A 1,153,433-nucleotide genomic window follows, 5' to 3' on the forward strand; every position below is an offset into this window, starting at 1 on the left:
GTGGTGGTGGTGGTGGTGGTGGTGGTTTGGGGTAGTGGAGCCAAAACACCCAGCGAGTTCAGAACAGGACGCTACCCCTGGTGCTGTATGCTACACACAACTTCCTATTGGACATCATGCACCAGATGGCTGGTGGCCCATGAACGAAGGAAAATTTCCAGCACACTGCCCCCAACTTCTAAGTGAAGACACAAGCATCTGAAAATAGCTGCGGAAACACCTAGTGTTGACCATCTACAAGATGGCCAGACCCGCTGAATGGCTAAGGTCATTGAGCAACAACAGTTTTGAGTAACTGATCAACAGACAGGAAAACCAAAAGAGAAGAGTAAATAAAACCACTACAGAATGACCAGAGGCAAAACATCTAGTTTCAACTCGGATGCACTCCCATGTAATGATCAGTATGGCAAAGACGATGAACACCATGCCATTGACTGTCGCTTGTTATCCAAATGCAGATTACTGAAAGTCTCAGAGGTAGCATTAAGCAACATTTGACTGAAACAGGGGAAGAGTCAATACCAAGAGCTCAGATGGTAAGTGAGTACCAAGCAACGGAGAGCCATCTGAACAGTGGAAGGAATATAAAGAGGGGTTCCACAAGCGATATAAACTTGAAGACAATATTATACACACAGCAAAAAAAGTTTTGCATCGCCTCGGTTCCGAGAGTTCACGAATGTGTACAGAAAATTGGAATAGAGATCATCATAAACATCATTTCCACCCTTTTCATTGCTCTTAAAATCCACAAGTTGCATGTTGTATCACCATACAGTGAGACCTTCAGGTGGTGGTCCAGACTGCTGTACAAACCGGTACCTCTAATACCCATTAGCAAGTCCTCTTGCATTGATGCATGCCTGTATTCGTCGTGGCGTACTATCCACAAGTTCATAAAGGTACTGTTGGTCCAGATTGTCCCACTCCTCAACGGCGATTCGGCGTATGTCCCTCAGGTTGGTTGGTGGGTCACGTCGTCCATAAACAGCCCTTTTCAGTCTATCCCAGGCACCTTCGATAGGGTTCATGTCTGGAGAACATGATGGCCACTCTAGTCGAGCTATGTCGTTATCCTGAAGGAAGTATTTCACAAGATGTACACGATGGGGGCGCGAATTGTCGTCCATGAAGACGAATGCGTCGCCAATATGCTGCCAATATAGCTGCACTATTGGTCAGAGATGGCATTCACGTATCGTACAGCCATTTACGACGCCTTCCATGACCACCAGCGGCGTACGTCGGCCCCACATAATGTCATCCCAAAACATCAGGGAACATCCACCTTGCTGCACTCGCTCGACAGTGTGTCTAAGGCTCCCAGCCTGACGGGGTTGCCTCCAAACACGTCTCCGACGATTGTCTGGTTGAAGGCATATACGTCGCTCATCGGTGAACAGAACGTGATGCCAATTCTTAGCGGTCCATTCGGCATGTAGTTGGGCCTATCTGTACCGCGCTGCATGGTGTTGTGGTTGCAAAGATGGAACTCGCCATGGACGTCGGGAGTGAGTTGTGCATCATGCAGCCTACTACGCACAGTTTGAGTCGTAACACACGTTCTGTGGCTGCACAAAAAGAATTATTCAACATGGTAGCGTTGCTGTCAGGATTCCTCCGAGCCATAATCCGTAGGTAGCGGTCATCCACTGCAGTAGTAACCCATGGGCGGCCTGAGCGAGGCATGTCATCGACAGTTCCTGTCTCTCTGTATCTCCTCCATGTCCGAACAACATCGCTTTGGTTCACTCCGAGACACCTGGGCACTTCCCTTGTTGGGAGCCCTTCCTGGCACAAAGTAACAATGTGGACGCGATCGAACCGCGGTATTGACCGTCTAGGCATGGTTGAACTACAGACAACACGAGCCATGTACCTCCTTCCTGGTGGACTGACTGGAACCGATCGGCTGTCGGACACTCTCCGTCTAATAGCCGCTGATCATGCATGGTTGTTTACATCTTTGGGCGGGTTTAGTGACATCTCTGAACAGTCAAAAGCGCTGTGTCTGTGATACACTGTCCACAGTCAACTTCTATCTTAAGAAATTCTGGGAACAGGGGTGATGCCAAACTTTTGCGAATTTCATGTGTGTAATCTAACGTTGTTTCTGTACGTTAGGTTTGAAAGACATATTGGTTATTATTCAGTAGACTGTTGTCATTTAAGTACTTAGTGATTTGTTTTCCATTCATTTCTCAAGTACTGTAGAGAATACTGACAGGAGTGAAAATGGTTGATGATTCCCAAATTTATTCCTATTACCACTCTTGACTTAAGATGTCCCTTTTGAGATTTCTAATCTGTGGGGAGAGGGGGGGGGGGCAAGGGTAGGGGACACTCAATGAATGATAGATTTAACAACGTGAGCCATGGGCTTTGCAAATTTGTGAAGCAGTATGGCACTGGTGCATCATCTAAACCTGCTGACATTTTGCATTTGAGGCCTTTAATCACTGTACTACTTCGTGTTCACTAGTTGCAGCTAACTTCATGCTGTATACCTAAGTTCATCCTGATTTGCGAAATTTAAGGTATGTGTTTGGTAACCATTTATAAAGTAATCATTTATGTAATTTGGCAGCACTTTCTCGCAAATATTGTTGTGCCCATCAATGTGTATCTTCAGGAGTTCTGGGAACAGGGGTGATGCAAAAAAATTTTATTTGTGTAGAAATGTAAGACCGGAGAAATGATACTACAAGATGAATTTGATAGGGCTCGGAAAGATATGTAGCAACAAGGCCACCGAAGTAGCTGACATTCCTTCAGAATTAGAGAGACCCTTAGGAGGATCAGCTGTGACAAAATTATTTCACCTGCTGTGCAAGAGATATGATACAACTGAAAACTCGCAGACTTCAAGAAGGATGTAATAATTCAAATTCCAAAGAAAGTAGATGCTGATATATGTGAATATTACTGAACAATAAGTTTAATAAGTCATAGTTGTAATATACTGACACGAATTATTTACAGACAAATGAAAAAACTGTTAGATGACGATTTCAGGGAAAGATCAGTTTGGGTCCCAGAGAAATGTAGGAACACGTGAGGCAATACTGACACTCCTAAAGCATATCAATGCAACTCCCAAAAATTCTCAAGAAATCGACCTTGAAGTTTTCTGACTGTGTTTCATTGTCTGAAATTTAACAATATCCTGATGGGCCGTATAATTATGTTGGAGAATCCTTTCCTGCCCTGTGGGTGGCTCATGTTCGATTCCTGGCTGGCAATAATTTTTAAACAGTGGTGCATGTTCTGTGAGCATTTCTGTGAAATACTGTGGTATTATAATTAAAGTTACTGCTTCAAAACTGTACAAAAAGAACCGCTGCTCAGAATGACCTCAAATTTGAATGGAATATTATCGAAGAAGGGGGAAAAGTTACGGAAACAAAAAAAATTGATTCAAATTCTAGCAATACGAGATACACAGCTGTTTCTCATTTGGCATCTGAGGCACTCAGCATGACTGTCTCATTGCAGGACCATGCACTGCTGATAAAATCTGTCGTGAGAATCGTGACTGTGCGCCTGTAGCTCTGCAGAAGTTGCAGACACTCAAGGGTCTGGAGAAAATGATTACGTAATTTCAAAAGACAGTTTTTTTCTAAGTGCAGTGTTTGCAGAGGGAGAGAAACAATTCATCTGACGTCAGTATGTGTCTCCAAAGCGCTGCTGGAAGGATGGGCTGTGGTGTGCAAACGTGTAGTACACAGCAAATTGCCCAAACTTTGGACACTGTGCAAGACGACCTGCATTGCTATCCATACAAAATTTATTCTACATGGAGACAATGGCATCTGCAAGTAAGAAGATCCAGGTGATCAACGAAAAAATCCAATATTGAGCATCTACGAGGGTTGCCCAGGAAGTAATGCACCGAATTTTTTTCTTAAAGAATTGAATAAATGAGAATTACACACACAAAAGAATGGTGTTTTATATAAACACCCTATTTTTTCACATAATCTCCATCCCATTCTATGGTCTTCCTCCAGCGCAAAACAAGGGTGTGTGTGCGCTGTCGATACCAATCAGTGTCCTGGTGGCGGAGCCAGTGCTTCACTGTGTGAATCATCTCCTCGTCGTTCTTAAAATGTTTTCCACGAATGGCATCCTTTCATGGCCCAAACAAGTGGAAGTCCTCAGCTCGCTGCAACATGTCAGGCGTGACAGCCGTAGATGGTCTCCCCGACCGCTGCAAATCGTGGAGCCCCGCAGAACAATCTCCTGATGACCTCATCCTCTGTGCCCAGCGCCTAACTGTACTTCTGCCGACAGCAGATGCTTCACAGACTTTATACAAGCGTTTGTGAATATTCCCCACAGTTTCTTTCTCTGTAGTGAGAAATTCAATGACGGCACGTTGCTTGTAACGTACATCACCCACAGACCCATTTTGAAACTGACCTGCAGCTACGCTATCTGTCGGAAGTCACGGGATACTGGCGCGCTCACTCAGGAGAGTTCAAATGATACATACGTAACGTTTTGCAACCGTAGTATTGTTTTCGGCTGAGAAAAACAATGCCTTGCATTACTTTCTGGGCAACCCTTGTACAATATGGCCACACCTCCTGAATGCTATGGTCATTCAGCAACAACAGATTTGAGTAACTGATCAACAGAGAAGAAAACCACAAAAGAAGAGTAAATACAACCACTACAAGATACGCAGAGGCAAAACCATCAGATCCGAACTCAGATGCATCCCCTTTTAATCATAAGTAGGATACGGCAACGAACTAGCGACGATATTGATCGCAAATAGGGAACGTGAGTGACTCTTACAAAGTGCAGATTGTTATGGGCACCTCACAGACTGTGTAGGTCCGAGGCTTTGCCATATTGTCAAGTAGTACAAGCAGCTATCATTGGCAGATCTGACTACTCAATACCACGCTAGTGTAGGCACAAGTATTTCAGAACACACTATTCAGCATATGTTGCTGAACATGGGCTCCACACTAGATGACCCTAATGTGTTCCTATGTTGACCCAATGACATCGTTAGTTATTATTTCAGTAGTTCTGGAATCATTAAAATTAGGCTACGGATCAATGAAAGTGTCGCCTGCCTGGATGAATAATGTTTCTTGTTTCTCTTGGTCGATGGTCATGTCCCGATACACCTACATCCAGGCGAATGGCTGCTCAAAACATGCACTGCACCATGGTCACAGATTGGTGTGGGTAGTCTATGGAAGACATTCTCCTAGGCTTCCGCAGGACCTGTGAGAGTAATCACTGGCACTATGACAGCTGTGAACTACGTGAACATCATTGTGGATCACCTGCATTCCTTCAGGTTTGATGTCTTCTCTGATGGCGACGGTATCTTCCAGCAGGATAAATGTCTGTGTCACATGACTAAGCTCGTGCTACAGAGGTTTGAGAAGCATGATGGTGAAAACACGTTGATATTTTGGCTACCAAATTTGCCTGATTTGAATCTGATGAAGCACAACTGGGACACTATCAAGCGCCATTTCCATACTCACAAACCATCGGCCCATAATTTAAGGGAATTTCGTGACCTTTGCGTAGACTTCTGTTGCCATGTACCTCTGGAAGCCTACCAAGGACTTTCTGAATCCATACCACACGGAATAATTGCTGTATCGTGCTCCAAAGGTGAGTCAACACGGTATTAAGCACTCTGTCTTCAGGCCACAAGTGGCCCATCGGGACCATCCGACCGCCGTGTCATCCTCAGTTGAGGATGCGGATAGGAGGGGCGTGTGGTCAGCACACCGCTCTCCCGGTCGTTATGATGGTATTCTTGACCGAAGCCACTACTATTCGGTCGAGTAGCTCCTCAATTGGCATCACGAAGCTGAGTGCACCCCGAAAAATGGCAACAGCGCATGGCACCCTGGATGGTCACCCATCCAAGTGCCGACCACGCCCGACAGCGCTGAACTTCGGTGATCGCACGGGAACCGGTGTATCCACTGCGGCAAGGCCGTTGCCCACGGTATTAAGCAGGTGATCATAATGTTTTGGCTCATGAATGTATAGGAGGTGGAGAGGGAATAATCCAAAACTAAGTAGAATTATTCCATTACACACTTTTTATTTCGCAGCAAATTTACAAAATTGCATCAGGCATCCAAAGTTTTGCTGCCTAGTGCCACAAGCCAATATTGTTTCTCCTTTTGGGTCCTTTTTCACTGTAAAGAGAAGGAAAGTACCACCAATCGTGTAAAACAACTAACGCCCATGAAACCGGTATTAGATCATCGTAGTAAAGTTTGTTCAGGCCAAATATCACAGCCACAATCGGTTTTCGAAATTCGATTTGCATCCTCGGCAATTTGTGTCGTATATAAACAAGGGGCCTGAACAAAGAATTCCTCCACAGTATTCTTAATGGTGTTAGTGAAGTAAGTATCAATTTCAAGAAAGCTGGAACTTGAAATGGACATTGACTAATAGCAAATGTACCGAAGAACCATTTATCATGGTATCTCAAAAAGACTTCACTGTACAACACAATTAAAGGGTCACTTTTTCGAAACTCCGTAATTGCCTCACACTGCAATGCAGAAGTTTAAATTTGGCTCGTAGGTGCCTCCAACCTTCCGCTGAAATGGTGCAAAAGCGTGGAATCCTGTGACATCACGGCTCGGCGATGCTTCTAACAGTATGGTGTCGACACATTCGAAAAAAAGGCCACAGTTCGTAAGTTCCAGGGAGATGTACGGTAAGGTGGGTTAATGCTGACACACTGATACCAAATTTCACCACAATTCTGGCTAACACCGCCGTGGACGCCACAATGGAAATGTCGTTATGCCCCCTCTTGCCCAAATTTCACAGTTTTTTTTTATGTGTCTGCGATGGGGATCAAAACAGCGATGCCCAGCGTTGAAATCACGCGGTTATCTGTCTGTAGCCGAGATAAACATTTCAAACACACCACCGTTCCGTATCGATACAAAAAGGCCTAAGGAGGTGCTATGAAAGGTATGAATCATAACACCCTTTCCCTTGGAGTGTTGATTTCCACACACCTTGCAGTGGAAAAAGACAGTTCACGATGCAGTGAGCAACCGGGCGATGTTCTCCACAATCTTTGACACGGCTGACACTCCTCTGGCTATTCAGCCCATGTCTAAGGACACTGTAGTGCTGGAAACCTACTGAGTGTGATCACAAGCCTGTCGAGCGCAGCGCGACCGCAGTTTTTGCTCTGGTATACTAGGTGAAATCACTAGGGGCCGTTTGAAACCACTTGACGAAATGTGAACGTGATCCGAAGCAGCAAAGGGTACTTATGCTTGTCCAGTCCTCCTGATTCGCACACTCCTGTGACGTGATTACAGCGGTGCGACATTGAAACATGAATATCATCAATCCTTTCAGACCCACTATCTAGAATTATGTACATTTCATTTTACTGCCTCTTCTTTGCAACAGAAATATTTTCCTCAGTGGAAACCTCATGTACACATTTGTGCATGCTCAGTCTTTTTATCACGTACTAGTGTTGCCAACTGTTGGGCTTCAGTGTAAAAATATCTACAAGTCAATGTGGCAGTATGCAGCAGCTTGTGACCTTCAGGATACACAGAAGTGTATGGTTACTTAGGTTCCACTGTATAAATGAATATTACTATTGTTACTTGGCATGGTAATTATTGAATGATCAGTTTATTTATTACAACAGTGAATATCTCAAAATCATTTATTTTAGTCCATAAAAAGAAGTCAAGTGCGCCAAGTATATTTTGAAAACGAGTACATATTTTTGTACAGATCTTGCACACAAATCACTAAAGAGCATTACAGCATAAAGAAAAATTTTCGTTTCTCCAGAAAAAATTCAAGTCTGAAATGGTTAAAATGACAAAGGCTCCCTCTAAGGCCTCTCACTTTAGCATCACCCTCGCAGCCACCCGTGCATCTTAGTTGAACACTTCAGGAAATGTACAAAAGACAGCCAGTCGCTGATTATTATAGTGGTCGTCACGTACTTAGACACCTCAAGGGCCGGCCAGTGTGGCCGAGCGGTTATAGCCGCTTCAGTCTGGAACCGCGCGACCGCTACGGTCGCAGGTTCGAATCCTGCCTCGGCCATGGATGTGTGTGACGTCCTTAGGTTACTCAGGTTTAAGTAGTTCTAAGTTCTAGGGGACTGATGACCTCAGATGTTACGTCCCATAGTGCTCAGAGCCATTTGAACCATTTGAACACCTCAAGGTCACACCCACTTCCTGCAGCCCACTGGCGCTAAGCGCTGTGATTGGCCTGCTTCGTAGCTTCGTTTCCACACACACACACACACACACACACACACCTTTAACAGCGCAGAGACACCGCAGCAGCAAGAACGAAGTAGTGTGTAAAATGCGCTTTCTGCATGCTGAGGACAATATTCTTATAGTATACTTCGATAACACTTCGGTTTCACAAAAGTGCACTTAGAATCTATTTTGCTCCACTTTAGCGGAAATATTGTCTTTAAAGTACCTACAGTTACTTTTGTATAGAGTATATCGGCATTTTGGTGCAGTCACGAAAGGTCAGTAACAGCTGCAAATAAAAATTTTCGGCGTGTAGGGAATATTCTCAGTCGTATTGAAACGAGCCGTCAGAAATAAAATCGTGACAGCGGCATGGAAGTACCGTACTTGCGCACTGTCGCACCCGGGAGTCTCTCGTAAATGTAATGCGTTCATAGGGGACGCGATAGAGTAAGGATGTTACCAAAATTAATTTCATAGTTTTAGTAACAATTGTGTCGCTGGAAGTTTCTACAACGTTCAACAGAACGGAAGCCCATTTTCTCGTTACACAGGCCGAACAGTTTCACACTTCTTACGGTATTTTATTTTTTTATCTCGGAATACTTTTATGTCGTCGCGATAAAATATGTATCAGAGGCATCTATATATTGTGAGAATGTGCATATATTATCTGAGTCGCCCGTTTCCAAAACCCGTTAAATCCTTTTTTATACAGTATTGACCTTTTTAAATGCCGAAAGGGCGCGCTTCGAGCTGCACAGTTTAGAACATAATACAAGTTCCAGAAGTTGCTATTTCCGTTTAAAAAGTTAACTACCGGTATGACGTTTGTCTGAAGTTCCATACTCCGTTATATCCTCGATGGCCGCACATCCATTAGTCGTTAAAGCCTGACAACAATACAGGACATGAAACCGATGTATTCAGAGCACATTTGATGCTCTGAAAAAGATATATCTCCAAAACCCATTATTTCATCACACTTTTCAGATTGTGTTTAGAATATATTTGAAACATTATATTAATTTCTCGTGTGACGTACATGCAACTTTATCTTGTTTAGTTTTCTGTATTTTACATTTTTCATATTGTTGTACCTGTGAAGTCTGGCAGAAATACACATTATTGAGTAACAGCTGGTCGGCCGGATTGTAAAGAAGCACATTCAAAAAACACTACCTTGAGCCCCAGTGATTAGTATGAATTTATCGGAAATTTTGGGACTGTCTTCGAACTTGGATCAGATGTACATGTTGCTTATTGGAAAACATCTTTTAAGGATGCCATTAAACTTCCCTCTGCATGGCACTTTCAGTTCAAGCCTTCAAAAAGGGTATTAATTTAAAAAAAAAGTCAGATCACTATTATTATTCAAGGCGAGCAAAGCTATAACACGTGCTAAAAGTGTCTGCAAGAAGGGAGTAAAACCAGGAGTGATATGTATAGATATTACGGAAAAATCAAAGACGTAACAGCCCTTTAACAGAAACACTATGGACCAGGCTGGATGGACATTATTGACCTTTTGCTCTACAATACTGTCTTCAAACAGCAGTCTGCAGCTGAACTGGATGATGAATCTCATTTCAGAAAGCTACCTGATGAGGCTGAAGAGCAGATCAGTAGTTGATATAAAAAGTACTGATGTCATAGTGAGGTACTATTTTAATATGAAGTTGACACCAATTGTTCAAAAAAAATTGGTAGCAGGTATGTGCTATGCTATTATTTCTTGTGGTCACTAATAATTTTGTAACAAGAATAAATATTTTGAAATCCCTATGTTATTTTTCATTTGTTCCCATCATTTTAAAACCAAACCATTTCCAGAAATGGTTATGTTGAAATTACAATTTCAAAATTAGTTATGTTCCGAGTAAAACATTTATTTTAAAAAAATATTGTGCTGTGATTTATGGGAAGTATAAAAATAAATATAAATGAAAATTGTAAAAAATATAAAATCGATAAAAACCAAGTAACAACTAAGGAACAATTTTTTGTCGCTTCTGAAAACATTTGTTACTTGGAGATAAAGACTTCGGAATCAGTCGACTCATTTTCAGTCCAAACACGCAGTGGTTCTATTTTTTCCAAGGGTTTAGGTAAAAAATTATTTTTCCTTAAGATATCATGTAATACAAGGGCTTTTCTTAAAAAAAAAAAAATAAGCAACTAGCAAGAATTTTCTTCTAGAAAGTATTCCATCATGTTCTATACCAAAAACAGAGATGTCTAATATTCTTTTCGGAGAATTTACTTACATTTGAAATTATCACTACCTGGCAATACTGCAGGACAGCGAGATGACCTTGAGGTGCCTATTCTCATGACAGCCGCTATAGGCACCTGCGTGACAGGCAGCAATTTCGACAATCCTGAGCTGAGTGGTGCTATGTTGCTGAATGAGAGGTATGAAAGGCATTTTACAACGGCAACTAGTAATAAGGGATTGGCTGTCTCTGTACGGGTACGTTTAAAGTGCTCAACAAAGGTGCCGCAAATGGTTTTGTCAAACTGTGTGTGTGTGTGGGGGGGGGGGGGGGGGAGAAGGTTTTAGAAGGAACCCTTGGTCATTTTATTCACACGTATGTCAATGCCACTTCCCCCTCCCTCCCCTTCCCCCACACCACCATGATCACATCACAGAACGGCGCAAAATAGGAGGGCTGACAAAGCATTAATACCGTTTGCTGCTTCGGATCATGTTACAGTTTCGTCCAATGGACTTGAAACAGTCCCTAGTAGTTCCACCCTACCAGAGCAAAAATCGCTGTCACACTACACTCCAAAGGTGTGCGATCACATTCATTGTGATTGCAGGCCCACAGTGTCCTTAGAAAAGGGTGGGGTGGGGGTGTCAGCACTGTCAAAGGTTGCGAAGAACGTCGTCCTGTTGGTCATTGCACTTTGCATTGCGAACTGTCGTTTTCGACTGCGAAATGTGTGGGAATCAAAGCCCCAAGGAAAGTGGTGTTGACATCTTCTGTGTCACCCTCTGAAGGGCTTTTTGTGGTGATTCTGAGTGGCGGCGTATCTGAAATGTTTTCCTTGCAACCTATAAGAAAACCACATGATTTGAATGCGGTTAAAGTGTTAACATCACGGTTCCGACCTCAATCACAGAAGTGTCAAAAGAAAGAGTGAAATGCGGATGAGAGGGGTGTGCGACATCCTTCCCATCGTTTGACACGTCCGCAGTGGGGCTAGGCAGACTTGCGGTGAAATCTGGTGTCAATGTGATATCATTAACGCACCTTAAAGTTCACATGATCTCTGTGTCGCTACCTTGCATTTTGAAACGTCGTCTAGCCCAAGGGTGATGTCGTAGGGTGCCATGTTTTTGCACCAGCACAGAGGAAGGTTTCAGGCGCTTTTAAGCCCAATTTAAGCTTCTAGCCGCAGTAGTACACAATTGCAGGGTTTAAAAGAAGTGATCCTTTCATTTGTGTTGCACAGTGTTTTCGTCCTTCATGGTCGTTCTCCTTGCATCTGATCCTAAATCTTCTAGTAGCGTTGTACCTTGAATTCGAGATCTTCTTTTCGTTTTAATAGTTTTCCAAAAAATATCAAAAACTTGAATATAGAAAGTATTCACATGTAACTGAACGTTATTTACCTAATAGTAAAATCACTCTATGTGATCAAAAGCATCCGGACACCTGGCTGAAAATGACTTACAAGTTCGTGGCACCTTCCAACGGTGATGCTGGAATGATGTTGACCCACTCTTAGCCTTGATGACAACTTCCACTCTAGTACGCATACGTCCAATCAGGTGGTGGAAGGTTACTTGGGAAATGGCAGCCCATTCTTCACGGATTGCTGCACTGGGGAGAGGTATCGATGTCGGTCGGTGAGGCCTGGCACGAACTCGGCGTTCAAAAACATCCTAAAGGTGTTGTATAGGATTCAGGTCAGGACTCTGTGCAGGCCAAACCATTACAGGGATGTTAGTGTCGTATAATCACTCCGCAACAGGCCGTGCATTATGAACAGGTGCTCGATCGTGTTGAAAGATGCAATCGCCATCCCCGAATTGCTCTTCAACAGTGGGAAGCAAGAAGTTGCTTAAAACGTCAATGTAGGCCTCTGCTGTGATAGTGCCACACAAAACAACAGGGGGTGCAAGCCCCCTCCATGAAAAACACGACCACACCACAGCATCCGAATTTTACTGTTGGCACTATACACGCTGGCAGATGATGTTCACCGAGCATTCTCCATACCCACATCCTGCTATCGGATCGCCAAATTGTGTACCGTTATTTGTTACACCACACAACGTTTTTCCACTGTTCAATCGTCGAATGTTTACGCTCCTTTTGCTCGACCATGAAATCCAAGTTTTCTCACCTCCTGCGTAACTGTCATAGTTCTTGCAGTGGATCCTGATGCAGTTTGGAATTTCAGTGTGATGGTCTGGATAGATGTATGCCTATAACACGTTACGACCCTTTTCAACTGTCGGCGGTCTCTGTCAGTCAACAGACGAGGTCGGCCTGTACGTTGACTGAGGTCGGCCTGTACGATTTTGCGCTGTACATGTCCCTTCACGTTTCGACTTCACTATTACATCGGAAACAGTGGACATAGGGATGTTTAGGAGTGTGGAAATCTCGCGTACAGACGTATGACACATATTATAAAGTGTTAATATTAGAAAGTTTGGTTGTTAATAAACACAGTTTTTCAAAAGTTTTGTATTTTTTGTAAGAAAACCTCGCTTTCTTTCCTTACATCCCCCCTCCTCCAACTTCATAAAACTAATATGAGCTGTCCGCATGCTTTTGATAATATGAGTGTCTGATGGCCCAAATGGCTCTGAGCACTATGGGACTTAAAATCGGAGGTCATCAGTCCCCTAGAACTTACAACTACTTAAACCTAACTAACTTAAGGTGTGTGTGTGTGTGCGCGCGCGCGCGCGCGCGCGCTCTATTACAAGCCACGAAACATGTATACCACTAAAAATCACCACATTGTCTATTAATCATGGCCGACTCTAGGTATTGTGGACTGTAGGCGAATGATAATGCGTATCATCCTCCCCCTTCATCTCTGTCTTACTCCATATCTCGCAAGGTAATTCTAAGTTGTAGTATTGTGGTGTTCACATGAATAATAAAACAGCTGTAATGTGTTATTTGCAGAAGAGTGGAATATTAGACCAGTGGAATATTAGAACAATAGGAAGTTATGAAACCACAGTGCTAACACTGATTACTCTTCAGGTGGCTTGTGGACGCACTGCAGTCACATTCCCGCCAATATTACTGCCACGTCTACACTGCCAGTAGAGTCCGCATAGGATACGGTGGCCGATACGCAGTGATCTGTTTTCATCCCAAAATCTGAGAGAGTTCGTTCGTTAGTTGGGAATGAGAGGCCGACACTGTGTGCCACCTTTTGGCTGGTTAGCAATGACAAAATCGAGGCCCACGCCCTGTAGTCTTTCTCAAACGATTTTACAGAAATTATTTGTTAAAAAATTTCATTTTTGCTTTATTTGTAGCTTTATATGTCAGGTTAATTAGTAAGTGCCCATCATTTCGTCAATAGGCATAGTTATTGTCATGTTTACGTGGAAGTAAGGCACTGCGCTAAATTCGAAAGAGTTTGCAATGAAACATAGGGGTCGCTATGGGTTTGCGTTTGGTGCGAATTACATAACATGTTGCAAAGTGTGAAATTTCGGTAACACCTTGATTTTTTCCTTAGGCTTGGCTGGAGGCCTCTGTCTTTCACCATTCTGGAGAAAACTGATCTGACGTAGCACTGTCACTTGCGATCGCGCTGCGCCAGCAGTAAAGCAAGAGTGAAATATCCGCAACATTTCTCATATTTCATCATGCAAATGATAACATGCAAAGAGGAGGATACTTTGCCGTATGGTTATTATGTGAAACTACATTATTCCACAAACTACAGACTTTTTAGATGAAATATTGTAATTTTTAAGGGCCATCGATAGCTGGTGAAGCGAGAAATGCTGTAAATATTGGAACAACGAAGTGAAGACATTACACATTTATTTCGTACCGAAGATGTACTTTATTGACCTTACTTTTCCTCAGTTTCTCACTTAACAAACCGCTGTTTCGGAATTCTCTCGCAATTGCGTCTGTACAACATATTAGTGAGGTGAGAGCGTGTAAACTGTGCTGTGTTTTGGCAAAAGAAGAAAATTTTAAGATGGCAACAAGAGAAATGTGTAGGTTTTACTCAGAATTCGCCTCTCGTGATACTTCTCTAAAAGGTACAAATAGTTATCAAGCCGGGCTGCATTTTCGGCGGAATTCTTTTTAGATTCTAACCGAAGCAGAGGTGATAGATATTTATCAATGGTCACAATGCAAGTGTGGGCGTGGAGGGGCCCCGCTTAATATTTACAAAAAGTGTGTGTTTAGGCTTCAGTTTATAGCGGCACTTCCTCTCCGGCACTCGGCATTTCGCCTACAGTGCCTGCCCGCGGCCCCCACCACTACAGCACCCCTCACGTGACCTGCCATCTGTGCAAACACACTAGCCACCGTGTTCTGTGCGGACTCTAACAATGTGAACACGAAATACGACGATTCGCTTTCTAGTGCGTACGGGCATATATTAAAAGCGCTCAAATGTCATCTCAAAAGATAAATTTTTATGGCATATGAATTACACTGAAGAGCGAAAGAACTGGTACACCTGCCTAATATCGTGTACGGCCCCACGAGCAAATGCAACAACACGATGTGGCATGAACCCGACTAATGTCTGAAATAGTGCTGGAGGGAGCTGACACCATGTATCCTGCAGGGCTGTCCATAAATCGGTAAGAGTACGAGGGGGTGGAGATCTCTTCTGAATACCACTTTAGAAGGTATCCAGGGTATGCTCAGTAATGTTCATGTCTGGGGAGTTTGGTGGCCAGTGGAAGTGTTTAAAATCAGAAGAATGTTCCTGGAGCCACTCTAGCAATTCTGGACGTGTGGAGTGTCGCATTGTGCTGCTGGAATAGCCCAAGTCCGTCGGAATGCACGATGGACATGAATGGATACAGGTGATCAGATAGAATGCGTACGTATGTGTCACCTGTCAGAGTCGTATCTAGACGTATCAGGGATCCCACATCACTCCAACTGCACACTCCCGACGCCGTTACAGAGCCTCCACCAGCTTTACCAGTCCCCTGTTGACATGCAGAATCCATGGATTCATGAGGTTGTCTCCATACCTGTACAAGTCCATTCACTCGATACAATTTGAAACGAGACTCGTCCGACCAGGCAACATGTTTCCCGTCATCAACAGTCCAATGTCAGTGTTGACGGGCCCAGACAAGGCTTAAAGCTTTGTTTCGTGCAGTCATAAAGGGTACACGAAAGGGCCCTTCGGCTCCGAAAGCCCATATCGATCGTTGAATGGTTCGCACGCTGACACTTGTTGATGGCTCAGTACTGAAATCTGCAGCAATTTGAGGAAGGGTTACACTTATATCACGTTGAATGATTGCCTTCAGTCCTCGTTGGTCCCGATCTTGCAGGATCTTTTTCCAGCCCCAGAGATGTCGGAAATTTGATGGTTAACCGCATTCCTGATATTCACGGTACACTCGTGAAATGGTCGTACGGGAAAATCCCCACTTCATCACTACCTCGTAAATGCTGTGTCCCATCGCTCGTGTGCCAATTATAACACCACGTTCAAACTTAATTAAATCTTGATAACCTGCCATTGTAGCAGCAGTAACCGATATAACAACTGCGCCAGATGCCTATTGTCTTCCACAGGCGTTGCCGACCGCAGCGCCGTATTCTGCCTGTTAACATATCTCTGTGTTTGAATATGGATGCCTATACCAGGTTCTTTGGCGCTTCAGTGTAGAATATGAAGGAAAAAACGAACAACTGATCCTTATAGATTTGTATCGGAAAACAACACGCTATCCGTTACACACTGATGCTGATAAGAAGACTAGTAACACTCGTATGATTTCTAATTAAGTTTACTGGAACTGATTTTCAATGAAACACATGTTGAGGTATAAATTAAAGTAAACACTTAGCGATAAGAAATGACTGATAGTACTTTTAATAATTATGTACATCACGTTTTTCCTCATTTTGTTGGAAACATTCTTCTAGCTAAATGTAATCTAGCCTGAGTATTAAAGCTGTGGCATTAAGTGCCATAGACAAGGTTTTTGCGCTTTTTCAATGTGACCTGCCCCCTTTCCTACCCCCTTTAAGCTCAGAAGTGTTTCTGCTGTATCTGCAATACTTGAGAACATTTCGCAAATACCTAAGCTCCACAATATTCGCTTTTATGTGGGAGAATGTTTAGTAGGGTTTATTCCGTATCACTCCATAGCCGACTTGAAATAATTATTGCAAAATTCGCCTTCGTGGTCAGTTTGTAGGTTACCAGGACAACAATTCATCCCAGTCTGCAAAAATTGTTCTAACACCTGCACAACTTCCCCACCAGTCTTTGCCTTCACAGGAAGGGCTCATTCAAATTTGGAATATGTATCTATGATCATTAAAATGTATTTGAAACATTTATTTGATCATGAATATACACGTTTGCACATGAATGTTTTGTGAGCAGGCCTATGGAGTTCATTTACCATTGTCTCCATTCAGTATGTGTCTTTTTCGAAGCTCCGAAATCATTTACATTATTTCATTTGTGTGTGAGCTGTAGTCCCTGGAATGGTTAATGCTGTCAGTAGTTGTTCTACGATTTCATTGGACTCACGATAATATGCATATACACCAGAGGTAATGTGTTCAGCTTCTTATGCTGAAAGTCAATACTTTTGTCTTCGCTATGCACAGTGCTTAATGCTAGTCTAACAGTTTTCATGTATTTTCTGCTGTTTTCACTTTTTAATCATCCTTAGGGAGTGTCGCCTCGCCTACGTGCGTTAATATGTAATATTTCAGCATATGATATCTTCTCTTTTGTCAAATACTGTTTGAGATTTGAAGTTTTTAGGAATATTACCTACACTAAAGTAGGTGTCTGCTGAAACTCCCTGTCTCCACCATGTATGGTATCCTTTGTTAATCGTAGATGTAGCTTTCTCAGGATATGGGGTGATCTCAATTGACCCCAAACGTCATAAACACTGTGACAGTTGGTGGAATAGGTAATAGTATCTCCTTCTTTTTCTTCCTCTTCTTCTCATTTTTTTCTGCTGCCATCTGGCGCTATTTGTGAGAGCTATTTAATAATTTCTGTTATGGGTCTGAATATTTCAGAGAGAGACTCTTCATGCTCCAGTTACCATAGTTTTAAGGGTCATAATTTCCGATGAATTGCTTTCTGCATTTCTATAACTTTGGATTTTGTCGACATACTGATTACACTTTAATACGCTCACAACCTATATAATATTATACACAGTTTTCTCAAGCTCATCAACTTATCCATTTGTCATATTGAATAACCTCAAAAGGGTTTCATTGCTTCGTCCCGAATTTTTCTTCTGAGATGTGTACAGGAGGAAATTTGTATCTCTCTTCTAATGATTTTTTGACCTTTAAAGTTACTGTAAGAACCTCGTTGATCTTTGAATTTGTCACCTTGATTTATGACTGTATTTTGTCATTCAATTACTGCACCTGAGATTCACCTTTTGTAGCTGCTGCTTTGTGAATGTTAACCAGTTCTGTTAACGTGGTGCCGACTGCTTGCTCCCTTTGCTGGGTTCTGTCATTCAGCTGAGATTCACCTTACGTAGCTGCTGCTTTGACACCAGTATCCAATTCTGTTAATCTTGCGTTGATGGTCTCGATTTTTCTGTTGATGTATAACTGTGTGTGTTTTGCTTGTGCTTCATCCTACCAGAATAAGCGCACTGCATATGTGCAAATTCATTCCTAGTCTACTTATGTATTTGGTACACGGCCTTTTACGCAGAATCTCCTCGAAGTTTCATCTACATCAGCCATCATTCAATTTCTTCGTTTCATCAATAACCAGAAAGCCAGTTTTTCCAGCAGTCCCTACATAGAGTAACAAATTCATTGAAAGGCATGTTGATTTCTACATGCACTTGGTAAATATGTTTAAATTGAGACTGTCCTTTTTGAAAGTGATAATAAGGTGTGCATTATCCCTGAGCAAGTGCTTCAGAATCCTTGAGTATGCCTGGAACAAATAAAATACATTGACTTTCATATGATAACCAAAGCAGAAATATTTTGGATCTCATCCTGGTTTTCCACTACGACATCATCGAATATGAATAGGCTCTTTGGCTTTACTTTTTCAGGTCGTGGAATATCAATGCTTTTGCTGAACACCTGGTATGTTACTGCATCAATACTGTGCAAAATCTCCTGCGATATGTGATGTTTTGACTGGAACAGGATTTTTGAAGACGTATATACATGCTCGAAGCAGATCTCTCAGGACGTGTTAACGGTGTTCGTACAAGATTACTCTTCCTGCAATCTGAAGGTCCAGCAAATAAAGCACAATGTTAAAGGGAAGGAATGATCCATTCTTTTCCTTCTTCTGGTTTCCAGTATCATTGCATAACCAGTCTATTACTACAGGACTCTTGTGAAAGGGATGTTTTATCCACTCAGTCATGACAATGACTATGCACGCACATTAGCAAGCAGGATATTTTATAGAGAACACACACAAACACATGTAGCTATTACACTGTATTTATAATCCTTTACATATTGTAGGGTACCGGTATATGAACAGATTCAAATATGTGCTGTATCTGGCACACTAGGCTCATACATTTCTGTTTCCATACAAGCACACCATAAATCAGATTGAGCGATGGTTTCTTCCAATGGGTGCAGAGTTTCGTTAGAAATTCCAACAGTTTACTCCACAATGTCACTTACAAACGACAGACATAGGTTTGCCACCTTGGTCAATACTTAACAGCGTACCTTATAGCATAAGTTGTGTACATTAGATTCTTAAACGTCTGTTCCTGTAGATGTGTTTAGTCTCTGCTATTACACAATTTAATTGTTCCAGAGAAATCTCCTACTCTGACAGTATCATTTCCCAGCATTATTGATGGAGAGTGAACATTCCTGTGCATTGGCATATCACATAGTCAAAGCCATTCATCTGCAGATAATATCCCATTACCATCAATAATTGTGCGTTTTCAAACACAACCACTGCATAGAACTCCAGGTTTGACATCATACGGACACTGACGGATATACAGCTGGTGTTGTGTAAACTATGGCCAACGTTAAGCAACATAATTACTGCATCATGTGGCTGCTTCATCTCACCTATGTGCCTCGATATCTTCACCCTTTGCTAGTTCTCTCACGGTTAGGTGAACTATTTATCGATCACTGTCAGTATACATTGTTTGCAGCAGTGCATGCAAATAGAAAAAAATACTATCACAGCTGCAGGGCTCTACTGCCAATTAATCATCAGAATGAACATCATGATGATCCTTTGTAGAGCGATGGTGCTTGCCCTCTACTTGTGTGAGGGCAGTGAGCGTATAATGCAAGTTACGTCCACTGATGCATCAGCCTTTTTTCCTATTTATGGTATGAGAAATTCGGTAATATTAATGAGGGTATTGTCTTAAATTCATGTCTTCTGTTTTGTAACATAGACTGTCATAATTAAAGTTGATGTTTGCTGAAAGCAGTACGTTTTGTTTATTAGTGTAAACTATAACCTAGGTCCAGCTTAGGAATGTTGTAAACCTCTTAAGACAACACTAAACTGGCCAGTAGAACCAGCTCTCGACTGCACAGAATTTAACGAAGACCGTAAGTTGTTATGTTGTTCACGTGTGCTAATCGGTTGCAGAATTGGTAGTTGTATTTCTTGGTAGTTGTATTTCAGCATGCAAAGTGGTGCTGCCACCCTGTTGATTTGGACTGATGCATTTGGGGTCATGGAAGAGTGCATCTGCTGTAAATCATTGCCATATTCTTCAGGGTCTTCTATGATCGATTTACCATGAAAAACAGAATGTACCACTCACCAAGCCACCATAGGTCTAGTCTGTGCAAGGGCAAATGGTGTACTGCTGTTGTAACTAACCTGTGCCGGGAGATAGGTGTTGTCGTTCTGAGAATTGGAGCCGGGTATACTACTGCTACGTTTATGTTGCGCCGTTGAGGTAAGAGAGGTGTGTTAAGGGAACTGGCAACTGACTCTGTGGACCAGGGTGTGAGATCGGTTCTTTTTTGCAGCTTGGTACGGGTGCATACAATGAAGCAACTCTTGGGACCCGGTTGGGGTACGATACTGCTATCTGCATCATTAAGACCTTGTAGAACGGCACCGAAAACCGCCGCCGACACGAAGGATATGGCATTTATGTACTGTGAACAGCATGGCAATCAGTCTAAACTAAATTATGTAGCGACTGATAAGGCCACAGTGCATCCGACAACGTTCGGTAAGATAACGCCACAGTAGGCCGAACTTGTAGATTTATTCCTAGCAATGCCAACCGATGGTGGGAGAGGGGAGGGGGTGATGAAAAGGGTGCTGTACTGCTTCATGTCCACCTTCTGAAAATATTTTAATCTAGTCATGTACTTAACATTTTAAAATTTGGAAAAAATAAATGTTGCTTTTAATTAATTCTTCTGTCAGATTCCATAATTGTTCAGTGAAACTTAACACAAAAGTTTGCTAGTGGATGTGACTTTTCAACACGAGTGTCATAATATTCAATATTTTCGAGTTCCGGAATCCTACTTATACATCACTGTCTCTTTAAAAGGTGTTTTGTTAATGAAAGCCAAGGACAATTAATGAAACTGACATTTTTTAAAAAATATATCAGTTTCATTAATTGTCCTGTGATGATCATAACGTTCCCTTTCTCCCCTTTCCCTTGTTAGCGCACATTGTTGGAAATGCGTTGGTATTGCTAAGGGTGTACTAAAAGATATTTTCGCATTCTTGACTCCATTTACACATCAATATCTCTAAAAAATCGGTTGTTAATAAAAGTCATCGAAAAGCAACGAAATTAGCTTTTTTTAAATTTTTTGTGAGTGTCATAAAGTCCCCGTCCCCCCTCCATCACCCTTTCCCCATGAGCAGTACACATTATTGAAAATACATTGGCAATGGTAGTGTTAGAGAACCAGAGACAATAATTTCTAGTGCTGGTACATACTGGCATTCGGAAATCTCGAGATTACGGAGCAGCCACTTTTCGACGTGTTGGATGTCCCCAATCGAGCTCAAAAAGTTATTCTTCGGTAGAAAAAGAGATGTTACTTGTAATTTACGCAGTTCAAAAAATCACTGGAGATTCCCAGAGGCCAAAGCTTCCGTGACATCTGTCATCGATGTCCCAGGTGGTTGAATTTATGTCTTATATTCTCTATTTGATAACGTCTTTCTCATTCTGTATCCTTGGCGGCAAAATATATGTGTACAATAAACGTTAATCCGCTATGAATTAATGTCCTTGCCACGGTGGGGTGGCTTGCATGCCTCAACGACCGTAAGTGCACCCACATCAGAAAAGAATATCTGTCGAGAGATCAGACGAACCTACGGTTGCTGAACAGGGGCAGCAGCCTTTTCAACAGTTGCAGGGCAACAGCCTGGATGACTGTCGGGTTTCACATTGTAACATCAGTCAACATAACCTCACTATGTTGGTACTTTGGATGGCTGAAAGCAAGCCATTGTATTTCCTGAAAGAATGCTGCTGTACTGTATGGCTTATTGATGACGGCGGCGTCATCTTGCACCAAATATTCCGGGGGGGGGGGGGGGGGTTACTCTCCCATTCAGATCTCTGTGTAGTGAATACTCAGGAGAATGTTGGTGCCAGAAAAACTGAACTGATGTTCTACGTATCGGAGGGTGGAATGTTAGATACCTTGATAGATTACGTAGCTTAGAGAATTTAAAAACTGAAACGATATGTTGAATTTAAGTATCGTGTGAATTCGTAAACTGTGGTGGCAGGAAGAATAGGACTTCCTGTCAAGTGGGAACAGGGTAATCAATACTAAATCAAATAAGTGTAATGCAGGGGTAAGTCTTACGGTGAACACAATAGGAATGCAAGTGAGTTGCTATAAGCAGCTTGGTGAACGCATAATTGTAGCGACGGACACCAAGCCAATACCCAACTCAGTGACACAAGTTTATAAGAGTACTAGCTCCACAGTTGATGAAGAGATTGAAAGAATGTACGATCTACATCTACATGACTACTCTGAAATTCACACTTAAATGCCTGACAGAGCGTCCAACAAACCACTTTCAATATATTTCTCTACCATTCCACTTTCGAACAGCACGCGGAAAAACAAACTTAAGCCTTTCAGACCGGGATTTTTTCTGGAGACGCGAAAAATTTTCTTTGTTTGGTAGTGTTCTTAGGTGATTTCTTAATGATTTTGGATGCAAGATTTACACAAAAATATGTATCTGTTTTCAAAATATGCTTTGTACACTTGGCTTCATTTTATGGACTAAAATAACTAATTATGAAATATTGTCTATTGTAATAAATAAAATGATCATTCAATAATTACCATGCAAAGTAACAATATTCAGTTATGCAGTGGAATGTAGTGGAGCAACTACAACCATGTATTCTGATGGTAACGAGCTACTGCGTAGTTCTACATTGACTTGCTGATATTTTGAAAGTGATACCCAACAGTTGGCAGCACTTGCACATGACGAAAGGGATGAACATTTACAAATGTGTACCTTAGGTTTCCACTGGGGAAAAATATTTCTGCTGCAGTTAAGACATAGTAAAAGGTAACGAACACAATTGTAGCCAGAGGTTCTGACAGGGTTAAATCTTTCGGTGTGGCTTTGGTTTCTCTTATTTTATTAAATATTTATTTACCCCTGTGTACGTGCATGTCAACGAAATATTTTCACATTTGGAAGAGAACGTTGGAGATTGATATTTCGTGAAAATATCTCGCTGGAACGAAAAACCCCTTTATTTTAATGGTGAGATAAAAGAAATTATTCAAACCGTTAAATGAATTATCAAGAGTTCAGTTGGCAAGCCAGTACTAAGAAAAGAAGGGAAGACTCAAAGATAGAAGGAATATAAAATAACTCCCCTTGAACAGGCCATGAAGGCCCAATGGTATCGACCGGCTGCCGTGTCATCCTCAGACCACCGGCGTCACTGGATGCGGATAGGGAGCGGCATGTGGTCGGCACATCGCTCTTCCTGCCGTTGTTAGTTTACAAGTCCGGAGCCGCTACTTCTCAATCAAATAGCTCCTCTGTTTGCCTCACAAGGGCTGAGTGCACCCCATTTGCCAGCAGCGCTCGGCATACCGGATGGTCACCAAAGTGCTAGCCCAGCCCTACAGCACTTAACTTTGATGATCTGACGGGAACCGGTGTTCCCACTGCGGCAAGGCCGTTGGCCATAAAAGGAATATACAGGAGGGAAGAAAGACAGTATTCCATATTTTGAGAGGTGATAGTGTGTACCAAAACAATACTAAAATGTCCAGTGAACGTGGCCGCTAAAATTATACCTCCAGAACTATTGAGTACTTGTTCATCTTCGCTTCCGTGGAACACAGATTTTCGATTGCAAGCTCTTTGCTATTACGAACGATTGAATGCACTAAACAAACGACGACACACACATCTGTTATTTCCATGGATACAGCATGCAGTAAACATCTGCTGTTGTTATTGTAAGCCGTATTCACAGTTCTGGGTAAGTGCAACGGATACATTAGTTCAATGGAACCAGTTTGTATTTTGATAAGTGTTTGAAACGCTTGTACATTTTAGTTTTAGCTTCGCACGTATCGGCAATAATAGGTGGTTATTTTTCCACACGGGAAATGGCAGACATGATCTTCTGTAGCCACACCATAACAGAAGATCATGTCTGACAATTACGATGTAATCCTTGGGTGTTCGAAAGAATTCATAACTTAGTGCAAAGACGAGTGCAGTATTTCCTCCAAATGTGAGGACTGTACGTGGGACGCCCCCTTAAACAGGCACAGGCATAAGTCACAATAATTTGTAACATGCAACGTGCTGTAGTACTATTGTATTTCGGGTCTAGTTTAGCAGGGGATACAACCCGTCGGCTTTGACCAATGACGTCAGTATTGGTCAGAGAGCATGTATTACAAAGATGAAAGAGCTGACAAGAATGTTCAGAAACGAAGGCATGCAAGAGTGAAAAACTGTACTTCACATATATGAGGGCCAGTAATATTTATACGTTCACGATATCGCATGTTTGTATCTTAGTATTTCACCTCAAAATACAATGGAAAGAAATGAATGAAATATATTACTAGCAAAGAATACATCACCTTACATGTATGTCAGTTGTATCTCGAAACTCTTTCGAACTGTATTGCTCAAGTGCAGTACGGGACACAAGTTCAGCGTACATCGATTTCTTAGTTTCAACTACCATTGCTGTCGCGTTGTTCACTGGAACTATATGTTCCCTGCTTCACTAAACCGTAAATGAAACACCGGATACAAATTAAAAGCCCATTCGAAGTATGTTGCTTAGTTACAGTACGGAATACGAGTTTGTCGTAAGTCGATTTCTTCGTTTTCACTAGCATCACTGTCCTGTTCTGCACTTGAACGATGTATCCTCCGCTTCAGTAAACCCTAAATGGAGTACGTGATACAAATTGTAGATGTTTATTTCATCTCCGCTATTAGTAACAGTCTTTTCTTACGTACATATCAGTACTACTGATGACAGAAGGACCTACGTATGTAATATATGTATACCAGACTTCCGTTGACCTCTATATAAGTACACTGGTAACGAAAAGGTGGAAATAGACGTACATTACATTTGCAACTTGTACCTCAGTTGAACCACACGGAGACAAGAAGACGACACATGTACAATTTGTATCCCGTACTTCACTATGGGGTACAGTTTTCTTGTTGCCTTGGACGCTAATAGTATCCCATTCGTTACTTGAGCTGTATAGCTGTACGCAACATTTGTATCTTGCTCGCCAATTGACATATATAGTGTCAGTGTAAAGGAGAAGTGAAGGAGGGGATACAAATTTTAGTCGTGTCGTCAGTGTAAAGGCGAAGTGAAGGACGGGATCAAATTGTAGTTGTATCGGGGGTTTCGCCTGTTATATAGCAAGTACACATTTGAAAATGTCGTACTGATATTAGTCCTGGGAAACGAAAGAAGATCGACAGCTGAGAAATTTCTATTACGTACTTCACAACACGAAAATACACATATTGTTGGAATAAAACAGTGAAATAACAAAATAGTGAAATACCGTGAAAGAAGCAAATGGAAAAGTGAACTTACCACACGGAAATATCGAGGAATAACCGAAGCTCACCTAGACAGACAGTAACAAAAATTACGTACCCATAAACAGACAAATCCATTCCTGTAAACGAAAATAAGACACTAAGAATTGTTCTACAATAACAAACTAATACTCCAAATTACTTCAATATCATTACGAATAATTATTTTAATGTACAATGACAGCGCTTATCCGGAACACAGAACAGTTTTATTATCTATGCCTGGAAGTGAAGACATTACTATCTGTGACTAATGTATGACGTCACTGGTCAAAGCCGACGGGTTGTATCCCCTGCTTCACTAGACCCTGTATTTCTTAACGAGATTGATTCTGGGTGAGAGCAATTACGTTGGGACTTAATCGATAAGCTTACATTTGAAATACATTTGTACTAATTAGGAGAATATTTCATGCTAAAGTCAGTGACGGTTCGTAGCCACTCATTCGTATTTATCTTATTAGCCATGTGCACTGGACGTTTTCGCTTCTAGGAGTATTATTGTGTACTTTCATTGGTGAGGTAAAAATTCTTTCAAACACCCACAAATCATCCTGTAAATGGCAGACACGATCTTCTGTTAGTGCGACAGCAGAAGATCGTGTCTTCCATTTCCCCTGTGGAATAATAATGTTTCTATTATGCTTATAAGTGCAGGGTTAAAACAAATATGTGAAATCATTTCATTAAATTGGAAGAAGTCTTGGGTATCGAAGTAGCAAGTGCAATACGAGTGACATATATCGAATACCTAACTGTCCAGGCAGCGAATTTGGATGTTGTTTCCCGCGTTGCGAAGGGAATGACATATAACGGTGTAAGTAATAATGACTGAATCTGTCTTGATATCTAGCAAAATAACACTTTAGCGGCGGGAATTAATTCCCCGAATATATATAATGGACAAGTGCTTAGCGTTTTGGTGGGAGTACGACTTGTTACCAAATGCTGAATAAAAAATTTGCGTCAAATGTCGTGGACAGACATGGCGTTAAACTTTACAAGAAAAAGCGTGCCGTCGATACCCCATTCGAGCTGATTTGCACAAAATGTAAGATAAGGACGTCAATTAGGAGGAATATTTGGTTTGACACGTCAAAAATGATAGTTGAAAACAGTGTTATCATCACTTCCTGCTTCTGTAAGTGTAGTGTGAAAATCTAGTATGTGTCTGATCATTACGTATTCTGTCGCGAAGTGTATTGTGCCATCGCCAAAAACAAAAATGTTCCTATGTTTGGTCCCAACAAAACCGCAGAAACTGACAAGTCGAACTTCGCGACCCGTAAATATGGCAAAGGGCATCTCCTGAAAAACAAAATCGAACACGTTTGGTTCTTTGGTGACCTGGAATGAGAGCTGAAGAAATGCTTTATCCTTCGTGTGTACTTAAAGGGTAAGGCAGCTTTATCCGACGATCCATTTGTCCACACGCAAGACAATGAGCGTTCATGGAAATCCTTAAAGTCGTCTATTAAGAGAGAACTATTAAGAGATGAACTATGTGTATTCCTGTACTTACATTTCCTTAAATTACGCCTGTCGGGGAAATGTCTTCCATCTAAAGCTCTCCCCATATTTCTCAGAGATATTGCCAGAGTTTACCCTGTTTACGGAAAACAAGTAGTGCTGCCAGCTGCCTATACCACACTGGCATTATTCACGGTGAGGACGTCGTTGACGAATGAAGTAAGTACAATTATTACTTTCCTTTACTAAATCGCATTAACTTAAACGAGTAATATTATGCTTCCACTGATCATCTCCTTCTGTTCACAATACGTTCGTCTTTTTGTCGACTATGTTAGCAACTGTTCGACAGTGTAGTATTCGATATAACATATCGCCCGTAGTGTACATGCGACTTCGATATCGAAGGCTTCTTCCAAATTAACGATTTCTAGTATCGTTCTCTTCGGATGCAAAAACGATGCAATTGGAATTCTTTTCCTCACTCACGTGATGGGGATTCTACTAAGCCAATGCGATGTAGGTATTTTCACTAACAGCTGTGGTTGAACGTGAGTTTTGTTATAGCGTTCTTGAGTCATCTGGAGCATTGATGCTTCTAGTAGTAGAAAATTGTCGCCACTACCTCATTAATTGTGGCATGATTTCAATCGTTGTATAAGGATGACTCTTGTCATTCAGCATTCTACTTCCTCTGGTTACCTGTTTTCACACACTTACATATGAGTGGAACGTCTCAAGTGAAGAATACTCTTTTTGTTACTCATTATCGATTGAACATTCCAGTGCGCTGTTTGTTAAGAAAGCCTGATACTGTGAAGATTCTTATTCGGCAGCAAATTAGCAGTGTATTCTTCTATATTATTATAATTCCAAGCCCATCCAGCGTGTGCTGCCCTTATGTCTTAACTACAGTAACTGCCACATTATAAACTGAATCGACTTAGCCATTCTTAAAAAAGTGGCGTTCTTGAAGGCCGTAGGTTTGCGGTGGATACAAATTATTTCACATTAGAGTTAAATGGTCTCTGTTAACAATGGAGCAGCATATACATATATATACTGGTACACAATATCCTTTTTCTTGTGCGTGTTGCCACCATTTCCTTCAGAGCCTTATCTGCCTTGTAATTACATCTTAATATATGAAGATATGGTTGAACTGGCTGTGTTTTAGAGTTTCTGGCCTTTTTAAAATATGAAGTGACTGAAGAAATGGCTGACTTGCGTTGCGTTATGTGATTTCATTGTGTGAGAATATAACTGAGGCCTAGTTATTCTCAGCCGAAATGTTACACACTCGTATGTCAAAGATTTATCAAAATCTCCTGTGATGATGATCGCATGTGCTAAAATGTTCTTTTGGGTAGCTGCCTGCTGACATATTAGACCGTCTAAGATAATCCGCTGCATAATTTTCCTGTGTCGTACATACTCCAAACATTTTCCATAATTAATTCCAGACATTTTCTGTCATTACCAGTATGAATGTATTAGAAGCAGAAGCATCACATAATACGAAACTCGGTAAATTATCACATGTACTATGTCTGGTGTTGTGTCAGGGAGATAAGTGTTCTCAATAGCTGTCACACCTCGTTATAGTGTAGCCGACGTCGAAGGTGCAGTCTTCGTGGTTGTACACTAATGAAATAGAACTGTATGTACAGGACAGTGGCGAGAAAACTTGCCGAGCTGCGTCACGTCTTTCTGCCAGCTCGAGTTTTGGCGAAGGTCGAACGTGCAAGCCAGGCCATTCGGTTTACTCTTGCGTCACGTACGTTGTTACTCAAGAATGCCAATGACGACGATAGCACAGCTCATGTCTTGGGAGGGATTCTCTTCGTGCTTATGCAAAAGTACATTAATTAGGCCCCATCCGTATCTGAGGCACTAGAAAAAGTAGTCGGTGCGATTCCTGGTAGGGGAGGAACATTTTTTCATCTGAATGTAGCGTTGAATGGGAGGACACATGGAGCTATAATGTTCCTATGTACAGGTGGGGCATCATTGAACTATTTTAAGGTCCAAAGCTCTCCACACGATTATCGTGTTAGGCCACAAGGCGGTTGATATGTGTAAGATCATCCACCAATCCCCATGCTGCTTTTCGAATGGTTTGGGATATTTGCTGGTCTATGGTATCTTCTTTGTCCGTCGATCCTCACTCGTATACCACGAACACATCACAGACCGAAGAAAATGAGGCACGAGCGGTTCTAGGCGCTTTAGTCCGGAACCACGCGGCTGCTACGGTCGCAGGTTCGAATCCTGCGACGGACATGGATGTGTGTGATGTCCTTAGGTTAGTTAGATTTAAGTAGTTCTAAGTCTAGGGGACTGATGACCTCAGATGTTAAGTCCCATAGTGTTTAGATCCATTTGAACCATTTGAAAATGACGCAGCGGTTAGCGGATTGTCCGTTATATTTCACAATGCTTATTAGCTTATTAGTATTACTCTAAATATTTAAACAATGCGACACCCTCTAGCTGTGCATTATAGATGTTATAACGCATGCATCCAGAGAGCTGACATTCATTACACCATGTGCGTAATTTTGTCCAAGTCTTCCTGCGTTTCCTTATGATCATTCAATGATGATAGTGTCTTATAGGCAACAGCGCCGTCAGCCAAAATTTTGATGGTGGCACTATCCCTACTTGAAAAACCGTTTATGCGTATTGAACATCAGAAGCCGTGTTACTCTTCATTGGGACGCGCTATTTTCGTTTCTGTTGAACATTCGTCGTCTAGTATAACGTACTTGCTTCTAGCAGCAAGGAGCCAATCGCATATCTGTGAAGAGATCCCGCGAAATCGTATTTTGGTTATTAGTGGTACAGTGTCGAACACCACACGAACTCGTAATGTTTGAAATTAAAATATGCTCCATAGGACCCTGCAACAGATGACATCTGGCCATCCAGACTTAGATTTCCCGCAGTTTCTCTAAATGTACTGAAGGTTCTTTTGAAAAGAATACAGCTGATTACCTTCACGGTCTTTGAACAAACCCGTCGTCGATGGTTCGTTAAACCCTAACATTCTTTTCTTCCTTTACATCTTCACAGTGAGCAAACATACATCATACTAGTCCACAGGACTTGACGAATCATCCACAAGATATAATCCCCTCCCTTAAGACATTATCGAGAACAGCAGTGCTCAATTTTCGCGTTATTACCATCGCTGATTCGGATGTGTCCTCGTTTTTGTAAAACGTGTTGTGTTTACACTATTGGCTACATCTCTCGCTCTATATGCGACCTTTGCCTCATGTGGTATAGAATATAATTTGTTGCTCTTAAAGTATGGTCCAGTCACATTAATGTGACCCCCGCCCACATTCGACGTCAATTTGCAATAACAACTCACAGATGGCATGTGGGAGCACTAGTAGTCGAGAGTATAATATAAATCGTATTGGGAGACGTAGAAAACAGAGCAGTCGTTGTAATGCGGAAACGCAGCGGTTTATCTGACGTGTGAAAGGGCATGATCATTGGCTTTCGGGCCAAGGATGGAAGCATTTGCGAAACGGCTAAGTTTGTAAACTGTCCGCGTGCTGCCGTGGTTGATGTATACTGTGCGTGGCAATAGGGGCTATCCAAAACCGACGGCGAGGCAACTGCGGTATACGGGTCACAAATGACAGGGGTGGACGGCCGTTGCAAAGATATGTACGGGAGAATAGACGTGCAAATGTTAAGCAACTGACCGGCTAGATGAAACAAGGGGCTATTAACAGTGTCTTCTCAACGACAGTTCAGCGAACGTTGCTGCGTATGGGCCTCGTCAGCAGCTGACTACTGTTCATTGACGACGAAGTGTGTGATTTGCACGTCGATAACGCAACTGGATATCCATCAAGTCTTATGCTCCATCGAACAGACTGCCGTTGGCATTTACGGCGTGAAAGGGCAAAGAAAGCAAACACCATGCAACAATCGTCAGAATAATCCAGGCCGGAGGAGGAAACGTAAAGGGCAGGGAAATGTTTTCGTAGTATTTCTTTGGCGATCTCGTCGTTCTGGAAGGAACAATGGATCAACACAGGTACTCATATATTCTCGGGGACCATATCCGCTCCTTCATGCAACTTGTTTTTCCTCTGCACGATAGCATCTATGAAATGATAATTAAATCGACACCCTATCTGCAAACAGCTGTTGATATACATCATTGGGGACATGTTGAAAATGTGTGCCCCCACCGGGACTCGAACCCGGGGTCTCCTGCTTACATGGCAGACGCTCTATCCATCTGAGCCAACGAGGGAACAGAGGATAGTTCGCCTGCAGGGACTTATCCCTTGCACGCTCCCCGTGAGACCCATATTCCCAACATGTCCACACCATTGCATTCGTAGTGCGCCTAATAGATGTTTGCCCATAGCATCTACCAGCAGGACAATGCAACTTGCTACACAGCACGCAGTGTAAATTCTGGTTCGAAGAGAACTAGGATGAGTTTACCGTACTCCCCTGCCTACCAAACTACCACCTCGATCGTGTTGTTCGCGTTACGGATCCTCAACCGAGAAAACTAGCGTAACTGGCCGCGGCATTGGGGTCGGCATCTCTGTCGGTAGCTTCTAGACCTCATTAACTGTCTTCCTGCATGTCTCGCAGCAGTCTGCTCTGCAAAAGGTGGTTATTCAAGCTTTTGACACGTGGTCACATTAATGTGACTGGACAGTTTATACCACTATAAATGTATGAAATTGTACTCTGTAAATAATGCGTTACCGACGGAGGTTAGTTAGCATCATTCCAGTCCCTGCAATTTCCTCACAAGGCGTGTTTTCATACGTGAGCTATTTACATTACAAGTAGTTTTACCTCCTAAAAATTAGCGATAAACATCATGTGACGTATAAGAAGTTTATCTTTTTGTACCTGCACTTTAAAGGCGACGCACTTTGTGAATACATTCAGTCTGCAAAGTAAAATAGGTTAGGCAGCTATCATGCTCAAGTTATAACACGACGGTCTACTATTTATACACCTTCCCTAGTAATTAGTATTGACTGTAGGTGATCTACACTGCCAACGTCGTGTCAACAACAAAAATCTCAATGACACGTAGCATGAGTAATGCAACTTCACGTGTGTAGGGCCTACTTATGAAATGATAAAGATCAAATGAAACCATATGACGTAAGCAAGGTTACCAGAGGTGTGGTCAATGATTCAGTATAAGACCTATCAGCACTTCATTTATGTAACAGATCGCATCGCCACAGGAAGCCATTCATACAGACACACACACACACACACACACACACACACACACACATATATATATACAATTTCTTATTAAGCATTGAAGATTTTGAAAACAACATAATGCCGATAATATTGCGCAGCTGAAACAATACTGTAAACTACTGCATTATCTTTTAAATACGAAATGCTTATTACAGAAAAGTACAATATAGCCTCTCAAAATGAATTTTGGTGCTAGATAGCATCAATGAAATTAAATGCCACTGCTCAAAATTAGCATTTCATTTCAGTACTGAAGTTAATTCTTTCAGTCACAATTATAATATTTCTCTACAGATGTAACTTTGTCTTTATAAGTAAAATAGTCATTAAAACTCTAAATTATTCTTTTCTCACTCACAAAAGTTTATTTTCAAATCATTCAAGTTGAAGCTACACGAGACCTGCACTATATAAATATTGCTGCACTTGTGTTGCTGGCATAGGCATTGTAATTTTAGTGGCGGAGTGGGATTTTCCTCTCTCTCGCAGTGCTTCCGGTGAAATTTTGTGGTTAAAACTCCATGGCATTAAACATTTTTGATGAGCACCCTAAATATAAACCACTGCTGTTAATAGACTTCATCATAAGAATAAACCTGATGTAAACATTGCACCACTGCTGTTAATAGACTTCATCATAAGAATAAACCTGATGTAAACATTGCACTAAGTATTCTTCCGCGTTTGCTGGAACCTCACTGAATTTCCGTTTCACATGGGACTACAGCCATACGAAAATTCCTGACTTAACCACAGGATAATTTTCCTGCATAAGCTGTGTGTAACGTAAGAGAGTATTGAAGGATTTCACCGTATAGTTAAATATTGAAGCCACTGAAGGTATTACTTACAGTAAGTCGTGAAGTAATCTCTTAGCTCCTTCCTTATCCGAATCCGAGAAATACATTTCAGTTCTGGAAGTGTCACCTGCTACTTTGATAACGACCATATCAACAATAGGTTCCACGAAGCCAACCAGGCGCAGCATTTCCTCATCTTCTTTTATGATGAGCTGCTCTATATCCTGCCAGCGTTCGGCAGTGACGTGTGGAAAAGCTGCGTCTGGCAGCTTAACAGTCTTGTTACTTCTCGGGCCAAATCCCGCAGCTTGGCTCCAAATCAGTTCTGTTGAGCTCATATTGTAATGGTACAGTAGCAAATGTAAAAATGCAGCATTTGTATGACGAGCTCGATGCTGTGAAAATGATTGTTTTTCATGTTTCTACGATACATATTTACCCCTGTGGTATAAAACGATGGACATAGTCCAAATAAAGGTGATTTGGTTTTTCATTTTTGCCTTAAAAATTAAATATTTATGTTTTCTTAATTTAAACAACTTTTATGAACAGTCTTTCATAAAACATCATTAATTAAGAATTTGTATTTGAAATGGAAACAGGAATTTTGCGTCCAATATGTAATTAGAAACAAGAAGACGTACATTATTCATAACAAATATGATGAGTTTTATAATTACGAGATGTACGTACCTCAAATTGAACGAGAAAAAAAATAATAATTTCGGGGAGATGAGAACCAACGCACGAATAACCATATTTCTTTCACAGGCCACCACGCTACCCATTGATACGTTTAAAATAGGTTTTTAAGCAAATGCATTGTATACAACAATGGGAAGACATCAAAGTCGATTATCTCCGTAAATTTATGAAAAACACGAAGAACAGCCTATTTCTCGACACTTTTTTAAATGTGTTCCTCACGCGCGTTACACTGCGTAACAGAAAGCAGCCTCAGCCATTTTCATACCGCGCATTAACAGCGCGACAGAGCACAACGCTGCAGAGGCTGTGACTGAGCACGATTTTTTAAATAAAAACTACGTAGCTAAAGTGTGATTAAGAAAACCGTTAATGGCTGTTAGTGCATTTGAACATCTTGAAGTTTCATTTAACGTAACTTAGTAATAAGATATCTAATACATAAGTTGGTCCTACTTACACGAGTTTAACATCAGTGTATGTGCACTACGGCTTCTGACCAATCATCGCGTCTGTGTTAGTTTACATCAGATTTATTCTTATGATGAATGGATTATAGTAACTATTCGTCTCAGTGCACAACAACAGAAAGTGTCTCTCAATCCATTTCCACCTGACTATAGTAACTATTCGTCTCAGTGCACAACAACAGAAAGTGTCTCTCAATGCATTGCCACCTGACTTACAATAAGCCACATCATTTCTGATGTGCACCCCCGTTATACACCACTGCTATTCATGGGGCTTGCCGGCTACCAGCCGACTATTCGTCCCATAGCTCAACAACAGAAAATATCTTTTCCTTACCTGATCCAGTTTTCTCTAAGATCATGAGAAGTAAATATGTATTGTCCTTCACACTATTCATTCAGGTATACAAATTTTAGAACTAGTGTGAAAATAATGCCACAGCCTAGTATTCTAAACGAAACTAAAAACACAAAATACGTATAACTACGAGTCAATATATTTTGAGAGAAGCAAGGCGACCTCTGCTAAATGAAAGTTTTAAATATAAGCTTTCAACACTCACACTCGGCACTGGTTGCTCTTATAACACATTGGCGCATATACTGACTGCGAGAAGTTTCAAAGTGAATTACGCAATAAATTTACAAAGGAGAGAATGAAAAACAAATTGTGTGTTAATGCCTCGAATTTTCTGTGTGGTAGCCGGCCGTTGTGGCCGAGCGGTTCTAAGCGCTTCAGTCTGGAACCGCGCAACCGCTACGGTCGCAGGTTCGAATCCTGCCTCGGGCATGGATGTGTGTGATGTCCTTAGGTTAGTTAGGTTTAAGTAGTTCTAAGTTCTAGGGGACTGATGACCTCAGATGTTAACTCCCATAATGCTCAGAGCCATTTGAACCATTTTTCTGTGTGGTAACTAAACGACGTATTCTTGATTCATCCAGCCTGTTGGATGATTTTGAGAAGGGTAGATAGTGGGTCTTTCGGAGTCTGGATGACACTTGATAACGAGCAATTTTCCGCATCTTTTGGACGTAATGAGTTCACTTCGCGATGGTGCTGGCAACGACAAACATCTTCTTCCCTGAACACCAAGTTGTGGACATCCAAATAGCACAAAACGCATGCTAAGACCGCTGCGTCGTGAAGACTTCAGCAGCATGCCACACAGATTTCGTTGCACAGATACGAGGAACTCGGCAGCTTAAGAGTCCACATCTTGTAGGAAATAGCCTCGCTAGGAACAAAGTATGGGAAAGTGTGTTCCACACTCAACGATATGCAGTCGCCACTGGTGTGATAACGTGAACTGTAGGAAGGCGTGACAGTCAGTAGTGCTCAGTGATCAGAGCAATTTCTTCCTGTGCGCTAGTGACTGTTGTCTGTGTGTATAGCTTAGACCAAGAGAGCGCTGTCCTTAGAGTTTATTATTCCACGGCACCTAGTCCAGCTCCTGTCATTTTTGCCTGGGACGCCGTCAGTTACATTTGCCATTCGCTTGTGGTGTTAGTGGAGATAGCGTATACAAGGACTGTATACGTTTCAAACGCTGTTCAGCTTGTTATGGTACCGTTCTTTCGTTAGGAATGCAATGTGCTGTTCTAGCAAGATAACGCTCACCCAATTGCCGTTCGTACTATCCGACAGGCTCTATGGAATGACCAAAGACTTTCCCAGCCGATAGAACCGCCGCAATTGTTCCGCATTGCATATGTCTACGTCTCCATCTACATGGATACTCTGCAAATCACATTTAAGTGCCTGGCAGAGGGTTCATCGAACCACCTTCACAATTCTCTATTATTCCGATCTCGTATAGCGCGCGGAAAGAATGAACACCTATATCTTTCCGTACGAGCTCTGATTTCCCTTATTTTATCTTTGTGATCGTTCCTCCCTATGTAGGTCGCTGTCAACAAAATATTTTCGCATTCGGAGGAGAAAGTTGGTGATTGGAATTTCGTGAGAAGATTCCGTCGCAACGAAAAACGCCTTTCTTTTAATGATGTCCAGCCCAAATCCTGTATCATTTCTGTGACACTCTCTCCCATATTTCGCGATAATACAAAACGTGCTGTCTTTCTTTGAACTTTTTCGATGTTCTCCATCAGTCCTCTCTGATAAGGATCCCACACCGCGCAGCAGTATTCTGATGACGGACACACGTAGTGTAGGCAGTCTCCTTAGTAGGTCTGTTACATTTTCTAAGTGTCCTGCCATAAAACGCAGTCTTTGGTTAGCCTTCCCCACAACATTTTCTATGTGTTCCTTCTAATTTAAGTTGTTCGTAATTGTAATAGATTAGACTGATTTATCGTGTAACCAAAGTTTTTGGCGTACCAAGGAGGATCAAATCTGTCGTTTGTTAATTTATTTGGTATAAATCTCTCAATTGCTGCCGATACTATTTCTTTGAATTTAAGCCACATCTGGTCTACACTTATATTATTAGTTTGGAATGAGTGGAGATTGTCTCTCAGGAAGGCGTCAAGTGAATTTTTATCTGCTTGAGACATGATGCAACAAAACCTGATTGGCTCAGCTGTTCAACCTATGACTCTGACATGTGGACAAACAATGTCAGATGGCGTGCTACATTGTATGCCAGCACAATGTACGCCGTCCGTATGACTGTATGCATGCGAGAGAGAGATCCTGTGTTAACGCGGAGGGCGTCACACAAGAAATTTAATATGCGGCCAGAGTGTCTTACTTTGCAACATGTTCACCCATAGTTTATAACAATTTCAAGTTCTCAATCTGTATTTTCGGTACATTTTGATCTTGAGTGAAATGGGTACCATATTGTACTTGATTAAAATAACTTTATGATTGTCGTTCCAGCGATTCAAATGAAATGGGCAAGCCACCAGTCGATCGTAGTTCTTTCTCAGGCGCCAGGTGCTCAATGTGTTGAGTATTTTGTAGGCACAGGCAGACCCTTGTGAAGTGTGGCTGGATGCATGCCACTGCACTCTGCAATTACGAACTTATTTTATACGAGATATAAATGTGTTGCAGTTTTGACCACCATGGCAGTGTGAATTATTACAAAATAAAAAATAATTTTTCATAAATTAAAGAAATACACTAGTGTTATCGTTTCCACTAGATCTATTTTTGATTGTCTGCTGCAATCTCGAAAGAACATATTTATTTAGCTAACTTGGAAACATGCATTGTATGAGCTGGCAGATAAGGGAAAAATGTGTGCTTTCACATCCAAACACCTTCAACGGCGTAAGAGAGCCCCTAGGCCTGATGATGATATTGTAATTCTGTCAGAGACGGCAAATCATTTTCAGGCAAGAGGAACCAAATGGAAAGTATCTTGAAAAGATGTTATAAGACAAGCATCAACAGATGTGAAACAAGAGTAATGGAATGTAGTCGAATTAAATTAGGCGATGCTGCTGGAGTTAGAATGGGAAACGGGATGCTAAAAGTAGTAGATCAATTTTGTTATTTGAAGAAAAATAAGAGACATTGGCCGAAGTAAAGAAGATGCGAAATTAGACTGACAATAGCTAGACAAAAGTTTCTGAAAAAGTCATATTTGTTAACAACGAATATAAATTTAAATGTTAGGAAGCCTGTTTTGAAGGTATCTGCCTTGTACAGAAGTGAAACGTGGACTATAAACAATTTTGACAAGAAGAGAATAGAAGCTTTTGAAACGTGTTGTTACAGGAGGATGCTGAAGATTAGGTAGGTACCTCGAATAACTAATGAAGAAGTAGTAGGAGATTTAGGGAGAAAAGAAATCTATGGGGCCACTTAACTAGAAGTAGTAATTGGTTGTGGGACACATGACACATCGTGAGGCATCAAGGAATCATCAGTTTGATAGTTGATATTGGAGGGAACGGGGTGGGAGGGGGGGATATTGGAGGGAACGGGGGGGGGGGCAGGGAGGGGGATTGTAGATGGAGATGGTTCAAATGGCTCTAAGCACTATGAGACTTAACATCTGAGGTCATCAGTCCACTAGACATAGAACTACTTAAACCTAACTAACTTAAGGACATCACACACATTCATGCCCGAGGCAGGATTCGAACCTGCGACCGTAGCAGCAGCGCGGTTCCGGACTGAAGCGCCTAGAACCGCTCGCCCACAAAGGTCGGCTGCAGAGGGAGAGCAAGGCTTGACTACCCGAAGCAGTTTCTAATCTGTGTAGTGTGTAGGTTGCAGTAGTTATGCAAAGATGAACGACTTTGCACGGGATAGACTAGCGTGAAGAGCTATATCAAACTAGTCTTCGGACTGAAGGCCACAATAACAATACAGAGGCAGTTGCTGTCAGTCTTTGTTTGTACACAACTTTGCGTAGCTTGAAATGACAGCAGAAGACACTACTTATGGCGAACCGTTCATCAGAAGGACTTCTTATACACGACCCCTTACGGACCTTTCGTTGTAGTACACCGTGTACCGACACCAGTTTGCAGTGTGTACCACGTCCCAATGCTTACTTATCCATAACAATACATTATCAGCCAATTTCGTTTCCCATTCTAAACCAGGGTGTCCTTATACTAGTCCATAAAGACCCATAGACCCTATTTGTAACCCCAATTTACATTCCTGCTTTACTCTAGGATCCAAAAGTAATTGGAAAAAGAAGAAAATGGAAAGTGAGAATGTGCGTAGTCAGCTTAAATTACCGCCACGATTTCCTCATAAACCGGAAGTATGCTATCTGTGTAGGGAGGGAGTATTCCTATATGGAACAGGCGTGTGATTAAGAGATAACGGAAAGCAGTGTGCAAAACGCACGATGACCCAGTCAGGATTGGAATTTATTTAGAGTTGTGTGTAAGTCGGAAAGTTTGCAATATAATGCCACAAATCCCACCTAATACGTGGTTTGCAAGCTGGAATATCTCCGACACCTCAGAGCAAAGCAGATACAAACTGCAGTTTATCTATTGAGAAGCCTTAGTAAAACTATATGACGATGTCAGTACGAAAATTGTGACAAACCAGTTCTACAAATGTGCGATTTAATTACTTTAAAAACACAAAATAAGCAAGCAACAAACATGCATTGTCAAACATATAAGACTCTCCGTTACGCTTGTCATGGTTTAACATTCGTAATTAATGGTGGAACTTAACACACCCTCAGTTCTTGTACTTAAATTACATCACGATGACCACATGTTCGCATTCTCAGTGTCAGTAAATGGTGTGACTGCTTACACTTTTTTCTGTCATCCTCCATTTCAAATATTCGAGACCTAGTGAATCGTGCATTATCATTAGCAGCTTCATAGACAGCTGTATTTGCATTTAGACACCTGAAGTAGTATGCTTTCCATATGGTTTCCAATGTGTTTCACATGTTTCATTAACAATTTTCCTCGTATATTAGCACAACTTATTTTACAAATTGTTTTCTTGCTATAACGTGTCAGTTATCTGTAATACTCGCTGACAAACCAGGCATGGCCCGGGTATTCATTTTGCCAATTTTCTATTAGGAAGGAACGGTTTCTGTACGCTGGGGGCAGCTGCTTCGTGTACAAACAACGCGATTTTGTAAACGTACCTGTGGCCACGCCGTTTCATATCTCTATTGACGGCTATCGTTTTCGCCCACAGTGTTTTGCACTTCGCAGTTGAAAGCTGTCCAAAGCGCTGGCAGGTGTCAGGGATTTCCTTAAGCTTACTCAACTGTAGGAGTGTCTTAGTAGTAAAGAATAAATGTATTAGAACTTCATGCATGTTGCAGCATTTTTCCACGCATCTCAGTGTTTATGACATCATATCTCATGTAGTATATGTAGTACTATGATAGAGTTGTGTAGGTACATTCGACGGCATATGTGGGCACTGACTGCAAAATATGTTGCGAATAAAGTTATTAGCAAATAAGTAATAAATTTATACGTCGTGCATGATGCGGCAGTTTTCCACGCATCGCTGTGTTTATGACGACTTGTCTCCTGATCTGAGTTTCATATAGTGAAATAATTTTGTTGGTACGATCATATATATATCGTACCATCTGCAAAACGTGTTGGGAATAGAGTTAGTAGCAGACAAGTAATTAATTTAAACATCATGCACAGTGTGGCAATTTTTCACGCATCTCAGAGTTTATGACGTCATACATCCTGAGCTACATGTGGTACACAAAATAGTTTTGTAGGTGCATTTAGCGGTATATGTGGACACTGTGTGCGAAATTTATTGCGAATAGAGTTAGTAGCTGTAGAGTTAGTAGCACAGAAGAAATAAATTTGTCAAACATGACGCGGCTGACGCACTGATTCCCAACCTGGAAGGTAAAATGAAATTTGCTGTTGGATACAAACAAAAAGGGTTCATTTATGGTTCAGTCACTAAATTAAACCAGCGGAGAACAAAAAATGCGAATATGTTCCTGTTTTTTTTTAAGTGGGGTACCGGTTGCCTCATTCTACCTTCCTCAGTATGTTCAAACATTTTCCCAAAAATTTTGTTATACGAACTAACTCGCGCTCTTTTCGTCATGAAATTCACCTAAGATTCTCACAACTTTGTTTAACTGCAGCTCACTCATACCCGTTAGTCCATCGCCGGTAAGTCGCTCACACTCATCCACTCCCACCCGCCCATTCTCACTCACATATTCAGCCCAACTCATTGTCATTATCTCTTTGTGTCTCGCTGACTGTCGCTGTCTCTTGTCTCATAACCATAGTCGCCTTCGTTCTGTCCTACTACTACTACTACTGTCTTCTCTCATCGTCACTGTCTCCCTCTTGCACTCTCATTCTGCTGCTATCTCATTCATTTTTTCCCACTGCTGCTGTCTCTTCTCACTGACACTATCTCTCTCCTCCTTGTTGTCATTGTCACAGACTATGCGTCTCATTATCACGGCTCTCAAGCACATCCACTTTCTCCTTCTCCTTATTCTTCTCCACTGCCACTGTCCTCTTCTCTCTCAGCACAAAAAAGCGCGAATATTTTTGCTTACTTAAGTTTTTGAAAATATTTTTAAAGTTACTGAGGAAGGTAGAATGAGGCAGCTAGTACCTCACTTTTCAGTCAGTCTTTTAAATAAGCCGCGCGTTGTAGCGGCGCGGTCTCAGGCGTCTTGTCACTGTCCGCGCGGCTCCCCCCGTCGGAGGTTCGAGTCCTCCCTCGGGCATGGGTGTGTGTGTTGTCCTTAGCGTAAGTTAATTTAAGTGACATTAAGTAGTGTGTAAGCTTAGGGACCGATGACCTCAGCAGTTTGGTCCCATAAGACCGTACCACAAATTACCAATTCTTTTAAATAAACAGGGACATAATCGCATTTTTTGTGCTCCGGTAGGAGGATTTTTCCTCTCATTCCCCTCTTTTCCTCTGCTACAGCAAGGCATTTCACTCATATAAAAACAAATGTATTGGTCTGTAAAATTTTGTTAGTTTACTTTTGTGAAACTGGAATAGCACATAACTCATTTTACGCCTTAGACCGGTTTTACACGCAAAAAAAAAAAAAAAAATGCATATGCTTCAGTACTACAACATTGCGTTTCCACATCCCTTATGATGATAACGGAAACTCTTTAGAGCATATTACTCCGTGTTACGTCACTTTACTACGTTTCCGACTCACACCAGATTTCACATGCTTATTTTACGTGTACAAGTGGTGTAACGTAGGGCCTCTGTATCTCGTAAACTGATAAAAATATCAAGAAAATTTTCAAAATTATTCGATATTGGGAACTTAGGAATATGCAGTGCATAGCCGTTTTGGAATTCGCGGTTCGGTTTTAGTACGGAAAAATGGCAAAAAAACGCTTGTTTCAGGTTTTCTAAGGAGCCGCCCATGAAACAATGGTTTGTCCATAAACCCTCCTGACGCCCACAGTGGACCACATCAAATGCAAAATCAACCGATTTGCTCTATTTACCTAAGCTGGAGGAAGTGTGTAGTATTTATACTTTGACCCTGTACTGTAGGATAGTGACACAAAGGGGATCCTTCTGTCGGCTATACAAATGGCCCCTAGTCCAAGCGTTACATAAAACAATTGACCCCACTATCACCAATAAACCGCACGATTTTTGCAACCTGCTTACTTTCATCAATTTTTGTAGAGTCGTATGTAAAATGCACTGCAGCTGATAATGTGCTTCACATACTTCGGACACCATGTTCGAAATACTCTAATGTATCCTTACTGTTACAATCATCTAGAATGTGTTTTAATATAGTTTTTTCAATATGTTCACCAGAGGTGGAAATTAGAACAACAGATATATAGTTCTGGAGAAGTTTATTATCTCTACATTTAAACAAAGTCTTAGTAGTCGTTAATTTCAAATTACTGGAGCATATACCTTTCTGAAAAACACTCTTCATTAAATGAACGAGTGGTGTAACTAATTCCTCCTTGCATTTTTAAATAGGAATGGAGAAGGTTCGTTCCACCTTCCTGATTTTTTTGTTTTATAGGCTATTTACCAGCTGAAGAACATACTTTATACGTTCCTCATGAATCACACACAACTATAGTCCATTCTGCAGTTGAGTCAGTAGTTCACTACTCTGTGCAAATGTCACTTTCTACACAACCTATAAAATAGTGATCAACAAGACTATTAACTATAATTGTTTTGCTCATATGTTTATAGGTAACAGTAACTTCTGTATTATTAATTGGATTTCTGAATAGTCTGTCTCTCAATCATTCACCATGGGCCAACAGAATTTCGCAACACAATCTGACATTTGTATCGCATGTTAATATTATAAGTTTTCAGTCTCGTAATCTCCGTACAAAACTGGTGGTTCTACTACCTATTTAACTTTTTTTGTATATTTAAATTCATCTGTGCATATAATCTACACGTGTGCTCCATTTTCCCTTTAAGAATTTTAGTTTTCTCATCTAATGTTACACGTTTCATGTAAGACGTTCTTTTAATGTTAGGGTACACTTTCCATAAAGGAACTGCACTATCTAAGCGCTCAGTTAGGGTAATTATTAAATCTTCCGATTTACTGTCTACTCCTTTAGCTTGATGCACTTTTTCCCATGCATCCCATCTTAAGCCATCGATATGTTTACTTAGTGTTAGTCTCAGAGAGTATTCTCTTGTATACAATATTATCTACTTTTTTGCAACGAGCATTGAAAACTATTACTAAATTTGGCCTAGATGGCCTGAGATATGACCAATTATGATATCTGCTAAGATAATATTTTTGCATTTAGAAATTATTTGATCTGCAGCTGTCTTACTTGCATGAACTATTCTGGTTGGGAGAAGTGCAATCAAGCCTTTGGGTGCATACAATAGAATGCGGTCTGCGATGAAGCTGCTGTTTAATTTAATTACAGCTGAAACTAAAGATTTTAAGAAGAAACGTAAACCAGACCGGCATATGCCTACGAGAAAGAATTCAGTCTGATGGAAAACAACCTTTGCTATTAGTATTTCAATGTTATTTTCCTCATAATATTCAATCACAGTTTTTCCATACAGCTGATATATTGTTTTTCCTTTATGTATGTACAGTATCTGCTCTACCACCTTTGCAATTCGAGTGACAATAAGTTGCAGCTACATTATAATATCGTAGTTTGTAATGTTCTGGACATTACTTATAGTTTTTCTATGTTCAGTAATCACTACTATACTTGGTGCTATATCAGAAACAAAGGGTTCAAAAACATCTGTCGTATCGGCTAAACCATCGACATTAAAAGTTAAGGATAGGTTTTTCTCTTTGCAGCATTTCTCTTCAAATAGTTCACTCGCGTGTGCGTTTTTTTTTCACAATGATGAATGGTTTATTTATAAAAAAAACCACCTAGGATTGCCTTAAGAAGCGTTAGTTGTGCTACATTACATAATATATTGTACGTTACATTTTAGCAGCTACATCTAAAATATGTTTAATCAGTATGTTTTCTGGTAGTCTGTTCATATGCATGCCGTTAGTAGAGTGAAATCTGCTGCCTGTTTCGCTTATATTTACGAAATTTATATTGTGAAAACGTTCGCACATGTTTTGCAGTGCCGCATTTGCTTTTTCGTCTTCAGCGTTCTCACAGGCCCTCGCTGGTTGGTCGTAGCGATGAGGAACACAATCATGTTTGAGTTCCTTATCGCCAGCAGACTCCTATATAAAGACACCAATAAGTCCCCTGCCTCGTTTCTCGCGACGTCATTCGGTCCCGAGAGGAATAGAAAAATCGCTTGAACACATCTTCGAAAATTTTTCATCGTTTCTTCTGCCACAGCTTTGAATTTTAATTTGGTTTCATTGCGCCAGTTATTTTGTGATTTCTATTTGTTTATAAATTGGTAGCGATATGTCCACCATGATTATCTACATAGAAATAAACGCTTCCTATTTCTCTCATGCATGAATTTCGTTTTTGGTGGGAATACTTTGGAACACTCTTTTTTGCTTTTTTTTCAGGTAAACATCGAAATTTGAAACTTTGACCCGTTTATTCGTGTATCTGTTGTTTGTTTACGTTTATGAACTACGTTTGTTCTAAAACAAGTACCCACCAGAATTTCATCTTAGAGACTGCTGATTGCGTTTTTTTGTAATCACAGGCTTTAAAGCGGCGTGTTGGAGCACTATATTTATTCGTCTGGTTTTTCTATTCCGTTGCACTTTGCACAAACAATTTTGAATTTTGTTGATTATCTGTACATAGTTCCATTAAAAAAGTTCGGTGTCATAATTGTGAAACTATAAACGTTAGAAATTACTTGCGTACTTCAGAAAATTCGCTACATTGCCCACTACAAATTAACGAAAATCGCACCTTGACGGATTTAATCGCTCTGAACGTATTTGGGGTGGCCTGTCTTAGCTTACTCATCTTGCAGAGACCAGTGCCAGATAAAGAAAATGATAAATTAAATGAAGTATACGATACAATGAACGTTTGTGACAAGTCGACGCTATGTGCGAGATACGGACGTGAACACGGACCCCCTCCTTTCCCTACCTATTGCGCTGGTCAAGCTTGCCTCACCGACCGACTCGGAGCTTCCACCTTGAGACTAGTTCCTCTCACTTCACAAGGCCTCGCTCATGATGCAGCGGGACTAGCAGTTTTGGAGTTATGAAAAAGAACTAACGACAAGTTGAAGCTTCCAGAAAGCTCTCGAGGCGTCTCCCAAGATTTCCGAAAAGCATTAAAAACTGTATCAATAAACAAGATACAGTATAATCCTACAGAGTGGCTTCACAAAATTTGTGAAAATCGCATATTTAATATGCGATTGGCTTTATAACTTTTTACTAATATAACCCTTTACGTTGTACCGGGCGGCGAATGTCCAACAGATACGGAAGTCACACGTACACTCCTGGAAATGGAAAAAAGAACACATTGACACCGGTGTGTCAGACCCACCATACTTGCTCCGGACACTGCGAGAGGGCTGTACAACCAATGATCACACGCACGGCACAGCGGACACGCCAGGAACCGCGGTGTTGGCCGTCGAATGGCGCTAGCTGCGCAGCATTTGTGCACCGCCGCCGTCAGTGTCAGCCAGTTTGCCGTGGCATACGGAGCTCCATCGCAGTCTTTAACACTGGTAGCATGCCGCGACAGCGTGGACGTGAACCGTATGTGCAGGAGACGGACTTCGAGCGAGGGCGTATAGTGGGCATGCGGGAGGCCGGGTGGACGTACCGCCGAATTGCTCAACACGTGGGGCGTGAGGTCTCCACAGTACATCGATGTTGTCGCCAGTGGTCGGCGGAAGGTGCACGTGCCCGTCGACCTGGGACCGGACCGCAGCGACGCACGGATGCACGCCAAGACCGTGGGATCCTACGCAGTGCTGTAGGGGACCGCACCGCCACTTCCCAGCAAATTAGGGACACTGTTGCTCCTGGGGTATCGGCGAGGACCATTCGCAACCGTCTCCATGAAGCTGGGCTACGGTCCCGCACACCGTTAGGCCGTCTTCCGCTCACGCCCCAACATCGTGCAGCCCGCCTCCAGTGGTGTCGCGACAGGCGTGAATGGAGGGACGAATGGAGACGTGTCGTCTTCAGCGATGAGAGTCGCTTCTGCCTTGGTGCCAATGATGGTCGTATGCGTGTTTGGCGCCGTGCAGGTGAGCGCCACAATCAGGACTGCATACGACCGAGGCACACAGGGCCAACACCCGGCATCATGGTGTGGGGAGCGATCTCCTACACTGGCCGTACACCACTGGTGATCGTCGAGGGGACACTGAATAGTGCACGGTACATCCAAACCGTCATCGAACCCATCGTTCTACCATTCCTAGACCGGCAAGGGAACTTGCTGTTCCAACAGGACAATGCACGTCCGCATGTATCCCGTGTCACCCAACGTGCTCTAGAAGGTGTAAGTCAACTACCCTGGCCAGCAAGATCTCCGGATCTGTCTCCCATTGAGCATGTTTGGGACTGGATGAAGCGTCGTCTCACGCGGTCTGCACGTCCAGCACGAACGCTGGTCCAACTGAGGCGCCAGGTGAAAATGGCATGGCAAGCCGTTCCACAGGACTACATTCAGCATCTCTACGATCGTCTCCATGGGAGAATAGCAGCCTGCATTGCTGCGAAAGGTGGATATACACTGTACTAGTGCCGACATTGTGCATGCTCTGTTGCCTGTGTCTATGTGCCTGTGGTTCTGTCAGTGTGATCATGTGATGTATCTGACCCCAGGAATGTGTCAATAAAGTTTCCCCTTCCTGGGACAATGAATTCACGGTGTTCTTATTTCAATTTCCAGGAGTGTATTTTTTCCTAAAAAAGCAGAGTAGTAGCAATAATTTTCTCAGTTTTCTTCTTGGATCGATATTTCAGGTGATAACCAGGCAGGCATCTTCAGATGAATCATCAGTGGTGTAATTAATAGAAGCTCTTTTTATTTAAATGCGGATAAATGCAAGCTTAAGTCCATAACAGTGTGAAATAATCCGACAGTGATTACAAGAATACCAATGAATCTCCAGTGCACGTCACGTCCTATAAAGACACTGCCTGTCAAAAAAAGTGACGCACCCAGAAGAGGAGGAGGAAACGAAATGAAACTTACTTACTGAGCGAGAACATAATGTTATTTTAGTGATCCAAAATAGAATCAAATTTACGAACTTGCAAATATGGGCGTTGCACCTTGTCTGGCCTGGATGAATGCATTGATTTGATTGGAAAATATGTCATAAAGCAGTTGTATCCTCTTTTTGGGCAAGCTGGCCCACAGCTCTTGTAACTGGTCCTGGTTTTACTGCTTACTGGCATTGGGACACTGTTGACGTCCGAGATGATCACAGGGACAGATGTGAAGACCTTGTTGGCCGTGGGAGTACCTAAATATCACGCAGATAGTTCATACAGAAGCGTGCCATATATGTTCGAGCATCGTCGTGTTGAAAAATGGCATCACGATACAGTCGCATGTGAGATAACAGTTACGGACGCAAGATGTCGTGACCTATCATTATGCCGTCACAATTTCCACAATCACTACCAACTGTCACCTGAAGTCATACCCGCTGACTTCCTACACCTTGACTTCAGGATCAAATCGCTGTGCCTCTCCACAACGTGGATGAATGGGACCTCTCCGCAGGTCGCCGCCATAGTTGCCAACGACGATCATCTGGGGAGGTGCAGAACCGCAATTTATCGCTGAACACAATGCGGGGCCATTCATCAGGACTCCATGCTTCCCAGTCACATCACTGCAAACGCAGCCGTTTGTGATGTGGTGTTAACGATAACATTCGCATGGGAGGGTAAATCCACACAGTGTTGCAGGGAGTCCATTACTTGTTCTCGTACAACAATTATTTCAATCAGCAATTACTGGAATCAGTAACACTGTCGTTCAGTTCAGTTCCTACTGTGAACTTTGCAACTTGGTTATGTAAATACTCTGAGATTGCTATTGATAATATCTTTGTGGACAAATCTAGGGGAAAAAGTCATATCACGAAACTAATAACAAATGGGCTGACAGATCATGACATACAGCATCTTATGTAAAATGTTGAAACTTGTCAGCATAAAAATCATATTAGATCTGAGTGCAGCACGGTAATAAATCATTCAAAAATTAAGAATTTTAGGAGAGTACTCAGAGGCATGAACTGGATAGATGTTTACAATACTTCCGACTCAAAAGGAAAATACTCTACTGGCCATTAAAATTGATACACCAAGAAGAAATGCAGATGATAAACGGCTATTCTTTGGACAAATATATTATACTAGAACTGACATGTGATTACATTTTCACGCAATTTGGGTTCTTAGATCCTGAGAAATCAGTACCCAGAACAACCACCTCTGGCCGTAATAACGGCCTTGATACGCCTGGGCATTGAGTCAAACAGAACTTGGATGGCATGTACAGGTGCAGCTGCCCATGCGGCTTCAACACGATACCACAGTTTATCAAGAGTAGTGACTGGCGTATTGTGACGAGCCAGTTGCTCGGCCACCATTGACCACACGTTTTCAGTTGGTGAAAGATCTGGAGAATGTGCTGGCCAGGACAGCAGTCGAACATTTTCTGTATCCAGAAAGGCCCGCACAGGACCTGCAACATGCGGTCGTTCATTATCCTGCTGAAATGTAGGGTTTCGTAGGGATCGAATGAAGAGTAGAGCCACGGGCCGTAACGCATCTGAAATGTAACGTCCACTGTTCAATGTGCCTACAATGCGAACAAGAGGTGACCGAGACGTGTAACCAATGGCACCCCATACCATCACGCCGGGTGATACGCCAGTATGGCGATGACGAATACGCGCTTCCAATGTGCTTTCACCGCGATGACGCCAAACACGGATGCGACCATCATGATGCTGTAAACAGAACCTGGATTCATCCGAAAAAATGACGTTTTACCATTCGTGCACCCAGGTTCGTCGTTGAGTACACCATCGCAGGCGCTCCTGTCTGTGATGCAGCGTCAAGGGTAACCGCAACCATGGTCTCCGAGCTGATAGTCCACGCTGCTGCAAACTTCGTCGAACTGTTCGTGCAGATGGTTGTTGTCCTGCAAACGTCCCCATCTGTTGACTCAGGGATCGAGACGTGGCTGCACGATCCGTTACAGCCATGCGGATAAGATGCCTGTCATCTCGACTGCTAGTGATACGAGGACGTCGGGATCCAGCACGGCGTTCCGTATTACCCTCCTGAACCCACTGATTCCATATTCTGCTAACAGTCATTGGATCTCGACCAGCGCGAGCAGCAATGTCGCGATACGATAAACCGCAATCGCGATAGGCTACAATTCGACCTTTATCAAAGTCGGAAACGTGATGGTACGCATTTTTCCTCCTTACACGAGGCACCACAACAACGTTTCACCAGGCAACACCGTTCAACTGCTGTTTGAGTATGAGAAATCGTTTGGAAACTTTCCTCGTGTCAGCACGTTGTAGGTGTCGCCAGCGGCGCCAACCTTGTGTGAATGCTCTGAAAAGCTAATCATTTGCATATAACAGCATCTTCTTCCTGTCGGTTAAATTTCGCGTCTGTAGCACGTCATCTTCGTGGTGTAGCAATTTTAATGGCCAGTAGTGTACATAATTCATTAATAACGTTACTTCGTCATTTGAAAATTGTTTTCCCCTAGAGGTAACTCAAATCCAACAGGAGTCTAAAAATAAACCACGGATTACACAATTCATAAAGATATCATGTGGGACAAAAACGAAACTGTAGCTACTATTTAGAAACAGCGCTGATGTTAGCATTGTAATCCATAACAAAGAATACTGCAAAATGTTGGAGCAAGTAGTCCAGAAATCTAAAGAGCTTTATTATGAGAAAAAGATAATTACATCAGACACAAAATAGAAACTATATAGGATATAGTGAAGTCGGAGACTGGTGGGACCGGAAAGGAAGAAGAACAAATAGTTCTAAAAATAAATGAGACTTTGGGAACAAGTGCATGTAGTGCTGCAAACGTCTTAAACAAGTACTTTGTTTCTGTTACTGACAGCTTGGGGTTATCAGGTTCAGTAAACAGTGCAATGGAATATCTGAGACCATCCTCTACAAATAAATTTAGTAAAATGGAAATGACACTCACTTCTCTCAAAGAAGTAGCTACCTTCATATAATCCTTAAAATCAAAGTATTATCCATGTGAGTTGAGTTCTATCTTAAGTTATTTGTGTAATCAAGCTCCTTATCAGCAGAACATTTCCAGACTGTCTAAAATATGCTGAAGTTACGTCTCTTGACAAGAAGGGGGATAAAGAGATGTCGTCAAACTATCGAGTAATTTCACTTTTGCCGACTTTTTCAAAAATATTTGAAAAGGTTGTGTTCAAATGTCTACTTAAGCATCTGACGGCAAATAATATATTGTCGAAATAACAGTTTCGGTTCCTTAAGGGTTCCGATATACAGAAGGCTATTTACATGTACAGTGGGATTGTATTTGATTTATTAGATAACAGGTTAGAGTCTACTAGCATTTTCTCTGAACTGTCAAAAGCCTTTGACTGTGTAAGTAAAACAGAATATTATTGTGTCAATGGTAGTGCTGCAAAACAGTTCAAGTCTTACCTAACTAACAGGAAACAAAGGGTGTGGTTGCAAAATAATTGTGCAGTAAGCAATCAATCTTCATCTTATTGGGAATTAATTACATATGGTGTTCCTCAGGGTTCCACCTTGGGTCACGTTGCTTTTTCTTGTGTACATAAATGATCTCGCGTCTGTTACATTGGCAGCTGGTAAGTTTGTTTTGTTTGTTGATGATACAGACATTGCAATAAATAGCAACTCAAGTACAGTTTTAGAAATGGCTGCTAGTCAGATTTTCACGTACATTAATCAATGGTTTAAAGTTAATTCACTGTCATTAAACTCTGAAAAGACCCTCTATACGCAGTTCAAAACCTGTAAGAGACTTCCTTCCAGCATGTGTATAATATATGAAGACATGCAGGTAGAAGAGGCTGAAAGCATTAAATTTCTGGGGTTACAACTCGATAGTAAATTCATCTGGGAAGGGCATACCACAGAATTCCTGAAGCAGCTAAACAAGTCTGTATTTGCAGTGCGAATGATGTCAGATGTAGGAGACATAAATATAAAAAAAGACTTGCATACTTTGCTGACTTTCATTCCATAATGTCGTATGGGAACAAATTTTGGGGTAACTCGCCAAAGAAACCAAAAGATTTTAGGCAGAAAAGCGTTTAATAAGTCTCATTTGTGATGTAATTTCAAGAACATCACGTAGAAACCTGTTCAAGGAACTGGGTTTTCTAACCTCTGCTTCTCAGTATATTTATTCCTTAATGAAATTTGTTGGAAATAATATGTGTCTATTTCCAACCAATAACTCAATACATAGTGTCTATACCAGGAATAAGAAGAATCTACATAAAGACCTGAAATAACTTACCTTGGTCCAGGAAGGGGTTCAGTATTCAGGAACACACATTTTCAATAAAAAAATTACCAGCAACCATTAAAAACTTGGTTTCAGATAAAGCAAAGTTTAAACAGAATTTAAAATACTTTTGGGCAGGTAATTTCTTTACGCTATAGATGAATATCTTAACAGGCACTGGGACCAGATTAAGCAAAAATATCGGGAAGATTTCGGTTCTGACACCGCTTAGTCACAACAGTCAGGTATTTGGTGTATGATAAATTTGTTAAAAGCGAATAACTATGTTTCATTCTGACAGTGTATTAATTCTGTACATGTTAACAATTCTAGTTTACTGTAATGTATTCCCATATTTTGACAATATCATGACAAATGATCATGGCTGTTAGTATTATATTCAAATGTGCTTTGTTTTTTATGTCACACTTTCTGACAACTTCCACACCCACGAGAACTATCTCATTTTTGGCCTATGGAACGAAAACTGAATCTAATCTAATGTAATCTCTGTTGGGGTCACGAGGCTGAGTGCACCGCGTTCCAGTCCTCCCACCAAGGGAAAAAACCCTGTCAGTGTGGGAATCGAACCCAGGTCCTCCACATAGTAGTCAGCTGTACTGACCCCTCAGTTATAGATCCAAAGTGGCTTTTTAAAATCCAAGCATCAAAACCGAAACTGGGCCCCATTTAATCTCGACCAGTCGCTCAGGGCCATCTCAGCGTTCTGGACTGGACTATAACGAAACTTTCTCGCCGGTGGTGAAATACAACTCTATGTACAAAACGCGTTTTTACGTTGATGGAACACCAAAGAACAACTAATGTAGAGAAATGAAACTGCGACGATACATTTGTCTAGGTAACATATTTAAATGATTAACATTGCAAGATCACAGGTTGATATAAGTCTGAGATAAGCCACTGTAAGCTCTCCTATTATGACTTCCTCACTGTGAGGAGGTTCGAGTGGAAGTTTGTGGCCTGTTGGCCTTTACTCCCCTGGGAATCTTGTAGAGTCTTCTTTCTGTACGTGTGGTTGTATCTGGACTGGCAAGGAGTGCCGATGACCTATTTCTTGGGCTTGTCGATATGACTATTTTTCTTCTTCTTCTTCTTCTTCTTCTTGCTTGTTGCTGAGGGCTCTCCCTCGTTTGGGATACTGTGCGTAATGTATCCTGCTTTATCATATTCTCCGTTGACCAGAGAGATGATGATACAGCGCATTTGCCACTCTGTGAAGATAGGGTGGGGTTCAATCAGATTGAAATCGTCCCTAGAAAGACCAATAAGGCCTTCTGGATACCCAAGTGGGTGATGTGGGAGTGGAGGTTTAGGATGGTTAGGTGGAACGAAAGGATAAGGGTTGTCGTAGTGGGGGTATGTACCATCGCAAAGCGAGTCAGCGATCTTCTTCGTTACAGCGCTTGCGCTGTACATGTCTGGAAGCGGGAGGAATGGGACTTCTTCCCACTCTTCTTCTTGCGCTGCTGCTTCGGTGTCCTCCTTGTGCTGTGTCGCCTCCCCTTCGGCAGGCTCGTCTGTCTGCGTGGCCACCGTCGCGAACTCCTTCTCACGTGGAGGAGTCGTCTGGGTGGCCATGTCTTCTGTTGTGGCGGAAACTTCTTTGGCTGAGCGAAGCTCCTGCGTCAGCACAGCAATCTGACGCCGAGCCTCGCCCAGTTCCGCCAGCATGGCCGCCCTCTCTTCCGCCATGGCGGATTTGAAGGCGGACATGGCTTCTTGTACGGCGTCGTTGAGGCGCCTGGTGGCGACGTCTTCCGTACAAGTGACCACCTCTTCGTGTGTGGTGGTCACTTGCTTCTGCGTCTTCTTCTCCGGCCCGCGCCAGTTTCTTCTGTAGGAGCAGGAACGGGCGTTGGCCGCATGTGCGCCGCCGCAGTTGGCGCAGGTACAGGGGGCGTCCTTCTGCTTTTTGCAGCCACGTGTGTCGTGTGCTTGCGCACACTTCTAGCACGCAACTGCTCCGCTGCAGTGCTTGGCGACGTGGCCAAGCTTTTGGCAGCGATAGCACTGCGCTGCAGTCTTCCTCTTCTTCTTGCCGGATGTTCCTGCTAGCGTGAGCAGGAACTCCGCCAACGCAGCAGCTTTACGTCCCCTTCCGCGTCCCGACATCTCGAGTAGCAACAGCGACAATCAGCTATGCGTAACTCACCGCAGCGTGAGCGGGAATGGAGCCACTGCAAATGTGAATGCTGGTACACTAACAACCAGTGTAACCACCAGACTGTTCAATGCAAGCATGCAAACGTACATGTATTGCGTTGTCAGTTTGTAGGATGGAATTCCATGCCTGTTGCACTCGATTGGTCAGTACAAGGATGGTTAATGTTGTTTGGGAATGATGCTGGAGTTGTCCGATTACGTCCCATATGTACTTGATTGGAGAGAGATCTGGTGACCGAGCAGGCCAAGGCAACATATCGACACTCTGTAGAGCACGGTGGTTTACAACAGCTGTATATGGACGAGCGTTAATCTGTTGACAAACACCCCTTGGAATTCTGTTCATGAATGGAAGCACAATATGTCGAATCACCAGATTGGCATACAAGTTTAAAGTCAGGGTGCGCGAGGTAACCACTAGAGTGTTCCTGCGATCGTACGAAATCGCACCCTAGACCATAATTCCAGGTGTAGATTCAGTGTGTTTAGCATGCAGACAGATCGGTTGCAGGCTCTCAACTGGCCTCCTCCTAACCAACACGCGGCTATCACCGGCATCGAGGCAGAATTAGTTTTCATCAGAAAACAAAACAGACCTCCACCCTGACCTCCAATGAGCTCTCGTTTGACACCACTCAAGTCGCAAACGACGGTAGTTTTAAGTTGGTGGGACGCTACAGGACATCTGTCATGGAGTTGTCCTTGAAGTAACCGATTTGTAGCAGTTCGTTGTGTGTCAGTGTTGTGCCAATGTTGCTGCTGCAGATGCATTACAATGCGCCAGAGCCATACGCCGAACACAATGGTCTTCCCTCTCGGTAGTGCCACGTGGCTGTCCGGAGAGTCCGGTCTTCTTGCAACCGTACATTCTCGTAACCAGCACTGTCACCCATCATGTACAGTGGCTACATTCCTGCCAAGTCTTTCTGCAGTATCGCGGAACGAACATTCAGCTTCTCGTAACCCTCATTCAAACACAGTGAGGTGCTGATAATGGCGTCTTTGTCGTATTACAGTCATTCTTGACTAACATCAATGCACCACGTCCACTATCAAAACTAACTAATGCTCACGACGTTACAGCGTGTATATACAGCAAACCTGATATACATCCTCATAGTGGCGCTACTATCGCTACTCTTATGCAACTGGCGAGAAATTTGAATAGACACCAACCATCCTTCAGATGTAGAAATACACCTACCAATTTTCCTGCCTGTATGTCGCACAACTCTTTCTTGGCGTCGCGATTAAAGCAGATTTCCCTTTGATGGACTTATCCGTTTTGAAAATTTTTGATGAAGAGCGATTTGAAAGCGAGCGAGGCAGATAAACATATTTTTGCTGGGAAAGTTGAAATTATTATTTTATTTTTTATTTTTTATATAGACGATGGGCTGTTGCTTGGAAAAATCGAAGAATCCCTCGAGGTCTTTGTAGAAGAAATGGCGAAAACGTTTACAATAACCGTTGGTTTTTTGAGAAAGGAAGTTGAGCGAAACGGTGAAGAAAAAACGTTTGTGCACCAAACAGCGTAAGCAACGCGAATGCTGAAACCTTTTGACTTGGAAAATCCCAATTTGAAATTTTACTCAGCGGATGAAAATGCGTCAGTTATAGCGGAATTCCCATTCAGGAAAGCTGTTGGTCCAGTTTTATATCTCGCGACTGTTATTCGACCAGACATGACTTTCGCAATGACTGCAGCGAACAGATACTTCAGCAGTTATGAGAGTCATTGTGAGGTCTTCATATGCAATTTCAGGTATGTGCAAGACAAGGAAAACTTTGGTGTATCTTACAGAAAGAGCAAAGACAAGATGATTCTGTTCGGATATAGCGACTTGGATTGCATGGGGGGTATAGGAAAAAGGCAGACGACTTCCGGTTTTGTTTTTCTGTTATCAAAGGGACCGATAACATGTACTCTCAGCGTCAAAGAATGGTGGCCTTGAGCACCACAGAAGCGAAAAATGTGCTATCCAGCGTGGCTGTAAAAGACGTAATACGGCTACGAAATCTGCTAAGGGATTTCGAAAGTCTATGCGATCAGGCAACAAGACTCTATATGGGAAACTAGAGCGCGATAACAGCCATAAAAAAATCTGGAATTTTATAAAAAATCGGAACACATTGATATCCTATAGCAGTTAATGAAAGAAAAGTATAAAGAGAGAATAGATAGGCTTGTGATGTTGCGCGCAAGCTTGAGCATTGTCACAAATAGATTTTATGATGCTCAAACAGTGGGAATGTTGAAACTGAAATGTGAGTTTCACTTTTAAAAACTTCCCGCCTATGATACTCATTTATTGTGATATTCCTTGGGCGTAACCCCCTTAACGTTTATTTGTTGTGTGTCCATCATTCAATACATTGTGCTTTGTATTGAGATGTAATAAAAGTTGTTCCTTTGTAGTCCTGTGTTTGAATTCGAATTCCATAAACCTTAATACACTAAGCAGATTCAAAAGGATGTAGGTTGCAGTAGGTACTGGGAGATGAAGAAGCTTGCACAGGATAGAGTAGCGTTGGAGAGCTGCATCAAACCAGTCTCAGGACTGAAGACCACAACAACAACAACAAACCTTAATATGAATATAAAACTGAAAGTCATGGCACTTTTATTTATACATAACATTTTCTATTAAACTGTAGAAAACTTTAAATATTACAGGTCTTGTGTTTTGTTGCAGGCTTCAAATGAGTGAAATTTATTTTCAACAAAATTAATTTTTTTCAGGCCGGCCAGCAACTTTTTCTGAAGAAACGAGAAAGGGGCGAACTGTTGGTGCAAAAGGCAAGAAAGCTCTTCTTTAATCTTCTGAGAGAGGTAAGTTAGCGAAGTCTTTGTACCGGACATAAATATGCTTTGAAAAACTTAACGTAAACCAGATGGGCTGTAGTGCTGTGAAGTAGCTTCAAAATTGTGTTTCAAAACCACTTTACTTATTTACATCAAATCCCCCGACTATGCAGAAAGTTGTGCTTGGATTACTTACGTACCATCTGTCCCATAATGATGTGACTGTCCGCGTAAGACTTTCGGTGTCGTTGTGGAGTTGACATCTCCTGTGGGTGTAGTATAGCCCGCGAAAGAAGCATACCTCCTTCACGTGTTTGTCTCAACCAATCGCATAATGCGGTTTTATGTGTGCCTCTAGGGCGACACCTCAGTGTTGTCGCAGCTCTATAGATGACCGTATTTTCTCTTGCAGTTTTATACGCTTCGCAGTTGATAGCTGACAAAAGCGCTGTCAGCTCCGTTATCCTCTTCCACCGACTCTACCACAGCTGTGAAACCCCAAACTATGTGACAGCATTTCAAGATTAACATCTAGGGGAAATTCCACATGTAGTTGCCCCAACGTTTGTCGTGAAAGTTATTTGGAGCTTCTTGAGGTTATGTCGGACAGTTATACACTCCTGGAAATGGAAAAAAGAACACATTGACACCGGTGTGTCAGACCCACCATACTTGCTCCGGACACTGCGAGAGGGCTGTACAAGCAATGATCACACGCACGGCACAGCGGACACACCAGGAACCGCGGTGTTGGCCGTCGAATGGCGCTAGCTGCGCAGCATTTGTGCACCGCCGCCGTCAGTGTCAGCCAGTTTGCCGTGGCATACGGAGCTCCATCGCAGTCTTTAACACTGGTAGCATGCCGCGACAGCGTGGACGTGAACCGTATGTGCAGTTGACGGACTTTGAGCGAGGGCGTATAGTGGGCATGCGGGAGGCCGGGTGGACGTACCGCCGAATTGCTCAACACGTGGGGCGTGAGGTCTCCACAGTACATCGATGTTGTCGCCAGTGGTCGGCGGAAGGTGCACGTGCCCGTCGACCTGGGACTGGACCGCAGCGACGCACGGATGAACGCCAAGACCGTAGGATCCTACGCAGTGCCTTAAGGGACCGCACCGCCACTTCCCAGCAAATTAGGGACACTGTTGCTCCTGGGGTATCGGCGAGGACCATTCGCAACCGTCTCCATGAAGCTGGGCTACGGTCCCGCACACCGTTAGGCCGTCTTCCGCTCACGCCCCAACATCGTGCAGCCCGCCTCCAGTGGTGTCGCGACAGGCGTGAATGGAGGGACAAATGGAGACGTGTCGTCTTCAGCGATGAGAGTCGCTTCTGCCTTGGTGCCAATGATGGTCGTATGCGTGTTTGGCGCCGTGCAGGCGAGCGCCACAATCAGGACTGCATATGACCGAGGCACACAGGGCCAACACCCGGCATCATGGTGTGGGGAGCGATCTCCTACACTGGCCGTACACCACTGGTGATGGTCGAGGGGACACTGAATAGTGCACGGTACATCCAAACCGTCATCGAACCCATCGTTCTACCATTCCTAGACCGGCAAGGGAACTTGCTGTTCCAACAGGACAATGCACTTCCGCATGTATCCCGTGCCACCCAACGTGCTCTAGAAGGTGTAAGTCAACTACCCTGGCCAGCAAGATCTCCGGATCTGTCCCCCATTGAGCATGTTTGGGACTGGATGAAGCGTCGTCTCACGCGGTCTGCACGTCCAGCACGAACGCTTGTCCAACTGAGGCGCCAGGTGGAAATGGCATGGCAAGCCGTTCCACAGGACTACATCCAGCATCTCTACGATCATCTCCATGGGAGAATAGCAGCCTGCATTGCTGCGAAAGGTGGATATACACTGTACTAGTGCCGACATTGTGCATGCTCTGTTGCCTATGTCTATGTGCCTGTGGTTCTGTCAGTGTGATCATGTGATGTATCTGACCCCAGGAATGTGTCAATAAAGTTTCCCCTTCCTGGGACAATGAATTCACGGTGTTCTTATTTCAATTTCCAGGAGTGTATTTACAGCATGACAGTTCTTTACATAAAAAAATGTAAATCGGAATGCGGGGAAAAATCATTACTTAGTGTGATACTCTGATGGATAACAGCACCTATCTGGATGTCAGAAGAGAACATAAGAGATGAACGTTCCTGAAACTTTGTACCCTTCAGCTACGGTTCTAATTGTAGCGAGGTATGCGTATGCCACTTACGGGAGGATGGAGCAGATGCGTCGGGTCCGAACACATATAGGTATATTGACAAAAAAACCACCAGACGTGTCCCTATTGGTAACAACTTCAGCTAGGGTTATTATACGTCTACATCTATCTGTACCTCTATATCTATACTCTGCAAATAACTGTGAAGTGCATCATAGAGAAACGTCCCGTTATACTGATTACGAGGGTAAGTCAATTATTGTCCGCAAAGTAGTTATAAAATTTTATTGTAATCAAATAGGAAACTTACAAGAACATCACTTTTCGACGTAGTCTCCTTGCGTTTCATTGCAATTGTTCCATCGTTGTATAAGCTTCCTGATGCCCTCATAAAAGAAGGTTCTCGGTTGAGCTGCGAGCCAGGAATGCACCGCTTCTTTCATTCCATCGTCCGAGGCAAATTGCCTGTCTGAGCGGACCAATCAAGTGATAGTCAGAAGGGGCTAGATCGGTACTACATGTAGGATGATCCAGTACTTCAAATTTGAGTTTCTGGAGCGTTTCAGCAGTGTGGGCAGCAGTATGGGGACGGGCATTGTCGTGCAGCGACACACATTTTGACAGCAGTCCTCGGCGTTTGCTTCGAATTGCAGGCTTTAGGCTGGTAAGCATCTCACTGTAACGTACACTGTTTATTGTTGTGTCCCTTTCCCCATAATATTCCAGTACTGGACCTTATGCGTCCCAAACAATCGTAAGCATAAGTTTTTCTGCGGACGGTTGGGTCTTGAAAATTTTTCTTGCACGGCGAATTTGGATGTTTCCATTGCATACTCTGCCGTTCACTCTCCGGCTCGTAATGATCCTGTCGAAGTAGTCCCCTTCGTTACCATAGCGATACAAATGGTTTTTACAGATGTCCAAGCGCGTTTGTTTATTCAACTGTGTGAGTTGTTTTGGGACCCATCTTGCACAAACTTTATGAAACCAAAGTCTGTTGTGGATGATTTCGTAGGCAGAACTGTGACTAATTTGCAGACGATGTGCCACTTCGTCAGTAGTTAATCGTATGTCTAAGAGAATCATTTCACGTAAAAGCTCAATGGTTTCTTCATTTGTGGCGGTAAACGGTCGTCCGGCTCCTTCATCGTGCGTAACACTTGTGCGACCATTTCGGGATTTTCAATCCATTCGTAGATACTCCGTTATGGAAAAACACTGTTCCCGTACTGTACCGAAAGTCTTCGATGAATTTCGGTCCCTAATACGCCTTCCGACCACAAAAGACGGGCCACTGAACGTTCTCTTCTTTGGTGTAAATAGACAGGGGAGCAGCCATGATTAACAACACGGCAGCGATAACGAAACTAACGTAGCAGCTTGAGAATTGCAAAGATATAACAACAAATAAACAAAGCATGCGTCATCAACGTAAAACGACAGTACATACTACCAAAATAAACAAAAATATAACTAAATTGCGGGTAATAATTGAATTACACTCGTATTAGGGTTTTTTCCGTTGCGTTCCATTCACGTATGGAACGCGGGAAGAATGATTGCTTAAATGACTCCGTGCATGCTGTTATTAATCTAATCCTTGTCCTATGGGAGTCTTAGTATATTGCTAGAGTTATCATTTAGAGCTGGTTCTTGAAACTTTGTAAGTAAACTTTCTCGGGATAGTTCCCGTCTGTCTTCGAGAGTGTACCAGTTCAGTTCTTTCAAAACCCCAGTGACATTCTCCTGCGGGTCAAACAAACCTGTGACCATTCGTGCTTTCCTTCTCTGTATACGTTTAATATCCCCTGCTAGTCCCGTCTGGTACGGGTCCAACACACGTGGGTAGTATTCTAGGATGGGTCGCACGAATAATTTTTGAGCAAATTCCTTTGTAGACTGATTGCATTTTTCCAATATTCTACCAATAATACGAAATCTACCACATGCTTAACCCAGAACTGAGCCTTTACCTTTCCTAGGTAATTGTATGATTTGATAGAATCCAGTTGTGACTCATTGATATTACGGTCATAGGATACAATGTGTTTGTTTGTTTGTTTGTTTCTCATTTTGTGAGATGCACACTTTTACATTTATGCACGTTTAATTCAAGTTGCCAATCTTTGCACCACACGGAAACATTACCAAGAGCTGACAGAATATTTGTGCAGCTTCATTCAGGCTTTTACTTCATTGCAGATAACCACATCATCTGCGAAAAGTCAGACGTCAATGTTAATATTCTCCACATGGTCATTAATATACAATATGAACGGCTTGGGCTCCAACACACCCGAAGTTACTTTTACATCTGTCGGTGACTCCCCAATCAAGGTAACTTGCTGCGTCCTCTGTAGCAAGAAATCCTCAGACCATGACATATTTCGCTTGATACCCCATTCGTTCGTATTTTTGATAATAAGTGAAGATGTAGTACTGAGTCAAATGCTTTCCGGAAATCAAGAAGTATTGCATCTGCCTGACTGCCTTGATCCGAAGCTTTCAATACGTCATGTGAGAAAAGGGCGAGTAGGGTTTCACATGCTCGTTGTTTCCGGAATCCTTGCTGGTTGCACCGGGAGTCGAATCGACTGAGCTTACTGTGGGCGCATGTCGGGTCACCCAGCGGTCTCCCTCCTGTTCCTCGTGTTGCCGTGCCTAACTGCTCGACGTGTCATAGAACAGCCGTGCAGTCGTCTTGATTCGGTCCCTTAACATCGGCATCGATAGCCTCATGCAAGTCCTGTGTAGGAAAATCGCGTGGTACTTGCAAAGCGAGGCTTGAGAACATGTTTTGCACACCATGGAGCTGACGAAGATGTGTGTGAGTTGCATTCCCCCACACTATGGCCGTGTATACTAGCACTCGTCGGATCACTGCCAAATACAGCGTGATTGCATGATGTGGTGGCGGGGTTGATTGTGTATTTGGCACTGGGTAAGTGCCGCGAAATATTTCGCAGTGCGGGACCATGGGATGGGGCTTCCCATGGTTCGCAACAGCTGAAGATCTGAAGTCACTCTGCGCCGCGTAATAATCACGCCGTGGCTCTTAGTGGCATTACAATGGCTTCTTTATTGAGGCGTATTTACAAACACTGGTTGATAGCTGGGTGAATATGGCGGCGTTTCTCCAGTGCAGGGGGCCTGCAGGTGACAGCTGCGCGCCTCTGCTACTATGGTCGCTGCTGTGCCATCGTGCTCACTACTGTTGCTGCCAGGAAGTCAGGCTGCGTCTCTCTCCAGGGCTCGGAGCGTAGTGGTCTACTGTTGGTACTCCGGCTGGGGCAGAGATTGCTGGGTCTTCACGTCGTACCCTCGGGACAGCGGCCATGTGCGGGGCTGACCCTAGCGGCAAGACGCTTAGGCAGCAGGCAGCGGTGCAGGTGGAAGCATCTGTGTCTGCGTCATCGGCGCTGCGTGGAGTAGCACCGGATCGACGTCACATTATTGCCAACCTGTTCGATGAAGACGAGTTGGTTCAGCCGCGTTTTGGTCATGCTTCTCCGAGCTGATGCCCCGGTCATTTCAGCGTTAGTGGGTAACGTCGAATGTTCTGGACCAGGTCCAACAACACAGTTGTAATTGGACTGCACTGCCTTCCTGCAGGCTCTCTCGGCATCGGCACATTTAGTCTGTCAACGTAGAGGCAGTCCACGGGGCAGCGCATGTCTTTGGCGTGGCCTGATTCTACGCTGGCACTGCACAGCTGGTCCTAAGTTTCGTTCCCAGCTGTACCAATTTACGTACCACTGCCTCTCCCACGTGAGCCGGAATGTCATAGGACTGGTGTTTCTACAGTTTCATTTCGTCCAAACTGGATCATACAGAACCGATTACTACCGAAAACATGTTTATCGCCTATGCGGTTTATGCGGCAAATGAGCGTTTTGATTCACACAACCAGGGTCGCTAGATTTTTCTGTTCCTCGGTAGCCAATTGTTGAACAAGAATAGACAAAAATCGCCATATTTTTATCAATAAAAATAGCCACAATATCGCCATTTTTAATAAGTTAACTTAGTTGTACTAATTCTAGACTAAATTGTCATATGACTCGACAGCGACAATCCTGAAATAAGCCCAGTGAGATGACTGATTATTCAGTAACCTGTAACACACATTCCAGCACACACTCATTCACGTACGCCAGGCTGTACATATTGAGGAACTTTCTTTTCAGAGAATTATTTCTCGAGTCCAGCTGGGAATTGAACCACGCTATCAACTGAGCTATGAAGCCAGTCAAAATAGTCATATTGTAAACGCAATAGTGAAAATCTGGGAGATACAGTAGTTACTAAATTCAAGTACAGTTAAATGTAATTATCATATTTATTAATTTGATAAATTATAATACTTATAACATGAAATGGCTCATAACTCATTATACCACACTTGCGCAAGACATTTTCTCACTCATAGCTTCGAGTGCCAAACAATCATTTCATCTCCTTCAATATTGCTATTTACAGCTGTGAGCTCTTGAATAAATTAATTTACGGGATCTTTCAAACATTTCTTTTGTACATGTAAAACAAGTACAACAATTAGAACTGAGATGGGCTTTAATTCGTGGCAGTTCCCTAAGCATTTCTCTTTTCATTCTATTTCTGACTTTCGTTTCTGTTACATTCATAATGCTGAACACTCTTTCCACTATAGCACTACAAACAGGCAGTGACATCAGCAATAATGAATATGCAGCTAACTCCTCGAAAATTAAAAAGCTTCCAATTTTTTTACAGTTTGAAACTTCTGGTCAAAATTTGTACGAACGTGTCAAAACGTGACGTCCATTAAACTCAGTCCATTTAACTAGATCCAAGGAGTATTGTTAATTCAGAATAGTATCTATATCATTTTTATGTAAATATCTACGAATGGGAATTCTTCGAAATTCAATTATAGTGCTTGTAACAGGTACATCTTAGGCCTTGAACACTGGAGTTTCTTAAAATGATTCAAGGTTGTGGCCAATCTTTTTAAGAACTGGCAAATTAATAGCCTAATATATTACTTAGCTGTGATTTGCAGTTGAAGCAACTTACTCTCTGCGAGGTTAATTTTTGACAACAGACGATAATTTTTTAATCTATGTATGTTAGATCATTATCAACAGAATTACTTATTTCTTGCAAGTCATTTTGCACAAAAACATATTTGAAAACCGTTGTAGTTAGTGACACGATCAACATTTCAACATAATCATAGGAATGCCCAGTTTCGACATTAGTATGCTGAAAAATCAGACTGACTTTATTTATCTAAAAAAGAGAATGGATTTCAGACCTGTTCAATATACAAAGTTGACATCATCTTGGTACATCTCATTTAGTGTCCTTGCCAGAAAACCCATTTTTTTTATCTACCACAGCACGAAAACGCAATTTTACTCTGGTGCCCAAAATTAAAGCAATAAACGGAAATTTTGCAAGATTGCTTTCATTTTGCCACAAAATAGTACAAACATGTGATAGTAAAGTAGAAAAATGTAAAGAATACAGAACATAGACAACCGCAACATGCATAACGGCAGACAAAATGTTCTTCGTTTTTTGCAACTAAACGGATTTTTACACACATTCTGACAACTGGTTCATGTGCTCAGTATGGGGTGTGACCACCTGTGCAGGCATGACAACGATAGGGCATGCCGTGAATGATGTTATCTACATCATGTTGAGGTTTTAACGCCCGTATCTCCAGCAATGCTTCTCGTAAGTTTTAGAGAGTAGTTGGTGACAGCTGACGTGATGCAACCCGTTCCCCTTGTGCATCCCAGGCACGTCCTATTGGATTCAAATCGGGAGAGCGAGCAGGCCACGCCATGTGTTCAAATATGATTCAAATGGCTCTGAGCACTATGGGACTTAACTTCTGAGGTCATCAGTCCCCTAGAACTAAGAACTACTTAAACCTAACTAACCTAAGGACATCGCACACACCCATGCCCGAGGCAGGATTCGAACCTGCGACCGTAGCGGTCGCGCGGCTCCAGACTGTAGCGCCTAGAACCGCTCGGCCACTCTGGCCGGCCCACGCCATGTGTGCAATATCTTCTGTTTCCAAGAAAAACATCAACCACCGGCGCTCTATGAGGTCGAGCATTATCATTCATCAATTCGAAGTCAGGGCCCACAGCACCTCGCAACAACCGCACATGAGGTCCCAAGATCTCCTCACGATACCTGACAGCAGTTAAAGTTGCCAATTCACCTGTTTAATTTCGTGAATAAGATAATTCCTGCCCACACCATCAGGTATCCTCCACATTATCGGCCTCTTTCCACAGTGTTTGGATCCCGAAATCGAGTTCCACGTTCCCTCCATATGCGAATCCGTCGAGAATCACACTCCAGACCAAATCGGAACAGTGGCCCACTTTTCGACCGTCCCGGTGGCATGTTGAGGACTCCACTCTGGACGTTCCCTTTTGTAAAGACGAGTCAGAGGTCCACGTATAGCAGGTCTCCGACAATAAAGGCCTCTCTGCTGAAGCCTTCTGTACACCGTTTGCCTCGATACAACACGTACAATGGATGCTGCGGGGTCAGATGCCAGTTGCCGTGCAGTACCAAGGCGGTGCCGTCGTACCCTTACAGCCAAATAACAGCCCTCTCTTTCGGATGTCACAAATGGTCGGCCCTGCCCTCGTCTTCGGGATACAGTTTCGGTCTCTTTAAACTGTCGCTACATCCAAGAATCAACAGAACAATTAACATTAAGCATTGGGCCACATCAGTTTGAGACTGACCTGCTTCCGTTCTTCCTATGGCCCTCCACTGCAGAGAGTCTGGTAGGCGTCTTCTCTGTGCCATACTGCACCGTCTCTGACTCTGTACACAGCGACTGTGGATGTTGGACCACTCAGCAAACACTACCCCATTTGATATGTGTCCTGACGTCAACGTAGACGTGGTTGCCCGTTGACCGGAAGGCCACCTTCCGTGCGTAACAAGATCGTACGGGCATCTGTTGACAGTTTGTATGATTACATCATGAATTAGACACAGAACGGGGAAGTAGCGATTTGCTGCTTTGATTTTGAATGGTTCAAATGGCTCTGAGCACTATGGGTCTTAACATCTGAGGTCATCAGCCCCCTAGAACTTAGAACTACTTAAACCTAACTAACCTAAGGACATCACACACATCCATGCCCGAGGCAGGATTCGAACCTGCGGCCGTAGCGGTCGCGCGGTTCCAGACTGATTTAATTTTGAACACCATTGTAGTTCTTCATGGTGTTCTGACAGAGTATTATGTGTATTACATTATATCTGCATAGACACCTCGTTGTGGTGAGCTGCACAAAACTGTGAAATCTTTTCTTGCTGTTATTCATACTTTTAAATAGCCTTTGGTACTCTAGCTTCCTGAATGGGGTGGAATGAAACCAGTTGTAATTTTCTTGCACAGGAAATCTAGTTTTGCAGCAACACTTCAGTAGCCTGTGATGAAGCATTTTCAGTTGAATTACAGTTGCACCGAATTAATTGAATTTCATCGTTATCTTTTTTGAACAGAGCACAAGCTGAATTCCAAACTCGCATAAATTGCTACCACCGTCCGTTTCCATCCCTACCATTTTATTTACATTCAGTGATACCTTTTGCAGATAAATTTCAAGTGCTTCATACAAAATCTCTGGTGTTGCTTTCTCAACCTCTAGTAACCGAAGAAAGTCTGCAGTTATCGTTCCTTTTACCTTGCTGTAATATCTCACACAAATACAAAGGTATATTATGTCCCCCACGTCGGTGCTCTCGTCAAAAATTAACGCGTAGGTTTCGTTGCCAGTGTCACGCAATAACGCATCAAGTAAGCATGGCGCAATAACATGTTTGATGTGAGCACAGCATTTGGTTGTATTCACTCTTAGTGTTTTCTTTAGTCATCTTATGTATTAAGATTCCTAGATGATCAACTTTTTTTTACTGATAAGAGCATTGCTACGTGAATAGCTACTAATAGCTCTCTGTCCTTCACAGCATCGTAAAGATTTCTAGAAAATTATTTATTCTGCGCTGTTCCTTTTGAGGGTACCGACGCTTCATTTTTGAGACGTGGGAATCAGCCGGTGGCACGCTTCTGCGGATCCGCCTTGTGAGCGCGTAGATATTTTCTACAAACTCTGCAATAGACTTCTCCGAAGCTTGTAGCATCTTTTGAACTGTTAGCGAGCCAGCCTACGATGGAACAGTGTATATAGTGGTCAAAATTAATGTTCATTAGTATAATCGTTTAGTTTAACTATGATTCTGTAAGCACCACAGCTATTGCAGAATTAATTAGATGTACAGGTACTACATACCTTCCACCCTGTCCTCTGTTTCCCATTCTTGGGGATGTTTTCTAAGGCTCATTGTGGCATGGATTCGAAATTGCACTAATAGAATCCGCACTCCAAAATTCCCTTTCTACTTGAGCGCGTACATGTGTTAACTCTACGATCAACTGAATTACAGTAGGTGACGACAGCGAGAACTGGGGTTGACTGTTACTGCACTATGAAAGAACGCAAGACCAGCGCAAGTTAGAAGGGAGTACTGCTGTTTCGCTCGTAGCGTGCCAGGTTTCGTTGCTTTATGCAACCTCAGCCATGACAACAAGACGGAAATTATCGCAAGTTATCCGGTATCATTAACAATGATATTCCAAGAGAGAATATTTTCATTCGTTTTATTTGCGTTCACATAGTCATACAATCGCAAACTAATTCTTTTACTAGCCAAACTTAGTGGCCAATCGATAGATAGTTACACTTTCTATTATTTTTAAAAAAAGAAGAAAGGGATAGCCAAGAACGCGAAATATCTCTATGCCTGGCAATCCTGCACACAACTGCCACCTTCACAGCTCGCTCACGTTCAAATGTTCAAATGTGTGTGAAATCTTATGGGACTTAACTGCTAAGGTCATCAGTCTCTAAGCTTACACATTACTTAACCTATATTATCCTAAGGACAAACACAAGAACCATGCCCGAGTGAGGACGGGAACCTCCGCCGGGACCAGCCGCGCAGTCTATGACTGCAGCGCCCGAGACCGCTCGGCTAATCCCACGCGGCGCTCACGTTCAAAACTTGAGTTCTTGCTGCTGCGTCGCTACGATATTGTAGGGCTTCAAAGTCGGCGAGCCTATACTGAAGTAAATATACTATTTGCCCAAAAGTTTCCGATTTTTACCGGTTTGTAGACAGAGCACTAGAGCGAGACGCGACGACGGAGGAAGGAAGCAAAAAAGGTTCAGTGGACCAGGGGACATATAATTTACTTTGTCCTCAACCTCCTAAGTTTCGGTTATTTCGATCTGCCATGAAGAAGAAAAGAGAATTCAAGAACAAGCTTCCTGTGAGTGATTAATGATATTACTAGAATTTGTTGAAAGAAGGAAATTTCCTGCACCGGCTGTTTTTTTATTTAAAATTTTGCCTGTGGATGGCTACAGAGCAGAGACGACGTAATGAGCAGAGTAAAATTAAAATGAAAATAAATAACAGCTGATGCAAGAAACTTACTTATTTCAAGAAGTTTATCACTGCTGTGGATCCTTTTGCAACAAAATTTGCAGGAGTTTTAATCACACCTATACTTTTTTTTTTATCTAAGTTGAATCTTCATGCAAACAAATGTATGTCCTGTCATTGATCATTGGCTGCATTACTCAAGAATTTGGTATCGCAAGAGGACTAGAACTAGGTCTTACTAATGTATTGAATATTTTGTTATTATTATAGGGCGAATGAAAGTCTGACATATTCTTGTAGTTCTACCAAATCTCACTCAGCAGTCGGTTGCCTGTCAGAAAGCTCATATGGACATGTTAATATGCTCTTATCCGAGCGAACCGTGGCGAGATGGGTAATGCTATTTTAGGTTAAATGCAGCTGTAATTCGTGCTTTTGTTTCATTATCGCCGGGCCGCGCTGCCGATGTGCCAGAGGCGAGGCTGCAGTATAAAGCTCCATAATCGTACGCGATGTTGAAAATACAGCTGCAGTGTGCAATATTTTTTGTCAGTGTAGTTCATTAAAGTAATATTTTGCAGTAATGTATGACTGATATTAAACCGACTTACAAAATTATAAAATTTGCTAAATATTCATGGAAAAAATTTTTACCTGGAAGGTGGGGAGAGCTGTGCAGCTTTAGCAATACTGCCAGGGACACGGGATAACCTCGGTATGGCTCTATTAATAAATTGACCAGTGTATTCACGTACGTACCAGCCATAAGAACACCATAAAGTTTTTCGTTTAAAAAGTCTGTAATTATGGAAATAATTCAAAGTCAGACGTGGAAGCCTTCTGGATGACACAGTGGTCTCTTGCTGCTCTAGTGGACTAACTACTACACAGAATTAACAGATTATTTCACTCAATGTTCAGTTCGAAGTATGGCACTAATATCAACAAACGAATGATCGCGCAGAGACCTCTCCAGTGGGCTTTAGTCCTCACATCTTTTAAACAGGCCACTTGCTAAGAGCATAGAAACTCATAGACGACATCATTTTTTGTAAACTTGGGTAATGAACGAAGTGGTGTTACCGTTCGTTAGGAAACACAGTTGTGTTAAGAAACGTGGTATTGCTTCCCCTAATTTCATTAGGTAAGAGATAAGTAGAAAGTCCAGTACGTGGCTCACTGTTTCTTCAGGCAGTAATGAAATGTACCCGTAAGCTTTCATAGGTTTTTACATTGAAGCGCCAAAGAAACTGGTATAGGCATGCATTTTCAAATACAGCGATATGTAAACAGGCAGAATACGAGGCTGTGGTCGGCTACGCCTATGTAAGACAATTAGTGCCTGGTGGAGTTGTCAGATCGGTTACTGCTGCTACAGTGGCAGGTTATCAAGATTTAAGTGAGTTTGAACGTGGTGTTATAGTCGACGCACGAGCGATGGGACATAGCATCTCCGAGGTAGAGATGATTTTCCCATACGACCATTTCACGAGTGTACCATGAATATCAGGAATCCGGTAAAACATCAAATCTCCAACATCCCTGCGGCCGGAAAAGGATCCTGCAAGAACGGAACCAACGACGATTAAAGAAGTGTAATCATTCCCCATATTGCTGCAGATTTCAATGTTGGACCATCAACAAGTGTCAGTGTGCGAACTATTCAACGAAACGTCATCGATGTGGACTTTCGGAGCCGAAGGCCAGGTCGTTTATCCAAGATGACTGTACGACACAAAGCTTTACGCCTAGCTTGGGCCCGACAACATCGACATATTTCTGTTGACGATTGGAATCATGTTGCCTGGTCGGACGAGTCTCGTCTCAAATTGTATCGAGCGAATGGACGTGTACGGGTATGGAGACAACCTCATGAATCCATGAACCCTGCATGTCAGCAGGAGCTGTTGAAGCTGGTGGAGGCTCTGTAATGGTGTGGGGCGTGTGGAGTTGGAGTGATATGGGATCCCTGATAAGTCTAGATACTACTCTGTCAGGTGACACGTACGTAAGCATTCTGTCTGATCACCTGTATCCATTCATGTCCATTGTGCATTCCGACAGATTTCGGCAATTCCAGCAGGACAATGCGACACCCCACACGTCTAGCATTGCTACAGAGTGGCTCCAGGAACTCTCTTTTGAGTTTAAGCACTTCCACTGGCCACCGAACTCCCCAGCCATGAACATTATGGAGCAGATATGAGATGCCTTGGAACGTACTGTTCAGAAGAGACATCCACCCCCTCGTATTCTTACGGACTTACGGGCAGCCTTGCACGATTCATGGTGTCAATTCCCTCCAGCACTACTTCAGACATTAGTCAAGTCCATGCCACGTCGCGGGGGTCCTACACGATAATAGGCAGGTGTACCAGTTTCTTTGGCTCTTCAGTGTAAAAAAAGAGGTTCAAATGGCGCTGAGCACTATGGGACTTAACTTCTGAGGTCACCAGTCCCCTAGAACTTAGAACGACTTAAACCTAACCAACCTAAGGACATCACAGACACCCATGCCCGAGGCAGGATTCGAACCTGCGACCGTAGCGGTCTCGCGGTTCCAGACTGTAGCGCTTAGAACCGCTCGGCCACTCTGGCCGGCGTAGTTTTACAAGAGGAATCTATGATCTCCAGTGTATCGTTATCGATGTTTTTGGTGCTAATGTAATGTAAAGGTATTTTAATGATTCGCTTTCATGTTAACCGTCTTAACACTGCAGATGTCTCACTGATACAGATGTATGAAGTCTTGGTTAATTGTTTAACCAGTCAAGTTGCGTATTCTTACACATAGACCCGAATAATAGTAACTATTTATAGTTCGTCTAAAAAACTACCAGGGCATACATTGTTGATGAGGGTTTCGTTTAAAATGTTGTAATAGCTGAGTTTATTAAATTTTAGTTCAGAATAATGGAGCAATAACGTCAACCAAACTATCCTATCACTGCAAGAATGATTCTGATTCAAAAAAACCATGTTACTAGCTGCTTTAGAATAATACTTAATCCACACACTGCTTAATGCAACTGAAATTTGGAATTCGCGTCCGGCAGCTGCTGCAACGCTGCTTCGCGCTCAGGTATGTTGTCGGGTGGGGGGAGCGGTGCGGCAGCTAGCAGCCTCGATTGACTTCGTGGACGGCAAACGCCCAAGCCGGCTGATCTGCAGTCTTTCTCAAACGATTTGTAAGAAACTACTCAGTTAAAAATTTATTTTTATTCTCCTGCATCTCATAGATTTTTCCGTTAGCTTTGTTATGAACTTCTAATCAGTAATCACAGTTATTCTGATACCTGTATTTCAAAATTAAGCAAGTTATTGCAAGAAAATCGAATAGTTTGCAATGAAAATTAGAGGTCGCTATAAATTTGCATTTAGTGCACGTCAGGTCATGTGTTTCTGCGTACCAAATGTATTTAACGTATTGAACTCTTCTTTAAACCTCGCATGGGCTCTTTAACTCACTCCATTCTCGAGAAAATGGATCGTAAATTAGCGCACTCCGTTCCGCTCGCGTGCCCAGACGATAAGGTGAGAATGAAATATTCGAAACACCCATGTATTTCACAAACAGGCTGAGATATCGAAACAAGATTTTGGCAATCGGTAGCATTTTGCCTTACGGCTACAGTGCATAACTTCCCTCTGTGGCGCGATATGTCAGTAATCGCAGATTTTTTTAAAATGGAATACTTTAATTTTTTAAGGATCAACGACAGCTAGTGAAACGAGTATTGTTACAGGTTTCTAGAAACCAGGAGAATGTTTCGACACATAGCTCTGATATTCACAATAGCATTCATAATCATTGTAAGAATTGTTTAGTGAATTACGAAAGTGATATGAATAGGCTCCAGGCACAACACATAAGTGCCTTCTGAAGATAATTTTTTAAATACTGTAAATGATTTGTACAACGCACAGAACTTTCCAGATGTAGTCGGTGATGTTGACAGAAAATACATTCGTCTACAATGTCCAGAAAATTCTGGTACAATATTTATAACTATTAAATATTTTCATTCAGGCATCCTACAAGCAGTTGTAGATCCTCACAGAATATGCATTACAATCGATGTTGGGTGATAAGGGAAGGAATGTACTTCGCTTGTAATGTACTTCGCTTGATGCAAGAAGGGGACCTTAATATACCTCCAGACTCTCCACTACCAAGGATATTATGTGTGTTGTCTTTTGTGTTCTTGAAACATGAGGCATTTCCACGGTGAGGCATGTTATGAACTCTTACAGCCAATGGGTTGTAGATCCAGGGGAAGAATATTTTGACAAACGCTTTTCCAGACCACGGTGATCAATTTAATGTGCTTTAGGCATAATGAGTGCTAAGTGGTGCCTATTCTGGAAGCCAATACAAATTTCGCCAGAATTTACTGACGATATTGTAAAATATACACGTTCTCCACAACACTGTCCTTGACTTCGAAGGATCCCTGAGTGTTGATGAGCGAAATACAGTAGAAATCGAGCATTCTATGCAAGGCACTTAATAGACAGGATCAACCTTAACAGAGCTTCAGATGGAGCTGTCCAAATGAGACGGTTTTGAAAACTTTTTCATGTAATAAAACATGTTTTTCATGTGTTTGTCAGCTATACCACTTCAACTTTATCACATATCGTTCTAAGACAGTTAAATAATAAGAGATTAAGGAAATGTATTCTGTACTTGTAACTTGTAATACTTCTACCACGTCATCAGATAAGTTGTCCAAAATGAATCAGTTGTGATGATATTTATTTTACTGGTTCCATAAAGGACGTCCAGTAAAAACAACTGCTATCAAGGCTTCTGCTGATGCCATTTCCTCAACAGTAAAATAAAAGAAATATAAGCTTCAAATCAAATGGCTCTAAGCACTACTGGATTTAACATCTGAGGTGTTCAGTCCCCTAGACTTCGAACTACTTAAACCTAACTAACCTAAGGACACCACACACATCCATGCCCGAGGCAGGATTCGAACCGTAGCAGCAGCGAAACTTTGAGGTAATAGATTGTTTCGTAGAAAGGAAAGCACCGCCGTTTAAAGCTGTAGCAAGATTAGAGACAAAAAACTGCTGGGGCCTAAGGATTGAAGAAATGTGTACTGTGTTGCTTATCTCTTATCACCGGTTTCATGTTTCCTATATTTAATTTCATGTCATGTAAAAGAGAAAGTTATTAGCTAATAGGCAGTAAAGACTGCAGATTTTCAGAAGACTTCTTATTCTCGCGGTTACAAATAATCCCACCCAGTATTAACTGCGCGATTTTTTTTTTTTTTTTTTTTTTTTTGAATGGAGGAGGTCGTCAAACCAGCGGACAGGGACCAGGAGAGGCCCCAGCGGATACCCCAACACCCACCGCCCCGAACGACAGGGACTAGGAGAGGCACCAGCGGACACCCCAACCCCCACCGCCCCGAACATAGGCGGACCAGGAGAGGCACCAGCGGATACCCCAACACCCACCGCCCCGAACGACAGGGACTAGGAGAGGCACCAGCGGACACCCCAACCCCCACCGCCCCGAACGACAGGGACTAGGAGAGGCACCAGCGGACACCCCAACCCCCACCGCCCCGAACATAGGCCCGATGGCCCCCACCACAAAGCATACACACTTGAATTGCACAGAGCGAAGTATAGTAACGTGCGATAGAAGAATGCGGCGTGAGGAAGCGCAGCATTACCCCGAATAATATGTCTTACATTTCCTCGAACATATATGTTTTACGTATCAACTGAAGAACATGTCTTACATTTCCTTGAACATATGTTTTCGTAGAACCAGGGCTCCCCTTTGGTACAATGCTTGTTCCCCAGGGGTGATGCTTACTTTCAGGACAACAAGGCCCCTGTTCACACAGCCTGCACGGTCCAGCACCGGTGTTGAGAGCACAAGAATGAACTGCCGCATCTCCCCTGACTACCGCTGTCACCAAATCACAATGCTATTGCGTCTTTGTGGTTCACTTTGGACAGAAGAGTGCGTGAACTTGCCACTTTTGCAGGAAGAATCGTATAAGATAACTGTTGAAAACCACACAGGACCCGTAATGGTCCATTACGACACGAGTGTAAGGTGTTTTGAATGCCAACAGTTTTCCTACAACGTATTACCCTTGATATCTTTGTGATGTTTCCATATGTTCGCCGATCCCCTCCAGAGTCTGGAAGATCTTCGATCGTGCGCACAGCAGTCTACTAACCGATACGTATTCAGTGACCAAAGATAATTCGCAACATTAGATACTATGTCCTATTCCTAAGCATGCTTCCATACTGTAAGGAAGGTTCGAGTGTGGATGAGGCTGTTAAACGTGTTACGAGATGACTGATGACAGGAGGTGGTGTTTATGTGTATCATTAAATATGGTAGTAGGTCAGTGCCACCTGCTTTCCAGCATTCGCTCTCTGAAATGAAACCCGTAATTCGTCGATAGTGAATCTATACTACTATACAAGTATAAGGACACGTTGTTATTAAAATTGTTACCAAAAATCTTGAAAAAGTACATCATTTACTACAAATTTTTACATGATGTTCTTATATACATTCATATGGACTTCGGCTACAGATTCAAAAATTTCGGAAATATATTGATTGATGTATTTCAAATTTTCATACATCACTCCAATAAGCATTCGGATGGACATAGGAAGGATATAAAGGAGGAACGTTATTAGCAAAAATCTCGAAAACGTTTTGACTCACTTACTTCAAATTTGATACAATGCACTAATAAACATTCAAATGAAATGGACTTTTTTAAAACAACAATGCATAGGTTTTCTGTGAAAACCGACAGCGAGGAAGAAAATGCTATTCTGTGCTGTGTTACGCTGTGCTGTCCTGCGAAAAATATGTATTTCCGTTTCCTTTCTCGCAGTCAATTTTAACTACGATAGCTAGGCAAACAAACTGATTCTCCCACGTATGGTCATTCTCCTTACGTATACACAACGATGTGCTGTTTTGATTTCTTCCTCGAAATAGTGTCATTGAAGCAATTATCTTCACAGATCCAGCATCTGGAGAGATCTTCCCCATACCCTGTGTACCAATGAGCCCAACTGATTTATCCTTCAGTTTAAGCGACGTCAATTGCCAATCAAGGTTTCGTTTGCAATAAAAAAGGCTTAAGATCAAAGAGAGGGAAGAAGAGAATATGGACAGAGAGGGGGGGATATTGAAACAGAGAGGGGGAAGGAGGAGATGGACAGAGAGAGGGAGAGGAGGAGATGGAGAGAGGGAGGAGGAGGAGGGTAAGGAGGAGTTGGACAAAGATAGGGGGGGGGGGCAAGATGCACAGATGGAGGCATGGGAAGAGTAGGAGATGAACAAAAAGAGGGAGGATGAGGAGATGGACAGAGAGGAGGGGGAATGCAGTTTAGGATGTATATCCAGTTCCCTTGTACATATTTAGCAATTACGAAGCACTGCCGGGTTTTCTATAGTAACATAAAACATCAGTAAGTATTTCGCAAGTAGTGATGATGAAACAAGTGAGTCATTTCGGACTTAACATTTACCAAGGAAAGACAAACGAAAACTACACGGAAATTACAAAAATCATGGGATAGTGACATGTACATTTACAGTTGGCGGTAGTATCGCGTACACAAGATGTGAAAGGGCAAAGTACTGGCGGAACTGTCATTTCTGCTCAGGTGATTCATGTGAAAAGGTTTCCCACATGATTATGGCCGCACAGTGGGAATTAACGGATGTCCAAAGCGGAAAGGTAGTTGCAGCTAGATGCGTAGAGTGCATTTCACTTCAGAAATCGTTGGGGAATTCAATAGTCCGAGATCCACAGTATCAAGAGAGTGCCGAAAATACCAGATTTCAGGCATTACCGCTCACCACAGACAACGCAGTGGCCGACGGCCTTCACTTAACGACCGAGAGCAGCGGCGTTAGCGTAGAGTTGTCAGAGCTAACAAAGAAGCAACACTGCTTGAAATAACCGCAGAAATGGGACGTGTACAAAGAATGTATCCTTTAGGACAGGGCGGCGAAAAGTGGCGTTAATGGGATGTGGCAGCAGACGACCGACGCGAGTGCTGTTGCTAACAGCACATCGTTTGCAGCGCCTCTCCTGGGCTCGTGAAAATATCAATTGGACCCTAAACAACGGAAAAACCGTGGCCTGGTCAGATGAGTTCCGATTTCAGTTGGTAACAGCTGATGGTTGGGCTCGAGTGTGGCACAGAGCCCACGAAGCTATGGACCCAAGTTGTCAACAAGGCACTGTGCAAGCTGGTAGTGGCTCCACAATCATGTCAACTGTGTTTACGTGGAACGGACTGGTCCTGTGGTCCAGCTAAACCGACCATTGACTGGAAATAATTGTGTTACATTACTTAGAGACCATTTGCAGCTTTTCATAGACTTCGTGTCCTCAACCAACGACTGAATTTTTATGGATGACAATGCGCCACGTCACCAGACCTGTTCTGGAAAATTCGAGGGAGTGATTTGACCACCCAGATCGTCCGACATGAACCTCATTGACCGCTTATGGGGCATAATCGACAAGTCAGTTAGTGCACAAAATCCTGCACCGGCTACACTTTCGCAGTTATGGACGGCTCTAGAGGCAGCATGACTCAATATTTCTGCAGGGGACTTCCAACGAGATGTTGAGCACACGCCACGTCGAGTTGTTGCAGTAAGGCTCGCTAGCCCATGACTTCTGCCACATCAGTGTACAGACAATGTTTTCTATCGGAAATTAAAATTCAGAGGAGTCTTCGTTAACTACTGTGGATAGTCGTCATGCAAATAGAGCTAGGCAATCCTGCCTGCCCATCCCAGTTGCCGTGCTCTTCAACAGACGCTTGTATCTCGCGATGTAGGAGGCTTAGAAGCGCCTGGAGGCTATACTCCTCATCGGCTGCTACTCGCAACATACACAGTCACATTTTAGACGTATGGCAAGAGTAGGCAAGATCATTCAGGGACTCACTGTCATGCCACGGCACTACTTCTTCGACTACTACCAAAACAGGATTGATGTTTTTTCCTGTTGGACACAACATAATGGTAGATGAACACACTTGTTACGTTAAGAAAATGCAATGTTCTAAATACTTGTCTACAGTGAGTCTGGCAGCCACTTTTCCCTTTTCTGTAGTTTGAAAGTTATGTCCATTATTTGTGCACCTGATCTGCAGAAAAGACTCCTATAGCTAAGAATTGAGTCTACACAGAAAAAATATGTCACTAAAAGCACTGGGTGGTACACTGTAATGACAGAATCAGAATGGTGCAACATGATGGTGACATCTACTTTGTCAGTGTCGTCGTGGTTTATTCCATGTCAACTGATAACCAATATTTATCGCTAAGTACGTTGTGTTTGTTACCCAACTTAAAGAAGGAAAATAACTTTGTCACATTAAATCTACGAAGGCATGATGAAAATTAAAGCCTCCAAGTTTCATGCTTTTTAAATAAAACAAACTTTATTAAGATTCTACATATTAATTCTTCACGTCTACATATTTGCAGCCCTATGCCACTAGAGGGCTCTGACGTGTAGCTTGGGACATGGTGGCGTGTAACGTAACTATGTCTGTGCGTGAGAAACAGCGTATTGTGATTGAATTACGAATTTTAAAAGTGAATCCACACAGGGAGCACCCCACCCTTCAGCATGACACTGCCAGATTACACACTACCGCTGCGATGTCTGCAATAATCCGAATCCTTAGGTTCATTGCCATCGATCACCATCCATACAGTTCCGACTTGGCCCCATCCAATTTTCATCTGCTTCCAAAACTTAACACCTTCGTGGACTTCACTACGATACTGATGAAGCGGCACATGCACAGGTCACGTTGTGGCTCCGTCAATAGAGTCAAACATTCTATAGTGACAGCAACAACAGACTGGTCTCTCGTTGGGAGAAATGTGTTTGTCGCCAGGGTGACTATGTTGAGAAATGAATGTAGACGTGAAGAATAAAGATGCAGAATGTTAATAACGTTTGTTTCATTTATAGAGTTTTCACATAAAAAATTTTATTTTCGTCACGCCCTCTTATATTTAATGGGGCATAGTTGTTTTCCTTCTTTCAGCTGAGTCCTTCTCCTCTCTTCTTTAAGCTGAAATTCATGCTGATCGTTCTCTTGTATTCAGTGTTAATATATTACATACTGCACAACTGTACACATCTTTGAGAGCCTCGTTTGTCTTTCTAAGAGTCCTTATATTTTACCAGTAACTATAATGTTGCTGTTATTAACAAAGCAGCGTCTGAAAGAAATGGAATACAGGAAACAAATTTAGAACAGCGTAACTTTCACACTGAAGATCAAGCTTCCTACAGATTATCAGGACGGAAATGGACCCAAACCCACAACGAAAATATCATGGATAATAAGTGTAAGAATGAAATAATACCGGAGAAGGATAATAACCGAAAAACAGGACCTAATCCAAATTAACATGAGGTACGTGTGACGTAACAGCCAACGGCGGCATGAACTCCGTGAATGGGTTGCAGTACCAAGGTTGGAGTTCTAACAATTGCGTGTCAAAGGGCGCCTTTCTTTCTCGAAGGAGGAGGGCGAGTGCTATGCCTAGGTTTTATGGAAAATCTTCGGGTGTCCGGGGCAGTATGTGAAAGAGGTGGGCATTGTATTAAGCGGGAATCAGATTATGTATGTACTATAAACGCTGCGAAAAATTGTAGCACGTATTTTCATTTTAATCAGCGAGAGATCCTGACATTTCACTATAGTCTGTGCGTTGAAATTTGGCTAACTGACGGAATATAGACTCAAATATGCCATTCTGTCTGTTAATGAAACTTTAATTTGTAGTACATCAATATAGCTATAAAGACGTACACTGCTTCAAACGACAGCTGCTCTTAAGAGCTACGGCTAACTCTTCAGGCGCTACAACACAAATTACAAGGGAACAAAGTGTAAATTTAGCCAGAATGCTGTAACTCAGACATGCATGCGTAGTAAGATAAGAGCACGAGGACAACATAACATTACCTACATTCCTATGTAAAAGCTGTTTAGATAAAATATTGATTTCTCGGTAAAATTAGCCTTGAAATGGCTGAAGATCGCCTATCTGACAGATTGCAGGGGCAACAAAAATTTCATTTTCAGTATTTCGTATAATTATTGATCAAATTAAAAAATTTTAAATGTAAGAATGGAATAATACCGGAGAAGGGTAATAACCGAAAAACAGGACCTAATCCAAATTAACATGAGGTACGTGTGACGTAACAGCCAACGGCGGCATGAACTCCGTGAATGGGTTGCAGTACCAAGGTTGGAGTTCTAACAATTGCGTGTCAAAGGGCGCCTTTCTTTCTCGAAGGAGGAGGGCGAGTGCTATGCCTAGGTTTTATGGAAAATCTTCGGGTGTCCGGGGCAGTATGTGAAAGCGGTGGGCATTGTATTAAGCGGGAATCAGATTATGTATGTACTATAAACGCTGCGAAAAATTGTAGCACGTATTTTGATTTTAATCAGTGAGAGATCCTGACATTTCACTGTAGTCTGTGCGTTGAAATTTGGCTAACTGACGGAATATAGACTCAAATATGCCATTCTGTCTGTTAATGAAACTTTAATTTGTAGTACATCTATATATCTATAAAGACGTACACTGCTTCAAACGACAGCTGCTCTTAAGAGCTACGGCTAACTCTTCAGGCGCTACAACACAAATTACAAGGGAACAAAGTGTAAATTTAGCCAGAATGCTGTAACTCAGACATGCATGCGTAGTAAGATAAGAGCACGAGGACATCATAACATTACCTACATTCCTATGTAAAAGCTGTTTAGATAAAATATTGATTTCTCGGTAAAATTAGCCTTGAAATGGCTGAAGATCGCCTATCTGACAGATTGCAGGGGCAACAAAAATTTCATTTTCAGTATTTCGTATAATTATTGATCAAATTAAAAAATTTTAAATGTAAGAATGAAATAATACCGGAGAAGGATAATAACCGAAAAAACAGGACCTAATCCAAATTAACATGAGGTACGTCTATGAATTACCAGGTGTAATCTTAACTTAAAGGTTTAACACAATAAGACAAGTATGAAAGATAGAAACTGTGTATATATCTTGAGGCGTATAACTCATGGCGCGCATATTACCCAAACTATATTAATCCAGTATTTGAGAATGGGAGCACTTTGCGACTGCCAACAAACTTTACGCAAATACTACATTTTTTCTGTTCTTGCAGTAAAACTTCAGCATGGGGTTTTGCGTCTTCAGCTGTTAATATTCTGCATGCTTAACGTCAGATATGTAATCAGACTTTTGAAGTTGTTGCATGCGTGTGAGTTCGGTTCTTTAACGAATCAGGGGTGAGTTTATTGGTCAACTATAATTCAAAAACGTGGGAGATATAAAAAATTTGATAGCACCATTTACAAGCGCATAAAAAACCCGCTTCATAATGGTATGCCCTATTAATCAGTAAAATAATAGTTACTAATTTCTTCTTTGTATAATGTAATTTTGATAGAATGATAGGTTTACCATAGTTTTAATTGAAAGAGAACCAGTGGGTGTAGAGCCGATGTACGGTCAGAAAAAAATGCCTGGCGTTGAAAGATGGAAAAGACTGTACTACACTTAACTACATTGAACACGCAGACATTTTCTAAATTTTACACTATTCAACAGAAGCATGTCATTGCAGTTTAGTAGCTTCGATAAAGCGGTAGTTTTTGAGATGAGACAAGCAGTAGAAGTCAATTTTTGGAGCAGATCACAGCTTAGCTGTACTTACTGAATTTACCAGGGTACCTAATGGACTTCCACAAATTCATATGATTTGAAGATCGCTACCCGGAAATCAATATACTAAAGTAATACGAGTCTTTAAAAAATTCGAAAAATCGTGTTTGAAGAATAAAAGATTTCCAAGCGTTGTTATGCACAAAATGCATGAAATCTTATCACATTCGGTGGAGCTGAACACTTAGTGTAAAAGTCTTGTAATTCTATAGCCTTTGGTTCTAATCTTACAAATAGCAATATTTTTTACTTTTATTCAAATTTCACAGTTAGTAACAAATAGAAATGGTTATTAACAAATATTGAATCATAATTTTTAGTAAAAATAGCATCTTTTTATTCTCAATTACTACTCGTTTGAAAATAAATTAAAAATTGATATGAACATGCGAAATACCTTGTATTATTATTATTACTATTATTATTATTATTTGAGTATGGTCCCCGTTGGATTACGCAGTGATCTTAGATTTGTTTTCCTGATCTTCCAAATGACTCAGTCTCTCTCTGTGGGCTATTTTTCTTCATTCAGTCCATCTAATTGCTGTTTTCTTAGGAACCACATTCTGTGGCTGTACTACCCAGTAGTTTACCTTTTAACTGAAACACATTCCAGTCTTCTAATTTCACTACTAGTATCTCGGCTTCCTCGAGGTGCTTTTTAATTTACGGATCCATAGTATGTTCTTTAATTTTCCTCCATACGTCATTATTTTGAGAAAGCCTCATTTTTGAGAGTCTTTGAACATTTCCATAAAATTTTAATTTGCGTATTCTAATGTCTGCTGCCAGGATTGGTAATTGTTCTGTTGCTTCACGGAATTTCAGTCCTTATCCGTCTTCCGTTTTTCCTGGACCATAAATATTCCTCATAATCCTTCGTTCTTCCTTCTGAGTGTCTTCTAGATCGTCTTTTCTGTTCATAATTAAAGTTTCGCTTGTATGTAGTGATTCAGGCTTGAACACCGTGTCGCAGTTTCTAACCTTAGTGTGTGCGGGCATTCAATTTTTGTTGTAGATGCCATGCGTTCTCCCACCATACGCTCTCTTGAGTTTCTGTAACCGAGCTCTCTGGGCTTCCTTTTCTAGCCCCGTTGGATCTTTCATCTCATCGAGAACTTGAGGTATCTGACCCTTTTGAGTTGCCCATACCTTGTGTTCAGCTCCTGTATGTTCGACATGCGGCAGGCGATCTCAGTTTTCTCAAAAGACATTTATAGGCCAACTTCTTCCGTGCATCTTTCAGGACTTTTATCTGTTTGGTTGCTGTATTTCACTTTCCGCTAGTATCGCTAAATCGTCTGCACAATATCAGCAAGAGATCTTGAAGTCATATTTTGTTCGTCCAAGCTGAGTCGCCTTCTAGAAATTTCGTTTTTTTTTAATTCTATTCGCTATTCCCTAATGAACTTATCTAGGATGAGACTGAAGAGGAGTGGCGACAGTCCATCTCCTTGACGAACGCTGGTTTCAATTTAAAAGGGTTCTGATATTTCCCCCATAAATTTTACTTTGAGCTTTTTTGTCCATGGGTGTTTGCTTCGCCGAGGCTTACTGACTTTGGGTGTAGTCCCTGCCCTTCTAGGATGTTAAAAAGACTTCAGTCATCCGAATTAAATGGCCTCTTGAAGTCGACCAAGGGCACAATATTGGGCTGTTCAGGACTGCCTTGTATTTTAGTATTGTTTTTAAGTTGAAGATCTGTTCTGCGCAAGAACTCGAAAGCTCTTTTGGTATTCTCCATTCTAATGTTCAATAATGTTCAAGCTGTGCTCGTGTTCTTTGAAGTAAACATGCTCGTAGTATCCTCTACGTGACTTGAAGGAGAGAGATCCCTCTATAATTCATTACCTCTGTCTTGCGTCCTTGCTTGTGGAGGGGGTCGATGAGAACGCACTTCCTATCTTCTGGCAGGCAGTTTTTCTGTTTGCTAAGTATCCATGCTCATTTGTGTAAGTTCTCGGATTATATTTCTCCCTACGTGCTTCAATAATTCAGCAGTGATACCATCTTCCCCAATTGTGCTGTTGTTTTTGACTCTAAGGATATATCTGACGGCTTCATGTTTGGTGGTGGTTGAGATTCGGTGTGTGTGTGTGTGTGTGTGTGTGTGTGTGTGTGTGTGTGTGTTTGTGTGTTTAGGTGTCTCCCTACTAAATCTTGCAGGTGGTTGTGGACAGTTTAGCAGCTCATAGAGCTATATCTCTAGCTCCCTACAGCTGTCGTGATTTCTCAAACCGAATTTACTACCCTGCTTTCTGAAGCATAGGTTCTGTGGTGTGTACTCATGGACTTTTCCTCTGAACGTCCTGTGCATGTTGTGTTCCCTAAAGTGTTTCTCAATAGAGTCTAGTTGTTCTTTCATGTTGTCTTCTCTTTGTCTGATTAATTTTGTGACCTGCTTTCAAATTTAGAAGAAGTGTCGTTTAATCTCAGTTGATTCTTTGCTACTATATTTCCAGAAGGCTTTCTTCTGTTTGTCCAAAGCATCTTCACATACTGAGTCGTCCCGTCTTTGATAAAATGCTGTCTTGGCTGTCCTATAGTTCTCAAAGAAAGACTATCTGCATGCGAAAGATTAGCTCTGCTTCCTTGCCCACACATCCTGGGCTGTGGTTCGTGCTACTCTTCTCCGTATTTACCAGGCTCTGGTCACACTGCAGCTGGACTGTGGCTGCCAGGTTTATGGCTCGCCGATGCCTTCGGCTTTAAAATTGTTAGACCCAGTCCGTCGTCGTGGAGTTCGTCTTACCACTGGCGCTTTCCGGACTAGTCCCGTAGACAGCTTCCTTGCCCTTTCAGTTCCGACGGTACCAACTCTTGGTTTCGTATGCAATTCCCAGATCATCCAACGTATCCCCCCTTTTTTTTTTTTTTTTTTTTTTTTTTTTTTTTTTTTTTTTTTGCGTAAGAGCGGCGTCGACCTCGATACTCGCTCTCGGGGCGGGATTACCGGTTGGAATGCGCCTCTCCCAGGATCTCCGCCTCTCCTCTCTGGAATGTGCTCCCCGTGTTTTCTCGTGCACTTCCCATCCTTGGTTGGTGCCCAAGCCGTGAATTAGTACTGATTTGTTTCATGACCCTAAAGTCACAGTCACCTCCATGGATTCCGCAAACAGATATATTGCGAAACTCAGCTATCTCTGTTCCTCCGTAGCGCTGTACACAACGGCACCCAGGTTGATACCATGTTCCTTGACTCTAGGAAGGCATTTGCACCGTTTCGCACTGAGTTTAGAGGAAAAAATATAAGCTCGCGGAGAATCCTATCAGCTTTACGACTGGATTCAAGACTTCCTTGCAAATAGAGCTCAACATTTCGCTCTTAATGGAACAAAATCGATGAATGTTTTGGCAAATTACGAATTACACCAAGGGAATGTGATACGATTCTTACTGTTTACAATATGTATCAGTGATATAGTAGAAAGCGTCGGGAGCTTTTTAAGACTGTTCACAGATGATATGTTGTCTACAAAAAAGTAGCAGCGCCAGACGGCAGTATCGATTTGCAGAACAACCTTCAGACGGTTGATGAATGATGGAGACTCTGGCAAGTGATTCTGAATTTCAATAAATGTAACATATTGCGCATCCATAGGGAAGAAAATCCACTACTGTACAATTAGACTGTTGCTGGCAAATTACTGGAACAGTATCTACTGTAAAATACCGGGTAGTTATAATTAAACTGACGGTGTTCTGAGTGCTGAAGTGCGGACTGAATACATTGCAGGACCCTGAAGCATCATAGGTATGTTCATTAATCGAAGCGCTAGTATAGTATATTGAAAAATATAATTGTTCAAGTTTCTGCCACCAGGTAACAATGTGGCGCTGAAAGTAGTCAGAATGTGGTATGGCTGTAGGAAAAGGGGGGAACGATCATACACATGATAACGGTGGTTCTGGCACGTTTATTAGGATATGGTCACAAGCTACAACGTGTGAACATGGTCTCCCGACCTACCGACATGTTACATCCATAACGTGGTGTGGTTAACAGTTGCTCGCAGCTCGCAGTCTTTCGGATTAGGAAGAGTCCGGATACGTTCCAAGATGCTACTCCAGGCGGGTGTAAAATGAATGTGCGCAACGGAAAATAATAAACGCTAAAATGATGATTTGGCCCTGTCTGACTACCCACTGAAGCAGATCTTAGGATCTTTTCATTCTCATATATATAATAAGAGATTTTAGATTATATATATAATATATATGTATTATATATATAATAAATTACAATCTAAACATAAATGTGTAATGAAGGCAACTAATACTACTAAATGATAAACGTTGTTGTTCAATATTTTTATTATGGATTAAAATCAACCCTTTAAGTACAGTTGTCTATATTTCCTAACTAAAATTATTAATCAATTGCCCAACTCTGCCTCTAATTATGACTGCGCGATCTAATATCAATAACGCGAAATCACTGACATCATCTACGTACCAAACACTGCAAGACATTACTTTCAAAGATGATCTACAGTGATGTGGAACCTCAGTGGAAATAAACTAACGTGATCACAGCTGTTTAGCTATATAGCTCTAATAAGCCGAAGAAATTTGCGATATCACCGTATGTACTGCGTCCGATGCATCGAAGTGATGGTTCTCGTAGTCGTCTGCGACGATGGAAGAACTCCAGCCACAAATAAACTCTTTCAAACACTAGGACGACAGAAGGCGGTCCTCCGACTAATATTCTCTAATAGTGTCTTCTCCTCTCTGTGTTCTACAGATGAGAAACGCGAACTCCCAGCCACAAGGACGGAGTTCAGATAATGTCTCAACGTAAGTATAGGCGGAAGAAGTGCTCTCAATTACTGAACACTGCGTACTCAACGACGACTTCCAACCCAGAGGTGAAGTCCAGTATCGTATACGTTCGCAACAGTACAGTGCCTAACTGTTCTAACTATTAACTCTCCTGAGAGCAAAGACAAGTCCGTTTGTACCAACAAAGCTGATACCGAGCGACCGTCACACACGGGCTCTCACAACTGAATACCCTCGTCTCTTCACCGCTGGCTTCCCATCAAGGCTCGGCTCCCCACCCTCGTAATTCCGAAAACGAATCATATTCCAGAAACCATGGAATATTCTCCCTCTCTACAGATTCTTCCGAACGCCGACCAACCATGTTTTAGTCTTTTGTCGTCCAGCGCAGAAAGTTTACGAGGAAAAACCTGTACTCGTACAATGGTACGCTTCTGAGTAAAAATAAACTCCGCACTATCAAGGAGACTACTTCCGCATGGCGCTCTTCCATCCATTCCTCTCGGAAGGAATCCACTGTCCTACGTCACTATCGCATTGGTCGTGCCAGGGTAAGCCATAGTTTTATTTTACGTAATGAGCCACTCTTACACTGTAATTGTGAAGCCTTACAGACAATATCTCATATCCTGATGGATGCCCCCTTCTTCTGGCCCTCCGTGTTAAACATGATCTTCCGAATTATTTGCCTCAAACACTGGTAGATGATTGAGAGACTGTTCAGCTGGTTGTACGTTTTCTCCTTTAAAGTGATTTTTATCTTCAGATAAGGTTTTACGCCACCTTCGGGGCTGGAGTGGGGTTTTTGGATTGGATTGGATTGTTTTGGGGAGGAGACCAGACAGCGAGGTCATCGGTTTCATCGGATTATGGAAGAACGGGGAAGGAAGTCAGCCGTGCCCTTTCAACGGAACCATCCCGGCATTTGCCTGGAGCGATTTAAGGAAATCACGGAAAACCTAAATCAGGATGGCCGGACGCGGGATTGAACCGTCGTCCTCCCGAATGCGAGTCCAATGTACTAGCCACTGCGCCACCTCGCTCGGGGTTTTTTTTTGGGTTGGGGTTTGGTCGTCTCCCACTGCATGCTGGGTCTGGGGGACCTCTGACTCCACCTCCTTGACCAGTTCAGTTTCATCCCTCTCTTACTCTGTTTTAATTGCTTTTAGGTGCGGTTTGTCTCCTTTTGTGCTGCACCATATATTCCCTTATATTCCGTTTTAGAGGTGCTGCAGTTTAACGCCTTGACTACACTGGAGAAGGCCGGCCGGTTCTAGGCGCTTCAGTGTGGAACCGCGTGACCGCTACGGTCGCAGGTTCGAATCCTGCCCCACGCATGGGTGTGTGTGATGTCCTTAGGTTAGTCAGGTTTAAGTAGTTCTAAGTTCTAGGGGACTGATGACCACAGATGTTAAGTCCAATAGTGCTCAGAGCCATTTGAACCATTTTTTTTACACTGGAGAAGGTATGAGACGCTGTGGGTGAACAACAGCCCTGTGGCGCCCATCTTCTACCTTACCTGTTTCCCCTGTTGAAACTTCCTGGCAGATTAAACCTATGTGCCGGACCGAGACTCGAACTGAGGACCTTCGCCTTTCACGGGCAAGTGCTATACCAGCTGAGCTACCGAAGCACGACTCACGAACCGTCCACACACTTCCTCCAGTACCTCATCTTCTACCTTCCAAACTTCACAGAAATTCTCCTGCGAAACTTGCAGTCGTGCAGTCACGCTGCAGAGTGAAAATCTCATTTCTGGAAACATCCCCCAGGCTGTGGGTATGCCATGTCTCCGCAATATCCTTCTTCCAATAGTGCTAGTCCTGCAGGTTTCGCAGGAGAACTTCCGTGAAGTTTGAAAGGTAGGAGGCTGGCGGAAGTAAAATTGTGAGGACGGGTCGTGAGTCGTGCTTGGGTGGCTCAGCTGGTAAAGCACTTGTCTGCGAAAGGCAAAGGACCCGAGTTCGAGCCTTGGTCCGGCACACAGTTTTAATCTGCCAGGAAGTTCCAAATCAGCGCACATTCCGCTGCAGAGTGAAAATCTCACTCTGGATATTTCTCCTCTTGTTTTTATTGTTGACTGTCCAACTGATGTCCATCAGATTTTGACCTTCTCACTTTTACTGTTCTGAATCTGCTGATTAGAAGTTCTTTGCCCTGTAACTGTCTTCGCCCTTCATCAGGCTGGCGGGTGTCGGACGTGAGAAGGGGCTTTTCCACCACCACCTAGAGACAAGGCCGCGGCGCGAAATTCATAGCAGGTCGTGACGTCACTCCAAGCGGGCCACCATGTTGTGTTTCGAAGCGTTTGATTATCTACACGTTTGTTGGATCGAGTGCTATATTCGTGCTTAAAACTAGCGATTACAGTGTTTACGTGTAGTGAAGCTACTGTGAACATGGTTTACAAGTGTTGTGTGCCAAGGTGTCGTGGGAATTACGGAACTCGACCGAAAGTAATGTTTTCCTTTCCGAAAGATGCGAATCTGCGTTGGAAATGTCTTTCAGCGATTCATCGGGCCAATTTCCAACCCACTGAGCACACGAAGGTATGTAAAAACTATATACCTAGTACAATTATTATTTTTTTCTGGTGGAATATCTTGCATTTTGGATACATTTGACTAAAATTGTGAGCAAAAGTTCGCAGTAAATAGGCCTAGTATTCGTTATCAAGTGGCTTTATTTTGATTTTAAAAACGAAATATAAATTTGTGGCTCGTGTTACTTTTTATTCGTGTTTAAATTTCTCTGCAGTTCGTATTTTGTTACGCATTACCGATACGTTTTATTCTCTGTTTGTGAGTGGGTGTTGTTTTTCACTCTCGCATTAGTTAGCATGAGTGCTAACAAATGTTGAAACTGCTGTTTTCATGTTTCAAAAGCGATCTCTCTGTATGAAGCATATCTGTGTTATTTTTCGATGTGTCAAACAATGGAACAAATTAATCTAGATAAAGGTTAAATTTATTATTGACGTTTTTAGCTTGACACATTGTCTCATTCCAACTGCTGCAAATGTCTGCTGAAGATTTGTAGATTTTCACTGTTGACTTATGCTCAAAATCTGCCATATTTTTACAGGAAAGAAAATTTACATTACAATAACAACGCATAATTGTTTTTGTGAGGTGAGTTAAAAGTGATTGTTTGCTTGGGGAATGTACTCAGCTTTCCTGAGGGAGCTCTATAAACAGTTACACAATATTTATTTAGGATACTGAAGGCAGAGGAATTTAATATTATACACTGTATTAGTGCAGAATTTTTCAAGTGAGTGTAAATAATAGTTGTCTGGTCCAGAAAGAATGTACTTTATCACAGTGCATTTTTCACAAATGTACCTGGTTTTACCATGTATATCGCAATATTATTTACATCCCGCACTCGTACGTTTTCACTGGCTATTGATAAGTCTTATGCAATTACATTACCGGTAGAAAAGAATTATAAACTATAGTTTCTGCTATATCGCGATTGATAAAGTTACTTATTTTAACCATTCGGCAAAGTACTCTCCTCTTATCTTGGTATCATTTGCCAAGATCTCGTTTCGTTATCTCCAGCGGTTTACGAGATATGACAGGCGTTATGAATATTTCATTCCCGCGCGTTGCGATCGGAAGTAAGTTGCTGCAGATGCTCAATTTTTTCGAGATTGGAAGCAGATATTGATCCAAAGTTTTACGAAAATTTCAAAATCTCATCTGTATTTCATACTCAGCAATAGAATGTGTAATATGCATCAAACACAAATTCATAGCGACCCCTATTTTTGATGGCAACGTTCTCAAATTTGATACTCATCTGTGAAATACCACAATAGTTATGACCATTATCGAAATGATTGGCACTTCATCATGAAGCTGTCATATAAAGCTAAAAGTATTTCAAAAATTAATTATTTTTTACGGAATAGGTTCTGTAAAACCGTTTGACAAAGATTTGCAGGCCGTGCGTCTCGATTCTTTAAGCGCAGCGCCAAGCCAACCCTGGCCCGCTTTGCGTGACGTCACAAGAGCGCGCCGCGGCCTTCTCTTTAGGTGGTGGTGGCTTTTCTCGCCATTGGGTGAGCCCTGGGAGACACCTTTCCTCGTCTGACCTAAGTATCGATCCGATCCATACATATCCGTAAGTTGTTTCTCAGCTCTGGCATCTTTATTGCCTTCAGTGCCTTGGTCTTACCGTTCGTATGTGCTTTCATCATCAGAAAACACTCTTCGTGGACGTTATTAATTCCGTATGAAAAACCCATGGATGAAGAGACTTTTTATTTGTTTGGTTGCTGTATTTCACTGTCTGCTATTATCGCTAAATATTAAGTTCCTTAGCTCCAATCAACCATCCAACCAAATTCACCACCTAGTTGGAGAAGATTGAATGAAGTCATAGATCCGCTATAAATAATTGCGTGTGGTTCAAGGTTCAAGTCTTCCATTTGGACTCCACTTCGAAGACTTGGGTGTCCCTAATCTACCTCCATTAGCCAACCGGGGAAATCTGACCTACAATTTAACGTGGAATCCGAGTGATGTACATTCTTGTCGACCCCTCACATTGTTGAGAGCTGCACGTTAGGTTAAAGGCAGACTGAAAATTTCTGTGGTGGATCCAGGAATCGACCCTGTGACCTCTCGGTTTCCCGGTACGCGCTTGACCACTAAACCACCTGGCTCGACAATATATCCAGTGCGACTGTATAATTTTTGAATGATATGCTTTATTCACCACTATTGGCCGGTTTCAAGCAAACGGTCCTTTCAAATGTACACATACATAGGATAATACCAGAATGAAAACAGCGCAAAAAAGACAAATATGTAGTGCGAAGAGTTAGGTATGTAAAAGAAGGGAACTAGCTTTTTTACTTATCTGCCAGCTGCAAGGAAATTTGAATCAATACGTCTTGAGATATTCGCACTTCTTTACTTGTTAGTATTAGTACCCATGTCTTATAAAGTGCATCATATCAAGTAAAGTAGCATGATACATGATATCATGCCGCCAGGAAAAAATTCGCTCCCAGAAATTTTATCCCTGGAGAAAAACTTTTTTAGCTATTACGTGTACGCTCTTGTGTCATAAACTATGTGATCAAAAGTATCCGAACATCTGGCTGAAAATGACTTACAAGTTCGTGGCGCCCTCCATCGCTAATATTGGAATTCAATATGGTGTTGACCCACACTTAGCCTTGATGACAGCTTCCACTCTCGTAGGCATACGTTCAGTCAGGTGGAGGAAAATTTCTTGGGAAATGGCAGCACATTTTTCACGGAGTGCTGCTCTGGGGAGATGTTCGATGTCGCTCGGTGAGGCCTGGCACGAAGTCGGCGTTCCAAAACATCCCAAAGGTGTTGTATAGGATTCAGGTCAGGACTCTGTGCAGGCCAACCCATTACAGGGAAGTTTTTGTCGTGTAACCACTCCGTCACAGGCCGTGCATTATGAACAGCTGCTCGATCGTGTTGCAAGATGCAGTCGCCATCCCCGAATTGCTCTTCAACAGTGAGAAGCAAGAAGGTGCTTAAAACATCAAAGTAGGCCTGAGCTGTGGTAGTGCCACGCAAAACAACAAGGGGTGCAAGCTCCCTCCATGAAAAACACGATAGAACTGTAACACCACCGCCTCCGAATTTTACTGTTGGTACTACTCTGGCAGATGAGATTCACCGGGCACGCCACATTGTGTACCGTGATTCGTCACTCCACACAACGATTTTCCACTGTTCAGTCGTCCAATGTTTACGCTCCTTACACCAAGCGAGGCGTCGTCTGGCATTTACCGGCGTGATGTGTGTGGCTTATGAGCAGCCGCTCGACCATGAAATCCACCTCCCGCTTAACTGTCATAGTACCTGCAGTGGGTCCTGATGCAGATTAAAATTCCTGTGTGATGGTCTGGATAGATGTCTGCCTTTTACACATTACGACCGTCTTCAACAGTTGGCGATCTCCGTCAGTCAACAGAAGAGGTCGGGCTGTACGCATTATGCTGTACGTGTCCCTTCACGTTTCCACTTCACTGTCACATTGGAAACAATACACACAGTGATGTTTAGGAGTGTGGAAATATCGCGTACATACGTATAACACTAGTGACACCCAGTCACCTGACGACGTTTTAAATCCGTGAGTTCCGCGGAGCGCCCCATTCTGTTCTCTCACGATGTCTAATGACTACTGAGGTCGCTGATATGGAGTACCTGGCAGTAGGTGGCAGCACAATGCACCTAATATGAGAAACGTATGTTTTTGGGCGTGTCCGGATACTTTTGATAACGTAGTGTAAGATATTGTATGCTGTTTACTATTGCTGGAGAATCTTCTGGATTTTGGGCGCATGATCTGGGACTTTGGCCTACAAATTGTAAATGCAGATGTGCCACTGTTCTATGATAGTAGCATTTTTCATTCTGGTCCCCAACTTTTACGGTACCGTAATTTTGACAATCGACTACCATACTGTAGCTTGGCAACCGATGTAGTTTTTGCTGACTTGGGCGACGATTGACCAGGTATAGGTTTTTTGTTTGTCTTTCGAACTATGTTGCGTGTATCGTAGCAGCGGATAAAGCTTTCCCAAAACAACATACGCGCGTAAAAAACTAACGAAAGAAGTATTTTTTGGACGTAAAACCCGAATGCAGTTAGATTTTCGAAAGAAAGTTTTCAATTATATCGTAAGAATGCGTTTTTAAAGTACTTGAATCACTTTAAACTGTTTCAGAGCACGTAAGAATGAATTTTAAGTCGTACATTTACCTCGACTTTAAACCATCATATTTCGACAACGTATAAAGTTTATTGGAAAAAAAATGAGTTTTGATTTTATCCATTTAGTGCTAAGTTTGACGATTCGTACAAGTCCAAAGTGTAGAAGTGACGCGCGTCAAAGACCTAGAAAAACGTGTTATTTGCACCTATTTGCGCGTAAAATCGGAACGGAACACATACAAATTGTGCCATTAGCTGAGCGTTGATTTCAACCCAATTAACATCTTTTTCAAAATGAATTAATCAATTCGCACAATTTGTCTACGCCCCAGCTCCGGTTTGTCCTTCAAATCATTCTCAGTATACTAAAAGTAAGACAGAGGTTCGAATGTCTATACAAATGGCCGCTGGTCTGGACTAGACCAAAAACGATTCACCCCATGTTACTAGTTCACATAGGGACTGAGCACCAAGATCACGCCCCCTACCCCAAACCGCGATTCTGCGCGGCTTTCTTAAACATGTTTGTTACAGCACGGAATTCGCTATCCAGATGAAAATAAATCACATTACGAAACATAACACCAAGTAACTGTTCTCACACGATATATTTGGAACAGAGCTCATGTTTTTCTCTTTATTTTTTACTTCACATATAATCTGCTAATACCATATATATGATAATATCTACAAGCTCTCTTGAAAAAGAACTTTAAGTTGAAAGGGACCGATAGTGATGAATAAAGCATGTTTTCCAAATAAAATATAGTATTACAGGAACGTGACTTCTTTAAATCGATGTATGATGGTTGTGTACCCAAGTGCACGGAAAACTGTTCTTAGAGAAGGTTTCCAGTTATTGAACGATACAGATTTTTTCACGGTAACGTATTTTTGGCTGTAATACTACTATAGACGCTGTCTCTTAATTTACGATTTATGCGTCACGCTCGCAACTCATGCAACTTGATGATGTGTGCGTATTTGCAGCTGAAATCGTGGACAGTACGTGGAGCTATTGTTCATTTTGCCAGAGGTACATACATACTAATTTATGTATTATTTTTATGTTCTTTGATCTCTTTTTAGGCTTCCGTGCCTTAGTCGGTAAAAACGGAAACCTTCTAGGTTCGTTTCGTTGTCAGCCTGTCTGTCTGTTAAAAACTCTTCTTCCCAGGAACGAGTAGACGCACCAAGATGAAATTTATGTCACATTCTGAAGTCTATGCTTCCTTGGCGGTGTAAAAAATTGATGCTTCTAAGTTAATGCAATCAAAAGATATGGCCATTTGTGTCACATATTTTGATACACACAAATTCACTCATCAAAATCTATGCAGTACGTCCTGTTTGCTTAGAATCATGAAATTTGACAAAAGGGAGGTGTCACAGTACAAGCAAAGGAAAAAAATGAGAGAACTGTAAATTTATAGTTATATCACACGAAATTTTTTTTCGTCATTTCTTATTTTACACTCTGTCAGTTCGTCTTCTTTTTCTCAGGAGCGAATCGACGTATCAAGTTGAAACGTATGTCACATACTGAGATGTATGGTCCTTCGGCGGTACAGCAAACGTTAACTTTTAAGTCAGTGCAGCCAAAGGTACGGCCATTTATGTGACATATTTTGATACTCGCAAACTCACACATCGAGACTTATAGGGTACTTCCCGTTGATCTACAATGATGAAATTTGACGCGAAGTAAGATTTCACAGTACGAGTAACGGGAAAAAATCCGAAAACTGTTAATTTGTAATTATATCGAACGAAGAAAAGTCTTTTATCATTTTTTATCCGGCGACAAGTTTAACACTAAAACGGTCAGTAGTTCTGCATTCAGGCTGACTGCGTCGCAATGGTAGAAGTCAAACTTGAGGCAAGGAATGACTCTATTGCTCATACGATGCGTTTCGGAAATTATCCACCATCAGATATCTACGAGCAATTACTGCACGTAGATATGGCGTTTCAAGTTGTATGTGAATCAAACTTTCGCAGACTACTCCGGAAGGTTTGTTTCACATACAACTTGGAGCGCCATATCTATGTGCAGTAATCGCTCCTGGATATCTGATGATGGATAAATTCTGAAACGCTTCATATGATCAATAAAGTTATTCCTTACCTGATGTATGACTTTTACCATTGCGACCCAGTCAGGCTGAATTGAGAACTACTGACTCTTATAGTAATGGTCGCTGCCTCTTGCATAACTTTATGTCACATTTATATTATTGAAATTAAAACATTCTCGAAAATCTCGGAATCCCTTGGACAGATGTCTTACCAGTACCAACGTCGATAACAGGCAAAAATGGTCGAGATTCTCGATTTCTGGGGTGGATGAACTGTCTATACATGTAATTAATTTTGTTCGCAACCCTCAGTGTGGGAATCCTACACGCACCTAGTCAATTTTTGTAATAAAATATCTGGATTAAGATTCTACTGCACAACAATGAGGCTCTAGTTCCACGCGTGACGGTCATATTGAGCCAACCGTAATTGCATCCAAATCCCCGTCTTCTGGTCATTCAGATTTAGGTTTTCTGTGATTTCCCTAATTAGCTAAGACAGACATCGGAATGGTTCGTTTCAAGAAGACACGTCCGATTTCCTTGAGCATATTTGTCTAGACGGAAATTTTGCTACACGCCTAATGGTCTTGTCGGCGTCAAATCTTCCTTCGCTATCCGAAGCCTCCCATTCTCCGAAGAGCATCTGCTCGCTCGGCTGGTATGGTGACCTCAGCCTTTCACAGCATGAAATTTCCAAGGACGGTACAAGTAATACTTTCTCCGCTTCGCTGCTTCGGCGTGCGCTCAGCATTTGAAGACGTTTCGTAATAGGTAACAGGTCTCGACAGGAATGTAAACGTTTGCGCCCACTTGTCGTTTTTCGTGAAACAGCTACCGTTTCCGGAGAGGAGTGGCCCTCTGCAGTAACTTCCTGCTTTTCATGTTGGGTGGCTTCAGCCTTCCCTAGAATGCTGCATAATAACTTGTGTCCGGATGTTGCTCATTAGGAGCCTATCCTGACTCGTGACAGTTTATGTACTATTGACAAATCACGGAGACTGGTCAAATCTTGGTTCAAGCTGCGCACATCCTACTCTGTGATGTCCCGGATGTGCTTAAGAGGGCAGATCAGGAGATATTGAGTGCCCCGTAAGGATCAGCATGTCCGTCAAGTACTCTTGAAACCATGTGATACAGTTCGATAGGAAGGAAGATGAGAATTTGTTGTCCTGCCGACGATGACATCGAGAGACGACAGAGCTCAAGTTTACATAGAGACCACGACGAATAAGGGAAGCGGATATGTCTTTTTTTTTCAACAGAACCGTCCCAGCATTTGCCTTAAGTAATTTAAGAAAACGTAAATCAGGATACAGCGTTTTGAACGCCGCCATTGCCGAACTAGATTAAAGTGTCTTAGCCAATATGCTGGCTCGCTCAGTACGCAGTTCAGGAACGATGTGATGATGGGTTATCCTGTTGAAACCACATGTCGTCTATGAAACAGTGTAGCGAACGTAGGGATGTACGCGGTTATATAGTGAATTCCTGAATCTTTCGCCAACGAGAAACGATGGTAGACGTATTAGTGGCCCCATTTCATAATGTTAACACCCTGACACGAAAGTACCTTCACTGCCAGATGGAATGGCAAGTTCACTCTTTGTTGTTACGTAGCACTGAATTGGCAAGAGCTCTGTGGTCCTCTGTACGGTGTTAAAATTTGTTGAAGTCGACGACAGTTGACTTGGAAAACGGCAGTTTTCCTCGAAAAGAGATAAATTTCACCCTTGACTCGGTGGCGCGTGAAATTCCCAGTATCTGTGCGACTTCGGAGGTGGAATGTAACATGCAGAGGGCACCCGTGATACGGCCGCTAACAAATGCGCTAATATCGCGCTACGCAGCACGCGATCTCAGTCCTCTTGAGCACATCTGGGTCACCGTCGAGTGACATGCTCGTCTTGAATCTGCAAGAATTAAACATAACAATGCAACAAAGTGAAAACAGAGAATAAGAGACAATTCTCAGTAAAAGAGACACAAGACTTTAATTAAAATAATTAAAAAAACAGTATACCATAACTGACGAAGAAAGGACAACCAGGTTGGAAAGAATGAAAAAAATGAGGCGCAGAAGAGGAAGCTGAGAAGCCATATATGTACTTGGGAGACTTACGTGCATATCGGCTGGTTCAAGAGCTTCTACGTTATCGTAAACTATATACAAATAAACACAAAAAATAAGTCAAACTTAGCTATGGGCGTACTTAGAGGTGTCCAACTAGACATATAACGTAGTTAAAGTATAAATTCATAACAACTTCCGGGATCGTGGGAGGTGGGCATGACGCGGATCGAATCCGCCTCGCAGGTTAGCGACGAATGCTGGTGAGCCAGCCAGTCTGGATGTGGTTTTTACGAGGTTTCTGACAGCTGGCTTTTTTCCTAGATAACAGAACGCAGAATGTCATTCTCAATGGAGAGAAGTCTTCCGAGGTAAGAGTGATTTCAGGTGTGCCGCAGGGAAGTGTCGTAGGACCGTTGCTATTCACAATATACATAAACGACCTTATGGATAACGTCGGAAGTTCACAGTGGCTTTTTGCGGATGATGCTGTGGTATATCGAGAGGTTGTAACAATGGAAAATTGTACTGAAATGCAGGAGGATCTGCAACGAATTGACGCATGGTGCAGGGCTCTGAGCACTATGGGACTTAACATCTATGGTCATCAGTCCCCTAGAACTTAGAACTACCTAAACCTAACTAACCTAAGGACATCACACAACACCCAGTCATCACGAGGCAGAGAAAATCTCTGACCCCGCCGGGAATCGAACCCGGGAACCCGGGCGTTGGAAGCGAGAACGCTACCGCACGAATGGTGCAGGGAATGGCAATTGAATCTCAATGTAGACAAGTGTAATGTGCTGCGAATACATAGAAAGAAAGATCCTTTATCATATAGCTACAATATAGCAGGTCAGCAACTGGAAGCAGTTAACTCCATAAATTATCTGGGAGCAGGCATTAGGAGTGATTTAAAATGGAATGATCATATAAAGTTGATCGTCGGTAAAGCAGATGCCAGACTGAGATTCATTGGAAGAATCCTAAGGAAATGCAATCCGAAAACAAAGGAAGTAGGTTACAGTACACTTGTTCGATCACTGCTTGAATATTGCTCACTCAGGATCCGTACCAGATAGGGTTGATGGAAGAGATAGAGAAGATATAACGGAGAGCAGCGCGCTTCGTTACAGGATCATTAAGTAATCGCGAAAGCGTTACGGAGATGATAAACTCCAGTGGAAGACTCTGCTGGAGAGACGCTCAGTAGCTCGGTACGGGCTTTTGTTGAAGTTTCGAGAACATACCTTCATCGGGGAGTCAAGCAGTATATTGCTCCCTCCTACGTATATCTCACGAAGAGACCATGAGGATAAAATCAGAGATTAGAGCCCACACATAGGCCTACCGACAATCTTTGTTTCCACGTTCAATACGAGACTGGAATAGAAGGGAGAACCGATAGAGGTACTCAAAGTACCCTCCGCCACACACCATCAGGTGGCTTGCGAAGTATAGATGTAGATGTAGAATATCGGGCTGGTATCCACGTCCCGCCTCAGATACACGCTACACAAACATTTATAAAAGTTCTTGCACTTGAACTTGAGGTTTAGTCCAGACGCAAGCAGATGGCGTATGCAGACTCCGTCCCTGATGGAGTGGTGGGTGGGGTTTAGAAAGGCATCTGACTACCAACTGTCACAAATATTCCCGAAACCCATGTAACGGTACCGACACTGTAGGGAAACAGGACAAAGCAAGGTAGAAGAAGAATCTGCGTTCTGTTTTTATAGTTTTTCATTCGTTTCAATGTTTATGACGTCATATCTCCTGAACTATGTGTCGTACAATGATATAATTGTGTAAGTACATTCAGTGGTATTATGGATACTGTCTGCAAAGTAAGTTAATAGTAAAGAAGAAATAAATTAAAATGCAAAGCTTGATGCTTTGATTTACTGCATAGACAGCAAAAATGAAGTAAGCGATAAACTTTTTTGAAGGAGGTGTTAGGGAGAAAAGTTACGTATAGGTTTGAAATTATGTGTCAAGTAGTTACTAACGAGTAGATTATGACAGCGTTTTAAATACTTAAATTCAGCAATGATTATAGAAAATCATATTGTTGGTTCCTCTGAATGCCGTCAGACAGGCAACCTGTGATAGGGACTGTGTGCTATGAATAATTTGGAAATATGAGTTGCTCATCTAGATGGCAGGACGGCGATTTGGACCTAGATAGATACTTCCGAATACAGGTCTAGTGTCTAACTCACTCTGCTGCCTGGCTTAGTCGAATATGATTGAAAACTGATGCAGTGTGCAATGTCCATCAGCTACTTCGGAAATGCCTGTGCCACTTCTCTGACCAGCTGCTAGTTTTGCTGTCTGCTTTCCGTTGATACATATGACCTAAAATTGAAAGCATCTAAAAAAGTTAAGAAATTCGTGAGAGTTGCTGGGAGTTATGACAACCAGTTCCTCCTTTCTAAGGATGAGGACGAAGACGATGAAACAACTTAAAATGCTATGGGGATGGACGTCACCGTCTTTTAATTTGGCGATGCTAAGGGTATCTTTGGTCCTGAGAATACATGACTTACGACAGGCAAAGTAAAAGGCACAACAACCGAATATTTGCATGGGAAAGTAAAGGCATCCCAAAGCAAGAACTTCTAGGGCAGTGAAGCTATGAAAATTTTTCCTACCTTTGTAATAAGAATTTGATCAGCTACGTTTTTAAGAATAGTAAACTGTGCTTTATAAAATTTCATAACTAAGTTAACCTACGTTGTTGCGCATAATATATAGAGACTGAGTTGAGTTGAAAGATTTTCTGCTTTTCCTGCCAAGCGCTGGAACTTACAGATCTTTTCATGTCCATTTTAAACATTCGTGGTTTGTGGAAGGAAGAAATATTGTGCATTAGAAAGTCATCAACAGTGATCCTGGTTTTACTTGAATTCTCATAGATGCTAAAAATCATTGCTGCAAACCCTTTACTGTGTGCAATGTGTAAAACATCTTAGAAGTTAAATGAAATTCCCTATTGAAAAGACAATTATTCAGAAACAAGAGATAGAATATTGTTGAACTGTTATTTCAAATGGTTCAAATGTTTCTGAGCACTATGAGACTTAACGTCTGAGGTCGTCAGTTCCCTAGAACTTAGAACTACTTTAACCTAACTAACCTAAGGACGAAATAAATCTCGGGTGAACAGCCCGAGATTTATTTCGTCACAAAATACGTCTGGAGAAATCGAAGAATCACGTAACCTAAGGACATCATACACATCCATGCCCGAGGCAGGATTCGAACCAGCGGCCGTAGCAGCAGCGCGGTTGCAGACTGAAGCGCCTAGAACCGCTCGGCCACACCAGCCGGCAACTGTTATTTCACTTCCAAAACAAATTAAACTTGCACATTTTAAAACTGTAATTGAGATATGATAGATCATATCCCTCTGCGGTTCTAGGCGCTACAGTCTGGAGCCGAGCGACCGCTACGGTCGCAGGTTCGAATCCTGCCTCGGGCATGGATGTGTGCTATGTCCTTAGGTTAGTTAGGTTTAATTAGTTCTAAGTTCTAGGCGACTGATGACCTCAGAAGTTAAGTCGCATAGTGCTCAGAGCCATATCCCTCCGTTTTTTCTCTGTCTTCGAGTCGATGCCTTTATGTCTAAATATTCTGAATCAGCTGGTTGTGACTTTATCCTGGGACTTTCGACATTTATCCGTCATGGAACTTTCAAGAACGCTCGCTGCCTGTAGAGACCTAAGGTAGATGTTGCACGTTTAATTGCTACTGCGTACCTTCTTGGTTGAATGTTCGGTGTTGCATTGCAGCGAACGGCTGGCTTGTAATTGCTCTCTACCTATTGACGCGACTTATTAACTCTTTTCCTTTGAAATAAGTCGCTTCTGGATCTCATCTTCTAGGTCGTTGCTAAAATTTTACCACGCTTTTGTGAGACTGTTGTTTAGCTGTAAATTGCAATTGGTTGTTCGAACGTGTAAAGTGAGCATTATGTGCTGGATAGCACGTTTGCTGGGTGCTCTGGAAAACAACAAAAAATCGAAGTCGGAATAATGTGACCCCAGCAGAGAAACACATTCTCGCACTGAATGCTGGGGGAGGTCACTTTGTTCCGAAAGGGCAGCCACTTCAGTTGGCTGTCGCCTGCCGATCTGCCCACTTTCAGTGTTCTCTGTCTCAGAAGTACATAGCATGGCACCACAGTATTCGAGTTCACTAAGTGCAGGGAAAGTTCTTTATAAATCAGACGAGTGTGATTATATACAGTGCCGCTAAATTTATATTAAAAAACGCAAACGAGGAAGGAAAAAGTCATTAAAATGTGCTTGAGAGGGTTGCAAGAAACACTAGCTATTCCAATCGCATAATTGGGAAATAAAGAAGTAGGAGGAAAAATAAGTACACGTACTTCAGGAAAGACATGGAAGAAGGAGTAGAAAATTCTGCATTTAGATAATTTTGATGAACAGTTGTCAGAATACTGACCCATAATTCCCATGTGGTACCAGTTCTTTATTTTACATTGTTAGGATCGAAGTAAACGAAGTTGTTTGCGACGCTACATTTTTACCCCTTTTTTGTTTTGTGAGATTTTCTTCTGGCAGCAAGAGTTCAGACTTGTTTTGCTTCGGTTGATCATGCGTTTCTACTTCTTTTTTGGTGCTCTAATGCAAAACTGTTGACTTTTAACATCTATATTTGCCAAATTATTGGTCGTACTGACATAACTTGTTAATACAATCATTTTTAGACCCGCTAATTGTAGCTTACAAGTTATTGGAGACATGCTTCAGCTTTCGAACTTCATTTCCCCTACAGCACAGTGGCTGTTCGCAGTGGTGGCCCACCAGTACAGTTGTTCCTTCTCTTACTGCGCTGTGTTGCGCAAATGTGGGTCAAGTTATTTTGTGCTCACTGTACCCCGTGTGGCGGCACAATTATTGAGGACATTCATGATACAGCTGCGAGGAGTGGGGCTTCTAAGCTTTCCAGCTACCAAGATTTAAATTTTCCTTGGTTGCCCTTACTCACGATGCCAGGATGGCTCCATCGAAAAGAACTGTACCATATTTTTCCCCTCCTTTCAACCCTCTCTACTTAAGTAAATGCTCCGTCTCTAACGACACTGCAGTCGGCGAGACGTCATGTTGTAATATTCTATCACTTCTTCAAATTATTGGTCATGGCTCATGAAATCGATCCACGTATTGCTCTGCTTCAATCGCAACAAAAAAATCCTGCTATAATTAATCGGATGTTTTAAACTGTGATTTCCTGATTATGAGTACAAATTACTTTTGAACGTTTGGTCAATGATACAAGGCTAATAAAGTATCAGAATCTTCTATTTCACGAGAGCTATTTCGGAACATCTGGTACAGATACAGTATCCTGTGCAGTGCGCACTGATTCAGTGCTACAGAATCATGGGATCGCAACTGAAAAAAATCTGCCATCCTGGTATTGCTGGGTGGTGTCCATGCATTTTAATTGTCTGCAATATGGGCAGTGGTTGGGAACAATTTTGTTTGAATCCACAGAGAAGTGACATGTCTACCAGCTTGAGGGGGCGGGGTTTTAGACGTAACTTGTCTGGATGTGGCCGAGCTGTTGCTCAGGTTCGTGGTATATGTTCCACTCATCAGTAACTTAAGGCATTTTTCCAGACAGAATAAAATATGCCGTTGTCAAATCACTCTTTAAGAAATGAGGCAAGAGAGATGTCTATAACTACCGAACTGTTTCACTACTGGCACGATTCATCAAATTTTTTGAGAAAGTGGTGTATTCTAGTATAATATTTCACTTTAGCAACAATAGTATCTTAGAAAATCATAGTTTGGTTTTCAGAAGGGTTGCTCTACTGATAATGCCATTTACAAGTCCACTCGCCAGATTTTACAAACATTAAATTATGAAATGGCGCCGGCTGGCCATCTCTAAGGATTTTGACTGTGTGAATCACAGTACTCTGCTAGATAAATTGACGTTTTCTGGGATTGGTGGTATAGCTAGTGATAGGGAGCTCGTGAATGAGTCGTTCAAATGAACGCTTCACTCCAGTGAAGTGTGAACTAACCACTCAATTTCAATGAACTGGTACTTCAAACTCTTCACAGATAACACACTCCACACTTTTTTCTAGTTCACTCACTCTCTTCCCCTCTCCCTCATCCCATTACATCGGCGCTACGTCACTCATTCTCCCTTCACTTCATTCCCCCCTCTACTGCCTGTCGACGAATCGCGCGGCGTTTGGGGGAAACGATAGGTTTGTGATTGGTTGGGGAGGTGAGGGGCGAGGGGAAGGCAGCGTCAGCTGTTTCCTGCAGTGCTGACATCATTACCCGTGACTATTTGTGCAGTTATACTTCGCGTCTGCCGGTAGCCTACCGTTGGCAGCGCTTGCGGACAAATGAATATTACAGATACAAACGAAGAGGCTGGCTGTGTGAGCACGCACAGCCAACATGAAAATAAAAGGTTTGTTAATAACACTGAAAGAGGGGATTTTACCTAAAATCGTACCAATGACTACAGGTGACAGTCTACGTTTTGAATCCGGAGGGTTATTATTCTCAACAAAAATAAAATCTACAGGAAAAATTCTGAATAATTACTTAACGTAGACATATAGACTTTGTGACATTGGTAAACATACTCATTCTATTTTGGATTAAATTTTAAAAGGAACATCAAATTGGACTGCATTTCGTTGGTAGCCCTAGTTTTCAGTCCATGAATACAACAAATAATGTTTCACTTGGCAGATAAAGACTTTTTTGGGCGCTTCATGAGAAAATGTCGAGCAAAATTAAATGTAATACCTTCTTTATAACGGACAGGCTTCTCTGTTATCTTTCCTTCGGCCCTTCGACCATGCTCTATTTAAGTTAGCTCAGACGCTGTAAGAGTGTAAAACGTTACGTGCACGTTACTGCATAGTTCGGCCATCTGTTGGTAAAATTATGAAGTATTACGAAGCTTTATTGTACAAGCGAGGTGAAGTGAGCGTAGCTGCGGCTGAGCGGCGAACTGGGCAACTTCGCCAGGCTTCCCTACTTCATGAATGAACTACTTCATTTGACCGCTTCACGGCCAAGAGTGAAATGAATGAAGTAGTTTACGGGAATGAACGAGTTCGACCCATCTCTAGGTATAGCCAACCAATGGATAATGTTATAGCAAAAGAAAGCAGAAACTTGTATTTTGTAATTCACGCAGTACAGCCCAGGGATATTACTGGGAATAAATCACGTATGGGACTCCCCGAGGTTCAATCTTAGGTCCGCTACTGTTCCTCATATATATGGCTGCGAGACATGGACACTGAACTCATTTACAAAAGGGAAACTTAGGACAGCACAGAGAGCCATGGAGAGATCAATGCTGGTATACAAGAAAGGATAGGAAAAGGGCAGATGACATCCGGTCTGTGACGTAGGTTAATGTTCCTTGAAATGGCAGTGGGCTGGCCAGGTCGTAAGAAGAAAAGACAACAGATGGACGAAGCTAGTACAGGAGTGGAGTCCAAGAGAGCACCGGAGGCCTAGAGGAAGACCACCAGACAGATGGGACAAAGACATCAAATGACACTAGTATTGTACTCAGTCCAAGCATATGTACAGAAACTGATGACATGGTAAACAAAGTTCTTCAAAGTATCACTGACTGATTTTCTGTGAATGGTCTCACCCTCAATTTTAAAAGGACACGACATATTGAGTTATGCACATCTAGAGGTACTACACCAACGACAAATATAACACATGGTGAGGAAATGATAAATATGGAGGTCGATATTAATGAGAATTTAAAATGGAATAAACACATTTTGGAACTCCTAAAACAACTTAGTTCAGCCACATTTGCGCTTAGAATCATTGCAAATCTTGGGGAGAGACAGTCAGTAAGTTGACATATTTTGGATATTTTAATTCAATAATGTCATTTGGACTAATGTTCTGGGGGTAACTCACCTTTAAGAAGAAAAGTCTTCATTGAGCTGTAAGAATAAATCTGGTGCTCACCCATGATCATATGGTAGTCATCTGCTTAAGGAGTTCGGCATTCTGAATACTGCTAAACAGTATATTTATTCCCTCGTGAAGTTTGTTGCAAGTAATTCACTATGGTTCAAAAGAAACAATGATGTACAGTACCAGAAGGAAAAATGAGAGTCATTATTCCACATTAAGGTTGCCTTTAGCACAAAAAGGGATGTACAATGCAGCAACAAAAATTTTTGATCGCTTACCCAGAGATATAAAATGCCTGACAGACAGCAAAGTAAAATTCGAAAACAAACTGAGGAAGTTCTAAAACAAACTGAGAAAGTTTCTACTTGACAATTTCTTCTATTCCGTGGAAAAATTTCTATGTCAGTAGTGTATAGAAGGTGGTGGGTAGGAATTAGTAACTCACATCTGTATATCTTTTTTTCTTTTTGTAATGAAAAAATAATTAAACTAATAAAAAATAAAGAAACGTTCATAGTGTAACCGTATGTACAAATTAATTTGCGATGTGGATGTAAAATGACTGGTTCCGCATAATTACGGTCTATCGCCCAAAATGATCCATGGAGTATGTAACTAACTAACTAATAAGCCCATTACTGAAAGGTTTTTCTTGACTACACAGGGGCAGCACACAGACAGCTTAGCTGCGCCAATACTGCAAGCAACATGGACAGACTCAGAGTTTCAGCCTTCGACTACCTCTCATCTGCAGAGCGAATGAGTTGAAGCTGTAGTTAAGGCACTGAGTAAGGTCTCTGTTTCTTATAGGATGTGTTGTGGTATCCAGGTTCGTGAAATGTGATGTGATGGGCGCCAGTTTAGCAACACAATTTAGTTTACGGTTGTTATCAAATTAAACATTTTTATAACCAGCGGTTATATAGGATTGTGAAAAAATGGCCCAGTAAACATTCGACATGTACAAAAGCTAGACGTGAATGTCAGACGGTAAACAACCGCTCATTATGTAGCGCTTATTCGTCAAACAATCCGTACTGTCGGTATTAAAAAGATACCGCCCATGGAAGTTAAATAATAACATATGATATTAGTGAAACGGAACCACAGTTACATATTTACAAGAATCTTATAACAAGTTACGTATTCTGGAAGCTCAAAGGGATTCATATTTGGGACAAGCGGGGCTATAATCCCATCCAGGTATTCTGATTAAGGTTTTCTTGTGATTTTCGCAAATTATTTTAGCAGACTGCTGGGACGATTATTTCAACAAGGTATGGTCCATTCCGTTTCCTATCTTCGTCCTGTCTGGGTTAAGGTTCCGTCTTTAATGGGCCAAACTGCGACGAAACGTTAACTAATGCACAGAAGTAACTGGTGTGTACTCCTGTCAGAGGATTGATACTAATGCAGAGAAGGAACTCGTTCGACTCTTATTGAAGGACTCATCGGTTTCGTAAAGGGCATATACTTGCATTTCTCTACATTAGCAACTAATTGCCAGTCTTTGCACCACGTTAATATTTTGTCCAAATTTGGTGGTATATTACTGCATTTTTTGATTGATTAACACTTGTTTGTAGGTAGCTCTGATATTGAAACAGTTAATATCCGCTCCCCCATGAATCACAGACCCAGCCGAGGAGGAGTGCCTTGCCTGCCTCAGTTATATGGACAGCGATACCATAAGCGCAACCATAGTGGAGGGGTATCTGTGGAGAGTCCAGACAAATATGAGGTTCCTGAAGAGGGGCAGCAGCCTTTTGAGTAGTTGCAGGGGCAAAAGTCTAGATGATTGACTGATCTGGCCGTGTAACATTAGCCACTGTGGCCTTACTGTGCTGGTACTGCGAACGGCTGAAAGCAAGGGAAACTACAGCTGTTACTTTTCTCGAGGGCATGTAGCTCTGCTGCATGGTTAAATGATGACGGCATCCTCTTGTGTAAATTATTCCGGAGGTAAAATAGTCTTTCATTCTGATCTCCAGGTGGGGAGTAGTCACGAGGATGTCGTCATCAGGAAAACCAAAACTGGCATTTCACAGATCGGAGCGTGGATGTTAGTACCAACAAAACTGGCAACATAGCGAGCACGTGGCGCTCCAGAAAAATTACGATTGGTTGGCGGTTGATTCCATCCACTCGACTCGCTGAAACATCAGTTTTAATCGGAGTATAGTGACCACTTTATATGTGAAAGTAGGCAGGAAGCACTGTGAAAATTATAGAGGCACTTCTTTACTCTACACGGGCTATAAAACATTTTCGAAGATAATAGCACAAAGAATTGTAGTAATTGTAGAATATTTCTTGTTGAAGTCCAAACTGGTTTCAAGAAGAGCAGGTCCTCTTCAGACAACACATTTGTTGTGAGACAAATAATTGGAAAGCATGTTGAATAATCAGACAAGAGGTAGGAATTGAAAGCATGAATGAATAGGCCATGTAATATATGAATAAAAGGAGGGAGAATGAAAATAGAATGCCTAAAACAATGAACTTTTAACCAGCAAGAAAGAGATCAGACGGAGAGATCAAATAGAAACTAACGACAGACAATAGATGCACTAAACAAGAGGACGTAACGCGCAAATTCATAAGACCTGAAGAAAGAAGAAGGAGACAAATTTATGTAGTGTGGCTAAAGTTAAATATTGTGCAAATTCTGTAGAGTAATGAAGTGCGGAAGGAGTCACAGTCGACAATTGCCCACTGTTTGGTCTCTGCCGTAGTTCTAGTACGGTTTTAAACTTCCGGTTTCTTTTTCCGAGACGCTGACGCAATGTTCATTGCTGCTCAGCTGGCTCCGCACTCCCGTTGCCAGTCGTCAAACGCCAGATGCTACACTTGACAATGAGGTATCTAGCGCGCAGCTGTCTTCTGTCCTCACGCGACAAGTGGAACACTACGCGTGTGGCTTCTAAGGCTTCTAAATTTACATCAATTTGGCCTCAAAGCCTGTTATTCACCTCATTGCTGATGTAACATTTAACATCCATCATGTACAATAACTTTATCTTAGAACTCTTCCATTTGGTCCGTGTTTGCATAGACAAATAACAGTAACAGAAATTGAGTCCGCCATGATGCAAAAACATGCCATACCATACAATAAATAAGGCACTTTGCAAGTATCCACAGAAAACTATATTTCAAAAAACGAACAGTAAAAATGTAATAATGTGTTACTGTGTTTGTATAACTATGCTATTTTCTGCATGTTTTAGATTTGAAAAAAAGCCCACTGATGATGGTGATATTTGTCACCGAAACTAGTTTTAGAAATAGATAAGTAAACAAATAACAAGGTGTTTTGCATCAAGGCTGACTCAGTTCAAATGGCTCTGAGCACTATGCGACTTAACTTCTGAGGTCATCAGTCGCCTAGAACTCAGAACTAATTAAACCTAACTAACCTAAGGACATCACACACATCCATGCCCGAGGCAGGATTCGAACCTGCGACCGTAGCGGTCGCTCGGCTCCAGACTGTAGCGCTTAGATCCGCACGGCCACTCCTGCCGGCCGGCTGACTCAGTTTCTGATATTGTTGATCCATCTTGTAGATTGGTAATGAAACTTGCAATACTCTCCCTATGACGTAGTCATATGTGTGTCTTCTTAGAAGACAGGAACTTGTATTTTCGTATCATTTTTATTATTCTTCACGTTTTTGATCCTTCTAGACCATGTACAACAAAGGGCTTTTTCAGGGTTTTATTTTAGCTTTTTATTGTGTCCATATTACTTAAATTCTCTCTGAATGGGCCTCTTTTCCGCTCGTCATACCAAATTGTTCCGGTCTTCTTGGGTTTTTCTGCCAGGGTAGCTGTCCGGTCGTGAATTCTGTGTCTGGCATATCAAGCTGTATTATCTCTGTTTCCTTCAGGTCTTCGTTTACGGCTCCAATCCATTTTATTGTTTCAGTTTTACTTAAATTGCGTTTTTTGTAGAATTCCACATCCTGTCTAGTTGATCTGATAGGTTACATTCTTTTAATATATCCATATAATTTTAGCCCCCGTTTTTTCATATCCCAGTAAACGTTGGTACATTTCTCAGCTTCTTTATTTGTCTTAGTCTATGTGTCCCTTCTTCATTATAATTAGTGGCCGAGCGGTTCTAGGCGCTTCAGTCTGGAACCGCGCGACAGCTACGGTCGCAGGTTCGAATCCTGCCTCGGGCATGGATGTGTGTGATGTCCTTAGGTTAGTTCGGGTTTAAGTAGTTCTAAGTTCTAGGGGACTGATGACCTCAGATGTTGAGTCCCATAGTGCCCACAGCCATTTTCATTATAATTTGGACCTAAAATCTTCATGAATACTTTTAATTCTTCCTGTTTAACTACTTCATGTTCTCTTTCTGTTTAAAAAGAGTATTTCAGCCCAATAAATACACTCTGGTCTGATGACTGTGTTGTGGCTCAATTTTTTTGTATTATGAGATGCATTTTTGTTACAAGTATTTTTTGTAGGTTCGAAGGCTGTTTCCATTTTGGACAACGAGTTTTGTAACCAGTCTATTACAGGCCAGTCACCAGAATGTTTTCGTCTAAATATTTGAACTGAAAGATTCTCTCGATTTTCTCGTATTTATTTTATCAGAATTTTGGGTGCCGTATTCCAGCAAGTCCTGTATTTTTTTCAAATGATATTTGCACACATATCCTTTCTGATGTTTCTTTAAGAATTTCTGCTTGTTCTTCTGTTGTTTAAATGTCTTGACAGAATCGTCAGATCGTCTGCAAAAGGTAAGCAGTTACCCTAATATTTGTTTTCGCAATTAGATTGGTTCGTCAACTTCAAGTTCCGATTTTAGTCTTCGTCTCTCTCGGATTAGTTTTTCTACAACACAGTTGAAAAGCAATTGGAAGAGTTGCATATTGTTATATTGCACATTTAGTCTTCGGGGAGTAAGTGATTAATCAGACTAAGATGACCAAGCAAGTTTTTTTACTATGCGAACAACGAAACAATAGTGATTTCTTAACATAAACTTCAGTGCCATGTTTAAACGCCACAGGATGTGGAAACTGAAAGTAACTGCAGATCCTCGAATTCATCTTCCATTCTTCACCTGAAAATAAGCTGTAATGCTCCTTCCTGACAGGTTAAGAATGAGTTCTGAACCGAGGTTCATAGAGGAACATTTAGTTTTAGCGGACATAATTCTTGCCAACTAAGCCATGCCAGCACTCCTCGAAGCGCGACTGAAATCTTAAATCTGTCAGTACTGCTCTCTTAGTCTTCTACACTTCACAGGAATCCTCCTGCATATCTTAATGCTCTAATAGTTTTGGTACAAAAGGTACTGCGAAAACAACTTAGCCATAACCGAAGAGTTGTTTTCAGAGTTTTCACTGCGTAGCAGTGTATGGTGTAGTGTAGCTTTCTGGCAGATTAAAACTGTGTTGCAAACTAAATTTCGAAGGCAGAACTTTGCCTCTTACGCGAATCGCTGAATTCAATTATTTGGTTCAGATCCAGCACAATGTAATTAATCCTTCTGAAAGGTGAACTTTTATTCATCTTCGCACTTCTCACAGGGGCGAAATCCCTTCCATTTCTAATTTCTGCTTCGGCGATAGTTCGGAGAATTCTGTCCTTCTTTCCTTAGGTCTACTTTGCTCTATAACTTCTCCATCTTTCCGACTAGACCTAACTTCTCAATTTATTAAAACCAATTAGACATTATTATTTTCCCCACTTCAGATTCCTCTTTGCTTCTAATCAGAGAACCTTATACACAGACTGAAGAAGCAGAACTGGATTGATCGCAAATAATAAATTAACGACAGTCAAACTCATTCTCTCGTTGTCGAGTTCTGAAAGAGCACGCGACTTTGATAAGAATGACTGTTGATTTGTTTGTATTTCACTACCTGGTAGACAACAGCTGAAGATGTCCGCCTCGGTAGCTGCGACGTCAGCACGGTGGCTTACTAAGCTAAGGGGCCCAGGTCCGATTCCCGATCAAGTCGGAGATTTTCTCCGCTCGGGGACCTTACTGTCGTATCTTCAAAACTGACATTACACTAGTGAGGTGGCTGAATGGGCACGGCCTGATACCAATAACCTGAAAAAACAACAGCTGAAGATAAGTCACACGATCGAAACCGTGCTCTTAATTAACGGGATTAACAGAATATCGGTCTGCCTGTGCGTGGTTCTGGGCGGTGTGACACAGCTGTCTAGCGAAATACCAAGCTGGAACTTTCTTCCCTCCTCAGATCACTTGACTAATATTAAGAAAGAAGAAGCTGATTGAAATCCGAGAATGGAAAAATCAGATCACCTTAAGTTATACTTTGTACGCTTTCAGTAGACGGCGAAGTGGCGTGGCGGTAGATTGAAGCGTGTCACGAACGAATCAATTTTTTTAGGGTTTCATACCTTAGTCGGTAAAAACAGAAACCTTATAGGATAATTCTTTTCTCCTTCTGTTGTCTGTCTTTGTCCGCATGTTAAAAACCATTTTTATCAGGAACGGGTAGACGTATTGAGTTGAAATTCATGTCACAAAATAATGTTTTAGTCCTTTAAAGGAGTAAAAAATTGAAACTTCGAAGTCAACGCAGTCAAAAGATACGACCATTTATGTTAAATATTTTGATTCGCACACCAAAATCTGTAGGGTACTTCTTGTTGAATGAGAATAAGGCAACGATAAAATCCAGAAATTGAATTTGTAATTGTATCACACGAAACAAATTTTTGTCGTTTGTTATTTTACTGTATAAAATATTCTCGGTATTCTTGCCGCGTCAGTTCTAGATAAAATCTCGAGCTTTCGACGATTACCTCCATCGTCATCGTCAGGAGCTGACTGTCTCTACTGCTGCTATGGTAGCCTCTATATAGCCCGAAGACGGCTTCTGATTGGTCGGCTTCTGATTGGTCGGCGATTACGTGCTGCTGTCTCAGACGGTGTCACTGTGTGCGCCGGTGGCGCCACCGCTTCCGTTTAAACGTAAACCTTGGAAGGAACGCCTCTGCTGCTTCTCTGCATCAAGCGCTCGTTTCCACGCACAGCTCAGATGGTATCCGCTATCGCGGTTAAAGTTCTTTTGGCTCATTCTGATTTCAACAGCCTCCTTAATAACCGAATCCCAGTATGTGGAGGCATGGGACAGAATTTTAGTTTCATCGAACAATATTTTGTGTTTGTTCGTGAGGCTGTGCTCCGCAATTGCCGATTTCTCAAGCTCTCTATTTTTAATGTGGCGTTGGTGTTCTGCGCAGCGTTCGGAAACGGTACGAATAGTCTGACCTATATAATTGCTTCCACACTCACAGGGTATATTATAAACACCGGGGACCCTGAGGTCGAGATTGTCCTTAACAGGGCGCATCATCTCCTTAATTCTCTTAGGAGGACGAAAAATCGGTCTAATACCACGTCTACGCAGGACTCTTCCTATTTTGCTGGAAATTGCGCCACAAAAAGGAAGAACCGCAATTGGTGTATCATCCTGTGAGGTTGCAGCATTATCACGTTTCCTTCTTTTGGAGAACGCTGCCTTTATATCGCGTGCACTATAGCCGTTCTTTCGGAACACGTTCTTTAGGTGATTAATCTCGAACCTTAAGTGGTCCTCGTCAGAAACAGTTTTGGCTCTATATACCAACGTGTTCAAAACGGCTCTCTCTTCTCTCTTCTTTATACCTGAACGCACAGAGTTTCCATCACCCTGCTCAGAAGAGAGCCGTTTTGAACACGTTGGTATATAGAGCCAAAACTGTTTCTGACGAGGACCACTTAAGGTTCGAGATTAATCACCTAAAGAACGTGTTCCGAAAGAACGGCTATAGTGCACGCGATATAAAGGCAGCGTTCTCCAAAAGAAGGAAACGTGATAATGCTGCAACCTCACAGGATGATACACCAATTGCGGTTCTTCCTTTTTGTGGCGCAATTTCCAGCAAAAATAGGAAGAGTCCTGCGTAGACGTGGTATTAGACCGATTTTTCGTCCTCCTAAGAGAATTAAGGAGATGATGCGCCCTGTTAAGGACAATCTCGACCTCAGGGTCCCCGGTGTTTATAATATACCCTGTGAGTGTGGAAGCAATTATATAGGTCAGACTATTCGTACCGTTTCCGAACGCTGCGCAGAACACCAACGCCACATTAAAAATAGAGAGCTTGAGAAATCGGCAATTGCGGAGCACAGCCTCACGAACAAACACAAAATATTGTTCGATGAAACTAAAATTCTGTCCCATGCCTCCACATACTGGGATTCGGTTATTAAGGAGGCTGTTGAAATCAGAATGAGCCAAAAGAACTTTAACCGCGATAGCGGATACCATCTGAGCTGTGCGTGGAAACGAGCGCTTGATGCAGAGAAGCAGCAGAGGCGTTCCTTCCAAGGTTTACGTTTAAACGGAAGCGGTGGCGCCACCGGCGCACACAGTGACACCGTCTGAGACAGCAGCACGTAATCGCCGACCAATCAGAAGCCGACCAATCAGAAGCCGTCTTCGGGCTATATAGAGGCTACCATAGCAGCAGTAGAGACAGTCAGCTCCTGACGATGACGATGGAGGTAATCGTCGAAAGCTCGAGATTTTATCTAGAACTGACGCGGCAAGAATACCGAGAATATTTTATACATAAGTGCCGCCGCGAAAAACTTCGTTCTCATGTTATTTTACTGACCGACTGTCCGTCCGTCTGTTAAGACCACTTTTTCTTTGGAACGGTTAAACGTGTCAAGCTGTAATTTATGCCACAAAATAATGTTTATAGTCTTCTTTGGAATGGGTAAACGTATCAAGCTGAAATTCATGCCACAAAATATTGTTTACAGTTCTTGGCGGTGAAAAAAATTGAGGTTTCTAAGTCAACGCAATCAAAAGATACGACAAGATACGATCGTTTGTCACATATTTGAGACTCTCCAACTCACTCATCAAAACCTGTAGCGTATTTTCTGTTGACCTAGATTTACGAAATTTGGCTAGAAGAAAGGTTTCACAGTACAAGTTAAGGAGAAAAAATTGGAAAATTATTAATCTGTAAATATACCACACGAAAAATATTTCTTTTGTCATTTCTTATCCGACTTCAAACTTGAAATTAACATATTCTCGAAAGCCTTCTAATCCTCAGGATCGATATGTTACCAGTAGCAATGTCGGTAACAGACAAAAATCGTAAAGATTCTCGATTACTGGAATGGATGAAATGTCTATATACATAATTAAGTTTGTGCGGAACCCTCTGAATGTGCATCTTGCTCGCACGTGACCATTTCGTTACGTCGTTTGAAATTTTCCGTGAATATAGCTGGAAGCAAGAAACTTACTACCTTTGGTGTTCTCTTGCGTCACGTTTCATTACACTGTGTTTCTCGTTGAATTAATGAATGAAGACAGGCAGGCAAGCAGGACAGAGGTTAACGACCGGTGAACGTCATGGACAGAGGAGACACAGTATCTGCACAAAGACTAGAAAGGAAAACTAGTGCTCCTATCCAAAAGAATCAACACCTTTCTTGTCAACTGATTAAAGTTTACTCCTAATTTATGAAGAACAATGCACCAAATCCGGAATAATCTTGCTAATGACCTTTGTTATCAACATGATATCCGAATTCGATCATGGACTGAAAGAAACGTTACCGTGAGCTATCTAACATACGGCCCTGTGGATGATTTCAAGAGTCCAGGTAGTTGTTACTAAGATGTAACCTTAGCAAAGACACATTCGTTGAGGGTCTTTACTCACATCCATTGGAAGCTAACTAACAAACATACAAAGTTTTTGAGTTGGGGCTGGCTTATACTACGAAACAGAAGCCGTACGTGTCGGCTATCGCTATGAGTTCAGTAGGTGGTAATCCTCTCGTTGTCCCATAGTCTTCTTAGTAAATACGTGACACTAACTGTTCGTTGATGTGAAACATGTGCGAGGTCTTACTGACGGCGGAGTTCGAGGGAGTCTCCAGGAAGTATCGTGCGATACATGAGAATTTGTCGTTGCGTCCTCGGACTCTTTCGGGATGGCTGGCCTGGATAACATCGCCTCAAATTTTCAAGTTGCAGCATTTCGAATAAAATTTTATTTAGAATGCTGGTACGTGAAAACCAAGAACATTTTATTCAGTTATTGACCTTACTTAGCACAATTACAGAGGCCTTCAACAAACTTAATCACTATAATTGTTAATATTCCATTCGTGGTCATAGATTTTAATTTCCGTGGCTCGGAGTGGACAAGAATGGGACGGAACCCTCCTGGTAATCTCCGTGAGTGACGTACGGAATCGACGGAAATCAGGATGCCCGTTCTGAAATTTGAGCCTCACTGCTCTCGAATGTGAGCCAAGTGCTTCAAACCATTGCGCCTTTCCGCTCGGCAACAGTATTCAGAGCTGTAAGCCTTTGTTGTAAAAGCTCCATCTAAACACGCGTCGCGCTTTTTTTCTTCTTACCAGTGGCAATTCCCTAAGCAGATGAATTCCAAAGTTTATTGTGGTACATAGACACGTTCATGCAGCCAAAGATAAGAGACAAAGAGACAATTTCTGTTCATATAATGTCAGTACATTATTAGTATAGGCCAACCATGTTTGCCTTTGCTTCTTATATATCCAATACATCAGATACATCAGATGAACCATGAACCATGGACCTTGCCGTTTGTGGGGAGGCTTGCGTGCCTCAGCGATACAGATGGTCGTACCGTAGGTGCAACCACAACGGAGGGGTATCTGTTGAGAGGCCAGACAAACATGTGGTTCCTGAAGAGGGGCAGCAGCCTTTTCAGTAGTTGCAGGGGCAACAGTCTGGATGATTGATCTGGCCTTGTAACATTAACCAAAACGGCCTTGCTGTGCTGGTACTGCGAACGGCTGAAAGCAAGGGGAAACTACAGCCGTAATTTTTCCCGAGGACATGCAGCTCTACTGTACGATTAAATGATGATGGCGTCCTCTTGGGTAAAATATTCCGGAGGTAAAATAGTCCCCCATTCGGATCTCCGGGCGGGGACTACTCAGGAGGACGTCGTTATCACGAGAAAGAAAACTGGCGTTCTACGGATCGGAGCGTGGAATGTCGGATCCCTTAATCGGGCAGGTAGGTTAGAAAATTTAAAAATGGAAATGGATAGGTTAAAGTTAGATATTGTGGGAATTAGTGAAGTTCGGTGGCAGGAGGAACAAGACTTTTGGTCAGGTGATTGCAGGGTTATAAATACAAAATCAAATAGGGGTAATGCAGGAGTAGGTTTAATAATGAATAAAAAAATAGGAGTGCGGGTTAGCTACTACAAACAGCATAGTGAACGCATTATTGTGGCCAAGATAGACACAAAGCCCATGCCTACTACAGTAGTACAAGTTTATATGCCAACTACCTCTGCAGATGATGAAGAAATAGATGAAATGTATGACGAGATAAAAGAAATTATTCAGGTAGTGAAGGGAGACGAAAATTTAATAGTCATGGGGGACTGGAATTCGTCAGTAGGAAAAGGGAGAGGAGGAAACATAGTGGGTGAATATGGATTGGGGGAAGGAATGAAAGAGGAAGCCGCCTTGTAGAATTTTGCACAGAGCATAACTTAATCATAGCCAACACTTGGTTCAAGAATCATAAAAGAAGGTTGTATACCTGGAAGAATCCTGGAGATACTAAAAGGTATCAGATAGATTATATAATGGTAAGACAGAGATTTAGGAACCAGGTTTTAAATTGTAAGACATTTCCTGGGGCAGATGTGGATTCTGACCACAATCTATTGGTTATGAACTTCAGATTGAAACTGAAGAAACTGCAAAAAGGTGGGAATTTAAGGAGATGGGACCTGGATAAACTGAAAGAACCAGAGGTTGTAGAGAGTTTCAGGGAGAGCATAAGGGAACAATTGACAGGAATGGGGGAAAGAAATACAGTAGAAGAAGAATGGGTAGCTCTGAGGGATGAAGTAGTGAAGGCAGCAGAGGATCAAGTAGGTAAAAAGACGAGGGCTAATAGAAATCCTTGGGTAACAGAAGAAATATTGAATTTAATTGATGAAAGGAGAAAATATAAAAATGCAGTAAATGAAGCAGGCAAAAAGGAATACAAACGTCTCAAGAATGATATCGTCAGGAAGTGCAAAATGGCTAAGCAGGAATGGCTAGAGGACAAATGTAAGGATGTAGAGGCTTGTCTCACTAGGGGTAAGATAGATACTGCATACAGGAAAATTAAAGAGACCTTTGGAGAGAAGAGAACCACTTGTATGAATATCAAGAGCTCAGATGGCAACCCAGTTCTAAGCAAAGAAGGGAAGGCAGAAAGGTGGAAGGAGTATATAGAGGGTTTATACAAGGGCGATGTACTTGAGGACAATATTATGGAAATGGAAGAGGATGTAGATGAAGACGAAATGGGAGATAAGATACTGCGTGACGAGTTTGACAGAGCACTGAAAGACCTGAGTCGAAACAAGGCCCCGGGAGTAGACAACATTCCATTTGAATTACTGATGGCCTCGGGAGAGCCAGTCATGACAAAACTCTACCATCTGGTGAGCACGATGTATGAGACAGGCGAAATACCCTCAGACTTCAAGAAGAATATAATAATTCCAATCCCAAAGAAAGCAGGTGTTGACAGATGTGAAAATTACCGAACTATCAGTTTAATAAGTCACAGCTGCAAAATACTAACGCGAATTCTTTACAGACGAATGGAAAAACTGGTAGAAGCCGACCTCGGGGAAGATCAGTTTGGATTCAGTAGAAATGTTGGAACACGTGAGGCAATACTGACCTTACGACTTATCTTAGAAGAAAGATTAAGAAAAGACAAACCTACGTTTCTAGCATTTGTAGACTTAGAGAAAGCTTTTGACAATGTTAACTGGAATACTCTCTTTCAAATTCTGAAGGTGGCAGGGGTAAAATACAGGGAGCGAAAGGCTATTCACAGTTTGTACAGAAACCAGATGGCAATTATAAGAGTCGAGGGGCATGAAAGGGAAGCAGTGGTTGGGAAAGGAGTAAGACAGGGTTGTAGCCTCTCCCCGATATTATTCAATCTGTATATTGAGCAAGCAGTAAAGGAAACAAAAGAAAAATTCGGAGTAGGTATTAAAATTCATGGAGAAGAAGTAAAAACTTTGAGGTTCGCCGATGACATTGTAATTCTGTCAGAGACAGCAAAGGACTTGGAAGAGCAGTTGAACGGAATGGACAGTGTCTTGAAAGGAGGATATAAGATGAACATCAACAAAAGCAAAACGAGGATAATGGAATGTAGTCAAATTAAGTCGGGTGATGCTGAGGGAATTAGATTAGGAAATGAGACACTTAAAGTAGTAAAGGAGTTTTGCTATTTAGGGAGTAAAATAACCGATGATGGTCGAAGTAGAGAGGATATAAAATGTAGACTGGCAATGGCAAGGAAAGCGTTTCTCAAGAAGAGGAATTTGTTAACATCGAGTATAGATTTAAGTGTCAGGAAGTCGTTTCTGAAAGTATTTGTATGGAGTGTAGCCATGTATGGAAGTGAAACATGGACGATAACTAGTTTGGACAAGAAGAGAATAGAAGCTTTCGAAATGTGGTGCTACAGAAGAATGCTGAAGATAAGGTGGGTAGATCACGTAACTAATGATGAGGTATTGAATAGGATTGGGGAGAAGAGAAGTTTGTGGCACAACTTGACTAGAAGAAGGGATCGGTTGGTAGGACATGTTTTGAGGCATCAAGGGATCACAAATTTAGCATTGGAGGGCAGTGTGGAGGGTAAAAATCGTAGAGGGAGACCAAGAGATGAATACACTAAGCAGGTTCAGAAGGATGTAAGTTGCAGTAGATACTGTGAGATGAAGAAGCTTGCACAGGATAGAGTAGCATGGAGAGCTGCATCAAACCAGTCTCAGGACTGAAGACCACAACAACAACAACATCAGATAAGGTACTATCATCTCGAGGGCTTCCATTACCGTAATCTTATCTGAATACCGAGCGAAGTGGCGCAGTGGTTAGCACACTAGACTCGTATTCCGGCCAATCAGATTTAGGTTTCACGTGATTTCCCTAAATCGCGCGATCAAATGCTGAGATGGTTCCTTTGTAAAGGACACAACCAATTTCCTTCCTCATTCTAGAAACAATCCGAGCTTTTACTTCGTATTTAATGACCTCGATGACTACGGAACGTAAAACTTTCCCCTTTTTTACGTGGTTATAACAATTTATGCTTTCAAGGTTCTTGTACATATTACTCGAAAATTACTCAGTGTTGTTACAGAAAATAAAGTAAACCAAATAAATATCATTTTCATGTATTTGAGTAGAGAGAAATGATAAATGGAACAAAAACTATAGCTCACAGGCAGATATTCACAAGTCTGCCTCATTGTGTAATATGTCAGCCCATCCAGTGAAAATTTACCGTATATAAGTAGTATAGTGGAGTTAGATCTCGAAAAACAGCTCAGCTATAAATTTTAAAGCCATCCTCGCACGTATTGGAGACTTTCCTTCGCGAGGTGAGGCTGAATGGGAACTACACAATGGAAAAAAAGTATAGATCGCACTTTATTTGATAAATCAATTGCAAATAATGCATTTCGGCATGCAAATAAAACGGAATTAACATAAACTATTTTAGATGCTCTTAAACAGAGGAACCACACTTCATCACAAATTATCAGAAAACGCAGAACCAACATGTTGTGAATTGGCTGGAGCCAATTCACGGGGTTTGGAGGAAGCCGAAAGGCACGCGTTTAAAGTCACGCAGGCTGGCGTGAGGTTTGGAACAGGTCAGAGAAATAAGACTAGCAAAACAGGAGGTAACTGGTAGAATACTTAACTTTAATCCACAATTGGTGAACATCTCTCTTGACTGTACATGCTTCACAAGATAAATATCAGTTGAATACGGCGCCTTGCTAGGTCGTAGCAAATGACGTAGCTGAAGGCTATGCTAACTATCGTCTCGGCAAATGAGAGCGTAATTTGTCAGTGAACTATTGCTCGCAACGTCGGCTGTACAACTGGGGCGAGTGCTAGGACGTCTCTCTAGACCTGCCGTGTGGCGGCGCTCGGTCTGCAATCACTGACAGTGGCGACACGCGGGTCCGTCGTATACTAGCGGACCGCGGCCGATTTAAAGGCTACCACCTAGCGGTGACACCACACAACATGTACCAAACAGAATAAAATTATCGATGGAGAGCACATCGTCATACAGCTTATACTGAATGGTGCCCTGTGTAAGTGCCAACTCGCGATTTCATCACACGGAATGAAGTGCGGACTAATCAAGCTCGCCACCAGGTAGAGTTCGTGCCAAATGGGATGCGTACTCTACTTTCAGAAAATGGCAAAATGAACTTACTTGTATAGCTTTTCCTAAACTTATATCCCGAGAATTAAAAATCCTTATTTCAGTTAAGAACTTCATACAAGTTTTGTCTGCTGGCTTCTGTCTCGAAACCTTTGATAGACGTTTCATGGCGATTTTCCTGACTTTTCGCCAGCACAAGTTGGTGACAATCTTAAAGGTTCACCCTCCATTGCTGGTGACGGACTGGAGTCGAGCCCGCGGCCAGAGATTAAATTATGTACCTGTCGCGCCAACTTCTGATGCTTTCTGTACCTGCCGATTACCAAAATGACGGGAAGCTAAGCCACAGCGGGTTTCGAATACCGACACACGCGGTCCAACAACTGCCCAAGCTGTCAAATAATAACCCGAGCCAGAAAAAGGAATGATTAATACGCTAGAAAAGAGCACAAGACGAATATGCAAGACGTAGCATCTCGGACGCAAAATTTAAAACCTGGAATGCGTCGTGAGGAACAATGGGTACTCTAACTGTTGCGTAAGAAGCGCAACCAAACCTGACACTCGGTCAAGTGACACGTCGGGAACAGAACTGTCAAGTACCGGCTTTCTGCCATACGTTGCCCGGGAGACGAATATAATGGACCGTATATTGCGCAAACAAGACGTAAAGATTATTTTCAAATCGTCCAAGATCAAAGATTGTCTCAGATCGGTAAAGGACAGAAGTCGGGAATATACCGATGGAATGACTGGACGATCCATCAGTACCAGTATCACCGAATACAAACAGCGGATTGGGACAGGTGGAGAAATCAGCTGTGGGGGAGAATACGCTGTGTGTGACAGACCACATAACTAAAATTCGCCGACGCCCATGTTCTCACCGTCAAGAAGAGCTACCAGGTCCTAGTTCAAAAATTGACGAACATGGCAATAGTTTCAACAAGAAGAAGAAAGCTTCACGGTAAACGGATCGTGGATTCCCGCGCTTCAGCGAACGACCTTTGCTAAGAAGCAAGGTCAGCACCATAGCGGTACTGGCAGGGGAAAGTCGTTACGAGGTGGGCGTGACGGGTAAATCCATACATATTATAAAAATGGATGTAGTATTTATGTATGTATATATGTGTGTATGTTCCACATCTCCTCTTAATCCAGTAGACCTACACTCCTGGAAATGGAAAAAAGAACACATTGACACCGGTGTGTCAGACCCACCATACTTGCTCCGGACACTGCGAGAGGGCTGTACAAGCAATGATCACACGCACGGCACAGTGGACACACCAGGAACCGCGGTGTTGGCCGTCGAATGGCGCTAGCTGCGCAGCATTTGTGCACCACCGCCGTCAGTGTCAGCCAGTTTGCCGTGGCATACGGAGCTCCATCGCAGTCTTTAACACTGGTAGCATGCCACGACAGCGTGGACGTGAACCGTATGTGCAGTTGACGGACTTTGAGCGAGGGCGTATAGTGGGCATGCGGGAGGCCGGGTGGACGTACCGCCGAATTGCACACGTGGGGCGTGAGGTCTCCACAGTACATCGATGTTGTCGCCAGTGGTCGGCGGAAGGTGCACGTGCCCGTCGACCTGGGACCGGACCGCAGCGACGCACGGATGCACGCCAAGACCGTAGGATCCTACGCAGTGCCGTAGGGGACCGCACCGCCACTTCCCAGCAAATTAGGGACACTGTTGCTCCTGGGGTATCGGCGAGGACCATTCGCAACCGTCTCCATGAAGCTGGGCTACGGTCCCGCACACCGTTAGGCCGTCTTCCGCTCACGCCCCAACATCGTGCAGCCCGCCTCCAGTGGTGTCGCGACAGGCGTGAATGGAGGGACGAATGGAGACGTGTCGTCTTCAGCGATGAGAGTCGCTTCTGCCTTGGTGCCAATGATGGTCGTATGCGTGTTTGGCGCCGTGCAGGTGAGCGCCACAATCAGGACTGCATACGACCGAGGCACACAGGGCCAACACCCGGCATCATGGTGTGGGGAGCGATCTCCTACACTGGCCGTACACCACTGGTGATCGTCGAGGGGACACTGAATAGTGCACGGTACATCCAAACCGTCATCGAACCCATCGTTCTACCATTCCTAGACCGGCAAGGGAACTTGCTGTTCCAACAGGACAATGCACGTCCGCATGTATCCCGTGCCACCCATCGTGCTCTAGAAGGTGTAAGTCAACTACCCTGGCCAGCAAGATCTCCGGATCTGTCCCCCATTGAGCATGTTTGGGACTGGATGAAGCGTCGTCTCACGCGGTCTGCACGTCCAGCACGAACGCTGGTCCAACTGAGGCGCCAGGTGGAAATGGCATGGCAAGCCGTTCCACAGGACTACATCCAGCATCTCTACGATCGTCTCCATGGGAGAGTAGCAGCCTGCATTGCTGCGAAAGGTGGATATACACTGTACTAGTGCCGACATTGTGCATGCTCTGTTGCCTGTGTCTATGTGCCTGTGGTTCTGTCAGTGTGATCATGTGATGTATCTGACCCCAGGAATGTGTCAATAAAGTTTCCCCTTCCTGGGACAATGAATTCACGGTGTTCTTATTTCAATTTCCAGGAGTGTATGTAAACCAAGTTTGCTACACATATCATTTACTAGTTGGAAAGAATCGATTTGGGGATACGAACCATCTTCCTAACAAGGGGATGGTGATGGCACTGAAAATTTAGTGTAGCTCAGGATGCTCGAAAATCCATACTTTACTCATCGAGTAATTGAAAATGAGAGCACTTAGTGACTTATAACGAACTTTACTTATAATTTCAAATCTTTACAAAACTTTTTCTCTCTGTTAGCCCCCACAAAATAAAAAAAGGAAAAAAAGATTATAGCTTACGAAAATTTCGATGTCCATGCAGTAAAACTCCCGCATGAAACTGACGTTATATTTCATTACCTATTTACTATTAACTGTGAGATCAGCATACAGGATTGACGGTGGACATCGAAAAAGGTTAAAAAGAATATCAGCTCGTTTTGTATCATCGCAAAATAGGGGAGAGATTGGCACGGACATGATACACGAATTTGAGTGGTAATGACTAAAACAAAGGCTTATTCCGCTGAGGTAGAATCTTCTCATGAAATTTCAATCACTAACCGCTATAGCAAGAACAAACACGATTTTGGAACATAGCGATTTAAAGAGCAACACGTAAGGTACAATGAAGTACAGGTTGTGCGTAGAAGACGTTGATCTGGACAACAGTGATACAGTGTACGGAATAGGCCGGGCACACGTCTGCTCTCGCTCAAATAATACTGTTTCTTTGGCGGCTCACCAGAGCGCGCCAGGGGGCCGACTCAGGTGGCCTCTACAGGCGGGCGTGTGAACTGTTCGGACGCGCGATCTCTGACATCGCTCGCGTCATGGGTGAAGGTCATCACGAACTTTCTTCTCAAAGTGTGAAAATATTTTGTTCCGTCCACCTACATGGGGAGAAATGATTATCATAATAAAAAAGGAGAAATCAGATTTAAGTGTTTGTCTTTCCCGCACGCTTTTCGGAATAGAACCGCAGAGAAACAGCTTGAAAGTCATACGATGAACTCTTTGCCAGGCCAATTGCGGAATAAACATGGAGATGCAGATGCAGGTGCAGATGTAGATGAACTGTTTTCACGGCACATTTTTCACGTACTTCACGAAGATGGGCCTCAATTCGCTCGCTTACTCACCTCAGCTCAGCAGACGAACTACGTTTCTACACCTGTTAACCCGTAACTGGGTGTTTACATACAAACGAGAATTGCATCTTCTACATGAATCCGCTATTATGGAGTCTTACTGATAACTAGTACTACAACGAAACATACAACTTTGCAGTATGCTGTAATTTACTACCAGTGCACGACTCAAATTGAATAATGGCCTGTTTATAGCATTAGTCTCTTGTGCTTTACAGTCCTCAATTCATATAATGTGTAGTGCCTCATGCAAGCGATAATCATTTTGGCATGATTTTAGTTTTATTGTACCTAGTACAGCTGTAAAAAATTGGTGGTGAGCTTACGGGCATCCTGTCGTTGTAGTACTAGTAACCCGTAGGACTCCACAGAAGCGTATTTAAGTAGAAGATGCAATTTTCGTTTGTACATAAATATCCAATTACGAGTCAACAGGAGTGGAATCGCAGTTCGTCTGCTGAGTTTACCTAATGAGCGAGCTCAAGCCCACCCTCCTGACGTACACGCCGCGGCCTGTCTTTCTCGTGGTCCTCGGTTCAGGAGATACAACGTCATAAACACTGAGATGCGTGAAAATCTGCCGCAAATGAATGTCGTTTACATCTGTTACTTCTTTGCTGCTAACTCTATTCGCAACACATTTCGCAGATAGTACCCACATTCGCCACTGAACGTACCTAGAACAGTGTATCATTCTATGACATACAGTTCAAGAGAAATCATGTCATAAACCCTGAGATGCGTGAAAACCTGCAGCATCACGTACGACGTCTTAATTTATTACTTCTTTTCTACTAACCCTTTTGAGAATACATTTCGCAGACAGTAATCACGGATACTTACAAAATTACGTAATTGTACAACACGTGGTTCAGGAGATACGACGTCATAAACATTAAGCTACGTGAAAATGAGACTGCAGAACGAAATTTTCTAGATATACAGGTGAAATATGTATACAAATAACATGTGAAATGTGTTAAATATACGTGAAATACGCCTGACACGTGATAACGTGTAGAGAGAAGCTGGACGATGACACAGATAGAGGAGGAGGAAGAGGAGATCAGTGTTTAACGTCCCATCGACAACGGGGTCATTGGAGACGGAGCACAAGCTCGGATTAGGGAAGGATAGGAAGGGAAATCGGTCGTGCTCTTTCAGAGGAACTAGCCCGGTGTTTGTCTGAAGCGATGTAGATGTACGTAGATGATATTTCATCAAGAAAGTACTCTTATACAGTAGCGAGCGGGGTACCGCAGTGGTTAGCACATTGGACGGTTCAAACAGGCGTCCGGCTATCCTAACTGAGGTTTTCGGAGCTTTCCCTAACCATTTAAGGCAAATACCGGAATAATTCCTTCGAAAGGGCACGGCCGCTTTCCTTCTTCATCCTTCCCTAATCAGAGCTTGTGTTCCGTCTGTAATGAGCTCATTGTCCACGGGACGTTAAACACTAATCACCACCTCCTCCTCCTTTTATACAGCAGATGTACAACCGGCTTTGCCGAAACTGTCCTTTAACGAGACGCTGCTGTCATTCACATGACATTAAACTGTTTCATTCATTCCAATATGACACGTTTCAGCCTGTTAAATTGTGCTGCATCACTAGTTTACACTCTCGTGTATGTGGAGTGATATTCAGGATACTTATGGCTACCAGAAAAAATGGTTCAAATGGTTCTGAGTACTAAGGCACTTAACATCTGAGGTCATCAGTCCCCTAGAACTTAGAACTACTTAAACCTAACTAACCTAAGGACGTCACACACATCCATGCCCGAGGCACAGCCTGCCAGGTGTGGTCAACGCCCCTCCCTACACAGTAACCTCACCAAAAGCTGTCGACTCTGTTCCGTCCACTTCCGCGAGCCATCAGCCGAGTCTGGGCAGTGAGCAACTGCCGAATGACAGCAGCTAGACCTCGATCATCGGCCTCTGTACCAGATGTTTCCAATCGAAACAGAAACACGATACCTTCCGCAGCGACAGCCCTGGACAGCGGTATTTAAACCATAAGGTTCACCATGTCATCATCAGTACAACTGAGCTATACCATGATATACAGCCCACGCCAGTCGTTACCATAATTATTGCACATCCTCTGCCACCATCTCCAAGCCCCGAACCAATGACTGCGTGTGACTGCCTGAGCCTGGGTAGACAGCATTCTGCTGGTGTCTCCTGGATTGAGCCATGCAATGAGTTCCAGCCAGCTCTATGAAGTGGGGGACCTCCGCAATCCGTCACTGCTCTCCTGCCTGTAGTTCCATATTCATCACCCAGGTTGCCCTATTGGGTATGCCCGTCTAGCCTTGGTGACCAGCTGTCTCGTTACTGCCCCGTTTTGCTGTCACACGCTACTGGCGCGTCTGTGCAAGCTTGCTCACGTCTAAGGGACATCATCCACTGCCTACTGTCTGCTCGGTGCAGACACACTGCTCTGCGTTCATGAATGATTCTTAATAAAGTGCTCTGAAAACGGACTGTCTGCCTACATTATCTGCATTTGCGCCCATCTCTGGCAGGGAGCCACTTATCGACACCTAGCCGCTGATGTCTGTTTTTACCAGTGCCAAATCACAGTCACAACTAGTTTTATTCTCTTTAAGGTATACAGTCCAGCCACATTAATGTGATCCCACCCGGATGTTCGATGTCAACGCGAAATAACCATGCACAGACGGCAGATGGTAGCGCTAGCAGTGGAAGGTATTATAGAGGGTGTCTAGGGGACGCGGAAAACGGTGCAGTAGTTGTCTTAATCTGGAGATGGAGTGCTTTATCTAAAGTTGAAATAGGCACAATCATTGGCTTTCAGGCCAAGGGGGGAAGCATTTCCGAAACGGATACGTTTGTAAACTATTCACATGACGTCGTGGTTAAATTATACCATGTATAGCAAAATGGAGTCATCTAAAACCGGCGCCGACTCAACCGTGTGCACCACTGGCCATAGGATACAGGGGCAAACAGAAGCTGCGAAGTGCACGTGCAACTGTTGAGCAACTGACTGTCCAGATGAACCAAGGGGCTACCAACAGTGTCTCTTGAACGGCAGGTCAGCGAAAGAAGCTGTGTATGGGCCTCAGCAGCAGGCACCTAGTTCATGCACCTATGCCGACTGCTGTTCATCAGCGACGAAGGCTGGAATTTGCACGCCAGTACAGCAACTGGACGTCTGCTAAGTGCCGACGTTTTATGCTCTACTGGACAGATGACCGTTGGGTGATGGCGTGATACGACTGAGACCAAAGACCCTGCAACAATCGTCGGAAGGGTTCAGGTCGGAGAAGAGAGGGCTATGATCTGGGGAATGTTTTCGTGGCATGTCCAGGGTGATCTTGGCATTCTGGAAAACACATAGGATCAACACAAATATGCATCTATCCTTGGGGAGCATATACACTCTTAAATGTAGCTTGTGTTTTCTAAGTACAATGGCATATGCTAGCAGGACAATGCTGCGTGTCACACAGTTCGCAATATACATGCGTGGTGTGAAGAGCACAGGATGGGTTTACTGCACTCCCCTGTCCAAAAAACTCCCCAGATTTAAACTCAGTCGCGAATCTGTGGGACCACCTTGATCAGGTATGCGCCACGGATCATCAACCATGAAACCTGGCGCAGCTGGCCACAGCACTGGAGTCAACATGGCTCCACATCCCTGTCAGTACCTTCCAGGACCTGACTCTTTCTGCACGTCTTGCAGCGGTCCATGCTGCTAAAGGTGGTTGTTCAGGTTTTTGGTTAGCAGTCACATTTATTTGAGCAGCAATATTCAAAGTGGCAACTTAGCCTACCACACATGGTAGTTGACAATTCCATAACCGGCCGATGTGGCCGAGCGGTTCTAGGCGCTTCAGTCTGGAACCGCACTGCTGCTACAGTCGCAGGTTCGAATCCTGCCTCGGGCGTGGATGTGTGTGGTGTCCTTAGGTTAAGTTAGATTTAAGCAGTTCTAAGTCTAGGGGACTGATGACCTCAGATGTTAAGTGCCATAGTGCTTAGCGCCATTTGAACCATTTTGAACAACTCCATATCGAACCTATAAACACATAAACACACAAGGAGGACAAATTGAACATTACAAATATCGTATTAAGGGTGACTGTTCATGCGGTAATCCATTGGTGTGAACTAGAACTTTCAGAGTGTAGGTATACTGTGACCCATAGGGGACATTTACAGGGTGTTTCAAAAATGACCGGTATATTTGAAACGGCAATAAAAACTAAACGAGCAGCGATAGAAATACACCGTTTGTTGCAATATGCTTGGGACAACAGTACATTTTCAGGCGGACAAACTTTCGAAATTTCAGTAGTTACAATTTTCAACAACAGATGGCGCTGCAAGTGATGTGAACGATATAGAAGACAACGCAGTCTGTGGGTGCGCCATTCTGTACGTCGTCTTTCTGCTGTAAGCGTGTGCTGTTCACAACGTGCAAGTGTGCTGTAGACAACATGGTTTATTCCTTAGAACAGGGGATTTTTCTGGTGTTGGAAGTCCACCGCCTAGAACACAGTGTTGTTGCAACACGACGAAGTTTTCAACGGAGGTTTAATGTAATCAAAGGACCGAAAAGCGATACAATAAAGGATCTGTTTGAAAAATTTCAACGGACTGGGAACGTGACGGATGAACGTGCTGGAAAGGTAGGGCTACCGCGTACGGCAACCACAGAGGGCAACGCGCAGCTAGTGCAGCAGGTGATCCGACAGTGGCCTCGGGTTTCCGTTCGTCGTGTTGCAGCTGCGGTCCAAATGACACCAACGTCCACGTATCGTCTCATGCGCCAGAGTTTACACCTGTATCCATACAAAATTCAAACACGGCAACCCCTCAGCGCCGCTACCATTGCTGCACGAGAGACATTCGCTAACGATATAGTGCACAGGATTGATGACGGCGATATGCATGTGGGCAGCATTTGGTTTACTGACGAAGCTTATTTTTACCTGGACGGCTTCGTCAATAAACAGAACTGGCGCATATGGGGAACCGAAAAGCCCCATGTTGCAGTCCCATCGTCCCTGCATCCTCAAAAAGTACTGGTCTGGGCCGCCATTTCTTCCAAAGGAATCATTGGCCCATTTTTCAGATCCGAAACGATTACTGCATCACGCTATCTGGACATTCTTCGTGAATTTGTGGCGGTACAAACTGCCTTAGACGGCACTGCGAACACCTCGTGGTTTATGCAAGATGGTGCCCGGCCACATCGCACGGCCGACGTCTTTAATTTCCTGAATGAACATTTCGATGATCGTGTGATTGCTTTGGGCTATCCGAAACATACAGGAGGCGGCGTGGATTGGCCGCCCTATTCGCCAGACATGAACCCCTGTGACTTCTTTCTGTGGGGACACTTGAAAGACCAGGTGTACCTCCAGAATCCAGAAACAATTGAACAGCTGAAGCAGTACATCTCATCTGCATGTGAAGCCATTCCGCCAGACACGTTGTCAAAGGTTTCGGGTAATTTCATTCTGAGACTACGCCATATTATTGCTACGCATGGTGGATATGTGGAAAATATCGTACTATAGAGTTTCCCAGACCGCAGCGCCATCTGTTGTTGAAAATTGTAACTACTGTAATTTCGAAAGTTTGTCTGCCGGGAAATGTACTGTTGTCCCAAGCATATTGCAACAAACGGTGTATTTCTATCGCTGCTCGTTTAGTTTTTATTGCCGTTTCAAATATACCGGTCATTTTTGAAACACCCTGTATTTGTGGATAAGGCTCTTGGGGGTGCAGATAGATCAGAGCAGCTATTTTCGAAGAATACTAGACGAAACTTTCACAGATTTTTTTGGGGTCAATTTTCCTGGGCGCAGCTTTCTTTCAGCCTTCTGGAAACTTCCTGCTAGCTACCATACCTCACTAAGCCCTAGCCTCTCCACTTGGATGCAGGAAACGTCCGTTCCTAGAGAACGACTGTGGTAGGGCGAACCAACATCAATGACGGAAATGGAAAGTGTGCACCTATGGACACCGTGACCAAATGCTACCAGACTGATACTCCAGTATTTCCACACTCGTGGGACGCACTGATTAAAATATTACGCGAGATAACAACGCGGACAAACTGGTATGGGACGGAATATTTCATTGTCAACCGTTGTTTCTGTGTTTATTATTGTCAAAAAGATCCCGAGCAAAACCCAAATTTACGTGGACAAGATATGAATGGATCTGATTACAGATTTCTGTACACTTAAATGTGGATGAGAGTTAGGAAAAAATACTTATATTAGTGAAACCACTTTTATATTTAAATTAAATATTTCGCATAAAGGCACACTTACCTATAAATATTCAGTAGTAACTAATTTACACATCTCGTCCCATACTAAGACCTGCTCCCCAAGATTGGCTCTTTATCAGAAGAGTATACATGTCCTAGGTTTTCTGCAGACATAATTCTGCTGCGGTAAAGATAACAGGTGCATCACAGTGTGGGAGTGAAACGGTGTGGGATCTAGAAATGCACTCCAAAGTTGAAGTACGTGGGACAGTACGATTCTTGTGGACAAAAGTCTAACTCGTACACATATTCACCTTGAAATTTTGGGGGTATATCAAGCAAATGCCATGTTGAGTCCAGCCGTAGTGAAAATGTGCCAACAATATGATCAAGGCCGCCCAGACCTGGGTGGTCAGGAAGGAAGACCGTCGATATCGCCCACAGACCACTGTGTCCAGGGAGTTGAGGAACTGATTCGCAGCCACTGCAGGTTTTCCGACGATGAGGACGTTTACACAGCTATTCCCCAATGGCTTGATGACCAAAGAGCGGACTTGTATCATCGAAGAACTGAACAATTGCCAGATAGTTCCGACATTGTTTATTGAGACAATCGAGGAAGTAATTAGCAGCAATTGCAGATTTTCCGACGATCGTTTACAGAGCTAATCTCCAATGGTTTGGTAACCAAAGAGCGGATTTGTATTGTCAAGGAACTGAACAATTGCCAGAACGTTCCGAAAGTGGTTTACTAGGACTTGGTGATTATGTCGAAACGTAGTGTCATTTGTCTGCCACTTTGAAGTGTAGTGCAGTATTGAATATAAGTTACTTTGTCTGCCTTAATAAAGTGTAAATTACTTTTTGAAATCCCTTTATACATCTATCTGTATCTTCCATAAGCTGCTATCACAGTGAGTAGCAGAGGGTACTTGGTACGAATATTAGCACCAATGGTACGAATATTAGCACCAATGGAAATGTGCCAGGTCAGTGTTACATTACATTACATTTATCGTTTTCCATGGGTCCCTTGGAGAGGAGTCTCTAGGATATGGAAAGGGTCAATTTTTTGTTTTACTCAAATACAAGGATACTGTACAATTCTAATGCTCATCGATGATGTAGAAGGAGTTGGCCAACAGGAAGTTCTTTAATTCACTCTGAAACCGATCTTTATCGCTTACAAGACCTTTGATATGCTCTGGCAAGTTATTGAATATATGAGTACCCATGTATTTTGACTCCTTTTTGCACTAATGTTAAGCTTTTGTAGTCCTTATACAGATTGTTTTTGGTTCTGGTATTATTATCCTGTTTTGCACTATTTTGTGTAAAAAGAGACATGTTGGAAATGACAAAGGGCATCAATGAGTATATTTACTGAGAAGTAATAGTTAGAATACCAGGTTTCTTAAAGAGGTCTCTGCATGATGATATAGGACTGACACCAGATGAAATTCTAATGACTCGTTTCTGAATTTTGAAAATGTTCTCTTTGTGAGAGGAGTTTCCCCAAAAGATGTTTCCATAACTCATTAGTGAATGGAAGTAGGCCGAATAAACTAACTTCTTCATTTTTAAATCACCTATTTCTGCTGTAATGCCTACTGCAAATGTAGCTGAACTTAGGCGTTTCATTAAGTCTATAGTGTGAGTTTTTTAATTTAGGTTGTGGTCAATTTGGAGCCCTATAATTTGACACTTCTACAGCTTTATTTTCATTGTTGGAATACATTATACTTATAGGGTCAGGTATTCTTTGTGAGGTACTAAACAGTATGTACTGTGTCTTGTCAATTCAGTGACAACGCATTTGCTGTGAACCACCAATTGATACTTACAAATATTTTATTAGCTGATTGCTCAGTGAGATCACAGGTCGTCTTTCTTCCGAAGATTCCCATTTAAGTCACTGAAACTTTACTAAAGGCTAAACCTTCCGTTACGATCCCAGCAGCACGTCTCTGAATTCTCTCGATGTCTGCTGTTAACGCCTTCTTTATGGACTCCAAATACTGGGGCAGTACTCTAGAATTTGTTGCATCAGCGTCTTGTGTGATATTTCCTTTATACGTACATTGCACATCCGAGAACCCTTCCAACAAATATAAATTTTCCATCCGTCTTCCCTGATACTGATGTTATGTTTCGTTGTATTTCATATTACGTATTAGTGTCACTCACCAGTATTTAAACTATTAGAAGGCTCCAGAAGTTTACAGCCGATCTTGTAATCTGTTACCATCGGGTTCATTCTTTTTCTTAAGAGCATTATGTATCGTAAGCTCACTTTTAAAGACAGCTGCCATTCATGTCATCAAGTGTAAATTTGGGCAAAGTGTTTCTGCATTTCCTTGAGATCTTCGAACAGTGATGCTTTCCTTCTGATAACAGCATCATTAACCAACAGTATGATACTGCTGCGGAATCCCTCTGATAAATCGTTTATGTTAATTAATAGCGCTAGTTTCCTTGTGTAGGGAAGCAGCCTACTCACGCCGTATAAAATTCACATCAGGCTTTCCATTGTGTGCCAGCCAGTCCACTGTAACTAGCTCTGACGTCATAAATGTTGCGCAATACTTTAAAAATCAAGTAAATAACCTGAAACGTTTCTAGCATGTCAGGAGTAATACTAAATCAATATGTGTTGGATATCAGTTCAACAACTTTAACCATTTTCGAAATTTGGACGTTTTTGTGTAAAAATCATTGGCGCAACAGAAAAGAGCTAGAAACTTAAAAATTTGTATTTAGATTCCTTTTGCATAATAATTTAGTAGAAACAGTATTCTGGATCTCACAAATTAAAATTTTAGTTGAAATTCATGATTTTTTGGTTTTTGTCTTAGAAATTAAGGAAGCAAGATAGATTAAGTAGGCGAATAAATAAGGCTAGGATGTTTAAATTTAAGTAGAAGGGAGATCCACTATAATCATAAAGATGTGAGAAGTTTCAACTGAATAACTATAAAACTATAGCGATAGCGTATCTCCAAAGGGCAAGTTCAGAGCTCGTCTACTGCGTGTAGTGTAATTAAATTAATTCTCTCGCCCAAAATATTTGACTTAGCCATGTCAGACTTTTATTATGATTACTTACCTGTGTGCTGATTGCACATTTAAATTGAGGGCTTCATCGGCCATCAGCAAAGGAAGCAATGATTTATTCAATAACTTAAAGTGGTGCATTACTAGCCCATCGGCTATTCGGGAGAGCGGATTTGATCAGGCGTTCTCTTAGCCGTCCGCACCGCGGCATTATATATAAGAACGCTGCGCGAGAAAAAAAGGCCCCAGTTCTCTCCAGACGCTGATTACCACACCACCTGTGCCGGGAGTCGCGTCGCGTCGGTATCATTGCTATTAACAGCCTCTGGTGCCGCAATAAGTTACAAGGGATACGCGTAACCATGAAATCGTGTTCGAGTGAAGTGTTAATTCTGGGATGACTTTAATGATCTATCTTCAGTTTGCGTATGTCGTATTTTCACGTGCTGTCGCAGGACAGACATTCTACCATTATTTAGCGTGCGTTTGATGAACATTATCATCAAATTATGGCGAGCTTTCACTTAAACATTTAATTTGAACAGTTATAGTTGCATCAGCGCATTAGACTCTGAACTGCTCTGGTAGTTGGATTGTGTGGATTCTTTTTGGTCTGTGACTTTCAGAATATAGTGAACATTTTTAGAGAGAATCGTGTTTGATTATGAATCCCACACAATCTCCTATTTCCTCAGAGCTATAAGCTGTAACTATAAATGTATTTCTCAGATGAAGTGGGCACTAGGAATTCTAATTACAGGCTTCACGTTTTGCTAATCACTTTCTGGTTGCCAATATTGTAGTTAGAGAGCCAGTGTTGAGAACGGCAAACAACAGCATTAAATAAATAATAGGAACATTCATTTATAACGATTAATTCCATCTGCCGCCCCACATACAGTGAAACGGCCGGGAAAAACAAAACATTTAATAACAATTATTTCCACCCGCCGCCCCACATATGTTGCTAATCGGCCGGGAAATGCATCTTTTCTACATTACATTCTCTACATTTAAATAACAACTAATTCCACCCGCCGCCCCACACTTGGGGCACACTCATTCTCACTATCTTTGAACAATCGTCGCCCATTATAATGTTCTGGGTTCTATTAGTCAAACGTTCTTTGACGTAATCGCTTATGTGAAAATACACATCGTATCGTATGATGGTATTCTGGTTATTAAGCGACAATGTGGTACAGTATCGAAAACCCTTCAGAAAGTCAGGAACACAGAACCTATCTTCTCGCCTAAAACTCGTATCTGTAAGGTATCATGTATGAAAAAGGGAGCTGTGCTCCTTTTAAATATGTTCTTTTCGAATCGTCCTTATTTTTTGAGAAAAGCTGCTTTTCACCCGGACTCGTCGTATTCGTCGAGCTTGTAATGTGTTTCGGATTCCGGAACAGGAAATCCGTTTGTGTATGCATTTTGTAAACTAAATTTATCTGCACTTTGTTGCAATCACACGGGACGTTTCTAGATAAATATGAATTACTAAAGATGGTACTACAACAGCGTATTCAATATATAAATGTCCCATATTTCACAGGAAAGAAAACGACAGTTAATGTGATAATGAAATTGCGCCACATGCTAGATAGAGCACCTCCAGCAACTTATACGCCCGCGTCAGACGTGCAGACTATACTCGCCAGAGTACAGCATGGTCGCATGAAGTGAGAGTGGTGATTCTATAGCAGCGTGCAGAAGAAGTAGTCTGGTTTGCAGATACAAAAGTAGTAGTCTGGTTTGCAGACTATACTCGCCAGAGTACAGCATGGTCGCATGAAGTGAGAATGGCGATTCTATAGCAGCGTGCACAAGAAGCAGTCTGGTTTGCAGATACTGTGCAAGGAAATTATCGTACGTTGAATGTACGTCATTCACGTGATGTGAAATCAATTAGGGGATGGTATCGTAAATTTATGCCAACTGAAAATGTTCTGAAAAATTCTGGCACCACACGTCGTAGTGTTTCTGAAGAGACAATGGAGGACATCGGAAGAAGCCAACGGAAATCAATTACCTAGGAATCTAGTCAATCTACTGTACCCTGAGGAACATACCACCGTGTAGTTCACTAACATCGTCCTTTGTATGCTTACAATGTGCAATTTCTGCGACATCTGATGCCGAAAGACAAATCAATCCAACAACAATTTTCTGCAGGTATACTGCAGTGTACTGATACGAAAGATATTTATTCTCAGGTGAGGCAACCTTTCATGTGTAAGGAGCGGTTAATCAGTATAATGCTCGGATTTGGGTCTCACAACATCCACTTGCTATCACTGAACATGTACGTGATATACCTAAATTGATCGCCTGCTGTGGGCTAATGCACAACAGCATTATTGGACCATTCTTCTGGGCAGTAAACACAATGAATTGGTCAGTGTATCTGTACATATTGGAGCAGTCTGTATACCCTCAGATTCTAGACTTATAACCCAACATCATCTTTCAACAAGATGGAGCTTCACTTCGTAAGTCACGGCTATTCACAAGTTCCTGGATAAAACATTTCCCAGTCAATCAGTCGGACGAGGAGAACCCGTTGCATGGCCACCACATTCCCCTGACAATACAACACTGGATTTCTTCTTGAGGGATTCGCGAAGGACCACTTATATGCTATCAAAGTGGATGACATTCCTGTGTTAAGACATCGTGTCACTGATATGACTGAAACAGTGACAGAGAACATGTTATGAAAAACATGTCAAGAAATTGAATATAGACTCGATATTCTTCGTGCTAGAAGAGGTTCACATGTAGAGCTGTACTGATGGTTATTAAATAAATTCCTTGAGATATTCTAGCATATGGTGCAATTCCATTATCAAACCTACTGTAGTTTTCTTTCTGGGCCTGTGCAATGCGGGAGGTGTGACAGGGACATGCTGTAATATGTAATATGATTCCTCTCAGGGCCTGGTACTTTGTTTGCTGTGAATAATCTCAATCATTTTTCAATACCAGGAATTCTTAAATCAGTATCGCTCATTTATAAGCCTTTGAATATGGTGGCTAAGTGGGATCTGAGACAGCATACACTGTTGCCAGATTTACCCCACCACCTCCATTTGTCCTATATGTCACTGTTGCCAGACATATCTCTGCCACCCTCCTGCAATCACAGGCCAATTGTCCTTTGTATAAAGTCGCAGAATTTCAAAAAGTGTCAGGAAATTCAAAATAGTCCAATTTTTCTAAGATAAAAATGGCAATAAATTCAAAAATCCAATATCGTGGACTGATCCCAATTGTTCTAAGTATGAAGTGCAAGATGGTTGACCTGAGTACATCCCTATGACATCACGATCCAAGTTGGCAGACCGGAGCGCAGCCTGTATAGCTGCCAGGTCATTTGTCCTACTGGGTTTTTCGCGGCCCTATGGTAGCAGAATTCAAGATGGCCGACCTGGACATATGATCACAGGCTACGAGGTTGCCAGATCACTTGTGCTTAGTATAGAATCCAAGATGGTCATTTGTAAAAATTCAAGATGGTGAACGGGCTTTCCATTGATGTCTCAGGTCACTTGTCAAATAGAATAGCATTTCAAAATGACAAGAAATTCAAATAGCCCAGTTTAAAATTGTATCTAAACAGTTCCCATTACCCCACATGTCAAAGATGAGATCCTAGTTGCTCTGTTTTGAAATGATGTGCTGTTTGAGTAACACATATGGTGTGTGTGTTTGTGTGTGTGTGTGTGTGTGTGTGTGTGTGTGTGTGTGTGGTAGGATAGGATGGAAAAAGCTGCGATTTATTTTAAAAAATGCTGCCTTGGAAGGTCCTCTTCCACGCCACCCCCACCGCCTCTGTACAGCTGGTCAGGAGGGTGTGTGAAGGACTCAGATTGCGGTGTTGTAATACTTATTGGGATGTTTTATTTCAATTACGCTAACGTCTACAGGCCAGTAAGAGGTGTGAAGTCTATGAACTGAAATGAGACACTGACCGGCATGGTTCACCAAGGATTCTTATAAACATCAACGGGAGACAGCACACGACAGGCTGCACACAACTGACTTCTGAGCCACAGGTGAAGTGGCTGCAGTAGCCTCACCCGAATGCTGCAGGCCCCCTGAAGTGGCATACATGACCCCTGTAGAGAGGCTGCGTCACTGATACTGCTACACTTCACACAATTTGGAATGTGGACAGACGCATATCACATCGTTTTCCCTTTTAATAGTTTCAGCCTCAGAGCTTTCACGAGCATACAACGATACCCTACTACAAGGAGCCTGCTCCACTGTGACCCTGCTAGCGGCTACTGCCACTACGCATAATGCAATAGTGTGGTCGCGTTTTTAAGATTACACACTTTCACACTTAACCTTCCTCCAATTTTAGGACTGGATAGCACTATATTATGCTGGAGGAATGCGATGTAACCCTTGTAGTGATGTGTAATGAACATGAAAATCCACTCTAATTTCCTTATGCTATTTATAAAAAACATTCCAACATGAGTAAGCGTTTACGATATTTTTAAGTAACTCTGCTTCTGACCTACTGTCTGGCATCAGACTGCAGAAACATTCAGCTTTCTAGCAAGATACTCACACGAGAAGTATTCAAGTTCTTTCAACAACTTCGAGGCGATACAGAGCACCAAGCCAAAACTAGGACATGCAAACGCAGGCCATCCATTCACATTCACAAATAAGCTAACCTGGTGTAACAATTCCATAGCAATATTCTACAGGATTTTCATGATCTTTGCTGCAGCCTGGTTAACAATTTTGTACGGGTAAAGCCATAGTCAGATTGAATGTATATTCACCGTTATAAATAGTATTATTTTTTAACTATCACATCTTTTCACAGCACATAGGCTTTAATGTCCATGGAGTTTGTCAGTAGTCGTTACACCCCATACAGCATCGATTCTGTGTTACATGGATTGGACAAGTCCAGAGATACATGGCATCAGCTGTTTACGAAATTCCCACCAAATTCTGGTGTGGCGGTTCCTATTTTTTCCATCATTCTGATAGAACGCGTGATAACCTTCAAGAGTTGGGGACTGACTGTAAGTGAAATGTGTTTCTTGGAGAGCAACACATATCGCAGAGGTGGTTTACACTCTGCAAACGACATATTACAGGATTGCTTTTATTAGTGTTTTAAGCGATTTTTCAGTTAAATTCCAATGAACGCATAGGTTTCAGTCAAAGATGCTTATATCTACGCTGATGCACTCAGCAGTATAATCATTCAGGATGTTATGCCTACAATAATTTGTCGCCTATGTCAAGTATGCCTCGTGTTACAAAATATACACTTTCTCTAGATACCATTGTGCAGTGCAACTGTCCTTTAGGAACTGCATTCACAGACAGTAAAAATACTGTACATCCATTTGTATGGGAAAATCCGACTCAGTGTATGTTCTGCCGCTATCCGTTTTCCACATGGTGGCACACGACTGTCAGCAGATCTAGCATGCTAGCAAAGTGGTACCACAGTGGATTCCTCCAGGTTTCCAGAGTTATGGGGCATCAAATGTTTACGAAGTCTAACGACATAACAACGTCATACAATGACTTCTAGGAGGGTTGAGATACGAGGAAGTGTGGAAGAACTAAATATTTAGGGGAGTAGCTGCAAAAAATACAATAATTTCATATGTTCAGTGGTACTGCATCGCACCTACTCTGCATTTACATATTTAAAAATGGGGAGTACACCAATGTGAATGTTTTCACGGGATTTCTAAATTATTTCCAATGAAAACTTGTGTACTTCTTTCAGCAAGATAACTTCTGATTTATATGCTCGTCAGTGTGAGCTATCGATTTGTGTCTAATGTTCTTGAACTACATCTTCATTTTTCAATTTTTAGTCGAGATCAGCGAGTTCTGTATCGAAATTATGGGATTTTGCATCAAAATAAGAATAATTTTGTGCCAAAATCAATTAATATAACACTGAAATCAATCAGTTTTATTCAAAATCAGTGAATTTAGTTTCATACCTGCAGTCATATAATTTATTCTGTTCATCAGAGAACCAAATGTAGTTATTCACTTAGTTTTAAACTCTGCAAACAAGACCCAACAGCAACTGCATCACAGGGCATTTTCATCTAAGGATTCCTTCATCACTATTTGTTTTATATTGTACATAGGACATCAGAAATTTCCGTAGCGTTTCTAAATCATTTTTTGCGAACGCACCTTAAATTGAAAGGCGTAATTGCCTTGGTCTGCTGGAGTCGCATCTGCAAGGTCAGTGTATACGTCGGATGTTTCTGATGAATGCCAGTGCAGGTCCTTCTACATCAAGGGTGTTTGTGCAAACGTGATTGCGGACTGTCATGATTGTGAGTGTTGAGAGATGAGCAGTGACTTAGTGGTGCATGCTGACAGAGAGAAGTTCTACAAGTGTGCTAGAGTGTGAGACATTGAAGTAGGTATGATTCTAGTTACACTTTGCAATATTTCTGACAGTTGTCTAACTTAAGAGTTATTATACGTCATGGGAACTTTTATTTATGAAGGCTACTTTGAAATATTTTGCAAGATGTTCGGACTTTGAAAATTTTGTGTGAAGTGGGAATATGGCTGAAAACTGAACATCCCCCTGTTATGTAACAAATTCCACATTGGTGCTATAGCAGTTTTAACGATGTATTTATTTTAATGGATCCATTTCAACTAGACAGCTATCTTCAGACTATCTGCAAAAGATGCTTAATATTTTTTTAATTATAATGTTAGTTAAGCATATTTTGAGATACACAAATTTGATACCGGTACTTATGTCCATATGTCATCAGAGGTCGCTGTCACTCTGTATTGCATTACAACGTGGTGTAGATTTAGGACTCTTACAGTATTAGCTGTTTTGTATATCCGAAAATATGAATAATAAGTATGAAGTTACGTTGAAAATATCAGTAGCTTGACTAAGACAAGTGTTTCTTTTTCTTTGACTTATTAATTGCCAAAATTACAGCAAAAGAAGCAATTTGCCGCTCAGCATATATGGGTGCCATGATTGTATGTTTGCTAAAGCTGTACACTGTTGATGGATGGGCGGATCAAGGAAAACTGACGAGAAAATGTGCTATGAGCTGATTAGCCGTGACAGGTTTTATGAAGTGTTGTCACACATTCAGCAGCCTATACGAGCCTTGTGCCACTTCCTTATCAGGATAACTTAAAATTTACGTAAGCGACTGTAAAACAATTTTATCCACAGATGAGAGAAGTTACCATAAATTTTGATCTGTTTCCTCAGATATGACCAGGACTTCCCAATCAAACGTGCGAAAGTGGCTTCAGAGTAAACCGTGCTTCCATCCAGTGGTTTTGGTTTACCCTGAAAATGTTAATGAAACAAAAAATATAGATAGCTGCATTGCAGAGCCAGCTTGTACACACGAAATCACACTGCAACTATTAAGCGATTGGCTCGAGCAGAGCTTCTTTAATGTCTGCTCTGAAAATACAGCACTGTGTTTCGAAGGAGCAATGACCTGGTGATCTTGCAGATTCAGTTTATGTTTAATGTAAGTAAGATGGTGGGTAGGAATGTGGGCTACATTTTTTCAGGACGTCAGCTCGTACTAAGGGGGAAATCAGAGAAAAAATTGGAGAACTTCCCTGTTATCCACATTCCTGCATTGAAATTTTGCCCTCTAATGTAATATGAAGCGGAGAGAAACTTTTCAAACATTAAAATTTTTGGAAGATAAAAAATTTGAAAAATAATTAATAATATATTGCAAGAGACACGACAAACAGTTATTATTGTTGATGTTAGAAGCAGCTGATAAAGTGTTTGAGTCTGTAAATATGTCTTATTTGCTATTGGTTCATTCCTTTTAAGTATGGATTAGTTTCAATACGTTTATTGCGTATTGTAGTATGTATTACTTGGATTGTGATGTATATATCTACAGTTTTTATTGCTTGCATGTTTTAGTTGCTTTTAGTGCATATGAATCCTACCTCTAGGAATGTTGACTGTATCTACGTATGTAGCTTAAAAGCTTTTATTCGTATAAGTTTCTATTGCAGGTGTAGTCGTAGGTAGGACGCAGCACGGTATATTGAATGGGGAGTTATCGACAAATGGAAAGTAACGTCAGGAAAGTGTGTTGCGATCTTTGCTGTTCATATTGCATATTAATGACCTGGCAGATATTATTAATATTAACGTCAGTTATCTATAACGAAATACTATCAGAAAAATGTTCCACAAATAGCCAATCAGATCTTTATGATATTTCTATATGACATGGCGTAAGGACTGAACTCTTCCGCCGGCCGGGGTGGCCAAGCGGTTCTAGGTGCTACAGCCTGGAACCGCGCGACCGCTACGGTCGCAGGTTCGAATCTACATCTACATCTACATCTACATTATTACTCTCAATTCACATTTAAGTGCTTGGCAGAGGGTTCATCGAACCACAATCATACTATCTCCCTACCATTCCACTCCCGAACAGCGCGTGGGAAAAACGAACACCTAAATCTTTCTGTTCGAGCTCTGATTTCTCTTATTTTATTTTGATGATCGTTCCTACCTATGTAGGTTGGGCTCAACAAAATAGTTTCGCATTCGGAAGAGAAAGTTGGTGACTGAAATTTCGTAAATATATCTCGCCGCGACGAAAAACGTCTTTGCTTTAATGACTACCATCTCAACTCGCGTATCATATCTGCCACACTCTCTCCCCTATTACGCGATAATACAAAACGAGCTGCCCTTTTTTGCACCCTTTCGATGTCCTCGGTCAATCCCACCTGGTAAGGATCCCACACCGCGCAGCAATATTCTAACAGAGGACGAACGAGTGTAGTGTAAGCCGTCTCTTTAGTGGACTTGTTGCATCTTCTAAGTGTCCTGCCAATGAAACGCAACCTTTGGCTCGCCTTCCCCACAATATTATCTATGTGGTCTTTCCAACTGAAGTTGTTCGTAATTTTTACACCCAGGTACTTAGTTGAATTGACAGCCTTGAGAATTGTACTATTTATCGAGTACTCGAATTCCAACGGATTTCTTTTGGAACTCATGTGGATCACCTCACACTTATCGTTATTTAGCGTCAACTGCCACCTGCCACACCATACAGCAATCTTTTCTAAATCGCTTTGCAACTGATACTGGTCTTCGGATGACCTTACTAGACGGTAAATTACAGCATCATCTGCGAACAACCTGCTCAGATTGTCACCCAGGTCATTTATATAGATCAGGAACAGCAGAGGTCCCAGGACGCTTCCCTGGGGAACACCTGTTATCACTTCAGTTTTACTCGATGATTTGCCGTCTATTAGTACGAACTGCGACCTTCCTGACAGGAAATCACGATTCCAGTCGCACAACTGAGGCGATACCCCATAGGCCCGCAGCTTGATTGGAAGTCGCTTATGAGGAACGGTGTCAAAAGCTTTCCGGAAATCTAGAGATACGGAATCAACTTGAGATCCCCTGTCGATAGCGGCCATTACTTCGTGCGAATAAAGAGCTAGCTGCGTTGCACAAGAACGATGTTTCCTGAAACCATGCTGATTACGTATCAATAGATCGTTCCCCTCGAGGTGATTCATTATGTTTGAATACAGTATATGCTCCAAAACCCTACTGCAAACCGACGTCAATGATATAGGTCTGTAGTTCGATGGATTACTCCTGCTACCCTTCTTAAACACTGCTGCGACCTGCGCAATTTTCCAATCTGTAGGTACAGATCTATCGGTGAGCGAGCGGTTGTATATGATTGCTAAGTAGGGAGCTATTGTATCAGCGTAATCTGAAAGGAACCTAATCGGTATACATTTTGGACCTGAAGACTTGCCCGTATCAAGCGATTTGAGTTGCTTCGCAACCCCTAAGGTATCTACTTCTAAGAAACTCATGCTAGCAGCTGTTCGTGTTTCGAATTCTGGAATATTCCATTCGTCTTCCTTGGTGAAGGAATTTCGGAAAACTGCGTTCAATAATTCCGCTTTAGCGGCACAATCGTCGGTAACAGTACCATCGGCACTGCGCAGCGAAGGTATTGACTGCGTCTTGCCGCTTGTGTACTTTACATACGACCAGAATTTCTTCGGATTTTCTACCAAATTTTGAGACAATGTTTCGTTGTGGAACCTATTAAAGGCATCTCGCATTGAAGTCCGTGCCAAATTTCGCGCGTCTGTAAATTTTAACCAATCTTCGGGATTTCGCGTTCTTCTGAACTTCGCATGCTTTTTCCGTTGCCTCTGCAACAGCGTTCGGACCTGTTTTGTGTACCACGGGGGATCAGTTCCATCTATTACCAATTTATGAGGTATAAATCTCTCAATTTCTGTTGCTACTATATCTTAGAATTTGAGCCACATCTCTTCTACATTTGCATAGTCAGTTCGGAAGGAATGGAGATTCTCTCTTAGGAAAGTTTCTAGTGACACTTTATCCGCTTTTTTAAATAAAATTATTTTGCGTTTGTTTCTGGTGGATTTGGAAGAAACGGTACTGAGCCTGGCTACAACGACCTTGTGATCACTAATCCCTGCATCAGTCATGATGCTCTCTATTAGCTCTGGATTGTTTGTGGCTAAGAGGTCAAGTGTGTTTTCGCAACCATTTACAATTCGCGTGGGTTCGTGGACTAACTGCTCGAAATAATTTTCGGAGAAAGCATTTAGGACAATCTTGGAAGATGTTTTCTGCCTACCACCGGTTTTGAACAAGTATTTTTGCCAACATATCGAGGGAAGATTGAAGTCCCCACCAACTATAACCGTATGAGTGGGGTATTTATTTGTTACGAAACTCAAATTTTCTCTGAACTGTTCAGCGACTATATCATCGGAGTCTGGGGGTCGGTAGAAGGAGCCAATTATTAACTTAGTTCGGCTGTTAAGTATAACCTCCACCCATACGAATTCGCACGGAGTATCTACTTCGACTTCACTACAAGATAAACCACTACTGACAGACACAAACACTCCACCACTAATACTGCCTAATCTGTCTTTCCTGAACACCGTCTGAGACTTCGTAAAAATTTCTGCAGAACTTATTGCAGGTTTTAACCAGCTTTCTGTACCTATAACGATTTCAGCTTTTGTGCTTTCTATTAGCGCTTGAAGCTCAAGGACTATCCCAGCACAACTACAACAATTTACAACTACAGTTCCGACTGTTCCTTGATCCAAGCACGTCCTGTATTTGCCATGCACCCTTTGAGATTGCAGCCCACCCCGTACTTTCCCGAGGCCTACTAACCTAAGAAACCGCCCAGTCCACGCCACACAGCCTCCGCTACCCGTATAGACGCCAGCTGAGTGTACTGAACTCCTGACCTATTCAGCGGAACCCGAAACCCCACCACCCTATGGCGCAAGTCAAGGAATCTGCAGCCAACACGGTCGCAAAACCGTCTGAGCCTCTGATTCAGACCCTCCACCCGGCTCTGCACCAAAGGTCTGCAGTCGGTTCTGTCAACGATGCTGCTCTGCCTTCATCTCGTAAGCAAGACCGGCAGCCTTCACCAAATCAGATAGCCGCTGGAATCCAGAGAGAATTTCCTCAGATCCAAAGCGACACACGTCATTAGTGCCGACATGTGCCACCACTTGCAGCTGGCTGCACTCTGTGCTCTTCATGGCATCCGGAAGGACCCTTTCCACATCAGGAATGACTCCACCCGGAATGCACACGGAGTGCACACTGGATTTCTTCCCCTCCTTAGCCGCCATATCCCTAAGGGGCCCCATTACGCGCCTAACATTGGAGCTCCCAACTACCAATAAGCCCACCCTCTGCGATTGCCCGGACCTTGAAGGCTGAGAATCATCCTCTGAAACAGGGCAGGCAGCTGCATCTGGCTCAGCCAGAGACAGTACCTGAAACCTGTTTGTCAGACGCACCGGGGAGGCTTTCTAATCAGTCTCCGGGGACGTCTTTCGCTGCCTGCCACGCCTTGGAACGACCTCCCAATCAACCACAGGCGAGGGCTCAGCCTCACTGCGGACAGCAACCGGGGCAGCCACAGCGGCAGACCGATCTGGGGACAGACTGGACGAGGTTGACATCCCCGTGATACCCAAGTCCAGCTCCCTACAGTGGTGCCCATTGGCAACAGCCTCAAGCTGCGCGACCGAAGTCAGCGCCGCCTGCAACTGTGAGCGAAGGGATGCCAACTCAGCCCTCATCCGAACACAGCAATCGCAGTCCCTGTCCATTCTAATCGATGTTGAACAACAGTTACTGAAACACGAGTCCGTGCCTAGATAACGCAAGGGAAACACGCAAAGAATGTATGAACTGACTGGTACAAATGCCTAACGACTGTGCTACAATCTGCCTGAATTTACGATTACAGTAACTAAAACTCGAAATTACACCTCCTATACGAAACTACGTAACAAATAAGTTAGCTGGGAGTATACGACTTGCTGCTGGCAGCTGCTATCGAACGGCGGCAGGGAGCACACTGGCTGTGACCAACCGACACTGGCCGTTCAAAACAAAAACAGAAGACAAGTGACTACGCGAATTTACACTATTCGGGTACTAAAGCGCGATGCTACAACTCTCAAATACTATAATGCGCCCGAAATTTATGAAGTAAACAATGCAAGTACCCAAAAACACGCAAAGAAATTAAGAATTAAACTATGTAACAAATAAGTGAGCTAGAAATATACGACTTGCTGCTGGCAGCTGCTTATCCAACGGCGACAGGGAGCACACTCTGCCTCGGGCATGGATGTGTGTGATGTCCTTGGGTTAGGTTTAAGTATTTCTAAGTTCTAGGGGACTGATGACCTCAGAAGTTAAGTCCCATAGTGCTCAGAGCCATTTGAACCATTTGAATTTTTGAACACTTCCTGTACATGTTAATAAATGCAAAATGTGCCCTTCACTGGAATCACTAAACACATACAAATACCTGTGTGTAATGATCCTAACCATGGAATGTAAATCTGAATGATGGAAGGCTTATATAGAGGATCTACACTATGAAGATGAACTTCAAAGCTAGATTATAGAAAGGGAAGGGAACGCAGATGAGGGTGAGAAGCGAGATATGACACTGTAAGAGGAATTTGACAGAGCACTGAAAGACCTACCCAAAACAAGGCTCCGGGAGTAGACGATATTCTGTCAGACCTACTGATAGCCCATTACAAAATTATTCCGTCTAGTATGCAAGATGTATGAGACGGGCGAAATACCCTAAGGAATGTAATCGTTGCAATTAAAGGGAGATCTACGTTTATAACATTTTTAAAATTAGGGAAAGCCTTTGACAATGGTGAATATTCTCTTTGAAATTCTGAAGGTAGCATGGGTAAAATACCGGGAGTGAAAGGCTATTTTCAAGTTGCACAGGAAACAGAAGGAACTTATAAGTGTGGAAGGGTGTGAAAAGAAGCAGTGATTGAGAAGGGAGTGAGTTAATAAATTTGTACACTGGACAAGCAATTTAAAAAAATAAAAATTTGGAATAGGAATTAAAGTTCAGGGAAAAGAAATAAAGCTTCGAGGTTTCCCGATGACATCGTCATTCAGTCAGAGACAGCAAAGGAATTGGAAGAGTAGATAAACGGAATGGACAGTGTCTTGGAAGGAGGATTGATGATAACACCAACAAAAGCGGGACAAGTATTATGGTGCAGTTGAAATAAATCAGGTAATGCTGAGGAAATTAGAGTATGAAATGAGACACTTAAAGTAGTAGATGGCTTTTGCTATTTGGGCAGCCATATAACGGATGAGGGCGTAAATAGAGAGGATATAAAATGTAGACCGGCAATGATAAGAAAAACATTTCTGAAGAAGAGATATTTGTTAACATCGAATATAGATTTAAGTGGTAGGAAGTCTCCGCTGAGCGTATTTGTCGAAGTTTAGCCATGTATGGAAGTGAAACGTGGACGATAAACAGTTTAGACGATAAGAAAATAGAAGATTTTGAAATGTGGTGCTACAGAAGAATGTAGAAGATAGGTTGGTAGATCACGTAACATGAGGAGATACTGATCTGAGTTGATGAGAAAAGAAGTTTGTGGCACAACCTGACTAGAAGAAGAAATCGATTGATAGGACACATTTTGAGACGTTAAGAGATCACGAAATTAGTATTGGAGGGAATTGAGGGGGATTAAAATCGTAGGGGGAGACCTTGAGATGAATACAATAAGCAGATTCAAAGGGATGTAGGTTGCACTAGTTATTTGGAGAGGAAGAGTCTTGCACAAGATACAAACCAATCTTCGGAGTGAAGACCACAACAACACAATGATTTGTAAGGATACGAAATGTAATGAACACAGAGGTCCAGTCGTGGGGAAAGCAGGTTGCAGAATTCGGTTCATTGTTACCTTTTTGAGAAAAGGTGGTAGCTTAAAAGAACGCCTATGCGACCCATACTAGAATATTGGTCAAATGCGAGACACTGCCAAATAGGACTCAAAGGGGATATGGAACGTATATTAGGAAAATTTGCGCGAATGCTCACAGGTGTGTTTGTTCGAGTGGAGAGTGGCACACGAATGTTGAAAACACTGAATTTACAGCTTTCAGGAAATACTATTTAGTGAAGAATGTAGGAATATAGTGCAGCGCCATTGTATCGCTCCCATGGTAAACGCGAAGACAAGTAGAGACTAATTACAGCGTGCACAAATATATTTAAGCAGTCTTCCTTCTCGCGCAGTCTGTCTTCTTCATGGAGAGATATTCTTTTCCGGGTAAACTGGGAAGTACCGTCTGCCTTACATTCACCATATACATGTAGATGTAAGATACTGCTTAAAAAAATACCCTGGAGGTGTAAAAACCTCTTGTTAACTGATGTCCCGAATTGATTCGAGTGTAATTCGCTGCGTTGTCTCGTACCCTATTTTTCTTCTACGCATTGGGTTGTATGAACAGCACTTTCGTTTAGATACTCGTAGCATCCAGACATTCAAGTACTTTCTTTGGTGAAACCGACTGTAAATGACTTTCGAACTGGTTCTAATAAGTCTTTCTTCATAAGGTAGTCATCTTTGGTTACGCCTTCTGCTGGTAGTCCTTCATCTGGTTGCTTTAGCATTTTATAGAGGTTCTTTTGTGAAGTTGGTGCCCGGCAGCTCGTAACACTGCAATTTCTTAAAAATCGTTTTGCAGTGCATAAAAAAAATACTATTTCCTACTGTTTGCTAGCGTGAGTGTATGTAATATGTAGTAGCAGTAATTTAGATAATGGGATGCTAACGTTAATTACGAACAGTAGTGAATGTATCTCCATGGGAATTATTATGTATTACTTACTTTTATTTTCAGTGACTTAGTTGACAAACGTCTTAGGTGAGTATGTGACATCTTATTTCGTTGCGTTTACTTGAGCCTGTATACCAATTAGCTGTATACTGACAGTTAAATATGAAATGCATTTTATATGTTCTCTTCCTTGGTGTACCTGACAATGGTATGAGGATTGAAACCGGTTGTAATGAAGAAGTATTTACAGTGAGCTTTTGGTGGTGAATTACGACGTTTTTTAGACATTTTATAGAGCGCTACAGTACCTGCACTTAGCAACGGTTCCTCATAACAATTGACGACATGTCTCATGTGAAAGAAAACTCTTTGATTGTCGTCTAGCCACCTAATGCAGACAAAACCTTCAGCCCTTAAGAAGTGAGTTGCTTGGATATGCCAAGGGAAACACTGCTTGGAAAAAGTGGTATACCTAAGTTTTGTGTACATTCCTCTACGTTTCACATTTATTCCTTCATGTTTTGTACTGAGAAGTACGGTACTGTTGGTGATTATTGGTTCAAATGGCTCTGAGCACTATGGGACTCAACTGCGGAGGTCATTAGTCCCCTAGAACTTAGAACTAGTTAAACCTAACTAACCTAAGGACATCACAAACATCCATGCCCGAGGCAGGATTCGAACCTGCGACCGTAGCGGTCTTGCGGTTCCAGACTGCAGCGCCTTTATTGGTGATTATTGCTTACAGATCTGTAAATAACACCAGTTATGTTAATAAACTGTTCGGCAGTTCTTTCTCTACGTATGCCGTCTATGTTGGAGTGGTTTCATCTTGAGGGTCAATTTGTCTCACCTGCGTGACCTTACGTCGCTTGTGTACTCTAGGAGCACCGTTTTCATTTGGTTACTATCCACTAGAATGGACTGGTCGTCACTATTTATTTACATTTTACAACGTCATGAATTTAGTAGGAATTTCAGTTTCTACTATGATGGTATCTCGAGCAATGAATTTTCCTTGTTCTCTTCTCTACTTTCACGGTAACATTCCGTTACCACTAGTTTGTAGGTAATATTATGTGGCTCAGTATGGTAATTCTAATACATTTCAGTATAAACTCATAGGATTCAAACAGATATCACGCACAACGTCAGACTTAGTGTGCTTAAACTAGAAGACGTAATGTGCAATACACATATCCGAATGGGTTCACAGTTTTCAGAATAACACTGACTTGTAGAAAGGTGTACTCTGTTGTGAAACCCCTGACAGAAAAAATATGCCAGACTAATGCCCCAACCTTAGTGCATACTTTTCGAAGGTAAAGTTCTCATCTATTGAGTTACACAGGAACTCTCACCCACATCTTCCATTCTCCCAAAACTTATCCCCCTAGTTTCCATAGGAGTGACTCAGCTTACCTTGCTGAACTAGCAAAAGTTTGGAAATGTATATCGCGGAGAATGACAGGTCCGTGCCTGAGATTTTAAAGGATTTGTTTATGGTGTCATAACACTTGACCATTCGCTCATATTCGGAGCTTGATATACGGAAGAAAGGAGACGACGACGACGAGGTTATTATCGCTACAACACAAGCACCGGGCTGGGGAAGAATGGAGAAGGAAAGCGGCACTGACCCTTTGAAAGGAATCATTCCGGTGTTTACCTTAATCAGTTTAGGGAAACACGTAAAACAGTAATCCGGATGGCCCGACGCGGAACGTAAACCCTTTTCTCCCCCCCCCCCCCCCCCCCCCCATACGGGACAGGGGGTTAGAATAGGCCCGAGGTATTCCTGCCTGTCGTAAGAGGCGACTAAAAGGAGTCTCACACCTTTCGGCCTTTATGTCATGGTCGCCTGTAGGGGTGGAGATCTATATTTCAAAATTATCCCGAAGAGCGAGCCAATTGCGGAAGGGCGGTTTACATGGTGCATCGTGTCCATCCTGCAGTAAGATCTTTAGCCCACTTTCTCTTCTTTTTATTTATTTATTTACTCGTCAAGTTCCGTAGGACCAAATTGAGGAGCAAATCTCCAAGATCATGGAACGTGTCAGTACATGCAATACAACATAAACATAATAACAGACCTTAAAAAAGTCAGTCCATAAGTTTAAGTAAACGCTGTCAGCAATACAATAAAAATCAGCTTAATTTTTCAAGGAGCTCCTCGACAGAATAGAAGGAGTGCTCCATGAGGAAACCCTTCAGTTTAGATTTGAAAACGCGTGGATTACTGCTAAGATTTTTGAATTCGAGTGGCAGCTTATTGAAAGTGGATGCAGCAGTATACTGCACACCTTTTTGCACAAGTGTTAAGGAAGTCTAATCCAAATGCTGGTTTGATATGTGCCGAGTATTAACCGAGTGAAAGTTGCTTATTCTTGGGAATAAACTAATGTTGGTAACAAGAAACGACAATAAAGAATATACGTATTGAGAGGCCAATGTCAAAAGATCCAGACTCGTGGACAGAGGTCGGCAAGAGGTTCGTGAACTAACACCACTTATTACCCGAACCGCTTGTTTCTGAGCCAACAATATCCTTTTAGAATGGGAAGATTACCCCAAAATATAATACCATACGACAATAGCGAATGAAAATAAGCAAAGTACACTAATTTTCGTGTCGAACGATCACTCACTTCTGATACCGTTAGAATAGCAAAAATGGCAGTATTAAGTCTTTGAACAAGATCCTGAACGTGAGCATTCCACGACAGCTTACTATCTATCTGAACACCTAGAAACTTGAACTGTTCAGTTTCACTAATCATATGCACGTTCTGTGAAATTAAAATGTCAGGTTTTGTTGAATTGTGTGTTAGAAATTGTAAAAACAGAGTCTTACTGTGATTTAGCGTTAGTTTATTTTCTACAAGCCATGAATTTATGTCATGTACTGCACTATTTGAAACCGAGTCAATGTTGCACACAACATCCTTTACTACCAAGCTAGTGTCATCAGCAAACAGAAATGTTTTAGAGTTACCCGTAATACTAGAGGGCATAAATAAGGAACAGGAGTGGCCCCAACACTGATCCCTGGGGGACCCCCCACTTGACAATACCCCACTCAGACCCCACATCACAGCCGTTATCAACATTGTGAATAATGACCTTTTGCTGCCTGTTGCTAAAGTAAGAGGTGAACCAATTGTGAGCTACTCCGAGTATTCCGTAATGGTCCAACTTCTGGAGCAATATTTTGTGATCAACACAATCAAATGCCTTAGTTAAATCAAAAAATATGCCAAGCGTACGAAACCTTTTGTTTAACTCATCCATTACCTCACAGAGAAAAGAGAATATAGCATTTTCAGTTGTTAAACGACTTCTGAAGCCGAACTGTACATTTGACAGCAAATCGTGTGATATAAAATGATCAATTATCCTTACATTCTTAGCCTTTTCAATAACTTTTGCAAACACTGATGGCATAGAAATAGGTCTAAAATTATATACATTATTCCTTTCTCCCTTTTTATAAAGCAGTTTTACTACTGAGAACTTTAATCGCTCAGGAAACTGACCATTCCTAAAGGAAAAATTACAAATATGGCTAAATACAGTGCTAACATGTGCAGCACAGTACTTTAATATTCTTCTAGACACTCCATCATAACCACGAGAGTCCTTAGTCTTCAGTGATTTAATTATTGACTCGATCTCCCTTTTGTCTGTATCACAGAGGAGTATTTCAGACATCAATCTCGGAAAGGCATTTGCCAAGAAAGTTATATAATTTCCTGCAGAAACTAAATTTTTATTTAATTCACCAGCAATGCTCAGAAAATGATTGTTAAATACTGTACATATATTTGATTTATCAGTAACAGAGATATTTTACTGCGAACTGACTTCATATCGTCGACCTTGTGCTGCTGACCAGACACTTCCTTCACAACAGACCATATGGTTTTAATTTTATCGTGTGAATTAGCTATTCTATTTGCATACCACATACTCTTTGCCTTCCTGATAACGTTTTTAAGCACCTGTTTGTAATGGGCTACTGTAGCTTGATTGTGACTACTTCTAACATTTTGATATAATTTCCGCTTTATTCTATGATATCCTTATCCCACAAGTCAGCCACCCAGGCTGCCCATTATTGCTAGTACCCCGTTTAGAATGTTCTAATGGAAAACAACTCTCAAAGAGCATTAAAAATGTATTAAGGAAAGCATTGTATTTATCATCGATGTTATCGGCACTGTAAACATCCTGCCACTCTTGCTCCTTGACAAGGTTTAAAAAGCTCTCTATTGCTGTTGGATTAACTTTCCTACATAGTTTGTAATTAAATATGACCTTGGTTTGAGTACAAAAGCCTTTTAGTGTTAAAATTTGTGCATCATGATCTGAAAGGCCATTCACGCTTTTACTAACAGAATGCCCACCCAGTAATGAAGAATGAATAAAAATATTGTCTGTGGCTGTGCTACTGTTCCTCTGCACCCTAGTTGAAAAAACCACAGTTTGCATCAGATCATATGAATTTAGGGACTTCCTTTAAACAGGTACACCTATGAACTGACTTCAATCTAAAAAAGGTGTACCTCTAACACCAACTACTACAGGAATTTTTCCATGAGTGACACCACCACCACCACCCACTACACTGTCACCTATAAGCTTAGACAGCATCCCCTTCCCATACCTACTGAGGTGCAGGCCATGCCTAGTGAAACCCGATCTACTGATAGATCCAACTGGCACCACTGAGATGTGACCCATGCTCTCTGCCATCAGCGCCCTCTCCAGCTCCACGTTAGCTCGCTTTACAGCCGCATTAAGGTGAGGTCGATCATGACGCTGAAACAGTTGCACGAAATGCATTAGTGCCACCAGTTTGAGTAGCTGTCTTTACCAGGTCGTCATCACGTACATAATATTCCCCATCCCTATCGAGACTGTTCACTGCTCCACCCACTATCACTACCTAATCCTCCTTTGTAAAATTCCTACATAACTCTCCTATGATGTCAGTCACCTGAGCCAACCCTGCACTAGGTTTCACAATGCTGGTGACCTGGCACTCACTCCCCAACACTTCCTGCAACTGCTGGTCCACACGTTAACCGTGCGAACTACCTAGCAGCAGAACCTTCTTCTTTCTGCTGGACTTTGTGACTAACCTAGGCCTCCTAACTGCTGAGGTCTGCTGCATGTTCCCTACATCTACAGCTACACGAGGCTCCTCTCCACTCAACTCTGACAGTTGGTCATATCTATTGCATGCACGCAAAGTAAAACTGTCTGAATACCTCCTCTTCCTAGCTGCCTTCTTGCCAACTACCAGTTCACATTCCCAACAACCCTTCACCCTCCTCAACCTGTCTAGTTCCTCCTTTGCGCATTGTAACTGACTGCACCTGAAGGGCACAGATCTTACGCTCCTGCTCCTCTGTCAACTTATTTCTACTACAGATTCTGCATTCCCAGGAGAGGATCTCATTAAAATGACCACTGGCTTCCCCACTGCATTCCCCCCAATGAAAATACTTTGAACAAATACCACATCGTAACCCATACTCACAAACGTACGAAAGAGCCCACACTTCTCACTCACGGTAAAATTTTACAGTTACTGAAAAAACTATACGTCGACATTACCAAAGTTCAGTTACACCAGTAGAACTGTTTAAGAACTAACAATAATGGTCTCGGCCGGCCGGAGGGCCGAGCGGTTCTAGACGCTACAGTCTGGAACCGCGCGACCGCTACGGTCGCAGGTTCGAATTCTGCCTCGGGCATGGATGTGTGTGATGTCCTTAGGTTAGTTAGGTTTAAGTAGTTCTAAGTTCTAGTGGACTGATGACCTCAGAAGTTGAGTCCCATAGTGATCAGTGCCATTTGAACCAATAATGGTCTCAAAATTCTCTGCCTATTAAGAAAGCAACTACTCGTATTAATACTAATACACCACAGCTAAAACCAATACCAACAAATTTTGACAAAATTATTTGCTAAAACCAAAAAATTCAAACGACCGCTGGAACACTAAGCGAAGTTAAAACACTGAATAAAAATTTTACTGAAATATTTCACTAGAAACAATAATAAACGTCAGTTGAAAACTAAAGCACGAAATTTACTAACCGACGTCGACGCACAAAAAAACTCTAAAGAAACACAGAGAGCGAACGATTACAGAAGTTTATTAAGTCGCTATTTCGCCACAAACGGCACGCAACACCGCTGAATACTATTAAATTTAATAACTGTATTACAGAGCACAAATAAGTTTGTCAGTACTTAGCTTTATAACCGCTACAGCTGCAGTGCACGCCGCAAAATGTAAACACACTACTGAGGCGCGGGGTTTAGACGAACGACGCAAGCACACTCAGGAATGATCTTCGAGGCATTGCAGTCCCGCTCATCCTCCATCTTTTGATCGAGGACACATTCCACGTGCATTTTCCTCCACCCACAATGGAGTGTTGTTTTCTGCTCCGACGATGACCATGGAATTCTTTGCACCTCACATCCAGCAAGGTAGCCAGTCCATTGTGGTAGGGCCGCCATTTACCCTGTTGATTGTAGCCCCTGACTACACAGGGATCACTCTGCTGATGCCTGCGCCGTTAACTCCCCACGTATGCCAAGGGGTAGATGCCCATCACCCTGGGTCATAGGGTCTCCCATCAATGGCCATCCTACCAGGTGGCCTTTGCTGCAGCTGGGTGGCGCCCTGGGGAGGGCCCCTGGTCGGAGTGGGTAGCATCAGGGCAAATGACGCACGATGAAGCGTACCACGTCATCACTTGCTGGTGATCAGATGCCAGCAATCTCTATGCATTCCAAGTCTCAGCACAATGCAAGGAAGTATGATCCTAATTCGTTCCCCGCCCTGGCCACACCAGGGGAGGAACGCCAGGCTAAGGATGGCAGAGAGCCTTATTTGCCCTGGTACCTCGTATAAATGAGAGCTGATGGGGACTCTTTTGTCTTGATGAAACCCCAGTTTTTGGTAGAGAATTTAGAGGACAAGTTTGGGGAGGAGGAGGGCTTGTCCAAAGTGCGGTCAGGGTGAGGGTCCTCTGCCGAGTCACGGGCATTACTCACTTGTGACAAGGAAGGTGATGTTTCCGTTACCATCACGTCTCATAAGAGCTTAGATATGGTCCAGGGTATTATATTCCCCAGGGAAATTCTTTTCCAGTCCGATGACAAGCTGCACGCCAACTTAGAGCGATGAGGAGTTCATTTCGTCTGGCACATTCATCAGGGTGTGAGGGATAATCAGGTTGCCACCAGTGCCTTCATCTTCGCCTTCAAGGGTGACTTATTTCCTGAGAAGGTCAAGGTGATGGTCTACCGCTGTGATATCAAGCCATATATCCCTCCCTAATGTGGTGCTTTAAGTGCTGGGAGTTCGGTCATATGTCTTCCTGCTGTACTTCCAGCATCACATATCGAGATTGTGGTGCCCTGCCTCCCATCTGTGTCAACTGTGGAGAGCATCATTCCCCATGCTCACCATACTGCAGGATTTTACAGCGAGAAAGGAAAATCATGAAATACAAGACCCTGGACCGACTTTTGTACTCTAAGGCTAAGAGGAAATTTGAGCACCTACATCCTGTGGCTATGACCTCCTCTTATTCGACCGCTATGAGAAATGTTGTAGCCCCTTCAGTTCCACAGGTTCCAGTCGGCTCTCAGAGCCCCGGAGGACTACACCTGCCCCCTTGATGGTGGGGCTCCTGCAACACCTACCTACCTACCTTGGGAGCACTGCCTCCCTAAGCATCAGGGACACCAGTCCCCACTTCTCAGCTAGAGAACTGTAAGTCGTCTTCAGCTCCTCACGCTAGAGAGGGGTCCCTTGGGTCACTCCCTTCCCAGATTTCTGATAGTGGGAAAGATGACACCCACCAGAGTCTGAAGTGGCCAAAGCAGCTGGTCATAGGGCTTCACGATCATCCTCCATCCTGGAGACGGGATCAGTGATGCCCTCCCACCCAGAGAAACCCAAGGATCGGTGAGAGAAATCCAGAAAGAAGGCCCCCAAATCGAAGGGAACTGCGGTGGAACCCCCACACTGCTGCATACAAGCTCTGCGTCTGAGGCTGAGGTGAAGATTCTCGCGTCTTCTGAGGACCTAGATCTCGCCAGACCATCACACACAATGGATAGAGCGTATTCAGGAAATAACTAGGTGGCAGCAGGTGACCCTGAGGTGTAGACTGCGTCATTGAGTGTTTCATGCCTTCCCAGTCTAACGATCACGTCATCCTCCAGTGGAACTGCGGCAGCTTTTTCCACCACCTGGCTAAGCTACGGCAACTCTTAAGCTTTACACCTGCTTTCTGCATTGCCCTTCGGGAACCTTGGGTCCCAGAAATGCGGCCCCTGCCCTTCGTGGCTACAGGGTATATTAGAAGAACTGTAGCGAGTATAATAGTGTGTCAGGTGGAGTTTGCTCTTATGTCCTGAACTCGGTATGTAGTGAACCTGTGCCCCTTCAAATTCCTCTTGAAGCTGTGGCTGTCAGGATATGGACGATGCAGGAAATAACTGTCTGCAACATATATCTTCCTTGAGATGGTACAGTACCCCTGAACGTATTGGCTGCACTGATTGATCAACTCCCTAAACCTTTCCTACTTTTGGGAGATTTTACCGCCCATAACACCCTTGTGGGGTAGCACCATGCTTACTGGCCTTGCCGAGATGTCGAAAATTTACTGTCCCAACTCGACCTCTGCCTCTTAAATATTGGGGCCGCCACACATTTCAGTATGGCTCATGATAGTTACTCGGCCATTGATTTATCAATTTGCATCCCAGGACTTCTCCCGCCTATCCACTGGAGAGCATATGGCGACCTGTGTGGTAGTGACCGCTTCTCAATCTTCCTGTCACTCCCTCGGCGTCATGCCCATGGACGCCTACCCAGATGGGCTTTAAACAAGGCAGACTGGGTAGCCTTCACCTCTGCTGTCATCGTTGAATCTCCCCCACACGGTGCCATCGATAGTGTGATTGAGCAGGTCACTACAACGAACGCTTCTGTGGCGGAAAACGCGATTCCTCGTTCTCTAGGGTGCGTCGGATGGAAAGGAAAGTCCTCTCGTTCACTACACGCCACAGTGAACCCTATAACGCCCCCTTTACAGAGTGGGAGCTCCTCATAACCCTTGCACATTGCCCCGACACAGCTCCTGGGCCGCACCGGTTCCACAGTCAGATGATTAAACATCTCTCGTCTGATTACAAGCGGTATCTCCTCGTCATCTTCAGCCGGATTTGATGCGATGGCGTCTTTCCATCGCAGTGGCGGGAGAGCATTCTCATTCTGGTGCTAATACCTGGTAAAAATCTGCTTGATGTGGATAGCTATCAGCCCATCAGCCTCGCCAACATTCTCTGTAAGCTGCTGGAATGTATGGTGTGTCGGCGGTTGGGTTGGGTTCTTTAGTCACGTGGCCTACTGGCTCCTCGTCAGGGCGGCTTTCGCCAGGGTCGCTCTACCACTGATAATCTTGTGTCACTCGAGTCTGCCACCCGAACAGCCTTTTCCAGACGCCAACACCTGATTGCCGTCTTTTTGACTTACCTACAGCATACGACACGACCTGGCGATATTATATCCTTGACACATTGTATGAGTGGGGTCTCCGGGGCCCGCTCTCGATTTTTATCCAAAACTTCCTGTCGCTCCATACTTACTGTGCGCAAGCTTGTGCGTCCCGTAGTTCCCTCCGTATTCAGGAGAACAGCGTTCCGCAGGGCTCCGTATTGAGTGTATTTCTATTTTTAGTGGCCATTAACGGCCTAGCAGCAGCTGTAGGTCCGTCGGTCTCCCCTTGTCTCCCCTTTTCTGTATGCTGATGACTTCTGCATTTCGTATTGCTCCTCCAGTACTGGTGTTGCCGAGCGGTGCCTACAGGGGGCCTTTCACAAGGCGCAGTCATGGGCTCTAGCTCACGGCTCCCAGTTTTCAGCCGCGAAGTCGTGTGTCATGCACTTCTGTCGGCATCGTACCGTTCATCTGGAACCAGAACTTTATCTTACTGACGATCCACTCACTGTAGTGGAGACATATCGATTCTTAGGACTGGTTTTCGACGCCCGAGTGACTAGGCTACCTCACCTTCGTCAGCTTAAGCGGAAGTGCTGGCCGCAGCTCAATGCCCTCCACTGCCTGAGCAACACCAACTGTGGTGCAGATCGCTCTACGTTGCTGCATCTCTACAGAGCCCTTGTTCAATCTCGCCTTGAATATGGGAGTCTGGCTTATGGTTCGACGGCGCGCTCAGCCTTGCGTTTACTCGTCCCAGTGCACCACAGTGGCATTCGCCTAGCGATGGGAGCTTTCAGAACGAGTCCGGTGATCAGTGTCCTGGTGGAGGCCGGAGTCCCTCCATTGCAGGTTAGGCGTGCACAACTGCTCGCCAGTTATGTTGCACACCTTCATAGTTCTCCTGAGCATATGAATTACCATCTTATTTTCCCATCCACGGCAGTTCACCTACGGTATCAGCGGCCCAGACCAGGACTCACGATAGCGATTCGCGTCCGATCCCTTCTCTCCTCTCTCTGAACTGGAGTCCTTCCCTTTACCACCTCTACTTGAGGTCCAATCATGTACACCTCCATGACGTACACCTCAACCGAAACTTCGTCTTGACCTTTTGCATGGCCCTAAGGACTCCGTTAACCCCACCACTCTCCGCTGTCACTTCCTCTCGATTCTTGACGTGTTCTGGGGCTTTGAAGTTGTTTACACCGACGGCTCGATGGCTGAAGGTCACGTAGGCTTTGCGTATGTTCACGGAGGACATATTCAACAGCACTCATTGCCAGGTGGCTGCAGTGTTTTCACTTCAGAGCTTGCGACCATATCTCGTGCTCTTGAGCACATCCGCTCCTGCCCTGGCGAGTCATTTCTCCTGTGTACTGCTTCCTTGAGCAGCCTACAAGCTGTCGACCAGTGCTACCCTCGCCATCCTTTGGTAGCGTCCATTCAGGAGCCCATCTATGTCCTGGAAAGGTCTCGTCGTTCAGTGGTGTTTGTGTGGACCCAGGACTGGCTGGCCAAACAGGCTACACAGAAACCGCTCCTGGAGATAGGCGTCTCTGAAACTGACGTGCGTTCTGTCTTATGCCGCAAGGTTTTTCGTTTTTGGGAGACGGAGTGGCATAACAGTATGCACAACAAACTGCATGTCATTAAGGAGACTGCGAATGTGTAGAAGTCTTCCCTACGAACTTCTTGCGGGGAATCAGTTGTCCTTTGTCGGCTCCGCATTGGCCATAGTGGCTCATACGTGGATACCTCCTCCGTAGCGGGGACCCACCTCAGTGTCGCTGTGGCTCCCAAATGAGTCGTCCACCTCTTGCTGGTCTGCCCACTTTTAGCCGCTTTGCAGCGAACTTTTAACTTTCCCAGCGCCCTACTTTCGGGACGGGTGACATTGCCTCAACAGCAGCTTTAGTTTTACGTTTTATTCGTGAGGATGGGTTTTATCATTTGATCTAAGTTTTAGCGCATGTCCTTTGTCCCTCTGTGTCCTCCACCCTTTTAGGGTGGAGGTTTTAATGATTCAGAGTGGCTGGCTTCTCCTTTTTTATTCTGATGGTCAGCCAGCCATGGTAATCTGCTTTCTTGTTTTTAATCTCGTTTCCCTGTTTCTGGCGTCTCTGTGGTTTTCTTGTCCTGTTTTGTCCATTGTAATGTTTGTTGTCCTTCTGTCGTTCTTCTGGTTCTTCCTTTCTCCTGTTATTATGCTGTATGTCTTCTTCGTTTTCTTCTTTCCCTTGGGTAATTGTCCTACTGGTAACAAGGGACCGATGACCTCGCAGTTTGGTCCCTTTCCCCCCTTTTAAACCACCAACCCTGCTCACGCTAACTACGTGTGTTCGCTTGATCACGACAATGCAACAAAAAATAGGAGGAGACCAAACAGCACCGTAGGAACAAAGCATTCTTACCACTAATTTCAGAGTCGTGATTACAGTTGTCTCAGCGACTAAGGCACAGCAGTTAAATTTATCGAAATTTTTTAAACTACTGGAAAACGAACTTTAGCTCAGGAATCCTGAAATCGTTAAGAAATAATGTGAATGGAATGAAGGTTCGAATAATATACGCCTATACTCATACGCTATAAACCACCGTGGCGTCTTATCTTCAGTCATAGGGCAATTTTTTTCTTTGTTTCCTTGACGATCTCTCCTGAACCAAACAGACCTGTCACCATTAGTGCAGCCCATCTATTTGTACGTTCAGTATCCCTTGTTACTCCTGTTTGGTAAGGGACCCACACACTTCGACAATATTCTAAGGTGGAATGCACGAGTTTTTTTTATAATGAAACTCCTCTGTAGACTGTCTGCATTTCCCTGTATCCTGCCAAAGAAGCCTGCCACCTTCTTCACCTAATACCGATACTATGTGATCATCTCATTTCATATCCCCACCAACTGTTACATTCACGTGTTTGTATGAAGTGTCTGATACCAGTGATATTGTAGTGTTACGATACTACTTTTCATGTTTTATGAAGTGCACGTTTTTACATTTCTCCACGTTCAAGGCAAGTTGCTAGTATTTGGACCACTTTGAAATTTTATCCAGATCTGACTGAATATTTATGCAGCTTCTTTCGGACAGTACTTCATTATTAGATAACCGCATTATCTGTAAAAAGTGTGAGGTTAGTGTTAATATAGTTTGCCAGGTCATTAATATACATCATGAACAGCGAGGATCTCAGCACAATTCCATGGAAAATGCCTAAAGTTGCTGTTTCTTCCTTTGATGGCTCTCCATCCAAAATTACATGCTGCGTCCTCTCTACGAAGAAATCTTCAGTCGAATCACAAATTTCGTTTGACACGCGTTATCACTGTGCTTGTGTTCATAAACATTGGTATGGTACTGAGGCAAATGATTTGTGGAAGTCAATATATTCTGCATCCATCTGATTGCCTTGATCGATAGCTTTTAGGATGTCATATTAGAGAAAGACAGTGGGTTTTACATGAGCAATGTGTTCAGAATCCATGCGGCGTTGACGCAGAGGACGTCATTTAGATCGAGATACCTCATAACGTTCGAGCTCAGAATATGTTCTGAAGTTGTACAACAGGTGATTGTTTCTGATATTGGATAATAGTTTTGTGTGTCACATATGAGACCTTTTCTTGTTGACGGATGTGAGGGAACGAGTGTTGAGGGATATACAGTATATTATGTTTCAAAGAGGGCTATCTCGCCTGAAAAATTTGTGTATGACCTGACTAGGATCCATTATCCCTCATTCACAACGCCATCGATATTAGTCATCTTTGAATTGGAGAGAAAACTACTTTAGTCAGTGGTGTATGTACTAAAGATATCGAAATACACGGTCCAGTCGCGAGCGGGGTAGCCGTGCGGTCTGGGGCGTCTTCTCATGGTTCGCGCGACTGCCCCCGTCGGAGGTTCGAGTCCTCCCTCGGGGATGGGTGTGTGTGTTGTTTGTAGCGTAAGTTAGCTTAAGTTAGATTAAGTAGTGCGTAAGTCTAGGGACCGATGACCTCAGCAGTTTGGTCCCATAGTCCTTACCAAAAATTTCCAATTTTTCCAGTCGCATGAATGGTGCGTGATGTCGGGGGTGGGAGGGGGGATTGGGGGGGGGGGGGGCAACGCGGAAAACAGTGCAGTAGTTGTCATAATACGCGAACGGAGCGACTTATCTGACGTTCAAAAGGGCATCATAATTAGCTTTCGGGTGAAGTATGGAAGCATTTCCGAAACGGCTAAGTTTTAAACTGTTTCCGTTCCACTGTGGTTAAAATATATCGTGCATGGTAAAATGGTCAAAACCGGCGTCTAGGCAAATGGGCCATATATGACACGGGTGAATGACGGGTGCGGAGATGTCACAGGCGAATAGACGCGCAACTGTTGAGCAACTGATCGCCAAGATGAACCAAGGGGCTACCAGCAGCGAACGTTGCTGCGTATGGGCCTGAGCAGGAGGCGCCTGGTTCTTGCACCCTTGCTGATTGATGTTCAGCAGCGACGAAAGCTGGAATTTTCAAGCCAATACCGCAACTTGACGTTCTCTGAGTGGTGTCAGGTGGCCTTTTCAGACGAATCACGTTTTGTGCTCCATTGGTCATATGGCCTTTGGCGTGTACGGCCCTGCAACAATCGTGGAAAGCGTCCATACAGAAGGAGAGAGCGTTGTAATCTGAGGAACGTTTTCGTGGCATTTCCTGGGTGATCTCGTCATTCTGGAAGGTACAATGGATCAGCTCATGTTTGCATCTATCCTCGGTGCCCTGTTTACCTCTACCTGCAGTTTGTTTTTCACTAGACACGACGGCATCGACCAACAGGACAATGCAACGTGTCACACAGCCCACAGTGTACATGGTTAGTTCAAAGAACACCTGTATGACTTTACCATACTCCCTTTGTCAGCAAACTCCATGAATTTCAACTCAGTCGCGAATCTGTGAGACTACTTCGATCTGGTGGCTGTACGCGTCGTGTACCCTCAACCGAGAAGCCTGTCGCAGCTTTCCACGGCACTGGAGTCAGCGTGGCTCCACATCCCTCTAGGCACCTTTCAGACTCACTGACCCTATTACTGTACGTCTGCACTGCAAAAGATGTTTCTTCAGGGTTTTGACAGATGATCACATCAGTGTGACTGGACCGTGAATGAGGTGCATTCCGCAAGGTAGCCTGCAGGAAAAGGTATCCAATGTCGATACAAGTAACGTAGACATTAAAACTAAAAGCGACAGTGATATTTCAAACAGACAGTAAGAGTGGCATCTTTATTGTAGCGTTACGGTTGCTGAATTAAACACAACAAAGTTCTTTTCGTAACCTGAAGTGTTTTGAAGATGTGACAGCGTTAGAAATCACTATAAATGGCTCAGGGTAACGTTACGCAAATTACAGTTAGGTGCTGCGAATTGGAAGGAGAGGCGCAGGAAGGGAAAAGCATAATGAGAGAGCACAGAAATAGATATCTAAAAGTAATTCAGAAGACGAAGCTAATCAACTGTGTTATCGTCTCAAGAGCACTCTACCTAGGTCAACGTCTTTCAATAGTATTAAGATTGTCAAAAAATTTAAAACAAGTGTGTTGCAGCTCGTGTGGCTAGGACAAATATTTCAAATGTGATCTAATACAGTGACAGTATAACAGAGGAGGAGGATGAAGCCTAATAGACATCTGACAGAAGAAAGAAAGTTTTTTCCACTTTCTTTTCGTTCAATAAATAAATGTAACTCTGAGTCTGGACAAATATGTGACTTAAGTAATAATATTGTTGGCTTAGCTGTTGACCTCAGGGATGGTTCAAATGGCTCTGAGCACTATGGGACTTAACATCTGAGGTCATCAGTGCCCTAGAACTTAGAAATACTTAAACCTAACTAACCTAAGGACATCACACACATCCATGCCCGAGGCAGGATTCGAACCTACGACCGTAGCAGTTGCGCGGTTCCGGACTGAGCGCCTAGAACCGCTCGGCCACCGAGGCCGGCCTCAGGGATGGGTCACACGCTACTATCGTTCAGGCCCTGCAGCAACACTTGCTGAAATTCATAAATATTTCATTGATCTTAAAGTCAAACATTGAAATAGAATTGCGAAATCGTATAAATAAAATCACTGTGGGAGAAAGAATAGCGAAAATGAAAGAGGTTTATCGAAGCAGGAGAAACTAAAATTTACAAGTTTTAAATGAAATCGGGTTTATTTAAACCAATTCTAAGACGTGCTGTGAATGGCGGCGTTGTACACTAAAGTATCATGAATGATGACAAAGTGCAGCCAAGTCTCACGAAATGTGCAGATCGTGCAAGCAGCTTCTCCAATTTTGATAGATAGTTACAAAACAATTATAAAATCTAAATAGCCAATAGCACTCGTTAAAGTTCAAGTCTCTGCCGCCCTCTACAAACAATCACTTTAAAGAGCTGGAAAAGTTTTATGTTCAAATCTCGCCTCATAAAAGTTAAAGTGTCTCGTCTGTCAGCCAAGTTCTATCACCGATCAAAAGTTTAGGTATTTTCATAGAAAAATCCGATATGCTACCGAGAATGGGTCCCTCGAACATTCACACCGCTCTCTGACACAGATTTCTGCCTAACTAAGGATCAAATAGGATCCACACATTCATATAATAATTACAGATATTAAGAGGAGCCCCTCTCTTTCCTGGTTCCATTGAGACCTCAGAAGACAATATATATTTTAACAGTAAATGAATAATTAATTAAATTACAAAACTAGTCCATATATGATCATTAATAATTATGCAGAAACATATTAACATAAATCTGATAAACTTGGACTGGTATATTTGTATTAATTTGAATCGACTTTCTGTACCCTTTATGGTGGTGTATGAGATTTTACAGAAGTACCCAATTCGAATGACAAGCGTCTTTATTAATCGTCAGCATAATTAATTACCTAAATTATCACCAAATCAAATATGAAACAACACATGCGACACATTTTTAAAAAAGATAAAAATTATGACTTTCATGTATTGTGTAACGAAGGCGGTCACGTACAGTTTACACGTCCAGTATTAATTACTCAGACTCCAACTCAAGTTACGAATAACTTAAGTTGGAACGACAACATAGATAATGTTGTGGAGAAAGCGGACTACAATTTAGTGGCAGAACACCGAGAAAATGCCACTAAAGAAGCTGCCTACACTACGCTTGCTACGCTTGTGTGTCCTCTTCTGGAGTATTACTGTGCGATGTGGGATCCGCATCGGACAGGATCGACGGAGGACATGGAAAAATTTCAAAGAAGGGAAGTTCGTTTTGTACTATCGCGAAATAGGGGATAGAGCGCCACGGATATGGCATGTGAACTAGGATGGCAGTCATTAAAACAAAGGTGTTTTCCGTTGCGGCAGGATCTTTTCAAGAAATTTAAGTCAATAACTTTCTCCTCAGAGTTCGAAAACATTTTGTTTGCGCCCACCTACCTAGGGAGGAATGATCATCATAATACGAGAAATCGGAGCTCTCACGGGAATATTTGAGTCTTCGTTTTTCTCTACCGCTATTCGAGAGTGGAACGGTAGAGAAATAGCTTGAACTTCGTTCGATGAACCCTCTGCCAGGCACTTAATTGTGAGTTGCAGTGTAATCATGTGGATGTATATGTAGATCTAGATTTTCAATGGCCCAAGGGCTGAGACGCTCAGCGACATTAGCTGACATACTTAACCATCGTCTGATATACTGTTTGTGTAGATGTCTGAAAGCATTAAATAATTATTAATTTTTAAGTGTTTTCTGGGATATTCATGTGCATGAACACCGCAACTTCTATAACAATAATACTTCATTGATAAGTTTCGCAGTAATGAATTGCTCTCATTGTTGTGATGATTTTGTTGTATCTAGTTACTGCGTATGACCTTTGTGAGGCATAGCTCTGAATCTTGGGAATATAATATTTCGGAGTCTTTCTTCGCATTCATCCAATACACCATTAAAAGCCATATTCACAAAGCAAGCGTGGTTCTCCAGTTTTCCCTCCTTGCCAAAGTCAGGGAAACAATAGTACTGGTCTATTCCTATCGACAGCGAGTTCCGTCCTGCCTGGGCACCCACGTGCTCTTCTTCTGACGGTGGTACAATGCTTGCCTTTCGGCCGGACTGGCCAGCACAAGTCAGGGGTCTCCAAAGCTTGCCCTTGCAGGTGACGTCCTCACACACGGCAGTAGGTGTGAACTTACAAGGCTACGGCTTTATTTGTTTAGAAGATTCGTCAAGCGTTCCTAAACTACCATTAAAGTATTGCGGAATTGTAAGCTATATCACTAAACGGCGAAAACGGTCGCCTAGTCCCAGTTGCGAGTTGCCAGCCTAACAGTTCCAAGGACATCAGAAACTCGATTTTCAGTATTCAGTACAATTACTGACCAAATTTAAAAATTTCAAATGCTGTCATAATCTATTCATTAAGAGATATCATCTTCCTGCAAAGGATTAACATAGTAATTAAAGTGAAAAACTGTGTATATGTCTTTAAGCAGCTTAACTCATGGCGCGCGAATTACCCAGACTATATTCACCAAGTATTTGAGAATGAGTGCAGTTAGCGACCTCCAACAAATTTTACACATAATTTCAAATAATTTAGAAACTTTTTCTCGCAGACAGCCCCCACAAAACTATGAAAGAAGAAAAGTTTATTGCCTACTACATTTTCGCTGTTCATACAGTAAAACTTCAGCATCAGGTTTGATATTTCAATTGATTTCTTCTTTGCTGCTAACTCTATTCACAATACGTTTTGCACCTAGTATCGACATATACCTCTGAATGTACTAGGAAAATATATCATTGTACGACACATAGTTTTGACTATTTCGTCAGTCTGTTCGTGAATAATCAAAAAGTAATAAAACCAACATACTTCGGATTTTGTGTCTTCAGCCACAAAGGTTTTACATACCTGACGTCAAATATTAGACACGTTAACTCATTTGTAAAGTGACCAAACGTCAGAATCTGTTTTATACACGGGAGTTCGAGTCTGTAAGGAACCCGGGTGGGATTGTTGGTTTAGACTAACGGTACTGAAGAGCGTAGACTGTTCACTAAATATACCTTCAATAAACTTCAGTTTGAAAAGTGTATGACTTATTTCGTTATAGTACAGAGTATAGACAGAATACGGAATTTTTTAAAAAATATATAACGAATTCGCCTGTCGTCCATGTGCAGAGTGCGATGCGAGAACTTCCTTATTTTTAAAAAAAATTATGAAACAGAAAGTACTGGAGTTACCAATTTAATTCTCTTTTCTTTACGTAGAGTGTATTTAAAGTTTTATTTCATTAGGTTTTGAAAATGGGATCTTGAAGGTGGCCTCCGTTATGCTCAATGCATTCGGGAAGTTTCAGTCCACTTTGTCCAGGATATTTCTGTCAATGTTGGCAATAGCGCACGAATATTTTTGGCGCAAGAGTGTCTATGACATTCGTGCGGTGTGAAGCAAGGCGCCGGCTTGTCGGAACCAAACATCCCGCAAATTAATTTTTTCAAGGTAGGAAAAAAGTCGTCAATCATCTAGGCATAACGCTGAGAAGTGACCTATCGTCCTCTTCGAGAAACCATGGGCCAATAATGCAATTTTGGATAATGCATACCAAAAAGTCTCACGTTGTACGTGCAGGAACGGCTCGTGAAGTTGTCGGGGCTTTCGTGACACTCCAGTATCGCATGTTTTGTTTATTCACGCATCTAGACAAACGAAAGTGTGCCTCGTCGCTGATGAAAACAGGGGTGTCATGAGACAGATTTTATATCAAGGCTTCACATGAATTTTTTCATGAAACAAAGTCGCGTGGCTTAAGTGTGTGCAACACTGACAGTTTCTGTGGATGAAATTTCAAGTTTCCATAAAGAATTCTTCTCATTGTGCGATCAGAAATTGCAGGAGCAGCTGAACATATGCGTTCAGATCGCTTGGGGGAATTCAAAATTGCCAGCCTCACTTTCTCGACGTTTTCTGGTTCAAAACTGGTTCAAATGGCTCTAAGCACTATGGGACTTAACATCTGAGGTCATCAGTCCCCTAGAACTTAGAACTACTTGAACCTAACTAACCTCAGGACATCACACACATCCATGCCCGAGGCAGGATTCGTACCTGCGACCGTAGCGGTCGCGCGGTTCCAGACTGAAGCGCCTAGAACCGCTCGGCTACATAGGCCGGCCGTTTTCTGGTGTCATGGTGATTCTTGAAGGTCCTGGTTTCTATTTCCGTACACAAGAGTATCCATAAACTTGTCCACTCACATAACAATCTATTTTCGATCGAGAACAGACTTGCAAGCGCAATATGAAACTCTCCCCTGAATGCACACTGGGTTGCGATGATCGAACCGTCATTGGAAAAAGTTAAGTCGCCACAGCAAACACGCGCTCCTCTATCGTTCACTCCATATCGCTACGAAACTAACCTTAAAAAAAATAAAAAAATAAAAAAGGAAATGTTGGGTCCCGCCCTTTCGAGAGCGCTAAAGCCACACAGCGCTGGCTGAAGGAGCTGTGTGGCGCGAAGTTCCTGCGCCGCATCCTTTCGTAGAGAGAGATAAAAAGGAGAACTGAATGGGAGCAAATATTGAGAAAGTATATGGAAAACTAGTTCGGAAGCACTAGCAAGTGATGTAAGATCTTTTTAGTTGTATGGTAATTAAGAATGCTGTAGTGAATTTGTAACAGGTGATCAGAAAGTTTCCGTTCGAAGACCTCACAGTCGATAATCAGTATGCCTATCAGACAAAATCGTCGTGAGCATCGAAGCTGAAGATTACCCGTTTTAACACCGGGTCCTGCTACGTGACGAGGTCCGTAACTGCTTGTTGCACGTCCTCGTCGGACGGGAGTCGTCAAGCCTTCAAAGTCTTTTTTAAAGGATCGAAGGCGTGATAATCGCATGAGGAGAGAACACGACTATAGGGCTTGTGCTAGAGTGTCTCCCACTTGTGTTGGCATAATGGATGAGGCCGGCCTCCCAGATCGACCGGCGTCTCGTGTTGAATCGCAAGCAGTACCGGCGTAAGGGTCGACAACGGTGGTTTTCGACAGACATGATGCCATATGCACTTTCTCCATTCTCCGAAGTATGACCACCGGTGTCTGTCCTTCGGCAGCCTTGAAAGAATAACCTAATGTTGATCATGTTTTAACGCATTTGGTAATAACGTTGCCAAAGTCCATGTTGCCACATTACGGGAAACCCGGCAGAAAGAGACGAATGGACCACTAATCTCTTGCCTCCATGTCTGTGGTTATACACCCACATCGGAGTCGCGCTGCGTTGCATATACGCTGCAGCGACGCCCTCAAACGGATACATATTGATAGCCCCCTATAATAATAATTAATGGTAGAGTGAAGTGTCTCAAACACGGATTCATGGATTAGTTAATAAATTAAACATGTTTTTAGTTGCAAAGGAAATAACGACGATGGGGCTCGAACAAGAAAAAAATATAATCCTCTACAAAAGAAAAGATGAGAGATACACCGCACATTATCTATTTACCAAAACAAAAGAATAAGTGTTATGTACCTGTATGGTACTTTCGTACATTCAGTTTTATAATTTACATTTTTACCCCGCAAATCGTTATAATTTTGTAGCGGAGGGTACTTACGCATCAGTTCTTCATAGAAGGGAACTGGACAGCATCGTAAATGTAAATCGTGCATTGAAGCAGGTTACTATAAATAACCGGTGAGAAATGAGCTCAGCAGTAATTTTGGTGATATGTAAACAAAAGGTATATTTCTATGGCTCAATCGAAGTGATAGATACAAATCTTTATAGGCCTTGGATTCGATCCCCGGTCAGTCTTAGGATTTTTTCTTTCACTTATCACTTCTTTCACTTCTGGCAATATTTGTTGATGTGAAAAATGCCGTGTTGCACTGTGTTCGGAATCCACGTAAACAGTAGGTGACCCAGTAACTGCTGCTTAACGTCGGAGGAAGGCGACGGCATAACACCTCCGAACGCAAGAAGGATCACGCCTTGCAAAGCACAATAGTGTTCAAAACGATCCTTTGAGCGATGGCACGTTAAAAAAATGGTACAAGACATATGTTTATTCGATGATGTCACTTGAGTGAGTTTAATCTCATTAGGCTGAGGGACTTCTGTTCATTGAGTATTCTTTTACTTTTGATATGTTATCTGGGTGAACTCTATAATTATATTGGCACTTTGCTACTTATCTGATATTAAGGCATATTTGACAGAGAATTATTACGGATTTCTGTGCCTCATTGTTTGCTTCGTATTTGAAGCTCTTTTGTGCAGTTGTCGCGAAAAGTAATCGGGTTGACCTGTTTCCGGTACGCAAAAAATGTGCTATATAGCAACGAAGTAAGAAAACCGTTGTGTAGAAGACACGAAAATGTACATGCGGAACGGTCTCGCTCAGCTAAAAAGATAAGCCAGCAATACGGGACTTGCTGATAACAGTACTCGTTAAATCTCTTATCTCTTGAACCAACGTATCTCCTAACTGTAATCGCGTGGTTTGGCCTGACCGCCCGAGCATTTATCCTAAAATGTATCTGCAGATTTTTTTTAAGTAGCCGATTTACTGAACATATGGCGCTTTATTTCTTACAGGAAGTATGTATTTTTCTTGCCTCGAAGGTATTATATGAAACTGGTTCATTAGAAACTAAGAACGGTGACTGTACTTTACCCTGCCATACGTACGAATTGAATTTGAATCACTGAAATTAAAATGAATGAGATCAGTGGGGGTGAAATTAATTAAATGGAGTGACATGAAATGATATCCGTAAAATCTGTTCATACACGATAACACTGCAATGTAAAGAGTGCATTTCATTGACTTCATCACCATTATTTCAGTGAATTTTATTCTATCATATTCATCTATACTGCTAGATAAGCCTTAGCCCTCGCTGCACCCATTACCCCAGTGGTGTTATTTTGACATACCTTGTCGAAGAATCTCTGTTTGAAACGTCGGAAGCTCTAGGAGAAAACGTTAGAGTCCATCAACACTTGAATAATGCCTAGAGTCTTTCTCAATTAGCCAACCGCCTCGCAAGAAATTCAAGAATCGAGTTTAAGTCTTGGTCTAGCACAAAATTCCATTTGTCACAGTGTATTCATTACATGTCAGGTTCAGCATTTCTGAAAGGTTTTCCCTGGTACCATTTAATTGGTTTTTATTCCAAATGATTCCAGTCATTTCATTCATAGGCTGAAGTTGGATGTAAACCGTTCAGTGAATGAAATCCAAAGACAACTAAGATTCCTGATCGTCCGATTATAAGACATTATCAACATTAGTGAACGGTAATAGCATGCGTTGGCATCGTTGTGACTGGGAATATCGGTAACGGAATGAATGACTATGAGCATTACAGAACTGAATTGTTATTCTCGACTTTGAAATAGAACCAACACTGTTTGCTATTTTACAGATTTAGGTACATGCAAACATCTCGAGCTGCTTATGGTGTTGCTGCTGCTGCTGCTGTTGCTGTTGTTGTTTTTGATGGTGATGATGATGATGATGATGATGATGATGATGATGATGATGATGTTCACGATGATATAGACAGCACACATGATGTAATCCAAGGTTTTGCTGAAGTATATGAGAGGATGAAGACATTACTGTCTTGTAGGATAGGATTGTTACATTCGAGAAGAGGAGAAAGAGCAGAATTTTTTGGAAAATGTGGATCAGACGAAAAACACGGAACGGGAAAAGGATAGAGTCCTGTGAGGATTTCGCGTGGTTAGAAGGAACATTATATTCCAAACTAACCAGAGAAGAAAACATACTTTAAAAAGGCAACTACAGATATCAAATGGATTACATTGTCATTATACAATGGTTTAAGCACCACATGAACGTCCTGAAAAGCATCACATATTTAGGTACAGTGTGGATCCAGTACGTAAACTAATAACGCTGAACAGTAAGCTAAAATTCAAAAGAATATAGGGAAACAGGAAGCATACTAACTAGAAAGAAATAAAACACAGTCATACGAAGTGGAATTTTTCTCGTGAGGAGATTGACGGGCCGCATAAAAGCATACTAGTGGTTCCCTTTTATTTCCCATCCTGGCCCCCGATTGCTCACTTTTGGCGGAATAACACCAATAAACAGTTGTTTCATGGACGATAACGGTGGAGTGAAACAAAAAAAAAATGCTTTTACTGAGTTACAGAGACATTAAGCGATAAACTGTTAAGTTGCCTTAACGGAATTTGAACTTGCTGCCCCCCCCCCCCCCCCCCCCCCGCCGCTCTTTTCCCATTTGTCAAGACTTGAATTTCACCATGGGTTCTGGCGAAGATAAATTGTGGCCACCTGATTTGACATGAGAAACGACAAATTGCCTTGAAGCAACACAAGATGGAAGTGAGACACCAGAAATGATTATTTCAGTACGTTATATTAGTTCCTTACTGATGTGACACATCACCAATTGCTCCATCTGCGAATGGAAGGAAAAGTGTTTCGTTTACTTTGTACCCACCGCCATACACGGTACGGTGACTTAGAAAGCACATATTTAAAATTGAAAAAGAAAAGGTTGAGGCAAAGCTGCGTAATATAAATAATTCCCACGTGAGTAAAACGTTAATCGGATAAACTGTGGGAAACGTCTCTTAAGCTCAGAAGAAAGAGCTCGTGAATGATGACAGTGCATAGAAATTTTCACGTTGATGAGTTGCCTAGCGCATCTGCCGAGATCATAGAATGATATAGGAAGTAGGATGCTATTTGAGTTCGTGTCAAAAATCAATCAAATAGAAAAACAATAGAGGGGTGTCAGATAATGTTCGGTTTGATGTCAGAAAAAGTAAAGATTCCAGACAAGCAGTTCTCACACAATGCTTAGTAATGGAACAAAAACATGTCCGGGCTAATGAGGAGGTAGGAGATACCTACTAAGAATTTAGAAAGTAATAAATGGCGTGAAATTCCACTAAGTAATGCTGATGGGGGACGTTAATGTAAAAATGAGTAAAAAAACCGATTCTTTAGCGGTAAACTTTGGGTGTTATATCAGAAATGACAGTGAACATATATTAGCAAAATTCAACGTGAGGAAATGCTTTTGCTTGAGACATGTGTCCAGCAGAAACGAGGAGGGAACGGGTGAGGCGAGAACCAAAAGAAAATTAGAATGAAATTTATATCATTAAACGATAAATAAATTTAAGAATATGTGACGATCGTAGACAACCTTAAAACATAAAATAATGATTGGATAGTAAGATGCAGATTAAAAACAGATACAAAACTAGAAGGAAAGTGACTCTCATGAAACTTCACGTTAGAAGTGTACGTTATGAAAATTTATTCAGCAAAGATGAGTCAGCAACAATTTAGGGCTTTGAAAATGAAGACGTAAGTGAAAAGGTACTTATTGAACAGAGGTACTTAGGCAAACTGCTAAAGATGTTACAGCAATGAAGAAAGCAAAGGAGCAAAGTAGCTATTCAAAAAATGTGCGAGCTCAAACCTAGCGACAACATATATAGAACATACTGAATTAAACAAAAATATCCGTAAACCCAGCTCAGAAACCACGAATATAACACATCCTCCTTTGTCTAACACTCTGCCTGAGATGTTAGAACCTAAAGTGTATGTCGTATGGAAACTAAACAACTTCTTTCTAGAGCAAGTGAGTAGCGATAAAATGAGGTCTTGAATTAAAACAGCTGAAAGTGGTACACGAGAAACACACCGGACCCTTTTATTCGACACTGTTATATATATATATTACTTCGTAGATTTAGAAAATACTGGCCGCTTGGCGGTGATTTGATGATAATAATGCTGACATTGGCAGGGGATGGAAGGGAGAAAGCTAATTTACATGACGTCGTACTTTAGCTGAGAGCTCATAAATGGCTGAAATTGTTAGTCTCTAGATCATATGTTTAGAGAAGTCTTACACCAGTTTTGAGCGCACAGTTTAGCTCACACTTTTCCAAGCACTGGATTGGTAAACGTAGTTTTTGCGCTTCTACGCATTACCTTACAGCCAAACTAAAGACACAATCAACCACAAATGACGTTATCGGAAACAATATTTTGATTCAAACACTTTTTCATGTCAGTTTCAGCTAGTGGATGGTTCACACCCATTACAGTATTATTAAAATCAGCTCCAATGTAACCTATTTAATTGATCGAGAGATAGCTTTGTGTTATTTTGTTAGTTTAGTTTCCCATGGATCATTTGTACGATGAATCGTAATGATGCGGAACGAGTCATTTGAAGTTTACATCGCAAATTATTTTGTTAATATGGCTATATGCGGATCATTTACAAGACTTTTTTATTTTTATTGTTTTTATTAAATATACAGAAGTGAGTTAGTAATTTATATCAACCACCATTTGCACGTTACAATATTAGAAATTCTTCTACGGAATAGAAGGAGTTGTCGAGGAGAAACCTTTTCAGTTTGTTTTCAAATTTTACTTAGCTGTCCATCAGACATATCACTGGGTAAATGATCAAATTTTTTTAGTTGCAGTGTTGTGCACGCCTTTTCGTGCTAAAGACAACTTTAATGTGGAGTAATGAATGTCATTTTCCGTCTGATATTGTAATTATGTACTCCGTTGTTCCTGTTGATCTATAGTGGATTATATACAACAAATTTCATGACAGAATAAATATTCTATGAAGCAATAGTCAAAATGCCTATCTCTTTATTGTAGAGTACAACTGTTTCTGTCGGCAAGACTGGAGCAGCTTCTTAGAGTCTCAACATGGAGGCTGTATGTTTGTCCTACACTCTTTGTGTGAGCACTAATGTTTACTGCACTGCGCTCAAGTTTACTGTTGCTGAAGACCAAGGTTTACTCTCGGCGTGTGTCATTCGCTGCGACTGAGAGGCCAGACACTTATCTCGACGTATGTATCACTCTGTAGTTTGCAAAAGAATACGCGAAGCCACCTGAAACCCAGTTATCTTGCAGTGCTCATGAATTAGTAAAAATACGCGAAGTCATAATTTGGTTTTGACGGATTCGTAAGTTAGATGGGTTCCTCATCGATTGATTACTGACAAGGTGAACGCGCTCACGATTTTTTTTAGTAGCTGCATCGACTGTTTCAATTAGAAACTAACAAATTCTGTGCGTTCATCTGTTGGTATGGCTCAGGTGTGGTCTACTGCTTCATGTCAGAAACAAAACAACGATCAAAGCAGTTGGTGAAATTCTGTGTCCTCCCGCCTTTGAAGGCGACCTCGCTTTCATCTACCAGCGTAATATAAGTGGAATTAGTTTTGTCCAGTATTGTATTAGTACACCCATCCTATAGTATTATGCCAACGGCCTTGCCGCAGTGGTAAGACCGATTCCGTCAGATCATCGAAGTTAGCGCTGTTGGGCTGGGTTAGCACTTGGATGGATAACTATCCGGTCTGCCGAGTGCTGTTGGCAAGCGGGGTGCACTCAGCCCTTGTGAGGCAAACTGAGGAGCTAATTGATTGAGAGGTGGTGGCTCCGGTCTCATAAACTGACACACGGCCGGGAGAGCGGTGTGCTGACCACATGCCCTTCCATATCCGCATCCAGTGACGCCTGTCGTTGAGGAAGACACGGCGGCCGGTTAGTACCTTTAGATCTCCACAACGGAGTTTAGTTTGGACTTTGTTTTTTATCCTATAGTATAATAGTGTACTTATACCGATAATAGCAAATTATTACCCTTAATTCACAGGCCAATTAGGTATAAAACTTTTAGTGTAAAATCTAAATACAAAGGCCCGATACAGATCCGAGCCTTTCTTCCGACCATTGAGGGTGGCGGAAAACCATCTTATCTATCTTTTCCTATCTTTCTTTTTACTAACGTTTTTACTTAACACCCTCCGTTTCCTTTAACTAAATTGTAGCTTATACTTTGCTTAGTTTTCTGGTGCCTCATTTATTATTATTTTGATTTTCTTTGCTGAAAACGAGTTTTGCTTGTAATTTGGAATAATTTATGTTGTTACGTGATGATAATTGTTAAAATACAACCTGTTTTAACGTATGAAGTAATGGGCCTTTAATTGTGCAATAAATGAATAAAAATAAATTTAAAGAAATCAGTATGATCCAAAGAGTAATACGATAACTATCGGCTATTAGACAAGTATTATGGATCGACAGGGCGGAAAAAACGAGAAAAGCTCTGGAATGAAAAAGAAAACAAAAATAGGCTATTATCAGGATTAAGCAAATGTCCACGAAGACTCTTTTGAAATACGAACTGTTGAAACAGCTACCCTATTCTAGAGTTTTGCCATATTCTGACTTGCACCTCCCCAACTGAAAAAATATATAGACCTAGCTGGAAAATGTTTTGAGGGTAAAAAAGATATAACAGCCACAGTTGGATACTTTATGACAATTCAGAGCTGCACTTCATGGATGGAAAACTTTGGATGGAATGCACTGAGTTGGAAAGGTACTAAACAGAAAAATAAGTGCATCGTTGATCCCTTGACCTAAAAAACACAGTGTTTCACTAATAAGCCGAGAACGTATCACCTTGCTTTTGTAGGTCGTGCTAGGATACATAGGTAATTTCTTTTTGTTTTCAATCTCCCATAAGAGTAATTGTGTACGTTGTCAGATGGTTTTTCAAAATATGTAAATGCTAAGCAGACTTTGCAACTAAACTGTTTTGTTATTTCAGTTGATTTTGCAATTTGATATTATTGTCTGGTCTTCTAATTGTACGAGGCAAGCTAATGAAGTTCAGATATCAAAATATATCGAGAACTATGCATAATAAAAAATAAATCAGTACAGACCGAAACCACGTTACCTTTGCACCAAGATACACAGAAAATGTCTTTGAAGAGCTTCCAAACTTTTGTTGATGAAGTTCGAATTCACTCTGTAGATGTAGAACATCAAATAGCCTTCTGTCTTGCCGATACGAAACGTCAGGGAGGCGTAGACCTACTCTTCCAACGAGGCAATGCATATAATTACTGAACTCACTCGCCTAGATATTCCGTGGTCTCCATAGCCAGCTACCTTCTGTAGTGGGGGTCACTTTGGAAGTAGCCGGTTCGAAATCTGGCGGTGGAAGGAATTTTCGCCACTAGTATTTGGCTGGCAAGGGGGAGAGGAAGAGGTGCTGTACAGTACCTGATCACCAGACTGTGCGTCAGTGCGTAAAGCTAAGTTCCAAACCTTCCTCCGTGTCTCACTCAGTGATGTAAGTGATACTGTTGACAGAGATCCACTATCGTATGGGGACGTTAAGCTCGGGGGCCCCCTTTGTGCTGTTCTAGAGGAATAGGGTATGTGTAAGCAGGAGGTTTCGCACTCTGTCCCCTTTCGTCATCATGCAACATAAACACGAAACTTCACTGCACATACACCCATTACGTCAGACGCGCGTAAAACATAACTTTCCTACTTCGAGAAGGAAAGGAGTCAGTCCACATGAAGAAACAAAAGTGTTTCCAATTTAGTGGTAGAACCCACAGCTCGGGATTTCCATCCACTCATTCCGTACCATTTGAATTTACTATCAACTCCACTGACCGGTGCTAACACTTGACCTGCCTCCTGTTGAGAAAAGAAGCTGGAACTTGCGGCGCAATTTCTGTGGTTAATCTCCTTGCTCAGTGATGTTCGTAGACTTCTAATTGTCCAGCTACGACATTAACTCTACAATGGCAGCAGCTATGGTTGTAAGTGATACCTGAAAAATACTGGAAAAAACAAGTGTCCCCCTACGATGTCTCTCACAGTCTCGTCACAGGAGCCCTGTAATACGTGATATTATTAGGAAGGGAAATCCTGTTGTCTACTAATAATCTCAATTCATTTTTTGTTACAACAAGGTTATGTTATCTAATTAATAATTTCATATTCACTATGTCGAAGTCTTCTGCAAATTCTAACTGATTTAAAAGTGGAATAATAGAAATTTTCATTTCTAAAAGTGAAAAATTGCCCAATGGTTGTAGTTGGTGAAGTTCAGTCATGAAAGTTGCTCGCCCCATTTGGAGATCGTCAGTCAACTGTTATAGTTAAATTCAGTCAATCACATACAAACACTCCACTTGCCATGCGGTATTTAACACTGGCATCATTACGGAAGACAGCTAATAAGAACGACACACTGGTTACTTCCTCTCTCTGATTTCAAAGTTCCGTACAAATGACTGAAAATTTATCGAAGTACAACACATCCGAGGTAAAGTTCGGAGACAGCGCTGGATAACACGGAAGACTCCTTATCCAACGGGTCGCTCACTTGACTGTCCACTCATATGCTCCTGGGTCAGCCGAAGTTCCAGCACGAAGCGCTTTGCAACGAATCGTTGCAGCTTCTTACCTTTTTTGCCTACTCTTTCTCGTTTTATGGGTTCTTCTCTTCTTCATTCGGCTTGCAGCTCCGTCGATGATCGTGCAATAGATTTCGTTCACCGGCGCGGCTGGCTGCTTAACATTATAGGGAAACCATTGTTGCGGGTCGATTTCGACTGTCTGCGCGCCTGTTTTATACGACGACTCAACGGTCAGAGTATAGGTGCAACCAGGTGCACCGGCTTCCGACTTGCTGCGCGGATGAAATCGTGTAGTAAGGGCGGTTACATACAAATGTTTCGATAGAACGATGAAACACCCAAAAGTGATGTTGAAATAACTGAAAACAAGAAAGGTGTAGACAAAGTGTTTAAACTGCAAATAACCAAGAAATGGAATTTTGTTATGTCAACGAGCTTTAGCAATCGTGCCCGTTCTGATCGTTCTAGTTGATACTTGCATTCGTATTTGGGATTTTTTCAGTGATGAGACTTTTTTTACTGAAAGAAGATTTCTGTTGAGTAAAGCTCAGTAAAAAGTACCATCCTGTCTTACAAGATAAAACAAACAGAATTTTTAAGTAAACAGGAGATCCCTTTTGATGTGGATTGTGGCTAAAATATTTAAGTCAAAATGGTCAAAAGCCATACCACATCGTTAATTTTTTGAGTCTACAACATACTAAAATTTCGGCATTGTCCATTTAAATGATAAGACTATAAATCTACACAGATTTTACTAAACTGTGTGTATCGGTATTTTTTACTGAACTTACCCATTTCAGATTGTATACAGAGAAGAATGAAACAGCTGAAATTTTTTTATGTATTATTACATGTTTTTATCGAGTTTGAACTCTTTATCTCAATTTCGTGCCAACCATAAAAAACATACTAAAACTTCAAGCGTCCTTACTTCACCTTCTTAGAATTCAGGAAACATTATTTCTCTTGATCTACGACAACTTAATGAAAGAAAGTTATAATAAAAAATAGTTGTTATTCATCTGCAAATATTATACAGGAATCGCGCCGACATGTAGTTGCGCTAGAGACACATGGCATTAGGGATCACCTCCTCTTGTAATCAAATGCCTTCGAAGTTATGAAGCACATATAGAACAAACACCATCCGAACAGACCCTGAAGGTCCACCGATGCCGATCGGTCGCTGTATCGTCCACAGTCCTTAGGCGTCATGGGTGGCCGCTCTCCCGGCCGTTGTCAGGTTTCGTGACCGGAGCCACTACTTCTCAGTCAAGAAGCTCCTCAATTGTTCTCACAAGGGTAGAATGCACCCCGCTTGCCAACAGCATTCGGCAGACCCGGATGGTGACCCATCCAAGTTCTAGACAAGCCCGACAGCGCTAAACTTCGGTGATCTAGGGGTAACCGGTGTTACCACTATGGCAAGGCCATTGGTAATCCACGTACAGAGCGCCATATAAATACCAAGTAAGGTAGGGAAGATATACTTGCTTCGCCACAAAAACTGTCTCCCCATATTTCATCCAACATCTTTGTGATCGTCGCCGCGCACGTTGCAGGTCTGCATTATAGTTACAATAAACTATACAAGCAGCTGACACTGTTGTCCAAGTCAGTCTCTCTGAACGTATGTGACTCTGCGACATACCTGCGCACATGTACAATACGCGAATAAAACGTAATTCGTATGTGTCATACACTGGTGTATTATTAAAAAGTATCTCCAGAAACAGAAATAGCAATTCATTCTAGTTATTCGCTAGCTTGCTGCGTTTCGGTAGACGACAATCGATGATGTGTGTGTGTAGGTAGGTATAAGGATTCCTGCAGATAAGTGTTCCGGCATTCGCTATTCGGCCGGCCATTGTGTCGGTGAACGTACAGTCATGCTTGGCTGCCTGCTACGGTTCTGCACGCCGTCGCATACGGCCGTACCCTGCTTCTGACAGATCAAAAGTGCGAGTCTTACTTTACAGTCTGCAGCAGCCAATAACTCTATTTATCGTAATGACCCATTGACGAGTATCATTCCAAATTCTCCTGTATTTCACATTCAGCACTCACATATATTAATTGCAAAGGAATTTCCTCAAAGATAAGTAACGTAGTACTTGTAACAACTAAATCGTTTTAAGTTGTTATTAGTAGATGGAAACAAATAATTTGTCTATTTAAGGGATTAGCATTGCAAGTTCACAGGTTAATGTAAGTGCGAGATAAGCTATTTTAATGTGAAACGCTGGTACATTAATAACCGATGTAATTGCCAGAATGTGGAATGCAAGCATGCAAACGTGCATGTATTATGTTGTACAGGTGCCGGACGTCAGTTCGTGGGTTGGAGTTCCACTCCCGTTGCACTTTGTCCGTCAATACAGGGACGGTTATTAATGCTGGTTGTGGATGACGCTGGAATTGACGTACGATGAAGTCCCACGTGTGCTCAACTGGAGACGGACGTAATGATTGAGCAGGCCAAAGCAACATGTCGACACTGTGTAGAGCATGTTGGGTTACAACAGCGGTATGTGGGCGAGCATTATCCAGTTGGAAAACATCCCCTGGAATGCTATTCATAAATGGCAGCACATAAAGTCTAATCACCAGACTGACGTTCAAATTTGCAGTCAGGATGCGTGAGACAACCAAGAGAGTGCTTTTGCTGGCATACAAAATCGCACCCCTGGCCATAACTCCATGTGCAGGTTCAAATGGCTCTGAGCACTATGGGATTTAACATCTGAGATCATCAGTCCCCTAGAACTTAGAACTACTTAAACCTAACTAACCTAAGGACCTCACACACATCCATGCCCGAGGCAATATTCGGACCTGCGACCGTAGCGGTCCATGTGCAGGTCCAATGTGTCTCGGCCACAGACAGGTTGGTTGCAGGCCCTCACCTGGCCTCCTACTAATCAACACACTGTCATCACTGACACGAGTCAGAAGCAGCTTCCATCAGAAAACACAACAGACCTCCAACCTGCCCTCCAATGAGCTCTCGCTTGACACCTATGGAATCGCAGTGGCGGTGGTTTGGGGTCAGTGGGGTGCACGCTACAGGGCGTCTGTCTCGAGGCTGTCCTTGATGTAACAGATTCGTAACAGTTCGTTGTGTCATTATGGTGCCAACTGCTGCTCAAATTGCTGCTGCAGGTACAGTACGATGGCCTAGAGCCCCAAGCCGAACACAATGGTCGTCCGTCTTGGTGGTTCTGTCTGGTCGTCCAGAGTCTGGTTTGATTGGAACCGTATAGTCTCGTCACCACCGCTGACAGCAATCATGTACAGTGGCTACATTCCTGCCAAGTCCGTCTGTAATAATGCAGAAGGGACATCCATTTTCTCGTAGCCCTATTACACGACCTCCTTCAAACTCAGTGAGATGGTGATACGGCGTCTTTGTCGTCTTAAGGCATTCCTGACGAACATCAACTCACCACGTTCAATCTCAAAGGTAACTAACGCTCGCTACCGTTACAGCGTGTATTTAAAACAAATCTGATTTGCATCCTCCACTCTTATGTAGTTGGACCCAAATTTAAATACGTCATGTTTCAGGTGTAGAAACACGCGTGCCAACTTTCGGTTATGTTGCACAACCCCTCTTGGTGTTGCGATTTTTTTTCCATCGGTGCCTAATGATGAACTGTACACCACGAGACTGAATACAATCTGGTGGCGTTGCAAACACATGACGCAATAAGAAAAGTATATAAACGTAGTACAAATGAATGGCGAATCGTTCGAGCGTAGGTAAGTGCCGAAAATGGGAAATCTACTGAAATAAGCGGCTGACAAGGCCAGATTGTTAGGGTCCGACACGTGCTAACGAGCAACTCGCAAACGACGAAGATATTCGGCTGCTCGCGCCCTGCTCTAGCTGTAAACATCTGTGGAAAGTGGTTAAAGAACTTTGAAACTATAAGTAGCTGACAAGGTGTTGGACGTCCACACTTCATTATACACCGTGGAGGTTGAAGGCTTCCCACAACGCAAAGCAGGGTAGGCGGTATTCTATGGTACGGGGCCGTGCTAAAGTGCAGTAATACCGAATTTTTTACGTGAAAGCTCTTAAAGCTTTTTTTTTTAAAAAAACTTTATTAATATTCTGCATGTTTATTGTTCATGTCATTTCTCAATGTAGTCACGCTCGTGATGAACACATTTTCCCCGATGAGAGACCAGTTTGTTGATACTGTCTCCGTAGAACGTTTGACTTCGTTGACGCAGCCCCAACCTCACCTCTGTTTGAACCACTTTATCACTATCAAAGTGAGTCCTCGAAGGTATCCTTTAAGTTTTGGAAACAGATGAAAGTCGGATGGGCCAAGTTGGGACTGTATGGAGGACAATCGAAGACAGTGAACCCATGGCGTCGGATTTTTGCAACGCTGTTGTCATGCTGAAGTAGAGGGTGCTCCATGTCTGGACGAACATTTCTGCGGTTGAAAACTCGGTTACAGCACGCAGTTTCTCACACACCGACATAGTTATATTACACACTGCCATGTTACATACTACAGTTCGGAGCCCTCTAGCGGTAGAGAATTGCAGCTTATGTCAGCGAAGCGGGAACGTCGACTGAGTAATACGCATGACGTGTACTACCTCAGCCAGCACTGAGCACGGAATAAAAAATTCGGAGGCAGTACTTTTCAGCACGCCCTCGTAGATCTGACGACAGAGTAGAATACTTGTGAAGACCCAAGTATGTTGAAGCACACGGTTCAGTTCACATTGTTGAACACAGGGCTCTGCAATAGACTACCACAACATTTTCCCACATTCGCCCAATGACATCTTCAGTTTCGATTCTAGTGGGTATCAGATCATCGGGACTGGACCGTGGATCTATGTAAACATGTTGCCTGCTCAAATGAATCACGCTCTTGTTACACCAAGGCGATGATCATGTCCGGATACGTCGTCATTCAGGGGAGTGGCTGCTCGAAGCGTGCATTGCGTCACAGATGCAGGGTTGTGGAGGGACGTTCATCTAGGCTTCCGAGGTACCTTTTGGAGTAATCGGTAGAAGTATGACATTTCTGGACTACGTGAACATTGTTGTGGACCTCCCTCCTGCATCGCTTCATGCTCAGTGTCTTCCCCAATGGCGATGGCATCTTTCAGCAGAATAACTGTCCATGTCATAAGGTCAGACTAGTTCTACAGGCGTTTGAGGAGCATGCTGGTGGAAATCACGTTGATATTTGGGCCACCAAATTCGTCTGATCTGAAGCCGATGGCACGAATCTGGGACGCATGTGGGTGCCACAATAGCACCCACAATCCGTCTCGTAATTAATGGGAATTGCATGATCTGAACGTAGATACGTGGTACCACATACCTTGGGAAACCTATCAAGGACTTGCCGAAACCATGCCATGCGGGATCACTGCTGTATTGCGATATAAAGGTCGACCAGTGCGCCATTAAGCAGGTACACATTAGTGTAAACTGATGCTGTTGTATTTTTTCCGTTATTACTAAGACGCTATGATGGATGTCATGTTAAACAGTGTTTGCGGAATACCCTTCTGGTACTTTAAACATAAAATTACCAGCTAATGCCTCTATAATTTACTGACGCATCATTCGGAGAGAAGGAATTCATGTGTCATTGGCCCATGACATACATATTTCATGCAAACGTATTACAGGGCTCCTGTGACGAGACTGTGAGAGACATCGTAGGGGGACACTTGTTTTTTCCAGTATTTTTCAGGTATCACTTACAACCATAGCTGCTGCCATTGTAGAGTTAATGTCGTAGCTGGACAATTAGAAGTCTACGAACATCACTGAGCAAGGAGATTAACCACAGAAATTGCGCCGCAAGTTCCAGCTTCTTTTCTCAACAGGAGGCAGGTCAAGAGTTAGCACCGGTCAGTGGAGTTGATAGTAAATTCAAATGGTACGGAATGAGTGGATGGAAATCCCGAGCTGTGGGTTCTACCACTAAATTGGAAACACTTTTGTTTCTTCATGTGGACTGACTCCTTTCCTTCTCGAAGTAGGAAAGTTATGTTTTACGCGCGTCTGACGTAATGGGTGTATGTTTACAGTATCTTCATTTATCACTTATCTTAGTGCAGCTAAGCATTGATTATGAGGCAGACGACAGGAATAATATATTTGTTTCGAAGTATTTGTTGAATACTATGGCGCAGGATACGAATTGTATGTTTACTACATTGACATGGTATGAGGTGATGTATTGCTCTTTCGCGCTCTAATATTCAAGCTCCTGTCCTCAGTGGGAGGGCAGTGTAATTGAGGAAGGGTCTTTCAATATTTGATGATCTGTAGGCCACTTTGCAAGGTTTAATTGTCGGTGCAATATGGTGATCTGTACAACATACTATCATATTGTTCTATTCATATACAAGACATCCTTTGTGCTGGGACATAGGATCGTTTACAAACTAATTTGAACAAGATGGAGGCAAGGTATGTACAGAAAGTTCCAAGAAAACAAGTGTTCAAAGAAAAGTTGAAGCAGCCCATCCATCTCTGGTGGGGATGCCGTCACTCATCCGCCACTGTGGCATTAGGACATCTCCAGACCTGTAGCTGTAGGATACTGAAAATTCCAGCCTTTTTTTCTCTTCTGTAAGACAGTGCTTCGAATTCTGTTTGTATAATTGTTCTTAGTCCTCCCCCCCCCCCCCCTCCCTGTCTGTGCTTAGAGAGTGCCTTCTTTCCAAACAACAAGAATGCTTTTATGATTAATGGTGCTTTCGTGAGCATGCATAGGCTTTTAACGATGAGAACGTTTAATGTTTTTAACGTTTCTGAGACATATATTGATAGAAGGATGAACATTTCACATGATGCATCACCCATGCTGGGTATGAATACACGGCTGGACACAGCTGACATGTTCCATTAGGATTGCTAGGAACAAAGCAGCATGTGCTATTCTGTGATGTCAGTATCTGCAGGTATCTTGTCAGCAATGGTAAACACATGTGCTGCCCAGAGGCGTCTCGCATATGGGGTGGGTGTGAGCGCGCCTTGGAGTTCTGTGATATCAGTGTAATACTCGAAGAACTGTAACTGTATACCCGAAAATAGGCCGAACTTTGACCTGCTCGCTGTAGGCAGCAGCAGCGTGAGAGTGATGGCTCACGCTGGCCTGTGTCTGGCGGTTGCTCACAGTGGAGTTGACGCATGCGCACCCTTGAAGCATCTGTGCTCTGCAAATAGGTCTTCGCTCCCGTCCGGTTGCGTCAGCAATGGTGCCTAGGTGATCACGTATTTTGAGAGGAATTTCTCAAGTGTAAAGTATGACAGGGAGGTCGCCACGTCATGCCTGAGAGACCTGAACGGGCAACTGTGTGTGGCTTCGCAGGTGATGGCAGCGTCATTTGCTGGGGCTGCGGGAGCTTCCTGACTTCTGGGAGCCTGTGCAGTAGCCTCTTGTGCAGTCCAGTGGACAGGGGATGGCTTGCGGTGCCTGCATACATTGTTTGCGTGACTGTTGCATTATTTTGTGAGCAAGTCTGCAGACAGTGCTATGCATTATGAGGACAATTTACAAGCTTATTTCGTATCTGCACATCAGAGTACTGCATTATTCACAGGGAGCAGCAGGCAGTGTCTGTGCACGTTGTTTGTGTGTCTTTTGCATTATTTTGTGAGCAGGTCTGTAGGCTGTGCTATGTATTATTTGGACAGTTGAAAAGTTGATTTCATGTCTATACATCAGTGTACTGCATTATTTAGGAGGAGTCTGTGTGGTGTGTACTGAAATTATTTTGGTAATTTAGCAGTTGTTTGTGTGTCAGTAATGCATTATTTAGGAGTAGTTTACAGGTCTGTAGGGTGTGTGGTGTGACCCCAAGAATATCAGAGCATGTGTTTTGTATCAGTGTGATAAATATAGTAACTCAAATCCATCCCTAAATAAATTGTCCCAAAATAAATAAAGTACACTCGTTCCTCTCTCCAGCAGCCCAGCGCAAGCTGAGTCATTTCCCCCTCCAGACAGCCATCTTGGGTTACGTCATGGAATGGACGACAGCACCGTCTGGTGGTGGTACTTTGTACTAGGTCAGTTGGACTCCGGACCCCATGGCGACACACATTTTCCCTCGATTTTCCCTCGCCATCATTGATTAAGTCACAGAACAGACAACAGTGCCCTCTGGTGGTAGTACTGTGTACTAGGTCAGTCGTATCACAGACCCCATGGCGACCACACTGTTTACCACAATTTCCCACCCCCCCACCCCAGACCACCATCTTGGATTACGTCACAGAACGGTCAACAGTGCCCTCCGGTGGCAGTATTATTTACTAGGTCAGTTGGACTCCAGACCCCATGGTGACTACACTTGATGGTGGTACTGCCTCTATTTGTTTAAATAAATAGTGCATGCAAAATAAAGACTTATGCCCAGCATAGGTCAAGTCCTCTTCCTGCCATTTCCTAGGATGAGGTGATGGTCAGATGACTTAAGTTAGTGGAGGTAGCCCAACTGCCCTTTCTTTCTTGCCATTTTCTTAGATTAGTAGAGATGTGTTGCATTGTCCTGATGGAATTTGAACTTCCCGCCATTTTCTGGGGGGAGGGGGGTTAGTTTAGTGGTGGTAGCCCAATTGACCTATCTTCCCGCCTAAGGCCGCCATCTTGGGTAACGTCATCAGTTGACGTCACGGCCGCTATCTTGGATGACGTCATCGCCACCATCTTGGATTTGAGGTGTAACCGCCTTACCTCACCACTCACGTGATTATCAGATGGTATTGATATCTCATGTGGACACACAAACATTCAGGAATGAAGTCTCCTTAACACTCTTAATTTGTAATTTCACCAACCATTAAATCAGTGGAATTATGTTGACAAACAAGTGGCATTACTAGACACCAGGTGTTCCAGCTACATTCTGCTACCAATTACCTGAAATAATCGTATGCTCTTGTAGAGGTAAGACACATTTTGTAAGAATGACTGAAATTTTTATCTACATGGTTTTTCTTTTGCAAGGCCTTTATCACATGAGGCAACAATTTGGTTGCTGCAGAAGCTTTATTTTCTTACTTTATTGCATATTCACTTCGCACAGTGTATTCAGCTTTCTCTTGATTTGATCAATATTGTCATGGGGTGATATATCTGGATCGAGGGGAACACCTTTTGGTAACACTGGAAATCAAACAGTTGTATAAAATAACAAAATCTATCAATGAGAACTTTGTGAAAGTGCTCTGAACATATTGCGCTGAATTTGACTGATGTGTTATATTTCGTCGTAATGCTTTGTTCACAAACTTTTTCTTGCGCTCTCCTTTGTAGGCATCATAAAAGTTTGAAGCCAGTGATGGTAAAAATCGGAACGGATTGTCCATATTTAACCAAAAGTATCATTTTAGTTAAAGCACTTACCTGTAGAAAGTAACAGCTGACTTTCTACATCTTTTTTAGTACCCGTAGGTAACACAAACAACCATATTTACACAAACATATTTCGATGAATGACGATGCAGTACACACATTAAACTCCAGTGTTTTGATTTTCCTACTATGGCAGAGCGCTTAAGGCGTTGGCGTCATGATTACTGCATTAGGGTACCTCTGTAGATTCGATGACTTTGGACCAATATTCACATGTTTTCGGTCGCTACTAACTTTAGCTTTCAGTAATGTGTGCAGACAGTATCTTCATTGAACATATAAACTAGTTTAAACCAATTCAGATTCAGTTACATGTAATATTTCTGTGATCTCTAACTCGGCCAAAGTAGAAGTAGACGCACTGAACACGTCAGCTGCTAACTATGGTTGACTACATTGGCTGTGCCGAAAAAGTTGTCAGCTGCTTCAAGGCCTCTGTACATGAACAAACAGTTCGTCAGATTTTACTTTGTTTGTCAAATATTTGACTGTCTATGGCTCTCCTTGCCGTGTTTGTCTAACATAGAGTATGATTGACAGAAATTTTGATTGATGAAAAATTTGACAGAATGGTGGACGTTGTATTGATGTATAGTAAAAAATGGTTTTATTACGATTTCTCTCCGTGTGTTGTGAGTTTGCACAACTATGGAAGCTATGATAAGGATAAAGACGAAATGGTAATGAGAGTTAACTAAAACGGTGGTGGTGTCATATCTTTCCCAGTCGTATAAAGTATTATGTAAAAGAGGTTAAAGAAGAAAGTCAGTATTCCACGCACAACATACAAGCCGAAGTGCACTAAAGTAATAAAATCTAAGTTCTCCGGATCTCCCACAGGCGATGTAGGCTATATATTCCCACGTTGTGTTATTTTATTGAACTGTCATTAGAGGACCAAATAGAAGAGAGTTAACTTTCACACACTTATGCCTTCTTTCTCAATGTGAGGGCTAAGTAACTATAAATAAAAAATGGCTCTGAGCACTATGGGACTTAACATCTATGGTCATCAGTCCCCTAGAACTTAGAACTACTTAAACCTAACTAACCTAAGGACAACACACAACACCCAGCCATCACGAGGCAGAGAAAATCCCTGACCCCGCCGAACTATAAATAAAGTAATATGAGTTTCACTCTCCATTCGCAGAAATTTTACATAATCATCATATTCCGAGTGTAACATTTCCTTTAACGGGTTTTCATATCGTTTTAAACTGTTTCTTGGACTAGACTCTTGATTTCTTCTTCTGCTTTAAACGATGCGCCAGAATCAATGTTAGTAATGCTTTACCTGCAATTGTAGCCATTCCCACAAGTGACAAAATACAGCATATAGAAAGAGCATTGTTTCAAAATTGATGTTAAATTGATAAAGCATGTTGGTATGTGTGTAGGCTTGTTTTACAAATCCGTGGCTCGATAAGAGCGTGTTTGACAAACAACTTTGATCGTTTACGTTGGCCTTCAGGCCTTTGAAACAAGTCATATACATGGCACACACCACTATCTCCTTCACGTTAAGGTTCGAAACCAACACATACTAGAACAGTCAACCCACCTTCTTCGAAATACCCGCTGTTGACGCGACCGTTAACCTCTTTACGTTTGAGAAGGTGAAATGGTAACAAACAGTCTGAAACCCTGTATTAACAGCTTTTTACTTTTACAAGTGACTGAATTATAGTTGTTTAGTGAATTCGTGTATTTTTTGCATTGCAAGTAATTTGGTCCATTGCGTTTGCAGGAGTAGGATGTCAACATGATATGAAGCATTTAGTTTTCTGACGAAATAACATCTGTTTCTGTCCATAATGTTCCGTTTGTGTATGAAAGAAGCGCGTAGTTTCATGATTTCTGCCGAATCCAGTGGAGATACAGAAATAGTATGAAAATAAGACATATTAGAAAAATTGTTTATAGAGAAAACTCTTGCAGTGAGTTAGATATTAAGTTTCTAATGAGTCAAAGTCTTCTTCATTTATCGAGTTTTTGATCTGATTAGGCCTCCCAAGGTATAAATGTAAGTAAACACTCTCAGGTAGAAGATCATTCGTATTTGCCTGTCAACGATGTCACTACTTAGCTTCAACCTGTAAATTCACTGACTTATTTTCGTGTTTTTTGTGCAACTAAACGGTGCTCAAGATTTCACCACCACAATAAAGAAACATTTGCTAACTGAACAGTATGCCGCAGAAGTCGCTTGCAACTGGTTACCACCACTAGTCAGGCGTTGGTTTCAACATAATATCGTCGTGTGCGATCTGTATCATCACAACCTATCAGCACCGACCGAGACCATTCGAAACAGCTACTCCCCTCAGCCACACCGCGGTACCATGACTCTTCGTACAGTCAACAATCATAAAACTACCTTCCCTGTTTTACAATAATGCTCTTTTGAGCCAGAGTCCGTTGTTGTTGTGGTCTTCTGTCCTGAGACTGGTTTGATGCAGCTCTCCATGCTACTCTATCCTGTGCAAGCTTCTTCATCTCCCAGTACTTACTGCAACCTACATCCTTCTGAATCTGCTTACTGTATTCATCTCTTGGTCTCCCTCTACTATTTTTACCCTCCACGCTACCCTCCAATGCTAAATTGGTGATCCCTCGATGCCTCAGAATATGTCCTACCAACCAATCCCTTCTGCTAGTCAAGTTGTGCCACAAACTCCTCTTCTCCCCAATCCTATTCAATACCTCTTCATTAGTTATGTGATCTACCCATCTAATCTTCAGCATTCTTCTGTAGCACCACATTTCGAAAGCTTCTATTCTCTTCTTGTTCAAACTATTTATCGTCCATGTTTCACTTCCATACATGGCTACACTCCATACAAATACTTTCAGAAACGACTTCCTGACACCTAAATCTATATTCGATGTTAACAAATTTCTCTTCTTGAGAAACGCTTTCCTTGCCATTGCCAGTCTACATTTTATATCCTCTCTACTTCGACCATCATCGGTTATTTTACTCCCTAAATAGCAAAACTCCTTTACTACTTTAAGTGTCTCATTTCCTAATCTAATTCCCTCAGCATCACCCGACTTAATTTGACTACATTCCATTATCCTCGTTTTGCTTTTGTTGATGTTCATCTTATATCCTCCTTTCAAGACACTGTCCATTCCGTTCAACTGCTCTTCCAAGTCCTTTGCTGTCTCTGACAGAATTACAATGTCATCGGCGAACCTCAAAGTTTTTACTTCTTCTCCATGAATTTTAATACCTACTCCGAATTTTTCTTTTGTTTGCTTTACTGCTTGCTCAATATACAGATTGAATAACATCGGGGAGAGGCTACAACCCTGTCTCACTCCTTTCCCAACCACTGCTTCCCTTTCATGCCCCTCGACTCTTATAACTGCCATCTGGTTTCTGTACAAATTGTAAATAGCCTTTCGCTCCCTGTATTTTACCCCTGCCACCTTCAGAATTTGAAAGAGAGTATTCCAGTCAACATTGTCAAAAGCTTTCTCTAAGTCTACAAATGCTAGAAACGTAGGTTTGCCTTTTCTTAATCTTTCTTCCAAGATAAGTCGTAAGGTCAGTATTGCCTCACGTGTTCCAACATTTCTACGGAATCCAAACTGATCTTCCCCGAGGTCAGCTTCTACCAGTTTTTCCATTCGTCTGTAAAGAATTCGCGTTAGTATTTTGCAGCTGTGACTTATTAAACTGATAGTTCGGTAACTTTCACATCTGTCAACACCTGCTTTCTTTGGGATTGGAATTATTATATTCTTCTTAAAGTCTGAGGGTATTTCACCTGTCTCATACATCGTGCTCACCAGATGGTAGAGTTTTGTCATGACTGGCTCTCCTGAGGCCATCAGTAGTTCTAATGGAATGTTGTCTACTCCCGGGGCCTTGTTTTGACTCAGGTCTTTCAGTGCTCTGTCAAACTCTTCACGCAGTATCTTATCTCCCATTTCATCTTCATCTACATCCTCTTCCATTTCCATAATATTGTCCTCAAGTACATCGCCCTTGTATAGACCCTCTATATACTCCTTCCACCTTTCTGCTTTCCCTCCTTTGCTTAGAACTGGGTTTCCATCTGAGCTCTTTTCTCCAAAGGTCTCCTTAATTTTCCTGTAGGCAGTATCTATCTTACCCCCTAGTGAGATAAGCCTCTACATCCTTACATTTGTCCTCTAGCCATCCCTGCTTAGCCATTTTGCACTTCCTGTCGATCTCATTTTTGAGACGTTTGTATTCCTTTTTGCCTGCTTCATTTACTGCGTTTTTATATTTTCTCCTTTCATCAAATAAATTCAATATTTCTTCTGTTACCCAAGGATTTCTACTAGCCCTCGTCTATTTACCTACTTGATCGTCTGCTGCCTTCACTACTTCATCCCTCAAAGCTACCTATTCTTCTTCTACTGTATTTCTTTCCCCCATTCCTGTCAATTGTTCCCTTATACTCTCCCTGAAACTCTGTACAACCTCTGGTTTAGTCGATTTATCCAGGTCCCATCTCCTTAAATTCCCACTTTTTGCAATTTCTTCAGTTTTGATCTACAGTTCATAACCAATAGAATGCACCTGGAAATGTCTTACAATTTAAAACCTGGTTCCTAAATCTCTGTCTTACCATTATATAATCTATCTGATACCTTCTAGTATCTCCAGGATTCTTCCACGTATACAACCTTCTTTTATGATTCTTGAACCTAGTGTTAGCTATGATTAAGTTATGCTCTGTGCAAAATTCTACCAGACGGCTTCCTCTTTCATTTCTTACCCCCAATCCATATTCACCTACCATGTTTCCTTCTCTCCCTTTTCCTACTCTCGAATTCCAGTCACCCATGACTATTAAATTTTTTCGTCTCCCTTCACTACCTGAATAACTTCTTTTATCTCATCATACATTTCATCAATTTCTTCATCATCTGCAGAGCTAGTTGGCGTATAAACTTGTACTACTGTAGTAGGCATGGGCTTCGTGTGTATCTTGGCCACAATAATGCGTTCACTGTGCTGTTTGTAGTAGCTCACCCGCACTCCTTTTACATTATTAAACCTACTCCTGCATTCCTCCTATTTGATTTTGTATTTATAACCCTGTATTCACCTGACCAAAAGTCTTGTTCCTCCTGCCAGCGAACTTCACTAATTCCCACTATATCTAACTTTAACCTATCCATTTCCTTTTTAAATTTTCTAACTTACCTGCCCGATTAAGGGATCTGACATTCCACGTTCCGATCCGTAGAACGCCAGTTTTCTTTCTCGTGATAACGACGTCCTCTTGAGCCAGAGCCCAGTGCCTGCGATTTTCTTTTGCAGAATTCAGGAGCTTATAGAATAGCATCCTTTCTGCTAGAGTGTTGCGTACATTTAAAATCCAATATATACATAATACTATCGCGTGTATTTTCTTACCACACATATTATTTGATGCAACATTCCAAAGTTTTAGTGTTGTGCTTAAAAAAAAAAAAAAAACATCCCTTTTCTCGGCCCGAGAACTCACTTAGTAAAGTGTGCGTTTTGGCTGCAGTTCAACTGAAATTCGAGCCAAAGTGCGACTCGGCAGCAGCCGCATTTACGAAGAATCATCAGAGATGAAATTCGCAATGAGTACTGAAGAAATTCTAGCACTGCAGATCGAAGACGAAACTCTTACTTTACTTATATCACAGAAATCTGAGCTGTCGCACTACGCACTAACTCGCGCAGTCAGTAAGTGATGAGTGCACGCCAGAAAAGAATCTATCACTGAGCGAGTGTTGTAATCATATCTGTATGAGACAACAAGAGAATCGCCGCTCGTGTAGCGGAAAGCTCAGAAAGATAGCTTGTATCATTTGCTTTCTTCCGCGCAGTGTGACGATGTCAGCGAGTTTTCGTTTAATCCGCTAGGTGGAACTAGCGCCCTCTGCGGAATGGGTGCGTTTCGGCGATGTGGTTCAGTTGCTGGCCACCGATTTTCCAGTGGCGCTGTCGACGCTGATCACTGAAAGGCAGGTGGACCGCGCGCAACAGTTGGTCACAGGAAGCCCGCTCGTCTGTTCGAAGCTGACGACTCCACCATGCTTTCGAAATACCTTCCGCATTCGCAGGTAAGTTGTTCAGGTATAAATTTCTTCCTACTGCAGAAGACAACAGGTAAATGCAGCTTCTAATGTCGCTACTTGTTACTTAAATATTTTGTGCGTGCGCCATTCTACAATAATTGTTGAATGTCCAAACCATTATTGCATTTCGAAAATGTCATGTATCACGGATACTGTATGAGTTAATCGTTGAACTATATTAGACAGTTGAATTATATTTTGTAATTGCCTTTGACGTTTTAGATTCGGCAGTGAAACAGTAAAGAACAGTAATTTCACTGAATGCAAGTTTCGTTGGCCGAAATAGGGATCATTCGAAGTTAGGTTTCTCCCATTTAGATACTAGTGCGTTGACAGCATTCACTTGGAATCTTAATATCTGATGGTATAGAAACAGAAATAGGATACGGTACATTTTACAGCTACTTTATTGGGGAACTTACTCTTAACCACCACAACTTCGAAAAAGTTCTAGCAGTTACCGTGGGAAGGTCAGTAACACTGTTTTTGCACTGTTGCTCTGATCACATGGGATTTAGAGTTATCTTAAAGCGTCAAAACTTTTTGTCGATGGTTCTAGCTCGTTAAAGTACAGTTTTTTATTCATTCTATGGCCGACAGTCCAGTATTTCTCATATTTCATCGTACCACAAATTGTTGAGAACCAATAGCAAATTATATCTATGGCACTCACCGGTAACGATTTTTTTCCTTCGGTGATGTGTGCCTTTCGTTATTAAACCATAATGGATTGAAGGCGTCGGCAAGAGAAAATGTTACCAGCAGATGATATTAGTTGTCTTTCCGAACGCGCGGAGTTCTCGCAACAAGTAGTTTTCGAGGTACAGCTAGAAAGAACAGTTACAGGAAGTATCCAAGGTAATAAAACAAAACTTTGCCAGGATTCAGTCACACCATATACATCTACTGATTGCCCATCAAGTTTCTAACTTTGTTAGGAATCAAGATATTAATTTTTTAATGAAAGTATTAAAATTTTATGTAATTTAAAACGAATTTATCATCAAATTTTGAGATCCACATAAACATAATACCGCTGTCAAATAGAGGTAATAATTTTGTATCTACATTTGCAATAGTTTCTGATAACATGGGAAACATTTGCAAAAACAAGTAGTTTTTAATAACTCGCACTTGAAACTTGGAGTAAAGGAAAGCTCACTATCGAATGAAGAGACAGTCTAAAACTGTAGAACCTTGTAATCATTATCTTCTTGATGATCAACCAGATGCAGTCTGTTTCTCCGTCTGTGAGATCTCGCAGCTTGTGTTGTATTTTGGACATAATTTCTGCCTTGGAGAGTCGCTGTCTACCGAGTTCTTGTAGGACTGCTTCTATGTTATGGCCAGACTTGATACCAAATTGCTTCAGGACTTTACTCTGCCTGCATTTTCATTATTGAAGGTGATCACAGTATAATTGACCCCAGTCTTCAGTGTTTTGAAGCCTACAAATATATCTTTCGGCACCCTCTGTTGTTGAAGGGCTCTTTACATTTTGAGTGTTTCCTGTGAGGCATTTCTTCAGAAGATCTGGATGTTCTATAACTCTCTGTACTGGCTTTATTACTGCTCCAACAGCTTCAGGGTTGGTGTTTCTATGGGTATTCCGGTTCCTGTTGCCTCAGCTTTGCGGTATTGACACCAGTCAGTTGAACACAAGTTGTATGATAGTGGCTTCCCGTCCCTTGACATCTTGTGGGAAAACGTTGCCCTGCTGCTTTTCTCACTTCTTCTAGGTTGTTTGTGTTCTTTCTATGGGTTTGGCTGCGGTATTTACTTAGCTGATTGATTGTTTTGTCAGTCAAACGCCCTCTAATACTCTTGACATCTTCAATGTTTTGCTAGAAAAATTCTGCCTGGTTTTACACAGTCGGGTCCTCATTCGTTTCTGCACATGGCAGACACTTAACTTTTGCGGTGTTAGGTCATCGTAGGGCCTACTGCCAATTACAGATTTGAATGAACTGGAATCACCATCACCAGTGAGTTTAGCATACCGAACCCCACGTTGTTCTTGTGAGTGCCGAAAGATCTTCACAGCTGAGGAAGAAGTTTTAGTGCCACCATTTGTGCCGTGATCCGTCAAACGCAATGCAAATGTCGTTGTTACCGCCGTTTTCTTCCACTTCTTCCACAGTTGCAGCTTCATTGGTTCGTCTGCCATTACTTTTACTGTTTCCCCTAAAACATCTCTGTAGTAGAGACCATGACAGATTCGTAGGAGCACACAGTTTTTCCAGTCTCAGGGCCTTTACTGATGCATATCAGCCCTTAGAAATACGATGTTCGGCTCAGAAAGGTTATTGTTTTTACATTTTTCATATGTCCAAAATTCTTTGTTACCCTCATGACTCAAACAGGAGACTTCCAAACTAATAACTAAACCATTTCATTTAGAATTACTGTCAGCAAGTATCTCCAGTCACAGAAATTATAGCATATAATTTGATTAAACATTGTTTTTAGCGTACTTAAACCTTTAATTAAACTGATATTATTGCAAATGGTTTCATCGTACACAAGCTTCATCAAGGAGGCACTTGATGGCGAAAAGATTGTTCAGTGCGGCTTGCCCTAACCTCATTCTGTGGATGTAAACTTCTAACAGGACATGTTCTGTAGAATATACATTCATGCTCATAAATTAAGGATAATTGCAGAATGTGGTGCCACACAACGTGGCACTACACAGAACTGGCACTAATCGCATAGCCACATAGGGAATGCACACGACACAGATCTGTAAGTCCACAGTATTGGTGATAAGTTGAGAAAACCGTCCCGAAACACATGTGCTACAAAACGTCACTGTTTCCTGCGCATGTACCCCGACATCAGTATAGGATATGATCACCATGCACACGTACACATGCCGCACAACGGGTTAGCATACTCTGGATCAGATGGTCGAGCAGCTGCTGGGGTATAGCCTCCCATTCTTGCACCAATGCATGTCGGAGCTCCTGAACTGTCGTAGGGGTTTGAAGACGTGCAGCGATATGTCGACTGAGAACATCCCAGAGGTGCTCGATGGGGTTAGGTTTGGAGAACAGGCAGGCTACTCCATTCGCCTGATATCTTCTGTTTCAAGGTGCTTCTCAACGATGGCAGCTCGGTGGGGCCGTGAGTTTTCATCCATCAGGAGGAAGGTGGGACCCACTGCACCCCTGAAAAGGCGGAAACACTGGTGCAAAATGATATCCTTATACACATGACCTGTTACAGTTCCTCTGTCAAAGACATGCAGGGGTGTAAGTGCACCAATCATAATTCCACCCCACACCATCAAACCACGACCTCCATACAGGTCCCTTTCAAGGACATTAAAGGGTTGGCATCTGGTTCCTGGTTCACGCCAGATGAAAACTCGGCGACAATCACTGTTCAGACTATACCTGGACTCGTCTGCAAACATAATCTGGGACCATTGTTCCAATGACCATGTACTGTGTTCTTGACACCAGGCTCTACTGGCTCTCCTGTGACCAGGGGTCTTTGGAATACACCTTGCAGATCTCCGGGAGAATAAACCATGTCTGTTCAGTCGTCTGTAGACTGTGTGTCTGGGGACAACTGTTCCAGTAGCTGCGGTAAGGTCCCGCAGTACTCTGTGGCCGTCTGCGGGCGCTTATGGTGAGATATCGGTCTTCTTATGGTGTTGTACACTGTGGACGTCCCGTACTATAGCTCCTGGACACGTTTCCTGTCTGCTGGAATCGTTGCCATAATCTTGAGATCACACTTTGAGGCACATGGAGGGCCCGTGCTACGACCTGCTGTGTTTGACCAGCCTCCAGTCGCCCTAGTATTCTACCTCACATAACGTCATCAGTATGTGTTGTTTGAGCCATTTTCAACACACAGTCACCATTAGCACGTCTGAAAACGTCTGCACACCTACTCGCTGCACCGTACTCTGACATGCACCAACACACCTCTACATATGTGGACTGCTGCCAGCGCCACCGTGCGACGACCGCAGGTCAAATGCACCGCATGGTCATACCCTGAGGTGATCTAAACCTGCAAACCGCCCACCAGAGCATTGTTTCACCAGGTATCAGCATTATCCTTAATTTATGAGCATGAGTGTATTTTCATTATTTCTTCTCTTCTTAGATATTCCCTTTGGAGGAGTCAGAGAAAAACACAACTCAATGAGAAAAAGTCCAAATATATGCAATGAAACATGTAATGCGCCTTACGAAACATAGATGATACCATGCATCATACCACAAACTGGAAATTATATTACAGCAACCAATATAGCCAACCTATGCAGCTGGATGTTTACTAAAAGTCAACATAAATCACCACCTTCTAGAGTTCCCGTGATATTTTATAACTGAACGAGGTCTCATGGAACCTGGGAAATTGTTTGTGCAGTAAATTATTTCAAAATAAATTAAAAGTACTTACAGTCATATAAAATCAACGAAATAATCAAAATAAAGAGAAAACACCAAAAAATAGATTTCCATAAAAAATACGAGGTGGCATTTTTTCTCTGCACCACTTTTTGTACTCCTTATAACCAAACATATAACATGCAGTAACACAATATATGATCTATTGAATTGGCGCTTTGTCCAGCATACCCCTTCAATTGTTATTTTATATAAAGATTTCGTCATATGCTTTTTCTCTTAAGGGAAAAAAAAAAACAGAATTTATCGTTCCTGAGAGCTTAAAGAAACACATTTCTAGACGAGGCTAGATTGGTTGCTCAGCCATTTTATCATGAACTCTACCATGTTGGAAACTTAGGCATCCAAATTGTCCACTATTGCAAACTCTTGAAGAGGTAGAAAACTGGGCTAATGAGCCACAGAACACTCCACCTTCAAGGATCTTAGTCATGTTGTTGACCGAAATTGATAGATCATCGGCATACCGTCCATTCATTTACAGCATTGCTGTTGTTGTTGTGGTCTTACATCCAAAGACTGGTTTGGGTCAGCTCTCTATGCTACTCTATTCTGTCTTCAATTGAATGTGTTTCAATTCACGTTACGTGGTCGTTTCTCTATGCTTTATTTTGTATCTGTTGTGTTGTGCAATAGGCACTGTTTCTTATTTAGCTTTCAGATATCATCTGTATTACAAAATGTGAGTCTGGTGTGTATATATTTGTATCCAACTTTATCGATTATTTGTTTCAACTCACGTCACAGTTTCTCTACATATTACCTGTCCGTACCTATTGAGTCTATCAAGTTTCCGTCTTCCAAATGAGATAATCTCCTTATTCATTTCATTTTACTGAACGTGTAGATGTTTCTTTTGGTTTTCTGGCCCCTTGTACCTTGGTGCCCTTTGTTGCTAGAGCTGCATCATGATCACTGAGCCCAGGGTAACACGTGAAACCTGCAACGACCACCATAGGAAGATAATGTCACAAGACCTGTTCCAAAACACTAAGAAATTTTGATGATACAATATCGATGCCCAGTGGACATAATAGGGACCAAAATAGAAAATAGCAAAATAAAAGCTGAAATATTGAATTCTGTCTTCAAATATTCCTTCACAAAGGAAAACAATCAAGTAATTTTGCCATCATTCAACTTCCATACCACTGCAAAATGGGTGACATAATAAGCAGTTCCGTTCAGGTGAAAAGTAACTTAAATTGCTAAAACTCAGTAACTCTCCAAGGCCAGATGCATTACTCATCAAGCTCTATTCAGAATTTGCAAGTGAATTAGAATCGCTGTTGATCATAATTTACCCCAGATCCATTTAGTAGAGATAATGTTTCTAGAGGCTGACAAAGAGGACAGGTCGCAGGCAGCTGTATAAACGAAATAAGACTGCTGCACATATTACCGCCCTACATCAATCCCATCTATTTGTAGCACTTGACGATCTACTTGTAGCAAAATAAATTCTCCATGGAAATCATTATGGTTTCAGAAACTCAAATCGAGCTCTTGATATGCACTGCGACATGAATAGACGAAACCAAAATGACTTCAGTCAAGCTATTGATTCAGCACCAGACCTACTTCTCCGAAGAAAATATATTCCTGTTGGGTTTCTAACAGGTTCGCGAATGGATCGAAAATTTGCTGATAAGCAGCACACGGTATGTTGTCCTAAATGGATGGTCAGCTACAGACACTGTAGTACGAGTAGCATCTAGCATACCCGAGGCTAGTGTCCTGTGACCCTTGCTGTTCGTGTTAAACAACGTAAAGTATTACTTCCAGCCTCACGTTCTTCGGAGATGCTGATTTTTGTGAGGAAATTGTATTATATAAAAATTGCAGTAACATCCTGTTCTAGCTGTAAGTGCGCAGAAATGTGTAGTAATTCACTGATCGAAACGTAAAAGTATTGTGTACTTCGACTATAGGGTTTATGAGTCACATGTTGTTGTGGTCTTCAGCCCTGAGACTGGTTTGATGCAGCTCTCCATGCTACTCTATCCTGTGCAAGCTTCTTCATCTCCCAGTACCTACTGCAGCCTACATCCTTCTGAATCTGGTTAGCGTATTCATCTCTTGGTCTCCCTCTACGATTTTTACCCTCCACGCTGCCCTCCAATACTAAATTGGTGATCCCTCGATGTCTCCGAACATGTCCTACCAACCAATCCCTTCTTCTAGTCAAGTTGTGCCACAAGCTCCTCTTCTCCCCAATTCTATTCAAAACCTTCTCATTAGTTACGTGATCTATCCATCTTATCTTCAGCATTCTTCTGTAGCGCCACATTTCGAAAGCTTATATTCTCTTCTTGTCTAAGCTATTTATCGTCTACGTTTCACTTCCATACATGGCTACACTCCATACCAATACTTTCAGAAACGACTTCCTGACATTTAAATCTATACTCGATGTTAACAAATTTTTCTTCTTCAGAACCGCTTTCCTTGCCATTGCCAGTCTACATTTTATATCCTCTCTACTTCGACCATCATCAGTTATTTTGCTCCCCAAATAGCAAAACTCGTTTACTACTGTAAGTATCTCATTTCCTAATCTAATTCCCTCAGCATCACCCGACTTGTAGTCATGTAATACAAATATGTTGGATTAACGGCTTGTAAAGATATAAAGTGAGCGATGACGTAAGATTAGTTGTATATAAAGCAAATTGGAGACTACGATTAATTGATAGGATATTGGGAAATTCAGTTTGTCTACAAAAGAGGTTGCATAAAAATACTTGTGCTGCCGTCAAATGATATTACTTTAGTGTGTGGAATGCATATCAAGTCAAACTGACAGCAATTTCCCTAAATCGCTCCACGCAAATGCCGAGATGACTCGTTTGAAAGGGCATGGCCGATTTTCTTCCCCATCTCTGACACAATCCGACCTTCAGCTCCATCTCTAATGACCTCAATGTCAATGGGACATTAAACCCAATCTTCCTTCCTTCGACCTGACAGAAGACATCAAGTGAACACAAAGAAGTGTGGGATGTGTGTTCGCAGGATTCTTTTCCGAAGAAGTGTGAATGAAATGTTGAAAAAAACCTGCTTCGAACCTTTGATGAACCCGCATTCAGAACATAAATTAAGAATATTTTTCAACCCTCGCAGTATCTACTCTGCAGAATCATACAGGTAAAATAAGGGGTCGTTTTTCCCACATTTCATATGTAAATGGAACGGAAAGAAAGCTTAGTATATGGTACAACAGATAGTACCACCTGCCACACACTTCACAGTGTTTATAGAACACACATTGTCAATCAAAAGTATGGAGACACCTGTATGTAATGCGGAATTGACCACTAGACGTCATGAAAGGTAGGCCGGATATTGTGCTGTCATATTTGACATTGACAGCATAAACTCCCACTTCGTTTTATACTGGAGAGCCTGCCTCTCAGGACATCTAATGATAAATGGATTCGAAGTGGCCACGCCACCAAGCACCAACTACTGAGGTTGGTGGACCAAGCAGTGTGCACTCTGGAGTACCTAGGGGTGTTACTACTCGACTCCAAGACCTTTGACTCTGTGTGGCACGATGGCCTCAGGTACACACTATTTATGCACGGGGTGCCGATTTCGCACGGAACTACTCCTGTCCTACCTCTTTGGGATGCTCTACGTAGAGCTGGTCAGATCATTGCTGGAGTATGCAGCCGTAGTGTGATAAAGCGCCGCAGCCAGCCGTTAGGAAACTTGCAGAGGGTGCAAAACCGGGCGCCAAAGCTCTCCTCGCGCCTTCCACGAGATTACTCAACACAGCTACTTTACGAAGACACAGACATCCTTCTGCTGCAGGGCAGATTCCAGCAGACTGCCTGATCGTTCTACACTAAGATGGAGCACTCCCATTATATGCTCATTGAGAATCTTGCCCATCCGGTACATCGCAAGCCGACAACAAGTTGGCCAGACCTGCTGAGGGAGTAGCATCTATTCAGTAGCCTAGGGAGGACAACTTCGCATACACCAGCGGCCAATTCTGCCAGCAAGGCCCTAACGTCTGCACTCCATAGAGCAACTTCAGGAACAGCATTCAAATGCTTTGCTTAACCTGCTCATCGCCAAGCCAGACAGAAGGCTTGCCAGTACCAACGATTGCATTTGTAGCAGAGTGCAGTATCAGTAGAATGGGTCGGTCAGGAGAGAACAGTAATTTCGTACATGGACTACTCGTTGGATGTCACCTGAGTGACAAATTCATTAGTGACATTTCACCCCTTCCAAAGCTGCCTAAATCGACTCTTGGTGATATGACTGTGATATGGAAATGCGAAGGAACAAATTCAGGTAGCACAATCACAAGGCTCGCACAGGATAGAGTAGCTGCATCAAACCAGTCTTCGGACTGAAGACCACAACAAGAAGCGAGCAGCGCCTCGTAAGGCACACATTCTTGTAGTCATTACTTGGTGGGGTGTAATGAGCGACGCCAAATGGAGAGGGGATAATGAGAAACGAGAGATCTGTAGCGATGAACCAAACAATACACTCTGGAAATCCGATGGAAGCATTTGTGTTGAGCGAATGTCTTAAGACGATACCTGCCATCACGTGTAGTGGCAACACTGGAATGTGTTGATGAACATCTTTGTGAGTTTTGAACAAAGGGCGCTTCTGCCATTGTTTGACTGTAGGTTGCACTGTGTAGTCAATGAATATGAATCTCATCACTTCCGAATGTGCCTAACCGTGAACATGTGTACATTCCCCTAATCCTTTAGGTTACGTCTATTGTATAAATTATGGTCTGTGAATTCAGGTTATGGGTACAGGTGTCAAATTTTGTGTAACAAATTGAAAGCAGTTACCGGGTCTACGAGAGAACTGCCTTGTGCCAAGCTCCCTACAGGTGCCTACTAAAATAACAATTAATTGTATTCCTGTTGGTTTATTGTATTAATAATGATTAATGACATAATAAATTTACACTATAGGTAGTTCAGTCGATGATCATTACCCTCAAGTTACTACCAAATCTAAGTCCTGTCATTTGTTATATTTAAATTAAATGATGGGAAAATTCATTTAATTCAGTTCTCTGATCTGAATTAGTAATGTTGGGACGCTTATGATTTCTTATTACCTGACCTTTCTGTTCTAGCGTTTTCCGCTGCACGATCGGTTTTCTGAAATCCGGGCCTGATTTTGTTGTACCATTGCCCTACATAAGACATCAGGCCTCATTTGTAAGAATAAAAAACAAATAGCAGCCCCCTTCAAATTCAATCACTTACCATACTGGTTTTCCATGACTGTGTTGTAATGAAGGTTATATTATTAATGCGGTACATACATTTAATCATTTCTTGTAGTAAATTCATGGACTGGATGCAACAAATTTATCTGCCTGTGAGACTAATTTCTGTTCACCGGAGGCCGACATGGATTCCCATACTGTCAGCTCCAAGCTTTGCCGTTTCGAACCCTATATCTTTTTATGGTACTCTGCGTGTGATGGTTTCCGTACCAAACTGTTGCTGTTATTATAAAAAACAGTAGCTTTACTCGATTGTATTAAACTTATTCCCAGAAGAATCATATTTGTACTCACATTTTCGTTGATAAACTCAGTGTTTTGGCCCATTTCGTCTGACATGTCTTTCATGGTACATTGTTTTTTGTACCCCCGCGTTTAAGTGTCTTCTGGACAAACCTGGACGACACAGGTAGCTTGTTGTAATCCAAAAGTTTCGTAGCAATTTTTTAAAAAAGCAATACCGGACACTTTTCTACAAAGCTTGCCGTATACCTCAGTATACGAGAATGACGCCATCATCACAATCCCAGAAGACTTGTCACCATGACTTTTCCGGCAGAGGGGGTTGTCTTGAATTTCTTCCTTTGTGGTGAAAGAGGATAATGGCACTCCATGGACTGCCTTTTTTTTTTTTTGTTCCCGTTGCAAAGTGGTGCACCCAGCTTTCGTCCCCCATAACGATCTGTCACAGAAAGGCCCCTCCGTCGGTCTCAAAACGCTCCAACAATTCAGATGAAATGGCCTCTCTTTGAACCTTGTGGTCCGCTGTGAGCATTGGTGGAGCCTATCGTGAGCACATCTTTGAATATCCGAGAGTCTCGATCATTGCAGACGCACATCCAATGCGCGCCGACAACTGTAGAGCCAATTGTCGAGTTGTGATGCGCCGGTCGACACAAATAATGGCACCCGCACGATTCATCATGCCAGAAGTAGTGGCTGAACATGGAGCTCTGTTCCTGCGTTTCCTGAAGCCACAACTTTCTTTACCCATCGCCCAATTGTACTCATATCAACTGCAGCTTCGCCATACACTGCACACAAACGTTTATGGATGTTGACCACGGTTTCTTTTTGTGCACACAAGAATTCAATAGCAACACGCTGCTTGTAACGTGAGTCGTACGTAGACGCCATTTTGATGCTGTACTACGGCTCTGCCACCTGCCAGAACCGTTCGAAACTCCACCGGCGCACAGAACAAACACCAAATGTGAAGCACCAACGAGGACGTTTGTCTATGTATATTAATGGCCTTCTAAATGGTGGGGCATTACTTATTGAACGACCCTCGTATATTGATCCTGCAGCTCGTGTTAGTAGAGTAATCGAACAAAGGCAAAATCACATGTAAAGCATTTGTAAATGTAGGAAAAGCTTTTGACATTGTGTGACTGGAATATTCTTAAAAATTGTGGTTTCATCAGGAATGAAAAACAGGGAACGAAACGTTATTTGAAACTTGTACAGAAACCATACTGCAGTGCTAAGAGACGAAGGACGTGAAAGCGGTCGAGATGGGAGACAGACAAGGTTGTATCTTACCTCCAATGTATTCAATCTGCACATTGAACAAGCAGCAAAGGAAACAAAGAAGACATTTTGAAAGGAAATTAAAGTTCAGGAGGAAGAAAAGAAAAGAAAAACATCAAGATCCACGGAGAACATTGTGACTATCCCAGAGATGGTAAAGAACTTCGAAGAACAGATGAGGGAAATGGATAACGTCTTGGAAAGATGGACTGAAATAAAACTAGAACAAGTTAGAACGTAATCGAATTGTCAATCGACGACGGAATCAGATTATCAAATCAAGGGCTGAAAGTAGTACACAAGGTTCTTCTGCTTTTCATCAAAATAACTGACGTCAGCAAGTTAAAGAGGATATGAAATGCTTTATGGCAATAACAAGAAAATAATTTCTGGGAAAAGAGAAGTGTGTTACAAATGATTACAAATATAAGAGATAAGAAGTATTTTCTGAACGTACAGAAGCGAAAAGTGGGTGATAAACAGTAGAGGCAGGAAGATAAAGTGAGCTTTCGAAATGAAATGCAGTAGTACAGAAGAACATACTGTGTGCCAGTGCATCTCTCCCCAGTCGTGTAATGGGGGAAAATTGCATGATAATGAGCATTTATGAAGATGGTCGTTTACACACTAGTAGCGACCAATTAATGCTGAGGTTCCGTGATAGGCAGAGATTACGCGGGCGAATGATGAAACGTGGTATTTACAATATCTATAATGCAGTGGAGTGCCGAGAAAAAGGAATAAGTTTTCGAAAACCAAAAAGACTGTATATCAACGAAACATTTATTTATTTATAGCTATTTTTGGTCGTGCGGTAGCGTTCTCGCTTCCCACGCCCGGGTTCCCGGGTTCGATTCCCGGCGGGGTCAGGGATTTTCTCTGCCTCGTGATGGCTGGGTGTTGTGTGCTGTCCTTAGGTTAGTTAGGTTTAATTAGTTCTAAGTTCTAGGCGACTGATGACCTCAGCAGTTGAGTCGCATAGTGCTCAGAGCCATTTGAACCATAGCTATTTTTAGACTTATTGCCTATGCTTGTATAATACAGTGGTCAAAATAAATGATGAATATTGCTTAATTGTTAATACTGTGCATAACAGGAAACAAAATTGATTATGTTCTGTCAGGTATAGTCATAAGAAAACAAAAGTAAAGAAGATAAACCTATTTCCACTTGATAATCGTAAACAAAAAACAGAAACAAAACCTTACAAAAGATTCCACTGCAAACATTGCAGTTTCTTCTCACTGACATTTTGCGTAACAGATTCGTTATGCACCAACTGGCCCTCCTCGTAACTGGATATGCTTTTGAATGGGGTTAGGCAAATACCTTACCAAACTGTCCAGAGAAGCCTATGTGATATTGTCCCTTTGCTCCACAGCGACCTCTAAATGCCTTGTAAGATCTCCGGTGTGACAGGATGATTGAAAACAGCTCGTTTTAGCATGGTCCACGCATTCTCAATGCACATCAGATATGGAATATTAGGGTCATTCCGTCCGACTGTTCATATGCTTAGTACGAAGGTGTTCATGAGATTGTGACGATGGTGGCGTGCGTTGTCGGCCGTCAGAGTGAATCCCGCTCCAATATGCGCACTAAATGGAGCCTAAGTGCATGCAAGGATGTCGTCCCGATACTCCACACCAGATACCCTACCATGTTTTGGTTCATTGCGTGTCCAACGGCCGTGTGTGATTCCACCCCAAAACGTGAATGAACTGCCTTGATACGGGTGACGGTCTACAATATAGTTAAGGTGTAAACGTTGTCCTCGTTGCCTCCGCATACGGATATCAGTTTTGTCAGGGTGGAGACTGATACGCGACTCATCAGGAAAGAGCGATGTGTTCCACTGCTGCCAAGTCCACAGAGAGTGATTTCGTGTCCATGCGAGATGAGCCCCTCTCCGAAGCCGATTTACAGGAGGAGATTTGAGAGGTATTCTGGCACGTAATCCCTGCTCATGGAGCATATTTCGTATCGCTTGTATTGACAACTGCTTTCCTGTAGCTGTTTGGAACTGTCGCCGTAGACACGAAGAGTTGTGTTGAGGGTTTCTGCTTGCTGTTCTACACAGTTGTAGGGCCAGCACACCTGTTGTTTTTCTTCCGCGGCCACTTCTGTGATGATCCTCAACTGATCCTAGATAGGATATCACTAGGATATAGGATATTAGTGATATCAATAAAAACTTTTTCCAGATTCTAGTGATAGAGACGTCACTTCGACTCAGCGACATTCGCTGCGACATCCACCTGTCTTATTCCCCGCTCCATTAGAGTGACTATACGGAGCCTCTGACCGTACGTTATTATTGTCCGAACCATTCTCAAGCAAAAAACTCTCGTAATCACACACAGCAGAAGTACTGTAAAGTTTACAGGTGACACGATTGCCATAGACTGCACATACTGCCCACTCACGCTAGAAACACACTGTTTCCGCTAGAATTGCACTACAAACAAACCAATGTATTGATATCATGACGTACTTCTGGATCACAACGTTCAGTACTTAAGTTTCGGCAATTTGCAACATTTATTGTGACTATTGTGTTCATTGTTGGAAACACATTCTTAGCACTTGTTTTATGATGTAACTGATAACGAAGTTACGTTTCATAATTTTTTTCTTTCTTTCTTCTTCTTTTTCTATTTTACAGTTCAACTCTAAGGTTGGTTTGCAGCAGTACGCCATTACACACTTCTGTCTGCCTTCCTCTTCATTTCCGCACACGTCACTCATAATTTGCTGCATGTGTGGCATCCTCTGTCGTCCTCGGCAATTCCCTCCCTCAATAGCTCCTTCTGCTGTTGTTCCAGGGATGTTATCGTATCTTGAAATGTGTCTCTGACTGTTTACTTGTGTGTAGAGGAATCTGGCTCCTTGTATTCTCATCGCCTGTTAATTGGTAACTATCTATTCAGCTGAACTTCAACCTCCTTCTGTAGCACCAGATCACCAGAGCGTCTAGCCGTTTTCCCTCTTGTTTTCCTACTGTTCAAGTTTCACACCCATTTAAGGTCACACTTGATGCAGACGCTCTCATGATCCGTTTTTTTTATTTCCAGTGTGATGTTATTGTTGGTTCTTTCTCAGATTAAATGCATTTTTGGTTTGTTGTATTCTGCTCAGAATTTCTGGCGTCTACGATTTCTTGTAATGCTGCTTCCCAAATAGGTAAATTCCTGTATCACTTCAAATTCCTCAACTCCAATTCTCATTCTTAGAGGTTCATATTCTTATTCAGTTTTACATAACTTCACTTTGGTGTTTCTCTTTTTTTTATTCTCGTACGATGGTCGTTACAGAAGATCCTTTACATTGTGCAGAGGACCTTCTCTAATGCTTGTTTTGTTTCCGTGACCACATCAGTGTCTTCTGTACACCGCAGCATGTGTATCTTCTGTCCATTAATTTTGATCCCCACTTCAGGTATTTCGCAAACGTGGTCTATCGACAGCATCCTGGATGTAAGCACTGAATTAAAGAGGAGGTAGATGCCTTCCTTGTCTCACGCCTTTCCCAGTTTTTGTTTCAAGTCCTTATGAAAAATACTACAGTCCGATTAAAATTGATATTTGACGTCTGTCACTTGTCGCTACGATCGGTTATACACGACAATAGAATTCGTCGTGTCACTTCACAAATGCTGTCAATTTGTCGCGCAGAGAGAGGTTGGAAGCGACGTGAGGCATGACGGAAATGGAAGATGCTCTGTCGACAGCTGGTCTTAAATGACCGGTGACCGAACTGCGGCAGACGACGCGTTTCGACTCATGTCCTAACATAATCACAACGTCGTGGCGTGCAGTGTATCTGAGAAAACGGCGGTCAACAATCTGCGACAGAACTAAAATGACGATCACATTGTTCACAGCGTTTGAGGCTAACCTCTAGGAGAAAACACAAGAGAGAAAAAATTTATAACGTGTTTCTCTGCATAGCCATCTTCCGCAGCAAAATTTCAGTTTTAGCGGGAAAAGCAAACTGTAATGTCTCACTGTCACTGGTTACATGTAACTATCCTCAAAATGGCTTGATCAGTAGATTCTTTTTTCTGTGATTGCTTTGCATTAAAAAGCATCAGTGCCAAAATTACGTCTCTTGTTTCTAGTTCACAACTGATGTTCACTAATAATGATAATAATAATAATAATAATAATAATAATAATAATAATAATAATAATAATAATAATAATAATAATGTTGAGGAAACAAGAAACTATCGAAACAGTTGCTGATTTTTATAATGTAGCACTTCATAAAGTCGGCTGGTTGCCGTATTTTAATGTTTTTAGGTATTCAGTTTTCAGATTTTTTTTAACTCTTTTTCTTAGGCATCCATTATTTCAATTCTGTGTCCTGATAGCCTCCGTGTAGAAGAGTGATGTGCGTCATCTGGCTATGAGTTCAAATGGTTCAAATGGCTTTAAGCACTATGGGACTTAACATCTGAGGTCATCAGTCCCCTAGACTTAGAAACTGCTTAAACCTAACCAACCTAAGGACATCACATCTATGCCCGAGGCAGGATTCGAACCTGCGACCGTAGCAGGCGCGCGGTTCAAGACTGAAGCGCCTTAGAACCGCTCAGCCACAGTGGCCGGCCGGCTATGAGTTGTGTGAACTTTACTCTGGCTGTATTTATCTTTTATTTGTTAGTGTATTTCATCTCGGATGCGGAATGGGGAACTTGAGATGAGTGTGTAAAACCCGCCTTAAAACTTTATTGATGAAGGCAGAAGTGCAAGACAAACAGTTGTTACTGCCGTGTGCGGAATTCATTTGGCTCTGGCTCACATCTGGTCTCGCAGGCTAGGATGCTGCACGTCAAAATGTAGGAGCAGTTGGTTGTTCATTGATTTTTGTAAATGATATGTCGGATGACAACTTTTACTATCGTATTCCACTTGTATACTATTTACTCTCTCTTTTGACCCTGTCAATAAGATTTCACATCGCAGACAATTTGAGGTGTGTTACAGAGGGAATTTTGGTTTCGTTTGGTCAAGCATGGGATAGGTCGTAACATTTTCAAATAAACAATCCTACGATTCGTCTTATGTAATGCTGGGAATCTAGAAAGAACATAACTAAGGAGAGCCAAATGGGATTTTGAACCACTCTCATCAAGAAAACGTGTTCATTATTTGCGCTGTTATCGCGTGGAGAAGCCTCATGGTCTCTGACAATTTCATTGTGAAATATGGTACTGTAGCAGTGTGCCAATCCCACTTACTTAGGAGTTACTTTAAATCTAGTTTCGACATTCCAGAAACATTGTTTGAACGCCGAACTGAATATCAGTGGTAGAAATAAAGTACATCGCGGAAATGAATCAGTACAGCTTAGGGACTCAGACCATTAGTTATAAGAACTACAACTTCAGTTTTAGCAATGCGCTTCTCGACTAGCGAATGTGCAAGCCTGGTGTAGTATAAATCACTAGATCGGAGAAAGTCGATTATGCTCCCGATTGTTAATTGGCTGCCTACGAGCACTTGCGACTGAGAAACAATTATTACCTGGCTGCTACAGTTCCTTCAGCGATTAGAATAGAGTTATAAGTCTGCAAGGAGAGTGCCAAACTATCTATTTCAACATGACCGAAGTCCACGTAAAGTTTTGTTAGATGTACTGCAGAGTTAAGGGGCATCTCGTTCCCGTCTGGAGAAGTAAATGAAATCGAAGGAACACCATTCGATTTCACAATTAGAAAAGCTGTCAACACTGGATACAAGGAGAGCTGGTCACTGGAAATCTCTAAACCAATTCCGGACTGGAGATGCTAGACGCAAAGGCACTTCCTAAGAGGAGCTTAGTGGTGTGGACGCGAACAGTTTCTGAGCTACGATTTTATAGTGCTTGAACTCTTGGTTATTAATTAATTAGGAAATACAGATTGCAAGGTATGTAATGCTACTACTACTACTACTACTACTACTAATTATAATAATAATAATAATTTATAGCAAAAAAAGCCTTTCACAGAACACTAAACTACATCACTATGAAATGGTTCTGAAGCCAGTACTGAAGTGTGCAACCGAAATCCTGTCCCTAAATGCAAGTAAAGGCATCCTCGAAGACCTGAAGAAAAAAGAGCGCAGAATCATTAGAACAATTATGGGTTCCAATTACAAGAATGACATCCACCAAAAAATATCCAACAAGGAAGTCTATGGCAAAGAGAGAAAATGCAGATACAGTCCGCCAAAAGACGTGTACGATTTTACGGTCACCTCAAACGAATGCATAGGAACAGATTGACAAAACAATCCTCCATTTTTTATTAAAACCCGAAAAACACAATGCCTTGGTTTAGAAATACCAAAAAAGACCATCCAACTCGTGCAGATCAAACCCGAAGTTGCCTATGGCAGGTAAGTATTCCGCAAGAACGGGTTGCAGCCAGAAGAGCAACCAAGACTTAACGTGGTCCTAGACGGCTCTAGCGAAATATAACAACTTGGAACAGGTACAGGTGATATTCCGTTATGCTGAACTTCTGCACTACAGGGCAGTTCTGTTGCCTGAAGTGCTATATGCCTCAGAAACGACATCTCTAGTAGAAGAGCCAACCAACACCGTGTAGCTAGAGGAGGCCGAAATGCACGCGTTTAAGCTCACGCAGACTGGCGTATGGTATGGATTGGGGGGAAGGAATGAAAGAGGAAGCCGCCTTGTAGAATTTTGCACAGAGCATAACTTAATCATAGCTAACACTTGGTTCAAGAATCATGAAAGGAGGCTGTATACATGGAAGAAGCCTGGAGATACTGACAGGTTTCAGATAGATTATATAATGGTAAGACAGAGATTTAGGAACCAGGTATTAAATTGTAAGACATTTCCTGGGGCAGATGTAGATTCTGACCACAATCTATTGGTTATGAACTGCAGATTGAAACTGAAGAAACTGCAAAAAGGTGGGAATTTAAGGAGATGGGACCTGGATAAACTGAAAGAACCAGAGGTTGTAGAGAGTTTCAGGGAGAGCATTAGGGAACAATTGACAGGAATGGGGGAAAGAAATACAGTAGAAGAAGAATGGGTAGCTCTGAGGGATGAAGTGGTGAAGGCAGCAGACGATCAAGTAGGTAAAAAGACGCGGGCTAATAGAAATCCTTGGGTAACAGAAGAAATATTGAATTTAATTGATGAAAGGAGAAAATATAAAAATGCAGTAAATGAAGCAGGCAAAAAGGAATATAAACGTCTCAAAAATGAAATCGACAGGAAGTGCAAAATGGCTAAGCAGGGATGGCTAGAGGACAAATGTAAGGATGTAGAGGCTTGTCTCACTAGGGGTAAGATAGATACTGCATACAGGAAAATTAAAGAGACCTTTGGAGAGAAGAGAACCACTTGTATGAATATCAAGAGCTCAGATGGCAACCCAGTTCTAAGCAAAGAAGGGAAAGCAGAAAGGTGGAAGGAGTATATAGAGGGTTTATACAAGGCCGATGTACTTGAGGACAATATTATGGAAATGGAAGAGGATGTAGATGAAGATGAAATGGGAGATAAGATACTGCGTGAAGAGTTTGACAGAGCACTGAAAGACCTGAGTCAAAACAAGGCCCCGGGAGTAGACAACATTCCATTAGAACTACTGATGGCCTCAGGAGAGCCAGTCATGACAAAACTCTACCATCTGGTGAGCACGATGTATGAGACAGGTGAAATACCCTCAGACTTTAAGAAGAATATAATAATTCCAATCCCAAAGAAAGCAGGTGTTGACAGATGTGAAAGTTACCGAACTATCAGTTTAATAAGTCACAGCTGCAAAATACTAACGCGAATTCTTTACAGACGAATAGAAAAACTGGTAGAAGCTGACCTCGGGGAAGATCAGTTTGGATTCCGTAGAAATGTTGGAACACGTGAGGCAATACTGACCTTACGACTTATCTTGGAAGAAAGATTAAGAAAAGGCAAACCTACGTTTCTAGCATTTGTAGACTTAGAGAAAGCTTTTGACAATGTTGACTGGAATACTCTCTTTCAAATTCTGAAGGTGGCAGGGGTAAAATACAGGGAGCGAAAGGCTATTTACAATTTGTACAGAAACCAGATGGCAGTTATAAGAGTCGAGGGGCATGAAAGGGAAGCAGTGGTTGGGAAAGGAGTGAGACAGGGTTGTAGCCTCTCCCCGATGTTATTCAATCTGTATATTGAGCAAGCAGTAAAGCAAACAAAAGAAAAATTCGGAGTAGGTATTAAAATTCATGGAGAAGAAGTAAAAACTTTGAGGTTCGCCGATGACATTGTAATTCTGTCAGAGACAGCAAAGGACTTGGAAGAGCAGTTGAACGGAATGGACAGTGTCTTGAAAGGAGGATATAAGATGAACATCAACAAAAGCAAAACGAGGATAATGGAATGTAGTCAAATTAAGTCGGGTGATGCTGAGGGAATTAGATTAGGAAATGAGACACTTAAAGTAGTAAAGGAGTTTTGCTATTTGGGGAGTAAAATAACCGATGATGGTCGAAGTAGAGAGGATATAAAATGTAGACTGGCAATGGCAAGGAAAGCGTTTCTCAAGAAGAGAAATTTGTTAACATCGAATATAGATTTAGGTGTCAGGAAGTCGTTTCTGAAAGTATTTGTATGGAGTGTAGCCATGTATGGAAGTGAGACATGGACGATAACTAGTTTGGACAAGAAGAGAATAGAAGCTTTCGAAATGTGGTGCTACAGAAGAATGCTGAAGATAAGGTGGGTAGATCACGTAACTAATGAGGAGGTATTGAATAGGATTGGGGAGAAGAGAAGTTTGTGGCACAACTTGACTAGAAGAAGGGATCGGTTGGTAGGACATGTTCTGAGGCATCGAGGGATCACAAATTTAGCATTGGAGGGCAGCGTGGAGGGTAAAAATCGTAGAGGGAGACCAAGAGATGAATACACTAAGCAGATTCAGAAGGATGTAGGTTGCAGTAGGTACTGGGAGATGAAGAAGCTTGCACAGGATAGAGTAGCATGGAGAGTTGCATCAAACCAGTCTCAGGACTGAAGACCACAACAACAACAACAAGCTCACGCAGACTGGCGTGAGGTCTGGAACAGTTATGGGAATTTATAATAGCAAATAAAGTACGTAGTTGATGTAATACTTAACTTTATTCCATAATTGGAGAACATCGGTCTTGATGATACATAAGTGCAATCTCAATATACTGGTAATGGCGCCTTGCTAGGTCGTAGCAATTGACGTAGCTGAAGGCTATGCTAACTATCGTCTCGGCAAATGAGAGCGTAATTTGTCAGTGTAGCTTCGCTAGCAAAGTCGCCTGTACAACTGGGGCGAGTGCTAGGAAGTGTGTCTAGACCTGCCGTGTGGCGGCGCTCGGTCTGCAATCACCGACAGTGGCGACACGCGGGTCCGACGTATACTAGCGGACCGCGGCCGGTTTAAAGGCTACCACCTAGCAAGTGTGGTGTCTGGCGGTGACACCACAAGAACATTCAAGACTTGATGAAACTGCAAAGGAAGAGCGCAAAATTCCAAGAGAAATTTATGGTCCAATTAATATAATTGCCATGTGGATTAAACGAAAAACTAAAGACCTCTCCACACCAATAGACAAGTTCACTGACAGCAGAAGACGCATGAAGTTCATTGGTAACATCTGCAGAACGGACAACACTAAATTAACAAATAAAAACTACTTAGTATAATAAAGTAAAAAATTAAAAATCACTTGTTTAAAGAATTTAAGCAGGACTAGCGAGAAATGAATGCCACAGATGATACCGTCAGAGAACACAAAGCCTTTGGAATCCTAATTACGTATTACGCTTTGGCAGAGAAAGCTAAGAAAAAACAAACTGGAAAACAGTGGAGAGAGGGATATAAGAGAAGACACAGCGAATTCATGAAGAGATTGTTAGCTTGGTCTGACAGCTTCTTTTTCTTCTTAAAAAAGCTGCCAAACCATGCTAACAGGTTTAAACGCGCTCTTTTTTTAACTGGGCATAACGAGAAAAGAAAGAGTAATAATAATTTAGTAGAAATCGAGTCCAGAGCCTCCACAAATTTTCTGAATGATTAGACTATAAAGCACTGCCTGTTATTGGCTGAATTCTAATATCATGTTAACTTTTTCTTTCGTCCCATCTTGGTAGTACAACTTCCTAATTACATATGAAAAGCGCAATATTTTGTACGTTATACAGTATTAATTCATTCTGTCGACCTGTTTTCAGCTTACAAGACCATCAACAGACTGATGACAGTCATGTAAGCCGAAAATAAATTAATACTGTAGGACATTATTGATATTGTGCGTTTCATTTGTAATTAAAATATCCCTTTGTTTGTCATTCACTCTTTCGTACTTTCGGCTATTGACGCATTTTCAAGTGACTGTGGATGTAGTTGGGTTACGGTCGGAGCATACACATCATACAGTGGCCGAACTCAAGGATTATGGACGTATTTCATGAACAGGAGTTTAGTAACTACTGCTTCACCTCGCTCTGTCTTCCAATAACAATATTTCAGTGACAAACATAGTTGAGAAACGGTTCAGCGAGCGATAACTAACACTGACTGATTAATCTTTAAAACATATTGGAGAATGTAATTGTCAGTCCGGTTAGAAGCTAGGAAATACATGTCCTATCTACCACAGTGGATAAGCCACATAAATTACATTTATTTTTGAGCACTTGAAGGTTCGTGTAGAGAGTGCTACCGAAACTGTACGATCAGTGTCTGTTTAGGGCCATTCCAGATCCGTTCCGTCACAAGAGCTGAGACTCGCCGCCTTGAGAAGAAGCCGCCTGTCGCACTTCTCAGATCCATTCCTTTTTCTAGCGCGGAGAGCCCCGCACAAGAGGGACGTGCTTGCCGGTTCAACGCTCCCCGGAAACAGGCTGCGCTGACGGCAGGTGCTCTTGCTAGCATAACGGCGCTCGTAGCACGCCTTATGACAACGGCCGCAGCCGGTCCTTCACGTGCCGACGTTCCGTCTCTCTCTCTCTCTCTCTCTCTCTCTCTCTCTCTCTCTGTTTCTCTCACTCCTAAATGTCCGCAGGGCCCGTCGGAGGAGCTGCTGGAGCGAATTACTCGTTTGATCGGAGATGACAGAGTTCTGTTTGATTTCATGTTTTGTTGGAATTCCTTTAATAGTTCACATCTGACATTCATCTCTGGACGCTCTTGACGTAAAAGATTGTCTCAAATTCCCGTTCTCTGAACGTTGGAGAAGCAAGTTTTGGAACGCCGCTGTCGTGAAAAATACCTTTCGCAAATTTCGCACTTTTTTTTTGCTTCTACCTGTCACGTTATTTATTTAATATATTAGTACAGGGGTGCTTCGCTCATTAGCAGGTATTTTTAATTGCACATTAAACAAAAAGCTATTGAAATAATAAAAATTTAATCCTTTTTAATTTATGAACATTGTCTTCATGCAGTCACTTTTTGTGGGCAAATTAGACTGGGGGAGAAACAATGACGCCCACTGTGGTGGCGCTAGTGGTTGTTTTATTGGGCTGATTTCGGAATTGCACGTTCTTCGTTCCAGGCTTCATTTCTCATGTAGTTTCGGATGGAACCATTATATAAACACTGATCACTAGGCAGCTTGGTACAGCATTTCCTGAAAATCAGTACAGGGCTGTGTTTGTAACGCACATCAGCATTAACAATATTACTCTAGAATGTTTATGTGCAATTGTTCCATACCGAGTTGTGACGTAATTATGCAGTAAAATGTGCTACTGTGGCTGGATGAGGAGGTACGTGACAAATAAAATTTGGAACTCGGAAATCGCAATTGCACAATATCTTATATGGCGCACAGCCCAACACCACCACCACCACCACCACAACCTCACAAGAACAACAGTTGATGTCACTTTCTGGCCCTCCTTCCCACACCAGTTTCAAACAAGAAGCGACTACCTCAAGATTACGTGAGACATGGTTTGTAAATTATCAGATAGTAAATATTGGATTATTTAAATAACTTTTCTCTTCGCATACATGCAGTGAATAAAATACGGCTGATGAAGAGCGTAACAAGTTCGAAACATGTAACAATGTATTACGTTAGTAAAAATGTGTCTTGCAGGGCTGCAAAATAAATAATTTATTAAAAACAGCCGCAATGGCCACAGTTAATAAAATTTCGTCGTTCTGGTCGACATAATACGTATCTTCGCTGTTAAGTATTTGTACATGAAGCTGATTGTCTACTCGTATGCATGAAATGTAAAAACAGTCATGTTACGAGTCAGCGTATAAGCAAAGAAGAAAAAAGATTTCCAAGGGAAATTTAATGAGTCGGTAACTTAGACCTGACGCTGTGTTTGCATCAACTGTTTCTTTTCATGTCTAACGTCGTATAGGCCTATTTGGACTTCGGTTTGAACTATTCGTTAGAATTTCGAAGAGAACGGTGAAGACAACGCGCCGTTTATTTTCTTAAATAGAGAAAAATGGGTTCTGTAAACACCACAGTTACGCGTAAAAAACATAATGAAGGAAGGTAATTCATTGCATTGTACAATCTACAAATAGGACATTCGCTTTCATGGTCATACGAGCCACGACGAAAAGCATCCGGCATGTCTAGGAGTTTTCATCGGAAGGCATATTGTATTGTGATCGACCAATACCAAAGACTGCAATGTCTCCTGTAGCGGCATAGCTAATACCGGCATAACTATTATCCCACAGAAACATACGCAAATGTAGGAGCCGTCGGCAATATGAGTGCAATGGGAACTGCTGTTCCCTGTCTTTATAGGGTTGTTTAATGAATCGTAGATATTGAGTGCTTTGCCGTGGAAAAGTACAAACTTCTAATGCCTCGTTCTACATCACTTATCCCTTTGATGTTCCTACCATACGATAGCACACATTTATGGGCTTGTCTCCTTTTGTTGCTACCAGCGCAGGCAACGATAGCCGGTGTATTCTTTTTTAGAGCGCAGATTGGAGTGGTACTACAGTTGTTTTGAAGAGGTGACAGGACCATCACCATTGAATCTTAGAAATACACCCATTGGATGAAATACAAAGAAGAGGAGCCGTACACTAGTTGGCATAGGAACGTGGAACGTTTGAGGACAGTGTGTAGAGAAAATCGGCATAGCTGAGTTGAGATAAGGAAGTGGGTAGACTTCGAGGAACAGGTAATGAATAACACAAATACTGCAAACAGGCCTTCTACACGATACTACAACACGCAGCAAGAATGTGCACCTGGTACCTTGTGGTGCAGGTAACAGACCGTAAACAGTGCGCTGGCTAAAGCTAAGGAAGAATGTGATGATGAATGTCGCAATGGAGACGTAATATGTCACTGTGGAGAGGTTTATCCCGTAAGACAGATATTTGTAGGCATAAATAATGGGCTCATTTATCGTGTACCATGAAACAAACACTTGCAGGGTTGCAGACTATTTACCATAACATAACTTGGCCTTTTCTTTTGATGGAAAAGAAACGATTATAGTGGCTTAGCTTAGATATTTTATACTGCAAACGAAGTATTGTCGTGCGCTGTACGTAAGTCTGAAATACTCTTAGATGCTTGTCATATACAAAAATAAAATATTATTTGCTATTGTACAAAATCGTTACATGTGTAATTATTCCTCCAAACTGGCGTGGGGGCTTCCAGCAACATGCTAATGCAAGGGACATATTTTAAAATGTCACCAGTAAGTAAGTAAATAAATAACTTAGTGATTTTTTGACGAACTTTCATTGTATTAATAAAAGAGATTATCGTAGAGGAACATAAACTCATTGCGTGATTCCAAAAATCTTAGAAATAGAGGAAACGTAAGTACCTTATGCTAGCGAACATTCTTTGTATTGGGACAGGAAACGATGTACTTGAATGAACAACAAAAGAAGGAGAATAATGTAATTTGCTTCAGTAAAAGAAGCATTTTCCCATTAGCCAGTGTAATTGATTAATAGTGGGAGTGAGCTTTAAGTATGCAGTTTTATCTACTTTTGTATATTTTGACATTACAACGGTCGTATTTTCTGAATCATGGTCTGCAACGATATCAGAATGTACTGAGACATTGTACTTCGTCAATGTTTAAAACTGTGGTCTGCAACGATATCAGAATGTACTGAGACATTGTACTTCGTCAATGTTTAAAACTGCGATATCAGAATGTACTGAATCTTTGTACTTCGTCAATGTTTAAAACTGTATTTAGGTGTGAACGTTTACTGCTGTTGACTAAAAATAAATTGTTAGCCGAGACTTCTCTCAAAGCTTTGTTGACGATATCTGTGGCACGTAATACTGACGGAAACATTTTCTCATGGATCTGGGCCAACCTTCGAGGAAATTATTGGGAATTTGTGGTAAGATCTTACGGGACCAAACTGCTGAGGTCATCGGTACCTAAGCCTACACACTACTTAATCTAAGTTGTTAATTTGTGGTAAGATCTTACGGGACCAAACTGCTGAGGTCATCGGTACCTAAGCCTACACACTACTTAATCTAACTTAAACTAACTTACGCTACGGATAACACAGACACCCATACCCGAGGAGGACTCGAACCTCCGTCGGGGGGAGCCGCGCATACCGTGACAAGACGCCTAAGACCACGCGGCTACCTCGCGAGGCAACCTTCGAGCCCCGAAACGGTAGTAGCGTTCAGTTCTAATCGTTAGCTAATAATAATAGCTTCAGTGCCTCCATAAGGAGCAGCTACAGCTACCTACGTGAATGAATGAACTTACTGCTATCCCGATCTCCGGCTGGAGTGGCCGAGCGGTTCTAGGCGCTACAGTCTGGAACCGCGCGACCGCTACGGTCGGAAAGTTCGAATCCTGCCTCGGGCATGAATGTGTGTGATGTCCTTACGTTAGTTAGGTTTAAGTAGGTCTAAGTTCTAGGGGACTGATGACCTCAGACGTTAAATCCCATAGTGCTCAGAGCCATTTGAACCATCTATCCCCATCCGCTGACATTAAAATTTTGTAAATCACTTCAACGGTTTGGATATGCCGGGTCTCAGACTGTCGGTTTGCATCTGGGTTCAATTATTTTTGTTTGCTGACTTCCTTACACAACAGCGTTGAGGGTTAAATGTGTATTAAAAGATGGACATTTCTGAATGTCAATCACATCAGATGTGAGCTCACTTCTTTCTGCGTTTTGATTCCCTTATTTATGTTTAACGCAGTTTGAATAATATCAAATTTAATCTCACTTCTTTCTGCGTCTAGCCGTGACACCCAACATTTGAGTCGCTTATTTATGTTTAAATCAGTTTGAATAAAGGAAATGTATCAGATTTCACATTTTGTAAAAAAGAACCTGAAAGCCGATTCTGATACGGTGTACCTACGTGTCATTCTATTCCATACAATCGTGTACACTGATCCCATGTAACATAGGTATATATAAATAGACGCTGTCTTTAACTTTTAGCCAGTAGCCAGTATTATGATGAGAGATATAAATAAATGTACCCGTGGGCGTCTGCAGCCACATCTGATATGATCCTCTCAGCTGGGCGACTTTCCCGCCAGAAAGGTCACAATTAGTAATGACTAACAGAAGTCATCGAATGAAACAGAAGTGATATAAATGATTTAGGAGACAATCTGAGCAACCATCTTAGATTTTTTTCAGATGATACTGTCATTTATCGTCCACCAAAGACATAAGAAGATCAAAACCAATTGCAAAACGATTTAGACAAGATTTCTGTATGGTGCGAAAAGTGACAGTTGACCCCAAATAATGGAAAATATGGGGTCGTCCACATGAGTATAGAAACGCATCCGTTAAAATTCGGTTAAAAGATAGGTCATATAAATCTAAAGGTTGTCACTTCAACTAAACACCTAGGAATTGTAATTATGAACAACTTAAATTGGAATGACCACATAGATAATGTTGTGGGGAAGGCAAGCCAAAGAATGAATTTTATTCGCAGAGCACTTAGAAGATGCAACAAGTCTGTTGAAGAGACCTACACTACGATTGCCCGTCCTTTGCTAGAGTACTGCTGTGCAGTATGGGGAACTGACGGAGGACATCGAAAAAGTTCAATGAAGATAAGCTCCTTTTCTATTATTGCGAAATATGGGAGATGTTGCCACATTTATTACACGTGGGTTTGCGTGGCAATTAATTAAAGTAATATTAGTTCCCTAGATCAGGAATACGACACTTCGTAATGATGTGAAACGTGTCAGTTTAACAAAAGGTTTCTATACATGACACAATTCAATTTCTTAATTACTAATTTATATCTAAAAATTCACTTATTTGAGTAGAGTGAGTTGTCATTCAGAAATTCTTTTAATTTGATTTTAAATTTTGGTTGGCTGCCTGTCAGACTTTTAATGCTATTTGGCAAGTGACCGAAGTCTTTTCTGGCAGCATAATTCACCCCTGTCTGTGCCAGAGTTATATTTAACCCAGAATAGTGAAGATCAGCCTTTCTCCTAATGTTGTAGCTATGCACATTGCTACTGCTTTTGAATTGGGTTGGGTTGTTAATAACAAGTTTCATAACTGAACTTTCGTATTGCGAAGCTACTGTGAATGCCCCTAGTTCCATAAATAAAGGTCTGCAGGACTATCTTGGGTGGGCTCCAGCTATTATTTTGATTACACGCTTTTGTGCAATGAATACGTTTTTCCTTAATGAGGAATTACCCCAAAATACGATGCCATACGAAAACAGTACATGAAAATAGGCGTAGTAGGCTAATTTACTGATATGTTTATTTCAAAAATCTGCAATAAATCTACTATATTAAGTAGCTGAATTCAAACTTGTCAACAGATTATCAATGTGTTTCTTCCAATTGAATCTCTCAACAGTGCACACACCCAAAAATTTGAAATTTTCTGCCGTAGCTGCAGACTTCTGTTGAAAGTCTATACACAAAAGCGACAAAAGTCATTGGATAGCGATATGCACGTATAGACACGGCGGTAGTATCGCGTACACAAGGTATGAAATGACAGTGCATTGGCGGAGCTGTCATTTATACTCAGATGATTCATGTGAAAAAGTTTCCATCGTAATTATGACCGCAAGAAGGCAACTAACAGACTTTGAACGCGGAGAGGTAGTTGGAGCTGGAGACATCGGACATTCCAGTTCGGAAATCGTTAGGGAATTCAATATTCGGAGATCCACATTGTCAAGAGTGTGCTGAGAATACCAGGTTTCAGGCATTACCTCTCACAATGAACATCGCAGCGGCCGACGGCCTTCACGTAATGACCGAGAGCAGTGGGATTTTCATGGAGTTGTCAGAGCTAACAGACAATCAACACTGCGTGAAATGAGGCAGAAATGAATGTGGGACGCACGACGGACGTTTGGACAGTGCGGCGAGATTTGGCATTAGTGGACTATGGCAGAAGACGACCGCCGCGAGTGCCTCTGCTAATAGCATGACATCGCCTGCAGCGTCCTCTCCTGAATTCGTGACCATACCGATTGGACCATAAGAGGACTGGAAAACCGTGAGCTGCTCTCATGAGTCCCAACTTCAGTTAGTGAGAGCTGATGGTAGGGTTGGAGTGTGGCGCAGATCCCACGAAGCCATGGAACCAAGTTGTGAACAAGCTCCAATTGAACCGATCATTCATTGTAAACGGTTACTTTCGGCTACTTGGAGACTATTTGCAGCCATTCATGGACTTACTGTTCGCCGGACATGAATTCCATCGAACATGTATGCGACATACTTCAAAGATCAGTTCGTGCACAAAATCCTGTACCGGCAAAAAATTTTGAAAATTTGTGGTAAGCTTCTATGGGAGCAAACTGCTGAGGTCATCGCTTCCTAGACTTACGCACTACTTAATCTAATTTAAACTGTCTTACGCCAAGGACAACACACATACGCATGCACGAGGGAGGACTCGAACCTCCGACGAGGGGAGCCGCGTGAACCGTGACAAGGCGCCTAGACAGCACGGCTACCACGCGCGGCTGTACCGGCAACACTTTCGAAATTTTAGATGGTTATAGAGGCAGATTGGCTCAATATTTCTGCTGGGTACTTCCAAGAACTTGTTGAGTCCATGACACGTCGAGATGCTGAACTAAGCCGGACAAACGGAGTTCCGTTACTATATTAGGATGTATCCCACGAGTTTTGTCGCCTCAGTGTTTTTATTAATGTTACTATGCCATTTACTGTACAGATCTATATATGCTATGTTTTATAAAAATTTAATGAGAGTCAGTTTGTAGAGAACCACTTAATATTTTTCTGAAAGACATTATTACAATTTCCTCGGCTAATTCTTGTTTGTTGGGTGTGATTACTATACTTGTATCACCAGTAAAAAGAACTATGGCTCTGAGCACTATGGGACTTAACATCTGAGGTCATCAGTCCCCTAGAACTTAGAACTACTTAAACCTAACTAACCTAAGGACATCACACACATCCACGCCCAAGACAGGATTCGAACCTGCGACCGTAGCGGTCGCGCTGTTCCAGACTGAAGCGCCTAGAACCGCTCGGTCACACAGGCCGGCCAGTAAAAAGAACTATCTTTGCATCTTAGTGAATGTAGAGTGACAAGTCATTAATATACACTGATCAGCCAGAACATTTATGACAACCTACCTGATAGCCGGTTTGTCCACCCGACACCCCCGGGATAACAAGGCCGTCCAACAGTGTTAGTGACGTCACACTAAGCGGCCCACAGCCGACGCAGCAGTCCACGGACACCTCCGTACAGCCGCGCCTGATGCTAACGATCTTCTGTCCGTCATACAGAAAGGAGCCAACTATTATTCCAACCAAAGACCAAATTATATATATTCTTGTAAACAGCATAAAGGTTCATAACGAAATATCAAATATATATACGGGCAGGAATAGGTTCTAGAACTCCTCTGAAAAGTGTTTATCTTCAGTACCAGAATGAACATCAAATTGTCAGGTTTTCTAAACAGAAAAGCACTTTGTTAGTAACAGGCAGCAATAATGAGACTTGCAGTTGGTGATTTCTACGTGGAAAAGGAAATAAGCTGTAGAGAGATTGAAAATGGTAAGTAAAGAGAGCCTCAGCCTTTTGCTCACATTCTTACATGTAATGCACTTGGTTGTTTTTCATTTCCTTACCTTTCATAACATTTTTAATATTGTTTGAAGAAGTGTATCTTCAATAGCAGAGTGAACTTCAAATTGTCAGGCTTTTCTTAAAGGAAAGAGCAGTCCCTTAGTATCACAGTGCAAGACAGAATCTTGTGTTCAGTGGTGTCTATGTTAGATGAGAATATTTGATATCTATCTTTTGTTTCCATTCTTTATTACTGGGGATACACTTGTAAAAATTCTTGAAAAGGGCTGTCACCGTGAACATGTGAGTAAATTCACAATAGTCATGTGTTTTATGAGATAAAGCGAACTCTTGTTACCTTATTGTAAACGAAAGTTGTGAGGGTTATGCTATGTATGACAGTGCTGAAGATAATTTACTTTCAGTGTAATAGCTTGAAAATGTTAAGTCCTGCTGTCAGTTGGCATTTGTCACCACCTGTATCCGAGTTTTAAAGCTAAATAGTGTTCTGACAATTATAAGATAGTGGCAAAGTTCCTCAATCGATTAAACTTATTCTTGCCCGTATATGTAATCGGTATTTCGTTATGAACCTTTATGCTGTTTACAAGAATATATATAATTTGGTCTTTGGTTCGAATTATAGTTGGCTCCTTTCTGTATGACGGACAGAAGATCGTTAGCATCAGGCGCGGCTGTACGGAGGTGTCCGTGGACTGCTGCGTCGGCTATGGGCCGCTTAGTGTGACGTCACTAACACTGTTGGACGGCCTTGTTATCCCGGGGGTGTCGGTCCACCTTTGGCACGGGTAACAGCGGCGACGCGTCATGGCCTGGAAGCAGTGAGGTCTTCGTAGGTCGCTGGAGGGAATTGGCACCACATCTGCGCACACAAGTCACAGATCTGGTGAGCGGGGCGGGGGAGGGGGGGGCAGCTCATCAGTTGGAACGCGCCACTCTGTTCCTCGAACCACTCCATCACACTCGTGGCCTTGTGACATGGCGCATTATTTAGCATCTGCCATCGGGAAACATGATCATCATGAAGGGCTGTACGTGGTATGCAAACAGTGTTTGGTATTCCTTGGCCGTCATGGTATCTTGCATGAGCTCCACTGGACCCATGGATGGCCACCCGAATGTCCCCCAGAGCATAATGGAGCGCCGTCAGCTTTTCTCAGTCCTGCAGTACAGGTGTAAAGCAGCTCTTCCCCTGGAAGACGACGGATTCGCGCCTTCGCATCAGCATGATGAAGAAGTTATTGGGATTCATCAAGGAAGCAATGCTCTGCCACTGCGCCGAGGTCCACTGTCGATGTCACATGCCTGTTTCAGCCGTAGTTGCCAATGTTGTGATGTTAACAGTGGCACATACAAGGATCGTCGACTGCGGAGGCCCATCGTTAGGAGTGTTCGATCCACTCTGTGTTCAGACACACTTATACTTTGCCCAGAATTAAGGTCTGATGTTAGTGCTGCCACAGTTGGCCGCCTGTCCTGTTTTACCACTCTGCCCTGTCTACGACGTCCGGCATCTGTAATGAGCGGTGGCCGCTTAGACCACAATATCTGGATGTGGTTTCAACTTGGTTTCGCCGCTTGTTGAAGACACTTACCAGAGCACTCCTCGAACACCCGACAAGTCGTACAGTTTACGAAATGCACCTGCCGAGCCTCCGTACCATCACAATCTGCCGTCGGTCAAACTCAGGTAGACGCGCGCCTTCCCTATTCCACGCACGGGCAGCACGCTCACTGATTCTACATGCGCCGTGCGTGAGTCTGACTAGCAGTCATTCCTCGCCAAGTGGCGCTGCTGTCACCTAGACAGGTTTATACCAATAGTAGGTCGGTGATCATAATGTTCTGGCTGATCGGTGTATATTAAGGGCAGTAAGAGACCCAAGATTTAATTCTGTGTGATCCCGTTCATGATGCCCACCAAATTTGAGGAATCTGCTGATTTTTGTATGTTACGTGAGCTGTTCATTTCAGTCTTCTGCAGTTAAGTATGAGTTAAACCACTTGACAACAAGACTTAAGGTTTTCCAGAAGAGTTCCATGATTTACACAGTCAAAAGCCTTTGAGAAATCACAAACAATCCCTGTGGGTGATGTTTGATTGTTCAGAGCATTTAATATTTTATTAGTGAAAACACATCTAGCATTTTCTGTTGAAATGCCTTTCAATACCACACTGACATTTTGTTGGTTCTTTACTATCCCCGTTTTTATGCAATGGTTTAACAATAGCATATATCTGTACATCACGAAAAATGCCGTGTTTCAGTGAGTTGTTACATACGTGGCTGAGAATCCTCTTTATCCGTTGGGAACTAGCTTTTACTGCTGTCTTGGACGCCATCAATTCATTGCGAGCTTTTACTGTTGACTAAGTTTATTATGCTCCTAATTTCAGAAGGAGAAATGGGTGGAATTTTAATTTTATGAATCTGCATAGGCATTGTCTCTTTCTTACACAGACTTGCTTTTTCTAATGAACATGTGGATCCTATTTTGTCGATAACATTAAAAAAATTTTTAATAATATATTTTTGACTTCTGACTTTTGATACCGAATTGTTTATTCATTTTGAAGCTAATATAGTACACTCCTGGAAATGGAAAAAAGAACACATTGACACCGGTGTGTCAGACCCACCATAATTGCTCCGGACACTGCGAGAGGGCTGTACAAGCAATGATCACACGCACGGCACAGCGGACACACCAGGAACCGCGGTGTTGGCCGTCGAATGGCGCTAGCTGCGCAGCATTTGTGCACCGCCGCCGTCAGTGTCAGCCAGTTTGCCGTGGCATACGGAGCTCCATCGCAGTCTTTAACACTGGTAGCATGCCGCGACAGCGTGGACGTGAACCGTATGTGCAGTTGACGGACTTTGAGCGAGGGCGTATAGTGGGCATGCGGGAGGCCGGGTGGACGTACCGCCGAATTGCTCAACACGTGGGGCGTGAGGTCTCCACAGTACATCGATGTTGTCGCCAGTGGTCGGCGGAAGGTGCACGTGCCCGTCGACCTGGGACAGGACCGCAGCGACGCACGGATGCACGCCAAGACCGTAGGATCCTACGCAGTGCCGTAGGGGACCGCACCGCCACTTCCCAGCAAATTAGGGACACTGTTGCTCCTGGGGTATCGGCGAGGACCATTCGCAACCGTCTCCATGAAGCTGGGCTACGGTCCCGCACACCATTAGGCCGTCTTCCGCTCACGCCCCAACATCGTGCAGACCGCCTCCAGTGGTGTCGCGACAGGCGTGAATGGAGGGACGAATGGAGACGTGTCGTCTTCAGCGATGAGAGTCGCTTCTGCCTTGGTGCCAATGATGGTCGTATGCGTGTATGGCGCCGTGCAGGTGAGCGCCACAATCAGGACTGCATACGACCGAGGCACACAGGGCCAACACCCGGCATCATGGTGTGGGGAGCGATCTCCTACACTGGCCTACACCACTGGTGATCGTCGAGGGGACACTGAATAGTGCACGGTACATCCAAATCGTCATCGAACCCATCGTTCTACCATTCCTAGACCGGCAAGGGAACTTGCTGTTCCAACAGGACAATGCACGTCCGCATGTATCCCGTGCCACCCAACGTGCTCTAGAAGGTGTAAGTCAACTACCCTGGCCAGCAAGATCTCCGGATCTGTCCCCCATTGAGCATGTTTAGGACTGGATGAAGCGTCGTCTCACGCGGTCTGCACGTCAAGCACGAACGCTAGTCCAACTGAGGCGCCAGGAGGAAATGGCATGGCAAGCCGTTCCACAGGACTACATCCAGCATCTCTACGATCGTCTCCATGGGAGAATAGCAGCCTGCATTGCTGCGAAAGGTGGATATACACTGTACTAGTGCCGACATTGTGCATGCTCTGTTGCCTGTGTCTATGTGCCTGTGGTTCTGTCAGTGTTATCATGTGATGTATCTGACCCCAGGAATGTGTCAATAAAGTTTCCCCTTCCTGGGACAATGAATTCACGGTGTTCTTATTTCAATTTCCAGGAGTGTATTTCTGTGCTGTTGGTTGTCCTGTGCCCTTTTCAACAACATTCCACATTGTTTCAATCTTATTGTTAGCGGTGCTAATCTCAGCCATTATACACATACTTCTAGCTGTTTTCAAATATGCTTACAAACTGTCGTGAAATAAGTTATACATAAATTAGAATTAGCTTCCCGGTACACTCCTTCCAGTCTGACTTCTGCAAGCTTTCTCTAAAATTTGCAGTTGTTAAGTCGGTAATTGAATTCATCATTTTGGAAGACTGTTTTGCATTACTCTAGGGAGCTATGTCATGTACTGAAACTGGGTGTGCATCGTGATCAGAAGGATCATTCTTAACAGGATAACTGTTTATTTGATTAAATTTACCTGAGTATATTAAAATATTATCTATCAGTGTGCTGCTTTTCTTTTCTATCCGAATGGGAAAATCAATAACTGATGTCAAATTGAAAGAACCCAGTAATATTTCAAGGTCATTCTTCCTATCAGACCCTTTCAGAAAACCGACATTGAAATCCCTCTATCTGAGTGACAGCACAACGAAGAATCGAAATGTTTCGAAATAGCTGAAAATTTCCCAATGGCCACCTGTATACAGTTACAATTATAAAAGTACCATTATTCAGTTTAAGCTCATAGGCATATTCTTCTACATGTTGCTCTACACAAAATTCACTAAAACAAAGGTGTTTTTGATTGCGATAAGATCTTTCCACGAAATTTAGATTTCAGCGTTCTCCTCCGAATGTGAAACTATGTTGTTGACGCCTACCTACGTAGGGATAAATGATCATTCTAATAAAATAAGAGAAATCAGATAATTTAAGTGTTTGTTTGTCCCGCACGAACCCTCTGCCAGGCACTTAAGTGCGAATTGCAGAGCAGTCTTGTAGATGTGGTTATAGATGTCACCCGCGAAGTATTTATTGTTACATGTACTCAATGATGGACCCAAACATAATGACCATTTGCTTAATAGTGTGTAGGTCAATCTCTAGAACGCAATAAGACAGCGATTCTGCATGGCATGGATTCGACAAGTCCTTGGTAGGTCTCCGAAGGGATGTGGCAAGAGATGTCTACGAAAAGGGGTCACAAATACCGTAAATTAGAGGCCGATGTTTTGTGGACGCAGAGCTGATATCTGATAGTGTGTCAGATGTCTTCCATCGGGCTTAGATCGGGTGAATTTGGTGGCCAAGATGTAAGCGTGAGTTCATTCTCAGGCTCTTCAAACCGCTGTAGCACGATTTTGGCCTTGTGACATGATCAGATATACTGCTGGAAGGTGCCATTGCACTCGAGGAAAACATGACGCATGAAGGTACATAGGTGATCCACAGGTGATCCACAGCTGTCACGACGCCTTCGATTACTAACACAAGTCGCATGGAAGGCCAGGGTTCATAATCACAAGTCGTTGTGCTCCTTGGCGAGCGTCGTTCCCCGATGAACCAAGCGTTCCTTTCCAGACGGTTACCAGCTTCTCATAAAGCTTGGTGAAGCGGCAGACAAGAAATCTTCTTGATGTTAACTATCCACCTGTTCGCTGATCTCCCTGTTGTTCTCGTACCCTGTATCTATCCTTCCATGATTATTTTCTTTAGATTTGCTCCACCTCTTCCCACAATACTATCAAAGAAATGAAGACTTTTTTGTTTGACCCGAGAAGAAACGTACCAGGAATTCAAATGGCTCTGAGCACTATGGGACTTTACATCTGAGGTCATCAGTACCCTAGCTTAGAACTACTTAAACCTAACTAACCTAAGGACATTACACACGTCCATGCCCAAGGCAGGATTCGAAACTGCGACCGTAGCAGCAGCGAGGTTTCAGACTGAAGCGCCTAGAACCGCTCGGTCACAACGGCCGGCTACCAGAAATTACGGAGCTGCTTAGTAATGGACACGTCAGTTCTTCTTTCGGTCCATTTTGTGCGCAGTACTCTGCTCCAGCACCAAAGCTCAAATGCATCAATGCGATGCTTGTCTCTGGCATTAAGGGTCCATGCTTCGCGTCCATAAAAGAGGACGGAAAACAGGAGTATTTCAGCAAGCCGGATTTTGTGCTGTTCGTTACCCTCGCTCTGTTTAACCAGATATTAGTGAGCTGCTTCATAGCCACTCGCCCTAGCGTCATCAGTCTTCTTAGCTCATCTTCACAGTTTCCCGTGTCGCAGATGTTTGATCCAAGATTGATGAAAGAATGCACGACTTCCAGTTCCTTTAATCGATCTGTGACCTGGACCTGCACCTCTCGAGCAGTTACATAAATTTGGACTTGCTCAGATTGATGTCTAATCCATATGGTATACTAATGTCCATTACTTTTGTCAGTAGCTCAGCAAGTTCATCTTTGTAGCTGGCTAAAAGCACGGTATCATTAGCAAAATGGGGGTTGTTAATAGTTCGTCCATATACTGAGATGCTTTTAGTCTAACCATGAGGAGCAGTCCTAATGACATATGAGGTGCATTCAAGTTCTAAGGCCTCCGATTTTTTTTCTCCGGACTGGAAACAGATAGAAACATACGCATTGTTTTAAAATGAGGCCGCGTTCATTGTCAATACGTCCCAGAGATGGCAGCACCGTATGGCAGATGGAATTTTACTGCCAGCGGCGAGAATGAGAACTGTTTTAAATACTTAAAATGGCGACATTTTCCTTACTTGAACAGCGTGCAATCATTCGTTTTCTTAATTTGCGTGGTGTGAAACCAATTGAAATTCATCGACAGTTGAAGGAGACATGTGGTGATGGAGTTATGGATGTGTCGAAAGTGCGTTCGTGGGTGCGACAAACCAAAACAACCTCGGGCTCGCACAAGCCGGTCTGACGACATGATCGAGAAAGTGGAGAGAATTGTTTTTGGGGATCGCCGAATGACTGTTGAACAGATCGCCTCCAGAGTTGGCATTTCTGTGGGTTCTGTGCACACAATCCTGCATGACGACCTGAAAATGCGAAAAGTGTCATCCAGGTGGGTGCCACGAATGCTGACGGACGACCACATGGCTGCCCGTGTGGCATGTTGCCAAGCAATGTTGACGCGCAATGACAGCATGAATGGGACTTTCTTTTCGTCGGTTGTGACAATGGATGAGACGTGGATGCCATTTTTCAATCCAGAAACAAAGCGCCAGTCAGCTCAATGGAAGCACACAGATTCACCGCCACCAAAAAAATTTCGGGTAACCGCCAGTGCTGAAAAAATGATGGTGTCCATGTTCTGGGACAGCGAGGGCGTAATCCTTACCCATTGCGTTCCAAAGGGCACTACGGTAACAGGTGCATCCTACGAAAATGTTTTGAAGAACAAATTCCTTCCTGCACTGCAACAAAAACGTCTGAGAAGGGCTGCGCGTGTGCTGTTTCACCAAGACAACGCACCCGCACATTGAGCTAACGTTAAGCAACAGTTCCTTCGTGATAACAACTTTGAAGTGATTCCTCATGCTCCCTACTCACCTGACCCGGCTGCTAGTGACTTTTGGCTTTTTCCAACAATGAAAGACACTCTCCGTGGCCGCACATTCACCAGCCGTGCTGCTATTGCCTCAGCGATTTTCCAGTGGTCAAAACAGACTCCTAAAGAAGCCTTCGCCGCTGCCATGGAATCATGGCGTCAGCGTTGTGAAAAATGTGTACGTCTGCAGGGCGATTACGTCGAGAAGTAACGCCAGTTTCATCGATTTCGAGTGAGTAGTTAATTAGAAAAAAAATCGGAGGCCTTAGAACTTGAATGCACCTCGTAATCCGCATAGATGTTGTACCAAAGGGAGGATATGACGCAGTACTGGCTGACACATTTTGATGCACTGAAGAAATCAGATGTGCCAGCACTTGTCTACACAGCTGCGAGGTGATTGTTGTAGAGGGGAATACTTGCAATAGTAGAAAGAGAAATACAAAATATTGTACCCAGTGACTTGCGTTCATGATTCGGTGCATTTTTCGAGCAGACATTCACCTGGATGTAGGGGTATGGAGACACGAGCATCAACGTGGTGTAAGCAGAAACGTAATATATCCGACCAGGCAACACTTCCCCAGTGATCCACAATCCAATCTAAATGCTCCCGTGGGCCGTGGGCATTGAAATCGTAATTGATGATGTTGTTGGGTCTACATGGGAATACGCAGGGGTCGTCTGATGTGGAGTTCCTTGCTCTATCTGCAATGTTCTCTGAAGAGTGTGCTCTGAAACACTTGTGACTGTACCAGCATTGTACTGCCTGTCCTGCTTTGCAGATCAGACAAGCCTCCGACTTATACGTTCTGAGATGAGGCGTGGACGTCCAACATTTTGTCATCTACTCGTGGTTTCACAGTCCTTCAATGATAGTAGCACAAGAGCAGCCGACCCACTTCGCCGTTTCTGAGAGACTCGTTCTCAAGCGCCAACCGGTAATAACCAGTCCTTTATCAGAGTCGCTTATGTTAGTGGCGTCTTTCATTTGCAGCCCGTCTCGTAGCTAAAATGATTCTCCACTCGGCTCTGGTCATCTCATGTACTTTCTTACCGCCTCACCTGCCCGAACGCAACAGGCAGCATTAAATTTTCTAGTAGATAGTGGTCATAAATATTGCTCGTCGGCACGTAACACCTCATGGCAAGTTGCCGTCGGGTCAGATGTTTTCGTCGTACAAGCACATTGTCAGTAGAAGTCGTCAGCATTTTCTTTGTGCACTTTCTTCACGATCGTGCCATGAACTATACGCCAGTAACATTCCACATTGAGCTAAGATGGAAAGTATCGCTTACTGCACATATTTATTTTCAAGGTACGTAGTGTAGTTCTGATATCCCCTTACAATGTCTTAGAACGTTTATAGTTACTGAGTAGGTAATGGTGCAATTAGGAGCCAGCATCTGGTGACGTGCCACATCCAAACTGCAGAAACAGCGTTTATTAGTACAGCAGGATGCGGATCAGCAATGAAAATAGAGAGACAGAGTACGTAATGTATACTTTGCGTCTTCTTTGTATCTTAGCGCTGAACATCGTTACTACAACGGTTTGTTGGTTAGTAATGACCAGTCACAGTCAATTATTATCGCGCTTTTAGTCAGTAGATGCAGGAGAGTGCAACAAATTACACACATGCTTGTTTATGTCTCACGGAAACGACGCGTCTCCGGACGTTTATCTATCCAGCACCTCTACACGTCCTAAGAGTTTATTAGAGGACTTTATACACACGCCAGACCTTGAAAATCAAAATATGCACGTACGAGGCTTCATCGTAGCTTAATGTGGAATGTTACTGGTTTGTCGTTCATGGTAGTATCGCGGAAAAATTGCTTGTACACATTCAAAAGTAGAATCAGATCCATCTGTTAATGGTTTCTGTATGGGCGGCAGAGAGGTGCATCAGGTTCATCATCGAGGACTGATTGGCGTAGTTTCGCAAATGATTTTTTCCTGATAGAATCGGATCCTCTTTCGAGAGTCTGTTTGGTCAGTTTCTTCAAAGTTTTAATAAATTCCACTGGCGATCGTAGCAAATTTACGTTCGCCCATACCGTTCCGTTGCTCGCTCAGTTAAGTGTGATGATGATTGAACGGGATGCGCATGCGACATAATGGAGAAGTGTTTTAGCGGAAGAGCTTGCACTGTAAGCATTCTCTTTCGTAGCACAGCCACGGCTCTCCATTGCGTTAGATGCCACTGTATTCTAAATCTGCGTATTTATACGCCTTTAGTTAAGTCGATATCGATTAAACGAGGAATTATGAATTTTTCTTCTTTACTCTGCGTATGAAATAAAGTATACCGTTTGCTTTTTTATCAAATTGCGCTTTGGCGTTGGTTCCATTTCAAATCCCTATGCATCGTTAACTCCTAAAGTTCTGAATCGTTAAGTTCGTACAGAAAACTGCTTCATTTTGCACTTGATGTAGGGCTCAAATATAGAAATTTTCTACATTTAGAGAGTGATGTTCGTTCGCACAGTGCGCCGATGCATCGTCAAGGTCAAGCCTGTTGAACAGGTCCAATGACCTCAACAAATGGAAAACAATGAGAAACTAGAACTTCCGGAGATTATATGCTGCGTTCTCACACGCATCGTAGCATTCATAATTTCCTCCGCGAGGTGTCTGGCATTCGGCGATAATTTTGTGTAGCGTGTTTGAGATGGGGAGAATTCCTAAGTGACTGCTTCCACGTGTCCGGCCCAGTTGTCTGGGCCTCCATCTTTCCGGTGGCTGGTCTCCGCGTAAATCTGTCCGGCTGACCACCGCTCTCCCACGGGAAACGCCAAGCTTCGCTTGCTCTCTGTAGTGACTTGTATTCCTCCGCAGCTAACGACACACTTCTGTAGCGTTAAATTACTGCTGGAAACGACAGGTTTCTATCTTCTCGGCAAGTGACTGATTTGCTGACGTATGAAAAACAAAACTTTTCTCTTACAGTGGGAGAAAATACCGTCTGGATCACTCACTGTATGGTCGGCCGGGGTGGCGGAGCGGTTCTAGACGCTACAGTCTGGAACCGCGCGACCGCTTCGGGCGCAGGTCCGAATCCTGCCTCGGGCATGGGTGTGTGTGATGTCCTTAGGTTAGTTAGGTTTAAGTAGTTGTAAGTTCTAGGGGACTGATGACCTCAGAAGTTAAGTCCCATAGTGCTCAGAGCCTTTTGAACCATTTTTGAACTCCCTGTATGAATATGATTAAATATAGCTCCTTCGAACTGAATGACATTAACACTCATCTGATCTGCATTTCATTCTTGTGATTTCTTTTAAGTAAGTACAAATTGAAACATATAGGATTCCAAGTTCAAAGTATTCTCTGCACTAGTACCGCAGCATAAGTGTCTGCTCGGGATATTATTCTTGGACGGTAATAAGTATATGAAAGTAGTACACAAGCGATGTAGGATGCACATGTCGTAGAGCATGTTAACAAGTTACGGGACGACCAGCTGTTGCACAGAAATCTGTCATCCAGCCAAATGGTAGCTGCCAGTAGCCACACAGTTGCACGGCACAGTCCTAGGCGTCTCTTCGCACTATAGATGTGCAACCAAAATAAAGGACAACTGACGGTAGAATTGCTACGCCTGCGGCAAATACAGTCATAACGAACACCGAAAATCTAAAAAGCTTTCTGTCATTTTGAAGTAATTGTGGAACGAACTTATTTGGGAAGAACATACCATAAACAACCACTATCCTCACAAATTTTCGAATTCGTCGAACAACACTCCGATCAAAAATACGCTGAATTACATCCAACGACGCTCAGTAATAACTAAGGAACATGATTGCCTGTCTTAACAGATTTGCATACTCACGAAATAAATTCATTAATAGTGGTGATGTAAGAAAGAACATCGTATTAACAAATTAGGCCTTGAAAGAAGGTAACGAAAGATTTATGAGATGGGGAAAGTAGACATTTTCATCGACTGCGTTAGGTGAGCTCTGATGTTAAACATCATTATGTAGTGTGGTCAGTAACGCTATGAATAGCTCTTAAGGATATTGCAAGGTAGCCTGAACTGAGAAATAACTATTAAAAAGAAAATTCGATTCGTTGAACCGTTTTCGAGTTAATTAGGTAATCAGGTCGTTGCGCGCGCAAATCAAGCGGCCTGCCAGAGGCGGTGTCACCTGACGTGATCTTCGTTTGGTTTCCTAAAACAGAAAAAGAGAGGGATGCAAAAATTGGACATGGATCTCATGTGCTATCATCTACGCTATGAGAACAACAGATACTAATTGTTCAAAAAAATGGCTCTGAGCACTATGGGACTTAACATCGGAGGTCATCAGTCCCCTAGAACTTACAACTACTTAAACCTAACTAACCTAAGGACATCACACACACCCATGCCCGAGGCAGGATTCGAACCTGCGACCGTAGCAGTCGCGCGGTTCCGGCCTGAAGCGCCTAGAACCGCTCGGCCACCAGCGGCCGGCGTACTAATTGTGTGTGACGGGCCGCTTGAATTGACGCGCAGTCCTGGTCGGCTAACTTCACTACTAATCACCTCGGAAACGACGCAACGTGTCGAATCTTTTTCTTAAAGATTATTTCTCGTCACAACGTACCGTCCAACACTCTTACACGCTTTTCACACTGTTTCTCACCACCCTGTATATGGCGTATATCGTTTGTAATTCAACGAGCTGATGAATGCAAATTGTTCTCTCTGGTGTCGTCTTCGACTCCGTAAAGAGGAAGATAACTGAACATCCTGAGGGTAAAAATTTGTCATTGCCTCAGTCCAGACCGTGGAGGACAATAATTTTAAGTATCGCAAAAATTTGAAACTTGTTGCTTTGGAGGCCTAAAAATGAAACTGAGATACCACAGTACTTAAGAAAAAAAATACAAATTATTATTATTATATCGAAACATATTTTGTATTTATTGCTCATAGACAACTGCGATGCGTTAAAGACGTGGATGACTGCAAGTAATATTTGCGTCAAGTGGATGGGATGGAGGAGGGAGTGGGGGGACAGTAACCCCTCTATCAGAACTGAATCCTGGGTCCGTACCTGCTAGACTAACATTGGAGGTCCGATTTCTCTGACATTTGTGCCGTCTGTTGTTAGGCAGGTGTTAGACTGATTCTCTGTTTCCACCATTGCGTTGTTATACTTTACTTACATGGTTAAAATAAGAAACCACACGAAAGAGAAATTGGTCTAAGGAACGAAGGCCGGGCTTAAATGTTACGTTTTCCCATTTCACTATGGGGTCGGCACGGTTACGTGGGTTGACGCAGTGTTAGAGACAGTGGGTGGCCGAGTGCTCCACTTGTTCTTGTCTCTTCCCATATCATGACACATTGTTCAACATAATCGTTTTGGTGGTCCAGGTGTTACGGCCTGGGAGCTGCACTCACCGGTAAATATTATTGTGTCTCAGTATTCCTTCCCTATATGCGTCTCTTTTTAGCGATGCATTCCGACCTCACTTCTTTTTTATGGATGACAGTGCGCGACCGCGTCGTACAGTGCATGTGGAGTAGTTCTTGAAACTAGAGGATATTCGGCGAATCGACTGGCTTGCCCGTTTCGCCGGTTTAAATGCCATAGAGCACGTGTGGGATGTGCTTGGAGATGTATTGCAGTACGTCCAAGTGCACCAACGACCATCCAGCACTAGTCAGCCGCGCTGCTGGAACTCCTCAACAAGCCGGCCGTTGTGGCCGAGCGGTTCTAGGCGCGTCAGTGCGGAACCGCGCTGCTGCTACGGTCGCAGGTTCGAATCCTGCCTCGGGCATGCATGTGTGTGCTGTCCTTAGGTTAGTTAGGTTTAAATAGTTCTAAGTCTAGGCGACTGATGACCTCAGAGTACGTCCCATAGTGCTCAGAGCCGTTTTAACCATTTGAACTCCTCAACAACCTTGGGGCCAGTATGAAAGCACGTTCCAAAGCGTTAATTGTTGTCCGTGGTGATCACACACGTCGCGCGTTTTGTAAGGCCCAGCAACACGTCATGAATCGTGGTAACTTCAGTGTAATTATTAGCCCTGAATAAAAGTGTCATTTCATTTCGTCTCACTGCGTAATTTTGCAGTATAGTGCAAAAGGTACCAGGGTGGCATTTGAAAGAGGGAAAGATGACAAAATATTTGAAAAAGGTCATTAAAAGACGATAAAATGGTTTAAAAAGTTGATTAAAAGGTGATGAATTATTTCAATAAACAGGTATGGCACAGCCTTCAGTACAGTACCTCTGCAACCAAAAAGATCGATTAAGGCCGTATAAAATTTTTCTAATACCATCCTGGGTGGGTTATGGCCGTTTCTTTCTTTCATACCAGTTTATTAATATATCCAGATGCATTGATAATTCGGTACTGGTAATTCGCTATCGGTAATCGTAATTCAAAAACAAAATCAGTATGACATTTGTACAACTAATGACATACTACACTTCAGTACTGGAAAAGATTCAACAAAATATTTTTGGATCACTGATTCTTAGGAATCTTAGCAAAAAAAGGAACGAATGGCACTAGATTTTCTTTTCTCAGGATTTTCCTGTTTGGTTTTCAACTCTCTTTCTTTCACTCTTTCTTCTACTTTCATGATTTGTGCACTCTCAACATACACTGGGCCAATTTTGTTGCCTTTAAATAATTTTTCTCGAGTGCTCTCTTAGGTTTAGCTTAAGACAGAGAGAGAAGTTCTTCCCCTGCCTCCTTAGATCGCAGCCGGCCGCTGTGGCCGAGCGGCTCTGGGCGCTTTAATCCGGAACCGCGCGACTGCTGCGGTCGCAGGTTCGAATCCTGCCTCGGGCATGGATGTGTGTGATGTCCTTAGGTTAGTTAAGTTTTCGTAGTTCTAAGTTCTAGAGGACTGATGAGTCCCATAGTGCTCAGAGCCATTTGAACCATTTGAACCTTACATCGTTGCTGTTCTTTTTTCTTTTCTTTCGTAGCATAGTCAAATGATTTTTTATTGTTCACCTTTTATAATGTCCTCTTCATGATGTCCTTGGTTTTTTTCTTCTTTCTGCTTTTCTTTTAATTTGAGTTTTCTTTTTCTTCCACATTCTTCCTTCTAAGCAGTGTAATTTGCTTGTTTTTGATGTCCGCATCTAATGAGCTTTGGATCAGTGGGCACAGCAAGAGACTGGGGGTGTTGTCGCATAGCATCCCTCGCAGCCAAAACACTGTTTAAAAATCTTTTCGTCATCGAAGCCTTGTCTCCGCCCAGTGTGTGCTTCGAAATGTCCGCATTTCCATGGGACAATGTACGAGAAGCTTTAACTGATGAGTCTCTTCTCGATATGTGCTGCTGCCAGAAATTTCCAATACCTTTATTATATAAGGCTGGGTCATTTTTTCAAACTATAGAACCTTCCATTCGTCTAACAAGTAATGCTGCCGGGCATCGACACGGCGTTATTTTTGCAACCTTCAACATGTCACTGCAGCTTCTGCAGCACTGCAGCTTTATTCTTTCCTTGGGGTCTAAGTACTTAAAACTTGCTAGTGGTGCACTTGGTAAGCTCATCTTTTCCATCACATTTTTGCGAGCTGAGATCTAATGTTTTTGTGCATTCTTTATAAGTCACAACTTCTTCCCATTTACTAAGCTCTTCGGTTACTTGCACGCTAACAGGTGGTTTTTCAAGAGCAACCAGATTATCCAATATAAAGTGTTTAATATGAAGAACTTAGGAAAATCAATTTTTCTCAAAGCAGAAATATTTAATACACAAGCAAAAAATGTTTTGAAGTGTGTTTTCCATTTCTGTAGGCAACTTGTGAATCAAAGCTGTTTAGCATTCAAAACGTTATGTGAACTTGCTGAATAGTTCTGAAGATGAAATTATGAAATGGAGTTTTGCTTTCATCGAAGGGATTTTTTTAAAAAAAGATTCACGATTGCATTGCAGGATTTGAACTGAACAATTGCAGAGTAATCTTTTCACTGGTATGTGCTTAAGGAAGTAATATTGAATAACATGCCACTGTTCCAAAATCTGTTAGCCGAAAGTCCTAAACTAAACCACCTTGTAGCTGTATGTCTCAAAAACTTTTGATGTGGAATGTTAGACTGAATTCTTTCAAATTCTTCCCATCGATCAGGCCAACTGTCAAAATAATGGTAGATATTGACGAGGACTTCGGATACTTCGTCACCTAAACACTCCAAAGCCTTTGCGTAGCCATTATGCTTTGTAAGAATGTTGCCAAGTTCTGATACTTGTAAAATATCTGTCACGGGATTCCTGGACTTCACTATCTAAAAGCCTAAACAGTTTTTTTTATTGGCAGTAAGTCTGTCCGATCCCAGCGTAATGCATTTATTTAGGAACAAATTGGCTTCAGAAAGTTCTTAAAATAATTTCTGACGTGACGTTTTACCTTCTGCTTTGGCGATAAAGTTGTTAGTTGATGCCTTGTAATACAATACTTTCTTTACGACAAAAATGTTATGGGTTTTTGAACTCTTTGTTTTTTATCTTTAAAACTGGTGATTTCATCGAAACTCGACGTGTAATATGGTGACGTTTCTTCTGATTTGATCTATTATAAATGCTTCTTCTATCACACGGTATATTCCCGTTAATATGGTTTCAATCCATCGTTATTAAGTATATCATTTTCTTAGACGAAAGTGAAAGACGTTCAGGGACACTGTCAGGGAACATCTCCCTAAAAACGTTACAAGTGTCATTTGACGAATGCGTAGAGTATTTGGATATCAATGATTTCAATGTCCAAACCAATTCAGCGTTGACGGAACTAACCATGGCACTTAATATCTGTATTGTGGCGCACGTAACGAACATGAAGGTTGTATCTGATCTGAAAGTTCTGAATATGACTGACATGGTTCACATTTAACTTCGAAATTACACTTACGTTTTGTTGAAATTGAGAGGTTAAAATCTGCCTGAAAACATTTCGTGTCCAAATTAATACAGCAAGAGCACACACTACAGAATAGTTCACTTTTACTAACTTTTTCCCCCATGAGGAGACTTTACTTTTCAACCAATCTGTCTTTTTAAGCCAGTCACTTCGGAATTTGCATGTTATCATCTCGAAAAGTTAATTTTCAAATTTCAATGGAGTATCATAGAAGCAGTTTTGTTACTATTGTAAAATTAAAATCTGGAACAAAAATAAAAGCATTTGTAAAAGAGGAATATCTGACACTAATAACAGTTTCGCAAAATATAAAAAAACGCTCAAAATATTAATGTTTCTTAAATTTCAGAAGTGAGGTTTTATCTGCTTTCGCCATTCCAAAAAACTAAATGAACTAACAGGAATAAAGAAACTTGGCAAGAAAATAAATATCTTATTTCCTCCCAAAAGCTGCCAAAAATGTTGAAAAATGTGACAAAAATTTAAAACGTTTACAAAAAGGTCAATGTAAAAAATAAAAGGTGACTAAAGGTGAAAAAGGTGACTGGCTCCTCACCCTGTATGTATGGCCGAAGTTTCGTCGAGCTCTGTTACTTGGCAGTCACAAATCACGCGAAAGTTACTTTCATCCTTAAATTTTGCACATCAGTGTATTTTGATATCATTAAATTTTGTGAGTAGGTGTGTAGTCCTCCAGATCCCTTCATTAGGGTTCCGTCGGTCAGAAAAGGTCAAGCCTTTCTTTGTCTATTTTATCTTTGAGGGGTATCTAAATACTGCCAATGCATGTTTCCAATATTAATTCTTGGTTTGTTGCTCTTTGAGAAGTTTACTGTTGTTGATGTGAGTCAGGTCTGTTTCTTAGCTACCTTTCACACAGTCTGCCAATGATGCTTTTCTTCTTCCACTACCTGCCTCACTTGCAAAAACCCTCTAGCGCCTGCTTTTCTCGGCAAGCACAGCCTACCGACGTATTTGCGAAGTACAAATGCACGGTGAAATTACATTAGTTTTCTTGTTGTCCCATCTAGTTTATCCAGCTCTACTTGTGTCCAGTGCACGATGCTTGTGGTGTGTATTATGACAGTTACGGCCCAGGTATTTAATTCCTTGATTATATTGCTATCATTCTGTTTCCTTTTCAAATACGTTTGATCCTTTGGATGTAGTTTTTGCTGGCCGCACTTTTATATGCCCATGCTTGATGTTGTCCAATTGCAAAATGTGTATCTATTTGTATGCTTTAGGCTGGTGGCCATTGCTGGCTTGTCCATTTAGCATTTCGATGCTTCTGAGATTTTGCCCTTCTTTAGTGCCATGTGGGCAACTTGTCTAAGCCAATTTTCAGGTTGATGTCATTGCTGAAGATTCGGAATGCGTTCGCCAGAGACGGGATTTCAGTTCAGATTTTCCGTAGAGCTTCATGTCATTCATGTATAGCATGCAGAATATTTTCTGATAATTTCTCGCTGAAACTTTCTGGCAGATTAAAACTGTGTGCCGGACCTAGACTCGAACTCGGGACCTTTATCTTTCGCGGGCAAGTGCTCTTCCACGTGAAAGGCAAAGGTCCCGAGTTCGAGTCTCGGTCCGGCACACAGTTTTAATCTGCCAAGAAGTTTCATATCAGCGCACACTCCACTGTAGAGTGAAAATTTCATTCTAGAATTTCTCGCTGTTTCATTGCCCAGATTTGTTTTACAAAGACAATTGACAGTGACGTCAAGGCGATGATGAACAACAGTGGCGGCACCGAATTCCTCAGTATACCGTGACGTTAAAATTAAAGAAACTCGGTCCATATTGAGAGATACCGAGAATCTTTCTTCGTGCGTGCCATCGGTTAGTGGAATAAGAGGCTCAGGGGTGGAGAGGGGGAGAGAAATTATACTGGTACACTACGTACCTACCACCACACCCACAGACTGCAGCACTTTATTTTTGCCAAAGCCGGGTGATTTCATTCATGATTGACTGACACCACACTGTTCCCCAATTCATTGACTAATAAAATCCTACTTTTCTACGTAATTTCCGTTCAGTGCTATGGAATTACACTTCTTTACCGTGAGAGACTGTAGCCGTCATTGTATCCCTCTACTGGTTTGCTTCTCAGCCAAGCATCAGTGATTTCCCGTCATTGTTGTAGTACTTCCCCTGGAGTACATCCCTCAGTGGACCAAAGAGATGATTTTTTGGTTTGTGGGGTGCTCAACAGCGTGGTTATCAGCGCCCGTACAATTACCCAATCTTTGCTCAGTCCAATTGCGCCACTTTCCTGGATGATGATGAAATGATGAGGACAACACAAACACCCAGTCATCTCGAGGCAGGTGAAAATCCCTGACCCCGCCGGGAATCGAACCCGGGACCCCGTGCTCGGGAAGCGAGAACGCTACCGCGAGACCACGAGCGGCGGACAGGACCAAAGAGATGGAAGTCAGAAGGCGCGAGGTACCTGCTGTAGGGCGGATGTGGAAGAACAGTCCACTGATGTTTTTGTGTCCTCTCTGGCGCACACTTGCGAGGTCTTGCGCTATCGCGAAGAAGAAGAAGAAGAAGAGGTTTCGAATTTTTATTACCTCGAATACGCCGTAATTTTCTTCAGTTTCGTAAGAGTCTCACAAAAGACTTCGGAGTTGATCGTTTGACCGTGAGGGAGAAAATCGAACAAAATAATCCCTTCAGCGCCCCAGAAGACTGTAGCCATGACTTTACCAGATGAGAATACTGTTTTGAGCTATTTCTGCGAAGGAGGCGCGTGGTTGCCCGTTCAGAGATTGCTATTTTGCCTCCAGCTGAAAGTGGTGAATCCGTGTTTCATCTCCCGTAACGATCCTCTGTATGCTCTTCAGTTAGGTTCCGAGGAACCGATCGGGAACAACCCGTTGAATACGTTAACTTACGGGCAAGTGTGTCATCACTTGATTGTTATTCTTCGATCCCGTCGAATAAGTGTGTCCCCACACTGCAACATTGCATGCGTCACAGCTGTGCGCGGCCGGACTGTGCGAGGCAAATCGTAACAGATTTTCTTGTTCTTGCTACCGAAACACTACTCACGACCAGCCCTCAGAGCTCTACTTCTCTTGGTCCCACACAAAGTTTTACTCCACCATGACGCACACTCCGCTACACAATGAAATTGTGAGAACAATGCCCTGGTTTGTGTCTATGCCTCTCTCCGCGATATCCAGGAATGGTTTATAGTCTTGCAATGTATGCAGGAGAACTTATGTGACGTTTAAAAATTAGGTGAGAGGGACTGGAAGAAGTAGGGCAGTGAGGTCGTGAGTCGTGTTCAGTAAGTAAGAGCACTGACCGCGAAAGACATGATTCCGGGTCCGAGTCCCAGTACTGCACTCAGTTTTAATCTGCCAAGAATTTTTTTAAAAACCAAATATTCATTTTCGACCTTTAGTTCCTTATTACTAGCACTCAGTTCAATTTTTTTTTTCTTTGTCGTCAATTATCTGACTGGCTTGATGCGACCCGCCACCAATTTCTCTCCTTGCCAACCTCTTCATCTCAGAGTAGAATTTGCAACCTACGTCCTCAATTATTTTCTGGGTGTATTTCAATCTTTGTCTTTCCCTATAGTTTTTACCCTCTACAGCTCTTTCAAGCACCATGGAAGTTATTCCTTGGTGTCTGTAACACGTATCCTGTCATGCTATACCTTCTTGCTGTCAATGTTTTTCCATCTATTCCGTTCTTCATTGATTCTGCGGACAACCTCCTTATTTTTTATCTTACCAGTCCATCTGATATTCAACATCCTTCTGTAGAAACACATATCAAAACTTAGATTCTCCTCTTTTCCACGTTTCAAACAGTCCATGATTTACTTCCATACAATGCTCTGCTCCAAACGTATTATTCTCAGAAACTTCTGCCTTAAGTTAATCTGCTTTTTATGTCGTCATTGTTACGTCCTTCATGGGTTACTTTGCTTTCAACATAATCAAATTCCTTCATTTCATCTACTTCGGCGTCCCCAATTTTGATGTTAAGTTTGTCGCTAATCTGATTTATACTACTCATAATCACTTCCGTGTTTCTTCGGTTTATTCCCTATCCACATTCTGTGCTCATTAGAATGTTCATAACATTCTACAGATCCAGTAATTCTTCCTCAATTTCACTGAGGATTGCAATGTCATCAGCGAATCGTATCAATGATATTCTTTCACCCTTAATTTTAATCCCACTCCGAGTTCTCTCTTTTACTTGCTTTATTGCTTCCTCAGTGTACACACTGAACAGTAATGGACAAAAGCTGCATTCCTAACTTGCACAATTTTTAATCTGAGCGCTTCGTTCTGGTCTTCTGATCTTATTGTTCCCTCTTGGTCGTTGTGCATGTGGTATGTTACTCATGTTGCCCTATAGCTTACTACTGTTTTACAGAGAATTACGAACATTTTGCACCTGTTTGTATTTTCTAGCTCGACAGATCCTGTCAAGGCGCCTTGATTTTTCTTAAGTCTTGGCTCAATTATCAAGCGCAACGTCATAAATGCCTCTCTGCTGTCTTTACCTTTCTTAAACACAAACTAATCGACATCCAACATTTGCTCAATGTTATTTTGCATTTTTCTGTATATTAGCCTTGTCGGAAACTGAGTGCATCACGATTTTCTACGATCTATGTACTTGTTAACGTTTGCATCGCACGCGTCAGGGTAATCGTAATACAGGATGTCGGAGCTAGAGATATACAAAAACGTCTGCTCATATTTCAGTACCTACTAGAGGGTATAACTTTATTTGTCCAACATTGCACAAAGGAGCTCAAACATTTTGAAACTTGCTGGTATAGTTAGACGTGGGCATCATTTGTGGCTCGACAGATATCGAAATGGTACTTAACTTCTGTTACGGCCTCTACTGCGGCGTAGACACGTTGCGTCAAATCTACCAGAACTCGAATCTTTGTTACGTAAAAATGCCCCTGATAAACCTCATGCGCTGAAATAGAGCGGTGGAAGGCATCTGTGGAAATGCGTAGTTCGCCAATATGTCGAGATAGGACTGCCTTGTCAGTGGCGCGCATGCACCTCGCGATTCAGCGCTGTTCATTGCATGGTGAGGATCACATCTTGGAGAGTGCCTCTATCCATTTCGCACTTGTCCAGCAAGATAAAATTCAGAGTTCTTTTCTTTTCAGAAGGATTTGTTTGTGTATACCTCCAGCCCGGACACGCTGCGGATTTGTGCAGGCAGCGCTTGCTGCTAGACAGCACGCACCGGCGGACAGCACGGGTTTCGGTTCCGCGTGGTTGACGGGGCCCGCTGGCAGTGGCAGGCCGTCATTTGGCGGCACGCGGGAGCAGCCTCGGGCCGGTGAACGGTGCGTCGACCCGCCGCGCCGGGCTTTACCCGGCTACGCTTCCGTGTCCCGCATCACTAGCCAGCGGGACAGCCGCACACTTCCGTCTGCATCTGGGGAACAGGGCCGGCTGGAGCTCCTAGCGACCGCCTTAGGAGCGCCGGAGAGCCCTTTTGTATAAAGAGCACCATTAATTGACAAAATATCATTCATTGCTCTATTATTGTGCGTATCCAAAATCTCATTGTAACCGAGCTAAAAAAAAGCAGCAGTCTTCACCGTTACTTTCGACTTTAATCCTGATTTAAGTTACACAGAAAATGGTCGTTCATCAGCCAGAGCCTGGTGCAGACATTATTATCGAAGAACATTTAATTGGATTTATTCCAGTTAAAGCACTACGAGATGGTGAGACAACAGAGTCATGTGGATTACACACGAGGCCAAAAATATGATAACGATTCGAATATGACAAGGGAAAAATAGTTCAAAATGAATTAAAAACTGTAATCTACGAGTATTATTTTATTCCATTTGGGGCTCATTCTTTACATCTTAGCGTGAAAGATGCAGCGGTGTCATGTCCTATGACTATCAACTTTTTCAGTACAGCACAAGGAGTTTTCTATTTCTTTTCTGCGTCTTTCTATCGGCGGGGAATTTGAGGAAACGTTTATCCAAACCTACTTTTAAACCTTTCAGGAGTAATCGTTCGGAAAGCCAGAGACCTTGTAGCCTCTTTACACATGTCAAAGTCAGTGTCACTAATATTGTAAGAAAGCTACAAGAATTCGAAATATTTTTGTCCAGTAGTCTGGTTTCAAATTATTTTTAGTATCAACCTGGTCATAAAAGCTCTCCAAGGAGCTACTGTAAAACTACCGAGTGCTGTGGATGTATTTGAAAACATTGGCAGTGTTTTTAAGAAGGTGAGATTAGAAGACGGCTGTAAACGAGACGCGTTTAATAAGTAATGTAACGTTCTTTTCTCCGTCAATTTCGGTTGAAAAAATGCAGAATTTTCTGTCGGGCATCGTGGAAAATCCCCGCTTCAGCTCCTATAGTTTCATGAAGTTCCGAGAGGTGTATGCAACAGAGATGCGTCCCAAGCAGAGAGCTGCCGAGCTGTCATTGAGTTTCTTTTGCCGGAAAACAAGAGCATCGCAAATGTTCATAAGGCTTGCAAAAGGTCTGTGGAGATTTGGCAATGAAAAGCAGCACGGTGTGTCATCATCGCAACAAGGTCGCGGAAACCAGTCCGATCTCAGGTGCGCCGGCCGGCCGCACACAGCTGTGACTCCTGCAACGTTGGAACGTGCGGACACTCTCATTCGAGGCGATCGACGGATCACAAAGACCTCGCTGCACTTCTGGATGTCACTGTTGGGAGTGCTGATACATTCATCCACCAGTTGGGGTACTCAAAGGTGTGTGCCCGCCGGGCTCCTCGCCGCCTAACAGAAGACCATAAAGAGAAACGAAGGACCATGTGTGCGGAACTGCTTGCTCGTTACGAGGCTGACTGTGACAATTTTTTGTCGAACGCCATCACAGGCGATGAAACATGGGTTCACCACTTCGAACTGGAAACAAAACGGCAACTGGTGCCACGCTAACTTTCCTCCGAAGAAAACGTTCAAAGCCGCACCGTGAGGCGGTGAAGTCATGGCGACGGTCTTCTGGGACTCTGAAGGGGTTATTCTGTTTTACCTCCTCGCTCATGGAGCAACAGTCAACTCGTAACTGTATTGTGCTTTACTGAGAGTTTTACCAACTCAGTCAGCTCACAGTCAGTATTATCGAACATGAACAATAATGGCCTTATCGGAGTTAAGAACTTCTCATTCTTGTCACAGACTTGCTCAGACTGCTCGTGCGAAATAAATTTTTTAATATGAGTCGGTGTGGTATTGTATCGAAAGCTTTTTGCAAGTCTAGAAACATCGAATCCATATTGTTGTTTCTATCCAGTGCTCTTAGTGTATCAAATGTCAAGAGTGCACGGGTGATTTTTATGATTTTTTCCTCGGAGATCACTTTGTTCATAGCAACAATTCTGTTATAAATTGTGATGAGTGGTTATAGGACAGTAGTTCTGTGCTTCAGTTCTACTACCTTATTTCAGATATTCTTTTCCACTCACTGGGAACAGCCCGCTATTCTAATGATCTGTGCTAAATTATTGAATTAATACTGGAGCTAATTCATTTACAAATACTACAGAGAACCCATTTAGGCTCTGCCAGACTCTGGCTCTCTTGAGTGTTACAGGATTCAGTTGCTTTCAACACTGTTAGTGTATCTAATCATTGCACTAGTACAGGGTTGATTGGGAACGGAGTTGAGCATTACGGCGTTGGTAACTTTCTGTTTCTGACAGTTTGCTAATATTTGTGCCTCTGACAGCATCTACATATGACAAAATTTCTGTGCGTTATGGAAGACGTCGTATTGTAATCTGTGTACAATCTGCGTATATTCTGTTATTTGTGCTTGCATACAACGAGATTGTTCTTAGTAGTTTTCGCAAATACCAGAATGGCGGAGGCTGTATACGTATGTAACGTTGCAGCAAAAATCGTTGGAAGCGAGAACCAGGCCTCAGGACATGGGCGGCCGAGGGCAGGTGACAGTAGAGAAGCGGAACGTGCGCTACACCTGCCGCCGTTCCTCCCGGCTGACTTGTAACCGCCACGGGCTGTGGGGAAGAAAACCAGCATTCTGAACTCATGATTAAATAACTGAAGAAATGCTGAAAACTATACTACAGTACAGCACCTTTACGCGACAGAGTAACGATAAATCGTAATATAGACGTAAAGTCTTTCTACGGAAAGTTACATGTAGGTAGTAGTATTTTGAAGATGATCACTTGAGCGCTCTTTATAGTTCTGAAGGCAGAAGGGATAAAATACAGTGAGCGAAAGACTAATTTAAAATTTGTACAGAAACCAGACTACAGTTGCAAGAGTCGAAGGAATGAAAGGGGAGAAGTGGTTGAGAAGGGAGTGAGACAGGGTCGTAGTCCATCCCCGCTGTTATTCAGTCTGTCGTCGTGTTATATATAAGGCGTATTCTTGTGCCGTCTTCACAAAGTTTATGCACATCGTTTCCTTAGTCGACGTTTCAGGTTGTAGTTCTCAGTACTCTTTCATCTTCCATTCGATTCTCGTGTTGTTCCCCCTCTTTCTGTATTCAGTAATTTCCTCATTAATAGCATGTACGCTCAACTGATATCGAACATCTTCATTCTTTATTAAATCTCTTAGTCGCCCTTTAGTCTCCCCAGAAGTCTCATTTCTGGTACTTGTATTTTTCTGTCATTTTTCTTTTCTTTATCCAACTCTCACTTCCACATAACAGTAACGGTATCTCCATAGTTTTATGAAATTAAATTTTTGTACCTTTTCAGGATTTTTGCTGAAGTGCTCTGTTTATTATCCCACACACTGCTTGAAATTTATGTAGCTTTTCAACGATACTTGTGACAGTACAAATATGTAAAATCTTACATTTCTTCAGCTGCTTTGTTATTAGCTACTATTTCGACCATATTGGGTACTTACCTTCGCTTTCCTCTTATACAATGAAATTTTTTGTATTGTACTGGGTATATTTTTGGTTTAGCCGTTGTAATGTGAATAAAGAAGAAATTTGGCGTTCAGGGGAAAGAAATAATAAGTCTGAGGTTTGCGATGACATTGTACACCGTAATAGAGTATCAACGAAAATTCGTGCTGTATGCTGTCGTCCAATAGAACATGCGTAAATGATAATTAAAAGTGACACCAGAACTACGGAGCACAGGAAAAGCGTATCTGTGAATAATTCTGTTGAAGATCTAGTGTGAGCGAGCTGATAGAGCGTGAGGTCGTTGTACGAAAGGTCCCGCGCTCAAACCAACATGTGCGACAGAACGCCACACCTACCTGTACAAATTTACTTTCAAATAACGAAGCGAAAGCGTACTGCCAAAAGAAGACAGCTACAAACTCCGAAATGTCTTTTTATATTTCAGCAAAATGTTTTCCTATATAACAGTTCAAGCGTAAACAGTTAACAAAAATTGTCATCAGTGGGGTTTGAGCGTGGAAGCTTTCGTACGATGACCTCACGCTCTGCGAACTCACCCACGCGAGATTTGTAAATCAACAACTCACAGATACCATTGTCCTGTGCTCCGCAGTTCAAGTGTTACTTTTAACTGCCGTTTACGCATGTTCTGCTGGACGCCAGCACATAGAACGACGGTATTTTCGTTGATTCTCTATCGACATACATCGTTTGGTACCGATCTGAGTATCTGACATATGGAATTTGGGTGTCAGAGACGGCAAATGGCTTGGAGGTTATAAGATGAACATAAACAAAAGCGAAAGAAGGGTAATGGAATGTAGTCAGATTAAGTCTTGCGATGCTAAGGATGCTAAAAGTAATGAATGATTTCTGCTATTTGCATTGCAAAGCAACTGATGTACACTACCTGATCAGGAGTATCCGGATACCACTTTGTAATGCGAAATTGACCACTAGATGTCACGATTGGCGGATCCGGCAGTACAGAAGGAACCAGGAAATGTTGTGTTGTCAGTCGAAAAGCAGTTACAGCAGTATGGGTCGGCCAGAAGAGCTCACTGACTTCGAACGCGGATTAAAAAAAAAAATGTTCAAATGTGTGTGAAATCTTATGGGACTTAACAGCTAAGGTCATCAGTCCCTAAGCTTACACTCTACTTAACCTAAATTATCGTAAGGACAAACACACATACCCATGCCCGAGGGAGGACTCAAACCTCCGCCGGGATCAGCCGCACAGTCCATGACTGCAGCGCCTAAGACCGCTCGGCTAATCCCGCGCGGCGAACGTGGATTAAGCATTGGTTGACATCTGAATTACAAATCCATCGGGGACATTTCAACCCTCCTGAAGCTGCTCAAGTCGACTGTTGGTCATTTGATTGAGAAGTGGAAACATGAAGGAACAACCACACCTAAGACAAGACCAGTCAGACTTCATACATTGTCGGACAGGGACCGAGCGAGTTGGCGCAGTGGACTCGCATTTGGGAGGACGACGGTTCAAAATCGCGTCCGGCTATGCTGATTTAGGTTTTCCGTGATTTCCATAAATCGCTTCAGGCGAATGCCAGGATGATTTCTTTGAAAGGACACGGCCGACTTCCTTCTTCATCCTTCCCTAATCCGATGGGGCCGATGACCTCGCTGTTTGGTTCCATCCCCCAAAATCAACCAACCAATCGGACAGTGACCGTAGAGCATTACAGAGAGTGGTTGTAAAGAATTGCATAAAATCAGCGGAAGGAATCACTCGTGAGTTTCAAAGTGCTACCAGTCATCTAGCTCAGTGACTTTGAGTAGAGAGCTAAAAAAAATGGTCCAACAGCTTCTCGTAAGCCAACACTTAAGGTGCTGTAAAGAACGAGGCGGCTGGACGTGAATCACACTGTGCACCCTGTGGCAACCCGATGGAAGGGTTTGTGTTTGTCGAATACCTGGAGAGCGTTACATGCTATCATATGTATTGGCAACAGTAAAGTATAGAGGAGGTAGTGTTACGGTATGGGGGTGTTTTTCGTGGTTAGTGTGTGGCCCCTTATTGCGTTTAAGGAAGCGCTAAATACGGAAGGATATGAACACATTTTACAACATTATCTGCTGAGTACAGTAGAGGAATAGTTCGTAGACAGTGATTAATTGTATCAGCATGAGAGATCACCCCGTCGTCATAAAGCAGCATCTGTAAGGGACTGGTTTGTGGACAGTAACATCTCTGAAATGGAATGGATTGCTTTGGGATCCCGAGGTGCTCCCAGTGGGACACATTTGGGATGAGTTAGAACGTCGACTTCGCTCCAGACCCCATTGCCCAACATCACTTCCTTCTCTCGTTTCGGCTCTTGGAGAAGAACAGATTGGAGTCCCTCCACAGACATTCCGACACCTTATTGAAAGTGCCCCCGGCAAACTTCAAGCTTTCGTGAAGGCGAAGAGTGGACGTTCCCCGTATTATGTTCACTTATATGTATCCGGATGTTTTTTATCAGGTAGTGTAGGATACAAACTGGCAATATGGAGAATGCATTTCTGAAAAACAGTATAAATTTAATTGCTCGGAAATCCTTTCTGGAAGTATCAGGTTGGTGTGTAACCTTATATGGAAGCGAAACGTGAAATTAAACAGTTCAGACAAGAAGAGAGTAGCAGATTTTGAAATGTGGTGGTACAGAAGAATACTGAGGATTATATGCGTAGATCAGATTACTGATGAGATACGGAACTGAACTGGGGGAGAGGAGATATATTTATGGCTCAGCCTGACCAGAAGAACGTATTGATTAATGAGACACTTTCTGAAGCATCAAAGAATAATTAACTCGGTAAGGGACGTTTAGTATGGAAAGTAAAAATGGTAGATGAGAAGCAGGGTTTGAGTGCAGTAAGCAGGTCCACGTAGATGTAGGTCGCAGTATTTGTACAGAAACGAGGAGACTCAAAAATTCAAATGTGTGTGAAATCTTATAGGACTTAACTGCTAAGGTCATCAATCCCGAAGCTTACACACTACTTAACCTAAATTATCCTAAGGACAAACATACTCGCCCATGCCCGAGGGAGGACTCGAACCTCTGCCGGGACCAGCCGCACAGTCCACGATTGTAGCGCCTTAGCCAGCCGCGGTGGCCAAGCGGTTCTAGGCGCTTCAGTCCGGAACCGCGCGACTGCTACGGTCGCAGTTTCGAATCCTGCCTCGGGCATGGATGTGGGTGATGTCCTTAGGTTAGTTAGGTTTAAGTAGTTCTAAGTTCTAGGGGACTGATGACCTCAGATGTTAAGCCCCATAGTGCTCAGAGCCATTTGAACCATTTTTTGTAGCGCCCCAGACCGCTCGGCTAATCCCGCGCGGCGAGAAGACTCTATATGAGAGTTTAGCACGGATATGTGCATCAAGCCAGTCTTCGGACTGGCAATTGCAACAACAACTGCAACAGATGCCGCTAAAACCTTCGGTGTGACCCTCAGTAGCTACAGTCTTTTGAAAGGTAATGACAGGCCTGATCATAAAACATCTTAGCAGCGGTGTGCTTCGCAGCTAGAAAACAGGGTGACATACACGTTGCAAGGGCAGCCGTTAGAAGCCCATTGTCGAATAGAATGTTGGAGCTGAATGGTACTCGGTGCAGGAGAAGAGCTGAAGATTGAATGCTAGCGGTTGTACGAGTCGTGGCACCAGGCAGTCCAGGTGGGCACTGTGCGGCGAGCGACACGGGTAAGGCACGGCGCGTTCCCCAAGGTGAGTCGGTCGCCCTGTCGCAAGAAACGCAGCGGCGCGGCGCGGCCGGCGACATTCCGCCTTCACTCGCACTGCGCCTTCCCCGCTACGCTGGGCACGTCCCTCGTCTGCAGCAGTAGCAAGCAGTACAAACTCTCCACCGGCTCTACGTTTACTACAATTACCTTCTTAAAGAAATGACGCGCCAACTTCTATCCCTATATAAATACTGCGCGTGGTACTGTGCAGTGCATTGCTGAGGGTAAACTGTACCAGTACAGTGAATAATTTCTCTCCCATTCGGGTATTGAAAGAGAGTAAAATGATTGTTTAAATGGCTCCGTAAGCGCCCTAATGTCTCCTACACTTTTCTCATTTCTGCTCGAGATGGTAACACATTATTCTTCCAATGCAGGACCTCTAAATCTACGCAACTGGGAATCACGAGGACAACGTTGTCTTTCTTCCAAGGAGTCCCGTTTTTGTTTGTAATGGAAAGCAAGCCCGGCCGGCTAGCTGCGCGGTTTAACGCGCTGCTTCCCGAGCGGTAAGACGTGCTGGTCCTCGGCACGGATCCGTCCGGCGAATTAGTGTCGAGGTCCAGTGTGCCGGCCAGCCTGTGGATGGTTTTTAAGGCGGTTTTCCATCTGCCTCGACGAATGCGGGCTGGTTCCCCTTATTCCGCCTCAGTTAAGCTGGGTTTACACTGGCAAGCCGCTTGCAGAAGTTATTGCTGCAAGTTTGCAAGCTGCTTGCAGCTTTGTTTCTACAGCAGCGCAAGAATTAAGCAAGATTCTTCCGCAAGTTCTTTGGCAAGAAACTTGCATCAACACCTTGCTGATACGGTTTACATATGCTTTCAGTACTACTACGAGTGTGAGCCGAAGTATAAAATGACAAGTAGGTGGGTGGGATATGCTACAGCTCTTGTAATTGTAATGAAAAACATGAAAAAGAAAAACAGAAGCATTTGGATTAGAGAGCGGATAATGAGAAGATCGCAGAATGGTGCCCATAATAACCTTTTGCAAGAATTTAGTATCGAGGGCATGGATACTTTTGAAAACTTCTGCAGAATGTTCTCAAATCATCTGGAGTGTTTGTTGACGTTAATAGCGCCTGTCATATAAAAATGAGACACAAACTTCCGTACTGCTATTTCACCAAAGGAACGTTTGCTAGTCACTCTACGATCTAGAGCTACATGTGAGCTACGAATAAAATACGCCTTTTCATTTATTTATGTGAAACATACAACCAAAAAAAAGTTTGAATTCTGAAATCTTTTCTTTGTAGGAGACTCATACAAGTCCCTAATGTACTTGTTTCATATTGCTGTCAGCACGATTTATCTGATCGTACCCGATGTATGTAGACGTCTTGAAAAGGGAAAATTATTTGAAGGTATGTGAAAACACAATAATGAAATTAAATTTTTATTGAAATAAATTGCATTTTACAGAATGATATGCTTATAAAAATGTTTTTTTTTTCTGATGCTCATAAAATGGAAAGTGACAAGCTAATTAAACAGAACATGTAATGATTACACATCGTCTTTTTATAGACTCCTAAAACTACAAGCGAGTGGATGCAGGTGGCAAAGGGGTTGTGTCTTCGAGTTATACTACTTTTTCTGTGTACTTCTTTCACAGATGTGTCGAATATCGACGAGATTTCATTTATGCGCTCATCTCCTTCACTCCATCCTTTACGTCTCGGTTATGCACGTCCCATATTTCGAGGAAGCTCTCCACAGCTTCAATAAAATGTTCTGTATCCTGCTTCATCCATTCCCATTTCTCCTCCATTTCTGAAATTTGTTTGCATATAATACGTAAGAAGGTTGTATAAAATTAAGTCACCACATTAAGTAAAATGTTAAACAAGAATGTTATGCAGACGACATACTTACTATAACTTGCGCTTCCTACTTGCAAGAAATAGAAATAAATCCTAAAAGCTGCAAGTTACTTGCAGATACTTCTTGCGTGGTGTTCACACTGGAAGCGGAAAACGTGCAGCAGGTCACTTTCGCAATAAATTGCTACGGTCGCAAGTCGACTTGGCGATATGTTTACACTCGCAAATCGCGCGGCAAGTTCCTCCGCGCAAGTAAATCGCTGCAATAACTTGCTAGTGTAAACCGAGCATTACACTATGTCGGCGATTGCTGCGCAAACACAGTCTCCACGTAAGCGTACACCATAATTACTCTACTACACAAACATTTGGGGTTACACTCGTCTGATATGAAACGTTCCCGGGCAGGTCCACTGGGGGCCGAACCGCACAGTAACCCTGGGTTCTGTTGGGGGTTCTGTTGGGGCCGGCAGTGGAGTCTGTGGGCTGCTGTGGCTTGTTGTAGGGTTGTGAACTACTGAGGGCTATGGAGGGACTAAGCATCTCCATCGTTTCTAGGTCCGCAGTTTAACACACAGTAGACAGCAAATTGACGCTGGCCTGCCGCTGTGGCCGAGCGGTTTTAGGCGCTTCATTCCAGAACCGCGCTTCTGCTACGGTCGCAGGTTAGAAACCTGCCTCGGACATGGATGTGTGTGATGTCCTTAGGTTAGTTAGGTTTAAGTAGTTCTAAGTCTAGGGGACTGATGACCTCAGATGTTAAGTTCCATAGTGCTCAGAGCCATTTGAACCAAACCGACGCTTTCTGTTGTCACTGGGCATCGCATGAAAGACGTGACGAGTATCAATTGTTTGGGCTCACTCCAGCTACCCAATGCAAATACGAAATTGCAAATATGTGCTGAAACAGCACAGAAAATGTGCCTGACGACTCTTAGCAGAGACACCATGTGTAGTGTAAACATTAGAGGAGCAATTACGCTTCCTTGTTAAATCTGTTTCTATGGAACATTCAACGTCCAGTTTAATGTACTTGTTTCTATTAACCAAATATTCCTCCAGCGTTTATTTTTACAGATCCTCTATACTATTGCATCTAGACGGAAGAAATCTTCATGTTCACCTGCATCTATTGTTGCAAGATGTCATGTTTGAACCAAGTAAGCTGTGTTCTGGGGACCGTTTTTTTCTGAATCCTTTCCGATTCTATGAGATAAGCATGTTTTCTCCCAGGAACGTTATAATGTTTGATCTTAGAATATGCTGTAGGGTCCTGCAACAGACGGACTTGAGTGGCAACGCACTTTCGTACTATGCAGCCGATGCGTTATCCTTTATGTAAATTTGTAAACAAGATTTACTGTACTCCTGGTTGGCAGCACACGATGCACTGGCTTTGTAACCGAGATTTCAGATGTTTATTCGGGTTAGAAAGACACTTATTCATTAAAACTGGTTGAATTCAGTACACTCATCTGGCAGACTTCAGACTATTATCATTTTCGTAGGAATTTAATGCTGTTGGCCGAAAGGTAGTTTGCAATCTCCTACCACTGGAACAGCTTTCTTACTCTACGATTTAAAGAAAAGATGCCCCATCGATATCCAGATCACTCAACGCATAGCGCTGGATTATTTAGACGTGGATGGAGATGGGCATCGGCCTGTCCATATTGAGGAAAGTGAGTTAAAGTAATCAGGGAAAATTAGATTACTATTCGAACCGCGCACCTTAGAAGTGGAGATCATCATATAGTATTGAGCTGCGAATAATATAAAGTCTAAATAAATAAGAAAACAATTGATAATAAAAATAAACAAACTATGCCCTTAAAATATCGGATCCATTGCGCAACTCTGGATTGATGTCATTAAGGCAACGGGGGATTTTTTTTCCTTTTTCTGGAGCCACAGTGATGTAAAATTTTAGAGAAGATATTTCCGCTATTTGACTGCATGTAATGTGTTTATTTCATTATTCAGATTTCGGCCTTAGGCCTTTTTTAACTGTTACAACGTCAAATCCACCGACACAAATCGGACAATTTTTGACATTGTAACACTTGGATATGGCCTAAGGCCGCAATCTAGATAGTGAAATAAACGCATTATGTACAGTCAAATGGCGGAAATATCTTTTCAAAAATTTAAGGCATTTGCTATAGATTTGCTGTTGTTATGAAGAGAAAAAGAAGACTGCACAGGATAGACTAGTGTGGAGAGCTGCATCAAACCAGTCTTTGGACTGAAGCTCACAAAGGATCTCAGTATTTCTGAGGGAATGTCATATGCTCCAGAGCCTTATTTTGATTCCTTTGGATACTGGTTTCACTGGGGAAATGTTTATAGGTTAGAATGAGAATTCAAGCAACCTGTTGTGAAATAAGTTAAAATACATTAAGAGCCCCACAAAATGCATAAGAATGCACAGAAAAGTAAGATTAGCTTATTTCATCAGTATATTAGCAATTGAGTAATAACTAGAAGAGCTTCGTATCTGTTTAGAAAATTTAGAGAACTTGAAAAAGATGGACATCTGGTGCCTATCTGAACATTACATAACCACTGGAGTTGAAAACTTAAATATTTAAGATTACACTCTAGCATATTACTCAAGTAGAACTGATATGTGAAAAGGAGAAGTTTTTACATATATTAAGATAGAACACAAATTCAAAAACTTCGAGACAAGTAGATTTTTTAGTGATCAGCACATAATAATGTGTGCTTGTGAATTAATAATGAAAAATACTTTTAATTGTAACTGTGTAGATCCCCACTGGGAAATTATCAACTGTTTAATAGAGATATGGGATTCTTACTACACTATTAAGCTATCTGTCAGACAGGAGCAAGCAGTTAATAGTATGTGGTGATTTCAGTGTAGTTTTTCTAAAGGACTGTTATAGAAAAAATGATCTGGAAACCTTATTTTGATCCTGAAATTTGATCTCAGTAACTTACTTTTCAACATATGTGTATAAAGACAGTAGGACCCTAATTGATAATCTTTTCTTTGATGAAGCTCAAAGCAAGGAAAAAACAACTGTATTCCTAGTAACAAAAGCTTTCTCTCTGTGATCATGATGCTTAGTTAGGATAAGTAAGATAGTGGTTAGAACCTGTCCTTAGTGGAAACCAATAGAATAATTAATGACTTCAGAACAGGTGTTTTTAAGAGTACATAAAATTTAATCTATTCTATGATAAATTCACATCATCATTTGAAAATAGCTGCCTGCATAAGCTAATCAGAAAGGACATCAAACTGCCATGTAAAAAACCATGTTTCACTTGATGGATTAAAGTATGTGAAAAGAAAAGGGGAAAACAAGTAGAGATCCTGCAGTAATTGCACATTACAAAAACTGCTCAAATAGTAGGAAAAATTATTGTAAAAAAAATCAAACAACATGCATATTATATCAGAAATCAATAACAACAACAGACTTAAGGCTATGTGGAATGAACTGAAAGACAGGACAACAGGCCTCAGACAAGATAACATCACTATTGACTCAAATGGAATGGATGTAAATGATCAGTCCCTACATTTAGTAGAAAATATACAGATAAACAGTTCAAGAGAAAGTCACAGCAGTATGTTGAAAAAGCAACTCTCATAAAATTTAATCATATGAATGTATCACCAATATCTACTTCCAAAATTAAGATAATTGTATATTCTCTCAACACTGAAAGCTCATTTGAATTTGATGGTGTTGTTACCATGCAATAAGGCCTGTTTTGTGTGAAATACGATAAAAAAAGGCCATGCACCACAAAGGAATTATTCAAACGGAATGGAAATTGGTAGATTTGATGTACATTTATTGACAAACAAATGATTACAATTTCAGAAAGGTTGGATGATTTATATTAAGAGGATGAGCTTCACAAATGAAACAAGTCAGTAATACTTTGGTCTACCCCTGCCCCTTCTGCAAGCAGGTATTTGGCTTGGCATTGACTGATAGAGTTTTTGGATTTCCTTCTGAGGGATATCAAACCAAATTCTGTCCAGTTGGTATAATTCTGAGCTGGTTGGCCCTGCCCATAATGCTCCAAACATTCTCAATTCTGGAGAGATCCGGCTACCTTGCTGGCCAAGGCAGGATTTGGCAAGCATAAAGATGAGCTGTAGAAATTGTTTCCATGTGCAGTCATGCATTATCTTGCTGATATGTAAGCCCAGGATAACTTACCGTGAAGGGCAACAAGACAAGGAGTGGAATATTATCAATTTACCACTGTGCTTTAAGGGTGTTACAGATGGCAACCAATGGGGTCCTGCTATGAAATGAAATGGCATCCCCGACCATCACTCCTAGTTGTCAGGCTGTATTGAGGCCAACAGTCAGATTGGTATCCGACTGCTCTCTGTGGCATCTCCAGACATGTCTTTGGCCAGGAATCTCATTGACTGAAGTAAAAATACCTTCAATGATGAGGCCTGCTTCAAACTGAGCTCCAGTGAACAGCAAAGGTATGTGTTTGGCAATGCCTCAGACAGCAGTGGGGTACAAACCTGACTGTCGTCCATCATATGGCCTGACAACCAGGACTGATGGTCTGGGCTGCAATTCCATTTCATGGCAGGAACACTTTGGTTGTCCCCCATGGTATTTTTACAGCATAGCAGTACATTAACAATATTCTGTCATGGCAAGCCATCCTAGGCTTGATTTCAGCAAGATAATGTCCATCTGCACACAGTAAGAGTTTCTACTACTTGTCTTCATGTTTGCCAAATGCTACCTTGATCAGCAAGGTCACAGGAACTCTCCCTGATTGTGATCATTTGGAGTATAATGGGGATGGCCCTCAAATCAGCTTGGTATTTTGACGGTATAACATGCCATTTGGACATAATTCAGCACAATACCCCTTTGGGAGGGCATCCAAGAACTCTATCAATCATTGTCAAACTGTATAACTGTAATCAATTATTTGTCTGTAAATGTACCTCACATCTAACGATTTCCATCCTATCTGAATAATTGTTTTGTGGTTTATCATGGGTATTTTTTTAAGAGTGTATATGATGCATCACCAATAACGCATTTTTTCAGAGAGATTGAAATATGCGATTGTTAAACCCCTCTGTAAGAAAGGTGATAGGAGATATGCCAATAACTATTGACCTGTTACACAACAATTTAAGGAGGTAATGCATTATAGAATAGTATCACACATGAACAACAATAATATCCTCAGTTAAACACAGTTTGGATGTCAGAAGAATTGCTCAACTAAGAATGCCATTTGTGTGTTCTGTCACCAAATTTTACAAGCACTAAATAATAAAATACCACCAGCTGGATTTTCTGCAACCTGTCTAAGGTAATTGACTGTGAATCACAGTATTCTCCTAGATAAACTGAGCTTTTATGCAATTGATGTAGCCAACCAATGGACAGTGTCCTATCTAACCAGAAGAATGTAGGCTGTTTTACCTAGTGATTCAACCGTTGTTGAAATCTTCTATGGGTTCCTCAAGACTCAGTGTTAGAGCTACTATTGTTCCTCATGTATGTGTACCATCTACCAAATAATATACAACAGGAGAAATTAGTTCTCATTGTGGATGACACTAGTATTGTAATCAATCCAAGCACTCATACAGCAACAGAAGAAGTGGTGAACAATATTTTTATAAGTATCATTGACTGGTTTTCTGTGAGTGGTCTCACTGTCAGTTTGAAAAAGACAGAACATATGCAGCTCTGCATATCTAGGGGTACTAAACCAGTGGTAATTGTAACACTTGGTGAGAAAATAAAAAATAGGGAAGAAGCCTAAAAATTTTTAAGTATCCATATTGATGAGAATTTAAACTGGAAATAAACACATTTTGGAACTCATAAAACAGCTTAGTTCAGCCACATTTGCACTTAGAATCATTGCAAATCTTGGGGAAAGATAAATTAGTTATTTTACAGATACTGGGTATTTTCATTCAACAATTTCATGTAAAATAATGTTCTGAGAGATAACTCATCTTTAAGAAAGAAAGTCTTTATTCTTCATTGCTCAGAAGTGTACTCTAATTACAATCTGTGGTACTCACCCATGGTCATCCTGTAGACATAAGGAGTCCGTGGAAAATGAAATTAACTAACTAGCTAACTTAGGACTTGTATTGTATTGTATTGAACCGGGGACCTAGAAATGACAGAGAGGCTTTGTCCAGCTGTAGACCTCAGTGGTTCACAATCCCACAACAGGCCACAGCAGTCCACCCGCCCCACCACAAACCTAGGTTATTTTGCGGTTCGGCCCCCAGTGGACACCCCTCCTCTCCCCCTCCCCGGGGAACATCTCATACCAGACAAGTGTAATCCCAAATGTTTGCATAGTAGAGTAATTATGTTGCACGCATTGTGGAGACAGTGTTTGCACAGCAACTGTCGACATAGTGTAACTGAGGCGGACTAAGGGGAATCAGCCTACATTCACCGAGGCAGATGGGAAACCATCCACAAGCTTGCCGGCACACTGGAGCTTGACACTAATCCACCAGGTGGATTCATGCTGGCGACCGGCACGCCTTCCCACTTGGGAAGCAGCGCGTTAGAATGCGTGACTAGCCGGGCAGGCTAACTTAGGTCTTAGTGTAGACCTTTTTACGTTGCACATTTTTGGCCTTTCTGTTAGAATATTTTACTGCATGACAGCATCTGGGGTGTTTATTTTCCTCTGAAATAACCTTTGAAATGATTTTGCAGTACTAGCTCCATAAAAACACCACTCTCATTGTAGTTAAACAAATGCTGTTCATCAGGTAGAGTACAGCTGTGTTCTCTATGATGGTATCATTTTATGTAGTGTTTGTCACCCAACTCATGGCAGTACCAGCTAATCTACAGCTAGTTTAGTTTGTTGGGCAGTTGTGTTTTCCATGGAATCACTTTAGGCAGTTATTCACTCTTAGATATGATGCTGCAAGCAAATCAAGTGTAACTATTCGAAGAAACTGAGTGGAATTAACTGTGATTTAATCAAGTCCCGTAACAGTGCATACTGTGTTTTTATTGTTACATTTTATGAAATATCTGTATGATAAAGAGTGCACTCAGCCATCTCTGTGAAAGTAAATTTAGCATTTGTAGGCTTGTGAAGTAAGGGAGGAGCAAAGCAGAGAATCATGTATGTATATTTGTGTATATGTATTTATTTTCCATGAATTACCCTCTTGAATATATATTGTTGCTGCACTTACATTAAGTGACTTTGTGCTGATAATGTTCATTACTGCATCTCTCTCTCTCTCTCTCTCTCTCTCTCTCTCTCTCTCTCTCTCTCTCTCTCTCTCATCCACACAGAACTTTGTGTTTAGTAGAGAAGGAGATGAGTAGTTGAAGAACTGAGATGCTTGAAAGGTCCACAGAATGAAGTATGAAAACAATTTTATTCTATGATGGACTCTTAGATACTTGGAAGCATCAAAGAACAACATTAATAATTGTAATACTAAATAGAACTGTAACTCTTTTCACAGCAGACAAAAAATACTTATTTTATGCTTTTCATTGCAGTGAACATGGAGATGACACCAGAAATGGTGAACCTGTCAAATTCAACCAAGACTTTGTTTTGTGTCCAGTTGAGAGCTACGGAAATCTGGTTGGTAAAAGATTATGTGAAATAAATGTTACTGAATTTTTATTTCAAATTAGTTAAGAGCCATGGCTTGTAGAATTAATTTCAGTTTTTTACTGGTATTGCTAATTTCTGGGGTGCAGAATAAATATGTGAATGTTGTTCTTGGAATAACAGAACTACATGAACTGCTTTTGAACTGCTTTGATCAGTTGTCATGCACTGCAAGGTTTAATTATATAATTCACCATCCAAGAACAAATGTGTACTAAATTATTTGCTCAGAATTTGAACTCAGATGCTTAAAAATGTGTAAGCCAGCTAACTGGATGTGTCAGGAGATATATTCCCCTCCCCAGTGTTTGTTAAGCCGTGGTTGAAAAGAACACATAGTACTAATTGGAGAATTATCATCTGGAATCGATGTATTTGTTAAATAACAGCATCTGTATCTTTGTAACACATTAATTTTTTACAATCATTGCTGGTCCTTGTTGCATGGTCTTGGTATCACTTACGTTCCATCCTATTTATACATTCTTCATGGTAACAGTGACTTGAAGACAGTCACCCGATGGCAGTTTTTCAGTTTTTGCAGCTTGTATCAGACAGTGATTGTAGATACTAATTGGTGATATTTTTATTGAGTTCTGATGTGAATTAAGATACATAAGTGCACTGTAGCTTTTTGTGATGATTCCTATTCAGTGTGTGCAATCCAGATTGAAAAGGTTAAGTTTTTATTTACTATTACTGTTCACTGATGTCTTCCCTTTTCTCATGTACACAGCCACCACCTTTGTGAATGTTGTTTTTAGTGTATCTAATACACTGATAGACTTCTTACAGTTAACCATATGCCAACAAGCTGCCCTTATTGGGCAAGGAGAGGCCCTCATTTTTCCCATGTATTCTAACTAATTGCACAAACAAGAGCAGTCAGATTAAGTTTCTTTACTACAGTAAATAATGATAATCAAAATACAGAGATGATCTTGTCATTATTTTTATAATCAACTCTGTACAATGTTGAAGTTTTACCAATAACTAGACCAACGTAGATGAACTACCATATCTATTTTTCTAGAAATTGGTGTTAACTTCTGGGACGAATAAAGTCCTGCAACTGTAACTGAACAGTGTTCTGTCAAATTCATGAAGAGACAGACTGGCTGTGTTGCTATACCATTAGTGTCAGAGATGGAAACTTGTTCCCCAACATACGCTCTGATTGCCCCACACTTCCCCCAGTGGGTTCACTAGAATTTTTGATACATTTTATTTTTATGTTGTTTGTTTATTAGTTCATTGTTAGCATTTGTAGCTGCCTATCTTTTTTATCTTTATTCCATCCATTTATTATACTTTATGTGTGTTAATTTTCCTCTTGAATTGTCTCCCTTTTCTATATCCACCTTGTTTCTCTTGGTATCTCTCACTTCCATCAAAGGCACAATGGTTGCTTCTGTACTACAACCTCCTCCTCTATCTAAAGTGTTTTACTTCATATTTGGCCTCAAATGGTGGGTGGCCCTTAATTTGGGGTTGGAGTGAACTGCAACCCTCCCCTTGTCCATCCTCCACTAACCTTTCGTTCTGTAGCTGAGAATGATATTATATATTGTGATGTGTTCATGTTGGCTGTACAAGGAATTGAGTTTCCTCTTTGTGAATTTAACAAAGTATTTAATGGAATGTTCCTTTTTATGTAGTTGAAATATGTCCAGCAGTAGTACTCCAAGTGACATTAATGAATACTGAAATGGAAGTACACTGACAGAAAAAAATCACAACACCAAAAAGGAGTAGTGTGACAAACAAAAGCTGGAAGATGATGTCTATTCCAGTTTCAGCTAGTTACATAAGAATGGCACTAGTAGCACCACTATGAGGATGCAAACCAGGTTTGCTTTAAATACATGCATTAGTGGTCATTAGCATTAGTTATCTTTGGGATTGGACATCTATGAGTTGATATTAGTCAAGAATGCTTTGTTTTTAAGGTGAAAAAGACACCATTACCAACACCTCATTGAGTTTGAATGAGATCATGTAGTAGGGCTGTGAGAAGATGGATGTTACTTCTGCAATATTGCAGAAAAACTTGGCGGGAGTGGAGCCACTGTACTTCATTGCTGGCAGTGGTGCTCATGAGAACATACAGTAATAAGAAGACGGGGATCTGGACAGTGACATGGCACTATGGAGAGGGAAGACCATCATGTTCGCCGTATGGCTCCAGTGCATCATATTGCAGCTGCAGCAGCAATTTGAGCAGCAGTTGGCACCACAGTGACCCAACTAACTGTTACAGATTGGTTACTTCAAGAACAGCTTGGAGCCAGACACCCTGTAGCGTGCACTCCACTGACTGCAAACCACTGCCATTTGTGGCTTCAGTGGTGTCAAGCGAGAGCTGTTGGAGGGCGGGGTGATGGTCTGCTGTGTTTTCTGATGAAAGCTGGTTCTGCCTCTGTGCCAGTGATAGACGTGTTTGTTAGCAGGAGGCCAGTTGAGGGTCTGCAACCGACCTGTCTGCAGTCGAGACACACTGGACCTACACATTGTGGAGTTATGGTCTGGGTGCAATTTTGTATGACAGCAAGAACACTTTCGCGGCTATCCCATGCAGCCTTACTGCAAATTTATTCGCTGATCTGGTGATTTGACTTGTTGTATTGCCATTTATGAATAGCACTCCCTGAGATGTTTCTCAACTGGATAACACTTTCCCACAGCCCGCTGTTGTAACCCACATGCTCTACACAGTGTCAGCATGTTGCCTTGGCCTGCTTGTTGCCTTGGCCTGCTTGATCACCAGATCTGACTCCAGTCGAGTGTGTTTGGGAAATCATTGGACAACTCCAGTGTCATCCACAACTAGCATTAACCATCTCTGTATTGACCGACTAAGTGCAACAGCCATGGAACTCCATCTCACAGACTGACATCTGGCACCTGTACAACACAATGCATGGACATTTACATGCTTGCAGTTACAATAGTTATTAATGTATCAGCATTTCAGATTTGCTGTGGCTTCCCTCGCATTTACATTAACCTGTGCTCTTGCAATGTTAATCACATAAATATGTTACCTAGACAAATGTATTCCCAAAATTCCTTTACCCCACATTAATTATTTTTTGGTGGTGCAATTTTTTCTGTCATTGTATTTGATGGCAACTAAAGCTTTTTTCATTTATGAGTTACCATATGCCATCTCCGTAATGAAGGATGCAGTCCACAAAACCTTCAGTATTCACTAGGACCTACTGCAACAACTGAACTGTCAGTCATTAAAAATGTTTGCAGAATTTATTTAACAAGACCGGTCTAGAAGGACAATTTCCTTATTCGCTTCCGAAACTAGAGAAGGAGCACAAATCTTAAAAAAGTTTCACAGCTTTGGTCTTACTCACCAGCTGTATGTGAAAGAATATCTAGTGTATGATTAAAAACTTGTATGTTTGGATTCTGGAAACAAGGAATCTTCTGAGTATTACTGGATTGTCCAGTCACTGCTTGGTAGACCAATTTCATATTAATTAAAGATACAATATTTTCAAAATTTTGTACATGGCTGCACGTTCAGAGACTGCGAATAGTTACAATTGGAAAAAAAAGGGTCACTATTTTTAATGAATTAACCAGGTTTCAACACTGCTAGGAGTGTCTTCTTCAGAATTTAAATCAAAGAATGGTCTATAACATGGTCACAGAATTATGACTAGTCCATTTGCAACCTGTAACCGTGTAAGTAATGAGCAGCACTTAGTGGCTCTCCATCACATTTTTTTATCTTAAATATCTTTGTGACTAATGCCCTTTTGGCATATTTATTATTTTATAAATGACATATAAGTACTGCCAGTCTTTCACGATGATTCGGTACTTATACTCTGTATCATATGTTTTTAGTCATAATTCTGTGACTATATTATAGATCATTCTTTGATTTAAAATCTGAGGAAGACACTCCAAGCAGTGCTGAAATCCAGTTAATTCATTAAAAATAGTGACCGAGGGCTATTTTCTTTCAATCAATACAATATTTTATTTGTTTTTTGTTCTTGGCTTAATGCCCAGGGACAACGAGTGTGTGAGTTGTACAACTTGGATTCTAATAGTCCTCTTTCAGTTTGCCTACCACCTCCTCCGCATGCTGAGCAGCAGTCGATCCTATTTCATATTGTTGATTTTTTGTAACATTAATTTAACAAATAAATGTTTGATGGTATATCTTTTATTTAAAGAGAGGAATTCTTGGCATTTCTGGGGATGTGTTCACAATTTAAAAGCTGAAGAGATAGGTGTTGTGCTTTTCAAGTGCTATGTGCTTCTTGTACCAGAAGTGAAGTGTTGTGTCAAGAAACTGGTTAATTGGCGAGTGATTTATTTCAGTTTGCCCGTGTTTTATCAATCAGCAAATAATTGTTAGTCAACAAAAACTTGGGTGACAGGTGCTGTAAGTTATCCATTGCACTGTAGTCCACTGTTTGTTTAGAAATATACTTGTTGTTAGTTTCCACATGTGCTTACATGCCTGTTCATGTGCATTTGTAAGTTCATCATTGAAGTGATATGACTCTTTTGGGTACACTTTCAGGTGGCTTTCACTGATTTGTTTTCATGTTAGCATGTACTCAACTTAATTGCCAAGGTCACTTTTGCTTGCTTGTGTGGTGGCATTACACTTGTAGGTAACCAGTCCAAATACTGATGGCAAAAAGATTTTTATCACAAGCATTTGGGAGATAAGGGGAGAATAAATGGCACCATAAAATTCCTGTGTAGCAGCCATTGTGCAAATGTCCTGGGTATAGTCCCAAACATCTTTGCAGTATCTCATGGACTGAAGGCATGTAACATGGTTTATGGCGGTGCACTTGTTGGATGAGTCGCCCTTGGATGGTAATGGAGACATTTTGGGTATGACCTGCCAGATTCACTTCTCTCTTCTCTTTCCTCCTCCTCCTCCTGCTCCTCGTCATCATCATCATCATCATCATCATCATTAACAACAACAACAACAACAATAACCACACAAACATGACACTACATTGTATACAGACTCATTACACCAACTACATGAAAGAGTTACAGCTAACACACCAATATAGCTAGCTGCCAAAATGAAGTAAAGAGGGGGCAATGTATGTGAAATGTCAGGGGATCCCCCAGGATGAGGAAATAACTAAATGGACATGCGTAAGCTGCCGGCCATTTGTCACAGGTCATTTCTTACTTCACAAAACAACAATCTTTTATTGCACAGGTACCAAAAACACTAATAAAACACAAATGATTCAGGTAATTATTCCAAAATCCCTTCAGTTGAACCAATAGATGATTAATCAGTTAATTTAAATGAATAAAATGTACCCTTTTAGGAAGGACTAACAAGCACATAGTATAATCAAGTTCATCTCAAACATGCACTTAGAGCTGGGCAAACAATGACAATTTGAACATTTGGTTGGCCAAACAAGTGCTTAACATTAATGAACATACTTACAAAAAGTGTAGTAGCATAAATTCTTCAAGTCTGGTATCAACACAGATACCCAATATTTGATCAATCAAAGAAGCCCCTTGGGCATATTCAAGATACAGCTGTGGAAAAATAATAAACTACGATTTAACAATCTGAGAATTACACCAATATTGAAACTATTATGTTAAAAGCCAAACTTCAGACAGGGAAAACATGGAGGGGATAGATATGTCAGGCCAGGTCAGAGTAAGATGGTTTAGAATAACAAGCACTGCTGATTAAATTAACACCCGATTGCTACAAGATAGAAACTCAACTTATGAGGGATGCCATAGCAAATCAGGAGCCCATAATGTCTCGGAGGCTACAGTGAGACAGAAAGCGACACACCACCCACCCGCATGTACACAGCCGGTGCAGACAGGCTATACCTGATGAACTGGTGGGTAGCAGCTGACACTACAGGGCAGCACCCCCAAATGCTATGCACAACTTGGAAGGCCAAAAACAAACAAGCGAACATAAAATTCATGTGTAATAATAATAGAACATATGAAAATGCTCAGACCAGGACAAGAAGCTCAATGTGAGCATGGCCCCAAGCCCCAACCAAACCTTACGTATAACGACAAGAATTTTATATTAGAAATTACTAAAAGGATTAGCCAGTTAATCTTACAATGAAATATAATAATTTAATTTAATAACCAGTAAATCACATGGTACATAGATACAATAACTTAAATGGCTTGAAAGGTAACAGGCAAATCTTGGGGGCTACAATAGTAATTGTATTTTAAACAATAAATATTAATTTTCATGAAAGTGGCAAAACCTCATGATAGTTATGGAACTTAATTACCCAAGTGAGCCAAGATTCACTGGACCACTATCGTGTGCTTACCACAGCAATAGAATATTAATCAGTGTAACACCACACTCTGCCAAAAAGGTGTATATCATGCAGGAACAAAACTTTACAACACATTACCAAGGCATATAAAATCTCTTCCTGAACTGCAAAGCTTTAAAAAGTTTGTGACAGCCTACCTCCTGAAAAACCGCTACTCTTCAATCTCACAGTTTCTTATGCAAAAAAAAATGTAATTTGTATCTTTAATTGTAGAAATAAGTTATAAATATAAAGTATTTTAAAAATTTGTAATTATTAACTGTATAGATCCTATTTGTCATAAAAATTTAAATAACGTATGTTTGACATTTGCAAAACCAATAGCTAAAAAGGTTTTCTGTCCAATATCCTGTGTGCAATATATGTACTGAAAAAGAGATTTATATGGACAAATAAGTAAATAACAATTTTATTGTCACTACATCAGTCAGGGAAGCAGTAGCTTCCAACATAAATAAGACTCTAATTCGACCTCAGCAGACACTCACACATGTGGTGGCCTATGGCAGTTGATGTCATGTGGAACTGGCAAGATAAGCAGACATTGAACGAGTTGTAATTAAAAGAAATTTTAAAACACACAAATACGGCATCCAGATAATTTCAGATGAAGACCAAAGGGTGAATTTTATGCTTGAGGCAGTGTGATGGAGAACCAGAGCCAATCCAGGGTAGTGGGACCAACTTCAACAAGGGAGCATGCATGTCAATCAAGTAACAAGTACCTTACCTCCAAAGGGCAGAACAGACAATGCCAGAAAATGAACAGCACTCCAACACCCACACAGCAACTACACCTGGTTAATCCAGGGTAAACCGGCTTTATCGGCATTGGGCCCAAGTAGTGCTGACTAACACCACTCTATCAACCATCGGCTGCTTAGACAATCGTGTGCCCATAAGCTCCGTGAACAGCTCACTGTATGTCACATGTGCCTCTTCTCTCTCTCTCTCTCCCTCACTGTGACTGACTAACTGCTGATGTGGTCAACAACCTGCTCCAAGGAATTACAACCAAAGACTCAACTAACAGGTGACCGAAACACCATTTGGTGACTGGACAGAGATGGCAAAGATGTAAAAACAGAGAATGAGCTGACATGGCTCAGTATGCATAGATACATTTGTCTAAAAATTGCGTGAGGTTACATCTTAGTGCAAATGAATAAATAAAATTTTGTTTTGCGGGGTGCATTGTTTTGGTGTAATTTATCGACACCTTCAGGGGCCTGAAATACATTCACATTTTTAATCTTAAGTTGTGCTTATAAGCTACAAAAAGTTCTGCTCAGTATGAAAGTTTATTGTATGCAATGTGTGTGACTGGTATTCTACTTTTCTGTTTATACTCCATTAATGTACCCATTAATATACTGGGGAATGACAGATAAAGCTAATAATCTATACTTATTTGTTTCTGGGTATTTGAAATGGCACTAAAAAAAAGGTATGGAACTTGCAGCCTCTTTTTGTGGAGTCACGTATCCCCCAGATAAATATCGGAGTTGGGGCATCTGGCTTTGCTGCTATCATGCTGTCCTGTTACAACAACACTTGTTGTCGATGGCGAGCCCTGTATTGGGATTCCAGTAAACGCCCAGAGAGTGAAGGATCACCAGTTCCAGTAAGTAATCACCATGCTATAAAAATGCACAAAGACAGTAAAATGTAAGATGAGTACCTTTTTAAAATAGAGTCCTTTCCCGTAGTTCAGAAGTCAACTAAAAGAAAAATCTGTTTATTAGAGCCCTATTATCTAATAGTCTTTAGCAGCACTATTTTTTGTATTATTTAAACATCTTCATTTTTTAATTATTTTGTTTTTTATTTCCAGCCTCACAGTAAAATACTCATCAATCACTCAGCATCCAATAGAAATCTGGCAGTTGAACCCGGTATCTGGTTTCCAACATTTTTTGGAATGGTATGATTCACTCCTGTATGTCCCTCCATCACAAAAAAAACAGAGATTTAGTGAAATAACGTCATATTCAGTTGGCAATAAACACATTTTTGTTGTTTTTAGAAGTGGAATATTAATATTTCAGTAGCGTTTGACTGAAATATTCAAGTGTATTTCATACTGTAAATATGACTCTAAACCACTTCTTTTGTTTTCCTTTTCACTAGATGCTTTATCATTCTTTTTGTTGTGGGACAACAATTTCTACAATAGTAGTATGATTGCAACAGCCTGTTTCATTGAGAGTTTTACATGTAAAAGTCCTCCACTTTTGTTACTAGCACAACATTTTCTTAAATACATCTACATCTACGTGATTACTCTGCAATTCACAATAAAGTGCCTGGCAGAGGGTTCAATGATCCACCTCCAAGCTGTCTCTCTACCGTTCCACTCTTGAATGGTATGCGGGAAAAATGAGCACTTAAATTTTTCTGTGTGAGCCCTGATTTCTCTTATTTTGAAATTGGAGGAGAAAACTGATGATTGAAATTTCATGAGAAGATCCTGTCGCAACGAAAAATTCAATGATTGCCACTCCAATTCATGTATCATGCCTGTGGCACTATCTCCCCTATTTCACGATAATACAAAACAAGCTGTCCTTCTGTGTACTTTGTTGATGTCATCCATCAGTCCCACCTGCTGCAGATCCCAAACCGCACAGCAATACTCCAGAATAGGGCGGACAAGCGTGGTAAGCAGTCTCTTTAGTAGACCTGTTGCACCTTCTAAGTGTTCTGCCAAGGAATCTCAGTCTTTGGTTTGCTCTACCAATAACATTATGTATGTGATCGTTCTAATTTAGGTTATTTGTAATTGTAATCTCTAAGTATTTATTTGAATTTATAGCCTTCAGATTTGTGTGACTTATCGCATAATCGAAATTTAGCGGATATCTTGTAGTACTCATGTAAATTCAGGGTCAATTGCCACTTTTCGCATCATACAGATATCTTATCTAAATCATTGTCAATTAATTTTGGTCATCTGATGACTTTACAAGATGGTAAATGACAGCATCAACTGCAAAAAATCTAAGAGGGCTACTTAGATTGTCTCCTATGTCGTTAATATAGATTAGGAACAATAGAGGGCCTATAACACTTCCTTGGGGAATGCCAGATGTTACATCTGTTTTACTCGATGACTTTCTGTCTATTACTACTAACTGTGACCTTTCTGACAGGAAATCATGAATCCAGTCACACAACTGAGGCTATATTCCATTGGCACGCATGTTTGGTTTGAAGACACTTGTGAGGAATGGTGTCAAAAGCCTTCTGGAAATCTTAAAAATATGGAATCAATTTGACACGAGTACAAAGAGCTAGTTGTGTTTTGCAAGAAAGATATTTTCTGAATCCATGCTGACTATGTGTCAATCATTTTCTTTGAGGTACTTAATAAATTTCGAATACAGTATATGTTCCAAAACCCTACTGCAAATCGACGTTAGTGATATGGGCCTGTAATTCAGCAGATTACTCCTACTTCCCTTTATCGGTATTGGTGTGACTTAAGAAATTTTACAGTCTTTAGGCACGGATCTTTCTGTGAGCGAGCAGTTGTCTATGATTGCTAAATATGGAGCTATTATGTCAGCATACGCTGAGAGGAACCTGACCGGTATACGATCTGGACCGGAGGCCGTGGATTTATTAAGTGATTTAAGTTGCTTTGTTACACCGAGGATATCTACTTCTATGTTTCTCATCTTGGCAGTTGTTCTTGCTTGGAATTGAGGAATATTTCTTCATCTGTTTTGATGAAGGAGTTTCAGAAAACTGTGTTTAATAATTCTGCTTTAGTAGCACTGTTATCAGTGACTTCACCATTGTTATCATGCAGTGAAGGTATTAATTGCGTCTTGCCACTGGTGTGCTTTATGTATGATCAGAATCTCTTTGGGTTTTCTACCAGATTTTGAGACAGAATTTCATTGTGGAAATTATTAAAAGCATCTCACATTGAAGTACGTGCTGTATTTCGAACGTCTCGGGGATTTTGTGTTTTTTTAAATTTGGCATGCTTTTTTCACTGGTTCTGCAACAATGATCTTACCCATTTTGTGTACCATGGGGGATCAGTACCATCACTTATTAATTTACATAGTACATATCTCTGAATTTGCCGTCAATATTATCTCTTTGAAATCATTCCACAAGTTTTCTGTGCTTACATGATCAGATAGGAAGGAGTGAAGACTGTCTCTTAAAAAGGTGTTAAGAGCATTTTTATCAGTTTTTTTAAATAGATACACTTTGCGTTTCTTTTTTATGGTTGTATTCAGCCTAGCAGCAACTGCCTTTTGGTCACTAATCCCTTTATTCGTCATGATACTCACTATTTGTCCAGGATTATTTGTTGCTAAGAGGTCAAGTATGCTTTCTCAACCATTTATGCTTCGAGTGGTTTCATGAACTAACAGTTCAAAATAATTTTCTGAGAAAGCATTCAGTACAATTTCTGATGATGTTTTATGCCTGCCGCCGGCTTTAAACATATAATTTTACCAGCAAATTGAGGGTAGATTGAAGTCACAACCAACTATTATTGTATGAGTGGGGTACCTATTTGAAATGAGACTCAAGTTTTCTTTGAATTGTTCAGCAACTACATCTTGTGAGTCAAGGGTTCGGTAAAATGATCCAGTTAATTTAGTCTGATTGTCTGGTATAATCTCTATCCATACTATTTCACAGGAACTATCTAATTCAATTTCACTACAAGTCAAACTACTTCTGACAGCAATAAATACTCCACCACCAACTGTATTTAATCTATCCTTTCTGAACACTGTTAGATTGTTTGAAAAAATTTCGGCTAAACTTATTTCCAGCTTTAGCCAGCTTTCCGTACTTATAACTATTTGAGCTTCAGCCCTTTCTGTTAAGGCTTGGAGCTTTTGTTCTTTTCCAACATAGCTATGACAATTTACAACTACAATACCAATTGTTTCTACAAGTACTTTACTGTGTTTTACCTGCCTCCTTTTAGACAGATGCCCTTTCTGTGGTTCCCTGAGACCCTCTAACCTAAAAAACTGCCCAGTCCCTTTCATACAGCCCCCGCTATCCATGTAGCAACCTCCTGTGTGTTGTGGACTCCTGACCTATTAAGCGGAACCTAGAAACCCACCACCTGATACTGCAAGTCAAGAAATCTGCAGCCTACGCAGTCACAGAACTGCCTGAGACTGTGATTCAGACCCTCCATTCAGCTGTGCACCAAAGGACCACAGTCAGTTCTATCGATGATGATGCAGATGGTGAGCTCCACCTTAATCTTGGAAGCAAGGCTGGCAGACTTTACCATTTCTGCTAGCTGAGAGCATTTTCTATATTGGTTTGGAATTTCATACCTTTGTAAGTAACTCTTCATTGGAAAAAAATGTACGGAAACAGGAAGAGAGTGAAAGTTGCTGAGAGCTGTGGAATACATAACCTGGGGAAAAAAATTCAGACTGCAGGGGTAAGAAATACATTTTAGAAAGGTGGAGAAGGAAGTTAAATAGTAGAAAGCAACCTTATCTGTCACTATTGATTTATTGACGTTTTATTTTCATTCTCTCTCACACTTCTGGAAGTGCTTGTGTCAACTCAGTTCACATCTATAAATAATATGACCTGACTGATTCAAACATCTGATTAGAAATGTGTTGAATTTTGATACTAAGTGTGTAATTCCGTTGTGGTTTAAGACTAAAAACTATGTTTGTTTCAGTAGTTACAGATTATTCACCCACAGACTAATGAAAAAAGTCAAAACCAAAACTGGTAAACCAAAGAAGGAAAAATCCCTTTATATATTTTTGTATTTTGTGGGAGAGGGCAGGAAGAAAGTTTCAAAAAGATTTAAAATTTTGTGTAAAGTTGTTTAGAAATCGTGAAGTCCTCTCATTCTCAGATCACTGGGGAATATGTGTATTTATTTGTTGCTTATTTAGCCTGGCCAGATTAGGGCCTTAAGTCCCCCTCTTATATCTGACCGGAAACAACACATACAAAAAAATAGTATATGACAGTGACCAGAAAATAATTTTCATTATCAATAAAAATAGTAATTTTCATTATTGGTATAAAGAATAACTGTCAGTAATACAAACACTGTCCAAACAGGCCATGACGATCCAATAGTACCTACTGGCTGTCGTATTATCCTCAGTCCTTAGGCATCACTGGATGTGGGTATGGAGAGGTGTGTGGTCAATATACTGTTCTCCCATCTGTTGTCAGTTTTCGTAACTGGCAATAATAACAATAATAATAATAACAATAACAGTAAAATTAATAATGATGAAAAAATAATGGAGGAATTAAGAAAGTTATTGATTAATTATTATGTAAAAACTCAGTAATAATAATTTGCATTATTAATAAATAATAATAATTGTCAATAGACTAAGAATAATAGTAGTAAAACTAATAATGATAAAATAATGGATCCATTAAGAATCTCATTATCTACTTTAGCACCTGTGTAGCATGTTTTGTATTAGAAGAACTGGAATAGATGATGAAAGAGGGGAAGATTGAAATGAAAGTAACAATGGCTGCTAGGAAAGAAGATGATCTCAATAGAGAACTCTGTCGACAAGAGAAGGGAAAAGTGGTGGGAGAGGAAGGGTTGATGAGATTAAGCTGCAGAAGAGATAGCTATTGTGATAGAACGTGTTTCATTAGCTGTCTTTTGCAATTCAAACAGATTTTAATTTTTGTAATATTTTGGGGAAGATTGTTCAAAAGTCAGGTTACTGATACAGAAAATGATCTGAAGAACATGGCAGTATTTTGTAGTGGTTCAGAGAGGATTTTACTTGTTTGAGAACAGGTGTTTCTGCTGTTTTTTTTTTTTTCCTTCAGATATTAGTGTAATGGTTGAAGATAAATAAGAAGGAGTACAGTGATCAAGATGATGATATTTTGTTCATAGGCAGGAGTGATACGCACACATCACAAATGTATTACACACAAGAATTCATTGCCAATTACAGCCGATGTGAGCTCTCATATAAAATTCATATGAAAATAGCATCACCATAATGAAGGATAGGGAGTATTAGTGGCTCTGTGAGTTTCTTTTTAAGCTTGAGAGGAAATACTTTTTTTATACACTGTTGGCCCTCCAAGATGCAACACCCTGAAGGAAGCATCCAAATCAGGTGAAATTCACAGCATGCCTTTGCAGCGATGAGAGATACATATTTCAGCATAGGCACGTATCATGGCACCATTAGTGCCACCTGCAAGCACTGTATAGAGGGGCAACAGGCAGCCGTGTGGACATACTGGACTTGTTCTTTCGTTCAGTTGTTTTGTGTAAGCAGCTTCAGTATACCTTGCAGAAGACATTGAGCATCTTTTGAGCAAATTTCATAGTTTGACTGAGAAAGAATAGTTGCTTACTGGGATATTGTTGCTTATAGGGATTGCATATTATCCTTCAGAGAAATTGGTGATCATGTCAGACAGAACCAAGCAACTGTGATGCGGATTTGTAATCAATTAATGCAGGAAGGAATGATGGACCAACAGGACCAATTGCATGCACCTCATTGCGTTCCTGCATGTGGCAACAGGCATATTGTGTATGTGGCAGTAATGGATTACTCTGCCACATCATGAACTATAGCACAACAATTTTGTCTGTTACACAACAATCAGTGTCCGCATTTACCACTCGATGTTGTTAGCAGCAGAGTGGACTGTTCACAAGGCATCCATTCCTGTGGTTACCAATGAGTCAATGTCAAAGGCGTTTGCACTGGCCATGATGTAATGAATGACCGACATGGATAACCAGATGAAATGACATTGTGTTTACTAATGAATCCCTATTCTGCCTGCATCACCACAGTGGTCGGCTTAGAGCCTGGAGACACCATTCTGACAAGGGAACCTCCCCATCGCACCCCCCTCAGATTTAGCTATAAGTTGGCACAGTGGATAGGCCTTGAAAAACTGTACACAGATCAATCGAGAAAACAGGAAGAAGTTATGTGGAACTATGAAAAAAATAAATAAAATATACTAACTGAGTAATCCATGAGCAAGATAAGCAACATCAAGGGTAATATGACCTCAGGAACGCCGTGGTCCCGTGGTTAGCGTGAGCACCTGCGGAACAACAGGTCCTTGGTTCAAATCTTCCCTCGAGTGAAAATTTTAATTTTTTATTTTCAGACAATTATCAAAGTTCAGGCACTCACACATAATCAATTTTGCTCTCCAAAATTCCAGGACATGTTCAGATTTGCTTGGACATATGCAGGATTTGACTGTCTACACACGGAAAAATTTGAAAACGTTAAAAACATATGCTTTGATAGAGCACAGGAAAAACTGTGCGACTGTGAAACTGTTCCATTCATTTGTTGCAGTTTATGTGACAAATTCTTATGTTTTCATCACTTTTTTGAGAGTGATTATAACTTCCACAAGAAAACCTAAATCGGGCAAGGTAGAAGAATCTTTTTACCCATTCGCCAAGTGTACAAGTTAGGTGGGTCGACAACATATTCCTGTCATGTGATGCACATGCTGTCACCAGTGTTGTATAGAATATATCAGATGTGTTTTCCTGTGGAGGAATCGGTTGACCTGTGACCTTGCGATCAAATGTTTTCCGTTCCCATGGGAGAGGCACGTCGTTTTGTCTACTAGTCGCACAGTTTTGCGGTGTGGTCGCAAAACACAGACACTAAACTTATTACAGTGAACAGAGACATCAATGAACGAATGGAGAGATCACAACTTTGCGAAAATAAAGAGAGTAAACTTTTTACTTGACGGAAGACTTGAACCAAGGACCTCTTGTTCCGCAGCTGCTCACGCTAACCACGGTACCGTGGCACTCCTGAGCTGACGCTGTCCTTGATGTTGCCTGTCTTGCGCATGGACTACTCAGTTTGTATATTTTGCTTATTTTTTTCATAGTTCCACACAACTTCTTCCTATTTTCTCGATTGATCTGTGTTCAGTTTTTCGAGGCCTATCCACTGTGCCAACTTATAGCTAAATCTGAGGGGGGGTGCGGTAGGGAGGTACCCTTGTGAGAGATTGTTGGACTGTTGTCTTATTCATCGCCATACTGGCTCTGTATCCAATATCATGGTTTGGGGTGCTATTGGATTCCATTCCCATACCCCCATAGAACACACTGCAGATACACCAACCAGTCAGTGTCACATCTCTGAAATGTTGGAGCCTGTTGTCGCCCCATACCTTCAGAGCTTGCCAATGGCCACATTGCAATCAGATAATGCGCGATCACATGTGGCACACAATGTTCAAGACATCTTCATCGTCCATTGTATTGCATTTTTGCCTTGGCCTCCTTGTTCTTTCAATCTGTCACCTATCAAAAATTTCTAGTTGATGATTGTGGAATGACTGGCCTGGGATACACCATCTGCTACTACACCAGATCAACTTTGGCAATATGTGGAAGTGGCATGGGCTGCTATACTCCAACAACATTTCCAGAGCCTCTTTGATTCAATGTCAAGGTGTGTAGCAGCAGCTATAGCCAACAGTGATGATGACACTCAGTTTTGATTTCATTGTATTCCTCACTTCACATGGGACTGTATTTTCAATCCTGTGATCTTTGTACAACACGTCATCTCCTAAATCAATTTAATACTTGTCTTACTGTGTTAAACACTTAATGTAAGAGTATACCACTTAATGTGTAAATTATGGAAGCATTTTACATTTTTAAATTCGGTCAGTAATTAAATGAAACACTGAAAATCAAATTTTTGCTGCCCCTTGAAGCCATTAGATACACAACCTGCAACTGTAACTGGGTGACCATTGTAGCTGTTTAGTAACATAGATCACTGTCCTGACAGAATAAATATTTTTCAACAAGAAACTTTAGAAGATAACTGTGATCGAAACAAGACAGAAAAACCATCTACTTATAGAAATTGGTATACTCTTGCAGAAGCTGCCAGAATAAATTGTTCTTTTAGTCAAGGTTCCTTTGCCAAATAGAAGAAAAGGAAGTGTTGTAGACAGTGCTATTGCACAAGGATTTATTGGAAGTCTTAAGTATTAGATGAAAACTGGAGTGCTAAGTATGGCAGTAACAACTTGAAGTTAAAGGGGTTCAGATGGCTCTGAGCACTACGGGACTTAACATCTGAGGTCATCAGTCCCCCAGAACTTAGAACTACTTAAACCTAACTAACCTAAGGACATCACATACACCCATGCCCGAGGCAAGATTCGAACCTGCGACCGTAGCGGTCGCGCGGCTCCAGACTGAAGTGCCTAGAACCGCTCAGCCACACTGGCCGGCTAGTTAAAGGGGAGAGAGACTGGCAGCAGAAGCAAGTTTTTTTATGGGAATGTCTGTGCCAAACTAGGAAATCGTAATTTGCTCCACCAATAGATATGGTGCACCTCAATAGGCTGAGCAATCAGCATGTCTGAGAGTCACAGAGATGAGTTGGTTTCAATTCCCAGTACTTTCAGGTGTTTTTCTTGCTGGAAAGGCTGGAACAGGGTGCACTCAACATCTGGGAGAGCAGATTGTGAGAAAATGCCTCTCCATACCACATTCCAGTGATGTGTTGTTAGAGAATGATATGATCTTTAGAGACTGATTGCAGAGTCAGTTATTCATTGTGATGACTCTCAACCTTGTTGATGCCTGGCCTGTAATTTCTGTATAAATAACCAATGGAGGCCTGTAGCCTTTTGACTTACAGGGATAGTAAATCATTACTAAATTGGATATATTCATTTTACTTACATAAACTGAACTATTTAAATTTGATGAATGTCTGGAAAGTAAGTAATGTTTCTCAAACCAAAATTTATTTTTACAAGAAAGAATCTTTCTTAAACTATTAAACTATTTTTCTACATAGTTGCCACCATTGTTCAGGCATTTGTCACTGTGGGAAACCAACATCTCTGTGCCCTCTTCATAGGAAGATGCCTCCAGTGAAGACAGCCACTGCTGAACACAGGATGTTTCTTGCACCATTTTATGGTTATTGAGTTTCTTCCCGGAGGTGAAACCATCATTATGGTATGACAGTGTGAACCATAGAAAAAAGTTCAGTACACAATTCGAAACAAAAGGCATGGAAAGCTCAGCTGAGGCATTGTGCTGTTTCATGACAATGCACGTCCCCTTTCTGCTGGTGTTACTCAAACATCATTCACAAATTCAGTTAGGAGCAGTTTAATCACTCACCATATGGACCTGATCTCCCTCCTTCTCACTACCACTTGTTCTTGAACTTGAAGGGTAATTTTGGAGGAAGGCACTTTGGCAGTGTTCAGCAGTAACTGCGTTCACTGATAGTATCTTTCTATGAAGAGGGCAGAGAAAAGTTGCTTTCCTGCTATGACAGATATCTGAAGAATGGTGGCAACTATGTAGAAAAGGAGCTTAAGAAATGTTCTTCCTTGGAAAAATAGATTTCAGTTTGAAAAAATGTTTTCATAATTTTTTACCAAAACAGTACTTGCTTTCCAAATATTCCATGTATCTTAAATTTTCTGATTAATAATTTAACATTATGAAGAATAAAATAAAATGAAAGAGCGAAAATCATAGAACTACTGGGAATTGAATCCCATCTTGTGAACTTTAGTTTACACTCTTAACCATTTTGCTACCACACTGTTTCAAGATCTGATGCTCAAAATTTACTCATACTCTTGGCATAAAATTTTAGAGAGCATTTTACCTCATCCTATGGCCCACTCAGGTGACATATTCTAGGAACTTTAAGGGTCATCTACCTGCTTCTATTCACATAGTTTGAGCCAAATCAGTGAGCCTCAACTCACATCACCCTGTTATTAGATTTATGAGAGATCTACCTAACTCTTTAGATCTCATATTCTCATCCTAAGATCTACTGGAAAGGGGTCTATTTAGCAGACCATCTACAGAAAACACTTTCATAGTAAAAGGAGGTGGCATTTTTCCCTTTTGCTGTATTAATTTCATTTGTTCGTAACTAGTTTCAGCCTTCTAGGCAATTTCTCAAGTGATTTTGTGGTTCTGTAATGGAAAAATATGCCTCACCCTTGCATATTGAAATGACAGAATCTTTAAATTTGTGTTTTCTATTCATTTTTGTCCACAAATGCTCTCAAACTAACAGGACAGCCAACGTTTCAGTGTGTAAGGCATAGCTTTCTAATGGCCAGAAGGCTGAAACTAGTCACGAACAAATACAATTTATACAGCAGAAGTGGAAAATGCCACCTTCTTTTAAGAAACTCATTGCTGTGGTACCCACTATAAAGAGGGAAGAAAACTGTCATGCTAAATTTACTCACATACTTACCTTTTTTACGACCATCTATAGTCTTTTGACTTACAAGCAGAGTAATTGTAACTAAATTGAATGTATAAATTTTCACATGCATAGATTGAACTGTTTGAATATATTTAAACTTCATGATCAATTTTTTAAGGCTGCAAGGAGCAAAATGAAATAAAAAGAATCATGTTGGTGGCAGCATGAACCTAACATGGGCCAATGTATTGCCAGTCAGCATTCAATGTAGCTAACCACTCTCTCATGGAGTCGTTACTGAAATCACGCCTCAAAAACCCCTCAGATTCTACTCTTGCACAACACGTTACATGGAATTTCAAAGAAAAATACTGACCTAGTGCTGTGAGGTAGCATTCACAGTGTTGGAAGGGATGATGTCATATCAGAGCCTGTGCAGTCAAAATTGGACAACTGCATCTCATTCTCTGAATTGATCCAGAGCATGGTGGACCATTTCAGCGCTCAACACTGGTTTCTTGTTATCATGGAGTGAGCACTACAAAACATGTTTTTGTCCATTTTATTTTGATACCAGCAAACATTCAAATATAAACAGTGTAATTTCCATGTGATTTTACCTCCCAGTCAAAGAGAAATTTTATGTGATTTCGGGCTTACATTTACAGAGAAATCACACAATTTTAGTGTGATGTTTACAGTGTGGTGTAGCACATTAGCATATGATAACCAGCCCCCAATGTAAAGTAGATTTCCCGGTTTTCCTCTAGGTAGCCCAAGCGGTTCTGCCAGAGATTGCGGGTTGTAGAAACCTGCCCATTTCTGCAATATACATGACCAAAAATAGATCACAAGATATCCTGCCACCAGACAATATTTAGGCTGCCACATGGCCATCCGTCAGCAGTTCACTCTAAGCCAGGACTTCAGTTTGGACATCAATCCCGTGCTGACACTACCACGACTGCTTCTGCCGACAATCAGTCACCATTGATACGGACAATGCCCTGTATCACAACAGTGCCATTGATGGATCTGTCTTCATGATTGTGGATGCCATAAAACTTCACTTGAATTGATCTTGTAGTACATTGGCTGTAGACTGTTCCAAGGGAACTTTAAGTCTGTACCTAGGTGGAAGAACTTGAACCTTTTGTGAAACTTGAACTCTGTGCATTGATGGAGGAACTGAACATTAGTTGAATTTTGCTTTAGTTTGAATTTTGCTAGCATTTTCATTTGCATGACCAACCTGTTTGTTTACAAACAATGGTATTCAGCCAGTGATTTTCGGCTTCCCAATCACAGATTATTATTTATCGGAGTAGATGAGCAGTGGTTTTTGGCTTTCATAATAAACTTTTTGAAGAATCTTTGACATTGTCGTGTCACCTGTGGTGGGTTCTTCAGTGGGAGTATTCTTTTGGGTGTCTGTGTGAATGTTTGTGTGACTGTATGTACTGTTGCTGGAAAAAAGAGCTAGTCTCAAAAGTTGATTTGAATGCTATTTTCTGTTACATATTTCTCTCCTGTTTATATGTAATATTTTGTGCTGATGTTGGATGGAAACTTGTTGTTGCATGGAAACTTGCTTACAGTTGTTTTTAAGTTTAATGACAGTGTATTAGCTCGAAAACTTCTATTTTCATGCAAATTCTAAAACTGCAGTTCACTTGCAGTTTATTGCAGATTTCTGTAATTTGTGAACAAAACAAAGTTAGCACCTGGTAGTGTTTCTGTTCATACAATACAGATCATAAATCACTGCTATAGTGTTTGTATGATGGCTCATCTTCCACTCTGCCTGCGGCTACGTGGCGTTGTGCTTATATTCTCTCCATGTAGAGGCTGCTCCTGTCTTGATGTCATTCTAAAGAGGGGTTCGTCAGCATACTATTGGCTGACATCGTCTCACAGCCCTCCGTGCTCTTCCGTTCTTGATCATCATGCCGGCACTTGTCGTTACACTGGAACATTCCTCTCCCCAAAGCAACAGCCCATTGTCATGTAGGGAGAGCAACAACAGCAGGGGAGGCAGGAGTATGGATGCTTCAATGGACAGGAAGCTGTGACTGCAGGGGATGTCAAACTTCCAGCCATACCCTGCCACCCGACCTTCACTCTGTTGGAAATGTCCCCTGGAAAATGACCAGAAGGGTATGTGTTTACCTCCTCAGTCTAATAACCTGATGTAGAAGGCATCGGTGTTATGGTGTGTGTGGGTGGAGCTCCATCAGTAGGATGAGAGGAAGCAGAGGACACCCTCTGGTGGCTCCTGTGGCCACAGTGTCCTCGGGATACTTGAATCAGGGGGAAAGAGATACAGAAGGATCACTGTGCACATGACAGTGGTAAGTTGATTGTGATGTCGATGGTGCAATCCGTATGGACCTGAAATGAGATACATGCAAGCACCAAGTTGTCAGACTATCTCACCCCGCACCCACCATCTGCTGCCACTAAAAACCCTATAAAACACAATATCATGCAGCGCAAAGCGATACCTGTGATCTTCCTTGGCCACCGGATGCTGAGGAGAGTGGAGCATGCGGAGTAGTGCTCAATGGCGACAAGACATGAGGCAATTCCGCCAGCAATGGTCCATCTCATGTGTGCAAATGGTAGGAGGAGAGAAACAGTTGCAATGCTTGATTCCTGGTGTGTGTGGAGCGAAGTTTGGCCAACTGCTGCTTGAAGGTTCTGACAAAACATTCCAATTCACTGTTTGACTGTGGATGGAATGGTGAACTAGTTAGATGCTGTATGCCATTGCGTTCACAGAATGTTTCACATTCATTTGACGTGAACTGGAACTGAGGGCTGTTGTCTGACACTATGATTTCAGGTAAACCTTCAAGGCAAAAAATAGAGGATAACACTTGAATTGTGCTATGTGACATTGTCACATTCATTGGCACAGCAAAAGGAAACTTGCGATATGAGTCAACCACAATCAACCAATGAGTGTTCCAAAAAGGTCCCGCAAAGTCTATGTGCACACGTTGCCATTGTGATTGTGACTTAGGTCAAGCAGAGAATTTTTGTGGTGGAGCGGACTGATTTTCCACACATGCATGACACTGTGACATCATCTGTTCTATTTGGGTGTCCATACCCTGTCAAGTACAGTGTCGACGCACTAACTGTTTCGCATGAACAGTCCCCCAGTGTCCTTGGTGAAATAACTGCAACGCTTCTGTTTGCAAAGCTGTAGGATCAACACACATGACTGTCCTCTGCCATTTTGTACAAGAATCAGACCTTTCTGTATAGTGAGGCTATGTCAACATACAAACTATCAGCACACTAACAGAATTCTTTATGTTATGCAAGTAACGAGGCCAAGATGTGTGAATGTATGTAAGCAAAATGCTCAAATCTGAATCAGCTTCCATGTCCTGTGCAATTTTCCTGTAGTTCAGTGGAAAAGATTGAAGCAATTCAGAATCCTGGGCATCGATGTGACAACAAGGTGCAGCAGAAGTTTCAAAGTCTGAATCAGGGCCAATCAGAAGACGTGAAAGTGTGTTAGCATTACCATGTTGCACTGTCAGACAATACACAATCTTGTACTGGTATTGAGATAACAACAAAGCCCATCTTTGCAATTTTTGGGCAGTTCGTACAGGAACTGGTTTTGTCGGATGAAACAAGGCTTGTGATCCGTTACTAAGTAGAATTTTCTGCCATACAAAAGTGGTGGAATTTGGTGACACCTTACCCAATAGCCAAAGCCTCTTTCTCAATTTGTGAATAGTTACACTGCGCTTTGGACGACACTTCTGATGTGAAAATGATAGGCCTGTCTGTATCACCAATTCTGTGTGAAAGCACTGCACCGATTCCGTAAGATCAAGCATCAACTTGCAGTGCAACTGATTTGTCAGGATCAAAGTGAACTAAGCATTGATCACTGAGCAATGCATCTTTAAGTTTTTGAAAAGCTTGTTGACGCTTGTCTGCCCAAACAAAGGGAACATTCTTGTGACACAAGAGTTGCAATGGAGCTGTGATTTGTGCAGCATTCGGTATGAACCGAATATAATAGTTCATTTTCCCTAAGACTGACTGCAATTCTGGGACATTGCAAGGAACTGGCAAATCTTGTATGGCTAAAAAATGTAACTGAAGGGGCTGTACACCTTAATTGTTTATGACATGACCAGGATACTTCAGCTCACGTTTAAAAAAGTCACACTTGTCCAGTCTACACTTTAGTCCTGCATCAGATAACACACAAAACAAAGCACAGAAATTTATAATATGATCTTCAGGTGTATGACCTGCTACAACAATATTGTCAAATAGTTTGAGCAGTTTGGCACTTGAGCAGTCAGCTGTTCCAAATACCGTTCGAAAATGGCAGGTGTGTAAGCACTGCCAAAAGGCAAACACAAATATTTAAACAAGCCCAAATGAGTATTCACTACACACACTTTTTGAGATTCTTCATCAAGCATTATTTGAAGATATGTGTCGTACAAATCAGTTTTTGAGAAGTAGCAACCAGTGCCTAATCTGTCCATGATATCCTCTGGGCGTGGCAAGGGGTAAGTATCAATCACAGCTTGTGGGTTGACCATAGACTTACAGTCAACAGAGAGGTGAATGTGACCTGAAGGGTTGGGGAGCAAAACCAGTGGACTTGCCCATTGGCTAGCTTGTATGGGCGCAACATCTCTGCTATCTTGCAATTCTTTAAGTTCAGCAGTGATGTTCTCCTGAAATGCAATGGGAACAGGTCTGGCATGGCAATATTTTGGCTGAGCATTGTATTTAGAGTAATATGTGCAACAAAATTGTTAGCCTTACCTAAACCTTAGAAAAAGAGTTCTGGGAATTCTTTCAGCAAGCTAGCTACACTGTCTTTTGCGTGGAATGCAGACACTGGCAACACATTGTTCTGAATGTGAAAGCCAAACAAATCAAAGAAATCAAGACCAAATATGTTCTCACAATTGCGTAATTGTAGCACTGTACAAGTTACTGTTTGTGTATGCGAGTGAGACTTGGCAGGCAAAGTACATTTTCTGGAAAAGGTACTGTCTTGTCCATTACAAGCTGTCAGCTGCATACTAGTTTTAGACAGACGTGGGGTGCTTAACATTTCATATGTTGATGATTCAGCAATGTAACAGAGGCACCTTTGTCCAGCTGAACTTTCCCACATTTCCCACAAAGAAGCAAATAAACATAAAGTTTGTTGGACTGGCTTAGCAGTGAAGAAACTGCTCGCTTACTAGTTTTGCTAATGCCTGTTGCATATTTTGATTATACTGCATTAATGATGTGGGGCTTGTGACTAGATTTTTGTGAGTGGGCCAAATTCTTATGTTTGTTCTGTTGCACACATATGGATTGCACATGCCCTTTCTTGCCACAGGCGTAACACTGTGCTTGTCGGGAGGGGCAGTGTTGGGATTTGTGCAATGAATAACACCGAGGGCATGACTTAATTCTGTTCACTTGTGTAGCCACCTGATTAGCAAGCTGCTTATGTGGCGTGGAGAGTTGTTTATGCGGCATGGTGAGTGCAAGTTGCTGCTGCCAAATGGGCCAGTCGCAAACGAGGGACTCAACCTGACAAATTGCTGGCTGCTCAAATTTATCGGCTGGCAGGATACCTGAATTGTACAGATCTAGTATTTGCACTACTTGCTGAAATGATGGATCAGAATGTATCAAAAACTGTTCTCTGAGTTTGACATCAGTTACATTGTACATGATCGCAACTTAACATCTGAATATAAAGCACCACAAGCACATTTGAATTTGCATTTCCTCATCATACTCTGCAAATCTGTTACTCACGTGCAATAAGTTTGTTCTGACTGTTTTTTACAATTAAAGAATCGATACCTAGCTGCTACCACATTCGCTTGTTGGTCATAATAGTTAGCAAATCTACAACCTTATCGTATGAAAGTTCACTCAGAGTGGCACCAGGAAATAACTTCTGAGTGAGTCTCCATTGCACTTCCTACTGTGGACAATAAATATCGGAGCTTCACAGTACCTGGTACTTTGTGAGCAATTTTGTGGGCTTCAAACTGTTGCAACCACTCACTTGAGCCATTCCTCTTCTTGGGGGGGGGGATGTTTAAGGGGGACTAAACAGCATTCCTCTTCTTGTTCATGAAAGTGCCGAAAAGGCATTATAGCACTTGGAGCTGCTGTAGGTGTTGCTTGTGCTGCATTAGTAGTTTGGTTCACCAAGAGCTACTGTACCATGTTTAGCAGTGAGGATATTTGCTGGCTCTGCTGAAACATCTGTATTAGCTGCATTGCATCTAATGCTGGCAGCTGTGGCACCTGAGCAGGTGGTGGGGTATGTGGGGTGGGCATGTTGGAAGAGACAAATGCAATAAACAGAGAAGGCAAGCAAGTAATATGAGTACAAAAGCAAAGAAAATTTCTGCAACACCCACCTGAAAACACTGATTAGCAAAAATGTGATAAGAGACTGTTAAAGCAAGTAAACACCCTTGCAAAGGAAAGACAAAGAGAATTAAGGCACCAGCAAAACACAAAAGAAAATTCAGTGGCCGTGAGGCACGTGGTGTTTGAATCCTCGTCGTCAGTATTATGTTCTGCCCACTCATCCAGTATAGGGTGCCTAGAAAGCTGTTTTCTCAGATCGATAGACAACAATTCAGGCAAATCGTATTAATGGAGTTTATTACAGTAAGTTAAATTGACAAAACTTAACTTTGTGTATTCACAAAGGTGTGTCACAAGCAATTGGCGACATGCATATAATCAATGTCCTTTAGTATATACAATTTCAATGCAAGCAAAACAGTTCAATTCATAAGTCATTTGTATGATGGCTTGTCTTCCACTCCAGCTAGGTGGCGAGACACTTACGCTCTCTTCGTGTAGAGGCCGCTCCTGTCTTGGTGTCAACCTAGAGAGGGGTCGTCAGCATACTACTGGCTGACGTCATCTCACAGCCCTCTGCTCTTCCATTTGATCGTGATGCCAGCACCTATTGTTATGCCGGAAAAGGATCATGTCATGAAATGCTGATACAGCATCTTGGAATGAATCATGTTGCTGCTGAGTTCATCCCACAGATCATGACTCAAGACCAGAAAGACCTTCACCTTGCAATCTGTGAAGAGCTTTTGGATTGCACAAATGAGAACATGTTCCTTTAGCGAATCATAACTGATGATGAGACAGTCTATGGTTATGATGTTGAGGCCAAGGTTCAGTCTTCACAATGGGTCAGGAAAGGTTCACCAAGACCCAAAAAAGCTCATCATGTCAGGTCAAATGTCAAAGCCTTGCTAATAGTTTTCTTTGAGTTTGAAGGATCATCATGAATTCATGCCACAGGTACATGTTGTGATGTCAATGAGAAAAGGTGGGAAGGAAATGAGAAAATGTGAGAAGGAAACAGCCTGAAATGTGGCAAGACAATTCACAGCTCCTGCATCATGAAAATGCACCCTTACATTCATCCCTGTTGGTGCACAACTCTTGCACAAAAAACGAAATAACTGTGCTGCCTCATCCACTGTACTCCCCTGTGGACTTTTTTTATTTCCAAAGCTGAAAACTTCATTGAAAGGATGATGATTTGCAGTGATGGACGAGATAAAAGAGGTGTACCAAGACTGCTTCCAGAAGTGGAAATAGTGTTGGGAGCGGTGTATCAAATGTGGAGGAGAATATTTTGTAGGAAACTATCCACAATAAGTAAAAGGTTACTGTAGAAAAATTTTGTGGACAAAGTTCTAGAATTTTTTGAACAGACTTCATGTATCTAGCCCTCCACAAATTGCAAAGAAGTAATGAATATCATTCGGTCTTTGAAATCCTCCAGTCTTACGAAGCATGATGACTGCAGTATTAATGCATTAAAATGTGTAGACAAAATGATAATGTAAAAGAATCAGGCACCTTCCCAGCGAGACTAAAAATAGCTCAGGTAACACCAACCTTGAAAAAAAAAGGTGTTGTTGTAGTGGTCTCCAGTCCTAAGACTGTGAAAGCTTCTTCATCTCCAAGTACCTACTGCAACCTACATCCTTCTGAACCTGTTTAGTGTATTCATGACTTGGTCATCCTCTACCATTTTTACCCTCCATGCTGCCCTCCAGTACTAAATTGGTGATCCCTTGAATCCTCAGAATATGCCCTACCAACTGATCCCTTCTTCTATTTAAGTTGTGCGACAAGTTTCTCTTCTCCCCAATTCTATTCAGGACCACCGCATTAGTTACGTGATCTACCCATCTAATCTTCTGCATTCTTCTGTAGCACCACATTTTGAAAGCTTCTATTCTCTTCTTGTCTTAACTATTTATTGTCCATGTTTCACTTGCATACATGGCTACCTTTCATACAAATACTTTCAGAAAAGATTTCCTGACACTTAAACCTATACTCATTGTTAACAAACTTCTCTTCTTCAGAAACACTTTCCTTGCCATTGCCAGTCTACATTTTATATCCTCTCTACTTTGACCATTATCAATTATTTTGCTCCCCAAATAGCAAAACTCATTTACTACTTTAAGCGTCTCATTTCCTAATCTGATTCCCTCAGCATCATCCGACTTAATTCAACTACATTCCATTATCCTCGTTATGCTTTAGTTGATGTTCATCTTATACCCTCCTTTCAACCACTATCCATTCCGTTCAACTGCTCTTCTAGGTCCTTTGCTGTCTCTGACAGAATTACAATGTCATCAGCGAACCTCAAAGTTTTTACTTCTTCTCCATGGATTTTAATACTTACTCCGAACTTTTGTTTCTTTTACTGCTTGCTCAATATATAGATTGAATAGCATCGGGGAGAGGCTACAACCCTGTCTCACTCCCTTCCCAACCACTGCTTCCCTTTCATGTCCCTCAACTCTTATAACTGCCATCTGGTTTCTGTACAAATTGTAAATAGCCTTTCGCCCCCTGTATTTTACCCCTGCCACCTTCAGAATTTGAAAGAGAGTATTCCAGTCAACATTGTCTAAAGCTTTCCATAAGTGTACAAATGCTAGAAACATAGGTTTTCCTTTCCTTAATCTTTCTTTTAACTTAAGTTGTAGGGCCAGTATTGCCTCACATGTTCCAACATTTCTACGGAATCCAAACTGATCTTCCTCAAGGTTGGCTTCTGCCAGTTTTTCCATTCATCTATAAAGAATTCATGTTAGTATTTTGCAGCTGTGACTTATTAAACTGATAGTTCGATAATTTTCACATCTGTCAACACCTGCTTTCTTTGGGTTTGGAATTATTATATTATTCTTGAAGTCTGAGGGAATTTCGCCTGTGTCATACATCTTGCTCACCACATGGTAGAGTTTTGTCAGGACTGGCTCTCCCAAGGCTGTCAGTAGTTCTAATGGAATATTGTCTACTCCCGGGGCCTTGTTTTGTCATAGATCTTTGAGTGCTCTGTCAAACTCTTCATTCAGTATTATATCTCCCATTTCATCCTCACCTACATCCTCTTTCGACTCCACTGAGCTCTTTATATTCGTACAAGTGGTTCTCTTTCCTCTGAAGGTCTCTTTAATTTTCCTGTAGGCAGTATCTATCTTACCCCTTGTGATATATGCCTCTACATCCTTACATTTATCCTCTAGCTGTCCCTCCATAGCCATTTTGCACTTCCTGTTGATCTTGCTTTTGAGACGTTTGTATTCCTTTTTGCCTGCTTCATTTACTGCATTTTTATTTTTTCTCCTTTTGTCAATTAAATTCAGTATCTCTTCTGTTGCCCAAGGATTTCTACTAGCCCTCTTCTTTTTACCTACTTGATCCTCTGCTGCCTTCACTATTTCATCTCTCAAAGCTACCCATTCTTCTTCTAATGTATTTATTTCCCCTGTTCTTGTCAGTCGTTCCCTAATGTTCTCTCTGAAACTCTCTACAATCCCTGCTTCTTTCAGTTTATCCAGGTCCCATCTCCTTAAATTCCTACCTTTCTGCAGTTACTTCAGTTTTAGTCTGCAGTTTAGTCTGGTACCTTCAACCCCCACAAACCAACCAACCACTCTACAGTCCACAACCAATAAATTGTGGTCAAGAGTCCACATCTGCCCAAGTAAATGTCTTACAATTTAAAACCTGGAACCTAAATCTATGTCTTACCATTATATAATCTATTTGAAACCTTCCAATGTCTCCAGGCCTCTTCCATGTATACAACCTTCTTTCATGATCCTTAAACCAAGTTTTAGCTGTGATTAAGTTATGCTCTGTGCAAAATTCTACCAGGCAGCTTCCTCTTTCATTCCTTACCCCCATGCCATATTCACCTACTACTTTTTCTTCTCTTCCTTTTCCTACTATCAAATTCCAGTCCCCCATGACTATTAATTTTTTGTCTCCCTTCACTATCTGAATAATTTCTTTTATCTCATCATACATTTCTTCAATCTCTTCATCATCTGTGGAGGTAGTTGGCATATATACTTGTACTACTGTGGTAGGCGTGGGCTTCGTGTCGATCTTGGCTACAATAATGCGTTCACTATGCTGTTTGCAGTAGCTTACCGGCGCTCCTATTTTTTTTTTTTATTTTTTTGTATTGATTACTAAACCTACTCGTGCATTACACCTATTTGATTTTGTATTTATAACTCTGTATTCACCTGACCAGAAGTCTTGTACCTCCTGCCATCGAACTTCACTAATTCCCTCTATATCTAACTTTAATCTGTCCATCTGAATGGGGGACTATTTTACCTCCAGAATGTTTTACCCAAGAGGACACCATCATCATTTAGCCATACAGTAAAGCTGCATGCCCTTGGGAAACATTACAGCTGTGGGTGACAAATACAAAATTGAAAATGACAGTCCAAACTTAACACTCACTGTTTTCTCAAAATTATTTTAAAAGTCATGTGTAACAGTATTAAGTTTTCACAGCAAACCCAACCTAATGTTTGAAAATCAATATATATCAACACCCGTCAGCAGCTGAAAGTAATAAATTAATTCTAATTTCATCTCCATGAAAAGGATCTATAATATGCAGGATTAAACTTGTCTTTTAAACTCTGAAAAAGTAACACATCTGTGTAGGTAAAGATTGGTGCTGGCTTGAGAAGTTACAGGTTCTTGTTCCTTTTTTTCAAAGTAAGTGCACTGCACAGTGCACTATTTAAAAAACTTTTAGGTTTTAAAAATCACACATAATCCTTTTTCAAAATGAATTAATATTTTTAAATGATAAAACAAAACAATAAAAAAAGATGTCATTAGATAAACGTTTGTCATTACAGGAGTGTGAAGTATCAGTTCATACATGCAAAGATGCTCAAAGAAGAGAGACTGCAGAAAATCATTGGATGTTTGGAATTCAGAAGCCAGATGACATGAAAGTGGCATGTTCAGAAGCTCCATCAACAACTGTTGATCAGCCAAAGGGTGAAAGTCAGCAGCCAGATCCTGAAGAATGACAGAGTCTAATATTTTCATTACTTCTGTGAAACATTTGGTTGTTTTGTATTCTTCATATTTGTATTCTGTAGAGAGAAATTTTTAAATATTGTTTATAAAAGGGCTAAGTTGTACAGGCAGTAGTTGTGTTGCTTACATATGTGCCTTAAATGATTTTGCAGCACAGTTTAAATACTTTAGGTCAAAAGAGACCGCTCATGGTAAAGCAGAGCTGTTGAGTTGGTAGGCGTACACAAAGAAAGAAAGGTTGCTAGTTTTCAGTGTTATCCTTTGATGAACTAGAGTGAAATACACAAACACACTCACACAAACGCACACACATGCCTATGCTCCTACATGGTACTTGCTAGACTAACAGTGCCAATGCTGTTCTGCAGCAAGTGGTAGAGGCAGTGTCATGTGCGGTGGGTAGAGGGAGAGGCAGGCAGGAGGCCAGGGGAGAGACTGTGCTTGAGTGGGTAGCAGCACAGAAGGAGGCTCCTGTTTGCCTGATGGGAATGCAGGAGGGAGAGGTGGCAAGTGTATGGGCTTGCACAATTGTAGTGGCCAGTTGGAAGTGGCACATGGTGCGGGCGACCTGGGGATGTGAATTTGGAGGGAATGACCAGATGGAGGAAGGGGAAACTGTTGGGTGGAGGGTTTTGGGACAGTGGGTTACCTGAGATTGAGACCACAATGATTATAGGGTGGAGGTTGTGTTGTAAGGATAACTCCCACCTGCTTAGCCCAGAAAAGCTGGTGGCAGGGGGAAGGATCCAGAAGGCTTGGTTTGTGAAGGAGCCTTTGAAGTTGAGCATGTTGTGCTCAGCTGCATAATGTGCCACTGGTTGGTCAACTTTGTTCTTGACAACAGTCTGGCAGTGGCCTTTCATCCCCATGGACATCTGGGTGATAGTCACACCAGTGTAAAATGCTGTGCAGTGTTTGCAGCAGAGTTGGTAAATAACATGGCTGCTTTCACAGGGTACCCAACCTCTGATAGGGTTGCCTTGATCTTCCATGGGGTATGATTCCTACGTCAAGTCAAGAGGCTGGGAGTGGGATTGCCATAGGAATGCACTAGAATGTTGTGTAGGTTGAGTGGGTAACGGACCACCACTTTAGGAGGTTGGGATGGGTCTGGAGTAGGATGTTCCTCATATCGGGGAATGGCAAAAGGTAATGAAAGCCCTGACCCCTTGGCTGTTCCAGTCCAAGGGGGTAATGGGTGATAAGGGGGGCACTCCTTTGTAGCTGATTCTTGGGGTTAGTGGGAGGATATGGCACAGGAAATCTGTTTGTGGAGTAGGTTTTGGGGAGCTGTCGCCTGTTTGTGAGGTCTTCAGCATATTGGGCAAGGGAGTTCTCATTTCTGCAGAAACATTGTCCATTGGTGGCTGGGGGGGGGGGGGGGGGGTTGATGTAGAAGGGATGGCAGCTGGCAGCTGTACTATAACTGAAATGGACATCCCAAGATCCTCCACACCCCTCCTAAAGTAATGTTCTGTCACCTGTCCAATCTACATGACATTTGTAGTCCATGCCTAAACCAGCCCCACTCCCAATGCCTTGACACAGAAATCACATCTCTGTGGCAGACCAAGGTGCAAGATCTGCTCGGACACCAGCCCGCCACTTCCTACTCCAGTCCTGTTGCAGGCTAGCCAACTCCGTTGTAAACACTGCACAGCCATACCAAATGTTGGTATAACTAACAAATGTTGGTATGACCATCAAACTGTTGTCAAGAACAAAGTTGACCACCTGAGGCACAACATGGAGCTGAGCACAAGAGACTCAACTTCAATGGCTGCTTCACAACCCAAGCCATCTATATAGTTCCCTCAACCAACAGCTTCTCTGAACTACACAGCTGGGAATGGTTCTTAAAAATTATCCTCTGCTTCTGTAATAATCCTGGTCTCAATCTCAGGGAACTTACTGTCCTCACACCCTCCACCCAGCAGTTTCCCCTCCTTCATCCTGTAATTCCCTCCCAATTCATGTCTCCAGATCGCCTTCAGTGTGTGCCTCTTTTCATCGGCCACTATAATCATGCCAGTCCATATACAAGCCATCCTTCCCTCCTGCACTCCTAGCAGCCAAACCAGGCACCACCCTCCAAACCCCTAGCCACCTACCCCCAATTCCTCCTTCTTGCCTCCTACCTCCCTCTCCCTCTACCCACCCCACCTAACGCTATCCTAACCACAACCACTCCATCTGCTGAAAAATAGCATTGTGGCAATGTCAGTATAACAATGTAGGCATGTGTGTGTGAGTGTGTGTGTGTGTGTGTGTGTGTGTGTGTGTGTGTGTGTGTGTGTGTGTGAAAGGATAACTCCAAAAGCTGTCAAGTTTTCTTTCTTTGTGTATGCCTATCGACAACTCATTGCTTCTGCTTTTCAGTGAGTGATCTCCTTTAATCCTAAAGTATTCACAATCCACAAGAACTTTATTACTACATTTGCAGAAAAATTACTTTTCATGCATAATGCATATTTAAAGAGGTAATGTGTCGTTATAAAGGTTAGTAACTGGAACTATTGTTTTCATTATGGTGCAAGCCACATCCCAGTTCAGATTAATACATGATCTGGGCTTCAAAACATTTTATGCTGTATTTTACATATTAACTGGCTGCTTTGCAGGTGTTTCAGTAGGCCATAAGTGATCATCACTGTTTTTTATACTTTTAATGGACGCTAAGAATGATTTAAGCAAACTGTTGACTTACAGGCAAACAACCAATAAGCATTTGAAAATGAGACAGTGGCTGGCAAAAATTTTGCAATTATGTCTTCAAAATTGGAAGTAGAGTGATGCTTGCTATCAAGGAAAATAAGACTCTGGAATAACACAAATGGTTGGCTAAACAGTGCAAAACCCAGTTGTCCTTAAGTGCAATGAAAACTAACAGAAGAACGGACAAAAATGTCATTGGGTTTCTTGGTGAACACCTTCATTTCCAAAGTGGTACAATGAAAAATATAACGAGTCACTTTAAAACAGAAAAAGTAACAAAAGGGTTTTTTGGTACTTTGCACAAAAGACTTAATCAGCAAGACCAAATGGTTGGCATAATAAAAAGGTTGAAAAATAGAAATATTTGAATGGGATGTAAAAAACAATGCTTGTCTACAAATGTTTCAGAGTTGTCAAAAAAAATGAAAAGTAACAATTGTAAAATTGTTTTCTTACAGAATTGAAAGCGAAGAGAAGTCCTGAAGCAATAATTTATACATTGCCTCCTCATTGTTAACATTTTAATGACACATAAAAGTAAAAACTAAAGTGTTAATTATTGTTGTTGTTGTGGTCTTCAGTCCTGAGACTGGTTTGATGCAGCTCTCCATGCTACTCTACCCTGTGCGAGCTTCTTCATCTCCCAGTACCTCCTGCAGCCTACATCCTTCTGAATCTGGTTAGTGTATTCATCTCTTGGTCTCCGCTATGATTTTTACCCTCCACGCTGCCCTCCAATACTAAATTGGTGATCCCTCGATGTCTCAGAACATGTCCTACCAACCAATCCCTTCTTCTAGTCAAGTTGTGCCACAAGCTCCTCTTCTCTCCAATTCTGTTCAATACCTTCTCATTAGTTACGTGATCTACCCATCTAATCTTCAGCATTCTTCTGTAGCACCACATTTCGAAAGCTTCTATTCTCTTCTTGTCTTAACTATTTATTGTCCATGTTTCACTTCCATACATGGCTACACTCCATACCAATACTTTCAGAAACGACTTCCTGACATTTAAATTTATACTCGATGTTAACAAATTTTTCTTCTTCAGAAACGCTTTCCTTGCCATTGCCAGTCTACATTTTATATCCTCTCTACTTTGACCATTATCAATTATTTTGCTCCCCAAATAGCAAAACTCATTTACTACTTTAAGCGTCTCATTTCCTAATCTGATTCCCTCAGCATCACTCGACTTAATTCGACTACATTCCATTATCCTCGTTATGCTTTTGTTGATGTTCATCTTATACCCTCCTTTCAACCACTGTCCATTCCGTTCAGCTGCTCTTCTAGGTCCTTTGCTGTCTCTGACAGAGTTACAATTTTTATTTCTTCTCCATGGATTTTAATACCTACTCCAAACTTTTCTTTTCTTTCCTTTACTGCTTGCTCAATATACAGATTGAATAGCATCAGGGAGATGCTACAACCCTGTCTCACTCCCTTCCCAACCACTGCTTCCCTTTCATGTCCCTCAACTCTTATAACTGCCATCTGCTTTCTGTACAAATTGTAAATAGCCTTTCGCTCCCTGTATTTTACCCCAGCCACCTTCAGAATTTGACAGAGAGTATTCCAGTCAACATTGTCAAAAGCTTTCCATAATTCTACAAATGCTAGAAACATAGGTTTTCCTTTCCTTAATCTTTCTTTTAACATAAGTTGTAGGGTCAGTATTGCCCCACATGTTCCAACATTTCTACGGAATCCAAACTGATCTTCCGCGTGGTCGGCTTCTACCAGTTTTTCCATTCGTCTGTAAAGAATTCGTGTTAGTATTTTGCAGCTGTGACTTATTAAACTCATAGTTGAGTAATTTTAACATCTGTCAACACCTGCTTTCTTTGGGATTGGAATTATTATATTCTTCTTGAAGTCTGATGGAATTTCGCACTATCTCATACATCTTGCTCACCTGATGGCTATTATTATTATTATTTCTTTCCTTTCTCAGACGTTATGTCTGGTTAAAAATGGAAAATGACACGGACCTTGATCAAGCGTGATTTCCTTTTAACTGTACAGTATATGTTACATTGCATTCAGGAACTTTCGGGCAGTTGAACATGTATCAGTAATTACAGATTTCTGAAGTTGTATATATACGTTTGGATGTAGCTGTATTGCGTTGATGTACTGGTGGATATTGTGTGGTATGACTCCTGTAGTTGATAGTATAATTGGTATAATGTCAACTTTATCCTGATACCACATGCCCTTGACTTCCTCAGCCAGTTGGATGTATTTTTCAATTTTTTCTCCATTTTCTTCTGTATATTTGTTGTATTGGAAATGAATATTTTGATTAATTGTGTTAATTTCTTCTTTTCATTGGTGAGTATGATGTCAGGTTTGTTATGTGGTGGTGTTTTATCTGTTATAATGATTCTGTTCTAGTATAATTTGTATTCATCATTATCCAGTACATTTTGTGGTGCATACTTATATGTGAGAACGTGTTGTTTTATTAGTTTATGTTGTATGGCAAGTTGTTGATGTATTGTTTTTGCTACATTGTCATTTCTTCTGGTGCATTCTGTATTTGCTAGTATTGAACATCTGCTTGTGATGTGATCTACTGTTTGTATTTGTTGTTTGCAAAGTCTGTATTTATCTGTTGTGGTATTGGGATCTTTTATAATACACTTGCTGTAATATCTGGTGTTTATTGTTTGATCCTGTATTGCAATCATGAATCCTTCTGTCTCACTGTATATATTGCCTTTTTTTAGCCATGTGTTGGATGTGTCTTGATCGATGTGAGGCTGTGGCAGATGATACGGGTGCTTGCCATGTAGTGTTTTCTGTTTCCAGTGTACTTTCTTCATATCTGTTGATGTTATGTGATTTAAAGGGTTGTAGAAGTGGTTATGAAATTGCAATGGTGTAGCCAATGTATTTATATGAGTGATTGCTTTGTGTATTTTGCTAGTTTCTGCTCATTCTATAAAGAATTTTCTTAAATTTTCTACCTGTCCATAATGTAGGTTTTTTATGTCAATAAATCCGCTCTCTCCTTCCTTTGTGCTTAATGTGAATCTTTCTGTTGCTGAATGTATGTGATGTACTCTATATTTGTGGCATTGTGATCGTTTAAGTATATTGAGTGCTTCTAGGTCTGTGTTATTCCAGTTCACTACTCCAAATGAGCAGGTCAATATTGGTATAGAGTAAGTATTTATAGCTTTTGTCTTGTTTCTTGCTGTCAATTCTGTTTTCAGTATTTTTGTTAGTCTTTGTCTATATTTTTCTTTTAGTTCTTCTTTAATACTTGTGTTATCTATTCCTATTTTTTGTCTGTATCCTAGATATTTATAGGCATTTGTTTTTTCCATCGCTTATATGCAGTCGCTGTGGTTATCCAATATGTAATCTTCTGGTTTAGTGTGTTTTCGCTTGAGTATGCTATTTTTCTTATATTTGTCTGTTCCAAAAGCCATATTTATATCATTGCTGAATACTTCTGTTATCTTTAGTAATTGGATGAGCTGTTGATTTGTTGCTGCCAGTAGTTTTAGATCATCCATGTATAGCAAATGTGTGATTTTGTGTTGGTATGTTCCAGTAATATTATATCCATAATTTTGTTATTTAGCATGTTGGATAGTGGGTTCAGATCATGGCAGAACCAGAAAGGACTTAATGAGTCTCCTTGGTATATTCCACACTTAATCTGTATTGGCTGTGATGTGAAATTATCTGAATTTGATTGGATATTAAGTGTGGTTTTCGAATTTTTCATTACTATGTTTAGGAACTGTATCAGTTTAGGATCTACTATGTATATTTCCAATATTTGTAGTAACCATGAGTGGGGTACATTATCAAAAGCTTTTTGGTGATCAATGTATGTGTAGTGTAGTGGCCTTTGTTTAGTTTTAGCTTGATATGTCACCTCTGCATCTATTATCAGTTGTTCTTTACATCCTCTTGCTCCTTTGCAGCAGCCTTTTTATTATTATTGTTATTTCTTTCCTTTCTCAGATGTTATGTCTGGTTGAAAATTGAAAGTGACACGGACCTTGATCAAGCGTGACTTCCTTTTAACTGTATGGTATATGTTACATTGCCTTTAGGAACTTCCGTGTAATTGAACATGTATCAATAATTACAGATTTCTGTAGTTTTATATATACGTTTGGATGTAGCTGTATTGCGTTGATGTACTGGTGGATATTGTGTGGTATGACTCCTGTAGTTGATAGTATAATTGGTATAATGTCAACTTTATCCTGATGCCACATGCCCTTGACGTCCTCCGCCAGTTGGATGTATTTTTCAATTTTTTCTCCATTTTTGTTGTATTGGGAATGGCTATTTTGATTAATTGTGTTAATTTCTTCTATTTATTGGTGAGTATGATGTCAGGTTTGTTATGTGGTGTTGTTTTATCTGTTATAATGGTTATGTTCTAGTATAATTTGTATTCATCATTCTCCAGTACATTTTGTGGTGCATACTTGTATGTGGGAACATGTTGTTTTATTAGTTTATGTTGTATGGCAAGTTGTTGATGTATTATTTTTGCTACATTGTCATGTCTTTCTGGTGCATTCTGTATTTGCTAGTATTGTACATCTGCTTGTGATGTGATCTACTGTTTGTATTTGTTGTTTGCAAAGTCTGTAGTTATCTGTTGTGGTATTGGGATCTTTAATAACACGCTTGCTGTAATATCTGGTGTTTATTGTTTGATCCTGTATTGCAATCATGAACCCTTCCGTCTCACTGTATATATTGCCTTTTCTTAGCCATGTGTTGGATGCGTCTTGATCGATGTGAGACTGTGGTAGATGATACGGGTGCTTGCCCTGTAGTATTTTCTGTTTCCAGTTTAGTTTCTTCATATCTGTTGATGTTATGTGATCTAGAGGGTTGTAGAAATCTTTCTGTTGTTGAATGTATGTGATGTATTCTATATTTGTGGCATTGTGATCATGTAAGTTTATTGAGTGCTTCTAGGTCTGTATTACTCCAGTTCACTACTCCAAATGAGTAGGTCAATATTGGTATAGAGTAAGTATTTATAGCTTTTGTCTTGTTTCTTGCTGTCAGTTCTGTTTTCAGTATTTTTGTTAGTCTTTGTCTTTATTTTTCTTTTAGTTCTTCTTTAATATTTGTGTTACCTATTCCTATTTTTTGTCCGTATCCTAGATATTTATAGGCATCTGTTTTTTCCATCGCTTCTATGCAGTCACTGTGGTTATCCAATATGTAATCTTCTGGTCTAGTGTGTTTTTCTTTGACTATGCTATTTTTCTTACATTTGTCTGTTCCAAACGCCATATTTATATCATTGCTGAATACTTCTGTTATCCTTAGTAATTGGTTGACTTGTTGATTTGTTGCTGCCAGTAGTTTTAGATCATCCATGTATAGCAAATGTGTGATTTTGTGTTGGTATATTCCAGTAATATTATGTCCATAATTTGTATTATTTAGCATGTTGGATAGTGGGTTCAGATCAAGGCAGAACCAGAAAGGACTTAATGCGTCTCCTTGGTATATTCCACACTTAATCTGCATTGGTTGTGATGTGATATTATTTGAATTTGATTGGATATTAAGTGTGTTTTTTGAATTTTTCATTTCTATGTTTAGGAACTGTATCAATTTAGGATCTACTTTGTATATTTCCAATATTTGTAGTAGCCATGAGTGGGGTACACTATCAAAAGCTTTTTGGTAATCAATGTATGCGTAGTGTAGCGACCTTTGTTTAGTTTTAGCTTGATATGTCACCTCTGCATCTATTATCAGTTGTTCTTTACATCCTCTTGCTCCTTTGCAGCAGCCTTTTTATTATTATTGTTATTTCTTTCCTTTCTCAGACGTTAAGTCTGGTTAAAAATGGAAAGTGACACAGACCTGGATCAAGCATGACTTCCTTTTAACTCTACGGTCTATGTTACATTCCATTTAGGAACTTTCGGGTAATTAAATATGTATCAATAATTACAGATTTCTGTAGTTATATATACGTTTGGATGTAGCCGTATTGCGTTGATGTACTGGTGGATATTGTGTGGTATAACTCCTGTAGTTGATAGTATAATTGGTACAATGTCAACTTTATCCTGATACCACATGCCCTTGACTTCCTCAGCCAGTTGGATGTATTTTTCAATTCTTTCTCCTGTTTTCTACTGTATATTTGTTGTATTGGGTATGGATATTTCGATTAATTGTGTTAATTTCTTCTTTTTATTAGTGTTTGTTATGTGGTGTTGTTTTATCTGTTATAATGGTTATGTTCTAGTATAATTTGTATTCATCATTATCCAGTACATTTTGTGGTGCATACTTGTATGTGGGAACATGTTGTTGTATTAGTTTATTTGTATGGCAAGTTGTTGATGTATTATTTTTGCTACATTGTCATGTCTTCTGGTGTATTCTGTATTTGCTAGTATTGTACATCTGCTTGTGATGTGATCTACTGTTTGTACTTGTTGTTTGCAAAGTCTGTATTTATCTGTTGTGGTATTGGGATCTTTTATAATACACTTGCTGTAATATCTGGTGTTTATTGTTTGATCCTGTATTGCAAACATGAATCCTTCTGTCTCACTGTATATATTACCTTTTCTTAGCCATGTGTTGGATGTGTCTTGATCGATGTGAGGCTGTGGTAGATGATACGGGTGCTTGTCCTGTAGTGTTTTCTGTTTCCAGTTTACTTTCTTCATATCTGTTGATGTTATGTGATCTAAAGTGTTGTAGAAGTGGTTATGAAATTGCAATGGTGTAACCAATGTATTTATATGAGTGATTGTTTTGTGTATTTTGCTAGTTTCTGCTCATTCTATAGAGAATTTTCTTAAATTTTCTACCTGTCCATAATGTAGGTTTTTTATGTCAATAAATCTGCTTCCTCCTTCCTTTGTGCTTAATGTGAATCTTTCTGTTGCTGAATGTATGTGATGTATTCTATATTTGTGGCATTGTGATCATGTAAGTTTATTGAGTGCTTCTAGGTCTGTGTTACTCCAGTTCACTACTCCAAATGAGTAGGTCAATATTGGTATAGAGTAAGTATTTATAGCTTTTGTCTTGTTTCTTGCTGTCAATTCTGTTTTCAGTATTTTTGTTAGTCTTTGTCTATGTTTTTCTTTTAGTTCTTCTTTAATACTTGTGTTATCTATTCCTATTTTTTGTCTGTATCCTAGATATTTATAGGCATTTGTTTTTTCCATCGCTTCTATGCAGTCGCTGTGGTTATCCAGTATGTAATCTTCTGGTTTAGGTGTTTTCGCTTAACTATGCTATTTTTCTTACATTTGTCTGTTCCAAACGCCATATTTATATCATTGCTGAATACTTCTGTTATATTCAGTAATTGGATGAGCTGTTGATTTGTTGCTGCCAGTAGTTTTAGATCATCCATGTATAGCAAATGTGTGATTTTGTGTTGGTATGTTCCAGTAATATTATATCCATAATTTTGTTATTTAGCATGTTGGATAGTGGGTTCAGAGCAAGGCAGAACCAGAAAGGACTTATTCTCCTTGGTATATTCCACGCTTAATCTGTATTGGCTGTGATGTGATATTATTTGAATTTGTTTGAATTTTAAGTGTGGTTTTCGAATTTTTCATTACTATGTTTAGGAACTGTATCAATTTTAGGATCTACTTTGTATATTTCCAATATTTGTAGTAACCATGAGTGGGGTACACTATCAAAAACCTTTTGGTAATCAATGTATGCGTAATGTAGCGACCTTTATTTAGTTTTAGCTTGATATGTCACCTCTGCATCTATTATCAGTTGCTCTCTACATCCTCATGCTCCTTTGTAGCAGCCGTTTTGTTCCCCATAATTTTGTTCTGTATTGTATTAGTCATCAATTTCTGTGTAATGACTGAAGTTAATATTTTGTACATTGTTGCTACGCATGTTATGGGACGATATTTTTCTAGGTTTACTGTGTCTGCTTGATCTTTAGGTTTCAGATGAGTTATGCCTTGTCTAAGTGTATCAGGGACTGTGTATGGGTCTGCAATGTAACTGTTAAATACTTTATATCTAAAAACAAAGATGATGTGACTTACCAAACGAAAGTGCTGGCAGGTTGATAGACACACAGACAAACACAAACATACACACAAAATTCAAGCTTTCGCAACCAACGGTTACTTCATCAGGAAAGAGGGAAGGAGAGGGAAAGATGAAAGGATGTGGGTTTTAAGGGAGAGGGTAAGGAGACATTCCAATCCCGGGAGCGGAAAGACTTACAGACACAAGCCGCTTGTGTCTGTGTATGTGCGGATGGATATGTATGTGTATGCGAGTGTATACCTGTCCTTTTTTCCCCGTAAGGTAAGTCTTTCCGCTCCTGGGATTGGAATGACTCCTTACCCTCTCCCTTAAAATCCACATCCTTTCGTCTTTCCCTCTCCTTCCCTCTTTCCTGATGAAGCAACCGTTGGTTGCGAAAGCTTGAATTTTGTGTGTATGTTTGTGTTTGTTTGTGTGTCTATCAACCTGCCAGTGCTTTCGTTTGGTAATTCACATCGTGTTTGTTTTTAGATATATTTTTCCTACGTGGAATCTTTCCCTCTATTATATGTTAAATAATTTAGTTAGAATTGAATGTGTTGAGGTGAACTTCTTTAGCCAGAAATTTGCTGTTTTATCTTTTCCAGGGGCTTTCCATTTGTGCGTAGAATTAATTGCTCGGGGGACTTTATGTTGAATTATTATCACTTCAGGCATTTGTGGTATCATCTTGTATGTGTCTGTTTCTCCTTGTATCCACCGTACATGTCTGTTATGTTGTACTGGGTTTGACCATATGTTGCTCCAGAAGTGTTCCATGTCTGTTATGTTTGGTGGATTGTCTATTTTAATGTGTGTGTTATCTATTTATTGTCTGGTAAAATTTCTTTTGGTTTGTGTTAAATGTTTGGTTTTGTTTCCTTCTATTTTCACTTTTTTTGTATCTTCTAAGTCGTTTGGCCAATGCTTGTAATTTCTGCTTCTTTTCATCTAATTGCTCTATCGCTTCTTGTTGTGAGATTTTACCTAACCTTTTTCGTTTTTTGTCTGATATTTCATTTCTTATAAATTGTGTTAGCTGTCCGATGTCTTTTCTCAGTTTTTATATACTGATCCGCACCGTGTGCTGCCATGCTGGTTGTGTGGGTTTCTTCTGTGTGTTGGTTGGTTCTGATCTCTACCTAGTGTGTACATTTAATGTAGTGAGCGCTCCTATATAAACCAGTAGTTGTAACTCTTCCATAGTTGTATTTTCATTTATTTTGTTGTGTATGATTGTGTTGATAGTTGTTATTGGTTTTTTGACTTGTGGGTTATTTGGTGGTCTATGCAAGAATGGTGTAATGTCTGTATTTGTGTCTTTGTATTCTATATATGTCAGCTGAAATTTTTCTTCTATATCTAACATGTGTGGCACTTCGTGTTCTATTTGTGCTTGTTCTGGTGGCTGTCTTAAGATTTTGTTTTCCTCTGTTTGTTTAATTGATGCGTGTTGTTCTTTGTTTGTTTGCTCTGGGATGTTTGAGTCCATTACTGCATTTTCTTCTTCTTCTGATTACACATTATTTTGTTCCAGTATTTGTTGTACTTGTTGTTTGATGTTTTCTAATTCTGACTGGGGTATCCTGTTATTTTTGATTATTACACAGATGGTTTAACTGAAAATTTGGCTGAAATCATGTCACTGTTATTGCGATCTTAAGTCAGAAGACTGATTTCATGTAGCTCTTAATGCTAGTCTATCCTGTGCAAGCCTCTTCACTTCTGTATAAGTACCACAACCGGCATCCATTTGAACCTGCTTACTGGAATGAAGTCCTGGTCTCTCTCTATAATTTTTATCATGCACACTTCAACCATTACCAGAGTAACAATTTCTTGTTTTTTCAGGGTGTATCCTATCAGCTGATTCTGTCTTTTAGTCAAGTAATGCCTCAAATTTGTTTTCTTCCCAAATTCAGTTCACTACCTCCTCTTTTGTTATTCTATCTACCCATTTAATTTTCAGCATTCTGCTGTAGCACTCCATTCAAAAGCTTCCATTCACTCCCTGTTTGAACTGCTTATTGTTCACATTTCACTTCTATATAAGGCTACACTCCAGACAAATAGATTTAGTAAGGTCGTCCTAATACTGAAATTGATATTAGATGTTAACAAATTCCTCTTTTTCATAAATACTTTTTGTACTGTTGCCAGTCTGAATTTTATATCCTCTCTACTGTGGCCTTCATCAGTTATTTTAATCCCCAAATAGTAGAAATGTATCTACTTCTTTTAATATCTCATTTCGTAATCTATTCCCTCAGCATCACTTGTTTTAATTCAGCTACATGGAGATAAAACATCGTCAACAGTGATCCCAGTATCAGCACCAGGCAGGTAGCCTGCCAACACAGGGTAAGCCAGAAAACTGTGTGGACCATTATCCACGACAACTGCCACTGTCCATATCACTAACAGTGTGAAGTTGCATCCATTATGACAGTTTTATTGCTGGTTTGTCACACAGGCCACCGTGGTGCTGGATTTCTGTCATCCACATTATTCACAGATGAGGCTACTTTTACAAGGGGCTGTATCATCAACCATCACAACACCATTCAAAACATCCACCTGTGGACTACAGAGAATCTCCGTGGTGTGGTGGCAGTGAACCATTAGTACTGACTCAGCCTTTATGTGAGGGCTGTGATCATTAGTGACTGCCTCATGGGACCAGTCATCTATCCACAACCCTTCACAGGTGAAAAATATATACACTTCCTCTGGCTGATCCTGCATCCTTGCTGGCAGATGTGCCTTTGGTGATGGTCACTACCTGATGGTGTTCCAGCTCACTGCTCTCTTCAGTGTGGAGCTAAAATACTAGTACAGACGGAACATGCCCACTTGTCTAATGTGTTCTTATGTGTGCTTTCAGTCATTGAAAACTGCACTGTCAATGATCTTTCATCTCCATCCCCATCAAGTGGGTGTACCTCCCTGGGAACACATTTTTGGCCATATATTCATATGATCTTTCTTGCTCCTTATCCTCTCAGGGATCATTTCCTGCAATTTGTCTCCGTTTAGCAAAATCACCCTGTATATTCCTTCCAACTTTCAGCCTTTGTATCGTTGCTTAGCATTGCCTTACAATCTGAGTTCTTGATATTCATGCAGTTGCTTCCCTTTTCTCTATGATCTCTTTAGTTTCCTGTTGCCATGCATTCTCTTACAGATTTGCATTTGCCCTCTTGTCATTCCTGCTTAGCCATTTTGCACTTTGTCAGTCTCATTTTTTAGACATAGGTATTCCATTTCACCTGCTTCATTTGCTGCAGTTTTATATTTTCTGTTTTTATCTATTAAAGTTGGTGTCCCATGTGTTATCCAGGAATTTCTAAATTTCTACTAGGCCCTGTCTCACCCCCCCCCCCCCCCTCCCATTGTGTAATGTTCCCTCTGAAACTCTCAAAAATTTCTTCTCCCTTGAATTTATCCAGGCCCCATCTCCTTAATGATTGCAGTTTATTTAATTTTAATGTGCATTTCATTATTATTTTCCCAGTTTTACAATGTATTTACATTTTCTGGTGACCCAAGATTATGTATCAGATTTGGTTTTCATTCTCCATTTGTGCCTATCTCTCAATAATTTTTCCTCGCTATTTCTTCTTCCAATGATGTCTGAATTCTTTCTATCCATTTGGCCTTTGGTCTCCCTCTTTTCTTCCGCCCTCGTGGTTTCCATTCCATGATCTGTAGTGGCAATCTCTCCTCTGACATCCTTTTCAAATGGCCATACCATATAAGTTGTTTTCCGTTCAAAAAATTAACAGTCAAACTTGTGACACTCATTTCCTTCCTGATGACTTCATTTCTGACCCTTCTGTGTCTGGATATACCTCTGCACCATCTCTGTATGTCCATCTCAGTTACCATGAATCTTTTCGTTAATTAGTTCAAATGATTCAAATGGCTCTGAGCACTGTGGTGTTAATTGTTATTTAACTGTCTATACATCTAATCCATTTATCACAATGCTTCTAATAATTGTTTTTCAGATTTTACTTTTGATTATTTTCTAATTTTTGATCCTGTAAAACATCATTTAATGTTCCAATAGTGAACTTTCCAGCATTTATTCTTGAATTAATTTCCTTATATTGTGTGATTTTTACTCCTAGATATTTGTACTCTTCAGAGTGTAATTATTTCCAACCCATCACTCAGTGCCAAATATGGATTTGTTTCTCCTATTACCATGTATTTAATTTTTCATGTTGACTTGAAGGTCCCATTTTTTATACCCCTCTGTTAATTTCCTGGTGATATATCGGTACCTTCTTTATCTTGTGCTAAAACTACCTGGTCTTCAGCAAAGTTAGTGACTATGTAGTGACATCATTTATTGGGATTCTCAAGTTGTTACATTTCTCCTTATAATTTTCCAATACATTTTTTATAAAGTGTTGGTGATAGTCTATATCCCTGACATAATCCATTCTTAAATTTAAATGCAAGTGAGAGACTTTTTTAATTTTATTTTGTTGTGGAGTTTTCATGTGGGTTCTGAATTGCTTTAATTACGATAAGATTAACATTAGATAATTTTAAAGATTTCCACAAATCGTTTAAAGGTATATTATCTGTGCCTGCAAATACTAAGTAAGGAGGCTGATTTTGAATATTTTTCTTTGTAAGTATTTGTTCCAAACAAAGTTTATGGTCTATAATTGATCTTGCTGCTCTGAAGCCAGCTTGTTCTTCAGCTGCAATTTCCTTATATTGTTTCAAATAAAAGTTCAGTAATCTTTCCATAAAGTCTGCAAAATATATTAGTCACAGTTATTCCTCTAAAAATCTTGCACTCATCTTTTTTCCCCTTTCATACAAATTGATAATATAAATCGTACTTTCCAATCTTTTGGTTTGGTCTTGCCACATAAATATTTTTCAAAAAGATATTTCAAAATTTCATGTAATTTCATGTAATTTTGATCCTGCAGCCACTATGAATCAAGACCCAAAGGAATTAATGACATTAGCTGCAAGTGGGCCTTGATTAAATCAACGAGGAAAGTTAAAAATTTGTACTGGTTCAGGATTCGAACTGAGGTTTCCTGATTACTAGGCAGATGCACTGACCATTGCACCATCCAGATGGCAAAGTGGTCAGTGCATCTGCCCAGTAAGCAGGAGACCTGGGTTCGAGTCCCAATTCTGCATAAATTTTCAACTTTCCCCATTGATTTAGTCAATGCACATTTGTAGCTTATGTCATTAATTACTTTGTGCCTTGAGTCATCGTGACTGTAGAATCAAAACGGTGTCTGTTCTTTTGGACACGTCTAGTAAACAGCAGACAGTTTTGAATCCTGGTCCATCACAAATTTTCAACTTTGCCCACTGATTTAATCCATGCCCACTGATAGTTAATGTCATTAATCCCTCTGTGCCTTTTTTTTAATTTCCTGCAGCTCTTACATTCTTTAAAGTTTTGACTGAATCTTTTAGTATCTCTATGACCAAAGAAATGCCTTCATTATTATGTTATCTCTGTGTCATCGTTAATTGTGTCCAAAAAAATTATCCTATTTTCTGTCAACAGTTCTTTAAAATATTTTTACCAAGACTGAATACGAATACATTTAATTTATTGTATTTCTTATGAATTTTTTCCCTAATATTTTCAATATCCTCTATGCTTCTGAGCTGCTTTTACCGTTAAAAAGATTATCAATTTCATTACAAGTTTTTTCCCAAGTTTAAACTTTCATTTCCATCAGTATTTTTCTAATTTTTGCTTGTTGCACTCTTAATTCTATCTTGTCCCAAATATGTTGAGTATTTAACAGTTTTAAACTTTCAGTACTTGAGAGGACACTCATGAAAAATTGAGTGAGCATAGGACAACAAAACTATGTGAAACATTTGTAAGGATAAGTGGAAGAGAAATAACGAATAAACCAGTGAAATAAACACATTTTAATTTCCACATGAGCAGGGAACATTTGTTAACTGTGTACCATGTTTATGTTCCAGGTTACAAACATTGCTAGATGTGACAATCATCTGCATCACAACAGCCTGGAACTGCACTAGAGACTGCTCTACTGCTGTTGAAACATCTCAGATGGGATGTTGGCTACCTCTCTTGCTATGCTCATCTTCAACCTCTCGTCTTCAATCTCCAACACGTGTTAGTGTCCTGTTGATGAGCCTTGTCCTTCTGGTAACCCTACAGTCAGAAATCATACAGGTTTGAATCTGGTGATCTCGGTGGCCATGCAGTTTGGAATGGTCAGCCAATGATTTGGTCTTCTCCAAACTTGTTATTTAGTAAGTGGGTGACCTCATGAGCACTGTGAGTTGGAGCTCCATTGTGCATCAAAAAAGTGAGTCCATACCACCTCTCTCCTCACATGTTAGCAAAGCAAACCACACTAATGTGTGTCATTCACACTGCATGTCCTTGATCCTTGGGGACCAAGTTCTTCCCTATGTTGCTATAACTGTACTGGTTCTTAATGACAAGTCATAATGCGCCAAATGGCAAGTCATGAGACTAACACTACTGACAATGCAGTCTGAACATCATTCTTATGAAGTTGGGTACCTGTACAGTAAATATTTTTCCATCTACACTGGCTCGAGTGGTGGAAGTTTAATTATAAGCTCTCTGTATTTGTCTTTCTTTATTTGTACCTCTTTCTCTATACCTGTAAAAATAATATACTGATTTTGTCCCCTTGCAATTAACTGCTTCACCTAGAGCTTCTTTGGCAGCTTCATGTAAAGTATTAACAATACAATTAGTTGGGCCAATGATTTGTAATGAAGTACTTCCATCATTTTCCCTTTGTTCTGTCTCGTGAGAGGCAGTGTCATCTCCAAAAGGAAGGTAAAGTTACTTAGAACTATTTAGTAACGTTTTTTATTTCTTGGAGACTCATTGTATGTAATCATCAAAAAATTACAGGATGAATGTGAAAAGGCAGGCTTCACTGTTCTGAAGAGGATGAATGACATTTTATTGCTCAGCTTTGCTTTAATGCATAATGGCCTGTTTCATCAACCTCAGGGTGAGGCCTTGAATTTCTAATCCCATGTGCTGCTTTGTGTGTCAGCACAATTGGCTTACCAGTATTACCACTGTCAGTTCCTAAGAAAGAAAAATGCAATGGAAAGTTGCAGAACATTGGCAAGAGTGCAGCCTTCCAGCAGCACAAATGACAGGATATGATTACAGAGAGAAAGAAAAGATTGCGCCAAGAATTCTTGAGCTCCAAAATCGCTCCACCAAATCTGAGTTATATGGAAGGCCATCAGGAGAGTTCCAGTTGAGAGTACAATGTGCCATCTCAATGCTGAAAACAAGAATTATATACTCCAGACCAGCAGAGAAGACATTGACCAGATAGTAGTGTAACATTTTGTTTGAATGATTGTCATTGCCACACAGGGATCTAGCTTTCTGTCACTATTGAACAATCACTGAGAGGAGTGATTTGATTTTACTGTTATTTGAAGTGATCTACAAAACTACCATCAAGTAGCATTGACATCTATCTTTATAGAGTCTTAGAATATATTATGAGATCAAATGAAGGGAAGTATATCTAACAGAATGATTCTGTAAAAATTAATCTTGCAGACACCAACTAACATTTTCTCCCATGACATTCTGAAAGCCATGGATCAAGGGAAACAGGTGGATGCAGTTACAGTTATTCTTGATTTCTGAAAAACATTGTACTGAATTCCAGACAAAGCTTATTAACATAAATGTGACCATTTGTGACTGGACTGAGGATTTCAGATACAGCATTGGATATAGAGCTGTCCAGAGTTGTAGAAGTTAACTTCAGGCACTCCTTAGGGATCTGTGTTGGGACTTTGCTGTTCATGTTGCATGTTGATAACCTGACAGCAATTGTAACTTAGGAAATTTTCAAATGATGAAGTTATCTTTAGTAAAGCACTATTTGAAATTGCTGCACAAATATCCATTCAGATAATGTTAAGATTTCCAATTTTTGCAAAGATTTGACTTTATGCTTAGTCCTAGGTAAAGCAGACGGCTGACTGTGGTTCATTCGTAGGATACTGGAGAGTATACTCAGTCTACAAATAAGAACCATTGTAGAATATTGCTGAAGTGTGAGATCCATACCAAATAGGGCTAACAGGGGTACTGAAAAATGTACAAAGAAGAGCAGCATGAATGGTTACAGATTTGTTTCACCAGTGGGATAGCATTACATAAATGCTGGAGAAGAATTGGCAGATGCTTGATGGATGTCATCTAACCCATGAAACCCTACTTACTTAGTATTAAGTGAGGAATCTAGGAATATAATACATCTTCCAGTGTATCATTCTCATAGGGGCTTTGAAGACAAGATTAGATAAATTACACCATGTACTAGCCTTGCTCCATAAGTGAATGGAACAGGAGGAGAGACTGTTTCTGCTAAGATTATTGCAGCTTTTTGTGTCTCATTGTTATACCCAGGATAAACAACGTCAGTGACAGACTGTTGGCTTATCTCAATCTCAGATGGCTCTCAAATTTAACTTGAAAAGTGTTTCCCATAATAACTGATTTAAAGTGGGTCTTTTCGATCCATTCCAAATTCATCCAAACTTAAGAGGAATGTATGTCTGTAAAAAGAGCCACATGCTTTAAAGTTGGTCTCTTCAGTCTGTTCCAGATCCTTTCAAACATTTGATGAATGTATGTTGTAAAGAGAGCCACACACTGCTTCTTCGTTTTTTTTTTTTTTTTAAAAGCTTTGTGTAAGAGTCTTTTAATTGTGCCTGTCTGTAACTTAATGTATCATCTTTACAGTAAGTAGTAATCTATCTTTTCCTACATTGCTGATATTCCTACCTGGAATTTCCATTGTTTGATCAAATAAAAAGATGGGGCCTCCCAGCCAATAATGCCATATGATCACTTCATTTGAGACAAAAGATTTGTTCCACACAGGATTTCACTCTCCTGAAACTGTCTTGATATTCATCCTACTGGTAGTCAACCTCTTTTTTCTCTATATTTAATAAGACACTGGAAAATAATTTGTAGGAAACAGGTAAGCAGCAAAATTCCTCATGGTTGTCTGAGTCAGATATGTAGTGAGTGTTTGAGGTCACTGTTCAGTTTTCAGAGATTTTTTTTTTCTTTTTCTCAAATATTGCACTTGATGTAGTTTCTCTGCTAGCGTGCCCATCCACTTTTCCACATTTTTGTGAGTAATCTATCTTTCCCTGCACGTTTTATTGTTAAGTGGTTTTTAACTTGTGTGAAATTGTAGTGATTCCTGGAATTTAAGTCTCTTCTGTGGTTCTTCCCAGTTTAAAGACATCAAAATAGCTGTCAAACATTGGCAATTTTCCTCCCTGTTTGGTACTAGAATGTTGATCTTCCTTTTAAAATACAGAGATTAAGGCTAATATTGTTATAATCCTTCCATTAAAATGTTATAAAACTTTCTGGTGTTGTTTTTTGTCTTCTTTCAGACTTTCAACACAGATTTTATCAAGAATGCTTTTTTTTCTGCTCTAATTATCCTTGTTGAATAAAGTCATTCCATTTTTCCATGGTTTGGTTGGAATACCATCTCTTCTGGACTGTATGCCTTTTACTGAGAGCATCTCCACCACTTTCTTATCTTTTTATTTATTTATTTACATTTTCTTTGCAAGGAGCCTTCATAATGATGGCTTTGGCAAACATCAGACTTAATAGGTTAGGTTAGGTTAGTGTTTTTTAAGGTCCCGTCGACAACGAGGTCATTAGAGACGGAGCACAAGCTCGGGTTAGGGAAGGATGGGGAAGGAAATCGGCTGTGCCCTTTCAAAGGAATCATCCCAGTATTTGCCTGAAACAATTTAGGGAAATCACAGAAAACCTAAATCAGGATGGCTGGAGACGGGATTGAACTGTTGTCCTCCCGAATGCGAGTCCAGTGTGCCAACCACTGCACCACCTCGCTCCGTCCAGACTTAATACTATGGTTATATTTACACTTATAAAATACACTATATTCTGTAGCTGTTGCTTCTTATGTCTATTTTTTACATTTGTCACATTACAACTGATATGCTAATGCCTCATGTTACAATCACTAGCTTAAAATTCGTTGAAAGAATATAAACAATATTCTATTAGAAAAGATTTTAATTTTGTTTTAAAAACATTTCACGTGTATGTTCATAGAGCATTTGGTAGCTTCTTATACCAAATCAAACCACTGATATATGGACTCCTATCAGTCATTTTTAACGTTGTTCTGTTACAGAAATAGTTAAACTTTGTTCTAGTGTTGTGACCATGTACATCACTGCCCTTGATAGCTTCTGTTGGTTGACTTCTAAAAAAATACAACTATTTTGAAGATGTACAGAGAATATATTGTCAGATATTTGTGCTGCACAAACACTTCACGACATGAATCACTATGTCCCATACCATGTATATGTCTTATTGCTCTTTTCTGTAGTAGTAGTATTCTTTTTAAATGTACATCAGCTGCACAGCCCCATAGTTCAATTCCATAATTGAGAAAGGGGTAAAGTGTTCCATAATATACTAATTTCAGTGTTTGGCTAGGAACTATCTTTGCGAGCTGGCTGAGGAGATATATGGCACTACCGACTTTTCCGCATACGAAATTAATGTGGTATGTCCACCGCAAATTTTCATCAACATAAACACCCAGGCATTTACAGTTACCATTTTCTGTTGCAGAGATATTACACACACTATTCATATTGTTGTGGTGAGACTTGCCTGTTTTAAATGTCAGTAGTTAAGATTTGGTGACATTCACCTTGAGACCCTGATCATTGAAGTATTTTCTTACTTCTGTTAGACCACTAGTAGCAAGAGATTGTAGCTCATTAGATTCACTCCCATAGAATAAGATTGATGTGTCATCTGCATAGCTTACAATATGGGAGTTAATGGGTTGTGCAATGTCGTTAATATATATAAGGAAGAGAAAGGGTCCAAGGATTGAGCCCTGTCGTACACCTTGTAATACAGTTCACTAGTGGACTGGGAGTTCAGTGCTTTGCTTACAATTCAGCAGGTATTTGGTTAAGATTCATGGCTTGATCCCCAATACTATAAGATTTTAGCTTTTAAGAATTACCCTAGGTTTACCGTATCAATTGTCAGTTCCAAAAATATACCTGCAGTCTGCATCTTCTGATCCAACAGACAGTTAACTTCTTGGATGAACTATGTAACTGCTGTGGTTGTACTTCGCTCTTTTCTGAAGCCATGCTGCGAATCTACAAGCAGTTTATGTTTTGTGAAAAAGCACTTAGCTGGGGTAATGCTTGCAAATATCTTACTAAAAGTGGGAATTAATGATATTGGTCTATAGTTGGAGACATCTTCCTTACTTAACTTCTTATACACTGGTTTCACTACACTCATTTTTAGAAACGTTGGATACATGTTTTCTCTAATGCTGCAATTAATCAGGTGAGTAAGAGGTTTAGAGATTTCTTTTAAGCATGCTTTAGTAATAGCACTGGATACGCCATCCCATCCAGATGAAAATTTTTTCTTTAGCATGTATATTGCCCTGTGAACCTCCTGCTCATTCACTTCCACAAATTCAAATTCAGTACACTGGGTGAGATGGCATCAGGTCTCTACCTGTGAATCTATAATATGGGTTGATTGTTTGTCAGAAGTGTAGTAGTTATTAAAAATATTACATATAGTGTCTGGGTTTCTTATAATGTTACCATCATGTCTTATGTTAAGTGATTCCATGTTCATCTTGTTGGGACCTTTTCGGTATTTGTCAATCAGCTTCCAAGATGCTTTTCTTATGTTGTCAGACTGTTCTGTTGTTTTGCTGTTAATTTGATTCCTTAGGTTAACAGTTTCAGTTTTAAAAGTTTGCTTGGCCCTATTGTATTTTTTCTTGAAATCCTGCATAGTAGTAGCTTTATAAAGCTGGTTTAGATCATGTTCTTGCTGCCTGAGTCTAATCAGATTTGGTGGGAGTTTTAGTCTATGATTACTTCCATTTTGACAGTGTTTAACTACCTTCTGGATTTCTTTGACTGGACAACTATATTCATAATGATGCAGTAGGGTTGAGTAGAATTCATACCATTTCTCATCCAACCCTTTTACCTGGTACACAGAATCCCATTTCTCATTTGCTAGTTTGTCTTTAAGAGCATTAATATTTGAGGTATTCAGCATTTGTTCCTGTAGCACAATTTTTGTTAATTTAGGCACAACTGAATTTATGTATTCTATCACCTGACAGAAGTGGTCAGAATAAAAAAATCTAAGTTACTGTAATTTATCTTATCTATAACATCTTTGTTAATTATAGCATAATCTACTCTAGTGGAACATGTGTCCGTCACTCTGGTGTCAGATTTTCTATATTTACGAGATTGTATGAGGTCAATACATCACTGAGTTTCAAGTTTACTGTACTATTTGAGCTTACATCTATATTAAAGTCACCTCATATAGTAAGGTCATTAGAACCAGCCTGACCAACAACACTACAAAGTTTATCCATAAATAGCATTACATCAGCATTTGGTGGCCTACATACTCCATCACTTTATGCTTTGGTAACTTAAGATCATTACTGTGGAGTACCTTACCTGTCATTTCAATTGATCCTTCTTTGGTGTGGTATTCAAGAAAGGATTTTTTTTTAGCTTCTATATCCTTATTAACATAAACTGCCACACCACCACCTTTATGGTTTTGCCTACAATAACTATTTGCTAGTATGTAACCTTCTAATCTATAATTATTATTTCACTGCATTTTATCCCATGTTCCATTATTACTAGTACATGTGGCAAGTGTTCCTCTGTGAATATTTGTAGTATATCTAGTTTGTTTCTGATATATTGCACATTTAAGTGCATTAACTTTAAGGGCGTTATCCCTTCTTTTTTATTTACCATCTTGCATGAATCAAAATTGTTTGAGTTACACTTTTTATGACATTTTGCATACACTGTTTTTTTAGAACTGTCCTGCAATGACTGATCACTTATTTCACAGCCTGGCTTTTCTTTGCATGAACGGGACTCAGTCATATCTGAAATACATCCCTGAAAACTATTATTATGGTCCTCTATTCTAAAAAAGTCTCGTGGTTGTAGCCCAGAGCAATTGGAGCTTTCTCCACACTGTCTTTCTCACACAGTTTGCTTATGTGGGAAACTAGCTTCGCCTTCCCTTTCCTGTTTAGGTGGAATCTGTGTTTTATGTGTTCATCACGACTCAGTTTCTTTAGCTTGGAATTGTAGTGTCGAATCTCTTTGTTTACACACGACCACAGTGGTAAATCATGTCTCACTAGCATATTTGTGATGACAATGTTCGTTTGAAATAGTTTTGGTAATATGTTACGGAAACATCGCATGGTTGTCTTGCTTTCGTTCTTGTATTCGTCGTTGCCGCCACTAATAATCACAATGTGAGCGTCTTTGTTCAATTGACTTGTTTCTGTTGTAATATTCTCTACCACTGCATTCAACATTGCGCCAGGCTTGATTTAAGTGAAAACTGAATGCTTTGAATGCATACTTTCACGAAAATGTTTGGATAGATCTTTTCCATGACTGTTGGCATAAAGAAGGAGCCCTTTGGTGCATCTTAAGGTTGGCAAGTTCTTTTCTGGTTCTTTAATGGCAGTTTTGTGATTACTTTCATGTTTGTTTATGTCTGTTGTGTTACCACAATCCACTACTAGTGCTTAGAATTTGTTTGATAATGGTATCACTGGGGCTGTACTTACTTGTTTGTTATTTTCAACACAAGTCTTATTTTCTGCACGGAATGACCATTAACAATGGTGTTGTCTTGAGTTAGGCGATAATTCCGATCCACTGCTTTATATTTAATTTCCAGCTCTTGATATTTCCTCAGAAGTTCTTGATATTTTGTATTGATTGACACTAGATCATCAGTTAACATGCTTATTATTTTTTCTTTTGTCTTTAGCTTGTTCGTTATTTCATTTTCTGCGGCACTTATGAAGCACTGTTGGCATGTCCAGTCATGTTCATCTTTTATATATTTCAAATTGATTTTGACACATTTATCGTTGGTACCAGTACTTGCAGTCGACACACAGGATACCTCTTTTGACCTTCTTCAAGCAAATTTTACAAACCTCACTATCACTTTTTAAAGAACATGAGACATCACTACATGAAAAATGTGCACTCGACGCCATCTTGCCAAAGGATTTTGAGCTGCTTTCGTGAAAGATTTGTTTATGTCTCCCTAAGTGTCCATTCCCATTTTTGATAAGTTTTTTTTGGTAACCATTTTTGTATGGTTTGAGCAATTATATGTAAATCTTTGTCTTATTCTTTTGAAATCTTTACTTTGGCAATCGTGACATTGGCATTTATGGAGTATCTTTTATTGTTGGTTATTGTTGCAATATAATCAATCTTAAATTTACGTAATAAAGATTAAGGTAGAGGCAGGTGTTTGGAAGGGCTCTAAAATAAATAGACATAAGGACCAATATTTTCTATTTCTGTTAGTTCTTGTATGCATTGGGTATCTTACAATTCTTTTAGATTCATTTTCGTCTTACCTGGGCATTGAAGTAACCAGCTAAAATTTTCACATTTAAATAGGGGAATTATAAGATCTTATTTCCAAGTGCCTCCCAAAAGAATTCTATTGTCACTTTTGTAGATATGAATTATGAAGGCATGGCTCAAGCATTGATGATTGTATAAGATGCTTTTTGTATCTTAATGTTATTAGCAATGCTGGCAATAATTTATCAGATGGTAAATTCAGCTGAGAAAATAGTTAAAATTACAGAGACAGGAAGTCTAACCATTATATAGCTTCAGGAGGATCAATTTCTGGGGAGGAAAGAGAGAGTGATTGGAGAAGATTGCAAAGATGTGAAAGATTACTCAAAAAGAGGTTTGAGAACAAGAGCAGGAAAATATAAGAATAAACTGCCCTCCCCCCCCCCCTTTTTCTTCCCTCCACCCAATTAATCTCTCTCTCCTCCCTGAAGAAGGAACCCATAGTTCTGAAAGCTAAGTTCAGCATTTCCCACTGTAAGTATTTATGTACTAATACTAGGAACTTTGCCTCCTGAAGGTAAGTAATGGCTAGCCTGTTTATTCACAATTTTCAAAAATAATTTTATAAGAGGGTATTTCAGGCACTTCTTGTAGAGGCCTGAACATCTTGGTTTCAAGAGGTTTCTGCATATCTAACAGACATAGGAAAAGGGAAGAACTTTTCAATTTCTAGTACATTTATTAAAAACACAAATTTTTGGATGGAAATATATATGACAAAAAATAAAATGTGCCCATCTTTTCATTACTTGCACATTTGTATAAAATTGTAGATCACACACAAAGAGCACAATGAAAGGTAATACAAAATATTTGATTACCACAATACCATCAGTCATGTTTTGAGTTACGGACATTTTGCAGAAACATTTGATGGACAAATTTCACCATACCTACTTCAATTTTAGTGAAGTGTAAAAACAAGTATATGACAACCCCTTCTTTTTAACCCAACTGACATGTAAAGAAGCATCATCCACATCAGTTTAATTTGGATAATTTTCCACTGCAATCTTTTTATGAATCATGGGATATTTTGAAATGGTATGGACATTAAGGACTGTTTACTAACACAGCCATTTCATTTATCATTACAGTTAATTATAGAATACAAAATCTGATAAAGCTTAAATCTGTAACAGTAATAATATTTAAGATGTATATTTCAAAATTTCAGAATAATTCATAAATTAGTGCATGTTTCTGAGATAAAAATAATCAAATATTGTATAAGCATTCTTGCTGCATGTTGGAATGTTTAATGATGTGATGAATTGAGGCAGCTAAACATTCATTCTGACTGGCAGGATGTTTACGAATACATTGTATGTTCTGTATTTTTTAAAAACACTTTTGATATAAAGATGTCTGTTACAATCTATCTGAATACCTATTGAAATTACATTTGGAGCAACAAATATGACAAGGTTTTTACATATATCAGTGACTTATTTACTTCTGAACAACCTCGGACATTTTGTTGCATTGACAGTTATGGCAAGTACAATGGGGAAACATGCATACATTCTCATGCCCTTCTGAGCTATTCTTATATAGTTAACATTAGCTCACTGTACTTCAAAGAATAATTATTGCTATTATCAATGCTGAAAATCAGCTCAAAAATAGTTTTGAAGCAATATCTGTCAAAAAGAGAGAGAGAGAAAAGGAAAATCAGCATTATATGAGCAAGTAAAGGGATTTTTGTTACTCAGTACAGCATCTGATAATAAGTACAACTTCTATTTCATTTAGGGCAATGGTGCTCACAATTCGATTTACTCCCCATTACAGTGGCTGGTAACTACTTGTAATATGAGCCTTCATGGTATTATTATAAGAAAGTATACAGTCAGTCAGTACACTGTTTAGTATCACAGCACATCTATTGCAGGACTCTGAATATTAACTGCAGTAGAAATTGCCAACTTCACACAGTTCTCCTTATTTAAAAATAACAACAACACATTAAAACTCATGGTTGCACCACAGTTAACTTTATAGGAATAAAATGAAATAATATGGCAAGAGGAACAAAATATATGAGATTCAACATAATGCTCATGTGATTAATGGGACTACTACTATATAAACCATTCTTACATGCTTTGGCTGGTAAACTGAAGAAAATCTGATATGGTTTTCTTTACAGGGATACTTTCTCTTGGTAGTTCAGTCTGTTATTTGTTTCAAATATTATTTACAGTCCATGCATATTTACAGTGGAATGTGAATATGCTATATACAAAACTAAGTAATGCCACTGAGCATACATACAATAACCACAGATACAACAGACACATATATTGCAAATTAAATACATTTTCACATAAATAAGACACACACAATATGACATTAGCACAAACATGAGGGGACAAAAAGCAATACCATGGCACATCAGTAAACACTTCTCTAGTGGAAGTAGAAAGCTCATGGATTAATGAAAGAGAATGGACCTTTCTTTTACTTCATCTTGTTGCAGGCACATCATTACTAATATTAGAGATACATTGCTTTTGCCTGCAGTACTAATTGGAATTTTACAAAATTTGATTGCAAGTCATTCTTTCAAATATTTGGTATTTGAAAATGTCTTCTATTTCAGACTAACACATTCTCTCCAGATTGTCCTCATCCTTTGGTTTGTTCTTCCTTGTCTATTATTAAAACACAGTATTAAAAATTTTATATAAATCCTTTTCAACTACAGAACACTGTATCCTGACAATATGATGGGTACAAAATTCAACTGGTAAAACACTTAGTTCACATTATCACACACATGACTTATGTCTTTATATGAAATTTCTTTTTGTTCAGTAATTTGGCCAGTGCAAATTTTATTATAGCTCTGTGCTCATTTCATGTGCAACTTCATGTCCGTTGGCCATATCAGATTTACTGCTGGATGAATCCCCGTTGTTGGGCTTGTACATTGTTTGAGTTTCTAGAGGTTCTTCATCTTCACATATAGTCTCTGTGTCATTGCTCCAAACAGAGCTCATCGTGCTTGTCTGAAAGCAAAGCAAATGAAATACATTTCAACAATTATGTTAGTGCAGTATTAATTGGTACTGTGTTAGTTACAAAGGTTATGACTGTAATTAAAATATTTTACTTAGTGACACTACAGGTGATTGTACTGTGTAGTTTCACAATTCAGGACGCAGAAATAATTCTCATATAGCCTTTGCTTCCTTGTTTGCTTTCAGACTGGAGTACATATTACAGTGGGAAGATATTCAACAAGCTCCTATCTAACATGAAGCAAGAAATGGGGGCTCCCTGCTGTTTCAAAAGGAAGTTAAAAATGTGTCTGATTAGCCACTCTTTCCACTAATTATCTGAACATCTAGATTCAACAATAGAGAATTTCTGTTAGTTACATGCCAAATAGATGTTTCAAAAGCAAGTTAAAAATGTGTCTGATTAGCCACTCTTTCCACTAATTATCTGAACATCTAGATTCAACAATAGAGAATTTCTGTTAGTTACATGCCAAATAGAGTATCCTTTGTCGAGTCGCATGAAAATTAGTGGTGTACTGCAAATAGGAGTAATTTTCTCTGAAAAATACCACTTTAATCAAGTAATGTTAAGCTGCCAACAGCAGGTTAAACAGCAGTTGTATAATATAGCTGAGGGGGTAGGTTTTTCAATGTAGCAGCTTTATTTTTAATTTAGTCAGTTACATTTAGCTGTAAATAGCATGAATAGCACTAAGCAAAGCAATAATTTGTTGTCAGTACAGAATACAGATTTTCTTGTCGCTTGTTAATGTATTGATGGGATCTACAGAACACAATGAATGAATGAGTTAATGGGCAGAAGGAACCACAATATGAAAATGATAGCGAAGAAAGACAGCAGTTATAATTTCTTCAGTGTAACGATATATTTTTTGTAATTGGGTCAGGGTCTAAGCCAATCTTCTTGCAACTGGCATTTATCATTAGTAAATAATACTAATCTAAAGATATATGGAATGTTTATTGCAGAGAGACCTTATGTTTTAGAAATTTGTATTAAAATAACTATGGACAGTGAATTAATGTATGAGGAATCAGACCCTCAAACAATTTTGTCCATTCATAAAAAATAAGCATTAGTGACCATCAGAGACAACTGCAATCATATAAAGGAAAGTAACTACTCAGCAGCATTGAGCACCACTTGGTTTCTTATATGCAGAAATAAAACTCAATATTTCAGTGCAAAGAAAGTATGCACGTACATTGGACTCATCAGATGTGAAAACAGTTCAGTGGTATGTGTTATATTATTTCCAGAGAGAAGGTGGATAAAATTCCATATATTAAGTATCAAGAAAACTTTGTATTGGAAACTTCATTACATGGTACAGCATGTAAAAAGGCTCAGTTTATATGCTGATAAACTTCACATTCATTAAGACTATAGCATTATGATAAGCTGCAGTCATGGGAGTTTGTAATGAATAAGAAGTTTTATATGGATGGCAATATTGACTTTTTTGGAAACAATGTTTTCAAATGAAGTTACTTTTTATTTCTCTGTGGCACTGATTTAATTTTTGAATTTAGGCTTCCATGTATTGTCACTGAATTTGTTCAGTGTAAGTTGAAAAGTAGGTTGATCTGTCCATTTTTTGTTATTGTCATGTATTTTGACACATAGGAGCACTCTGAATGTTATAACCATAGAGAATTGGCAACCCTATATTCTGTTTTTGGGGGATGCTGCTGTGCCCCCTCCCTCCTCCCTCTCTCCTCCCCATACCTATTGGACTATAGCTGTCCGCAAGTTTCTATATGATAAATATCCCAACTGCGACTGCGAGTAGTGGACCTATTCTCTGACTGTCATCGTCTTCTGGTTTTTTCCTCTAAAACAGACATACATAAAAGAATGTATTGTTTAAGAGTTGGCATTACATTAAAGGACTTCATATATTTGCCTAAACTGGATGACATCTCCATACTGAGAACTTGTATTAGACATTCAGTTTCTACAGTCACAATGAACATATCGAAGGTGCATGTTTGGCGAGGATAAACTTGACTGTGTTAAGCTTTGTTCACATGTGACACTTTACTAAAGAACTCAGAGTAAATTGAATTGTTTAAGTAGTTTTGTTTTCATGTTTTTTTTATTATGTTTTCTGTGAGCATGTAATAAGTAGAAGGTTTGCAAAGGTTCACCCTGATATGTCATCATCTGAAGTTGAGTTTGAATCTGAAATTAATTCTGGAGGAATAAATTACACTGAAGAAAATGTAGCTCAATATGTTCATATAATTATGTTATGGAATGTTCTGGCAGAATGTAAATAATTTTAGAGTGAAGGTAAAAACTCGAGCAGTTTTCATTCTTTTTTGTGCCTGTCAGTGACTTAATGCTTCCACTATTTGTCAAGTTGTTACCTTCGGTCCTAAATTATTAATTTGTTCTTTTCTTATAATTTCTCTGCCAAGAAAGTTGAGATTCTTAACTCATCATGGACTTATCAATCAATATAATTGCAGGTCCTGGCACTTCTATTGCTGCCGTTCATATGTGAAAGGTGCCTGGGCAAGACTCAAAGATAGAGCAGCTTGTTTGTGAGCGGAGTGGAGGAGGAGCTGCTGGGCATGGATGGCAGACACAGCAGAAGGGCAAGATGGGGGGGGGGGGGGGGGGGGGGAATATAAAAGTGTCGTGCTGACATCTACGCAGTCAACTCCTCAGAGATACCTGATGATGGCAATGTTGTCACTTACCAAAATGTTATGCCTGTTTCACTCTGACATCCAGCTGTTCACCCTTTAACTACTTCATCAGTACAGACTATGATGCAAAACTGACAGATCAAAATTTATAGGAATTTTGAAGGAGGAGGATGATAAGGTGGAAAGTGGTCGGCTGGGGGGGGGGGATGAATGAATGAATGAATGAATGATGTCTTCATTTTATTATTTTGTAATACCCTGAGTTATATATTCATTTCTCTCTTGATATTGGGTACTGGATAATTTAATGCTCTTCATGACATCTGTGTACCCCTCATAAAATACCAACAATTGAGTCTGAAGATTTGAGCTGGTGTTAGTTTTAGAATGTATGCATTGTTGTTATCATAATAATTACTGTTACTGGATACCGTGTTACATATGAAAGTAGTTCATGGCCAGAAGACCTTGTCAAGACAGTGATGGTTCCAGACCCGAAAAAGATTTGGGTGATCTGGATCCTCCTCTCCACCACCAGCTTTTCTGAAGCTTTTCTGAACTGCGCAGGTAAGAATTACCCACACAACAAATTTTCCGCTCTCAAAATCATCCTGGCCTCAACCTACAGTAACATACTGCCCCACATTCTCCATACATCCAATTGTTCCTGCTCCCCCCTGCTGTCCCCTTCTCACAATTCGCCTCCCATCACCCTCATTGTGCACTGACCTCTGCCAGTGCACACCCCTGACTTTTGAATGTGTATGCATCTATCTTTTCTGAAGAATAGATGGGCCAAAAGATTACACGTAACAGTCTTTTCATTGTACCTGTCTGCAACTCAGCATGTCATCTTTACAGTGCGTAACAACCTATTTTTTTCATAACATTGTGATATGCATAATGTCAGAGAAGGAAGGGGAAGAGCAATTTGGTTTCGAAAAGGGGGAGGTTTAAGAGGAGCTGTAGGACTCATTAGAATAATTGGTGAAAGATGTATAGAAAGAGGAAAATGAATGAGTTTGTTCATACACCTGGGAAAGATCTTTGACCAAATGAAATGGGACAAGATGATGGAAATTCTAAAATTGAAGAAGGTGAACTGGGAGTACAGAAGACTAATTAAGGGATTGTACAAAGGCAGAAAGCAACCATGAAATAGTATGACAGACAGGTTTGAAATTAGAAGAGGATTAAGACGGGGTTGTTGTCTTTCACCAATGCTGCTTGTTACGTGTACTGAAGATGTGATAATGAAGATGCTAGAACTAGAGAAAGACTAAGCATAGGAGGACAGAAGATCAAATGCAACAGATGTCCTGATGAAATAGTGTTTCCTGGACATAAAACAATATCTCTCAATGGAACACTCTCCTGAGATGAATAATTATAAGATTATGGAATAAAAATCAACACAAAGAAACCTAAGGTCATGAGAGTATATGACACAGAATATAAGAAAGTGAAAACAAAAGAAGTTGAAAGGCTGCACAATGCAGACATTTAGAGAGTATGATAACTGATAAATGAATGAGTGAAGTAGAAACAAGATCCAGAATTACAATGCCAAAGCAAGTTTTTCAGAAAAAGAAATGCTTATTATGCAGCAGATTTCGGTTGGGGTTAAGGAAAAATGAGTGAAATGCTTTGTGTGGAGGTGTTTCTGTGCAGTTATGGAACTGGATATACAAGAAGAGAAAAGAGAGAAAATTGTAGCTTTTGAAATGTGAGTTTGAAAGAGAATGGAGAAAATAAAATGGATAGATAAAGTGAAGAACAGTGAAGTACTGGAAAGGGTAAAGGAGCAAAGAACCCTCATACAGCTGATCAAGGAAAGGAAAGCAGACTGAGTGAGACATATACGGCAAGTAAAAGGATTCTAACAACAGCTACTGAAATACAGATGAAAATAGGGAGGATAAGAACAAAAAAGCCAGATTGAAGTGAAAAGAGGGAGATACCAGACTATGAATCAGATAATGTGGAAAAGGATCAGAGAGAGATAGCAATGGTGTCAGGAACCTGCCAATAAGCAGAACATCTCACGACAGTGATGAATTTGGATTTCCTAGTTTTGATGAGAAGTCACCTTAAGCATTAGGCAGTTCAAGAATACCTCCAAAGTACTGAACCAAACGTTTGATGATCCATCTAAGTTTCTGAACTCTTATGTACAGAGATTCTACCATTGTGGAAATAGCATCACTGCAAGGACAATGGTGGAGGTCCTATATGTTAGCACAGGACGAGAGATGGTTATGTTACGAAATGAACCTTAGCCAACTTATGGTTAATCCTAAAGCTCATTAGAAGCAGGAAATCCAGGTTCAAACTTTGATCCTGACTTAAATTTTCATATGTTACTTTATATGACTTGTTTGTGAGTGTTATTTCTGTTTAATTACTCTGCTTGTATGTATTTTGGATTTTGCATTTATTAATCATGTCATGCATACAGTTTGTGGTCATTAAGTACCCCATCACACTGTTATGTATCAGAATTTTTGATTTACCAAGCAGTTAGCTGGTATAGTTCTTGATGTCATCTGACAACATCTGTAACAATATGCTGTAATTATTTAGTCTTTTCTGCCTGTAGTCATGTGATAGGCATGTGGTGAGTGCCAGAAAAAAGAATAAAAAATACACAACAAATTTGATTGAGATGTTAGAACCCTAAGCTTCCTTGCTTCAAAAAGGTGATGTGTCTACACTTTAATAATGTTTTATATTTGTATTTGATGCAAGCATTTTCCAAAGGACCTGGCAATCATTTCAAATGATATAATTTTTGAAATTATGATGTATGTGAAATGGATACAGATGTGTGTAAAAAAAAGTGTAAGTTCTTCTGTAGGGTCACATAACGGATGTGCAGAACTATAGACTACCTTGTAGAAATGTGTAACATATATTGCACTCATGTACTTCTTTTTTGGAGGCCCAATGACATCTATGTAGGAATCAACATTTTCTAAGAGCTACCTGTGTGAAACTGAGCTTCATCTGATCGGCCTTTAGATCTAGGTGGTAGTAGATAGCATAGCTCACATTGATACATTTTTCTTATCTTCCATTCCCACACTGTCACTTGCTAAACACAGTGTGTGCTTACAAATATGTGAACATGTATAAAATATAAAATTGGATAGAAGAATTCCTGGCACACAAAACCCTGTAATTTGTTCTTAATGGGAGACATCATCAGAAGTGAAGGCAGCATCTGGCGTACCTCAAGTTAGGGAAGAAACTATCTGAGGCAAAGATTAGCAGCTGACCGTACAAACAAACATAATGTAATTTTCATTAACAGAGAAAAAATCTGATATTGTCTAGCTACAGAATGTGTGATCAGTCTCAGAATCAATCACATCTTTCACGTATCTAGGAATATCCCTCTGGAGAAAACTGAAGTGCAACAATCACACTAATGTAGCCGTGGGAAGATGGGTTTCAGTCTCAAATTTGTTTCTAACAAGGGAACCTCCCCATTGCACCCCCCTCAGATTTAGTTATAAGTTGGCACAGTGGATAGGCCTTGAAAAACTGAACACAGATCAATCGAGAAAACAGGAAGAAGTTGTGTGGAACTATGAAAAAAATTAAGCAAATTTACAAACTGAGTAGTCCATGCGCATCATAGGCCACATCAAGGACTATCTGAGCTCAGGTGTGCTGTGTTCCCGTGGTTAGCATGATCAGCCGCGGAACGAGAGGCCCTTGATTCAAGTCTCCCCTCGAGCGAAAATTTTAATTTTTTTATTTTGACACAATTATCAAAGTTCAGGCACTCACACATAATCAACTTCGCTCTCCAAAATTCTAGGACATGTTCAGATTTGCTTGGACATGTGCAGGATTTGACGGTCTACACACGGAAAAATTTGATAACGTTAAAAACATATGTTTCGACAGAGCACAGGGAAAACTGTGAGAGTGTGAAACTGTTGCATTCATTTGTTGCAGTTTATGTGACAAACTCTTATGTTTTCATCCCTTATTTGGGAGTGATTATCACATCCACAAGAACACCTAAATGGGCCAAGGTAGAGGAATCTTTTCACCCATTCGCCAAGTGTACAAGTTAGGTGGATCGACAACATATTCCTGTCATGTGACGCACATGCCGTCATCAGTGTCATATAGAATATATCAGACGTGTTTTCCTGTGGAGGAATCGGTTGACATATGACCTTGCGGTCAAATGTTCTCGGTTCCCATTGGAGCGGCACGTCCTTTCGTCTACTAATTGCACGATTTTGCGGTGAGGTCGCAAAACACAGACACTAAACTCATTACAGTGAACAGAGACATCAATGAACGAACAGACAGATAATAACTTTGCGAAAATAACGAAAGTAAACTTTTCACTCGAGGGAAGACTTGAACCATGGACCTCTCATTCCGCAGCTGCTCACGCTAACCACGAGACCATGGTGCTCCTTAGCTCAAATACTCCTTAATGTTACCTAACTCGCGCGTGGACTACTCAGTTTGTATATTTTGCTTATTTTTTTTATAGTTCCACACAACTTCTTCCTGTTTTCTCGATTGATCTGTGTTCAGTTTTTCAAGGCCTATCCACTGTGCCAACTTATAACTAAATCTGAGGGGGGTGTGATGGGGAGGTTCCATTGTAAGAATCATGAAGCACTGTAAATCATGGACAAAGAGGTCATCAACGAAACTCTTGTTCAATCACTTCTTTAGCACTGTTTGTCCATCTGATAGCTTTACCAAGTTTTAATATAATACAGAGAAAAGATCCAAAGAAGAGCTGCATATTATATGCAGGTCTCTGTAGTGAATGCAAGATTGTTACATGAGAGACTATGTATATTCTGGAAAGCCTTACTCACAAAATTCTGAGTAATCTTCCAAACAGTGTCAAGAACATATCACTTTCTTCTACATACATCTTATGTAATGCCCCTGGCACTAAAATTTGCGCATGGATACCAACATGTTTTCCTCTCCCATACCATTTGTGTAATGAATAGAAGGGATGAGTGGGTGGGGTAGGTGGTGGAGGTAATATTTCTGGTACATCGTGAAACCTATGTCAGTCATTGTATGATGGCTTGCAGATGAAGAAGTAAAAGACAATTTATCAAGGAAGACACTGCCATACACTTGACACTGAACTACGTACAACCTACAGTACTCTTCAGTAAAACAATCGTTAGAAATATAGTTTGGGCCATAAAATCCATTTGTAGGCATCATTCTGTTTAAAATTCTAGTCCCTCACTATTTTCTGGCAGTGAACTGGCTTACACAAATAGTGCTTTCCAGCATTACTGAAAGTCCTTATTTGAATAGGAGTTTAAACCTGTACAATATTCCACTTCTCAAAATTAGTTCATATGGCTTTTCATTTACTAAAATTTAAAATGCAGTGCAAGATTGCCATTTCCCTACAGCAGTGATGTAACATCAGACAGAGATTCTACTCAAGTTTCATTACTGGTATATAGTTTTGAAAGTGTTTCCATGAATCTTTAAATATTCTGGAATGTTTCAAAAAATACTGTTTTTTATTGGGTTGGCTGTTTATCAGGTATCATCCCAAATTAGAGTTACGAGTACATTCAAATTTAAAAGATATAAAGAAGTCCTACATGCCATAACATTACATTATTTCAATTTTTTGTGAGTTTCAATATCTATAAAACTCTCATATTTTATCTACAGTTTTTTATGAGTCTATGTATGCAAAGTAACTAGATACATAAATGTATTCACACCAATTTGCGTATTGTTGTAAGATTTTTTTCCAGTCTCTGAGCAAATTAGCATTATTTGATTTGAAAGGAACATGTAAATGTATACCTTCAAAATCTGATTGATTTTAATCGTTGCTACAAACCAACGTTTCTCCTTTATCATAAAAGTATTTCTTATCCATTGTTTGCTTCCAGTTTTGGAATTATGGTTAAGGTTCAACATACATGGTGTCCCAGGAAGAATGACCAATATTCAGGGATATGAGAGGAACAATCATTTGAAGCAAAAAACATCATATGAATACATGTCCTGTTTCCAATTGTTCTTGTAAAATGACTGGATGTATCAACAATGTACATTAAAGGTGTTCTGTCTTGGAAGCATTCAGAAAAGGGCATATGTCCATATGGAGTTTTTTTTGCTTCAAATGAGCATTCCTGTCATACCCCTTAGCAGCAAAATTCGTACTGGGACACCCTGTACAGTGAACAACAGGGTCGTTAGAGACAGACAGAGGCAGACAGAAGAAATGTCACCATCTCAGTGGCAGTGACTAGGGGAAACCATGAGAAGCATGAATCAGGTTGGGTACGTGGCAATTTGAGTTCCCTTCTTCAAAATAAGAGCACTTAACATCTGCATTCCTTACCTGATTTTTTAAATTTTTGTATCACAAAGAAGAACTGCATGACTTAATTTGTGGAAAACTAAAATTTTCTTCCCCCCGCCCCTCCCTGTATCATGCACAAACATGCCACAATATAAAATAATAAATATCAGGTGATGTTTATGTTTGTTTCCTTACACAACTTCTGGTTTTCCAAGTTCCAGTTTGCATAACATATTATATTAATAAGTGTGTTACTCTAGAATTCCACTGTTAAAAAAAAAAAAATATGTTCTGTGTAGGACAAAGCACAGGCATGTCAATTTTATAATTTGACAATACTATGAAAATGATAGATTGCTATTCACCATATGACAGAGATGAGTTGAAGACAGGAACAACAAAGACTACTAAACATGTAAGCTTTTTCTGGTTACCTTCCATTTGGAAAGTGGGTGCGCTCAGTGACTGTTATGTGACTTATAAATTATAGAGTGCAGCAATCAGTCGTCCATTTTTACATTTTATTACGCAAATCCAGATTTTGGCTAGTAGCGAGCCATTCTCAATGCACTATTTTCTATTCTCAATGTATGCAAGTCCCTGTTGTTTGGGAGTCAGTGACAGTTCTTTGAAATTTCAAAGAACTGTGACTGACGCCCAAACAAAAGGGATTTGCATGCATTGAGAGTAGAATATAGTGCATTGAGAATGGCTAGCTACTAGCCGAAATCTGGATTTGCATAATAAAATGGAAAAATGGATGACTGATTGCTGCACCCTATAATTCATATGTAAGCTTTTGGCAAAAAGGTCTTCTTCTGAAATAGACAACATACACAAACATATTCATGCAAACACAGCTCACACATGCACATAACCACTGTCTCTGGCTGCCAAGGCCACACTGTCAGCAACTGTGCATGATGGGAGAAGCAGTCTGGTTGGTCAGGGTGAGGAGGAGGCTGGGGCAGGGAGAGGGAGGAGAGCAGGATACGAGTATGAGACAGTAAACTGGTGTTTATGGGAGCACACAGGGATGAGGTGGAGAGAAGGTAGGGCAACTAGGTGCAGTCAGAAGGTTATATGGAGGGCAGGACAGAGAAGGGGGCAGGGAAGGGGGCAGAAAAGGAGAGAAGTAAAAAGACTTTTGGTGTGCTTGTTGAATAGAAGGCTGTGGAATGGAAACAGAGAAGGAGATGGTGAGTGAAGGACATTTACTAATGAAGGTTGAGGTCAGGAGGCTTACAGGAATGAGGGAGCCAGCCACAAAGGAGCATTCCTCTCATTATGCAGTACCACCCAGAACTGGAGCAACCGAATCATATTCTCTGCTAGGGTTTTGATTACCTCTCACCATGCCGTAAAGTGAGGAATGCCCCACCCACTATCCTTCCCACCCTTCCTACAGTGGTATTCCATTACCCACTGAACCTACACAACATCCTTGTCTATCTCTAGATAATCCCTGCTCCCAACCCCTTGCCTCATGGCTCATATCCCTGTAATAGATCTAGATGCAAGACCTGCCCCATACATCCTCCCACCACCATCTACTACAGTCCAGTCACAAGCATCATCTATCCCATCAAAGGGGGGTCTACCTGTGAAGCCAGTGATGTGATCTACAAGCTAAGTTGCAATAAATGTGTTTTGTTCTAAGTAAGCATGACAACCAGCAAGTTGTCTGTCCGCATGAAAGGCTACCGACAAACTGTGGCAAAGACAGCTAGACCACCCAGTTACTTAACATGTTTTTCATTTCAATTACTGCTTCACCTGTGGCATCTGGATCCTTCCTACCAGCACCAGCTTTTCTGAAAGTCACTGTTCTTCACCCACCATCCCCTTCCCTGTTCCTACTCCCCCCTACCCTCCTCTAACCTCCCGACTGCACTTAGATGCCCTACCCTCTCTCCAACTTTTCCTTGTACGCTCCCACAAACAACACTTTACTGTTCCCCAGCCACGCCCCATTCTCCCTCCTTCTCCCCACCTCAGCCTCCTCCTTATCCCTACCACCCAGATTGCTTCTCCCATCATGCACAGTTGCTCGCAGTATGACTCCACCAGCCAGAGACAATGGCCAAGTTTGTGCGAGTTGTGTTTGCATGAATATGTGTTTGTGTGTGTATTGTCTATTTCAGAAGTCCTTTGGCTAAAAGCTTACATTTTTTTGTAATCTTTTTGGTGTGCCTGTCTGCGGCTCAATATCTCCCATATATGGCTAATAGTTATCTATCCTTTTCATAACATTATCATTATTCCATCCTGGAGTTTTTCATTGTTTGATTTTATAATTTAATTTATTGCTGGTGCACACATGAGACTATTTTTACTCTTAATTTCTTCATGTATTTTATTACTACAGAATTTCTTTCACTGTTTCCATTGCAATTCCTTGTGCTAAATAATTTAGACTGTATATAGTAGCCTCCTGCTTGCCGTAATAAAACTGCTGTCTGGAATAGATCATCAGAATCTTCTCTTTCATCTGGTAGATAGATCTGTTATGAGGGCTGTGAATCCTATTCAAATTTGGTGGCATATGTGACACGAGGTATGTGAAGTAAGGAAAATTCTCTATCATGTGCTCAGTTCAGTGCTATTTTCTACCAGTCCTCTTCATTTTATCATTTTCCTTGTGCCTGTTTAAAATAACAAGCTGTGATCAGCAGCTGTGCTTTCCCATCTCACCTACATAATATGCATACAATATTATCTTAAACTTTTCATGTTTGATGTCAAATTAGGATAGCTTTTTCAATTTTGTATGATGAAGAGCATGCAAATTCATTTTCAGTACCGTTGTCGTCATGTCAGATTTTGTATCAGTCTCAAGAAGTAAAATAATAACAAGGCCCAATGGGAAAGGAATGTTTCTTTGTCCAGCATTTTGTTTCTGTATTTAGCAGTATTATGACTCCAAATAGAGAACTATCATAACAGATGATGCAATACATCTTACTACCAAAATACCAAGGTCGTTTTTTAGCATGTACAGGCATGTCACCTGTCTTCTGGTCTTTTGTAATGGTGAGTAGCCTTCAGCTTGGGAGATTACCTCTTGCTAAGTAGCACCTTTCTTATAATTCCTGGATTCCACTTACATTTCTTTCACTTTTGTGTGATTGCCATTTTTCATTCTACATTTTTAAACCTTTTTTCTGGAAGTTTCAACAACATCTGCAAATGTCTTAAGGCACTGGCACTTGTAGTAATATCAAATCTGTCAAGAATGGTAATGTCAGATCTTTCATGAATGCCGACAACAATTTGGTGAGTTCTTCTGTCCTGAGGCACTCCATGTATCGTCAACTTATATGAAGTCATTTATCTGCTTCTTCACCAGTTAACACCCATTTGTTTTCCACATTTCTTTCATTTAGTTCATTTCTCTTTCTCAGATAAAACAGAAATATAATTATATTTTGCAAATGGGGATTGATCCCAATCTACAGGACGCATCTATATAACTATAGTCAATATACTGCACAATGTTAAATAAATATAATTTCAATGTCATACTGGGAAGTTCTATCAGTTGTTTCTAGTGCCTTGTAAAAGCTAGTGCACCATTAATGCAGAAATAGAATAAGCCATATCTATTAAAAAGCATATTGTCTGAAAAATACAAGAATAAAAGCAGTCCATGTAGTACGTGAGACTAGCTAAAAATTATTCTATGCTACTTGCATATAATTTTCTACTTGTTGCTCTAAAGCTACTGCAACTCCAAGGCATGCAATGATTTTCAACCTCTATTAGCTATTAACTTCTATGCTTGGTATGGAGACAAAGAACATGCACAAGCAAAATTTCATACTAATAAAGATAAACCAAGATTTTTTTGCCAGCAGCAGATCAATTTTTACTTAATACACATGGCACTTTTTTATGCTCTCTTATCAGAGATCATGAATCTCATGATTTCATTTTTATTCTCATCTTTTTGATTATGTGCTAGTGATTACAGTAAATAGCACGCAGAGAATCTGGATTACCGTCAGCAGAGGTTGAAAACCACTGCACCCGTTGTGCAGAAGGTGCAGGCAAGCTGATACTCACTGTATGTGCTTTGGATGAGAGGTGAGAGTATAAGCTCTAAGCTGGCTGAGCGAGACCTCTGGTGGAGCAAGTTGGCTGTTAGTCCCGGTTCGTCCTGGCCTCGACAACGTCTTGCGTCCAAATCTCCTGTCTGCACAACAATACACCATTTCACCCTGCTCCGTTCTAGACGTTTCCTCAATCACTGTCCATATTTCTTCCTTCTCCTTATGATGAACACACATCATATGTTTTTCTTCACTATTAGTCATTTCAGTATGCCATTCTGTGGCTCAGTGTCTGTACTTTTTTTGTGTGTAATTTCAGTCTCAAGTAATGTCACTGTCATTTTGTCACTCAAGTCACTTCAGTATCTGCAATCTTTAGTGCTAAGAAACAACTGTCACAACTCTACAAATTTTCTGATAAAAAGCTAAGCAGAAAAGACTCAACACCTGATAATAACCATCAAACTATAAGCAAATGCAAAGCCAAAAGTAAGAAAAATAAAGAAGTATAAAGCAGCAAGCAACTCTAAGAGATAAAGTTGTTTGAGTAGAAATGGGTAGTAAAAATCCAGCCTACAAAAGTGATTCAGAGAAAATCATAAAAAACCACAAATATTTTGGAAGAGATTGGCAGAGGGGAAAAAAGAGATGAGGTGCTACGCCGTTTCTTCTCCCCCACCCCTCCCCCCTCTCCATTCCACCTCCTCTCCCTTACCCCCTCCAGGTGCAAAAGATTTACCAAGTGACTGTACATACTAAAATTTGGAGAGCTGTCAGACAAGAGGCACATATGATAAATGATAGGATATAGTGATGGAGAGGTTATGTTGAAAGGCAGTGTGAACATTGAAAATACCTCAGTCAAGATAAAGTTCTGAGTTAGAGATGAATGTGAACAAGGGAATGCTCTGCCATCTCTATATAATATTTCTTTTCTCTGTCACTAAAAATTTGTTTATTACTGAAGGCAAATAACCTCATTTTAAAAAATCTGGATTCAGTGGTTCATGGTGTTTTTTTTCCAAATCACAATTCTCCAAACATCTATAGTGTGTGGCATTTCATTTATTTACTGCTCATGGGTGCAACTAAATTTTTAATTTTAAAAAACTACCCATTTCCCTCATCTTTGAAATGTTATTCAGTAAAACAGTTTTAAATGAAAAATACTATCAGGAGTACAGCTACATCTAACTTTTCCTGTTAAATAGTTGCTACTGAAATGGCGGGAGCTTGTAGACTGCAAGCAGCTTCAAGCCAGCAGAACGGGACATGCATGGTATGGTGTCACACTATAATCTCAAACTCTATACTCACATTGAACTTGTTTGAGTCCCTGAGGATTCCTGATGATTGCTGGTAGTAGAGAGGCCCACGTCTGCGGCCTCCACTACCCCCGTGCTGCTGGCTCCAGTTATTATTTACATTAGAAGCTGAGGAGCGATATAACCCTGAAGAACCATCTTCCCATTGCCTTTGTGAAGAGTGGGAGGTAGGTTGGTGAAAAGGCCGAGTGTTAGCTTGTTGTTGGTGTTGTTGTTGTTGTTGACTGTAATCCCGGCCACCACCTTTACTCACTAAGGAAGGCAGAGGAGGCTGCACAGATGCAGTTGACAGCTTTGTTGTTTGTGCGTACTTTGGCCCATCATTTGATCTGTGGAAATTGGATCTGTCATAATAACAGGAATAGCAAACAAACATATAAAAGTAGTGAAACCAAGACAGTGTTCATACGACAAAATAATTCATATATAACTATAGTGTCAAACCTGAAAGTGATTAAATATTCAGGATTGTTTATAGACTGATATAGTATACACTTCTAATGGCTTTAACAATTTTGAATACTGAATTCATGAATAGTGGAGCTCTAGTTGTACACAAATCAAACAGCTTATTCATGAATTATACAGGGTGATTCAAAAAGAATACCACAACTCTAGGAATTTAAAACTCTGCAACGACAAAAGGCAGAGCTAAGCACTATCTGTCGGCAAATTAAGGGAGCTATAAAGTTTCATTTAGTTGTACATTTGTTCGCTTGAGGCGCTGTTGACTAGGCGTCAGCGTCAGTTGATGCTAAGATGGCAACCGCTCAACAGAAAGCTTTTTGTGTTACTGAGTATGGCAGAAGTCAATCGACGACAGTTGTTCAGCGTGCATTTCGAACGAAGTATGGTGTTAAACCTCCTGATAGGTGGTGTATTAAACGTTGGTATAAACAGTTTACAGAGAATGGGTGTTTGTGCAAAGGGAAAAGTTCTGGACGGCCGAGAACGAGTGATGAAAATGTAGCACGCATCCAGCAAGCATTTGTTCGCAGCCCATGAAAATCGACTCGCAGAGCAAGCAGAGAGCTGCAAATTCCACAATCAACTGTATGGAGAGTCCTACAAAAAGGGTTAGTTATGAAACCTGAACGTCAACTACCCGAGGCGATGGATCGGCCGCCAGGCAGCCCGTGACAGAGCACTTCATCACTGGCCTCCAAGAAGCCCTGATCTTACCCCCTGCAATTTTTTCTTATGGGGGTATGTTAAGGATATGGTGTTTCGGCCACCTCTCCCAGCCACCATTGATGATTTGAAACGAGAAATAACAGCAGCTATCCAAACTGTTACGGCTGAAATGCTACAGAGAGTGTGGAACGAGTTGGAGTATCGGGTTGATATTGCTCGAGTGTCTGGAGGGGGCCATATTGAACATCTCTGAACTTGTTTTTGAGTGAAAAAAAACCTTTTTAAATACTCTTTGTAATGATGTATAACAGAAGGTTATATTATTTTTCTTTCATTAAATACACATTTTGAAGTTGTGGTATTCTTTTTGAATCACCCTGTATATATTTTTTAACAAAAATTGAATTATTAATTAAGTTGACTATTAGGTGAGGTTTATAGGCTTTTTGTTTTTAAAGCATTTATTTCTACAACAACCATAAGAATAAAGCTTCAAACATAATGCTTATTGCTTATAGTGATATTGTAATTTTAAAAAAAATATCAATTAGGGTATTTGAATTTTCTGCAATTGAAGACTAATTTTCACATTTGCAATTTTTATTATAACAAAAAATGTACACTGTGGTAAAACTATTTATAGAATATTTATGGCTACAATTTGTAGAAATAGGATGCACTTGGTTCCATATTATTGCGAGAGTGATAAGCTTAGTTGTGGTATTTAATGAACATGCACACTTCTTGTATATGCATAAACAGAGTAACACAACTGACATGATATATAACAAGTCTAATGGGTTCACTTGGATCACATTTGGCCATAACCGATGCAAACTGTGCTTCAAATACATCAAGATGGAACAACTTGGTGAACCTAGAAGTCTCACATCTTTTGACTGGTGACCGAGCTGAACACAGAAGTGTTAAGACAGAACATTCATCATAAAACTTCAGGAAAGAAAAGAAAAAACATTAACTTTTAACCCCTTCATACTCCCTGGCTGGAATTGTGTATGTTAACTTTTAGTATGTCTTCGCTATAAAAAAAGTATTTTTTCCCAATGGAAACCTCAGGTACACATTTGTGAATGTTCTGCCTTTTCATCATGCTTGAGTGCTGCCAAATGTGCAGTACTACCCTGCAGCTCGTGACCACCTGAAGACACAGATGTGGTTGGTTTGCTGTATTCTAGTATGTAATTCAATACTGTTGTTGTTATTTTGCATGATAATTATTGAGTAATCATTGTTACTGTTCATTACATTAGAGGATTTTTTGTAATTAATTATTTTATTCCATAAAATGAAGCCAAGTGTACAAAGTATGTTGTGAAAACGGGTACATATTTTTGTGTAAACCTTGGGCTTAAAATCATTAAAAAATCACCGAAGAGCTTTACCACACAAAGGAAAATTTTCTTTCCTCCAGAAAAAATTCAAGTCTGAAAGGGTTAAGGTACTGGGTCTCGTGTGGTTTTCAAAGGAAATGGCTGCAATTTACAGAAAAAGGATGCAGCTGATTCCATTTCATTGGGAGACTGCTATGCTTAGTTATAGCATTTAATGAACATACATACTTCTTGTATATGTATGATAGTTTTATTACCAGTGATAAATGGCAACCACATATGCTGAAAGAATAGTTTTGAAAATTCATTCACAAAATTCATTCACTGTGTCATTCTCCATGTTATACACTATTGTGAAATGAGTTCAGAAGGGAGTCTTGTACTGATTATGGTCCAGCATATTCTGCTGTTTTCTATTATCATAGAAAAGTGAAAATTCATTGTCCATCCACAACGTGTGTATGGCCTGTGGGTATCAACACACAAAAGTGCTTCTACAAACAACGTGTAGAACAGGTGCCATACATTGTTAGCGTGGAAACTATTGTTGCTGTTTATGTTATTGTGATAAGCAGTTAAATATGTTTCTCACTTGTTTTGTATGAGTTGGTTGGTGACATATTCCTACATAATTTTCATTGTAGGAAAGGTATGCTCAAAATTGATCTGACTCACTTCTAGGGCATAAATTCCTCAAGACATGTTGCAGCAGATCAAAGAAGGTATTGAATTACACAGTCACAAAGCCATGTCTGCAAATCATATTAAGCTCGACACTGATCTATCAGTTCTACTTACATAAAACTGCAGTGTGCAATTGAGACAAAGCAGTGAAAGGATGGCTGTAAGATGTAGATGTAGAACAGTCTTTGTAGGGGATGGATAATAAATACTGAAATATTTATACAACGTAAGTTGTGTCTGATTATATAAATAAATGAATGAGAGAGAAAATAAAGATAGTTGCACACTCTTGCAATATCTGATGTGCAATATCTGATATTATTACATCAGTGATACTGGATATTAATCACATGAAAATTATCCAGCAGCTGGTGAACTTCACCATGAGCATCTGCGAGGCTTGCCTACACCGATGAGCCTAAACATTATGACCACCTGTTTAATAGTAAGTTAATCCACTTTTCAAACACAGTACAACAGTGATTCTGCTTGGCGTGGATTCCATAAGTTTTTTATAGGTTTCCTTAACTACGTGGCACCAGATGTCTTCTCATAGGTCGCTAAATTCCTGCAAATTATGGGACAGTGGTCTGTGGGCACACAACTGGCACCAAATATGTGTTCCAGTGGGTACAGCTCAGGAGCATTTGCTGGCTAAAACACCAATGTGAGAGTGCTCCTCAAACCACTGCAGTGGAATTCTGGCCTTGCATCATGGAGAGCTACCCTTTTGTCATGGTGTCTTCAAGTACTACCATAGGTCCCATAGGCGACCAATTCAATGCACCCCATAGCATCATTCTGCTCTCACTGGCCAGCATCTGTGATGCCGTGATGGTTTGAAGCAACCATTCATCTGGATGACAGTATGTAAGGACCCAGCCACTGACCTGGTATAAAAAGAAATGTGATTCATTCGACAGGTGAACATTTCTATTGACTCACTGTGAAACGTCAGTGATACTGTGCCCTCTGCAGTTGTAACTGACGATGTCGTTGGGTCAACACAGGAAAATGTAGGGTCGTATGATGTGGAGCCCGATGTGCAACAATAGCCTTTGAATGTTATGTTCTGAAACACTTGTGCCTGCACTAGCATTATAATCTGACTTCAGATCCACCAAAGACTGCTGCCTATCCTGGATTACACAGGGGGGGGGGGGGGGGGGGGATCCTCTGACTCCTACATTTTGTGAAGAGACGTGGATGTCCAGTACTGTATGGCCTACACATTATTCCACCATCCTTCAACTGCTTTCCTAAGGTGCCCACGACAGCAGTAACCAAATAGTCGAGCAGCTTCACAGTTTCAGACATTTTTGTTTCCAACAGTAGGACCACAACAATGTGCCCTTTGTAAAAACCACTTATATCAGAGGATTTCTGTATTTGCAGCCCTTATCTTCACTATAATGACTACCCACTCATCTCTCTTCCACTTGCATTCTTTCCTTACAGTGTCATGTGCAACATCACAAGGAGGCATTTAACGTAGCAGTAGGCAGTAGTCATAATGTTTTGGCCCATCAGTGCATCATTTGAGTAGCGAGTCCAAAATATGAGTTCTATGGTAAATAAAAATCAGGGCAAGTAATTGAAATTAGATGTGTGATTACATTGAAATGAAGGTCAGTGCAATGACTTAGGAGACAAATTTGTAGACTTAGAAAAAGGCTCTCAATTTTCTTTGCTTATAAGTGATTTACCTCATTTAATACAATTTATATTATACATTTGTATCTGTTGAATACATTTCTCACCTTGCTGTGCTATATAAACTATAATCCTGGGATTCTGCACTGAGTCCCGAATCAGAATGCTCGTGACTAACGGACGCACTTGCTTTTATGTTGTTGATATTTTGTGGCAGGTGCCCATTGGTCTTGCCTCCAAGGAGAGTTGTAGGATTGTCATATAATGCAGAACTGAATGCCCTTGGATGGCCAGCACGTGAAGTACTGCTGCCACTTACATTACTGCCACGATATTCCAACACGTTTAGTGCTGTTGACAGTCTACAACAAATTTATTTAATTTTATTGCATTTAATAACAACAAGTAAAATTTTGAGCAGTAGGCTTTCAGTTTCCTTCTGCTCGTAATTGATTTATCACATTTGATACGATTTATATTGCACATTTGAGACAATTCGGTACAAGAAATTTAATTGATTAATTTCCTGAGGAAATAATCCACAGCATGTACATATTGTTTCAATGATATGTTCACATTATGACCTTTGCTTTTTTTTTAACATGTTCTGTTACAACTGAAATATTTATCTCATTTGCAAACACAATCAGTTTGTACCACTGCACACTATAAATTGATGTAAATGATATGAAGTCACTGACAGTACAGAAGATTCCAATTATAATATGAGTTAATACCAGTGGAATGAACTGATTATGCTTGTGTATGATATAAATTTTGAAACTGCAACAGTACTTAATAAAGAAAGAAGCAAATTTTGAAATTGCAACAGTACTTAATAAAGAAAGAAACCGTAACAGGAACGTGATATCCTTCCAATTTTAATTGAAATTTTGTGTTTATTAAGATGCATATGAGCCCAATAAATTCTTTCAAGTTATTTATCATTGATAATGCCCACAAAACCCTGTATGTGGACTTATCGAATTTGTTTTTACTCAGGAACATTAAGTGTGATTGAGCATTAAAAATATTAAGAATTCAGTGATTTTTGTCACAGCATATGTAACATTTTGAATATCTGGACAGATAATCCCCATGTCAGTACTATCAGCCACATATGTTTTTACAAATATAATGCTGAACAACAGGAATAATGGACTGTATATGTTTCTGTCACAGACTTTACTTTGCAGCTAATATCACTGTTTTTGCTGTTCCAGTTATCATTATTTGAAATTTAATAGTAAATATTTCACTCACCCCATATCTGGCATTGATTTCTGTGCCTATGTGCCTAAGTGCTGTCTCTGAAAATATGGCATCACTTTAACTTCCGTTAAAGAGGACATTTGTACATGTCCAGTCTCTGAATTATTTGACTGGTGCTCTGTTTGTGTTGTATTGCAGTTGTTTGTATATTATATTTACCAGAAAGATATACAGAACTACTATCACATGAGTTACTCAAATATTTTTGTAAATCTGTCAAGAAACCATGCACATTATAATGTATTATTGATCATCAAATTAAAGTATGAATCTGATCCAGGTATGACCCATTTTCCTGTCTCAGACAGAAAGCTATATGTACTCAGTACAAATTGTGCATATTGGATTACGATGTAAATTTTTATAAGGTGCACACTGGAAGATACAAAATATAGCTGAAAAAGACAGGCTTTGCTGGAAATTGGCAAGTAACCAACTTCATAGTATATTAAGCACATACAGAGTAAGGGGTGGAGGGACTCTGCCAATATACATGTTTGGATATCAAATAATGATTTGTTAAGCACCAGAAATGATTAAAAAAATTTCAAAAGGAATTTGCAGCAGTATTTCAAAACAAAATATTTTGCTTAACTAATGAACAGTAGGACTGGAACACAGGCAAAATAGTTCAACCATTACTCAGTTGCAAAAGGTGTTATGGTAGTGTGTGCAAGATGGCCCACTTTTATGCAAAGATCTGTATTTCTTCAAATTTGTGTGACAACTGATGCAGAGGAAAAAATTTTGAAGTCTGAATATGTCACCGAGAAAAATATAACATTACACAAAAAAGTGGATATTGTTTCATACTCTTATATTTCCATTAGTATTGTTTCATTTAGAGACTTATGTTGTGTTATCGAAAATATAATCAAGAAGTTTATATGTAAAGCTCTGATACATCTCTTTTAATGCAAAATCCTACACTGACACTTTTTTAACAGTTACGTCATCCACCCTATATTTTTAATTTACATATCATATTCCCATACACGTAGTAAGAGGGACAGTACTTTTATCTGGTCTACGTGGTTGCAGAAATGATATTGTGTTTTGGAAGGAAAGTATTTATCCAGCCTTCTTATTGTTACATGAAGAAAAAGTGATGTTCAGAATGACAAATATTTTATTGTGTTGAATAATATTTCACAGATAATTCACAATATATATGTATAACAAGTATCAGTGAAAACATCTTGAGATCAGTAAAATGCTTGTATTACAGTGTTATTTTAATAACTATGACTATTTTACATTTATATGAGTTTACTATATAAGTTGACATCCTTTATTACACCTGACAGCACTGCAGCATCTACAGCTGATACAGAAGTAAGCCACACTACAATGAAATTTCATTACAATTTTTAAATAGACTGTAAGCTGTCTTTCACTAAAGAAAATGAAAACTTAACAGAGAGGGTGAAGAATTTCTCCCCGTCTTCATCCCAGAAAGGTGGTAACTTCATTCCTTTCATGCATTTTGTAAATTGTAATAGTTCATGCTACAACAGTGACTTCTACAACATTAAACAAAACAATGGAGCAGTGGTGAAACAGAACATAAATATGGTTTGATTGTTCAGTGATATCATGCAGATAGCTAACATGCAAAAACAAAGACGATCAAGTTTCTTCTACTGGTGAGACTGGGCTTTTGACTGTGTTGTATGTTTAAAAATGAAATATGTAATATAATTAACATTTTTAGTGACTTATTACTCATAAATTAAGTTTTCCTCTTTTCAGATTTTGGAATTCAATGTGAATGTAATGGCAGCTTTATTATTTATAAGAGACACATTGAGGTACAAATCTCATCAGTAGAAGAAACTTGTATACATGTGACCTTGAGACTTAATGTAATTTCATGCTAGGTAGAAACATCCAAAGAAGGTAAACTAATTACAGGGATTTTACGAGATAAGAACTTACAAAAGCAGAAGGTACAAACTTTGCTAAGTTCAGTAGCTACAACAGGTTATTAATATTTGATTTACAATGGTGTGTCATACCCATAACCTAAATTCCCAAGAACTTTTCCGGCAAATTATTTCTTTTGCTGCAGAAAAGTGCTTTGCTTTCCTTTGAAACCCACAAAAGTGAAGCAATGCTTTACAACTAAACAGATAATGAGGGCAACTGAAGAAATTGTACCCAAATTCTGCTAAGTTTCCTCACTGAATTTAAATATTCATGCAGTTAAGTACAGTGAAACCTTTTTGTTTGTCTGTGATGTGGAATTGTTCTTGTGGTAAACACATAAAGTTAAGAAAGAGAAGTGAGCTGAATTAGTAGTAATAAGATGTATGAAATAGTTAACAATGATGAGTGCTCTTGGCTGAGAGTAGTTCTTTCTTGCACTGTAGTGTCATTGTCATTGGCTAACATTATACATGTGGAGAAGCAAAGGGTTTTAATATATATAATCATTAAATATAAGCAAAAATTTTGGAGCTAGGTGTAGAAACCACATTCCATTCATATATCATAGTGATAATGAATTTGTATCTTTGATCTGTAGGTATGGGAATGTGATCAGTGTGTATTTTAAAGAGATCAGATGATACACCCACTGAAGAAGTGAAGCTATTCTTTTTTTGGTTGCCAGAGGACATTTGAAATTACCAATTATTCAGATTGTAATATTTATTTAATATTGACATAATAGGATATTATATAAAATTGCTATACAATTTTAATCTTTTTTACTTAAAGTTGATTAGTTCAGGAGACACCAGGATTTGAAGATATAATTTCATTACCATGCAAAAAAATCTGTGTGTCAAAATTGCAACCTCAGAACCAGCAACTGGTCAGTTCTGTAGACTGACTGTCCCTGATCCTGAGAAAGTGATTTGTTGCATGTAAATTTCTGTAACTCAAAAGATATTAATTCTTTAAGATAGGCTTTCAAGATACTACTCATTTTTACACTTGTAATATTTCAAAATTCTGTCCTGATGTACTAAGTGAAGCCCAAAATTTTCTGAACTGGTGATGTCCTTAGATTTCACATATTTTGATTTTTAAAGGGAATATTCAAAGTTTAAGCTATTCTTAGATAAATTGTTGGTGGTGACTCTCTTAAAATCCAGGGCTTGTTATCTTTATATTTTCTCTTTTTTTTCTGTTCTCAATCTAGCATTCTTTTGCAATTGACTAAAAACTATGAAGTGACACACTGCTGTCAGAGGTTGAGACTATAAATTGAATTTAACTGTATAAATAGCTGTGAGAAGGTCTGTGAATTCTTGAGACCATGAACTATAGTAACAGTATTAGTTAAAGCCTATGTGAACATTATGAAGTGTACTACACAGGAATAATGTCAGAATTGTTGAAATCTATCTTAATGTAACCTAGCAGTGAGTGATTATAATGGTGTGTGCAGTTTGAGGCTGTGTTAGTGATTAGTATCTGACTCATCGAGATTATACATGTTTTAGGAATAAACCACCCATAAATTACAGTGCTGTGTGTCCAATTTTATTTAGTTGCACTTTAACAACTTCAAATCCAAATGCACTTCCACGACTGGGATTTTAGGTTTGCAGCTCACAGCAACAAATGGAAGGTGGAGAAATACCCCATGGTAACAAAAGAAAACATTTCAGACTGTGGTGCCCTGCTTACTGGGGAACACTACTTTTGCGTCATTGAACTATATTGTTCTGTCATGAAATGTTATATTAGATCGTGAAATCTGTCTTTGAAGAATTTCCTTGCAAGTGAATGACAGTGAGTGTTAGGTGCACTGTACAGAAACCTTCTGTGTTAGACTATATAAAAATTGAACTTGTCATTCATAGATGTGTCACATGAAGAGAAAAAGAGGAGATGATTAATGATGGACTTCAGTACGCTGTGAGAGGGCTGTTCAAAAAAGTATTTGACCATATTTTCATGACAATAGTAATGAGGCACACATGCTCTATGTTTTTAGGCATACACACTGTGCATGCCTGATTTTTTCCATGACTGCAGAAACAACCAGGCACTGGGTAACTGTCAACAAGTGAACACATGTAAGTGGTAGTTGTTGGATTTTGTGTTGTGGTAAAAATGAAGGAAAAGAGGAACTATGTAACTGTATCACTTTTTTTTTAAGCTTGGCAGTTCTCAAGTTGAAATTAGCCACAAGATTCGGCAAGTATTTGGGGCTGAAGCAATGGGTACTACACAGATAAAGGAGAAGTACAACTGCTTCAAAGATGGCTACTCATCGCTGAAGTATGAAGCACATTCAGGTAGGCCCTAAACATTCACAAATTATGTGGTTATTGATCACTTAAGGACCCTAGTGATGCAGGATACACGAATCATGAACAGAGAACTTGCAGACAAGGTTAAAATTAGTACTGATTCGATTCATTCCATTTTAATGGAAGATATGGACCTCACAAGGATCTCTGCAAAATTTGTGTTAAGTTGCTAACAACTGAGCAGAAGCAATTACATTCGGAGGTCACACAGGATATTCTGTATACTATGAACAGTAATCCCAGCTTTCGTAACACAGTGATCACTAGTGATGCAACCTGGATTTAATATCATGAACCAGAAACAAAGTTCCAGTCACCACAATAGAAGCAGCCATCATCACTGAGACCCAAAAATGTGAGGCAGGTCTGTGGAAGTTGAGCTGACCGTCATTTTTCGCTCCATCACAAGTATGCCCCAGAAGGTACTAATGTCAATAAGGAGTACTAACAAGAAGTTCTGAATCACCTTCATGAAGCAGTGAGATGCAACTGGCCAGACTTGATGGCAGTTTTTTTTTTTTTTTTTTTTTTTTTGGCAAAACACAACATGGCTGTGATTTGACAATCTACCTATTCCCCTGACATAGTACTGAGTTACTTCTGAATTTTTCCCTAAACTAAAAGAGACTCTGAAAGGATCCAGACTTCAGAAGATATGTAGAGTTCGATGAAGCACTGCACACCATACCAAACAAGGCTTTCCAGCAATGCTTCCAGCAGTAGCAGCAGCATCATGGGTGGTGTGTAGAAGGTGGAGGGGGCCACTCTGAAGGTGATTAGTGTCATACAATTGTGTCTGATTAAGACTGATTTAATAAATAATAGTCAATTATTTTTTGAATAGACTTCATATAATGAAAATTAATAATATTTAGTAATTATCCTCAACAAGTATTCCACAAACTATTTCATATTAGTTTAGAGCAGTTCTGGGAAGATGGTTGAAGGCACCAAGATTGAAGAAAAATGGTATGATCTGAAAGCCTTTGACATGTATAATTGAGCTGTTGAACATTGTTGAACATTTTCAACATTGTAGAAATGTATGTGATCCCATGTTTTAATTAAAGGAACCATACAAGAAGAGTTACTCTCCAAAACAGTATCCTGATTCTGGTACCTAAAAAGTCCAGAATTCTAATTTATAGAAATGTTAGTGTCATTTCATGTCTTAACCCTTTGACTATTAATGGAGCATATGTGTCCCATGATATGTTATCGGAGAATCGATTGCAACATGTTTGTTACTGCTGTGTATCAGTGTTGTACTGGTAGAGGGAAGCCCACAAATAGTTTGTAGAATACTTACTGATTGCACTTGTAAGCTGTGCTATCCTCAGGTGTTGTTGTTCACCCTCATCATTATACCGTCACATAAAATTAGTTCGCAACTTGCATCCAATTGCCAGATTCACAAACTGGGCTGCCATTGCATTGTAGTGTGAGTTATAATCTTGGAGAGATGCTCTTGCAGATTTCCTCCCCCCCCCCCCCCCCCCCCCCCCCCCCCTCCCCTCAACTCAACCCCTTCGAAAATGAAATATTGTTTTCATGTTGTTACATAATGTTTACAATTTGCGATCATTGGGAAAACATACTAAATCCGTGCTTATTAAAAGGGAGGATTTTCAGACAGTGCTGAAGAATCCAAAAGTTACAACAAATCTCTTGCAGACATATGGAAGAAATGAGTGTACCTACAATTTGAACAAATGTTTATTCATCTTCCTCCTCCTTCACACTACAGTTCTACAACATATGATCATATTAGCATTTATCAAGCTGAAAGGTTGTATAGTTGAGCACAATTCTGACCATATTTAAGTACATTGGTGTAGAAAAGGCAGAAATGGCTAGACTATGTGTGGTGAACCAAATAAATGTAGTTTCTCCATGTTTATAGGTGAAGCATTAATAGCTGCACTACTATTTAAATAATATTGTTAATTTGAATGCAGTCATTTGTAGGCAATTTCCATAGATAAGTTGTTGTCAGTCCTAATGATGTGTGAGTAATAAACACTGTGCTAGGCAGAACAATGATGTCCAGGTTTGATCTTGATGTGGAACCTGATTCTTGCTCTAGTTCTGAGTAGTTATCTTTTCGGTCAACTTCAGTGATCAGCAAATTATTTTTCTCCTTTATACACAACTATTATTGTAGATAAGGTTTCACTGATAAAATCAAGCAATGGGTTATTTTTAAATTCATGAGGAAACCATATTTCATGTAACTGCACAATGTGATGGAAGCTTATATGTCACAAAACAACGTTTCTTTTTTCATATATTGAAGAAAATTCAAAATTTAAAGCACTTCCTACGTAACAAAGATTACAAACACTTACAAATAACAGGTAACTTCATTCGTATTTTCTTCTGTGATGTAGTGAACAACACAATGACACATAAAACTCATTACATAATCTAATATCATATAAAGAAACCTGGTGGCATTCCAGGAGGGGGTGGAGGAATATCCTCATACCTTGGTAAATGGTTGTTGTTGCTGCTGTTATTGTTATTGCTATTGCTGTTGTTACTACTGTTGTTATTAATGCCATTGACATCAGTGTTAGTATTGCGTATACGCAGAGATCCTGCAGGGCTGGCGGAACTGGATCCGGAGTTCTTGTTCAGGAAGTCCGTCAGTCCGGAGCCTGCACCACCCTGAGTGCCAGAGTTGCCTCCCCCACCTGGGGGTAAAGGGCCAGGCTTGGGTGGTCCGCTACCATCTGGAGGAGAGTAGGGAGGTGGTGGGCTGTCTCCACTGCTGGGAGGCTGACATTTCTCTTCCGGCGTGGAACAGCTGTGCAACGATATGTACAGTCAAATAAAATATTTTCATATGTAGCTGCAATGTATGACCAAGATCACAACTGGGAACTATACAGTTTTATTTGTTTCATCTAAACAATACCAGAATTGAGACAATTTCTTGACTAAGAAGTTCAATTGAAATTATTGTTAGCTTCATAAAATTATTGTTGCTTCCCCAATAAATAAAATTGAAACTTTACCTTTTTGTCCTTCGTGGGGAACGTTGTCTTCTCTTGCTGGTTGGTGACAGTTTGACTCTTAAGGCTTTACTATTTGTTTCAACCACTTTATAAGGAATTTCTCTTAGCTGTGCTTCTGACATTCCCTCTGTATCAATCAAATCAAATTCCAAATGTTTCTTTAACTCATCTGGGAGCCTTGGCTTTGTTTCAGATGGAGATCGAGATCTAGACCTGTAAGAAAGATACTAACTAAATAAATAGTTCAGTTAAATCTTTTGGCATAGTTGTATAGAATATAATTATATTGTATCATATGTATATAGTTCACCAATTTGTAGGACAAATTTTGAGTAATAACATTTTACACTTTAATTCAAAATGGTTATGAAGTAGCAGTCTAATTTGCTGAAAACAGATGAAAAAAGAGACATGGAGTGCTATTCATGTCAAGAATACACATCTGAACTAATATAAAAGTTCGCCTCAAATGATGGTAAATGTGACGCCTGTCATACGATGAAATCTACGCTGCTCTCAGAAATGTACAGCAAAATGTTCAGTCATGCTGGGAAATACACTGCTGAACTATACTTTCAGTTGTTCTCTTAAGTGTTGGAGAAGAAATTCCAAACTGATTACAGTAAATTGTCTTGTGAGAGAGTATGTAAGACTTTTTACTTTTTTTTTTCATTATGGTAAATACAATATTGGGCTTCATTCAATGGAAAGAACCTCTATGAGGAGCTTAGGAGACTTCATATCCCTGGTGGAGGTAATTAAGACCAACTAGCTGCTGGTATACCCAAATGATGTGTAAATTCAGAGCAGTGTGCAGGGAGCATGCCTCACACAGACCGCTGCAGGGTGAGGAGGGTTGTAGGAGGAGGAGGACCCCCTTCACTTCCCTCACACAATCTAACAACTATACACTAATGAATTCATAATATATCAACTAAAAGGCTATGATTTCTTAAAATTATGCCCTGAAATGAGGTCCATTCTGTCGGACACTTTGCCCACCACTCCTAGAATAGTTTTTCATCACACTCCCACTCTGCACAGTATCCTGGTCAGAACATGTGCTCCTTCTGCACTTATTTCTCTACCTCATGGCTTCTGTCACTGTGACTGTCCCCACTGTTAAGACTTGCTCTATGCATCCTCCTACCACAACCTATACCAGCCCAGTAACTGACAAAACATATACCATCAAAGGGATAGCTGTCTGTGAAACTACACTTGTGTACCAGCTGTTCAGCCTTCCACATTGGTACGACTATCATCAATTTCCCAGTTAAGATGAATGGACATAGGCAGAGGGTAAATACTGGCAACACACAAATCCTATTGCAGCACATGCTTTACAACATGATTGTCATGAAATCTGTGCCTGGGCTCTTCCCTCGCACACCAGTTTCCCAGAACTACTCAAATGGGAACTGGTGTTACATGATGTCCTCGTTTCTCGCCACTCACCTGGCCCTAATTTACATTAATTTCTTTGGTCTCAACACTTTCTTCCAGTAACTATTCCTTTCTTTATTCTCTTTTACTTTTCTGTATATTTTATCTTCCCCCCTCCCCCTCAGCATGTCACATGTCGCCACATGTAATGCAATTAGCTTCCTGTTCTCACTAACTCTTGTACGATGTAATCTTTGTCTTGCTTATTACCCTATTTTCACCTTTAATCTTTCAGGTTTCCAAATCTTGATTAGTGCTGTCCCTGACAATCAGTCTTTGCTTCTCATCCTTCCCAGTAAGCCCCTGATCTGGGGTTCTGGACAACTTTTCCATAACTCTCCCCTTTCCTGAATCTCATCAGGCCTTTTCCTTTATTGTTCATTCCCCTTCAACCCTTCCACTAGAAAAAGAATCCACTGGCTCTGAAAACTTGCACATTTCCATAACTTTTATATGGGTTTCCTCCTGCCACCACTTGGTGGATAAAATTTTTTTATCTATTCAATTATATTACGCTTTGGAGGTAGTGTGTTCGGACAGACAAGACAGTTTTAGGCAAAATTTTAAATCACGATATCTTTTTTGTTTTCATGATCTAATCTTGATGAAATAAAGCCTATACATTGCCCCAAGCTATGCTCAAGTTACCTTTGAGAACTCCATGAAAATTTGTTAAGTAGGTTTGAGGAATCATGTGCTCAAACAGGCAAACATGACAGTTTTACGGTTTTATTATTACTATAGATATTGTAACTGAAGATCGTTTTGTTTAATGAATTTCTATACCGCTAAACATCTCTTTGCTGTTATAATTACATAAATCTGTATTACCTGTGCTTCTTCTGTTTGCGTTTTTGGTGATAGGACAGCTCTGATTCAGTCTCCATACCACTGTTCATATAGCCTGATCTTCGACTTGGAATGACATTAGCCTTATGTATGCCAGTACCTCCTTCAGCTTGCTTTCTTTGCACTTCCTTCCATTGTGCTTCTGAGTCCACCAGCTCATAATGGCTGCTGTGCCTGTGTGATGAACTCAATTATTTCAAATTTAGGAAGGTAGTTCTTATCAAATAGTGACAATTGCCACTTTTAGTTATCTTAGTCTAATATTCCAAAAAATACATGATCAAAGATGAATCTAGTTTATTTCATTGAGAGAGACTCATTTGTAGACAAAGAAGTTTGGACACAGATTAAAAAAAAAAACATATTTTATGTATACAAACTATTCACTTTGAATTACTTGTAAAATTAATATTCCGTATCATAGAAAATGAAGGTAGAAATTAAGTTGTCAGCTTTACAGGCAGCAGTCTGCCAAAGGAGGGATACAAAGAAATGAAAGATCCACTGGTTTCTGGAGCCTGAGAAAAGGGAATGTTGTACAGAAATAGTCAGCAAAGTTATCCAGGAGCCTAGGTTAAGGAACCTTCAATACAATCTTAGATTGGACAAGGATAGGGCAAGAAATAGCCATGGCATCTTCAGACGAACATACTCATTCATTTCGTTTGATTTGTAGAAACCAGGAAAAACTAAAATCTGGTTGAGCATTTGGAAATTTATAGCTGAATGTAATTGTAATTCCAGTACTCTCATTTGGTCAATATGTTAATATTGTGCTTCAGGTGAGAAGTTATTAGGACTGCAGAGGGCACTGATGCCTAGTTAAGTAGACTGCTCCCCCACCCACCAAGATATCAGTAGTTCTGCTACCAGATATCTCATTTTGAAGCATATTGATGTGTACCTGTGCTTGCTGGAGCTCTTGTGTCTGTGGCGGTGGTGAGAGTCCTGTTCACTGCTGGACTCGCGCCGGTGAGTACCGTGGGATCGATGTCGGTGTCGTCGATGGCCATGGCTGTGAGATTTGCCAGACCCAGAGCCTTTTGACAATTCACTCTCATTATCTGAACTTCGGCGACTGCGATGGTGACGATGTCTGCAATGAGTGTCAATACCGTATTACTGGTAGCAGTTACAGGAATTCTGCTAGAAAATAATAAGCTGCTGGACAGCAAAAAATTGCTGGGAAAATATAACATGCATCTAATTTAATTTTGTGCCACAGAAAAATGACCTATCATAGCAGAATTATGTGAGAGCATGAAAAGTTATCACAATCTGGCTCTCAGTAATAGGAAAGAAATTGTAGGATTGGTTTTCAAGGCCATGTTATAGGATGACCTACAGGTGAGAACCATGCTTCTAAAACAAAACCAGGCAGAGAAACAGACATTTAAATAAGCCTGTGAGGCTGTGTTACCAACATGACGGCAAATTTCTAAGTGGCCACCCTGGATGCAGCTCATAATTATGAATGGAAGGAGTGCCATGTGATGCATCAAAAAGTGAGAGAATTACACATGCCAAACAATGGTGCCTTACATTTGATAACTTTATTCACTCTTGAGTTGTGACCGATGTTTCTTCCTTCAGGTGGTGTGGAAGCTGATAGTTTTAACACAAGCTTAAAGCATTGAGATCATCCTGATATCAGGAGAGAGGAGCACCCATGTTATTTGTAGAGGACTTTAACCAGTGTCATGAAGACAGATCACTGATTAACCACAGGGTGTGGGTGAAACTTCTAGCAAAATTCCATGTAATTGGCTTTGTTGCAAACAAACTGAAAGCTGGGTGACTGAAAATGGTTACAACTCATTAAAATCAACCACTGATCTGGCACTGTCCACTAAGAGTCAACAGTACAGACACATGGCATCTCACAAGAATCTGACCACACACAAATGACACCCTTACAAAATGCAAATGTTACATCTCTGGACACTGTTAATGGGTGAGGCTAATTTCATATGAGAATAGAGAGGCAAATAAACAGCAAAACACTGTTTCAGATAGTTTGTCAATAATTTGAAGATGAAAAGCACTGACTGTCGTTCCTTTATTTTCATAAATACCTTAGCACATTTTGAACAGTGTTTCACAGGAAAGAATCTCAAACCTTCGAAGTGTACCACCCTGTCCAACTTTAAGCATGTGGAGCTCTCAGTTTTGGCTTAAGGAATATTACGATTTTGTGTATGACATGTAGTGCTGTGTATTCCCAGTGAATGTAATGTCAGAAACATTTTTCCAGGGATTATGCTCAACCCTTAAAATAGATTACAAGTGAACTCTATACAGTTGATGAGCTACCATTTAGTTCCTTATGTCCTTATATAAAATGGCAAAAGCATGATCACATGTCAGTGCCTTACCTGGAAACAATATATTTAAATTTGAAACAATTTTATTACTGCTGCTTGACTGGAAAGAGGAGGCTTTGCAGAGTCGTGATATTTTATAAATAAAACCTTTTAATGTTAAGTACCAAGTGAACTACAGATGATTACAGTCCACAACTTTCAGGGATTAAAAAAAATAGTACATATGTCATAAACAGACCCCTACATGCAACAGTCTGATGCTGTTAAAGTACTATGTCAGAGCTGTGCACACACCTCTTGCAGGAGCGTGAGTCATTCGAACTCTGACTCTCGACACTGGAGGAGCGGCGTGTGAGACGGCTGAGCAGCTGACTGTTGTGATGTCCTGCAGAGCGTACAGAACGTGGGCTGGAACTGGAGTAGAGACCACGCATGTGTGGCTGGTGAACCGGCTGTGTCCACGGTGCCGACCGTGTCGAGCGAGGAGAATCTGCCCGCTGTTGTGTTGATGGCAGTGCTGCTGGGATGCTACATGTAGATCGGTACAAACTGCTTACCCTGTGAACAAGAATCCATATATTTTTTAACACACAATGTAGCAATCAGTTCTCCAATCACCATTTTGGCATGACTCTGCTATCAGACAACAGTCATATATGACCAAGCTGAATTATAGGGAATCTGAATCAATATGATTTTGATATGCAATGGATTTGTGTAGTGAGTGACAACTGATTAGTTTTCTAAGATGCTAATTGTTATACTTACAATGAATAAGTAAAAATCTTTAATAATTTGCATTATACAAACACTGTAGAGTAACAGTGGTATTAGTACACTGTTTCAAAATAGTTGAACATTACTGGCAAGAAACTGAGGAAAATCCAAGTTACTTCAGCAAAACTTATGAAGCATCAATATTTAGTGAGGAGTTGAGATACATTCTGCTCAATGTAGAGAATTAGCAATTATAGTTTGTTTATAGAATGCACAATCTCTATCACTGTTTGAGTGGAACAATGTATGTATACATTGCTGTTATGAATATACATTGCTGTTATGAAAACAGGTAGCATCTGGCATCCAATTGAAAATAATTTTTAGAATCCAGAAGTAGACCTTGAATGACAAGAAATATAAAATGTGAACAAGTCATCTATTTATCTAGTTTACTGCTTGTCCTGTTCTTTGGCAACAGAATGAATAAACACAGAGGAGACACATTTAGATATAACATATAGTAACTGGCCTTTTCTCATTGGTATACAAATCACATAACCTCCTAGCTTCAACAGGAGCAGATGTACAGTGCAAAAAGTGTTTTTTCCAGCCCCTGGATGACAGGCATGTTGTATGGGAACAGTGTCCTGCCAAGTCAACCTGCTTTGTACAGTAGCCTACTTGTCAGGCGCAAGAAACGGTTTCCTGGATCCCGACACACAGGCTGTCCTGTGTGACGTGTGTTGTGTTATAATATTATCAGCCTGCTTTAAAGACCTGCTTTGCACGGGAGCCTGTACATCAGGTGCAAATAAATGATTTTCAACCCCTGATGTTCAGCCTGCTCTGCATGACAGGTGTGTTGTGGGAGTAGTTATTTTATTGCACTGTATTGTAGGGGATACATGTACTCATAGCATGGCTGGGGACAGGTTGAGATAGATAGAGGAATGGATTGATAGAGTAAGGGGGAGGAGGAATTAGACAAGGACAGGGGAAGAGTGGGAGGTGCATGAGCAAGTGAAAGGTGAAGAGGGGTGGTGGGCAGGTGGAAAAGGAAGAGGGGGAGGCAGAGATGGAGAAAAAGAGAGGAAGCAGGATATAGTCAGTACTGTGGGGCTTATAACCTCTTAGCTCCAAGAAAAGAGGAGATATGGGCAATCACGTGGGGTTTTTTTTTTCAGCCCCTGCAATACAGGCTGTGTGCATGACAGGTGCCTTGTGGCAGTAGTATTGGCCTGCTTTCTCGATCTGTTTTGCAGAGGCTGTATGTTTAGATGGGTATGGCTGGGGAAAGTTTGAGATGAATAGACGAGAGGATGGGCAGAGTGGGAGCCAGGAGGAGATGGATAGGGAGAGAGGAGGGGATGGGCAGAGAGACGGGGGGAGAGAGGAATGGAGAGACAGTGAAAGGTTAGAAGGAGGGGGGACAGAGAAACGAGGTGATGAATAGGGAGAGCAGAGGAGGAGAATGATGAGGAGACGAGGGCAGGAGGAAATGAATAGGGTGACAAAGGGAGGAGAAGGTGTAGGGAGAGGGGGCAGGAGGAGATGGCTATAGAGAGGGCAGGAGGAGATGGATAGGGAGAGGTCGCAGGTGAGATAGAGAGACTGGGGCAGGAGGAGACAGCATAGAGAGAGGGGAGGAGGAGATCAAAATGGAGAAGGGGGAGGACGAGATGGACCGAGAGTGGAGGGAGGAGAAGTGTGCAATACATATGTTGAGCGCGTCCGTGGATGAAGCTGCAGGGAAAAAGCTATGATGGATACTGGATGGCGTGACGTCAGGAGCTGCAGCTCCAGAGATATCACGGTTCAACACCGAGTATCCTGTGACCCTGCCACTACTTCTAGTTAGACTTCTGAACATATTCCTTTTCATGTCATGAAGATCCTCTTCGCTTCTTGTCATACCAGACCAATTAATTTTCAGCATCCCTGCTTAACGCCATATTTCTGATGTTGTAGTTATTTTCCTTTCTGAGTGATATAACATTGAAAACAGATGCAATGCAGCATGAATGAAGTGCTGTGCTTATAGGTAGATGTAGGACCTGCACCATCTGCAAACTGTTTACTCTGCAGTACGGATATGCTGTCATTTTATAAGTTGTAGACAGTAAATATAAGCTATTTTCATTCTGCTACTTACGAAGGTATTGGCTGAGGGACTGTCGAAATTGGTTTCAGCTCTTGAACTGGCGGTGGTGGTGGCGGCGCGTTTTCCTTGTTGAGAGTCTCCTCTACTTTAGGCGCTGCAGGCACAAACACAGTTTTAGTAACATAATCTCTCAAATTCTCATTCTCATTCTCTCTCTCTCTCTCTCTCTCTCTCTCTCTCTCTCTCTGTGTGTGTGTGTGTGTGTGTGTGTGTGTGTGTGTATGTGTGTGTGTGGGGGGGGGGGGGGGGATATCTGAAAATTAACCTCCATTTTCATGTAGCACTGGGAGTAATGTGGGGAACGGATCAGTCACTTTGCTGATTCACGTACATAGCAGTTCTTGTACTTACAGTTGCAATAACAAGAAATTCGCATAGTTTCTCTTGGTCTACAGTATCCGTTCATAATGATTGTTGCAATCCTACAAAATTTGGTATCTGTTCTGTGATATGCTTTTTAGTGGCAAAAAAAAAAATTCGAAGGCACTGTCATGCAGCGCAAAATTTGTGATGAACACTGATCGAATGTGATGAGTGAAGATCAATGGTGTCGTCTGTTTACGAGTGGGAGGACGAATGTTCATGATGATGACGCAACTTGCCGTCTGTCTATAGTCAGCAACGAACTGCTATACAAAATTTACGAGGTTCATTAAAACCAACGTTTCAAGGTATCTCCACTGTCAGATAAATTTCAACAATTTTGGAGTTTTTTGTATACATCGTGACTAAACAAATAGTGTACCACAGGTTCGTGCTCGGACTTCCATTTTCACGTAGTACTGGGAATAATGTGTTTGAGACGTCGTTGTGTTGTGGTACCCACGACACTCAGCAAATGGTTCTCCTTTTTCGTTAGGATTCGTAATGAGAAGACCAACTGACAGAATAATGATCGGTAATATGAGTTTCATACCTCCTCGCCCAACGCATAAAAAAAGTACGCCAACTCAGTTGGAAACGTTGTGTTTTAATAGCTAGCTACTTTTCTTGGGGTGGGGGAAACGTTAAAGTAATCTTGTTTGTAATGTGGATTTATGAAACATAGGAAGTTCAAAGTGACCTCCAACAGGAGCCAGACAACGTCGATGCCGCTGAACTGTTGATAGAACTACAGCTGCCAGTGTTGCTGGTGTGATAGTCGCAGGGGACGCCTGGATGCTTTGTCGTAGCATGTTCAGTGTAGCTGGCTTCCGTTGATAAACTTCATTTTTCAGGGTCTCCAGTACGTACCGGTAGAAGTCATGAGGTGTTAGGTCTGGAGACTGTGGTGGGTACTCAACAGCTTCTCTTCGACCTACCCATCATCCAGGTAGATTTTCATTCAAGTATGCCCTGACATATCTGTTGTTGTGAGACGGAGCGACATCATGTTGTACGTAAAGTCTTTCATTTTTCAAGAATCCCTTGGATGGCAAGTAAAATCGATGTTTGCAGCATATGAAGATACTCCTCACCTGTTACGATAACTTCAAAGAAGAATGGGCCAATCGTACAGCGCAACGACAGACAACACCACACGTTAACACCTGGTAGATTAACATATTTGTCTATGTGAACGTGAGGATTTTCAGGGACGCGCTACACGCAGTTGTGGCTGTTTACAGTACCGCTCAGTTTGAATTCCGCATCCTCAGACCTGATAATCATCCCTGCAAACCGTTCGTCCTCGCGAAGCATGCCTTCAAACTGCTCACATTACTCCATCCTCCTATCCGAGTCGTCCTCGTCCATAGCGTGCAGCGATCTTGGAATGTACACTTTCCACTTTGTAGCCTTCATGCGCACCCTACTTTACAGATTTTTGAGATGACCAAGTAAAATGTTGCAACACAGGAGCCTTTGATAGGCTAGACCTTTCCTTCTGCTCATTCTGAACAGTACGGTCTGTTGGTTGGTTAGTTGGTTGATTTGTGGGAGGGGACCAAACAGGGAGCTCATCGGTCCCATTGGATTAGGGAAGGATATGGACGGAAGTCGTCCGCGCCCTTACAAAGGATCCATCCCGGCCTTTGCCTGAAGCGATTTAGGGAAATCACGGAAAACCTAAATCAGGATGGCTGGACGCGGGTTTTAACCATCGTCTTGCCGATTGCGATTTCAATGTGCTAACCAGTGCCCCACCTCGCTCGGTAGTAGTGTCGGCTTCACAATTATCCCGAGTACGATAAATTGTTGTACGTGTTGGTGGCTGAGTTGTGAATACATTACGCCATTGCCATTTTACTTCCATCAACTTTTCGTACTTCACGTACCACTTTAATACGGCCTTGCGCTGCTCAAACGATAATGTTACTTCATTCATTGCTGCACTGTTATCTGCCGGAAAATGTGCGCCAAGATCTCGAGGAGGCAACGTAATACGCTACCGCGCGAAACTGCAAAGATACGTCATTTTGTTCCAAAAAGTGTCGACATTTTTCTGGACCCCTTTGTAAATAAGCGGAGCAGAGACGAGTGGAGAATTATTCTAGCGACGATACTGGGCGCAAAATGGGAAATCCTCTGATTTAAAAGAACGAACCTCTCGAAAACAGCGAAGCTGGTTTTCTGTTGGCGTGGTGTTGTCATGAGAATCTATGGAAAGTGCTTGAAGGACGGTGAAATCACGAGTAGGGACGTCCACGTTTCACTACAGAACCTGGAGGTCGGTGGCTCACGTGCTCCGTAAAGATCTGTGGCACATCTGACGATCAAGTACAGTGGTGGTGCAGCCTCAAGTTTCTTTCAGCAAACCGTTCAGTTGAACACTGGGCTCTGTAGCCGACAACCACTACGTGTTCCCAAGTTGAATCGGTTATTATGACTGCAATGTGCACGTGATCATCGAGACTGAACCACGGATCAGTGGAAACTTGTCGCCTGATCAGGTAAATCACGTTTCTTGTTTAACCAGATCGATGGCCGTGTCTGGATACGCCGTCATCTAGGCGAACAGCTACTCTAGGTGCTACAGACGCAAGCTGGCAGGGGCAGCATTACGCTATGGAGAACATTTGCCTGGTCTTCTGTGACACTTTGGTAGTAAAGTAAGGTACCGTGGCAAATGCGAACTTTATTGCGGATCACCTGCATTTCTTCATGACTTCTTTCAGCAGGACAACTGTCCACGTACAAGGCCAGAATAGTGCTGAAGTGGTTTGAGGAGCATGAGAGCGAATTCATGTCGTCGTCTTGGCCACTAAATTTGCCTGATCTAAAACAGATGGAACACATCGCTATCGGGCGCACATAAACCATTTGTCTGTATATACCGAATTGTGTGACCTTTGCGTAGACACCTCGTACCACAGACGTCAGGAAACCTACCAGGGACTTGTTGAATCCATGACACGTATAATCGCTGGAATATTGCGTTACAAAGATGGATCAAAACGCTAGTAAGGAGCTAGCCATATTGTTTTGACTCAACAGTGGATCCAGTGGTCACACTATAAGAAGGAGTACGTGATACTATTGTAAATGATCATCTATCACCAGCATTTCTTCCCGCAGGAGAATGCATGTATCAAGATGATCATGCTGAAGCACGGCTGTAAACGTCTGATAAGTCTTTTTTTATGATCACAAGGATGTGGCCTCTGCAATATCCGAATCGAATATTACTGCGGCGTGGCAGCTGGTATATGAAAAACGTTTATTGGCTCATTATTAAGACAGTTCCTTCACGAGGAATGACTAAAATCTCACTGGCCACTGGTCAGGATTTATATGTACCGATTCCTAAGCAGAGGGGTGATTTGTCTGGGAAATCGAAAATTCTTAAGGAATTCCGATAGACTGGCGGAAGAGGGGGCGCGGGGTGTTCGTTGACGGAAATAAATGTTCTGAGTCATTTTGTAACGTGTCAATCTGAGATTCTGTTTCGGAAATATTCGGTTGGGGAGACGCGTGAGGAGAAGTTAGGAGTCAACCTCGAGAATATTCGTTGTCCGTCGGTTTTCGGGCTCCAGGCCCGTTTGCCATTGCATGAGTGTGAGTTTGATGAAATGTAACCTGTGAGAATAATTTGACACGTAGCTTTCAATTCGTCATTCGCACAATAAAAAAGCTGGTTTTTCAGTTTTATAAATTATAAACACATATCCATGTTTAAACAGGCATGTTATACAGGTCAACATAGAATATTCATGTTTCGGTTCGTTATTACTAATTTCAATACGAAACAGTATTTCACAGTGTTTCTCGCAGCGTCATGCTGCATGTTAACAATGCCCACAATGTGACGAGCGTTCGGTTTGCTATTAATGCGTCATTGTTTATCAGAGTCTATTGATATTAGATTATAGTGAAAAAAAGTTCTAAAAGCATTCCTGCAAGGATTTCTCGACTACTTAAGCTGCTGTACGCTGACACTGAATGGTGACAGACGACGGCAACGAAGTACTTTCCAGGGGCGGTATGACCTTGTGATTTACGGAATTGTCCATAAAACTACAAATTCTAGATGAACTTTAATTAATCACTAATGAATGACGTGGAAACTAAAAAAAACATTTGCAGCCTTAAAAGCTAATGAACATACAACAGGAAAATTTGGACTTTAACCTAAAAATCTCAGGGCACTCTCCTGATGAAATAAAGTCGGCACAGTGCCAGGGGTATACATATTATTGTGGGTGTCAAAGGTAGCTTGTTAGGTGTGCGTTGTTATTTTTTTTTTTTTTGAAACTATTGAATCTAATAAACTTCAGGATATGGAAGGCTGTTTAGTAAAAAAAAAGTATAAAAAACTTGCTGAGAAGCCCGAAGTTGCGCGGGTCAGAATATAAGGCATGGGACGAGGCATGAGTACCATTGATACGAGCGGCATAAAGAAGTACGTCTCATTAAGGTTACATTGAATGCAGTTCTCCTGTCAGTATGGTCCCGGTGTGTGGCAGTGGGTGAATGTTGTTGGCAAAATTCTGCGAAATATGGTAGAATAAATACTCTTAGGTAAGGGTAAATGATGTATGACTTAAGGAATTTATTGTATACGTGAAAATGTTTTAAGCGTTTCATTCACGATGCAATATAATGGTGGTAGAGTTGTCAACGTGTTTCATCCGTGCGGTGGTGGGTGGAAGTGGGTAATTGTGATTGGCAGTTATCTCAATACAATGTGCGATGTGGAACACTTAGTTCTCTTAGAAAACGCCATATGCTTTACGACTTTTGGACTTTACCGTATTAGTGACTAAACTCGCTTATACAATCCTCACTCTGTTCCTTCCCTACTTGCGGTAACATTACGTTACCCAAACATATTTAACTGCGAGTAACACCACGGGGCAGATTGTTACTTTAATAATATTGTCTTAAAGTAATAGTATTTAAATGAAGGTGGAAGGAAATTGAAGTTACTTTATTTTGTTAGGTATTAGTGAAGTCATTGACGAAGTCGCGCTAAATTATGAGGAAGAAAAAGCGAAATGCTTATCCGAAATCACTGTACTGTACTGCGAAATTATTTAGGTGTGAGTTACGATTATTTTTATCTTTGGCTCTATCTGGATTTTTTTCTTTGTGTCTTAGTTGATCGTCGGTAAGGTGTGACTGACGAAAACGCTCTGAGAGATTAAAAGCTGGTCTATTTGATATTGTACGTCGTTATTAAAGTCTGAATGACGAAACCGCGCAAGCATCGTATTATGTCGGTCGAATGAAACAATTAATGCGTTTTCACATGTACAGTAAAATTCGTGTCACAGAAAATGTAGCTTTTTCCTAAGAGTATTTATAGCTCCATATTTCGTGGACTTTTGCTCGCCACACACACTCACTGCTACGCACCGCGACCAAACTCCCTTACTATACTCTGCTCATCATAAGAATAAACCTGAGGTATACAAACACGAACGCAATGATTGATCAGAAGCCATAGCACACCTACGCTGGTATAGTTACACTCTAGGAAGTAGGTCAACTTATGTATAACTAAGTTACGTTAAATGAAACTTTAAGATGTTTTTCTTAATCACGCTTTAGCAGTGTAGTTTTTACTTTAAAAATCGTGTACAGTCACAGCGTCTGCCTATTGTGTTCTGACTGTCGCGCTGTTAAATGGGTGGTATGAAAATGGCTGAGGCTGCTTCCTGCTCCGTAGCGAAACATGCTTGTGGAACAGTGTTAAAAAGTGCCGAGAAATAGGTTGTTCTTAGTGTTTTTCATAAATTTACAGGAACAATCGGGTTTGAAGTTTTCCGAGGGACTGTATTTGATACACTTGAGATACAAATACACAACGGATGTATGGCGGAATTGGTTCAAGTCTCGCCTTGGTCATCCTTTATTTCTCGTTCAATTTGAAATACCTTCACCTCTTACTTGTAAAATTCATCAATTTTTTTTTACAAATAATGCATGTCTTTTTGTTTGTAATTGCATACTGCACGCAAAATTCCTGTTTTCGTTTCAAATATAAATTCTTAATTATAGATATTTTATGAAAGATTGCTTAAATAAAGGAAACATAACAATTCAATTTTTAGGACAAAAATGCAAAACCAAATACTCTTTATTTGGACTATAACACAGGTGTAGTCTCACACGAACCATAGTGACAAGTGTCGTAGAAACATGAAAAACAATCATTTTCACACCATACAAATACTGCGTCTTTACATTTGCCACTGAAGCATTACAATATGAACGCAACAGAACTGATCTGGAGCAAAGTTAAATTTGTCGCGAGAAATAATAAGACTGTGAAACTGCCAGACGCTCTGCAACTAAAGCACGCAGTTTTTTCACAGGTCACTGCCGAACGCTGGCGGAATATAGAACGGCACGTCATAAAAGAAGAGGAGAAAATGTGGCGCCTAGGTGGCTTCGTAGATTCTGTTGTTGGTCGACTCGATATAAACGTAGCAGATGACAATTCCACAACTGAAATGTATTTCTCCCGCGCCCGGGTTCCCAGGTTCGATTCCCGGCGGGGTCAGGGATTTTCTCTGCCTCGTGATGACTGGGTGTTGTGTGATGTCCTTAAGTTAGTTAAAGTTCTAAGTTCTATGGGACTGATGACCATAGATGTTAAGTCCCGTAGTGCTCAGAGCCATTTGAACCATTTTTGAAATGTATTTCTCGGATTCGGATAAGGAAGCTACTAAGAGATTACTAGACAATTGACTCTAATTAATACTTTCAGTGGTGTCTGTATGCAACAACACGGTGAAATCCCTGCTGTATGCTTTCGCATCACACGCAGCTCGCTCAGAGAAATTACCCTGTGTTTAAATTAGGAATTTTGATCACTCTTGTTTGTAATTAGAACACTATGTTAGATGTTGTTGTTGTTGTGGTCTTCAGTCCTGAGACTGGTTTGATGCAGCTCTCCATGCTACTCTATGCTGTGCAAGCCTCTTCATCTCCCAGTACTTACTGCAACCTACATCCTTCTGAATCTGCTTAGTGTACGATTTTTACCCTCCACGCTGACCTCCAATGCTAAATTTGTGCTCCCTTGATGCCTCAGAACATGTCCTACCAACCGGTCCCTTCTTCTTGTCAAGTTGTGCCACAAACTCCTCTTCTCCCCAATTCTATTCAATACCTCCTCATTAGTTATGTCATCTACCCATCTAATCTTCAGCATTCTTCTGTAGCACCACATTTCGAAAGCTTCTATTCTCTTCTTGTCCAAACTATTTATCGTTCATGTTTCACTTCCATATATGGCTACACTTCATACAAATACTTTCAGAAACGACTTCCTGACACTTAAATCTATACTCGATGTTAACAAATTTCTCTTCTTCAGAAACGCTTTCCTTGCCATTGCCAGTCTACATTTTATATCCTCTCTACCAAAATAGCAAAATTCCTTTACTACTTTAAGTGTCTCATTTCCTAACCTAATACCCTCAGCATGACACGACTTAATTCGACTACATTCCATTATCCTCGTTTTGCTTTTGTTGATGTTCATCTTATATGCTCCTTTCAAGACACTGTTCATTCCGTTCAACTGCTCTTCCAAGTCCTTTGCTGCCTCTGACAGAATTACAGTGTCATCCGCGAACCTCAAAGTTTTTATTTTTCTCCAGAATGAGAGAATTTTATGCTTGCCGTCTGGCCACCTAAGAAGCGTGCGATAGTGCTTGAGATTCGCCGAATATTATTTCATTCTCTTTAAAAATTAAATGACATTTGAAGCTATATTGTTTCTCTGCTCGTAGCTATTTACGTCTGAACTGCAACCTCGGACATCAGTGCAGGATAGGTGGGCCAGCTGGCTGGCCATGCGCCGGTAAAGGTTTTGTCCCGCATTATCGCACACTCTACGTGCTTCTAACACAGCGTAATACGTACCTTTATGATTGTACTTGACTGGACACAGATTAGCTTCCGCTCCACGTGAAACGAAATTCAATGAGATTCAAGAAAACGCGGAAGAATACTTGGTGTAACGCTTACATCAGGTTTATTCTTATGATGAACGCCGTATAACAGCATGAAACCAAGGCCCGTCTACTACCACAGCCACGAGGGGGTGGCAGTGAGTGGTCATGGAAAAAAGTGTCACTACACACACACACACACACACACACACACACACACATACATCAACCTTTTATGTGTAGATTAATGTGTAGATTATAAATCGAGTACATTGGAGAGAATAGTTAGATGTTGTCAGGTACTCACCGTCCTGCGCGCCCTCGACGATGCGGCGCTGGTAGCGCCGGCTGGGCGTGCGCGTGAACTGCGGCGGACTGCGCAGGCGCAGCTGTGCGTCGCGCTGGGCCTGCTTCTCCGTGCGGCCGCTGCACACACAGCCACACACAACACTCACAGTACAGCTCCAATTACTCACTGGTCCACTCGAGAGGGGTTTGTACAGCCTTTCTCCGTTACGTTAAATTCATCATCTTTTAGGCCCTTAGCTTAACTTTTATGCGATATATCTTCATGCATATTTCGACATTTAGTAGTAACTTAACCAAACCTATAATTTTAAGATTTTTTCATTGTGTTCAGTTTTATTACGAGTTTCACCAGTCATCCAATACTGCGAGGGGTAATAATAAACTTTATCACCTCGAAAAAGAAAAAGAAGTTTTATATTATTTGTTTGTTTGAAGTCATGGTACACATTGGAATACCCCGCACCACAATACCGTGGGACGCCAAAACAAAACGGCCTAGCCCATTGACAAAATGGAATTCCGTGCGGTAATTCGTTTTCGCTAACAGGGAAAGCGTTGGAGCTGTGTCAGGGCAGCCCAGCTGACTTCTTCCATGTCGGTATTGGCTCCTCTAACGGCGTACAACATTTATGTGTACGGGGATTACAAGGCGCACGATGACTGCAGACATGTACTTGCAAATAAACAAAAAATTAATTGTGTAACTTTATTTTTCAAAATGATAAATAGACAGTTGTGACTATCCCTCGTACAATTCATAATTTTATACAAAGAACTTAAAAGATTACTAAGTATATGTACATAGGGGGTAAACATTTCACTGATTTGTGTTTACTAGCCTTTGAGGAAAGGGGACTTTTAATATTACAAACCTTATTGTTGAAGTAGCTAAGAATGAGAGCATACCATGGACACTGGAAAAATGCATAGTGAGCTTTCTCATGTTTATGTTAAAAATGTTTACTGTAATCCTTTCCCCCACTTTTTCTTTTTTTGTATTTTGACCTTATTGGCTGCTTTATTGACCTATCTATTTCGTGAGTAATTTGTAAGAATTGGGTTGATGTCTAACTGCTACCTCATGCAATGTTAAATGCTCCCTAGGCACATGCGCAGAGGGTATCACATAAAAATGTTGATGTAGGTACAATTACAACGTTGAAAGACGTGACTGAGTTGTGTGCCCTGCCTCTTAAAGCACTTTCTCGAATCTAGGCCACCTGATTTACTGGCTTGAAAAAATTTATAATGGCACTGGGAAGGCTATGTTTATGGGCATAATGTCATTCAACTACAATTGCTCCGCATTCTGCATACTTCTGGGAGAGCTCATGATGTAATTCCCGATCGATCGACATTTTATGAATAAGGTGCCTCAAATGTCCATCTTCATGGAATTTCAGTGCCCTGGACTGGGTTGGCTGTAAAAAGGAATGGCACGGCTCGCTCTGCCCTCTACCTCTCTTGGGTCCACTGACGCGTCACGTCAACCCAACCAGGGCGATCAGTGAAATGAGATCGCATTCAATTAGGGAAATTAAAGTAAACTACCTGCCTACATTTGGTAAGGAATGAATTTGCCATGCAGAAGTAATATTTTGGGAAATTAGTGTCCCCACTCACATACACCATGCAATCTCAGATTTTGACGGCCCAGGGACACACTTTTCCTTATCCTATTATGTCCAAATTTTTTCATGAAATGGAACCAAACTGGGGGCAGCGAAAAAAACATCATCATAAACTTTAAAAGTGTCGTATCAAGCTACCCTAATATCCATTGCCTACGAAAACAGGATATCGTATATATTTATCAGCTCGGCACAGAATAAAAGCGACTTCACATTAGTGAAGAACGATTTGTCGTCGCATACTAGTGTGCGACCTGTTTTCGACACAACAGTGTTCTTTGCACTGTGACAAGTTTCATCAAGGGCAGTCAACCGAATGGATGCACGTGATGTAGGATTTGTATTCTGAACAGAACTGCGGCAAGAGGTGAGAACTGGATGCTCCATTACGAAACAGAGAGTAACACAATTGATGGGGAAAAAAACCATCATACAGGGTGAATATAAGATTCAAGGCACGGACATCCACTGCGAAAACGTTCCTGGCAACCTTTTGGGACGCCAAGAATCTTTTGTAGATGCATTTCCAAGAGAGTGGCTAAGCTGTTGGTAGCGCTCGCTTCAGCGGCAAGTTGGAAGACAGCTGAAGCCCAGTGAGGAGTACTGCTGTTACACGACAACCCACACTATTTACGTCTGCGCAGAGCAAGGGTACAGGTACAATTCGCGAGTTTATAGAGAGGCGCGCAGGGTCTATTGCAAAGCAGAATTATTTTGTTGAAAAAACAAACCAACGACCATTTCCTGTAGCAGATTTATAAAAGAAATTTGTAGTAAAACTCACACTATTTAATGGGTAACCCTAGTAATGATGCTCCTGCTGTTGGTAACTCTCAGTGTCTCGTCACAGCGAGGGAATCGGATCGGATCGCAGAGCGGACAAGGACTCGCGGTGACTGTTGAAAATATCACGTCGTGGGTTAGGGAGAGTCGGTTCCTCGAAGTACGAGACTAGGTTCTCCGAAGTCGCGTCCCCCCGAGCAAGCGTTTGAAGCCTTCACCATTAACGTCTCGCTTGTGCACGGGTCGTACCACGCGGATTTCAGGAAGCGCTGCAGAAATGGCAGCTCCGCCCTTGCGCGGCCAGTGGTGTTATGTGCTGCGGGTGTAAGGGAGGCGAGGGGAAGGGGAAGGGGAAGGTGGTAGTGAAGCCGGTAAAGAGCCAATTAGTTAATGAGGGCGTCGCCCGAAGCTTGTACCTACACCTGACGCCACAAAAAACTCGCTGCGATGGCTCTTGTCCACTGAAGCTGGCTCAACGGATGTCACGAATAAACACAAGGAGCGTCAAGGCTTAAAAAAATAGCTTCCTGAATGTGTGGTTTTGTGAAGTTTACATTAATACCGGAAACCATTTAGTTTTTCGCTGTTTACGAAAAACTCTTGTCAGTGCACTTCACTAATGTCGCCGTTTAAAAAATTAGTTGCAGTGTTAGCTTTATCTATAGTTTTTAATGTATTTAACAGGAATGAAAATTTTGCTCCTTTGACACGAACCTAATTTAATCCGAAAAATCAGAAAATTGCAACAGCACGTAGCAATAATCGTGAGAGAATGAATCCGTTGCGACATAGCTCTTTTCCAGTTACTTATATGATAGATAAAAGAGATATATTGTGACAGGTGAAATACCCTCAAACTTCTAGACGAATCTGATAATTCAGATTCCTAAGAGTTGTCGCGAATGGCCTTGCCGCATTGGTAACAGTGGATTCCGTCAGATAACCAAAGTTAAGCGCTGTCGGGCTTGGTTAGCACTTGGATAGTTAACTGTTCGGGTCTGCCTAGAGCTGTTGGCAAGCGATGTGAGGCTACTGAGAAGTAGCGGCCCCGATCGCGAAAACTGACACCGACCGGCAGAACATTGTGCTGACCTCAGTTCCCTCCATATCTGCATCCAGTGACGCCTGTCGGCTGCAGAAGACACGGCAGTCGGTCGGTACCGTTGAGCCTTACGAGGCCTTTTCGGACGGGGAGAGAGAGAGATTAAGATTTGTCAGGTGCTGGCAGGTGTGAATATTAGTTTAATTAATCACGGTTGCAAAATAAAAAATAAAAAACACCTCCGCGTACTGGCTCTGAGAGGCAATCGGTACCGATCGGCGATGTGTCATCCCTACCAGTGGCGGCATGGAGGGGCAGGGTGTCAATGCAGAGTTCTCCCGGCGGTTTTCAGTTTACCAGACCTTGGAGCCGCTATTCCTCACTCAAGTAGCCATCACGAGACTGAGTGTATATAGTTCCAGTCCCAACATCAAGGAAAAATGCTTGGAAGTATTGAGAATCTTCCGTATAGCAGTCAAACATGCTGACCACTTGGCTGCGGAGGTGGTAATATACTAACCCGAGCTACTTATAGAAGAATGGAAAACTGTTAGAAGCCGTCGTCGGGCAAGACCAGGATGGCAATGCTGACCCTACAACTTATCTTACAAAACAGACGGAAAAAAGCAAAACCAATGCTTATAGCATCTGTATATGAGTGACAGATTTTGTCATTGTTGACTGGAACTGTTCCATTTGTGATTGTGCTGGTGGAAAGAACTTTCAGCATAATTGTAATGCATCCATTACGGCAAAGCAGGTTCAAAGGAATATGCAGGTGTATCGTAACCGTGGGGGAGATAAGAAGCGGAAGAAACAGGAGGCACTTGCGTCCTCCTAGAATCTTGAGTACAGACGATTAATTCAACGCAGAACTCTCGCGCATTTCTAGAAATGGTGAAATTTTGAGACCCTTAGCTGATTAACAATATGTAAAAATAGATGTAATTTTGCAAACACTAATGGGTCGCTTACATTTTAGACTTGAAAATAGCCAACTTTTATAAATACATTTTGAGTCGATAACTCTCAAACTTTTTCGTGAACCTCAAGCCAAATTTTGTTCATAGAACACGATACGTTTTCAAATTCTTCGCGTCGGTTAAATGAAAAGGGAGAATTTTAGATCTGGTCCCCTCTCGGATAAATTTCTGCGGACGCCCATGTTCATAAAGAAATATTATATTTCTTTAGATGTGCGTTAAGCTCCTTCAGTATATTTTCTAAAGAAAAGAATAAATAGGACTTTACTGGCAGTAGGTTGTCTACGATCCGCAAGGTAATTGTCAGACCCCGTGAATTGGCGCACTGGCGAGAGGACAGCGATTCAAATCACCTTACGGTCATCCAGACTTTGGTTTTCAGTGCTTTCCCTGACTGCTTGTTTAAGGGAAATGCTGAGATGGTTCACGTGACAACCTTCCCACCTTGTGCTCCGCCTCTTATGCAATCGGCGGTGTGTCGGGTAGAGGGGCGAGGCGCTGGTGGCCTGGTCTCACCTGTACCTGAATCGCGATCCCAGCGAGAAGATGTCGGGCGTGGTGGGCGAGACCTGCACCAGGCGGAAGAAGGCGTGGTGTTCCACGCAGCACTTCCACAGGTGCTTGCACGCCGACTTGGACGGCGTCTCGAATCCGTACGTGTTCTCGTCGTTCTGCAACACACATTGAAGCTCGATATAGGGCTGTGAAATCTGAAACGTTGTACGAGTCCACTGTTGCTTCAGTTAAAACTTCAGGTCTGAGAGGCTGCGGTCGATGTATGGATCTATTTACTGATGATGAATCCCAACTTGAGGAAAACATCTCCAGAGACAAAACTGTCAACTGCTCAGAAGACGTGTCCCGCGGATGGCGACGAAACATTAGCAAATAGTTTCATACATTCAGCTGTGGCGTCTGAGTCTGGAAGTTTTAACTGCTGCAAATACCGGACGAGAAAGCCTTCATGGCATTAATGAACAATGTTTTTTAGAAAACAGTAATCTTGTCTTATGAAAAACATATGTTAAACACTGCACTCGGAAAAAGAAACCATACTCATATACCATACCATACCATACCATATCTAGTTCAGGTAAAATATTGGTTCCCAACCTTCCTGAAATATTAGCTAGTACCCCCAACCTCAATCCTCACAATCATCAACACCAGCGCCTAATTAAAGAATTTTCTTCGAACACTTTTATTTTAAAAATAACGAAAGGTAAATGGTAATTAGTATTTGCAGGTGTTTTATTAAATGACGTCCTAACGAGTCACCGAGACAATTGGTACTGCATATTCCTAATAAACTTTTTTCATAGAATGATGAAGTAATTTCCAGTACATCTATCTACAACTCCCCCTCAAAAAAGAAAGCTAACTATGCTCTTGTTACAAAATATGCTTCCTCTGCACCAGCCTTGTATCTCGAGACACTTGCATCACCCGTATCCTGCAGCCCCATTTAAAATCTACCACGTTGAAATATCTACTCTTTACTTTTGGAAAATCACTTGTTCGCTGGATTCCATTGGTTTGTGTCTCACTACTGATGTTGAAATCTCTACACTACGCTTGCTTTTGGAAAATCACTTGATCGTTGGATTCGTTTGCTTTGTGTCTCCTTTTGATGATGATGACATAACAATAATAGTAATAATAATAAAAGTAGTAGTAGAACTAATAATAATAATACTGAGTCGGGCCAACAAAGTTACTATGGGTTGTGCTGTCAGTAAATTTATCTGTTGCGAAGTGAATAACAAAGCAATTTCTGGCACATTGTGGGGACTAGCTGCAACTCGGAGAAGGCATTTTCAAGAGATGTGTAAGCATATGTGATATATACATCTCAATTTCACTGTCACAAATGCATGGTACAAAGTGCAAGGTACGTGCAGTGGGAGAAGGACTAATGAGGAAGATGTTGCTCATATATTCATTCCACAAGCTATGACTCCCACCAAATTGTGTCAGACGTTACAGCTAAAATTAAAAAAAAATTAGTGATAAATTATGTAATAGTTTACTATCTTACAAAATAATGATACTAGTAATGATGTATTTTTTTTTAAATTGGTTTCGTGACCGAAACACAATTCACTGCTTTTGTTGTCAGCGCTCAGAAAATTTCATTTCGCCCCTTACGGCGTAATTACCCCCAGGCTGGAAACCACTGGTATAAAAGAACAAAAACAAACACCGTCCGAACAGGCCTTGAAGCCCCAACGGTACCGACCGACCGCCCTGTCATCCTCAGCCCTTAGGCGTCACCGGATGCGAATACGGAGGGCCATGTGGTTGGCACACCGCTCTCCCTGCCGTTGTCAGTTCTCGTGACCGGTGCTACTTCTCAGTCAAGTAGCTCCTCAGTTTGCCTCACAAGGGCTGAGTGCACCCCGCTTGCCAACAGCACTGGGCAGGCCTGGACGGTGACCCACGCAAGAACTAACCGAGCCCGACAGCACGTAACTTCGGTGAGCTGACGGGGACCGATAGTACCACTGCGGCAAAGCCGTTGGCTCCTACAAAAGAAAGAAAGATAAAAAAAAGACATTAACTGCAAAATGTGTTGAACTTAACGATAAAGTGTTGACTTTAGAAAAGTATATTTGGAGTGTATATTTTATTGTTTGATTCTGAAGTTCGTTTACGCCTCATATTATTCGGAAAGCTTTTCTAGCACTGTTCTATCCTTGAAAACTATGTTCCACTGCCACTGTGTCGTTCTCTTCCTCTCACTTCGCTCTCTCTCTATAGCACAAACATTTTCTATCTATCTTCCAGTATTTATTACTTTTCACTCTCTTTGACACCGCCACTATCTTCTTCTCTCTCAGCATAAGAAAGCTCGAATATGTTCGCATGCCGAAAGTTTTGGGAAAAATTTTAAAGGTGCTGAGGAAGGTAGAATGAGACAGCTGGTATCTCACTTTTTAGTCGAAGTCTTTTAAATAAACAGGGACATACTCGCATTTTTTGTGCTCCGATAGCAGCATTTTTCCTACGGTTCCCTTCTTTGCCCCGCTGGAGCAGGACATGTAGGTAGTTTGCTAGTGTGAAACTGAAGCAACGCAAAACTAACTTTACGTTTCAGACTGGATTTTACACGCACAAAAATTTTGCATGTGCTTCAGTACTACACCGTGAATTTCCCAGACGTTAACGGGGACACTTTGCAGCACATGTCTCGGTACTACGTCATTTTATAAAATACATTTTCGCCTCACGCCGGATTTTACCTGGGTATTTTGCGTGTACAAGTAGGGTAAATTTGAATCTCAGTTGTTGTTGTTGTTGTTGTTGTTGTGGTCTTCAGTCCTGAGACTGGTTTGATGCAGCTCTCCATGCTACTCTATCCTGTGCAAGCTTCTTCATCTCCCAGTACTTACTGCAGCCTACATCCTTCAGAATCTGCTTAGTGTATTCATCTCTTGGTCTCCCTCTACGATTTTTATCCTCCACGCTGTTCTCCAATGCTAAATTTGTGATCCCATGATGCCTCAGAACATATCCTACCAACTGGTCCCTTCCTCTTGTCAAGTTGTGCCACAAACTCCTCTTCTCCCCAATTCTATTCAATACCTCCTCATTAGTTATGTCATCTACCCATCTAATCTTCAGCATTCTTCTGTAGCACCACATTTCGAAAGCTTCTATTCTCTTCTTGTCCAAACTATTTATCGTCCATGTTTCACTTCCATATATGGCTACACTTCATACAAATACTTTCAGAAACGACTTCCTGACACTTAAATCTATACTCGATGTTAACAAATTTCTCCTCTTCAGAAACGCTTTCCTTGCCATTGCCAGTCTACATTTTATATCCTGTCTACTTCGACCATCATCAGTTATTTTGTTCCACAAATAGCAAAACTCCTTTACTACTTTACATGTCTCATTTCCTAATGTAATTCCCTCAGCATCACCCGACTTAATTCGACTACATTCCATTATCCTCGTTTTGCTTTTGTTGATGTTCATCTTATATCCTCTTTTCAAGACACTGTCCATTCCGTTCAACTGTTCTTCCAAGTCCTTTGCTGTCTCAGACAGAATTACAATGTCATCGGCGAACCTCAAAGTTTTTATTTCTTCTCCGTGGATTTTGATCTCAGTATCTGGGATAAAAATACGAAGAAAAATTTTAAGAGTGTTCGAGATCGGGATCTTAGAACTATGTCGTAAAAATGTCTGCAATTTTCTCGGCATAGCCGTTTTGGAATCCGCGACTGGGTTTGGGTCGCTGGTGACGGCGAAAATATAGTTAAAAATACTTTTGTGGCGTTTACTGGGGAACCGCCCATGGACTAATGGTGCTTCTGGAAGTCCCATCAATCCCAAAGTAGGCCACATGAAGTGCGATTTGTCTAAGCTGGAGAAAGTGTATAATATTCATAGTTTGACCCTATATTGCATGATAGTAACACTAAGACGATCCTTTTGTTGGGTATACAAATGGAACCTAGCGCAAGGGCTATCCAAAGCACTTGACCCTACTTTTTTATCACCGTAGAACCCGTGGTATGTGCACCGAAAAATTTTGTTTTTATGCGCGGCGTTTTGGAACGTAAATATTGGTAAGCCTGCCAGTTAAATTTTCTGCAGCACCGTGTATGACTGTGTTGTACTGCATCGCTGAAAGAAATCGATTCCTTGTTATAGACATTTCTGTGTGATTGGTTTGGCTTTTCCATCTTTCTTCTCTTTCTCATAGAAATTCCTAGAAGTTCTGTTGCAATATTCGCAAGCCTTGCTCCGGCTGTTTCAATTATTAAGCGAACTTGTTACCTGTATTGCAACTCCTGTGCAGGTTTCACACAATTAGAGGTAAACTGGGGAACACCTAAATAAGCTCTGAACGCGACAGCTGATTCTGACGCTGCAAAGTTCGAGAATCATAGCGGGAGAGTAATCGGTTTTAGCAACGTTGCGGGTCAGGCACCCAACTCGGCCGTCGGCTGTGTTGACGGGAGCGGGCAGGGTAGGGCAGAGCTTGCCGGCCGCAGGCGCGGGCCCCGGGCGAGCAATTGGCGGTAGGCCGCGCTGTTAGCGCACGCTCCACGCTGGCGAATTAAAACGCAAACAAGTGCGCCGGGCCGCTTAATTACAGCGCCGGACCTAATCCCCAAGTTTCGACAGTTCAATTTGGCCGGCCGCGGGCGGTCCTGCGCCCGCAGGGTTACAGCCCGGCCGTCCACTGTCTCAACTTCGAGCAACGGCCGCCTCGGCCATTCCGCCGCGCGCAGTTACCGGTCGCTCCCGGCAGACTGTACTTGTGATAAAGCTAGTAGTACCGCCTCGGGCTGGAGCCGTCACTGCTCCACCATTTGCACCAATGCCTGTTACTCTGTCCGAGGCACGTTATTGTGTGGTGATACAATATATGACGTATGTTTCAGGAGGCCGCCGCCCACAAGAAATGCAGAAACCCCCCCCCCCCCCCCCAACTAACTTGTACCATCACACTAGTCGCCTTGGCCGCCGTACATTGCGAACTTTCGGCTCCGTGCAGGGCCCACGGAAATCAATATGTCAATGAAAAGGTCTTAAATCTGTCGTGTGTTATCGCGAGATTGTGCATGTGTTTAAATACGCAATTCAGAATTATGAAACTCGAAAAAGTTACTCGGTCCTCACCAGACTGGCACTCGTAAGACCTGTGTATCGTGTGGGTGTGACGAACGCCATAGGGCCCATTTATTCCGTTGGACACGCACGAAACATGCAAATACGTACACACTCAACTACACGTCGTTCTCCTAGATCTGCACACGACTATGTCAGTGCCGTGTTATGTACCGTGTCCCATCGAGTCATAAAATCTAAATCGGCAAAGATAAATGACTACGTAGTTTTCGGTCGGCCGCTGTGGCCGAGCGGTTCTAGGCGCTTCAGTCCGGAACCGCGCTGCTGCTACGGTCCCAGGTTCGAATGCTGCCTCGGGCGTGGATGTGTGTGATGTCCTTAGGTTAGTTAGCTTTTAAGTAGCTCTAAGTCTAGGGGACTCATGACCTCACAAGGTAAGTCCCATAGTGCTTAGATCCATTTGAATCATTTTGAACGTAGTTTTCACCACTCTACGCGAATTTTCGCATGCGCTCCTTTAATCATCGGCGTCTGGGCAGCAGTGCAACTTAAAAACCGAGTCCTCTTGCCTCTCTATTACTGACGTGTATACCAGAACTGCAATGGAAATTGTCTTGAATAGTTGACGAAAATGTCCGTCGGTTTGTTGTTGGGCGGGCCACTGGCACTTTACGTTTTAGCCGTATCGGAATGTTTTACTGTTTAATGTTTCACTGACGATTCCGTTTGGTAGTGATTTCGACGTCAGTCAATAAATGCGCAAGCACCACATGTTACCTTCCCCCGTTGGAGGTTCGAGTCCTCCCTCGGGCATGGGTGAGTGTGCGTTGTCCTTAGCGTAAGTTAGTTTAAGTTAGAGTAAGTAATGTGTAAGCCTAGGTAGGAACCGATGTCCTCAGCAGTTTGGCCCCATAGGAACTTACCACCGCCACCAGTCGGTTGTTTTCAATTCACTCCCTGGACACAATTGAACATGAAATACTTGTGTCATGTTCAGACATTGTCCTTGCGGTTGTACACGTTAGAACACTTAGCATAGTAGTTGTATCTATTACGAAACCTCGAAAAGACAGCATGGCATCAATCACACAGCGTGCATTCAATTGGGTGGCCTCATAGAGTATGCATATAATGGGACTTTATCTCCGTCAACTCGCATTACACTTGCAGCCAATACGGGTAAAAAAGGCTACTTGCCTGAGATGGAAAGGAGATTGGCGCAACCGAAGAGACACCGCCGTCATCCCACACGAAAGAAGACGCGGCACAACCAACGACAATTTGGTATGAAGCCTCACAGCTTGGAGATGGAATGAAAATGGTTAAGCAATGAAAACTGCTGCCAATGAGCCACTTGCCGCCATAATAGATGCAGCGGTCACTGCACCATATGCAGACTGCCCCAAACTGATAGCCCTTGGGGGCTGCCCGCCCCTCCCTTCCCCAAGGCGAATGCCAGAGCCGCCTCCCCCCACCATCCTCCACCGAACACCACCCTCCCCTCCACCCCCAGTCAAAACAGAATACCAATAAGTTTAAGCTAATACTAACGGCTGAAAAGGGCCATACTCTTCTGTAGCCCACCAGCGGCCTCCGCCAAAATGCAATAAAAAAAATAAAAAAATCCCTCCCTAATATTCCCAATTGGGATACCCTCTGTCTCACTCCCAGCCAACTGGAATAAGAAATTCTGCAGAATGAAGAACGTAAAAACATACTAAAAATCAAAAGTACCTTAAAAGTGGGAATATTTATCATTTCTGGGGAGTACGACCTCATCACGGGCCTCGTTGGTGCAAGCGTATCGTAAGTGAACTAATGACACCATTTTGAATAACAATCAAGGAAAGTGTGCGTCCTCATAAAATGGTTCAAATGGCTCTGAGCACTATGCGACTTAACTTCTGAGGTCATCAGTCGCCTAGAACTTAGAACTAATTAAACCTAACAAACCTAAGGACATCACACACATCCATGCGCGAGGCAGGACTCGAACCTGCGACCGTAGCGATCTCTCGGTTCCACACTGTAGCGCCTAGAACCGCACGGCCACTCCGGCCGGCTGTGCGTCTTCAACTGTAAATGATGACAGAGGTGAACATCAACGAAGAGGGTGTTTTAGTTTCGGACGCGTTGTAGTGGAGCTGTTCACCATCCAAAACTTTTAGGAGGCAATCAGAGCAATCAGACTAGTGTTACAATAGCAGTTAAGCGGACGTAACTCAGGTGCGTGCAAAACGATGGAATATTACGCAGTACCTTTCATTCTCACTACTGGTTTTTTGTAGTGTGGTGTAGCTTATTATTTTCTTTATTATGGTTACTACAAAAGTATCGGTTCAGTTACCTTCTGTAGAGTCAGTAGTAGCTACAAATTCTCGGTGCGCTACATTACACTTTCTTTCGTTCGAGGCGTGTACTAGAAACACTTTCACCACGTGTTAGACGGTACCACCACTGTCTGCATTTGATAAGCGCTGCTTATTCAGTTTGGTGTGTGTTTATATTTCTCACTTTTCCCGTCTAAAGACCACCCTCCAGAGCTTTCACGCCTCACAGGCGCCGAAGAAAGGGTATGCAAGAGAAGGTGAAATGAAGCTTGTTTGCGTTTTGAATTACGTCTCACGGAATGAGTCCAATTCAAACCAGAAAGTGTCGAATTATTTTATTTAAGGTACAGGAGCGCAGACTTAAGGGTGGAGAGATCTGCTAGGAGTCGGCCTCTCAGCGACGGCGCCCTTACAAAAATTACAAGCGAGTATCTGTGTGAAAGCGCGGCGAGGGTGGCCCGTGAATGCCTAGTGAAGGGTTGTCGCCACAATGCCCAGGCAACCACCCTCACTCGGCAGTCGTCCGGGCAGAGGGGGAGGCCGGGGTTGAGGGGGGGAGAGGGTGGAGTTCATTTAAAACTGCGTCGCAATTGTGCGCCCCTGGATTAGCTTAGAGGCTGGCGAGCTGTTCCGGCCTTATCGCGTTTCTTTGGCGAATTCGCTGTGCAGCAACGGCGGTAGAACTCGCACGTCTGCCGCTGCGCACCCGACAGCGCGTCTCTGCGCGGCGGAGGGATGCTGAGTCCTAGCCGGGGAATGGAGACTGTGCCCGCACAATACGCTGATCCTTAGAGCCCGTTGTTCACCTGATAACTACTATTTATTTCGTTATTGCTAAAAAAGTCCGACAAGTTGCTTTATGACACAAGCCTACATCCATATCTACAGCTACACGACTAGTCTGCAATTCAGAGTTTTGTGTCGTTGAGAATTCATAGGACCACTTTTAGACTTTCTTTCTACCGTTCCCCTTTTGAACAGCACATGGGAAAAATGAACATCTAAATATTTCCCTAAGAACTCAGATTTCTCTCATTTCATTAAGATAGTAATTTTTTCCTACGTATGTGGAAGCCAGCAAAATATTATCGCATTCGGAGGAGAAAATTGCTGATTGAATTTCGTGAAAAGAACTCACCGCAGCGAAAATCGCCTTTCTTTTCTTGATAACCACCTCAGATCGTTTATCATATCCGAGACGCGCTCCCTGTTCCCCTATAATACAAACCAAGCTGCCCTTCTTTGAACTTTTTCAATGTTCTCTGTCAATCCTATATGATAAGGATCCCATATCGCACTGCAGTACTCCAGAAGATGAACAAGCGTAGTGTAGGCAGCCTCTCCAGCAATTATTTTGTATCTTCCAAGTATCATGCCAACAAAAAGCAGTATTTGCTTCGCCTTCCCCACAACATTATCTGTGTGATTGTTCCAGTTTTAAGTTGTTCGTAATTGTAATCCCTAGCTATTTAATTTAATCAATAACCTTCAGTGAGGTTTATTGTGTAATTGAATGTTAACGGTTATTTTGGTACCCATGTGGAGGACCACACACTTTTTATTATTTAGGGTTAACATACAGATGTCGTGTTAAAATAATTTTCCAATTCGCTTCGATTTTATGATGACTTTACTAGACGGTGAAATATAGCATCATCTGCCAACAATTCAAGAGAGCTGATCAGACTGTCTCCTAAATCTTTTAATCACATTACGAACAGCAAAGGACCTATAACACTTCCTTGGAGATTGCCAGCTGTTTTACTAGATGACCTCTCATCAATTACTTTCTTCGAGGTATTTCATATATATTTTTGTCTACTGCAAATCGATGCCAATGATATGAGTTTATAATTCAACAGACTACTTGTATTTCGTTTCTTGTGTGTTGTGACCTGCGTAACTTTCCAGTATTTAAAAGAGAATCTTTCGTCAAGCGAGCGGTTGTTTATGATAGCTAAAAATGGAGCTATTTCATCAGCATTACCTTAAATAAATCTAATTTTTATACAGTGTAGAGTGGAAGACTTGTCTTTATCAAGTGGCTTGAGCTGTTTCGCTACACTGAGGCTATCTAGGTACAGTTAGAAGTTATTCTTGATACGAATTCAGGAATAATTATTGCTTCTGTTTTCGTGAACGAATTTCTAAAAACCGTGTTTTTTATTGCTATCGCGCAACGGTAAATGCCCAACCTAGAACTTGAAAATTTTCAAAGTGAAATAAAACTATATGGTTATCCAGTAAGATTAGCCGAGAGGATAATGTTTTTGTTTATCCAAGCATTTATTTTAACAGGCAAGATTAGGGGTTTCAGGTCTTCTCTTAGAGTACTAGAGCAGTACGCATATAATAATAATAATAATAATAATAATATAGTACTGAATGTAGGTATTGCAGAAATCGTAATCTTATTAACATTCTGAGAGGAAGAGGAGGAGGAGGGGGCGAGATATAATAGGTGAGAGTTGGCAGATGAAATGTAAGAAAATAAAAACAGAATTATTTGGGGGATGAAGAAAACTCGGATGGCGTTGAGTATGTGAGAGAAATACAGTTTCCCAGTTGGACAGAAGGAAGACAGTAGGTACAGGGGATGGACAAAAATATTGAAACAACAATTAAAAAAAAACACAACACTTGCCCAATACGGTGCAGGAAAACCGTTGGCATTCAAAACAGCTTTCGTCCCGAAATGGATAAATAAAGGTTTCTATGGATTTCAGGAAATCTTATACAAATCTTCTTGCACAATAGTTGTAGTTTCAGGTAGTGATGATGGAGGTGGATAGCGATCACACACCCCTCTCTCCAACATACACAACAAAGGCTCAGTCATATCGAGATCTGGTGGCTGGAGGTCAGGGGAGATGCGACAGTTCAACCTCGTGTTCACAAAAAGAGTCCTGGATGATGCGAGCTGTGTGAGCAGCAGCACTATCGTCTTTGAAAATAACGTCCCATTGGGGAACAAACATTGTAGGGGTGGACTCGATCAGCCAAAATGGTCACATAATTCTTGGCAGTAATTCGACCTTGCAGAGCAAAACTGGAGGCCGTGGAATACCGCGATATGCCGCCCAAATCATCACCGGGATGTTTCATTCTCGGCAACAGGCAGTCTGCATCGTAGTCTTGGGACGCATACGCCACAAATTGAAAACAGTGTGAATTGACTATACCATTGCTCGATACACCAGGTTTTATGGTTTCGGCACCACGTTTTTCTGTTACAGACATTTGCATCACTGATGTGTGGTTTTGGAATTCCAACTCACCCTCAGTTCTCAGCTTATGGAGCTCCCTTCGTGTTGCTTTGATCGTGGCTGGGTTCGCAAGTGCGACAGTCAGCTATGCAATCACTTTTGCAGTCATATGAATGCGTAGTGTCTGCGGAATGCGCAGCTGTGAAGCAGATGATTTAAACTGAAGCAGGAAGAGAGAGAAGAGAATGGAAAGGGAAGTGGTTATTGATATCAGTTACATGAGGACTTTGTGCGGCATCAGCGGCGACGAGCGAAAATGTGTGCGGTACTGAGATCCGAACCTGAGCTGTCCTGCTTCCTAAGCAGTTGCTTTTACCACTGCGCCACCCGGACATAGTGTTTATCGCAGCTGTGCGGACTGTCTTGCCACGCCTCAAGCCCGACCCACATTCCCACGGAGCGCCGCCTACACGCAGCCCCTGTCCATTTCCTCCATGATCGCTACTCTGAAATTCCCTCACGACGTCGGATGTATTTATGCATCCGCACTGAAGAAGGTGGATCCGTTGCCTATCTGGGCGAATCAGTTATATGAATGCATGGTGTCTGTTCTTTTGGACATGTCCTCCTCCCCCGTCACAGTCCATCTGTCTTTTCTCATATCCCTCTGTCCATCTCCTCTCGCTCTCTCTGTCCACCTCCTACCTACCCCCTCCCCTCTTTCTTCTGTACCTGCCCTTTACACCTCTCTGTCTTCCACCTGTCTCCTACATCTGCCCATTAAATGCCATCTCTCTGTCCATCTCTTTCTCCCCTCTTTCTGATCATGTACTTCGTTCCTCCCTTTGCACTTCTCTTCCTCCCCCCCTCCTCTCCTGCCTCCTCACTCTGTCCATCCCCCCCCTCCTCTGTCACTATGTCCATCTGCCGAATATCTGTGATCTATATCTAGTCACAATGTATATAATACATATATTTTCCAGAATGAGATTTTCACTCTGCAGCGGAGTCAGCGCTGATATGAAACTTCCTGGCAGATTAAAACTGTGTGCCGGATCGAGACTCGAACTCGGGACCTTTGCCTTTCGTGGGCAAGGGCTCTACCAACTGAGCTACCCAAGCACGAGTCACGCCCCGTCCTCACAGCTTTACTTCTGCCAGTACCTCGTCTCCTACCTTCCATACTTTACAGAAGCTCCCCTGCGAACCTTGCAGAACTAGCACTCCTCAAAGAAAGGATATTGCGGAGACATGGCTTAGCCACAGCCTGGGGGATGTTTCCAGAATGAGATTTTCACTCTGCAGCGGAATGTGCGCTGATGTGAAACTTCATGGCAGATTAAAACTGTGTGCCGGACCGAGACTCAAACTCAGGACCTTTGCCTTTCGTGGGCAAGGGCTCTACCAACTGGTTCGCAGGAGAGCTTCTGTAAAGTTTGGAAGGTAGGAGACGAGGTACTGGCAGAAGTAAAGCTGTGAGGACGGGGCGTGAGTCCTGCTTGGGTAGCTCAGTTGGCAGAGCACTTGCCCGCGAAAGGTAAAGGTCCCGAGTTCGAGTCTCGGTCCGGCACACAGTTTTAATCTGCCAGGAAGTTTCATATATATTTTAAATATAAGAGTGTGATCGTGTTTGTATTGTATTGTAATACAGATACTTTTTTATTGGTGATGTTGTGCCTGATTCTCTAAAATGCGATTGATGGTAATAATAATAGTAACAATAGTACATCCTTTAGCTTTTTTTCATTCCCATTTAGGAGTCTGGCATATTATCATGTTTGAGGAAGATAACGGTAAACTACAGGTACGAAGATCAAAAAAACGAAACGGATATAAGTAAAAGAGTGAACATGGGATATTCACCGGCTTCAATTTTGCGGTCAGAAACCACACCTCACAGTCTCTTCTATAACATGAAATACCAATATGTCCGCCCAACAGCTGAATGGTCAGCGAGCCGGACTGCCGTCCTCAGGGGCCCGGGTTCGATTCACGGCTGGATCGGGGATTTTCTCCGCTTAGGGAGTGGGTGTTGTTTTCATCATCATTTCATCCCCATCCGGCGCGCAGGTCGCCCAATGTGGCGTTGAATGTAATAAGACTTGCACTAAGGCGGCCGGACCTGCCCCGGAAGGGGCCTCCCGGCCAATGACGCCAAACGCTCACTTCCATTTCCAATACCAATATAATGCCAAGTACCAGGCATGAAAGACTACTACCACTAGTTTTGAATGGACTAGCTACCATGGAGCATAAAAAACTATGAGTCATCTACTTCACCTACAGGGCCGGGTCAACTGAAGTGGACCCACAGCTTAATGGTTACAACTGCGAGCTACGTTTCTGACACTGAGCTTCACAAAGGTATAACAATATCCAGTTTTTCCCAACTTTGAGCAGAGTTCAGAGCAAAATAATCCTTTCAGTTCTTTAACTTGATAAGCCGGAACGTTTGGCTGTCGGACGGAAGCGAACGATCGATGGTGGGGTATGGGAGGCGTGAGGAAGTGGCGGGGAGCGATTAATAACGGCCGCCTTATTAGTGTTGACGCCGGAGTCTAAATTCCTGGCGGACTGCGTTCTGACGCTAATCGTCCGTTGTCATAACTGAGCGAATTAATCACCAGCCCAGGGTGGAAAAGGGGAGGACAACGGGACCGGCGAGCGGGCAATTTAGAACCAACGACCGAGGGCTCCAGCGGCCAAGGAAGAGCGCGCAGCAAAATTAGCTGTCAGGGCGCGTTTTCTGAACCGCCGGCGCCGACATTCCTGATGGTTCCTCGGCTGCACTGTATTATCGTGTCCTACCAGTTATTCACGTCTCGGATAATTAAATACAGCATGCCGTCTCCTATGCAGAGTGTGGAAACAGTTGCTTGCAATCTCACTTGACAGCGGTTGCTCTAATAGAACGACCTCCTTCACCTTGTATAATTCACAACATTCATTTTTCTAGGACAGAAAGAAGTCGGTGATACAGCTGCAGGGCGAATGAAAATTTTTGGGAGAAACATCAGTCATACATTATAAACTGTACATCTTTGGCTCTTACATTTAAGGTATCGCGTATTCCAAAACATATATCTATGGGAAAGTAACAGCGTAATTATTCTCATTTTCTTTCTTAAGGGCGTGAAACTGATCAATCACGTTGGTTAAGATGAGGAAAGACAACTGTCTGCTACGTTTTAATTGTCATAGATGATGCAGTTGTCTACCCACATACTGACATCGACGGAAAATTCAGTGAATATTAATTTGATTAAGCCCGATCTCAGCGATGCCTAGGCATTGGCAACAGACACTAAATATATTACGCCTGATCAGCAAAGACTTAAACTGATTTTTTCCACACGTGTTTAGTACTCCATTTCAGGGTTTACATTAAGTTTTTCAAAGTACCTCACTCCTACTTCAATGCTCGTTTTTTAGCGACTCTGCCATTCCTCGAACACAAGGTGCAGGTCATTCATTGTCGTCGTTGAGATCGCCTCACTTTTCTTGAGGACTGCTTCAGAGCTCTCAAATCGAAGGCTCCAAAGCTTTGCCTTTAACACTCTCTGTACCAGGCCTATTTTATGCACCCGTCCCTAGAAACCGGGCAATTTTACCAATATTAAAAAAATTACTGCATCAAATCTACTGTTTGGATTGTGGCAAATTTGGTACCATCTTGAAGCTGCACATTTCTACTTTAATTCTGAGTGAAAGAAACTACTTTACAATGCACAGCTTTAAGGTACAGTTATAGAAATCACTTAGATGTTTTAAGAATTTAGAAAAAGTCATACGAATAAGGGAATACAATTGTGATTTATTTTTAACCAAAATTGTGGCACTACATTACATGTTTCTGATAGTATACAGTATTACATATAAATTTCACACAGAATCATATTGTTTTTTAGTGTGGAAAATTTTAAAGCAAGGTTCCAGGCAGAGTGCAACGCCACACTGTTCACATTCGTATCGTGTCTCTTTGCGAGAAGCCTTGCCACTCTGTTTCTTGCTCCTGGAACTGCACACGTGACACACACGAGCAGCATACTTCTTAGTAGTTGCAGGTATGTGCTGCAAAAAATGTCTCTTTGTTAGCCGACCTACAGTTCCTTCATTTCTTGGAATGAATTCAAGTGTGTCGTCTTCAACAAGCTGAACTGCAAGCACTGTTATAAAGTCTGTTATTGTAATTTTCTTCCTGTGCACTGCATTGTACAGCCAAAATGCATTTGATACTCCCATAAGCAGCAAATGGAAATATAATTTTCGCCACCATTTCACAGTTCTGTGCTGGAACGGATTGTACTGCAGGCGTTGGTCTCCAATATCCACTCCAATTTTATTGAGGTTGTAATCAAGTACCTGAAGTGGTTTCAATACTACAGACCCATTTCTCTTAGTATGCGTACCAAATGTTGCTTGATGCCTTGTAGACAATGTATACACATCTCTCTTATCTTTCCACTTCATTGCCAATACATTATCTTTACGCCGAAAAGACATTTCGCCCTTTTTCAGCTTAGCAGATACTAAATCTTTAGGCAATCCTTTCCTGGATTTGTTCACAGTACCAACAGCTCCAGTGCCTTTCTCTGCCAGTTGCTGAAATAGCTCTGGACTGGAATAAAATCGATCTAAATACACAGTGTGGCCTTTGTTCAGCAAGCTGCTGTCAGACAACAATCGCAAAATAACCGCAGACGAAGAATTGTCAACAATATGCTTACCAGCATAAACTTCAAAATTTACAACATAGCCACTACTGGCTTAAGCAACAGCATATACTTTCAGTCCATACTTATGAGGCTTATTTTGCATGTAAACACGGAAACTCACACGACCTCGAAATGGGCAAATTCCTTCATCAATTGTCACTTTTTCTGAGGGACGATATGCCTGGATACATCGCTCCTTCAAATTATTATAATATGGCAAAACTTTGTAAAGTGGATGAAATCCATCTTCGCCTGGTTTTTTCTGATTTGAATTGTCAACAAGATGCAAGCATGACAGTATCTGAGTGAAACGCAAACGGCTCATGACATGGGGACAAAAGTTACAACTAAGAACAGGATTAGTGCTCCAATGGTCCGCAATTTTGGGCTTTTTCGAAACACACATGTGGAAAATAATACCCAAGAAACGCCTCATCTCACTTATAGTCACTGGCTTCCACGAACTCAAAACTGAATGGGGCTTCAGATTATTTCCTCTTCTTTTCTTCTGTATTGTCTGTGATGCATACAAATTTGTCTGTCTCTTGAGTTCATTTACGTCACTGTCAGTAAGGAACACTTTACTGCAATCCAGTACAGAACTCGACTCATCAATATCCACTAGTATCTGCCTGGGTGTCGTGTTGACAGGCAGAGGTCGGTAGGTGTCAACTGCAGTCCACTCACTGTCTTTCGGATACGGCACAGCTGCTGGATTTGAAGCAACACCTTCAACATCATTCTCGTCTTCATCTGAAGACAAACTGTCATCAATCTCGTCTTCTAAAAAGAATATCACATTATGTGTAACTACATACATCGTTTACACATGTTCAACAGATATGTGCGTACTGCACAATTACGTGGAAAATTCGGAAATACGTACCTTCAAACACACCATTGCATTCAGAATCGTCTGAATCACTCTCTACATTATCCAGAGTGTCGCTATGATTGATCAAATCCGCAATTTCTGCGTCTGATAAACCGCGCCGAAACATGATGACAAACAACTGAATGATATACAGACTGAGAACGCAAAGATAAGTTTTAACATGAATTACAGCGCTGCCGTGACATCTATGGACGCATTTTGTTAATAAACATCTGAAAAACGTATAGCGCTGGCCAAACCCGTAGAAATAACGTTGCAGTGTTTTGAATGAAATTAAATGTAGCGGCCCGTAAATTTTACGGGCTTGGTGATTTTCGCGCGATCCCAGGCCCGTAAATTTTACGGGCTTGGCGCTTAGAGTGTTAATGATGGGAAATCCGAGAAAGTTCTGGTCGTCTCTTTGCAATGTGCTTCCTCAGTTTAGCCAGTACAGACGTGCACTACCTTGCTGTAACAGTAGTGCGAGGGGCAACTGCTTGCTGGTAAATCATTCCATGACAGTCAAAAAATATGATCACCATCATTTTCCCTGGAGATGGAGCAACTTTCGCCATTTTTGATGTTGGAGAACCTGTCAATTTCCAAACAGTACTGGCTCTTTTTCCTTCAGAATCTTAATGATTCATCCATGACTCAAAACAGGTGAAAATCGATTCCAGAAAAGCATCCCCTCCATCATCAAATAGACGCAGCACCTCACGGCTTGTCTCCATTCGAATAGGTTTTTGCTCGGGAATCAACAGACGTGGCACGGAAACGGACACAAATACGGGTCATATGGAGAAGCTCATCCATAATCGTGAAGACACTGCCGTATGAAATTCTCAACACTTCTCTGAGTTTACGAAATGTTGCCCGCCGATCCTCACCGACAATCACAGCAGCTGTGTTGATGTTGATCTGAGCCACAGCAGAAGCCGAAACACCAGGCCTACCTTGCTTAAAACAGACAAGTCGATCTTCTTTGAAGTCCCTGAACCAGCTAAACACTCTTGCACGAAACGGTGCATTTTCACCGTACGCTTCCTGCAGCTTTTTATCAAGTTTCAATGCTGTATGGTTTAAACGAACACAGAATTTTATTGCGCAGTACGTCACCTCCATTGGTTGGTATGCGAAATGCAAAGAGGGTTTACAAAATGGAGCATTACTACCAACCTACCACGAGAGTGAGTTGCCAACGGACATTATACATAAAAAATCGTTCTCTTCAAGTGTTCATGGTATATATAGGAAACTATCACGGAAGCTACAGGTAAAAATCAGTCTCAGTCTTCGCTGATCACCCCCCTTGAAGGATGTGTCGTAATTAATAGCGAAGACCGACACAGTTGGAAGTATACGACAACAGGAGCAAAAAAGTTGCAGTAGGTATGGGTAAGCAAACGAGCCGTCTGCAAGATAACTGTGGCTCTGTGGTTACGAGCTGTCACTGTTTTCAGTCTGAAATATTGTCCTAGTTAACAGAAATGTATCTGAAACGTAAAATTTTCCATTACATCGCTATCTAATTTGGCCTTAAGTTTCACCCATGGTCCATGACTGAGGCATTTTGTACATGACTGATAGGGCACCGGAACATTTTGCTGCTGATGTAGGATGATATCCAAGACTCCAATACGTTCAAGGAGGCCGGGTCGAGCAGGGTTTGTACCTTAGCCTCCAAGATCACCTGACCTTAGACCTCTGTGAAATGTACAACATTACTGTTGATACGGCTGAAGAACTGGAGAAGCCAGTTGTACAGTCTTCTCAAGATTTTGAAATCATCAGCGCGTATTTGAAAGAATTCGCAACTTACTGCAATGACGAGTGTAGTGTTCCATCGAAATACGAAGACGACGAGTAAAACACATCATTTAACAGGAACGTGTGTATAGTAAATTGCAACATGTAATGTGATGAAGAAATTTTGTATTTCTTGTTGAGGTACGCCATGGATGGCATTTGAGCCGAATCAGATGGGGCTTAATCTAAAAGTCAACATTTCGAATATATTTGTACCAACTATGACAATATTTGGTAATGAAGCCAGTGGCGGCTGGTAACCACTCACTCAAAATTATCACGCACTGGGCTCTGAAACTTCACTACGGTTTTTTGCCAGTCTTGAAATGTGTAACTCGTCTTGTGTGAATAATAGTATTTGGTCAAACTGAGAATAACACGTTCCTACCCAGCGAGGAAATCGCATAATGTTTGAGGATAAATGTATCTCACATCCATGTAGTCTTTTTATAATGCTAATCAATTTTTTGTTTCCCTTAGTAAAAATGATTTCTGTCTTTTTTTACTTTACGTGTCCCTACTTTGCTTGTAATTTTGCGACTAAATGGGTATGTAAGTGTTCTTAAATGCAAAGGAACGTTTTAGCACACATGTATTGTATCTCTTTATTTCAGTACCACAATATGCTAACGACATGTTGATTGCTTATTATTTTTTAGTAGCTCATCTAGTAAATCAGACGGTGACTTTTGTAAGAAGAATTAGCTGGCTTGGTCGCGATTTGCACAGCCGTCTTTGTGGCAGTTTCGTTGAGGCAATTACCATTTATATTTATTACACAGAAGCTGCCTGTTTCATTTTAACGAAGTCCGATCTATCAACGCGTAGGGACATTAAAATTTTGAAAATTCGCGATCTCAAAATTTTCAACCAAAACAGTTAAATCTAAAGGAATGTTGTGTGTTCATATTTTTAATGATGTTGGGAGAGGGAGGGAGGGAGGGAGGGGGAGAGAGAGAGAGAGAGAGAGAGAGAGAGAGAGAGAGAGAGAGAGGAGATTCAAGAATGGTAGTATTATTGTGGAAAGCTTTCTACAGTTTTCTATCTCACCGACATAATGTCCATTTGTATGTGATCTGAAACCACGATTCGCTATTGTTTCAGTCCAACATTGTACATAGTTTAAACTAAAAGACTGTTCATAATTCATCTTTACTCAAATCGCATACAAGTGACGTTACAGCTCGTTGGCGGATCCATGTTTACGGGACCATTTTTGCCTCTATTGCCATATACTCTGCCCCTTGTCAGTTCTCGCTATTAATTATGACACAGCCTACAGAAAAATGCGATGTCGCGCTATTCTCGCGCTTCTCTAGAACAAAGCAGGTGATAGTTGTCCCCTACAAGATTAATTAGTTACAAGTCAAACTATCGCATGGGTTCAGTCGAGAAGAAAGCAAGCAGCAACCTTCGGTTCTTGGTGGATACTCAGACACTGCGGCTCGTCTTCTATAAGGATTGCCAGTGAACGATTCTCACGACCTGCCCTACTAAGCTATACAGGATCTTTTTATCTGAACTGCGTAGAAGTAGATTTGAACATGGACAGAGCAGGATGAAAACAGGTGGTCGTATGATTGTTCTGATATCAGAATAGTGACTGAGATATATGGTAGTCGTCAATATAGTCTTAGTTCACTAAGAATTTTCATAGTCACGGAAGTGATAATTATTCTTAAGCTCCAGTTCTAAATTAATGGAGGAAAACACTTAGTAATATTGGATACGGATATACAAAGTCTGCTATACTATTAAATTGGTATCTTCAAAATTGGTTCAAATGGTTCTGAGCACTATGGGACTTAACTGCTGTGGTCATCAGCCCCCTAGAACTTAGAACTACTTAAACCTAACTAACCTAAGGACATCACACACATCCATGCCCGAGGCAGGATTCGAACCTGCGACCGTAGCAGCAGCGCGGCTCCGGACTGGAGCGCCTAGAACCGCTCGGCCACCGCGGCCGCCAAATTGGTATCTTCTCTATTTGATGTGGTAAACAGCTTCGTGGCCACTGCCTGCTCCACTGATCTGTTTCTCACATGCTATCGGTTAATATACCATACTGAGAACATTTCCTCAATTGTAGAATGTTAAAAGCAATGTCTGTTCACGGGAATCATATGCATCGCACTTAATGTCCAGTTTCGAGGGAACTACAGACGAAGTACAAGATTATGTTTTGAACTAAGAGGGATTCACTGGTGGGGATTTCACTGAACGAATGCCCGCCCCAGGTAGCTGCGTGGTCAGCGCGACAGTGTGTCAATCCTAAGGGCTTTGGTTCGATTCCCGGCTGGGTCGGAGATTTTCTCCACTCAGGGACTGGGTGTTGTGTTGTCCTAATCATCATCATTTCATCTCCATCGACGCGCAAGTCGCCGAAGTGGCGTCAACTCGAAAGACAAGCACCCGGCGAACGGTCTACCCGATGGGAGGCTCTAGTCACACGACATTTTTACTGAACGAATCATACAGGTATACACTACATGTCATCTCGCCATTCGTTTCAGACTGTAGAAAGCCACATAAATTGAAATAAATTTCGAAGCGTTGCCAGTTGTAATACGTAAAAAACTTATGTGTTAAATACGTAAAGTCGTTCTCAACCTGAAGATTGTTCATAACACAGTTGAGGTTTGCTAGGCATGGCCTATTGGTGGCGGTATGCTTTTGCCTTCCTCCGAAAACTGAACATGACTTATCCAGCCATTTATGGGTTCCAGTACTGTACTGAAGGGGATGGAGTATACTTCCACTTCGATGTCGCGCAGACGCTGCCGAGGACAAGAGAGCCATTTTCTCAGGGAAAACAAGTGCCCAACATGAAAGGTGCGTTAGAAACTTATCGGTAGTAAAGAAAAAATGAGGTCGTCGGATTGTAATCCCATGATCTTTCTAATCATTATTCCTGTCGTTCGTGATATATGACAACATGCGTCACTGATTCAGTGTTGTGTTGGCCGCTAGGGTGCCAAATGTTTGTTCGACTATTATCAGCACCAAGAATGAAGCGCAATCAGACAGACGACACGTCGCACGTGACGTTTTGTTCACCAGTCACAAAGTGCTGCAGGGTGTTGGTGGACTTCCTGTAGTAGGTGGAGTTCCTGTAGTATCTAGCGCTTCTTGAGAGCGGTCAAGAACTGAAGCCCACTTCGTGCCGTTGTATTACTCTCGAGCACTATTCTGCTACCGAGCGAGGTGGCGCAGTGGTAAGACACTGGACTCGCATTCGGAAGGACGACGGTTCAATCCCGCGTCCGGCCATCCTGATTTAGGTTTTCCGTGATTTCCCTAAATCACTCCAGGCAAATGCCGGGATGGTTCCTATGAAAGGGCACGGCCGGCTTCCTTCCCCATCCTTCCCTAATCCGATGAGACCGATGACCACGCTGTCTGGTCTCCTTCCCCAAACCAACCAACCACTATTCTGCTGTACCGTAATGTTGCCTGTAGTGCCGACCCCACCTCAATCTGCGATGTCACCGATTAAACGCATTTAGTATAAGCAACAGCGTGCGCCGTCTCTTCCAGCATACTAGACACAGGAACATACAAATCGTCCACGGGATGTCAAACAATAATGTTTCTCTTGTAATAAACACGTATTTGACTGCCGAATTGATGATACAATCGAAATGTCTCGTCTCACTCAATGGGGAGTTGCACAGTGAAGAACAGAAGATATAATTTTTCATCAGTGTATTTCTTCGTGAGAGGTGTTGCAACTATTGCTGTTGCTTTTACTTCATCTTTTAATAAAGCTTTTTACGTTAAATCGTTGACCAGAGGCCGTGTACTCGGCTCAAAGGTATCCTGTCAAGGGCCTTAGAAACTACAGATATTCATCAGAAGTATAGGCATTGTCTATTTCTTGAACGCAAACTGCTGATACTGCTACTATGCGGTGGAAATTTGCAAATGCATGGTTGTTATTCTGACCTACTCAACTCTCGGACGTTAAAATAGCATATAAATACTTACGTTCTTGTCGCACACCCGAAGCATGAAGTATCTGCCTTTGAAGTAAATCTTGGTAATTCTGGGCCTGAGACAGAAATAAGAATACTTGAATGTCGTACACACAGATATAGCAAAAAATAAATAAATAAATAAATTCCGTAAAGCACACAACAGTATACGTGCGCAAAGTAACATTTACGTGGTAGATGGAATTTTTTCCTAAATTATACCTTTAAAAAATGAATATAAGAGAAACGTACAGCAATATCTTACCAATAATAGTTTCCGACTTTGTTCTTGTTTCTTAGGACAATGATGCCACTGGGAGTGAGGCCCAAGAAGTACTCCACATTGTCCTCTCCCTGAAACAGGAGGACACTATGAACAGCTACTATAAGTGATTAGCCTCTTATTGGAGACACATTTGAAAGCTGACGATGCCTTTTTTAACGTGCACGAGGTCTTCATAAGCAAATGTAAACTTATGTCTTTAATATAGAATAGGGTTTTCAGTGACGCTTCCGAACAATTAATATGATTTTCCGTATCTCTCACATATTGGTACCATTTCTTGCCAAATATGATTGTGTGTACAATCACAGCGTTTCATTCTAGAAGATCGCCCGACAGAAATACAAGATAATTTCATATTAAAAAGACGGAAAATTCTTTGTTCTCATTCATGACAAATACAGAGAAGTTGTCAAGTTAGAAAATTTCAGGTTGAATAGAGAAGACATTGCTTTTCTTAACTGTAAATTTTTGTTATTATGTCTATATTTACTAAAAGGTCAAACTGGCATGATATATATATACTACATGCTTGGATATGCATTTGAGTAGCATTTCAGGGCAATCGCACGAAGTGTGTAGGAGTAATGTCGTCTGCATTCTGTATACGAGGTGTGTCTACAAAAAGGGAGTATTGTTGTAGAACTTATTTCAAAACATATTTAGTTATTGTCACCCATAATATACTCTCCTCTTCTATCCCTACAACGCACCATGCGAATTTTCCGTTGATGGAAAGAGTGCTGGAAGTCGTGCGCCTTGATGACGGGTGCCGCTTTTTTTTCCTCCACTGCTTCAACGGAGTGACAACTTGTTGCTTTTAATGCAGTTTTTGCCTTGGGAAATAGGTAAAAGTTACATGGTGCTAGGTCAGACGAATAAGGAGGGTGGTCTAACACTGGGATCTAGAAACCTCTTAACAGACAATGCGTTATGAGCCGGTGCTTTGTCTTGATGCAGAACCCGTGACTTGTTGTTCAACAATTCGGGCCTTTTTTTTTGTATTTTCTCACGGTGCTGACCAAGAACCTGAACGCAGTAATGCTGATTAATAGTCTGACCTTCAAAAACCCAGTGAAGATGCACAATTCCATTAATGTCGAAAAAAAAAACAGTCATCATAGCTTTGAATCTTGATTTGCTCATTCGAGCTTTTTTCCCTTTCAGTGAAGTTGAGCCCTGCCAGCGCACGGATTGGCGCTTAGTTTTCGGGTCATAAATGAGAAGCAAGGACTCGTCACGTATTATTTGCAAGAAATTAGTATCATTTTCAATGGTATGCAAAGTATCAGTAAAGACTTTTTCACCAGCTTCTTTTTGTTCGACCGTGGGAATTTTCGGCGTCAGTTTCGTACACACGTTTCTCGTATCGAATAGGTTACGAAAAATTTACCTTATGCGTTCTTAGTTAATGGTCAATGGCCGATGGTCGGTTGGAGCCGGATTACCTACTTTTTCGATATTTTCATCCGTTTTTGATGTCGAAGGGCGTCCCGTCCCGAGCGTGACTCATCTTCAATGTCTTGTCGGCCTTCGTGGAAACGCCTGAAACACTCACAAACTCGTGTACGTCATAAACAGTCTTCGCTATAGACTTCTTTTAGTAAAAGATAGGTTTCAGCAGCAATTTTTCCAAGTTTCATGTGAAACTTCATTCAATTCGTTGTTCTATTCTTACACTTCTCATTCCCCCCCCCCCCCTCCCCCCCAAAAAAATAAATAACAGCTATTATACAAACGAAGGCCACGACCACACTGATTTGCCTACAGACACCAGAAATGCAGCATTGGACTAGAAGGCTGCATGCTTATCAGCTATTAGTCGTTCATCTTTGGAGCATGCGTGCTTACTCTGTGACATTATCAGCCCCGTTATTTTACAGCCACACCTCGTATAAGGAAAGATCACGCACTGGTTTTCTCATTCAGAAGTTGCATCTGTATTTTAGTTGTTTGTGAGAAGATCGTGTTGTACCTGACGCAAGAAGGATATATGACTATCAGCAAATATCGGTATTAGACAGCGGCAGGATCGTGGCCTATCGAGAATGCGGTTTCTCGTTCTGTTCGCATCGTTCGGAAGCCACGACTGTCATGTGAAAATGGAACTCGATGAGGTCAGGAGGGCAACACTCGACGACATGTGGGATCTCACTAGCCTCGTGCGACTAGCGCCCGAGAGGACACTCATATTGTTGTGAATGTCAATAAAATTACCAGCCGAGAGAACCCACATATTAATGTCAATGTCAATAAAATTACTAGCCGATGTCCCCTGGCCATGATGGCCAGATCACATATTGTTGGTTCGGCTGAGCAGGATCGTAAAGGCTCGTCATGTACTGCTTGCAGCGAGGCGAGTATCCACAAGGACGGTGCGATGACATTTGGAGCACCAAATACTGGCAGCACGCCGACTACTGTTGCGATATCCCTTGACACAACAGCAGAGCAGAGAGAGAGAGAGAGAGAGAGAGAGAGAGAGAGAGAGAGAGACGAGCCGCCCATCGACAGCATTGGATACAGGACTGCCACCGTGTCAGCTTTCCAGACGCGGACAGCAGACGTTACTTTTCTGACATTTTAAGGCCACCGGCTGTGTCGTTCTTTTGAGGTCTCCGATATGTTATGTTTCAATAAGATAATGCAAGAGCCATGTCCGTGCTGTCCTGACCTACTTGGATGCAGTGTATGTTCGCCTATTGCCATGGCCAGCACACTGAAAACATCTGGTGATGGGTTTCCGAGAGACTGACACGCCCCCACTCGTCCGCCACTACAGTTAGTGATCTCTGAATAGAAACAGCATGGAATGCCGTCCCAAATCTGTTATCCAAACTGACTAGACTCGGTGCCTAGCTGTTTTGGAGCCATTGTTAGTGCCAGAGATGGCAGCACTGTGTACTAAATTTCGCATGCTTTTCCTCCAAAAACACCTCCAAATTTAACCAAATGTTGTTCCTACTGTATTCTGTACACAAAATGAGAACAATCTCATTATTTTGACGTACTTCATGGTGTTGGAATTTTAATAGTTGGCAGAGTTTACGGCAACACATGCTCCACGCTACTTCCGATTCTGACAACAGGAGAGAGAGTCTGCAGGAGGAAACTGTAACAGCGACAGCACTGAGCAGAAACTACTCAAGAAAATAGCTCCTTAACACTTATGACGATTTGCTCTGGGTGACAGGAAAACAACGACGTGGAGTTAGAGGCTTTTACATACATTGCAAAGCTTCACATAACAGACGTCTGCAGCTCTTTGATGACGATGCTGTAGTGTAGGGAGAAACGTTATTGTTGTGTGACTGGAGGAGGATATAGGGTGAGTTGGACAGATTTTCCATTTGATGTAATGAATGGCAGCTTGTTCGAAATGTGGAAACAAATGCATGTTAATGGAGATGAGTAGGAAATAATGTTCGAGTACGGTATTAATTGTGTGCTGCTTGACACACTCATGTCGATTAAATAGCTAGGCGTAACTTTGCAAAGTGGTGTGAACTGCAGCGAGCACGCTAAGTTCGGTTGTAGGGAAGGTGAATGGTCGACTACGGAGTATTGGGAGAATTCTACGAAAGTTTAGCTATCTAGAGAGAAGACAGCGCAAAGAACACTTGCGCGGCCCGTTCCTGAGCATTGCTAGGTTGCTTGAGATCCACATCAGGTAGGATTAAACAAAGACATCGAAGCGATTCAGAGGCGTGCTCCAAGATTTGTTCCTGGTAAGTTCGACCAAGACGTGAGATTTACAGGAATGTCCCGTGAACTCAAATCAGAATCCCTGGAAGTAAAACGACGTTCTTTTTTACGAAACGCTATTGAGAATGTTTTGAGAACCGACATTCGCGGCAGACTGCAGGGCGGTTATGCTGGCAACAACGTAAATCTCGCGTAAGGACCGTGAAGACAAGGTAAGAAGAACCAAGGCTGGTACGGGAGCGTATGGAATTTTCTTTTCCCCTCGCTATATTTGCGAGGAGAAGAGGAATGGGAGTGACCAATAGTGGTACAATGTGCCCTCCGCTGTGCACCTCATAGTGGCTAGCGGAGTATCTATCTCGGCAGTCCAAAGTTGATTAATTAAAAACAAAGAAAAGTTAAGACGGTGATTTTAACGTTTAGGTCGTCCAAACTCAGAGCTGTACATGCCCATTATTTGAAGTTAATAACTGAGTAACTTAAAACAGCAGAATTCGCCATGTTCAAATAGTGTCCAGAAGTTTTCCAGGAGGATGTTTCAAGGATGTAAGCGTAATTGGTTGGGTGCGACACGTCTTTCTTCTCATGAAGTGCATCATTGTAATTCTAGTGCACTGTATTAAATTGGCGGGACCGATGACCGTAGCAGTCTGGTCCCTTTAATCCCACAAACCAACCTATTAAATTGGCCCATATCCCATCAGTCCAAAACGTTTCGAGACTGGATTAATAAAAAAACAGAGAAACATTAAGATTATGATTTTAATCGTTCCGATGTTCTACATAGTGTACCTCCTCTTGAGCAGAGCGCACAGAACGTTCATACAATCATGTGAGGCTGTCAGAAAAGTCATACCTTGGTGCGTCGTTCAACTCCCGCTTCACGTTGAGCTGAATGTCGGTTATGTAGTCAAGGCACTGACCCTTCGTTCAAATTTCTGCACTCTGTCGTAACTTCGTATTCATGACACCAAGTCTCGTCTCCCGTGACGATTCTTTCCAGAATAGAAACGTCCATGTTTTGCATTTCAATTAAGTCGCGGCAGGCGCCCATGCGTCGTTGTCTTTGTTCGGAAGTCAAGGCGTAATAAACAGACTTTGCAGACACTTTTCTCTGCTTCAAAACATTGTGGAGAATGCGCCTTTTATATATGATTTAGAAATGTTGCATCACTGCTGTTTGTGACACAGTACGGCCGCAAGTCCATGTCCCGCTCACAGCTGACTGGTCGAACGCACATCTGTTGTTTACAGTTGTTAGCTTCAGCTACCACCGTAGTTACTGCGCTGACGTCGTAGGCATCCGGAAGCGACCAGAAACTCGTATTATATTTAATTAAACGCGAAATTTGTGATGTTGTTCTTCCCGACATTGTGCCTTAAATCTTGTAGTTGGGACATGCCTAGATATTCTGGTCGTGGTTGACTAGGGACCAAGCTCGGCCGCCAGACCCAGGACACCAACATTCCTCCAGACCAATTACGATAGTAACATATTCTCCTGAAACACATGAATCGCTAATTTGTGTCTTATCAATGGGTAAAATCCCAATGCAGACTATTCCAAGTTTTCAGCGCAGTGAATACACAGAATCAGTCCATAAACTATGGAGGATTCGCGGGCAAAGCTGCGAAAACAAGTGTAGGGCCCCCCCGCCTAGGGCTGCGAGCGCCTTATTGGCTGTACGCTGAGGATGAAATTTACTTTGCAGATGAGGCGGGGTGCGCTCCCTTTGCCGACAGCTGTCTTCGAGAAAGAAGGAGCGAGGAGCGGAGAGCGCCGATCTGTGGGATTTCCGGCGCGGGAAGCCGCTCGGCTGGCTAATTTGGCTTTCGCGAACAGGAAATGGAGCCAGTTAGCGGGCTGGGCCGCATCAGGCCGCGCCGCGGGGACTCTGCCCGGTGTCTGCTGCCTGCCGAAGCTGCGGGGGCAGCACTCTATTTCCTTCAGCCGCCTATTGCGAATTTTGTGTCGCCGCTCTGAAAACTGGCAGCACAGCACTCGCTGCCATTGCGTGTTTGTTGTTCTATGCAATGCCAACATAAATAAATTGCGACACCAATTATACGTGTGACTGAAATGAACTTTACATAACAGATAAGTTTAGGTGGTGTTTACACGACAATAGGTGGTGTTTCCACCACAATAGCTGCATCCGGTAGCCTTGCCTTTCAATTTTAGCGTATTTCTCCAATAGTTTTGCGATCAGTTTGGGTTTCGGAGAAATGCAGGAGCGCGCGAAGTACTTATCCTCCGACTTATCTTAGAAGATAGACGGAGGAAGGACGAACCATTTACGGCATCTGTTGAATTTGAAAAAGCTTTTAAAAATATTGACTGAAATGCATTGTTTAAAATTCTGAAAGTAGCAGGGATAAAACACAGGGAGACAAAATGATCTAAAGCATCTACGGAAATCAGAGTGCAACTATAATAATCGAAGGATTTGATACTGGAGTAGGAGCTGAGAAGGGAGTGAGATAGGGTTGTAGCCTAGCCCTGATAATATTTTATAATTACACAGTAAGCAGTAAAGGTAACCGGGGAGAAATTTGGAAAGAGAATTAAAGTTCAGGGAGAAGAAATTAAGACTTTTGAGGCTTACTGATGAACTGTAATTCTTTCAGGGACGGTAAATGGATAGTGTCATGAGAAGAAAATCGGTATATCAGGTGAAGACGAGGTTATTAGGCAGGAAAGTGAGGCTACAGTTAGTAGATGAGTCTTATTATTTCGGTAGAAAAGTAACTGATGAGGGCAGAAGCAGAGAGGATATGAAACAAGAGTCCACCATCTCTGAAAAATAGAAACTTGATAGCATCTAATATAAATTTAAGAACGAACTCACAAACTGCAATACGGTCCCGCAACAGCTGGACAATATTTCAGAACAAATGAAAATTTGTGCTGGACTCGGACTCGAATGCGGACTTGCCACTTGTCACGAGTGGTCGCCTTAACAACTTCGGCTATCCGAGCAAGTCTCCAGGACCGGCCCAAATCTCTGTTTGTCCTGGTGTCTACACTCCTCTGTGCTCGCACTATGCTACCGCGATTCCCGCACGGGTTGGGACACCGTTTTCTTCGTCATTGGCTTGCTGTCGCTGTTGATCGTCAACGCATTGTCACAGACAATGCACTGAAGAAGTATAAATATAAGTGTTAGGAACTCTTTTGTGAAATAGTGTGGCCTTATACAGAAATGATAGGTGAACGACAAGCAATTCAGACAAGAAGAGAAGCTTTTTAAATGATCCTGAGGCATCAAGAAATCGTTTGGTAAAGCACAGAAACGCGTAAAACTGTTGAGCTAGACGAAGACGCCTGCCTGTACAGTACGCAGGTTGCGGTAGTTCTGTTTACAGCATCGTGGTGGTCGCATCCGTGTTTTGCGACATCGCGGTGAACGCACACTGGAAGCGTGTATTCGTCATCGCCATACTGGCGTAACACCCGACGTGATGGTATGGGGTGCCATTGGTTACGCATCTCGGTCACCTCTTGTTCGCATTGACGGCACTTATGAATAGTGGACGTTACATTTCAGATGTGTTACGACCCGTGGCTCTACCTTTCATTCGATCCCTGCGAAACCCTACATTTCAGCAGGATAATGCACTACCGCATGTTGCAGGTCCTGTAAGGGTCTTTCTGGATACAGAAAATGTTCGACTGCTGCCCTGGCCAGCACATTCTCCAGATCTCTCAGCAATTGAAAACGTCTGGTCAATGGTGGCCGAGCAACTAGCTCGTCACAATACGCCAGTCACTACTGTTGATGAACTGTGGTATCGTGTTGAAGCTGCATGGGCAGCTGTACCTTTACACGCGATCCAAGTTCTGTTTGACTCAATGCCCAGGCGTATGAAGGCCGTTATCACGGCCAGAGGTGGTTGTTCTGGGTATTGATTTCTCAGGATCTGTGCACCCAAATTGCTTGAAAATGTAATCACATGTTAGTTCTAGTATATTATATCTGTGCAATGAATACCCGTTTACCATCTGCATTTCTTCTTGGTGTAGCAGTTTTAGTGCCAGTAGTGTATATCACCTAATATATATGATCATACATTGATCTGGTGGTGTGCTGGTACCGTATTGAGCGCCACGGTTTAATTCCGGGCGGTGTCCCGCCATACAGCCGTGGAAACCTGTCACGAGTCTAGACAGCTGTAGCACCTAACATTCCCAATACACATAACGGGAGCAGAGAGTGGCCGGCGACGGCGGCCGTAATTCCCCGATGATAGATGCTCGCCGGCTCTCCGCGCCGTCGCCCCGCCACAGCCGGCGCGTCCGGCGTTTTTAATTTGTGATATCCATCAGCTGCGCCGGCGGACACGCACGCGGCGCATCCCCAGATTACAATCTCTTGCCGCCCCTCCACACCGCGCCGCACGCCCTTCCTCTTCGTAATTCAATGAGAGCACTTACGGTAACAATCCTTAATTGTGTTCAATGATCGGGCTGCATACAACAAATAATCGCAATTAATCAGCCTACAATTGCCGGTACGAGACAGGAGGGTTTTCACAATGGAGGGGAAAGAAGTCTGGCAGCAGGAAATAAAAAGCTTTTAAACAGAAGCGAACGAAAGCGATTTATTAATTTAGACGGCCGCCTTGCTGCGGCACCGACTGGATGGGAGTGGCACGCTGGTCGGAAATGGCAGGGAACGCTGTTCGTGTCACTGTCAAGATCGTTAGATGAAAATGAAAGCCAGCGAGTTTCAGATTCCTGTTTATCACGAGCAGTCAAATAAAAACCGAACACCCGCCACAATGGGACCACGGCATGGTTCCAACAAAAGCTATCACCACACTCCTTAAGATGCTTCTCCCACTGCGAGACGAGACGATCAATCCCTGTGTCGTACAACGCGGGAGGCCGCTGACGGATACGCAACCGCACCCACTCTTGCACTTCCTCGTCCGACTGAAAACGACTTCTTCAGGTGGGCAAAGGCGTGTAAATGACACGGTGGAAGGTCCGGGCTGTACGGAGAACGCTGCACTGTTTCGCAACCACTGTGCGAACGGACGCTATCGTGCAACATGCATTCCGGTAGACCGAGGGCAAACGGCAAAGACAGCCGCGGAAACATTCCACATCCGCTCCTCCCCAAAGAAATCCAAGGCTGTTCACACGAGTTCTGCCCTTATTCTTCGACTGCAGGGGCCCTCTGGTCGTTGAGCTCCTCGAGGGTGGACCCACAATCAATGTGCAGCGCTATGTAGACACTTTGCAGACGGCACCCTGTTGCACGATAGCGGCTGCCCCCACAATGCAAATCGGACGAAAGTTTCGCTTCAGCGATTTGGTTGGGAAACATTGCAACATCCTCTGTACAAAAAAAATGGCTCTGAGCACTATGGGACTTAACATCTATGGTCATCAGTCCCCTAGAACTTAGAATTACTTAAACCTAACTAACCTAAGGACATCACACAACACCCAGTCATCCTCCGTACAGCCCGTATAATTTTCAAGTCTTTCGCGACCTGAAGAACGACACGCGTCGAAGTCGGCTACAGTCGGTCGAGGAAGTGTAAGAGCGGGTGCGGCTGCGAATCTGTCAGCAGCCGACCGTTTTCTACGAAACGGCAACTGATCGTCTCGTCTCCCAGTGGAATAAATGTCTTAGCGTATGTGGTGACTGCTTTTGAATGGAACCATTCCATCTTCCTTTTAGCGGCCTTTCAGTTTCCATTTAACTGTCCCTTGCATTATCGGGGGTTAATGTGGTAGAAAATTGGGCGTACATTAGAACCTTTATAATCAGGTAGAAATTTACACAAATTTAAGTGGCGTCGAGTCAACTAAACATCAAGCATGTGGAATTACGAACAACTTAAATGGGAACCATCACATAGAAAATTTTTTTTTTTTGGGGGGGGGGGGGGGCGAACAACAATGATAGCGTTTTATTGCTAGAACACTTAGACAGGGCTACAGATCTACCAAAGAGACAGCCTACACTCCGATTATCAGTCCTTTCAGTATTTTAGCGTTGTATGGGATCCTCACCAGATAAGATTGATGGAGGACATCGATAAAGTTAAAAAAGTGCTCGGTTTCTGTTATCGTGAAATAGATGAGAGAATATCATGGATGATACATGAGTTGGGGTGGAAAACAATAAAACAAAGGTATTTTTCGTAGCGGCGAGTTCTTTTCATGACATTTTTTCTCCTCATCAAGCAGAAACATTTTTTTGACACCCCCTACACACGATGAAATCATCATCGTAATAAAGTAAGAGAAATCAGAGTTCGCACGGTAATATTTAGTTGTTCATTTTTCCACGTGCTATTCGTGAGGAGAACGTTCGAGAAATATGCTGAAAGTGGTCTTCTGAACCGTCTGTTAAACACTTAAACGTGAATTTCAGAGCAGTCATGTAGGTGTACCATTCATCCGTAGTGTTAAATGAATCATTACAAAGTAGAAAAGAAACGAGAACACTTAACTAGGAAATGGAGTCTGCGTACTCGTAGGTTACGTTTCGGACGAAAAATATTGCACTTAATCATACTGTGAATTAAAGAAGTTGCTGGTGGGTGGTAATACAACTGTAGCCGTATTTGAACTCCGCAAACTATTGCGCGTCATGTGTCATACACTATGTGACCAAAAGTATCCGGACACCTGGCTGAAAATGACAAGTTCGTGGCGCCCTCCATCGGTAATGCTGGACTTGAATATGGTGTTGGTCCACGCTTAGCCTTGATGACAGCTTCCACTCTCGCAGGCGTACGTTTAAGCAGGTGCTAGAAGGTTTCTTGCAGTATGGCAGCCCGTTCTTCACGGAGTGCTGCACTGAGAAGAGGTATCGGTGTCGGTCGGTGAGGCTTGGCATGAAGTCGGCGTTCCGAAACATTCCAAAAGTGTTCTATAGGATTCAGGTCAGGACTCTGTGCAGGCCAGTCCATTACAGGGATGTTTCCGTGCATTATGAACAGGTGCTCGATCGTGTTGAAAGATGCAATCGCCATCCCGGAATCGCTCTTCAACAGTGAAGCACGAATGTGCTTAAAACATCAATGTAGGCCTGTGCTGTGAAAGTGCCACGCAAAACAACAATGAGTGCAAGCCCCCTCCATGAAAAACACGACCACAACAACATAACATTACCGCCTCCGTATTTTACTGTTGACACCATACACGCTGGTAGATGACATTCACCGGGCATTTGCCATACCCACACCCTGCCATCGCATCGCCACATTGTGTACCGTGATTCGTCACTCCACACAACATTTTTCCACTGTTCAATCGTCCAATGTTTAAGTTCCTTAGACCAAGCGAGGCGTCGTTTGGCATTTACCGGTGTGATGTATGGCTTATGAGCAGCCGCTCGATCCTGAAATCCAAGTTTTCTCACCTCCCGCCTCACTGTCATAGTACTTGCAGTGGATCCTGATCCAGTTTAGAATTCCTGTGTGATGGTCTGGATAGATGTCTGCCTATTACACATTACGATCCTCTTCAACTGTCGGCGGTCTATGTCAGTCAATAGACGAGGACGGCCTGTACGCTTTTGTACTGTATGTGTCCCTTCACGTTTCCACTTCACTGTCACATCGGAAACAGTGGACCTAGGGATGTTTAGGAGTGTGGAAATCTTGGGTACAGACGTATGACACAAGTGACACCCAATCACCTGACCACGTTCGAAGTGCATGAGTTCCCAGAGCTCCCCATTCTGGTCTCTCACGATGTCTAATGACTACTGAGGTCGCTGATGTGGAGTACCTGGCAGTAGCTGGCAGCACAATGCACTTAATATGAAAAACGTATGTTTTTAGGGGTGTCCGGATTCTTTTGATCACTTAGTGTACGTACGGTCCGCATCCGCGTGTACTTCATCCACGTCTCCAAGTCTTTTATCCGCATCCGCAAATATTATAATTCTTATAATCCTAAGCCGGCCGTTGTGGCCGAGCGGTTCTAGGCGCTTCAGTGTGGAACCGCGCGATCGCTACGTTCACAGGTTCGAATCGTGCCTCGGGCATGGATGTGTGTGATGTCCTTAGGTTAGTTAGGTTTAAGTAGTTCTAAGGTCTAGGGGACTGATGACCTCAGATGTTAACTCTCATAGTGCTCAGAGCCATTTGAATCATCTTATAATACATTTTAAACCGTTCGGTACCCTCAGCTCTGACGGTTGGGTTGCGCCTGGCATATTTTTTGTCTGCTGAAGTCAGACCTCGTAATGTAATTTACATTCCTTTGACTTAAGAACGGAGAGGATGATCACGACCACCTTTGTATAAACATAGCTTGTCAGTTTCTTGATACTACCGTAGATTCCAATTTTCTGCTGATATTAATAAAACAGGCCTTGAAAAGTTTTCTGCGGAAGAATTCCACAGCTTTTGGAAGCCAACTGGAATCGTGATACAAGATGCCGTGACATGTTGCATGCTTTATAGGTAGAAATATATGCTGCTTTTCTACGACGGTCGTCGTCTTCGGCTTCTTAGTTTCTAGTTTTCTCTATGTCCAACCTTCTTCCTGAAGCTCCACTTAATTCAATGCATCTTTAACACCCTGCATCCATCTTCTAGGTGGTCCTTGACGTTTTCTTCGTTTAGCTGGTGTCCATTGATAGATTCTTTTCGGCAATCGGTTGTCGTCCATTCGATGGAGGTGCCCCGTACCAAGTTAAAATTTTGTTATTTGTGGCACTGAGAATAGCGTCTTCTTCTCTTTTAATTTACTATATTCTGTCATAGTCTGGAGATATTTCCTTCGCCAAAAAGTCCACCTCAAGGGATATAAATTTATTTTTCTGCTGTTTGGTTAGCTCTCTTACTTTAGTGCCATATGTGGGAATACTCTCCTCGATTGACTTGTACAGCAAGATCTTTGTTCACTTTATAATTTTGTCATTCCATAGCAAAGAGTTTAAGTTGGCCATCTACTCGTTTTCTTTGTCCATTTAAATGTACAGACATTTTAAATTTTACAAAACCCTATATCTAAATCTTCTGTCGTATCACCCACCACCACTTACCTGCCCTTCTCTGTTTATCGTCAGGCTCCAATGTGGATATTCTTCATGCAGTTGCGTGGACATGCAACTGGATTCGTCTTTGTCGCCCCCTATCAAGACCTCGTCATTGGCGAAAAGTCAAATATACGGTATTTCTTGTCCTACAGTGGTTCCGATTCCACGACGCTTCGTCTTCAAATTTTGCAAAACTATTCCTAAATATTTTTTTACGAAGTGTTCTTGGTGATTGGAAAAAAGCACATGTCATTCCCGTTTTCAGGAAGCGTCGTCGAACAGGTCGTTAAATTGTACAATTTTGGAACAAGTTCGACGCTCGCATATTATGAGATTTTTGGAGATCGAAAGTATTCTCTGTAGGAATCAACAAGGGTTCCGAAAACAACTGTCCTATGAAACCTAGCTGGCTTTGTTTGTCCACGAGACCTAGAATGTGGTAGATACTGGCGCCCGAGGTAGGTGCCGTATTCCTTGACTTTCGGAAGGCATTGGATACGGTTTCGTATTGCCACCCACGAGCGTGCGGAATATCAGACCAGCTGTGTGACTGGATTGAAGAGTTTATAGAAAACAAAAGACAACATGTTATTCTCAGTGCAGCAGACGCGGAATGCAAACACCTACACCCACCATCTACATTCCACAAGCCACCGCGCTGGGTGTGGCGGAGAATATTTGAATTACCTGTGTCACTTCAACTCTTTCCTGTTTCAGTCGCGAGTGGTCCGCGGCAGGAACGACTGTCGGTAAACTGCTATGAGAGCTCGAATCTCTCCAATTTTATGTTCGTGGTCTTTTAACTACAAACATGTGGGAGGAAGCAATATATTGCTTGACTTTCCTGGGAAAGGGGAATTTTACAGTAATCCACATCACGGTGTAGAATCCCTCTTTTGCAGAGTCTTCCACTGGAGTTAGATCAGCGTATCCATGACGCTTTGACGCATGCTAAATGAAAGCGTAACGAAACGCGCTGCTCTTCTTTGTATCTTCACTATTTCCTCTATCAGTCCCACCTGGTACGGATCTCAGATTGACGAGCAATATTTGTAGGCTCCTTCCACTGGATGTGTGGCATCTGTCTTACCTCCGATTTGTCTTATGAGGTCGTTCCACTTTAAATCACTCGGTACGCATACCCGTAGATGTTTGATGGACGTGACTGCTTCCAGTGACTGTTCTGCAATCGTTTTATCATACAATAATTAGTCTTTCCGCCTGTTTATGTACAATACATTGCCTTTGTTTATGTTGAGGGTCAGCTGCCAATCCCTGCATCGAGCGTCGATCCGTACAATTCATCCACGAACACCCAATGGAACTTCCGACATTAACCATTAAGTAATTTACATATGGTGTGAAAAGTAAAGGTCTTATAACACACTATTGAGGTACGCCAGAGGTTACTTATACGTCTGAAGATTTCTCTCCGTTAAGGATAACATTCTATGTTTGTTTGCAACGAACTTTTTAGTGTAATCACACAACTGGCTCGGTGTTCCGTGCGATCGTATTTTGTTTACTAGGGGGTAGTGTTGAACTGTATCAAACGCATCCTGGAAGCCAAGAAACACGGCGACAACATTGTCGCTTGTATGTGCTGCTCTCTGCGTCACCTGGACGTACAGAGAATACTGGTTTTCACACGATCTTTGTTTGAAGAATATATGTTGATTCCTACAGTGCAGATTTTCGATCTCTAGAAACGTCATAATCCGCGAGTAGTTTGGATTCCCAATCGGAATTCCTCTGCCCGACTATCAGCTCGCCTGAACATTCTTTGACCTCTGACTCGACAGGAGTCATTACTCGAACAGCTTGCTCTATCTACAGAAAGAAAATTACACGAGGCAATCAGTTAACAATTGACAATGGCCGAGGAGCACTCAATCGTATGTATGAACACTGGAGGCGGCGGAAAGAACGTAGATTATTACGAGAGCATTGATGAGGGTTGGGTTGGGTTGTTTGTGGGAAGAGATCAAACAGCGAGGTCATCGGTCTCGTCGGATCAGGAAAGAACGGGGAAGGAAGTCGGCCGTGCCCTTTCAGAGGAACCATCCAGGCATTTGCCTGGAGAGATTTAGGGAAATCACGGAAAACCTAACTCAGGATGGCCGGACGCGGGATTCAACCGTCGTCCTCCCGAATGCGAGTCCAGTGTGCTAACCACTGCGCCACCTCGCTCGGTCATTGATGATGTATATTGTTTACCAAAGAAAGCAACGAGGCCCGCGTAACGCTTTGGCGCTAAGCATCGTCACTGGAGGACCGGTAGTAGCAATGGCGGTGTCAGTGTCAGTGTCAGTGTCCGAGTCGGAGTCGGAGTCGGCGGCAGCGGTGAGCAGGGGTCACAGGGGGGCCGCCTGCCCGCCAGCTCGTGCTGGGCTGGGGCGGCGCGGCCGGCCGCGGCAGCAGCGGCGGCGGCGGCTGTTGACATCGCGGCGCCGGGCTCCGTCACGCTCGCGCGCCCCGCTCACGACTCTGCCGCTCGCCACGCGTCCTGCTTCTCCCGCTGGGTTCAACGCCCCCTCTCGTCTGCCAGCCGCTGACGGTCCATCGACTTTGAGGGCAGTGGATGTGGATTACGGCCATTTCTACCGGCTTTGTTCTGTCTCACAGTGCGTGAGTATTTGTGGCAATCTGTGCGAAAGTTGTAATGATGTATACAGGGTGTCCCAAAGCTTTGGGTCAAACTGAAACAGGTGATACTGGGTTCAAAACCAGTTATATTGAATAGGGAACCATTGGTAGAAAATTCATACTTATTGTGTTGTAGACATACACACCACATAATAACAATGTAGCTCACAGTAATGGTTCAAAGTGACGACAGCCAGTCTCAGTGTATGCCTGGCAACGGGGCATGAAGTTCTGCCGCACTCTCTGAAAGAGTCCTGGTATCTTTTGTACCAGGAGTCAGGCCCGGCAAGCGGGTCTTCATCCGTTTTTACGGTTGTTTCGTACACCAACGCCTTGAAGTAACCTCAGAGGAAAAGGTCCAGAGGTATTCGATCTGACGATCGCGCTCCCTCCCAATCCAACGATGCGGGTACATGTTGCTACTTTAACATCGAAGTGGGCTGACGCACTGTCGTGTTGAAACCACATCCTTTCTCGGACAACAAGGAATACAGTCTCCAAGAACTGAGACAGCCCATTTCGCAGGGACAGCAGGAAACGAGGAACAACTAAACGGGGAGGTAGCAAATAACGTCGTATTAGGTAATCTTGGACAAAGCCCGCCCATACATTGATAGAGAATCGTTGCTGGCGGCCACCGACGTGGATGGAGAGGGTATTGTCCTCCTCCAACCATGGTTGTTGCAGCTGCTGGAAACACCATACCCGTGACGAACGCAAACTGTACGACTTCGGCACTACAGCACTGCGCTGCATAATCCGTCGACAGAAGTGAACACGGAGCCCAAAATCGTTCATCCCCGAGTACACGTTCTTTACGATAGGGGTGTAATTCGTGTTCCACCAGTACTCTACACACCGTATCTTTTGAAGTATGCACTTTACGGGCAAGTTGATGGTTGCTTACAGTTGGGTTGTCGGCCAGACGATCTAACACATCTTCTCAAAGTCTGGTGTCCGGACATGTTCTCAGCGGGAACCATGGCCGGCCCTCCGTGGCGTGAACGACCCCGTCTCTCATAAAGTGATATGCACGGAGAGAAACTTCTTCCAGTTATGATGACGCCTGTTCGGAACGCGTTCTCAGTACATTCGTGTTGCTTTACAGGCACTAGATACCGCTGCACTGTACTTTAAGTGCACGTCTACCAACTATCGTGAAGAGTAGCGTTTCATCTTTCACCACGCGGCATACATCTCCTCTGGCACAAATCGCAAGCTTCTGAAGCAATGGACAGCTGACAAACACCGAGCGAGGTGGCGCAGTGGTTAGCACACTCGACTAGCACTCGGGAGGACGGCGGTTCAATCCCGCGTCCAGCCGTTCTGATTTAGGTTTTGCGTGAATTCCCTAAATCGCTCCAGGCAAATGCCGGGATGGTACCTTTGAAAGGGCACAGCCGACTTCCTTCCCCGTCCTTCCCTAATCCGATGAGACCTATGACCTCGCTGTCTGGCCTCCTCTCCCCAAACAACCCAGCCCCAACCCCAACAACTGACACAAGGGACAGTGGCGTGCACAGGTTAATGCGCCGGTGCGTTATATGCGATTGGCACATGAGACACTTGCTATGAGCGCCGGCCGGTGTGGCCGAGCCGTTCTAGGCGCTACAGTCTGGAACCGCGCGACCGCTACGGTCGCAGGTTCGAATCCTGCCTCGGGCATGGATGTGTGTGATGTCCTTAGGTTAGTTAGGTTTAAGTAGTTCTAAGTTCTAGGGGACTGATGACCTGAGAAGTTAAGTCCCATAGTACTCAGAGCCATTTGAACCATTTGAACTTGCTATGAGCTAAGTTGTGTACTGTATGTCTGGCAGTCGGGCGTGTACGCTGTTATCACCCAGTGCCTGTTCCAGTGTACAACAGACACCTGGGATCTTTGCGACAGCGGGGCAGAACTGCAAGCGCCGTTAAAATACATGCATACAGACTGGTGATCGTTGCTTTGACCAATTACTATGATGTACGTTGTTGTTATGCGGTGTACGCCGTGTATGTCGATGACACAGTAAATATGCATTGCTACCGTATCTCAATATAATTGGTTGTAGACCAATATCACCAGCTTCGATTTATATGGTTGATGCGCAACTTGCTGGCCAGCACAGGATACAGCAAAGAGAAGTCTGGAAAGTATCTCAAAAAAACGACATTGACACGAACTCCGCCGGAAAAAAAAAAATTCACCTTTCGGAATAATTCACTCAGAAGCCTTGACTATTGCTCCTATTTGGTAGAATTCGCAATTTTTTTAAATTTCGTCTGAATTTTACTCTTATTAGCTGTATGTGAGCGCCATTGTTTCTGCTTCTGCACATACGCAGAGCACAGCGCCTGCTCACCCTGAGCGTTATATAGCGTTCTCGTCTCTCTCTCTCTCTCTCTCTCTCTCTCTCTCTCTCTCTCTCTCGCGCGCGCGCGCGTGTGTATGTTTTTTGGTTACTATTGCGTAAACAGCTTTAAAGCATTGTGTAAGCAAAAGTTCATCAACAATAACATAGAAATGACATAATTTTGTCATCTGGTAAATATCACTGAGAGTAAGATAATGATGCGGTATTCGTGAGAAGCAGAACGCAAATGCAAATCCCTATCCAGCCTGTAACTCTTCCTATAGGTTCTTCGACCCTATTCATAAAAAAAAACGAAAGTAGCCTTAAGTGAGTAAGTGATTGTGGCTAATGGACTAGGGCGATCGCCTCGGAAAGGGAAATGTTGCAGCGGTAGTCCAGGGCAACTTGGTAACAATGGCTTTAATTGAGGTTCCAATGAAGTTCATATCGTCGTTGAACTCTAACACAGACAAATGTACTCTCTTTATGAAACATAATGTTCACTCACATAATATAAACACAACTCTCCTTTTATAGCCACTCATTATATGCCTTCTCGCTAATCATTGCAATTACGGCTATTTTTGAGAGCCTGCCCGCAAAGAAGGCGACGCTCTCAACCGCTCTCTTTCAACAATCCTGGAAGAACAAACATAACATCACTGAAAAGCTCTCTCGGCGTGTCGACCTCGACAATCGATATCTGAACAAACACGTGACCTGTAGGAATGAACAAGCAGCTTCAATGAGTAGGGAATTGCGGATCCTTTACATATCTACACGATTTAAGTTTTCGTTAATTTTCCTAATGTGATGCCAGGTAGTTGCTGGCAGGATTCGTTCAATAGGACCACTGACAACTCTTTCCCCTTCCTTTTCCCTTACACTCTCTCTAACTACGACGGTGTCGATGACATATTAACTTAAACCATCCGTAAATCCTCCGAAGAAATATTTTGGAAAACTGCAGTAGAAAATGATGCACGATTTCAAGTATAAAATTCAAACGAAGGCTCTTTCTAATAACAACTCAGCATACCAGGAAAGTTCTATTCTACCACTCGTCAACAAACTGCTCGCGGGTAATTCAACTGGGGGACCAGCTCAGTGGGAAGCCGAATACTCGTACAGTACTGGCCAAATGATATTCAACGACTAGCTCCCTTCCTCCAACGCTGCGGCCCCTTCAGTTGACGCATCAGGGAAAATCGATTCCGGGTGTGCGCGCCGTTTGCGTGTTTTTCATTAGCAGAGCCATCAGTTTAATAGAGAATAGCGACGGTAACGGCAGAGCCGCCCCGCTCTGCAGCCGTTCTGGCTCGCGCTCTAATAACACAGCCCTGTCGCCGGCCGCCAATCTCGCCTCGTAATTTACTAACGCCAAACCGCCCAGAACGCCATAACTGAGATTGCTTTTCACCGGAACAAACGTTATTCACCAACGTATTTATTCTCGTTAATCTGAAACAGTTTCTTACTCGCTGAAAATTATTAGCAACAGCAGGCGTCGCCGTTACCTCTCTATCCTGCGAACATCTCTAAACTACATAATGCGAGAATCATTGTCCAGGTACACTGAGACCAAATAAGAAGTGGAAACGTCCTTGCATGTTGCCAGCTGCACTACGGATTTGCTTTCACTGTACTGTTTACCTATAACTACAATTTTAGTTGTATAAAAAGTTCTCAGTTTACTTGCAGCGTGAAATTCGGATAAAATTTCAAGCTTTCACTGATTCCCCCCATCATCATTGTCAGCCGCTAAAACCGACTGCCGTGCAAGTGGCTAGGTTCCCAGTTTTATACACAGAGAACGACATCTCATTGGCTGTCTTAGGTTATGGCGTCAACACGAATATGGCGCGTACTGAGGTGGCGCCCTCTACGACCATAAATCTTGTTTGTGCTTTCTATCGAGATTTGCTTGCAGCGCTATCGCTCGTAGTCTTCCTCTGTACTTTTTCTTTATCAAGTGGACACTTCCATGCATTGTTATGTGCATAGCCCGTGTCTCGCAGTTGAAATTAGTATTTGTGGAAACAGCTTCAATAGACACACGGGCTATGTGCTTAGCGATGCATGGAAGCGTGCACTTTATAAAGAAAAAGCACAGAGGAAGAATTCTCGCAGTAAACCGCTTCATGCGAGCAACGCTGGATAGAGAGCGCAAACCAGAGTCATAACGCGTTCTCCGCTCACCGCCACCGCCTACCATCGTGCTACGAGGTCCGAATAGATGAATAGTTGATGTCGGTTCATTGATAATACATCGGAAAATTGCAAATCTGCAAAACGAATTGCTTATAAAGAGGTTGTAACATACTTATTGAAATACAGAACTTGTTCTTACATGCGTGCCAAGAGCCATGAAGTCTGTACAAATGGACGCTGTGTAAGTGATCACAGATCTGTTTGATTCGTTGGTAAGTGTCAAAGAAATATTGAAAACTCTTAATTATGTACTGTCTAAACGAGGGAAATGTAAAACAACCTCCTCATTGCAGCGCTGTAGACGTGTTGTCTCCCCAGACGTGAAGGAGACAATGCGGCTTGTGGAATTGTCTTGTTTTAGTTCACAGTAAAGTATTTTTCCTTCTTTTTGTTACTTTCATAAGGATTATTGCTTCATTCCCTGCTCACTTCAATCTATATCCAGACATGCAGATATCCAGATGGAGAAAAACAAATTTTCAGTTCTTTATTTCATTTCTGGTCGTGTTTATGTAACATAAACACATAAACAATCGCTATGTAATACTATCTGAATTTCATCAAAAAACCAGAGGTACGAGACATAAGTCACACGCTGAGTGGTTGCACTTACAGTTCAGCGTCATTCACTGTGCTGTAGCTAGCGCAGCTTGTAGAGATCTCAATTATGAAATATTACTCTGTTTCTTGAGTCGGTCCACATTTTTTGGGCGAGTTAGGACATATTATGAACAACCGATGGATTTGGAGCGCGATAGACTGCTTCTGGTGAACCATGCTGTGCAACTCAAAGTCTTGCTCAATTTCAGCACCAAACAACAACTTGAAATTACAACAGTGCAACAGTTGCTGACACGGATAGCGCGAGCGACAGCTGCAGTGTCCTCATGGAGGTGAGGATTTTTTGTTAAAGGCGTCTTTTGTGTTGCTGCCTGTCTCCAATGCAAATGAAGTTGGCCCAATCCCTGTCTGTTGTCACGAGCAGTTCTGCTTGCGATTGGAATCGAAGCTTCGTAGCAAATAAAAACTCTATACAACGTTCTCTGTGTGGAGACATCAGAAGTGAAAGTGGCGTCGAGTTGCCGGAGCGTTACTATTCACGATATATGTAAATGACGAGGAAGATAACGTCTGCGGTTCTCTGAGTTTCTCTAAAGGCCGTACAGTTGTGTACACCGATGTCGCGTCGTTTGAAAATTATTCCCAAATGCAAAGGATATGCATACGATCAACGCTTGGTGCAAAACTTTGTAGCCGATGTTCAACGTAAGCAAATGTAGTGCGCATAAATAGGCAAAATCACATGATAGTGCTTGATCACATTATCGCCAATTTATGACTTGTGTCAGCCACAACGTCAAAGGTGTATCGTTCTACAGCTATTTAAACTGTAAAGCTCGCGTAAATATAGATGCGAGAAAGGAAAGCGTCTAGGTTGACTTCCGCTGGAAGAATCCCAAGGAAGTTTAACCCGTCCGCATAGTAAGTTGCTCGCAAAACCCTTATCCAACCGATTCGTGAGTATCGATAGTTACTCAAGAATTCTTAGCATGTCTAGCCTGATCGAGAGCATCACAGAAATACTCTACGATGTCTTTTCGGGCGTTACATGTCATGGGAAAACTTAATCTTAAAATTTCGAGAGCTCACGTTCAAAGACTATATAAGGAAAATTTCTATCTCTTCCGTATACCTTCCGCGCTATTACCCTGACGGTAAAGTTTGACAAATTCGGGCCTATGCAGAGGTAGACCGCTCGCCGTTCCTATTTGCAAATGGAATAGGTAGGACTGAGAACTGCACTATTACACTACGCTATGAGCCGTTCACGTCACACAACATATTGCAGTTGTGCAAAAAGGTGTAAATTACATAGCGCGGGCAGACATTTTACGTTACATCAGGCATCTGAACAGAGTATCTGCACCCAAAACAGTTAAGAGATTTCATCAGAGCAGCACCACTTCTAATCACGATAATCTCGCACTTTTTGAAAGGATCCAAAATGCACTGCACTTGGGAGCAGGATCATTCATATCGTCATACAAGCCCAGCAACTAGGAATATGATTCATTCTCCTAATTGGCATGACACTCGACGTACCTGGGTTCTTCGCGTTGCTTCGTTTAGCTCAGTTTCATTATTTGTTGTTACACGGCTCGTAATTGCAATACCTTGCTATGATGCAGAAGAAATAAGTGTTATTATTGTTGGATACTTTCTCAATAAAAAATCAACACATGTGATTTTAGTTTGTGTGTGAAGTTAGATGATGATGATGATGTTTGGTTTGTGGGGCGCTCAACGGCGTGGTTATCAGCGCCCGTACAATTACCCAATCATTGCTCAGTCCAATTTCGCCACTTTCCTGGATGATGATGAAATGATGAGGACAACACAAACACCCAGTCATCTCGAGGCAGGTGAAAATCCCTGACCCCGCCGGGAATCGAACCCGGGACCCCGTGCTCGGGAAGCGAGAACGCTACCGCGAGACCACGAGCGGCGGACTGTGTGAAGTTAATTTTACTATCTATTAAATTCTTTACATATATAGGTATGCGGTCAAGGATTTTTAGAACTGAAACTTCCTGGCACATTAAAACTGTGCGCTGAAATGGGGGACTTGAAGCTGGGACCTTTGCCTTTCGCGGTAAGTGCTCTTCCGACTGAGCTACCCGAGCAGGACTCAGGACCTGCCATCACAGCTCCACTTCCACCACACCTCATCTTCTACCTTGCAAATTTCACAGACGTTCTCCTGCGTTGCGGGCCCAATATTCCTGGAAGAAAGGATATTCATCAGAAATGGCTTGGCCACAGCCTATGGTAGAGCACTTGACCGCAAAAGGCAAAGGTCCTGGTATCGAGTCCCGGTTCAGTACACAGTAAGTTTCAAATCAATGCAAATTCCGCTGCAGTGGAAGTTCTTCCTGAAAAGAGTCTTATGGCCGGCCGGAGTGGCCGAGCGGTTCTAGGCGCTACAGTCTGGGACCGCGCGACCTCTACGGTCGCAGGTTCGAATCCTGCCTCGGTAATGGATGTGTGTGACGTCCTTAGGTTAGTTAGGTTTAAGTAGTTCTAAGTTCTAGGGGACTGATGACCCTAGAAGTTAAGTCCCATAGTGCTCAGAACCATTTGAACCAAAGAGTCTCACTCCTTTGTGAGCCATACTAAGGCATCTGCAGTTAACGACAGCCACTGGTCCCAAGCAAAATCTAGCGGTCCTAAACCGAGTGTGCACTAGCTGCGGTTATGCACCGTAGCCCTGCAGGAAGGTCTCCTCGGATGCCACGTCTACTCTGGAGCACAGGACGCGGGCCCCCCACTGCCGCACTGCTTCTTAAGAGAGTCACGCTGAGGACAATGGCCCTAGTCAGCCGTGGCATTGCAAGCACTGGACACGTATTCGTGAGCTCCGTGCTGCCAGAGTTATGATATGGACTCGCATTCATCCCCGAGTCCAGAACGTATCTCGATTTTGTGCACGCTCTTCAACCTAACGGCCCATCAGAAAGGACCATCTTCTGCTGCAACCGCGACGTAACTAGCATGCTTGTCTGTAGCTATTTATGCGTGATATACTGCCGTACTGAGTTTATCGTGATAGAGGTCACAGACGGTAAGATTTTTTTTCCGTACATTTGGAGTACATTTGTAACTAAATAATTTGACGCACTACAGTGAATATACCAGAAAACCCGGTTAAAAGCCACGTAGCGCCACAAAAGATGTGCTGAAATAGGCATCGCGACGTAAATCGAGCGTCTGGTCGAACGTGTCTGCATCTCGTCAGTACATAGAAGGGACCCATGCAGTGTTCTTTTTTCAATGATTCATTAATAATTCTGCACACCGAAACAAGGTAATCAGAAATACGTTAATTTTATTAATGACTGTGGTGCTTTCTTTACATGATGTTTCAAGAGTAATAGTAAATATTTTAGGGGGTGGAAGAACCGACAAATTCGAATAAAACATTCCATACAACCTGTGTCCACATTTTATTGATTACAGAGGTACAGCCAGTTACAGAGTAGTTTAGATTTCGTGTGTCGGTACTCTAACTGCTATGAGTTTTTAATATTTCTCGGTTCTTCAGCTGGGTGGCGTCGTCTAACAGGCGCGATATTTCGGCAAGCCGACTTCTTGCCATCTTCAGGCTTCCTTTAGTCTAATTGATCTCTGAAGGATCTATGATGCTGCGGGTTTGTTTATAGATTGTCATTTTTGTTTTGAAGTTGGAAGACTGAACTTTTACCTGAGTTTATATAACTTTTAAATGGTGACTGCGATTTGCTGGTTAATTCTACTGTATCGTTGAAGCATGCTACACGTATTTGTAAAAGAAGTGTTGAGAATGCCGACATGGTATTCCTATATGTAATTTAAAAACAAAGTTAGATTGCGTTTATTTACATATGTATCAGATTCTATATAAAGGCACTAAAGACGTTGTTGTGCGTCCACACCACCATATATGAAGGAGTAATGTTACAAGGTATTAAAAATCGGGGCAATGGTCCCTTACGAAGTCGCAGGTAAACGTATAAAATAGTATAAGGCTTTCAGATTTCAGTATCGATGTTGAAACATTAATGTTTCAATTCACAGCATCGATATTTTCTAAATATCGCTGATCATCGCCCATCCTTAATATCAACCGCTCTGCTCGGCTTTCCACGCAAATTCAAGAATTGTTTTTGGCAAGGTACGTGAATGTAGCAGGAGGTAATAAAAAATTCAGAAATTAAAATTTTGTGCCCAAATAGTTTCGAGTAAACCGAAATACCGCTAGGTGTCTCCTAATACTTCCTTCTTGAATCAGTGTGGCAAGTGACTGCGACATGAGTGATCTGCTTATTTGTTCCATGAATTTGAGGTTTTGTGAAGAGTGACATGGAATAGCACCATGTCATATAAAGTTTTATTTTAAACTTGGGAAAACATGTGCAGAAACACGCCAAATGTTGAAGCAAGCTTTCGGAGGCAACGCCTTAGGTCGAACAGACTTACGACTGGTGTAATGGTTTAAAACACGGGCGAACATCGACTGATGGTAATCGTTCCGATCGGCCGTCAGGTAGCATCGCACCAGAAGTAGTTCAGAAAGTGGGGAAGCTGATTCTGCAAGATCGTAGACTGACCATGGAAGGCCTCTGCAACACTTTGGGAACAGGGTATGCTACAAGAGAACGAAATCTGTGCGAAGACTGGAAGATGAAAAGGATCACGGTCAGCTTGCGTCACGAGTGCTTCAAGTTGATCAAAAGCGACCTGCTTTAAGCCGCTCCAAACTTTCTTTGAAAGGTTGTCACTGGGGACGAAAGTTGGGTGACCCTGAAAATAAGCAGCTATAGTCGCACTGGAAGGCCATACGGTCAATAAAGTGTTCTGCCGTGATCTTCGAAGACGTATAAGGGATGACCCGAAGAGAACGTGTCCACAGAAGTAGCTTTAAGAACCACAGAATGCACGACCGGATAGGGCCTACGTTATTCGCGATTTTTTTAAATACAGGCAAGAGAACAGTTGTTCTCTACCCATCGTACTAAGGAGACGCCATGTGACTTCTTCGTCTTCCCCAAGATTAAAATCAAGTTGAAACGAAGAAGATTGGACACAGTGGAAAAGATTCGAGCGGAAATACAGATGCTACAAAAGATTCTACAAAGACTGACTTCTAGGATGTACACTCCTGGAAATGGAAAAAAGAACACATTGACACCGGTGTGTCAGACCCACCATACTTGCTCCGGACACTGCGAGAGGGCTGTACAAGCAATGATCACACGCACGGCACAGCGGACACACCAGGAACCGCGGTGTTGGCCGTCGAATGGCGCTAGCTGCGCAGCATTTGTGCACCGCCGCCGTCAGTGTCAGCCAGTTTGCCGTGGCATACGGAGCTCCATCGCAGTCTTTAACACTGGTAGCATGCCGCGACAGCGCGGACGTGAACCGTATGTGCAGTTGACGGACTTTGAGCGAGGGCGTATAGTGGGCATGCGGGAGGCCGGGTGGACGTACCGCCGAATTGCTCAACACGTGGGGCGTGAGGTCTCCACAGTACATCGATGTTGTCGCCAGTGGTCGGCGGAAGGTGCACGTGCCCGTCGACCTGGGACCGGACCGCAGCGACGCACGGATGCACGCCAAGACCGTAGGATCCTACGCAGTGCCGTAGGGGACCGCACCGCCACTTCCCAGCAAATTAGGGACACTGTTGCTCCTGGGGTATCGGCGAGGACCATTCGCAACCGTCTCCATGAAGCTGGGCTACGGTCCCGCACACCGTTAGGCCGTCTTCCGCTCACGCCCCAACATCGTGCAGCCCGCCTCCAGTGGTGTCGCGACAGGCGTGAATGGAGGGACGAATGGAGACGTGTCGTCTTCAGCGATGAGAGTCGCTTCTGCCTTGGTGCCAATGATGGTCGTATGCGTGTTTGGCGCCGTGCAGGTGAGCGCCACAATCAGGACTGCATACGACCGAGGCACACAGGGCCAACACCCGGCATCATGGTGTGGGGAGCGATCTCCTACACTGGCCGTACACCACTGGTGATCGTCGAGGGGACACTGAATAGTGCACGGTACATCCAAACCATCATCGAACCCATCGTTCTACCATTTCTAGACCGGCAAGGGAACTTGCTGTTCCAACAGGACAATGCACGTCCGCATGTATCCCGTGCTACCCAACGTGCTCTAGAAGGTGTAAGTCAACTACCCTGGCCAGCAAGATCTCCGGATCTGTCCCCCATTGAGCATGTTTAGGACTGGATGAAGCGTCGTCTCACGCGGTCTGCACGTCCAGCACGAACGCTGGTCCAAATGAGGCGCCAGGAGGAAATGGCATGGCAAGCCGTTCCACAGGACTACATCCAGCATCTCTACGATCGTCTCCATGGGAGAATAGCAGCCTGCATTGCTGCGAAAGGTGGATATACACTGTACTAGTGCCGACACTGTGCATGCTCTGTTGCCTGTGTCTATGTGCCTGTGGTTCTGTCAGTGTGATCATGTGATGTATCTGACCCCAGGAATGTGTCAATAAAGTTTCCCCTTCCTGGGACAATGAATTCACGGTGTTCTTATTTCAATTTCCAGGAGTGTATTTACAAGGTGACAGAAACGCTGAGATCGGCATAGTTTCAACAACGGGAACTACTTCGAAGGTGATGGTGCAGAATGCGATCTAGGTATGGCGTAATCCACTTTCCAGACACATTAAATCCAAAAGCCTGAATAACCACCTTTTGCAGAGTGGGACGCTGCAAGACGTGCAGGAAGAGTGTCATTGAGTTCTGGAAGGTACCGACAGGGATGTGGACCCACGCCGACGTCAGCGCCGTATGTTGGTTGAGGATGCATAGGGCGAACACAGTGATCGAAGTGATCCGACAGATTCTCGATTGGGTTTAAATATGAGGAGTTTGGTGGCCGGGAGAATACCTAAACTCATACTAGTGCTCTTCGAACCAAGCGCGTGCAGTGTGAGCTGTGTGGGATGTTACACTGTCCTGCTGGCAGATGCCATTGTGCCGAGGAAAAAGAATGCGTGCAGGGGTGGACATACATACATACTCGTGTTGATGGATGGTGGCTTCCAGAATGACGAGACCACCCTAGGAATGACACGAAAACATTTCCCAAACCATAACGCTCCCTCTCTGACCTGGACGCTTCCGACGATTGTTCAGGATGTTTGCCGTCTGTCCTATGGAGCATAAAACGCGATTCATCTGGATGGACCACCTGTCGCCACTCCAATAATTGCGTGCAAATTCCAGCCTTTGTCGCCGATGAATAGCATTCAGCATGCGTGCATGTACCAGTCGCCTGCTGCGGAGACTCATACGCATGTTCGGTGCACGGCCGTTGAGGAGACACTGTTGGTAGTTCGTTGGTTCATTTAGGCGGTCAGTTGTTCAACAGTTGCACCTCTATTTGCCCGCACACGTCTCCGCAGCCGCCGTTCACCTCTGTAACCTATGGGCCGAGGTGCACCACAGTTGCCGCCGGTTTTGGTTAGCGCCATTTTTCCATGCACAATATACTTTAATCACGGCGGGAAGCGAACAGTTTACAAACTGAGCCGTTTCGGAAATGCTTCCACCTTTGACCCGAAAGCCAATCATCATGCCCTTTCGGACCTCAGATAAATCGCTGCGTTTCCGCATTACTACAACAACTGCTGTGTTTTCTACGTCTCCCGGCACACTTTATACAGGGTGTTACAAAAAGGTACGGACAAACTTTCAGGAAACATTCCTCACACACAAATAAAGAAAATATGTTATGTGGACATGCGTCCGGAAACGCTTAATTTCCATGTTAGAGCTCATTTTAGTTTCGTCAGTATGTACTGTACTTCCTCGATTCACCGCCAGTTGGCCCAATTGAAGGAAGGTAATGTTGACTTCGGTGCTTGTGTTGATATGCGACTCATTGCTCTACAGTACTAGCATCAAGCACATGAGTACGTAGCATCAACAGGTTAGTGTTCATCACGAACGTCGTTTTGCAGTCAGTGCAATGTTTACAAATGCGGAGTTCGCAGATGCCCATTTGATGTATGGATTAGCACGAGGCAATAGCCGTGGCGCCGTACGTTTGTATCGAGACAGATTTCCAGAACGAAGGTGTCCCGACAGGAAGACGTTCGAAGCAATTGATCGGCGTCTTAGGGAGCACGGAACATTCCAGCCTATGACTCGCGACTGGAGAAGACCTAGAACGACGAGGACACCTGCAATGGACGAGGCAATTCTTCGTGCAGTTGACGATAACCCTAATGTCAGCGTCAGAGAAGTTGCTGCTGTACAAGGTAACGCTGACCACGTCACTGTATGGAGAGTGCTACGGGAGAACCAGTTGTTTCCGTACCATGTACAGCGTGTGCAAGCACTATCAGCAGCTGATTGGCCTCCACGGGTACACTTCTGCGAATGGTTCATCCAACAATGTGTCAATCCTCATTTCAGTGCAAATGTTCTCTTTACGGATGAGGCTTCATTCCAACGTGATCAAATTGTAAATTTTCACAATCAACCTGTGTGGGCTGACGAGAATCCGCACGCAATTGTGCAATCACGTCATCAACACAGATTTTCTGTGAACGTTTGGGCAGGCATCGTTGGTGATGTCTAGATTGGGCCCCATGTTCTTCCACCTACGCTCAATGGAGCACGTTATCATGATTTCATACGGGATACTCTACCTGTGCTGCTAGAACATGTGCCTTTACAAGTACGACACAACATGTGGTTCATGCACGATGGAGCTCCTGCACATTTCAGTCGAAGTGTTCGTACGCTTCTCAACAACAGATTCGGTGACCGATGGATTGGTAGAGGCGGACCAATTCCATGGCCTCCACGCTCTCCTGACCTCAACCCTCTTGACTTTCATTTATGGGGGCATTTGAAAGCTCTGGTCTACGCAACCCCGGTACCAAATGTAGAGACTCTTCGTGCTCGTATTGTGGACGGCTGTGATAAAATAAGCCATTCTCCAGGGCTGCATCAGCGCATCACATTTTGAACATTTCCTGTAACAAAGTATTTGAAGTCACGATGGTACGTTCTGTCGCTGTGTGTTTCCATTCCATGATTAATGTGATTTGAAAAGAAGTAATAAAATGAGCTCTAACACGGAAAGTAAGCGTTTCCAGACACATGTCCACATAACATATTTTCTTTCTTTGTGTGTGAGGAATGTTTCCTGAAAGTATGGCCGTACCTTTTTGTAACACCCTGTATATCCTCCACTGCTAGTGCTGCCAGCTACTGTTTGTGAGCGGTTACTGCAGGTTGACGTCGAACATAGATGATGGTCACATTAATGTGATTGGTCAATGTAGTTTTAATTAAAATATTTCGAGAATTGATGATATTGTGGTCCTCATAACCAAAAATACGTATAACCATTTTCTCTGCACTTCACATTTCAGTAAGTTATATAGTCCGGTCAAAAATTTCTGACACTGATTTTGTTCCTGTCGCTTAAGTGATGTCAGCGCAATAGCTACGGTGGCAACTTGAACCAATAACTGTAACTTAAAACAACAGATGTGCTTGGACCAGTCAGTTGTGAGGAGACAACGTTAAGCGGTGGACATGCGGACTTAGTGCGTCAACGTTTCTGTACAAATTGCAGTGGAATAATATCACTGAATCAAGTGTACAAAATATTCCTCAAAATGTTTCGAATAGAATGGAAGTGTGTGAAAGTCTGTCCTGCGCATCTTCACTCCCGAACGAAAACAACAGCCTATGCATACCTCCCGCATTTTGATTGAAATGTTAAATGAGGAAAACTCTTTCTTGGAAAAACCATTACGTGTAACGAGAGTTAGTTTCATCGATACGAACCTACCACAAAACGACGAAATGCAGAATGGATATCGAAACCGAAGAAGGAGCGAATGTATTGCGCAAGTTGGACAGCATCTCAGAGAAGAAGTTTTATGACCGTTTCACATGGTTGTATGGACGTCCTGTGGGATTGTAGTCAAGTGGAGGGAGACCATGCAGAACTCTTGAACCATTAAAACCATCATAATTTTTTTTTAAAACTTTATTAATCTCATCCTGGAAACATCCCCCAGGCTGTGGCTAAGCCATATCTCCGCAGTATCCTTTCTTTCAGGAGTGCTAGTTCTGCAAGGTTCGCAGGAGAGCTTCTGTCAAGTTTGGAAGGTAGGAGACGAGGTACTGGCAGAAGTAAAGCTGTGAGGCCGGGGCGTGAGTCGTGATTGGGTAGCTCAGATGGTAGAGCACTTGCCCGCGAAAGGCAAAGGTCCCGAGTTCGAGTCTCGATCGGGCACACAGTTTTAATCTGCCAGGAAGTTTGATATCAGCGCACACTCCGCTGCAGAGTGAAAATCTCGTTCTGGAAACATCCCCCAGGCTGTGGCTAAGCCATGTCTCCGCAATATCCTTTCTTTGAGGAGTGCTAGTTCTGCAAGGTTCGCAGGAGAGCTTCTGTCAAGTTTGGAAGGTAGGAGACGAGGTACTGGCAGAAGTAAAGCTGTGAGGCCGGGGCGTGAGTCGTGATTGGGTAGCTCAGATGGTAGAGCACTTGCCCGCGAAAGGCAAAGGTCCCGAGTTCGAGTCTCGGACCGGCACACAGTTTTAATCTGCCAGGAAGTTTCATATCAGCGCACACTCCGCTACAGAGTGAAAATCTCATTCTGAAGTGCAGCTACTCACAGAGGTCCAGTGTGAGCTGCAATTATCGTATAGAAGCGAAACGTGGCAGAGATTCTAAAGCGTTAATGGGGAACCGGTTTACGGTGGAAAATAATTTCAGTTTTGAAGAGCAGGAGCGAATGTGGGACTGTGAATGCATGAAAGACGTATGAATGTTTCCATATGTAATGGATTAGAAACGGGCAGAAAAGGTCAAAGAGGGCAGAAGGCATAATGCTGAATTTATTATTAACCGCTGCTTACAAAATTTGTTCAATATGAGCATCGGAGACTTCGACGAGATGCTTTAAAGCGCCAAATTTGCAACTGGTGGTCCAAAATTGGAACTAATGTTATGCCAGCGTAAATCAGTTAAGCATTAACACATTAGTATACCTACCAAGTTTCGTTGCCGTACGATACTTACCTCCTTGAGTATCTGCAATTTAATTATAACCACCCGATGTAAGGTGAATGGTACCATTGCTACTGCATCTCCTTTTGGTGTGCATCTTTGAAAGAGAAATATGCGTGATTCTGCAAAAGGGGGTGGGAGGTATTTGGCAGCGTGCCTGAGACGCGCGCTCGGCGACGGCATTGTGCGCGCAGAGAGGCTGGTGAGAAGTGGATTTATCTGCGGCACAGCACAGGTGCGGGGTGTGGCCGAGCAAAAAGCCCGGCGTCGGGCGGATTAATGGCGCGCCGGCAGCCGGCAGGCGGCAGCTTCTTGCAGCGGCGATACGCATCGGCCGAGTCGCGCCCCGGTCGCCGCTCCGAGCTCGCGCCCAGCACCGCCGGTCCCTCCTCGGCCGCCTCGCCGGCGCGCCCCCCGCCCCACGTCACGAGCATAAATCGCGCCGCGGCGGTAGCAGGGCGGCCTCAATTTGTCAGGCGCGGTCAGCGGCGTGCATTATTCAAGAACACGCCGAGCCGGCCGCGGCCGCAGCCCCGGCCAGCGTCTGTCTCTCCTCCGCGCACAACCGCGGCTATCGCGTCCGGGCTAGGTACCTGCTAGCCTCGTTGCCTCTTTTCCATATCCATCGGCTCGGTCGCGATACTGACAAGCAGAGGCCATAAGCTGCGGCCAAATCGATGTCATCCGACTTCAGCATACACTATCTGACAAAAGTATCTGGACACCCCTACGTAATGCGGAACTTACCACTAGATGTCACGAGAGGTTCAAAAATGACTGTGAGCACTATGGGACTTAACTTCTAAGGTCATCAGTCCCCTAGGACTTTACTTAACCCTAACTAACCTAAGGACATCACACACATCCATGCACGAGGCAGAATTCGAACCTGCGACCGTAGCGGTCGCGCGGTTCCGGACTGTAGCGCCTAGAACCGCTCGGTCACTTAGGCCGGCCTGTCGCGAGAGGTCGGGCCCGCTAGTATAAAAGGAGGCGGAGGGTACTGTGCTGTCATTAGAGAAGCAACAGTAGCAGAATGTCTCGCTTAGTGACCTCGTGACTCAGTGACTTCGAACGTGGACTCTCACTCTATATCTACATCTACATAAAAACTCCACAAGCCAAAGTACGATATGTGGCGGAGGCTACCCTGTGCCACTACTGGTCATTTCCTTTCCTGAAACTTCCTGGCAGATTAAAACTGTGTGCCCAGCCGAGACTCGAACTCGGGACCTTTGCCTTTCGCGGGCAAGTGCTGTACCGACTGGGCTACCCAAGCACGACTCACGCCCCGTCCTCACAGCTTTACTTCCACCAGTACCTCGTCTCCTACCTTCCAAACTTCACAGAAGCTCTCCTGCGAACCTACAGAACTAGCACTCCTGGAAGAAAGGATATTGCGGAGACATGGCTCAGCCACAGCCTGGGGGATGTTTCTAGAATGAAATGTTCACTCTACAGCGGAGTGTGCGCTGATATGAAAGTTCCTGGCAGATTAAAATTGTGTGACGGGCCGAGACTCGAACTCGGGACCTTTGCCTTTCGCGGGCAGCTGTGAGGAAGGGGCGTGAGTCGTGCTTGGGTAGCTCTGTCTGTAGACGACTTGCCCGCGAAAGGCAAAGGTCCCGAGTTCGAGTCTGGGCCCGGCACACAGTTTTAATCTGCCAGGAAGTTTCCTATCAGCGCACACTCCGCTGTAGAGTGAAAATTTCATTCTATTTCCTTCCCTGTTCGACTCGCAAACAGATCGAGGGATAAACGACTGTCGATATACCTTCGTATAAACCCTAAGTTCTCGTATCTTATCTTTGTAGTCCTTGCGCGAAACGTGTATTTGTGGCTGTAGAACTCTTCTGCAGTCGGTTTCAAATGCCGACCCTAAATTTCCTCAGTAGTGTTCCTCGAAAACAACTTCGCCTTCCTCTCAGGGATTCCCATTTCAGTTCCCGAAGTATCTCCCTAACACTTGCGTGTTTTCGAACCAGTGCGCCTCTTAATTACTTCGACGTCTTCCTTTATCCAATCTGGTGCGGATCCCAAATACTCGCGCATAGGCCTACTCAAGGTCGCACTACCGTTCTATATGCGGCCTTGTTTACAGATGAACGACACTTCCCCAAAATTCTGCAATAAACCGCAGTCGCCGGCCGGAGTGGCCGAGCGGTTAAAGGCGCTACAGTCTGGAACCGCACGACCGCTACGGTCGCAGGTTCGAATCCTGCCTCGGGAATGGATGTGTGTGATGTCCTTAGGTTAGTTAGGTTTAAGTGGTTCTAAGTTCTAGGGGACTTATGACCACAGCAGTTGAGTCCCATAGTGCTCAGAGCCATTTGAACCATTTTTTTAAACCGCAGTCCACCATTCGCCTTCCCTACCACAATCCTTACATGCTAGTTACATTTCATATCGCTTTGCAACATTACGCCCAGAGATTTAAATGACGTGACTGTGTCAAGCAGCACACTAAAAATGCTATAGTATCACGGGTTTATTTTTCCTACTCATCCGCATTAACTTACGTTTTTCTACATTTAAAGCTAGCTGCCTTTCATCACACCAACTAGAAAATATATCTAAACCATCCTATATCCTTCTACAGTCACCCAACCTCGACATCTTACCGTACACCACAGCATCATCAGCAAACAACCATCGATTGCAGTCCACCCTGTCCGCCAGATCATTTATCTACATAGAAAATAATAGTGCTCCTGTCACACTCTCCTGGCAGATTCCTCAAGATTTCCTTGTCTCTGACGAACGCTCGCCGTCGTGGACAACATACCGGGTTTTACTATTTAAGAAGTCTTCGAGCCACTCACATATCTGGGGACCTAGTCCATATGCTCGTACCTTCGTTAACAGTTTGCAATGGGGCACCGCGTGAAGTTGGATTCATTGGAAGTCAACGAGTAACGAATTCATCACGAACATTTCAAACCTTCTAAACTAGCACAAGTCGACTTTTCGTGATGTGACTGTGAAGTGGAAGCACAAAGGAACGACCACAGCTAAACCAAGACCAGCCATACCTCACGTACTGACGGGCAGGGATCGCTGAGCGTTGCCAACGGTGATTGTAAAAAATGGTGTAAAACCAGTGGTAGGAAACTCTTACGAATTCCAAAGTAACAGTCGAACTAGCGCAGCGACTGCCCGTAGGGAGTTAAAAAGAATGGGGTACTTTTCATGAGACTCAAATGTCTATAGTCAGTGCTAAACAACGCTTGAGTTGGTCCAAAGAACGACGCTACTGGACATTGGATGACTAGAAACGAGTGATTTGGAGCGATGAATCACGCCCCTGTAAATATCCTACGGTAAGGTTTAGATTTGGCGAATGCCTGGAGAATGTTAATGGCCATTGCGTGTAGTGCCAGCAATGAACTACGGAGGAGGTGGTGTTACGGTAAGTGGGAGTTCTTCTTGGTTAGGGTGTGGTTAAGAAAATGCTAAATGCAGAAGCATACGAACATATTGTACACCATTCTGTACTGCTTATAGAGGAGTTTGGAGACGATGGTAGTCTGTATCATCATGACAATGCACCCTGTCATACAGTAGCACGTGTGAGGTAGTGGTTTGTGGACAATGACACTCCTGAAATGAGCCTGCACAACGTCCATACCTGTGCCCAATGGAACGCCTTTGGGATGAGTCGAAACATCGACTTCACTCCAGACCCTATCGTCCAAAATCATCTCTGGTTCCGGATCGTAAGGAGGGTCGGGCTGCCATTCCTCCAAAGGCAAAGGTGGATAAACCCGCTATTAATGTATAGTGATACGTGTCGAGAGGCTTTTGATCAGACAATGTGTTAGTCGGCAGCTACTCGAGTGTAGTTCCTCTGAAAGGTATAAGGTCGCCACGTTCCGTGATTGAAAACCTGACGGTGAAACGTCACGGCGCAGGATCCGTTTTGTATCAGGTGACAGGGTGTCACAAGGGGAGCATGCACCTCACAGGTCACATACGTTACCCATCTGTCACACGATACATGTAGTGAAAGGTGTGTGTATATAATTTTAATGGTAATTTTCTTGTTTTTGGATGACTTAGGACGTGCATGTAATATTTGTATTGTTTTGTTATGTCGTGCAGCCTCGTCACACACACTACGAAGATAAGCAGGTGTTACGTGCTGATCGTGAGAAGAGGACAAGGGAGTTTTAGTGGGATGTCCTGGCAATGAGAGTGAACAGGAAGGACGCAGAACATTGACCTCTTACGAATTATTTTATTGATCTGATGGAAGATACTGTAAGTAAGCTGTTTAGGTTTTTATGTTGGTAACGCCACGTAGCGCTCTGTATTAATATCGCTGACTGCGCTGTGTGCAGTCTGTGGCTGAGTGGACTCGTTGTTGGAAGTTAGTCGTGTAGTGTTGGGCAGCTGGATGTGAACAGCCAGTAGTGTTGGGCTGTTGGAGGTGAGCCGCCAGCAGTGGTGGATGTGGGGGGAGAGATGCAAGAGTTGTGAGAGGTTACTACGAGCGATCGATCTGGACGTGTGTCCGTCAGAAAAAAGGAAATTTGTAAAACCGGATGAACACTATTAAGGTAACTACATTGTTTGTTCTCTATCAAATGGTTCAAATGGCTCTATGGTTGTGAGCACTATGGGACTTAACATTTGAGGTCATCAGTCACCTAGACTTAGAATTACTTAAACCAAACTAACCAAAGGACATCACACACATCCATGCCTGAGGCAGGATTCGAACCTGCGACCGTAGCAGCAGCACGGTTCCGGACTGAAGAGCCTAGAACCGCTCGGCCACGGCGGCCGGCTGTTCTCTATCATAATCTTTCATTTGCTAACTATGCCTATCAGTAGTTAGTGCCTTCAGTAGTTAGAATCTTTTATTTAGTTGGCAGTATCGGAGCTCGCTGTATTGCAGTAGTTCGAGTAACGAAGATTTTTGTGAGATAAGTGATTCATGAAGGGTATAGGTTATTGTTAGTCAGGGCCATTATTTTGTAGGGATTACTGAAAGTCAGATTGCGTTGCGCTAAAATATCGTGTGTCAGTTTAGACATGATCAGAATAAGTAAAGATAAGACACTCTCAGTAGCTACGTTTAGTTTTGCCCACCTGTTTGAAAATCAAATGACATAAGAGTTTTTCCAGCACTGTCGCTCTTAATTTTCTATGTGGACGTTTCAATATTATTATTACAAATGGAATATTATCATTATGCTTTGAATGAGACAGATTTACTAAGATAGGTACCGTTTTGAGGAGATTGAGATAAATAAATGAACATATTTTACTTCGTTGTGGCAGCATTTAGTTATGAATTCTTGGTTCAACACAGACATCCAAATTAGGAATTTCTTGCTTTTCACAGTCAGTGTTCATGGATTTGAAAAGACAAAAAGAATTTAATCATTAGAATGCTCTGTCGCAAGTGTCTTGGGGCGTCCTGTAGCGACTCGCTGCGGCTATGAACTGTCTCAGACCCCACAGCAGACTGGCCGCACGCAGCCGCTGGGATTCCGCGGTCCTTTGCGTGGCACCTCCGATGTTCTTTGCCAGTCGAGTCGGTTTACGTGGCCCAGCTCCCGCTGCCCCTCGTGCTCCTTGGCTTCCCCTGCCCTCCCTTCCCCGCCGCCGGCACTTGGCGGCTCCATTTGATCTGCAGGAGGACTGCTCGGAACTAACCCCGCAAAGGCCAGGGGGGCTAAGAGGCAGGTCAGCTCCTTTGAGCGCGGGGCGCTGGACGGCTGATGCCTGATGAGGAAGCCTGCCGTGTGCGGGCCGTAAGGAACGCCCACGCCACACCGACCACGGCACTCGTTCTCACCGGCACGGGCCCAGAGGTTCGGAGGGAGGAAAAAATATAATCTATATACATTCGGATATGGACACTTTGGGTCGCGGGTCCTATTAAATCTTCGAGGGGTTTACAAATACACACTGGTTTCCACAATATAGCGAAGCTACAAAATCAGAGGGTAACGTAATTTGGATTTATTACTACAGTCTTGTTTTAAGGAAGTGTCACACGCAAACTAGTGGCTTTACAGTATCTATACAAGGTGAGTCTAAGAAGTTTCTGCAATTCATTTATTTTTTCGTCTACATGAATGCTACTCCCTTCAAAATAATCCTTATTATGTATTATACACTTATGCCAGAGCTTTTTCAAATCTCCGAAACAGGTCTGGAATATTACCTTTGCAAAAGCTGCTAGCTTTCTCAGCAATGCTTTTTTAATCTCACCTCTGACTGTCAGATGACGCCTATGTAAGGTTTACTTTACTTTTGGGAACACAAAAAGTCGAATTGGACCGTATCTGCCGAATATGGAGGTTGAGGCGTCATTACAGTATTGTTTTTCAGCAAAGATTCACGAACAAGCAACAACTTACAAAGCGGTGCAAAAACCATGAAGCGTTTCACTATAAATCCGGTATTTTTTTTTCGAATTCCTCGACGCAGACAGCATTGAAATTTTAAGTGCTACTTCTTATTGACCTTTCGACCTTGTGGGAAGAACTCATGGTGCATTACACGGACAAAATCGAATGACACAGTGAGCGTAACTTTCACATTCGAGTGGCCTTGTTGAGTTTCTTCCAGCCTTGGCGATGCTGAATGCTTTCACTGACACGACTGAACCTTAATCTACACGTCATATCCATAAACCTGTATCTCATCATCTGTTATGACACGTTTCAGTAGTTCTGCTTCGTTCTTGACTTCATCTAGCGCCTCTTGAGCACTCGCTACTGGTGTTGCTAGAAATTCAACAATTTTCGAACAAGTTTTGCCGCTCACACGTTTCATATCCAAAAAATTTCATGTGCCAACTGATACGCCAGCATCATCATCATCGACTTCTCTGAAGGGGATTCAAGGCTCTTTCATAATAATATCTTCCACTTTTTCATTGGTTGATGATGTGCTAGGGCACTCGTCATCCTTAACGTTTTCACCTCCTTCTTCGAAGCAGATTGATTTACTCATAACAGACACCCGAAAGCACTATTTAACATTTCTAAAACTTTCCTGCACTTCATTCTATTCTTACAACAACATTTCATGCAAATTCTATGATCCATTTTTATACAAAATAAAGAATCGCTTATGCTGCAATAACACATGTACCCTTTTTGACAGCTGTCAGCAGAATAAATATGCGATATGACTAGTACTATAAAACAGTTTTAAGACATGGTTACCAACAGAACAACTAAAAAATCACGCTAATTGGACTGTAATGACATGCTAAATTACAAAAATACCTTAACTTCTTACACAGATATCGTACATTCGATGGAAATATGCGTTTAAGCTGGTACTTTACAGCCGGCAGCCAGCTAGATCTAATGGTATCTGTCTAGGGATCTTCTTTTTGGGGGGTAGGGAGGTGGGAAAGAAGAGGGGAAAGGGAGGTGTAGATTAGCACAATGAAGGCAAGACAAAGTAAAAGATGGTAGATATATAAATATTAATGTCTGTCATCTTTAATTCTGCTATCACTTTCTAAACACAAGTTCGTCGTGTAAAAGGCAGCCCACACAGAATGATCAAGCGCTACACTGCAGTCCGATGACCGGTATTTTGAGTTACTTTTTCAAGGGTTTCTGTGTGTTAGTGAAAACTCTAGCCAGGAGACGCATGGAAAGAGAACTGCTTCACCAGACAATACTGTCCTAAGCAGACATACCCTGCCTAACAGTAATACTCTGGACGTCTTGCGATAGGATGTTATAAGTCAAATGGACTCAATCCAAGGTTTCTTGTTGCCCTACAGAGACGATAGTACTACAACGCCCATGTCAAAGGCAGGCGACAAACTGATGACTCGAAGGAACATGGAATTTTGTGTGTGTGTTCTTATTGTGGGGAGAGAGGGTGAGAGGGCACAGTAAGACAAGTTGCTAATAAATAATTCTGTTGGTGAGACAAGGAATTCAAGCTTGTCATTCACATGTACGTGCCCCCCCTACAGAACGGTTTGACCACGAACACATTGCTAGAGCTCCATGATATAGACTGCTGCCAGGTCTTCTCTGACCATTCCATCCATATACGTACAACTAGCTTAACTGACCAAGAGAGGCAACTTATCACCGGAGAGTTGACTATTTCTCAGTCACTGAATAACGTTCAAAAGGTTATATGTCGTTTGGTTTTGTGTTTACAGTGTATACTGCTCTTATAGTACACATTTTGTAACACTGCAAGGTATACACAATGTGATCAAAAGTATCCGGACTCGCCCAAAAACATGCGTTTTTCATATTAGGCGCATTGTGCTGCCACCTACTGCCAGGTACTCCATATCAGCGACCTCAGTGGTCATTAGACATCGTCAGATAGCAGAATGGGGCGCTTCGCAAAACTCACGGACTTCGAACGTGGTCAGGTGATGGGGTATCACTTGACTGACAAAGACCGCCGACAGTTGAAGAGGGTTGTAATGTGTAATAGGCAGACATCTATCCAGACCATCACACAAGAGTTCCAAACTGCATCAGTACTATAAGTACTGCAAGTACTATAAGAGTTAGGCGGGAGATGAGAAAACTTGGATTTCATTGTCGAACGGCTGTTCATAAGCCACGTATCACGCCGGTAAATGCCAAACGACGCCTCACTTGGTGTAAGGAGCGTAAACATTGGACGATTGATCAGTGGAAAAACGTTTTGTGGACGCGACGAATCACGGTACACAATGTGGCCACCCGATGTCAGGGTGTGGGTTTGGCGAATGTCCAGTAAACGTCACCTGCCAGCGTGGGTAGTGCCAACAGTAAAATTAGGAGATGATGGTGTTATGGTGTGGTCGTGTTTTTCATGGAGGGGGCTTGCACCCCTTGTTGTTTTGCGTGGCACTATCACAGCACAGGCATACATTGATGTTTTAAGCACCTTTTCGCTTCCCACTGTCGAAGAGCAATTCGGGGGTGGCGATTACATCTTTCAACACGATCGAGCATCTGTTCATAATGCTCGGCCTGTGGCGGAGTGGTTACAGAACAATAACATCCGTGTAATGGACTGGCCTGCACAGAGTCCTGACCTGAATCATACAGACCATCTTTGGGACGTTTCGGAACGCCGACTTTGTGCCAGGCCTCACCGACCGATATCGATACCTCTCCTCAATGCAGCACTCCGTGAAGAATGGGCTACCATTTCCCAAGAAACGTCTGTGTGAGTGTGTGTGAGTGAGTAGGTGGGTGGGTTTTATATGGGGAAAGATGGTGTTCGGGAACAGCAAGGCAGGCTTCTAAGAAATAATTCTGTCAGTGAGATATTAGAGAAAGCAGCTGTTTGCTGTAGACTGGAAGGCTGTATTCGAATGCTGTAAGAAGGCTGCCCATTTTGTTTGCCTGAGAACGGTGTTTATTATAGGGAAAAGTTACTTACCAGCACAGGATGCAAGTCTACGCCGTACATCTCCAGCCACTTCACTTTGTCCAGGTAGTTCAGCTCCGCCACTGCTGGTAGCTGACCTCTGCAAGCGGACACAAACAGATTACCGTCGGAACTACCGGTAATGTGGCTATGTTTTGTGAAGAGTATTGAAAATAGTTTAGACAATGCAGGAACATGTTTTGTAAAGGAAATTATCTGTCTTCAAAAACATTGCGTCTCTGAATTAGCTTATAGGTATATAATGAGGGATCTCATTTAATTAAAGCCCACAAAAACATAGTTAGAAATGTAACTTGCTTTCATCTGTGTGAATTTCGGTAAAAGATTAGATTTATCATATAATGGAAATTAATTTTTGTAGAGCCTTTGCGGCACACCAACACTAAACCACTTGTGACTTTTCAGTAACTATCTCTTGTAACATGTTATTGCTTACTATCTCACGTTGTCACAGAAGTCTTATTTTTATGATTTTTCATATTTTGTTGCAGATAACATCAGTGCACTTAATAGAATTACGAAGACATCTCTGTAGAACTTGAATAAACAACAAAATTATATATCCTATGAATAATCAGAAACACAAGAAGTAAGTTTCATTATAAAATGGAGCTCTTTGCAGTGACAAGAAATGTAAATCTCATGAAGATTGCAAATACGCCACACAGCAAATAAGTTTTAGTTTAGCAACTTAGAACTCCAGAAAACAAAAATTGTAGTACAAAATACATATTAAAATGATTATAATCATCAAAATAGCACAGGTAGCAAATTATCTACCGAAGGTTATATCAACCAAGAACTGTAATAAGCTGGTTAGTTTCAAACATATATTTTCGTTTAATTATTTAGGGTGCAATCTTGTAGCGTATCTTGGATGTCAGTCTTAATCTGGGGACCTAATTAGAATAGCGTTTATTTTGAGTTGTGTCACTGCAGATTGCAAAGAAGTACTTTCAAACTGGCTCAAAGCAAAAAACATATTTTGGGGCACAAACTATAGCGACAACTTCATTTTGTTTGAAAATTTTAATCATTAATCTGTAGTACGTTGGTTCATCTTTGTAGGGCGATTAACGTAAAACATTCGTTTAATTGAGACGATTGGATTGTATCAGTGTCAGTATCATGGTCTCACGGTTACCAGTGGCATACTTCAGGTCATTAAATACATTGATTAGTGCAGCATTGGTACGACTAACGTGGCCAGCCTCATACAAATCTACCCACGAAACATGCTTGGCAAGGCGCTAAAGGATACGTGTAGACTCATTATTGGTTGTTTGAAACCTACGCCACTTGCACTACTGTACCAGCAGGCATAGCGCAACCAGATATTCCTCATGAAGTATCCACCAGTGCGGAGAGAACACATCAGGCTCATCAGGAAAACCATCTACTATATGGGCACTTTCCAGCAGCCCCAAGGTTGAGATCCAGAAGTTCGCCCTGTACCACTTCAGTCTTGCAAACAACAGCGGTTACGGCTAGAAAACAAATGTGGATTTCTTGATTCGGAAATAACTGTACTCGGCCTCTCCTTTCGATAACCCTCTCATCTGATGACAGAGCTGAATCGTGCGGTCATTCAGGCGTCGTCGTCTGGATTTGGAACATCGAGGGGTAATCTTCAGCCTCAACTATGCACTGCATCTTGCATAGAAGAAGAGCTTCTGCTTGTGACTTCTAGTACAATTGAAGTTACTTAAGGTTGGTCAATAGTAGCTAACTTGATAATTCTTTCTTTTATTTCTTTTAATGGTAATTACTATGTAGTTTATTTGTTTCTGTCTAGAGTAAGTAAAAAAACTGGTATCAGACATTTAATTACTATGTACTTTATTTGTTTCTGTCTAGAATAAGTAAAAAAAAACTGGTATCTGACATTTATATGAAGCTGAGGGAGAAGTTTTTAAAGTGTACCTCCGGAGCACGGCATTGGATGGAAAGAAAGGTGAACCATCGCAAAACCGGAAAAGAAGAAGCTGGAAATATTTGGTGTCACTACATTTAAATTTTAAAATTTAAATGGACAGATAAAGTATGAAATGAAAAAGTAATAAAGAGAAAAGAGGAGGGAGAAAGTCAACAGTGAAGAACTTTATCAGAAATAGGGACAGGTATGTACCATATACGCACAATATCATCCAGAGTTTGTTGGTTTTGCAATGAATAGTAGAGGGAAAAATGGAAAGGAAAGAAAAGAACGTGCAAAACATTTCATGCTGATTGTATTAATTACCTAGGGGTGGATAGATCAGTACAAGGAAGGAACAGATGGACACCACCGAGCCTTTAGGAAGATAGATATTTCTACAGACAAGAGACCGCCGGTAGTCTAACATAAAACTTATATAATTTATTATTATTTTTAAAATCAGAACACTCACGTTTAAGAACAAAAAAATCACTTAATAAAAGCAATGAGTCAGCAAAAGAAACGCATGTGATGAAACCTATTCAGTGCAGTGAGGCACAACTGGGGGCTTATTCAAAACAGCGGCGCCACCATTGCTGACACGGCTCATGGTCGTATGTTATTATAAACGCTCAGTGAATACATCACTCAGCCGTAGCGAACACGAGTTTTAGTAGGCCGTTAGGAGAAATGTTGATTCTGGTCGCAGCGGTGTTGGCTCAGAAAATACCACGTCTGAACAAACAAGAAAGATCCCCTGTTGCCCGCGCCTCTTACTCTCGCAACCCGCGCAGCAAAGCTGCCAGCGTGGCGGCCTACGCAGACTGCTTCTAAAGTACGTATCGTGAATCTGAGTCCGCTTGTTGAGGAGAAGAAGCGGCAATATCGAAATGCGGCAGCACATGCTGTGTATACTAGAAAATTTCTGGTGCATCAATAACTCTAATTCTTGATGTTTAACAGAAGTCTGCGCGTTTGCAAACGACTGTATAACAAAAAGCATTCTGTTACTGCGTTTGGCTGGTAATAGAGAAATCCTTGTGTCGCTATCTTGTTAAATAACCTATAGAGGTACTTCTGGCAGATCCACCTCCGTCACTTTTTTGTCGTATTCAGATGTAGTGCTGCAGTGCGGACAAATGTAGCGATAGCAAGCTTAGTACCGACACTGCCAGATTCTTTGCAGAAGCTACAACGTTGAAAGGCAAATGAAGACAGCAAAATATTGCTACCTTATCTAAACACAGTTCTGTTGCGCCAACGACCTTTGCTGTGGAGAAATGCAGTGAGTAAACGAACATCGAAGGTTAGTTGTTTTTAAGTGCGTGGAGTGGTTCTGAGCACTATGGGACTTAACATCTGAGGTCATCAGTTCCCTAGAACTTAGAACTACTTAAACCTAACGAACCTAAGGATATCACACACATCAATGCCCCAGGCAGGATTCGAACCTGCGACCGTAGCGGTCGTGCGGTTCCAGACTGAAGCACCTAGAACCCCTCGACACAGCGTCCGGCATTTTAAGTGCCTGTATGGCGTGTGAGGTTAAGATGGAAGGTCAGTTGCAGTGGTTGTATAGCATCGTAGGACTTATGCTGAAAGAATAAAATATAGCAAATGGGAATTTTATTTCAAAGGGAAAGCTTGTTATTGCAGATGCTAAGGAAGAGAAGCAGAAGCTACACATGTACTTTGGGGGAACTTCTCTTAATAAATATCCGATAGTTAGTTGTATTTTTCACATGCATACGAGCAACAACGGGGAATTCACAGTTTCAAGTGAAACATACAAGAGCCATTTCATGTATCCAATTTTCATAATTAATAAATGACTAAATTTTGTGTCGAAACTGTGAGGAGCACCAGATGGTTTTCTTGTGCAGTTATTGACTCAAAGGCAATACAATAATATTGAACAGTAAACACAAATTTTCGAAAAACATACCAAATAAATGCTCTCTTTGGAGTTGTGGATGTAGTATTTTTGTATGGAGTTCTAAGCGAATGGCACTGTTGGTAATACGATCGTTCAATTCGCACCTTGTGATTGCTGTTAATTTGCAGTATCTTCATTTATTGGCTTCCAGATACTCTACTCGGACTGAGTAAAATAAGGACGGAGAGGCATAGCACAGCATTCAACAGTCGATGACCGATGTCACCTCCAGTGCCTTCTATGACATTCACCACTCTGCGTATAGGACCGCATTTGTGAGATTTATCACGTTACGAATAAAATGTGCATGGAGTGACTTTTTCTGAAAGAGCGTGCCCATTTCTGCAGTGAAACAAAACTCCTTCAGTAAGAGCAAAGAAAATGGTACAACCTGCCCAATATCAAGTAGGGGCCCAGCGAGCAAGCAGAAGTGCCGCAAGACGACGTGGCATGGTCTCGACTAACGTCTGAAGTAGTGCTGCAGGGAACTGAAACCATGAATCCTGCAGGGCTATCCATAAATCCGTAGGAGTACGAGGGGATGGAGATCTCTTCTGAACAGCATGTTGCAAGGCATTCCAGGTATTCTCAATAATGTTCATGTCTGGGGAGTTTTGTGGCCAGCGGAAGTGTTTAAACTCAGAAGTGTGTTCCTGGAGCCACTCTGTAGCAATTCTAGACGTGTGGAGTGTCGCATTGCCCTGCTTGAATTGCCCAAATCCTTCGGAATGTACAATGGACATGAGTGGATGCAGATGATCAGACAGGATCCTTACGTCTGACTTGTCAGAGGCGTATGTAGGTGTATCATGGGTCCCATATCATCCCAACTGCACACGCCCCAAACCACTACAGAGCCTTCACCAGCTTGAACAGTCCCCTGCTGACATGCATGGTCCATGGATTCGTGAGGTTGTCTCCATGCCCGTAGACGTCTTTCGACTTGAGGCTATTTGAAACGAGACTCGTCCGACCAGGCAACATGTTTCCAGTCATCAACAGTCCAATGCCGATGTTGACGGCTCCAGGCCAGGCGTAAAGATTTGTGTCGTGCAGTCCTCAAGGGTACAGGAGTGGGCCTTCGGCTCTGAAAGCCCGTATCGATGATGTTTCGTTGAATGGTTTGCACGCTGACACTTGTTGATGGCCCAGCATTGAAATCTGCAACAATTTGAGGAAGGGTTGGATTTCTGTCAAGTTTAACGATTCTCTTCAGTCGTCGTTGGTCCCGTTCTTGCAGGATCTTTTTTCGGCCGCAGCGAAGTCGGGGTTTTGATGTTTTATCAGACTCCTGATATTCACGGTACACTTGTGAAACGGCCGTACGGGAAAATCCCCACTTCATCGCTTCCTCGTAGATGCTGTGTACCATCGCTGGTGCGCTGACTATAACACCGCGTTCAAACTCACATAAATCTTGATAATCTGCCATTGTAGCAGCAGTAAACGATGTAAAAAATTGCGCCAGACACTTGTTGTCTTATGTAAGTGTTGCCGACCTCAGCGCCATATACTGCATGTTTACGTACCTCTGTATTTGAATAAGCATGCCTATGACAGTTTCCTTGGCGCTTCAGTGTATAATCTTAAAAAGTAATGGAAACTTTTAATTTTTTTCATTTGGCGACATTTCTGCATGGCAAACCCGATGTACGTGGTCAGGATGGGAAAAGGAGAGGTCCTGTTGCAGCGCCGGTTGGGGAGAGCTTTGGCAAGTGGACACTATAAAGGCGCAGCTTTCCCTCTCCCTCTTGCTGGTGTGAGGGCGCAGCGTCCAGCGGCTTTGCTTCCCATGGGACGGCCGCGCCAGTAGGAGCTCTACGACCCCCTCCCTCCCTCTACTTCTGTTAGCAGAGTCCCATCATCCGACAGCGTTCGGTCGGCCGGCGTTCTCCCGCCTCTGCCGCAAAACGCGCTGGTCCCACCGACAGCAGCTGCTGTTTCAGAACAGGAAGAAACAGACGCTTATGCGAGTAACATCGCCATGTTTATTCAGCTTGCCCTTTTCTCACGTGATATACTGCGAACTATAGATGAAGGGCAACAGCAAGATACCATATTCCTAGATTTTCGAAAAGCAACTGACACTGTGCTCTACTGCAGACTGCTAACGAATTGCAGATATGTGAGCGGCTCGAGGACTTCTCAAGTAATAGAACCTAGTATGTTGTCCCCGACGGCGAGTGTTCATCAGAGACATGGGTATTGTCAAGAGCGCCCCAGGGAAGTAAGAACTGCAATTATTTACTATGCACATAAATGATCTGGCAGACAGGATGGAGAGCCATCTGCGGTTCTTTGCTGATGATGCAGTAGTGCACCGGAAGGTGTCGAAGGTGAGTGTCTGTACGATGACATAGATGACATAGACAAAATTTCTAATTGGTGTGATGGAAGGCAGGTGGATCTAAATGTAGAAAAATGTATGTTAATTCGGATGGGTAGGAGAAACAAAGCCGTAACGTTCGGACACGGTGTTAGTAATGTCCTGCTTTGCAGTCACGTCGTTTAGATATCTGGGCGTAAAGTTGCAAAGCGATATCAAGTGGAAGGATCATGTAAGGATTCTGGTAGGAAAGGTGAATGATCAACTTAAGTTCATTGGGAGAATTTTAGGAATGTGTGGTTCATTTGTGCAGGAGACGCATATAGGGTGCTAGTGCGACCTGTTCTTGAGTAGTGCTCGAGTGTTGGAATATGCACCAAGTCGGATTAAAGGAAGACATTGAAGTAATGCTGAGCTGCCTGCTAGATTTGTTACGGTGGGTTCGAAAAACACACATGTGTTACGAAGATGCGTCGGAAACACAGATGGGAATCCCTGTAAGGAAGATGACGTTCTTTTCGAGGAACACTATTGAGAAAATTTAGAGAACCGGCATTTGAAGTGACTGCAGAACAATTCTGTTGCTGGTAACATCCATTTCGCGTAATGACCACGAAGATACGATACGTGAAATTAGGGCCCTTATGGAGGCATCTAGATAGTCGTTCTTCTCTCGATCTATTTGGCAATGGAACAGGAAAGCAAGCAACTAGTAGTGGTACAGGGTACCCTTCGCTACGCACCATATGGTGGATTGTGGAATATTTAAGTAGATTTAGACTTAGATGAAGGGAGCGATGAAGATATGAGTTATACGTCCCCGACGATGAATAGGTGATTGCAGATTGAGCAGGAGCACGGATTGGACGATGGCGGATATCGGCCGAGGGATTTGCAAAGGATCCAACCTGTCATTCACCTTAAAAGTATCAGGGAAACCAAAGAACATCAAAGTCCGTTAGAGCAGATGAGATGCGAATCCCGCACCTCCATAATGATTGTGCTACCTTAGTTTGAACAAATACATGGAGACAAGTATTGAACTATGTGAAACTAAATTCTCATAACTTCTGAACGGTTTGTGTTGATACGTTCAGAATGCACGGTTGGCCTCGGCGCATGATGGGAATGAGTATGCGAATGCAAGGTTTGGTTTAACGACGAAGCCCACTTTCATTTGGATGGGTTCGTCTACAAGCAAAAACTTTCAACAGGTGACTGTGTGGCATGCAGTGCCCAGTCACGGAATAATCGATGCAATATTCCTTGATGGCAAGGTGACTACCGAACGGTACGTGAAGGTTTTGGGATATGATTTCATCCCCATTTTCCAAAGTGTCCCTGATTTTGACAAGATGCGGTTCATGCAAGACGGAGATCGACCCCATCGAAGCACGAGAGTGTTTGATGTCCTGGAGGAGCTATCTGGGGACCGCATTCTGGCTCTGGGGCACCCAGAGGCCACTTGGTTGGGCCTCGATTGGCCGCCATATTCTCCGGATCTGAACACATGCGACTTTTTTGTGGGGCTATATTAAAGGCAAGGTGTACAACAATAACGCCAAAACCATTGTTGAGGTGAAAACACCCATTCAGGATGTCATCGACAGCATCGATGTTCCGGCACTACAATGGGTCATGCGGAATTTTGCTATTCTTATGCGCCACATCATCGCCAGCGATGTCAAGTATATCGAACATGTCATAATCTAAATCCGAATATCTATAGTGACGTTTACATGTTGAATAAAGTGTGTGCACGCCGTAGTTTGTAACTGATTTACGTTTTTTTTCATATAGTTCAATAATTGTCACCCTGTATATTCAGGGGAATACGTAGGCACATAAAACTACGTAATCAGAGGAGGATGGGGGGATTTGACGCAGCTGGTAACATAGCAAGCATCTTGCCACTTTCTAAGCTAGTATCCAGTTCATAATGATTGACCCTTTACTTTGAGCTCATATTCTGATCACATCGATACGTTATATCTTTCCGGAATCGTGGAAATGTCTAGTTTTATTTAGTGTAGGACTATTACATAGTAGTTAAAATGGGGTTGACATGCGTGATAATATTTAAGAGAAACCGTGTTTTTTCTAGCTTTTTTCGGTGAACGTCAACTTTAAGGATGCATAACAATCAGACCGTAATTAGGAGAAAAATTTCCTTTGCACGCTTTAAATATACAACCTTGTTCTGTTTACAGCCGGATTTTACTTATTTTCTGATCCCTCGTTTCATCACTATAATGTCAAACGTACAACGCTGCGATTATCTTACCATTGCAGCTGTTGCGACGGACAAGGCATTGGTGTTAAGCTTGAACATTTGTTGGTTACATCGTCTGTCTTTACTAATGAATACTTCTCGTGTTTGTCAGTTACGAATTTGTAAAGCCGCTGTGTTAGCAGCTGCAAAATATGCGAGGCTGCCGTGGAGCGTCGTTGTCACACCAGCGCACCGCCACTGTCGTAAAGCGCCATAAACGGCTGTTTATAAGCGAAGAACGGCAACTTCTAGTCGCATTCCAGTACAGCATTACCGACTTCAGTTTCTGTTGCGAGCAGAGGGAAATAATATTGAAAATTTCAAATAAATGTTCGATATGGAAGCAGCTCACAATAAACGAACATTTGTATAGCACATATCAACAGTAAACGGAAAAGTCGGTTAGTTGGGATAAATTTTGCAATAAAGAATGATGACTGAAATAAAACCTACCGTAATCACTTTGGCTGCTGGCTGGGGTCTCGCTGCTGCTACTGCAGTCGTCTACGTGGATCAGCAACGGTTGTATTGCTATGTCAAGACAGTGGGCACTTTGTGCATAACTATTTTCAAGTTTGTGTACGTGACTCACAGAATTCCTCTAGACACTTTGGAGAACACTTTGGAGAGCGGAGCGACCCAACTGTGAAGTATCATTTATTTTAAAATTCTTGTCCTCCTTTGCTATCTTGTCCTTGAAAGATGCCCAAATAATTTCAATGGCGATCAATTCGTAGCGCGCTACAGGCAACCACAGAAGTTTAATTTCCTTGTCCACTGATCGCAATATGCTTTTCAAAAGGTATGCCAGCGCCCTGAAATGCGGTCGCGCGTGTTCCAGTAAGGCCAGCCTCAGTAAATTCCTCATATGATGTGGCATTAGATGGAGGCTCTACATTATTGCTTTCCATCCATTCAACAATAGAATCATTCCTCCATTTCTTAGATTGATTTCGTGATACTGGATTTATCATTGTGAGATATGGAGCCTGATCCTAAACAATCGCAGATCTGTTTGGTAATTTTTAGAGAACGCTTCGTAGTGTCTAGCATTCACTTCAGAATGATAATCTGCACTTCCTTTTTGTCAATTAAACGTAAGTTAGCATTTTGCACGAACTCATCTTTGTTCCCAGTGTAGCACTTTATAATCCTTTTTCCAGAACCGGACGGTGCTTGAATTCCTCTTTTCCAGCCATTGCACTCTTGAACACTTCCCCGTATAATAGTATACGTTTTATAATGCGTAAGGAATTTTTTGTTCCTGTCAGACAAATTTCCTGGAATGATTTGCACCACACCAACTCAAATCAGTGTAATAAATAGTCCATCCAGTGTTGCTCAGGTGTCTTATTTACCGCAAAACTCGTCTCTTTTTCTCATTTTCCAGCAGCACGCGTCTTTTGTTGAACTTTTTGTATCCGAAGTCCAATTTTAAAATAGCACGCCAAAGGGGTTTTTCGCTCATATTAGGAAAATCTTCCACTTCAGTCTTCAACTTTTGCAACACGGCTGACACTGTTGGAAACTGCTTTTCCACATAGAACTCGTGAATTTTCTTCTGTGCAAACTCGTCCACTAAAAACTTATGTCATCTTCCAGAACTCTTATTTTTAGAGATACAAGGCATTAAGTTTGTATATATTCTTACGAACTTCCCTTCACTGTACTTTCAGTAATACCAAGACATTCGTACGTTCTCTTTACTGGCTGTGATACGGAACTGCTCGGGCCCTGTTTTCTTTCGGTCTCGAGTTAAGCACGCACACTGATCACCATAGACTTAACAACTCTTTAACTGATTCATGATTTCACACAGGTACAAGGTAAGTAATTATGTTACGAGCACTGTCTCACACGAATAAACAACGAGTGGGAGCACGATTGTTCCCCAATCTGACGGTTAACCGCGATGTAAACACAGCAAAAATGAACAGTGAAGTGGAAATAAGGTTCAGAGGTCCGACGCGATCACGCAGCGCATAGAAACGCATAAGCAAAATGTCGTATTAGCCCTTCATGTAGATTTACGTGCATAAAAATATAACAGCTGTAAAAGGCAACAACGGAGCTTGGATTTACGCTTTTTCTCTCGTTAATTTGTATCACTATTAGGCGAATTGCAGCAATCCAGACCCACCGTTACTAGGACAAAACGACTAATTGGAAAGGTACGACAATTAGTCTAGAAGTTGAGCAGCTTGTATCTTTAAAATGTGCAAAGGAAATTTTTCTTCTAATTGCGGGCTGACTAGTATAGCTCCTCATATTTGACACTTGCCAAAAATGGTCGAAAAAGCACTCTTTCTCTTAAATATTACGTCGTATGCCGTCCGCTTTTCAATTAAAATGCAATATTCATCCGTCAAATAAAAGTAGACATTCCCACGATACCAGCGACATATAACACATCAATGTTCGTCACGCATTGTGACCAGAATATGAGCTGAAAGCCAGGGGTCGATCACTATGAAGTGGATAATTGTAAGCTCCTGAAGGCTACTCTACTGGTGTTGACTGAATTAATTCGGCAGGATTCCACTGGGTTACTGGGTGGAAATGTTACATCTTTTGCCACCGTTTGTTGCAATTTTTCTGGTATGAATTTCAGGAGGTAATTATTAAAAATGAATTTATAACAGGATAAACTTAACACGTTTCCACATCCCGAGAATCAGCATTTAATAGATTGCACTTGATACTTAATTTTACTAACGTATTTAGTTAACTAAAAATGGCTCTGAGCACTATGCGACTTAACTTCTGAGGTCATCAGTCGCCTAGAACTTAGAACTAATTAAACCTAACTAACCTAAGGACTGATGACCACAGTAGTTAAGTCCCATAGTGCTCAGAGCCATTTGAACCATTTGAACAAACTGCTATTTTCGAGACCTGTACTTCACGGTATGATTATACGAACTCTTGACAAATGTCCGTACGTTCGTGCTCTGCACGGAAGATGGCATTCCGGTGAACGGACAACCGCGCCAACGGTGACGTCAGAACACCTGTCAAACGGGGAAGTGTTTTCTGGGTGGTCCAACATCCACAGTCGCTGTGTAAAGAGTCAGAGACGGTGCAGTATAACACAGAGAAGACGGCTACCAGACTCTCTGCAGTGGAGGGCCATAGGAAGAATGGGAGCAGGAAAGTCGCAGACTGATGTGGCCCGGTGGCTTAATATGAATCGTTCTGTTGTTTCTCGGATGTGGCGACAGCTTAGAGAGATCGACACTGTATCCAGGAAACCAGGGCAGGGACAACCACGTGTGACATCAGAAATAGAGGGCCATTATTTGGCTGTAACTGGCATCTGATCTCGCAGCAACCATTGGACGTATTGTATCACACAAACGGTGTATAGGAGATTTCGCAGAGTGCTGACGCGTCTTCACAGAAGGGAACGTCTAGAGTGGAATCATCACCATACTATCTGGACCGCAGAAGAGTGGGCCAATGTTCTATCCACAGATCAGTCCCGATTTGATCTGGAGAGTGATTCTCGACGGATTCGCAACAGTAGGGAATGTGGAAAACAATGTCGGGATGCAAAGAGACCGATGAGGCTCCTTAATGGTGTCGACAAGGAATATGTTGGCCATCGAACACCTCTTCAAGAAATTGTATTGGTAAATCGGCGAAGTTAAACTGCTGTCAGGTATCGTGATGTAATCTCTGGGCCTCATGTGAGGTCGTTGCGAGTTGTTGTGGGCCACGACTTCTTCGTACTGACGGACAATAAAGCTCGACCTCATAGAGCACAGATGGTTAATGTTTTCTTGGAAACGGAAGACATCGCACGCATGGCGCGACCTGCTCGCTCTCCCGATATGAATCTCATAGAGCGTGTCTGGGATGCTATAGGGAGACGAAATGGATCACGTCGTCAGCATGCACCAACTACTCTCCGAGACTTGAGAGCAGCTCTGCAGGAATAATGGGCTTATTGCCTCAATATGAGACTGATGACATCATTCACAGCATGCCCCGTTGCTGCCAGAGGTGGTGGCACCCCTTATTGAGTACATTAATCAGTTGTCGGAAAGTGTGTGAGCAAATCTGTTAAGTTGGAAAAAACGAAGATAATTTTTGTGTACCGTTATGCATGTTGCAGTTATTTACGTTCTGTGTTCTTTACATTATTGATACTTTATTATCACCTGCTTATACTGTTTTTGTCAAAATAAACGCAATCTTGCAAAATTTGTTGCTCTAATTTTGTACACCAGTGTACATAAACATAAGACTGCCTTTGAAAGTGACGTAAAGTCGAAACGCGTAAGGTTGTTGGAAAAATAAAAGTGTGGTCAAGACATAAAAAAGTTATCAAAAGAGAATTATTCACACAGGCCGTCATCGTAACTGGACGGGACAGGATGGAAGTCGAGGTCAAAGAAAGTGTTGACGTTAGGAGAGGGGGAGGGGGGAGGTTCAGAGGCGAGCCTCAGTTCATACAGTGGCCATGACAGAGCCTCGCAGGCAGTATAAAGCAGAATTCGCGACTACAGTGTCGTTTCCAAAACAGATCACGGTGCTCTGGTACGGAGTAGAGATGGGGGATCCGCTCTTGAACTGATTCATAGAGTTGAATCTTTCAAAGGAGTGAACAATCAGTGATTCAGAAAAAAAGAACGGTAGCTCCAAACGTTTCCCACGGCAGAGAGAGAGAAAGAGAGAGAGAGAGAGAGAGAGAGAGAGAGAGAGAGAGACACGGAGAGTATCAGCAGCGCCTCTGCTGGTCACAGCACAGTGCACGCCACACAACACAGCCAGCGCCGGCCTCTGCCCTGCTTCTACCTTGGCTGCCTGCATTGTGCAGTGCCCCATTGGATTTTGTGTTTAACATATGCTGTGCCGTCTCTGTGCGTCGTCTGCTGCGTGCAGTGTCTGGCGCAGCTTAACTTCGCATCGCACTCTGTCGGTGATCGTTTCAGTCGCACGTCCTGCCCTCTGGGCAGTTGATGCGAGCAACAGGACAGAGAGCCACCTAGCAGATAACATAGGAACTACTTGCAACAACCTGCTCGCAAGGGAACGGACGATTTGTCTCGGAGCGGGTGAGTGGTGGCCGTTCACCGCTCCCCCCACCCTCGGAACTCGCCCGCTCAACGCTCACCCCACCGTTCTCGACTCTAGCCAGAACGTTGAGCAAAGCAACTCAGGTGTCACTCTGGTCTCTGCGGTCTTAGCTCACGCAGTAATACAGCTCGCGGCTCGACCTGCTCGACTCAGTGCTTCTGCATCGGAGTTCGTCTCTACTGGATATTATTCTTCGTAGTAATACCGCTATGTATATTACATTATTATGTTATGTATACATCATTTGTTTTTATTTTATTTTTATTTGTTTAACCTGATCAGATTAGGTTCCTGACGACTCCTCTTACTATAGGATTTTTATTATGGACACTCGAATTTACGCTTTAATTACGAGCGAACCGATAAACGTATCGCAAAATGTGATACACCAGTATTTTCCTTGTTTTATTCTGCGTAAGGCTATATGCAGCACTTTCGTTTTACAGTCAAATTTATATTTTTTTTTCTTATTCTGGTACGGATTTTGCGATTTTAGGCGTCTTCGGAAGGAAACGTTCACTTAAAAAATATATGGCTTGCGATGTATTTGTATGAGGTTAATGAAATTTTAATACATTATAGCCAAATATATTGTTAATGTAAATCTCAAGTTACAACATTTTCCGATCACCCAAAAAACCACGATAGTGCAAAATAAATCAATAATCAAAAACTTTGTCATATTGTGGAAATTTCAATAAACAATACAAAATTCTTACTCATTATCTGTGTTACTTCAAAATAGGATCAAATAAGATCAGAATACAGGTATAGTACTGGAATAAACCAAGTTTAAAGGTCAATGTGCCTTCCATTTATTTTCTATTGTAAATGAGTGGTGAGTCATGAAAAAGAGCTAATTCATTTCAGGGAGTGAACAGTTCTGATCCGATCTCTGAAAAGAACAGTTTTTCCCATCTCTAGTACGGAGTCGAGTGGAGCTCGTAGCATGCACATACGAAGAGGCTGGTAGAATCTGGCGCATTTGAGGGAGTTTTCTTATTAATCATAAGACTGTATTCTTAAAATCATAGAATTGGTCCCTAAACTTTCATCCATATGTTCATAACGCAATGACAGTTTAATATTACTTTTGATAACTAATTTTCATATGGCATCCCACCCATACTAACTTTTTCATTGTACCGTGTTACCTGAACAGGGTAGGGTAAACGATGCATCAACTGGAGTGCAATAACGTACTGTAGGATGTTTAAATTTCCGCTCAACGTAGTTCTGTTCACAATTTACTTTTGTTTCAGTGCGCTACACGGTTCATATTAAGTTTAACCTGAAGGTGGAACATATCAGTACAAATCATAAAAATAAAGCATTAAGTCCATTATTGAATAAGTTCGATCAATCATGAATGACTACCGTAAAAAAGACAAGATACTTCAAAAACAAGTAACTGGGCTGACTAGATTAGTATTCCAGCGGATACTTGTCAATTCAGGACATCATCACAGCCGTTCGACTGCGCACTCCGATCGGATCCTGTAGACAGGTCGCTAGTCTCTCTCGGAAAGCTCGAAATTTAAACTCATCTCAGCTTGACTTGTGATCGTTCAAAGGTTTATGCGCGACCAGAATCTATGCTAATGTTACTCGATATGGCAAGGTAAATCTCCTAGGACTTGCACCCCTCTTATTTCGTAAACGGCTCAAAATATCGAAACGAGTCTTTCAGCTTGAGAGACAGTCTTAAGAGAAATATTTAAGTAAGTATGTTCTTTTTAATGGAAGTACGTTCTTTTTAGTCGAACGCTACACTTTTTAACAGCATTTGTAAGCTCTTGACAGGACAAGTACGGTGCTATAACGTTCGTAATGTTAGCGTTGGAACTTTTCGCAAAAGGATCCAAGGAAGTTGCCTAAGCGGACTAGTACGTGATTGTTGTGGTCTTCAGTCCAAAGGCTGATCTGATGCAACTCTCCAAGCCACTCTATCCTGTGCAAGCATCTTAATCTAAGAATAACCACTGCAGCCTCCATCCTTCTGAATCTGCTTACTCTATACATCTATTGGTCTCCATCTACGATTTTTACCCCCTCCAGCCCACCCCCAACCCCACACTTCCCTCCAGTACAAAATTGGTGATCCCTTGATGTCTCAGAATGTGTCTCAGAATGTGTCAGAATGTTAGGTTGTGCTACAAATTTCTTTTCTCCTCAATGCTAGTCAGTTCCTCCTCGTTAGTTGCGTGATCCACACATCTAATCTTCATCATTCTTCTGTAGCACATCATTTCGAAAGCTTCTATTCTGTTCTTGCCTAAACTGTTTATCGTCAACGTTTCACTTCGATACCTGGCTACAGTCCAGACAAAATAGTTTCAGATAAGACTTCCTAACACTTAATCTCTACTCGATGTTAACAAATTTGTCTTCTTCAGAAATGATTTTCTTGCCGTTGCCAGTCTACATTTTATATCCTCTCTACTTCGACTATCATCAGTTATTTTGCTGCCAAAATAGCAAAACTCATCTACTACTCAATCCCTAATCTAATTCCCTCAGCCATCACCTGATTTCACCACTGCTTCCTTTTAATTCCCCTCGACTCTTATAACTGCCATCTGTTTTCTGTAAAATTAGCCTTTCGCTCCCTGTATTTTACCCGTGCCACCTATATAATTTGAAAGAGATTATTGCAGTCAATATTGTCTAAAGCTTTGTCTAAATCTACAAATGCTATAAACGTAGGTTTGACTTTCCTTAACCTGTCTTATAAGACAAGCCATAGAGTCAGTATTGCGTCGCTTGTTCCTACATTTCTCCGGAATCCAGGTCCCATCTCCTTAAATTCCAGCTTTTGTGCAGTTTCTTGTTTTAACCGACAGTTCATAACTAATAAATTGTGGTCGGAGTCCACATCTGCTCTGGAAATGTTTACAATTTATAACCTGATTCCTAAATCTCTGTCTTACCATTATAAATCTATCTGAAAGCTTCCGTTGTCTTTAGGTCTCTTCTTTCTTGATTCTTAAACCACGTGATAGCTATGATTAAATTATGGTCTGTGCAAAATTCTACCAGTTGGCTTCCTCTGTAATTCCTTTCCCCCAGTCCATATTCACCTATTATTTTTCCTTCTGTATGTTTTCTTACTATCGAATTCCAGTCCCTCATAACTATTAAGTTTTTGTCTCCCTTAACTATCCGAATAATTTCTCTTATGTCATCATCTTCATCGTCTGCGAAGCTAGCTGGCATATAAACTTGTACTACTGGGGTGGTTGTAGGCTCCTTGTCTTTGGCTCCAAGAATGCGTTCACTATGCTGTTATAAGTTATATACAAATTTAGTATCTCAGTCCCCTGTTTTATAAGTCATTCAATTTTTGTCCTGTACTTTTAAGCAGAGTCTCGTAGCTGCGTCATCTGATGCGTCTTATTAGCATTAAGCGACAGTGACGTGTAACAAAATGGACTTTCACGTAAGACAGCAAAAAAGATAAAACTGAAGTTCTACGTATCGTAATTTCTCTGAAAGTACTAATCAGATTTTGAAGAATGTAGCGACGCTGAATTCGTCTCATTCAGAACTGTGATACTGGCAGCAGAAATTACCGAAGCTCTATTTGAAAAAGCAAAGTCGATACCCAAACCGCTGTAATTGTCGTTTAGTAACGACTTTCTTGCAATTTATCTGCGTGAAAACGGAATTACGATATCTTAAACGGTTCCGCAAATACTTGAGATGAACAGCTTGTATGAGTCACCCTTTATACATCACCACGTTGCAAGCATCCTCCAGTTCAAATCCGAGAGCAGGAGAGTCAGTGAAGTACAGATTTAGCAGTGTGAGAGCGTTTATTACGAACGACATCGTACAGTCAGAAGACAACAGCACTCCTAGACGGAGAATGCTTCTGTTAATACAAACATCGAATATTCTACAATATACAAACATCATAAACACAAGAAATTTTGTGTAAGTTCCAGAAATGAGGAATACTAAATAACAAATAATTGCTGGTGGTCGGGGTATAAGCGGTGACTCGCATTACTCCAGCTAGCGATACTAACCGCCACGCCACACAGCATGTAGCACAGCTTTCTACGAGTACATACACGGCGAAAAAACTGAACTCCGCCCGAATAGGCCATGAAGGCCCAACAGCAGAAAACACAATGTAGGAGGTTATTAACGGATCTATATTACTAAGAGACTATCACGGAACACGGTACTCGGTACAAGTTGCAGGTGCCTACCTAACGTATTCCAGGGGCACCAAGCGATTTCATTTTCAATATTTCGCGTACTTATTGATCGAATTTGAATTTTTTAAATGCTGTCATAATCTACTGATTAAGAGGTATCGTGGAATGTTAAACGTTTAACGCTGTAAAACAAGTATTACAGTTAGAAACTGTGTGTGTGTGTGTGTGTGTGTGTGTGTGTGTGTGTGTGTGTGTGTGCGTGTGTGTGTTTGTCTTCAAGCAGCGTAACTCACTTTATTCATCCAGTATTTGAGAATTAGAGCACTTACGTTAATTACTTCCAACAAACAATACACATGACATCCAACAAACTTTACACATTATTTCAAGCGCTTAAGAAATTCTTTCTAGCTGACACCCTCCACAAAATGATGAAAGGAAAAAAGTTTATAGCTTACTAAATTTTTGCAGTTCGTGCAACAAAAATTCTGCATCACATATGATGTTTTAATTTATTACCTCTTTACAACTAACTCTGTTCGTGAAACACTCTGCTGACACAGTCTACACGTATCACTGTATATACCTGAACAATTATGTCACTGCAGAGCACGTAGCTCAGCTGACATGATGTCATAAACGTTGAAGATGCGTGACAACTTGCTTCTGCTTAAAATGCAGCGCAAATTGCCCATAGTATACTCAGTCAGTGTTTCAAGGTGGTAGCAACTGACGACTTCCAAGAAACTTCAATCATAATTTCAAACCTTTTCTAACCGTTTTCTCGTTTGAATGTTTTACGTCAGAAGTTTAACAAATTAACTCATTTGTAAAGAAATCAGACGTTTGAAGCTTTCTGACAGAAGGGAGTTCGCTTCTTCAATAGGGGTTTTACTGGTATCTTCTAAGTAGTCGGCAGAATGGAGGTTGGGTTGGGCTGTTTGGGGGAGGAGACGAGACTGCGAGGTCATCGGTCTCATCGGATTAGGGAAGGAAGTCGGCCGTGCCCTTTCCAAGGAACCATCCCGACATTTGCCTGGAGCGATTTAGGGAAATCACGGATGGGCAGACGCGGGACTGAACCGTCGCCCTCCCGAATGCGAGTCCAGAGTGCTAACCACTGCGTCACCTCGCTATCTTTCCTTTTTATAATGATTGTATGTGAGTGTTCTTTTCACTTGCTGTAAGAGTATTTCCACATAAACAAAGGTAACCGGGATAATAAACGGATTAAATCACAATTACAGAATTATCCTGTTACGAGCCACCGGAGAATACGTGTCCCTTACACAAGATACTCAGGAAATATCCTTGAAGAACCTGTGAAAAAGAGACCATGTGATATGCGCGCGCGCGCTCGCGTGTGTATGTACGCAAGTGAGACAGACAGAGAGAGAGAGAGACATAGAGGGAGACCTTACTATCTTAATCGCATATGATGAAAAGAATGAAGCAGACATCTTTCAAGCGGTGTGTTTCTAAAACAGAGCTATGCGGCGTTGGATGACGCGAGAGAAATTTCCAGACTGTTGTAAGTACAGAACAACGCTCTTTGCTGTGCAGCAGTCTGTGAGTAACACCGTCACTGGTAAACTAACAACTGTGGAACACGTGACACCCTCTACTGGCCTACACGCGGGAGGGACGAGGCACGGGTAGCGCCATGTGCGGACGTGCCGCGTGTCGGCAGCGAGCAGCGGGCAGCGGGCAGCGCGTGTCGGCAGAGCGCGGCCGGGCTGGCCACGTGTTGCTGGGCTCGGCAAACAGCGCCAACAGGTGTCCCGGCGTGGCCCGGCCGCGCCGCATCGATCTCTCTCTTCCGGAGGTCAGGTCGCGCCCACGCGCCGCCTCCACCGAAGGGGCGAGGACGCGGTGAAACGGCTACGGGCTGAGCAGTAAACGGCAAGTGTTTCTTCATTCTTCCCAACCGTCGAGGCACCCTGTTTCCTGCCCCATTCGCGAATGTTGCCTGGGAAGAATGGGTCTCGGTAAACCTCTGTATTAACTCTAACCAGTAAACCGGAGATTCTTTACAGAATCGGACTCCCACGTATAAAACAGCTTAAAAATCCTGATTACTTTACAAATGTAGAGTCTTGTACCGCAAGGAAGCAAGGGAGAGGATGTTGTTATTGCTGGCCAGTATTCTCTTTCTATAACACAGATGCACACGTGGATTAATACGGTTCTTTATTTACTTGAACTGGAAACATCTACTTAACTGGAATGTTGTGGTACAAGATCTTCCATAATAGTCCTTTTGCAGATTTTCGGTAATCTTGCTATTACAAACTTTAGTCTCGCTGTAATCACTAATCTGGTCGCTATGTGCTGTCGTAGCCTGTGACGTGAACTGAGCCCGCTCTGAGAGATAATGACACACGACAAACTCGATGAGCGAGGCAGTGAGGCCCTCCGGTCAGCAGCGGCGGCCTAAATACTTGCTGTCGAGAAGGCGTTGTCGGCCTGTTTCTTGTCGGTATGTCTCTGGCCTCTCTCATGATAGTCGCACTTGATCCAGCGCCTACTATCGATCTTCACGCTCTACATCTTTGACGATCGATGTGCTGGCGACAGCTTAGGCCAACACAACAAATCAGTTAATGTGTTAAATATTTGACATTAAGCATGTAAGCGAGAAAAATATTTGAAATTATGCTTAAAGTGGTTTGGAAGTAGCTATGTACTCTCATTATCGAATACTGAATGAGTATATTACCGGCAACTTGCCCTCCGTTTTAAGCAAACGCAGGTTTTTTGCGCATCTCAATGTTTACGACGTCATATCTCAGAAAGCATGTGTCGACAATGATATTGAAACATCCCCTTAGAAAAATTTATGAATTACTGTGCTTGGATACCCCTTACGTTATTTGATTTTCAAACAGCTGAGCAGAACTGAACGTACTCAGACATTTCGCTCTTTACTTATCCTGATCAACACTAAACTGACACACAATATTTTTAGCGCAACGCAATCTGACTTTCAAAAATCCCTACAAAAGAATGGCCCTGACTAATAATAACCTATACCTTTCATGAATCACTTACCTCACAAAAATCTTCGTTACTCGAACTACTGCAATACAGAGAGCGCCAATACTGCCAGCTAAATAAAAGATTCTAACTACTGAAGGCACCAACTACTGATAAGCATACGTAGCAAATAAAAGATTTTGATAGAGAACAAACAATGTATTTACCTTAATAGTGCTCAAAAGTCATTGTATATATATATCTGTTCATGACATCCAGTCTTACAAATTTACTGTCTCTGATGGACACACGTCCAGATCATCCGCTGTCAAAACTCCGCAATCTCTCTCCCCACATCCATCACTGCTGGCGGCTCACCTTCAACTGCGCAACGCTACGCCCTGTTCACATCCAACTGCCCAACACTTCAATAGCGAATATTCCAACAATGCCAACCAGCCGCCGACTGCACGCAGCACAGCCAGTGATTTTCATACAGAGCGCTACGTGGCGTTACCAACATATAAACCTAAACAGCCTACTTACAATATAATTTAGCAGATACATTCTGTGTTGTACGGGGTGTCCCTGGAGGAATGGGCAATATTCACAGATATGTCAGGAACGATCATTTGAAGCAAAAAGTCTACTGAACATGGGATTAAGGATTCATACTGTAAGAGCTCTGAGCAACGGTTCATCTTCCATACTGTGAAATAAATCCCTTCTAATGAAAGCTCTTTGCTTTTCATATTTTCGGAGAAGGTAGTATGGAACACAACAACAAAAAAACCTTTTGTAAACATGGGTTCTAAAGTCCACACTTTATGAGCTATGAACACTTTTTTCAGTAGAAGAGGTGTGTTTCATAGAAGCGAAGATGGACAAATGCTCATATCTCTGAAGATATCGTTCCTGTTGAATCCCCGAGTACTGACCATTTCTCCTCGGATACCCTGCATGTGGACTCTGCAGAATATGTTGCGAATACAAATATCAGTACAGAAGAAATAAAGCGTCATGCCTGATACGACTGTTTTAGTGCCTCAATAGCGAAAATGTAGTAAGTCTTGAGCTTCGTTCCTTTCATCATTTTGTGGGTGGCGTCAGGGGCTGTTGCATACTACTCTGAAAATATGGAAAGCAAAGAGCTTTCAGTAAAAGTGATTTATTTCACAATAACGAAGATGAACCAGTGCTCAAAGCTCTTACGGTATGAATCTTAGATAAAATGTTCATTAGACTTTTCAAATGATCGTTGCTGAGAAACCCTAAAGGTTTGAAATTGCGTGTAAAGTTTGTTGCGAGTCACTGTGTGACTGTATTCTCAAATACTGGATGAATGTAGTCTGGGTATATGCTTACGGTGAGTTACGTTGCATACACAGTTCATGACTACAATTCTTGTCTTCCTCCTGCAACCTTTCATGTAAGAATATATTTCTTAATGAATAAAGTATGTTAGTAGTTTAAGTATTTAAATTTGGCCATTATTTTTATGTAATATTGAATATCAAATTTTTGTTACCCCTGGAATCCATTCGATAGGCAACCTCCAACTGATCCCGGTTCCTGGATGGATTTCTGGGGTTTTCTCACTGTGATCATTTCGCAAGATATAAATGAGAGAAATTAATATGTTGCCCGACTCTTCCTGAAATGTACTTCCTCAGAATTTCAACAGTAAACCTACCCGTGATCCTACACACTGCTCTTCCACTAGAAATGTTGATTATCTCTGTAATACTGTCGCGCGGACTAAACGATCTCGTGGCGAAACACGTCCCTCATCGTTAGATCTTTTCTATCTCTTGTATCAATCCCACTTGCTGAGGGTCACATATTGATGAGCAGTATTCAAGAATAGGTCGAACAAGTGTTTTGTAAGCAACTTCTTTCTTGGATGAATTGTATTTCCTTAACATTCTTCTGAAGAATGTCCTCCTAGCATCTGATTTTCATACATTTTGTTTAATGTGATCTTTCCACTTAAGGTCGATGCGGATGGTTTCGCCTAGATATTTTATGGTAGACACTTTTTCCAGCAGTTGGTCATGATAATTTAGTTGTGCAGCATTGGATATCTTCGCCTGTTTACGTGCAATGCGTTACAGTTATCTGCGTCCATGGTCAACTGCCAGTCCCTAATCATCGATCGCCGCGCAGTGTAGCCGCGCGGTCTTACACGCCTTGTCCCGCGCGGCTGCCCCCGTCGGAGGTTCGAGTCCTCCCTCAGGAGGCATGGGTGTGTGTGTTGTGCTTACGGTAAGTTAGTTTAAGTTAGATTAAGTAATGTGTAAGCCTAGGGATCGACGACCTCAGCAGTTTGGTCCCACAGAAACTTACCACAAATTTCCAATTTCTAAACGTCGATACTCTATAGGTCTTTCTGTTATTCGCCGCAGTCTTCTGGCGTTGCTACTTTCTTACAGGCAACCGCATAATCTGCGAACAGCCTAATGGAGTTTCCGACGTTAGCCACTATATCATTTATATACAGGGTGTTCAAAATTATACCGTCAGACTTCGAGGGGAAATAGAAGGCGTCTTGAGGAACAAATGAGGATGGTAAGCTCATCCAACGACGCTACAGCGCGTCAAAGTTACAGGCACTGGCGCCTACACATGTATGCAACTGGGTCCAAACTGACAGGAAAGATGGCGGAGACAAAAAGAGCAGTATGTTTTGTACAGCTACCATGTGTCGGAAGCGCATATTTTCGGAGTGCTCAGTATGCTGGAGGCTATTGGGTGTGATTGAGAATAAAACGGTGTGACATGTTTTTCATTGCTTTATTGTTCTGATCTCTATCACATTACAATAAATGTTCAAAGTCAGCACCATTAATCTCAGCGCAGAGCTGGTATCGACGTTGCAGAAAGTCCTGTGTACTGGAAAATGCATGGTATTTGTGTGGCTGCTGCTAGAATTCTTGCAATCAATTCCGTCTCCGATCAACAGGGGGAGACTACACCTCGGCTTTCACGTAGCCCCAGAGACAGAAGTCTAAAGGTGTGAGGTCTGGGAATCTTGCAGGCCACTCTACAGGTCCTTCCCGGCCGATCCATCCTCCCCGGCCGATTCACCAATTGCCGAAAGCAATGGTTGTTACAGCTCTGATTGGTTGTGGAAAGCGCACTGGGACCCCACCATGCTGAAACCACATCGTCCTTCTGCCTTCTGCCGCACCGTAAACAAAGTGGATGTCCCGCAATTTTCCCTGCGGCAGTGATCCATGTTGACACTGCAACTGTTAAGCACGCCCTTGCGGTGCCCGCTGTTTACTGACTCAGTGGCGAAGAGCATGACATCACAACATATTACATACCTCAGACTTGGCGTAACAAAGTTAGACACGCTCAATGCTCACGGAATATGGGTTTTCGATACATTGTTGTTACATTTGTTTTGTCTCCTGTATCACATTTGTTTGTTTGGGCACAGAACTTTTGTACACCCTACATACTTGGCGATTCCATGATGATGTTACAGACTTCCAGGGATGACGGAGAAGGATAAATTTATCAATTTGAGGCAAGAGAATTTGTCCAGGAAACGAAAAAGTCGGAAGCTATAAGCGAAAATCGTTCTGATACGTCTGACAGTGGAGTACGTGTATCGGTAGTGTTGTTGCTGAGAGTGTAGGGTAGGAAACTTTCAGAGGTGGTAGTATGGACAAAAAGAAGAAGAAACGTCAAGTCAACATGCTCTAAAATGCATGCCTTAAGAGCTACGAGCACTCGGTCAATAAGGGATGTGTGGTTCACACTAGCGAAGACGATCAAATGACCATACCTCTTAAGGTATGCATTTTAAAGCCAGTATCTAGTGGACTTCTTTTGTTTTGGTCTAAAACTTGCCTACCCTACAGCAGTAGCAACAACAGTACCAGTACGTGTATTCCACTATCAGCAGTATCAGAACGATTTTCCGCTTATAACTTTCGACTCCGTCTTTCCCGGACTAGTGTCCCTTTTCTAAAATTGATAATTTATCCTTCTCCATCATCTCCGAAAGTTTGTAATATCACTATGGTATCACCTTGTACATACGAGTACATAGATATACAGAGGTCGTTGCCTGTAACGTCGACGCTCCAGCGTCATTGGATGACGTTTCCGGAAGCTGGTTCCTACACTTATTTTGTTCCTCAAGACGTCTTCTACTTCTCGAAGTTTTTTGATGTGATTTTGAAACTCTCTGTATAATGTAAACAGTGATAGCTCTATCATATTTCCTTGGGGTATTACTGAAATGGCCTTTACGTTTGTGTTATGTCTGCAAGGATGTTCTGAATTCGTCCACAAAACTGGTCCGATACTCTGTGAGCTCTTTCTTGGTTGACAAATGTCAAGCAACACGGCATCAACCTGGGAGCCACACCGATATCTACGGCGCTCTGGATCTTTTAGAGGAAAAGAATGAGTTTTCTGTTCTCTGACTGGGAACGTTGATTTGTATACAGGAGACGTTCTTCTCCGAAACATTAATAATATATGAGCATAAGGGATGTTCCGTAATTGTAAAATAGACTGACGTCAGGGAAATAGACCTATAATTATGTGCGTTTGTAGTTAGACATTTGTCGAAAACGGGAATAATCTGTGATTTTTTTCAGTCGGTAGGTAGGTGATCTTCGTTGCTCCAGTGACTAGCGATAAACTACTGCTAGAAGTTCATTCACATAATATCTGTAGAAACATGCAGCTTTGTTGATCTCTGACGCCGTGTGCAGATGACGCAGTTGTGTACAGCGCAGTATGCGCGACGTTGTCAGCTGGCACAGCGGACATTGCGCTTGTGTTTGTGCTTCATACAAGTGTTACTACCGTGTGTGTGTGGGGGGGGGGGAGGGGGGGGGGGAGATTTCCAAGAGACCAAACTCTTAAGGTCATCGGTCCCTAGGCTTACACACTACTTAAACTAACTTAACTTACGCTAAGAACAACACACACACACACGCCCGACGGGGAACTCGAACCTCCGGCGGGAGGGACCGCGCAATCCGTGACACGGCTCTCCTAACCGCACGGCATACCATGTGTATGAATGCGGAAAGTAGGAACAACAACAAGCGTAACAGAAAGGCTGCCGCAGCATCCAAATTACAGTCAACATTTTTAACGGAAGATACGTTACTGATTACTGTAGTTCTTAAAGCATTTGCTACTGTATGACTGGTAATGTCCGAAATTCGAAGACTATGTTGCAACGAACTTTGTCAAAAGCTCTTTAATTCTATCTATGTAAGATTCACATGCTTCAAATCTGCCTTCTAAGATAGACCATAGTGTCAGTATTGCCTTGTGAATTCCTATATTTCTCCGGAACCTAATCTGACCTCCCATCAGTTGACTTTTACCGGTAGTTCTATTTTTTCTGTACATCCTGCGTATTATCGTTGTGCAAGCGTTTACGATTAAACTTATTTAGCGGTAAATTTCGTTCCGAGGTCGTCTCTAGTACAGTGAGGTCTAACAGCTCTATGCAGATACGGAAAATGTCACGAGAGTGAGCTAGAGAGGCAGGTTAGAATTACTAGTTATTTCAGGTTACGACGCAACACCTGAGGGTTACTTTTGGGTGTTGTACGTTTGAATCGCAGCAGTACAGTAGTGGACACTGCAGCTTGTACGAGGCACGGTGAGCTACGGCTGCCAGCCGGCTACCAATACAGGCGTAGGCAGAGAGGGACCGCAGAGTGGGCGCATTCATCACGCTCGCAGCTACAAGCCATTACCCGCGTTAACTGTTATCGCCGCAGCAAGCGGCTCTAGTTCGCTCCCGCGCACGCGCCCCGCCTGTAGCTACGGCTATATCCGCATCGCCTAACTGCGGCCACTCCCCGCCAGCAGGTGGCGGATCATAACGGCGTCGTTTTACTGCGCCGCTCGGCCGCTGGTTCGATTACCTGCCGTTAAGGCCGCGCTTGCTGTGATTGTTCGCTGCCCGCTCCTTCACCACACCGGTCTTGACTAGTATCACATTTATCAACGAGTCTTAACCACGAGAGTCATTCTCCTACCACCATCTCTCTGTCGATAACCACCTCCCCCTCTCTATAGACTCTGAATGTTCAGTAGAGTATTGTGTAAGATCTTTTCGGGATTTGTGATTTTGTGATAACTACGCTTCCCATATATATATATATATATATATACCATACCATACCATACCATACACATGTCCACATAACATATTTGCGTACTTTGTGTGTGAGGAATGTATCCTGAAAGTTTGGCCACACCTTTTTGTAACTTTCAGGATACATTCCTCACACACAAAGTACGCAAATATGTTATGTGGACATGTGTCCGGAAACGCTTACTTTCCATGTTAGAGCTCATTTTATTACTTCTCTTCAAATCACATTAATCATGGAATGGAAACACAGCAGCAGAACAACAGAACGTACCAGCATGACTTCAAACACTTTGTTACAGGAAATGTTCAAAATGTCCTTCGTTAGCGAGGATACATGCATCCATCCTTCGTCGCATGGAATCCCTGATGCGCTGATGCAGCCCTGTAGAATGGCGTATTGTAACACAGCCGTCCACAATACGAGCACGAAGAGTCTCTACATTTGGTACCGGGGTTCCGTAGACAAGAGCTTTCAAATGCCCCCATAAATGAAAGTCAAGAGGGTTGAGATCAGGAGAGCGTGGAGGCCATGGAATTGGTCCGTCTCTACCAATCCATCGGTCACCGAATCTGTTGTTGAGAAGCGTACGAACATTTCGACTGAAATGTGCAGGAGCTGCATCGTGCATGAACCACATGTTGTGTCGTACTTGTAAAGGCACATGTTCTAGCAGCACAGGTAGATTATCCCGTATGAAATCATGGCGGTGAATCGAGGAAGTACAGTACATACTGACGAAACTAAAATGAACTCTAACATTAAAATTAAGCGTTTCCGGACACATGTCCACATAACATCTTTTCTTTACTTGTGTGTGAGGAATGTTTCCTGAAAGTTTGGCCGTACCTTTTTGTAACACACTGTATATTACAGATGTATTGACAAATTATATATAACTGTCAAACTGATTTTCTATTATGAAAACATGTGACAGCAGAACTGTCAGACAGGACGCATTTTTTAAAATTTTATTTTTCATACTAAAAGTACCGTTATCATCTACAATTACGATCACAAAAAAGAAAAGTCTGCCAAGTTCTCAAGTGATGATCTTTCGCAACTGATTTTAATTTCCAGCTTCTCCGATGGATTTTCCAAAAATTTTCGTTCATGCCAACCTTGTCCTGACAATAAAGAACAACCAAATCGGCCAAGCCGTTACATGTGATGAACTCTCATACATGCGGCGACTGATATTTACTTATAAACATACCGACAGAAACCTGATTTTACAACATGTGGATAACGTAACTATTTTTTTTAAGAAGTCGTCATTCAAACTTAAAGAGTGTGAATGTAAAGCTTTTGTCAACTCTCAAATTTGTTAGGAGAATAAAAAAGAATGTAACTCTGTTTCTATATAACTTATTTGTATAAAAAAACTGAGAAGATATTGTGATGCCATATAATTAATTGCTCATCTCATCATCGCAAAAAACTGAGAGAAATTAGAAAATACTTAATCTAGTAACAATTTTCTAAGTACCGTACCACTAAACTGAGTGATTCTGCCAATGTCCGTGTCCGTAACGACAGACCCTCATGCAAAGTGCAAAGGGTACGGGTACAGTTCCCAGTAGTGCCACGAATTTTTTCCTTGGTGGAAGGTCTGGACCGGTGTGCATTCAGCCTTGTGATGCCAACTAAGGAGCTACTGCTCTCCCAGGTCCTTTGCTGTCTCTCTCTGACTGAATTACAGTGTCATCGGCGAACGACAAAGTTTTTATTTCTTCACCCTGGACTTCCATTCCTAATCCAAATTTTTCTTTCTTCTCCCCATACTCTTTGCTCAGTGTACAGACTGAATAACATCCGGGATAAGCTACAACCCTGGCTCACTATCTTCTCAACCATTGCTTCCTTTTGATGACATTCAACTCTTATAACTGTTGTCTGGTTACAATGAGATTATTTGCTGCAAAATGAAGAAGGTGATAAAACTGCTAAAAATAGCACACACACACAGAGTAAGGACAATAATCTTTTCTGCAAAAATTTGCAAATGGCGTTGGAAGTTGGCGACTGGCTGAAGTATGTCCGCTTCCTACACGGTTCATAGGTCCAAGCAACAGGAGAATTATTGAAATTATCTTATTTATCGCAGCACAGTATTCCGATGGAGTCAACAGTACGAAACACGATGTTGTTACTATACCCGAAAAGACTATATGACGCGTGGCTAGAGTGTACAGATAGGCTAAATATGGAAAGAGCTAAATCTGAGGATTATACAAGCTGTAAATTCGGTTAATTTATTTTCAAACTACCATTGGTGGGCTGTAACACGAGTAGAATTAATATCTACTGTAGATTATGCCATTTGAAATTTTGACGTTGTTCTTTACATTTGGTTTACAGGTATAGACACTATTTTTATATCTTCTCTGGGTTTTGAAGGTCATATTTACTGATTTTTAAAATTTTACTAATTTCATTTCACATTTTCGCGATCACTGATTGTAGCTGCAGTCATCTACTACATACCCTTAAGGGTGATTCGAAGTTCAATGCATCGTAACGTTTGTGGGTAATATTTAATAGTTCTTTGTTAAAACTCGGTACTTGCACGAACGAATATCACAACTGAATATAGCGACCGAGGGATTACCAGAGAAAATATAATATTATGTATACGACAAATGTTACGAGGCTGTACTCTCGACTGAATGTGTATGTTGAAAGATATGACCACTGTATAGCAAAAGACAGTTTTCAAGATTTTAAACATGGCTGCAACAGCAACTGTTGAAATTCTTCACGATAAAGGATGTATTAATTATTGACGACGCCTTTGGCACAACTGATTTATTTATCTCCATTGCATGATGTAATTTTAGATTTTGTACTTCTGATTAAGGTATATTTATATGTACCGAAACCTTGGTCAAGAATTTTAATAAATTTTTATCCTGCAACTGTTTTGGCTGTCATCCTTTATCGTGAAAAGATAGTTTCTGGAGAAAATGTATTACCAACTTAGAAGTGCGCATGGAGATAATCGCTGTGCCGCATTATACTGCAAATGGGTGTCCACGGAAAGGAAAAATGCAGCTAAAGCGGGGTGTAGGTACTCTTCTCAATCACGGCTGGCCAAGGCGTGCCAGACTTCACCTGTGCAGCGTGATCTGGCCATGGGGGTGCCGAGGCCCGGCCTGTCACTCGGGTTTGCTCGGTCCTTCTCGGAAGTACCTGCAACGGCGAGACTTTTCATTTAGCATTGCAGTGCGGCATTTTTCGGTTGGCACAACTTTCTTAGTTCGGCGGAATCGTGGTGTCAGCGCTGTACCTTTCGCTGTTTCTTCGTAGTTCCAGTGGCTGTTTGGGTAAAAAGAGGCAGCTGGCGATCTATCGTCACAATCCTTTAAAATGAATGAGAATGACAGAAGAGAGTGATGAGAATTCTCAGTTCACATAAGCGATAGGTACCGCTTATTTCCTATGAAACGACACTGCAACACCATGCAGCGAGAATTCAAACATTTAGATGACCACGAAAGAGCAAAAAAATTACGATTGTTCTGTACATCAAGAAGTATTTCGTGCCAAATTTGCATTCGTGGAGCACTTGAAGAAACTGTGCCATTAATAGTGAAGTTCCTGAAAATTGCGACCATTATTCCGTTGTCAGTTGCAACAGTTTTCAATGGTAATGAACAAGCAGTGTGGAGACTTCACATATATTACTGCAAAGTACGTTGTTTAAGTCAATGGGCATGCCTGGAAAGATTTTTCGATTTAAAACTCTCTATTGCTGAATTTATGCAGGACAAAGGAGTGCAGGAAGAAAATTACAACATCCAGAATAGATTGCAGACTTCGAATTTTAAGTGGACTTGACTACACACTGCGAACAGTAGGACACTGCAAGGTGAGAAACAACTTATTTATGGTATGATGGCGAAGCATTTAGAAAGAAAATCGCCTTGTAGAAGGGAAACATTCTGACAAAGACAGTCCAGTTCCCTAGGTTCACTGTCGTTAAAGAAAGCGAGAGGTCTGAAGAATTCTTGTGCCCTTGCAAGAGTTCGAAGGATAGTTTTATAAAAGTTTTGAGGATACTGTCCGTCTTACATCTATTTTACAACTGCTTTTGGAGACAGTTTACCGTTTCAGTTGAAAGCGCCCTGTGCATGTACCGATGTAATTGATTGACCTGTAAAGTAACTCCAATTTCAATGACAAATCTTTTTACATTAAAACTGTCCAGGACGTTTACATTGCTTTCCTCAGGTAGATTTTCCAAATCTCCATAATGAGCTTGCAAAAATGCGACAATATTTCGATCGACATATTTGTGTGAAAGATCTTTTTTCGATTATGAGACTAAATAATTCACCTTACGTACCAATTTGAATGCGAAACTCTATGAAATTGTCTGCGTCGGTCGATATGCCGGCTGTTTGTACCCGATAAAGATTATATTAAGTCTTCAGCGCGCCAAAAATAATTAATTAATAATGAAATGTTTTTTTGTTTATGATTTACGTTGTTGAAAATTGTGAAATATAAAACCAAGTCACATGCAGTACAGCTTTACTGCCATTTAAATGCGGCGCGTTCGCTGTTTTTCCCTCTTTCCCGTCCTCGCGCTCAGACAGCGCAGCCTGGCGGTGGATGAAATGTGAAGTGAGGCTAAACGCTTTGGCACTCCGGCCCCGGCATGGTCCGCGAGTCGAAATCTTGGCCACCCCTGTCCTAAATGATGATAATGGTCATGTCAGTACCAATACAATTTGTTTCAAAATCCACAGTTGTCGATCCAGGCGCACGCTTTACTTTGTCGGCTTGTAAGCAGTTCTTGTTGATTATCACATTAGACTGAAAAGGTCCAACTGGCTGGTAAGGTTTTCACGTTCAAACAATCGTGAAAAAATCACAGAGTTCATGATTAAGAAGGATTGAGTTGCTCATTGTACAACGAATTATTGCAATCGGCAGTCGAATCTCAATTTCAACCATAAATTTGGACACTAAACTACGAAAGTTCGTTTTTGCGAACGACATCGGATTCGAACGGAGCTATGTGTAATCACGTAGATAGAACTGGAAAATCAATGAACGTATTTCATGAATGGTGGTTTAGCATCGTTCCATTTCAGGAAAAAGTAATCAAAGTTGTTCAGTGGGTTAGGAGAGGGAAACCACAGCTGCAGTTCTGCTTCGTGGCGTTACTGCAACAGGCGGAATAGAACGCTCTCCTCCTGCGGTCAGAGGAGCGCGCTGTGCGGGTGGCGTGACAAGCAGCTGCAGGGGCCGCGGCCGAGGCTACTCACACGAGGCCCTTGTGCAGTTCGGCGATGCGGGACTCCAGTTCGACGGTCTGGTTGGACAGAAATCGGAACTCGGAGACGTAGCCGGGAGAGTGGCGCCGGGGGTCGTAGTCGCCCAGCTCCGCTGAAACAGAAAAAAATACTCGATATTGAAATCCGGCCTACAGAATTTAGCCGCGTGCTTCGCTTCCTTTAATTGCCATTGAAAGGGAATATTTACCATTATTAGGATGGGATTTAACCGCGGCAGTTCCCCACCTAATCAAAATGCACAGTATTCATTTGCCAGATTCCTCCAAGTGTGACTGCGCCAGTATTTCGGCCGGGGATATTAACCACGTAATTTTCCCTCGAAAGAAGTACAGCGCACATAAAGAAGAGTTCCTACATAAACTGAAGAAGACCGACATCCCTCAACCGGCTTCCAACATTTCTCTGCTAAGTGCTAACAATGCATAGATAAGAAGGTGGCCTTTGGGATATTTTTTTACAGCAAACGTTTAGTTCTAACTATACAATGTCAATTTTTTTCATTGTTTTTATTTCATACCGCTCGCCCCATATGAGCGGGAAGTGGGCTGCTAGTAGTGTAATATCTCGCACTTCGGCGTACAGCGTTTACAGAAAATAAATGAAGACTTTAATAATGATATTCATGGATGCAAAATTTAAAGAAAGTTTTAAAAGATAAGGTAGAGATGATTACAATTACACAATGTTGTTTTCTTCGTTTAAAGTTTAAACAGGAAATGAAAAATCTGGCAGGTAAACATGAAAAGACAAAATAGACTTAAATTTTTTTAAAAAAATAACGGCGACTTTCGTTAGAAAGGTGCACTGCATTTTCACTAAAAAGCTGGGTGAAGAATTGTTGGGAGATTAAATGTTAGGGTCGTTGTGGGGGCAAATTTATAAGCTTTTGGGTGGTATCAGTAGAAAGAAGGTAGATGGTAAGGTGGAAATTGACAAAGCTCGGAAAGGAAGGATGAGTTTGATGGGTGGGCTGCAGAGGAAGGTGAAATGGAGTGGAGTGAGAGACGGGCGGGGGAAGCGCTGATGTGGAATGCGACAGATGAGGAAAGCAATAACTGGTAAGATGGATAAATATTTTAGCGGATTTCAACTGGTTCAACTGGCTCTGAGCACTGTGGGACTTAACATCTCAGGTCATCAGTCCCCTAGAACGTAAAACTACTTAAACCTAACTAACCTAAGGACATCACATACATCCATGCCCGAGGCAGGATTCGAACCTGCGACCGTAGCGGTCGCGCGGTTACAGACTGAAGCGCCTAGAACCGCTCGGCCACCAACGGCCGGCAAAGCGGATTTCATTGTCTGGAAGACGCAGTCAGTTGATGTTGCGTTGGAATAGAATATGAAGTGTGTTTAGGTGTAGGGATGGTGGGATGTGTGTATAAAGGAGCGGCAACATACCAGTGTTGGTGATCAGAGGAAAACAATTGGATTATTAGATTATAGTTTGCGAATGGTATAGGAGATCCGGATGTTCTCGATTTGGGTGAAGAGATGTGGGAATTTGATGAAATGGTAGATCCACGAGGTTGAACGTAGACGGATGCGGAAAGCGAGACGAAGTTCATGGTGTTCGAGGATTGCGACGGACTTATAGAGGTTTGGTCCGGCAGATCTCCATGCAACATTTGCATAGAAGATCGGTCGGATCAAGGTTTTGTAGCTGTGGGGGATAGTGGAGGGATATAGTCCTCAAGCAGTTTGAATCTATTGTAGTATTTCTGTTGATGGTTAGTCAAAGATATTTTAGTGTACTAGATAAGTGGGTAGGATGGTCATATGCGGTAATGTAAAAGCCATGGAGACGGAAAGTGCGAGTGGTTTTTTCTATAATTATTGTCTGGTTTTTGGAGACGCTGATCTTGAGGGGTCATTGGCTACACCAGGAAGTAAGCTGACTGAGGTGGATTTGGAGCGATCGTTGTCATTTCTGGAATTTAGGGCTGCATAACGTTAATATGTTTTACTTTCATTTTTATTTGTGATGAACTAAGAATATTAAAATGTAACTACTCGTATGTCATATTAATGTGTGCAATTCGATGTTTTTTTAGTGCTATTTCTGCTCACCTTTATGTTAAGTCTTATTTACATCGTTTGTGGCTTAATAGTTTCTTGGCCAAGGCCAAATAAAATAATAATAATAATAAAAAAACAACCAACCACTCGCAATCTAGCAGATATACATAAAATCAGAGGTAGCCACACTCTGTCCATGTCCTTCAAGCAAGAACGTTATCTAATAGTTGCTTTTTAGCAATACTATTGTGGGTAAAATAACCCAGTAATCTGCGTCTTATTCCAACGCACCCTAGCGATTGAAGGTTTATCTGTTGACACTGGATAGCTTCCTTACTATCCAACACGGAACCAGAACCTTTGTCACATTATGAATTATCTTTGCTTTTGTCGTCCCTTTTGTTTTTATTTTCTTCCTCCCATCTCATCTGATAATCTTGCCATATTATATCTTGCTCTCCACTATAATTTTTCTCCATATTTATTCATTCTGTACTGTCGTCACAAATTTCTGTTAGATTTTAATAGTTACATTCGACACGAACGTAATAAGGAACTGAACTAGCTTAATGTTAATAAGACAGACATAGTTAAACTCTACATAATCTTTGCAATACATATTATCATTTAAAGTTTAAGCAGGAAATGAAAAATCTGGCAGGTAAACATGAAAAGACAAAATAGACTTTAAAAAACTTTAAAAAGAACGGCGACTTGTTATTATTATTATTATTATTATTATTATTATTATTACATTGGTAAAGTACTACCAGACTGTAACGTTGATTCACTAAGGATGTCTGGATAAATGTAAGACAAGAAGGTCTAATCTTGCTAGTGAAAGGAATGCAAAATCAGTTAAGTGGTTTCTTCGGAAAGAACACGACCGAATTCTCTCTCATCCTCACTCAAACAGGGTTTGTACTCCGAATCTACTGCCCTCATCGTCTGTCGGCAGTGAAACATTTATCTTCCTTTTCTTCTTCCTGCAATATTCCAGCCACTAGGACTAAACTGTATTTTTGGGACCCGTTGACAAAAATCTACAATGCCTCACAGAAAAACTATCGTACCCAGAAGCCCCAGTTCGTCAGAGATTTTGTTGCAAGTATCACTGAATTTTGTCTCAGAAGTTCTAAATTAGGCGGGCTCTGAAGATGGTAGTGGGCAAAACATATCGATTATTTATTTAAAAAACTGAGCTATACAGACGGCACTATTCGCAAAACTGTGAATGGGAATATAGCATTGCACCATTATACAACATGGATACTGGGTGGCCGGCCGCGGTGGTCTCGCGGTTCTAGCCGCTCAGTCCGGAACCGTGCGACTGCTACGGTCGCAGGTTCGAATCCTGACTCGGGCATGGATGTGTGTGATGTCCTTAGGTTAGTTAGGTTTAAGTAGTTCTAAGTTCTAGGGGACTGATGACCACAGATGTTAAGTCCCATAGTGCTCAGAGCCATTTGAACCATTTGATACTGGGTGACACCAATGAGAAAATCTTAGATGTATTTGCCTTATTTTCATGCGTCTCCGGACAACCCTGTGCTTGATCTCGCGATTCTCAGATGACATAGCTCTGGCCATTATCATTCGATGCAACAATGTAGGTGATACCTCTTCGCGGAATGTTAAAAGTAGCTACATATTGCAAAGCTATTTCGTAACAGAAGTGTTACCAGTTAAACGTGCTATTCTTCCACTTACTAGTCATTACGACACATCACATGAGTAGAAAGCAGACAATTCTTAGCAGAAATTTTAGCAAAATAAGAGAAAAAAAGATTAAAATTTAGGCGTTAAAAGTAACAAGTGCACTAGCAGAACAAATATGGCCGAGACACGAGGAGTAACTCGGGACCACAACGGTCGCTTAGGTATTCATAAGAAATGGGATTTGTCTTTGAAACTCTCTCTCTCTCTCTCTCTCTCTCTCTCACACACACACACACACACACACACACACACACACAAACACACACACACACGCACACACACACATAAAAACACGAAGAGAAGCGCAGAACGAGAAAAACAGATGCTGTTACTCGATTAACTCGCTTGCAGCACGCAAGCAATAGGGGTCGCAGTTACGGCGTCGATACGATCAGCACTCGGACGAACACATACACACAGAAGCGCCTGTATTTACGACCTTTGCACTACATCACGCGGTGCTGCTTGTGGGCTCTCGAGCGCTTCGTTCCTCGCGACAGCCGCTCTTTTCCTTTTTCTCCGAAGTGGCGCGGGCTAGCCGTCCTTCTCACTCGCGGGGAAAGATGTTTGCCCCGTTCGGAGAAGCGGAGACACTTTTCCTTTTTGTCAGTGCGAACCCCTCGTCTTCCGATTTGAGGAGATTGTCTGGTCCGAGGCGGAAAGCGGGAGGAAAGAATCTGAGAAAGAAAGCACGTGCTATAATAGAGAGGAGAGAGAGAGAGAGAGAGAGAGAGAGAGAGAGAGAGAGAGAGAGAGAGTGAGAGAGAGGGGGGGGGTGGGGGGGAGAGCGAATTAAACGGCGAGTGTTACAGGGGGAGACGGCGCGGTGGAGGAGAGAGAGACATCGTAATTAAACGCTGCTGCGGCTGGGCTGGAGAAGCGGCGGGCTATCTCAGTGACGTATCAATTACGGCGACGGCGGACGCGTGCCGCTGGGCGTGGCTGCCGCAGATAGCATCTGGACAGGCGGCGGGCGGCTTGCTTTATTGTTACTGCGGCCAGGGGCATCGCCGCCACCCCGCGGCCCGCTCCTCATGCATCGGACAGCTACACCGACCCAGCAACAGGCGCTGCCTCGAGTATCTTGCAACTGTGGTCGATACTCCAGCCAGCGCTGTAGGGGGCAGCCCGGAGGAAGATTCGCTAGGTGTTGCGCTTCACTATTCTCTAGCGGGAAATGGGGACGGTTAGCTCGCGTATCGAAGCTGTCACACGGTCTAGCTATTACAGACCAGAAACAGAGCGAGTACGAGAATGAGATTTTCACTCTGCAGCGGAGTGTGCGCTGATATGAAACTTCCTGGCAGATTAAAACTGTGTGCCGGACCGAGAATCGAACTCGGGACCTTTGCCTTTCGCGGGCAAGTGCTCTGCGAAATGAGCTACCCAAGCACGACTCACGCCCCGTCCTCACAGCTTTACTTCTGTCAGTACCTCGTCTCCTACCTTCCAAACTTTACAGAATCTCTCCTGCGAACCTTGCAGAACTAGCACTCCTGAAAGAAAGAATATTGCGGAGACATGGCTTAGCCACAGCCTGGGTTATGCTACCAGAATGAGATTTTCACTCTGCAGTGTACCAAATGAGCTACCCAAGCACGACTCACGCCCCGTCCTCACAGCTCATTTGGTAGAGCACTTGCCCGCGAAAGGCAAAGGTCCCGAGTTCGAGTCTCGGTCCGGCACACAGTTTTAACCTGCCGGGAACTTTCATATCAGTGCACACTCCGCTGCAGAGTGAAAATCTCATTCTGGAAATATCCCCCAGGCTGTGGCTAAGACATGTCTCCGCAATATCATTTCTTTCAGGAGAACTAGTTCTGCAAGGTTCGCAGGAGAGCTTCTGTAAAGTTTGGAAGGTACGAGACGAGGTACTGGCAGAGGTAAAGCTGTGAGGACGGGGCGTGAGTCGTGCTTGGGTAGCTCATTTTGCAGAGCACTTGCCCGCGAAAGGCAAAGGTCCCGAGTTCGAGTATCGGTCCGGCACACATTTTTAATCTGCCAGGAAGTTTCAGAGCGAGTACGAGTCCACAGTTACGGGTTACATACTTCAGAAATCAAGGCGCCGCTGTTCCATCTGTAGTTACGGGCTTCCTTCGTTCCCGCTGTAGTTCCGAGAGTATGACGAGTCTGAGAATTGTGGCGTTGCGGTCGCTTCGTATCCGTCGACTCGTGCTCTCTTACCGAAGCATGCAGCACTCTAAGGTTACTCGTGACTTACGGTTAGCACAGAAGATGATCACACGATTTTGCTGCTGTAAAACAGGACTACAGAGTCGAAATTACCAACTGCCCAATCAGATGGCCTTTAACGAAGCTGTGTTTTGCGAGGTTGTCGAGCACGTAAGACGGAAATTAACTCATGCAGAGTACACAACTGCAAATGTGTTCCATTAGAAAATTGGAAATTTGTGATAAGGTCTTATGGGACCAAACTGCTAAGGTTATTGGTCCCTATGCTAACACACTACTTAATGTAACTTAAACTAACTTACGCTAAGGACGACACACACACCCACGCCCGAGGGAGGACTCGAACCTCCGACGGGAGGTTCCATTAGAGGAGGAGTGGTATCTGGACTTAGTTCCACGCTACAGTCCATGCTTCAGACGAAGAACATACAAATTTCGTCCAATAAAAATAAAATGATTGTATTCATGTCTACTCCGCCTCCGCCATGAGAAAACATATGGGCTGAGTCAAAGGAAAACTGGGCACAAACCAACTTTTCTGTTACATCCCTGCGACAATAACTGTACTATTTTTGTACTCATTTTGTCACGTTAACTTGCGTTTATGGGTTAACAGTCAGCTGTTTAGCTTATCCTCGTATCCGTAATTTATTTCAAGAATTGCACTTCATCCTCATCTCATATTTTCTGGAACTGTCGCTACAGACTCGGTAACACTTCGAAAATGTGTGTATGTCAACATAATTGTTAGGCGTTCTCTGAACAGATATTTAATATTACAATCAATTTACAGCAGTCTTCGAAAAAGTTTCAACTATACCAATGTACGTATAAGTAAAACAATATTCACTGCTAACCGATCAATCATGTTGATACATAAATTCCATCTGTCATTTAGGCACGTCGGACATTTTGTGACATTTCACCTTGCACTTGAGAACGTCTATAAAGTCGAAATTATTACTGTGTGGCCGGCCGGAGTGGCCGAGCGGTTCTAAGCGCTACAGTCTGGAACCGCGCGACCGCTACGGTCGCAGGTTCGAATCCTGCCTCGGGCATGGATGTGTGTGATGTCCTTAGGTTAGTTAGGTTTAAGTAGTTCTAATTTCTAGGGGACTGATGACCTCAGTAGTTAAGTCCCATAGTGCTCAGAGCCATTTGAACCATTACTGTGTGAAGTAAATGAATAGTAATTTACAATTTAATGGCGCTGATTTCTTTCAAGGCGGTTGCGTATATAGCGGGAATGCCACGTGCCCGCGGTTATCGGTTATACTCTTGAACCTGTGTCTTCACTCTCCTTTCTGAGGGAGTCAGGTCCACTTACACTACACAACAGAGTCCGGTGACGAGTGCGCAGCGGCAGAGACTCAGAGTCTAGAGCTCACGGAGACGGCGAGTTCGGAGATGACGTCACAGAACTCGCTGGCGGGTTTCAAGCGAGCATTTCTGATATCTGGCGGCTACAGTTCCTTTAACAAGATGACTTGTCAATCGCCTACTCATGGCAATTGAGTGTACGGCAGTGCCTCTGGCGCCTGAGGCGACCTAGAGAGAGCACGTTTCGCTTTAGGTTCATACAGTAGCTCCACTTCAGTGAGATCTGGACAGTCAGTGTCCGGGCTGGTTGTTTCTCGTCCTTGTAGTGGCAAGCATTCAAATTTCCTTTCGGCATCGCGCACCATTATACTCGGAGCATCATGGCTCACGCCATGAAGTCGAAAATGCCTACAGTTCACTTTGCGGATGAATACCTGTAAGGTACCGCAAAGCTTCTCACGCCTTACTGAATCGCGGCATATCGTGCGCCGACACTGCTCAGAGAACACAAGTGTGGCGTTCAGCATCACGTTCTGTGTTCGGACAACCAAGAATAACACGGTCAGGTGTTGGTCTGCTACATCGACCAACCCCAGTACGGTTTTTAGGTGGTTTACCGTGCTAAGCTAAACAAACGCCATACTACTTGCCCTACTACACTTCCAACACCTAACACAACAACAGGTGAAAGACAAAACGCACACAACATAATTAACACAATGGTGTCCATAGAATTCCCTCCAGTATTATGATGACGAACATGTTTACTGGTTTTTACGCCTCTCGTGTGAGGCGGGCAGGATCCATTAAGCAAGGAAATGCCATATAATAATAATATAAAAAAGATAAAAATTTTCTGTCAAAAACGTATATAACTGAGCACAGAATATATATATATTTTCTGTCAAAAATGTTTATAACTGAGCACAGAAAATATATATATATATATATATATTCTGTGCTCAGTTATATACGTTTTTGACAGAAAATTTTTACCTTTTTTGTAGTATTACTGTATGGCATTTCCTTGCTTATATATAGCTTAAATTGAATATATATATATATATATATATATTCTGTGCTCAGTTATATACGTTTTTGACAGAAAGATTTTATCTTTTTTGTAGTATTACTGTATGGCATTTCCTTGCTTATATATAGCTTATATTGAATTTCTAACTTAGTTCTAATATACTAGTATACTTTAACATATTTCAATAACAAACGCGAACGTTGTTTAATGATACATTAATAGAATATGGCTGAATAGTTACTTATTTTCTGGAGCATAATACATGTGCAATCAGTTAAAAATCATAATAATAGATGGAACACAGAGTACCTAGGCAGCAGGCCATATTTCCAATTCTACCAAATACATAAACAAATGAAAGTTCCATACTTCACTCGATATGGAAGGTTGTGGTAATCTTTATACATGCTACTTACATCTACATTTGTACCTGTACACCGCAAGCCGTCTTACTCCGTGTGGTGGAGAGTACCTCTTACTACTCCCTCCGTCCCTACTCCGCCCCATATGCGATTTGCAAACTGCACATCGGAAGACTGATCACGGCAAACCTCCGTATTATCCATAATTTTCTCGTTGTGGTCATTTCACGAGACTTACAGAGAGGAAGTACTTGGTACGTGGAAGTGTTGGCAGCGCTTCAATCTGACAAAGCAACTTGTCCAAGTCGCGATATAAGGCACGCTGCGTCGGTGATCCCACTACCTGCGGTGCGCCCGCAACCAGCGCAGCTTTTGTGGTCACCGTCACTCAGCCGCAAACAAGCCGACTGCTGCTGCAGCTCTCTTGAGGGGAGGAGTCGGCAGAGTTTCGTAAACCGCAGAGCCGAACATCACGCCTGCGGTTTCTGGCCATCCCCTGCATGCATTACCGCCGCGTGATCGGCTCGCTGGAACGGGATGGGCCTGGACGAGGTGTTTCGCTACTTGCAGCCATCCGCAGAGCTCGCAGGCAGCTCTCTCACTTCTGTTCGAGCCGATGTGAGGGGAGCAGGGATCACTGATCACGCACCTACGTCCACAGTCGATCATCACTCCATACACCTTAACGCGAGGCCTCTGGCCTTCATCTATCCGCCTTTAAATTGGATTCTAGGTCCTGCGGGGAGATAGGAGTACCGATCAGTATGTTCACCCTATACATCTTTACTCTTCGGAAGCACAAACGCAGATAAAACTAATTTGACTCCTACAGAACAAACTGACACTGAAAGTAAAAAATAAATCGTCTTCAGATAAGTGAATAAATCATGTCTCTAACGAAGAAACTGTCGTTGGCCAATAAGAGCAAACAACGGAATACTCAAGTCGCAGTTACTCAACAGCCTAGTCACACAGGCAAACGAATAACGTATTTAGCTTCCTCGCAGTTGAAAGAGCTGTCCTTCACCCACAAATTAATGCACTGACAGCGAGATGGTAACAAAAGGCATTGATAGTCCTAATGATTCGCCCGAACACCACATATATTCACTAATGGACTGCAGAAGTGTTCGCTAAAATGTATCCAATTATTTGCCTTCAAGGTCTCTACTAACAGAACTATCCGAGCTTTGGTATATGCTTCCTTCAAAAGCTGTTAGACCCACATTATATTAGTACTTCGGTCTAGTGCAGTGGTTAAAACACCGGACCAGCATTCAGAGAGTGCGACAATGGTATCACTGTCTGAGAGCGTGATCAAGAAGCGCTCTGTCTTTAATGGCTTCTACACCTGCTATGTGTTGAACAGACACTATATTTCTTATTTAGACGGTGAAGAATACACAACTAGTGAAGGCACTTGCAGACAAATGAGTTTATTAGCCATTCTGCGAGGCATGCCTTATTAGCTCAATTACTACTGAAGTCCAGAATGAATTCTTTGCTCTGCAGCTGATTGGCTGCTGATTTTAAAAAACTTTATAATAGTTCTAACCTTCCAGAAACTTTTAAACTAGTGCACATTCCACTGCAGAGTGAAAATTCATCCTGGAAACAATCACCTATGCTGTAAACAAACCGTTTTACGCAATATCATTTCTTCCAGGAAGGATAGCTTGCATGGTATACAGGAGAACTTCTGTGAAGTTTAGGAAGTAGCTAAGGTATTTGAGGAAGTTAATCTGTGAGGGCGGTTGTGCTTGGATAGCTTAGTCGGCAGAACAACTGCCCGCGATAGGCAAAGGTCCCAGATTAGAGTCTCGATCCGACACACAGTTTTAATTTGCCAGGAAGTTTCATATTGGTACTGAACTCCCTGCACAAGAATAGTTCCGGTTTAGAGGTCAGGTTCGTCACACTTTTACTGACTCCGATTATTCATAATGCTTTAGTTACAAAGACTGATTAGATATTGTAAGGGACGATTTTACTTTTCATCGAAATGATTTCAGTGTCATGTCTATGTGAATGTTCCAGTTGTCAGCTAATGTTAATTGGAAATTTGTGGTAAGATACTTGGGACCAAACTGCTGAGGTCGTCGGTCCCTAGGGACTTACACACTACTTAATTCAGCTTACCCCGCGCGGCAGCCAGTGTTAATAATCTCGTTTCTACGACGGGGTGGGATCCGGTCTCTCAAGTATTTGGTACAATGGAACACTTATCGATTGGAGGGAAGCTCCATTTAGTACAAAACTGGAAAAAGTTTTCGCTTAGGCTTGCTATACAGACAGATCCTGGTGAAGCGCTCATTGTCATGAGATAATGACTGAGTGATAGTGTAATTGTGGCATGTGCACAGATTGTGACTTTATAAAAAGTTAACACCAGAGGAAGCTGGAATCTTTACTTTGCAAACACAGCAAAAATACAAGTTCCCAAAGCAGCTAGAGACAGATTCGTGAAGAGACTTTACCTCAAAAATAATATTGCAGTATTCGCCAATTTTGTTTTTTCGTAAACGATATTCTCATTTAGCTACATACAATTCAGGAGTTTAACTGACTTTCCAAAGAGATCTGTCTGTCGGCTGGTCCCGGCGGAGGTTCGAGTCCTCCCTCGGGCATGGGTGTGTGTGTGTTTGTCCTTAGGATAATTTAGGTTAAGTAGTGTGTAAGCTTAGGGACTGATGACCTCAGCAGTTAAGTCCCATAAGATTTCACACACATTTTTTTTGAGCAGATCGGTCTGTCAAGCATATTTTTGCATCTTGTCGTTTACAGTATATAGCAGCTCAGTTACTTTCAACAGCAGTACAGATAATGACTTATTATTACTCATGTATTAAAATACGGCCCGGGGAAGAGCTGTTCAAAAGAAGCTGTGTCGCAAAATCAATGATACATCTTTGCCAGAGTAATTAATTTTTGTAGATATTTCCAGTGTAAGACGAATTAATGGGATTTTAGTTCCTAAGAGGAAGACCAAGATGTAAGTGTTCGAATTAGGAAGTGTATAAGTCAAGCCCGCCGTCTTGCACCCCAACTGTTCTGTCTGTACATCGAGGAAGCAGTGACTGAAATAAAAGATAGGTTCAGAAGTGGGGTTAAAAGTCAGGATGAAAGAATATCAACGATAAGATTTGCTGATGATATTACTATCATCTAATTAGTACTGAATATGGAATGAGAGTAAACCGAAGAAATACGAAAGTAATGAGGAATAGCAGAAATGAAATTTTTGATAAAGTTAACGTCAGCATTGAGGACCACGAATTACATGAAATTAAGGGGTTTATGCTACCTTGGTTGAAAAATAACGAAGGTCGAAGGAAAAGTAGACTAGTGCAGACAAACAGGGCACTCCTGGCCAAAAGAAGTCAACTACTATGAAATATTGAACTTAATTTGAGGAAGAAAGTTTTCAGAATGGTCGTTTGGAGTACAGTGCTGTATGGAAGTGAATTATTGATCACGTGGGAACCGGAAAAGAAGATAATCGAGACGCTTGAGTTGTGCTACTATAGAACGATGTTGTAAACTAGGTATGTTGGTATCAAAAGAAATGAAGTAGTTCTCTGCAGAGTCATCAAGGAAAGAAATATGCGGAGAAAACACTGATAAGGAGGACATATGTTAAGCCATGAAGGAATAGCTTCCATGATGCTAGAGGGAGCTGTAGAGGCTGAGAACTGTAAAGGAAGACAGAGATTGGAATATGCTCAACAAATAATCGAAGATATTGTTGGGTCTGAGATGAAGAGGTTGTCACAAGAGCGGAAGTCGTGACGGGTTGTATGAACCCAGTCAGAGGGCTGATGGAAAAAAGAGGGAAGCGAATTGTGGCTCAACACACGCATTTATACAGCACAACTACCAATGCTTTTAACTCTTCCTGAATCTTTACACCTGTTCCCTCATGTTTCTGTCTCCTGTGCAGATTCGGTTATATTACCTTTACTTTCGTTACACAATATCAAAAAAGAGAAAGGCACAGAGACAGGGGAAAGAGAAAAAGCGACAGCTTTCGCAAAAACTCCGACGCCGGAGGAGGTTGGAGAGGTGACGTTTTGTCAACGCCTTCCGCACGACGCAAATCCCCGCTATTTTGCATGCACAGTGTTTTTCTCTTTTTGCTTGCGAGCAAGCGAGTCAATGCCGGGGCGGATGGCAGGAGTTGTTAATCTCCCTCGGGACTCGGGTCGAAGGGGAGCTTGCTGTTGCTGCTGCTGCCGCGCCCCAGAAAGATGGGTGCCGTCTGTCTGACTGACTGCGTGCGTGTCTGCTCCCAAAGACAGTCTACCGGCGACACTTATTCACACAGTCGTTCATCACGCACTTCAGCCTAATTGTTTTTAGTGCGTTCCACCATGCACGACAGTCAGCTGATTGGATCCCGTGTTCATTTCACAACAACCTCAGTATTAGAAATTCAAAACCAAGTTCTATGTAATTTACACAGTTCCGTTTAATCAATACATTACTCTTAGAAACAAACCTTTGCTCACGAAACTACTAATTCGCAGATTCAGTTTGTCCCCTTTCTTCAGATAAGACCGGATGTACATGTTTTGTTAGACAGTGAATTTTAGTGGTACACTGAACAGCAAAGAAATAAATTTGTCATCTTGTTGAACGATGAATTCGTCTTCAGAAACGACAAAGGGACCGGGACAACGAATGAACGTTGGGTAATACAAACGTGGGAAGAAAACCAGAAACAAGACAGCTTGCCTTCGGAGAAACTTCATACACCTGAGACAGACTTTTGTCGAGTCGAGTAAAATGATGAGTACACGACTAGAGCTACATACATACTCTATATGGTGCGTGGCGGAGGGTACAGTCTACCACTACTAGTAATTTCCTTTCCGTTTCCACTCGCAAACAGAGTGAGGGGAAAAACGACTGTCTATATGCTTCCGTATGAGCACAAATTTCTCGTATCTTATCTTCGTGGTGATCAGGCAAAATGTATGTTGGCGGTAGCTTAATTATTCTGCACCTCGGCTTCAAATGCCGGTTCTCTAAATTTTCTCAATAATGTTCCTCGACAAGAACGTCGCCTTCCCTCCAGGGATTCCCATCTGAGTTCGCGAAGCATAGCCGTAACACTTGCGTGTTGTTCAAACCTGCCGGTAACAAATCTAGCAGCCCACCTTTGAATTGTTTCGATGTCTTGCTTTAATCCAACCTGGTACGGATCCCAAACATTTGAGCAGTATTTAAGAATAGGTCGCACTAGCGTCCTATATGCGTTTTCCTTTACAGAAGAACCATACTTTCCCAAAATTCTCACAATAAACCAATGTTTCCTGCCACAATACTGACAAGTTTGTTCCATTTCATTTCGCTTTGCGACGTTACGCTCAGATGTTTAAACGACTTGATTGTTTTTCCTAATCATCGGCATTAACTTACAATTTTCTACACACGGACTATAAATTTTATCTAATTTCTCTTGTAAGCACCGACAATCACTCATCTTCGACACTTTCGTGTACACCTCAGTATCACCTGCAAACAACAGCAGAGTATTGTCCACCCTGTCCGCCAGATTGTTTATGTATGTAGAAAGTAACAGCGTTCGTATCACACCTCCCTGGAGCACCGCTGACGATGTCCCTGTATCTCATCACAGTGAAGTCATATACTGAGGAGAACCGATATCGAAGTGCAGATACCGTAGAGCGATTTTAAAACACCTACGAAAACTAAACGTGATGATGTAAACAGAAACTGAAGAAAGACAAGCTCTTGGTAAATGGGTTGTAATGGGAGTTGTAATTTATAAGCGGTGTTGAAGAGAAATGCTGCAGCAGAAATGGAAATATCTCACTCCATTCTAGACTGATGCTGGAACCTGCTGGTTTCTTGTGGCGAAGAGAAGTTTGTTACAAGAACGTAAATGCAGCGGAACGTATCAATGTTAAGCTTCGTCAATGATATGCCGCTCCTATATGGAAGCGATGACAGTTTAAATCAAATATTAAACTGTAGGGACAGGCTGATTAGAAGGAATACATGCTATAAAAATTAAGATAAAAGTAGTGACGGCTAGCAAAAAAGAGTATTACAACCATCTAAACACCAAACCTAGATGTAGTAGAAAAACTAGAAGTATTCTGTTGTTAGGAAAAAGGTTACACAATACGGGTAAAACAAGGAAGACATAATGACTAGAGCGCTACAGAGCGAAAGACAGCTCCTATTGCCACAAGAAACCTGAAGGTGTCAGCATCAGTCTACATCTGAGTGAGGTATTTTCAATTTTAGATTCACTTTTGAGAACAGTTTCCGTAGAAAGACAATAAATTCAGTAACAAAAAGTCATTAAAGAAACTTTGGATCAAAACTGGTGTCAGAAACTTTTCACGACAAAAACTAGACACGTACAAAATAGCTAGAACAAGTAACTATCCAGAAATACTTTCATTTTATCAACATTACTGTAACATACTAAGAAAACTTGCGCAAAAAAAGGGAATTCAGAAGTGTGCACATCCCTTCTGAATTTGACAGATCAGACAGTACAATCTACCAATACGGAATATTCTTAAAAGAGCGACTGGAAAAGAAGCCACTGAATATAGCATTACTTCAGTTAAAGAGAATTGGAACACTGTACAGATGTAAATAACTATCACCTGTTATCACTTCTTACATAATGGTCTAAAATTTTTGGAAAAATAATATTCTACAGGGTTTTCACCCACCTTTGCAGTGCTTAGCTAAACACAGTTTGAATTTAAAAAGTGATACTCTTCTGATACAGCTATTTATACTCGTACATTGAGTGCATAATTCCGTTTTTAATTAATAAAATATCACCATTTGGGATATTCCGTGACTTATTCAAGGCATTCAATTGTGTCAATCATAATATTCTATTATAGAAGCTAAGTAGTTATGGAATACGTGCCTGCTTTAGTTATCTTAAGAAACAGAATACAGGAAGTTATCCTAGGCCCTTTCAGTAACACAAAGAGGGAGGCGACGTCATCTGCATGGGAAGAAATTACAGTGGTCGTGTTGAGGGGTTCGAACATTGACTCACTATTGTTCACGCTTTATGTAAATGACTTACCATTTCATTTGAATCAGGAGGCAGAATTAGTCCTGTTTGAGGATGATACAAGCATTGTTATGCAGCGGAGCAAAGAAGCATGAACAGACAAAATAGTAAATGGTTTTATGAAGGCCAGTGACTGATTTTCCACAAGAGGGCTAGCTATATACTTTGAGAAAAACATTATCAAAAATACCCTAGCTTCTATTAAGCTAGTATACCAACAAGAAACAATAAACAAGTGTCTTAGGTTGCATATTGATGAAAATTTATGCCGGAAAAATCATAGACCTACTAAAGCGATAGGTTTCGGCTACTTTTTTTGCGCTACGAATAGTTCCCAACCTTAAGGTTACATAATCAGTAAGTTAAAATATTCTGAATATTTTCGTTTTATTTTATTTTGCGAAGTATTATGCTGGGGAACTTCTTATAGGCAAGAAGTATCCATTGCAAAAAAGAAGATGATTGATGTGGCTTTCATACACATACGTTGCGCAGTCATCTCTTTAAGCAACTGAAATTGTTAACCACAGCCTCCCAGTACAAACTCCTCCTGTACCATAGACGAATTTTTGAAAAATAGTCATTTATACAGAAAAAATCTGTAAATGTCCATCATGTAGTAATATAAATATTTTTTAATTTTTTGAAAAATATGTGTTCTATGTTCGACGATTAAGAGGATCGGCAGCCAAACGTGTCTCAAGAATATGATTTATGGAAGACCTAACAAACAAACTAACTAAGTTTTCCCGTCTGAATCAAGCAGCTGTTGCAGGTGACCAAAATGATCAGTTGTTGACTGGACACAGCTCCTAAAAATATCACGTGTTCATAATGCTTGCTCTGACGTGAATAACATAGGCGTGACGTCAGTTTCGTGGTTAATTCTGGAAGAGGTAAATGCTGCACGTTACGATCAGTTCAACACTCCAGTGTTTCTTCAGCGACGATTCGTGACACCGCTGTAGACCAAGTGTTGCAACTACAACCCCAGACCTTTTCATTGGGATAGGTCTATTTACCTCTTGGTGCATACAGAGTTTTGTGCGTGAGTGCACATGTCTGTGCTCACTCACGCGTGTGTGTGCTTGCGTGAGACATTTAACCTGCCATTTATGTTTCTCATTTCACACTTCACACAAATAAACTGTTTTGTTAGTACATTGCAGGAAGCTAGATGATAATGCACTGCTGTAGAAAAAACAATTGAAAACGGACATGCACCCGACCTGAAGACAATATGACATGGAAGTAGTCTCCGTTAGGGTACCTCTTTGTGCCATTAAACGCACTGGGTTTATTTCAAGCTCGGAGTATGAAGAGAACCACAGAAATTGTATGTACAGTTTATTAGGGATTTGTGGCAGTAAGTACTTAAGAATTTCGTCGGTAGAGTGCTGTGCTTTTATTACAAAAGAAATCTCACAGGCCTGCAAGAAACAACTTTTTTCTGTTCCCAACATTAGACAGCTTCTTTAAATACGAACAACAGCGAAACACAGTTTTCGTTGCCGCGTTTTGCGTAGATTCAGCGATCTCTAAAATGAACTTTATGTGATTGTTCTGTTGTTCTTGTTCTTCTCATACAGAGATCCATTTGTTTTTAGTTCTGTCCTTGTCTGCTTGTTTTGAAATAAAGGCAAGGTATACATATGAGGGAAAGAAAGAGATATCAGAGGGGTGAATAAATTACACTCATTAAAAAAAACGCTCAGTAGAACACGTGAAAAATTAAGACACAGGATGCACGAACAGAAATGTATTCCTATTGTATAACGGCGTATGGATAACTGCAGGGCAGCATGACCCTTTTTTACCACTAAAAGACAAAAGCTGTTTGGGAGGTAATGTAGTGGCAGTCTTTTTACAGTAAAGATTTTCTTTCTAACAATACGATCATAAAAATTACTGTTGGTAAGTCAGCTTGAGAAGGGGAGATGCATCGTTGCATTTCGTGCCCCTCAAAATGCGTTATGAAAACACTTTCTCATTTGTACCTGTTGAGAAAGAGTTCCTGTACACAAAATAATAATTGTGGACTTTTTAATACGGAAAGATTATACACATGTCTTGTTGTACACTTCCTGAACATGTGGGCAGTTGTGTTTAAACTGTATGTTATACTTAACGCCACCATAGTGTAGCCTGTGTGCCTTGATGAGCAGTTGAGTGCAGGAACAAATCGTGGTTTTGCATACAATCTATAACTCTTAGTGCCTAAAATGCATTTAGCTATAAGAATGAGCAATATTTTCTCGGGGAAAGCATCGCAAACTATATATATCAAGAAATGTTTACATCTATAGTCTCTGGGTGCAAAACCCAGCACTTACGTCTTTTTTTATTTTTCACATGGATAATAAAAAAGTATTTAATAAAACAATATTACACAGGACAGTGTAATAAAATTGGTAAGAATAATACCATACGCAGTTACCTTAGATAACCATAACGCATATCGTTTCGTGTTGTCATTCAGGAAGTTTCTTATCATTAAATAATTATGCACAGACGCGGTTTCATGAGTATAATCCAAGTTTCTTTTCCGGTGAGTATTAGGCAAAAGGAATGTGCGTGCACCAAACTGTCTTTTATTCAGTAAGAATAATATAGAACATCTGTATGTTTTGAATGCGTTTGTCGGATTTGTCACCCAACTCACTGTCAAGACGAAGTTCAAGTAGAGTAATACCAAATGACATGCGTTACGATTATCTCCTGACAGCTGATGACCTGATCACTTTTACGAGAGTTACTTTAGAGCGGTCCGAAATCATTGTGTTACAGCGCGTAGAAAATGATGTGTCGTCGAGTGTGAGGTTCCCTTGTCAGAATTCGGTAGTATAATCGCAAGAGAATCTCAATGTCCGTGCTGCTGCTGTTGTATGGACTGAATAATCAGCTTTCCATAATCTTCGGCCTTCTGGAAGAATGTGGTGGTACTAATTTGTTATTGTTATTGCTGGGAAAGGCAGAGCCATTCCATAGTGGTCGTCTAACGGCAAATGTTGGTGCTAGTTTGATCACACCTGCAGTCACAAGTGATCCTATTTGATTTGCAGCCTGAAAAGCGTCATCGATACTGTGGAAAATCAAGTACAAATTATTGAAATACAGTGACGTTTTCGATAAAGTACGTATATTATGGCACGGGGGGAAAAGATTTTTGCAGCTTAAAATAGAATCTAGCCTCTGCCCCTTTACATGGACGATCAGCAAAAATTTCCTTGTTAAGGGTCTATTTAGGGAATCTATAGTTAATAACAGCGTATTTTCTTCAAAGTAGTCACCAGCATTGTGTAGAACCCGTTGCCAGCGGTATGAAAGGAGTAGTAAACCGTTAACAGAGCCTGTTCTGTTGATGGTGCGAATCGAGCGGTCTACTACCTGTCGAATCTCTGGAACAGTTCTGAAGCGAATGCCACGGACTAGTTCCTTCATCTTCGGAATCAAATCAATGCCACAAGGACTTAAGTCGTATTACTGTTCGTTTTTGGAACATCACCTGTGACCAGCTTTGCGAAAGAAGCAGCGACACTTTTCGCGCAACCGACCAACCATTTTACACGACAATGCGCGGGCGCATACAGCGCAAGCTGTGGCTGCTCTGTTCGGTCGATCGGAGTGGGGAGTACTTGACCATCCACCATACTCCCCGGACTTAAATCCTTGTGACTTTGATTTGATTCCGAAGATGAAGGAACCAGTTTGTGGCATTCGCTTCAGAACTGTTCCAGAGATTCGACAGGCATTAGACCGCTCCATTCGCACCATCAACAGAACAGGGTCTGCTAACGGTATACTACGCCCTCCACATCGCTGGCAACGGGTTCTACACAATGCTGGTGACTACTTTGAAGGACAGTAACAGGTGCAAACATGTAACTCTTTTGTATCGGTTGTGAATAAATGCTGCCACTATTTAAGTTGCAACCCTCTTGTGGTACCTACAGAACAGACGAAATTGCCTTGAAATCTATTGTATGTGGCTTTGGTACTGCAATGAATTATATGAAATGGTGCTCGTGCTTTTCAATAGCCTTTCAAAGGGGACTTGGGGCGGAGTTTCCCACTTTAGTGCCAGGTGAAATTATAGAACAGAAGTAAGACACGTCCGCGTAAAAACCTGCGTAGCTATGCTCTGGTTCCCTGCTCTACAGACATCTATTAAAGACAAAATATACTATCTTGTCAAAAGTACGTGGGCACCCTTATGTAATGTGTAACTGACCACTGCAAGTCACGAGAAGCGGACCCGCCGCTATACGATGCGGGGGAGTATTGTACTGTCGCTCGAGAAGCAGTAACAGCAAAATGGGTCGGTCAGGAGAAGTGAGGGCTTCCAGCGTGGACTAGTCACTGGACGTCACCTGGCTAACATATCTATCAGGGGCATTTCAGCCTTCTACAGCTGTGAAATGAAAACGCGGAAAACAGCTACAGCTAAACCAAGACCAGCAAGACCTCATCTCCTCACGGGCAGGGACCGAAAAGAACTGTGGAGTGTAGTTGTAAGAAATCGCATGAAATCAGCGGAAAGAATCAATCGTGAGCTCCAAACTGGTACCAGCACTCACCTAGCGCAAGTACTGTGTGTAGGGTGTTAAAAAGAATGGGGTACAACGATCGAGCAGCTCCTCCTAAGGCACACATTCTGTAGCGAACGCTACGCGGCGCTTGCTGTGGTGTAAAGAGCGACGCAGCTGGACAGTGTACGATTGGAAACGAGTGATTCGGAGTGATCAATCACGCTACAGACTGCCACAGTCCGATGTAAGGGTATGCTTTGGGTGAATATCTGGAGAACGCTACTGTCATCATGTGTAGTTCCAACAGTGAAGTACCGAGGAGAAGGTGTTATTGTTATGAGTGTGTTTGGCGTGTCGTTTGCTTATTGCGCTTAAAAAAACGATATTTTTGAAAAGGTATGAACATATTCTACAGCACTGTCTGCTGCATACAGTTGAGGAACATTTCGGAGACTATGACTGATTGTATCAGCATGACAATGCAGCCTGACGTTAAGCACCGTCAGTGCGGCAGGGGTTTGTGGACGGTAACATTCTTCAAGTGGACTGAGCTGCGAACAGTCTCGATCTGAACCCAATGTAACGCCTTTGCGATGAGAGTCAACGTCGACTTCGCTCCAGTCCTGTGGTATCACGTATCGATACCATCCTACAGTCGTTAACCTGCCGTCGGAATTGCAAGTTTCTGTTCAACGCCTACAGCGGTAGTGCAGGATCTGGCGGACCCAATGGAGCACGCTCGCTGAGCCACATCTCCGGTGGCTCTGTACTATGAGTGCACACTGTCGCCACGACACAGAATAGCCGGCAGGAGCGACCCAGCCACACTTGGAGTCACTATGCTACGACACCGTTCTTCGTCCTTAGGACAGCAAGACTCATCTTAGTTGCTATTCTATGAGCTGGACTCTAGTTGTTGCTGTTTCTTTGTAATGAGCCTTCGTTTGCTTGGAGAAATACAAGTAAATCTTTTGTTTGTCGAGTTCACTTGTTCTATAATCAGGTTTTTGTATGTGCATCCTTTTGGAAGGAGGTCTTTTGGACGACGGACGTTTACTACTGTAAGAAAATAAAACGGCTAAAGTTGTACTTATGATTTCATTTGTTTTGTTACAACCAGCTCTGAAGCGTCGAAACTGGTTGCAATAAAATAAATAAAATCATAAGGACGGCTGTAGGCGTTTTATTTTCTCACAAACGTTCTATAATCATTTCTGCTGCTCTCCAGCTTTCCTACGACGACAGTTGCTGCACCGCTCTGTAGCCCAGCTCTCCTTACTGTTGTGTACGAAGTCGTACATAACAGTCCCCAGCGTCTTACGTCACTACCTTCTCCGGTTTTGGCTCCTTAGGAAGAATGGGTTCCCATTCGTCTAACTCGGACACGCCAATGAAAGTGTCCCCACGAGAGTTCAGACTGTCATAATAACAATAACTAATTAACTATCATGATAATAATAAACATACTAATAACGACTTATAAGTGGAAATGAAATGAGCGTTTGGCCTGGAGGCCCCTTCCGGGGCAGGTCCGGCCGCCTTGGTGCAGGTCTTATTACATTCGACGCCACATTTGGCGACCCGCCGGCCGGATGGGAATGAAATGATGACGAAGACGACACACCACCCAGTCCCAACCCACCCGGGAATCGAACCCGGTCCGTAGGACGGCAATCCGTCACGCTGACCACTAAAGCTATCGGGGCGGTCATCGAGTAATACGTGTCCGGATGGTTTTATTCAGATAGTGTAACTTCACAGAATATTGTATCCCCATAATTTACGCCGTCGATGTAGCACGTCTTGCTGTGCTCCCCTTTTTCTATTTGCCGCGCTACACTCTATCGCCTTTAAAAGGGTTCCAACCTCGGGTGAGCCGACGAGACAGGCCGGCCGGTCTGTGGTGGCCCAGTTGTCGCGGTGGGGGCGTCGTGCTCGGTGCTCTCGTTTGCCTGCGCGGCCGTGACGGCTAATTGGACATTCATGCGGACGTGTGGCCGGCCGGCTGTACCGCCGCCACCGCGTGGGCGGCCAGATCGATGTTTATGCATGAGCTGTGGCAGGCCGCGGCCCCGACGCGTCGCCAAACGCCGGACCTCCAGCTGCACCCATGCTCCCGTGTCGCGGCGCACGTTCCTTCCCCTATCTTTCTTCAGTTCTTCACCACGACTGCGTTCTGATGTGTAGATCGTTCGTTCAGTATAGCTACGCACGCCTAGCTTCCCACCGTGGAAGCAGCTCAGCGGTCCCGCGCCGCCTCTCTGGCTTGCGCGGCCGTGTCAGTTCCGCTGCTAATGGTCCTTTCTCCTACGGCCTCGCTTGTCTGGGTGGTCCCTGTTACATATTCCCACCCCGTAACGGGTTCTGGGGCGAGCGTATGAGCGCTTGTGATTGAGAAACTGGCTGTGGTGCGGATGAGGCAAGCAGTTCTACAGCCTTCCTCGGATGCGTTTGGTGCAACGTCAGCAGACGTCTTGAGGTCCTGCCTTTGGCCCTGCGTATAAGATAAAACGCTGGCATATACTGGATGGAGAAATGCTTGACTCATAAAGATAATCACGTCTCAGACACAGAGCATATGAAATATATGTGGCAGGACAGCTTGCAAGAACCTCCTACTTGTACTAACTGTCCAGAAATGTCTCAGTTTTGCCAGTGAGTATATGGAGGACCAATATCCTTGCCATCGGTTTGTTGCAGGATTCACGAACATATTCTCAGTTCGAATATAATGAATTTCCTTGAGGCAGAGAAGTTGCTGTCCATGCATTAGCACGGCTTTAGAAAGCATGGCTCCTGCGAAACGCAACTCGCCCTTTTTTTACATGATATCTTGCGAACCATGGATGAAGGGTATCAGACGGATGCCATATTCCTTGACTTCCGGAAAGCGTTTGACTCGGTGCCCCACTGCAGACTCCTAACTAAGGTACGAGCATATGAGATTGGTTCCCAAGTATGTGAGTGGCTCGAAGACTTCTTAAGTAATAGAACCCAGTACGTTGTCCTCGATGGTGAGTGTTCATCGGAGGTGAGGGTATCATCTGGAGTGCCCCAGGGAAGTGTGGTAGGTCCGCTGTTGTTTTCTATCTACATAAATGATCTTTTGGATAGGGTGGATAGCAATGTGCGGCTGTTTGCTGATGATGCTGTGGTGTACGGGAAGGTGTCGTCGTTGAGTGACTGTAGGAGGATACAAGATGACTTCGACAGGATTTGTGATTGGTGTAAAGAATGGCAGCTAACTCTAAATATAGATAAATGTAAATTAATGCAGCTGAATAGGAAAAATAATCCTGTAATGTTTGAATACTCCATTAGTAGTGTAGCGCTTGACACAGTCACGTCGATTAAATGTTTGGGCGTAACATTGCAGAGCGATATGAAGTGGCACAAGCATGTAATGGCAGTTGTAGGGAAGGCGGATAGTCGTCTTCGGTTCGTTGGTAGAGTTTTGGGAACATGTGGTTCATCTGTGAAGGAGACCGCTTATAAAACACTAATACGACCTATTCTTGAGTACTGCTCGAGGGTTTGGGATCCCTATCAGGTCGGATTGAGGGAGTACATAAAAGCAATTCAGGGGTGGGCTGCTAGATTTGTTACTGGTAGGTTTGATCATCACGCGAGTGTTACGGAAATGCTTCAGGAACTCGGGTGGGAGTCTCTAGACGAAAGGAGGCGTTCTTTTCGTGAATCGCTACTGAGGAAATTAAAAGAACCAGCATTTGAGGCTGACTGCAGTACAATTTTACTGCCGCCAACTTACATTTCGCGGAAAAACCACAAAGATAAGATAAGAGAGATTAGGGCTCGTACAGAGGCATATAGGCAGTCGTTTTTCCCTCGTTCTGTTTGGGAGTGGAACAGGGAGAGAAGATGCTAGTTGTGGTACGAGGTACCCTCCGCCACGCACCGTATGGTGGATTGCGGAGTATGTATGTAGATGTAGATATGTGTAGCGTACAGTATGATTGGTCATGCTTCTCCAGCCTAGTTTTGCGGAGATTAATACAATACGTCCTCGTATTACCTTAGTCAGTCGTCGTGTAGAATTCTTTCTACTCCTTTTGCCAAGAAGCTCTCAAAGTTTATATCCTTTGCAGAAGCAGTATCAATGCCATCGCGTTCTCTGTAATGTGCAATTCTACTTCCTGTGATTCTACAATATGAAACGGGAAGCTATATTATTCCGAATAACTCTGAAAAAGGTTGCTATTAAGATACATTTATTTACTAAATACCATAAACTGATAATATCGACACAATAATTATTAACTGAAAACTAACAATTTCCTGAGAGCGTGGTCTTACGGCAAGTCTAGTTCCGAAGGATCGCTGACTGGCGACTATGCAGAATGTACCTCGAACTTAGACGCATTATATTTTGCAACTGTTTGTACGTTTTCGTTAGTTTAAACATTATTCATTTATTTATTAAGATGACCGATTTCTGGCGTTGTAATGTTATTCTGAAAGTACTTGTGACTTGTAGCTTCTCCTAGTACTGGAAAAAGCGACTTTCATTAGCAAATATTCATTAAGCAAATTTACTTACTTCGTGCCGGAATAACTATGCTTCCTCTACGTACCTCGCTGCTGACATAACGGCCTTTCTCACGTCTAGCCACAGCGCCTCACACCACTATCCACTGGCAAAGCCATATGGTCCACCGGCTCTTCCTTAATATAGAGAGAAGTTTGAATTTCGGTAGTTTTTACCAACGGAAAGCTAAACGTCAGGCTGGAATCGGTTGGAATAATTCTAAGAATCTGATGATCAGTAGATACACTGCATTTGCCCGGGCAAGATCCGGGTAATGAAGAATACTGCAGTAAGAGCTGTGACTATAATCTGGAAGTATAGATTTGGATGTGAAACTCGTACATATTCAGCAGAAACAAGGCTGCAGTCTGTGACTCATCACACGTGCCTGATTACACAGAACTTTTCATGCGCTTATGGTGTGCGAAGACCGTAGTGCCGCGTTGTGTAGTTAAGAGACAGCAACGGAACGCTCCAATTGTTTATATAGGCAGGCGACCTTCAACGGAGCGGCCGCCCTTTCAGAACAAGAGGAGGGAATCGCCCAGCACTCGTGAAGGAAATGCGTTTCTACACCGCATATGCAATGCCATAAAATGTTTTGTCCCAACAGACAAACGAGGAAGCAAAGATCTCATTAAAACTGTGTTAGATTTGCAGAAACCGCAAATAATTTACATGTCACATGTGTACAAGAGCTCCAAGTTTAATAGTGGCAACTATTTATTTACGCCTTATACAAAATAAATATATGTTTCAAAGTTTTATTGTCTTTCAGGATGGTCAGCAGCATTGTGTGTGACAGGATGCCAGTGATGTGGAAGTCGTAGGCTATCCTTAGAAGCGCCGAATGGAGCGGAATATTTCCCAATGCATCTCTGTAGCAATACTGATGCAAAGGCCATGAAGTGCTTTCTTCAATTTCGGAATGAAGTTGAAGTGACAAGGGCTTAAGTTCGGGGACAATGGTGGGTGGTACAGCACTGCCCTGCCCCATCGATCGCACAAGTCAGCCCCACTTGCGCCATGTGCACCCAGGCATTGTCCCGCAAAATGATGGGCGGGTCCTGCGGAAAGTTCGCCCTTTCTTTCTCTAAGCTGGTCGCAGACTGTGTTCCACAAAAGAACAGCTTAAAGAAAGAAGCGGCGAACATTTTTTGCGCGACCTGCCCACCATTCTGCAGGAGAATGCCCACGCGCACACTGCACAAGTTGTGACTGACTTGTTCGATCGGTGGGGCTGGAAAGTGCTTTTACCACCCGCCACATTCCTCAGACTTAAGACCCTGTGACTCAGCTTGATTCCTAAACTGAAGGATGCACTTCATGACATTCGCTTCAGACTTGTTAACAGAGATTCGTCCGGCAATAGACTGCTCCATTGAAAGTATCAATACAAGTGACGCTGCTACTGGTATGCTATGACTTCCACATCGCTGGCAACCGCTTATGCACAATTTTTGTCACAACTCTGAAGTAAAACTTTAAAACATATATCTACACTACTGGCCTTTAAAATTGCTACACCACGAAGAGGACGTGCTACAGACGCGAAATTTAACCGACAGGGAGAAGATGCTGTGCTATGGAAATGATTAGCTTTTCAGAGCATTCACACAAGGTTGACGCCGGTGGCGACACCTACAACGTGCTGACATGAGGAAAGTTTCCAACCGATTTCTCATACACAAACAGCAGTTGACCGGCGTTGCCTGGTGAAACGTTGTTGTGAAGCCTCGTGTAATGAGAAGATATGGGTACCATCACGTTTCCGACTTTGATAAAGGTCGGATTGTAGCCCATCGCGGTTGCGGTTTATCGTATCGCGACATTGCTGCTCGAGTTGGTCGAGATCCAATGACTGTTAGCAGAATATGGAATCGGTGGGTTCAGGAGGATAATACGGAACGCCGTGCTGGATCCCAACGGCCTCGTATCCCTAGCAGTCGAGATGACAGGCATCTTATCCGCATGGCTGTGACGGATCGTGCAGCCACGTCTCGATCCCTGAGCCAACAGATGGGGACGTTTGCAAGACAACAACCATTTGCACGAACAGTTCGACGACGTTTGCAGCAGCATGGACTATCAGCTCGGAGACCATGGCTGCGGTTACTCTTTTACGCTTGACGCTGCATCAGAGACAGGAGCGCCTGCGATGGTGTACTCAAAGACAAACCTGGGTGCACGAATGGAAAAACGTCATTTTTTCGGATGAATCCAGGTTCTGTTTACAGCATCATGATGATCGCATCCGTGTTTGGCGACATCGTGGTGAATGCACATTGGAAGCGTTTATTCGTCATCGCTATACTGGCGTATCACCCGGCGTGATGGTATGGGGGGCCATTGGTTACACGTCTCGGTCACCTCTTGTTCGCATTGACGGCACTTTGAACAGTGGACGTTACATTTAAGATGTGTTACGACCCATGGCTCTACCCTTCATTCGATCCCTGCGAAACCCTACATCTCAGCAAGATAATGCACGGCCGCATGTTGTAGGTTCCGTGTGGGCCTTTCCGGATACAGAAAATGTTCGACTGCTGCCCTGGCCAGCACATTCTCCAGATCTCTCACCAATTGAAAACGTCTGGTCAATGGTGGCCGAGCAACTGGCTTGTCACAATACGCCAGTCACTACTGTTGATGAACTGTGGTATCGTGTTGAAGATGCATGGGCAGCTGTACCTGTATACGCCATCCAAGCTCTGTTTGACTCAATGCCCAGGCGTATCAAGGCCGTTATTACGGCCAGAGGTGGTTGTTCTGGGTACTGATTTCTCATTATTTATGCACCCAAATTGCGTGAAAATGTAATCACATGTCAGTTCTAGTATAATATATTTGTCCAATGAATACCCGTTTATCATCTGCATTTTTTCTTGGTGTAGCAATTTTAATGGCCAGTAGTGTATTTTGGGTAACTGTAAATAAATATTTGCCACTACTCAAGTTCCAAACCTCGTATTTTGTTTTACAATGCCTATATTTGTCGAATTATCGGTCGTTCTGATATAATCTATTAATAAGACCATTGTCTGTAGAATCGATAGCAGTAGCTTACGAATTATGCAAGATATACGGCTGCTAATCGACTTCAGCGATAGAACTGCACCCTTCCAGCACCCCAACCTCGTCCCTTTCCACGCGATTGTCCTTCGCAACGGAACATCCAACACTATAGTTGACCCTCTCCAATGACGCCGTCAGCTCAGGTACGGACTAAAATATTTTGTATGCAGTATACAGAGTTTCATTAGCTATTACCCGTGCGAAAAGCTGCGCCAACAGATGTCGATGCGCTTATTATTTCAAGACCATCGACATGTGGCACGATCACATCATTTCGAGGGTGAATGTGATATTTTGCGAGCGCGTGAGTAACTGCGGGTGGGATTTGCATGCGCGGGGAATAAATCCGGCGTGATATGCGGGCTAACGAGCCGCGGTTGACCGCCGCCTGCTGCCCTCGCCCTCTCCCTCGACTACCGCCGGACCGCTGGCCGGTCGCCATAATGGCGCAGGCCGCGGACGCACCGTTTGTTCCACGCACGTGCTCTTTTTTTATTTTCCATTAAGTTTGTTCTCTGTATTTCACGGAGCGCAGATTTGTACCGCGCGTTCCGTACGGAAATGTGCGTAGGAAGCCAGGGGGTCCTTGTTACACCGACTTTTGGAAGAACTGCTTTTCGGCGTGTCCAAAGTGACAGCGGCCTGGCTTTGCCCCAAGTCGCGTGTGCATTTAAGGCGGCAGCGATATTTAAGGCCTAGGTCGGACGCACAACACAATCGGTCGCAGCCAAGGTGGTGTACGAGCGTGTTTCCACGCTGGAGGACGCACAAACTGCTTGACATGATGCATTGCTACATCAGCTTAAAATCGTGTCAGTTCATTTTAGAGCGTTTTCTGCTTGTGTCATGAGTGAATATGCAGAGACAGTTGTGTGTACAGCAGCAACGAATTCACTTTACATGTTTTGCTGGAAATGTGTGTGGGAGTGCAAGTAAGTAAATAAATTTAGGGTCTAATGCCTCAATGACGACGTGATCATTATGTACCAAACATATGCTCAGAATGATGAGAATAGCAGAGCAAATCGGCCTTGCCCTTTCTTCGAAGGATCTACCACGGGATTCTCCTCAGGTGCACGATATCTTGAAACGTTAGATACAGGTGAACAGAGAGATCAAGGATGAATCATGTTCTCAATATAATTATATCAACGATTTATTGCACAGGTCAGCAGGACTAAGAAATTGTTTGCTGACGATGCTCTTGTGTACAGTAAAGTATCATTGTTGGACGATCGCAAATCTTGGAAGAAACTTACAGCTGGTGTAACAAAAAAAAAGGTGCATTCGAATAGTATATCGTCTGGGAGTCCGCCAAGAGGGATGTTTTGTCGCCTATTTGGAAGTTCTTTCAATCGGACGACACTCCTGCGATTCGTGCGCCCTTAACCTTTCTAAGCAGTTCTATTGGGGAACAGGGACCTACGGTTTAATGTGGAATCCGAACCAGTGCAGTTCCTGGAATATCTTCACATCACTGGGAGGTAAAGGATAGCGTAAAGGCAGACTGAGAAATTCCGCGGTCTGACAGAGATTCGATCTCCTGACCTTATGGTCTCCATGCGACATTACGGTCTCCGTGTTCGCACGTTACCACTAAACTAACAAACCAGACACTTGCTGTGATGAATGGCAGATCTCTCTGAATATGGATAAATGCCTATTTAAATCCAATTTCTTTTCTAGGTACAAAACGTAGCTACTTTTGAGCACAGTGGCTTAGATGTTAGCAAGTGGGCAGCATGCCACAGGAAATAATTATTCTATTTCTTTTTTTAGCAACAAGTCAACTGCTGGCCCTATGGGTGGCAAGGGTGATATTGCTTACGATCGTTAGCGAATACTTACCAATGAACGGAACACACTCCACACCAAAACAGCCGCTGAAGCCGTTTCGCAGATGCGGAAGCGTATCGAACGCTTGTCGGAAGTCAAGGAACACAACATAAAATAGGTCGCCCGTATATACTTGCTGATGGGTCTCGTGAACGATCAGACCGAAGCAAGTTTTGTGACGGCGTAAAGTCAAGCTCCGGCACGCCCGGCGGGAGCGAGAGAGCAGAGAGGGCTGTGAGAAGACGTCAGCCAATAGCACGCTGACCGACCCCTCTCCAGGATGACAACGAGACAGCAGCGGCCCTATGCGAAGATGACATAAGCGCCGCGCCCGACTGGTAGAGGCCCAAATCTATAGCCACTTCAAGACTAGCAAGACGGATGGAAACGTCAACTCCAATCACTTGCTTGAACTGTAACATGGACTTGGAAATTGTTATACTGAAGGGATTTATTTTGTTTGTCGCCCTTTGCTTGCGACACATCTGTGTTACACAAGGGATTTATTTTGTTTGTCGCCCTTTGCTTGCGACACATCTGTGTTACACAAAGTTAAGTATTGTATTTTTTCATTTTATAATAAAACTCATTAATACGATTTGTTTGAATGTTGTCTAACGATCTGTGAAAGCAGACACACCATATTTGACGACTAGGCTGTATTTAACAAGTTTCACAAGATCGTTGTCTGCAGAATATAAAACGTTGTCCAGAATTCTACAACACTGCCACAGGCCCATAACTGCGTGCACTGTTTCTAGTCCTAAGAATGGCTTTTTATCTTTCACGAGCGGCGTGAAAGAGAAGCAGTGGTTGAGAAGGGAGTGAGACAGGGTTGTAGCCTATCCCCGATGTTATTCAATCTGCACATTAAGCAAGCAGCAACGGAAACCAAAGAAGTATTTGGAGCAGGAATTAAAGCCGATGGGGAAGAAACAAAAACTGTGAGGTCTGCCGATGACATTGTAATTCTGTCAGAGACAACAAAGGACTCAGAAGTGCATTTGAACGGAATGGATAGTGTCCTGAAATGATGATATAAGATGAACATCAACAAAAGAAAAACAAGGATGAAGGAATGTAGTCTAATTAAATCAGGTGACGCTGAGGGAGTTAGATCAGGAAACGAGATACTAAAAGTAGCAGATGAGTTTCGCTATTTGGTCAGCGAAACAATTAATGACGGCCGAAATAGAGAGGATATAAAATGAAGACTGGCAACGGTGAGAAAAGAGTTTCTGAAGAAGAGAAATTTGTTAACATCGAATATAGATTTAAGATTCAGGAAGTCTTTTCTGAAGATATTTGTATTGAATGTAACCGGCCGGTGTGGCCGAGCGGTTCTAGGCGCCTGAGTCTGGAACCGCGCGATCGCTACAGTCTCAGGTTCGAATCCTGCCTCGGGCATGGGTGTGTGTGATGTCCTTAGATTAGTTGGGTTTAAGTAGCTCTAAGCTCTAGGGGGCTGATGACCATAGTGCTCAGAGCCATTTGTATTGAATGTAGCCATGTATGTAAGTGAAAGATGGACGATAAACAGTTTAGACAAAAAAAGAATATAAGCTTTGAAATGTGGTCTTACAGAAGAATGCTGAAGATTAGATATGCAGATCACGTAACTAATGAGATGGTACTGAATATAACTGAGGAGAAAAGATATTTGTGGCACAACCTGACTAGAAGAAGGAATTGGTTGATAGTACACACTTTGAGGCATGAAGGGATCATCAGTTTAGTACTGGAGGGAAGTGTGGATGGTAAAAATCGTGGAGGGAGACCAGGACATGTATACACTAAGCAAACTCAGAAGGATGTAGGTTGTAGTAGTAATTAGGAGATTAAGAGTCTTGCACAGGTTCGAGTAGCATGAAGAGTTGCATAAAACAATTATACGGACTGCATACCACAACAAAAAGAACATCTTTCACGATAATTTGGACGTTTGAGTTATACGAGTAAACGTTGTGATCGATTTTCACCTTATCATTTGCGGCTTTAATTTTGCCAAACAATCGACTTGATCTATGATTAGTAGAACGGTACTAAAATAATTTCGGGATGACTTTTCCGGCCTTGCAAGTACTTCCGTTTCCGCGTTTCTGTTGGCAGTTTGCGACGACAGGTGGCAGGGTGACGACGGTTTGGCGCTGGTCACGAGAGCGCAGGCGTCGCTAATTGGACGGGGAATCCCCGTGGCCGGTGATGAGGCGGCCGTCACAAAGCGGCGAGGAGGGAGGGAGGAGGGGGAGGCGGGGAGTCGCCTGGCTACAGCCCTCCCCCGCCTTCCCCTAATTAGAATTAGCAGCCCATCTTTATACGGGTTCCTCTCCCTGCTCCCTGCCCCGCTCACCAGCCGCTGGCTCGCTCGCTACACCGGGTATCTCGATCACCGCCTCCTTTGAAGTGTCACGTGCGTACATTGTTCCCCATGTGCAGCTCAAGTAACTGCACAACTGCTGACCACGGGCTCCTAAAATATGGAAATCGCATGGGGAGAGATCGGAACTTTACGGAGGATGTGTAAGAGCCTTCCAGAGAAAGTTATGCAGCGTATTCGAAACAACCTTGGAAATATGTGGGCGCGCCCACTCGGGGATCCATCTGACAAACTGCTTGTCCGCTTTTGTAAACGTCTGATATTTCATGTTAACTGTCACAGATTGCTGACTGAGTAATGCTACAATACAGTGTCGATAGACTTAAAGTACCGCATTCAAACATCAATTTGGAACTCCCTTAATGGCTTACACTCACAGCGACAACCACAGAACAATAGATTTCCTTGCTGAGGTTCGAATAAGATAGTTAACTCCAGCGCCAAGAACATGAAACATTGTCTTACGGAAGGCAACATATCACTAACATTTACTCCAGCTTCTGTGAAAGTTGTCCGCTTGTCACTGTAAAACGGCATGTCGAGAAAAGTCCCAGCGAAGGTACGCAGTGCAGAGCCCATAAAGAGCAGCGAATAAGGACAGCAGTATCTCAACAGTGCCGGCAATCGTGAAAGAGCATGTCAGGTCTTATCTGCAGTCGCCTGGTCACTGTCCGTGTCGACAGAGCAGAGGGCGCACTTTCGACCTTGCACCATTGTGCAACTCTCAGAAAATGTGTGTTTCATTTTATCAGCAGACGCAAGTTATGGGCTCTGAGCACTATGGGACTTAACATTTATGGTCATCAGTCCCCTAGAACTTAGAACTACATAAACCTAACTAACCTAAGGACATCACACAACACCCAGTCAGACGCAAGTTATGTCTGAAACCTGTAAGCTACCTGTGGTCTACGTGTCTCCCGTTTGCTAACAAACACTTCACCTTTTGGTAACGGATCAGCTACGTTAACTCACAGGGCAGCTGCAGGAAATGTTGCATAGTTTAATTCGGATGTATGAAATTTAGATGTGGAAGTGAGACACGAAAAGGTATAACTTGGTTGAAGAAGTCAGCCAGCGTTCTACACAGATGTGACACCCGGAACGAGATCAGATCGGAGTCTTCCACTTAGGAATCATGTTAAGCACGTCTGACTCTGCTCTTGTAGGAAAAATATTGATATACAGAGGTTGAACTTACGACTGAAGGTTCAAAATTAAAATAGAGCAGGAATAGTGAGAGTCACTAAAACACCAATATGATTCTGCACTGAACAGCAATGTCTATTTTAGTGATCCCTTAAAACATAGCGGAAGAAAAACTGTCGCTAGAAATTACGCATTCTTAAACAAAAGGAAGAGTAGGATAGCCTAGAATTTATTTACAATCCCACAGTGCTTTGTTAGAAAGGGAGATAAATGCCTAAAGTTACTTGCTCTTGTGCAAAAAAGAAAAGGAAAATCTAGTTTCAACCTAAACATTTGTTTTGAAACTTCCTGGCAGATTAAAACTGTGTGCCCGACCGAGACTCGAACTCGGGACCTTTGCCTTTCGCGGGCAAGTGCTCTACCATCTGAGCTACCGAAGCACGACTCACGCCCGGTACTCACAGCTTTACTTCTGCCAGTACCTCGTCTCCTACCTTCCAAACTTTGTTTTGAAGTTCAGTATTTTGAGTCATCTGACACTACCTGAGACGCTAGTCCCATCAATGTTCCATGTTTTCTTCACCAGGTAAACCGAGCACCTCTTGGGAGACCTGGCGTAAAATAGAAACCATCCAAAGGCGAGACCTCTATTATCGACTTGGAAGAATGAAAGTCTTCAGTATGCTTGTGAACGGTATTAGGTAATTATAGATATATGTTAATGTCTATCTTGTTTTAGAGGCGTATTGCATCACAGTAGAGTTGTATTGCACTGAAATGCCAACCCTTCTAGCGAGATACGTAATTCAAAACAAATAGTAAAATAATGCAGTACGGATTTCGTGCCATCAGAAACGAAATGTGGCGTGCTAAAGAAATAGTTAATTGCTAAAGTTAGCGTCTTTCTTGGTTCAGAGGTAAGTAGAGAAGGGAAGAGCTTCCCGGTCGACAATGACAACTTTAAAATGACTATTGTCCTTATCTGATGTTACATTAAAGACCGTATATATGCACAAAATACTGGGAAATAGAAACATTTTCTGTACTGAGACGGCCTCAGGCACTTAGGGGAAGCGAATACGGCGCCGCCTGCACGCGTGACGTGTATCGCTTTCTATTAATCACGCACAATGCGGGAAGGGGGAGGGGCACAAATCCAGGCAAACGCCGGGCGAGTGCGTAATTTATGGTGCTTTTAGGGCAACGCTGCCATGAGCCCCCACCAGATTGCCACTCAGAAGCACGTACGCCGTCTTATGACCGAACGGGGAAAGCCGCTAAGAGGAAAACGCCCGAGGCGAGGTGGAACGTCGCTAACTATCAACGCCACCTTACCTCGCAAGCTGAGTACACTGTAATGAAAAACATCAATACAATCAGGCAGCCAAACACGTGATTACAGTTTTAGAAAAATTGGATAGGTTAGTCAAGGGAGAGAATTTCACAAATTGAGGAAGTGATAACGCGTCGCTCCAGCTCTGTCCCTTATTCAAGCAGTTATTCGGCTTGAGATTGATTGGTAGAGTTGTTGAATGTCCTCCTGAGGTGTATCGTGCCAAATTCTGTCCGATTCGAGCACCAGATCGTCAAAATCCCGTCACCTATGGACGACCTTGCCCATAATGCTCCAAACGTTCTCAATTGGGGAGATATCCGGCGACCTTGCTGGCCAAGGTAAGGTTTGACAAGAAGTAATCTCGCCATGTGCCTGCGGGAATTATCTTGCTGAAATGTAATCCCAGAATGGATTGCCGTGAAGGGCAACAACTTGAGGCATAAAAATCTCGAGGTAACGTCGTGCCGTAAGGGTGTCGCGGATGACAAATTAGGGGGTCCTGTTATGAAAAGAAACTGCACCCTAGACCATCACTTCTGGTTGTCGGAAGCATGGTGGGCGACAGTCAGGTTGGCAACCCACCACTGTCCGGGCCATCTCCAGACACGTCTTCGGTTTGGAATCTTCATGGCTGGAACAGAATTGTCTCGAGTGGTGAGTCTCGCATCGAAATGAGCCCTGATGACCGGCGAATACTTCAGTTGTCATCTGCGGCACACTTACAGCACGACGATACTCCGGCGGTGTTGTACGCTCCACTTTTGTTGCCCTTCATGCAAACATTCCTGGGATTTCAATTCAGCAAGATAATGCCTACCAGTAGATGGCACTGTTTGTCTTCGTGCTTTCCAAATTCCACCTTGGCTCACAAGGTCGCTGGATCTCTCCCCAATTGGGAATACAACCATAAGCGCTGCTCGTTTTTCAGTTTACAGACAACCTATACCTCCCCCACATTTCTTGTCCAGTTCTCTTATGTGAGTAGACAAAATAACTTCACTGAGCTGGTGTTTATATTGGGTGTTTCAGAAGTGATGGTCAGTATTCAAGGATATGACAGGAATAATCATTCGAAACAAAAAAGTCCAGTAAACATGCGCCCCAAAACGTATAACTTAAGAGCTATGAGCACTTGTTCATCTTCGCTATTTTGAGACACAACTCTTCTAATGAAAAAATGGTTCAAATGGCTCTGAGCACTCTGGGACTTAACATCTGAGGTCATCAGTCCGCTAGAACTTAGAACTACTTAAACCTAAATAACCTAAAGACAGCACACACATCCATGCCCGAGGCAGGATTCGAACCTGCGACCGTGGCGGTTTCGCGGTTCCAGACTGAAGCGCCTAGAACCGCTCGGCCACACCGGCCGGCAATGAACAAATGCTCATAAGTTTTAAGGTATACATTTTCGAGCACATGTTTAAAAAACTTTAAAAAAGTGATCTTCAAAGGAATCCCCATCCCCGCACTCCACACTCACTCCCCACTGACCAGGATTTTTGATGTGTTGTTCATGGTACTTCTCCCTACCACAGTACAAAAATTTGCAATTATACAAATGTCTTCCCCCCTTCACCCGGTTGACCTTTTCTGGTCTTCGTTGACTGTGAGGATGGGGCGTGAGTCGTGCTTGGGTAGCTCAGTTGGTAGAGCACTTGCCCGCGAAAGGCAAAGGTCCCGAGTTGGAGTCTCGGTCCGGCACACAGTTTTAATCTGCCAGGAAGTTTCATATCAGCGCACAATCCGCTGCAGTGTGAAAATCTCATTCTGGAAACATCCCCCAGGCTGTGGCTAAGCCATGCCTCTCGCAGTATCCTTTCTTTCAACAGTGCTAGTTCTGCAAGGTTTGCAGGATAGCTTCTGTGAAGGTTGGAAGGTAGGACACGAGGTATGGCAGAAGTAAAGCTGTGAGGATGGGGTCTGAGTCGTGCTTGGGTAGCTCAGTTCGTAGAGCACTTGCCCGCGAAACGCAAAGGTCCCGAGTTCGAGTCTCGGTCCGGCACACAGTTTTAATCTGCCAGGAAGTTTGATATCAACGCACACTCCGCTGCAGAGTGAAAATCTCATTCTGTTATGCATTCGTCTATTCGACGTAATGTTCGTCTTAGGAAGTAGATAATTTCGCCTCGTACGCGGTATTTTCACGTGAAGGTGCATCCACATCCATGACGTGGGCTTGGTGGTTACGAGCGGCTAGCGGTCGGCGCGACCAGTGGCTATTCCTGCCGCGAGCCAGCTCACATGCTGCAGCACTTCGCGACGAGTAAGACGGCAAGTGTCTGCTACCGCCGCACCTCCGGTTAACCACTGAGTTGAGGAAATGAGTTTCCCGTCTTCTTTTTCTTCGCTCTAATGATTTTAAGTGACATCTGCGTTGTAATGTGGACCTGGAATTCTTCGTAGTTTATACCAGTTTCAAGTCCACAAGCAAACTAAGCGCTATTGTCTTGACAATGTTTGCTAAATATTCTCATATCTATTTTTCTTTACTATCTCTTACCTTTTGCATTAGCTTTTATCCTAATACCAGGAAACTGTCTCTCCTTCTGAAAAAGTGTTCCGCACACTTCTTTCCTTGTCTATTCTAATACCTTTTAGTTCATGCTTAATTTCTTCACTTCATTTTGAGAGTGCAATTATAGTTCCACTGATTCATTTTCTATTTCTTTGCTTTTTCGCTGCCCGTGTTTCAGATCTTACGTTGCTGTGATGTGTTGATTGTTGGCTTTCGCCTTCAGCTGGACCAGCAACAGAGGGTGAATCTTTCACAATGTCAGCCATTCGTGCTGACGGAACGTCAGTGAAATCATTAAACAAACATTGGCCGAAGATGTAGAGGCGAAAGCCAATAATCACTACGTGAAGTGGCCGCGAAAGTCTCAACAATTTTATTCATTGATCTCATAATTAAATTTTATTCATTATTATGTTGCTACTATAATATTTGATACAAGTAATACTTTGTAAAAAAAAAGCGTTCTTCACCTATGAGACCTTGATTTTACTTTACTGTTGGCTTTTCTTCGAAAATATATTTTAGTAAATGAAACATGAATAACATATTTTTCTATGAAACTGTATCTATATGAAACGAAACGTGGTGCTACTGAAGAATGTTAAAAATCAATTCCACAGATAAAGAATGGAATGAAGAAAATACTGAAAAGAATAGATAAGGAAAGACCTCTGTGGAAAAGATTTACCAGATGGAAGGATAAGTGGTGCAGCCTACAAGAGTAGTTAACCTGGCGCTGGAAGGGGCAGTGGGAGGAAAGAAATAGTCGTAAAGCAATAGGGAAACCAGAGAAAACAGTACACAGAACAGATTGTAGAGGCTGTTAGGTTATACGGTAGAGTTAGGTAAAGATGAAAATATCAGCTCAAGAAAAGAAAAGACGGAGGGCAGCATCAAACCAATAATAAGGCTAATGACTATAAGATACTTTCTGACGTGCTCTACTTCAGATCTGTGTGATGGGGACTGATATGTGTGTGAGACATGGAAGCTACTATCAAAGAACCAAAGAGAGAGAGAGAGAGAGAGAGAGAGAGAGAGAGAGAGAGAATGAGTGTTGGGGAGGGGGGGGAGGGGAGGGGACACGCGTTCGTCTGTTTGCGACAGTGTATGTTAGTAACTTTTGTGCAAGGCCCTAGAATAGAAGCTATGGAATAATATGTATTTACATATGAAGAGAAGACCATTCAGGGGGAAGCGGTGCGGAGAGAGGGGAGGAAAGGGGTAACTACGTTTGCATTGCTGCCTATCTACTGTGTTCCACTTGCAGTAGTAGAATCGGTGGTAGTAGTAGTAGTAGTAGTAGTAGTGGCGGTAGTTTAATAATGATACTAGTCCTAACAGCAGATAATATTCCAGATTCCTTAACGTTTGCAACAATTCTACATTAGAAGCCACATTCGCGTTTCTTCGTTATAAAAACCTACGCCATTACTTGAGTCGTGAAGTGATTTAGATAAAGATTACCCAAAAATTTCCCCTTTTTACCTCATCTGCTTCTGTAGCGAATGATATGCTGCAGTCTCTGTGGTTAACGTCCATGGCGGTTACAATTAAACTTTCGCTAATTCAGAGGGCCCCTATGAGGAACTTGTGATGTTAGGACAATCATACTTTGTGGACACATTAATAAGAACATGGGGAAGAGAAATAACGAATAAACCATTGAAAGAAACACATTTTAATTTCCACATGAGAGGGCAACATCTGTTAATTGCGTACCACGTTTACGTTCAGGTTACAAACGTTGCTCAGTGTGACTACCAAGTGCATCCACGGCAGCCTGCAACCCGCGCTAATGATTGCTGTCGTGCTGCACTTTTGAACGATGGACCATGGGATGTTCAGCTGGTTTGAAGATCACACACTGCGCCCAGTATTGTCAGCTATGGAAACAGTAACTTCTTCAACAATTTGTCGCGTAATTCCCAAATCGCCAGGTAATTCAAAATTCCGCTCATTTTCTTCTGTTCCGGGGCAGAAAGAGCACCTGTCCGCAATCCTTTAACGTGCCGGTACTCACGGAGTGCAGCGGTACTATTGCTGTTGTTTTGAAAAACAGCTTTACGAGTAAAGCCCTGCCCACCTCGTCCAGACCCATGTTGAATGTCTGCAGCTGTAATGCTCACTGATGCTTCTATTCCAACCCTATGTGCCGTATCAGTACCAGTGCATAAAACAAAGTCACTAGACTAACACTGTTAATAACGCAAATCCTGACGCGCACAGTCTGCGTATCATTCCTTAAAGAGTAGCAATATGGTAAGTAGTTTTCCGTATACACTGCTCAAACAGCGAAAGTTTAATTATAACCAGCCTGGATATGAACTGCAAGAGTGAACTGTATTTACTCCATGGACAACGACACTTCAGAAATAGCAATAAAAGTGAATAAATTGTAGCTTCACTTGTGCAACACAACAGGGTTCGGCTGCTAGATCATTCTCAGGAGGTTAGGAGTTACTTAACGAAACAGGAGTCTTGTGGTGAGTCCATGAATATTCGAGTCCCGATCACTTGAGAATGGCCTGGGGGCTAAAACCGGTTGTGATACAAGATGCGTGTTGGAAAACTGGAGTTGTCGCTTGTTCAAGTTAGTTATAAGAGTTGCGGATACTTTGTGTCCAAGATGAAGAACATACTGGACAAAGCAATTGCAATAAATGATTCGATATTTGGGTTTAGTTTAGTGAAACGCTTCTGGCCTCTTCCTTTACTATTTGCTCTTAAGTATCATGCATTACTTACATGAGTCTTTCAGCCCACAGTGGATACAAGAGAAATGCCTCCGTTCAGTTACTCCACGTCACAATGCCGGAGGCACTTGCCTGGTATTAACTTACGCAGATCTGACTTCTGATTTCTATTTGCTGCTGTCCTCCCGCAGTTATTAGCAATGTTCTCTCTGGCACCTGACAAGGTGAACCTCTGGTTTTTTGGCGCAGCGCTCGATTTACATTAAGCTTGCGAAGAAGGTGGTGGGCGTGTGACAGTCCAGATTGAGATCTACACGTGTAATCTTCTAATAAACACGACTGCATTATGTCAAGTTGCAGCCGTCAAGGAAATCCAAGTAACTTGTCGACGAGCTGCTAAGCTCCTCTACACCACTCCTCCAATAAAAATAAAATATTAGCTTTACAGCAGAATAATTTATAAAACGTATACCCGTCTTCGTTGCGAGATACAAGCTTATCTTACGAACTGATGCATCTAAAATTATTTTTCTCAAGTTTTCAGCTGTTCATTTACTCAAAATTGTTTATCACATAAGTGAAGGGGACACCTGGTTCGAGTTGTGTGTTATGTCATTCGCCGTTTTACTGACGTCCGAAACTCAATATCATTTTCCTGAAGGAATGCTTTTAAGAATTTCGTATAAAGACTGTTTCATTTGGTTCACAGGATTAGAGACTTGGCCATGTTGGTTACACAGACTTATTATTTTCCGTTAAAACTCAAGACGCTCCCCCAAGGCATGACAACAGAGCACATCTCAACGGCTGCCATCAATATGTGGGAAGAGTGCCTTCATCTATTCAATCTGGGGAGAAAGCTCGAGGAAAATTCTCAATGTGTCTACTTATCGGATCAGAGCGAATTGTGTGGGAGGCAATCCATCAGAGAGGTGATGTGAGGGCCATGTGAGTCCGGCTTGAATGCCAAAACACTTTATTTACCCAAATATATTTCAACAGAGTTTTACCATCATCCACTGGTTAATATTTTATAAGAAATGTTGACATGCGGAATGAATTTATGTCCGTTTATATTCTTGGTCTTTTAATCTGCAATTTTTCTAAGATGATAACTTTTCTTTTGCATTACAGCTTTCTTACAACATGTCATGATAATCAGAGGTTTTATTTCTAAACTGAAATCTACACAGAGATTTAATAATCATTTGGAGTTTTAGTAGTGTGCTGCCTGAACAATCATATCGTTTATATATATGGGCGTCACGTTGTAAAGCTATATGAAGTTGAATGAGCATTCAAGGATTGCGGTAAGGAAGCTGAAAGGTAGATTTCGATTTATTGGGAGAATTTTAAGTGAGTGTGGTTCATCTGTATACGAGGCCGCATATAGGACACTAATGTGACGTATTCTTGAGTACTGCTCTAGTGTTTGGGATTCTTACCAGGTCGGGACAAAGGCAGACATCGTAGCAATTCAGAGGCAGGCTGCTAGATTCGTTACTGGCAGGTTCGAACTTCATGCAAGTATTACGGAGATGCTTCGGGAACTCAAACGGGAGGTGTCGTTCTTTTCTAGAAATAGTTTTGAGAAAATTTATGAAACGGCATTTGAAACTGAATGGAGAACGATTCTACCGTCGGCAGCATACATTTCCAGTACGGATTGTGAAGAACAGAAAAGAGAAATTAGAGCTCATACGGAGGCATACAGGCAGTCTTTTTTCCCTCGCTCTATTTGAAAGTGGAACAGGGAAGGAAACGACAAGTAGTTGTACAGGTTACTCTCCGCCACGCACCGCACGTGGGTTGCAGAGTATGTAGATGTAGATGCAAGCCGTTAATTTCATCTAAGCTTTTTGGTAAGTATTTTTTTCACTCTACACAGATTTTTACCTGTAGAGCAACTTACAAAGGTACGGAGGATTATTTTATTCCTGGCGATGTCAGCGCATAACTACGGTGGTAGTTCGAAACTACCAACTGCAAACGACAGATACGCTTTCTATCATTCAGTAGTGAGCCGGCAATGTTAATTAGTGGACGAGAGATATTAGTGTGTCAACGCTGTTGTGTCATAGTTCGCAACTGAGCTACATCTCTAATGCAGTTGTTCAAGAAATTCTCCAGAATCTTTTGAGAAGGAGAAAAGTGTGTGCAAAGTTTGTCACACACTCCTTTACTCCCGAACAAAAACGACACTTGAACGCCTGCAAAGAATGGACAATTCTTTTCTGAAAAAAATCATCATGGGTGAAGACGTTTGGTGTTATCAGTAAGAACCTTACACTGAACGACAAAGCAGAAATTTGCTAGAGGGTCAATTCCTTGACGATTTAACCGACGCTCACGCCATTGTAACGTGCGACTTGAACATCCCAAAGAACCTATCTTCTGTTTTCCATTTGCAGTAGTAGAATCGGAGGTGGTGGTGGTAGAAGCAGCAGTAGTAGTAGTAATAGTAGTAGTAGTGGTAGTAGTAGTGGTAGTGTAATAATAATACTAGTGCTAACAGCAGATAATGTTCCAGATTCCTTAACGTATCACGTGGCTGCATGAATGTTCAGTGCGTTGTACTGAAGTGCAGGGGGATTGTGTAGAACATCGAAAGCGTTAAAACCACCACCTTAACTTTTTTGTTTTTTAAATTAATCCCTTCTCAAAATTCATTGGACTGACGGGGTAAGCTCCAAAACAGTACGGTGCGCTGGAAATCCATATGATCCTCTCTAGGAGAAAAAAGCACGTGTCATTTTGCTACTCACAGGCCTTTCTGCTTCATAAACTCTTGGGTCAAAACTGGACATGCGATAAAGGGCCCCGAAGTATTTTGAGCTTAGTTTAGAGACGACGCGCAACGCGAGTGGTGTTGAACCTTATCTCTTGTCACCCCGTTTGAAAAGACCAGAGCTCCTGAGGTTCCGTCACGATTGTACGTCTGACAGTCTGCGAGAGAATGCACTGTAACAAGGTACTGCGTTCCCCATCATCCTGATATTTCTACAAATTGTTAGACTAGTAGACGCATCCTAGTAGCTGGGTAGTGATGTGTTGGCAGAAGAGCCAACACCGTATAGCTAGAGGAGGCCGAAATGCACGCGTTAAAGCTCACGCAGGCTGGCGTGAGGTCTGGAAAATGACAAGGAATTGTAGTAGCCAAAAATAGTACATAGCTTCTGGAATACTTAACTTTAATCCATAATTGTTTTACATCGCTCTTGATGATACATAAGTGCAATCTCAATATACACTGGTAATGGCGCCTTGGTAGGTCGTAGCAAATGACGTAGCTGAAGGCTACTACTGCTAACTATCGTCTCGGCAAATGAGAGCGTATTTGTCAGTGTAGCTTCGCTAGCAAAGTCGGCTGTACAACTGAGGGCGAGTGCTAGGATCTGTCTCTAGACCTGCCGTGTGGCGGCGCTCGGTCTGCAATCACTGACAGTGGCGACACGCGGGTCCGACGTATACTTACGGACCGCGGCCGATTTAAAGGCTACCACCTAGCAAGTGTGGTGTCTGGCGGTGACACCACAGGTAGCTGTTGCAATTAATGGGTCTTATTCAGGTACACTTTTTCAGGGATGATAGGGTTTGCAAAAAAAGAGAAGGTGGTGGTCGATGTGGTTGTGGGGGGGGGGGGGGGGGAAGAGAGGAGAAAGAGGGGGCAGGAGAAAGTATTGGAGAAAGTAAACGTGCGTTAAGGTTAAACGTCAGCTGCTGCCGTAACAGCACATGTGTGCACTATTTTTCACTGCTTTGGTACCTTCCGCTTTTTATTTAAAGAGTTGTATTCAACCTAAAAACATACCTACTCAATGAAAGTGCAGGACTGCTTTTGTAACGAGAAACCTCCACAGGAAACAGGAAAACAAAAATGTGTGTCTGCATGTGTGTGCGCGTGAGCTACTCCAGGAGACCAGATTCTTACTCAAGAGTTATCTCACCACCACGTATTTTATACTTTGAGAATGGCTTTGTATTTTTATTACCTGCAGCTCAAAATCTGTCTTACTAACTGTATCATAAAACAGTTACCGTTCTCAGAACGTTACTCTCGAGTGCACTATTACTTTAACTGGAATACAGCGTGAGAAATCAGATAATGGCCCGTTTATGAACCAAGAAGCAACTGTACGAGCCCTTTTCAGCGACTGAAGTTCGTTGATGTATAATGGAATTCATAGTTATCTTATAAATTAGGGGGACGTTCAGTGTGGCTTTTGAACGCAGAATGAAACTGTGGATGATTTAGTCACAAATGTCTAGTAAGCGACAGTAATTGCAATACCGTCCGAATACTAGACATATCAGTAAGTTTTAACACGAAGAAAAAACGTAAAGATTACAGACAACATGCATTGAAGAAAATATACCAACTTTCTTAAGCTGCTTAGTTTTTTTGTTCTTGAGCAGTTACCAGATCAAAACTGAGCTGCGAGCTTTGGTCACAGTCGAATGGAGATTGCTCGACTGTCATTCGTGGTCTCCAACAAACGTGCGATTTAAGGAGGGATCGTTAGTGTGGAGGCCTTGTGTGTAATTGATTTGGCGAGGCAAACATCTTACGTTGCAACTACCAGTAAAGTTAATGGGATTAGTTATAATGGCACGTTTTCAGTGTCCCATAGCATTCAAACTCATAGGATGAGTTACACAACGAAACAGGCGTTTCTGATAGTTAACTCTTACTGTTTAGTTCGATGTGAAATCTCAAGTACCTACTGTAATTGTCCTGACTAACTGTAGGCTTTATTGTGTTGTTGGTAATGGCGTTGTGCGCCTGTACGGAACTTCTAGTTTAGGTGCGCAAGTGTGGACGTTTTCGTAGTCACTGTCCAACTCCCTTACTGAAATATATCCTAATAATAAAATTCTTTAACTATTTTTCATACTATAATGAGCAACGACCTATGAATACAGCGCCCTAGTATATGGAACGTGTGCCATCAACAGGAGACGATGAAATGTTTCCCACTCAATCATTAACGCCAACTCTGTGTTATTGCTTGGTTCAACAAGTTATTTATGGCTCGGTATGACACACTGTTTTGCACTCTGTCAATCTGCTTTCATATGGAATATGATCTATTTGCAAAGCAAAATACAGGTTAAAGAAAAATTTGCGCACTCGTTGTGTTGGGAGGGATTGGGGTGGGGGAGGATAGGAAAGACATCCGCCGACCCTCTATCACTAAAATGATCAAATACAAAATAAGACTCTGACATCGGGAAGACATAAGACTGGAAAAAGAAGAAAAAAAGTAGACAGACTTCATCTGCACCTGACAGAGAAGCTATACCCAAAAACAGATAAGATAACAGACAAAAAGTAAAAATCTGGTATCTTAGAACGAAGAAAACTATTGCTTTGCACTGCTCTAATGTTATACGAGATGTTTAAACTATTGTATGTCGTTTCCTCCATTTCTCCGTAAGCTCAGTATTCAGTGTTTCAGGTATTTTACTCAGGAACTAGAAATTTATTTGCTGTCATACACAGAAACTTACTTTAGAAACAACTTAACGGTCTCGTTAACTATTCGAAAAAGTGGGGAAAAATTATAACATGGTTTTTCATCCATCTCTTTATATGATGTATTTTGATTTCATTTGGCGTTATAGGCACAAATAATTACTAACTATTGTGTATATGTTATTGGTAATTGTGTTTTTATTACTATGTAAGTTCCTCTGTGTCGTGTACCGAAACTGCCAACTGGAACAGCAAAAATTAAAAATTTAAGTCGAAGTTAAAGGTGTATTAGCTTAAGGAGAATTTCAGCTACACCATATGTGATGCCTATCCTGTCTATGGCTTTTAATTGAGCTGCACAGAAATAATGAAAACTTGTTTTTTGTATACTTCTCAAAATGAGCCTAGCCACTTACCTTAGCATGGAAGTACCAACAACAAATCACACTGATATTAAACTGCTTCGAATGAATGTAAGGATGTCAACAATCTTGCATTTGAATGAAACGGCAATGTGTAGTACATACTGTAGCAGCAAGGAGATATCGTCTGTTGTCTCACTCTACGGCAGCTACGGGACACTGCAGTTTGTATGAAAATGCTATGACACGAAGCGGCCATTTAAATGCACATTAATAATTATGCTACTAATAATAAAATATTAAAAGTAATAAGGTGACCCATTGCTGTTTTATTCGTGGATGGTCTCTTAGAACAATCTGACGGCAACAAGGAATTATTTCTGCTTGCCAGTGAAATGCTGTGCTTAGATGTAAAGAATAGACCCGTTAATTTGATTTAAGTGCCTTTCATAACAACGCATTTTGCCTACTGTTTTTCCTGTAATTTCAATTCATAACTGAACTGCGACTCAGCAAGATTTTCCAGATAATGATCAGTGGTTGTCATAAACTTGTCATTGGATTCGAAACATTTTTCAGCCAGAATGCACCAAATCTCGTGAATTAGACAAATGCAACAACAATGCTCACATAAAGTTTCTGCTGGAAAAGCACGTGTGAGGAAAATGTTCTTTTCTTGTTTTTTACTATCAGGGCCTTTGCGCAGACGTGCTTAGGACCACCCGTTACTCTTTTGCGTTATTTCACCCTTTACATAGTAATCGATGTGAAGAATCCCTTTCTGCATTCTGCACTATCCAATTAAATTGAAGTGACTACCACCCAAAAGCGTGAATAACCATCTTCTGCAGCTCTAACCGCTTCGATACGTCCAGGAAGAGAATCAATGGTGTTCTGGAAGGTACCGACAGGGCTATGGAGTCATGCCGACTCCGTCGGGCTGGCCTACTGCGCTAGGTTTCTCGGCTGAGGATTCTTGGCGCGAAAAGCTCGTTCGAGCGGTCTCACAGACTCCCGACTGAGTTTAAACCATGGGATTTTGGTGGACAAGAGATTTCGATAAACTCATACTGGTGATCTTCAAACCACACACGTACACTGCGAGCTGTGTGACACGTTGCATTGTCCTGCTAGTAGAGCAAATACAAAGTTCATGTAGGACTGGACATGGTCCCCAAAGATACATGGATACTTATGTTGATCCCTTGTGACTTCCAGAATGAAGACATCACTCAGGGAATTCCACAAAAACATTCCACAGACATAACTGTTGGAGGGTATTTGCTTTCAGACGTTTCGAGCACTACACGCCAAGTCCCATCTGTATGATGGAGCATAAAAAGTCATTAATCTGAAAAGTCACCTCTCTCCAGTCAGTGGACGTCCAACTGCGGATTGGCGTGCAGATTGCAGATGAGCAGCAGTCAGTATGGGTGCATGAACCAGGCGCCTGCTGCGGAGGTCCATCCGCAGCAACGCTCGCTGAGAGATCGTTGAGGAGACACTGTCGCCTCTTCTGGACGGTCAGTTGCTCAACAGTTGGACATCAATTCACCCCTACAAATCTTTGCAGCTGTCGTTCACCACTCTCATCTGTAAGGTACTGCAGTGCCTGTGCAATTCCGAATTACGATGGAGTGTTCCTTCGAACATTCAAGCATTGCAGTACCTGTGCAGTTCCGAATTACGATGCTTGAATGTCCGAAGGAACCCTCCATCGTAATTCGGAATAGGACAGGCACTGCAATATCGTATTTGTCCTTCGACACGGGGCAAGTAATTTTCAAGTAAAATTTCTCCCCTGTACGAGAGCATATACGAGTATAATTGATGTACGAGTACAGGTTGTATACACATCGCTGACGACGTATGGGGTCCGGCACACATTTTCGTTGTTGTCATTCCATTATACAGCCGGTGGTAGTCCATATTCGCGACTGCGAATACATTCCATGTATTCCTGTCATCCCAGGCAAGTGCTGCGCCATAGTCGTCTCGGTGCCGGTTTTGGGTAGAGCCATTTGGTCATGCACTGTGTACTTTAACAACGGTGGTATGCGAACAGTTCACAAACTTGGCCGTTTCGGGAATGCTTTACTGTTGATCCGAAAGCCACTTATCACGCCCTTTCGGACGTCAGATAAACCACTCCGTTTCCGCATTACGACAACGACTGCACTTTTTTCCGCGACTCCCCGGCATGCCTTATATGCCTTATACAGGGTGTTACAAAAAGGTACGGCCAAACTTTCAGGAAACATTCCTCACACACAAAGAAAGAAAATATGTTATGTGGACATGTGTCCGGAAACGCTTACTTTCCATGTTATAGCTCATTTTATTACTTCTCTTCAAATCACATTAATCATGGAATGGAAACAAACAGCAACAGAACGTACCAGCGTGACTTCAAACACTTTGTTACAAGAAATGTTCAAAATGTCCTCCGTTAGCGAGGATACATGCAGCCACCCTCCGTCGCATGGAATCCCTGATGCGCTGATGCAGCCCTGGAGAATGGCGTATTGTATCACAGCCGTCCACAATACGAGCACGAAGAGTCTCTAAATTTGGTACCAGGGTTGCGTAGACAAGAGCTTTCAAATGCCCCCATAAATGAAAGTCAAGAGGGTTGAGGTCAGGAGAGCGTGGAGGCCATGGAATTGGTCCGCCTCTACCAACCCATCGGTCACCAAATCTGTTGTTGAGAAGCGTACGAACACTTCGACTGGAATGTGCAGGAGCTCTATCGTGCATGAACCACATGTTGTGTCGTACTTGTAAAGGCACATGTTCCAGCAGCACAGGTAGAGTATCCCGTATGAAATCATGATAACGTGCTCCATTGAGCGTAGGTGGAAGAACATGGGGCCCAATCAAGACATCACCTACAATGCCTGCCCAAACTTTCACAGGAAATCTGTGTTGATGACGTGTTTGCACAATTGCGTGCGGATTCTCGTCAGCCCACACATGTTGATTGTGAAAATTTATAATTTGATCACGTTGGAATGAAGCCTCGTCCGTAAAGAGAACATTTAAATTTATAATTTGATCACGTTGGAATGAAGCCTCGTCCGTAAAGAGAACATTTGCACTGAAATGAGGATTGACACATTGTTGGATGAACCATTCGCAGAAGTGTACCCGTGGTGGCCAATCAGCTGCTGATAGTGCCTGCACACGCTGTACATGGTACGGAAACAACTGGTTCTCCCGTAGCACTCTCCATACACTGACGTAGTCAACGTTACCTTGTACAGCAGCAACTTCTCTGACGCTGACATTAGGGTTATCGTCAACTGCACGAAGAATTGCCTCGTCCATTGCAGGTGTCCTCGTCGTTCTAGATCTTCCCCAGTCGCGAGTCATAGGCTGGAATGTTCCGTGCTCCCTAAGACGCCGATCAATTGCTTCGAACGTCTTCCTGTCGGGACACCTTCGTTCTGGAAATCTGTCTCGATACAAACGTACCGCGCCACGGCTATTGCCCTGTGCTAATCCATACATCAAATGGGCATCTGCCAAATCCGCATTTGTAAACATTGCACTGGCTGCAAAACCACGTTCGTGATGAACACTAACCTCTTGACGCTACGTACTGATGTGCTTGATGCTAGTACTGTAGAGCAATGAGTCGCATGTCAACACAAGCACCGAAGTCAACATTACCTTCCTTCAATTGGGCCAACTGGCGGTGAATCGAGGAAGTACAGTATATACTGACGAAACTAAAATGAGCTCTAACATGGAAATTAAGCGTTTCCGGACACATGTCCACATAACATCTTTTCTTTATTTGTGTGTGAGGAATGTTTCCTGAAAGTTTATCCGTACCTTTTTGGAGCACCCTGTATACCCTTCAATGCCAGTGTTCCAACCGGCCGTTTGCGAGTGGTTACTACACGTTGAAGTCGAACGTAGGCGATGGTCACATTAACGTGACTGCACTGCGTAGTCAAAAATGGGCATAGCCTTTCCGGCTGACGAAAACGACTGCCTCTATTTTGATAAACTCCCGACCCTCCCCCATATACTAACAGAGAAAAAACAGTATTTGATACTAGTAAACATAGTCATGGATTTTTACCAAGGAAAACAAATAAGAGATGAAGAACGTCTCAAGAAAGTAACAGTACGTAACTATTCTCGGAAATTTGTAATTGTTGCGTTTCAACACTGTTAGATTACAATCTGATTCCACGTCAGCGCTTCCTAACGTCCCTGTACAGCACGTTCTTCAGCTTCTTGGGGAAGGGTAAAAGTATGTGGAAAGACCCAGGAGTGTGGAGTGTTGAGTGTTGGGCTGGTGCTCGACGTTCGCAAACAGAATGGCGGCAGGGAGCGCACGGCCGGATTGGCTGTCAGGGGGCGAGGCGTGGGGCGCACCTGCGTCTGACGCACAACAAATGGCCTATGGAGCCCCGCTGAGGCGCCGGGCCCGGGTTCGACCCTCGCCAGCGGGAGGTCCCAGTAACGCAGGCACAGCCAGCAGCAGGAGCAACAGCAGGAAGCGCACGCAGCCCGCTCACGAAGAAGCGTAACGTATTCTTACTAAGGGTGGGCGGTACACCATACGTGTCGTTATTGCAGGCAAACCAGTCTGCACTATGGAGATCTATTTACGGTGAATCGTATTGATCACTGCAAATCTTTTTCCGCTGCTGGTCAGGAGGTCGTACTATTTGGATATTACTTGTAGAATGATGTTCCAAGAAACACACTGCTACCGGAAGCTACTGATAATCCGACAGTTTATTTCCCTCAACATTTATTTGTCGGCGTAAGAGCTCTCGCGGCTGCATCGTCACCCGTAATGGCGGAATTTGCGGGTACGAGTTCCCGGTCTGGCATTAGTGTTGAATGAAATGTGTCGTTACTATGTGTGGGCTGGCACGATTCGTTCGTATATGGCAGGAGCGTAACTTCAATAACGTAGAAAATACTGTGTAACAATAACGTCTATGCGTAACGTCTGCTGAATGATATTTTCACTCTGCAGCGGAAAGTGCGCTTATATGAAACTACCTAAAAGATTAAAACTGTGTACTGTGAAGAGAACCGAACTAAGTACCTTCGGCCTTTCGCGGGCGAGTGCTCTACCATCTGAGCTATCCAAGCGTCACTCACGACTCGTCCTCACAGCCAGTACCTCGTCTCCTACCTTCCAAACTACCCAGAAGCTCTCCTGCAGATCTTGCAGAACTAGCACTCCTGGACGAAAGGATATTGCAGAGCCACGGCTTAGCCACAGTCTGGGTGATGTTTTCAGAACGATATTTTCAATCTGCAGCGGAGTGTGCGCTAATATGAAACTTCTTGACAGATTAAAACTGCGTGCTGGACCAAGACTCGAACTCGGGACCTTTTAATGTCTGCTATTCAAAACTGAAGCGACTGCCACAAAAGCAGCGAACTAATTCCACGCCTAAGTTGATGAAAGACTTTCTAAGGACAAAGTGAAAAAATTAACTACATGCAAAAGAATTGCTTCTAATTTCAAAATGTATATATATGCAGTGACTGTTTTCTGTTGATGATACAACTATCGTTTGGATCACAGAAGAATAACTTACTTTCACTGTCGAATGTTCCAGACCTAACATTCAAACATTTTTAATTAGAAATGTACATCGCAAATTTTTCGAATGGTAGTCGTTTCAGATTAACTTTATCGAAGAACTGAATTAAAAAAAAAAAAAAAAAAAACTGAAATTTCTGGATGAAAAGCTTTCGATATGTTGGGATGCTCTGATCGTATCAATAAAACGATTTTTCTGCGCAGTGTTTACGAAATGAAAAGTCTTACTCAGGCCATCTTACCTGTTCCTGTACTAATCTCGAAGCAAGAAAAAATTGTTTTTGTCACAGTCCATGCGTAGCACTTACATCTTTCTCTTTTGATATTAAACATATTTACACTTACCGAAAGATATTTTTGTTTCGAAATTATTAAAAAAACCGTTTTGGCCACTATGCGCCTAATTCATTGTTCCGTGGTGGCCGATCGAATTTCAAATAAATTTTTCTGTAGTTTCTGTAATTAGGGATGATGACTAGATTAAAAAAACTGATTCATATGAAACACATGCTGGTCGCTTCCAGCCCCAGAGATACTTCAGAGTGCGCAAAAAGATGGGCCTCGGATCCCTTTGGATCAAGACGTAAAGTATGGCGAAAATTTATACGGAAAACAACAAAATCGCGAACCCTTTCTTTTGCAATAATTTCAAGAAAGGAGACTATTTCCAATATTAAAGTCATGAACGCTTTACTTCTAAAATGAGACAACAACACTCTTAATTCCAGTAATGTACAAGATGATAAAGAAAAAATCCTGCCTTAGTGGTGAACCGATGCCTTTGACGTGGAAACGTCTATTCGCCCGTCGGTCGAACTTTCTTGTGCGACACAATACCGTCTGAATCGCTAATAAGGATGAGACTGTCCGCAGCTCGTGGTCGTACGGTAGCGTTCTCGCTTCCCACGCCCGGGTTCCCGGGTTCGATTCCCGGCGGGGTCAGGGATTTTCTCTGCCTCGTGATGACTGGGTGTTGTGTGATGTCCTTAGGTTAGTTAGGTTTAAGTAGTTCTAAGTTCTAGGGGACTGATGACCATAGATGTTAAGTCCCATAGTGCTCAGAGCCAATAAGGATGAGACTAATAATGCGTAAACACTTGTTGAGCCCACAACGGATAAATCATACCTGTACGTGTTTGTCACACAGTAATTAATTTATTTGTTTCTGACGCCATCGAGCCAATGTAGGTGCATACGCCTGAGTGTTACTAATTAGCTTCGTGTAAAGTTATAAACTGGTGTAGCACGGAAACGCGTTTCGTTAGGATATTAATTCGCCTATCATATTGAGGAGCGTGTGGAGGACTACTATAACATAAGTGAGACAACAAAAATATTCGCTGGAATGTCAGTGAAAATGGGGATTAAATTGAAAATTTGAAAATAATGAAACATGTCGTATCCTATGACTTGTAAACATGTTCGGAAATATAGAAAATGTAAGTGAGAAGAAATCTCTCGTCGAAAGGAATGCAAAAAGCCTAAAAAGTCCAGTGTAGTGTGAATGCGAGAGTTGCGGAAGCGTCGAAAAGGAAATGAAAAAACGGCGCAAGACGATTACGTAGCTAGCCTATCGGGCATGCAGGGGTCAGCGACATTCCAAACTTGTGATTCATCTATTCTGTAATTAATACACTATTCCGTGTAACAATTGTATTAAAGAGATTGGTAATTAAATTACATACTAGTATGAAAGGATTCAACAGCTTTAAGAGATAATGAAAATCTTTGTTCATGCATATTTTTTGACATGAGGAAACGGAAACAAGTAATGAAGCTAAAATGGCTCGGAGCACTATGGGACTTAACATCTGAGGTCATCAGTCCCCTAGAACGTAGAACTACTTAAACCTAACTAACATAAGGACATCACACACATCCATGCCCGAGGCAGGATTCGAACCTGCGACCGTAGCAGTCGCGCGGTTCCGGACTGTAGCGCCTAGAACCGCTCGGCCACCGCTGTCGGCAGTAATGAAGCGATAAATCTGGTAGCTATGGGCAGTGTTTTTCTCCGTCAAATAATCTATTGTTTGACATGCTCTGGGAGAACAGGCAGGTTCATGGTGAAGAATGATGCGACGTTTTCAGTTTACGCTGATCTCATCAACGACATGTGGTAAACGAACTGTTATTTGAAGAAATACAGCAACCGGCTGGTTGCTGAATTTCTCAAGTACTTCAGAAACGATGCTCAATCATTATTAGCATGCATTAGTTAATATAATATTATCATTGTATATCATTCGGCATTAATTAGTCTTCTATCCTTTGTGGCAGTGGTGGATACATGTTCGGTTCAGTCAAAGAACAACGCTATGATTTTCTCGGAAGTGCCTTGCTTGTGCTTCTGTTGGTTTCGGGTCGTATCGGTAAAGACACGCACACGCACATTCTTCATGGAAATAATGTTACTGTAATTTACTCCATCCTCTGATGAGCTTGCAGTTGTTTCTAAGCTGGCCGCAGAAGTTAAGTTTCTCACATCGTGATTGGAGCAGCAGAAAAATGCTGTTGGACAATGAGACGAGTCGTAGGACAGTGGGTGGCGGCGCGCGATACCGCGAGCGTCCGGCGTCAGGCAGCGCGGGTTTCCATCGCTCACGCGGCGACACCTGTCCGTCCTCGTAAGTCAGCTGCGCTCGCGAGCGCTCTAAATCGATTCCGACGCTAACAGGCGACACAAGCGGACAAGCTGCGCTATCTGACTGCTCACTCGTTATGTCCGAAGGCACAGCACTGTCAGTCGCTGAAGGCACGCGTTGACCACAGAGTGACGACTAGTATTTCACTGTTCTTTTCTACGACAATAACGTCGTAATGTTATCCTGGGCCGGCCGTTGTAGCTGAGCGGTTCTAGGCGCTTCAGTCCGGAACCGCGCAGCTGCTACGGTCGCAGGTTCGAATCCTGCCTCGTGCATGGGTGTGTGTGCTGTCCTTAGGTTCTACATCTACATCTACATCTACATGATTACTCTGCAATTCACATTTAAGTGCTTGGCAGAGGGTTCATCGAACCACAATCATACTATCTCTCTACCATTCCACTCCCGAACAGCGCGCGGGAAAAACGAACACCTAAAACTTTCTGTTCGAGCTCTGATTCCTCTTATTTTATTTTGATGATCATTCCTACCTATGTAGGTTGGGCTCAACAAAATATTTTCGCACTCGGAAGAGAAAGTTGGTGACTGAAATTACGTAAATAGATCTCGCCGCGACGAAAAACGTCTTTGCTTTAATGACTTCCATCCCAACTCGCGTATCATATCTGCCACACTCTCTCCCCTATTACGTGATAATACAAAACGAGGTGCCCTTTTTTGCATCCTTTCGATGTCCTCCGTCAGTCCCACCTGGTAAGGATCCCACACCGCGCAGAAATATTCTAACACAGGACGAACGAGTGTAGTGTAAGCTGTCTATTTAGTGGACTTGTTGCATCTTCTAAGTGTCCTGCCAATGAAGTAGTCCTAAGTCTAGGGGACAGATGACCTCTGATGTTAACAGAACAGAACTTCCGTTACTGAGCACATGAAAATCCATGTGGGTTTTACAAGTTTCCGTCCCATAGCGCCAAGGTTACAGTATGGTGTGCTATATCATGTCACTGGTCCTTACTTTTTTGAACGTGAGGATGGCCCTGCAACAAAAGTAACATCCGCTCGGTAAATTGGTATGCTTGGAAAATTCTTTACACCGGGACTGCGCGATCTTAACATCGAACAAATGTAGTCTCGTCACATGCCGCTCGACAGTCTGTAGACGACTTTCGCCAATTGTTTGGAGGGCACAATATTTCACGTAATGGAATTCCGTGGCCTGCGAGGTCTGATTTCAGTGTGTGCGATGTCTTCCAGTGGAACGTCTTGAAAGCAATGTGCACATCACATATCCAGCATCTATCCACGAACTGATACAAAAGACTGAAGACGAAACCACTGCCATTCTTCGAGACATGCTACATCGAGCATTCCAAATTTTTCATAATGAGCTATTGCAATGTGAACACCAAATTGGAGCACATCTTTCCGATGTCATCTGTATGAAGTAAAGAGAGAGTCTGTGGCATTTTGTAAAGAAAACATAAATAGCATACTGTATACATGCAGTTTAGTGAATATAAATTTTTTTCTGAGTTTATTCGTGTAAATTATGTTGTTTCAGAATTTCCAGTTTCCCTATGCCACTACGACGGGGATCAGGGAAGTTCGGATCGCAAATGGTTCTCTTATGCTGTTTTGGGGAACTCAGGCTACCGTCAACATTCACAGTGACCAAGAATTTTTCTTTCTGTACATCTTCATGATCAGTATGCAGCGGACACTCCCATCTTCCAATATGACAACAACCGTATTCACAGTGTCGCACGCGTTCATTTCCGGCTTGACGAATACTGATGCACCCTATCGCCTCTCGAATGGCTTGCTAAAAATCATCGCGCTTAAGCCGCTACAAAATTTCTGTGGCACTTTGGAATAGCGGTTAAGACGTAGCAGCGGCAGTTTGGTAGATCTACAGGAGGCGTGGCTTCCCGTGGATGTGGAGTACCTGAAGAAACCTGTAGACACTCTTTATGTCTGCATATAGATGATTATAGTTCAAAATTAAGTGCCTAGCAGAGGAATCAACGAACCTCCTTTAAGCTATTTCTTAACCGTCCATTCTCGAACGGCGTGCGGGAAAAGCAAGCACTTAAGTCTTTTTGTGTGAGCTCTGATCTCTCTTACTTTATCATGATGATCATGTCTCCCTAGTGGGTGAGTGCCATCAGAATATTTTCGCAATCGGCGAAGAATGTCGATGATTGAAATTTCGAAATCAGATCTTGTTCCAACGAAATATGCCTAAATATCCCTTTGTTTTACTGACTGCCACCCCAGTTCATGTCCGTAGTACTCTCTCCCCCTCCTTCGACTTTTTCGATGTCCTTCGTCAGTCCCCTCTGATTCGGACCCCACACTACACAGAAATACTACAGAAAAACGTGGACAGTCTTAGAGTAAGTAGTTTCTTTCGTGGATCTGTTGCACCTTATAAGAGCTTTATCAATAAATTGCTGTCTTTAGTTGCTTTCTCCACAACATTTTGTTGCTGATCCAATTTAACTTCTTCGTAATTGTAATTCCTATATATTTAGTTAAATTTATAGCCTTTAGATTTGTGTGATTTATCATGTTACCTAAATTCAGCGGATTTCTTTTAGTATTCTTGTGGATGACTTCACACTTTTCATTATTTAGTGTCCTCTGCACTTTTCGCACCATACAGATATCTTGTCTAAATAATTTTGCAATTGGCTTTGATTATCTGATGACTTTACAAGACGGTATATGACAGCATCATATGGAAAAAAAATCTAAGAGGGTCTTTCAGATTGTCTCCTATGTTGTTTATGTAGATCAGGAATAGCAGAGGGCCTATAATATTCCCTTGGGGAACGCCAAATAATACTTCTGTTTGACTTTCCGTCAATTACTACGAACTGTGAACCTTCTGACAGGAACTCACGAATCCAGTCGGACAACTGAGGTGATGCTCCACGGACACGCAATCTGATTAGAAGTTGCTTGTGAGGAATGACGTCAAAAGTCTTACGGAAATGGCCGAAATTGAGGCCATTATCAGTGCCAGAGGCGTAATTTACGCAAGACTTTTTTGTTATAAAAAAATTCCACATGCTATCGTGTAATATAATTTCTCTACTTTTATGACTGGTCACAAAGAAAACGAACGTGTCACTTCATCGAAACACAGAGTTTGTAAAATGCTCAAAAAATAATTGAGGCTCTCTTACAAGGAAACATCACCAACTCTACCTCGTATTTTAACAAGAAGAAAGGAAGAAAGTACAGTTGCAAGGTATCAGCCCTTGCAATCGATTTTGAAAAAAAAAAAATCGCGAAATTTTCAACGGCGGAGTGACAACCAAATTACTTCTATTGGCTGGATGTTAAAGGCGAGGGAATAGGCGGGGAGTGATGCACACGTCTGCCAAACGTGCTACGAAATCTTCTTCGAGAACACATGTTATTCTAGGCGAAAAATAGGTAAGTAATGTGAGTACAGTACATAATAGGTCAACCTCACGAGCCGGCCTGTGTGGCCGAGCGGTTCTAGGCGCCTCCGTCTGGAATCGCGCGACCGCTACGGTCGCAGGTTCGAATCCTGCTTCTGGCATGGATGTTTGTGATGTCCTTAGGTTAGTTAGGTTTAAGTAGTTCTACGTTCTAGGGGACTGATGACCTAGATGTTAAGTCCCGTAGTGCTCAGAGCCATTTTTTTTTCAAGCTCACGATAACATACCTTCAGTATTATTTAACGGTATTCTCATATTGATATTCTGCAGGTGTCTATATGCATCAAAAGAAAAATGAGTAAAAATAAGCAACTGAAGAATTATTATGAAATGAAGTTAATTTTTTTTCGATTTACGATTTAATGATGCCAGTGACGTTGAAGACCAGCGCATCTTCTGCGTCTGTACCTGCACTTCACTTTAACATTTTCAGGTTTAAAATCCAAAATAAATGGCCCACAACAGCGGCGTTAATTATGAAGCAGCGCTCCTTTGCTTCTCTAATGACACACTCATTCGTTTCATTGATTTACACTGCATTTATGACTCGCGCCACAGAACAGTTCAGAGCAAAGAGATCTCTGGCACAAGCTACAGGTTAGAAATCTCGCACTTTGATACGAGTATAATGAACATAACGTGTTACCAGTGTCACAGCATTATCTCACAAACCTGTTATTCACTCCATCGTTCAGTAGATGGTGCTCTGTCATTAGGCGGCTGCAGTGGGGTGGGGCGAGTGACAAACAACCGGTACGCGCGTAACGTAAACGCTCTACATTCGGTAGGTCGGCCCGATTTTTCGCGCGGGGTCGACTGCTGAGGCCGAAATATTGCAGGTGTAGTTTTTCCCCTTAAAATGTCGAGTTGGTGATGTTTGCTTGTTAGTTCTAGAAGAAAAGTTTCGATGGACTCCCTTGCGTAGCGGCGCTGCCAGTTCTCGTGCTGACTGTTCCTGCACTGCAACAAAACGGCGGCCGTAGAACTAGCCTGCAGCGCGCCTTGCATGCCGCGCATTTGAGACAACGGAGGCGCACTGCATCCGGGGACGAAATTACACAGGCGGCGCGCGGTCTCGGCTACGGTGCGACTCTGAATGATCGTTACCTGGAATCGTGCGAGGTGCGCCGACACAAAGGCTCGCGGTGAGGCTGTGGTGCCTGCATGCTGAAACACGAGAAGCAGCTTATTTATGCGTTCTGACGGCTCTGCATAGTCCCGTGCGGCCACGGAGAAACGGTGGGAAAGGTGCTGTCTCTTGCCGTAAGCAGTTGCAGCACAACAGCTATCTCAGTTTCGCGAACACCTACCGACACTGTTACAGCTTACTTGCTGTGTTGAAGGCTGAGACCTGGCCTCTACATATATTGTAAGCCCGTGATCAGACTCGGGGGTGACAAATTCAAAGGGATAGGAAATTGCTAGTTACTGGAGAGAGAGAGAGAGAGAGAGAGAGAGAGAGAGAGAGAGAGAGAGAGAAACACTGTGGCAGAAATCGGACGTGAGCGTTTGTCAGAAAACGAGTAAATGCCCTTTTATGTCCATAATTTTCCGGTCGGGTAATTTGTACAATTGACTAACACCAACTTTATCACGCGATAAGCGTTTCTACATTACTTTTTGAAAGGTAGCATCACTGGCCACATATATATATATATATATATATATATATATATATATATATATATATGTGTGTGTGTGTGTGTGTGTGTGTGCATACTATTTGAATGACATACCAGCCAGTGTACTTTCAGCTTAGAAACAATTCTGCACCTTTCAGACTTTATAGAAAATAATAATGTTCCAAATTTTTACTTACGCGGATCGTAGATGCTGATGTACGTATGTACTTGATTGGCTGTTTCTTTGCTCTTTTTAAAGCTGTTCTTCTACTTCCAGTCTTTCTCATTTTCACTAAAACAGCATTGAGAATAAGAACTGTGGTGTCACCGCCAGACACCACACTTGCTAGGTGGTAGCTTTAAATCGGCCGCGGTCCATTAGTACATGTCGGACCCGCGTGTCGCCACTGTCAGTGATCGCAGACCGAGCGCCACCACACGGCAGGTCTTAAGAGACTGACTAGCACTCAGCCCCAGTTGTACGGACGACTTTGCTAGCGACTACACTGACGAAGCCTTTCTCTCAATTGCCGAGAGATAGTTAGAATAGCCTTCAGCTAAGTCCATGGCTACAACCTAGCAAGGCGCCATTAACCATTTATAGAGAGAGTCTCACTTGTATCATCAAGAATGCTGTATACAAAGGATGGATTAAAGTTAAGTATTCCAGCAGCTACGTACTTTTCTTTATAGCATTCATTACGTATCCTGTTTCAGACCTAACGCAAGCCTGCGTGAGTTGACGCGTGCATTTCGGCCTCCTCTCTAAATTAGTGTGCGTTGTGTTGGCTAATCTGCCGACACAACAAGAACACACATTTTATTCGTATTCTATTTTGAATATTGTTGCCAACTATTGGATGATGTTGTCAACTGTCGAATATGTGTTTGTGATATCCCAAACACACATTACACAGTTGGCAGGGGAGTATTCGATAGACTGAAAGCAGAAAAACAGCTTTAAAACCACTGAGCAGCACCTACCAACTTTCTAATTAAAAAATTTGGACCATTATTAGGTTACAGAACGTCAGAAACTGTCAAAACTGTTTCTATCGTGGGAGTACTTTGGCTAGTATATAAAATACAATAGTATACACATAAATCCGTATACATTTCAGGCCACTGGTACAACCCATCAAAAAACAAAGGCGGAACTCTTATGGCATCATAAAACTGGCTTTACTAAATTGCAAACAGATGGATCTAACCAGAAAATGTCAAGATAAATTGCACGCAACGGAGGACGACAGGGGAACAAGAACGAAAATTAACGATCAGTAAATGAAAACTCCGTGTGTTTTCTTGCAGCGCTATGGATGGTGCTAGTGATGTTAAGGACAGTGCGAACACGTCTGATTTATCCAGTCCATGAGGTACACTTCAAAGAGAATCCGTTATTGGCGAGTACGTCTCGTGTCCCATTGCTTTGCTGTTGGTCGTTGATTCTCCGCTGCTGTAATGCATGGACGTTCTCAATTGTGGCTCGGTAGCCAAGTAGGTAAGTTAGGCCTCAAACTTAAAAAATTCGATGTTAAATCCACAGTGGGTACTAAATTTTTTTCCTGTCGCTTCTTTCACGCCCAATTACACTTTGCACACGCGAAAAATGCAAACTGCGCCGTGGTTCGGAGTCCACGTTAAACCATAACAGCCCTGTATGTTGTTTGGTAAATACTCTCAATGGTCGCCGGAAGGCTAGGGAACACCAATTCCAACAGAACCATGCCAAGTAAAGGACTATGGTGTTCAGCTTTCGGGTTAAAGACAGCATTAGTTACTCCGTGTAGTCTAGCTTAAGTGCGTTCACCGATACATAATAAGCTCACCGGACAAGAAATTACACGCCCATAGAGAAATCATTAAAACCATCATTTAATACGCTGTACTTGTGTCGCTGGACTTGATAACTGCCTAGATTCGTTGAACAGCCTGCCACGAGACGCCAACAAATCCAATAACTCCATACACCGTATGGCCCCTTTTTGTCACTCGGTCACGTCCTTACATTTACCCATGTTTGACTGCAATGTCTGCTTGAAGCCTTTAATGTCTCACTGATCGCTATTGCCTTACAGTGACGCAGATGCAGTGCGCGCGTGGTTGAGTACGTGACTCGACCGCTGTGCCATCTGTAAAGCTTAACTATTCACTTGTCCAGCCACACTGTGGTGGCTAACTTTTTGTCCGGTGATCTTATTTTGGTAACCTGGTTAAGTTTTTTTCAACGTTGTTTATTTTGGATCGTCAAATAGGACCCCAGGTAGAAATTACGTCACGCTGCTTCAGGAAATCAGCGACCTACAGTAGCAAACCCGAAGAAACGTGATATGTGTCTAGAATATAAAACAGAACACTTGATTATCTGAATCACTAAAGTAAGATTTCCTTTGAGCTGTGGTTATTCAAATTAGGATGGCAGTGCGTGTTGTGGCGCTTGCTGCCGGGACACGGAGATCCGCGCCGGCCCCTGATCGATTGACTATGAGCGCCCGTGTGTCGGCCTGCCTGGATGTGCCTTTTAAGCGGTACCTCACATCAGACTACATGAATACCCGGCTCGTAATGACGTCTCGTTCCAGTTACACGACTCACAAACATTTAGAAAACGTTCTCACATTCGCATTTGCTGTAACTCTAGACTTAGGCACCTGTGGTACACAAAATTCCGTCCCAGTGTGAAGTGGTGACTGTCACTAACAATGCTAATCCGGAACACGGGTTAAGGCCATGAAGAAGAAGATGATGAACCGGGACAGATTAACAAGCCTGCCTGTGAAGAACTTTGCGTCTCTTTCCGTATGGACAAAGATTCGTCTGAGAGAACTTTTATAATAGGTACAGCATTTCTGCTCGTCTCGAAAGTTATTCCGAGTCACATGATAGCTCGCAACAGCCAGAAAGCGCAGTAAGACAGAGTAGTTGAGGACCAAAGCTCTAGTGCATACTGTTGAGGAGAGCGACTGCGGCACATATTGCAGGCTATTTCCAGAATAAATCTCTCCCCTTGGAACGGAGTGTGCGCTGAATTAAAACTAAACAATAATCCGTATCACAATTTATCCCACGGATGCTAGTGTTGCGGGATATACAGAATGACTTCTCGGAATTTGGAAACGCAGCTTGAAGCTTTGTGTACAGATGTGACGAACAACTATATTATTCTTTCGAATGTTGGGATTAACTTTGTGGAAAGAGGTCTCACACTGGAAGTTTGTTTCCCCCCGCTGACATGCTAAGGCACTGTGGTAAAATTCAGCTGTAACAAATTAATCATAATCTTGGTATAAATTATGGGCCAACGGTTCACAATTTAAATAACTACAGCACTGAGGCACATAAGATAAATGGAACACATTTACGCATGATTAGACAGTAATCATTCAGAGCTATTTTGTGAATGCAAGGAAATACGTTGAAGTTCGTCCTTCGGTAGTGCCGCACGAAACTATCTTTACTGAAAAAGAGTAATTTCAGTTTAAAAAAAAATTAAGTGACTAGGCAATAATGTTGTAATATTGGGTCATACATTGCGGTAGTCGGTACCTCATTCCGAAGAGAGTGGGAAAAAAGACTTGCGTCAAGCAAAGACTACTCAGTATGCGGTGTAATTAGGGCGTTTGGAAAGCGAACGACGCACGACCACAAATTTCTGGTGTTTAAGAAACGCGCGTCCTTCATCAGCAACTGCAATTTCCTGGGAATGAAACAGTGGTTTCTCCAAAACCACAGGCACAGTGTGGTAAAAGTCGACGATTCCCGTGCTGCTTTGCCGATGTTAAAAGCTCTGACTAGCCTTCATTTGCCACTACATCCCGCCTCGTGCACACCCTCCAGTGTTTGAGCCCCGCACAAGACGGCACTCGAGGAGAAGGTGCTGGACTTCCGGAGTCCTGCCGCTAGACTAGACTGGCCTTTTCTGCCAATAAGACAGTGCGCAGAGAAACTAACGATCTTATAAGGGAAACGTTGGTAGCAAGACGATAGTTGTTACTCGAAACGCTATTGTGCAAGTTTAAAAAATCAATAAGTGAGGAAGAATGTTAAAAGTTTCTCTATTGTTCTCTACGTGAATTACGAGAGGAGCAAGATGAATAAGATCATGTTGCGGAAGGATTCATAAAACTATACATCTGTACTGCGCTCCATTCACGAAAGTAAAGAATAAATAACGTTGAGTACTACCTTTCGCAATGCCCTATACAATGAGTTGCTGATATACAGAACATGTTAAAAATTCCTAGAAAAAAACAGTAGCGAGCCTATCAAGCGGAAACAAAAAAGAGCCATGCAAGCATATATCGCGAAATGCTAGTTTTTTGAGATGTTACGGAAAGAAAACTGTACAACAGTACAGTGCTTATTTGCAGTTACCAACTTAGAGAAATAATTCACGGTGTTAATAATAAAAAGAAAATGTTCAAATGGCCTTGCCCTGGTTTCTAACAGTCCTCCTCATTGTGTGGGCTCAGCTTATCATGGACTGTTACAACTTTTCAGTCACCTAGAAACAATATCGAACACCGTGTCAAACCATTACTCATTGGTAAAGACTTTTCTATGTGGAATATCTATGCAAGAATTAATTGTTTTGTTCCAATATTTGGCATCACTGCCAGTCGCAGGCGTATCAAACGGTGAGTTATTCGAGGTCGGGAGTCGTAGTGATCCGTAGCTTCACCATAAGCACTTTTGTACCTTGTGTACGAGATACTACCCCTAAGTGTATACGTGAATATAGCGGTCTTATGACTTAGTGTATATAAATATTCTTGGTAAACACACAATGTGTAGAAGCAGTATGTGCCCGATGAAGCTAAAAATACTGACCGCTACCGTAGCCAAACGGTTAGAGTCGCTACTCTCAGTGCGGAAGGGCCCAGTTTGACTCTCAATACCTCCTCAGCTTCTTCTTGGGGTAGGAAGCTGTCAACCACGACGTTGGATGCCGCCTGGTAATGTTGCGGCCACGTGACGCAGTAACGAAAGTATTTAAGCGGAGCAGACATGGACAGGGGATCACCCTGGGGAAATCCATTGAGATAAGCGACTTTGACCAAGGGCAGATTATTATTATTATTATTATTATTATTATTATTTCTTTCCTGTCTCAGACTTTAAGTCTGGTTAAAAATGGAAAGTGACGCGGACCTTGATCAAGCGTCACTTCCTTTTAACTGTACAGTATATGTTATATTGCATTTAGGAACTTTTGGGTAATTGAACATGTATCAATAATTACGGATTTCTGTAGTTGTATATATAAGTTTGGATGTAGTTGTATTGCATTGATGTACTGGTGGATATTGTGTGGTATGGCTCCTGCAGTTGATAGTATAATTGGTATAATGTCAACTTTATCCTGATGCCACATGTCCTTGACTTCCTCAGCCAGTTGGATGTATTTTTCAATTTTTTCTCCTGTTTTCTTTTGTATATTTGTTGTATTGGGTATGGATATTTCGATTAGTTGTGTTAATTTCTTCTTTTTATTGGTGAGTATGATATCAGGTTTGTTATGTGGTGTTGTTTTATCTGTTATAATGGTTCTGTTCCAGTATAATTTGTATTCATCATTCTCCAGTACATTTTGTGGTGCATACTTGTATGTGGGAACGTGTTGTTTTATTAGTTTATATTGTATGGCAAGTTGTTGGTGAATTATTTTTGCTACATTGTCATGTCTTCTGGGGTATTCTGTATTTGCTAATATTGTACATCCGCTTGTGATGTGATCTACTGTTTCTGTTTGTTGTTTGCAAAGTCTGCATTTATCTGTTGTGGTATTGGGATCTTTAATAATATGCTTGCTGTAATATCTGGTGTTTATTGTTTGATCCTGTATTGCAATCATGAAACCTTCCGTCTCACTGTATATATTGCCTTTTCTTAGCCATGTGTTGGATGCGTCTTGATCGATGTGTTGCTGTGTTAGATGATACGGGTGCTTGCCATGTAGTGTTTTCTTTTTCCAATTTACTTTCTTCGTATCTGTTGATGTTATGTGATCTAAAGGGTTATAGAAGTGGTTATGAAGTTGCAGTGGTGTAGCCGATGTATTTATATGAGTGATTGCTTTGTGTATTTTGTTAGTTTCTGCTCGTTCTAGAAAGAATTTTCTTAAATTGTCTACCTGTCCATAATGTAGGGTCGATGAATCCCCTTTCTCCTTCCTTTCTGCTTAATGTGAATCTTTCTGTTGCTGAATGTATGTGATGTATTCTATATTTGTGGCATTGTGATCGTGTAAGTGTATTGAGTGCTTCTAGGTCTGTGTTACTCCATTTCACTACTCCAAATAAGTAGGTCAATATTGGTACAGCATAAGTATTTATAGCTTTTGTCTTGTTTCTTGCTGTCAATTCTGTTTTCAGTATTTTTGTTAGTCTTTGTCTATATTTTTCTTTTAGTTCTTCTTTAATATTTGTATTATCTATTCCTATTTTTTGTCTGTATCCTAGATATTTATAGGCATCTGTTTTTTCCATCGCTTCTATGCTGTCGCTGTGGTTATCCAATATGTAATCTTCTTGTTTAGTGTGTTTTCCCTTGACTATGCTATTTTTCTTACATTTGTCTGTTCCAAAAGCCATATTGATATCATTGCTGAATACTTCTGTTATCTTTAGTAATTGGTTGAATTGTTGATTTGTTGCTGTCAGTAGTTTTAGATCATCCATGTATAGCAAATGTGTGATTTTGTGTGGGTATGTTCCAGTAATATTGTATCCATAATTTGTATTATTTAGCATTTTGGATACTGGGTTCAGTGCAAGACAGAACCAGAAAGGACTTAATGAGTCTCCTTGGTATATTCCACGCTTAATCTGTATTGGCTGTGATGTGATATTATTTGAATTTGTTTGAATTTTAAGTGTGGTTTTCCAATTTTTCATTACTATGTTTAGGAACTGTATCAATTTAGGATCTACTTTGTACATCTCCGATATTTGTAGTAACCATGAGTGGGGTACACTATCAAAAGCTTTTTGGTAATCAATGTATGCGTAGTGTAGCGACCTTTGTTTAGTTTTAGCTTGATATGTCATCTCTGCATCTATTATCAGTTGCTCTTTACATCCTCGTGCTCCTTTGCAACAGCCTTTTTGTTCTTCATTTATAATTTTGTTCTGTGTTGTATGTGTCATTAATTTCTGTGTAATGACTGAAGTTAATATTTTGTATATTGTTGGTAGGCAGGTTATGGGGCGATATTTAGCTGGGTTTGCTGTGTCTGCTTGATCTTTAGGTTTCAGATAAGTTATTCCATGTGTAAGTGTATCAGGGAATGTGTATGGGTCTACAATGTAACTGTTAAATAATTTAGTTAGATGTGAATGTGTTGAGGTGAACTTCTTTAGCCAGAAATTTGCTATTTTATCTTTTCCAGGGGCATTCCAATTGTGATTAGAATTAATTGCTTGGGTGACTTCATGCTGCAAAATTATCACTTCAGGCATTTGTGGTATCATCTTGTATGTGTGTTTCTGCTTGTATCCACCGTGCATGCCTGTTATGTTGTACCGGGTTTGACCATATGTTGCTCCAGAAGTGTTCCATGTCTGTTATGTTTGGTGGATTGTCTATTTTAATGTGTGTGTTATCTATTGTCTGGTAAAATCTCTTTTGGTTTGTGTTGAATGTTTAGTTTTGTGTCCTTCTATTTTCACTTTTTTGTATCTTCTAAGTCGTTTGGCCAATGCTTGTAATTTCTGCTTCTTTTCATCTAATTGCTCTATCGCTTCTTGTTGTGAGATTTTACGTGACCTTTTTCTTTTTTTTTCTGACATTTCATTTCTTATAAATCGTGTTAGCTGTCCGATGTCTTATTATTATTATTATTATTATTATTATTATTATTATTATTATTATTCAGAGCCTATGAAAGGGTATCTCGGAAACGGCGAAGCTGGTCGAATGTTCACATGCTACTGTCGTGAGCATTTACGGAAGGCGCTAAATGGTTGGACGTCCATCACTCTTCACAGAACGTAGAGTTCGGAAGTTGATTCATTGGTTGATTTGGGAGAGGGAACAAAACAGCGAGGTCATTGGTCCCATCGGATAAGGGAGAGATGGGGAAGGATATCGACCGTGTCATTTCAAAGGGACAATCCCGTCATTTCTCTGCAGTGATTTAGGGAAAACCCGGAAAACCTAAAACAGCATGGCCGGACGCAGTTTTGAACCGTCGTCCTCCCGGATGCCAGTGCAGTGTGCTAACCACTGCTCCACTTCGCTCAGTGGGTTCGGAGGCTTGTCTACTCTGTGAAGTATGATAGATGGCGATCTGTGGCATCTCTGCCGTAAGGGCACAATGCTGGTGCACGCACAAGTGTTCGGAGCACACGCTTATCGTACATTGTTGAACTTGGAGCTCCGTAGCATGCCACCCCTAAGTGTTCACATGCTGAACATGGGAACATGTCAGCTCTTCGGCTGATTCACATTTTTGCCACAGTTGGTCTATGGTCGTCTCCACAAATGCCGTCATCGTGGTGAACAGTGGCTCGAAACGTGCAGCGCGCACGGGCGCAGGGTGCTGGGAGCAGTATTATGCTATGGGAGACTTTCTCTTGGGCTTGCATAGGACCTGTGGTAGTAAAAACGAACACTGACAGCTGTGAACCACCTGCATCCCTTCATTCTTGATGTCTTCCCCATCGACGATGTCACCTTTCAGCAGTATAACTGTCCGTATCTCGGAGCCAGAGCCGTGCTACAGTGGTTTGAGGAGCATTCTAGCAAACTCATGGTGATGTTTTGGCGACCAAATTCGCCCGATGTAAATCCTATGGAAGCCATCTGGCTCGCTATCGGGTGCCATCACTGCGTACACAAAACAGCGGCTCATTATTCACGCGAATTACACGACCTTTACGTAAACATCTAATGGCACATACCTCCTCAAACCTTCTGACAAACTGTCAGGTCCCTGATAGGCAGAATCAGTGATGTATTTCGTTCCAAAGTCGGGGAGACAAGCTATTAAGAAGGAGGTCATAATGTTTTGGATCATCAGTGTAAATCGCTGAATGTACCACCCTGCAGGCAGCAGTCGGCGAGTCCGAGCAGACCTAATGCCCAATCCCTCAGTGATATTTACGTTTTTTTGACAGAAGTGGCCCGAATGGCGGCGCGGTGTGTTTACCATTTGTGGCCCAGCATGTATCACGCGTACGAAAGAGCAGTTGCAGAGACCTCGCGCCCCGTGGGCACTGCAGGCAGCGCCGAGCTGGGGAGCAACGGGGACTCCCCGCTTAATGGCGGCGCCCATCTCGCGCTACGACTCACAACTCTCGCGGCCTCGGCGTTTCGAGTGCGTGTAATTATCTGTAATTACAATTACGCCCCCATTTTAAGAGGGAAGGCTCAGCAGGCAGCGCCGGAGGCGGGTAGCAGGAAACGTATAATTAAGAGAAGCATTACGCTGTCATTACTGAAATAATGGAATAACGCTAACGTGGCTGCGAGCAGGTACGTGTGCGGAGGAACTCGGCCGTCTGGCCACACAGCGTAGCCTGCCAACTACACGCTGACTTCAGCACTGGCCACCGCTAATCCGCTAAGGACAAGGAGGCATAGGGCAATGTTATATGTTTGTAAGACATCAGGGAATAACTTCCTTGGAGTTAGAGTACAGGTTCCCAATCTGGGAGTAATTATTTCCACTTCTCTCTCCTCCCCCCCCCCCAACCAACGTTCAATATGAAATTTATTAAGGGGGAAAACAAAAACGGTTCGTCCTTGGCGATCATCAGAGGCTATGGCGTCTCACGGAGAAAATAAACTCTCAGATTTTCTTAAGTATCTAAGACAAGACGAACACCGCCTGACCTGAACGCCTCTAATAAATCTTTTAAAGCTGACAGCTTCTTCCATTATTTAGGTGTCCTATAAACAGCGATAACAACATGAGACAATGTATTAGAGAAAGGATACAAATAGGAAATAGTGCCTGTTAGGCAAACTTAAAGGTATTAAAGAAATATCTAATTACATGATCAACCAAGATAGAGTATACTATTCCCTTGTGTAACCAGTTGTTACATTGTTGTTGTTGTTGTTGTTGTTGTTGTTGTCTTCAGTCCTGAGACTGGTTTGATGCAGCTCTCCATGCTACTCTATCCTGTGCAAGCTTCTTCATCTCCCAGTACTTACTGCAACCTGCATCCTTCTGAATCTGCTTAGTGTATTCATCTCTTGGTCTCCCTCTACGATTTTTACCCTCCACGCTGCCCTCCAATGCTAAATTTGTGATCCCTTGATGCCTCAGAACATGTCCTACCAACCAGTCCCTTCTTCTTGTCAAGTTGTGCCACAAACTCCTCTTCTCCCCAATTCTGTTCAGTACCTCCTCATTAGTTATGTGGTCTACCCAATTAATCTTCAGATTATGGGACAGAAATGTGGGCGAAGACAGAAGCAGATATGAACAACATAACGACATTTGAAAGGAAAATCCTGCGAAAAACTTATGGGCCCGGGTGAGAGGCAGATGGTTGGAGCACAAGGTACAACCATGAAATACAAGAACTTACACAAAAGAAAGATGTAGTAAAATTTATTCAATCTCAAAGAAAACTGACATATAGAGAGGATGATAGATGAGAGGATTCCCAAACGAATAATGAAAGTCAGAATGTATTCCATGAGAAGGAAGAGCCGATCAAGAGAGGGGCTCTGAGCACTATGGGACATAACATATATGGTCATCAGTCCCCTAGAACTTAGAACTACTTAAACCTAACTAACCTAAGGACATCACACACATCCATGCCCGAGGCAGGATTCGAACCTGCGACCGTAGCAGTCGTGCGGCTCCGGACTGAGCGCCTAGAACCGCTAGACCACCCCGGCCGGCCCGATCAAGAGAGATGGCTGGACAATTTGTTGGCTGACCTTACCAAGATGGAGATCCGCCGATGGAAGAGAAAAGCAGAGTACAGATACGTATGCGGCAAGATTGTTGAAGAGGTCATGGTCCATCAAGGAGACGGAGAAGATTAATTTTAATATAATGTTCACTATAGAAATGATAAATAATTTAAAATTTAATTTTTGGATGATTCAGTTTCTATTAATTAACATTTTCACAGTATATATAGAATGCTAGAGGAAGTAAATAAAATGTTGCATCTACCGACAATCGAATCAGCATACTGGCTACGTAGCTACTGATAGCTGATAGCTGGCATACGTAGCTACTGATGACCCTTACGAAAGAAAAAAAAAGTTGGGCTAGTACAAGTAGGACTCGCATACTGAGGGTTCAGTACAAACTTACTTGTCTATAAAGACAATTCATCCATTCCGGGAATCCAGAATCTCGATCATTTCTGCCTGTTATTGACATTAATTCTGGCAAGATGTCGATCCCAGGGATTCCAAGATTTTCTAGAATGTTTTAATTTCAATAATACAAATGTGACATTAAGTCATGTAGGAGGCAGGTGACCATTATTATAATAATCAGTAGTTCTCCATTCAGGCTGACTGGATCGAAATGGAAAAACTCAAACATCAGGCGAGGAATGACTTCGTTGTTGATTTGACGCGTTTCGGAACGTATCGATCATCAGGTATCCAGGAGCGATTATTGCACCTAGATATGGCGTGCAATAATGACTTCTGGGTTTCTGATGATGGACACATTCCGAAACGCTTCATGTGAGCAATAAAATCATTCTTTGACTGATGTCTGTCTTGTATCATTGCGAAACAGTCAACCTGAATGCAGAACTACTGATTGTTTTAATTTCAAGTTTGACGTCCGGTAAGAAATGAAAAAATAAATATTTTTTCGTGTGATATATTTAACAATTAACAATTATCGTTTTCTCCCTTTACTTTGACTATACTGTGAAATCTTGTTTCATGCTAAATTTCATGAATCTGGCTCAACGGGAAGTACCATAAAGATTTTGATGAATGAGTTTTCGTGCCTCAAGATATGTGACGTAAATGACCATATCTTTTGATTTAATTGAGTTAAAAGCTTAAATTTTCTATCTTGCCAAGGGAGCATCGAACATAATATGTGATATAAATTTGTACTTCATACGTCTACCCGTTCCTGATGAAAAGGGCCCTTAACAGTCGGACCTACAGACGGACTACGAAGCGATCCTATCAGAGTTCTGTTTTTCCAAATTGAGGCACTGAATCCTAAAAATGGAATTTTCGCTTCTTTATAGCATTTGGTAAACAGCACAGTCGAGTTGTTCGAGTATTTTTGAGAAATGAATCGTACTACTGCAGACTCTATACTTTGAAGAAAATCGGAAAAAGTGAGTCCGTAAGGTCTCCTTGTTATCTGTTTATCATCAACTCCCTCCCTCAAGAAAACAGGTACGCCATCTACATGAGGTTCAAATGGCTCTGAGCACTATTGGACTTAACTTCTGAGATCATCAGTCCCCTAGAACTTAGAACTACTTAAACCTAACTAACCTAAGGACAGCACACACATCAATGCCCGAGGCAGGATTCGAACCTGCGAGTGATTTCCCTAAATCACTCCAGGCAAATGCCGGGATGGTTCCTCTGAAAGGGCACGGCCGACTTCCTTCTCCATCCTTCTCTAATCCGATGACACCGATGACCACGCTGTCTGGTCTCCTTCCCCAAAACAACCCAACCCGAACCTGCGACCGTAGCAGTCGCGCGGTTCCAGGCCGTAGCGCCTAGAACCGCTCGGCCACTTCGGCCGGCTCTACGTGAGGAAGGGAAGCGAAACACACTCAGGAGAAAGGTGACAAGACCTGGGAAACTGCCGTCCCTGGAGAAGAAAGAAGGGGAAAGCATTCGTGCATTTCCGCAGCAGCACCTCCCGCTGATATTACGCAGCCGGGAACATTTCACGGTGCGTCGACCGACACGTCCGTTCGTACGCACGCCTCGCCGCGCTGTGCCCGCGGTTGACGAACTGGCGCGCCGCAAGTCGGTGCATTTTTTATTTTTATTTCCTGCCTGCTACGCTGACGAGAACTGCCGACAGTGCAGAAAAAAGGGAAAAAAATCGCGCTTAGAAGGGTGACAGGAGGGGGACTGTAATTTTGTGTAGAGGCTGGCTGGCTGGCTGGCTGGCTCTTTTGCCGGGAGCGGTCCGTCAGCCGGTTTAATATCCCGGGCTGGGGCGCTGCACTAACTGCAAGCTTTGTCGCGAGCCGAGCTCCGGGCGGATTGGATTAGACAGGGCCCACGCCGCCGGCTGCGCTCTTGCCGAGATGTACAGTACGACGCGCGCGGCCTTCCCCGTCAACAGCCAATAATGAGATACGGCCGTACCTGCGTTTCCGGCGCGCACTGTGACTGTGTGTCGCTCCCCTCCCACCGGCAAACCTCGTTCACGCACGGTCGCTGTTATTACGTGTCGCCCGGCGGTGTTTGCTTCTACATCGTTCCGGCACGGACCGGTCCTTTTGAATCAGTTTAAGGTCGCGGGACGAGACGCCGCTTTTCTTCCGAGTGAGCTGTTCAGCAGTTGCACGCAGTTTTCGAAAGGGTATTCTGTCAGCGTGCGCAGTCTCGCGAGGAATTTATGCGACAACGAGCATGGCGCGAGGTTCGCTAACCTTTATTTAACAGAGCGAAAACAATCCCGGTGAATATGCGTTTCAATAAATCACCTGCCATGCGGGACACCGACCTACCTGATACGACGGGATGTGTTTGTTTTAATTGGTATTTGTTGTAAGGTTAAAAATGGTTCAAAGGGCTCTGAGCACTATGGGACGCAACTGCTGTGGTCATAAGTCCCCTAGAACTTAGAACTACTTAAACCTAACCAACCTAAGGACAGCACACAACACCCAGCCATCACGAGGCAGAAAAAATCCCTGACCCCGCCGGGAATCGAACCCGGAAACCCGAGCGTGGGAAGCGAGAACGCTACCGCACGAGTTTTAAGGTTAGTTTAACCAATTTTCGGGTGAATGAGTCATGTTTTTCTACTTTATCACTAATCAATTTTATCACTTTTGTAGTGATTGCTGCCGTACGACACACACAAAAGGTTGGTCACGCAGATTCTAATTGTCATAATTTCTGAGGATGTTGCTGGTCAGTGTCGGCCATTACACCTCGTCAATCGTAAAATGCAGTAGCTACATGTAACAGAAATGCAAGCAAGTCCAATAAATACCAATATACATCAGTATTACACGCTGAATCAAGTGCATCACACAGCTCGACAGCATTACGAATTCTTTGCACTGCCGAACAATGGAGAGGTGGAGTTCTGCAGCGGTACTAATACCCGTATACTCGTATAGAGAGCGTTACGATCTTGCAGGTTCTAGGAGGTGCATTCAAGTTCTAAGGCCTCCGATTTTTTTTCTAATTAACTACTCACCCGAAATCGATGAAACTGGCGTTACTTCTCGACGTAATCGCCCTGCAGACGTACACATTTTTCACAACGCTGACGCCATGATTCCATGGCAGCGGCGAAGGCTTCTTTAGGGGTCTGTTTTGACCACTGGAAAATCGCTGAGGCAATAGCAGCACGGCTGGTGAATGTGCGGCCACGGAGAGTGTCTTTCATTGTTGGAAAAAGCCAAAAGTTACTAGGAGCCAGGTCAGGTGAGTAGGGAGCATAAGGAATCACTTCAAAGTTGTTATCACGAAGAAACTGTTGCGTAACGTTAGCTCGATGTGCGGGTGCGTTGTCTTGGTGAAACAGCACACGCGCAGCCCTTCCCGGACGTTTTTGTTGCAGTGCAGGAAGGAATTTGTTCTTCAAAACATTTTCGTAGTATGCACCTGTTACCGTAGTGCCCTTTGGGACGCAATGGGTAAGGATTACGCCCTCGCTGTCCCAGAACATGGACACCATCATTTTTTCAGCACTGGCGGTTACCCGAAATTTTTTTGGTGATGGTGAATCTGTATGCTTCCATTGAGCTGACTGGCGCTTTGTTTCTGGATTGAAAAATGGCGTCCACGTCTCATCCATTGTCACAACCGACGAAAAGAAAGTCCCATTCATGTTGTCATTGCGCATCAACAATGCTTGGCAACATGCCACACGGGCAGTCATGTGGTCGTCCGTCAGCATTCATGGCACCCACCTGGATGACACTTTTCGCATTTTCAGGTCGTCATGCAGGATTGTGTGCACAGCACCCACAGAAATGCCAACTCTGGAGGCAATCTGTTCAACAGTCATTTGGCGATCCCCCAAAACAATTCTCTCCACTTTCTCGATCATGTCATCAGACCGGCTTGTGCGAGCCCGAGGTTGTTTTGGTTTGTTGTCACACGATGTTCTGCCTTCATTAAACTGTCGCACCCACAAACGCACTTTCGACACATCCATAACTCCATCACCACATGTCTCCTTCAACTGTCGATGAATTTCGATTGGTTTCACACCATACAAATTCAGAAAACAATTGATTGCATGCTGTTCAAGTAAGAAAAACGTCGCCATTTTAAGTATTTAAAACAGTTCTCATTCTCGCCACTGGCGGTAAAATTCCATCTGCCGTACGGTGCTGCCTTCTCTGGGACGTATTGACAATGAACGCGGCCTCATTTTAAAACAATGCGCATGTTTCTATCTCTTTCCAGTCTGGAGAAAAAAAATCGGAGGCCTTAGAACTTGAATGCACCTCGTATTATTCCGGCCATTGGCACCAGTCACAGCACTAACTCTTTTTAAAACTGCCTCGCGTTTCAGACAAGTGTAGTTACTGCGCAGTTTTCTGGTTCTACCAAAACAGAAAGGAGTCGTAATACTGCCGTTATTTAGCTGAAAATAGGAGAGTGAATATCTGCAGTGTAAACGCAACAGGCTATGCAGCTTTATACAAAAATTATTTTCGTCCTCCAGGGAACAATAACATATGGGAGTATGAGATGAGCTACAAAAGGCTAAAATGCGACGGGTAAAGACTATTTTCCTCAGAATATTTTGGTAGGCTCCAATAGTGAAGGATTGCAGAGTTCGCATGCAATCCAGATAGACTTTCTCTTGCATAACACTCACAACCCTACTCATAGTTCTCAAGAAAAACGGAATATTTTTGTCTACACTTATTCCGTCTAGATATTTGTTAAAAAATGCGTTCCTTCTTATGTTTTTCAAATGTCTGCTCTTTACTGTTTGGCTCTTAAAGGCTAGACGAGAAAGAGGAACTGCTCATCCAATGTAAAGTATTATAAATTGCGTTGCATGGGAAGAATATATCCAAAGGTTCTCCTGTACGTTGTATGTCCTGCGCTTATTTTATATTAATTCTTTTACGGAATGACTGTAGTTTGTGATGAAATCTGGACGTGCTTTAGAAGAAGAGTTTACAGAAAAGCTATACTATTCGTAGCACTGTAGTGCCTTCACTACAGTTAAACTAAAATTATTGACTCATTTGCTTAACTTATATTAAAAGCAATAGAAGCACCCTAAAATACGTACCCACCTCAAAATAACTCCACGCTTATTTCTTTATGTGTGGGTCCACAGTCTCGACATAATTTTTGAATGATGAAACCATTACAGAAAACCACTGTGGGCTGTCAAATTCTGTGCAAGACGAGCTTTATTGCACCCTGTATATGCTTGACACTACTGTCCAGTTTCGGCATGTGCCCATTTTTAAATATATCTGCGACAGTGATGTTTGTGTCATCACCGATTCAAATACATAAAGCTCATCTTGCATAATACAATTTGATAGACTACGGTGGTTTCTTAAAATGATTTCATCATTCTGAAACTCCACGCTAATCACTAAATGAGCTTCCCATAAAATCTGTTTCTTAGTGTCAGAAACTCAGAACCAGACAGCTGCGAAGACTTCGGAAACTATTCGGTCTTCAGATTTACTCATCACTCATCACTCTTTCTATTAACTTCTAACAATGGGTTTATTTATTTTTGATTTGTATTTGATACGTCGTATGCAGAACTTCTTCAGAAACCTGATTGTAGTTCTAACAGTTGAAGAAATATCCGATGGTTTGCTCTATATATTGGGCATGCAGTACAGGAAACTGAAATTTGGTTACAAAGTCATTTAAGTTGAGGGGTAAGAAATAAATACTTTGAGGTTTGTGATGACATTGCAATTCTGTCAGAGGCAGCAAAGCACTTGGCAGAACTGTTGAACAGAATGTATTCAAAAGATTTTATAAATTGAACATCAACAAAATAACTATATTGGAATGTAGCACAGTTACATGAGATGATAGTTTGTAAACTATATTAAGAAATGAAACGCTAAAAGTAGTAGACGAGTTATGATAACTGGACATCGAAGTAAACGATGACAACAGAGATGCAAGGGATGTATGAAACGCAGACAGACAGTACCAAAAAATGATTTTCTGAAAAACAAAAACCTGGTTTCGTCCGAAGAACGAGGTCTCACACAAAATTTGGTACTTCACTATGGCACCACAAGTATACACGGTCGCGCCCGCCCGGTTTGCCGCGCGGTCTAACGCACGGATTTCCGGGCGGGAAGGAGCGCCGGTCCCCGGCACGAATCCGCCCGGCGGATTTGTGTCGAGGTCCGGTGAGCCGGCCAGTCTGTGGATGGTTTTTAGGCGGTTTTCCATCTGCCTCGGCGAATGCGGGCTGGTTCCCCTTATTCCGCCTCAGCTACACTATGTCGGCGATTGCTGCGCAAACAAGTTCTCCACGTACGCGTACACCACCATTACTCTACCACGCAAACATAGGGGTTACACTCGTCTGGTGTGAGACTTTCCCTGGGGGGTCCACCGGGGTCCGAACCGCACAATAACCCTGGGTTCGGTGTGGGGCGGCGGAGGGGTGAAGTGGACTGCAGTAGTCGTCGGGGTGTTGTGGACCACTGCGGCTGCGGCGGGGACGGAGCCTCTTTGTCGTTTCTAGGTCCCCGGTTAACATAACATAACATTACATAACATACACAGTCGCTGGCAAACACAGCAACGAATCGTATACGACAGCGTAGACACTCCTCCAAGTGTTTCCGTACGACGCTGTATCCACTCTCTAAGTAATCAGTTCAGTCGCTATGTAATTATCGACAATTACGACAATATCGTCTTAGCACAAATCTGGCTGCATACTAGTAGAAAAGTTATTCAGAACTTTATACCAAATTAAAGAATTGTATTAAAGAATTCTAGCCGGCCGGGGTGGCCGAGAGGTTCTAGGCGCTACAGTCTGGAACCGCGCGACCGCTGCGGTCGCGGGTTCGAATCCTGCCTCGGGCATGGATGTGTGTGATGTCCTTAGGTTAGTTAGGTTTAATTAGTCCTAAGTTATAGGGGACTGATGACCTCAGATGTTATGTCCCATAGTGCTTTGAGCCATTTGTACCATTTTTAAAAGAATTCTACTCCGCTGTGAAAATATCATTCTGCAATGAAAGAAGCGCGAAAGAATAAGTGTCAGAGACAGTATCAAAGTCTTGTCACCTGTATGGACAATAATTGTTTACAGAGTGTTAACCATGTTCAAGTATTAATAAATTACCAATAATTTGTTTGTGTGTTGTAGTATCTGCTCGACCTCCTCCTGAACTACTCATATCACAAAAAATACATCAGTACGCCAAGGTGACCGGGAGGTAGCATTACACGACATGACGTCAGATCATCACAGCACCCGAAAAACTACGCTCTATGGCGGCTCGCCACATTTACAGAGAGATTATGTCGCAAGGGCACAGACAAGTCTCTGCCCGTGCGTTATGATGCAGTCAGAAAACAGTTTTCGGGATTGAGGTGTATGTAGGAGGGTGTCCGTATTGTGATGGCCATCCCTTGCACCATAGGGATAGGGGTTAGAGCCGAGTTGTCAGACGGGTGGTTGTCGCTGCTGCCGCTGACGTTGACGGGGAGGCCCCCCACGGAGTAGCTTCCACGCCCCCGCACCTCGCAGGCACCGCCCTGGCCGCCTGCCGCCTCCAATAAAGACAGCTGCGACGGCGCAATTACATTTGAATTGGTAATGCGGCGCAGCGAGAGGAAACGACGCAAATTCACCCATTAGCGCATTACGTCGCGGTGCTTGTTACAAACGGACTGCTTGCTTCGGAAAACGCAAACAGCCGATAGGCGACATGCTTGCGCGCGTGCGTATGTTTCCCCACGCACTCTCCTCCCCCCCCCCCCCCCCCACTCTTTGATATGTGGATTCTCAGCTCAGTGGTTACTCTTAAATCACCGTGCAAGACTGCTGGCATCAATCTCCGATAAATCCACGGCCTGCTACTTACCACAGCAGTGCATAAATCATTTCTAACGATCACTCTGTCAGGCGCCTCGTAATGACAGCGTTAACACTGGAAGGTCACCTCTGAAGTCTGTAATATATTACGGTTCAGGCTGTGGATGCAGTGTTGCGACGTTCCTCAGAATACACTTTACTTCTGCTGAGTCTAAGACCGTGGTTGCGTAGCTAAATAAATGAACACGAATAAGGCCATACTTGTGCCTGAGGATCGACGCTTGGCGCAGGGTTTGGCACTGAACCTCAACTTAAACGAATGTAACGTATTGCGAATAAATAGGCAGAGAGGACCCTTATTATATTATTACACCATTGCAGAACGGTCAGTGGCAGCAGTTGGTGTACGGAACGATTTAAAGGGGAACCACCACATAAAACTAATCGCAGGTGAAGCAAATGACAGAAAGAGACTCACTGGAAGGATCCTCAGGAACCGTAGCCCACCCACGAAGGAGGCAGCTTGCAAAACACTCGTTCGACTAATACTTGAATATTATTTGTCAGTCTGGGATCCGTACCAAATAGGATCTATAGAGGAAAGAGATACAATCCGAACACGATCAGTGTGCTTCGTTTAATGAGTAAATTGGCTGTTACTAAGTCGGCCGCTGTGGCCGAGTGGTTCTAGGCGCTTCAGTCTGGAACCGCGCGACTGCTACGGTCGCAGGTTCTAATCCTGCCTCGGGCATGGATGTGTGTGATGTCCTTAGGTTAGTTAGGTTTAAGTAGTTCTAAGTTCTAGGTGACTGATGATCTCAGATGTTAAGTCACGTAGTGCTCAGAGCCATTTGAACCAGTTGACTATTAGTAAAGGGACTTGACGGACTGTCAAACTTAGATTTTCCTCATAATTTTAGGATTTGAAACACAAATCCCAGAAACCAATTTCCAAACACAATGCGATGCAATTATTCAAAACATCGCGCTTCGAAATTAGAAGATTTCCAAGCGTTGTAAAGTACGAAATAGCATGGTTACAGAATCGCTTGTAGCCGACTCTGAAAGGTCTTACAATTTCCAGGTCGGGGCGCTTTTCGGATAGAGCGATTTTTTTGCTTTCATTTAAATTCTTTGTTACTATTTAACAGAAATGTTAATCAACAAATACTGAGTCATAGTTTATCAATAAAGTGACATCTACATCTACACCTGCACCTACATCTACATCTACACTTTACTAACCACTGTGATGTGCATAGCAAAGAGTGTTTGTTAGGGCTTCCCATTCATATCATGTACGCTGAGGCACCTCAGTACGTAGAGGGTTGTAGTATATTTCTTGGTTCAACACTTCTTAAAGTTCGTTCTAGAAACTTCCCAAGTAGTGTTCCACGGGATAGTTTGCGTCAGCCTTAGTGAGTTTGCCTTAAGAGTCTCTGGGAGACTGTCCCCTTGGGTCAAACAAACCCGCGACCATTCGTGCTGCCCTTCTTTGTATCCGTTCAATATCCTCTGCCAGTCCTATGTGGTACAAATCTCACACACTTGAGCAATATTCTTGGATGGGCCGCACTAGAGTTTCGTTACCAGTCTCTTTTGTAGACTGATTGTATTTACCTGCTACTCTACCAATGAATCGACCGCATTTTGCCACCTATGACTGTGTCGCTGTGATCGCTCCATTCCATGTCCCAGCCACCTATTACAGCCACGTATTTGTATGATTTGATCGATTCCAATTTTGACTCATTTATATTACAGTCACAAAATACTCCTTTTTGTTTTCGATTCGTGACGTACACAGTTTTACAGTTCTGAACATTTAAAGCAAGTCTGCACCATTTTGATATTTTATCAAGATCTGACTGAATATTTGAGCAGCTCCTTTCGGACAACACTGCTTTACAGACAACTGCACCATCTGCGAAAAAATCTGACTTTACTATTAATTAAGCAAGGTCATTAATACAGAAAATGAACAGAAAGGGTCCCAACACACTTCTCTGGGACACTCCAGAAGCTACTTCTATGTCTCTTGATGTTTCTCCACCCAAGATAACATGCAGTGTCCTCCATACAAAGGAATCCTGTGTCCAATCACAAGTTTGATACTACGTGTAGTTGTAGTATTGAGTCAAATGCTTTTCGAAAATCGCCGGCCCGTGTGGCCGAGCGGTTCTAGGCGCTTCAGTCTGGAACCGCGCGACCGCTACGGTCGCAGGTTCGAATCCTGCCTCGGGCATGGATGTGTGTGATGTCCTTAGGTTAGTTAGGTTTAAGTAGTTCTAACTTCTAGGGGACTGATGACCTCAGATGTTAAGTCCCATAGTGCTCAGAGCCTTTTCGAAAATCGAGAAATACTGCACATGTCTGAATGCACTGATCGAAGGTTTCCAGAATGTCACGTGAGAAAAGTGTGAGTTGAGTTTCATATGATGGATGTTTTCGGAATCCATGCTAGTTGGCGTAGAAGAGATCATTCGTTCAACGTGTCTCAATACGTTTGAGCTCAGAATATCTTCTAAAATGGATTTCAAGGATATTGGACGGTAGTTTTGTGAAACACTTCTGCTGCCATTCTTGTAGGTGAGTGTAATCTGTGATTTCTTCCAACCACTGAACAGAGGGTTTTGTTGGGGATCTTCGATACATTATGTTTAAAAGAGGGCTAATTCAGCCTCAAATTCGGTGTAGATCCTGACAAGGATTGCATCAGGCCCTGGAGCTTTGTCCAATTTTATCGGTTTTATCTGTTTATGGGCTCAATGACACTGATTCCTATTTCACTCATCTTTTTAGTCGGACGAGAATTAAATTGTAATACTCCTGAGTTTACTTTTGTAAAGGAAAATTTGAAAACGGAGTTAAGAATTTCTGCTTTGGCTTTGTCACCCTCAATGTCAGTTCCTATCTCTTCCATGAGTGTCTGGACACTAACTTGGATGCTCTTAACACCCTTTACTTACAGCCAAAATTTCTTCGGATTTTAGGAGAGTTATTTCGGTAAAATACCGCTATGGTAGTCGCTGGAAGCTTCATGCATTGACCTCTGGACAGTAAAACTCGTCTCATTCAGTATCTCTCTACCTAGAGCCCTATGCTTTATTTTATGCCTATTATACAATAATCTCAGTTTCTTTGCAGTGACTGTATACCATGGAGTGACCGTCCCATCATGAACTGTTCTGTTCGGTACATCTATCTAGTGCATGGTCAACGATTCTTTCAACATGACCCACACTTGTTCTACATACTCCTGTCCTGACCTAAAAGTTTGAAGTTCTTCATTGAGATATGACAATGAATATAAAAATCTTGCTACTGGTCTTACTAGCACTTTGTACTTTGGTAATCATTGTTACTAGTATTGTCTCATGGTCACTGATACCAGTCTATGTGTGGACTTGGTCAAGGGGCGCAGGTCTATTTGTTGCCATCCCATCCAATATATTTCCATCATGAGAGGGGTCCCTAGCTATCCATAAAATGTATTCATTTTTTTTAATTTTAGTTATCAAACGCATAAAAATAAATTGAAATTTGAAACAGACTTGCTAAATGTAACATTGTTTAGTGAATAAACTGTATACGTCAATAATCCTGTTCTGTCTCCAGAAATAAAAAAGTATATTATGTTCTACTTGATGTTACGCATTTTTGTACCAAATTTTAATTTATTGAGTATACTCGAATTTATTTGCGATTAGTAACTGAAAATATGTAATTTTTATTTAAGTATTATGATTTAGTAGTTGTTAATCAACTTCTCCGATTTATAATAAATACGAAATTTAAGTAAAAGCGACCCAGCGACTTTGCAATTCTAAGATTTTTTTTTTTAATTTTGCGTAAGGTCACCTTGTAAGTCTGGACAGGCAGCGAAAGATATAAACTGACGGATAAAAATTGCCTGGCGTTCTTTTGGTAAACAGGGTAGTTTTTGGGAGAAAGTTTCCAATTTGTCTCAGTCTACAGTCAGTGTGGATTTGCCTTATGATAGACACGAAATTTAACCATTAAACTGAAAGCTGCTCAGTGAGCAAAGGAAAGACGCGTGACGGTGCTTACAAGGAAAAGAAATAAACGGGTCATCGAGCACAATAGAATGAAAGGTTTAATTACGAGTGTAATTAAAACAAAATGGAGGTGAGTGAAACGTAAGGCCAGGCCTACAGATGGAAAATGGACCAAGGAACTCTTTTCTGGGTTCCAGGAGATAACAATAGACCGACACAACGACCCAATAAAAAGGTTATGGATCTCAGTATAAAACTTGAAAGATCTCCACGTACGCGTATTGCTGAAGAAAGTAAGGCATAGGAAAGATACTTTTATCCAGCAGTGGATGTCAAACCACTGATGATTATGACACAACAATAAAAATAATTTCGGATATACTCCAAGGAAATAATGTTGTAGGGACATTACCTTGCACTATATATAGTGAAAAAGACCAATAAAAAGGTGTTAGCATGTGGACGTAATGTGCTGTTCCAGTCTCTCCTGTACCTAAGGTCCATCACCGTTCCCTTTGGATCCCTACGTAATTCGGTGCTCTCCGATAAACACGATCGAACAGCGGAGGAGTGGTACTCAAGCGTCAACTTTAGGTTACAATATCTCCGGATGTAATTAACATTTTACAATGCAACAAACGGCACTGATTACGTATTTGTTTATATGTTCAGATGTGCTAACAAAACTAACGGGGTTCCATTTAAAAAACGTAGGTTTGTGTTAAAAAACATACTTCCGTGCATTTTTTATGGTTTGTATTAACCAATTACACTAGCTCCTCTCCTGACGTTCGGTCTGTGGAATCGATTCGTCAGTATTTGACGTGGTTTACGAAATATATCCAGCGGTAATGTTAGGTGACTCACCCTGTATTGCTCCCTGCTATGTATATTTGGTGAGAACACTACAAGGGTGAAATTAGAGGACTTCTAGCTCACACGGATGCATATCAATACTTGTTTTTCCAGAGGACGGTTCGTGACAGGAACAGGAAAGGGGGAAGCGAAGCGGTGCACTAAGTACGCTCCACCACTTACCGTAAGGTGACTTGCGGATTATAGATGTCAATGTCGACGTAAATCTATTAAATAGTAGTCTAATAAATGACAATGAGGATTTTATAAGGAAATCATAATCAAACCCTTCTTTCTTTTTATCCCCTGAGGTTGATGGTCACTAGTCCAGGTCGACGATGATAATGGAGTACGTGGAGAAGCGGAGGCACCATAGCAGTGCAGAGCAGAGAGAACGGCACATGTAGATCGGCTGCCCTCTCACCCAGCGCTCCGGCAATAATCTCCTGACAGCACAATGATACACGTATAAATCTCTGGCTGGCACTACACGCGGCCGGCCGTGTTAGCCAATTGACGGCTCAGATAAATAGCGGCGGTCGCACCGCCGAGCGCCGAGCGGGTCTGCCTAACCGCCTGGCGCCTCTCTGACGCATAGTAGCTGAACGCAAAGTGGACACTTGGCAAGCGAACTCGCGTTGAATGGTCGCCTTTTCTATGTACACTACATAGCGCAGTTTTGCTTACGATCAGTGAAAAATTTTATGTAATATCTGGAGGTCACAACCTTCTTTCTTACATTGGGAAAATCCTGTAGATGCCATCTGTTGCTGCCCTAAAAATATTATTGTGGAGGAATAACCAGGTGGTATCCAAACGTTACCAAAATATATTAACTGAAATTTTTGCTTCTTACCTAAAGCTTATTCCGTACTATCACCTCCAAAGTGATCGCCCTGGGACCGAATACAATGATCCCACTTTTCGGTCACCTTTGAAATGCATCATGGAAGTTAGCGAGTTTAGCATCCTCTGTGAGTCGGCTTGAATATCGTACAGTGTACCAAATCTTCAAGCCTTCTACTTGATCATCTTGATGGAGAAGAATAAGTAGAAGATAAAGAAATCCCACGGAGCTATGTCTGGCGAGTACGGCCGATGGGGAACAATTGTCGGCCTGGTTTTAGTCAGAACTTCCTGAATAATGTATACTGTTATACTCCTAACTTAGAGAGATTTTTGTGCCCGAGGTGAACAATTCCACTACGACGATTGCAGGACAATAGCCACAAATCTCATTTTCGTGTTGAAAAAGTTGTTTTACAATTTCATTTTCCATCTTGACTGTATTATGATCACAATCATTTACTTCACACCATCAGATGATTTCAAGGATGTGCTATTTTCAGGTGCTTACTCGTAGAATGTACGTCTGTTATTTAAATATGTAAATGCACTATTAGACTCAAACGAGAAACACCTTCCATACCTGTCAAGGATTTAAAGAAGGATGCCGCCGTAATGCAGTACTGCATGGGTGTAGGACGTTGTTCTCGTTCGAATCTACTACAGTCAGGTGCAGTTATATTTAAAACAGACATATTTTTTAAGTATTTTAAAATGTTACATCGCCAAAATCGGCTGACGGTGTGAAATAAATGACTGTGATCGTAATAAAGCGAAGGTGAAAAATTTAAATGTCGCGTACTAAATTTGTGGGTTTGGCACTTGTTACGAAAAAATTTACAATTGTTTAAGTTCACAGTAGACTTCCATGCGATATCGCTTCCGATCAAGTAGTCGTGACGCTACCTTCATCGCAATTTTTCTCATATTCAATATTTATGACACAGTACTTATTCCCAAGGTGTTGCAGAAGTCTCGGATGGTGTGTCGACAATCTTGCGGAACCAAATTCCTCACTTTCTGGAGAATTTCTGCCGGCCTTTGTGGCCGAGCGGTTCTAGGCACTTCAATCTGGAACCGCGTGACCGCTACGGTCGGAGGTTCGAATCCTGCCTCGGGCATGGATGTGTGTGATGTCCTTAGGTTAGTTACGTTTAAGTAGTTCTAAGCTCTAGGGGACTGATGACCTCAGATGTTCAGTCCCATAGTCCTCAGAGCCATATCAACAATTTGGAGATTTTCTAGTGTGTTGACTGTTGAGGACCAACTGTAACGGTCGTCATCAATGGTCGATTTTCACTCGTTTTCGGTAGTCTTAATGAAAAAGTCTCACTAAGTTGAGCGTTGTTTCCAGAATCCTGCTTCAACATTTGAAGTGTTTCTGCAGCAGGTTCTTTCATCTCAGTCATTGCAAAACTGAAAACTCGTGTAAGTGAAAATATTCTGAGGATTAACGATCGTGAGGAAAGTTTCTAAACACATTCCTATCCGATACTGTTGTTCATTAGCTCTGGAAACGAACAACGGTCGACTGTCATCACCAGGTTCCCCGGCTGCAGCTGCAGAGTTACTTGTTCTCACGCAGAATTCCACATTACATACTATTTCTCTCCCACTGCACAGCTTTTTCAGATACGTCTTAATTTCAGTTTATGAGCTTATAGGATGTACCAACACGCTGGTGTTATGAAATGGAATGGTGAGCCGTAGTTAAAGTAAGTTGTAGATTTCGGTTCATTGCTGGGATACCGGAAAAATACAGCCATCCTACAGAGCAACTGCTTAAAAATACTCGTGCTACTCATGATAGAATATTGATCAGGTGTGTAGGACATACCAAATAGGTCTAACAGGGAATACTGAACGTATGCAAAGAAGGTCAACACGAATGGTCACAGGTTTTTGACTCGTGGCTGAGCATTAAGGAGATGCTGACAAACATGGACTGGCAGACGCTTCAATATAGATGCTATCAGCGAGAATCTACTTGCAAAGTTTCACGAAATGATATTAATTGGAAATTTAGGAATATACTAGAGCTCCCTACGTATCGCCGCCGCAGGCACTACGAAGAAAAGATTAGACTAATTACAACGAGTGTAGTGGCGTTTCAACAATCATTTTTCCCGGGATCCCCACACGAATGGAACGGGAACAAACTCTAATAAATACTACAATGGAACGTACCCTCTGATACGCACTTCACTGTGACTTGCAGAGTGTCTATGTAGTTACACGTAGAGGGTTATGGACTAGCTCCCCACGGGCGAAGGAACGCCCAATTGCGAGCGACTGTAGATTAAGCAGCAAAGCACCTGTTGACTGCGCTTACACGTGCCTGTCCGCACTGGCGGCGGATATTAAAACCGCAGTATACACCACAGACCGAGCGAGGAACCCGCCCAACAACGCGTCCCTTGGCAGGCATCGCTCTCCTCTAGTTCTGCAGAGCAGTTTGCTCTTCAAAGCAACAGATGACTTACTTCCCGTAATTTCGATACCAGCAAGGATTGTAATTCTTACGTTACTAAAGAAAAGCAATATTCCCTTTTTTATTACGAGGTGTGGTCAGATTTTCGTTTTGGTCTGTCTTCAGTCTTTGGTCTGGTCGCATGTGGCCTGCCACGAATTCCGCATATCTGCCAACCTCTTCAGCTCGGAGTAGCATTTACATCAAACGCAATCGATTAGTTTTTGGGTACATTCGAATTTCTGTCTTCCTCTACAGCTTTTACCATCTATAGCTTCCACTAGTACCAAGAGAGTACCTTTATGTCCTAATGCATGTTCTAGCATCCTGTTTCTTCTTCTTGACAGTGCTTTCCACACGTCTCTCTCCTCAACGATTCTGTGGAGAACCTCTCAGTCAACTGGCGGTGAGTTTTAATTGGTATCATACCCACAAGTAGTGTAAACGACTAATTACCCGCTGTTCTTGTAACGAAAACGTTGCCATTTATACTATCAAACTCACTCCTCACTCTACCTGTAGCGGTTTGTTCCGTGAGGTGTTCAGTGCTGCCATCTGTGTCGCACTTACACGACAGTGGAAACGTTATAGAATCAAATTGGTACTTACGTATCATTGTCTTATTAATGCGTACTACAATTGTGCTCAGAAAAAAGAACCACTGTGTTCAACGATAGCATTCAATTTGAAACAAGTGTAGCCATCTGAAGATGGGCATGATAGCCGTAAAATAGTCATGGAAAAAAAGGAATATCTTTAAAAATACTTATGGCTGGTTGCGTTTTCCATCAGCAGTCCTTAATTTCTTAAGTATTATCCATGATGATAATGGCGAGGCGCCGATGATAATAGTTAAAGACTGATTTGAAAAAGCTAGTGCAAATAAATTTATATCCGTTTTTTTCTGAACACGCCAACTTCATCAGGTTACTGTAAATAGGCGGAGACGAAAAATTTCATTGTGTTAAAGAATTCTTGCTTATGAATCCGTGCACACTAACCTGACTTGCTCAGCCAAAAATGCACGAAACTGGTACCCCTCAAATGGCTCAAATGGCTCTGAGCACTATGGGACTTAACTGCTGTGGTCATCAGTCCCCTAGAACTTAGAACTACTTAAACCTAACTAAACTGAGGACATCACATACATCCATGCCCGAGGCAGGATTCGAGCCTGCGACCGTAGCGGTCGTGCGGTTCCGGACTGCAGCGTCTAGAACCGCTCGGCCACCTCGGCCGGCCCTGGTACCCCTATTCGGCTCATCACTAATTATGTAAATAGTCCTGCTTAAAAATAAAAAATAAATAAAATTGGATACATTGCTTAAAAAATATGGTAAAAATTCTCTAGAGCCAACCGACAGAATTAGACATCTGTTTCAAGTAATGATACGTTTGTATTATTCGACAAGTTTAACTTATTTACTAGTTTATGTTCCAAGTTTAATTTTGATTCTTTTAATGCAAGCAACGAGTATAATTCTAAAATAAATCGTGAGTTGAGCTGATGGGTAACGTTTACTCGTGCGCAAGAATACGGTCCGAGGGTGTGCTGAAGAGTATCGGCTCCGAATTTTTTATGGGACAATTGTTAAAGCTTTCTAAATAAAACAAACGTTATTAATATTCTACATCTTTTTGTCTTGTGTCTTTATATTTATTTGTCAACATAGTCATCCTGGCGACGAACAAATTTATTCCGACGAGAGACCATCATCTTGATACCGCCACTGTAGAATATTTGTTGACGGAGCCACATCACCACCTCTGCCTGCATCTCCTCATCACTATCAATGTGAAGTCCTCGAAGTTATCCTTTATGTTTTGGAAACAGATGACAATCGTATGGGACAAGTCGGGACTCTATGGAAGATCATCGATGCCAGTGAACTCAAGGCGTCGGATTGTTGCAGTTGCTGCAGCGCTCGTGTGTGGTGTGGCATTGTCATCCTGAATGAGAGGGTGCTTCACGTGTGGAGGAAGTCTTCGAAATTGAAACCCGATTACAACACGCTGTTTCTCACGCACCGACGTAGTTACGTCACCCACTGCCATGTTACACGCCACTGTTCAAAGCCCTGTAACGACAGAGGGCCACAAGTATGTAGACGTGAATAAGAATGTAGGATGTTAGAAACGTTCGTTTTATTTAAAAAGCTTTAAGAGTTTCACATACAAAATTCAGACGCATTACTTTTTAGCACGCCGTCGTGTTTTTTACTTTTGCCTCATAATTTGTGATCGTATCGCCTAAGTATCGATTGGATGGCAACACGACCATAAAACAATGCGTTGACCTGCTTGTGAGTTCTGATTACTGGATACCTACAGGGTCAAAGGCTGACGTGTAAGACAAAACAGCCATTTATTTGCCTGAGAAACTCCCCCTCTAACTAAAAACACATTGTCAGATAGTAACGACAAAAAAATGGACTACAAAGAAAGAAAAGTGCCTCAGCTATAGGCGAAGGTTTTCTGTGGGATACAGGCAGACATACAGACCGACATAACGGAGAGTAATTGGTAAATTGCGGCTAATGAGGGCGCCCACGACGCGGCGCCTGCCCGCATTGTTCGCGGTCAGGACTATCGCGACTTACATCTGCGCATGCGCCGCCCGGCTACCAGGGCGGATAATAACTGTAATTGTCTGTCAGCAGGAGTCCGCGTTCGGCGGCCCTTTGGCCCACGTAAGAGAAATTCTCCTCGCCTATTACAATACTGTTATTACCGTTCCGTATCGAGTGCTGACATCGAGAATAGAATTTCGGCCTTGCTAGACAGATCGCTGGCTTTGGGCGGATGTTGGTACAGTCCGGGAACCATTTCTGTGTAGGTACTGCTCCAGTTGAAAGTCGAAGAGCAACGTACACCGGATCTGCACCTTTACTGTTAGGCAAACGCGACGTTTCCGGAAAGGCAACTTTGTCTGAAGCAAATCCAGAACTGAAGATCGCGGCCGATTAACATATGAATTGACTTCTGAAGAGCAACACAAATCGCCATTACCACACTGCTTGTCTCAAAATGTCTCTATGCTGTTCATTTTTGGAACGCAACCTACGACTAGCTTAGATACAGAAGTGATGACACTTTCTGCAGGACCTGACCGTCATTTTACAGGACAATGCTCAAGCACGTACAGTGCAAGCTGTTACTGATTTGTTTGACAGATGGGGCTGCTAAGTGCTATACCACCTACTGCACTCCCCTGACTTACGCCCGTGAGTTCAATTCGATTTTTAAACTGAAGGAAACACTTCACAGCATTCGCTTCAGAACTGCCACATATTTGTCGGGCAATAGACCGCAACCGGCAGTTGTGGTCGAGCAGTTCTAGGCGCTTCAGTTTGGAACCACGTGGCTACTACTGTCACAGGTTTCGAATCCTGCCTCGAGCATGGATGTGTGTGATGTCCTTACGTTAGTTACGTTTAAGTGGTTCTAAGTCTAGGGGACTGATGATCTCAGATGTTAAGTCCCATAGTGCTTAGAGCCATTTTGAATATTCCGCGCCACTCGAACTGTCAACACAACTGGCAGTGCTATGAGTGTCCTACGACTTCCACGTCTCTGGCAACGGGTTATACACAATGCTGGTGACTACTCTGAAGGTCAGTAAAACTTCGAAACACGCACCTATTTTGTACGAGCTGTAAACAAATAGTTGCCACTATTAAAGTTCCAATCTTCGTATTTCTGTAGTTAATGTTATCACACGTTTAAGGTGATGTAAAGTGCGACTCCATTAGACAGTGGACGACTGGGAATGAGTAATTTGGAGCCATGTACTCTATGGCAATCCGGTGGAAGGGTATGGGTTTGGCGAATGCCTGGTGAAAGTTGCCTTCCATCACGTCTAGTGCCAACAGTGAAGTACAAAGAACATGGTGTTACGGTGAGGGACTGTTTTTTCGTTATCAGTGTGAGACCCCTTCATTGGTTTTAAGAAAACGCTTAATGCATTTAATGTACAAATTTTACTGCATTGTGTACTGCATACAGCAAAGGAACAGTTCGGAGACGATGGTTGTTTATATCCTCATCACAATGCACCCTATCGTGAAGCAGCATCTGTGAGGTAATGGTTCGTGGATAATGACATTCCTGAAATGAACTAGCCTGGTCCGAGTAGCGACCTGAGCACAATGGAATGAGTTAGAAGTCGACTTCGTTCCAGACCCCAGCGTACAACATTACTGCCTTCTAGAGTTTCCGTCCTTGATGAAGAAAGAGCTACCATTCCTCCACAGTCATTCAGACACCTCTAAAAGTGTCCCCAACAGAATTCAAGCCGTTATGAAGGCGAAGGCTGTTCACAACCCATTATTAGTGTCCACTATAGGTGTCAGGGTTCTTTTGAGCAGATGGTGTATGGTGTTGCACCCATCCAGAATGTGAATGGATGAGAAATTCGCTGACAGGTGCTGACCCCGAGCACTGGAAACATTGGGATCATCCAGGTAGATTTCAATGTTTATTTGCGATGAAAATTTATTTCAGAGTACACTGCTGTGTAGGACAAAACTAGAGTCAGGAACCTCCTAGCCCTTAACTGTGGACGTCGGTATCGCTGTAGGTTGCTAATGACAAGAGTCCACTTGTTAAGAGCTTTTATAACCCGCTTCGGGCACGATCCATCATAATATTAGAGAAACAGCAGTAGTATCATAAGTCTGAGTACCAGTGTTACGGCAGATACTACTTGACACATCACTCTGTTTAGGCTTACTCTGACACTGTAATTTCGAGCCATGCTGGAAATGTTTTTATGACAAGTGGAATCTTGTTATTATTAACGTGATAAGGACGTGTGGGGCTACATAATGGTCATAGGGCTTTAAGTCACAAATTAAACTGCTCTAAGCTTAGCCCCGAAGTTCACAGACAGGAGAGCTGCTATGGAAACATGCAAAATTGTGTACTATCGGTCAAGTGAATGTGTGGAACTGAAATGTTTTTACTTAAGGCATTTTCAGAAGGATTTTCCATTAATAAACAACTTATTTCGTGCATGGGAATTTCTCCAGAGACCTGTGACACGCTTGTAATACTATGTAGCCATACGGAGCTGGCTTCTTCCTTAGAAACTTCCACGATCGAAAACAGCCACTGACTAATTCAAAAGCTCTCTGCAACGGGCAAATAATTAAAATACCATAATCATAGGATAGATAAGAGTAACTCGGTCACAGCGTGTGAGGCATGTTCTATTTGTACTGTAATTTTGTAACAGGGAGTGTATAGGGAAACAATGCTGTTATTTGACATGAAACTGTGTGTCTTTAAAAGTGGTCTGTGTCATGCTGAAGAAATATTTGTGAGAGCTCGCCGTGTTCACTAATTCATACATTACTTGTTACAATGGTCTAGGTCGGTCGATAGAAAAGCATTCATCGCTATGAAGTCGACACCTGCGTGTTTGTGTATCGAGTATGTCAAGGGAAAAACGGACAAGAGCTCTACGTAAATAAGGGAAACAATTTCTAGGATGGTCAACAGCTAAGTATTCATTTTGCTACAGTGATAAGAATCGGCGAGAAAAAACAGTTCTGCAAAATTAGGAAGAAAACCTAAGCTAAGACAGCACGTTAATTTTCTATTTCGGTAAGCGCATGGTGGATTTGAAGGCTCCGTAAAAAGAACCAAAGCGACTGCAAAATCGAAACGCTAACATTTGCATTTAAAAATATTGTGTATAATCCCACATCTGGACATGTCTTTCTAGTTTGTATCCTGCAGGTGTGCGTAGTCGTTCGACCAGACGTGGTCCTAATTTCACTAATTACCCCGCATTTAATGAACGACATAGCGGCTGCCTCACTCCGGTCCCTTTTAATTACATTTCCGATTGCTTTGTGCGCTTGGCCTTTAACAAGTTGGTCCTCGCAGAATCAAGTTCTTACTTAAATGGTGAAGTTTCTCTGAATGGAAGCGAAAATATTCCTCTCGGAAAGCGAGTTCATGCCTGCAGAGTCGCTTTTCAGGGACACTGATTCCGTTTTAGACAGGCTTAACTGGTTTAGACGTCTGAAAAAGTGTAGAACTCCATTGAAATATGAGTTTCTTGGTAGTAACAAGCTGCCTCCACATAACAACTGTACATTTAGACGGAAGTTATTGCAACGTAAATTTGATGATGGACAACAGACGGTACATTTATATTAACGAGATTCTATCAGCCTAGGAACGATCTGGAATGGTGTAGATCCTGAAGAAACTTCCACACGACAAGATCGCTATCGAAGCATTTATTAGATTTAGATAACCGGCTTCGGTAAGAATGTTGTCATCTCTAAATATAATGCTATATAACATTAAATCATCTTTTTGCGCAGTAATGATGATAATGAGTTCAGTCTGGGAACACTCGTAGTCGGCGCATTAGTATCATTACTGTGCAAAAAGAAAATGGTTCAAATGGCTCTGAGAACTATGGGACTCAACTTCTGAGGTCATCAGTCCCCTAGAACTTAGAACTTCTTAAACCTAACTAACCTAAGGACACCACACATATCCATGCCCGAGCCAGGATTCGAACCTGCGACCGTAGCGGTCTAGGGTTCCAGACTGTAGCGCCTAGAACCGCACGGCCACTCAAGCCGGCGTGTGCAAAAAGACGATTTAATGTTGTAAAGCATTAGATCCGAAGATGACAACATAGCATTGCCGGAAACGGTTATCTATGTCTAATAAATGGTATACTAGCGATCTTGGCTTTTGGAAGTTTCTTAAGAGTCCAGACAGATAGTACACCGATGCAGAAAATCCCCCTCAGTTAGGAGGAATTCTCATGACGTCATCATCACTGATTAATGACAGCAAACCACTGGCACAAAAGCCACACACATCCTATATACAATATTGCTCAACATTGCTCAACATTGCTCAACATTGCCGAGGTAGTGATGTTCCTCCAAAGGCCTCCCTCACATATTTGCTTAGGATATGAGTAGACGAGTGGTCTCTTGTGTCCCGTATATACACCTGGATCTCGCAGAGAGTTTTCCGCGTGAAGGAACAGGACAAACGTAACAATTGTAGGAGCCAGATTTTATGAGTTAGTGCAGTTACTTATTTACTCAACCCATGTTCCCACTCACTTTTCCTCCCCCTCAGCGCCTCGAATCTCCGTTTACAAATGTGTATATTTCGATGAATAATAAAGAGCAACCGAAGATTTTTCAGAGTAGTTTTTCAAATATTTAGAAGTGCCACTTGAAAAGTCATCACGTTACGTCTTTTCACATTCAACAGAAGTTAATTATAATGTAGAAACATTTTTGTACTTTAATAGCACACTGCTTAGTACAGTTCATGACAGGGCATTTGTGAGATAGCTCAAAGCTCATAGCCACATGATATTAAAACACAGTCAAAGTTATTTCGACTCTTAGAACATTATCATCATTTAAATGTGTTTTCAAGAAAAATGTCGGATGAATGAGAAAATGATACAGAGCCTAATTTTGTAACTGGTTCCAATAAGAAATGAGTTGCTTTCTGAATACAATACACCTTCGGTTGACGTGCAGTAAAGTATTGTTCCCTATTTCTACATCTGTAAAAGAAAAAGATTATGACTTCAAATTCAGTGCTTCTCCATCTGAACGGAGGAAAAGTTCTACCATACCGCGTGCGACTACAAACACTTTCACAACGAAACAATAGAGGCCGTATAGCTGTCACAATAAAAGAAGAAAAGAAGCAAACCAGGAGTCTTTGTTTTCCTCCCGAGATCTCGGCTTGTTGTGGGATCCTTGTCCGAGAGGAGACGTGCGCCGCTTTCCATAGTATTATCACCATAACTCTGTCCCGTGCCGCGATACGAACAGCCTTATGCAGGCGGCTGCACATACATCGCCATACTTGTCACAGAAATAAATCGTCACCAAAGATGCGAGCAGGAATTTCCCCTTTTCTTTCTTCGCTACGTCCGCGCTAGCTAAAGATCGCAGCAAAATGTGTGGTGTAGCTTTTGTGACCATATTATATCCTTAATCTACGATTAGTGTAGGCTTAGCATTCAGCTCAGACACATTTTAGGGTATTTCTGGTGATTTCGAACTTTTTTCCATTTTCATGAGATGTTTGCTACATCTTCCATTTGCAGTGGTATTAACAGAAGTACACTTCTCACTTTCCTTTTAAATCCACTTCCCGAGTTCGAGTCTCGGCCGGGCACACAGTTTTAATCTGCCAGGAAGTTTCATCATCTGTTGTTGATGTTCTTGTTGTTGTAAAGAATAACTGAACAGTGAATTTACTCTTTGGAATGTTTGTTAATAGGGCTCACACAGAATAATGTGTCACTGGCACAGATACGCATTCTCATCAAGAGGGCTGGATGATTCCATCCCCATGTTCCAAAAGGGCAGCCACAGCAGACCACTGTTACCTCCCGACTTGCTAACTTAGAGCGTTCTCATTGCTATCTCTTTACTACATACTGTGGCACCATAATCTTCGTGCACCATAGGTGCGTAGAAAATTCTTCACGATTAGGCATGTGTCATTCTATGCAATACTACCAAATTTTTGTCATAAGAGGCAAAGAAAGAAGCAAAAATCTTACTGAAAATTGTGCTTGAGAAGGTTGCAGGAAACGCTAGCTATTTTTAACGCTCAATAAAGAGAATTAAAAGGGGGAAAGCATACCTACAAGTAAATTCAAAGGCTCCACTACTTTGGCAAACTGCAGAAGATGGAGAAGAAGAAAATTTTATTTTTAGTTGGAAATGTGGCAGTGTGCTGAGACAAGACTACACACACACAGATTGATAACTAAACGAATTAAGCAATGAAGCACAAAAGTAGTTAGCTGCACAACATGTTAAGTAAAGCAGAATTTTATTACACTAAGAATGGTGAAAACAGCATAAAGATCAGAGTATGTACAGTGGCGCAATTTAATTTAGTGAGCCTATCAGAATTTATTCAGCAGTAGCTGCAGGACGAGGTCGTCTGATAGCAATTTCGGGAACTAGCACGGCTGGCGGCTCTCAAATATTGCGTCAGCATGGCGGGCTAAGCCAGCGGGGTAGCAAAGTGGAGCAGCAGGCGCAGGGATACTGGAAAAGAACCCAAAGTAAAAGTTTAGACGTAGGTTCCGGGAGACGCACTCCCCTTCACTTAGTGGCCTGTGGAGGAGTCCACAGCGGACCCTGCCCAAGGGAAAATTAGTCAACTGTAAATTTTATTATGATGGACAGCAGGGAACTCGCGGTATTCATACATATTATGAAAAAGGATGTACACATGTATGTATGTGTGTATGTATGTGTGTATGTAAGTAAGTATTACGTTCCACATCTCCTTCTAAACCACAGGACCGGTTTCAACTTAACTTGGTACACAGATTACTAGCTTTCTCCCAAGAATCGCTGTGGTGGCTCCCACCCACCTGTCAAAGGGCTGGGGATGAAAAAGTAGCGTAGTTGACGACACGCATATAGCCAGACTATACTCATCCAGTATATGAGAATGAGAACACTCAGTGACCAACTTTACAAATAACTTCGAACTTTTATGAAACTTTTTCTCTTTGACAACTCACACAAAATGATGAAAGGAAAAAAGTTTATCGTTTACCAAATTTTTCGCTGTTAATGCACTAAAATTGCCACGTCAGGCACGTCGTTTTAAATTATTACTTATTTAATACTGAACACCACATTTCACAGACAACATATATCACTGAATGTACCAGCAAAATTATAAGATTGTAGGACACATAGTTGATGAGATATGACGTTATAAACACTGACATGCGTGAAGAGCAGCTGCATAATGCGCAAGGTTTAAATTTATTACTTCTTTGCTAGAAACTCTATGCGGAACACAGTTTGGAGTCAGTACCCACATATACTCAAGAATGCACTTACAAAAATGTATTGTTGTACGAACATGGTTTAGGAGATATGACGTCAAATACCGACATGCGCGAAAAACTGCTTCATCATTCAGTACGTTTTAATTTACTTCTTCTTTACGATTAAAAATGGTTCAAATGGCTCTGAGCACTATGAGACTTAACTTCTGAGGTCATCATTCCCCTAGAACTTAGAACTACTTAAACCTAACTAACCTAAGGACATCACACACATCCACGCCCGAGGCAGGATTCGAAAATGCGACCGTAGCGGTCGCGCGGTTCCAAACTGTAGCGCCTAGAACCGCTCGGCCACACCGGCCGGCCTTTACGATTAACTCTATTCGCAGTATACAGGAAGAGTCAGGAGGAAAGGTACGTGTTTTTACGGGTGGTAGCATTAGTGATTCTGAACAAAAAACTTGATGTGGACATAAGCCCTTATTCCGAATGGTTCACGAGACAGAGCACTTTTAATGTGCATTTCTATTTATTTTCTGTATTATTCATTGTAATTGTTTACAACGTACCACAATAGTATAGAGGAAACTTAGACGAACTTTTTGATACGGCATGCTTGCGGTCTGTAAAGTCGGAAAACTACCTCAGACTGGCCTACAAAAAACACCTACCCTATAGCGCACGCGCGTTGCGCGAGATTTTCAATATTCTCGCGATCTCTTCGCGCAAAGTGTTAGTCCTAAACAAAAAGTAAATAGGACCTTTCTTTGTAACAAACTTAATTTAGTTTTCGTACTGAGACACGTTTTCGTTGGAGTGTGCGAATTTCGAGTTATTAAAGAAAAACTTACAGGATATTAAACGTGTTCTATCTCAGAAACCATTTGCAACAGGTCCGTATGAAGTTTTTTTCAGAATCACTAATACTATCACGTCTCAAAGCATGTACCTTTCCTCCTGAGTCACCCTGTATTTCGCACACAGTAGCCACATATTCCGCTCAATGTATCTACCAATAGTATATCACAGTCCAAGAGATGTGAGGTCATAAACGCTGAAATGCGAAAAAACTGCCACCTCTTGCATGACGTTTTAATTTATTACTTCTTTGCTACTAACTCTATTTACAACACACTTCACAGACAGTAATCGTATATACCACTGGATGTACCTGTGAATTTATATCATTGTATGACACAAAATGTGGGAGATATGACGTCAAAAACTTTGATTTGAATGAAAACGAAACAGCAGGGGGGGGAATTTAGATACAGATGCAGGTGAAATATGTGTCGAAATATGTGTGAAATATGTCGACTGTATGTGACATGTGCGTACGCGGGAAAGGCGACGGCTAAAAAGCTGCTCCTAAATCCGTGGATAGATTTCAACCAACAAACAATACTTACCTTCTGGAAAGAAATACTGTGGACATCAGGACCAGCAACTTCCTATTGAGGTTGGGGTGATAACTTGTAAAGAGAAGGAAACTTTTTGCTTACGAGTGACTTTTATTCCTGGCCGGCGTAGCTCCGTCTACGTTTGTCTTAATGTTTTTAGTTTTGACAGACATAATCTTATGACTACGCGTCTTTATTGTGTTTTAATTTTATTCTGTGACATGGCCAACGTTTGGCCCTTAAAATAATGTAATTTTTGTTCTGAAGAAGATACCAAAATTGGCATCGAAACCTAGGTAAACTAATAAAATTTTACCTTGCGTAGGCCGTGCGGCCGTGTGGCCTTGCGGTTCTAGGCGCTTCAGTCTGGAACCGCGTGACCCCTACGGTCGCAGGTTCGAATCCTGCCTCGGGCATGGATGTGTGTGATGTCCTTAGGTTAGTTAGGTTTAAGTAGTTCTAAGTGCTAGGGGACTGATGACCACAGATGTTAAGTCCCAAAGTGCTCAGAACCATTTGAACCATTTTACCTTGCAACTGAAGGCTGAATTTCTTAATTTCTGAACAATTCACGGTTCCTGAAGCGCTGCACTATGTTAAAGATTTGTAAATTACTATGTTGAGCCGTATCACTCTTCGTAAGTATAAGGTTCAGAAAACAGCCGCAAAACACGGACGGGCCTTGCTGAACAACTTAAGGTCCAACTTTATCACTGGTAGTAACTTCGATACTATCAATGGCCTTATAGAACATCTGGCGAGAGCGCCTACATCTCCTCCCGTAGCGTGCCATCTCAGTTCGCCGTCCAGTGTTGTTGCTCGCGCAGCTGCATGACGACTGAAGCCGTATTTCCAGATTCATTACTTGTATAGCATCGTGCCGGCCTTCAGCCTTATCAGCTTCCAACCGGAACGGACGCAGACTCTGAGTGAAACTCGAGAGTCCTGCCCGACTGTATTTGTAATAAAAAAAAAATAAAAAATAAAAAAAAATCTGCTGCGCTTGTACTCAGTGTGAATTGCAGTGTCGACACTGCAGAATGTTACCTACGTGTGCCGTGCAAGGTGCCATTACCTGCTGTTTTTGGATAAAAAGTGAGAACGTTGAACTCTGAAAACCGTACGGCAGTTTAAACTGAAGAGGAAGTTCTCGAGAACACAACAGGAGGTCTGTTATGAATTCACACACTTATTTCGCCAGTAAAGAAAGTAAAATCACATGTGTGCCCTGTACTTATTTTCATGAGCGTTCAGTTTCTGCGAACGAGTGTAAGGCGGGGGGACATAAAAAGGGAAGCTGGCCGCTGCAGCGCACTTGGGCGACAAAGACGGCAGCTGGGAGCCCTCCACGCGAGTGAATATTGTGGGGCGACGAAGCGACGGACGGGCGTCAAAGCGGCGCTTGTTAATATTCACGGTCGCACCTGCCAGGTATTACTTCCTTCCCGTTTGCGAGTTAGCCCGGTACGCGATATTGTTAAAAAATATTTCCCGGTTTTCTCCGGTGGTAAAGGTAAAAGAGGGAGGCGGTGGGGGAGGAGGAGGGGGGGGGGGAGCGCGCTGGCGGAGGAACAAATACCCTGCGCTCGAGGCTGCACGACCGCGGGAGGGGGGGGGGGGAGGGGGGACGTAGCAGACGCAGAAAGAAGCGTGGTGCCGCGGGCGACGCCACGGCAGCCGAATGCTAATATGGGGCGGAGCGGGCCAGCGCCGATGAATATTTCGCCCTCATCTGGCGCGGGCGCGGCAAGTGTGGCTGGCTGGTCGTTAGGGGCGCCGCTCGCCTCACGGTGATTGCCTTCGTTAGAGCCGACCCGGCAACGGACACCGGGACGAGACGGCCCTCCAGGTCCGCCGACGAGGGGAATGCTTTTACGTCGAGGACCCGGCCGGCGAGGGCGTCTCCGGCTTCAGTTAACCTGAGGGCGGAAACGCGCCCAAAGCGCAGGTGCTCACGCCCAGGCCTGCGCCGGGACAGACGACGTCAGTCCACTTGCGCCAGTGTGTGGAGCACAGAGGTAATACGACTGCGTGCCACGCTACAAATACAATTTCTGAAAGCAGGTTCGTTGTACTCAGTGCCTCAATACACAATATTATTCCCCATTCTTTTCGCCACAAAATATTTTTTAACATTAACTCAGTTTCACGCGACAGCCTTATGCCACCTTACTAGGAATGCCCGTATGCCCACTTGGTACCACTCTGCACGCCGGAGTAAACATGTTGCTGCATCAATAACCTCCCCATCATCCACGTTCTGCCTCCCGCGGAGTGCATCCTTTATTGGGCCATACAGATGGAAGTCGGAAGCTGCGGAATCCTGGATGTAGGGTGAATGAGGAATAAAAGTCCAATGAAGTTTAGTGAGCTCCTTTCGGGCGTGCAGACTTCTTCCGTTGTAATGGAGAATGTGTATGTCTTGTGTTTGCAGGTACAGTTGTGTCTGTTACGGAACCTTTTAGTGGCGCTCGTAACTCCGCAAAATTCTGTGTCTGCTGTTGGGGCATATTTAGAATGTGTACGATAGGTTCGACGTATTCTAAATGTTCCCTCTCTTCCTCACTGTCTACTTCTCTTTGAACGTTAGCTAACTGCCGCTTCATTGACTGTATTGACGCGTATTCTGTCCCTGAATATGCGGCAAACAAACGCGTTTCCTTTGCTCGTTTCGGCTTTAATCTTTGCCATTTCCTACGTGGGCTGTCTATTTCTGTGCCCTACCTGGAATTTCATATTCTGGAAATTCGATGTTCTCATCCCTTCGATTCCCATCTGTCTGATCTGTCTAAATTTTATCCCAGTCTAACTGAACCTGCTGATTCTGCAGCTCCCCGGCTGTCCTGTTCTCTGATTCACCGTCTGTTCTATTGTCAGGTTCACCTTCTGTCCTATTTTCAATAAGCTCGTTTACTTGCTGTCTATCTGGTTGATTCTCCCCCATCTTGTCTACTTGCTGTCTCTCACGTAACCTTTTGCCTTGTGCTCTCGTCAACATGGAAATTCTTTCAACACACCACAACCCTATCTACAAAACTGTACGACCACTTACCAGTTGGTTGAACCAACAACGACAACAACGTCGTGACTTCTGGGATAATGTTCTGTCGGCTCTGCTACAGTTTCCAATCTCTACCTGTGCGCTTGCAAAGGGAGAAAAATATTATTTCTTAATTCTAACTTGTATGATGCTGCGTCACACTGCGTCTCTGTGTCACTCTGCGTCTGTGCGTATCACCTGAAAATCCTATCCCCTAACAGCTACACAAAAATAGTAAAAAAATGCAAAATTTTCCAACACAATAACACACGCCCTTTTCTCTACAATTCTGCTTTCTTCACTACCTTTATCTATTCTGATCCCAATCTTTGCAAATAGCTATTTAATACATGAAAGTAATTTCTTCAAAGTGCTACTGCTGCGACCTGCCGTACCTATCCTGACACTTCCCTATCCTGGTAGCTTACCTATTTTTGGGCGACGAACACGCTGAAGTCGTTTCCTCAATTTCCTGAGGGTAGCGTAATACACTTCAAAATCGATCTTTGCGCCACGAGGGAGGACATCAAACAGAATAACCCCTTCAGAGTCCCAGAATATCGTCTCCATGACAAAAAAATATAACAAATTGATAAGTTTATTTACAATTTTGCCCTTACTTACAGAGATGTACATATCTTTGAAATGTTATACGTCGTTCTGTGGTGCTGAGTTATAGATAAAGAGATTAATATTCTTGACAGAAACAAATAGTCTTGAATGCTGATACAATTAGATAAGTCACTGGTAACTAATAATGCTTAGTAGCGCCATGCTATGTTGATGTATTTTTCATCATTGAAATCTTCTGTACTTAGGCTGATATGAGTCTGTAGAGCCACTGAGTCTAGAGTGAGGCTCTGAGTGTGGCTGCTTAAAAAGACGCGCCAGTCAATCAGAGTCACAGGACGTGAGGTCATGTGAATACAGCGTCCTCTGATGGCGCGTGTGCGTGGCCCCCTCCTCCCCCCTCCCTCCCCCGCCCCCATCGGAGACAACGAGCGGTAGAACAGCGAGCTCACTGGTGGCACGCTGGTCTGATGATGTTTGATGCAGCTCTCTCCATACTAGTCCATCCTATGCAAGACTCTTCATTTCTGCTTTCCTACTGAGACCTATATCCATTTAAGTCTGCTTACTAACATGCCTTGGTCTCCCTCTACAACTTTTGCTTCACAATTTCCTTACATTATCGAAATGACTATTCCCTGACATCTCCGGACGTGTCCCATCAACCGATTCCTCCAACCGGAGTGCAGCTACTCATATAGGTCTAGTGTGGGCCGCAATTATCGCGTGGCTGCGAGACTTGGTAGATATTCTAATGCGTTGATAAGGAACCGATTTACGCTCGGAAAAACTTAGTTCCAATTGTGGCCACCGGGTGCAAATCTGTCGCTGCACAGCACCTCGTCGATGTCTCCGCTGCTCATACTGAACAAATTGTGTAAGTGGCGGTTATAATAACATCAGCATTATGCTTTTCTCACTTGGTTGACCCGTTCCGCCCACATCCTATTCCTAATCCGTTGCATATGTCAACATTTCTATACGTCTTTCTTGCATTCACAGAGAAAGATTTGCACCCGGCGGCCGAAATTGGAACTAATTTGTTTCCTAGCTTAAAACGGTTCCGCATTAACGCATCTCAAGTTTCCCTGCCGTACGATAATTACAGCCCACACTGGACGTCTGTGAGAAGCTGCACTTCAATTATAGCCACAAGCTATATTCTGCAAGCCACTATACAGTGCATGGCGGGTGCTACCTTAGAAGTTGTGCAGTATGTTCTTTTAAGAGTGGTGCGGCGATCTGCTACAGACGTTAGGGGTAGTTAACGGCATCTCTAATTGATTCGTGTCTAATTGACACAGCTCTGTACGCTACGCAAGAAATAATTATAATAGTACCACTACGATTAGCACTTCGAGCCTCGACTACAAACAGAACGCACAGCAAACAAAAGTGTAGAAATAATTATAAAGACACTACTGATTTCCTCCTTTTCTTGGTAACATGTGATAAGTAGATGGTGGCTAGTGTTTACTTGTGGAGATGTTGGATTGGAAACAGTACACTGAAGCAGAAATTTCCTTCTGCTCGAGAGCAGACCAAGCTACTCGTAGCAGCCCAACAGTGCAGACATGACGTCGCTATTCCTATATTAACCAGTAAGGTTGACAACATGTTTCATTTCAGCCCTCCTTTTTTCTGTCACAGATTTTTTTTTTAGCATCTATATCCTCTCTATACATCGCTGTACAAAAGTCATTGGACCTTTCTAAAAGTTTAACATCGTACACTCGAATTTGGTCGTCACTTGGCGACAACCGTAAATTATATTCGTGATATTGTGATGCTTAAAGGATGAAGAATCGGCTTCATTCTTTCCATCCTTAAGAATGGTATGTAAATATCGAAGCTGTTATGTTGCCGGTTAGAGTATCATCATATAAAGTAACTGTATCCTCACCCAAAGTTTTTTTTAAAGACCACAGACATGTTGGCATGGTCTACGTCTTCATCCACGCTCCACAAGCCACCTTATGGTTTGTGGCGGAGTGTAATTTGTGTAGCATTGTTACTGCCCCCCCCCCCTCCCTCACTCTGTCGTTTTCCAGTTCCAAATGGTCCACAGGTAAGACGGTTGTTGGTAATCCCTTGTGTGAACTCGAGTCTCTCCAGTTTTACATTCAGGATCTTTTCGCGAGATATTTGTAGGGGGAAGCAATATATTGGTTGACTAATCTAGGCACGTATGCTTTCAGTATTTTATCAGTAATCCGCATCGTGAGGCACAACGTCTGTGTTGCAGCGTCTGCCATTGGAGTTGGCTGATTATTTCCGCGACATTTCTCCTATACACGAAGTTCTGACGGCGACGGAAGAAGCGACGAATGAGGGAAAGAAATCGTGGGGCCGCCAAGGGGTTGAATCCCAACATCTGGGCTTGGTAGTCTGACACTTTCCCGCTTAGACCATAAACCATGTATGAAATATTACATGTGAATTGCGTGTTCAGGTTGACTGGTATCACCATCGGATGCTCTACAGAACACACATGCTGAGAGGCGTGCGCTGTCGGAGGATCCGGTGCAGGCTGTGGGTCGTGTCCTGGTGTTGAGCACAGTCCTGGGCGGGTGTCGGCTTGCGGACGCACAAAGGCCGTAGCCCCCCTCCCTGTATAGGCCTGCCAGGAAGACCGGCCGGGTACTGTGCCGTGTGCTCTGCTCCACGAGGCAGGACGCGCCACGAGGGGTGCCTACAGCGTGGGCTGCAGGCGCTGCTGCTTACTCAAGTAGCGCCGTTTGCAATCCAGCTGCGTCATCTCGCTTTTGTGGCGTTCTCCGATTGTAAGCTCCAGTACAATGGATTACGTTCGTTCTTCTGTTCCGACTCGACAGCTCAATCACACAGAGATTGCACTAGAGATTAACATGTATTGAAAAACTTAGAAATAAATTTAAACAACAAAGCCTTATCTTAAATTAGGCTGAACGCCCCAAACAATCTAACACTTGACAAGGAAGGAACTTTAATTTTAAAGCAGCTGAAGGCCCATGACTTAAAAGACCACTAAAAACCAACTTTAATTCAAAACCATCGGCTCTCAGCCATACAAATACATACAACAGTGAATAAAAAAAAGGCAGTGCAGCTAACAGCGCTCAGAAGTTTCGTGGGGTCGGCGAGCACTAAACGTTGACTTAGGTGGGAGAGGCAGTCGGCCCAACCATTCTCGATCCGACGACAACCCAACCAACAGACAGTCAACGGACCCACCAAAAAGGTAACTTGCGCTCCACTCGACCAGCACACAACCGGGAGTTCAGTGCAAACGTAAAGGCATGGACGCCCACAACCAAGCATCCATCAAGCTGTCGAACTACATACCGTGCTGGACAGTGACAACACGGTGAGGAAAGGACACTGCCTAAATTTATGTCAACAGCCAGGGCAGGTAACCGGAACGTTAACGGCCACAAGGCAGAAAATTCCGCTGGTGCACTTCAATTAAAAATAACCAAATAGAGTTAAGACTCCACCAGACGGTGGCTAAATCTTCGCCAACTCGAAGAAACACGTTGTTGCTCGCGGGAATGTTCCAACAGCCAACAACGAGAACCAAACAGCACAATGTGAATAGTCTTGCCAGCCTGTGTGGCCGAGCGGTTCTAGGCGCTTCAGTTCGGAACCGCGCGACCGAGACGGTCGCAGGTTCGAATCCTGCCTCGGGCATGGATGTGTGTGATGTCCTTAGGTTAGTTAGGTTTAAGTAGTTCTAAGTTCTAGGGGACTGATGGCCTCAGAAGTTAAGTCCCATAGTGCTCAGAGCCCTTTTTGTACAGTCTTGACTTGCTGGTAAATTAAATCCAAACTCAACTTTCGTGTCCACGGTCGGTGAGCCACGGACCTCGTAGCAATGGAAACAGCCCCACACACTCAGACACTGCATAGAGACCCCCAGTGGGCCCAGCCAAACCACGCCCCACGGAGATTTCCTCGCTGCCCCACGCCAACCGACCGACTCAGGCAGCGACTGTGCAATAACAAGGACGTATCACGAGTCGGCACACGCAGGCAAACCATAAGCGATCGCCGGCTAACTTACACGTCGTCCGACAAGACGACCGACCGATGACCAACCAAGGTGGTCCGCACTCAAGTGATATATATCGGCAACCATAGGGCGACTCATGGCTGTCTGGACCTCACTGCAGCCGCGCCCCAACTGAACTTCTGCCGAGTCCCAAGTCAAATACTGCCAGGTCCGAACTGCACTCCTAGCGCCTCCCAACTCACTGGCAGATCCCAACTCACCCGAACACACGACAACTGGGAAGTAATAGCAGTCAGCAAAGATAATACGCCAGCGCTTCTATCGATAAGCGCCACTGCTGCCGCTCACGGGCAGGCAAGGCGGCAACTCGGTGACACCAGTAATTGAAATTAATATAATGAGGTGGTAGTACAATAAAAACAGGATGTCAAATGAGATCTGGCATGAACACGAGCCACGCACGGCTCACCACCAATTTCTTCACCTGCTCCATGTATGCAAATTTAGCACAAAGTGCTGCTCGCTGCAAATAACAATGAAACCCACCTGTCGATTGCTGGAATTTTTTTCTCATTCATTCACAGATTAAACCTTTAAACTCTCTCTGCATGGTATTGTAATGTAGTTTCAGAGCAAATTTGAAGTATCCGTCGCTTCTACGCCTGCATCATATACACTGAAGAGACAAAGAAACTAGTACACCTGCCTAATATCGTGTAGGGCCCCCGCGAGCGCGCAGCATTGGCGCAACATGGCGGGACATAGATTCGAATAACGTCTGAAGTAGTGCTGGAGGGAACTGCCTAAACTTATGTCAACGGCCAGGGCAGGTAACCGGAACGTTAACGGCCACAAGGCAGAAAATTCCGCTGGTGCACTTCAATTGCAAATAACCAAATAGAGTTAAGACTCCACCAGACGGTGGATTACGAGCGAGTGGACATCTCTTCTGAACAGCACGTTGCAAGGCATTCCAGATATGCTCCATAATGTTCATTTCTGTGGAGTTTGGTGGCCAGCGGAAGTGTTTAAACTCAGAAGAGTGTTTCTGGAGCCACTCTGTAGCAATTCTGGACGTGTGGGATGTCGCATTGTCCTACTGGAATTGCTCAAGTCTGTCGGATTGCACAAAGGACATGAATGGATGCAGGTGATCAGACGGAATGCTTACAGACCTGTCACCTGTCAGAGTCGTATGAAGACCTATCGGGATTCGCATATCACTGCGACTGCACACGCCCCACATCATTACAGAGCCTTCACCAGCTTCAACAGTCCCCTGCTGACATGCAGGGTCTATGGATTCATGACCCGTACACGTCCATCCGCTCGATACAATTTGAAGCGATACTCGTCCGACCAGGCAACATGTTTCCGGTCATCAACAGTCCAATGTCGGTGTTGACGAGCCCAGGCGGGGCGTAAAGCTTTGCGTCGTGCAGTCATCTTGGGTACAGGAGTGGGCCCTCGGCTCCGAAAGCTCATATCGATTTTTTTGTTGAATGGTTGGTGCGCTCTTGTTGATGGCCCAGCATTGGTATCGGCAGCAGTTTGCGGGAAGGGTTGCAGTTCAGTCACGTCGAACGATTCTCTCCAGTCGTCGTTGGTCCCGTTCTTGCAGCATCTTTTCCCGGCCGCAGCGATGTCGGAGATATATGTTTTACCGGATTCCTGATATTCATGGTACACTCGTGAAATGGTCGTAAGGGAAAATGCCCAATTCATTGCTACCTCGAAGATGCTGTGTCCCATCGCTAGTGCGCCGACTATGGCACCACATTTAAACTCACTTAAATCTTGATAACCTGCCGTTGTAGCAGCAGTAAACCAATCTAATAACTGTGTTAGACTTTTGTTGTCTCATGTAGGCGTTGCCGACCGCAGCGCCGTATTCTGCCTGTTATACCGGGTGATCAAAAAGTCAGTATAAATTTGAAATCTGAATAAATCACGGAATAATGTAGATAGAGAGGTACAAATTGTCACACATGCTTTGAATGACATGGGGTTTTATTAGAACCAAAAAAATAAAAAAAACGTTCAAAAAATGTCCGACAGATGGCGCTTCAGCTGATCAGAATAGCAATAATTAGCATAACAAAGTAAGACAAAGCAAAGATGATGTTCTTTACAGGAAATGCTCAATATGTCCACCATCATTCCTCAGCAATAGCTGAGGAATAATGTTGTGAACAGCACTGTAAAGCATGTCCGGAGTTATGGTGAGGCATTGGCGTCATATGTTGTCTTTCAGCATCCCTAGAGATGTCGGTCGATCACGATACACTTGCGACTTCAGGTAACCCTAAAGTCAATAATCGCACGGACTGAGGTCTGCGGACCTGGGAGGCCAAACATGACGAAAGTGGTGGCTGAGCACACGATCATCACCAAACGACGCGCGAAAGAGATCTTTCACGCGTCTATCAATACTTTGTTTTTTTGTTCTTTTTTTGTTCTAATAAAACCCCATGTCATTCCAAGCATGTGTGTCAATTTTTACCTCTCTATCTACATTATTCCGTGGTTTATTAAGTTTTCAAATTTATACTGACTTTTTGATCACCCGGTATATCTCGGTACTTGAATACGCATGGTTATACCAGTTTCTGTGACCCTTCAGTGTATATGAGAATTCTCATCTCTCTCTTTTGTCTTTCTCGGTCATTTTTAAAAGCGTGAGACGACAGATCGCTAGAGTGCCTCTTTTTGTGGGAATATACACTGGATATGTGAACGTCCTTTGTTTAACAAATGGCGGACGGTAAATAATGCTGACACCAGGATTCTGACGAAATGAAAAGGGTTGCGTCGACTGAAGAATGCCACACCGCAATACTAAATGAAACGTCGCACTGTACCGGGTACTTCTGGGAAGGAACGAGCAAAGCGGAGACGGGCCGCACACACTGTACGCGTCAAATTTGGCACGTCGTGGCCGGCCCTGCGCTACAATAACTCAACGACGACACTTTCCGGTAGGCAATAGCGGCATCAGCAGGAAGTCTCTCGTTGCTGCCTGCGCTACCCGGCAGGTCGCTGGTGCCGCAGTGTATGCTGAACTGCCCTGGTCGGGACGCGGCACCGCTATCGACAGGGTGAGTGAGCTAGAGAGCCGGGCGCTAGAGTCGCCTGCGGGCGGGCAAGGCCGTTTCCGGCGCGCGGTCGTCGGCCAGGCGGCGCAGAAGGCCGGGCCTCGTGACGCCGCAGGAAGCGCCGGCTGGTCCAGGAGCCAACGACCGGCCGCCGCCGACTTAGCGTAATGCCGCCGTTATGCGCGGCGCAACTTCCGGCCCAGTGTCCGAGCGCCGCGGTCAAGGCCGGCGGTCGCTCCCGGCGCACCTCCTCCCATTCATTCTCATTTCCCGTCCACTGACTGCAAACAGCTACCGTACGTAGATCTCGCACCCAGCTGGAGTACTGCAACGCGTTTTCCTCACGGTTTCGTATTAGGACCAGTTCTCTTCCCGATATACATCAATTACTTATCCTTAAATACGAAGTGTGGCTATAAAATAACGGGAGTATTGCTGCAAAATATTTCAAAAACATGTAGTTATTGTTACCATCTATCCGTACAACGCTACGTGCGAATTTTTCATTGTTGGAAGCAGTGCTGCAAGTCTTCCTCTGTGAGTTTCTTGATGACGTGTGACGCTTTTTCTTTCGCTGCTCAACGGACTGAAATCTTGTTCCTTTCAACGCAGATTTGACCTTGAAGAACAGATAAAAGTCACACGGTGCAGAGTCAGGCGAGTAAGGTCTAACACTGGGTTGCTATATATCGCTAGAAACTTCTTAACAGCCAATGCGGTATGAGACGGTGCGTCGTATTGCTGCAGAATCCGTGTCTTCTTCTTCCTCAGTTAAGGCAATTTTCTTCTGTATTCTCTCAAGGATACGTGCCAATGTATAAACATGATACAATAAGGAATCATGATGAAATGAGCTATTTTTAGATATATTCGTGCTTGTATTGCAGTGAAAATATGACGTATGATAACCGATTTGAATAAAAATACGAACATGAAGCCATGAATAGTTGAATCTTCATTTTATCACGATATATTATTATAATTATATTGTATATGCGCCAACCGCAGTGAGGTCATGCTGTGCTATACCTGCTTTGAATAACGCACACGATACGCACACGAATATATCGACAAATAAATATTTATTTCATCACGATTCTCGATTATATCTTACCAAGAATGTCCGACAACAACAACAACAATAATAATAATAATAATGTTGTTGTTGTTGCTGTTATTGTTCCTCTCATAAGAAACACGATTCGTTGTAGTGATAGAACTGCTTCCTGAAAATTAGAGGGGAAAAAAGAAAATTAGGTGACTCGAATGTACTACGTGCAGTTTTCTCTTCCATCGCCTTAGCTGTCTCAGGTAACGTAGGTGCTCGGTGGCGGTCTCCCTCATACGATATTTAAGAGGCTCGAAAAGTTTGAACTGCGATTTCTCGAAATCCCCTGAGAAGCGCAACGTACTGCAACAGTATTCGTTACATTTAGCTATAATCGTGCGAAAGATGGTTACACTCAGTTACGCGTAGGGTGTACATTTCCCTTGCGAGTTGTGGGTGGTGCCTGAGCATCCATGAGGATAATTTCGACAAATACTTTCGGTGGGGAGTCCACGCTGCGACGATTGCCAGTTCTCGTGTTACGTGGAGCAATGTTCTAGGCATCGGGTGTGAAGCTGCTTTTGGCGAAAGCTCTGACAGTCAGCCAGCTGTTCTCGTCATTGACAGCGCGCCTCCTTAACTATTGCGAAAAACCATTCTGTGCTAAGAATCACGCGGCACAGTGGACGTCCGGAAACGCACGGACTAGACCAGAGTATATTGTTGTTTACGGGGCATACCTCGACCGGCCCGACTGCCCGTGAAGGTGCCAACCGCTATTATGCCCGTGACTTACGTGCTGCATACGGTTTATAGCCACTTGCTAGGCAAATTCAAATTACCTCCCGCGACAATGCTCATACAAATGCGCAGAAACGCCGAGCTTCAATTACTTCGTAGTGTAATTACTGTCAGACATTCCACCAACGCAGCTCGGCATTCATTACTACGGCCTTTGAACGGTACCTTCCACTCCACTGTGGAGGAAAGGGCGAGGTCTTTCACGTAATTCAGTAAATCAAAGAAACAAACCCACCCAGAAAATGCGAGGCTGAGAAGACCTTCACTTAGTAGCGAACTGTATGGTAATGTCAATCTTCTGGGAAAGGGGAGTGCATTTCTAAAGGGAATCGCGAACTAGAAGCTAGTGCGGCAAATTCTAGAGTATTGTTCAGCGGTTGCAATCTTTATCAAGTAACAAAAGACATCAAACGAATTCAGATACGCTACGATAGTAACAGGTCATTACAGCCCACATGAAATTCTCATAGAGGTGCTTGGGGTTTCACAATTAAAGTGTCGATTTGGTTTTCGCCAAATCTGTATTCGAGGAGAACCATGCTACCAGTCAATGATCCTGTCGTATATAGAATAAGATAAGATTAGGCGAGTACAGAGGCACACAGGTAGTCATTCATCAATCTTCCAGCAGGCGAAACGAACAAAAGAGAACCAGCAAAGTCGCCAACCCTGATTCTTTAAGAAATTAAACTCCCATGCATAAATCAGCTTCAAGATTTTGAGTACAAATGAGTTAATGTGTTAAATACTTGACAGTAAACATGTAAGAGACAAAATTTTTAGAAAAGATTTTAAAATACAGGTAATATTTATTGCAAGTTTGCTAAGCGTAATCATTCTCAAATACCGGATGAATAGACTCTGAATAATTAGCGCAACGTGAATTGGGCTGCTTCTAATGTTACACGTAAGATTGCATCTCTTCGAGAGTAGATCATGACAACATTTAAAATTTTTACATTCGGCCAATAACTGAATTAATTATTGAAAAACAAATTTTTGTTGCCATTGGAAGCCGTTAGATAACCTCGAACTCTGTTAGCCGTTTACTAAACCACATATTGGTGATACTATTGTGAAGTAGCCATACCTGCACAGTGAATGGTGGAGTATTCGGGGTGAAACAGAACTCCACCGACAAAATTTCTAAGGTTTTTTTGGGGAAGTTTTCTGCGTTTTCAGGAACGCGTGCACTCAGATTGCTCACTACAGAGTAATAATGTTCTTATTATTTATTCGGTTTGTTACCCCACTTACCTTTTGTGAGGGTACAAGGGCATTTTATGAAATAAAATGCCCTTGGCATTAGTACCATCAACGGCTTTCATAACTGTTCAAGCGTGATCAGTTCAATTTAGGATTTACCGAGAATGCAGTTAGTGTTTATTAGTTGAAATTGTGATTCGATTGTGGTTTCAGTTGGTTGTATTCTTATGCTTGAGGTTCTCCTGCGGGCGACGTACGGCGGCACGAGGTCTCTAACCGACGTACTTCCGACGTCACTAATACTTCCTCGGTGTCTGCAACGCTGTGCACCATGCGGTGAGCCAGTCCCAGTGAAATTCCGTGGTTTGGGATTATAAACAACAACACGTACTTAATGTGTATGCCAGGAAATGACACAGTCAGCATAGAGCGTCTGTCATGAGCTAACATATTGTACAATCCAGTGTAATACTGTTAACGAGTTTTTCTGGGCATAATAAACCCAGACAATGTTCGCCATTTGGGCTTTCACCTCGTAGTCAGAGTTTTACTCTACGAAGATTTTCTGGCATTCTTTGATGTCTTGCCCGACTCGCGCAAGGGTCAACGTTCAAGATATTTTAAGCAAGACGGGACCCCTCGTACTTTGTTTCAGTACAATAACCCTCAGATGCAGACGAACTGTAATGTGATTACCCTCGCTGCAGGAACAGTTTATCATTCAGTCTCTGTTCACCCACTGTGAACGCGGGACAGCAGCTGATCAAATATTTACCAAGGAAGGTCACCAAATAGCCGTACGTTTTGATAAGTCATTTAATTTTATTTTGACAACAAGTCGCGGTACTACAATATGCCATCTTCAGGCCCTATGGGCACTTAATGTATAGACATTAAGATGTGTCGATATTGGCATACTGCCGCAATCAGTATCCGGATAGCGGGAATTCGTTATTCGAGTGCTTCCTTCAAAGACTTCATAACAAGCATTCGGTGGTTGTTCAGCTCTTCATTGCATTCAATGAATCCATACTCGAAGTGCATTCCTACTAACTCTTCATCAGTGAAGCCATACATATTGCTATGTATCACTTCTAACGTGCAACTAATACTGCTGCAAAAACAAATCACAACAGAATGGAGCAATACCGACTGGTCTACGATTAAAATGAGCACTGCTGTTGCCAGCAGAAGATACCGTGAGTGAATGCAACAAGTATTTATTCAGACTCTCTGAATGCATACACATAGGTGATTCAGCTGCCCCTACCGATGTCGTGTTATGCAATCCACAATTCTGTATCTGGCCTCAAAACCGACGCGCGGGATTTTCATATTCTCTCGCTCACTGCGCGCAAACTGTTAGTCGTTTAGAAAAAATGAACACGACTATTTTGTAGGAGATTTAAAGTAATTAAATTTTGCACTGGGATACTTTTTCGCTGGAGGTCACGGTTTTCGAGTTTTCAAGAAAAACGTAAAAAGGAGACCTCCAAACACAGTTCCATTCCGAGAATTATCCCTCACCAGTCAGGATTTCTAGTACGTTGTTAGTGGCTTTCCCTCCCAACATTGTACAAAAATTTCCTACTACACGATATTCGACCTTTTATGGTCTCTTTCATTGCGCTATTACGCCACCAGAATAGCCGGCTATTTCGTTGGCATTATTAATTTAATTGTGCCCATGACGTACGCTAAATTAACTTCGTTGATATTAGATCCAAACTTAACCCTTACAGTGGTTTCATTGTCAGGAGGATACAATCACGTAATTGTTTATTTCATGCTGTTAAAATTAAGAAAACTGTTAAGTATAATTCGCACAAATGTCAGTTTTACAATTTGTAAGTCTTCGACTAAGCCGGTGGCGTAATAAGGCCAATCAATGAAGAACATCACTTTTGTACTTTTTTCTAGAATAACTCTGGAATTACTGCCTCTAGCGAAAATGTATCCCAGTGCATAACTGAACTACATTAAATTTCAGGTAAAATGGTCCTTATCATCTTTTCTGTAAGACTAATTGTGGTAGCATCCAAAGACCGCTGAGTCACACCAAATTCAGCAACAGTCATCGATACACAGACGTTGCGGTGTCTCGCTGCAATCCGCTGTCTCTCAGCAGCACAGCGCCCTCCGACGAGGTCGATACAGAGCCGAGCATGGAAGCGCCCTGCCCCGCTCGTGACCTCTGCTGAAGCAGTCAGCATGATCGAGTAAGGCTACAGAATTATTCAAGTTGCAGACGAAAACGTACTTTCGTAAATGTTGAACATTGTACTTCAAGAGAAGAGTTGTATGAATCAGGTGATGCTCTAAAAGTCAATGAAATCTGTAAGTATTCAACACTACTATGGCATATAACTACATAAAATTAAGTAAATCTTTTGAAGCTACCTTCCATTCGGAAAGCGTTTGCACTCTGCGAGTTTTATATGTACTTGTAAATTATAGATTGCAGCAATCAGACGTCATTCTTAAATTTTATTATGCAATAAAATTTAAAAAGGACGACTGATTGCTGCAATCGATAATTTACAAGTAAATATTTTTATTCATTCGTATAATAAAGTCAACTAATACTTCACATGTTGTATTCCAATGAGCAGTCTCCCAGAGAAATTGATGAACCCACAGTTATGGCCGAACGATTGTAGTTTCGTCTCGTCATAACACAAATAGTTTGCACGTAGCGAACGAGGGAATATGAAAATCTCGCGTGAGGGCTGCTGAATCATTCTGTACGCTCGTTCGGGTTAATCCTGTATATGTTGATGTAGATGCGTGCTAGGAATCAAATAGGATTAACAATCGACTCGACTGCTGGGAACAGATAGGTTCGTTGGGTGCGTGGTAACGTGTGGCTTTCCATTTGAGAGCGACCTTATGAGGAAGGGCTGCGTGTCTCATTTTCTGTAAGTGGCCTGTACGGGCCGGGTTTACAGCCGCCTGCAGCTATAAACACAGCTGAGCTTCCAAAGGGAACAAGTCCGAGGGCGCGCGGTGTTTCTGTAGCAGTGTTTGATTAATAGCCACGGGCGCTGCCGGCCACACCCACGTCATTAACGGGCCGGCCCAAGCCAAGATCCGTACCTGGCCGCCGGCGTGCGGGGGCGGTGGGGGCTGTGGCGCCAGCCTCCTTCTGCGCCTGCAGCTGCAGCTGGGCCAGGCCGAGGAGCCGAACTGAGGTCTCGCCCAGGGGCGCGGGCCGCGCGTCGTCTGCTTGCGCGGACGGAGCAGGTTGTCTCGGCTGGACAGCCATAGACAGGCGTAGAAGTAGCCACGAGTGTCCGACGAAAGTGTATTACGACCCTTGCTGTTCACAGTGTACACTCTAAGACAATAAAAAAAGAAAAAGACCCACCACGAAGGAATTATCCGAATGCGGCAGAAATCGGTAGATGTGATGTAGATGTACAGACAAACTGATGATCACAGTTTCAGAAAAACTGGAAGATCTAAACAAAGATCTTCACAATTTGTGCAAGTCAATAGCGAGATGGCCCTCCTCTGGCCCTTAGCCAATCAGCTATTCGGCTTCACACTGATTTATGCAGTTGTTGGATGATCTTCTGAGCGATACAGTGCCAAATTCCGTCCAACTGACACTTGAGATCGACAAATTCCAGTATTGATCAACTGGGGAGAGATCCGGCGACCTTTCTCACCAAGATAGGGTTTAGGAAGCACGAAGACAAGTAGTAGAAACTCTCGCCGTGTGCGGGCGGGCGTTATCTTACTGAAACGTAAGCCCAGGATGGCTTTCCATGGAGGGTTACAAAACGGGGCGTAGAATATTGTCGACGTACTGCTGTGCTGCAAATGTGCCTCCGATGACAAAGAAAGGGATCATGCCATGAAAGGAAATGGCAGCCCAGACTATGTCTCCTGGTTGTCGGGTGGTATGGTGGCCAAAGTGAAGTTGGAATCACACCACTGTCTAGAGCGACTCCACTCTCGTCTTCGGCCTGGAATCTCATTGACTGGAGTAGAATTGTCTTCAGTGATGAGCCCTGCTACGAACTGTGTCCCGATGACCAGTGAAGACTTGTCTGGAGACGCCCCAGACAATGATGGACACCATACTGACCGTCGCCCTCCATACGGGCCGACAATCAGGAGTGATGGTCTAGAGAGCCATTCATTTCATAGTAGGGCCCTTTGGTTGCCATCCGTGTGATCCTTACAGCGCAGGGCCCCGTTTTGTTGCCCTTCATGGCAAGCCATCCTGGGCTAACATTGCGGAAAGATAATGCCCAATCGCACACGGCAAGTTTCTACTGCTTGTCTTCGTCCTCGCCAAACTCTACCTTTAGCAGCATGATCGCCGGATCTCTCTCTCCATTTGAGAACTTTCGGAGCGTTATGGGCAGGGCCCTCCAACCAGCTCTAGGTTTTTACGATCTAATGCTCCATTTGGACAGAATTTGGTACGATATCCTTCAGGAGTACATCCAACAACTGTGTCAGTCAATGCCAAGCCAAATAAATGCTTGCATATGTGCTAGAGGTGGACGAATTCGTTATTGGTTCAAATGGTTCAAATGGCTCTGAGCACTATGGGACTTCACTTCTGAGGTCATCAGTCGACTAGAACTTAGAACTAATTAAACCTAACTAACCTAAGGACATCACACACATCCATGCCCGAGGCAGGATTCGAACCTGCGACCGTAGCGGTCGCGCGGCTCCAGATTGTAGCGCCTAGAACCTCTCGGCCACCCCGACCGGCCAATGCGTTATTGACTTGCCCAATTTGTGAAGTTATTTCTCTTGAATAAATCTTCCAAATTTTTCTGAAACTGTAATCCTTTGTTTGTCTCTACATGTACGTCATATCTACCGATATTAATTTTGCATTGCAATATTTATATTTCTCTGCTTGTATATTACAACCTACTATCTGTTTAAAGAACGTTGCAATCGACATTCAGTGCTGATTGTCAAATACAAGTTTTAATTGTTACTGTTATTCACTCAGCTTGTGAGATGCAACAGGCTACAACACGGAAAAGGAAATCTGGAAGCGGACAGCGCAGAACGGTGGCTCATAGGGACTGTGGATCAAATCTCAGAAACACCTGGTGCGAAGGCTCGACAACGGTAGCAGGACACAAGCCACTGGAGGAATTCATAAGAGTCTGCTCGGAGGCGAATGTATTTGTTAACAGCCGGTCGGTGGAGCTGTGCAGCTTCCATTAATGAAGCCAGTGTCCGACGCGCCGGCGTACCTGCAGCAGGCCGCGTTATCAGGGCTGCCGCTACAGCGGGCGCCAAAGCCACTGCCGCGCTACTCAAAGGCCGCCGAGATAAAAGCTGCGGCGCACGTGAGGCCGGCGGGGCAGATTGCACGCTTGTCGATCAATGCAGGCGACTGTTTCAGTTCTGCTGACTGATGAATCTCTTTCATATCTCGCAAACGGATTTTGTAACTGTGTAGATAGTAATGAACCTGCCGTTGCTTATCGCTCTCTTTGGTGAAAACGTTTTCTGGAAAATCGGAGCTTTCCACGTTACACGGACACTGGTTTGCCCGCGTATGCGATTCGCTAGGTAACTGATAATTCGTCGTAAAGCGCAAATGGCGTCACAATGCCAGTTGTCCTTGACATTGTGATTCATGTGAAATGAGACACAGTTACAGAAATGCATGTATGTTTTAAATAATCTACGTAAATCTTATAATTTTAAAATATCAGTCAATGAAACGAAAATAACTATACTAATCGTTGAAAGAATGTGCTAGAAAACAGTATTTTAGAACAAGTAACGATTTTTAAATACCTTGGCTGTGACAGAAGTTTTTGTAATGACAAGAGTATTGACCAACAAGTTAGCAAATTTCAAGCTGTGAGTAGGACTATTCAAAGGACTTTTAAAAATAAAGTTATGGAAGAAAAGAAACTAACTTTAATAAAGTAATGACTTTACGTAGATTGCTTAATGGCTGCAAAGCCTGGGTGCCGACACAAAAGCAAATAAAACGCAATTAGGAGAAATGAGATTTTTAAGCAATGTTAAAGGATGTATAAAGATGACTAGGATACGAAATGGAGATATTAGGTTCAAATGGCTCTGAGCACTATGCGACTTAACTTCTGAGGTCATCAGTCGCCTAGAACTTAGAACTAATTAAACCTAACTAACCTAAGGACATCACACACATCCATGCCCGAGGCAGGATTCGAACCTGCGACCGTAGCGGTCGGAGATATTAGGAAAAAATTTATATATACAGTCAGCACATAATAACATATTAAATAAAAAAATGGATCAATCATTTAAAAAGAAAGGAAAATAGCAGACTTCACAAGGCAGCGTTGGATTACACGCCGAGAAGCAGAAGAGGTCGAGGCAGACGCTTCACACGCTGGAGGCAGCTATGAAGTCGGAACGGAAAAGAATGCCTAAACCATCAAGTGCAGAAACGATTTAGCAACGTAGTTGTAACTCGCAATATTTTTCTGCCGAATGTAGTAAATCTTCGTAATCAAAAGTTATATAAATTTCTAAATACGACCACGATATGAGTCACTATTTTTTACGTCAATTGACGCATATATTACTACCTCACTGGTCAAATTCGATTGCTAGTATTGCAGTTAACTTTATCCAAAAACTGAAGGAGGAGCCAGCGCTGGAGTACAGCAAGCATATTCAGATGGATGCAGGTTGCGATTTATTTGCAGAGAAGAAATTTGTACAGGATAGACCAGCGTCGAAAGACACACTATCCGATCAGAAGTATCCGGACACATATTAGCGGATATTAACATGTGGAGAGTGCTCATCTTTCATTTTTATGACGGCTTGACCTCAGCTGGGGACGCATTGAATGAGGTGTCCGGAAGTCCGTGGACGAGTGGCAGCTCTTTCCTCCTCAAGAGCCAAAACCAGAGAAGGTAGTAATGATAGACGGTGGGGTATGCGGACATGTCGGCGTTCTGATTCACTCCAAAGATGTTCAACTCAGTTCTGGTCGGGATGGTGATCAGAATAGTCCATTTCAGGTATGTTATAGTCCACAAACCATCATCTCAGTGCTTTATGACCTTGCGGTTACGATCATTCATCGTCTCCGACATGTTTCTCTACTATAAGCAGGACACAATGCTGTAAAATATGTTCATATCCCTCCGCTCTTACGGTTTTCTTAACCGCATTGGCGCGCGGAGTGGCTGCGCAGTTTGAGGCGCCGTATCACGGATTGCGAGGCCCTTCCCGCCGGAGGTTCGCGTCCTCCCTCAGGCATGAATGTGTGTGTTGTTCTTAGCATAAGTTAAAGTTAGTTTAAGTAGAGTGTAAGTGGAGGGACCGATGATCTCAGCAGTTTGATCCCTTAGGAATCCACACACATTTGAACACCCACATCCTCATCACCACTGGCACTACACACGAGGGCAGATGACCCTTCTATCGGCTTTCCACGCGGTATAGCGTTGATTCACCACTCCACATCACTCTTTACCAGTCACCGGCTGTCCAGTAGAGTCAGTCATCACATCAGCTTAAGCGTCGCTTAGCACTGCCGACATGAATGTGTGGCTGAGAAAACTGTACTCCTCGCACGGCCGCACCTCGTGTCATGTATTGCCCGTATACTTTTGGTCAGATAGTGTAAATTAAAGCAGTCTCTGGATTGAAGGCCACAAGAAAAGGGAATTAAAGTAATAAGCAACTAGCAGGTGGTACATTTTTACGTGATTATGATGTGTTACTTGTGTAACAGTACCAACAACGAAATCTGATAATAGTCATAAACTGTCAAACTGGTATTAAAATTAAATAATTTGTAAGTTTTATTTAAACGAAATTATCTTTAAGCCCGCTATATCCGGTGGAGGAGGGCGTGGGAGGAGGGTAGTTCATGTCCACCTTTTGAGAATATTATTACCTAGTCATACACGTTATATTTTAAAATTTTGGACAAATTGTTATTGCTTTCAATGATACCTTCTACCAGACTGCGTAATTGTTTGTGCCTTTTCACAAAAAATGTCATATTTGTATTTTCAGGTTCAGGATCCTTCTTACATATCAGCATATATCTGAAAAGTATGTTGTGAATAAATGTCATCGACAGCTATCGAAATTTGTATTTTTCTTTTTTTTATGGTGGTCATGAAGCATCGCTCCTTGGTCATGCCATTGCTAAGTTTATGTAGAAGGCTCTGGACCCACCTTACATATCAGTAGATGTTTAAAATGTGTGTTGCTAGCACGCATGACGTAACCCCCTCCCCCTTTGGAAGTACACATTATGGAAAATATGTTAATATTGCTAGGGTTAATACTAGTTTCAACTGCTTCTGACAATCAGCAGATCTTGCTGTTCGTATTGTTGCTTGTGCAGCTGGTCACAATGACGTAGAAGTGAGCCTTCAGCCAGTCGCATGGTGAGCGCTGTAAGCGACCGAGGCTGTCCAGTGGGTGTGGTGGGGAGTGAAGTTGGGACGCCGCCTGGGAGCGGGTTAGGCCGGCCGTTACCAGGCGCCTCGCATTCCCGCCGGAGATGCCCGCCGACTCGAAACGCGAGTTGGCAAAATTCGGCCCGATAAGAATGTCGGACAGTGCGCGCATTTTACTGCCGCCGGAGATGTGAGTGACGTACGCGTCCACCTGTCTGAATCCCAAGTCGTGCGAGATGTGTCGCGGAAGGAGAACGCCTGCAGCTTGGTAATTCCTACTGAGTCGCCAAATCCCGCGGGTTCAGCTGTGCGGCGCTCACAGCTTAGAAGAAGGCGCCTGCCACGTTGTAGTGTCATCCACTACTGTCTTTTTCGTAGGCCTGTCGTGAATTCCTTTATTCTTAGACACATACTACACGTTTTACATTTAAACTAAAAATACTTTGTCGTATGGTGTGCGCAAATAGAAAATACGGTGTGCTTCAAAGTCTGTGGATAACAGATCACGTCATGGGGAACGACTTTTGTCTGAGACAAAATTTTCGCTGGAGACACCAGTCATCGTTTTATTAAAAACGCTGGCCCTGCGACTATGAGACTTCATCGAACTAGCATGGTCTACTAACCAGGTGTGTTACAGAATTAGATTTTCACTCTGCAGCGGAGTGTGCGCTGATATGAAACTTCCTGGCAGATTAAAACTGTGTGCCGGACCGAGACTCGGTGGAGCACTTGCCCGCGAAAGGTCCCGAGTTCGAGTCTCGGACCGGCACACAGTTTTAATCTGCCAGGAAGTTTCATATCAGGGCACACTCCACTGCAGAGTGAAAATCTCATTCTGGAAACATCACCCAGGCTGTGGCTAATCCATGCTTCCGCAATATCCTTTCTTTCAGGAGTGCTAGTCTGCAAGGTTCGCAGGAGAGCTTCTGTAAAATTTGGAATATAGGAGACGAGGTACTGGCAGTAGTAAAGCTGTGAGGACGGAGCGTGAGTCTTGCCTGGGTGGCTCAGTTGGTGGAGCACTTGCCCGCGAAAGGTCCCGAGTTCGAGTCTCGGTCCGGCACACAGTTTTAATCTGCCAGGAAATTCCAGGTGTGTTACATTTGCACACTATGTACATCAGTAAATTTATTGTGAGTTTCAACATAAAATCTTAAGAATGAGTGTCTACGCGGAAAAAATTATTTTAGAAGCTCAGTCTAGCGCCTTTCACGTGGGGCAGATGACTGGCTTATAGGCAACACACATCGCATACGAACACTACAGCGCGACTATGCCCTGATGCATCTCAGGGCCATTATCAGTTACTGCATTAAAAACTCTTAACATCGCCGAAAATCGTCAGCAAATATTTTGTCTCTAATAAAATTTGTTCCCCATGACGTAATCTACCATCTGTATAAGTTTGTCGCAAAGATTTTTAAATATCGTGTATGTTGGGTTTTGGTTGAGTCGTTCTCTCTTGTAGAAAGATAAAAGCCCCGCAATTAAGTGATCAGCATATCTGAGACATACCTGGTGCAACTTAGGAGGGTGGGAAGACCAGGGGCCGAGTCGAATCACGTGACAAGAAAAGCCTACATGAAATAGAACCACCTCCACTTTTTTCCAAAGCTGACAATATCAGAACTCAGTAGCAGAGGTCGCAAACGCGAGCTATGGCGGTGACTCACGATCATAGGGTATCTACCTGCGAGCCTGGTGGTGGAAAATTTTTTATCATTAGTACTCCCATAATGAGGGGAGTGGCGTGAATATCTTGATCACGAGACATTCTGTGCACTGGCTTAAAATGCGAAGCACTTTTCAGTGTCTTCCGTAGACAAGTTTGGCAAGCCTCTATTTGGAATTCGACAGGAGCAGGCCACCCGCCAGTACAGAATATCACCATCTCTCTCATTCTCATCGAAAAAAAAAGAAAAACGACATTCCACTTCACGTTCTCTCCAATGTCAGATACATACAAACAGTAACTCTTAGAGCATTACACTAATATTTCACGAAGGAAAGATGCCAATATGCGCGAAGAAAGAGAACGGAATTCGGTGTCCCAACCCGACTTACGACATTATTTTCTAACTGCCAACGGGGTAGTGTATTGACCTAACATCCAAAGAAGCCTTAGACAGACGATTAAGCCGCAGTTCGTCGACAGACCGGCATGGTTGTTCGCAGGTAATTGTGCTACGGAGTACATGTAATTTCATGTAATCCAAACGCGTTTGAGAAAAAACTTTTTATAGTTTGAAACTACAACAAAGGAACTGAGTCAGTCGTCAACCAGATGTTTTATCTGAAAGCCACAGTTCCTTACTGGACGTGGCTCTATTGGAAGAGAAAGGCTCCTCTCTGCGTCTGCTATGAGGACGGCTCATTTAGCCAGTTTAAGGGAGAAACCAAAAAAATTAAAGGCGCAACCTCGAGTTTTTCACACTTGCAAAAAACTGTCAGAAATGAAAATCACTTTATTTGTTAGTATACCAACTGGTGCTGGCGACCGGAACGTTTACATTGCTGTCCCACAACTTTTCAGCGGAGCCATTAAGTAATGCGGGGGTTCTAGCCCACATCTTAAGCTAAGTTAGTACAGATGTCACTGTGTCGTGATTGGCTATCCGAGCACGACCTGATGCAAGACGCTCATAACGCAGTGCGGTATCCTTGCAGGTGACATGAGTGCTATCCATGGTCAATTACACAAACTGCAGGAATATTTGTGTAAAATTTACATTATTTCGAGGAATTGTTGAGGCTCGAATCGCCAGTGAGCACAGTGAACTGTACCGCACCTAGGCGTATCCATAAGATACGAATGACAGCCGACAGCCGTTAAAAGCGACAGGTCTGCGTGGGCAGCCGCTGATGAAGACGTGCAAACAGCTGAGTGGTGGACATTAACGACTACTGAGCGCGGGGTCGTACTGCTACGTTCCGGGACGGTCACGCTGTTAGCTGCGCACCATCCCTGATGGGCGTACGGAACATCGTAAGCAGTGATCGCCAACATAGCCTCTCCTCCAGCAATTGGAAGCCGCTGCAATCATCTGAGCAAGCAAATGACACCCTTCGTCTCGCATATAATTTCGTCACACTGCACAACTGCTTCAGCCAGCAAAAACTATTTGCCGTTTTACAGCGAGTCACATTCTGTATGATGGGCCGTGGCTGTTTCTTCAGATCTTGAATTTCAAGCTTAAATTAGCATCACTTTTGCTCTGCTCTTTTATAAAGTTATAGCCATTTCCTCGAATGATATTTGAAAGCTGGTAGATACGAAGGCTGTCAGCTTTCCGAGCTGCATGCCACGAATCTTTTCTTCCTTCTCTCTGTAAATGACGTAACATCGCTTTTCTAGTCCTCAATCGTTGTCACTGGTCAATACATTTGTTCGTCTTAATCGTTATTTTTATATTTTTTAACTATACAACTTGACGCGTTTTGGCCACAGCCACGATATTTGTACAAATAGCACAATACACACATACGATAAAGCGAAAATAAAACCGCGATACTATATGTGTTATCAGTTTTCATGTACATTTGTATCACATACTAATGCTATTTAGTGAGGTGGTCTACCTTAAACCACAACCTGTGGCTCGCTAGGTGGCGTTAAATGCAGTTTACTTGCTACGTTAAAATTCAAATTTATCTCTACAAATTTTTTCTTAGCACGAACATGCAGTGTTTGGACTTAAATAATCTATAAAAATAATAAAATGAACATGTTACGATGAAAACAATTTAAAATATGGCCCAAAATCATACCGCGTGGAGCTGACATGACTTATCCGCCTACTTTAAAGTATGTGAAAGCTATAATGCACCCCTTTTTTCAATTACCTGAACAGCAGCATTAGAAGATCTCTCCAAAACAAAGTAAGAACAGAGGCTTGTCTTAAATATAATAAATTTATACCGGTACCAACATTGCTGTTTGGGAGTGAATATTTTATAAAGAAAAAAAGATAAAATAAGATTACAGGCCAACTAAATGTAATTCCTCGGAAAAATGGCACTGTACTTAATATCAGATTATAAAAGAAACTTAGATATTACGAAGGAATTGAAGATATTTAATACAAACGAAAAGGCTGAAGAAAACAGGCAAAATGGATATTCTACCTGTTGCGAACGAAGTAGTAAGTATTACCCCCACACCATTTGGTAATATATTCCCAAAGCAGTAGGTGAATTGCAAAAACAGTACACACCTGCATACCAAACCGTTGCTCAGCTTCCTCTGGCACGGCTATTTCATGACCGACAACGAGCGACGCGGCAATATGGGATTCGCGCACAGGATTGCTTCTCTGCGATGGATATGGCTGGTCTTCATGTTTTCCGTCGCGGTTGGAGCAGTTTCCACCTTGACTCCTCCGGAAAACCAGACTTATTTTAGATTTGACTAATTTTAAGAAAGATAGTACACCAGATTTTACATTCCAATCTCTGTTTTTTATCATTTTAAATGTGCATCACGGTTTTACCGTCGTGGAGAATTTCATTGGCTGTTCTGTAGTGTTCCCTGATCGTGTTACCCGGATTCGCCTCCCTGATAAATATACGGTTTTCGCAGCGGAGCTCCACGCGACCCTGAAGGCACTGGAGCAGATGAATCGTCTTCGGGGCAATCGATTTCTCCTCTGCTCCGATTCTCTTAGTGCCTTACAATCACTGCAGAATCTGTACCCAACTGAGGAGATGGTCCAGCTGATATATGACCAACTGTACTTGCTCCAACGGCGGGGTAAATAGGTATCCTGGTGCCTGGTCATGTAGGAATATGGGGCAATGAACAGGCCGATCGGGCTGCCAAGGAGGCCTGCAGAGAGCAGGATATGGTCCAGTGTCTTATTCCCTTGCAGTCTGTCATTTCTGCTCTCCACAAGAAGTGCATGGAGTTCTGGGAGGATGAATGGCTGGCGGTGACGGCCAATAAACTGCGATTGGTAACGTCAACAACTCGGCCATGGCGTTCCTCCTGCCGGTTGCTCAGGCGGGAGGAAGTGACCCTCACGCGTCTTCGGATTGGGCACTGTCCTCTCACACATAGCTTTCTATTACGGAGCGAGGAATCTCCGTTTTGTGAGGCTTCTGGTGTGCACATCTCTGTCCGGCACATTTTAACAGAAAGCATTTTATACCGCGATGCAAGGGCAGAAGCACAAGTTGATGGGGATTTGCCCTGTGTTTTAGCTAATGCTGAGACGTGAGTGTCTAGGGTTTTAAAGTTTTGTGGTGTGTCGTGACTCTGGCCTAAACTTTTAGGCTTTAGGTTTTACTGTATTGCAAAGTGGCTGGCTCCTCCCTTTTTTCCTTGCGGTCAGCCAGCCACTTCCATCTGCTATATTGTCTTAGTTCCCTCTACCGCTTTCTTCCAGTGTTGTCCATATTTTACTGCTGACGGTATGCTTCGTCCCACGCTTCGGTGTGGGTAGGCACATATTTTTCCAAGCTTGTTACCTGTGTTTTACGTTCTGTTTTATCTTACGGTTCTGAGTCTTTTCTTGACACCCGTCTCAATCTGTTACTGAGCGGGCGCTGAAGACCTTGGCGTCGTGCGTCCATACAACCCTCTCCGTCCATCCATCCATCAGTAGACAGATGGAAGAACCATATGTAGCTACAGCAGTCCGAGGAAGGCCTAACACACGAAAGGAGGAGGAGGAGATGGAGAAGAAGAAGAAAAAGAAGAAGACGATTGTCTGTCATTAGCACATAACATGAGGTTTGTCTGGTCACAGAACAGGCGTCGATGCAGCGAGACTGCTGCGTAGGCGGAAGAAGTGATTCGGGCAGGCATTATAATGTGGACAGGACAGGGGACTGGTCTGATGCCGTAGATGTAGATACGGAGCGGCCCCGCAAGAGGGACTGGGCAGCAATCAGCGCATGGGAGGAAGCAGTGGTGAGGGGAGGCGGGGGGGGGGGGGGGACGGCGGCTATCAGCTCCGCTTCTGATCTCGAGTGGGGCTGAGCGCGCCGCGGCCGCTGTTAATGACGCCGCCACAAAATTCCCTCTCGCTCCTACTCCTACTCGTACTCCTACTCCTGCCCCTGCCCCCGGGGTCATCCCCTTTGAGTGGTGGTCTCGGCGGTGCCAGAACCACCGTCTCTCATCGTGGTCTTCCTTTTTTCTTATTCCTTTAATCCGAGGCAACACGTATGACGGCCTGTGCACATTACTGTGGGTCTGAAGTCGTAGTCTGAGAGCAAACGCTGTGCAAACTTCCGTCATCCTTCGCCTTATCTCCTTCATTCCTAGTTTTCCTTAAGTGCAGATATCTTTGGTTGCAGTTAATCTTCGCGTGACAATTCTTCCGTAGCTGTAGTCAATGACGGACTCTTCACCTCTAATTTCGTGTACAGATTAAGGCGCAAGACTTTTTCGCCTCAAAACCTCAAATAACTTTTAACTTGTTCAATATATTTGTTAGTTAGTTACATCCATATTCCGTGGATCATAAATGCATCCTCTCTCAGTGAAAAATACAGCAACATGCAGTCCATTGACATGATTTTTATTTTCTCCATGCATGCCCTGATTTATACTGAATTATGTTCAGTCTCTCTCTGTCTCAGTCTTCCTCTCTCTCTCTCTCTCTCTCTCTCTCTCTCTCTCTCTCTCTCTCTCTCTCTCTCTGTCTCACACACACACACACACACACACACACACACACACACACACACACACACAAAACAACAACAACACTATTATACATTTAGATGTTCTTCTATGGAGTAGGAGCAATTGTCAAGCAGATATGATTTCATTTCGCGCTTGAAACTAATTTTATTTTCTCCTAAGTTCTTTATATCATTGGGTAGGTGGTCAGCGATTTTTATTGTTGGATACATCGCTCTTTTCTGTGCCACACTACGGCTGGATAGCGTAAATCACTTCTTCTAGTATTACGTTTGTGAACGTTACTGTTGTTTTCAAACAGCGACTGACTCTCGACGACAGACTTCATAAGGAAATAAACAAACTGTCAGGTTGTTCTCAGTAGACACAACTGTTTAAACAGCTGTCTACAGGAGGCCCTAGAATCGACAGCACTCATTGTCATTATTACACGCATCTGTGAAACAACCACTTTTTCCTCACTGATGAATTACCTCACAATATTCAATCTTCTTTGATCCGCCATGGACTCGGCTGATCAAAAATTACGTAGAGAAAATAACAAAAGCAGCCGTATCTCAATCAGTTGTTATTCATTTTTCTTTAAGCTACAAGTTTCGGCACTTTACTGGCTCCATCCTCAGCCCCAATGTACACTGTGAATGGAAGTACCACGAAGCTTGGTGCAATGCAATAGGTGCCATCTAATAATTCTTGATTCCATCAATATTTTTCTGAAGTGAGTACCGCACTGGTTAGATAACAGACACTGTGCATAGGGACTTGAGGATGGCATCAGTGAATTACCGAAACCGATAGCTCAAATAGAAGTAAATAAAAGCTGATTACAATACGGCTATTGTTTGGTATTTGCTCTACATTCCCCAGAACATGATGCCATAAGACATTAGTGAATGAAAATAACAAGTAACTTAACTCTTTTACACTCTCATTTCCACAATATTATTACCCGTAATGCGAAAGTTGCAGAGCTGAGACGTTCACGAGAGTCTGTAACAAGTGACTTCCAGTAGGGGTTCTTATCAATATAAACACCTAAGAATACTAATTCTGCGTAATGTCCCGATGCACCTGACATTAGCAAGCCTTTTCATTTCTCCCCTCCTCTACCTTAAGTTTTCAAATTGGTTACTGCCCGAGAGATCACTTGTTGGTTGCTAATGCTGTCACAAGAATTTCGTGCTGAAGAGCTTCAAGGCCTTGTAGGACTACGAGATAAGTGTTTAAATATGCAGCGGGAGACTGTTGAAAAGTAATGATGATGATGATGATGATGATTGGTTTGTGGGGCGCTCAACAGCGCGGTTATCAGCGCCCGTACAATTTCCCAACGTTTTCTCAGTCCAATTTCGGCACTTTCCTGGATGATGATGAAATGATGAGGACAACACAAACACCCAGTCATCTCGAGGCAGGTGAAAATCCCTGACCCCGCCGGGAATCGAACCCGGGACCCCGTGCTCGGGAAGCGAGAACGCTACCGCGAGACCACGAGCGGCGGACGGTTGTTGAAAAGTAAAATAAATCTCAGGCTGGTACATGCGGCACTGATGTCACTACCACAGTCTGCCACTTATTTATTGAGAATTTATTTACATTGCAGTAGTTGTAAGAATCAGTTAGTGTTTTCAACAAATCAATGACAAGAAATCAAACTGTTGTGAATACGAAAAAGTGCTAGAAGTCCCAATGCTTATAAAAACCCAATATAACCAAATGGGTTGATTTAAAAAAAAATCCGGGCTTTTCTCAACGCTTCTAGAAACTTTGGTCACTGATCACTGAAACAAGCAATGCCAACGGAAGCGAAACTTGACATTTACGCCACTCTTGACGGAAAGTGCAGTGAAGTTCGCCGCGGAGCAATATTCAAAGGACTGCAACAGCAGCAAAATATCCTCATAATCGATGTAATTTTTCTCCAGATTTTCTTGTCAGAACTAGAAATGTATCACTGAAATTGGCTCTGTAGATACCCGAGTAAAAAACGAGGTGAAAAATTTTGAAAATCCCTTTTTGCCCTTTTAAAAATAAATATGACTTATCTCTATAGTTGCTTCATCAACCAACTGTCAGTCTTGTACAGTGCCCCCTACTACACCACAACAAAATGAACTGGTAAAACTGACAGAATGAGACAAATAATTTGCAATGTGACATACTCTGACACACACAACAGTATACGATTTACTCCTCCAGTTACTGTTAAACAGGCGGACACGTGGTGTAAACAAATCATCACTAAAATTAGTTGCTAGAAGTCTGTTAAAAACACAACAAAATGCTCTTCACTCTTATTCCCTTATTATTTTAGTGTAGGTTTCACACCTCGCATTTCATTATGAAGCAGGAATTAAGCGGTTCCCAGAGGTAGAGGTGAATGAACCAGTGACGTTTGGAGCGATTTATGAAATCACGAACCCAAACCACAAAATCTGGATTGGGATTGGAACTTCTCCCGAACGAGTCCTGGGTTTTATCTGCTATGCTACCCCGTTTCAGGGCTCCACATGGAGTGGAACAACGGGCCTAAAACGTAATATATTCGCGTTGCCTCTTCCAGCTATAGCAGGATACTGGGAAATAATGTGCGATTATTAAATAGAAATACAGTGCCCGTCCGGTCTGGCGGTCCCTGATACGACGACCAGGATTTTGGGACTCTCGCAGGTGAGCAGAAGAGCAATCCAATTTAAGTGCACGGGCACAGGAATATGGCGCAGCGTCAGTGTGCGACCGATAGCGGAGATAAGCAGGGGCCGGGGGGACGGCTCCCCGGAGTGCAGTGGCGGCGGCGGCGGCGGCGACAGCGGCAGTGTCGGGGACGTGGCAGCTGTTAAATTATTAACGACGCGCTGCGACGTTAATGCGAGGCGCCGGCGCTTCCGATTATTACATTTGGCGCTCTCTCCTGGCCGCCGCGCCGCCGATATGAAATTAAATCTCGTAATTAAAAAACTTGAGTGCATTATTCGCGTCCGCTACCCCACCGTCTCTGCCACCGCCACCGCCGTGCTGGAGAGCCTTTTGCAATCCCGGCACCTTACTCTCCCCAGCCAAACCCTTTACACTTTTTTATTTCTTCCTGTCCTCTAGCGACGCGATCCTGTCTACCCGGCCAGATACCCAGCGTGAGGATGCGAAAATCTACAGTCGGGAAGCAAATTTTTACTAGAAGAGTGCAAATCCAACCGACAAACAGCAGGACACAGTATTTGAGATCAACGTGAAACGAATGCCACTTTGCGACGTAATTGTTTCTGCCCCTTCTCTCTCCCTCTACATCCTGTAATCATAGCGAAGCCCAAGTCTTCACACGGGACAGCCCGAACAGTTTGTTGAAAATTTAGAATGAGACTTCTTACTAGTTAACAGGAATAATTTAGCAGAGGGGCGGAGCCGAACGTTGGCTTCCAGAAAGTCCAAAACGTGGAACCGGTGGGTTGGCTAGAGAGGGACCTTGATAGCAGAGTGGGGATGCCTTTTTACACTTGAGTCCTTCTATAGATTAACATTGTAAATGCGGAAATTGTTGATTTATTTACGGCCGTGTCATTGGGTAGAGTTTTGTAAAATCTTCTGATTGTCGCGCCGAAAGGCGCTCAGACAAAAGAGGGAAGAGTTTGTCTGGTAGTCTGGAGAGCGAACGGAACTCACTTCTCCTCTGGGCGCCAAATAGATCACTTCACCGATGAAAGCGGAGGAGAACGCAGCTGACGGGGGGCTGGTTTCCTCTGTGCCAGCAACATTTCTCAACGGAACATGACTTCTGTTACGCCACGTGCAGATTACGGTTTGGTGACATGTGCTTAGGTAGAGTGACGAGACTCAGAAGTTGTTAAGAACGAGCAATAGTTTTGAATATTGTTCTCTCATAGTGAGTTTGGGGGAGTTTTCATCCATCTTATTTGTTGCTATAGTATGCATGCGTTAGATAACTAACCTTTAGGCGTAATCATGCAACTGCTGAGCAGATGCCACGAGTTCGAAATTACACGGATGATTTATGAGACTATAACATCAAGCATCCCCTTTTTATTCCACTCTTTGCCAAGACTTTAGTATCGTTCACGTTGAACGATCATTTAGGTTGTGTACTTGTGCTTCTGATCATCAATAAGATAGCCGGCCGGAGTGGTCGAGAGGTTCTAGGCGCTACAGTCTGGAACCGCGAGGCCGCTACGGTCGCAGGTCCGAATCCTGCCTCGGGCATGGATGTGTGTGATGTCCTTAGGTTAGTTAGGTTTAAGTAGTTCTAAGTTCTAGGGGACTGATGACCTCAGCAGTTAAGTCCTATAGTGCTCAGAGCCATTTGAACCATTTGAACCAATAAATAAGATAGTATCACTCAATTCATACCGGTGTTTTCTATCTGCATTTTGTAATAAATTAATTTGGTTTGGAATCCTTTTTCATTCGGTGATTAAATGTCTTCCTTGACACTAATTAAATACATTACTAGATGGCTAATACAAGTATCATGTTTAATTAGGGCCGCTTTCTTAAACACATTTTGCCTGTTGCACACAATTCCTCTAATTTACACCGGCCTATGGAAGTTTAGACTCGTCACAGCCGACCGATAACTAGTACCATGGCCAGGATCTTGTTCAGAAACTGAATGCGGCTACATTTACCATTGCAATAGTATTTGTATTAAGTAGTAGTCCAACACCAAATTTAGTCTACTTCGTTTGTTTTCCTTATGACACACACAAAGTTTTCCATTCACAAAGGGCATTTTTGGCTCAGAAACGGGCAGTTCGGGTAACATGTTGTGTAATTTCGCGAACTTCTCCTCGATTCCGATATTTTCTTTGTTGTTAACAGCATGAGTTTATTTCCAAGAGTTAGCAGCATTCACTCCTTTAATAATAGGCAGAAAACCAATCTGCATTTGGACTCTTGTGTAGAAATGCGTGCAGTATTTTGCTGCTTCCACTTTCAATATGCCACCACAAGAATTAATAGATCTCAACAGTAATCCTCACACTTCCAACTCACTGATGAATTTCCCCACGGTTGATTCTCTCTGCTCCGTCTGGGAGTTCCTGGGAATAAAATTAAGCAAGTTATTGTGCTTTTCTTTGTTTAAGTTTATATATAATCAGCAGCTTCTTGTCTACATAAGATTAGAGTGCATTTATTTTACCTACTATTAACTTTTCTAATGTAAATCTGTTTTACTGACTCTTCCGGTACAGCGGCCGTCAGTTGCTCGGTGGCTGTTCTCCTCTCTGTGGTTCCGAGTGTTCTTCCCCTGGGCCGCGTCGCCAGGACTGAATGCGTCGGCAAGCAGTTAGAGGTGACGGATGACCTCCCACCGAGCAGCAGCAGTGGAAAGCGTGGGCGATCCGTGGCCAATACACACAGAGTTAATAGCTGGCGCTGCGCCCGCGGACCACCGGCTGCGAACCGTGGCCAGCCGGCCGTTGTGACCGAGAGGTTCTAGACGCTTCAGTCAGGAACCGTGGCCCGGCCGCTCCTGTGGGGGCGCCACACACAGGCGCACAAACGCAGCGAACACTGACCAACACGGACGCCACTCCAGCCCACAGCTGCTTTATTATCCTTCACGCCAAGCCCTCCATGTCAGATAAGACGTGTCAAAATACACAGTACACCAGGGATACGAGCAAATATTTCTGTTGGTGACGGGACAGTGCAATGAACAACATTATGTTAGTATTTATGTCACTTGCAGACTAAAAATTGTAGCTGTTACTAGTCGTATGTTTTTAGGGTGGGTACTTGTAGCAAGAGCAAGCCATTAATGTTTGTGTTCCCCCTGGTCAGCAGATTAGGTGTTAATGTGTGGATGCTTGGTCGGAAAACTGTTAATCTATACCGACATGGGTAGTCCACTTAGGGTTACAATTACGACCGTGCAGAAAATATCAGGTAGTAAATTATTTGGAGTGTTTGCAGGAAGACTGTTGGACGCAGAGAATAAACAACCAACACAGGTATATATGTACATATTAATCTACCACATATAAAAATATCTGCACTTATACCGGTTGTACCCAGTATATAAAGGAACCTCGATCATTCCGTCATCGTTAATCCGAATCTCCAGTTCTTTCAGATCGCTTTTTTTTGTTTTTTGTTTTTTGGTTTTTTTAAGGGTAACGACTCTCAAATGGCTCAAATGGCTCTGAGCCCTATGGGACTTAACATCTACGGTCATCAGTCCCCTAGAACTTAGAACTACTTAAACCTAACTAACCTAAGGACATCACACAACACCCAGTCATCACGAGGCAGAGAAAATCCCTGACCCCGCCGGGAAGGGTAACTACTGTATATCATACTCGACAAGCAGTAGCAGGAACAATACACGACGATAGTCATTAAATTTAAAGTCAGCCAACCACAACTGTGCCTAGATGATAGTATCCGTAGGAACACGTGACCTTTTCGGTCAGTACTTCAGTCTAGTGACTGATTTTAGAATAACGTGAAGGAATGCGCACTGGAGACCCCCCATAAGCAGCTTCTGAATTTTGTACTATGTTTGTTGTTCTGAGGCAGCAGATTGTGTTTTGTGCAGCTTTTTAAAAATATTTTGAATTCTACTAATTTAAGCTGCTACAAGAGGATGCCCTCTCATCTGCGAAGTTCGATGTCATGTGTGAGAAAGGAATACGGGAATGTAGGCAACAGGAGTCGGCTGGAGTACTGATGTATAGTAATTTCATTTGTGTCGCATACGGCCGGAGTGGCCGAGCGGTTCTAGGCGCTACAGTCTGGAACCGTGCGACCGCTACGGTCGCCAGAGCCATTTGAACCATTTTTGTCGCATATGTTGATGATATAATACTAGTAAAGGAATGAAACTATGAGCTGAAAGAAACGTACCAGAAAACGGACAACTACACCCAGAACGTTGGCCTTAAGGTGAATCAAGAAAAAGTTGAGATCATACAATTAGGAAGAAGACAAAAGCAGAAAGAGCTTCTTGAGATAGATGGCTTGAGAGTTCACCAGTTCGAATCCTTAGGATCTTGGCTCAGCAATGAAACAGCATAGAAATGGACATCAAGGAAAGAATAACAGTGGGAATGAAATGCATGTGTTCCCTCAGGGAGTCACTCAGCTCAAAATCAGTATCAGAAAATTCTAAGATGAGAATATGTGACACACTGACACGCCCCGCAGTCATTTACGGTTTAGAAAGATCGAGAATGACTAAACGAGAAAAGGAAAAACTACTGATATCTGAAAGAAGAGCAATGAGAAAGATTTGAGAACCGATCTCAGATAAAGGAAAATGAGGAAAGGGAAGGACGAGGAAATTTATATCTTGATACAACAACCACCAATCCTGTAGAAGCTGAAGAGCGAAAGAATGCAGTGGGTGGACCATGTAGTCTATATGCCAAAGGAAAAACAGGTGAAGAAGGCATTTGATGGAAAACTAAAAGCCACAGCATGACGAAGGCAACGCTGGATGGACTACCTGGCGAAGGACTGGCTGCCCTGGGGACTGGAGACACGTGGACAAACCGAGCGCAAAACAGAAAGGAATCAAGGCAGTTTGCAAAAGCAGCGCGTGGTCCGCAGGGCCTGTGATCGAAGGACACGTACGTATACCTATAAGTGCTGTATAATACATTAAAGCTATTTGGAATATATTGTTAATAATTCAGTTACAGAATTATATTATGATTAAAATTCTCTACATCTTGAAAACTAGTTACATAAAGCGTGTACGGTCAAGCCACACTTCATCGGTCGAGCGCCGTCTTGTATCTCGAAACAGGTCTTTTACCAAGGAACATTCGATACGTGAACTGAGACTCTTTTATATGTTTTACCTGTTTTTAAAACCGAAATTTGTGTTGACATCCAACAGCATTTGTTTCAAAATGTATTTAACTTGTAACTTATGCTTAATTTGATTTCCTTCACTGATTATTGGTGTTTAGTGGAGTAATAATGAAAGAGAAAGACGATTAAATAAAATGTTGACAAGATTTTCTCGATTGCACTGCTTTTAAATTTAAATAAAATATTAGTTCCTAGGTAGAAGACCGTGTAGTGTCTTAGAAAATGTTTTTTCCCACTGGGAAAAAAAGATCTTAAGTTTTCGGAGTAGTTTTAGCAATTTCATGAAAAGACTACTGCAACAAAAAATGAATGACGTAATTTAAAAATGGATAAGAAAATATTTTTAACTTCTATTACAGGGCTGGCTAGAAGCTAAAATATGAAACATGTACCAAGACACAACACTCCCCCAACACCGAATCTGGCCAGAAAGTCGTTAACATTAGGTTGTAGAGTAGTGCTTTGCCCTTGGACAAAAAGGTAGATACAATGCATAAAATGAATAAGGAAGAATTATTGAATACTACTGAAGTTGAATTTGCTGTTGGAACTTGAACGATATCATAGTGGCAAAATAAGCGGGAACATACAGAAGACATAGAAACAGAAGATAGAAGATGAAGTAAGATGAAGTAGTTGAAGATGACATGGGAGATAAGATACTGCGAGAAGAGTTTGACGGAACACTGAAAGAAAAAAAATGGCTCTGAGCACTATGGGACTCAACTGCTGAGGTCATTAGTCCCCTAGAACTTAGAACTAAGGACATCACAAACATCCATGCCCGAGGCAGGATTCGAACCTGCGACTGTAGCGGTCTTGCGGTTCCAGACTGCAGCGCCTTTAACCGCACGGCCACTTCGGCCGGCGAACACTGAAAGACCTAAGAAAAAAATTTCTACACTCTTGTCCAGTAGAGTGAATTCGGAAAGAGGTCACTGAATTAACTTACATTTTAATTATTTGATTAAGTGTACTCTCGCGTCTTTGATGTGCCCTGTGCATACGAAGCATCAGCACAAATTCTTCCCATGTGCGGTCCTAGGGCAGTGGCCCTCTCGACTTTGACTCGGAGGCGCAGACGACGAGGCAGTAACGAGCGGCGGCGCGGCGTCCTGGGTTCGACCCCCGCTGGCTCATTAACGGCGCTGGCAGGGCTATCAGCGTACCGACCAGGCCGACGCCCGCATCTGATCGGCCGGCAGCGGCTGCGGAGGGAATTCCCCTGCCCGACGCGACGCCTTGTACGGCCGCCTCAGATAATCTCACACTTTATTGTTTGCTGAAAGCTGCGACGTTTAGATGCAGCGTCCGCGATAGGCGGAGCTAACATTAACTGAGAAAATCAAGACGTGGCCTCGTAACATGCCTAGATAGCCGAGACTAAAACCGTATAGCTAGCAACGCTTTATGATGCAGCGCCTTCAACTAGTAGTACTAGCTTTGCAGACTTAACAAAGAGGCGTGCAGGCTGAGACAAAGGAATGCCATTTTGCATAGAAATGCAATCAAATTTGAGACGAAATGAGCAGACGAGGCTTTCTGCCTCGGCTTGGCACGTGTATCACAAAGTATCAATGCTGTTCGTTAAAAATTTACTGTGGAAAATGTTTTTTAAGTTAGAGCTTTTAATTACATAAATACGTATGTGTGTATTTTCTCCACACAATTGTAGAAAACAATGTAAACATATGTTTTATATGTCAAATAGAGTATCAATTCTCGAGAAAAAATAAAACAAAAACAAAAAATAATCTACGGTTGGACAACTTGTTTATAATAAATACGTAGTAATACACACAAACCTTCCTCGTGAATCAGTGTGAGAGTAAAACCTTGTAAGTATTCCTACAGCAGTTCCTGAGATTAGCCACAACATACACGCGGAAAAACTCGGTGGCATGTTCTAACTTAGAAGTACAGATTTTGCTCTCTGTGTGAGACTTAGTGTTTGATGCTGCCTGGCCGGCCGCGGTGGTCTAGCGGTTCTGGCGCTGCAGTCCGGAACCGCGAGACTTCTACGATCGCAGGTTTGAATCCTGCCTCGGGCATGGGTGTGTGTGATGTCCTTAGGTTAGTTATGTTTAAGTAGTTCTAAGTTCTAGGGGACTTATGACCTAAGATGTTGAGTCCCATAGTGCTCAGAGCCATTGATGCTGCGACGGGTCCCGCAGAAACTGCACTACCAAAGATGTAATCTCCAAAAAGTACGCGATCTTTTTATAAGTCTAAACTTTTGATTTTCCTCCGAAGGCATGAGCTTTATCCACTCGTAATTGTTCTCTTGACTGTGAAATAGAGGGGAGTAAGCAAGGGCAAAGTATCTGGTCCTGCCGTTGGACAAGGACGAAACAAAGGAAGTGGCCACGGTCTTTTTAAAAGAAGCATCTCAAAACTGTCTTGAAGTAATTTAGGTAAACCACGCATCAGGATCGCCGAATAGTGATACGAATTCCGCTTGTCTTGACAGTACAAGCCGCCTAGCCAGTCCAATTGTGACTTCATAAATTTTATTTAACAACTGATTGTGGGTCAGGTGCCCGTCTCGAGAACTACTCACAAAGAAGCAGCTCCCTGCACACTCTATGTTTATATCCAATGGGGTAGTCGTAAGAACAATCACGTGCTGGCTGCTTGCAGTCTCTCTTGTAGAGCTACCAGCACCTGATCAGTTAAGATGTGCTCCCTTGCTTTCTACTACGTGAATCTACGACACCCTTGATGGTCTTGTAAGGTTATGCGTATGTTTCTCTTTAGTTCTTGCCTATCGTGTGGGTTGAGTATTTTAAATGGAATCTTTAATATATTAATTTGGCCCTGTAATATTTGACAAATAAATAATAAAGGAATTAATCTCACAATGAAATTAAACAATTATCTCAGTGATTCAGTTTATTACACACAAGTAATTCAATTCAAATTGAATGATCATTGAAATGAATTAACTAGTTTCTTGGCAACTTGGATAGGAGATGTCGAAAATGATTCAAGTGAACGCGTACCTGGACAAAATATTTACATTTGCAGGAGGTATACCGTGGCCGCCGATGGCTGGAACACGGAGACAGAAAATACTACAGAAGGGCATGTGTGTGCATCTATTGTTGGAGTTGAAAACATGATGAACCTCTTACTGCATCCAAGTCTTGGAATGAATATGGAAATTACTGAAAGTCGTTACAAATGATACGTCTTTCCATATAGTTCGCTTTGCTGTTGCAGTTGGATCTCACCCTGCTCACAATACGCATCCAGACGAGACTGGATGTGGAGAAGTCATATAGAAGTGAAATATGACTGTGGAGAAGCCTGCCTGTCAGGTAACTACCTGCAGAGCGCTTCCGCCTATGAAACACTGTGCCGTGTGGGTTGGTTGAATGCTAATTCTTGTGAGTGCTGAGAAGCAAGACGTTGCCTTACAAAAGACGTCTCCTTTCCTCACTCGGTTTTCATGTTGTCAACCAGTCGAAAAACATGTTAGTCTTGGCACTCCAAAAAGTGTCCAACTTACTCCCTGTCTCTGCTCACTTCTATGTGCTGGCCAATATGGTGGGATATCCTTACTACCACTTAAAGATTATTTACGTGAACCAATGGCAACCCTTATTAAATTACCTTTAACATTCGACTTGGTAGCACCTGGGCACATCGTTCAATCTCCGAACAGGTCCCAAACTTTCTATTCCAGTTCAGCTTTCTAAGATGTTATCTTAACAGCCCTAGTTTTTCGCCGAGGTTTGACTGCCCACTGTTTCACTTTACAATGGCAGTTCTTCCGGGACCCTGCCGTTCAGTGGCACACGTCGCATGGCCACTCAGGTCGTGAAAAACTCTGATGTCCAACACATCCTAGAAATGTAATCTTCATTGTCTGACTTCAGGCATTCGGTTCTGGGATGAGGGACTATCTTTCTCTTTCCACATAACACAGCCCAGCCCGAGATTATATCTGCATTTTCTGTCGCACAGGGATCGAGCTGCGATTCTGCACATAGGGCTGGCGGATAACTTCCTGAAGTTTTATGACCCTCCAGAGCTTCCCTTGCTCTTCATCGAGTCAGACCTGCTTTCACAGTGTCTTCTTGTTTAGTTACATCTGCAAATTTAGCATAGAAAGTAGTAATATAGGTAATTAAGTACTGACGGTCACTGGTACTAGTTCCATTTCATTAACCAGTGTAGATTAAATTTTACCGATTTGAAGTAAGTCATAGGACAATTTCGAGAAAAAAAAACCGGTCATGTAACAATCTTTAATAGTACCCCTTAGTATTCCCACCCCCACTGTTTATCATCATATCAATGACTGCTCCATAATAAATTTTTCATGTTTGAGTACTGGGTCGCACTATTTTAGGAAAGTAAACTGCCTCAAAAATAATGCGGTGATAATAATAGTAATAATAATAATAAAATAAAGCATCTTCAAGTCAATGTCCGATGTCAATGAACCTTCGTACAAGTGCACACCACGGGTGGATACGTAGACGATTAGAGGTGCAATTCCAAGTTACAGATATAATGCCCATCAGAGTGCATTAGTGTTCTTTGTGTTTAGTGTTGTTACCAGGCCTGGTACAGTACATAAGGGGCGTGAACCTCACCAAATATTCAGTGATTAGTGCGAAGGACACCGAGATGCACATACTCGCATGAAACAGCATTATCAGCACATGACTTTGTTTGAAAAGGGCCTCATTTGTTGATCTCCATCCGGCCGGCTAGTGGAATCCTGAAATCTCTGGATTTATGGGGCATTTGGATGTGACAGTGGCGATATGTTGGACTGATGGGAATGTGTGTTGGCAAATTTATCGCCAAGGTTCTGGTCCACCACAAGAGAGTATCGCTGCTTGTGGATCAAGCACACTGCATCCGCTTCACATCTGCACTTGCCATCCCAGAACACATAATGGAGTCTCTACAACATTCACTGTCGACCCGCATCACTGACCAGAGACTAGGAGCAGCCGGACTAGGGAATTACCGTCGCATGGGTAGGCTGCCGTTAACACCACAACACAAACCGCTACGTTTGGTGTGATGCCATGACTGGAAAGCAAGGACTACTGATGAATGGTGTAGAATTGTGTTCAGCAATGAATCGCTGCTCTGCGCTATCCCGGTTGCACATTGTTGCGAATGTGGGGAGTCGCCGGGTATGACTGCAGGTCACTGCTACTTGAGGAAACTCCGAGGGCACAATACTACGTCATAGACATCCTGAGTCCTTAAGCAACAGTCCTGTAGAGCCATTTCTCAATAGGAAAATGCTAGTTCACACGAGGCACATGTATCTATGAACTGTCTGAGGTTAACGAACTCCCCTGGTCTGCAAAGATACCACATGTGTGGGGCACGCTCGTGTGTCACCTCTGTCAAAAGCCACTATCCGGGATATCGAGGAACAGTTAGAACAGCTGTGGGCCAGCTTGCCTCAGGAACATATACAACTCTTTAGTGACACCTTTCCCCAACCGAATCGGTGAATGCGTCCACACATGACGAGGTGCAACATCATACTAATAAGTTGCGTCATACTACCAAGTTCTTTGTAAAGTTGACTCGATTTTGTAATCACTGAAATGACGTTACATATCCCGTCTCAACACGAGACGTTTCATTTCGTTTCCTCCGCCCATTCTGGGAGTTTCACTTTTTTTGTTAGGCAGTGTATGAGGAAAATCGAAGGGCGCCAGTCCGCCCCCTTGTGAGCGTAAAGTGAGGTGAAAAAAAATCATGGGATAGCGATATGCACATATATAGATGGCTGTGGTATCGCGTACACGAGATATAAAAGGGCAGTGCACTGCCGGAGCTGTCATTTGAACTCAGGTGATTCAAGTGAAATGGTGTCTGATGTGATTATGGCCACTCTACGGGAGTTAACAGACTTGGAACGCAAGTGATACGGCTAGATGCACGGGACATTCCATTACGGAAAAGTTTGGGAATTCATTATTCCGAAATTCACAGTGTCAAGAGTGTGCCGAGAACACTACATTTCAGACATTACCTCTCACCACGGACAACGCAGTGCCCGACAGCCTCCACTTGACAACCAACTGCAGCGGCATTTGCGAAGAGTTGTAAGTACTAAAAGACAAGCAACTCCGCATGAAATAAACGCAGAAGTCTATGTGGGACGTAGGACTAATGTACCCGTACCGCCACTGCGGCAAAATTTGGCGTTAATGGGATATGGCAGCAGACGACCGAAGCAAGTGCTTTGCTAACAGCACGACATCGGCTAAAGCATCTCTCCTGGGCTCGCAACCATATCGGTTGGACATCAGAGACGACTGGAACACCGTGGCCCGGTTGAGGCCAGATTTCAGTTGGTGAGAGCTGATGGTAGGGTTCGAGTGTGGCGCAAACCCCACGGAACAATGGACCCAAGTTATCAACTAGGACTGTGCAAGCTGGTGATGGTTCACAATGGTGTTGGCTAAGTTTACGTGGACTGGACTGTGTCCTCTGATCGAACTGAACCGATCACTGAATGGAAATGGTTATGTTCAGCTACTTGGAGACCATTTGCAGCCAACGATGGACTTTATTTGGACGACGATGCGCCACGTTACCGAGCCACAACTGTTGGCAATTGGTTTGAACAACGTTCTGGACAGTACGAGCGAATGATTTGGCCACCCAGATCGCCCGACACGAATTCCATACGACATTTATGGGACATAATAACGAGGCCAGATCGGCCTCAAAAACCTGCACCGGCAACACCTTCGCTGTTATGGACGGCATGGATTAGTATTTCTGCAGGAGACTCCTAGTGACTTGTTGAGTCGATGCCTCATCGAGTTGCTGCACTACCCCGGACAAAAAGGAGGTCCGACACGATATTAGGACTTCCGTCACCTCAGTGTTAGTGCAGGCCGAGCAACATACACTGACCCCGCACGCAGTAGGCCGGTGCTGACGTCACAGCTGCGGAGCGGCGCGCCCTGCTCCTTGTAGGGCGGCTGTCGGCTGTCGGCGTGACCCAGCCACGGACGGCTGTCGCCGGGCCAGGCAGAGCGGCGCGATTTATGACGCGGCCGCCGCAAGACAGATGGCCCGCGGTTCGGAGCCCGCCCGGCTGCGCCCCCGCGAGTCGCCAGTTCACTGCGCGCCGCGCTTCCTGCGCCTGTGTTTGTTCTTCCAGTGGCCGCGTGTGCCACCCACGCTATCTCACCTTGGCGCTCCCGAGCGGACCATCTCTCTGCGTCACAACGTGAATAACGACATGCGCACCGAAGAACTTATATGTACCATGGCGGCGTGCAATTTATCCTCGGCTTCTGCACTATTTGCGAAAGACAACTGCGAAACGCCAGCCAGCGCGTGATTCGAACTTTACGTCGCGTCCTTTGACAAGGAGTAGAGTTTTTTTTTTTTTCTGGCATCTCTTTTCCAAAAACAAGCGCGAGTGCGAGTTGTCTTCGCAGGATGCAAGTTTGCGTTACGCTACTTTGCGGTGCATTTCTCAGTGTGCTTTGTCTTCGAGATGTTCATTTACGTACGTGACAAAGAGCAGAAGGAGCAACAAAACCGAAGAATTCAAGGTGCCTTATAGAGTGGATACAGTGGAACTTTGTTAGAGAGAGAGAGAGAGAGAGAGAGAGAGAGAGAGACAGACTGAGAAATAAAAACATGAAGTTTTACTGAAATCTTCAGAGACAATGTTTACGAGTTCTCGTCGTACTACTGTCATCCGCGTAAGTTTCTGAAGCAAGTAATTAATTTACAAAAAGTGCTTTCTTCAGTTGTGAGCATGGTGCAAATAGATGTTGAAAACCACTCCGGCTCACTGTAGCAAGTGTGTGCCCGGCGTCTCTGCAGGTAAATCTGAATAGATACACCTGACGTGAAACAGAAATGTGTTGTGTACTACTTCGTACACAGCGGTAAGGGAGGGTGGGCTACAGTGTCGTGCGGCAGCTGACGTCGTAGGAAAGCTGGACAGGAGCAGAAATGATTAGCCAACGAGTTAAGACAACAAACGGGATATTTCCTTAACTTATATTTTTCCAAGTGGACCAAGACTCTTTGTAAATAAGCGGCAAGAAGTAAGTCCAGTTTTCAGTGTCAGCAAGGATGAGGCTCTCTAACTACAGTACAAACGATGTGATCGAAGCCACGAACAGACCTGCCGGCGGAGCCACTGGGGGCGTGGTACATTGGGTCCGCCGAATTCTGCACGACTGCTATCGGCTCTGACGAAACTTCCAGTTCCGGTGCCAACTTCGTGACGCCCGTGGGATGGTATCGCGTAAGCATTCTTTCGCCTTCTGTGCCAAACCACAGCCAGAAATTGAGAGTTTAGGAGGAACTCTAAATACACATAATCTCAACTATTGGAAAAGATATGCAGAGAAAGACTAGTGTTGAGAGTCCTATTACCTCACACCGAGCAGGTGATGCAATGGTGAGACCCTGGAGTCGCGCTCTGGACCACGGCTATGCCTATCTCCGCACGGACAACCAGATTTGGTTAGAAACTTCGTGGCAGATTAAACCTGTGTGTTGGACCCGGGCCTTTGCCTTTCGACGGCTAGTGCTCTACCAACTGAGCTACCCAAGTACGTCTCAGGACCCGTCCTCACAGCTTCACGTCCGCCAGTACCTCGTCTCTTACCTTTCAGACTACACAGAAGTTCTCTTGCTAATCTTGCGGGTCTATCTTTTCTGGAAGGAAGGATATTGCTGATACGTGGCTTAGTCACAGCTTGGGGAATGTTTCCAGAATCAGTTGTTAGAGCATTTGCCCACGAAAGGCAAAGGTCCGGCACACACCTTTAATCTGCTAGAATATATCGTATCATTGCACACTCCGCTGCAGAGTGAAAATTGATTACAAATTTGGGTTTTCTGTGATTTCCTTCCCAAATCAGAACTTGCACTCCGTCTGTAATGATCTCCTAGCGAAGACGTTCAGTCCTAATCTTCCTTCTTTCCTGTATCGAGAGGAGCGCGGTTCAAGCCTCGTCCAGCTTTCCAGATTTAGGTTTTCCATGATTTCCGTATATCAACTAAGGCAGATGTGGGGATGGTTCCTTTGAAATTGTCGTTTCTCTAAATTATTTCAAGCTAAAACCGCACTGGTTCAATGTGTCACTCTTGACTCCCCTGCCCATCCTTTCTCCACTGGGATTGTGTACCGCTTCCAGTAATCTCGATATCGGCCGAAACTGAAGCTGTAATTTTCTTTCCTTAACAGAAAACGCTGGAATAAATCTTTAATTAAATGTAGGAGTCAGTCGGAACTTGTTAGATGATCTTCACCAAAGGGTCGGTATTAGGTCCTATTCTTATACTCTTTCCATTGTTACGTCAATAACGTGTCATCAGTCACGTCGTATGACCTTGATTTTAAGTGCAAAATCAATACACCTAAAGGCAGTTATCGAGATTTTCAGTACTGATCTGTGTGCAATATCGACATGGACACAGACTATGGGGTTAAAGCTCACTCTAACCAAAAGCCAAGAGGTCCTGGTAGGTCGTACTAGGCTCATTAGCCAGAAATATCGCGAATATCTACCACATTTAATGTTAAACGGTGCAAATACAATCTCCCTCAGCAAATAGTCTATGAGTAATAATAGATGAAAAGCTAAATTGTGCCCAACACACAGTGGTAATGTGTAAGAAGGCATGAGCATCTTATCAAGCCCTACAAAAACATAAAAAGCTATCGCCTTTCAACTTGAAAAGGAAACGTACCGACACTTATACTTCCCGTTGTTGATTACAAAGATGCTACCCTGCAAGGTCTTTCTCAGGAAACCTCACGGCGTCTTGAACTCGTTATGAATGACAGTATTCGATATATCTGTGATGTTCTACTCTTTAATCATATTTCACTATCATATGCATAGATGTCCTAGCTGTGTGCAGACAAGCGCAGAGGCTTCCATACCCTCCGTCTTCTATACTGTCTCATCAACATATCTCTCCTCGACCTTAATGCTCTCGTCTGAACAACAAAGCAGAAATATCCCGCAAGAACAAAAATCCTTTCTCTGCCACTCACGTCACTCAGGCGCTTTCTCGAAGTCCTTTTCGGTAGCAGGAACCGGACACTAAGATGACCTCCCTCATTATATTACAGAACTGAATAACATATCCAGCTACATAAGACAATTAATGACGTACGAGTATTTAGTGATCCAGCAATAATGTCTACCTCAGTCCTCGCACAAACTCTTTACCTCGTCACATGTGGCCGTCCAAACAGATCTACCTCATTTTCCAACGCTCTTCGTGGGCATTGCACGTGCATTATTTTCACTCAGAACTCGCTATGTCATATCTAAGTTACTTATGCGTATAAGTGGATTTTGTATCTCCAATTACCATTATTATTATTATCATTAATAGTAGTAGTAGTACTCTTATTATATCGACAGTAGCAGAAGCAATAGTTGTAGTACTGTTCGTATTAACTTAATTACTTCTTAGGCAGTGATATTTATTCACATTCCTTCTAGGTACGATCAAGTCATTTTTAATTACACGAGTTCCATATTAAAATTATCGTTATTTCTTAGCTAACTATGACGTAAAAAACAGTACTGTATGCGTTAAACTCCCGTTCGATGTGGGAGGAGCCCTGAAGACCCTGATTTCAAATAAATTAATGAAATAAATAAAAATAAATACACGGAATTAGTTAATAGGAAATGAAGCTTTCAAGAGACTCCTGTGACGATGTGAACCAGTTTCGTGGCGTGTGCTAATCGTAGAATCTTTGAAATGCTTACAGATACATCGAAAAAGTCTCTTGTTTTCATCGCAAACGGCAGTCACATTGCCATCACCTGCATAAATAAAGATTCGAGATTTTGCACATTACCAGGATAATACGAATGACACGACGCCTGTCGGAAGGTCGTATTTACTGCTGAGGAGGACGGTGTATCTGAATAGAGGACACACTATAGCGAGTAATGCCGAGAATTTTTCCATTTCATTAAAAATTCCGTACTGAGGGTTGGACTGAAACACGCTTTCAGATGAAAGAACTGGAGGACAAACATGACATTATAACACGATAACCGTAACTACACGCTCCAGGAAGACCTATACCACAGCTTTGTATGATGAAAACGAAGGCTTTCTCGCTATTGCGTAATCATATCGGAGTTGCGGCGAAGCTCGGGTCTTAGTTGTTTTACGTGCTTAGAAAAATAGTCTGTATTAACCTCGGTGGAGCGCTAAATCAACTGGACGAGCAAACGGACAAATGTTCGCAGGTAAGTTTAATGAATAATGAAACAGTTTCTGCTATTGGTAACTCCAATGCATTTCCTATGAGAGACGACGTAAAATATAGAAATACCACATAGAACGAGTTGTGAACAAGTAGATGGGAGATTATCGTGATCACAATGGGGAGATAAGAGAAATTTGAATTGCAACACAAGAGCTTAAACAGCTTAATTTATTTGCGCTCGGCCATGGGCAGCTAAGGCATATGCAAATAGCGCTTCCCGCGTAATCTGTCAGAATCTCTGTGTGTAGACACAGCATAAATGCGCACAGTTCACTTGTCGTGACTAGAAGCCGTAACCTGCACGCGGTAAGAGATACTCTACTTAATATCGTATAATAGCAGCCGTTCTACCTGAGGCAGTTCACGGAGAACGAGCTGGATTTGTATAAGCCAGGGTCGTGTTGATTTCAGATTCGCGTCTTTTCTCGAAACCTATATCAGTTCACGAAGCACTGCGCACTTTTTAAAAGGTCACTACTGCAGTCCTATGAGCTCCATTAATGAGAGAGATAAATCTGCTCTTTGATTGTTCTGTCAAGAAATTTTCATTTGGTGCTAATGTTATCCATTAGCAGCTGAGCAAACAGCTTTGTAGCGTACAGAGTCGCAATCTGCTTGGCAACATTCTGAATGTCGGTGTTGGTGATGTGAATGAACAGCACAACACTTCTTCCAATCTCTTCAGGTTCTCCTATTGCAAGTTTAAATAGATCGAGCACTCTATAAAACTAAAATTTATTGTGCCAGAGGAATAGCTTTCAAGAAATGTATTCCATGGTGATGTGACCGCGGTTAGAAGGTATGGGGCAGTCGCTAAACTTAAGACTTATAAACGAATCGGCCTTGTCCTAGTTGATAGAATAGCCCCAGCACTCATTAGAAGGCCATATCTATCTCTGCTTCCTCCACCCTCAACAGCTAATCTTAGCCTGTTATTCCACACTCTTCCTGTGATCAGTCAGTTTCTTCTCCACAGTGGAATCCTTCCGTACTCCTGCCACACACTTCTGTTAGATGTCATTACTTACATTCGACAAGAACGCAATTAGAACATTGCTTAACGGAATTTTAATAAGAACGATATTTCTGAAAGCCAGTATGTCCAATATTACTATTACAATTATTATCATTATTATTATTATTATATTGTTATTATTGCTATACTTACTTCCTCTTCATGGATAGGCCTGTAACCTGTTCCTATCTCAGATTTCAGACCATCTTTTCACAAGATGACTACAGTCTCTTCTTTTAGTAGGATAATATTCGCGGGTAAGTTTCGGGAATCTCTTGTTGTCCATCCACAATATGTGTTTTCAACTTTACTCTGAGATATTTTCTCATCCGACGAAAATATTTTTATTGTTCTTTAATTTCTTCGTTCCTTTTTCTGTCCCTTATGGAGTAACCTTCCATTTTTCTTAAAAATCTCACTTCAAATGTCTACATTTTATTTCATTTACCCACTTCTCACTTCCCATACGGCCATGGTTTTATATAACGTATTGTGAGTGTGGTGTCGTATCTTGCCTTTCAGTGTTCGTCAAAATGTTACGCACGTATACTGAAATATGTGGAGTTTCTTTTTCACCTTGTTATCGTCACTAAAAGGTAGTTCATGTCCTAGGTAAGTAAATTTGGAGACTTTTCTATAGTTTGATAACTACATAACTGCAGATTTTAAATTCGACTAATGAAACGTAATCTGTACAATGGTCTTTGAAGTTTATCTTAATCTTCCTGTAGAATAAATTTCAGCGCTCGAAATATTTTCTTTCCACCTTTTGACTACTTCTTACGTATACTGTACTAAATGTGTCAGATGTTTCGGAGATCCATTCTTTTGCGTTATGCTCCACAGCTACTCCCTAATGACTTTAATAAGCCTTTTCATCGCCAAGAAAGGCGATGTACGCTTTATTCTTTTTTTCAATATATGTTTACACCTAAGTACGTTATCTGTACAGGATCCAGCTTTTTAAAAATCTGAATTGTGCTTCCGATAAAGGTGCATGTTGAGATCATTATTTATTATTTTCAGATGTATTTCATATGCAGAGTTTAATAAACTTATTCTTCGATAATTATTACATGAACCTCTATGTTTCTTCTTGGATAGTGGGATTAATTTTGCTTTCGATAATCTTGATATGAGCCAATTTTCAACACAGGTTAATTACTAAATGTAAGTTATTATTATTATTGTTGTTGTTATTATTACGTATTGATATTATTTACTGTTTATGTAGTAAGCATACTGTAGCGTTGAGTCGCTATGAATGTCGCGTAATATGTAAGAGGCGGCTCTGAATGAATGCTTCAGTCTTGCTAGGTAAAATAAATGCTGAAATAAATATGTATATAAACGTGACACGATAGAATACTGAACCTGTGCTTCGTCGCTTTGACTAATGTACTTTCACGTTGATTAGTTACATCGTCACCGCAATGTGGCTGATGAGTCACATACTTAGGCTACTTTAATTACAGTTAAGAGATAGAAGATTACTTATTGGACATAAAAATGAAGAAAAAGCAGAGCCCGCATTATGTTAACCTTATACAGTTTCAGTGAGCTAGGTAAAACACGTATCAAATGTTCTGCGACTATAAAGCAAGTGATCATGGTAAGCGTTCAAAGGCATTTCATAGAAAAAGCTTCAAATGGAATACATTATTATCAGCCAACGAACGTCGTAAAGGCAGCTGTTATTGTCATAAACGGAAATTAACAACGGTTAGCTATGATTCAACGTACTTTAGAAAGCTTGACCTCGCCGCTCGAAAAAGGTCAGATCTAACGCAGAAGTTATAGCCAGTCACGCGTTGTTTAATTAAGCCCTGCTGCTCTAACGGGTATGTCGTCACCTCATCTGGCGCTGCAGTTGCCTTGACATAAAGATCTCGGTGGACCTTCGCCGTGAGGGGAGCAATCTGTGACAACGTTACACAACAGATCGGGGGGGGGGGGGGGGGGTCAAATGACGTCGTGACACAAAATCCTTAACTTTTGAAGGCAACAGAAAATGGTGGCGCCATATTAGGCACAAATCATCCTACACAACCGAAGATCGTCCATTTCTTTCGTGCTCGGGATATGGGACTAATGCACCGGACGGAAAGGCCTTTAAGTTGCCTAACTCTGAGCCGGAGGGGGAGGAGATTAGCGTATAACATCCCGTCGACAACGAGGGCATTAGAAACGGAGCACAAACTCGGATTAGGAAAGGATGGAGAAGGAAAACAGCCAAGCCATTTCAAAGGAGCCATCCCGATATTTGCCTGAAGCGATTTAGGGAAATCACGGAAAAACCTAAATCAGGATGGTCGGACACGGATTTGAGCCGTCGTCCTTCAGAATGCGAATCCAGTGCGGTAACCACTGCCCAAACCCACTCGGTCTCTGAGCCAGTGAAGAATCCTGACAGTTATTGTACTCGCACAGGTCCCTCTAGTAAGAGTGGAGCCTGTGACGAGAATAAATCATTCAGCAAAAACTATTTGCGTTCAGCTACTTTAATAGTCCCTGATGCAATTCAAATACGCGTTTCAAATGACAGTTATCTCAACATTAATTGTTGACACTCAGTTTGTAGAGCCCATTGAATAAAATGACATAAAATAAGAGTCATACTGCACTATAGGTCCTCAACACTACATATTATGAATAAATTTTCCCTCCATGTGTTACTGTCCGCATTTGAAGGCTAATCTCAGGAACGGATTTTGATATGATTTTCGCTAATATAGAGGCTGATTCACGAAAGGTTTGTTCATATAATTGATTACCGTTACGAAGGACACGTAGTGCCTGTGAGAAATACCAGCAGATTGCTGGTCGTAGGTAACAAATTGCAGGCCTAATATTTGTTCTCTATCCTCGCATTTTATTCTTCCTATACACAAGCGTGCTTACCGAAATATTAACACAGTGCACTATAAACACATTTTGCGTGTCTTTACACGTTGACAGCATAATAACATGCCTCTGTTAGGATCCTGATGCCACATCTCGTAAAAATCTCCAACTTTATCCGGTGTTATACATAATGACGCAACAAAAAGATGCATCTTATCGATAAAGTATGAGGAAATCGGTAATGTAAAAAAAAAATCTATAGAACATGGTTCCTATTAGATACATAACATTGTGTTCTAACCTCACATGTAAAAGGGAGGCAAACTCTGTTTACTGAGCACTGTGTCAATATTTCGAAAGCGTTGCTTGTGAAAATTTATATCATAAAGCGAATGTTAAAAAATTAAATCTGCAATCTGCCAGAGATGGCAAAAGACATGGAAGAACAGCGTTTTTAAAAGTGGTTAAAATATGAACATCAACAAACGCTAAACAAGTATAATGGAAAGGAGATATTGAGAGAATAAGACCGTTAAATGAAACAGTGGAAGAAGTAGATGATTGTTGTTGTCTGGGGGGAAAAATTACTGATGATAGACGAAGAAGATAGGGTAAAAAACCCGGCTAGTAATAGTAAGAAAAGTGTATATGGGAAACATAAATTTGTTAACTCCAATTTACATTTAAGTGTTAGGAAGTACTTCTGAAGATATTTGTCTGGATTGTAATATCTTGTGAAATATGCAAGGTGTAATGGGTCTAAGTGCAGATATTTGTGCTGGTGACTGAGGACTGTGCCCTGATCAACATTACACCAGTATTATCTGCAGGCTAATAATCATAGCTATTATGAGTAGTATGTTTTTATGTTGGCTAGTACTCGTGGCACAAACAAACCATTAAAGCTTATTATCCACTGGGAAGCAGATCGGTACTGTAGTGTGATTGGGTGGAGGCGAAAGGATAGTCTATACAGACCGGTGTAGTTCACTTCATGGCCAAGGTACAGCCACGAACAAAAAAGTCATGTCGTAAAACTTGTGGTGTGTTTATGGGAAGATTGTTCGACGCAGAGAAAAAACAACTCACACGCTGATGTGTGGACATATTAAGGTACCACATATAATAATATTGGAACTTATACCCGTTACATCCTGTATATTTCCGTATTTGAAACGTGGACGGTAAAGAGTTCAGACAAGAAGAGAACAGTAGCTGCAGAAGAATATTCAAGATTAGATGGATAGAATGCGTAACAAATGAGGAAGTACCAAACTGAATCAGGTAGGGAAGAAATTTATTGTGCAATTAGATTAAAGAAGTGATCGGTTGCTAGGGTACATCCTGAGGCATCAAATTAGTGTCAGTTTGGTAATGGAGAAAACTGTGGAGGATAAGAATTGTTAGGCAGTCCTAGGAGTGAATGTACGAGGGTTATTCGAAAGTAACGCCCGATCAGGAGCGAAATGGAAACCACAGTGTAAATTCGATGATGCTTTGCAGATATGTGTCGAGCAATATCTCTAGTATGCTCATCAATCGCGTCACGTCGCTCTTTTCAGTTCTGAGCGCACATTGAGCACGTAAAAATGCCTAGAAAACAGTGTCTCCCGCCAAGTACTAGGGCCTGCTGAGAGATTTCGCCTGATGTCACGCAGTCCACATACCATAACTGTCATGAGTTTCCTTCTTCATGATAACTGTCGGCCACATTCTGCAGGGACAATGAAGACACTTCTGACACTTTTTCAATGGGAAGTGTTTCATCACCCAGAATACAGTCCGTAATTGGCTCCCCCTGAATTTCATCTCTGCTCACATGAACCACATGGCTACGGAGAAAATATTTCGGAGCAAACAACGAGCTGTAGACCAGCGTACAGAATTGGCGGAAAGCACAGGCGGTTGCCTTCCATGACGAGGGTATTAGAAAGTTGGTACAACGCTAGGACAGATGTCTAATTCGGAATGGCGACTATGTAGAGAAGTAGTGGGAACGTGTAGCTAGCTGTTGCAAATAAAACACAAATAAAATATTTCTGATTTTCGCAGTGGTTGCCATTTCGTGACAGAGTAGTGGCACAGCTACCAGACCGCTATCTGTGTCTACCCTTTAATGGAGAGCGCTCACAGCCAGAAGGCTCAGTGTGGCGCAGACGTGTGAAGCAAGCAGGCAACCATGCCACGGAGACACACTTGTGCTTCCTACAGCCAGCTGAGCGAGTTCCAAATTGTGGCCTTCCGTGTGGCGGGATGGTCCTTTCGGAGAATTGGTACATAAGTTGGACGTGTTACATCAGTTGTGCAACGATGCTGGTACACTCGTCATGTAGCCAGTCTCAAACCCGTAGACGAGGTTCTAGACGTCCACGCAGCACAGACGACCGCCGAGGTCATCGTACTGCAAGAACAACAGTGGAAAATCTTGTACCTATCGAAGCATAAATAAGATGTTTTGTAAGCCAAGTCTTATCAACACGAACTGTTGCGAACCAGTTATTAGCAGTGGGACTAAGGGCACGCACATCTCCAGTCCGCCGGCCGATGTGGCCGAGCGGTTCTAGGCGCTTCAGTCTGGAACCGCGTGACTGCTACGGTCGCAGGTTCGAATCCTGCCTCGGGCATGGATGTGTGTGATGTCCTTAGGTTGGTTAGGTTTAAGTAGTTATAAGTTCTAGGAGACTGATGACCTTACATGTTAAGTCCCATAGTTGCTCAGAGCCATTTGAACCATTTGAACATCTCCAGTCCGTCTTCCACTCAAGCCACAGAATCGACGTGCATGACTCGACTGGTCGATCAGAAGGTCAGAAGATGGACTGGTGCGCCATGGTCTTCAGCAATGGAAGCAGATTCTGCTTGCATGCAAATGATGGTCGTTTGCCCGTGTGACGTAGAGCTGGTGAGCATTGTCTCTTAGAGTGTATCCGTCCAAGACACACTGCCCCGCTCTGCCCCCCCCCCCCCCCCCCATGCCTTGGGGACACAAACCAGCGCTCCGTACGTGCAGAATGTATTGTTAGAACCGTTCTTTCACCATTCTTGAAACAGGAAGGTGATGTGTTGTTCCAATAGGATAATGCTCGACAACACATTGCTCGTGAAACTCAACATGCTCTACAAGAGTGCGGCAACTTCCCTAGCCAGCACGATCGCCAGACTGGTATCCAATCGGACACTTGTTTGACATGATTGGACGAAAAGTGGCTCGTGCGGCTCGTCAACCAACAACTCTTACAGAAGGACGTGAACAGGTCGAGTAAGCGTGGCATAACGTTTCTCCAGGACAGTATTCGTCACCTGTACAATAGACTGGAGGCCAGAGTCAACGCATGCATTGCTGCCCGTAGAGGCTACACCAGGTACTAATATGGGTGTTTCTGCATGGATCAATATCTGGTACCTCAGAACCAGTGGTGTTAATGATCTGTAAATGTAATGATTTACCGTATATAGGCCCCTACTCCTTATGCACTGTTGAACAATAAACCTTGAGTGAAATGGAAATCTCTAAAAGTGTGTATTCATTTTTTTTTCTGACAGCGTAGTCTCATCAGCCGTAGTCGACAGAGTCAGGGTGTTCCTTAATCCATTACGAAAAAAAAGTATCGAAAGATGGCAGCGCGCTAGGTCAAGCCGGAAAACGAACTCGAGCAATGAGGTGATTCTGTTGGTGAGCCGCTCCAGAGATTTTAGTATGACTTATAGTCGAGAGAGACGCAGCGGGGGCCGGCGCCGCCTCTGGTGGCGTGACGGCGCCGTCCGCTCATCAGACACGGCCGGACGGCGCCCACGTCCGCGTAATTACGCACAGCGACGGCCGCCTGAGGTCCGGCGACTCTGCGCCCGTGCGTGGCATTCAGGCCAGGTCACGGTCTGACAGCCGCCGCGCCGCGCCGCGCCGCAGCCCGCGCATCCCGATTCCTGCGGAGCTGTCACTGGCCGAATCAGCGCTTTAAGAACAGACGGCAGTCAGTATAGAAGAGACAGGGGTTCCAGTATTGGAATCGGAATCTAAAAGGTCTTTGGATCACTTAAGATCGAATAAGGCAGAAGGGATAGATGACATTCCGTCAGAATTTCTAAAATAATTGGGGAAAGTGGCAACAAAACGACTTCGCAGAAGTTTGGAAGGTAGGAGACGAGGTACTCGCAGAACTGAAGCTGTGAGAAAGGGTCGAGAGTCGTGCTTGGGCAGCTCAGTTGGTAGAGCACGTGCCCGCGAAAGGCAAAGACCCCGAGTTCGAGTCTCGGTCCGGCACACAGTTTTAATCTGCCAGGAAGTTCATATCAGCGCACACTCCGCTGCAGAGTGAAAATATCATTCTGAAAACGACTATTACAATGTATGAGACTGGCGGAAAAAATTCATCCACACAATTGCGAAGATTGCAAGAGCCGATAAGTGCGAGAATTGTCGCACAATCAGGTTAACAGCTCCCGCATCCAAGTCACTGACAAGAATAACATACAAGATAATGGAAAAGAAAATTGAGGATGCGTTAGAATGATGATCAATTAGTCTTTAGGAATGGTAGATAGTGGAAACAAGACTAAAAAAAATCAAGACACGTTCATAGGATTTGTCTACCTCGAAAAAGCGTTCTACAATGTAAAATGGTCCAGGAAGTTTGAAATTCCGAGAAAGATAGTGATAAGCTTTAGAGAAATATACAATATGGCATTATTCCAGAAATAAATGAAAACAGTTCCAATCCCCCAGTGCGACCAAGGGTTTCGGGAGATTTTTCTTGGTTGTCACCTAAATACTGGAGCTCCTCTGCTTCCACTACCAGTTCACCTAGTCTTTGCTGAAAAGAACCGTATAATGAACCGGGTCAAAAACAGTCAACTTTAATCCATGGGGCAGAGAACGAAAAGTGAAGGAAAGGCAACAAAGAAAGAAGTTTTCAAGCACTTTTGACTCGGACAAAATGCTCGACGTGGATCCTTGGGCGTCGATGGAAGCTATCTGCTAGGTGAAATGGTATCCTTCAAGAAAGGGAGAGGTTTTCTTAATTCAAGAGGACCTAAAAGGCTGACATAAGTAGGCTGTGCTGTCCTTTTAGGATGCCGTGAACAAAGCTGTCGGTGCGAGATGAACATTCACTGTGTATTAACTCTCTTAGATAGTAGTTACTGATAACTGCAGCCACATTCAGGAGAGGAATTCAGATCCTTGTCTGGCCACTGAGTTGAAGATTTTATGGGGTTTCCGTAGGCCAGTTAAGGCAAATATCTCCTTTAGGAAGTACACGGCATTTATCATTCTTCATCCTTGTTCGTTGAGAGCGGTTGCTCCGTCCCTAATGACATCATCATTGACGGGAGGTTAAATCCTAGTTTTCGTTCCTTCCTTATTCAATAGATGGCAATCAGCTGCAAGCTCCGGCTTGGATGTTGGCAAACTCCAATGGTAGATAAATTCTTGTCCAAGTGCTCTGCTTATGCGGGAAGCTACAGGTATTTGGTATGTATATACGTGACTCTGTAATACGTAATGTTTGATATATATAAATTAGACATATTCGAGCGTTGTTTACAAGTCCCTCTTAAGGAATGGATGGTGACGGGAATAAGATTAGCTAGATTTCATTGCTGGATCACTTACTTGGTCTTTATTTATTATTAAAAAGTTTAAAAAATCACCGTTTGTACTGAAAGCAATGGCAGGCCGGTGGTAAATCATGACAGACAAATCTCTACTCTTTGTTAGACTGACAATCGGTTTGACAACTTTTTCAAATTTTGTCTGAAATTTTTTAAGCAAAAGAGGGAAGAAGCACATATTTAATTCGGTCAGAAAGCTTAAACACTTCGCAGTACGTGCGTTGCAGTGGATTGAAAATCAAAATTTGTGATACCTATATAGAAATTATGAGATACTAAATTCCGCCACTTTAAGAAACTATCACAATATGGATTTTAACTGCCACCCCAAACAATGTTCCGTGGTTATTTTTGGTTTATTTACAAGTCTAAGTCTACAGCTCTCGCAGATGCTGAAATACCCGCTTCAAAATATCGCAGTGTGACGCTAGAGGAGCCAAAATAAAATGATGCAACCCATCTCCACTGCATCAATTCTAGTAACATCCGTTTTCTTTCAAGGTGATAATAAAAACGTCGAATGAACAGGGAATAAATAAATGCTTTTAAAAAAATACTCGCGTTTAATGGCGGCTTCTGATTTCGATTTTCCGTTTTGCATTTGTTTACCTTTGTCACCCGCGCTTAGGACACACTCTCTCGTTGAGGGCGGGCTCATCGATCGACCGCTGCTCGCCGCCTCGGACCGGACCAGGCTGGGCGACGAACGTCGCTCTCATTTGACGGCATCCATCGACAAACAAAAGAAGCGCCGTGTCGGGGGAGTCGGCAGTGAGTGAGGGTAGCGGGGCGTGCGAAATCGAGGGACGTCGGATTCAAAGGGACGCCGGGGACAGCGGAAGCATTCTAATTCTATCAAGTGGGCGCAGCGGGGACCGCACGCGAAAACTCTTTCAGCGACGTCGGCGGGGTCTCGTCGATACTGAACGCGCACAGATCGCGAAGAGCTGTGACGCCATCTTAGGCAGCGGAAGAGGCGAGTGACGGAATTACAGCGCCTCCGGCCGCGAGACAAAAGACGGCGCGCCGGTTGCGCGTAATGCCGGACACTTCGCGCACCGAAAAAAAGTCGGAAAAAACGCTCCGTGGTGCGTCGCGCCGCGTCGGAATGCTCGCTTCCTCACAATGGGCAGCGGGAACAATGGAGGCGCTAAGACGTGCCGAGCCGTCCTGAATGGCTGATCGCCGCTGCGACGGCTTTGCGCGGCCAGCGTCCGGCCGGCCGGCGCTCTGGCTCCGAACTCTTCCTGTAGGGTAGGCGGCACCACCTGTATTACCGAACGGATAACACGCTACGCGGTTTTGCTTTCAGGTTGCCTATGTCAAGACTTCTAGGGGCAATAAAAAGTTGGTCCTTAGTATTTCATACAATTATTGGCCAAAATTAAAGATTTAAAATGGTGCCAATCTGCCCATTAAGAGACATAATGTTATGTTAAGGACTTCACACAGCACGACACATATTGCAGTTACAGACTGTGTATAAGGGTGTCCAGAAAAGGGCTCCCTGATTTCAAAATTAAATATCTCGAAAACAAAGATCGATAGAGGAATGCAGTAAACGGTATGTTTATTGTGAAAGCTGTAAGAAGTTTATACAGCAGTTTGAAATAATAGTTACAAAAGCTGCTAACAGATGGCGCTGTAATCGCTATACGTAATGCTTAGTATAAATAGTGATCCGAAGCCCAAAGCGATCAGTTCCACTATTGAAACGTGAAAGGAGGTTAGCGTACCGAATTAAGAGATTAAAACCATGTACTCCACTGAACAACGCGTTTTTCTGGTGCTAGAGTACCACAGGTTAGAAGAGAGTCCTACTGCAACAAGGCTAAGTTTTCAAGCACGATTTAATGTTCCAAAAGGACCCGATGCGAAAACCATTCGTACGCTCTTCGCAAAATTTCAACAAACAGTAGCGTAACTGACGATCTAGTGGGGCATGTTGGCCGCAAGCAAACCACAGTTACGCCTGAAAATATCGCCACAGTTTCTGGAATTATTCAGCGAAATCCAATGTCATCCGTTCGTAGAATTGCATCTGAGACTGGTTTGAACCGTTCCAGCACGCAGAAAATACTGAGGGTTGCCTTTGCTAATCAGATGCTCACAATGATTGATAGTGAAGGATTTGCAGTTGGCTGCATCTGGTTTACAGATGAAGCACACTTCCACCTGAATGGATACGTGAATAAGCAGAACTGGCGATTTTGGGGTTCCGAAAAGCCATATTGGTGTGAAGCGAAACCCCTATATTCTCCTAAAGTTACTGTGTGGGCTGCAGTATGCAGCAGAGGCATTATTGTCCCTTTTTTCATTCGAGAAACGGTCACTGGTGCATGTTACGTTGCAATTTTGGAACAATTTGTCGCCACACAGCAAGCGTTAGAGGATCGACCAGGTACTGAATGGTTTATGCAAGATGGAGCCCGACCACATCGGACCGAACAAGTGTTTCGCTTTCTTGAGGAATACTTCGTGAATCGAGTCATTGCTTTGGAATATCCCAAATTTACTGGTGCAGGTATGGATTGGCCTCCATATTCGCCGGATTTGACTCCCTGTGACTTTTTTTGGGGGCACAGTGAAAGACATGGTCTACCCGAAGCATCTCGCCACGCTGGACGAGCTTGAATCGGCGATCTCTGTGGCATGTGAATCCATTTCGGTTGAGACACTACGAAATGTGATGGCGAATTTCAAAAAAATGTTTCAAATGGCTCTGAGCACTATGGGACTTAACATCTGTGGTCATCAGTCCCCTAGAACTTAGAACTACTTAAACCTAACTAACCTAAGGACATCACACACATCCATGCCCGAGGCAGGATTCGAACCTGCGACCGTAGCAGTCGCGCGGTTCCGGACTGAGCGCCTAGAACCACGAGACCACCGCGGCCGCCAATGACGAATTTCATTCTTCATTTGCGCCACCTCTGTAGTGCCAATGGTGAACATTTTGAGAATATTGTGATGTGATTGTTTGCAAAGATTGTTTTCATACGATTATTTCACTTATGTATGCTGATATGAGCTGTACAGCGTACAACAGCTGTTAGCAGCTTTTGTAACTATTTTTTCCCACCTGCTGTATAAACTTCTTACAGCTTTCAAAATAAACATACCGTTTACTGCGTTCCCCTATCGATATTTGTTTTCGAGATATTTAATTTTGAAATCAGGGAGCCCTTTTCTGGACACCCTGTATTTTGAGGCACGGTAACTCACAGCACGCAAATTACCCAGATGCATACAGTATTTGAGAATGAGAGAACTTAAGCGATTTCCAACAAACCTGATACATAACTAGCGGAGAAACCCTACGTAGTCCAGACATTTCTTTATAGCGGTGCGACCACGCCCGTACCGCGCAGCATCTCGCCTTGTACTTAATGTTTCTGACGTCGTCTCTCCTGAACAATGTGTCGTACAATGATATAATATTGTAGGTACACTCAGCAGCATGTGCGGTTACTGTCTGCAATATGTTTTGAGAATGGAGTTTAAACGTTACGCACGATGTGGTAGTTTTTCACGCATCTCATTGTTTAAGATGTCATATCTCCTGAAATGCGTGTCGTACAATGATATAATTTTCACTGACACTGAGTGGCCTATATGCATGCTGTCTGCAAAATGCGTTGCGAATACAATCAGTAGTAAAGATGAAATAAATTATAACTTCATGCCACAGGTGGTGCTTTTACTGCTTGAACAGCGGAAAAATAGTAAGCGATAAACATTTTTGCTTTCACCATTTTGTAGGGGTTGTCAGGGAGGAAAAATTCTGTAAAGGTTTGAAATTATGTGTAAAGTTTGTTGCAAGTCACCAGAAATCGGTCAACAGTTCACACACACACACACACACACACACACACACACACACATACACACATACGCACACACACACACACACACACACATCCATTTTTATAATATGTACGGATTTAAAACCTCTACGAGACTTTTTCTCGCTGACGATCTCGACGAAATGATGCAATGAAGAAAAGTTTATCGCTTCGTATATTTTCGCTGTTCACGCAATCAGACTTCAGCATCCGGCACGACGTTTCACTACTTCTTTACTATTAACTGCGTGCGCAATATATTTTGCAGACAGCATCCACACGCACCACGGACTTTACCCGCAAAATTATATCACTGTGCGACGCAGTTCAGGAGCTAAAACTACATAAACAATGACATGCGTGAACGTAACACATATTATTCAGTGATAATGAGAGCAATTGGAAAATTACAACACACTTTAAACATAATTTTAGATTTCTTCTATACGCTTTCTTGCTTACATGCTTAATGTCAGATACTTAACACGTTAACTCATTTGGAAAGCAATCAGACGCTTGAAGCTGTTAATCAGAGGGCAGTTCGATTCTCTAAAGAATCAGAGGTGGCAGTTATATTGGTACGACACTACCACCATAAACGTGCGCCTCCCAGACTTGTTTCATTACTTGGGAGAGACTGGGTGCTATTTAATCTCAGATTGTTTCTTACTCCTTTTATCGTATTTTCTGCGTTTAACCACATTCGCTTCGACTATTTTTTCCGCATGGACGCTGGTAACCTCGTCTTCGAACGCCCTTAATCCACAAACAGCAACACACACACACACACACATACACACACACACACACACACACACACACACACACACACACACACACACTTCTTTGATTACATCGTTTACTACTCGCTAAGAAGTGCAATGCAGTCGGTAGTATTCCTGCTACTGCTCCGCGTCACATCAACGATTTGTAACGATTGGGATAATGAAGGTTCTAGTAAGCTCTCTGACCAGAACATTAGTCACAGCCTTAAAGAGCACACTGGTCGTTTTTGAGCCCTGTAGAACTGGTTCGACGCGGAGGTGTGACCCTCCACCAAGCACGTAAGTGATGACAGTGAACTATTTGCCAGTAGATAGTACGGAAAATGTCCAGTAAGATGACAGAAAGGCAGAAAGGATTTACCTTGTGGACGTGCCCACAACCACTGTTTCTCTAATTTGTTGGTATATCGCCGTATCTACAAGGAATGGCGTACCAATCGTAGCCATGAAACAGAGCTGAGGCCTAATCAGTAGAGGCCAGAGAGAAGTGTCACGCTTTGTCACTAGCAGTCGGTTTCAACCGCGAGAGGAATCAAATTATGCAATAAATTGCAGAGAATTGTCCAAGTCCAGTATTAATTTTCTTTAGCAGTTGCTGACTAGTTTCGAGCCTCAGCTCTTTATCAAATCATTGTAAGAAACTGAAAACAAATAGTAAATACATCGCATATTACAAAACAGTGCCACAGTACGAAGATAATTGTTGGCAACTGGTACGTACCACTAAGCTGTGCAATAACATCCATTGCGACAACCACATGCCCTTTCATTCCAGTTAAACACATCTCGTAAATTAGTGCAGGACTGGACTTTATTCACCTAACTGAGACATGGCAATGTGTAAGATATCACGAAGGCTGGGATAGTGGGCACTGCACCGTTTATATCACTTTCATTTTAGTTACTTAGCTTCATAAAAACTGAATTTCACCAGTAGCGAGAGGAACTGCTGTCGTCAGTGACTGCTGGTGTATCTCAAGCTCTTTCTGAGTTAACACTGTGAAGGGCACTGCGTGCAACGGACAATAGCAGACGTAACTCGGGAAAGGCCATAGCTCATAGCGGCACTGAGGCGTGTAGTGTGGTGCGAAGAGTCGCGATTTTGCCTCTGTTTAAATGACACTTGGCGTCGAGTGCACCTATCCCAAGTGAGGTATTTAAGTGAAGGATATTGAAGGTGTATTTCAGGATGAATATGGTTCTGTGATGTTTCTCTGGCGTTTTTCGTACCATCAGTTGGCCAACTCTTTCAGGTTACTGTGTGCATAGATCAAGTTGAATATTTCGACATTTCGGTAACCATGTGTTGCCGTTTCTTCTACGTCTTCAAGATGAGTATGATGTGAACTTTCCCTTCTATAGCGAAGGACATGGAAGTGCAGTTCAACGGAATGGATAGTGTCTTGAAAGGGGGATGTAAGATGAACATTAACAAAGGCACTGCAAGGGCAAGGAATGTAGAATTAAAGAGGTGGTTCTGAGGGAATTAGACTAGGAAATGAGAGACCAAAAGTAGTAAATGAATTTCGCTATTCAGGCAATGAAATGACTTATGATGGCCGAATTAGAGACGATATAAAAATGCAAACTGGCAGTGATATGGAAAGTGATTCTGAAGAACAGAAATTTGTTCACATTGAATATAAATTTATATATATATGCAGTTTGAAGCAAAGAATGAAAATTTGTACCAAGGCCAGGATCCGAACCCGACCGTTTGCTCACTAGACAAATGGGCTGACCACTATGCCGCCTTGGCACAGTGGCTTTGTTCAACTATAGAGACTATCCTAGACCCCTTCCTCCAAATTCCCATTGACGACTCAGTCCATTTGATATTTCCCCTAAAAACGAACAACATTGCACAGGCTCTCCAGTTGTATTGGAATAGCACTTCAGCATCGAACGAAACGGGGGATCACGCCCGAAACCCAGACGTAGGAGCTTTAGTCACATCGAACTTTATGGTTTCAGAGACATTTGGAGAGTCTCTGAAGCGCCAAATGGGCCAAGGCGTGAATGGGAATCTGTATTGAGGAGGGAGGCGTTCTAGGATAGTCCGTGCAGTTGTGCAAAGCCACTGTGCCAGGGTGACGTAGTGGTTAGTGTACCTACCTAGTGAGCAGCAGACATGGGTTCAAATCCTGGCCTTGGTACTTGCTCCAGTCTCCACACATACATCATATATATTTGACACTAGTAAAGATCTCTCGAACCATATAGTTTCATTTGATAAATTTAAAAGTTAGGAAGCTGTTCCTGAAACTATTTCTGTGGAGAGTAGCCTAGTATGGAAGTGAAGTGTGGACGAAAGACGATAAAGTGTTCAGACGAGAAGCTTTTGAAATGTGGTGCTACAAAATGATGCTAAAAACTAGATGGGTAGATCACCTAATACATGAGGAGATACTTAGTAGAATTAGGAATGAAGAGATCTGAGCGAAAGCTGACTAAAAGAAGGGATCAACTGATAGAACACATTCTGAGGACAACAGGGAATCGTCAGTTTAGTACTACTGGGATGTTTGAGGTGGGGGGGGGAGGGGTAAAAATTGCAAAGGGAGGCCAAGAGACGAGTTCAGCAACCTGGTTAAAATGGACAGTTGTTATTCGGTGGTGAAGAGGCGTGCTCAGGATAGAGTATCGCGGAGAGCTGCATCAAAACAGTTTTAAAACTGAAGACCAGAACAAAAACATGCCCTTCGTCCACAACAGCCGTGCTCACAAAGCTGTACGCGTAACCTTCTTGGTTTCACGGACACTCAGAACCCCTAAAGCACGTCGGCTGATGTGCTAAATAACCTGATCTCAATTGTGTGGGTAATGTCTGTGACAACAAAGAACAGCTAGCAATGAAAATCTCCGCTATGTGCCAGCTCTACGGAATCTGATCAACAAGAACTGGCTTCAACTGGATGTGGCATGCCTGAAGAAATACGTGAATTCTCTTTCTCAGGCCTTTATGAATGCCAGAGGCAATCTTTCGCGGTATTAGCGTGATGTGTTCCGACGGTGACTAATTCTTTGTCCCGTGTGCTTATGTCAGTTTCTGATGATGACTCGAGCCAAAAACGAACCAGGAGCATTGTAGCTGGATTGAAGCCCCGGTTAAAGTGACGTTAAGAGGTGTTAATGAGATCAGTGTTAAACAGAAATACAGGGCACCGACAGTTTTCCGCGTTAAATGACCCAAGATTCGCCGGCCCTGTGAAGGCCCTTGCTCGCATTTCCCGTTTTTACACTGACCCGGAGACGTGTGGCGTTAGAATGTTAAATTACCCCGTTTGCCATATTTTATCGGCGTGATCTGCGAGCGGTTTGTCAGAGCGGCCGACGCGGCCTCGGCCGGTGACGAATGTCCGCCGCCAGATATGCGTGTGAGATACGCCCGCACGGCTTCGCGCGAGAGCTTTCACGCTGGTGACCTACGTTCTCAAATCTTTCTCGTCCAATTAGCGCGCCCATTCCGGGAAATGCTAGACAGAGGTGAAGGCTAAAAACACGATAATCTAACGTGGAAGGTGCAGAATTTAAAACTAGAACGTGAAACCGACAGGTTACCATGGCTCAACATTCTAAACATTTCGAAGTCTCTCTTAGGGAGATTAAATATCTTTAATGTAGGCACTAATGTTTCTGCGTCACGGTAGGTAATTTCTATCTTGCTATCTCCACGGCGGTACCCATTACTCACTTGGTAGTGGTGAACATTCTTTTAAAGTTGCAAAAGGCGATCAAAAAGTTTCCGTTTGAGAGCGTTGCTGCAGTGTATATGCAACGTAGCGCGACTCCGATGCTGGAAAATAACCATGAACTTGTCGGCAAAGGACTAGACTGACATTTGTATCTTTCCGGTGTGCAAGCGATAAATGCGGAAGTGTGAACTATAGCGACGTTATTACTGAAAGCGTCCAAAGAGGAGCAACGTGCTGTTATTTCTTTTTGCCTGTCGAAGGACAAGCACTGGTAGACAATAATCGGAGAATGAAGAATGTATATGGAACGGAATGTGTGTCGGAAACCAGCGGCGACAATGGGTGCTGCTTGCTCATGATAACACATGTCCCCATACAGCAAAAAGTGTAACGCGGAAGTGACGCCAACTCAAGCAGGAGACACCCGAGCACCCGCTCTATTCTCTTGGTCTCTCCCCATGCGATTATCACGCCTGTGGTGCCTTAAAAAAGGCCTTGAAAGGCCTGCGATTCTTATCGGACGAGGACGTTCAGCAGGCAGTTACGGACTTCTTCACGCTGTAGGGCAAGGTGTTTTACGAAAAGGGTATCTTCAACCTGGTGCGTTGGTGGCATGATTGCCTCACTGTTCACGCCGATTTTGCCTGATTGGCATACCGATTCTGGACCGTACGGCCTTCGAAATGAACCTTTTTGATCACCTATTACAGAAAAAAAAGCTCTCGACTCCCTCAACATTTGAGGCGGCAAACCGGTAAGCATGTCACACGCTGCGACATTGTTGTTGTTGTGGTCTTCAGTCCTGAGACTGGTTTGATGCAGCTCTTCATGCTACTCAACCCTGTGCAAGCTTCTTCATCTCCCAGTACTTACTGCAGCCTACATCCTTCAGAATCTGCTTACTCTATTCATCTCTTGGTCTCCCTCTACGATTTTTACCCTCCACGCTGCCCTCCAATGCTAAATTTGTGATCCCCTGATGCCTCAGAACATGTCCTACCAACATGCCCCTTCTTCTTGTCAAGTTGTGCCACAAACTCCTCTTCTCCCCAATTCTATTCAATACCTCCTCATTAGTTGTGTGCCGGCCGCGGTGGTCTAGCGGTTCTAGGCGCTCAGTCCGGAACCGCGCGACTGCTACGGTCGCAGGTTCGAATCCTGCCTCGGGCATGGATGTGTGTGATGTCCTTAGGTTAGTTAGGTTTAAGTAGTTCTAAGTTCTGGGGGACTGATGACCACAGATAGTGCTCAGAGCCATTAGTTATGTGATCTACCCATCTAATCTTCAGCATTCTTCTGTAGCACCACAATTCGAAAGCTTCTATTCTCTTCTTGTCCAAACTATTTATCGTCCATGTTTCACTTCCATGCATGGCTACATTCCATACAAATACTTTCAGAAACGACTTCCTTAGAGTTATATCTATACTAGATGTTAGCAAATTTCTCTTCTTCAGAAATGCTTTCCTCACCATTGCCAGTCTACATTTTATATCCTCTCTACTTCGACCATCATCAGTTATTTTGCTCCCCAAATAGCAAAACTCATTTACTACTTTAAGTGTCTCATTCCCTAATCTAATTCCCTCAGCATCACCCGACTTAATTCGACTACATTCCATTATCCTCGTTTTGCTTTTAATGATGTTCATCTTATATCCTCCTTACAAGACACTGTCCATTCCGTTCAACTGCTCTTCCTAGTCCTTTGTTGTCTCTGACAGAATTACAATGTCATCGGCGAACCTCAAAGTTTTTATTTCTTCTCCATGGATTTTAATACCTACTCCGAATTTTTCTTTTGTTTCCTTTACTGCTTGCTCAATATACAGATTGAATAACATCGGGGAGCGGCTACACTCCCTTCCCAACCACTGCTTCCCTTTCATGCCCCTCGACTCTTATAACTGCCATCTGGTTTCTGTACAAATTGTAAATAGCCTTTCGCTCCCTGTATTTTACCCCTGCCACCTTCAGAATTTGAACGAGAGTATTCCAGTCAACATTGTCGAAAGATTTCTCTAAGTCTACAAATGCTAGAAACGTAGGTTTGCCTTTCCTTAATCTTTCTTCTAAGATAAGTCGTAAGATCAGTATTGCCTCACGTGTTCCAACATTTCTACGGAATCCAAACTGATCTTCCCCGAGGTCGGCTTCTACCAGTTTTTCCATTCGTCTGTAAAGAATTCGTGTTAGTATTTTGCAGCTGTGACTTATTAAACTGATAGTTCGGTAATTTTCACATCTGTCAACACCTGCTTTCTTTGGGATTGGAATTATTATATTCTTCTTGAAGTCTGAGGGTATTTCGCCTGTTTCATACATCTTGCTCACCGGATGGTATAGTTTAGTCAGGACTGGCTCTCCGAAGGCTGTCAGTAGTTCTAATGGAATGTTGTCTACTCCCGGGGCCTTGTTTCGACTTAGGTCTTTCAGTGCTCTGTCAAACTCTTCACGCAGTATCGTATCTCCCACTTCATCTTCATCTACATCCTCTTCCATTTCCATAATATTGTCCTCAAGTACATCGCCCTTGAATAGACCCTCTATATACTCCTTCCACCTTTCTGCTTTCCCTTCTTTGCTTAGAACTGGGTTTCCATCTGAGCTCTTGATATTCATACAAGTAGTTCTCTTTTCTCCCAAGGTCTCTTTAATTTTCCTGTAGGCAGTATCTATCTTGCCTCTAGTGAGATAAGCCTCTACATCCTTACATGTGTCCTCTAGCCATCCCTGCTTAGCAGTTTTGCACTTCTGTCGATCTCATTTTTGAGACGTTTGTATTCCTTTTTGCCTGCTTCACTTACTGCATTTTTATATTTTCTCCTTTCATCAATTAAATTCAACACCTGCGACATGGTCGCGAATAAAACAGTGACCTGAATCCTCACATGCAAGATGTTTTGGATTTGAAAGCGTGTACCAAATCTTCCAGTCATCTTAATTTTTTACAATAACATGTCATCGAATATTCATGAACACGGTAAGCTTTATGACAACCAGAATCAGAATAATTTGTCTGATGACTCATTTCTTCCAGTGCACGTTTATTTATTAATGAAGTCCCGACGTAATGTCCCATCCCTCCTCTCCCCCCCCCCCCCCCCCCAAAAAAAGTCTCTTACTCGACTGGTTATCGACATACTAAGAGAAATTTAGAAACGCTGCAGCTGGGAATGATGTCTGGGCGTTGGCCAGTAGCTCTGCCTGATAATCACCACACCCTGCAGCGGACAGTGGCGCTGTGACAGATTAGCCACGGCGTTTGGCAGACAACGGGTCCAGAATTGCCGTGAAGTCTTGAAGCAAACCGCGCTACCTCCACATCTGAATCCAGCAGGTTGTTGCTGCTCCATTCCCCTGAGTTGATATCCAAACAATGTATTCACTCGAAATTAAAATCTCCTACCTCATCCGGGACTTAAGAGTTAATTTCGTTTGCGAGAATATAAATGGGCCGCACGCAGAAGTTCACAAACGGTTCCGGTGATAAAAGCCACTAAATTATTTAGGGCGGTCAGAAAGCCGGAAAGCAAACCGGCAAACAGATTGGGTGAGGGTTGGTTTAAAGCCGCCAACGACTGTTCCCCGTGTAACGCAATTCCCTGCAGGGTCAAGAGCTGAAATACACAGTACAGTCACTGTCCATTACGGAACAATTTATCACGACATTAGGGGCCTGTTTTGTGCAAGAAAGCTCTTCTCATGCTCTTTTATTGCTGTTTTGTAATGACGAAAATGGTTAGGTAATTAACGTCCACTTCTTGGTAACAGGAGTGTTAAGTACTGGTAATAGCAGTTTTCTCTTCTCCTACAGAGTACCGCGCACCGCATCGCGCTAGTTTGAGCGACCGGAAGGTGAGCCTCATCCGGATCGGATCCGCGTGGCTAACTAACGACCGTGCCTGTCGCACAGGCCTGCTTGTAATTTTTAGGCGGTTACTCACCCTCTTTTGCGCAAATGATGGGCTGCTTCCCACATCCCGCCTCAGAACATGGGATACCCGGACAGTTAAAACACGATCAGACACAGAACAAAGTTTACACAATTTCCAGACATGTGGTGCATACGAAATCCCTCCCTCAGGTAACAGGAAGCTGTAGCGGTAGGAAGGGGAAACAGTGCAAAATTAAATTAAATAAAAACATGAGTACACCAAAGCTCGCCCTAGAGAGGACAAAACTTACGAAAAGAAGAAGAACCAACGTTTTATACTTTTCTCTCAATCATATGAAAAGTCACTGTCAGCGAGACAGATCTGGCTAGTTACAGAAACGCTTTTGATGTATATGGCGCTGTAGTTTAGATATCTGACTCTTCAGCTTCAACGGAATATTAAACAAAGTACTATTCATCAAATTAATTCGTGCGTCGGCGTCCTCCTATCCCCTACCAAAGCGCCTCTACAAATTCATTTTTATTATTGCGACGGGCGCTTTGTCAGTGGAGGCGTATTCAAATATTCTCTCACAGAAATACGTGTTACGAGTAATTACGTTTCGGATTAAAATCTATAGCGCTCACAGAAACTTAAAAAATTCAAAAATGAAAAGTTGAGCAGAATTTCACGGAAATGAAACTTACACCTACGGCGGTAGAAGGCCGTATGGAAATATCTTTGTCGCCATGACTGCGGGACCATAATTGTATGCAACGAAGAATTAAGCTGCGAACGCAGAGATCTGAGATACCGTGAGCAAAGTCTCGTTTTTCCTTTCTGGTTATAGTTTATCACAAATTTAAAATGGATCTGTCTAGATTAGTTTTACATTGGTGGCAAAATGGCTATGTATTGCAATCTACTTAATTCAAAGTCAGCGAGCACAGCAAGCTTTAGGAACAGACCAGAAACACCACGCTGATGTCCTGGGCAGGATACTACTGCAGGTGCTTGTTGTTACTTTCCTCCGAACTGTTACGAAATGTCAAGTGTAGTCGTGTGTAGTGTGCACGGTGCCCATCGGTTTTAATGTCGTGATTGCTTTGTAAATGATAATTAAGAAAGTAAATTAACGGAGAGGACCTCTCCACACAATTTTATGGCGCATCACCAATAGTAGCGCACTAATCACGTAATACACTATGGAGATATCAATTACGCAATAGATTTATCTTGTTACCATCCGGACTCGATAACAGACTTGCATGTCTTCATTGCCCATTTATCCCAAAGTTTTAAACTTAAACCATAACGAAATCAGTGATCGGAGTAGACGATGGTTTGTGTACACTTATAATAGAGGTTGTTCAGGCAAACGTACCGCGGAAACATGTGTGTTAACTCAGCTTACTAATAGTTTTAGATTAACGTACGTCCCAATATATTTCAGCAAAATTATTTGGCTGCTGGAAGTATTTAAGAAGCGATTTCAGATGCAAGGACCTGTCGGCCAAAAGGAAACTTACTACTGTATGTGAATCCATCGGATAATATACCATGAGTAATCAATGCCCGACAGGGCAGCAAGATCAAAATGGTAGGTTTACAGTTTAGGAAAGAAAGTCGAAAATTTATTTTTGCTGTAGAGCTGAAACTCACAAACTTTTTCAAGCAACTGGGCAACATCACATTCTTCCTTTAACCAGGGCAGTGAAACGCTTCCTCACAGCATTGTTCTTCTTCAGCTGCTCGTTTGCACGGAGTATGGATAAACTGCAGTGTCTAATTGTCTGTCATTTTCAACGTTTTTCTAAGCAAGATTCCACCTTCACAGTCAAGCATGCCTGCAAATCTTTTCATCGCACCACTTTTCTTTTTAATGCACGATTTCGAAACCATATTCCAGAGAACTATTTTTTATATATTTGAAACACGAAATAAAGAACGCTTACGTTTATTCACCAGTGAGAACGACACAAGATCACGGTCTGTCACAAACGAAAGTTCTGTTGGATCGTGGCACAGTCACAGCGACGGTTGGCAGGAGGGGCAAACCGCAGAATTGGACGGCTCAGGGCCAGCGGAACTTCTACACAGCAGGTGCGCAAATTTGATTTTGGTGACTGGAACGTTTACGGTTAACTGTCAACCAACGATCCGTTTGATCGGTAGTTGGATCAATTGTATTAATAAAAATTCAAGAATAACTGTATCTTACATTCATCTGAGACACATCACGTAGAAAATTACTGCTTCGGATCGAGAGAGTGAGGTGTGTTGTAACAATCGCCGTTAATACGACACGGATTATTATTTGACTGTATTATATCTGTTAGTTATTTGTAGTCGATTATTTTTCTGTTCACAGCTTTGATTTACGATTAATGTGTGGTCTAATAATCGACCATGATATAGAGCAGCAATGGGTAGAATTTGCACAACAGTTCGTAAAGTAGTTAGTGCCGGACGAGGAGGTGTACAAGAAGTTGTGTATCCACTGAGCGCTGTCAGAGCTCCATACTGAATTCCCAAAGGAAAGGACAAGATTATCTGGTGCTGCCCTCTTGAAGTCATTCTTACTTCATTACTGTTTCTGTTCAGCAGCGGAATTTTTAGGACATGTGAAATACAAGACTTGAAACAATAAATTTCGAAATATCCTGCTGCAACTAGTGCATGCTCTCAAGTTGATAGAAAAAAATTATTTGCTGCAATATAACTGTGACCTAAACTGTACTTCATGTGTGTGTGTGTGTGTGTGTGTGTGTGTGTGTGTGTGTGTGTGTCCGCTAGCGCATCGGGCACGTAGAAAACAATCTTGCAGTTTTTTGGTCCATGTTTCTTGTTATTTACACAACAAAGAGTGTACTTGTATTTACATCCCATCGAATGTTAGGGGAACAAAGTACTATTAAATTAATAAGAAAGTCGCAGAGCCTTTTAGATACGCGAAGATGAATAAATTTATTTTTAATATACCGACACATGAGCGAGCTACACATTTGTCTGTAACTCCGCAAATCTATCCAGTGCACTACACCGAATGTCTGCAACATAACAACTGTTTCTTTTATGTTATGATCTCGTGAAGGCTGTGTGTTATTAACTGAGGTTTAATTATAACAAAAATCGTACCAATAACATTATTGGATGAATCTTCAATGAGCTCTTGTCTTGAAACGGCATACGTTCGTAACATGCATGCTATGATACGAAAAAGACCAAACACGAAAATATTTATCTTGAAGAATGACGTTTCCCATCATTTTATTACAACAAATCGTACTAATAACGACGCGTTCTCGAGAAATCTTCAGTTTGTTGATGCTTTGAAACGGCTTATATTCATACGGTGCAAGCTATAAAACCTTCAAGATATGATTTTCAATTGAAAACGACGAAATCCAATATGGCGACTCCAAGTTCTGCTTGAGACGCAGGGAGCTTTCTTGCGTTTCTGTGATTAAATATCCCGTTGCAGTTTGTCGAAATATTCCAGAATTAATTTCGTGTTTCGAGCTTCCTCAATGTGAAAGTACGGGCCCTGACGTCACAAAACTCGTACAGCTCCACATCAGCATCGATGTCCCGTGTGAGGATGGCTCGAGGTCGGGAAGTCACACGTTCCAAGGTAAGGATTCGGCCGGTCGGCTCGAGATTACATCCGCGGGTGGGAGCAGCGCCGGAGAGGGCGTGGTGGGCCGCACGTGGCGCCCCCGGCTGTGCAAACAGTGCCGGGTTTCCTAATCACGTGGCCGGCCAGCGTCCTGGGGGAAATAGCCCGCCCGGGTCCAGCTCAGCAGAGCGCGCGGCTGCCTCCGGATCCGGTAACGGCGGCCGGCTCCCGACACCTGCTGCCCAATTTACAAGGCCGGCGAGCGGCGAGCGCGCGCTGCCCTCGTCTCCCTGCGGAGCCTCCTCCCGTAAGCCGTCCGGCATCTCACATCCCGCGAGAATCCTGCCATTTACGTGGCTTTCAAACCCAGACGTGTTTCAACATCCCGTCCCAACTAGAAGTTCTCAACGTTTCCCACTTGTTTACCTTATCGACCTGTCATTGCAGTGACCAGTAATTAAATATTTTATGATTAATTTTTTTGGCTAATCTGATGACCTCACCTACTTTCGTAGCCGCTGGAAATCCATTAGCAACACATTATTTTCGCCAAGTTCTCAAACGGAGAAGTCATTATGCTTTGTGGGAATGCCGAGATATATTTCTTTGAAGTAGAACATCTACATCTTCATCTGACGTAAACTGACTATTGAGGGGTGGGAAAAAAAGGAAAGGGAAGGAACTGATGAAGCCAGCTGCATCGGGACTTTATGCTGACTCAGCGGTGACGAGTGTAGATGTAAGCCAGACCGGGACTCGAAGCTGAGACCTCCTCATTACTAGGCAGCTGTGTTAACCCCTGCGCCACCCGAACACTCCCCAGCCGACTCACACTCTCGCCTAGCGCCACCATTCATCCACAGTCCATGTCCTCTGTGCTCGCTAATTTTAGATTCCGTGTTCTAATGAGGGAGAAAGCGTCGCATGATACCTAGCACAAATTATTTTGAAATGGAGAGGAGGAGTTGTTGGATTCGTAGGAAATGATTAATAATACAAACACTTAGAGATTCAATTTAAGAAAAATTTATTTCCCAAGAGTTCAGCATTATCCGGAGAGGTGCGTTACAGTGGCTTCATACATTTTCAAACCAAAGAGTACACTCTGCCACATTATATGTTAGTCCTTTTCAGCTATTCTCAGTTCTTGAATTCCACCTTTCACTATCAGAGATGAGCGCTCTGTTTGCCACTCGTTCCGACAATACACTATCAAGTACTTTAACCACAACAGGAGACAGGTGCGAGAAAGTACTTTCTCCTCTTTATATTGCGACACACAGGAGATATCGACAATTACTCGCCGGTACTACTAGTGCTAAACTCTACAGAGCTTGTTGTTTATTAACAGACAGAAAATGCAAGATAATAAATGTTATTGCGTATTTTTTCGGAAACTTAGTTTTCCTCCCTCGAATGTGTACAGTCTTCTCGTAGTTTTTACTGTAGCAGCATCGAAGTATCACTCTGTAGGGACTCCGAGGCTCGGCTGTAATACTGCTTCTTCTGCATCCTGACAATGATTGTCATGGCCCCCTGCACTAGCTGTTTGCATACTATTTTGTCAGGGACTTCCGTGCGAGTTACTCCTGTGGAGATGTTTTCCTTGACTCTTCCGAAGGTCTTCCAAAAGATTCTTGCAGAAACCTTTCAGAAGGTTCTGGAACATTCTGGATGTATGCCAGCGCCTGTTAGTCGCCTTGGCGCTCGAGGGCGTTGTCCTCGCCTAGCCGCTACAGCACTGCCGCTTCCTCAGCAGGCTGTCGACAAGTCTGACTTCGTATGGAGCACTGGCCCACTTTGTGACACCGCGCTTTGTGTACAGCCTTAATATTAGTCTTAATAAAGTTTCTCTCCTTTCCTCGCAACCACGCAACTCCTTACAGTAATAAAATTCGACAGCCATGACATTCTTCTAATCTACAACCTGCGCTTGCTAGGTGACAGTACGAATTTCCCCCTATCGATTTGATTCACGTTGACAGGGGGATTACAGAAGAATGCTGAAGATTAGATGGGTAGATCACATAACTAATGAGGAGGTGTTGAATAGGAGTGGGGAGAAGAGACGTTTGTGGCACAACTTGACTAGAAGAAGGGATCGGTTGGTAGGACATGTTCTGAGGCATCAAGGGATCACCAATTTAGTATTGGAGGGCAGCGTGGAGGGTAAAAATCGTAGAGGGACACCAAGAGATGAATACACCAAGCAGATTCAGAAGGATGTAGGTTGCAGTAGGTACTGGGAGATGAAGAAGCTTGCACAGGATAGAGTAGTTTGGAGAGCTGGATCAAACCAGTCTCAGGAATGAAGACCATAACAACAACAACAACAACAACAACAACAACAGGGGGTATACGATACAACTAGAACTTCAATATATGTAAACAGAAAGACGCAACTTCCAAGCGTTTTTGAGAAAATCAAGTTTGAAGATTATAGGCGTGTGAATGCTGTAAGCTTTGTAGGGGCACTAATGTTCATACACTCTGCAAACGAGCGAGTAAGGTCTCAGTTTCCTATACGCCAGGTCTCTGGTTCGAATCTCAATACTGGTAATTATTTTTCATTCCAACGTAATTCTATCAACGGATTTATTATTACCTTAAAAATATCAATATCTAATGATTCATTTATTATTTCTCTGAACACTATGGGACTTACCATCTGAGGTCATCAGTCCCCTAGAACTTAGAACTACTTACACCTAAATAACCTAAGGACATCACACACATCCATGCCCGAGGCAGGATTCGAACCTGCGATCGTAGCGTTCGCGCGGTTCCAGACTGAAGCGCCTAGAACCACTCGGCCACACCGACCGGCAAACGAAAAAAGGATACGGGAGAAAATCCAGTGAAATCGGCATAGTCATTTCATTTACAGTATTGTATCTGTATTTGTGACAAGTATAATGTATAACCTATGCAGAACTGCACCAATCAGACTGATACTCATCGTAGAAATTCAGAAAACAATAACTATAGCGACATACAACAGGCGTAAGGAACGCTGATTTTTTGCGTGTCGATGGTTTCTTTCAATATGTCTATTGCAAAACACAGGTTATAATCCTGCCTGGAGCATTGATGTGTGTGATGTCGATAGGTTAGTTAGGTTTAAGTAGTTCTAAGTCTAGTGGATTGATGACTTTAGATGTTAAGTCCTATAGTGCTCAGAGCCATTTGAACCATTTGAATCACAAAACAAACTTGGTTTACATTCATAAAAAGTTCGCATTTCTCAAGCAGTTTCACGGCGTACCACGTACATCGAAGCGTAACACCAAATATTTGTGCAGGTAACTCATAAAAAAGTACCGGTAGTGAGATTCGATACAGAGACCTCGATCTTATGAAACTAAGCACTTGTGTTTGTAAACACGCCTAAAATATTCAAACTCTATTTTCTCTGTAATGGTTGAGAGTTGTGACTTCCTATTCACACATATTCAAGTCCTAGTCGTGTCCTACACACACTATCGATACAAATCAAATCGGTGAGAGGGAGTTCGTACGGCCCCCTTGTTAGTAGACTGTCCATTCCTTTTAGTATGTATGACCCGTGATTCTTTCTCGCTTTCACCGGGGTGGAAATGTCATCACCGAATCGTATCATCGATATCCTTTAGTTCTGACTTTTTATCTTACTCTTGAACCTTTCCTTTTTTCCTCATTGCTTCTTCGACGCACAGATTGAATAGTAGGGGAGAAAGACTACATCACTGCCTTACACCTTTTTAATCTCGGTCTTCCGTACAGCCTTACGATTAGGTACAATAATTTGAAATCACAATGTATAGGACGAAGTTTGTGAGGAGCCAGCCACTCGTGTGGCGCCCTGCTGGCCGGCAAGAGGCGGCCGCGTTATCAGGGCAGGATCAGCGCGAGCTACTGCGGCGCGGCGAGGGGTGCTGTCGGACGGGCGAGCCGACGCCGGCGTCGGCTGCGGCGAGTCTGCACGCCGCAAGCTGCGGGCTACGGCGGCGGCGTTTATTGGCCGGTCCCGAACGGCGGCCGCCGTGAAACATGACGCGCCAGATAGCCGGCCGACAGCCCATTTGTATCCCGCGGTACTTCACATCGCCCCGGCCCTATCTGTTCAATTACGCTTACACGCGCGCACCTTCGGCACGGACCGAGACCCCCGCCGAGTGGCGGCTAACGGCTCCTATAGCTCCACAGTCCGGGCTGTACTTGCGTTGACCACAACAGAGTCGTAAGAAGTACACCGTTTGTTGCGGATAGAAGAATCGTAACGATGAGGAGACTCACAAAGTAGTAGATACCGACGCCCAGGTTGATGCTGCTTTTCCTGACTTCCGGAAGGTATTCGATACAATTTCCCACTGCCGCCGGATGGACAAAATACGAGACTACGGAATATCAAACCAACAGTGTGGTTGGACTGAAGAGTTTCCAACAAACAGAACACAGCACGTCACACTCAATGGGGAGAGACCCTGAGACGCTGAGCTAGCTTCGGGCGTACGCCAACAGAGAGTTCCAGGCACATCAATTTTCACAATATACAGGTTGGCCGCGCGGGATTAGACGAGCGGACGCCGGCACGGTAGCTCAGCGTGTTCGGTCAGAGGGTTAGCTGCCCTCTATAATAAAAAAAACTGAGTTAATCGTTCAACAACGAACTTAAATGGATGTCTTACGACGTCCGCCCCAAGCAGATGCAACGAACGAAACCGAACAAAATGAGATTAAAAAAAAAAAAAAAAAAAAAAAGCGGTCCGAGGCGCTGCAGTCATGGACTGTGCGGCTGGTCCCGGCGGAGGTTCGAGTCCTCCCTCGGGCACGGGTGTGTGTGTTAGTCATTAGGCTAATTTAAGTTAAGTAGTGTGTAAGCTTAGGGACTGATGACCTCAGCAGTTAAATCCCATACGATTTCACACACATTTGAACAATATACAGGTTGTTTCACAATTACACCGAAAAACTTTGACAGGATGTAGAAAGTGTGTTGAGGAACAAAACGAGGATACCATTCCGTGTCCGGAAACATCATCCAACGACGCTACTATCCTCATTTTGTTCCTCAAGACACTTTCTATGTTCCCTAGAAGTTCTCCGGTGTAGTTTTGAAACACTCGGTATATGCATGGCCTGGAGGATAACGTCGGAAGATCCACGAGGCATTTCGTTCATGATGCTATAGTACGCAGATTTTTCGAAATTATAGCGAAGCACAGGAGCATTGTATTGACAGTACATGCAAGGACCGGCAGTTAACCCCTAAAATAGACAAATATGGAGTACTGCGCATATATACAGAGAAAGACGCATTACTGAATCATTACTCAATTGCTTTGCAATCACTGGAAGCAGTTACATCCATTAAATATGTAGAAATATGCATACGGAGAGAACAGAACGACCGCATAACACTAAATTCAGGTAAGGGTCATGCCAGATTGAGGTGGGTCGGAAGTATCCTCAGGAGTGTAACCATCCATACAAGATAAAGATTACAATACTCTCCGTCAACAAACACAGGAAAAATGGGAACGATGCACAAAGTATCCCCTGTCACGCCCTGTTACGTGGCTCTCGGACTATAGATTTAGGTGTAGAGATAAAAACCTGTATCGGCGACTACTCCTCGAAAGGAATACTTGTATGGATTAAGCCATCTTACACATTTCCGTTGCTTACGTAGCAGTACTCCCATTTCTTTATACAATGAACTTAGCGAAGAATGTAATACAAAGAAAAATAGATAAACTGATGAACATGTACCAGCTGCGTCTTTTTCAGCTACCAAACCGTAGCTTTTTTGTCTCCCTAGGTAGAGAGGGCTGTAAGGGTCCATGGTAGAGCTAAGGGATTTTCAGTCGAACTAGTAGCGAGGCAGACGGAGTGTCAATGGGAATATTTGGAAGACGACTGGGGATTTCTGGTTTCGGGATTTGTCTTAGAACCAAGGGAAACATCCCAAAAATGTTTATCAGATCCGGAGGAAGGAAACTATTTTAATTAAATTCTGGGATGATATGAACCTTACAAAAAATTAAAGGTCAGTGTACGGAAAATAATATTTGTTAATGTGTACATAGAGTAAAACCGATGACTTTGGCGACACGTGCAATGTACCTACCTCAATGTTGCTGTCAGTCGTACTTTTTTCGGAGATAAAATCATGCAACTTCAGAAGAAAATTTGTACTTTACGAGCATATATTTCAACTATGCGCACTATAAAGAAGGGAAACGAATGATGTGAGGTTAGTGAAGGATGCCGAGAAGTATGTGAACTGTTAAGGTAAGGAATGTAGAGGTTTGTTATCCGCTGAACTGTCGAAGAATGGAAACACTGGCTAGGACAAGGGAACACGTGTTACAACACCAGGGAGTAGCTCCCATCGCATTATAGGGATAAACCTTGTAGTGGAGGATACAGATTGGATTATACGGAACAAATAATTGAGGAAGTGTGGTGGAAAAGCTAATCTGAGATGATGAGATCAGCACAGAAGTGGGAATGGTAATGTGATAGGGGACCGCATCGAACCAGTCAGGAAGCCAGCAATCTCTCCTCTTACATTCATTCAAGTAACATTCGACTCAGTATGAGAATCGATTTCTTCAGTAGTTGACGCAGAAGGTGCAAAGTTTCACTTATTTTGACTTGATGTTTATTTATCTTGTAAGCGTGACACTGTATTGTAACGAGTCTGGACCGTTGTTGTTGTTGCTTCACCGACAAAAGAAGTCATATATTATCGTTTACATCTATATACATACTCCGTAAGCCACAGTACTCTGCGTCGCGGAGCGTACCTTGTACCACCACTTTTCTTTTCCTGTTCCCCTCGCAAAGACAGACAGGGAGAAACGATTGTCCACGTTCTTCCATGCGAGCCCTAATTTATCTTATATGGGCGGTCCTTACGCGAAATGTACGTTGACGGTAGTAGAATCGTTCTGCTATCAGCTTCAAATACCAGTTCTTTGAATTTTATCGATAGTGTTCCTCGAAAAGAACGTCCCCTTTCCTCCAGCGGTTCCCATATGAGGTCCCGAAGCCTCTTCGTAACACTTGCGTGTTTTTCGAACCTGCCGGTAACAAATCTAGCAGCCCACCTCTAAATTGCTTCGGTGTTTGCAGTAAATAATGCGTCGCACTAGTGTTCTCTATCGGTTCCCTTTACAGATGAACTCTGGAACCGCGCGACCGCTACGGTCTCAGGTTCGAATCCTGCCTCGGGCATGGATGTGTGTGATGTCCTTAGGCTAGTTAGGTTTAAGTAGTTCTAAGTTCTAGGGGACTGATGACCTCAGATGTTAAGTCCCATAGTGCTCAGAGCCATTTGAACCATACAGATGAACTACACATCCCCAAAATTCTCTCAATAAACCAAAGTTGACCACTTCCCTTCCCTTCTACAACACGTCAGCAGAAAGCGCTCTAAGCGTGAAACTAAAATTGCTTAATGAACAGTTTCACGTTTCAATCCAATTTTCTTCCGGACTCCACAAACACCAGCATGTTCATTACTCGCCACACGAGTTGAGACCAAAAAACTTTTTTAAAATATAAAAGCAACGTAAACGAGAAGCTGACTAAAATACGCGACCTGCTGCTATTTCATAATGACCATAAATAGTTAACAACAAATTCATCGAGAGGGCGAACAGCTCTGTCAGTTTTTTCCTATGTAAATAGCATCGCAGACTTGACCGTAAATTAAGCTACAAATTAGTTCTGTTACCCAAGCTACTACTGCCATCACGCAACCAGAACGCCGTGCGGAAAGTAATTTGGTGGCAATAAAAAGAAGAACTTGGAGCGAGTTTGCGGCATTAATGGCGGTCAGGTTGCAGTCGTTCCCAGAGCAGTCACTTCCGGCTGGTCCAGAGGTACGATGACCGGTCACCGTGGCGGGAGACCAGGTACTCAGCGAGAAACACAGCGAGCGGCGGTTGTTAGTCTATCAAGGGCAGCGGTGTTGTGAATGTGTTGCTGTGTCTTACAAGCACGCCTTTCACCTTCAGAATAAGATCCTAATGTGTTCAGCACCGACTTGCGTAACGCAGGATGTCCTCGGAAAGAGAGCACACTAAAGAACTACCCGACTGCATCATCCTGTCACTGTCAAACACTTACGAGTATAGGCAGCGGAACAATCACTATAATCCTTCGTTTGTCAGTTTATAGTTCGTTTTTACTTTCCATTACCCTTAATATGCTGCTTAGCCTCCTTCAACCTTTTGTATACTGAACATTTTGTTTCTTTCCGTGACTTCCGAGTGGTCATTTATTATCTTTAAGTTCTGCAGTAGGCTTTCTTCTGTCTTTGTTGATCTTCCTTCCGCTTTCTAAGCTACAGATTTGTTTCTTATCTTCAATTTTAGTATTACTGAGCTGTTTCTATTTTGAACATTTCTTTTTTGTACTCTCGTCGCAGTTTCAGACTGCAGCACGTGGCTTTTAATAAAGCGTTTGCCAGTTTAGTTCAAGTTGTTTCGTTTAAATTACAAACTAAATTAATTAATGAGAACAACTAAGATCCGGGATGCATATCTGTGAGGTGATGTCAGCGATTATTGAGAAACTGCAGGAGTTGCTCGTTATTTTAATGCAGGAAGATTGTCTTAACTACTTTCCATAATTATGTGCCCCATAAATGTATGTTGCACCGACGTTCACTGTGCCATTTGAAGCATCACTTGTTGGTGCAAATGTATGATACTGTGTTGAGCGTATCAAAAGCAACAACGACCCTGAAGAGTCATATGAGCCTTCATTCAAAACGTTTTAATAGAGATGCCTCCTGAAATATTATCTTCCCCGTTAAACACACTGTATGCACAAGTAGAGATCCAGTTTAGATTTTTGAGCACTGAAACGGCCTTATGCGACATACTGAATTGTCAGCGTGTTGATACACAGTCCGTTTTGCATCTTTTTGTCTTGCACGTGCCTGGATACGAAGTAATGAATTGTCACCGCGTTGATACACAGTTCATTTTGAATTAGTTTGTATTTGCACGGGTTTCCTTTGATATAAAAGCATCTCCAGCTGAATTTTCCGGCAGTTATGTGCGATTCCATGGTGTGTATTTAGAAAGGTTGTCACGAAAGATCAGAACGAAACACTGACATTTCTGCAACCGTCGCCGTATCAGCTGACTTTTCCGCACAATGCAGCGTGAGCCTGTTGCGGACGTGCTCTGTTGGTTTCTGGGCGTGTCGCTTATTCCTATCGACATCGCGCTAACGGTTTGCTTTCTCCAGCAGCCAGAGAGTTATGGCTCGAGTCGTCTGCTCACGCTTTCCCACACTAGACAATAAACGACAATAGCGAAAGCGCCTGCCGCAGACGTCAGCTCAAGGTGTTGACTGTGGCGACCATTCCTAGTGTCTCCAGGATTAACTATCGGTCACCGTGATTGCATTACATCCAGCGAAAGAGTTGTAAGGATCTGTCAGTGCCTCTTGAAGCGTATTAATAATAATGTGTAGATTCTACTGAAAGTGCTAATTCAATCTATGAAGGAAATAATTATAATGGTAGTAATTTTATGGGCGAGTAGGCGCTGTGAGACTTTTTTAGAAGGATATTTTACAATCAGTAAACCTGTAGATGAGGTATGAAATATTAAAACGCGTCTTTTACTGGGTTATATTTGTTTAGATTTTTGTGTTAACCTAGAGAATGTGTGCAATACTATTTTGGACGCTCGGTGATTATTGGCGTGTGAGGTAGTCAACCCCCTATGCCTATCAGCTCTGTACAATTTTCACGACGAATTTACTACTAGGAAGCTTTGTGCAAAAAGGGCGCCACATTTGTTGAAAACTAATCGTCGGTAAAGCAGATGCCAGACTGAGATACATTGGAAGAATCCTAAGGAAATGCAGTCCGAAAACAAAGGTAGTAGGTTACAGTACACTTGTTCGCCCACTGCTTGAATACTGCTCACCGGTGTGAGATCCGTACCAGACAGGGTGGATAGAAGAGATAGAGAAGATCCAACGGAGAGCAGCGAGCTTCGTTACAGGATCATTTAATAATCGCGAAAGCGTTACGGAGATGATAGATAACCTCCAGTGGAAGACTCTGCGAGAAAGACGCTCAGTAGCTCGGTACGAGCTTTTGTTGAAGTTTTGAGAACATACCTTCACCGAGGAGTCAAGCAGTATATTGCTTCCTCCTACGTACATCTTACGAAGAGACCATGAGGATAAAATCAGAGAGATTAGAGCACACACAGAGGCATACCGACAATCTTTCTTTCCACGAACAATGCGAGACTGGAATAGAAGGGAGAACCAATAGAGGTACTCAAGGTACCCTCCGCCACACACCGTCAGGTGGCTTGCGGAGTATGGATGTAAATGCAGATGACGTAAAAGCAAATGTGAAAACGAATTGATCAGCAATGTTCGGTGCGTTTTAAATAGGATGCGACTGTTTCCGTTTGTGTCGATATCCTGCTGTAGATGAGATGCGGGTTCGTCACTTCATGAGAGGAACGTAACAGTTATCAAAGCAGTGGGCGGAAGGCGGATGTCCGGCTCCAAAATAAGGCGAAATCGATCTCATCTGCCGCAGAAGTATGGTAAAGGTTTCATGCGATGCACAGTGGATTCTTCTACAATAGCTGGTGGAAACTATACTAACCTTCTGAATGAACGTAGATAATGAACACGTGGCAAGACGGACGGACTGCAGAACGAAAAGGTCATATCTTTGTTCACGACAGTACACCCGTCCACACAGGTGTCTTGACTTCGCGGATCTTTAGAGATCTGAAGTAGGAGTTTTATTATTACTCATCTTATTGAGCCAAGGTAGTGTTTAAGTTAATCCTTATATTTATCTACAATGCAACACAACTATACGTTTTGAGAGCTGTCCATGCTTAAATCAACACTCACATACATCTGAGCATGCATAGAAGTAGTTACAAAATGCCATCATCTGAACAAGAAATCCTCGTCTTACCTTAAATCGCCACCTGGATGCCATTTGTCTCTCCCCATGACAGTAGCGTCCGTACAACAGAGTGTCTTCTCTTCTTCTGTATTGTCCACGAAACCTTTAAGAATCCCATCTGGGCTTTATTAAATCTATCCTTGTAAACTGCTGTTTCGAGTCCTTCAAATACGCTTCACGGCCCTATTATGTACAAGCAGATCACGCATAAACAGGGAACAGCCGTCCACATAGTGTTCACTGGACGAGCCGTTGTATTGGTAGTCAGCTGGTGTGGCAACAAGCGGATGCGGTCGGAAACACTGCAGAAGATGAGGCACTCTGTTGTACTAGCGGTAGTGTGCTGGGACAGATGAGAGGGACACGAGAGAGCGATTTAAAGTAAGCCGAGAATTTTTGTACAAACTGCGTCATTTCATAACTGCTACTTTGAAATTTCAAGTACTTTCGATTGATGACTTAAAGGCAGATAGCCATCTGATAGGAGCGTGGCTCGCGAAACGCTTAGTTGTGTGCTAACACAGCTTTATTATGTGTTGCACAAATACATACAACGACAATAATAAATTGCTTCAAAATGCACCATATTCTTCATTTTTGTTACCCTCCAAACATGCTGTGAACTCTCATGTAAAAATAAAAAAAAGTGCCTGGGAAACGTCTCCAGACCGATTAACAGTTTCAGACACAGATTATCGACGACGCTTAAAGGATGGAAGATTCTCTATTGAAAAATGTTGAACAGAGCACACTGATCTGTAAAGAGTTTATGTCAAGTGGTAAGTGTACTTCCGACTTTCTCGACTGACAAACTAAGAAAGCTTCACCTTGCTCTCGAACATAATATACTTGAGTAGTGCAAACGTCATATTTGATCACTGGCGTAAGACGACACCCATGTACGCTGCAAAAAAGAAATCAACACCCTTAGGACCAAGTCTGTTTTATTGACAAGTGATGTGATAGGTAGTTACCAATGTAGGAGTATCCATACGAAATTGAACTCATATGTTACAGTAAAGGTTTTCCAAATAGTCACGTCAGTACACAGCATATCCCCTTTGGCGGCGACACAGTCGATCGTAATGGTGCCCAATTCCTTCTAGCGATAGATTGTCCCGAGCACCTTGCACTTTTTGTTGCAATTCGGCAGTGGGTCATAGAGGATTTGGAAAACGAATAAGTTCCCGCTTCACTATGTCCCACATGTGCTCGGTTGGTGGGACATCTGGTGATCGTGCTGATCAGGGCAGTTGCATACCATGAAGAACACGTTGCGTCGCAGTAGCCGTATATGGATGTGCATTGTCCTGTTGAAAAAGCGCACTACCTTCCTGTCGAAGAAACTGCAATTCCACGGGAATAACAACACGTGCCAACATGTGCAATGTAGCGGGCACTGGTGCCTTTACACTGAAGAATCAGTGGCCATGAGTTGCAACTTATGCCACCCTCCACCCATCCCCCTCCCCCCTCAAACATCTTGAAATCTGGGGTGGGACTTGTGAATCGTGGGCGAATACACTTCGGAAAAGGTCGCTCAACAGGTCTACGCCATACACTCGCATACGAACAGAACCTACTGCTATCACTGGAGACAATAGAGAGCCTTTCCATTCTTCAGTCGACTCTTTCGCTACACCAGAGTAGCCGTGCTGGCGGTGCCGTGGTGTCAGTGGCAACCTAGCCAGAGGCAAACGTGACTTCACAAGTCCTGCTGCAAGCAGACGGCTCCCAGTGGTGCTTGGCACACATCAGGTGCAACGTGTGCCCACATTTCTTCCAAGGATTATGTTCGGTCGGCCATTTCTACTCTTACAATGTGTCGATCTTGATGTGCGTCTGTAATAGGTGGACGTCCAGATCGTCGTCTATCGGTGTGAGAATGTTCCACAGACTATTGCTGAAAATAGTACCATACCACAGATACATTACGATCTGCATGTACAGAAACTCGTCCATACGTCGTTCCATTTTCCCACAGGCCCATAATGTGGCCCCGTTCAAATGGATGAAATTGTTCAGCAGGAGCACATACTCGAGGGTGGGGCGTGGTTGTATCCTTGAATGAATGATGCAAACACTGTTTACCTCTAAACTCCGTACAGTTACTGCTTGCAGAGTCCAAACAGAGGGCGCACAAACAGGCTTCCAAAGTGCCACCTGGCTGAGGATGACCGTGACGAATGAGTCACTAACATGACAGCCACTTAGTAAGCAACCCTGGTGCCACGGAATAGAATAATTGAGGATGCTGGATTTTTTTTCGGCAGCATATCTCGTCACAACGCTGCCTGCCAAAATCATTTTACATTTGTACACTGTAGCTCCACAGCCTGGAACCGCGCGACCGCTACGGTCGCAGGTTCAAATCCTGACTCGGGCATGGAGGTGTGTGATGTCCTGAGGTTAGTTCGGTTTAAGTAGTTCTAAGTTCTAGTCTACTGGTGACCACAGAAGTTGAGTCCCATAGTGCTCAGAGCCATTTGAACCAATTTTTTGTACAATATAAATGCAATTCCAGATGTAAAACGACGAAATCCGCGTGATGGTGACTACGATGAAGATGAGGCAAAAAACTGCTGCTGTGGTTGCACTAGGCTGGACTAGGAATGGAGCAGGGTTTAGCGAGTTTTCACTGTGTAGCGGAGAGTGGTGCCGCCGCCCTCACTTGGCGTGACGTACGAGGCTCTGCGCTGCTCTGCGTGGGCCGGCCGCCGTGTCCTGGCGACGGCCGCGTAAATCTGCGCACACTCTCCGGAAGTGAGTCACGCCGACGCCGACGCCGACGCCGACGCCTCCGCCCTCCTCGATACGATCGACACCCAGTCGTTCACACTTGCCGCCCAGCAAACGTCACTTACACGCGTCTCTCGCTGGTACCCGAGACGACCGAAACGAACTATTTCTCATTCTATTCCTTGCCTCGGCGGCTCCGCAACCTCGCTCGGTCACTACAGAGACGAATAAGATATTAAATCTTCGAGATGTTAGACCGACGATGTGTCATCAATACCTTGATCTGCGCACTCCGAGAGCTGCAGCTCTGCATCCTGTGGACCCCTATCGATGTTGCGTGGAACAGAGCACTGTGTAGGTGCAACAGCCTAATTGGCGCCGAAGTAGAAGCCCTGCCTGAAGAGCACGCAAAGCCCCTGGTCTCGATATAAACTACAATCGTTTTCGGGAGAGCGGTTAAAATTCCGTCCGACTTCCTAGATTTCACTGGTTTTCGGAAGGACGGCGGTTTAAATCCCATCCGATTTCCCAGATTTAATGAAGGGCCTCTTGAAGTTCGCCACGAGGTGCACTTCAAAAGTACGGGGTGAGCATAAAGTTTGAATACATATTTATGATATTATAGCTAAATCGATTTATGTTGCAGATGATCCGACACATTACTCACATCAGGAGGAGGAACCGCTTTTGTTTGAGCCGTTTTCGTGGGATGACATTTCAACAGGTGTGGGAATATTTCATCCGCAAATTTAGAAAACCAGGTCCCATAAGATTGGCAATCAAGAATATAGTTTAAAAAATTCAAATTTATGGGTACTGTTAATCACGAGGGACGTTCTGGGAAGCGTGCAACAACACGGAAGCCCTACACACTTATCATGGCATTGTAGATTTTGGAATACCTAGCCCGCTACTCAGTTTAGAAAACCCTACTACGCAGCAACGTTGATGCCACTTCCAGATTATGCACGAGCTAGAAAGTGAGGACTGTGCTGCTCGACGGGATGTGTGTTATGACCTGTCATAGGGTGTGGAAAATGAGAATCTCATGGAAGTTGTTTCGTTCAGTAATGAAGCAATATTTCACCTGTGGGCATGCGAATAGACACAGTTGTAGAATCTGGGCAGACGAACAACTGTACGCACAGCAGGAGCGGCAACGAAACACACCCATTGTGTGGTCAGGGATGACACGGATTACTGTCTATGTTTGCAGAGGAAAGTATTACGGGAGGCACAGAACTTAATAATGGTTCAAATGGCTCTCAGCACTATGGGACGTAACATCTGAGGTCATCAGTCCCCTAGACTTAGAACTACTTAAACCTAACTAACCTTAGGACATCACACACATCCATGCCCCAGGCAAGATTCCAACCTCTGACCGTAGCAGCCGCAGGGCGCCGGTCTGAAGCGCCTAAAACCGCTCGACCACAGCGGCCGGCCATAACTTAATATCTTGACAATTTTTTCTGGAGCCTCAGTAAAAGAAGGCATTACGGACAGTTACTTTCAGAAGGATGGGGGACCAATCCATTTTGCCTTAGCACCTAGATGGAGCTGTTTTACTGCAGGTGGATTGGGTGCGGTTCTGAAAGGCTTTGAGTCTCTCGCTCTCCAATTTTGATCTCTACAGATTTTTTGCGTGGGAGTTTCTCGTGGCTAACGTGTACTAGCTGAAGATTAAGAGCATGGCGCAAACGAAACAACGAATTAGAGACGTAGCTGATCAGGTCTCTCCAGCTATGTTGAACAGAGTGCTTCGGTCTGTGGAAGAGCATTGGCAGCTGTGCCTAGACTTGGAGGGCAATCTGGCGGGTAGATACTAATTTGTCATTCTGTAGTGATGTACGTTGCTTTGTGTGTTTCAGTTATTTAATAATCACGCATTTTCACTTAAATGTATACAGACTTTTGATGATCCTCTATTTAATTCCCAGACCGGTACTTGGACATTTAGCTAAGTGGTCAGCGCATCTCACCAGCATGTGGAGAATCCGGATTCAATGCCCGGTACTGACAGGGATTTTTCCTTGATGGGCGGACTTGAACGGCGTGCCCTCTGCCTCATCATGCCAACTGAGGAGCTTCTTGTTCCAGTAGCAGAGGTTGGCATATCGACGCCATATCCCTCCGTACCGCATCCAAATGATGCCACACTCCATTGTCATGTCAGACGCAACTACGCCCGTATACTCTGCATATCTGGTCCCCTGTCGGAACATCACTGCCTATACACGGATGAGTCTTCGAAGAAAACAGTTAGCTCAAGAGAAAGGACGAAAAATATCTTTATAAGACTATAATATTCATGTAACTAATATCTACAAGAGTTTCTCAACGGTCTTAGAAGACTATGGACGCAGGAACGACATTTTTTAATGTCGTCGTTACTGTTGAGTTTATTGAAGTTACGTTAGAGTCCTCTTGCTATGTTTTTAAGGAAGGAAGGAATACTACCACTTAACATATCCCTGTCAACGATGTTCTTAGTGGTGGAGCAAAAGCTTATCCCAAAATACTGTTCTACAATTAGCTTGAAGCGATTCAGAGTAGTTACTGAGAATCTAGTGTGAACATTTGGTGTTTGAACTCAGGTCCTCCTAAATACGAACCTAGAATCTTAAACTACCGTAGAAATTGTTTGGTGTGGCTTTGTTTTAGTGCTGGCCACTTCGGAGATCTATTTCGAAGAACATAACTCTCCCTCATAAATCTGATTCTTTTCCGTGGTTTCGTCAACATATCCAAATAAATTACGGGTAAATTACGTGAACCAGTATTTATTGTTATATCGATTCATTTGCCATTAATATATGATAGGCATCGTTTATTGAGTGAATTTGTGGGTTGCAGTCGTTAATATTTTAACTGGATATTTATTGTATTTAATTCTTCGTCACTAGATAAAACTAAATTTCTACAATTAATTTGGAAGAAATAGTCATGATCATTCTTTAAAATATTACTATTTAAAGTTCTACCGAAAAAGCGTAAAATGTGAGATGAATTCATTTAATTACTACCCCCGTCGTTAAGCAACTACCGTGAGAGGTGTGTGAACTGTGCGTCTGGAGGTAAGAGTCATAAACTTGCAGTGGAAAGGCGGTCTACTGCACTATTCTGAAACCGTACTCTATAAATCTCTATGGAGGACTACGACTTACGCCCGCGATATATCAGAAGGGAGTGTGAACTATGGGAACCGCCTTTAACGTTCGCTCGTGGAAAGCATGCAGATGCGATCTTGGTCGCTTGGACGCAGTGTGCGGTTCCGAGAAATAGAGTCTTGCAAAATGTTGCGTAGGGCTGAGTGTGTCATGGTCGTCACGCAGCTACAATAATTTCACTGTTTTTCAGTTCCCTACGTTTCCACGGTAATTATCTTGTATTGCGGCTGCGAACTTTCCTGCTTAAGGTTAAAAATAGGTTAATTATCTTAATAATTTCGTAGCCTGTTCTCAAATACCCTCGATTAAGCAGTTAACTGAAGACAATAACTAAACTAACAGAATGAGGCGTCGATTTGTGTTTCTCACTGCTAGTAGAAAAATGTTGCACATCGCTTCATTTCCACTCAAGTGTGTTTGCTGCAGATCTCTTTGCGTGAACTTCAACACACACCATTTTAGCACTGTCAATAATCTACTGTATATAATCACGGATGTATATTGCCTTTTTCATATGCTTACTGGACAAATCGAAATGTGAACTGCGGACGTATATAAGCGAAGTCTGTTTCAAATATGACGTTATCCATCAGCAACATGCCAGTTGTTGCTCATTTGCCTAAAGGTCCATGTTACAAGCCTAATAATCTAGCAGTAATGAAATAAAAAGTAATGCTTCTATGACAGTGTTAAACAGGAAAGTTACAAAAGTATTCTGTTGTGGGCTTCGTAGAAAATTTTAATATGTTACAACTAATTTGTATACCGTGTGAAACTAAAAGTGAGAAAGGAACTAAGAAGCGATACTCAGGAGAAAATTGGTCAGTAACATAAGTACCAGAGGGCAGTACGTAGCTGGAGTGCTGTCTGGTTAAGAAGTGAGAGACGCTGTGTGATGTTCGTCAACGTAAAGCCCCTACACTGCACGTGTCCTGAGAACGCAGGAAAATCAATGTTCACAGCCTCGTATTTGTAGCACTAGCCACCAACGAACGACCTCGCTTGGAACTTCATGCTGCACTGCTAGAGCTACACAAGCAGCATTATTAGCAAGAATAGCTGCCCGGAATAAAAACTGTGTTACATTTCTAGTTTCACACAGAAACACCCTGACCACATCAGGTTCAACATACCGATATCTGTATACAACAACCTATTAACGCCACTTAAGTAAGCGGGCTGTGGCTTTGCAATGTGGTACAGGAGATGGTTGGCGAATTTTTGTACTGTGTCTGTTTTTAATTTGAAACCATTAAGAAATGGATAGCTGAATTCAAACACGCCATTCCGTACTTCAAATTGTTTACGATACGAACATCTCAAGCTGCAACAACAGACGAAAGAACTGAAGAAAGTAATCGCCGGCCCCAACCCCCTACCGTAAAAATGTGTATGTAAGGGCTGATACTACAGGCATCTCGGAAAAAAACAGTGTGATAAGGTATACACAAGGAAATAACTGCGATAAATCATCGTCCTGCGTGGGTACCCCATTTCTTGAGTACTGACTATTATTTCCAAGTAATTTTTAGACTGTTTTACTGTTTTCCACATTTTTTTTCATTGCAGAAGAGACTTGTGTCGTTCACTGACTTCAGAAACTGAACAGCAATGATAACGGTGGGTGGAAACGGGAGATGGTGCAACAAAGAGAAAGATTATGTCGATTTTATCTGGCAAAATGTTATGACCAAAGTTTTCTGCAATGAAAAAAGAGTTGTTCTTATTAATTCAATTAATTGAATTAATTCAGAAACTGAACAGCAATGATAACGGTGGGTGGAAACGGGAGATGGTGCAACAAAGAGAAAGATTATGTCGATTTTATCTGGCAAAATGTTATGACCAAAGTTTTCTGCAATGAAAAAAGAGTTGTTCTTATTAATTGTCGTGCAAAGTAGCAACTGGCATTACTACTTACGACCGATTGGCTAAATAACATTTCCGGATTTCACGAGAACAGCTTTCTTCTAAGTGCCAGTGGGACACACTTTGTGGTTTGTAAAGCTACATTTGCGCTGTCGTCGAATATGGAAAGTGGCGAAAAAGTATCGACCACCGCAGAGAGGGGCGTCAATGAGATGCTAGGAAGAAGCCGTGCTTCCCTTACTTCCGAGGCACCACAGCCGCGCCTCCGCCGTAGCGTTGCCAGAGGCCAGGAGGGCCGTTCTGTTCGAGGTCGGGCCCTGCCCCCTTCCAGAAGGTTACTGTCGGAGTAACGTCGTTGTGGTGCTTAATCGCCGTGACACAGCCCGTGTCAACCGCCGGGGAATGAAGAGACTTCCATCTTCTGTGAACTATGCCTACGCGCCAACGCTATCAGAACGGTGTCAACAAGTGTCTATGAGCTTGTGCTTTCTAGTCACTGTATTGAAGCCACATTTCGGCCTTTCTGAACGTTTGCCACACAGTAATCGTGACTTATGTAGTGTGATCTCAACCGCAAGTCCACGTGTGCAGTTCCATAGCTACAACTGAGCTCGGCGAACAAAGATAAATTTTGTTGTAATTAATAAAGTATTACTTTTTTAGGGTGTTCTGATTTTTACTAGCCACGTCACTAACCAAAAAGTCGGGCACAATAACATGTACATCTGTACTCCAGAAGACACCTTACGGTGAGTGGCTCAGTAATAGGTTGGCCGACTCTTCCTGAAATGTACGCTCTCGCCGGCCAGGATGGCCGAGCGGTTCTAGGCTCTACAGTCTGGAACCGCGCGACCGCTACGGTCGCAGGTTCGAATCCTGCCTCGGGAATGGATGTGTGTGGTGTCCTTAGGTTAGTTAGGTTTAAGTAGTTCTAAATTCTAGGGGACTGATGACCTTAGAAGTTAAGTCTCATAGTGCTCAGAGCCATTTTTTTTAATTTTTTTTTTTTTTTTTTTTTTTTTTTTTTGTAAGCTCTCGGAATTTCCAACAGTAAAGTTCTTTGTAATATACAGCGCCTTTCTTGTAGCGACAGGTTGAGTCTGTTGAGCATATCCGTAACGCTCTCGCTCTTACTATGTATGCGCCCCCGTGACGAAACTTGTCGCACTTTGTCGAATCTTATCTATCTCTTCCGTTAATACTATCGAATAAGTATTTTGGGAACCACTTCATTCATGGACATTTTACGTTTCCTTAAGATGCTTCCAGTGGCTCCCATCCTGGAATTAGGTTTTCCTACAATATTTATTAGTGGGCATAGCGCTCGTTTCGGAATTTTACGATTTTTCCAGTTTCCAGTGAATTTTCACCAACAATGTAGTCTAACAGTAATGGATCTCTTCGCCTATTTACGCACAATATGTGACATAGTTCGGTTCAGGGTAAACTACCAGTACATACACCTATCCCCTGAAGCCCTGATGTATTTCGGTACTTATGGCGTTACTGAGATTAGATTAGATTAATTATTCATTCCATAGACCCATAAAAGAGGGAATCCTCCTGGGTGTGGAACATGTCAGATAAACACATTACAAAAATGTAATTCGAAAAACTTGAGTTTCATTAATTTTAATGATCCTCAGTCAATAAACAGTAAAATTATGTACATGAATTAAATTTAAACTTCTAATATTTACAGGTTTAATACTTATATCTGCTTTCATTAAATTTATCATTCAGACATTTGCTAGTTTCTTGGCTATTACAACCAAGTATTATCAGAAATTAATGTAAATTATTCATTTCAGTGATCCTCAGTTAAGAACAGTCAGATTATGTACAAGATTTAAAATTAAACTTCCACTATTTACATTACAGACTTAAGACTTACATCTGGTTTCCATACATCCATCATTCACACAGCAGGTAGTTACTTGGCTATTACAACCAAGTACTGTCAAAAATTAAAGTATAATAAATTTTCATTAAAATGGTCTACGGCACTTGTTGGGAAACTCATGGATGGAATAGAAGGAGTTTGCCACCAAAATTTCTATTAAATTATGTTTAAATTGTGCCTTGTCTGAAACTGAACTCTTAATGGTTGCTGGTGACTTATTGAAAATATGCGTTGCTGAATACTGGACCCCTTTCTGGGCAAGAGTAAGTGATTTTAAATCTTTATGTATATTGTTCTTATTACTAGTATTGATACTGTGTACTAATCAGTTAGTTGGAAAAAGAGATGTATTATTTACAACAAACTTCATTAAGGAGTAAATATACTGAGAAGCTGTGGTTAATATGCCCATTTCTTTGAATAGGTTTCGACATGATGTTCTTGGATTTACACTACTCATTACTCTTATTATACGCTTCTGTACTCTAAAAAATTTTTCTCTGTTTGCTGAGTTACCCCAAAATATGATACCATATGACATAATGGAGGGAAAATAAGCAAAATATGCCATTTTTTTTTATATCTATATCTCCTATGTCTGACATCATTCGCATTGCAAACACAGACTTGTTTAGGTGCTTTAGCAGTTCGTTAGTATGTTGCTCCCAACTGAATTTATTATCAAGTTCTAATCCCAAGGATTTTACACTCTCAACTTCTCCTATTTCCATGTCATAATATTTTATATACACACCAGAAGGAACTCTCTTGGAAGTTCTGAACTGCATATAGTGTGTCTTTTCAAAGTTAGTGAATTGGCTATGAACCACTTATTAATGTCAGTAAAAATTTGATAAGCTGCCCTTTCTAAATTTATATTTGATCTACTGTTTATTGCAATGTTTGTATCATCTGCAAATAAGACAAACTTGGCACCTGGTAATGTAACAGATGACAGGTCATTAATGTACACAAGAAACAGCAGTGTAGCTAGTATGGAACCTTGTGGAACATCAAATGTAATTTCTTCCCAGTCAGATGATGTCTGATTGCCTACTGCTGAAGTGTTACATATTGACACACATTGTTTTCTATTGCAGCACTACCAGTGACGCCAAAATATTTTAATTTATTTAATAGAATGCTGTGATTCACACAGTCAAACGCCTTGGATAGGTCACAGAATATGCCAGTTGCCTCTAGTTTGTTGTCCAATGAATGAAGGACATTTTCGCTGTAAGTGTAAATAGCTTTCTCAACATCAGAACCCTTAAGAAATCCAAACTGTAGACCACAGTATCATCTGCAAAAAGCTCCAAAGAGCTTCCAGTCTTATATTGCAAACCATAATAGCCCTACAATATTCCATTGTGGTACTACAAAAATTGTCTTCATATTTGTCGATTTCGACCCGTTAAGAATAAGTTCTGATTAGGACTGAATCCTTAACCCAGTCACAAATATTATTCACTAAACGACAGCGCAGTTTTACTGATAGGGGCACGGTTAGGTGCATGCAGCTGGCCAGACATGTGGCAGTGAGAAACAGCCGTGGCGACACGGGGGAGAGTGTGGCGTCACGCCGCGTACCGCTCGGTAATCACCGCGCTTAATTCTCTGGCAAGGCGACACGAGCCGGGATTAAGGCTTTTCCCTGCCTGCTGACTCAGCTTGCTCCTGCTGCAGGACTTGCATCTGGACTTTCCACGTCGCCGTGGGTGGACCTACTCGAAACTGCACCCATTTCAAAACGAACAGGTAAAAGTTGTGTGAAGCGATAACTGAGAGAGCTGACAGCACGTGTATCCTACTACACACAGAATGACATTTGTTAACTGCGGGCGTGGCCGCTGCCATTGAAGGTAAAATTTTTTAGGTGACTAAAGTGCGCGTTATTTATGACGGCGGCCGAGTGTAGGTTCGTTCTGCGCATCTGACGACACAAAACACAGTCAGCCAATGAACAGAGAACGACGTTGCCAGAGCTCGACTGCAGTACAAAGCATGGACGAGTGTCTTCAGTTTTAGAAACGTTCAGTCATAAATAAAGTAACTGAACGAAAGCAATATCTTGATAGCAGAATTTCTTTTATAGAAAGTTTGGAAAAAGCATTCTTTATACCATTTGCTTCATATTCTATTAATTAATTAAACCAAACAAGCAATAAGCCTCCTAATTCAGGCGATAGCAAGGGAAGGTGTTTGCATCATTCTCACCAACCGCTTTTTCGCAAGAAAGAACAGCGGTAATTGTTTATTTCCTATTGTACTTCGACGAAACGCGAGTAATTCATAGTCATACCAACAGTGTTTGTCGGTATTTTGCGTCCTCGTTTAAAATCCTCCAGGAACTATATTGAATGATGAGCTGCGTTAGCATAATGGTTAAAGTGTTTGGCTGCTAAGCGAAAGGTTCCGAGTTCAAACCATGTTCTGTGCTTAATATTTTCTTTATTTAAAAACAATATCGAAGTGTCTTACATCATGAATTTTATTCGTTTGAATGTAATTTTTTGAAATTTCTAGTGGCAACTGAAATCAACCATACAGAAAGTATACGCTATGGACTTTTACCTCTGTAAACTCTTAAAAATTTCGTGCAGTGGTTTACTACATTTAATGCTACACAATAACTGCGTTGAGCATCGAAACAAAATTAAGTCATTTATGGGGAGGGGGGGGGGATGGGGGGTGGGGGAAGGTATCAGTCAAGAAGATGTGTAAAAATCAAATTTTTGCGCCAAATAGTTTTTATGAAATCGAATGATAAGTGTGTCAAAGCAGTCGGAACACCATGTGTCTGCAACAGGCGAGTAGTGCAGTGATGACAAAATCGCGCACAGCGCGGAATGCGGGGAGCACGTCTCTGTAGCAGCGAAAGTGTTAATGCGGCCGTGGTGGCTTTCTTTCATAAACTGCGCCCGCGCCCCCCCCCCCCCCCCCCCCCCCAACGTAAGTTTGCTTGGCGCGTGCAACTGGCAACGCAGCAATCTCCCGCGTCTGGGCGGGGATGCGCGAACCGCCAAGATAAAAGAACTATAGTAGGCGAAAAGCTCCTCTTCAAATTACTACTTTAATATTCGACATTTCTGCCCTTTTCCGCAGGGATCGTCTTAAGGAGTCTTCTAGTGTCCACAATTGGTAGAACACTTTCGGAAACAAGTGTCGCGTTACTTAGGTAAATGTAATTTTCTGCGCTTGCTCCAAAGAAGTGGAGTGCTTGAGTTAACAACCTCAAGCTGGGCACCGGTCTTTGATGTTCACCGGTCACTTAATGGTGAGCTAAGTCGAGCGTTTTACTGCTCGTATTGATTACTGGTGGAGGTAAAAGCTGCGACCAATCATAGGTGAAGTTGCTAGTGTAGTAGAAGACTTTAGCAGCAGATGGTATTCCTCGACTGACTGGCATCCTGCCATCCAAAGCTACTGGCGCGAGCAACCTGGTTATGGAGAACCGTTGCCATAAATATGAAAAACATTTGTTCAACGTTCATATCTCGTTGCTAAGCGGAATTTTACTTTTAGCCTGAGTATGACCCCGCAAAAATTATAACGCAAGTAACAAAATTTTCTTTCTCGAGAGTTTCGCATTGTATGGTAGTGAAAGAGACTGCAAAAAAATTCAAGTTAGACGAAACTCTCATCAATGGGGTCGAGGTGAGGGACGGTGCGGCTACTCAGGTATGCTACCAAGGCCAGTGCCTCTATCACAGTAGGTCTCTACTAGTTTCAAAGCTCCGTACAAAATCTCCTGTAATTCTTCATGGACAAGTTACCGTCGTGAGCACTTCTATTCTAGAATGAATTTGCAGTATGGTGTACGCGGCAACGCAACGTTCTGATGAGCTTTGAAATGGATAGTTTGAGACGGGTCCGGAACGCTCCGTCGATAACGACAGGGATACGGTTTAGACCCAAGTCATGGCAAACAGTTATAATGTGTCGAAAACTTTCGGCATAGCTATTGAGTAAATTCATTCTGGAATTCGAATCTACTTTTTGTAAAATGAGAAAAGCTTACATCCGACATTATAGTTTGACAAAATGACAACAGCCATACGTGTCAGAACGATTTCAAATTCGGAGGTGTGCCGAACAGGGTGTCACTTATAAGGGAGACTGCAGAGAGAAGGCGTACGAGGAAGCCCTAAATGGTCCTTTTTTGCGTGGCTGGGAATATCGGTGTTGTGTTAAGTGTAACCAAATGACGGTGTGGAAACAGGTACGCAACTACCACTGTGCCTTGTCAGTGGGCAAAAGATCAGAAATGTGAGTGAATTAGAATGGGGCAGAACAATCAGAAATTGGTTTGTGACATTCCGATCAGTAATGAATATGCTTGTTGGTTAGAAAGTGACGCTTCTGAGAACCTGGTGGATAGAAGACAGCAGTAGCTAGACAGGACCTGTTACTGCTTCACGTTACTAGTCATCCTGACTACCGATATCAGTATGGCATTAGAGGCGGCAAAGCTCCTTCGTCTGCAGTCTTTGCCTCTCTACGTCGACGATGCGAAGCTATTTGCTGCGGGGTGGACTGATAGCAAACATACCATTGTGTTGGGTTCCAACGTGCGGAAGCCACGAAGGTCTCAGACAGCGATGGGTTAGTAAACGCTGTCGTTGTGGAGCTGGACGAATCCCTTTAAACATGTCCTCTATGGTCACTCTATGGTATATGAAAATGTCGAAATTCTGACTTCTGTTTCATCTTTCTGGGACTCCGAAGTAAAAGAGGCCATTGAAATCCGCTTGACGAAGAATTTAATTAATAGAGACAGAGGTTTCACATTAGATAAATCATGGAATCCGGCACTTTAAATACTGAACTTACAAAGACGTCGCTACAGTTCAGCTCCCAATAATACATCGACCTCCCAGCATGGATCGAATGCGCAGCCACAGACGTAACTCATGCATATTGTACGTCTTTGCCGCCGATCAACATCACTGGCGCCTTGTTTATCTGTGGCCGCATGCGCAGTGGCGCGGTCCGCGAGTTTAAAAGGATGGAGCGAGCGCTGGAGCGTCAGTCGTACGGCTCTCTCTGAAGATGGCTGAAAGGTATACAGCCGAAATATTAGAAGAAGAAGCAGAATTCATGCGGCTGCATTCCCGAAACTTAATGGAGCATGTCCTTCAGCGACTGCCGCTACCGTGGCCTGGCAGCGTGAGTCTATGGATATCGTAGCGGACAAACATCTTGGGAGGAGGCACTGGATACAAGATGCGTCTGAACTCCTAAGTACTGAGCACAATGTGAGCAGTAGCCGCTGCACTGCAGTGGTTTCACAGCCGGAGATGCTCACCACTGTAGCTTTTCCGGCTGCAGAATTACAATCGGACAGGACCCGATGATATGTGGCAGTGGAATGTAGAATCGTTCTTCAAAGAACAGTGAGTGCCACTGTTTTCCCTAGTCTGCACGTTAGCTCGACACGTAGCTCATTGGATATAACTGGTATACGTTAGGTCGGCAAATTGTTCGTCACGCTGCTTCAGCAACCACTATTGGTGTCTCGTGGGTACGTTTACGAACCGTTATGAAGGAAAATTCCCTAGTGGCAAATTCTGGCCCACTCTGATTCCATACAAGGCGCAGAACATCTAGCTGCGGCACATGGAGGTTCCAGATCATATACTGAATTCTCAGAGATTGCATATGGTCAACATAATTAGAACGTGGAATTTTCCTTTAAATGGACATGATATACTTAGTAGTTAAAGCATCAAATTTAATCTTGCTTTGATCGTTTTAATCTGGGAACTGCTTCATAACAGTAGTAATACGCCGTTGATAAGTATATCTACATCTACAGTTAAACTCCGTAAGCCAACTTACTTTCTGCACGATGGTCACTCCCCCCTATCCTGTTCCAATTGCGAATGGTCCGTGGAAAGAACAGCTGTTGGTAAGTCTCCGAGTGAGATCCAGACTCTCTAATTTTATCTTCGTGGTCTTTTCTCTAGGAAGAAATGTGTTGGTTGAGCCTTCTAGGAAAGTACGAGCTCCTGATTTAAAAATAATCTGCACTGTGATGCAGGACGCTTCTCTTGTAGCGCTACTGTTCTTTGGTTCTATATTTCCTCTGTCAATTTTATATACCAATGTATGGACCGCAGACTGACGGTTAATATTCCAACACTGTGACGGCCTATGACCTTTTCTGTTTAATACACGCTCGAGTCACATTAATGTGACCACTACCTACGTTCGACGTCAACGTGCAATAATCAGTCACAAACAGTCGATTGCATCACTAGAAGTGGAAGGTATTTAAAGCCGTGTCGGAGGGAGGGGGTGGGGGAGGAGGGGTACGCGGGAAACAGTGCAGTCGTTGTCGTAATGCGGAAAAAAAGGCATGATCATTGGCTTTTGGCACAAGGGTGGAAGCATTGCCGAAACGGCTAAATCTGTAAACTGTTCGTTTGTCACCGTGGTTGAAGTATAAGGTGCACGTCAAAATGGTACTATCCAAAAGCAGCGCAGAGGGAGCTGTGGTGGACTGCGGTCTATTAATGACGCGGGTTGACAATGGCTATGGCGATGTATACGGGTGAGTAGACGTGCAACTGTCGAGCAACTGACCGCTCAGGTGAGACTAGGAGCTTTCAACAGTGTCTCCTCAGCGACCGTACAGCGACGTTGCTGTGTACGGGCCTCCGCAGCAACTACCTGGTTCAAGCAGCCAGGCTGACTGCTGTACATCGGCAACAAAGCCTGGAATTTGCACGCCAGTACAGCAACTGGACGTCCACTGGCCTTTTCCCATGACTCAAGTTTTATGTTCCATCGGACAGATGACCATTGCCGTGCAGGACGTAAAACCTTTGAAAGCAGACACCCTGCAACTAGCAACGTGCATCATGGTCTGGAGAATATTTTCATGGGATTCCCTGGGTGATCTCGTCATTCTGGAAGGCACAACAGATCAACACATGCATGCGTCTATCCTTGGGGGTCATGTCCACCCCCACATGCAGTTTGTTTTTCTCGGTAGGATGTCATCTACCAGCAGGATAACGCAATGTGTCTCACAGCTTGCAGTACACGTGCGAGCACCAGGATGAGTTTACCGAACTCTCCTTGCTACCAAACCGCCAGGATTTAAACCTTATCGGGAATTTGTGGTATAATCTCGATTGGGCTTTTCGCATCATAGATCAACCGTGAAATCTAGCGCAGCTGGCCACGGCCCTGGAGTCGGTACGGCTCGACATCCTCGTTGGTACCTCCCAGAACCTCACTGACACTCCTCCTGCACGTCCGTGCTGCAAAAGATGGCTATTAGGCTTTTTTCAGGTGCTCACATTAATGTGACTGGACAGTGGAGAATCAGTGGTACAGGATTCGGGGTGTAGTTCGGTTGTAGAAGGTACTCAGGCTCTTCCGTGTACCAGATCCGAAGGGAATCAAGGGTGTAGTTACACAGGAGGCTGAAGAGCACACCTTTAACACTCATGGCGGGTCGTGCAAACCATTCCAAAATATTACCGGGGTATGGACTAGCCAGCAAGTCACGCTGAAGAGCATTAGCGCACCAGGCGGCGGGATTACCCGGCAGTTTGGCCTTTCGCAGCAGCGGAGAACCGGTGCCTATTCCTGTAAATCTTCATTACGGTCTTCAGATGGGACGACGCCCCTGCTCGCTGCGGAGACAATCTGCTGATTTATTCAGTGAGGCCCGCGTAGGGTCAGCGGATAGTACGTGAGCGAAGCGACTAGTAGTAGTAGCGGCGTGGTGGCCGAACGACGTGGCGCCCTGTCCCGGCAGCTCTCGGCTTGCGCACAAGCCGAGAAATAAAAAATAAAGGGAGCGCAGGGCGTACAACCGAAGCCCATTCTCTATTACTACAGGTGATTTTGCATTTTACAGAAGCCGAGGCCGTTATGCGATGCTAGTGCAACTGAAAGTGGTAGCGGTATGGCATTAACTTCTCAGTAGCGGACAAAATTGCGACACGAAATTTTTCCCTCCACTCTCAGCAGCACACCGTCTGTCGAATATACTAGAGAGCGAGGATCGAAGCAGTGCATTCGAGACACTGCGCAAAGTAAATTCCTTCTCTCTCCAATGGGAAACCTAATAATAATTACTTCCAGAACGAATTTTCACTCTGCATCGGAGTGTGCTTTGATCTGGAACTTTCTGATGGATCAAAACTGTGTGCTAATGTAACTCATTTCTCCGCTGTATCCTTTCTTCCAGGAATCCTTGCCGTGCAAGGTTTGCCGAACTGTGAAGTCTGGAAGGCAGGAGAGACGCGCTGGTGGAAGCGATGCTGTGTGGGCGGATCGCGAGCCTCGCTTGCATAGCTCAGTCGAAAGACGATTTATCCGTGACAGGTTCGAGTCCCGGTTCGGCACACAGTTTTAATCTACCAGGAAATACTCATCGAGTTGTCTTGCATAACTGAAAAAGATATTGTTGCATAATGAAACACACATAAACAGTAAAAAATTCGCAATCGCTAAAGCAGTTAATTGCTAATACTAATTGTATAAAATAAAACATTTACAGAGTGAAAGTCTTGGCATCAAACGCACGGCTGCGATAGATCACGTTGCGGTGAAAAACTTTTGTTAGAGACAAACAGTTTGCTGGTGCTTTCCGGTGACGCTAGGCATCCTTTCGTGTTCGCGGGCGACATGAAATTTCACAGAAATTGCAGCATCTGTTAACCAGGTGTACTGCATACTACCAATCCCAATCAACCGACAGTGACTTTCAACAAGAAAACCTTAAATATGATGCTTCTAGGCGCAGAGAGATATTTTAGAAGCGAATCGGAATCTTTGATTTTGCTGTCTCCGCTTTTCATACGTAGCAGCTGACTGGATTATAGGCAGCACACAAGGCATATTCGCACAGACGCTGCAGAGCACCTACGCCCTGTCACTTCTTGGGTGTACAACCAATACAGAAGGACACCTGACCGTCGTCATCGGCAAGCGCCGGCGAACGTTTCGTCTCCGACAAAAGTTGTTATCCTTGACTTTGATACACCCTGTACAATGACAGAACGCTAAAATAAATGAATAAATAATTTTAATAAATTAATAATGTCGCCGTCATCATCTTTAGGCATTAAAACACTGACACACAGAATTTGTACCCCAGCACTGCTGAACAGTTTTCTGTGACTGACGGAATACCAGTAAGCTCAAATTTTGTGCTTTACCTCAATAACACAGGCGAAAAAATATTGTCTGCATACCGCTATCGTGGCCGTGCATTGCATGGAAAAAAAGTACAGCCGCAGAAGCCCTGTGCATTTAAAGTCATCGGCTAGACGTGTAAAAACAGCAACAGAATTTGGAGAAATGTACAAAAATTTGTTACAGTCATCATACAGTATATTCGGAAATTCCCGTTCCAGACTTCAAGGACTTGTAGAGAGGAGTTAGTACATAACATTTTGAATAACCCATGTCCGGAAACATCATCCAGCGACGTTGCAGAGTGCCAAAACTATAGCCGCTAGCGCCTGTAAATGTACGTAAATAAAGCGAGATACCGTGATGAGATTACAAACTTTCAAGGATCACGGAGAAAAATAAATGCATTAATGTGAGGTAAGGGTCCCTGTACTGGAAACGAACGGGTCTAAAGTTATAAGCGAAAACCGTTCTGATACATCTGACAGTGGAATAGATGCACCGGCACTGTTGTTGTTATGTCTGTAGGGCAGGCATCTTCCATAAGTGGTAGTATGAACGAAAACAAGGAAACATATCTAGTAAATGTGGGCTATAAAACGTATACCTGAAGAGCCATGAACACTTGTTCAATAGAGTCACGTATGCATTTCAGAGCCTGTGGTGACCAGACATTTTTTCTTTTATTGGTCCACACTACTACGCCTGAAAGTTACACACTTTACATTCTTAGCAATAACAATACTGGCACATTTTTTCCACTATCAGAGGTATCAGAACGGTTTTCGCTTATAACTTTCGACGCGTTCGTTTCCGGTACAGGGACCCTTACCCCAAAGTGATACGTTTATCCGTATTCGTGATCTTTTCAGTTTTTAACATCATAACGGAATCACCCTGTATGTACAGTACCTACATTCACAGTCGCCGACCCCTGTAACTTCGACAACCTGTGACGTCGTTGGATAACGATTCAGGACGTGGGTTCCTATACATAATATTATGTACTCACTGCCCTCTACATATCCTAGAATTTTGTGACGGGAATTTCCGAACACACTGTATAAGCAGGAAATAAGTGGGCAAATTTCTCATAATAAACGGTTACGTCGGTAAAGCTAGAACGAACAGCGTTTATTAGATGGGGAATGAAAGAAAGTTGTGTATACACCTACTCACGAAGCTCGTATGTATTGTGATGTCAAGATTAATTAATTAATGCAGGTGTGGATGCTTGAAGCCAGACACTCTTCCCACGTTCCATTAGTGAACGGAGGAGGAAAACGATTAAAAACGTCGTAACAATAAGAAGCACCATCCGCTATTCACTTGACAGTGATTTGTGGCTCCAGGGTGACGTCCAGATAAATCAGCTGTGAACGCAATTGTGCATCTCTCGGGGGATGCATCTCGTCGTGGACAGAGTATTGCCGTAGATCAAGTCGACCGTTGCGAAAATCTGATCGCACCGAACTCAAAATATTTTGAGCAGCGGAGCGTGCTCGAGACGAGTATGCAAAGCAGGTGTTACTCAACGCACCGCCGGCCATTTAAATTGAATATACGGCCGACCCCGTATATGGCAGGCCGACGAGTTCAAATCGATTCGCGCTTCTCTGTATGCACTGCCTGCACCCGTGTCGGAGATCCGAATCAGCGCGAGGCAAATTGTGCCCTGTCGTCGCTGGTCGTTTTGGGATCGCTATCCTTGAGCTATACTGGAAGTCCGATAGCGCGCCGCGGCAAACGTTTACGTTATAATCGAGGCGACAGGGAAACTTGTTCTAATTGCTCGCGGCGTTATGAGAATAACGTGGGCTGCTCCTGCCGTCAAAACATGGGGGGTCATTACTTGTGTTGCCAAGGCAAACACGATCGTTGTCTACGTATGTTATCACAGATTCGTTCAGAAGAACAGTGATTTCATGTTGCAAAACTGAGAAATACTCTGATCCGAATACTTTTCCTATTTCCGTAGGTTGTGTTTCAAGAATCGGTTGTTTCTTTTCTGTGTGGGCGTTAGAGTAATGTGAAACCGTGTCGATGGAAACCATTGTGAGTACGTTCTACATACGATCTTTGTAAACATTTCTCTCGAGAAGGGTAATCCTTTGTTTTCCAGTGATTCGAATGTCGGAAATATACCTCCTATCGTCAAATATTTGTTAGTTACGATTCAAGGATGGATCATACTTATGAGACAGTGAAATTATTGCACTCAGGTACTTAACGATCATAAAACACGTAGTTGGGATAAAGAAAGGTTTATAACGATAAGGAAAAAATGAAATACTTCAATTAGCCACAATTTTGTCCAGTGTCTGATTAATTTAGCTAGTTTCACGTTTAAGCTCATTCTGAAACGACTGCTTACATTTTTCTAGTTAATTAATTTCGTTTCTCGAAAAACGCAAACAACAAACATATTTGATAGAATGAGTAGGCCTAAGTTACGTTTTTTTATTATCTAATCGTAGCCATACTCATTCTCGACAAGATTTTATTATTTCACGCATCGATGATCAACTTTATCATTTTTCTAGTTTTTGTTCTCTCTGAAAAAAATGTCATTAATGAACTGTATGGGAAATGATTATAACAGCCTGGGCATTATCTCATAGCACATATTTCTTAACCATGTATTTAATTTTTCTTTATTTGGTCTACGATACATTACTTTTTTTAAATGCATTGTAAATATCACGCAACAACAGAAAATGACGTTTTAACATGCTAATGTATATTTCGCACCATGTAATGAATGATGTAATGTACAGGTGCTAACAAGTGCTAATTGCTTCGTTGCACTCAGCGTTCATTTCTAGACCTGTACAGTCATGAGATTTTTTTGTTTCTGTCATCAGAAAATTTGTCTTCTTACTTAATATTCACCATGTATACGTTCAATATTTCCAACAGAAAGTATTACATTATTTGAAGTTTAACTCGTCAGACAAAAGCACGTGGTGTTGTGATATACATAGCGGCTGCCAGAACTTGCGTCCAAGACTTCGACTTGAATTAGAAGCTGTGATTTTGGCAGTGATCCATCACAGGAGATCCTAGCAAATGAAATATATCACACAAGATGAATTTCAGTGCTTGAGCAGCAAGAAGAACCGAGGTGCGAGAGAGCCTGTGAACCGTATCATGTAGCTCGGTGTGGTCGGGTAGAATACTTCCGAAAGCCACAGATACGTTACGACCCGACGCACGTTTGTAACGAGTCAAAGGGCGCTTGAATGTTCTTCCCTTCTGTCAATAAACATTGCACAGCCTCTGCGGAACATGGAACACGTCACGCAGACTCTCAAACGCTCTCCCGACACTGAAGCCTTTACACGCAATTTTTCATTTACAGACTGCACCCTGCCACCACGTAAATCGGTGCCTCCTGCGGGACCAGTTCCTGCATCGCAGCGTCGGCGACTGTTTCTCTGCACATTCTTTTTTGCTCTCCGCTCTTTCGGTTCGCACGAGACGACGTTATCGCGTGAGGTGAGTCAGAATTTCTGTGCGCTGCCGTACCTTTTTCGTACGACCGGTTCTTTGGAGTTTCACGGAATGTCCGCGTTTACACTCCACGCCATAGTTCGCAGTCCTGCTCACGATAAATAATGTACTCGTTTTTCATCGTCAGGAATTCTCCGTGGGACGTAGACGTCAGTTTTCTGGGTGGCGAGAGGCGTGTGGGGGTATTTTCTTCATACATATACAAACTATTCTACATGTAAAATTAACTAGCACGCACATTAGCAACGCGATCCGGAATCACACTCGGTTACGAAGATTAGTCGATCAAGAGAGTGCAAGCGGAAACTTTGGAGAGTAAAAGCTGAGCGTGAAAGCTTGTGCGCGTTACATCTGCAGCTCGTGTCTGTTTGACCTTATCAGTATTTCATACGCTGAGTTAGGACGACTGCGTCCATTTAGGATGACCACCATACGCTTCGACACTTTGCCAACTTCATCGGGTCCTCACTGTGTACGCTTTCCAATACCCAACACGGGTAAAGTACCTATCACTTCATAATGACTATAACGCAAGTTCTCGCTTATCTAGTATCCCGCTTGTGTCCTCACGTTAAATAAAAACGTTCGCAAACACCTTCTTCATTGCTCTCCTCCCCCCCCCCCCCCCCCCCCCCCCTCTGGAACAAGCTATCATCTACCGCATGCCAAATTAAATACCATATTCATTTCAGAAAAAAACTCAACCACTTTCCTTCGTCAGTCTCATAACTACCCCCTACAATATTAACATCTGCGGCTCTTTCTTTACGTCAAAGAGCGAAGCAAAGCCTTACATCTCCCAGTTACAATTATTTCTCTTTTCATTCATCGTTGGTCACGCAAATTTCTTTCGTTCTGTGTTCATTATTGCATTCTACCATGTTCCTATCTCTCTCTCTCTCTCTCTCTCTCTCTCTCTCTCTTTCTCCCCGATTCTTTTCTATCACAATCATTTTTACCAGTGCTTGCAATGTAAATCTGCCTGTCTTGTAATTTATCTCTACTCTTCTGCTTTTCACAAACGAAAACTATTCCCACTATTTATATCTTAACTCTTTGTAAGTGTTAACTAATTCCACCGTCGCTGCTTGGTAGAACTACGTATTTATAAATAAATAGCGCACAAAATATGGATGTTCTACAGTGCTACAGGACATCCATATTTTTGTTCCTGTTCAACACGACATATAATAAGACAGACGTACAATGGAACACCAGCCCTCTTGTGTGCCATTCTTCGAGGTCATCTCAACAATATCTTCCCCAGGAGATGAATAAGACGAGGAGGCCCTGTGCGTGGCCACCTCCATTAACAGACTTAACCCCTCCCGATTTTTACACGTGGGGGAATCTGAAAAGTGTTGCTTACGCTGAACCACTTGATGAGATACAGACTGTTGATGCATTTCTTCTAAAATCTACCATACCCTAGAACATCCACTTTTGGTGCTTTTTATTATAAACACGATAATTTTCTACCAAACATCGATGGAAGAATCAGTTAGTTATTCGTAACACAATGAAATTTTCTATCACAGCCCAGTTATCTGTCTTTTAAAACAGATTAAACAAACGAAAAGCAAAGTTAAGGCATCATATTCGTTTCAACAAACAGCGGTTATTGGATTTGAAGTGAGATGTATGACCACTTACGTGTGTCTTAGTGAATGTATTGTGAAATATGAAGATTGCCTAGGATGTAAGAGAAGACCTAATAGCCCTAATGTTGCCAGCGTAAATAAAAAGTGGCGCATATAAGCAGAAAAGCTTTACGTGTACTATAACACGACAGTGCAACTCCGCTACACGCGGAGCGTGGCAAGCACCAGATCAGAAGCGGAGGAGTGGTAATGAAACATACGAAGCAGTTCTGTGGACAGCTGAGTGTAGCGGCACTTTTTGTATCCTCGGAGATATTGCTTTCCTGTACAGGATCGCAGACCGAGATTAGCTTCAAAAAGAAGGAACGGAACAGCACTCGTTAATAGAGTTGTCGCCGGCTACTGCTAGTCGACACAGCTTCACCGTTCGGCTCGAGTCGTCGTCGCGGTATTGCCCACACCCTTTAGCAGAAGTTGTCCCATTAGTTACTATTCAACGGGCTACTCCCACTTGTTTCCACAGAGAATTAATCTGGGTGTGATTTGTTGGGGCCAACAACTGAATCGGAAGTGCAGCGCATTATGCGCGAAGGCCGCGAGCGAGCCCCGCCATCTGGCATATTACGTGCCGGCGTGGGAACCGCCGCAGGCGTCGGCGAACCCACGCCGCACGCCTCTCCGCGAGTGTCTCACTCCGCACCAAATCCACTCGGAAACTGACGCCACCGGCACACGGACCGTGCATCCGAACGTTGAGCGTACTGAGTTTCTAACGTCATAGCCTGGAACAGCACGTTGGGGAGTCTTTCCGAACGTGCAGAGCAATATCTAGCACGCCAGATATTCTGAACTTGGGTTTTAATGTCGATCAATGAGATGGCAGAACGCCACCTACGTCACATGAACGCCATCTCCCTTCGGCGCAGAGTTGTGAGGCGCCATATTGGCTCCCAGGTGAAGCCCGTATGTATACAGGGTGAGGCGAAATTCGCACACTGGGGCTTCGCAGTGCGACTCCTCACAGGTCAACGGTAAAAAAATATCAGTCACAAAATTTCGTCCAGCGAGTACATACGGTATAAAAAGGATGTTAAGGAGTAGCAATCTGGCAACAGTGTTACCACATGTATGGTAACTAACTCTGTAAGCCCAAATCAGTCGTGCTGTGCAGTTGATGCAGTAGATACAGTTTTGGATTAGCATGCAAGATGTAGATGGTTCGATCCTGGGTTGAGGAACATATTTTTTATTTGGTAAATGTAGTCCACGTGGTATGGTATCTGGCATCTTAATCGTGAACAGCGATTGCAGCGGGTCCTCTAGAAAACATTTGCACTTACATACAACAATCGTAGAAATGGAATATTGGTCATCTTTGAAAGAAGTCTTTTACACGTCCTGGGTGTGGATTTATTTGCACCACTTCATATACTAGATGCGAAACCTGCTTTCTTTGTACCCTCCTCCAATAGTCCCATATATTAGTACCAACTATTATTCTTGGCCCATTCAGGTCCATTATATTCCGATAGGGCTTCCGTTGCCAGTAGGACTGGCAATGTGCTTTGCGAATAATGTCCAAATTCGCCTACTATTTGTATGGGTTATCACCATGGTCCCACTAATTATACATTTCAACATTGAGTCTGGTAACTGCATGCTGTTTAGTACGTATCTGAACGCATTATTATTATTACTTTATCGATGGGATTGTGAAAACATCACTTCTACTACCGTTAGGGAAACAGTGTAATTCGAAACCGAATATTTCACCATTAGCGGTGTCGGGATGAATCATATCGAACAATATCTGTCAGAGGGGTAACGGGCGTTAGGTGGAACAGCGGCCAGGACTGACGCCGTGATTGTACTGTATGCGTTGCTGTCCACCAGACAGAAACTAGTTGCCAGTGGAGTAACGTGCACGTGGCAGACTCCAATGTACATTTGTACACGTATCGAATTTTCTCGTTGTAAACCTCTAAACCAGTGTGGCAGATGTATGGTATACACAAACAATGAATTTGTGGTGCTTCAGATAGTCGGGCTGGTGTTGCCGCTCATGAGCATGCTGCTAGGTATTCTCGTCGATGCCATCCAGATAAAAATGTGTTTCGTCATCTGGAGCTGCGCCTTCGGGAGTCAGGTTCCCTCCTTCCACCATCACGTGACAGAGGTCGTCCACGGACTCGCCGTACTCCAGCTACTGAGTAAGCTATTCTGGAGGTCATACACCAAGAACCTCAGCGAAGTAGCGTAGCAAGGTAGCTACGTGTCTCGCAACGCACGGTCGTTAATGTGCTGCACGAGAATGGGGTGCACCCCTATCATTATGCTTTCACGCAACACCAACATCCTGCAGGTCGCCCGAGCGGTTCTAGGCGCTTCAGTCTGGAACCGTGCGACCGCTACGATCGCAGGTTCGAATCCTGCCTCTGGCATGGATGTGTGTGATGTCCGTAGGTTATTTAGGTTTAAGTAGTTTTAAGTTCTAGGGGACTGATGACCTCAGATGTTAAGTCCCATAGTGCTCAGAGCCATCAGCGGCTACAATTCTGTGAACGGTTCCAACAACAACAGGAAGCCAACGATGGCTTTGTGAACACCGTAATTTGGTCGGATGAAGCAGCATTCACTCGTGAGGGTGTCTTCAATATGCACAATGCCCATAATTGGTTTGAGGTTAACTCGCACGGATATCAAGTCCGCTTTGGTATCAACGTCTGGACCGGAATATTGGGCGACAGGTGTTTGGAACCCTACATGTTGCCTGATCGGTTGATTGCACCAAAGTATCATGCACTCCTCTCAAACTATCTGCCTTATGCACTGTAAGATATTCCACTACATGTTCGGCAGAGGATATGGTTCAGACATGACGGTACAACTCCACACTCTGGAGTAAATAAGCGACAGTTTTTGGACAGAACATTTCCAGGGAAATGGCTCTTACGTGAAGGTCCCGTCGTATGGCCACCGCGTTCACCTGACCTCAATCCCCTGGATTTCTTCCTGTGGGGACACCTGAAGGAGCATGTGTACTCTACTCCGCTGACGTAGTGGAAGAACTGGTAGCTCGTGTTCATGCTGCTCTTGTTACTGTAGACGCAGCTTTACTGCGAAGAGTCCAGAACTGTATGATCCGGCGGATTGCGCAATTTTTGGACGTTCAGGGAGATCGGTTTGAGCATATGTTGTTTTGACAACAACATATTCTGTTGTGAATGTTATGCGATCATTAATATGAACATCATTATTGTTACTGGTTGCTAATGTGCGATATCTGAGCGCTCATATTACTTGTAGTATACATGACAAGTAGATGTTGTGTTATTGTACTGCGCTATCATCTTTAGCATCCCGAAACTGAAATTGATTTTGCAGTTATTATGTACTATGACAGGTCATTTGTTTCAACTGTCTATTTCTTACTTGTCTAACCACGTATCTGTTATGTACAGCGTTACAAAATGTTGCAAATTTAGGACACATGTGACCTAAGAAACGGTGTATATTACAGTATGAAATGTCAGAATCAAATTAGCTAATAAGAAAATGCACCCCAACCCAGTATCGAACCCTCTATATCCTGCTTGCTAACCAAAAACTCTATCAACTCACCAGCTCTACAGCACAACTAATTAGTTCTGACAGAGGTAGTTACCATACGTGTGGTAACAGTGTTGCCAGATGGCCACTCTTTAACGTCCTTTTTCTGCCGGATGTACTCGCCAGACGAAATTTTTTGACAGACATTTTTTTATCGCTAGCACGTGAGGAGTCGCGCTGCGAATTTCGCTTCACCCTGTATATACTGTTTCTGAGCACCATCAAACAGGGGAGCTCTCGAGAACCCTCAGCTAACTGTACGAGTCGTTGTGATAAAATGACAAGAAACGTTGTTTTCGCGGTAAAAGAATTATTGTAACTAGCGTATTATGAGAGTATGCCATTTGAAATCAACAGCACGTTGAGGATCTATTAAAAACGAATTGTTCTTCATACAATTTGTCATAATTAAATTTCAGTTGTTAATATAGCTACAACTGAAGCTTTCAGGACACGGTAAGAAACTAGGTATGGTCTCTCAACAGTGGCGGTCGCGGTAGCGCAATAAGCAACATCACAAAAGCGTCGTGAATTTTTGAAGTGTTGGTGATTCGCGTCTTACTACATCCAATCAGTTTTTCCTAACCTTCGCGTTTTTACTAGTTCTGATACTTTCTTATTATTTTAATACAAGTATATAGTATGGTATTCGATGTTATGTAAATACAAGTGGGCTCTTTTTGAGGGGTGAGTTTGTTCGATTGACTTAATCTACAGGACACCTTGCTCTACTTGCAGTTGGAACAGTCATCAAGTAAGAATGACCTTAGGGTTTTTACTGAAAAGTGAGAATGATGAGATAATTTTCATCTTATGTGGAGAACTAGTATAAATTTGTATCGCACTATTTGTAATCGAATTTTTACAAGCCGATGTCCTTGCTGACTGGACATGGTACTTTCATTTTTGCGCCTCATAATATTCTCACGGAGACTGAAGTTTTAATTAATGTATGCTACAGACAGAACAACCTGACTAACGTATAGGCAAGGGAGAAAAGTACGTTTTAATATAGCTAATATGGGAATTTTACGCCCGTCCTCCTGGTAAACAGTGTGGTTTGCGAGCCAGATACAGCCTACAACTGCCGATAGAGCGCGCTGCGATCTTGTATACCACGCTGGGGCCCATGTATCGTATGCACAAGTCGCATCGTTTCTGAGTGTTCAGCAGCACAGTGAAGTCGGCACGCTCAACGTTGGCGTTCGACGCCACGGTCCGTGTGCCGACGGCTTAGCGCTGGCGCCTTACTGCTTCACGTTGACTCCGGAGATGGACGTTAACTGACCAGAGAGCCACTCAGGGGGTGGGGCGTGTTCTTGCTTCTGCGGGACGCAGGTGACTGCGTTAACTGCAGCATCACCACTAGCTTCGCCAGCTAAATCCCATTCCAATAGCGTGATTTATACCGCAATATGTGTCCCATGGACAAGCCTCATACTTCGTATACGATTCGTGGACTGATAAGGTAAGGAGTAAGGAGATCCTTCATGGCTAGGAGAAGAATATGCTGAAACAGTAACAACAAGACGTGACAGAATGAGATCGTGTGCTAATGCATGATACTTCATAGAGCGTAAAAAATGTAAATGAAGGCAGAAACTGAGCTTTGTACGACAAATAACCGAGAGCGTTGTGTAAGTGCTGCTGTGAAGACGCTGGGCGTATCAAACCAGTCAGAAGCGCGCTACTCGGTTTTTGGGTTGCCAGGTACGACTTTAGCCACACATGTCCAACGTTTTACGGCCGTGTCCGGCCTTATGTATTATAGTCCGGCTTGTTAGGCTTTTTAGCGATGAAGTAAGGAACGCACAACTAAAGCCCGTTGCAGATTAATGTCGTAGGAGCGTGGAATTAGAACAAGGGCGAAAAAGGACATAAACCATAAGGACATATAGCTGTAGCAACCGACGCTATTCTTGTGTTTGTGTCCTATGTTTTTCTTCGTAGGCTGAACAGACCTAAGACACAGTGTCACTACCACGGTACGTGCAAAGCGACAGAAACAAAGAACAATGTAGTTGACCAAAGAAATGTCTGATTTTTGCTACACTGGGATACCGAAATAACTCAATGCTGACGCATGAGAAACAATGGCGGACCGACTATCCGAGCACGTCCACCCTCCGACCCAAATCGCCACATGCAGCAGACTTCATAGTAGTTTCCCCTGTCCACAACTCTTGTTCGCTCGCAGCCCTACCGTGCTTCCATGAGAGGTCGGACATTATTGTGCATCTGCACTGGAAGATCGATATGCCGTCAGGGGCATGTATTATGAAGGTGACCGTTCTCTGGGATATGTATGTCTAAAAGAACAGGCACCGTACCTATATAATATACGGCCAAAATACCAAACACAAAATGGTTCTGAGAACTATGCGACTTAACTTCTGAGGTCTTCAGTCGCCTAGAACCTAGAACTAATTAAACGTAACTAACCTAAGGACATGACACATATCCATGCCCGAGGCAGGATTCAAAAAAATGGTTCAAATGGCTCTGAGCACTATGGGACTTAATATCTGAGGTCATCGGTGCCCTAGAACTTAGAACTACTTAAACCTAACTAACCTAAGGACATCAGACACATCCATGCCCGAGGCAGGATTCGAACCTGCGACCGTAGCGGTCGCTCGGCTCCAGACAGCAGCGCCTAGAACCTCACGGCTACTCCGGCCGGCAAAGACCAAACACAGTTGTATGTTGTATGTTCACCGGGGACCAAGAAACGGCGGAAAGTCACCGTCCCCGCCGCAGCCACAGTGGTCCATAACACGACGACGACTACCGCAGTCCACCTCACCCCTCCAACCGCCCCACACCGAACCCAGGGTTGTTATGCGGTTCGGCCCCTGGCGGGTCCCCCCAGGGAACGTCTCACACCAGACGAGTGTAACCCCTATGTTTTCGTGGTAGAGTAAGGGTGCTGTACGCGTACGTGGAGAACTTGTTTGCGCAGCAAATGCCGACATAGTGTAGCTGAGGCGGAATAAGGGGACCCGGCCCACATTCGCCGAGGCAGATGGAAAACCGCCTAAAAACCATCCACGGACTGGCCGGCTCATCGGCCCTCGATGCAAGTCCACCGGGCGGATTCGTGCCGGGGACGAGGCGCTCCTTCCCACTCCGGAAAACCGTTAGACCGCTCAGCTAATCGGGCGGACCACGAGACACAGTACTTATATTCGAGGGCTATTCGGAAAGTAAGATCCGATCGACTGCTAAATGGAAACCATAGTGAAAAGCCGACGAAGCTTTACATATATGTGTTGGACTGTGTCTTTGGTATGCCCGTCGATCGCGTCACATGGCTCGTTTCGGTTCTGCACTACAGTGAGAGGTCTTCCACTAAGTTTGAGTCCCTGTGAGAGATTTCGCCTTATTTCATGCAGCCCACATAATTATCATGCATTTCCTTCTTTACGACAATATTCGGCAGCACATTGCAGAGGCATTGAGGACACTCCTGCAGCGTTTTCCATGGGAAGTGTTTGATTGGCCACTATACAGCCCGGGCTTGGCTCCCTCTTGCATGAACTCCTGGCTACGGAGACAACATTGTGGCTCAGGCAACATGCTGCAGATTAGCGTATAGAATTGGCGGAAAGCACACGCTGCTGCCTTCTATGACGAGGGTACTGGAAAGTTGCTGCAATGCTGCGACAAACGTATACGTCGGAGCGGCGACTATGTAGAAAAGTAGTTATTGCAAATAAAAGTATTTTGATTTTCACTGTAGTTTCCATTTCACGACCGATAGTACCTTACACAAAGAACAGCCCTCGTAACATACCGCCTAACGCCATATCGATCTTTCATTGCAGATGCCCAATAATGTCCGACCTCCCGCGGGCGTATAGTAAGGCTGCGAGCGAAGAGAAATTGAGCGAAGATGAATAAAGGACAGGAAACACTACTCTGAAGTGTACAGCACATGTAGATTAGGGTCGGAGGGTGGACGTGTTCGGCCAGCCGAAGTTACGCAGTCGATTTCTAGAGGTTCTGAAACAAAATTCCCTTAATGTCAAATGGCTCTGAGCACTATGGGAATTAACATCTGAGGTTATCAGTCCCCTAGACCTTAGAACTACTTAAACCTAACTAACCTAAGGACATCACACACATCCATGCCCGAGGCAAGATTCGAACCGGCGACCGTAGCGGTCGCGCGGTTCCAGACTGAAGCGCCTAGAACCGCTCGGCCACACCGGCCGGCCCCACAATGTCCACATGCGATGCTGTTCAGAGTAGCTCTGGTACTTCTCTCTCGCTCCTTGCTTGTCTCCTTATTGCCACAGTGCTAGAGGACGTGTGGAGGCGCGACAGCAAGGAGGACGAGGCGACCGATTTTCAAAAGACGTAGTCACACTGAAATAAATACAGGTTTACTACGCTGCCTAATATCTGAACGCTATAGAAAGCACCGAGTCTTTCAAACTCGCTGCGTTCTGAATATGTACAGTTTTCTGAGTGATAGTGGTTTTAGAACTCCATGGAACACGCTGCACTACTGCATTCGAACCACTGGCATATGAAAGCAAGGAAACAATTCTCCTCGCAATACGTTAAGATGGAGGGACTTGCCGTTCTCCGTCCCCCTGAACTTTACGAGCGACCCACTCTTGCTAGTCGTTAGTGGCGAGCTAAAAGTCGCGCGTGCAAATAACAAACGCCCCGCACTGTCGCGTTTATTGCCGCGGTGGCTGATGCACAGTCTGCGTCAGAGGCAGGAGGCGGTGGGGGCAGAGAGCTGCAGGAATATCAACGGCGCGCCTGTTCTCAGAGTTACACCGCTCCTCCACGTAAATATCTGTAACACTCATATCGAATCACAAAGCCGCGTACAATCTGAAGTATTGAGCGCTTGTAGTGAGAGAGTAATGACTGTCGTACTTGGGAAGCATTAGCGTCAGCTATCGCCCGGTTGAGCGTGTTCTGCCGTAAATGGCTAGTCGTCGCAACGCGGCTTCGCGTAATGCAGAGCACGTTCTTATTAACTAGCAGCGTACGCGGACCGAATCAGTGACGGTGAAATAGGGAGTTGTACCGTTGAGTGCAGCTAGAGGGGTCAATCCCGCGCGAGAAAGCATTGGCGTGGACAGGTTTCGAAACGGGAGGCCTGGCTGCGGAAACTGAATACAAGAACTGACGAACCTCCGGGTATACGCACTCTACGAACATGTATCCATCCAGACGTTTTCACATCAGGTCGCAGGATCTTGAAGACGTACACTGCACACTTCGTTTACTCAGAATCGGAAATTGGAGAGATGGGAAACTGGCAATGCAGCCACTTGCTTATCCTGTGTCCGATTTGCGCGGCGGCCCTGAAACTGCAGAAACTTTTCTTGCCAGCAACGTACGTTTCCGTTTTGTTTCTCTTAGTCTTGTAATAAGTTGAGTATCCAAACAGTGATGAATATCTTAAGAACTAAAAATGTGGAAATGGCCTCGCTTCATTACTTGTACAGCCAAAAATAAAGGAGAAGAAAGAGAACTGGCAGAGTGCCAATGATGCTTCAGTGAAGTTATTTTCTTGATTCCACATCGGCTGCTAGTGAATTAACCAGTGTTTACTATATTACATTTCTAAGAACGCGTGGACGTATTCGAAAGGACAGACACCACGCATTCATATAACTGATTCGCCTCGATGGGCAACGAATCCACCACGTTCAGTGTAGATGCACGATTATGTTCGACCTCAAAAAAATGGTTCAAATGGCTCTGAGCACTATGGGACTTAACATCTGTGGTCATCAGTCCCCTAGAACTTAGAACTACTTAAACCTAACTAACCCAAGGACATCATACACACCCATGCCCGAGGCAGGACTCGAACCCGCGACCGTAGCAGTCGCGCGGTTCCCGACTGAGCGCCTAGAACCGCTAGACCATCGCGGCCGGCCGTTCGACCTCCTGCAGGACTCTCAGAGTAGCGGTCCTGGAGGACATGGACGGGGATTCCGGACAGGTGGCACCAGGTGAGAATGTAGCTCGGCTGGGAGGCGTGCCGAAATAGCCCATGAAACTGCGATAAACACTGTGTCCGGATGGCGCAGTGGCTAACGCCTCTGCCTAGCAAGCAGGAAATCACGAGCTTGAATCCCGGTCTAGCACACATTTTTCACTCATCGTCGCTGATTCCGCATGAAGACCCGACGCAGCTGCCTCCCTCCCTCCTCCCGCTCCACCTTCAATTTACACAATATACTACGTATCGTACAATCGGCCAGTTTCAGCATTATTCGCAATGCTCAAGAGCTACAGTCAGAGATATTATATGTTACTGATAATGAAAATGGCCTAGAAGGCCGAAAGTGGCCAATCATGCGAAACTTAGTGAAGAAAATACTGGTTAATTAAGTAACAGCCAAGGTGGAACCATGACACTGTCTTTAAGAAATTCACGGCTGTGGTACACAACAAAAAGAAATTGCTCTTCGATGAAGCGCAGGTATCCACACAACGAAAGCTTGTATACTTCATGGGTCATGTACGGTATTTGCATTTTAGGTCGTGGCTAGATGTATAAGTCCCTGATTAACGTTTGTCTCCCACTTCCTGAGACAGTATAAGAATGTACGGATATATGTTTAAATTCTCAGTTGGTAATCACTTCGAGAAACCAGTAATTCGAATACTTTAATAGAAGCGATGGCTTAAACAGCTGAAATTGTTTTAGTATCGCTCCCTGTAAAATCTTCAATTTACGTTTATTTTTATGGTATTTGGTATCTTATTTCATAGGTGTACGTACAGAGTAGATCGCAACTGATCAAAGATCATCATGGAAAGAGGTAACGTGTACAATTATTTTTAATTATGGAAATTAAAAGTAGCTACACAATTATACAAATTCGCTCCGAAGTGAAGTCGTTACACAGTCTGCTCGTTATACCATGGCGAAAAAGGTAAAGATTAAAAACTCATACATGCATCGCCTGAGCAATCTTCGAATGATACAGTAACTCTCCAAGTGAATATAAACTCAGTTATATCTGCAAGCTATTATCTTTTACTAAGTGCATGAGACTAATGTTTCACTTCGCTTACTGTCTTGCACATAGTTACTTAACTGGTTACAGGGAAAGAGTAGGTACGCGAAGAAACTGAGCCGAATCAGGAGGGTGTTGTGGCACCTATTCTCTGGTGCTAACTGAACCACTTTCTTATCATGGGCGTCAGGTGTCGTCTGTCGCATAGCCAATATGGTAAACACGATCATCTGACGAACAGATGTGGATACTGATATTGATGGCATCTGTAGTATCATATTTCTATCTACTCTTCTTTCAACGCGTTATACGTGCTCTTTTCAAGTTTGTGTTCGAAGTATTACTTTTTCGAAGCAGCGGAGATGAAATGTTGGGCAGAACGCCTAAGGCCACGACCTACACTTTCAAAACGATATATATTATGTAGTCGCTCTTGTCTACATGAATACAGCATGCAGGGACAGGGAATCATTAGCCAGGGTTACAGTTCGAGGAAGTGTGAATAATATTTGAAAGACTGGCGTCGACTACGTTGTGCCTTCTGAAGGACCGTCGCTGATGGTGAATAAGGTCTGAGAAGCGGAACACTTTATGCTTGTAGCTCGATTAACACGTTTAGCCGGACGAGACGCTTATCTAGCTGCAGCACTAAAGATTTTGTATTTCAAAATGTTCATCAAGAGGTCTCATCAGTGAAGCTGATGACAATTTGTGAGTTAAAAAAATTATTTTTTAGTAGGGCCTTCACGAGTAGGACTGAAAAATATGTTCATTGTTGTAGCTAATCATGTATACACATACTTTAAACTGAGTCATTCCACACCATTTCGAAAAAATCATTTCGATGATCTAGGAGTTAACATTCACTGCATCAAGACGTACACCAACAATAAAATCGTATGCAGTGGCGTAAATAGGGAGTCGCAGATGGGGTGCGTGCCCTGGGCACCCTTTCTGCCAGGACGCAGTTTTGTGAGGAAAAAAAATTCAGAAGAAAATGAGAAAAGGAAGGACGAAGTGGGAGGGGGGAAGAAGAAGGGATGTTGGAGTATGCTGAAACGATAAGAAGGAGGAGATGTATGAAAGGAAATCATGAGGAGGTTCGTATTGGACTGTGCTGAGCAACAGTTACATAAAAGCTAACTCTCCACGGTACAGAGACGCCCTTGATTTTTATCAGCTACTAGACGGAGCCCTCTCGTTACACAAGAACCAACGCAACGAAAAGTCAGTTGTTTTGCTTATCATGGCTTTTTAATGATCGGCAATGCAGTATGGAAGACGGAACCGCGGTACTGCTGCAAGCAGTGGTTCTTTGGACTGTGTGTTTTATATATTTTGAATTTGTATCATAAAAAAAGAAGAAGAAACATAAAAGAATGTTAGGCAGCGGTGATGATTAAACAAAACAAAAGATAGATAGGAGAGAGGGCGTTGGGGCAGAGTGCAAGAATACCCTGGTTACCCCAGTCACACCCCTGGATGTTAAGTGCAGACGGAGACGTGGCGAGGCGAGAGCGAGCAGCTGGCAGCAAGTGGTGGCGGCGGTACTCACATTGCACGACGTAGGCGCCCAGTTCGGCCGCCAGGTCGAACGTGACAGGCAGCCGGCCCTGCAGGATGTCCTGCTTCACCTGCAGGAAGAACTGGTACCTGCAACACGCACAAACAGCCAGCTCGTCAACGCCTGTCCGGACAAACAGTAGTTTGTTCTTCTCACTCTCAGTCAAATAAAATAATTTCTTACTAAGAAAATGGATTCGACACTGTAACACTGGACAGAGTAATTCATTATTTTTTTACAGTAAAATAGTTTATAGCCACAGTGAAGTAGTTGTACTTTGTTTTTCTTGAAGTATAGCATGTAATGCCAAAGCATCAAATGCTCCAGCAATACCAGGCCATAATCTCTATCTATAAAAGTCAATGTCTTGACTCACTGACTCATCATCGCCCAGCCCAAAACCGATAAGGCCGGAAACTTGAAGTTTGTGGAGGGTGTGGCTCTCATACTGTAGGCATCGTTTATGAAGGGATTGTCCGAAATTCCACTCCTAAGGGCCCGAAATAAGTGATGAAAGGCCTTTTCAAAATATGTCGCTATTAAGGGATTTTTGAAGTTAGAACTACGGAAACTGTTATTTAGTTTCTCAGTCAGAAAATGAAAAAGAATACGTGTTTCAGAATTTTTGGAAATTCAGCCACTAAGGGGGTAAAATAAAGGGTCGAAGTTTTTTGAAAATAAATAATTACTAAAGAGCTACTAAAGGTTTTTAAGGCTACATCTATGATAACTGGTACTTGATTTCTTGTGCAGAATTAAAAAAAAAATACGCTTTGCAGTGTTTCTGGAAATTCAACCCCTACGGGAGTGCAGTAGGTGATGAAAATTTTTAAGCAACACTTCTCGGTTAGATATAAAGCAATGTTTGTTAGGGGATGAAAGCGGCTATAGAATTATTTCCACAAGAACGCAAAAAGAATGATAAAAAAACTTTGATCTCCAGATACCAGAATCGCTTTTTGATCAGAAGTAAATTCGAAAAAGACCATGCTTATAAGGCCTTAATTAAGTGAGAAACTTAGAAGGTGTTGCAGTTTGTGAACAACATAAAAATTCGATTAAATAAAAACAAAAAAAATATCTGCAAGCCATAGAGCCTAGGCAAGCGCAACAGCGAGCAGTAAACTAACTCGTATAAGATGGTGCATTTAGTTAAATCTTAAAATAGATTATTTTAGCTGTATCAAATTTATTCAATACCAAATTTATGTGAATGCATATTTTAATACTTGTACAGTTACAATTTGTAATATATAATCTGCGTTAGATATAAGAAAGTGCAGGTTTAATTTGTCAGCAACAAGAAATAAATAAGTATTCAAATTATTCTACAGGAATTAAGGTTGCATAGATTGTAAATGACATGTACCAAGAGACAGGTAGATGTGGTATTTTTTCACTTCTGAAAAGCACTTAACAGGAAAGCAAAAACTATTAGCCGAAGTACCATCGTATACCACATCAAACGGAATTTGTGGCTGGACCAAGTAGTTCTTGGTTGGGAGCACGCAGCATATTATCTGAGATGGAAACTCATCGACAGGAAACGTGTTGTGATCCTTGCCGGTTATATTGCATATCAATGACTTGGCAGACGGTATCAACAGTAACATCAGACCCTTTGCACATGAACAACAATGTACTATGAAGTACTGAAAAAAAGATGTAAAAATATTCAATCAGATCTTGATATGATTTCAAAGTGGTGCTACTTCCTGCTAAGCGACCGCTACGGTCGCAGGTTCGAATCCTGCCTCGGGCAAGGATGTGTGTGATGTCCTAGGTTAGCTAGGTTTAATTAGTTCTAAGTTCTAGGCGACTGATGACCGCATAGTGCTCAGAGCTATTTGAACCAACCTGCTAAGCTTAGTTGGTGGACTACAGGCTAGAAGCCGAGTCTATCACTCCAATGACGTGGGTAGTTTACCCCAAATACTTCGAGACTGTTTGAAATATCTGCTATACACCTGAAATTTGAGCAGCATCCCAAAAGTCCGCTGAGGAGCATGAGTTTGCAAAACGTTGCTGAGACTTCGTTATATCCACATGCACAGGACCACAACTTGAATGTGTACTTTCGACCTGGTCCCTAAGTACTGCTTTATCTAAAATCTGTACTAAAACAGTATAGGATAAATCGTATAAATATCATCAAACTCGTAATCCTCACAAGTAGATGTGAACTATAGCTGACCTGATGGGAGCAGTATTATGCTATGGGTGACATTTTCGTGCGCTTGCATGGGACCTGTGGTAGTAATCGAAGATACGCTGACAGCTGCATGATTTCATGTTTGATGTCTTCCCCGACGGCAATGTCATCTTTGAGCAGTACAATTGCCCGTGTCTCCGAGCCAGAACCCTGGTACAGTCGTTTGAGGAGCAGTATAGCGAACTCACGTTGATGTCTCGGCGACCAAATTCGCCAGACGTAAATCCTATCTTGCGCCATCACTGCGTACGAAAGTGATCGGCCCGTTATTTATGCTAATTACATGACCTGTGCGTAGACATCTAATGTCATATGCCTCTACAAACCTACCAACAAACTGTCAGACCACTGATCACAGAGTCCATGATGTGGGCATATTTCCTTCCAAAGACGAGCAAAGAAGATATTAAGCAGGTGGTCATAATATTTTGCCTTAAAAGTGTATTACCCGCAGACAGCTATAAAACGGCAGTGTTGCCGAAATAGGCCTATAGCAAACAAATAAAGCACTGAATACTCTAAACATAGCAGCGATTTGGATTTCTCTACTTACAATATTTTCTGAAAGTTTTTCCTACTCTATTTATAAACGAAGGTTGTCATGCTCGTGCTGTTCGATGTAATACCTACTCCACACCGAGTGATAGTTTCATGAAATGGAGAAATGAACAAAGAAACGAAAAAATAAATGAGTAGTAGGAGCTTGATTATAGAACAATCATTGGTTATTCAACAATTTTTTGCCGGTTGCGTGATACTGACAGCAAAATATGTGTTGGCCTGCAATTTTAACGAATAGAGGAAGAATGGATCGTAATAGAATTTAAGGACGATAACTGAGCCACGGGAACCATTCCTGCATATTTTGCGGTGAATATTACGTGATAATATAAATTTTCAGCGCGGTGATTACGAAATAAAAATTGTAATTCCTTTCATCGAATACGGGTTTAGATTGATATTTTGAAATTCCGTGCGTACCTGGACGGTGGGGCTTTGTGGGCTCGTACAATATCTTACACAGAGGTGTGTAAGCGGAGGCAAATTGCGGTATTCACGCCGTGGCGAGGTTTTATTCAGCGGCCGCTATTATACGGCTGTCCGGGGCACAGAGCGGGCGCTGGCGTTAGCAGGCTCGTGGGCGAGCGCCGCGGCGCGCCGGCCTTGTCAGCAGACACCACACAAGCCGGCCGTTGCGTGGCGTGGCGTGGCGTAGCGTGCGCCCTCTATCTGTGCCCTCCGACCCACCGATTCCAGGAGTTAGAGGGACGGGACGGGCCGTGGGCAGCGCGCAGCGCGCGTGGGGACTGGCCGCGACACGCACTCCACGGCCTGGACGGGCATCGCCGATGTTAGCGGCGTGTCCATAAACACCAGGCTGGAACGCGGAGCAGCGCCGCTGACGCAGCGCTGTCGACAGATCCTCGAGATATTCGCCAGTGACGGCGTGCACTCAGGAGCAGCTTCGCGAGGTGTTATTTTTTGTCGAGATATATAAAACAACAAAAATATCGAGTCGCGCAAGCTACGATTAGGATTTGTTCCCAAATAAAAGCAAATCTGAGCAGTTTGTGTGACAGAATGAGATTTCATAATCAGTACAAAGGACAACTCAATTGTTTTACGACGGAAGTACACGCCCAGCGGGTCACCGAATCTGCTCATCCTTCGCACGACTGCAGTACATATTTACATATAACGAATGCTGCTCTAGAAGGATGCGCTTCTCAGGCCTTTCTGAGAAGTTCAGAAGGTTCGATGTATTATGAGTAGAGTTTTAAAACTAACGTAGGCTACCGGAGACTGTTATAAGTAAGCATTGGTCAGTTAAAAATGTCGTAAACGCGTTATCTGTACGTTTGGTCTGTTGTATAGCCATCGAGCGTTACTTCATTTCGAGCGCTTTGTTTGTGTATGCAATCAAGGTCCTGTTAGATTACCCTAGAAACCGGAATCGGTGAACTGTCTAAAAACAGAGTGAGGATTATAATTAGCCGCATGATCTACGGAATATTTTTGTTCTGTATAGTTGTTCTCCTGTCTGTAAAGTAGAGCCGCGCGGGATTAGCCGAACGGTCTGAGGCGCTGCAGTCAGGAAATGTGCGGCTGGTCCCGGCGGAGGTTCGAGTCCTCCCTCGGGCATAGGTGTGTGTGTTTGTCCTAGAATAATTTAGGTTAGGTAATGTGTAAGCTTACGTTCAAAATGGCTCAGGGCACTATCGGACTTAACATCTGAGGTCATCAGTCCCCTAGAACTTAGAACTACTTAAACCTAACTAACCTAAGGATATTACACACATCCATGCCCGAGGCAGCATTCGAACCTGCGACCGTAGCGGTCGCGCGCTGCCAGACTGAAGCGCCTAGAACCGCTCGGCCACTCCGGCCGGCTGTAATCTTAGGGACTGATGACCTTAGAAGTTGAGTCCCATAAGATTTCACACACATTTGAACATTTTTGTAAAGTAAAAAAAAGCCTTCCCGAGTGGCTGTGCGGTCTAACGCACTGCTTTCCGGGCAGGAAGGCGTGCCGGTCCTCCGCTCGAATACGCCCGGCGGATTAGTGTCGAGGTCCGGTGTGCCGGCCAGTCTGTGGATGGTTTTTAAGGCGGTTTTCCATCTGCGTTGGCAAATGCGAACTGATTCTCCTTATTTCGCCTAGGTTGCACTATGTGGGCGATTGCTGCGCAGTCTCCACGTATGCCACGTACACCATAATTACTCTACCACGCAAGCAATGGGATTACACTCGTCTGGTGTGAGACGTTCCCGGAGGGCGAGGGGGGTGGGTGCACACTGGGATCCGAACCCCACAATAACCCTTGGTTCGGTCTGGGGCGGCGGAGGGTTGAGGGGTTGTGTACCACTGAGACTACGGTGGGGACGAATCCTCTCTGTCATTTCTAGGCCCCCACTTCAGTACAATACAATACAAAGTAAAAATAAAGCGTATCAAGTGATTTGTAACGTGAAACAGAGGGAAGTTACGGTAAAAACAGAAAACAATAAATCTATAGCGCTCGAAAAAGGAATTCCGCCAAAAGAAAAAAAAAGATAACATAAAAATAACGCAGAACAAAAACGTACCAGATATTGCTTCTATATTTTGCCGAGCTTATATAACATACGTTTCGGTTATTCATAAACAACTTTCCCACTCGTAGATCATAATAAGAAACTCCTGCCCCTGATCATGACGAAGAACATTCTACCGAGTACGAAATAACATCAGTAATTACGTAAATTTTTATGTTTGAGCATATAAACCGTGTTTGCGTCACAATTAATTGTATTGGTTACACAAAAGCGCTGATGTTACGCGATCAACTGACTTTCTTCTAAAATGTAAATTATATTTTGAAAAGATATAAAATAACAATGGACTAACACTAACGATATACCGTTCTAGTTATGTGCAAAACAAGAAAACAACAAACAGAAGTCGTTAGCTACCAGGTTCTCTCTCACAAACTAATTTATGTGATTTTTTCTACCAGTGCTACCAATACTAACACTACTCCTACCATTTACTGCATAACTTATGTACTGTAACAAAACTACCGAACCCGCATTTTCGCAGAGCGAAACTGTAATTTCTAGCAAAAGAGAGCGCCAGCTATCGAGAAGCGGCGTTGGCGCAACTTACTAAGACGCCGGACTAGATGTCCGTTGTTCGCATCAAATTTCTTCACCCGTTTTCCTAATTTTCCACTTGTATTGCCACAACGAGTTATGTTCCTTTAGTAACGAAAACAATAACAATAACGACACATTCGTGGCAATGTGTAACCGGGGTGTAATAAGTAATGATGATAAGAAGAACGTTTATTAATCTATACATTCATCTGTATATGGCAAATAGAGTCACTCAAAGCAGGTAGGACTTCACTGCCACACACGCATGAATTCATCGATAAATAAAAGTTTTTTTCACCGCGATTTCGTATTATACTTCGATAATAATGTGGTTGGACAAAAATATGTAAACACCTCGAGAAATACATGGCTGAACGTAAATGCAGATGATACCCAAGCCTGTATGTTGCGTTGTTGTATTTGATGACGAAAGGTACCTGTGTTCCTCAGTACGTTGCAAGTGTCAGTCGCAGTGAGAGCAGCGTTATGTGTACTTGTGAGAGTGTTATCTCGGAGCTCAGTGCATTCGAACACTGGCGGATTGTTGGTGCTCGTATTGTGCGCGCTTCCGTAACTAACGTAGCCGAAGTGTTTGGTGTTTCAAGAGAGCACACTATCGAAGTTTTATACCTTATGCAGGGAAATCTGAAAACAATCATTCGTTAAGTCACAACGCAAACAAACGTGTGTGTTGAGTGAGTACGGTCATTGCACAGCATTTAATGAAAAATGACAGAACGACAGAGGCAAAATTCACTCCAGAACTAAATGTCGCACTCGCGTGCTCTGTCAGCACCAAATCAACACGAATGGATCTCCATAAGCAGAGAATGACAGGGCGGACTGGAAATCAGAAACCGCTCATCAGTGATACATATGCCCGTAACAGGAGAACGTGCTACTGAAGCCATAAAACCTGAACTATGGAGCTGTGGAAGGATGACATTTCGTCAGGTTAGTGTTGTTTTCCACTTTTTCCAACTTCTGGACAACTTTACATCCCAAAAATGAAACACAGCAAGTGTTCGGGTGATGATCTGGTAAGCCATACTGTGATATTTCACGGATCCCACGTTTAATCCGCAAGGTCGCATAACTGCCAAGGATTATTTATCCATTTTGGTTTAGAAGGTCCATCCTGTTGTACAGTGTTTCTTCCTCAACGGTGATGCTGTGTTCCAAGAAGGCAGGGGCCCCGTTCACACAGCTCGCATCTTCCAGTACTGCTTTTGTGAGAGCAAAGATGAGTTATCGCACCTCTCCTGGCCGCCATGGTTACCACATTTCAATTTTTTGTGCCTTTGTTGTCTTCTTTGGAGAGAAGGCTACGTGATCGCTATCCACTTCCATCATCGTTACCAGAACTGGCAACTATCTTGCAGGAAGAATGGTATGAAACCATATAAGACTTGCCGCGCGGATGGCCGCGCTGTTTGAGGCGGCATGTCACTGACTACGCGGCCCCTCCCGCTGGAGGTTCGAGTCCTCCCTGGGGCATGGGTGTGTTTGTTGTTCTTAGCATAAGTTAGTTTAAGTAGTGTGTAAGTCTAGGGACCGCTGGCCTCAGCAGTTTGGTCCCTTAGAAATTCACACAAACACATACGGGACTTGTATTATTTATCCATTCGGGGATCACTGGAATCTGTTTTGAATCCCAACGGGTTCCCTACATCGTATTAGGCATGCTAATGCATTGTGTTTTTGCTGTTTCCATATTTTTGTCCAACCCTTGCATCTCACCACGAATACAACTCAGTCCTCTTCTTTTCGCTAGGATTTATCCCATTCAATACGGGGTCCGTTTACGCAGGATTTGGTAAATTTTATTTTATTATTCAGTTGTAAGGGGTTCCCATCTGCCGCCTGATAATCAGGTGTAGTGTGCTCGGGGAAGAACCGCTGTTATCCAAAGCCTAAGACGCTGACTCCTTAACTGGTGTACTGATCGAGGGGGCGCAGTGGATAGCAAAATGGTTTCGCAGTTGGGAGGAAGACCGGTTCAAAAACGCATCCGACTATCCAGATTTAGGTTTCCCGTGATTTCCATGAATCGCTTCCGGCAAATGCCTTGATGCTTTCTTTCAAAAGGCACGGTCGATTTCATTCCCCATCTTCGAAACAATCCGAGCTGAGCTCCGTCTGTAATGTCCCCGGTGTCAAGCAGGCGTGAACATAAAACGACGTTTTTACAGCAATTTGTTACATTTATCTTCTAACATTCATTAAACAGTTAGTTCAAAAATTAAAAAAATATTTCTCTGTATCGAACCTCAAACGACACGCGGCACATTAGCAACCTCTACGATATGTCTTCACTGTCTTCGACAGTTAGCCGCGCGGGGTAGCCGAGTGGTCTTGGCGCCTTGCCTCGGTTCGCGCGGCTTCCTCCGTCGGAGGTTCGAATCCTCCCTTGGGCATCGGTGTGTGTGTGTGTGTTATCCTTAGCGTAAGTTAGTTTAAGTTAGAGTAAGCGATGACCTCGGCAGCTTGGTCCCATAGGAACTTACCAGCAATTTCCAATTTTTTCAACAGTTATTCGTAGTCGAACCGTTTTTCCTCACAGCACATATAGATACTGTATGTACCGGAACGCAAACGCAAGAAAGCAATATACGAGTATGTAGCCCTTTGAAGTCGTAATTGCATGTATAACATGTTTTCTCAAACAGGTTCTCATAACAGATGATTACAACAATATTTATTACTCAGAAGGGTTATCAGCTTCGGCACAGTGAACAGAATTAATTACTTTGCGAACTTTATACGAAAACGAAACGAGTACGAAGACGTTACTGCAGTGTTGTTTGTAGGCCTCCTAGACTGGCAGGAGCTAATGATTTCCCTTCTTCGGAATGCAGGCCTGTGGGATGTGCTGCCGCTGGGGAGCGGGCGGTATAATTTACGGGGGCGTGTGGTGTGGGCGGGGGCGGAGGTAGGCTGAGGAATGCCCGTGGAGCACTGTGCCACGTATAATTGGCCAGCGGCAGTCTGTGCCGGCGAGGCGCGGAGAGGTGGTTCCCACGAATCAGGGACACGGCCGAGAACACTCGCGCTGCCAGCAGCTGCTCCGACAGCTGTCTGCGGACACATTCCGCACTAGCGGGACAAGTACCTGCCACAGCTTCATGAGGCTGTGCATCTCAACATGCATCAACGGGTAAGCTTTGCGCTCTCCAAACTCAGACAGCTGTACAGTAACCAAAACGAGAATTGCTGGTACCACAGTACGAAAAAGGCGAATGTGTCCTGGGAGAGTTGGCGATTTAAAGGAACGGAACCTGCTTTTCGACTTATCTGGTACCTTCAGAGACATTTGAATCAAAACATCTTGACATATTCGTACTTTTTTTACTTGTTAGTTTTAGTACCCATATCACATAATATAAAGCATCCAGCCCCCCCCCCCCCCAATAACTATTACTTTAATTCTTTTCGCCAGATGATATTTTGCAGGCTGAGTCAAATAGGACTTTACAACTTTGGAACGATATAGATATTTATTGAGATAACTTACAGCAGAATCACGTGTCGTTTTGTAGCAAACAACCTTAAGCAGCGTAGTGCACAATTAAAATGGTTGCTTTCACTGGTGCGCAGCATGCTCGCTGTGTGTTTTGATTTCATGAAACGAACTCTACAGCAACTGCTAGGCATTAATTTAATACCGAATACGCTAAAGTGCCTCCAAACAGGCCCACAATTTACTCTTGGAACAAGAACTTTGTTGAGACGGGTTGTTTACTACGACAAGAGAAATCACAAGGTCGTCTGCTGTTGATGATTCTGTTACTTTGTTTGGATATACTTGAAAACTTTTTAATTTCACAGATCGACGAAAATGATCGAGATGGTATAGTTTATTAAAGCAAGACGGTACACTACCTCATTTCCTGACGGAAGTTCGAAGTTTCCTCAATAATCCCTTCCGAGGTCGGTGGATTGGCCGAGAAAGGCCACTCGCACGGCCACCTCGCTTCCCTGACTTGACACCACTGGATTCCTTCCTCTGAGGTTTCATTGAAGACCGTGTGTATGTTCCTCCCCTACCAAACAATTTCGCTGACCTGAAGAATCGAATCTACGCTGCTGTTGCACAAGTTACGCTGCAACGAGTGTGGGAAGACTATAGTGAGGATGCTCGAGTGTCTCCCACTTGAGTCAGCGTAGACATTTGAGATACAGGGACTTGCAATGTTTGCCGCATCGCTGATGGTGGTCACATCGAACGAAAATGATACTTGCCACTTTTACTTGAAACTTGAAATTTTTTGCTACACAATGACTCTTCTACAGATTCTGTAAGTTATCTCAACAAATTTTTACGTCATTCCAAAACTGTGTATACTTTCTGACTCAGCCTGCGTGGTTTTTGCTGTGGCTAGCGAGGACTTTAGCCTGTAAATTGCAAGACGCACTACCAACACCTTTCGGGTAGGAGAGCTACTGCGCTGGGGAAATAGGGTTAAATCGTAAGAAAGCGCGAATTTATCAAGATATTTTGATTTAAACATCTTTGAAGCTACCAGACAAGTCGGAAAACTTGTTACCTTCTTTTACATCTCTAATTCTGCCCAGGATATATTCGCCCTTTTTGTGCTATGATGAGAGCATTTTTCACTCTGGTTCCCAAATTTTACTCTACCGTAATTTTGACATTAGACACCAACAGCTTGGCAACTGCTGTAGATTTTTACTAATTCGGGCGACGGCAGATCTGGCATAGAGTTGTTTTATTGCCTGTCGAACTGTGTCGCTTATATCGTGGAAACGGACAAAGCTTTCATAAAACAACATACTGCCCATTAATTACATGCATTTGTCTACCTTCTTACAAAATTTGAATCGGTTCGCACGACTGTGAAATATAGAGTTGTCGGACCAAAAAAGACTTACAAAAATGTGGTTTTGCACGTAAAATGCAAATGAACCCAGATTTTTGAAAGTAAATTTTCAATTTTATTCTAAAATGGATTTCTTTATTTACTTGATTCACTTTAAATCGTTTATGCGCATTCCAATCAGTAAGGACTAATTTGACGTTCTGTATTTAGCTCGACTTTAAAACATCGTATCTCGACAATAGACGAAGATTATTAGATAAAAAATTCATTTAGGCTTTATCCATTTACCCACCTTCGTACAAAATTTGAACCGATTTGTGTAAGTTTAAAGCATGTCCGCAGTTTCCTTCAAAAAAAGCTCACAAAAAACGTAGTTATTCACGTAAAATCCAAACGAAGTAAGATTTTTTTCAAACGGTTAGAACAGCCTGAGGATTATAAATGCACCCAAGTATATCGTAAATTTACATGTCTTGTGAGAAGTGTATTATTACCTTTGAAATTAAAACATGTTTCAGACTTTTTTTACTCTTTCCGCATCCATGAGAAACATTTCACTTGGCTGACCCTTTTGGAGCTGTGGAAGACACATTATCATATCTATCACCATTTTCGCCTTCAATTTCTTGTTCCTGGTTATAATAATTTCACATGTTCGTCCTGCTTTATAGAAAAAGGGTGACTGGAGGAGTTGTCACCACAGAGTTTCCGCAATACGATAAGGAGCGATCAAAAGTTTCCGTTCGAAGGCCAATACAGACCAGAATCAGCATGAGCACTGATGCGATCATTCCATCGATGCACCAGCTTGAAGATATCCGTTTTGTAAGACACTGTGTCCTGCTGCGTAGAGATCCGTAGCTGCCTGATGCCCTTCCTCGTCCGACAGCAATCACCGACTCTTCAAAGTTTTTTTTTAAGGAACCCAAGGCGTGATAATCCCATGGGCAGAGATCAAGACTATAGGGTGGATGATCGATTGTCTCCCACTTGAGTCAGTGTAGACATTTGAGATCCAGGGACTTGCGTTATCATGAAGCAGCAACACTCAGAACTTCGTGCGTCATTCCGCAATATGGTTTTACATAGACATCCTGCCCCACACAAATTCTCCTTTCTACCAGGATCTGTCCTCCAGCAGCCAAGAATACAATAACAGCACGTTGGTCGTGTTTGCACGCATTTGGTAATAACGTCGCCATAGTTCACGTTTCCGCATATAACGCACGAGCGTCGGAAGGACATGAATGTCAACTAATCTCCTTCCTATATGTTGGTACTTATACAGGGTGTTACAAAAAGGTACGGCCAAACTTTCAGGAAACATTCCTCACACAAAGAAAGAAAATATGTTATGTGGACATGTGTCCGCAAACGCTTACTTTCCATGTTAGAGCTCATTTTATGACTTCTCTTCAAAGCACATTAATGATGGAATGGAAACACACAGCAACAGAACGTACCAGCGTGACTTCACCGTTACAGGAAATGTTCAAAATGTCCTCCGTTAGCGAGGATACATGCATGCACCCTCCGTCGCATGGAATCCCTGATGCGCTGATGCAGCCCTGGAGAATGGCGTATTGTATCACAGCCGTCCACAATACGAGCACGAAGAGTCTCTACATTTGGTACCGGGGTTGCGTAGACAAGAGCTTTCAAATGCCCCCGTAAATGAAAGTCAAGAGGGTTGAGGTCAGGAGAGCGTGGAGGCCATGGAATTGGTCCGCCTCTACCAATCCATCGGTCACCGAATCTGTTGTTGAGAAGCGCACGAACACTTCGACTGAAATGTGCAGGAGCTCCATCGTGCATGAACCACATGTTGTGTCTTACTTGTAAAGGCACATGTTCTAGCAGCCAGGTAGAGTATCCCGTATGAAATCATGGCGGTGAATCGAGGAAGTACAGTACATACTGACGAAACTAAAATGAGCTCTAACATGGAAATTATGCGTTTCCGGACACATGTCCACATAACATCTTTTCTTTATTTGTGTGTGAGGAATGTTTCCTGAAAGTTTGGCCGTACCTTTTTGTAACACCCTGTATAGCCAATTCGGAGTCGTGCTACGTTGCTTATACGCTGCACCAACATCCTCAGACGGAAAACCTTTTGATCGTCTCTTACAATTACTTTAAGGCTACGTATAATTATATGCTTCCTAAACACGTGGATCGTATAGTTACTAGCAGGGGAGGAGGGAGTGATATTTGTTTTGCTCATCCCGAAATCGTAGTTGAACACCTGCGATCCCCAGCACAGGGGCCAAGCCCCTACTTGAGTGCGATGAATGGCGGTCGCGGCATGCAGTCAATCACTGTCAGCCCGCCCGCCACAATAGGAGCGAAATAATGAACCCCCGAAAATTAATTTCCAACTATTTACTGTACAATACGGTCGTCAGGAAGAATGCCGGCACTGTAATGAATATTACCCCGGGCTCGAGTTAATGACGGCGTCCTCGTCTGGAACGAGCCTTCCACGAAAGTTCGCTCCTTCGGCAACCTCCGTAGATGCTTTGCGAGGTCGCAGAGGAGCATCGTCGGCGATGGCGAATTTCCGAAGCCGGGCACGCACACTGCAGCGCCCTTGTCTACTGTCTGAAGGAGATAAATCTAGCTCGGTAACAAAAGGACAGTCGTTAGCGCAGGGGTACCGCGCGAGTTACGATCCGCGGGGGACTTCGTTTCGCGGCGTTACGTGCGGTTCCAGGAAACGAGCCCTGATCGCTGCCACACGCGCGAGTCTTAATTATTGGCTCGGAAGGTCGAATGCTTTATGCGCCACGGTTATTAAAAAGAGTGGCGTCATGCCTATTCCGAGTAACCAGCGGGGGTCGGCTTTTGGCCGCTTTCCCGAAACCAACAGCACCGCAGCTCCAGTAGCGGCATTCATTGCAGCACTCGAAAAAGCCTTCTGTCCACAGAGGTCCAGTACAGCAGCAATTGAGTGCCATTATCTCTCTTTCTGTCTACCCACCACTTTCTTTTATTTCTCCTCTGTCTGTCTCTCTCTCACTCGCTCTCTCTCTCCCTCTCTTTTCTCTCTCTATACCTTTTTTGAGTTTTTTAAAGCTAGCTTTTGACTTGTTTGATCCTGTCCATCTTTTCTTATGTTGTACTAATCATTTCATCTATATACAACTACCAAACCCAGCATCCTCTCTAATACGTTTCATATATTCCGCTAGTGCGTTTCCCCCTCTCTATTACTTCCAGCGCAAAACTGTATTTCTCTACGCCGTACCAGATGTCCGCTTTTTAGGAAACGTCTTTCATAAACTCCTTTTCTCACCTAATCTTTACTTCGCTGTCCTCTTTAATTTTTAATATTTTTCGACAGCACCACATTTCATTAAGGTAATAAAACTTCCTTTCATTACCAAACCGAGAACATTTTACCTTGCCTTCGCGCTTCTATTCTTGGTTCAAATGGCTCTGAGCACTATGGGACTTAACTTCTGCGGTCATCAGTCCCCTAGAACTTAGAACTACTTAAACCTAACTAAGCTAATGACATCACACACATCCATGCCCGAGGCAGGATTCGAATCTGCGACCGTAGCGGTCGCGCGGTTCCAGACTGTAGCGCCTAGAACCGCTCGGCCATCCCGGCCGGCTTCTATTCTTGTAAGAAATCTATAAAACCGTCACGTCTGTCTGTCTTTACACATGTTCAGCGGTAATTTGAGCATAGTTTAGGGCTTTAGCTCATCAAAATCGAATCACAGTAAAAGAGATCGTGATTCAAAGTTCTATAAATAACTTTCTTGTCTATCTGCACACGCTAATCTCCAAAACTAATAGACGGATTCGACGTTTTCACTGGCAACTTTAGCTTAGTACCTAGGGGCACCGTATAGGCTATATTTCATTGAAAGCTGATCATGAAAAAGAAACGATATTCGTACATAGTATAAAAACGCGTGTATGTTTGCATGCTTCTATGTATGTTCCACGTCTCCTCCGAAACCCTAGGATCAATTTCAAGCAAACTTGGCACACACATCAGTTACTGTCTGAAAACAATCGCAGTCGGGGTAAGAACCACTTGCCTATTAAAGCGGTGGGTATGACTGTGAAAAAGCAGCGTAGCCCACGACGAACGGGTGCTTATGTTTCATTCATTCAGTATTTGAGAGCGAGGACACTGAGTGGGTTGCAATCAAATTTACACACAGCCTGAAACCTTAACACAACTTTTTCTTGCTAACAACCCCGCCCCCCTCCCATACAAAATAATAAAAGGAAAAAACTTTATCGTTTACTATATTTTCACTGTTCATGCAGTAAAACTGTTGCATTAGGCATGATGTTATGACGTTTACATTTGTTGCTTCTTTGCTGCTAACTCTATTTACAACACATTTTGCTGACAGCATCCACACATGCTGATGAATGTGTCTACACAGTCATATCCTTATATGACACAAAAGTCAGGAGATATAAGGGAAGGAGGAGACGGGCAGAGAGAGCGGTAGGAGGAGATGAACTAATAGTACTGAAATAAATACATCCAGGGAAATCTCGGGCACTCAGATAGTATTAAATAAAATATAAATACCGTTCTTGAACTGGTCCACAGATACATACATAGATAATGCTCCAAGGGAATACGGGAGAAAATTTTAGTTGCCCTCCGGTGCCATTATCTTTTGGTGTAATGATGATGTATTGACGATGTTAGACGTTAGAGAGAAGTGAATTACTACTGGAAAACCATTAATTTTTCTGTCACCAAAACAAGCCTAACAAGTAATATTCTTTCTCATTAAGCAAACATACGTGTTAAAGATTAAATATTAGCAAAGTTAATGAGATAAATGCCTACATGCTAGAAACTATCAATAAATGTAACAATAAACTACTTTAAACGATGCAGTGCCTTAGATAACAAATATTTTTTTCCTGAAATGCAGCTTACAACAGCCTCTATTCAATGTATGCAATTCATGTGGCCCATTGCTCTCTTCCCATTTATGCATAATTGAACGCATTTGTTGATACTACTTATTTGCCCTAGTGAAACGTCAATATTTGCCATAATGAAACACCAACAACACAGTTGAAGATCCATTTAATTTAATAAGAAACTGGTAGTGCAATAGCATTTACACATGCGTTTGTCTCTGAGCAGTTTGAAAAGACACAGCTGACTTCCTTCCCCATCTTTGAAAGAATCCGAGCTTGTGCTCCGTCTCTAATGATATCGTTGTCAATGGGACGTTAAAGTCTAACCTTCCTTCCGTCTTCTGAGCAGTTAATTGGAATTTAGATGCACTTTTAGAATGGTCTATGACTGCTGTAACACTAAAGTGAAATGGATGTAACAACATATGGAAAACTATGAAAATAATTTACTGGCGCCTAATGATGAAAGAGTGTATACGCATCTCATAGTGCCGTTTATAGAAGCAGAAGCGAAACAACGGTCTATGACCCAGCTCAAGGTCAGGTTGTACTGTATAAACCTGCGTCCCAGCTGTGGACAACATTAAGAATGAGTTTACTTATTTTTATAATTCGACTGATGTCTACAGCCAACTTTCACTTTTTCATTGCTCACAAATCTAATTTAATCTACATCCTATAGAAACCCCAGAAGATCATAAGTTTAGTAATCATCACTATCATCATCGTCAAGGTTCTGCCAATAGGCAGGTTTTCACACAGTAACTCTCCATGCTTTCTTGTTCCCTGCCATCCTCCTCAAGTCCGCGTAATTTCCTGTTCCCTTGGCGTCTATCTTGTATCTCCTCTTTCCTCTCAATCTGCTCCACAAACTAGACGTTGCGAAGCGTCTGTCAGCAAACACTCCCTCCTAAATATCCCATCCACTACTTCTTCCTTTTTCTAATAACCTACAGCAGTCTTTTCCTCTTATCAATCCTTTCCAACACTCTTTCGTTACTCACTATTTCCCTGCACCTCATCCTCTCCATTCTCCTCCATACCCACATCACAAATATTTCTAGCTTTTTCTTTATCCTCTCGTCTCAGTGTCCATGTTTCTGCCACATAGAGTGCCACACTCGAGACAAAACTCTTGCCAAGTGTTTTCGTCAGACCTTTATCTAGTTTCCCACATTGTAATCTCCTCTTTCTATTGAATGCCTCCTTCGCTATAGCAGTGCAATGTTTCATATCCTGATAACATGTCAACTCTTCAGTGATCGTACTTTCAAGATATTTAAATGCTCTTACTTGACTTTAGTTTGTACTATCTTGATGTATCAGTCTCCTTGCTATGCCGATCACAATACGCTTTGTTTTTGCTACACTGAGTGACATCCCACAATCCACACAAGCTTAATTCAGATATGTTAGATATTTACACTTCGTTCACTTTCTGCCACTAACACCATATCATCAGCAAAATATTCTGTTCTCTTTCCACATGCTCCTCTTTTCTCCATATAAGCCTTTCGCAATAATAATAATGATCATTATTATTATATAGGGGAAAGAAAACCTTCTTGTCTGACACCCCTTCCGATGCTGCTTCCTTCCGCTATTTCATTTCCAATCTTTATTCTTACTTTCTGTTCGAAACACATTCTGTACCAGTCGTCTTTCCTTATAACCCACTTCTTTCCTCTTCAAAATATCCATTGGCTTGTTCCACTGAACTTTGCTTAAAGCTTTAACGTTCAGAATAATTCCGCCTTACAATAGCAAACAGAAGGATATAAAGGGAGGCTTTATAAGAGGCTATATAGGAAACCGACCGTGGCGCTTTCAAGCGATTAGGTAAACCGCTTGAATGAAGAAAGGGGATGGGCGAAGAGCTAAATTGAGTCCTGATCGTCCTTAACCCGAGTTCAGTGTTTTAACCAATGAGGCGTTTCGCTCGTAAGAGGGCTCTGAGCACTATGGGACTTGACATCTGTGGTCATCAGTCCCCTAGAACTTAGAACTACTTAAACCTAACTAACCTAAGGACCTCACACACATCCATGCCCGAGGCAGGATTCGAACCTGCGACCGTAGCAGTCGCGCGGTTCCGGACTGAGCGCCTAGAACCGCTAGACCACCGCGGCCGGCGCTCGTAAGAGAAACGACTGTCGTATTTCGCACTACTATATATGGGTATCCATCACTCAAGTTACGAATTATTTGGAGGGTACTGATGCGAACTTACTGTGACAGTCTGACATGGTGGCGCAGCGCTTAAGACACCTAGACCGCGATCGGTAGGACGGCGTCACAAATCCCCGTTCGGTCACCCACATTTAGTTGTTTCGTGATTTGCCATAAAGCGCTTAAAGCTAATGACGGGACAGTAACATTGGAAGGAACGCTACAGATTTATTTCTCCACCCGTGGCCAATCCGAGTTTGTGTTCTGTATCAAATGACCACGTTGTCGACCTTCCTTTATTTTATAAGCTAACAGTACAGCGCTTTCATTTTTATTTCTTCTATGACAGCCCCGGCATGTGTCATTATCTGCTACTTTAACGAGATGCCCCTAACCATTTTTCTCAGCCATCGACACAAGTGGCACGTGGTAATTTAGTGTCATCTGAAACAAAGAACTTAGGAGCAGTTCACCGATCAAGTCCAATACACGCCATCCGATATTTCACTTACACTGACATTAGATTCAAACAATTATGACATTGCAGGTAATCCACATCAGCGATTATTATTAATTGAACTGCGCGTAACAGTAATTAAACACGATCCTGATTGATACTGCATTGTGACACGCACTTCATCAAGCACCTCTCGTATAGTCGCACGTATTGCCGTTTCACACTTCCGCCATTAATATTACGAGACTGAATCACTATCTTGGCTACTCCTACGGACGATTAGCATAGTTGAGAGATGCTCGCCCACCATCTCACCTCAGGGCAGTACGTGAGCCTCAGCTCTGTGACGAAGAATAAAAGCAGTACCACTGAAGATAATTCCTGCTTCAAACTAATTCTGTTTTTACACTGGTTTCTTTCCGCCCCTTTCGACGATTTATTACAATAATTTCCACCAATTATTGCATTATTCAGTGCTGTACGTCATGCTAAACAGAGCGTAGAAGTGCTAGAGAGGTATATGCAAAATATTTAATTCTATAACACGGAGAATAGCTCTTCGGAGACAAAAAATCACAGCCTGATATTACTCAACGTTCCCAACGACAGTGTCGTAACACGAAGAAACCGGGATCAAGCCACTTTTCCTCTATCCGACAGCGAAGGCAGTATTTCAATATTTGCTCATAGTTCTTCTCTCAACAGTTACATACCGTTAAGAGAGAAGCTACTGTGACGTTCGACTTTTCAGTAGTTGAAAATCCGGCTCTGGAAGCAGTCTAGAAAAACATCACTTAAGTATTGCTCGTGGAATAGCGTGCCAAACAGCACAATAATATTTTTTTATTATTGTTAACAGGTGTACATTATTGGTTTAATTGTTCATAAACGACAGGACACATTTGGAATTAAAGCGTTCGTAACAGAAACAACAACATAATTACTTTTACTGTGTTTGGGCAGATCTTCCCTGCAAACTTGATTGGTTATATGCACAATGAATTGCTTCTCCTTTTCACAATGTGGTCTAAAGACAAGCTTGCAGAGAGCGCCTTGCCGGACCTACGACGTAGCGTGAGCAGAGTGTCTCCTGTCGTTTGCGCTCCCTTGCGAGAACCAGCTGAGACGGACGGATCGCGATGCGCAGCCGGAACGAAACTACTTTCCTGGGTCGCCCCTGAGGACTACCACACCGAACACAGAGGCGGAACACAGATAGCTGTCTCGCAGGAGTTTCGTGCCCGCAAGGTACGTCGAACCTAAGGGGGAGGGGGGATGAATGTTTATCTTTTGGGGTGCCAAGTGAGTCCTCTTGAAATGTAGAACCTGTGTCACGCACTAGAATATATGTGAAAGACCATGTATTTCTGCAAAATACCCTGGTGCTCAGAGCCAGAATTTACAATCTGTTGTAGACACATTTTGTTAATATGATATTCCAGGGCGTGTGTTATTCAGAATTGCGATGCAATTTTCCTTCGAACATGCATACGTGTCCGAAAGAACAGCTAATGCTGCTACTACAGGCGTTAAAAAATACATAACATGTATTCGCAGTTGCGAATGTGGACAGCCATCAGCTGTATAATGGAATGACAACAATGAACATTTGTACTGGACTGGGACTCGAACCCGCTCGCGACATGCGGTAAATCTGGGTTCGAGTCCCGGTGCAGCACAAATGTTCATTGTTGTCATTCCATTATACAGCTGATGGATGTCCACATTCGCAACTGCGAATACATGTTATGCGTTTTGTTGGTATCTTTTACTCTTCTTCCTTTCGGTAGGAAACCGATACATAAGCTATTGTGTAAACATTTACAAAAACGTTCAAACGTGTGTGATATCTTATGGGACTTAACTGCTAAGGTCATCAGTCCCTAAGCTTAGACACTACTTAACCTAAATTATCCTAAGGACAAACACACACACCCATTCCCGAGGGAGGACTCGAACCTCCGCCGGGACCAGCCGCGCAGTCCATAACTGCAGCGCCCTAGACCGTAAACATTTACAATTAAGGCAGTTACTGACCTATCCCTTCACAACGACTACCCAAATATAGCTATTACTAAAACAACAATAAACCAAATAAGGGAAAAAAGGAAAAAAGTGCAAATGAGATCTACAGGGTGTTACATAAAGGTACGGCCCAACTATCAGGAAACATTCCTCACAACACAAAGAAAGAAGCCGGCCGCGATGGTCTAGCGGTTCTAGGCGCGCAGTCGGGAACCGCGCGACTGCTACGGTCGCAGGTTCGAATCCTGACTCTCGCATGGATGTGTGAGATGTCCTTAGGTTAGTTCGGTTTAAGTAGTTCTAGGGGACTGATGACCACAGATGTTAAGTCACATAGTGCTCATAGCCATTTGAACCATTTGAACAAAGAAAGAAAATATGTTATGTGGACATGTGTCCAGAAACGCTTACTTTCCATGTTAGAGCTCATTTTATTACTTCTCTTCAAATCACATTAATCATGGAATGGAAACACACAGCAACAGAACGTACCAGCGTGACTTCAAACACTTTGTTACAGGAAATGTTCAAAATGTCCTCCGTCAGCGAGGATACATGCATCCACCCACCGTCACATGGAATCCCTAATGCGCTGATGCAGCTCTGGAGAATGGCGTATTGTATCACAGCCGTCCACAATACAAGCACGAAGAGTCTCCACATTTGGTACCGGGGTTGCGTAGACAAGAGCTTTCAAATGCCCCCATAAATGAAAGTCAAGAGGATTGAGGTCAGGAAAGCGTGGAGGCCATGGAACTGGTCCGCCTCTACCAATCCATCGGTCACCGAATCTGTTGTTGAGAAGCGTACGAACACTTCGACTGAAATGTGCAGGAGCTCCATCGCGCATGAACCACATGTTGTGTCGTACTTGTAAAGGTACATGTTCTACCAGCACAGGTAGAGTATCCCTATGAAATCATGATAACGTGCTCCATTGAGCGTAGGTGGAAGAACATGGGGCCCAATCGAGACATCACCAGCAATGCCTGCCCAAACGTTCACAGAAAATCTGCGTTGATAACGTGATTGCACAATTGCGTGCGGATTCTCGTCAGCCCACACATGTTGATTGTGAAAATTTACAATTTGATCACGTTGGAATGAAGCCTCATCCGTAAAGAGAACATTTGCACTGAAATGAGGATTGACACATTGTTGGATGAACCATTCAGAGAAGTGTACCCGTGGAGGCCAATCAGCTGCTGTAGTGCCTGGACACGCTGTACATGGTACGGAACCAACTGGTTCTCCCGTAGCACTCTCCATACAGTGACGTGGTCAACGTCATAGGATGGAATGTTCCGTGCTCCCTAAGACGCCGATCAATTCCTTCGAACGTCTTCCTGTCGGGACACCTTCGTTCTGGAAATCTGTCTCGATACAAACGTACCGCGCCACGGCTATTGCCCCGTGAAAATCCATACATCAAATGGGCTTCTGCCAACTCCGCATTTGTAAACATTGCACTGACTGCAAAACCACGTTCGTGATAAACACTAACCTCTTGATGCTACGTACTGATGTGCTTGATGCTAGTACTGTAGAGCAATGAGTCGCATGTCAACACAAGCACCAAAGTCAACATTGCCTTCCTTCAATTGGGCCAACTGGTGGTGAATCGAGGAAGTACAGTACATACTGACGAAACTAAAATGAGCTCTAACATGGAAATTAAGCGTTTCCGGACACATGTCCACGTAACATCTTTTCTTTATTTGTGTGTGAGGAATGTTTCCTGAAAGTTTGTCCGTACCTTTTTGTAACACCTTGTATATTTGGTGTCTGAAAAGTGAATCCGGGAAATTATAAGGAAACATTTAGCCGCGAATCAGAAAGCGATACCCAATGCCGATCATTTTCTCCGAGAGCAAACCTCCCAAAATTCGACAAAAAATGAACTTTTGCATCAGTTTAAGTACATAGATAGCCATTTCCGTCATGGATTCACAAAAAGTGGATAGGCGTATACAGTAACAATATATTTAAAACCGACATATTCGCACCCACTTAATTCTGCATGCGACGCATTATTTGTTTCCAAAAATAGGTGTTGGCCGATATGTGGTTCTCGGTTGTGAATCTTTGTCTCTTCTCGATGAGCTGATAAAGAATTCGGCTTAGCCTTACGTTTTGACAGGAAGTTGTTTGGGTAGCAGTATACACCATAGCCGGCCGTAGTGGCCGTGCGGTTCTAGGCGCTACAGTCTGGAGCCGAGCGACCGCTACGGTCAAAGTTTCGAATCCTGCCTCGGGCATGGATGTGTGTGATATCCTTAAGTTAGTTAGATTTAAGTAGTTCTAAGTTCTAGGCGACTGATGACCTCAGAAGTTAAGTCGCATAGTGCACAGAGCCATTTTTATACATCATAGCACCCAGTCGACGTGGATCAATCACCACTGCTAATAAAGAATGGGAGACTGGCATATAATATCTTGTAGACAACCTCAAACTGGATGAGGATGGAGAATTTAATAACTTACTGTCCGATACGATTACACTAATTTGAAATTAAATGAGTGACATCGATCATCATCAGATCGACAAATAAGCTTAAAAGTTAAAAGTAGAATAAAATGATGTTATGCCAAAAAGTACATGCTGTGGTTCAACCCCACCACTTCGAAAACCACATTGTGAATGAATATACGTGAGGAGAATCCTACTCTCCTGGTGTGTTACTAGCTAACTATTTCTTTTTTCTGCTGACAGTTCAATAAAGAGTTTTGATTAATAATTTCGTAAGGACACGCATATGTACTGTAGACAGTAAATCGTATAAAACTGCAGTCACAAAGTCTGCAATTAGTGTATTTCACAAAACAGATGTAAAGCATCTGTAACAAGCAGGTACGTTTTGTAAAATAGCATGCTAGTACTTTAATGTGTTAACACCATTTAAATGTTTTTAAACATCTTTTAAAATTTTATGTTGATGTGTGTCTTGAGTCTCATACATAAGCTTTATTGTTAAAAGGAAACATTGAACATGTTGAGAGACTTTTACGGTGCAGATGATTACACAGAAGTGTGGCTTGCTGCTGGCCGCGGGCGTGCTCATTTGTTTGTCGACAGCAGTCTGCTCACGGGCAGGCAGCGGGCAAACTCGACTCGTCATTCAAACACGGCGTTTAGCGGAGCTTCAGATCACAACTGGAATGATATGTGTTTATAAAATGTCGCCACAAGTATCAAAACATGTGTGGTTATTTAACAATTTATCCGACTCTTTTCGATAAGCAGTACAAGTGTCTAATTCCTAGTCTAATTTTGAGTAGGATTTTTAAATTTGGCTTCAGTACTAAGGCGGAGCTGCGATGCTCATTTGTTCCTTTCTGTATCATTAAACACTGCGCAAACTTACATTTTACTGAACGTGGTTTCTGAAGTGGTGGTATAGGTGACTTTAATTTTACTTCATTTTAATTATAACGTAATCTGGATGACTTCTGTTACAATTTTTACATTTATTTTTCGATCTGGGCAACATTGATGGCAACCGAAACGGATCATTTCTCTTGAAATTCGTGTAGTAACAATTTTCTTATGAAATTCTGACACAAAACGGGTTGCTGACCCAGCAACATAGATACGAAGTTGATCCACAGAGACAGAAACATGTTAAGAAATTAAAAAGTGCAACTGAGACCGAGGAATAAATGAGACTGGTTTTAAATTTCGTGCGGTTCAATGGCTCAGTGCAAGTCTTTCAACTGGACGACACTTCAGCGACTTGACTATCCCTGAGCTACCTCGTAACCTGAGAAAGGGGACCTGCAGTTTAACATCGAATGCGAACGACGTATCGTTCTGGCTCCTCTTCACTTCATTAACAGCTGAAAGCTAGATCGAAAGCAGACTGAAAGTTTGCGTAATTTGATCGGGATTCGATCCGTGATCTCTCGGTCTCTAAGCATGTGATTTACAACTTTTTTCATTTTTTTGTGTGTGTTATCACTTTTTCATGTGTTTTAGATTATTACTGAATGCATAATTGAGCTGTAACTTGAATTTTCCCACAAAGCTTTCCTAAGGGAATCTAAGTCTACCAGAAGCGCACAAAGTCAGGGTTAGGCAGTCAGTGAGTACAAGAAGTGCGTAGGTTCGAGACTTAATCTGGTGACTGCTACGACTATGTACTGCCGCTCACAGACGATATTAGGCTAAACGGAGCCTTAATAAGGTGCTGGCCTGGTGTTAAGAACCTTATATATTTCCACATTAATAAGCGACCTGGTCATTACAAATGTGCTTGAGATACAATAAATTTATACAAAGTAAAGTTTAAACTCTGCAATGCTGTTAAGTTACTTGATAACTACTGAAAGCATTTATTTGGTAATCAGCGAGGCTAGAAAACAATCTGGAGGACTTACAATGTACCGAAATAAATAAATGGTAATCAATTTTTGTCTTATGTGACTGAATATTTAAGTCATTCCTTTATGACACTTCTAAATTAATTATTTAAAAGATATTGTTTATTAATGTGGTATCACGTATCGTATGAGCATCATAGCAACGGTATTGCAGGATACTGTGAGACACTGACAGCATTCATGGGGGATCTGGTGCGGCCAATGGAGCACGCCCGCTGAGCCACGCCCCTAGCGGCTCGATGCGTCGAGCGCCCTCTGCCGCCGTGATAAGAGGGCTGGCAGCAGCGGGTCAGCCCAGTCGTGCTTGGGGTCACTTCTCTATGGGACGCCAAACAGACGCTGCCTAATCACTGCTGCGACTCCATCGCTGTTGCTATTGTATTAGTTGGACTCTGTTTTTCGTGCATCAGTGGTAATGAGTATCCGCACGTCGGAGAAATACAAGTTAAGTAAATCTTTTGTTTGTTGTGTTACTTGTTCACTGCCCCCCGGGGTGGCCGAGGGGTTCTATGCGCTACAGACTGGAACCGCGCGACCGCTACGGTCGCAGGTTCGAATCCTGCCTCGGGCATGGATGTGTGTGATGTCCTTAGGTTAGTTAGGTTTAAGTAGTTCTAAGTTCTAGGGGACTGATGACCTCAGAAGTTAAGTCCCATAGTGCTCAGAGCCATTTGAAGCAACTTGTTCACTAATCATTTCTTCTCCATTCCAGCTTTCCTACTATGTCAGCTGCTGCATCGCCCTGTAGTCCAACTCTCCTTACCATTGTGAAGTTGTACACGATAATTAACATTTAGAGTGACTGAATGACGCTGTATCATTTAACAGCTACGCTATACTTAACTGGACCGTTATTTTGTACGCCTTGATACGTAATCCTTCAGTTTATATAAAAGGAAGTAAAAACACTGGCTGGCCAAATGAAGAGAACCTCTGTACATACAAGGGTTGCACAGAAAGTTATGCACCACTTTTTCTTTCTCAGTCAAAAACATCACTACGAATTGGAAACGTTACGTATGTATATTATTTGAAGTCTCTCGGGTGAGAGCGCCAAGTTTCCGTTACTTCCGACAGATAGCGTAGCTGCAGGACAGTTTCAAAATGGCGTCTGTAGGTGATGTACGTTACAAGCAACGCGCTGTCATCGAATTTCTCACTGCAGAGAAAGAAACTGTGGGGAATATTCACAAACGCTTGTGCGAAGTCTATGGAGCATCTGCTGTCGACAGAAGTACAGTTAGTCGCTGGGCACGGAGGGTGAGGTCATCAGAAGGCGGTTCGGCGGAGCTCCACGATTTGCAGCGGTCGGGAAGACTATCCACGGTTGTCATACCTGACATTTTACAGCGAGCTAATGTTTTCATTCGCGAGGACAGCCGTATCACGTCTCGGAAACTGGCGCTGCATCTGTCAATCAACAGAGGCAGTGTGGATGCAATTATCCTCACTCTTGGATATTCAATAGAGGGGTCCCAATGTGTCGAACGATGGATTACAAATCGCACAGAAAAAACATTTACCTTGATTTGTTGCAACGTGTTGAAGCTGAGAAAGAGGTCGTCTCGTCCCGGATTGTGACAGGTGATAAAACCTGGGTTCACTATTTTGAGCCCGAAACAAAACGACTGTCGATGGAATTGGCGCCATTCCCGCTCCCCGCAGAAGAAAAAATTCAAAGGACTTGCTCTCGCCGGTAAGGTCACAAACACCCTGTTTTGGGATTGTGAGGGAGTGATTCTCATTGATATGATGCCAAGAGGCGGCACCATAAATTCAGAAGCATATGTCAACACATTAACAAAGCTCAAGACGCGCTTCCAGCGACTTCGGCGCCACAGCAACCCAGGAGACGTGTTGATGCAATACGATAACGCTCGGCCCGGCACAAGTCTGAGGACTGCTGAACACATAGCAAAACAGGGTTGGAGAGCACTACTCCGTCCACCGTACAGCCCTGACCTAGCCCCCTCGGACTTCCACTTGTTTGGGCCAATAAGGGATGTCTTGTGTGGAAGACATTTTGAGGACGATGAAGAGGTGATTCTCACAGTGATGCACTGGCTCCGCCACCAGGACAAGGAATGGTACTGACAGGGCATAAACGATCTTGTTTCGTGCTGGAGGAAGGGCATACAACGGGATGGAGATTACGTGGAAAAATAGGGGATGTAGATAAAACACCATTCTTTTATGTGTTCTCGGAGTCTTTCGTGACGGCATACATGAATAAAAATTTCTCGGTTTTCAAGCCGCGTCAATTCGAATAAAATCCTCGATCTTGCGATGACCATCTCCGCCATCGTCGTCAGGAGTTCACTGACTACCGAGGCTGCTATGGCTTCTCGCTTGTATAGGCCTGATGATATCATTAGCAGCCACTCAGATCGACCCAATGGGGCGCGCGTGTAAGTCGACCCGGACAGCTAGCGGAGCACCGGTGACGTGAAGTGGCGCGTGGGGCAGGCGCCACATTTGAAACTGCCGCTCCCGCGTCGCGCATCTGTCTCTGCTTTCTTTGGATGTCCAACGCCCGCCCCCACGCCTGCTGAGTGTGTACCCCTGGTCTGTGTTGAAATTGTTGTTGTTTAAACGAATCTCGGCCGCTTCCTTTATAACGCAGTCCTAATATGTAGACGCATGAGCCAACACTTTTGTATTTTCGAACAGTATTTTATGTCCGTTTTCTAGGCAATGCCCCGCTACGGCCGACTTATCAAGCTCCCTTTGTTTTATACGGCGCTTGTGCGCAATACAGAGCTCCGCAAACGTGCGAATTGTTTGTCCGATATACACTCCTGGAAATGGAAAAAAGAACACATTGACACCGGTGTGTCAGACCCACCATACTTGCTCCGGACACTGCGAGAGGGCTGTACAAGCAATGATCACACGCACGGCACAGCGGACACACCAGGAACCGCGGTGTTGGCCGTCGAATGGCGCTAGCTGCGCAGCATTTGTGCACCGCCGCCGTCAGTGTCAGCCAGTTTGCCGTGGCATACGGAGCTCCATCGCAGTCTTTAACACTGGTAGCATGCCGCGACAGCATGGACGTGAACCGTATGTGCAGTTGACGGACTTTGAGCGAGCGCGTATAGTGGGCATGCGGGAGGCCGTGTGGACGTACCGCCGAATTGCTCAACACGTGGGGCGTGAGGTCTCCACAGTACATCGATATTGTCGCCAGTGGTCGGCGGAAGGTGCACGTGCCCGTCGACCTGGGACCGGACCGCAGCGACGCACGGATGCACGCCAAGACCGTAGGATCCTACGCAGTGCCGTAGGGGACCGCACCGCCACTTCCCAGCAAATTAGGGACACTGTTGCTTCTGGGGTATCGGCGAGGACCATTCGCAACCGTCTCCATGAAGCTGGGCTACGGTCCCGCACACCGTTAGGCCGTCTTCCGCTCACGCCCCAACATCGTGCAGCCCGCCTCCAGTGGTGTCGCGACAGGCGTGAATGGAGGGACGAATGGAGACGTGTCGTCTTCAGCGATGAGAGTCGCTTCTGCCTTGGTGCCAATGATGGTCGTATGCGTGTTTGGCGCCGTGCAGGTGAGCGCCATAATCAGGACTGCATACGACCGAGGCACACAGGGCCAACACCCGGCATCATGGTGTGGGGAGCGATCTCCTACACTGGCCGTACACCACTGGTGATCGTCGAGGGGACACTGAATAGTGCACGGTACATCCAAACCGTCATCGAACCCATCGTTCTACCATTCCTAGACCGGCAAGGGAACTTGCTGTTCCAACAGGACAATGCACGTCCGCATGTATCCCGTGCCACCCAACGTGCTCTAGAAGGTGTAAGTCAACTAGCCTGGCCAGCAAGATCTCCGGATCTGTCCCCCATTGAGCATGTTTGGGACTGGATGAAGCGTCGTCTCACGCGGTCTGCACGTCCAGCACGAACGCTGGTCCAACTGAGGCGCCAGGTGGAAATGGCATGGCAAGCCGTTCCACAGGACTACATCCAGCATCTCTACGATCGTCACCATGGGAGAATAGCAGCCTGCATTGCTGCGAAAGGTGGATATACACTGTACTAGTGCCGACATTGTGCGTGCTCTGTTGTCTGTGACTATGTGCCTGTGGTTCTGTCAGTGTGATCATGTGATGTATCTGACCCCAGGAATGTGTCAATAAAGTTTCCCCTTCCTGGGACAATGAATTCACGGTGTTCTTATTTCAATTTCCAGGAGTGTACATGCTGCCACATTCACAAGGTACACCATACACACCGGACACTCGAAGAGCAATGTCGTCTTTAAGAGGGCGCAACATATCTCGTATCTTGGGGGCGGGCCGGAACACTGGTCTTAGCCCATGTTTCTGCAGCAGACGTCCTAACTTACTGCTAGTTGCTCCACAGTATGGCAGGAATACAGTCCCTTCGGCCTCTTCTACTGATTCAGCAGGTGTCTTTCACACAATTTATGAGCGGTATTAAATTTGGAGCTCCGGAACAAAACTGCAACATCGTCTTGTAAAAAGCAAGGAAAGCGAGGCGCCTGAAACTATCACCCTCTTTATGATAGGGTCCTCACATAAGAAAACGAAGTAGGTTACTATAGCGTCGATAGTCTTGCCACCAGACACAGACGAACTGCTCAACTGGAGAAGGATGGACTAGTAAACAGGCGTTGCACTCTTGAAAGTAACTACTCGGGTATTATTCTGCTGAAGTGATTTGGGGGAAACTACGCGAACTACGGAAGTCTGGATATCACCACGGGGATCTGAACTCAGCTCTGCCATTTTCGATTCCAGTGTCTTAACCACTGTGGGCCACTAGAACACCAGGCCCGACAAATAAAATATTTTCAATTTAAATGAAGTATTTTCAATTTCACTTTTGTTGCAAGTAGGCTACACTGAGTTGCAACTTCAGTGGTCAACAGCGCAGTTTTGTAGAGAGTTGTATGGAATGCGTTCTGTTGTGTACATAGTTCCGCGTAGTCAGCGCGTACACAACTTTCCCACTAGAGCGCGCCCCGCTACGCACAACAGCGCAGACGCAGCGCTCGTCCGTCTCCGCACTTTGAGATGGCGCTGTCTTAAAGACGGACCAAATTCTGCTTCCGCCGATCCACGTATTAATATGTTACGCAGCCAATGAGACTGCTGCTAACGTAGAACCTTTTCTCCTCGCGGATTACACTCGCGCAGTGACACCTGAACGCGCGAGGTTTTATAACGAGTGTACAGACCTCCGATCAGTCAGTCTGCATTAGTCTGTAGCCAAGTTTCAGTCTGCGCCTAATAAGATCACCATATTCCTGTACATAGCCATGAAGATAAATGTATAGACACTTTGTCAAGTATCAGAGATATGTGAGAATAAGATTAACGTACCAAGACCAAAGGAACTTCAGACTGTCAATTGTGAATAGCAAAAATAGCTCTGAGCACTATGCGACTTAACTTCTGAGGTCATCAGTCGCCTAGAACTTAGAACTAATTAAACCTAACTAACCTAAGGACATCACATACATCCATGCCCGAGGCAGGATTCGAACCTGCGACCGTAGCGGTCACCCGGCTCCAGACTACAGCGCCTAGAACCGCACGGCCACTCCGGCCGGCTGTAAATAGCATCCAGAATCAAGTTAAGTAGGTTTATGATTGTTATTATTTTAATAAATATGTGTGAAAATTAATCAAGTTCTGTTTAAAGTTGGTCACCGTCAACTGCTACTCTAAGCGTGCAAGTGGCATGTGTATCGTCTGACCTAACGGCAGAAGATAAACACGCCACGATAAGACCACGAGACATATTGCTGACACTCGCCTACTTCGTTAGAGCGACAAGTCAAATAATCTGATGGTGTGTGTACCGAAGGTCTTACAGTACGCACGCCACACGTTCATTCCGAATGAAATGAGTAATAGCGGAAACGTGTGACGAATTATGAGCCAGTGGCGGTAGCTATCGGCTGTCAGCGCGGGCGGCGCGGTGCGACCGCTGCGTAGCCGCGGCCGCTAACACGTCACGTCACGTCACGTCACGCCGCGGCACGGCACGGCAGTGGTGTCTTTGCTTCCCTCTCTTTCTTTTTTTCCTTCTGCTTGCTCCCGCGACCGTGGCCCCGCCCGGCCCGCGCAGCGCTGCGGTCATTGCCCGCTCGGCGCGCCGGTCGCGGCGCCGTGTCCGGCCCGGGTCGCCAGCCTGCCGCGGCCGCTGCAGCTACCGCCGCTGCCCTGCCCTGTCCTGCCCGTCTTCCCGGACGCGATCTGCTAATTGCCGACTTCCTCGTGCCCCGGGCCGTCCACGCCGCACAGACCTGCTCCGCCGGTTGCCGCCGTCGCCACCGCTACTACTACATTACGCCGCCGCTGATGCTTCCCGCAAATCGGCCGCTCGTCGCCACCGTCGTTTTTCACGTCTAACCTCCTCGGGGTCGCCATCGGAACTTCCTAGGCATTAGCGCTCGTTAAACACTATTCCCGTCTGATCTGTTGAATGGCCGCTTCTGGTAACGTCAGGTAGGTTGGATCTTGTCTCCTTGGGAATGTTTAGTACACTCTAAGATTTAAAAAAAAAAAAAAAAAAAAAAAAATACGGCACACCACGGAGGAATTGTAATGTAAATGTACAGACAAACGAATAGTTACAATTTCAGAAAAAAATGGATGATTTATTCTCAACGAAGAGCTTCACAAATTGCACAAGTCAATAACGTATTGGTCAACCTGTGGCCCCCAGACAAGCAGTGATTTCCATTGACAGAGAGAGCTTTTGGATGTCCTCCTGAGAGATATCGTGCCAAATTCTGTCCAACTGGTGCGGTAGATCGTCAAAATCCCGAGCTGATTGGAAGGCCCTGCCCACAATCATCCAAATGTTGTCAGTTGAGGAGAGATTCGGTGACCTTGCTATGCGAGGTAGAGTTTACTAAGTGCCAACACAAGCAACAGAAAACTCTCGCTGTGCATGGGCGGGAATTATGTTGCTGAAATGTAAGCCCTGGATGACAGGTTATCGGGCCTTAATTCAAAGCGGGACTCATCATTGAAGATAATTCTACTTCAGTGAATGAGATTCCAGGTCGAAGACGTGTCTAGAGACGTAGCAGACAGCGGTGGGATAATAGCGGTGGGCTACCAAACTGACTGTCGCCGGCCTTGACGCCCGACAACCAGGAATAGTGCTCCATTTATTTGCGGATAGGGTGGATTTTGAATTTATTGTTCTTCTTACATTATTTGACTTTTGATTTTAGATTTTCCTTTTTAGAGGGTACGGTATAATTTCGGCATTCGCCTTACAAGTGAGTAAAAGCCCTCTAAAATCTAAAATAGGATTATGTTTTGGAGATTGTTTAGGTTCGATGATTATTCTGCGAGCTTATCTTTCTTAGCTTTCATATAGGACAGGGCTGATGTTGCTAGCTAGTTCTGTTTCGATGTATCCTTCCTCTGTTTTCTGTGCACATTGGCCGGCCGGTGTGGCCGCGCGGTTCTAGGCGCTCCAGTCTGGAACCGCGTGCCCACTACAGTCGCAGGTTCAAATCCTGCCTCAGGCATGGATGTGTGTGATGTCCTTAGGTTAGTTAGGTTTAAGTAGTTCTAAGTTCTAGGGCACCGATGACCTCAGATATTAAGTCCCATAGTGCTCAGAGCCATTTGAACCATTTTGTGCACATTGAGCTACTGTATGAGGCGTGCAACTGTTTTGAAATCTCAGAACGCTTAAAATAATACTCTTCAAATTAATCTTAAGAGAAATATGCTATGGGACCGATTTAAGAATTTCTGCAAGAAAAAACAACTACTTAAAAAATATTAAATATGCATCGAAATATCTGGAGGCAGGTACTGGGTAAATAAAGGAGGCTAAAAAATTTAAATATCAAGGGGAGATAATCCAAGAAAATGGTTTGAAAAGAACAGCTTCAGGAGAAAGGGTAAATTAAACAGGAATTGGCTGTGAGCACTATGGGACTTAACATCTATGGCAGGCTGTTCCAACCGAGCTCCAGGGAGCCGGAGCGCTCCGGAGCGCTCACTGTGGCAGCTCGGAGCCCGCGTGGAAGGGGAAAGCGAACTCACTGCCCCCTGGCCGCATGCATCCGCAACTGACGCAATAATCCGTGTTCAATGACAGCGATGATTAGCCGCGGGAGCCCTGTATCTCTATTGGAGGAAACCTTTCTATTCATTGAGAGGGATGGTCGTCCGCAGTGTCTTGTATGTCATAAAGTATTTAATTCTGCGAAGAGGTACAATATACAACGACATTATACACGTCTTCACGCAGCGCACTCTACGATCAGGTAGAAAGCGTTGCACGCAGAGAACTGATAGCCAGGCTTAGAAACTACATACCAGGGGACGTAAGTTTAAAAACGGTTTCGTAATACGGAGGGTATCAAAACATGTAACATAGTTCGTATTCTATAATGCGTTTATAATTTTCAGGTGAATGAGAGCGGAGAAAACACTACCGAATCTGCAATTCGAGCAAGCTGCAGGGTCGTTCACATCATTGCGGCGAGTGGCAAGCCGTTTTCGGTGGGACCACTCGTAAAATCGTGCAAGGGAGGTGCAGGCAATTCAAGGGGTTTGCCTGTCGAAGCAAACAATATCTCGTCGAATCCTGGACATGGCAGCGGATTTAGAGACACAACTCAGGAAAAAGGCGGAGAGATTTGTTGCATTTTCGCTGGCGCTTGACTAAAGCACCGACATATCTGACTGTTCTCACCTTGCAGTCTTCGTGTGTGGTGTCGACATGGAGCTGCAGGTAACTGAGGAACTCTTGGATGTGGTACCACTCGATTACACCGCACCAATACGTGACATTTTTGAAGCTGTTTGTGAATCAGTGGACAATTTGAATTTGCCGTGGGATAAGCTCCATTCTGTAGCGACAGACGGTGCACCACAAATGATCGGGTGTCACCAAGGTTATGCTTCTCGTTTGAAAAATAAACTCAGGGACGAATTCGGGAAAGACATTTTGACTCTTCATTGTTTTATTCACCAAGAGGCACTGTGCGCTGAAACAGTAGAGCTAGGTGGCGTAATGAAAGATGTCGTGAAGTGTGTGAATTTTGTGCCGGTGTGAATCATCGCCAATTCAAAGGATTCCTGAAAGATATGGAAGCGGAGTATGGGGATATACCTTACCACAGTACAGTTCGTTGGCTGAGTCGGGGAAAAGTTCTTGATGTTTTCTTTGCCATTCGTGAGGAAATAACCCTTTTTCTCGAAATGAAAGGGGAAGAAATGCGTTGTCTGAAAGATATAAAATGGATATCAGAGCTGGCGTTCCTAGCTGACATAACTATGCATCTGAATAATTTAAATCTGTCATTGCGGGGCAAAGGGCAGCTAATCGTTGACATGCACGACCAGATCAAAGCGTTCATGCAAAAGTTACGTTTATTTGAGAGGCATATGACTAATGGACATTTAACGTTCTTCAATCATCTTGCTTCTTTATAACTACCTGAAGGTACTACTTTCGGCGATTACCAAGCGAAGTTAAAGCAGCTCATCACGTCGTTTGAAACACGATTCCGAGATCTCACTAGTTTGGAAATGGAACTTAAGGTGTTCAGCACTCCTTTTTCAGTTTCCCCCGATGACTTGTCATCGTCACTTCAATTGGAGATTATTGATTAGCAAAATTCAACTTTGTTGACAGACAGGTGCTTCAACACGTTTGATTTGTCATGATGGTATCATTCATTACAGCAAAAAACATTTCCCAAGCTTCACAACAATGCCGCTCAGATCATGTGCTTGTTTGGATCTACGTATTGTTGTGAGCAGCTTTTCTCAGCAATGAAAAGAGTAAAAAGTAAGGAACGATCGTTTCTTCAGGATGCAACAATGAAGGCCATCCTCCGCATTACCGCTGTGAACACTTTGACGCCTGATATTTTCGATCTTGTAATGAAAAGAAAAGTCAAGCTACAGAGGCCCAATAAATTTAGTATGCAATTTCTTATAAAACAGTTGTTTCTTATTTATTTCCTGAACATCGTATTTCCTGGTGTAGCATGTCACCACAGGAGCTAAAAGTATGAGGTTGTCGATCTTGTAAGACGCAACTGGCACATCAAAACGCTTGCCTTGCCGCCTGCCTCAGCCTGCCGTGCCACCTGCCGGCGTGCGGGCCCACTTGAATAGCCACAGCGCGCGACACGGCTCCCTGGAGCAGGGAGCGCTCCGCGGCTCACAACGGAGCCGACGAGCTGGAACAGCCTGATCTATGGTCATCAGTCCCCTAGAACTTAGAACTACTTAAACCTAACTAACCTAAGGACATCACACAACACCCAGTCATCACGAGGCAGAGAAAATCCCTGACCCCGCCGGGAATCGAACCCGGGCGCGGGAAGCGAGAACGCTACCACACGACCACGAGCTGCGGACAAACAGGAATTGAATATGATGTAACTAAAGACCTTTAGAATGAAAAAAATGCCTGTCTACAAACGGAAAATTAAGGAATTACAACAGAATACCCATATGCGAGCAACTGTACAACACTAAACTATAATACAGGTAACTGAGAAATATTACAAACGCGAATCATTAGTGAAGTATTAAGCCCACGAAATACTATTGAAGGTTGGAAGTTTCGAAATAATTGGAAATTACGAAATAACAATGAAATGTATCGAAGCGTACAAATCATATCAGAAGCAAAGAGGTAAAGAAGACTGGTATTTTTGGACATTTTTGTCGGGTGTTCACATTAAGTTTTTTACTCCTTGTCCTCTAAGCTAGAGGTTTCCAACGCGGATGCGGGACAAACCAAGTTTCAATGCAGCTCAAGCAGTGAGCATCTGTCACACGATCAGTGAAAATCATAACATTCTTTTATGATAAACTGAATATTTTGAATTTGAAGTTCACACCAAACGCGTTCTTTTGTTTTCCCTCTCTGCATTTAGAGTTAAGTGTATTATTTGCGGCCCAGAGATACTCATTTTCTTCCAGTGTGTCCCAGGTAATCTAAGAGGTGGGACACCCCTGCTCTAAGGGACCGTTTTCTGCAGTTTGTCCCCATTTACAAAAATAGCCTTGTGAATTGCGTCCAGTCAAGACAAGAAACCATGTGCTACTAAGCTATGTACTCGTAAATATACACCGATCAACCAGTACATTATGACCACCGACCTGCTACCGATATGAACCCGTCCAGGCGACAACAGTGTCACCTGGCGAGGAATAGCTTCTAGTCAGACACACGCACGGTGCATGTATTATCAGTGAGCGTGCTTTCAGTGTGTAGAACGGGGAAGGCGGGCTATGTATCTGAGTTTGACCGAAGGAAGATTGTGAAGGCTGGGAGGCTCGGTACGAGCATTTTGGAAACTGCACGACTTGTCGCGTGTTCAAGGAGTGGTGTGGTGAGTGCATTCAACACGTGGTGAAACTAAGGTGAATCTTCGTCCAGACGTCGTGCCACACCTCATTATAGATGTCGGACGTCGTGGATTGGGCAGACTAGTAAAACAAGACAGGCGACGAACTGTGGCTCAACTAACATCAGACTTTAACGCTGGGCAGAATACAAGTGTGTCTGAGCACACAGTGGATCGAACACTCCTAACGATGGCCCTCCGCAGCCGACTAACCATACATGCGCCAACAATTTTAACACCATGACATCGCAACTACAACTGAAATGGGCACGTCACCGTCGGCACTATACGTTGGCGGAGTGGCAGAACGTTGCATGGTTTGATGCATCGCGATATCTTCTTCATCATGCCGATGGGAGTGCGCGAATCCGCCGTTTTCCAGGGGGTCTGCTCCTTGACACATGTACTGCGGGACGGAGCCAAGCTACCGGCGGTTACGTTACGCTCTGAGGAACATTCACGTGAGCGTCCAAGGGTCCAGTGGAGCTCTACAAGTCACCATGACGGCCGCGAAGCATCGTACAGCCCTTCATGACCATCGCGTTTGCCGACGGCAGTGGCAGTTTTCAGCAGGATAATGCGCCTTATCACAAGGCCAGGAGTGTGATGGAGTGGTTCGAGGAACTCAATGGCGAGTTCCAACTGATGTGCTGGCCCACCAGTTCACCAGATCGGAACCATCTGCAATGTGATTGAACGTGCCGTTGTGGCCTAGCGGTTCTAGGCGCTTCAGTCTGGAACCGCGCGACCGCTACGGTGGCAGGGTGGAATCCTGCCTCGGGCACGGATGTGTGTGATGTCCTTAGGTTAGTTGGGTTTAAGTAGTTCTGAGTTCTAGGGGACTGATGACCTCAGATGTTAAGTCCCATAGTGCTCAGAGCCATTTGAACCACTTTTTGAACGTGCCGTCAGAGCTCATTGCCCGCATCCCCGGAATTAACGGGAATTAGGTGGCTTGTGTGTGCGGATGTGGTGCCAGCTCCCTCCAGCGTCCTACCTAGGCCTCGTTGCTTCCGTGCCACGACGCGTCGCTGCTGTTATCCGTGCCAAAAGTGAACATATTGGCTATTACGTAGGTGGTCATAACGTTCTGTTTAGCAAACCATTCGGAATATAACATCATTCCATTCATTACACCCAGTGTGAATTGTTAACTGCAATGTGACTTATACTGGCAGTCACGTAAGGATAGTACGCAACCAGTCGCTTTTTAAATCTGATACCATTTATTGTACTATTAAGTAGCCACAGCCGCCTCTTCACAGGACTGAGGTGTTACCGGAACATTACATTCCAGACCAATTCTAGCCTCCAGGTATCAGTAACAAATTCCTTTCAGTAGTGTATATTTTGCCACGTTACACATACACACACACACACACACACACACACACACACACACACACACACACACACAATAAACAAAGAAAGGAAATAAACGTCCAGTCGAAGAACCTAAGCATATCATTAAGGGGGATAGGACGTCAAACGTCCTGGAGCGGGAGAGACACCACAGGACTTTTTAATTCCCACTGTCTATACTTTTACGAATAAATTCATAAAACTTTGTCAGCATGACCAGGAACGATTCAGGATTTACACTCAGTGGAAGTTCAAAAAATAACAAAATTAATTTTGTTTCACATGTGGAAGTTCATCATTTTTTCACTTACTATTGGCTGCGTTTGTTGCTCTAGGTACACGTTTCTTCATAAGTAAGAGAGATCCTTCGATGAATTTTGCACAGCATACAAACCATACTTGCAGGTGTATGAAACTCTAGAAATTATTCAATTTATGAAAAAATGAACGTGATGTTACATTCTAAACTTCATGTTTAGAAAAAACTCAAATTTTATCGTTAATTATCTCAATTTTTACCACAGTTTTCAATAGATTTGGAAAATTCTAGAGTTTCATACACCTGTAATTATGGTTTGTATGCTGTGCAAAATTCATCGAAGAATCTTCCTCACTTATGAAGAAAAGTGCACCTATAGCAACAAATGCAGCCAATGGTAAGTGAAAAAAGTTCAAATTTCAAATGTAAAAAAAAACACTTATTTTCTTATACTTTTGAACTTCCACTGCTATGAGTGTAAATCCTGAATCCTTTCTGGCCGTTTTGACAAAGTTTTATGAATTTATGTAGAAAAGTATAGACAGTGGAAATTAAAATGTCCTCTGGTGCCTCTCCTGCTCCAAGTCGTCCCGTTTGACGTCCCCCCCCCCCCCCCCCCAAAGGCAGCATTAGCTGCATAAGTAACTTGCGGCGTTACTGAAGATTCACATCGTTTATTTTTCTGGACTGTGTCCACTATTTTGAAAGAACAAGTCAGGGATGGATCTGCAGTCTTCCCCTTTCTGCCGTTTGTGCAACAGTTTGTAGAAACTCTGAGGTCTGTTCGGAGAGTTTGCTCTACTTCGCGGCAGACGGGAATTGTCGGGTGTGTGTCGCAATTCCTGGTGAGAGTGATTTCGTGCGGGTAATGGGCGAGGTTGCGGGGGAGGACGGGCGGCGGCAGCTTAATCCGCGCCTGTCTGCCGGCTCTCGCCCACGACGGGGAGGCCAGAGGCGCGGCTGGACGCACGCGATGGCCCACTTCCGGCCCGTCGACCCGCTGGCCGGTACGGGACGCCGCAGGAAACGGGACCAGGTCGCCGAGCTGTGTAACTGCCACAAAAACACCGGCGCCTCTCTTATGGCTTTACTGCTTGATGGCTGGCATAAAACTGGCGCTGTACAGGCTCCCGTGCATCTCGCGGCGCCGGAAGAGCAGTGTTTCGGCTGCGGTAACAAGAGCTGACAAGAGTCGAATTATTTGCTGAGAAGGAAGTGAGTAACGCCCAAACATCATGAACGGACAAAAGGGGTAATTCCCAGTGTTCTCTGTACCAAAGACTTTTTTGTTGTGGCGAAAGCCTGGGTGTTTTATTATATACAAACACGGAATGAAAGTACCTTTGCTGTACTGTTATATAGTCTACGTCTATCATTGCGAATAGGTGGGGTCCAACCCACACTGCGGATGATGATCTGATGTCCGGACCGAGTTGCATTCTTTGCTGTAGCTGCACGTATCAGAAGAGAGGCAGGTTACTCACTCCACTATGACAGATAGTCAAGACAACTGGACCCGGAGTGTGCGAGACTTTCTTCTTGTGAGGGACTTCTTCCTTGAGCTACGGAAGACTATAGAATCTCCTGTACAAAACTGGCTGCAAGATGCATAACTTTAGGTAATAGCAATACTCAATTCATCAATAAACCAAACTGACCAGACTAAAAACTTTATTCTTACTGGAGTTTCAAATTTACAACACTATTTATTAAAAATGAGTCAGATTAACGAAACGAATGTCGGAGGATGTGACCGGTCTATGACGCGAATACGCCCTGCGCCCGCAAGCGAGAAACTGCCGAGCGTGATCATCAAGCCGTCTTGTTCTGTGCTCGCTGATGGGAGCACGTAACTCGCTATCGAACGAACCAGTTATAGTTTCGCAGTTCAAAGTAATATTGTTAAGAGTTTTTCGGGCAACGTTCGATTTGGTATAAATAACTATCAAGGGAAACAGTGATATTAGGTACAATAGTTGGGGAGCTCGATATTATGATTAAACTGCGGTCGCAGTATTGACGAAGGGGTTTTAGTGCATCTCACGCGGCATTTATTTTACCATATTTACAGATATGAGTGTTCCTGATTTTTCTTGGAGAAATAAATGAGGTGGCATCCGTTTTTCTTGAATAAAAGTTTTTCAACCTTGTTCTAGTGACAGGAAGATTGCGAAATTCGACCACCAGACTGGAATACGTACACCGCTAACAGTTGATGAACCGCCTTGAGTAGGCTACGAACGAGTTTTGCCTATTATCTCCACAACACCAATGCAGGAATACAGCTCAGGTTGTCAAAAGGTCAAAACCCTCACTAAAACTCCGCACAAATTTCCACGAGAAGAAATGGAATTTATTTGCTTCTGTTGCATCTTGCCAAGACCGCTTCGTTCTGCGTATACTAGGCTCCACGCTCTGATACAAGACTCCTCGGTGGAAAAGGACTAAACAGAATTCCACGCCCGCTCAAGGTAAAAACGCTTCCGATTGTTGTAGTCTTTCCGTACATGAAAAGTAGCTCTGTTGATAATAAAGGCTAACACCAGACTTGGGTTAGATATTTCAAAACACCAATTCCATAGTGCGCACGACTTACAGCCTCAACCTCGAGAGAGATGTCGGGCGACTCACAGGTTTCGCGAGCTCTGAACTACTCCACGAGATTATTTAATATTTAACCGTTCCAACCAGTCAGTCTCAGGGATAGATTCAGCTGTTTCCGTTGTTTACTTAGCGCCTCCGCTAAGAAAATGTCTCTAGAAGGTGCTGCTTCCTGCCACGATCTTAAGTTCGCCTGGCCTCACGATATGTCACAACCTCCTTGGGCCAACCATGTGGGTTCAGGCCATGAACCATTTAGCGACGACTCATTGCCTCTAGCCTGGAGAAAACCACCTTGTTTAGGATACTGGAAACCGTCTTTAGCATACACAATGGAGACAGGACGATTAGTCAGGAATGGACTGCGAATGATATGTTAGACCATCAACGCGCATCGGTTTTCATTCGAAACAACCACAACATTTTCCACTGGGCACAGGAAATACTATGTACTTCCAACTTCACATTTTACCACAAGTATTAGTCCACATCTGAATCGCACATGCCTCCGTCTGTGGCCTGTGGCGTCAGTAGCAATCAAAATCTCCTGACGTATCAAAGATTTTTGGTTTTTGGGTTGCACGAAGACATTTGTACGTAGAACTGGTATATACAGCAAATGAGCTGTTAAATATGCATCATATTCTACACAGATGCTGGCCTCTTTGAGAAACGAGAGATGCAGCGAGACAAGTAACATGTTATTCTGAGAGTAGAAAAGTGCACTGGACCCTAAGGTGGACCTCTTGCAAATTACTGAGAAATGATTTCGAAATGTTATAAATTTCACTGGACTGTTGCCAGTGTACTGAGAAGTATTGTAAATTTATTGTGAACTGTTGGGAGTGTATCTTAGATTACTGTAGGTTTGTAAACCGTAAATAAGTAACAAAGAAAAAGGCGGAGATATTCGCTAGCAGTTTATGCCCGGAGAAGAATTCACGTAGGTGGTACAAAGAGAGTAGAATCTACATTCATGCAGAGAGTCAAGCACCTCTGAAACCTTTCTCGGTCTCTGCAAATAAATAAAGGTGTTTGCAAAATGTCACGAAAGCCTTGTAAGACAAGGGGAAAGCAACATGACAAACCTGTGGCCGGTGCCTGATCACTCAGGAAGGAAGGAACAACCTGATAGGATAGCCTGGGCAGCGACGATAATTCAGTTTATTACTAATGCGGTGGTAAAATCTGGACTACGTATCTGTATCAGAAGGCAGCATGTAGCAGAAAAACATGGCAAGCTCACAATGCCGAAATCATGTTTTAAGAGAAGTTCTGTAATGCTGGGCTTGCACAGGAGGTAGTTTAACGCCGTTGTAGATCTAATGACTGGCCATGGGAATTTCAGAGCACATCTGCACACGACAGATTTGTAGAAAGAAGCCCTAAGAGTGGACTACGTGGTACTGGTGAAGAAACATCATCACATTTAATCTTCTAATGCCGAAGCAATGAAGGCTAAAAGACACAAAATATTTGGGTCATTAATTGATGAAGGAACTATGGCTAACAGAGTTCTAGAAAAGGAGCTCCTATTACTCTTTAAGGGTACTGGTTGGTTTCTCGAGAAGGACAGGGAGAGGTACCGCACTGATTTTCAGTGTGGGCGACAGGGGGGGCTAGGATGACAGTTGTTTTTTCTCCCTGGTTAAATCAAGTTAACACAGGAAAATAAACACCAGATTGATCCGTTCCGAAAACCATTCCAAAATGAGAAATTTTAAAAGTGAACCATTCTAAACAGAACATGTGTTTGTACACGTATACTTGTTTGGTTGGCTGTTTACAAAACGAATAAAATGTAGCCAGTCATTCAATTTATTTAATTTTTCATTTACGATGCATTTCGGAAGTTTTGTACAACATCAGGTGCCAGATCCGGTGTTTAGTTAAGGTGCACTGATCCTGGGAACCAAACAAGTCAAAATACCTGTAGTCCTCTGCATCTTCGTTGTGTACTTTGCTCTGAGAGCACTGCATTTAAACTTAAGATATTCATTGTTTACAAACTTCAGCATCTCTTGTTTCTAATTCTTAGGCGAAACTGTGTTTGCCCTTTGTGCGTCCCAATACAAGCTAAATCACCGCTTCGTGATTGCGGTGCGAAGTTTCGGAAACGCATTTCATGTATGATGGAAGATAACGTTCGAGCCTCTACGGTCAAAAATGGATTCCGCGGCGCACTGTAAAGAAGGCGCAGACAGTAACTGCGGCCGTTTAATTGCCGTTCCTGCTCTTCCTGGGCGCGGAGGCGGCGCACATACCTGCGAGACCTCGCCCCGGGCGCGCCGGAGCGCTACACAATTAAGGGCGGCCCGTCAACACAAAAATTACCCCATTAATTATTGCGAGCCTGACCCCCGGCAGCAACACCGCCCTCGCGGGCCTCCCCCGTCTTTAGAGCCACTATAATCTCGCAGTTATTTTCGTATCTTCCGAGAGAGGAGGGTAAGGAGGGGGGGGGGGCAGCGTGGCCAGCACACTGCTCTTACGGCGGGATAGAATTCTGAAAATCCTTCGTGATATCCTCATTTAAGGGTGCCTTAGTTACCTAAAATGGCATACTTTGGTTGGCTGTTTGATTCGGGGGAGGGAACCAAACAGCGGGGTCATCGATCCCATCGGATTAGGGAAGGACGTCAGCCGCGCCCTTTCAAAGGAACCGTCCTGGCATTTGCCTGAAACAATTTAGGGAAATCACGGAAAAACCTAAATCAGGATGGCCGGACACGGCTTTGAACCGTCGTTCTGCCGAATGCGAGTCCAATGTGCTAAGCACTTGCGCCACCTCGCTCGGTGGCATACTTTAGGAGTGCTTCTTTTAACAATACCGTGGATGATTTTCTTAACCAATTATGTTCTGCAGAGCCAGTGCTCCAACGTCAGGGGCGTAATGGGGCCCCTTAGGGATATGGCAGCAAGAGAGGGGAAGAAAACAAATGTGCACTCCGTGTGCATACCGGGGGGAGTCATTCCAGATGTGGAAAGGGTCCTTCCGGATGCCATGAAGGGTACGGGGTGCACCCATCTGCAGGTGGTCGCTCATGTCGGCACCAATGATGTGTGTCGCTATGGATCGGAGGAAATCCTCTCTGGCTTCCGGCGGCTATCTAATTTGGTGAACACTGCCAGTCTCGCTAGCGGGATGAAAGAGCTCACCATCTGCAGCATCGTCGACAGGACTGACTGCGGACCTTTGGTACAGAGCCGAGTGGAGGGTCTGAATCAGAGGCTGAGACGGTTCTGCGACCGTGTGGGCTGCAGATTCTTCGACTTGCACCATAGGGTGGTGGGGTTTCGGGTTCCGCTGGATAGGTCAGGAGTCCACTACACGCAGCAAGCGCCTACACGGGTAGCAGGGGTTGTGTGGCGTGGACTGGGCGGTTTTTTAGGTTAAATGGCCTCGGGCAAGTACAGAAAGGGCAGCAGTCTCAAAGGGTGCGGGGCAAAGTCAGGACATGCGGGGGCGAAGCAGCAATCGGTATTGTAATTGTAAACTGTCGAAGCTACGTTGGTAAAGTACCGGAACTTCAAGCGCTGATAGAAATCACCGAAGCTGAAATCGTTATAGGTACAGAAAGCTGGCTGAAGCCAGAGATAAATTCTGCCGAAATTTTTACAAAGGCACAGACGGTGTTTAGAAATGATACATTGCACGCAACCGGTGGTGGCGTGTTTGTCGCTGTTAATAGTCGTTTATTCTGTAGTGAAGTAGAAGTGGATAGTTCCTGTGAATTATTATGGATGGAGGTTACACTCAACAACCGAGCTAGGTTAATAGTTGGCTCCTTTTACCGACCTCCCTACTCAGCAGCAATAGTGGCAGAACAACTGAGAGAAAATTTGGAATACATTTCACATAAATTTTCTCAGCATGTTATAGTCTTAGGTGGAGATTTCAGTTTACTGGATATAGACTGGGACACTCAGATGTTTAGAACGGGTGGTAGGGACAGAGCATCGAGTGACATTATACTGAGTGCACTATCCGAAAATTACCTCGAGCAATTAAACAGAGAACCGACTCGTGGAGATAACATCTTGGACCTACTGATAACAAACAGACCCGAACTTTTGGACTCTGTAAGTGCAGAACAGGGAATCACTTATCATAAGGCCGTTGCAGAATCCCTGAATATGGAAGTTAATAGGAATATAAAAAAAGGGAGGAAGGTTTATCTGTTTAGCAAGAGTAATAGAAGGCAGATTTCAGACTACCTAACAGATCAAAACGAAAATGTTGAGTGTTTATGGAAAAAGTTCAAGGCAATCGTAAAATGCATTTTAGACAGGTACGTGCCGAGTAAAACTGTGAGGGACGGGAAAAACCCACCGTGGTTCAACAACAAAGTTAGGAAACTACTGCGAAAGGAAAGAGAGCTTCACTCCAAGTGTAAACGCAGCCAAAACCTCTCAGACAAACAGAAGCTAAACGATGTCAAAGTTAGCGTAAGGAGGGCTATGCGTGAAGCGTTCAGTGTATTCGAAAGTAAAATTCTATGTACCGACTTGACAGAAAATCCTAGGAAGTTCTGGTCTTACGTTAAATCAGTAAGTGACTCGAAACAGCATATCCAGACACTCCGGGATGATGATGGCATTGAAACAGAGGATGACACGCGTAAAGCTGAAATACTAAACACCTTTTTCCAAAGCTGTTTCACAGAGGAAGACCGCAATGCAGTTCCTTCTCTAAATCCTCGCACAAACGAAAAAATGGCTGACATCGAAATAAGAGTCCAAGGAATAGAAAACCAACTGGAATCACTCAACAGAGGAAAGTCCACTGGACCTGACGGGATACCAATTCGATTCTACACAGAGTACGCGAAAGAACTTACCCCCTTCTAACAGCCGTGTACCGCAAGTCTCTAGAGGAACGGAAGGTTCCAAATGACTGGAAAAGAGCACAGGTAGTCCCAGTCTTCAAGAAGGGTCGTCGAGCAGATGCGCAAAACTATAGACCTATATCTCTGACGTCGATCTGTTGTAGAATTTTAGAACATGTTTTTTGCTCGCGTATCATGTCGTTTTTGGAAACCCAGAATCTACTCTGTAGGAATCAACATGGATTCCGGAAACAGCGATCGTGTGAGACCCAACTCGCTTTATTTGTTCATGAGACCCAGAAAATATTAGATACAGGCTCCCAGGTAGATGCTATTTTCCTTGACTTCCGGAAGGCGTTCGATACAGTTCCGCACTGTCGCCTGATAAACGAAGTAAGAGCCTACGGAATATCAGACCAGCTGTGTGGCTGGATTGAAGAGTTTTTAGCAAACAGAACACAGCATGTTGTTATCAATGGAGAGACGTCTACAGACGTTAAAGTAACCTCTGGTGTGCCACAGGGGAGTGTTATGGGACCATTGCTTTTCACAATATATATATATATAAATGACCTAGTAGATAGTGTCGGAAGTTCCATGCGGCTTTTCGCGGATGATGCTGTAGTATACAGAGAAGTTGCAGCATTAGAAAATTGTAGCGAAATGCATGAAGATCTACAGCGGATAGGCACTTGGTGCAGGGAGTGGCAACTGACCCTTAACATAGACAAATGTAATGTATTGCGAATTCATAGAAAGAAGGATCCTTTATTGTATGATTATACACTCCTGGAAATGGAAAAAAGAACACATTGACACCGGTGTGTCAGACCCACCATACTTGCTCCGGACACTGCGAGAGGGCTGTACAAGCAATGATCACACGCACGGCACAGCGGACACACCAGGAACCGCGGTGTTGGCCGTCGAATGGCGCTAGCTGCGCAGCATTTGTGCACCGCCGCCGTCAGTGTCAGCCAGTTTGCCGTGGCATACGGAGCTCCATCGCAGTCTTTAACACTGGTAGCATGCCGCGACAGCGTGGGCGTGAACCGTATGTGCAGTTGACGGACTTTGAGCGAGAACGTATAGTGGGCATGCGGGAGGCCGGGTGGACGTACCGCCGAATTGCTCAACACGTGGGGCGTGAGGTCTCCACAGTACATCGATGTTGTCGCCAGTGGTCGGCGGAAGGTGCACGTGCCCGTCGACCTGGGACCGGACCGCAGCGACGCACGGATGCACGCCAAGACCGTAGGATCCTACGCAGTGCCGTAGGGGACCGCACCGCCACTTCCCAGCAAATTAGGGACACTGTTGCTCCTGGGGTATCGGCGAGGACCATTCGCAACCGTCTCCATGAAGCTGGGCTACGGTCCCGCACACCGTTAGGCCGTCTTCCGCTCACGCCCCAACATCGTGCAGCCCGCTTCCAGTGGTGTAGCGACAGGCGTGAATGGAGGGACGAATGGAGACGTGTCGTCTTCAGCGATGAGAGTCGCTTCTGCCTTGGTGCCAATGATGGTCGTATGCGTGTTTGGCGCCGTGCAGGTGAGCGCCTTAATCAGGACTGCATACGACCGAGGCACACAGGGCCAACACCCGGCATCATGGTGTGGGGACCGATCTCCTACACTGGCCGTACACCACTGGTGATCGTCGAGGGGACACTGAATAGTGCACGGTACATCCAAACCGTCATCGAACCCATCGTTCTACCATTCCTAGACCGGCAAGGGAACTTGCTGTTCCAACAGGACAATGCACGTCCGCATGTATCCCGTGCCACCCAACGTGCTCTAGAAGGTGTAAGTCAACTACCCTGGCCACCAAGATCTCCGGATCTGTCCCCCATTGAGCATGTTTGGGACTGGATGAAGCGTCGTCTCACGCGGTCTGCACGTCCAGCACGAACGCTGGTCCAACTGAGGCGCCAGGTGGAAATGGCATGGCAAGCCGTTCCACAGGACTACATCCAGCATCTCTACGATCGTCTCCATGGGAGAATAGCAGCCTGCATTGCTGCGAAAGGTGGATATACACTGTACTAGTGCCGACATTGTGCATGATCTGTTGCCTGTGCCTATGTGCCTGTGGTTCTGTCAGTGTGATCATGTGATGTATCTGACCCCAGGAATGTGTCAATAAAGTTTCCCCTTCCTGGGACAATGAATTCACGGTGTTCTTATTTCAATTTCCAGGAGTGTATGATAGCGGAACAAACACTGGTAGCAGTTACTTCTGTAAAATATCTGGGAGTGTGCGTGCGGAACGATTTGAAGTGGAATGATCATATAAAATTAATTATTGGTAAGGCGGGTACCAGGTTGAGATTCATTGGGAGAGTCCTCAGAAAATGTAGTCCATCAACAAAGGAGGTGGCTTACAAAACACTCGTTCGACCTATACTTGAGTATTGCTCATCAGTGTGGGATCCGTACAAGATCGGGTTGACGGAGGAGATAGAGAAGATCCAAAGAAGAGCGGCGCGTTTCGTCACAGGGTTATTTGGTAACCGTGATAGCGTTACGGAGATGTTTAGCAAACTCAAGTGGCAGACTCTGCAAGAGAGGCGCTCTGCATCGCGGTGTAGCTTGCTCGCCAGGTTTCGAGAGGGTGCGTTTCTGGATGAGGTATCGAATATATTGCTTCCCCCTACTTATACCTTCCGAGGAGATCACGAATGCAAAAATTAGAGAGATTAGAGCGCGCACGTAGGCTTTCAGACAGTCGTTCTTCCCGCGAACCATACGCGACTTGAACAGAAAAGGGAGGTAATGACAGTGGCACGTAAAGGGCCTTCGCCACACACCTTTGGGTGGCTTGCGGAGTGTAAATGTAGATGTAGATGTAGCTGTAGACCACAACATGGAGGAGACGCCACAACTAGTCGTCCTTCCTTCTTTTCGTCAGCACTCCGGCCATAAAATTATTCATCTCCATGAGACATCTTGATGATACCACGTAAATCAGCCTGTAGCCTTGATAATATCATCCATTTGCGGAAGAAAAAAGTCCACAAGTTTCTTTATGTATTATGTATCTAACAAGCATACCACACGGCCATCGGATTTTTGTAATTTTCTACAGTCAGTCATCCAAAACAGTTCAGTGTAACACTTAAAAATTCTCATGAAAATCAGCTTTTGACGTTTTCCCTGCGTCTTTAATTTGCTTATGCTACGAATATTTTTCGATGGGCCATGCGTTTCTGTCGTAGAACTCTCGCCCTTCAAGTTGGCAACCAAAACATTGGCCTTACTTCAGTAAATTAAAGATGCTCGAAAACCTTGAAAGTCGATTTTCTTGAGAATTTTAAGAGTTGTATCGACTGCTTTGGCAGATTAAAACCTGAGCTGTGAGCTTCAAGGATCATATGTACAAAAATATTTTAACGAAAGGTCCATTTACTAAGAGAACTTCCATGCAATGTAAAACATGTAAAGATAAAAGAAAAATTGGTGGGGGGCACGACTGGTAATAGTTGCTTGGAGTCTTGTTCTGGTCATTATCTTTTCGTTGTTTTCCTATCAGTTCGAACACCTACGACATTTAGATATGAAATTCATCGAATGTACCCTAATTAAATCACATGTAATGCAAGTTTTATTATTTATAATTACATACTGCACATGGAATTCCACTTTTCATTGCAAATAGAAATTCTTACTTACCGGCATTGAACTTTTATAAATGATAGTTAACAAAGATTGTAAAATTGAAAAAAAAAATATTACAAAATTATTTTTCCGTCTTTTGTATTTTATATTTCACGCTAATGCTCGTAGAACGTGCACATTTATTTAAAAATTTACATTGACTGTGAATCCAACAGTTTTTTTGTTAACAAATAACGCCAGTTCCCCACATGGCAAGCGAGCAGTGTATCACAGAACTACGAGGTCAACCAAAACATTGGCCTTACTTCAGAAAATTAAAGATGCTCGGAAAACATCAAAGTCGATTTTCTTGAGAATTTTAAGAGTTGTACGACTGTTTTGGCAGATTAACATCTGAGTTGTGAGCTTCAAGGATCATATGTATAAAAAATTACCAAAGTAAGTCACTTATTGTCGATTACATCCCACACTCTACGAGAGTGTCTACTGCTACGTTTCAGCCGCTTTTTGAAATAATCCCAGGCATTTCCTGTTGGGTTAAGGTCTCGTTAAGTGGCAGACCAGTGTAATCGCCGAGGTAGGCCGAGTGATCAAGGCTGTTTCATCTCGGAACACGGGAATGTCCTCTGCACACTAATCATGTCGACGAAGAACAAGGACCTCCCTTGTTCACCGACAGTTACTTACTTCCCCGGTAGAGGGTCACACGGCAGCCTAGTTCGAGTTCTGCCCATCTATATCGCTCCAAAGCGACCTGTGTGCCTATATAAGGGAATGACTACTATTTTATCTGGTAGACTTACATTCCGTTAGACTGTAGGGTAAACGTGCTGAGTTGTCGAGATGTAATAGAAGAGAGCTTCCTTTTCTTCCAGTAAAAACTTTATGTAAGGTGTTTTTTTATGTATCCTTTCTGTTACCTTTATATTGTTATCCTGTTTTATTTATGAAGGGGGATTACCGAGGAGAGCTGTTAGATAACAGGGTAGTTTGCTGTGGTTTTCTGGTCTGGATCTCAGAGTCCTCTGAAAGTAGTTGGAAATCTGGTGGGTGTTTGTGACATATGGGAGTGGTAACATTTTTAACCATGTCTCCCGTTTCAAAGCGTGACTCATGACTCTTATTTACACTGCTTTAATACTGTAGCAGTAAAAGGTATTAACCAAGGTCTGTCAACAAAGTTTTCGATCAAATTACACAGAGGTGACAAATGTCATGATGGGAAGGTAGCGCTAGTATAGCGTTCACGAAGTATAAAAGGGCAGTGCATTGGCGAAGCTGTCATTAGTACTCAGTTGATTCATGTGAAAAGATTCCCGACGTTATTATGGCCATACGACGGCAATTAACAGACTTTGAACGTGGAATGGTAGTTGGTGCTAGACGCATGGCACAGTCCGTTTCAGAAATCGTTTGGAAATTCAACATTCCGATATCCACTGTGTCAACCGTGTGCCGAGAATACAAAATTTCAGGCATTACCTCTCACCACGGACAGCACAGTGGCTGAACGCCTTCACTTAACGACCGAGAGCAGCAGCGTTTGCGTAATGTTCCCAATGCTAACAGACGAGCAAAACCACGTGAAATGACTGCAGAAATCAGTGTGGCGTGTACGACAAACGTATCCATTACAATAGTGCGGTGAAATTTGGCGTTAATGGGCTATGGCAGCACACGACAGCAGCGTGTGCGTTTTGCTAACAGTACGACGTTGCCTGCTGCTCCTCTCCTGGGCTCATGATAATATCGGTTGGGTCCTAGGCGACTGGAAAACCGGGCCTGATCAGATGAGTCCCAATTAGTAAGAGCTGATGGTAGGGTTCGAGTTTGGCGCAGATCCCACGAAGCTATAGACCCAAGTTGCTAACAAAGCACTGTGCAACGTGGTGGTGGATTCATAATTGAGTGAGTTGTGTTTACATGGATTGGACTGGTCCATCTGAACCGATCATCTGCAGCCATTCGTAGACTTCCTGCTCCCAAACAACGATGTCATGTCACTAGGTAATTAGTTTGAAGAACATTCTGGACAATTCCAGCGAATGATTTGGCCACCCAGATCGCACGACATGGTTTCGATCGAACACTTACGGGACATAATCGAGACGCGAGTTCGTGCACAAAATCTTGCATTGCCAACTCCTTCCCAATTGTGGATGACTATTGAGGCAGCATGGCTCAATATTTTTGCAGAGGACTTCCAACGACATGTTGAGTCCATGCGTCGAATTGTTACACTAAGCCTGGAATGAAGTAGTTTCGACACAATATTAGGAGGTACCCTATGACCTTTTTCATCACAGTGTACATGAGCGGTATATCCCATAATTTGTCTCATCGCTAATTGTATATCAACCGCTTAATGCAGAAAGGCAAAATGTTCACATTTCATACTTGCATAGTAAAGACAAAAAACTGACTATAAAATCAGGTTTAAGCATTTCGTCACGTGACATGTATTTCTGGTTTCTTGATGTATGTATTCTAAATTATTATATGCACGTAAAAGTTGGACATGTTCCCTTTCTGCAATACGCAGTGTTTGAGATTAATTTTAATGTTAAGGTACTTGCTTTGCTATGGAATTGTACATATAGAAGTCTTTTATTACAATAAACATTGTTTGTTAAGTATTTCTGAATAATATTTGACGTTTTGCACGGTTGTATTACTCACTTATCTTCATCTACACCACGAGATACAGATGTCGATGATCGGACTGAAGTCCAAAACTGCATCTTGTCTTGAGGGATACTGTCTTTGGAAAGAGTTCCAAAGGTTGCACAGCTTTTCTCAGCCTCAAAATATCCATCGTCAAGCCAGAATTATTCATGTTGCTCTTAACACTATGAGGATTTTCAGCTGAAAAGTCAACTCTCGATGTTTTGAAACAGTGAGAACCCTTTTCAGGTGTCTAGGAATGACTTTACCATACGAATCAACTACGAGGCGGGTTCTTTTACAGAAAGTAGGCCATCAGGAGCTGTATTCGATAAAACAACCCACTTTTATTTGAACACAGCAAAACATACTGTTTTTTGACCAATTTATTGTAATTATATGAGAAAGAATAATTACAAATCGAACAATTATTTCCAGAGCTACAATGTCATCCGCTGTATAGTAGCTTTCCTCCATTCACCAACATGTCCCTGTGTAGCTCCTCATCATCAGATAACGGAAAATTGACGACGTTGCCGGACTCATGTCATCGCGCAAACAGGTTTCCGTTTCGCGGTAGACAACTTAGAACAATAATTGTCAAAAAATGGAAAGTTATGAATTATGGACCAGTTGCCTTTCTGCGGAAAACGATTCATATGATTTCGGGCTGTGAGACTTCAAGCAAACGCAACGGAAGCTCCGGAGACGGGTCAGAGGAACGTGTCACATTTTGTCACGCTGTCGAGGCACATTTTAGTGCACGCATTATCGATCTGCTTCACGCCGTTTCGTGATCTCGATCACTTACGAACCTTAATGTATCAGGAGGTCGGCAAGGTCTAAGCTACATTTATCAGGAAAGGCGTACGAAATTTCACATTACGTCTTTGTTACTTTAATATATTTAAACCCTCATTTGAAGCTATTCTCGAGAAGCTTAAAGAGCGACTCGAGAGTGGCCGGTTTAGGACCGGTAGTAAGGAACACGTGTTAGTCCGTGTAACGGAAAGCAGAGAAGGCGGCCAGGTCGCAGACTGGAAGACCCGTGACGACTCTGGCTGCCCTGTCGCGGAGACGCCCGTGTCTTGCTTTCTCTCCGCCGTTGTGACTGGCAGATTATGCGATAAGCCGAGAGAAATTCGAATTTCTTCGCACGTCTTGTCAGGGATCAGAGCGCAAAGGTCGCGACCAGTTCGTAGCGCAAGACCCGAGCTTTCGCACGCTGTGACGGCCACTCTGAGCTTGTACGTTTGCGTGACTCAGCGTCCCTTTTGTCATCAACAGTCCAAACGGTTATGCGTACATTCCTGTCGTTCACAATCCTCGGCCAAGTAGTGGTGAAGTGCATTTAGGTTGAAATGCGAGCATAATGCCTGCCGTACACAAGCACTGCTGAACAACCCACGTAAAGAAGATATGTATGGCGATGTTGAAACTAACATATATTCGCATCCAAATGGGACTGCGGGGTTGTACTGGCATGCGTGGATAAAAACGCTTGCTGCGTATATACTCCGCAATTCCCTTTGGATTCTATTGACTTCCATCCTCCACCCATGAAGAAAGTTTCGCTTTGAAACTGCAGAGGCTTCCATGAAGCAAGTTTCAGCTGGAAACTGCAGATATTTGGCCCAAAGATACGGGTGTCAAAAGCGGGAATCTTATTAGAAGTTGCAAACTCCCCTCGCGGTCCCCATATAAGTTTCTCAGTTCAGCCGCGATTGTATGAAAAGTGTTGTACGTGAGGTACAGTATACTGGTCGAGCCTTCAACCTGGAGACTGCGCAAGTGAAGATGACGTGCTTAGAATTTCCTCCTAATTGATCTCTATAAAACTCCTGTTGCTGTCGTCCATCACAACAGCTCTTGTAGCGCACTGGATTCACCAGAAGATGCAAGCAGGCGTTCTCTGATTCCAAGTGGTAACGTGGGTAGCTAATTTATATTAAGTAAATCCCAGGTCGCCGAAGGCATAATAATGCGTTTATTTGCATGCAGCGTAAAATAGTAACAGTTTAGTACCATGAAACGATTCTTCTCAAAACTTTAATAAACTCCGAGAGCTTGGCAAAGCGGACTGTCACAAGCGAACATGCTCCAAGTACATCCTGTCACCGACTGGCGGGGTTGGCGCACAGCCGAAAAATCTTGCTCACATCATAAAATTCATAGCCCTTCATACAGCTCCAGTAAATTAGCAATATTCAGTTGTTTACTGAATTTATGTCGTTTACTGCGTAGCGTTATTATGCTGTTGAAGCTATGATGACCCTTATGATTCTTCTAGTACCAGTTATGGTAAGAAGGACTTCAACCTTGAACATTTAATAAAGTAAAATCGGACTTTCGCGCCAGGACACCAGTGGTTCTCCTACGTACTTCCTGCCGAATAACCCGTGTTCAGGGCTCGCGTTCCCCTCCCCACTCTCGTGATTTACCAGCATGCCATTTGGTCCGGTCGCTGCCTCTGCTTTCGTGGGAACTGGCTTCCTACTTACTGCCTACTTAGTCTGCAGCACTGATTAATGCAACGAATTGACTTTGGCTCCTTGCTGAGTATCAGTAGACGCAAAATTTGGAAAAATAAATACCCTTCAAAACAGGGGAACCTCGCAAAGTCGGTGGATCAGCTGGGATTCGAGTGACGACCCTAGCCGGCATGTTCAAGGTTCGAGAATGTTATAGAAAATTCCACAAAGTTTGAAAATTTTATAAAATGTTCTAGCAGGTTCGAGAATGTTCCAGAATGTTCTAGAATTTTCTAGAATTCTACCAGAATCTTCCAGGATGTTCGACAATTGTCTCGAATGTTCCATTACCCTGTTGTGATGAGGATGCGTTCCAGTTCAAGAGGTGCGATTGCGACACTTATGTGGCAGTATACTTTGGAAATCGATTAGAGTGGGTCAATGAAAAGTCAAAGTGACGGAAAGTGAAAAAAATTTAAATGAAAATGAAATACTTAAGATAGTTAATTGTGTGTTAAGTGGAATTTTTGTGTATTAAAGAAAATTAACACATAACGGGATGCTGAAACGTAAAGATCTTGACAGTGATCAACTGAAAAGAAACAGCAAGAACAGGGAAGAAATGAAACAAATAAGAAGCGAGAACAACGGAAGAGAATTAACACATTGAGGAAAAACTTAACAGATGAACAGCGAGATGAAATTACAGAAGAGGATCGAAAGAGACAGCAAGCAGACAGAGACAAGCAGCTGAAGAAACAAAATAAACTTACAATGGAGTGAAGGTCTTGTTAAGACAACAATCGCAAGTACATGAACTTCACATTATCGTATGAGAAGTGCAAAGCAGAAGAAGCAGCGATTACAGTTTGGAAGGTGAAGCATTCCATTATGACCTCACTAAACAGTACAACAAACACACCGACAAAATGAAATAAGTGTGACAATTCTGCAGTGCCAAGCTATTCAGTAGAGAAACAAAACGAATGTGCTGCATGAGTGGAAAAACTGAGTGTTCTTTTTCACACCTTAATAACTTCTTCAGTCTAACTAGCTAATGGTTATACGCTCTCTTCGCAGCATTTCTTAGCGAGTCGGTATGCAAATGGCAAAAGTCGCCTTGAAAACCAGCAAATGACTAATCTCGTTCACATGTCCATGTACGGGAACGCAGACACAAAAATTTTATAAGTTTTCAATAATTCTTAATTTTTTTCTTAGTTCATTTATTAAACAGGTAAATTCCTATTTAATACTTGATTTCCAAAAATAGGGAATCCGTATATTAAGATTGCTGGGCAAAACTCCGCTTGTTGTCAGGGCGCTGTTTCCTGGCATGTGACGACGAGTTACTATTGGCTCGCCCGCCCGGTTAGCCGAGCGGTCTAAAGCACGGCTTTCCGGAGGGGGAAGGAGCGCGTAGTCCCCGTCACGAATCCGCCCGGAGGACTTGTGTCGAGGTCCGGTGAACCGGCCAGTCTGTGGATGGTTTTTAGGCGGTTTTCCATCTGCCTCGGAAAATGCGGGCTGGTTCCCCTTATTCTGCCTCAGCTACACACTGTCGGCGATTGCTGCGCAAACAAGTTCTCCACGTACGGGCACACCACAATTACTCTACCACGCTAACATATGAATTACACTCGTCTGGTGTGAGATGTTCCTTGGGAGGGGGGGGGGGGGCACCGTGGGCCGAACCGCACTATAACCCTAGGTTAGGTTCGGTGTGGGGCGGCGGAGGGGTGAAGTGGACTGCGGTAGTCGTCGTGGCGTTGTGGACCACTACGGCTGCGGAGGGGACGGAGCCTCTCCGTCGTTTCTAGGTCCTCGGTTAACATACCACTTACAACATACTACTGGCTCGTTCTCGTTGCGATTTACAATTAGCCGAAAGTATGACAGTGGTGTAGCATGCAATAGTTATCGAATCTGCGATATTCAGTTCAGCTCGTTGTTTCAAACTATTTCCGGTAAAGGCGGGTAGCAAGTTTGTACGCGTAAATAAAAACTTCCAAAATTTCTGAAGATATCAGTCACATCAACTACTATTCAGGAAAATGTGTTTTGTACTATCATTTTCATAACATTACTAGGGGCGTGTCATAGACGACTCCAGTACAGACGAGAATAATTCTCTTCGACGACCCCAGGTAGGTTTTCATGTGAGACACATTTATTTTCGCTCTAATCAAAGCTGTCATTTTTTACGACACGGCTCCGCTACCCAAACGCCCCCCCCCCCCCCCCCTTGCGTCTTCTACCACAATCTTACTGCGACGAATCGTTTATATGGTATGTGCTGCATATGCGCTCAATTTACTACCCCAAATAGACTGCATTATTTCTACGATATCATACCGTATTTATCCGCCGATACGAGGCTAGCGACTTTCGATAAAATGTCTCCCATGTACTTTAATTACAGAAAGTGTACGAGTACTGTTCATGATACATGCGCAACGACATATGGAAGTTTGGGTGTGGCCGTGAATCGTGCACGGACAGCCGAAATTGTTAAGGCGACCGCTCGCGGCATGGGAGATATCCGGGTTCGAGTCCCGGTCTGGCACAAATTTTCTATTTAGTCATTCCATTCTAGAGTTGGAGGTTGCCAGTATTCGCCATTGCGAAAGTATTTCCTGTATGCTTTATTTATATTAGCCAGGTAAAATTCTAAGTATTAACCGAAACAGACTGCAGTTTGTCGTCTAGCGACTATTTAATGCTTATGATAATACACTCCTGGAAATTGAAATAAGAACACCGTGAATTCATTGTCCCAGGAAGGGGAAACTTTATTGACACATTCCTGGGGTCAGATACATCACATGATCACACTGACAGAACCACAGGCACATAGACACAGGCAACAGAGCATGCACAATGTCGGCACTAGTACAGTGTATATCCACCTTTCGCAGCAATGCAGGCTGCTATTCTCCCATGGAGACGATCGTAGAGATGCTGGATGTAGTCCTGTGGAACGGCTTGCCATGCCATTTCCACCTGGCGCCTCAGTTGGACCAGCGTTCGTGCTGGACGTGCAGACCGCGTGAGACGACGCTTCATCCAGTCCCAAACATGCTCAATGGGGGACAGATCCGGAGATCTTGCTGGCCAGGGTAGTTGACTTACACCTTCTAGAGCACGTTGGGTGGCACGGGATACATGCGGACGTGCATTGTCCTGTTGGAACAGCAAGTTCCCTTGCCGGTCTAGGAATGGTAGAACGATGGGTTCGATGACGGTTTGGATGTACCGTGCACTATTCAGTGTCCCCTCGACGATCACCAGTGGTGTACGGCCAGTGTAGGAGATCGCTCCCCACACCATGATGGCGGGTGTTGGCCCTGTGTGCCTCGGTCGTATGCAGTCCTGATTGTGGCGCTCACCTGCACGGCGCCAAACACGCATACGACCATCATTGGCACCAAGGCAGAAGCGACTCTCATCGCTGAAGACTACACGTCTCCATTCGTCCCTCCATTCACGCCTGTCGCGACACCACTGGAGGCGGGCTGCACGATGTTGGGGCGTGAGCGGAAGACGGCCTAACGGTGTGCGGGACCGTAGCCCAGTTTCATGGAGACGGTTGCGAATGGTCCTCGCCGATACCCCAGGAGCAACAGTGTCCCTAATTTGCTGGGAAGTGGCGATGCGGTCGCCTACGGCACTGCGTAGGATCCTACGGTCTTGGCGTGCATCCGTTCGTCGCTGCGGTCCGGTCCCAGGTCGACGGGCACGTGCACCTTCCGCCGACCACTGGCGACAACATCGATGTACTGTGGAGACCTCACGCCCCACGTGTTGAGCAATTCGGCGGTACGTCCACCCGGCCTCCCGCATGCCCACTATACGCCCTCGCTCAAAGTCCGTCAACTGCACATACGGTTCACGTCCACGCTGTCGCGGCATGCTACCAGTGTTAAAGACTGCGATGGAGCTCCGTATGCCACGGCAAACTGGCTGACACTGACGGCGGCGGTGCACAAATGCTGCGCAGCTAGCGCCATTCGACGGCCAACACCGCGGTTCCTGGTGTGTCCGCTGTGCCGTGCGTGTGATCATTGCTTATACAGCCCTCTCGCAGTGTCCGGAGCAAGTATGGTGGGTCTGACACACCGGTGTCAATGTGTTCTTTTTTCCATTTCCAGGAGTGTAAGTGATAATAGGCTGTACGGTTTGAAATTATTATAAGTACTAGAGATAGCCGTGGTGGTCTAGCGAGTAGAGCGGTAGGCTTTAGCCCTGGAGATTCCGGATTCAACCCCGGGTAGGAGGAGGAATATTTCTCGTTCCAGTCCCCCGAGGACGGCCCCAAGTCCACTCGGCCTCCTCTTAGATTGAGCACTCGCTATCTTTCCTAAGGGTCTAAAAGACGGCTGGAAGGCCGTCCGCCGGTTGAACGCTACAGACTTTACGTTTACTATAAATAGTAAAAGGAAGCAACAGCGGTTGTTCGTCAGTTTCAAGTTGAACACACATAAACGCTTACAGAATTCATCAAGGACTCAGTAGGATTATACGCTTAGTGATACAGTTCTATAGTTTGCGCTGTTGTGAGCTGGGCAAGAACTTTTCAGTACAGACTACAAACAACTGCTAAACACAACGAAGGGCACTTGCATACTCGAAGACATCATCACCTGGATTTTAAATATTGCTCTATTTTTAACAGAAAGAAGCTCCCAACTCCTGTATTTCAAAACCAGATACTATGTATGCACGACAACGGTATAATAAAACCATACTTACCTGATTTGCCATCGTGAATCTTTGGGATTAAGATTTTCTTCTGGAAGCGAAAGAGGCAAATAGAGAGTGATACAAAATGAATAGGACAAAAAGAAAGAATACCTGTGACTTCTGCAGTGATTTGATTTCAGAGATACACGTATAGTATGAAGTGTTATGGCCCACAGTTTAGGTTATCAACAATGAAACAATGGAAAGTCGCAACTGTTGTTCATCGCTCGCGTTAATATTGAAAGTGGTGGCATCCGTGATAGAAAAGGCACATTGTGTCATAGAATACGCAGAATCATTATCAACAATCGTTGTTCAAAGGGATTTTCGGACCAAATTTGGTAAAGTGGTACCATATAGTCATAACATTGCTAGATGAACAAAGTAGTGCGCAAAAAGAAAACAACAGTACGCTCATCTGTCGAGAATGAAGAGGTGGAAAACATTCGTAACGATCGACGAAAGCAGCCCCAGAAAATGCATGCAGCGTGCCTGCAGAGAAGAGAATGTGTCACAATAAGGAACGTGGCGTGCGTTGCACCAACGTCTTCAGTTAAAGGCTTACAGAATTCAAATGTTGCAGGCGTAAAACCAGCCGATAAACGGCGATGGACACAATGCGCTGACTTTCAACTACGGTCGGAGGTGTTTTCTGACGAAGTCACATTTCACCTGGGTAGCAAAGTAAACAAGTAGCATTTGAGAATGTAAGGCACACAAAAACCGCCTCTGTGGAACATGAACATGATTCTCCGAAACTTCATGTTTTCCGCCACATAGCCAAACATAGAGGGTTTAGTCCTTTCTTTTTCACAGAAGCTACCGTTACAGGTATAACTTATCTCGATATGCTTTCTCTCTGACAGAAGAGATACCCGACCTCGATTTGCAGCACGACGGAGGCCCCCGTGCGTGGACACCTCGATGAACATCGTCAATAGCATTGGATTGGCCGTGCTGAGTCGAATGATGTGTGTGTAGTTCATATTGTGGCCCCACAGGTCGCATACATCAACGAATTTTTTCTTTCGTGTATGTGTGAAGGACGTGGTTTCCGTATCCTCATTCCCCCTGCACTTGCAGCAGTTAAGGCACACTCCATTCACGTCGAACATCTGTGAATGCCCATAAGAATTGTGAGAGTTAACCTTTCAATCGATGTATGTATTTTTGAAGTAAGCTCGTTACTGTGGCCACAGGAATACTTTCTTTTGTCCCATTCACATTGAATCACCCCGTATTTACACGATATTCCCAGCTTAGTTTGTACGCAGCTCGTGGTCGCGCGGTAGCGTTCTCGCTTCCCGCGCCCGGGTTCCCGGGTTCGATTCCCGGCGGGGTCAGGGATTTTCTCTGCCTCGTGATGACTGGGTGTTGTGTGATGTCCTTAGCTTAGTTAGATTTAAGTAGTTATAAGTTCTAGGGGACTGATGATCATAGATGTTAAGTCCCATAGTGCTCAGAGACATTTGAACCATTTTTGAACCCAGCTTAGTAACTGTTTTGTGATAAGGAAAATTATGCTTTGTAATAACACAGACCTTCGACTGTTGTAAAAAACCATGTTAGCATCACAGAATTACACTCAGATATTGTAATAATTTCAAAATTAGCTACATTTTCAGTTCAAGAAAAAGATCATCAGAAATTGTCAGCAGTGACACAGAAATAAGATTAAGAGCCACATACGATCTTTTATACTAGAATTAAGTACTCACGTTCTTCTTGGGATAGGACCGAACCTATTCCACATTTTCTGACTCCGTACATGTTGCGCTCAAGATCCAGGTGTAATAAACGTGGACAGTTTTCATTCCTGGACGTAAAGTACTATATTATGTCAGCTGGCAGTTAATTGTTTGTAATTTATCTGTGATATTCATCGCAATCCAGTAGGCTACGGGAATTACCAGTATTCAAGGACCTGAAAATATACTAAGCTGCAATCAGAAAGACTGAAGGCTCAGTAATGGTACTGGTATATTTTCGACTGTCGCTCCATGTATCGAATTTCTGGGTTGGTTGAAAGCAGCTGAGCCGTTCTGCTGTATACGGAATAACGTTATGGGATCTTCGAGTACTAGACCGCAAGCGTGCACACAAAAAGAGCACCGCCAATTATTCTCGTAAATCCGTTTTTCTCCAACACAATAACGGAATTATATGGATTAAGCGATTTTCAGTCGGACTGCGCTTAAGAGTAAAAGCAACACAGCAACGCAATTAATCTTCATAACTGTCCTCCGCATTCGTTTTTCGGATGAAAAAAGGGGAATTCAGCTGTTTTAACGAATGGTCATTCACGGCGCACAAATCGCAACGCTAATAAAACAGACCGTTTTTACATTGTTTTGCGGAGTCGGTGATTCGACGTTATTGAATCGTTCGAGGACGCTTCAGTAAAAAAAAATGACATTGATGTGCTTCAAACAATAATGTATCGCCTGGCCATACCTGCGAGCTGTCAATACTTCTGTAGCTCAAGCTCTGCGCATTCGTTTGTAGTGTAAAATGAAAATATCATTAAAATTCGCTCCGTACTTCATCATCATCATCATCATCATCATTTAAGACTGATTATGCCTTTCAGCGTTCAGTCTGGAGCATAGCCCCCCTTATACAGTTCCTCCATGATCCCCTATTCAGTGCTAACATTGGTGCCTCTTCTGGTGTTAAACCTATTACTTCAAAATCATTCTTAACCGAATCCAGGTACCTTCTCCTCGGTCTGCCCCGACTCCTCCTACCCTCTACTGCTGAATCCATGAGTCTCTTGGGTAACCTTGCTTCTCCCATGCGTGTAACATGACCCCACCATCTAAGCCTGTTCGTCCTGACTGCTACATCTATAGAGTTCATTCCCAGTTTTTCTTTGATTTCCTCATTGTTGACACCCTCCTGCCATTGTTCCCATCTACTAGTACCTGCAATCATCCTAGCTACTTTCATATCCGTAACCTCAACCTTGTTGATAAGGTAACCTGAATCCACCCAGCTTTCGCTCCCATACAACAAAGTTGGTCGAAAGATTGACCGGTGCACAGATAACTTAGTCTTGGTACTGACTTCCTTCTTGCAGAAGAGAGTAGATCGTAGCTGAGCGCTCACTGCATTAGCTTTGCTACACCTCGCTTCCAGTTCTTTCACTATGTTGCCATCCTGTGAGAATATGCATCCTAAGTACTTGAAACCGTCCACCTGTTCTAACTTTGTTCCTCCTATTTGGCACTCTATCCGTTTATATTTCTTTCCCACTGACATTACTTTCCTTTTGGAGATGCTAATCTTCATACCATAGTCCTTACATTTCTGATCTAGCTCTGAAATATTACTTTGCAAACTTTCAATCGAATCTGCCATCACAACTAAGTCATCCGCATATGCAAGACTGCTTATTTTGTGTTCACATATCTTAATCTCACCCAGCCAGTCTATTGTTTTCAACATATGATCCATAAATAATATGAACAACAGTGGAGACAGGTTTCAGCCTTGTCTTACCCCTGAAACTACTCTGAACCATGAATTCAATTTACCGTCAACTCTAACTGCTGCCTGACTATCCATGTAAAGACCTTTAATTGCTTGCAAAAGTTTGCCTCCTATTTCATAATCTTGTAGAACAGACAATAACTTCCTCCTAGGAACCCGGTCATATGCCTTTTCTAGATCTATAAAGCATAGATACAATTCCCTGTTCCACTCATAACACTTCTCCATTATTTGCCGTAAGCTAAAGATCTGGTCCTGACAACCTCTAAGAGGCCTAAACCCACACTGATTTTCATCCAATTGGTCCTCAACTAATACTCGCACTTTCCTTTCAACAATACCTGAGAAGATTTTACCCACATCGCTGATTGAAGAGATACCTCTGTAGTTGTTACAATCTTTTCTGTTTCCATGTTTAAAGATTGGTGTGATTACTGCTTTTGTCCAGTCTGATGGAACCTGTCCCGACTCCCAGGCCATTTCAATTATCCTGTGTAGCCATTTAAGACCTGACATTCCACTGTATTTGATGAGTTCCGACTTAATTTCATCCACCCCAGCCGCTTTATTGCACTGCAATCTATTGACCATTTTTTCCACTTCCTCAAAGTGATCCTATTTCCATCATCATTCCTATCCCATTCTACCTCGAAATCTGAAACATTACTAATCGCATTTTCACCTACATTGAGCAACTCTTCAAAATATTCCCTCCATCTGCCCAAGGCATCCACAGGATTCACCAGCAGTTTTCCTGACCTGTCCAAAATACTTGTCATTTCCTTCTTACCTCCCTTTCGAAGACTGCTAATTACACTCCAGAATGGTTTTCCAGCAGCTTGCCCCATAGTCTCCAACCTGTTTCCAAAGTCTTCCCACGATTTCTTCTTGGATGCTGCAATTATCTGTTTGGCTTTGTTTCTTTCTTCAACATAACTTTCTCTGTCTACCTGGGTTCTGGTATGTAGCCATTTTTGATACGCCTTCTTTTTCCTTTTACAGGCTGCCTTGACTGTATCATTCCACCAAGCTGTTTGCTTCATCCTACATTTACACACTACTGTTCCAAGACATTCTTTAGCCACTTCTAGTACAGTGTCCCTGTACCTTGTCCATTCCTTTTCCAATGACTGTAATTGACTACATTCAACTAAATGGTACCTTTCTGAGATCGCTGTTATGTACTTGTGCCTGATTTCCTTATCCTGAAGTTTCTCCACCCTTATCCTCCTACATATGGACCTGACCTCCTGCACTTTCGGCCTCACAATCCCAATTTCACTGCAGATTAAATAATGATCAGTGTCATCAAAGAATCCCCTGAATATACGTGTGTCCCTCACAGCCTTCCTGAATTCGTGGTCTGTTATTATATAGTCAATGACAGATCTGGTTCCCCTGCCTTCCCATGTATACCGGTGAATGTTCTTATGTTTAAAAAAGGAGTTTGTGATTACTAAGCCCATACTGGCACAGAAATCCAAGAGTTGTTTCCCGTTCCTGTTGGCCTCCATATCCTCTCCAAATTTACCCATAACCTTTTCATGCCCTTCTATTCGATTTCCAATCCTGGCGTTAAAATCACCCATGAGCAGAACACTGTCCTTGTCCTTTACTCTAACAACTACATCACTGAGTGCCTCATAAAAACTATCCATCTTATCCTGATCTGTCCCTTCACAATACGTATATACTGACACAATCCTAATTTTCTTGCTAGACGCTGTCAAGTCTATCCACATCAGTCGTTCGTTTACATACCTTATTGCAACTACGCTGGGTTCCATTTCTTTCCTGATGTAAAGCCCGACACCCCATTGTGCTATTCCTGCTTTGACTCCTGACAGGTAGACCTTGTATTTCCCACTTCCTCTTCTTTCTCACCCCTTACCCGAATGTCACTAACAGCTAAAACGTCCAGCCCCATCTTACTTGCAGCCTCTGCCAGCTCTACCTTCTTCCCAGAGTAGCCCCCATTGATATTAATAGCTCCCCATCTCATTACCATTTGTTTGCCAAGTCGTATCTTAGGAGTCCCTGGTTTGTCAGTTAGAGGTGGGACTCCGTCACCTCCAAAGGTCCGAGGCATATTGCTCTGATTGTTGCCAGCATCATATTTAAAGTACCAGGAAAGCAGGTTGCTAGCCTTACTTGCCCCGAGTCCCATTGGGTTTTACCCCTAACGGCTGAGGGACTAACCGATGGATTTGGTAGTCTTTGCCGTATGAGCACAAAGGTGACCACGACTCAGAATATGTCCGAGACGCCCAGACTTATTCCAAAGTAACTGGTATCCCGACTGTCGGGACCACTTACTTGACCACTCATACGTTGCCCGTGGTTCATGAACTAGGACATGACTACAGGAACCCACACCGTACTTCTTATCGTATAAATCAAATTGTTGACCGATGTTCAAATTGGCAGCTACTTCTTCTTTATTAGTACGACAGAGTGAATTTTTTCTGAATTATACACAGTAGGAGGCGTATTCAACATGTTCTGCAAGAATTCTTCATCAACAGTGCTTGTAGCAGTATGTTGCTTGTAACAAGCTGTTATTGAAATCCAGTCTTCATCTGCATATCTCCCACGACACGTTGTCCACTAAACATTGGTTTAGAAGCATTTTGCCACACAGACAGACGTCTGGGTTAGGTGTGAAATGTATTTTAAGAAAAATCCAGCTATCTCTGGAGGTGTCCGAATGTCTATAAAGACAATTTAGACCGTTGGAGAACCAGAAACAGAGGCGAGAAGGGGTCTCGGATGAGATTATATAGACGGAAGTTGAAGATATTAGATGGTCGATAAGAGGGAATTCTTAGCAGGTGCACAGCCCCTATTAACTCAGGGTGGACGGGAGCGGAGAATTCCACTGATCCAGATGGCAAATTGTAGAAAATATAATTTTAAAACAAGTGAAAATTTCTTTATACGTGAGATCTACCTCTACTACTGAAAGTTTATTTCTTTCATAACTGAGGAAGGGACTAACCTCCGTGTGGAAATGTTTAGTTATTTACAGGAGTGGGAAATGACTTTTTTTTCATCTCAGTGTACACTGTCCAAAGTGCGAGTTGAAATTACCAGTGAATTCTGGCCTAAGGGCTGAACTTGTCTCTGTATTCTCGATTGACTGTAAAATTAGTAACGATATGATTCACTATTGTTAAAAAGTCTCTGTTGAAGAATGTAGCAAACGTATCCCGCTAACACATGCGTCTTGCCATGGCGGAAACGGCAAAAGGTCATTAAACTAATACATTAAGGTGACAAAGTCATGAACCGCCTCCTAGTATCGAATCGGACCGGTTTTTGCCCGGCGTATGGCATGGACTCAACAAATCGTGGGAAGCCCCCTGCAGAAACACTGAGCCATGCTGCCTCTGTAGCTCTCCATAATTGCGAAAGTGTTGCCGGTGAACTATGTTGTGCATGAATTGATCTCTCGATTGCCGACCGGGGTGGCCGAGCGGTTCTAGGCGCTACAGTCTGGGACTGATGACCTCCGAAGTTAAGTCCCATAGTGCTCAGAGCCATTTGAACCATCTTTTTGATCTCTCGATTATGTCCCATAAATGTTTCATGGGATCCATGCCGGGCGGTCTGGGTCGTCAAATCATTGGCTCGAATTGTTAAGAATGTTCTGACATGGCGGACTGCCTTCCATAAAAATTCCGTCTTTGTTAGGGGAACATGATGTCCATGAATGCATGAAAATGGTCCACAGCTAGCAGAACATAACCATGATCGGTTCGGCTGGACCAGAGGAGCCAGTCCGTTCCATGTAAACGCAGCCCACACCATTATGGAGCAATCACGACGTTGCACAGTGCCTTGTTGATAACTTGGGTCCATTGCTTCGTAGGGTCTGCGTCAAGCTCGAACCCTACCATCAGCTCTTACCAAACGAAACTTGGGGCTTATCTGACTAGGCCACGGTTTTCCATTCTTCTGGGGTCCAACCGATATGGTCGGGAGCTCAGGAGAGGCGCTGCAGACGACGTCGTGCTGCTGGCAAAGGTACTCCCGTCTTCGTCTGCTGCCATAGCCCTTTAACGCCACATCTAACCACACTGTCGTAACGGATACATTCGTCGTACGTCCCACATTGATATCTGCAGCTATTTCACGCAGTGCTGTTTGTTAGCACTGAAAAAGCTGCGCAAACGTCGCTGCTTTCTGTCGTTCAGTGCTAGCTGTCGGCCACTGCGTTGTCCGTGATGAGAAGGAATGCCTAAAATTTGATACTTTGGGGCACTCTTGACACTGTGGATCTCGTAATATTGAATTCCCTAGCGATTTCTGAAATGGAATGTCCCATGCGTCTAGCTTCAACTACCATTCCGCGTTCAAAGTCTGTTAATTTCCGTCGTGCGACCGCAATTACGACGGAAACCTTTCACACGAGTCACTTAAGTACAAATGACAGGTCCGCCAACGCACTGCCCTTTTATACCTTGCGCGTGCGATACTACCACCAGCTTTATGTGTGCATATCACTGTTCCATGACTTTTTCTCATCGCAGTGCACACTGTTCAAAATTACCTGATATTATAATTTCGAATAACTTTAAGAAACAAGCTTGTCGAAGAAAATGGGGTAGATCCAACATTGGTTTTTCTTTCTTGATAAAGAGACGACGTTTCGTAGAGAATACGTGGCATAGGTATTGCATTCAGGGAATGGATATTCACACAACTGTTGCTATTGCCCCAAACCGCTGGACTACCACACAGCCTGATTAACTCGGTTGCATGGAGACATCCTCACTTTTAAGTAGTGTGCGGTGTTTACGGATTAATATGCAATTGCTTGCAATAGTAAAAACGTGACTACAACTAAATGGAATGAAGCGAAATTATTCATAAACTTTCGAGTATCTCGAAAAAATATAGTTTTGAAATTATTTTTTGTTTATTTGGAGTCCTACATACAGAAACGCCAGCGACGCACTCTTCTAGGAGCCATCACAAAATAGCGCAGCTAGTTTGTACTTTATCAACGGGACGCACTATTATTATTTACTTTAGCGTTGTTTTACGGTACAATGGCGCGGGAGATCAATGTAACCATGACTGTAGATGTACACCAGCAAACAAACAAAAACTTTTTTGTAACCTTATTTTAATTGAAACTTATGACTGGACCTCATACCTTACTCCTGCAGGAATGGGAGTTCAGGACCTCAATAACAGGGTCACCTCGCTCGGTTGCAAATACGGAAATATAGAAAGAAATGAAGAATCCGTTGCGAGCCTAAACAGTTACAGGATGTGGACAAAAATATGGAGCAAGTGTCAGTCATAGGTAGAACAGTGTTCAGTGCAGCTGTGAGTGCGGTATGTCGGAACTAAGTGGCTTCGAACGTGGGAAAATTGTCAGTGCTCGTAGGGTGGGTCCTTCCGTAACCAAGACGTGTTTGTGGTGTTTCAAGAAGCACCCTATCGAAGCTTTATACAGGGAAAACAGAGAAATATCATCTGCTAAATCACAGCGTGGACGAAAGTGCGTGTCGATTGATTTTGACAGACAGTCATGGAAGAGAAGTGCGGCGAAAAATAGAGAGGACGACAGCTGTAAAGGTCACTGCGGAACTGAATAATTGCAATCACGAACCATCTCAGCAACAAAACAACACCAAGGGAGCTCCAAAAGCAGGGAACTGCACGACCAGCTCTAGTTTCAAAACCACTCATAAGTGATGCAGCAGTTGTGCCGAAGCCATGAAACTTGGACTATGGAGCAATGGAAGAACATCATTCGCTCGGATAATCCTTGTTTCACACGGTTTCCATGTTATGATAGAGTTTCTGTCCCAAGAGTGAAATGTGGCGGGGCTTCGGTGATAACTTGGGAGACATGTTCCAGGTGGTCGCGTTATTGTCAAGTATTACGTAACCATTTTGGCTGATCAGGTCCATGCCACGATACAGGTTTGTTCCTCAACAGTGATGCTGTGTTCCAAGGCGACAGGACACCTGTTCTCACAGTTCGCATCCTCTAGGACCAATTTTGTGAGCACGAAGATGGATTGTAGCATCTCCCTTGGCTACCAGATTCACCAGATCTCAGTATTATTGAGTCTTCGTGGTCTGCTTTAGATGGGAGGGTCGTGACCGTCATCCATGTCCATTATCGTCACCTGAAATCGCTCCTGTTTTGTAGGAATAATAGAAAAAGATTGAAAATCTTACTAGATCTGTATTTATCTATTCTGAGACTACTTGAAGCTATTTTAAAAACCAACGGTTCTGTTGCATCGTATTAGGTACGGTAATGTGTTGTGTTTCCGATGTTTTCCAAATCTGTGCCAACTCCTGTACTAAGGGCCGACGTAGTGCTGGCTGCCTACAGAACCAACTGCAACATCTCGAAATTGGATTGAGTAAAAATAGTTATACAAATATGTTTCTTCAAATACTGCCACAATAATGAAGAAGGCTACCAGTCAGGGCGCCAGCTCTTCTGAAACCTTGGGACCGATGACCTCGCTGTTTGGTCCCCTCCCCCAAACTAACAACTAATCTTCTGGAACCTCTAAAAGATTATACACTTCCAAGAAAGTCTGGTATTTACTTCCTCGTCAGTGTGGTAAATGTTACACAAGGCAAACAACACGTACTGGACAAGAAAGATGTATAGAACACCAGGGAAACGAATCCACAGTGGCACTTCATTCCACTGGGCACTCCTTGGAGTATGGGTAAGTCAAGGTACTGGCTACAACGGATACTGTCTACATCCTCAGTCATCAAAGAAGCTGTGCAGTCCAAATTGGTAGACAATGTGCTGAATTGTGACGAGGGTTTCCAGCTCGACAAGTCATGGAAACCACTCACTTCACATCTACGCTTGGAGGGGCATCACTGTTCTGAGTCTTCGCTACATGGCATTCAAACACATGCTGTACATTTTAAAAATTAGCCACGTAATTAATAAGCACTGTGGATATATTGACTCGGCACTATCTATGTTTTGTTATTAGACGACAGAAGTTTTATCCAGGACGCTCTGGATGGTTGGTTGATTCGTGGGAGAAAACCAATCATCGAGGTCATCGGTCCCATCGGATTAGGGAAGGATGGGGAAGGAAGTTGGCCATGTCAAAGGAAACCTCCCGGCATTTGCCTGAAGCGATTAAGGGAAATCAAGGAAAACCTAAATCAGGATGGCCGGACGCGGGTTTGAACCGCCGTCCTCCCGAATGCGAGTCCAGTGTGCTAACCACTACGCCACCTCGCTCGGTAGGACGCTCTTCAGCCGACGTTCCTGTCTCTGATGGACACGCACTTTCTCCACGGTATATCTTTGTATCAAGTGCATTTAATTCGGTCTTAGACTCACGTTGAAGATAGTCGAAATATGGGAAATATGCTGTCCAGAATGCACGTCCGAAAAATGATGGAGTAGATCAGTATTTGTTCGCTGGTAAAATGTGTGTTAACTGGATGTCATGTAATGAGCACTGGCCAATCATTTCTTGAATCGTGTCAAAATATAACAAGATATCATTAGTTGCAGTTGCACAAACTAAGAGCACGTGCAGGTAATATGTTGGATATGAAACAGCAAAAAATTGTTCCTTACCTCAGTTACGACACCAAAATTGATATTTTCCCTCCCCAATGCGGAATAGAGGCAAACTTTCAAAATATTACAAAATAATGAGCGGAAGAAGTCGACAGAAACTGACTGCAACATAGACCTCTTTCTCCTAATCGCAACGGAGAGCACGCGTGATGGAATACGTGCCGGAGTTCCAGCCTTTAAAAGATTTCGAAAGCCGTAAATTTATCGCCGGGTGCGAAATATTAAATCCACCGGAAGGGAACGAGGGAAAGAGAGCCAGAGAGGAGCTTTTAGTGGGGACGAGAATCGATGGGTGTCGACGCACACCTTTTGCCGGGCGCCGTACACGCACGCGACGCCTTTTTAATCAGCGGCCGGGTACTCCAGGCGGCGCCCAAGCCCAATATGCGTAATGAATCCGCTCGGCGAAAGTCACGCTCCACCTGCCAGAATGGGTGCGGTTCACACGAGGGCACCGAACCACTCGGGCCGCCGTGTCGCTAACGAGGCAATAAGGGCGCAGCTAAGTGGGGGAAGCGAGCCTCGTGCCCTGTGCCGTGTAAGGCGCTGCAAGGGCGCTGACGCGAGGCCAACTGAGGACTTCATTCCGAAGAACTGCCGACAGTGCGTGCCGCTAACTGAACGACAGCAGCTGCTTCCCTTCGTTGAAAAATGTGTGTTACATTTCCTTGTTTGCTCACAAACTTATAGCACGCAATGTTACGGAAGAGTTACAACTCGGTCCTCTTTCCTTTTTTAATTTAATGTATGTCTCATTCCTATTTTCACCCTTTTTTACAAAGCGTTTTCTCTCATTTGAAATTCTAATGCACTGAAAACGTTACTTACTGGGGCAATTCGTCCATTGGAGCGTGCTCAAAAGGCGTTTCAGATAAACCCATTCATCCATAAGTAATTGATTTTGAATCGAAATACTTCATCCTAAGGGCCAAACTACTCTTGGACACCAGTCATTTAAAGTTTTAGTAATAGCATCCAATCAAGCAACTATAATATCGATACGCTGTCGTCGCCTTAACATGTTTATCTTCTTTTTGTTATGGTTTATCTTTGAACAGCAGTCAGGTGATCAGACACAGATCACTAGCTCATCTGGACCAGACTGGATACAGAATCTGTAGGAGTCAGTAAAAGTATCAAAATAGTACCTGCATTTGAATACAACTGATTCAGTTTAGGTCCTCTTCGTGGATTGAGATTACAGGTATTTCTTAACAACTTTTTTCGAGTTTATTGAATTATGGTCTGAGAAAGCAAGAAAATGAGTAATGACGTGAATGTGTTAAATTTCCATAAGTGCGAGAGATTTTTTTCAACCTGTGACAACATGAGAGGAAAACCAGAAATCGTCAGCACAAGCAAGACAATCAGTATATTTGTAAAAAATTAGGATGGAAATGTTTTAAACCTTTAATCAACGTATAGAAAAGAACTGTACACTATTCCAGAAATCTACTGAGGATGAAATTAAATGCCATTATTACAGACGAAAAAGGCCTTTTGTATGTAAACGACACATTTTTTTTTCATTTTAACGTAAATTGACGATCACAGCCTTCAGAAATACCTTATGTGTAAAGATGCTGGAGAGTCTGGAAGTAACTGTGTTTTTATTACTGTACACAATACGAAACCTCTGTATGTGGCAATGCAACCATTGGAGTACTTGTACATTTTCTAATCTATTAAGCGGCTCCGGAAAAGTTCAAAATCATTACATGTTCAATTTTTACTTTTTTGTATTTTAAAAATCTACAGACTTTCCACTTTCAATTTATGTACAATTTATTCAGTTCAGAAAATTATAACTATTTTTAAAATATTTTTGAATTATATTCTGCATGGGCATGACCCATTGTGGCGCTGGTAAACTGCTGTCAAATGTTGTACTTATGAATCTACATGCTCATAATGTACATTGTTACAAAATAAGCGTTGAGGCTAACCGGTGATAGTTCGAAATGTATCACTCGCTCGATTATCGTGTGTTTCATGTTTATTTAATCTCTTGTAAGCTTGAAAATATTCGTAGTGAATTCTGTTCACTGAAGTCTCTGTTTTACTGAAGGATAATAATGGGTAAACGTAAAGTGACTAGAAATCATCTGAAGGCTTTTCAGAAAAGGAGAAAGGTTGGAAAGGCGAAGATAGGCGTTATTACCGTAAACAATAAAGGCGATAACCAAGTGTGTGAACCTAACCTTGCTGGTACACTTGCCCACTGCAATGAAACTGAGAAAGGAAGTACTTTGTAGAGGAAGCTTGGTTCAGTTAGTGGAAAGTATGGATGTCTTATAAGCGAATCGAATGTGAACGAAATATTTGATATGTCAGTTCTCATCGGAATTTTTACGAACTTTCTAAGATGTATTCAGTGCAGTGAAGTCGGTCTGGAACTCTCTATAAAAAATCACGTAGTACTTGCCAGTGAAATGGAACTGAAGTGCGGTAAGTCTTCATACATGACCACCTTCTGGAACAGTATTGCTGTAACTCCAAATGAAGAAAATGGTAGCAAAGTCTATGAACACAACATTAAATTTGTTTATGCCTTGCGTACAATTGGTATGGGTGCTAATGCAGGTACAGTTTTCTGTGACGTGATGAGTCTTCCAAATCCCCCAACCAAGTTTACGAACTGTAATTGATTTATAGGGTCTAAAGTAGAAAAGTCTTTATAGAATCTATGAAGAAGGGTGTGGAAGAGGCAGTACTGGAAAACGGTGGTAATAGAGACTTGACTACAGCATCCGATGGTACCTGGCATGAACGGGCCCACACATCTCTTCAGGTGTAGTATCTGCAACTAGTATGTATACAGGAAGTTTCAGATGTAGCAGTAATATGTAAGTATTGTAGGTGTCCACATAAAAATAAAGGTCCACATCAAAATAATTGCACAACTAAATATAGTGGCACTAGTGGAGGAATGGAAGTAGCTGGTGTTGCTGGTACATTTCAGAGTTCTGTTGCGTATGATAAAGTGCGATATGTAAATTACCTTGGTGGCGGCGGTGATTCCCAAAGTTTCAAACATATTCAAGAACTGAAGCCCTACGGTAATGATGTTGTAGTGAAGAAATTTGAGTGTGTAGGACACGTACAGAAACGAATGGGATCAAGATTTCGACGACTGAAAGCTCCGTACAAAAAACAAAAACTCAATGATGGTGAAGGGTTGGTTGAGAAGGGAAGGCTAACTGACAGTGTAATTGACAAAATACAGAACTGTTATGGAATGATCGTCAGGTCACCTTCCATTAGAAGGTGGATGCAGTCTGCGACCGTGATCTGATTTATAAATGATGGAGCACAGCCATCAGTCGTCCTTTTTTCTTTTTTCTTTTTTTTTTTGTAGGTTTTACTTGGTAATTCCAGATTTCGGCTAGTGCATAGCCATTATCAATGTATATTTTCTAGTCTCAATACATGTCAGTTCTCTGTTGTTCGGGTGCCAGTCACAGAACTGTGAGAGGGCCGCGCGGGATTAGCTGAGCGGTCTCGGGAGCGCTGCAGTCATGGACTGTGCGGCTGGTCCCGGCGGAGGTTAGAGTCCTCCCTCGGGCATGGGTGTTTGTGTTTGTCCTTAGGATAATTTAGGTTAAGTAGTGTGTGAGCTTAGGGACTGATAACCTTAGCAGTTAGGTCCCATAAGATTTCACACACATTTGAACGTCCCTCGTAATAAAAAGAAAACAGCTTTTAGTAGTGAGAGTACAAGTACATGAAAGGAAAGCAGTAGTTGAAGAGAAAGTGTGACAGGGCTACAGAGTGTCTCTCAAATTATTCAATCCGAACCTAAAACAAACAATAACGGAAACTAAGGAGAAATTCTGAAAATGAATTAGAGTTCAGGGAGAAGAGAAAAATAATTCCACTAACATTGTACTTGTTTCAGAAATGACAAAGAAATTGTGAGATCAGTTACCTCGAATACGCAATGTCATGGAAGGAGGTAACAAGATGAATACCTAGTAAATAAAGGGTAATGAAATTAAGTCAAGTGGTGCTGAGGGAACTGGATTAGGAAATGAGACAATAAAAGTAGTAGACGAGATTTAGTACATCGGCTGCAAATAACAGACGACAGAAGAGGATATAAAATTCAAACTTACAATATATTGCAAGGACGTCTGGAAGTATCTGTTTCGAGTGTAACCTTACAAGCAAGTGAAAATGGACGATACAGACAGGAAGACAAATGAATCTTTGAAAAATAATGCTACAGATGATTAGAATGGATAACTAATGATGAAGTATTTACTGTACTCGTGGAGAGAAGCGATTTATGGCGCAACTGAAATGAGGATAAAACTTAATGATGTACGGACAGTACCTCTACAGAATCCGTAGTTTATCTTCGATGAAACAGATCGACGAGTGTTATGTTTGAAAAATATTATCACCTGTATTCTTCTAGGGTGCCCCATTGTCACAGTATTTATGTCGCTCTCCGACGTCCAACTCGTTACTGAGTAAGACTCAGCGAAACAAAGAGAATGTGTGACGACATCCAACTCTGGGCGAAATGCAGGAAAAAATGTTTCATGGAACTCGACCCTCAACCAGTAAGATTTAACAGCACCGAAGATAACCAAACGTGGATGGCTTCATTCGATTATTATAATGAGATATCACAGTAATACCTTGCATCATACTGATAAAGCCAGAGAGGCCAAATAGGTGAAATACAGTACATTCCATCTCGGAAACAGTTTGATGGTTGGTGTTGTTGTTGTTGTTGTGGTCTTCAGTGCAGAGACTGGTTTGATGCAGCTCTCCATCATACTCTATCCTGTGCATTCCTCTTCATCTCAGATTCACTACCGCAACCTACATCCTTCTGAATCTGTTTAGTGTATTCATCTCTTGGTCTCCCTCTACCATTTTTACCCTCCACGCTTCCCTCCAATAATAAATTAGTGATCCCTTGGTGCCTCAGAACGTTGCGTACCAACCGATCACTTCTTCTGGTCACGTTGTGCCACAAATTCCTCTTCTCCTCAATTCTATTCAGTACCTCCTCATTAGTCTGAGGGTACTTCGCCTGTCCCATACATCTTCCTCACCAGATGGTAGAGTTTTGTCAGGACTTGCTCTCCCACGGCCGTCAGTAGTTCTAATGGAATGTTGTCTACTCCCGGGGCCTTGTTTCGGCTCAGGTCTTTCAGTGCTCTGTCAAACTTTTCACGCCGTATCGTATCTCCCATTTCGTCTTCATCTACATTCTCTTCCATTTCCATAATATTGTCCTCAAGTACATCACCCTTGTACAGACCTTCTATATACTCCTTCCACCTTTCTGCTTTCCCTTCTTTGCTTAAAACTGGGTTTGCATCAAAGCTCTTGATGTTCATGCAAGTGGTTCTCCTTTCTCCAAAAGTCTCTTTAATTTTCCTGTAGGCAGTATTTATCTTACCCCTAGTGAGATAAGCCTCTACATCCTTACATTTGCCCTCTAGCCATTCCTGCTTAGCCATTTTGCACTTCCTGTTAGTTACGTGATCTACCCACTTAATCTTCAACATCTTTCTGTAGCACCACGTTTCGAAAGCTTCTATTCTCTTCTTGTGTAGAGGACGACGGTTCAAACCCGTCTCCGGCCATCCTGATTTAGGTTTTCCGTGCTTTCCCTAAATCGTTTAAGGCAACTGCCGAGATGGTTCCTTTAAAAGGGCACGGCCGATTTCCTTCCCAATCCTTCGCTAATCCGAGCTTGTGCTCTGTCTCTCATGATCTCGTTGTCGACGGGACGTTTAAACACTAATCTCCTCCTCCTCCTCCTCCTCTTCTTGTCTAAACTATTTATCGCCCACGTTTCACTTCCATACAAATACTTTCAGAAAGGACTTCCTGACAAATCTATACTCAATATTAACAAATCTCTCTTCTTCAGAAACGCTGTTCTTGCCATACCTAGTCTACATTTTATATCCTCTCTCCTTCATCCATAATCAGCTATTTTCCTCCCCAGATAGCACAAATCATCTACTACTTTAAGTGTCTGAGTTTCTAATCTAAGTCAATCGGCATCACCTGATTTAATTCGACTACATTCCGTTATCCTCGTTTTGCTTTTGTTGTTCATCCTCCTTTCAAGACACAGTCCATTCCGTTCGACTGCTCTTAAAGGTCCTTTGCTCTCTTTGACAAAATAACAATGTCGTCGGCAAACCTCACAGTTTTTATTTCTTCTCCATGGATTTTAATTCCTACTCCAGATTTTTATTTTGTAAAGGTAAAGGAAGGAAAACAATCTGGTGTAGAAAGTATAGCGGTAAAATTATTTTTGGGGAAAGTACGATCCCTGTCGTCTCGGAATACCAACAACAGCCCGCGAGAGACGTCTGTATACGTGTATATAGATGTAGCAACAGGCATCTCCTTGTCCCGCGGAAACAATCACGTTAGAGACGCGCGTCAAGTCCAGGTCGCCGTGCGGACGGAGGATCCCCTCGCGTGTAGCCAATCCCGCAGAACAAACAGCCGCTCCACCCCGGGCTGTTTGCGCGTGAATGCCGCGCCTGGCCCTGACACAAAACTGCGTGTATTATTGCAGCGCTGGCGGCGGGGGCGGCTAAGAACGCACGCGAGAGGGGGCCGGCGGCGGCGGCGCACGCAAATAGGCGCGCCCCCTGACCGCTGCGCGGCGTCCGTTTTCTAATTAACCACCCCCAATGGCGGCCGCCCGACCGCGTGCCGTGAGTGGCAGCGCGGTCTGCTGTCAGAGAGGCGGAAATACACGCAGCAGAAGCCGCGCCGGCCAGCTCGGGGGGCTGCGTTTATCCCATCGATCTGCAGCCGGCCGGGCTGAGCCGAGCTCGCCCACACATTACTGATGCTGAACCCTGCTGCTGCTGCTGCTGCTGCCGCCGGCAGATCCCACTTGTTACTATCTCTGTTTGCTTTGTACGCGTGTGGAAACGCCACTGGCCAAATTTAATTAACCGTTGAAGCGAGCCCTTCTTTATTTTCCGACACTGCTGGTTTAGATATATTGGGGAAAAAGTCATCTGCGCTCTTTATGTCATATACTTAAATTTCATCTTTCGTGAGGTAGAAACAAGTGCTGTTTACCATACATGTGATAACAAACGAGAGCCCTAAAATAAGAATTGCAACACATTTTTTTCTGAAAGGAGGTTGGTATTATTCATGATTCCTATATACCATATTATTCTCCACCATTTTGACTACAAAACCTTATTTTTCAACGTGCGTTCAATGCTACGGCCTTACGCGACCTTACTGGGAGGACATATATGCCCGCACGGTACCACTCTACAGATCGGTGTTGGAGCCGTCTTCCTGCATCAATGACCTCCCCGTCACCCACGTACTGCTTCCCACGGACCAAACAGATGGAAGTCGTGAAGTGCGAGGCTGTAGGTTCGGATAAGGAAGAAAGTCCGATAAAGGTTTGTAAGCGGCTCTCGCTTGCGCAGACTTGTACGATGCCATGGATTGCCATGGAGAAGGAGAAGTACGTTTGAACTTTTGTGGTGATGTTCACGCTGAAGTCGTTTCTTCAGTTTCCTGAGGGTAGCACAATACACTTCAGAGTTGATCGTTACACCATGAGGGAGAACATCAAACAGAGTAACCCCTTCAGACTCACAGAAGACCGACGCCACGATTTTACCGTCTATCGGGGTTGGCTGTGAATCTTTTCTTCGGAGGAGAGGTTGTGTGGCACAGCCCCATTAACTGTCTCTTTGTTTCCGGTTCGAAGTGAAGAACCCCTGTTTCATCACTTGTGATGACAGCCGCCTGGGATTAGCCGAGCGGTGTTAGGCGCTGCAGTCATGGACTGTGCGGCTTGTCCCGGCGGAGGTTCGAGTCCTCCCTCGGGCATGGGTGTGTGTGTTTGTCCTTAGGATAATTTAGATTAAGTAGTGTGTAAGCTTAGGGACTGATGACCTTAGCAGTTTAGTCCCATAAGATTTCACACACATTTGAACATTTGAACGTGTGATGATATTCGACAAAAAATTTTCACGATCAGCATCGTAACGCGCAACCAATTCCGCACGGATAGTCCTCCGTTTCTCTTTATAGGCGTCGAGGAACCCAGCAGGCAGACACCTTTGGCTAGCGCAACTGGTGGACGAATGCGTCAGCTCTAACGACAGAGATGTTCGGTTGAGCAGCGAGGTGTTTGTCTGTGATCCGTCGATTACCTCGAATGGAAGTGTCTGCACGTTCAACACTGCAGAAGTCACAGTTACGTGCGGCTGGAGGTCACATGGGAGATCGGATAGGTTTGCGCGACCTTGTCGCGATGATGACAGACGCCGTTCTCAACGACTTGCCTTTTTATCCTACCAGGTTTCTGTATTTTGTTCACTGCCAGGTCTCCGTAGACATTCTGCACTCGCCTACGAATATCTGCGATGCTCTGGTTCCCCGCCAAGAAACAAAATTAATGACAGCTCTCTGCTTGGAACGCATCTTCATTACAGTTGTTGATAATTCTTCCGAGTTATATGGCCGTGCTCCATGGAATACTTCTATTCATAACGTTTCGTCCAATAATACGTTGGACATCCTCAGAGGTGTGGCTGGTCCTGTTAAGTCCTGCCGACTGACGAGTTGGGCGTCGGAGAGCGGCCTAAATACCGAGGAAAGTGGGCGTGGTCTAGTTTGCACATAGTAGCAGAGAGAAAACTAGTCAAAGATAAATGTAACTATCGATAATAGTCCGTCATAGATAAAAATCACTTATCGATTCTGTAACGCCACTGTCCATATCTCGCTTAATTTCAAGGCCTCTTCTTTTCTATTAAAATTATCTTCATGCTTATAAATTTCAATAGCCTCCCTATACAGTCGTGGATAATAGTTCGTGGTAGTACTTAAGTTTCAGAAAACTTAACTACATGGTCACCGGACATGTTCCGCAACGGCTGATTTATCTATTTTACCCAGTCGGCAAAGATTTTATGCTCCTTTACCCTCGTATTCACACTTCTTTTCGTAGTACCAATATAGACCTTGCCACAGGTACACAGGTACACCGCTAGATGATGATGGTGGTCTTCTATCTTTAACAGAGCGAAGTACTTGTCCTATTTTTCTGGTAGGTTTGAATACCGGTTTCACTTTATGTTTCAGCAAACTTTTGCCGATTCGATCTGTAACCTTACTAATGAAAGGTAAAGACACCGTGTTCTTCCATTGTTGTGTACCATCCTTGTCCTTTGGCCTGCTGTAATTACGTCTTAAAACTCTATCTGCATAGAGAAGTGTTTTAATGAAGATTTTATTCTGTTTTTCCTCATTCCAAAACAAAAAAGACTCTTGCCAAAAAAACAGTTAATAAGCAGATTAGAAATGAAAGACGAACGGGAAAACTGAAACACGCTCATCAGAGGCGTACGTAGAAGGCACAAGTAGCAAGAGAGGGAATCAGCAAAACTGAATAGCCTCAAGAGACTTCTTCTCATATAGTGCCTGTTTACAATGCTTTCTACGTGAAGCCAACATCAGAGGACGGAGCTATGAAGAACACGAGAGATACCTTTCAGAAGATGAAATAGAGTAAACCACTAGCACCTTTGCTGGTACAAGAGGTAAAGCTACAGTTTCTTAAATTTTTGGGTGTGGTCACCACAGGAACTTTCTCTTTTCTTCAAAAAATCTTGCATTGGAAATGAAATACTTGTATCTGATCCAATTTCCTCAAAACTCTAGCTGCTCTACAATAAGAATCAGAAACGTTTTCTGCAAGGCAGCAACAGGAAGACAAATTAGGCAGCAACAGGAAGACAAATTTCATCGTAAATATAATTTTCTGTTGCTAACTATCCTAAAAAATAACAAAACGATGTTTTCACTAAGTTATTTGGATTATTTTCGATAAACAAAGGAAAGTACATATGTGTGCTTTTCTAGATTGACAGAATATGGAAATGTCAAGTTCCTTTTTTACTCAAGCGTGCATTTGTACAAGTTGGACTATATCTTGTTATCCCTGCCACAATCCCTCCCTCTGCTTCAGTTCGCCATCTTGGTACTACTTCACAAAAGTAAACTTCTGCACACTCTACTTACTGTGTTATTTGTGAAAATTTCGTGGCTTTGCAATTCTATTACGGATAAGATAAGATAACTTTTCCTTAACACTCACGTGTTGGGCCTTTCAACTAATATATTTCTTATTTCATTGATGTACTTGTCAACATAAAATAATCGTTTACCTTACAGTCTCCTATTGCTATTTAATATGAACAATGTAGTATCAGAATATTTCTTGGTACTCTATGGTGATAGGACACTGCTATGAACTCAATCCAAGGTCATTCATGCCAAGCACGTTTTTCACGTGTGAACTGTTGCAGTACAAAGAATGCCGCAGAAAGAGTTCATCCTTTGGGACTTCGTAGTTGGCCGGCAGATTTCGCTTGTCAAGTGATGCGAGAATAACCATGAAACGCCTTCGATTTAAATTGTGCGTATATCTCATTTATCACAGTAACACAAAAGGGACGCCATCTACTCTACAGTTTATCTTAAACTACACGTGTAAGCATCGCAACTTAGTTCTTTTCAATAAAACTACACCTTGCATGGGAATTTCTGTCGTGTTTAACTGGAATTTTGTTATGTTAGTCTCCCAGAAGAATTCGTCCAGCGTGTTAAAATTAGAGGAAGATGTTCCATTTGTTAAATTACAAGTATTGAGTGGGAACACTTTAAATTTAAAGGCAGTTTACACGTTAAGAAAGATTTACATCTAATACTAGTTTGTTGCAGACTAGAGCATTTGTTACACGACATGATGATAAGAGAAAATAAGTCCGAGGAAGTGCAGGTTTTTGCACCGCCAAATAGCACCAGTAATTAAAAAAGTTAGGGTTACTCACAACAATATGGGTTGCATGTGTTTTAGTATAGAAAAAAAAATGTCGAAAGTGTTCATTACACGAGTTCTTATAATTTCCAAGATTTTTAACAAAAGAGTAGTCCAGATCGCAATAAATTATTTATATTTCATTGTCGCAACCGGTTTAGGTCTACACGACAATCTCCAGAAAAGAGGCTCCAGATGACATGAGGAGCTCGTTCCCGGAGCTGCTTGAGTACCAACTGATACCTGTCACCAACTGTAGACCGAAACCAGTTACCAGAATTAAAAATAAATAATTTATTGCGTCTAGAATGCTTTTTTGTTAAAATATAAAGTAAAATAGGTGTAGTTCCTGAATGACGTCAAAAATTATTTTCCTAGGTATCTCTCCAGACAAAAATGATTTATGACTGAGATCATGGGCGACACTGTCAATGCCGTCGTATCTCCAGATGCATACTCGATTTCAGATTCCCTCCAAACCAAAATAAATGCTGTACACTTGCACGGTTGTGAGGCCTGTAGAAAGTAAAATATGATTTGCATTTCAGATCTTGTAGTGTTTTCGACTTTTCGGGAAAGTACTTATCCGTAATGATCTGGCACGCTCTTCGCATGCGCTGATGTTTGGGGTTGTTTTCGTACGACACTCGGAGCCAAAGCCCTTTCGGCTGATATCCTGGGAAGCACAATTCAGCAATGACTGCCACGCCGATAAAGCGCAGCCCGTTGGAGCAAATAAGAGCTAGCATTCGCGGGAAGAAAAGCGCAGTGCTATAACACTTGGCGCTCACTCGGTCGTCACATGTGAGAACAAACCGCGCGGAAGGTAAGGCTCTCCGGAACGAGCGCCGCTGCTCCCCGCTGCGCCCCAGCCACCACGCGCTGGACCGCCCGTTTGGAGTGACGCAGGCGGAGCGATACGGAACATCACCGGGGACAACCTCCCACAATTCACGCAAAGTGGGCAGCCGAGGAGCGTTTATGACGCACACACGTTCGCTCCACCGATTCTGCTTCTGCGTCTTGCTTTTGTGAGTTATACGTCTTCGCAATTTGTTTTCTCATGCTCGGCATACTTTTTATTTATGCTGTGAGTTACGATTTGTCGCCGTTTATGTATGTCCAATCCAAAAGAAAGCAGGCGTTCACAGATGTGAAAATTACCGAACTACCAGTTTAATAAGTCACGGCTGCAAAATACTAACGCGCATTCTTTACAGACGAATGGAAAAACTGGTAGAAGCCGACCTTGGGGAAGATCAGTTTGGATTCCGTAGAAATATGGGAACACGTGAGGCAATACTGACCCTACGACTTATTTTAGAAGCTAGATTAAGAAAAGGCAAACCTACGTTTCTAGCATTATATACTTAGAGAAAGCTTTTGACAATGTTGACTGGAATACTCTCTTTCAAATTCTGAAGGTGGCAGGGGTAAAATACAGGGAGCGAAAGGCTATTTACAATTTGTACAGAAACCAGATGACAGTTATAAGACTAGATGGACACAAATTGGAAGCAGTGGTTGGGAAGGGAATGAGACAGGGTTGTAGCCTCTCCCCAATGTTATTCAATCTGTATACTGAGCAAGCAGTGAAGGAAACAAAAGAAAATTTCGGAGTAGGTATTAAAATCCATAGAGATGAAATAAAAACTTTGAGGTTCGCCGATGACATTGTAATTCTGTCAGAGACAGCAAAGGACTTGGAAGAGCAGTTGAACGGAATGGACACTGTCTTGAAAGGAGGATATAAGATGAACATCAACAAAAGCAAAACGAGGATAATGGAATGTAGTGAATGAAGTCGGGTGATGCTGAGGGAATTAGATTAGGAAATGAGACACTTAAAGCAGTAAAGGAGTTTTGCTATTTGGGTAGCAAAATAACTGATGATGGTCGAAGTAGAGAGGATATAAAATGTAGACTGGCAATGGCAAGGAAAGCGTTTCTGAAGAAGAGAAATTTGTTAACATTGAGTATAGAGTTAAGTGTCAGGAAGTCGTTTCTGAAAGTATATGTATGGAGTGTAGCTATGCCTGCATCTCGTGGTCGTGCGGTAGCGTTCTCGCTTCCCACGCCCGGGTTCCCGGGTTCGATTCGGGGCGGGGTCAGGGATTTTCTCTGCCTCGTAATGGCTGGGTGTTGTGTGCTGTCCTTAGGTTAGTTAGGTTTAAGTAGTTCTAAGTTATAGGGGACTGATGACCATAGATGTTAAGTCCCATCGTGCTCAGAGCCATTTGAACCCTTTAGTGTAGCCATGTATGGAAGTGAAACATGGACGATAAATAGTTTGGACAAGAAGAGAATAGAAGCTTTCGAAATGTGGTGCTACAGAAGAATGCTGAAGATTAGATGGGTAGATCACATAACTAATGAGGAGGTACTGAATAGGATTGGGGAGAAGAGGAGTTTGTGGCACAACTTGAGTAGAAGAAGGGATCGGTTGGTAGGACATGTTCTGAGGCATCAAGGGATCACCAATTTAGTATTGGAGGGCAGCGTGGAGGGTAAAAATTTTAGAGGGAGACAAAGGGATGCGTACACTAAACAGATTCAGAAGGATGTAGGTTGCAGTAGGTGCTGGGAGATAAAGGAGCTTGCACAGGATAGAGTAGCATGGAGAGCTGCATCAAACCAGTCTCAGGACTGAAGACCACAACAACAACAACAACAACATGTATTACTGTACCGTGTAAATTAAGGCGCAGCATGATACCTTGCTAGAAAGAGTAGTGAGACAGTTCCATACCGAATCGTCGTGATGTATTTACAGTCGTTGGTCTGGAATAACGGCGAGAGTGAGTATGATTTTTAGCCATTTTTTCCAATGTTCGTCTACGCAAATGCTCGACTGGTGCCCGATTTCCGCATCACAGAATACGAAACCTAAACAGTTAAAATACATACACACACAGAAAAGCCGGCCTTGTGACCGAGCGGTTCTAGGCGCTTCAGTCTGGAACCGCACTGCAGCTACGGTCGCAAGTTCGAATCCTGCCTCGGGCATGGATGTGTGTGATGTCCTTAGGTTAGTTAGGTTTAAGTAGTTCTAAGTCAAGGGGACCTACAACGTCAGATGTTAAGTCCCATAGTGCTTAGAGCCATTTGAACAAATTGAATACACAGAGAAAAATTTACATGATAAATGGACAGATGGCGCACACAACTTCGCTACCTCCGTTTAACTGACGTTTGTACAGATAGAAAAGGCACCTGTCGTGTCCACCCCCCACACCACACATACTTACTGTGACTATGTTATCATAAACCTCCATGACATATAGCAATCTGTGTATTCTTCACAGAGCAATAAACAACAATAATACATGAAATGCATTCTCATCTGTGAATGTGGACAACCATCAGCTGTATAATGGAATGACGACAGTGGAATCTTGTCCCGGACCTGGACTCGAACCCGCATTTCCCACTTATCGCGAGCGGTCGCCTTACTACTAGGGTTCAAACTTTAATAGTGACAGCCGGCCAGGGTAGCCGAGCGGTTCTAGGTGCTCCAGTCTGGAATCGCGCGACCGCTAGGTCGCAGGTTCGACTTCTGCTTCGGGCATGGATGTGTGTGATGTCCTTAGGTTAGTTAGGTTTAATTAGTTCTACCTTCCAGGGGACTGATGACATCAGAAGTTAAGTCCCATAATGCTGAGAGCCATTTGAACCATTTAATAGTGACAACTATTTATTTACAGCTCGTACAAAATAGATACGTGTTTCAAAGTTTTACTGACCCTCAAAGTAGTCACCAGAACTTTGTATAACCCACTGCCAGCGATGTGGAAATCGTAGGATACTCTTAGCAGTGCCAATTGTGTTGACAGTTCGAGCGGCGCGGTCTATTGCCAGACGAATTTGTAGCAGTTCTGAAGCGAACGCCGTGAAGTGTTTCCTTCAGTTTAGAAATCGAGTTGAACTCACGAGGGCTTAAACCAGGGGAGTGCAGTAGGGGGTATGGCACTTAGCAGCCCCATCAGTCAAACAAATCAGTAAGAGCTTGCACTGCACGTGCTTGAGCATTGTCCTGCAAAATGATGGTCAGGTCTTGCAGAAAGTGTCATCACTTCTCTCTCAAAGCTGGTCGTAGGTTGTGTTCCAAAAGTAAACAGCATAGAGACAGAAGTGATGACACTTTTTTGTGCGAGCTGTAAATAAATAGTTGTCACTATTAAAGTTCCAACCCTCGTATTTGGCTATCCGAGCTCGATCCACAGTGAGACCCAAACTTCCGTATGTCGTCAGCCATGTGTCCACAACCTGTACTCGTACATCCGTTATGTATATTCCCGTAGAGGGAAGACATTTTACTTGTATGTCGCTTGCCCGGTGTCGGCGGATAAATACGATTTTGTAGTATCTGTGTTTTTTCACAAGTACGGTGCAATGTTCCTTCGGACATGTGTCCACTACAAAATCGTATTCATAACAATTCTGTGCCCCTGTGTAAGTTGTATTAGCAACTAGAATCCACGCAATGTTTCGTCTGAAATGCGTGATTCATACGGTGGTCTCTCTTTACACTGTAATTTATCCACAAATAAGCTCATCGCTTTAATGGTGCTTGGGAGCGCTATAGATGGTACAGAACCGGTGCCAAACGTTCGCAAGAACAGAAAGGAGCTTTCGTGTTTAGACGTGTGAATGAACACACAGTGGACGAAGATACGCTATTCATTGGCGTATCAACGCAGACTTCCCAACGTATCTACACGGAACAGTGTACTACTCGCGTCAATATACCGTAGACGAGTGTTAAGCATTGTCAACGACAGTCTGTTTAAAACCCGAAAGACGTTCCTGCTCTCATTGAAAGCAGGCACATTTCAGACAATTTTCAGAACAGATATTTAAGATAATTCTCATTTTTTGACCCGTCTCAGTTACACATACCTTTTAAATTCGATTACATGTTTCGATCACTCCGGATCATCTTCAGATCTAGGACAAAGTAAAACTATATGTGTACCATCTAATATTTTACAATAACAGAAAAGAAAAGAACTGTACTTACAAGTAGAATTTACCTAAGCAATTGCGTGAGCAACCAGACTTGCCAACTCTAACGTATCAGCGTATTGTATTTTGCAACTGCGGCCAATGTTTTAAATAGGTATATGTTGGAGGTAGGGTTTGAGAGGGGGAGGGGGAGGGGGAGGAAGATGCAACAAAAAAGAAAATACTTCATATTGCTTTATGAATCTTTATGAAAGCTACACATCCAACTTCTTGAACAGAATCAGTCTCTGTAATTCCAGTTCGACTGAAGAAAACAAGCTTAAAATCATTAGCTTTTCTGTTGTCGTATCAGTCATTTAAGAAACGATGCCTCAGATGCAGTTATTAGTGACGGAGCCAATACGGTAAGCATTCAGTACTTTCTTATAACCTGAGAATCGTCGTTCTGCTATGAAGTTAATTTCTTAGCTTGCCTACGTTACTTCTCATTTCTTCATGTTAAACGCATTCTAAACGCTATTGAAAATTCAGTTCCATGTCTGCAGGCATATATACTTCCAGGTAGACCTGACATTGATAACGGAGAGAGACAACACAGTTGTGTTGTTTACAATTTTAATGGGATTTGGTTTTTTTCGAATTACCGCAATGAACTATCCCAAAATGTCTAGAATTCTCTAAAGATTCTATATAGTAACTTCTGTGCTAGATTCTTCAATCTGGCACGTGCTATTGTCATACCAATTGAATGAGAGATATGCATAAAGACTGCAGAAAACGTATAACAACATTTCAAATAAAACCTACATAATATGCGTACTGCACAAATTTCTCAATGTTTTTAGTGCTGGTGGAACGTGACGCTGACTAAATAAAGAAAACCGTATGATTATCTTACAGCTAAGTTCCATCTATGAAGCACAAATTGGTCAATAAATATTTATACTCACTTGTTGCATCAGTGGTCGGGTACGTTTTTTAAAATTTTTACAGTGTTCTGTTTTAATCATCTGTGTATTGAGAATCTTTGTTCCTTTATTGAGTCTCTGTCGGGGCTTAAACTACTTTTGTTTGAGATTTATTTTTCTTTTAACATTTAATTTTCGTTTTTTATAGTACATTACCATTTGACATACATCATAATTCAATAACGCAATAAGAGTTATGCTTCCTCTATGTCAAATAAACCGAACTCAGTGTTTCCACAAAAAAAGAGAAAATTCCACAGTTCATAATTACTTTCGTGTCGCTCACATCTTATCTCGCAGGGAGAAAAATAATTACTCTGTAATCTTTAACATTCTCCCTGGAGGCTAAGTAATTGATACCGTTTGCAGCCGTCGCGGGAGAATTCTAGAAAGGCTGCTCAGTGCTCTGGGTAGCGGTAGAGGGGGCGTGGCGCGGCCTGCCGATCTCTGACTTACCTCGTGATCTCCTCCAGCAGTTTGCACGGGTCAGCCGCGTAGAACTTCACGCCGAAGTACAGCGTGAAAGGATCCGTCCCTGCAACAGAAGGTTAAACCGTTGACCTATTGAGGCAACTTCAGTGGGCGTGATACTAAAAGTAAAATAGATACTACTTTTTTCTTAATATATTAATCGTGTTTTGAAGTCCGACACCAAAAGTGGTTTACATCTGTAATTTCCTGATTGGGATTCAAGAGGGGCGCTTATTATAGGTTTCGTTTCTGAGTCTAGTGGCGACGCAGGTGGTCCCTAATTCACTCCCAAAGGTATCCAGTTGCTTTATCATCTCTGAAATAGGAGTCTAGCGATAGCTTTCCATGAATGGTATATCAATCCTGGTGTTTATCTGATTTCCATTTAGTCCGTGGATTGGAACCAATGATTCATTCATTTTATAAGCGATTACTTGGAATTAGGACTGTTGATAGTTTTTAAATATATCGGGGATCCGATTTTCGACATTTAAAGAAATATCATTATCGGCCGTTGATATGCCGAAGAAAAGTATCGGTGTATCGATCATCGCAGAAAAAATGTCGACGTATTGGCTTATAAAGATAATGAGCTGCACTTTGTGAATATACTGTTGGTTTTAGAGCTGTATAGTTAAGTAATTGATTTATTATTATTCTGTACGTCAACAAGCTAGCAGGCTATGCTGTAAGACGATGTATGCCTAATAATGTCTGTTGACTCCGAAAGATGCACGCTTCAGTTTGTAGATGATTATAGACAAAGAAAAAAAATCGTGTGTAAAGCCGCTTCTGAAGATTATTTAAATAAAAATTCGAGATGTGTTGCCCCGAGAGTCACGTGTTAGATAAAAAGTCTCCGATCATATTTATGTTAACAATGAAATACCGTAAGTTTCGAAGTAGGAAAACTGAGAAGAGTAACCAAAAAATTTATGAGAAATGTATATGAAAATTGTGGACGAATATTCATTCTATGGCAACTTAAAAGCACAATAACTGAGGAGCTTGATATCTGAACGACAGAAGTGATGGGATAGTGGAGCTCCTCAAAAAATCACTAAAAACAGAAATGAAGCACACTGATGATGCAAACAATACGAAATTGAAAAACACAACCTCCGCTCTGGTGGATTCAAGTGTCATTCCCAAATTTGCCGAGTCCGAGGATGCCAATCTACATACCATATTTCATTATTAAATGCAATTGACTCTTTGAAAGTAAATTAACTTTCACATAACGACTAAGAACTACCATTAAGTATTTCTTAGTAGCAGGAATAATCATTTTAATTTTTATTTACTAATTCGTATTCTGTTGTCTCGTTATGCAAGGGATCACCATGGATATGGAACAACTCATAATTATACATGATAACAGTCTTTATAGATGCTAATAGATACAAACTGCAATATTGTATAGGAACAAAGTATCCTAATAATTACAAACTTGGGCATTTCCCACTGTGAAAAGAGGTATGCAACACTCAAGTAATAAATTACAATTATTCCACATTACAAACTAGAAATTGAATAGAACTGAAATGCATTGTTTTGAAATGAGGAACAAATAACTGAAACGAATCTATAAGTCGCCAGTTACTAGGTAACAAAAATTTATTGCCAGCCTTACCACTGCAGTTCCCCAAGCAGAAAATCTAAAATCTCGTCGTGACCTCTTTCTGAAATTAGCAGACAAAACATTGTCATCACTTTGTATTTCTCGTACCTCTGTTGCTTATATAATTCTTTACCTAAGTCGCTTTTGCGTTTTCTTGTTCTGTCACCTTTTCATCACGAAAAACGCAACGCAAGATCCTAAGCAAAGAAGGAGATTCACAGCAGACTGCTTGTGCAATGAGGCAACGTGTGGAAACGAAAACACCCATGCGTACACGTGTTCTTTCCACAAATTTTAGTGCATGCATTTTATTCCCATGCATCTGCGATTTCGCACGACGAAATAGGCATCGTGTGGACATACTTTTACAGTAAGGATTGAAAGGAAAACGATGCACGTTCACGCTTGGCGATACGCACTTTGCTAACAATAGTAATTGTATGCAAGTTGCACAATACTAGGTGTCCGATGGATCCGTCGTTCGGTTTCGTCACACATTGGGTTTGTCTGGAACACTTCACGGCAACTTCCCTGTTTTTTCATTTCTGCAAACGCCAGCGACTTAGCAGTTGTAAACTGCGTGGTGAAGTTGACCGATGCAGTTTCTGTTGGTAGCGCGCGCCGAGCGCCGATTAAGTCAGCATTTCCGCTCACACGTATCCGCCCACCACAAAGATCATCTTGGCATTTATATTTTTGTTTATCATTTTAGCAACTGTTTATGAAGAATGCTAATGAGAAGGAATAGTACACTACTTGCGTTAAAAATTGTTTTTTAAGGCAACCGGCGTGCTAACTTCACATCGGAAATCATCTTGTTCCATTCATACCCCACTACTCAGTGCAGTCGGACTTCTTCTTTGTACCGCCTGTACTTGCTTCATACAGACAAAGAGAAAGACTGGAACTGACGAAAGCTCAAAAGCTAGTAAGACTCCTTCAGACAGTGAAAGCAAAATTATAGTAAGGAACAATTTCAAAAGAACAGTTCCAAATATTCGGCGAAAATTGCGAAGAAAATATAATATAAAATAAAAATATCGCCCGTCGATATTGCCATTTCGATATCGATTTATCGCTGAAGATAATACCGCCGGTATACATATTGATATTTTTTGGAACATGTATCGATATTTTATCAACAGACATACTTCGAATGTCTCTGAAATCACAATGAAGAGCCTCTAAATTTAAGACATTTCTGCCAAAATTCTAAAGAGTGATCTCTGGCAAGAGGGTCGTTTCATTGCCTACATTGTTGCATCGGTCCACGTAAAATGCTGTATCGGCAGTAGAGGTTTAACGCGCTTAGGTTATTCTACTGCCACACTGACCTATAACTTGGCAAACATTGTCTCTGACTATAATTACTTCTTATGGGCCAATGATTCATGAGTAACAAATCTATTATAACAGTCAACTACTCGTATTAACTATTGTTAAGTTTTGGACAGAGACGTAAAGTTCGGTTAACGGTTGTCAAACCTTGCTTTTGCCCTCACAATGTGTTGCTGAAATAGTAGCTAATGCAGGTCAAGGAGAACTCTGTAGTGTTATCGTTGCAACTGTATGTTATCTGTTATAGTCAGAGGATCAAAAATATGAGCATCGAGCAAGCACAGTACTAACTTCGCAATTCTCTGTGGGGTTGTGCAGAGGTCGGCGTGCGATGAGAATCCTACAGAACCGGGGCTTCCATTCTGGGCTTCTTTATAGAAGAGGTTCATATGATCAGCTGTCTACACTAATACGAGAGCGAGCTGAAAAGTAATGCCTCCGAATTTTTTATGCGAAAACTCATAAACCTCGTTAAATAAACAAATGTTATTAACATTCCACGTCTTTATTCACCATGTCTACGTATCTATTTATCAACATGGTCACCCTGGCGAGAAACACATTTCTCCGAAAGAGAGACCAGTTTATTGATATCGTCCCTGGATAACGTTTGATTTTGTTGATAGAATCACAACCTCACCTCTGTTTGCGCCGCTTCATCACTGCCGAAGTGAAGTCGTCGAAGGTGTTCCTTAAGTTTAGGAAGCATTGAAAATTGGATGCGGCCAATTCGGGATTGTGCGGAGGATGATCGATAACAGGGAACCGAAAGCGTCGGATTGTTGCAGACGTCGCAGCGGTCGATTGGGTTCTAGGACTGGCATGCTGAAGAAGAGGGTGCTCTATGTGTGGGCGAACTCTTCGAATTCGAAACGCGCTATTCCTCACTCAACGACATAGTTACATCACACGCCACCATGTTCCACGCTGCAATTCGTAGACATGAAAAATAAAGATGTGAATATTAATAACGTTTGTTTTATTTAAAAACAGTTTAAGAGTTTTCACATACGAAATTCGGAGGTAACACTTTTCTGCACGCCCTCGTATCTGTCTATGGTTGTCAGTACGGTATTGGTCAGCTGAATACGTATTTTTTTCTCTGCTTCTTCTGTTTATGGTTGTCGCTTGACAGCCTTCCCGTCGTCTGGTTTAAGACGTTCCTATTCGGCACAATTAGTTACGTTATCCCACTCCTTGACTTCATCTTAGTCCTATGTAGGTCTTCCTTTGAGCTTCCAAACATGGGTCACTTTTCTGTCGTTGATGCTTAGTATACGGCCAGTGAAGATGTGTCATCGTTCCCTGATAAAGTCTCTAGCCATTCTTGTGTGTGTCTGTGTGTGTGTGTGTGTGTGTGTGTGTGAGCGTCTGAGTGTCCACGTGCGACGGAGAGAGGGAGGGAGAGAGAAGAGAGAGAGAGAGAGAGAGAGAGAGAGACAGAAAGGGGAGGGGCGAAGGGTGGCTGGTTTGGGGGGGGGGGGGGGGGGAAGAGATCACACAGATGCATTGATATCTAGAGTTCCGGTTCAGCGGCCTTCAATTGCCTATCTGTAAACGATTAGCTTGTTGCCATTTATACACTTTCATCATCTGTGTATAACTTCAGCCAAAATGATGATACATCATAGCTATTTCTGTCAACGTGATCGACGAAACGTGCCAATGCGCCTCAATTAAAGAATTAATGAGTCACTAACAGACCGGATCATGTTATGCACATACCACTGGCTACAAACCAGGAGACATGTGAAACTGAACATTTCGTTTACGTTCTTTCGTTTACGACCACCGGGAAAAGTTGTATGAAACAAATTGCTTACCAAAATTATATGCTATTTCAATTTTTATAGTGTGGGAGCTATTGTAAAAATACAATGGAAAGACAGTAACGTATTCAGAAAGCCAGAGTAAGTTAACACTGCACTATCCCCCTCGAGTAGCAATTAGACTGATTGAAGGGGAAAATATGGACACTGTTCAGAGAAGTATGATATGCCTTACGAAGTGAAAACAGTTCGAAACACATTTATAAGGAATGTCCTTTGGCTCAACCCAGTATTTATTGTTAACTATCACGGAAAGATGATCAAGAATGAGTGGTTCACAAGAACCATTCTGGCATTAGGGTAACCATGGAAAGTCTAAATCTGGATATCCACGCGGGCTTTTAACGGCATTCATTCCGAAAGCGTGTGTAAGTTCCTAAGAACTGCACAGCGACTGAAGCACAGAAGTGTTTCCTCGGCTCTTAACATCGACAGCTGTCGTAGCAGTGACGCACTGGTAGCGGATGGTACACCTGTGCCTATGATCTTACAAGGCACAGTTGCAGGATGCGGTTCTGGGAGCGAAGCAGGAGTAGGGGGTAGCAGTTTGATAATGCCTCTACCCATCCCCCCTCCCCCATGAAATATAAATTGCAATCTGCCACATTTAGTGCACCACAGATGCCTACGACTTTGATGACAGCAACGATAAAATATTTAATATATAATAATAAATAGTTTGATTACACAAAATGGCTTGATATAACAATAATAATAATTTGTTTACATCAGTGTTGTGTACATAGCTGTAGCGTAACTGACAATATAGAGAAATATACAATTTGAGGGGCATTGGCCAGAAAATCGGAGTACACGTGTCGTGGAACTAATTTAAGAACGATAGTAGAAACAAACTCTCGCAACACTGACGACAACAAAATTTACATGATATAAAGTCGGAGTACGCATTCATCATTCTTAGTACGAGGGGGGTTTTATATTTAATGCAACACTTTCTTTCTCGGCCAATTTCGGTTGAAAAATGCAGAATTTGTTGTGGGGCACTATACAGTATTAACGTTTCAGTCCCTACCGTTTCATGAAATACTGATAGATGGTGGCGTTATACGTAGTATTGAAAATGGCATATGTTCCGGATGTGCGTTCCGAGCAGAGAGCTGTCATTGCGTTTCTCTTGGCGGAGTCCCAGTCCGGCACAAATTTTCATTACTGTCATTCCATTATCCAGCTCATGGTTGTCCATATTCGCATCTGCGAATACATTTCAAAATGTCTTCTGTAAACAGAGTTGCACAGTTTCACACATTTAAAGAACCATGGAGCTATCAAAATCTGCTGTAATTTGGATTTATTTACGTTATAGGAGCATTTTGTGGTTCCATGACGCCGTTCTTTACCCTCTTAGTGCGTGAATTAATTTCTACTGGAAGAAAAATAAAAAATCTTGTTTTTTGATCAGTATTGGGATGTTAGACCATTAATAATGTAAAATGTAATAAATGTTATACATATTTGGTATAATTAGGTATGTGTCAATTTGCGACAACAGGCGTTTGAGAAGTAAAAGACTTACCTTCGATACAGCAACCAACGATTCGCTACTACAAGAACCACCAAGTGAAAAAGAAACATGTGATAATGTTTTCTTTATTTCATGAAAATCCTGTAACATAAAATTAGAACATCAAGCAAATTCATCTTTCCCATGAATTTGTTGAAGATTGTAACAATGCTAGTGCATGATACCTGAGTGTGTGCTTCTTGTGTTATGTCCAATATTCGTACTGCGCTAACTGGATAAGCAGATGCAAATGTACTGGCAAGAATCACGCCTCTGTTGTCAAACCATTTTACTACTCTGACGTGTACCCCATCAAGAGTAACCTCCTTTCCTTTGAAAGACTTCCTTCTTCGCTTCTTCAGGCTCCTATCAGTTGAAGACGTACAACCTGGAAGACGGTTTGAGTGGAATACTTCCGATGAATAAATCCTCCTTTTAATCAATGCAACAAGCAGATTACTAGATGAAAACCAGCTGTCAAAAAAGACATTATTCTGGCCGTCTTCAATAGTTTGTGCATGGTGTAACACAGTATTTCCCCTTGCACCTCTGTCCAAACAACCCGCCACTGAAATAATTTTGCCCGTATAAATCTCAAAATTGTGCACCATTCCTTTTTTGTCACATAAAATAAATATTTTATAACCCCACTTAATGGGTTTCTTGGGCAAATATTGCTTTAATGCAGACTGCCTTTGAATGGAACCATCTGCTTATCAATACTCATCTGATTTTGACATACAGTTGACATTTGGGAAGCAATGAGTCAATTACTGGTCGTATTTAGAACAGCCTATCCATGTTTGGATCATCAGTGATCGGAATTTTTTCACTATCATCGAAATAAATATTTCTCTTGAGATGTCTTTACACAAATCACGTGACAAAGTCAGCAACATGGGTCAGTTGACTTGCCATCGCCCAGTACATACAGGCGCAAGGGAGATGATACATTGAAATATGTAAAACTGTGCCAAGAAACTGCTCAAGTTCTTTTGTGAGTTGTAGTGGCCTATTTGTCTTATTCTGAACAGAAAATGTATTACTCTGTTCAACTATATGGTTTGTAAGTGAGTCGTCACAAAGATGCGAAAATAATCTATGGGAGCTTTCACATCATCTGCTTCTGGCAAGGAATTATTCCAAGTAGGTATAACTCTTTCGCTACTAGTAGCTGGTACTGTGTTCCACAGCTGCGGTCTCTTCACTGTGCTGTTCGTACTTGCCGTCCAGGGAACTGCTCTCTGAACTTGAAAAATGTTTTCGGCCTCATTCTCAGCACCAGCATATGAAACAACAAGACAGTAAGAAATATAGCGGACACTAACATAAAGAAGAAACATGTTCCAAAATTTACAGCATACATGAAACGTCTGAATTCTCATTTGACGATAACGTGGTTTCTAAACTGGTTGGATGATATTCATGGCCTCTTTCACCATTGTCTCTTGGGCGACTGTCATCACTTTTGTGCGCACGTGTTTTCAAATGGCCATTTCCTTTCCTTTTAGCGTGAAAGGATTTTGGACGCATTGTTAAAAGCTGTGGGGTGGCAACAATTCACTTCCACAGCACTCCAGTAGTGACGTATAATCAAACAAAACCGCATTTAAATATATTGGTTACATAAATCAATTGATCATTGTTGTAAATAAATGTGCTAAAACGTAGACACTTTTCTCGGCAAGTTTTCGTTGAAAGAATGCGGACTTTATTGTGGAACATCGTGGTACATTCCCGTTTCATTTCCTGTAGTTTAATGAAGTTGCGATATGTGGCGGGGCCAAACATAGCCTTCAAAATGGCGTCTCTAACGGAGATGCATTGCAAGCAGACAGCTCTCATTGAGTTGCTGCTGGTGGAAAATCAGAGCATCGCAGAGTGTCTGTGGAGACCTGGCTGTGAATAAAAGCACGGCGAGTCGTTGGGCGAGGAGTCTCCAATCATAGCAAAGAGGTCGCGCAAACATGTCCGATCTCCTGCGTGAAGGCTGACCGCACACAGCTGAGACTCATGCAATGTTGAAACGTGCGGACACTCTCTTTCGAGGTGATCGACGGATCCAAATCAAACACCTCACTGCTCCACGGGAAGTCACAATTCTGCGCACCCGAGAGGAGCTCACAAAACTTCGTTGGACATTTCTTCCTTATCCACCTTTCAGCTCAGATCTCGCACCTTCCTTCTTCCTTCTGTTTAGCTCAATGAAGGATGCACTTCGCGAAGCAGTAGGTGAATGATGCAGCAAGACGTTGGCTCCGACGTCGGCCAGTAGAATGGGTATACAGGCATTCCCAGTAAGGTGCCGTAAGGCCGTCGCACTGAACGCAGATTATGTTGAAAAACAGGGATTTGTAGGCAAAAGAGTTGGGATTAATATCGTGTCTTGAAATCCCGAATGACACCAACCCCTGCTTTCAGAACAAAAAAAAAGTGTTGCATTTTTAACTGAAGGCCCCTTCAATTTATATTCCATGCACGCCAGTTTAATTAGCAATACATAATAATTTTATTCACAATCGGTCAATCTATGCAGGACACGACTTTCCCTAAAGTCTTGGTGCTTAAGACAACGTTGATGCAGTGGGAAAGGTATGCCCATACACAAATGTAATATACACTACTAGCCATTAAAATTGCTACACCGCGAAGATGATGTGCTACAGACGCAAAAGTTAACCGACAGGAAGAAGATTCTGTGATATGCAAATGATTAGCTTTTCAGAGTATTCACACAAGGCGGCGACACCTACAACGTGCCGACATGAGGAAAGTTTCCAACCGATTTCGCATACACAAACAGCAGTTGACCGGCGTTGCCTGGTGAAACGTTGTTGTGATGCCTCGTGTAAGGAGGAGAAATGCGTACCATCACGTTTCCGACTTTGATAAAGGTCGGATTGTAGCTTATCGCGATTGCGGTTTATCGTATCACGACATTGCTGCTCCCGTTGGTCGAGATGCAATGACTGGTAGCAAAATATGGAATCGGTGGGTTCAGGAGGGTAATACTAACGCAATGCTGGATCCCAACGGCCTCGTATCACTAGCAGTCGAGATGACTGGCATCTTATCCGCATGGCTATAACGGATCGTGCAGCCACGTCTCGATCCCTGAGTCAACAGATGGGGACGTTTGCAAGACAACAACCATCTGCACGAACAGTTCGACGACGTTTGCAGCAGCATGGACTATCAGCTCGGAGACCATGGCTGCGGTTACCCTTGACGCTGCATCACAGACAGGAGCGCCTGCGGTGGTGTACTCAACGACGAACCTGGGTGCACGAATGGCAACACGTCATTTTTTTTCGGATGAATCCAGGTTCTGTTTACAGCATCATGATGGTCGCATTCGTGTTTGGCGACATCGCGGTGAACGCACATTGGAAGCGAGCGTGTATTCGTCATCGCCATACTGGCGTATCATCCGGCGTGATGGTATGGGAGTGCCACTGGTTACAAGTCTCGGTCAACTCTTGTTCGCATTGACGGCACTTTGAACAGTGGACGTTACATTTCAGCTGTGTTACGACCCGTGGCTCTACCCTTCATTCGATCCCTGCGAAACCCTACATTTCAGCAGGATAATGCACGACCGCATGTCGCAGGTCCTGCACGGGCCTTTCTGGACACAGAAAATGTTCGACTGCTGCCCTGGCCAGCACATTCTCCAGATCCCTCTCCAACTGTAAACGTCTGGTCAATGGTGGCCGACCAACTGGCTCGTCACAATACGTCAGTCACGACTCTTGATGAACTGTGGTATCGTGTTGAAGCTGGATGGGCAACTGTACATCTACACGCCATCCAAGCTCTGTTTGACTCTATTCCCAGGCGTATCAAGGCCGTTATTACGGCCAGAGGTGGTTGTTCTGGTTACTGATTCCTCAGGATCTATACACCCAAATTGCGTGAAAATGTTATCACATGTCAGTTCTAGTATAATATATTTGTCCAATGAATACCCGTTTAGCATCTGCATTTCTTCTTGGTGTAGCAACTGTAATGGCCAGTAGTGTAGTTACACATAGGATAGGCACCCCGCTCGACAAAGCGAACAACGCTAAGGAAAGAGCGGTGCGAGGTGCGGTGACAGAGATTGGGCCGTGGGCTGGGAGGGCGGTAGGGCACGCAGAGGCGGAGGCGAGCAGAGAGGCCGGCTCGCCCCGGGCGCTGGGAACGCTTCTTATTAGAGCGAGACATTCATCAGGCGGCCGTAATTGCCAGGTAGCGTATCACCGGGCCTGGCCGCTGCGCCCGGCCGCGGGCCCAAATAACACGGCCGGCGCCCGCGCCCGCGGCCGGCGCTGCGCAGGTAGCGACCGATGCGTTTTTGTTAGCCTCCGCCGCGCTCGGAAAATCGGCGCCATTTACATAACACGGTGAAACTCAATTCGAATGAAACAATTTCTTTCACGAAAAAAATAAAAAATCCGAACCGTTGGGGGGCGAACAGAATGAATAACTGGCGGGAGAGCACGGATTCAATGAAAGCTGTTCACCATTTCTTGCTGAGCCAGCGGAACTGGAAATGGTTTCTGGGTATCCGTAATAAAAATACGAAAATTCAGTCAACAGAAATGTTATCTCGTTTTTTTGTTCCAGTCGTCTGTGGAGTATGCTTCAGCGTTGCCTCGCACGCTGCAAAGTATGAAATAATTAGGAGAAAATATTAGTAAAAGGGCTGCCTCTTTTAACTGAACTTCCAGTTCAAGTTACCCTCTAATACAAGGAACAGATTTTTAACTCACAGTAATCTGCTAAGCGTAAGATGTACCGTATGTATTTTTCTGCGACAATATGCATATTCAACGAAATAAAGAATAGTTATTTTAAAGTATGTTCCACATGTTGTATGAAAATATTTATTGGGCCTGTCAAATGGTGAAGTCATATAGTTCATTAAAAAGGACGTTAGCCCATATTCATTGTCACAGCCTGTCTTCCGGTACATGACCTATACGTACACAACACAATGTTAATCTGCGACGAGTATCTTCATTCTCTCTCACGTAAAACAGTTCATAGTACACTGAACAAAATCAAAAAATTGTGAGGAAGCGTAGTAGTGGGAAAAGTATTACCGTCTGCAGTTGAATACAAAAATTATTTCTTTAATTTTTTAAAGTGGAATGTGATGATAGAAAAGTTATAAAAATGAGACAACTTACTCTGATCTCAATATAATCTGAAAGGTGCTAGGTATTGTATATATTCTTTTGTTACGTATCAAATGCTTCTCATTAACCACCGTTCGTGTGCAGGACCTAGTTTAAGTACTATGCCGTTGAAGACGATCACATGCCAAAAAAACACACACCTTCAATTCCTTTGTACGGAAGATGACACAGTTAAAAAGAGTTTCGTATGGGAAACGAGATCTGAAGGCCATATGTACTTCCAGAAACCTAGAAACCGATTTTGAAACAATTATTTGGAAGTATCAGTAGTAGGCGGGAAAAAGAGAAAATCTGAAGAGTGGGGAAATAGGAAATGAGCGTACAGAGTTTGCTCTAATATCCTAATGGAGACAAAGCCTAGAGGTAGGTGAGCAGCCCAAGGATGGGCGGCACAACAGGATTATTGAGAGCGAAGCTGCTCTCCATTGGGGTTAGGATTGGGTACTGGACATGAGTTGAATGATTTAATGAGCTGAGAACGACCATTGTAGAGGAACTGTGCAGGGATTCTAATTTTTATTATTGACTCTGGATACCGTGCCTGATATTAGAATTTCATATCAACCAAAGTAGACAGAATATCTTTTTATTGCCGCTGATCAGTGTGGTGACCAGGATGTGACACTGTACACATGGCTGAATCTAACAAACTTGAATTATGTTGAAATTTCCTGACAGGTCGAAAGTGTGTGCTGGATCGGGATGCGAAACCGGAACCTTGCCTTTCGCGGGCGATGCCCTTACCGACTGAGTTAGTACGCACGTCTAACGACACGCCTTCACAGCTTCTGTTCTGCCAGTTCCTCTCTCCTACCTCCCAAACCCGAGGTTCTAGATTCGCGTCCCTGTTCAGCACCAAGTTTTAATATATCAAGAATTTCCCTAACATTCGGCTGTAGGGAGGAATATTCGTTCTCCGAAATTGGGCTAAACGCATCCTCTGAAAATTATTTCGAGCAGTTAGTTCGTGAGCCCACTCGAATAGTAAACGGTTGTGAAAATACACTTCACCTGTTAGCAACAAATAATCCTGAGCTAATAAACAGCATCAAAACGGATACAGGAATTACTGATCACAGGGATGCCGTAGCGAGACTGAAAATTGTAACCCCCAAATCCTCCAAAAATAAACGGAAAATATACCTGTTCAAAACATTAGATAAAAATTCGCTTGGCGCATTCCTGAGAGACAGTCTCCATTCCTCCCAAATTAACATTATACCAATAAGTGAAGACCAGATGTCACATGAATTCAAAGAACGAGTATCCACAGCAATTGAGAGATTTATAACAAATAAATTAAAAAAAAACGACGGTACTGACCCCCTTTGGTGCACAAAACTTGTCAGCATACTGTTGCAGAAACAACGAAACAAGCATGTCATATTTAAATGAACTCAAAATATCCAAGACTGACGATCTTTTACAGAAGCTCGAAATTTAGCGCGGACTTCAATTCGAGATGTTTATAATATTTTCCACAACGAAACTTTGTCTCGAAACCTGGCAAAAAAATCCAAAGAGACTCTGGTAGAATGTAAAGTGTGCTTGCGGCAAGACACAATCAATGGCTTATCTGCGCGATAGCAATGGAAATACTATCGACGACAGTGATGCCAAAGCAGAGTTACTAAACACAGCCTCTTGAAATTCCTTCACCAAAGAAGACGAAGTAAATATTCTCTAATTTGTATCAAAAACAGCTGCCAGAATGAGTAAGCAGATCTCCTCGAGTAGTGAAGCGACTTAAATCACATAATAAAAGTAAGTTTTCCAGTTCAGAATGTATACTAGTTAGGTTCCTTTCAGCGTATGCTGATGCAATAGTTCCGTACTTTCTCGACGAAAGATCCATACCCAGAGACTGGAAGTTACACAAATATTCAAGAAAGTCAGTAGGAGTAATGCGATAAATTACATGCCCGTATCATTAACGACGATATGCAGCAAGATTTTGGAACATATACTGTGCTCGAAAATCATGAATTATCTAGAAGAGAATGGTCTACTGACACACAGTCAACACGGATTTAGAAAATATCGTTATTGTGAAACTCAACTAGGTCTTGACACACACGAAGGGTTGAGTGCTACTGACAAGGGATTTCAAATTGGTTCCGTACCTCTAGATTTCCAGAAGGTTTTTTACACTGTACCCCACAAGCGGCGTGTTGTCAAATTTCAGTTATGTGAGTGGATTCGTGATTTCCTGTCAGAGAGCTCACAGTTGGTAGTAATTGACGGAAAGTCGTCGAGTAAACCAGAAGTGATTTCTGACGTTCCTAGAGGTAGTCTTATAGGCTCTCTGTGTTCCTTATCTATATAAACGGTTTAGGACACAATCTGACAAACCGTCTTAGGTTGTTTGCAAATGATTCTGTCGTTTTCCGTCTAGTAAAGTCATCAGAAGATCAAAATAAATTGCACAACAATTTAGAAAAGAAATCTGAATGGTGCGAAAATCGGTAATTGACCATAAATAATGAAAAGTGTGGGGTCACACACATGAGTGCTAAAAGGAATCTGTTAAACTCCGGTTACACGACAAATCAATCAAATCTGAAGGCCGTAAATTCAATTAGATACCTAGAATTACAATTACGAACAACTTAAACTGGAAACAACACATTGAAAATGTTGTTGTGAAGGCGAATCAAAGATTGCGTTTTATTGGCAGAACACTTAGAAGATGCAGCAGATCTACTAAAGAAACTGTCTGCACTACGCTTGTCTGCCCTCTTTTGGAGTACTGCTGCGTGGTCTGTGATGATTCACTGAGTACATCGAGAAAGTTCAAAGAAGAGCAGCACGTTTTTTAGTATCACAAAATGGGGAAGAGAGTGTCCCTAACATGATACAGGAGTTGGGGCGGGCCTCGTTTTTCGTTGCGGCAGAATCTTCTCCCGAAATTTCAATCGTCATCTTTCTGCTCCGAGTGCGAAAATATTTTGTTGACGCCGACCTACTAAGGAAGAAACGATCGTCATACTAAAATAAGGGAAATCAGAGCTCGCAGGAAACTGATGATGCTCACGTCTCACCAGCGAAAGAGGTGCTAGTAAATATAATTGTGCGCAGCCTGTGACATTTTTTTTAAATATCTAAACACTAGTTACGAAGTCGTTCTTAATTAGATACTTTTAACTCTTACTAGTTTCATAAATTGTGACTTTTTTGGCAGTGAGTAATCATACTGGTTTGTAGTTTTATAAGTTGACTAATTTCTCTGTTATACCGTATTTTTTACTGATTGCAATTTGTAGTTATCACTCCTTTATAGGTTCAACACTTTTTTGTTCAAAAACGGTTGGGCTGAAGTATATTTTGCACCAGTGTTATTCACATTATTTCATGTAATGCTTCTCATGTTTGCTTTATGCTGTTCATAATAGACACTACTTTGGCTGTGTACACTCACTAATATGAACACCAACGCTGTATGTTCTAAATTCATCCTGAAGTGCAGAAAGAAGCGGCAGAATCACGTGGTACACTGGAGCTTTACACTGCGCATTGCCCTACCACCCGTCTCCAAACGTCAGTGCTATACTGGCTTCGTTCCTTCCTGCAACAGTTCAACGAGTACGAGGAGTCAGAAATTTGGTACTTTGGTTGGTTCATACTCGTAGACACTTTCTCTCTTACTGAAGCGTGCTGGAGTGAGGTTACTCGTGACTTAGTATGGAAGTTGAGTGCACGATCTTGTTGTTGTAAAGTAGCAATGACAGGGCGAAAATGACCGGTTGTCGTGATTTCTAACAAATCTGCGTTTTACGAACCTGTGAAACGTGTAAGACGAAAATTACGTGATGTAGTGTATGCAATTGCAAATGTGCTCCATAAGAGGACTATGATATCCGGTGATAGTTCGATGCTGTAGCCCACGCTTCAGACGAAAAACACATAAAATTCTTGGAACGCAGCTGGCCGAGGTGGCCGAGCGGTCCTAGACGCTACAGTCTGGAACCGCGCGACCGCCACGGTCGCAGGTTCGAATCCTGCCTCGGGCAAGGATGTGTGTGATGTCCTTAGGTTGGTTAGGTTTAAGTAGTTCTAAGGGAGTGATGACGTTAGAAGTTAAGTCCCATCGTGCTCAGAGCCATTTTTCGTGGAATGCAAATAAAATGATTGTTTACTCCATCTTCACCATGGGAAAACGTATGTGCTTTGTCAAACGAAAATAGGGCACAGAGCGATGTCACTTATGCCGATGCGACCAAAAAGAGCGCTAGTGAACTATTCATTTTCTCATGGCATTTATGGGGCAACAGTGAGTGACTATACCGATCGTTTTTGAGCAACCCGCAACGCCCTTAAATGCCACGCATGAGATTCTTATATTCTCTTGCTCGCTATGCGCAAACTATTAGTCTTACAGAAATATTGAACGGGACCTTTTGATAGGAAATTTAATGTAGCTAAGTTTTGTATTGGGATACGTTTTCGCTGGAGGCCACGGCTTTGGAGTTATTCGAGAAAAACGCGTTTGAAGGTCACTTTTGTGCGTTTCTCATGACTAATTCGAAAACTACGGCCTCTAGCGAAATCGTATCCCAGTAAATAATTTAACTAAAAGAATTATCTACAATAAGATCCGGTTAAGTATTTTTTGTAGGACTAACAGAGTGGGTGAAGCGAGTGAGAGAATATTAACATCTCGCTTGTGGTACCTGATGAAATTGCAGATTGCATAAAACCCCGGTAACCCCGGTGTAGGGTCAGCTGAATCACGCTGTATACATATAAATATATGCACACACACACACACACACATACACACACACACACACACACACACACATACACACACACGTTTATTCGTCTAAATAAATTTATGTGTAAAGAGAACAACGTTCACTGCTAAGTCATCAGTCATTGTGTTGGTATAAATAATATTCACGCCCAGTTTTTGCGTATATAGCGACAGTCCCGTGGGATCGTGGATATACTTGCGAACTCGAGTACTCGCTCACCCTTCTACGAGGCTAGTTTCCACTTGTACCTAACAACAGTGTCAAGTGAGGAGTTTTCAGGTAAGTGGGCAGTGAAAGAGACTGGATAGTCTGGTCCCCGAGCGTACGAAGATGGCGAGTTCGAAAATGACGTCAGAGGAACCGCTGGTGAGGTTTAAACCTAGTATACAGAGCTCACTTCTAATCTCTACTGCACAAAACTATAGCGGTGTTCAGTTCAACCTTCGGGTTAGTGACAACGTTATCTGAAACAGGTGACTATAAACAGGAAGGATCTTTTGCGAAAAGAAACACTAAATTTTTCCGTCCAAAAAAGTGCCAAATAAGGATTAAAAATGAATGCGAGAATGAGAACTTGGGCCCGGGGCGGCTGCAGAAGTCGCACCTCGAGCGCCTTATCGGGGTGCTGCGATCGGCGATCGTTAGCAGTCGAGTGGCGGCAGGCGCCATCTTAATCTCACTCATAACGCAGGATTACCCAGGGCCCGGGAGGCGCCGCCTCGCGGAACGATTCAAGTTTCCAGTCGGCTCGTCGCGATGGGCGGCCGGGACTCCGCCGGCGAGGAAGGATTACGTCTCGGGTACAGCAATTAAGGAGTTAGGTCGAGGGCGCGGGTACCCCCCACAATACCCTCTTCATCACGGCTTCTAATTGTAACGACGGCTGCGGAGGCCAAGTTTTTGCCCGTGGGGTTGGCGGGAGGCCGCTGGGCGGGTAATTTAACACTCGGCCTGGGGTGATGAATGAACAAACAATGAGATGCGCTTCCGCCCGGGCTGCCGGAAATGCGGCTGCAGAAAATGTCCCCTTCGGCTGCGAGGCACTGCCTGTCCCCTTCTAGGGCACAAGTTCCGAGCTATAGACTTGCTCAGATACTGGAAAACTACGTAGGCGCATTGGAGCGATGACCTCCCTGGTTGACTGTCAAAAAGTAACAATCCAATATTTGACAAATTAAATGTTTACAGCAGGTTACATGATCATATCGTACAGATGGTTTCCGAACGTCTAACTGCCTCTTAACCAGATATGTGAGAACAGTACCTAGTTAAATTTGAATCCATGCAAAAAACTGAAACTAGCGGCCAATATTCAGATAAATTACCCCATTCACGGTTTTCCGTTTCCACCGGAAATTCTCCATATGCTCACAGTGGGGTGCTGTGCCGCCCTGTTCGAACCGCATCGATGCCGCCATCGAAGTCACCAGCAACATAAACATCCTGCTGGCGGACGTTCTGTGATTTCCGCACTTCCATAAGCATATGGCAATGGTTCTATTTGTTTTAACTTTGAAATTCTGCTTTTGCTTCTTTTATGACTAATATTCTTTCCTAATACAGCATGTTAAGCATTGCCATCTTAATTTTTTTTCTTTTCTTTACGTAAATTATCTTGTGCTGTTAAAGTATATCTTACTTAATATAAAAGTTTGTAAGATCATATATCTTCTGGTTGGAAAGAATGACAATCGTATACAGGATTATAACTATGCAGACATGGTTTTCATTTGTTGTAATCAGATATAAAGGACGGGCATATGTAGCTCTTAAGAGTAGGGGGACAAACTGCATAAAGTTTACGTCACCTATTTACGTGTATCATCCGGGTCTTAGAGTTAGTATGAGACTGCATCTTATGTATGCGAGTTTAGTCATATTTTATTTTATATTTATTTTAGAGTAAAGCTTTGCCAAGTGAAAGAGAGTCGAATTATAAAACAGATGTTTGTAATTTGGTTTTTATGTTTCCCAATCTAATTTGTGAAGATCCGACTTTACAATTCTTGTTCGAGGATCTCCACTACTCTTCATCAACATTTATTATAATGTGAAACACCAAGCAAGAGGCTTTGATAGGATATCCTCTTAACATGTCGGAGAAGAGTTACCGGTTATGTACGGGTAGGTTAAAACATAAAGTCAATCCCATATTCAGAACATGCACGACGAAGTCAGATATGAGAATCCCTACTGCAGTTGCCTTCCTCCGACTAGTTTTGAAATCTCGTATGGATCAGTATGACGAGTCTGCCTAGTGCTGTATCTGTGCTGTCCACGGTGGAGGAATGGGAGGAGAGGAAACCCGATATCGGCCCGCATCCTGCCCTTCTGGAAGAGATCCGAGGGGGCCGCCAAGCTGAATGTCCCATGCCGACAAAAGGATACCCTTCAAAAATATCACAAGCCTTCATTCCATGTGACACTTCGAAGAGGTTATTGATATAATCTTTATTACCGAGGGACAAAGTCAGTTTTTCAATAAGTTTACGTCATAACCCCTCCTTCTCCTTTTGGCCATTTTTTCCTATCAATTGGAATATAGTCAGTTACCGCACAGGCAGGAGTCAGGGTACGAAGAGTTACACCGAAGTGGAGTGCCGTAACATGAATTCATGTCATCCGTGAAACTAATTCAGGGAACTATAGCGGCATAGGCGTTCTCTGCCTTCACCCTTCAACTCTTACCAGACAATATGCTAGTGCCATGATTCAACAGGATAACGCTCGTCTACAGCTGCAATTGCGTGCATGATGGTGTGAGGTACACTCTCGGCCAGAAAGAGCCCCCAATCTGTCCCCGACAAAATGTGTGCTGGACCAGGTCAACTCTGTCTCATTGCCAATTTTCAGTTATGGGCCAGTTTACGTCCCAGACAAGCCAGTGCATGGATCAATGACCAAGGAGGCTTCCTCTTCTTTTTCCCCGATGCTTAACTCCTTTTAGCCAGCCAATTTATTTCCTAACTTCCTTTATAACACTGCGACACTCGCTAACAGGAGATTTCATTGTTTTTATACCCTGCGAGTTTTCTGAGACTAAGGGAAGAGCGCTGTATGTCTGAACTGTGCCTCTTCTCAGGTCCATGCCAACGCAACGCGAAGCCCGGAGACTTGGTGTTTGCCTTGTCCTCAACACTCCGTCATCATTAGGAAGATGGCGAGAATGGACCTTGAAAAGACTGGTAATTTGTACGGGCGCTGATAACCACGCAATTGAGCGCCCCACAAACAAAAAAATCATCATCATCAGCAGCAGCAGCAGCAAGCAACGCGAAACGGGCGTTGTCGTAGAAAAACAGGTTCGAGACCAAAGCACACGTCTGCAGTAGCCGACCGGGAAGCAGGACAATGGAGGCAATAATTCAGTAACAGGTGCACTTTTGCGAGAGTCATTTTTTCGGGTGGGGAGTTTCATTTCCGTACATCTGTCGGTTCCCAAGCATCCCACTTCTGATTAATTAATCGAATTCGCTTCGAAAAAGCTGCAAACCAATTTTGCCTTTCAAATCGGGTTCGCAGTGTGGCGAGCAGTACATCGACGAAAGTCAATTCTTTCGAGTACTAAAAAAACATTGCATTGTAAACAACTATAATATACTGACATGTAGATTTTCCTCAGTACATTACAGAGTTTAAAGGAAAAGATGTTCATCTGGGTGTAATTATTTATAACGAGAGCAAGAATTTTGTATAGTTTACAATCTCACGCAAAGGTATGGCTAAATATCCAATGGCTGATGTTATGGAAAGAAATATTTATCCAATTTCAGAACTACAGCTATTCGCAACGATATCGAGGGCCAACATTTAGGCCTAGTACGTAGATTAAAAGTTTGACGATTCTTTTCCATAAAGAATACACATCACAAATTTCTCCTTCGTATTGTCACGTGAGCATGTTTTTCCAGGAAAATCATGCAGTTCACCACATAGCAAATATTTCTAAAGAAGTTACGTCACGTTTGTCATTTTCGTTTGGGTTATAGGTTTTCTGACTGGTTACATGCGGCACGCCGCGAATCCCTCTCTTGTCCTGTGCAAACATTTTCAGCTCTGAATATCACTTGCACTCAGATTGTTGGATGTAGTGCAGTCTCTGTCTTATTTTACAGTTTTTACCCTCTAAAGCTCTCCCATGCATCATGGTACGCATTCCTTCATATTTTAAACATGTCCTATAAAAATCATGTCCTACGACCGTCACTTCTTATTGTCAATGGTTCCCGCCTGTGCCTCTTCTCGTTGATTTTTCGGATAACCTTTTCATTTCTTATCAGTCCCCATAATTTTCAATATCCTTTCTCAGCACCATAACGCAGAGGCATCAGTTCTCTTCTATTCTCGGTTTCCCGCTGTACATGATACACTTCCACACAATACGAACTTTCCCTCAGGAATCTTTTTCTCATATTAAGGTAAATATTTTAACTACCAGACTTATTTGGCCATGAATGCCCTGTTTGCCTGTGCTGTTTATGATTTTCTTCCTTCAACCGTCTTGTGTATTTTGCTTCCAAGATAGCAGAATTCCTGAACTTCAGCGACTTAGTGGTCCTAAATTTTTTGTTGATCGATAATCTCATTTCTGCTCCTCCCCATACTTTCTTCTTTCTTTGGTTTACTCTCAATCTACACATTTGCCATTACGGAGAAGTAACGTATGGTGTTACATCAGTAAACAGTCTGACCATCGGAGCGCTGAGACGCTGGAGGAGAATGAACTGGTAAAGTTTTGAAAGTCATCAGCAGGGTGGAGAGAACTACTTCCCTGAGCCGTTGTTTACAGCGAGCGGTTAGCCTTCTGCTCCGCGGAGCACTGGCTAATGTGTTTAAAATTTCGGGCGGTGCTGGTCCAGGGGTCAGGGATCAACAGCCCCGCCCACTTGCCAGACTGCCGGTTAACGAGGCTATGATGGCCGGCCCGCTCTCTGTCTTGTGTGCCGGTGGCAGCCACACCACTGGACGCGATAACTACATGCCTTTTTTTCGACGGAATGGACTGGCCTACATATGCAGACGCGTAATTGGCACATGCCTCGAGGCAACGTAGCAACCAAACGATTATTCAAGTAGATTTGCAGCATCTATGAGTCTCGAGACATATCAACGAAGTTTTGGAAAAACACCATTCACACAATCCCCAAGGTAGCGAGGGCACGTCAGTGAGAGAACTATACCGCAACATCCAAGATGATGACAAGCAAAATGTATAGAAAAATGGAAGAGAAAATTGACAATTCGTTAGATGACGATCAGGTTCGCTTTAGAAAAGGTAAAGGGACCAGGAGACAGATCTAATGTTGCACTGGATAATGGGAGCAAAAAAATCAAGACACATTGGTAGGATTTGTCGACCTAAAAGAGTATTCCACAATGTAACTTGGTACAAGAACCTCGAAATTCTCAGGAAAATATATACACTGTATAGGGAAAGGAGGGTAATATACAATACTTACAAGACTCGTAGGAAAAATATGAATGAAATGCTCGGATTAGAAAGGGTATAAGACAAGAACGAAGTCACCCACCACTACTATTCAGTCTACAGACTAAAGAAGCAACGTCAGAAATAAAACTTTCAAGAGTGGGATTAAAATTCAGGGTGAAAGGATATCCGTGACAAGATTCGACGATGACATTGCTGTCCTCAGTGAAAGTGAGGTAGAATTGCGGGCTCTGCTGAATGGAAGTAACAGTCTAATGAGTACAGAAAGTGAATTGAGAGTAAATCGAAGAAGGGAAGTAGTGAGTAGTAGCAGAAATAAGATTAGCAATAAAATTAATTTAAAAATGGGCTACCACGGACTGGACGAAGTGAAGGGATTCTCCTACCTTGGAAACAAAATAACATATGACGGACGAATAAGAGAGACATAAAAAGTAAACTAGCACAGGCAAATAGCATATTCCTGGCAAAAGGAAGTATCCTAGTATCAAATATCGGCCTTAATTCGAGTAAAAATTTGGAGCAAAGCATTGTATGGTAGTGAATCATGGTCTATGGAAAACAGGAACAAAAGAGAATTGAATGTGTCTGAGTGCTATAGAAGGATGTTGAAAATTAGGTGGAGTGATACGAACTGAGGATGTTCTCTGTACAGTTGGCATGGGGAAAACATTAAAAAAAATGGTTCAAATGGCTCTGAGCACTATGGGACTCAACATCTTAGGTCACAAGTCCCCTAGAACTTAGAACTACTTAAACCTAACTAACCTAAGGACATCACACACACCCATGCCCGAGGCAGGATTCGAACCTGCGATCGTAGCAGTCCCGCGGTTCCGGACTGCAGCGCCAGAACCGCTAGTCCACCGCGGCCGGCGGGGAAAACATAAGAAGGGGCGGGATGGTAATAGGTCATGTGTTAAGACACAAAGAAGTTAGCAAAGGAGAGAAATTTGTGGGAGTCGTAACAAATCGAAAACTGACGTTCCCCCCCCCCCCCCCCAAAAAAAAAAACATCTCAAAGCGTTAATGATTCGCAGCACATATGTTAAGTAGAAAGTTACAATAAGAACGCCTACAGAAATATTATGAACGCATGGAGGCGCACGAGAACGCTGTCAGAATGGTGGGAGACCTTCAGCAATGACTGAAATTTTGTGGGGAATGTGGCTCTGTCGTAAAGTGGCCTTACGTATTTTCCTGTTCTGCTTTTGACGTGAGCTCGAGCTTTAAATGTACCGTTACCGTGGCTGCGTCTGCATACCTAACAATGTCAGTCAGAAAATACATGGGATTCGAACTTTCTACACTAAGTTACGACCAGAGGTCCTCAAACCGGGGATAGACATATATTTTCTGTCAGCTTATTTTATTAAGGACGTTTACTTTATTAACATTTATGTTATTGGACGATTTTAACTGTCACTGAGCTTATATACACTGTACAAAAGAATTAAGGGGCCACTTCGTTTGAAACCGGGGTTTGAAATTTGGCTCAAAGGTGCCTGCAAGCTTCCTCAGTGATGGTGCAAAAGCGTGGAACTCTGTAGCTCAACCTTGGGGTCGGTGACGCTCCAAACAACAAAATGTCGACACTTGCGAAAAAGGGCCAACACTCGGAAGTTCATATGAGGTGTAAGGTGAGTTAATGACGCCACATTGGCGCCACATTTCACCACAACGCTGTCTCACTCCATTGTGGACATGTCACACTATAGGAAGGTTGCCACCCCTCCCCTTGCCGCCATCTCACCACTTCCCTTGAGGCCTCTGTGGTGGAGGTCAGAGACGCAACGCCCAGCGCTGAAATCACGTAGTTTTCTTCTGAGTGGCTGAGGAAACATTTCAGACAAACCGTATCTCAGAATCGACACAAAAAGGTCAAAGAAGGTGGCATAAAGAGCTTCAATGACACCACCCATTCCTTTGGGTCTTTCATTTAAATACATTCTGCGGCGGAAAATGACAGTAAGCAGTGTGATGTCTAACAAAACTACGTTCTTGACAAGCTTTGACACTGATGACATACATTCTCCCCAGACGATTCCACCCTTCTCTAAAGACATCGTGGGGCTGCAATAGCGCTGAGACTGATCTAACTCGTTTGGAATGTAGCGCGACCACAATTTTTCCTCTGGTATACCTGGCAGAATCGCTAGGGACCGTTCAAATCCATTAGACAAAATATAAACGCGATCCGAAGTAGCAAAGGATGATAAACACTTTGTCACATGAATTAAATACCATGAACACCTGATTCATAGCGTTTGGAACACGTCACGCGGATTAGACAAGTCCTTCATATTCTAATACACACATGAAAATAAGTTTTGCATCACCCAGCTTCCCAGAACTCCTGAAGAAAGACGTTGACTGTGGATATTGTATCACAGGCACAGTCCCTTCGACTGTTCAGAGATGTCACTAAACCCGTCCAAAGATGTAAATAACCATGCATGAGCAGCGTCTATTAGACGGAGGGTCCGACAACCGATCAGTTCCAGTCATTCCAGCAGAAAGGAGGTACACAGCTCGTGTTATCTGTAGTTCAACCATGCCTAGACGGTCAATACCACGGTTTGATCGCGCCCCCATTGTTACTTTGCGCCAGGAAGGGCTCTCAACAAGGGAAGTGTCCAGGCGTCTCGAAGTGAACCAAAGCGATGCTTTTCGGACATGGAGGAGATACAGAGAAACAGGAACTGTCGATAACATGCCTCACTCAGGCCGCCCAAATATTGGATGACCGCTACCTTCGCATTGTGGCTCGGAGGAACACTGACAGCAACGCCACCATGTCGAATAATGTTTTTCGTGCAGCCACAGGAATTCGTGATACGATTCAAGCTGTGCGCAATCGGCTGCATGATGCGCAACTTCACTCCAGACATCCATGGCGAGTTCCATCTTTGCAACCACAACACCATGCAGCGTGGTACAGATGGGTCCAACAACATGCCGAATGGACCGCTCAGGATCAGCGTCACGTTCTCTTCACCGATGAGCGTCGCATATGCCTTCAACCAAACAATCGTCGGAGACGTGTTTGGAGGCAACCCGGTCAGGTTGAACGCCATAGACACAATGTCCAGCGAGTGCAGCAAGGGTTGGGTTGGGTTGTTTGGGGAAGGAGACCAGACAGCGAAGTCATCGGTCTCATCGGATTAAGGAAGGATGGGGAAGGAAGTCGGCCGTGCCCTTTCAGAGGAACCATCCAGGCATTTACCTCGAGTGATTTAGGGAAATCACGGAAAACCTAAATCAGGATGCCCGGACGCGGGATTGAACCGTCGTCCTCCCGAATGCGAGTCAAGTGTCTAACCACTGCGCCACCTCGCTCGGTAGTGCAGCAAGGTGAAGGTTCCCTGGTGTTTTGGGGTGGCATTATGTGGGGCAGACGTACGCCGCTGGTTGTCATGGAAGGCGCCGTAACGTCTGTATGATACGTGAATGACATCCTCCGACCGATAGTGCAACCATATCGGCAGCATATTGGCCAGGCATTCGTCTTCATGGACGACAATTCGCGCCGCCATCGTGCACATCTCGTAAATGACTTTCTTCAGGATAACGACATCACTCGACTAGAGTGGCCAGCATGTTCTCCAGACGTGAGCCGTATCTAACATGCCTGGGATGGATTGAAAAGGCTGTTTATGGACGACGTGACCCACCAACGACTCTGAGGGTTCTACGCCGAATCGTCGTTGAGGAGTGGGACAAACTGGACCAACAGTGCCTTGATGAATTTGTGGATAGTATGCCACGCCGAATAAGGCAAGCATTAATGCAAGAGGACTTGCTACTGGGTATTAGAGGTATCGGTGTGTACAGTAATCTGGACCATCACTTCTGAAAGTCTCGCTGTATGGTGGTACAACATGCAATGTGTGGTTTTCATGAGCAATAAATTGGGCGGAAATGATGCTTATATTGACCTCTATTCGAATTTTTTGTACAGGTCCCGGAACTCTCGGATCCAAGATGATGCGAAACTTTTTTTTTGTGTATTATTCATCTCAGCAACTTTCTGCAGTGCGTTATATGTGAGTGGATCTCTCTTCATGGCACCTGCAATACCTATGGAATACTACTGAATGGTTGATGGCTCAGTGCAGTCAGTTGGAGCCATATTCTTCGTTATAGAGCTAACCAGTGCACGGAAAGGCAGCAAGTGTGACTGGGTGCAGATGTGGCCTGTGTTACCACTTCAGGAAAACAGCACTATGGGGAATTGGCGATAGTGTGCAGAAGCGAAACAGAGAATCAGGTGACGCCGATAAATGCATGGACTTCGTGTCCAAATAGTTTTATTTTGTTTTTATCATATAATTATTTCGCTATTATGCTGGCCAACAGCATTGCCGCATTGGTAACGCCGGTTCCCGTCAGATCACCGAAGTTAAGCGCTGTCGGGCTGGGCTAGCACTTGGATAGATGACCATCCGGTCTGCCGAGGGCTGTTGGCAAACGCGGTGCGCTCAGCCCTTGTGAGACAAACTGAGGAGCTACTTGACTGAGCAGTAGCGGCTACGGTCTCATAAACTGACATACGGCCGGGAGAGCTGTGTGCTGATCACATGGTCCTCCACATCTGCATCGAGTGACGCCTGTGTGCGAGGATGACATGGCGGCCGGTCAGTAACGTTGGGCCTTCCAGGGCCTGTTCGGACGGGAGTTTTTTTATTATGCTGGTCGTACTGTCATATGAAGATAGGTGGTTACACACAATGCATGAAATGATGATGATTAGGACAACACAACACCCAGTCCCTGAGAAAATGTCCGACCCAGCCTGGAATCGAACCCGGCGACATTCTGTCGCGCTGACCACTCAGCCACCGGGGGCGGACACCCAGAGACACTGTCGAAAGTGAGCGTCTCGATGTTTTATGGTGTGCAGAGTTATGAAGTTGATCTCGAAATCTTTGAACACAGTACACTCACCAGTTACTGGACTTTTCTCCACGTGCGTCTTTTCAGTGATGTACTGGACATTGACATCATTTTTATGGATGATATTGCGGAGGTGGAGGAGCACTTGGAACGAGCGGATATTCGGCAAATGGACTCGCGTGCCCGTTGCCCCGTCCTGAATGCCATCGAGCACGTTTGGAAAGCGTTGGGGAGACTTATTGGAGCACGTCCACATGCAACAGCGATCATCAGTTGTCTAACGCACTGGTGGAGGAAGGGAAAACCCTACCACAGAACTCCTCACCGACCTTGTGGGCTGCATGGAACTTCGTTGCAGAGCATGCACTGCCCTCCGTGGTGATCACGCGCCCTATTAAGAACCATGTACCGCCTTTTTTAACGTCCAGTGAACCACCATGAATCGGAGTGACTGCAGAGTAATTACTGTCTTTGATTAACAGTGCCATTTCTGTTCGACATACCATGTATTTCTTTCAGTTACCGTCTGTACTATATTGTAGCTGTTCTTTCTATTTAAGGGCCATGTTCACTGAGTTATGTTACTTGGAAACCACTAGTTGAAAAATATAAACACACACTTAGAGAAATAGAAGACGCTTGTACTACCACAGATAACGAAACAATTGACCATCACATCTCGAAGCATCACTGACGCGTCAATTGGACAGAATTTGGCACGATGTCCGTCAGGAAAACATCCAACAACTTTATCAAGCAATACCAAGTCAAATAAGTGCTTACATAAGGGCCAGAGATGGACCAACACATTACTGAGTGGCTCAATTTGTGAAGCTCTTTCTCTTGAATCAATCATTTGTTTGTCAGTAAATGTACATCGATTTACCGATTTCCGTCCCATTCGGATAATCCCTTCGTGGTGTGAGTATATTTACGATTTACGATCCTACAAACAGATTTGAAAGAAAAACCAAATTGATGTAGTGACCCCTGAAGATGCTTTGAAATAAAACGAAACGCGTTTCGTCTTAATAATATTTTTATTGCAGTATGGAAACGCGGAATATAACCCATACTACTAGTGGTCATAATGTTGTGGCTCATCAATGTATATCCTTTCATCAGACCCTCCTCTCTGGAGCTGCTACGTTTTATCGGGTACTGGCAATATAGAGCCGTAGCTACTGGCAATAACTTTGCACGTGTTTAATTCTTTTCGCTCTATGGTCCTTCATCTACATCTACATACATACTCCGCAATCGACCATACGGCGCGTGGCGGAGGGTACCTCGTACCACAACTAGCATCTTCTCTCCCTGTTCCACTTCCAAGCAGAACGAGGGAAAAATGACTGCCTATATGCCTCTGTACGAGCCCTAATCTCTCTTATCTTTGTGGTCTTTCCGCGAAATGTAAGTTGGCGGCAGTAAAATTGTACTGCAGGCAGCCTCAAAGGCTGGTTCTCTAAATTTCCTCAGTAGCGATTCACGAAAAGAACGCCTCCTTTCCTCTAGAGACTCCCGCCCGAGTTCATGAAGCATTTCCGTAACACTCGCGTGATGATCAAACCTACCAGTAACAAATCTGGCAGCCCGCCTCTGAATTGCTTCTATGGCCTCCATCAATCCGACCTGATAGGGATCCCAAACGCTCGAGCAGTACTCAAGAATAGGTCGTATTAGTGTTTTATAAGCGGTCTCCTTTACGGATGAACGACATCTTCCCAAAATTCTACCAATGAACCAAAGACGACTACCCGCCTTCCTCACAACTGCCATTTCCTGCTTGTCCCACTTCATATCGCTCTGCAATGTTACGCCCAAATATTTAATCGACGTGACTGTGTAAAGCGCTACACTACTAATGGAGTATTCAAACATTACAGAATTCTTTTTCCTATTCATCTGCACTAATTTACATTTATCTATATTTAGAGTTAGCTGGCATTCTTTACACCAATCACAAATCCTGTCGAAGTCATCTTGTATCCTCCTACAGTCACTCAACGACGGCACCTTCCCGTACACCACAGCATCATCAGCAAACAGCCGCACATTGCTATCCACCCTATCCAAAAGATAATTTATGTAGATAGAAAACAACAGCGGACCTACCACACTTCCCCGGGGCACTCCAGATGATACCCTCACCTCCGATGAAGACTCACCATCGAGGACAAGGTACTGGGTACTGGGTACTATTACGCCTTCAGCGTCAATCAGACGCAAATTAATACAGCGCTGTCACTAGCTTTGGCGCTGTCTAAGCCATAATTTGTGTGATTTTGTGTGTGTGTGTGTGTGTGTGTGTGTGTGTCGTGGCGTGAAATAAATGCAGGATACAGCAAAATATGTTGCAACTCACTACCAAATGCGCAATTCACATTCCATAGCATCTTATTAACCACGAGGATTGCCCCATATCGTAAAACAAGCTGCAGCCCGTGGCTGCTATAGTTAAGAGGGAAAGTAAACGTTTGTGGGGAGGAGATTGCGATCTGTTATGCCGCTCAGCCGGCGCCCATTGAGGGTTTACTCTCGCTTTATTGGCTGTTCGCCTGGCCTCAGGATTGCCGCCAGCGCCGACCGTAAATCACTTTGGGGCGCTGGAAGTTGGTTCGCCGAGTGCATTCCTTCCGAATCGCCGGAGCGGCTAACACCGCGTGCCTCGCTCCGCCTCGCCCGGCCGCGCTGCCACAGCCGGGGCCCGCGTCACGCGCGCTGCGGGCTGCGCACACCCAGGCGGCGCCACGAGCCCAGCCGAAGGGATCGGGGGAGGAAAGTGCTAGGCCTCAATTATTAGTTGGTCACTTTATCTTAAATAAATTCACACACAGAAATAAATACCACTGTAAATAATACAGAGGGGTCCAAAAAAATGTATACACTGTTTAAAAGTCCATAACTGGCAAACTAATTGACGGAGTTGTCTCATCTTTGGTAGGGTAATAGTATGTAGTTCCGGAAATCGCCACACAAGCGTTGTATTGCGTTGTTTTGTTTTATCAGATGACAGTCGCCAGATAGTGTTTTGTTCTTAGTCGCACTGAGTAAACATGGCTGGCGCAAGGCTTAAATTCGATGAGAGGAAGCCACCGACACGTTTAATGATTCGTCACATTCCAGACAAATTTGAAGCCGAAGGCTGTGTTAAAGATGTACAAAAACAACGATCTGGACGACCTTTAACAGTAACAAGTCCAGCTAACTCCCGTCGTGTGTTACAACTCGGTCACCACAGATGCCTGTGAGACAGTGTGCCCGTGAAACTAGAGTGAGTCGCTCAAGTGTTCGGCGAATTTTGAAGTCAGCAAAGTGAAAGTGCTACATCCCACGATTGCTACACGCAATGAACGAGGACGACCCAGATCGTAGGATGGAGTACTCCGAGTGGTTTACTAACATGGTGCGCAACGATGAAGAGTTTGCAGAGATGGTCTGATGAGGCACTGTTAAAAAATCAGTGGTACAGTAAATCGCCACAATTGCATCTACTGGACCGCCGAAAATCCGAACGTCCATGTAGACAAAGCCGTGAATTTGCCAGAAGTAAATGAGTGGTGGGGGTTGTCTTACCGGGGCTTGATTGGGCCATTCTTCTTTGACGGCACAATTACCGGTGAGGTGTACCTTCAGAAGCTTCAGACATCCATTTTACCTGCTACCTGAGGCTTGTATGGAGACGGAAGAGTTTATTTTCAACAAGATGGTGCTCCAGCCCACTACCAAAATCGTGTTACGGCGTATCTCGACGAAAATCTACCAGGAAGATGCATAGGCCGTAGAGGGTCTGTGGAGTATCCACCACGTTCCGCAGACCTAACTCCTCTGGACTTTTACCTGTGGGGAACACTAAAGGACGTCGTTTACTGACAAATGCCACGCACATCGGATGAACTTCGAGAATCAATCGTATATTCATGTGCAAATATCCAACTGAACACGTTGCAGTCAGTAGTTCGTGCTGTAGTTCGTCGGCATCGTTTATGTGTGGATATTAATGGTGACCATTTCGAACACCTACAGTGATATCTTTAAGTTGGAATTTAAGCTACGCTTTCACCAAAAATGAGACAATTCCATCAATTAGTCTCCAAGTTATGGACTTTTAAACAGTGGATACATTTTTTTGGACCGCTCTGTATATAAGCAACTAACGATTCAGAGTAGACAACAAAAGTAGCCTATGTACGGGTAAACACAAAGAGTGTTCAATAAATTTTCGTTTGAAAATATTCGGAATTCGTTGTGGGACGTCGTGGAATATTCCTGTTTCAGCTCCTACAGTTTCATGAAATTTCTATCTGGAGGCGCTATATGTAGTCGTCAAAATGACGTCTTGTAACGGAGGTGCGTTTAAAGCAGAGAGCTGTCGTTGAGTCTCGTTCGGCAGAAAGCTAGAGCATATTCACAGGCGCCTGCAGAATGTCTACGGAGACCTAGCAGTGAAAAAAAGCACGGTGAGTCGTTGGGTGAGGCGCCTGTCACCATCGCAAAAGGTCGCTCAGATCCGTCCTATCTCCCGCGCGCCTATCGGCCACACACAGCTTTGACTCCTGCAGTTTTGGAACGTGCAAAACTCTCATTCGAGGTGATCGACGTTGCACAAAGATCTCACTGCGCAAATGGACGTCTCTGCCGGTAGTCCTGACAAACTCGTTTACCAGTCGGGGTAGTCCAAGGTGTGTGCCAGTTGGCATCCACCCTACAACCCGGATCTCGATACCCTCCGACTTCCGTCTGTTTGGTCTAATGAAGGACGCACTCCGCGGGAATCAAGTACGTGGATGATGGGGAGGTTATTGATACAGCGAGACGTTGGCTCCGACGTCGAATGGTAGAATGGTACCATGCGGACATACAAGTCCTCTGAGTAAGGTGGCATAAGGCTGTCGCATTGAACGGAGATTAAGTTCAAAAATAAGATTTCGTAGCAAAAAAGTGGGGAATAATACGATATATTGGAATCCTGAATAAACTGAACCTACTTTCAGAGAAAAATGTGTTCCATTACTTATTAAGCGCCGCTTGTAGTATATCATATTCTATGGATGGTCTACAACATTATTTCTGACGGCTGTATATAAGAATATTACTGTTTTCTTTCTGTATGTTGGTTATTTTCAAGGTGCACTGTGCATCGTAAATTGTGTGAGTTTCTCCGAAAGTGGGCCACACGAAAACAAACTCTCAAAAGTATTTTGTAAATTCGCCATACATTCTATATAAATGACTGATAATTAACAATGAAATTGTATGTGTTTTTATATATTACAGTAAAGACCACAGAACAGTATAGAACCTCACACATCAAAAACAGCTCCTATAAATGGCTTGATGTACGTAAAAAGCCTCTTGAAAATGGAAATAATTCCTCGAAACCCATCGCGCACGAAATAAACACAAAAGAAAATCGTTACTGGTAGCAGAAAACCTATTATTATTACAGTCGAAAACTTAATTTAACCATTTATAATGGACGAAACAAAAATAAAATTATGGAAACTTAACAGTGATTCCTGCCATCTTCCAATATTTCGGCTGGAAACTTGTCAGCCATTTTCGGAGTGAACCGTAAAGCCTGGCGCCAAAGCGCTCCCGTCCATCTTATACACGGTAGAGCCAGCCAGCTGCATATGCATACATGGATAATGGCGGGGGAAGAAACAGCACACGGGCGGTGCCGCACAGATACATACTACCGTGACGGTCTTCCGACGGATGTTTTATCAAAAATTCTGGTTGACAGGAAAAGAGTATCGTTGTCTTGGAGAGTTAACTATTACCAACGCCAGATTCCACTTCGAGGTTTATTACATCATCACGTTGTATTAAATCCACCACCAGTTTTTAGGATTCCCTCCGAAGAATGTTGAACGGTTTACCGAAATACTCACAGGAAAAAAAGTTTGGTTACAGTTGAATTCTTGTCATTTTATGGACCAAGAAACACACCGTGAAAAACAAAGATTAAATTATCTAATGCGTTTCCGTATCCATCACATTGGTAACAAGTAGTTATTCAAAAATGGTTCAAATGGCTCTGAGCACTATGGGACTTAACATCTGAGATCATCAGTCCCCTAGAACTTAGAACTTCTTAAACCTAACTAACCTAAGGACATCAGACACATCCATGCCCGAGGCAGGATTCGAACCTGCGACCGTAGCGGTCGCGCGGTTTCAGACTGAAGCGCCTAGAATGGCTCGTCCACAACGGCCGGCCCAAGTAGTTTTACAAGTACCGTTAGAAAATGCTGTCTACAATTAAACTGCTTTGTTTTGTTGCATTCTTGTTCATGGCTTTCAATATAACGAAACAAGTAACTTGCAATAACGGTAAATACGCTTTTGCGACTTAGCATTTTCTTGCACCGAACTCTTCAATTCTTCCTAGACTGTTCCATGAAAATATGCAATGACATTGTTCAATATATAACCTCGTTCGAAATGTTAAAAGCCTAAGATGATGTTGTTGTTGTAATTTCTTTTATTTGTTGCAGACAGTACAAAAAAAAGGAAGTAGATAAAAAATTGGTTTGAGGAGTGTTAGCCACTCAATCCCGAAAACCTAGAGAGAGTTTCCGTTGAACAAGATAAATGAGTATAGATCTCGCAAACACTGAACTGCGAAAAGTTTTTATGATATTGTTTGTTGTTCATGTTTCTATTAGCACTTGGCAATGTGATCATCGAATGGGTATTGCAGTACAAACTGTAACATCTTATGACTTAATTTCGAGCTAGCTGTGTCTATCTTCCCAGAGATATTACGACATTACAGTCAGTCCTATCGTTGCTGTAACTGTTACTGTTGCGCGCATAAGGTCACTTCCTGACTGACATACGGCAATGCAACTCAGTTTGAGATACTCTTTGTGTCTGTATGCGCCAATGCATAAACGTTGTCGTAGTGTTGTGGTAGTATGTTGCTACTACAAGTGTCTGGTGAAAAAGTCTTTGTTGGTTGTTCCATTATTCAGGTTTATTCATATTTGTCATGTTATTGCTTTCGTGATCTCATTAATTTTGACTAGAAAGTTTATATCAGCGAATGCTAAGAGAATTGTTATTTATTAGCTGTCATGGTTTCTAATTTTCCGTAATTGTAGGTAACCATAATGATTCTTGGCCAATGACAGCGTTAGAGGAGGGAAATCCTAGGCTTCTACTAGCTTTAATTGAAACATACGCTGTTTGATCACAATCATCCGGACGCGTAACTGACCACTACATGCTCCGAGAGGCCGGTATAAAAGCAGGCTGGGCATACTTTTGATGATTTCTGGTTTGTGGGGCATACATTTGCGCGGTCATCAGCGCCCGTATAAAGTCCATTTTTACACAGTCCAAGCTAGCCACTATCACGAATGATGATGATGATGATGAAATGATGAGGACAACACGGACCCAGTCCTGGGGCAGAGAAAATCCCCAACCCGGCGGGGAATCGAACCCGGGATCCCGTGATCCAGAGGCAGCAACGCTAGCCACTAGACCACAAGCTGCGGACTGGTCATACTGTGTTGCCAATAGACGAGCAGTAAAAGCAGAATGGGTCGGACAAGAGAGCTCAGTTACATCGAGCGAGGACTAGTCACTGGATGTTATCGTAATAACAAGTCCATAAGGACATTTCAATACTCCTAAAATTGCCGAAGTCCATTTTTGAGCATGTGAAATGCCAAAAACAACCACAGCTAAACGAAGACCATACAAATCTTATTTGCTGACAGACAGGGGCCACCGAGGATTGCGGATGGTGGTTGTAAAAAATCTTATGAAATCAGCGGAAGCGATCACTTGTTAATTCTACAGCAGTCCATCTAGCACAATGACTTCGTTTGTGGAAAAGAATGGGATACAATGGTTCTCGTAAGCCACACGTTTCTATAAATTGCAAGCGACAGTGAGTGACTGGAAACGCCTTATTTGGTGTGATGAATTGCGCTATAGCCTGTGGCAATCCGATGGGAAGATTTGGATTTTGTGAATACCTGAAGATCGTTACCTGGCATCAAATGTGGTGCCAACAGTGAAGCTTGGAGGAAATGGTCTTACGGTAGAGGGGTATTTTTCGTGGTTAGGTTGCGGTCCCCATATTGCACTTAAGAAAACGGTTTATATGAAAGGATATGAACTCATTTTACCGCATTATGCACTGCACACAGTAAAGGAACAGTTCGGAGATCATGATTGTTCGTATCACTTTGACAATGCACTCTGTCACAAAGCAGCATCTGTGAGGCAATGGTTTGTGAACACGAGATTCCTTAAATGGACTGATCAACCCAATGAAACACCTTTGGGATAAGTTAGAACGTCGACTTCGCCCAGACCTCAGCGTCCAGCATCACTACCTTCGACAGTGTCGGTTCTTGAGGAAGATTTGGATGCTATTCCTCCACAGACATTCAGACACCGCACTGAAAGTGTCTCCAGCAAAGCTGTCGTGAAGGCGGAGGCTGGACATTACACGATGCTAACGTCCACTAACAGGTGTCAGGATACTTTTGATCAGTGTATGTCGTTAAGCTACCGAAAACAGCTGGATGTATTCGAACCCTACTCCTCCCACATACGACACCTAGCAAAACATACAATTAAGGGAAAAAGCAGTAGGTTTTCGTTCTGCAATAGTTGGTTGTGCCAATGTCCCTTACCGTCACAGCGAATCAAGAGAGACCGTGACGTCTGTTCGAGATAACAATGTAGAAAACATTTTCTTACTGTGCTTACAAATCAATTTTAAGACAGTTTGTAAAACGTATTACATACTTCATATCAGCGTAAGGCGAGAAAGAAATAACATGAAATAATGGTTTTATAAATGTCAATCAGTCTTTGCCATTAGAAAACAGATAACGTTGTGAAACACTAAATGGAATAGACAGATCGTGGTAATGGAAGCTAATGCAACGCAGTTCGCTTGTTATATGTGTTTATGCCGTATGGCTTAGTGACTTAATCACATAGAAAGGTATAGTCAAAATAATGTCATCGGGGCAGTGAAACTGAATTGTATCCCAGTCTGCTGTAACAGGAATACGACTCACTGATATCTAAATATTTAAATACAGCATAAACAATCTTGGTTGCACAAGAAAGTTTTATTTAAACTTCACATGTGACACGTTTCGCTTGTTGAGGGCATTATGAGACAATCGACAAAAACTCCTGAAACTCGCGACGAGGCGTCGAACGAAATTAAAAGTCCGGCAGAGCCGGGAAGTAAAAGCCAGATAGCCACAGTCGATGCTTCATTACATCACCAATAAAATTATTCCTACTCGTAACCCAGGCGTCAAACGTGATTAAGAGTCCCAAAGAACTGGGAGGAGACAGCCAGATGGCCACTTTCAGTCTAGCTACCGGCATGACAGCGCGTGCTCAGAGTATTGTAAACAGGCCGTGTTTGTGTTCATGGGGCGGTTTCTTTATGGCTGATTAAAGAAGCATTGACAGTGGCTATCTGGCTGTTTCCTCCCAGTTCGCCGGCCGCGGTGGTCTAGTGGTTGTAGGCGCGCAGTCCGGAACCGCGGGACTGCTACGGTCGCAGGTTCGAATCCTGCCTCGGGCATGGATGTGTGTGATGTCCTTAGGTTAGTTAGGTTTAAGTAGTTCTAAGTTCTAGGGGACTGATGATCACAGAAGTTAAGTCCCATAGTGCTCAGAGCCATTTGAACCTCCCAGTTCTTTGGGACTCTTAATCACGTTTGACGCCTCGTATATGAGTAGGTAGAATTTTATCAGTGATGTAACAATGCATCGACTGTGGCTACCTGGCTGTTACCTCCCAGTTCAATGGGACTTTTAATTACGTTCGACGCCTCGGTCACGATTAGAAAGAGTTTTTATCGATTGTCTGATGATGATTAGAACAGGCGAAAGGCGTCACACATAAAGATTAAATAAACCAATCTTGTGCAAGCTGAACTGTTTTATCGGTATCTAAAGATTTTTCGGTTGCTGTACCAGTGCCACCGCGGTAGTCATGGAGTGGAGTGATTTTGGTATATAAGTATTTACTCTCGAAATTTCTTTGGACCGCTGACATAAGGTGTAACTATTCGGAAACAGCCTCAAAAATGATGACAAGTTTGCGTATCCATTGCGTTCGCCTTTTCTCTATCCGCAGGGTCTACCAATACTTTCATTATTGTTATTCATATTAATGATTATATCTATTACGATTGGACGTGCTAGATGGCAAAATTTATTGTAGCCACTTTAGCGTGTTATAACCTTGGATTTTTCTAAGTGAATGATATTTTTCTGTGTCCATTGTCCCCATTTGAATAAGCGGCAACGCTACTAAAGATCTTACTACTGTTGCAAAGAAATGTTTTAGAGACTAGAGAACGTCTTGTACGAGATGTAATTGTGTTCTCCATCCGGTAAGTTGTAGCAGATGGACTGATTGAATTCAAGACTATCGCCATTTCTTTTCCAGGATGGTTACAAAGTATACTGGAATATGTTGTACTGCGCACAGTGTTATCTTTAAATATCGGTACAGAGGAAGTCCAGTTTAAGAAACTGGTTTTTGTTAGAGCAAATACCCTACCACCTGAGGAGAAGCTTAGTTGTTTCATTTACAAAACACTAAAGTAATCATCACATCGTCTAAAAAAATGGTTCAAATGGCTCTGAGCACTATGGGACTTAACATCTATGGTCATCAGTCCCCTAGAACTTAGAACTCCTTAAACCTAACTAACCTAAGGACATCACACACATCGTCTCATAAGCTACTTTAAATAGCACTGTGCATTTAAGCACGGTTAATGGATGTTGCATAACTAGGCCTGGAGAGTTTTGAAAAATTATCTTTATGCAAAGACTAAATTAAGTTATAGGAAGAGCTTAAAATGTTTTAGCTCAAATGGATCCCACACCGTCAGCCAGTGGGAAGGCACAACATTGTAAACGTGGAAAACCGACTTGTTTCAGCGATGATGAATTGCTGAGGATTTTGGAAGGATCAGATTCTGATTTCGGTGATTCAGCATTACCGGAGTTTTCTGACGAAGAATATGCATTTGTGGACACAGCTAACATCGATAACAGTGGCGATAAAAACGATTGTGCTGGTACCGGAGATGGCGGTAGAATGGAAGAAAGCAACAGCAAGAACAGGTGTAAGAAGCCCCAACTGCGACCAAGGCTAAACTGTTAAGATGGAATTTACATGCCACGTTTATCAACATTACGTTTCATCAAAAAGTCGCATGCGAATGTGACTGTATTAAAAATACGCCATTCAAAGATATAGTGTATTAAACAGAGCGGGCACACAGTGTCATGCGTGAAGCTCCGCTTTGTCACCAGAAGCTTCGTGGCAATCAACCTGTTAAAGCACTAACGTGTTGTCACCAGGGCGTCTGATGAGCGAAACAGGACAAGTAAATAAAATGCGACCTACGATGGTTTATCTGTACAATAACTCATTTTACAGTTTTCCGTAGATCGTTAAGATATTTTCAGTGATGGTGGAGTCTGTGATGGAGAGAGGGGAGAATACGGACGCAGAATTTTCCTGCCATCAGCGAAAAAAATATCTGAGTACTTACTTTCACTGAAGTCCCAACATAGGTATGCATATTTTTGAAGTATCAACTGTCGCTGCGCTCCTACCAGGGTTCGTCCAGTTTTAGTCCATAGCAGGGGATGTTTACGCCGACGGCTGCTCAGGATGTGGCGGCCTCCCCAGAAAATAGTGTTTCCTTCGAGGGTCCGCCAGCCACCGGCAGCAGAGGACGCGCCCAAGGTTCCTGGCGTCGAAGAGGAAAAATCCCCGCGGCCGCAGGCAGGCAGGATAAACCTCTTACGCTAACCCGATTCCGCCGGCGGTCCGCGCTGCGCGCCGCGGAGGGCCCCGCCCACTTGCGGCTTCCCTTTGAAGTGGCGTCCCGCTTGCCGGCGCGCCCACCGCGGCCGCGTCGCTACTTTTTTCCCTTCCTCGATGCAACTTGCGGACGCAATGGTCCCACTGTCGCTTCTCGTTGCATTCGACTGTGGAAGGGACGCTCTACTCAAATGAAGCCCAACCATAAGACACATATATTTCACGCCGGTAACCGATTACGTCATGTGACTTCAGAGAGGATGTTAAATGTGTCTAAGCTATCTAGCGGTATGAGATGTTGAAGAAATTCTTGGCATGCTGGTGTACCACTCGAGACTTGATTGACGCACTGAACAACACATATGAGACGGAGTGCGCTTCATAGTTTCAAATTATTTCAAGTCAACTAATTACGGGAAATAAACAGCAACTAGTTGTTTTTCCATGTTTCTCATTGTCACCCCCATCTCTGGCTGTAGTTGGGGCATCTCAGTACCACAGAATGTTTATACAAATAATGAGTAAAGTTATTCCAGATTTGATTGAAACTGCTGCATATATTCCTGAGTTATGCTTTTATGACAGTCTTTTTAAACACCAGCTTCACCCATAGGGGTATCTCACTGTCAAAGTAATGTTTTCAGACGGCAAGTGGCAAGTGTGCCAAGCTTGGTAGAAGTGCTGATATGTCACTGCCTTTGTCCTCCCCACCCTCTCCAATCATCTCCCAACCCTACGAGAGAAACATCATCAGGATTGTTACAAATGAGCTTACCAACCCCAAAACTATGGATTCGATACTACTGTGAATGTAGGTTGTTACCACTTTTTTGTGACATCTTCTCATCCCACCACTGTGAGTGGTAGATATGTATTACCCTCACAGTATTTTTGCACAAATAATTATACAAATAATACAAATGTAGATTCAAGTATGGTTGAAATGGCTCCAGATATTCCCAAGCTCTATGGCACTCAGTATTCGCCCTCCAGCTTCCATCTTTCACGAAAGAAAATGATATTTGTACCAAGTTTGGTTGCTATCGATTTAGTGGTGTAGCAGGAGACGTGGAACACACACAACAACACACACACACATTACATACACTATGTGATCAAAAGTATCCGGACACCTGGCTAAAATGACTTACAAGTTCGAGGCTCCCTCCATAGGTAATGCTGCAATTCAATATGGTGTTGCCCACCCTTAGCCTTGATCAAGGCTTCCACTCTAGCAGGCATACGTTCAATCAGGTGCTGGAAGATTTCTTGGGGAATGGCAGCCCATTCTTCATAGAGCGCAGCACTGAGGAGAGTCGGTGAGGCCTGGCTCGAAGTAGGCGTTCCACAACATCACAAAGGTGTTCTGTAGGATTCAGGTCGGGACTCTGTGCAGGCCAGTCCATTACAGAGATGTTATTGTCGTGTAACGACTCTTCCACAGGCCGCGCATTATAAACAGGAGCTCGATCGTGTAGAAAGATGCAATCCCCATTTCCGAATTGCTCTTCTGTAGTGGGAAGCAAGAAGGTGCTTAAAACATCAATGTAGGCCTGTGCTGTGACAGAGCCACGCGAAACAACAAGAGGTGCAAGCGCCCTCCATGAAAAACACGACCGCACCATAAAATTACCACCTCCGAATTTTACTATTGGCACTACACACGTTGGCAGATGACGTTCACCGGACATTCGCCATATCCACACCCTGTCATCGGATCACCGCATTGTACACCGTGATTCTTCACTCTACACAACGTTTTTCCACTGTTAAATCGTCCAATGCTTATGCTACTTACACCAATCGAGGCGTCGTTTGGCATTTATCGGCGTGATGTGTGGTCTATGAGCAGCCGTTCGCCCGTTAAATTCACGTTTTCACAATTCCTCCCTAATTGTCATAGTACTTGCAGTGGTTCCTGATGCAGTTTGGAATCTGTGTGATTTTCTGGATAGACGTCTTCCTATTACACATTACGACCCTCTTCAACTGTCGGCAGTCTCCGTCCGTCTACCGAGCGCGGTGGCGCAGTGGTTAGCACAGTGGACTCGCATTCGGGAGGACGACGGTTCAATCCCGTCTCCGGCCATCCTGATTTAGGTTTTCCGTGATTTCCCTAAATCGTTTCAAGCAAATGCCGGGATGGTTCCTTTGAAAGGGCACGGCCGATTTCCTTCCCAATCCTTCCCTAACCCGAGCTTGCGCTCCGTCTCTAATGACCTCGTTGTCGACGGGACGTTAAACACTAACCACCACCACCACCATCCGTCCGTCAACAGACGAGGTCGGCATGTACGCTATTGTGCTGTACGTGTCCCTTCACGTTTTCACTTCACTATCACATCGGAAACCTAGGGATGTCTAGGAGTGTGAAAATCTCGCGTACTATGACACAAGTGACACCCAATCACCTGACCACGTTTGAAGTGCATGAGCTCCGCAGAGCGCCCCATTCTGCTCTATCACGATGTATAATGATTACGGAGGTTGCTTATATGGAGTACCTGGATGTAGGTGGCAGCAAAATGCACCTAATATCAAAAACGTATGTTTTTGGGGTGTCCGGATACTTTTGATCACATAGTGTATGTACTAGCCTTTTAGCCACAGCTTCACCTGTGTATGCATATGCCACACATATTATTGCACAAATCTCCTCCTCTCTACTACTTTCTCTCTCTCTCTCTCTCTCTCTCTCTCTCTCTCTCTCTCTCTCTCTCTCTCTCTCTGTAAAGCCCCTCCTCCTACCCACCCTCTCTGTCTTACACTCCAGCCTCTCTATTTGTCCATTGTCTCCCTCCTGTCCCTGTTGGAGCTAAGTGGTTCTCACCACCACAACACTTCCTTCTAGATAATAAGTAGTATGGTTACCAAATTTTACTGAAATTGATCCGGCAGTTTGCAGGAAGTGCAATTGTCTTCAACAATTGACGAACAGTTGCCAACCTGTTGTTGCATCACAGAAAAGTAAATTGTCTCACTGTAAATATGAAAGCACTATTATCAACTTGAACAGAGCTGCTGCAGTTATCTCTAATGTTCCTTGAATAGTGTAGCTATTAAACCAATGGAAACGTACCACAGTATGAAAACACAGAATGGTGATTCGTGTGTGTCCATGCAGCACGTTTACTAGGGGTGAAGAAAGTTTAAAAGAGGTGTAACTTCTGTGGTAGACGCTCTGAGTCTAGGTCTGGCACAAAACATAGCCACGAACGGAAAGAATGCCGCAGTGGCAGAGTTTCTGATTGAGAACAAACGTATTGTGTACAAGAAAGAGGCACAATTTGCATATCAATGTTATCTCAGGGCACAGCATTGTCCATGATGTGCTGCTATTCAATAAAGACTCTGAAAGTTGGATGTCACGCCAGTTGATCGCTGAATTGAGAAACTGTCGCGTCGACGCCTTTTAGGAACTTTTGCATTGTTTCCAGGTCGAAGGTGATGAACTTTGCTAGGAGATGAAAACTGAGTGCACTGTAACCAGCCCGAAACTACTAAAACATCAAGCAGGTAATGGAACCATAGCTCTTTGCAAAATCCGCGCTCAATAATCGGCAGTAAAGTTATGCTCACTCTCTTTTGGAATGCAAAAGGGGTAATTTTGGGGCATTACACGGAAAAGGGATTAACAGTGACCAGTAATCCCGTTACTCGCCAGACCTCGCTCTGAGTGACCTTCATCTACATCTACATCGATACTCTGCAAATCACACTTAAGTGTTTGGCAGAGGGTTCATCGAACCACCTTTACAATAATCCTTATTATTCCACTCTCGAACAGGGCACGGGAAGTACATGTCTGCGAGCTCTGATTTCCCTTATTTTGATGATCGTCTCTCCCTATGTAGGTTGGCGTCAACAATATATTTTCGCATTCGAAGGAGACATTTCGTGATTGAAATTTCGTGAGAAGATACCGCTGCAACTAGAAACGCCGTGTCACTCTCTCCCCTAATTCTCGATAATACAAAACGTGCTGATCTTATTTGTACTTTTTCGATGTACTCCGTTAATCCTATCTGGTAAGGATCCACACGGCGCAGCGGTGGCGGGCAAGCGTAGTGTTGGCAGTCTCTTTATTAGATCTGTTGCATCTGTTCTGACAATTAAACGCAGTCTTTGGTTCGCCTTCCCAACAACATTTTCTATGTGCTCTTTCCTATTTCAGTTGTTTGTAATTGTATTCCTAGGAATTTAGTTGAATGTTTCGGCCTTTAAATTTGATAGGTTTATCGTGTAACCGAAGTTTTACGGATTCCTTTTAGCACTCATGTGGATGACCTCACACATTTCACTATTTAGGGTCAACTGTCAATTTCTGCACCATGCAGATATCATTTCTAAATCTTTCGTAATTTGTTTTTATCTATTGATGACTTTTCTAGAAGATAAACGACAGCATTATCTGCAACCAGCCTATGACGGCTGCTCAGATTCTTAGCCAAACCGTTTATATAGACAAGAAACAGCAAAGGGCCTATAACACTACCTTTTCTAATGTCAGAACTCACTTTTGTTTTACTCGATGACTTTCCGTCAGTTACTACGATCTGTGACCTCTCTTACAGAAGTCATGAATCTCTGACGAAATTTCATAAGCAGGAAATTTGGTTACAAGCCGCTTGTGAGGTACAATGTAAAAAGCCTTATGGAAATCTAGAAATACGGAACAGATTTGAAGTCCCTTGTCGATAGCACTCAACACTTAGTGTGAGTAAACAGTTAGTTGTAATTCACAAGAGCGATGTTTCCTAAATCCGTGTTGACTGTGTGTGTCAATAAACCGTTCTCTTCTAGGTCATTCATAATGTTCGAAAACAATATAAGTTTCAGAATACTGCTGTATAATGACGTTAATGATATGGGCCTGCAATTTCGCGTATCATTCCTATTACGTTTCTTGAATATTGATGTGACCTGTGCAACTTTCCAGTCTTTGGGTACGGATCTTTCGTCGAGGTAGCGGTTGTATATGATTGTTAACTGTGGAGCTATACTCTGAAAGGAACCTAATTGGTGTACAATCTGGACTGGAAGACTTACTTTTATCAAGTAATTTTTATTGCTTCATTACTCCGATGATATCTACTTCTAAGTTGCTCATGTTGGTAGCTGTTCATGACTCGAATTATGGAATATTTACTTCGTCTTCATTGGTGAAGGAATTTCGGAAGGCTGTGTTTAGTAACTCTGCTTTAGCAGAACTGTCATTGATCATATTTCCATTGCTGTCGCGGAGAGAACGCATTGATTGTGTCTTGTCGCTAGCATACTTTGCATAAGGCCAGAATCTCTTTGGATTTTCTGCCAGGTTTCGAGACAAAGTCTCGTTGTGGAAACTATTATAAGCATCGCTCTGATGGCTCGAACATGTGCTTGGAACCAAATATTTCTGAAGCGATAAACAGGTAAAAACAATGGTGTATGAGTGAATGCATTCTCAAAAACAAAGTAGCTCTTCTCATGAGGTATACATGCACTTTTGAAGTGGTGGAATGTATGTGTTACACGTCATGGGGACTATGTCGAAAAATGGTGTATCTGTAATTTTTCTGTTACTTCATTTTAATAATTATGATTTTCATTTGAATCACCCTCCTTGAAGTTCTTACGCCTAAAAGTTCAACATGGTATTCCTACAGTATAACTACCTCCTAATGGACCATGGCTCAAATCCCCCAAGTCTAGGACATCAGTAGACTACAAATGTCAGTAACTGAAGAGAAATCGGCACCACAGACCACAACGTTTACAAGTGCGGTAATACGGAAGAATTACAAAACTAGAAAGAAGTTTGCCGATAAAAGGGTGAAACAGACACCCATGGACGTGATTTCGGAGGTTGTACAGTGATGTTTCCTCAATATTGGTGTATGGGACGCCTGATTTCCGGTGTCTCAGTGCAGAGTAATAATGTAAGTATGACTTACTAGGTTTGTTACTCCATTTACCTTTGTTTCTGTGAAAATAACACGCAACGGTGAAAAGCCAGTGATAAGTAATCACCAGATCGCACAACACAAAACCCACAGCAATGAAACAACCCTCAGATGCAAAAGTACCATGATGTGGTCGCAGTTGCCGCTGGTACAGCTCAGTGTACGATCGTTGTGCTGCTCTTCCACTGTACTCAGTGAACCCATACACGAGGTGCACATCGGCCGACTCTTCATTAGTTCATATGGTTCAAATGGCTCTGAGCACTATGGGACTTAACGTCTGAGGTCATCTGTCCCCTGTAACTTAGAACTACTTAAACCTAACTAACCTAAGGACATCACACACATCCATGCCCGAGGCAGGGTTCGAACCTGCGACCGTAGTGATCGCGCGGTTCCAGACTGTAGCGCCACTCCGGCCGGCCATTAGTAAAACTATTCGTATTCATTATGTCACTGTTGACGTACAACTAACACCGTCGGAAACACAAAACCGAAACAGAACCGAGCAACACTTGGTGCGAAGAGTTAAATGGTTGAGTGAATGGAAGAAGTCTGTTTTCAAACGAGACAGATAGCGCTCACCGTCAGCATTTCCTCCATTCTGCAGACAGTTTCATTACACTATAAATACAAAGATAAATGAGGGAAATAAATCAGAAGGAATGCTACTACCCTGTAAAGAGCCACTGGAGAACACTGATCATTTTAACTAAAACACACAGAAATTATCTCTGTACAACCTCTGAGACTTTGTCGCTGGAGTTAGGACGCATCCTGTATTAATTACTGTACATGCAGTGGACAGCACAGTTCAGTATCTGAGAAACTTACTATACTGTATTCTAAAATTTAAAATAAATTATTATGCCCTTGAGCTCCAAACCAGAGAGTGCTGTATAGAACTGTAGTCTCAAAATTTTCGTGGTAAATGCAGTTTCACAACTATCTGATCTAATTTTCCCATATAATAATATAACATAGTTCGAAAATACTGTTTGCCCGCATCTCGTGGTCGTGCGGTAGCGTTCTCGCTTCCCACGCCCGGGTTCCCGGGCGTGGGAAGCTCAGAGCCATTTGAACCATTTTTTGAAAATACTGTTTGACTTTTTTTGTGAAAGCCTGCAAAAGCCACTGACATTTATAGTTATCGGATATCATTATTCTGCGTTGTCGAAAACTTGAGATCAGTATGTGGCGTGATGGCTGTTTTCACAGCCGAGAGGCGGTACGCCAGACCATATGCTACTGCCTCGAGTCAAACCCGGAGCCGTTCTACGCCAACAAACTACTACCATTAGCTTGAGTGGGGATTTGCTAATTATTTGCTATCAAAAATTTATTACTTTTGGTAATTTTTGTTCTTTAACGGGTAACAGCACTGAGGACGACTGAAGTGAAATATGCATATATTAGCAAACATTTTATTTCTTCATCACGACTGAGTTAATATTTGAAAACCTTTGACCAATTGTTTAAATTTAAGACTGAACAGAGGCGAAGTTTCACCATCTTTGACATGGTCATATAGACACAGAAAGTTTGTCAGTGAGCTAATCCATCTGTGACACACAAATTTTTCTTATTTTTCGAAGTACACAAATCTTTGGTAAACTTTGTTTAAAATTTGAATACGTATAATTTTCAGTGGGTGACACAGTCGCCGCAAGAATTTTTCAGCTGCTCTTGCTACTTTCTTCTTCCCATGAAGAAATTTGCCCCTGTCAACTATTTTCCAGCAATATATTACGAAACTTCGAGCAAAAGAAGATAGGGGAGAGACAGCATCAGAGGGGGAGGGGGAGAGAGAGAGAGAGAGAGAGAGAGAGAGAGAGAGAGAGAGCGGGGGGGGGGGAGGCGTGAGAGGGGGAGGGATGCTGGGAGACAACACTAACAACACTAAGTGATTTAGCGCTCGTCGTCCGTACTAGCTACCTTTCAATAATGGCTCATCATGGGGCAATTTGTCTTTCTTCAACGACCTGGCAGAAAAGCAACATAACTCTGAAAGAGCAACAAAGAAGTTTATACATTAGCGGAAAAGGATATTTCATTCTTTCGGAGTCCGGAAGAAGTATAAAACTTTTCCCGGTGTTTTCCTCTCCTTCGCTCTTGTTCCTTCGCCTCGAGGCCCGCCTGACACCCTTACGACAGAGAAAGCGGATAATGTTGCAGGAGACGGACGAGCAGCGGACGGCGACAATTAGGAGTGGATTTATGTCCGGCACGTGGGTGGCGGCCTGCGAGGGGGTCGCGAGCGGGCGGAACTTGTCCGTGCTGACAGGTACGAGCACTTGCTGGGAGGCAGGTTGGCGACCCTGATGAGTTCTCACTTCTCCAGTGCTTTAGAACGCCTGACACATTACCAAGCTACAACACATCGCCTCATCGTCTAATATTTCACCCTTGTAACAGTTCGTAAAACGCTCGAGGGTAATAACACTATCGTGTCATGTGCTGCATATACTTCGTGTTCGTATGCACCGTAGCTCTTAAACTGCTATATTTTTAAGTGTTATAGATCTGATACACTGTTTTCGTCATATCCGTAGCTTTTTTACGTTGCAGAAACAACGTTTCGGCGCTTTGAGCGTCCCGGCGGAGGTTCGAGTCCTCCCTCGGGCATGGGTGTGTGTGTTTGTCCTTAGGATAGTTTAGGTGAAGTAGTGCGTAAGCTTAGGGACTGATGACACTAGCAGTTAAGTCCCATAAGATTTCACACACATTTCAACATTTTTTGGGCTTTCAGGTACGGTACCCAACAGGTTCAGAAGGCAGTAACAATTGCCAGGAAAACAACGTAAAAACAATAATGGTACCTCCTGGCAGATTAAAACTGTGTACCGGGCCGAGACTCGAACTCGGCACCTATGCCTTTCGCGGGCAAGTGCTCTACCAACTGAGCTACCCAAGCACGACTCACGCCCCGTCCTCACAGCTTTAATTCCGCCAGTACCTCGTCTCCTACCTTCAAAACTTCATAGAAGCTCTCCTGCAGAACTTGAAGAACTAGCACTCCTGGAGGAAAGGATATTGCAGAGGCATGGCTTAGCCACAGCTTGGGAGATGATTCCAGAATGAGTTCGAGTCACCTAGAACCTCTCAGCCACAGCGGCCGGCCGCTCAGTGGACGTCCAGTTGCGGTACTAGTGTACAAATTCAAGTCTTCGTCGCATTTGAGTAGCAGTCAGCATGGGAGCATGAACCCAGTGCCTGCTGTGGAGGACCACACACAGCAACGTTCTCTCAAAGGTCGCTGAGGAGGCACTGTTTTTAGCCCCTTGGTTCATCTGGTCAGCCAGTTGCTCATCAGGTGCACCGTACAGTGTGTAAACTATTAGATGGCAGACCTCTCCCTAGTCCTGAATCGGTAGAAGTCGGTAAACGTCGGGAGGCTTCGGTAGGCACGCAGTTTCGACTGCTGCCAACATTACGTAGCTGACTGTGTTGTACAAGGTAGTCATTGTCGTCTGCTTCGTTATTGTTTTGCGCTGTACTGTTCTGCGTGTTTTTATTGTGCAGTTGTGCTAAACATTATCAAAATGAGTGAAGAGGCAGTTGCTGGCCCATCTCGGGAGTCGCCAACAACCCCTACCCCTACCGGTAGGCCTACGGTTAGCCAGAATTACGTAGCGATGTTCGCAAAATTATACTGCGTATGATTAAATGCTGCGAAAGGGAAAGGGAACAGAAAAAACTGCTTCAGCCCATTTACAAATCTTCAGTGAGAGCTGCTACATACACAGGACAAAGCATGCGTAGCATTGGAAGATTCAAACAGTTTTCCAAGAGTCATCCTGGCGTATCACCACAAACGCCTGTCAAGAAAAGGTGAGTTTCCATTTCAGATATTTTGTTCGCGATCACTTTGAAGGAGCCCCCTAGTTCGTCCGAATTACCTTATATTTTATTTTTCCTTTCTACCGTATTGCTTTGTATGGAAACAGCACTGGTTACTGTATTATTTCGAAACACATTCATATTACAGTACATTTCCAAATTTAAAAAAAAAAAATACATGCAGTGCAGAAGGCATTTTCTTATAAATCTTTCTCTCCTTTTAACTTAGGAAAAGAAGTGCAGAAATCGAAGTAATGATCGATGATTTCAACCAGCGTGTCATTCGTAACACGATAGCGGAATTTTATTCAGTGCGGAAGATTGTGCCGAGCCTGCGAACACTGCTTCCAGTTTTGCACGACAAAATAGGCTGGAAGTGGAGTATTGTCTCTCCTAGAAAAGTACTTTTGTCTATGGGATTCATATGGTGTAAGGTGGAAAACAAGAGGAATGTGTTATTAGAACGTCCAGACATTGTGCACTGTCGATCTCGTTTCACTGTTGACATGAAGAACTTCAGGGAAGCAGGCAGAGAAATATTTTATCTCTATGAATCGTGGATCGATAATAACTTAACGTTTAATAAACGTTGGCAGAGGAAGGGTGACTTACGTGAAGAGAGTGTCGTTGGTGTCACTGCGTGGGGGAGCTCATCGAGAAGACTGATAGTTGCAAGTGTCGGATCCAAGAATGAAATAAAATGGAAAAAAAAAAATTGCGAGCAGTGGGAATTGCGCCCGGGTCGGCTGCATGACAAGCCTTTACCTAATCAATTGCGCTACGCATGCTACATTGACCTGACTGTTGAAACATTGTCTATTACTCTTTTCGGGCGTTCGGAGAACAACTCACCAAAGTTTCATTGCAATCGGATGAATGGTTTGTGAGCGCATAGTAGACAAACACACACACACACACACACACACACACACACACACACACACACACACACATATATATATATATATTTTAATGTACATAACGATTTCAGTTTCGTTTACGAACAACATTTAAAGCGAGTTTTACTTCCAAGGTTTTCGTCTGCTTTCGTGTAAGTATGACGCGCAATTTGTAGTGCCAGCACTGCAACTGGTAGGCGTGCCTTGTCCCCCCCCCCCAAACGCTCCTCTCCTCTCCCGCCGCCAGCCCTCCTCTCCCCGCACTCGCCTCACAACTCGGCCGTCTTACAGTTGACACACTGTACACACCTTCGCTCCCGTCGTTCAACCCTCTCTCCGAAGGCCCGTGGTGCAGCACAGTTGCCTCGGCGTCGGTTTTGGATAGCGGCATGTTGGCATGCACGGTATACAGCAGTTCACGAACAGTTTACGAAGCCGTTTCGGAAATGGTCCCATCCTTGGCCCGAAAACCAATGATCTCGCCCATTTGGACGTCAGATAAATCGCCTCGTTTCCGCAATACAATAATAACTGTACGTCGAACACAGGCGGTGGTCCCAATGAGGACCGTGTATAAGAGCGCTCACCTCTCCCTGCCCCCCTTTCTCACTGTCAAGAGTGAGTTTGCTCGATATTCTGAACATACCCGGAAATACATACCAACGAAATGAAGATAGCTCTCAACATCGCTGCCTGACTCATTGAAATTCAGTATTTGTTTAAAAAGTTTTGCAGACTGTTGGCTACATAACTGCTCTATAAATACATATTATGTCTGATTGCCTCCACAAGCACAGGTTTTGTCCTTACTGACTGGACATAAAACTTTCCTTTCGGACTTGAATCACGTTCAAGGAACTGAAGTTCTTATTTGCGTATACTACAGATAGAACAACATGGCTAGTGTACTGGTAAGGGAGGAAGTGTGCAACAGAGCGAACGTAGAAATTTTATGTGCGTGCAAACTGTGTGAGTTGCGAGCCAGATATAGTCGACAGCTAACGCTGGAGAGCGTTGAGGTCGCAAATAGAGATGAGCAGCACGTTACGTGTGATGCGTCAGTTCGTTGTTAAGCGTACACCAATCGCAATGGAAACCACGTCTTGGGTGCTTCACGCTGGGAAACACGTTCCGTCTGAGTCCGGCTTAATACTACTACTTCATATCACTACCGATATTAGGTACCCCGTAAAGGTATTCTTACATGCGCTACATGTATACTTGAGCGAAAGTGCTTAGTTTGTTCAGTCTCTTCGTGTAATGCTTTGCCGACCGGAATGGCCGAGCGGTTCTAGGCGCTACAGTTTGGACGGTCGCAGGTTCGAATCCTGCCTCGGGCATGAATGTGTGTGATGTCCTTAGGTTAGTTAGGTTTAAGTAGTTCTAAGTTCTAGGGGACTGATGACCTCAGAAGTTAAGTCCCATAGTGCTCAGAGCCATTTGTGATGCTTTATTTGGCTGAAATACCAGGGCTATTCGGAAGGTAAGGTCTGATTCGTCGCGAAATACCAGCCACATTGAAAATCAAAATTGTTTTATTTGCAGCAGTTATCTACAACTTCCACCTACTTCTTTACATTATCGCCGCCCCGACTGAGACATTTGTGGTAGCATTGTACCAACTTCCAGTGCCCTCTGATTTCTGCCAATTCCTTAACCTGATCTGTAGCTTGTTGTCTGTGCCAAAATGTTATATTCAAAGCAGCGGTTCATGCGAGTAGAGATCAAAATCAGAGGGAGCCAACCCCGGGCTGTTGGTGAGTGATGTAACACGTCCCACCGAGAACGCTGCAGGAACGACCTCACTGCTCTTTTAGTGTGCGGCCGAGAATTGTCACGAAGAAGGAAATGCATGACAGTTACATTGTGTGGGCTGCACGAAATCAGGCGAAATCTCTCCCCAGCCCCTCATACTCAGCGGCAGACTCTTCTTTCTATGCTTCACGTGATCACTATGCGCTCAGGACTGAAAAGACGCTGTCGACGGACATACTAGATACATTGTCCAACACATCTGTGCACATCTATGCGAAGCTTTATTGGATATTCATTGTGGTTTCTACTTCGCTAACGATCGAACATTACTTCCCGAACAGCCCTCTTATCCTTCGGTAAGGTTTTGAATAATCTGAAAATTATGTGTACGCGGTGGTGGGAGGCTGTGTAGATTGTTGGCGAGGCGTCGGGGTGGGGCGGTGCTTGCGCCCTCGCTGACCGTGACAAAGGCCATGTCGGATCCGTCAGCGCTGACAAATCATGTTTACGGGCGGCTCACGGAAAACAGCCCCGGTACTCAATTATTCAGGCCCTGTCTGGAAGCCGAAGCACCTCCCTAATGGACACCGAAAGGCGAGGCGAGGAAACGAGGGGCAAAAAGTAGGGAAAAGAAAAATAAGGGAAGCACCTGCGATAGCCTCGCGCAGCGACGAGCAAACAGGCGAACGACGGCAGGCGAGAGTGTGCGCCGCAGGTTTTCCTTCTTAAAAATATTGCAGCCGCGCGGCGCGGCGAGCCGTTCGTGGCGGACAGCGGCGTTTTCATCTCCGGAAGTCTTTTGCACAGTGCACACGCCCACACAGCTCAGGGCGAAGCGCTCCTCGTCCGCTGAAAGGAGAGTACACCACTGGCGCTCCCAGACACGGCCCGCCTTCTTACTACGCCCTCGCTACACTGACGCCCAAAAGTCGCAGCCTTTGATGTGAAATAAAAGTAAAGCGAAGCTAAAGATGCCTTATTACTCTCACCGGCGTAACCGAGGACCACTTCGCTCACAGACGGCGACGGCTTTGTTCTTCCTCTTCCATTAATTTCGTCTTATCCAATGCTAATTTTTAATACAGCTGGTTAACTCTTTTCCATTTGTTTATTGCTGTAAATACACTGGGTGCCAGGTAACTGAGGAACAAATACAGATTTCATCTTACGAGAGGTACTTAAGAGTAAGGTTCTACAGAAGAAAACTGAAGATCAGGTGGATAAATCAGACAACTATTGAAGAGATTGTGAATGGAATTGAATAGAAAAAAAAAATTATGGCACAACTTCACTAAAAGGATACATTTTTTGATAAAATACATCCTGAGGCGTCAAGGAATAATCAGTTATATAAATGAAAGAAGTATGGGGATTGGGTGAGGGGGGAATGACGCAAAATTGTAGAGGAAAACCAAGGCTTGAGTACATTCAGAATGTGCAAATGGATGTAGGCTGCACTAGCTATGCCGAGATAAAGAGGGTTGCTCAGAGTAGACTAGCGTGGAGAGCTGCATCAAACCACTCCACAGACTAAAGACCGAAACGTCAACACGCCATATAATGCTAGACGATGAAGTGAAATAATGCGCTTTTCAGAGCAAACGTATTTTACGCACTCCCGAAGAGGTAAAACAGATTTTTGTTAAAGCCCTTGATACAACAGTGAGAAGCTGTACAGGGATCGTACGGCATCATCGATAGCAGAGGAAGCTTCAAAGACCTTAAACAAAATGAAATAAACTCTACGCCAAAAATATATTTTTGCCGAGAAGCGCCAAAACAAAATTATGTTAGAATCCATTGACATGAGTGTACAACAAAGGTCTTCAGTATAACCCATTTGATTTAGACAATGACAACGGGAGTTTAGAATGGGAAAGCACGGCACGGAATTCGGTATTGTGAGTGGCTTGAGTAGTAAAGCTCATGTTCACAGAAGACGATAAATAATTTGAAGCTCTGATGTTGCAGTAATGTGAGTTGTACTTGAATATAGTAAGTAATGTACAAGTCTAAATCTAAACTGAATCCATAGCCTTATCTTCCTTAGTTGTTGTGTGCTACCACGTTTCGAGGTAATTTGTATTGAACTCAGTGTAGAAAGTATGGAAAATAGAGTACATTGTATACTAATCAGAAACCTACAATTACAAGCAAAAGAAGGAAATGATACTGAATTATCGTAAGCCTATGGCAGTGCTAGAAATCATGTATGGTGTCAAATAGTCGTTACTAGCAAGGAGAAAGGCGTACACCAGGCTTCGAAAATGCAGATAATTTTATCAGTTGTAGGTTTTACAAGAGGAAGTCAGAAACGTAACTAAAGAAGGGTCAACAATAAATGTAATCGGTGGTTCAGAACAGTTAGAAAGGCATAATGCAGTGCAATAGGTTATGATAATGACTTAGCAGACCAATCCGTAAAGTCATTTTTAAAAAATAACAAAATATTTTAACACTATGACAGAAAATATAGTTTTTGGCACTGCCTTTTTATTTCTACATTCAAGAAGTTACGCAGTGTTATAGTAAAGATAAAATCGTACCTATGCACTCCGATTTAAAGTACTTCATAAGTGAGGTGAGATGGACGTGTGAGTGTCTGATTAATCTACCGTCATGTCACGAATCCATGTTTCACGGCCTTCACCATGCAGCATCGGGAGTGGATTTGGGGTAGCTTACGTGCCGAGGACCCAAGAACTACGTCCGGCTATTCCCAGTATCCTCATGTCCTTGCGGCCTTTCGTTAGAATGCACGGCTCTAAAAGTCGCCAAGTTTTGCCTTTATCAACCATTTCTGGAACTCAACGCAAAGACACAGTCTAGATGTAGCTATCCTCTTCCTGAAGGTTTACTGCTCACCTGCCCAGATGGAAACAGGTCGAGTATCATAATCCAGTGAATATTAAGGTATTTCCAGTTCAGAGGAAATATCATTTGGACGGATTGTACTGTGAAACATTTATTGGGTATGAGTTTCTTGTTAGAAAGTGCTTTGAGTCTTTAGAAACTATAGCGGTACTATTCGGGAAAAGAACAGTGTTCAAAAAATGGTTCAAATGGCTCCGAGCACTATGGGACTCAACTGCTGTGGTCATAAGTCCCCTAGAACTCAGAACTACTTAAACCTAACTAACCTATGGACATCACACACATCCATGCCCGAGGCAGAATTCGAACCTGCGACCGTAGCGGTCGTGCGGTTCCAGACTGTACCGCCTTTAACCGCTCGGCCACTCCGGCCGGCAAAGAACAGTGTGTGGAGATCAGATTTCGCAGAACTATAAAATACGATCACTTCCATCTCCTGCTGCACAATGCAGCATATTAAACTGACGTAAAAACAAATCGCAACACCAAAAAATAATCAGTGTAGAGTAAAGAAATTTCGTGAATACAATTACCTAGGTAATATACTTAATTGATTAACATTGCGAGGTCAGAGACTAATGTAACCACGAGATAAGCCATTGCAAATGTGAAATCCTGGTACATTTATATCTGTTGTAACCCCCAGAATATTGAATGCAAACGGGCAGACGCGCTTGAATTGTGTTACCCAAGTGCTGGAAGTCAGTTCGTGGGAGGGAGTTCCATGCTTGTTGCACCTGTTCGTGACCGATAGTTAATGCTGATTGTGGATGACACTAGAGTTGTCGCCCGATGATGTCCCATTTTTGCTCAACTGGAGACAGAGCTGGTGACCGAGCAGACCACGGCAACGTGTCGAAGCACCATACGAGCAAAGCATGCCGGTCTATAACAACGGAATGTGGACGAGCGTTATCCTCTTGGGAAACACCCCTGAATGCTGTTCACGAATGGCAGCGCAACAGGACGAGTCACCAGACTGACGTACAATGGTGCGGTCAGCGTGGGTGGGATAACCGCTGCATTGCTCCTGGCGTCATACGAAATCCCAGATCAGAATTCCAGGTGTAGTCCAATATATGTAGCACGCAGACTGGTTAACTGCAGGTCCTCAACTGGCCTCCTCCTAACCAACATACTACCATCACTGGCACCGAGGCAGAACCAGCTTTCATCAGAAAACAAAACAGACCTCCACCCTCCCCTCCAATAAGCTGTTGCTTGACACCACTGAAGTCGCAGACGGCGGCGGTTTAGGGTCAGTGGAATGCACTCTACAGGGCATCGATCTCGGAGCTGTCCTTAAGTCTGCATATGCAGTACGATGAGCCACAGCCATACACCAAACACCTAGGTCTTCCTTCTCGGTAGCGTCTCGTGACCGTCCTGAGTCCGGCGCATTCTCGTGTCCACCGCTGCCAGCAATCATTTACAGTGACTACATTCCTACCAAGTCTTTCTGCAATATCGCAGAAGGAACATGCAGCTTCCCCTAGACCTTTTACACGATCTCGATCAAACTCAGTGAGATGCTGATAATGGATCCTTGTCGCCTTGAAGGTATTCTTAACTAACATCAACCCACCACGTCTAATCTCACAGGTAACTAATGCTCACGACCGTTACAGCGTGTATTTAAAGCAAACCTGATTTGAGAGCTTGTAGTGGCTCTCCTAGCGCCATTCTTATATGACTAGCATGAAATTTGAATAGACATCATTTCTCATATGCAGATACACGTCTACCAATTTCCGTTTATGTCCCCAACTACTCGTTGGTGTTGTGATTTTTCTTCCGCCACTGCAGTTACAGACATTTCCTAAAGGGATTAAGATCGGGTGATTAGTGGGTTAGTCGAGGCGCGGTAGGGTACCTTAGTGTTCGTCAAACTACAACTGGTGCTCTCCAGAGATGATAATTTGTGAAATTCTCAAAGGCGCGACCGCACTGTAATGGCGCAGATGGTGCCACACATCGTTCCGGACTGCCCCTTGCGTAATTCCTCGGGACCCCTGGAGGAAACGCATGAAGCGGCGGGAAAACCAGGCCATTGATCTTTCACGTTTCGATTTTGTATACTGAACTGTTTTTTTTTTAAATAATTTATTTGTTTATAATTGCTCCAAATAGTCCAACAGTCAAGGTGCCTGAGTGCCCGAGTGTTCGGCAAATTAGGCACGAGTGAGTACAGCCCTGTGAATAAGAATGTTGTCTTGGAACAGAGGACGATCCACAGCACGCTCGTCACCAATATGTAGAAGAAAGGGCAGCACTTGGTCAGTGAGGATGTTGAAATAAACATCCTGTTTCATACTCGAAGTAACGTGAATGAGTGTGCCCAAGTCACGGCAAGGAAAAACATACCAGAACCTACTCCGATACGAAGCAAACCCTCTTCACGCATTGCGGGTTAAACGTTTCATGTAACGACGCCTTGCATCATATGAAAAGAGACAGAATAACTGCTCGTCGGACCATGTAGTACGGTACAAGATGACTACCGTCAAGTTTTCGCCTAATTTGGCCCATTCAAGACAGGCGGTAACGGTCTTTGCGATGTACTCGACTCCAAACGTCAATTACACGCAGTTCCTATATCTCAATGTTCGGTCTACAAATGGTTGATATCGACCTACATTCACCGACAACAGCAGTTCTTCTTATTGACAAAGCGTGATACTTGTCTCCAGTCTCTGTCATGTGTGATATACTTAGAATTATTGTTCTGCAACCATACTGCGTTTCTGCGATTGGTCACCATTCCTTGTACACACACTGGATATTTTACGTTCATACACGAACCCTTGACAGTAAGAACGATTTTTATTACTTAACAGGAAATACTTATTTGACAGAGAAGGTGAAAAAAAGATTGCTTTTTTGGCAAAGAGAAACAATAATATAATGTAAAGGTATATGATCCCACTTCTGGTCACCAACTGTAAATGTATACGGGGTTTGGGAAAGGGGGGAGGCGGTTGTTGCATATGTCTCGTGGCGGCAGAGTGCAGCAGGTCGAGCGGTCAGGATTTGAGAGTGGGTATCCAGGGTTGCCGTTAAATAACAAAACTGGAAATTAGGTACAATAAAGAGGGTGTATGTCAATGTACGGTGTACAAGGGGCGCGCCTAGAGTCAGAAGTTACCAGGTTTACGCCAGTCTAGGAGGTCGAACAATTAATTGAAATGGGCAACGGAAGGGGAAGCGGTTCATGTTAACTTACGTTGGTGGCCGGTAGTGAAAAGCAGAGCCTTCCAAGAAGACATCTGTTCTGCTCGATGTCTGGATTACAAGAGATAGAAGCAACTGTGATGTGCACCGCAGAACACTCCTGCGTACACACACGTGATCGGCATCCCACGCACGCTATTGGCTAAAACCAATGGCGTGATTTCGCTAGCAGTTTCAGCAGAGGGCTCTAGACGTCTCTTGTCAGCAGCTTTAACTGGACAGAACTGCCTCGGTTTTGAAACACAAGCGACTTTTTTCACGTAGGCACGGCGTAAGTTACTCGGGGAGAACACTTGTAAAGATTTGACTGGGCCTTTGAAATAAATTTTTAAACCAATTCCCTAAAATATTCCTTGACTGGCTGCCACCATGTACAATAAGTACAATGATCAAACTGAACAGTGATTCACTAGACATACCAATCAAGTAATGATTTCAGCATGTACAGGGTGTTTCAAAAATGACCGGTATATTTGAAACGGCAATAAAAACTAAACGAGCAGCGATAGAAATACACCTTTTGTTGCAATATGCTTGGGACAACAGAACATTTTCAGGCAGACAAACTTTCGAAATTACAGTAGTTACAATTGTCAACAACAGATGGCGCTGCGGTCTGGGAAACTCTATAGTACGATATTTTCCACATATCCACCATGCGTAGCAATAATATGGCGTAGTCTCTGAATGAAATTACCCGAAACCTTTGACAACGTGTCTGGCGGAATGGCTTCACATGCAGATGAGATGTACTGCTTCAACTGTTCAATTGTTTCTGGATTCTGGCGGTACACCTGGTCTTTCAAGTGTCCCCACAGAAAGAAGTCACAGGGGTTCATGTCTGGCGAATAGAGAGGCCAATCCACGCCGCCTCCTGTATGTTTCGGATAGGCCAAAGCAATCACACGATCATCGAAATATTCATTCAGGAAATTAAAGACGTCGGGCGTGCGATGTGGCCGGGCACCATCTTGCATAAACCACGAGGTGTTCGCAGTGTCGTCTAAGGCAGTTTGTACCGCCACAAATTCACGAAGAATGTCCAGATAGCGTGATGCAGTAATCGTTTCGGATCTGAAAAATGGGCCAATGATTCCTTTGGAAGAAATGGCGGCCCAGACCAGTACTTTTTGAGGATGCAGGGACGATGGGACTGCAACATGGGGCTTTTCGGTTCCCCATATGTGCCAGTCCTGTTTATTGACGAAGCCGTCCACGTAAAAATAAGCTTCGTCAGTAAACCAAATGCTGCCCACATGCATATCGCCGTCATCAATCCTGTGCACTATATCGTTAGCGAATGTCTCTCGTGCAGCAATGGTAGCGGCGCTGAGGGGTTGCCGCGTTTGAATTTTGTATGGATAGAGGTGTAAACTCTGGCGCATGAGACGATACGTGGACGTTGGCGTCATTTGGACCGCAGCTGCAACACGGCGAACGGAAACCCGAGGCCGCTGTTGGATCACCTGCTGCACTAGCTGCGCGTTGCCCTCTGTGGTTGCCGTACGCGGTCGCCCTACCTTTCCAGCACGTTCATCCGTCACGTTCCCAGTCCGTTGAAATTTTTCAAAGAGATCCTTTATTGTATCGCTTTTCGGTCCTTTGGTTACATTAAACCTCCGTTGAAAACTTTGTCTTGTTGCAACAACACTGTGTTCTAGGCGGTGGAATTCCAACACCAGAAAAATCCTCTGTTCTAAGGAATAAACCATGTTGTCTACAGCACACTTGCACGTTGTGAACAGCACACGCTTACAGCAGAAAGACGACGTACAGAATGGCGCACCCACAGACTGCGTTGTCTTCTATATCTTTCACATCACTTGCAGCGCCATCTGTTGTTGAAAATTGTAACTACTGTAATTTCGAAACTTTGTCCGCCTGAAAATGTACTGTTGTCCCAAGCATATTGCAACAAACGGTGTATTTCTACCGCTGCTCGTTTAGTTTTTATTGCCGTTTCAAATATACCGGTCATTTTTGAAACACCCTGTATTACCTCCTTGAATACTCGTATAATGGAACTCTACAAAAATACATGAATTATGTAAAGAAAAATTTAATGTCAGGGATTAGCTTCGAATTCACAAATATTTTGAGTTAGTTAATCTACTCACACTTCACACACATTTTTCTGGGACTATCCATGCGTACAGGTGTATTCCAGGTCACAGAGTTATATGCAGTGAACGTGTTGTTCTGCTCAAGACAAAGACTGCACTTCCTCTTTTATTTCATACTGATCAGTAGATTTGTAGTTACTCTGATGATTTATTTCAATCCTGCGTCTGTACTGTTCCAGTTTAGCGTTTGTCCATTACACAGTTAGTTCTAAGAGTTCATAATCAAACGTCGAAGATCAAATATTGCCATCTTAGGATTATCACCTATATTTTTAACAGCCATTGTTATATCCGATATTTTCCGGTTTATGTTATCTCGAGATATTTGCCTAGCAATAGTTGTTTCTTTTGATTCCCAATAATATCCATTTTCAATTGGCAAATAAAAGAAAATGGAATATCGTTATTTAGTTGGTCATCCGTGTAGGAAAAGTCAACCCCTGCAACAGAGTCTTGTTCATCGGTGAAAGACCTAGAGGTTGCTTTTACAGGAGAATACGAAGGATCACAATCGGAGCAGTCAGAAAATAAAACCTCTACATCCATTTCCTCTCCATCTACTTCTTCCTGCATCCTATCAAGTTTCTCATCACAATTCTCTTCGAAGTTTGGATGATCCCCTCTCAATACCTCTGTTGGTCTTCTTTATCGTGACGTACATGCAATCCGCTCCATTTTTGCCACCTGTATAATACACTCGTATTAAGAACTTCCTAGATCTTGCAGCTGAAAAGAATATCTAAAAGAAAGGCCAGTTAGCTGCAAGTAGTTCTACTCACCAGAAATAAAAGTATCGCTTTTGGAAATACGTGTCTAATAGACACACAAAAAAACATGCGTTACTGGAGATATATTTTTGACCATGATTTTAAGACCACAGCTATTATTTCACGTGTAACCATCACCATCAACTATGACTCACACAACGAGACTGGCAAAGATACAGAGGTATTCCTACCAATAGCACCAACAGTATTGTCTGTCCAACAAACTAAAAATGCATGCGTGGCCCCCGGACACATATTTCCTCCTACGAGTTAACAAGTCGGGCAGTTTCCTTTACGGTGTGGCACGTTCAATTAAGATAGCTCGTTTCTGACATTGTATCACGTCACGTCCTACGTCAACAAATCTTTCCCCGCTGATTCCACACAACTGGCTGCCACAGAAGCCACAGCACCGTCGTATCTTCCGTCAGCGTCAGAGGGCCGCATGATTGCCGGCTACCAGTTCTACACACACCATCTACAGCACTCCAAACTAACTACATTTTTTTTTGTTTTTTGTGGTGGGGCTGCTTATATTTTGTCCGATGCTCTTATTTAGCGTGTGTGGACGATAACTTTAGAGGAATGGAAAAGAGAGCAGTTAACTGTCCCTATCGCTAACGAGGGACGACTCGGTAATAAATGTTTTGTTAATTTGCGTAGCTGTGCGGTGCCGATGACCACAATTAGGGAGTCTGGAGGAGCGGTCGTGGGCTGGAGGATTTAGGAAGCACTTAGCCAAATGGATGGCGGCGGGCGGAGGCGCCTCGACCCGAGAGCAGCAATTACGTGCCCTTCGTACAGCGAGGGGCACCTCGGAACTGCAGCGTCCAGGGGCGTAGCCAGCGCCGCGCCACGTGTCCGCTTGTGGACGGTACTCTGCGCTGCGGTCGGTCTCGTAACAGAAGCACCCCAGACGGCCATCGACAAATATCTTGAAGTCGACAGATATAGTCTAACAATGTTCGTTTAAGCGAATCACTGCGAAATGATAAAGGGTACTTTCCATTGTACGACTTACTTAGGTTTCTTGTCGTTCCATGCAAGTATGGAGCGCGAGAAGAAAAACTGCTTAAATCCCTCTGGCGGCATGTAACAGCACATTCAGTAAGTAACAAGGAAACATATATAATGAAAGCGACATCACATGCAGGGAATTTAAACCTTTTTAAAAGCTGATTGGCGTGGCCGGCACTTGGATGGGGGACCATCTGGGCGACCATGCGCTGTTGCCACTTTTCGGGATGCACTCAGCCTCGTGATGCCACTTGAGGAGCTACTCGACCGAATAGTAGCGGCTCCGGTCAAAGACCATCATCACGACCGGGAGAGCGGTGTGCTGACCACAAGCCCCTCCTATCCGCATTCTCAGCTGAGGATGACACGGCGGTCGGATGGTCCCGATGGGCCACTTGTGGCCTGAAGACAGAGTCCTGCTTTAAATGCCAATTGCTCACATTGTGACGAGTGTAACTCATTTGTTCGATTACTGTTCAATCCTTCTACTATCAAGATCTTTTTGTCTCAGCAGATCCCAACTAATTTACACCGGATATACTGCCAGAACTAACATAGAAAGATAGGTTACGGTTGTTCAGCGGAATAACAATGATTCTATTTTCATGACTATTACGTTCAAGAAACAAAAAGAAATTTGGGCTGGCGTCATATTGAACCCAGTGGTGCACAGTGCACAAAAAATTACAACTTGTAATTTGTCATAGAAATGTAACTGAACATAAAAATGCTTGGATAAATTGATTCAGAGAGAGGAAGTCAGCTACTTTGAAAAAAAATTGTAGCTTTGACAACAAGTATGATATGATATTCCACTGTCCTCATCGTCTCATACTGACCCCGAAGGTACTAGGAAGGGACAACAACAGATGATGCAAGAAACCCTAACAGTGGCTGCAAAAGTAAGTGGGAAATAATATTTCTGTTGGTCCATGTGATGTGCTTATAGTGTAATAGTGATCCCTGTGTTACCGGGTGACTTAAATGGCTCTGAGCACTATGGGACTTAACATCTATGGTCATCAATCCCCTAGCACTTAGAACTACTTAAATGTAACTAACCTAAGGACAGCACACATCACCCAGTCATCACGAGGCAGGGAAAATCCCTGACCCCGCCGGGAATCGAACCGAGTGACTTAAACACAAAGTCCAAGTGATTAGCTGCAAAGGCGTGTCCGCTCGATGACTTCTTTGGTACAAGTTCCAATAGGTTCACTTCACCGACCAAAAGAAGTCTACTAGCGTCAAACATTGAACTTAATTACAACATGAAATCTCTGAGAAGTTACATAAGGAGCATAGCATTGTACGCAAGCGAATTATGGATTGCGGTTAAGTCGGAAAAGGAGAGAAGCAAAGAGTTTGACACGTGCTGCTACGGAAGCAGGAAATGAGAAAGTTCCCCGCAGAATTTGGGGGAATTAAATATGTTTAAAACACTAGCGAGAAATAAAAGAGACAGAATGTTAAGACATATTGACACCAGGGCTAATTCCATGGTACAAGAGGGGGCTATAGAGCGTAAAAAAGTATAGGGAAGATAGAGATTGGAACGCATCCAACAAATGGCTGAGGACTTCGGGTGTAGGCGAAGAGGTTAGTGCACGAGAGGAAGATACTGAAGCGATATAAGTAAAACGGAGGAGGTTATGGGGGAAGTGTATAAAACAAAATAAAAATGTTGAAAAAAAAAATAGTTTCATGTTATGTACAAGATAAAACCAGTCACAATTAACGAAGGTAAGGAGATATTGGACCATCAGGACTCATTCACGTGTTTACGAAGTAAGATCACAATGGATGGACGGGACAAAAGAGAAGTGAGAAGTGGAATTATTCAAAAACTGCTTTCAGAAAGAAGAAGACCCTCATAAAGCACGAGCCTTGAAATCAGAAAAATATTTCTCATAACCTGTCTTTGGAGTGACATGGAAGATCTATGAAGAAATGAAGAGGAAATCGAAGACACGTTAAAAGTGGAGATCTGCCACCAACGTAATTGCTGGCTATCAATCCTCGGATTAATCACTACGGAGTAAGAAGATTATGAATTACTTCTGTGACCCAAATTTTCTTGAGCATAGGGACTTATTATTCTAATACTTGTATAAAGCTATGGCAGTATTGAGGATGTGATTTTTTAAATTCTTTCTCCAATTAACACGTAAACTACCAGCTCCGCTTTCTGAATATGTGAGTAACACTTCTGTGAAAGTGAAATTAATCATTATCAAGCATATCCATTGTTTTCTTTTTTGTTCTTCCGAGCGATGCTGTGATCATCAACTGGGAAGCGTCAGACGTCTGGGAATTGTACAGTATATATGTTGATTAGTTCTAAAATAAGTTAGAGAGCTGGGGTAGAGCTGCAAAGACACCTACAACACCAAGTTTATTGGTAGAGCTGTTTGAATAGTCACATAATCTATACATTTTTCTTTACGCACTACGTTTAAACTTACAGATATAACTGTTCCTTTCATATCCATACCGCCGTCTTACCTTTGAGCTGCTTGGCAATCTTCTTGGCAGGGTCCAACCAGTGCTGAAAAAATAGAGGTTCACTGTAAGAAACAGGGACAGGAGTATTTATAATAGTAGCTCCAGGCTACGAGCATTTAAATAACACACTGTTTCAGCTTAGTTTTGTGGCGGCTTCATTGAATCTGTGCAACACAATAAACACTATCCTTTTACGACTGTTGATCAGCTGAAAATAATTAATGGGAGTGGGAAGTTTCAGTATGAACAATAGCTTCGTTCCAGCGGTAGCTCTGTGAGTATTTATTAGCGGTACTACTGGTGTGACTGTGGTGCCGTAGTATTGGTTGAGTGCACTTTTTTCTGTGTCTTGGTCTGAATGACTATTCAGTTAACATAGCACTCGACGTTACAGTAACCATAGGCACAGTGCTCTTCGTATCAGTATGATATTTGCACTGATAAAAATAATTAACGTTTTTCCTCCACAACTATGCAAATGTTTTGCTCTAGTGGAAGAGTTTCCTAAGGACTATCAGTTTCATCCGTATACATATTGCTATCGGAGTTCGGTCACCTTCACACAAACTGGCCTGCTTATGACATTGCGATGTTTTGCACAACAGAAACTCGTTTAACAAGAAAATGTAGCCGCATCGAGAAATGTTCAGAGAAAGCAAGATCGTTTGCGGCGTTATAATGGAATGATTTGATCTTCAACGATGTACCTGGCACGATGTCAACGCTGGCCGTGGTGGTCGAGCGGTTCTAGGCTCTTCAGTCCGTAACCGCGCGACTGCTACGGTCGCAGGTTCGAATCCTGCCTCGGGCATGGATGTGTGTGATGTCCTTAGGTTAGGTAGGTTTAACTAGTTCCAAGTTCTAGGGGACTGATGACCTCAGATGTTAAGTCCCATAGTGCTCAGAGTCATTTGAACTATTTTGAACGGCATCAACTTCGCAATATTTCAAAAGATTTGAACACCGTAAAAATATGGAATATACCTATACACAAACAATGGATTACGTTTGGATTCTTTCACCATGTTGCAACGTTACTGCCACGTTTCAAAGTTTGAAGCACGTTTAGCAATAACACGTTCTGTATTTCTTCGGTAATCGAAGGGACCTTGCATGTAGCCACGTTGAGACCGGAAGTAAAAAAACTTTGTGTGCCGTAATGTTAACTTCTTATCAGTGCCATCTGTGTGGTTAGTTTCCTAGAACAAGGTTACTGAGAGCTGTCGATGGTGCAAAAGTGGGCCATTTTTAGAGTAATGCTCCCGGTTGTAGCAGCTGCTCTGTAAACAGAGGAAATTGTCAAATGATTTAGTGAGGTATTGAGGGATCTTAATGTCGTAGCCATTCTATTGCATCAAAACAGCATAAACATAGTGTGTCTATCAACAATCGCTTGTGTATATATATATATATATATATATATATATATATATATATATATATATATATATCTCTGTGTGTGTGTGTGTGTGTTGTGTGTGAATGAGTGAGTGAGACAGAGAGGGAGGGGAGAGAGAGAGAGAGAGAGAGAGAGAGAGAGAGAGAGAGAGAGAGAGAGAGAGAGGGAGGGAGGGAGGGAGGGAGGGAGGGAGGGAGGGGGGGGATGGAGACAGTAACAAAGTGAAAAATCAGTGATTCGCTCGATGTGTATCGCATATGCAAATGAGGAAGAAAGGTTTCAGTAAGACAAATAAATTTGAAAGCGTATGAACTGTGAATGAGAAAATGCCATACGCATGAAAACCCCTTTGTTTTTCGAGGCTCGCTGTGGTCGCCGAAATGAAATTCTTGATGAATGCAACTGTACAGCATTTTCATAACACATAAACGGTATTGCATATTCATGTCAAATATCGTTGTGAATTACTATTTCATTACACCTTTTATTTGTAAATGACCTTTTGCAGCAGGAACGAAATAACCATTTCGATAATTTTGTGAATTCATTTCTGCGTTAACAGAAATCTAATTATTTTGTTACCTCTGCCAGCCTAGCGTTAGCCGACCGTGAAATCAGAATCTGCCGAACAGGATGAAACAGCGCAGTGGGCTCACTTCATACGTTTGTTTTTAAAGAGAATAAACCCGGCGACACTGTTTAAGTACTGTCGAATCCTACAAAATATATTTAGGCAATATCCGGGCATGCAGAAGACTCCTGTCACCTGATGAACACAGAAAACTGAAATTTGTTTGCACTGCCGAAGACACGAAGACAAAAACTGCAGACAGAACAACAAATCTGTGAAAGTATAAGCAACTTGAAGAATAATTACTGGTGAAGAAGTGGAAAATACGACGTTAGATGATGGATGAAAGAACAGCAATCGTAGCGAAATCCATTGTTTTATTACAGCAGATCTAGATTTCAACTTTTACGTGGTCATCTTCAGTGGCTATCAACAGGTGAAATTGGTCCAAAGGGTCACGTAATAAACAATATTGGTTTCTGTAGAGCATACAGGAGTCTAACATCACGAGTTAAGCAAAAAAAAAAAAAGAAAGTCTAACGACAGTGGGTTGGAAAGAATAGTAAGGATCTATGACGCCAGAGAAATTTAGTCTCGTTAACCCTATACAGCAAATGAAAACACACTATGAAACTCATCTCCAACATTTCAGTCCAGTCGTTTGTGTAGAAAACTGATACTTGCTTCAAATACGCAGGAGCTGAGGTCGCACTTAGAGTCCAAAAGCAATGGTGCCTGATAGTAAAATTGCGTGACAGTAGAGTATCTTGGGTTGGCGGTAAGTCTGTATAAAATTGTTGTTTTCACTTTCTGGAGATCATACGATGGGTAGCAGTGAAGTTTCAATCCTCTCCTGCAAAAAATAAAGTAAGGTAATACACTCCTGGAAATGGAAAAAAGAACACATTGACACCGGTGTGTCAGACCCACCATACTTGCTCCGGACACTGCGAGACGGCTGTACAAGCAATGATCACACGCACGGCACAGCGGACACACCAGGAACCGCGGTGTTGGCCGTCGAATGGCGCTAGCCGCGCAGCATTTGTGCACCGCCGCCGTCAGTGTCAGCCAGTTTGCCGTGGCATACGGAGCTCCATCGCAGTCTTTAACACTGGTAGCATGCCGCGACAGCGTGGACGTGAACCGTATGTGCAGTTGACGGACATTGAGCGAGGGCGTATAGTGGGCATGCGGGAGGCCGGGTGGACGTACCGCCGAATTGCTCAACACGTGGGGCGTGAGGTCTCCACAGTACATCGATGTTGTCGCCAGTGGTCGGCGGAAGGTGCACGTGCCCGTCGACCTGGGACCGGACCGCAGCGACGCACGGATGCACGCCAAGACCGTAGGATCCTACGCAGTGCCGTAGGGGACCGCACCGCCACTTCCCAGCAAATTAGGGACACTGTTGCTCCTGGGGTATCGGCGAGGACCATTCGCAACCGTCTCCATGAAGCTGGGCTACGGTCCCGCACACCGTTAGGCCGTCTTCCGCTCACGCCCCAACATCGTGCAGCCCGCCTCCAGTGGTGTCGCGACAGGCGTGAATGGAGGGACGAATGGAGACGTGTCGTCTTCAGCGATGAGAGTCGCTTCTGCCTTGGTGCCAATGATGGTCGTATGCGTGTTTGACGCCGTGCAGGTGAGCGCCACAATCAGGACTGCATACGACCGAGGCACACAGGGCCAACACCCGGCATCATGGTGTGGGGAGCGATCTCCTACACTGGCCGTACACCACTGGTGATCGTCGAGGGGACACTGAATAGTGCACGGTACATCCAAACCGTCATCGAACCCATCGTTCTACCATTCCTAGACCGGCAAGGGAACTTGCTGTTCCAACAGGACAATGCACGTCCGCATGTATCCCGTGCCACCCAACGTGCTCTAGAAGGTGTAAGTCAACTACCCTGGCCAGCAAGATCTCCGGATCTGTCCCCCATTGAGCATGTTTGGGACTGGATGAAGCGTCGTCTCACGCGGTCTGCACGTCCAGCACGAACGCTGGTCCAACTGAGGCGCCAGGTGGAAATGGCATGGCAAGCCGTTCCACAGGACTACATCCAGCATCTCTACGATCGTCTCCATGGGAGAATAGCAGCCTGCATTGCTGCGAAAGGTGGATATACACTGTACTAGTGCCGACATTGTGCATGCTCTGTTGCCTGTGTCTATGTGCCTGTGGTTCTATCAGTGTGATCATGTGATGTATCTGACCCCAGGAATGTGTCAATAAAGTTTCCCCTTCCTGGGACAATGAATTCACGGTGTTCTTATTTCAATTTCCAGGAGTGTATAATTTTTATTTGTGTTTCTTGAAGTTTTCCAGACGGAACGAATATTCCATCATTTTTGTGCGTGCTTTCGGGATATTTTTAATTGATGTTCCGATATTTCGGCTGACATCCTTTCAGCCATTCCCAAAGTGAGTCGCTTGCTCATTTTTAAATCACTTTACGCATTGTGGACTAAACGTGAGAGCGTCAGAGATAACACTTTTGATAAAAAGAGCGTCAGTCATAGATTAAACTTGATGCGGTAAGAGCAAAACAAAGCGAGGCAGAATCAGCTAATCCACAGCGCTCGCAAAGCGTGCTGTTGATAATTATGAATGACATGAAGAAAGAATATTTTATTTGAGAGAGCAGACGTAAAATGAGGGATTCCCATGATTTGTCGAGTTGGAAACCCTAGCCTCGGTTGAGGAGGCTGTGTGTATTTCCATAGCTTCCTTGATCACTGAATTCCACAAGGATGAGGCAGTGACCAGTATATTAACTTTTCCGTAATACATAGAAATACAATGTTAAGACACCTTTAATTCATTAGGCTGCTAAAGGTGCGTGTACGCTGGTGTTCACTGTAACGTTCTTTTACAGTGCGTATTGTTTGTCCTGTGTACCTGTTCATTAAAGCAGAACATCCATCACAGAGACCCGAAGAGCTGCCTTCTTGGCTGGCGGAAGTAAGATCGTATCCATTGTACGCTTCTTCATTATTCTTGCAATTTTTAGAAGATATTTCCCACGTATGGTAAAAAGAAAGTAGACCCCACATCATTTTCTTCTTGGTCTTCTTTTGTTTGGTCTGACGTACGCTCCTCAGAACCATCTTAATTTGTTGTTTTGTATCTCAATTCCTATTTTTTCCAAGCGTATCACTTCACTCTGTAGGCTATCATGAGATGAGTCCTGTGTACTAGGCTACACTCATAGTTTGTGAAGGATGGTGGAAGCTTGCTAGCGTATAGCATTGAAATCCCCTCGCACAGTGTGCCGCTAGAAAAGCTAACACAAAATGATGCATCCCATCGTGCGTGAATTCGCTCTCTGCATTTGAAGGGGAACAGCGCTCCAACTATCCCTTCTATGTTGGCGGATATGTGCGGCAACGGTGCACCACCATATGACATTGGTTGGGCGCTGCATACGCTTCCACTGTCGTCAGACAAGTCTGAATGCCGAGGAATGAAAAGACAGGCCGTCTGTGAAGAAGCGGGGAAAACTAGACAGATAGAGACCCTGGTGTTCTAAGACCGGCGTATCACACTTGAGCTGACGATGGAAAAGGGCAAAATCAATCACTGATCGGCTTTAAACATCACACACGACTCTTTGAAAGGTCACCGCTCGCTTTGTTCCACGACTGATCGGATCATTCAAACAGTGCGCCGAACCGCGACAGCAGAGGAAATGTTGCACCCGTGTCAAGCCGATACAGATAAAATGTGTGTGCAGCACGGACGTGTACTGGTTGTGTCAGTTGACCCCGAAACATAGGAGGAAAGCACGAAGACAAAACATGTGGAATTATCCACACATATGATGCTTGTATGGAGCAAACCGTCACAGGAGTCTACTTCTGAAATCTCCTGACGAGTTTACGGCAGGATGTCAACACGAAGCGTTGCGGAAAGCTGTCCTTGGAGCTATTTTCGTTCGACGACAACGCTCCAGCTCATTCTGCACACGGCAGTCACATGCGCTGCTTCTATGGTCTGTGATATTTTCTCTCCCCTCCCTTATTCTCTCGACATGACACACCCATTGACTTCTTCCTGTTTCCTCCACTGAACAAGCCAATGCGTGGCATTCATTTCCAGAGTTATGACAAGATGATTTTTGAGTTGGAAACCTTTCTAGATAAAGAAAGAGGCGTTGAAGGGTGGATGCGTAGATTATGTAGAGAAGGTCTAACACCATCACTAACTTTCATTTTGGCAGTTTGGTTGTTTCAGAGACGTTAATGAAAACTTTACGACTGTCGTTAGGGAAGTTCGATGTTTGATTCTGTTTGTGAATGTCTTCGCCACATTATGAACTTGAGAAGCATGCGCAAAGCAAGCAAGTGTGATGCGAATTAAGATACAAGAAATAAAATGACGAAAGATGAATTCTGACATCAGCTACAATCGTCCATTGAAATAAATCCACTGGCGACAAGTGAAAATGTATGTCAGACCAGGACTCTATTCCGGTTTCCCTCTTATCGCGTGTGGTCGCCCCACCAACTTCGGCTACCCAAGCACACTTCCCGTCTTAAAGCACTGACACCTCACTGTAAATATATGCGCCTTGACGGCAAATAATGACACCTTCAGCGCAAGTGTACTCTTCGTTCGACCTCCTGCAGGAATCATGTGAGGCTGCGAGCAATGAGGATAATGGACAGCGGACACTGTGTAAGGAGTGTGCGACATTTGGATATTTGGGTTGTTCGGGAAGCGTTCTCGAACAGCCAAAGTGTTCAAGGCGGCCGCTCGTGTTAAGCTGGAAATCCTGGTTTTGGATCTGTCCAAAAGAACAGAAACCACACTTATAAAAATAAAATAAAATTCCAGAGAAGTTTACTGGTAGTAGACAGGGGCACTTCAATTTTCTCCTGTTGTGTGTGCAAGTTCATCCGGATTTCATAGCCCGAACGCAACACGAGCAAAACGTCGCTGTGTAAAGAAAAACAGGGGTCTTACCTTGTCTAATGGCTGTCCCAGTGCCGTACAGGCTTCTCAGCTCGGAGAACAGTTTAACTAAACTTTAGGCCGTAAGCCAGCAAGAAGATGAGACTGTGCAATCTGCATTAAACTGGAGTTGAAACGTTATCTCGGAGTTGGTTCATTGCGTATATGCGAGTTCTTTTCTCGGTGAGCATATTTCGTGGCAATAATTGTGTTCATTACTGGAGCGCGCGCCGGCCACTTTGCCGTAACGGCTCAATCTACGCTCCTGCGATCGGCCGCGCCATTTCCCCCGGAAATGACGCAGCGAGGAAGGGGTAGGAGGGAGCGGGGGCTGGCCACGCGGGGGTTCCCCTGGTGCCCTCACCCCGGCCGTCCGCAAACACAGCAGGACAGGACAGCAGAAAATCCGCGTCTTAACTCTTGCGCCGAGGTTCTACCGCCGACACTAGTGTTGGATACGAAAACAGCACGACTGTTGAGGGAATCTAGCTGACGGTAAGTCATGTTCAACTCTGTCAATGTTGAAAACCAACGCACACCTGAAGAGCATAGACTAAAACGGAAGTATGTTCGCTTTCTTGTGAAATTCGTATCATGTTCCCTTCCTTTAGCACAGCATACTACAGTTCACGAATGCCCTAAGGAAAAAAGAGGTGACACACAGGGAAAACAGGAGACACGTCCCTTGCCTACTTTGGGAAATGAGGGGCACATTCATAAACGTCGCCCTGCATCGTACTAACAGTGGAATATACAGAGGGGCCCGAAAAAATGTGTAGAGGAGACCGGGGTACGTTTACGGAAGGGAAGGGGTACGTTTAAACAGAGCAATTTTCTCGGGAACCATTCTTGCTGGAGCACTATCGATAATGGAATATTAGTACCGGGGGCTTTCAACAAACTTCAAAGCACTAGCTGAGTGAGCGTCTTAGCGCGAAGAACATGTTTGAATTTTTGCACTACGTGAGTAAATTTTGTTACTCAAACATCTAGCTCCTTGGGAGCATATGATTTGGAATTGACAATAGATAAATATATGTTCGTTTACAGGAGATTGTTCTACTTTACTTTCTATGATTTCAAAGCCTGAAAGTTACTATTCTTCTTTCGAAACTAATTCAAACATGGCTATGGCGCAAGTTTACGCAGTCCTTTTGGGACACGTTTACGCACTATTTTGCATTGCCATCTTAACTGATACCCCAGTCAAGGAATTCTAACGGCAATAGCAGTTACAAAAGCAATCTAAAAAAAGACACAGGAGAATAGAAAATCGAAGTTACTAAAAAAGAATATCTGAAACTTACGAATCTCACGCAGAAAAAAATATTTCTATGAGAGCAAGGCCTGATAAGGGCAAGCTATTACTACAAGCAAGAACAAAGAAAAACAAGGATAGGTCTCCTTCTAATACATAAGCTTTCTGCCCAAAGGTAGGTTTTCACGTGGCAACTCTCTCCAGTCTCTTCTGTCTTCTGCCATGCTCTTCAGGTCCACCTAATTTCCGTTCCCTTTTATGTCGTCTATCATTTGGTATCTCATCCTTCCTCTCAATCTCCTCTCACAAACTAGTCCTTCCAAAACTAACATCTCAGCGAGTGACCCATCCTTTTCTTCATTCTTCCCGTTATAATCCGTAGCAGTCTAATGAAGAGGATGAAAACTGCCTTTGTATTTACTACTTGAAACGATACAACCAATCACAAAGAAGTCAAGAATGGGTCCCGTGCCTTTGATGTAAAAGGTGGGCTCGCGACGACTGTGCCACAGGAAACACATTTTTGTGTCGATTAATTGCAATTCGGACAATGAATATGATGAACATGCCTTTAATTAACAATCAAACTTATATGTATGTCATGCTATACTAACAGGTGGAAGTTGGGCAGAAATTTTTTTTACTGACGGTAAAATTTCTGTATATTTTAAGTTGTTAACTGGTGTAAGCAGGTCTGTAATATTGTTTACTGCCAATAACACGTATTTTGATAATTTTAGTAATGTTTTTTGTTTCCTAATTATTCTGTTCTATGATACTTAGAGCTCGTGCACGCACGCGACTTGAGACTATATAAAATTCTTTTGCACTCTTGAATGTAATGTTGACTTAAAAATTTTAAATTTAAAAAATTTTAAAAAATTGAAAATGATCTCGCTTAAATGTACCTCAGTCTCTGTTACACTGTTGAACTGTCCATAACTTCTTAATTAATTGATGGAAACGTCTCGTTTCTAACAGTTTATTGTTCTGGCAGCAGTCCGCCTCTATAGCGGAAAGGTCAGCGCGGCTGACTGCGTTGCAGAGGATCCGGATTCGACACCCGGTACTGACAGGATTTCTCCTTTCGTGAGAGGACTGGAACACGGTACACTTAGCCTCGTGATGCCAACTTAGTAGCTACTAGACCGAACAGTAGCGGTTCTGGATCACGAAAACTGACAACGGTCGGGAGAGCGGTGTGCTAACCACACGCCCCTGAATACCGCATCCAGCAACGCATCTGGCAGATGACACGGCGGTGGGCTGGTAGCGCGGGACCCCCACGGCATGTGGACGGAATTTAGATTTTACGTTCTGGCAGGTACCACAAAGGCTTTTAGCTTTGGATTGGTACGTGATAGTCGCCACATAAACGTTGTTTTGGTACATGACAGTCGTCAAATGAGCGTTGTTTTGTTTATTTTCAATTACGTGAGTAAACACGGGAGGTGTAAGGCTAACATTCTATGAACGGCAGTCAGTTTTGAAATGGTACATTAAGTACGAAAACGTTAATGGAGTTCAACGCCAAAGGGGAAACGAGATTCAAGGCTATGTTGCAGATGTACACAAACAACGATCTGGACTACCTAGAACAGTAAAAGCCCAACGGACCCTCGTGCTCCGTTACAATTCGCTCGCTCACTTCAGAAGTCTCAGAGTGTGCCTGTGAAATCAGGAAGAGTCGCCATAGTCTTCAGCACATTTTGAAAGCTGCGAAATCCAGGTGCTGCAAACCAACATCGATGTATGCCATCAACGACGGCGACACAGATCATAGAATGGAGGATCCCGAGTGGCTTTAGGCATGGTGCACAACAATGAAGTGTTTTGTAGAGATAATTATGTGGTTGAGGCACAATTCAATTTAAACTCAATTGCAAAGTAAACCGCCACAATTGCGTCTCCTGAGCCACCGTAAATCTGCACGTCAGTGTGGACGAAGTCGCGAAATTACCGGGAGTAAATGTTGTGTGGATTATCTTATCTACGTTTGAATGGGCCCTTCTTCTTTGATGGCACAGTTACTCCTGAAGTGGACCTAGAGAATTCTTAGACATGAATTCTACCTGCCATCCCTGAGTTGTATCGGAACGAAAGATTTTACTTTCAGAAAGATGCTGCACCCCACCACCATAATAGTGTCAGGGAGAACTCTACGAAAATCTACCCGTATGATGGATAGGCCGTACAGGGGCTGCCTAGTATCCGCTAAGTTCTCCAGACGTAACGCCTCTGGACTTTTACCCATGAGGAACCCAAAGGGCGTCGTTTATCGACAAAACCCACGCACATTGGATGAACTTCCAGAACGAACTGAACATTTCTGTTCAGATATCCATATGGATACATTGCAGTCAGTAGTTCGTGCATCAGTTGGACGTTAACGGTGACTACTTCGAACGCCTACACTGATTTCAATAACTCGAACTTTAAGTTCCACTTCCACCGAAAATGAGACATTTCTGTCACTTAATTTCGATGTTATGAACTATTAAAAAGAATATTCATTTTTGGGTCACACTATATTTTGATTTTAAGTTCGCCAACCATCACTTAATTAAAAGAGAGCTGTTTTATCCTCCGTTTCTACCCTAAAGCTAAACTACACGCTCAGTTTCGCTGTGCTTTTTGTTATTGTTTTAGGAGCAATGTAATACTCAAAAATGGTTCAAATGGCTCTGAGCACTATGGGACTTAACAGCTGAGGTCATCAGTCCCGTAGAACTTAGAACTACTTAAACCTAACTAACTTAAGGACATCACACACATCTATGCCCGAGGCAGGATTCGAACCTGTGACCGTAGCGGTCGCGCGGTTCCACAATGAAGCGCCTAGAACCGCTCGGCCACTCCGGCCGGCATGTAATACTCAGTGCAGTGTTCAAAAAAAAAAAAAAAAAAAAAAGGTTCAAATGGCTCTGAGCACTATGCGACTTAACATCTGAGGTCATCAGTCCCCTAGAACGTAGAACTACTTAAACCTAACTAACCTAAGGACATCACATACATCCATGCCCGAGGCAGGATTCGAACCTGCGACCGTAGCGGTCGCGCGGTTCCAGACTGAAGCGCCTTTAACCGCGTGGCCACACTGGCCGGCTCAGTGCAGTGTTGTTTCCATTAATTGTTGGTGACCGATAAAAGAGTTTCCTTTCATTTCTTTTTTCCTGCAATATTGTTAATGACGACAGTTTATCTCTGCTAAGTAGAGTTTATCTCTGACCGAAGAAAATGTTGATATTCCTATACAACAGACTAATATATACTCACGACGCTCTCTGGTGCGAAAATTGTTACCGCTTGACAGCTGGAGCAACACTAGCGGCCGGAAGGGGTGGCCGAGCGGTTCTAGGCGTTACAGTCTGGAGCCGCACGACCGCTACGGTCGCAGATTCGAATCCTGCCTCGGGCATGGATGTGTGTGATGTCCATAGGTTAGTTAGGTTTAAGTAGTTCTAAGTTCTAGGGGACTGATGACCACAGCAGTTAAGTCCCATAGTGCTCAGAGCCATTTTTGAACACTAGCACTCCAAGTGGTGAGAAAGCAGTTTGCCACATGCGTCGTAAGGATGTTTGTTATTCATTATTTTCAATTTAATTAACGGAATAATTCCTATAGTTTTACCTACTATGCATGAGTAAGTCATAAAGAGACGTGAATTAAATGGAAAACTCGTACACTATGTGAACAAAAGTATCCGGACACCCACAAAAACATACGTTTCCATATTAGATGCATTGTGCTGCCACCTACTGCCAGCTACTCCATATCAGCGACCTCAGTAGTCATCAGACATCGTGAGAGAGCAGACTGGGACGTTCCGCGGAACTAACGGACTTCGAATGTGGTCAGATGATTGGGTGTCACTTGTATCATACGTCTGTACGCGAGATTTCCACACTACTAGACATTCCTACGTCCATTGTTTCCGTTGTGATAGTGAACTGGAAAGTGAAGGGTCATGTACAGCAGAAAAGCGTACAGGCCGTCCTCGTCTGTTGTCTGACAGAGACCGCCAACAGTTGAAGAGGGTCTTAATATGTAATAGGCAGACATCTATCCAAGTCATCACACAGGAATTCCAAACTGCAGCAGGATTCACTGCAAGTACTAAGACAGTTAGGCGGGAGGTGAGAAAACTTGGATTTAATGGTCGAGCGGCTACTCATAAGCCGCACATCACGCCGTTAAATGCCAAACGACGCCTCGCTTGGTATAAGGAGCGTAAATATTGAATGATTGAACAGTGGAGAAACGTTGTGTACAGAGACGAATCACGGTACACAATGTGGCGATCCGATGGCAGGGTGTGGGTATGGCGAATGGCCAGTGAACGTCATCTGCCAGCGTGTGTAATGCGAACAGTAAAATTCGGAGGCGGTGGTGTTATGGTGTGGTTGTGTTTTTTTTATGGAGGGGGTTGCAACCCTTGTTGTTTTGCGTGGCACTATCACATCACAGGCCTACATTGATGTTTTAAGCACCTTCTTGCTTCCCACTGTTGAAGAGCAATTTGGGGATGGTGATTGCATCTTTTAACACGATCGATCACTTGTTCATAATGCACGGCCTGCGGCGGAGTGGTTACACGACAATAATATCTCTGTAATGGACTGGCCTGCACAGAGTCCTGACCTGAATCCCATAGTACACCTTTGAGATGTTTTGGAAAACCGGCTTCGTGCCAGCCCTAATCGACCGACATCGATACCTCCCTCAGTACAGACTCCGTGAAAAATAAGGTGCCATTCCTCAAGAAACCTTCCAGCACCTGATTGAACCCATGCCTGCGAGAGTGGAAGCTGTCATCAAGGCTACGGGTGGATCAATGACATATTGAATTCTAGGATTACCGATGGAGGGCGCCACGAACTTGTAAGCCAGGGGTCCGGATACTTTTGATCACATAGCGTACGTGTAAATACAGCCGAATCACACAGATTCAATGACATTATCGACAACTTATTCATGAAGAAATACTAGCGAACGAAACGTTATAACATCCACTGATATTCTCCACTTGAAACTTCCGGGCTGAGAGGCTGTGGTCGATGTATAAAACTCCATCCTGATGTTTCGTCTCAAACTGTGGGAGACATCCTCCGAGTTAAAACGGCCAGCTGCAAAGAGAATTCGAGGAAGCGCTGATTATACAGGCAGTGCAGAGGGCGCAACTGTACATAACGTGGCGTCGGCTATGAGACGGTCTCTGGTAATGAAAACATTCTCGATTGAAAGTAATCGATCGTCACGCTTCCGATGCAACGCTGACATCCGAATTTTATACAATGTAACACCTTCCTCCTTCCTGTTAAAATTATTACGGTGTGTGTCAATCTCGAAAGCCTCTCTATACATGTGTGCATAATAATGGGAAGTTTTAGATATGACGCTCGTCTCGGTGAATTTTGTTTACCATTACTTTCCTGGTAAACATGCTCTGCTAGGGCCGATTTATCCATGAGACCCAGGCGGCAATTCCTCTTATGTTCCTCAAGACGGGTGTTGACAGTTCTCTTTGTATACCGATATAAATCTGTGTACAACTACAGGGCATCAGATTGTTCAAATGACTCTGAGCACTATGGGACTTAACATCTAAGGTCATCAGACCCCTACAAGGAATCAGCCCTGAAGTTTTAAGTGAAGACAATATCGGCCGTGAAAACTTACACTGTATGATCCACTGAAAGAAAAACGCCAAAATACAGGATTCGATGAGAGTAGATAGACGACAAGTGTATGACCGTCAAAGGTATTATTACATACTGTGGTAAAATAATACATCAAAGACACAAACCACTTCATAGATCGCCTCAAATCCATTCCTACTCCTCTCCCACCTGAAACCTTTCTTGTCACCATAGATGCTACATCCCTTTACACAAACATCCCACATACCCATGGTCTCTCTGCCCTTGAGCACTACCTCTCCCAACGCCCACCCGAAGATCTTCCAAAAACCTCGTTCCTTATCACACTTACCAACTTCATCCTCACCCATAATTACTTCACTTTTGAAGGCCAGACCTACAAACAAATCAGGGGAACGGCCATGGGAACCAGGATGGCTCCGTCCTATGCCAACCTCTTCATGGGCCGCATGGAGGAGGCTTTCCTGAAGAACCAACAGCTGCTTCCCCTGGCCTGGTATAGGTTTATAGATGACATCTTTGTGGTTTGGACTCATGGTGAAGAAACACTCCTTAATTTCCTCCATAACCTCAACTCCTTTTCGAATCTGAATTTCACCTGGTTCTTCTCCAAAACCCAAGCCACCTTCCTGGATGTTGACCTTCATCTTGTTGAAGCTCACATCCACACCTCTGTCCATATCAAGCCCACAAACACACAACAGTACCTTCACTTTGATAGCTGCCATCCTTTCCACATCAAACGCTCCCTTCCCTACAGCCTAGGTATTCGTGGCAAACGTATCTGCTCCAGTGACGAATCCCTCAACAATTACACCAATAACCTGACCAGTGCTTTCCTCTCCCTCAACTATCCTGCAGACCTTGTCCACAAACAGATTTCCCGAGCAATACATTCCTCCCCGTCCAACAACAATGTTCCTACCCCCAGACCACACAGAAGCATCCCCCTTGTCACCCAATATTATCCTGGCCTCGAAAACATCAACAAATTACTCCGCCAGGGATACGACTTTCTCAAGTCAACCCCTGAAAAGAGATCATCCCTTGACAAAATTCTCCCCACACCACCCAGAGTTGCCTTTCGTCGCCCCCCTAACCTCCGTAACATCCTTGTTAAACCCTACAATATTCCCAGACTACCTTCTCTACCCAACGGTTCCTACCCCTGTAACCGACCCCGCTGCAAAACCTGCCCCATGCATCCACCCACAACCACCTACTCCAGCCCCGCTACTGGTAAAACATACACAATTCAAGGCAGGGCTACGTGTGAAACTACACATGCCATTTATCAACTGACATGCCTGCACTGCACAGCCTTTTACATCGGCATGACAACAACTAAACTGGCTGAGCGCATGAACGGACACAGACGAACTGTCCTCCTAGGAGATGCCCAATACCCAGTAGCGGAGCATGCCCTCCAGCATAATTCTAGGGACCTAGGAACCTGCTACACTGTATGTGCCATTTGGCTTCTGTCACCCAACACCAGTCCCTCTGAACTGCGGAGATGGGAACTTGCACTCCAACACATCCTTTCATCCCGCCATCCCCCTGGACTGAACCTACGGTAAACAACCTCACTCCCATTCACTCTTCAGTCTTCTCCTCTTTCCCTTTCCTCTGTAGCCATTCACGCATCTTTTCATCCTACATAGTTGTGTTTATCTTTATACTATATACCTCTTTACTTCTGTATGCATCCTCTTTGGTTTGAAGCTGGCACAGTACTTACAGTAGAATATCTTTGGCTTCCCTCTGACAACCATGCCTCCATCCTTGCTACCCTCCCTATTTTCCTTTCCCTGTTGCTTCATAGCCTGGGTTGTGAGTAACTGAATCCCCTTTCCCTTCTTCCCTTTCTTTCCCCTCTCTCCTCCCCGATGAAGGAACATTTGTTCCGAAAGCTAGGAATGTAAATTTTCGGTTCTGTTTTATGTGTATCTATCGGCTGTACTGAGCTGAGGTAAGTACTGGCCAGCCCCTCTATCTCTTTGTTAGTATTTGTTTCATACTATATATACACCCGGTTAACAACTGCTCACTAGTAGTTATTCATGTCTGAAAACACCTTTGTGTATTTTGGATGTGACCCAAAAGTTCTTCCCTTCTGTCCACTACATTCTGCATCAAGGACGTGCACTGTATTTTATTTCTTCTCGGCCCTTCAAATTTGTCCTCCGTATTACCGGTAGCTTGTTTCAGACGGTACTTCACTAAATTGTTTGTCTGAAGCGCTAGTTTGACGCAGTGAGGCTTAAAAATGTCCACTATCTATTTTGAGATAGTTCCGTGATACAACCTGTACGCACGAAGCTTCATTTTTTCTTCTTTGTTCTTTCTTTTATTATCCTTCTTAAGCAGCAGTTGGTTAATAATATCTGTAATGCAACCATTGTTAACAGCTACCTTTTTAATAATGTTAAATTCTATCCGTTAGTGGGCCTTTTTGTTCGACTGTTTTGTGAGTTGAGATGTTTCAGCGTTTGTGTTCCACGCTTCCTGTGACAAATAAGTCAGCGATCACTGACGTTGGCTCTTTCTATTTGCTTAATATTCCGTAACAGTTCAACTCGGTGTGGATCCTGCATTCCGGTAGGGGTCCTATAGCTGTTTTGCAGATTCTTTTGTATTGACGCCGCAGTTTACTCGTGTCGTATAAAAATATAAACGAGTCAATTGCGTTTCCTACGCATCTACTGCGCGTTTGTTCGATTTACTACCTGTACACATTACTGTTCCAGGTACTTATATAACGTATGTGCCTCCTACACCCTTTACATTTCGAGAGAATTTTCAGTTCCCTACATTTAACGTCTGCTCGTACAAATGTAACTTTTTGGATTAACTTTTAAAGAGGAATGTGTGCGGAGCGACTCAACCGGATATTGCTTGTTTGATTCTTATCGTCTCGAGCCCTCGCGCACAGGCTCAAAGCTACGGCGGCTGCAGCTTAGCGGACCTTTTCAGCGCGCGTCGGGCCACAAAGTGCCGCGAGTTCTTAAAACCGGAGGCTAGGGTAGGGCCGGGTAGGCTGGCGGACGAGCAGAAATTAGCTGTCGGCCGGTGATCCGCCGGCCGCAGGGAGTCTGCCCTGGCCGGCCCGTTTTAATCTCCTTTAATGGGGGCCCGTTTCGCAAAAGTGAGTCTGCTGCTTCAAAGCGCGCCGCGGCCCGGCCGGCGAATCGCGGCAATTAAAAGCCAGCCGAGCCACGTGGAGCGCAGGGACGCACGTGCGAGTCCTCTGCCCCTGGGGCCGGCAGGTCCACGCCACGAGCTGAGACGAACTGTGTTTCCCTGAGCGCTGCGCCGCGGCGCCTCTCTGCACTCCGTCCATTGTGGCTTTAGACTCGGGTAAACGTTGCGCTACGTACTCCTCCATGTTTGTTATTACATCACTGGAGTATTCGTCCCGCTGAACGGCTCGTTTACACCGGAGCGAATGAAAGCGAACACAAGTAAACGAGCATTCGCAGATAATTCACCAGTTTTCGGTACTATTCGCCTTTATCCATGAACATGTGTTTACACTGCAGGGGATGGATGACAACACGAGATAACAAGCATATTGTGTCAAAGCTACGAACACTTCGTCAGTGTTTTTTGGTCAGACATGTGTCACCGGATACAAAGCTACACTACTGGCCATTAAAATTGCTACACCAAGAAGAAATGCAGATGTTAAACGGGTATTCATTGGACAAATATATTATACTAGAACTGACATGTCACTACATTTTCACGCAATTTGGGTGTATAGATCGTGAGAAATCAGTACCCAGAACAACCACCTCTGGCCGTAATAACGGCCTTGATACGCCTGGGCATTGAGTCAAGCAAAGCTTGGATGGCGTGTACAGGTACAGCTGCCCATGCAGCTTCAACACGATACCACAGTTCATCAAGAGTAGTGACTGGCGCATTGTGACGAGCCAGTTGCTCGTTTTCAATTAGTGAGAGATCTGAAGAATGTGCTGGCCAGGGCAGCAGTCGAACATTTTCTGTATCCAGAAAGGCCCGTACAGGACCTGCAACATGTGGTGGTGCATTATCCTGCTGAAATGTAGGGTTTCGCAAGAATCGAATGAACGGTAGAGCCACGGGTCGTACCACATCTGAAATTTTACGTCCACTGTTCAAAGTGCCGTCAATGCGAACAAGAGGTGACCGAGACGTGTAACCAATGGCACCCCATACCATAACGCTGGGTGATACGCCAGTATGGCGATGACGAATATATGCTTCCAATGTACCTTCACCGCGATGTCGCCAAACACGGATGTGACCATGATAATGCTGTGAACAGGACCTGGATTCATCTGAAAAAATGGCGTTTTTCCATTCGTGCACCCAGGTTCGTCGTTGAGTATACTATCTTAGGCGCTCCTGTCTGTGATGCAGCGTCAAGGGTAACCGCAGCCATGGTCTCCGAGCTGATAGTCCATGCTGCTGCAAACGTCGTCGAACTGTTCGTGCAGATGGTTGTTGTCTTGCAAACGTCCCCATCTGTTGACTCAGGGATCGAGACGTGGCTGCACGATCCATTACATCCATGCGGATAAGGTGCCTGTCATCTCGACTGCTAGTGATACGAGGCCGTTGGAATCCAGCACGGCCTTCCGTATTACCCTCCTGAGTCCACCGATTCCATGTTCTACTAACAGTCATTGGATCTCGACCAACGCGAGCAGTAATGTCGCGATACGATAAACCGCAATCGCGATAGGCTACAATCCGACCTTTATCAAAGTCGGAAATGTGATGGTACGCATTTCTCCCCCTTACACGAGGCATCACAACAACGTTTCACCAGGCGACGCCGGTCAACTGCTCTTTGTGTATGCGAAATCGGTTTGAAACGTTCCTCATGTCAGCACGTTGTAGGTGTCGCCACCGGCGCCAACCTTGTGTGAATGCTCTGAAAATCTAATCATTTGCATATCAAAGCATCTTCTTTCTGTCGGTTAAATTTCAAGTCTGTAGCACGTCATATTCGTGGTGTAGCAATTTTAATTGCCAGTAGTGTACATCCTTCAGTCATATTAATGTGACTCGACGTCGAAGTGGAATCACCAATCACAGACGCCAGGTGAGAGCACTAGCAGTAGAGGGTATATGGAGCGTGCCAGGGAAGGGGACACGGAAACCAGTGCAACCGTTGTCATAAAACGGAATCGGAGCAATATATCTGATGTTCAGGAGGGAATTATCATTGGCTTTTGGGCTAGTGGAAACATTTTCGAAATGGCTAGGTTTGTAAACAGTTCGCATGCAGGTGCTTACACTATACCGTGCATGGTGAAATGGCTGTCTTTTCAGGCGCCGATGCAATTTTGGTGTACCGCGGTCCATAGATGACAGAGGTGAACTGTGGCAGCGGACGTGTGTAAGGGCGAACAGGCGTGCAACTGTTGAACAACGACCCGCCCAGATGAACCAAGGGGCTACCAACAGTGCCTCCTCAATCACCGTTCAGCGAACATTGCTGTTTATGGGCTTCCGCAGCAGGCGCCTGCTTTATGCACACACGCTGACTGCTGTTCATCGGCGAAGAAGTCTGGAATTTGCACGTAAAGAGCGAATGTGGGCGTCCACTGAGTGGCGACAGGTGACCTTTCCAGAAGAATCGCGTTTCGTGTTCCATCGGACACATGGCCGTTGGCGTGTACGGCGTCAAACGTCTGAAAGCAAACACTGTGTAACCAGGGGAGGACGTTATGGGCTGGGGAAAGATTTCGCTTCATCTCCTGGGTGATCTCTTCATTCTGGAAGGCACGATGAATTACCACAAGTATGCATATATCCTTGGGAACCCACGCCCAGCTCTACAAGCAGTTTGTTCTTTCTCGGCACGATGGCATCTACCAGCAGGACAACGCAATGTGTCGCACAGCTCGCAGTGTACCTGCCTGGTTCTAAGAGCACCATAGGATGAGTTCCTGGATTGAAACCCAGTCGAGAATCTTTGGGACCACCTCGACAGGGCTGTTCACGACTTGGGTCCACAATTGAGAAGCCTAGCGCAGCACAACATGATTATTATTAGCCACTTGAGACACTTACGTTAGTAACTAAGTCGATTTGCAGTAGGTGCTATGTCTCACAAACTTCTTGATGTCGCAATCACACAACTGAAGCAATGAACGATTTCATTGAAGTGCATGTAAGAAAGATAATGAGAATAAAAGTATGATTCATGCAATGTGAAATACGATTATGCTTACAACCTGCACATAAGCCACTTCAGAAAAGCTGTTATGCAATTTGTTAGAGAGCAGATACCGTCATCACAACTAAACGATTTTTATTCATTCGGTTACTGCGGCTATGCATCAGCTATGGCGCCATAGCCATCATGAACGTAAGCAAAAAGCAGGATCAGGTCTTTCGTATACCTACAATCTTATTTAGCGTAATAAATACATATTCGTGTTTACTTCAAAGAAAAAATTATTGTGCCGTTTCTATTGCATAAAAGGAAACACAAAGTTTGTGCATCTTGGTTTCGATCTCGCTGATGGAACTATCTAATGAATTTATCAGTTTTCTCGCTCCTCAGTTGGACCTTCGAGTGCTTCGTCGGTTTCCTACTAATCGTATGTTGTTTTTTTTCGGCATTTATGTCAAGGTCTTTTGCATCTCACAAGCACTTGGTATATCTACATTCTCAGCAGCGTTACATTCTCTTCCGACCGCCCCATCGCTCGCGCAACTCCTGTCAACAACAGTAGTAGTTTGCACGCATAATATCAGACGGAAGCTCTCTTTTCCGCTAGCGACAAAGCGGAGAGATCATGAAATTCCTTTGATGATTGGCTCGAAGTCGACACCCAGCGGAACACTAGCGAACTGCTGGGATTGTGGATCGAACATGGGTGAATGCTGTTCTCTCACTCTCGTCTACCGCTTACGCCAGAGAGAATTCGCGTTCGCTTATGCTCGTCAGTTTGTGATTGCTCTGATATAATCCGACATAAATGAGGGATTCCGTTAGTAGCGTCAAATTTCCATATATATGTGACTGGTAAAAACGATAAACGGTGAAACATAAACTTAAATTTTATTTCTGAAAATTGTTGTACTTGCAACGATGGACTATTTTTCTGAAAATTTCTCGAAGACATTTAGCGCAATTCGTTTCTCACTGCTTATTAATGGTTTTCCACGCTTATGTTTCGCTACAGAAAACGAAGCAACTTCACACATTTTCACAACGTATACAAACGACAAGATTAGTGAGCCAGGACAATAACGGCGTGGTGAGATTCGAAACAACAACTGAATGAGTTAAATATTCAAGACAGTATGAAACACCCTAGCAGATTAAAAAGTGCTGAGCCGGGACCGTTGCTTTTCGAGGGCAAGTGCTGTAGCAACTGAAGGGAAGTACGACTCACGACCCATCGTTACAGCCTTACTTCCGCTGTTATCTCGTCTCCTACCTTCCCAACTTCACGGAAGTTCTCGTGAGAAAATTGTAGCATCAACAATCCTGGAAGGAAGACATGGCTTAGCCACAGCCTCTGGGCCTTTCCAGAATCAATCTTTTACCCTGCAGCGGAGTGTGTGCTGATATGAAACTTACTGACAGATTAAAACTCTCTACCGCCCGGGACTTGAACCCGGGACCTTTGCCAGAAAGTTTCATATCGGCGCATAGTGCATAGTAAAACATTCTTTCTGGTTCTGGCGAAAACCTGCAGACTTTCAATGCTTTAGAGCGCCTCACTGTGTTCTCTACGCAAGAATAACGGTACATAAGTGTGGCGTATTTACAGTTGCGGAAGATCAACAAGTATACTTGCTCTGCGCCCGACGACCACTCGCTGAACCGGTTGATCAAAAAAGTAGAGTTGCTCGAGCACGTACCAAAAAAATAACAGTGAACAAAGACGTCCAAGCACTATCTCATTTAACTTTCTGACGTCGAAGAAGCAGGAACTCCGCTCTTCTCGTAAGGGAAGCATACTACGTGATGGACTCGTGGCATTCAAACGAATGAGGGCGAATTAAATTTGACTTCACCTACTTTCGAATTCAAAAGTGTTCCTCGACTACATTCATCTTGCTCTAAGCCAGTACAAGCGTATTTTAATTTTGCGTAAGACTAGCGATCGGAGCCGTCTTCGCACGGACAGTACGAAATACCTGCGATATTAAACAATATACACAAACCATCCTCGTTAATCACTCTATGCAGTGTGAATGAGGGGGAAGGGCATGTGCTTTGAGCAGTCATAGCATTAGCGATTCTGAACAAGGTCACAGCATTCGTGATTCTGATCAGAAGACTTCATAGGGATATAAGCCCTATTCGAATGGTTTCGAAGATGGAACGCATTTAATGTACACTGTTACTTATTCTTTGTATTATTCAAATATTTACGACGCACCACAGTTTGCAGAAAGTTGAGATGACGAATTTGATACAGCACACTTGTGATCTATAAAGTTGGAAAACAACTTGAGCTACGGTACATGCGCACCGCGTGTGATTTTCAACATTCTTTCGCTCTGTTCGCGCATGCTATTGCTCTCGGAGAAAAAATTATAGGACAATTTTTGTATTAAATTTAAGGTAGTTTAATTTTGTACTGCGACATGATTTCGCTAGAGGGTGCGGATTTCGAGTTATTCAAGAAAAAAACATACAGAAATGATATTAAATGTGTTCTATCTCGAATATCATTCGGAACAAGAAATGCGTCCATATGAAGTTTTTTGTTCAGGATCACTAATACTAGAAAAATATCTACAGTTGTTCCTGAGAATTGACTTCACATAGAGACAGAAAATACAACAGGGAACTCTAATTTACAATATGTATAGATAGTGCCAACACCGATGGTTCAAACTGAAACAACAAATCCTGAGAAGATGTTCAACACAAATAGCTGTTAGAGACACCTATTGGATGTTTAAACCATTTGAACAAAACACGTAAAAAGTATTTTATTGACCAGAAGATGACGACGATGATTATGAGTATTTCTAACACTTTGAAATTTTATGTAAGGAGGTGTGGTGGCAAAATCATTAGCGTACACACACACACACACACACACGGAGATATATATATATATATATATATATATATATATATATAGAGAGAGAGAGAGAGAGAGAGAGAGAGAGAGAGAGAGAAAGAGAGAGAGAGAGAGAGAGAGGGGGAGGGAGGGAGCGACGTGGTGGAGAGGGGAGGGAGACGGGAAGTGTGTGCGGTCACTGCTCCAGCGTGACGAAGCGTTCACTTAGCGGACAGGAGTTGCCTAACGGTACCCCGTGATGTGTTTTCTCAGCGTGTATACAATCCTCTCCTCGCTACTTGCGTGTTGTTTGCATTCAATAAGCGCATTTTCGTCAATGGTAAGTGACTAACTCGTGAGAGTAGCGGGTTCCCACGTTGACAGGCCGTAAGGTAGCCAGTTATACGTGCCTTTCGAATTACGGCGGAAACTGAAGCCGAGGAAGGCGGTCGTCGCTCGCTGCAGACAAGGTGATAATGCGAAACGTCAAGGTCACTGTCTCACGTGAAGCTTGCTGTCAGAGATGCAAACCCAGCAGAAAGGATTCACGAACGTTTGAAATGAACGAGATTCACTGCCTGACGAAACAAGTGAAGCACCGAGAAAAGATGGTCCGATGTCAGTGTAACTTCAAACGCGGACACACCGTAGGCGGGTATGTAAATGATTAGAGTTGCAATTCTCTATGACAGGTAGTTCCGGCCACCAGACTGCATTAGTGTTGTTCGTGTTTAGCGTTTCCACCAAACTTGGTAGAGTGTATAAGGAGGTCTGAAGACTCAGATGCTGAATGATGACTGTGAAGACACGGAGATGTCCTGCACTCGTGGGAAACACAGTTGTCAACAACTGCCAGAGTTTGTACAGGGCCACACTGTCGGCCTCAATGGATTTATGACACCCTCCTGAACGAATCAGTGCATGCAAACAAGCCAGAGAGGGTGTAACGTCATACTGATAAATGGAATCATTCTGCCAAGTTCTGTGTAAATTTGGATAGATTTTGTATTTACTGAAATAATATCACACTTCTTCTCCACCCGCTAAGTTTAACTTCATTTTCTCTTTCCCTTATGGGTGTTTCACTTATTTGCCAGGCAGTGTCTAGTGAATGCTATATTCGAGTACTAAATAACTGAGACTCGTTATTGAAGCATTTAATATGCTGCAATTAATGTTTGGTTACCTATCTCGTTTCTGGTACACAAGGGGAAAACACCACAACAACAACAACAACAACAACACACATACGTAGGATAGTACCGCGTTCTCTTCCCTATCCTTGGTACATTCTTGCTTTTGTTCCTTCGCTAATGATTTCGTTAGTGAAGGGATTTTAAGCGCTAAGCTTTCTTCATTATATAATGTAACACAGAAAACGCAAACAATGCAACAGACAGAAATCGAATGTTCAATAAGCGACCAGAAGCAAATGAAGCGCGTGTTTTGTTGATGATTAATATTCATCACTTTTTACCACTCAAAACATTGACGCAATTTCATTTTTAAATAAATATAAAGGACTCTTTTTCAGTCGCGTTAAAGAGATGTTTGGAAGAGGAACATTGCAATGTAACACTTGATAATGTTTGCTGTGAAACTCTTCACAAAAAGCCGCTGTTCGATATATATCAGTCAGTATGTTGTTAGCTGTCCGTCTTCGGACATTTGGAAAAGTTCAATTGAAATCGTTGACTAGTGCAATATCACAGTACTCCTTTTTCCAAAACGCTGTGCGGCACGGAGAACTTCTTGACAATGTCAGTTGTGGTTTCTCTGCCATGTAACAAGGTCGTGAATACGCTCTCTGTGGTAGACGAATGAGATATCACACTGTGGCGTAGAAAGTCTCAGAAGAGCAAGAAGACGTCTTATTCTGCTTTTGGCGGCCATGACGTTAGCATGTGTTGCACCAAACTAACGTGCTGAGAATTTAGTATCACTGACATTTCACTTCATCCTTCTATGCTAATAGTTCATTGACATGTTTTTATAACGTGAAAACGTAAATATTTTCGAACCGGGGTATAATATCATAAGATCTCTGGTGCGATTAAAAAAAAGAGGTGAACTACAAAAGCAGTCATTATTGGGATACGTAGAAAGGTACGAGCAGAAAGCATACCAGAAAAAAAATATATTCCTTGGGGAGACAGCATGCTAATACGAAATACCGCGTAACACAGCCTCTTGTCTTTATAAACCTCGAATTCGACGAGCAGGAGATCCCAGTTTCTTCAGGTATTTCATATGCAGATGAACTCACTCACTGCGCTTAAACAGGTGTTCCAAATAGTCCGCCGGCCGTTGTGGCCGAGCGATTCTAGGCGCTTCAGTCTGGAACTGCGCGACCGCCACGGTCCCAGATTCGAATCCTGCCTCGGGCATGTATGTGTGTGATGTCCTTAGGTTAGTTAGGTTTAAGTAGTTCTAAGTTCTAGGGAACTGGTGACCTCAGATGTTAAGTCCCATAGTGCTCAGAGCCATTTGAACCATTTGAACCAAATAGTCCCAGACATTGCTAAAGGTATTAAGATCGGGTGATTCAGAGGCACGATAGGGCACAAGAGTGTTGATCAAACTGTTAATGCTCCTCTCAGATCGAATTGGCGGGAACAGCAAGGGCAGCGAGGAGGTACAGACGGTGCCAAACATCGTTCAGGACTGACCCTTGTGTGCTCTCACTGGATACCTGGAAGAACTACGGCAAGCTGGTTCGAAAGCAATTAAGTGATGGGGAAGTCTGTTTTTTGTTATGTTACTTTAACTGGTTGTCTATAATTTTTTCATATGTTCAAATGTGTGTGTAATCTTATGGGACTTAACTGCTAAGGTCATCAGTCCCTAAGCTTACACACTACTTAACCTAAATTATCCTAAGGACAAACACGCACATCCATGCCCGAGGGAGGACTCGAACCTCCGCCGGGACCAGCCGCACAGTCCATGACTGCAGCGCCTAAGACCGCCCGGCTAATCCCGCGCGGCTATAATTTTTTCTTCGCAGTTGACAGTGTACTTGTGATGGTCCGTTAGAACAAACATTCAAGAGGCAAGCATCGCTGAGCGGAAATAAATTTCTGTCGAGGTTACTGAACAACAAGATTTATACAAGAGTTACTCTAGGAACGGCAATTAACAGAAGTGTCTCAACAAGCGAAACATTTCGACTGCCACAAACGTCTTTCTTCAGGGTTCCAAAAATATGGAAATCACACGGAGAGAGATCGTGGCTGTTTCCGACCACATGTTCCGCTGGGTAGTCCATACAAAAAAATGGTTCAAATGACTCTGAGCACTATGGAACTTAACATCTGATGCCATCAGTCCCCTAGAACTACTGAAACCTATCTAACCTAAGGACATCACACACATCCATGCCCGAGGCAGGATTCGAACCTGCGACCGTAGCAGTCGTGCGGTACCGGACTGAAGCGCCTAGAACCGCTCGGCCACCGCGGCCGGCGTTAGTCCCTACACATTCTCCATTCAGTCACGCTCTTTCTCCATACGATTTTCATACTTTTGGAGCCCTGATGAATTAGATGAAGATTTGCTTCGGATGAAGAGGTGCCCACCTGGGAACAATCGTGGTTCCGTAGTTTTTGCATAAAGCCACTGATCATCTTGTCTCACAATGGGACAAATATGTTAACAGTTATGGTGGTTAATTTTGAAATAATGAACAGCTTGTTTAAAAAAGTCGCCTTAGAAGATAAAAATTCCAACCGTTGTTGAGTACGAAATATTCCGAGAATATTAACATATTAGCTGCTGGCTGCGTGGGTAGTATAAAAGAGTCGTGACACTAGTGTTGCAGGGTTGAATCTCGCATATGGCAACCTTTTTTTACTTTTATTTTGATTCCATATTTATTAATACACGGAAATTATAATTAATACTCAATCACATTTTTAATAAAATTTTAATTTTAATTTCTATTTCCATAAAATGCGAGTATTCACAATAAATTAATATTCTTCACAAAAATATGGAAATATCATATAGAAAATAATGTAATTTTCTATTGCTAGAAAGTGAACAGTATTACTGACAATTTTTTTTCATTTAATAAAAACGCATTTCACACATCTGTCTCAAATTTTAATTTATTTTTCTACGAGTAGTAGTTAGAAATAAAAATATGATGTTTTTACTAAAATTATAATACATCATTTGTTAATTTCCATTTATATTTGTTAATAAATGTGGAAAATAAGAAACAAAAAATATTGTCACTAAGTAGAGTCGAATCACAGTTTACGATCGTGAAAATATTAACTTGCGCACTCAGCGACCAGCGATGTTTTGTTCGTAACAGCGGTGGATACCTAATCTTCGAAGGCAATTTTGTCAATTGATTGTATTTATTTATTTATTAAATTTGAGTCACACTGCTTTAGACAATTGATGTCCGGGTAGTGAGCTTCAAATTTTATACGTCTGAAGGAAACCGAAGGGAGCTGGTCCAAAAGTTGGCATTGTAAATCTTAAAGTCTTCACGCAAAGAAATGTGCGACATTAGGTGCTGGTGGGCATCGATTTAAATCACTGGGGAAAAGTCCGAAAGAACAGATATCACATATTCCTTACAAGTCTTGCCTGGAGTCTTTAAAAGCTCGGATTAAGGAAAGAAGCGGATGGAAATCGACCGTTTCGTTTCAAAGGAACCATCCCGCCATTTGCCTTAAGCGATGTACCGAAATCAAAGAGAACCTAAATCTGAATGGCCGGACGGGGATCTGAACCAGAATGCGAGTCCAGTGTGCTAACCAACGCACCACCTCGCTCGGTAGTATTAGTCGAGTATTTGCCAATAGCTGTTACACAGCTCCTCAGAACACGTGCGCACCTGTGTGGTGTCATACGAGACGCAAGGCTGGCTCCCTCAGTGCGGTCGGCGCGGCGAGAAGGCGGTGTATCTAACGCCTGGAAGACGAGGGTATGGGGACCGGGGGATGAGAGATGAGCGGCTGTTGGTTGTGTTGGTTGCCAGCAGCGGCAATGCAGCCAGCTGAGTGTGCGGCAAGTTGCGCCGAGTTAGCGCTGACGGCAGTTGACGCAGACCCAGGCGCGCCTTGTTAGCTCACAGTCCTCCGCTCCGCTCTCTTGTTTGCTGCCGCATCTGGTGCTGGAATAAGCGTTCACTTTTCCGTTTTTGGCGGCTCTCTATTCAACATCGGCCAAGTTACGGTGAAAGCACCTACCACGTTCGCAGTTGCTAGGGTCCATTTTCTTCACTGATAAAATCTAGGATGTTGTTTAAGACAGACAGTTGAAATAGGGATTGGTAAAAACTTCCTAAAGCAAAGACCGCACAATACATCTTTATTTACAAACAACCGGTCTCGACAGACTTTTCTGTCATCTTCAGGTCTTCAAAAATTTTTGTTATAAAATATGTTCATTTTGAGTTGGACCACACGCCAAGTTGTAATGTAGATAAAGGTCTGTCGTAAATAAAATATTTAAAATCAAAAAGCACCTTCTGCACGTGGCCGTGTCCATAGATGTACGCTCACAGATGATTGTTACGCCATAAGAAACACAGTAGACAATAAAACGCACTGTTTACGTTAGCTGAGCATATTCTAATCATTGAAGATCTTCAGCTATTAGAACATATCCAGCTAACGTACACAGATTTATCTTTTCATTTCGCTACATAGTAAGCAGTACCCCAGCCCCTTCCCCCCCCCCCCCCACCTCCTCCATCGATTCCTTAAAGAATCGAACTCCGATGCGTAAAACACCTCCAATCGTTTGATTATTGTGCAAATGATTTCATGTGTTAAAAAGTTTCAAACATTTCCCTTTCATTATTATGTGGGGCTATAACTGTGAAAATGTTTAGAAAAAAATTGAAATTACGTTTAACTTCACTTGGAAGTCGCTAAGTGCTCTCATTATCAAACACTGCTTTACGAAACCAGAACTGTATGCAGCGCAATGATGTAATTTAGCAGGTAAATTCAGTAGTATATGTATATTTTGTCAACACGTTAGTAGTAGAGAAATAATAAATTAAAACGTCATGACTGATGCTGAATTTTGCTGCATGAATAGCGAAAATGTAGTAAGTTTCTACAAGCTTTGGAATTATGCGTTAAACTTCGTGCAAGCCGCTAAGTGCTGTCTTTCTCAAATACTGGATGAATAAAAACTTGTGCGACGTTGTGTTACTCTGCCGGAAGACATGTACAGAATTTCTAACTTTTATACTTGACTTACTGTGTTAAACCTTTATAACTATTGATTAGTAGATTGTGGCAGGATTTTAAATTTTTAAATTCGGTAGTAAATGTACCGAACACCGAAAACGAATTTTTTGTTGCCACTGGGAGCTCTAGGCAAGCTGTAACTGGGATCGGGTCACCGTTTTAGTCATTTAGCAACATTGATGGGCACTGATGACGTCATTTGCTCTGTCATATGAAACTCGAAGTAATATGAATGTAATATGCTGCAAAATTGGATGTAATTGCTTAATTTTTTGCAGTAATTGAATATACTCGCCGGTAATATGTAATAATTTCCTTCAGCACGTCTGGGGAGTAATTGACTAAATATCCGGCGAAATCATGCTATTTGCGATGCCCAGAGGGCAGGCCGAAGAGCGTGATGCCCCGTACGCTGGTCGCCCGCTTTCCATTCCGCGGCGCTAATAACTGGTTGGGGAAGGAAGGGAGGCAAGCTGACAGCCACATCTGTCCTCCTTGATTAATACTCTGGCCGCTTCTTTTGAGGGTGCTCCCAAAAAGTGAGAATTTTGCTAGGAAAAGACACTACGCAGCGCAGTGCTTGTGCACGCGAAGAATCACGCCTGATTTTTACAGTAAACATCCGCTTTCTGCCACACGTGTGATGATACGGTGTTCCAAATTGCAGGGAATAGTGTTCTGTAACTGCAAGTGTATGAGAGAAATGTAGTTTAAGCCTGGCAACAGTGGATGTTTAAACGTGCCAAGTTGTTGCCTATTATTGCAAGTACACCTTCGCATGTACACGATCGTCCATTTTATATAAGAATGCGTCCGAAGTTTGCTTGTGTGAGATAATGCTGCAGTGAGATAATCGTGTGCATCTAGGCAGTAGTGCACCAGACGAACACCCTTCCGAGGCACTGTCCTTTTGAAGGTAATATTGGTCCTCCAGAAGTACAGAAGAATAGAGGAACGTCGACACTAAGTGCCTTTCTGGAACCGCTTCAGTATCATTGTCGGCGGTCGTTTGAATTAGCAATTCTACAGCCATGACTTAACAATAGACATGCATTTCTCTTTTGTTCTTGCCATTTAGCGTAGAGAGTAATACGTCATATGAAAGGTGTCGCAATGGCTTCAGGGAGAACTCGCTACCCCCCCCCCCCCCCTTTCACCCACCGAAAAAATGTTAGGGGTATTTTTTGAGAACTTTAGTGTAAACGACAAGAGTTCACCAATATCTTATTACTGAATACCTGCAACAACCCTAGGGCAAAACAGGTACACTTTTATTACGCTGTGTTCAACCTGTTCTAACAGTTTGCAGTCAATACAAAACAAGGGCTGAACTGTTCCCTTACTGGTATTGTTCAAAAGGTCGTCCACCATGATTACGACAGAACGTAAGGGACGCATCATCGACTTTCTTACAAGGTCAAGATTTCCAGGAGTTTGGCGTTTTGTTTCCGTGTCGGTCAAGTCCATGTAAGTATCGACTGGAGTCTCGTAAACTAGACTCTTCACACGCGCCTGGAAGGTGTCCATTGGTGTCTTTTATACCAAAACACGTGCCACGTGGCGTTAGAATCTTTTATTTAACCTTGCATTATGCAATTTGTATTTTTCTTTTCCTTTGCTTGAAAAGGGATTTTGAGTTTTAAGCGTTGTAAATAGATTCTGAGAACCATTATTTGATCTGCAAAAATAATACTTCAGGAACTTTCATTAACAAACTATACTGAAGGTCTTGTTGTTCATTATAACGAATGCTCACTTACTACTATAAAATAAAGTTAATAAAGTTGTAAATTTAAAAGTAAAAAAGACTTTTGTTAGAGAAAAGGTGCCTACTCGTACTCCCCACAACTTCCACGTACTCAAAGCATTGGCCTTCGGGCGTTGTCTGATGTTTTCCCCGATATCTATCCCAGCTAACGCCTGCGGGGCCATGTCAATTACTACTTTTTGACGATTGTACCGTCTGTATCAGTTTTGTCTCATTGCCTCTAACATTCGTTCTAACAGTATATGTTCGTTTGCTTGGCCATCGTCCGCAGCAGGTGTTATAATTAACCAGCGAACCCGGCAATGTGTGGCAATTGCTAAATATTGTATATATGGGTATTGGATAAGCGGCCGCATTTCCCTTCTCCCCTCTCTCTCTGTCCATCTCCTCCTCTCTTCATTTTCTCCAGCATCCCCTCTCTCTGTCCGTTTGCCAACTTGTCCTCTTTATGTCCATTTTGACCCCCCTCCTTTCTCTTTAAATCTCCTCTTACCCCCATCTATCTGACCCTCAGCCTATTTGTTATTGCAAAATCAGAATCCATAATAGTACTCTAATAATAAGTCGATAACGTGTAAATACAACTCTGTTATTTTATGTTACAACCGACTACGTGGAAAAAACCAAAACAGCACCTGTTGCATCCACAGTTTATGTTTAAAAATATATATAATGAGAAACAATATCTATAGGAGAAACCATTTTTCTAATGGTGTAAATGCCCTGCCAACGGAGTTATACTGATGGCAAGAATGAAATGTTTTTTTAGAGTGTTGTGCAAAACCTTAAAGCAACTCAATCTGGAACTCATGAACATTTTTGGTAACAACGTTAAACAACAATCTGTCTTTGTAATAGTACTACTGACGATTATTATTAGCAAGCTAACGTAACTTATTTGTCTTGCGTATATAGGGGAATAGCTTTCTAAATGAAACGGTTAAAGTGCAGGTGGTGTCCCACGTCGCAAGAGGTCGGATCCTCTCTGAGGGCCCTTTGCTATAAGGGCATTCCTCTCCAGGTTACTGCATTCCCGAAAGCTCCATTCATACGCCCGCCGACAGCGGTGTCCAGCACACGTATTTGACAGGAGTCTGCCCACAGACCTTTGTGACGTCAAGCGCTGCCAACTCACGTTCTCGAATTATCCTTGCTCGACGTTGCCCGGGAGAACGTAATATCCGTCGTACAAAAGGCAAGTCGTATGCTACGTGTCAGACGCCTCGACCGGAAGGCAGGGAAACTCGCGACAAAGGTAATGTATTACAGAGGAGAACCACTTCTCGTCGGAACTGAAGCGTCACACCGCCCGTGTGTGCTGACAGAAAGCTGTAACAGTTGCAAATCATAGCAAACATTCACGCCAACCCAACATGTATTTGCTTAACTCTCACTGTTCTACTAACCACGTCCAATCAAAATTCTCTACATATTTTACATTTTTCCATAGATTATTAAAATTTGTGATCCATTCTAGTGGGCAAAGCAGAGACTGTTCATGCGTGTATTCACTGTCTTTCATTGGCCATTATGGCAGAGATCGTGGAGTAAGCAAGTGGCCAACATGGCGATTTTAAAAATACCAACAAAAATTAAATATCAATTTACCTTCCGCCAGTCTGAAAATCAATACATTCAATTAAAATTCTTTTTCTTTCTGAAGTTCTGTTAGCCGCTAATGTTGAAGTTGATGATGAAGATTATATCTGATAGCAGAAACATTGGGAACGACTAATTTAGTCTTTAATCTATAGTGCAACCTGATATCTAGGTGAACCTGGAATGTGCTAGGTTTTTTGTATGTAGTAGACGCCCTGTTTCAAAAGAAAATTGAGTCTTTTCGCTTTCTGACTGCTACTGCTCTGCGTTTCGAACTTAAACTTATTTGCTGAAAAATATCGTGATACTGCGTTTCATGCTAATTAGGCGGTTAAAAAAATAAATGTTGTTGGGCTGCTAGAACTTCTATTTAACGCCGCTTTGTCAACTTACGAACTTAAAAATGGCTCTGAGCTCTATGGAACTTATTATCTGAGGTCATCAGTCCCCTAGAACTTAGAACTACTTAAACCTAACTAACCTAAGGACATCACACACATCCATGCCCGAGGCAGGATTCGAACCTGCGACCTTAGGAGCCGCGCGGTTCCGAACTGAAGCGCCTATAACCGCTCGGCCACCGCCAACTTGCGATCTGATTTCGTTTCGTTTCATCGAAAGGCTTCGCATTTGTCCACACGAGGGTGAATATACGCACAGAAAAGACGCGTGATAACCAGGAATCTAATCTGGGACTTCTGCCTGAGTAGACTGCGGCGCTAACCATTAGGCTACAAAGGTGGATAGTGCGACTGAAAACACCGTAGAAAAAGGGAGAAAAAAATGGACAACATCGCTTACGTGGATCGGCAGCTGAGGTCCAGGGTTCAACTCTAGGACGGTTGTAGAACTTTTTCTTTCACTGCTGACAATGAACTGTAAAGTGAAAAAAACCAAGTTGCACCTCGGCTCGAATCTCACGTTAAACTATTGGCCTCCCTACAGCTGGATGGATGAGTCAATTTTCAGGTCGGATGGAGGCGAGGGCATACAATAGGACGACGCCAAGGTACATCACTGCGTTGTTCTAACCTTGAGGTTGATGACATCGTTACCCTGCATCGTTTGTATCTAAACACGCTGGTGCTGTCAGGACTACATGTTCGTTAGCCAGCATAACGTGACGTCACGGTACAAGTGCCGAGCACGTTTTGACAGGAGTTTTCCCGGAGCCTGCTGCGTCAGACAGCAACGCCAGCCGCCGTGCTGCGCCCAGCGCTAAGCTTCTGCTACTGCTGCCGGCAGCTGCCAGCCAGGTGAGGCAGTGTGGGTGAGTGTGTGTGTGTGTCTGCGAGCACAAAGCAAACGCGCCGCAGCTTCCGTGTTTATTCCGCCACGGCCTGCGAATTAACCAGGGCCGGGAGCTGCCGGCGCGCATTAAAAATGTAAATCCGGCGGTGGCGGCTGTGTGGGTGGGGGGAGGGTGGGAGGCAAGCAGGCCGAGATTCGTGGCGCCGCGTCGGCCACTCAGTCGCGCGCAATCCAGTTAGCGGCTGTGCTTACATAAAAGACTCCCCGCTCCTCCTCTTCCCTTTTTTTATTTTTGTCGGATTCCACAGCTACCACAATCATTTTTCTCCGTTTTCACTTCTTCAAAATTCAGCCCGCCGGCTCATCTTTTTCATCTAGCGCTGATAGTCACCTCTCTCGTCACCCTTTGCGCCAGTTCTTTTTTATTTCTCCCCCCTTGCAGCCTGGCGGTCCTCCCCTTTTCAGCGCTTTTACTATATTTTACCGGTCTTTTATTTCCAATTATTACCGCTTGTTTACTTGGTTCTTTTCCTTCCGTGTTGCTGCCATTCTGCAGTGCTCTGCACTCAGCGACTTCCGCATTTCACACGAGCACTGCAACTTTCAATACGGCCTCGACGGAGAATAGCGTCAAAGGGTAACAAGCGTTCCTTTTGTCACTGAAAAGTATCGTATAATCCACAGAAGCGAACGAAGCAGTCACTGCCATGCGAATATGCAACATTCGTATTGTTCATTAAATGATCCGACCCTCGATTTTCCCGGTTTTTCAAGATGAAACATACAGTTCCTTTGTCATGGAAGTCTGCTCAGAATATTATATTATTATACCTACTTTGCGTCAAAGGACTGACGACCTTCAAATGTAAAGATGAAGTAAAAGCAACAAAGCGATGAAATTGGATTTGGTTTCTATTTCTCTTGTGCGGGAAGTGGCGAGGGGTGTAGAAGTGAAGTAAAGTTGTTGCTGCATTTATCCAACGGACGAGTGACTCTTTGTTTTCAGAATCGTTACTTTTTACGAGCAGCTCAATGTATAAAACAGGTGGAGTACATCACAAACGGTTTTCACGAGAAAACACTCTTCTCAGAAACGAAATTATGTGCTCCTATACTGAAATACGGCTATGTAAGAACAGAGAGCCAGGTGGCGCAGTTATAAGACACTGTATTCGTATTCAGAAGGCTGCGGTTCAAATCTCTGGTTGGCCAACCAAATTTAGGTTGTCTGTGGTTTCCCTAAATCATTGGTCGTTAGTATTTGAAACGGCAGCCCGCCATCATTTGAGCACTGATGTCAAATTAACCTGTGACTATTCGTGCTGCTCTTAGCTGTTAGGGTTCAATTTCGCAACACCTATGTCGAGAAAGTAATTGCGTGGCACAATACTTAAGTATTAAGGGATTTTATATGATGTTCTGATGATAGGCTACGCCCGAAAGGTGTCAGCAAAATAATTTTTAGCATCGAGTTTTTGTTGAATTTAATAGCGTAATAAAGCAGTAATAAAGTAGTAATCACGGTGAGTCGTCTAGTGAAACCAGAACGGTTTTCTTTAGGACGTCCAAATTGCACGGTTGTCCCCGGGGCATGATGGGAATCAGTAATCGCATTCGTTTAGCGACAAAGTCCACTTTCATTTGGATGGGTTCGTCAATAAGCAAAATTGGCGCATTTGGGGGGACTGCATTTCGAGATCGAGAAGTCTCTTTACCCTTAACGTGTAACTGCATGATGTGCAGTTTCCAGTCACGGAATAATCGGTGCGATATTCCTTGATGGCACGGTGACTACCGAACGGTACATGAAGATTTTGGAAGAAGATTTCATCCCTATTATCCAAATTGACCCTGATTTCGACGAGATGTGGATCATGCAAGACGGAGTTCGACTCCATCGAAGCGCGAGAGTGTTTGATGTCCTGGAGAAGCGCTCTGGGCACCGCATTCTGGCTCTGGGCTACCCACAGACCACTGGCATGGGCCTCGATTGGCCACCATATTCTCCGGATCTAAAAACATGCGACTCCTTCTTATTTGGCTATATTAAAGACAACGTGTGCACCAATAATCCCAAAACTATTGCTGAGCTGAAAATAGCCATTCAGGACGTCATCGATAGCATCGATGTTCCGACACTTCAGCGGGTCATACAAAATTTCGCTATTCGTCTGTGTTACATCATAGCCAATGATGGCAGGCATATCGAACATGTGACACCCTAAATTCGAATATCTATAGTGACGTTTACGCGTTGAATAAAGTGTGTTCACCCCGTAGTTTGCAATTAATTTACATTTTTTTCATATAGTTCAATAATTGTCACCCTGTATGTAAGTGATTTAAGAAACAGTCTGAACACCTCTCTTAAACGGTTTGCAGTTTTTCACCGTCTAATAAAGCCATTTGAAGATAAAAACGAATTACAGAAAGATCACAGAAGATATCTGCATGCTGCCAAAAGTGGAAACTGACCATGACGAATAGAAAGTGAGGTCCACCTCATGGACACAAGAAATTCTGAAACATTTCGGTTACAGGATAAGTGAAACAAATTTAAAGGCTGTCAGTTCGACTAAATATCTAAGGGTTACAATAAACATCGTGAATAGGAACAATCATACTGAAAATTTTGTGAGGAACAAGAGTCGAAGATTGCGTTTTATTGGGAGAAGACTTAGGAAGATGGAACAAATGTACTAAAGAGCCCACCTACACTATGTTTGTCTCTCGACTTTCGGAGTACTGCTATGTGGTGTGGGATCCTTACCAGATAGAACTGACGGAAGAAATAAAAAAAGTCCAAAGAGAGGCAGCTCGTTTTGTATAATTGGGAGTATCAGGTATATGATAAGCGGGTTGCGATGGCTATTATAATTCTAAAGGCGTTTTTTTTTTTTTTGTTGCAGCGAGAGTTTTAGCGAAATCTGAGCCAAGAAATTTGTACTCCGAATGCAAAAATACGAGGGCAATTTTTTTCGAAATGGAAACCACAGTGAAAATAAAAAATGTTTAATTTACAACATTTAGCTATACCTTCCAGCTACTTCTCTACATAGTCACCGCTCTGAGTTAGATATTTGTTGTACTTGGTATCTTCCCAATACCCTCGTGACAGAAGGCAGCCACTTGTGTTTTCCGCCAATTCCCTACGCTGGTTTGCAGCTCTTTGTGTGAGCTAAAATGTTGTCCTTATAGTCAGCGATTCGCGTGAGCGAAGAGATGAAAATCAGATGGAGCAAAGTTCGGGCTGTATGATGGTTGATCATACACGTCCCATTGAAGCACTGCAGGGGGATCTTCGTTGTGCGTGCAGTGTGCGGGCGAGGATTGTCATGAAGAAGGAAACGAGTGACAGTTACATTTTGTGTACTGCATGAAATGAGACGAAACTCCTCAACATGTACTTTAGACTTGACGGAGGCTTTACTGTTGTAGGCATCTTTACATGCTCACTGTGTAATATGGATGAGAAAAAGAGACTGATTAAAACCGATACCAGTATTTTAGTTCTCAGTAATCGGTACTTTTCGATATTTGTTTGGTCTGAATTATAACAGATGTTTTTATTGTTTACTAATAACCGGGTAAAAAACTGAAATGTCGATTAGCAATAGAAGCAGTGCTAAAATTTTTCGTTTTTTGATAAACTGTCTTAAAGAATGAATAATTTCTATTAGTAAAATGCGCATTGTTTTGAAATATTTCGTTATCATAGAATTTTGAGAAAAGGGATCAGTGGTACTTTAATAACAATGCCAACAGAAACGAGCACCAAACACATGGCATAAGAATTGGTACAGCACTGCTGAGTCAATAACGTACCTGTTACCATGTGGCTTGGCCTATTAGACGGTACATGTGTACATGCAGTGTTCAAAACTTACCCCGTCTGGTCTGTAGGGTAGTTTGTTACAGTCGTCGTCGGACACAGTGGTATTACAGAATGGCACTACCCCCAGTCTGGAAGTATTTTACGAAGTGCGGTATCAAGGAAGTACAATGCTCCATTTGCTTTAAAATATTAAAAACAGATGGAGCCATAACAAACAAGGAGAACACGTAAAATTTATCAGTTCGTTCATAGCTTACAATAAAAAAAAAGCAGCTGATCTGCTGACTTTATCTGCAGGACATGCCTGTATCAGCTTTCAGCCCTAGAAAATGAACAATTTAACATGAAAAATAGAGTTCCTCAACCTCAGTTTCCACACTTTGGCAATAATTATTCCTAATGTCTAAAAAGTGATATGATCCTCCGAATACAACATGACTTTTGAGCAGACTTTTAAAAAATTAGAATCAGTAGGAGAATACTGGTGTCTTTTTTTATTTTATTTTTTTTGAACAATCAACCGCTTATCACTTTACGAGAAAAGCAGCGAATTATGGACGGACGAAGTTTTCTTTCATATGCCTATTTAATTTAATATTTTCATTCTACGTATCTCGGAACTGAAGGAGTCAAATTTTATCAATCTTTGTTTGTTTTCTATGTTTATTCAAAAAAAAATGGCTCTGAGCACTATGGGACTCAACATCTTAGGTCATAAGTCCCCTAGAACTTAGAACTACTTAAACCTAACTAACCTAAGGACACCACACACACCCATGCCCGAGGCAGGATTCGAACCTGCGACCGTAGCAGTCCCGCGGTTCCGGACTGCAGCGCCAGAACCGCTAGACCACCGCGGCCGGCTCTATGTTTATTGCTAGACATAACAGGAATAAAAAAACCGAAAATCTCTTATTTCAGAAACGGGTTATTTTGAGCGGTTTTAAGTCAGGTTACATTGGCTTTAAGAAACCCTTATAATCGAAAACCGGTTATTTCAGCAATAAACGCCATCTCACTGAGCGCTCAGAATTAAAAGTGCAACGTGACGTGATAGACGGGCTGGAAACACTGCACAAGTCTGCGCAATGCGTGCCGGATTTTCACTGTGGTTTTCATTACGCGACCGATCGGAAGTTGAAGAAAAATAATCGCTCTCGTATTCTGATAACTGTCACTAACACAGAGAGATCACCGTAATACAATAAGAGAAATTAGAGCACTGATAGACAGATTCAGGTGCTTATTTTTTCCGTATACTATTAGAGTGTGCAACCGTTAAGAAATAGCCTGTAAGTAGTTCTATGAAACCTCTGCCAAACACTTTAAATGTGTATTGCGGAATAGCCGTGCAGGTGTACAAGTAGGTCCAGTGACAGAAAACTGTTAGTGACCACAGGCGCAACTCGTGTTATTCCCGCGCGCAGCAGCTCCGCAGAACGCTGCCGCGACTCGCGCCAGTGCTGTCAGTGTCTCGGGGCGACGCGCGGTGGTGCGCCGTGCTGCGTTGTGTCGCAGCCGCAGGAACCGCCAGGTGAAAAGCGCAACAATGCGTCCGTCGCCATTAGGCAAATGGAGCGGTCGGCCGCAGACGCCTAGCTCGCATTTACCTGATTAAAACGGCGCGATTGCTGGCGCAGAATGCGACGCGGCGTTCCCCGCGGGGCTGGCGCCCCAGCCGCGCTCTGATGTCGTTCAGCCAAGACTGCAAGGGGGCGCGGCGCTAGAGTCAGCAGCTGCAGACAGCTACCCTGGTCGAGGCAGACGGGAGAACGAGTAGTTGCACGCCCCACGACGTATTCTCATATCAGCCAGAGGAAGCACGAGTACTCTCTCTTCTCAGCGCTTCTGTGTGCATGCATTGTGCGAGTAATGTGTAGGACGCCTCTAGCGATTTGTCACTCCTGTAGCCGTCATGTTGGGAACTATCCAGCGAGAAGTATGTGGCGGATTAGAACTGTTTTGACAGTGGAAGACATACGATGATCACTTTCTTCGCATTCAAGCCGGCCGCGGTGGTCTAGCGGTTCTGGCGCTGCAGTCCGGAACCGCGGGACTGCTACGGTCGCAGGTTCGAATCCTGCCTCGGGCATGGGTGTGTGTGGTGTCCTTAGGTTAGTTAGGTTTAAGTAGTTCTAAGTTCTAGGGGACTTATGACCTAAGATGTTGAGTCCCATAGTGCTCAGAGCCATTTGAACCATTTTTTCGCATTCAACGAGTCATAAAATTATTCACGCGTTCATACTCGAACTTCAGTGCATGTGTCTCTCTCTGCTCGTCGATGCTCCAGAGTTGTTAGCCCCATACACTTGGGGGTAACCACGTAGCGGAGATGGGCTAAGCTAAAATACCGGTGTTGCTTCCGTCATGAAATTTTACACCGATGTTTGTGATGAAACATCGAAATGTACTCTGACACTTCATTGCCAGATCAAGTCCGAAGCGAATGTTCCAATCACACCACAACTGTAATCCGTCACGAATATTCGTTTCAGAATACACTGCTGAAAATTTAGCTGTTCATTCTGCGTCATCTGAGAAATTTTCCTGGCTCAGTATAACTTCCAAGTCTTACGACCCTCACTGACTATCACTTTGGTACGGACACTGGCGAGCCAAAACTTTATGACTGCTTGATTAATTGCGTGTAGGTCCACCTCTGGAACCCAATACAGCAACGATCCTGTTTGGCGTGGATCCTAAAAGTCTTTGGTAGGTTTCGAGACCATGTGGCACCAGATGCCTATGGATACGTCACGCAGTCGCCGTAAATTACGAGCTAGTGGTTTGTGGGCGAGGATCTGGCATCCGATCACGTCCCCGATGTGTTGTATCGGTTGCAGGTCAGGAGAATATGGTGGCCAATATATTCAATCAGAGTTCACTATCACCCTCCTCACACCACCGTAGCACGTTTCCGGTCACGTGACGCCGACAGTTACTCCACTGGAAGATGCTAACAAAAAATGGTTCAAATGGCTCTGAGCACTATGGAACTTAACATCTCAGGTCATCAGACCCCTAGAACTCAGAACTACTTAAACCTAACTAACCTAAGGTCATCACACACATCCATGCCCGAGGCAGGATTCGAATCTGCGACCGTAGCGGTCGCGCGGTTCCAGACTGAAGCGCCTAGAACCGCTCGGCCACCAGGGGCCGAAAGATGCTAACACCGACAGGGAAGACATCGAGCATGGAGGGATGCAGAAGAACAGCAATAATTTTCACGTAGTCCAAAAAAAAAGTTCAAATGTAATGGACGATGTCGTGAGGTCAACATGGGAAGATGCAGGGTTCATACGCTGTCCCCCACTTTCTTCAGTGTCTGATACACTTGCGTCTGCGTCAGCGTTGCACTCATACTGTCACGCCTTAAGACTTTAAGACTGTGCTCGCTGAAGTGTCTGTAACTCTTCGATTTGTCCCGGAACTTATTCATCTACTTTGTGATGCTGAAAGTCTAAGTGGCTCCGTTATTTACGAACTATCTTTTATTTTGTTTCACTTACTGAAGGAGTAGCATCCATTTTGTTTTCACTTATTGCAGGACCATCCTTTCTTTTCTTTCACTGTGGAGAATATTTTTGCTGTAGAAATTGTGTTCAAACTTTTGAATGTCCCCTTCACGTGGGTTGTTTATTTGTGGCAGCCAGCAGCGGACACATCAACTCTTCCGTTAGATCTGCCACAGATTGCCGCTTATCCCACATTACAGACCTGGCAAGCCTCCTACCCCCAGTTTCTGTGAGGAGGCTAGGGCTTCCAACAACTAGTCGCCTACTCGTGGCTTCACAGTCCTTCAACCACTTCCCACAGATGTACATGACACTACCACGCAAAGAGCCCACAGCTTCACGGTTTCCGAGACGCTTGTTTCCTGGCGGAAGCCCATAAGAATGTGGCCGTTTGTGAAAGTCAGTGATGTCAGTGGATTTCCTCATTTGCTGGCGGTATCGTTGCAAGCTTGATTTCCCATTCGTCTCTGCTTAGCTAAAATGTACGAGGTGCATTCAATAAGTAACGCAACACGTTATTTTTCTCAGGCAACTTCGGTTGAAAAAATGTGGAATTTGTTATGGGACATCGTGGGTATTCCAGCATCAGCCCCTATAATTTCACGAAGTTCCGATAGGTGGTGGCGCTATATGTAGCCTTCAAAATGCCGTCTGTAAAGGCGGTGCGTTCCAAGCAGAGAGCTGTCGCCGAGTTCCTTTTGACGGGAAACCAAGCATCACAGGCGCTTGCAGAATCTCTACGGAGACTTGGCAGTAAACCAAAGCACGGTGAGTCTGCACACCAGATAGGTGCTCACCTCATTGGACTGTTCTTCCTCGTCCACCCTAGAACCCGGATCTCCTACCTTCCGACTTCCATCCATCTGGCCCAGCGGAGGACGGAATCCACAGGAAGCAGTACGTGCATAATGGGAGATTATTTATGCAGCAAGAGTTTGGCTCCAACTTCAACCAGTAGAGTGGTACCAGGCGGGCATAAAAACCGCCCCAGTAAGGTGGGGTAAGGCCGTCGCATTGAACGAAGATTATGTTGAAAAATGGGATTTTGTAGTCAAGAGAATGGCGAACAATATGGTGTATTGGAATCCTAAATAAAATCTGCTTCCGGAAAAGCTGTGCTGCATTACTAATCGAACGCCCCTCTTATTTTCCTTACTGCGTTACGTGACTACTGCGTCAAGTGACTACTCCGCCACCGGGTGCATACAATCTAGCCGTGGTCAGTGGTCATCAGTGCATGCTAAAGATGGCTCATTCTTGTTGACTTTTGGATGAAGTTTTAGCTGCTGTAGGTTCATATTTGTCTTCCTTTGGAAACATTATCTGCTGATATTTACTTTTCTTTTCTATGGTGATTAACCTCTCACAAAATTTTGATTTACTTTATTGTTCTGAGATATCAGTTCCAGTAAAAAAAAGTCCTAATCGTGGTACATTTCTATCTGAGTATCGAACAAACCGAAGTCGACGGCTTCCTTGGCATTTAAAACGTGAATGCGTGAGGGAAAATTGTGGTCTGACGGACGAACACTGCCTTAAACAATTACTACACTGTTCGGTAAAATTATGTCCCACAGTAAGGAACTGTATATTGTTCTCATACCTATATAGGAACTGTGGGTTTCAAACAAAATTAAATTAAAAAAGAAAATAATGTTAGCGGCTTTACCGCGAGTTTCTCCTGCTGGTACCAGGAAAGAGTTATAATTAACGCCGTGACGCTATCAGTATTTAATTACTTAATTAAAGCCTGGCACCGGAATAAATTTATACCAGTCATCCCGAAAATGGAAAAAATACTGTGTATTTCGCAGAAATTTCCGTGTGCTGAATGTTGTGCGTTGATATTGGCTTCGAGCGACGCTGTCTGAAGGAATACATTTGATGTCGCAACCAAACAGTCCCTGCCACTCACAGTACTTTATAACGCCAAATATGAAAGAGACGAATTCGCGTCGAGCATTTATTTTATGCTTTCGAAGCATTCACATATACAGAATCCCATCTGAATATAATATAATATAATATGCCACAGGCAGCGCGAGTTATAAGACACAGTTTTACATACCGGTGACTGAAGTCCAACCAGGGTAAAGCAAAAGTGGTAGTTAAAGAAAAGGATGAACTGCATCCTTATCTTAACGAAATACTAACAATAAAGAAAGAACTTAACTCCTCCCCCCCCGCGGGGGGGGGGGGGGGGGCATTAAAAACCTTAAGCACTCATTGAAAGCTGCTGTACCTTGCTTTTTGAGAATGTGCACGGGAGTTCATCAAAATAAAGTTGGCACCTAATGATAGAAATGCATACGTGTATTAACAAGATTCCCAAGCCGGGGAACAATAATCACACTTCTAGAATCCGAGCAGGAAAAAACCTGGTTCTTGCACTTGTGTGAATTTACTGGTATGGTTGTTTTCCACATTCATCTTAACTAATACTTATATGGTGGTAAATTCGTGTTTAAAATACCTTACAACAAATCACTGGCAGGGTTGTTGTCTCTTCTGTGTGTCAGAAGAACATGCATTTCTGTTAAGCGATGAACCTTTGCTTGAAAAGGTAATGGTTGGTTGTAATTAAAGTGCAGCTACTCACAGAAGTCCAGTGCGGGATGTAATTATCGTATGACAGCGAAACTTGGCAGATACTAATACGTTAATGTGAAACCATTTACGCTGAAGATAAATTTTAAAAAAATGGCTCTGAGCACTATGGGATTTAACTTCCGAGGTCATCAGTCCCCTAGAACTTAGAACAACTTAAACCTAACTAACCTAAGGACATCACACACATCCATGTCCGAGGCAGGATTCGAACCTGCGACAGTAGCGGTCACGCGGTTCCAGACTGCAGCGCCTAGAACCGCTCGGCCACCCCGGCCGGCGAAGACAAATTAGTTCCTATGTTGGTCACGATGTGGAAATTTGGCGCTGTGAATGCAGGAAAGACGTATAAAATGCCTCCACATGTAGTTCATTAGGAAAGAAACGAGAGTAGAAAAGGTCCACTAAGTAAGAAGGGCTTAATGTTGATTTTATTATCAACGGCCGCTTACACATTTCGTCAACGATATGCTGCATAGCGCCAGATTTGCACTTCCTGGCCAAAACAGGAACTAATTTTCCAGCATACATCGGTTTCGCATTAACGTATTGGAATATGTAACAAGTTTCGCTGTCATACGATAATTACGAGTCCCACACTGGAACTCTGTGATTAGCTGCACTTTAACCATAACCATCCGGTACTAGCAATTTCTCAACAGGAAGCATATAAATTGGACCTCAGAGATGACCGATTCTGGATGTAGGAACTGTGTTGACGGTGCGATGTGCAGTCCTTCCGAAGAGTACCTTGTGGCAAGCCATAGCATGAAGGGCAAGGGTGGTGCTGCGACAAAGTGCGCTCAGCAGGTAAATGCTGATCCCCGGTGGCTGACCGCCTCATCCACGGTTCACAGTGCTCCTCTCAATGGAAGGTGTGAGTCGACAACCTTGATTTATTTTTGAGTCTCTTAAGCACATTAACACTAAGATTCTAAAAATGGAAAATCAAATTATCTGCTCTTCACTTCTAGCTGCCACATAAATGCATTATACGTTAGAGGCGTACCTCATCCATAACCAAGGACCTTTGCGTCCTGAAACACGTGGGCTTACTATAGGTGGCCATGTAGCGTCGATCAAGATACATTAGAGCTTAAAATACCGTCATCATATCATATGACTTAACAAACACGTATCGGTATTGTCCATAAATTTAAAATTTTATTCAAGGCTATCAAACAACAGCTGTGAAGGACACATTTCAAGAATAGAAATATTCAGTCGTCAGCTGCGCAAATTTTTATTAAATTAACTTCTTGATTAGTTTCGTCAAATTAATTTGCCATCCTCAGAAGATACACAGTGAAGCTTACATCGGAAAGAAATCGTCACGCAAACTCTGGACGATTGAGTTCTTCGTTAAAATTTTAAGGAAGGACTCTGTCGCTCAGGTTTTGCTTGACGATTGCTTTCCGATGTAAGCTTCACTGTGTATCTTCTGAGGATCGCAAATTAATTTGACGAAACTAATCAAGAAGTTAATTTAATAAAAATTTTTGCAGCTGACGACTGAATATTTCTATTCTTAAAAATCCACAAATTTACGAGAAGTGCGAAATTGATACCACAACTAATGTTTTGTGTGAAACAGTGTCTTAGTGTCTTAGTTATGCAGCTACCGATTGGAATATTTCTTTCTTTGTTGTTCCAGAAAACGTGTCAAAGCAAAGGAAGTATTCAGCCGATCACGTGTAGTTACAAAGCTATTGTTGACCCGAAAGGTTTTGTGAATTACGCGTCAAATATATGAAAGGGAATGAATTTCTTACCGTCTGATTTGAGGCGTCCAGGTAGCGCAGGCCAAAGTACGCCGTCTCCAGGAGATTGAGATGTCGGAATACGGTGTCGAGGATCTCCTGGCCCGGGCTGTTATCCTGAAACAAGCAACAAAAACGATTTTCACTTTTACAAAGTATCCGGGGAGCAACAGCGCATTGTACTGTTATATAGAGCATTTAAGAAGATACAGTGAATTTCCCTCTGATCTGGTGTACATCGCCACTTAAGGAGATTTTTTTGTCCTTTCAGTTCTCAATACATCTATGAGATATCAGAGGTTACTTGATTTTAATTATGCAGTTCGTAGACTTATAAATTCAGTGAAATATCATTGGTTATACAACCAAGAACTATTACTGTCCTTGGTATTAACGAGCTTACTTAATAATAATAATAATAATAATAATAATAATAATGATAGTAATAGTGTAGTAACAGGAACAACAATTACTATTTGGTACATGAGAAATGCCATCTTAACATTGTGTGATTTCCTCATTATATTTTTGTCGAATTTACGTAACGCCCTCTAACAGAAATGTATGGCAGAAGTATAGAAGAGATCAAAAGTGGGAAATAAGTTGACTGATCAAAGGAAGCGCGAGAAATAATTTGGAAAACATTTGCACATGAGATGGAAGGAAGAGAACAAAAAGAGACAGGGAAGAGAAAAGCACAGTTAATAAGTTGAATAATCCGTCGTATCCCTATTCACGAGGTGGGAGTGGGAGTCCATTGCGTTGAGCAGTACAAAGCAGATCACAGTCCGCTGCTTTCCACTTGTTACGGAGTCCGCACACGCAAGCACAATACGGCGACAGTATTTTAAATTCCTGGTGATAATGCGTTATAGGATGGCAGTATGTAGGGAAATAAGAATCGTTACTCTTTGTCTGCGAAAGAAAACGACAGCATTTGTTTCCCTCGTTGTTTGCGTTTTTGCGTAGGACGAGACAAGGGGTTGAGAGAAGCAGTTGTGCAGGATGGGCTCGCGGCCGCCTTGTTTGGGGCTGGCTGTCCATCATTGATGCGCCGGGGTGGATCCCGCAGGTGCTCAGGCCGTAAAGCGCGGAGCCGCCGCCGCCGCCGCCGCTGCATCTTTCACACGCCTCATCCGCTCCGCCGTCGTCGCACTGCGGCGCCCTCGGTCGTTGCTGTGGAGAAGCTAACAAGGTGAGCCGCAGGTGCGCACGTCACGGCTTCTGTGACCTCAGGCTTCAGCTGCCTCCGTCTAGCCTCTAGAGGAAACACCTTAAAGAATAAGCCGCCCTACGATTCTTTGTTGTTAACACAGGTTGAAATGCTTACTCACGAACGGGAAATCCAGCATTCCTCGAGTAGCAGGAGCATTCTCAGAGGATGATTTTCTACTTCCTTTTTATGGTCAAATGTTTGAACAGAGCGAAAACAAGACTGGCTATAAACTACCAAATTACAGGATGTGTTTTTGTGCAAATTTTCATAGTTGGTAGCCAACGAAAGCTGGGAAATGGTAAAATGGAGTATGAAATTGACCTGTTTAATTTTGTAAAAAAAAAGACTATAAATAAATAAATAAATAAAAACAAAAAATTAATTGCTTGAAAGTAATCAGGGTAATACAGAAAAGCTTAGTGATACGGAGGAAACTTTTTATACGAATTTCTTAGCGAAACGAAGAATGGGAAATGTACAAATGGGGTGTTAAACTAACCAGTTTCAGTTCTAATTGTGCATCAACTATCAAATCACAGTAAAAAATAAAACCTGTCTGCTCTCTCTCGATCTATATACTTTTAGTAACAATAGAATATCCATCGATAACCAAACATTTCATGCTCCCTGAATTAAACTTGAAATTAGGTACCATCTTTTAAGAAACAATAAATTTGTTTGTGAAATGATTTGCCTAAAAGTACGAAATAAAACAGATTAGAGAAACATACGCTGCGTCACGCTCGACTCATGAACAGCAAAGGAGGTGCCGATTGGGAATGTTGAACTTAGAATCGTAGCATTTTGGATACTAATAGAGACAACTCTGAGATGGTTCGCACAAGAGAGAGGAATACGTGACGTACAGCATCAACCTCTGAAGAGTGAGGAATCACCGAAAGACACAGTGTCAGACAGGACACGGACGAAGGAAGCAAACTGGCCACGTATTTTTCGCATCAGGTATCCGAGTATTTGCTTTAACAGATTTATGGACGCCACGAGAAGTCTACAAAATAGTTCAAATGGCTGTAAGCACTATGGGACTTAACATATGAGGTCATCAGTCCCCTAGGCTCAGAACTACTTAAACCTAACCAACCTAAGGACATCACAGACATCCATGCCCGAGGCAGGATTCGATGCTGCGACCGTAGCAGCAGCGTGGTTCCGCACTGAGGCGCCTAGAACCGCTCGGCCATACCGGCCGGCGGCTCAGAAGTCTACATCTGCATGGTAGCCCTGCCGAATGCAGCGTACGGAGCTCTGACCCGTCGCCTGAGTGTGGAGCAGCAGACGTGACGGCGTGTATCCCAGGCAGGCCATTCATCTCTGGGTGCGCCTTGTGCTGCAGATTTCTGCCGGCGTCCGAGCGCTCGTTATCCCGTTAGGCGTCGACGCGCTTCCTGCTGAGACCCATTATTAAGTCGTTTTCCTGCGCTCGCTCTGTCCGCCGTCACTCCGGCCGCTGACAGCGCAGAACGCGGGCCGCGAACCGTTACCTGCTGCCCAGCCGCCAGTCAGCTGGCGTAGCTGCTGCTGCACCTGCTCTCTACCGTTCGCACACTGTTTTGCATAAGAAAAGGTATCCCGGCTGATAACATGCAATGTCTCGCGCAACACTGCGGCTCTTGTACACGGTCCAGTCACAATAACGTGGCCACCCACGTCAACGTGTAATAAGCACTTCCGGACGATTGGTGGAAGCACTAGCAGTAGAGAGTGTGTAAAGCGTGTACGGGGCCGCAGTAAACGGTGTACTCAGTGTCGTAATGCGGAAACGGGGAGATTTACTTGACCTCCAAAGGGGCATGATCATTGGCTTTCGTGTCAAGAGTGGAAGCATTACCGAATCTGCTAAGTTTGTGAAACGGTTTTCCGGTTTTTAGAACAATGGGTTGGGTTGGGTTGTTTGGGGGAAGAGACCAAACAGCGAGATCATCGGTCTCATGTGATTAGGGAAGGACGGAGAAGGAAGTTTGCCATGCCCTTTCAAAGGAACCATTCCAGCATTTGCCTGGAGCGATTTAGGAAAACCACGGAAAACCTAAATCAGGATGGTCGGACGCAGGATTGAAACGTCGTCCTCCCGAATGCGAGTCCAGTGTGCTAACCACTGCGCCACCTCGCTCGGTTGTTTGTGAACCGTTTGCGTGCCGCCGTGACTAAAGTATATAGCACATTGCTAAATGGCGCTATATAAAACTGGCGCCGAGGCAACTATGGTGTACTACGGCCCTTGCATGACGAATGTTGTGGTGTACCAGGGCCATGCACGACAGGGGTGAACGACGGCTTCGGAGATGTGTACGGGAGAACAGACGTGCAACTGTTCGTTGGCTTTTCGCGGATGATGCTGTAGTATACAGAGAAGTTGCAGCATTAGAAACTTGTATCGAAATGCAGGAAGATCTGCAGCGGATAGGCACTTGGTGCAGGGAGTGGCAACTGACCCTTAACATAGACAAATTTAATGTATTGCGAATACATAGAAAGAAGGATCCTTTACTGTATGATTTTATGACAGCGGAACAAACACTGGTAGCAGTTACTTCTGTAAAATATCTGGGAGTATGCGTACGGAACGATTTGAAGTGGAATGACCATATAAAATTTATTGTTGGTAAGGCGAGCACCAGGTTGAGATTGATTGGGAGAGTCCTTAGAAAATGTAGTTCATCAACAAAGGAGGTGGCTTACAAAACACTCCTTCGACCTATACTTGAGTATTGCTCATCAGTGTGGGATCCGTACCAGATCGGATTGACGGAGGTGATAGAGAAGATCCAAAGAAGAGCGGCGCGTTTCGTCACAGGGTTATTTGGTAAGCGTGATAGCGTTACGGAGATGTTTAGCAAACTCAAGTGGCAGACTCTGCAAGAGAGGCGCTCTGCATCGCGGTGTAGCTTGCTGTGCAGGTTTCGAGAGGGTGCGTTTCTGGATGAGGTATCGAATATATTGCTTCCCCCAACTTATACCTCCCGAGGAGATCACGAATGTAAAATTAGAGAGATTCGAGCGCGCACGGAGGCTTTCCGGCAGTCGTTCTTCCCGCGAACTATACGCGACTGGAGCAGGAAAGGGAGGTAATGACAGTGGCACGTAAAGTGCCCTCCGCCACACACTGTTGGGTGGCTTGCGGAGTATAAATGTAGATGTAGATGTAGAACGTCTGAGCAACTGACTGCCCAGGTGAACAAATGAGCTACCAACAGTGCCTCCTCAACGATCGTTCAGCGAACGTTGCTGCATGTGGGCATCTGCAGCAGGCGCCTGCTTCACGCACTCGCACTGACTGCTGTTCGAGGACGACGAAGGCTGCACTTTGCACGTCAGTAGCCCGACTGGCTGAGTCGCGATAGTTCGCCTTTTGAGATAAATCACATTTTAAGCTCCATCGGACAAAAGACGTCTAAAAGCAAAAGGTCCATGCCGTAGGTGGGTGCTTCTCGGTAAGGGGAATGTTTTCGTGGCATTCCCTGAGTGGTCTCGTCATTCAGGAAGGCACAACGAAGCAAAGCAAGTATGGATTTATCCTTGGGAACCATGTCCACTCCTACACGCAGTTTTTCACCTCGGCGCTATGAAATCCGTGAGGAGAACAATGCGACGTGTCACACAGCACACAGTGTACGTGAGTGGTTCGAAAAGTACCATGATGCGTTTACCGTACTCCCTGGCGACCAAACTCTCCCGATTTAAGCCGAGTCGAGAATCTGTGGGACCACCGTGGCCGGGCTGTCCGGCCCGTCGCAGGTGCCCACTGTACTGGAGCCTGCATGGCTCCACATACCTGTCGGTGCCTTCCAGAACGTCACTGACACTCTTCCTGCACGTCCACTCTGGAAAAGGTGGTTATTCAGGATTTTGACTTTAAAGTGACTGAACAGTGTATCTGAACAGAAAACCTGTGGAATGGAGAATATGAGTTCTTGAGGTAAACATTTTTCTCTTGGAAAGCATCACGAACATTTATTCCTGCACGAGTACTCTAATTTCACCAGGAACGAGTTACCTTCTCCGCGTGTGACAGCGAGGGAAAATGACTGCCAGTAACTCCATTCACCGGTGCTGAAGGGTGTAGTAGAGCTGGTATTTCTTGGGAACTATTTAACATATGTGTGCACGTCTTTCATTCAGACAGCCCCAAGTCGCACTCTGTAGGTTTCATTAAGTGCTAGTTGATTTCAACAGTCGCTGTTTCCCTTGCAGACAATGCCTGCTCTCACTAATATCTGTGTTTTCAGCAATGGCTGAACTAATGCAACAGCGATGAGTGTTTAGGGAATACTGCACAACGTGAGAGCAGTAGTAAGAGGAGAGATAGGCCTTAAGTTCACAAGAAGGCTTCTTGTTCGTGTCAACAGAAAGTGCTCCACAGTTAGTCAGCTCATTAGACATTTCCCGTGGGCGGACCAGGCAAGTTCTATCTAGAAAATGAATTATACCAAACTGTGTGCAACTTGAATAGTGAAACGGAACTTCCTGGGAGAGTATATTTGCTGGAGTGGACCTGCACCTGGAACCCTGCCTTTCGCAGGAAAAGCTCTTACCAGCAGAGCTATGTAGGCGTGACTTACAACCTGCCCTCAGACGATATGGCTGAAGTGGAAACCTGAAGGAATAACCACAGCTTAACCGAGACCGCGCAGACCACCTGCACTGACGGACTGGATCGTCAAGCATTCCGGAGGGTGATTTTAAAAATTTCACATGAAATCGTAGTCCGGTTAGCGCAACGACAGTACGAGGGAGTTAAGAAGAATGGGGTTCAGTAATTGAGTAGTTCCTCATAAGCCACACATTTCTGTAGTCCGACGTTTCTGGTGGTGTAAAGAGAGACGCAACTGGACAGTGAGAGAGGGAAACGAGTGATTTGAAGAAACTAATTAGACTACGTGGTAGACCGGTGGGAGGATATGGGTTTTTGCGAATACCTGGAGAACATTATTTGTCATCATGTGTAGCTCCAACAGTCGAACACGGAGGAGGTTGTGTTACAATAGATCTATGTATTTCTAACTTTTTGCGGTGGGTGCGTTGAATTGACGAAATGTCTACAGGCTGAAGTTTTACGAGACCCATGAGCTGCAAGCTCCCAGTAATTACCATAATTCGTAGTTATATCTCGAGTAGGCCGCAATGGCGGCTAAATAGATATAGTCCAAGACGATTATTTCTGTTTATAGAACAAACTCAGTCACACTTCCACATGGAAACCTATTAATAACATATGAATGAGATTAGTGGCATCAAATAATAGAACATGTGTCAACCCTTGAGCGAAATTAAGTAGTTATTCTCACTAGTAGAAATTTACGTTGATACACACATCTCAAAAGATTAAGACAAGGGGGAGGAAAGGTAAAGAAGGAAGTGAGAAAGATGTGTGTCAGACAAAAGAAGGATATTGCTTTACAAAGCCAACTTGGTTTCACGTACATGACTCTTTTCTTCACCACGCATAGCACACGTCATATTTGCTCTTAATAAATAATTCTACTAAAAAGGCAAAAAGTGAAAAAAAGTAATATGTCGTAGTAGGTATTGGAGCGTTTACCGTGCTTGGGACGTGGTTCCCTCACTGCCGTTAAGGAAAAGCTTAATGTGGAAGAAAGTGAAATCATTTTACAGCATTGTCTGTAGTGTACAGTGAAGGAATAGTTCGGAGACGATGACTGCTTGTATCAGCATGAAATAGCACTCTGTCATAACATACCATCTGTGAGGCAGTGGTTTGTGGATAATACAATTCCTGAGATAGACTTGCCAACCCAAGTTACCGAGTTAAACCCACCAGAACATCTTTGAGATGAGTTAGAACGTCGTTTTCACTTCAGACCCTAGTGTCCAACATCACTACCTTCTCTGACTTCAACGTTTCAGGAAGAGTGGTCTGGCATTCCTCCATAGACGTTCAGACAACTTCTTGCTAGTGTCCCCAGCGGAGCTGAAGCCGTCACAAAAGCGATGGGCTGGTACACCCCACATTAACGTTCACTAATAGGCGTCCGGATACTTTGGTCAGACAGTGTAAGGTGCGGCAGCAGTAGCGCCAGACGTTTCGCGTACAGCTCGCCAACGTCTCCATCTCGGCGGGATGTGAGACGCGGGGTACTTGGCTGGGATTACCTGCACACCCATCTGTCGGCAAGCAGCTGCTGAATTCTTAAGGCAGCCGAAGGCGGGCGTGGCGGGCGCAGCTCAGGGATTCATTGCGACCTGTTGACTCTGGCGCCTTGAAAGGGCTGCCGCCTCCAGCTAGCAGCCACCCGCACACGTCCTCTCCCTTCTTCCGACAGCGAAGTTACACACAGAAAAAAAAGATCCCACAGTTCGACAGCTTTCATACTGATGCTCCCGTTTCTCGTTGTAAGTTTCTTTAAGACTCTGGTAAATTACAACTTCAGTACGAGAAAGTGTAGCAGCATCAGCATTAATACTAGTAAGACCTAAGTAACTTCTTGTTATTACATCCAATTTTTGAGGCGTTCGTGTCCACTTGTTGACATACTTCGTTTTGCTTCTTTTGTCGCGATCTACGGGCGAGATCTGTTTAACGACTCTTCTAAAGTTTTCGTATGCCCATGTTATTGATCGATTATCTGTAGATCTTAAGCCGTTCACTTACGTAATAAAACGAAACACCTGCAGCTGTCGTTTTGATGTTACTTTATAATATTACAACATTTTCGGTGACTCAATACACCATCTTCATGGCGAAACTGACGCCGAGTGGGTGAACTGTCGTATACACGATCACATCAATGGCCAAAATCTATCAACCGGCTTCTGTAGTAAATTGTAACAGCGATGTTGTATCTACAACCATCAATTACCAACTTGGAGTTTTACTTCAGCTCCCAGTTCTGTCAGCAGACCTTCAGTTAAGTGGGACATCAAGGTCGACGGAGTATTATATCTTTTTAAAATTTACGTTGATCATCTTTATCCCCCGCCCCCAAACCCATCTTATACGTACAGCGGAATAATCTGAAGCTACTCTAGAAATCACCCACCTTCAAATAGAATACATTGTTTTGTGGAAAATCGCCTTTAAACATTTTGTGGGAAACACAAGCACTTCAAACAAACATGGTGAACTGTGCGTCACTTTCTGAATCACAGAGTGAGAATACGGATAAACGTGTCAGCAGAACATGAAGTATTGTTCAGAGTATGTAAGGCGCCCAGGTCAATACTAAATTTTCTTTTTTTTTTTTTTAGTAGCTCTGTTTCACGCCTCCGACATAGCTATTAGATACTATTGCAAGAACTGTCAGCGTGCTGTTGACAAGCGCAGGTACACTATCGGCTACGATTCAACCGTAATACACACCTTAATCATGCAGACTAATATTCATCAGGTTCCTCTAGTTCTGTTGTCTCAGATGTATTTCGTACTTTCAGTATATTCCAGTCTCAAAATACATGCTAATTAAGGTATCGCACATTTTATCACTTCTTCTTGCAATCTTACTTCTATGCAAAATACAGCCGAGTATTTACACGATCACTCTTTTTATTTTAATGCGCGAGGAACACACAAGAATAGCCGGCTTGCACAAACACCGCCACACGTGTAACGAGAGGGCTAAATAATAAAAAAAATAAAAAGAACGATGTACACTTTTTTCTGGGAGAACAGAAAAAAAGCAAATTGGCGAATTTCCGGAGCAATTACTGAATTTTAGTCACCTATTTGTTTCTTTGTGATTGCCATCGTGTCGCCCACGCAGACCGTAATTGTAGCCGTTTCCGCTACCGAAAAAGGCGCTTCATTTTAGAGACGTGTTCTGCACGCTGTCTACAACAGCCTTGTCTGGCTTTAATTACCACGGCCTGTTCTCTGATTTGTATCAGCTGCGGTGTGCCTGGATGACGTAAGTAAGTGTACAGTAAACAGTAACCGTAGAGACGACGCTAGTACGAGAGAGACAACTGTAAATTGTATTAGTAACATTGCCGAAATCAACGCACAGACGGCCGAGTTATCCACGGCGTAAGCGCTGTGTCTCAGGAAGACCTTGTGATTCGTTTCTGTAGCGGACTGTCTGAAGGTGGCGGTATAAATCGCCACATGTATCGCAGCTGTAAACATCATGGTGACTAGTCGAATCTCGGCCAGAATTTGAATTGTAGCTCAATTAATCCATATTTTCTCATATTTGAATTCAGCTGTACTGAAATGATCAAGATGTAGGTTGCTGTGGCTAGCGTGTTGGAATTGTGGGCGTCTGAGCTCTTCAAGTATTGTTCGCATGAGCTGTTATTTGAATTATTTTGTAATCTCTATCAGGTAACTTGAACAGCTCTTGTTTGAATCATTTTGTAGCCATTGTTGGTAACTTTAAGATTGAGCACGTCGCTTTGGGTAGCGGGGAAGATTTTAAGACAATACAGTTTCTAGAAGAAAGTGAGACACAATTATATTACCCTTTGTTATGCTGGGTCTTTAAGTTCCTGCCAGAGAACGGAAGCCGTCAAAAGTGTAGTTTGGAAGATCATGGTGCATAAGGAAAGACGTTAGTGAGCTGAATGGTTTCATTAATTAATTGAATATTATTAAGATGTGTTCAGATCAACTCTATAATAGTGTAATTTGAAAGAGAGCTTTTGTTCAGTACAATAATGCTTTAATTTTTTATTGTATTCTAAGTGTTTGATGTTTTTATTGGGTTTAAGAGCTAAGGTATGTAGTAAATTATTACTAATCATACATGTAACAAAATATCTTTTTCAAAACTTCGTATTTTCTGAAGATAACTGGCCTTGTTAGTAACTTTACTTGTAGCTATGGAAGGTGTGAACAGGCAGTTAGAATTTACTGGAAAACAAAAACGTATTTTGAAAGAAATTGTATTTTAGGTGGGCAAATCCGCCAGAATTTACCACATCCCAGTTAACAAATTTTCTGCAATCGTTCCAAACAGACTCTTGTAAACGATTTTCGCTGCTTGTCCGTGAACATTAGAACGTGCCGAACTTTGGGTACTACAAATGACGCTAGTTAGTATTCATTGATATACCGGTATTAACGGTTCTACTGAAATCAATGACCTCCAGGATGATACATATTTTCATCGGCGGCACTTTATGATGAAATGGACATGGTGATTAGGTAATTCCACTTGTCATCACGGACAAAAAATGGGAATGTAGACAACAAGGAGACAACGTTGCAGCGCTGAAAAGCGGCTCCATACAGTCACCGGTACAGTATAGAAGCGGTGTTACATGCTAATCAGAATGGAGCTTATACCTTGCTATGTCGGAATAGTAGGCGAGCGTGTAATTTTTAAAACCGCAAACATCCTTGCAACAGCTGCAAAATTTATAGCGAATTACAGTGCTTCATTCCATGTCACTGGAGTGGCTGTTAATGGAGGGAAACTAGCCTCATGAAGTCCAGTAATGTAGAATTGATTAGTAATTACGATGCACAGCCAGAGTATAGACATAATAATTATGCTGCTGAGAACTCCAGTGAAGCGCTTGTCACTTACAGACTTGTCACTTTAAATACAAACCTGTCACTCTAAACTACGGAAGAAAGTGAGTAGAACCTACTCTTACGATTTGGTGAGACACCGTTTACGGCTACATTACTACCGTGTAGAGTGAAGAGTGGAAGTGCTTTTAAGAGAACTAGTAAATAACTGAGAGGATGCTATGGACATTTTCCTAAAAACTGATGTATAAATATTTATATCTTCTTGAAGGTAAGAAAGCACTAGAGCATTGATTTAGAAGCTGAAACATCATCCCGAAAACAGGTGCGGCTAAATGACTGTAATTTACTTACTGAATTGTTAATTTCGTAATATTTTACATAAAAATCGTCAAGGAAACATTTTCTGTACCAATACTGTGTAAAAGTAGGCCAGCTTTCGTAGCGTAAGCTAGTGTGGGAATCATTTATGCGAATTAACGAACAATAATCTTCCATAAGTACAGCACAAGGTGGCTTTACCCACGAGGTTTGGAGTGTAATTCCAGGATGACGAAGCTCCTAAACACGCTTATCGTAAGTGGACAGATCAGTTAAATTGAGATTACCAATTATGAATGACGTAGAACACCGCTACGGTTTATCATATGAAATACATGGTGATTCAGATGCCGCTGCCGCTGTAGCTTTATGCAACTCTCAATGTTATAGCTAGTCTTCATATACTACGCGCGATATTTCCATATTTTCCCTCTGTCTACACGCAATTAGTTCTACAGAAAAAAACAGGTACTTTTCGTCCGAAATTTAATGTAGTTAAATTTTAAACAGGGTCACGTTTTCGCTAGAGGATTTATTCAAGAGAAACGTACAAAAGTGACCTTCAAACACACCCTCACTCCCACACACAGGCCCCACCGATCAGGATTTCTAGTACGTTGTTCCTGGCACTCCCTCCTACAACTGTACAAATATATGCGACAGCACGAAATATTTCCCACATTCGACCTTTTTCAGTCTTCACTGACTGGCCTTATTACGCCACCGGCTTAGTCGACCACTTACAAATTGTAAAATTGACGTTTTTGGAAATTTTACAAGACAGTTTTGTGAACTTTAACAGTATAAAATAAACATTTACATAATTGTATTCGTAAGGCCTTTTCACTGCGTAACTATTGTGCTTGTAAGGGTTAAGTTTGGATCGAACTGTCAACGCAATTTGAGTTAGTGCATCGTTTACAAAAACAGGTTTAAATTAATAATGTCAATGAAGTAGCCGATGCTGGTGGCGTAATAGCCGAGTCAATAGAAACCAAAAAATTTCGAATATCGGGAATAGCTCGTGCAGTCGACACTTTTTGTACAGAACGATACCATATAGCAGTGCCTGTGTTATTCCGATTTACGATGCAAATTTCCTTTGGACGTGCATGCATGTCCAAAGGATCAGGCACTGCGGCAATTATAGCCGTTATGAAATACATCAAATCTATTCCCAAATATGGACAAATATCTGATGTAGAATGGAATGACAACAATGAAAATTTGCGCCGGGCTGGGGCTCGAACCCGGATTGCCCTCTTATCGCGAGCCAGTCGTCTTATCATTTGACTATCCGAGCACGACTCACGGCAGACCCAAACTTCCATATGTTGCCAACCATACGTCTACAACCTGTACTCGTACATCCATTATGTATATTTGCGCACAGGAGAGACATTTTACGTGAAAGTCACTTGCCCGGTGTCGGCGGATAAATACGATGCAGATTTCCTTTGGACATGCATGCATGTCCAAAGGCATTTGAATGAAACAAGTTCTTCATTAAGTAAGTGTACATACTCTTATGGACAACTCTATTTACTGTTGATTGAATTTCTGAACTCTTTAACGGCTGGGTTCGTACGAAAACTTTTCAGGCGTTTGAGCGTTCCACAGCTGGTAGATTCTTGACCGTCAGAAGCGATGCCGCTGGTGATTCACGTTTTTCTTCGCTGAGACGGAAATACACGGATACACAGAAATACAGTCGGTGACTGTGGCAAGGTGAGTCGTACAGCAGTTATTTTCCACCTGTTTGCCTTTAGAGTTCCTTAATATTCAAATTACCAACACCTGTGTTACTTCGCACTTACGTCATAACAAAGCATTATCCTCCTCGACTCGCATCAGCATACAGCCAGATAGGACCTGTACTTTCTATTAAGTGTTGTGTTGTATATCTCCTTCTTTCAGTCCCAGTGGTATCCACGTAATTACTTTTGGAAATATTCATTTTCTTCTACAGTTCTACATGGGATCTGTTATTTTTGTATTTGTAATCCGTCCATACTTTTTTTCTTATATATTCTTGTGAACCCCATGCAGTTTTCAAAAACCTACTTTATCTTGTTTCTGCCATCTTTTAAACCAGGAAATTTTATATCTCGCTACCGCACCATAGAGGAGCTATGGGTTTTTCAGACTTGCTGTCGTGCTAACAGACTGATGAAAGTTTGTTATTTAAGCATTAAGTTTGTACAGTACAGTACAAACTTCTTGAACCAGTGGCTTCTGATCCTAACGTCCAAAATACACTCCTGGAAATGGAAAAAAGAACACATTGACACCGGTGTGTCAGACCCACCATACTTGCTCCGGACACTGCGAGAGGGCTGTACAAGCAATGATCACACGCACGGCACAGCAGACACACCAGGAACCGCGGTGTTGGCCGTCGAATGGCGCTAGCTGCGCAGCATTTGTGCACCGCCGCCGTCAGTGTCAGCCAGTTTGCCGTGGCATACGGAGCTCCATCGCAGTCTTTAACACTGGTAGCATGCCGCGACAGCGTGGACGTGAACCGTATGTGCAGTTGACGGACTTTGAGCGAGGACGTATAGTGGGCATGCGGGAGGCCGGGTGGACGTACCGCCGAATTGCTCAACACGTGGCGCGTGAGGTCTCCACAGTACATCGATGTTGTCGCCAGTGGTCGGCGGAAGGTGCACGTGCCCGTCGACCTGGGACCGGATCGCAGCGACGCACGGATGCACGCCAAGACCGTAGGATCCTACGCAGTGCCGTAGGGGACCGCACCGCCACTTCCCAGCAAAATTAGGGACACTGTTGCTCCTGGGATATCGGCGAGGACCATTCGCAAACGTCTCCATGAAGCTGGGCTACGGTCCCGCACACCGTTAGGCCGTCTTCCGCTCACGCCCCAACATCGTGCAGCCCGCCTCCAGTGGTGTAGCGACAGGCGTGAATGGAGGGACGAATGGAGACGTGTCGTCTTCAGCGATGAGAGTCGCTTCTGCCTTGGTGCCAATGATGGTCGTATGCATGTTTGGCGCCGTGCAGGTGAGCGCCACAATCAGGACTGCATACGACCGAGGCACACAGGGCCAACACCCGCCATCATGGTGTGGGGAGCGATCTCCTACACTGGCCGTACACCACTGGTGATCGTCGAGGGGACACTGAATAGTGCACGGTACATCCAAACCGTCATCGAACCCATCGTTCTACCATTCCTAGACTGGCAAGGGAACTTGCTGTTCCAACAGGACAATGCACGTCCGCATGTATCCCGTGCCACCCAACGTGCTCTAGAAGGTGTAAGTCAACTACCCTGGCCAGCAAGATCTCCGGATCTGTCCCCCATTGAGCATGTTTGGGACTGGATGAAGCGTCGTCTCACGCGGTCTGCACGTCCAGCACGAACGCTGGTCCAACTGAGGCGCCAGGTGGAAATGGCATGGCAAGCCGTTCCACAGGACTACATCCAGCATCTCTACGATCGTCTCCATGGGAGAATAGCAGCCTGCATTGCTGCGAAAGGTGGATATACACTGTACTAGTGCCGACATTGTGCATGCTCCTTTGCCTGTGTCTATGTGCCTGTGGTTCTGTCAGTGTGATCATGTGATGTATCTGACCCCAGGAATGTGTCAATAAAGTTTCCCCTTCCTGGGACAATGAATTCACGGTGTTCTTATTTCAATTTCCAGGAGTGTAGATTCGATCCTGATAGCTACAGCACTTTTTTCAGCCATGGAATATTTTGTAAAGGAGTCAGATCCGTAGAGAAATTGTTCAAATTGAGCAAATAAGCTGAAAGTAAAATTGCTTAAGTGAATGTGGTGGTGGCAAGACAAAATGTGTCAAGCGCGAACGAGACTCTGCTTTCGTAACGCTTCCGAATGAAACGGAATAGAAATTACAGAGAATGATACCAAATTAGTTATCAGATATGAATAACCAACATCACAAAACTTGTGCATGATTTTGGTAACACTCTGTCCTCTGTCTTCAATCTTCATCTTCCCGCCAACGAGTACGGTTCCCAGAGAATTTGCGCGATCTGTGCTGTAAGTGAAATAGCCCGGAGGTTCAGTTTCATAGTGTATGTGTTTCCTGTAACTTTGATAACCGCTAATAAATTTTATCTGGACACTAGAACTTGGCAGTTTTAGGTAAGGGATGCTGGGAACTACAGTTGCGTAAAATACCGGTGAGGTCGGGCTTGAACTTCCGCTTTTACTGCACTGCCAACCTCAGCAAGTAACTGAGCTGCATCTGTTACTAAATGCTTTGTGTACTTCGCTTTGCACTGTGTTGTAAGCTGCTCGTTGATTTCTTTACACATTCTGTAATAAGTTAAGACACTAATCCTGATACATGTCAGGGTTCGAGTACAACCCCTAAATCGTTTGTTTACAGTCGTGGTCAACTGCCACGTGCAGTTCAGATGCTAAATGGGGTCGCTCATCTACTGTTGGGTGCGCCATATGCTACGCCCTCTCGACCAGTCTGACGTCACATAGTTATGATCAGTTATTTGTTATGGGGTATCAAGTGAAATCTGTGACTGAACGGAGGACTTTCTAGCAAGGACGACGCAGCATATTATGGTCACATAGGCTCAGTCATGGGCAAACCAGGTAGCAGATTTTGGTTTATTGGTAGAATACTGGGACAAAGCAGTCAGTCTACAAAGGAGACTGCTTACCAATCACTCGTGCAACCGGTTGCAGAATATTTCTCAAGTGTGTGGGGCCGTACCAAATAGAACTAACAGTGGATATTGAATGTACACAGAGAAAGGCAGCACGATTGGTCATAGGATTCTTTGACTCGTGGGAGAATGTCATAGAGATACCGAAGAAATTGAACTGGCAGACCCTTGAAGATAGACGTAAACTATCCCGATACAGTCTAGTTACAGACATTCAACAACCGGCTTTGAATGATGACGCTAGATGTATACGACTACTAAAACCCCTAGCTACCGCTCACATATGTATCTTGAGGACAAGATTAGATTAATTACCGCACACCCAGAGGAATTTAAGGAATAATTCTTCCCACGCTCCGTATGTGAATGGCACGGGTACAATGGGACGTACACTCTGCCATGCACTTCAGTGGTTTGCAGAGTATAGATGTATATGTAGATCAGTCGCCACAGTACGGCGCACGTAATAGCAACTTCATTACTCAAAAGAGTCAGAAATAGTCTTCTCCGTCCGATTCACACCTGGGACTACTTCCTTCATCCACCAAAAATAATTCGCAGGTTGACATCTTTCCGCCGCTCGCAGATAAATTTGGACGCACAGCTTCACTCAGCCAGTTGTTTCAGTTCAGCAGTTACCGACCAATTTCATGGCAAACAGTTATCTACATTTGCCGCACTGGTAGCTCGGAAGCTGTCAGTGAGTGATTACCGGATGGTCAATGCCGTGTGACCAAGTATTTGTCATTATTCGAGGCTGGGCTACAAAATGTTGAACATCAGTTCAGACTGACAACTACCAGATGGTTAGTCAAGGTTCACTGAGGTAGTCACACACCTGACCAGTCGCAGTGCACTAATTGACGTGTCAACACCAGCTTGGACATAAGGAGCAGAGCATTATTGGTGAAGCTCTAGTATCAAAACAACAGTAATGCTGCAGCCGGACTTCGAAAATATCGCTGGCTGGAAGGATTACGGAAGGGTTCTCTTTCTCCAGCTGCTGTGCGGAGCATGATGAAAAAGTTCGAATCAACTGGAGAACTGGGCGTCGCTCCGGGAAGGGTCCGACGACCGGTTGCACCACAGGTGGTTGATAAAATCACTGTTGCTGTAGCAGACAGCGCTGCGCGCAGTTTCCGATTGTCAGGCAGTGCCCGTGCTACCTCACGACAGTTGAACATCCCGTGACCCACTATCTGGAAGGTGCTTCGAACCATTCTCAAATGGTATCCGTACAAGATCCATACCATACAGCACCTAGCACCACAGGAGGCAAGGATTCAAATTGGCGAAGGCTGGCCCTGGAGCATCCTATGGATAGACGAAGCTCATTTTTCTCTGACGCATGAGATGAACACACAGAATAAGAGAATGTGGGGATCTTCATCTCCAGTCACTGTTCCTCTGTACAGTGAACGTGTCACCGTATGGTGTGGCTTCACGGCTACGTTCGTCATTGGTCCATTCTGTTTTGAACAGGCTGGCGCTCAAGGACCAAAGATGTTTAGTGCGACTGACCAGCGTTACTGCGATATGCTTCGCCTGCATGTCATACCCGCCCTTCAGGAGAGAGACGAATTGAACGCAACAGTTTTCATGCAAGATTGGGCCCCACCGCACATCGCTCGTGATTTTCACTCCGAAACACGTTTGGAAAAGATCGAATTATCAGCCGACCGTTTCCAAATGCTTGCCCGGCACGACTACCTGATCTCACTCCCTGTGATTTCTGTTTGTGGGGCTACCTGAAGAACAGGATTTAAGAGGGAAACATTCACACATGTGTTGATCTGCAGCGCAGCTTAAATCAAAAGATGTAGCCAGCATACCTGAGACATGCTTCTTTCTGCTGTGCACAACGCAATCCTGAGCCCCATTTGTAGCAGTAATAGTACTGGTATGTAATGGTACGATTTACCCAGCGGCACATTAAAAGTGTTTCAATTGAACTGATTCTACATTACTGCTCTTCTCCGTAACCTTGACATTAATGCTATCAAATTTCATCCTCGTACGGGAAATAGTTTCCATGTTGTAACGTGTTAAATAGGAAAAGTTTAATTATACTCACCCGGTACAACAATAACAACAAAAAAGTCCAACATTACATCACCTTTCCCTAGCGCAACTGTCTTGCATATCGAACGCAGTGTATAGGGCTTCGAGATCACGAAAGAAAGAACTTTCATTTGACTACATTATCTGTGTGATCGACGATCTCTTACCCACGGTTGCTTAGAACGTTCTGAAACATCAATGATTGTAGAGCTGTGGCTTTCACTCGGTATCGTCTGCCCGTCAGTGGGCTAGCTTGTATGGTCGGTCAGCGTCTGCTCCAGTCAGCAGCCATGTAAAGGGGCCCATTCACTGAGGGACCGGTCTGAGGCAGTGGCCAACCAGAGAAGGCCGCCTGTGTGCGGGGGCGAGTCGGCGGTCAGGTCCGCCGTCTGTTCCGTCTGCAGACCCAATTAGCACAGCGGCCGCGCCGCGCTGCGCTGCTGCAGTGGCCACACACGGCCGCTCGACACGGGGCCGTGGAGGGCTGTCTGTGTGTTTCCTACGGGGATGTAATGCAATTTCGGCTCAGACTCCGAAACGAAGGAACTTCCTATTGAAATTGCACCTGCGCCTCCAGTAATTTTGAAACGGTGCTTTAACCAAAGACGAAAGTTCAGAGCATGTACCTCAAAAATCAAAACATCTTTGCCGCAGGATTTCGGTGGGAGTAGAGTTTGGTTGATAGCTGTACACACGTGGGCTCTTAACTACGTATTCTCACTCATTAATATAAAACTTACAACGCAGAGCCCACGCATAAACACACAAGGCAAGCACTTCCACACGATTTTCGATATTAGTTACTTTCTGATATAATAATATAAATGTCGTAAAAATAAATAATTGTTTCACTATAACAAGATAGTTAAAAATTGAAAGGGGCAAAAAACAACGCACAATAAAAAACGTATCCCAAGAGATGTATGAGACAGGCGAAGTACCCTCAGACTTCAAGAAGAATATAATAATTCCAATCCCAAAGAAAGCAGGTGTTGACAGATGTGAAAATTACCGAACTATGAGTTTAATAAGTCACAGATGCAAAATAATAACGCGAATTCTTTACAAACGAATGGAAAAACTGGTAGAAGCCGACCTCGAGGAAGATCAGTTTCCGTAGAAATATTGGAACACGTGAGGCAATACTGACCTTACGACTTATCTTAGAAGAAAGATTAAGGAAAGGCAAACCTACGTTTCTAGCATTTGTAGACTTAGAGAAAGCTTTTGACAATGTTGACTGGAATACTCTCTTTCAAATTCTAAAGGTGGCAGGGGTAAAATACAGGGAGCGAAAGGCTATTTACAATTTGTACAGAAACCAGATGGCAGTTATAAGAGTCGAGGGGCATGAAAGGGAAGCAGCGGTTGGGAAGGGAGTGAGACAGGGTTGTAGCCTCTCCCCAATGTTATTCAATCTGTATATTGAGCAAGCAGTAAAGGAAACAAAAGAAAAATTCGGAGTAGGTATTAAAATCCATGGAGAAGAAATAAAAAATTTGAGGTTCGCCGATGACATTGTAACTCTTTCAGAGACAGCAAAGGACTTGGAAGAGCAGTTGAACGGAATGGACAGTGTCTTGAAAGGAGGATATAAGATGAACATCAACAAAAACAAAACGAGGATAATGGAATGTAGTCGAATTAAGTCGGGTGATGCTGAGGGAATTAGATTAGGAAATGAGACACTTAAAGTAGTAAAGGAGTTTTACTATTGGGGGAGCAAAATAACTGATGATGTTGGAAGTAGAGAAGATATAAAATGTAGACTGGCAATGGCAAGGAAAGCGTTTCTGAAGAAGAGAAATTTGTTAACATCGAGTATAGATTTAAGTGTCGGGAAGTCATTTCTGAAAGTATTTGTATGGAGTGTAGCCATGCATGGAACTGAAACATGGACAATAAATAGTTTGGACAGGAAGAGAATAGAAGCTTTCGTAATGTGGTGCTACAGAAGAATGCTGAAGATTAGATGGGTAGATCACATAACTAATGAGGAGGTATTGAACAGAATTGGGGAGAAGAGGTGTTTGTGGCACAACTTGACGAGAAGAAGGGACCGGTTGGTAGGACATGTTCTGAGGCATCAAGGGATCACAAATTTAGCATTGGAGGGCAGCGTGGAGGGTAAAAATCGTAGAGGGAGACCAAGAGAGGAATACACTAAGCAGATTCAGAAGGATGTAGGTTGCAGTAGGTACTGGGAGATGAAGAAACTTGCACAGGATAGGGTAGCATGGAGAGCTGCATCAATCCAGTCTCAGGACTGAAGACCACAACAACAACAACAACCCAAGAGATATATGTACATCCTATGCAGAAGAAATATTGATTCGCCTCACTTAAAATAAGTTTGCAGAAAACCGCGAGAACTACACTTGCTCATTTGACAGCACAACAAACACCCAATTATAACCAACACCTTAATTCACACCAGATAGGCAACCCACACGAACGATACAATCTACGGTGACACACAGACAATAACATACAATCAGCAATAAGGGTACATAGAGAGGTAACAACCTCACTAAAGCTTGTCACTAGGATGCAACTATATGACACCATAGGCTCACCGTGATTTATCAAATAAAGTTCGATTATAACACAACTAGAGCACAGCACGGACAACAGTGCAGTTGTTGTCGTAATGCGGAAACTGAGCGATTTAGCTGAGGTCTAAAAGAGTACGATCATTGTCTTTCGGGCCTAGGATGGAAGCATTTCCGAAACAGCTAAGTTTGTAACCTGTTTGCGTGCCGCCGTGGTTATAGTAAAGCGTCCTTCGTAAAACGGCGCTACCAAGAACCGCCACCGAAGTACTAGTGGTACCCGACGGGCCATAGACGACAACGGTGAACGACGACTGCGGAGATGTGAATGGGCGACTGGATATGGAACAGTTGAGCAAATGGCCGTCCAGAAGAACCAAGGGGTTTCCAACAATGTTTTCTCAACGATCGTTCGCGAACGTTGCTGCGCATGGACCTCCACAGCAGGCTAATAATGCTTCAAATGGCTCTGAGCACTATGGGACTTACTTTTTAGGTCATCAGTCCCCTAGAACTTAGAACTACTTAAACCTAACTAACCTAAGGACATCACACACATCCATGCCCGAGACAGGATTCGAACCTGCGACCGTAGCAACTGGACGTCCACTGAGTGGTGACAGGTGGCATTTTCAGATGAATCACGCTTTCTGCTCCACCGGACAGATTGCCATCGGCGTTTATGCAGTGAAACATGCGAAAGCGAATACCCTGCAACAGTTATGGTTTGGGGAATGTTTTTGTGGCATTCCACGCACGAGTGATCTCGTCATTCTGGAAGCACAAGGGATCAATATAAATATGCATCTATCCCGTTTACCCCCACATGCAGCTTGTTTTGTCTTAGCTCGATAGATTTTACCAGCACGACAATGCAACGTGTCACGCATCTCACAGTGTGCGTTTATGTTTCGAAGGGTACCAAGATGAGTTTACCCTACTACTCCCCTGACCACCAAACTCCCCTGATTGAAACCCAATCGAGAATCTGTGGGACCTGGCTTTCACGCCATGGATCCTTAACTGAGAGATGTAGCACAGTAGCACAGACGGCCAGGGCACAGGAGTCCCTGTCAGTATCTTCCAGAACCAAATGGACTCTCTTCCTGCACGTTTCGCAGCAGTCTGCGCTGCCACAGATGGTTATTCAGGCTTTCGCTGGTGGTCAGATTAATGTGGCTGGACATGTAGTTGCTCCACGCCATGTATATACACATTGCTACTCCGAAAAACTTAACTGACATGACTGGCTCTAGCTTTTGGTCATTAATACTGTAATGTGTACAGCTTTGCAATAAGATATAGTTCCCACCAGAGTGATATTTTGTCGAGATCTAAATGGATATTACCGAAATTTTTACAGGACAGGTTTTCTTCAAAATCACTGCATTATCTGCGAAAAACCAGAGACTGCAACTAACGCTATCCGCTACGCCTTTAATGTGTTAACGAGAATGGCCCTACTGCTACTCTGTGTTACATCACTTATTACTTCGCCGTTTGTAGTGAATTCTCCATCCAGGATAACGTCCTATGTCCTGCCTGTCGAAAACTTGGTTAAATGTTCCACAGTAACGTCGTTTTTTTGGGAATAATACGATGTTGTAATGAATCAAAAGATTCTCGGAAGTCTAGAAATACGGACTGAACATGTTTTCTTGTGCCTATGAAGGTCAGGATACTATGTGGACAAAGTGCTAGTTGCGTCGTATTCATAGACGTTGTCGAGACCCATGCTGACTTCCACGGAGAAGTCTTCTTTCTTCCACGTAAGTCATAATGTAACTCTGAATATGTTCTATTATTTTGGCACAAATAAATACATCAGTTTTACGTCTCTTTTCATGCATGGGTATGGTCTGTATTCATTTGCAATAACGGCGAACTCGTCCCTGCTCAACGGATTTGCAGTAAATTATTGTAACCTAAGGACTGCAAATCCAACTTTGGCACAAGGACAGGGGTTTTGCGACTTACTTGCATAGACAGAAAACATTACTCATTAATAAGTTTATATCGTGTTCATCTCAAATAAGAATATTTGTTTCTATGAGGATCTCGGCCACTATGTGGTAATTTTCCTCTTGAAAAGGGTACAAGAGAGTCACGATATTCGAACACAGAGGATTGCCAGTAGGTGTACACGCTCTGGATTATACTTCGTACATGATGTGATTCAGATCAGCCTTGTCAGTGTCATTATGATCCCATACCCACGAGTTTCATACTTTAATCCTATGTACATGTGTTGGGTAGCTGCCATGCCCCACTCGCATTCTTATTATTAACAGAAAGTTGACGTTAATCCAGCTCGACCTTTCCTCGCAAATATCCTGCGAACAACTGAAGAAGGGCAACAGGCAGATTTCATATTTCTAAATTTACCAGAAAGCGTTTAAACAGTACCACACTGCAGACAACGAAGGTCCGATCATACGGTAGAGGTTCTCACATATCTGAGTGACTCAAAGACTATCTAAGTAACAGAACGCTGTACGTTAACCTGGATGCTGAGTGTACATCGAAGACAAAGGAGTGCACCAGGAAAGTGTATTAGTTCTCTATTTACATAAACGATCTGCGGATATGGTGAGCAGCAATCTGCGACTGTTTGCTGACGACGCTGTAGCTACGGGAAAGTGTCTTCTTTGAATGAGTGTAGAAGGATACAAGATGACTTGGATAAAATTTTTATTTGGAATGATGGATGGTATCTTTCTCTATATGAAAAAAAGTAAGTTAATGTAGGTGAATAGGAAAAGCAGTTGTGTAGTGTTCGAATACAATATTAGCAGTGTGCTGCTTGACGCAGTCACGAGGATTAAATATCTACGCATAACTTTGCAAAGCGATATGAAACAAAACGAGGACGTAAAGTCTGTTGTACGGACAGCGAATGATCGACTTCGGTTTATATGGAGAATTATAAGAGAGTGAAAAACATCTACAAAGGAGACAGCCTATGGAACAGTTGAGAAACTTATTCTCTACTGCTCGAGTGTTTTAAATCCATGCCTAGTCGGACTAAAGGAAGATATAAGAGGCGTGCTGCTAGATTTCCTACCGGTAGTTCGAAGAACAGGTGCGTATTATATAAATTCTCCGTGAATTCACTTGGGAATACCTGGAGGCAAGGAGACGTTCTTTTCGCGAAAGACTATTGATAACGTTCAGACAACCGGAATTTGCGACGAGCTGTAGAACGATCGTAATGCCACCAACCCACACTTCGCGTCAAGACCGTGATAAGAGAATTCAGAGGCAGTACGGAAGCATATAGACAGCGGTTTCTCCCTCGCTCCATTTAGAGTGAAACAGTAGTACAGGATACCCTCTGCCTTGCATTGTATGCTGGCATGCGGACTATGTATCTAGGTGTAGATGTACTGAGGGTATCTGTTGCTGAATCTTGGGGAAATGCATGCCTTCCTGTTGGAGCGATGACTTTCTACGCAACAGAAACGAAGACAGTGCCGGCAATCCTGACTGGCCGAAATGTTCCTTCTCTGATGTCTCTCTTTGCGAGCTGATCGATGGTTCCTTTATGTACTATTCCGGCACTGTCTTTTACCCACAGCAGGTGAATACTGATGTCGCTATCCAGCGCTGCTCTGATGGGGACGAGTATGCCAAACATGTAGTTTTTCGACCCTTTATCTCATCCTGTGTCACCTCATTTCTGAAGCACACTTTTCGCAGCAAGTTTTAGTATTTTCTTAAACGGTCAAATCCCATAATGTATTACCTCTTAGCTCATTTATGCTTCACGAATACGGTCGACTTGCGTGGTGCAATATACGCGTGTGACGCCGCTCACTGGCTCAGTTTCTATGTGCTGTCATCAGACGTGTAGCTCAGAGAAGGTCGCCGGGGATATAACAACTTATTAGAATCGAGCGCCGGCCAGATAAGCATCTTCCTGTAATTGCGCTGTCGGCGGCGCGCGGTGCTTTATGCGAGCGGAACGCAAGCGCGCGGGATCCGGCTTTACGCGGGCCCCGTCGTGGGCGCCGAAGGTTGGCCGCCAGCCGCCAGCGCGCGACTGCTTTACGGCAAATGGAAGGCGCGCGCCCGCGCGACTTACGGCCGGCGCGCAGCTTAATTCGCAATAGAATAGGCGGAACAGTTCGCGGAAAATCAGCCGGCCCCGAGAGATGGACGCCGCGATTGTGAGCGTGCGACCAGCGGGGACACGCGGTAGCAGGCGTGCTGCTGCTGGCTACAGCCCGCTCATGTGTTCTTTGGCCGATCAACACCAGATGACTGAAATCTTTCTTTTCCTCCTTTTCCCTAGAGTTTCTCCCGTCTAGTACGAAGGCCGACTTTTTCACAACTAGGCAAATTTCATTTCATTTAACTTTAAGACTGGACGCCCTTAAAAATCGTTTCTTCTGGACAACTCTTTTTATTCTAAGCACAAATTTTTGTTTTAAAATTGGATGGCTCAAACAGAATAACTAGTTTGTATGTGTTGTGGCATGATCTGATACATCGTATTGTGCCTTAGACTATAGTAAGCGTAGACTACGCTAGTTTTCCTAGTAGTTTAAGGTCCTACTAGTTTAAGGTTGTACCCGCATAATCTAAACGTTAGGTGTGTCGCGTATCTATCGGGCGTTACCTCATAACGATTTATTTCTTTATGTAAGCGATCACTGTCTTACTAGGAGGACTATTCGGAAAGTAAAGTCCGATCGGGCGCGAAATAAAAACCAAAGCCAAAACTATTTTCTTTTTTTTTGCAACAGTTTTCTACACCATCCAGCTATTTCTCTGCAAGGCACCCCTCCGACTAAGACATTTGTCTTAGCGTTCTACCAGCACCATCGTCACGGAAGGTAGCCACCTGTGATTTTCGTGACTTCTGTACGCTGGTCTGCAGTTCATTATGTGTGCCACAATGTTGTGTTCATAGACAGCGGTTCATGTGAGCAGAGATGAGCATCAGAGGCAGCCAAGTCCAGGCTGTATGGTCAGTGATCAAACACTTCAAATCGAAAACGCTGCAGGAACATCCTCATTGACCCTGCATTGTGTGGCCGACGATTGAGTAATGAAGAAGGAAATACATGACAGGTACGTTAGGTAGGGTCGTTAGAAATGAGGAGAAGCCTGGCAGTGGGCAGCCGCACTCGTAGGGAGAAACTGTTGTTCAAGGCAGCTTTATGTGCTCATTATGTGCGCAGAACTGAAAAGAGCGACGTGACGCGATCGACGGGCGAACTAAAGACGCTGTCCATCACATCTGTGCAAAGCTTCGTCAGATTTTCACTGTCGCTTCCATTTCGCGACCGACGGGATCTTTCTCCGAATAGCCCTCGCAGATTCCCCCAGAAACCGAAAGCTATGAACCGTTATTAAACTGAGTGAGGATATATAAAGGACTTTGTAACCCACGGAACAGTTTTGTTCAACATAGCTATCCTTCTATCCGTTACTTAAAAATAAACAGTATTTATAGCAAAGTTGAAACTGTTAGTGTTTTATTCAGGTTGTATTCGAAAATTGTTGATTTGCGACGTGAAACAGTGGCATGTTGCAGTGAAAATAAAGGAAACAAAGATTTATCAGATAGCGCTAGAAGGCGAAATTTCCTCAACAAAAGGCGAAATAAAGAACACAAAACAATAATATACGAGTATAAAACATAGTTCAAATACTTCGTCGAACTCACATAAAACATGTTTTTGTTATTTATAAACAACTTCGCATTTATCAATAATAAGAGTAAACTCTTACCTTTGAGCATGGTGAAGAACGTTCTGCTGAGTTCAAAGTAACAACAATAATTATGCAGACTTTTCTAAGTTTGTGCTTATAAACTTTACTTTTATCAAAAGTAATTGCTTTGTCTACTTAAAAGCGCAGAAGTTCCGCAATCAATTGTAAAAAAATGCATGTGAAATCTTATGGGACTTAACTGCTAAGGTCATCAGTCCCTAAGCTTACACAGTACGTAACCTAAATTATCCTAACGACAAACACACATACCCATGCCCGAGGGAGGACTCGAACCTCCGCCGGGACCAGCCGCACAGTCCATGACTGCAGTGCCACTAGACCGCTCGGCCGCGACCAATTGATTTTTATTATCTATAAAATGCAGTTTATATTCCTTACTGATGTAAGATATCAAATACACTAACACTCATTGATGTGCAGTTCTAATTATGTGCAAAACAAACAAGCACACAAGAAATAGACAAAGAGAAGTCCTCGGTTCCCAGTTCAAAAATGGCTCTGAGCACTATGAGACTTAACATCTAAGGTCATCAGTCCCCTAGAACTTAGAACTACTTAAACCTAACTAACCTAAGGACAGCACACAACACCCAGCCATCACGAGGCAGAGAAAATCCCTGACCCCGCCGGGAATCGAACCCGGGAACCCGGGCGTGGGAAGCGAGAACGCTACCGCACGACCACGAGATGCGGGCAGGTTCCCAGTTTCTCTGTTACACACTCATCTATGTTCCTTTCCTTACCAATGCTACCAGTACTATGAGTAATCCTACAATTTAGTACGTCATGTATCCAGTGTACCAAAACTATGAACCATAGCTTTGCTAGAGCAAAACTCTAATCCACACCATTTCGATGAGAGAATCGATCAAATTACCTATGGAACATGTAACTAAGTAGCTAACTAACTACGCTACAGTCGTCAAGGTAATCTAAGGAATGGAGGTCGCATTCGCCACCTGTCTGCGAATCGTGTAAACTTCGTTTGTGTGTTGTCGTATTCTGCTTATGAATCGAGTTCTTTGCGGCGGTATATCAACATCAGCCCAGCACCTGCCTAAAAGAGTGCGGAAAGCCGTTTAAAAAACCACACTCTGGCCAATGTACCAGCATACAGTCGTTAGTGTGCCGCGCGGATTCGAACCGCATCTGCCTCACATCCCAGTCCCGCAAGCTAGCGTCTGATTCACCAGAGGACTGGAATGATATAAATATTCACATAGTATGCGACTATAGTATGAGTGATATATGAGTGAACTGTGAGGAAAGATATCAGGGTGACACGCTGCAAAGCGCTACGTAGCGAAACGAACAAGCAAAATCAATTTTTGCGAAATGAGTTCCAAGAGATGTCTCCATAATTCCGAGATAATTTAGCAGATTTGCATGTAATTCCATTTTCATCATACGATATTAAATCCACATTGTAAAATCTGAAATGTACGGCGTACATATCCCAAGCAATAGCGTAAAATGACATTCCTGTTAGTGTTCTGTATATTATATACGCCGGGCTGCTACCTTGCGACGCGGCTACCGCTCTTACAGACGTGTACCGCGGGTAGCCGCAGCCATGTCCCGATAGTAACACTACCCCAGCAGATCGCACGTAAACAGCTGACATCAACACAACTCGCCGGGCTGTTTTCAGACAAGGCTGACAGCCTCCATGGCATCTGGTGGCGCCAGCCTCGCAGATGTGCGCCGTGCAGACCGGAGTAAATAGCACTATAATCACGGGCACCACTTTCCTACGCGACCAGATCATCAACTCCGCTCCGACTTTGACTCCTCATACTAGCTATCAGTTCACCCCACCCATTCCACCTCACCATGGTTACCTTTCTATCCCCTCCCCACATTCCCTTACCCCCTTTTTTCCCCGCCCCATATCCCCATCAATTATTAGCCTCACAATAACCCCTCTTCCTCACGCCCTCTTCTGTCCCAACAGTCACTCCTACATCAACACATTCCTACCCTCCTCAGCGGCCAACATTTTCTGCTACAATAACAAACTCCCTATCCCAGGGAAGATCATTCAAATTTTAGTGCCAGGAAAGTGCGTCTTTTAAATATCAGTGTTTGGGTGCAATGCTTTAAATCTTTATAAATGCCCTCTTACTAGGTTTCGTTTTACCTTTTATTATTATTTTTTAATTACAAGTGCAAGAAGTCATATTTCTTATGTATATAATGTAAGGTGGACATATCGTTTTGATTTTTGTAGGTTATATGGTAGATGTGCACGTCAGAGAGAAAGAGAGAAGTAAGACTGAAGGACTGCGCAGTTAGTTTGTCGGAATGATTATTGTGAGTTATTTAACTTTGTTTACTTGCTCAGAGCTGAAAGATGACTCCACCTCCCTGAATCATGCATTAACGTATCAATTAATTGTTCACTTTGTTAAGCATGGTATTGTTCAGATCAAAATGGTTCAAATGGCTCTGAGCACTATGGGACTTAACTGCTGAGGTCATCAGTCCCCTAGAACTTAGAACTACTTAAACCTAACTAACCTAAGGACATCACACACATCCATGCCCGAGGCAGGATTCGAACCTGCGACCGTAGCGGTCACGCGGTTCCAAACTGAAGCGCTTAGAACCGCACGGCCACACCGGCCGGCGTGTTCAGATCAAGGTTATGTGTGAAGACTGCGTGAAGTTTTTTTAAATAAATCTATCATTCTAAAATCGTCTTGGAATACCATTTCACGGAAATATTTACTCTCCCGATCCCACTTTTGAAAGGTGGTTATCATTATACAGGATGTTACAAAAAGGTACGGCCAAACTTTCAGGAAACATTCCTCACACACAAAGAAAGAAAATATGTTATGTGGACATGTTTCCGGAAACGCTTAATTTCCATGTTAGAGCTCATTTTATTACTTCTCTTCAAATCACATTAATCATGGAATGGAAACACACAGCAACAGAACGTACCAGCGTGACTTCAAACACTTTGTTACAGGAAATGTTCAAAATGTCCTCCGTTAGCGAGGATACATGCATCCACCCTCCGTCGCATGGAATCCCTGATGCGCTGATGCAGCCCTGGAGAATGGCGTATTGTATCACAGCCGTCCACAATACGAACACGAAGAGTCTCTACATTTGGTACCGGGGTTCCGTAGACAAGAGCTTTCAAATGCCCCCATAAATGAATCTCAAGAGGGTTGAGCTCAGGAGAGCGTGGAGGCCATGTAATTGGTCCGCCTCTACCAATCCATCGGTCACCAAATCTGTTGTTGAGAAGCGTACGAACACTTCGACTGAAATGTGCAGGAGCTCCATCGTGCATGAACCACATGTTGCGTCGTACTTGTAAAGGCACATGTTCTAGCAGCACAGGTACAGTATCCCGTATGAAATCATGATAACGTGCTCCATTGAGCGTAGGTGGAAGAACATGGGGCCCAATCAAGATATCACCAACAATGCCTGCCCAAACGTTCACAGAAAATCTGTGTTGATGACGTGATTGCACAGTTGCGTGCGGATTCTCGTCAGCCCACACATGTGGATTGTGAAAATTTACAATTTGATCACGTGGGAATTAAGCCTCATCCGTAAAGAGAACATTTGCACTGAAATGAGGATTGACACATTGTTGGATGAACCATTCGCAGAAGTGTACCCGTGGAGGCCAGTCAGCTGCTGATAGTGCCTGCACACGCTGTACATGGTACGGAAACAACTAGTTCTCCCGTATCACTCTCCATACAGTGACGTGGTCAACGTTACCCTGTACAGCAGCAACTTCTCTGACGCTGACGTTAGGGTTATCGTCAACTGCACGAAGAATTGCCTCGTCCATTGCAGGTGTCCTTCCCCAGTCGCGAGTCATGGGCTGGAATGTTCCGTGCTCCCTAAGACGCCGATCAATTACTTCGAACGTTTTCCTGTCGGGACACCTTCGTTCTGGAAATCTGTCTCGATACAAACGTACCGCGCCACGGCTATTGCCCCGTGCTAATCCATACATCAAATGGGCGTCTGCCAACTCCGCATTTGTAAAAATTGCAGTGACTGCAAAACCACGTTCGTGATGAACACTAACCTCTTGATGCTACGTACTGATGTGCTTGATGCTAGTACTGTAGAGCAATGAGTCGCATGTCAACAGAACCACCGAAGTCAACATTACCTTCCTTCAATTGGGCCAACTGGCGGTGAATCGACGAAGTGCAGTACATACTGACGAAACTAAAATGAGCTCTAACATGGAAATTAAGCGTTTCCGGACACATGTCCACATAACATCTTTTCTTTATTTGTGTGTGAGGAATGCTTCCTGAAAGTTTGGCCTTACCTTTTTGTAACACCCTGTATGTTACCACATTGCATCATGTTGTATACAACCGTTTGAATATTGATTGGAAATTTTATCTAAAAATATGAATGTAGCTTAGCCACTGCCTGCTTGCTGTTTGGTGTTGTCATTTCAAGAAATCTGCAACAATGTTATCAAGAAGCGAGGTAAATGGAAATTTTGATTATGGCCAGATAACTGTACGTTACTTCAGGAGCACATTTAATATAAAGACAGGTTGCATTCAAACCAGTTACAGTTCAGTTCAAATTAGGTTCTGTTTAGTCAAAGGTTAGCATACGAGTTTAAGTTGGACAACAGTTTTTGGGTGCATAGTTTTGGTAATAAGTCGACTTTTTATGCAAAAAAAATCATTTCAAATATCTTACCTTTCTGTTTCTTGTTTTCTTCTCATTTAGTTTTTGTTGTCATTTGGCCGAAGATCGGGTTGACTGTACCTCTGACACGCAACCCCCCCCCCCCCCCCCCCGTCCATATGAGGCGTGGTGGGTGAAATAACAATAAAGAAAAGAAATCCTGCGCGAAATAATGTGGCCACTAAAAGCCACGTCAGCATCCATTTTCTGGCTGGTATTAAGGCCGCCGCCCGACAGCTCTGCAGCCAGCGCACGCTCCGAAGTCAGCGCCGACCACATCTGCAGCCCACCAGACGGAGTGGTCTTCGCCCTCGCCTCGAGCAGTAGCTACTTGTCGCTCTCTGGACTTCAGTCGACCACCTTCTAGTGCAATGTTGTGCTCGACCTGCGTCCCAGCAGCACTCGAGTTCAGCACTTTGCAGGACTTTCGTCTCAGCCGTGCACGAGCGCAAAGCCTCGCTACACGCTACCGCTAATCATTCTCGGCCTCCTACTGCTCACCGCCAACTATAGCTTTCATGGGCCTCGACATTGTGAGCATCTTCCAGGCTACGTCAGGGAATAAACATTTCAATTTGTTTTCCAGCAATGTGGACACTCACCCCCAAAGACTATGCATTGAGTTCCGTTTCTTGGTCAATAAACAAACAGTTGTTGTCGCTACATGTGTATTTCAAATATCGCCTGTCTCATCTCTCGGACACGTACTCCGAACTTTATTTACTCATTTATTGTATTATAAAAAACTTCCGTCACTTTTTTCTGAAGCAGGCTGTGCATAACATTGAATATTCTTTGTATAACAGTATTTTTCTCAGTTTACAGTTTTGATAATGCACTAATTAAGACATTAATTTATGGAATATAAATAAACAAAAAGTTTATATAAAATCATATTTAGACACAATACGAAATAAAAATAAGTAATGAAACAAAAAAATACTTTTTTTAGTACTGCGGAATTTGGCCAGTTATAGACCGCTTAGAACCTAAGACTATGGTACGGTCTTTTTCTTCTTATTTCCACAGAACTTCTTCATGAGTTGGCTGATGGCCTGACTCTGTTCATTTGACATCACTCTCCTCGGTTGTCGTTTTTGTTGTTGGATAGCAAATTTTGTAGTATTGATCAGTACCCCAAAATTTTCTTTGTCCTCTGTCGTGTAGTCTGTGACGTTAAACTTCCTCAAATTCCTTCGCATACCTTCCAACAAACCGGTGGAGGTTTTTTTTGTTTTTTTTTTAATTCGGAAATTAAATTGAAAATTTTGTTGGTTAGCTATTGCCAGTCACTCTGTAAATACACTGTAAAACTTAAATCTTCTCTTCCTTATTGTGTTTGTGGTTGTTTCTATGTTTCTGCATAGATCTTCATTTCTCCTCTTCGTCCAGTGGTTACCTTTGTTGTTCCGTGGTCTTCAACTTTTTCTGGATATTTTCCTATCTTTCTTTTCCAGTTATTCGTGTTCACCTCTTTTAATCAGTGTTAAGTGCTCATATCTGTATTGTGCTTCCGATTTAATTATTGTTGCATAATGTTTAATTTTTGCCTGGAATGATACTGATCTTTTATTATCTCTGTTTCGAGTAAGTTTGTATGCTAATTCTATTTTCTTCGACCTTTATTTATTTGTGGTTTTATCTAAGCAATTTGATTGTATCTATTCTCCCCAATACTTAAACTTATTAAAACCTATTAACTCTTTTTTCTTGTTTTCGTGTTGTGCTTGTACGAGCTTATACTGACCTCTATTTATGGTCAATTATTCTGTTTTCTCATACGATATTTGTAATCCGATTTTAGCAGCAAGGATGTGAAGCACTTCTATTAACATATTTGCATCTCTTTTGTTCTTAGTAATTATTGCAATATCGTCAGCAAAAGCTCGACATTTCACCTCAAATCTTCCTCTTCCTTCGATGTTTTTATCTTGTAGTTCTTTATCCCATTCTCTCATGACCTTGTCTCAGACTACGTTAAAGAGAATCGGCGAGAGACCATCGCCATGACGAACAAGTGCATTAATTCGGAAGGATTCAGAAACTTCTCCTAGAAATTTAGCTCTGGACGCTGTGCCTCTGAGTGTCTGTTCGACTAATTGTCTGTTTTTTTCTTTCGATACCTCCATCTTCCAGGGTTAGGAATGTTGTCTCCTTGTTTACAGAATCGGAGGTTCTTTTGAAATCGATGAATATAACGACATTTTAATGTTCCGCAATATTCTGATCCTGAGAGTTTTCAAGTTAAAAATTTGCTCTGGGCACGATATTTTTTTCTGAGCCCTGTTTGCTACCCGTCAGTTGTGTGTTCTGCTTGGTCTTCTAGCTTATTTTTATATTTAAATGTATGAAGGTAATTTTTATATCTGATGCCACAGCCACAAATTTATTAAAACATAGTCCCATTTTTTACCTTGGTTGTGTTATGATTACATTAATTTATTTTCACACTATCAGCTGATTTCGGGGATGTGCCACATTTAATTGCTTACTCTAAAACTAAAGCCCGCAGCTCATGGTCTACTGGACAGCGTCGCTGCCACTAGATAGCGGGGCCACGGCTTCGATTCCCAACCGTGTCAGGGATTTTCTTCGCACGGGGACATGGTGTTTGTGTCGTCTTAACCGTATCAGGTCATCTTCATTTCGAAGACACCAAAATCATCGAAGTGGCGTTAAACAGAAAGGCTTGCACCAGGTGGCCAAACGGCCCAAGACGGTGTCTCCAGGTCAGCAATGCCAGATGGTCAGTTCATTTCATTTTTCCCAAAATCAATGAATAACACATCAATAACATTTACAAGCGTATGATTAGGCACATAATCGAAATCAGCTAACATTAAAAAAATAAACTACTGTTATCATAATAAGGTCAAAGTGAAAAATAGAACTATCTTTTAATGAATGTCTGACGATGTTTCTAGTGTCTAGTTGCCTTTGGCTTTGCGGATACCTCGGTCTGTTCGAGTTTCCCCTGCACTGACTAGGTAAGTAACCTGCACTTTTAGGCACTTGTGCACTTCTTAAGAATGTATTCTACAGTATGCGTATGCCAGCACAACTTCATTCGTATTTCACACATAATATATTTGATTCAACTTGACTAACATCAAACGCTTAAGAATGTCATTGTAATTAATTGTCCATTACTGAGCGACTCGAGAAAACATGGAGTCATCATAGAGCTTCATATACGTTCTGATATTAAAATAATTGCGAGTAAGGCAGATGCCAGATTGATATTCATTGAAAGAATCCGCAAGAAACGTCGTCTATCAACAAAGGAAGTAACTTACACTCATTCGACCAATACCTGAATATTGTTCGGCATTACGGGATACATATGAGACAAGGCTGATAGACGAGATAGATGGGGTCCGAGTAAAAGCAGCACGTTTCGTTACAGATTAAGTCAGTAAGCGTGAACGCGTCACGGAGACGCCCAGCTAAATCCAGTGGCAGACACTTCAAGAGAGGCGTTCTCCATCACGTTATGGTCCACTATTTAAGTTCCACAACCACACATTCCTAGAAGAGTCGAACAATATGTTGCTTCCTCCTATGTATATCTCGCGAAAAGACCATGAAGATAAAATTAGTACGATTCGAGCCCACACGGAGACTTACCATCAATCGTTCTTCCCGCAAACCACACTCAACCTGAACAGGAAAATGGGGAAGTGACGCTGGTACCCTCCGCCACACATCGTAGAATGGTTTGCGGGGTATAGATGTAGATTAAGATTACTGGTTACTAAGTGTATTTATATTAAACTATATCACAATATACATTAATAGAAGCAAAAACGTTGTAGTAAACATTGGTCCGCAAACTAACCGTTTACGTGGTAAGTGCGACTGTGTGGTTACAAGCTGCCCCAAACATCAGGTTGAAATATTATTCTAGTTACTACAAATGCAATTCAAATATAAACTTTTTTATTAACTACCCACCTAATTGGACTCATTTTATTGTTTCCTGAACACTCGCGTCTGTTAAAAGACTTATTCCACGCGGCGTTCTTGAATTTGGTTGTAGAACTGCACTCGTTTCTCCAATGAACTACGGATTGTTTGCAACGTCCGCGTATCACCTGGTAAAGCATACTACGGTTTTCTGCTCCAGTTGTTTAACCGAATCAACGGAAGTACTCTTTATTTCAGTTTTTGAGATGACCCCAAACAAAAAAATCCATTCATTAAGTGGATGTTATGTATAAAATAAAAACAAGAAACGTAGCGCAAGGGTGATCATTGGTAGAAAGAATTATCGGCCAATACAACGACAGTGATACTGTTATCTTTACATCTAGCTAACTGGATATGATACTCTTTATTTCCTTTTTTTTTCTGACTGGTCTGATGCGGCCCGCGGCGACTTCCTCTCCCGTGCCACCCTCTTCCATCTCAGAGTAGCACTTGTATATCCTCAAGTATTTGTTTGATACATTTCAATCTCTGTCTTTCCATTCAGGTTTGACCCTTTATAGCCCATCTACTACCATGTAAGTCTTTAATGTCTTAAATATACCACCTTGTCACTCCGTACCTTCTTCTGCTTCTTTTTCATTCAGTATTTTAGAAATTTTCTTAGTTTTAACAGGGTAAGGTCACATCTATTTAAAAATTTCATAATTAATTAGTATACTATTTGTTGAAGCAGTGCTGCTACATTAGTAGGTAATCGTTGATAAGATCTGACTAACTGTCATATCAGATCAACTTGGTTAGCACAGAGTTCACAATTGAAAAAATTTTGACGGATATCTTCTACTCGCAGTAGTTGTTATCTCGAACTTTTATTTCGAGTAGATTGCCAAAAATGAGCTATGATTAAATCTCACGCAAATTATTGAATTTATGAACTTATAATTTGCCTTAATTGTGTGCAACCAGGGATTCCAGAGAAAGTTTGGCCATTTTTCTCGATAGCATTTCGTTTTACTGTGTATCAGTGATTGATCTTCTTCCCACTGGCGTCTTGTTCTTCCATATAATGTCATCTTTAGGTCTGCTGGTGGTAGCAACATGTTTGTAGATGTGCCGTTTTGAGCGGCGGTCTACGCTAAGTATCGACTATTTCGTTCCATGTAAGGTTAGCGTGTCCTTTGATTCACGTAAGTGTTACCTTCTGCCCGAGATTTTCGTTTTCCTTGTTGATTTTGATAACGTCCGTTGCCAGTGGATTAGTTTTCTTGAAGCGCAGATATCTGTACATCGGCGAGCAAGCGTCTATAACCTGCTAAGATCAAAATATCTTTTGCTGTAAGGTTCTGTAAATAATGTAAAGCTGTATATACGGTGGCTTCTGCAGAAAAAGTGTAAGTCTCATGGGGAAGCGAAATAAAATCCTTGTCACGCTATCCACTTTACCATTACCTGTGGTTGTGAAGCCCTCAATACACATCACGAAATACTCCCGAAAATCGTCAGCAAGGTAGGTTTTTACTCATTTCTTTGAACTAATATTTCTGTTGGAAAGAAGAAAACGCCGGCTGCTGAGTTTTTTTTTACGCCGCTGATCAGAATTAGGACATGTTTGCGTTCTTCGAAAATAAGGTAAAATTTTCTTCAAATCGACGATTTTGAATATAGTACTGGTTTTTTATCACCGTTTATACTCATTGTTCATTCTTTCCTCCCTAAGACAATGTTTCGAATTTCTGTATTTGTAGGTGGTCACTTGTTAAATGTCTGTTTCATTTATCTTCCGTTTTTTATTTTTGTTATTCCCATTGTAAGTAGTGTTCCTTCTTATTGTCTTGTTGTTTATGTTTTCCAGGCATTTGTTTGCTCGCAAATTCTCTGGAGAATTGTATAAAGCAGCCGAAAAATGTATGAGCTTTATACTACAAAGATACGTACTTATTCAATTTTCTATTAGTCCATCTCGTCCTTCCCCCTATCTCTGTCCACCATCTTCCCCTCTCTCTATCCATCTCCTCCTCTCACCTCTCTCTGTCCACCTCCCCCCCCTCTTCTTGTTCATCTCCTTCGCTTCCCTCCCTACTCTCCCTCTGTCTGTTCAACTTCTCCCCCACCTCTCTGCCTTTCGCTTCCTGTCTCTGTCCATACCCTCCTCTTTTCTTTTTCTAACAATATCCTCCTTTCCCGTCTCTTTATCTATTTACCCCTCACCTATCTCTGTCCATCTCCTCCTCTCCCTTTCTCTGCTTCCATCTCCACGTCCTCCACTCTCTCTCCAAGTTATTACACTGACCCCATTAGGAGAATGGTTCAAACCTCTAGAGTATTTCTTTTCGCACTGTAACTTTTATGCGTACCAAATTTGATTGAAATCGTTCTAGCTGTTTAGGATGAAATCTTTACCCACGTCTTTGCAAGCATAAGCACATGTCACCTGTCTGTCTAGCGAATTTTGTCCAACAGTTTCATTCTCACGCAGCTCAATGTTTATGACATCGCATGCCTGAACTATGTGCTGTACAATGATATAATTTTGCGTGTTCATCCAGTAGCGTATATGCCTACTGTCTGCGAAATGTATTGTAAATAGGATTGGTAGTAAAAAAGCAATAAATTAAAACGTCATACACGATGCGGCAGTTTCTCAGGCATCTCAGTGTTTATGGCGCCATTTCTCTTGACCTATGTGCTGCACAAAGACGTAAATTTTCTAGATATTCAGTGGTAAACGTGAATACCGTCTGGAAAATGTGTCGCGAATATACGAGGGTTGGAACTTTAATACTGGCAACTATTAATTTACAGCTCGTAAAAAATAGATACGCGTTTCAAAATTTTACTGACCTTCAAAGTAGTCACCAGAATTGTGTATAACAAGTTGTCAGTGATGCAGAAAGTGTCATCAATTCTAAGCTGGTCGTAGGTTGTGTTCCAAAAATGAACAGCATAGAAACAGAAGTGATGACACTTTCTGCAGGAACTGGGCATCATTTTGCAGGACAATGCTCAAGTACGTACACTGCAAGCTGTTGCTGATTTGTTTGACTGATGTGGCTGCTAAATGTTATACCACCTACTGCACTCCCCGGACTCAAGCCCTCGTAAGTTCAACTCGATTTCTAAACTGAAGGAAACACTTCACGGCATTCGCTTCAGAACTGCTACAAATTCGTCGCGCAATAGACGGCGCCGATCGAACTGTCAACACAGCTGGCACTGCTAAGAGTACCCTACGACTTCCACACCGCTGGCAACAGGTTATACACAATGCTGATGACTTCTTAGAAGGTCAGCAAAAATTTGAAACACGTATCTATTTTGTACGAGCTGTAAATAAATAGTTGCCATTATTTAAGTTCCAACCGTCGTAGTAAGTAGTAAAGTAGTAACAAATTGAAGTCAAGCTTCATGTGGAAGTTTTGTAGCGAAAATGTAGTAAATGTAAACTTCTTTCCTTGCATAATTTTGTGGGGTCGCAGCGAGAAATAATTTCGTAAAGGTTAAAGATTAAGTATAAAGTTCATTGCAAATCACCAAGTACTGAACCACTAAAATATGGATATTGTCGCGTTGGGGTACACTGCTTATTTTCCCCATGCCGCTTTGAGAGGCGGGTGTTTCCTAGCCCCACAGTGATTCCAGATAGGAAACGATAGGTGTAATATGTGTACCAAGGTTGGACGAAATCGGTCCAGTGGAACTTACATACATCATTTTTATAATAATACAGGAATGCAAGAAGAAGAAAGAGGAGAAGAGGACAGCACAGAAGTCAAAACAAAAAGTTAGTGCTTTGTAGAATGCGTGCAGCCGAACCAGCTGGCAGAAGATGTTATCCTACCCGTTCCAGTCGGAGCTAAGAACCGACCAGCTGTCCACGGTTTGCAGATCTGACGACGAGATGGGCGCGCAGCGGTACGTCTCAGTCGCAACCTACTAATCACGGCTCGTTAGCGCAATCGGCGACAGCGGGTGACAGGAGAGCTGAATGGGCGGTAACTGCGGTGAAAGCACCGGCGCGACCGGAGCGCCCCAGCGGGCCACCGGGGGTTTCCACGGCTGTGTGTCGTGGCGTAGCGTGGGTGTAGCGACGTGGTGCGGCGCGGCGCGACGCGGCGAGAAAGCGCGGCCCGCGATTGAATTTTAAGCCGTGGGAGTTACGCGCCGCCATAAATTCGCACCGTGCCCGCCGACGACGTTAATGAGCCATTAGCAGGGTCGCAGGTCGCTCCTTCCATATGCTAATTCTCCCCCCGCCGATACAATCTGCACTTCGTTACGCTCAAAATACGGACGCGATATTTATTGTTCCGTTCCGACACCCCGATGTGAATTGTGCGCTGCTCAGACGCGGCCGCGGCAATGAAATGCGACCCGGTCGCCGGTCGGCTGGCTTTTAGGGGCAGGCCGGCGCGACGAGGTTGGTCGCAGAGGCGGGCGGGAAATTGCAAATGGAGTTTATTTATCCCGGCTGTCGATGAGCCGGCGATGTGTGTTGCTCGGGATTAAGACGTCGGCGGCCAGCGCCGGCGGTCGTAAAGCACCAAGCGCTCTAGCTGCTACGGGGAGGGTGGTAGGAGGAGGGGTGGGGAGGGGGGCAATAACCGATAATCTCTCGCGTCGCCAGTCCGAGATTTGCGATCAGAAACGAGAACACGAACACGCACCAAAAGTGCGGCCTGTCTGCCTCTCGAGTCTTTCTGTGTGGGTATTTTTTCATGACAAGTATAACACGTTCCACAGACACAGAATTAGGACTGTAATATACAATCTCCGATTAAGCCTTGGCAAAGTTCAGAAGAAAATTATTTTGCTATGCTTGCGTCCAGCAATGTAAACACTGTCCGCCGCAAAAGTTCCGAGGCTTATTTCATTCCTGGCGTATATAATACGACAGGGCACTGACCAAGGTGTAAGCTTGAACTAACAACTCCAAACAACAGATGTGCATTTTTTAATGTATTTCCCTTTGGAATTAACCATCTAGCCAGAGAAGCGAGTAGTAACTGCAGTTTTGGTATACATTGTGATAGATACAGCATAGGCTTTAGAAATTACATTAATTCCAGTTAAACTTTGTGGTACAATTTGTAATTTGACACATTTAACACAGCCCATGTATCACAACTTCTCAAGCTCAATCCTTTGTGTCTGACTTATAACTGGATTTCAGCTTCTTGCAGAAATCTGGAAATACTGATATAGTCCGTTGTGAACAGCTGCCGAAACAAAGATAAAAACATTAGATGGAGGTTCAAATCGTCGTTCGCTCGTCGATTTTCAGTCATTTTCCTAGATTACTTATAGCGAATGCCGTGATGGTTCCTTTAAAGGACACAGCTGATTACTTTCCCCATCCTTCCTCAAATCGAGCTTCTGTTCCGTTTCTTGGCCGTGCGGTTCTAGGCGCTTCAGTCTGGAACCACGTGACCGCTGCGGTCGCAGGTTCGAATCCTGCCTCGGGCATGGATGTGTGTGATGTCCTTAGGTTAGTTAGGTTTAAGTAGTTCTAAGTTCTAGAGGACTGACGGCCACAGCTGTTAAGTCCCATAGTGCTCAGAGCCATTTGAACCATTTCTGTTCCGTCTCTAATGACCCTGACGTCGACCTGACGTAAAACCACCATCTTCATTTTTTTCTCAACGCGCCAATTTGTCAGTAGCTCTCCCCTACTCTTTCAGTCCAGAGAAGTCTTCTGACTTCCATGAAGGACTGGCACTTCTGAGAGAAATGGAGTTGAGGGAAAGAGGTTAGTAATTACTCAGGTATCCTTTGGGGTTTTCTTTTTTTTTTACAGAATAAAAAATTCTGCTGCGTACTGAAGCACTGTGTAGTGTAAGATCGTGCCAGATTGAAACCTTACTGAGTCGACTCAAAATAACTGGGACTGCTCGCATTAGCGTGGAAAAGCCACACACCTGCCTCTGAGTCGCAGAATGGCACACACTTTTAATTAGTTCGAAACTTCATTAAATCGTCAACTATGTTGTAGAACGAAAGCTTCATTTTCGCAGTTTGCCATAATCAAAGTACTTCGGATAAATTTCCTTTACTTTACGTCTGTCGTCACGAATTTTTTGTTATCAGACTACCCGTTTCGGTCTATAATGATCATCTTGTCAGTTCTATAAAAACATGTCCTAATGTACTGCAGCCATTATGGTATCGTCAAATGTTAAACACAAAATTAGCAATGTTTAACATCTGTCGATGCCACTATGGCTGCAGTACATTAGGACATGCTTTTTTATAGAACAGATCTGAAGATGGTCATTATAGACTGAAACCGGTAGCCCGATGAAAAAAAATTTGTGACCACACACGTAAAGTACAGGAAATTTATTCTATATTCGGGTCACCTTTTTATTTGCGACCATGTCGCAGCTTTCACGTCCGTGATCAACGGTGACTAGAAAGGTTAGGAGAGCTCAGGCTCCATCGTCCACAGCTCGTAGTCTCGCGGTCGCGTTCTCGCTTCCCGAGCACGCGGTCCCGGGTTCGATTCCCAGCGGGGTCAGGGATTTTTACCTGCCTCGGGATGACTGGATGTTTGTGTTGTCCTCACCATTTCATCATCATTCATGAAAGTGGCGACACTGGACTGAGTAACGGTTGGGAATTTAAACGGGCGCTGATAACCGCGCAGTTGAGCCCCCCGCCCCCCTCCCCACAAACCAAACATCATCATCCCCAGGCCCCATCCCGAACATCAACGCGATGCTCCTTCAAACAAGGGATTTCTGCTTTATGCTTCTAATATATATGGGCCATTGGATTTTATCATGTAGCAATCCTACCCAAACAATGGCAAAAAAACGACGAAAAATTTAGTACTGTTTTGACACTGGAGAAATTCGTAAATTGTACTTCCCATGCCATGTTCCGTGTACGGTGTGGGAAGTGTAAGACAGGGTCGTAAGACCTTTTCGGGAAATACTACTGTTCTAGAGATCTAATGGAAGTGCACATGGACACAAGTACGTCAGAGATCCGCTTTCAGTTATCCAGCATCCAATTTGGCAACAAGTCATTTCTGGACCAATTCGACAACTACTACACTCGCTTATCCAGTGAGTTTATTAAATCCACAAATACGTAGGGGACTTCACAAAGTAAGCTACACGTTTAGTCCAACGCTAAGACCATTACACAGCAAGAGTGGCGCATTGTCAGAAGCGAATACTTGTTACGGGTGTCCTGCGGAGACAGTACTGCCGCGGTACTTATAACTGGTGCAACACAGTGTGCGACTGAAATGATGCGACAACTGGAAACGTATTCCGAAGTTGAAGCAGGCGCGACAGTACCATTCATCGGGAAAATCTGTCGATATATGGACCAAACGGAATGTCGATTCCAGCAGTACTGAAATGGTGCCAACATTCCAGATCTAGCCCTATGTCACTGCCATCTTTTTGGCAACGTCTGACGGGGAAAGAGATTTTCTAGCGATGGGAAATTTCAAACATAGTTTTCCCAATGGCTCCACCAATGTGCGGATTTCCATCGTTGAGAAATTGGGCGTTTGGCAGAACGTTCCGACCGTTGTTTACGAAGACGGGGGTGCTACGTTGAGACATGGTGTCATGTATCTGTGTCACTTTGAAGTGCAGAAGAGCATTCATAATAACGATGGTGAAGTCACTTTCGGGAGGAGAAGAGTTTCAGATATCACTGTTGCATTGCTGACTCAGAATTTCCCGCCCACATTCGTAAGCGGCATTTTGTTTGGTGAAGGGTCCAATTTAGGAACCTGCTCTTTGCTGTGCTTTGCGTACAAATTTGTCAACGTGCAATGTTAATGCAATACTGTACGTTTTTGCTGAACGCAGTGGACGTCCACTACAAGCAGCAGTGTGTATGTATCCTATAACGTATTCTCTGTTCTCCGTGGCACAGAACTTAAATGGGAACCATCACATAGAAAAATGTTAAGGTGACGGCGAACCGAATACCGATTTGTTGGCAGAACACTTATCAGGTGCAACATATCTCCAAAAGAGGTTACTTACAATACGCTTGTGCGTTATCTTCTAGAGTAGTGCTGCGCGGTCTACCAGATAGGATTGACGGAGGACATCGAAAAAGTTGAAAGAAGGGCAGCTTGTTTTATGCTGTCGCGAAATAGGGAAATAAAATATCACGGACATGATCCGCGAGTTGGGACGGCAGCAAAAGTGTTGTTTGTGGTGACATGATCTCTTCCCAAAATTTCGATCACCAACTTTCTGCTCCCAGTGCGAAAATATTTTTGCTGACATCCGCCTACAAACGGAAAAGCTATCATCGTAATAAAATAAATCAGAGTTCCCACGGAAAGATTTAAGTATTCGCTTTCGCCGTACGCTGTACGAGGGTTAACAGTAGAGAAATAGCCCGAAACTGGTTCGATGAACCTCCTGCCTGGCACTTATGTGTGAACTGCAGGGCAGTCATGTATTACATATAAATGCGGAATGCAACACCTGGCTGTCTCCGCCGCGACGAATTCTTTCTTCGTGAATCTTTGACCCTGGAGAACCCACACTCTCTGCTAAGAAAGTCACTGACTGTACGTGAACACACATTCCACACAGTGCGACAGCTGTCAGATAACATTCCGCAAATCACGATATAGTTCCCTCTCCGTTGGTAAATACGACGAAGAGGAGCTCACACAGGCGAAACTGCCTCCGCAGTGGGTGCTGCTTTAGAAGGCGCTTTGAGCACAGCCCTCGCCCTTTGGCGTGTTGCGATGGAGTCCGACGCGCTACAAAAGCGCGCGCGCTCTCTCTCTCTATCCTCAGATCGGCTCCCATCTGACGATTAGCATGCCGTTCCGGAATGCAAATACGGCTCGCCCAGCTACGCGGCCTTTTGCAGCCGCAGGAGCGGGACCATTACGGCGCTGCATTATCCACGCGCAGTTTAATATAAACAGCCGGGCCGATAGCTCTCACAATGGCCGCCAGTGCCGGCAAACACACTCACACACACGTGTCGATGTGGAGAATCGCATCGCACTCACGCTAACGGCGAGGCGAGGCGCCTCTTGAGAGCAGAATGGCCACACCAGGCGCCTGCCGATGAAGGTCGCGTCCTCGCGCTGTGCTCCTTCCACGCTCATCGTCAACAGGCTATTCTAATAATCGCCATTCTTTCAGCTCCCACGCGCGTTTCTCAGTGGAAACGCTTACGGCGACGGTCTCACCTGCTTACTGAGGCGCCAGATCGCAGAGTAAGACGATTACAATGTTGTTAGTAACTGTGTAACAGCGGAGAAATACGAGGAGTAATCATATTGTTTTAACTTTCGGCTCGAAGAAATAAAGAACGTAATGAATTTGTTATTTGTTTACAGAGACATGTCAGGTAGTCCAGATACACACTGGAAGCCCTACGCCACATCGCTAGAGGCGCTTAAACAATATGGCCGTCCCCATCTCCAATTTATCAGTGGCTAGCGCCATACTGTATTCGCGTATCCAGCGGCTAGCTGCGGTACTATGGCCCACGGCCTCCAGCGTGTATCTGAACTGCCCAACAGGCACCTGTAAACAAATAATAAATTAATTACGTAACTTTATTTCTTCGAGGTGAAAATTAAAACAATATGACCACCATCGTATAAATGCACACTTGCAGTCTTTGCGATGGAATTTCAGGAAACGTTTGCAACCGTCAGTGTCTAGCTTTTGGTGATTAAGGAAGGAACCTAGAGGAAATCCGCGAAGATCAACTGCGGATTCAAAACCTTCTGGCACCTGGAAAAAAAATTGTAACTGTTCCAAACATCGCTTCCACCTCGTCACTAGGTCACATCATCATTGAGTCGTGTCGTACTGAATCGCCTGAAATATTTTAGTGTAATTTGCTGAAACGTTAGGTGGTTCTTTATGGGTCGAACAGGTGGTAATACATGTTTTTCAGTGAAAACAATAACTGCTTCATTCAACGTAAATGTAAAATATCTTGCAAATTAGAGATAGTATAGTAAAAAGTATATTATTGTGGTAAAAATGAAAGTAACCATACCATTAATCAGACAAGAATAATACACTTACTGAAAAAAGCTTAACAGACGATTCCTAGCATCACTTGCGCAATGAATGAAGAAAATATGAACTGTACATTTTATTACGCATTCCATCAAAAGAGATACACGTGATTGAGGGCTGAATGACATACATTTTGAAATTCATGCATATGATGAGTAACATTAAGGCCGGTGTATCAATTAAGATCCAATTTTAAATAATGCCCATGCTCTGGAGGATGATAGCGTATGTTGAACCTTCTGTTAGTAAGGACTCGACGGGGCCAGTAATCATTTCACCTCCGATTTTTTCTCTTAATTTTGTGATGTCTCTTGACTACTACGTTGGACAAGCTTTAGAAAGTGTGTGAGAGTTCTACAAACATCTAGATAGCCTGTAAGCAATTTATTGCGTATTATATACGCTTCGAAAACGCATTTAATCGTCTTTAAAAGAGCATTTTGGATTGAGCATTTTTCTAAACATAAGAGCCAGCTTAGAACCCTTGTTATTTTTTACAGAGCTAAATCTCACATGGACGCGAACATGTTGATGCTGCTGAAGAAAACATCATCCTCTTATGCCTATGAAGCAACTGTGCAGATGAATGTCAGCCGCTTGACAAGTGTGTTTTCAAATCATTTGAAGATTTCTGCTACGATGCTGTCGTAAATTGCTGGTAAACTGCAGGAGTGAGAGCTGTCACACGTGTGAAATTCGGTGAGGTCTCCGAAGTGCCCAGCTAAGAACAATGAGACCAGCTAACTTGACTGCTGGTTTCATGGTAATTTTAATAATTCTTTCGATCCTCAGACATTCCCAGTATCTGTATTTGAACCTTCAGTTTTAACGGAGCGTCCTATTAAAACTAATTGCAGCTACTAATTATTTGACCTGTCATCTGATAATGCAGCAACTGACAGTCCTCATGAAATTACTTATCTAACGTTAGGGAATCATTCGACCCGTGACATTCAGAAAACACCACCCATTAATAATGCTGCAGAAATATCCACAATATCTAGCGCATTTACTAAAAGTTTTCAATATGTGTTATCTTACCCCAAAACTGTATCACGAAGAGCACTTTGACGCGAGGCTGTACATACCAACAGAAAAATATATATACCAACAGCAAAATAATTTCTATGTCTTCGTTTGCAGAAAAAGGAACTCATACAAGTATTAGCGGTTCACAACAGAAAAAAAGGGGAAGTGCCACAGACAAAACCAAAACTTTTCGATCTAGAGAAGCAAAATTGTTGGGGAACCAACCAGGACCTAGTGGTACCAAAAACAGAAAGGTAGCAAAGGAATCATGGCATTGCAAAATCTGTCGAAAGGATCTGGTTTTAATATGTGAGTGGCTAAGCTTGAGGTGCATGGAGTATATTCATGAAGAACCTGTGATTTTATGTCCTGAAGATACTAAGATACTGAACATTTTATCTGTCCTAACACTGAGGATGACCTCTAAAGCAACAAATGAACATTTAACTATCAGTTTAACTGGAACTTTCATACTTCACTTTACATTTGTTTTTCTTCCATAGATTTTTCTGTCTGCAAAAATTGCATTACAAAAATGTAACGACATTTAAGATTATGCTATCTTTTATTTTCTAATCACTGGGCCTTATTTTAGAATCCGTGGTTTTAATAAGGCTCACTTGATAATTGACTCTTAATTTTTTACGCTAGTAAATAATTATGAAATTCTAAAGTTTCTCCCCGCCGCCTCCTGGCAATAGAGAAATAATTATTGGTTTTCTATTTCTACATATGGCTGCCCAACCTAAAATGGGCCTTAATCGATACATATACAGTACCTTACATATTTATTTACAGTGGAGCACCAAAGAAACTGGTACAGGCATACTTATTCAAATACAGAAATCTCTTCTGAACAGCACGGTGCAAGGCATCCCAGATGCCTGGGACACAGCATCTCCGAGGTAGCAATGAAGTGGGACTTTCCCGTAGGACCATTTCACGAATGTACCGTGAATATCACGAATCCGGTAAAACATCAAATCTCTGACATCGCTGCGGCCGGAAAAAGATCCTGCAAGAACAGGACAAAGACGACTAAGAGAGCCGTCCAACGTGACAGAAGTGCAAGCCTTCTGCAAATTGCTGCAGATTTCATTGCTGGACCATAAACTAGTATCAGCATGTGAACCACTCACCCTTCTGAGTTTAAACACTTCCGCTGGCCGCCAAACTCCCGAGACATGAACATTATTCAGCATATGTGGGACGTTAATTTTAATTTTAATAACCAACAGCCTCAGTTGCACCGTTTACCTAGAATTTACCTAGGTTTCACTCGGGATAACCCAACCTTCTTCAGAATAACAGCAACTACCGTTTGTCCATAGTGGACATCGTCAAGCTAAAACTGCAAATCCATAAATTATCGTCAGACTTAAAAACTTACCTGAAACTGCCTCGGTCCCACTTTGTGACCGCGATGCGGCAGCCACGAGTGCTGTAATGTTTTAGCTTGACAATGTCCACTATGGACAAACGGTAGTTACTATTATTCTGAAGAAGGTTGGGTTATCCCGACTGAAACCTAGGTAAATTCTAGGTAAACGGTGCAACTGAGGCTGTTAGTTATAAAAATTAATATTTATGTAGTTGCTGACAGGGCCGCTAAATGTTGAAGATGTTTATATCTGGGATGCCTTGCACCGTGCAATTCAGAAGAGATCTCCATCCCCTCGTATTCATACGGATTTATGGACAACCCTACAGGATTCAAAGCATCAATTCCCTCCAGCACTACTTCAGACATTAGTCGAATCCATGCCACATTGCTGCGGCACTTCTGCGTTCTCGTGGGGGTCCTCCGCGACATGAAGCAGGTGTATCAGTTTCTTTGGCTCTTCAGTGTGTAACTATAACACAATTTCCCGAAACTGAATTACTGAATACTTGATCTACAGGCTACTGTTGTGTATCGTCTTGCTGAGACTCCTTTGATTTACAGGTATTACGGAATGTAAATACTGTAGGTGTAGCAACAGAACTGCAACAGGAATGCGTGAGTCACGGCTACGAAATGTACGTTCAGGTCAGATCACTGCATGGACGTGCACTCTCTTAGTTATTTCACTCCGTGTCCGGTAAAACTAGGCATTATGTGTAACAACGCAAGTTGTCATACGGTTTGCTGTAAAACTTGTATTTCAGCTTGTATACTTGGAGCCGCTGAGACTTTTATGTCGTCCATATATGATACGATCTTAGCAAGAATGGTGCTGTATATGGCACGAGTTACGGCGTCCGCTACAGAAGAGGTTACTGGAGTGCGACAAACTGGCAATAAGGGCGGGCGCTGCGCCTGCGTTTGGACGGAGAAAGAGGTTCGCCGCCACTAGGCCAGTGTCTCTGGAAGTGGAGGACTCCGTCCAGAAAAAGCTGCCGAGGGGCGATCGTTAAGTGTCCCTTGTACGGACGAGGTGTCCGCCGTGCGCGACCCGGCCGCAGCCCAGCAGCGGATCTCACGTATAGGCAGCGATGTGGAGTAACAGGGACAGACGTGGAGACTGTGCCGGACACATTTCAACTCTGTTCCTACAGGACAGCACAAAAAACTTTCACTACTTTATACTGCGTTGCGCCGTCTTTCCATAAACAATGAGTAAATTTGACGATACTGTTTAGTTCACGACGTACAGGAACAACATTTTAGAGTAATGTGGAGGTAGAAAAGGAACTGTGAGAGATACAGAACTCCGTTCTCAAAATGTTGAAATGTTACGGAATGACTGTTACGGAAACGTTTCATATTTTTAGTACGAGAAGGGGCTAGTGAGCGACTAACTGATCACAGCCACTTAATTTTTTTATGGAATAAAAACACAACTAAATTATCGCCATAACTTACTGCCAAGACAAACCTTACACCAACTTGCAGAAACCACTGACAACTGAAGTGCATTTGAAAGTCAGGTAACAGAATATTACGTATCAGTATATTTTGGAAGATGTTGCTAGTGGGTTTAACATAAATTAGTGTCCTATTGTTTCGAGGTGCTAATTGGAGTAAGTTAAATCGAGTATGTATTGCCATGGGAAGAGAGAAGAAGGAAGCTGCGGCTTTGGAACCTGCTAAAGAGACTAATAAATTCTGAAACTTGTTTCACAACTTCGTTAACAAAGGAAAATTTGTAACTCCACACCAACATGGCCATAAAAATTCTACAGCAATATTCACTATAAGGCCAAAGTTAGACAGTAGGAGACATTTCGTGTTAATGCTGGGTGGAAATCTGTTTGTGTAACACGAATTATGTTTAACAACTATTGTAAAGAATAAAACAATGCGCGAGCAAACGATGCGTGTGCGTGTGCGTGTGTGTGTGTGTGTGTGTGTATGTGTGTGTTCTCAAACTACACGAGCCTGTACAGTCGTGTTTCTTTCGTGCGCTTCTTTAAAATAGAAGAGCGTGAAAGATTTCACGTAGTGGCACATTAGTAATTTTTATGAGCTCACCGAGTTTTATTAGTTCGTAGCCCATACATATCTTTTGGTCCATCTACGCAAAGGCAATAGCAAAATCATAACTTTCGGAGAGTAGGGCCTACAAACGTAAATATGATTTGCACATTTTTGTTTATGCCCTACAAATAATGTTATCTTCATAGATAGCGTTTCATGTGAGCAGAGATGAAAATCAGAGGGAGCCAAATCCGGGTTGTATGGCGGGCCATCGAAAAAAACGCTGTAGAAGTGTCTTAGTTGTTCCGGCAGCGTACTGCCGACAAATCCCATTAAGAAGGAAATGCATGACATTTACGTTATGTGGGCTTTATGAAATCAGGCGAAATGTCACAACAGGCAACGATTCTTGGCGGGAGACACTATTGTCTAGGCATCATTACGTGCGCTCAGACCTGAAAAGAGCGATGTGACGCGATTGACGGGCATGCTAGAGACACTGCCCAACACATCTCTGCAAAGGTTCATCGGATTTTCCCTGTGGTTTCTACTGCACGCCCGATCGGACCTTACTTTACGAATAGCACTCGTACTTGCAAGTATTCCGGTTTGCTTGAAATTGTATATAATCTTGTTTCCGCATACTGTTCCCCGGGACATTTTGGGGCCAAAAAGAAAGCAATATTATAAAACTTTTTAATACGACGAAAATAACAGCTTTTCTGTCACTTCTGTAGGCCATGAATTATAGCTGGTATTACGGCACATAACCGACGCCTGAAAGTGTGGGAGGAAGGGATCGCTAAGTGTTTGGCCGGAAGTGTTGCGACGGCTTCCACGAGTCAGCGTCTAGCAAGGGCTTCTGAGCAATTACTTGGCCAAGACGAGCGATAATTTGGAGCCAATTAACGGCCCCGTCACCACCGACTTGCGGCAGCCCTTTCGCCACGGGAGACGGGGGCGTCGCAGGGGAAGCAGGCCGTAGCGTGCCTAGGTGGGCGGAACGACAAGTTGGCAGGGCAGCTCACCTAGCGGAGTTTACGGCTCCAGCTGCTGGCCGGTCAGGGAGCCCAAGTTACATCTGATAGCTGCCCTCTGCTTTCCCCTCAGGAATATAACTTACTTATTACACGGCGCTGGTTCTCAGCTGCCGTGTCACAGAAAAGACGTGACGTCAGGACTGGACTGCTCCCGGAAGGGACACTGCCTTAGTAACGATGTTATTTACGACTACATGGGCTAGACACTATCTGATCAGAAGTATTCGAACGTCTCTATGCAACGCAGAACTGACCACTAGATGTGGGGAGTACTGTGTTGTCAGTAGCAAACCAGTAACAGGAGAATGGGTCGATCCAGAAAGCTCAGTGATTCGAATGTGTACTTTCACCTGAGTAACAAATCCATCACGAGTATGCCAAGCTTTCTAAAATACCCAAGTGGACTGTTGATGATACGATTGTGAAGTGGAAACACGAGAGAGGAGCTACAGCTAAACAAAGACCACGTAGACTTTACGTACTGACGGAGAGGGACCGTCGAGCAGTGCGGAGAAAAGTGGAAAAAGGCGCATGAAATCAGCGGAAGGGATCGGTTCTGAGTTCCAAAGGGCTAGTACAATGACTGTGAGCAGGGAGTTAAGAAGAAGGGGTTGCAGTGATCGAGCTAGTGTAATGAGTGTGTGTAAAGAGTTAAAAAAAAATGGGGTACAGTGGTCGAGCAGCCACTCATAAAAAACACATTTCTCTAGTCATTGCTAAGCGACGCTTCTAGGTTCTGAAAACAGCGATGCCATTAGACAGTGCATTGGAAACAAAGCATTTGGATATATCATACTACGCGCTGAATCGGAGAGGAAAGGAATAGGTGGAAAACACTGACAAGGAGAAGAGACAGGATGGTAGGACATTTGTTAGGACATTAGGGAATGACTTCCGTGGTACTAGAGGGAGCTGTAGGGGGCAGAAACTATGGAGGAAGACAGATATTGGAACATATACAGCAAATAATTGAGGACGTAGGTTGCAAGTGCTCACTGAGTTGAAGAGGTTGGCACAAGAGAGAAATTCGCGGCGTGCTGCATCAAAGCCGTCACAAGGAAAAAAAAAAGAAAAAAAAAACACTATACACGGTGGAAAATCAAAGGAAGCGTTTGGCTTTGGCGAATGCCTCGAGAAATTTACCTGCCGTCATGTGTAGCCCCAACACTAATGTACGGAGGTGATAATGTGGTAAGGCAGTATTTTTCTTGGTTAGCGTGTAGAACCCTTACTGCGCTTAAGAAAATGCTAAATGCGGAAGGATATGAACATATTTTACAGCTTTTCTTCTGTGTAATGATGAGGAACAGTTCGGAGATGATGACTGATTGTCTTGGCATGAAAATGCAAACTGTTATAATTTAGCATGGTTTGCAGACAATTTTCGTGAAATGCACTGGCTCGCCCCAGGGTCCCAAAATAAAGTCAATGGAACATCTTTGGAATAAGTTACAAGCTCGATTTCGCTATAAACACCGGTGCCCAACATCACTGCCTTCTCTGGTTTAGGCTCTTGAGGAAGGATGGACTTTCATTCCTCTACAGTCAAGCTGACACCTTATCGAAAAGTGTCCCCAGAAAAGTTCAAGCCGACATAACGGCGAAGTGTGAATCATTAATAGATGTCCGGATTGTTCTAGTCAGATAGTGTACATTGTTTATTGGGTAAAATGGTTTCAATACTCAAGTCATTCTGAATAGTCAGTATTACTTCTTAGCCAGTACGTAGCTCAGTATGTAGTGGAGACGCACATTTCCTCAAGTCACTTTCTGAACAGCAACGGATGCACCAGCGTCCCTCCATCACCGACAGGCTTGACATTTCCACATGTCTGGCAGTGAAGTTCGGCAAAGAGCAGATATGTGTAGATATGTTGTTCTACGACGAAGGAGTGTGCCCTCTATTGCTAGCTGTTTGAGTGCCAGATTACGGATCAAAAGGTCTCGAGTTCCATGATGGTCGGTCAGTCCTGGGATCTGTCACTTTTTCTTCCATCTCTCTCAGTTTAACGAGAACAATACTGAGTTACACAGCGGTTCGGAGCCCCGGTTAACTGTAAGTCGTCCTGTCTGTGGAAAATCAGTTTAAAGGTCGGAGGAAGGCAACGTATCCCATTTACAATAGGACCATGCCTAGTTCAGCACTGCGCTGATTAGTGTAAGGGATGCAGTCACGAATGGATGAACAATCTCTCTAGGGAAGCTGGCTACTCTTCGAGGCGGAGTTATTCGTTATCGCCTATGCGCAGACGAGTATCCACGAAGATGTTACAAGGATCGTAGCATCTACATTCATCCAGACAGCGAAGTAGCTCAGATATCTCCATCAGCCCCTGCGGCGAGATCAAAGACCATTGCAGATTGCCATGGAGCGCTTCTGAGCCTAAGGAAAAGCAACAGCTGTGGGTTCCTGGCCACTGAGGAATTAACGGTAACGAACTAGCTGACAGGATGGCCAGGACATGGGCGATTCCATTTGTTGGCTCGGAACGTGTCTTCACCATCATAAAGACGAAAGAAATATCCAAGCTGTGAAGCTGTATCCAAAAACAAACAAAAAACATGATAGGCTAATGATATCGAAACCATGTTTTAAGAGGCATTCTGCAGAACTAGGTTTGAACAGGAGGCAGATTAATCTGAGATAGGTGTAATGACCGACCAGTGGTTCAAATGCTGTGAGCACTATGGGACTAAACATCTGAGGTCATTAGTCCCCTAGAACTTAGAACTATTTAAACCTAACTAACCTAAAGACATCACACACATCCATGCCCGAGGCAGGACTCGAGCCTGCGACCGTAGCAGTCGCGCGGTTCCGATCTGAAGCTCCTAGAACCGCTCGGCCACAGCGGTCGGCAGTGACCGACGATGTAGACTGTGTGCTATGGGGAACGAAACTGCGCCACTTCTGATCTTCCAGTACGAAGCACTAGAGGCCAAAAGACACATAATTCGATGGATATTTGGAAACGAAGGAACGATCGGTCCGAAATAGGAACCACAGTGAAAATCCGAAGAAGCTTTGCACAGATGTGTTGGGAAATGTCTCTGGTATGCCCGTAGACATCATCAGGTCACTATTCTCAGTTCTGAGCGCACAATGTGAGCGTAAAGATGCCTAGAATATATAGTTTCCCGCCAAGTATGGGCGCCTGCCGGAAGATTTCGCCTGATCTCATGCAAACCCACATATCGTAACTATCGTGCATTTCCTTCTTCATGACAGTTCTTGGTCGCTCACTGCAGGACCTACGAGGACGGTGAGGCAGCGTTTTCGACGGGAATTTTTGGTTCACCCACCATACAGCGCGAACTTGGCTCCCTCTGATTTTCATCTCTGCTCAAATGAATCGCTAGCTATGAAGACAACATTTTGAGGAAAACAAGCTGCAGTACAGTGCAGAAAATTGTCGGGGAACACAAGAGGCTGCCTTCTATGACTTGGGCATTGGAAAGTTGGTGCTAAGCTACGATAGATGTCTATGTAGAGAAGCGACTATGTAGAGAAGTAGCCGGAAGGTGAGCTAACTGCTGCAAATAAAGCAGTTTTGATTTTCATTGTGGTTTCCGTTTCGCGACAGCTCGTTCGTTACTTTCCGAATAGCCCTGTAGTTGAGCCATTAATTCGTGAAGTAAATGTGGCTAACAGAGACCTAGTAAAGAGGCTCTTACTGCTTTTTAAGGATACTGGTTGACTTTTCTAGAATGACAGTTTGAGATACCGCACTATAAATTCAGTTTCGTTGTGTGCAACATGGGGCTAAGACCGCTGCTATTTTGCCTTCCCGGTTAAATCAAAAGCACTGTGGCATTCAAACCAACCTTTGGCTTGATGATAGCATTACCTTAAGCCAAAAGAAGACATACTCCAAGGCGACCGCGCTATATATACGTCATCGTCACCGTTCTGAAAAAAAAAAGTGAGCATGTTGACGGATTTAGCGACGGCGGGAAAGAGCCGCTTCTTGCTGCGTCATGCGTCGTCACTTGTTCCACACCGGTGAAATTACCTGGCAGTCCGCCTGTCGGAACACTGGGGAAGGCGCCCCGGATTTAGTGCGACCGATGGCGCGCGCGATTGTCGCTCAGACGCGCTAATTGCTTTCGCCGGCGCTTTCAGCGCGGGCCAGCGCGGCTGCTGATTGAGTCGCCCTAATTAGGAACGGACGCTTTCTTCGGGCAGGAAAAGGCGCCAAAGGCCGGCCGAGTTTCCAGGGCGGGGTACATTTCACACGGCCCCACTGCGTCCGCTCGGCGAACCGCGAGAGCGATCGCCACCGCCGCTCTATCGCGGCTGCGAAAACTGCCGGTTTAATTAACTGGAAAAAAGTACAGCTCGTTAAGCTGATTTCGCTGCTGTAAATAGCGTGCCGCCCTCAGTAAGTGGAAGTGAAGTCGTACGCGATCTACGCAAAATCGCACTGCCACCACAGGACCGGAAAAACTTCTGCCAATATCAGTAATTACCCAAGCAGCGCCTTAATGAACGACTTCATTAATGATGATCATTAATCATTAGTATCGCTAACATGTGAGAAGTACGTAATGTAGAATTAACTTCTGGGTGTGACGGCAGATGGAAGTGTGCCAATTGTCAACTATCACAGAAATAAAGTAATCGTCATTACTCCGTAACTACTCACCAACAGACATCGGAAAAAGCAAACAAATCCGATTCGGAATTCACCAGGGAGGCCTATTATCACAAATATTCAGTTTACCTCCGCTATATAAAAAATTGACGAAAATAGTCCTAGATTCAGATGACAGACCTATTGTGATACCCACACGTTAATATGAGACGACATGAGTCCTGAGCTTCTCCCGAAGTATAAAATGTACAAAAAAGGGAGTGTAGCTCGGTGACGTCTTCGACAAGAGTCAATATTTCGACAGGTGAACATCCCGTCACTTTCACGGCATCCTCAGAAGATTGGACTACTCCGGCCAAGAACCTTAATACGGCATATGCAGTTAGACAACACAACCAACGAAAACAAACAGCACAACCACACAACCAAATGTGACTAATGTCGGAAATTATAGACAGAGAATAATTTTTACCAACTGATAAGCAAACAGCGTTCACTCTGTCCCTCTGTCCAGGGAGAGAGCAGGATAGCAAGCAGAATTTAAGTAAAACCCCCGTCTTTATTGGTAGGGTCACTTGCTTATTTTATCTCAGGTGCAGTATTCGTTATCGACAACTTCTGACGCTGGTCATCTTTTGCTGTCTGTGGTGCTATTGTTAATTACGTGTGTGTGTGTGTGTGTGTGTGTGTGTGTGTGTGTGTGTGAGAGAGAGAGAGAGAGAGAGAGAGAGAGAGAGAATGCGTGCGTTGTCGAAGACATCACCTGGCTGCATTCCCCTAAGTTCTGCATCTACATCTATACCCTGCAAACCACCGCGAGGTGCATGGCAGAGGTTATATCCCACTGTGCCAGTTATTAGAGTTTGTTCCTATTCCATTCACGAATGGAGCGCGGGAAGAATGATTGACTGAATGCCTCTCCGCATGCAGTAATTATTCTAGTCTTATCTTCACAGTCTCTATGTGAGAGATACGTAGGGGATTGCAGTATATTCCTTGAGCAATCATTTAAAGCCACGTCTTGAAACTTCGTTAATAGATTTTCTCGGAATTCAGTTCCTTCAGTATCTCTGTGACACACTCCCACGGATGTGCCCATCTGGGGCACATCCGAAGGTACTTTTACACCTGACTATGACTCTTCATCCAAGATAACATGTTGAGTCCTCCCTACCAAAAAGTTCTCAATCCAGTTACAAATTTCAATTGATACCCCATATGATCCCACTTTCAACAATAAGCGTAGGTGTGGTACAGAGTCAAATGCTTTTCGGAAATCAAGAAATACTGCATCTACCTGATTGCTTTGATGCAAAACTTTCTGTATGTCATGTGAGAAAAGTGCGAGTTGGGTTTCACATGACAGACGTTTTCGAAATCCATGCTGGTTGATGTCGAGGTGGTCAATATGTTTAAGCTTAGAATATATTCTAAGATTCTAGAACAAATCTATATCAAGGATACTGAACAGTAGTTCTGTGGATCACTTCTACTACCCTTCTTGTAGATGAGTGTGACCTGTGCCTTTATCCAGGAACTGGGCACGGTTTCTTGTTGCTGGGCTGTTAGGTCATCAGACGACATGTCATGCTCCTGAGTGCAACATCTCTTTTGAGGGTGATGCCTCCGTTTTTCAGGCGGAGAGGAGAGGACATGAAGAGCACATGGGCACTGTTGCAGGTGTTCGACCTAGAGTCAGTTTTAGGAGCAGACTAGGGTTAGTGCAAGGCGCCTAGCTGCATGTTTATGGTCCAGGAGACACCAGCGGCTGTCCTTACAAGGAGAGGACCTCACTGGTACGATCAACTTTTTGCAACCACCTACAAGGTGGTGTAGATTAGGAACCCAGGTATCGCACCCTGAAGCCGTTCAACATGGTGGACCCTCGTTTTTTCCTGTTATCAGACTCAGAATGACAAATATATTCTCATTTTTGACGAAATTGGCATGCAAAATACTTGTCACGTTTCACGTTACACACAGTTTTCTCCAGCTAAATATGCTCTTGATCGCAACACACACTGACAAGGAGAAGTCCCCAATGATGCAATTGACTTTTTGCAACCATATATATGTTGGTGTAGGTTAAGAACCCAGGTATCACACCCTGAAACCATTCACCTTGGTGGCCCCTCGTTTACGAGTAAAGCCGAAAAACAACATGTTCCGCTAGACCATTAAATTAACAACATATTTTACACTGCGACAGTAGCGTAATGGCTAGTGTGCCGGACTCGAAAACGGAAGGTGACGATTTCGAATCCTGTTACGTTCCAATAATATTCCTTTCCTTTTAATTTTTGTGACTGTTGCACGATCAGTGTAAGTACTAATAACTATTTCGATTTTTTAGTCCCTTGATCGGTATTTTTAAATGGCTAAATATTACACTATATATATAAAAAAAGAATTAAAACCGTATGGAAAAAATTCCAAATGAAAAAAGAATGACAGGAAGAGAATACGAGAACAAATAATAAAGTTAATAAAATGGTTAATGACTTAGAAAGGATTTGAAAATTTAGAAACATTGCATCTTAAGCAAATTAATAGAGAAAAATAAAATTTAAAAGTAAAAGAAAATTGTTATAACGTGACAGTATTCGTACCCGCACCATTTAGTTTGGCAGTCCGTTACGCTATCCATTACGCTACGGCGTTAATCAAAAACATGCTCTTAATTTAATTTTCTAGCGGAACAGGTTAAATTGTTTCTCGGCTTGCCGGCCGCGGTGGCCGAGCGGTTCTAGGCGCTTCAGTCCGGAACCGCGCGACTGCTACGGTCGCAGGTTCGAATCCTGCCTCGGGCATGGATGTGTGTGATGTCCTTAGGTTAGTTAGGTTTAAGTAGTTCTAAGTTCTAGGAGACTGGTGAACTCAGATGTTAAGTCCCATAGTACTCAGAGCCATTTGAAGTTTCTCGGCTTTCACTCGTAAAGGAGGGGCCACCGAGGTGAATGGTTTCAGAGTGTGATACCTGGGTTCTTAAACTACACCACCACATATGTGGTTGCAAAAAGTCGATTGCATCATTGAGGAGCTTTCCTTGTCAGTGTGTGTTGCGATCAAGAGCATATTATAAGTTAGCTGGAGCGAAAGCGTTACGGAAATGGTAGATAAACTCCAGTGGAAGACTCTGCAGGAGAGACGCTCAGTAGCTCGGTACGGGCTTTTGTTGAAGTTTCGAGAACATACCATCACCGAGGAGTCAAGCAGTATATTGCTCCCTCCTACGTATATCTCGCGAAGAGACCATGAAAATAAAATCAGAGAGATTAGAGCCCACACAGAGGCATACCGACAATCCTTCTTTCTACGAACAATACGAGACTGGAATAGAAGGGAGAACCGATAGAGGTTCTCAAGGTACCCTCCACCACACACCGTCAGGTGGCTTGTGAAGTATGGATGAAGATGTAGATGTAGATGTAACGTGAAACGTGGCAAGTAGTTTGCATGCCAATTTCATAAAAAAATGACAATAATTGTCATTCTGAGTCTGATAACAGGAAAAATCGGTGCGGTTATGTTACTGATATTATGAACCACATGACTGGCAGAAGGGTGCCCTGTATAAGTTGCACATCTCTATTAAATCAGTGATGGCTCTTAACGGATTACGTATGTTTCTGGGGTACATGCAAATGTGCAGCATATTGGATTTGAGACAGAGCTTCGGCGAAGCAGGTCCGTGACCAGTGGACGGGACCGTGACCTGGTTGCCATAAGATTCTTGGAAGTGAGTTCGGCCCAGAACCCACAGGGGGCGGCAGGCGTTGCCCTGCCACAGAACTGACTGCGCCTAATGCCCAGCCGCAGAGCAGTACGGCGCCGTGTGCGCCGCCAGTCGGGGGCCCTTTTCATGTTTTCTGACTTCTTTTGGAGAAAAGCACCTGCCGCTTGTAGGAAGCACGAGTCACAGGAAACAAATTCTAGCCTCGAAATATTGGTTCGAATCTTTCCTCGGGCATGGACGTGTGTGATGTCCTTAGGTAAGTTCGGTTTACCTAGTTCTAAGTTCTAGGGGACTGATGACCTCAGATGATAAGTCCCATAGTGCTCAGAACCATTTGAACCATTTTTATGACGATTTTATTTGATATAGTTCAATAACTCACCCAGCAGGAGTACATGGAATCTCTGTGTCCTTCATAGTAATATCTGGCGCTATTCACGCCCATTAAATGCCGTGGCAGGCCTGGCAACACAGTGAACACGAACAACACTAATGCACTCTGGCAGCCGTTCTACCACTCACGGACAATTGCAACTCTAATCACATATGCGCCAATGGTGTGTACGTGTGCAAAGTTACATTTGCATACGACCACGTCTTCTGGGTGTTTCACATTTTCTGTCGAGCATTGTATTTCCTCCATTTTTAGTAAATTCATGTAGACTGTAAAAAAGTATTAGGAGAAATTTGTACGATAGTATTATCTCTCTGGCAAATAGTACACTAGCAAAAAGTAAAAAGAGAAATGAGTCACATTAAGGTTACGCGGTTCATAAGCCCAAGGGTGAGAACGCAATATTTAGTAATAAAGAACAGCGTCAGCCTACGCATACTGTTGCCACAAAAGCTCTTACGCAAAATTCTCTGTGCGCTTCAAGCGCTGCCCTCGGTAACCTTCGTGCAGTTTACCTTTCAGGAATTACGGCGACGTGTATGAATACCGGTTGGCTGCGCGGAACGGATTCTGAATGAACGGCGCACATTATAAATTTAAATCGCCACTCTTAGTCTTGTGGAGTAGCCATACAGCGAAGATCGCGTTCTCTAAGCACAAAGCGTTTCGCACTGTATGGCACACTCACAAGGCTACGCACACAAGCTAACACAGTCAACTTTAATCTTAGTGTAGGAAACTTATGTCTTAAGTCTCTGGATATTTCTCAGATACGAGGGTGGAAAATGAACACCGTGAAATTGTGATCTCATATGAATAAGGTTTTATTTTTCATAAGGCCATACACTTGTGCATAAATTGTCTTGAACCTCATTATCGGTACCTCGGACAGCCCCTTGTAGGTACAATTCAGTGTTGAAATCGTGCCTAGCGACGTTGCGAAGAACGTCGATGCTAATTCCAAGTGTTATCATAGTTAATCAAGGAACATTACCGGTAATGCAGAATACACCAATCGCCGTCCATTACGTTACCACAATATCTCAAAGGACGACAGATCTGGCGACCGCCCTGGCCAAGGAGTTGAGGGGTGCATTAACTAGAGAGAAGTGTATACACTGGCATTGCCCTGCTAAAAGGCTCACCTCGTCGATGTTGTAGGCATGGTAACAGATTGTCTGGATGACACTCTGGTTGTATCACACAGTGTTGTGTGTTCCAAAGGTACTACTAGCTACAAGGTGTCAGCACGATGCCCAGAGTTGGTTCTGCACTAAAATAACTGAGACAATCTGGTTGTACATGTTCACCTATTCGACAGTAAAAAGCATCACTGATGCCAAATGTCATCACTAAACGCAGCTTCGACCACTTTCATCCTCCAGAGGGTGTCTAAACTGGCGAGTGATCGTTCGATGAGCCCTCTGCCTGTCTCAAAATTATGAACTGCTGTGTAGTCATTTAGATATTGGCGTGATCAGAGCCCATTTTAAAGCAGACAGTTCATGGGAATCCCAGAGGAGTCTCTAGGTGCATTATTGCTCTTATTTGCGCTGTAATGGCCACATGTCCAGTAATGGCTGCCCACAAAGCGTGAATCTGTGTACCACTCTCGTCCGGAACGAGAATGAAGAGCCTCGCAAACGGTACTAACTATGACACACAGCCGACACCTCAGGTCCAGTGGAATGATCATATATCCCAAGGGCCTTTGGCTACTAACAGGCCCGCAATATGAATCATCTGACTTGAGATATCATACTTATCTTAGCCTTACATATGGTTTACGACAGTGAAGGAAAGGACAAGTTAGCAATAACTTCAGGTACCGGTATTAAAAAGAATGTAGCAAAATTATCAGGAAAAGTAACGACAATAATACGACAAATGAAACTTTTTAATATTTGCGTCTTACACTCTTGTACTGTACAACGTGAAGTCGATTTATTGTAGCTCAAAACAAGGAATATTCTTTTTTACAGACCAAAATCAGCATTATCTATTGCTCTGATACTGTCTGTAGCTTTCGTAAGTCTCATGTCTCACTCTTGTTTCTAAAGATAATCCCAAAGCAATATTTCTACCATTTATTTCTTTATGTTGACTTAATTATGATTTCGCAGGACTCATGTTTCAGCCACTACATGCTTCGAATCAAAAACACACTTTAACATTTAATTGGATGAACTCCCTTCGTGATGAAAGTAAGGAGATACAGTAGCTTCAAGAGTGAAAGTAATAAATTGTAAAAGCGGAGCCAATTTGTGGACTGGTCGTGATGGAGCAATGTGCTCCACCAACGGAAGGAGCAGGCTGGTGGTAGGGGAGGCTCATATTTACGGTTTCCGATGGCAGGTCGAGTGCATCCACACGGAACGTGCGCGAGAGGCTGGGCCGGACGGCGTGGAGGAACAACACACACACACACACACACACACACACACACACACACACCGCAGCGCCCCAACTCGTCCCCTCTCGCTGATCTCCGTGCGTGCAAACTGTAACCTCCTGAGTATTTTTTCTTTTTTACAGGTGAGTTTTCCTTTCAGTAAATCCTAGAGTGGGTAGGGAAACAAAGACTAAAACTTTTGTAAATAACGGATAAAAACAGCTTTGTCGTCACTGTTCAGTCGAAGCCGGCTCTTGATCTTTCTATAAATCATTAATCTCCTATCTGATCTAACGCGGATGACTTTCTTCACTTCAACAGTTATCACGCTAGTGACCTTGGTCCACGAGAACATATCGTACATATCGTTAGGCTGATTATTTCCAGCACAACGTTTCCAGAGGAAAAGTAGAAAGGTGTAGATGTCATTTACTCCGTGTTTAAGGGGAAGTTTTGATATGACCTACGACACGCATTTATTGCTGCAAGTGAAAATCTACATGTTTTGAGCTATTGGCAAATTCACTTAACCACCCATTGAGATTTATTGGCAATAAAACAGATGTATTCAAAGTAAACAAGAGCCTACGGAACAAAGGTCGCTTGCATCATATTTCCTTAGCTACTGGCCGGCGGGTGAACAATACCCGCTTGCATCACTCTCTCTTAACTACTGTGTAGGTTGGGGTAACGTCATGTTACCAGGCTCATTTCTTCCAAGATGTAAGAGGCTCAGAATCTTTAGATCCAAGCTAAGAGCTCCCTCCAGGGAATCATCTTCTACTCGTAATCGTTGAAAATCTTCTTCATTGTAAAAGAGTTTCCATCTCTGTAATCCTTTCATAAATATCATACTTCAATATCACCTCTGTAACTTTTTCCTAGAAATGGAAGAATGCCTCTATGTTGAATACACGACCTTGTCTAGAACAATAACTCGGAACGAATAACGGACATAACAGCAAAACGAATCATTAAGTTCATGTCATCAGCGTATGTAGAGTATTGGCTTTAACTTGGAAGACATTTAGAAGCTAGTGAAAAGGTAATTGTACTTAGAAAGGAATACGCTGGGTTGGTTCCTCTGAAAGAGAGACAGTCTAATTTGTTTTCCATATTTCTCCAGTCTGTGCTTTTGTTCCATCACTATTGACCTCTTTCTCGATGGCACGTTTCTAGATGGAATGGGTGGGGTGGGGTGTGGGAGGTAGGGGGGGGGGGGGGAGGACACAATCGGAGAGCACAGTACGTATGAAAAAAATTGTGGCAACTTTCACTTGCGCATTAAGTTCTATAAATGCATAATATTTATTGGAAATGTCTCGACACCTGGCAACGTCAGCTTCGACGCATTTCAGAAGCCCTCCAATTATAGCAGCTGACAACTTACATGTAAAAACCTAAGGTCTTACGATGATGGCGTGAGAGCGTGTGTGTGTGTGTGTGTGTGTGTGTGTGTGTGTGTTTGTGTGTGTGTGTGTGTGAGAGAGAGAGAGAGAAAGAGAGAGAGAGAGAGAGAGACATACAGGTAGATAGATAGATAGATAGAGAGAGAGAGAGAGAGAGAGGAAGAGGAGAACTCTTACATATTCGTACATTGTAGAAGGCATTGTTCGTTCATTGTTGCTTTGAAAAATGCACGAGATATCAAACGGTGGTCCAACGGATGAAGCCCTGCGTACATAAGACCAAATCAGAGTCGTTATGTACGCACTGAGATGTCTGTGACGAAGAGCAGGTAGCAGAATCTCCACCAGCAGTCCACTCATACTTTCTATGGAGATGTGCCCTCTTCCCAGACGTAAGCTCGACAGTGGGGTCACACAAAGCACGCTGCGAGAAGAAGAAACGCCATTGTCCTCAGTACACGATAGCAGAGCTGAATTTTTACCACGTTTTTTGATCACCTTTTCCGTTTCAAATCTTAGTACTGACGAAGCTGCTGTACTCCCTGAACTGAGGCCTCAAATGACCGAGTAAAACGAATATGACTGATTCATGGGAAAAATATTGCGAAACTATTGTTGGTCTAAGTAAGATGTTGCTAGTAAAACTCCTGTATGGCCTGAGCTACGATGCTGACAGGGAACGTGTGCACTCGTCACAACGAGCTTTCGCCAACATGGAGTAAAAGCGAGGCAACGGCTGTGGTGACGTGTTTTCTTTCCGAGACACTCGAAATGCCACTGGCACATACTTGGCAATAAACACCTGAATAACAATTTGAAGCTCGCTGTCTTGTAACGTGACCTGCAGTAAAGATCTCCATTCTCACTAGTGGTTGGTCATTTAGACATGTTCTGAACGCGGCTGTGCTATGAAAAATAACAAAAAAAAAAAAAAAATACGACGGACATCAATAAGTAATACAATCCCTTTTCTCTCGGTCAATTTCGGTTGAAAAAATGCGGAATTCGAAGTTGGACTCTGTGGAATATTCCCGCTACAGCCACTGTAGTTTCACGAAGTTCCGCTAGGTGGCGGCGTTGGAACAGATTCTTTCCAAGCAGAGAGCTATCACTGAGTTTCTTTCGACGCAAAACCAGGGCATCGCAGATATTTATCGGCGCTTGCAGAATGTCTACGGAGACCTGGAAAAAAGTGAACAAAAGCACGCTGAGTCTTTGTCAGAGGTACCTGTCATCATCGCGACAAGGTCGTGCAAACCTGTCCGATTTCCCGCGTGCCAACTTACCGCACACAGCTGTGACTCCTGCAATGTTGGAAAATGCGGAAACTCATTCGAGGTGATCGTCGAATCACAATCCAGCTCCTCGCCTCTCAACTGGACATCTCTGTTGGTAGTGCTAACATTATGGACCACCAGTTAGGGTACGCAAACGCATGTGCCGAGTGGGTTTTTCACCACCTGACAAAAGGTGATAAAGAGCAATGAAGGATTATTTGCGCGGAACTGCTTGCGCATTAGGAGGGTGATCGTAACAATGTTTTGACGAACATCATCACAGCCGATGAAGCATGGATTCGTCACTTAGCACCGGAAAGAAAACAGTAATCCACAGAGTGGCGCCACATCATCTCTCTTCCGAAGCAAAATTTCAAAGCCGCACACTCACCCGGTAAAGTCATGGCGACGGTCTTATGAGACTGCGAAGGGAATGTTCTGTTTGATGTCCTCCCTGTTGGTGCAACGATCAACTCGGAAATATATTGCGCACCCTCAGGAAACTGAAAAAGCATCAGCATGTTCGTGGCCACTTCTCCACGACAATGCAACGCCTCACACACTCGTGCATCTACAACCTGGATCTCGCACGTTCCGACTTTCATCTGTTTGGCCCAGTGAAATATTCACTCCGCGGGAAGCAGTGCGTGCGTGATGGGGAAGTTACTGATGCAGAAAGACCTCGGCCCCGATGTCGACCAGTAGAGTGGTACCACAAAGTCATATAGCCCCCCCCCCCCCACCCGCTCCCCCCTCCTCCAATAAGGTGGCGTAAGGCCATCGCATTGCACGGAGAATATGTTGAAAAACACGGTTTTGTAGCCAAAAGACGGGGTAATAATATTGTGTATTGGAAATGTGAATAAAACCAACCTCATTTCAGAAAAAAAAATTGTGTTGCATTACTTACTGCAAGCCCTTTTTAATTATTCTTATCTCTAAATCGCTGTGGTTTCTACCAGGAGGAGCCTTGTGTCCCTATACCGGGACCCACTTACGTAAGATAATTTCTTCCATTCCGTACAGATCTGTAAAGTGGGGCAGAAGTTGTTGCACGCCGCAGCAGACGAGAAAAGGCAAACAGACGAAGTGCGCGGCTAGTGTCTCACTACCTCTGGTTTTTCCTGTGTCTCGCCTTATCGGCACGGCGTTTTCTGACGAGCGTACTTCAGCAGACCGGTATCCGTCACTGCGGCGACTGACGGCAGCAGAGTGAGCGCCAGCCGTAATATGGCAGACCGCAGCTTCCCACCGCGCCTGCGCTGCCAGACACCTGCGCCGGCTTAATGCCCGGCCCCGGCGTACATTAAAATTTATCTTTACCTCTGCCTCCCAGGGCACTCCTCTTTAATCACGGTTTATCACCGCGCATTCCGAACGGCCAGGCGAGAAAGAAAGAGCGGAGCAAAACAAACCGTGATGGAGAACCGCAGCTGCGCTCCTTCCTAGAGCGCTCACTGCCGACGTCAACAGAGATTTCTCGGTGCGCACGCTCTCCGGTGAAAGTGATCGGCTGCTCACAATTCGTTGTATTGTAATGCTGTATTTTTGATAACTTTCCTTTCCATGAAAGTACCAGTTCAGCCACGCAGGCGACGAGCAATCTGACAAAGCACTGACTACGAAAGTTACCCAGCGGCTATGTTGGTTGGTTACTGGTTGATTTGGGGGAGGGGGCCAAACTGCGAGGTCATCGTTCCATCAGATTAGGAATGATGGGGAGGAGAGTCGGCCGCGCCCTTTCAAAAGAACCATCCCGATTTTGCCTGAAGTGATTTAGGGAAATCACGGAAAACGTAAATCAGGATGGTCGGACGCGAGTTTGAACAGTCGTCCTCCTGAGTGAGCGCTCAGTGTGCTAGCCAGTGCGCCACCTCGCTCGGTCCAGCTGCTAGAATCAAACCAGGGCTAGGAGGAAGGGGGAAGGGGCAGTTTACGTGCGCTTTCCGTAATGCTTCTCACACGTGACAAATCGAGTGATCATCGTGCATTGTCTTACATTTCACGTCGCCAAAAAAATATGATGTAGAAAAGACACCCATATATAACATCCTCAACCTTGTTACGTCAGCTACTTCTAAAAAGAAAAAGAAAGAGAAAGAACTCTTTGTATTTATAATCATTACAAATCCAGTCACTTATCAATGACGAAGACACAGAAACTGAAAGACATAAGGAAAGTGTGTAGTAACGACCCGGCGACAACGACGACATTAGAGGAAACCGATCGTGGCGTTGCTGAAGTAACAGTGCCATTTTTCGGATGAAATAATTCATGGAAATGACGCAAAACGTAATTCAACATTTTCGTGGAGTCAACTGCGTAGCGAATATTCGTAGGACTATAAGCTGTTACTTATTTATTCCACTAAAAGTTGATTGGCTGGCAGCTGTGTATTTTCTTTTATTTTGATTTTTATCTCACATGCGTACAATCGATTTCAAGACAATATTGCCTCATCTTCATATACCTATGTAAAGCAAAGCATACATGTGATCATCTACATTTCATTCATCCTGTAACTACATACATTGATTAATCATATGCCAATTAAAATAATTATTTGTGAACGTGACACAGTACTCAAAAGTACAATATGTGTGGTATTTACATAAAATATTGTCAGTTGTATAAAATCGTACTTATGATATATCCATATGTCAACCTGTCTCCGTAAAACAAATGAAAGAGTATTAGGAGGCAATATATTGGGGAGTGCGAATAAAATACCACAATAAGTTCTGATATATTCACTCTATTTATCAAAGGGAAGAAGGAGGGAATACTTTCAGAATGCTGTTGTCTAATGTTGTACAAGATGCTATGACTGATATGACTGTCAGACACATATAGTAAGCACATTAGCAGTTGGCGCTCGTATTAAACTAAGCCAACCTATAATAAGAGGGTGAGTCAATAAATAAACTGGAAACTGGGAGAAACACATAAGAGCCGTGTATACCAGCCTGAAATTTATTTTGCTTTTCAACATAATCCTCTTGTAAACTTAAGCACTTATCCCACCTTCGACAAGGCGTTAAAAGCCTGCAGCGAAGAATTATTGTTACAGCGTTCGCATTTAACGAGTGACCCCTCGGTATGCAACAGGTTTATTTGGTTCCTTAAATTGCTGCAGCCCACAAGACCGAAATATCCTGGCGATAGCCAAACACCCTTAGACGGAGAAACAATATGCCATCACCGGATAACCAGAGCGGCCAGGGCGCTCCTTGTTTGTGACTTTTCCTTGTCCACTGCTGAATTGCTCTATCCAACTGAATACAAATTTCCATGAAATATAGTTCGAACCATTACGGGACGAATTTCGCTGTGGTCAGTCCCTCAGCTCACAAAAATCGCGTTTTTTTTTTTTTTTTGTTGGTACACACACATAGCTGTAACTGCACATCATTAAGCATTGGACACGGAATACTGTGTATAGGATACCTTCCACGCGGCATGTGTTGCCACCTTGTAGATACAAATGGGCGCGAAATTGAAAACGTTATGCAGTTTTCTGGCGTTTGCGCTTTATGTGTTGACTCATCCTCATACTTTATATTACATGGCGAAATCAACGTGGGCCAGGGTGATGCTGTCGCACGTATTTTCTACTGTCGCAGATGGAGTACTTGTTCTTCTTTGTGTTTAACTGTCCCTGGTAACACATATAGATAAAACGAACATACGCACTAGACCAATTTGGAACCGGTCTATCGAATGGACTCGAAACATCTGCTTTAAAAATCATTTTGTTTATAACGGGAAACAAACCGACGCCCTCTGCGACGCAGGGAGTCGCACGAGGGATGTGATGATCAGTATTTGTTTGGATTGACTCCAGCTCCACGCTGCAAATCTCAACTGGAAATATCTTCCGAAACACTGGATGAGAGAGATGAAGTTAACTGACGAAATGATCATATGTAAGGCAACTCGTATCGATAGTGAAGGGATTTTAATCTCTGCTCAGTCAGATAGGTAAAGGACTTACCTGCAATGTTTGTCATTTCAAACGAAGGCAGGGACGGTTCTTTCAACAAGAAGGCTGCTTCGCCCGTTACTGCCCAACTGATCTTCGGTAAAAGTGTGGATAGTATCAATGTGTAGCCATTCTGATTTCGGTTTTTGCACGAATATCCTACTTTATGTTAGGTCAGTGCCAAGCAGTGGCGGATACATATGGGGGGCGCGCGGGGCGCACCCTCCCCCCCCCCAACCCACCCTTCCCCGGCCACCTGCGTGCCGCCCACGATGCCACCCGCGCCGCCCCCGAGTCAGCCCGCACGCTATTCGTTCGTTTCTTTCGTCAGTCGACTCGACTGAATAGTAGTTGTACTTCCCTATATAGCACGGGTGTCTACATCATCGTATTTTATATGTTTCTGTCTTCTGTCTGGCACACAGATAGCTAACACATACCTACGAGAAACGTCGCGGCAGTTCTAGTGATCTCGATACGTTATTCTGTCTGGTAATTGTTCGAGAAAAGTCACGTATTTTCTACTGTTTTCTGGTTCAGGGAACCTTCAATACGTAGTTGTAAATACGAACTATTCGCCGAGTAGGAAGCTAGTTTACATTCAGAAGCAGAAATATTAAGACTGAAGAATGAGTTATTAAAAAGAGCTAACTGTAGCAAGTGCAAGTGTGAAGATTAGTCAAGAGCGAGAGTGATCAATTGATTGTGAAGTATTGATAAAAGTAAATCACAGTAATTTCTCAGTAAGAATACTGTTATGAGACTCGTAACAATATTTTTACTAACATCGTAACAATAGTTTCCCATACCTAAATCGTAATACGAGCCATTCTGATTTAGGTTTTTGTACGAATATCCTACATTACTTTAGGTCGGTGCCAAGCAATGGCAATTCGTAATACGAGTTAGGCATGGGAAATTATTTATGCGTATATCTCCGGTAATAGTGACTTCCGAGAAGATTCCTAAAAAGGCATTGTTACTATATAGATCCTCTGTCGAATGCACTGGAAAGGAGGATCGACTTAATGGCTTAGCTCTGTTGAACACTCACCCTGAAATTGACTGTCCTATTGACGATGTAATTAACGAATTTTCCAGGAAGAGTAGGCGCATAGAATTCATCATTTAAGGAAGAGAACCGTAATTTTAACTTTTTTTTTGTCTTAAGAGGGCATTGTCTTGTATATGTTATAATCAGTTTAGATAAAAGTTCTTTAAACTCTGCACGTGACTTGATGATTTTTTATTACGGTGAAAGTAAAGGTAGCTCAAGATATCTTTAGCGCACCCTCCTTGAGGTTTTTCTGTATCCACCACTGGTGCCAAGATAGTTACTTCAATATGGCGTCGGCTGAGAAGTTCCTGCATCCTTGTTAACTGAGATGTACTGTCTAGTTTCCTCCTCAGTGCCTAACGTCATCCTGGTTTATTAGCTCTTAAATCCAACGTTTAACTTATTTTTTGGATGTATTCCAATCTAAGTATTTCCCTGTAGTTTTCGACCTCTACGTCAGGGTTTCCCAACAGTGTTCCGCGGGAAGTGAATAAGTGCTCCGCGAACAACTATTAACAACATTGCAGTTTTTCGACATTCTGACGATAAGAATTACTTTTTTAAAATTTCATTGTGATTTCTGTGTTACTTGTTATGATTTAAAATTGAAGCAATCACTGGATAAAACAAGTTTTCCTCATTTCTAAAAATTTTATTAGCCCTCAAAATAAACAAGGTGTCCCATCAACGTACGAGAATGCTCAAAGTATTCCGTCAGAGGAAACGTTTAAGAACCCCTGCTTTACAGCCCCTCTAGTACCAGAGGAGTTATTTCCGGATGTCTCAATAGACGTCGTATCATCCTGTCCCCTCTTCTTGTCAGTGTCTCCATACATAACTTCCCTCGCCGATTGTTTGGGAGATCTCGTTTCTTAACAGTCGACTAACACCACGAGTCAAACGCATCGATTCTTTTCTTTTCTGCTTTAGACACAGTCAACGCTTCATTTTTATACAATGCTCTGCTCCAGATGTACATGTCACATATTGTCACATTTTCCACAAATTAAGACCGATGTCAGATACTAGTAAACTGCCGCGCGGGGTAGCCATGCGGTATGAGGCGCCCTGTCAGGGTTCTTGCAGCTCCCCCCGTCGGAAGTTCGAGTCCTCCCTCGCGCATGAGTGTGTATGTGTTGTCCATAGCGTAAGTTAGTTTACATTAGGTTAAGTAGTGTGTAGGCTTAGGGACCGATGACGTAAGTAGTTTGGTCCCGTAAGACCACAAGTTTCAAAGTTTTTCACTAGTAGCTGGCCAGAGGGCCCGAGCGGTTCTACGCGCTACAGTCTGGAACCGCGCGACCGATACGGTCGCAGGTGCGAATCCTGCCTCGGGCATGGATGTGTATGATGTCCTTAGGTTAGTTAGGTTTAAGTAGTTCTAAGTTCTAGGGGACTGATGACCTCAGAAGTTAAGTCCCATAGTGTTCAGAGCCATTTGAACCATTTTTTCCACTAGTAAACTTACTTTAGCGACTCATACTCTGTTTACATTTGCTAGTCTGCTTCTTATATCACCCAGTGTATTTCTGTCATCAACTTTGACTGATACTGCTTCACTACATCGTACAGGAACTTGTGAGGTAGTCTTGTCTTTTTTTGGTGTTTCGCCACGGTGTAGAATGTCGGGTCGTCGTCCATGGTACGCTATCACTTTGACCGTCATTTACGAGTACCTCATTGTGTTACGAGATTTATTTCAATAAAAAAGCTTTTGGTTGAATTAGATGAAAGATGCCAGAAATCGAAAAGTGAAGCGGGTAATAATTTATGGTAATGCGTGGTGAAAAGTCAACAAGAGGCACCAGCAGCAGGCTGGAGGGCGGAGGCGTGGGCGGCGAGACCACCTGTTGGGCCGCGTGGGCCGGCCGTGTCAGCTCCGGGCTGCCTAATTTATGGCCACTGTCTCAAGGAGAGTCCCGTAAATCATGGCTGTGGTGGTAAGTGCGCGCGCCGGCCCTACATGGGACGGGACGACGGCTGGGCAGAACCTCCCAACGCCACGCGGTCTGCGCTCTGCCATTACACCGCTGGAGGCCAGTGCGCACCTACCAGCGCGCGCGGTGGCTGCTGTCTCCAGGCTATACGGTGCTGTAGCAGCTTATACGAGCCAGTTTCAGTTTTGTTGCCTTTGCTATCGCTAATGAAGTGTAATTTGCTACACAGACGTGTACAACTATACTGCCGTCCATTAATACTCCAACACCACGAAGGCGGCATGCAATTGGCATCAGTCTGGCACAAAGTTTACTACATGCTCGGATATGCAAATGGTTAGCATTTCAACGCCACTGCACAAAGGAGACAGGAGTAATGCCATCTACATTCTGTATACAAGCAAGGATTACGCAGCAGGTTTTTCATTGATATCGAATTTGAACGTTGTTTGTTTGTGAGAAGCTCGCCTTCTGCTTCGTCTGCGAAGGAGAAACGACTTCCAGCACGTATCAATATTTGACGGCGACAGAATCATCGTGTATGGAGACCGCGGTTTATGTTTCCGCAGTACTGCTAGTCGCGTTCGTCAGCATGCCACGACTGTCACCCGAATGTGCCTAACGCCCCGCAAGATCTCGATGGCCCTAAGCGGTTAGCGCCCGCGAAGGATCGAACAGTCACATCACGTTACTTTAATCCGGAAACGGGTTTGTGTGGTGCAAGACGAGTTCTCGTATGGATTTTCCGACAATGCCCGGAGATCCACGAATTGTCTGCATGGCGACCACTGTGGCGGTTCCCTTTCGCGCTGCACAGAGACTCGTGCTGACAGTGAAGCGCCCAACAACATGGGGCACTGAAGTTGCACCAAGTGGTTTTTAGGGTTCCGTACTTCACTCGGTAATAACGGAACCATCATAGGATCGCTCTGTTGCCCGTCTGTCTGTTAGACAGTTAAAAATTCCTTTCTTCAGGAATGGACAGCCGTATCAAGCTGCAATTTATGTCACATTTTAAGGTGTACGCCGGCCGTGGTGGCCGCGCGGTTCTAGGCGCTACAGTCTGGAACCGCGCGACCGCTACGCTCGCAGGTTCGAATCCTGCCTCGGGAATGGATGTGTGTGTGATGTCCTTAGGTTAGTTAGGTTTAAGTAGTTCTAAGTTCTAGGGGACTGATGACCTCAGAAGTTAAGTCCCTTAGTGCTCAGAGCCATTTAAACCATTTTTTAAGGTGTACAGTCTCTCGGTGGTGTAAGAAGCTGAAGCTTCTAACTCAATGCAGACAAAAGACACGGCCATTTATGTCGTATATTTTATGTTTTCAAACTCACTCGTCACTCCGCAGTCATGATATTTGTCAAGAAGCAGGGTTTCACAGTGCAGGCAAAGGAAAAAAAGTTCGAAAACTTTATTTGCAATTATATTATACCAAAAAACATTTTGTCCTTTGTTATCTTCCTGTGAAGACCTATTCTTCTGAGATATGGGAAATTGTATATTTTGCTTATGTCGATATCGATAACAGGCGAAAATCGTCGAGATTCTCAATTCTCGTGTTGGATGAACCATGCAATACATCATTAAGTTTGTGCGGAACCCTCGGTGGGCGAGCCCTACTCGCACCTTTTCGGACGAGACTCGGTTGTTCATCCAGCATTACGATGAAAGGGGGGAGGCTGTGGGGAGAGCGAACGTTGCCACATTGTATTTGCCATCATATGGCCCTATCTCTTGGCGTGGTGGTATACAGTGCCATTGGGTACACAATACCACCACCAGCGACTCGCATATCCGCAAATACCGACAGTGGACATTACATATTTCACGTGTTACCGTAAGTGGCAGTGCCCTGCTTTCGAGGTTTCCGTGGTGATAACCTTCAACGAGATAACACAAGACCATAAACACCACGTGATCAAAAGTATCCGAACACCTGGCTGAAAGTGACTTACAAGTTCGTGGCACCCTGTATCGGTAATGCTGGAATTCAGTATGGTGTTGGCCCACCCTTAACATTGATGACAGCTTCCACTCTCGCAGGCATACTTTCAATCAGGTGCTGGAAGCTTTCTTGTGGAATAGCAGCCCATTCTTCACGGAGTGCTGCACTGAGGAGAGGTATTGATGACGGTCGGCGAGGCCTGGCACGAAGTCAGCGTTTCAAAACATCCCAAAGGTGTTCTATACGACTCAGGTCAGGACTCTGGCAGACCAACCCATTACAGGGATGTCATTGTCGTGTAACCACTATGCCACAGGCCGTGCACTATGAACAGGTGCTCGATCGTGTTGAAAGATGCAATCGCCATCGACGAATTGCTCTTCAACAGTGGAAGCAAGAAGGTGCTTAAAACATCAATGTGTTAGTGCACAAGATCTGCAAGCCCCCTCAAAAAAACACGATCACACCATAACACCACCGCCTCCGAATTCTTCAGTTAGCACACACACGCTGACGCATGACATTCACCGGTCATTCGCCATACCCACACCCAGCCATCGGATCGCAATATTGTGTACCGTGATTTGCCTCTTTACACAACGTTTTCCCACTGTTCAATTGTCCAATGTTTACGCTCCTTACACCAAGCGAGGCGTCATTTGGCATTTAGCGGCGTGATGTGTGGCTTATGAGCAGCCAAGAAATCTAAGTTTCCTGACCTCCCACCTATCTGTCATATTACTTGCAGTGGATCCTGATACACTTTGGAATTCCTGCGTGATGGTCTGGATAGATGTCTGCCTATTACACATTATGACCCTCTTCAACTGTCGGCGATCTCTGTCAGTCAACAGACGAGGTCGGCCTGTAAGCTTCTGTGCTGTACGTGTCCCTTCACGTTTCACTTCACTATCACAACGGAAACAGTGGACCTAAGGATGATTAAGAGTGTGAAAATCTCGCGTACAGACGTGTGACACAAGTGACATCCAATCACCTGACCACGTTCGAAGTGCGTGAGTTTCGCAGAGCGCCCCATTCTGCTCTTTCACGATCTCTCGTGACTACTGAGGTCGGTGATATGGAGTACCTGGCAGTAGGTGGCAGTACAATGCACCTAGTATGAAAAACGTATGTTTTTGAGTGTGTCCGGATACTTTTGATCACATAGTGTATTTACCGTACTGTAAAGACATACCTCTATGCACAAGGTATTCGACTGTTGTCTCGCTCAGCACGTTCTACATAACTCTCACATATGGAGAAAGTTATACTCGCCAGGCACTACGACTGATACGACCCGGATAAATTTCAAGAATCATGGAAGTTCTACCTGTATCTACTATCCAAGCTGAGTTAGACTCAATGTCCAGCCGCAGAAGCCGTTGTGGCAGCTCTTTTTCCTAAATAGTCCGCCTGCTTAGCTGGATGGTAACGTGCTCGCTTGCTGTGCAAGCGCGCCCGGTTTCGATTCCCAGCCGGGTTGGAGATCTTCTCCGCTCTGGGACTGGGTGATTCTCCTCATCATTTCATCCTCATTATCGGCGCGCAAGTCGTCCAATGCGGCGTCGTCTGAAATAAGACTTGCACTTGGCGACCGAATTTCCCCGGATGGAGCCTCCTGGCCAACGGTGCCATACACTCATTTTCATTTTTGTCCTAAATTTTTGCACTCCGTATATATCCACATTTATCTTCGAATATACTCAGTTATTCTTTCTACTATGCTACATATGTTCTGTAAGTAACATTTTGCTGATATAAAAGTTTTGTGAGTATCATACCGCATCATAATGTAAAAATACTGTACTGAACAAAGCAACGTTTCGTTCATTGATAAAGTTGCCTTCTTATGGGTGTACTGGTGAGCTTTCACTGTTTAAGAGTCGCTTATCTTTTGTCATTGCTGCTCACTAAGCATTGCGTTACGTCACAATTTATTTAAAAATGGTCGTTGTTGTGATTGGTCACTTGAGGCAGAAAGAGCGGGACCTTTATTATAGTAGGTTGATACGTTGGAGCGAATGGGGATATGCTTTTGTATTCTGATACTTTCATTGTTTGCCACGATTGGTGTCCGTCGGCGAATGAGGTGTGAGCTGCAATTTTCCACCTGCTGGAGGCAGGTCGCGCCGTGGCAGTTACTCGTCGGTAGCGCTCGCGTCGCATGTTGTTGGTGCGGCCTGTCAAGACTCTGAGGTCTGGCAGCCAGCAAGGAGCAACTCTGAAACCATCCTGTCTGTCCGTGTTGTCAGGATGTTTTATTATTTCCACGGCTCCTATGATGCGATTCGTCAGAGCTACATCCTACCAACATGGACGGAGAGTATGCTAACAAGGTTCTTGAAGCAATGGACAACAGCAGATCCCCACTCCCTCCACCGTGGCAACCTATAGTAATGAAGTTCTCATTCGTTCCGCCTAAAGTAACTAATCACTCAACGGTCTATATATAAAAGTTGTGACGTAACGTCTTGCTCAGCGAGCAGCAATGAAAAAATATAAACCACTCCACACAGCTGAAGCACACCAATAGACCTAGGAAAAGGCCACTGAAACTGTGGCCGAAACGTCGTACAAGTTGTGTTAACATGTGTGACAAAACGGAGTGAACTTGAGGAGCGTGCACTGGTTCGTATCTGTTGCCATATTGCATCTGGACACACAGTGGCATGTTTGCACCCGCAATACTGTACTGACAATGATCACCTGTACTGCATGTAGCTCTGTGCGCAGCTATGCCTAATTATTAGTCGACGTGCGTTGCGCCAGTTGGCAAGGATTGTTCGAAGTGGGCAGAGGACCATATGACACCAGAAATTCAGGAGTTGCCACACAGGCGCCAAAGAGGACAGTATTATAGTCGGCTACCAATGAAAGTGAGAGCGCATGAGGCCCATGTACATCTGCTGCAATCCACAGTGATCTGAGGCTAAAAATGTCGAATCAAAACACCTACAGCCGAAGTCTCGCAAACATCTGTACAAAGACAGACTTACGGAGACTTCATCTGAGGTGAGGCTGCTGAGTTTTAGTGAGACTTAGTAAATAAGAAGAAAAGGTAAGCCTATTATCGGTCTTGGGAGAAATAGTTCCATCATAAATAAGTTTTAGCGTGATCCGAAAGTTCTGACGTAATTTTTAAGGTGAATGATAGCAACAGGAAAATATGGTGATATTTTATATATCTTCCAAGTGGCGACGAATAATGGCAAATACAAGCCTCACGAATGACACTACAGTTGAAATGGAAGTCTTTGTCGCAGGAAAATATGAGCATCCGCATCTTGAATCTGTTCCTACCACAGCTATTTCATGAAGTTCCAGCTGATTTGGAGTGCAGGCGTTACATCTCGAACTGCATGTCGGTTGCTAGGCGGAAGGAAGCTACATCTCCGAGGAACGTGGATGTAATATGCATCCATCCACAACATCCTGTAGGTACCAATATAGTACCAATAACGCCCTAATTCAGTGTTTCACTACATGTCTGATTACTGTACGTTCTGGAGACAGAGGGAATGACGCACAAGAACTCCTTCCGTAACCTCGTCATTGACGGCCACTTCCATCTCTAAGAGAAACAGTGAGTTAGGAGTCGGCTGAAAGTAACAAGACCAGGAAACTCCACGAAGCCGACAATGAACTAGAACATATGTCCCTTACGTCATTACGCCGTATCTCTAGTGGTTCCTCGAACAAGCAAGACTGCAGAAGGTATCCGCATATACTCTCCTGCTCGTTGATTGGAATCAGACATGTCCACAGTCATCCTCTGGATGACGTGTCCGCAGCTTGCACAGGCCTGTTGTTTAGGAGTGGGCGTTGTGACTCGGGGTACTGGTATTGGCAGTCGGCTAAACAGGTATTTGCAGTTGATGGACTTCGTTTATGCATGCAGCGAAACTGATATTACGTCATGCATACACAGGATACTCTGCAGAGGGTGCAGAAGAGAGGCACGCCGGATGGTAGACAGAGCTGTTATCTCAACTTACGACCTTCATACGACTGTTTCGGCGAGAACATTAGCTATAAAAGTGTGTAAATAATCGCGCTTCTATTGCCGAGCAAAACGTAGGCTACGGTTTTAGATAATTTCGCAAATCATTCTTTCTTGTCGTGTTTGGTGAAGGCCTTGCTTATCGGCAAGAAGAATGTTACAGGAGAAGAAAAACTTACAGGCTCCAAGTTACTCTAAGGGCGGGCGATACTTGCGGGCAGCACACACCGCGAACCAGTATCCTTTAAACCTGGAGGCTTTCGTGTCGCGTTAATGTAATGCAGAGCATTTTATTACATTGAAATCTACCTAGTAATTTATGGTTACTGTATTTTTGATTAAAGTAAATAAATAATAATTCATGTTGTTAAAGTAAAGAAGTGGCCGTGCGGTTCTAGGCGCTGCAGTCTGGAGCCGAGCGACCGCTACGGTCGCAGGTTCGAATCCTGCCTCGGGCATGGATGTGTGTGATGTCCTTAGGTTAGTTAGGTTTAATTAGTTCTTAAGTTCTAGGCGACTGATGACCTCAGAAGTTAAGTCGCACAGTGCTCAGAGCCAAAGAAAGAATGTGTTGATTGATTTTGACTGAAATACAAAAAAAGGCGAAAACCCAGAAGAAGAAAACGAAAAGAAACTTCACGAGGGACAGGGTACGCTGTTTTATACCAGTGATTACACAGTCGAATCAAATTTACAAATAGCGTGGCGGTATGAGGTCACTTCTCAGGATGGCGTTGCATCCTTTCTGGACTGAACGCATGCAGTGATCCGGTCATGAAGGTTGTCATGAAGTCGTTGTATCCTCTTCCGAGCACCTTTTCTCTACAACTGTTGTAACTGGTCCTTGATATCTTACATACTGGCGATGTGGCAAAGTTGATTTCCTGTCACAAAAGGCCAGTCAGGGATAGATTAGATCCTTGCTGGCCACATGAGTACCTAACATCAAGGAGACAGTTCAGAGAAAATAGTGCCATATCTGTTGTACGAGTAGTGATGTCCGTGACTACTGTAGTACCGTCGAGTTACCTCAGTCCACTGCAGTCGTGACTAAGTTACATCCGATGGCTAATCACACCGTGACTCTAGGACTAACAGCGCTGTGCCTCTCCAAAACGGTGGAAGCGTGGGGCCTCTCCCCACGCCACCGCGATACTCGACGACGATGGTCATCCTGGATAGTGCAGAGCCACGGTTCGTCGCTGAACACAATGCGACGCCTTTCATCAACGGTCTGTGCTTCCCGGTTAAGGCATTAATACTCGAAACGCACCCGTTTATGCTGTGGTGTTAACGGAAGCCTAAGCATGGAACGGTAATTCTCTAGCCCGGCTGCTACTAATCTCCGATGGTGTGCGATGACACAGAAGGTTGCAGTAAGTCGATTAATTGTTCTCCGACGGCAGGGGCAGATGTGAAGGGGTTACTATGTGCTCCCTTATGGTCATCAGATGTGGTCGCTCGCTACGTTGACGACCAGAATACAGTCCACCGTCGGGCCACAGGCGTATGCCCCACAAATCTGGATATTGCACGATTCGTACAGACCCACAATTTGGAGATGATAACCATGCCTCTCAGGAGTGCGCAGCGTCTCCGTGTCCTTCGCACTGACCACTCTCCATCTGACCCTAAACACGCTCATTATATATCCTCCGAGGCCTGTAAGAACACTGAACACAAACAACACTAACAGATTCCAATGGCCGTTCTAACTGCGAAATCAGTCAATTAGATATCGCCCAATGACGTGCACCTGTTCGGAATTACTTCACATCAGACTGTGTCTTCTGGGTGCTTCGCTTTTTTGTCAGGCTGTGCATTTCATTGTCCGCCCCGACAGCTAAGTGGTCAGCGCGGCTAGTCTGTCACGCTAAGGGGCCCCGGTTAGATTCCCAGCTAGGTCGGAAATTTTCTCCGCCCAGGGACTGGATGTTGTGTTGTCCTCATTATCATTTCATCATCATCAGTGGAAGGCAACGGGAAACCACCACTGGAATGACTTCCCTAGACGCACATGCGGTGGACCTCTCTGACGAGGCTTCCCCTATGACAAGACCTGCCGTAAGGCAGAACACAAAGTGTTTTAAGTGCATTTCATTTGATGTAGTTCTTGTAAAATTTCAAAAATCGCTGCTGCCCTTGCCACACCCGCATTAACTAAGTCTGTATGGGAATGCAAGCTTTCTCGGAGAATTTCGATGACGAAGTCATCTCGGCTCTGCCGAGTCAAGGCGTCGTTCTGCGGCAACGTTCAGACGAGTTTTATACTCGTCAGCTACAGGTAAAGTCTTCGCCTGAAGATGACGAGTAGGAAAGTTGTCGAAACGTTGCCGCAGAACGCCGCCTTGTCTCGGCTGACAACCCGAAAATACTTCATCAACTTGTGTCTGATTTCTAATTGGCTATCAGGCGTCTCCGAAGCCAACTCGTCCACTCTCTGTGTCTGACGATACGGTCTACTGGTCACGTCCTAGATACGGTGGTTCGCGTGCCAGTATTATTTTCATCTCGGCTACACCGCTGACTCGGAGAAAGCCGGCACTCGGCAGCCGCGGGCTGCGCCGATGGAGCGGGTGTTCCGCCGCGGCGGAAGCAGGCCGTCCCGCGTAGTTGCGGCAAGTTTCTACTTCCGGCAGAGGTGGCGGTGCTCCGCGGAGCGTGCCGGTATAATGAGAGCGGCTTGTTAGAATGTGGCGGGCTCGTTAGCCGGGCGGCGATTAGAGCCAATGCGGCGGCGACGGCGGACTGGGGCGTCGAGCACCCTCGGCGCTGGCCGCCGGCGCTGTCATTAAGGGTGCGTCGCCGTCTCGCTTCGCCTCCTAGCGCAGATATATTTTTAAATTCGTTACACAGCACGGGGCCGCAAAGTATCATCTTCTTCTCCGCTAACGAAATTACACCTCGCAGGTGTTGCGGGCCGGACCGGTCCTCGTCACCACGCCCGCAGCCACGAGGGAAACGCGTTGTACGGCCTCATACTTCCTGAGTGCCATCTTTTGTTTGTTGCAATGAGTAATTTCATGTCGGGGCACGGAGGCGTCTCGTTATGGTCCGTAATACGGGATAAAAATCCAGTACGAGGTGAGGTTGCACTTAAGATATTACACTTGCACGCGACAGGCATCAAGATCGCCCACTGGACCACTTCGAGCGAATGCCTGGAAGCTTCGTATTGGTGGCGATACTCACTGCAGTGTTAATTCTTGATCTGGTGAGATATGAAAAGTGGTGGGATGATGAATATACAGAATTTTTTCGTCATCGTCATTATTTTATAAGGGGAATTTTTTACTGTTTTTTCATTGCTGATAATTTATTTTTCCCTGTAAATAACAGTTTCGGAGTTGTGGAACTCATTTTCAGGGAAAAATATGCGGAACGCTTCTTGGACCGATCTTAAACTCACGTCGTATTAGCACAGCAGTTTCCAGAGCTGCTGCTTTTGCTGTTATGCCAGTAACACTGAATTCCAGTAAATTGTCATGTTTCAAAACTTCGAGCATCGTGAACCTCTTTGGCTGCTGAGTTACACAGCGTCTAGTCGGTAACTGTTTTGCACATTGTTCAGTTTCTCTTGGGTTAGATAAAATGGCTCCAAGCACAATGCGACTTAACATCTGAGGTCATCAGTCCCCTAGACTTAGAACTACTTAAACCTAACCTAACCTAAGGATATCACACACATCCACGCCCGAAGTAGGATTCGAACCTGCGACCGCAGCAGCAGCGCGGTTCCGGACTGAAGCGCATAGAACCGCTCGGCCACAGCGGTCGGTCTCTTGGGTTAGTTCGACAACTTTCTCCGTAAACTAACAGCAATTTTACATTTGCAAAAATAATTGCGTACCTAAAAAGATTTACGAGTTAGTAACTATTTGGCAACATAGGTGCTTCACGAGCAACACACTATAAATAAACTTGATCTACTCCGGCAGTTATTTAAATACTCGGAAGGGTAATATAAAATTGACCAACTGTTTGAAAGTTATCATAACTACTGGTATCTCTGGTAGTCCTGGTAGAAAAAAATTATATAAAAAACAGACTGCCGTTACCTTTAATATTCTAGAATGTACTTGACGTCGTAACATCGGATTCCTCAACAAGTCTGGTTTAAATCATTTGGAATCATCGGACATGGAAGTATTTCAGGGAATGAGACAAATGCCAGACTCGGATTGTAAGAAACATGCCTGTTAAAAAGGTACAGAGGAACTTACAAAAATGACACGTGTTCTACCAAATTCTCGACTTTGGCAAAACTACTATTGATGCGCCTGCATCGAAGGTGAGCAACAGTGACCTGCTTAGTACCAGTTATGGCACAGCCTGAGGCAGCCCAATGGAATTTCACATTGTCAAGTTGCAGCACGATGTTTATGTCGGAGAATACTGTTTTTGTTCTCAGTTGTCTTGACCGCATTCGATAGTCCAGTGTCGTCCTGCAGAGTTTAAGAGGTATGCTACTTAAACACTACGTCGTAGGAAGCACGCTACCTCCGGCCGTTGTGGCCGAGCGGTTCTAGGCGCTTCAGTCTGGAACCGCGCGACCGCTACGGTCGCAGGTTCGAATCCTGCCTCGGGCATGGATGTGTGTGATGTCCTTAGGTTAGGTAGGTTTAAGTAGTTCTAAGTTCTAGGGGACTGATGACCTCAGATGTTAAGTCCCATAGTGCTCAGAGCCATTTGAACCATTTGAAGCACGCTACCGTTACAAGTTTGCGAATAGTACCTGAACGAACACGGCAAGAGAGAGACGTTCCTGCGTATAGCTGGAACGGCCGTTAATCGCCTTCGTGGACTACCAGTATCAGTATTTGAATCTTTGTTTCCATGTATCGGTGACAGTATTTGTTTTCAGATCTTTCTATTATCAGTCCTCCACTCACAATTGGAAGCGAAGAATACAAAAATTCCATCATGGTGAAAGTGCAAATAAGCGAGTGGACCAAAACATGTGGAAATCTACGGACAAAATTTTTCACTGTTTATAGTATTGTTGCAGAATGCCGGAGAGAAGAGTCCAACAGCCAACAATTCCTAACCCAACTTGAAGCACGTAGGACCAGTTTTTTACTTCAGTCTTAAAATTACTGATAAAAAAGTTGCACGTGAATTTCATTGATGAGTACTTCAGTTAAATTGGAAATATTCCTTTCATTTCGTCCGTTCAGCTTCCTCCAATAATATTCAAGCCTCCGTCACAATTTCCGGCAATTATTGAGCTCTGTTAAAGATACGCCAGGCGTAAGAACACATAGGGGTTGAAAAAATCGTACTACGCGGATAACCTTATGTCGGACCGTCGAACTACGGAGGAAGGTGGATGAAATGTTTTATCGCCTACGCTACCCTGAAAAATCAAAACCTTTTCAGGCGAACATACTCTGGGAAACTGTCTTGAACTTAAATTTGACGACACCTTTCTCCTGGCCCACACTGGGACAGTGTAACTACAGGAGGAATTGGAATAAATATCATTGACAACGCCGTTAACAGTGGCGCGGCCTACAGCTAAGAGCGGAGTGGGATCCAATGATCTTGAAGTTGACGCGGATGTATCGAATGTAGGCACCAGTGACGTCACGACCGGCAGCAAGCATAAAAATGAAGGTGTAACAGCAGCCTATCAGCAGCTGTTCCACTTGAAAACGGCCCAGGAACACTTCATCGAAATGGCATTTTAACCGGTTGGAAGCCCGATAACATTTTATTCAATGCCACCGCCGTGACACTCTGCAGTTTCACATCACCTGTTTAGTTTGACGGTATATTTTACTTCTGCAAAATCTCTGACGCTTATCAACGTCGTAACTCGTGTGGATGGCGGCAGATTGCCTTTTAACGAAACCATCTCCTCCGCATCATTTCACAGAAAAGTAAGATTGGGTTTAATGTCCCGCCAACATCGAGGTCACTGGAGGCGAAGCGCTTCACAGAGATCGCAGCTGCACTCATGGCTCGCAGTGCGGGTAAGAGGAAGTGACCAGCAGAGGCGCGTTTCCGATTTGGCACTGCGTGGTTAGTAGCACATTAAGTGATTACTAAAAGAGTGTGCAAGTAAGAAGGCTGGTAGTGATTCATTCTACACACAGAGAGATGGAGAATACTTTGCGGCGGCGCCTTATGTATTTTCTGTTCCACGTTTCAGGCTTCAGTCACTTCCTAGCCTGGTTACTCGCAACGCTGGAGTAAACGCCACGTTGGGTCACTGTTTCTGCTCGGACTATGTGCAGCTATTAGTCTAACGATTAGTATCGCTGCCTCTAGATCGTGGGGTCCCGAGTTCTATTCCCGGTGTTCGTTGTTCTAATCATTTCATCTCACGTTAATTACCGTGCGATTCGCCGAAGTGGCATCAGGTACCCGAAAAACCTCAGATGCGGCTTTTCACAATTTCACGTTTCCTCGAAAAATTTGAAGCTCGGAAAGCCTCTCTATCACTTGTTTTTGCTTTATGCCCCTCGATAATGAATACTATTAGGTTTTACCAAACACACATATCAAAACTAAACTTCTTTGCGCATCTGGAAGCGCACACTGTACAGGGTGGTCAACAACAGTCTCCAAAACTAATCAAGCTGTTGCAGGGTAATTTGTGCTGAGAAGTAATTGTTAAGAAAAAAAATCGACACGTTGCGCCGTTTCCGAGATACTTTGCTTTGAATGTAGACAATTAGGCCGTTGCGTGCGCCAGGTATAGTTGTTGTCAGTTGTTCTCATAGCGTAGAGGATAACGCACGAGACTGCTTAGCCTTTGGCTCTGGTTAAATAGAACACATTTGGCTTCACAGCATCTGACGGGCCGCATCAATTCATGCGCAGCGGTCTGTTTGGCTAACTTCAATACTAATTAACTCGGAAACGGGACAAAATGCCGAATTTTTTTCTTAAAAAATATTTCTCAGCACAACCTACCTTCCAATACCCTAGACTGTCTCTAACCACCCTGTAGACAGACACGACAGAATGGCACTTGGCCGTTGCATCACTTGGGACGCTGCCGAACTACTGCGCATCGCTGGAACACCTGACTTCTTACTTGCACGCCGCTATGCTGGGTGCTATGTAGTGTCTGAATGCGAAAGTGGAAACACTGTTCGAGGCATCGCGAACCCTGAACAGTTATAATGCAGGATACTAATGCGCACTCGCAAATCCTCCTCCGACCGACATATGAATTGACTGCGTGAGGCAGAAAGGGAGGCTATTCGAAATAATAATTTAGTCGTATAGGTCATTATGGATTCTCACGTAAGGATTGATTATGCCTTAAATCCAATCAACATCATGAATAGCGATTATTTAAATCGTGTCTAAAGCTACGAGTGCGATTCTTCGTTAGCACACGCGCGAAGAATGTCACGGTGGTATTCGCTAACAAATAGGAGTTTGTCAAGCGTGGTTGTCTTTTCCCCTTAGTGCTCTGCTGCTCCAGTAATTGGGCAGAGCTGCAGCAGTGACGCGGCGTATGCGCGAGAACACTCCTGAACTACAAGTGAGATTGTGGCAGTCGAGTCTAAATTAAACCGTTCTCGCGCCGCCGGCCCGATCGTGCTCGCGCAGTTAATACGGGAATTATACGGGCCCCACCCCTCTTATTTGCCTGCCTTTGACACAGCTGTGTTTTTTCCATTTAGCTGCACGGTGCGTGCCAAACACTCAGCCGCCACGCTCTCGCTACCACAAGCCTGGAAACGTTAATTAACGCCGGCCAAACAGTTGGCGTTTGCCAATTTATTGCAACAGACGATTAGCTGATTTCGTTTAGCTGGAGTTCCATACACCCTTTGTCATTTCTTATGATATCAAGTTGTGAGGCCGTTGCGCTGTGAAAGCGGAACAGTTTCGACGCCAAAATTTCCACGCTATTCGATTTTGCTTGCTGTTTTTCGTGTTTACATTCAGTCAGCTATACTTTCAGCTTTTTTATGCCATTACTTAAATATCTGAGCTACACTCGTCCTTTCTTCCTTTTAAATGACACTGGCGTTAGTTTTGAATGCTTACTACAGACATCTATTATACACCCTTACACTCGTAAAACTCACCGTTTTAGTGTTTACCACTCTATCCAACAACAAATGTTTCGGGAATTGCTGATAAATAAATTCTTGACAGCGTCAAGTTTTTCCCGCAGAGTACTCCACCTCCCACTCGTTACACCTTGTAACCGAGGCTAAGTTTTCATTTTTTTAAAGCATTCTTTAAGTTTCTGTTCTAACACCCTAGAAGTGGTACCTTCTTCACAATGTGAACTTTTCCGCTGCTAAATTTCTCACAAGCTATTATAGCGTAGATCAGTATTCCTTCCTAAATGCAATTTCCCGCGTCCGTTTTCATCAATTTGTCGACTACCTAGTGACGCCTTCAGACAAATTACCTTTCTGGTAACGTCTGTCACGGTGGACGAAGCTACATACAAATTTACTTCCATTCTTGTAATGTATCTCTTGCAGTGTTTGTCTCTAGTATGTTATTCATAACAAATTTACTGATTTTCACAAATTTTTTTCACGTATTATTCGTGCTTAATCTAAGTTCTTCACTGATGACGATGATGATGATGATGATGATGATGTCCCACACTCCTAGGAGCGTAGGGGACGATGCGGGACACCCGCACCGCCCACTAGCCAAGGTCCTAGCGGAGGTGGTTTGCCATTGCCTTCCTCCGACCGCAATGGGGATGAATGATGATGATGATTATGATGACGACAAAACACCCAGTCATATCGAGGCAGGGAAAATCCCTGACCCCGCCGGGAATCGAACCCGGGACCCTGTGAGCAGGAAGCGAGAACGATACCTCAAGATCACGAGCTGCGGACATTCTTCACTGAACACTCACATAATTATTTCGGAATTCACATTAAAAATTAACGTTGAAAAGCAGCCATATCGTCTTCCTCAAAATTATGAAATATACGAGTATCATTTGTTGTGAACATATCACCGCCGCTCCAACGAATCCTCGCTGTGAACCTGTACAGCAGACAAAGCAGCATTTTACTTTACAGCCCTAAGAGCTCGGCCCCTGGTGCTCACTCTAATTCTTTGCTTTCACACCGAGTTCCCCCTCCGAGTGAAAGAGGGAGCTGCTTCCCGTCTTTCCGGGAACAAAGATGCCCTCAAAAGGAAACCATTAGTGGCAACTTCCGTACCACTTACTTTCTAGGCGTCGATAAAAAACTGTCGAAAAACTGTTTGTCTTTCTGGTTAAAAGGCTACAGCGCCGTCAGTCAAAAACGGCCGGGACAGCGCGGTGTGTGAACGGGTCGCGATAGCTCGGTGCACCACGCCCTTCCGTGTCTCTAGCCTTGCCGTCGTCACGCGCACTCTAGGTTCTCTGTCGACATTTCCCGTAAAAACACGTGCTTATAGCAGAGAGCTGACTTCTACAACTCCGAATACGAACAAGTGACTACCCTTCGTGAAAGCCGTACAAGCGGCTCAACTTCAAATTTTGAGTGGCTATGGTGGACCCGTGTAATCATACATGTAAAGAAAGTAATTGAGTACAACGGAAAGGATCACGTATTATCACAGAACACCAGTTATGAACTGTAACGCTGTAGATGTAGCGTAATTAGCGATAGACGGAATAAAGGAAGATGCATTGAGAACTGCGCGCATCTGTGACAATGCATCGCGACGTATAGGAATCCATCATGGCGTAACTTGCTGGGATCTGTTCTCTTTAAGATTCATATGTTTACCTCTTCAATAATATTTGCAAAAAGAAAATAATGTTAAAGACAGCGGGGAATTACTCGTACGTTTTTCATGCGCGGAAACACTGAAAGAATAAGAATTATTACATGGAACACCAACCTTACACGAGCTATTCCACTGACAAGGGAACATTCCCATTTGTAAAACGATCTTGATGAAGCAAGATGCGTATGTAGAGGGTCAAAATAATGCAATACATATTTTTCTGTTTATGCCCAATTTTACTTCTGAGGGTATTTCGAATTGTAATTTGGCAGACCCAGGAAGCTGGCTGGAAGATCAGTATTATGTTGCACAACTGGAATATAGGCTGCGAGTTTCAGATACGGTCCTGCGCACAGTTTTAACCTTACAGGTAGTTTTATAGCTGACGCACTCCGCTCCGGAGTGAAAGATTCATCCCGGAAACAATCCTCCATGCTGAGGTTAAGAAATTTCTCCGTAATTCTTTTTCGATCTTTTTCCGTAACGATCATGCTTTCCTTAATTATCCGACAACAGCCCAAAATATCGTGTGTGAGAGGGTGCACGCTATCCAAGACTGCGTTTTCTACTTTTTCTGTTTTCCTTATGATTTTAATTACACCCTTTTGTCAGCCGCTAAATAACACTGGTTTTCTCCTAATCACGGTGGCGTGAGCTCTTATTTCGGTACAACTGCCGCGCGGGGTAGCTGCGCGGTCTGGAGCGCCTTGTCACGGTCCGTGCGGCTCCCCCCGTCGTAAGTTGGAGTCCTCCCTCGGGCATAGGTGTGTGTGTTGTCCATAGCGTAAGTTAGTTTAAGTTAGGTTAAGTAGTGTGTAGGCTTTAGGGACCAATGACCTTAGCAGTTTGGTCCCATAAGTCCTTACCACAAATTTCCAAAATTTCGGTACTACTTCTTGAAAGCTCACAACCCACTCTAATGGTTTCTATTCGGGTACCAAACTCGTAGGTTTGAGGCACTTTTTATTAACTTTTAGAGAAGTGCTATTTCATGATATCAAATAAATGTTGCCGAAATTGACATAGTACATGAAATGCTACAATAACCCTCTCCTCTTTCAGCTATGCCCTTTGGGCAGTTTTAAGTATTAGGGGAGGCCATTCCTACCACAATCTTCCACCGATGCCTGGTAAGTACAGGAGAATAGTCTGAAAGTAGCATCAATATGAAGTGCAGCCCGTACCGCATTTATTCCAACTGATTGACACAGCAAGAGTATTACACTACCCAAGGACGACCGCCAGAGGCGGGAAAGTGGGCGAGTATGTTTGTATAGTTCTTAAATAAACATCGTAATTTTTCATGAACTAAACATTTCTGTCATATTTCTTTAAATAAAGACTTTATTTTCTATATTTAATTCCTGCTACGGAGAAGTTACGGTATATCTTCTAGTACATCCACGGAACTTTTAAAAACATCCACTGCTGTTGTCTCGTCTTTGTAATTGAGGACGTTCAGTCCACATTCCTTTCTATGTACAAAGATTTCTAACTATTTGTGTGGATTCATTGTGGGGACTTCATTTAATTTATGCAGTACTGTATATTACGTTGTCAAATGCACGCCCTGCGTAGAGAACATGGACAGTTCTTGTAGATTTACTGGTTGTATAGTACCCAAATGTATTGATCTTTTCTGTCGGTAAGCTCTAAACAATTGCTGAACAAACTTACGGGACTGTAAACGTGTGATGTAGTCGACAACCGCCTATTATGGATCCGCCTATAATGTATTTGACAAGTAACACTGATTCCGTTCCTCTGCTGTTTAACAAAGTAAAGGACAGGATTCCAAGCAGAATTTACGCAATAACCTTCGTCTCTGTTTATAAGACCACTGCTAATTTAATAACAACTGTTCCTTGGCTAATGCCACAGCTGGAACTTAACGCCAGAATACCTGCGTTGTTATATTCCATAGGATGACTGATGCTAAGGGCAGATTATCTTGGCTAACGTACGCGTGTGTGACGCTTACACTGACAACAGCGGTCCTCTACGGTGCTGATGCTGTCTGATCAACGTATGAGATTCCGCAACTGCAACGAACACGGTAGACACCCGCGTTACGCATACCGAGACTATCCTTAACCGATCATAACTAGGCTATAATCCTAGATAGTTGTCTCCGCAGAAAACGACCAATTTGTTGAAAAAGCTACTCGCGTAACGAAAAAGGTCGTGGACTTTGGTGCCACCTCATTATTGTCATCATTCACACGATTAGCGGCTGGTCGATAGCGCGATGCGCCTCTGATTGGTCCTTCACTACAACCATTCTGGTGAAAGGTGACTTCGAGGTGAGCTAACTTCGCTGACAAACTTTGAGGGTATGAGATGAGTAGGGTCCCATGAGCCAAGGTACGAAGTACCCCTTCAGAGCCGCTTACGAAATATACGCCCACACCAGTCAGCACTGTATATAAGGGCAGACTTGGTTGCCGAGAGCTCCGCAGCGCAGCGCCGTCGCCGCCAGATGCAGCCGCTGCTGCCGCTGGCGTCCAGCGCCGGCCGCCCCCAGGGAGAGAGTGGGACGTCTCCCCAGCGCGCGTCCGGCAGTGGCACACCCGCTGCTGGATATTGCATCTCGTTTTCTTCCGCGTCGCTGTGCGTCAAAGCGGTTGCGCCGCTCAATGCAAACCGTTGTCTTTGAAGGTTAAAAGCCCCTTATTGGAATATATGAAAAGAGACCTGCCAACCCTTATTACAGGCAACCACGCAAGCGTGTAAACAAGTCCCAGTCCAGGAAGAGCACAAAACTACACACAGAGTGACGCCGTGCAGCAAGAACTCAAATCCTAGATTCGTCGACTATATGTTTTCAGTTTCCTGTAATCAATTATGTTGCCCACAGTAAGCGAATATTATCAGGTACACTATGTGATCAAAAGTATCCGGACACCACCAGGAACATACATTTTTCATATTAGGTGCACTGTGCTGCCACCTACTGCCAGCGACCTCAGCAGTCATTAGACATTGTAAGAGAGCAGAATGGGGCGCTCCGCGGAACTCGCGCACTTCGAACGTGGTCAGGTGATTGGGTGTCACTTGTGTCATACGTCTGTGCGCGAGGCTTCCACACTCCTAAAATCCCTAGGTCCACTGTTTCCGATGTGGCAGTGAAGTGGAAACGTGAAGGGACACGTACAGCACAAAAGCGTACAGGCCAACCTCGTCTGTTCACTGACAGAAACCGCCGACAGTTGAAGAGGGTCGTAATGTGTAATAGGCAGACATCTATCCAGACCATTACACAGGAATTCCAAGCTGCATTAGTATCCACTGCAAGTACTATGAGAGTTAGGCGGGAGGTCAGAATACAGGGCTATTACAAATGATTGAAGCGATTTCATAAATTCACTGTAGCTCCATTCATTGACATATGGTTACGACACACTACAGATACGTAGAAAAACTCATAAAGTTTTGATCGGCTGAATCCGCACTTCAAGTTTCTGCCGTCAGAGCGCTCGAGAGCGCAGTGAGACAAAACGGCGACAGGAGCCGAGAAAGCGTATGTCGTGCTTGAAATGCACTCACATCAGTCAGTCATAACAGTGCAACGACACTTCAGGACGAAGTTCAACAAAGATCCACCAATTGCTAACTTCATTCGGCGATGGTATGCGCGATTTAAAGCTTCTGGATGCCTCTGTAAGGGGAAATCAACGGGTCGGCCTGCAGTGAGCGAAGAAACGGTAGAACGCGTGCGGGCAAGTTTCACGCGTAGCCCGCGGAAGTCGACGAATAAAGCAAGCAGGGAGCTAAACGTACCACAGCCGACGGTTTGGAAAATCTTACGGAAAAGGCTAAAGCAGAAGCCTTACCGTTTACAATTGCTACAAACCGATGGATCGGTCGTGGTGGAGATCATGATCAGCAATTCATGTCATGGCCTCCACGCTCTCCCGATTTAACCCCATGCGATTTCTTTCTGTGGGGTTATGTGAAAGATTCACTGTTTAAACCTCCTCTACCAAGAAACGTGCCAGAACTGCGAGCTCGCATCAACGATGCTTTCGAACTCATTGATGGGGACATGCTGCGCCGAGTGTGGGAGGAACTTGATTATCGGTTGATGTCTGCCGAATCACTAAAGGGGCACATATCGAACATTTGTGAATGCCTAAAAAAACGTTTTGAGTTTTTGTATGTGTGTGCAAAGCATTTTGAAAATATCTCAAATAATAAAGTTATTATAGAGCTGTGAAATCGCTTCAATCATTTGTAATAACCCTGTACTTGGTCAAGCGGCTGCTTATAAGCCACACATCACGCCGGTAAATGACAAACGATGCCTCGCTTAGTGTAAGGAGTGTAAACATTGGACAATTGAACAGTGGAAAAACGTTGTGTGGAGTGACGAATAACGGTGCACAATGTGGCGGTCCAATGGCAGGGTGTGGGTATGGCTAATGTCCGGTGAATGTCATCTGTCAGCGTGTGTAGTGCCAACAGTAAAATTCGGAGAGGCGGTGGTGTTACGGCGTGAATCGTATAGAACACCTTTGGAATGTTTGGAACGCTGACTTCGTGTCAGGCCTCACCGACCGACATCGATACCTCTCCTCAGTGCAGCACACTGTAAAGAATGGGCTGCTATTCCTCAAGAAACCTTCCAAAATCTGACTGACCGTATGCCTGCGAGAGTGGAAGGTGTTATCGAGGCTAAGGGTGGGCCAACACCAGCGCGCGCGTTTGCGCGCGCGCGCGCGCGCGTGTGTGTGTGTGTGTGTGTGTGTGTGTGTGTGTGTGTGTGTGTGTGTGTGTGTTAGCGCTCTTACGAAAATTAGTAGGAACGGTCGTGATTAAAACGTCGAAAATGTGCTAAAAGAAGTAAAAAGCTATCAGTACATATAAAAGGCAAAGTCCTGACTGAATGACTGACCCTTCGTCGTCCAGCCAAAACCGCTAATGATACAAACTAGACATTTCGAGAGGCTGTTGACCTCATACTGTAGGCATCGTTTAAGAAGGGATTTTTCAAAATACCACCCATAAGGATGTGAAACAGGGGATGAAATCTTGTTTTGAAAGCTGTTACTGCAATTTTGTAGCTAGAAGTGCGGAAATGGGTATTTGATTTCTCTGTCAGAAATAAAGAAATCAGTGTTTCAGCATTTTCGAAATTTAGCTCCTATGGCGGTGAAACAGAGAATGAAAATTTTTGTGGAATATTTCATTATATTGAAACATTTCTAAAGCTAAATTTATTAAAGTTTTTATTTGACTCTTAAAGAAATACATGTTAGTGGATGTAAGTCTCTATGGAAATATCACAACAACAACTCAAATGCACCATTAACAAGGACGTCCAATTCCAGCTACCATAATCTCTTTTTCGTAGGAAGTACGTTCCGAAAAGACTATGCTTCTATGGCCCTAATTAGCGTGAAAAGTTTAGAAGATGTTGCACTTTGTGATCAACATAAAAATTCGATCAAAGAAAAAAAAAGCTAAAAAAAAATCTCTGGAGACCTTACAGCCTACGCCAGCGAAGCAGCGGACGCTAAGCTATTCAGACATAAAATTGCGATCTCTCCCAGTGTCAGCCACAGTCACCCGCACAATTACACAATCTCATAGCCTGTAAACAGCGTTAAATGGTCAGACGTTCTAAAACTGTCATTATAAAACAAGTAAAAGAAGAGGAAAACTAAAATAATCACACAGCGATATGTGGCTTGCTGATCACTTACACAAGAAACGTGCATGGTCCAGAGACCCTGGTAACACATTAAAAACTTCTCTCTAAAATTTTAGGGAACGTTTCGGACATTTCACATTCCGTTAAAAGTCGTAGCATATCACTGTCAGTTAAAATAGAGGGCAAATCTGTTAGTGAATGAGCTACTACCACCTTATCTGAATATAAAATAGTCAGATATAGTATGTCACACTGTGATCTGCCGCCACGAGCAGCATACATTGGAGGGCCCTCCAGCCTCGGTATCATTCAAGACTTCTTTACTACCTATGCTACATACCCACCCAATATTCAGCATTCTTCAGTAGCATCACATATGAAATGCTCATATTCTCCTGTCTGCATTGTTTATCATCCATGTTTCAGTTCCATATAAGGCTACAATTCAAACAAACACTTCGATAAGACTTCGTAACACTTAAACTAATATTCGACTTTACAAACTTCTTTAAAGGAAACCTTTTCTTGCTGTTTGCAGTCTACAGTAAATACACATACATACTCAGTTTTGCATTTTCCTTTGCTACTTTCATCGGTAGCAGTTCTTCTGCGTTCTTATATCATGACGCTGTTTTTTCTCTTTTAGTTCTTTAGTTTTTCTGAAGAATTTTATTCTGCTGTAATCGTATTAAATCACACTATTCACGATATTTGACGCCACTGAAATACTGAAGCAATAGAGGATGAAATAGGAAAAAAGACGAGACCCAGTAGGAATCCTTGGATAACAATCGAGTTACTGAATTTAACTTCCGCAGTGAGAAAACATAAAAAATGTTGTAAGTGAAGCAAGGTAAAGAGAATACAGGTGCTAAAAAATAAGACTGACATAAAATACAAAATGGCTGACTGGGAATGCCTAGCGAACAAATGCAAGGCTGTAGAAACATGGATGACTACGTAAAAGATGGATGCCGGCTACAGGAAAATTCAGGACACGTGTGGAGGTAACAGAAGCAGCTGTATGAACATCAAGAGCTCGGATGACTAGCCAGTAATGAGGAAAGAACGGAAAGCTCAATTGTGGAACGAACATATAGCTGGTCTATGCAGACGCGAACTTCAAGCAACTATTATGGAAAGGGAAGATGAGATAGATGAAGATAATGTTAATGATTAATAAAAACCACCTAAGCTGTATTATTACACATTTAATGTGTTACGATCGGTTTCGTTTGGTGAACAACTTATGGTTGCCGAGAAGATGGTCAACGGACGGAACCTGTCGTAACACAATAAATGTGTAATATTACAGCTCAGGTGGTTTCTATTAATCGTTAACATTAGTGGCAGCTGTTGTGCTCAACTTGATAAGGATTAGACGAAGATAAGGTAGAAGACACGGCACTGCGAGAAGAATTCGACAGCGCTGAAAGACACAAGTCGAAACAGAGCACCTCCAGTAGACGACATTCCCTCACAACTGTTGAGATATTTGGGAGAACTAGTCATGACGAAACTATTCAACCTACTGTAGAAGATACATGCTTTCTGAGCAAAAGTACCCGGACACCCTTTTGTGGACATTAGTGTGGGGTGTTTCCATCATCAACTTTTATAATGACTTTATAACCATTCTCAAGTGCATGTTGAACTGAAAACAATATCTTCATCTGTTGGAATACAAGAGCATCCCCATATGCTTGTCTCTGCAAGCAGTTTCCTTCGTGGGGGACCACAGTAGAATTAATGAACAATTAGCAGTCACATGGCCGAAATTTCTTTCAAAAAACTTCAAAGATGTGTCTGAACCCGAATGGAGGAGTGGCAGGAGCCTCAAGAGCGGAAACCAGAGGAGGAAGTAATATTGGACGCTGGGGTCATGAGCGAAGTCAACGTTCTAACTGATCCAAAAGTTATTCCATTGCGTTCAGGCCAGGATACTGGGCAGGTGGTCCATTTCAGGAATGTTAATACCTACAAAGAGTTACCTCACAGATGCTAATTTTTTACAGGTTACTTTCTCGTGCTGATGTGAAGAATCATCGCCTGCGAACTATTCGTCTACTGCACGCAGTACACAATGCTCTGAAATGTGTTCCTATCTTTCCACATTCGGCGTTCGTTTTCTTAAGCACACTCAGGAGACCACATCCAAATCACGAGAAACATTCCAATAGCGTAACCGCACCTCCTCTCTACTTCATTGGTGGCGTTGCATACGATGGCAGGTCGCTTTCTCCAGTCATCCGCCAAACCCAAACCCTTCCATTGGACGCCCCCAGGGTAACAGGGTAGATAGTGATTCTTCACTACAAATCACTAGTTTTAAAGTATCTACTTCCCCAGTGGCGTCGCTTTTTACCCCACTTCAAGCGTTGCTTATCATTGTCTACGGAAATGTGTGGCTTATGAGGAGCTGCTGGACCTTTGTGCTATCTGGATTTCTCTAGCGCTTTGTAACTCAAGAGTGATTCCTTTCACTGATTAGATGCGGTTTTCTACGACCATCCTCCGGAATGCCCGACTGTCCTTTTCCGACAGTACGTAAGGTCTGCCTGGTCTTGGTTCAAATGTGGCATTTCCACTTCGGAATTATATCACCAGCAGTCGACTTTAGAAGGACGTGAAAGTCCCTGAGGCATTTGTTACTCAGGTGATATCCAAAGACTAACGCACGTCCGAAGTCTCTAGTTCGCAAACCGACCCTTACTGCCGGTACTTGGTTTTGTGCTGACAACACAGTACTTCCGAAAGCGTTTTAGACTGGCGAGTTCGCCTCTTGAGATATCTTGATGTCAATTCCGCGTTATGTAGGGATATCCGAATAGTTTTTATCAGATAGTCAGGCGAAACACCTTCACACTTCAAGAAGAAAGTAATTATTCCTACTCAGGAGCGAACAGCTGAGGCCCCTCCCCCGGCAGGAGCCCTTGCCCTGCGCCGGCCCCTGGCTCGGCACCCGGCCGCGGTGCCCGGCACCAGTCCAGTCTGGCCGCGTCGCGCCTCTAATAACAATCGTTAGCAGCCAATTACGGGCCCGCCATTGTCGTCGGCTGATTGCGCGGTGTGGTGTGGGCGTGGGCCGAGGCACTCCCTGCCGCACCTGCGCCTCGACGCCGCCTGCACTCTGCCTTCGCTGCCACGCTTCTCAGGGGACCTCATTGTTCACTATGTGAAGCTATTTGAGCTGTTGATGGTGAGATTGGAATTCATCCAGCAAAATAAGTGAGGACGTATCCTGCAAGTGCTACTGGGAGATGAAGAGGTTGGCACACGAGAGAAATTCATGGCGGGCCGCATCAACCCATTCAGAAGACGGATGACTCTAAATAAAATTAAAATAAAATATGGAGAATTTTTTGGGCTGTCATGTCAGGCCGCGTCACATTCTCACGTATTAACCACTATGACGTCGAAACCCGAAAGTGAGGTCGTCAATGAAGTACAACATTTATAAGGAGCACACGGCAAGTGGCATATCCCTATTTCCCCACGAACTTCCCTAGTGAAAGAGGGGTCAAAATAAGCGAAAATCGTGTCTCAGCTTATGCGTAGATTCTCCACCGCTTCTGAAATAAGATGGTCAAAGTTATGGAGGTATTTTACAGATACGGTAAGTGCCTTTTACCGCGCGATGTCCTCAGACGTCATGGTAGCGCAGTGGTTAGCGTGGCGGCTTCTTAATTTTGTGACCCGTATTCGAAGTCAGAATATTATTTTTATTTTTCATTGATATACCCATGTCTGTTGAAGATTACTAAACGAATGTTTTCCAGTGTATAATGATATAACGTTGTCCTGATTCGCCTACTACTTGTATATCAGATGAATGAATTAAAAAAAAAAAAAACAAGATGACAACATTGTTTGAAATTAATTTCGGTGTAATGCCTGAAGAATATCTTGATTCATAACTAACTGCAAGCGCCAGTTTTCGAAAAAGTGATCTGTTAGGCATAGTTTGCTGAAAAATTATCGCCAACGCGTGAAATCTTCACCAGTGTCAAAGACATTTCTTTTCCTAGTGAGATTCATACGAAGAAATGTCCCTGTGGCGAACTTACCTTCGAGCGACGCTCGTGGTGTTCGGAATATCAGTTTTCCGAATGTGTCTAAGATCGGTATCATCAAACGGAATGGACCAAATCTTCCTCAAGAATAAACATATGAATCAAATATAAGCATTAATATTCGAGTAAGAACTGATATAAGAATGTAATATCAGAATGTGAAAATTTAAAAGGTTTGTAGCCTCTCAACACGCCATACACAAACATATTATTTAATAAATGTGTGACACTTATTATGAAATCCAGTTGTAATTTTACAATTAAAATAAGGTTCCTGTATCCCCTAATTTCATAAGAAACGTTCATGTAGCCACCTTATACGGACAAGGATAGATAAATAAAAACAACAAGAATAAAATAAAATAAAAACAATAATCGAGTTTCAAACACGAGGCGCAAAATTCAGAAGCGGCGGCGCTAACCGCTAAGCCACCAATTCGTCCGACAATATCGCCTGTAAAAGGTACATAAAGTACCTCGAAAACTTTGGCCGTCGTTTTTTTCAGAAAGGGTCAAGTACCTACAGGTAAGCCGAGACATGTGTTCGCTTATTTCGACTCCTCTTCCACTGAGCGACGTTCCTGGGAAATCGGGTGATGGCACTTGGCGTGTTCTCCTCGTTATCACTGAACCTACACTTATTACATCAGCATACAGTCAGGACAGAACTGAACTCCTGGACGAGGACTGCTGATTTTTATACAAACATCGAATACTCAAAAATATGCAAACATTAAAAAATAAGAAATTCTGAGAACCGAGCCGTGGCGCCGTTGTATCAGTAGGCTGTTCTGTCTGGCACCACTGACTCACGTGTAGTATCGACTATTCCTCTTGCGGCCCCATTGCCAATACCTATGAGGAAGAGTTGGCATCTGTGGGTTGTATCCTTATAAGGTCTTTGCTCGCCGATGTATATATATACGGTTTTCGCTGCCCCGAGAGAGGAGTGTCATCCTTGTGCCGCCCTTTTCGTGCAGTGTTTTACAGTGAGTGTTTTACAGTGAGTGTTCCGTGTTGTGTTTTTTTGGGAAGTGTTGCGAACGGCCATCATACTGTCGCTGGGTGTGCTTTTTATCTCTTGCGAACAGAAACCAGACTGTCGCCGTGTTTTTTAATTGTGTGGGTACTATGTTACTTGTCTGATTCCTGTGTCTTTTATTAACATTGCCAACCCCTTTTGCTTTCTGTTTTAACTTTCCGCATTTTTCCGCCATTTTACGCTTTGTCACCATTTTATCGCCTGTTTTTCTTGTTTCTTTTCTTCTTCCGTTTTTTAAAATAAAAGTCTGTAGGCTGTAGAGCAGCGTACTAAGCTGCTGCCAGCCCACCCCCTTCGGGGGGAATTGAAAATCAATAAAGGAAAAAAAGAAAAACCCCGAGAGAGAGGCAAGAAGTTTGGGGATTCGCGGTAGCATCGCGACAAGAGATGGTCACGAGGTCCGAGCGGCCGAAGCCACGCGCTGCGCAAAAAGGGCTGCGCCGAGCAAAGATACCGGAGTACTTCACCGGGGTCAGCGTCAACTACAAGCAGCAGGCCGGTATCCCCTTGGTTAGTGGGTTGGCAACATTCGTGTCGGACGACGTCTCGTGTCCTGGCTGCCCTCTTCTACCTGGCTTTCATCGGCACCACTCAGTAACCGCTGGGAACACACCGTGGATCCATAGAACTGCTTGCTGATAAAGGGGAGTAACATTCTGTAATCCTCGTGGTGATTTGTGTCATTCTCTACCTGCCCTCCTTATTATTTTCTGGTTTGTACCCGACCCTCAAAGTTTTACTCGGCGGCTCTTTAGTCGTAAACATAGGCCGTAGCATTGTACTGTCCGCCCCCGGGAACTGAGTGGTCAGCGCGACAGAATGTCAATCCCAAGGGCCCGTGTTCGATTCCCGGCTGGGTCGGAGATTTTCTCCGCTCAGGGACTGGGTGTTGTGTTGTCCTAATTATCATCATTTCATCTCCATCGACGCGCAAGTCGCCGAAGTGGCGTCAAATCGAAAGACTTGCACCCGGCGAACGGTCTACCCGACGGGAAGCTTTAGTCACACGATATTTACAGTATTGCACTAAGACACTAGTTGTCGGTTGTCTTGTGTTTAGATTTAGATGGTAACTGATTCAATTCTTTGATTGTAACTGCATTTCTCAGCCATTAGTTATAATCGGAACAACCTGTTGTACTAAGCTGTTCATTGCTGTGTTTGAAAGGCCATGTCCTTATTGGTGTATTTTAGTTGGATCTTTTGTTTCTGCCGAGTGAGTTCTCTTGTAATGAGTGTTCACAAGTAATGTTTTAAAACGTTTCTTCAGAGCGGTGCTAATAACAGACAATCGGTTTAACTTTGAAAATATTAACAGCTAACTGTCACCAGGGCTTTAGTCAAAATAAGATTCTCAAAAGGTGACGGGTTGGGATCCAGATGGAACTTGGTTCAAAATGGTTCAAATGGCTCTGAGCACTATGGGACTTAACATCTGAGGTCATCAGTCTCCTAGAACTTAGAACTACTTAAACCTAACTAACCTAAGGACATCACACACACCCATGCCCGAGGCAGAAGTCGAACCTGCGACCGTAGCAGTCCCGCGGTTCCGGACTGCAGCGCCAGAACCGCTAGACCACCGCGGCCGGCGATGGAACTTGGTTGCCGATTGAAATTAAGAAGTTGGTTGCTTTGAAGTAAGCCTTACCATTGTCATATTGTTTCCTAATCTGTTTAGCCTTTAAGGACAGGTGCGCATCTTAACTCCGAACCTTTCGACATACAGCCTTCAAATTAAAAGTTACGTCATCTGTTTTCAGTAACTGAGTCGCTCTTGTCATCCATGGTGCTTATATAGTTTTCATGTGCTGCAGAAGGGCATTTAATAAGACAGACTGTGTCCAGCGCGGTAATAAACACCGCTGTTTGACCCGATAACAGGCGGGCTGCAGGTCTGGCCGTCTTGTAATGATTGTCATATTGTGTACAGTTTTGATTTCTTTTGCAAAAGTTTATTCATCTCAAGGTTTAAGGGAAATTTTTTTTTTCATTTTGTTAAAAAAAAGTTATGGTTACATATTGTTAAATAAACAGGTTGTTTGAAAAAGTTATATTGGTGAGTCCTCCCTTCCACGGTTTCCTTAATTCCAATAAGTACCACGTTTCAAGAACCTTCCAGAAATGATAAATACTATGTCTCTTCTCTATACATATCGTGTCCGTCTGCATATGCAGATCAATTTCAGGAAGTGCCATAGGGATTTTATCTGGTTTTGACAAATAGATTGATTCACGAGGAATGTTTCTGTGCCGGCCAGTGTGTCCGAGCAGCCGGCACGGTAGCTCAGCGTGCTCGGTCAGAGGGTTTAACTGCCCTCTGTAATAAAAAAAACTGAGTTAATCGATTAACAACGAACTTAAACGGGTGTCTTACGACTTGCGCCCCGAGCAGATGCAACGAACGAAATCGAACAAAATGACATTTATAAAAAAAAAAGCGGTTCTAGTCGCTACAGTCTGGAACCGCGCGACCGCTACGGTCGCAGGTTCGAATCCTGCCTCGGGCATGGATGTGCGTGATGTCCTTAGGTTACTTAGGTTTAATTAAGTAGTTCTAAGTTCTAGGGGACTGATGACCTCAGAAGTTAAGCCCCATAGTGCTCAGAGCCATTTGAACAAATGTTTTTGTGTATAATTTATAAATATTTAATAAAAATTGTCTGAATTATGATGAATTAAAGTTAAGACGTGAAAACTACGCCAACGCCACCTAGCGAATAGCCGCCCGAACTCGAGAGAGAAACAGTGCTTCAAGAACTCAGCAAGTCGGACCAAATTCACCTCTATATGACAGTGTAGAGCCTGTGTTGTTAAGAAAATGGATGCAATGTTCCTTCGGAGTCCCAGAAGTGCCTGTTCTTAGATTTTGTTTGCATATCAACAGGAACATTGCATCGTTCTTCTTAATAACACAGACACTGTAATACTCACGTAGTATTTTAGCCGACGAGACTTGGTAGCAACTGTAAGGAAGTCACATAATGTGTAAACGAGTATAGGTTGTCACGCGGAAGGACAACATATAGAAGTTTGGGTCTGGCCGTGGGTTGTGCATGAATAGCCAAAGCAATTAAGGCGACCGCTTTTGTAAAGTGGGAAATCCGGGTTCGAGTCCCGGTACAACATAAATCTTCATTTTCAGTTTCGTCAATCACTTATATAGCTGGTGGTTGTTCCTATTCGCAACTACGAATACATTTCATGAAATTCGCATCTGGTTTGGTAGTCTGGCGGTAGAGTGTGTGGCGCGGAGTCGAAAGGCTGTGGATTCGAATCATGGCTGGGTCCCTTTTTTTCACTCTGCCTTTTAATGTAGCATTTACCTCTCAATGGTGTGAAGATACACATTCCCTCGTTTTAGCAGTCGCGATACGCACTCTTAATTTACTGCAAATTCCTTGAACAACGAGCAGTGAAGTAGCAACTTCGAAGTATCGTAATAAATATGCCACTAACGAAAATTTAGCAGCTTCATCAGGCTGAGCCGTGAGGCTTGCAGTTTGATATAATAAAATATTTTTAACAAGTAGCTTCACTGCAATCGTTTGAGAACAACTGCATAGCGAAAACACTAGCTACTTCAAATGTATGTGGTGTTTTATTTATTTATTTATTTTGCTGCTACAAATTAAATGTTTTTCGGAAAAGAAGTTCAGCAACTTTCCTTCATTTACATGCAGTACGTTCTTTCAGCAGCGCAGCAGATGATTCAGTTTTCAGCTTTCTGCCTTCCTTGAAGACTGGGTGTTGTGTAATGTCCTTAGGTTAGTTAGGTTTTAGTAGTTCTAAGTTCTAGGGGACTGATGACCATAGCTGTTAAGTTCCATAGTGCTCAGAGCCATTTGAACCATTTGAACCTTCCTTGAATCACACCTAAATATGAACCCAGTTCTTTGTGTAGCTCGGCGAAGATGTCTGCCGTAAAGAGTCCACGACAAAGAATTCCGGTAATGCCTATCAACAATGCATGACAGTGCGTACAGATTCACAGGAGGAGTGCTTTCACACGAGCTTATAACATGTATATCACGCGTGTGTTTTTTCCTTTTTTTTTCTTTTATTTGTTCCACCTCAGCCTGCCTCCAATACATATTGAATCACTGAATACACATACAAACCAATGATTCGCATACAATATTTACATTTCTTATAAACATATTACTTCCATCACGAAGTGCTCTCACCATTGTAATGACATGACGGTCCAAACATTCAGTTACATAACGTTGTTCTCTGAAATGTATTCATAACTTTACTCAGTGACCCTAAAATAAAAAAAGCGCTAAGCCACACAAGTCGTCTGACAACGGATGCTTATTGCTACCAGTGCGAAGCAGGGCCAAGTCGCTAGTAACATACAACAGCTGGTGGTTGGGTTTGAACTGGCGACCCGCAGCACGCCTGCCTGCGATGCTGACCCCTCCGTCACTCTGCATGCAGCACAGCTCGCGGAAATACTCATCGAAAGCCAGCCGAGGAGACCAGAAGAAAACTACATCGCAGCGCAGGGGTCGAAATGTCGAGTATTCTCCAAGTTTGTTGAGGAACATGAGACGGCCTAATAACTAGTAAGATCTTATCACCGATGGAAACGGCCACGAAAGCCTGGAGACCTATTTGTACGGCTCAGTGATGTGACGTTCTTTGCTGAACGATCGCACCACCGTCCTCTTCTCCTGTTCACAAGTAGCCTTGTCCACTGGATCACTGAGCTGCACGATCTGCCACACCTTATTTGCCATACGCTATGTCGAATAGAATAGTAGTTACTTACTGTGCACGCTGTAGTCCTGACGCAAACACCTCATTTCCAGTTACTCTTTTTTGCCTCATCTGTATAAAGCACTTGCCTTGTTTTCGCAATGCACTATAACATCTATTCAAGAGTACTGAGACGTCATTGCGTCTATAGCCGTTGTGATGTTTCAGTCACTCAAGCTGTTGCAATTCACCTAAAATTATCCTCCTCAGCACTCTCATCTCAGAAAACATTAATTTTCTACACCTACAGTTTTGCATATGCTAGTATTATTGTTTTCATTAGCGGCGGCGAAAGTAGTAGTAGTAGTAATAGAAACGATATTAACTCTTAGTCAGTACTGTTATTCACACTGCCATTAGGTAAATTCAAATCATTTTTACATGTAATAACATTTTATTGTTATACATGGTGTTCCAAAAACATTAACAACGCTTAGTATACAAACTGATCGGTTTCCAAGGAGGAACCCATTTTCGGAAACTCACGGCCTGGGCGCTGGAGTGCGTCGATGTCTGAGAACGAACACTTGTTACGGTTTCTGTCTGAGGGTATGCAACACTTTAGCCATCTGTGTACTGCGGAAGGACGGCCTGAGCCTGACAACATTCCTGTGCATGCGCTACATTTCTCCACAGATCCCTTGTGCGCAACCTATTGCGGATCTTATGTCGTCTGCCCCTGCAGTAACGTTGTTAACAACTGTGCGACATGTACCAGTACACAAATAATCGACATTATGCTTGCATACGGCAAAGTGACTGGAATGGGAGATCTGCTGCAAGGTTGTATGCGGAACGTTTTCTAAAAAGACGTACCCAAACGTCATTCCACATTCGAGGACATCGAGAGACGCCTCAGACAAGCTGGAAAGTTGCACGCAGCTGTTTTCTGCCTGAGATGCGTCCGCTGTACAGCAAAGAAGTAGCACTTTGTACTTGATACATGCGAATACTTGCACAACAGGCACGTTTGGGTGGACGAAAATTCGTGTGCGCAGGTGATTCAAAATTATCAAGACAGGATATCTGCTGCCAAACAGACTAACAGGACCGATCTACCTAACATTTATCAGAGATGTTTTGTCTACCCTTTTCGACGTAGTGCCACTAAATGTTCGGATGGATGTGTGGCTGCAACACGACTGAGCTCAAGCCCACTTTGATGACGGAGTCACCTGAACGTCACATATTGCAATCGATGGATTGGCAGGGGTCGACCCGTTCCATGGTCAGCACGGTCGCCAGACCTGATACCACTCGACTATTTTCTGTGGGGTAGTGTGAAGTGTATGGTGTATGACACAACTGTAACATCAGCAGATGACTTTATTGCTCGAGTTCACGGAGCGAGTGAAATACTTCAAAGACAATCGCACGTATTGGGTCACGTGCGTGAGGCTCTGCATTGACCTGAAAGGTAAGCAAGTCATCGCCATTTGTAATGTAGGCAGCGCGATGTGCTGCTCATGTTGAGTTACTGACGTAATGTGGAACGCACATCCGTCTCAGACTTCGCAGCTCCCCAGCGCCTAAGCCGTTAGTTTCTGGACATGGACATGGATTTCTTCTCGAAAACCGATCACTGTACCTTCTCGCACAACGTACTAGCGTCGTCGGCGTTTCTGGGATACCCTGTACAGTTTATTAAATTTATTGTCATCTCTTAAGTATCTTCGAAGTAAAAAGTACTGTATGTGTGAAACTCTGATCCGCCTAATCTAACCAGGTTACGCAATTAAGTAAAATAAGTAATAAGGAAAAATTATTCGGGTTTAACGTTCCGTAGGCAATGAAGTCATTATAGATGGAGCACAAACTCGAAAAGACGAAGAATAGGATAAAGTAAATCTCTGGTGCCCTTTGAAAAGGAACAATGTCAGTATTTACCTTAAGCGGTTTAGGGAAACCACAGACAACCTAAATCTGGATGATAAAACTAGGATTTGAACTGTTGTCCTCCCATGATGTCTCTGTTTTTACATCGTCAAGCTGGAATTGGCAGTGCACACTCACTTGGTTCATCCTTGACATCTACATCTACATCCATTCTCTGTATACAACTGTGAAGCGCATGGCAAGTCATATGATTCAAAGAAAAGTTTATTTACTAACCACAGCTGCCTAAAAGAAACATATCGATAAAGAAAGAAAGGCATTATAAAGGACTGTTACCTCTAATAAAAACCACTGCGCCTTTAAAAAGCGCCTGTAGAATACAGTAACAAAATAGTGCGACATATTCCTAATAAAGCTGATATTCTGAACTAGGTTAAACGCATATCAAGGTAACAGTTGTCTCGTCTGCGGTCATCCACGTAGATGTTTATATTATAATTCATTTTCAAGTGTGTACCTATCAGAGTTTTTTGTACATTACCTCTATATATAAAAATAGTTGTACGCTTTCGTCTTTTCTTGAGGTATTCTTTCTGTTACGTAGGTCGACCTGAAAATGGTTTCTCCTGTCAAAACTACTCGTCAATTCAATATCTGACAGTGATTCAGAGTCCCCACGCAGCCCGAGTATCGATGTGAAGGAAAGGTCAGAGATACTCGGGCTTCGAACCACGGCCGCCGCTGCGGACATGTCACGTGGGCCCGTCCAATGACGCGACAGTGTCTGTAAATACTGCGGCCCCGCTTTTGTCTGGCAGTTCTTGCTGGTCTCTGAAGTCATTGATAGCAGAGTGACTGACCTTGCTTGTGTTTACGTTTCTCGATTCAGATCGCTTCCTCGACTGTTTGCGCGCGCTGACGACTTTTGCTACGCTGTGGACTTTGCTGCTGGCTAGTCATTCACTTTGTGAACTCCACTGTCAACGACCACAGGAACCGTTTGTTTGTGCCTGCTCTCCGCCGCCGCCATTACGAGTGGTCATGAACTGTGTTCTACCTACTCTGAGTAGGATAGAAAAGAAGGTTATGACCGTAACATGACATTTTTCAAATATATTAGGGACGTGTAGCCCGTTTAAAAATGTTTTAAACTGTGTGTTGCTCAAAAAATTTCTAATTATGATTGCTGCGGTTTCCTATAGCAGCATTACTCTGCTAGTTTATGATGGTCTAACAGTGCGAAAACTCGTGAATAGTAAACAAATATTGGTGGAAAGAAAATGTAATTTGGCTGCATTTCATCCTTAAATATAAGATAGTTTAACTAGCATGACGAAGAAAAGGCAGATTTTCTGTGCTCTCTGAAAGCAGCGGATTTTTTTAATAAGCTCGAGTTTTCGCGGTCTGTATTGGAGACACAACGGACTCGCATTCGGGAGGAAGACAACGGACTCGCATTCGGGAGGACGATGACTGAAATCCCCATCCTGCCACTCCGATTTAGGCTTCCCGTGTTTTCACTGAATCTATTACGGCAAAGGCCAGGATTGGCCCCTTGGAAAAGGATGTGGTCGATGTAACTCCTTACCCTTCCCCGGAGCAAGCTTGAGTCCCTCCTCTTACACTCTAGTAGTCCGTGGGAAGCTAAATCTCAACCTCCCATCCTTCTTCGAAGAATTCCTAATTGAAACAGTTCTTTGTAAAATATGGTGCAACGTCTCTTTGTTCAGCGTTCGGGATTTACACTCGTTTAAACATTAAAGTCTAGGTGCCCTGAAGAAGATCGGTGCAAAGATGGTTGAAACATCGTTTAATATTACTGTTTTTAGTTTCACAGTGATGTGGCGTAATGTCCACAGGCGCGGATCCTAGGGGACCGTTTGTTTAATCCATACAGCACCTCACAGGCAAAAGAGAATATAGCAATTTCAATTGTTCAGCGACTTGGCTCCAATGGCTCTGAGCACTATGGGACTTAACTTCTGAGGTCATCAGTCCCCTAGAACTTAGAACTACTTAAACCTAGCTAACCTAAGGACATCACACACATCCATGCTCGAGGCAGGATTCGAACCTGCGACCGCAGCGGTCGCGCACTTCCTGACTGTAGCGCCTAGAACCGCTCAGCCACTTCGGCCGGCTGTTCAGCGACTTCTAAAGCCGAACTGTACATTTGATAGCAAATCGTGTTATATAAAAATGGTCAATTATCCTTACATACACAGCCTTTTCAATAACTTTAGCAAACACTGGTGGCATAGAAATAGCTCTAAAATTGTCTACATTATCCGTTTCTCCCTTTTTTTATAAAGCAGGTTTACTACTGAATACTTTAACCGTTCAGGAAACTGACCATTCCTAAAGGAAATTGACAAATATGTCTAAATACAGGGCTAACATGTGCAGCACAGTACTTTAATATTCTGCTAGGCACTCCATCATAACCATGAGAGTCTTTAGTCTTCAGTGATTTAATTATTGACTCAATCTCCCCCTTGTCTATATCACAGAGGAGTATTTTACACATCAATCTCGGAAAGGCATTTGCCAAGAAAGTTATATGGTTCCCTGTAGAAACTAAATTTATATTTAGTTCACCAACAATGCTTAGAAAATGATTGTTAAATACTGTACATATATCTGATTTATTAGAAACAGAAATATTTTTACTACGAGCTGACTTAATATCGTCGACCTTGTGCTGCTGACCAGACATTTCCTTCACAACTGACCATGTGGTTTTAATTTTATCCTGTGCATTAGCTATTCTATTTGCATACCACTAACTCTTTGCCTTCCTAACAATATTTTTAAGCACCTTACAGTACTGTTTGTAATGGGCTACTGTAGCTTGATTGTGACATTTTGATATAAATCCTGCTTTGTTCTACATGATATCCTTATCCCAACAGTCAGCCAGCGTGGCTGCCTATTACTGCTAGTACTCCGTTTAGAGCGTTCTTATGGAAAGCAATTCTCAAAGAGCATGAGAAATATGTTAAGGAAAACACTATATTTATCATATATGTTATTGGCACTAAACATCCTGCCACTCTTGTTCCCTTACAAGGTTTAAAAAACTCTCTATTGTCATTGGATTAACTTTCCTACATAGTTTGTAATTACATGCGACATTTTTTTGAGTACAAAAGCCTTTTAGTGTGCATCATGGTCTGAAACTCCATTCACCCTTTTACTAACAGAATGCCCATCTAGTAATTAAGAATGAATAAAAATATTGTCTATGGCTGTGCTACTGTTCCCTTGCACCCTAGTTGGAAAAAACACAATCTGCATCACATCAAATGGTTCAAATGGCTCTGAGCACTATGGGACTTAACATCTGTGGTCATGAGTCCCCTAGAACTTAGAACTACTTAAACCTAACTAATCTAAGGACATCACACACATCCATGCCCGAGGCAAGATTCGAAACTGCGACCGTAGGGGTCACGCGGTTCCAGACTGAAGCGCCTAGAACCGTACGGCCACACCGGCCGGCTGCATCACATCATATGAACTTGGGAGATCTACCAACATCCTTTTTCTTGCACCATCATATACAAAATTTATATTGAAGTCACCACATATAAATCAGTTCTGGTACTTCCTACAAAGTGAATCAAGAACCCTCTCTAGCTTGAGCAGAAATGCTCTGAAGTCTGAGTTACGGGCTCTATAATCAACAACACTTAGAAATTTAGTTTCACTAAATTCAACTGCCCCTGCACAACATTCAAATATGTTCAGGACAGTGCACTGATACGTCTATGGACTCAAATGGAATGCTGTTTTTTACATACATATTTGACACGGTTTGTGAATCCACAGGTAGAGTTCTCGAACCACGGAAAGTTAAGTAAGGGAAAATAGAAAACGAAAGATTCTCGACTAAATGTACAAATGTGTGTAAATTGTTAAGGGACCAACTGCTGACGTCATCGGTCCCTAGACTTACAAACTACTTAAATGAACTTAAATTAGCTTATGCTAACAACAACAACAACAACAACACATACACACTCATGTCCAAGGGAGGACTTGAACCTCCGGCGGGAGGGGCCAAGCAATCAGTGACACGGAGCCTCAAACCGCGCATCTTCTCCGCGCGGCGATTCTCGACTAACTAAAAGAAAGAGCGACTTCCCTAAGATACACAGAAACGATTGCAAGGAACAGTATTCCCCTCATTAACTCTCTCACATACCTGTCGTCTGCAGATCTGTGTTGACAACTGCAATGCCAAGTGCAATACTGATAATGGTGAATGTACACTTCAACTGAATATCATGTAAAATTTTTAATTTGTAAGAGCTGCGATATTTTTGTTACTATTATCGTTTCTAAATGAACTGCATGACACACCTCAAAATTTCAGACGAGTGTCTATCAAATGCTGTTTTCCTTTGACCTGCAATTTCTTACAAGTTATGCTAAAGTGGTGTAGTACCTACTGATGTAAATACATTATTATTGCTATTACATGATTTTGCTTTATTTTAAGAAAGTCACAATTCACTTCCATTATGTTATAATTAATACTTCTTTACTACAATCTGTTTCTGTCATCAGACCACCATCAGATATCTTGTATACTAAGAGAGAGAACACATGCAATGCATTTCATATTCAACTGCCAATATAACAGTGTGTGGTATAACAGTGTGTGGTACATGTGCTGATAAAAACGCATGTAGTAAGATGTCACTTACTCACTTAAGACATTTAAAAGAGCTTACATGGCGATGTATAACCCATAAGGTCAAAGATCATAAGATCTATCTTGAGTCTTAGAAAATAAAAGTGCGGTTCTTAAACTAATGGGACTGACACTACCCACACATACAAAGAAATACTTAAGCACAATGCAATTGCACAGTATTTCCTGTTGTCAAGTAGTAAAATATATAACGTTATCAATGACAAAATGTACCAAGCACTGCTAATCTTCGTTCTACATATACAGTGTGGTTCCAATATTTTGTGTGGAGACACGATATACTGCTGATTATACAGCCGACTAATATTCACGAGTCGAACCTTGGACAATAGACATGATCTGGATATATTCTTACGAGTATACGAGTTGTGTGTCATATGTAACTATGAGTATTTGTGACAGTCATTTGAAGGAACTTGAAGAGGTGCAATACCATATTATATGTATCTCAACAACGGCAGCGTTGACAGTAACGAAGCGCAAATTAGTAGCGACTTATATTTTATTGTTGTTATCATTACAGCGCATTTGAAGGGGAAGGTGACAGTAATTAAATTTGTGGTGGGGGGAGGCGAAGTGTGAGAGATGATAACAAACTGTGATCACCTTCTTCCCAGAAACGAACCCTAAATTCGCGCCTGAATACAGAAAACAATTTCATTCACATTGACACTTTCTGTGGATGCCTACGCACTCATATCAGTACCTGGCAGTCCCATATGAGCCGCTGCCCCTGTCTGCGAAGCACGCTGTCGGCGAGTACAATTCGCTGTGCGCTAGAGGCGCCGTGGGACCGCGGCGCAGCCTACTCGCCACGCCGTGTTTTACGGCCGGCTCGCCGTCCCGCGACGCGCTGATGTTTATTTAAGGTGCGAACGCAGGGGGAGGGAGGGAGGGAGGGAGGGAGCAAGAGAAAAAGCTGGCGTCTACGGCTGCCTCGCAGAACACGTTCCCGCCGAGCCGCGGACACGGTGCCGCTACGCGCTGTACTCGTACACGACGGCCCGATGGTCGTGTTCTGCAGCGCACTTGTGCTTCGCAAAACCTTGCACCGCATCTTCAGAATTCATTTCTCCATTCGCGATCACTACGGCCATCCACTCTATAGACAAGCAATTCAAAACCAAAACGACGACTATAGGCCGGCCGGAGAGGCCGAGCGGTTCCAGGCGCTACAGTCTGGAACCGGGCGACCTCTACGGTCGCAGGTTCGAATCCTGCCTCGGGCATGGATGTGTGTGATGTCATTAGGTTAGTTAGGTATAAGTATTTCTAGGTTCTAGGGGACTGATGACCTCAGAAGTTAAGTCCCATAGTGCTCAGAGCCATTTGAACCATTTTTGATGACTATAGGCAGGTTCTCAGCGAAGAATTTATCGCGTTTGGGAAAGTTCTTACAGACTGTCGAAACATTATGTCTACTAGGAAAATAAAAACTTAAATGAAAAAAAGCAGCTTACGAGGGTAGCTGCCAAAATATTTTTCACATGAATTAAGTCCCCTGTTCCTATTGCGGCCGTGCGGTCTTCATTCCGAATGCAACACACTTCGTCTCTGCCTAATTATCCCAACTAACATCAATCTGAACCTGCCTACTGTGGTCAAACCTTGGTCTCCTCTCGCCATTTTTACCCCTTGTACTTCCCTCTGTTACCAAATTGACGATTCCTTGATACCTCATTGAATGTCCTTCAGCCGGCCTCTGTGGCCGAGCGGTTCTAAGCGCTTCAGTCCGGAACCGCGCTGCTGCTGCGGTTGCAGGTTCGAATGCTGCCTCGGGTATGGATGTGTGTGCTGTCCTTAGGTTAGTTAGGTTTAAGTAATTCTAAGTCTATGGGACTGATAACCTCAGATGTTAAGTCCCACAGTGCTTGGAGCCATTTGAATTTGGATGTCCTTCTTTTAATCACGTCGTGCCGTAAATTCCCTTCTTCTTCAATTCGATTCATTACCTCTCATTAGCAATCCGATACGTCCATTTAATCTTCAAAATTCTCCTGTAACACCACACTTCAAAAACTCCTGTTCGCTTCTTGTGTGAATTGCTTATCGTCCACGTATCACTTCCGTACATCAGTTTTCTTATATTTACATCTTAGATCACAAAACTGTTTGGTCCTTAGACTACCGGTTTCGACAGTGATGATGGTCTTCATATCTGTTTTAAAACATGTCGTAATGTATTTACAACATCTTTTAAACACATATAAAGGTGATCATTGCTGAGCCAAACCCGTAGTCTAAGGACCAAAAATTTGTAAGATGGTAGACGGAAATAAAAGAAATTCATTTTACACTTTCTGGATCACTGTTTTATTCGCTAACATGTCGTGCTTCCATACCAGGCTACTCATCTGACAAGTACCTCTAGAACATATTTCCCGACATTTAATATCTATTCAATGTTAACATTTTTCTCTGTTGCATAAACGTTTGCTTGATTTGCTGGTTTGTATTTTATATCCTCTCCACTGCCCTAAACAACAGAACTCATCTACTACTCGTACTTTCTGTGTCTCACTCCTCAATCTAATTCCCTAACCGCAAACTTATTTATTTTGACTACATTTTAGAATTACAATATTATCATAAAACCCCAAACTTCCAATTTCTAATGCTTCTACCCTTGAAAAAACGTACATATTCAACAATATTGGGGACAAAATGCAACGCTATCTCACTGCGTTCTCAAGCACTAATTCCTCTTCTTGTCTTTCGACTCTTATGACAGCAGCGTGGTTTCAGCACAAATCGTAAGATAACCTTTCGCTAACAATACCCAAATGTATGTCAGACGCTTCGAGGAATGCCCCGCTGCAGTGTCAGGGACTTTGCAGCCAAAAACGAGACAAACTGGTAGAGTGGGGTAGATGGAGTCAAAATTGGAAACATTTGCGAGGGGGTTACTGATTGTAACATTTCTCTCACAAACAAAAGAAATCTCTCGAAAACCTGGACCATAATATGGAGATGGGAATGAATTTTTACTCAGTTCTGGGGTTATGAAAGCCTTGTGCTTGTATAGGTGTATACAGGGCGCATTATCTCTGGCATTTCGGCAGATATTTTCAGTTTCATTTCTGTAATGCATACCTGAAGTCTGCCCAAATAAATACAGTATGGTTTAGAAATAGCTAATATTCTCTAAATAATTGTTGCTTCATTTATTTTTAATAAACCAAAACGACCTTATAAATGCTATTACCATTGCACATTAGTCACCTAAATTTCCCAGTGTCGTATCAGAAGGACGACGTTCTCTTGCAGCACAAATAGCTGGAAACTTATAGCTTTCAGCCGTTGTTTGCGTCTTCAGACTTTGGATATTAGGTACTCTCCTATAATGTAGTTACTTTTTCCACGCACGTCCTTTTCCATTACTTATTACTCCACTCAACACAGAGGAGGAGATCAATGAGCCTTCCGTTGTAATAAGTGATACTTGACGCGTTGAATGTATTTTCTTCCTCCATACTAGGAAGTATTTCTGAGAAGCGGCCTTCCACTGGAGGAAGCGAAGCAGATTTATCTTCACATGGCCTGTTAATAGCTGGCAACAGTTACTTCTACGTCCGTTACACGGGTAAATCTGTCAAATCTCAGGCGTGGAATTTGGACGGCTAGGAAGGAAAGAGAAGTACAAAAAGAAATTAATATTACACGCAGTCCGCGAAAGCTAGAGCATCCTACAGGCCGGTCCAGTTGCGTATTAAGGAAAAGGAATGTATTGATAGAAAAGCCTATCTAGAAATCTATTTGTAATCAGATTGGGTTCTTAAAAGTTAATGAGTGCGTTAACAGCTTCGTGAACGCGCTGGCTAGAGATTTACAAGGCTCCAGACCGGCCAGTGCTTCGCAGAGCCGCACCGGTTCTATTTGTAATTGCGCCCACACAGCGCCTTGTCAGAGATACTGCTGTGAGTGCGCAATGACAGCACGCCCACACGTCGCTCTCTTTGCTTACGTCACTTCTTTTGATGTTGCCGGGGCAGCAGTTTCTCTCGTGCTTACCTTATTACCGTCAGCCATTCTTTCAAGTCTCTGCAGTGGTATCACATATCTAGAGGAACGGCATTACCAGCGTCAAAACAAACAGATTACTGTCTCTCGCAACGAACTGCCTGTGAACACTTAATACATCACCTCAAGTTTGCGTCAACATTAATTTCCTGTCAGAGCTATCTGTTACCCAAACCCAAAAAAATGTGCTTAGTTAACGAGCACGCTGTGATTACTTGCCACCTCCACGTCTTTCTATTTCAGCAGCCGCTTGCAAGCTCTTGCAACACGCTGTTGAGTGGAACCTATGTTTGCACGTAAAAGAGAACTGTGAGAAAAACCAAGCTTACGTATAGAAGCAAATAAAATAATCCCACCCTGGTTCGGAAGACACACATAACGCTTCAGTAATTACTTCAAACCTTTAAAAGCATGTGGGCAACTTAAACATTCGATTTCTGTGTCACTTCGAAGCAACTTTCAGGATCCGCAAAATGGAATGACAAAATTGACGCGATTTTGTTGAAGACACTGACTTATCAGAGTTTTTACGCTTCTACTGTATCCTGCACCAACGCGCTGAAGAGGGTTAGCGACGTCTACAGAGCAGCTTTTTGTTGTTGTTTTTTTTTAACTTCGAACAATGGGAACCCTTTGCGACTTTTAAAGAGATAGGTTGAAGTGAAGTAACTGTACCATTGTTGAGTGAATCGACAGCAAATACAATCCACGAAAAAGACGACTTGATGAACTAACCGGCAATAACACACAATTGCGAACACTAAAAATTGTGAAAACTGTCGCAAAGAACTGTTGAGCTAAAGCTACAGAAGTGTTATGAGAACTCTAGCTTTAGCAACACGTTTCTGCTCTAAGGGCCTGGTGCGAACTGCACAAAATGAACTTCCGCTACCCGCTACCGTGCAGCACTCTCCGAAACTCATAACTACTGAAGCTAGTTCAGATTGCCGTAAGTACTACCGTCGGTGTAACATGAACCAACTATAAAACAGTAATGTGTTGCGTAGAAGTTTCTTTACTTTTTTACACCAACAGGTCTGGTTTGTGTGTGATCGACGTCCAAAGAACCTTGAGCGGACTTTCAACTTCCTATCGGTATATGTGGAAGTAGTTATGTGACTGTATGGCTTGCATTTTCGTAGTATTCCGATAGTCCTTACAACACTCACCAAAGATGAATTACACTAAATCACTTCGAAAAAATTTTATCTGGCCATGTGCGTTTTGCAATTGGGGCATTGCTCTGAATAATAACACCATTTTCCCAAAGATGCAGTCTCCGTATAGTGTTGTCTCCGGAGCATGTGAATGAGCATCAACCATATTGCGGTTTTGTATTGATCACATGCTCACGATTTTTGCCTCATGAATTTCTCCGCTTCTTGGGACTCAGCAGTACCGGCGGTGGCTCAGAACTTACCGCCCACAAGTAGTTTCATTCTCACTGTAGTTAACCAAAAATTTGTTTTGGACCACGCAGATTCGATCCGGTTTATATCATTTTCTTTCTGTTGTAAGTCTGTCTGTGTGCCCGAGCTTGCAGTTTCGGCCTCGTTCCTTAATATGTGACAGTGTTGCTCCACATTGAGAAAGAACCGTCAAATTGTTAGGTACAATACCTCATGATATGCTTAATGAGTTGGCCATTTTAGTGACAGACGCACGAACTAGACGAGCATGAACAATTAATCATCTTTGAAACTCTGTGCTCTAGATGTCATATATTGCCAACAGTACGGGACATCTTACGTCTACAAACAGAACGAAGACGATAGTATTTCATTACTTGATTGGTGTTTAACTTATGGATCCTGGGGTAATATTACAATGAGACGAAAACGTGAAATTGATACTAGGAAGGCGTTCGCAAGACTCAACTTTCATGGGAAGGTTCTTCATCCGCCAAGCAAACCGCATACAAGACATTAGTGCCTTCTTTTCATGAATGTTGCGCCTTTGTTTGAAGATCTTCTTAAGGCTGACATCAAAATTCGAATTAATTCATAAGCACTCTACTATGGTCATAGGAGGTCAAAATAGCCAACACGAAAGTGTAACAGTGACGTACACGGATCTTAAATGGGAATATCTGTAAGAAAAGCGACGCTATTTTGCGAAATCGTGTTGGGTGGCCATAGAGAACGATATTCTTGATAAGATATGCAACAATTATTTCATCTGCATCGGATATCTTCCATAGCGACAACTGGAAAAAATAAGAGGGATACGGAGGAATACAGTCATTTCTTTTTCGTTGCTCCACAGCAAATGGAATAGGTCAGGACGTGTACCCTACACCGTGCATTTATCGTGGCTTGAGAGCTGTACAATTAAAGGATTTCAAATGGCTATTTCGAGCTACTAAAATGCACATTTTAGTATACCGAAAGCGTTTTGTTTTATCTTCTTAAAATCAGTGGTCTGCAAACATTTAAAGTATAATTTTGGTTTTGGTTCTGGATCTAAAAATATTTCGTTTCATAAGATAAGAATTTGTTTGTTGCACGTAGTAGCAAGTGGAAATGACGATGGCGTTATTTACTAAACGAACTACTCTAGATGTAGCACCAAAATCAAAATTGTAAATACAGCTGATTCCAAACAATTAACGTTTTAAGTGAATAAAACGAAACCAGTTGATAAAATAAAATATATATTTTGATAGTTTCAAATGGATTTGAAATTTCTTAATGAAGTATACACGACTATGGCCACAAAAATGAAATGTTCACCCATGCATCTAAAGAGACATGTTGAACTGTTATCACTCCAGCAGAATTTTAGTAGCATGGAAAGAAAAACAATTCCTCGTACCCACCTTATAGTGTAATTTGTGTCTCCCTACTGTCGTGCTGATTCAGATTTTTTTTTTTTTTTTGGGGGGGGGGGGGTGTAGGGGCAGCCATCAGTCTTCTGGCTGGTATGATGCGGCGCACCACGACTTCCTCTCCCGTGCGCCGTGCGAACGTCTTCACCTCACAGCAGCATTTACACCGAACAACCTATGCTACTTACTGGATACGCAAGGAGCAGCACACAGCGCCGTCATGTCCAGTACGATCGATCCCAGGAATTGGAAGATGTTGATTCAGAAATGCGCTGGCTTCCGATTCAAAGTGTTTTTCCAGCGCTAGGCATTTTCTTCTTTTACATTTTCTGTGATTCTTAGCAATGTATCGTTTTGCATTAAAACGTTGAATCTGCTGTAACTGGTGTAGTCATTTCGAATTGCGCTTTATTCTAATATTTCTCTCCTCTTCTAATATTTCTCTCTCAGTTTACACCCTCTATATTCCCCTAAAGTACCATGAAGTTATTCTCTGATGGCATAATTCATATCCTTTCAAAAAAAAAAAAAAAAGTTCAAATCTGTGTGAAATCTTATAGAACTGCTGAGGTCATCAGTCCCTAAGCTTATACACTACTTAACCTAAATTATCCTAGGGACAAACACACACACCCATGACCGAGGGAGGAGTCGAACCTTCGCCGGGATCTGCCGCAAAGTCTATGACTGCAGCACCTAGACCGCTCGGCTAATTCCGCGCTGTCATATCCTATCATCCTGACCGTTCTTCTTTTCAGTGTTTTACACGTATTCCTTTGCCCATGCATACTACTTTTTTTTATCTGATCAGTCCAATTTTTTCAACCTCTGCGGCGCAACATCTCAAATGCTTTGATCCTCCTCTTTTACGGTTTTCCCACAGTCCATATTATAGAAGTATCGGCCAGCTCCTACACACTCTTAACTCTGGGCTGTTAGTATCTAACAATAATAATTTAGCGCGGATCAAAGGCCTGGGACAAGTCTTTCAATTGGACGCCTCTTGGGCGACTTGCTGTTCCCTAATCTAACCCAGTAATTGTTCCAGGTACAATAGCTTACAGTTTAAACTGAAATCCGAATCTCATGTCGTTCTTGGGGAATCTTTATATTATTTAAAGGCGACGACTAGGTTAAGGGCAGACAAAAGATTTCGTATTTCGACTGGGATTCGATCCTGCGACTGCTCGGTTTCCAGGTACACGCTTCACAACCTGTATTGTGTACGGTATTGATTGTCACTTCAACTTCACCTAATAATAATAATAATAATACACTCAGGTGGCCGTACAGTGACAGCCAAGTATTCCGAAGTCCATCCTATTAGATTACGATTCTGCTGTCCAAGTTTCTTCTCTTTTTCTGTTGTAACACTTTAAAAACTTAGTCGAATGATCCAAAGCCACGGTATAACCATGTGATTCACGCCCCTCTTTCTTCCCAGGTTTGTTCTCCTCCTCTTCGTATGGTGCCAGGGCCACAACAGCTGCAACTGAGGAAACAAGAGCAGCAGCAGCAGCACCAGCTTGCATCGACGCCAACTTGTGACAACATGCTTTAGTAAGTCTTTCAATGTTCTTCCCATTAAGTTCACTAACAGTTCTCTTCAGTCTCTCGCCATCAGCTTCAGTACCGACAGAACTGAGAATCCTCTCAATATCTGCAGATGTTACATTTTATTTCCCGCCAAGAGCAGCAGGCAGGCAACAGGCCATGAAAAGTAGTTCTTGAGTCTCTGCTACACGAAACGTGTGTCCACTACCTTGCCATTATCATGGCGTCCTGCCTATGCTCACTACATCACCATTCGCCGACGTCTCAAACTGCGAGACAGACTTATTCTGCAGAACCATGAACTAACATGGTCCGACAGAGTAAAATATATAGGAGTCATCCTCGACCATAAGCTGCGTTTTAAGCCGCATATTACTCCATGATCTGCACCAAATAAACCATATTGCGGCTAGTAGGCACATGAATTCTAGAGCAAAACTTCCGTTATACAAAGCAACGATCCTACCTGCATTGCTCTATGGCTGCTCCACGTGGAGAATCACTAGTCCCACTGACCTTAAACCAGACGATTCAAAATGGATGCTTAAGGCTTGTCCTGGGTGCTCCACGATGGACCAGAATCACCAATCTACATGCAGAACATCAAATGCTCACGAACGAGGACCAAATGAAGGACTAGAGACGGAAATTCCGCCGGCCGGTGTGGGGGAGCGGTTCTAGGCGCTTCAGTCTGGAACCGCGCGATCGCTACGGTCGGAGGTTCGAATCCTGCTTCGGGCATGGATGTGTGTGATGTCCTTAGGTTAGTTAGGTTTAAGTAGTTCTAAGTTCTAGGGGACTGATGACCTCAGTCCCATAGTGCTCAGAGCCACTTTGAACGAAAATTCCTAGATAAAATTGATACATTATGGCCAACAATGAGACACTTTGAATACACCGGTTCTAAAGCTCCAAAATGGTGGCACAGGACAAAAGTTTCTCGCGCTACTGTGGAGGCTCTTGAATAACAAGCAAACAGCATGAAGCACCATCTCAGCAGGGTATAAGGACCTCGAGCCCAAGCCGCAGCTTACGCTTCATTCCTGATAACGTAACTCACACACAGCCCCACCCCAGCAGTTCAGCCTCAAAGAAGGTAGCACTTTGGACACACCACACGCTAGGAAACAAAGAAAAAAAACTTTATCACCAGGCCCGACTAGGGATGGTCGTAAGAGTGTTATAGTGTGGAGCAAACATAATTTTCTCCTCTCAGTACGTTCCTGACTCTGTAACAGCAGTGAGCACGAGCCGTTGCACCGTTGCTCGGCTTACACAGCTGTCAGACACGGGGCAACGTCGAGCTGGCGCGAGCCCCGCGTAACGAGCCCCACGGGCGGCCGGCGCGCTGGCTTTCGGCCCGCCGTGAATAAGTAAAGCGGCGCGGCTAAATGTGAGCGGCCGTGGCGTCGCGGGCCTCCCGGGATGGCCGCGCTGAGTGGCCGCGCCGCCTCGTGCCCCGCTGCTCGGCACGGCACGGCACGGCACGGCTCTGCCGCTCCCCTAGGGCACCCGCACACTTACCAGGCGGCAGAGTTCCAGCCCCCTCACTCAAACCGCACCTATCTGAGAGCCGCCCAGCGGGCAGGCCTGCTCCACGCCAGTGGCACATCTACTAATGCTGAGTACTCCGGTTTCGCACTGGCGAGAATCCATTTCTCCACATCCACTTTCACATCCATACCACCGTACAATTTCGAGATATTGTCTCACAGAAATCGAAACACCGGTTCGATATTTATCTTTTTGGACAAGTTCATCACGTAACGGGGAATTAAAATATTAAACTTTCTGAGTCGTGCGCATGCTCATATCGATACTCAAGTTTGTGCAAATCCTTCAGATTTCCTCGCTTAACAACAGTTTCTCTGGCGTCTCATGAGATGGCATATTGAGTGGATTTAAAACTGCGTGCAGCTCATTCTGAGGTCTGTCTGCTGGGGTTGAGTAACTCGGACGGGGCCTGGTTCGCGGCCCAGGTAACAAGGACGTGCCCGAGTTAAGAATTTACACTATTGTAAGACAGCTTCCATTTTATCGTATTCTGTTTGCAAAATTTTTGACGTTTACTTGGACTACGTGTGCTTCCCAGCTTTAAGTTTCTTAAATTTTTCTCTTGCCTGTTAACCTCGATCTACATCTGAACTAACGGTATGTGCACTTTCCAGATTTAACTTTTTTAATATTATTCATAGACAGTTAAGGTTCAAAAGCTCCACTGCTATGCTGTACTTTATATCGTTACGTAAATTCTCCTCTTCATAACAAGTTCTCGTGGGTCAAACGAACTCACTTGTCTACTCTCATTTTTTGTGTCATGTTTGGGGTACTTGCGCTATTTTCCATTTACGTAAAGTAAATTTAATGTACTTTTCTGTAAGTATGTTTCAGAATCTGTACCGAGCCGAGCAACTGTCTGGGGCGTCGGCCGAAATCGAGCCTGTTACCGTGTTTTGCCCAATTCACATGCTCCAGCGCCTTTCAGTATCTTGAATTTTTTGCTTCTGTAAGTAATCGTTAACCCCTGATAATTTGTCACTGTTCCTTTCCGTAATTATAGAAGTCACAAATTCTTTTATTTTGTGAACTGTACTTCAATAAGTGCCTCTGGGTCACTCTTCTAGTGCTAATAGATTTCAAAGAATTTGTTGGAGTTTGATTTAAAGAGGTGAACACGACCTCTTTTACGGAATATTTAATTTTGTTAAATCTTGTACTGAGATGCGTAGTTCTGGAATAATTCAAGAAAGACGTGCAAAAGCGACCTTGCAACGCGTTGTTCTTGAGTATCTCGAAGACTGTGGTCTCCACAGAAAATGTATACCTGTACAAAATTTAACTACAGTAAATTTCGTACAAAAAGGTCGTATTCATTTTATCTGCAGGCATAATAGTTTACGCATAGCGAGCGAGAGAATATGAAAATCTTACTCATAGTGTTTGAAGGTGCTGTGGGCTGCACAACAGGTGATACTCCAAAAACGAACAGGTAGTATTCGCTTCAGAACTGTTCAGAGATTCGACAGGCAGTAGACCGCTCTATTCGCATCATCAACAGAACAGGCTCTGCTAACGGTATATTACGCCTTCCACAAAATGTTTAACTTAATATACCTTATTTGCATGAGTTATCGAATGTTGTTAAATAGTTTGTGGCATTGGCATTATTTGCCACTTCCAGGAAACTTTGAATAATGGGCAGAGCATTCCGTGATACGATTTTCAGGTTAGAGAGACGTCTTCGGGTAATAACTGTCAAAGGATATGTTGCGTTGCCAAATACATTGCAACGAACCTACTTTATTTGCACAGAAAAACAGTAATAGTACATTAGTAAATAGTAACAGTATGTACTATACATCAATTCTTCAAATGTTTCATCTCGCTGGACAAGAGAAAATTCAGACTACTGATAAACTAATAGTATCTTCGGGTCTTTTTGTAGTATCAGTAGCCATCGATCTTCAGTATCTAGAAATGTCTATGAAATCTTATGGTTGGGCAACTTACGTAGAATGGCGTGTATATTAGAATTATCACACATTTCTCAGTTGAAAAGTGAATTGTAGTGTCTGCAGAATACGGACGTACTTCACAGTTATGGTGACGTGTGCTAATAAAACTGAAGTATTTGATCTATTTCTCTTGTACGCAGAGAGAATGGCCGTTTTACTATTCCAAACAAGAGATATAATGCAAGCTCTGATTGGCTTCTACAATGCTTTCTTCTGTTGTAGTATGTGTGTGTGTGTTCGCTTTGGTTAGAGCTTTGAATTAATTTAAGCCCCTCATCCAAACAGTCAGGAGGTTTAAAAAAACCTGGAATCAAGTGACTCCGTGTCTCAAGAAATGCATAATTTAATTTCACCTCTCAAGCGCTCTCTACGGTCTTATTAACGAGCGAGGGTAAGTCAGCAGTTGGTAAGGAGGAAACCCGTTTCGCAGCTACCAGCTGGAATCTAAACGCCGTGTTCGGTACTTGCTTATTTCATGCGCGGCTTATAGCTAATAACGACTCGTCGGGGGCAAGCAACCTTCTCCTCCTCCTTAAGGCCAAGGAAACGACTACACAGGCTGACGCGGAAGTCAAAGTTAATTCCGAGGAAAGAGGGTCCTCGAGCTACCCGCCGTAGTGCCCATCGTAAATCTCAAAAGCGGGCCGGCGAGGGGGGAGGAGTCAGGTAAACGGGCGTTATTGATTCCTCGCTGTACCTGGCTGCTGCTCTTTGCCGCCATGGTGCCGCAGGTTGCAGACTTTCATTAAACTGCGGCCGCGGAACAGGCTGCGAGGGAGAACGAGAGAATACTCCCCCGAGGCGAGTGGTTAGCTAGCAACCACCGGGTTGCGGCAGGTAATGGCCGGCCCAGGGTCACGAGATGGAACCGTCGTTTCCGATCTGAACTGAACCAACAGTTTACCAGGTACAATTTTTTTGTATGAAACAACTTTCTGCTACTAGTCATGACGTTATTTTTATTTAAGTTTTGCACAACGTGTTTCGGGAAATTATTCCCATTTTCAAATGCGTTTTTTGTGTGCTGTGCCATTTATTCGTCACGTTTTCGTTGTTTGAGGGTTGCATTGACCTGTTGTCTTTGCTGCAAAAAACATCCGCAATTTTTCATTAATGGTCCAAGTTTATATAAAGTTAATGGCGAATTTGCAAAAAACTTCTACTTAACTATTTTCCTTGTGGTCCACTTGTGCATATACTCACACTTACCAAACATCGTGCACAATATAGTGTGCTTAGTACGCAATGACAAGAACAAACGTATAAAACAAAACAGCCACAGCTGCTTACAGGTGGTGAGTATTTGCACAAGTAGTTCTGTCAAAATTCACCCGTAACTCAATATATACAGTTCGAGCATTATTAAAAAATGGCTCGTTTTTACATTACAAACAGAACAATGCAGAACTTCACACGTCGAAAATATCACGAATAAATACCATAGCACTCGAAAAACGCACTTCAAATTTCCTTTACGCGTTGCGTAAAATATAAATAAAAACAAAATAATGGTTTATAGCAGAAAAACTTTTTTCCCAGTCATAGGCTTCACCAATCATTTCTGAATGACAAAATTAAATTACTCGGTACACACGAATCATGATATTTAGATCACATCCTCTCTTGAAAACATTGACAACTGACGGGAACTGCAAACTTATATTCGCATGTTTCTCATGTGGGTAAGGAAAATTCCGAAGGTTATATTCGCATTCCATCTTTTGCAGATGAATGTTTTGTTTCTAATCAAAAATATTATGACTCTTCGTGCTAGACATCGTCAATGGTCTATAACATTATTTAATTATACATATTTTTAGAACATCTGTAGTGATTATTGGCAGCTCATTTCAAATATCTATTTACAAACATGTAGTTGTGATTTATCACTTATATGAAAAACATAGAAAAACGAAAATGAGTAACAAATGACATCAATGTATGTGTCAATAAATAATTTAAATTAGTTGCCAAGATCTACAATATCTCCTCTCAAAATATGTATTTGTAATTAAGTAACTGACTCTGCACCATAGACCACTTATACGCCTAACGTGAATATACGAAATATTTCTTTATAAACAAAACATTCTGTTAGGAAAGATGGAGTTTTTCTTATGCACATTGTGAACATAAATGAAGCAACAACTCACGTGGAACGGTTAAAAATGTTAACAATGTTCTATTAGAGTTTCTATTAATGGGAGGGGTATCATTCGCCGCTCCCACAAAACTGCTATTAGAATAAAGCTAAGATTTGTACTCGTAGCAGATTACGTGAAGAAGTTTACAATGTGGTCTTCGGGTAATAACAGCTAATTCATGTGCCGCGTTACAAAAAACAAAGTAGTGCAAAGGTACACATATCGATTCTGCTGCAATGTATCGAATCCTACCCTTACCCACCTCTGCCGATCCAAGGTCACAGGCGACGAGCAGACGCCTCGTGAGCGGAAACGGTGCAACGTATCGAATGTTTTTCTTGACAGTTGAGAAATAACCTCCCCTGCAACACCCTCAGAAGCCTTTCCTGTATATTAATGATCTTCCACTAAACATGACATAAGATTAAAAATAAATTCTCTTTGTTGGCGAGAAGTGTTATTGTGAAAGAAGGAGAATGTGATGCAAATGATCAAGTCAGTAGCGTTGTTGGTAACATCAACACCTTGCTTTGAGAAAACAGATTATAGTCAACTGCAACAAAAGGCAAGATATACAGTTTATGACACGGAAATTTTACTGTGGGAAGGTGAGCAAACAGACCGTGAAGTCGACCATTTTAAATTCTTATCACTGTCGGTATATGGAAGACTTTCTTGGTAACACCACGTTCAACGTATTGTGTAGAGGCTGAATGGTGCTGTATTCACTAAAAGAATAATTTTTACAGTCTCTGACAATGAAACGCGAAGGATTATTTATTTTCACTTTATTCTGTATGATACAACTGTATACTACCTCCAAGAATATTTTTAGCCTAGAGAAGGGCGATCAGGAAAATCTGCGGTATCAGTTCGCTATCTTCGAGTCGGCCTTTGTTTAAGTGTATGTGAATTTCTGCTTGCGATCCCTGTACATATATTCCATCACGGGATTTGTTGCTGACAATACTGACTCATCTAGAGGAAACTGCAACATTCATTCAGTGAACACGAGGCAGATAAACGACCTGCACTTGGATAACATTTCCTTAAGCATTAAACTGAAAAACATAATCAACGATAAACCCCAGCTTTTCAAGTATAAATTGAACGGTTTTGTTGTAGCACATTCTCTGTGTTCTGAACAGAAGTTCTCCGCAGTAGTCGAGAATTTACCTGTGTAAAATGTTATTTATTGTCACCATCTGACAATTATTTCCGTGATTATAATTACTGAGTTTCTTTCATTTACAATTTTTTCAGTCAGCATTCTGAAAATTGTGTATTGACTCTTTCAACGACAAAGTACTCTTGCTCCCATGGTCCAAGGGAACAGGTACCTATGGGTTACATGCAACCCGCGACGCGTTAAAAGCCAGACGCGACAACACCCTCAAAAAGCATGCGCGAGTTGCTCATATTCTCTCGCTTGCTAAGAGCAAACTACTGATCCTACAGAAGAAAAGTACTTTTCTGCAGAACATTCAATGCAGTTAAATTTTGTACTGTCCTATACTTCCACTGGAGGCGGAAGAAAAACGCTCAAAATTGACCTTCAAACGCACCTCTAGCCCCACACTCATTCCTCACCAATCAGCATTTCTACTAGACCTACGTTTTTCATGGCACTCACTTTTACCACAGCTCAATTATTACGGGCTGCACGAACTATTTTCGATATTCGAGCTTTTTTTGTCTCTATTGATTGGGCTACTATTCCTCTAGTCGGCTATTTATTAATTTAAACGTGTCTGAGAGGGTAATGAAGGAAAAACGGCTTTTGTAAACGTCATGCTAAAACTAATTACAAGCACAGTACTGTCGTAGTCAGAAGGCCTGACGAATACAATAATATAATTGTTTATTTTATGCTGTTAAAATCCACAAGTTGCGTAAAATTTACGCAAACGTCAATTTTACAATCTGTAAGTGCTCAACTAAGCCGGCGGCGTAATAAGGCCAGTCAATGACGACGAAAAAGTTCGAATGTGGGAAAGACTACTGCTGTCGCATATATTTGTACAGCGGTAGGAGGCACTGCCATGAACAACATACTAGAAATCCTGATCCGTGAGTGCTGAGTGTAGGAGTAGGGGTACATTTCAAGGTCGCTTTTGTACGTTTTTCTTGAATAATTTGGAAGCTAAGGCCTAAGCGAAAATGTATCCCACTGCAAAATTTAACTACGTTAAATTTCCTGCCGTAAGGTCCTGTCCTTTTTTCTGTAGGAGTAATAGTTGTCCGCAGCTCGTGGTCGTGCGGTAGCGTTCTCGCTTCCCACGCCCGGGTTCCCGGGTTCGATTCCCGGCGGGGTCAGAGATTTTCTCTGCCTCGTGATGACTGGGTGTTCTGTGATGTCCTTAGGTTTAAGTAGTTCTAAGTTCTAGGGGACTGATGACCATAGATGTTAAGTCCCATAGTGCTCAGAGCCATTTGAGTAATAGTTTGAGCGTAGTGGTATCTGAAGGCGTTGCGGGTTGCATAAAACCCAGTGGTACGGGTAGCTGAATCATCCTGTATGCGATACTCCAGCGAAGATTACTGTAATTTTTATTTCTTGGAGGAACAGCAGCGGCAGTCAATACGCCCATCTGCAGCTCGTACACGGATTCCGTACAAGCGTGTACAGCCACAGGCGGATGATAAATGTGTATACACAGCTCGGCTCGGCTCAGCGCAGCGCCACGACTCTGGTAACTGTTCTGTCCGACTGCGCTGCCCGGGGAGATACAGAGATCACACGGCACGGGGCAGGCCGGTGTTGCGAAACGATGCTCATTGTCGGAGCGCGGCGGCCGTCGCCGGCAGGCAGGCAAGGCCCACCCAGCGGGCTCCCGAGTGAGATGAGATGCGGCCGCAATTACACTACACGAGCTGCCCGCTCGCCGGGCGGTCACGTCCGCGGCGACGCCCACCGCCGCCAGACTGGGCCGTGTTTTCTCTATTAGAGCCGGCCGGCTGCTGCCAGCTACCCGGCAGCTCCGCTCGTGACTAATGCAACCCATCCTTCACCCCACAACGACTAAATTAATGCAAATCAAAGTGATGCATGCTTCTCCATGTTCCTACACGCTTCGCTGACCTACGTAGCAGCCTACAAAACATTGCACGGGCAGCTACGTTGCTAACTACTAGGGGTATTCAATAAGTAATGTAACAAATCTTTTTCTCGGCCAGTTTCGGGATTTTTTGTGGGACATCGTGGTATATTCTCACTCCACCTCCTATAGTTTCACGAAGTTCCGATGGGTGGCGGCGGGTTGGCGTAACCTTCAAAATGGCGTCTGTAACGTAAGTGAATTCCAAGCAGATAGCTGTCACTCAGTTTCTTTTAGCGGAACACCAGAACATCACAGATATTCATAGGCGCTGACAGTTGTCTACGGAGACCTGTCAGTGAACAAAAGCACGGTACGTTTTTAGGCGAGGCGTCTGACATCATCCTAACAAGATCACACAAACTTGTCCCATATCTCGCGTGCGGTCCAGCCGCACACAGATGTGACTCCTGCAGTGCTGGACCTCTCATTGGAGGTGATCGATGGACCACAAAAAAAAATTTAAAAAATGGCTCTCAGGTCATCAGTCCCCTAGAACTTAGAACTGCTTAAACCTAACTAACCTAAGGACATAAAACACATCCATGCCCGAGGCAGGATTCGAACCTGCGACCGTAGCGGTCGCGCGGTGACGGACCACAACCAGACACCTCGCTGCTCAGCTGGATTCCTCCGTTGGTAGTGCCAACACACTCGTCTACCAGTTGCGCTCGCACAGGTATGTCCCCGATGGGTTTCTCGCAACCTAACACATGACCATAAGGTGCAACGAAGGACCATCCATGCTGAATGAAGGATGCACTGCGTGGGAAGCAGTTCGTGAATGATGGGAAGTTAGCCGGCCGCGGTGGCCGAGCGGTTCTAGTTGCTTCAGTCCGGATCCGCGCGACTGCTACGGTCGCAGGTTCGAATCCTGCCTCGGGCATGGATGTGTGTGATGTCCTTAGGTTAGTTAGGTTTAAGTAGATCTAAGTTCTAGGGGACTGATGATCTCAGGTGTTAAGTCCCACAGTGCTCAGAGCCATTTGAACCATTTTGAACAAATTAGAATTCACTTTGCTGAATTTGATACCCCATTTGTCTACTATTTATCACTCTTCGTTTGGATATGACAGTTCGGACAAAAATTCAGCGTGTAATTTCTAGTGTGTCTTGTTTTTGCTCTGCTCACATATTTGTAGATGAGGGGTGTCGGACCCGCGGTCACATCCGATCCAAGTCTCGAAGCGGCCGAAGAAGACAGCATTTATTATACAATACGAAAAAAGATTTTCGTTAAAATAAACTGATTATTTTCAGCTTGAAACTCCCGCCATACAATGCTATTCTCAGATCCGTCCATTTCGTTTTTCTGTATTTTTTCTCATTATTATTAACATTAACTATATTGCGTTTGCAGCGCATAAATACTCGTCGTCTTCCAATGTGGCCCAGACAAGGTAGACGTTTCTACACCCCTGCTGTAAAAAGACGAAGGCGTGAACACAGTAAGGGAGTTGAAATGGGCGCAGGGTACGGTAGGTGTTGAGAGGAGAAGCAGCTTGCACGGGTTGGAGTAGCTTCTAGAGTTGCATCAACATCGCTTCGGACTTAACACCACGGCACAACAGCAGTAGCCTCTTGACATAGGCAGCTGCAACGTGGCTGTTCCGGCGGAGAAATGCGGTGTTCGCACACTGCGCCGGCTGTGGTGCGCGGGCAGCCGTGGGCATCCCCCGCGGCCGCCCGTAATTAGACGCGGCCTGTCCGGATGCTGTGCTGCGTAATTGCAGGCGCACAGTGGACGCCGGGCGGCGCCTCTGCCGCTGCCGATCAAAGGGTTCACAGGGGCGGCGCGCACCGCCCCGTAAAATTGTCCGCTTTGTTGTCGGCCGTCTTGTGTGCGCCGCTGCCAGCCACGCACAGCCACGCACGCCTGGCCAACCGCCGGCCCCGGCGCTCTTTCCGCTAATACTCAAACGACCGGACACTTGCCTATCCTGTTTGTTTTCCCGCGAGGGGAGCGCCGCGTCTTGCCGCTCCGGCACGCCTGTTCGCTTCGCCGAATTGACGGTTTTCACAAAGATAAATGAATATTCACTTAACAGAGGTACGACGCCAATGCCCTTCTCTTTATTTGTGCCTTCGTCTGTTTCGACCAGTAGACATAGGTTGTAATTTCCCCCGTGGTTCAGTTGCTAGCACCGCTGGCTGCTGGCGAGTGCATTCTATAATCTGTTCCACAGATATTTCTTAAAAGTGCAACGCTTCGAATATTTATCTCCATCAACACAAATCGGGGTGTGATGCTGAAGCAAGGTTAGGGAACGTTCACTTCACTATCGTCCGACCCCGTCGCTTCCCCCTAGTTATACACGTGGTGACGTGAACAGCCAGCAGGTGGTGGCAGCAACAAAACACGCGAATTTCACGTGATTGTCGGGGGGAGCCTTAATACTCTTCTGAACAATTTCTTTTTCTTTACGGTTATATACCGGGTGATCAAAAAGACAGTATAAATTTGAAAACTTAATAAACCGGAATAATGTAGATAGAGAGGCAAAAATTGACACACATGCTTGGAATGACATGGGGTTTTATTAGAACAAAAAAAAAAAAAAAACACCCCACATTGATAGACGCGTGAAAGATCTCTTGCGCGCGTCGTTTGGTGATGATCGTGTGCTCAGCGGTCACTTTAGTCATGCTTGGCCTCCCAGGTCCCCAGACCTCAGTCCGTGCGATTATTGGATTTGGGTTTACCTGAAGTCGCAAGTGTATCGTGATCGACCGACAACTCTAGGGATGCTGAAAGACAACATCCGACGCCAATGCCTCACCATAACTCCAGACATGCTTTACAGTGCTGTTCACAACATTATTCCTCGACTACAGCTATTGTTGAGGAATGATGGTGGACATATTGAGCATTTCCTGTAAAGAACATCATCTTTGCTTTGTCTTACTTTGTTATGCTAATTATTGCTATTCTGATCAGATGAAGCGCCATCTGTCGGACATTTTTTGAACTTTTGTATTTTTTTGGTTCTAATAAAACCCCATGTCATTCCAAGCATGTGTGTCAATTTGTACCTCTCCATCTACATTATTCCGTGATTTATTCAGTTTTCAAATTTATACTGAGTTTTTGATCACCCGGTATAATCAAACAGCTGCATCAAAGGGCAACTGAGTTTTGGGGGGAAATTTAGATATTAATTTACTTATGAAGAATTTTAATCATCTATGCACTGATAAAAAGTGTGAGGTTTCCGAGAATATGGTTACCTTACAGCTGATTTCTCTCCCCTTTGCAGAGAAAGAAGAAAACTGGTGTGATCACAAAACATGATAACTCGTATTACTCGATGGTCGGTTGCCAGCAACTGTTAATGTTGGTTACAAGCACGCCGCATTTATTTTTCAGAACCTTGCTGACGTTACGATAGCTTGGCGCTCTCCGCGCTAGCCAGTCCCGCGCAGGTGGATTCCCCAGCCAGTGCAGCCAACCCCTGGAATCGGGGTTCGCAAGGGCATGCGAAATTAAATTGGAAATAGGAAATCGATCGACCGATGCACTCGCATGCGGCGCTGATATTGCTGCCGAGGTGACCGCAGAATCGCACGCGCGGCAGCTGGCGCCTGGGCGACAAGGCACCGTAGACCAGTGTGCGCTGCGCAGCCGCCACTGAACAGGTAGTACCGCCTCGGCCCAACATTGCTGTATTAACACTCTCTCTTCAGCCTCGCATGGGGTAGGGCAGTCACCAACCCATTCCAAAGCGTTTGCTGCGTGGTATCCAGACCGTACATAGTCCACACAGAATCAAGATACGCCGCTGAAGACAACCTGATTGCAGTGCAATGTGCTCGCGTGCAACGCCTCTTCTAGTGCTACCAACGAGTAAAAAATGGTTCAAATGGCTCTGAGCACTATGGGACTCAACTGCTGAGGTCATTAGTCCCCTAGAACTTAGAACTAGTTAAACCTAACTAACCTAAGGACATCACACACATCCATGCCCGAGGCAGGATTCGAACCTGCGACCGTAGCGGTCTCGCGGTTCCACACTGAAGCGCCAGAACCAACGAGTAAAGGCTGTATGTCAATGGCGGGACATATTGGAGGCGTGAGACCGCGCGTCCTTCAAGTGCCTAGAACATGCACGTGTTTGCTGCCTTCGCCTTGGTGTGAAAATGGAAGCAGTTGGCCGTGATTGAGATTGTCGACGGCTCTGACAGGCTATTTATCTAACGACCTTCTCGAGAGAGATCATGTTTACACACGCTAGCGCAGCATCCTGCCCTGAAGTAGGACAGAATGACTCAGATCGAGGGTGGAGGATGATTTGCCCGAGCAGCGGAAAATGTACCCTCTTTCAAACTCAGTTTGCTCTATGGAAAGTAATCTACTATTCGATTCTTGCATAAATATTTCGTACATATTACTGGCAAAAGTTCCAACAAAATTCTACTGGGTATGTGCCTGTTGTAGACAGTGGGCTACTTGTGGTTTGTGTTTACTGCATTATATATGTACAGTACAACAAAGTGCATTTCAGAGTTTTTCTTTGTGCCCGTATTACTTTCATTCTCTCTGTCTAGTGCAAATTTTCTGCCTATTTTTTTTTTTCTGTATGATATACCTACCTAATATTTCGGTTTTAGCTTTACCGCGACTTTCACTGAATTCCGCAGCCAGTCTAGTCAATTTGCTTGGTTCCACTCTTTTAATATGTCCATAGAAATTTAGCCAGCGTTTTTTCATGTATGAATAAATGTTGGTATACTTGGAAATTTCTTTATTTGCTCTTAGGCTGTGCGTTCCTTTTTTATCACAATTTGCGCCAATTTTTTCTGAATACTTTTCGTTCTCTCATGGATCTCTTCAACGTCTCTAATTTTCCGTTTAAAACGAGTGTTTCAGCGTGTTAAAAGCAATTTGGTTCGATGACGTGTTTTAGTGTTTCAGTTATATATACCTCTGCCTCCTAAGAGTTGCCATGCGTATTGTCCCAGGTGTTTCGGCAGCTACTTGCAATTTCTTTTTGCGATGTTTAGCTAGAGTCAGCTCAAACAAATACCCCTCATCACGTCTTTCATACGATGCCCAGTGTCGACCGAAGGCATCTGTTCGTTTTTCTTTACAAACAAAATTATTTTTAAAGCAGAATTTTACACGTCCATTTGGTAGAGCGGTCCCAAATTAGCCTAGTGCGATATGTGTTTAATCGATATGCATTACAGGGACAGCAAAATATCCAGTACTCCAGCAGCGACTGTATAGCCCTGCTGCCTGGCAGTAGTACTCAGCGGGCACAACGCGGTGCTGCCACTGCTGTGTACTGCTATTCTCCGTTTTTTGACAACACACACACACACCCATGTCCGAGGGAGGACTCGAACCTCCGACGGGGGGAGCCGCGCGAACTGTGGCACGGCACCTCAGACCGCTCAACTGCACCGCGCAGCTCTCCGTGTTTTACTGTCCCAGTGCCCGCGGTTTGAGGCGCTATGTCACGGATTGCGCGGCCCCTCCTGCTGGAGGTTCGAGTCCTCCCTCGGGCATGGGTGTGTGTGCGTGTGTTGTTCTTAGCATAAGTTAGTTTAAGTAGTGTGTAAGTCTAGGGACCGATTACCTCAGCAATTTGGAATTCACACACATTTGAACATTTGAACTGTCCCTGTTAGCACATATCGATGAAAGAAATATCGCAGTAGACTAATTTGGGACCGCTCCATCGAATGGACGCGTCAAGCTTAGTTTTAAAATCATTTTGATTGTAACGCGAAAGAAACCGACACCTTCGGCATGAAATCGTGATGAGCAGTATTTGTTTGGGCTGATTTCAGGTACACAGCGCAAAATGGAAATTGTAAATATCTTCCGAAACACCAGGGAGAATGCGCTTGGTGACTCTATATGAAAATGGCTGGGTGTGCAAAAAGGAGTGGGCGTGCTGGTTACCATGTTTTAATTGGGTGACAGTACCAAGGAGGAGGGATATGAGATTGTTTGTGCTGAGAGCATTTCATATAAAAATATTTTTAGTTCTCACTAGAATCCTGTAGAAGTTTCCGTAGTGACACATTGGCCGGTGGCGCCTGGGATCTGTTGCCCGCAGTGTGATCTTAACAGCGAGCAGCGGTGCAGCTCTGCGAGTACGGTCGGCCCGTGATCTGCAATTATTGACAAGCTAGACGGCGAGAGTCTGTAGCCATCCTCACGGTTCACGCGGGGCAGCCGCTTTGCTGTTTTGACAGCCTCTCTGATTTTTCACTTGGTGGCTAGTGGTTACCCAGCTGAAACCTTGGCTTGTTTTACATGTTCTGCTGGACAGCCTCCGTGGCGTGAGTGACATGGCATCGGTCCAGTGGTGCTGGCGGATTTGCATTCGCGGCCACAGTGGCTAGGGTCACCGCTGGGCCACACAGGGGACGCGGCTGCCCCTCCACTGCCCGAGGCGGAAAGACACGCGGTGCGGCCTCGGAGTCTGGGGCTCGAGTTCAACGGCGCAACAACCACGCATCCTGCCCATTACTGAAGCTGTGTAAGAGGCACTGGCGCCAAAACTGGGGGACTCCAACATGAGAATGTACATTCTACAGAGAACGTTCCACGAGTCAACAGTATAGCTACTAGTAACACTCCTTCCGAGAAATGTTTAAAACATTCACGTCATGTCAGTTGCTGTGGTGACATACACGGTCCAGTCGCATTAATGTGACCGCAGCCTATATTCCATGTCGACGTGCAATAACCACTCACAGACCGTAGGTAGCAGCACTAGCAGCGGAGGGTATGTAAAGCCTGTCGAGGGAGGGGGGTGGGGCAATAGTGCAGTAGTCGTCGCAAAGCGTAAAGCGTAAAACGAAACGATTTACGATTTGTCTGACGTCCAAAAGAGTATGAACGGTATATTCGGGTCTAAGGTGGAAGTTCAAAATGGTTCAAGTGGCTCTGAGCACTATGGGACTTAACATCTGTGGTCATCAGTCCCCTAGAACTTAGAACTACTTAAACCTAACTAACCTAAGGACATCACACACATCCATGCCCGAGGCCGGATTCGAACCTGCGACCGTAGCAGTCGAGCGGTTCCAGACTGGAGCGCCTATAACCGCTTGGCCACCGCGGCCGGCGAAGGTTGAAGTATTTCCAAAATGGCTAAGTTTGTAAACCGCTCGTGAGCCGCCGTGGTTAAAGTAAACCGTGCATGGTAAAACGGTGTTATCCAAAACATGTCCAATGAATACCCGTTTATCATCTGCATTTCTTCTTGGTGTAGCAATTTCAATGGCCAGTAGTGTATAAGGTCAAAGCTCATAAGATCTATCATAAGTCTTTGAAAACAAAAGTGCGGCTCTTAAAGTAATGGGACTGACACTGTCCACACATACAAAGAAGTACTTAAGCACAATTACACAGTGTTGCCTGTTGTCAAGTAATAAATATATAACGTTATCAATAACAAAATGTACCAAGCACTGCTAATCTTCGGTCTACACACACTGTGGTTCCAATTTTTGTGTGGAGACACTATATACTGGCGACTGTATAGCCGACTAATATTCACGAGTCGAACCAAAGATAATAGACAGGATCTGCATATATTCTTACGAGAATACAAGTTGTGTGTCATCTGTAACTATGAGTATCTGTGACAGGCATTTGAAGGAACTTGAAGAGGTATATATTACATGCAATACCATGTTATATGTATCTCAACAACGGCAGCGTTGACAGTAACGAAATGCAAATGAGTAGTGACTGATATTTTATTGCTGATAATATCGTAGCGAATTTGAAGGGGAAGGTGACAGTAAATTAAATCTGTGGTGGGGGGAGGCGACGTGTGAGAGATGATAACAAACAGCCATGCTGACTGCTTTTAATCGGCGAATTTGTACGCCAGTACCGAAATTGGAAGTCCACTGAATGACGACAGGTGACTTTTTCACATGAATCACGTTTTATGCTCCATTGGACAGATGGCCGTTGACGTGTACGGCAACTAGGAGCAGCGGTTATGGTCTGGAGAATGTTTTCGTGGCATTCCATTGCTGACATCGTCATTCTGGAAGACGCAGTGGATCAACACAAGTACGCGTCTTTCCTTGGGGACCATATCCACTCCTACATGCAGTTTGTTTTTCCTCGGCACGTTGTCATCTACCAGCAGGACAATGCAACGTGTTCACACAGCTTGCGGTGCACTTGCGGTGTTCAAAGAACACCTCGATCGGGCTGTTCACGCCATGGATCCTCAACCGAGAAACCTAGCGCAGTTCGCCAGAACTTAACTGCCTCTCGTCATGCAAGTCTCGCGTTCCAAAAGATGGTTATTAAGGCTTTTAGCAGGTTGTCACATCCATGTGACTGAACAGTGTACTGTCATTTGTTATCTGAACTTTGTTTCAGAGTCAACTGCTAATTTTTGGAAGGGAATCTCTATTTTATGTGGGAACATTTTTCGATGAATGGAATCTGTATTGATTGCTTTGATTCAGCATTAATCTTAGACACAAAATTTATAGTAAGTTTTACATTGTAGAATTATTATGCTCTTCAGGAGTGTCGTCTGTGATACCACTACTGTATTTAATATCTTTGAAGTGTATCTTATTCATAAGTTACATGACTACATGGTTGGTTTTACATTGAGCACTGGTTTTGTAATAAATATTGAAGAAGACTGTGCACGTAATCAACCATTCTCCTGCCGATCCGTAACAGCTATGACACGCCACTCCAGATGGTTTCTGACATTTTTATTTTGTTACTAATTATTCAAGTTCTACACTTAATTCACTGAAACCCTCTCTTAAAACTCTTTCCAATAACCCAGAAGTAGTATATAGTTCGTTCAAAAATGGCTCTGAGCACTATGGGACTTAACATCTGTGGTCATCAGTCCCCTAGAACTTAGAACTACCTAAACCTAATTAACCTAAGGACATCACACACATCCATGCCCGAGGCAGGATTCGAACCTGCGACCGCAGCGGTCACGCGTTTCCAGACTGAAGCGCCTAGAACCGCACGGCCACACCGGCCGGCCTAGTTCGTTCAGAACTTGTGTACGGCACTTGCGTACTTGATAGAATTCATCAGATTGCACGCAACGCGCGCCATGAGGTACTAACTCATTCTGCATGTATTTTGGGTGGCATGCGTTAGCCGCCTCAGCCGGTACATCGCTTGTGATCCGCGACAAGGATGTGTGCCGTGTCCCCAAAACAGACCAGACCACAATCGCAGGTAAAGTGAGCGTGTACATTAAGCACGTATCTGCACACAACTATTGATCGTTACTGAAACCAACTCACACTTGTGGAAAAAATAAATATCACCATGTTCTCATCAACCCAACAGCTGACGTTAAACTACGTTGTTTGTATATGTTTCGAAACCGTCACCCATTTTTGAGTGTGTTCTATTACTTGGTCGTTCGGTACTTTCGAGCACTGAGTCACTGCCAGTAATGAGCATACAGTGACAAAGCGTTTTCCAATTTGGATAAATAACACCTGTGATAATAGTCCTATACTCCATACCTTGTAAAATGGTTAATCATAATTTGCTCATCTTGTGAATTGGCAGATTTTAGCCTTTCATCATTCAGCCGGACAAAAAATGGTATTTGTCATGCTTGCAATTAATTACTGTGTCGCAAAACTCGGTCGTTTTGTATTAACGCTAAATTATTTCATTATCGACAACGGTACATTTATTTTTCCAAATGAGTGCAAGCTGCCGTATAATCAAATTAGTCCGAGACGCGTTACAAATGTGATTGTGGAATGACCGACAGAGCAAGCTGTCGACTACACGCTGTGTACCACACAGAGGCCGTATCCCTTCCTGCTACACGATTTCGAAATTTTACTTCTGAAATACAGGTAGCATCGGACAGCAGCGGCGGAATGGTTAGCTTAGGATTTCGTTTGTAACTGGAAATCGAGCTGCCACGTCACTGAAATTTGACGTATCAGAAACGTGTACGTAGTCTGCGTGTGTAAATGTTTTGTGCCATTTGAGATAGAAGCGACGTTTCGAGATGTATTTCTGAATTGGGTAGCAAGCGATCTTTAGTGTGAAGCATTTTCGGATACGGAAAGCCTGCTGGAATCTGGAAGTGCGTTCCCGTGCGTGGCTGTGGAACTCTTGGGTCACATTTTTCTAGGCATGTGTGGAGATGCTCTTTGGGCATAGGGTGCAGATTAGAATGGGGATCCAGTAGCAGACTGCAGGTGGGTTTCAAAGAACAAAGTGGACTTTGCAAGGTCTAGCCGAATCCACTGTGTTTCTCTGAAAACTTGAGAGCGATGTTTCTGTGTACCATTTTTCTCTTTTGACTTTAAACTGTATTCCTCTTTTGTTGTTGAAATTACCTGCAGAAGTTGGTACGAGTCATCAAGGGGCGGTGTATGAACTACTAGCGGTGTGCACTTTCCTGTCCAGTGGTCTAGGAATCTTACTGAAAGTAGTTAAAACGCTACAGGGCTTTAATTATTGATTCTAAAGCAGAGGCAAGTTTAACATTGTCTCTCGGGGCACAGAGAGGCTGAGATTCTTCATTTAGACTGGTTTGATAATACCGTAGTGCTGGAGGATTCTGCACTCGGTTCAAAAGAGAAAGCGCAAATGACGATGGGTAAAAGTCAGTAGATATTCGTGCGTCTGTAAAAATATCGACGCGCGAAGCATACAACAACCAAAACCGTCAGACCTTAGCAAAAGATCTTAACGAGAACCCGAGAAAATTCTGATCCTATGTAAAATCGCTAACCGGGTCTAAGGCTTCCACCCAGTGACTCGTTGACCACTTTGGTATGGCGGAACAAGATAGCAAAAGGGAAGTCGCAGTTTTAACTTTCGCGTTTAAGAAATCGCTGACGCAGGAGAACTGTGCAAACATACCGCCGTTCAACCATCTCACAGACTCACGTGTGTAACACGTAGTAATGGGCCCCTAGAGTAGTTGAAAACTAGTAAATGCCAGGTCAGAATGGATCCCAGTTCGGTTTTACAGATTTACTCTACGGCATTGTCCCCTTCACTTAGCATGTAGTTATAGTGGAGCCCTCGCCGAGCCAGAAGTCCCTAGCGACTAGAAAAAAGCGCAGGTGACTCCTCTATATAAGAATGGTAAAAGAACAAACAGGTCCGCAAAATTACAGAACAAGATCCTTAACAACGGTTTGCTGCAGAATTCTTGAACATAATCTCAGTAAGATTCCTTGAGACAGAAAAGCTTCTGTCCACGAAACAGAACGGTATTAGAAAGCATCACTCGTGCGAAATGCAGCTTGCCGTTTTCTCACATGGTATCCTGCGGACTGTGGATGAAGAGCAACAGCAGACTGCATATTCCTTGATTTCGAAGGATTTGACACTGTGCATACTGGTAAGGAAGGTACGAGAATATGGCGTAGGTTCCCATATATGTGAGTGGATCGAACACTTCTTAATTAACTGAACCCAGTATGTTGTCCGCGACGACGAGAGAGGCAAGGGCAACGTGAAGCGTGCCCCAGGGAAGCGTGATAGGACTGCTATTATATTCTATACACATAAGTGACCTGACGGACAGGGCAAGTAGCCATGTGATCTGCGGATGTTTGTTGCTGATGTTGTGGTGTACGGGACTGTGTCGTCACTGAGTGACTGTAGGAGGATACAAGATGTCTTAGACAAAATTTCGAGCTGTTGTGATGAATGGCAGCTAGCTCTGAGCGTAGAAAAATGATAATTAACGCATTTGAGTAGTAAAAACGCCCCCGTAATGTTCCACTGCAGCATTGGTAGTGACACAGTCATGTGGATTAAATATCTAGGCGTAACGTTCCAAAGTGATTTGAAATGGAACGAGCATTTAAGGATTTTAATAGGGAAGGCGAATGATCTACTCCGATTTATTGGGAGAATTTTAGGAAAGTGTGGTTCATGTGTAAAGGAGGCGAAGCAGTTCAGAGACGGGCGGCTAGATTTGTTATTGACATGTTCGAAAAATAGGTAAGTGATACTTCGAGAACTCAAATGAGAATCGCTGGAGGGAAGCCAACGTTCTTTTCAAGAAAATGTAGAGAACCGGTATTTGAAGCTGACTGCGGGAAGATTCTGTGCCGCCAATGTACATTTCTCGTAAGGACCACGAAGATGAGAGAAATTAGAGCTCGTAAGGACGCATATAGATAGTCGTTTTTCTTTCGCTCTATCGTCGAATGGGACAGAAAAAGAAACGACTAGTGGTGGCACAGGTTACCCTCCACCACGCGCGGTATGGTGGCTTGCGGAGTGTGTATGTAGAAGCAGACGAGTAATCTGGGTATGTCAATAAACTTTTCCGAGAAAGCCTACGGAGGAATACGGCGCGTAATCTGTCTCGCGCGTCGCACATCGCGTGCGCAGATACTGGCCTTAGCCGAGGCTGGGACTTCATACGATGACACAGTAGCTCTGTGGAAGGACGGAAGGAACGTTTCACTATCTAATCCTCGCTGTTTGTTACTATAAGGAGTAGACATCTACCACTATCTGATGGTCAGAGTTGGTAAAACATGTGTGCCGCAGCAGTCCAGGACGTCATCGGATACCGAAGCCAAGGCGGAAAATCGGTTTGTCGAACGAGGTGTGACGTTGGGGAGGAATGAGTGAACACTGCACGATGTTACGGCTCGTTCAGGCCATTTCCGTGCACTCCTTCCGGGAGAGTCCAGCTGCCACAGTTGGCCCACTGTAACGCGGACGGCCGCCAGTCGCGTACAGTTTTCCATGCGGACGGCCTGGTTCGTCTCGTCCGGCGCAGTCCGTTGACTCGGCTCCACTGTGGCAGCCGTGGCCGCCGCCGGCGTTTCAGAGAAGGCGGCCGCGCTTTCGGGATCATTACCCCGTGCCAGAGCCCGCGCCGCGTAAGGCTGCTCGCGAATAAGACGCGATCGAATCGCCGCTGGCCGAGCCGGCCGTGAGCCGCCGGGCAGCCGGATTCTTCGGCGCACACTTCGTTATCCGACCGATACGCTTCACTGACACGGCTGCGGTTGCGAATCTTTTCGGCAGTTTGGTCATAACAAGCCACCAGAACTTATAGGGAGAGAGCCGTTGTTCGACGAAACGAGCGAAACGTCTGTTTCAAGATCACAAGTCAGAAGCGAATTTCCATTCCCGCTGCCTGCCTCTTCCCTCCCCTTCGTCCCACCCTCTCCTTCCCCTCACCAATATGCGCCAATCTTCTTTCCCCCTCTAACGGCCTTCCGTTGCTCATCTGCTTTTCCCTCCAATCGCATTTCATTTGTACAGGGTGCCAAAAAAGGAATAGAAAATTTTTAGGATTTGATAGTATAGACTAATTCGAATGAAACATTCCATATACACTGAGGTGACGAAAGTCATTGGGTAGCGATATACACGTATACAGTGGTGGTGGTATCGTGTACACAATGCATAAAAGGTTGTGCATTGGTGGAGCTGTCATTATGTGAAAAGGTTTCCCACCTGATTATGGCCGCACGACGTGAATTAACAGACTCTGAACACGGAATGATACTGGAAGCTAGACGCACGGGACATTCCATTTCGAAAATCATTAGGGAATTCAATATTCCGAGGGCACAGTGTCAACAGTGTGCAGAGAATACCACATTTCAGGCGTTACCACTCACGACGGACAATGCAGTGGCCGGTCTTCACTTAACGACCGAGAGCAGCGGCGTTTGTGCAGAGTTGTCAGGGCTACCAGACAGTCAAAACTGCGTGAAATAGCCGCAGAAATGAACGGGGGTCTGTACGATCGTATCCATTAGGACAGTGCGGCGAAATTTGGCGTTAATGGGTTACGGCAGCCGATGACCGACGCGGGAGCCTTTGCTAACAGCACGGCATCGCTTGCATCGCCTCTCCTGGGCTCGTAACCGTACCTCTTGGACACTAGCCGACTGGAAAACCTGGAGTCCCCATAATCAAATAGCAAAAGCTGCTGTCAGAGTTCCAGTGTGCCGCAGATCCCATGAAGCCATGGATCCAAGCTGTCAAGATGGCACTGTGCAAGCTAGGGGTGGCTCAACAATGGTGTGGGCTGTGTTTATATGCAAAGGACTGGGTCGTCTGGGCCAACTGAATCGATCACTGATTGTAAATAGTTATGTTCGGCTATTTGGGGCCATCTGCAGCCATCCATTGACTTCATGACAATGTGCTATCTCACTGGGCCACAGTTGCTCGCAATTGGTTTGAACATTTTGGACGATGGGAGCGAATGATTTGGCCGCCAAAATTGCCCGACATGAATGCCATCGACTATTTACGGGACATAATCAAGATCATAGTGCACAAAATCCTGCTGCGGCAACACTTTCGGCTGTAGAGGCAGCATGACTCAATATTTCTTCAGGAGACTTCCAACGAACTGTTCAGTCTATGTCAATCTATTCCGTATACTCGGATCTTCATTAACAGTTTTCATTGAGCCTCTTTGTCAAACGCTTTCTGAAAATCTAGGAACATGTCGTCTGCCTGTTGCGTTTCATCCATGTTTCGTAGAGTAGCGTGCGGAAAAAGCGCAAGTTGAGTTTTGCACTAGTCACGCTTTTTAAATACGGATTCATTTTTAGATGTAAGCTCCAGATACAGATTTTAACGAAGGAGATTGTAAAATCACATCATAGCGCAGTATTTTTCATTCTAGGAAGCGGTACAAATTGTTCATAAAATCGGTAAAGATTCGCTGTACTATTCCTATGGACTTTGTATCAGGCATTTACAGTTATTATTCGTGGTGAATAAATTCTACAGTGCTGGAGCGACGAAGCTGCAAAGCCACTTTAACAGGATTAAATGGCATTTGCATTCTATCTGCATAAGAAGGCGGGGAATGGGACGCCGATGGAACTCTCGAACTGGGCGGGACAAACTTTCCGTCATGAAGAAAGACCGAAGCTGCCAAGGAATTCATTTGTTGGCATGTGACCGGAAGGCCATGTCTCTCCTACAAGATGAACATGGTTTCGGTTTCAAGGAAAGTGAATAACGGAAAATTGACATTCTATGAAAGGCAAGTTTACTTTTCTTACATGGTACTCTCTGGAGATTTTTCAAACAAGCCGTATGATAGGTCAAAACGATGTGTCTTTCACACTAAAATAATCTATATATCTTGGTCAATGGTTCAGCAAACTAAGAAACATTAATTTCTCATATGATATTTAAATCGGGGTAAGGCTTTGCTTGGTTTAGTTTTTGACCATCAAACTGCTGGATGTGTGTACCAAATAGACTCTGGTTTATGTGTAAATAACCAACAAAAACCCGCTCTTTCTCAGCATCGCTGGTAATGGAATATTGCCGGATGTCTGGAACGGCCGAAAATTCCACGACAAGGCAAAGACTTTTGACGAATACATCAACACCAATTTATTTGTGTCACAATGGATCTGTCTACACAAGCAAATTAGATCAACACCAATTCATTTGTGTCACAATGGATCTGTTTACACATCAAATTCGTGTTGACTATGAGCAAGGAAGTAGATCTCCATTGTGCTGTGGGACATAACGGATACTCTGGTTCGTTGGCGTCCGGCGTTCCTTTGTAACCGCGAACACCGACCACTGCTGCGAAACACTGAAGAAACTGCGAGAAGAGCATCCAGACAAGAGACGCAGTATGTTCAGTGCATTTATTTTGGTCGGTGTACTTTTCGCCAACATGCTGCCCAGCGCACAACTGCGAAACATCCATCCGTCCAACAATCAGTTTCGTATTCCCTCAAACTTCTGTCTTTTCTTATACCGGATGCCATTTATGTTCGGTCAACAGATGGTTCTCATTGATTTCAACCCCAAGTGGCACACTTCTACGGTACAGAAATACAGAAGTGGATCCCACAGCGTAAGGACAAATTCAATTACGTTGCTGCATACCCTATATATTGAGAAGTAACTGAACAACTGGTGTATATCCGACCCTATTAATATTTTCCAGTCACTATGTTAACTTTCTGTTTATGCCCTAGGCAAACAGATGCATTGTATTATTTCTAATCTGCCAGAAAGCTATCTGAAACTAACAGCCTTTGTACTAAAACACGAATGTTAGTGCCGGCCGGAGTGGCCGAGCGGTTCTAGGCGCTACAGTCTGGAACCGCGCGACCGCTACGGTCGCAGGTTCGAATCCTGCCTCGGGCACGGATGTGTGTGATGTTCTTATGTTAGTTAGGTTTAAGTGGTTCTAAGTTCTAGGGGACTGATGACCTCAGCAGTTAAGTCCCATAGTGCTCAGAGCCATTTTTTTAACGAATGTTAGTAAGATGTGTGTTTGAAAAATCCGCCATAACCAGAACACGTTCATGTGTTAGAGACATGTTTCGATGCTCTCATACCATTCTCAGTGGGATACTCATTATTTCACTTTGTTGGACTTTTGGTTGCTCGTATTTGTTCATCTTAGATAATGTTTTAAGTGTTTATTTAAATTATACTTTTTTTATTCTTTCGACACCTTGTTTTATACAGACGGACAGAATTTAGGAGCGTGGAAACCACCAGAAATAGCAACAACTGAACACTTTCATAAAAACAACAAAAACATTATTAAAAACCACTGTGCAAAAAGCACACTGATGATACTATAAGTGCACCGGAATATGCACATGAATCAGTGAAAACGTACAAATTATGTTTTGTTCGAAGCAGAATCCTTGCATTAGCGATAGGCAACAGTGCAATGTCCTCACCATGTTGCAAGTGTCAGACGCGGTCAGAACAGTGCTCTGCGTTATTGTAAGTGCTTTATGTCGGAGCTAAGTGAATTCAAATGTCGGCAAATTGTTTGTTCTCGTAGGGAGATGTGTAAGTGTTTAGTGTTTTAATATGCACGGTATCGAAGATTTATTCCGAGTACAGGGAAAGCGGAAAATCATCATCCGCCAAGTCACAAAACGGACGAAAAGTGCGTGTTGAGTGATCATGACAGACGGTCCTTGAAGAGGATTGCGTCGAAAATGAGGAGGACGACAATGCAAGAGTCACTGAGGAACTGAATGTCGGACTCGCAAACCCAATCAGCACCAAAGCAATACAAAGGGAGCTCCATAAGCACGGCACTGTAGGGCGAGCTGAATTTCCAGAACCACTCATTAATCCGTGGTGAAAATGACCGTAACAGGGAAATGTGGTGGCAAAACCGCAGAACCCTGACCATGCAGAAACAGAAGAATGTCATTTGTTTGGATGAGTCTTGTTTCACATTGTTTCAAACTTCTTGTGAGTTTACTTCCATAGAGTAAAACATGGTGGGGATTCGGTGATAATCGGCGGTATCGTGGTATTCTGTAGGACCAAATGGTCACATTTTTGCCAACAACGCGACTGTTTTGGCTGATCAGCTCCACCCCATGCTACAATGTTTGTTATGATGCTCTGTTCCAATACGGCAGCGTCCATATTCACGCAGCTCGCACCGCCCAGGACTGGTTGTGTGAGCATGAAGATGCATTGTCTCTGGCCACCACAGCCATCAGATCTGAATATCACTGAGCCACTGTAGTCTACTTCGGAGAGAGGGATGCGCGATAGCTACTTACATCCATCATCGTTAACCGAACTTGCCAGTATTTTGGACGAAAGATGTGTAAGATTCCTTTGGAAACAGTCCACCACCTGTATTTATTCATTCCGAGACGACTGAAAGCTGCTTTGAATGTTTTCCTTTCCCGTAGTAGGCATGGTAATGTGGCCTGTTTTTGGTGTGTCCATGTTTTTGTCCATCATCTGTTTCCGAGCGAACATTACTAGGAAACAGCATGCAATGGACATTTAGAATTGGATACGTGGCAAAAGGCTGCTCACAGCGCACATAAAACTGCACGCCTTCAACAGGTCCAGCAACACAGAAACTGGGCAGCAGCTGAGTGTGTGTGCTCCGACGAGTCGTTACAGTGCTTTTCGAATGAGAGCACTGACGGCCCCATAATGCATTCAGCCTCGTGTGTGTGGTGGCTGTAGTACAGACCAGAGGTGGTTCTGTGATGTCTGGAGAGCGTTTTTTGTACCGTGATTTGGTGCCATTCATTCAGATTACCTGAAAATGAACAAGAATGTTTATTTGAACTGTCTCGGTGATCAAGTATTGTGTATTCTCTTCTTACTATGCAGCATGATGTGTATGCTGTAGACACTCCCATCTCCCAAGATGACAACATCCGTGTTCATGATCCTGACGAATACTCATAAGGGAACCTCCCCATCGCACCCCCCTGAGATTTAGTTATAAGTTGGCACAGTGGACAGGCCTTGAAAAACTGAACACAGATCAATCGAGAAAACAGGAAGAAGTTGTGTGGAACTATCAAAAAAAAATAAGCAAAATATACAAACTGAGCAGTCCATGCGCAAGATATGCAACATCAAGGATAGTGTGAGCTCAGGAGCGCCGTGGTCCCGTGGTTAGCGTAAGCAGCTGCGGAACGAGAGGTCCTTGGTTCAAGTCTTCCCTCGAGTGAAAAGTTTACTTTCTATATTTTCGCAAAGTTATGATCTGTCCGTTCGTTCATTGACGTCTCTGTTCACTGTAATAAGTTTAGTGTCTGTATTTTGCGACCGCACCGCAAAACCGTGCGATTAGTAGACGAAAGGACGTGCCTCTCCAATGGGAACCGAAATCATTTGATCGCAAGGTCATAGGTCAACCGATTCCTCCACAGGAAAACCCATCTGATATATTCTATACGACACTGGTTACGGCATGTGCGTCACATGAAGGAATATGTTGTCGATACACCTAACTTGTGCACTTGGCGAATGGGTAAAAAGATTCTTCTACCTTGCCCGATTTAGGTTTTCTTGTGGATGTGATTATCACTCCCAAAAAAGTGATGAAAACATAAGAGTTTGTCACATAAATTGCAACAAATGATTGCAACAATTTCACAGTCGCACAGTTTTCCCTGTGCTCTGTCAAAACTTATGTTTTTAACATTTTCAAATTCTTCCGTGTGTAGACCGTCAAATCCTGCATATGTCCAAGCAAATCTGAACATGTTCTGGAATTTTGGAGAACGAAGTTGGTTATGTGTAAGTGCCTGACCTTTGATAATTGTCTGAAAATAAAAAATTAAACTTTACACTGGAGGGAAGACTTGAACCAAGGACCTCTCGTTCCGCATCTGCTCATGCTAACCACGGGACCACGGCGCTCCTGAGGTCACGCTATCCTGGATGTTGCCTATCTTGCACGTGGACAACTCAGTTTGTATATTTTGCTTATTTTTTGATAGTTCCACACAACTTCTTCCTGTTTTCTCAATTGATCTGTGTTCAGCTTTTCAAGGCCTATCCACTGTGCCAATTTCTAATTAAATCTGAGGAGGGAAGGGTGATAGGGAGGTTCCCTTGTCAGGCATCATATTGTATCTCAAGTGGCCCCTAAATCCCTCGATCTTAATCGCTTACAAAATGTTTGGAACTGTTTTGAAAAGTGGGTGAAACGTACAATAAGCTCCATTGTAATTTAGTAACTCTATGGTACGTAATCAATGAGTGGTTTCAGCTGGATACTTCATACTAGGAGACTCTTGTGGACTCTCTTCTTCGCCGAACTGAGACCATTTCCAAGATTATAATTTTATGTTTCTTTTGTTCAACCAAATATGGACATAAGTGCTGGGTTTTTGAAGAAAAGCAAACAAAAAACCGTCGGAATGATAGGTGTTACGTTGACAAATCTCTCGCCTGTAAAAAATCAGGAAGTGTTCTTCGCAGTGAGAGTATTCACATGCCTGTCTGCGGTTCCCGGCCCGGGAGCAGGAAAGGTAAGGGAGAGGAGGGGAAAGGAAAGGGCACGTGGCTGCTGGCTCGGCAGGTCAGCATGTCCCCCTGGAGAGCGAGGCCGGTGGCAGGAAATGGTTGGCGCGGGCAGCCAGGTAGGTAGCCGCTCCGTCGTTGCCGGGCTAATTGGACTCTGGGGAGCGACCGCGGGTCGCCACCTCAGCTCCAGGCGACGTCTCTCTCCTTCCCCGCCTGCTTGCGCTATTACTATCACCTGTACCCCTCGCAACACTGGGGGTGCATTTGCAAGCGTAGATTCGCAATCAGATATGTTGAGTCGTTTCTACCAGTGATACATCCAGTGCTGTTATCACTGTCGCTTCTCCGTGTCATATGCAACTTCTATGACGAACCACCTCCGGCGACATCTATGCGAATCAATCGCTCGACCTACGAGCGACGTGATTGGGGGGGGGGGGGGGGACTGAATGCGGTTGGTATCGTCCCCGTGTACTGCAGAACACATCAGACTAACTACGGGGGGGGGGGGGTAACGATTAAGTATTAAACATTAGCTCGCCCCCCCCCCCCAAAAAAAGGTTCAAATGGTTTGGGCACCATGAGACTTAAAATCTAAGATCATCAGTCCCCTAGAACTTAGAACGACTTAAACCTAACTAACCTAAGCACATCACACACACCCATGCCCGAGGAAGGATTCAAACCTGCGACCGTAGCGGTCGCGCAGTTCCAGACCGTAGCGCCTAGAACCGCTCTGTCACCTCGGCCGGCCAAAAAAAAAAACAAGTTACGTAATTAATTTTTTTGTTTGTTTGCTGGTACCTGTCTGCACTCATGGTACTCTCTGAAATTTCAATGCCGCAGTATCCACGCAAGCTGATAGTGGAGCCGAAATAAAATAACGGAGCCCATCTCCGTATTATCAGTGGGCATCGTCATTTTGTTTTTATACGCCTTGTGCATATCTAGCCTTCTATCTCGTTTCAGTATTATTATTATTATTATTATTATTATTATTATTATTATTACTGCTTCTACTGCAACTAGTACTACTATTACTAATACTTCGATAACAGCTTGTAAGTAGGCTGTTTAGATTTTTATATGGGTAATGCCACGTAGCGCTCTCTGTATGAAAATCACTGGCTGTGCTGTGTGCAGTATGTGGCTAGTTTGCATTGTTGCCTGCCATTGTTGTCATGAACTGCTATAGCTGGATGTGAACAGCAGATTGCGTTGGGCAGTTGGAGGGGAGCCGCCAGCAGTGGTGGATGTGAGGACAGAGATGGCGGAGTTTGAAATTTGTAAAAATTGATGTCATGAGCTGCTGTATATATTATGACTATTGATGACTATTAAGGTAAATACAGTGTTTGTTCTCTATTAATATCTTTCATTTGCTAACCATCCCTATCAGTAGTTAGTGCCTTCAGTAGTTTGAATCTTTTATTTAGCTGGCAGTAGTGGCGCTCGCCGTATTGCAGTAGTTCGAGTAACGGAGATTTTTGTGAGGTAAGTGATTTGTAAAAGGTATAGGTTAAAGTTAGTCAGGGCCATTGTTTTGTAGGGGTTATTGAAAGTCAGATTGCGTTGCGCTAAATAATATTGTGTGCCAGTCATGTACAATGGTTCTAAGTGGACGTTTCACATGTAAAATTGTTCTAAGGGGATGTTTCATATGTCGTAAATGTTCAGGCAGTTTGATTAAGCAAATGCGGATGAGTTCTGAGGGGCTGTATGGGTTTGATAGGTACTGATTCTTGTGCAACATGTCTTCAAAATATTTGACAAGACTGGAAAATTCAGATTGTTCAAAGTGTTTCATCATCATGATGCTATGTTTTACGCGGTCTTGTGTGGCTTGAGACCAATATGCTGAGAGGAAGGCATGGTAAAATTCTCCTTCACTGTGGCAATCGTGAATGACCGATCGCATTCTTACAGCTGGTTCATTCTCTAAGTAGCCACACATAAATTCTAACCTGTGCTCCAATGACCAGTTGGGAGGGAAACAATGAGAGAATTGATGGAGCCATGCTTGTGGATGAATGTCGTTGCCAGAATTCTTAAATGTTTTGAATTTACGTGTAGTAATGAACAGCTTATAGTCAAAATCATCGTGTCGGCGAGTAGCATGTCGGTCATTGTCACGTCGTTTCGGCGGTTCCATCTCAAAATTCGGTGTACCTTGCCAATTTCTTTCATAATTACCGAAATGCCCTGTGCTATTATTTTGTGGCTTTTCCGTATTTCTAAGTTCCTCTTCCCGTGTTGGAGCGCGAGTATCCTCTGAAATATGTAATTCTTGTATTACCTGTGTCAACTGATCTTGTACTTCCCGGATTTCTCTTTTGTACTGTGTATTGATTTGATTTTGATTTTGTTTGAATTTTCTAATTTGTTCATACTCTTCTGTGTCAGTGAAGGCTATGGGTCTTGTGTCATTCAGATCATCATCTACCTTTGTAGATAAGTTAGTGACCTGATCCGAAAGTTCGGCTACTTTCTCTGATAATGAACTAATTTCCCCCATGTGTCTTTCTACTGTGTCCTTTAAGTTTTCCTGAGTTTTCGCAAGTTGCGTAACCGAATCGGTAGATGCAACTGAGTCCATTTTAGCTTGCAAGGTCTCATGATTTTCATGAACAATAGTTTGCAGTTCTTTTATGGCTGCTTCGTGATTCTGTAATGCGTTTTCATGCCGCGAAAAAATAGGCTGAAAATGCTCACAAATTTGTGTTTTTACGTCATTACAGACCTTTTGACATTTCGATTCAATGTTATGTAACTCAGTAGTTAAATCTTCACGTGTTTGTTCAAGTGTGGTGTCTAACTTCCGAAGATTTTGTTCCATTGTGTCTAACTTTTGAAGCTTTTGCTGTGTTTGTCTCTGATTTTGTTCCATTGTGTCTAACTTTAGAAGATTCTGTTCCATTGTGTCTAACTTTTGAAGATTTTGTTCCATTTGTCTCTGATTTTGTTCCATTTGTTGCATTAATTGCAATAATAATGTATTAGTGTCTGGAATCTGTTTCTCTATGCTTTTTGGCAGTGCATTTTCACTGGCAACATTCACATTTTGACAAGCAGAAAATGTGTCTTGACTCATTTGAGAAAACGGTGAGGACGCAAAACCTGAATCTACAGTATTTGCAAAATTGTGTCCTATCATTTCGGATTCCTGAGGTGAGCTGTTGCCGACCGATCGAGCGATAATGCTTCCCTGTTCACTACCTGTTTGACTGTCTACGCCATTGTTTGACGCCCGCTCCATTTCCCTATGCACAGTTTCCAAATTACTACTTTGAACATTAGTTAACTCATTACATGGTGGGGCCAACACACTGCTTTCGTCTTCACTGTCATTTCTTAGTTTACTTTGGAGCCGAGTGTTACGTTTTTCACACGCCATTATTGTCACAATATTTCACACGATAACACAGAAAAGCACAATTTGAATAGCAAAAATAAGAGAACACATTAACATAGCACTGAAAATAATATCTAGTTAATTGCAGCTGCGAAATACTTGGTGCAAATCTACATGCATGCCACAACTGTTTTACAGTACAACAATGAAGGGCTGCAACTACAAAGGAGATTCCCTCTACAATTACGCACTAGCAATAAACAAAATCTACACTAATTACACAAACTACAAGAAAAAAATCAGAAGATTCCAGTGAGGTATCCTAGGCTAAGGGTCGACATATGAAACATCCCCTTAGAACAATTTTACATGTGAAACGTCCACTTAGAACCATTGTACATGACTGTGCTTAACCTGGCACACAATATTATTTAGCGCAACGCAATCTGACTTTCAATAACCCCTACAAAACAATGGCCCTGACTAACTTTAACCTATACCTTTTACAAATCACTTACCTCACAAAAATCTCCGTTACTCGAACTACTGCAATACGGCGAGCGCCACTACTGCCAGCTAAATAAAAGATTCAAACTACTGAAGGCACTAACTACTGATAGGGATGGTTAGCAAATGAAAGATATTAATAGAGAACAAACACTGTATTTACCTTAATAGTCATCAATAGTCATAATATATACAGCAGCTCATGACATCAATTTTTACAAATTTCAAACTCCGCCATCTCTGTCCTCACATCCACCACTGCTGGCGGCTCCCCTCCAACTGCCCAACGCAATCTGCTGTTCACATCCAGCTATAGCAGTTCATGACAACAATGGCAGGCAACAATGCAAACTAGCCACATACTGCACACAGCACAGCCAGTGATTTTCATACAGAGAGCGCTACGTGGCATTACCCATATAAAAATCTAAACAGCCTACTTACAAGCTCCCTTTTTTCTTATTATATCTTATAGCTGAAAACATTAATTCGGTTGAAGATAACAGTAATGCATATAGCGAAAAAATTAACGTTCTTCTACTTACTGGCAGAAACAGGAACTTCTTGCCAAATGCTGCGCTGGATGATACGTTGCTCTTACCTGTAACACCAAGAAACGCAGTTATTTTTGTGTTATTATGTTGAACTCACTATATTAAGTTACATCATATCTCTGTCTCTCTCTCTCCGTGTGTGTGTGTGTGTGTGTGTGTGTGTGTGTGTGTGTGTGTGTGTGTGTTTCCCCTCTACTAAAACTACGTTTCGATAGCTTTGGCATACTAGAAGATAAATGACGTAGTAAATGGAAGGATTACAGGGATTATTGCTAGCATTGGTAGTAAAAAGAAACATAGATGTATGTTGAGATAGAAACTGCTCTTCGTTTGTTTTCATATCATTAGAAACTCACATCGTTCAATCTTAGACCATTGTGCATATTATATCTTTACAAAATATTAATTGCATTTTGTAAGCAAAAAAAATAAAATAAAATAAAATAAAATAAAATAAAACAAAATAAAATAAAAAATTTGCTGCTCGCCTAACTTCTGAGCTTTTCTGTAACCAAAACAATTACTTTTGATGCAAAGTCAAGCTGCACGAACAAACAAATATATTGTTATTTTGTACTCAAAAGAACTTTCTTCGACATGAGGAAAGGCAAGAGTTTCCTGTTATAGCTGATAAGTGCCAAAGTTGTTTGGAAATAACAGAAACATAATTTATATAAGCTCGATGAAGTAGCCGGCCAGTGTGACCGAGCGGTTCTAGGCGCTTCAGTCTGGAACCACGCGACCGCTACGGTCGCAGGTTCGAATCCTGCTTTGGGCATGGATGTGAGTGATGTCCTTAGGTTAGTTAGGTTTAAGTAGTTCTAAGTTCTAGGGGACTGATGACCTCAGATGTTAAGTCCCATAGTGCTCAGAGCCATTTGAACCATTTTCGATGAAGTACTGAAGCGATGTCTGATATGTTTTTGTTTTCTATTTTTTTTAATTTTACATTTATTCTTGAAAACATCGCGTTTTGTGGCGCTATGTGATAAATCTCTATTGCTTTTTGTTTTATTTTTATTAGAACATCCCTGTGTTTAGCGTTACAAATGAGCAGTTGTCGAATAAAATCTGAATTAAACAATAAAAATTTATATTTTGCTATAAATACTCATTTTTTGAGTAACAAGCAGGAGGATAACTACGAAGGAAAAATATTCCGTAAGTTACGTGGTCATTTACGTACCCACACTCAAGCTTTAGATGGTTTACCGCTTCTGGTTTCTAGGGGAATCTAAGAAAACAATGACCGCACACGCAGACAAAGCGATCAAAACGAGGTAACGCGGGATAGGTAGGCAACTCACCTCACGTACAGGTAACGCAGCTACGATTTGAACTGACCAGAGCTACAAGGAAAACTACCGTTGTTTACGCTTACTGACGGTAGCCTACGGTAGTTTCACAACTCTACTAAGGAATATGAAATTTCGACAACCACCAGAGAGTACAGTAAATGGTTTGAAAATAAAATATTATACAGCAGTGTGTGTACTATGTGTACCTGAATCCGCGTATTATTCACGAAACTCATAAGAACCTCTTGCTTGTACACTCCCTAAAATTATCATCAGTCTCATAGCAAGAAACGGTAGCGTATCAGTCAGGCATATTAACAAGCTAGCTTTCAAAATAGATACAGCACAATGGACCATTTGTAAGTTGTAGATGAGGTTTACTCATAAATACAAAAATGCATCAATTGGTTCTTTCACTCTATGTTAATTTGTATTACCTTTTTTCGATGTGTTCTCTGTTCATTATTTTAGCCTTGTCACAGATGATATTCAGACATAAATTACCCTTACTTTACTAAGTTCTTCTGCTTCGTTGCTGAAGATCAAACTGTATACTTCAATCGCAAGTATTCCTTTACGTATATTTCTCATAGTAGATTAAATAAAGCGTGTCCCCATTTCATAGAAATTAATTTGAGTAGTGAAAACATTATATCCCAAGTGATAATCTCTTAATACTGGAAAAGAGATATGTCAAGCCCCTTCAAAGTACAAAAAAAAAAAAAAAAATTCTGCGTTTCAATTCTATACTGTTTCGTGACTAGATACTCAACTATATTCGCGCATAGTCTTAACATTTCAAGTATTCTATAGTACTGTACTAGAGTGTAAATACGAAACAGTTTGTATGGAACAGGGAGGGAAGAAAAGCAAAGTTGAGGGGAATGAGGAGGACGAGGCACCGACAGTAGATGACGCCTATTATTTCATAAATTCAAACATAATAAAACTACGGGAAATCTGTGAGGTTGTTTGACGGGAGGACAAACCATAAAACTGCCGAAAGTAGATTTTATCGCACGCGGAAGATGTAAAGTTAATATCCATTTCAACAGGCAAAACCGTAACAAATGAATATAATTATCTTGAAGACAGTGACGTTTATATCTTGTTTACTCATGTCCTGTTGTTGCTGCAAGTCTTTCATGAAAACATATTCTTTGTTTCACGCGATATTTTCAAATGGCGAGTAGTCACACTCAGGTCGTACCTCTGAGTGGAAGACGGTTCTAAAGAGAAACTATATCTGGAATTTATTTTCAGTACAACTACGTAAACACTGAGGCCAATTAAATATATGAACGATGAGTATTATTATTACTGTTATCATGAAAGGGTCCTGTAGCCACCTTTCATTAGTCCGGTAGCCCATTTTCACTAGCATTTCTCTTTCTTTTCCTTGTTTATCTTTTCTCATAACTCTCATAGTGGTGTGGTTGAATGAATATGGGTGTGTGTCACGTTGATAAACGGTGGCGTAGTCTGCTGCAGGAAGTCTGCGATAGTCGTACAGATTCAGCAGCAGTTGTACAGAACAGCCAACTCTCGTAGTGGTCAAGTAGGCAAAGATGTTTGCGCTACTTGTGAGAAGGTTGGTGGCGGAAATGGCATCTTTGGATTTTCCGGGCCACGAGGAGCGTGGAAGAGGCTGGAGAGGTAAAAGGGGGCAGTCTGCCGCCGGTACGGGAAGCGTCCACAGCTGAGCTCCAGTCGAAGAAGGGTGAGTTAGACTGACCGCGTGGCGGGTTTTTACTTGGCGAGAGGAGACCTGTTAGCTTTTGGTCTCGCTTTTCAATTATGAAAGATTGCTTTGCTTGTCCCAGCAAGGATTGCAAAACTTTGGCAGCTTTTTCTTTTAGTAAATTCCTATAACAGACTTGGATCCGTCGGAAGAGCGCCACACAAAGGTATCGATAAGAAGTGAGCACTCGCTTCTGTATGAATGTCTGTTTGCCTTCAGCTGTGCCTGTATAAGCTTTGATTTTTCTAAATATTAATAGCTTTGCCTTCTCGTAAATTTTCCTTGCTTTACGTTTCTTTCGTCCATGGGGAGTCAACCACGTGGTTGAACATTAGAGTTTGTTGGGCTACCGTCATCACTAACTGTCCGATCTCATGTTTGTTTTTAAAGAATGTTAACTGTTCATGATTGCGTGATGTGATATTGTTGCAACTTGGCCACGATACCTAGAAATCGCGTCTCCACAAACCACGTGGACACGCGGGTGTACTGCGAAACGTGTACCGTTTCACGAGTTATTGCGACCAGTTATCAGGCAACAGCAGTTGTATGACTGATTCACACCAGTGCTTTTAGGTGTAGATTGTAACGTTGAATGTATCGATGCTTTTCTTTAATGTTTTAGGAATTATTGTTATCAGGAATTGTGTATATGCCTCACATCCATATCTTAGGAATAAATGATTTTATCCACAATTTGCTCTTGTACTCCGAGGTTACGTTTTTGCACCTAAGCCACTCACCTCATAGCTTTCAGGTTAGCACATCCAACGCGTTTCCTTACGCACAGGTCCAGTGATTAGTTTCCCCTTTTATTTGAAAACAAATGCTTCAGATTAAGTATTATTTACAGGTGTGTTGCTGGGAGATGATCTTCTGCACAGTGTTCATGCATTTTCTATTTTATTTTAAATGTTTGATTCTCGTGAACAGTGCAAGGGCAATACTATTAATTACATCGCATCCCCTATGAGCGACATCACAACGTATGCACTTTTATGAGTTTTTGGTCTGTGATCAAATTAATTTATTTTCCGATTCGGCCAAACCTTTGATTGGTTGTATGGTTAGAATCGGTGGCGACCCTAATCTTCTCACGTTAATTTCACAATCAATAAGCATTTCCATTCCCAATAATAACGTAATAACTCGTAGAAACAGGTTAGTTACAATCATCTAGAGACTTTTTAGTACCGGTACACAATAAATACGTAAACTGATTAGCACGTCTCTGTGTGTCACGTTTCTGATAGTGTTAGTTACACCTGGTTCAAATGGCTCTGAGCATTATGGGACTTAACATCTGAGGTCATCAGTCCCCTAGAACTTAGAACTAGTTAAACCTAACTAACCTAAGGACATTTCACACATCCATGCCCGAGGCAGGATTCGAAGCTGCGACCGTAGTGGTCGCGCGGTTCCAGACTGAAGCGCCTAGAACCGCTCGGCCACCACGGCCGGCAGTTACAACTGTCTGGGAAGAAGTGTGAAGGCTGTTAGTAAAACTATTGTTGCTTCTGTGGAGTGTAATGCGAGTTCGATTTTCAGGAAGTGCAGCCTGCTTGGAGGGTGGAAACCGCAGGGCTGTGCCATCTGCTGGACTGGCGGCACGGGAGGCCCGGACCGGGCACCGAAGGCGCGCTCTGCCGCCACACTGACTGCTGACTGTTCTGTGGCGCGCCGCCCCCACACCGTCTCCTTTCTGAATCCATTACTCGCGCTCCGCATCAAATATTCACGAGGTTGCATTATGCCCCTTCTCCCTGCTCACCGTCGCAGGCAAATATTTCCCGAGGTAACAGGATTTCCGTTTCTGTCGGTGATGTGCTGGAAAAAGATACGACATCGGCCGTTCCGTTCTTCCTGTTTGCTCTGTCGATACGGAAACGAACTGAAGGGGGAGTTTTGCAGCACGAAACAGAGAGGGCTCTTCAGATGCAAACAAGTGAGGCGTTCCGCTCAAGCACCGGCCGGGCGCTGCCAGGAAAGCATTAATTTTTACAGAAATATTACACCGTGGCGGCCGCTCAGTGAGTCTTGTGGTGTTGTTCACAGCTTTGCCACCGGGAAATTTCCTGACCACCAAACAATTACTCGTTACACAGTGTCACTGCAATGTACAGATGAGTTCTGCGTCGTTGTCAACAGAATAAAATGTATTAGGTTCGTACATAAGATCAGAGCGTTTTTGTTTTGCATGTTGGTATTCCGGTTGCTGTGGGACCGTTTATCAACTGTCATTCTTTATTTGTAGACCACTGTTGCTGTTTGAGTTTACATATAGTCATTCTGTCATTTTGAGACAGTGAGTGGAGTTGATGACGCTAAAATTGAAGTGCCAAGTGGAGAAAACTAAACATATCCTACGTATTCTTCTCTTTCAGTTTAGCAGAGCGGTGGCAGAGGACGCCGAGAAAATGATTTTCTCGTTTTAAGGAGGATCACTTTGACACTAGTGACCCTTCACGTTCAGGAACACCTTCAGCGTTTGACAAAGATCTTTTGTACGGTTTACTGCACGTCACTGTACCCGTGAACTGGCAAATTAGATAAACTGTGATCATTCCATCATTGTGTGACACTTGCATGCAATGGGAAAGATTCAAAAATCAGGTGTATGGGTACCACATGCTCCAAGCCAAAATCGCAAAAATCAGCAGGTGGCAGGTCTCTACTTGCTCGTCATCAACTGGTTCGTTAACAACACAGGCGATATTCCTCCATTCCTATCCTACATAGTTACTGATGACGAGAAATGGTGTCTTCACGCTAACACAAGGAAAAGACAGGAATGGGTAAGCACAAAGAAAGCAGCAACTTCACGTACGAAGACCTGTCCACAGTAAATAATGTTATGCATCCGGTGGAAAAGCGAGGATGTGGTGTACTACTAATCGCTTCCTCGAGGTGTAATCATCACTGCTGACATTTGTTGTCAACAACTGAGATGCGTTGCAGACGCAGTCCAAGAACAACGGCTAGGAAGACTGTGCTACTCCACGATAACGCTCTCCCACATCTGTTGGACTGACAAAACACAATATACAGCAGTTGGGTTGGAAAGTCATTGCACACTTGCTTTATTAATCTGACCTTACGGCCTCAGATTTTCAACTTTGTCCTCTCTATCGAACAACCTTCAAGCAACTTCCATTTCGGAATGCGCCCTGAATATGGCTCGACTAGTTCTCCGCCTGAAAACCACGTGATTATTACAGTCCCAGAATGAAAAAGTTGCGCCGTACACCACGCGCCAAAACTGACAGGGTTCAAAGACAGCTGTGGAGATGAGTACGGCCGAACAGACGTACAACTGTTAGGAAAAGAAGCGCCCAGATGAATCACGAGGCTACCAACAGTCTTTAACGACCGTTCAGCGAACGTTGCTGCACATGGGGCTCCACAGCAGATGCCTGGTTCATACACCCATGCTGAATGCTGTTATTCGACGACGGAGGCTACAATTTGCCAGTGGTGGGCTTTTGAAATGATTCTCGCTTAATACTCCGTGGTGCGTACGGCGTGAAACATCTGAAAGCGAAAACCCTGCATCAATCGTCGGAGTATTATGGCCTGGAGAATGTTTCCGTGGCATTCGCTACGCGACTTAGTCATTCTGGAAAGAACGGAAGTGTGAATCTAGTCTTGGGAACCATGTCCAGTGCTACAAGCACATCGTTCAAAAAATGGTTCAAATGGCTCTGAGCATTATGGGACTTAACTTCTGAGGTTATCAGTCCCCTAGAACTTTGAACTACTTAAACCTAACTAACCTAAGGACATCACACACGTCCATGCTCGAGGCAGGATTCGAACCTGCGACAGTAGGGATCGCGCGGTTCCACACTGAAGCGCCTAGAACCGCTCGGCCACACCGGCCGGCCCCGAGGCAGGATTCGAACCTGCTACCGTAGCGGTCGCGCGGTTCCAGACTGTAGTGCCTAGAATCGCTCAGCCACTCCGGCCGGCAAGCACATCGTACTATGGCGTCTACTAGCAGGACAATGCAACGTGTCACACAGCTCGCAGTGTAGTTCGAAGAGAACCAAGGTTAGTTTACTGTATTCCTCCTGTTTCCAAACTCTCCGGATCTGAGGGACGATCACGCCATGGATCACCAATCGAGAAATTTAGCGCATGTGGCCACGGCACTGGAAGTCGGCATGGCTCCACATCCCTATCGATACCTTTCAGAATTTCATTGAATCTCTTCCTGCATGTTGCACACAGGTCTTTGCTGCAAAAGGTGGTCATTTGGGCTTCTGACAGGTGGTTACATTAACGTGACTGGTCAGTGTAAATGTTGGCGACCGGTATAACTGAGGAGACTCTTGGGCACCAGTCCAGTATTCACTTAGTCAGATGTGGGAAACCACCGAAAAACCACATCCATACTTGGCCACACAGCGACCGTCGTCGTTAATCGGTCGGGCGGATTCGATCCAGGGCCAGCGCACCTCCTCGTTCCGGAAGCGGATCTAAAAGGCGCACGGCTATCCGCGTGAACGCACATCCGCAGTAATTGTGTCTTGCAAACTGGGTGGCTATGTTTCGTAATGCTTGTCCGATGTTAAAATATCTGAAGTTCCACAACACACAGGTGGCCTACTTCTGTGGCGCAGCCGATTTATGAAAGAAAAAGAAGGTTGAGTTAAACGTCCCGTCAGCATCTAGGTCATTAGAGATGGAGCACAAGATCTTATTGTGTCAAGGATGGGGAAGGAAATCGGCTGCGAGGAACTATCCTGGCATTCTGCTCGAGCTATTAGGAAAACAACAGAAATCCTAAATCTGGATGGCCCCATACGGGTTTGAACCGTGAATTAGGATGGAGACAAGTCCCCCATTGGATGTCAAAAAGTCTGTGGTCCATGCTGATGTTGATGATGGAGGTCATTTCCGATGGAAAGAAACTTTGATCGTTTAGTACCCGTTAGGTACAAATTTGATAAATATCGGACCTGTGATTCATGGTATAAAGCATTTTCATTTCCGTCAACTTTACGACGAGGAGGAGAAAATAGATGGCCGTCGAGCACAGGCGCGACGTGAGGCAGATACAGCGCAGTAGGTAAACATTTGTTTCAGCTGTTCATTTATTTATCCGCTGCTCGTTGGAGGAGAGGTTCGAGACAAGGGAAGCCTTGGCATGGAGTAAAGGAGCGGGGCTGCGAGGGGAGGATAGGGGCCCAGCAGCGAGGCGAGGCGGCATATATCACGGGCTGGCGTTGCGCGGTGCGGTACGCGGAAGCCGATCAGATGCGTCGGGCCGGCAGACAAATGGCGCTGGCTGCTGCAGATAGCATCTCGCCGGGCCCGGCGCGGTCGCTGCCCGCCGCGCGACCCAGATGTGGGGGAGGCTCGTGCTAGGAGGACTCGCGGCGAGCGCAGCACGCGGGCACGTCCTCACGTGCTTCACCTTCCTCGTACTGGCTTCAAAGAGTCCAAACCAGTGTCGCAGATCACTGTTTCCAGCCTTAAGCGATCAAAAGCCAAAGTAAAACATTTGCACGGCAAAAAATCGAAATCGGAGGAGCCTGTAACATGTATATGAGGCTTTCCTTTAAGTCTGCACCTACTCACTGCCGAAGGTTGCAACAAGGGATGTTCCGTGATCATCGATATTTACAAAATATAGAAGTTGAAGTTTAAACGCCAATGCTTCAGTATCAATACTATAGTTTTCGACTCATCGTGACGGCGATGTTAGACTTTTGATGCTGGCAAGAAAACTAAGCTATTTGTCATCACAGTCAATATTTTTTTTGTCATGTAATTGAATATTTTCCAAAACATGTCATAAAGACACCAGTGCAATAGCTTTATGGCATATCAAACGGACATTACGGGAGGGCGGCGTGGGAGGAATATTATTTGAACGAAGCACTGCAGGAAAATTGGCTATTCTTGTAGCTAAGTGTGGATTAATGCCTTTGCTTTTTGATTCAGTTCATGTTCCCGTGGTGTCAAGTAGTGTGTACCGTATTACTTGAAATTCGTTTTTAATTGCTAAAAATAATACTTCGAATTATGTAAGTACAGTTTTCCATTTATGGTACGTGAGATTACATTCGATCCACGTAAATACTAGTATATACTACCACATACAGTACAGACAAATCGTTGTTTAACGTTATAACCAAAAATCTCGAAAAATTCTTCACCGATTTACTTCAAATTTTTACACGCTACTGTAATAATCACTTGGACGGACACAGGCTACATATCTTTTCATTCGATGTTAGTAAAAATCTCGAAAAGTTCTTTCAGACTTACTCCCGATTTTTACATGATACAGTAATAAACATTGGCTACGGACATTGGCTACATATTCATTTAAACAATAATGCACCGCAGTGGTCCTCAAACTGCGGTCAGCAGGCGGCCAGAGTCAAGTGTTCTTTGAGGACCGCAGTTCTCAGCCTTATATGGTAATAATATGCGTCAGGCAACTAACAGTGGAATCCAAAAACGTCGACTAACATTAAGCGCTTCTTCACAGAGTATTTTTCTTACTCAGTAACAAACAAAAATACTTACACAGGCAGTAATATTTTAAGTATCTTAATGTGTGCTTAATTTTAATTGACGTTGGTGAAATTGGCCATGAGCTAAGTGACGTTTGCCGCTTAAGTCAGGGACATAGTGATACGTAACGCGGATTCTACGGGGTTTCTCTTCCAAAGCTGACAACTGATGGGGGGGGGGGGGGGGCGCAGCTAGCACCAATCAGCTGCTATAGTATAGATGTCAAACGGAAGTAACATGGATTCGTGAAAGCGCATCATAGAGACGGTCATCTTCAAATGTGGTACATGTGTAGTAAGAATCAGTTTATACCTGGGCCATTATTAAAACTACCAACAGATTAAAAAATTAGTCTGTAGACAAGAAGTTGTGGGATATGTAATATTAATTATTGCTGTTTCTATTGATTATGAGAGCAGATGTCTTCATATGTTGCTTTTTACGTCATTCTACAAATGCTTCATTTAACATCATGTTAACAACATCCTTCGCTTGGGGTCGATTATTATCGGCCATCGATGTTTACAAGCCGACGATGAAATTCAAATCTGCATCGATGATTTGCCAACGTCGCGAATCCCTCGCATGCAGCATCACAGCGCTTTACTAGGCATGGTCCTGATGGAAGTGATATGCCATTGCCTTGCTTCGAGCTTTCAACTGACTTAAACAGTTATAGGGAGACCTAAGGTTTATCGTACATTCCACACTGTAAGGGATAGAAACTATGGAGTATTACATTTTATACGATCAGAAGAAGAAACAGACGAAACCACTCACATCTTGGCTGAGCGAGTGCAGATTGAAGTACAAACGACCAATAGCCGAAATTATTCTGGTATGCTTGTGGTTCTGCCTCTCACTTTTTCTATTTTTGTAAAATGGAACGTTAAACACCACATTTTTCCATAAAATAAATTCATGCTGCATAATGCCACAAACTGATTGCCTTGGAAAGTAGTGAAATATACAAAGTGCAATAGTACGTAATCAAATACGGACAGCCCTAAGCTCAAATGACGTCTCTTAAATAATTTATAGAGACTCTGGACCAGTTTCTCAAGACGTTAAAATGAGTTTCATTGGGATGATCAAAATTAAATTACAACGAATCAAAATGAATCGAGGGTCAGATAACAAAAAGAGCATTTTATTTACCAACATTGACTCAACAGCGACATATAAAAGGCGACAATGTTTGTCTGACTAAAGGCATCGAACATCATTAGAACATTTGCCAAGTCACCCTTCCTTATGAAAGTTGTCTAATAAAAATACGTCCCCCGACGTAATTTTGGCGTGTTTTCACCCACAGTTTCCAGGAACTGCTGTGGTACGCTTCGCTGCTTGAAATTTCGAAGACATTATATATTAGTCTCTGGCACAGCTTACATGAACACTGAGGTAATGTGTAGCCAAGATAATGTGTAGCCACAACCCAACATATGTTCTCCGTACATCCATACACCGTGGAGTAATGAAAAGTAAATCGCGCTTCTCTTTCTTATACTGTTTTATCTATAAAAACTTAGATGGAAAGAAAAAAGGGAATCCTTCATAGCTTTCCAAAGGAAACCTATATTGGAAACCGACATTATGATAACCACACTTGAATCACGGTTCTCTCGCATACCAATGCCGTACTTTAAGTAATACGCTACTGCAAGCGATCATTCATTTACAATTTTTATCCAGAAACAACTCTCTCAGGACAAAAATAGTCTCTAAGGAAATGTTGGCGCTTCCCTGTCACAGGCAGTCTACTTGTGCAACTCATATCCTCGTAGAATCGTTTCTGCAGCTACAGGGAGATTGGACATTTAAGCATGAAAATGAGAGACTGCCACGTGTATTTCAAGGCCAGAGGAGGTATTTAAGGACATCTCATTTCAAGTGGAGGGAAAAGCATGTGGCTGCTTTCGCAGAAGTAACAAGTTACGAGCTTTGCGGCGCTTCCGCCTTGAGCAGTAGTTGCGCCGTTAAATAGCTGTCCTGCTGCCTGAAGGAACACTGTAGCTACTTCCTAAGTGATTCCATTATGAGTGTCCGTTATGGCAGACCTCACTGCACTGTACCAGTGACGTTAATGGAGCGGACTGATTTACGCAAGGGCCTTCGGCTTCGGACTGAGTCTCGAGGTCACCAACTAACATAATTATCGTCACAATTGCTTATAAAACGGAGTGCCTGTAATGCATGATGTGACTGAAATTAAATCTCGCTGCATATCTCCTCCTAATACGCTGACCAGTCTTTTTTTACGAATATGTCACAAGCAATCACCGCCTTATATAAGGAAAAGATGATTTCTCTTTTGGCTGCACCTATTTTTACTCGTATACTGTGCACTGTTGCTGGAGAGATGAAAATTAAACTGCTTTCAGTTAGCAGTGAGTTTATATATTTATCCAATTACTGTAAACTGCACATATTTTGTTCTTAAAAGTGGTTACTTGTACAAACTTGTGGCCTTTTAAACTCTCTTTTGATCGTAAGATCTGCATAATTAATTCGTTGCTTTTGCTTTTCGTCAAATGACTCTGAGCACTATGGGACTTAACTTCTGAGGTCATCAGTCCGCTAGAACTTAGAACTACTTAAACCTAACTAACCTAAGGACATCACACACATCCATGCCCGAGGTAGGATTCGAACCTACGACCGCAGCGGTCGCACGGTTCTAGACTGTAGCGCCTAGAACCGCTCGGCTACTCCAGCCGGCTGCTTTTCGTCAAATCGACTCTTCATTTGAACTGCACTGCTTACGAGCGCATTTTTACCAAAATGAAACGTATAATATCGTGTTCAACGTACAACTCTTCGTTCACGCAGGTTTCACCTAAACTGTGGAATGAAATGAACGCTGACACACTGCTTCTCCAGTTGCAAATATTCTGCGTTCCACAAACTTATTTTTAGCAAACAATGAAGCGAAATGAAAGTGTTGTACAATATGACTCAACACTTCGAAACTATCACCACCGTAGCCTGAGGTACTCGTCGAGAGGGCGTTAAACCATGATCTTACTTTGATACCTAACACAGCTGTGTGAACCGCGTATCTCAGCAAGTGCAGCGGTCCTATTAAATTATTAGAAAATAAGAAGTCATGACACCCAAGAAACTGCAATGTTTCTTTACATATTAATACAACACTTTAAGTTAAGAAGTGTAGAAATAATACATAACTGACTACGTTAACTGGTGTATACAGTAGCTTTAAAATCTTTCTCTCTTGTCAGGCGAACCACAGCCTCATCTCCGAAAGACTCCTTCATGAATAAAACAAGTGACAAACTTCGTTTCACTGGTTGTTTTTTTTTCTTCAAATGACTCGTCTAAGTATATACTGTACAAAAAATAAATGAGGACTCGTCCACACATTTATCACACACTTTTCTGAATCTGATCCTCTTCTTGTACTGTCCGTCTACCAGTTATAAACTACACGCTTTCATGTAGAGGTTCTAAATCAGCCTGCGATCTCTGTAGCCTCTTCCTAGTTTTCTTAACATACTGTTTCAAGTACTACTTCTGTATTATATGACGAGAGACTATCCCTACATAAAAAATTTTATGTATGTTACTTAATTTTCTTCCATTCGTTCCTATGTAACTAATTTTGGCTGTAATATTGCTTCTCTAATTATTATTATTTTTTGTCTTTCGGAACTGGAACTGAAAGCGCAAATTCAACTCGACATTCCATTTTGTCAAGGACGACTGAAGATCTTCGCACAACTAAGTTGAGCGTCCGCTGTTCTCAAGTTTTCTACTATTTGCTTCCTTCAGAATGGTGTAAAGAAATATTATTAGAAAATAAGAAGTCATGACACCCAAGAAACTGCAATGTTTCTTTACATATTAATACAACACTTTAAGTTAAGAAGTGTAGAAATAATACATAACTGACTACGTTAACTGGTGTATACAGTAGCTTTAAAATCTTACTCTCTTGTCAGGCGAACCACAGCCTCATCTCCGAAAGACTCCTTCATGAATAAAACAAGTGACAAACTTCGTTTCACTGGTGGAATACTAGTGAAATGCAATCAGTCAACAAAAGAGAGTGCTTACGAAATACTCATTTTGACCTGTCATAGAATATTGTTCATATGTGTAAGATCTGTACCAGTTAGGTCTAACAGCGAGCACTGTTTGAGCCGTGGAGATGCTGAAAAATAACTCAACTGGTATAAACAAATAATCCCGCGAACGCCAACTACAAAGGTTCAAAGATTAGCTTTAAGTGATGAATATAGGAATATTCTACAATCCTCCACGTATCGCTGCCACAGGATCATTTAGTAATGGCGAAAGCGTTACGGAGATGATAGATAAACTACAGTGGAAGACTCTGCAGGAGAGACGCTCAGTAGCTCGGTACGGGCTTTTGTTGAAGTTTCGAGAACATACCTTCACCGAAGAGTCAAGCAGTATATTGCTCCCTCCTACGTATATCTCGCGAAGAGACCATGAGGATAAAATCAGAGAGATTAGAGCCCACACAGAAGCATACCGACAATCCTTCTTTCCACGAACAATACGAGACTGGAATAGAAGGGAGAACCGATAGAGGTACTCAAGGTACCCTCCGCCGCACACCGTCAGGTGGCTTGCGGAGTATGGATATAGATGTAGATGTAGATGATAGATGATAGCGAAGACAAGCGTAGACCAATCTACAGCGCGCGAAGAGCCGTTTAAGAAATCATACGTGAATGTAAAAGGAAGGAGCACTAAGAATGTTACAATTGAACGTACCCTCTCCATGCACTTTACAATGGTTTGCAGAGTATGGATGTAGATGTACCGTGAAGTATATAAGCTTTGTACATATGTGTAAGTTGATATTCGCTCTTCCTAGCAAGTCAGTATTACTGCTGCCGGCCGCGGTGGCCACGCGGTTCTAGGCGCTGCAGTCCGGAACGCGGGCCTGCTACGGTCGCAGGTTCGAATCCTGCCTCGGGCATGGATGTGTGTGATGTCCTTAGGTTAGTTCGGTTTAAGTAGTTCTAAGTTCTAGGGGACTGATGACCTAAGATGTTAAGTCCCATAGTGCTGAGAGCCATTTTTTTAGTATTACTGCTTACGTTAACCGGAAAATGATGGCAGTATCGAAAAGAGTCATGAATATACAAGGGCATATTGAAGGTTCTTATCAGACACGCTTCTTATTTTACTTGGAAGCTGTGGAGTACTCCCACCCCCTATGCAAACCTTTATCAACTGCTGTTGTTGTCGGTCACTGTTGACAGCTTAGCTCACACAGTTGTGTGACTGTGTCAAGTCAGTGTTGCTGGCAGGTGGAAATCTGGCAGAGTGCTCCAAGACGCAGCAGAGTCTGAGACGGGAGGCTAGCGAGCCGAGTAAATCCTGGTGCAGAACAATCGGCCGCGCTGCGATAAGAGGATTACTGCGGCGCGGGCCGCGCCGGGCGGCAGCTAGCCGGCTGGAGCCGATACCATCTCGGCGCCGAGCAGCGCCGACGTATCGGAAGGAAATTGGCCGGCAAATGGACGCGGCCAATCGCCCTGTAATGCAGCCGCTGTTGTTTTTACTGCTCGGATAAACATTGCGTGGCCGTCTGGCCGTCTCTCTCTCTCTCTCTCTCTCTCTCTCTCTCTCTCTCTCTCCTCTGATTGGTTCCCTCTAATACAGCTACTTCTTCGCCTTAATGGCCGTGTTTTCCTCGTCAATGCGCAGGCAGATATTACGTCCTTTGTCCTGTAGCAGTCTAACTTCCAGAGAGACAGCAGAATTTTTCCAACGCCTCTTGCTGAAACAGCCTGCCAAGCGGATGAAACCAGCCGCCACTGAACCGTAGGCTATATGTAACATTTGTCTAAGTAGTTCTCTTAATAGTACCATAAAAAGCAAAAAGAGTCTCAGGGAATAGTATTCTCCTGTAGCATGATCTCCACAGGTCACAACAAGGTCAGTCAACTAGGATCTTTTCTGTTTCTTTTTTTCTTCGCAAGTTTCTTTCGGAGATTCGGCTGTATTGAATAGTACCGTCACAGTAAAATCAGCAATGTATTGTTTACGACGTTTGTAAGATCTTTTCGCATTTTCTGATCAAAAGAGTGCTTCCGTGGTTTCATCAGGCGACTGCTCCAGAACTGCAAGACATCCAGAAAATAGACGTGTATCATTGTATAGAGCATTCAAAAAAAAAAAAAAAAAAAAGTTCAAATGACTCTGAGCACTATGCGACTTAACAACTGTGGTCATCAGTCCCCTAGAACTTAGAACTACTTAAACCTAACTAACCTAAGGACATCACACACATCCATGCCCGAGGCAGGATTCGAACCTGCGACCGTAGCAGTCGCGCGGTTCCGGACTGAGCGCCTAGAACCGCTAGACAACCGCGGCCGGCATTCCTCCAAGTTTTTAACTCACGTTACAGTTGTCCAATATCAGCACCGTTTGTGAAGGAGCAAACCTAAATACGAGTGTGTAATTCACTAAAGTCGTTGCTGCTCTTTCTCGGAAAGGCGCAACGACGACAGCTGACTTTGGAAGTTTGTTCACTGGCTTGCCTATCTGCAAGTGCGAAGCAATTCAGTGCGATAATACGGAACGGAGTATATGTTTACAATTTCTGACATGTTTGCCCCCTATTGGTGCGCTCTGCAACTACGCAATGGCGCGTATAACGAATCGGAACTTCTAGTGAATCTCTCTCGACTAATGTGTGTCATTCGTATTTATGTGTTAGAGTGTTCGTGTACATTCTCCTGAAACCCACAGGTAATTAGGAATAATCCTGTATTGTTGTATTTTTGATATAAGATTGACGCAAGGTAGAAAATCGAATGCATTCCAAGCATCGAAGAAAGTGCAGCCGACTTATTCATTTCATTTTAGACGTGAAAGATTTTCTGCGCATAATTGGTGACCGTATTTTTAGCTGGTACATTTTTCCTGAATAGGCAGTGATGTTGAAAAGGGGCTAGTTTTCCACCAAGACACCTATTAGATTAGGAATTGAAAGTTATATGCTTACAACTGTTTCAAGGTACTTATGAAAATTTAAGGCGATGGTATGCGAACAGAACGAAACAAAAACTTTGTATAAAAATGTAATAAATAGGTTTACTGATGCTTCAACATTAACTGAAAAAAAAGTTTAAATATTATTGATTCATAAAAGATCGAAAAATTTACACCCTCCTAGATTCCAGAACACCATCACTAATTTTTTTTAAAAGAACTCTGCAGCTGTTGTGGAACTTTTACGTGTATCGCAGGTATTTTGGGATTCTCGAAGCATTCTTTGACATCTCTGGTTACATTTACTTTTGTACATTTTTTTTGTCCGGCTGCACTCACAAAAGTTTAGTGAACTTATGAGATATCGGAATGTAGTACAGGGCGGTTAGTATTGTAGGAGAGGCTGTGTAGGGGAGGCTGTGCTGAGATATAACTGTTTAGGGGAAAAACTGATACGTTGCACCGTTGCCGAGTTATTTAGCATTGAGAGGCTAACCAGTCAGGTCGTGGCGCGTCGACCCAAGCAGCCTGCCAGAGACAGTGACGCCAAACTTGCTCTTTGCTTGGTTGCCTCAAACCGAACAAACGTAGATTTTGCTCACTTAGCTTAAATTTATCACTTCCGTAGAAGGCACATTTTAAATGGTAATCAGCAATTCAACAGGTAGCTGCACATGGCCCCACAGTTGTCTACGCATTACTGCATATTCGTGCGTGCAGGTGCTTGGATTTTTGCGCGCGAGCATCTGATTGGCTTAATTCAGAATTAAATAATTTGAAATGACGCAACGTTTCGAATTTTTTTCTTATCGATTATTTCTCAGCACAAACTCTCCTGCAACATCCTGCAATGGTATACTGTGCGCATCATCTCCTTTAAGATTTGTGGAATATTTCGTTCGTGCTTACAGGAACAGGTGAAGCGTATTAAAAACTGAAACACACATCATTAATGTTCCAAATAAGATTTATTTTAGATTGTGTTGTGAACCGGTTTTCAGTTTTCCTGGCTAAAATCATCAACAAAACTGAATAAATAGTCCACTCAACAGCGAGAGATTCTAGCTGTACAAAGACTGATTTCCAAAGATATGTGACGATGTGAAGATCACGCACTATGCGAAAAACAAAAATTACCACAATTCAATTTGGTATGAGTAAAAAACAAAAAACATTATGTAATGATGCAGTGAACGTTTTAGAATCTAAAGATATGAGTATAAATCCCTAAACCCAGTGACTGACCGAAAAATATAGCTCTACAGAAGCCATGCAGTTATTAGTTAAACTTTCTGACAACAAACTGGTAAACTGTCGTAAGAATACTGTAGTGCACACAAAGAAGGTACGCGCAAATAAGCATATTAAATTGTACCCAAAGACTGAAAGCATCTGTATGACTCAACGGCTAAAGACATGTACCCCCGTTGCCGAGTTATTTAGCATTGAGAGGCTAGCCAGTCAGGTCGTGGCGCGTGGACCCAAGCAGCCTGCCAGAAACAGTGACGCCAAACTTGCTCTTTGCTTGGTTGCCTCAAACCGAACAAACGTAGATTTTGCTCACTTAGCTTAAATTTATCACTTCCGTAGAAGGCTTTCAAGGGCGCCAAAATCTGATCTCAGTACTTCATGACTAAATTTAAAGATTTAATATGCTTTCATAATCTACTCAATAAGCGGTACAATCTTGCATTAAATGTCCAACACAAAACTCTAAAATTAAGTCAGAAACTATATATGCCATGAGACATTATAACTCAACAACATGCAAATTATCCTGACTATATTCATTCAGTATTTGAGACTGAGGACGCTTAGATACTTGCAACAAACTTTACACATAATTTCAAAACTTTTAGAAAATACTTCTCGCGGAAACTCGCCCACAAAGTAATGAAAAAAAATTTATCACTTACTATATTTTCGTTTCTCAGACATTTAGAACTGTTTTATACACGTGGTTCGATTATTTAAAAAGCCGAGGGTGGGAACATTATTGGTACGAATTTAAACGTTGAAACATTACACCAAGTGAGTACTAGCATATACTATGGCATGTGGATAGAAATACAAACGTTTCTGAGTCTGATGAAGTGGAAAAATGGGGGTGGCCAGAGGAGAGGAGAGAGACAATACAATGTGGTAAGTGGGAAGCATTACACAATTCAGAACAAGCATATCATCTTACGACGAGAACAATGTTAACTGGCTACTGCTGCCCTAGCAAGGGTGAATACTGGGCCTTTGTTTGATTACTAAGCATTAAGTCATGATTGTACGACTGGTGTTTATTTTATGTAGTTGCAACATTCTCCATGAAATATTTATTTTTAGCTACTGTTTCTGGTACCGCTAATGACACTGTTTTGCATTTATTTGATGCATGGAGAATATTGAATTTAATAAAAACGAAATTCATTCAGAGCAAACTCTGTAAAGGTAAAATCGTTACCTTTTTAGTCTCCAATTCCTTTCATGTTCAGTCTTTCTTGTAGTTATAGCTGTACTTGCTTAATCTACACACAATTTTCCACACAAATTGCACTAAAACCCATAAATCCCACTCTATTGTGAAGGTGAAATCTTGCCTCTACTAGCGGTTCTAGGCGCTACAGTCTGGAACCGCACGACCGCTAGGGGTCGCAGGTTCGAATTCTGTCTCGGGCATGTGTGTGATGTCCTTAAGTTAGTTAGGTTTAAGTAGTTCAAGTTCTAGGGGTCTGATGACCTCAGAAGTTAAGTCCCATAGTGCTCAGAGCCATTTGAACCATTTTTGCCTCTACTGTTGAACAGGATATGGATCACAGTTTTCCTTGTGTAGAATTGTGGAGTGTATTACCTACGTTTTCGTTTGCTGGCAAGTGTATAGCAAAATATAAAATACCGTATTATTGTGGAACATTAATACTGTGTGATTCTGTTTTTAATATGATCTCTTTTACCCAAACTGCTTCATGGTACTGCCACATTAACAACTAGTTGATTCTTATGACACAACATGTGATTTCTAATTTTCGCAAATATTATTTAACCCATATTTGTAAACAGCGGTGATATGTGCGGTTTGGCATCGATCACTACACGCGCGATCTGCCACGCTGGTTACCTAAAGTACAGTAGGAGTTAATTCCCCATCGCAGCCGTGTGGAACGGCAAAGAAATCACGTAGAAAGAGTGCTCCCGCCGATTTCCGCTCGCAGAGATATTCCCCCGGTAGCTGGCCGCACACTCGTATCGCTCAGGGATCTTCATCTTGGCGTGTGGCGAACCGGTTCTTCCCGCAAGCGCCGCGCCGGTACTGCAGCCTGCGGTACCGTTCGTTAACTGCGCACGCCACGCGGCCCCACATCCATACAGCGGCGGCGGCGCATTCCGACGCTCCGGAAACGTGATTATTAACCGGTGATTTGTTTCGGGAACGCGCTATTCGGACGCACGCTATTCCGTGCTGTAACTGCCTCGTAAAGATCGGGTGCCGTGCGTCCGAAAAGGGAGCGACTGCGGCGGGAAGGCAGCATAGCTGGAAACGAGCGTCCTTAAAAACTCGCCTAGAGCGGAGCAGGCGTCGGCGCCGCTTATTATGGACGCCCGTGTCGGATACGCTACACCTCGTAAAATATGTCAATTACACAGGAATCTCTGACTTACGGCCGACCGGCGAACGCCGATAGCTGATGATGACACTGGCGTTTTGCTCTCGCGAACAGTCAACAAGTGCAGTGGGTGTGGTTGCGCGATAGAAGAAGTCGTAAAAAGACTCACACTGCGTTACTGTCTGGCGTAATCTGTGGCGAGCTTGATACAACGTCACTGAAGGATAATAAGAACACTGGACGGTAGGGGAGGTTAGTCGTAAACAAAATATAAAGGTCTCATTTTCGGTAGAAAAAAAGGGTCAAGTTACCGTCATTTTGGATTTGTACGTTTCCCTTCCATATCTACATACATATTCCAGAAACCACATGGCGGAGGGTGCATGGTACACGCAATATCGATTTTATTCCCATCTGCGCCCGCGTTTTGAGCAATGGGAAAACGATCGCCTATACGCATCAGTACGTGCCCTAACCTCTCTTATATTGTTCTTATGGTCCCTACGAGAGAAATACGATGGTGCTAGCATAATGGTCGTTAAGGTTCTTGTGAGATAATGGAAGGTTTGTGGATCGCATGGTGTTACTGAACTACTTACAGTGGGTGACTGCGATCCTAAAACTTGTTCTCTTCGAACACCCGCCACAAAGGGGCCATGGGATGTTTCATTCAAAAGCAACCGCTACACGCATTAAGCCATTTAGCCAGTTTATTACAAAGTATACGTGCATATTTATATTCCATGTGCTACCCAGAATTCCGCTGCACGGTCTGCCTTATCAATGGCGACAACCAGATCGCCCATGGAAACAGGTTCTGATCGATTCCTGCAGTTGAGTAGGTGCTAGTGGACTTGAGGTTCACCGCACTGGCACAGATCGTCCCCTGAGATGTATCCCCATTTCTTCATGTCCACCTTACACCGCCATACTACAGTTCTCAGGCTACTGAGGATCTTCCATGTCTCGAATGGGAGGTGATAACCTGCAGCAAGTTCTTCTTTGGGGTTGTCCCAATATTTCTCTGATGATGAGCTCTGCCAGAGTTGTATCCTATGGCTTGCAGGTGTTGTGTGAATTGGTTGCATTGTCTGGAGGAAACTTTTTCTCGATTTGAATCTTGGTGGTTGGTGTTCTCTTCCAGACAGAGAGTGTCTTTGTCCGTCTCCTGCTTCTTTCCGCCGGTCGGTGTGGCCGAGCGGTTTTAGGCGCTTCAGTCTGGAGCCGCGTGACCGCTACGGTCGCAGGTTCGAATCCTGCTTCGGCCATGGATGTGTGTGATGTCCTTAGGTTAGTTAGGTTTAAGTAGTTCTAAGTTCTAGGGGACTGAAGACCTCAGAAGTTAAGTCCCATAGTGCTCAGAACCATTTGAACCATTTTTGAACCTAAATAACAAATGGTTCAATTGCTCTGAGCACTATGGGACTTAACTTCTGAGGTCATCAGTACCCTAGAACTTAGAACTACTTAAACCTAACTAAGCTAAGGACATCACACACATCCATGCCCGAGGCAGGATTCGAACCTGCGACCATAGCGGTCGCGCGGTTCCAGACTGTAGCGCCTAGAACCGCTTGCCTAAATAACAGAAAACCCTGTCTCTGTGTTGCCACGTATAACCCTCTTGCTAAATTTTAGTTTAGTTTCGAAATAATGTACACTATGGGAGGATAGTCTTGTTAATAGGGAAAGCTAATCAATAGAGTTGCCCTTTTTACAGGATTTAACATGTGGTGTGTCTAATGGATGAGTAAATCAGACTATTAAATTCTTTTCCTAAGATCTTACCCAGCGGTTAGAAAGAAAGGCAGTATGAAGAGTATTATACTGAAGCGAGGACAACTCAGTTCCAAGTTCATTTAGTGGTTTAAAATATGTAAAACGATCGCCATCCTTTCCAGGCTATGGAACACTAAAGTTTTGGAAAAGCAGTATTTTGGCTACTTTTTGCTACTGTTTAATTTGGTTTTTCAAATAAATATTACTCCACTTCAACAGTGTTGGACTACACCCTTATACATTACAAGCTAAGAAATTTGACCATGGGAGACGTTTAGAAAAAGACTTTCCATAATCTACAAACTTAAATACTAAAATAATTAGATACTGAAACATACACTTTTTATACTGAACATTTCACTTCAAGAAAACCTCTTTCTTACTGGAATTTATTTTCAGAAGCATTTATTCTTTGAACTAACACAGTATAGTCATTTAACAGATTCTATTCACTTGGCTTCACTCTGATTGAATTTTTCGTAAGCAAACTTTTACTATAACACTTTGCAATGGCTAAGAAAACTTTCTCGTTAATTAAACAAAAACAATTTAAATGGTGCCTCTTTATATTGACTCGGCACTTCATACGTCTGTAAAACAGGGTATTCGGAGTAATCGAAAGAAGGAACGCTGTTTTGGTGTATGATGAGGATGAAATAACAGGGTGAACCAGTTTCTTTAAGAATGATTGTTAAAACACAGTTTAAATTAATGGTTCACGCTGTACAAAAGTAAAAAGTAAAAAAAAAAAATCTTATCTGGTGGCTGTAGGCTTCTGTGTGGCGAAAAATTATTACGGCTACTCTACCCACAGTACGGCCTGCAAGTATCTTCCTGTATAGGCTCAATTTCTCTTCTTGGCGTCGTTAAAATTTACATACAGTAGCCCAACAATTCGCAGCTATGCTGTAAGCCGTTTGCAGTCTCTATCCGAGTCATTTTTGTGCAAATTTGCAGGCAAATCTTCTCCTACTTCACAAAGGTGTTGCCTCAAACACTGATACTTACAGAATGTGTGACTGACTTCCCGCGCTTGCTCTAGTTAGCGCACCAATTCGCCCTTGCCACCTTTTCCACTTTCCAGAGCCACTTCAGTTTCAAACAATGGCACACTGGCTTTTACATAACACCTATTTCTTACATTGTTCCTAAGCGTGACCATTTCTTACAATTGCCAAATTTACATCAGCATGAACAGTTTATACACAAATATTTTTTATACAAAATGTTATCAAAAAATCATTTAACGTAATAAACAATTTACATAGTATTTTACACTCACATTCAATGCAAAGAGCTTCAAACTCCAGTATAGCACACTTTACTTTACATATACAGAACATATAGTATCAATACGCGAAAATTTTAAAGCAAAAAATTATAAAAATTTAGATGAACTATAAACAAACATTGTTATATTGCCGGCAGGCAGTCGGTTACAATTCGTCCTGTTTAATTTAGGGCAATATGTACCTGTTTACCGGCCGCTGACGAATGCACTGTCGCACCCACTCCTGCACTTCCTTGTCCATCTGAAGGCAACGTCCATGCATGTCTTTCTTCGGGTCGCCAATGGAGTGAAAATTATACAGTGAAAGATCCGTGCTGTATGGATGACGTTGCACTGTTTCTCAACCAAATCGCTGAAGCGTAGCTTTCGTCCGATTGGCAGTGTGGGGGCGGGCATCATCGTGCAACGGGATGATTCAGTCCGGTAGCATTCCTCATCGTTTTAAATTTATGGCGCGTCGTAGTTTCTGCAAAGTGTCTTCATAGTGCTGCACGTTGATTGTGGTTCCACGATAGAGGAAGTCGACGAGCAGAGGGGCCTGAAGTTGAAGATGGAAGTCATCATGACCTTACGGGAACTTATGCGAACAGTTTTGGATTTCCTTGTTAGCGGAGATGTGGGATGTTTCTCTGCCGTTGGGTTTGCCGGCCGGTTGGCGTTGGGCTGTCGGAATACTGTCGGACCGAATCATCTTGTAGCACGGTAACTACCACGACCACACATCCAACTGGACGAAGGCTTCACTTTAGCGATTTGGTTGGGAAACACTGCAACATGCGCCGTACATCCCAGATCTTTCACTGTGTCATTTTCACCTCTTTGGCGACCTGACCAAAGACTTGCGTGGACGTCGGTTTCAGTCAGACGAGGATGTGCAACAATGTTTACGGCTGTGGATCCGTCGGAAACCGACCGCGTTCTACGAAAAACGAATTGATCGTCTCGTCTCCCAGTGGGATAAATATCCTAAAGCTTACTTTTGAATTGAATCATTACATGGTTCTGTTGAGGTGGGTCTTCGTTTTTCATTTGACTGTCCATCATATCTTGTCCTAGGTCACAAGACACATTGCGCGTCTCGCTAAGCAGATATGCTTTTTTTTGCGTCTTTCGCGTATAGACACACGTAACTAAATTTATCATAACTTCATTGGTAAAATGACATAGCACAATGATGCGAAGTGTAGCAAGTAACATCCGCAGTACGATTAAAGCAGAAAAGAAATGTTCACAACGCCATCAATACGCTTGATGACGTTGGTCGGCTAGTCAGTCAGCAGCAGCCGCCTTTGGTAGTTTAGCTTCTCAAGTTTTTCAATATTTAATAGAGAGAGTTCTCGCGTTTTCGTTTGTGTCGAAAGGTAAACCGATTTTGTTACATGTTACAAAATTGTAACCAGAAGCGAATTACTTAGTCTCACCTACGTGCTTTGGTTGTTCAGTTTTGAATCTCTGCATGTTATTCTTAGTGGACACAGTTCTTGTGCTTTCCTTCATGTCTACAGTAGAGTTCAATAGCGCATGTCGATTGTCTTTGTTTGTCTGTGTAGTGTACTTTCTACAGTCTTTAGTATGGGTATGGACTGTGATGGCTGTGTGTGGATGCAAGGCATGTTGGTGACCCTTTGATGTCAGCTCCAGGCTGTGATGACTTCAGTTACGAGCCAACTATGTGGATCCAGATGGACGTGCAGCATGCCTGAGTCTGCCAATCAGCCTGCACTGGTCACCAGCCCAGTTACTGCTCGCACTGAGTTTGACCATTCGCCCTAGTAAAGCGGGACTTCGCCTTGGGGTGTGGCAGGCGGCAAAAGACTTCCCAGGGGGTCGCACCTAATAGCTCCCCGGTTAGTCTGACAAACAGGTTCCAGGTGCTGTCTGTGGCTGACACTGTCCCTCATCCAGATGCAGTAGCTTGTCCTGTTTCAGAAAGATCTTCTCAGCCTGCAAGATCCAGGCAATCACAGAAGGTGGGATTATTGGTAGTTGAGAACCCCGCCATTGTTACGGCGTTATGGGGCCCCTTAGTATCATGGCTGCCAAGGAGGGGAGGAAAGCCAATGTGCACTCCGTATGCATACCGGATGGAATCATTCCAGATGTGGATAGGGTCCTTCCGGATGCCATGAAGAGCACAGAGTGGAGCAAACTACATATGGTGGTTCACGTCGGCACCAGTGATGTGTGTCACTTTGGATCCGAAGAAATTCTATCTGGGTTAAACTGGCTAACAGAAGAGGAAAAAGCTTTCTTGCGAGATTAAAGCGCAGGTCACCATTTGTAGCATAGTCGACAGGATCGATTGCGTACCTTTGATTCAGAGTCTGCACTCGGCTCTGTACCAGAGGTTCAGACGGTTCTGCGACTGTGTAGGCTTCACATTCGTCGACTTGCACCATAGGGAGATGGGGTTTCGGGTTCCGCTACATAGATCAGGAGTCCAGTGTAAGTAGGGGGCGGCTACACAGGTAGCAGAGACTGTGTGACGTGGACTGGGTTTTCTAGGTTGGACGACCTCGGGGAAATACAAACAGAGCTTCAGTCTCAAAGGATGCAGATCGAACATAGGAAAAACGTAGATATAGGAACCATCAATATAATAGTCGTAAATTGTCTAGCTGTGTTGGGAAAGTACCAGAGCTCCGAGCGCTGACAGAAAGCACTGAAAGCCGACTAAAGCCGGAAATAAGTTCAGCAGAAATTTTTTTGCGAAGAACCTAATGGTTCCGCAAGGATAAGCAAAACACAGCTGGCGGTGGTGTGTTCGTAGCTGTTAGAAGTAATTTATCTTGTAGCGAAATTGACGCAGATAGTTCCTGTGAGTTATTATGGGCAGAGATCATTCTTGGCAATCGGAAAATAAATAATAACTGTATCCTTTTACCGACCTCGCAACTCAGATGATACAATTACTGAAAGGTTCAAAGAAAACTTGAGTTTAATTTCAAACGCGTATCCAACTCATACAATTATAGTTGGTGTTGACTTTAATTTATCCTCGATATGTTGGTGAAAATACATGTGTAATTCTGAAGGTAAGCATAAAACATCATCCGAAATTGTGCTAAATATATTCTTTGAAAATTATTTCGAGCAGTTAGTCCATAAGCGCACGCGAATAGTAAACAATTGTGAAAACACACTTGACCGCTTAACAACAAATAATCCTGAGCTAATAACGAGCATCAAAACGGGTACAGGGATTAGGGAACACAAGGTTCTTGTAGCGACATTAAATATTGTAATCCCCAAATCCTCCAAAAATAAACGAAAAATATACCTATTCAAAAAGGCACATAAAAATTCACTTCATGCCTTCCTGAGAGACGATCTGCACTCCCTCCAAATTAAGAATGTAAGTGTAGAACAGATGTGGCTTGAATTCAGAGAAATATATTGGCAGCAGCTGAGAGATTTATATCAAATAAATTAACAAACCTCGGAGCTGATCCCCCTTGCTACACAAAACGGGCCAGAACACTGCTGTAAAAACAACGAAAAAAACATGCCAAATTTATACGAACGCAAAATCTCCAAGATTGACGATCTTTTACTGAAGCTTGAATTTTGCACGGATACCAGTGTGAGATGCTTATAATACTTTCCACAACAAAACATTGTCTCGAATCCTGCCAGCAAACCCAAAGAGATTCTGGTCGTATGTAAAATACGCTAGCGGCAAGACAGTCAGTGCCTTCCTTCCGCGAATTCAATACTTTTGCCTGCATGTAAGGTAAAAACAGGAACTCATAACTCTGTTTTTAAGACCTGTTTCACCGACAGATTAAGCGCTAATGCAACAAATGGGAATACTAGACAGTAACTTCCACATCCTTCCTGAAATATTCTGTGCTTAAGGAACACACAAAAATCCTTTTAGATGCCAAATTCACTTCATGTTTTCAACTGATATAAAATTTCTCTTATAACTATTACACATTGCCACTGTATTCCAAGTTAGTAGAATAGAGAACACTAATATTTCAACGAACGAACTTTCCCTACTGAACGAGGGAACATCATCAGGTCATTCTGCTAGTATTCTGATCACGCTGCGAAGAGGGAAGAAAAAAATATGTCCACTCTGCTAGATACAGCTTCAGTTTATTTGGGTCACAAATTTTCCGGTCAGAATTATGTAACACACAATTTGCAGGGCGTCCCCGTGCATTGCACAGATGGTCTTTGTGCCAGTCAGAGCCTTTACCGGGGGAAAGGTGTTGTTCTACATGCTGAAGACGATAGGCTCGATTTTCTTAATCCTTCTAAATTGGCTGTGGCTGGAGCCTAACCGACTGGCTTAAAGATCTGTGATTTCGCATGATGGCCGGTATTTTCCGACATCTGTTGCAGAGAAAGCTCAAAAAGTCCTCCCCGGAAGCAGCTCCTTACATAGGTCTCATTATCGGGAGCAACAAATGGCCGTTAAAATGCCTACATTCTGCACCAGATTCTGATCGTATCAAAGGCATAAATGTTAAATAATTTCATCGAGTGGTTTCGTGCTCGCGAAATCTAGGAGTCTACCAGCAGCCCTCATCGCGGTGGAGTGGTGTGCCCTCTGTGGCGGAGGTGGTGTTCGTAGTGAACTTCAGACGTCAGGGTAAACGTTCTTAAGCGTGTTATTTTCCGCAGCACGGATAACTGAGAGATTCCCACACGTGCGTCCCCGTACGCGGGCGTTAATTTCGTGTTGAACTTCCTGGTGTTCTGGGCGAATGTTGCCTTCAAGTGAGCGCGAACGTGCAGCTAGCTGGATGGTAATGTTTTAGTGAAGGAGGCGCTGTAATGATCTATTGCCGGTGACCAAACTACCGTCCTGTGCTTACATCTCGAAATCTTTTCTGAAAGTAGATAGCTTCAGGATTTTTAAATATTGGCTTCAGAGTCGTGAGCAGTTTGAACATGACTCGCGGGCCAAAGCGAGGATGGCGACATTTATTTAGAAAGGTTGGTGGAGTAGCAGAATAGGGAATTAATCTGGGTCCACCAATAAAAGTTTATTAAATCGACGGAACAGTACGTCGCGTAATTTACCTCGCACGCCGCGCATCGCTAATAATGCTTGTATTATACCCGCAGCCGCGAGTGTGATTTCGCGTGACGCCACGAAAGTTCCGAAATACGGACAAAAGCAATGTTTCAACTAGCAGTAAAAAACGCGGGGTGCTACCGTTATGGGACGTTGTATTCAAAGGCCAGTTCAGGCGTTAGACGAAGCGTGTCACTGGCGCGTGTTAGTCCGCTACATCACACGCAGCGTCGTGATTCTGTATGTCACAGTCAGATCTTTAATATCAAACAGGACATCATTAAAACGCATGCCGCTGGCAGCTGATGGACTGCAAATGAGCTTGACGTACGCGTCAAAGTGACTTCAATTACGGGAGGTGTTGCGTAATTGCGTAACGAAATAGTCGCGAAAGAAAACCGCACATTAGCGCGTGTCTGTCTCGCCATGTCGTCACACCGCACAATTAGACCACTATGCCGACCTCTGTAGAAATTCTAAGTGTGTGTGTGTGTGTGTGTGTGTGTGTGTGTGAGTGTGTGTGTTCCACATCACTGGAGCTATTTCAACTAAACTTGGTACTCATATACCCTACTGTCAGGCAACAATCGTCGTGGGGTTAAAAATCACATACCTATCAAAGAGGCGAGGTGGGGGTGAAAAAGAAGCGCAGTGAGCGACGCATGAGTTCCCAGACATTATTCACGGAGTATCTGAGAATGAGAGCACTTAGCGATTTGCAACAAACTTTACATATAATTTACAAAACTTTATGAATATTTTTCTCGCTGACAATCAGTGTAAAATGATAAACGAAAACACTTTATCGGTTACTACTTTTATGCTTTTCAAGCAGTAAAAGTATCGCAATAGGCATGGCATTATAATTTATTATGGCTTTACTACTAACTATAATCCCATCACATTTTGCAGACAGTATGCACATATACCAATGAATCTAACTGCAAAATTTTATTATTATACGACACATGGTTCAGGAGATATGACGTCATAGACAATTAGATGCGTGTAAAACTGCCGCACCTCGGATAAAATTTAAATATATTACTTCGTTGCTACTACTTCCACTCGCAACACATTTTGCAGCCATTGCCTACATATTTCGCTGTATATACCTACAGAATTATATCATTGTTCGACACATGTTTCAGGAGATGTAGCGTCATAACCATGAAGCACAAGGCCAGACGCTGCGTAATACTGATGTGGACGCACAGCTGTAAACAAATATCTGGGCAACAACGGGTTTCTCTGCTAGTAAGTTGTTAACAAGGAAGCTGCAGAGAAAAATGTCGTGATGACGGGCAAAATTCGTTTTGTACATTGCAAACTAATTTCTGCTTCATTACAGGACGTTTCCAAAATATTCTTTGATATCATTAAGCGGCATATTCACTGTGCTATGATTTACAAAGAATGTAACAGAAGAACGTCATTCATTCATAAGGCAAGCACTATACTCAATATGCCAAGTAAGTAATCGACAGGAGGATGCAGCAAAAGAAATTTACGAAATCAGTTATCTCTATAAAGTTTATTTCACTTCAGTTTCTAATATACGAGGGTTGTCCAGAAAGTAATGCACCGCATTTTTTTCTTCAACAATTCTTTATTGAACATAATGAGTATTACACACACGAAAGAATGGTGTTTTATCTACACACCCTATTTTTCCACGTAATCTCCATCCCGTTCTATGGCCTTCCTCCAGTGCGAAATAAGGGCGTTTATGCCCTATCGGTACCAACCCTTGTCCTGCTGGCGGAGCCACTGCTTCACTGTGTAAATCACCTCCTCATCGTCATCAAAATCTCTTTCACGAATGGTATCCTTTAATGGCACAAACAACTGGAAGTCAGTGGGGGCTAGGTCAGAGCTGTAGGGTGGATGGGGTAACACTGTCCAACCATGTTTTGCGATGTGTTCAGTTGTCCTCAGACTTGTGTGGGGCCGAGCATTATCGTGTTGCAACAAAACATCTCCTGGGTTGCTGCGGTGCCGAAGCCACCGGAAGCGCGTCTTGAGTTTTGTTTATATGTTGACATATGCTTCTGAACTAATGGTACCGCCTCCTGGCTTCACAGAAATGAGAATCACATCTTCACAGTCCCAGAATACAGTGATCATGACCTTACCGGCGGAAGCTGATGCTTTGAACTTTTCCTTCTGTGGGGCGCCATTCCATCGACTGTCATTTTGTTTCGGGCTCAAAATGGTGAACCAAGGTTCATCAACTGTCACAGTCCGGGACAACGGAACAAGAAGGCCTCCCCCTCAGCTTCAAACCGTTGCAACAAATGAAGACAAATGTTTTTTCTGTGCGATTTGTGATCCATCGTTAGACAACGTGGGACCCATCTTGTCACTCTTTTGAATATCCAAGAGTGCGGATAATTGCATTCACACTTCCTTTGCTGATTGACAGATGCAACACCAATTCCCGAGTCGTAATGCGTCTGTCGTCGCGAATGACATCAGCTGGCTGCAACATGTCAGGTGAGACAGCCCCGACCGCTGCAAATCGTGGAGCTCCACCGAACTGCCTCCTGATGACCTAACCCTCCGTGCCCAGCGACTAACTGTGCTTCTGTGGACAGCAGATGCCCCGTAGACTTTGCACATGCGTTTTTGAATATTCACCAGAGTTTCTTTCTCTGCAGTGAGAAATTCAATGACGGCACGTTGCTTATAACGTACATCACCTAGAGACTCTATTCTGAAACTGTCCTGCAGCCACGCTATATGTTGGAAGTGACGGAAACTTGGCGCGCTAACTCAGGAGGCTTCAAATAATACATACGTAACGTTTCGCATTCGGAGCATTGGTTTCGGCTGAGAAAAAAACTGCGGTGCATTACTACCCTCGTACATTTTGCGGTTGTGGTCTTCAGTCCGAAGACTTCTTTGGTGCATCTTGAAGCATGGCTTACTTATGAAGTTTTGACACACTTTATACAATCTTAATTCCGCTTCTCCGTTAAGATGTAACATTAAAAACCTTCAAATTATTCACGTGTAAAACAATAGATAATAAACACGTTTAATAATCTATAAAGCAAAAGTTACCGTTTACTAATCACGGAATCATATTGTTAGTGGTTCCAGTTAATCCACCGGGCCAAATACTTTGGAAGTCAGATGAACATTGGCTGGGCACTGTTGTTCTGACGCTGTGGCTTTCTCGTTCGAGTGCGTGTGCGTTTTTAACTTGAGTCAATGGGAGTTAGAGCAGTAGAGTCATTTCGGGTAGTTCTTGATATGAAATGCAAGACTAACGACGAGTAAAACAGGAAAAGTGATGAAAGAAACAAAATTAATAAATGTGGTAATGTGAATGTTATTTAGGAGTATCTTTGTGATCAAGAATGGGTCAAATAATTGTGGCTAACAATACGTCGTAAGCAGTAAGGAATGGTAGCTGCTAATGTGTGATTTTTAGAACTAAATCCAGTGGGTTTAAAGTTTCGTATTTAAATCGAGATGTACCCTAAAGTACACTTTATAAATGTAATTTTGAAATAACAATAATAATTCCGTGTAGTTTAAAGGCATTTGGACGCCACTTCGGCGCCTTGCGTTGACCCAACCCGCTGTATTAATTCTACCTGAGAAAAGGGACCTGCAGTTTGACGTAGAATCAGAACCAAGTGTATTTCCTGGCGAATCGTCACAGCACTGAGAGATGAAGGATAGGTTAAAGGAAGACTGCTAATTCTGGTTTCCAGGCACGCGCTTTACCAGGTCCGCTAATTTGGAAATAATTCAGATCGAAAAAACTCGTAATGAAGGTTGCTTTGTAATTATAGTGAGAGTGATACCTTTTCCCGTTAAGGTGGAGATTTAAGGCTTGTCAAATAAACAGTGAAATTATTGCGTGCTTGACGTGTTCGGAATTAGAGATTACAACCATTCTCTAATAAGCGAAAATAAGAAATTAATGTGACTAATGATCAAAATTCATTTAACTCTAACACGAAGATGCAAAGCTGGTACTTTTTGCCGATGACACAAGTATAGCTATCACACCCAATAGACAAGAATTAACTGGTGAAATTGTAAACGATGTTTTTCAGAAAATCATTAAGTGGTTCTCTACAAATGAGCTCTCATTAAACTTTGACTAAATATAGTATATACAGTTCCACAGAGTAAATGGAATGACACCATTAATAAATATAGACTTCGATCAGAAATCGGTAGCTAAGGTAGAATATTCAAAATTTCTAGGTGTATGCATTGATGAGGGATTGAACTGGAAAAAGCACACTGAGGATCTACTTATGCTGTTAGGGTCATGCAAATTTTGGCGATATACATCTCAGTAAATTAGCTTTCCACGCCTATTTTCATTCTCTGCTTTCGTATGGCATCATATTCTGGGGTAACTCATCATTGAATAAAAGAGTGTTCATTGCACAAAAGCGTGTAATCAGAATAATGGCTGGAGCTCATCCAAGATCAACCTGCAGACACTTATTTAAAGAGCTAGAGATCTTCAATGTAGCCTCACAATATATATATTCACTAATGAAATTTGTTATTAACAATCCGAACGAATTCAAAAGTAAAGCAGTGTACATGGCTACAACACTAGGAGAAAGGATAATCTTCACTACTCAAGGTTAAATCTAACTTTAGCTCAGAAGGGAGTAAATTATGCTGCCACAAGTCTTTGGCCACTGAACTAATAGCATACAAAAGTCTGACAGATAGCCATATAGCATTTAAAAGGAAATTAAAAGAATTTCTTAATGGCAACTCCTTCTACTCATTAGATGAATTTTTGGATATAATAAGTGGGTAATTTCCCCAACGCCCACAAACAAAAAAACAAAAAACATCATTACGAATTGTCGTATTCATGATCTATGGAACAAGTACTAAAAAAAATAATAATTATTATTATTGATTGCGTTGAATTAAATAACATAAATGAAATACAAGACGACAGACGGGAAAGGTGTGATTCTTTTGGGGCGGGGGGCCTGGGAAGGGGGGCAGGGGAATGTGGGTTCGGGCTCTACCTATCGTGAGTTTCCCTTATAGAAGAACTAGAGACAAAGTGAGATACAAATTGGGAACGGTCAGAATAAGAGAGGAAACTGTTTAGACAAAGACTACTACGAGTTGAGCGGTACGTACAGCAGAGCGCTTAGCGGAGTGGAAATGGCCTATAAGCGAACGCAGCAGGGGTCCGAGGGCAGAGGAGCGGCGGGTGGCGGCGTGTGGAGCAGGCCGGCCTACTCAGCAGGCGGCAGGCGCGTGTCGAGTATCGACGGCTCGGGGAGCTTGTTAGACAAGCACGCTTCAGGGCAGCGCCTCGGACAAGGTCGCTCCCAGCATGTACACGCTACCTACTGTACTCGAGTCGTGGGGGCGGTACCCTAACGGGTCTTGCCTTAAAAATCAACTATTTAGTTTCTCCAGTCATCACAACGCCTCCAGCCAAAGTGGTATACAATGTCTCAGAACTGTATGCACACAGCATAGACAATACTCCTCAGCATTTTATCAAAAATCATTGTGGAAGTGACAAAAATAAATACTATTCGATACAGTGTTTACAGTCTGCGAGACTAAGACATACCACCAGACTTTCAGAAGAACGTCATCCACACGACTCCAAAGGATTCAGAGACAGATAAATGTGGTAACTGTCGCACGATCAGCTTAGCAGTTGATGAGAAGATACCATAAAGAAGAACGCAAAATAAAATTGATCATCTGTTAAATGATGATCAGCTTGTAGTTGGGGAAAGTAAAGGCACCAGAAACGCAGTTCTGACGCTGTGCTTGATGGTGCAGGCAAGATTTCAGAAAAGTCAAGACACTGCCACACTATTTGTCGAAATACAAAAGCGTTCTACAGTACAAAAAGCTAATTTTTCGAAATTCTCTGAAAAATGGGCATATATAGGGAGATACAGAAGGAATACAGTACATAATAAAGCGATAGAAAACAATACGATAGGAAGAACATGAAAGAAAAGCTCAGATTAAAGACGGTGAAGACAGACATGGAGTCTACCCCCGCTGTTGTTCAATCAGTACATCGAGGAAGCAATAGCGGGAATTGAAAAAATGTTCAGGAGTAGGATTAAAATACAGGGAGGAACTATATCACTGACAAAATTAGATAATGACATTGTTCAAATGGCTCTGAGCGCTATGCGACTTAACTTCTGAGGTCATCAGTCGCCTAGAACTTAGAACTAATTAAACCTAACTAACCTAAGGACATCACACACATCTATGCCCGAGGCAGGATTCGAACCTGCGACCGTAGCGGTCACGCGGTTCCAGACTGAAGCGCCTTTAACCGCACGGCCACACCGGCCGGCCCAATGACATTGTTCAAAATGTCTATGGTCATCAGTCCCCTAGAACTTAGAACTACTTAAACCTAACTAACCTAAGGACAGCACACAACACCCAGTCATCACGAGGCAGAGAAAATCTCCGACCCCGCCGGGAACCGAACCCGGGAACCCGGGCGCGGGAAGCGAGAACGCTACCGCACGACCACGAGCTGCGGACAATGACATTGTTACCCTTGGTAAAAATGAGGAGGAATTACAGCACGTGAATGGAATGAGCAGTCTGCTGACCACAGAATGTGGATTGATAATGAACCAAAGAAGACGAAAGTAATGTGGAGTAGCAGAAAAGGGATTATTGATAAACTTAGCATGAAAACTTGGAGCCACAAAGAAGAAGAAAAGAAGGAACGGCAAAATAATGCTCGACAAACGAAGCATTTATCCATTATTATTAAGGCTGTCAGTGCTGCATATCCAGCAACAAACATTTCCGATTATTTGCCCAATACAATAAGATGTCTGAAAGCTATGAAAATAATTTCTCCTGGAAAACTTCTGCACAATGGATGAATTTCTATTTAGAAACTGGTAGCCTATAAAAAGTAAAAAAATAGTATTCATTAATGTTGACACTAATGATGTGCAACGTATATCTATAAAATGACTCGTTCCACGTCATTCTGATATAAGAAGCTTTCGAACGATCTATGGAATATATAACTAACTAAAGTATTCATAGCTAGAATAAGTCCACTAGTATGAAAGCTATGCCTTAATTTGAAGAAGAACGTATTGTGAATGTACGATTGAAGTGCATCATTATATGGTAATGAATCACGAATTATAAGAAAACCGGAAAAGAAGATAGTAGAATTGTTTGATATGTCCCGCTATACAAGGATCCTGAAAATTATGTGGAGTGGTAACAAAAGGAATGGTCCTCTGCATAAAAGTCGAGGAAAGGGATGTGAGGAAACCACTGACTAAGTGACGGGACATATGTAGCGACGTTAGGGAATGATGTATATCGTACTAGTGGGAACCGTACAATACAAAATTTTAGGGGAAGACACAGATTAAAATATACCCAAAAAATAATTGAGGACGTTGGTTGTACGTCCTAGTCCGAGCTAAAGAGGTTGGCACAGGAGACGCACTCGTATAACTTCCCAGATCTTGAAAGTTAGAGAATCTGTTATAATAGTCTACCATCAGAAATCTGGTGATATCCACCAAACCATAGCGTCCCAGATCTATGACAGCAAATGAATGTATTATAACACCATCAGAAAATCTGGTCATATATATCACTAGGAACGTACAGTCAGAAACATGCATTATAATTTTACTCGAGGTCAATGATATGTCTCTTTTGCTAATACAAGGTAATCAACGTATCGTCTTCCGCCGAGAATAACGCAAATAAACACTGTCATTGTCTATGAATTTTGCTCTCAGCTACTCAATATTGAGAAGTTAAACATAATTTAGTTCTGGTACTCTGGTGTTCTTGGACCACCGTTCTGAGGTGCAGATATTTCCTTCTCGTACCCCTTGTCTCTACTTCTTGTTTGTTTCGAATCGCTGGAGATTATTTTGATATAATCATTGTCTCTTGAACATTAGGTAGAGTAGACGTTCTTAAAGCCAGACTACGAGTGAGAAAAATTCTATGTATTATTACAAGGATGCAACGCAAAGGAGAGACAGCACAAATATTTGTAATTCCTATTATGTGATTACTTTAGATGCCGGCATTCCCTGCGGAAAAAGAATGTTCAAATGCGTGTGAATTCTTAAGGAACCAAACTGCTGAGGTCCCTAGACTTACAAACTACTTAAAGTAACTTACGCTAACACACACACACACACACACACACACACACACACACACACACACACGCTCACTCACTCACACATGCCCGAGGGAGGGCTGGAACCTCCGGTGGGAGGGGCAGCGCAATCCGTGACTTTGCGCCTCAAACTGCGCGTCCCTACGGAAACAATGCAGTGTTACTTACAGCAATATTTCTAAATTAATTCCCGTGTTTTTACAAAAAATTCTACATATTTCTGTACAGGTCAGTGATTCCCGAAAACGGTGTTTTCGAACAAGACTGCAGTCTTTCGACAGGAAAAGCTATTTATAAACCTGCAAAACTGTTGACATCAGATACTGGTGCAGGGGATTTCGAGTTATCCACAGTTCTCGCTAAATCATGATGTGCAAGTAAAATTGCTCGAATACAGAACCTCAGTAAGGTGAGTTCTAGGATTGCGGATTCGCCTTTTCGACAGCATGCGTAAATTTTGTTTTGAGTGTATTCTGGAGAGCACTTCCAATAATTATTATGTTGCATTTCTCTAAAGCAGAGACAACACTTAGAAATGACTTCCATATTAAACATGGTTTGCTTCCTAAAGAAAGACTTCTGTCGCACTGCTTCTGTGTACTGATTCCGGTTCTGAAACGAGAAACTTGACCAGTATGCTCAAAAAAGACAACTCAAGAGAATTAGGTTACACAACAACCACTTACAGTATTCACTACAGAGACCTCTAAACAAGCTGTAGCTAGCATTTTCATTGTAGACATCTAAACTGTATTCATGCCAATATTAAATATGCTTTCTTAATTGACGCTTACAGATCAATCATAATTCCATTCGGGCTAGAGGACAGAGTGAACCGAAGGTCATAGCGACCCATCGGTATGCCGATTTACTTCTGAATTAATACTGAAATACTCAATTATTCAATTTTCCCTATAGGAGGTTCCACATTCCAATCGAATTAAATCTGTCTATAGCATCTGCCAAGTGACAAACTGTCGTGACATAGGTTACCTACGCGAGACCTCGGAGCCGTCGCCTCTCGAAGCGTTCTTCCCCTCGAGCAGCGTCGATTGTCCGCGGCAGAAACCGTGGGCCCTTCGGCAGCGCGTAACGAATGGCTTTCGTGGTTTGCCGGCCCGCGGTCGGGTCATCTCGTGAGGCCACTGCGATTCTGCGGCCCTATCTGATGCTAAAAGATTGCATCTCGGTCACGGTGAATGAATTTCACAAGCGCGAGCTTAGCCGTGGTTGCCTTCGAAGAAAAGTAACCGATCTCATGATACTTCCATAAGATGGAAAGAAGGAAGTAGGATTGTGGTTTAACATTCTGTCGACGACGAGGTCATTACAGGAGGTGAATACGCTCAGGAAGAAGGAGGATGGGTAAGTGCTCTTCTTAACTGGTTTAGGGAGGCCATGGAAAGCTTAAATCTGAATAGTCGACGGGGATTTGAATCCTAATCCTCCCCAATGTAAGAGGTGCCTTAACCACAGAATCTCCGGCATCGTAATCAGATATTATAGCAGAAGTTTGTGGCAAGTCCCAGCATGAACAGAATATAAAGCTATTAATAAAAAACATAAAAATTATTTATGCACAATAATAAAGGGGGAATTACCGCACTTGTTTTCCTGCAGAGTGTGAGAATCCTTGTGTGGAGTAAGGATGTACCTCCAAAAGGAAACTAATGTTACACTGAGAATAAAGGGTGCATCAAAAAGAATCATCCGATTTTGCACGTCTATGTTTCTGAAGCTAATAAACATATACAATGAATTTTGTTTTTTGATAAACGAGAAACTCAAAAAGTTTTTTCATACCTCTTCATAGGTGTTCAATATGCCCCCCTTGAGATCCACGGCATATATCCATTCGGTATTCAGATTGTTCCCACACTTCAGCAAACATGTCTTGAGTACGGCTTCCACAGCTGCTGTTATGCTATGTCTCAGTTCATTCATTGTTGTTGGTAACGGAGGCACATAAACAGAGTCTTTAATAAACCCCCACAAGAAATAATCACATAGTCAGGTCCGGTGACCTTGGAGGCCAGTAATGTGGGGCTGAATAATTTGGCCCATCGTTCAGTGATCCTTTCATTTAAAAATTCCTGCACTTCCAGATGCTAGTGTGGCGGTGCTCCGTCCTGTTGGTAAATGAAGTAGTTCGAAACAGTCTCCACCTGTGGGAAAAGAAAGTTCTGAAGCATATCGAGATACGTGCTTTCTGTAACAGTGTTCTCGGCAAAGAAAAATGTACTTACCTTTTCCCGTGAAACTGCACAAAACACATTAAATTTTGGAGAGTTTCTCTCGTGTTGTGAAACTTCATGTGGTTGATCCGTACTCCATATTCTCACCTTATGACGGTTCACCTTTCCGTTTAAATGGAATGTTGTCTTGTCACTAAACCTAAGCGTGGAAGAACACTATCATCCTTCATCTTGCCAAAAGCAAAATTACAGAACTTCACACGTTGTTGTTTGTCATCTTCACATTTTGTATGGTTTCATGTGTAAACGTCGACGCACCACACGTCAGACGGACATCAGGGGCGTGATGAGGTGTCCAGCTGCACGGCGAACGGATTGCTGCGGACTCTTTGAGAAACATGGCGGATGCGTTCGACGTCTGTGTCAGACACTTTGGGACGGCCTGGCGATTTGCCTTCACACAAATAACCTGTTCTCGGAGTTGTCCATGCCATCGTCTAATGCTCTGTGCTATAGGAGGATCCACACCATACCTAGTACGGAAGTCACGCTGAATAATTATTACCGACCCGCACTACGCAAAACGTAGAACACAAAACGATTTCTATTGTCCCGACACAATTTTTACTAGAACTGAAGTGGGCGCACACTGCTGCTACCTACGTGAACCATTTAAAACTCGAGAGTTTGCTCTTTCCAACAGTACTTTGTACACGCACGTATCTCAAATAACATAATAGTTACGACTTTTTTTAAACTGGATGATCCAATACTGAGATATGCATCGTAAATGTGGGTAATGAAGGAAAGGTACGTGAGCAGGACACAGGCATGTAAGGTACATGGATTCGGTGAGTGAAATTGTGTTGAGTTTTGGTGGCCAGGAAATACTGTAACATAAAGTAAGTAAAATCGTATGGCACAGCTGACTGGGAAACCCCGAAGGGCAGGTCGAGCCGCCTAATTGTAAAGATTTTCCTACCCTTTGCGCACAGTGGCATCTTTTTTAGTATCCGAGGGTGATTCGGATTGCCCGCCTAGCGTAAGTAGAGACAGAGGACTTCAGAGATAGTAGAGCTCCAGGCGACATCCGCGGCCGGCACCTGCTCGGGGCGCGGTCACCACGGCAAGCACGTGAGGTGGCGTCGCCCTCTGACGAGTGTTTACCGACATAACGCAGCCCGGCGACTGCGGCTTATCTCTCGCTAGTCACTGAAGTCTTACGTGTGTGCCCTTAGATAGAGTATTTTGACTTTGCCTGAATAACCATTTGTGATTTTGGCTTTAACTCTGTTTGCAGTATATGCTTTGACTACTCGGCTACGCTCTCTTCTTCTATTCGTTATTAATTCACCTCGTCATCTCCTCCGGTCTCCTCTTTACCACCAATGCGAGCAGTCATAAATGGTGTTTCTACCTACGTAGAGTAGATAGGATTTCCTTCGCGAAATGTGACAGTTCTGTATTTTAAGGATATGTGATAAGTATATGCGACTGTAATGAGTGTATGATAAGTACATATGACAGTAATGGGTATGTGTAGTGGGTGTCATGTTTGTGTTGGAAGATGATGATGATGATGATGAAAGAAGGGAGAGGAGGAAGTGGGCGAAGGCCGGTGCCGGAACATAGCCCACTCCTCTCGCACAGCACCAAGTGGACCGCCGAGCTTAACATCCCCATCCGACGGACCGTTCATCAATAGTGTCACCTGCACTCACTATGAGACACGGCGGATAGTGTAATCCAGGCATTGGCGTAGAGACTGGAAATCAGGGGCTTCACACACCACCACTTCCCCTCCACTTTGCCGTGAGGCTAAGGGAACGCAGTTAACAGCGGGTGGCATATCCAGGTGGTTACCCACCCAAGTACTGGCCACGCCCGACGTTTCTGAACTTCGGTAACCTGACAATAACCGGTGAATTCAGTGAGGCGAGGCCGTTGGCACTGTAAAGGAAAAAGTCTTATTCATTGCTAAAAGTTACAGCACTTGTGATGTTGTGATATTTGTGTTATTCCAGTTGAGTCCTACAATCTAAAATTGCCAATCATCGGTACCTCCGGCAGCGACTCACAGGTGTCACGTCAAGCGGAAAGACACAGCTGTAAGAAATCTGCACGCCTTTACTTCCCAGCGGGTAGCCGTGACGCGGGGTGACAAATGGAGCTTCCCTGGGGTCATTAACAGCGCGACATGCAGCGAGGGAAAAAATAATTTAGCAGGCCGCGTCTCGCGCGCGCTTTATTTCGCTGAGCCCGGGGCGGCCGATTTATAAAGGCAGGCCAGAGCAGGGCAGAGCTACCCCAGCTGGCGGTCCCCCGCCCTCGCAGCCGCGCAACCTCGCAGCTCGCCTCGCCGTGTTTATTTTCCGCGCCCGGCGGGCAATCATGCGCAGACCCCGGGAAAAGGTCCCGGTGCGACGCGCCAGACTGCCCACTTTTCATCAGGAACAACGCTCCGCTGTTTATTTTGAAAGACCGCGCCCACGTCCGTAATGAAAGCGTTCATTTCGGCGACGAGAGAAAGAGAAATGACGGAAAAATATCAGGACTGCTACTAAGGGCTAAGACCCGTACGGTTTTCCTGGCGGAGGGCAAAGCTAAATATTTCCCGAGACAAAATGTGCATGTTCAGAAGATTCGACCGTCACTATAAATCAAAGGCAGTTCGCTGGTCTGTATTGGTTTCTTTGCTCCTGGGAGGCTAAGATACATCAAACAGAGGTTGCATTCCTTACAGATAATGATAGCAAAGACTGGCATGCCTGTAGTATCTGTTTCTGATTATCATATTTGGATTAGTTTAGATCAGTACCACCGAACCGCTAAAGTTTCGATGTAGGATGACAAAACGAAGAAACGTAGTATACTACAATATCAGTGACTCACAGTTGGAATCGGTGAACTTATACAAATATCTGGATGTAGTACTTTGTAGGATCTAAGCACTATGGGACTTAAGATCTGAGGTCATCAGTCCCCTAGACTTAGAACTACTTAAACCTAACTAACCTAAGGACATCACACACATCCATGCCCGAGGCAGGATGCGAACCTGAAACCGTAGCAGCAGCGCGGTTCCGCACCCATAAGAAACAGGCTAACAGGGGACGCTGAACGTATACACAGAAGGGTAGCACCAATGGTCACAGGTTTGATTGACTTGAACTGGCAGAGTCTTTAAGATAGACGTGAACTATCCAAAGAAAGTCTACTACCAAAGTTTCAATAACCGGTTTAAATGATGATTCTACAAATATACTACAACCTTCTACGGATCAATCACATAGGGATTTTGAAGACAAATTAGGTTAGTTATACCACATACAGAGGGCCGGCCGCGGTGGTCTAGCGGTTCTGGCGCTGCAGTCCGGAACCGCGGGACTGCTACGGTCGCAGGTTCGAATCCTTCCTCGGGCATGGTTGTGAGTGATGTCCTTAGGTTAGTTAGGTTTAAGTAGTTCTAAGTTCTAGGGGACTTATGACCTAAGATGTTGAGTCCCATAGTGCTCAGAGCCAGAGCCACATACAGAGGCATTCAGACAATCATTCTTCCTGTGCTCCATACGTGATTGGAACGAGAGGAAACCCTAATTAGTGGCACAATGGGGACCCTCTGCCATGTACTTCATAGTGGTTTGCAGAGTAAGTATGTAGGTGCACATGAAGGTGTCGATGCAGATGATATGCGGTTGCAGTGGTAAATATATACAGGGTGATCCAGCTGCCCTACTGGTCGATTTTATACAACCTGCAACGCCTTCAAAAACCACACGCGATATTCTCATATTCACTCGCTCGTTGTGAGCAAAATGTTAATCCTACAGAAAACATGAACAGGACCTTTTTGTAGGAAATTCATTGTAGTCAAATTTTATAATGGACACATTTTCGCTGGAGGCCATGGTTCTCGAGTTATACAAGAAAAACTCGTTTGAAGGTCACTTTTGAACATTTTTCTTGAATAATTCGGAAACTACAACCTGTAGCAAGAACACGTATCCCAGTACAAAATTTAACTACATTACATTTCCTACAAAAATACCTTGTTCATTTTTTCTGTAAAACTAATAGTTTGAGTGTACCGAGTCAAACAATATGAAAATATTGCACGTGGTATTTGAAGGTGTGCATGTTGCATAAAAGACAGCTGTAGCGGCAGGGTTGTGTCAGTTGAGTTAGATTCACTGAAAAGAAACGAATGGATGATCGGTATGAAAACAACAAAGATGCAATGACATGTGAAATAGTACCGAATACCAGTCAGAACTGCTTAACCTAGAAACGAATTAGTAATTTCATGTGGCTCATTGGCTACCTACAAGACTTTCAATTGGACGCCACATCATCGGCTTTCATGTCACTGGCCTACCGCGGTTGCCCAAACAGGGAAAGAGGACCTACAGTTTAACGCGGAATCCGAATCACATGTCATCCCTAGTGACTCCTCGCATAGCTGAGAGGTGAAAGCTGGATTAAATACAGAGTCAAAATTTCCTTGCTATGACCGGGATTAGATCCAGCGACCTCTAGTTAAAATTTGTGTTACAGTGAGACTCAAGCACTGGTTATTCGCTTTTCGTAAGCGGTGTGCTAACTGAGCACCAAGCCAGGTCTGACTCAAAGTTTTGTTTTCGCTGGCGAAGAGAGTCACGATCTTTCATCGATTTCATTCCATGAAAGCACTGGTAATAGTATTCTTGTAACATATGTTGAAATATCACTGACAGCGGAAGTTTGAATAAGGTTTGGAGACGAGCTCAGATGGTGTAGTTCCCTGTTTATGAATCAGTCTATTTAAAAAACTTGCATACAACTTAATGCAATCACTAAGAATGGTTAAGCCCACTGTTCGAGGAAAACAGTCAATTTGTCCTTGTACAAATTTATTTTCATTACTCGTGACATATTTTCGTACAATACACATGTGCAAGAGTGGATGAACAGAGTCGGCAAGTGCAGCAATAAATGTAACTAAATAATTATGTCGATTTCAAGTTTACAAAAGACGTTCTGCTACACACTATGTCGATCCATTTTCGAAACTCCTCGATAAACCTATCTGATGTGCGCATATTCGTTGTCCCATTTCTACTTGTTCTATTCCTCTTTAAAAAGCACCTTTTCTCCAGCAGATCCTTTGCTGCAGGAAACAAAGAAGGGTAATACACGTATTGCTCATGTGTACTGCTAATTCACTTTGACTCCCAATTCTGCGACAAGTTTAACCGAGTTTTCCTGTGCTACACAGTGATCAAGGAGTCTTTCATATTTTCTAACAGTGAAGTGTGGTACAGATGATCACTTGGCCAGTGCAGCATTTCTGTTGTGTGGGTAATATGGCATTGAAAGTAAAAAAGGAGGAAGAGAACCAGACTGGTTTCTATAATGGCTGCACCTAGACTGTGAAATGTGTGCGAGAGTATTCCTCACCGATGATGTTCTTTGTGCCTTACTTAGGATGCTAGTTGATACGTGGCAGGCAAATACACATATTTACATCACCAGTCAGTTAACTATTATTAAAATGTATTCTTTAGAGACAAGTACCTTTATTTGACAGCGATGTACATCGTTAATCGTACACTTTCCACGACAAACTGCTTGTCTTACCTTTTTACTTTCTTTACCGATACGAATTTATCACAAACAACAGCTATGTGGTGATGACAATATCCGTTGGTTACACATCATCGATATGTAGGGAACTTATCAGATTCTACTTTTTTGTGGATTCAAAGCCAAACTTGCTCCACCCGCCACAGCAACTGGAATTAGTTACGGTGCGGAATCTGTAAGCTTTTTACGAACGTTTGCACTGCAGGAAATAATGACTGAATACTAAACAGCTATACAGTTTTTTGTGGTCAGTACCATATCGAATAGCCGGCCGGTGTGGCCGTGCGGTTCTAAGCGCGTCAGTTTGGAACCGCGTGACCGCTACGGTCGCAGGTTCGAATCCTGCCTCGGGCATGGATGTGTGTGATGTCCTTAGGTTAGTTAGGTTTAAGAAGTTCTAAGTTCTAGGGGACTGATGACCTCAGTAGTTAAGTCCCATAGTGCTCAGAACCAACCATATCGAATGTTTGTGAATTCGTTTCGGGATTTGCTGCTACTGTTTTTGACCTTACAGTACTAATTTTTTGCTAAGATTCTGCTATTAATCATGGCTTGCTAACATTTGGAGAGGGAAGGAAATAGCAGACATAGGGGCATCTCTGACTACGCCTGAGTCTGACCTGAAATAATTAGCTGCTAGTGCATTTTAAGCTGTCCGAAGATTCTACGGAGAATACCACAATCAGGCTGTTGATTTCTCAGCAGCTGATAATCGAAGAAATGTCCGTTAGATACAATCTGGTGTGTGCAGGGATGGAGCACGATGTAAAGCCAAAGCCAGCCGAGTTGGCCGAGCGGTTCTAGGCTCTTCAGTCCGGAACCGCGCGACTGCTACGGTCGTAGGTTCGAATCTTGCCTCGGGCATGGATGTGTGTGATGTCCTTAGGTCAGCTAGGTTTAAGTAGTTCTAAGTTCTAGGGGACGGATGACCTCAGATGTTAAGTCCCATAGTGCTCAGAGCCATTTGAACCATTTTGTAAAGCCAAAGTTGCGTATTCCAAAGAAGCGAGAGGATGGCCTTCTCCTGGTGCAACAACACCACGTCGTTTGCTTACGTGGTCCTCGGCACGCGGACGCCTGCGTGCGCACACGGGTCGCGTTTGCCGCAGGTCGCCGGCTCGCGGCTCGCCGCTGCCCGCCGGTTCATCGGCCAGTCATTCCATGTCGCGACCCTCGTCCCCCGTCCTGCCGCCGACCGGAGCAGCATTCTTTGTTTTATCTCCTACGTGCCCGGCCCTCCTAAAGTCATCCTCCACCCGCGCTCGCTGGCCGCCGGCCGCCTCCTAACGACTAGAATCCGCCAGAAAAGTGCTGTGCGACGGTCCTCTCCTCTGTTTCGGCTCCGCCAACTGCTTGACAGCAAATATGTATCATCACACTTGGTCCCTACGTAACAAAGTGTCGTCTGACAACGGAAGAACGAGATTTCTTCGAATGCAACACGTGTAAAATAATATCGAGTTTAGAGCAGGTGATATTAAATCTAAATACCTATTTAAATAAATTTGGGGGTACATTGGCGTCGCATACGGCCAGGTTCCAAACCAAAAAGCATTTTATGGTTTGCTTATATGGAACATATAGTGTCAAAAACGCATATTTTCAGGTACTTCTTCACGTTATCTACACCTTCTAAAGTCCAAAAGCGTGTAACAGGAACTATTTACAATGGAAATAAAAAAAAGGTCCTGCCGAAGCTCGTTTCAAAGACCCTGATAGAGTTACTGTTGATTCTGTTATATTTCTCCCCGAATGAAATTTATTTACCTTAGTCGACACAAAATACTAAGAACGAAAACAATTTTCAATAAGGCTTAAACATTCTTTTTTGGTACAAAAAGTGTCAATAATTCACGAAGACTCATTTCCAATAAACTGCTAGCGACCATAAAATGTTTATCAACTACAGTGTAAAAGAAACCCTGGAGGATTTATACTCAGTCTATGAATATTTTCACAGAATCCACTGCGGTTTACATTAAACGACCACATGCAGAGAATTCTATGTAATATTTTGCTTCTGCACATCTTATGTGCGTAACGGGTGTAATTAAAAACTGCGAACTCTGATAAAACTCTGCACGATTTCGCACCCGTCGTTCCTAGGATTCACCTGGTGACTGACTCTCGAGGATTCCGGCAGTCCTTCACTAACATTTGTTTTTCTCACCGTCTCCTAGCGTGGTGTTTAGCATGTTTTAGAGTGTCATAGCACTCTTCTCATTTGACGATGTTTGGCTTCAACAAATCTGAAGTTATTTTGTACTCTTCAGAATGTTTACGTTTATACACCGATGAGCCAGAACTTATGACCACCTGTTTAATTTCTTGTTTGTTCGTCTTTGGAAAGAAATAAATCACTGAATCTGCACATCGCGGATCCGACGGTTTGTTGGTAGGTTTAAGGAGGTGTGTGGCATAAGATGTCTCAACGTACAGGTCATGTAATTTGCGTGAGTAATGGGTCGCTGATTTGCATACGTGGTGATGGCGCCCATTAGCGACCCAGATGGGTTCCATAGGATCTGGTCTCCGAGAAATCATTATGACGCTCCCCAAGCCACTGTATAGTGGTTTTGGCTCCGAGAAACAAACAATTATACTGCTGATAGATGACATCGCCATCGGGGAAGACATAAAGCACGAATGGATGCAGGTTCTTCGCAACTATCAGCGTGTCTCCGATTACTAGCATAGGTCGCATGCAGGCGCAGGACAATGTCTCCTGTAGCGTAATACCACTCCAACCAGCGTGCACCTCGATGACGGTATTTGTGGGAGACGGCCGTCGACCTCCTGTAGCAAAGATACGACTCACCCGAAGACACAACACGTTTCTACTGACCGACGGTCGATTCCCGCCCGTCCCGCGCCCACTGCCAATCGTGACTGACGATGTCGTTGGGTCCACATGTGAACACTGCTGTGGAGCTCCGCGTACAACAACGCACGACGAACGGTGTGCTGCGTAACACTTGTGCGTGCACCAGCACTGTGCTCTTTCGGCGGAGATGCCTCAGATCACCATCCATCCTACTTAACCGAGCAGACAAGCCTCCGAACCCAACGTTCTGTGTAGAATCGTGGACGACTAACCACTTACAGCCTAGTGGTAATTCCACTATACTTCTACCTCTTTCCGTAGATGCTAACGACAGTAGCACGGGAACATTTGAACAGCTTCACCGTTTCGAGATACTCGACCACAGGCTCTGCAATAACAATCTACCCTTTGTCAATGTCGCTTATCTCATTGGGTTTCCCCATTTATTGCCCGTGTCTTCGCAACGGTGATCCTCCAGCTGCACTTTCGGACGAGCAAATTTCTTACAGCTCTTACCCTCTGTTGTATAGCGACACTTTTGAGGTGCAGTGTGTGGTACCTATGATCTGGAATTTTGGACTGCGCAGACTGTAGGGGTGGCATATTGAGTTCGAAATTGGCACAGCCGAGATTTGTGTCATCTCACGCCATTCTAATTCACGTTCTGCACACTTTTTCTTCTTTCTTCTTCTTAGGCTTCGAAAGTTACGATTAGATAACTATCGAAGAACGTTAAATAGCGAAAATAAAATATGACCGTTTTAGCCATATGAAGGAGAAACCTTACTGAGATGTCCATGTGAAATGAACACACACACACACACACACACACACACACACACACACACACATATATATATATATATATATATATATATATATATATATATATATATATATATTAAATATCGGAACGACATAATAGTTATGAGTCCGTCCCTGTAGCTGAGCTGTCAGACATGCGAATGATCCGCGTTTACTTACCCATACAGACAGGGATTTTTTCCTTGGGGGAACGACTGGAGTGGAGTACATACAGCATCGCGAAGCCAGCTGAAAAGCTGTTCTGTCTCCAAGATTTGCAAAGCTAACAATGGTTGTGAGAGCAGTGTGCTAACACATGCCCCTTCATACTGTATCCAAATGATGCCGTAGGTAAAAGGTAGCATCGTGTGATCTTCAAGGTCTTGTAGCAGAATTTCTTGTTTTTCCCAAACTAATTAAATATAGATAGCCAGTGCCCGAGCGAGACTCCGGCGCCGTCTCGAAGAGGTGACAAGGCGAGTCATTCAGTAGAACAGAATCACCTTCATCGTCATTGTTGAAATCACATGAAAACACTGCCTCTTTAAACTTCTTTACAGGTACAATGACACCACTGTCACTGGAATCGTCCTCAGACCCTTAAGAATATTCATTCACTCAGTCATACGGAACTTTATTTTCACTAGGAACATCTGAAAAAAAAGCACTCCGTCTTCAGACCACAAGTGGCCCATCGGGACCAACCGACCATCCGTATCATCCTCAGTTGAGGATGCGGGTAGGAGGGGTGTGTGGTCAGCACACCGCTCTCCCGGTCGTTATGATGGGTTTCTTTGACCGGAGCCGCTACTATTCGGTCGAGTAGCTCCTCAATTGGCATCACGAGGCTGAGTGCACCCCGACAAAATGGCAACAGCGCATGGCGGCTGGATGGCCACCCATCCAAGTGCCGACTACGCCCGACAGCGGTTAACTTCGGTGATCTCACGGGAACCGGAGGAACATCTGAATAATCGTCAAAAATCGCCGAAAGTACTTCAGATTCGTTCATTTCATTCCGTTTTCTGAAAAGAGTCATCTCTAAAACCAGGAGAAAGATCAGGACGAAAATACTAACTATTCTAAAAATCAAAATACAATCAATACTCTAAATAAGCAAAATGTACATGAAGGCAATGAAGTTCGGTTTGTAACACCTAAAAAGACGAAGCAGTTAAAATATATCACAGCAGATGACATCTACAGAAGGCGAGTAGGAATCACGAACTATCTCAACATCCGTAACCGATGGCGTGCGAAACGTGAGTAAACTCGGGGTCCGTCCTCAATGAGCTAATTCTCTCAATGAATTCCGCGTGCTTAATAGGAATCAGAACGACAAAAACCAGAACTATTTTTCAGGATACTGGTTAACAACAATGGGTGTTACACAAGAGCAACGTACGTATTGATGAAGCAATCTATATCGGAAATTGAATCCAGTTCTGCGTACAAGGAGATCAGCCTACGGAAGCATAATACGACTTTTCACTGGCCAGTGGTACTTTTTTCAAAGATACTTGGATTAAGTTAGGAGCAATTTCCTGCTGAACAGGAATTTTTTTTTTTTACTCGTAAGAGTTTAGGGCGTTACAAACGTTTTCGGTCGATTAGCTCTCGCGTAGCGAGCTATGTAATGGAGCTTCTTTCGCGCTGGCTCTTGGGAAGCCGTCGGAGAGTATTTGGCACTAACGTGCCGGGAGGTTATTTGTTGGAACGAATTGGCAGGCATACTCTTATTTTCGGTAATTGCTCTATAAATATTCATCAGATAATTGCTGTCCAGTTTGCTTTGCTTCAAAATAAACAGAGGCGGCTAAGTGTTACGTTATGTATAATGGCTTGAAATATCCCTGTTGCACAAAGAAACGCTTGCAACATCTAAGGAAGCGAAGAGGGAACTCTGGTGTTATTGCATAACGATTACAAGTTGTTACAGCGCAATTCCTTCTTCGCCAGAACCATGACATTACCAGATTACCATAAGCTTAGCGATAAAATTGACAGTTGGTCCTATTATGATGAAAAGTACTTATAATAAAATACAACAATAAGCAATACATATTTGATACCAATTTCAGTTATGAATTACTTGTAATTCCACATTATCTAAAAATTCTGAACATTTCGCAGGCTGTTTTTTAGTGACGTCTTCCCCAGCGCCAGCGCGATAGAAGCTCCATTACATGGCTCGTTACACGAGAGATAATCGACCGAAATCGTTTGTAACATCTTAAACTCTTACATACCATGAGATTTAACTTGAACAATGGTTGATACATGTTTGAATTTTATTTCGCTTTCTATAAGTGGGCAAAGGTAGAAGCGACCTTCAATTTCACACAAGCAAAATACTATAGGAAGAAAATGTAGAAGAGGCTTACATCAAGCGATCAAAAATAAAATAACAAGAGCCAATTCCTAGTAGTAGAGAAGGCCATCTTGAAATATCGTTTTGAAAAGGAGATAATGTGCGTACCTTGCACGGAACTTCCACCCGAGAACATTGGGTCAAATCACAATTCGACAATACTGCTTCAACTTTTTAACAATTTATGCTAAATTTCTCAAGGTAAATACCAAGTCAAATTCGATTTACTATATCCTCCTTGCGCAATTTGAGTTTGTGTTTAACCAGCAAAGATTGTCAACGGGACAATAAATTCTAATCCTCTTCCTATTTCGTGTTGGAGGTGCGTAATCCAACACTTTGATTACTTTCCTAAAAGTAATTCATGTGTGTTTGAAATCCTCTTTTATATTTATGAACCAAAACATTTCACCACATGCTTAATATAGCAGCGATTCTGCGTGGCATGAATTAGACAAGTTTTTAGAAGGTTTCCAGAGGTGTGTGGCATGTGATATCTACGCATGGATCACGCAGTCATATATATTGTTTCTACAGTCAACATCCCTTTTTGTCAACACATGTTAATCGTACAGGGATGAATCAGGTACAATTAGTAAGGTTTTTCTTAATCAGGTTCTGACACTGAATACCTATTTTGCGCTAAAACTTACTATTTGCGGAACAGTGTAACGTAAAAGAGACTTTTAACTATCGCAGGCAAAAGGGCATCATTGATGCCCAGCTTCATACCTATATTTTAAGAAGCTAATGTATTAATCACGAATAAGGCACTCCCTTTTCATATTATCTTATTACAAATACCATTTCGTTTGTTTTAAAGAACTTATTAACTAGATAACTTGTATGTAGCATTGCCATACATAAAAATCGAGACCACTGCGTCAGTCCATTCTCTCTTCCGTGGTACAAGTTAACTTTTTTAAATGAATATACTTTCCGAAAGGACAAATAAACCTGTGTTTGTACTGCCGTCTTGAACTGTGCTTTACCTATTACTACTCCGCCCTAACATTCTTATATAAAGTACGAAATGCAGTTAAAATCTCAAAATACAGTTAGACGTTATTATGGTCGCAGTTTTGCATTTATTTACTTCTTTGAATTTTATATTCGTATTTCTGATAAGGGTACAAGGATATAAATTCATGATTGTTATTTCAAGTCTTCCGTTACATTTTTAAAGATGATTTTACTTCATTCCCACGAGTACCCTTATCTGAACAACTACAGTCATTCTGTATATTGTCATTATTTAAAACTACAGAAGTGCGTCCTCTGTTCCCATAAATTACGGGCTGGTGGTTTGTTGGTGCACAGACGATGCTCGATAGCATCACCGATGTGTTCTAACGGGTTCACATCAGATGAATTTGGTGTTCATTACATCAATGTGAATTCACCATCAAGCTCTTCAAAACCTCTGTGGCACGATTCCGGCCTTATGTCACGAATAGTTATCCTGCTGGATAGTGCTATCGCCGTCGGGTAATACAACAAGAATGAAAGGATGCAGGTAGTCCGCAGCTGCCATGATACTTCCAGTTACTGCCTCAGGTCACATGAAAGCCCAGATGAATGAGCCTCACAGCGTAATATTTCTGCCACCACTACGTTTCCGCGGCGCGGAGCATGTTTCGGGCTGTAGTTTGCTTGGAAGATGCCGTATCCGGACACGATCATCAGCTTAGCATAACAATAGAGGTGGGTCAGCGGACAAGGCGACTCGTTTTCATTGGTCCACAGTCCCGTCTCTGTCGCAGTCGTAGTTGGAACATCCGGCTCAAAATGGTTCAAATGGCTCTGAGCACTATGGGACTCAACTGCTGAGGTCATTAGTCCCCTAGAACTTACAACTAGGTAAACCTAACTAACCTAAGGACATCACAAACATCCATGCCCGAGGCAGGATTCGAACCTGCGACCGTAGCGGGAACATCCGGGGATCGTCAGACGCGGAGCCCCACGTTCAACAACGTGCGCTGAAGTGTGTGCTCGGAAATATTTACTTTCACCGTCCGTCAATCAACTTCCAAGATGGTCACGACAGCAGCACGTGAATAGCCGGCCAGCTTAGCCGTTTCCAAGACGCTCGTTCCCAGGCGCTGTGCCGTAAGAAAGTGCCTAAAGTATTTGCTAAAATTTTTCAGTGTATATTGTTGCTTTGTGATGTAATGCAAATCAGTTGTCACATTTTTCGAAAGACTTCTTGTCCGTATTTTATAGTTCAATCGAGATGGGAAGATATGTTGCAATCGTATATGTAGCGGCGGACGGAGGAAACACTTGAGACCTCCGCGTCGGCACTGTAGTGGATCCTAGCAAACCTAGATTTACTTCTGGAGGAGGTCGAGGAGATAGTACAACTCACAAAACATTAGATCACTTTATTAAAACTTGATCAAGATAGAATACTTAGCCTCGCGGGATTAGGGGAGCGGTTTAAGGCGCTGCAGTCATGGACTGTACGGCTGGTCCCGGCGGGGATTCGAGTCCTCCCACGGGCATGGGTGTGTGTGTTTGTCCTTAGGATAATTTAGGTTAAGTAGTGTGTAAGCTTAGGGACTGATGACCTTAGCAGTTAAGTCCAATAAGATTTCACACACATTTGAACATTTTCTTAGAATACTTAACTTTGAAACAATCCCTATCCACAGGATGACAAAATATATTTGTCACTGTCGCTGAACTCTGCAAGTAATAACTTAATACAGTTCAGAATGATAGTTTCTTCTTGACGTACAATTACCTATAAACTTCCGTATACAGTTCCTGCCTCTAATACAACTCGCGCTGCAGGATCTGAAGTAAGGCGATGCTGTCGTCGTAAGCGGCGATTACAGAGTGGGCTGAGCGGCACTGCCCTCTGACAGAAGGACTCTTGTAGCAGCGACGGCGTATGGAACCTCTTGACGGCATGTCTACACCGACGGCTTTCATTCGTTCCTGAGTCGGGCAGCGACTGTCCTTACTTGTCGTTCCGTTGTGAGGTACATGGGACCTTGTTCCTCGGACGACACCACAACATCAGTTGTTTGTAGCAGTGTGGGGCTGTGAAAAGGTTACTTTTGATTAAAAGTACGCAAATGCCGCCGCCCGCCCTCCCCCCGTTGCTGCTGGACCATGGACCTTGCCGTCGGTGCGGTGGCTTCCGAGCTTCAGCGATACAGACAGCCATACCGTAGGTGCAACCACAACGGAGGGGTGTCTGTTGAGATGCCAGACAAACGTGGTTCCTGAAGAGGGACACCAGCCTCTTCAGTAGTCGCTGGGACAACAGCCTGGATGATTGGCTGATCTGCCTTGTAACAGCAACCAAAACGACCTTGCTGTGCTGGTACTGCGAACGGTTAAAAGAAAGAGGGAACTAAAGCCGTAATTTTTCCTGAGGAGATGCAGCTCTACTGTACGGTTAAATGATGAGGGGTAAAATACTCCGAATGTAAAATAGTTCCCCATTCGGGTCTCCAGATGGGGCAACTCAGAAGGACGTTGTCGTCAGGAGAAACAAAACTGGCGTTCCACGGATCAGATCGTGGAATGTCAGATAATTAAAGTCATATCAGTGGTAATTAGTGAATTTTGGTGGCAGGAGGAATTATAAATACAGCGTTATATAAGGACGATGGAAGAATGGATTTAATAATGAATTCGGGTAAGCTACTAGCAACAGCATAGCGAATTTTCTGTCATAGCGAAGATAGAATCGAAGCCCTTGGTGCTGCAAGAAGAATGCTGACGATGACATGGGTAGACCACGTAACTAATGAGGAGCTACTACTCACAATAGGGGAAATCGGGGAGACAAGAATCTGTGGGACAACTTGACTAAAAGATGGGATCGGTTGATAGGACACATTCTGACACAACAGACGATCGTCAATTTAGTACTGGAGGGAAGTGTGGAGGGTAAAAATCGTAGAGGGAGACTAAGAGATGAATACAGCAGTCAGATTCAGGATGTAGGTTGCCGTAGTTATTCTGAGATGAAGAGGCTCGAACAGAATACAGTAGCATGGAGAGCTGCGCCAACCCAGACTCCGGACTGAAAACCACAACAACAACAACAACAACAACAACAACAGCAAACTAGTGCAAATGAGTGTAGAGCTCTGGGAATTGTCTAGTTCTATTTAAGATATTGGTTGGCGCCATTTTATCAAATTATACTTGAATTACCGTTTATAATGGTCTATAAACTCCAATACGTGAGAAACTAAAGGATGCTAAATACCAATCGTAATATTGTAACAAATAAAAAGCTCCTTTCGGAACAGTTGTGCAGTGTTTGTTACCATATAAAACGACACTTAGCGTCCGATGGGCGAAGAGGAGGCTGTCTAGTAAGGGTGGCCAACAATTAGTGGCTGCGCGGCGCGGCGTGGCCCGGATCGGAGAGGCGGCCAGTAAAACACTGCCTCGCAGTATCTCCTCTCAATTAGCGGCTGGCGGATAAAACGCAAATCCCACTATCCCGGCCATCTGCAATTAGGGTAATGACTGTCGCCGGTGTATTTATTCCGAGCCGCGGCCGTTCATTAGCCGGCCTGGGTCGGCGGTGTCACGCGGACGCTCGGCGCGTGGGAGCCCGAGTTGCTGCCGAGGTCTGGAAGCCGTCATCTGGCAGCGAGCAAAAGCAGCAAAAACAGTAAACACACCGTGTCTCAAGAGAGATTCATACGATTTTACAAGACTACATCTGCATGAATGAAGATAGAAACTTCGGGTTAAGTTAACTTTTGCACAGGACTACAATTCCTACCTCGGCGCCAAAATTTTGCACAGGACTACAAATCCTACCTCGGCGCCACTGTAAGTTCTCAGTTCATGCGGTCGCCTATAGGTGTATACCTGTTCCTGTGGCAGCCAGCTCGCTCACTCGTTCATCTGGCTTTCTCCAAAGCTGCGAGAACATGCCGAAAATTTCATTTTTCAGCATTGCGGAACAACATCGCACTGGTATCTGCATGCCAGACCTGTTGTTAACACTGAGTTGTCTCTTTGACGAATCGATAGTAAGCAGCGTACGGGTCTCGCAACACATTTGCCTCCAAGGTCGCCTGATTTCATAGTACATGACTATTTTAGTAGGATCTGCGATGAACTCTGCGTACGTTGTGTGTCTTCTTTCAACAACATCAGTGAATGAAGTAACTTTAAACAGGCTCACGAAGGTATGCAACGTGTGTAATTGTCGTCTCGATGTTTGACGTACGGCCTGTGGAGGGTAAATGAAAACTTTGATCCTAAACATAACTTGACGTGATACCTTTAAAATCGCATACTTTTTTTTGAAAAGAAAAACTTTTTAGTCCTATGTGTAAGTTATCTGCATTCACGTAGAAGGTATAGCCTTGTGAAATCGGATTAATATTTTCGAGGCAATATACACTGATAAAATTCTCTCGAGCTTCCAACTGCGTAGAGTTGTTTAAATCCCACAAGCTTTCGAAAAAGTACTCTTCGACCACTGGCATGTAATGAATCACGTGGTTACTGCTACTGCGTGTCACGTCAGAAACCCCAGGGCAGCGCCTTATAAGGGAATGTTTCCGTTTTTTATCTGTTTAGTTTCCTGTCACAGCTGCATACATATTCCATAATGACGAGTTTTGAACGAGTCCATTCAATTTCGAATCATTGCCTGCGTCTTTACAATGTGATTGTAAAATAATCCAATGTAGTAAACAGAAGTTTCTTCTGTTCTTACAGCATACATTCCAACTGTCTAAAGATATTTTGTTACATTGGCCTACTGCAGTGATAGTCAACCCAGTCCCTACCGCTTACTAGTGGGCACTTCAGCTTTCATAGTGGGCGGTAGACGGTATGGGTTTAATTTTATGGAGCACTGCTATATAAATTTCAAAAAGGAAAATTAGCCGGCGAAGTGGCCGTCCGGTTCTAGGCGCTGCAGTCTGGAATCGCGAGACCGCTACGGTCGCAGGTTCGAATCCTGTCTCGGGCATGGATGTGTGTGATGTCCTTAGGTTAGTTAGGTTTAACTAGTTCTAAGTTCTAGGGGACTAATGACCTCAGAAGTTGAGTCCCATAGTGCTCAGAGCCATTTGAACCAAAGTAAAATTACTTCTCGATAAATCACCGTTACTGTGGAACTGTTGGGTGACTATAAAATTTCATTACTAACAGAAAAGCGAACGTGAGTGTTAGGTATAAAAGTTTCACTACACTTGGCCTAGTGTAAGGAAATCATTTGTGCCAAGGACATAGAGTTCGAATTATACTGTAAGAACAGAGGAAAACTATTATATACTACACTGGAATTATTTTATAATCACAGGAAAGAGACTCAGACAGTGGTTCGAAAATGAATGGACTCGTTCGAAACTAGTCAATACTAAGGAATATATGTATGCAACTATAACAAGAAACTAAATATAGCTGCTGGTGCTTTATGCTAGCGTAATGCTGGAACACAAAGATAATGTTTTGGTTGCAAGACCGCCGCGGCCGCTCCAGCCTTCCGATGGCCGGGTACCAAGCTGTGGAACTGCTGACCGCCGTCGTTATTCAGGGTGTTTTCAGAAATATTGATCTTCATCGCTTCTTTTTTGATGCTATTTTAGAAACCATTTGTCCATTTAATAATAAGTGTTTCACTGAATGTAATTTGGTATACATTTTACAATGTTTACATTATCTCAGCGTAACTGTTGCAGTTATGTTCAGAAGCACATCTCCTGTCTGAAACACTGAACACGTTATGACAGTATTCTTGGTATATTGTCCCCTTCCTGAAACAGACTTCTTTCTCGTGGTACGCAGGTACCTGGCAACAGCACTTAGTTCACTCGAGCAACAACAAAGAAGCAGCCGAGTTCAGCACCCTGTCCGACGGCTGGATCTCCATCAATGAGAATACACGCCATCACCCCATGAGAAACTGCAGAAAGGTTTCAGCATTCACTCAGACAACGGTGAGCAGAATGTCTGCAGGAACTGACGCTTGCTAAATCTGTTCCACTTCTCACCAAGTCCAAATTTATGAAAATTTCTTCGAAAAGTTGACGTGGAAGCCTAACTGCATGACACCAAGATGTGAACATTACATGGAGGTCTACTGTCTCCACACCAGTGCATGCACGGAAACGGGTGACTGAACAGTCACGTGAAATCCAATAGAAAACACGGCTTTAAACTTAAATACATGAATTTCCATGATTACGTTATCTAGGTGTCAGTGAACCGGCTCTAGAACTGTGGGCGTATGTACGGCCTGAAAACCTGTAGTCATCTACAAGAGCTTTTTTCCATTTATATCATTGGCTTTCCGCCCCTTCTCCAACCTTTGCACCATTCGAAGCCAACTGGGATAGCTGGCCGAATAGAATACGTTTCTGTTCTACAACAGGCCTTCATGATTAGGGAATAAAACACAAAAAAATCGATGTTCATTTGCACAGAACTGTACTCTGATTCATTCTTTTCTAAAATAGCTGTGTAACTAACGTAGCGCGAGACGACAGACAAAAAACTGTTTTGGCCTACAGCAGAAAATGTACTTACGCAACATGTCTGCACCTTTGACGATTGTTTCGTCTGAAAATCTGACCTTGACATGTCAACGACAATTGGCATTGGGTACTGTGGAGTTAATCTTCCGCGACAGAACATTACACGCCAATAATTTACAATGGTTGATACAGTCCTAAAGCCACTGCTAAACTGGAATAGATGATGCGGTTCCTTGGAGAGAAATGGTTCTGAGAAAAAAATGGTTCAAATGGCTCTGAGCACTATGGGACTTAACATCTGTGGTAATCAGTCCCCTAGAACTTAGAACTACTTATACCTAACTAACCTAAGGACATCAAAAACATCCATGCCCGAGGCAGGATTCGAACCTTCGACCGTAGCAGTCGCGCGGTTCCGGACTGAGCGCCTAGAACCGCTAGACCACCGCGGCCGGCAGGTTCTGAGAACTGTGGGACTTAAACTTCTGAGGTCATCAGTCCCCTAGAACTTAGAACTATTTAAACCTAATTAACCTAAGGACATCACACACATCCATGCCTGGGGCAGGATTCCAACCTGCGACCGTAGTGGTCGCGCGGTTCCAGACTGTAGAGCCTAGAACCGCTCGGCCACTCCGGTCGGCTTGGAGTGAAGGAACCACTAATATTTGTAACAGCAGTCTGTTGAAGAAACAGTGAACTCTGTAAACGGTCGGAACACGAAACACCTCTCATCAAGAATACTTTTTTTTAAAAAAAAACATTGGTTTCAGACAAATAAAATTTCACCTGATACAATTATGTGACATACTAATACGAAGAGGACATTTGTGTGACTTCATTAAAAAAAACATAAAAAACCATGCATTACTTAGTGGAATTGTATAAAGGTAAGGGAACAAGTGTGTGAGCTAATTAGTTTGCGCATTAGTACGGCTGCAGCGTTGCAATATAAGTCACAAAATTTTAATATGAAATCTTAATATAAATAGCTTCTCAGATGGGTGAAACAGCAAATATATTTGCCACCGGAAATATCCACGGAAGTAAGAACTACTGTAAAAGGAAAATAATTAGAAATGTTTTATAGAGGTGGTGTTGTACAGCTTCAGTGAATGCCGAGAACTGCATTATGCAATCCGCAGCTGTAACGGTAGATTTTATTAGAGACGTTTGATTTCGGTCTAAGATAAGACGACATCGGTTCCAAAAACCATCTGAGCTATGGATTTCATTGTTCCATCATTGATATTAGCTGTAAATTCGTAACATTATGTCTATTTAACCTCACAAACGTATTCGTGTGGTGTATCCACGGAAGTGCATAGCTGAAATGATTTTTGGACCCGATGATGATATGATCCTAGACGGAAATCGATCGTCTCTAATAAAATATACCGTTACAACTGTGTATTGCACAATGCACTTCTTAACAGAAGAATAAGAGTTAATTTTTAAAATACTGTATAGTGTAACTTTTCTTGGGTGGCTGTATTTATCACAAAGTATTGCACAATGTCTTCTTCAGTGAGACAGGGCTCGCAGTTTGGAGAGAGTATAATGTGTAACAAATATCTTGTTTGACTAGTATTCGTGTTCAAAAATGGTTCAAATGGCTCTGAGCACTATGGGACTTAACATCTGTGGTCATCAGTCCCCTAGCACTTAGAACTACTTAAACCTAACTAACCTAAGGACATCACACACATCCATGCCCGAGGCAAGATTCGAACCTGCGACCGTAGCAGTCTCGCGGTTCCGGACTGAGCGCCTAGAACCGCTAGATCACCGCGGCCGGCAGTACTCGTGTGACTCACTATTAGTCTGTTAATAGCAACAATTTCTTTTCTGGAAAGCAGCGAGGGGGGAACCACGGGTGACATGGAATCTGTCGATGAATCGCCCAGTACCATGCAGCGCTGCTGCTACGCTCCTTATCCTGGATGGAAAGAGAGGACGGTTTCGTACAGCAGTGCCACGCTCGACATACTCCAGACTGCAATAAACTGATTGTTAATGATTCAGTGTATTGTACTCGAAGGTTCTCAGATTTATGTTCTACTGTGGTGCACTATCTGAATAACAATTGCTTTATTTCTATAACAACCGAATAAATAAAAAGGAAACACTGTGTCCGTTGACATTTGGGCCACCTGAGAGTAAAAGACAGGAAGCCTCGCAAACGACTTTTCGAAAGTCACAGTCAGAGGAGAGCGGGCGCGAGGGAGAATAACATGTCATATCGGAGGAGGGCAACAGGCGCCCGTGGGAACTGGCGCCCGAAAATAGGGCGAGCAATTACCGAGGCGCGGAGCGCTCGCGGCTGGCCCGCCACGGTCCCGCCTCATGCATATTCACGAGCTGCTCGCCCGCGGCGCCGACGTAACGTGCGCTGCGGCTGGCTGGCTGGCTGGCTGGCTGGCTGCGCCGCGTCGAGGCGGCAGCGGGCCGGGCAGCTCCGCCGCGTCTCCGTGCCAGACGGACGCGTCACCTCTTCCAGCTGCCCTCCTAACAAACAGCGCTAGATAACTGCTTTGAGACCAAGAAGTAATGGCCGCTATCGACAGGGGATCTCAAGTTGATTCCGTATTTCTAGATTTCCGGAAAGCTTTTGACACCGTTCCTCACAAGCGACTTATAATCAAGCTGCGGGCCTATGGAGTATCGTCTCAGTTGTGCGACTGGATTCTTGACTCCTGTCAGGAAGGTCGCAGTTCGTAGTAATAGACGGCAAGTCATCGAGTAAAACTGAAGTGATGTCGGGTGTTCCCCAGGGAAGCGTCCTGGGACCTCTGCTGTTCCTGATCTATATAAATGACCTGGGTGACAATCTGAGCAGTTCTCTTAGGTTGTTCGCAGATGATGCTGTAATTTACCGTCTAGTAAGGTCATCCGAAGACCAGTATCAGTTGCAAAGCGATTTAGAAAAGATTGCTGTATGGTATGGCAGGTGGCAATTGACGCTAAATAACGAAAAGTGTGAGGTGATCCACATGAGTTCCAAAAGAAATCCGTTGGAATCCGATTACTCGATAAATAGTACAATTCCCAAGGCTGTCAATTCAACTAAGTACCTGGGTGTTAAAATTACGAACAACTTCAGCTGGAAAGACCACTTAGATAATATTGTGGGGAAGGCGAGCCAAAGGTTGCGTTTCATTGGCAGGACACTTACAAGATGCAACAAGTCCACTAAAGAGACAGCTTACACTACACTCATTCGTCCTCTGTTAAAATATTGCTGCGCGGTGTGGGATCCTTACCAGATGGGATTGACGGAGGACATCGAAAGGGTGCAAAAAAGGGCAGCTCTTTTGTATTATCACGTAATAGGGGAGAGAGTGTGGCAGATATGATACGCGAGTTGCGATGGAAGTCATTAAAGCAAAGACGTTTTTCGTCGCGGCGAGATCTATTTACGAAATTTCAGTCACCAACTTTCTCTTCCGAATGCGAAAATATTTTTTTGAGCCCAACCTACATAGGTAGGAATGACCATCAAAATAAAATAAGAGAAATCAGAGCTCGAACAGAAAGGTTTAGGTGTTCGTTTTTCCCGACCGCTGTTCGGGAGTGGAATGGTAGAGAGATAGTATGACTGTGGTTCGATGAACCCTCTGCCAAGCACTTACATGTGAATTGCAGAGTGATCATGTAGACGTAGATGTAGATGTAGATACTTCGCGACTAATGTCCCGCGATGGATTGGTATAGCGATGCAGTTGTTTACACGGTCTCCTGTCGAGGAATAACGTTCCGGTAAGTGATGGCACGTGGGGCAGTGACACAGTTGAACGAGGGCCATTCAGTAAGTAATGAAACACATTCTATTTTTTCTGAAGGCGGGTTAGTTTTATTCAAGACTCTAATTTACCGTACTATTCCCTCCTCTTTTGGCTATAAAACCATATTTTTCAACATAATCTCTGTTCAACGTGGCGATCTGGCGCCACTTCACTGGTAGGGCCTGCTTGCCCCCATGGTACCATTCTATTGGTCGACGTCGGAGCCAACGCCTTGCTGAAACAGTAACCTCCCCATCATTCACGTACTGCGTCCCACGCAGCGCATACTTCAGATGGGAGTCGCAAGGTGCGAGATTCGGGCTGTTCGAGTGGATGATGAAGACTAGTCCGGTGAAGTCTAGTGAGCTCTCGGGTGCGCAAACTTGTCATGGAGAGGGAGAAGTTTGTTCGTACTTTTGTCGCGAGGAACACGCTGAAGTCGTTTCTTCAGTTTGCTGAGGGTAGCACGATACAAATCAGAGTTGATGGTTGTACCAGGAGAGAGGACATCAAACAGAATAACCACTTCGAAGTCGCAGAAGACTGTCGTCAAGGCCGCGCGGGATTAGCCGAGCGGTCTAGGGCGCTGCAATCATGGACTGTGCGGCTGATCCCGGCGGAGGTTCGAGTCCTTCCTCGGGCATGGGTATGCGTGTTTGTCCTTAGGATAATTTAGGTTAAGTAGTGTGTAAGCTTAGCGACTGATGACCTAAGCAGTGAAGTCCCATAAGATTTCACACACAGACACTATCGTCATGACTTTACCAGCTGAGGGTGTGGATCTGAACTTTTTGTTCAGAGGAGAGGTGGTATGGCGCCACTGTATGGACTGGTGTTGTCTTTCCGGTTACAAGTAATAAACCCGTTTCACAGCTTTGACGGTGTTCGACAAAAAATTATCACGATCAGCCTCGTAACACGGAGACAATTCTTCATAGATGGTCCATCGTTGCTCTTTATTGTCTTCCGTTAGACGGCGAGGAACCAAGCGGAGCGGGCACACGGCTTGCAGTACCCCAACTGGTGGACGACGGTGGCAGCCATACCAACAGAGACGTCCAGTTGAGCAGTTGACTGTGATCTGTTGATCACCACAACAAATAGCGTCTGCACGTTCAACATTGTAGGAGCTATATCTGTATGCGGCAGGCCAGCACGTGAGAGTTCGGACCGGTGTGTGAACGACCTTACTGCGATGATGACCAAGTCGCCTCGCCCGACGACTCACCGTGCTTTTGTTCACTGCCAGATCTCCGTAGACGTTCCAGAGTGGCCAAAAATATACGCGAGTGTTTTATACATCTATTTTTAACGTATGTTATATAAAAATAAATACATAACATAATGTAATAGAGACAGCAAGAAGTTGTTAGCAAGCAAGAAAACTGCATTTATGACTTATCGGCTTATGATTGGAGTAGTACTACCGAATCTGAATTTTCAATAACAATAAACACGTCTGAAGGTCAGAGGGAGGGAGCAGGAGGAGGAGATGTGCGGCTGGACATAGAAAGAGGAAAATGAGTGATAGACAGAAATAGGCAGTAGGAGGAGATGAAGAGAGAGAGACGAGACGCTGAAAATAGAAAAGGGGACAACGTGATGGACAGACAGACAGAGCGAGTAAGGAGGCAGGAGGAGATGCAGAGAGCGGGGAGAAGAGAAGACAGACAGAGGGGAAGGAGGAAATCGACAACAACAAAAAAATGTTCAAATGTGTGAGAAATCTTATGGGACTTAAGTAATAAGGTCATCAGTCCCTAAGCTTACACACTATTTAACCTAAATTATCCTAAGGACAAACACACACACCCGTGCCCGATGGAGGCCTCGAACCTCCGCCGGGACCAGCCACACAGTCCATGACTGCAGCGCCCTACACCGATCGGCTAATCCCGCGCGGCGAAATCGACAGAGAGAGGGTGGAAGAGGAAATTGGAAAAGAGAGGGTCGAATTAAGAGGAAATAGTCAAAGAAAGGGGGAAGGAGATGGACAGAGACACTTAGAAGAAGGAGATTAGGGCATAACTTATATCCAATTCCGATAAATATTAGAAACGTGTGCTTTCATTTTTCTTTGTTTTCCACTTAACCAGGCTGCGCCACAGCAATGCGTGGCACAGAGCAGGTAGCAGAATAATACAAGATTAGCAACTTGCTTTATGTGTTGCGAAAGGTGAATTTTAAATCCAGTTGAACTCGACCTCAAGCAACGAGGAGCTTTTGACAATTTTGGGTTTAACAAGCTTGGCGAACAAGTGCTTTAGCAAATCCATTACAAGGTCTAGTAAAAAGTGAAGAAGTCTGAAGGGCGACATTCAATTTATCAAATACAGGAATAATCAGTTGGAGGATTTTGAAAAAGGCCTTGTTCAAGTTTGAAGACAGGAATACAAACAATTTTTCCTCACATGTTGTAGCAGAAGTCTTACTTTTTAGGATGGGTTTCTCACATTTGGAAGAAAATTCTATTCTTTTAGGGGTATGTGTAGTAGCAGAACCAAGAATTCTCTATTCTAATACTTCGCATTCGGAACGCCGGTTCAAACCCTGCGTCCAGCTATCCTGATTTAACTTTTCCGTGATTTCCCTAAATTGCATCAGGCAAATGCCGGGATGGTTCCTTCGAAAAGGCATGGCCGACTTCCTTTCCATCCTTCCCTAATTCGATGGGACCGATGATATCGTTGTTTGGTCCCCTGCCCCCAAATCAACGAGCCAACAACTCTTCTGTTACTCTTTGGATCCGTTTCGGTCAACTCTAGGTATTATGAAAGATGTCAAGCTCGTCGAAATATTTTGTGTACATAATATTACGTCCTCCATAAAGAAAGAAAGACGCGATGTTTAAAGCTTTCCCGGCTTACTGATTGTTCCATAAAAACACGGGAGAACTGCTGGATGTCAGTAACGTCCCGCCACGACGTGGCACGACGTTACGGACATCCTGCAGTTCTCCCGTGTTTTTATGGAACAAGAAAGAAGCGGATCCCACTGGTCCAGTCGTCTAACCAAACATCTGCCTATAGATAACCACCTAGTACATACATGCTATAGAATTTTCTTCGTCTCTTTATTGTGTAAGCTGTGAAATTCCTGAAGGTGTTATTTTCGTTTGAGACTTTTCTCTAAGAAATAAAATATAACAATGACCTCATCCACTTTAAGTGGTTAGCTTCCAGCACCTTTCTCAATTGCTGTATTAATCAGGTGGCAAATGCAAGCTATGAGGGCAATACCTCGTTGAACTTCCTTCAGTCCTGCCCATTTTTGTGTCATATTATTGTCGGAGCAGAAAGCCACACTGTTTTTAGTTGGTATGCTATCAGAATTCAGCAGTGATAACATCAGGTTACCTATGTTTCGTCCTGTTGAGTTCCCGTCTAACGCTGATATGGACAGCACACAGTGCTCACTACTTTTTCCTGCGGAATATCATAAAATGTAACAACAACAACAACAACAGGATACAACTTGGCATTCGTTATCATGGCTTCCATCCGTTGGCAGAGAAAATGGTGCGTTCTGCAGCACTTACCAACTTCAGATGATGCATTTCTTGCCATTTTATTTACAATTCACGTCGTTTTCGTGCTACCACAGCTATATTTCTTTGTCACTTATGATGTGGGAAACATCTTAAATAAAGTACAAGCATTATCAGCCGCACTTAAGGGCACATTGTGTTTCAAAAACACACTCGGTCCTAATAACATCACTGTCATTGTTTCCAGACTTGGCAAAAAACTTATTGATTTTCTTGTTATCTTCCTTCGATTTGACGTAGCTTATGCGTTCACCCTGTAAGTAGGCTGTTTATGTTTTCTTTATGTAAGTAGGCTGTTTATGTTTTCTTATTGGCAACGTTACGTAGCGCTCTATATGAAAATCACTGGCTGTGCTGTGTGCAGTCTTTGGCTAGTTTGCATTGTTCTCTGCCATTGTAGTGTTGGGCAGCGGCAGCTGGATGTGAACAGCGCGTAGCGTTTCGCAGTTGGAGGTGAGCCGCCAGCAGTGGTGGATGTGGGGAGAGAGATGGCGGAGTTTGGAAATTTGTAAAAATGGATGTCATGAACATGTATATTATGGTTTTTCAACACTATTAAGGTAAATACATTGTTTGTTCTCTATTAAAATCTTTCATTTGCTAACTATGCCTATCAGTAGTTAGTGCCTTCAGTAGTTTGAATCTTTTATTTAGCTGGCAGTAGTGGCGCTCGCTGTATTGCAGTAGCTTGAGTAACGAAGATTTTTGTGAGGTAAGTGATTTGTGAAAGGTACAGGTTAATGTTAGTCAGGGCCATTCCTTTGTAGGGATATCTGAAAGTCAGATTGCGTTGCGCTAAAAAAATATTGTGTGTCAGTTTAAGCACAGTCATGAATAATTGTTGAAAGGGGAAGTTTCAACCCCACTTCTCATGATTACTTACATCGTTTCTTCCACCGAGTGGAATATTAATATTATACCCACATACCGCGTAAAAGGTAAATTTTTTCCTTTTCTTGATTTTAGCATGCACGACAAATCAACAGAAGACGATTCTTTAAATGTCTGGAAATACTGTTTCTTGACGGACTTATTTTTGAATCCTGCAATAGGATGTACGAGAGCAAATGTCTCGATATATACTGAAACATCGAAAGGAAGCTGGATCACTGAACGTAACATAAAATTATAATATAATCACTCAAAGCAGTCAAACACTTAATTGAAAAATGTCAAAACACACAAAGTCCTAAACCATTAAATGAACACGACGCCAACCTCGTGAACAAACGATATGCACATGGTAAAAAGCACACACACACACACACACACACACACACACACACACACACACACACATGTCGAAGAATACGGTATAAATCACAACAAGGAACGGAGCGGAACAAAGAGTTTGCGGGGCGAAAACTGTCGGCTTGCCTTCAACCCATGCAGACAATCGATTGTACGGAAGTGGGGTGATTATCGAAAGTTAATGCTTCAAATTTTTAGCCGCAAAGTCATAAAATGACACCATTCATCCGTAAAACCATGAAATGCTGCAGCTTCCATAAATTTTACGGATAAACTGTAAAAACTGGCAGCTTTGTACTGCAGGACAAATGAATAAGGCCTTTTTGTAGGATATTTAATACAGTTAAATTTTGTACTGGGATGCGGTTCCGCTAGAGACTGTAGTTTTAGAATTATTCAAGAAAATCGTACAAAAGTGACGTTATATGTATTTTTCTGGAATAAGTAGAACAGTGGCCTTCATTAAATTTCCTACAAAAAAGTCCTGTTCATTTTTCCTGAAGACTAAAAGTTTGTGCATAGTGAACGAGAGAATATGAAAGTTTTTTGCGTGGTATCTGAAGATGTTGTGGGCTGCATAAAACCCAGTGGCAGGGGCAGCTGAATCACCCATAAAACAAAAAGAGCAGAACAAGTGCTTACAGATTTGTTTGACCCATGGAAGAGCGTCAAGGAGACTCTGAAAAGAATTGAACTGGCAGATGCTCGAAGACAGACGCAAACCATCCTTTGACAGCCCACTTATAAAGTTTCACAAATCGCCTTTAACTGATGACTCTCTCAATGGAGAGACGTCTACAGACGTTAAAGTAACCTCTGGCGTACCACAGGGGAGTGTTATGGAACCATTGCTTTTCACAATATATATAAATGACCTAGTAGATAGTGTCGGAAGTTCCATGCGGCTTTTCGCGGATGATGCTGTAGTATACAGAGATGTTGCAGCATTAGAAAATTGTAGCGAAATGCAGGACGATCTGCAGCGGATAGGCACTTGGTGCAGGGAGTGGCAACTGACCCTTAACATAGACAAATGTAATGTATTGCGAATACATAGAAAGAAGGATCCTTTATTGTATGATTATATGATAGCGGAACAAACACTGGTAGCAGTTACTTCTGTAAAATATCTGGGAGTATGCGTGCGTAACGATTTGAAGTGGAATGATCATATAAAATTAATTGTTGGTAAGGCGGGTACCAGGTTGAGATTCATTGGGAAAGTCCTTAGAAAATGTGGTCCATAAACAAAGGGGGTGGCTTACAAAACACTCGTTCGACCTATACTTGAGTATTGCTCATCAGTGTGGATCCGTACCAGATCGGGTTGACGGAAGAGATAGAGGAGATCCAAAGAAGAGCGGCGCGCTTCGTCACAGGGTTATTTGGCAAGCGTGATAGCGTTACGGAGATGTTTATCAAACTCAAGTGGCAGACTCTGCAAGAGAGGCGCTCTGCATCGCGGTGTAGCTTGCTGTGCAAGTTTCGAGAGGGTGCGTTTCTGGATGAGGTATCGAATATATATTGCTTCCCCCTACTTATACCTCCCGAGGAGATCACGAATGTAAAATTAGAGAGATTTGAGCGCGCACGGAGGCATTCCGGCAGTCGTTCTTCCCGCGAAAAATACGCGACTGGAACAGAAAAGGGAGGTAATGACAGTGGCACGTAAAGCGCCCTCCGCCACACACCGTTGGGTGGCTTGTGGAGTATAAATGTAGATGTAGATGAATTTACTGCTGTCCCCTATGAATCGGTCCTGCAGCGGATGTGAAGACAATATTAGACTACTCACAGCCCGAATATACTTTTAAGCATATTATGCCTGCACTCCTTATTTGAATGGAATGGGAAGAAGCCCTAGTAATTGGTACAGTAGGAAGTGTCCTGAGCCATGTAGTTGAAAGTGGTTTACAGACTGTGAACGTAGATGAAGATGTAATTGCAATGCTAACTTGCGCGGAACGTAAGAATTCATTTTGCCAATTTACAGACGCTTGAAATTTTAATAAACAATAGGACATTCAATGAGAGATATCCTTGCTTGGTGACTGGGCTTGTCAGCTCTCACATTTGCCTCAGCCACAAAACGCGCAGCAGTTTGTGGTCGGCGTGGAACGGTGGTCTGGAACGAATGGAGAGCACAGCAGCGCGAGGAGATCCCGTTGTCGTCATGACCGGCAGAGCCTCCTCGGGACAGGAGGGTTTCGGGAGGTGCGGAGGGGAGGGGTGCGCACGTAACGTAACGTAGCGCAGCCCGCGGCGCGCGTCCTCCCACGCAGCGCACGCTTTGTCGATGATTTATGTAATTCGCAGTGAATGGCGGTTGCCGTGGCGTGAAATAAGAGAACACTAACACTTCATTAAATGCTGTTATTCAGAAGAGGAGGAAAAAAAGGCACGGCTCATAAATCCACTGCGAAGGAGCATAAATAACGCGAAGCGAGCGCAATACGGTGGCGCTACGGGCGACAGCGCAGCCAGACCGCACGCTCCATTAGCATAATAAAACTGCGAGGCGGCAGGGCGGCTGCCGGAATTCGAAGTGGAGTCGCTGCAGCGAAAGCCGAGGAGGAGTGGCCAAACTCGAATGGGAGCGCCGAAATTGTCAGTAATTAGTTGGCGGCGCCCGCCTACAGCCAATGGCCCCAGCGCGCAGCCGCGGCCGCAGACGCGCGGCTGGGCCGAGTCGCCGGGCGGGCGCCCATTCAGAGTAAAACTCCCTAATTAGAGGCACTCTGCGCTGCGCCGTGGCCGGCAGTCCCCGGGCCCGATGGAGCAGCCAGCCCGACGGCAGCAGCCAGCGCAGACATGACAGCCCCCTTTCTGCGGACTTCATTTCATATGCCACCATTTACATTTGACCCGCCACTCAGTGACTAAGGCAGGTCATCTTTTTCCAATATTAAGTCCTACGTGTGCATAAAAACGAAGTGTATTTGGTTTTCTAGTGTCTTAACGAAGATTTAACAAACTTACAGCTTCGTATACTTCGAAACCTAAAACTAATTAGGAAACTGAAAAGTTTAAAATTAACTGTTATACAAAATCACCTGTTCTGTTTGTGACAAATTTTACATTGGTTAGTCAGGCAGAGACATATCAACTAGGCTGGCTGAACATGAACGCAGCTGGAGGTTGCCGAATTCAGACTCTGTATTTGCTAGCATCTACTGAGTGAGGGTCACAACTACCAGCCAGTGTCCCTTGTCCTTCACTTAGCAAACAAAACCCATAAACTCAATCTGCTGGAAGCCCTGGAAATTAATAAACATCTCGCTCACAGTCCAGATCTCATCCTAAACGACCAGACACAGCTCAACACTTCACCTCTTCTAAACTTCATAGAATCATCTTTGTTGCTCATTACTTCCCACACTCTCTCTTCCTACATATTCCCATTTTCTGTATTCATGAAGTCGTTTTGTTTTGTTGAAGTTGTCTTTGTATTCCACATAGATTGCAGTTTCAATAGTTGAGGCTTTCTTTTAACTGGTATTTGTATTACTGTTCATGTTTAACACCTCTTGCAGTTGTTTCATCACGCACTGTTCATATTTTACTTTGCTCATTTATTTAATGAAAACTGTTACACAGTCACTGCTTTGATTATAATGTTAATGTTAAAATGCAGTACCACCACACTCTCAAACTGTAGGTTCCCTCAAATACCTCCATTTTCCTGCATTTATTTACTTCTGTCTATCTTATTGATATTGCTTAAGTTCCTTATGTATTCTGTATTTACATTGATAACTGTCTCTTCTTTTAATTGGTTGTGTATCACTCTCCATGTTTCATACCTCCTGATGCAGCCTTGTCTAGTACTTATTTTATTTTATTAGTTTTGTTTATTAATAGAAACTGTTATGTAGACATGCTTTTCCTATTTTGTACTAAAGGTTTTCTGTCTACTCCATTGTTTTTTATGTACTGTTCAGTTTTTACTTTTTCACTGCAAAGATGTTCCTTACTGTATGTTTCTACTTCAGTCTAGATGTGTTACTTCTCTTCCAAGGTTGTTTGCTAACATTTAACTTCTTTGGTGATAATACTCAGTAAATGTCTGAAGATGGCCTTGTAAGCCGAAAACCGGTTAACAATAAAAGTAATATTGTAGAACAAAAGCAAATGGGTGCTTTTCATTTATTATAATGTTGTTCTACCAAGGACCGACGGAAGATTCTGTTAATATGTTAAAATTAACTAGTTGAGTATTAAGAAGACAGCACAATTGAAAGACAGAGTATAGATATATAGACTGCCGCAATCGACGTTGTCGAAGAGGCAGTACCTGGGAAAGACAGAGAGCCTCTTGCTCCCCGTGATCCTACACTTAAGTTAGCCTCTGTTTTTCTTGTGCTCTAAACGGCAGCGTGCGCTGTCTTCAGCTTCTACATTTGTATTGTTGCTGCTGTGGTCTATAGCCCGAGAACTGATTTGATGCAGCTCTCTATGTTACTCTATCCTGTGCAAGCCTCTTCATTTCCAAACAACTACTGCAAGTCACATCTTTCTGAATCTGTTTACTGTATCCATCACTTGTTCTCCATCTAAGATTTTTACCCCCTACACTTCTCTCCAGTACTAAATTGTTGATCCCGTGATTTATCAGATTGTGTCCTAACATGCGAATCTTCTTTTGGTCAATTTGTGCCACAAATTCCTTTTCTCCCCAGTTTTATTCAGTATCTCCTCATACGTGGTCTTCAATATTCTTCTGTAGCACCACATGTCCAAATCTTCTATTCTCTTTTTATCTAAACCCTTTATCGTCCATGTTTCGCTTCCATATATGGCTATACTCCAAACACATAATCTATATTCGATGTTAATGAATTTCTCTTCTTCAGAAATTTTTCTTCTTGCTATTGTCAGTCTATCCTCTACACTTCGGCCATCATCAGTTCTTTTGGTGCCCAAATAGCAAAACTCATCTACTACTTTAAGGGTCTCGGTTCCTAATCTAATTCACTCGGCATCACCTGATTTAATTCGACTACATTATTGTTGCGCTTTGGTTGATTTTCATCTTATATTCCCTTTCAAGTCCTTTGCTGCATCTGACAGAATTACAGCGTCATCGGCAAACCTCAGAGTTGTTATTGCTTCTCCTTGAACTTTAATTCCTACTCCAAATTTGTCTTTGGTTGCTTTTACTACTTGCTCAATGTACAGATAGAGAAACATCGGGGGGACAAGTTACAACACTGTCTCACTGCCTTCTCAAACACTGCTTCTCATTCATGCCCTCGACTCTTATAACTGCCGTCTGGTTTCTGTTCAAGTTGTAGATAGACTTTCGCTCCTTGTATTTTATCTCTGCTACCTTCATCAGAACTTCAAAGAGAGTATTCCAGTCAGCATTGTCATTAGCTCTCTCTGATTTTACGAATGATATAAACGTAGGTTTGTTTTTCCTTAAACTGTCTTCTAATGGAAGTAATAGGGTCAGTATTTCTCCAGAATACAAACTTTTCGATCCAGTGCTCGACTCCTACCAGTTTCTTTTTTTCGATAAACAATTTATTATTAGTATTTTGCAGTCATAACTTATTAAGGTGATAGTTCAGTAATATTCACACTTTATGTACTTGAAGGGGGAGGGGGGAGAAAAAACAGAGCGAAGGAACTTATGATATCAGCTGCATCGGGCCTTCATGCGGAATCAGCGGCGACGAGTGAAAGTGTCCCAGACCGGGATTCGAGCTCCTGATTTACCGCTGACTGGGCAGCTGCGTTAACCACTGCGACATCCGGCCACACTGCCGATCACAACTGCGCCCGCTATCTCGGCACGCCTCCCGGCCGACCCTCATTCCCACACAGCGCCACCTACCCGCAGTCCCCATCCATGTCATCCATGCTCGCTTCTTTGAGATACCCGTAGGAGGTCGAACGTAACTGTGTATCCGCACTGAAGCTGCTGTATTCATTGCCCATTGAGGCGAATTTAGTTATATGAATGCGTGGTGTCTATTGTTTCGGACATGTCTGAAAGAACAGACCAAGCATTCATATAAATATTCGCACCTGTCAGCCTTTGCTTTCTTTGGAATCGGAATTATTACATTCGTCTTCAAATCGGAGGGTATTTCGCTTGTCTCATACGTCTTGGATGCCAGATGTGTGTCTTAAAATCCAATACGAGCATTACTGTCTAATGAACATTCATTTTTTTCGTGGCATTTCAGTGACAATCGCCAGTCACATTTAATTATGATTCAATTTATAGTTTCACTATTTTGGAATTTTAGAGCTCTGTCATGTGTGTATCTATATGACTACGTTGTATTCTATATAATAAAGTGGTCAGTACTGTTCAATGCATGGAGTATGGGGAATTTGCAGAAATTCCTCCATTACTTCAAATACGGCGGCTGCCAGCTTACAATTTAGCCCGAAATTGCCTTTTCGCTGGACTTAAGAACTGTAATTGCATCTAACTTTGGTTACTTTTCAGTAACAAAAGAATGGTGGCATCGACTAACGAACATAGACGAAACCAGAAACAGAAAACTGTTTCAAACTACCACGAATTTAAATTAGCAATATCGTTAAAAAATGAACCATTCAAGAATGTGAAATTAGGCGGAATCAATCTAAAATTATAAAAAGCGAAAGCTACGCAAACGAACAGCCAGATATCCCCCGAAAACTTGGGGTACATCGCTTAAAGGCAACAGAAAGTAAATAATATTGCTAATACGAACGAGATTTAAGCGCGGTTTATTTTCTAGACATTTGCATCGAATCAGGGTTACTGAATACCCATCTGCATCTACATACACGCTCCGCAAGCCACTCTACGGTCCACACGAAACTGTTTTGAGTGCGACGAAGAATCAATTCGGGATTTGAATCATGTATTTTCTTTTTGCTGCAGATGGGACAGCAGTCACCAAAAAGTCTAGTCTCCCTTTTAGTAAGATACCAACTGCGTAGACTACTTGCTATACAAAATACTGGCTAATTTTTTCTATAAATTTAATATATTTATTCAAACAAAATCGTAATATAGCCATGAAAAGGAAATGTAATACAAGGAGTATCAAAATAAGTATTAAAATTAACATGGGTGAGAGGACACGACATTTTGTTACGGTCTTCAGTCCAAAGATCGGTTTAACACCGTTCTGTAGACTAGTATCTCCTCTACAAGCCTCATCATGCCGCTACGGCCGTAACTGGTACGATATAGGGCTACATCCACAAGAATTTGCTTAAACTGTACAGGTGTACAATTAGTGAAGGAAAACAAACAGCTGCAGGCGGTACTAAATCATCTGCATAATTCAATGCAGCTGCAAAAAAGAAGCATTGCAGTAATCATTGTATTTAACGTCCGGTCGACATCGAGGTCATTAGAGACGGAGCACAAGCTCGGATTGTGTCAAGGATGAGGAGGGAAATCTGCTGTGCCCTTTCAAAGGAACTATCCCGGTATTAGTCTGGAGCGATATAGGGAAATCACAGAAAACCTAATTTTGGATGGCCTCCGAAATGCGAGTCCAGTGTGCTAACCACCTCGCTCGGTTCGCAGCTGCAGACTCAGTCTCAATGAGGATCGACGGAAAAATTGAAATCGGTACTTTTTCCTTCGGTGGTTTGCTTTCAGTCTTGTGATTATGGTTCTGTTTTAGGTAGATAAACACTTCAGTAAAAATTGTTTATACTTGATAAAAGGTGAGTTAATGACTGTAACCTCTCGCGAATTGTGTAAGGGCAGCCACTGAATGATTATTTTGAGAGAACAAAATTGTACAGTGTACGAATATTACTGACGTCTGTCTTGACATCGAAAGACCATACCGAGCGAGGTGGCCCAGGAGTTATCACAATGGATTCACATTCGGAAGACGGTTTAGTCCGTATCCAGTCATCCAGATTTATGTTTTTCTTGATTTCTCTAAATCTCTCCAGGCAAATGCTGGTATGATTTCTTTGAAAAGGGCACGTCCGATTTCCTTCCCTATCCTTTCCTAATTCGAGTTTGCGTTCGGTCTCAGATCACCGCGCTGCCGACGGACGTTAAAATCTATCGAAGAAACTTGTCACGTTCAGATAAAATTTCTTATGTGAAATAGTTATTTATGTACAACAGCACCATTTCTGTTATAGCGGGAAACTAGACCGCGGATAACAACAGACTCAGATTATAAAACTGTGCATGCAAAACTGTATTATGAATGATATCTCCAAAGTTAAATATCACCACAGATCCCTAGCTAAAGAAAAAAAAGAAAAAATATCGAAAACAAACATATGAACTCGATAACTTTAGCAGATTTTCATTTTTGTAGTGTATGGTTTCTTTTAAGTGCAAGTAACGGAGCTACATCGAGTTACACTAAAACGCTTAATTCGTTTGGGCTCGGTTACAAATACTCGAATATTGAAAAACAATTGCTTTAGTCCTTTTCAGCGGTTTATTTGCTTTGGCTGAGAACTGTCACAACAGAAACTATGGAGAGTAAGCACAGAGCACGTTTCAAGGCAACAGTCTTGTTCCAGACTCGAAGCACAGAGCGCCTGCTCTGTAGATCACCAGTAAAACCGAACTGACGTAAAGCACGGGTATGTCTATCGTTGCGGAGGCGTTTTACTTCCCGTCAATCGTGACCTAGCGCCCACGTCTTTTGCACTTCAATGAACAACGTCTGGGACAATAAACAGAAACAGAACAATTCTAATAATTCACTGCTCACGAGCAGGTCACGAACTGGTGAACTCGATGGTGGAGAGCCGACGTAAATCATTGCGAAAGTTACTTATTTCACTCGTGCTACGTACAACTAGGTAACCCTGCTCGACATACACGATTACACGGTTTGCATCGTTTTCATTGCAGTAATCACTGGCCAAAGTTATTTCGTATGATTGTAAGTGCATATTCGCTATCCATTATGCAGATTCTAAGCTAGCAGCACTGAAGGGAATGCTGTATGTTCACGTCTATTACGCAAGGAACAAACGTACATTTGCGCGGTTATAAATCGTATCACGAATCAAAGCTGATTCAGCAATTTATAGCGGCTCGGTGGTTAAATGTGTAAAGATCAGACTAGTAAATCCAAGAGTTTAACGTTCAGTCCATGATTTTTCCTGTCACTTATCATTTTCAACTAAAACAATGATTTGTAAATGTCGTGTCCAGTTCACCGTTAAACTCAAGGTGCCCCTATAACTGCCTAGATAAATCAGCTCAAAGGTCAGAAGGAGGATTTCACTATGGAGTTTAAAACAAAACTGCAGATTGAGTAGACCTTTAATTTTAGTAACAAAACTATTTCTACTATGAAATATTTTTTATATATTTTTTTAGGCAAAATGGCTGGTACGATTGAATGAGACATGGACCCGTGAGACGCTGAAGACATTCGTGTTATTTCACGCTTTTATACTTCATGCACCCATATTATCTGAATAACTTCTGTAAGTTATATATAAGGGGCAGTCAAATGAAAACGAGACAGATGGAAAAAAAGTAAGTGAACTGTTCATTATTTCAAAAGCAAGCGTCCTAATAGTTAGCACATTTATCCCACTGTGACACAAGGCGGTCAGCGTCTTCATGGAAAAACGTTTGATTTTGCCTACGGAACCATGACTGCACCCAGGCGTGTGCTTCTTCGTCCGAAGCAAATCGACGGCCACGAATGTGTTCCTTCGGGTCTCAAGAAATATAGACAAATAGAAATACAGAGGAATCGGGACTTGCACGACCTTCAGTAAGAGCTTCCCAGCAAAACTGCAGCATTCTAACCAACCTTAGCAACACGAGGGCCTTCACTGAAGAAAGACATTCGTGACCGTCGATTCCCTTCAGAACAAGAGGCGCACGCTCGGTACAATGATGGTTCCGTAGTGTAATAAAACAGGTTATTGTGAGATAAATGGACTAACCGATCTTAGATCATATGAAATGACCGATTCCCAAGTTGAAGACTCAAAACCCAGAAACCACTACCACATAGCTATAGGAAAATTTATAAACGTCAACATATATAAACACTTAATGTAATTACGATGATGATTATGGACTTCTTAAAAAGATAAGAAATGATAGGCAATTATTTGTACTTTATTTTTGAAATGTTTCAAACACGATTTTACACAACTAGATCGACAGATGATAGTATTTTCTTTGCTACAGGCAAATCATTGTCTTTGGGAAGTTAGCAGTACGAATCTGAATTGCGAGGATGGAGTACAAATTATGTGTGTTGTGTTTAGCAGGGTGGTTGATGTTGATATGCATTGTAAAGTGAAATGACTGAAAATATAGCTTTTCAACAACCGAAAGTCCACCAATGTTCATATTATGTAACAAAATGAAGCCAAGCATCCTCTAGACCAGTATACAAAGTTGCATTTCAGAATGGACTACGAGCCTACAAATTACAACAAAGAAGAAGAATGAAAGATGAGTATTATGAAAACTGTTTATTCAAATTCTACATTGCTACCTCTCTCTACAGAGTATCTCTATCTCAGTGCGCCAAGTCATATGAAAATGTGATCAGCGGCCCAAATTATTAACTTTCTTCAAAATTAATAAATCAACTTTCTTACACCGGCCGGTGTGGCCGAGCGGTTCTAGGCGCTTCAGTCTGGAACCGCGCGACCGCTACGGTCGCAGGTTCGAATCCTGCCTCGGGCATGGATGTGTGTGATGTCCTTCGGTTAGTTAGGTTTAAGTAGTTCTAAGTTCTGGGGGACTGATGACCTAAGTGTTAAGTCGCATAGTGCTCAGAGCCATTTGAACCAAATCAACTCTGGGCTACAAGAGGGTGATGACGGTCAGAATAGGCAAACGCAAACACTTTTCCATGAAGGCACTGACCGTCTTGTCTCACAGTGGGATAAAGGTATTAACAGTTACGGCGTTTGTTTTTCAAATAATAAACAGTTTACTTACTTTTCTCGATCTGTCTCGTTTCAATTTGCAGCCCCTTACATATTTTCCCGCGACACTGAAATTAGGCCAATGTCTTTCGGCATATGACGAAAAATAAGATCGCTTCGCTAGCTGAGTTTAATGTGCCACAATGCGATAGCTCTATCACTGCAGTGCTATCGAATTTAAGATGCCAATACTTGTGATGGAATGTGTGAAGTTTGGTAAAAAAAAAAAAAAAAAAAAAAAAAAAAAAGATCCGTTTTCCACCTCGGCTGTTATAAAGCGTCATCTATACGATTAGCTGATTTCGGGGATGTGTCATTTTCCAGCGGCACAACAATTATCGCCGTGCTGACAGTCCTGGTGCTCAAGAAATCGTTGCACTGCCTGTATGGTTACTACTCTTCCTGAAAACAAGCTACGTGACAAGGTTATATGATCTTGCACAGCCGAGCGAACACTGTGTTTATCCTCTACGGTGATAGTCGCATGGGGCTTTCGAGCTCCTGCAGGACGTCAAGTCTGACCTCGTAAACAAATCGATTCCACACTCGCATGGCAGTCGTGGAATGTCGACCATTGCAAACGCAGAACGACAAAAAGCGGGTTCGAAAGGTACGATCCTGCCGGTATCACATTCCGACACGTGTTGGTAGACGTTTAAGCTTCTTAGATCAGATTTAATACGCTAGCAAACAAACAACAGTAAAATGTGGTTTCTAACATAGAATCCCTCTCCTAATTTTTCGTCACACAGGTTGATTTGGCTGCTCCTAACGATGTCGTTTTATGCAACCCGCTACGTTGTATCTGGCCTTCAAAAAACAGTCGTGACATTTTCATATTCTCTCGCTCGCCACACGCAAACTATTAGTCCTGCAGAGACAGGAACAATACTTTTTTGTAGAAAATTTAATGTAGTTAGTTCTGTACTGGGATACGTAGTATACATCAAGCAAAGTTGATGTTTGTCGCCTGTAGCCTTCGTGATGGGACAGCCTGAATTGTATTCAGGGTGAATGGTTCTTAATATAGTTGACCCGCGGGAGACCTTCGTACCTGCGCAGGCGACATGTGACATATGTATCGACTTAGATTACAAAAGCCATTGTCTTGGTCAAAAGTTACTTAATTAAATTTGATAATCGTTTCGGCTTTGCAGTCATCATCACTACTGATATTTGTAATCTAACTAGCTGCAGTGTCCAGCGTTGCCCGTCATGTTTAATATCTGCCAGACATAGAGGTTGGCCTTGTGCCTTGTTGATACAGCGAATGCTAACCGCACCGGAAATTGCAATCGCTTTAAATCGAAGGGCGCACTTGAATACGGTTTAGATGATAGATGGTAATCAAAGCTAACAGCCACGCTTCCTAACGACCACACTAAGCAATCGTCAAATAAGAAACGGCGTTTCTTTTAAAACTTTTGGTTCCAGAGAAAGTCGAGTTGTGCTTTGCTATCAGTATTCAATAAACAGAACTTCGATATTTCTGTTAAACTTCGGTAGGAAGTAGACGACTTCCTATTAGCATTTTTAATTCATTTCTTCAAGCAAACTTTTGCAAACCTTATATTTTCCTTGTGTGAAAAGATGATCAGTTGCGCCATCTATTGCTACATTTTGCGATAAATATCCATCTGTGTTTTTGGAGAATTCGTCTTCTATTGTTTCAGCTCAATATTCACTGTTTCAAGTAGGGCTGTCTTTCAGCACGACTCTTACTGTTCGAGAAGTTTCTCTTGGTTCGGAAAATCTCTGGTTCTGTTAGGTTTTTTGATTCGCCCCCGAAGTAGTGAGTTTTGTTGCATATCCATCATCTGCCTTTGTGTTTGTATTGCACTGTGGATTTTAATAATAAAAAAACTGTGAAACACTGACTAAACTGTCCTCTAGGGTGTATATCATTTGTAACGAACGAAGGCAACTAATCAATAAGTAATGATGTGTTGGCACGTCAAAAATAAAAAGTAAATTACTAAGTACACAAATCGCCATATGTTGTGCATCTGGAGATTTAATGGAAAGATTTCGTGTGATATTTGTAATAACCTGTACGAAGAGCTCATGATGGTAGAATAGTTTACCGAAACCGGTTACCCACAATACAGTGTTTTATTGCGATCTTGGCTAAGAAGTTTTTCTTCTCTTACGAAAGTAAATACAGATCGCCCCTTCATACTCAGTATGAGTAAACTAACTTATATATTGTGTGTATTAAAAAATATATAGCCTGTGTGCCCCCAAATATTCATTAGGGTATCGTGTAGAAATATGAAGTAAATCGTTAAGAACTTTTAGAGATTTTATGAACAACCTTTCCCCTTTATATATATTACGTACACATACGTTTCAAGTCTGATTGCGGAATCTTAAGTTGACAGTGGTTCAAAAATGGTTCAAATGGCACTATGGGATTAACATCTCAGGTCATCAGTCCCCTAGAACTTAGAACTACTTAAACCTAACTAACCTAAGGACATCACACACATCCATGCCCGAGGTAGGATTCGAACCTGCGACCGTAGCGAACGCGCGGTTCCAGACTGAAGCGCCTAGAACTGCTCGGCCACCATCGGCCGGCTATTGACAGTGATCTGCCTCTTGTCTTGAAGGTAAAGTGTCCAAATTTTCACCGAGTTCGGAATAAAACTGTAAATATGTATAAACTACTAACAAGAGGACATTCTTCTTTGTATATGCAGATCCGATACCAATATAACACGTTACACGCTATACGGCAGTGTGTGCATACAACGATTTGGTTGAGATGCAGTACTGACTTGCCGCGCCTGCGATGTTCCCTCTCAGGGGGATGAGCAGCCGTGAATGATCGGCGCAGAGGACGCGCCGTGTCGGTCCCGCGCGGCGCTTCACTCCATATGCATGAGGCGCGGCCCGGGCGTTCACCCGCGCTCAGCGCGGCTCGGCTCCGCTCCCACCCACAACACGCCGGCCATTCACCCTCCCCCGCAGTCCCACACACAGCCCTCCGACACTGCCCGCTGCAAACTTCTAGGGGACCCCGTAACGACCCATAGAGCAGCCCTTACCGAACTCACCGACAACGGCCCTTCATTTTAGCACACCTACACGCGAACCCCACTGCCATTTGAATCTATCGGCGGTTAAACACTCGATTACAGTGCTGCAGAGGATCTGTACCAGTCTTCCATCGTGGGGTGGCAATAGCTGCGGACTGCAGCAATCTACAACGCCAAAGTGCGCTCGGAAACCGTGCGAGATAGTACCTCCGCGCGGGAGCACGCAAACTTTTATCTCAGTCAGGAGCGAGCAAGCGTATGAGTCGGACATTAGCAGAAGATATAATCCGGTTTGAAGATATGATCCGCAGATGGGGACAAAACTTTGGGTTTCTCCAAGAAATTCATTCGATCGTGGCGTAATAACTCGGAATATTTTATTGCATTCGAGAAGGCGCCCCAGCCTCAACCGTGCACTAGCTCAGTCAGTGCACAAGTGAGACACATGCGCCGTCTCGAAAGGATTACACTTTAACAAAACGAATCATTCACAGAACGTCGTTAGTGTCAATATCACCTGAAAACACTGCATCCTTACAATTCTATACAGATCTAATGATGTCACTGTCACTGCAATAGTCGTCCGAACCATAAAAACATCCAGTCACACAGTCATCCAGATCTTCAATCTCACTAGGAATATCTGAATAATAATCGTCAAAAATATTCCAGATTCGGCCATTTCCTTTCGTTTTCTGGACAGGGCCATCTCTCAAAGCACGAGGAACTTCAAGACGAAAATAATAACTATTTGATATACCAAAATACACTCCTGGAAATGGAAAAAAGAACACATTGACACCGGTGTGTCAGACCCACCATACTTGCTCCGGACACTGCGAGAGGGCTGTACAAGCAATGATCACACGCACGGCACAGCGGACACACCAGGAACCGCGGTATTGGCCGTCGAATGGCGCTAGATGCGCAGCATTTGTGCACCGCCGCCTTCAGTGTCAGCCAGTTTGCCGTGGCATACGGAGCTCCATCGCAGTCTTTAACACTGGTAGCATGCCGCGACAGCGTGGACGTGAACCGTATGTGCAGTTGACGGACTTTGAGCGAGGGCGTATAGTGGGCATGCGGGAGGCCGGGTGGACGTACCGCCGAATTGCTCAACACGTGGGGCGTGAGGTCTCCACAGTACATCGATGTTGTCGCCAGTGGTCGGCGGAAGGTGCACGTGCCCGTCGACCTGGGACCGGACCGCAGCGACGCACGGATGCACGCCAAGACCGTAGGATCCTACGCAGTGCCGTAGGGGACCGCACCGCCACTTCCCAGCAAATTAGGGACACTGTTGCTCCTGGGGTATCGGCGAGGACCATTCGCAACCGTCTCCATGAAGCTGGGCTCCGGTCCCGCACACCGTTAGGCCGTCTTCCGCTCACGCCCCAACATCGTGCAGCCCGCCTCCAGTGGTGTCGCGACAGGCGTGAATGGAGGGACGAATGGAGACGTGTCGTCTTCAGCGATGAGAGTCGCTTCTGCCTTGGTGCCAATGATGGTCGTATGCATGTTTGGCGCCGTGCAGGTGAGCGCCACAATCAGGACTGCATACGACCGAGGCACACAGGGCCAACACCCGGCATCATGGTGTGGGGAGCGATCTCCTACACTGGCCGTACACCACTGGTGATCGTCGAGGGGACACTGAATAGTGCACGGTACATCCAAACCGTCATCGAACCCATCGTTCTACCATTCCTAGACCGGCAAGGGAACTTGCTGTTCCAACAGGACAATGCACGTCCGCATGTATCCCGTGCCACCCAACGTGCTCTAGAAGGTGTAAGTCAACTACCCTGGCCAGCAAGATCTCCGGATCTGACCCCCATTGAGCATGTTTGGGACTGGATGAAGCGTCATCTCACGCGGTCTGCACGTCCAGCACGAACGCTGGTCCAACTGAGGCGCCAGGTGGAAATGGCATGGCAAGCCGTTCCACAGGACTACATCCAGCATCTCTACGATCGTCTCCATGGGAGAATAGCAGCCTGCATTGCTGCGAAAGGTGGATATACACTGTACTAGTGCCGACATTGTGCATGCTCTGTTGCCTGTGTCTATGTGCCTGTGGTTCTGTCAGTGTGATCATGTGATGTATCTGACGCCAGGAATGTGTCAATAAAGTTTCCCCTTCCTGGGACAATGAATTCACGGTGTTCTTATTTCAATTTCCAGGAGTGTACAATCAAAATACCAAACAATACACGAAGCCAATCAAGTTTGATACCTTGACTGCTGCTGTATATATCTAAACAGACGAAATAGTTAAGATATATCACAGCAGATGGCATCTACATACTGCGTGCAGGAAACACGAGCTAACCTGGTGACCCGTCAGTAATGGATGGCGCGCGAAACACGAGGAAATTCGCGATCCGTCTGCAATGTGTTAAAAAAGTGAAATTTCCGGCCGCTAAATCTTACATTTTATAAATACTAGAATGCAGATAGTATTTAGGATATACCATCCGTAGAAACCGATCAGTGGCTATAAAGACTGTCGTTGCTGGTTTCTGATGCGAAGATCCCGGGCTCGATTTCCGGTGACCATCTCATACTTTTTCTGTGTTGGAATAGTCTGGAAAGGGGTTCACTCAGTCTCGCCAGGTTAAACGAGAAGCTGTTTGAGTAAACAAACAGCAGAAGTGACACACAAGCTATCGGAGGCACGTCACGTTAAATAAAGTCTTGGATCAGGCTGGAACCTACAGGCTACAGGAAGGATATGAATTCTAACAGGTAGATCAAGAATTGTTCTGTGTGGTTTTGATATGAGGACAAAAGGTCGTACATCACACGTTAGAGAGGAAAAAGATACAATGAAAACTTCTCAAAACGTTGTAATGTAAAGTGAACAGTAAATAAAGAACAGAACAACAGTAAAACTATAATGACTTCAGATTTCTCTCGTTTTTAGCCGTGTCATGGGATCAGTGTTTCATGTTGCTTGATGTATTGTCAGTTCAGTCACTCATCGGCCGCGCGGGGTAGCCGTGCGGTTTTAGGCGCCTTGTCACGGTTCGCGCGGCTGGCCCCGTCGGTGGTTCGAGTCCTCCCTCGGGCATGGGTGTGTGTGTTGTCCTTAGCGTAAGTTAGTTCAAGTTAGATCAAGTAGTGTGTAAACTTAGGGACCGATACCTCAGTAGTTTGGTCCCATAGAACTTAGCCATTTTTTTTCCAATCATCCAGGCAGTTGCCTCTGCAGCTACTGAAAAGGCTGTTTCCCTTCTTCATAAATATACGTCAGTCTGACCTCTCAACAAATAGCCTTACAGCATGGTTGCACCTACGGCTCAGATATCTGTTTCGTGGAGGTGCACAAGCCACCCTGCCATGGGAAAGCTCGTGGTCCATATGGGGCGCATTGTAACAGTATTGCCTACACAACTGACTTGGAGAAACAGTTCTGTACAGTAGCGTAACAAATATTGTACAGTTCCGATAGTGTAACTGTTCAATATTTGTATTTTACCGTGCAAAACTGTTCCTTTAACTCAGCTATCTAAAATGTCGACTTGCTAAACACAACACAGGGATGCAGCGCAGGAGATTTGCACGCAATTTCGGCGTCAGCAGTAATTGTAGCAGTTGCTTCCGTGATAGGGTCCTGTCTCATTAACAATGCCCTTGACTTTGTCTTCGAGCGAACTAACCTACTGACAAGGTTTATGGTGACCAAACCGAAAAGAGCAGATGGACAAATTCGTCGTTTTATGAACTTTCCACGAAAGTGTTTTCTTACAATCGCACGCAACATCTGCCGACACCTAGCCATATTGATCCTACATAAGCATATGAGTAGGAACTCCCACTTAGCCCAACGAAGTCTAAGAAAGTTTCCTTTTCCAGCATATATGTGACACGTAAAGTCTTCCTATGAGGCAGTGACACGTTCCTGCACTGTGACTGCCATTTGCTACTTAAGCGAAAAATAATAATAATCTGCTTTCATGCATTACACGACTCGAGATATATTCTGCTGAACAGTAGATTATTCTTATGACGCACTATAGGTGAGATAAAAACAAGCAACACTGCAACATGGAATGTGAAAGTAGGAAGCAAGCTTAAGACTTAGCGTCTCGTTGACACCGAGGTCGGCAGAGACAAGAGGGTTACGTAATGAAATCGGACGGAGTTTTTTGAAAGGAATCATCCTGGTATACGCCTAATGCGACTGAATAACACTTATAATATGTTGGAAGATTTTAGGGTAGAAAATACTGTATAATATTTCCTCTTGTATAAACATTGTTAGAACTTTTAAGTGCCGCAATATAAAACGAACTGCACACAGTTCCTTAGCAAATTGTAAATATTTTTCATGTATCTCTATTTCCGTGCACCACAGTAGAATGGCAAGCCATGGATACTACAGTGTCATATTATGCATATTGCGATATTTGTATCGGATTAGATTATAAAAGTCAGTGTGTCGATGCTGTATCATTAGATCTGATGATGGCTGCAAAGCCGACAGCGATAATCAATTTTAATAAAATAGCATGTGAGCAAGACACTGGCTCTTACAATACAAAGGTCACAGGTCTCCTCCCCAAGTTCAAATGGGATCTCACGGATCAACTATAGAAGTGAAATACATCCCCAATACACATCAACCTACTCTGTCATTGTGAATATTCTGCAACATCCTACTGCAATGTCTCGTAAGCACACAACAAAACAGCCTCACCAGTTCTTACCCGTCGATGCGCATTTTATCAGATGTGGAACACAAAAAGACTATCCATTTACTCTTAATGAGTAAATATAAAAATTCAACAAGATACTTGAAGAAACTAAGGGAGTTGCTGAATGTCCTGTTTCCTGTCAGCTTAATTTTAGAAGATCGATCCCGTAATTATATCAGTATCCGGAACTGGCTGTGTTGAAGGGTAAATTTAAGTTTCGGTGTTGTCAACACTCATGTAGTGTCGGCAATCATAGTTGATCTCATCGAGACGTCTGTCTGTTCACAATGCACGCGAACGAGCCATATGAGTAATCTAGGAGGGCATGCTGAAAAGTTATGCATCCGACTGTTTATTTGAAAACCACTGAAATTTTTTGAATTAAAACAAACTTTATAAACATTCTACATTTTTATTCTTCGTGTCTACATATTTGCAGCCCTCTGCCACTAGGGGGCTCCGAATTTTAGTGTATAACATGGCGGTGTGAGTGAAACAGCGTGTTGTAATCCAGTTGCGAATTAGAAGAGTTTTCACATAAAAAAATCGGAGGCATTACCTTTCAGCACGCTCTCGTATATATCTCTGTGTAGGGCATCCTTTTGTGGGGTAACTATGATGAACTCTACACAATACTCTGTAAGCATTTGAGAACCTTCTTCACCTGAATACCCGTCTGCAAAGGTTGATCGCAGGGCAGAGTCCGGTTCCCTGACATCACTCTTGACGCCTCAATAAGACTCAGAATGTGTGAGCCAAAGTTTTCGAGGCGCAGGCTCGTACACTTGTTGCTGTAGAGCTACTGAGACACAGCTCGGGAGTGAGTTTCGTACTGCTCTTCAGCAGGGTTATGTAGTCAAATAAACGGATTGTACATGCTCTGCTAGATCGTATCTACACGATTCAGTTGTAACAGTAGCAAAGGTCACGAAGACAAACTTTCGTCCTATTTAGACACTACATGCCTGAACTGTGATCTGATAGAAAGAAGCGTCGCCTCATCTGCTACTTGGTGTACTCATACTCTACCAGTGGACGGTGCTAAAATACGCCCGACTCATCCGACGAGGTCCCCTTTCGATGGGGATGTTTCTGCTTACTTCCTGATTACTGAATCTTGTGATGCTATTTAGTAGCGTTACTCTTTTGCTACGGTTACTTCTGTAGTTGTATTTTACAGTATGAAAATGGTACGGCATTGTACGGCTACTATATGTAGTCCTGCACTGAACTGGGCAACAGTATACTACTCATCGGATCGTCTATGGAGCTACTTTCAGTTACGCACAGTAGATAACTATGACTGCGACATTTTCAGCCGGCCGCGGTGGTCTTGCGGTTCTAGGCGCTGCAGTCCGGAACCGCGGGACTGCTACGGTCGCAGGTTCGAATCCTGCCTCGGGTATGGATGTGTGTGATGTCCTTCGGTTAGTTAGGTTTAAGTAGTTCTAAGTTCTAGGGGACTGATGACCTAAGATGTTAAGTCCCATAGTGCTCAGAGCCATTTGAACCATTTCGACATTTTCACAGGTGTATGTTGGCGCTATAGGCAATGGTACAGTAGTCTGAGAAAAGCGCAGTATTTTCTCACTTGATGCTCCTGAGCTCTGATTGTACGATCAGGATGAAACTTTTGTAAATCTAGTGCCTTGTCCATACTGTTACAGGTCAGTGCAAGGATAATGACAAAAAGTTCAAGTCATAGACAACTAAAACACGGGCGAGATTATTGAAGAGCCGATTGTCCAACATAACAGCAGTTTCCAGAACGTAATTTTCACTCTGCAACGGAGTGTGCGCTGATATGAAACTTCCTGGCAGATTACTACTCGGTCCGGCAAACAATTTTAATCTGCCCGGAAGTTTCATGACCGCTGTTTATAACGCAGTTGGTCGTTACAGTGTATGTCGGTGAATGTAAACCAACCGAGCTACAGGCATTTACTGGCGCACGCTAACGATCACAGATACGTATAAAACAGGCGATTCTACCGAGACTTCAGCGACGAAGTTGGAGGATCAGGAGGTGGCAGGTCTGCGGGAATTAGCAAAAGGGTACGGACCGTAGACAAAGGGTATACGTATTGCACGGCTTGACGGATTTCCTTTCTCATAGTGGCTCGCGAAGCGCCCACAAAAACGGCAATCAGACGGCGGCTTTGCACGGGACCTTCAGACGCGATGCGGCGATCCGTCACCGGCAGAGCTACGGGCCGGGCGGATCGTCCGTCTCGCCCAAGGGCGGCCAGCCGGCCGTGGGACACCACCCAGGCCATTCCGGCCCAGTCCCACCCAAAAGTCGACGCCCTTACGTGGCGGCCGGCGCCGTGCAGCTCTGGCAGCAGGAATGTACCGGCAGTCGGCACGGCGGAAAGACAACCGTGCCGAAGTGCGGCGGAAAACGTGACGAAGCTAATATCCAAAGTAAGGCGGCTTGCACAAACAGTGTAAAGTACGAGAGGCCGCTCAAGGACCTGAGGTAAAACAAATCACCACGACTCAATGAGACACCTTCGTATACACCAAAACCACCGGGATAACTAGAAGGTAGAATCTTATTTTATACGGAGTGCATAACAATCGCAAACCGGCCCAGATGAAAGACGTGGACGTAGATGAAAGTGTATGACAATACGAAAAAGCAGTGCCTGTGTTATTACGAAGTACGATGCAATGTTCTTTCGGACATATATGCTTGTGCGAAGGATACACGCACTGCAGCTACTACAGACGTCAAGAAATACGGAAAATGTATTCGCTGTTTCGAATATGAACCACTATCGGCCGTATATTGGAATGACGGCAGTGAAGTTTGTACCGGATTAGGAGCAAACCCGGATTTCCCGCTTTATGCGAGCGGCCGCCTTAACCGCATCGGCTATCCGTGCACGAATCACGGCCAGAGCCAAACTTCCATAAGTCGTTTTCCTTGTGTCACAACCTGCAGTCATAGTTACATATATCCCCCTCCAGGAAGTTATTGAGAATTCGAGGGCCTGGTACTGCCGAATAAATACGAAACATCAGCTGTTATTAAGAAGTACGACACAGTGTTCATTCACACATGCATGCATCCGGCCGTGATTTGTCCTCGGATGGCCGAAGCGGTTAAGGCGACCGCTCGCGTCAAGCGGGAAATGCGGCTTCGAGTCTCTGTCAGGCACAGAACTGTTTGCGAGATAATTGAGAATGTGTGGCTACTAAGCGTCATTGACTTCATAATGAAGTATTGTCCCAATTACTAGAAACTTACTTTAAATTTAAACTTTTAGATCAAGTCTCAATCTAATTCGGCTCAAATTTCATCCATGGCCTCCCTTAACACGAAGCATGTTACATGTTACAGTTTATAATACACTGGCTCCTCTTAAAGGATGTGTTCCACGTGTCGTCCGCACATTTGGATGCAATGCTGCAGTCGTCTCTACACTGACAATGAGTTACAAATTCTTTCATACACCATCCGATCATTTCTGAGATGACGCTAGTCAGAAACCTCCAGAGAATTGAGGTCACGTGATTTTTGGACGCCAAGATAAAGGCTCTGCTCGACCTGTCCATCTTTGACCGTACTGGCGTGTTAGAAGTCGTCCCACAACAGCAAGTAAATGTGCCGATGTCCATCTTGCATGTATCATCACTACTGTTTAACTTGTTCATCAAAGAAACAATGATGGCATTAAACGAAGGTATCACAATTAGAATGAAATCGCAAGAGGAGAATGTTATACAAGGTGTCCAAATGGACTGGCTGAAGATAGCTTTCTCTAACAATACAGCTGTACTGGTATCGAATATCTATATTACTAAGCGACTGTCCTGGAACCCCCGTCCCAATTTCCGTGTGGGTATCCAACGGCTTCCAGGACCAACAGAAATCTGATTTTGAAAATTCCGCGAAATTATCGACCAAGCTTAAAAATTTTAAATGCTGTCATAATCTACTTCTTAAGAGCTATAATCTTATTTTAAAAGTTTAACACACAAGACGAGTAGTACGACTAGAAAATTTATGTTTGTCTTGAAGCATCGTAACTGATGGCGCGCAAATACCCGGACTTTATTCACTCAATATTTGGGAACGAGAGCCCTTAGCTACTTCCAACAAACTTTACAGACAATTTCAAATCTTCGGAACTTTCCCTCGCTGTCACTCCGCACAAAATGATTAAAGGAAGAAAGTTATCGGTTATTACATTTCCGCTGTTCACGCACCGAAATAGTGGCGTCATACATGGCATTTTAATTTATTACTGCTATACTACTAACTTTATTCACAACACAATTTACAGATAGTATCCATACGTACCACTGACCCTACCTGCAAAACTATATAATTGTACCATTGTACCACACATAGTACAAGAGATACAACGCCATGAACATTTAGATGCGTGAGGAACTAGCTTTTGCTTCAAGTGGAGCGCAGATTATCTAGACTACATTCATCCAGTTTTTGATAATGAGAGCACTTAGCGACTTCCAACAAACGTAAAGCATGATTTCAGACCTTTCCTAAACTATTTCTGAAGTAATGACACGTTTGATGCTGTATTATATACGCGAGGTCCACTCTTTAAAGAATCGGGATATTACTGATTAGCATACAAACGACGAAGCAGTTCCAGAAAATGAACTTATAGAGAACAGCATTACATGCAAGTAAGGAGAGGAAGGGAGGAAGGAAGGAAGGAAGGAAGGAAGGAGGAGAGTAGCTAGACTGAAAGCAAGCAGGTGTTGGAAACATTGTGTTATAGATATATCTTAAAAAGTGTACAGAAAAACCCTAAAACCGCGATAGGAAAAGGAAGATCTGTCAGGGAAAACTTTATACGAAGCAAAGAAAAGTAAATGTAACATGTTGTAAAGCAATCAGTTGAATTTTATTAGGTTCTCGAAAGAGCAATACTGGTAAGAAGATTTAGAGACAGATAAAAGTACCATTTATGATGTTCAATATAGTAGGTGTGAAGAAATAAAAGTAACAGCACGAGCTAGAAACAGGCAGAAATGCAAAATAGCATCCTAAGCCCGATTACGTATAAAATAAATAAGAAAAATCTGTGAACAGCAATTGATGTGATATTGTAGTGATGCATATTGCACTGTGCAGGGTTGCAAATTTTCTGTACAGCAACAACTTGCGTTAAATTTAATGAGAACTGGTACTACAAAGACTCTTCAGAGATCACTCGCATACGGCCAGGCGCAATGCAGCTCACGTTTCCTGTAAATCGATAAAAAGCGTTTGTTGCAGCATACGTACTGAATGCAGAGTCTCGCGACAGACACGCACGGGTTCGTACGGCACCCGTTCAGTGGAGCCGCCTCGTCGTAAATAAAAGCAAAACACTGCGGAAGGGTGACAGTCGCACGCACGCTGGCCGTGGCGACAAGGACTACAAAGGTTCTTGTAATAACAGCGAGGGAATTCTAGTAGCGTGAGAGGCGCTCTGCGACGCGCTGACGTATACCGACCGCGAGAATAGCCCAGACTCTGAATGCCTTGATTACTGTCGCCATGTTAATGGCTACCGTGCGGTGCAATCTAATATTAATTAAAAATAAATTCCATCTTTCTTGTCTGACGTAGATGTCTATGAGACGAATCATCAGCCCGACCGACTCTCACAGCGTCCGACATCTAATCATCAATCCCGTCAGGATTATATTGTCATTCAGCTTCACTCTGTGTTACCAAACCTAAATCAGAAAAGTGACTGGCTAATTTACCAATACACAAGCTATAATATTGGAGCGAACGAGGTGCCGAGAGAGTTGAAAACTTTGATCAGCTGCATTGGTAAAGCAGGTTTCCTCTATAGCAGCAATAGATGAAATTATAATCTTCTCCCTCTCCCCCCCCCTCCTCTCTCTCTCTCTCTCTCCATCTCTCTCTCTCTCTCTCTCTCTCTCTCTCTCTCTCTCTCTCACACACACACACACACACACACACACACACACACACAACACACAACACAGAGGCACACATTTGAATTTATCTCAGAGATGGTTTCCCTGAAGGAATAGTCAGTATTCTGGGGTAAGACAGAAACGATCATTCGAAGCAAAAAAGTCTATTAAACATTGGCTCTAAAATGCACAGGTTAAGAGCTATGAGCGGTTTTTCATCTTCGTTACTATGAAACTCATCTCTTCTGCTGCAAGTACTTTGTTTCCCATATTCTGAGAGGTAGTAGTATGGACCAAAACAAGGAAAAATTTCCAGTAAACATGGGCTCCAAAATGCATTACTCATGAACTATGAACACTTGATTCGTCTTCGTCACTCTCTAATAGATCTCTTCCACTGAGTGCTCATAGCTCTTGAGGTATGCCCTTTACAGTCCATGTTTACAAACAATTTTTCTTGTTTTGATCTATACGACCTCCTCCAAAAATACTGAAAGCAAAGAACTTGCAGTAAAAGAGATCTGTTTCACAGTATACAAGATGAAGTGTTCCTAGGCCTTAAGGTGTGCATTTTAGACCCCTTGTTTACTAGATGTTCATTCCTGGCAAATCCCTGAATATTGACCATTCCTCCTGGGACACACAGTATATTGGAGAGATCTCGTCCGTTACAGAATTCGGTTGTTTTCAGAGAAATAACAGAAAGCTGAAAGTGCGAGAAATGGGTTTCAAACTAGGCCAACGTGCGAAGGAATTCCAACCTTCGGCATTTGCCTTGTAGCTGGGGTACCGGCCGCTTTCCAGTCGGCCACACTTTCAAATACGCGCGCCGCCAGTTTCGCCGCCGCTTTTCCTACAGCCGCCGCTGCGGCACGAGGGCGCTGCCACGAACTATTACCCCGCCGTCAATGAGATGCAATTGCCAATGATATCGACGTCGCACCGGCGACTTGCGTGTCTATGAGGATGATGCGATGACGAAGGTAGCACAACACCCGGTCCCCGACCGGAGAAAATCTCCGATCCAGCCGGCAATTGAATTCGGGCCCTTCGCATGGCCTTCTGCTACGTTTAACACTCAGCTCCGGAGGCGGACAATACGTAGTGATAAAACGAATATCAAACTCTTGCCACTATGAATTTATTCAATGCACCGTACGTTTCAGGAGGTGTTCCTCACGGATTCCGATACGAGGGTTCATAAACTGTCGCTGAAGTCCCACTTTCATTATAAATTTAGGCAAATAGTTTACTTATTGGCCTTGCTACACCTGAGATGGAACATATAATGTGAGGAATAAATTGTGAATAAAAATTTAGCGTTCCCTCTTTTTTTCACTGCTTAATCTGTTTTAAATTCGTTTTGTCGTAATACGGCCAAATGGCTCTGAGCACTATGGGACTCAACTGCTGTGGTCATAAGTCCCCTAGAACTTAGAACTACTTAAACCTAACTAACCTAAGGACAGCACACAACACCCAGCCATCACGAGGTAGAGAAAATCCCTGACCCCGCCGGGAATCGAACCCGGGAACCCGGGCGTGGGAAGCGAGAACGCTACCGCACGACCACGACGGCCAAGACAAAAGCGTAAAAGCCTTTAGTGTGTATGCGTACCAGGGAAAATTTCTAAGAGAGGGCATTCGATGGTTTGCTAAAATTGCACTGCGCCAACCTGAGAGCCGGCCGGTGTGGCCGTGCGGTTCTAAGCGCTTCAGTCTGGAACCGCGTGACCGCTACGGTCGCAGGTTCGAATCCTGCCTCGGGCATGTATGTGTTTGATGTCCTTAGGTTAGTTAGGTTTAAGTAGTTCTAAGTTCTAGGGGACTGATGACCACAGATGTTAAGTCCCATAGTGCTCAGAGCCATTTGAACCATTTTTGAACCAACCTGAGAGCGAAAACGCGATTGCTCTGGGTACAGCAGCGGCTCCTACTGCACGTGCTTGTTCTACTTACAGCAGCAGCAGCAGCAGCAGCCCGTGAGATGAGATATAGGGAGGTGAGATGCGGATAGAGATTCAGCAAAGCGCGGAAGGTCTGCACGGATGGCTGGCGCGGGCGGAGCGCCGCTGCCTCACGACTGCGGGACAGCCGGGTCGGCCGAGCGTGGACGGGACGGGAAGCCGATCGGCGATTAGCGGCAAAAACACAATCGCACCGCCGCGGATCGTGATCCGGCGGCCACGGCCCCCACAAGAAAGCCGGCCTGGCCGCAGCCGCGTAATCAGCCGCAGCGGAAAGAGGCGGGGCGGAGCACAGGTCGCCGCGGTCTCCGACTGATAGCCCCGGCCGACGGGGCGATCCCTGCCACGCGGCTGACATGCATCGAGTCCTCAAAATGCGACTGCTCCCTCCGACTACTCCCTCCATCCAGCTGACCTACTGCCGCGTCTCCATCAACACATCCCACCATCTCCAACTCTCTGTCTCTTTTACCAATGTAATTTTGATAGCTTTCCCTTCCAGGCCATGAAATCATCTTTGAAATCTACCCGCCCTTCCAATCATAACCTACACCAACTCCACCGACCCCATCCCATCCTCAACGAGATTTCAACTCATCCTTATCCAACTGGCATCCCGTTCATCTCCCACCACTCACAACCCACCTTATCAGTTGCAACGCATATACATTTACCACTCAGGATGAGTTTACCGCCGGCCGGAGTGGCCACGCGGTTAAAGACGCTACAGTCTGGAACCGCACGACCGCTACGGTCGTAGGTTTGAATCCTGCCTCGGGCATGGATGTGTGTGATGTCCTTAGGTTAGTTAGGTTTAAGTAGTTCTAAGTTCTAGGGGACTTATGACCACAGCAGTTGAGTCCCATAGTGCTCAGAGCCATGAGTTTACCAATGACGGTGGGAAGAACTGCAGGACCTATTGAATGGAATGAACAGTCCGAAGAGCATACATTCTCGACTCAGAGTAAATTGAAGAAAGGCTAATGAGGAATACCAGAAATGATACTGACGATAAACTTAGAATCGAAACTGGGTACCACAATGTAGACGAAGGGAATGAATTCTGCTACCTCGGAAGCGAAAAACAACTGCGGACGAAGCAAGGAGGACATATAATACGAATTTCCTTAAGCTGAGAGGCTTTTTCTGGCAACAAGACGTGTTATGATATTGAAGATTGTCTTTAATTTGAGGAAAACATTTCTGAGAATGTACGGTTGACGATAGCACGGTATGGGAGTGAATTGTGAATTATGGAAGAGCCGGAGAGGAAGGAAATCGCAGTCTTTGAGATATGATGCTGCAGAAGAATGTTGAGCATTAAGTGGACTGGTAAGATAAGAAATGAAGAGGTTCTCCGCAGAACCAGCAAGGAAAGAATCATATGGTGAACACTGACATGAAGAATGATAGGACACGTGTTAAGACGTCAAGGAACAACTTCCGTGGTCCTTGAGGGATCTGTAGAGGAGAAAAACTGTAGAGGAACCCAATGGTTCGAGTGTATCCAAAAATTAATCGACGATGTTGGGTGTAAGCACTGCTCCGAGATGAATAGTGTGGCACAGGAGAGGAAATCATGGCGCCCCGCATCCAGCCACGCAGCAGTATGACGACGGGAAAAAATCCACTATACTTTCCACATCCCTATCTCAACCCAGTTACCGGCAGCCGCCATCATGCTATGCTCAAAATAAAGTGGATGTACATCAATTCAGTATAATTTTGTAACAAACTAGGTCGCTTACTTTACCTTTTGAAATTTTTTAATACGAAAGCTGAAAAATTTGTAACATATTGCGGAAGAGTGGTAGTTTGGCCGCTGCACTCCGCCGCCAAGTAGAAGCAAAATAAATGATTGATAAATGAAATAAAAAAGAAACATCCCGCTGACAGTAAACAGACACCACCAGAGTAATGCCGAGGTATTTCAAATTCCGAAGGTCTCCAAAGCACTTCCATGCCACAATCTACTACAGGATATTCACGGTTATGAAATGCAGGTGTCGGCAACAATATATAAAAAACAATATTGCAATGGAGAGATTTTGTTTTGCTGTATATGGATGATAAAGGGCATACCGAGACCATATACGATTGGAGTGTCTGCAATAATAGTGTACAATGAAACTGAGAAGGGAGGAGGAGATTAGTGTTTAACGTCCCGTCGACAACGAGATCATTAGAGACGCAGCACATGCTGGATTACGGAAAGATGGAGAAGGAAAGCGGCCGTGCTTTTCGAAGGAAACATCCCGGCATTTGCCTTAAGCGATTTAGGGAAATAACGGAAAATGATAAGTCAGACGCGGGTTTGAACCGTCGTCCTTCCGAATGCGAGTCCAGTCTATCCATCTCGGTGCAATGAAATTGAATCTAGGTCTTAGTTACAGGGTGGCGTATGATACGAACTGTTCTTTCTTTGCCAGCCGCGGTGGTCTAGCGGTTCTAGGCGCTCAGTCCGGAACCGCGGGACTGCTACGGTCGCAGGTTCGAATCCTGCCTCGGGCATGGATGTGTATGATGTCCTTAGGTTAGTTAGGTTTAAGTAGTTCTAAGTTCTAGGGGACTGATGACCACAGATGTTAAGTCCCATAGTGCTCAGAGCCATTTGAACCATTTTTTTTGTTCTTTCTTTATTTCCGCGTTGGTCCACGTGTCACTGATTTGTTGAGTGTCATTCACCGTTCTCAAAAACTTCACAGCAATGCTAAGTTACGTAGTGTTTCGCGATAATCAAGTTTTTGTCATTCTTCTATGAAGTAAATAATTTTGTCTTCTGTAGCGACTTCTTTTTGTATTACATCTCTTCGAACATTTTACTTCCCGACTTAGAACACATTTACCTGTGAGATTCTAATATTCTAAGATTCCACAGATTTGGAAACTGATCTATTAGCAATTGTGCCGCTCACTTTCACTACATTGTCTAGACTTTGTACCCAGAAGACTATATACATCCATCAATAAATGACGAAGCGATATGGTCACAGTGAGAGAGGCAGGGTGTGGAATCTAATTAACCCTGATTACTGTATACAGTATGTAAGTATTGCCGTGCTGTCTCTCTACCGGAAGAAAAATACTATAACTTGACCCATGCTACAGTAACCATGCAGTCGATGTGCAGGACACTTCCTTCAGATTGTCAAATATTTCAGTGAGGAAGCCTTCGCTAGCAGCAGAGAAAATAACGATAGGTGAAGATTCGCAGTATTGTTAATCGTATGTGGGGAAGACAAATGTACCCATATTGTCAAGATGATTCTGAGTTCAATTTTGCCTGTGATACGGAGAAGGGAAAGTGGTATCTGGTGCCTTGTAAAGCCTTCAGTCTGGTAATCCGTAGCAGGATAAGGTCGATATTAAATATCATGTCGTTAATATTGTGCAACCTGCTAGAACCCCATGTGGTTTGCTAGTAAGACAGTAAAGCTATTCGCCTCTGCAGCAACACGGAAGACTCCACAGTACACACTAACACTTTTTAAATTTGTAAAATATGAGTAACAGTTGCTGGAAGAAACAAGTAGGATCCACATGTTGGAGTTACGCCACGACAGTAAATCTAGAAACCAGGAACTTCTTTATGGTTGTAAGAGAAAGTGTTTTAGAGATTCACCTACAGGATTGCTTTAATCATAAATCTGAGGTTACTTGTGAATAGAAATTAAAGACACTCTCCGCCTTACTCATGAGAACGAGCTGGTACGGGCTCAGCGGTGACGAGCAGCAGTCAGGCAGAGTAGTGAGGCGGCCAGCGCGGTCGCAGCCAGCCATAGCTATGCTCGTAGCGTGTCTGCGGGGAGACACGACGCGAATCCAGAGGACTGCCCCTCTCTTATACATTCCGAGCCCGGGCTCATGCGCTGCCGGGCCCTCTGATTGGCGGGAAATCCCTAAAACGCAGACGGCGACTTCGACGGTCGGCCGCGAATGCCAACTACGGCGTAGAGTTCATCAGCACCGCCGCCGCCCGCCTGTGTACGCCGTGCTAACGATCACACGGTGTCGTTACATCCCACGCACTCCGACTTCTGCAACCTCTTTTTCACTGTACAGTAATGGTAGAGAATCACGGATGAAGTTCAGATTTCTCTGTATCCAGTTCTTTGTCGTTATGAGTTAATTTTCTGCAAGTATCACGCTTAATTTGTGCTCTGCGTACACGTTTGTAAGAACAAAGTACCCTTAGTCACTGTCTATTGAGAATCTGCTTGCTGTCCAACGAACAGGATGAAGAGTCTTATCTCGGCCACAGGACCACACAATGAACGCTGGAGAAGCGGGTGCCTCCCAGACGGCGGGTGTACCAGTGACCAGGCGCTGGCCCGTTTGGCAGCGACGGCTGGGAGAGGTGAGCTGAGGGACCACGTCTGGCAGTCACGGCCCACCGCCTCTGGCTGGACGCCGGCCACTGCCGCGGTCACCCTCTCGCCCTGGTCAGCCTCCTCCGCAGCTCTTACTGCAAAACTCTGCGGCTGGCACTTTTTGCTAGCCACGGGGGTGTGTCATGCGCTTATAGTGTACCGCAGGACCCAACTCATCCCAACGCATACACCAATGTCGACACGTGCAACTATGTTGTTCTCGAAACTTCCTGGCAGATTAAAACTGTGTGCAGGACCGAGACTCGAACTCGGGACCTTTGCCTTTCGCGGGCAAGTGCTCTACCAACTGAGCTACCTAAGCACCACTCATGCCCCGTCCTCAGAGATTTACTTCTGCTAGTACCTCGTCTCCTACCTTCCAAACTTTACAGAAGCTCTCCCGCGAAACTTGCAGAACTAGCACTCCTGAAAGAAAGGATATTGCGGAGACATGGCTTAGCCGAGACTCGAACTTTGGAAGGTAGGAGACGATGTACTGGCAGAAATAAAGGTGTGAGGACGGGGCGTGAGTCGTGCTTGGGTAGCTCAGTTGGTATCTATATCTGTACCATGAACCTACGTCGACAATCTATATGGCGCAGTGCAGGCCCTTGGAAACTCAATGTCGCGCTACTGCGGGACCCTGAATGTCGACAACAGGTCACCGACACGTGGCACACCTGTGTTCGACGCATTATGCGTTACGAGACCACACTGCAGTGGTGGTTGCTGTGCGCCAAACCGGCCATCCGACGCACAATGACACACTATGGCAGAGCCAAAGCCAGGTGGAATCACCATACCACTGATTTCTACTATAGCGCTCTACGTGAACTCATGGATCATCCTCCATCCCCGGATCGCCTCAAAGAAGCTCAACGCATCAAGGCAAAGATTTTATCCTTGACCAGATGCCGTCTAGAGGGAGCCATTGTACGAGCCCGCAGCCAAGACAGGATTAACGGTGAAGAATTTTCTATGCATCATATTGTTCAAAATGTTCGTCGACGCCGACAGGCTTTAATGACAACTTTAGACTTACCTGATGGACGACGGCTGACTTCGCAAGCTACCATTGCGGATGCATTCACAACGCACTATAGACTTTTCTATCAAGAAGTACCTGCCGGTGCAGAGGCCGTTGCTGAGGTTGCCCAGGAGACACTTGGTACTCTAAACGCAGCAGCTGCAACCCTCCTGACTGCTGAAGTGACCACCGACGACGTCCAAGACGCTGTGGCCAAAGGGTCTCTGAATCGATCTCCCGGCCCGGATGGTTTACCTCTCGAATTTTACAGAACCTTCCAAGATTTGATGATGCCACGATGGAGGGACATGTACTGGGAACTTTTGTCCGGCGCGGCGAACCCGCCACCAATGTTCATGGAAGGCTTACTTGTACCAGTCCCGAAACCCGCAGGAGGAACACGACTCGACAGTTATCGGCCGATCACGTTACTCAATTCGGACTTCAAGATTTTCACACGCCTTCTAGCAGTGCGACTCAAACGTGTCTTACGGGACATTGTTTCCCACGAACAAACATCCTTAGGCGGCGATCGTAATATACAGACAGCCCTCAGTGAATATCGAGATGTGATCGCTGTGGCAACACACTCGCGACTGCCAGGCGCTTTAATCTCCATCGACTTCAAACAAGCGTTTGACCGCGTCAATCATGCATTCCTCAACGCAGTGATGGACCGAATGGCAATTCCCCCGACGTTCACGCAGGTGATTATGCGGCTCCTTCGTGGAGCAACGTCCAGACTTCTCGTCAACGGCAGACTTACGGAACCTATACGGATTGAACGCTCAGTACGGCAGGGTTGTCCATTGTCGACGGTGCTTTATGCCATTGCGATGGAACCACTCATTTGCGGATTACGGCGACGTTTGACAGGTATTCCACTCCGGGATCATATGTTCCGCTGCCGAGCTTATGCGGACGACTTGGCCCTCGTCGTACGTTCAGCGGCTGACGTACAAGCTGCGATGCAGTGGATTACCCGTTACAGTGCAGGGGCAGGGAGCGTTATGAACGTGGCAAAATCATGAGCCATGAAGATCGGCCGCGGCCTTCCCGCAGACAGCGTAGTTCCATTTCAACTGGTGGACACCCTTTGTTGTCTCGGATTGGTGTACACCCGAGACATTCGCCGCACCTCGGCGATTAATTTTCGGGCGCTGCTGCAACGCATCCGGGCCAACATACAAAATCACATACTACGCCCGCTGAATATGTGCCAGAGAGTCACCTTCGTCAATGCCCATCTGGCGGCTCGGATACCCCATATAGCGCAGATTCTGCCCATCACTGCGACAATGGCGGCCAGGTTACAGGCGGCATTCGGCTATTTCATTTGTTCTGGACACATCTTCAAAGTCCAGTATGAAGCTCTCACCTTACCGAAGCGGGATGGTGGCCTCGATCTGGTTAATGTGAGAGCCAGGACTACGGCACTTTACACCAATACTATGCTCCGGTTATGGAAAAGCCAAAATGCTAGTTTTACTGGAATGTTGACCACCGAGCTCGCACCTGTTTCGAGACGCCCACCGACGTCTTTGGCACACATCCCACCTCCGATGTCACATATCGGCCGTTTCTTTTTGGAGTACAGCTACATATGCACCGAGCTCCCCAGGACCAGGAAGACGACCACCCGCGACATCTACCGCCTTCTCCGAAAGTCTCCACCCCGCAACCCCGTCGAAACACGTCACCCCCAGGTTTCATGGCCTACAGTTTGGAAAACGATCCACCAACCGTATCACACCACTGACACCACCTCTATGTGGTACCTTCTCGTCAACGGCAAGTATACTACAAGACAGAAACTGCATCGCATCGCACTGGTGGACTCACCCCTGTGCCTCAAGTGCAATGTCGAAGATACAGATTTACATCGTTTTGAGTGTGGGCCAGCAGCAGCTGTCTGGACCCTCGTACAGAAGATTGTGGCTTTCTACCTCCGAGTACCACCACATCACGTTTCTCCCACTATGATGATATATCCCGACACGACCTACTTTCCATCGGCTAAGTGGCACGCCATCACATGGATCAGTGGCATGGCTGTCAACTACCTCTTCCGGGACGACATTGTCGATCCGGCGGACTTTTGGACACGCCTCCAAGTACATCACCACACCCTTCGCCGGCATCGACACTATCGGGCCACTTTCGCGAACTATTTACAGAGCATTTTCACCAACCCGCCTCAAAGCTGGAATCTGAACGAACCGTGCCAGCCAAGACTGGACGATCCCACGTTCCCCTTCAATGGTCAATGATAGAATGCATTTTGTTCTGATGGCGCGCCGAAGTGGAGCATGGCGCGGAAAGTATTCCTATTTTATTTCACTTCTCTTTTCTCCTCCTCTTCTAAGTTTTTTTTCTCCTTCCACATGTTTATCCTTTTCACACATAGCTCTCTATCTGCAGCCTATTTGTTCTATTTGTTTTCTTTCTATTGTGCTCCCAAAAAAAAAAAAAAAAAAATTGCTGCTGATGGTGAGACTGTATACTCATTTATGTTAAAAAAAACATAAAAATACAAAAGAAGGCCGTTGCAGAAATATAGCTACCTTTTATGTTGTACGTTTTCAAAGAATATTGTGTTATTTTCTGAAGAACGTCGTCTTTTATTTTCATACCCAAGAGGTTTTTATTTGTTTTCTAAAAAAATAAAATAAAAAAAAATAATTAGTAGAGCACTTAAAAAAAAAACAAAGGCGCTGCAGTTATGGACTGTGCGGTAAAAAAAAAAAAAAAAGTCGGTAGAGCACTTGCCCGCGAAAAAAAAAAAAAAAAGTTGGTAGAGCGCTTTCCCGCGAAAGGCCAAGGTCACGAGTTCGAGTCTCGGTCCGGTACACAGTTTTAATCTGCCAGGAAGTTTCATATCAGCGCACACTCCGCTGCAGAGTGAAAATCTCATTCTGGAAACATCCTCCAGGCTGTGGCTAAGCAATGTCTCCGCAATATCCTTTCTTTCAGGAGTGCTAGTTCTGCAAGTTTCGCGGGAGAGCTTCTGTAAAGTTTGGAAGGTAGGAGACGAGGTATTGGCAGAAATAAAGCTGTGAGGACGGGGCGTGAGTCGTGCTTGGGTGGCTCAGTTGGTAGAGTGCTTGCCCGCGAAATGCAAAGGTCCCGAGTTCGAGTCTCGGTCCGGCACACAGTTTTAATTTGCCAGGAAGTTTCAATCTTTTTATTGATTACCGGTTTCGACAGGTCTGTGCTTTCAATATCGGACCTTGTAACATTTGTCGATACCGTTGATTAATAATAAAAAAACCCTCACAAGCGACCTTGGCGTACCTGATATTTCAGAATAATATAACAATTCAGATCGACCCCAGCAGCTGACACAATGTCAAACATATACTCACATTTCTTCATTAGTTACTCAATCTACCGATCTAATCGTTAGCATTCTTCTGCATTATGACATACCAAACGTGTCGATCAAGCGATCGACACGTTTCATAACTTAATTTGTCACTTGCGCGTCGCGTCTGCCGTTCTAAAATTTACCCTGTTACGGGTGCAGCAAATCTGAGGAAAAGTTAAATCAAGCTGCTTTATTGTATTAGGTGATTAAGTGGGTGTTCGAAATGCATGTTAGTACCATGGAGCCGGCCGTTGTGGCCGAGCGGTTCTAGGCGCTTCAGTCCAGAACCGCGTTGCTGCTACGGTCGCAGTTTCGAATCCCGCCTCGGGCATGGATGTGCGTGTTGTCTGTCTTTTATTTTCGCAACCTACAATATCGAAAGATATGACGTTAGCCAGTGGCGCACAAAAAATAGAACAAATCAGTAAAATAAAGGAATGTTAAAGAGTTTTAGGAAAGAAAATGTCCAGAGAGCTGGAACTGAAGTGCTTCATTTGACGTTAGAGTGCTGTACGTTCCACAACACCAACCTTGTTTACTGCGTGACTCGTTGGACTAATGTAATCTGTTGTTATATGCTACGTAAGCGAGTGATGCTTATGTTTGCACTTACGATACGTTATCGGCTTCCATACATTTGTTCCTGATTCTCCTGTTTTGTGTTTTTTAGCACTGAAGATGACCATGTAACAGTTGAAATCTAGATCTGCTGTAACAAAACAACGGATTTGGTGATAGATTGCTGTCCTTTTCTCCATTGTGTAAAAAAAAGTTAAACTGTGTTTTACTAGACATGACACTACCAGAATGGTAGTCCTTTGACGTACCCAAACAGATATTCGGACATTTTCAGTGTAACGTGGACTACGGTCCACAATGCAGTTTGACATTTCCTAGCGCTAAAAAATAATTTCCATAGGTGAAAGACGTCATCACTTATAGAAGAAACCCTTCGTTGACTGGGAATCGAATCATCGTCATCTGTGTTAGCAGAGCCTACACTCTGAACGATCAAGCCGCACACAGAAAGCTTCAAAGAAAATGTCGATGTTGCAGGGTATCAGCAGGAAAGAATTTCGAGGGACAACTATAGTGCAAAATAAATCTAGGTGCACTATCACTGCCATAACCATATTTTCAGTATCTTGAATAGACAAATAAATTCTACGGCCACGTTACGTCGGCAGACCGCTTATACTCTGAGCTCTCCTTCCTGCTGCTTCGGCATTTCTGCCCCATACCGGAGGCACCGTCCGTTCGTCGCGGATTCTGCAATTCATGAACGCCCCAACGCGGTCGCTGTGGAGGAAGTTCTCGCGTCGGCCTGATGACTAACGGCCACCGCATGGAGATGGCGGCGCCAATTTCGCGGCGTCTCCTCCGGTGTCGCCGATACGTCAGCGGCTACCGTCTGCAGCCCAGGCCTGCGCCTGCCCCTGCGGGCGGCACTTGACTTCAGACTTGCTGCATACAACGAGCACCGAGCGAGCGTTTGACGGGTTCTCAGCTGCACGCCGAGAGCGCGTACTCGGTGCTCGCTCTTCCCCCGTACTGGTGCCAAATCAGAGTTCAGATCGTTCAAATGGCCCTGAGCGCTATGGGACTTAACTTCTGAGGTCAGCAGTCCCCTAGAACTTAGAACTACTTAAACCTAACTAACCTAAGAACATCACACACATCCATGCCCGAGGCAGGATTCGAACCTGCGACTACTGATTGTCTGACAAGATAAAAACAACCAGGTATTTCACGAATAATTGCTGCAGCGTCACCCCAACGGGCAATCACTTCTTATACAGTGTCTATTGGTGTCTTGCACATCAAACGCAATTGTCATGGACGAAAGTACACTACCGTCCTTTTCACTTTGGCAAACATACGAGCAGTAGCTTCGGCGCGATAGTGACTATTACTTGGATCAGTCAAATGAAAACGAGACGGATGAGAAAACTAAGTAAACTGTTTATAATCTCAAAATCAGTCGCCATAACCTTTAATAAATTTATCCTACTATGAGACAAGACAGTCAAAGCCTTCACGGAAAAATTTTAGTGGGTGCCTCCAGAACCGTGATCTCATCCGGCGATCATGTCCTTGTCCGAAAAAATCAACCGCCACGAATGTGTTCCTTTAAGGCATCAAAAGTATGGATACGACATGAGGAGAGATCGGGACTATTGGAGGACGTGTAAGAGTTCCCAGAAAAAGTTCTGCAGCGTAGTCGAAACAACTCTCTAACAAAATGTCCGCCCACACATTGCCAAGGTTGTTTTGATAACGCTGAAGACGTTTAGCTGGGAACCCCTTATACGTCCTCCATATAGTCCCGATCCCTCCCCACACGATTTCCACATCTTTGCAGCCCTGAGAAAGACATTCGTGACCGTCAGTTTGCTTCGGTACAATCATAATGTCGTAAGCAAACAAAAACATCTTTCCATGAAAGTACTGGGTATCCTGTCTCTCTGTGGGATAAACGTGGTAAGAGCTACAGCAATTACTCTTGAAATAATAAACAGTTTACTTACTTTTTTCCATCCGTGCCGTTTTCATGTAATTGTCCCTTATAGGGCTTAATGTTAATTTACGCCTTTGAGATTGTATACATAATTTTTTTTAAATGCATTGTCAAACGCACAATTCTTCTCGTGTCCTAACAGTCGAGATTTCCTCTCCGTACTGAATCGAGAAGCGGCCTGTGGATAACACAGGTCACTTTCCCCAATTTTATTAGTCGACGTACGACGCTACTCGAAGGCGCGTTCAGAATATCTGACACACCTCACAGTACTGTGAAAATCTGGGAAGACGCAGCAAAGTACTTTTTCCAAACTTTGGCGTAATAAACTCGTCACGTAGCACACTGACGTTACAATTCACAGTCGGTGCGAGGTTGGCTTCAGGCTTGCTATGGGGATGAAGATGTTAAGTGTGTGATATGTAAAAACTATGGCAGGAGAACGTATACAGATTCCACTTCGTTTCGTAAATAACTGGCCTAAATAAGTAAGAGGGTAACGTTCGAAGGTCAGTTAATAAACAAATAAACTACACTACCTGACAAAAAAGTGAAAAACCCAGAAGGGGAAAAGGAATCAAAACGCGAGCATGTAATGTTATTTTAGTGATTACAATATCCAGCCAAATTTTCAAAGAAATTGGCAGTATTAGCCCACTTATCAGGATGACGCTGTACCCCTCTGGCCTGGATGCATGCACTGATTCGGTTGGGAAGAGTGTCATAAATCCCTTGTGTCATCTCCTGAGCCTAACTGTTGTAACCGGTCGTTGATATCCTGAATACTGGCACTGGGACACGGTTGACGTCCGAGCTGGTCTCTGCTGGCCGAGCGGTTCTAGGCGCTTCAATCCGGAATCGCGCTGCTGCTGCGGTCGCAGGTTCGAATCCTGCCTCGGGCATGGATGTGTGTGATGTCCTTAGGTTAGTTAGGTTTAAGTAGATCTAAGTCTAGGGGACTGATGACCTCAGATGTTAAGTCCCATAGTGCTTAGAGCCATTTGAACCATTCGAGCTGGTCTCTCACATGTTCCTCGAGAGTAAACGTCAGACAGACCGTTCATTGAGAGACGTTCCATTTGTAGATGAGCACTGCCCAGTTCAAAAACGGCCCCACCATAATGTCTCATAACAGTTAACGTATGGGGACGCACGATGTCCACGACGTACTGTTGCGCCGTGCCCTCAGTCACTTCCAGCCGTGACCCGACGTCATACCGGACGGCTCCCCATACCATGACGCTAAGAGCAAAACCGTAATGCCTCTCTAAAATTGGAAGATTGGGGCTCCCCGACGACGACAACCAGGTAGTGCATAGCAGCGACTTATCGCTAAGCACAATGCGACACTATTCATCAGCAGTCCATTGTTTCTGGTCACAGTACTGGTCCAGACGCAGCCATGTGTATCTTGATGTTAATGACAGCTTATGGGTGGGATGGTAATTCCCTATTTCTCCCGGTCTTCATCCAGCGTAGCAAGGGTACCATTACTTGTTATCGGATGGCAGGCGCAGATGCGAAAGGGTTACGATGTGCTTAGTCCACAACACTGCGATCCTCCTTTTTGGTGGTCAGACATACTCTACTGGAACCTTGACGACAAGTGCAAGTGCTATCACTTTTCCACGCAATACACTATCGTGTAACTGTCACGTCCGAATGCTCCACAAATCTGGATATTTCACGATTCGACCAGCAGGGCAAATGCAGACCTTCACTGACGTCCCTTTCGAAGTCTGTCACGTGCTTATAACTCTGTCTCACACGAATACACATTTTCGTATCCTTCATAGTGATGCTGTTCATGCCACGTACAGAGCCTATCAGGTTGCTCATGTCACATATCTATCCTACCAGGCCTGGTAACGACACTAAAAAGCAACAACTCTAATGCACCTGTCACAAAATATTGCAACTCTAATGATTTGCACTCCCGCCAGTGGTGTATGTGCGTACGAAGTTACACTCGCATCCGATCATTCCGAGTGCTTCACTTTTTTTTCTCTCTCTCTCTCTCTCTCAGGTAGTGTCTTTCTGCCACATGGCTAATGGCATGACACCTCAGTATTCACGTATTACTGACAATGACTCGAGAAACTGAGAGGCACTCCTGGAGCTGAGTTGCGTTCGTAGTCATGAGGGAAGGGCGGTGTTTCGCCTTATCCCCCTCCCCCAGCCGCCAGCCTCTAATCCCGTCGCTGCGTCGTCTCCCTTTACACCTCTGCCCTCAAATTTCGCCTGTTTTCTCTTCTGGCGTGTCCTCCCGTCGGCCGAGACTGCAGTAAACAGCCGCTGTCGTGCCGGACCGGCGTATGTGCAAGTTCGCGGTGTTTCCAATTTCGCGGCAAGATAAAATCCTTTGTGGTGCCGAAAAAAGGGCTTTCTCGCTTTTAATTAAATCTGGATGGAGGCGTCGACGAGGAAAGCGGAGTGCGCCTGCGCACAGATCGTATGCGTCATAATGAATTCTTCCGGCGACACAGCGAAAACTAAACTCTCGCGATTTTCGTCTGGTGGGAAGCTTCTGCGGTATTCCTGACTGCTCTCTGTTGCAATTTCGAACTGTATAATTCATCATCCTCCAGCGTGGGCAAATTAGGGTTCATATGTAGAATAGTACCTCCCTGTCAATGCCAAAACTTTCACTTTGAGATATCACTTGTGTCCTAATTTTTTCACCTCAATTTCAAGTTGTGTGTTGTAATGAGTATTGTATTGTGGCGTAGATTGTTGTCCAGCTTGATCACGGCCGTCTTCACGTCTTGGTAGGATGTCCGTTCAGTTCAGATCTCAACATTAGCCGTTGTGGGATCACATAGACATCTGTGTTAGGGCTTCTTTTTCTGAGAAATCCATGACGCGCATACACGGGCGAATTATGGAACACAGAATGGCACACATTTAGCAGTGACTCCAGTGCTGAGAAATGTAGGAGACCAAGCTGCCTTGCAAATCGCGACTTAAGTTATCATGGTTCTCTGACGGGCGTATAAGCCTTCCGCTTCACATGGGTCGCCTTCTACCGCTCACATTTCGGTTGCGGTGTTAGTACGGACGGTAATTTGACGGTACTTCAAAGAGCAGGAAGGGAGATCAGTTACTCGCTCTCGAGCAAACTGACCAAGTCAAATGCTGACGACCCATCACATAAGCGATATCCGATGCAGCTTGCATTGCTGCAATGGTTACACGGTCTTTGAGAGGGCACTGCTGATCCCAAGCAAGCGCTACGCTCTACAGTTCCATTTGTTAGTCATTTCATAAGGCAGCTACAAAATATGTTTATTCTGCAAAACTCTTTCGCAACACTGTAACTCATTTCTTAATGCATTTGGAGCTAATTTTTCACCCTGAAACAGAGTGTGCGCTGTTTGAAACTTCCTGGTAGGTAAAATATGTGTACCGGTTGCCGTGCTTTTACCGACTAAGCTATCCATCCACGACTCGGTAAGAGTATTGCTCACGAAAGGCAAGGTCCGGTACACAGTTTTAAACCGCCATGAAGTTTCATAGCTGTGGACACTCTGCTGTAGAGTGAAAAATTCACCCGAAATGAATTGTTCGTATCAAAAATGAGCTATAACGCTCGAAATGTTGTAAAATAGTACAAAAGTAATATAAAATAAACATATTTGATAGCTGCATGATAAAAATTTTCCCTTATAGAAGCTGTGGATCCAGTTTATCCACCACAATCTGGAAAAGCAGCAAAATTTATTACTTAATAATCAAATTCGAGGTTACTAAGAATTAGAACTGTTTTCCCCCATTATTAATTTCGTAGCATGTAAGATCATAGAGAGAAGATTAGGAGCTACTTCTCAGATTGACCACTGCAGAAGGGACCAAGCTGTACATCGAGCCCCATCAGCATTGATGCAGCACTTCAACTTTGTCGTTGTCTGAATGATACCGATTTATTATTTCCTATTTTCGTACTCCTCCGGGATTTATATAATCGCATTTACGTTAGCGTGGTTCAAGCATTTTACGTTTCTCTTCCAGTCATTTATACACTGTACGATTCCTGCACCGGGCACCGGGCATTGTACCTGTTATTTATCCTCTACTGGCTATCCTTTCTACCAGTGTTTTCCATTCTGTTTCGTTATAAATATTTGCATTAAAGGGCCACAAAGCTCCTGTGGCACTGTTTGACCAGAATATAGTAGCTCAAGATGCTTGAGCAAATTTTTGAATCTGTCACTCTCGTACTACCAGATAGGACAGTCTCCTCGGGCATTGCTTATGATCTCAGTATTATAACAATGTTTTACTTAATCCTTTCATGTCTTCTCGTAGGTTTGCCTATTATATGTCATAAGCACTTCCTGATCCTTATGAGAATGAGCTACTAAAACATTCTGCTATGAATCTCAAACCATGGTCATATGGTTTATTAAACTTTCTTTACAAAATAAACAAGTCCAAATCCAGACGACATTATTAGTGCCTAATGTAGAAAACTAACTGCAGAGACCTACCACAACCAAGGAGTCAACACAGCAAATTCAAATTCTGAGATATTATTCGACAAAGCACACGGAAGACCTTGACGTAGTGGGAACTTAACAAGGTTCAGCCACGTTCCAGTTCAGAGTAGTGAGTGTGTTAGTCGTAGCTTGCAATGCAAGCATGGAAAATACACTGGCGTCCAAAATTAAAGCAACAAACGGAAATTTTGTAAGATTGCTTTTATTTTGCCACAAAACAGTATAAACAGCTGATAGAAAAGTAGAAACAATGTAAAGAACACAGAACGTAATAAACTGCAACATTCATAACGGTAGAGAAAAATGTTCTTCATTTTTTCCAATTTAACGGGTTTGCACACACCTTCCGACAACTGGTCAGTGTGCTCACTATGGGGTGTGGCCACCTCTGGCACCCATACAGACCTGACAACGACGGGACATGCTGTGAATGTCATCAATCTCATGTTGAGGCGATAACACCCATTCTTCCCGCAGAGCTGTTCACAATTCTTGGAGAGTGGCGAGCAGCTCACGCCATGTGTGCCATATCTTCCGTTAAAAAAAAAAAGCAACGAACCACCCACGCTCTGTGAGGTCGAGCATTATCGTCCACCAATACGAAGTCTGGGGGCCGTAGCACCTCGTAACAACCACACATGAGATCTCCTGGCGGTACCTCACAGCAGTAAAATCTTGCTGATTCACCAGTACAATTTCATGAAGAGGTGTTGAAGTGGTCAGCATAATCCTTGCCCACGCCATTAGGAATCCTCTCGATATCGGTCTCTTTCCACGTGCCCTCCAGATGCGAATCCTTCGAGAACCACTCTCCAGGCCAAATCTGGACTCAGCTGTGAAAAGAACACTGGCCCACTGTTCGACCGTCCACGTGGCGTATTGACGCCTCCACTCTAGACTTCACCGTCTCTGATGACACTCCGGAGGTAAACAGACCGCAGGTCTCCAACAATAAAGGCCATTCTGCTGAAACCTTCTGTACACCGTTTACCTCAATACAACACGTTCCCAAAGAGGTCAAATGTCAGTTGCAATGCGGTAATAAGGCGGTACCGTCGTGCCCTTCCTGATAAATAACGGTAAACTCTTTCTGATCTCGCACGTGGTCGGCCCTGTCCTGGTCTCCGGGACACAGTTTCGGTCTCGGTAAACTGCCCTCTCATCCGAGAAACAACAGAACGATTCACATTAAGCCTTTGGGCCACATCAGTTTGTAACTCTGTTTCCATTCTTCCTATGGCCCTTCACAGCAGAGAGCCTGCAGGCGTCTTCTCTATGCCATACTGCTCCGCCTGTGACTGTGTGCATAGCGACTGTGGATGCGGGACTACCCCGCTAATGCCATCTACCGAGCGAAACACGATTGTAACATCTGTTGACAGTATGTACGATTATATCATGAGTTAGCCACAGGATGTGGAAACAGCAGCTTGTTGCTTTTCTTTTGGACACCAGTGTACATTCGAGTCTACTTTTTGTTTGCGTTTTCAGTTCTCTGACGACGAAGAGAACGGTGACGTAACTTGAAAGCAAAGTATGTCGCTGGTGTACAGATTGCGGAATGGGGGTCACGATGGTGAGTGAAACGGCATTCAAGTATCCATACCATAGGAAAAGAAGTAAGGTACAATCAATAAATATCTCACTGACGATTCGGATACTGTTTATGTGTTACTAGGAAGAAATTTCTGCGATATTATGAGCAATACAATGAAACATTAACTTTGCGAAAACTTCACAGCTACTGTTACGCAGAACTGTACTTCCCTCTGGGAAAAATATTTTGTCTGCGAGATTTGGTGTTAACAGCTGCTAGTCTAAACGAGTCGTTATATGAAGAACGGAATGTCAAACGTTTTAAGTGCCAATTCTCACATTTGAAATGAGAATCGAAAAAAGATATAGCTCTTTCTTTATATAACTTATTTGTGATCAAAAAACTCAGAACTAACTTGGATACTACAGAATTAAGCTGCTCGGCTCACCACTAAAAAAAAAAAAAAAAAAAAAAAAACAATGAGCCAAATTAGAAAATAAATAATTTGCTAGGCACGTTCTAGATGCCATACCAGGAAACTAACTATTCTAAGGGCGATAAGTAAACTTTTGTTTCAAGTACCATTAACATTGAGGCACTAGGCTTTATTTGTGTTATTACAAGTACAAAAACAGAGCACTGAAATTTTAACTAGTAGAAAAGTAGTCAACAAACCATTTCTCGAATGTTTTTAATTTTTACCAAGAGAAAAACAAATTTGACCTCTGCTTTTTACAAAGCTACAGGCTAGTGACCAGATGTCGCCAAGTTTACGTACAACTTCCTGCGCTGTTGAAGAAGAGATGACCACATCGTCGATATTTCTTTGTGTTGAAGTACGGCATGGCATAAACATTAAGAAAGAAATTCGATACGTTGCGCCGTTTCCGAGTTATTTAGCATTGAAGTTAGTCAATCAGATCGTCGCGCGCGTAAATTCAAGTTTCAGCTAACGAGTCAAAGCACTCGTTGGGCAACACCGCCCCTGGCAGGCCGCTTGAATGCGAGCGCGCGACGCCCCGATTGGCTAAATTCTATGCTAAATAACTCGGTAACGGCGCAACGTATCGAATTTCTTTCTTAACATTTATGTCTCAGTGCAACCTGCCCTGTAACATCCCTACAAGCATTTAACACATTTTCTGACCACCCTGTATATCGAGAACACACAATAGCACTCAAAGCGCGTTTTGTGTAAAAGTGTCACATAGAACGTTTGACATGGTCCACTCTCCATATGCAAACGAGAGTACGGAGTTTGTAGAAACGCATGTTGATTAGATTTTTACGGAGAGAAATAAAATGTGGCCTCAGAATTAAATCATCCAGACGAATCGTGAATGCACGCACAGCACACTGTGAATAAATGTTGGTGAAGTGCTAGTGAGTGAGGAATATTGTAAAACAAAAGTACTGACCAGTGTTTGATTGCTCTGCTATAGAGGGCATTGGCAAACAGACGTGTAGTGTGTGACAGCTCTTTATGTGAATGAATATACATTTCCTTTGGCCTAAAACAGTGGCCGTTCCATTCTGCCAGATGTGTAGTTTACTTTGCCGTGTAGTAGCATCAAGGACGCCCCTGGTTGTATTTTCTTGGATACTGTAAAAGTTTATTTTTAGGCACCATCGCATGAGATCATAAATATACCACCAGTTCGTGATTTCAATAACAGTGCTCACACGATTCAGTGCAACGGTAATCACAGGAGGCGTGGCCGCATGTGCGGGAAGGCAGTGGCTTGCGGCGAGCTGCGGGTGGCGTGGTGGGCAGGCGCCGCTGCGGCCATCACCATGGCAACGGCGGCTGGGCTCTGCGGCACCTGCGCGACGTCTCCAGGGCGACCGTCCGCAGCGTTAATTAACCCTTATCGTGGAAGGCGAGGAAGCATCGCATAATGAAGCCGCTCGCACCGCCACTGAACACGTCGCCGCCGTTGCCGAAATTGACAAAGTTCTACGACGACGCTCGCCTCAGCGCACTGCGTCCATTCTGAGACTCTACGGAGGATGGCTAAAAAATTGGAGGGGGGGGGGACGAGGGGGAAGTCCCGCTACTACTCCTGAGGCTGCAAGTTTAGAGGGTCGGTCCTGCTCGCTCGTTGTTTTCCTGAGTCGGAGACAGGCAGGGACGGCATCCAGCCGTCAGATTTGAGACCAAATCCAGTAACTTGGTTATCTCTGTCAGTCGCAGTGTAACATATTTTGCTTACAGATAAGGCGTAACAGAAAAATCTTGAGAATGTATTCCACTGAAATACTGTAAAATGTTGCAATGCAGTGGCTGCTACTGCAAGCATCCATTAAGTTGTCGATGCGTACTTGGGCTCAGCATGCTGAAATAAAGACACTACTGTACTCCTACTAAACAATATATTCGTTTCATTCGGAAGGTGGTGAATATTTCATGACGATGTTAAATGTTCGTTTCGACAAGACAGATAAAATTATACACAGACTCTAATAAATTTTACTTAATTCTCTGTGAAGTACATTACTGAGTTGCTTAAAGCAGAGAAAGGAGGAGAAAACCTATTACTAAAATGGCTTATTCTTCATACTACTTTCTGCGTCTGTGCTGAATGATTTCGTCACCAGTTAGAGGGCAAAAATGTGACCTAAAGTATAATGACTGTCACCTAACATATCACGCGCCTACCCGAAAGTTTTCTAGTGAAACTGTAACACATTGTCAACCTCTGAAGCATTTCTTATTCGTACGGCCATTCATGAAAAATGGTTCATCAGAGTACACCTGTGCTGCAGCAGTCAGACATTTCTTCCGGCAGTCCTCTATTATGCTGAGCGTTCTCTCTCAGAGACGATTCTTGATCATCTTCCTTCACGATTTATTAATCTGAGCCTACTATTTACATCTGGGTCCATTCCTCCTGATAGTTTTAGTTGTTCAGCTACAAGACACAAACAAATTTTCGCCCTTTGAAAATGTCAATACTCTCATTTCGTGCTACTTACTTTTTCTTGCACTTAATACAAATAGCGATTCACAGGTCAATACTCAATTTTCCCGTTCTTTTGTTCAATTTTTCGTTTACTCCTGTCAGTTTTTTTTATCAAAGCCTCTTTCGTCATGTAGATTAAAAACTCGAAAACAGTAAAAATGACTAACAACTTATCCTGTTACATTCTCGGTTCGTTTTGTTACATTTGCTAATATAATCCCAAAAAATGTCTTCAACTGGGCAGAATGGCACGAAATATCAAGATATGTTTTTTTTTTTTTTTTATTCCCGACAGTTATATCTGTCATATCATGACAACCTCTTTGTGTGTCACACGTCCTACAGTATGTCTCAAAATCTCAAATGTATGTGAAATCTTATGGGACTTAACTGCTAAGGTCATCAGTCCCTACGCTTACGCACTACTTAACCTAAATTATCCTAAGGACAAACACACACACCCACGCCCGAGGGAGGACTCGAACCTCCGCCAGGACCAGCCGCACAGCCCATGACTGCAGCGCCTTAGTCCGCTCGGCTAATCCCGCGCGGCCGTCCTACAGTATCCTGCGTCTAACGCTACATACGGCTATTGCTCCAAATGCAGCACCAGCCTTTACAACCGCTTATCCTTCCTTGTATCATTTCAGAGTAGCTAGCAACTTCTCTAGGTTGTACCATCCTATGTACGACGTCATATATCAGTTATCTTTTCGCTTAAAGCTCAGTGCGGGTTTGTACGTAGTTTTCAGGACTGTTTCATTTTTCCTTAATGTTCAGGACTCATAGCCGTAATTCAGACATAGATCTTCAACTATTTACGTCAATTTATCCATCGTCTTTTAAGTGAATACTACTAAATATTCTTCAACAATATACGTCTACACACATGTTCACAAGAAACAGAACACCTTGAACGACTAGAGATAGGACGTTCATATTCACAGAATACGTACTTTATGCATAAATGATTAGCATTTCAGTCACCTCGGTACAGCATGTGTCCTGTTGCCTACTAGGCACAGGATCCGCCAGGGGCCCAATAACTTGTTCTATGTGTGATGGGATCGACGCGTATGAGGTGCGAATAACATTCTGTGGTATAGCCATCCATGCTGCACTCACCTGGTTCCAAAGTTGATGTGTGGTGGTTGGCATTGGGTCACAGCGCTGCACCCATCATTTCACCGTATATCACATATTGTCAATTGACGACGAGTCCGGTGATCTGGTGGGCCAGAGTAAAAAGGCTGACATCCTGTGATAACATGAAGGCACGTGTTCGTTCAGCAACATGTGGTCGTGCATTTTCTTGCTAAAAAATGGCGTGTGGGGCATTTTGCAGAACGGTCACAGGATGTCATTCACATAAGTCACACTGGTCACAGTGTCAATTGTGATTTGTGGCTGTATCCGGCAGCACCCGACACCATAAGGCTGTGAGTTGGCGCTGTACGTCTTGTGCGAATGCTGTCACTGTGACGCCACTCCCCCCTGTCTGCGGCGAACCAAAATGCGGCCATCATTTTCAAACGAACAGAATCTTGATTCGTCAGAAAAAACTATATGATGCCATTCCTGTCCCCAATGACGTCGCTCCATACACCATTGCCGTCTAGCATGTTTCTGCACATTCGTCAGATGTAGGCGGAGTAGTGGTAAGTGGAACGACGCGCACGTAGCCCATGCCGTAATAAATGGCGATGGACTGTCGCGCCCTGATAGTGTACGATGTGTTGCACTGTTAAATTGTTGCTCCCGAGCCGAGGAGGAAGCAGACCTGTCCTGCAATGCCATTCAGATAAGGTGTCGATCTTCTCGGGGGGGGGGTTACGGTACGCAAATACATCTCCGAGGCATCCTGCACGTCTGCTCAAATCACTCTGGTCCATTACTTTCGCTTTATAGCGACAACGAGAGCCGCAGGCACATTTTACCGGTAGGTGGTGTTGCTCAGCGATATCGAATCTGACCTTGAACCCGAGGGTCTACATGGTTCAAGTACTATCATTTCTGCAAAACATACTAATGTACATGTCCTGTGAATACGAGTATGAATGTCCTATCTGTATTCGTTCAGTGTGTTCTCTTTTTTCTAAACATGAGTGTACATACGATGCATCACGGAGGCTAACTTGTAGCACTATTAGTCATTCCTCTTCCTGTTTCACTCGCAAATGGAGAGAGGTTTAAAACGACTGTCTAAATGCCTCTGAACGAGTCCTAATTTCCTCTTATCTCGCCCTCGTGGTCCTTACGCGAAACGTATGTTGGCGGCAGTAGAATAGTACTGCAGTCAGCTGCATATGGCGGTTCTCTAAATTTTCTCAATGGTGCCTCGCGAAAAGAACGTAGCTTTCCCTCCAGGGATTCCCATCTCAGTTCACGAAGCACCTCCGTAATTATCGCGTCTTGAACGAACCTACCGGTAACAAATCTAGCAGTAAGCCTCTCAATTACTGCGATGTCCTCCTTTAATCCGACCTGGTGGGGACGCCGTTCACTCGAACAATACTCAAGAATGTGTCGTCCCAATGTTCTGTTGGCGGTCTCCTTTATAGGTGAGCTAAATTTTCTTATATTTCTGCTAATAAACAGAAGTCGATTTTTCGCCTTCCCTGCTGCCGACCATATGTGCTCGTTCCGTTTCATATCGCTTTAGTGTTAAGCTAAGTTATTTAACCGGAATCACTGACAAGTAGCACACCACTAACACTATATTCGAACATAAGAGGATTCTTTTTCCTGATCTTCTAATTATCTTGCATTTTACCGTATTTACAGAAAGCTGTCATTCGAAATCACGAAACATATCCTGTTTAAGACACAAAGGAATTACAGACATTGGCTGCGAGTGGGCATTGATTTAAATTAATGGGTTAAGCTGAAAATTTATGCCAGACCTGGCTCGAACGTGGGTCCTGCTTACTAGGCAGCTCTGACCACTAAGCCAGCCGGACAGAGTGGTCATCGCAATTGCACAGACTACACTAGCACGCCTCTCGTCAGACCCACACTCTCAACTTATCAACTTACTACTAACGTAATGCCCCTCGCCCATTATCCATTACTCGCGGCATTTCGCCGACTCCCGTAAGAGTTCGAATCTGGTGAGCATTTGCACTGAAGATATCATTGGTCGTCCTGGCCTTAATTTTATATACATAGTGCCTGTTATTTTGGACACGTCCGAAGGGACAGACACCACACATTTTAAGCCATCCTAGTTTAATATAACGTAAGATTTCTGGTCTCCCACTACCCTTCATACTTACGAAGTGACCAAAGTACTTCACGTGGTGCCGGCCAGTGTGGCCGTGCGGTTAAAGGCGCTTCAGTCTGGAACCGTGTGACCGCTCCGGTCGCAGGTTCGAATCCTGCCTCGGGCATGGATGTGTGTGATGTCCTTAGGTTAGTTAGGTTTAATTAGTTCTAAGTTCTAGGCGACTGATGACCTCAGCAGTTAAGTCGCATAGTGCTCAGAGCCATTTTGAACCACTTCACGTGGCCAAAAGCCACGACACGTCCACTGCCGTTCATTCCGTAAGCGTCAGTCATATAACTAATAGTACGTAGAATGCCATTTTGCTAATATTAGAATATTAAATCGTCAAGGACAGCTTTCTGTTAAGTTTTGACATACTGAAGGCGAAATTTGGTAACATTCTTCGAGAAGCGTATCGAATAATTTAGGTTTAAATAAACTTGACACGCTACTGACTTCCTAGCTCATCTCAAAGACGTTTCACGCGGTTACGTTTGAAGTTTTTAAAACATACTGTAGTCGATATTCTTCGAACCAGGAGGAGATGATTCTTTCTTTGTGATATTGTAATTATCGTGCATTGGACATGCTCTTCTGGACAAATGACTTTTCTACATATTTCCGTGCTTTACGATCTTCAGCATGTTTTCTGATGTCATCACCCATCTTTTTTTCCAACTGGTCTTGGACTTTTCTGAACTTACGTAATCCAGCAAACAACTTAATTGGTCCAGCTACCCACAATTCATCTGTCGTCACTTAATTTTGATTACACTTATAATTACGGATTCCAATCCAAGCTATTACCTAATACACTTTTTGCTTTGTTTTCCAGTCTGTCTGGTAATTCAACAAAAGTATTTCACGGCCGTAAGTCAAAATTGGTAAAAAAACGGAATTGTTTGGACTATGAATATGTTGCTACAGTGTGATAAATTAAGTTTGGATCAAGTGGTTTCATAAACGTCTGCAGTCACTTTTCCATCAACAGAACTAATGATCCGAGTCCAAAGCAAGATAATAACAGCCGCATGCATTATCTTACCTCCAGCGAATTATCTTGTTGCCACTACAGACTCAGATGCATACTGTTCGCCAGGTATCTGACAGTCAAACACACGGTTAACTGTGTACGGTATCATGTAGTGTGCGTCACCAACCCAAATTGCAGTCCTCTGTTGCTACACGAGACGATGAATAAGCGGTTTGTTCATGTGATCAAAGGTTCCTGGTATCAGACCTAATATCTCTTGACGGATCGTTCTGTAACAAACTTCTATACCTTTCTTCCTAAGTAGTTGATTAGAGTTTCTAAGACTGGTTTGTGCAATGTGTTTGAAACACACAATACAGGTTTACACGGTCGGTATTTACATAGTTGGCGATAATTGCTATGTGGGATTTAAGCTGTGATTTGCGGCATATTTCTGTGTTTCTTTAACTTCTAGCAAAAAAGAAACCAGCTAAGGGAATATCTTCCTACCATCATAAAAATAGTCGGTACAGTACTCACGAAAAGATGGTACTGACACAGTGCTTAAAGCGACAAGAAATGAGCGTGAATATTCAAACGCTGCGAGGGCTTTATGCCTGCTGCTTGCCACTGAAGGATTATGCAAAATCCCTTGCATACGCGACCAAGTACACTTATGAATTGCTAAAAGAAGCATTTGCGCACTGCTTAAGGAACAAAAGAGCAATTGCACAGATCATACAGTGGGACGAGGAAACCACTAACTTCGTTTCTCCGATATTAAAGAGTTATCGAAAACCAATCACCACAATACTAGTATATACAGGCACAACACAGAAATTTTACAGCACAAAATAACTTTAACAGGAAAGAAGAAGTGTTAAAATTAGATGAGTTGGAAGCCCTAGTGTTTTGCAGTTCAAGTTGCATAACGCACGTCGGAGCATCTCAGTTATCTTAGACAGCGGTCTAACGACATCATGATCCGACCGTTACTCGGATACGAACAAGCAGTCCATATCAGTGAGCTTCTTCAAGTTTGTGCCTTTAAAGCGACTCATGATGTCTTCGATATTAGAGGACGTAATATTAAGCACAGACCACGACCTCATGTCCACATCACAAAACTCACCAACTATGTGCTTTAAATAAAGCAACTAGCGCTTTCTCGCACGACTTCCCGAAAACTATGGATCAGAGCTGTCAGGGAGATGCAGTAGTTCTTGACTTCTGAAAAACATTTGCCTCACGACCACATCGACGCTTATTATCGAAGTACAGTCGTATGTGTTATGAAACGAATTTTGTGACTAGATTGAGGGTTTCTCAGGATAGAGGCTGAATGGAGATCATCAGTAAAGTAGAAGTAGGTTCTGATGTGTCACAGAGAACAGTGTTTGGATTCTTGTTGTTCATGTTGTATGTTAACGAACTCGCTGAGAATGTTAACAGTAATCTCAGATTTTTCACCGATGGCGCAGTTATCTATAATGAAGTAGTGTCCGTAAAAAGCTGCACAAATATTAAAAAAAACGCTGCACAAATATTCAAAAAAGCTATACAAATATTCACTCATGTCTTGAGAAGATTTCAGAGTGGTGCAAATATTGGAAACCTGCTTCAAGTGTTCAGAAATGTGAAACTGTCCGCTTTACAAAATGAATACACGTACCGTAGTACACTGTACTGCAACAACAACTACTCAGAACTGGAAGAAGTCGACACATATAAATACCAAGGTGGAAGAAGTTTTCGGGAAATGAAATGGATCACGATGGTTCAGTGGTAGGTAAAGCACGTGGCAGGGGTTCTTTGGTAGAATACAAGGGCGATGCAACAGTCTAGAAGGAGATTAATTACAAGACATCTCGTGTAACCCATCCTAGCATACTGTTCAAGTGTGTGCGACCCGCAGCAAACTGGATGAGCTGGGGATAGTCAACGTACATGAAGAACAAGACATATGGTAACAGTTTTTGTTGCTCTGGGAGATAGTTACGAAAATTCTAAAAAAACTGAACTGGCAGAACTGACAGAAAGCCGTCTTGTAAAGTTTCAAGAAGCAGCTTTAAATAAAAACTCTATGAATATCCTAGACCCCCGAAGGCAACGTTAGGCTAATTACGGCGTGCACAGAAGCGTTGAAGTAATCATTCTTCCCACTCTCCCCATGTGAATGGGACGGGAAGAAGCCATAATAAGTGGCCCCAATGGAAGTACCCTCTGCCACGCACTTCATAGTGGTTACCAGAGTACATATGCTGATGCAGAAATTTCAAGAGTTCCGATTAGTTGGTTTCTTAGATTACGAGAGCAATTACTGAAATTATTGCCGTCGTGATGTTTGAATTCGTTGGCTGAGATCTTAATGCAGCACGCAACAGTGGCTCGGATGATCCGGTTAGAAGTGGCCAGGGTCGGTGGAGGACTCGACCGTGGCATTTAAAGACCGTCCGCGTCAGGTAATTTACTGAAAAGTTGGCGGACTTGAAACGGAAAGTCGACCCCGCGAACACAATGGTAACCTTTCGCCAGCCGACTAAATCCTGCCCGAATGAGCCGAGAACTCTGCGTCTCGCGTCTATACCCGGATGCCGACCGTAGGCAACGAGACCGTCGCGGGCATTTAGACACACAGGAATTCTTGTCGAGCGCGGGCGCCCTTGCCGACGTTAAAACCTCCGGAACGGCGCGCGGTGTCGGTCGCCAGGTGTGCAAAACGACCGCACGGCGGGCTGTAAAATGCCATGTTAACGCTCGGCAGTGCGCGGCGGTGCACGGCAGCCGCTTATCCCGCGAGTGCGGTATTTCCATTTCAAATGCTCGCGTCCTGTGGCCGGCCTCGCCTCGCCTGCTCCTCGGCCGCGCGGCGTCGCGTGCGCTGCGGCCCGTTCGCCGGCGGGCGGCAGCCGCGGCCGCGACCGGACGGGCGCGAACGCCGACTCCTCGGCGCGTGTGTGCGCGAGCGCCAGCTCGGCCCCGCTGGCATCGCGCCTCGCCTGTGCCGCACTTTAATGCCGCTTTACCATGCAAATCTGCGCCGCGCTTTACGGCCGGCATCTCTTACAAAGTGTCACCGTGGCTATCCGGCCTTATCTGCCGCTAAAGCACTCGCAGGCCTTTTCATGCTCCACTTGCGTGTCACGTCAAGGACTGCAGAACAGGCGAGTGCTTAGTTGCACCTTCACTTGCGAGCTGCAACGTTTTACTGCGCGAGGGGACGTGTTAGGCTGCGAAATCACAGCGAGCCTGACAGATTTTATGTCTCGTACGTGTTCCGTGCGCCCGTCTCTCGAACATTCACTTGGTGTTTAGAAGAACCAAATTGACTTTAGTACCCGTATTTATTTTAAATGTCCGGATTTTTTCATTTGCCTTCCCAGGGTCCTTACATGATGTGCTACACTTCATATCGGATTTCGCATTGCTTTATGTGAAATTTCCTGGCAGTTTAAAACTGTGCGTCGGACTGAGGCTCCAACCTGAGATCCTTGCCAATCGCGAGCAAAATCTCTACGACCTGTGAGATATTTAGGAACGACTTCCCACACTGGTCGTGCTAGGAATGCAGAAGAACTTCGGTGGAGTTTTATACTGAATAAAAGTGATAGATTTGGCTAAGTTTAACTGATACCAAATAAATTTCATTTCTTTCCGAGCAAGATTTAGAATTGTTTTTGTGTGAGTCTTCTTCTATTGCCTTTGAACAGTATTGCTGATTTATTGGGTGGAAATAATCGACGGGAGTCGTTAGAGTGGAAGTAAAGCTGCGAGGGTGGCTCAGTCGGTAGAATATTTGACCACGAAGGGCAAACTTTGCAGTGTTGAGTCCCGTTACGGCAGGATTCAGATCAGCTCACAGTTCGCTGCAGAGTGAAAATTCAGTCCGATTACTTCACTTACATATTACAACGTGTTTCCTGTTGCTACACTGACAGTTAAATCCAAGGAAAAAAATGGTTCAAATGCCTCTGAGCACAATGGGACTTAACTTCTGAGGCCATCAGTCCCCTAGAACTTAGAACTACTTAAACCTAACTAACCTAAGGACATCACACACATTCATGCCCAAGGCAGGATTCGAACCTGCGACCGTACCGGTCGCGCGGTTCCAGACTGTAGCGCCTAGAACCGCTCGGCCACCCGGCCGGCCCCAAGGAAAAGATAGTAGTGAACACGTCATGTAAGTGTGAAGTGAATAAATTGGATTCTGTCACGTGCTTGTACGCCGTGTTTCCAAGCTACATCGGGAAACCTCCACTGGCCCGAGAAACGCAGCCTAAGTTACATGGTGCAGGAGCACAACGGCGATGGAACTAGCGCGAACCGGACTGGCCAACCTGCATGTCTCGCAAGGAGGTGTTTCCATATTAAACTATTCTGTACGTCATCGGTGTTCTGAGTGCTTCGACGAGGTCCGTCACCTCTTCGTCTCTGAGTAGCACTTCCTCCCAACATCCTAAATTATTCGCCGCATATATTCCAGTCTGCTTATTTTCTCTTTTAACCCGTGCAGATAAGCCGCGTGTGTCAAAGCGCCAATTCCAGGAAGAGAGGATGCGCGGTCCCGGATAGAATCAGCCCGGTGGATTAACGACAAAGGCCAGTGTATCGGCCACCTGGAACTGGTTTTCAGGCGGTTACCCACATCCCACTAGGTGAACAGCGGGCTGGTATCCAAGAACTGCCTCAATTACACGATTTGCAGACATTTAGAAATCGTTCGCTCACTTTCACATAATAACTTTACGCGCAGACTTTGGATGTACATGATTTCCATCCCAGGGCGGTAACAGGTTGGCGATAGAAGAGAATCAGGGCACCCCTTTAATCGTGCAAAATTCGTTAATAACCTTGCCAACGCTGCGCCGATTCCAGGCAGAGGCACAATAAAAAGAAGAAGAAGAATAAAATTCCAGTCTCTGTTTACACCTTCTACAGCTCTCTCAAGTAGCTTGGAAGTTATTCCCCGATGTCTTAACACTTGTCCTATCATTCTGTCCGTTGTTCTCCGCAATGTTTTCCATATATTCCTCTCCTCACCCATTCAGCGGAAAAGTCCTCATTTCTAATCAGTCCACCTAACACGAAGGCGCAAATTCTCAGCCTGATCACACCCAGTGCCGATAACTAACCAGAAATATTTTTTGAGCCCACAAGTACAGCCGGTAAACCACTAAAAGCTGAGCAAGGCAAGACAGAAAGGGAAAGATGCTCCACAAAGAACAAAAGCAACGAATACCAACTTTCCCAAAAGTAGACAAATACGACTGAAAGAAACAGCATTTCGTTCAGTTACACGCTCGCTTATCCATGGTATGCAGGCCCGTGTTCAGTATCGTAGTGCTGATTGAAATACTGGTAAAGGGAATGCAAAGTTCAGTTACATAGTTTGTAAATTATGACGTTGTTAGAACTATGAGAGTTTGTTGCTAATATAGTTCTTAAATCATTTGCATGACATACGTAGATTTCAGTATTTTGGATGAATAGTTTTCAAATTACGTATTTATTTAAGAGTATTTAAGTGTAGTTTATAGAACGTAACTTCCAAAAACTAAGCATTGCTTTAAAAATTTATTATTTTGTGTTCCGGTGGTGGAAAGAGGGTAGACCCAGTAACATACGTATTATCCTCCAAGACCGTGGCTGTTGAAAGCACTTGGCAGCCAAACAGAGGTTCCTAACGGAACATATATCTGTGGGAATTTGTTTGGCGGACACACGAAGTAGCAGCAGAGGAGCAGTGCAAGCCACGTGTTCATAACACCATACCATTGGTCGAACCACGGGAAAATAACACTATGAGCAGGGGAAAAATTATTGATACAGCTGTGTTGTGTCGTAGTACTTCGCTTGTCGCTGCTATTTTGAGATGAAAGACTCGCCATTGCTTGTATCTGCCACGTGGTCGACGGTCTGCTGCTGACAGCACTGCGGGCCTCCCCATCCCAACGACCCACTAGGCGAGCTGCAGCCACGCAAGGGGTGCCACTGGGGCCAACGCTGAGTCGCTCGCCTTCCACGGCCGCTAATCCACCGCTAGCAGCCTTCACCAACTCGGCGTCCGCCTTGTCCTGGCAGGATTCATTTGCATTTCCCAAGCCTCGTCCCGCCACAGGCCTCGCCTTATAACAGTTTAGAGCATATGTGTCTCGTGTTGTCCAGCCAAACGCTTCGGGAAACTCTCTTTTTCAGCTGCCCGTCAATATTTCTTTATTTTTTGAGGAGGCATCGATTCACAGCTTCTAGAAGTTTTTGGAAAATTATGATTTGCACACAGCTACACTATCACTTTATTAATCAACCACTTTCGCCCATAAACGAAACATCCTAGGGCAGAATGTGAAAACACAATAACATGCATGACACACCATAACTATTATCAAGCACAATGTCATAAATCAACAGGTTAAGTGAACCATAAACATGGAGCACATATAACATACAGGTTGAAAGGTCTCTGTTGGATTCCTTTCATATTAATTTCTTAAATCTATTGTCATTTACGGCATAAATTCCTCTTCTAAATTTACTGTGGCGTTTCTGACTAACTGGGAGGAGACTGAGTAGTGGAACGTGTTACTTTTACACACAAACAAGAACGATCTGTCACACTACTACACTTTAAAACACAGTTTATATGTAATTCATGTCACACAGTCTCATACGGAACCTACATCCGCTTTCTTTTATATACTGTATATGATAAGATACTGTCATCCCCCTTCCCTTCTATGTGAAAGGATGAATGAGCAAATGTATTTCTAATTGCATGCTTGAGGGTAGCAGACAAGCCTGTCTGCTAGAGAATAGTAGGACCAACGTCGGAACAGGTAGCTACGCTTTCTAAAAGCAAGGAGGTTTCTATCCTTAGTATGGTCCTGTCCGTCGCTTGTCATGTTGGTATAGGAAGCTGCCCCTCTGGCCACTTCCGTTTGTATTTGTGAGCCCCCCTCAGGAAGGGACCAGGTCAGTCTGTCCGTGGCGAGCGCCTGAAGTGGTAAGATCTCCGGCTAAGCGCGTGTCTGCTAAGTCCGTAGGACAATGGATTTCTTAAGTTCAGCCTAACTGAAAATTTAATCACCTTTATTTCAGGTTTAGCATTATAATATCTAATGTTATCTTAAATTGCAGCGCAGTGTAATTCTCGTGTGAAGTTCAGAATATATTCCGGTAGTTGCTTTGTCACTACTTTGTGAGTAAAGTGTAACCACGTGTTGATCAGTAACTCTAAGTTCATCAATCTTAAATGCGAATGTGCGTGAGATTATAACGTCTCGTCTTGACAATAATTTTCAATATAGCAACTTTTCTTTATCTTCAACCCACGTGGGGTGTACTTTGTGAAACCAGTACCACGTGCTTATACAATTGTTTGACCCATCAGGTTAATAGTAAGACGATACTAACCAGTTCGAGGTTTTTCTTTTGTAAATTGCTTTTCGAT

At 43.1% G+C, this 1,153,433-nt stretch overlaps 2 protein-coding genes and 1 pseudogene across 2 annotated transcripts; 1 reads left to right on the forward strand and 2 right to left on the reverse strand.

The window, feature by feature from the left end:
- Nucleotides 1-5,870: 5,870 nt before the first annotated feature.
- LOC126089636 (5S ribosomal RNA) lies at nucleotides 5,871-5,988 on the reverse strand (annotated as a pseudogene).
- Nucleotides 5,989-171,323: 165,335 nt separating this feature from the next.
- LOC126088352 (cilia- and flagella-associated protein 161-like) lies at nucleotides 171,324-293,838 on the forward strand. The gene is made up of 6 exons (XM_049906489.1): nucleotides 171,324-171,485; nucleotides 193,479-193,678; nucleotides 262,409-262,496; nucleotides 270,345-270,506; nucleotides 270,717-270,806; nucleotides 292,371-293,838. Exons 1-6 carry the CDS (start codon nucleotides 171,324-171,326, stop codon nucleotides 292,545-292,547), a joined length of 879 nt encoding a protein of 292 aa, XP_049762446.1. The 3' UTR covers nucleotides 292,548-293,838.
- Nucleotides 293,839-318,318: 24,480 nt separating this feature from the next.
- On the reverse strand, nucleotides 318,319-879,384 carry LOC126088353 (band 4.1-like protein 4). The gene is made up of 20 exons (XM_049906490.1): nucleotides 879,364-879,384; nucleotides 878,639-878,743; nucleotides 833,184-833,226; nucleotides 769,773-769,851; nucleotides 682,856-682,953; nucleotides 465,044-465,164; nucleotides 432,940-433,027; nucleotides 392,019-392,107; nucleotides 391,767-391,830; nucleotides 369,767-369,921; nucleotides 364,810-364,928; nucleotides 356,170-356,272; nucleotides 353,592-353,855; nucleotides 351,878-352,069; nucleotides 350,956-351,147; nucleotides 348,679-348,891; nucleotides 348,147-348,467; nucleotides 340,226-340,480; nucleotides 335,288-335,624; nucleotides 318,319-320,908 (listed from the first exon to the last, which is right to left on the reverse strand). Exons 1-20 carry the CDS (start codon nucleotides 879,382-879,384, stop codon nucleotides 320,738-320,740), a joined length of 3,030 nt encoding a protein of 1,009 aa, XP_049762447.1. The 3' UTR covers nucleotides 318,319-320,737.
- Nucleotides 879,385-1,153,433: the final 274,049 nt, after the last annotated feature.

This window comes from Schistocerca cancellata, chromosome 6, assembly GCF_023864275.1.
Source record: "Schistocerca cancellata isolate TAMUIC-IGC-003103 chromosome 6, iqSchCanc2.1, whole genome shotgun sequence".
Classification (NCBI taxonomy): Eukaryota; Metazoa; Arthropoda; class Insecta; order Orthoptera; family Acrididae; genus Schistocerca; species Schistocerca cancellata.

Excerpts from the sequence above, each read along its gene's own strand:
- LOC126088353 (XM_049906490.1), bottom strand. The coding sequence starts at position 879,384 with ATGGACTCCCACTCCCACCTC. Across the intron at positions 833,227-878,638 it reads TGGACGCCTCAAATCAGACG|CACTGGTTGGACCCTGCCAA; the intron begins GTAAGAAATTCA and ends CTATTTTTTCAG. Across the intron at positions 340,481-348,146 it reads AACAACAACCATTTACCAAG|ACTGTCAACAGCACTAAACG; the intron begins GTATGAGGATAT and ends AATTTGTTGTAG.
- LOC126088352 (XM_049906489.1), top strand. The coding sequence starts at position 171,324 with ATGCAAACATCTCGAGCTGCTTATGGTGTTGCTGCTGCTGCTGCTGTT. Across the intron at positions 262,497-270,344 it reads TTGAGAGCTACGGAAATCTG|CCTCTTTTTGTGGAGTCACG; the intron begins GTTGGTAAAAGA and ends TGGAACTTGCAG. Across the intron at positions 270,507-270,716 it reads GTGAAGGATCACCAGTTCCA|CCTCACAGTAAAATACTCAT; the intron begins GTAAGTAATCAC and ends TTTTATTTCCAG.